Source organism: Leopardus geoffroyi, chromosome E1 (assembly GCF_018350155.1).
Source record: "Leopardus geoffroyi isolate Oge1 chromosome E1, O.geoffroyi_Oge1_pat1.0, whole genome shotgun sequence".
Classification (NCBI taxonomy): domain Eukaryota; kingdom Metazoa; phylum Chordata; class Mammalia; order Carnivora; family Felidae; genus Leopardus; species Leopardus geoffroyi.
The window spans coordinates 33,535,215-34,562,870 of NC_059330.1; the positions used below are offsets into that span (position 1 = coordinate 33,535,215).

At 42.6% G+C, this 1,027,656-nt stretch overlaps 5 protein-coding genes, 1 long non-coding RNA gene and 1 pseudogene across 25 annotated transcripts; 3 read left to right on the forward strand and 4 right to left on the reverse strand.

Annotated features, from left to right (window-relative positions):
• Nucleotides 1-110,279: 110,279 nt before the first annotated feature.
• On the forward strand, nt 110,280-597,775 carry CA10 (carbonic anhydrase 10). The gene is made up of 9 exons (XM_045488338.1): nt 110,280-110,387; nt 190,252-190,326; nt 313,510-313,652; nt 493,482-493,667; nt 572,742-572,837; nt 577,623-577,695; nt 591,710-591,864; nt 593,781-593,955; nt 596,482-597,775. The coding sequence occupies exons 1-9, from the start codon at nt 110,327-110,329 to the stop codon at nt 596,502-596,504; spliced, it is 987 nt and encodes a 328-aa protein (XP_045344294.1). The 5' UTR covers nt 110,280-110,326; the 3' UTR covers nt 596,505-597,775.
• A 96,085-nt stretch (nt 597,776-693,860) lies between these two features.
• On the reverse strand, nt 693,861-693,958 carry LOC123604724 (annotated as a pseudogene).
• Nucleotides 693,959-865,923: 171,965 nt separating this feature from the next.
• UTP18 (UTP18 small subunit processome component) lies at nt 865,924-907,625 on the reverse strand. Of its 2 annotated transcripts, XM_045488359.1 has the most exons (14): nt 907,287-907,625; nt 905,467-905,579; nt 904,046-904,144; nt 900,372-900,439; nt 896,157-896,245; nt 894,201-894,326; nt 893,927-894,101; nt 888,608-888,708; nt 888,284-888,374; nt 883,773-883,896; nt 873,766-873,940; nt 868,475-868,617; nt 866,846-866,884; nt 865,924-866,073 (listed from the first exon to the last, which is right to left on the reverse strand). In XM_045488359.1, the coding sequence occupies exons 1-13, from the start codon at nt 907,623-907,625 to the stop codon at nt 866,860-866,862; spliced, it is 1,668 nt and encodes a 555-aa protein (XP_045344315.1). In that variant the 3' UTR covers nt 865,924-866,073; nt 866,846-866,859. The 2 variants fall into 2 exon arrangements, with proteins under 2 accessions (XP_045344315.1, XP_045344316.1); XM_045488360.1 differs by lacking the exon at nt 866,846-866,884.
• A 357-nt stretch (nt 907,626-907,982) lies between these two features.
• Nucleotides 907,983-979,629, forward strand: MBTD1 (mbt domain containing 1). Of its 18 annotated transcripts, none has more exons than XM_045488344.1 (19): nt 907,983-908,096; nt 909,018-909,081; nt 913,082-913,180; nt 936,297-936,498; nt 943,630-943,769; nt 945,078-945,192; nt 947,649-947,734; nt 956,778-956,895; nt 959,237-959,371; nt 959,646-959,734; nt 959,947-960,181; nt 960,800-960,855; nt 961,195-961,299; nt 964,755-964,902; nt 965,772-965,854; nt 966,242-966,476; nt 966,999-967,076; nt 971,173-971,349; nt 976,401-979,629. In XM_045488344.1, exons 4-19 carry the CDS (start codon nt 936,345-936,347, stop codon nt 976,517-976,519), a joined length of 2,073 nt encoding a protein of 690 aa, XP_045344300.1. In that variant the 5' UTR covers nt 907,983-908,096; nt 909,018-909,081; nt 913,082-913,180; nt 936,297-936,344; the 3' UTR covers nt 976,520-979,629. The 18 variants fall into 18 exon arrangements, with proteins under 18 accessions (XP_045344300.1, XP_045344301.1, XP_045344312.1 ...); XM_045488347.1 differs by lacking the exon at nt 907,983-908,096 and adding an exon at nt 908,129-908,381; XM_045488348.1 differs by lacking the exon at nt 907,983-908,096 and adding an exon at nt 908,399-908,417.
• A 6,745-nt stretch (nt 979,630-986,374) lies between these two features.
• On the reverse strand, nt 986,375-989,909 carry LOC123603447 (nucleoside diphosphate kinase B). Its single transcript, XM_045488361.1, has 5 exons — nt 989,799-989,909; nt 989,416-989,544; nt 988,232-988,333; nt 987,383-987,495; nt 986,375-986,626 (listed from the first exon to the last, which is right to left on the reverse strand). The coding sequence occupies exons 2-5, from the start codon at nt 989,539-989,541 to the stop codon at nt 986,509-986,511; spliced, it is 459 nt and encodes a 152-aa protein (XP_045344317.1). The 5' UTR covers nt 989,542-989,544; nt 989,799-989,909; the 3' UTR covers nt 986,375-986,508.
• Nucleotides 989,910-990,049: 140 nt separating this feature from the next.
• On the forward strand, nt 990,050-991,182 carry LOC123603450. The gene is made up of 2 exons (XR_006714890.1): nt 990,050-990,675; nt 990,908-991,182. It is a non-coding gene; the product is annotated as an uncharacterized LOC123603450 (long non-coding RNA).
• Nucleotides 991,183-993,889: 2,707 nt separating this feature from the next.
• Nucleotides 993,890-1,000,957, reverse strand: LOC123603448 (nucleoside diphosphate kinase A). 2 transcript variants are annotated; one of them, XM_045488362.1, is made up of 5 exons: nt 1,000,833-1,000,957; nt 998,694-998,837; nt 996,139-996,240; nt 994,951-995,063; nt 993,890-994,200 (listed from the first exon to the last, which is right to left on the reverse strand). In XM_045488362.1, the coding sequence occupies exons 2-5, from the start codon at nt 998,817-998,819 to the stop codon at nt 994,083-994,085; spliced, it is 459 nt and encodes a 152-aa protein (XP_045344318.1). In that variant the 5' UTR covers nt 998,820-998,837; nt 1,000,833-1,000,957; the 3' UTR covers nt 993,890-994,082. The 2 variants fall into 2 exon arrangements, with proteins under 2 accessions (XP_045344318.1, XP_045344319.1); XM_045488363.1 differs by having other exon boundaries at nt 1,000,546-1,000,851.
• Nucleotides 1,000,958-1,027,656: the final 26,699 nt, after the last annotated feature.

Genomic DNA, 1,027,656 nt, shown 5'->3' on the forward strand with positions numbered 1-1,027,656 from the left:
TTGTGTAGACCTTTGGCTGTGCTAAACTATTGGGTGAAGTTGCTGGCTGGGCTCTCTGGTTGGGCAGGGTTCTCTAGATGGACTCCCTGCCTAGGGGAAAGCCACAGGCTGTGTTCAGCAATCAGACAAGGTTGTATGCTGGACTCCACTGCTTGGTAGGGTTGTAGGCCTGACTCCATGGCTGGGTGGTACCATAGGCTGTGCTCCATGGCTACTTAGGGTCACTGTTCAGTCTCCCTGGTTATGAGGACCAGAGGTTATGCTCAACAGCTGGACCAGGCTGCTGGCTTGACTGCCCACCTGAGTGGGCACCTGATGTGCTCTACAGCTGCTGGATGTCTGTGGCCATGTTTCCTGGAGGGGTAACAGCAGAAATTATGCTCAGTAGTTGGACAAGGTACATATTTGCTCCCCTGCCCAGTCACGACGTTAGGATAGGCTCTACAGCTGGTATTTCCCACTGGCTGGGTATCCAAATCAGGGAAATCCACCAACTGAGGTCCCTGGCCATATGGGGCACTGGTCCTGCTCAGCAGATGGGCAATGCTGCTGGCTGGGGATCTGGGCTGTAAGCCCCACCCCCATTCCAGTCTCTATCTGATCCCCAGGGTCATGGATCTTTTTGAGGTGAAGTGTCCCTCAAGGCTTGGGTTCTCATTTTCCCACTGGAGAAACTGTAGGCCCATGGGAGCTATGTGGTGCTGCATTGGTCCAGCCTGGGGGAGGGGCAACCTGGTCAAAGTGTAGCTGCTCCTCAGTCTGTGCTATCCACAGAGGTGCTTCAGCCTTACATCCAAGGGTTCTGGGATTTTCATAATGGTGTTCTGCCTCTGGATAGTTACTATGTGTCTGTTTGTATGCCAACACCATGCTATTTTGATCGCTACTATAGATTTATAATATAGTTTGAAATCAGGAAGAGTGATGCCTCCAACTTTACTCTTATGAAGGGGACTGAAGTCAGTGAGCGTCCTATGTTGCCGTCATGATGATGTCACTCCCTTACCTTAATTAAAACTGAATTCAGAACATCTTTGAAAAAGAAGAATAAAGTTAGAGAACACAACTATCTGATTTCAAGGGCTTTTTTATAAAGTTACAATAATCAAAACAGTGTAATATTGGTAAAATTATAGATATAGCAATTGAATACAGAGTTGAGACAAAGATCCATACAGATATGGTCAACTGATTTTTGACCAAGGTTCAATTTAATGGACAAAAGATAGTCTTTTCAACAAATAGTGTTGGGCCAATTGGACATCCATATGCAAACAAAATTTAACCTCAACCCATATCTCGCACTTTATGTGTAAAAATTAACTCAAAATGGGCCATACACCTAAATGTAAAATCTAATACCTATACCACTTTTAGAAGAGATAGGAGAAAATTTTTATGACCTTGAGGTAGACAAGTAATTTTTAGATTTGAAACCAAAAGCATGATCCAAAAAGAAAAACATGAAGGTAAATTGGAGCTTTTCAAAATTGGCAATTTTGCTATGCAAAAGACACCATTCAATGACACTGTGCATAGGAAACCCTAAAGACTCCCCCCAAAAGCTGCTAGGATAGTAGTACAGGGATAGTAACTACCAGGATACAGAATTGTACCTTTATACACTAATAATGAAATAGCAAAAAGAGAAATTAAGAAAACAATTCTGTTTAAAATTGAACCCAAAAGAATAAAATACCTGGGAATAAACTTAACCAAGGAGGTGTGAAAGACTTGTACCACAAGAACTATAAAACACTGATAAAAAATATTTAAGGTGACCCAAAAAAATGCAAAGATATTCCATGCTCATGGATTGGAAGAATTAATATTGTTAAAATGTCTGTACTACTGAAAACAATTTACAGATTCAATGCAATTCCTATCAAAATATCAATAGCATTTTTCACAGAATTAGAATAATACTAATATTTGTATGGAATCACAAAAGACCCCAAAGAGCCAAAGCAATCTTGAAAAAGAACAAAGCTGGAGGTATCAGAATCCCAGATTTTAAGATATACTACGAATCAAAACACTATGGTACTGACACCAACAGACACATAGATCAAAGGAGCAGAATAGAGAGCAGAGAAATAAACTCACACTTATATAGTCAATTAATCTATGACAAAGGAGGCAAGAACATACAATGAGGAAAAAACAGTCCCTTCAACAAATAGTGTTGGGAAAACTGGACAGCTACATGCAAAAGAATGAAATTGGACCACTTTCTTACACTATAAATCAGAGATAATCTCAAAATGGATTAAATACCTAAATGTGAGACCTGAAACCATAAAACTCTTAGAAGAAAATATAGGCGGTAATTTCTTTCACATCGCTGTCACCACATTTTTCTAATCTATCTTCTAAGGCAAGGGAAATCAGAGCAAAAATAAACTATTGGGACTCCATCAAAATAAAAATCTCTTGTATCATAAGGGAAACCATCAATAAAATGAAAAGACAACCTACTGAGTGGGAGAAGATATTTACAAATGATAGATATTTATAAATAATATCTGATAGAAGGTTGTGTATCTAAAATATACAAAGAACTGATAAAACTCAACACCAAAAAGACAAATAATCCAATTAAGAAATGGGCTGAGAACTTGAATAGACATTTTTCCAAAGAAGACACACAGATGGCCAACAGACACATGAAAAGAGAGTCAACATAACTAGTCATCAGGGAAATGCAAATCAAAACCACAATGAGGATATCACCTTATACATGCTAGAATGGTTAACATCAAAAATAAAAAAAAAAAAGACAAGAAATAACAAGTGCTGGTGAGGAGGTAGAGAAAAAGGAACCCTCGTGACCTTTGGTGGGAATGCAAACTGTTGCAGCCGCTGTGGAAAACAGCATGGAATTTCCTCAAAAAACTATAAATAGAAATACCACATGATCCAGTAATTCATCTACTGAGTGTTCATCCATAGAAAAGAAAACACTAATTCAAAAAGATGTATGCACCCTTATGTTTATTGCAGCATTATTTACCATAGCCAAGATCTGGGAACAACCTTAGTGTCCATCAACAGATAAATAGATAAGGAAGGTGGATACACACACACACACACACACACACACACACACACACAGTGGAATATTACTCAGCTCTAATAAATGATGAGATCCTGCCATTTTCAATAACATGGATGGACCTAGAGGGTATTATGCTAAATGAAATAAGTCAGAGAAAGACAAATGCCCTATGATTTAACTTCTATGTGGATTCTAAAAAATAAAATGAACAAAAAGCAGAAATAGACTCACAAATACAGAGAATGAACTGATCGTAGCCAAAGGAGAGGAGATGGGGGGATGGACAGAAAGAGTGAAGAGGAGTGAGAGATACAGGCTTCTGGTTATGAAATGAATTAGGCATGGGAATAAAAGGCACAGCACAGGGAATATAGTCAATAGCACTGCGGTAGCATTGTATGGTGACAGATGGTAGCTACACTTGTCATGAGCATAGCATAATGTAGAGACTTGTGCAATCACTATGTTGTACACCTGAACGTTGTGCGCATTGCATGTCAGCTACACTTCAAGTTTTTTAAAAGACACCAGTCAGAGAATGAGAAAACAAACAACAGACTGAAAGAAAACATTTGCAGATCATATTTCTAACAAAAGACTTGTCTTGAAAATATATAAACAACCCTTAAAACTCAAAAAAATAAGAAAACAACCCAATTAAAGAAAACAGACAAAAGATTTAAGTAGAAACCCTGCCAAAATAGATACACGGATGGCAAGAAAGTATATGAAAAGATGTTCCACATTATTACTCATTAGGGAAATTTAAATTAAACCCACAATGAGATACCACTAACACCCATTATAGTAACTAAAAAATAATAATAATAATGTTTTTAGTTACTATACCAAAGCAAGGATGAGGCACAAGGAACTCTCAGATGCTGCTGGTAGAAGTGTAAAATTATATAGCCATTCAAAAACCTCTCTGGCAGCTTCTTATAAAGTTAGATACATTTATGATATGATCCAGAAAAAACTCTCCTAGGTATTTCCCCCAAATAAATAAAAACTTATATTCACACACAAAAAATTTACACAGAGGTTTGCAGCACCTTTATCTGTACAGCCAAAAGTTGGGAACACCCCCAGGTCCTTCCACTGATAAATGTATGACCCAATTTTAATATAGCCATACAAAGAGTACTATTTATCAAAAACAAAAACAAGAAACGATTGATTTACATACAACGGGGTGAACCTCAAATGCATTTTCCTAAGTGAAAGAAGTCCAACCAAAAACTTGGACATATTGTACGATTCCATTTATATGATGACAAGTCAGTGACAGAAAGATAGAGCCCAATTAAAAGAGGAAAACCAGGTGAAGAATGCAAATTCACGAAAGAATGTCAGTGCCAATAAATATATGTCAGTCAAATATATTTAGAAAGTACACATAAAAACGCAAAATGTTACCATTTGTATTTATGAGTTTGGAAAAGTAAATTATTTAAAATGACTAATGTTGATTTTTTTTTTGAAGTGTAGAGAAACAGTCTGCACTTTTAGTGGGAGTATATAAGGCTTTTGGAGTGATTATTTACATCAATATTTTATATTGTCAATCACTAGACCCACACATACCACTGCTCACGCATACACAAAATGTATATTGCAAAATCATTACACATGTTCGCAAAAATATAAACACAAATATAATCAGTATGGTATTATCTGTAAGAGTAAGAAAATGAACAAAACATAAATATGCCTCAGTAGGAAACTGGTTATATATCATTATACATAACAACAACGGACCCTCAGTCATGTCCAGCGCTAACACTCCATGGCTCTGAATTCCAGCAACCTGATTCACACTAACATTCAATTTCCAAGATGTTTCAGGATCTAGAGGGTACAATATCACTGCACTAAGCACTCAGGTTACAAAGATGAATAAGGCACAGACCTGAGTCTCAGGGATCTTACGGTTTAAAAGAAGACCTAGTCTTGGAAATTAACAACTTCAATAAACCATAAGTGCATGTGATAAAGGTATTTATAAGTTCCTAATGGAGTACAGAGGACGGTCATTTAATTCAGACTCTAATGAAGACCTACTTGCCAAACAGTTAATACTTCCTGCATTTTCCACTAATAATTTACCCGATGCCACAGAGCAGTAAGTTTTTTTGTCAGTACTGGCGCATGTGTCTGCCTGGGGTTATAGATCCTTTAGACCTCCGTCGCACCACTTATGGTTGGCATTAAGGGATACCCATAGGGAAGAGATCACTCTTGGGGCTAAAATAGAAGGAGTTATGTGTCAAGTATAGTGGACCGGCTCATTTCCTTCGCAGAGCACAGGGAATATAGTGGATCCTTAGTAAAAGCTTGTTGTTTCAGTGATTTTCCAAAATTCTCCAAGAGAGGATTGTCATGAGGTATGTTAAGATGAAGTGCTAAGACTGCAACCAAGATTAGCAAGAATAAACTGTACTTGTTGGATATACTTGATAGAGTCATACGCTGGTGAGTACATTTGATGATGAAAACTCTTAAACCCAATTCTTTGTTATTCCAAACACTGGGTCATGCAGATGCTAATGTGTTCTCTTAAAAATCTGAACTCTAACAGACTGTCCAGAGGAAGTTTTGGTATGAATCATACTAATATTCCAGCAGCCACCATGCCCAGAGAGAATTTTGAAAACCAACAACTTCTTTGTTAATTTTTTATCACCTTCCCTAAAGAAAACAACCAAAAATTTAAAAATGATAATGAAACCATTCATTGCACTAAGTTTAAAGACAAATCACTTGATCAGGCTTTTAGGAAGGAGGGAAGGGAAGAAGCAATTAATTTATTTTTTTTTCTTCCTTTGAACAATGCATAGATAATAGCCCATTGTGTGTGCAAATTACAGTCAGGCTGCAAAAATGCTGTATAATTTTAACATTCTACTAGCCTTTCCCAATCAATCTCATTGATGTTCTTTCCAAGTATAAAAAATGGAAGTTTGGCTTCTCCAACTTAAAGAAAATATAAGATCTCATTCTGTGCTTCTTAGTTTCTTTGTTATGATTCTTTAATGCCACTGGTATAATTGATTTCTTTCTTTCTCCTGGAGTTGAATGCTCATTTTTGATTCTAGAATGACAGAATCTGCTTCTCTGAAGCTGTGATGAATGAGGTATATGTACTTTTCTAACTCTTCTGTTTACGTCCAAAAGATGCACTTGAAGAAGGGAATTGCTGCTTGTCAGAACTGGATGCTCATTTTTCCACACTGGTGAAATATTTCCTGACTGCCTTTGTCTCAACTAGAGAACAAGCAAGCAAGACAGTCATCATAAAATCCTAAGGAAGCAGGCAAAAATCCCTTGCAGGCTTGCATAGAAAAATCCAGACCAAAACTGGAGAAATGCATCAATTGTAATGATACATGGATAAACATTTTTAAACAATTTCTCTTCAAATACCTGTTAGCCACCCAAACTCCCAAAGAATATAGGAAGCCCAAAATTCTCACTAAAGCCAAGTAATATTGGGAATGTTAGGAAGATTATACAAATTTCACTAACTCCTACAATACCTTAGGAAATTACCATCATTGATGATCTTCCCAGATGAAAGCAATATGACTTCATAGTTTCACAGTCAGTCTCAAGGTTACTGAGCTAGTAAGTGCAGGAGTTGAGATTCAAACCCAAACACATGTGTCTTCAAAGCCCAGGCTCAACCAAACCATCTCACTGACAAGGATGTGGGACGACTGCAAGATACAGTCTTTAACACTTGGCTGGGCTCAAAACCATAACCAACATTTTATCTCTCCGTCCCACTGCCCCTTGAACCAATCAAAAGACACACCGAATTCTCTATTCCCATTTAAACAAATCAAGAACCGTAAATAATTATCTTTAATATTTTTTTGAACTCCGGCGAGATATAATTTGAGTAAACACCATGACAGGCAATGAAGCCTACTTTAAAAGGATTTTGTTTTATAGACTTGGCTCTTTGTGAAGTTGATTTTTACCTATTAGCTGCTGATATAATTTAAGTGCACCGCCAGCAGACAAATGGCAGAGTGTTGAGAACAGGATAGCACAGCAGCGAAAATGCATGCTTCCTTTTTAGCTCCCAAGAGAGTGACTTTTATATTACCTCTCCCCTGAAATAATATGTTTTATTCCCAATACTTTGCGTTGATACCGCACCCCATCAAAAGAGTTTTCTTTCTTTGTCTCTCTGTCTCCTTGAATCTGTTGCTTTTTTCTCTGTCATGGGCCTATTCAGTACCAAGAAATGTTCATGTTATCTCATTTCATCCACTAGGGAAGAACTGTCCTATTTTCTACTGCATGATTACATAGCCAATAAGATGTGAACTTAAAATTTAAGTCCAAATAGTTCTGACTTAATTTCTACAATATCATGGCACATTTCTATTATTCTTTTTTGGTCTCTTTGCCTTTATTTCTCTATATAGCCCAGCTTAACTGAATTTCCTTTCTTTGGCCCTCTGCCCAGTGATATATCTTCATTCCTATTCCTTTCATCTCTTTCTTTTTACCTCCCTCTTCCACCTGTGCTAGACCACCATCTGACTAGCTCTGCATTTCTAGGACTATATTATACATTTATTCATTCAACCAATCATTCATACATTAATCCCTTCATTTAATAATTCAACAAATACCTATAAAACATATATTATGTGTCAGGCCCCCTGATGAGAATTACATACCCTCCCGTCTATGAAAGAGTTCATCGTCAATGAAGACAAACACAGGAGAAGTGTAAACAGGCCTAGGAAGCAAAAACATTGGGCATTCCATTTCATGGAAACAGAGACATCTCACTACATACATGTTTTTTCCAAAAGTGAAAACCTTGTTTACTTAATTTGGATCCTAAGTAACTCTTTAAAATCTAATTTATCATGCATATTTTCTAATGAGATGAAATATTCTTTGAAATATTCTTTTAATGACTATTTATGATAATAGTCAGTGCATGCATTTATTATAGTTTATTTTTAAATTCTACCCCTGTTGGTGACAGAGGTTGTTTCCATTTTTTCCTCTATTAGACTAGTAATGTTGCAATGATTTATCCACATTTTAAAAAAAATTTTGTTGGGGCGCCTGGGTGGCGCAGTCGGTTAAGCGTCCGACTTCAGCCAGGTCACGATCTCGCGGTCCGTGAGTTCGAGCCCCGCGTCAGGCTCTGGGCTGATGGCTCAGAGCCTGGAGCCTGCTTCCGATTCTGTGTCTCCCTCTCTCTCTGCCCCTCCCCCGTTCATGCTCTGTCTCTCTCTGTCCCAAAAATAAATAAATGTTGAAAAAAAAAATTAAAAAAAAAAAAAATTTTTGTTAATGTTCATTTTTGAGAGGCAGACCGCAAGCAGGGGAGAGGCAGAGAGAGAGGGAGACACAGAATTCGAACTAGGCTCCAGGCTCTGAGCTGTTAGCACAGAGCCCAACGCAGGGCTTGAACCCACAAACCATGAGATCATGACCTGAGCTGAAGTCAGATGCTCAACTGACTGAGCCACCCAGGTGCCCCTATCCACGTTTCTTATTGTACTTATAAGGTAGATGCCTAGAAGTTGATCTTCTGATTCAAAAAAAGAAACATAGGAAAGTGTCCGTAACACATCTTGCTAAAGTGCTTTCAACAAGTTTCAAATGTGCATGCTCACTGGCAGTCTATAAAGAGGCTACCTCCCAGCACTCAGTATTAAGTAACATAAAATTTTTAAAGATTCAATTTAACACATGGAAAAGAATACTTTGTTACATAAACTTCCCTTCATTTGATTATTAACAAGGTTTAAAATATTCCCAAAGACTTATTGGTTATTTGAATTTCTTTAGTTTATTTCTTTGCCCTTGTAGCCCACTGAGTCATTACTATTTTTTATAACTATTTATAAAAGCATCTCTATGAAATGCTAATTTTGATAGGAAACATTTCATTATTTGGCATTTTATTTAAAATTGTAAAGTATGCTTCCATTTCCATTAAATCAAATATTCCTACAACATTTATTGAAAGACTACTAGTTCCAGATGATTGACTGAGCCAACAGTGTTTTTCTCCGTCTCTCTTGTGTTTCCACTAAAATTATGATACAGTAGGAAAAAACGGAAATAAAATCAGAGGGACAAAAAGAACACAAGGGGAGCATCAGCAGAGGAGAAATTGCAACAGATTTTTTTTTTTCTATCAAAAATACATGGAAGCATATCACGGGTATTTGTATACGCCCAAACTCATCAAAACGCATCCTTTAGATAGGTGCTATTTAAAAAAAAAATTTTTTAACGTTTATTTTTTTTTCAACTTTTTTTTTTTTTTTTTTTTTTGGGGGGACAGAGAGAGAGACAGAGCATGAACGGGGGAGGGGCAGAGAGAGAGGGAGACACAGAATCGGAAACAGGCTCCAGGCTCTGAGCCATCAGCCCAGAGCCTGACGCGGGGCTCGAACTCACAGACGGCGAGATCGTGACCTGGCTGAAGTCGGACGCTTAACCGACTGCGCCACCCAGGCGCCCCATAACGTTTATTTATTTTTGAGACAGAGAGAGACAGAGCATGAACAGGGGAGGGGCAGAGAGAGAGGGAGACACAGAATCTGAAATGGACTCCAGGCTCTGAGCTGTCAGCACAGAGCCTGACGCGGGGCTCGAACTCACGGACCATGAGATCATGACCTGAGCCGAAGTCGGACGCTTAACCGACTGAGCCACCCAGGCGCCCCAATAGATGCCATTTTTTACCTATCAATTATATTTCAATAAGGCTTTAAAGAATTAATTAAAAAAATTAAAAGGAGATGGAAGCATGATGATAATGGAAACAGTCTGGAGGACCCACAGCCCCAAAAATCAAGAAGGGAATAAGCAGAAGAGGAACCCCATCTGCCCAGGAGACCTCCAGAGAGGGTCAGGCTGATGAGAGGAAGGGTAAATGTGAAGAGGAAGACTACTTCTGTTGCCAGAAAAACTCCGATGGTCATCCGCACCCCCTTCCCCATGCCTGTCTACAGTAAGAGATAGCTGAGTGTTTATGCCCAATCAAACAAACAGAATCTGGAGAACACTATGCTAAGCGAAACAAGCCAGATGCAGAAAGAAAAAAAAATCTGCACGATCTCACTTATATGTGGAATATAAAAATTTGGATACACAGAAGCAGAAAGTACCACAGTGGTTATGAGGGATGATGAGGTAGGGAAAATGGTAGATGTTGATTAAAATGTACAAAGGTGCAGTTATGTAGAAGAAATCTAGAATGAATCTAGAAATCTAATGCACAGCACCATGACCATAGTTCACAAGAGAGTAGTGAATACTGGAAATTTGTTGAAAGATTAGGTTTCAGGGGCTGTGACTACACACACACACACACACACACACACACACACACACACACGGTAACTATGTGAGGAGATGATCTGTTAATTAGCTTGACTGTAGTAATCATGTCACTATGTGTATGCATATCAAATCATCATGTTGCATACCTCAAATATATATAATTTTTAGTTAAAAATTCAATTATTTGAAAATTTTAAAATAAAGAAATTAAGTGGGTAACCTGGGAAAGCTAAGGCTGCTGGGGGGCGGAGAAGTAGGGACTGGGAGGGGGCAGTACAAACCCTAGTAAAACGCATGTCACTGATGGGGGTAGGGTCACCAGCAAAATAGTCAGTCCCTGGCTCCTCACCCTAAAGACATGCCTGATAGACTCAGCAAGCATAGGGCATTCTGTTTTAACACTCAAAACCTCATTTTTATATAGTACAAACTCTTTATCCTTATAAGGGGATTCCTGCCATTGGTTTTAACGCTTAGAAAAATCACCTAAACTCATGGTCAATTTAATTATTGCTTATCTTTTCTCCAATATTTTCTAATATTTAAACATTTCTAAATATTCTCTAATACTGAAACATTTCAGGGGTGCCTGGGTGGCTCAGTCGGTTGAGTGTCCGACTTCGGCTCAGGTCACGATCTTGCAGTCAGTGAGTTCGAGGCCCGCGTCGGGCTCTGGGCTGATGGCTCAGAGCCTGGAGCCTGCTTCCGATTCTGTGTCTCCATCTCTCTCTGCCCCTCCCCCGTTCATGCTCTGTCTCTCTCTGTCTCAAAAATAAATAAAATGTTAAAAAAAAAAAATTAAAAAAAAAAAAAAGAAACATTTCATGCTTTAATCCCTCAAAAATGTATTTTCTGGGGCGCCTGGGTGGCGCAGTCGGTTAAGCGTCCGACTTCAGCCAGGTCACGATCTCACGGTCCGGGAGTTCGAGCCCCGCGTCAGGCTCTGGGCTGATGGCTCAGAGCCTGGAGCCTGTTTCCGATTCTGTGTCTCCCTCTCTCTCTGCCCCTCCCCCGTTCATGCTCTGTCTCTCTCTGTCCCAAAAATAAATAAAAACGTTGGAAAAAAAAAATTAAAAAAAAAAATGTATTTTCTAATATATCATAAGAACTAACCTAATATTTGAATATCAAATTTTAAAACATCATTTTTGATGTTTTAAATTATTATTATTATTATTAATTTGAGACAGATTGAGAGAGGAAGGGAGATAGGGACAGAGGGAGAGAGAGAGAGGCAGACACAGAATCTGAAGCAGGCTCCAGGCTCTGAGCTGTCAGCAGAGCCCAACGCGGGGCTTGAACTCACCAACGGCAAGATCATGACCTGAGCTGAAGTTGGACGCTTAACAGATGGAGCCACCCAGGCACCCCATATGTTTTTATGTAAACTATGGAGTTTTTCAAAAGCTATTTACTCTTTTCCATTTTACTATAATGTGTGAATTCCACTCTGCTTTAATTTTAACCTCAAAATACCTTTTAACATTTGAAAAGAGTTATTATTTTATTGTTTTTCAAACTTATTATTGTATTATCATTACTTTATTGTTTTTCAGAATTATCCTATTTATTTCCCAGATTAAATTTAATGACATTTCACCAAAGCCTCTAAAACCTCTCATAATATTTCAATTGATATTTTCTTAAAACTATAAATAAAGAATAGACAATATTAAAATATTTAGTCTTCCTACTCAGAAACACACTATGTCTCTTTATTAATTTATATACATTTTTCCTTCTGGTAAAATTTTGCCGTTTTCTTCACATAACAGCAAAACATTTTTCTTCATGGTTATCGTCAGGTATTTTTGGTTCTCTTACTACTGTGAAATGATATTTCTCTCTAGTAATTCTTTTTTAGCTGTTGTCATTAAATTTGTATTGTTATCACAACATATACACATACAGAGGGTAAAGGGGTCAAATACATCTACAAATCCTGTTACACCTAAAAACACTCTCATGCCACCCACCTGCACATTTCCTCATTCCTAGCAGCAACCTTCAAATGTTTGAGCTGGTTCTTTCGGTAGTTAACTCCACATTTCTAGATAACCTGCTTATATTACTATTTACTGAGCATTTTAGTTTTAAGGACTATCTACTGATTTTTCTCCCATAAAAAGTCTAATTAAGCTTTCTTTTACAATCCCTTCGTTCCATCCTTCAAAATGTTTTGAGATATAATTGACATTTAACATTCTATTTCTTTCGAGTGTACAACACAATGATATATACAAATATTTGTATATTGCAAAATAGTTACCACAATAAGTGTAGTTAACATCTGTCACCACAAATAGTTACAAAAAATCTTTTTTCTTGTGCTGGGCACTTTTAAGATCCTCTGTCAGTGACTTTCAAATACACAATACGGTATTGTTAAATACAGTCACCATGCTGTATATTACAGCCCCATGACTTATTTTATAACTTTTGACTCCCTTCACCCATTTTGCTCAGTCTCTTAATTTTTATTTGAGCAATGTTTACATTGTTATTTGTATGTAAATGCTACTGAGAGCTAAACAGTAGTTTAACTTCCCTGGTCAGCTTTTTATTCTGACATTATCATTGTTTTGTTTCTATTTATTTATTTGTTTGCGTAGGGCTTTTTTTTTTAAATTTTTAAAAAATTTTAATGTTTATTTTTGAGAGAGAGGGAGAGAGAGCGTGAGCACAAGTGGGGGAGGGGCAGAGAGAGGGAGACGCAGAATCTGAAGCAGGCTCCAGGCTCTGAGCTGTCAGCACAGAGCCCCACACAGGGCTCAAACTCGGAACCGTGAGATCTTGCATGACCCAAGCAGAAGTCGGAAGCCTAACCGACTGAGCCACCTAGGCGTCCCAGGGTGGGGTTTTTTAGAGGGGGTGAGGCAGGCATAGTTTCCCATGTGCTACTCGTTGTCATCATTTTCTTTCCTGGTGGAGTGAAATCCTCTCGAGATATCCCAAAACATAAAGTGTTCTTTCATGTTCGTTTTTTTCGAGAAGTTTTTACTAGAGATGTCTGCTCTTTAGGTCTACTTCAGGTGTGATCTCTCTACCTATAGTGTTTGTTTTGTTTTGTTTTGTCTTTCTCTTCCATTGACAATCTCTCTGGTATGTTGGATCCATTGTCTCTTGGATTCCATCTCTTCCTCCTTTTGCTTTATTACTGTATTTTGGCAGAGCATATCCGCCAGTAGCTTCCTGAAGCAAAGGAAATAATTCTTGCCTGTCTATAAATGCCTTTATTCTACCCTCACACTTCATTGATAAAGACATTGGGTATAGAATTCTAAATTAGAAATTATTTTCATTCAGAAATTTCGAAGGCATTTCTACGCAGGTCTCCCAGTTTCTAGTCTCCGTGGAAACGGACTTTGCCAGGCAGACTCTTGGTCCTTTGCGTAAACCTCTTTTATTTCCTGGGAAAGCTTGTAAGACTTCCTCTTTTTCCCTTGTGTTATGAAATTTTACAATAAGATGAGGGTTTTTTTTTTCATCCATTTTGCAGGGTACTCAGTGGGCCTTTCAACTCTGGCATCATGAGTCGCTCATGAGCACTTCCATTCTAGATCTTCTTTCATTTTCTTGAATTATTTCACGTGTCATCTCCTTGTCCATTTTTTCTGTTTTTCTGAAACTCTCATCCACTGTTGTCCTTATTAGTCTTTTCCTCGAATTCTTTTCCTCTCTCCTCATCTGAGATTTGACTCTACTTTCTGAGATAGAGCCTCAATTCTATTGTCCAATTCTTCTTTTAAATTTTGCCTTTCTGCAATTATAGTTTTAATTTCCTACAGCTCTGTTTTGCTCGCAAAATGTTATTTGATTTTACTCCCATTCTTTAGGGTTGGGTGGGTTTTTAAATTTTTTATTTATTTTTAAGTTTATTTATTTTGAGAGAGAGAGAGCAGGGGAGGGGCAGAGAGAGAGGGAGAGGGAGAATCCCAAGCACGTTCCATGCTATCAGTGTGGAGCCCAATGCAGGTCTTGAACTCACAGATTCTGAGATCATGACCCGAGCCAAAATCAAGATTGAGACACTTAATCAACTATTTATAGTTGGCTATTTATAATAGCCAAGATATGGAAGCAACCCAAGTGTCCACTGATAGATGAATGGATAAAGAAGATGTGGCATATATATACAATAGAATATTACTCAGCCACACACACACACACACACACACACACACACACACACACACAAAATGAAAGCTTGCCATTTGCAACAACATGGATGGATCTAGAAAGTGTTATGCTAAGTGAAATAAGTCAGTCAGAGAAAGACAAATACCATATGACTTAACTCATACATGGAATTTAAGAAACAAAGCAAATGAACAAAGAAAAAACCAGACTCTTAAATAGAACAAACTAGTGGCTGCCAGAGGGAAGGGGGGTAGGGGGATGGGTGAAATAGATAAAGGGGATTAGAGTACATTTATCATCATGATGAGCACTGAGAAATGTATACAATTATTGAATCATCATATTGACACCTAAAACAAATTTAACACTGCATGTTAATTATATGTGAAGAAAAAAGTAAATTAAAAAAATTTTAAATTAAAAATAAATAAAAATATCTCTTGAAACAATTTGTTTCTTTCAAGTTCCTTTAACGTTTGCAGTAGATGTGATCTTTGTGTTCCCTCATATTTTAGAAACAAAAACTAAAAAATTGATTGGAAACACTGTGGACACCAGTAGATGTCTTCACAGTGGGATGATCTGATTGAACCAGTTCTTTTGGAACTCCTCAGTGTTATACGTTTTAGTCTTTCCTCTTGAACTGGTCAAATTCACTACAAAAGCCTCTTATGGTCTCCTGACTGGAGGATGTAAACTAACTGGTCCTCTGTCTTCAAGGGCCACCAAAAGAGAGGAAAGGTAAAGATCTCCGTAGTTGGTGAATGAATGTATACCTATGTCCTTCTTCTTGTACTAACCCTCTCCACCGAGGCTGTGAGCTTCCACAGATATCCTCTGCAGAGAAAACATTCAGTCTTCTGCTACCACAGTAGTCAAGGGCAATCATGTATGTGGGCGAGGATGGGGAGAGCCTGGGCAGTTTACACAGCCTTTTAATCCCTCTTCCTGTTTTAAGGTCCATATCACCCATACCTACTGCCTCCCATTTCTGAGCCTTTTGATGGATCCACAGTAAAAATTAGTTTGCTTCACTATTTTTCCTTCTGGAAGCCTAGAGTTCACATTTCTTGGGTCTATAAGTGAATTTTGCATGAGAGATGATCAACCTTAACCTTTTGTGCTTCCAAAAGATCGTCCATGTTCTTTATTCTTGTGAGTGAATGTCTTTAGCTGGTAGTCTCATTACTTTTTTTAGTCTGATATAGATATATAGATATAGATAGATATAATAATGATATCTATAATAATATATATAATAATGACATATATATTTATAAATATAAAGAAAATATTATATATCTTATATAAATATATAATATGAATATATACATATATATGTGAAATATATAAATATTTATATATATTAATATATAAATATAAATATAGAATTATATGTGTATGTGTGTATATATGTATATATGTACATATATATATGTATATATATATGCACACACACATTTGTTGTTCTTGTTTTCCTCATGTATTATCGCATTTGCTAGAACTTCCTGGAAAATGCTATATAACAATAGTTTTAGTGGCTATTTTTTTTTATTGCTAAGTTTCTCATGTTTTATCATTGAGGCTTTCTTTCACCATTAGTTGTTGGTAGTATACATTTTTTATTGTCCTAGAAGAATATCATTCATAGTATCTTAAGAAAGTATCAAAGCTATATGCTTTACAAAGCTTTACAGAAGAGTAAAAGCAAATTTCTTTGCATTAACTGTATATGCATTTTTACATTATTTACAACTAACATACATTGGCTTTGGAAACTGCCTTCGGAACAGATTACCCAAATTTTTAAAAACCCTCTAAGAGTTACTAGAAATATTTATTGAATTTTATTTTGTCCAGTGCATGTTCCTTCATCAACCATTCACTTACAAACAATATGGGGGTGATGCTATATGGCAGGCAGTCTGGCAGGCACTGGGCAAAATAAACAGGGTCCTTACAGCTATGGAGCTGACACCTTGTTCATGTTGCAATAAAAGGATCCAGATATCCAGATCGAGTAGTCAGGAAAGACTTCTCAGAATACGTGGACATTGAAGCAGAGGTTTGGGGCCTCAGTAATATGGTAAATGATGGTGTTATTTAATGAAATGAGAAATATGGTGAAGGTTTGGTTGAAGGGGTCACAGGTCATATTTGGGCATATTAAATACATGATATATCTGTTAGGCAACAGTGGTGGAAAAGTCCAGTAAGGAGGCTGATATAGAAATCTGGAGCTCAGGGGAGATGCCAGAATGGTAGATATAAATTCAAGGATAAATGATGTTTAAAAGAGCCTGCATGGGGCGCCTGGGTGGCGCAGTCGGTTAAGCGTCCGACTTCAGCCAGGTCACGATCTCGCGGTCCGTGAGTTCGAGCCCCGCGTCGGGCTCTGGGCTGATGGCTCAGAGCCTGGAGCCTGTTTCCGATTCTGTGTCTCCCTCTCTCTCTGCCCCTCCCCTGTTCATGCTCTGTCTCTCTCTGTCCCAAAAATAAAAATAAACGTTGAAAAAAAAAAAAAATTAAAAAAAAAAAAAATAAAAGAGCCTGCATGATATCATCAAGGGAATGAAGTCACTAGAGGAGGAGAGGAATGAGCATGAAGCCCCGAGGAGGACCAAGAAGTTACAGGATTGGAAAGGAACCAGCAAGAGAGTCTGAGAGGAGCGTCCACAGAGACAGGGGGAAAACAGGAGAGTGGAAAATAATCAGCACAGTAAAGCAGCCTCTCCAGAGGAAGGAGAGCTCATCAGTCATAAAGAGTTGTACCTGTGGTTGTAAGATGCAAACATTCAAGGTGTCTGGGTGAGGAGTACAAGGGAATTCCCTGCACTATTTTTGTGACTTTTTTTGGAAATTGAAATTGTTTTGCAATGAAAAGTTAACATTTGAAAAGTAAATTTAAAACTCAAGTGTTTAAAAACCTTAAAAACTGCGAACAGGTAAAATTAAATTTAAGAATATCATAACATTCAGAAAAGGCTTTCAAATCGGTAGTGTTTTCTCTCTAGGCTCCTACTAAAAGGCAATGTGTAAAATTTTAGCAAGCCTCAAGTTAAATAATTAAATGGCTAGAAAATAAGCAGTCCAGGGCTTTCCAAATCAAATGAAGTAATATTTAATGAGGATTTCCTGCATGCAAATAATAGGACTACGTGGTAGATGTAATACGTAAATGAAAAAGATGCCATTTCTTTCCTCAGTGAGCATCCAGGCCAATAAAGAGCCAAGATCTAAAATAATGCGATAAACTCGACAACTATCAAGTAGTGATCAAACACAATTAAAGAAGAATTAAGAGATGACCTTATTTGGTGACATTGCCAAATGCATCTTTCTGATCTGCGGGACAGGCTCACAGATAGCCTGCGGGACAGGCTATTCCTGGGGCAGTGCTGTTTATGCCCATCTCAGTAGAGTATAGCTCCATCTAATGGCTCAATGCACATCCTTAGGTCACAGGAATGTCATAAGGACAGCACATGTAGCACAAAAAACAGAACAGCATAAGAAGGGCAAGCATGGATTCTGCAGCCAGACAGATGTCCAAGTTCAGATCATGGCTCTGCCATTTACCAGCTGTGTGTCTTTGGACAGGTAGCTTGACCACTCTGTGCCTCCATTCTTTACTTTAAAAAAATGAGAATAATAAAGTACAGAGTTGTTAAAAAGAGCCAAGTGATTTAATATGTGCAAACACCTGGCAGGAAATAAATGTTATACAAATATAATTACTCTCTTCCTCATACCTGCCCCACCCACAACAGTCCCCACAGGCACATATACATGATCTTTCAGTGAATCCTTCTCACGTTCCTCAAAACAGATTTCCTAAACCAACCCACTTTTCTGTCTTCACTGCTAACTTGATCATCATGATCATCTCTAATTGTGTCCCAACCAGTCCCTTTGTTCCCACGTTGGCCACCTACCATCCGTTCTGCACACAGCGAGAGCATCTTCCTAATGTGAAGGAGATGCCACACTTCTAAACCAACCAGCAGCTTCCGACTGCACTTAGAATAACTGCTAACTTTCTTACCATGGTCCGAATGCCCCCTGTGGTCTGAATAGCTGCTCCTCTTTGAACACATCTGAACTCCCTCCTGGTGGTCACCACCCTCCGGTGGATGGCCTGTCCCTGTCTCTGTCACCCTGTCGGCTCATCACTTCCTTTGGATTTGCTCTTTCCTCACCTGTGTTTTTCCCTCACCTCTTGCATGACCCGTCTCCTGCCTCTCACCTGTTGCACACACTGTTGGCCACTTCAGCGGCAAGGCCCCACTTCTGTCAGGATCCAGTGTTGTTCAGGTATTCATCCTTCCTTCACGTGACCCACAGGATGACTTTAGAATAGTCCCAGTTTATGTCTATTGTTTAAGTTTAAAAAGTCATGGCATCCCCCTTCAATGTCAAAGTACCCTGGTTTGGACTAAAAATCGTATAGTCACCCTATCCATGGGCAAATCCCAGGTGGAAGCCAGCTGTCAGCAAACTGTGGCCTGATGGTCAAACCCAATGCCTGCTTTTGTAAATAAAATGTTATTGGACACAGCCACACTCATCTCAGCGCATACTGTCTATGGCTACTTTTGTGCTACAACAACAGAGATAAGTGGTTACAACAGAGATCTCATGGTCCACAATGCTGAAAACATTTACAGAACCCCCCCCCCCATCCATAGGGATACGTTCCAAGACCCTCAGGGAATGCCTGAAACCACATAGTACCAAATGCTATGTTTTTCCTATACAAACATACTTATAATAAAGCTTAATTTAATTTTTTTAATGTTCACTTTTTTTTTTTTTTGAGAGAGAGAGAGAGAGAGAGAGAGACAGTGCACAAGTGCAGGAGGGGCAGAGAGAGAGGGAGACAGAATCTGAAGCAGACTCCAGGCTATGAGCTGTCAGCACAGAGCCCGACACGGAGCTCGAACTCCTGAACCCCGAGATCATGACCTGAGCTAAAGTCAGATGCTTAACCAACTGAGTCACCCAGGGTGCTCCCGATAAAGCTTAATTTGTAAAGTAGGCACAGTAAGAGACTAACAACAACTAATAATAAAACAGAATAAGTATACAATATACTATAATAAAAGTTATGCGAGTGTGGTCTCTTTCAAAATATCTTATTATACTATACTCACCCTTCCTGTGATGATGTGAGATGATAAGATGCTTAGTGATGAGATAAGGTGAGGTGAATGACGTTGGTGTTGTGTCCAAGGGTTAGTTAGGCTCTACTGACCTTCTGAACATATATCAGATGAGTCATTACCCACGGTTGACGGTGGGTAACAACGGTGGAAAGCAAACCCGCGGATGGGGAGAGGACTTACTGTATTAGTTTGCCCTTTACAGAAGATGCTTGCTGACCCCTGATCTAAGCCAATCAAGTTGCCCTATTCCCCCTGCCAGTGATGGATTTAGGAAGGTGTATAAAACCCAATCCTGGCCAACGAAATGTGAGGGGACATCTCTCTTAAGAACCTAAGAATTCTTAGCTGGTGAAAGAGACACACAGGGAGAGCTGCTACTTTTCTTTGTCTTCCAGATTGTTATGCCCAGAATTTGTGATCCCCAAAGACCACCAGGAAGCCGAGTCTGATGAAAAAGCAAAAGAGCCTTTATTCGAGCTAGCTCGAGCTCAGTCCCCTACCTGCATGGATGCAGTGGTGAGATACCAGGGAGAGAGAGCTAGTTTCAAAAGCACAAAGGTTTTATACGGGTCTAGGGGCAGCCGATTGGCTGGGGAAGGGGCGTGGCCTCGGCCGATTGGCTGGGGAAGGGTCAGAGTCCTCTTACGCAGGTCGCTGGGCGTGTTTTGATCAGGAAGTTTGAACGGGTTCCCGGGAGGTTACTCAAGGGGAGGAGGCGAGATCTGAGGTTTCTGCGATTTTCCCAGAAAAGGAGTCATGTCGGGGACATAGTCACTCAAGGTCGAGAACACAACAAGATGGAGTCGGCCGGCGTAGGCCCACCCTTTCACAGATGACCTAGGTATGGGGATAGGATAGCCTGAACACTGACTGCAGCCATCTTTCAACCAGCCTGAGGCTGAACCCAAGAGGCTGAAGTCAGAGCTGGGAGATTTTCAGGGAAGTGGAGCTAAATCCCCAAAGTGCCACGTCTGGAGGCTGCCATACCTATGTATATCCCCTTAACCTTAAAAATACAATTGCCAGGGGAGCCTGGGTGGCTCAGTCTGTTGAGCGTTGACTTCTGCTCAGGGCCTGATCTCCTGATTCATGAGTTCCAGCCCCGCGGCAGGCTCTGTGCTGACAGCTCGGAGCCCGGAACCTGCTTCGGATTCTGTGTCTCCCTCTCTCTCTGCCCCTCCCCTGCTTGCATTCTGTCTCAAAAATAAATAACTGTCTCTTCTCTCAAAAATAAATAAACATTAAAAAAATTTGTTTAATTAAAAAAATACTGTTGCCAGTTAGTTTACCAGCAAAAATGGGTTTATTCGGGAATAGCAGAGAATTGCAACCTCAGACAAGCGAGCTACAGGGAAACCATAGGCAAGTCTTGAAAACAAAGGAGAGAAAAGCGCTTTTACATTGAAAAGGGGGGAAGTTGGGAAGCTGTTAAAAACAAAAAGTCCACTGGAGTAAATTGGGAGTTGGAAGCGTAGCGGCTTTTCATTGGCTGAGTTGTGTCGGTCTCTCATTGGCTGGGCTGTTGCCGGGGCAGCCGGGGAGGGGGCTGAAGAAAGCCTTTCTTGCTCCTGCTGGGATTCTAGCATAGGAGCTAAAATAGTAGGGACTTGGAAGGTCTTCCTCTTCGGTCTGCAGTTGACCATGAGTGGTAGTGTCCGAGAGCTCCCCCTTCTGGCCTCCTGACCCCATTTTAAATGAGGTTTCCTTTTATTAATTTCCACAATCTTCTCATGTGAGAAGAAAATCCGATTATTTAAGCTGATTGAATGCTTGCTGTTATAACCGAAATCACATTAACTGATATAAGGTCACACCATCCAAATGTCACTGCTACACAGAGTCACTAAATTTTCTGTTGTTTCTGTCTAACCCCATTGGCCACCATATTGCCCTGTTTATTTTATTAGCAGCACTTTTTAAAGTCTCTGAAATCATTATTTTTTATTTATGTGCTTTGTTGCTCATTAGCTGATTCCTCCACTAGAGTGACGTTCCCATTAAAGTAGAGATTTCACCTGTATTGTTCTACCCTAAACCTCTGTCACCTCTGTTTACTCCATCACATAGAAGCCCTCAAAAAATACTTGCTAACTGAATAAATAAAAACTAAAACTCTACAAGGGAGCTAGGATTTAAGTTAGGAAGGATGCCAGGACCTGGGGTAGCCTGGAAACAGTGGGAGTTGGTGTGTTTTCTAGGGAGGCATAACAGGATAAAAACACTGGTCACATCTCTGTGTTGTGACTGGGTCCCACTCCCTGAGCTTTGTTACAAGGCTTGCTGAGATTTCAGTAGTGGCCTGAGCAGCAAGGGAAGGGATCTGGGCATGGGCTTAACTGGACTTAGGGAATTGACCAGCCTGTAGGATACACTCTTGAAGGCATTGTCCAAAAATCTAATGAGAGTGTACAGGCTTTGTGTATGCATACAATATCAGTACCCAAGAAGGTCTCACAAAGGGAGTGGAGGGAGAGAGAAAAAGGCTTAGATAGCTGTCTGCCAACTGAAGAGATTACAGTCTGTCTCATTTCAATGCAATGTATCTTTCCTGAGCAGGACAGAAAGATCACAGTTGTGCTGACCCTGGAAGAGAGAGTCAGCAAGAGCTCAGCAAGTGGCCAGTGTTCCAGCCAAGCAGGCTGAGTTTCTGAACAAGGCTCCAGAAGTAACATGTGAACCATGTCAATGCAATAGGTTTCTATGTATGGTCCAAAATATATGGAATCTTATGAACCAGATCAGAGGTGGTGAACTCACCCATCTACAGCACCAGGCTAAATGTGTGTAGAGTGGATCAATGAGCATGTACCCCCTCTAAACGAGAGGGTGGCTCCCAGATCCATCTGCTTAATGCCATTTGCAACAATGAAAGCAAGAGTATTGCTAGATCTGATCTAGAAATCGGAATATTTTTTGTCTCAGAACCCCACATTGTGAATGTCGACAACTCACTTAAATGTTCAGACAATACCAGGCTACCCAACCAGGGAAGGGCCAAGGACATTTTTTCTATGTCTGAATGAAACAGACATGGCAGTGGTTAGGTTGCAGCTTAGTGAAATGGGGAGGTCCAAAAGAACTCTGCAGGTAGCTAGAGAAACCTAGAACAGCAAGATGGCTCCTTGATGCCACCTATAGGTAGAGGTGGAGCTAACAACATACTTCTTCACCCAGGCAGGACCAATTCAGTAATGGGTCAGCCCTGAACCTGTGGTTCAAATCTCAGTGACTCCACCTGCTGCCAGCAAAGAAAGCTAAGTCTGGTTCAAGTAGAAGGTTTGTGTATTGGGGAATGAGAGATAAGGCTAAGGACATAGATGACGTAAATCCAATTTGTTGTAAAGGAATATTATCAGGGTATGAGGCTAATCAAAAGACAGAGACCCTTTTGCCATAAGTAGAAGTATAATGAATATGCCAGAACTTGGTTTACCTAATAGAAGTGTTTGCACACCACTGAGTAGATACACCTGTCTTATTAGCAGGCAGCCTGAGATCAAATGAACCAGAAAAAAAAATAACATCACAAATGTTACAATTAAAATTCATTTTTTTTTAAATGTCACTATGCTGATCTGGCCCTAAAGCTATGGCAGTGAACATCAGGAAGGTTTGCAAATAACATCTGCAAAAATTGAGAGTTGTGAGCTCATACCTTTCTCCCTCAGTTCTAAATTTATTCTCAAAGCTATAAAGGAATTATTCAGGAAAAAGTGCCTCTTCCCCCTTGCCCTCAATCTGCCTGACATCAGCTTATATCTCTGTGGAGAAAGGGTGACAGTTTTTGAACAGAAAACAGTCTTGGGAACTTGGTCATTTACCTGTTAAGGTGAAATAAGAGAAAATCTGTGTCCACACTGCTGTATGTGCATCCCGATGGGTATCTGAGAGCACACAGCATGGACACACAATCACTGGCAGAAGCAGCCTTCATCCTGCCTCAGCAGGTAACACACCCTGATAATAAGGGGCCAGGGAAAGCACTGTCTACAACTTAGGTCTTTGCTGATCAATTTCAAACCCACAGAAGAAGACCCAGAGCAGTGACTCATGCGTAAAAATAATTACGTCGTGAGATCTGAATCTGCAGTAAAAGAAACTGAAAGTCTTTCACCAGGTAAATTCACAGCTCAGGAACTTCACACTGCCTAGCTGGATGCTTTAAGTGTACAAATTCTTTTGGTGTAATTTGTGTCCATAAATACTCATTTTTCTTTCTCAACACCATCATCATCACCCTCATCACTGTCACCATTAACAAGCTAAGCAGCATTTACGTTATGCCACACACTTTAGCAGACATTTTATATGACTTATCTCAGTGAACACATTGCTATGGGATAGGTACTATTTTTATTCCCCATTTAATAGATGGGTGGAAATAAGACTGAATAAGAACTTCATCAAGGTTCCAAGCTAATCCATGGCAACATTAAGATTTGAACTTCAGTCTCTCTGAGGTTCATCTCTGGCTCTCCACCTTGATTTCTGATTGCTTCTTTAACACTATTTGCCTCTGACACTCTGTTTTGGACTTTCCTTTCCAACTCAGCTCTTAAGTTTATCTTTGAACATCCCTTTTCCCCCCCAACCCCAATTCTAGTCCCCAAAAGATTCAGACCACCTGAATCTACCCTACCTCAGCCTTTCCCTTAAGAAAGAGAAAACTGACAGAGCACCTGTGTGGCTCAGTCAGTTACGCGTCTGACTCTTGGTTTCTGATCAGGTCATGATCTCACAGTTTGTGAGATCGAGCCCTGGATCAAGCTCCGTGCTGACAGTGTGGAGCCTACTTGGGATTCTCTTTCTCTCCTTCTCTCTCTGCCCCTCCACCACTCATTTTCTCTCCTGTGTACATGTGCTCTCTCTCTCTCTCTCAAAATAAATAAACTTAAAAAAAGGAAATAAAGAGAAAACTGACAATGAATAACCAGTATGGAATTCCAGCTAATTTTACTTGAAATTTCTGTACCTTCTCCTCCTGCTTCAGTAACTGGCAGTAACATACGGAGATCCCACGCAGCAAATGTCAAAATCCAGGAGACCCTGCCAGCATTTCAGGTCATTACTCCGTCTACACCTGGGGCAGGCGTTCCAGGCAGCCAATTACAATAAGCCAATTATAGGGCCCTGACCAAGGGCTGAGTCTGACCCATGTTTACGACAGCATGAGGTAAGAGATTTAATGAGAAGTAAGAAAAACAGTTTGCTTTCTATTTCCTGCCTTTCCTTGACTCAAAACCCACTGTCTACCTCCATGTGTTCAAGGACTGTAAGGCAGGGCTTTTAATGGGCTGGTTGCCATTCCCGAGGGAAGTACAACTGAGCTGGATCTGGAGTCCGCTTGCAGCTAATAAGGTCAGAGTGTGCATGCCCAGCCCCAAATGGAATAATAATATACGGTCACTCACAGTGAGAGGATTAAGTTCCCATAATTCACATCATTAGACAATAACAATAAAGCACCAGCAGGCTCTGGTCTAATAATGTGTCTGGTTCCTCAAAGAGAGTGAAAAGAAATCCCTGGCAATGAGTCCTTTGGTTCACACTACTATTTACTGTACCTGGTTTTATTGGAGGCTTTGTCCAAAGCCCTACATGGGAGCTGGGGCCCTGACAAAGTTAATGTTCCTCTTTGCTTCATTCAGTTAACCTAATTTTTCCTAAAAAATGCTGGTTGATGACGTTGCTAACTGATCTTCCCCACTGTTAATCCCCATGCATATTTTTTTCTTTCTATAAATACACACTTGTACACGGGCATGCACATACACACACACACACATACACACACACACGGTAGTTTGTGTTCATGATACTGTTGTTCTTGGTGCAATTAAGCATTCTCTTGCATGTTTCTATCCTTGACATGTACTGATACCTCTTCCTGGAGACTCTTTCCTCTTTTCTGGACCTCAAAGACTCTTGCCCGTGCTTCTATAACCCATATGAATGTCACCCCCTGGAAATTTTTCCCTAGCTCCTGATAGAACTCATTGTTTCTTGCTGTTAATATTTTAGGTATAACTACAGTCATACTGCAAAGCACTACTCTCTTTTTTTGCTTTATGGACAAATCTGTTCAAAGCCACATAAGAATATAGTTTCCTTTGACTTTCATCAGTCTTTGATTCTGTACATGGGAACCAAAGAACTTAATATGTGCTAAGGTTATTACTAAATGGTCATGTTTATTACCATTTCTTCAAAATCTGTACTCTAAACACTGCCAAGACTAATGGAAGATGACATTTTTTCATAATCTATAAAAATGTAGTTCGATACCTCTCTATTTTAAAATTTATATTTATGTTGAAGTGAATTGGGTTCTTCTCACCATACTGAAACAGAAGGCTAAACATTCTTCTATATTCCAAGCCAATATCTGTAGGACAGATCACCCTTGCTTAAGTGTCCATTGCTACCGATATATGGGCATGTCATTACTCTAAAAATAAAGCATGGCCTTTGCATAATATCTCTAACACGTAAAGAGTCTGTATTGATCAGTGGAACTCTGTGCTTGGGGGTTCCCAATAAGGGTGTTGGTGCTAGTCAGGGAATCAGAGGCAAGTTTCCATGTGAAGGAAAACTTCACATTCACACTACAGCCCATTCAAGATCATCAGCCAAACTCAAGTTAGACTGAAAGGTAGGAACGCAAAATCCAAGTGTATGTCAACAACATAGCTATAACATCTCCATACCTGAACTGCTCACATTATTTTTCGTTAATGATGACCTCTGCATCAGCCATCTGTTGTTGCAAAACTAGGCTAAGACTCTAGTGGACTAAAACAATAGCCATATCTTTATTCCAAAAAAAAGTGTATTTAGTTTATTTTGAGAGAAAGAGAGTGCATGTGCAAGCAGGGGAAGAGCAGAGAAAAAGAGAGAGAGAATTCCAAGCAGGCTTCTGCTGTCAGCGTGGAGAGCAATGCAGGGCTTTGTCTCATGAACCTCAAAAATCATAATCCGAGCCGAAATCAAGAGTCAGACACTCAACCAACAGAGCCACCCAGGTACCCCAACAGCCATTTCTTAATGCTTACAAGTTTACAGGTCAGCTGGGTGGTTCTGCTGATCTAGGGAAGTCTCAGCTGATCTTGGCTGGGCTTGATTTTAAGTCTGTGTCAATGGGCAGGGTGGCTGGAGCTTGGCATCCCTGTGATGATCTTACTCACGTGCCTGGAAGGTGGCCAGCTGAAATTTGGTGTGATGCATGGAACCAAGCCACATGCTTCTCTTTCTCCAGCAAGCCTGGGCTTGCTCACATGGCAGGGTTCCAAGAGAGCCAGTGGAGGTGCTGGCACTTAGCCTTGGAAGTGACACACTATGACTTCTATTGTATTCTATTGGCTACAGAAAATCACAAGTTTAAAATCATGCTTGCAGCTTGACAATTGTACTTATCAAGGCTCATCCCCAATGTTGTTTCCATAAGCAATTGGGAGTCAACACGTAGAGGCAAAAAAAAATCTTTAGTTCCAACAGATCAAGGTTAAGGCTGTTCTTGTTGGGAGGATTATAAGAATAATGCTCGAGTGGGAGAAAGAGCCTCGTCAAACGTTTCATCTATAGCTGGTTCTAATAATAGTGCAACCAAAAGCAACTGGTTGGAGGGGGTGAGAGGAGGGAATCTGAAGGCATCTCCTTTGAAAAACACCATTCTTCTTTGGGGAAAAGAGCACTGTATATGCTATCCCCTGGTGAATCTGCTCTATCCTGGATATTTTGATGCAGAAGATATTTCAGACAGTGAGCACCAGGCTCTAGTTTCAAAAGAGCTGCTTATGAATTTACTCCAGAAGCATTAAGCTAAAAAGGATTCCATGCTGGCTGCAGTGACACTGGGGGATCTCAAAGACCCCAGTCATGGATAGGCCACAGGGTCAAAGAAGGATGGAGTACAGGCAGTCAGAGGATTTGGCTGGAAATGATTCAACCCATAAGAAATGAAGGCAGTATCCTGCATCCATAATCGCACACCATATTTGCATAGCACTTTAAAATGAAAGACATTTGCTGCAGAATTTTCACAACTTTCAGTTTATTTTATCCACACACCTTCCCTTGAGGACTGTGTGGAGCAAGATCCATGAAATTTGCTGCATTTCGCAAGGGAGGAAATGAAGGCAAAAAGAGATAAAGTGATTTGTCCAATGTCAATCAAATAATCAAGAACAAATTCAGAATTAGGACTTCTCCAGAACTCTGATTTTGAAAGTCACCCTTCTTCCAGAAGCTTAGTGAATTTCTCAGACACGTCTAGTAACAACCCCTCAGGGAGAATGCCTAAATGCGACTAATTAAATTCTTACTGTTCATCCCTTCCTTCTTCCCATTCAATCTCTGGTCACTTCCTTCCCACCATCCCTTCCTGAGGCCTGTTAACTGACTCTGGGCAGAGGGGACATGCCTTTAGCAGCTGCTTACTCTGTTTTATTAACTCAATCCAATTCTAAAACTAGACTAAAGTGATATTGAAAAGCAAAGAGGACCAATCAATATTAGATGTAGTCATTTGGTACAATCCCTATGGCATGATAAGCCTGCTGTTGGTCAGTGGACAATGGCCATAGGTAAACGTGGTCCAGCCTTGGAATCAGCCAGACCCCATTTGCTTATTCTGTGACCTTGGGCAGGTTATTTAATCTCTCCGAGCCTCAGTTTATTCAACTACAAAAATGGGTATAATAACCCCTGTCTCACAGGATTCTTGGGAATACTGAATGATGATAAATGTAAAAACCCCCAAACAGTCCAATAATTATTGTTTCCTTTACACAAAGTCAGTTGCAAAGCAATCTACGGATAACCCACTTAGGTAATTCAAATAAAATAGGGGGGAAAATTTGTCCGAAATATCTAACATAGTTATATATTTTTTTATTATTTCAATATATTCAGAAACATAATGGCCAAATATTTCCAAACTAGAAGTAATACTCTCTGTTTAGTTAAACAAAATACTATGTCATTTGAACATTGCATGTAAATATTAATAAAGTTATGAAAGAATTGAATGAGGTAGACATTTCTTCTTCACTGCGCTTTATTGACCTAATTTATTAACTAAATTTCTGTGATGGTCTTTTTGATGTGTCAGTTTGCCTGAACTATACTCCCCAGTGTAAAAATAAAGGAAACCTCATTTGTTTTTTAAATTCTTAATGTTTATTTGTTTATTTTGAGAGAGAGAGAGAGAGAGTGCACAAGTGGGGTTGTGGCAGAAAGAGAGAGAGAGAGGGAGACACAGAATCTGAAGCAGGCTCCAGGCTCTGAGCCATCATCACAGAGCCTGTCACGGGCTCTGAGCCCGTCAAACTCACAAACAGTGAGATCATGACCTGAGCTGAAGTCAGCCCACTTAATCGACTGAGCCACCCAAGGTGTCCCAAAGGAAACTTCATTTAAATTGGAGCCGACGTGGCACCTAGCAGGCTCAGTCTGTAAAGCATGAGGCTCTTGATCTCTGGGCTGTGAGTTAGAGGCCCATGTTGGGTGTAGAGATTACTTGAAATAAAATAAAATAAAATCTGGAAAAACAAATTGTGCTGGGAAGCCCTGAAAGGGGGAGCTCTCACACACATTTCACTCATGGCAGCCTGTGTGACCAGCAGAAAGAAGGAAGAGAAGAATTACTTTGACAAGAGAGGACATTTTTCACGTAGGAATTTCATCCCCTGCTTTTAAGAAAAAGAAGGGGTATCTCTCTCTGCCCCAGCAATAACCAATGAGAAGCCGGCAGCCAATGAGAAGTTGCCACAACTTTAAACTCTTGGTCTTCTCCGATAAATTTTGTTCAGAACAAAATCCACCCCCCCTCAATTTCCTCCCAAAACCTAATAAAAGCCGACCTTCCCTTTGTCTTTTCAGATTCGCCTATGGTTCTCTATAGCTTGAACATTCCTAAATGTAATTTCTCCACTATTCCCGAATAAACCCATTTTGCTAGTAAAATAAATGACAATTTTGTTTTTAAGGATGACACCAGCTACACAACCAAACACGAATCTCAGCAGTTGCTGTGAAGGTACAAAAGTAGATGAAGGAAGTCCATAATCAGTTTGCTGAAATTTAAGGAGATAATCCTAATAACCTGGATTGCTTGATTCAATCATTGGAAAGACCTTAAAAGCAGAGCTGCGGTTTCCCTAAGGAAAAAGAAATTTTGCCTGTGGATTGCAGCTTTCATTCATGCCTAAGAGTTCCAGCCTGCTTTTCTTGCTGATCTGTCCTCCAGATAGCAATTCCTTGTGTGTGTGTGTGTGTATATATATATGTATATATACACACACACATATATATATACACATATATATATCTCTGTAATGCGTGTACATACATATATTATATAAACAATATTGTATATATTTTGTGTAAAAATATTGCACATATATGCATACATGTATATGTCTGCACATAAATGTATGTGTGATTGAACTTTATGACTTTTCTTTTGCAGATCAAAAGAGATCCACGTGGAAAATAGATTTGACTGTACTTCTGTGTTCTAGAGGTCTTGGCCTGCTTTATCCGGCAAGTACTTGTGAAATGTGGGCTCTTAACGAGCCCACGTGATTAACTCTGGCCCCTGGTCCTCAATGCCCTCACAGTCAGCAAACAGACTGGGAGCCTATAAGAATTCTATGAACACAAATGGGCAGTCCTTCTGTCTCGCTGTTCCCAAGAGTGGTGGAAACTCCTGTCGGCTTTATGGAATACACTTTGTGCATTACCAAACCTCAGTGTCACCTTGACTCATCCAAAACCTTAGTAGGATTTCGGAGCAGAGCTTAGGAGAAGTCAAACATTGAAAGTGTACAAATAAAACATCCATTTGTGAACCCAAAGCCTCAGAAAAACAAACTCCCAAGTAATAGGTCCGTGTTCTTTTGATTCTCAGACAAATATAATCAATACCTTCAGGTCTGAGGATATAATCTTTCTTGCATTCCCCCACCCAGTCTTCCAGACACCCCTATTGTTCACAGAATTATATCTAGCACAACATGCAAAGAGGCCACGGGCCTGATTTGAATTGAACCAAAACATTTCTCCTGCCCAGACAAAGCCGAGAAACTTTTCTTTGTGCACTTTTCAGCTGATGTGCAGCTTCCTATTATGTGAGCAAGCAGGCCACCATCCATCTTCCTTTGGAAGGTTGTGACATCGTTCTGCAATTCCTAATGAACTGGCAAGGCCAATTAAGCACTGCATAGAATATCCATAGCCAATTCACCCGATGAAGACAGTTACACGCATTAATACTCTGTCTTTTGTAGGTGAGAATTATTTGGAAAGAGGACTTTTGTGTTATGTGCCAGCCCTGAGGATAGCAATTGCCCAAATTTACTGGACCAGCATCCTTTTCTCCCCTTCGGGACCTCTTGGCCAACTAGATTCAACTAACATTTATTAGGTATCTAATATGTGCTGGGTACTCAACTAGTCAGTTTTGTGTCTATAACGTCATTCACTTATCACAGGAAATACAGGATGTAAGGATCTCCATGTGATGGAAATATTGGCACTCATAAACTTGCCAAATCATGCAGCTAAAATAATGGCAAGCTAAAAAAAAAATGCAGATTTCTTAACACCGAGTCTGAGAACACCATGTTCTTTCCACTCTGGTATAGCTCTGATGCGTGTTAGTGCCTGCATTTAAGAGACAACTGACTTCACTGGGTATAGTTTAGAGTGGGTTCCCCAAAATGTCTTCCTCTCTGGATACCATGCCTCTGCTTTCTTCTGAGTACTTCCATTCTCCCATCTCCACTGGAATTCTTTCCATGGATTTTGGAAAAAGAGACAGAGGGGAGAACAGTCAGTTTCACCCTGGATAATGGAAATTGAGAATCAAGAACCTTGGGAGCTGTTATTGGCTATATCCTACCTGGACCTCTTCAGTCTCCGAGGAGAAGGAGGCCATGACAGGGATGAGCATACAGAGCAACAGCAAGAGGAAAGATAGCTCTGTCCCCTCTTTCCAGTCTGTTACTGGCGTCAGCCCATCTTTGGGTGTCCCCAGAATAGTTCTCTGAATCCTTTTCTTTTGTTCAGGCAGTTTTTGTTCCTTGGGATCCAAAGAGCTCTGATACGCCAGAGAAGTCACAGAGTACACTGGGTCACTGGAAACTAATCGGGGCTGTGCTTGGATGTGTATCAGGATCATTTTGTAAGCATGACCATGGGAAATGCAAATTGTAATAAGACAAAGGGAGTATGGGCATGGAATTTAGGTCAGCCTAGAAGTTAGCCAAAGCCACCGGGGAAACCACTGAAGGGTAGGTAAAGAAGAATTCTGGAATTGGTACCCACAGGCAATGTCACATTTATAAAGTGAGAGGAATAAGATGGTCAAAGGGAAAGGCAGAGGAGTCACGGTCAAAAGAGTAGAAGAATCAGACAAGCACGGAGTCATAGGAATTAATGAATGTGTTTCCAAAGGGGAAAAAAATCTTCCACAGCAGCCAATGCGGGTGACAAAGTGAAGGGAACTGGAGGCCATTTCCGACCCATAAGAAAGCTTTTTCAGGGGCGCCTGGATGGCTCAGTCGGTTAAGCCTCCAACTTCGGTTCAGGTCAGGATCTCACAGCCCGTGGGTTCGAGTCCTGCATTGGGCTCTGTGCTATGGCTCAGAGCCTGGAGCCTGTTTCGGATTCTGTGTCTCCCTCTCTCTCTGCCCTTCTCCCTCTCATACTCTCTCTCTCTCAAAAATAAATAAACATTAAAGATTTTTTTTAAAAAGAAAGATTTTTCATAAAAGACGTAGGCACAGAATTGCCATGGGTTACAGAGAAAGCAGGTGGTAGGAAAGTCAGTGCACTGAGTATAAGTGATTATTTTATAGAATTCTGGTGTTCAATAAAATGAAAAGAGGGCAGTAGCCTGAGGGGATAGCAAACTGCGATTCATGTGTTTTTAGCACATGGGAAATTCTAGTTAGTGATCTATTAGCTAAGGAGAAAGCACATTCACTTCCCTATAGTGATACCCTAGCACCACATGTCAGAGACTGGTAATTTTCCCACAGTGCACATTCTCCCCTCTTCATTTTACTTTTTTAATGTTTATTTATTTATTTATTTTGAGAGAGAAAGAGAGAGAGAGAGAGAGAGAGAAAGCAGGGGAGGGGCACAGAGGGAGGGGGGTAGAGAGAGAATCCCAAGCAGGCCTCACACTCAGTGTTGAGCCCAATGCAGGGCTCAATCTCATGACCTTGAGATCATGACCTGAGTTGAAATCAAGAGTTGGACACTTAACTCATTGAGCCACCCGGGGGCCCCTCCCCTTCTTCCTCTTAGTAATAAACTCCTAGCATCCTGTGTGTCAGCAAGGCCCATGGCTGCCCAGCTAGAAACTGCACATCCCAGCCTTCCTGGCTGCAGCCTCCCATATGCCAATTCTCATTAATGGTCTAAAAATAATATGTGCAACTTTCACATCCCTTCCATAAGTAAGACGTTCTTGTCCTCTGTGTGAGCTCTTTCCCTTTTCCCATAAGCTAGAAAGTGTACTTCCTGATGGGCCAGCTCAACAAGCATACTAAAGAATGGTGGAATAATCAGAAAGAAGGAACACGAGCCCCTGATGGAGTAAAGCTGCCCATCGGTTGCTCGTTTGATGATGCATAGACCTTCTGGACTGCTATGAAAGAGAGAGAGGAGGAAAAAAGGAAAGGGGAGAGAGACTATCATTCTTGAGTATTTATTTTGTCTTGGGCGTCTACATTTCAGAAGGCCTTGCCCCAACATATACCCCTATCAAACACGAAAGCTGTAAGTATCCTCTGTGGTTTTTACAGGTCTGCCTTAGCGACCACTGAATGAGATCACCTACGTGGAAAAAGTTGGGAAGAGTAAAATATGGCTATTTCTTAGCTACAGAATAAGCCTAATTTGGGACATTGTCCTTCTGAGAAAGTCGACTATTGACTTCGGAGAAAAAGAAGTCAGAATTTTTTTTTTTAATCCACTAAGTTGATTTATAAATGCCCAGGGCAATTGGAAGAGGGTTTGCTAAGAGGGGCAGAAGATTTCATTTTGATGTTGGTCGTGGAAGTTGGTTCTTATAAGTGACAAAATCAGATCTCAGTGAGCTTAGGAAATAACAGGGATGTGTTGGTTCACACAACCAAAGAAAGATCAGGGATAAAACTAACCTCTATGAAAAAAGAAACTAAGGTGTCCTCTTCTCCTCCACCACCTCCCCTCCTCCTTTTATCCTTCCTCTTCCTCTTCTTCTCCTCCTTCTTCTCTCTCTCTCTCTCTTTCTCTCTCTCTCCTGCCCCCTGGCATTTATTGCAGGCCAGCTTCCATCTTTTACAGAAGCTTTCTCCACAAGATAGAGAACCCAGACACAACAGCTTTGGCACGTCTCATCACTCAACTTCACCTCCTGAGAGGACCTGGGATTTCCTCTCCCAAATTCAACAGACCTGGAAAAATGCTCAGACTGGCCTAGCTCAGCTCAGGTCTCCATGCTGGGGTCAACGAATTCTTGGCAGAGAAAAGGATATCTAAGAAGATAGTAACTCCCATTTCATTATTTATTCAGTGATTTACATTTTAAATCAAGCACCTCACTTGCCCCAGAAAGCAGATGAGAGCATTTGGGAAGAAAGTTTGATACTGTTTATTCTGCTTCTCAGAACTCACATCTTACAATAAATAAAGTGTAGGCTTCTGAAAAAGAGCGTGCTTGTCTGCAGATAAGCTATAGGACAAATCAATGCCCTTCTCACCTCGTCTGCTATTTTCTGGAACAAGGACATTAAATGAGTTTGTAGAAATCAGGCCTTCATCCACTTATTTTTTTTTTATTTTTTTTTAACGTTTATTTATTTTTGAGACAGAAAGAGACAGAGCATGAACAGGGGAGGGGCAGAGAGAGAGGGAGACACAGAATCTGAAACAGGCTCCAGGCTCCGAGCCGTCAGCACAGAGCCCGACGCGGGGCTCGAACTCACGGACCGTGAGATCATGACCTGAGCCGAAGTCGGACACTTAACCGACCAAGCCACCCAGGCGCCCCGACTTATTTAACCATAATTTATGAACGTGGACCTTCTGATAGGAAATAGCCAAATCACAGCCTGATAAATATAGGAAACAACTGAGTTGAAATATCTGGAAACAATGGTCAAAACAAATACATGTGGCATTAAGCAGGGCAACAGCTGCTGGGGCGCCTGGGTAGCTCAGTCAGTTAAGCGTTTGACTCTTGATCTCCACTCAGGTCATGATCTCTTGGTTTGTGGGATGGAGCCCACGTCCAGCTCTCGGCTGACGGCACGGAGCCTGCTTGGGGTTCTCTCTCTCTCTGCCCTTCCCCTGATCACACTATCTCTCTCAAAATAAATAAATAAACATTTTTAAAAAAATAAAAGAAGGACAACTGCTGAAAGTTTTGTGTGATAGAGGTCTCACCCAATACCAGCCTCTTTGGGGCCCTAAAAACAGAATATGATTGACCGCAAAGCTCGCCTCCAACTTGAGTCAGGCTTTCATGATGCAGAAAGGACCCCCTTGGTTGCACCATGACCAGATCTGCTTAGCACCTCCACGGTCAGACCAGGATCTGCACCATCTTTTTCTTTCTTATTTGGTACAGTGGAAGAATTCAAAGGGAGTTCCTCATCCCATAAAACGACCTCAGGCTGAAGCTGAATTATGACTTTCAGATCCTAACTTCCCCATCTCCTCTACCTCAGGGGAGTGTGTGTCCTGCTGAATGCTCACCTGCAGAGTTAAATAAAATAAGAGGCTGGAATCTTTGAGACTAGACCATAAAACATAATTGGACGAATCTCCGTAGACAGCATAAAATATCGTATCCTGTCTCACACAGATGGGATTATTTAGCCTTCACACAACCTTCAAATAACACGTTGTGCTCCTTTTAATCAATCCATAATTCAAAGAGGACATGCCTTAGCCCCCAGAGGCTTTCACTATGACAATAGTGTGGGCAGGCTAAGGCGAGCTATGTTTTATTAGGAAAGTCAAAGTCAGCTTAGGTTGAATTTCATAAATCTCATTAGTGATTATAGTTTCTGATTTCCAGGTTCGATAAAATACCGTTTTTACTTTGTAAACATACCTCCGCCAGGAGGAGGAGTCCCAGGGCCCTCCCACCAGGCACAGTAACAGAGGGATCCCTGGTGTGGGGAGGATGCCAGGGCCAATAGGAGCTCTGCTGAGCACCAGTGTCCTTTGCTTACAAGCCTTAATGAAAGGTCCCAGGGCAGAGCGGCCTCCGTCTGTGTGTCCCAAGGAGAGAGAGGCGAGGAGTTTTATGACTGTCCCAACAAATAGCTCCCCGCTGCCTCTCATGCTCTCATCCCTCTGTATGGCCCGCTGTCATATAATCTGGGAATAAGAATTCCCTACAATCACCAACTGCACATGCACTTGCAGAAGCAGAGATGTGGACTCTCAGAGAGGTTAAGTTGCAGCTGGAGAAATCCCTAATGGGAGATGGTGGCATCCCCATCAATCTGCCCACAAAGCAGACCTCTGCAGCTGTGGCTCTTAGCTGGGATGAGAGGGAAGAGCCAATTAATATTGGAAACACTTTTCAAATGCCAAATCCAGGCAAGGCCATGGGCTGGGTGCTGGGGAGACAACAAGAAAAAGACCCGTCTCACGTGCTCAAGAAATAGACAAACAGTGGAGGGAGGGGGAAGAGGCCCTAATAATATAGGAGAGAGGGCGGGATAGGGCAGTGTGCCCGGAAATCACTCCAGCGGAGTGCCCAATGGGTGGTGGTCTTGGGGAACCATTAAAGAAATGCATACAATGAAATCTGAGAAATGATTGGAAGGGAGCCCTGACAGGAAAGAGAAGGAAGAGTATTTTAGGTAGAAGGAACAAAAGCAAATGCACCTGACTCGTGGCTCAGCAAAGCTAGCCTACAAAAGGGGCTTTCTTGGGCCAATCCCAGTTTATGCCAACAATGTTATCCCAATATTGTCACTGACAGTGCCCTCTTCCCATCGGGAAAGTGTCCCACATTGTTTGAACAAAAAATTAGATGTCACCTTCATTATCAGGCACACATACAGAGGGGTAAGAGTGGCTTACCTTCCTAAGGTGGCAAAGTTGAGGACTGAAGCACGGAAAGCCAGGGTGAGCTTTGTAGCGGTATTGGGAGGGCTGGATTTTATTCATCAGGCATTGAGAAACCAACAAAAGGAGTTTCAGCAGAAGAGTGGACAAAACTAACTTTGTGTTTAAGGAAGTAAACTCTGGCAGGAAAGGGAAGGATGGATTATAGGAAGGGAAAAACTGGACTCAAGGAGACCAATTCATTCAGTGAAACTCAGGGTTCAGGCCCCACAGAAATGCATTATGTATATCAGTGCTTTCCAATTGAAATAGAAAGCAGGGCAACATATGTAATTTATTTTTTTTTTTAATTTTTTTTTTCAACGTTTATTTATTTTTGGGACAGAGAGAGACAGAGCATGAACGGGGGAGGGGCAGAGAGAGAGAGGGAGACACAGAATCGGAAACAGGCTCCAGGCTCTGAGCCATCAGCCCAGAGCCCGACGCGGGGCTCGAACTCCCGGACCGCGAGATCGTGACCTGGCTGAAGTCGGACGCTTAACCGACTGCGCCACCCAGGCGCCCCAAACATATGTAATTTAAAATAGTCTTGTGGAGCACCTGGATGGCTCAGTCAGTTCATGAGTTCGAGCTCCGTGTCGGGCTCTGTGCAGACAGCTCTGTGCTGACAGATCCTGGAGCCTGCTTTGGATTCTGTGTCTCCCTCTCTCTCTCTGTTCCTCCCCTGCTCGCACTCTGTCTCTCTCTTTGTCTCTCTCTCTCACAAATAAATAAAGATTAAAAATTTTTTTAAATACATAGAAAAAATTCTCGTAGCCACATAAACAAAAGTAAAAAGAAGCAGATTAAATTAACTTTAGTATGTTGCATATAATCCAATATATCGATAATATTATCATCAATAAATACTAAAAAATTAGTAAGTTTATTTATGTTCTCTTTTGTACTAAGTCGTCAAAATCTGGTAGGCACCTCAAACTTACAACAGATCACTGGCCACGTTTCAATAGCTCAGTAGCCTCATTTGCTAGAGTCCACTGTGTTGGCCAGCACGGGTGTAGACAGACAGAAAAGACACACGCCTAAAAAGGGTTGAATGCTCAATTTAAAAATTTTACCACTTAAAAAATATTTTTCAGGTGCCTTATATTTCATTAAAATTATCAAGTGAGTTATAAAACACCTGTACACATTAAGAGTGACTTTTTACTTTGTAGATTTACAAATATATAGAATAGAGCATTCACCTTCACTGGCCTCACGGAGCTCATATGTGGTGGAGGTGGCTCTTGACCCTGGATTCTCACGCTCCCTGGATGTTTGCCGTGTTAACTTCATGTGCCCCCTTCCTTTGCCCAGCGTGGGGTCTTACTGACTCCCACATCTGACCACTGAATCTCTAATCCTTCTGTTTCTGTATCAGCCCCCAGGAAGAAAGAATTACAACCCAATACAATTTGGGGAGCAAAAGCATAGAGACAGGAACGGCGTGGTATATGGTGGACAGAAAGAGAAAGGCAAGGATGTTTACCTGAGTTGAACAGTGGTTAAGAGGCAGGGTGGTTTGCTTTTTGGAGTCAGACAGACCTGAACACAAGATCTGGCTTCACTGTTCATTTCATTCTGTATGCCAGGCCCGGGCTTCAATCGTGAATTTCAATCTCTGCATTTGGAAAATGGGCAATCTGATATTACCATCTCATTTGAATTAGTATTTCCTCAATCACTCTTGGGATAAGTAGAGCATCCTTTCATATGGCCAGGAGCCAATCATATTTCTTTGATTCATCTGCCTATATTTTTTTCCTATATTTGTACTTAAATGTATCAACCACCATTCAGGCTTGCTAAGAAGATTATACATTATTTTCATAAAGGTCCTAGAACATAATATGCATTCAATAAATGGGAGCTGTGTTTACTATAGTAGAAAATTATAATAATTAAGTCAATCATTGTGTCCCTCCCCTGGCTGGAAATCCTCAACAGTTCCCCATTAATACCTTGAAAATACTGCCAGGATTCAATGACCATATTGGAGATACACAGCATAATACAAGTGACAAGTGATAGATACCATTAAGAGCTCTGTGTTCAGAGAAAGAAAAAAAGCCAAAAATAAAACCCAGTGAAAAAAATAGATAAAAGAAATAAAGATTTAAATAAGAAAAGCCAAACTTCAACCACTTAGAAATGAATACAGGAAAACATTTTATGACTTTGAAGTAATTAAGAATTTTAAATACAAAACATAAAAGCACTAAACATAAAGGAAAATATGTACAATGTATCAACAGACAAAGGATTAATGTTCCAACTGTCCAACAGGAAAAAAAATGCTAAGAATACAATTGGCAATTCATAGAAGAGAACATACAAATGACTAATAATAAACATTTGAAAAGATGTTCAATCTCATAGATACCAACAGAAATGAAAATCAAACCAAATTTTATATATATATATATATATATATATATATTTTTTTTTTTTTTTTTTTTTTTAATGTTTATTTTTGAGAGAGAGAGACAGAGCATGAGCAAGGGAGGGGCAGAGAGAGAGGGAGACACAGAATCTGAAGCAGATTCCAGGCTCTGAGCTGTCAGCACAAAAAGCCTGACGCAGGGCTCGAACTCACAGAGATCATGACCGGAGCCGAAGTCGGATGCTCAACTGACTAAGCCACCCAGGCACCCCTCAAAACAAATATTTAATGGGAATTGTTTGCTTATCAGATTGGCAAAAATGAAAGGAGATTGTAAATATCAAGGGCTGGTCAGGATGTTGGGAAATGGGCACTTTGATACATTTTGGGTGAGAAAGTAAATATCCAGACACTTACGGAAAGTAATCTGATAATTTTTATGAAAATGAAGAAGTACAGTCATGGGGGCAAAGGCATAGCAGAGGGGAATACAGGCAATTAAGATTGTGATAACACTGTGTGCTGAACATAGCATGACATATGGAGCAGTTGTACACTTGACACAATGTAGTGTAACATTGTGTCAGCCACACTCAGAAAAATAAAACAATGAAATTAAAAGTGCGTACATATTTTGGTTCAACAATACAACTTTTGATAATAATAAAATACAATATTAGTGAGCCAATACAGAAAGACAAGGACAAATTGCTGAATTGCGTGTACAAGCAAAACACTGGTACCAATCTGAGTCACGTGGGGCATATTTTCATAATAATACATCATGCTAGAAAATACTAAGATCTATGAAAGCAGACATAGCTTTAATTGTATTGACTTGGAAGCGTGTTCACGGTTTGCTTTAGCATAAAGAAAAAAAACTACGAAGTAATATTATCTGAACCGTTTTCATAAACGAAAAGGAATCAAATCAAAATGCTTTTAATGTGGGACATATATAACTATATAAACAAAGTTAGCAGGTTAGGGGAAAAAAAAGAGAGAGGGAGGCTATTTGTTTTACTTTGGACACTCGTGGTTCTTGAGTGATTCAATTTGATTTTTTAATTTAATTCAAATTGGTGAAAAACAGATAATCAATTAAACACCTTTTTAAAAAATAATAAGACAGAAAAAGAGAGAAAATATATCCAGGCTACATCTGGGGCCATAACACTCAGAAAATAAATCGGCATGATGAAGACAAACATGGAAATCAAAATCTGCTTATTTAATTTAATTCAAATTGCTGAAAAACAGATAATCAATTAAACACCTTTTTAAAAAATAATAAGACAGAAAAAGAGAGAAAATGTATCCAGGCCCCTACATCTGGGGCCATAACACTCAGAAAATAAACTGGCATGATGAAGACAAGCATGGACATCAAAATAAGAATCAAGTAGAAGAAAGCATTGTGTGAACCTGGAAAAGAAACCCAGTCCTTAAGTGAGGTTGGGTGGTGATTAGAAAACAATGCAATCTGATGTTATCATCTCATTGTAATTAGTATTTCCTTGATCACTCTTGGGGTAGGTACAGCATCCTTTCATATGGCCATGAGCCAATCATATTTCTTCAATTCATCAGCCTGCATTTTTGTTTCCTATTTGTACGTAAATGTGCCAGTTTGTAAGAGCTCCAGGTATCTTAGGGATATAAACACTTGAAAAAAAATTCTTACCTCCTCAAAGTTCCAGTCTGTCACACACCAAATGAGCATAATAGAACCTACCTCACAGGACAAATACTTTGTTTTTCCACAGAGAAAATATCAAAACTTAATAGGAAAGGCAAGGGTTGATGTCTGGCCATTTGCATAAGGTGTTGAGTTTGAAAACATATCCTGTTTTTCTACAATATGTCAGTTACTCTGCTAGTCGCTGGTAACAGAAAGATGAATAAGATGGGTCCTTAACCCCCAGGAATTCATGTGTGTAAGTAAGTGATAAAGTAAAATAAGTCGACAGTTGTACCAGTTTAATAGCTGTAATATTAGTTTAATAGCTGTAATAATAGAAGCCTTCACCAGCACCCTAATAACGCGCCTCCTCCTTGCCTTATGTTCTTAAAGAATCCTGCACGTCTCCTTGGTGGCATTTACCATAATTGCAATTAATCAGTTATGGTTTGTCTCCTGGATGACTCTGCCTGCAAACACTGTTCACCGCACCTAGAGTGTAGTTAGCATGGGGTTAGCTTCCAGTAAGTACTTATTGGCTGAATGACAGAATGCAAAAGTGGTATAGTGACAGGACAAGAAGAAAAGACAGCTTGGATGGGGTGGTGAAGGAAAATCTGAGACATTTGATTTTCCCCCCACACGTGGGGTGAGATTCCCCAGATGGATGAGAGCAGAAATACTGGCATGGCCAGTGAGAATACCCAATGTGATGGTAGAACAAAAGCACAGAAAATGTGAAACAGAATTGGTAGGAGGTGAAATTGAAGACTTAAATAGGGATCAAACCCCAGAAAGTTATGCTAAAGACTTTAGAGTTTTTCCTGTAGGCAATGAAAAACCGTTGGGGAGTTTTTAACAGAGTGAAAAATCACATTTGGGCTTTCAGAAAATCATACTGTGGCAGCATGGGGGAAGAAACTAAGGCTGAGCACATGTTAAGGAGAGTAAGTATGGCACACAGTAGGCTCAGTAAATATGTCTTAAGTAAGTGAATGGGATGGGCAAGTCACAGTTAACCTTTACATAAGAAAAAAAAAGGTGCCTCTCTTTTATGTTGCCTTATCCATGTAGAGTCAACAGATTATTAACATCAGACACTGCATTAAATGACCCAAGGTTCCCAGATTTTCATCAAAGAACCAAATTCTTCATGGCAAGCAAGAAAGCAATGTTGAGGGGAGGAAGTGAAGCAGCCAGTCAGGGTGGGAATGGGTTTCATCAATGACTGGAGGCAGCATTTCATTAAGTTGCATGTCAATGGCAGGAACAATTTAACTTAGAATGTCAATGGTTTGACCATTTTTTTAATCTTGTGCTGAGATAATCTGGGTAAATTTCAGCAGTAAACACTACAAGTCAAAGGGGAGATAAGAAAGCAAAAAGTAATGCATAATTTATCCTCGTCCATATTTTATTATAAAAAGTAAAACACAAGAGAAGATCTTGAGAGGAGAACTCATTTTCTTCCCTTGGCTTTCAATTTCTTGTTTGGAAGTTTGGTCGCAATGCTTCATCTCTATAACCTTAAGGGACAGACTCTTAATGCCCTAGGCACCATTTTTGGCCTCTTTGCATGCCAAAGTTGTTAGCTGCCTATATATTTTTCATGGATGCCAGCAAGAGAGCAAGATTACATTCTCTTTAAACTTGGAAAACAACTGTCTCAGGGTTTCAAACAAGCAGATTGACCTACACCTGTTGCCATCTCTTATTCTGATAATCAGGGAAACATATAAAACCCAGCATTTTCTTTTAACCTGCTGCTTGAGAGGGCCACTTAAGCTATCAATGAACTGAATTAGGAAGAGGCACAAGAAAATAAAATATATCCGCACCTCACCTGCAAATTCCCAGCTCTGAGATTAATTCTGAGTCTAGATTCAGTAAATATTCTCTTACCAGGACAATCATTAAACTCTGAAATTTAGCCATTTCTCTCTGGGCCTCTGTTTTCTCATTTATAGAGACTTCCCAGAGACCTCGAAGGGCCTTTCCAGTCTTACATTCCAGGATTTACAAGAGAAGATAAAACTAGCCGTGCACGGGAGATAATTAAGGAACAAAATCTCTAATGATTAGGAGAATAAGGAAGAATCAAAACCCAGTGCTGTTGGCTTTTAAATACCAAGTACTTCCTCCTTCTCTTCCTCCCCTTCATGGGTAAGGTAGAAAACTTTGACATAGATCTCTTTAAAATGTCCTAAACCATTGCTTATTCCACTGTTGCTACTTGAAATACACTGCCTTTTAAAGGGTGAATGAGTTGTTAAATTCACTTCTGCATTTTGGCTTATTTTTAGTACAGTTAATTGAACGTGGCTGCATTTTATCTACAAGATCTGCTGGGGATTTCTGCTCTCCAATGCTTCGTACGGTATATATTTTGCTGTAGATACTACCCAGTGTGCATGTCTTCATACCTTTTCAATAAAATACGTGAACTTCTGCAGGAGCGGAGCAAGAAATTGGAAACCCAAGTTACGTACCGTGCGAGCCACAGGGCAATCCAGCGTTCTGTGTTTTAAACGAAATCTTTTCATCTTTGCGGATGCCTCTCTGGCTCTCTACTTAATGCAGGTCTGTTTCCAGGACAGTTGACTCATCAGCAGCCCTCCTCATGCCCCTGCAGGGTGACAAAGGCCATTAAGCACAACTCCAGAGACTTCTCATTGTTTCAAATATAGTTGCTTTCTCTCATTTCCTTGTTCTTTTTTTTTTTTTTCTTTCCTTAATTTCACAGACACCCAGCAGAATCACTTGCAAATGCCCTCTCTGCAATCTTTTCCAAAGAAAGAAAGAACTGGGGTGGGGGGAGGGGGGCACGGGGTGACTTTGTTCTACTTGAGTGTTCCTGTTTTTCTCAGGGGAACAATTGGACTTTTTTTTTTTTTTTTTCTGGTGTCTCTCGCCGGACCATTTTAGATTTCTTAAAATAAAAGTGAGGATTCCAAACCCCACTTCTCTCCTGTCTGGCTCTCACTCATATGCAAAGGTCTGTAAGGGTCATGTGTCTGGATTCCTCAGCATTTGCTTGCATTTCTTTCTTCTCTCCTTCTCCTCTCTGGTTGTTGTTGGCCTCACCAACAGAACATTTCCTCTAGCCTCAGCTGTTTCTTGTCCATCCCACTAATGAAAAACCTAATTGCAATGTCTTTCTTCTCTCAGTACTTTCTCAGATCCCTGGCTCTGAGAGCTGGAGAGCTGCAAGTGGGTCTCTGTGTACCTTGTTCTGTTCTGGTGACTTGGTCAAAACTTATCGCCTGTTTTTTACCCGCCTGCCAGGGCAGTTCGGTCAGGACAAACGAGAGACAGGCAGAAAGTGGGGACCATCCCATGGAATACCCCCAAAAGGAGAGAAACCTGGGAGAATTTTTAGGAACAATTAACAAATGGCAGTTTTTAGTATAGACCCTCAATATCTTTAACCCAGATTCTTCTAAAAATGTCCTATAAGGTTCCCCTTCACTAAGCTTACACCTTTCAGAACTTCATAGCATTCCTCTGGGACTCATCTCTCTAAATGTCAAATCTGATTGGCATGTCTAATGTAGATCTCTGCATGGCCCCCGGAACCTTCAGGATAATGTCTTGGTCTTTAGGCAGGGCATGCGAAGCCCTCTATGACCTGGCCCTTCTTACCCCTCCAGTCCTGTGTCTTACCTCCGCGACCCGCGACCTCCTACTTGAATTCTATACTGCAGGCACACCGGTAACCGGGTAACATGCAGATCACTGGATGCATCCTGTTCAAATGTCTCCCTCTCAGAATCCCCTCCATGATTTCATTCACTCAGAGTGCCTCTTTACTTTTTAAAAACTCAGCTCATGCTACCAAGCCTGTTCCTGAACAACTCTTCAGGGAAAACTGAAAACTCTCTTCAGAGTCACAAACGTATCTTATATCGACATCTATCAGTATATGAGCAACACTTCTTGGATTTACAACACAGAGTCTGTTATTCTCTTCCCCAGGAAGCCTTTAAGTTCCTCAAGGATAAAGTCATGCCTGCTCTATTTATTTCTGACGCACCAAGGTCTAGTGCAGTGCCTGCCACATAATGTCTACACCATAATAGGTGCTCAGTAAATGTGAAATGAATGAGCAACTTACCCCATTATTTTCCTTCCTAAAAATCTATCTATGAGCACCTTAAGGTGCTTCATTTAAATGAAGCCTAAACTGGAATCAGTTTATTTTCATTTTCTCCACTGATTCTGTCGTGAACTTAGCACCCTAATCAGGAAAAGGACCTGTCGGGCATTTTGATAATTTCATCCAAAGGACTACTGGACCCCAAGTGAAGCATTAGGTCAACTGTGACATGTACCATGGAATTTTTTTTAATTATGCAAATGACCATCTGTTCAGATACCATTCTGGACTTCTTTAATGTGTATAGTTTAGGATAAAGGGGAAACTAGAAAAGGCACATCTCACTTTGGACCCATAAAAATCTGAGTGGTACCTGATTCATTTCAAGTTATGAAGGGTCTCAACTTTAATGGTTGCATCTTTTCTCTTTGGTCAGAATTCTAAATCTTTTTAATTGCAGTTTAAACACCTGTGGTCAAACCTTAAATGTCTTTCTCATTTAAATTCCAAACATTAAAATTCCAAGCACCTCAATGATGTAAATAGTAAAAGTAAGGGACAGTTCTTCTTTAAGTTTCTTTGGTTCTGGTTTTGTTTTTTTGGTTTTTTTTTGTGTCCACCACTACCTCCCACTGCTCCCAATTATGATTGTTCTTTATGTCCCTAGCATGGTGGCTAAGTTTCCTGAATACTTTTGGAATTGAACAGGAAGGTCAAATCCTGGTGATACGTTTTCAAGAGAGCAAAAATAGCAAAAAATAACTACCATTTGTTTAGCACCTGTTATGTGCTGGTCACAATACTGTGCCCTTGAATATCTGATATGTGTTCACTCTTCACAACTGTACAGTTTTATATGATTAAGCCCATTTATCAGTTCAGGAAACTGAGGCTACCATACATAAGCAACTTTTCCTGGGTCGTACAGCTAGCAACTGGTGAGGCTAGAATTCAGAATAGACGGGTCTGAGTCTGCATGATCTCTTTACCACATTACTGCCCCCCAGACACCTGGCTCATTGTTTTCTGCCAGGAGATATTGTTGGAAATTTTCTGAAGAATGGATATAGCAAGGAAGATTGTGATTCAGTGGACAGACAGAGACCTGGAGAAGTATGCTTTAATCCAAAGGGAAGATAATATACAGAATTAATAATGTTTGTGGTTAAAATTTATTTTTTTTAAGAATGGTCTAGCATGCACACCAGGCTGAGGTGTGAAGAAGACACCATCAAGGAGCTCCGTCTATTAAAGACCTATGTAGCTTACCTTTCAGTTTGAGACCAACTTCAGTGTTTTCATTCTGCTCTGGCTTCCTGTGAGACCTACCTCCAACCTTGTTCCATCTGATTCCTACATGGAATGATCCTTATCATGGTTTAATGGCACAGCTCTGCTCTGGATGTTTCTGGTCCTTTATGTATTACCCAATTGTTTCCCCTAGACTCAAATATTGAAGCGTACTCCTCCACCCTCTGCTAACTAGCCATGCCTGTACCTGAGCATTCTTCACCCTGAGCTGCCTACTCCTTTTACCCAGACATAGCAGTTATGCACCAACCGTCTAAATCTTTCTCCTTGCCAGATTGAGGCAGCATGGTGTACTGGAAGGAATATGTAGCAGACCAGTTGTACGAACTTAGTCAGGATATTGAAGCTCTCTGGCTCTCAGTTTCCATATCCGTGACATGAGGAGAGTAAAAGCTACAGTCCAGAAGTGTGTAAGATTATGACAATAATATATACAAGAGGGCTTGTGACACAAAGCCAAGTGCTGTATGAATCGTATTTACTCGACAAATACTGGGAGTGCTAGATGCTCTCCCTTCTAGATGCTTTGGGATACATTGGTAAACATAAAGTCTTGGAACTTTATTCTAGAATGTGGAGTCAGATAATAAACACCAGACAAATTAGGAAAGTCTACACTACGTTATAGAGGAACTTGTGCTATGGATAAAAATAAAGGGAAGGTAGAGAATAAATACGAAGATCAGGAGAGCAGGGAAGGGTGAGGGAGGAGATATAGTTGGAATATTAAAGAAGATAATGGTTGAGAGAGTTAAGAAAGTTAGCCAAGCAGATATATGGAAGAAGAGGTCTGTGGCCAGAAGAAACAGTCACTGCTAATGGTTCATTCAGGGAACAATGAACAGAACTGGGATGTTGGAGCTGAGTCATGGGAGGGGAGAGTGGGTGAGATGAGGTCAGAGAGATGAGAAGAATAAGATATGCAGACCAGGGGGCTATTGCAAGGATTTTTAACTTTACTCGAGTGAGATGCTGACTTAACCTTCCTTTGGTATGACAGGGGATCCTTAAGAACTTTTCCCTATTCTCATGTGTCCTCTGTGCAATGAGTTCAGAGCTAGATGCTCATGGGTAGGATCATGTCCTACTCATCTTTACAATGCCAAAGCCTAACAGAGTGCCTGGGATATAGACCATACTCAAGAAACATCTCTTGAATCGGTGCCATTGTTTTAGCTTCTTATCCTGGAACATTTTTAGGTATCATAAGGCTTTCACATGGTTAAACTGTATATGTCTCCCGAAGGCCACTAGGAAAGATGGCTTATTATAGGCATTCTTCAATTTCTCTCAAGTCAGAGCCATAAGTGGATGTGTGCTCCTGCTGTGTAATTATGAACCGTATCTCACACGATTTAATAAAAAAAGTATGGACTTGGAATTTAGACCTAAGTGTGACTGCCAGAAATACTACTTAGTAGTTATGTGGTCTTAAATTACATAATCTCTCAAAACCTTTTATATCACTCTAAATTATATCCAAATCATGGGGTCAATGAGAATCTAAAAATATAATGTGTAGGAAAACATTTCAGTAAATTACACTGTAATATACAAATGCTAAATGTTGTTATAATAATTCAGGCACTAGCTGACTAATATTTGGCATAGAAGTTTGAAATTTTGTCTAAAAATGATTTACATGCTCCTGGGCAGAAGAACCAGAGATTGCATTGTATTTGTTGCTCTGGATCCACAGTGAAAAGAAGACCCATTTCACCAAAGAAATAAACACTTCTGTTGCTCTAATAGCTTACCATACTGTTGAATTTTTCCCACTTTTGTATAACAACTGTACTTGCATTAGAATGTTCTTAAAATAGCATTTTGCCCAATTAAGAGGCCATTAAAGATGCAGAAGAGTTTGTGCCAGATCAATAACACCAGTTCAAACCATGTGATCTATAGGAAAACTCAGTTACAAGGTGATGGATGCACTCAGCTCTCCATTTACATTCTCTCAATTGATTAGACACTTCTCTGGGCAACTACAGCAGACCCAGGGGCAGAGGCTCTGCTATCCTTCAGGGTTTGCTGAACTCATTCCCAACTGGCATGTTGAGAGGAATCTAGAAACATCTCAGTAACATTAGTAAGGCAGCTGCCCAACAGATCCACAGGAGTCCCCACTCTCAATTTTGACCAAATTCTTTCCAAAACCGAGTGTATTTGTAGATAGACAGCATGAGCATTTCCCCACAGAAGATTATATAAACCTACAAAGAAAATAGAGAGATGCATCCATTTCCCATGACTGGGTGGGATAACATATTCAGCTTTAATTGACTCTAGAGAATCCAAGTCAATTAGACTGGGGGTATAATAAGAATGAGAAGCTGTATTATTTTACTACCTTGATCATTTTGTAAAAATAGAAAGAAAGAAATGTAAAATTTGAATAGTCCCACAGCATTGAGATGTGTCATCTATGCTAAGCTGTTTTAAACAATTAAGGGTAGGTTTCTTTAAGTTATTTTTAAATGAGTTGAAAAGAAGATCTACTTGTCCAATAGTCTGAGTCTTAAATTGTCCTATAAAATGTTAAGTCACCTCTGGTCAAGTGACCAAAGCACTTCTGTGTGGGTTAAATATATTTATGGAAGTAGAACCAAATGTCAACATAATTTTTTGGAAGAATGAACCAAAAGTAAGAAATCTGAGAAAAACAAGAAAGGATCAATTTGACAATCATTAGGCACCTACTATGTTCCACACACTGAGCTAGGTTCAGAGGATTGAGGAATAAATAAATTCCTTAAAGCGTTTCTCAAAAGCACTACAACTATACAGACAGTCAAGGAAAAGTAATTCATTGGCTACAAAAAGATTATTTGGGGGAGAGCACTAATGAGAAAGTGGTTAATTTTATTAAAAGAAATGAGTTTATGGAAGTTTCTATGGAAGCAGAGAGATGAGTCCCGCAAGATTCATAGAATTTCAGCAGATAGAGGTGAAGGAGACACACATTCTAGGCAAGAACACCATCATATAGCTTGGAAAGTACAAGAACATATGGGGTTGAAAATAGCCCTGTCTAGCTAGCCCAGAAGGAGTGTAGTGAGGGAAAAAGCTAAGACAAAGCCTTGAGGCATGTGAAGAGGGGAGGCTAGATGTGCTGATCCAAATGGATTGTAAAGAGAATTGTTCTCTGTAGACTGAACTTCGTGCTATAAGAAATGAAGAACTGTTAAAGATGATAAAGACAAGATAGGGCATAGCCAAGCTGAGAATTTTTTTTTAATTAGTAGGTTAAATATCAGTAAAGGTGAGGTACAAACCCATCTCCTGAAGTACAAACTTATCTATCATCTGTTTCATACTAGTAATATTTTGCCTGGACCCTGCAATAATCACTGATTTTTCATACTTAATCATCCTTTTATCCAATCAATATGTATTAAATTCCCTGGATTGGTGGAATGCAATGGGGACCAAGACAAATATATTCCTGGTCCTTATGGGGTTTATAACATGGGGGCAATAAACATTGAACATATAAAAGAGATAATTACAGATTGTGATAAGTACCACTACAACAACATGCTAAATAGCCCCAGCACTCACTTGTACCGAGTTACAGAATTTCATATTGAGCTCATCACCAAAAGTCTGAGTATAGTTACCTTTTTTTTTCTGAATAGCAGAACAACATTCTCCTTTTAAGCCATGCCACTTGCCAGTGAATTGGGGGTTGGGTAACCTCAACACAAACCATTGTAATATCTACAAGACTTTTTTCTATTCCAAACATTTATAAATTACTGGAAATCATTATATTTTGCTGGAGAAGAGAGATAGTCAAGCTTTTCTCAGCTGGAGTTTTTGAAATGTATGGGTTCACTGGTAGAAAGGACAGATGGCTGAGCTAATGTTAGTAATTACAGAGAGGAAAAAGTCCACTGTTGACCTAAAAATGCAACAAAATCTATTTCTTTATAACTTCCCAGCGACTGTTTAGTTCAAGTCCTAATTATTACACTGAGAAAAGAATAACTTAACATTAGAAAATTTCCCTAAGAACATAAGAATACTAGGCCATATCTCTATATGTGACTATAAGCCCATTTACTTAACGGCTTACTTACTCAATCTTATCTTGTCTGTGACACATTTGAGAATTTAATTAAATGCTCACATCTTGTCCTATGGGAATGAAGGTGAAGGCTAGCCTCAACAGAAAAGCAATTCAACAATCTAATATAAAGAGATTCTTATGAGATAATTTTTCTCTTTGAAAATTCAAAGTTCATTTTTCAGGGTATAATCATCACCCTTTCCCATTCTGATAACACTGTATTTGTTGGGTGGGGTTTTGTAAAAAGTACCACAAACTGGGTGGCTCAAAAAACAAAAATGTGTGCTCTCACGTATCTGGAGGCTAGAAGTCCAAGTTTCAAGAGGTCGGCAGGGCTTCTTTCTTCTGAGGGCAGTGAAGGAGCTGTTTGTGCCCGTTGCCTATCTTCTGGTAAGTTGCTGGCAATCTTTGGTGTCTCTTGGCTTGTAGGTGCATCACCCACCCGGATCCCTGCCTTCATCTACACATGGCGTTCTTCCTGTGTGTTGTGTCTCTCACCTGTTTTTAAATTGCCTAGTTTTTATAAGAATATCAGTCATATTGCATTAGATCCCACCCTAATAACCTCATTTGAAATTGATTACCTCTGTAAAGTCCTTATCTCCAAATAAAGTCATATTCTGAGGTATTGGGGGATAGGACTTCAACATACAAATTTGGGATACACACAATCCAGCCCATAACCAACATTCTATGAGCTAACGAGCAAATTTTCTCTTCAGCAACAAAGCTTCAGCATCTTTGATATATATATAAGCATAAAATCGCTGTAATACAATTTTTTTTCTTCTTCAGATTGTGTATGTGTATGTGTGTGTGTGTGTGTGTGTGTGCACATGTGTGTAGTTCATTTTCATTTTTCATGTGATCTATAGTTGAGCTTCGGGAATAATTGCGAGAGTTAAGGTTGGGATATAAGGTGTGTGGCAAACAGTATGGGGCATGGGGTGGGTGGCTATTCAACTCAAAACAAATACTCTTGTCTAAGACTGACCCAGGCCGCATGGATGTGTCCCAGAAGCTTTGTCCATCCTGTGTGACTCTACCCCCTGACCTAACAGTTTAATTCAGAGGAGCCTAGGTGGCTCAGTCAGCTATGCGTCCAACTGGCTCAGGTCATGATCTCGTGGTTTGAGAGTTCAAACCCCACATCGGGATCTGTGCTGACAGCTCAGAACCTGGAGCCTGATTTGGATTCTGGGTCTCCCTCTCAATCTGCCCCTCCTCCACTCACTTTCTCTCTCTCTCTCTCTCTCTCTCAAAAATAAAAATAAACATTAAAAACCACTAAAAATAAAACAGTTTAATTCAAAGATAGTCACCTAACCCAGAATGATCTGCTGGGGTTTTGACATTTGGAATGGCAATATTTGGAAACAGAACAATTGAAACTGATCAGTTGTTACCTCAAGAAAAAGACCCTAAATTTCTACTGATAAAGCATCCATACTGCCTTCATTCCCTCCCCTTATGAGCCTCAGTTATTCATCTCTTCTTTCAATTCTGTAAGAACCACGCTATGATTATGACAAAATGTTTTTTAATGTGCCTGAGCTTCCCTGGGTTATTTTACAGTGCATGTGACCAAAACAACCTTAACAACTACAGGTGGCTCTGCAGTGATCTATGTCCCAATTGTGCACTTCTGGTTCTTTATCTCATCCCATCTCTTCTGGCTCATGATTGCAGATGATACTCCTGGCACCTGTCGATCCATGTCGTTGGTCGTAATAGGAACTCGGGGAAAGAGTAAGAGTTTGGGGCAGAAAAACAGCCCTCCTTCTGGAATAACAATAAAAAGCATGCATTTTATCTATGCTGGGTCTATCCTGTGATCTTTGTACATCTAATTTTTTTAATGATATGATGGACTGCCAGATTGATTCTCTAATTTAAAAACAACTCAAAGTAGTAGCAAATACCCTGGAACAAGTCTGAGGGTCAAAGTAGTCAGCCTATATTGAGAAAAAATTGCAAATATAGATCCCTGGAAGTTAATATTTGCAGTCCATGATTGCCATTCAGGGTGTCCTTCAGAGTTTCTGCTTCTACCATTCATAGAAGCAAAAACAATTTCTGTTGCCTGTGAGAAAGGACATATTAAATGTGGGCAGTAGTGCACAACAACTTAATCCCCTGTGTTCCACTCATTCTCGGTCAAGTGCCCATCAGTGCCCAAACATTGCACCCAAGACCTCTTTGGTTCTGTTATCATTTATGTAAATAAAGGTCAAAATTAGAACTGGCTTTATTTTGTGGTGTTATATCAAGTGTCTCTGAAGGAGTTCCTCATCGATTTATCTAGTGGTATTTCAGACATTTGCAAGTATATATGCAAGGCTCTTTGGATGATGAAATAAATAACAAAAGGAAAAGTTTGAGGTGCCTAAAGCTTGTCCAAGAAACATGGCTCACCATCAGAAGGAAGAGCTGACCCCGAGCCATGAATCCCTGCTCTGCCAAACCTCATGAAGGGAAAGAGTTGCATCACTGAAACCCCACAATGAGTATCTGAGAACTTGTTCACAGCTTTACATCAGAGAGTAACAGAGAGTTATAGCTCAAGGAAAAGGTAGATGATATGAGAATATTAATGTCCTTCACAGATCAGTTTCCTTGTGATATCTACATCAACCTTTTCTTTTACCTGCAGATCTTCTAAAGACTGGTTAGATCAAGACAGCTTGGTGCAAGAAACTATTGAAACTTATCAGCAGGAGAAAACAAAGGAGCTGGGTTGGTATAGAATCTAGGTGGATGTGTTAACTGAAGTAGAGAATTGGCACTTGATGGCGTTGACTCAGGGTCCAACCACAACATTCAGAAATATGAGGTGAGCTTGGGCTTATTCTGATTCTGTTCTCCATCCACATGGAGCAGGACCCAGTCAGTATCAAGGGCTCCAAATGACAGCACCCATCTCTGAAAGGGGTGAGTGTTAAGGACTAGGCAGGTTGTCACGGTCTCAGCAAAGTGTCCTGAACTCGACTAGAGGAACCAGCATGCAGATCAGGACACCAAGGCAGATGTTGAGGACCAAAGCTGTACAAACTAATGAAAAGAAAGAAAGTAGAAAACCATGCTCCCAAGCATATTGGCTAATATGCTTCAGGACTCAAAGAATATTTCCAGGTCCCAGCAGCTAGACCAGTTGATTTTGCTATTCTGACCCCTATCTTACTCACATTTGGCTGAGGACCTCGACGAGATAGTTGAAATAGTCTTCAGTCTCTGAACTGACTCATGTCAAGAGAGACAGGAACTAATTTATGAGCACACTGGATTTGCCTAGACTCATTTTATCAGTCTATTCACTTCACACAGACACCTGCATAGTGCCCATTTTTCTCTTTATTCCTAAGATTATGTAACCCTTACCATCACTTCTGTAAAAGTTAGGTTTGATGTTGCCTGATAAATGCTGCTATTTTTTGAGTACCTATTATATCTCAGGTACTGTGCTCTGTATTTCACATGCAGTGCTGCTAATTTTCACAACATTGCAAATCAGTATCCTTATCGTCGGAAGAGGTAAGTTACTGACTCAAGGTCAGAGCACAGGGCTGAGATGTAAACCCAGATCCGTCTGGCTCCGAAGTATGTGTATCTTACACTATATTCGTCTGAGAAATCTTTGAAAAGGATGATTCATTTTGATGTAATTTTGCTTTGTGAAGTTCTTAATACAACCAATTAAACATTAGCTCTTTCCTTCAACTTGAGTTGAATGTGAATATTGCACATTCAACATTTTTTAAAAAATACTTTTCATAGTGAAAAACAATTTTAGCAGAATGAGCACTGATCAGAAATAAGATTTGAGAATGCATGCCGATGAGTCATGTGACCTTGGGAAGACCTTCCCTTCTCTGGGAAATTTTCCTTATTTGTAGAAAGGGAGTCGAGACTGAGGGGTGGTGGGGAAGGTTGAAGCTCAAAAATTAAACTCTACCAGTATCTTCTAACTCTCCCAGATCTAAAGGTCTTTCCAATTCTTCAGAGCACACCCTCTTTATATATTTCAATGCTACCTTTTGCAAAGGAGCCATAAGAATTTGAGTTCTATTTTTCAAATTTATTTTTTAAGGAAAAATTTCCCAGCTGTATGCATATCCCAAGTTCATCAATGTCTTTCATGTGTATGCAACTTAAGAAAAAAGCAGTTTGGGGCGCCTGGGTGGCGCAGTCGGTTAAGCGTCCGACTTCAGCCAGGTCACGATCTCGCGGTCTGTGAGTTCGAGCCCCGCGTCAGGCTCTGGGCTGATGGCTCAGAGCCTGGAGCCTGTTTCCGATTCTGTGTCTCCCTCTCTCTCTGCCCCTCCCCCGTTCATGCTCTGTCTCTCTCTGTCCCAAAAATAAATAAAAACGTTGAAAAAAAAATTAAAAAAAAAAAAAAGCAGTTACAGTACTTGAAGTTGACAACTGAGATCTAGTTGAAGCCTTGTTGACCAATGAAAATAAATAAATGTACCTGACAAATAAGTCCCATTCTTGTCCTCAACTAGAGATGGATTTTCCAGATAATTCAAGTTAAGGGACTGGTGTCTCCATTTTAGCCATGAAAATGTCTTTAGATGATTTGGATGAGAAGAATGGAGACTGGACTTAGTCATGTTCTTCACAAAAGCCATGGCAGCTGCAACACTAGAGAAGGTACTGCAGATAAAACCATCCACAGACCTTAAAATGAGGAGGCCACAGAATGTTTCCAGCAGAGAGCTGTTACAAAATCACCTATCTCATTGCCTTTGTGGCCTAAGTTAAGAACTACATAGAAGATGGAGAGGAAATAAAGAAAGGGAAGGAGGGTATGGGAAGACTGGACAGAAATACATAATGAACTGCTTCCATGGGGTAATTTTTCACACGATGGTGGGTGCAGACAGTTAGAATAGTTCACCATGATTTTGCAGTCTAGTCTCAGATTTATTGCTGGAATTAATTCCTACATTTCTGTGAAGGGCATTATACATTCCATTCCTACCATTTTAAATAATAAATTAATTTTAATGCATTTTTGCTCTAGCTTGAATGGGAAAGATGAAGAGCAATTGATAGGCTCTGAGTTTTTAGAGCGCCTTTCAACAAGATTAAATGCATAAGGCAGCCCAAGTCGCCTCTTCTAGAAACAGAAAGTAGCCAACTTCTGGGGCTGCAGAGTTACTCTACTCTAAAGTGCTGTGTGGTCCAGTACCGTAGACGCTGCCCAAAGTACACCCTTTGACCAAACTGATCCTTGGACAGAGTTGCAACCCTGTGGGCTTTAAGCAACTTACTTAAGATGCTTCTTTACGATGCCTTCAATCTATATTTGACAGAACTAATAAAAAGTAAGAGGCTGCTTATAATTATCTTAGACCTAGAAGATGTAAGTACCTCTAGTGAACTCACTAGTATTCTTAAAGACTACCCAGGTCTCCCACAGTTATCCAGCGAGGAGGTGGCACCAGGAAGAGAGATTGCCTTGCTCTTCATAAAGTAAATGCTAGGCTAGGACTTAAGCAGAGAGAGAAATGACACTATTTTAATTTTGTTTGTTCATTTGTTTCGTTTTGTCTTCTTGGGTGTTTTGCTTTCTTCTGGCACCTCTTTCCTGTTTCTAAATCTTCTCTCAACTATAGTGTTTTTGTGTTTAACTGTCTACACTGGACTGGATTGGAAACTGCAGTGGAATGTTACTTTTCAGGGGCCCCTTCTTCTCTTAACATCCCTGATCAGCTTCTAATGGGTGCATTTCCTTCTCTTACACCCCAGGGAAAACTCTATGATCTTTATTTAAAGTTTATGGATATCTTCTGAGGGTTGATGGGGGGGGGGGTGGGAGGGAGGGGAGTGTGGGTGATGGGTATTGAGGAGGGCACCTGTGGGGATGAGCACTGGGTGTTGTATGGAAGCCAATTTGACAATAAATTCCATATTAAAAAAATAATAAAATAAAATAAAATAAAATAGTTTATGGATATCTGAAGGAAAGACCAGACAACCAAAAACACATGCTGACTCTTAATCACCCTTAGTGGTGACTTCCTCCCCCACTGGAAGCTGCTTTGAGAACTCAGTGCTATGCTTGATCATTCAACAACTGATTAAAAACTGAGATGTTCAAGAAAATATCTGTGGCAAACGCTGTTGGCTGGCAAGCCCAGCATCCACTCTCAACCTCCTTCTTCCTTGCTCACCTGAAGTCTCTAGTCTTCTGTGGCACGTGAAGTGGCCATGGGAATTCCAGGCATTGAGATGGGAGAAGTCTGATGAAGGCTCCTAGAAAAGCTTGTGCTTCTTAACAAAGAGAACAAGTGGATCTTGTGCTTCCTCCTTAATCTCCCTTTGTCCTGCCATGAATGAAGATGTCAAGTCTGTAACTACTGCGGCCATCTTTGAGGAAACAAGCATGAAGACAAAGACCAATGTGCTAAAGATGATGGAGTAAAACTAGAGAACGGACCCTGAGTCCCTGATGCATTACTGAATCAGCTGAACCAACTATTTACTCCCATATTTCTTGTTGATGAGAAAAATAGACTTCTGTTTCTTAAACCACCATTTTTCCGGTTTTGTTTCTTGCAGTTGAAATCATTCCCAATGACTGAAAAATTGTGCTTTCGGTATCAATAAACCATTTAGGTGTGGTGATCATACTATCTTGTATTTTTAAAGCATTCTTCAGTTCACAAGGTTGATTTGCTACATACGATCTCATTTAATCTGCACGATAGGATAGTAAGGCAGGAACTGTTAGCCTAACTTTAAAGCTGAGCCAATTTAAGCTCAGAGGGCTTTTAAAAATAACTTGTCTAAACTCACAATAAGAGAATCGGGTGGAATTCAGGACTTGAACCCTTAGCCTCTGACCCCAACTCCCAGTTGAGCCCAGTCTGCTCGTATTGGAGATCAAACTCTTGTCCTCACATATTTATTATGTTCTTAAGAATTCCTGAAAGACTTCTGTGAATAAGTCTTTAGACAGATAACAGGAATTGGATAAAAATGACTGAATACATAGTCTGGGGTGAACTGAGGCACTGTGATAAACCCTGTGGTTTTAATGGTGAATAGTATAAAATATCCTATTCTAAGGATTTCACAGGCCACTAGGAAAGACAAACATTTAAATAAGTTATTTTAAATATGCCATATAGTGGGCCATAAGGAATATATTTACATTGTAGTATGGGAATACTGATTTCTTATTTTGGGGGGGTGGGGACGAGGGGTAAGTGGAGGAGAGTGACAAGGACACAAATGCAAGGCATGTTATTAAGCAGTTCTGTACAGTCACGTACATTTTGGGGAAGTGGCAATTTATGAGGCTCCAAACCTGACCACATCTAGGTCGTAAAAGTTCTTGGAGGGCCTACGGTGTTGTATTCATGTGTGTGGTTACAATCAATAGATTCCACATTATAGACATCATATTATATAAAGAATTATATTTTTGAATACTCCTCTGGCATCAGGCGGTAAAGTATTGCCTGGACACAAGGTTGAGAAGGTTTCTAGGGCAAATCTTAACAGCAAGATATAAGGAGACTTAAAACTCAGGCAATGTCTCTGAACTGGATAGAAGGAAGCAGTTTGGGGAGATATTCAGATATTATTATCTATGGGCGATTGTAGGCAACTAGACATGGTGGGAAGGTGTTGTGTGAGACAGAAGAAAACAGGAATTCATGAAGGTTTCTGACCTGGGATTTTATGGTGGTGGTAGCACCATTCGTGATAGGCAGTGCTAAAGGAATCACAGAAAGGAGTAGAGAAGCATCACAGAAGAAATAAATTCCACATTGCATATGTTAAAACATCCAGCTAGCGATATTCATAAAAGAATCAGAAGAATCCACAATATAATAAAAAATTTGCAACTAGAGAAATGACTTTCTGAAGTTATAGAAGTAAATGGAACCTCACTGGGACATGTGTAGGGAGAGAAAAGCAGAGGATGGAACTCTGGAGAATACAAACATTAAAAAAAGGTAAGCAAAGGCATAGGACCCAGTAAAGGAAATGAACCGAGAAAGATCAGATGGGTAGGAGAAAAGCAAGCAAACAAACCAAAGTTGCTTCCAGAAAGTCTTAGGATAGTCTCAAAAAGTTAAGGAGTGAGCAATAATATAGTAATAACAGATTATATTAATAAGCACTTACTATACATGCAATATTACTTTTCATCTCTGCACTGTCAGCTACTCTGAAGGGGGTAAGTGTTATAAGGGCTGGACATTTACAGTTGGGTTTCACCATGGCCAATCATTAGTGACCTATGACCTCAAAAAGGGAGTTTCAGTCAAGAAGTAAGAGTAGAAGCCAGACTGCAGTGGGGTGAGAGACGAGTGGGAGGTAAGGAAACAGAAGACAGGGAGGGGTGTCTATTCTTTTTAAGGACCTTGACTGGAAGAGAAAGAAAACACCCCAAGGTCCCAGGATCATTTTTGTAACACAGTAAAGACTCTCCCTAGGAGGAAAGAGTGGAAAGAGAGAAGCAGAAGAACAAAAGAGATATTACAGTAATGCAGAAGGATCCCTGAGGAAAGCAAACTGAGATCACCACACTGGTGGAGGAAGAATTAGCCCTGAATAGGAAGAAAGATGCATGTTCACCTCAGAACAGCGGGAGGCAGTGTGTGCAACTGCAGAATTTGATGACAAACATAAACATATAAATCAAACCTGGAATTAGTACACATCCAGCTAGGGAGTTACAGAGCTTCTCCAATAGCCGATGACCATCAGTCATTGGCCATTGGTCTCCATTGACGCTAGTCTCCTTGTGTGCTCAGTCTGAGGGAAGTTAGTTTGTAATTGCTGATTTCAAGATGCTCTCTGATTTCAAGCTGATTTATTAACTAAGGAAAACCCCAACATTCTCTTTCCGCACATGCTCAAAGTTCAAGTTTTAAAGAGGAATGTCTTAAATTGGGTTCCTCTGGAAGCAGACCTTGAAATTTGAGTTTTAGTGTGAGTAGTTTGTTTAGGAGGTGATACCAGGAAGCACCAAGAGGGAGATGAGGAAGTAAAATGCAGAAGACAAGGGAGCCATTGCAGGCTCCCCCGGTGGGGAGCTGAGGTTCAGTGTCCTTGGGGAACTCCACGAGATGGAGCCTAAGAGGCCTTAGAGTTGACTCCCCCTCTATGAGGAGAGGAGGAAACAATATATTTATCTACCATTAGTCATTGATGAGAGCTACCCCCAAGGGGGTTGACTCTGCTCCCAGGGGTGTTAACTCCCTGGCACTTCTGGGCTCCTTGGGGGCTAAAGCATGCCTGTATCGATAAGAAAGCTCCAGGCAGAAAGTCATGGATGGCAGCAGTGAGGAAGCTTAGGTAATAGAGGCCAGACACAAATAGTATCTACTATAAGCTCCTGCTCATGAACTGAATCTCTCAATTGCTATCAGTGTTTATATTTTATAGTGCACATGTCTGGAACAGGCGGGAAGTGAGTCTCTCTTAAGTCCATGTGCCCGGCAAGATCTGTCTGAGACTCCTTCCTGCACTGTGGACAGTAGACTCTTAGGATGGGGGTGGGGTTGTGGGGAAAGGACAGCTACAGCTCCCTCTAGTCTTCAGTTATAACGGAACAAATTCTCAGCAGAACACTACCAGAAAGAGTCTCTATTCTTTAGTCACTGAATTTCATCGCAAATTAAACATACACAGCTATGAAATCACAATAGAGACATCAAAAATGTAGCCGACTTATAGATAGAACATTATAGATTCAAATTTGCTGCTGCTACTTTCTGGATAAACTTGGGCCAACCGAGGCTTCAGCTTCCGTGTCTGTAAACAAGGATTCTATGGCCTGTCCCATCTACTGCATCAGGTTGTGAAAATCCAACGAGATCATGCACATGAAAATAATTTAAAACCACATCACATCCCGAGTATTACTCATCACCATTACTGCAAGAGGTGGCCTTCTCTTTCTTCCTTTCTTCACCAAACAATGCTAACCACGTCCTGTTTGCTTCCCCTGCTCCCCTCCATCTGCCCCTGCTCTCTCCATCCCTATTTGTATGTGTGTGTGTGTTTGCAAACGTCCACACATTTTCTTTGTCCAAATCCTAAACCTTGAGAAGGCAGGCGTCCATTTTTCATGATGAGACTCGCACGCACAACAGGTGTAAACTGAGCCTTTCATGCATTAACCTGAAGTCATGCTCTCAGGAGGAAGAGACCAGCAAGGGAAATGGAGAGTGAGGAAGGAAGGCACTCCGAGCAGTGCCCTCTAGTTCTAAGAAAGAGAGAGAAAAAAACTGAGAGAAAAAGAGAAAAGAAGGAATTCCAAAAGAGGAACGTGATCATTTTCACCAAGTTCAAAAGTAAGAGGTCCCCTCCTCCAGCTTATCTGAATAGAAGACACCGTGGTGTCAATCTGGTGTGACCTGTTTGATTTATGATTCCACCCCTTCAAGCCTTATTTCCTCTCTCATGTTTGTATGTGGTCTTATTTGCCAGCAAACATCCACTAGTTATGTGAATAAGCATAAATCAATCCAAGCGGTAGCTGTGGGAAGCTTACTGTGTGGCAGGTGCTATGCTAAATGCTGGAGACACAGAAATGAGTAAGATATAGTCTGTGCCTGCAAGAAGTTATAATTAAGTAAGAGAGAGATATAAACAAATTATAATATACAGTAAGTGCACCAATACAGGCATGTACAAGAGACAGAAATAATTGCAAGGAGGAAATGATTAAATACACAGACAATAAGTCAGAAAAGATATTCTAAAAGAGGTGCTGGCATGTGTTTGAAGGATGACTAGAACATCCCCAGCCCTGAGATTAAAAAGTTGTAGCATTCCAATCAGAGGCATGGAAGGCAAAGGAACTATGAAAAGCACAGCTGTGGGTAGAGATAGAGAACAACCATGAATTCCATTATAAGTAGTTTGGACTTGATTCTATAGGCAATAGGGAGCCATAGACGTTTTAAGCAGGAGAGCAATGCAATAGATATATATTTTTGGAATATCACTTTCACAACTATGTGGAGAATAGTTTGTATTTCTTTTTGGCAAGAGAGGTGGAAACTGGAGACAAGAAGGCGAGTTAAGATGTTATATTAAAAATCCCATCTCTGAGGTGTATCTAGCAGCCTCCTTTTGAGTGACGTGGTAAGGGCTGAGAAAGGGGTAGGAAAATGGAGATAGGAAGTGATATTTGGGAAATGGCCCTAAGGTGGGTTGAGCACACAGGCACTCCAGACTAGTGAGAATTCAGAATCCAGCTTACAGCTCGAGAAGACATTTTTGCAGAGGGGACAGGATTACAAGCAGCCTTTGGGGTAACATGAAGCCTGCACATAATGCTTACAAATACATAAGACATCCAAACAGTCTTCCTGATTCAGCTCAAATTAAATACACTTACTTTCGAAAGGTTAGCGAGCTTGGCTTTTGCTGAAGTGTTTCTTCTTCACACTTCGTTTTAATATTGCACTGACAAATTGCCTTCGCTTTGAGGATTTATCTCCCTTCAGATGTAGCTCACCAAACAGTGGTTGTAAAGTCATAAAACTTCAAGGTGGTGATTAGCGGTAATGGGGAGAGGGCGGAGGGCGGGGTGCGGTGTGCAGGGAGAGGAGCGTGTGCCGTGCCATTTCTGGAATGGGAGGCATCCCCAGAGCCAGCTGAAAACATCTGCAACCCAGGCTTTCAAGGTGTCATCAGCACCCCCTCTAATCGGCCTTCTGGTTATGCCACCAAGCGAAATTCCGCACTTGTGACAAGTGTGAGTAATCACACGGCCCGGCGGTCCCCTCTCAGAGCTTGTTCAAGGGTGATCCTCAGAGAACAACGATTCCGTTAGAGCCTGGAAGGGGAAAGCTGCCTTCTAATTCAGCTCTGGGCTTCCAAGGATCTTGTCCTGGCAGCCACCAGGCTCTTGTCACTGAGAAATTAACAAAGCAGCGTCAGCTCGGAGCAGGCAGCCCCTTGGTAGGCAAGACTCCTAGGAAAAAATAGTCTGCCTTATTTTGGTTCTTGCTTATGAACTCCCCTAGCAGCAGCGTCTCCAAGGTATTTCTGTACACGCAGCTGGCACTGGCTTTTCCAATTTATCGAGACGAAAGCCTGCGCAAAATACCAGGTATTGTGAGGGCATAGGGGCTTTGCATAAGCCTTCGGTTAATGTTAGTTGTTCTTATGGGAGTAGTGGTTCCTTCTTAGCTAGTGGGAGGGAGGGTAATTTCCGTCTGTTACCAGCAGAAGAAATCTCTGTTAGGCAATCTTGAACTCACAGAGACCAGAGGTGGAGCAAAATGGTCCTTTATTTTAGTCATGCAATCACCTGTTAGTTCATACAACTGGTGCCCTGAAGTCTGCTTCATTACTGGTGGCCCTCACCCTTCTTCCTTAGCATGGCTTCTGTCTACCAGGGTCAGAGCCCCATCCTGGAGAGAGGGAAAGAGAGTGTCTTTCAGACTTAATGCTCTGGATGGTGGCCCATGTCCTTCTTCTGCTGAAGAGGCAATCCTATTCAAGACAGACAATCTCTTCCTTATACCGTATTGCCTTCCTCTCACAGCAATACTCCAGTGTATTATTATTATACGGACATTGTCTCTGTTTTATCATCTTTCTTGCCGGACACCTCCAATCCTATAAGGAATAAAAAAGAGCAAAGAAGGATGAGTGGAAAATAAAAATATGCCCTGCCATATCACTGTTGCTGTCATGCTTGCTATCATTACTATTATCTCTGTGTTTATTATTGGAGCTGGAGATAACAGCTCCCCCACTCAGATCTAAACTCCAAAGATTCGAAAAAGCCTGTGTCTTTCCACAATAAATGTTCGTCTCCATTTTTTTCCCCCTAGTGAATAACTCAAAAACCTTTATGGTTGCAAAAGTTCAGTTATTATAGAAAATGCCTTCATTTTCTAAATGAAAAGGAAAAAAAAAAAACTATAAAAAGTGTACTGTAATCCAGTAGCTGGTATCAGAAAAACAGTGGCAGGGATTTCAACAAGGTGAGGAGAATTGGTTTATAACACATTAAATCCAAGCATTAGGAGAGATTAGAAAAAAATTAGAAACCAGAGCGTTGGAAAGCTGATTCCAAAGCTGGCTTACAACTGAAAGCAATACCTACGCAGAACTGAGCCAAGAAGCAAATGGCATGGAGGTCCTTCTGGCTGTTCTGCTCAGAGCCAGGACTGGTTTTGGGGTCCAGGGCATCCTTCGTTGCAGGGTAGGATCAAAGAGAAATAGGTCCCCCCGTCAGAGGCTATAGGAAAGGAGAGCTGATATTACCATCATTTGTTATGAAGAATTCCTTGTTCACATTTGATTGCAGGAAGAAATCTCTTTTTTTTTAAGTTTTATTTATTTATGTTGAGAGAGAGAGAGACAGAGAGACAGAAAGAGAGTACAAGCAGGGGAGGGGCAGAGAGAGAGAGAGAGGGAGAGAGAGAATCCCAAGCAGGCTCCTCCCTGTTAGTGCACGACCAGAGCCTGGGCTCCACCTCATGAACCTTGAGACTGTTACCTGAGCCGAGATCAAGAGTCCTACGGTTAACTGGCTGAGCCACCCTGACGCCCCAGGAAAAAAACTCTCAAAAACAATCAAGAATACAACCTTTTAGGGGCATGTGGATGTCTCAGTCGGTTAAGTGGCCAACTCGTGATCTCGAGTCAGGTCATGATCTCAAGGTGGTAAGATTGAGTATGGAGCCTGCTCGGGACTCTCTCTCTCTCTCTCTCTCTCTGCCCCTCCCCTCTGTGTGCATGCTCTCTCTCTCTCAAAATAAATAAGTAGGGGCGCCTGGGTGGCGCAGTCGGTTAAGCGTCCGACTTCAGCCAGGTCACGATCTCGTGGTCCGTGAGTTCGAGCCCCGTGTCGGGCTCTGGGCTGATGGCTCAGAGTCTGGAGCCTGTTTCCGATTCTGTGTCTCCCTCTCTCTCTGCCCCTCCCCCGTTCATGCTCTGTCTCTCTCTGTCCCAAAAATAAATAAACGTTGAAAAAAAAAAAATTAAAAAAAAAATAAAAAATAAATAAATAAATAAGTAAACTTTAAATAAATAAATAAGTAAATAAATATTAATAAATATTATATTTATTATAAATATATAGATAATAATAATAAATAAATAAATTCTGAAGATTTCAATGGTGGTGGTACTTTTTTAACGTTTTTTGGATGTAAGTTATTATTTCAGTCTCCAATTCAACTTTGAAAACTGCTTCCCAAGTCCCAGCCTGCCCCCAGAGAGGGACAAAGGTGAGCTTTCAAGCCGGAAAATAAACCCTTGTAAAAATATATTTTTTCTGTGTTCAGATTATAGCACAATATGTGTACATGGGTAGCTTTCACGAATAGCACAAACTTCCTAATTGTACTGTCTGGGCCTGCTATATTTTCTTCCTTACCTTTCAGGGGAGAGTTAGGTATTGATACATTATTCATGTCTGCTCAGATCACAGTAAAGCTAATGGACATCTTGCCTGCCTCACATCCAAGGTGAGAGGAAAGGGGGGGCGCGTGTACCTTACAGTTAGGACTCTTCCCGGTTCCCTTCTCCACAGAGCAGCCTGCGGGATTCTTTAAGACAATGGTTCTCAGCAGGGTACCTTCCACAAGACAACTGGCATTGTCTGAAGACATTTTGGCTTGGGGGATGGGCGTTCTACTGGCATCAGGCGGGTAGAAGCCTCAGGTGCTGCTAAACAGCCCAGGGGAACACTCCCCACAACTAAGAATTATCTGACCCCAAATGTCAATAATGCTGCAGTTTGGGAAACTACTTCGAAACCTGAGTTAGATCATGTTGCTTTTTGTGCCTAAGTCACTCCAACAGCTTGCCCCCACACTGAGAATGAAATTCACCTCTTTTGAAATTGCTTGTTTATAAATAAATAAGCAAAACACAAACAAACAAGCAGCGGGATTCGTTTGCCATCCTCTGCGATCTTGTTGAAAATAAATCTTAAGTTGAACCAAAAGGGACTATGGGATAAACGTCATATGATTGAGGACAGAACATTCACATCTAAAGGTTGCTGGACTTCATAGCTGGGTAAGGTGTGGAAGAAGTCCATTTTAGGTAGTGACTAATGTTATGCCCAGAATTCGTGATCCCCAAAGACCACTAGGGAGCCGAGTCTGATGCAAAAGCAAAAGAGCCTTTATTCGAGCTAGCTCCAGCTCAATCCCCTACCTGCACCGACGCAGCAGTGAGATACCAGGGAGAGAGAGCAAGTTTCAAAAGCACAAAGGTTTTATAGGGGTCTAGGGGCAGTTGGTGAGGTAATGGCTATGGCCTCAGCCGATTGGCTGGAGAAGGGTCCTGGGGAAGGGTCGGAGTCCTGTTAGGCAGGTGGGGGGGGGGGGTTACTCAAGGGGGGGAGGTGTGGTCAAGGTGAAGGACACAGAACAAGATGGAGTCGGCCGGCGTAGGCCCGCCCTTTCATTCCCCCCTTGACATGTAGCTTACGGACCCAATCATGGGACCGGCTGCATTTATGGTGACAAGGGGAACAGAGTTTGGAGGTTTACGCAAAGTTCTGGGAACCAAGTGTCCCTGGGGTGGCTCTGGGACGTCTGATTAAGTATTGTCCCCGAGCTGGTGTCTATGATCTGCCAGGTGATGTTTTGGGGGGCGTGGGGACTCCCGGCAGCATGAGCAATGACAAGCAGAGTTAACAGAGTTACCAATATTAGGTGGGTCGAATGCGCTGTAGCTTGAGCTTGAGCGGGTTGTGTTGGTCCCGACTGATGGCCCATCGCGTGATGAAGTCCTTCCGGATCGAGGAGGGGTCCACTGGCCAAACGTGGGTGTGATGGACCCAGGTCGCGATGCCGTCTACTTTGAGAGCGGTGGGGGTTGTCAGCACCACGATGTAGGGTCCCTTCCAGCGCGGCTCGAGGGTCTCTCGGTGGTGCCTCTTGACATAGACCCAGTCTCCCGGCCTGTACTGATGAGGTGTCGGGGTCGGGCCAGCCTCGTAGATGGCACGGAGGTGCGGCCAAATGTCCTCGTGCGCCCTCTGGAGCCCTCTCAAGGAAAGAAAAAGTTCTTGATCTTTAAACTCAGCAATAAGTTCAGCTCGAAGGCTGGGAATAACAGGGGGTGGCCTGCCAAACATGATCTCATAGGGAGTAAAACCCAGAGTGTAAGGAGTGTTTCTAACCCGGTAAAGGGCGTACGGTAGGAGAGTCACCCAGTCCCCGCCAGTCTCCATGGTTAATTTGGTAAGGGTCTCTTTTAGGGTTCTATTCATTCTTTCTACCTGTCCTGAGCTCTGGGGCCTATAAGCACAATGTAATTTCCAGTTTGCCCCCACCGCCTTGGCTACTGCCTGTGTTACCTGCGAGATAAAAGCTGGTCCATTGTCTGATCCTACCATGGCAGGAAAACCATACCTGGGTAAGGTGTCTTCTAGTAGCTTCTTAGCCACCGTCTGAGCCGTTTCATGCTTGGTTGGGTATGCCTCCACCCAGCCAGAGAAAGTGTCTGTAAATACTAAAAGATATTTAAAACCATACTTTCCTGGTTTGACTTCAGTGAAGTCGACTTCCCATTGGGCTCCCGGTCTGGTGCCTCTGAGCCTGGTTCCTTTTTCATTTGATGTGGCTCTCGCATTGGTGAGTTGGCAGGTCTTGCAGGCAGATACAACTTGCTCTATTTTGGTGTCCTGTTGGTGAATCTTGATTCCGGCATGTCGGATTAAGTCTTTTAATTTTCGGGCCCCCATGTGAGTAGAGCTATGCATGTGCTCTAATATTGAGACTCTGAGCCGGTCTGGCAGCACGAGCTCCTTGTTAGGTGTATACCACCATCCCTTTATCTCCTGGGCCATGGGGAGTTTCTTGATCCACTGTAACTCCTCCTGGGAGTATTTGGGCTGGTCTGGTAAAACTGGGTCTCCGGGTCTGGTAGTTGTTAAGCCATTTTCTAGCTCCCAACGTTAGCGCCTTGGTAAGGGTGATGAGCTCTGCTTGCTGGGCTGATGTTCCAGAGGGTAGAGCCTCCGCCCATACAGTGTCCGTATGCACCCGCTGCACCCACATACCTGTGTCCGGCTCGCACAAAGCTGCTGCCATCAGTGAACCAAGTAGCCTCGGCATCGGGGAGGGGCCGGTCGGTCAGGTCCGTCCGGAATCCATGTACTTGTTCCAGGATTCCCGCACAGTCATGTAGTGGAGCACCTAGGTCAGGGTCAGGCAGCAGGGTTGCAGGATTGAGGGCTGCACTGGGGTGGAACCCCACTCGTGGAGGGTTGAGTAGGAGGCTCTGGTAATGAGTCAAACGTGTATTGCTCATCCATCTATCCGGAGGCTGTTTCAGGACCCCTTCAATGGTGTGTGGGGTCATGATCCAGATCTCCTGTCCTAGCGTCAGTTTGTCTGCATCCTTGACTAGGAGTGCTATCGCCGCAATAATTCTTAGGCATGGTGGCCAGCCCGCAGCCACTGGGTCTAGTTTCTTAGACAGGTAAGCCACTGGGCGGTTCCAGGGGCCTAAGGCTTGAGTTAGAACCCCTTTTGTTATTCCTTTATGTTCGTCTACAAAGAGGTGGAAGGGCTTCGTAATGTCTGGTAGGCCCAGGGCTGGGGCACTTAGGAGGGCCTTTTTTAACTGATTAAAGGCAGTTTCTTCTTTTTCAGCCCATTTAAATGTTTTCCCCTCTTTGGTAGCTTCATATAGGGGCCTGGCGATCTCAGCAAAACCTGGAACCCAGAGGCGGCAGTAGCCGGCTGATCCTAGGAATTCCCTCACTTCTCTTCGGGAGGTGGGAGTAGGGATCTTTAGGACAGTTTCTTTTCTGGCATCTGATAACCACCGCTGTCCTCCCTCCAGGATATATCCCAGGTAACTTACCGTCTCCCTGCATATCTAAGCCTTCTTCGCGGATGCCCAGTACCCTAAGGCCCCCAGGATAGCCAGCAGGTCCTGGGTCCCTCTCTCACAGTCTTTGGCCCTGTCAGCAGCAATCAGGATGTCATCTACGTACTGTAGAAGGGTGAGGCCAGGGTGCTCCCTTCTGTACTCACCCAGGTCCTCGTGTAGTGCCTCGTCGAAGATGGTGGGTGAATTTTTGAATCCCTGAGGTAGCCGTGTCCAGGTGAGTTGCCCACTGTAGCCCTCCTCCGGATCATGCCACTCAAAGGCGAACAAGGGTTGGCTCTGGGGTGCCAGCGGCAGACTGAATAAGGCATCCTTTAAATCTAGTACAGTATACCAGACCCTGGAGGGCGCCAAGGAGCTCAAGAGAGTATATGGGTTGGGAACAGTTGGGTGTATGTCCGCGACCCTCTTATTTACTTCCCGGAGGTCTTGTACTGGTCGGTAGTCATTTGTGTGAGGCTTTTTGACCGGCAGTAGGGGGGTGTTCCAGGCAGACTGGCAAGGAACTAGTACCCCTAGGCTTCATAGTCTCCGGATGTGTGGCTGGATCCCCTTCCGGGCCTCCTGAAACATGGGGTATTGTTTGATCCTTACCAGACTCTCTCCTGGCTTGAGCTCTACCAGGACTGGGGTCCTGTGAGCGGCTAGTCCCATCCCCCCCACCCCGTCTCTGCCCAAACCGAGGGGAATTCTTGTAGCCATCTGTCTATATTATCCTCTCTCGGGAGCGCTTCCTGGTGGAGGAGATATTCATCCTCCAGTTTCATGGTCAGTACCTGGATGGGGTGGCCCTTGCCATTGGTGACCTGAGGCCCCCCTTGTCTGAAAGTTATCTGAGCTCCAATCTTGGTTAGTAAGTCCCGTCCTAACAGCGGGTAGGGGCATTCTGGTATTACCATAAAGGAGTGGGATATCCGGCCCATTCCCAAATCTACTATTCTTCGGGTAGTCCATGAATACTGGCTCATACCAGTTGCCCCTTGTACCCAGGACTTCTTGCTAGCTAGTTTTCCTTGTGGGGTGTGGAGGACTGAATGTTGTGCTCCGGTGTCGACAAGGAAGTCAACAGGGGTCCCCTCCACTTTAAGAGTTACCCTGGGTTCGGGGAGAGGGTCCGAACCCCGACTCCCCTAATCACTTAGTTCATCTAGCTCTAGGACTTTTACTCGATCAGTCTTGCTTCCCTTCCCGCCAGCCCTTTTTGGACAATCTCGGGCCCAATGCCCTATCTCCTTGCAGTATGTGCATTGATCCTTCTGCAGCCTCTGTTTCCCCCCCTTGGTGGTTCCTTTACCTTTTCTTGCATCGTCTGCCAGCTGCTGGAGACGGCGGTCTCATTCCTCGGGGAAGTCAGCAGTGGTAGCTAGTAGTATTCTGGCCAGGTCTCGAGTCTGCTTACTGCTGGCAGCCGCCATGACGCGAGCCTGCTTGTCCTCAGGAGGCTCCCGGTTATTATATACCTTTTCGGCTACCACCAGTAAGTCCTGCAGACTGTTTTCTCCTAGTCTATCTATTTTCTGTAATTTTCTCCTAATGTCTATGGCCGATTGGTTTACAAAGGCCATGATAACAGCTGCCTTGCTTTCCGGAGCCTCTGGATCCATGGGGGTATAGGTACAGAATGCCTCCATGATCCGTTCTAAAAAGGCAGCCGGAGATTCATCTTTTCCCTGTTGTACATTTCCTATCTTGGCCAAATTGTTTGGCTTTCTAGCAGCCATTCGGAGACCCCCCATTAGAGTCTGGCGGTAGACCCGGAGCCTCTCCTTACCTTCTGCTGTGTTGAAATCCCACTGGGGCTGAGTTAAGGGGAAGGAGGCATTTATCTGAGCCTGGTTGGTGGTGGGATTCCCGTCTGCGCCTGGAACTAGTTTTCGGGCCCCACTGAGGATTCTTTCTCTTTCTTCAGTCGTGAACAGGACCTGCAAAAGCTGCTGGCAATCATCCCACGTGGGCTGTTGGGTAAAAAGAACAGAGTCTAATAAATCAATAAGCCCTGCCGGTTTCTTGGAAAACTTAGGATTCTGAGCTTTCCAATTGTAGAGGTCACTAGTGGCCAAAGGCCAATAGTGATGGGGTTGATTCCCCTCCGCGTCTGGGGGTCCGGTGGCTTGCAGAAGCAGAATAGTGGAGTCGGCGGCGGAGGCGGATTACTCCTTCTGAGCCCTTTGTCTGGTAAAGGGCGGGCTTCCCACTGGAGCATTTCCACCTCCTGCTCTCGGAACAGCATCTGCCTCCCCCGGAGGGGGAGGATGGTGTTCTTCCAGCATCCTAGAGGGGTATACGGGGGAGGAAAAATTAATTCTTCAGTACCCCCCTGTAGGACAGGGTAGAGGGGTGCTGAAGGCTGGGTAAGACTTTTCTTGTTCTTTGTCCCCTGCAAAGCAAGAATGGGTTTGGCTCCAGAGGGAGCGGGGCTAGGAAGGGCTTAAGCCAAGAGGGTGGGTAGAGGGGTAGTCTGAGTCTGTCCCATAACGTCCATCCAGTAAGTCCACAGAACAAAACAGAGAAACACAAAAACAGACAAACAGAGGGCCCTAGAAAGTCTTCCAACCAAAACAGATGAGGGGATTCCACGGCCCTCCAGAAGGGAGAATCAGAACGTCTTCCGAAACTCCCGGCCCGTGGTCCTCCTGTGTGTCCACTTAGACCGTGTTGGGCACTACCAGAATTCCAGAAATGAGCTCACACAGAAAAGACAGAACAAACAGGCAGACACTAACCGTGGCCAGTTGGGCTCTCTGGGTCGGGGGTCCCTCGGGGGTCTTGGGGATCCCGGATGAGCCCCCAAATGTTATGCCCAGAATTCGTGATCCCCAAAGACCACTAGGGAGCCGAGTCCGATGCAAAAGCAAAAGAGCCTTTATTCGAGCTAGCTCCAGCTCAATCCCCTACCTGCACCGACGCAGCAGTGAGATACCAGGGAGAGAGAGCAAGTTTCAAAAGCACAAAGGTTTTATTGGGGCCTAGGGGCAGTTGGTGAGGTAATGGCTATGGCCTCAGCCGATTGGCTGGGGAAGGGTCCGAGTCCTGTTAGGCAGGTGAGGGGGGCGGTTACTCAAGGGGAGGAGGTGTGGTCAAGGTGAAGGACACAGAACAAGATGGAGTCGGCCGGCGTAGGCCCGCCCTTTCAACTAATATGATCAAAGAAGCAACAGTGGGGAAACGAAAGACACGTAAGGAGTGACTAAGCCAGCTGGAATTGGGGGTTCAGATAAGGGAGGCAGTAGTAGGGAAGGGAATGAAAAGTCAGATGGATTTACTTTGGAGGGTTCTGAATGTCGGAATGATATTTTTAATGACGTGAAGCCGTGGAAGATTCTCAGACCAAGCCACAAGTAGATTGTTCTGGCAGCATAGGGCACTACGGATTAGAGAAGAATGAGCGGAGACAGGAAACAGGAAATTTACAAAAATCATCTGAGTGTGACATCACTTGCACCTGAACAAGAGTGAAGGCAGTGAGAATGGACAGGAAGGTGGCAAAACATTCACAGTTCGCGAGGGTTTTAAAAATCCATCCAGGAACAATTGGTAAGTGCAAGTGGGCCAGAAAAAAGAACTCGGTGCTAAAAATATAAGAAAGAAATTCCCACTCTAGAAACTCCTAGTTCCGTGAACATGATTCATTCATTCGTTCATTCATGGCTAAATATTTAATGACTGTCCATGTGTGCCAACCAATGTTTTAGGGTGTTTGCAATTCAGCAAAGAACAAAACAAGTAGATGTCTCCCTCGTGAAGTTGATATTCCGGTGGGGAAGATAGATAGTCAACAAGTATGAGAACACAAATGTTCAGTTCTATGATTTTAGTAAGTAAATATTGAGAGCCCAGCCTCTAGTCCAGATTCTTGGAGGAGAAACAAAAGTACATTTGAAGCATAAGCTCAGAGTCTTACAGCCTTGCTGGCAAGGCAAAACTGATGCACAGGACACAGACAATGACATGAGACAACATAAGATAGCACCATATGGTTTACAAAGCTTATACCACCTCACTTATTTGACCCTCACAAGTACTCTTTGAAGTAAAAGTGTTGATGGCTCTATTACAGAAGAGGAAACAGAACCTCAGTGATTTATCAATCGAAGCCCCTAGAGCTAAAAAGCAGCAGAGCTTGTACCCTCTCTAGCCATGGAGGCATCGCCCTGCTCATCCCCCAGGAGTAGAGGGGCACCTGTTGCCAGCTATGACCTCCTGAGGCCACATGCGTCCACCGACGAGTGTTTCTTTGCTAATGCTGCTTTTAATCTCAACCAGTAATTCAGGTGTGATCCAAGGACACGGGTCATCCTTAAGACAATATGTAGATTCAGATTCCGGTCCCCACAGTGCCAGATTACAAGGAGACATCACTTCTAGGGGCTCTGTGGGTAACTGGAGCCAGAGTGAGAGGCACTTAAGTAAAGGCACATGGAGGCATCCGATTTACTCCCCGCCTTCTTTATCATTTCACCATCATCAGGGGCCATTTGGGGAGCTGCCACTTAGGACATGGCTTCCAGAAATTCGTTTTAAAATCTCAACTTTTCTGCGGCACCTGGGTGGCTCTGTCGATTACCTGCCCGACTCCTGATCTCAGCTCAGGTCACGATCTCATGGTTCGAGCCGCGCTCTGGTTCCTCGATGACAGCACGAAGCCTGGGATTCTGTTTCTCCCTCTGTCTCTCTCTCTCTCTCTGTCTCTCTCTCTCTCTGCCCCTCCCCTGCTCTCTCTCTCTCTCTCTCAAAATAAAGAAATAAACTTAAACAAATCTGAACTTTTCTTTCAGAAGCAGCATGACTCAGTAGCAAGGCTGGAGTAAAGTAGCATGCCGGAGTGGTTACAACGTCGTGTATATAAACAACCTACAGTTTGGACACTGAGGATCTTGATTCAAGTCAGATTAGATGCTTCATAGAATGTGACTTTGGGAACCAAAGAACCGTTATCAGACTCAGCATCTTCCTGTGTAAAATGAGGAGTAGGACCATAAAGTACCATGAACCATGTAAAGAGCATTAACTGAAGGTGTAAAAATGTATTGTTAACTTTGGTTACTTGTGAGGTATTTTTCTCTCACGTATTTCCGTATGACGTGAGAAAAATAAAGACATAGTTGCGAAGAGCAAATGAGGCAAATATTGTAAATTATAATGATGGGTATGAGTGTAAGTTGTCATCACTGACAGCTATCACCCAAAAATCCTGCCTCACCAGGCAAAGACAACTCCTCTGGGTTTGTCTCTACAAATCCATGTGCCTGCCCAGGACCCAAGAGAAGGTATCCCACGGGACTCAAGAGTGTAGGCTTTAAAGAACGCCTGGGTGGCTCCGTCGGTTAAGCGTCCGACTTTGGCCCACGTCATGATCTCACGGTTCATGAGTTCGAACCCCGCGTAGGGCTCTATGCTGACAGCTCAGAGCCTGAAGCCTGTTTCCGATTCTGTGTCTCCCTCTCTCATTCTGTTCCTCCCCCACTCATGCTATGTCTGTCTGTCTCTCTCTTAAGAATAAACATCTTTAAAAAAGAGTATAAGCTGTACAGTCTAGAAAACTGAGATTTGAATGCTAGCTCTACCCCTTCGCAAGTATTTAAACTAAAGTCCAGGGGCGCCTGGGTGGTGCAGTCGGTTAAGCGTCCGACTTCAGCCAGGTCACGATCTCGCGGTCCGTGAGTTCGAGCCCCGCGTCGGGCTCTGGGCTGATGGCTCGGAGCCTGGAGCCTGTTTCCGATTCTGTGTCTCCCTCTCTCTGACCCTCCCCCGTTCATGCTCTGTCTCTCTCTGTCCCAAAAATAAATAAACGTTGAAAAAAAAAATTAAAAATAAATAAATAAATAAATAAACTAAAGTCCATTTCCTAAAACCCTATTAGAATCATGTTGTGGTGGGGCACCTGGGTGGTTCAGTCGGTTGAGTGTCCGGCTTCTGCTTAGATCATGATCTCACGATTTATGGGTTCGGGCCCCACATCGGGGCTGACAGCTCAGAGCCTGGAGCCTGCTTCGGATTCTTTGTCTCCCTCCCTCCGCCCCTCGCCCTGCTCGTGCTCTGCCTCTGTATCTTCCTCAAAAATAAATAAACATTAAAAAAAAAAAAAAGATCATGTTGTGGTGTTTTACTTCTTCCACTTTATCTGTCAAATGATCTTACATTTTTTATCCTCTCATACCTTTGTTCCAGTATGGAATATTTACTTACCAATCTTTGTGTTCCATTCCATGAATTCTCTCTTTTTTAAATGTTTACCTATTTTTGAGAGAGAGAGGAGAGAGAGAGAAAGAGAGAGAGAGAGAGAGAGTGGGGGAGGGGCACACAAGATGCCAAGTGGGCTCCACACTGACAGCAGAGAGCCCGATGTGGGCCCCAAACTCATGAACCACAAGACCATGACCTGATCTGAAGTTCAGTGCTCAACCAACTGAGCCACCCAGGTGCCCCAGTGAATTCTCTCTTAAGCTATGCTTAAGCTACTCTTTGGTCTGTCTTTTGAGGGGTTTTTTTGTTTGTTTGTTTCCTCATTCTATCTTTTGTAAATGTGTATTTAGCTCCTTGCCAAATATATCTTTGTTCATAAGTGCCACTTTCTCACCATTGTCTCTGTAACTTATTTTATCTCTTTACACATTTACCCATAGTTAACACCTGTATTGGAGTTCCATTTCCCAAAATTCATTGCCCATGATTTCTCTAATTAGCCCCATTAGTTGACTATTTTTCTAGCATTGTTTAAAAATGTGTGTGCTTTACAGCAAAGGAAACAACCAACAAAACTAAAAAGCAACCAACAGAATGGGAAAAGATATTTGCAAATGACATATCGGACAAAGGGCTAGTATCCAAAATCTATAAAGAGCTCACCAAACTCCACACCTGAAAAACAAATAACCCAGTGAAGAAATGGGCAGAAAACATGAATAGACACTTCTCTAAAGAAGACATCCGGATAGCCAACAGGCACATGAAAGATGCTCAACGTCGCTCCTCATCAGGGAAATACAAATCAAAACCACACTCAGATATCACCTCATGCCAGTCAGAGTGGCCAAAATGAACAAATCAGGAGACCATAGATGCTGGAGAGGATGGGGAGAAACGGGAACCCTCTTGCACTGTTAGTAGGAATGCAAATCGGTGCAGCCACTGGAAAACAGTGTGGAGGTTCCTCAGAAAATTAAAAATAGACCTACCCTATGACCCAGTAATAGCACTGCTAGGAATTTACCCAAGGGATACAGGAGTGCTGATGCATAGGGGCACTTGTACCCCAATGTTTATAGCAGCACTCTCAAGAATAGCCAAATTATGGAAAGAGCCTAAATGTCCATCAACTGATGAATGGATAAAGAAATTGTGGTTTATATACACAATGGAGTACTACGTGGCAATGAGAAAGAATGAAATACGGCCTTTTGTAGCAACGTGGATGGAACTGGAGAGTGTTATGCTAAGTGAAATAAGCCATGCAGAGAAAGACAGATACCATATGTTTTCACTCTTATGTGGATCCTGAGAAACTTAACAGAAACCCATGGGGGAGGGGAAGGAAAAAAGAAAGAGGTTAGAGTGGGAGAGAGCCAAAGCATAAGAGACTCTTAAAAACTGAGAACAAACTGAGGGTTGATGGGGGGGTGGGAGGGAGGGAGGGTGGGTGATGGGTATTGAGGAGGGCACCTTTTGGGATGAGCACTGGGTGTTGTATGGAAACCAATTTGACAATAAATTTCATATATTGGAAAAAAAATGTGTGTGCTTTAGAAGTTTTGTCTGTGGTCTGATCCTCAGTGGTCCCTCAGAATTGTTTTCTAAGGGTTTTGCAGATGTTCCTGTGTTTGGAGAAGCCCTTAAGGGACTATTTTGTGAACATCCATGCTTGGGCCTAATAGAGCCCAGGCCAATGTTTACATTAGTTTTCATCTATGGACTTTTACACAAAAGGATGGCATACACAGTCATATGTGGTTCAGCATTTTTTATTCAATTTCCCACAATTAACTCTGCTTATAGCCATGACTTGGGGGAGTTGACTTACTTTCTGGAAGCATCCTTGAGGTGACAGGTTAAAGTTTTCCAAAAGGGAGTCCTTTCTTGTCTTCCAGATTTTAAAGGGAACCATAGTTCCTATTCCAGTTACATAAGGAGTCTGAGACTTTGATACCAATTTCTATGAATGTGTTTAGACATCAGCCGTTAAGGCACATATCTTGTGCAATTGCCCTATGAGCCATGCAATTTCATGCACCTCTGGGACTACACTTCCATTGTGGTGGAATAGTTCATAAGTGTTTTTAAAAAGTCTTAGCTTGGCTTGGTTCTATATTTAAACGACGGTGATAATTATAATAATCTCATCATTTTCATCAAGCATTTCCATCTGTTTAAAATTGAGGGAAGAGACTCATGTAACTCATTTGTCCATCTCTACTGGAAGATCCTCCTTGACTTACTTTGGAGATGGTACTTTGTTCATTATAATCCTAGATTCAGTATAATTCTCTCCCATTCTTTTTTTATTTTTTTCAACGTTTATTCATTTTTGGGACAGAGAGAGACAGAGCATGAACGGGGAAGGGGCAGAGAGAGAGGGAGACACAGAATCGGAAACAGGCTCCAGGCTCTGAGCCATCAGCCCAGAGCCTGACGCGGGGCTCGAACTCACGGACCGCGAGATCGTGACCTGGCTGAAGTCGGACGCTTAACCGACTGCGCCACCCAGGCGCCCCTCTCTCCCATTCTTAAGACATCATAAAAATGAACAAACACAACATTATCTAAAATACCAAAATCTAAACTAGTAAGTTCTAATATTGTAGTTTAAAAAAAAATCAAACAGATGAAGCCATCAGGGGAAACCATCTCAGTGGACCTCTCCTTTTGATGCTAAAACAGGAATTACTGCCAGCTCACTAATTTGTGAGAGAGAAAGAGAGACAGAGAGATAGAATAACAAGAGACACTCCCCTAGGAACCACATGATTTCTGATACTGATAGTGATCACAGAGAACAGGAACTCCAGATCTGATCCTAACAGGAGACACACCGAGTTAATTTTCATCCGCTTTCCTTAAAAACAAAACAAAACAAAACAAAACAAAACAAAACAAAACAAAAAACAGGGGCACCTGGGTGGCTCAGTTGGTTAAGCATCTGACTTTAGCTCAGGTCACATCACCATCTCACACCTTGTGAGTTCGAGCCCCGCGTTGGGCTCTGTGCTGACAGCTGGGAGCCTGAAGCCTGTTTTGGATTCTGTGTCTCCCTCTCTCTCTCTGTTCCTACCTCGCTCACACTGTTTCCCTCTAGCTCTCAAAAATAAATAGACATTTAATGGGGCGCCTGGGTGGCGCAGTCGGTTGAGCGTCCGACTTCAGCCAGGTCACGATCTCACGGTCCGTGAGTTCGAGCCCCGCGTCAGGCTCTGGGCTGATGGCTCAGAGCCTGGAGCCTGTTTCCGATTCTGTGTCTCCCTCTCTCTCTGCCCCTCTCCCGTTCATGCTCTGTCTCTCTCTGTCCCAAAAATAAATAAACGTTGAAAAAAAAATTAAAAAAAAAAATAAATAGACATTAAAAAACAAACAAACAAACAAATCAGTGCAATTGTTTGCAAGTAGTTTATCATGTAGTTTTAAGATACATATTAAGAAAAGAACCTGGGGCACCTGGGTGGCTCAGTCAAGCATCAGACTCTTGATTTCCAATCAGGTCATGGGATCAAGCCCCAAGTTGGGCTTCTTGCTGATAGCAAAGGAGTCTGCTTGGGATTCCTTCTCTTCCTCTCTATCTGCCTCTCCCCCACGTGCTCTCTCTCTCTCTCTCTCAAATAAATAAACTTAAAAAAAATGAATGTCATTAAAAAAAAAACACACAAAATTGGTGTTTGGGTAAGACACTTCACCCTGTAGCCTACATCCTATAATAGGCTTTTCAGCTTGAGTGATTTCCCTTTAAGGATTGGAAACCTATGAACTTCCTTTTCATAGGAGAACAGCTAGTATACATTTGTAGACAGCTAGCCTAATCCTGAAATATTCCTGCAGCCAAAATTCAGGCTGCAGCTCATTTCTCAGGCTTCCAGTTTTGCCAAAACAATAGGCTAGATAACCAGAAAATGTCCTCACTTAGAACACTTAGGAGGTCTAAACAAATATATTGAACATCCTTTAAACTCATAGCTAAACTTGTGATTAAGTAAGAGAGATTCTCAGGGATCAGATATGAAGAGAATATTGAAAAGTACAAATGTCAGCAGGTGAGAGGAGGTTGCAATGGCCCTAGGAGGTGCCGTCAGCTTCAATGATGTGTTTTATATTCTTATATTTTATTACTTACCGTGGTAGATGAAATCTTGGGCCAATGGGAAACAGGGAAAGGAAACGAACTCCTACATAAAGCTGAGACCCTTGACAGCTGGATTAGTAAAATATATCAAAAAGACTTTGTCTGAGTCTCCTTGGTATTTGAATGAGAAAACAGAATTCCCTTAAAAATTCATAACGATGCAACTGTACCACATAGATTTGGGGTCAAATGTAGAGCATCTGCATGGTGTGTGCACTTTTGAACAAAGAAAAGGATATTAAATTGATCCCAATTTGTAATATTTCAAAGCTCTTGCCAAAGAAAATTCGAAACCACCTTAGAAAAGCATGCCCTTTAGCCAAGTCATACAGGATTTCCACAGGGAAGGCCAGTGTAAGGAAGCTTCACATTAAAAAATGTAAAGGTCATGAGGAAACAACAAACCATGAGCAAGAGTCAGTATACACACACACACACACATACATGCACACACACACATACACATGCGTACATCTACACACATACACACATACACACACATACACACACACGCACAGAATTAGGCTACCAAGAACATCAGATTGTAGATAATCTGAAATTATAAATAATTCTATTGAAAATTATTAATCATATAATATAAGGAATTAAGACATATAAGTAGTTTATGAAAAAAAAGAACAGAGATATTTGAGAAATAAACACCTAACACTTGCAGAGGTAGAAAACCTTATCATTTAAATTAAAACAGAGCAAATGGGTTAAAGAACAAACTGGAAACAATTTCAGAGAGCTGGAAAATACAGGAAAGAAAATTACTCCTCATGAATTACTGATGGGGCACCTGGATGTCTTAGCCAGGAGAGCATGAATCTCTTGGTCTCAGGGTTGCGAGTTCAAGCCCCATGTTGGACATGGAACCTACTGAAAAATGAAGAGAAACACTGAAAAATTAAAAGATAAAAAAATATAAAAGGAAAGTTAAAAAACATGGGGTTAGAGAGAAGATTTTCCATATATCTTGTAGGATTTCCAGACAAATAGGTCTTTGTGACCTTGGATTTAAGCAATTATTTCTTAGATATGATATCAAAAGTACAGTGAGCAAAAAAAATCAGACACACTGGATTTCATGAAAATTAAAACTTTTGTATTTTAAAAGACACAAGAAAATGGAAAGAAGTCACAAAATGGGAGAAAATATTTGCAAATCATGTGTCTGATAAGGATCTAAGCCATAATCTGTAACTAATTCTCAAAACTCAACAATAAAAAGATAACCCAATGTTAAAATGGTGCAAAGGATGTAAGCTGATATTTCTCCAAAGATGATACACGAATGGCCAATAAGCACATGAAAAATGCTCAACATCATTTTTCACTGGGAAAATGGAAACCAAACCATGAGATACTACTTGATGCTTTCTAAAATATGTATAATAAAAAAAATGGCAATTACAAGTATAGATGAGGATATGCAGAAATTGTAACCCTCACACACTACTGGTGGGAATTTAAAATAGTGTCGCCATTTTGGACAATAGTGTGGAAGTTCCTCAAAAAGTGAAACATCGAGTTATGTTGTTATGTAGCAATTTCCCAGTCTAGTAGACAAAATAGTTGAAAGCATGTCTACATGAAAGCTTATGCATAAATGCCTGTAGCAGCATTATTTATGTTAGTCAAAAAGTGGAAACAATTCGGGGCGCCTGGGTGGCGCAGTCGGTTAAGCGTCCGACTTCAGCCAGGTCACGATCTCGCGGTCCGTGAGTTCGAGCCCCGCGTCAGGCTCTGGGCTGATGGCTCAGAGCCTGGAGCCTGTTTCCGATTCTGTGTCTCCCTCTCTCTCTGCCCCTCCCCCGTTCGTGCTCTGTCTCTCTCTGTCCCAAAAATAAATAAACGTTGAAAAAAAAATTAAAAAAAAAAAAAAGTGGAAACAATTCAAATGCCCATCGACTGTTGAATGGATAAGCAAATGTGGCATGTTCATATGATGAAATATCATTCAGCCATAGAAAAGGAAGTGCTGTCTCATGCCGCAGTGTGGATGACCCTTGAAAACATTGTGCTGGGTAAAAGAAGCCAGAAAAAAAAAAAAATAGTCACATATGGTGTGATACCATTTTTATATGTGATGACCGCAATCAGCAAATCCATACAGACCTAGAAAGGATTAGTGTTCACCAAGAGCTGGTGGAAGAGGGTACGGAGGACCGCTAACGGACATGGCATTACTTTTGGGGTGATGAAAATGTTCTCAAATTAGATAGCAGCGGTGGTTGCAGTACTTTGTGAATGTCCTAAAAACCATTCAACGCACACTTTAAAAGGGTGAATTTAAGGTAAGTGAATTAGATCTCAAAAAAAAAAAAAAAAAAAAGAGAAAGGAAATAAATAACGGAGCCCACTGTACAAACTTGTCAAACTCTACTCACATCACGTCTATGAATATCTCATGAGCCAAAGCATGCCACATGATGTATGGGGGACAGGGAATCATACTTTGTCCATGGAGGTAGTGGGGAAACACAGGATATTTCCTGAGCAATAATCTAATGGACCACAGACCATAATAAATCATAACTTTGGGTATACGAAATCATGGAGGAATAAAAATACTGGGCAAACTCAATATGTAAGGTCAGTGACTTAAAGCATTTTAAGGTTACTGTATTGATTAAGTGGAGGGTGAAATATTCATTAACTTTAGACTTAGTCAAGAAGCACATTACACCTCCAAGAATATATACATACATATATACCTATATGTATATACATATACACCTACATAAAACATGCACATACATGTATGCATATGAGTATGTGTGTGTATGCACATGTAAATTCTAAAACAATAGGAAAGAAAAAGGGAACAAAGATGACTTAATTCATTTAAAAAGGTGAAAAAGAAGGGGGAAAAGAGGTAAAGAGAAAGACTAGGGCATAGAAAACACAAAGTGTCATAGTAGAAATAATCCCAAATATATGAATAGTCACAATAAATGCCCCAAAGTCATCAGGGAAAACAAATTCTCCGCCGCAGTTTTTAAAATAACAACACCTTTATGTGTTACACACAAATGAGAGCAAAGGAGGCTTTTCACCTTATTGCTAACCAAATACAAATATCCACTCTCCCCCCACCTTCAAGTTTGACTCTAATGATAACACTTTATTCATGTTTGAAAGCACTTTGCTTCAAATCTTGATTTGAAGGGCCTTTAAGCTCGCTGTAGAATTTTCCCACGCTCATCCTCATATCCACCCCACACTGTGGGTGGCAAATAGGAAAAGCCAACTTTTTCAAGTGGAAAAAATGAGCAGGCCCAGAGAAATTTGCAAGTGATTTTCCAAGTGTATGTTGCGGAACGCTGGAACATAAAACACGTTATCTCCACGTGAAGATACAGCTGGGGTGAGTCTGTGACACGGAGCAGATCTGTGGTCTCTCCTTCCCTAACCTATTGCTTTCAATTGTCCAAAAGCACAGCCCAATTTGGAAGCCAGCGAAGCGAGGTTCGGAAAAGTAGGCAGGACACTGTCTGAGGTCAGTTGCTACAAACCACAATTCCCCTCTCAGGTTCTGGGCTTGGAGAGTATGGCTCACCATGCTCTCTGGTTTGAATGAAGTAAATAGACAAAAATATCCCAAGCATTTCATGGAATTGTGCTGGGAAAAAAATAAAACAAAACAAAACAAACAAGCAAAGCAAAACAAAACAAAAAAACAAAAAAACCCAAGCTTATCTGTTGTCATTTAACCCCTAAAAAAAAATCCCCTTGTCCCTGAACTCGCACTGTGCCGTATAGGCTGCAAACCGCATATAAAAATGGAATTCTAGACAATGACCATATTAAAATATAACCACAGAGTGAAATGAAAAGGAAGAATCTAGAATCTACCAAACAACAGAACTTGGGGCTACCAGAGTGACCAAGAAATTCCCTAGCCTATCAGGGATCAACATTCCCATCTTTGGACCTACAGTATGTGATGATCATCATGGATATATGACGACCACTGTATATTATTTACCAGTATTTTCTTTTCCAAAGAGAAGGTTTATACCATCTATACCTCCACAGTGTGCTGGATGAGTCAGGTGTGGATAAATTTATAATCTAGACATATATTAAAAGACAAGGAGATGTTACATCCCCACAGGGCCAAGAGAGTTACATATCAGCTAAGGAGGAATATTGAACTTGAACTTTCTCCCTTTGAGTGAGTTTTATGTATGGAAAAGTAGATGTATGATTTATTTTGAACAGCAGAGATATAGACTTTCCAGGATGCCTGTGATTATCATCCCTGCATTCATTTCTCCTCCTTTTGGAAAAAAGACCCTGAATTTCCTTTGGAAACTATCCCACCTCTTTTCTCAGTCCTACAGATTGGGTTGGATTGACCACACACCTACTCAATGGACCCTGAGTAGCTTAAGCCAATAGGAGAGATTCCATTTCCCTATTCATTCAAATCATTGGCAGAATTCAATTCCCTATGTTTATAGGACTGTGGCCCCTGTTTCTTGGCTGAATGTCAGCTGAGGGCCATTCCCAGCTACTAGAGATTGCCTGCATTCCTTAATTCGGGGCCCCCTTCCTCCATCATTAAAGCCAGCAACATAGGGTTGAGTCCTTTTCAAGCTTGCAGTGTCCTTTTTTCTTCCATCAAATCTGTCTGACTTTTGTCTTCCTCTTCTACATTTAAGTATGCTTGTGCTTAGATTGGGCCCACCTCGATAATCCAGGGTAATCTCAGAGTTCATACCCTTAATCAGATCTGCAAAGTCCCTTTCACCATTGAAGTAACATAGTCATACGCTCCAGATAATCTAGTCTAGACATTTGGGAAAAGGGAGACATTACTCTGCCTGCCGTAGCATTGTTACTATAGTTTTTAACAGGATTTCAACAGAATTTGTTTTGGATACAGAAATCACAGTCTGAATGTTTATAAGAAGCGACTCCGTCTACTCTTCAAATTAACTAAGCATGTTGTTTGTAACATTTGCACAAAGTGAAAACAGTACTCATTACCCAAGTCTACTGATGTGTGACATGTACTTTACACCTGAGTGATGTCTCCAAGTACATAGTGTTACTAGTATGGGAATAGTTTACCAATAACAGAAATATTCCACTTTGGGTCACTAAAGTGAATAATCATGGATTATTCCTCTCTGCCTAATGGATCGTCATATCCACATCTCCAAATTCTATTTAGCTGGATATGGCCAGGCCAGTAGGACTTCCTAAAAAATATGGAAACCATCATCTTCATATTAAGGTTTGTCCTAATTGTTTTTATCTGGTCTATATCAGAGCCAAATGCATTGTGTTTAATTTACTAAATGCAAACCTATCTTTCTGGGTGGCTCAGCCGGTTGAGCATCATCTCTCTGCTGTCAGCTCAGAGCCCACTCCGGATCCTCTGTCCCTGCTCCCCACCCCCCTGCCCCTCCTCCACTCATGCTCTCTTTCTCCCAGAAATAAATATTTGAAAGAAAGAAAGAAAGAAAGAAAGAAAGAAAGAAAGAAAGAAAGAAAGAAAGGAAGGGTAATAAATAACACTGGGGATAAGAGGCTCAAAGTTCCGGTCTCTACTTTTCCTGTGCCCTTGGGCATGTCACTTCATTCCAGAGGATTTTCTCATTTACTAAAGGAAAGAGGGAAGAGAAAATAATTTCTTAGGTAACTTCTAGTTCTGGAAGTCTATGTATTACTAACTATATCAGATATAGAATCCAAAGAGTATTTTGAAATCCCTCACTCTTATTGAATTTGCCAGTTAAATCAGGACCCAATAGAATAACTATCTGTTAATACTTAAAAACACACAAAAATAAAAAAAATTTTTAAATCCTAAAAATACAAAAAAAAAAAAAACCCACAAATAATGGGTGTTAACTAGACCTATTGTAAAGATTATTTCACAACATATATAAATATCAAATCATTATGTTGCACACCCGCAACTATATGTCAATTATATCTTAATTTTAAAAGGAAGGGGAAACAGAGAATCCCAAGCAGGCTCCATACTGTCAGCACAGGGACTGAAACCCACGGACCATGAGATCGTGAACCTCAGCCGAAATCAAGAATCAGACTTAACCGATTGAGCCACCCAGGCATCCAGTCAATTGTAAAAGGTTAAATAAATAAATAACATAGTAATATTCACTATTAGCTATCGAAAATTGCATTTTGCTTTTTACAACCTATCTTCTGAAAAATCACTTCTCTGAGCTCTTAAAGAGAGTACATTTCCTTTCACAGAAGAGGCTGTATGTTGTCAGGTAAGCAGGCGCTATCTGCACTAGACCACCTGCATTCAAAGTCCAGGCTCTTACTTAGTAGCTGTATAATTGTGGAAAGGTCACTTAGCCTCCTTCTGCTTCAGTTCCCTCAGCTACAAAATAAAGACAATAATTTATTTTGATTGTATCCATATGAGACGATGGATGTTAAGTCACTATGGATACCATGTGGCAATGTATGTGAGTCCAACCCTCATGCCGTATACTTGAAACACATATGGGGACATACGTCAATTATATCTCAATAAAACCTGGATGAGGTAAAATAATAAAAACACTCTCACAAGTAACAGAGTCCAGTCGGTGAGTTAATACAATGCACTCTCACTACAGAGTGAGACATGTAACAAATCCCGAATAAATGAGAGTTACTATTATTGCAAGACTTACAGATTCAGTTTTCATAAATGAAAAGTCTACCATCGTGAGATGATCATAGGGCCCATTCTTGAATTTACATGTCCTATGTCCAAATGCCTGGGTTTCTCAAATAAATTTTCAGCAGAAATAACAGCAGGGAAGACAAGGAAAACACATACGAAGGGGCACTCCTTGTAACAGTGGGGGTAAAGCTTAATTGAGCTAAAATTGTTTTTTTTTTTTTTTTTTTCTGTTTGCATTTTAAGCATTTGAGAGTTTTTAAGCAAGTCTTGGAGCTGCTAGAACAAATTATGAGGCTTCTGATTCTACACTGAAAAATGGAAGGGTAGGGGTGAGGTCATTGTTAAGCAGGCTTTAAAATTCCTGTGAGGTCCTAGACATTAGCTGTTAGTGATATTCAGGCCAGGACTTGAGGCAGGCTCTGGGGGTTGAACTGCATCTTCTGAGAAGACACCATTGTGCCTCCCTGCAAACTTTAGACCTTCACCCGATTTGTACGTTGGTGGCACTAACAAGCTCAGTGTGCATTTCCTGAGGCCCCTGGGTGGCTCTGTCTGTTGAGCTACCAACTCTTGGTTTCTGCTCAGGTCTTGATCTCACAGTTGGTGAGATCGAGCCCCCCATGGGCTCTGCTCTGACAGCACAGAGCCTGCTTGGGATTCTCTCTCTCTCTCTGTCCCAACCCTGCACTCTCTCTCTCTCTCTCTCAAAATAAGTAAATACACTTAAAAAAGAAAAAAGAAGACAGGAAAGTGTGTCTTCGGTCATTCCTTCCTTCAAGGGTGATTCGTGCAGCCCAGGCCTTCTCTGCAGAGACAGTACAGGAGCGTACGTGGTGACCAGCATGAATCATGGTTTCTTCTGGAACTCCCCCAAAATAAAAAGAGTTCCATAGTAAGGAAAGCTTGGTAGTCCTAGAATAAGTGATGATGTTGATAAGAAGAAACATTCGTGTGTTTATTAAGTATCAGCACTTTATTTTTTAATGTTTATTTATTTATTTTGAGAGAGAGCGAGCGAGTAGGGGAGAGGCAGAGAGAGAGGATGACAGAGGATCCCAAGCAGGCTCCACACTGTCAGCCCAGAGCCTAACATGGGGCTCGAACCCGTGAACCATGAGATCATGACCTGAGCCCAAATCAGGAATCTGATGCTTAACTGACTGAGCCACCCAGGGGCGCCTGAATGCCAGTGCTTTAAATACACTGTGTAACTCGATCCCTGTCACTAATCAGTAAGGCGGAAATATCACGCCCATTTTCTGTGGAAGAAAACCGACGCACGCCAAGCTCAAGCAACTGGCACGCGATCACAACATTATTTAAGCCTGTGTCTCTCTGCGTTGGGAGACCCTGATATTGACTGCCGTACTTTATTGCCTCCATAAAGACTGCAGGGAGGGCCCCTGCTACCCCTCCTAACCTCATCCCCAGAGGTGGTCTCTCACTTGGCTTGTCTCACTTTTCATCGGCATCCAGCTTCACATTCCCTATTTGTGTTTACTTAGGAAGGTCTTTGCTCCGGTGATTAAGGACCTAAGGCGGATAATTACCCTGTGATTTGCAAGCAGTGCAGTGGCTGGTATTTCTCGAGGTAGCATCGCCATATAAATATTACCTGTGTGCTGTGTCAGCTTATTGCCCACCTTGAGAGCAATCTCCCTGTTAGTTTTATGGCACATTAAGTCTCCTTTTGGAATGAATTGAGTTTGCACGAGTGGGATTGGTTACATCAGAATAAGAGAGTAAACAGCGGAGATGACTGGAAAAGCTATAAAACAGAAGCATTAGGCAAAGGAAAGGGAGGGGGGAGGAAGGAAGGGGAGACACTGAAAGGAGAGGTTCAAAATGATAAAATGGGGTGACTGAGCAGATCATACCCAAGGCAGAGAGTATGACCGTTACCAAGAACAGTGAGTCAGAGGATGGGATGACACTTAGCTCTACAGGAAGGAAATTACTTGGAGAAGAGAGCGGGGAGAAGAGAATCATTACTATTTATTAAATGTCTACGATGTGTTTCTCCCTGTACCTTCAAGCCAGCATGAGGGCCCAAACAGGCACCCCTGAAGTCTCTCGACTTGCCCCCTACGGACTGCACCATCACCGAAACCATCAAGGGAAATTAAACACCATGAGCCAAGCACTTATCACACAGTATGGTCACTACTAGTCTCTGCTCACACTTCAACTATATGAAGCCAGAAAGCATCTCCTGGATCTTGGTATACCTAGTAACTAACACCAAGTTCTCCATAAGCATCTGTTTATTCAAAAGAAAATAAAGCGAATGTGCTGAGCAAGAAAGCCTCTCTATGAAAGAGCAGAGAGAATTGGAGTTCTTGGTGTGAATTTCAGGACAAGAATCATAGCCATTCATACGCAGTTCAGTTTACTAATTTTAGGATACTGGGGGCACCGAGTTTGATCAGAGTCCCTAACTTAAATCATCTATTAACTTTGAGATTGGTTTGTGTTACAGGTGTGAAATTACGATAGCACAAGAAATACAATATTTCTTCTATTCACCACTACAGAGGTGTCTCTATGATGTACCATTAAGGGAAAAAAATGCACGTTGGGGTGAAGTGTTTTTTTTTCAATATATGAAATTTATTGTCAAATTGGTTTCCATACAACACCCAGTGCTCATCCCAAAAGGTGCCCTCCTCAATACCCATCACCCACCCTCCCCTCCCTCCCACCCCCCATCAACCCTCAGTTTGTTCTCAGTTTTTAAGGGTCTCTTATGCTTTGGCTCGGGGAGAAGTGTTTTAAAAGAGAGCACACAAACATGTGTGCTGTTTGCTCATTTTAAAAAATAATTGAGGGCGCATGGTTGGCTCAGTTGGTTAAGTGTCTGACTCTTGATTTCAGCTCAGGTCATGATTTCATGGTCGTGAGATTGAGCCCTGAGTCAGGCTCTGCACTGGGCCTGGAGCCTGCTTAGGATTCTCTCTGTCTCCCTCGGCCCCTCCCCTGCTTTCTCTCTGTCTCAAAACATAATACTTAACATAAAAATAAAAATAAAAATTGTTTTAAATTGATAAATTGAAAAATAAAATGGTAACCTATGGGAGGGAGGAAGAAGGTTTAAGGGACAGAGATTGAAGCTAGAAATATCTAAATATATCTTGTTTTATATGTTTTATTTCAGGATCAGATATTTAATGTAAATAGAAAATAAAAATAAAATTTAAAAAGCAGTTCCTAAAAATCAAAAGCATAGTAAAACAAAGGAACCGAGCTGTGTATTGAGTTAGTAGCATAGCCATACATAGAAGAATTATTTCAAGCAATGTAAAACATTTATTATAATGAATATCTCTAGTGGCATATATCCTAAACAGTAAGATTACTTTTAAAGTTTTTTAATGTTTATTTATTTTTGAGAGAGAGAGAGAGAGGGAGAGAGAGAGAGTGAGAGAGCATGAGCAGGAAAGGAGTAGAGAAAGAAGGAGACACCGAATCTGAAGCAGGCTCCAGGCTCCGAGCTGTCAGCACAGAGCCCGATGTGGGGCTCAAACCCATGAGCTGTGAGATCATGACCTGAGCCAAAGTCGGACACTCAAGCTACTAAGCCACCCAGGCACCCCAACAGTAAGATTATTTTTAGAAAGTCTTAGTGACCATGCTTTCGAGGTGGCACTGACATGGTTATTCTGAGACTGTCATGAATTTTGGAATTTCACACATTAACCATTAAGCTGGTGACACTGCAAACCGAGCTTTTTGACATAACAGGATGTTATATAGATGTAAGATTGAAGAAATTAAGGTTAAAACTTGGTAACCCTAAATTTTGATTGGAAGCATACATTCTATCTTTATAAATACATGTAAATAAATATGCATGTATCTGACACACATTTTCATATTTATATACACATACGCCAATACATGACAACATGGATGTACATAAACACACATATTTCCTCCCCCTATTATGCTGTCCACCTAAAAGACCCAGAAACAAAGTAGCAACCAGTGCCCCTACCACACAGATTCTGGTCTTAAATACCTGGGGTCTTTGAAAAAAAACTTAAAAAAAAACTTTTTTTAATGTTTATTTATTTTTGAGAGAGAGAGTACGCGCAAGTTGGAGAAGAGCAGAGAGAGAGGGAGACACAGGATCTGAAGCAGGCTCCAGGCTCTGAGCTGTCAGCACAGAGCCCGACCTGGGGCTTGAACTCATGAACGGTGAGATCATGACCTGAGATGAAGTCGGATGCTTAACCAACTGAGCCACCCAAGCACCCTGAGAAATTTTTAATTTTAGATCTTGAACAAGAATTGTACAAGATTAGCTTATAATATTTCATTATACCATAAAACAAAGAAGTATTCAAGTACTATGTTGCAAAAAATAAAAACCGAAACCAAAACAAAACAAAACAAAAAACCCACAAACGACTGTGTTGCTGTTTTACGTACTAACACATTTTGGAAACAAACAGAAAAGTGTTTTTGTTAATCACTATTTTTGTGTTTCTACTATTTTCTCCCGCCTTAGTGTAACACACACACACGCATACACACATACCATAAATTTATGGTGGATAACATAGCATGGTTACATTTGGAGGGAGGAAAAGAGTAAACCCACTAAAAGTCCATTTAGATAAATAAAAAGTACCCTCTATGTCTGGCATAGGGTCTCCTAAATCTATTCTCATTTAAAATTGCTGTTACATGTTACTGATTAACTTAAAGACGTGGCCATTCATTGGCTTTTTATTTTATCTTTTGTTTCAAATAAATAGTATTTTCAGTTGTTTTGTTTTGCTCACATTCTGTGCTCTACTTTTCACTACCAAATTAAGCATGGAGTAATTTTTATGCTTTTACCAAAATCAATAAAAGGTTTATGTTGCCTTTAATACAAATTAAATACAGAGGAAACTGGGTAGAATCAGCTGCAAGGCCGTTTCAATTACACAATTTATATTAAAACCTCTCATAATTTTTAAAAATTTGCCCTATTTTGAAAAGTTACATTTTATATAGTTGATGTTTTATTAGTGCATAAATGCTCACAATTGTTATCTCTTTATTGGAGACTGTGCTTCAGCAGTATAAAATAACCAGCCTTTTCCCATTGAATGTTTCTTACCTTGAGTTCTACTGAGCTGGAATAAAAATCTTCTCCCATGCGCCCGTTTTCCTGGTGCATTTCTCTTAAGCAGCACAGGCTTGAACTTTGCATTTTATCCAGTCAGCAAATTTTATGATAGTTCCCCTCTACCTGTAGAATTTCACCAAAGATAAATGCCCCTAAACCAGAAAAATTACCCTTTTCAGCTCAACTTTGATACAACAAAGGGAAAGAGCCTGACTACATACTCTGTGGCCTCTTAAAAGATGGCTATTCAGGGGCGCCTGGGTGGCTCAGTCGGTTGAGCCAATTTGGCCCAGGTCATGATCTCACAGTTCCTGAGTTGGAGCCCTGCATCAGATTCTGCTTCGGATTCTGTGTCTCTGACTCTCTCTCTCTGCCCCTCCCCTGCTCTCTTTCTCTCAAAAATCAATAAACATTAAAAAACAAAAAAGATGGATATTCAAATGTGGTCTGTGGACCTACCTGCATCAGAATCAGCTGAGATGTTTGGATAAAGGTAGGCTGGGGGCTCCACCTCAGAGGTGAAGTCTGCATCTTTGGGGGTGGAGCCCTGGCATGTGCATTTTCAGCAAGCTCCCTGGGTGATTCCTACAGTCATTAGAGCTTGAGAACCACTGACCAAAAGGCTAGTGAAAAGGTACACTAAGTTTGCTTCTTATTTATTTGGATGCTTTTAAAAAGAAGGGTTTCAAATGAACTTTTTCTCTGGACAGGAACAGTTAAAGAGTTAATAAGAAGAATTTGGCAAGATTCATGGAGAAATTTGTTATCCTATTTCCCCTCCCTCACCAACTCAGGGTAACTGAAGATAAGAGAGGTATAGTGTTTGAATTTGCCCTCTGTTTGGCTTTCCCCTACATTTTTCTCCCACTTTGCCCAAATGTTTCCCATTTCTACCTTTCTTCCATTGTTAGTTCTGGCTGCTTGCCTATTTATATTTTACGATCCTGGCCTATAGGATCTTTTGTGTAAACAAACCAAGGCTCTTTCTCAGATTTTTTTTTTTCTTGCAAAAGGGAGAAAACACATATTTGAAATAATAACAGTGTGTTAACATGCTCTGATTACACAATCAAGGTTTCTTCCTTTTTTTTTACTTCCTATGCAAGAGTTTCAATTTGCCAGGCCAAATATCTCAGTACTTTTGCTGTCAATCAATGAAGCTATAATATGTAATTCAATCATCATGCATTTCTTTCCCCACTGAACAAACATTTACTGACTTTTTAGATTAATCTTTTGGCTGAAGAACTCACAACATTGTCAAACACATAGTAGAGTATAATAACTAGATGGAGCCTCTTCCCTCTCTCTGCCCAAGGCATTAGTGAGGCAAATTTCTGTTTATTCAGTCTGTTTTATTAGGTCAGGTCATCAGAATGGGATTCTGCGTAAGCTTTAAATGACATCTCAATTCATTGGGTACACTCCTAATGGAATTCTATACACTTTTCCCTTGGGAAATACTTCTCTTGCAGGCCCCTAGGAAGTAAAGTCACCAGCAAAGTCACTAATGGGTTCAGAATATCTATTAGCAAATAAAGGTTGCGTTTAATCCTTGGAGACATTGCACAAATGAACTAAATGGACTTGTAGAGAGTATATATTTTACCCTTTAATTTCTACATATAAAAAAACCTGAGGTGCCCAGTGATGGGAAATTTTTTTTTGCTCAAGGCCAAATCATGAGTAACAAGGCTCAAAAAAAAAAAAAAAAAATGAGTTAGTCCAGTGTTATATTATTGGTTGTGCCATGCTGTGAATGGGCTGTGTCAGAATATAATTTTTCACATATCAGTAAAACTTTTCTTTGGACCCACTGATTCTTTACCTGTTTGTAAAAACCGTCATGCACGTGTTATACAATGAATTCCTTAACCCTATGTTTTTCCATCCCTATGACTATCAACAAGTCCTGTGAACACTACTCTTCAAGTAGTTCAACCACTTGCCCTAGTTTAAGTCCCCAACATCTTTGGCTGTGATATTGTGATTTATCCTAAGAAATATGTAGTTGGTCTTCATCCTGTCATTGGCAGGGAGCTCCAAAAGCTCTTGGAATCATCCTACCTGATACAAGCAATGAAGGTGTCTTTTGTTATGTTAATGAGGTGGCTTGAAGGGCTGGTTGGAAGCCACTGGGGAGTTGGAAATTAAGGTCCCTCCTCTCTCCTTCCTAACACACACACTTCCTGGGCTGGAGGTTGAATCCGTCCTTTCCTGTGTACTGAAGTCCCCATAAAACCCCAAAAGGGCAGAATTCCGAGAGATTCTGGGTTGGTGAGCTCACACACGAAGCTGCTGGGAAAGCCCAGCCTGGAGAAGGCAAGGAAGCATGGAGCCCTTTCGCCCTGTCTTGCCCTCTACATCCCTTTCATCTGCTTGTTCCTGAGTTATATCTTTTCATAATAAATCAGTGATCCAGAGAGTAAAAGGATGTCCTGAGTTCTGTGAGCCACTCTAGCAAATTAATTGCACCCACCCAGGGGCTTGTGGGAACCTCTGATCTATAGCCAGCGAATCAGAAGTACAGGTCACAACTTGAGCTTGGGACTGGACTGGAGTCTGAAGTGTTAGGGTCGGGGGCAGACTTGCGGGACTCAGCCCTCAACCTGTGGAATCTGATACTGTCTCCGATACTCGCACGGATAGCGTCAGAACTGGGTTGAATTGTGGGACACCCAGTTGGTGTCTTGAGCATTGCTTATTGGTGTGGTGACCTCCACCACTCTCACACACATAGATACACACTGGAATTGGTCATGAGAACACCATTTTACCTGCCTAGTTTTCAGCTATCACTCATCCCAGGTGATCTCCCCACTTCTCTCCATGGCTTCCCTACCACTGTCACCCAGATCAATTCCCTACCCTGGAGCCAAAGTCAGTGATCTCAAAATGACAGTCTTTGATGAAAACACCCAATGGATTCCCTATTCCTCTTGGCATAGAATCAATTTATTATCAAATCCTACAAGGTGTGATAGCATATGATTTGTGCCTAACTCCCTGACCTCACCTCTTACCACCCTCCCTCTTGCACATTTAACCAGAGGCACCCAGGTCTCTTATGGTTTCTCAGACATGCCAAGCTCACTTGCTTCTGAGCCTTTGTACTTGCTCTGCCAGAAATGCTCTTCCTTCAGATTCCACTGGTTCATTCCTTTGCTTTTTTTCTGCCTCCTATTTAAATGTTACATCATTGGGGCACCTGGGTGGCTCAGTCAGTTAAGTGTCTGACTTTGGCTCAGGTCATGATCTCATGGTTCATGAGTTTAAGCCCTGCATTGGGCTCTGTGCTGACAGCTCAGAGCTTGGAGCCTGCTTCAGATTCTGTGTCTCCCTCTCTCTCTGCCCCTTCCCTGCTCATGCTCTGTCTCTCTCTCTCAAAAATAAATAAACATTAAAAAAAATGGTTAAATATTACATCATTACAGAGAACAGAATGTGGTTGCCAGAGGGGAGGGCGTTAGGAAACATGGGTGAAATACATCAAGGGGATTAAGAGGTACAAATTTCCGGTTATAAAATAAACAAGTCGTGTGATGTATAGACTTATCGAATCCCTATGTTGTGCACCTGAAGCTAATGTAACATTGTGTGTCAACTGTACTTCAATTAAAAAAAATAAGTCACAGGGATTAAAATTATAGAATAAGGAATATAGTCAATAATATTGTAATAACTCTGTAAGGTGGCTACACTCATCATGGTGAGCACTGAGTAAGTATAGGGTTGTCAAATCAATACGTTGCATACCTGGGACCTAATATAACATTGTATATCAATTGTACTTCCATAATAAATTTTTTAAAAAAGACATGCTGATTAAAATAAAAAGCTACATGATGAGCAAGGCCTATCCCGATCACCTGATCTCAAAGAGCTACGCTTTCTTCATCAGCCATTCCCTGTTACCTTACTCTACTTTCGTTTTCTCAATATTTACCTAGATAATTATACATTGATATATTTGTCTTTCTCCAACTAGCCTCCCGAGAGCAGGAAATATATCTATCGTGCATGTCTTTGATGTCTGACTAGCAGCATCAGCACCCTGCATGTCAAGACCTTAATTAATATTCATTGAGTAAATAAATAAACACCATCATTTCCTACACAGTCTGTTAAAAGCAAGAGGACATACAGTCATATGCATACGTACACAGTACAGACACACACACACGTGCCAACACACAAATGCACGACCTACCCTGGTCAGAACACACTTGAAGAGATACGTTTAATTCTGGGTACACTTTCATAGGCTGAAGAAGCCAGGCTATTAAAAAATGATTGAGTATAATGAAAACACCATTGAAAACCTGAAAATTTGCTTAAAGAAGAGTAAACAGAGCATGGATAGAGCCAGGATAGATGGCAATTTTGGAAGAAAAATGTTGCAGGAAAACAGATTCCAACTCCATTATTAGAAGGATTTTCAAAAGGCATAAATAACCAAAGATAGTATGGACTACAATGTGGAATGGTGAGTCCTGTGTCACTTAGGGTATGCAACCATAGCCTGGACCACCAGTGATGAGCACGATGATGGAAGGAGTTTTAGCATTACACGGAGAGCTGCGGGCGGTGGTCTGAGTGGTCCTTTCCAGCCCCAGGATGCTCTAATCCAGGGAGTCTACCATAATATCACTATTCGGAACACTGCTGAGAGGCTTCCTTAGAGACTGCTTTCAAAATCTATGACTTATTCCTTAGAATATCTTCATGAAGAATGAACTCTAGTTTTCTGAAGAAAGTGAGTGATAAAACTTGTTTATACATTTTCTAGTTTCAAAAAAAACAATTGGTTGTGACTGTAAATTAGCCATTTTATTTTGGCATGACTTTTAAAATCCATTTTTTAATGTTTATTTATTTTGGAGAGAGAGAGAGCAGGAGAGGAGCAGAAAGAGAGGGAGACACAGAATCTGAAGCAGGCTCCAGGCTCTGAGCTGTCAGCCCAGAGCCCAACGCAGGGCTTGAACCCACAAACCCGCGAGATTGTGACCTGAGCCGAAAGTGGACGCTCAACTGAGTGAGCCACCCAGGTGCCCCTTAAATTCCATTTTCAAATAAGAATTGCCATACTCTTTGGAGAAACGATGGAACTGCTGGAAAAATTCTTTTTAGAGGCTCTTCCTTGGAAGAACAAAATTTTCTGAACATGAAAATTCTGTAGGAATAAAAAAACACACAACGAAAGATACTAACTTCCTCAAATTGCATGATAACGTCGCTGTTTGTGTAACCTTCATTAACCTCCATGATATATGTAAAGTGCTTTAATTAATATCTCATTTTATTCTCTCATAACATGTTTAGTAATAATATTATCTGTGATTTTATGTTTCTGATGTGTAAACTGAGGATCATATAGGTGAAGTGGCCTCGTCCTTAGTTACAGAGCAAATTAAGTACGGAGCCCAGGTCCTGAACCCTCTGATGCCATGTTGGTGCTCATATTTTCCACCCAGGCTTTCTGAAGGGAAGACCCTCACCAACACTTCCGGATCCCAGGCCCCAGCAAAGGTGCATGGAAGAAATAATTCTGGGAGATTTACTTTTTATTTCCCCTCAAGCTATGCTGTATAAGAAACCTCCTATTCAGCTTCCTTGTTGGACTGTTCCAGCTATAAAGCACAATAAAAATGTCAAAAATTATTCTCCTCTCCCATAATGTGGGCCTTTTCTTGCCAGTGTGTAGAAGGCAATGATGGATTTTCCATACACTTTATAAATTGTCACACCCTTGTTATTTTGTTTTCCAAAATCTATTTACGTTCCGTGGCTTTATGTTAAGCTTGGGTTACTAACTCGCACATTTATTCTAAACTTAATTGAATTTTTATTACTCATGATAAAATTGGTGTTTTGCATTTTGCACAATATTTCTCTGCTGTGGGCTTTCATAAGGTACAATTATACTTGAATCAGAGCCTGGGGCAATTAATTATTAATAAATAGAATAAAGATATTAATGTTTATCTGTAACAAATGAGAGGCTACATTTGCTCTCCTCAAGTGTCACAGCACAGCCTGGATTTTGATGCCCTTCTCTTGTGTTATTTAGTAAATTCCAATCCCAGGGCTACCATAGATAAATTATGTAATATTCAGACATTTGCAAGTCAAAGTCCAAATTAAGGCTTACACATTTGTACGTGTGTGTGTATACAAGCATATGCATATATACATACATATGTAATACACATACACACAGGTATACATATAGATATATGTATATATACACATATATAAGATGTCTTGCACTGAGTTTTTCATCAGACCCACTACCCATTTACCCAGGGAAGTTGGGACACTCAGTATTTGTCTCTTAGTTTTAAAGATGAATAAGAAACTAAGTCAATTACTCAGATCACATAACTAGTTAAGTGGCAAAGCCTTGAGACTCAAATTCCACATCGCACCGATCTGTCCACAAAAACTGAAGAGCTTAGGAGCTGAAAGTAATGCCCCCCAGGAATATAGGGCTGACTGTGCACCAGGCACTTTGTATGTCTTACCTCACACTCACACATTTCTCAAAGTACCCCAGTAGGGTAGATACTAATCCACCCATTACAGAATCAAACGAAACAAAACAAAACAAAATAAAAACAACAAGTAAAACACAAACCTATCTGGGGAAATGTCAAGTAACCTGCCCACATCACTTCTAAATGGCACAGTGGTGACTTCAACCCACACCTTCTCATTCCTATCTCAGTTCTCCTTCAAGTATCTTCCTGGCGTCCCCCCCCCCAACCCCATAAGAATAAGAAAAGTTTAGTTAGTGAACATCAAACGAATATTTGCTTAACATGTAAATATCTGTTTGTATAAGTATCCACTCCACTTTATGTCACTTTCCTAACCCAGAACCCCACCAGCTAATCAGACACACCATAGTAGCTAGGGTGGAAAGGGATACAGAACAGGGTGCATGAGAGCCATACCTTGGTATATGCTGAGTGTCTGCTGCCTGATGTTTTAAAATTCCCGGTTGGCATGTTTTTTTAAAACCACAGGTTACATTTTCCAATTACAGGTCCTTATAGATTTAGGTTAATAATTATTAAGTATCTATAATGCATTAAATGCTTTTATGTATACTATTCATGCAATTATCTCAACAATTCTATACGAGAGATGTTTTTATTCTGCTTTTGTAAAGGAAACTGTGGCTTAAAGCACTCAAGTGCCTTTTGAAATCTCATAGATGGTGAATGGTAGACCTCAGATTCAAACACCAGCCTTCCGATTTGAGGTCCAGTCCTTTTTCATCCATTGTGCTCTCTGCAGGGCTAAGGTTAGCTACTTTTGAATTTAGAGTGACTCACCTCTGCCGTCAAGCTTTGCTTGGTTCATATTGGACATTTCTTTCCTGAGTTCCTATAATGGTTTCTAAGTCTGTAGGTCAGATGTATTGCCTATCCAATTCAGACAACCGTAGGGTCGAGTCTCCAGACTAGAAGACCTCTTTTCTGTTTGCCTCTATACTGTTATCTGGCAGGTTCTAGGAACGTGGAAGCGAAGCGTGATCTTTGGCACCACTGGCTATTTGGAAGCTGGTCCCAAACATTCTTAGGAGGAGGGCTTAGCCTTTGATTATGGTGGAAAAGCCAAAGTTATGATATTAGAAGGCAGGGGAAGAGACTTTGGGATAGGCTGCTTCGTCTCATAAGGCAATGGGAAATTAACACAGAAACAGGTTCTGGGAAATCGCATACAGCATATACGAAGTTATGTGTAACATATCAGAACTGCTGGTGAATCAGGGAGTAAAGTACTGGTTAGGTCTCATCAAGCCCTGTGAAAAGCAGCCAAGAAGCAGCACTTCATTTTCAAAATCCCGGACGACAGCAACCTATGTAACTCTATAGCATGAGAGGATAATTTTCCTCCATCAAAGTCCTGTCGTTGTCATTAGAGGGTGCCAGTTATTAACCTATCATCCCTCCTTTTCAATTCCTTCCATCCTCTGCGATGCTGTGGCTGAGTCTTCAGCAAACACCATTCTCTTTTGTCAGGCTCTTCTCTGCTAGGTTTTTGCCAACAGGGGGTGGTAGAGGGAGATTAGAAGGCGGGAAGCAGAGAAAGGACTTGATCCGTTCGGTTTTGCATCCAGTTTTTGCTTCAGCAAGGGGCAGTTGTTCCAATTTCCAGTCTTTTCCAGGGGTGTCAAAAGCTGCCCCCTTGGCGCCGCATCAGAGATAAAAGATATTGGTCTCAGCGGAGCAATACCCTCCTTAGGGGTCGAGTGACAACCCCTCCTCAGAGTTTCTCAGGTACCAGCACCAATGGGAGAGCGCCTTCTCTTGAGGGGTACGGGTGCTAGACCATCAGGGACCCCTCCCCCAAGACTTCTGATAACCCTGACATCTTTGCTTTGTCTCCCCTGTCATAACGGTGGTGGCTGTTCCCTACACTTACTCTGTGCCTGTTAATTTAGTGTTTCCTGTTGGCTATTCGGTCATCCCATGCCTGTTCAACCAATTCTCTACATTAAGTTCTCTCAGAAAAATAACGAGTGGTTTTTGTGTTCCGACAGGACCCTGCTTCGTTCACTGGGTCTGCGTTATCTAATTTGGGTTTCCTCTAGAGTAGCTAGGAGTGTCTTCCCCTCAGTGGGGAATGGTGTAGGGGGACGCTCTTAGGTCCCCTTACCTCTAGTTACCTCCAAGTCTGGCCATTGCTTTTCCACAGTGATGAGGCATATCCAGGCTGACTCAAGGTTGCACCCTGCTGGTGTAAAGTGGTTAGCTGGGAGCAGGTGGCCAGAAGAGGCTCTCTTGACAGTGTTCCGTGGCTGGTTTGGAACAAAATCAGTGTCTGCACCATGATCGACCCGACTTCCCTTTACCAATGGGCCTTATCCAAGCTCTCCATCATTTGATTTTATGACACAATCACCCCGCACCTCCTTAAAAGTCATTGCAATTCAAGTATATTAAAATCAATTTTCTTTGAGAATTTTATGAAATTCCTGCATGTAAATGAGAAATCTTTGAGAGTGGCACTCATATTCTGCTTTATTAGGGGCCCAGTTCTCTTTCTTTGGTTAGTGAGGACTATTGAACAAGCTAATTCAATTAGTTATTGATGAGCGGAATGCAAGAATCCAAAAATTATTATGGCAACACCTCCAAACGTTACCACTGCCGCCTTCTGAAATTCACTTACAGGAGAGGAGAAAATAGGACTCATTCCACTCATTTTCTCTCTAATGAAAAACCGGAAGTGAAGAGGGTACGATGAAAATCTGTGTCCCGTTTTGTAGGTAGGAGAGTGAGAAACAGCCACCAGGAACTCCTATTTTCTTACGAGAGAAATTAGTGACATGAAGTGAATGCTCTCTTTTTTAATAGTTGATCATTTAAAGCACACTGAAGATCTCATTCGCATCCATTTAAAATCCATTTTCCTAAAAATAACTTAAGGGAGATAAAAAGGAAATATGTTTGCACATGTGATATTTTTATGTTCTTTCCCCTCCCAAGAGGAATTTCAACGTAAGGTAACATCAGCTCATAAGGGTCTTAAAAGATTCATTAAGAGACAGTATTCAAGTCGATGAGATGAAAACCATCGCTGGGTTGTAAGTTTATGTGACATTTGCTACAATCTTGATATGTTACAGTCCCTGACAAAGGCATGTTTACATCTTTGTAACAAAAGCTCTAGTCTTACAACCCTCTTTGGTCTCAAGTGTTGTTAACTCTGTGGTAGGGTTATGGCTACTCATATCTCTCCTGTTCTGCTTGGCAGGAAGTTCTTTTTGTTTTAATGAGTCTTCTCCTCTGTCCAGCAGCAGAGAACAGACACAGAGCTTGGTGGGTTCCCTACCATGGCAATCCAGCTCCTGCTTTATTAAATCCACGCAGTCGTATCAGGAAGAAAAAAAATATATCTGTTGCTGAAGTTGGCTGAAAATCGAGAAATTCCATGAGCAGGAGAAGGAAACAAGGGAGATGTGGAGACCCCTTACAGCAAGGTCTCCTCTGTGTTGATTTAAAAATGGGATTCTTTTGGGCCGCCTGGGCGGTGCAGTCAGTTGAGCATCTGACTTTGGCTCAGGTCATGACCTCACGGTCATGTGACATGTGGCCTGTGTCAGGCTCTGTGCTGACAGCTCAGAGCCTAGAGTCTCCTTCAGATTCTGTGTCTCTTCCTCTCTCTGCCCCTCCCGTGCTCAGGCTCTGTCTCTCTCTGTCTCTCAATAATAAATAAACTTTAAAAAATTAAAAAAAAAAACAGAAATGGAATTCTTTTCAGAATCTTCCAGTTGCAATATTCCTCAATATCAAACATTTTCACTGCTTTGAAGAAAAGGGCACAAGCATTTGATGTCTAATACTGTTGAGGGGGGCAGGTCTGTTTTCCCAAGAGTGACTGCAGTGCTGGTGAGTGCCTACCCAGGACTGAGGGCGTGGCCAAGACATGGCTCTTTAAAGAAGTGTGTGTGGAAGAAACACAGGCTTGAAGCACTTAACCTTGAGGCGTCTCACTTAAGCACGAAAGAGTCCACATGAGGCCCCTGACAATGGGAGACGGTGTCTGGCTGCTGAAGAGACAGAGCAAGGGCTACAGCTTGGGGAGGGAAGACTCCCTCAGATTTACTCTTGACCTGAGCCTCCAAATATTTGGGGCGGGTCTATCTGCCACCCTCATTATTCGTAGCTTTTTCTAACAAATAAATGGGACATAAGACTCTCTAATTCAGCCTGTAGAAAATGCTGAGTAGTGAACCAGAACGTGTTTTTCAAGGGCAAACTAAAAAGCGAAACTTAATACTTATAATTTTAATGCTAATCATTGGGGAGGCGATGGGGAAAAAAAATCTTGGCAAATAATTTGAAAACCTAATGCATTAGTTGCTAACTCCAAAATTATACAAGCTGAGATAGGAGCATACTGTTGTTCTAATTGAAGCCTTTCTTTAAACCTTAGAACCATTATGAAGCTAAAATCCTCTATATTGATCTATAACTGCTACCTGAAGTTACTGCAGCTGGCTTAAGAAGACGAAAGAAGTCGTATTGGTATGACACTTCACCAGAAAGCATTTAATGTAAAAAAATACACGTGTACACACACACACGTACACACACAGACACACATACACACAAATGACAGAGTGGAGTGGAAAGTCCATTGGACAGAAAGCAGCAGAAAATCCAGGAAAAGCATCTTCCACGGAGTTGTATGGATTTGGATAATCTATTTATCTTCTGTGTTTCAGCTGCTGCAGTGCGTTACTTAGTAACAACAGAAAGAAGGATGGGCATGGTAGGTTGTTGGAGAAGGTCATCGAGAGGACATGGCTTCTAGCTGACCTTCAAAGCGGGACCAGGCAATCAGAGACTCCTTATCCCGTCCCCTGTCCTTGGCTCATGTGCTCTGTCTACAGATCCTATCATAGGAGCTGTTTCAAGGAGAGAGTAAGATGCTGTTGAGACCTTCTGTACTGAACACGTGACTGAATCTGGTTAAGGCCTCTCTATAAACTTTTAGGATTCTGGATGGGTGCAGAGATCTATTCAGCTTGCTGCCACAAGATGAGCCTCATGTGTAAGTTCCCTTACTCATCAAACCTGCCACCTACTGGTCCAGAGTGCTCTGCCCCTTTAGTTTCCCCTTGCCCTCTGTGTACGGGACCAGTTTGCAAACCAATGAAGGTTTAAAAATAAATAATTAGGAAGGCTGGCGTCAAGTTCTAACTCTGCCTCTGCTTCTGCTTATATTTGAACTTGGACACCTTAACCCCTTCATCTTCTCACCCGGGAATTAAGGGGTTAGATCATGTCTAGAATTTTATTAGTGTGCACTCGAAATGGACTGTAAAACATCTACCATCAAATCCGTGACAAAAATGCAAGAAAGTATGGAGCTATTTAAATCAACAAATAAACCTATTCAATTCTCCAGCAATCATTGACAAAGTTCCTGCTGTTTCTTCATTGCAAACAAGTCTTCCGTGTGTAAGAGCCTGAGTTCAGGAGATTGGATATATAAGAGAAATTCACATTGATGAAAAGAGAAAAGGTATAGAATGGGTTTCACTGACTTCCAAAATGATGCCCAAATCATTGGCCAAAATGCCATCCAGTTAGGGTGTATCATCCCTAGTTACTGTTCATCTGCCTAAAGTTAAGTGCCAAATAAGGCATAATGTTTGATAGGAATAAAATGTCTGCTATCTCCTTTGAAAAAATAAAATTCCTTTATGTTGGTCACAAATTACAAAAAGGAATGAGAAGAAATCCTAGTTACAAAATATCCTGCACACTGGTGGTAACAAACCTGTTATCCAGCCTGATGTCAAAGAGAGGAAGATGTTGACCTGTTTTCCTGTGGTATATGCCATCTTAACATCTTCACATTCTGTGTCCAGAGAGGTGAACTGCATCCACTCAAACACATCAACACCTCCTCCCGATTGACTCATTTATAGAGAACAAGGTCTCATACCAACGCCTTGGTCTCATACCAACCCACATGAACTCGCTGTTGAAAAATATAAGGTAGGGGCGCCTGGGTGGCGCAGTCGGTTAAGCGTCCGACTTCAGCCAGGTCACGATCTCGCGGTCCGTGAGTTCGAGCCCCGTGTCGGGCTCTGGGCTGATGGCTCAGAGCCTGGAGCCTGTTTCCGATTCTGTGTCTCCCTCTCTCTCTGCCCCTCCCCCGTTCATGCTCTGTCTCTCTCTGTCCCAAAAACAAATAAACGTTGAAAAAAAAATTAAAAAAAAAAAAAAGAAAAATATAAGGTATATTACTGAATGGTATTGAAAAGTGTCAAGCTTTTCTTTTATTTCAATTACTTCCTGAGAGGCTCCATTGATCTACATTTGGCACTTTTCATGTGACCCAAATATCTACCTGTTTGTGGTATGCAGACTAATGCACCCCCACCCCCACCCCCACCCTAATCCCTAGAATCCACAAATATGTTACCTTATATGGCAGAAGAGATTCTCTAGATGCCCTTCAGTGAAGGGTTTTGAGATGGAGAGACAACCCTGCGTTATTTAAGTGGGCCCACCCAGTGTAACCACAAGAGTCCTTAGAAGGAAAACAGGGAATAAAGATGAAAGCCGAGATTGGAGTAAAGCCATTGCTGAAAAGAAACCACGAGCCAAGGAATGCACATGACCTCTTGAACCTGGAAAAGGCAAGGAATGGGGTCCTCTTCTTGAGCCTCCAGAAAGAATATAGTCCTGCAGACACCTTGATTATAGCCCCAGAAGACTCATTTCAGACTTCTGACCTTCAGAACCACAGGATAAAAAGTGTGTGTTTTAAGCCACTAAATTTATCCTAATTTATCACAACAGCAATAGGACACTAACATACTGCTTCATGGCCTCAACCTGCCCACTGGAGAGCAGAGTCCTGCCCCCCACCCTTTTTCAGGTCTCCACCTAACTCTTAAAGAGTCCCTGAGGGGATAAGGCATCTCTGCTCACAATCCATTTTATCACCAGGGTCTTTGCCACCACCCACATAGCTCTCTGGTCTGCCAATGGGCTGCTCTTTGTGTCACTGTCCATCACACTCTGCAGATTGGGGTACCACCAAGAGTTTGCTTCTGCTTCTGATACCATCTACACATTGGTTTTGGAAGGGCTGCATTGGGTGTTGGCACAGAGATTTTCCCACACAACGTTATCATGTTCATCAATAGTCATCTGAAGGGATAGCAGAAAGGAAAAACATTCAGAGACTAACTTTTACCTGGTTACTAGATATGACTGCTCTCAGATAACAGAAGTACATGCCAATCTTACTAGTTTTGCTCCTGGTATGTTCATGCCTTACCAAAAGGCTTCCTCCCCAGCTAGCTCGTAGCCTGTGTCTCAGTGGCAGAATGCAATTTCCCATCACCATTAAACATGCTCCTGAATGTACAGACTCCTTTGCCTCTCATCCTAACTCTGAAGAAAAGGATTCCTTGGTCAACTCACTCTAAGACGCATCTCCTAAGTTTTCATTTCTGCTCCAAGATCTGCCTTTCTCCAGGAATGACTGAATGAATGATTTCTATTGCCTTTAAGGGAATATTCCCCACTTAATACAAGGAGAGTTTATCCTATGTTCCCAAGAGGATGATTTCATGACATCATATTCCAATACCTGTATTTTGTTTTTTGTTTTTTGTTTTTTTTCAACGTTTATTTATTTTTGGGACAGAGAGAGACAGAGCATGAACGGGGGAGGGGCAGAGAGAGAGTGGGAGACACAGAATCGGAAACAGGCTCCAGGCTCTGAGCCATCAGCCCAGAGCCCGACGCGGGGCTCGAACTCACGGACCGCGAGATTGTGACCTGGCTGAAGTCGGACGCTTAACCGACTGCGCCACCCAGGCGCCCCATTCCAATACCTGTAAAACAAAGATACAGATACAGTGTCAGAACCACCACTTTACATAATAGCTTCCAAACTAAAGAAAGAAAAACTCCTTTAATTTTTAACATTTCACAAAGTCTAAGCAATTTGGTAGTAAGTAACAATTCACATAGAACAATAACAGTACACTAAGGATGAGTTCCAAGCCTAGCCCAGCCATGGTTTATTAAATGTATCTATTTATGATTATTTATGATTACAGTCTCTGACTTATGTTTGCAAAAATGAATCATCCATCTGGATGGATAATCTTGAGATTTAATTGACATACAATTAACTGCACATGTTTAAAGTGCACAATTTGGTAACTTTTGACATATCTATACACCCATAAACCACCAACACAGTTAAGATACTGATCATATCCATTACTCTAAAAAGTTTCCTTTTTATCCTTTGTAACCCCACCCTACTGACCCTCTCCATTCCTCCACCCCTCTTAGGCAACCACTATTCTTTCCAAGTTAGATGTGGGATGGAGACCAGTGAAATAGTGAGCCCATTGTGCCCGAACGCAGGTTCACTGAGACAGATGGACCTGCTTTGGCTTCTAATACAGATGTCCAGACTCTGGGGAATGTGTCTTAATGGATATCAAGCTCCTCAAAATTTTACCAATCAGGTAAGTCACTCTTCTTTCTATGGGGCTGACAAAAAGAGAGCATGGGCAAAGAATCCAAAGGATTTCAATATTGTCTTTTCCTGGGGAGAATTGTAATCCACTGCTTTCCATGGGACACTGGAACTGGCCCCCACACCTGGGCTTAGCGAAGACTTTCTGTTATATGTGTAACATATTGGCACTGAATTCATAGGGAAGAAATGTAGAGCAGGACAGAGACAAAAGATGAAGGCAGACATACAGGAGAGAGATTCTTTGTCCTTATCAAGATATGGGCACAAGCTCATTAAAATATGAAAAAAACTTGTGAATTAATATTCCTAGCTACATAGACTTATTTTTTCATTTCTTTTGTTTTATAGACTAAAAAAAATAAACAGTTCAGTAAAGAGTGAAGACAGAAGGTTCCTACTTAGTAGTGCATGCTTTTTCTGAGTTATCTTCTGGATTAACATGGAGATTTTCTTAAAAAGACATACAGGTTAAGCCTAGAAATGACTAAAAAAAGTTTTTTTTTTCTTCTAGAAAATGAGAATATTGAAACTAAATGTTGAGAAACCGTTGTGTTCAGAGCTATCTTCCAAGTGTGGAGAACAGAATTGGCAGTTAGCAGGCTCTTGGATTCTTTCATTGGGCGCCTGGGTGGCGCAGTCGGTTAAGCGTCCGACTTCAGCCAGGTCACGATCTCGCGGTCCGTGAGTTCGAGCCCCGCGTCGGGCTCTGGGCTGATGGCTCAGAGCCTGGAGCCTGTTTCCGATTCTGTGTCTCCCTCTCTCTCTGCCCCTCCCCTGTTCATGCTCTGTCTCTCTCTGTCCCAAAAATAAATAAACGTTGAGGAAAAAAAAAAAAAAGAAAGAAATGCCTTTGATTACCTCTAAATCCCAGTGATCTGGTCTTTCTCTCAATTCTACAGTAGTGAAGTTCTCAACTGCATAAGATGCCATTACATTTCACCCCACCTTTGTTTAATTTCTAGCTGTGTCTAGTGAGGGCTCCTGCTTTACCTAAATACAAAATAAGCTCCCCAGGATGATACTTTTCATTTTGCAGAGCATGAAGGGAGTTGGTGGGGCATGTCCTCTGAGTTTGAAATGCCTGTAGAAATGCCTCTACACTACCAATTAATAACTGTGACACCTTGGGCAAATAACTACTCTGGGGCTCTCTTTCATCATCTGTAAAATGGAAGTAATAATGATATTTCTCTCATATAGATGTAATGACAAAAGGATTTGGCAATACATGACACATAGCAAAAAAAAAAAAATTGATGCGTGCCACCATTGTTATTTAAATACTATCAAATGAGGGGCGCCTGGGTGGCGCAGTCGGTTAAGCGTCCGACTTCAGCCAGGTCACGATCTCGCGGTCCGGGAGTTCGAGCCCCGCGTCAGGCTCTGGGCTGATGGCTCAGAGCCTGGAGCCTGTTTCCGATTCTGTGTCTCCCTCTCTCTCTGCCCCTACCCCGTTCATGCTCTGTCTCTCTCTGTCCCAAAAATAAATAAACATTGAAAAAAAAATTAAAAAAAAATACTATCAAATGAATTGATTTTTTTTTTTTTTTTTTAATCTAAAGGACTTGGTGGCAGAGCATAGATTAACTATTCCTTGAGAGTACAGAAGGTCGGTGCACAAGTTGAAAATGGGGGGGGATTCAGTATTTTTTTTACCGGCATTGGCTCTTAAGGCAAAATGTAGACTATGGCCTGTAAGCATTCTGAAAGAAAGGTTTATGGATTTTTCAATTAGGAAACTCCAGCATCTCGCCACAGTGCTTGCCACGTATAAGGCGCTCGCTTAATATATGCACAATTCATTAATAAATAAATGGGTCGTGGTATAAAAATCCAGGCGCCCCGCTTCTGCTTCCAGAGAGAGGTCTCCTGCTGGCAGCCAATTCCACTCCCAAGTGCAGAAGGTCAGTCACTGCCCATGTTTCCAAACCCTGCTAGGGTGGGATTTCTTCATCTTTGGCAAACTGCTTTCCTTTCTTTCCCTTCAAATATCTCTTTTCGCGCGGTCGACTTTCAAGGCACGGAGACAAACATCCCCCACATATTTCCCAAATGTGCTAATTCCCACTATCTCAGGTTCTTTAAATGTGACTTCCCCGCCGAGCCTCGAAGCCCCCCCCCCCCCCCCCCCCCCCGTAAGAATCTTGGACTTTCTTCATCTGGGCCGGGATTTTTCATGTGCTGACCACCTCAAGTCCTTGGCCGTCACCGGAGAACAGATCCCTCGGCCACACCTCCTTGTTCAAGTCAGCCGGCGGTTCCTTTTGCCAATCCCCAGAGGTAGCAGGGCTACGCAACCCCCCAAGTCTGTCCAACCCAGGCAGCCCAGGCTGTTCGGCTCCGCTCCCTCCCACCCCTACCCCTACCCCCACCACCACGCCTACCACTCCGCAAAAAGACCCGCCAGACTCCAGGGCAGTTGAAGTCGGTTCAAGAAGCCTGGAGCGCCGCAGTGTTACTCCTTTGGCTCCAACCCTGCCCGCCCTCCCATGCCACACAGCCTGCAAGCCTCCCTAAATTGTCTCTGTGCGGAGGCACAGTACCCTCTTTCCCTCTCCTGCTCCCTCTCCACTCCTCCGCCCTTTCTGCGGTGATTAGACCGAGACTCACACGGAAATGGCTTCTAAACACGAAAAAGTAAAAAGTGCAAAAAATACCCTGCGGGTTACGTGTGTGTTTGTGTTTGTTGTGTGTGTCCATCCGCGCTTGTGCAAAATCTCCAAACGTCACAGTTTGCAATCCGGACAAGTGCGCCGAGAAATCCGAGATCTTTCCAGGGATTCCCCTCCCCTGCCCTCCTCTTCTCCAGCTCTCCCAAAGAGGTAGGTCTGGGGCTTTCTCTGCCCGCTGCTGCGGCGAGAGAGGCGATGCAAATGTGCTACAATTTTTCTTTTCTTCTCTCGCTCCCAGCCCTCTTCTCGGGCGAACAGTCCCGAGCGCAGGGTTTCCTCCCAATTCCCCCGCATCTGCATTCCAAGCGGCCGCCCGGACGCACGTCCTTCCCCGGGTCGCGGCGAGTCGTTCTGCGCACCCGCGGCCTCGGGCCTGGGCCTCGGCCTCGGCCGCGGCGGTGGGTGGTGCTCACGCCGCCCCCACCTTCCCCCCGGGACTCGGAAAGCCGCGCGCTGGGCGTGTGTGCGCGCGCGCGCGCGCGGATTTGGTGGGGAAATCTCCTTCGGTGGAAGCAGCTGAGTATCGCTGGCAGAGAGTATTCTGGAGCCCAGCAAAAGCCTCCAAAGCACTTGAGCTTCCCGAAAGAAAAGCAGACTAAAAAAAACCGAAAAGAAGGGAAGCCGGCTCCCCTCAAGCCCGGGTTTCCAATAGTCTCGGATCCGCCCGGAGCTGAGCGGAGGCGCAGTTTGGCGGCGGCCACTGTTCGCACCCGGACTTGGAAAGACGGGTTTTCCCCCTTCGGGGAGGAGGGAGGTGAGGGACTCGCGGGCGAGAGTTGCACCTGGTCTAGGAACGTACAGAGAGGAGAACTCTGGGGTAAGTAGTGTTCTGGCACTGGAGCGGAAAGGGGGAAGGAGGAGGGGGGGCAGGAGAGGGACGAGCGGGAGAGGGCAGGGAATGAATTATGCAAAAAAAAAAAAAAAAAAAAAAAAATCCCCACTATTCCGCAGCAGGGGGAGAGCGCATCACCGCGCCCCGGCTGAGTCCCGCCCGGGTCTCCCGCGCCCCAGGGGCGGGCGCGAAGTTCTTTCCAAGGAGATGAGAAACTCCCCAGTCCTGGTGGGCGACCGAGCGGCCGGGGCCCAGGCGCCTCCGCGCTGGCCCGCGGCTCCGACGCCCAGCCCTCGCCTCCTCCTTATGGCCGCGCTAAGCTTGGGCTCCCCAGCCCGGCCTCCTGCCTCCGCCCCCGGGCGCCGGGCGGCGGGGCTGCGGCGGGGGCTGGCGGCGGCGGCGGCGGGGACGCTCACCTGGCCGGGCCGCCCCCTCCTCCCCCTCCTCCCGCCCCACCTGCCCTCCTCCTCCCCTCCGAATCGGGCAGCGTCGGGCTCCGTAGGCGAGGAAATAACGACCCCTGCAGTTGCATTGCGGAAAATCGCGGCGGCGGCGGCGGCGGCGGCGCTAGTTGCGGGCGATGGAAGCGAGGCAACGGGGGTTCCGGGGAGCCTAGGAAAATAGCAGAGGGACCGAAAGCGCGCGCGACGTGGGGAGCCCGCGGGCCCCCGACGCGCCCGGGTCCCCGGTTCCCCGCCTTCGGCGCTTGGCGCCCTGGATGCGCCGCCCGAGCCGGACTCGGAGGCGGCGGGCTGCGCGCGACTTGGGGAGCCGGGAGGGTCGGCGGAGCCTGCCGGCGGTTTCGGGCAATAATTCCTGCCTCTCTTTCTCTGTCTCCCTGTCTGCGGTGGCGTCTCCTCCCCCCGCCCCCCGGAAGCAGGAGGAGAGCGGCCCCGGAGCGCGGCAGCCGGCCTCTGACCATGCCCCGGTGAGGGGGGCGGACTTCGAGGGCAACTTGTCGCGGACTGCCTGGGCTTAGCCAGCGAGCTGCGAGCGCCGGGGGCCCGGAACTGTGCAGCGCGGCCCGGCGGGGGGCTATCGTCTATGTCTTCTTGGGGCGCCAGGCGGATCGGGGTCTCGTTTTTGCAGGAAGAGCCCGGCGCTGGTGGCTTCAGGTGGCTGCCGCCGCCGCTGCTAGTGCTGTTTCCGCCTCTCGTGCGAGGAGGAGCGGAGACCGGCGATCGGGGAGACCTCCGGGGCAGCGAGGCATCGGACATGTGTCAGCACATCTGGGGCGCACATCCGTCGAGCCCGAGGGGAGATTTGCCGGAACAATTCAAACTGCGATATTGATCTTGGGGGTGACTGTCCCTGGCCGGCTGTCGGGTGGGAGTGCGAGTGTGCGCTCGCTCGCAAGTGTGTGCGTGTTTGTATGTGTGTGTGCCGTGTCGGGCTCTCCCCTTCCCCCCCTGTTTTCCCGTCGAGTGATGCACTTGGAATGAGAATCAGAGGATGGAAATAGTCTGGGAGGTGATTTTTCTTCTTCAAGCCAATTTCATCGTCTGCATATCAGGTATGGGACGCGCTGAAACCCCTGGCGGGTTGGGGTTCTGTTGTGCTGTTGGGAATGTGTGGGATTTTATTGTGTGTAGGCGCTCAAGTAGCCTTGCGGGGTGGGAGGGGAAGGGGGGGGGTGGCAGAGATCCTTTCAGTTCTGAGGGTTTGCTGCCTTGAGAATGAAAAACCTTCTAAGCCCAAGGGTGTGTGTGTGTGTGTGTGTGTGTGTGTGTGTGTGTGTGAGAGAGAGAGAGAGAGAGAGATGGTTATTATCTGTTAGGAGTCCTGGAACATAGAAGGGGTGGGGGATGAGAAACAAGAGGCAGATGGGTGTTGATTTTCAACGGCTTTCCTGCTGAGAACTCTGGCCCCCAAATCTGAGCCTTGGCAACCCCCACCCCCATCCCCTGGTTTTCAAAGTTCCCAAACTCGGAGGTTCCCGGCAGGCAAAATGGACGCAGAGCCCTGCCCTGGTATCTAGGCACTTTCAAGAGACTGCGGGAGGTTGCGGGACTGGAGAGTGCCACCAGCAGGGACGAGAGGGATGTGGAGGTCCTCCGTGCCTTCCCCAAGCACATCAGAACTGGTGGTCTAAAACATGCTAGCATGCCATGCTCCACATCAAGTAAAAGCCAAGCCTGCCTGAAACAACACTCTGTGGGAAATACCACTCTAGACGGTAGCCTTTCCTAATTCCCGGTGGAATGGTAGCTCAGCCTCACTGACCTGAGGCCACTTATGTCAGTCTGTGGTTTCAGGAGTTGATGAGGTGAATCGGGTAGGGTTTGTGCCTGCCTGCCTGTGTGTCTGCGTGTTGGAGGGGATTCTGATTTCCAAGCAGTGTCTTTGTTGGTGCAGGGAGTTGGCTGTGTGGAGGGGAGCCATGAGAAAAAGCCCCAGGATCAGCAGTATTTCCCAGTTCGGTTCAGTGTCTCCTCCCACTGAGAGTGTCTACCCCATTTCCCCTCACACCTGTCATTAAAGTGCCTAGGGTAGGACCCATTCCCAGCGCTCCCCTCAGCCTGCATTCCCTCTGCAGAATTGGGGACTCAGCCAACTTCCCGCTCAAGCCACCAAAAGAGGAGAACAGGAACCTTGCCCCTGTGAGCAGACACGTTTGAGCAGCACTGAGGTGGAGGGACCTGTTTCCTGCATCTTCCCTGGCCCAGCCAATCCCCACCCTCTAAGCTAGTTCTGGTTCTGGATCTTCAAAATCCTTGTCTGTGCACACCCTGAACCTCGTTCCAAATACCACTGCTCGGTGTCAACTTTCTCTTCCTAGGGCAGGAATGGGGAATCTTGAATTCAAAATCATTCTGTTCGGGGCTTTGCCATCAAACTAAGGATTTTGCCTCTGTAATACTTTAGAGACAAGAAAAAGTACCCTGGGACCACCCCAAATCCTCTAGTGGGACCTGTTTTACCCCATTCTGCATCTGAAAGGAAACATTCCCTGGTGACTTGTAAGGGCTGATATCAGTCATATGTCCAGGAATGGACTGGATAGCACCTTAGAAGACCACAGTTTACGTCTTTCTCTTCTACATGTCTATTCCAAACTCTCTCGTTCCTTAATATTTCACTAGTTAGAAAATAGCCTTTCCTTACCTTTCTTCACCATCATAAATAATTTGCAAAGCAGACAAGCCAACTGAGTCCCTTTAAGGTTTACAAAGGGTTAACATGCATTGAGGCTCTGGACCCCCCACAGTCCTTTGTCTCCCACCCCTACCCTGCATTTATTTGGTCAGGCCATTACAAAGGAACCATTTGAGAATGGGTCTGTTCTTAGCTTCCAAAAGAGGCACTAGTGGGCTCCTTATCACAGCTGTACTTGACTTGGTGTATCAGTAACTAAATTGTATAAATACAAGTATTAGGAAGGGGTTATTTCCAACCCAGAAGAGGTGCTATGGAGTATGTGGCCTTTCACATGTATTTGCTAAATGATCATCATTGCTACGTAATGAGAGGATAAAAGTGTAAGCAAAATTGCTAGCTATGAGCCTAAACACAGAAAACTAGGTTAGCGTTCCAAACGCCTAGTTAGGCTCTGCATTAATTTGCGCTGTATGAAGACATTTCGGCAGAGTTGCAACATTATGTACTCTACATTTACACATCCATCAACTTAATTTTCAAAGACTGTACTTTCTCCAGGGCCAAGGTGGCCTCCCTCCTAAAACAACGACACGTTCAGTGGTATCCATGTACGTCCTAATTCTGATTAATAATATAATTATGACTCCCAGTTGCCACCGTTTGGGGGACATCCCCCCCCCCCCCATCGAGCAGCCTTAAGAGGTATAGGTACACCGTGCACTAAGGTTCAATAATTGCGGCTCAGGGAGAGTTTAGTGGGTCTTTCATTTCTGTTTCCATGATTTGCAGTTTTAATTTACTCATGACTGAGCTTTTACCAAAAGGAACATAACCCTCTGATCATAGAACCCACTACATCTTAAATTTAAAAAAATTTAAAAAACAAGGCACCTCTCTTCTATCTTGGGATGAATTACCCTACCCAGTAAACGGGTACTAATTCTTCCTGAGTCACCAGGCATCCGTGATGGATGCATTGGTGGGGTGGACTTCATGACTAGAAAAGGTCAGCAAAAATCTGCAGTGTAAACACTTTACAGAAGGAAAATTTTGGTGGTAGATCTGGCCTATAGTGACTGCATTTCACTTGGTAGCCTTGGCTTTCAGGAACACTCTGGTGCTTAGTGCTTTGTTAACCAAAGATTCCTACCCTCCCCCCTCCCCATTCCCCAAATTAAGCATACCCAAGGCATTTTTTTGCCTGGGCCTGAGTGGCTATATTTGTTAAAATACAGAGCCCTGGTTTTCGTGTATTTGATGGCTCTGCACTCATCACTTGGTTGTGATGAAGCTGTCAACAGAGGGGACTGGGGGTCCCCTTGACCAGGCTTAACTAACTGCTGGGGCTGTAGCATGTGTACCTTCCATTTGAGAGAGCATTTCAATTTTGGCTACTAAAAGGACAGCACAGCTAGGTTTAAGAGGGAATGCCACGATCTGGGAGTTCTGTTCCACATCAGACTCAGATGTCATTTTCCCAAAAGTGTAAGGCAGCGAAAATCTGTGAAGAGGAATGAAGGGGGGGGGGAGAGAGAGAGAGAGGGGGGGGGGGGGGGGAGAGAGAGAGAGGGAGAGGGAGGGAGGGGGGAAGAGAGAGGGAGAGAGAGGAGAACCAGGATGTTTTTTTTCTATGTTAGCAAGAGCACCATTCCAATCTTACAAAAGCAGCTCAGATCAGCGAGAATGAATGCTTAGCAGCACCAGGAGAGAATTTCCAGGTCCAAAGACAGCTGTCGGATTTAATTTCCACAACACATCCTACGTGCCTCTATGTAACTTTACTTTTTTGTCAGTTTATTCATAATAATAGCAATAGCAATTAAAATTATGTGGTGCTTTCACAGGTATTATATAATATTGCACATATTTTAATTCATCTAAGAATTTGTAGGGTAGTTTTATAGATGAGGCAGCCAAAGCCCACAGCAGTTCAGCGTGGAGGGGTCACACCCAGGTCTAACTGAGTCAGAATTCAGTATTTCATTTCTTTTGGGATCAAGAGTTCTTGTAAATGTTTTTTTGTAAGTATTTTTTATTGCGAGGTCTCCAGACTGAAAGAATGAATTATGTGAAATGGATGTGAGTTAGAGAGTTTGGAAGTGAAGGTTTAGGGTGATTGCGGTTCAGGACTAGAAATCAGGTAGCATTCGAGTTGTATATGACTGTCAGTCAAACAGTGGATACTACTACCTGGGTTTGCCACCCGCACCTGATGGTCAGCAATCCCTATAAGCAAGGAATATTTCATACGTTCTTTTCCTAATTGGAAAATTAAAATGGTTCAACTTCTGTGTCTTTATGTGTGGAAAGGGGATCATAGTACCTACCCCACCCCTTCGTGACATGGATTATAACGTATTCAGTGATTTTCACTTAGCACGGTATCTGAGGCACAGGAAGCTTTCAGTAATAGAATTATTTTTTTTCTCCCTCCAAATCAGGCATTGCACAGGTTTGTGAGGCCAGGAAAGAACAGAGCCTTTACCTTCCTTCCTTCAACTTGTTTAAAAGCAAAAGAACATCATGAGCAAGCGAATTTTTTAACACTGAGTATGAATCCTACTTTCAAGGAGGCCTTGGCTTCACAACTTTGAAATGTCTCTTCACTTTCTCATATAAACGAGGTTGGTAGTATTGGGCTTTGGTGCATATTATGAGTAAAACCCACTTTATCTCTTTGAGCCCAGTACTCAGGTGAGGCTTGGAAAGTTTAATAAGTCACCTGGGAACAACGGAGTACTTATTACCCAGGGGGCCATAAGCCTCTTTCTGCTTGTAAATTATAACTCTGTATAAACCCAGCTTTAAAGTGCTTCCAAAATGGCAAACTACGTATGCCGTCAATAGGACTTGAAAGAGAACATTCCGTTACACACAAAAAGAGCCCCACCCCAACAAAGACTACTTATCTGATGATGTTATTGGCAATATGGTTCCTGTAAATGCAGTTTGCCATTTTGATGTCCTATAGCCCAGTCCCTGACAGATACCATCATCACAGATGGGACTTTCTTGTCCGTGAGATGAGAGTCTTTCTGAGTAATATAAAACCCCTGGGGGAGAGAGAAGTGTCAGTGTGGACAGTCATTTTCTTGGGTGGGGAGGAGAGGGGGTTTGATTTGCCATCTTTGGCCATCAGCACCTAACACCTCAACTTTTCACCTTGATTAAGCATTGCATATGTAGCTCTGGGGTTTAGGTCAGGAAGAGATAGATCTAGGTTCCATAAATGTGTATGGTGGCAAGCCTTCATACAAAGAGCATAGAAATTAGAAGACCCACTCTGCAGTCAGACTCTTCCTTAATTACTTCTTTGGGTGAGTCTCTTAGCCTCTTAGAGTCTCAGTTTCCCCTTCTGTAACACGGAAACAATATCCTCTTTGCCCGTTTCAAGGAATTGTTGAGGGAAACATCAGAGGGTGATCCTGAATGTTCTTTGTGTTATGTAAATGTAAAGTACCTGTATCGTTACTGTATTATGGAATGATCCATGCTTAAGGTATAGTTAGAAAGTCAAAGTTGAGGTACATATGCATAATGTAGAGTGGTGTAAAATGATAAGAATAATGCTTGACTGCTAAGATAGAAGAACAAAGTTGTAATGCACAAAGTGTATAGTGATACAAAAACATTAAGAACAATGCCTTGTTGTTTGCTAACGGACATACATGCTGCAGAAGAGAGAAGTCCGGATGCAAAGGAAAAGGAGGATATTAGATAAATGTTGGAGGTTGGGGAGAAGGGATGGAGGGGACCACATCATCCAAAGGAGAGGAGAAGGAATGAGTGATGTAGAGTGAAGACAGTCCCAGTTGGAATAAAAGGTTCACTTTTATGGCAAGTTGGGATGAGCTCACATTGGGAGCTATTGAATTGAGAGAATGTAGAGTGCCTTCAGATATTTAATTACTTCATGATTTTTATTTTTTTTTTATTATGGATCTTGGCATGCCTTCAATGGACTGAACTTGGTTAAAATTTGTGTGAAATCCTAACATTTCTTTGGGTTGTAAGTCTGTGTTGCAAGTCTCCAGCCACTGCTGCACTTTGCATGGTTTGTAGCCTATTTGGGATTGTAGATGGTTGAGTTTGGGGAGACTGCAGCTTTCTCGTCTGTAAAATGGTTGATTCCCCAAGGTTGTTGATCCTACAGTGTAATTGTCACTTACTATTTGTAAAATGCCAACATGGTGTCCGGAATACATTTACCGTGGGCCAAGTGACACCTGTCAAAGGGGAGTAAGTATAGGCCTTGGAACAAAGAGAGGCCTGTACATAATAATCCTCCCTTTGGCCTTTCTCCCTGTGTGTGGTCTTAGAGAACATCTTTAAGCTCTCGGAGCCTCTGTAAAATCTATAAAATGAGGATTGGAAAAAATATGCTTAAGATCCTGCCCTGGTGCCTAACATGTAGTGGTCACTCAGTGAACTAGAGCTACTCCTGTAAAATCACCATTGGCATCAATAACTTGTCACTTGTTATTGACACCTTGCACCTGTGCATGTGAATTCCAGTGAACAACTCAGTCATTTCTTTAGTGTTCAGCAAAACAGGATTGCCAGCTAGCTTTGTGTCAGGCATAGGAATCACAAAAATGAACAACACCTGGTCCTTAGTACTTACAAGATGGTACCTGCCAGGGGATAGAGTTGGGCACAAAGTGCTGTGGGAGGGTAAAGAAGGAGCAGTTAACTCTTGTTGGTGGATACCAGTGGGGGAGGGAAGGATTCATAGAGGAGAAGACATTTGAATAAGGCTGGAAGAATACATGAGATTTCAAAAGAATAGAAAGGAAAAGGCACGCAAGGAGGCAAGGATAGTCTGCCAAAAAAACCCAAGAAAGTATCAGAAGGGCTTCAAACTGGGCATGGGGAGTGGCTGGGCCGGAGTAAGTGACTAGAGACAGGGCTGGAAGAATAACCTGGGGCCAGTGTGAAGGGGGCTTGAAAGCCAAGATAAGAAGTTTAGACTTTATCTTTTGTTATGAGGAGCTAAAGTGGAGGTAAGGAAAAGGACATAAAAAAGGTTTATGTGCAATTCTTTTTAAACTTTGATCGCAATAAGCAATAACTTAGAAACCCCATTCCTTGTCTTCTTGTCAGCCTTTATTCTTGCTCACAAAACCCATTTAAGAAATACTGGTCTAATAGATCAATTAGGCCATTAATGGAACATTCTGAGTGACAGACCTTAAAAAAGAAAAAAAAGTCAGTTGTCCTATCTGTTATGGACCTGATTTACCCTAATCTTTGAGATTTGGTATTTTCATGTGGAGGAAATGCAAATGTCTCCAATTTTGTACTTGAATAACAATGATAACATTAACAGTGATGGCTTTAACATTAGAGGCAGGCTAAGAGAAGTGAATCATCCGTGCACGCTTTTGTGCTGTTGAAGATCATGCACCAAGCAATAGATTCTCTAGTTGACATGAAACGGATGCTTGACGCACTGCAAAGCATTTTCTAGCCGTTTTCCCTTATTCCACTCTGCACTCCTACTTCCAATAGACTCTGTTCACTTGGGAGGGTATCCTCATGGCCCACTAAATTATATACCCATTTTACCCTCTCAAAGGTCCAGTTACCGTAGAGCAACTATAGAGACCTAAAACGAAATGGCTTCCTTTGTCCACTTAATCACTCGGCATTTATGGAGGGTGCACTATGCGTGAGGTCCTGGGGATCCTACAGGAATGAGTCAGACATGGACCTTTCCCTCCAGCAATTCACAATCCAGTAAGAGACCAATTTAAAGAATATTAGTAGTTACAGCAGAATCTGATAAGTATTGAGAAGGGACATCTGACTCATTCTGGGGGTGGGAGGGAGGGAGGAAAGGAGTGTGAAACGATTCTTGGGCCGAGTCTCGAGAATGGAAGATTTTTGCCGACTGACCAGGAGGAGTGTAACGGGGGGAAGGGTGATCACGGGAAAGAGCATTTGCAAAGGCAGGAGTATTAGATAAGACGCGATGAATGCAGGGGCTGTCAAGAGGTCAATACGGCAACCACTAGAGAGTGGGGTGTGATGGATGAGGTTGAGATAGAGGAGGTTGGGGAGATAGGATTCCAATAACAGTAACACCTTGCAAGCAAAAATTGTCAGTGAAAACCACCCTTGCGCCTCTCAGTGGAGGGGAGGCGTCCTTTAAAGGCCCAAGAAGTAGCTCTAGCTTACATCTTTCTTTTCATTAGGAACAGATGAGTCAGGGTTAAAGCTTTGAACCCGCTCTGCTTCATTTGGCCCAGATCACTGGTTATTTTCCAGTGTCACCTGTAGTTCCAGGTGGCTTCCCAGAAGCTTTTGAAATAAGCCAGATATACATTGCAGAATTTATCTCCTGACTTAGTTTGCCCCATGTGTTTCTACCCTAGGAAAAAGCCAGAACCCACTGGCTGACTCTGGAGTGGGCAGTATGCTAATTGTCATCTTATCGTCTTTGATAATCGAGTCTTCCCTCTACCTTTTTGCAGTTTTCTGTCTCATAAAACCCTACACAAAGCTTTGGAGGATTTCCATCGTGCAGGGGTTGGGGTGGGGAGCTGTAAGTGGTAAGAGATGGTCCACGATTGCCTTTTTAAGAGAGCCATAATTGCTTTTTATTAGCAGGATTGGTCTGGTAATGGGGTAGCCAGTGTTTGGGCTTGATTACATTTGCATTAAGGTACCATCAGGATGGCAGTGGAGAGATTATCCGTGGCTGTGAAGGAGACAGCCTGCAAGTGCCTTTTCCTCCTCATGTGGGAGAGGTGTGACCTTTGTCACAGTAAATGCAGAATTAATCTTTAACTTTGTCCAATGCTTCATGCCCCGTGGCTGAAGGGGCTGGCGGTAGGAAATGAAGCCTGTGACTTTCAGGTGAAGTTTTCCAGAGCCAAGTCCTGCTGGTTTCACAACACATTTGGCAGCAGTGCTAGAATTGGAATAAACACACTTACTGAAGGATATGAGTCAACATATTCCCCTTCCGCTGCCCCCTCTTCCTACCACACACAGCTACCTTTCACCCTCAAGGAAAACAGTTTTGATGGCAGCGTGTATTGAGTCAGCATAGGCCATTCTTCCTCTGTGAGGTTGGGATAATAATGAATGCTTCATGGGATTCTTGAAATGAACAAAAAAGGGACATATCTGGGGGAGGGCTCTGCCCCCCACCCCTAGCGTTTAACATGTCAGTTCATTCATTAACAAAATGTTAGTGAATGCCTCCTTTGAGGGAGGCACTCGGCCAGGCAATGTAGTGAACAAATCAGCCGTGATCTTTGCCCTTATAGAATGTATGGTAGTTGATACATAAATATCGTGGGGTTTCCCCCCATTGTTCAACCCAGTGCCTTGCATTTAGTAGATGATCAATAATGAATGATTGGATTATTACATAAATGAGTAACAAGGAGTAGGGTTAGAATGGTTTTCTTGCTTTTGTGGGAGAGTGGGAGATAAGATGTGAGGCCAGGAGGGAGGAGAGATGAAGAAGATCTCTGTTGGCTGCCCTTTGGCTTCTACCTCATGGGGGTCTTTGAGCGTGCGGAGCCGACTGGAACCTTCCCAGGGAGCCATATATTTGATAGCTTCCTATTTTCTTCTCAGACTGAACTCATCTCTGCATTTGACAAACCCACTGTTGGCTGTTTACAATGTATTTTGGCTCCTTTGTGTTGATTCCACACTGTAACACCTGCACCAGGAAGACTGAGGATCAGCGGATGTGTTGTTGTTCCTTTCTCCGTGTCGTCTCTGTTCCCGTTAAAGGAGTTTGCTTAGGATATGGCATGTGCTTGTTGGATTCCAGTTTGCGAGAAGCCAGCACTTGAGAAAGCTCACTGCCCTATAGCATTGCACTAGAGTGCTTTGGGGGAAAAAGCCCACCCAGTCTTTATTCTGGGTGCAGACTAATACAGAAAATGACTCTGGTTCCTAAGGTGTTTCCAGTCTTGTATCAGAGACCTTGACTTCTCCCTCTGGCCTTCTGTAACCGAACCACTAGTTCTTACCAGCGGGGAGACTCTGGGGCCCAGAAATGGAAAGAACTGGCTGCACGTTCTGCTTAGAATCTTCTAGGTGATCTCCAGAGCTGCGGGGAAATGCTCAGTTAGATGGTTTGTTGTGGTCAGTTTGCTTGTTAATTTAATTTCGAAAAAAAAAAAAAAAATTAGGGCCCCTAATTTTAAAAAGGCCACTCCTATTAACTTCTCCGTAGATATATGGAGATTATACTAGTAGTTAGAAAGCGAGGCATCTATGAGTAATCAGTCGGCTTCTGCTGTATGGCTCGGGTGTGAATAAGAATGTCAGTGGATGGCTGACTCTTATAATCACTGTGATGAGAGCAGCTCTAAGTCCCAGAGGCTCAAATCCCGGTAGAATGACATATAAAGTAGTGAAGTCATTATTTTTTGTGTCTGTAATAGACTCCATCCCTGTTTTTCCACTGTGTTGAAGACGTTCTGTGCGGTCTTTGAAGGGCTGTGCTGTGGCTAAGTGAGAGTCGTATGCATTTTAATTGCATGGGTTGGTGCACCCCCCTCCCTTTTCTTTCCTCCTGCTCTTAGAACTGCTGAAATTACGGCTTGACTGAGCCAGGTAAAGTCTTGTAATGTGCCCCATCTGAAGGTAAGACGTGCTGAACAAATTAATGAATGAGAGTTGTGTTTGTGCATTTGCTGTTTGGGCTGAAGGCGTGTTCAACTGAAACGCTCCTCCTTGATCAGGGTTCCTTGCAAGTTGGGGACTGTGTGTGCAGGTTTTCAGCGTCACAGATGTGAGTGATGGTGGAAGTCATTGAGTTCCTTTTAATGCAAAATCACAGCATCAAAGGAAATTGCGAAAAACGAATGGATTCCTTATAGACTAGGTTTTTATTTACCAAAGTTTGCAATTACAACATTTTCAACCTTAAATCTTTATAGTTTTTTTAACTCTACATTGTATCTGAAGTATTTCCCTGTTTGCTTCCTCACTATGTTAGTTCAAGAAATCCTAGACTTTGTGACAGATAAACACCAAAATCTTGGTGACCTAACACAATAGAAGCTTACTTCCTGCTCACATTAATTGGCCGTTGGTGTCAATGCGTGTGTGTGCACGTGCATGTATAAGGTGCATATGGCCATGGTGAGGGGGGAGGGATGGAAGGGAAGGAATCTTGTCTTTGTGGTGACTTGGAAGTCTCCAGGCTGACAGAGGCTCTGCTCTCTCTAGGGTAGGGTTTCCAATGCTGTCCTAGGTCAGTATCAGCAAATGGAGCAGAAGGAGAAGGATCGTGGGAGAGGTTTTATGGGCTTAGCAGGAAAGCTGTGTGCATCACTTATGGTCAGACACATGGCCCCATCTTATTGCCAAAGAGCTTGGGAATTGCACCCTAGTCTTGTGTCCAGGAGCAGAGGGACAGCGGTTTGGCGAACCATTAGTTGGTGTCTGTCGCTTTAATGTTCATGACTTTCTTTATAATATTTCCATGTAACTTATTCATCTAAAATAGCATCATTTATATTTATCTTTTTCCCTGTTTTTGAGATCTAGGTTTCTACGTTTGGCCATTTTGGGGGGGCGTATGTTTTGTTTTGTTTTGTTTTTTGTCTATAGAGATATGTTTTTAAGTTCTTATTTAAATTCTAGTTAGTTAGCATTTAAATTCTAGTTAGTTAGTAATATTAGCTTCAGGTATACAGTATAGTGATTCAATGCTTCCGTACAATACCCAGTGCTCATCATAACACCTGTTTCTTACCCCCCATCACCTGTTTCTCCCACCTCCCCCTCCCACCTCTCATTGGTTTGTTTTGTATGATTAAGACTCTGTTTCTTAGTTTGCCTCTCTCTCTCTTTTTTTTCCCTTTTGCTCATTTGTTTTGTTTCTGAAATTCTATTTATGAGTGAAATCATATGGTGTTTGTCTTTCTCTGACTGACTTATTTTGCCTAGCATAATACTCTCTAGTCCCATCCACATCATTGCAAATAGGAAGGTTTCATTCTTTTTGATGGCTGAGTAATATTCTGTTATATATATATATTCTGTTATATATATATACTGAGTATATATTCTGTAATATTCTGTTATATATATATGTTATATATGTATGTATATGTATATATGTATATACATATATATAAAAACAAAACAAAACATATATATAAACAAAACATATATATATAAACAAAACATATATATATAAACAAAACAAAACAAAAAATATATATATATAAACAAAAACAAAACATATATATAAAACAATATATATACATGTATATATGTATATATATACATATATATAAACAAAATACATATATATATAAACAAAATATATGTATATACATATATATATAAACAAAACCCATATATATATATATAAATATATATATATATTTATATATATATAACCTATATATCACATCTTCTTTATCCATTCATCTATCAGTGGACACTTGGGCTGTTTCTGTAATTTGGCTATTGTTGATAATGCTGCTATAAACATCAGGGTGCATGTATCCCTTTGAATTAATGTCTCTGTATTCTTTGGGTAAACACCTACTCGTTCAGTTGCTGAATCATAGGATAGTTCTACTTTTAACTTTTTGAGGAACCTCCATACTGTTTTCCAGAGTGGCTGCACCAGTTTGCATTCCCACCAACAGGGCAAGACGGTTCCTTTTTCTCCACATGCTCATCAGCACTTGTTTCTTGTGCTTATTTTAGCCACTCGGACAGGTATGAAGTGACATCTCACTGTGGTTTTGGTTTGTATTTCCCTGATCATGAGTAATGTGGAACATCTTTTCATGTGTCTGTTAGCCATCCGTATATCTTCTTTGGAAAATGTCTATTTGTGTCTTCTGCATACTTTTCAATTGTTCTTTCGGTGTTGAGTTTTGTAAGTTCTTTATATATTTTGGATACTAACCCTTTATCAGATATGTCATTTGCCAATATCTTCTCCCATTGCTTAGGTTACCTTTTAGTTTTATTAATTATTTCTGTCTCTTTGTAGAAGCTTTTTATTTTGATGAAGTTCCAGTAGTTTATTTTGGCTTTTATGTCCCTTGCCTCAAGAGACATATCTAGAAGGCGGTTGCTATAACTGATGTCAAAGAGGCATATATATTTATTTATATTGAATTATTTCTTTAAAATCATCCCTGTATTGTGATAAATGGATAAAACAGTATGAAGTTCTTTGTGGTTTGACCATATTACATCTTTAAGTAATGCACAACCTTTTTATAAGTCTCCAGAAGTACACCTAAATTCCTTGAGAAAGTCAACAAGTATGTAGAACAGTGATTAAACTTTCAAAAATCCTTTCACCAGTGGCCCACCCCGGAAACTATTAGACAAAACCCAAATAGCTTTGGTATTCAAAATGTTGTTCTGCTCAATAAGTCAGATCAGACACAGGAAACCATGGTTAAGAACAAGCAAATCACTATCCTAAATCCAGAATTTTGAGACTTTTTAAAAACAATGTTTATTTATTTATTTTGAGAGAGAGCGCGCGCGTGAGAGAGCGCGTGTGTGCATGTGTGTGTGAACAGAAAAGGGGCAGAAAGAGAGAGGGACAGAGAGAGAATCCCAAGCAGGCTGTGCACTGTCAGTGTGGGCTCGATTCCATGAACGGCAAGACCTTAACCGAGCTGAAATCAAGAGTTGGACACTTAATGGACTGAGCAACCCAGGCGCCTCCAGAATTTTGAGACTTCTGGAATATTTTTCTAATAACATATTTCTATAAATTGTACAGAAGAACATATCAGGTGGATGGCAGCAAAGATTAATGGGATGGAAGTTAGAAAATGTTGATGTGAGTGCTGCTACCAGCACTGTGGTCTGGAGGAAGTCGTTTTACTGGCCTGGGCCCCAGTTTTTTCCATTTAAACAGGGACACTGGACAGGTAATTTCTAGGTCCCTTTCCAACTCGGAATTTTATAATGTTAAGAGGCTTTTACCGAGAGTTATCCAAGTTTACTGTCCAGTTGTCCAGTGATGCTAAACTTTCCCAGTTTGGGAAACGTTAAGGCAGAAAAATTGCAGGAAGAACTTTCATGACAGTGAGTAGGCGGGAAAGTGGCAAATGATTTCAAAGATGGACAAGTATAAGACAAGGGGTGATAAGAGAATAGCCTGAACTATGCTTGTAGAAAGATGACCTTATAGCCCTCTAGTGAGACCCTTGGAAAGACTCAAGTGGGCATCATTGCTTCATAAAAGCATATACTGAAAACCATGTGGTCCATATATTGGAGTCTTAGAATTTCACCTCTTGTTTTGTGACCTTGGGAAGTCACTTAAAATCTCTAAGTAATCCTCAGTATCCTCTTTCATAGACTGGAAGCAATAACATCTATAACATCAGTTAAGAGAGACTGAAATTTTAAAACGCAGCCTAGTGCTTAGCACATAGGATATACTTGATAAATGGTTTCGTATTGTTATGGCTGAAGCTAGAAGAACAAAAGATGTTGGGCAAAATTAGGAAGGAATTTGGCAATATCATGTAAAACATGGGGATTAAATGAGCCAATTCATGTGAGTGTTTAGCACAATGCCTGCACATAACATATAATCAGTTGAGGTTGGTTGAATCTGATTCACCAGGGGAAAGCTAGGATATTTGGGGAATATTTTAAAGGTAATAAGAAAGAAGACAATCATGTCTTTTTCATAAAATGATCTTCAGAGGCAATCTACTGAGTCTGGCTCACATTTTTTTTAATAATTAAAAAAAAATGTGTATTTAATGCCACGTCCTTTTCATTCTACAACTAGGGTTTAGACTTATCAAGGCCTGTATATAGGTATATGATCTCATGGAATCCAGTAAATATTTGGCCTTGAGATTGGTGGCATAAACAAATCCCTGTGTCAGGAATTTGCTCATAGATTTTCTTGCTTGATGTAAATGTTGGCTTATTGGCCAGAGCAATAAAGAAATGAGGTATTAGGATCTAATCCATTTATGATAAAAGGTACAATATTTACATCTTCTAAAACTATCCCTTGCTCGTTTTTTACTGGAATTTGGTTATTCTGTTTTCTTTTCATTACTCAGTCTTGCCAGGTTCCCCAACCACTAATTTATGCAGATGGTAACCTTGACTATGTTTTTTCAACAAATTTGCAACATGAAATGATAGTTCTGATTTATGCTTCATAGCCACTCGAGAGAATGATTTTTAAAATGATAATTAAATGCTGAGCTATTCCTGGGATTGCGACATGGTTCCCTTTCAAATATATCTGATCTGAGAATTTCAACAAAAGGCATAAAAGAAAAACTAACAAGAAATTTGACAGATGACAAAGGCTGTCTTGATGTTAAGTAAAGAGAAGCAAACTGTGACCTAAGCATGTGTGTCTCTAGGGAGCCAGCTTGGGAGCTTTTCTGAGTGGGTGTTTTTGTGGGATTCTCCCCACCACCCCCCTCCCCCAGTCACGTTGGTAGGGGCTGGATTACAATGGAGAATGTGCAGATTAATGGCCTGTTGGGGCTAATCCACTAAACCCCTACTCCTGTTTCTCTTAAATTGATTGAGTTTCGAGGAGCTGATGATACACCCACACCTGATACTAGAGCCCCATGAATTAATGAGACCTGCTAGCTTAATGTGCACATAAGCAAGAATCGCTGACTTCATGGGACATACCTCCTTTTTGCACTAGGAAATTCTTTTATTAATTGCATTTAGTTCCCAATGTGTTGTTTCATAACCTTTTTTTCTGAGAATATTTTTACATGATTACATTTTAAAATTATAACCCTAATATAACCCAATTTTTAAGAGAAGACTAGAAGAGGAAACAGATTACCTATAATCCCATAACCTGAAAGTAACTATTATGAATAGTTTGTTCTCCTGTAAAATTTTATTTATAAGCGGTTTTAGTTACTTGAAATTTTATTCCACTATTCTGTTTGAGCAAGAGGCACATGAGATAAATGCATGGTTTGTGTGCATTAAAGCAGGTCCTGCCTAACATGTAGACCAAACCAATATGAAAATAATTATGTACGTGGATGGATAGATGTGGGATTGATGAAAATCACAATTTCATGCTAAATTAGTGAACTCACATCAGATGAACTTTGAACAGAATTTAAATTTCTAAATCTTCAATTATGAATCTGTTGCTCTTGAAAAAAATAATTAGGAAGATAAAAAGATGAGACATGCAATCATAGTATTGGGGATTTTTTGAGTAGGAAACATTTGGAAGAGACAATTTAGAAATGAGGTTTTAAAAAATACATCATTTAACTATTAAAACACAGAAATATGTTTGAATGCACCGGGAAACTATTTGAGAGAGTGATTTTAAAGCTTACAGACAGACAGACAGACCTAGGTTTAAACCCACACACTGCCTCTTCCAACCTGGAAGGCTTTGGGGATGTTGACTTTTCCTGCATCTGTTTTCTAATCTGTAATATGGGGATAAAAAGAACCACCTCAGTGATTTTTTTATGTGTGTTAAATGGCATTATGAAAGTAAAGCATTTAGTATGTCGTTATTGGCCATATAATAATGGCTTAATAAAGGTGGCTCATTAGTAACATCATGTTCATAACATGGGAGATGAGGCCAGTCACATGGTCTTTGAAAAGGAGGAGGATTCTTTGAGTTACCTCCTTTGTAAGGAACATTGCAGTAGAAGTTCAGAAACTTCATACCCCCCGCTGACTCCACAAGAGTTCACACTGTTAAAAACCGATGTTTAAAAGTCGTCTGTAATACTCCGTAAACACCTTTCCAGCTTTGCTCCAACTTGGCTGCTCTCTATTCCTCGAATGCATTTTGCCCATCCTTACCTGTGCTGTTGTTCGTGTTGTGTTTCCCCACCTGGTTTTCAACCACCTGAATCTTGCCCATGTCACACGTTCAGCCGGAGGGCTCCTTCTCTGTGAAGGCTGTTGTGATCCCGCAAGTTGGAAGTCCTCTCTTGGTTCTTTACACCCCATTGACTCTTCCAGTCTTCAGTGCTACTCATCACTGACCTGACTTGCTTCCTCTGTCAGATGGAAAACTCACCGTGGTCAAGAATTGTCTAGTCTGCTTGTGTGTTCTGTTCTCACTCCTAGCACAGCATGCTGGTTGGGTGGGTTTTACTCCCCAGTCTGTAGTGATAATTGCAAGATTATTTGCAGATATGCTGTGTAGTGTTTGTTGACTTAAGTTGTATTACCTCTTTCTGCCTAGTCCCTCTTAGAGATACTACCACTTAGGACAGGGCTCAGCACACAACGGCCTCTGGGCCAAATCTGGCTTGCCGCCTTGCATTGTAAAGGAAGTTTTCTTGGAACACAGCCATGCTTGTTCATTCATTTGTCTCTGGCTGTTTTTATACAGCAACGGACTTGAGTAGCTGCAACAGAGACTCTGTTCCCTGAAATGCCTGAAATATTTAGTGTTTGGCCCTTTACAGGAAAAGTTTGCAACCCCTTAATGCAAACAATTAATTTGAATACTTCCTAACAGGTAGAATAAGAAACCAGGTGCCCGGGCAATCTGTTTTTTTCAATGAAAGATTAAATTATATACAAAATGTTAAAAAAAAAAAAAAGTTTTTAAAGCCTTGAGGTTTTTGAGCGACAGGATTATCTTGACTTTCGTAGGTATCTTAGCAGTCTCTACCCCCCCCAGGGGGTTCCTTAAGCACCTACCACTGTCAGAAACCAAAAAGTAACTCTTATTTTGTGATGAGTTGGATTTGTAAAGCCTTCTTTACTGTCAGAGGAGCTTGGAGTAGCTGTGGCCCTGCCCAGACAAACATTCTGAGGGGAAGCCACTGTCCCCTAAGGGATGGTTCCTGCCGGGGATGGCAGCTTGGCAGGGAAGGAGCAAGCTTTCTGTGAGCACCTTCTGCCACCAGTCCTTTGAAAAAATAACCCTCCTCTTTAGGGAATGTGAAGGTCAGACCACATTCAGAAATAAGAACATCACCTGGAAAGGCAAGCAATTTTAGGAATGACAACCTGAAAAATCAAACCTTTCCCCATGACGATTAAGACAGGCCAGACACATAACCTGAGCCATGATCAGTTTCTGCACTTGGACGGGAGCATTTTCTCCCAAATAACAAGCCGAATGAGTTCTGCTGGGCTCTGGGAGATGGTTGCCGTCCTCCCTGGACAGATGGGGAAATTGAAGTCAAGATGCAGAGGCTTAGCCTGGCCACAGAGGGAGTGGGTTCTGGCATTCCCAGCTCTTAGACCTGACATTTGCACTGAGAAGCCACTAAAGCAGATTTCAGAATGTTGCTTGACACGGGCTCTTTGGGACTCTAGAGCAGGGCTTGGCAAACAGTGGCCCACAGACCAAAGCCAGCCTGCTGGCTGTTTTTATAAAGCCGGGAGCTAAAAATGATTTTTACATTTTTAAATGAATTCGATAAAAACAAAAGAAGGAGAAGATTTCATGAAACGTGAAAAATATACAAAACCACATTCTGATCCATAAATAAAATTGTATCAAAATCTGGCTACACCCATTCATTTATATATTAGCTACCTATCCTCTGTGGTGGCTGCCTCTGCATTACAATAGCAGACCTGAGCCTATAGTATTAGAGCCTGTATGTAGCCTTCAAAGACTAAAATACTCTCTGGCCCTTCACAGAAAAAAATCTTGCCAACCCCTGCTCTAGTGTGCCTATAATGTAATAATTAAAACCAGCTTTACCAAAGTGTACTGTATATAAAATGTACTCATTTGTTTTATTTTATTTAAAAAATTTTTAATGTGTATTTATTTTTGAGAGAGAGAGAGAGAGAGACAGAATCTGAAGCAGGCTTCAGGCTCTGAGCTGTCAGCAGAGAGCCCGACGTGGGGCTCGGACTCATGAACCGCGAGATCATGACACGAGCTGAAGTGGGATGCTTAACTGCTGAGCCTCCCAGGCGCCTGTAAAATGCATTCATTTTAACTCTGCTGTTTGGTGCGTTTAGGGAAGGAATATAGTTACGTAACCACCATAACCATCAAGCTACAGAACATTTCAATCATCCCCCTAATTTCCTTGTGCCCCTTTCGAGTCAGTCCTCTCTGAGTTCATCCTTGAACTCAAGCAACTGCAGATCTGATCTCTGCCAATAGCATCAGCTTTTAAATGTCTGTTTCCTGAGCATTTGAGAACACTAGAGACCACAAGAAGGTGGTGGTTGGGGATGTGTGAAAACAAGTTGATTTTATTCTTCCATGTGAAAATGCCTTAACTCTCTACAAAGACTCACTCCAGACAACTCCTTCACTGTTTGTAGCTAACAGGCATGGTGCGAAGAGCTCTCCGCCTATCATCTCATTTATTGGTTTTACCTTTATAAGGGAGTGCTTGCCCATCTCCCATTTTATTGATCAGGGCAACCAGGCTAACTTGCTGAAGGACATACAGCTGATAGGATGTAGCTTAAGATTTGAACTCTGATATGTCTGGATCCAGAGCTTGAGCTCAGTGGCATCCCATACACTTACTCAGTATTGTCTGCAAACCTGCTTGGAGGTGTCAGCACTTGATAGAGAAAGCTCAGAGAGTTAAGTGACCATTCCCAAGTCACCCAGCTACTCACTGCCAGAGTCAGGATTTGAACTGCTAACGGCAAGCAAAAGGCAGAGAGCAGAGAGCAATTGAAAAAAATGTTATTTTGAAAGATCAAAATCCCCCGTCCTACAAAGGGGTGAACTAAGAGCCCCGGGTGGGCGTGCTGTAGATAATGCAGGGGTGAGGGTGGCGGTGGGTGAGAGGAAGTCTTAAGCCAGATGTACTTTTGTTTTCTAAACTAATGGATATCCCAAGACCATGTAATTTAATATAAATAAGTAATGGTGGTAAAGCATTTTGAAAAACACTGAAGGGTACTTCCGTGCTGACCAACATTAATAATCAAAATCTCTTCCTGTTCCCTTACAAACAGCATTATATCTACCTTGGAGGAGGTGAAAAGAGCATAGTCTCCGAGTCCAGCTACGTAGAGTATTCCCTTTCGGTCCTCCTCCTCACCCCTTCTATGATAAAGAATGGTGCCGTTTACCAACCCCTAGTTAGAATGATGTCACAGCATTTCTTCAAGAGCCCTTTTACTAAGTACTCAGCCCTTAAAAGGCACCCCAAACAATTCTTTGTTGTCCCCATTTTCTAGGAACACTCCCAGCCTCTCTTCAGGCTCTCCTTATAACCTAAGACCGGAGGCTGTGTCCACTTGAGGTTCTTAGTTTGAAATAACAGAACCCTTTTCAGACTCAGGCAAGCAGACAAGATGTTCATTAAAGCATTTGAGGTGCTCAGAATCTATGAGTGAGCCAAAGAATTGGACTTGGAGGGTAGACTTACAAGAATGTACTATAGGATTGTTCTAGAAAGCACTCCTCCTCTTGCCACTACTGGGCAGAGATAGTCAGATCCCTTCACTGATGTGGAGGAGTCACTAGGCACCACTGGTGGCCATAGAGCTGGACACTTTTGCCATCAGCATCACCAGAAAATGGATGCTCCTTCCTCATACTGCTAACTTCAGAACTGAAGAGTCTGGCATCCCAGATTGGACAGCTTCAGTCACATGCCTATGCTTTATTAAAAGCAAAGTTCAGGATTCTGCCTGGGCAGGATTGAACACTAAAGGCAGGAAGTACTCCAAACACAGTGGATTGGTTGGGTAGGTTGAATAATGACCCCCACCAAAGTTGTCCACATCCTAATCTTGGGAGCCTGTGTATGTGTTACCATATACAGTAGAAGGGACTTTGCATATATGACCAAGTTAAGGATCTTGAGATAGGGAGATTCTCCTGGATTATCCAGGAAGGCTCAGTGTAATCACAAGAGTCCCTATAAGAGAGAGGCAGGAAGATCAGAGTCAGAAAAAGGAGATGTGATAATAGAAGCAGAGGTTGAAGTGATCTACTTTGAAGAAGGAGTAAGGGGGCTGTAGGCTATACAATGCAGAAGGTCTCCAGTGGTTGGAAAGGCCCTGGAAAGGCTCCCCTGGGAGTCTCGACAACTAACACAGGCCTGTTGACACCTTGATCTTGACCCCATAACACTCATTTCGGACTTCTGAGCTCCAGAAATATTAAGATAATAAATTTGCATTCCTTAAAGCCAGTAAGTAGTAATTTGTTACAGCAGCAATAGGAAACTAATACACATCAAAAAAGCATTCAAAAGGTGGTAGGAGATTAGAAAGCATGACAGATGTCCAGCACAGCACCACAGAAGGAAGGCTAGAAAGATAGTTTCCCTACATCCTATTCATAGGTCACATCTCTCCATTTTTTTGAGAGTGTTTCACCAGAATCCTGAAGCTAGGTTGGGTGAACAAGTTGAGTAATTGCTTGTGATTATTCATCTTGTTCCCCTACTTTATTCATTCCGTGATTTACTCAGCAAATGTCCCGTTATTAAATTAACATTTACTGGAGCTAAGTGCCAAGAACTGTGAAAGATATTATGGTCATAAAAGCAAATACAAGAATAAGACTTTGAGCTAACATTTGAGATGCTCATGGACACTGGATTAAGTTTAACCAATTTTCAGTCGTCTCTACATATCAAATCCCACTAAAAACTTACATTAAGGTGATTTTGAAGAATGGGAATTAGGATGTCCTAGTGACTTCAGAAGAGGAGCCCCAACAATTTATGGATAAGACATCATAATTGGAATAACTAATTAAAAAAAAAAAAAAACAGTAATCCCTAGGGGCGCCTGGGTGATTCAGTGGGTTAAGCATTTGACTTCGGCTTAGGTTGTGATTTCGTGGTCCATGGGTTTGAGCCCTGCGTCGGGCTCTGTGCTGACAGCTCAGAGCCTGGAGTCTGCTTTGGATTCTGTGTCTCCCTCTCTCTCTGCCCCTTCCCCTGCTTGTGCTCTGTTTCTCTCTCTCAAAAATAAATAAATATTAAAAAAAATGCCTATTTATAACAGTAGTCAACTCCGAGTGCTGTCTCTGTGTTAAAGGTAATACTAAGTATTTTATATGCGTTATTTTCATATAATTATAGAAACTCCAGGAGTTGTGGACAATTACCATCCCCATTTTACAGATGAGGAAACTGAGGCTCAGGGCATAGGACCAAATTCACATTGCTAGCTTAACAGAGCTGGGATTTGAACCTTGGGTCTTCTGACTCCTGGGCGCATGTATCTGGCTGTTCTGCCTGCTTTTGTGCCAAGCACTAGGTTAAGGGCTAGAGAGTCACATGTGTAAGAGAAAAAAATGCCCAGAGAAGTGAACCTCGAAATTTAGTAAGTAAAATGAGCTACGGAAATGCAGACAAAGAATTATTTAGCATTCTAAGGTGACTGCTTTTAAAGGAGAAAACCCTCATTTGGATACATAATTTCTGGTCCGTTTGGTTAAAGATCATATTATTTTCCTATTGAGATAGGAGCCACTCCTATATTGCTTTCACTGATTAAGATACAAAATGCACTCTCCTGGATTATTTCAATTTTAAAATCATACTCCATAAGGAATATACATGAATCATACTCTTTCTGTTTTCCTCTCCCCCCACCCCCATAGTTGTATGCTAAGGTAAATGGTTTGGCTGGTGTTATTGTCTGCATTAATACCCTGGGAGCTTCTTGCTGGAAAGTGTAATGGTCAAGGATGTGACCCTCTTAACACCTTGTTCTATGCTGGATGTCTCCTTCTGCAATGGCTTATCAAGCACCCACGCATAAAATGTTAAGGCTGGGTTAGACTGTGAACAAGAACACAGGTTTCACTTATCATTCCCAGGTTGAGTAGATAAGGTACGTAAGGTCTCTTGACTACAGAGCCAAGGGCTACGTCTTACCCAAATGGCGCCCAAGTGTTCTCCTCCTTGAGGTCTGAGAGCTGCTGTTAGCTGAGTTACTGCTCAGCAGTCCTGTTGACAGATGGTGTGCCTTGCTCATTAAATCAGAATCCTCCCCACTCCAAGGGCCCCAGGCATGTTGGGAGACAGACTGGATGGTGTTTTCTAATGCTGAATGGTCTACAGCTCAAGAGCGTGAAGATAAATATTCTACTTCATTGTGCATCCACTAACTTAAGCCTTACTGGGTCTATTCCCTTCACTTTGACAGGGCACATTTAGAAAAGTGAAATGAAGTGCTTTTAGGCACCCAGCTCCTCCATCCATCACTTTGTCTTGTACTTTACAAGCTTGGCCCTTTTCTCTGAGACTTGTCTTTGCCCAGTGCTTTGTATCAGTTACATACAATATCCTGAACCAAAAAGAGACCTTCCTAGTCCAGAGTTCAGGGCTTACCTTTGTCTTTGAGCCCGTGTTGCGCAAGGCTTGTTTCTTTGGAGAGCTTGTTGGAGGAAAAGAGAACAACCCATGTGAAGAGGAGCCCTGATATAAACCAGCGTGATTCCAACACAGGTAATAAGTCTGATTCTAGAACAACCAAGTTAGCAAGTTGTGTGTTTACCCTAAGAGCAATGGGAGGCTGTGAGGGGGTCACATGATCGCATTTGAGTTTTAAGAAGACCTCTCTGGCTGTAGGATAGAGAATTGACTGTCAGCAAAGATGGGTGAGGGAGACAGGTAATCTTGAGAGGGGCAGCCAGGAGACCCTGGTGGCAGTCTGAGAGATGGAGGTCAGCAGATCAAGGTGGTGGTGGATATGGAGAGCAGTGTAGAGAATCAGGAGCTGTTTAGGACATGGGCCAACAGAGCATAGTGAATTGCATATGGTGGGCATGAGGGAGAATGGCGGGTCAGAACAAGACCCAGGTTTCTGGCTTGGGAACTGGGTGGATGACAGTGTCATTCATGAAGCTAGGGCACAGTGGCAAAGGGGAACCATGATGCATAGCAGACACTCTGCATTGAGTTACAGAGAATAGCAAGACACCTTGAAGGGGAGAAGGTGATGTAGAGTTGGGGGAGGGGGAGAAAAGGAAATAACAACATGAGAAAGAGAAGACAGTGTCCCCTCTCAGAGAGTAGAGCAGGGCATAAGAACAAACAGATCTACTGTGACTACAATTTTAAACTAATATTGGCGACTCCACTGTTGCTAGCTGCTATTGATTGCTTAGGATATATCTAAACCTTAAATAGCCTTCACTTCTTACAGAAACCATGTTGATAGGCGTCATTCATCACCCCAATATAGCTGAACAGACTGAGGCGCAGAGATATTAGGTAATTTAGTTGGAGTGAGAAAGCTAGCAAATAGCCAAGCCATGATTTGAACCTAAGTTTGTTTGGCTCTAAAGAAGAAACTCATAACTTCTAGGGGAACACTGTTACCCCGAGGGACAAATAAACAGGTGCGGAGTTGGAATGATGTAAGTTAAGAAAAAAAGTACTGAGATAATGAAGAGTCGGATAGGAGGTCATTTTAAGAATATTTCTTGGAGGAGTTGGGGTCTGCTGGTTTTGAATGAGGCCATAGATGCCAAATCTCTGGGCGCAAGAACATTAATTTGAAGTAGGGAGCAAATAAATGAGATTAATAACATGTAGGGTGAAGAGGGCATTGGAGACAGCTTTTTCAAATATCATTCTGCTTTATAACTTTTGATTATGCTACTTTGCCCATGAGGTAAATACTCAGCTTGGTACACATGACTCTTAGGACGTGCTGAGATACGTTTATGGACTCACTTCCTGCCACCCCTCCATGCGCCCTGTACTTAACAGCCATAAAAGGTCTTTCTTCACTCCCTTCCTCCTTCCTTCTGTGGTTCCTTCCTTCCTGTTTTTCCTTTATTCATTCTTTTTCACGCATTTCCTCGGGTATCATAAATGGACTACCCACTGTGTGCCAGGAACTATACTAAGTCTTGGGGGGGGGGTTCTTGGGGGTAGACACATGGACATCCTCCAGGAGATCGTGCGTGGCCGCAGTGCACAGACTTCATAACCCATTATTTTAGACTTTGAAATATGCTATTAACAAATGGTGAAAACAGAGACCGAAAGAGAGTGTGGCTTTGCCTGAAGGAGGCCCTCTCTGAACCAGGGTCTGTCAGATGCATAGAGGAGGGGGCTTTTCAGGCAGAGGAAATAACGTGCCTGAAAAAGCAGCAGGTATTTGGAGAATGGAAAACAGCGTTCCCAGTTGTCGACTTGAGCCCTTTCTGAGATGTGGCCATTATGTTTTCCCCCTTGTTCCCAACCTTTGTATTTCTCTCCCCAAATCCTGGGGCCTCTTCTTCCACTGTCTTCTGTTTCTGCTTCCTTTCACCTCTTTGCTGACTCGGAATTAAACTCTTCATTTCAGATCTCTGACAGCTTCTCCCCTGCTTTGCTAACCACTTTAAAAAATAGACATTTAAAAGCCTTCTGTGGGTCTCCCGCTATGTTATGGCTCTCGTGCTGTGTGAATCGACGCTCCCTGCCCGGAGGACGTGGGCCCCACCGCTGGGGCCCCGGAGGCTCTGAGGCTTGCAGTCAAGTCTCGCACCATGGGCTGTGCCCACTGACAGCTTGGTTTCCGCTTCCCAGGGTCAGTCACCTGCTGTGCACCTGCCTTCAGCAAAGGGCACGGCACCAGACTGCTGGCTCACCAACGGGGTGAGGCCCAGATAGGGCCGTGAGGCAGCCCCGTGCAGCATGGAACAGGTCCAGACCCACTCCCAGCTTTTCCTTACCTGCATTGTCATGTGATCCTCAGTGCAAGCTCATTCTGCCGTGGTTCTCTATTCCTGAGCAGAGGTAGGGCTGATTTAGGCTGTTCCACCCCATCTTGATTGGGCTCTGCCCCAAGATACCCTTGCTGCTGTCTTGCTCCAGTCCTATGCCTCCGGTGATCCATGAGATTTCACCTATGCCTGGCACCAAATCCCGTATGTGGCCTGGTCCTGACTCGGGGACCTTTTCAATTCCCAGGGCTTGAATTTCTATAGGCATTACACAGGGACCTTGGAATCCCTAGGCTTAGGGTCCAGTGCCCTCCTGAAATTTGGCTCTACTACCTGTGGCTAGGCTCTCTAGAGCCCCAAGGACTCAGGTTGCCAGAGCCCCAGAAAAAGATGCTGAATTCTGAATATCCACTGTGCCTCATTCCCTTGCTGTGTCCCATACAGAAGTCAGGAACCCAGATACCAGATCTTGTTCTCCCTTCTAATTATTATGAATAATACAGCAGTTAATGCACGTGGAGCATCTACTCTGCCCATTACTGTGCTGAGCACTTGAGAAGAATTAGCTCCAGGAGAAAAGTGTTCCATGGTGCTGGGATTCCAGCTCAGCAGCCTTGCCCTAAACCTTCTTAAGCAGGATGCATTTCACCGTCTGCCTCAACTGGACCCTGACCTCTCGTTGTCATGCTTCGTGCCTCTCTAGCCAAACCAGCTTTCAATAGCAGCTTCCTCTGGGTCAGCTTTCTCCAAGGCTTTCGTAGCTCTGTGGGCAAATCTTGCTCCAGTGTGAGCCCTTCCTCCGCAATTAGACAACGACCAATTAAGTAAGGCGCAAGGGAGTCCTGAAATGATTGTAAAGTGGACTTAGGGACACTGAAAGGGCAACTAATATCAACTTGTATACCAAGTAGCCAATGAGTATTTATTGTGCAATATCTCTGCTTTTGGTACTATCGTGGGATTGCATGGAAGAGGGGTCTCAGTTGTTAAGCCCATAGACTCCAGGACCAGACTGCTCAGACTTGAAAACTTACTTTACCACATTGATATCCATGTGACCTTGAGCAAGTTATTTATTCTTTCCATGCCTCAGTATTGTCATCTGCAAAATGGGGATAATCATAGTACCTCTCTCTTAGGGTTCTTATAAAGATTAAATGAGTTAATTCATGTAGTGTTAAATAAATATTTGCTATATTGATGATGGTGATTACAGAGAATATGGCAATATGGTACCTGTTTAAATAAACATTTGCTATATTGATGATAATGATTATGGAGAAAATGGCAATATGGTACCTGTTTCAAGAAGCTTTTTGGTCTGTTAGGGCAGACTTCAAATCACATGAAACAAAATGAGGCAATGTATAATTAAATATTAGTTTGGAAAATGGATATGAGATGTCTAATGAGGTTCTCAATAATTATTGGGGAAAATTGGGAAAGGCATTATGGAGGAGGAACTTGACTGTGGCTTTCAGCCTGAGTAGGCTGAAGAGAGGCCAAGGGGAAAGTGATGGTCTAGTCTTACTGACATGAGGGCTGCTTCCTTGCATAGAGCACTGATGGTCCGATGGGGGAATCAGCCCTAGGACAGATCCAGGGTACGATACCCATGAAGGCCATGGTCAGATTCAGCATGGAGGGCATTCAGTCATGTGGGAATGTACAGGAAGAAATGTTATGAGATTGAATAGTATGTCTTTCATTTAAAATATTAAGTTTCTACTGTGTTCGAGGTACTGTGTTTTTGAAACATTGGTGAAGACAGAGGTGACTCAGCCATGCATCTTTCGTTCCAGAAGCTAATAGTCGAAAAGATAAGATAAATACTATTGACAAATAACTAACACGAGGCAGAAAGCAGCGCCTGACATAAGGGAGGTGGAGATAGAGAGCCTTAGCGGGGAGTGATTGTTTGCTGTGGAGCCTGGTGGCTCACAGTCTCAGAACCCACATTGGAACTACCTAGCCCAGGTCCAGGTTTCTACACTATGGGATGTAGTGTGACCCTGAGTGGTAGGTACATTTGACTGTGTCCTCATCTGTGAACTGTGGATCAGAAGGCACCTACATAGCGGAACTATCTCACGGACCGACTGACATAGTGCGTGCAAACTGTGTGCCAATAAATGATAGTTGCCACTAATTCCAGTGGACTGTGTCATTAGGGTCACATCCCAGGGGAATATAAAGCCATAGGATGTCTGATACCAGAGACATCTTCAGCGGAAGATGGAATAAAAGAGCAAAGTAACATAACGGAGGAATTCACGCTAGTGTAATAGAAGAGAAAGAATTGTTGCTGGGCTCAACCCCTTCCACTGCTTCAGGATTTACCCGTTGAATGTTTGTATGTAACTCCCAGAGGGCTAGAGAGCCCTCTTCTCCTTCCCCACCTGCTTCCTCCCTGAACAGCATAGTGATGCCCCCTAATGGGAATGGAGCTAGTTGGTGAGGGTGTAAATGGAGATTCCATTATTGGAGAGCAAGTCTGCAGTGTCCGTTAAAATTTAAATGAAGAAAAAAAGGTGAATATCCCCGAAGCCACGGGTCCACCTCTCCGCGAACACCCTGGAGCAGAATGCACACACAGACAGTGGGAGCCATATACCAGGTATTCAGTGTTGAACAGTTTGAACATAAAGACCTTGCTGTGTGGCGGGATCCCCGGACACAGGTGAAGAAACAAAGTTGCTGGACAGTAGGTACAGTGCACTATTCATATAAAAACCAGTGTGTATGTCTGTAAACACATATTAACAGGTCTACAAAGGCTACACGGTGAAATTATGATGGCAGAGGGGAGGAGAGAAGAGAAACCTGAGCCTTATAAGTGCTCTCAGAATTACTGGGAGATGTAGTCCCATTTTATTGTATAATTACAAACAGACAGCACGTAAGTAATATAAGGAAGCTTCAGTTGTCTACCCACATTTGCCACATCTTCACCTCACTCCTGTGTCCCTTTCAAAATGGTGGATGTCAGGTTCTTTGGCAAATGCAATATAAAAAAAAAGCGTGGTTTCGTTTATTCTCATGCACTATCCCCTTTAAAGCTAGTAAAAAAAAAAAAGTGTGTTGCCATTTTTTAAAAATTTTGCAAACAGTTGCAAAATTAAATTTGGCTCCTAAGTTTCATGGGGAATGATTTAATGTTCTCCCACACGTCGTTGGCATGCACATATGTCCTAAATAAAAATGAGCTACACAGAAGTATAAATAACGTTTATGTGAGATGGACAGTCCCGCTTAGCTTGTTTTCCCAGATGAGCATGAAAATGCCCATTTAAAATTTACATTTAGACAGGAAAATTACCATTATCTCAATAGTATGAGGAAAAATAATAATTCTAGAGGTTGATGCCTTCAAATGCACAGCAGCCAACACATGACTTTTGCAACCATGCAGGTACGTTAACTAAACGTTCAGATGCAGCACTGAGCCGTCAGACATTTGTTCATTTTCAAATATCTAGATGACTGATGCGTTTCTTTTTTGTTCATGTATTGGCTGCTAGAGAGAGTAAATAGAGACTACGTTACTTCAAAATTAATAATTATAATAGCATATACTTGGTGTGTTTTCAAAACTGCATTCCTGTTTCTACCGACCAGAACCTCACAGAAACCCTGCTCGTTTATTTAGAGCAGATATTATTGACACCATTATATAAACTGACACTGAGTTTCAGAGAGATTTAATAGGTTTGTCCAGGTTAGCACAGGCAGTATCGTAGCCACGCTTTTGCTCACAGCACTTATCCCTAACACGTGTAACATTGTGTGTTTGTCTTTTTTGTTTTGATCTGACGCCCCCACTAGAATGAAGATTCTATGAGGGCAGGGGCTTTGCCTGTTCTCTTCATTGCCTGGAATAGTGCTGGGCACAAAGATAGAAGGTACTCTATAAATACCTATTGAGTGAACGGATGAATGAATGAATGGGACCTGAGACTGAGCCAGCACCGAGTTCAGCATTCGTTACACCACGCCATTTACCCCCAAACCTTTTAGTGATGATTATAAAGATGGGGAGGCATCTCCAATAAGGAACATCAAGGAGGATCTGGTTATAGACTCTCTTCTGGGGCAGACATGGTATATATCAAAGAAGAAAAAAATCAGGGGTCACGTTGGGGGAGTTGGTCAAAGAATACTTATCATGGTGAGGAGGTAGCAAGGTGCAAGGAAGAGGGCCACCAATTCTGACTCTGGGCACCTTCCTGGAGGAAGTGACAACTCAGCTGAAAGACTGAGTTGGAATTCTCCCAGCAAAGGGGAAGAGAGAGCAGGGAGCCTGCATGTGCAGGGGCTTACGGGAGAGACAGCCAGTGATGTGTATGTGCAAACTGAAGGTTGTTCAGTGTAGAAAGGGAATAGTGTGAGAGAGCGTGTGAAGTGCAGGAAGATATAAGGCTGAAGATGTAAGTAAGAGCCAGATCACAGAGGACCTTAGCAGGCCATGTGGAATGAAAGCTCAGACTTTATCCCGAGAGCTGCGGAGAGCTACTTGAATGATACGGTGTTGTAGGTACAGAGCAGAGCAGGCCTCACCCGGAAAGTTTCTTAAGTCTTGCTTATTCAGGCTCTAGAAGGATGAATAGGAGTTTGCCAGGTGAACAGGATAGGATAGATGTGCGGGATCCTGCAAGGTCGGCATGATTGGGGCACTGTGTGAGTCATGGGGAGTGATGGAAAAGGAGCTGGGAAGTCAGTCCAAATTATGAGAATCTTGTGAATCATGCTAAAGAATTACTATTTGATTCCATAGGCAGAGAAAGATACAGTGTTCTCCAGTATCTTCTGGACCTTTCTGTATGACTTGTTATGCCACTTCTTACATTAGGCTCTAATTGACTGCATGCTATATATAAGCCTGAAGTTCTTGGTGACATAGGAGAATCCTGTACTCATTTGAAAGTAGTGGTAAAAGGCTTGCCTTGGGGAAAGAAAGCCTTGTTCTGAATCCTGGATATGTCACTTACTGAGATCCGTTCTGAATCCTGGATATATCACTTACTGAGATCTGGGGCCAATGCACTTAACTTCTGTGACTCTCAGTTTTGCCAATGGGAAAATGGGACCAATTTCCAATTGCTCTGCCAGCTTCGTGGGATTGTTGTGAGGGCCAGCAAAAAAAAAAAAAAAAAAAAAAGCGTGTAAAAAACTGTCTAAAGCTGGACTGAACTGTGTGTGTGGTAGGGGGTGGAGTGAAATAGAGGAGGATAAGTACAGATTAGAGGAGGCAAGCTCAGCTGTTGGAGAGCCAGGAAGTACAGGAAGGAGCCACACAGTTAAAAGGAAGAAATTAAGAGGGTGTGACAGGGTGGGATAATAGCCCAAACAGGAGGCTGGAGAGTCCATGGGAAACAAATGAAAGGGGAAGAGTCTATGGGATAGGTCATTGGTTTGTTAGTCATTAGGTGTGAATAAATACATATGTTCCATACTGTCTTTTGATGATTGTTCTTGATAAGATGCCTTTTTTAAATGTTTATTTTATTTTTGAGAGAGAGTGCAAGTGAGCAGGGGAGGGGAGGGGCAGAGAGAGGGGGAGAGAGAGAATCCCAAGCAGGCTCCACTCTGGCAGCACAGAGCTCCACGCAGGGATTGAACTCAAGCACTGTGAGATCATGACCTGACTGGAAATGAGGAGTCTGCTGCTTAACCGACTGAGCCACCCAGGTGCCCCTCCTTAAAAAAGAAGCCTTTTTTAAAAAAGGGGCCCAAGGCTATGCTTCCATGGAAGGCCTGTGAAGGCAGACTTCTCCAATCCTGATGCCTCTTGAAGTGCATTCATATGTTAAAACAATGGCAGTGAAATAAAAACTCAACTCATTCATTCATTTATTCAGTAAATACTTACTGACTGTGCCCTGGGAGAGAGCCTCTGCCAGATACTGGGACACAGGGATGGACTCAGGGAGCTTACAGTCTAGCAGGTAATCTTGAAAAGTATCTGGAAATGTCATATTCTTAAGGAAAGATATCAAGCTTCAGTCAATGGCCTTTAGCCCCTCGCCCTGCTTACCATATATTCACGAGCCTTCTGTTCATGAATTCTTGCTCAGAAGTTTCTTATTCTAGTAGTAATCTTCCCCCACCACTGATTTGTTTTCAGTACAACAGTGGTTCTTCCTTGGGAGCCCTCAGGCCTCAAGAAGACCAGGAATTTGGTAATGAGATCTGGATCCTTTTTCAACTTTTAAATGGAAACACCACATGAGTTGTAAACAAATGGTCTGTAATCCTATTACTAGAACACCAAACTGTTTTCCTTTGCACATGTTTGTTATCTTTTTATAAACCTAAGGGAAAATGTAGCATACATACTAGTTTTTATGTCACTCCTTTTAATTAATCGTTCATCGTAACCGTTTTTGAGACTTCCCCAAATTTTGAAATATCTGAGAAAAAGCTTGACATCCTTGATGAAGCCACACAGGCTAACCTGAAGGTCAGGTATTTCTGTCTTTGGTCAGCCTGGCAGTCACAGACTGTCTCTCACCTGTCAGAAGATAAGGCTGGCAGCTGTAGATGTGTTGGACTATTAAAATGGTGGACAGAGGTATTGATAATGTATTAATAAATATCCAGGAAAATAAACCATTTTTTAAAACTCCAGACTTGGCTGGGGAGGGGGAGGGGAAGAAATAATGTCTTTAGTGGTGCAAAGACCAAATTACTGATGAAAAAGGACTTTGCAAGGGCGCCTGGGTGGCTCAGTCTGTTAAGCATCCGACTCTTGGTTTCGGCTCAGGTCATGATCTCATAGTTCTTGCATTTGAGCCCCAAGTCAGGCTCTGCGCTGACAGTGCTGGGCTTGCCTAGAATTCTCGCTGTCTTTCTTTGTCTGTCCCTCCCCCACCTGTGTTGTCTCTGTCTGTCTCAAAACAAATAAACTTTTTTAAAAAATTCAAAAAATAAAAAGGGCTTTGCAAAACAAGACCCATCATGTAACAGAAATGGGTAGATTAATGTTAAATTGGGGGGCTTTCCAATAATAATTTCTCTTGAATCTAATCCATGGCATTTGAACCCAAGGGGAGTGGTTAACCTGTTTAATAATGCTTAAGTAGGAACTGGCCTCTGTGCTACTGTACTAATTCTGGGTAGCTGTGTTCCAGAAGGCTGTATCAGAAGTCAGTACCCTTGCTTTTCCTAGTGATATGAGGATTCTCAGTCATTTGGAGAAGGACAGAGATGAGGGTAAGCTAAGTGAGGCACTTGCCTGGGGTGCAAATCGAAGGGAGGGGGTACCAAAACCACAGAAATCAAGACAAGTTCTACCTTAATCAAGTATTTTTAAGAAATCAAAATTGGCACAGGAAGGAAAAAAAAAACCCACTATGGATGAAATAATCCAAATTTTTAATAAAGATAGGATCAGCATTACTGATTTTTCCTTTTGTCTTAGGCTGTGAAAATGGTTCATCATGGCACTATTGAATTTTCTTCTTATTTAAAATTTGGATATTATGTTCCCAATGGAGTTTTTGCATTAACTTTGATTTTTAAAAATATTGCATTGAAATATTATTCAGCTCAGTGGCTGAGTTCTACCTCACCTGCCTCACTCCATCACCATAGTTAGTCCCCAGCATCTGTGAAGTTCTTCATACAGAGAGAGAAAGTGCGTTGTCTGGTGTTTTAACTTTTTCTTACTCTTCTCCCTGTCCAAGCCATCTTAACACCTACTTGGGTAGTTCCGATTGAAGTTGCAAAAGGTGCTATTTGCTATGGAATAAAAGGCGGTAGGAAGCATATTTGTGGAAGAGATTTCGGCCTGCAGATCCCAGTGCTGGCATAGTAATTGTTACATCCTCAGACATGCACTAGAGGTCAGGGAGGAGTGAGAAGGTCAAGGCTCTCAGAGACCAGCTTTTTGCCTACAGGCTCCTGGAGGCCTTTGGATGAGAGGGCAGCACAGGTGTGTAGTAGGGGCAAGAGTGTTGCCAGGGAAACGCAACTTGGACTCTGAGTTCTGAGCTGCCAGTTGTGGTAGACCTGGTGCCATAACAGTGGCTAGAAATTAATACCCAACATTTTATTTTGCCTGTACATACAGTGTGCGTGTGTGTGTGTGTGTGTGTGTGTGTGTGTAACATAGCCAAGAATGCCCTCAATTTTTTCCCTTGATGTGATTGCTGGAGGATGCCACAAAGAAGCTACAATTGTTCCTTCTCCACGAAGGTCTCTTTCTAAAGAGAATTGTGCAATGGGTTCATAGCTTCGCATACCTAAGCTCTGCAGAGTGATTTAGATAAGAGTTACTCAGCATTTTTGTTGTGTACACACGCTGTGGGTCGGGCTTTAGTTTATGTTCCAATCAGCAGTATATTCTAGAGGCAGTGTCCCCTGTCACTTGTGTCTTCTCCCCATGTTAATGCCGGTGAGTAGATTTGCCGATTATAGCAGAATTGAGAGGAGCTCTGAATGTCTACCTTGTCTGCTCATGTTGTCAAACCAGCTGAACAAGAGGTAATGTGGAGAAGGTGAATCCTTTGAGAGTGCCTGGAAGAAACTCATTATGGCCTTTGCCGTAATGTCTGAAGAACAGTTGATGACCCAGCCTTTTGAGGATACTTGCCATAAGGAAACGCTAACAGTACTTGAGTGGATTAGATGCCGAACCACAAATGCAAAATGTTGAAACCAGTCAGACTCTTGGAGCCATAGCTGGTGATGGGGGAAGGTCTCAATAGGACAGTGGAAGATATCCAGGTAGACATGCAGTCATCACCCGAGTGGTCCTGCCATAGAAAAGATCCTGAGAGCGAGAAGAACATAGCATTGGAGGGACCCAGCAGCAGGAGGGGGCCTGGATGTAAGACTGCATCCAGCTCTAAGAATGACTGCCACGGGTCAACACAAAAGGCACCCAACAGAGAAAATGGGGTACGTTGAACTCAGGATAGGTGGAATAAGAAAGTTAGAATCAAGTTACTAAAATTAAGTCCTCTGGGTGGAACCAGGGTTGGAGAAAGATACACACAGGGCCAGAAAGAGGGCTACCAAATCAACTCTGACTTGATTGTCCCCCTTTGTAGGGCCCGTGTTCATTCCAGAGAAGGAGGGAGGACTGCCCCTCTGGCTGGAAGGTTAAGTAACAAAGACAATGACAAGGGTATGGCAGCTTATACTTATTAGGCTGTCTGTACCAGGGATGGTTTTAAAAGGCCCACATGTACAAATTCACTTGACCCTACTGACACACTGTGAATTCAGTAGTATCATCCTCCCCATTGGGGTAAGCACCTTGCTCAAGATTAAAGTGGCAGACCTGGAGATTGAACTGAGACACTTTGCTTTTGTAGCCACATTCTTCACCACTGTGCTATAGAGTTTATGTAAGCATGTCATCGAAACACTCAAATTACAACTTCAGTGGTTCAAAAGAAATAGAGATCTGAGTTTGTGGTTAAACTGGAATTTGGTGACAGGTCTGGGAATAAACACCTTTCCCAAACTGGGAAATAAGGATGCCTACAGTGAATTGGTAAATGCAATAGAGAAGCTTCATCCATGAGCCTTGCTCACAGGTTTCAGCTTGGTCTTTCTAGAACATTCTAGAATTCAGCCACCCATGCTCATTCATGCTGACTCTGGGGAGGTGCTCCCCTGAGTTCTGCTACATTCCTTCAGCTTTTGGGTCTTTTGACACCGTTCAGGGCTTGGTCTTTCTAGAACATTCTAGAATTCAGCCACACATGCTCATTCATGCTGACTCTGGGGAGGCGCTCCCCTGAGTTCTGCTGTGTTCCTTCAGCATTTGGGTCTTCTAACACTGTTCGGGACCCCATCGCATCTTCCCTCACCTAAAGCCCCTCTGTATAATGCATCTTGATTTCTGTCTACACCACTTGGTGCAATCTATGCCAAAAACATTCCAATGGAAGTTAGAAAACAGTGTTCAGTGGCTCCTTCACACACGTTGTTAGCTGGGGAAGCTAGTTAATTAATGTTCATTTTAAACTAAAACACCTTAAATTACTCACTTGAAATGTAAATACGTATTTAACTTTGGCATTTCATCTTCTTTGAGTAGGAGGAAGTAGGAGGGCCATTCTCTCCTGTTTTGGATTTCAAATTCACATGTCATGTGGATCTTATTCTCTTCTAAAGTTTCTATAATGTTCACTATCTAAAGAAAGCATTTAGCAACTAATTCCTTATTACGTGGCAATATATTTTCTGTTGTTGTTTTGTACCGTCATTGAACTCATTAATTGCTATTTAGCTTTTCATGGGCTTGTCTTGTCTTCCCAAAGGAAGTACTAACTCCCTAGGACAGGAGTTAAAACTCATGGGTTTTTCCTGTGGTCCCCAGGGCAGTACCTTGCGCATCTGGGTATCAGTGTAATTTTTTTACTTCCCAACACTGATCTTTTTATTATTGAAAACTTCCAGAAGGAGAGGTAGAAAGAAAATGAGAGAAAGAGAGAGAGAGAGAAAGGTGTCACAGAAGAGCAGGAGAGAAAAAGAGAGGAAGGAGTCATCTACTCGTCCATCTGTGTTTTTCAAGGCGATGGGTTATTCACAACTGGTACTAAGTTTACCTCCTCCTTTGCATTCCTGCTTTACAGAGGCGGGGCCCTCTGTGCATTTTGAGCAGCTAATCTGTACATGCTAATAAACTTTCTTAGGAATTGGGGGTTGGTGTTTTAAGCCATAGTCCCTTGATTATACAATATCTTTAGAGCCCCTGACTGATTTTAAAGGTGAGAAGAGAGGCTATTAGTTGGGAAAGCAAACTGTTATTTTATCAGTTGTCAGACTGGTGATTGAATATTTTAGTAGCAGACAGAGGAAGGAGGTTTCAAATCTCTGCATGAGCTTTGGACTGGATGCCTCTTATGGAAATAAACTGAAGAAAGGGAAAAAAATTATTTCCTCTCTGAATGGCTGTTATGGAATACCTAGAGGGTGATCCATTTTCATTCAGAGTAAGTTGTGTCTGAAAGAAATTCCAAATTTCTGCATGAGAAAAGGAAGCAAGGTGTCTAGGTGGTCTTTTGGGCAGAAGAGCCAATGACATATCTGGGGAGAAGGAGGAGGTTTGATCTTGCTGTTTATAATAACAGTGGCCACCAGTTATTGATTCTCATTAATATATGCTAGACACTGTTCTAGGTGTCTTGAAAGTTTTAATTCATTCTTTATATCAACCCTATGTGGTAGGTAGTGTTCGTTTCCTCATGATGAGACTGAGGAACTTGCTTAAGGTAACACAATGAATAAGTAAGTGATAGAGTTTAATCCCAAGAAGTCTGACGGTAGAGCAAGGATTCAGCAAACATTTTCTGGAAAGGGCCAAATAGTGAATATATTTTTGGCATTGTGGGCCAAGATGGCCTCACCTCCTTAGCTCTTCTGTTGTAGAGTAAAAACAGTCTAGAGAATATGTAAATGAATGGGCATCACTGTGTTCCAATAAAACTTAATTTACAAAAACAGACAAAGGGCCAGATTTGGCCAATACTTTGCCAGCCCCTACTCTAGAGCTCAACTGTTTGCCCTTCCAGAGTCTGCCTACCCCCTGCCCCCACCAGACCATTTTTTCCATTACTGTGAATTCACATGTATATGTAATTGAGGGATTGATTATTTTGTGGATTATCTGTGCCAAAAAGTGGGTATTGTTTTTTTTCCTTTTTCTTCCTTTCTCAAATACCCTGTGGTCCTGAAAGAACTACAATGAAGTCTGGTGAATCAGAGCAGTAGGTCTAGTTGTTTCCCAAACTCAACACCTGGTTGTTGGGCATTCATTTCCTTGAGGTCATGATGGTGATGATTGTCTCTAGAATCCCCATTCCCTTTCCATATGATACCCAGAGGCTACTCAGCATTAAGGCTTGTCTAGCACGTACTGAGACTTATTTTCTGAATTCAATTTGATCCCTACCAATAGAGAGAGTATCAGATGAAAGTGTACGAAAAGAGCTGGTCACTCAACCTGGATGGGCTCCTTTTAATTTGTCCCTAGTCACTGGAACAGAAGCAAAATCTCTGCCAGGGACTGATTGATTCAGTAGGAAATGTGGGGTTAGAGGATTTGCTGAGTACCGAACATAAGGTTGATGGTAAAAGAATTAATATAATACTAATAACTGACCTTTATAAAGCACTTCATGATTTACAAAATGCTTCCCCCCCCCCTCCTCTAACGACCAGCTCATCTCTGCCCTCCTCTCCCCTCTGCTCCCTGGGTGTTTGGGGATTTGTTTTAATGGTGTTTTAGAGTGTAAGGCTGCTGATACAATCTAATCTGAGCAGGTACTGGGACCTGAGCACATTACTTATTCATGCATTTGCTGATGGGGATGGAAATCCAGGCATGACATCAGTAGATCCAGAAGGCAGTGCCTTTACATCTTCTATCTCTTTAAATCTGGGTCCTTGCATGTCAAGGAGACGAGAAAGTGCATCATTTAAAAACGCATCTGTCACTTACGTGCTTGGAAACATGTCACAGTGAGTGGTGAAACATTATTAATTCCTTTTGCCTTCGAAGAATAATTCATGCACTTACAAGTATAATCTGCATCACAATGAAATATTTGGATGTAAGCATAGGTGTAATTAACGCCAGAAAAAAAATCTCTGAAACAAGTAAAGCAAGGAAATTCACAGTCAAGTTAGCTTTAGCCGTAATCAGTGTGCCAAGGAACTTAGGGACCTGCTACAATCTTGCGTAGTCTTGGTAATTATGAGGGCCAGCGAGGGGGAAGATGCGTGAGCTGTCTCCAAAGCTCTTGGACCCATGGATGAGGCTTGAGCAACTCGTGCTGGTTTGGCATGCTCTCCATAGTTTGGAGCCTTTCATTTAATTCATTGCAATAACCATTTATTGAGTCCCTGTCATATCAAAAGCACAGATCTAGACATGGGATGATATAAATTGATAATAATAGTGTAGTGGGTGCTGTTGATGCCCTGCCCAGATTTCTCTTACACAGTTGCTGTGAATATTGGCTGCTGTCAGCCCACAGGTGCCCTCTTCTCCAGAGAATTATCCTCAGCCAAAGGGGAACTGCCTGGCCCTGGAGAAGAGGATCTGACTTCCTCTGCCCTCAAGGGGACAGCCCATAGCCGATGACTGATGGATGTGGATGGGGGGAGGGTACAAAGCACTGGATCCAAGTTGATTTGGATTGGATCCGTGTTGGATCCAAGACTTTGGTGCAATTTATCCTCCAGAGCTCCCCCTGAGATCAGGCTGGAGCTAGATTTCGGCAAAGCTTCTCTTCCTGCTCTATCTTGCTTTCCCTTCTTCCTGAGATCTCTCCTTCAATGAAGCCATATCCTTAAGCCATATCCTCATCTCAGATTTTTCCTCCAGGGAGCCTAACTCAAGGCACAGATCATTGCCTCAGTTACTAGGGACAAGGCATTGCCTAGGCAATTCACAAGTATTAGCTCATTTGATCTTTAAAACTACCATTTTGCTGTTGGAATTGAGGCTCAAAGAGGTTAATTAAGGGCTCCAGGTTCCACAGGTAGGAGAAGCAGCTTCCTGGGACAGGTCTTTCAGACTCTATAGACCTCGCTGAATCTGACTGCCTGAGTAGGGTAAGAGACGTGGTCATGCATGTTTTGTACCCACAGGAGCCTGAGTTCAATAGACAGAGAAAGAAAATGCAAAAATATTATCAGAGAGATGCAAGAAAGGTTAGGGGGAGAGGAAAGCTCATATCCAGATGAAAAGCGTGACTGTTTGTGGAGATTTTGTCACATGCTTGCACAGAGATCATGCTGATGTCTGAATTTTTCCAACTGGACTCACACTGGTGTCTAGTCTGGTATATTTTAAGCTTGTACTTTCAGAATAGTCATGGGGCGCCTGGGTGGCGCAGTCGGTTAAGCGTCCGACTTCAGCCAGGTCACGATCTCGCGGTCCGTGAGTTCGAGCCCCGCGTCGGGCTCTGGGCTGATGGCTCGGAGCCTGGAGCCTGTTTCCGATTCTGTGTCTCCCTCTCTCTCTGCCCCTCCCCCGTTCATGCTCTGTCTCTCTCTGTCCCAAAAATAAATAAACGTTGAAAAAAAAATTAAAAAAAAAAAAAAAAAGAATAGTCATGCGGGTGAGATTGAGAAGGTATGAACACCCATAGTTATGTTGTATGAACTCCCGCATCAGCCTGTTGCAGATAAAACTTTGTGAGCATGACATCAAAGGAGACATGGGGCATGTTATCTCCTGATTCCAGAGATGACAGGAAGAGGGTGTCAGGTTTTTTAAATACATCAGCAGAGGACCCCTCTTTGATGCTCCTGTCTCTGACATTGGCCACCTGAAAGTCATGAAACATACCTTCCGTGGTCCTATTCCCACGTTTTAGACCGCTAGCCTGGTATGGTGATAGTAGAGATGCAGAGAATGAGGAGATTTGGGACGTATTTTGAGCTAGAGCTGATAGATTTTTTTAAAGACTTGCTTGTGGGATTGGACGTGACCTGCACGAAGCTTCCTCTCCATTGTTTTCCAACCCCTGGGAACTAATAGCTGCCATTTTGTCCACAGGCCGCATGGGAAACAGACTTTAATCTGCATTCGTCTGCATAGCTTGTTCCCCAACCAGGCAGTGAACTTGGAAGGGAAGCCATGTTTCCCACTCAGTCCCTTTTAGGTGCTCAGGCAACGTTCAGGGTGATCTTCACAGTGAAGAGAACTCTTGATTTGGAGACATCAGTGCACAGTCAAACTCAAAGACTTCCTGTCCCAGCTCTGTGACTCTGGTTTTCCCCTGGGAATCAATGGTTTACTTCTCCTTTGCTCTCCTTGGAAGAGGAGATGCATACATGCATACATACATGCATATAATCCTAACATCTTTGGAATGACTTGTGTATTTTCCTAAACAAATCTATTAGAGCATGATTTTGAATATCTAAAGATTGTGCTTATCGTTTGTGCGATTTGGCTTTATAGGCAAGGTGCATATGCTCTCCAGTTTCATCTACGAAATGGGCGTAATAATGCTCCTGCCTGCCCCTTCCAGGGTTGTTTTAAGAAGCAAGTGAAAGTATGCATTTGAAAGTGCCCAGTCAGATAAATGGCTAATTAGATGCAACGGAGTTATGATTTTTGTTTTTAGTTCTTGAAGCTTGGTGCATTTTATCTAGGCCAGATCACTGCTAGGTCGATCGATTTCATGCTGATTTAGGTGGCATTTTCTGTTTTGCCCATGATAGAAAAAGACCTTCTTCCAGCATTGCTTCACTCTGACTTTCTTAAATGCTCTCAGTGTTTGTTTCAAGGATGGAGAATCACATCATGCTCACTTTGCCTGAGCAGCTGTCTCCTCTGAACGGTGACCAGGGGCTGAGGAGTCCAGCACAAAGCGAGGGAAGCAAAAGCTTGCCTGCCGACCACATTACAGGTCTGCTTGGTAGAGGGAGGTAGTCCAATTTGTTTTTTCCCAAGTGTCTCCAAATACTCAGAGGTGACTCTTCTTCCTTGGACTTGAAAGGGCCTCTTCATGTCATATTTTCAATTTATGAAAACCTGTGCCTAGAATCTAGTGTCTGAATTTTTTCCCTCCCCTATCTTCTATACAATAAAAATGTTAGGGTTTATTCAGACTGTTCATGAGATACAGTCATTTCAGTGACAGGTGTAAGTGTTTCTGTAAGGGATAAACCCTGTATTTTCCGGGGAATATTCATAGGAAAAAAACCCCCACAAATACAAAAACACAAAGGGATTTAACTGGAATTATCCTCTGGGAATTTCTCCCAGTCATTTATATGTGCTTAAGCTTAGTATGACTTGTTAATAACATGGCAGAATTCAAAGGAACCCTAGAGATTTAATCCCCTCTTTTTTTTTTTTTTTTTTTTTTTTTTTTACTTTACACCAAGAGTAAACATTAGAATAAGGACTAGACCTCAGGGTACATGTGTGCCATCTATACCACAGCAGTTGGAGAGACTCAAAAGGAACCTTGGGCTTGTCTTACCTCAACCTGCTCCTTTCACAGATGAGAAGACTGATTTCTATGAACTCAGGTCTCCTGGCTCCTGGTCATGTTTCTTCATTAATCACCAAACATATGATACCAGATCATCTCCTTTCAGGAAGCAGAATATTCAAAAATAAGGCAGACAGTTTGGGGTTTAGTGTAGCTGGGTCTCTCGACTATACTCATAACTGACCCACAGAAAGTATTTTGGAGTTTAAAAGCCCATTGCTTTCTAAAAATAGCTGTCGCTTTTGTAGGACCTGGTCAAAACCAGGTGTGTGCTCCATCTTATGGCCAGTAGAGGGCGATCAAGTTAATACAATCTGTCTGAGCTGTTGAGCTTTCAATTAATGTACAGATATGAATAAATAAAACAACCAAGTTAGCCTAAATGTTTTAAAACAAACCCTTCAATCAATATCCACTAAATGGGGGAAATGCATTCTGCTTTATACACTGTAGTCATTCACCGAGGAGTATTACAGAGTTACAGCATAGACCGTAACAGTTCATTAATCGAGCCCCTGAAATCCAGGTGGCTTGTCCTCCATCACTGTCAGGGCCGTGGTGGCCGTCAGGTGAAAGACACAGGCATGGAACTTGCCATGTGTTTTGTAACAGCTGTAGAGTTTTCATATGAACAACAACACAAAGCTATACTCCGCCACAGTGAAGGGACCTCTTATCAAATGTGATGGGGAGTAGCTCTTAATTCATTCTTCATCCCTCCCTCTCCCTCCCTATTCAATTTTCAAGGACTCAGCGATAAACAAATCAGCGGTGGAGGATTCCACCTCCCTGGCTCACTCCACAGGCAGCATAAATCAGGTCTGCTCTTGATTAGAACTGTGGGCAGGTCGGCAGCATTTGGAAACAAAATGAATGGCCCATGGTCAGTGAGGTTTTCACAGTCCTGGGACACGGGCAAGATCAGTGTGAGAGTGAAGACACATGCACATTCTCTGGTCATTCATTCATTCATTCATTCATATGTTTGGGAAACATGCGTTGAACTCCTGACGAGGACCAGCCACTGGGCTAAAATCTGGAGAAATAAATATGAGTAAGACATTTGGCTTTGTTTAAGGAGCCAAGTTGGACCGTCTTCTTGAATAATAATTGTATTGAAAATGCTAAAGGAATGAGGCGCCTGGGTGGTTCAGTCAGTTGAGCGTCCAACTTCAGCTCAGCTCACGATCTCACGGTTTGTGAGTTGGAGGCCTGCATCAAGCTCTGTGCTGACAGCTCAGAGCCTGGAGCCTGCTTCGGATTCTGTGTCTCCCTCTCTCTCTCTCTCTCTGCACCTTTCCCGCTCATGTGCTTTCTCTCTCTATCTCAAAAATAAATACTTAAAAATTAAAAAAAAATTAAAAAGTGGTGAAAGAATATTATCTTTTATTGATGTTCTATTTGTAGTTATAACATCTGAAATTTATTGATCGTTTACTGTGTGCCAGGCCTCTGCATGAACACTTTACATCCACTTTTCATTGGATCCTCATGATATACTTAGTCTATAGATGCTGTTTATGATTTCTAGAGGCACAGGGGGATTAGGTAGCTGGCTCATGTAATTTATTTATTTTATTTATTTTTGAGAGAGTATAAGCAGGGGAGGGGCACAGAGCGGGGGACAGAGGATCCGAAGCAGGCTTTGTGCAGACAAGCTCTCAGCACTGAGCCCAATATGGGCCTCGAACTCCTGAACTGTGAGATCATGACCTGAGCTGAAGTCGGACACTCAACCAGCTGAGCCACCCAGGTACCCCCATTTATATATATTTTATATATATGTACACACACATACATACATTGCTTGCCCACAGTAAGAGCCAAATAAATGCTTCAAATGCTAATAACATGCTAATAATAATAATAGCCCCTACTTAGTGATATTTTCTATGTGCCTTAAGTTATGCTAAGTGATTTAAATCTTGTTTAATTCCACAAACACTTTTGGGGCAGGTACTGTTGCTACTGTCATTTTATAGGTGGGTAAAGTAAGGTACCCACCCATTTAGGACGTGGGTAAGTACCTTACTCAAGATACTATGGTAGCAAGTGCAAGGGTAAGGATTTGAACCTGAGTTTGGCTCCAGAGCTGGTGTGAGTGCCCAACAGGACACCAGTGGATTTTTAAGTTGTAGTGAGTGTAAGAATTTCTTGGGAGCATATTCTTTGATCCCATTCTGGTGACTTCACCCTAATCACCAATAAAAATCACCTGAAAAGCTTTTTTAAATTACCCACTTGGCCCCACTCCAGATCATTTGAACCAGAATCCCTGGAGGTGGGTCTGATGTGAAGCCGGAGGTCAGGTGGGGTGGGGTGGGGTGGGGGGCACTGAATTGCTTTCAAATGTCTGACATGAGGCTTGGAAACCTGTATTTTTTTTACCTTCACCCCAGTGAGAAAAGTTGCCTAAGCTTTATTGTTAACTAACCTGAACTATATCTAAACTACCAGGAGAAAGGAAATGATTGTCCTCAGTGTGGCACATGATAGTTGAGGCAATGAAATCCCCAGCGGGTCAGGACTAGAGTGAGGTACCCAGCGTGCCGGGTGTAAGCAAGCACATGCTGTTGGCGTTGTGCAAGAGTGGGGGCCTCCTTAAACTGTGCACCCCAGACACCACACTTGCCTCACGTGAGTCTGTCACCTTAGAGCGATTTGAAGTCACTGAGAGAGTGGAAGTCAGGAAAGATAAGGTTGAGAGTTTGGATAAGGTTGGATCCAGAGTTGGAGGAATGGATGCTTGACAGAGCTCTCCCAATAATTATTATCTGTGCCCTTGTTGGAAGAAGGAGGATAAAAAGAAGGCAGGGGTGTGGTGTGGTGTGGACTCTGCCCTCCTCTGTGAGGGGAGCCAAGGGAAGAAGGAGCACGTGCTACGTGCCTGATGTATGGACCCCAGGTCATCTTATTTCATTCCATTCGACTCCTGAGGCAGTTATTATGTCACTACCTCCATTTTATAGGTAGCAAATGGACTCTCAGTCAGGTGTGGTTGTTGGCCCAAGGCCACAATGCTTGATGTGACAGAGCTGGGATTTGAACCCAGATCAGTCTGGCTCCAGGGCCTGAGCTTGTGTCACTCCTTCGGGCTGGCTCCCAGCCCACGTGGACACATTTCACGTCTGATGTGGCACCCATGCCGGTGTGCTGGTATGTTGTCAGCCTGACCACCCCCAGGGCCTCGGGGGCGGGCCTCCAGGTGGGGGCAAGGAGAAACCCTGATGGTGGATGGTAGAACCAAAACCAGTGGAAGAAGGAACAAGCTAGCCTTCGTTCTTCATCTTGTCTATGCGAGGAGCTCACCAAGGGGTAGTCCCCAGGTCTGTGGCTGAAGGAAAACTTCCGGGCTGAAATCCCCACAGTCCATACAGGCAGCACCTAGCTGCTCACATGGTCACACTACAACACTCCAGTTATACATCCAAAGGGGGAACCAGCGAAGGTCAAGTTTAAGGGTCGGAGTCTCAGGCACAGACAGGTTTATGAGTCCCTCTCAGTAGGAAGGGGCTGACCAACTCCCCCTGATGGGGCGCAAGAGTGAAATCAGAGTGACCCCCAGTGATATGACTACTGAACATGCAGATGAGCACAAACATGGCTGTCACTGTGGGTTGTGCTGCGGACACCGGGGCAAGTGATGAGGAAGAAGTTACTACAGGAGCAAGTGACAGAGTTGTGTGTAAGGTCACCGGAAGCCTCAGCCTCCACCTCGCCACAGGAAGCAGTATTCTGGCGCCCCCCACAAAGACATTTGTAAAGCTCCTCCGTGGGGGTGAAGAGCTTAATCAGGGCTGGACACCAAAATTCCTTTTGAAGATGGTTTTATAAAACAGATTCTTGGTGTCGCCCCACTGATACTGATTTAGAAGATCTAAGATGTTCTTGAGCAGTTTCAAAATCTCTCCAAGGTCTTCTGATCCCTGTAGGCTGAGCGCTACAATTCTAACTACTTAAAGTCGGGGACAACAAAAGGAAATGAGGAGGATGGTCCCACAATCTGCTTTGGGGCATGTGTCCAAAGGAAATGAAACAGATATGGAGGCTGTATCTGCACTCCTAGGTTCATTACAGCATTATTCACAATAACGGAGACATGGAAACACACTGTGTCCATCCACAGATGAATGGAAAAAGACATGTGAGATACAGATGTGTGTGTGTATAAAGAAATATCATTCAGCCATGACAAAGAAATCCTGCCATTTGTCACCACATGGATGCGTTATGGTAAAAGAAATCAGCTAGATAGGGAAAGACAAATACTGCATGGTATCGCTTATATGTGGAATCTAAAAACAAAAACAAAAACAAAAGCCAAACTCAGAAACAGAGTAGAAAAGTGGTTGCCAGGAGCTGGGAGGGGGGGATGGGGAAATAAGGAAAGGTTGGTAAAAAGGTACAAACTTCCAGCTGTAAGATGAATAAGGTCTGAGAATCAAATGTAATAAAACATGGTGACTATAGTTGATAACACTAGTGTATAATTGAAATTTGCTAAGAGAATAGAACTTAAATGTTCTCACTGAAAAAAGAGATAAATATGTGACGTGATGTCTGTGTTAATTAAGTAGATGGGGGGGATCCTTTCACAATGTATGTGTATATATCACATCACAACATATACTTTAGATATTTGTCAGTTATATCTCAGTAAAGCTGAGATTTTAAAAAAATGAAGAAGGCATGTAGACAACAACAACAACAAAAAAATCTAATGCAGGAGAGCCCTGGAATATTTATATTATATTTGCATCAAGGGTAAGTGCCTTCCATAAAGATGGAGGGTAGGTGAGTACATATCTGGAATAAAATGCATTTTGGATTTTGCCTGAGACTTTAATAATTAAGAATGATTTCTCATTCTGAAAATCTGTAATGCAGTGATGAAAATTTTATTTACCAACATTCTTCCTGAGGAAAACACTGTATTTATTTTGGAGAAATGCTCAGAAATACGGCATAGGAACAGGGTGGGGGGAGGTGGAGGCCACAAGGACACATTTAAGGCATTAAAGATGTTCCACAAATAGCCTTTGAATGAGGCCAGGCTCTGTGCCCTGCAAGAGCCTCTGTTTTTCCTAAGAATCTTGGTGTTTGGGTTTGCAAGTGAAGGACTAAATGAGTGCTGTGTTAGGAGGCAGAATTCTATAGGAAAGTAATTTGAAATTTCCTAAGGGAGGGAACAGGATGCAGGAAAAGAGAGCCACGAGTGGCAGTGTGGCTAAGAGGGATTTTGGAGAACAGAGTTGTCTGTGGATTTTAATTTTTAGTGAAATGCTCCACACTCCAAAATATGATCCTTTCTTATGATGCCATCACCCTTCAGTATGGACTACCAAGAAAAAAAAAAAAGAGCAGGAAGGAGGGAGAGAGGAAGGGGGGACAGAGGAGGAGGGGGAGAGGGAAGAAGAAGAGAGGGAAGGGAGGAAATGGAGTGGGGAGGAAGAATTTATTAACTTCTGTGTAAGTTACTTTAGAGCATTCCTATTTAAACCCTGTGCTATGTGTGTGTAAGTTGATTTTACCCATATCCTGGAAGCAGCTAACATTTGAAGTGTCCTGGAAAAGGATACATACTGCAGAGGGTAGCATTTGAGAGATACTGATGGGGAGTTAACAGTTCAAAGGCAAAGACATGACAGTCAACTCTCCATATCTAAATCTATGCCTAGAAGTTATGTTGATTAGCACAAGAGATATTAGCAATAAATTTTTATTGGTAAAATGAAAGGCATTCAAAACCTGTGGATTAGGCTAGAGGTATCATCGGGGCACCCCCGCCCTAGGATGAATGAGGTCTGAGTTCTAGCAAGCCCCAGAGCCTTCACTGCTTTCTAGTGGTGCCTTCAGCTGACGTAGGGCTTCAGTGAAGTCCAGATTATCTGAGGATTTGGTTGCCTGGCTCTAAGAGAAGATTGGCTGGATTCTGCTGTTGATACAGTGTCACATTGGGCTCAAATAACCCTTTCATAACAAGGATCCTTTTGAGAGAGCCTCAGAGAACAGAGAGATGGTGCTTTCCCAGCTCACGAAGCACGAACTTTTGTATACGTACTCATGTCTGTGTGTGTGTGTTGCAAAAATCAGGGTCTGTGTGTGTTGCAAAAATCAGGGACGTGTTTACATTGCAGCACCCACCAGGGTTGGGGAGGGGACCTAGCTCCAGCCTGTATCTTGTTACAGGACGACATCGGTATGCATCCCAGAGGTCCTGCTAACTGTGAATGCCAACACTGGCTTAGACCATTCTTAGGCTTGTTGAGACCAGACTTCTTGGGGGACTCTGTTAGGTCTGAGTTTTGCAGAGAACCAAAAGAGAGTGAGGCTGTCTAGACAAGGGAGCAGTTGATACTGGGATCATGAGTTAGAGTAGCAAAATAATATTTGGAAGGCATAGCAGGCAATCGACACATCATTATTTCCTTCCAGGAGTACAAAACTATAATACAGGAAGGACTTTGCTGAGTGACGTAGTAAGACTGAGAAATCCAAAGAGGTCAAGACAGGTACCAATGTTGGGGGCATTGGGTGGGTATCAGGAAAGGCTTGATGAGGTGAGCTTTTAAAGATGAAGGAAATTCTCAACATACCAAGAGGAGAAGCAGAATATGGGGAGAAGTCTGTCAGGAAGGGGACATTAAAGTGTTAGGAATGGGGGTGCCTGGGTGGCTTAGTCGGTTAAGCGTCCGACTTCAGCTCAGGTCATGATCTCATGGTTTGTGAGTTTGGGCCCTGTTTCAGGCTCTGTGGTGACAGCTCAGAGCCTGGAGCCTGCTTCAGATTCTGTGTCTCCCTCTCTCTCTGCCCCTCCCCTGCTCACACTCTGTTTCTCTCTCAAAAATAAATAAACATTTAAAAAATATTAAAAAACAATAAAGTGTCAGGAGTGGTCATGGGGAAGTAGGACATGATGGAACATGTTTTGAGAATTTTGAGAGGTTTAAATCCTCTAAAGGAGATCACATTTCCTCTCCCAGACTTCTCGGGGTACAAGGTACCTACCTCTCCCTTGCTCACTTTCACAGAGTTGTTTGTTTGTTTGTTTGTTTGTTTGGAGCCATGGTGGGTCATGCCAAATGTTGGCTTGTCTGTTTTTCTTGCATGTGAGAATAGGTTATGCCTTTCTGACCTCCAACGTAGAGGAAATGGAGGGCGACGGACCCCTCCATTGTCAGTACCAAAATCACCTCTCTGACTCTGTACACCCTTCTTTCCCTCCTGTTTCTATGGAGACAGTGTCTCCACATCCCATCCTACTGCTTTTCGTTTGGATCCCAGTCTCTTTCACCTTAAAGTCTTTCCTGCTGTAGTTGTATCTTCCTGCACTCCTGACTCTTCCTCATTATTCCTTCCCTACTAGTTCATTCCTGTCATCATTCATATATGCTCTGGGCTCTCCTGCAGGAAAAAAAAAATCTTTTGTTTCCCTCCGTCTTCTACTCTCTCTGCTCCCTTACATGAAGTCTTGAGCTGTTTGTCAACCATCACTATTTCCATTTCCTCACTAGCATTTTCTTTTCAACTCACCGTATAGGCTTATCTCCCCTCACTCCACTGGGGACACGGCTGCCAAGGTCACTGGTGATCTCTGTATTGCCAAATTTGGCAGGCGATGAACTATTCTTATCTACTGTGACCTTAACGTAGCATCAGATACAGTGGCCCACTGCCTCCTTGAATGATTTCTTAGAGCTCACAGGTCTCCCAAGTCCTTACTTTACTCTTCCTCCTTTTTAATTGGCCTTTCTACCTCTAATCCGTCTGTAAGTGTGGTATCTCTTACAGGTCTGCCAGGGAACCACCGGCTGTATATGCCGGGCCTTTCTCTCCAGCCTAATCGCTCACTAGCTCTCTAGTAGATGCCCCACAGCTGACTTGGCATCTACAGTATCTTGGATATTTAGCATGCATCTCAAGCTTACCATGTTTAAATGAAACTCTTGCATTTCCCCCATAAATACCCTCCATATTACAATTCCCCTCAGCCAAGTGAATGATCTGAACACCCAACGGATTGCTAAAGCTCAAAAATCAAAACAACAAATTCTATAGATGAAAGAAAGCCTTACAGACTCTACTTCTAAAACAAATCCAAAGATTTCAAGGATCTCTTATGGCTGCCCATCACACTTCAAATAAAATCTAAACTCCTACTCTGACTTTTGTAGCGCAGCAGGCTCTGGCCCCTTCCCCCCCTCCCTTCAGTGTCGGTGAGTACTACCCCCTACCCCACTTATTATGCCTCAGGCAGCTTACTGGCCTTCTTGATCTGTGAACATGTTTCTTTCTTGCATCCAGGTCTGGTACTGTTTATTTTCTCTACCTGAATTTTCCCCCCTATAATCTCTGTATGGTTTCTTCCTTATAGTCTAGATCCAGAAGATCTCGGCCTAAATGAGATCATTTCTGAGAGACTTTTTTTTCTTTTATTTACCGCCCAATCCATGGTAGCAACCCTATCACTTACTTCATTCTCAGCATATGAAATTCTTCTTGTTTCTTAATTCAGATTGGTTTTGTTTATTTAGTATATCTGGCCTCAAAAGAATGTCAGTTCCATGAGAGAAGGGACTTTGTCTCAGTCCCTAAAACAGGGACAGCCAGATGTGAGTGCTCAAAAACTCCTTGTTAATGTAATGAATGAAACATTATAATGATATGCCTTTGAACCTTAGGTCCCTAGAAGGCTACTTTCATTTAGCAGTGGACCTTTCGACAGGCTAGCAGACACCGAGGTGCATTGTCAGACACAACATGGGATGTAGCTTCTCTATAAACTGACCTGTTTGAGTAACAGCCAGGATGCAGTTTCACTAGCCTCCAAATCAGTATGGATTCTTATTATTATGTATGCACAAAAATGCATGTTTGCACAAAGGAGAGATGAGAAAGAGTAGACTTTAACCTCCACCCTTCTTAAAAAGACTTGGGTGATGTAGGCCAATACGTGTGATTAGTGTCTTTGCCAAAAAGCTGATGTGACGCTGGGCTGGGTTGTTAACAGTGTTGTGTGAAAATTAGGGTGGTGTTTAGTTGCACCGTATTCCAAGTTGATGAGGCCCTTGCTACTCAAAATGTGGTTTCCAGACCAGCAGCACTGGCCTCAGTTGGCAAGTGGTCAGAAATATGGTCTCAGGCCCCACTCCCAAACCTTCCGAATCAGTGCATTTTAACAAGATCCTTAGATGTTTCAGATACACATTGAAGTTTGACAAAAATGGTGCTTAGACCATTTCCTCCTAGACAGAAATATTGTTTGGGATGTTATAATTTGTGAAGGATAAAGACAAGCCTAAAAGAGGATGGTGAGAATACCTGAAACCAGTTCCCACGAGAAGGTAGCCCCCTCCCAGGGGAGACAGTCAGAATATATAACAACAGGGCTAAGCACCAACCAGTGGGAACTGGGGCCCATTGTAGCGGTGGAGTGGGGTCCTAGAGCCCCCGACCCATGCCACCCCTTTAATGTCGAGATGTTGGGGTGGGGGGGGTTGTGCCTGTAAGATGCCAGGGTGGCCAGGTGATTGAAGGAGGAGATACACAGGGCTTAAGACAATAGATATTTATAATAGATAATTTTTATGCAAATATCTTAATGTTTCAATAAATCGTGTGTTGAAATGGTATCTTCTGAAATCATCCTTGTTCTGCCCTCTCTTTGTTTCTTATATATGCCACTATTCTTAGACTTAACCATGTTATTGTTATTAATTGGTGAAGTGTCTTTCTCTTCCTCTAAGCTGTATCTCCTGATGTCATGACCCATGTCTTCTTCCTGACCTTGGTGACCACTTAATTAGCGTTTGCCAAAATGAATGAATGAGTGAGTGTGTGAACAAATGAATGTGTAAGGCAGCCTTGTGAAAGAAAGGTCAGACTTACTGTGTGTCATCCCAGAATGCAAACCCAGTGTACTGGGGGCGGGTGTGTGGGGGGAAATATCAATGCAGGTTTGGGTTTGACCTTAAAGAAGAAACTTCTGAAAATTGGAGCTGTGAGAAAATGGGTTGAGCTTCCCTGGGAGGAGTCCAATTCCCTGGCACCAGATATATTCAAATATTCTGATAAACCATTGCATGTACAAACTGTATAAACAAGCCTGTTTATAGACGAAGAAACTCAAACAGCCATAAATATATCGAAAATGTGCTCAGTCTCGCTGGGATTCGGGGGAAATTAAAATTGCAGTAGATTACCATTTCAAACCCATCATACTGGCACACATTTTAAAATCTGATTACACCAACTGTGGGCAAACGATATGGTGGTTTAAATTGTTGTAACCACTTTAGAAAGCTCTAATTTATTTCAAGATAAGCTTGCTCTACAACTCAGCCATTCTACTTTTCAGCATCCATTCTAGATTTTTTTTAAATGGGATATCCTAGAGTAGAAACGAGATCTACCCAAGGGTATTCATTGTAGCGCAATTTGAAATGGCTAAAAAAGAAGGGTGGTGGAATCCAATTGTTTATTGGTAGGGGAAGGAACAAAGCAATGAGAATGTATACAGTGTTGTACCGCACGGCAGTTGAAATGAATGAATGGAGCCTCCAATATGACAAATTGGAAAAAGCAAGTTTGAAGGGATGGCTATGGGCTGAATTCATTTTATTTGACTTCATTGACACCCCCAAGCGGTAGTAGAGGGGGATTATGGGTCGAAAACCAAAAGGATGGTTGCAAATGATGCACACCAGCTTCAGACGAGAGGTACCTCAAGGGAGGGGACAGATAAGAAGGAGGGATGGCAGTCGAACTTGAGCTCTACCTGTAATATTTAATTTTTTTTTTAAAGAAAGAGATCCTAGCACATTGAACATACTGTCAACTTCTCTTCCAAAAGGATAGTGGAGACATTGGTGTCTATCATACCATTGCCTGAGCTTTTTGATATCCCACGATGCATAATGAATTTTAAAAACTAAAAGGAGCCATTGTCTTGGAAGTAAGGGGGTGGAGGACATAAGGCATCAGTTAAATTCTGTTGGAAGCTTGTTCACTTTGTCCTCTGTCTCCCATCTCTTTCTTCTGTGAGCAGACATGCAGGGGTGGCCTGGGATTGTCTCTCTAAGGGGAGACAAAAGAAGGTAGACCTGAGCTTCTGAGTTCCATGGTCATTATCCAGCCAAGCCTTTCGAGACACTTTCATAGGCTTCTTATGGAGACTCTCCTTCCTGACAGCAGGAGGTGTGTTTCATTAGGGGGGACACCCACCAAGTTCCAGAAAGGAAATGTAGGTCAGAGGAAATGTGGCAGATGGAGAGCGATGAGGTCCTAAGTCTGTGGCAGGGACACTCAGACTTCACTGACCTCAGCTCATGCACCCCTGTATTGATAGCCAGGTGAACGCTACTACCTTGCTTTCCGGAACTTTTGCAGGCACTATCCTGGGAGATATTCACAACACCTGTGGGATGGGTCCTGGCATCCTGGTTTGAGAGGCAAGGCTGCAGAGGTTTAAAAAATTCAATGGTTTGCTCTATAGCCTGCAGGCAACAAAGGAAGTGGCCAAACCAAAAGTTTTCTGAGTGAATATTATCCTCTTTCTACCACCTTTCAACTGTCCTCAGCACCTTATTCATTTGGTACATTATTTGTGTTATGCATCCTGTGTAGTTTTGAAGTGGCAAAAGGCATATGTGAAAGGTATTTATCAAATGGAAATGGGGTTGGAATTTGGGGAGTAGGCAGAAGAAAGAGGGAATAGAAGTAAATATACCAAAACCCAGGCCAGGAAAGTGATCAATTTAGTACTGAGTTCGTGTGTGCTTATTGGCACAAGTAAGACACGGCAGGATATATGGTTTTATTGCCTGGTAAAGGGAAGATTGACAGTGTGATAGGAGAGTCTGCTGTTTTCCCCTGGACCTTGATTATACAAGGGAAAGATCATATAAATCCTTATAAAGGAAATTTGTAGTTACAAATATATTTTCATTTACCATACTATCCTCACTGGGAGACAGTGTTTTTTATTGATTTTTATTGAGATATATATGAAATGTGCAAATATTAATTGTATGGGTTAATATATATTAATTTTTTTAATATGGCTATGTTACATTACATTATATGGTTACATGGGTGTATATATACTTATATGTTATGTAAGTATATATGTTATATATAAATACACACCCATTTATATGTTGTATATTATATATGTTATATACAAATATATCTCCCATGTAACCACCATCCATATAAAAATAGAGAATATTTCCAGTCCTTGCCTTGTTTGTTTCTTAAATTCCACATATAACTGAAATCATATGGTATTTGTCTTTCTCTGACTGACTTATTTTGCTTAGAATTATACTGTCTAGCTCCATCCATGTTGTTGAAAATAGCAAGATTTCATTCCTTTTTATGGCTGAAGAAAATTCTACTGGTGTGTGTGTGTGTGTGTGTGTGTGTGTATACACACACCACATCTTTATAATCCCCCAGTAGAGTCCCTCTTACTCCTACTCCTTCCCAATTAGCAGCCTCTCCACTCCTACCCCATAGTGGTAAAAACTGTGATGACTATTATAAACATTGACTTGTTTTGCCTGCCCTTAAACTGGATATAAATAACTGCTTTGTTTCTTGCGTCTTTCATTTAACAATTTGTGAGATTCAGCCACGTTTTTGCAGACACCAACTGTTCATTTTCTTTAATCGATGTGTGGTATGCCATTGTATGAACATACAAATATATATATTTATTTCATTCTACTGTCAACGGCCATGTTGGCATGTTGGTTGTTTATAGTCTTTGGCTATGTGTGAGTGAAGCTGCCGTAAACATTTTTGTGCATTTCTTTTGGTAGACATGCACACTAATTTCTTTTGTGTGTATGCCTACAGGTGAAATTGCTGTGTTGTAGAGTAGGTGGAGTCTGTAGTTTTAACTTTTAGGAGATACTGCCAGACATTTTTCCAAAGTACTTGCGCCAGTTTATACTCCCACCAGCAGCATATGAGAATTCCAGTTGCTCCATATCTTTGCCAATACTTGGTATTGTCAGTTGTTTCAATATTAGCCATTCTGATGGGTGTTATTGGCGTTTCATTGTGGTTTTAATTTGCTTGATGAGTAATGACCTTGAGCAAGTTTTCGTATGGTTACTGTTCATTTCGATGTTCTCTTTTGTGAAGGTCCTGTTCAAGTCTTTTGCTCATTTCTATTTTTTAAAGTAATCTCTACACCCAACCTGGGACTTGAACCCACAACTCTGAGATCAAGAGTTGCACACTCCACCTACTGAGGCAACCAGGGGCCCAAATCTTTTGCCCATTTTAAAAAATCAGGTTGCTTATCCTCTTCCTATTAGTTTGTGGAAGTATTTCATACTTTCTGGATACAAATCTTTTGCCTGGAAGTATTTTCTACCAACCCATGACTTCCCTTTATGCCCTTTTAATGGTATCTTAAGATGAATAGAAGTTCTTGATTTTAATGAAGTCCAATATATCCACCTTTTTTCCTCAGTGGTTAGGGCTATTTGCATCCTGTTAAAGAAACCTTGGCCTGTTCCACAGTCCTGAAGATACTTTTGTATGTATTCTTCTGGAGTTTTCTTGTTCACTGTGACATAATTTTGAACACATGATTCTAGTTGGATCTTGGTTTCAAATCTCAGCTTCCCTACTTAACAGATGCATAACCCTGACCAGGTAATTCAGTTTCCTCAAGTGTAGATGAGATAAAACCCACTTAATAAATCGAGGGTGAGGGGTGCCTAGGTGGCTCAGTCGGTTTAGTGGCCCAACTCTTGATTCTAGCTTAGGTCATGATTCCAGGGTCACGGAATTGAGCCTCATGTCAGACTCTGTGCTGAATGTGGAGCCTGATTAGGATTCTCTCTCCCTCTGCGCCTCCCCCACTTACGCTCATTCTCTCTCTCTCTTTCTCGTGGTCTAAAATAAAAATATAAATAAATAAATAAATAAATAAATAAATAAATAAATAAATGTCAAGAATAGAACTGGATATGCATGTAAAGCATCTAGCGTACAGGAGAATCTCAGCCAATTTCATTACCCCTTTCCCCCATTCTGTCACATAAATGGTAGACATTTGTCTCCTGATTTCAACGTATTAATCAAACGTGTGTTGAGTATGTACTTACTTATTGAGGATGTTAGAAGAACACAGTAAAGACACAAAAACTAAGTTTCACTCAGTGGCAGGGAGAATAACAAGGGAAATGTGAAATCACAATACAGGAGGTAGGTCATCACTGAAAGCACTAAAGACTATTCACAGAAGAATACTGGATAAATTGCCAACAGGAAAAAAGTGCCAGAACTGTTCTGAGAGGAGTAGTTTTTCAATCTAAAGTAGCAAAGAAGACTTTCAGTGGGTGCAGTGATTTGAGCCAGGATGTGAACAGCACTTGTAATGGACAGGGCATTCTCTCAAGGGGGTGTGCTGCAGCAAGCAAGACAGTAAATGGCATGTGTAGCCAGCACTTTTCTAGTTGGCTGGAGCGGAAGATTTGTCGAGGCAAGGATTATAATACTGCCAATTGGTTCATTCATTAATTCAACAAATATTTTTTGAGCACCTACTATGTGCCCAGCTCTATGACACTTGATTTTCCCAACTACATGCTCTCATTCATTCCCTAATATGTTTCTGTGTGTGTATCTATATCACACATACATATATAAGTATATGAATAATATGGATATATACACGTATGTCTTTAAATTTTTTTTTCAACGTTTATTTATTTTTGGGACAGAGAGAGACAGAGCATGAACGGGGGAGGGGCAGAGAGAGAGGGAGACACAGAATCGGAAACAGGCTTCAGGCTCTGAGCCATCAGCCCAGAGCCTGACGTGGGGCTCGAACTCACGGACCGCGAGATCGTGACCTGGCTGAAGTCGGACGCTCAACCGACTGCGCCACCCAGGCGCCCCTATACACGTATGTCTTTAAAAAGGAAGAGACAAAATAATATATACATATAATATATAGACATATGTATCTGTCTATGTATATTAGTTATATATATGTGTATAGGTCTATATATATTATTTTACCTTTAAAAGAGAATAAATAGAAAATGGTTGAATATAATACCATTTTACAGCGGCTAAGGACAAAGTAAGTTAAGAAAATGAGTTTCATGGTGCTCAGTCTTTAGAGAGAGCCAAGTACAGTAAAGACTCGGTTGTGGCCATTGGGTCTTGGACATTAGAAGACCCTTGGAAAAAGGTAAGGTTATATTGCCTTAGGAACAAAAATCAGGTTGGAGGATGTTTAAAAACAGCAGGTTGGAAGGCAGTGGAGCTGAGAGGGATGGGAAGCTGGTTGCTCTGCTCTCTAAACCCTTGGCTAGGTCGGCTAACGTCTTGGCCGTGGATTCCCCAGTTTGTAGATTATGAAGACTAAGCCCTTCTATCATAGAAAACGTGCCTGCTCCAAGTGTATCCACAGACCAAGAGAGGTATTATTCCAAGAGGATGACCACAGCAGCTCACTGCCAGATAGCTTACTCTGCCTTCTTTGAGCAGAGAGGACAGACAGACCAGTGTCCAAAACCCCATCTCTACCACTAACCTGCGACATTGGACACAATCCTTCTCTGAGCCTCCATTTCTTCCTCTTAGTGTTCCTGAGTGACTTCAATGAAATAATAAAGTAACAAACAGAGTTCCGGGCAAAATAAGTATATTAGCCACCCCCAACTTTTTTGTTGAGATTCCATGAACAAGGAGAAGGGATGTTGTACAGAGAAAGAGACTGAGATGCAGAGAGACAGACTCCCAGAAAAGCACAGTGATGCAAAGAGACGTGAGAGAGACACAACGAATCAAAGACACAGAGTCAGGAGGAAACAGAGCTGATAGACACAGAGGAGGTTTTTTTTAACTCCTCCCTCTCTTAGAGATCTATGTCTGGGTTTGTGCAGTGCTTTAGAAGCACCAGAGTGTGTGAAGAGCATAGACAGCAGTCACCTTTTACAGGCATTCCCTGCGCACCTCTCATTTGCACCTCTTATTCACAAGGGCCTCACGAAACATCATTAGCTGTGCAGAGAATGGTTCCTTCCAGAGCAGATATCATCGTGCAGCTGATATCCTAGTAGGGAGACCTCACGTCATGGAAGTGAGCTTTGGGTTTGCTAACAGTATTTAGGATTTCCTGATAAATTGAATGCTGGAATACACAACAAAGCTCCCCAGAGTGAGGTCTGCTGTCATTTTATAGGAGCAAAGTAAAACGGAGTCCAAAATGTTGTCACGTTTCCTGAGCTTAGGGCTGGAAGCAACACTCCAGGCTCCCTTCCTTAATAATTGCCCTTAAGGAGGTTTCTCTGATTTAACATGTATCTTTTATGCATGAGTTAAAATGAGTAACCAAGAACGGGGGAAATAGTTTAGCCAGCAGCATAGTGGGCAGTGTGTAAGAGTGAGAAATGATGTTCAAGAATGATTGTCTTTTGGGTTTTCTTGCTCCTATCTATAGGTCTAAAAATTAAATATTAATGTTGGAAAACTCATTATTTTTATGACTAAGAAGAGAAGTTGTTAGGGTCCTCTCTGAAATCTGGGTCACTAGTTCTGGGAAGCTCAGCACACAGTGGGAGGTTTTACCTTTTAAATTTTTAATCACTTTTTATATCCTAATCACACAAAATAAACAGGTTACAGGAAAATGTTGGAAAATACAGAAAAATGAAAGTTAAAGAATTCATTTCACTTCATAATCTTACCTCCTGGAAATAACCTTGCTCAACATTTTTTCTTTCAGGTTTTATTGTCCCTTCTCAAAACCAGGATCATATTTTATGTACTTCTTTTTTTGTATTCTGCTTTTTTCACATAGTGTTATTTGGTGAGGATTTTTCTGTCTTTAAATAATCTTCAAAAAACATGGTTTAGTCCTCCACTGTATGGATGATCCATAGTATATTTGTTAATGCTCTTTTGTTCAAGATTTAGTTATTTTCAAGTTTGTTAATAATGAATGTGTAGATAGCACTCATTTATATAAGTCTTTGTTTTCCCTGGTTCATGGTAATCTCCTGGAAGGGGGGCCTTTATTTTTCCTTCAGGGGGCATCTCGGTCCATCAGATAATCGACACAAGCCTGCATCCCAGTTTTAGACCAGGTTCCAGTTCATTTCCCATAATGGCATGGACAATATTTGTTTCCATTTCCCTGAATGTTTTATGAGGGTTAGGCTGATGGTCTACCTAGAATTCATAAGCAAGCTAGGTTTAGCAGAAGAGGGTGACCTACATTAACTTAAAATTGCTTTACTTGTTTATTTTTTATTGGCGTATAGTTGTCATACAATATTCTATTAGTTTCGGGTTTACAACATTGTTATTTGGCAATTATCTACCTTACAAAATGCTCACCATAAGTGTAGTTAGTGTTTGTCACCATACAAAGTTATTACAGTATTATTGATGCTATTCACAATACTGTATGTTTCATCCCCGTGACTTGTTTGTTTTACACCTGGAAGTTTGTACCTCTTAATCCCTTTCACGTATTTCATCCACCAACCCGCACCCCCCCCCGCCCCCCAGCAGCCACCACCTTGTTCTCTGTATTTAACAAGTCTGTTTCCAATTTGTTTTTTTCATTTGTTTTGTTTTGTTTTGTTTTAGATTCTACATATAAGTGAAATCATACAGTATTTGGCTTTTTCTCTGACCTGTTTCACTTAGCATTATACCCTTAGTCCCATCCATGTTCTCACAAATGGCAAGATTTCACTCCTTTTTGTGACTAATATTCCATTGTAAATATGTGCCACATCTTTATCCGTTCATCAGTCAACTGATACTTGAGTTGCTTCAATATCTTGACTATTGTAAATCATTGTCAGGAACCATTGGAATACATATAGCTTTTTGAGTTAGTGTTTTTGTTTTTAAGGAATGTTTCTGCACCAGTAGAATCAGTGCTGTTTCATTGATCTGTCTGCCAATTGCTTATCAATAATTCATATTAGTTATCGTAACTTTAAAATTTTGATATCTAAACACATAAGTCCCTAACAGTATTCTTTTTCTAAAGTCTTATTTATTTTTTCCATATAAACTTTGGGAATAATTTGGGCTACTAAAAAGAATCTCTGATATTGAAGTAGATTATCATTAAAAGTACACATCCATTTGGGAAGAATTGACATCTGTTCATTCTACTGCTTCTGAAACACGAAAGGCTCTTACTGATCTCTGTCTTACTGACTATTATTACTTATCTATTCTAAGGTTGTTTTTTCCCAGCTGATTTAAAAAAAGAAATAGGTATTTAAGGTTATATAATAACATGTTTATTTGCCACCCTACCTATTTCTTTTCACCTATTCTAAAATTAGGAATTCTTTTGGGGCACCTGGGTGACCCAACTGGTTGAGCGTCCAACTCCAGCTCAGGTCGTGATCTCACGGTTTGTGAGTTCAGCCCCGTGTCCGGCTCTGTGTTGACAGCTCAGAGTCTGGAGCCTGCTTCGGATTCTGTGTGTGTCTCTCTCTCTGCCCCTCCCCCACTCATATTCTGTCTCTCTCTCTCTCTCAAAAATAAACATTAAAAATTTTTTTTTTAATAAATGAAATAAAATAACATTAGTAATTCTTTTAAACGTACTGCAAAACTACTAAGACTATGTCAAACCGTAATGTACCCACCACTCTGAAATAGCAAATATTAACATTTTGCCATATTTCTTCAAATCCTTTTAAATAAGTAAAATTTATAGTAATCTGGATACCCCTTCCCAACTCCATTCCCCATTCTCTGTCTTCCTCTTGAGATAATCACTTCCTTGAAGTTAGTGTGGATCTGTGTTTTTGTAATTTTATTATATATGCATGCGTGCATAAAATTTATAGTTTTATTTTGTGAGTTTTAGGGTAGGCATATATGTTATATTTTATATATCTTTAAATGATCACTATCAGTTACAATTGCTTTTTCATTTAATATAGTTTTAGATCTATCCTGATACTTAAAGACCTAATTCAATTGTTTGAACTACTGTATGGCATTCTGGAATATAAATATGACAGTTGATTCACCTATTGCTATATTGATGAGTATTTAAGTTCTTTTCATTGTTCACTTCCAGTCTTTTTTTTTTTTTAATATTTATTTACTTTTGAGACAGAGAGAGAGAGAGAGAGCACAAATTGGGAAGGGGCAGAGAGAGAGAGGGAGACACAGAATCCAGAGCCAGCTCCAGGCTCTGAACTGTCTGCACAGAGCCCAACACGGGGCTTGAACTCACAAAGAGTGAGATCATGCATGACCTGAACCAAAGTCAGAAGTTTAACTAACTGAGCCACCCAGGCGCCCCTTTAACTTCCAGTCTTTTTGTGTCATTTTATTTCAGGCATATTGTTAGAATATAGAATGTCTCATTTTTAAACCAGTGCGAGAGTCTGTATCTTATAATAGTTAAGTGTAATCCATTTACATTTATAGTGATGACTAATATAAATTTAAATTTATTTTCCCATTTTGTTTTTTTTCCTATCTGTATGATTTTCTTTGGTCCTCCCCTGACCCCCGCTCTGGGTGTGTCTCTCTCTGTCTGCCTCTCTCCCTCTGTTCTTCTATCTCCGTTCTTGACTCTACTAGATTATTTTCTTCATGGCTTTTTTTGGGTGGTTTTTTGGAAGTAATACATTTCTTTTGACAAGATATGGTGTACAAATAATGATTTTTTCCCCACTTCTTTTCCATAGATATGGTTATGGCTCCCAGTCCTCCTCTACTGATTGTTCAGAGCTTCCAGACAATATAGCTAGTAAAACCCGTGAGCTTTATTTAAATCCTGCATCTGCCATTGAGTAGCTTATGACTTTGGATAAGTTATATAACGTATTTGAATTTTAATCTCCAGAATGTTTTCTGTGTTGTAGATTTGACTTGATTGAGTGAAGTGCTATATATGAAGTACCCGGGAGAGTGTCTGGCATGCTACAGTCACCAAGTAAATGGTAGATTTTACTTTCTCATCATTATTTTAATCGTCCTTGTTTTATTTCTGATTAGATTTGGAATGTCCATTGACTTAAGTTATTTCTCCCCTTTGACCCAAGTAACTGTTCTTCTCAAATGTTTTTGAAGGAATTAAGCACAGATGCAGTAAAGGTTTATTCACAAGAATGACTAGTTTTCTGAATAGTTGTGAGCGAATAGTCTGACAAGGAGAGGACAGCTTTGGTGAAGGGGCAATAGGAATTTTCTTGAGTGCCCGTCTGAACCTGTGCCTTTACACCTGTGCCTTTTTAAAAAAATGTTTATTTATGTATTTTGAGAGAGAGAAAGGGTGTGAGTCAGGGAGGGTCAGAGGGAAAGGGAAAGAATCCCAGGCAGGCTCCACGATCAGTACAGAGCCCCACATGGGGCTCGATCCCTTGACTGCAAGGTCATGACCTGAGCTGAAATCAAGTCAGATGCTTAACCAACTGAGCCACCCAGGCGCCCTTACGTGAGGCCTTTTTAAACATGAGCCAGCTATTTGCTAGAGGCCTCTTGCCTCCCCCCTGCCCTTTTTCTAACTGTTTCTTCTGTCTTGGTGACCTCTTATCTCTACTGTCATCTCAAGTCCTGTTTCACCTCTTGGCATTTGGTGAGCTTTTCTCTGTCTCTCTCTCAAGCTCTCAATCTCTCTTTTTATTACAGTTCTCTAAAGATAAATGTGATATTTTTCCTGTGACTCTTGAAAAGCAATGGGCATAGTGGTTAAGAGCCCAATCATTGGAGCCAGACTGCTCGAGTGTGTTAAGTCTCAGCTCTACCATTTATTATTAGAGAGACCCTGGGCAAATTACTTGACGTCTTTAATTTTGGTTTCCTCACCTGTAAAATGGGAAAGATGAAAGTTAACAGTAAAGAGGATCTATGTGAGTTTAATGAGTCAATATACATGAAGTGCTTAAATAGTGCCTCGTTTTAAAAGCTATTTAAATGTTAGCTATTATTATGACCTTTTCTTCTCTTGGCTGACTCTTGACTGCTAAGTCACCTTCCAGTACAACTCAAGCCCACAACCTAATGCCAGCCAGCCCTGACCCCTCAATGGCACTTTCGTGCACCTTCCACTGCCCCAAGCCAGCATCTGTCTGTTTAGCAGCCATACATGCACAAGGTAGTGACACAGAAACTCAGCTAAGGTCAACATTGGTGTATTTCATGTGAATGTCTTCACTCTTCCAATCCAATCTTTTCGACCTTGAAAATTAGAGCACAGCATTTGCTTCTGCAGCACACAGACTGTCTGTTTTTGCCCACCTTTTGAAATTTATGGCTGCATGCCCCTGGATGTTCCAAAGGAAGCGGATTTGTAGAATTGCAGAGCATTAACTAATGATGAAAGGGCATTTGCTTCCTTTCTAAACAAAATATGGTCCGAGGAAATCTGGCCAGGATGATGGGGGAATTTTATTGACTGAGCTCTTTATAATCCTTAGTGTAGTTTTCCATGTTTGTGCTCAGTGACTTTCTTTCTGAAAGCCAAGTGTGCTCCCGGCTCTAAGGAATGGCATCTGCCTCGCTTGTGTGATAAAGCCGTATTTGTTTGTAAGGGTTTTCCTTTCTTGCTTTTGTTACTAAATGACTGCACATAACATCCGTAGTAGAGATAGGATGTTCTCCGCATTCCTGGAAGTCTGAGAAAACCTATCGTCTGAGGGGGGAAGAAGTCATTTTAAAGGACATTTGCCTTTGTTCCTTTAAAGATGAACTTTTGGAAAGCATCTCAGAGAAAGCACAGTTGTCTCTTTTCATTCATCATAATCTGTGATTTAGAAGTGAGTAGACCTTGAGCGTGTTGCACGGAGTTCTGAAGGCGGATGATCACAGAACCAAGGAAGCTGTCTCGTCAAACTCTGTCCCCACACTCGGCTTTCCTAGGCACGGAGTGCATGTTCTGCTTTAGGACCCCGTTGCACCGGTTAACAAGACCAAAATCTCACTGCTGCAAATTTCTTGGGTGAAACCTTGGATTTGCTAACTGCCAAACTAATAATCCGGAATAACTGAGGCTGGATGTTCTGCTGGACTGACAAACGAATCTTTCCTTTTACAAATCACAGAAAATCCTTCTATATGAAGTTTGGAAGAGCCACAGGCAGGTCACCAGAGGTCTTAAGTCACAGTACTGGCTCCCTGCCATTCACTCTTTTGAAGGCTTTAACTCCTCTGGGCCTCAGTTTCTCCATCTGATAAACAAGGGAAGCAGAAAAACAAGATTTCCAAGCTCTCTTCCACATCCGTTATTCTATGTCATATCTTCATTCTTCTGAACAGGTTAGCCTGTATAATTAGAAGAAAATTAAGTTATAAGTAGGGAGTTTGTTTATAAAATAATTATAATTTATCACGTCCACTCTCTTACACTACAATTCATTCCAGTAGGAACTGGGGTTCATGTTGAATATTTGCCGATGGAGAAAGGCTACTCAGAAAAAGGAGAACCCTCCCCCTACTCAGCCCCGTCACAACCCAGCCTTTAATACCTTCAGTAAGCTTATTTCTTTAAAATATGCTTCTTTCATCTAACATTTAAATAAAAGGAAAAAGGTCTGGGTCATCAGGTTGCCAGTAATTGGGGCTTTTCTGTGGTCAGATAAACTGGTTTTATTGATTTGTCAGGTAGCAAATAGTGATGAGGAAAGGAGGAGAAAGAGGGTATAGGAGGGGAGGGAGAAGGTACACATTCTTGCTTTAGGGTGGACAGCATACACGAGACAAAATATTGGCCAATATGTGGACGATCTCACACGAGTCTAGATGCTCTGTAGGCAGATTCCTCACAATGGCCATTGCTACATATGGCAGATGCTATTATCTGGAGGGACAACCGTATAACTTACCATCTAAACTGGAACATCTTTAGGACCTTAAAAAAGAAGATCTTATTTATAATTATTTTGAGACAACAAGGGTAAATTGGGAATCTCCTAAGCAAATTAAAAGTTATAGCCATCCTGGCTATATATTCCCCCAAATGTATTTCCGTCCCTTCTTAGTTCATCTCAGGGAATGCAGAAGCTTTCAAATTCTCTTTAGTATGCCTGAGGGATATGGAGGGTTCCACAAGACTTACCTGAATTCTATCCAGTCAAACACCATGATTTAGTCCACAACTAGACAACATTGCCCTGGCCCCCTTTACGTTTAGGTATGTTCAGAAGATGAAGTTCTAGCCAATGAAATGTGCGCAGAAGGAACAGGCCTCATGTCCAGGCTTCTGCCACAAGAACAGCTTATGAGAGCTATCCTACCGTCTTCTCCCTTCTGGCCTGATGGGCACAGCATGGTGGATAGTGCAGATAGCAGAGCTACAAGGAAGAAGGAGCCTGGGCCCTGCACCCAGCTTAGGATTTCGCACGTGGGAAAAATGAATTTGTACTACGCCACTGAGGTTTAAGAGATTACCTGTTACATGGGCGCCTGGGTGGCTCAGTCGGTTAAGCACCCAACTTTGGGTCAGGTCATGATCTCGCAGTTTGTGAGTTCAAGCCCCTTGTAGGGCTCTGTGCTGACAGCTCAGAGCCTGGGGCCTGCTTCAGATTCTCTGTCTCCCTTCTCTGCCCCTCCCCCACTCATGCTGGCTCTCTCTCTTAAAAATAAATAAACATTAAAAAAAATTTAGAGATTACCTGTTATAGTAGGTAAACTAACATTATCATCAGTAGCATTATCTTAACGAATGCACTGCATAAATGTTAGCCTCAGATATGTTAAAAACGTCTCTTTCTTGTTGAACTGTGAGCTCTCCAAAATAAAACCAAGAATAGGTAGTCAAATACAGATTACATTCTAACCATTTTTTGGACTGGATTGAATTGAATCATGTTGAACTGGATAGAAATGAAATAAATTGTACATATACCGGTAGTAAACTTCACAGATGATAAAACCTCCCTGCAGCGGGATGGAACATGGAAGTTTTCAAGGAGAAAGTGGTCTTTGAGCTGATATTTGAAGAATTGATTTACTTTGGATATGTCATGGAGAAAATGATGTTACAGGGAAAATAAAGAGCATGAGCATTTGACACACATAAACAAGAGCAGATAGTTCAGTCTAAGACACAGAGGCAGTAGGTGAAAAACAAATGTCTAAACTTACTTCAGCTCAGAAATATTTATTGGGAACTGGAAGACAAACCCATGAAGAGATACGTTAAGCAAATAGTATATATGATGAAGCAGAAGTATGTAATAAATGCTCTGAGAGCACAGAGGAAAGATCCCCAAAGGAGATTAGAGTTGTTTTTTTTTTTTTTTTTAAGTTTATTTATTTTTGAGAGAGAAACAGAGTATGAGCAGGGTTGGGGTAGAGAGAGAGGGAGACACAGAATCCAAAGCAGGCTCCAGGCTCTGAGCTGTCCGCATAGAGCCCAATGTGGGGCTTGAACCCACAAACCGTGAGATCATGACCCAAGCCGAAGTCGCACACTTAACCGACTGAGCCACCCAGGCTCCCCGGATTAGAGGGAGTGTTAAAAGAACAGATAAATTAACCACACCACACAGGGCATTGAAAGTTTCACTAGGACACCTCCCCACTACTGTGTAACCAGTGAGAGCCATTGAAGGGGTGTGGTGGTGATCTAGTTTGGACATTGTTTTGTAAATAGTTGGAGTTGTTGAAGATTTTTGAAGGGTCAATAAAAGACAGGAGCAAAACATTGCTCTAGGGGGAGAGATCTTAATAGTGGGGTAGGTAGAGATGGGGAAAGTCATGTGATGAGGCAGGTGTAATTGCCCATGTAAGTAATTATTGAGGTCCTGTTTCTAATACTTGTGTCAGGGCACCATAAATGTATAGGAAAGGATGAATTAGAGCTATAGTGGGAGTAGAATCAATGTCTTAATTCCTTCTTATTGGAGGTGGGTACGTATAGGTTGGGATTCGTTTCGGCTGTGAGTGACAGAAAATACCAAATAAGATGGAAACTTCCTTCCTCGTGAATGTAGTCAGTATAGGGATTCCAGCTCCTTCTATCTTGTTACTGGAAGCGAGGCTTTTGTTTCATGGTTCAGAGGGCAGCTTGAGGTCTTGACATCCAATGCACACTCCAGCCTGCCAGAAGGGGTGAGAAGAGGCATAGCATTTCTCTTTAACATTTCCTGGATGTCTTACACACTAAGATCTCATTGGCCAGAACTTAGTCACGTGTCCATAGCTACAGGGAGGAAGGGGAATGAATGTCTTTATTCTGAGAAGTCATGTGCCTTTCTAAAAACCAGGGCTTCTCTTGTAAAGGGAGAAAAGGAAAATGGATATTGGGACAGTATTTATACTGTGTTTGCCATAGCTGCAAAACACAACTGTTGTGGTCATGAGGTTCTGGAAGAAAGCAGTACACTATTGAGTGAGCCGCTGAAGAGGTTGAGTGAAAGCGGGATGAAACATGCAGCAGAGGAATAGAAGTTTTTGAGTTTCACTGAAATTGTAGCTGCAGTGGGTAGAATGATCAAGTCTTTCCAGTTACAACTCTCTAGGCAATTGGAATTTCACACTTAACTTTCATCTTTGTTATTTCAATAACGAAACTCAAACAAATGAAGGGTGCCTGGGTGGCTCAATCCCCTAAATGTCTGACTCTTGGTTTCAGCTCAGGTCATGATCTCAAGGTTCATGAGTTCAAGCCCCGCGTCTGGATTCTGCTTGGGATTCTCTCTGTCTCCGCCTCTCTCTGCCCCACCGTTTCTCACGCTCGCTTGCTCGCTCTCTCTCTCAAAATAAATAAATAAACTTAAACAATGAAACTCTAGTTTGGCCCATCTACACAGCCCAGATCTGCTCCTAACTCACTGGCCCCACCACTTAAAGTATGTGACCGTCCCTGTTACGTAGTGCACGATCAGCATACAGGCAGTGGATCAGAACCTGAAAAGAAGGAAAAGAAGCACAAAAAGATAATGAGCTGCTTCTACATGAGAAAAATAAATTAATAAAACCATTCTGGCCTTTTCCTAAGGTTTGGACCTGACCTTCTGTCTCACCCTGGCTAATTGATCGCGGAGGGTCATTTTGTCTGCTTTCCATACAGCCCATTGGGCCTCGGGCTTGGCTAGGCTTTGTCCCAGTGAATAGCATAGGCTCCCCACATGAGTTCCCAGAATCTGTGTTTTCCTGCTTCAGGTCTCCTGCCCTGTTTCCACAGACTGCTAGCTCGCTGCGCTTTGACTTGCAAATGCTCTAAGTGTCTTCAGGTGCTCCCGAGCTCTTCCTCAGTCTAGCAGGGCCAGCTTTTACCTTCCAGGAGTTGGCTCAGAATTTAGAGAATGGAGAATGCAGATCAATGCTTCTTTTTTTTTTTTTTTCAAGGTTTATTTTTTATTTTTGGGACAGAGAGAGACAGAGCATGAATGGGGGAGGGTCAGAGAGAGAGAGAGGGAGACACAGAATTGGAAACAGGCTCCAGGCTCTGAGCCATCAGCCCAGAGCCTGACGCGGGGCTCGAACTCACGGACCGTGAGATCGTGACCTGGCTGAAGTCGGACGCTTAACCGACTGCGCCACCCAGGCGCCCCAGATCAATGCTTCTTTAGGCTGTGATTTTTTTTTTTAATTTCAACCAGATTCAAGTGAAATTATGCCATAGCCTCTGATTCCTTTTCCCAAGCATTTTCTGCCTTTTTCCTTTTGCTAGATTCCCATGCTGTCCCTGGTTGCACTCCCCTCCCCCACCAATACCACTGCCACTGCCATCAAATAATACAAGTATTGATTGGGTGCTAAGTATTGAGCATAAAGTATTGTCTTATATACATGAGTATATTTAGTATTTCTGACAGTCCTTCAAGATATTTATTCCCAATGTTCAGATAAGGACACTGAGGTATGTAGTGTGTGAGTGTGTGTGTGTGTGTGTGTGTTTTAGCTGCACATTTAAAAGTGAAATAATTTGCCCAGAGTGACACAAAATTTAGTAGTAAATTTGGGATTCAACTCCAGGATGCTGCACATTTTCCATGATTTCACACTATTTCTCAAAAGACAACCAACAACTCTGCTTCTTTGTTTTCATTTGACTTAGCCCTGCTGAATTCAAGTTAAAGAGAGAGAGGAGGAAGTTTTAGTCTCAATCAAAGCTACTCGTTTTGATTGAAAGTTTTGTACGAAATGAGATTAATCCCAAAATTGACTAACTCATTGATTTTAGGAATTACCAGTCGTTTATCAACTGCAGTTTAAAAATTGTTTCATTGCATGGGGTGCCTGGGTGGCTCAGTTGATTAAGCGTCCAACATCAGCTCAGGTCGTGATCTCATGGTTTGTGGGTTAAGAGCCCTGCGTCGGGCTTTGTGCTGACAGCTCAGAGCCTGGAGCCTGCTTCGGATTCTGTGTCTTCCTTTCTCTCTGCCCTTATCCTGCTTACACTCTGTTTCTCTCTCTCTCTTTCAAAGATAAGTAAACATTAAACAATTTTAGAAAAATAGAATAAAATAAAAATTGTTTCATTGTATCAATACCCTTTTAGTATTCTGAATACAACACACACACATTTACCTTCTTCTTTTTTTTTTTTTTTTTAATTTTTTTTTTCAACGTTTATTTATTTTTTTTGGGACAGAGAGAGACAAAGCATGAACGGGGGAGGGGCAGAGAGAGAGGGAGACACAGAATCGGAAACAGGCTCCAGGCTCTGAGCCATCAGCCCAGAGCCCGACGCGGGGCTCGAACTCACGGACCGCGAGATCGTGACCTGGCTGAAGTCGGACGCTTAACCGACTGCGCCACCCAGGCGCCCCACATTTACCTTCTTCTGAGGGGGGGCAGAGGATGCAGGGTGAACCTGGGGGTGGACTTGAACGTTTGAGGTCTGAAGTTTCCTCCAGCTGTTTTAAAACATGGACAGGAACTTACTACCAAATTGATCTATAATATTTATGGAAACTACATCTATACCTGATTCCAAGATGGTAAATAATAGTAAAAAAATGGAATACAAAATGTGTCCTGACTTCAATGAAATGTTCATAACATGAATTTGTGATGGAAAACAATCCTTTTTTAGACAGAGTTACAGTGCTTCTTGATAGTTGCCTATTTGTCAGAGGTCAAATTTGCTTTTCAGTTAGATTAGCATTATTCTATCATTATTTATTTGTCTTGAAGTTACCCCAGAATTTCCCCTTAATCACTTACATTACTATGGTAATGCAAATCGCTATACATTTTTTTTACCAGGTAAGTTAACAGATACACGTATGCTTTGTCCTTTGACCTTGATTTTGGTATGCTGCACTTGAAGATTAAGATTCTAAAAGGGGAGCAGGGGAAACTCTGGACTTAAAGAACTGCAGTATTCAAATAACCAAATAGCCAACTGGAAGGGCATAATGGAGGAATTATGGCATATCCACTACAAGGACTATCAAAAAAGACATTAACAACAAGAAGAAAACAACTCAGGAAGTGATGTTTGGTGAGAGAAGCAGAAAACGAAATTATAGCTACAGTCTCACATAGATGAGAGATTTTTTTCATCCCTTTTCTTTTGTGTTCTACTGTTGTTATTATTTGAGTGACATGGTTCTTAAGTTCTCATGACTCTTTGCCATTAAACGTACCTTAGGGAAAATGGCAAGGATTCTGAAGGGTGGGTATTCCTAGAAAACTTGTGAATGGCATTTCTAAATGGAGCTTCACCTGTCTCTCTCGCCCCTTCCTAGGTTTGTTAAACAGATATTTATTAAACAGCATGCCCAGGGCACCTATTACATGTGTTATGTTAGAGTAGACGAGGCACAAGAGTTACCCTTGAGATGGTTTTAATTTAGTTAGGGAGACAGGGCTGTCGGAAGTCACAAATTAAAAGTATATGAGGAAATTGCTGCAGCCATGAGAAGCCTAAGGAGACATGACAGCTAAGTGGAATGTGGGATCCTGATGGGATCCCGGAACAGGGAAAGGACTTCAGGTTAGACAATACAGGACATCTGAATAGAGTGTGGACATTAGTTACTACTAACGTATCGATACTGTTTCACTAATTGTGACAAAGATACTGATGAAAGATAGAGATAATAACAGATTGAGTGTGAGCTTATGTGGGAAGCGTCTATCTTTGTAATTTTTCTATGAAATTAAAAATATTCTAAAATGTATCTATCTATATCTACATCTGTCTATCTATCTATCTATCTATCTATCTATCTAACAAGAGAAAGTAAATAAAGATAACAAGGAATAGCACCAGACTACTATTTTTCTCTCGTTTCTTTTTTGTTTCTACCCTTAACGGCCTGTCCCTCTCAATCTTTTCTCAGATTTTCCTCTTCAGTTCAACCTCTAAATATTGAACATCCCAGAGCTCTATTCTCTGTCCCTTTTGGTCTCTCTCTTTACATTTTCACATTCTTCTTGGTGACCTCTTCTAAACTCAGTGTTTTAAATATCATTTATATGTCAAAGAGTCATAAATGCATATCCCACTTTGACTCTTCAGAATTCATTTTCTATCCAGCCAACTACCTGACACCTCTGTGTAAATGCTCATTCACCATCTCAAGTGGAACACCTTTTTTTTTTTTTAAGTTTATTTATTTTGAGAGAGAAAGAAAGGAAGAAAGAACGAGTGAGGGAGGGGCAGAGAGAGAGGGAGAGAGAGGATCCAGGCAGGTTCTGCACTGTTAATGCAGAGCCCCACGTGGGTCCTGAACTCCCGAACCATGAGATGGTGAACTGAGCTGAAACCAAGAGTCAGACACTTAACCCACTGAGCCACCCAGGTGCCACTCAAATGGAACTTTTGACTTTCCTTCGTGCTGCAAAGATACTCCTCCCCCATCTCTTTTGTTATCTCAATAACTTTCAACATTGAATCACTCAGGTCAAAAAAGGTAGGAGCTCTCTGGGAGCCTGGGTGGCTTAGTCAGTTAAGTGTCCGACTTCAGCTCAAGTCATGATCTCATGGTTCATGGGTGTGAGCCCTGCATTGGTCTCTATGCTGACAGCTGGGAGCCTGGAGCCTGCTTTGGATTCTGTGTCTCCCTCTCTCTCTACTCCTCCCCTGCTCATGAAGTCTCTCTCTTTCAAAAATAAACATTAAAAAAAAAACTTTTTTAGAAAGGTAGGAGCTCTCTTTGATCTGTGGTCTTTAACTTCCCTCATTCTTTCCATCAGGCTGTTCTCTTCAGTCTTCCTTTAAATCATATGGTGTCCATCCACTTCTGTTTTCACCAACGTGATCCTAGTTGAAGCCACCGCCATCTTTCTTCTGGACCGCAACCTAAATCATCAGCTTCATCTTAAACCTCTCTTTCCATGCATCTACTGTCGTTCACCCCTAATGGCTACTTTTCTGTTTCTTGAAAAGTTCCTTCTGCCTTCTTAGGGCCTTTGAATCCACTTGAAATACTAGTGCTATTCATCTTCAGGAGGCCATATCTTTTTTGTCATTTAAATCTCAGATTAAGTATCATAATCTCAAAGGCCATCAACTGTCACACAATCTAAAGTCTGTCTTGTCCTAATCTTTGATTATACTGCAGAATACTTTCTGTACATAATGTTCTCCTTATAGTTTAGTTACTTGTGTTTTTTTTTTCTATCCCCTCCAATAGAATACAAGTCCTTGGGAAACAGGAACTTTGTATGTTCGATGCTTAGAACACTGCCTCACAAACACAGGTGCTCAGTGACGTTTGTTGAAATAATGAAAGTGACAAATGAGACACTAACATGCTGAAATTCAGGGAAGTGAGGGATCACAGTGGAACTAAAATGATCAGGAATAATTTCTTGAAAAGAGGGCAAATTGGTGAGGCTTTGAGAATCAAGTAAGGCTAGTCAAGAAGAAGTAGATAAAGAGAGAATTCCAGGCAGTAAAACAAAAAGGCAAAAGCAAAGGTGTGAGAAGAGTAGTAAACAGGAATACTTGGGGACAGTAGGTAGAGCAGAAATTTTGTAAAGATTATGTGAAATGAGCTCAGACTGGTAAATCCAAATGGCAAGGATTCTAGAATACCAGTTAGAGGGGCTAAAAATCATCCAGGTTAGGGACTTTTCCTCATGTTGATTTTTTAAAAATGTTTATTTATTTTGAGAGAGAGAGAGAGAGAGAGAGAGAGAGAGAGAGAGAGAGACTGCACATGCAAGCAAGGGAAGGACAGAGAGAGAGAGAGAGGGAGAGAGAGAATCCCAAGCAAGCTCTGTGCTGTCAGCACAGAGCCAGATGTGGGTCTTGATCTCATGATTATGACCTGAGCTGAAATCAAGAGTCAGATGCTTAACCGACTGAGCCACCCAGGCACCCTCCTTTCATTGATTTTTGACTACAGCTACATTTGAACCTCTTGATTGCCATTTCATTCTGAGTCTTTTAGGTGAAAGTAATACAGTCCATTCTACCAAGTTTTTTCTTTTTTCTTACTCTCCCAATGCACATACAATGTTAATGCCAGCTTGCTTGAGTCTGACCGAATGTGCAAGGTGATTCTGGCTTATGTGTGATTTCTGTGCTTTGAACAGTCATTTTGTGGCTCAGTTAGCCAGTGCAATCCTTGGTCTGAGTGTTCTGTCTAGTTTTAATGGTAAATGGGGGTCACGTCGGATAGGGGGATAGAGAGGAGTCTCACCCTTTTCTCACAACTTAAAAAAAATGTAAAGAATGGCACAGATGTAAGTACCCTCAGGTAGAGTATCACCCCCACCCCCCACCATACTTTTCAATGAAACACATTGAGCCAGATAACGGTTTGCTGTGGCTTTGATTTCTCTAGGCAGAGTGTCAGCTCCTGGTGCCCTTCCATCTGTCAAGTGAGTGTGGGCCTGTCAGCCAACTTCAACACGCTTCTGTGGATGTTCCCATTGCCACAGATACAGGCATCACACCAACAAGTCTTTGGATATAAACTACAACCTCCCAAGGACTGTTTGAGCTGCACCGCAATTTTGTATATCATGCTCCGCTTGACACAGCATTTTTCACGCACTCCTCCAGCTTTGTTGGGCACCTCTTGTGGACCGAGCTTTGCGTAAATCATGGGATTTCAAGAGAAGACATGTTTTCTGGCCTCAAGAAAGTTACAGTTGACTGTGAAAGAATGACATGGAACCAGATAAGTGTGGAGCACGATCTCAGTGCCCACATGGAGGATAACATAATATGACAGGTGCATGGAGGAGGGAGAGACCTACGCCACGTATAAAAGTCAAGCACTTGGCAAGAGCATTATCCCTGGCAGGTCCGGGGGGCCGTGCAGTGTACCAGGATGGCCATTTCCATTTCCTCTGGTGATCCATGCTCTTCTCTGTTCCTGCTTCCCGTGTAGGGCACAGGCTTGACCCTTTAAGTGAAAACAGTGATTGTTGTGGGGATAGGGAGTGTGATATTTTGCATCCTGCATCCAGTGATAGCACGGCTTTTTTTTTTCACCTTCTAACATCTGGTGTTCTGATCCAACAGGCTCAGTGTGTCCTTCCATATGTTACCTCCTAGGCAGAGAAAAGGAGTTTCCTAAGGAAGCTACTCTTCAGGACTCCTCACATCCCATTAAAACTAAGTAACACAGTAGTCCCTAGACTCTAACTGCCTCTCCCCTATATTTGGTTCCATCTCCCTTTGTCCTAGACCACCTGTCACAGATAACATTGTACTGACCAAGGGCTTGGAAGTGCACTTTTTGCAATGTGCATGCTCACAGTTCGGTGCCTGTTGACTGGAGTTTTATCAAGCCATTGCCCTTCTTCTGCAGATCCCTTGGTGAGGGCTCTTCTGTTCCATCTTGTGCCATTTCCTCCCCCACCACACCAGGGTACTCTCAATTGTTGCTCTTGAGTTTTCTTTTCCATTAGGTCAAGAAGCCACTGTAATTTCCACATGGAGATGGTCCACGATTGTGTTTTCTCTGAACACAAGATGTTAGGTGTTAGGTGTGAGGTGGTGATAGGGTTGAAAATATAGAGAGAGGGGAGAGTTGCAAAAGTTCATCTCAAAATGATGTGAGGGAATTAGCATGTGAAAACATAATTACTCTATCTATGGAAACAGTTGAAAATCCCACGAGTCATCCAGAAACATGCTTTATAGATGTATGGGAAGGGTAAGAAGGGTTTTAGGAATCAGTCTGTCCCTTAATGACTGTTTGAAAAGCCCAGCATGAGGGTGTGGACTGGCATGTTTAGATGAGGTCCCTACAAGTTTGATGGTTTAGCCCAGAGGAAATGGACTTGGATGGGGCATGGTGGTATTTTGTGTAGACTCTGGTGATCAATTTCAGGGAGTTTGGAAAAGATTTGGGATTATACATGCGTTCTACAGTGCTTATTGATCAGATGCCATTTACGTGTAATTAGAAACTCATTTCCTTCCAAATTCTTTCTAACTTTCCTTTTAAAGTAGCTCACCTATGAATGTTTGAGCAGGGAAGCAGAACTAGATGACAGAAATGGTTCCTAGCTCTAAGACAGGAATCAGCACAGGGCTGCCCACCGCAGACCAAATCCAGCCCTCTGTCTGTGTTTGTAAATGCATTTTACTGGCACATAGCTACAGCCATTCATTTATATATAGTCCCTGGCTGCTTTTGGACTACAGTGGCACAGAGGAGTAGTGGGGACAGGGACTGAATGGCCTTCAAAGCCTCCAATATTTATTATGTGGCCATTTACAGAAGTTTGCTGACTCTTGTTCTAAGACACCATATACATTTTTTTTTTTCTTTTTAGTGGCGTCCCTCCTCTGTTCGTCAATTTCCTCAAATGCCCAGAAGGAGATTGGAGCAATGAATTCTGTGTCTCTTTCCAAATGCGGAGATTCTGAGTTTTCTTTTGAAACTCACAAGTTCTCAAACTGCCACAATGACAAAAAGGAGAATAACATTGAAATATGTTTTCCTTACTATCAAGAGAGGGGCCCTTGCTATGTATATCTCTCCTCATCTGGCAGGGATGACAGCTTTTACTGTCAACACAATTTTTTTTTGATTAGACACCTGGATCTTTCCCAAGGGCTGGCTGCACGTTAAGTAAAGAAATCCTATCCACCGGCAGAGTGCTGCAGCAGCTAAGGCTGCTTTCTGTTCACCTGTTTGCTGTGAGGAATTCTCAACCGGCTCTCCACTCACTGGGTATCAGATGTAAACAACAGGTGATAATGGAGGATCTGGCTAGGAAGATTTAAAATGGAAAGCCAGTATTTCTCCCTGAGCTCTGTTGCAACACTCATGGTTACTGTAGCAGGGCTTTCAATGAGGTGCGTTTACAATGTGCTGTCCTGTCTTTCCACATTGCCCAACAGTATGAGGCCAGACAGGGCATACAAGGGCCTTTGAAAACACATTATATAAAGCACCTTGCTTTTCTTCAAATCTAGCCTGCAGGCATCGTATTTTGTAATTGATGGACAGCAAGTGGGCTCAGCTCAGGCTGATGGATTTTTGCAGGGCGAGTTTGGATCCTTCACAAGGCATGTCAGAGAAAGCAAACAGAGACTATGCAGTTCTATCATTATAACAGACTTCATTCAGATGATCTGATTGTCTTCCCGCCTATTAAAGTCTTACATAATTTCACTTCTGAATGGATGGGCTGGCCGAGGAGGAATGAAGGGAGAGCAAGGCTTTTTGCAGCCTTCTGAATGGGACAGAAGCTTTCAGTGATACTTTTGTCAGTTGCAATACCCTTAATTATCCAAAGACTTTATTTTCTTCTACCTTTTAAGTCACATCTCTTAAATCAGTGCTTCAGTCAGACTGATAGGTCTTCCTTAAATGGCCTCTGTGTGTGGCGTGGGGGATGGGGGGGTGTGCACGGAGAGAAAAGAGAGAGAGAGATTATGAATGTATCTACAAATCTGAAAACTTAATCGACTAGTCTACTCAGGACTGTGTTGGAATTAGCTTTCCTTTGTGGTCGTCTTAAGAGCAAACATCTTTGCTTTCTCTTTCTTCCTCACTGGAAATGATAGTTTCTTGAGGATATGGTCAAATGGCAGGAAAAAGCAGAAAAAATACTTGAATATACAACACGGTGATGACATGTGGACTTGACACTACAATTCAGATAGACCTTTAGGGAAAACAGTCTCCTCTGATCAGTATTCAACATGATGTTTTATCCTCACTCATTTAGCATATGTAAATAGTGCTATAAATAATCCCATTAGGTCAATGACTGTCAAGAAGGGCATGGTGAGATTGTTTTAATGAAAGATACTGCATTTGACACCAACTGGGTCAGGGTGGGCAGAGAATATGCTCTGTAACGTATTTGACGGTTTCAGACAGTGATTCGTTGTCCCATGTCCCAGCAGACATTCAAGTGAGTGACAAATTTTTATTTATCTGAACTTACAAACTCCATGTTGCCTATGAACAGAATATCTCTCACATAGTTTTAGTATGCCCTGTTCTTCGGCAGTGCAAATACCGTGTATATCAAGGGAAGATGGTACTTTACTTTGTTCTGAACTTGACCAAGAGTTGTTGAGTATTTTGGAAAATCAGACCACCAAGAGCAATGCCACCTGTGGATCGTGGCCTCCCAGATACAGTACCACCGTATTATTTGTTCCTGTTTCAATCAAGCATCCAACTTCTTCATTCTTCTGGTGCATAACAACCAAGTGTTTATAAACTGAAATGTATATTTTTTATTACAGATTATGCATTAATCCTTTGTGTTACAGGTAAAGCATTACACTGTGTTGTTTTTTGAAATTATGTGTGTAAGTTAACAATCAGCAAACTTTCTGTGAAGAGCCATATAGGAGATATTTTAAGTTTTGCGGGCCATTTGGTTTCTGTCACAATTATTCAACTCTGCCATTCTAGTGAGAAAGCAGCCATAGGCAATATGTAAATAGGTGTGTTTCAATAAAACTTTATTTATAGACATTGAAATTTCCATTTAATATAATTTTCACATGCCACAAGACATCCTTTTTTATTTTCTTAACTACTTAAAAATGCAAAACCATTCTGAGCTCTTGACTGGTACCAAAACAGTCAGTGGGCCACCTTTGTTTAGTAGATGATCATTTACCAGTGTCCGTTCTAATGCGTCAGGCTCAAGCATACACAAATATATATTATTTCGAATTACATTTATCTATCCTTTACATTATAGCTGAAGCACTACGTTAGTTTTTGAAATGGATGTGTGTGAGTACTAGCAACAAAGGTTTTTGTAAAACAGCTTGGTAAAAATATTTAATATAAAACAGTTTTTTTTTTTTTTAAATTTTTTTTTTCAACGTTTATTTATTTTTGGGACAGAGAGAGACAGAGCATGAACGGGGGAGGGGCAGAGAGAGAGGGAGACACAGAATCAGAAACAGGCTCCAGGCTCTGAGCCATCAGCCCAGAGCCTGACGCAGGGCTCGAACTCACGGACCGCGAGATCGTGACCTGGCTGAAGTCGGACGCTTAACCGACTGCGCCACCCAGGCGCCCCTATAAAACAGTTTTTAGTGCTGTGCAGATCTTTACTTGTAATGATAAATATATACAAGAGACTATGGTCTTCCCAACAACTACCTCTGAGAATAAAGAAAGAAGGCCATATTAAAAAGCAAGCAAGCAAAAGAAAGAGCAAGTAAGCTGTATTTATGGTTAAAATTGTCCAATCCTGATTGGATAAAATTTGGTGCCTTTTTATGAAACTCAGAAATTCTTGTCTTTTTTTGGTAGGGAAAATCAATCCTGGCTTATCCGTAATGCAAAGCTGTTAGGTGATGTTTGCCATTCAATACTTTTGGGCTTTCAGATGTGTGTTATTTCTTCCAGGCTTGGGACATGCTTCATGTGCAGCAGAGTTGAGCTGACGTTTAGTGAAATATCAGAGTTGTTTTTCTTTCTTTCTTTCTTTCTTTCTTTCTTTCTTTCTTTCTTTCTTTCTTTCTTTCTTTCTCTCTTTGTAGAATGTACTGCCTGTAAGTTTTATTTACTTATCATCAAGGCGAGCATTACAAAATGTTTCAAAAAATGAGCCCCTGGGTCTGAGTACAGTAGGTGAATCTGATCTCATAGATTTCTGAGCCTTTGGCATTCCCTTCTTTCCCTCCCGTGAGCTGGGAAGGAGGGTAAGAGTGGATCTGGCAATGTCAGGTCTCAGAGGAGGCATCAGAATTGTGCTGAACCTGAGAAGTGTCCTTTGTCCACCTACTTGGTAAACTTTCCAATCATGTAAGTCTTGATCTGGTTTCTCAACTTGATCAGATGTAAAGATTTCCTGGCTGACTTCAAATCTCCTCGTCTTTCCCTAGTGACACAAATACGTGGAGTCTCTGTTAACTCTGTTGTCCTTGGCTGGACAAAGCCATTGCAACCTCTGCTTTGAGGCCACTTCCTGCCTGCGGCCCCAGGACAGATGCACTGGCTTCCAACTCCCCTGCCTTTAGGGCTTCCTCCAGGGCGGTGGGAACATCTGAGTTCTCTCTCCACTCCACCTGGAAGTGGGGTACTGGGTAACCCAGGGTACTTTGATGCATCCCAAAGCCCTAGATTTGTACTGGGTGACTTCCAAGGTGATACATTTCCAGAGCCTTCAATAGGTTCTTTGTTCCTGTTCTGGTCGTGTCTGAAGACACCCGACCTCATTGTCAACTCCAGAAGGAGTTGGCTTCTCTTTCACTCATCCTGTGTTACAAACCCTTCGTCATCACAGAGCTGCAAGCCTCAGGGGCCTTAAGGTCATAGGCAGAAAAAGTATCTTCACTCTGGGAAGACACTTGGATCTAAGCAATTGGAGCTCATATGGAAGATGAAGCTTAATTTGGCAAATCCTTTCCCTACACAAAACTGTGCTTTCAGACACATTGTCTTGTGTCATTATCTCTAACTCAGAATGATGAGTCTGAAGGAGCCTGAAAAAAAGAGTAAGATTTAAAGAAAGGAAATAGAAGTCAAGGTTTAACATTTCTATTTACTTGCCAGATTACAAATATGGTTGAAATGACCTTATTTTCTTCCAGTGTGAAGGGAAGCTGAAATATGAATACTGTTCAGTAGTAAAGGGATCCACACAAGTCTGTATTATCTGCACTTTGGGGTGTATACCCACATGTAATAGAATCGCCCCAATTCACCCACCATCTGTCATAAGGTCAGAGATTATCCTGAGATCACGTCAGCATGAGCTCACAGATCCCTATGCTCTGTCCCAGTTACTTGGGCTTTCCATTTTTTCTCTTCGTGGTGTCAAAACCTCTCACCATGATTGTTTATATTCTTGTTTTCATTTTCCTGGAACCTGAGGAAAGCTGGCCAATTGCACCCTTCCCTCTTTTAGCCTAGCCCTTTTAGCAAATGCCTTATGCCCTCTCTGTTCCTAAGGGGTTTGTGCACATGGAGAGTTCTTGCCTGGCTTGTGCATGGGATCAGCCTCAATCTGAGTGGTGTGTGTGTGTGTGTGTGTGTGTGTGTGTGTGCGCGCGTGTGTGTCTGTGTACGTGCATGTGTGTGTACATGAGTGTAGGGGCAGGTGTGGAAAAGAGGTGATTCAGAGGTAGAGACAAGTGATGGGGGAATTCAGATAGGCTTAAATACATAATTACTGTCTACTTCTCTTCAATAGACCTCTCCTGAGTGCTTTGTATAAAAACACAATGACAGTATATTTACAGGTTAATAATCTGTTTTAAACAAAAGAAGAGGGAGGGATGCTGGATGGCTTGTGGGTAGAAAAGGAGTACTGTATGTCTATTCACCCTTCTTACGTGGCCAGGACCAAAGGATTGTCTGCTATTCTCTTAATCTCTCTTCCTCTCTTCCCCCTTTTAGCTCAACAGAATTCACCAAAAATCCATGAAGGCTGGTGGGCGTACAAGGAGGTGGTCCAGGGAAGCTTTGTTCCAGGTAAAGACACATTTATTCTTGTCATTTTATTTTTAAGAAAAGAATTTGAATGAAATAGAATATTATTTCCAGAATTTTGCATTTGCTACATGGCAGGAAAAGTATCGCCAGAAGCAGCAGGGTTCCTCTGCCACTTCAGGTGAATGCTCCATCCGGGGAAGGTTTGTTCTGGAGTGGCGGTTTAGGCAAGACCACCTTTTTCCATCTGAGCCTACCTGCCAAGGCCTTTCCCTCTGCAGGTGGCTCTTCCAGGGAGAGGCCAGGGGAGGACAGAGTGTTGAAACTCTGTCTGCTGGAGTTCGGTGAAGCGAGAAAGAGCCATCTTTGAACATTGATGAAACAGGAAGGCTGGAAAGGCTGACCATGACAGTGAGGCTTGCTGGGATGCATGCTGTCACTGATGTCACTTCAGTAGCATCTGTGGTCAGGACTTAGCACATTGAGCCAAGCACAGGCTAAAAATAACAGGCGGAGTGGATGCCATCAGCATTGGGGGAAGAGAACTGAAGACAAGGCAGAGCCAGAAATTAAAGCCATGACTCTAGTTTCGAAGGAAGGTGGAGAGTTCTCCTGTCTTCCCCACCACTCTCACCTCATCCTTCTGCTGTGTCAGACTTCCGTGGGGAGAGAGGCGAGAGAAAGAGCAAGAATGGTAAGGAGAAGGATGGAGGGGAAGGCAGGTGAGATATGTCAAAATATTTTAAACTGCTGAGATGTGGGAAAGTAAGAAAGAAAGCTCTTGAGAGAAGCGAGTATGGAGCCCCCACTTAGGCCCTAAGAACAGAAAGCTCCAGTGTCAGTGGAGATCTTTGTAGTTGGTGGCAGGTGGGAAGAACAGTGCCCCTGGTTCATTCTTGGCTGCTATATGGTCTGTGCCTGTTCTTCTGTAGAGTTCATTACATCACCTGTGCAGAGCTCAGCAAGTTGTTAAAGCCCTTGGAGCATCACTTTCTCGGTTGTGCCGTGGGACAGTAATACACACTGTTGGGGCTTTCCAAGAAGAGGAAACAGCTTGGTGGGGGAGAGTGGGTGCCATCTGGCTGCCAAATAGCCTCATAAATTGATATTATTAACTGCACAAATTTACTCTGGTACATTTATCCCGTGGCCCAGTGGGCATAGAAACCGGTCTTGATTAATTCACCCAGAAACGATCAGGTTTCTGATAATAATCTTGGAACAACTTAATTGACACGTGCTATATTCATATGGTGTGATATAGATGCATGGCATTTTATCCATAACAACTGGAGACATCCCTTTCCAATGGAGTGCTTATTGTGTTTCTAAGGAATCTGCTTCCCATATTCGAGACATCCCAGAAGTTGTGTTTATAATGACACTCGTGTGCTTTGTGATTATGGGAGTAGAGCCACAAAGGGCATTCCCTTCAGGTTATAATGAGTCCTGCTAAACTAATAATATCCTCTGTAGTGACTGAAGTGTTGATGGATAATATGGAAGAGGCGGTGCAAAGTTTTGCTCTTCTGCCCCACATTTTATTTTTGATGTTTTCCGCTCTGTTGACACATTCCTTCTCTACACGCTTGCAAGGTCCTCTTTTGATTTGGCAGTTGCTTCTCAGACAGCCACAGGAAAGAAGTTTTATCTTTCCTTTTACGTGTTGATTTAAAAAAGTCAAACTTCCCCTCATTTCCAGCTTTATATGCGATACTATGAATAAAACCTGCTATATGGTAAGCAGTAAGGTGCAGAGGTCTGAGAGTGGAATCTGGAGCCAGGCAGACCTGGCATTGAGTCTGGGTTCTATGGCTTCCTATTGGTAGTTCTGTCAGCAAGTTGCCTGCCTACTCTCAGATCCTTGGGTTATCCATCTGTTAAAATGGAGATAAGGACTCAGTCAGCCTCATGAGGTTTTGTGAGGATTAAATTAGATAATGCAGATAAGGTGCTTATGGTAATGTGTGGTGCATGGTGTGAGGCAGGACATATCAGTTGTTCTTGATATAACTATTACTATTTTATCGGTAGCAATGTAGTTGGATATCTGATACTTCTCTGCTTCAGAAAAGGCAGAGAGCCATAAACTGGAAATATAATAATGCAAGTGAAGGTCTCTCATGATGCGTAGAACATGGGGGATGCTTAGTAATTGTTCCCGGGATGGGTGAATGCAACTGGTTTGGACGCAGTGGCCAACTGAGAAGTGACTTGATCATCCTTTGCATTGAATGGTCTCAAAGCCCTTTGGCTTCCTGGTACAGAAGACTGGTAGCTGATGATTTTACTTCCTAAACTTTGGGGCACTCCACTCTGTTAAAAAAAAGATAAGAGTCATGAGAATTTTTGAATTAAGTAATTGGACCTGAGGCCCTAACATCTGACAGACTCCAAATGACCTACTTTATCTAAATTGGTGCTTAGGGCAATAAAGAGACCCTTTATCTCTTATTATCATTGCTGAATATAAGGTTGACAGTGTTCCTTGATTTGCCACTGGGATTTTTTTTCATGGTATGGTTGTGTGAAAGAAAAGAGAACTCTGTATGACGAGACGATTTGGACAAGTTTTATTGCCCTGTAAGTTCTTTACAAGAGTATCTAGAAATAATTGTCAGTTGGCATAACAGTTGTGAATCTGTGATTTCAACAGCTTGTGGTGCGTAGAAATATAGGACTTCTCTAAGAGTGGCAAGCCTGGGGTTGATTTAGCACAAGAATAACCCACTTCGGTCAGTTCAAAGCACCTATGGGGTAGGCTCCTAGTGAGAACCATGTATGGGGCTGTTGATAAAGAGGTAATGGGTACACAGTTATTATTCAAGGGTGAACCTACTATCTCAAGAGGAAGATAAGCCACAAACCCATGACTCAGTGTAACAAGGCCTCTAATAGGGTCTAGAGAACATGTAAAGGAGCCTATAAAGTGTTGTGATTCTGCCTGCCTGTTGACTAGTAGACTTCGTTTACCTGCTCAAATCCACACCTTCATCTAGCCTCACCCCTAACTACAGCCTACTTTGCAGGCAGAGCCCCGATTTGATTTGTGTTCACCCCCCCGCCCCAGACAGTCATGGGTTCAGAAGGAGTCCTTCCCCAGCCCCAGAAAGTTACTCGATTAATATCTACCCCAAACATGGTGATTTCATATTATTCTTGAGACTGATGGATTTAGACATCATGATGGCTAATTTCCTGCATCAGATTGGATGGTCTGCAGTACCAAGATACTTTGTCAAACACTATCCTTGATGTCTCCATGAAGATTTTTTTTAGATGAGATTACCATTTACAACAGTGGAGCTTAACTGAAGCAGACTTCTCTCCCTAATGGCAGTGGGCCTCATCAAATCAGTTGAAGGCCTTGAGAGAAAAAGACTGAGGTTCCCCCAAGAAAGAGGGAATTATGCTTCTAGAACCTTTTGGCCTCAAACTACACCATCTCCTCTCTGGATGTCCAACCTGCCAGCCTGCCCTGCAAGTTACAGATCTGTCAGTGTCCACAATCAAATGAGCCAATTCCTTAGAATAAATCTCTCTTTACATATAGACACATACAGATGGGGTGCACGTACACACACACACACACACACACACACACACACACACACTATTGGTTCTGTTTCTCTGGAAAACCCTGACTGATTCACTAATATAAACATAAGCCTGTGGTAAACAATTCTACCCATGGTGGGGACAAAAGCTATACCAAAGATGGTAAAACAGAAACTTGGAATGAACCCAGATCTTGTATGGCTTACTTAGCATTAAATTAACCGTGGAATTGCCTCAACATTGATTTTCTTAAGTGAGATAACAGACTCCTTACTGTTGGAGCTGTTTTGAGTCAGGCTTTCTGTCACTTGCAGCCCAAAGCATTCTTCCAGATTCTGGATTCTCAGTGGAAAAGGAGGAGAAGGGGGAGGGGGACATCAGAGCAAATAGCACTGGCAGAGAGGGGTGGAAATGCACCATGCATACGGGCACTGTCTATAGGACAGAGCACACCATGGAGCTTGATATGTGAGGAGGCCAGAAGGGGGCCTGGCTATGGGACTCTGTGTTTCATGTTCAAGAGCTTAGACACAGTCCCTTTAAAAGTAGAGGAATTATAAGACACCCCTAAGCTCTAGAGAGACATAGTGATGTGTATTTTAAAAAGCCAGCTATCAACAGGCACATGAAAAGATGCTCAACGTCGCTCCTCATCAGGGAAGTACAAATCAAAACCACACTCACGCCAGTCAGAGTGGCCAAAATGAACAAATCAGGAGACTATAGATGCTGGAGAGGATGCGGAGAAATGGGAACCCTCTTGCACTGTTGGTGGGAATGCAAACTGGTGCAGCCACTCTGGAAAACAGTGTGGAGGTTCCTCAAAAAATTAAAAATAGACCCACCCTATGATCCAGCAGTAGCACTGCTAGGAATTTACCCAAGGGATACAGGAGTACTGATGCATAGGGGCACTTGTACCCCAATGTTTATAGCAGCACTCTCAACAATAGCCAAATTATGGAAAGAGCCTAAATGTCCATCAACGGATGAGTGGATAAAGAAATTGTGGTTTATATACACAATGGAGTACTATGTGGCAATGAGAAAGAATGAAATATGGCCCTTTGTAGCAACGTGGATGGAACTGGAGAGTGTTATGCTAAGTGAAATAAGCCATGCAGAGAAAGACAGATACCATATGGTTTCACTCTTATGTGGATCCTGAGAAACTTAACAGAGACCCATGGGGGAGGGGAAGGAAAAAAAAAAAGAGGTTAGAGTGGGAGAGAGCCAAAGCATAAGAGACTGTTAAAAACTGAGAACAAACTGAGGGTTGATGGGGGGTGGGAGGGAGGGGAGGGTGGGTGATGGGTATTGAGGAGGGCACCTTTTGGGATGAGCACTGGGTGCTGTATGGAAACCAATCTGACAATAAATTTCATATATTGAAAAAAAAAGTCAAGGAGAGGTAAAAAAAAATAAAAAAATTAAAAAAAATTAAAAGCCAGCTATTGGGGCACACAGGTAGTTCAGTTGGTTAAGCACCTGATTCGTGGTTTTGGCTCAGATCATCATCTCAGGGTTATGGGATTGAGCCCTGTGTTAGGCTCCACACTGAGCATGGAGCCTACTTAACATCCTTTCTCAGGGTGCCTGGGAAGCTCAGTCAGTTGAGCATCTGGCTTAGGCTCACTCAGGTCATGAACTTGTGGATCATGAGTTCGAGCCCCATGACAGGCTCTGTGCTGACAGCTCAGAGCCTGGAGCCTGCTTTGGATTCTGTGTCTCCCTCTCTCTGTGTTGGTCTCACGCTTGCTCTCTCTCTCTCTCTCTCTCTCTCTCTCAAAAATAAAGATTAAAAAAAAAAAAAAAAGATCCTGTCTTTCCCTCTCTCTCTGCCCTCCCCCTCCTCTAAAAAAAAAACAAACCAGCTATGACTATAGTAATGGAGATGTATACTGTATTTTGAAAAGAATAGCAGAGGCAAAAGGATTCATGAGGTGATTTTGTTTTGTTTTTAATGTTTATTTTTGAGAGAGAGAGAGAGACAGTGTGTGAGCGGGGGGGTGGGGGGGGGTGCAGAGAGAGAGGGAGACACAGTATCCAAAGCAGGCTCCAGGCTCTGAGCTGTCAGCACAGAGCCCATCACGGGGCTCGAACTCAAGAACTGTGAGATCATGACCTGAGCTGAAGTCAGACGCTCAACTGACTGAGCCACTCCAGCGCCTCAAGGTGGTTTCTTTCTTTCTTTCTTTCTTCTTTAATCATCCAGGCAAGAGATGGCAAGCACCTGTACTAATACTGTGAAATAAAAAAAAAATCCTAAAAACAAAACCCCAAAACTGGGTTAATCATGTTATGGAAGGATTCAGCATAGGGTTTGTTTAGTGACATTTAAAGTATATCTCTCTTTCACACATGTAGATAACACATTTATCATTTAGCATAAATATACACATTTAACACATTTCAGAAAAATTTGTGCCAAATACTGTCTTTTCACATTGCATTTATCCAAAACAGTGGGGGAATCAGGCATTCTCTATGGAGGAGGCACTATGCTGGGACCTGGGGTTTTAAAAAAGAGATGCCCTCTGGGGCACCTGAGTGGCTCAGTCAGTTAGGCGTCTGACTCTTGATCATGGGTCAGGGCTTGATTTCATGGTTCTGGTCATTAGATTGAGCCTCGAGTTGGGCTCCTTGCTGAGTATGGAGCCTGCCTGGGATTTTCTCTCTCTCTCTCTCTCTCTCTCTGCCTCTTCCCTATTCATGCTCTCTCTCTCTCTCTCAATAAATAAATAAACATTTAAAAAAATAAAAAGGAGTTGGCCTCTAACTTCTTTCCATCTAGTGGGAGAGACAGTCACTAAAAGTACTAAGTAGCTTCTCACTCCCAACACCTGCTTCACATGGCAATGTTTGGATGGGCAGTTTCTTTTTCTCTGTTCAGACTAGGACATCAGAATCAAGGGGTTGCTTCCATTTTAAAGCTTTAAATCATGACACTGGGGATATATATTTTTAGAACTTTATGAAACCCTGGAGCAGGTGAAGAACCTCTTTTCCGTTTCACCACCTCCTAAGGGTCGCTCTCAGGTTGCTGAATGTGAGCTCTTGAACTCACTCATTCTGCAGTCTGTCTCTGGACGCCTGCTTTCAGCATGGCCATACTTGATTCTTGGTGGATAAAGACACAAAGAACATTCCACTGTGGCTTAAAGGAGCCGAGGATAGTGACAGAGAGAGAGAGAGAGAGAGTGAAATCTCCATCATGCTATAGCACTTCCAGGATTGCCATGGAGGGTGTCTGGGGCTACCCAGTTCGAGAAAGCACAGAGGGGACTTCCCAGCAGATGAAATGCCTGGACTGAGTTCCCAAGGGTAACATGTATGAATGATTCTGCTAGGGGAATAAGGGAAGAAATGGTGTTTCAGAAAGGGGAGGAATCTGGGAAGAGAGGGGCTCACTGTGCAGATAGCTCAGGGGGAGTTAGGGCTGAGGAGGGCAGCAGGGGTCCAGTCATGGAAGGCCATACCAGCTGTCAGTGTAGATGTCACCCTAAAGGTTTTGGGGGGGGCCAAGGGAGGGATGAAAACTAGTGCAAGCTTCAGAATGAGGGAGATGGGAGCTAAGATAGGAGCTAAGATGGGAGCTAAGATGGGAGCTAAGATAGGAGCCCTAAGATAGGGCTCTGAGGAGGGTCTAGCCTCCAGGGACAGGAGCCTCATGTCCTTTTACCCCTACCCCTCCAGGACATAGCACAGACCTTGCATACAGCTGGGAGGGTGGGGCTCCGTGTTTGCTAAATCAACTTGGATCAGAACAGAGGAGTTACTGCTCCTTGAAGCCAGGTGGACAGCACCAGCAGCAGCATCAAAATAAACACAGCACGACAAACTATATGGGCTATAAAGGTGCATTGGGAAAACCTCCAGTTTCCCACGTGTGTCCCCTCCTCACATTTTACTGCTGACACTTCTGGTCACCAAATGTGTGGTTTTTTTCGCACAGCAAGTAATTCTCCCAGACGCAACTGATTGTCTTTTACTCAATTGTAACACTTTCTACCTGGAGTTAGTGTCGGATCCCACAGCTTAAGGGCTCAGTCCCATGAGACTGCCACCACCCCACTGCAGATGCCAGTTACACATTGTATAGGTCCCCAGGTTACTCATAACTTCTGCCTGACTGGGCTACAAATCAGAAGTCCCCACCATCTCTTCTTCCAGTTCAATTAATTTGCTAGAGTGGCTCACAGAACTCAGGGAAACACTCACTTATATTTAGCGCTTTATTAAAGGATGTTATAAAGGATACAGATGAACAGCCAGTTGAAGAAATACACAGGGAGAGGAGCTTCTGTCCCTGTGGAGTTGGGGTGTGCACCCTCCTAGTACGTGAACGTGTTCACCAGCCTCGAAGCTCTCCAAACACCCCGCCATGGGGATTTTTATGGAGGCTTCATCAGGTGAGCACGATCGATTGCTAACTCTATTTCTAGTTGCCCCCCACATTATGGAGGAATTGGTGGGGTGGAGAAGCTGAAAATTCTAAGCTTCTAATCACGGCTTGGTCTTTCTGCTGACCAGCCCTCATCCAGAGGCCATCCAGGAACCCACCTTAAGTTGCCTCATTAGAACTGGAGATGCTCCTAGTGCTGGTATCTCTTGGGAATATGGAAGGGTTTCAGGAGCCCTAGATGTGACAAATAGGCTTAGAGGTGTGTCCCAGGCAGAAGAGTGCACCTGCATAAAGTCTCAGAGGCATGCATGCGTGAGCATGGTGTGCATTAGAAACCGAGCAAACTTCACTGTGGCCTGAGTGTAGAGTGTCAGAGGCAAAGTGGTTTGAGACTGGAGGTGGTCAGGAGCCAGATCACACTTGGTTGGGCCACACTTCAAGTTTCTACATGAGGATCCCGGAACAATGGAAGGAGAGTAAGCAGTTGTAAGCAATTCACTCTTCCTCGGAGATCCGGGAAGCACCAAGGGATCATGAAAGTGAGTTTCTAACTGTCTGAATGATGAATAGAGAAACTCAAAGCTTCATTTCTGATCATGGGTGGGATTAGGAGGCTGCTTTGGCTCACTGGTAGAGCCAGATGGCTCACCATGTTCTGGTATATTCTTCAAAATCAAGTAGAGATGGTTCGCGCAGGACAGTAAAGTCTCCCAGCCTGCACAGCTTCCCACCTCTTCCTTGTTGGGGCGTTTTAAAACCTCAAGATTGTTAGAAGATGACAGTAATAATATCTGTTGCTGGCGTTACCTGTAGTTTAGCACTGATACCTAATTACCTGTGTTGTTCCAAATGGCCAGGTTTCTTGGCTTGGGAAAGGCTCCCATAGACATGGGTAAGGAACGTGAGCTCTCTTTTCTCCCTGCAGCCCTCCTAGGGAGGGAAGCTGGGTGGTGGGTGCTTGGTGACGTGGGGTGACCTGCCAGGGGTCACACCTGCCTCTTATTCCTCCATAGAGCAGATGGTGTCTATATTTGTTTTCTATTGCTGCATAGCCAATCACCATTCATCTAGGAGTTTAAATGTGTGTGAACAGACACGTATTTTATTGTCTTGCAGCTTCCATGAGAGTTCAGGCATGGCTCAGCTAGGTCCTCTGCTCAGGGTCTTATAAGGCTGTGAAAGGTGTCAGTCCCGTTGCTTCTCATTTGGGACCAAGCTCACACAGGTTCTGGGCAGAATTCAGTTGTTTGCAGTTGTAGGACTGATGCCCTCAGCTCCTGTAGGCTGGCCCGTCTCCACGGTTCACAGCATGACCGACTGTTTGAAGGCCAAGAAGAAACTGTCTTGCTTTGAATCTCTCCTTTCTCCTCCGGGAAGGTTTGGACTCTCTTTTAAAAGTTAGACCTACCCAGGATACTCTCCTTATGCTGATGGAGGGCCTCATTCACATCTGCAAAGTCCCTTCATCTCTGACATAACACGTAATGTAGTCACAGGAGTGAAATTATTCACACAATTATTCACACAAATCCGATTCATGCTCAGGTGGTGTGTGCACCAGCAGGTGAGAATCTTGGGGGCCATCATGGAATTTGGCCCTACCACCTTGACCTTCACTCCTCTACATGGTAACCAGTGCCGGGCTGTGCCCCTCATTCCTTCATATGTACGAGGCTGCTAAGATGCTCATTCTAAATCGATCACAGTTGAAGATGAAATAGACATTGTTCTAGGCTAACATCTCCAAAAGGAGAGGTGAGAAATAATATTTTTTGGATCAGATATTGTTTCTGTTGCCTTTCCATGAAGAGTATCCTCAGAAGAAAACCAAAGCTAGCTTCCCCCACCCCGCCTCTGATTTCTCAGCCAGTGCTCCTAGATTTATAATCAACGTAAAGTGTGAGGGAGACAGACGGAAGGATTTTATACAAGACTCCCAGGTTTCTGGTTTGGGCAACTTGCTGGAGGGTGGAATTGTTCCCCATTGCGGACACAGGAAAGAAGCAGTGAGGTGGGCAGGACAAGGCTCGCAGAGGCTCCCAGTGGACAACACCCCTCAGGGGCTCATCCAGGCGCCACCCCGAATTGCTCTCCAGCCATTCTCCCCCTGCTTTTATCTCCCCTGCCCTTCTATCCTCCAGCCGCAGACTCTGGCTTCTGATACTTCTCCCTACTCAGACCTCTGTCCTTGTGTTTGGCGAGCTTGCCTTTTGGCGGCTGGCTCAGACTCAGCATTTGCTTGCCACCATCTTCCCAAGCTCCCACTCCACTTCCAACTGACAGGCTCTGTTGACACCGGGGTCAGGTATTGCTCAGGCTTTCTCCCCTCAGGAATTCACTGCATGACCACGCCTGCCCCACTCAGTCTCCTGCGGAAGGGAAGAGGATGCCACAGCCCCTAAACGTTACCTGCCCTCCAGCATCCTTTAACACACCCCAGTTGAGTATTGGATAAAGTCATTGCATTGGTTTCACGTGACTGCCTTAACAAATTACACAAGCAGTGGCTCAAAATGACGCAGTAATTATATAATTATTAGCATTCTGGAGGTAGATATTCTAAAATCAAGCCCCTCTTGATATGTCACTTTGACATGAGTTTCTTTGCTACAAAAGTATGTGCACACCTTTTTGTTTGAGTGTAAAATTTCATTTTAATTTCTCTGAGGTAAAACTCGCATTTTACAGAGTCCTGGTTCCATATTGTTTGGTCAAGGGAAATAACCCTCTGCTGTTGGAGGTGGTCACTCCTTACTGCATATGTTCGTGTTTTATCTGTTTCATTTACTAGCGCGGGGAGTGGGTGAGTCCACACAGCAGTGCTCTCCCCTTGGACTTTGCTTTGGTCATTACCAATCTTCTTTCTTCTCTGGGTCCCGGAAGCAGCAGGAAGACTATGGGAAAGTGCTTACTGGCTTGGCTCGTCCAGTAACCAAACGTGTAATTTTAGGCAAGTCATTTAGTATCTCAGGCTCTTGATTTCCTCACGTATAAAATCACTGTGTTGGGCTGCATTAATTTCAGAGACCCATTCTGGCTCCAATATTCTCTGAGAGTTTGCTAATGTGATAGAAGATTGGTTTGGGAGATACATTTAGCAGCATTAAGAAATAGAATATTGATTTCATTCACAGGATAATTTTATTATGTTCTCGGTATCAGTATTTGGAAATGGAGTCAGTGATGTAAGCGTGTCTGTCTAGATTTCTGATCTCTTGTCTCTACGAGAAAGCAAATAGAACTTAATGGATGAATTCTTCTCAGTATAGGAGGGTGATGTTATGCTGACTCACCCTCAATTATAAATACCTTCATTTATGTTTTTTTCTCAGAAATTGGGATGTGTAGAGATTAAAATGTGCTCTGAGCTTGAAAGATGCCAGACATCCTGCTAGACACTGGGGCTACAAATAAGAATAATGCTCTTGAACTTAAGGAGTTCACAGATACGTTTAGAGGCAGGTGGCAAATCACAGGTTCCAGTTCAGCCTGGTAGGCGATGTGAGACTGGAGTGGAGAGACAAAGGAGAAAGTTTCCCCTAACTGTGCCTTCAGGTCAGAGAAGGCTTCGCAGGTGAAGACGTCTCTTGAGATAGGTCTTAAAAGATGTGGAAGAGTCTGCCAGGTGGACGCCATGGAAAAGGTCACTGCCGGTGGATTAAGCGTAATGGAATCTGACCTGCCACTAAATAACAGATTGTAAACTTCTTGCGAGCAGTAAGCGTTTCTCTTTCTAGTCCTCTGTATGACAGCCCCTATTATTACCATACTTCAAAGCTGTGTGGTGGAAAGTGCATTGGACTCAGAAGATCACTCTTTGTGTTCCACTCCATTGTGAACCAGCTGTGTGATGTTTAGAAATCACCTAACTTCTCAGAGCCTCAGTTTACTCACTTGTAAAATAAGGACAATGAAACTTACGTCTCAAATATTTTTGTAACAATAAAGTTACAGTAATTGGCCCCTTATCTGTAGAGAATGCAAGGTACTAGACCCCCAGTGGATGCCTGAAATGCAGGTTGTACCAAACCCTATATATACTGTGGTTTTTCTTATACATACATACGTACAATAAAATAAAAAAAAATTTTTTTTAATGTTCATTTATTTTTGAGAGAGAGAGAGTGAGACAGAGCGTGAGCAGGGGAGGGCCAGAGAGAGAGGGAGACACAGAATCTGAAGAAGGCTCCAGGCTCTGAGCCGTCAGCACAGAGCCCGACATGGGGCTTAAACCACAAACCGTGAGATCATGACCTGAGCTGAAGTCAGACGCTCAACCGACTGAGCCACTCAGGCGTCCCGTACAATAAAATTTAATTTAGAGGCACCTGGGTGGCTCAGTCGGTTGAGCGTCAGACTTCGGCTCAGGACATGATCTCGTGGTTCATGAATTCAAGCCCCGCGTCGAGCTCTGTGCTGACAGCTGGGAGCTTGGAGCCTGCTTCCGATTCTGTGTCCCCCTCTCTCTCTGCCCCTCCCCTGCTCATGCTCTGTCAATCCCTCTCTCGAAAATAAATAAACGTCAAAACAGTTTTTTGTTTAATTTACTTTATAAGTTAGGCACAGTAAGAGGTCAACAACAAACAATAGTGAGTAACAAAATAGAATAATTATAGTCATACATTATAATAAAAGTTATGTGCATGTGGTTTCTCTCCAAATATACTACTGTACTGAACTCATCCTTGTTCTTGTGATGAGGTGAAACGATAAAATGCCTACATGATGCGATGAAGCGAAGTAAATGTAGGCATGTGGTGTCACATTATGCTATTGTGGATCTTTTGATGATAATTCAGAAAGCAGATCATTTGCTGTCGGACTGTGGTTGACCGCCAGTGGGTGAAACTGCAGAAAGCGAAACCGCGGGTAAGGAGGGAGCCCTGCGTATATTAGACCTAGAGGTGCCTTATAGACTCAGAAAGACTATAAAGGTATTGCTCTTGGTGTTACCGTAATTTTGCATTGGGCTTTTTACCTTTGCAAGGAAGGGCCCTGCTTCTGCTGTTCTGCGTTCCTGTTCCTAACACATTGTTCTAATCCAGAAAGGCACGGTAAGCCTTTTGAAGACATGTTAGCACATTGTGCAAACAGATACAACTTGAGCACAAGTATACATAAAGCTTGTATATATGCTTCACCACGGAAGCCTGTTCGGTTGTAGCCATCATAGAAAGTGCTGCTGCCAGATGGGCTGTTGCACCAAGCCTTCTCAGAGGCACATGTCTTTCCTGGTGCCATGACACTGCTTCCTAGTCCAGTCAGCACAGATGGCTCTAGCCAGTCACCCACTTTGGAAATACTTCTGGAGCTTCAGGACCTACCCAGTTGGGAGTGGACCCAGGCAGGCTCTGTGGCAGTGGGCCACACTGGGTTCAGGCAGGAAGGGGTACCCTGTCTGTAGAGAATTTCAAACAAATGATGAAACCCGCTGAAAGTTCGATCTGCTTTTCATTATCTTCGTATGCTGAAAATTCTGGAGATGCCAGTGAGAAAATACTCCTCCTGAAAAAGTCGTTTGTTGGCCTAAGCTCTAAACAATTCCTGTGGTTGCTGTTGTGTTTTAATAATATATGTGTGGTCTTCAGGTTAGCACGTCTTTGTTACTTACCCTTGAATGAGCACTGTATCCTACACGGAAGTTACTGGAGGAACCCTCAGTTACTCAATTAGCTTCTAACACACGGGGACGCACTGACATATGTTTGTTCCTAGACAACCGTCCCAAGGGTTCAGAATTGGTGGAGTTCACTGTTGGTAAGAAAGTCCCTGCCTCCGATCCCTGTCGTACTACATATTCCTGAATTTAAACAGTTGAACAGCAATAGCACTGTGCTTGTAAACACAAAGAAGCAGAACTTGAATTCCTTCAATTACGTCATTCTCTATGACTCTATGGAGTTTTTATCTGTACTTTTGAAACATGGAACCAGAATGAACTGCAAAGGTAAAAAATTTTTTTCTTTGGGAGGTGCAGTTTTAATTTCGTACGCAAACTATTTTATTGAATCTGAACAATGCCTTTACCACCTGTTTTGTGTGTTTTAAAGCCAAAGAAAAAAAAACATGATTAATTATTGTGATTGCTAGTGGAAATAATTGTGTTGTTCAGAGCAGGGAGTGCTAAAAATGAGAAGCTCTTAAGTCACATACTTTAGGTTTGCCCCTGTATTCAGCCCTAGGTTCGGTAACTGTACCCGCATTGAGTAAACAGCACAAAAGCTGAGCTCATGGCTGCTCACTGGCCATGAAACACATGGTTTCTTTGAGTGAAGCTAACTGGGTTAACATCCATGGTGTTGGCCATCCCAGCTAGCTGAAAATCCACTCCTTCCTCCTCCTGGCTAGGCCTCCCATTTGAAAGATGTGTCTGGGTTACCTTCACAAGCCACAGGTAATAGCTTTATTGAAAAGCAGCTTGGTGAGTTGTTGAGAGGTACCTTGTAAGGGTAAATACTGCTCATTGAGTTGTTGTGTGATAATGGGATTGTTTACAGAAAACGCAGCAGGCTGCTGCCTCTTCACCCTCAGGTTATACCTCTTTGTCAGGTAGAAGATAATCAAAGGCAGCAAGACTATAATCCCAACCAGGAATCCTTCTTCTCCCTGCCAGTGGATGACAGGGAGGTGCCTGTGGACTTTGTTATAGACTGTAACATTTGACAACATTCTCAAAAAGACAAACTATGCAGCAAAGGCTTTTATGCCTCAAGTGTGCACAGAATGCTCTTTGAAGATTTGGCAATAGGAGGGCGTCAACTCCCTAGGTTGCAGTGTCCCCATGTGATGATAAGGGCTGGAAGGGTGGGGGTGGGGGCATCCTTTCTCTCCTTACACACTCCATGCCTCCGTATGACTGGACCCCATGGCAGCTGTGCTGTTTTTGCATTCCATCTCCAGTTTACCCTGCAAGCTGTCTTTTCCCCCCTTACTGACCAGAATTGGGTCACCAGTTCCTGCCAGGTGCCATACCATTGGCTCCTTTTCAGCCTGGACTCGGATCCCTGATGATGCTTCTTTCTGGAAGAGTGCACATTTCTATATCGACAGCTTAGATATGAGGGCCCCTTTGCAACCTTCTGTGCCTACCCATGGTCCGTGATTGGGTGTTCCAGAGCCTCTTTCTTTGCCCGCTAAACTCTTCTCACAGCCTCGCAGCACCCCCCCCCCCCCCCCCCCCCGCTTGGTGCAAACAATTCCCAACATCTCCAGCCCTGGTTCTAGCCTCTTCCCAGTTTTGTCCTCATTGTCTGAGCTTTTGAACAGCTCTACTTTCCCATCTTTTGAGCACCACAGTTTCACAAGGTATAGCTAATATCAGTTATACACTCTATTTTATTTCAGACAATCTGCCTTACTCCTAGAAAGTTGATTTTTTTTTTCCCCAAAGTGATCTCTCTAACACCGCGGCAGTTGTCCAGAATCCTGTCTCCTTTTAAAGTGTTTATTTAGATCACACCCTTCTTGCATTTGTTTCCCTGGGAAAAATATCGCCCAGGCTAATCGGAAGAAATTCTTCCCTCATCTCAGCAGGGTGGAAATATATAAATAATGTATCATATTATCATAATACCTTATACAACATGTCATAGCATAGTGTACCAGTATAACAACATATTATGTACTTACTGACTTTCAATTATGCATTTTGTTATTGCAGCTGCTTTTTTTCTTGAGGACATCCTCCTTGGTGCCTTTTAATATTCTTTCTTTTCTAATTCAGACTGATCGCATTCTAAGTTGCTCAGCTGTCACACTGACTTTTGTTTTAGTTTGAGTTTTACTTCATAGGTTATTTGTATTCTTTCTCAGATGTTGTGGTATACTTTTGAATTCACTTTATAATTTTCTGAACTCCATATTTAAGTTTTTCTCTCTTTTTTTTTTTTTTTGGCAGTAAAGGTACAGGGGTGATCATTATTCTGGGTCTCCATATATCCAATAAGAGGCCTTTCTCTTGCCCTTACACTTGAGTGATAGTTTCTTTGGTAATCAAATTTTATTTACAAAACTACCTTCCTTCAGATTTTTCTTGGTACCACTCCACTGTCAACTTGTAAATGGTGTCCAAGATGAGAAGTCTGATGCTATTATAGATAACTGTCTCCCACCAACCCAGGCTCCTACTGGCTTTTAGGACATTATCTTTATCCTTGAAGTTCAGAAATGTCATGGGACGTATCCAAATGTGTGTCTTTTTTCATTAATTGCACTCAGCAAGCTGCAATCTAGGGTCTAACAGAGCAGAGGGTTTTTTGGATTTTTTTTCCTGTTTTGTTCGCTGTTCTATGAATGCTAAGAAGAGTACCTGACAAACAGTAAGAGCTCCTTAAATCTTATTGGCTAAGTGAACTAGTATTCAAGTCTCTGCTTATTTTAGGGAAATTTTCTTCTTTTATGTCTTTGATTATTTCTTCTATTATTTCCCCCATCTGTTCCTTCTGCTCTCACATTCTGGACAGGTTTGGGAACGTATGGATCTATTTTCTAAGCCTTTCTTTTCTTTCCATGTACAACTTCTATGTCCTTTGCTTTCTCTCATCAATTTATTCTCTTTCTATTTTAAGTTCTAGAATGTTTCATTTACTTACCTTTTCATTGCTCGACTTTGGCCTTTGGCAGTATCTGTTCTTTTAGACAGGATCTTTTATTAACTTTTTAAGTTTGGCAATCATATATTTTTTAACATTTATTTATTTTTGAGAGACAGAGAGAAAGCATGAGTGGGGAGGTGCAGGGAGAGTGAGGGAGACACAATTTGAAGCAGGTTCCAGGCTCTGAGCTGTCAGCACAGAGCCCCACACAGGGCTCAAACCCAGGGACCGTGAGATCATAACCTGAGCCGAAGTCCCATGCTTAACTGACTGAGCCACCCAGGCGCCCCGGCAATCATATTTTAATTTCTAAAAAATTATTTTTGTTTTCTAATTTATCTTTTTAATGTTTATCTTGTTTATCTGGTTTATCTTGTTTTATGTACTCGTTATCTTCCTGACTTTGTTCAAGTTTTCTTTTCTCTTCAATGTTGTCCCTCTTTGTTAATCACGGTTCTTCTCTGTTCTGTTGTTGACTTCCCTCAAGTGTCTGGTTATCATTGGCTGTCCATGTTTTAAACAAAGGATTCAGTAGTTTAGTATTAGAAACTGGTATGGTTTTCTCTGCTGTTAATGCCCATCGGTGTCTATGATAAATCTCTAACCTTGAAGGAGGGGGTCAAAATGGAAAATGCCGATGGGCCATCTTTTCCAGGTATAGGAGGAGTAGATAAAAAAAGAGAAGCTGATGAATCTTGGCCTCCAAAATCAGGACGTCTTTATTGAGGGGATGGTGTGTGTCGTAGCTGATGCTGTTACAGAATTGCCCTTATTATTATTCATCTCAGAGATGAACACACATCACTTGTGTGGTTCTGAAGTTACCTTAGGTTTGGTCAGCTTCTCTTTCTGGCCTCAGGCAGAGAACCCCCAGTGCCACCACTACCTCACACGTGCGCACACATGCACACTTGCGCACACATACACACAGACACAGTTGATGTCTGCTCCCTTGGAAGGGCCTTCTCGTGGCTTTAACACAGGAGCAAATGCCATTTCCAGCCTTAGCACACATATGAAAAGGAGGAGCAGCTAAGGCAGCCGAACCTTTCCATAGGCTGCACTCTAATCATTGCCCTGTGTTTGGCCGGTGCCCGTTTCCTATTCTTCTGTCTGCAGGTTTGACCTTTCTCTAGGAAGCCAGTGAGAAATTAGGAAGAAAGACTGTCACCACTGCAAGGAGTTTATTCTCCCTCCTAGTTATTTATTTATCCTGCTACGAAATCCAATTTTATCTGCTTGATATCTTCTGAAAACTCCTCCAAATTCCTGGCCCTGCAAATGGTACTTGTTCATATTTATCAGAGTTGTTATATATTTATTCCTTTTGTAGTATCTTTTCTTTAATTATATCTGGGAAGTAATAGTGGAAGAGAATAAATATGTGTGTCCTGAATGATAATGAACCACAACTTGAATAAGTCACCTTTTCTCACCAAACTAGTTCTTTTCTACTCCCATTTCTTTCTACTTTCTACTACTTCTACTACTTTCTATTTTCCACTTCTTTCCACTCCCATTTCTACTCCAACTCTCCCATTATTTTAATGGCTCCCTAGTTCAGAGAAGCAAAGGTTAATGGCTGTTGATCAGTGTTGCTGATTGCCTTTCTTTTCCTTCATTCCTTTCTTCCTTCCTTCCATCCTTCATGCCTGTTAAAAACTGTATTTCTATCCAGGCACTGATAGGGGTAAACAAACAAATATGGCCTTGTGCTTTTAGAGCTTATAATAGTGGGGGAGGAAAATATCAACCAAACAAGCACACAGTTGAAATACATATTTACAAAGTATGGTAGAGTCCTTGAAGGAAATAAGGGTGAGAAGGCCTTACTGGTCAAATGCCATTTTAGGTGAGCTCTGAAGGGTAAGTAGAATTTGGCCAGCAGAAGGGCAAAGGCGGTTTCAATAAGATGGAGCATGAACATTGGAAGTCCTTGAGTTGGGAAAGAGTTTGGCATGTTGGAGGCCAGTAGAGAAAACCAGGGATGGGATTGAAGTGCAGAGCAACATGAAAAAAGAATGAAACCTGAGAGTAAGGGGCCTCTAGGCCATGTAAGGAATTGAGATTTAAATCTTTATTCAGTAGTAAGCAATGGCAGTATTAAACAGAGGAGCTACATGCATGATACACATTTTTTTAAATGATCTTTTTAGCTACTGTGGAGAGAGTGAGTAGACTGTAAGAGGGAAAGAGTGGACTCAGGGAAAGTCTTACAGGAGGGCAGGTGCAGAGTGCTGCAGAGGCTAGAGTGAAGGTGGAGGTGAATGTGCTCATGCTGGGGAGGTGGTGGGGATTGGACATTGATATATTGGATGGGAAGAGAGTCATGGAGGATGAATCTTAAATTTGGAGTAAATGACGGTGCCATCATCTGAGTTGGTGAACCATGGGAGAGGCAGGTCTGGAGTACAGAGTCCAGTGTTCTGTTTCAACCATGCTAATTTTTACACGCTCGCGAAACACTCAAGAGGAGGCAACATGTTGGCGAGAGATGTCTGAGGGGAAATATGCATTTACCTCCTGCCAACGTACAAATGGTTTTTAAAAGCCACTGAGTGAATGAGATTGCCTAAAGAGAAAATATAGCTCACAGACAGAAGATTAGACATGGAGAAGAGCCAACATTTCAGGACATGGGCAGACATGGAAGCAGTTTCACCTCCTATGACAACTCACATTAGTGTAGGACTACATGAGCATTTGTATTTTTTAACAAACATTTATGCCACACTTACTTTGTGCCAGGCATGATTTCAAATGTTCATTTGGAAACAAACTTTGTGAATGTTAACTGAGTTATTCCTTGCAACCATCCCGTGAAGTAGTTATGGTTATTAGCTCCATTTTTACAAATAAAGAAATGGAGGCATGTGGATGCATCTTACCCAAGGTCACATAGCTATTAGATGACAGGGCCAAGTCTCAAACCCAGGCAGACTGCCTCTAGAATTCATACTCTTGAGCACTGTGCCATGGTACCTCTCAGCATCCTGCTGTCTCACCTGGATTCAGTGAGACTGGGTCATCAGTGAATATGGCAGGTGCGAATGGAAGTATATTTGCTCTTGTTGGCCTTGTAGACTTAGATTCTAACTCGTGCCACTATAAACCAATCTGTTGCCCAAACTCATATCTTTTAACTCCAAAAATAACTCTTGCATCTGTCATTTCGTTACATTTTTTGTATCATTTGAATTTCAGACTTTCAGAATATTGTGATAGGGTGCCTGAGTGGCTCAGTGGGTTGAGAGTCTGACTCTTGATTTTGGCTCAGGTCACGATCTCACAGTTTGTGGGATTGAGTCTGGTGTTAGGGTCTGTGCTGTCAGTGGGGAACCCACTTGGGATTCTCTCTCTCCCTCTCTCTTCCCCTCCCCCACCCCTATGTACATTCTTTCTCTTTTTTCAAAATAAATAAACTTTTAAAAAAGAATATTATGATAAACTCCTGAGTGCTTTCGGTTTTTTCCAGCTCCTATCACGTTTTCCCATTACAACCAGATTAACCAAAGCACGACCACATACTATTATTTCCTAGATCAAAAACCTTCCATGACCTCACATTTCTTACAGAATGTTCACAAGCCTCTCCTGATATCCAAAGTCACCTGTAAATTGTCTCAACTTCTAAGCTCATCAGTTACAATTCCCCAGCATGTGGTCGTGGCTTTCAACCAGGACTAATTCATTATTCCGAGTATGTCCTGGGCATTCTCAGCTTAGCAACTTTGTCATGCTTCCCAGCATACATAGAACCTCTCTTCCTACTCCGCCACGCCCCAGAGGTTCCTGCTGCTGCCAGTTAGAATCTGACTCATCCCACACAACCCAGTATCAGGGTCCTCCCTTTTGCCATTGCATCATTTTCAGCTGGAACTGATCAGATTCTCTTCTGAAAGAAACCCTGTTCCTTTTATACTAGTTATTGGATTCTAAATATTATGGGAATTTGCGCGTACAGATTGTCCAGTCTTAGAGAGCAAGTTGTCTGTAGCTTTCCACCACCATCTAGAATGCCTGCACCGTGCCTAGCCAACAGTTGGTGCTTTAGGGGTTTAAGTACTCCATAAACAGATGCAGTCTCTCCTACTCAGCTGCTTTTTCCTGTCTGATTAGTACCTGAAGAGCGCTCCCTCTTTGTCTTGCTTTTCATTGGACTGATTCTGCTTCCCAAATGCATTCGCATGCAGTGATTTTTATTACACGTGTTTCCCAAACACATGTTAAAACCAAGAATGCTAAGTGGCTGACTCCCCAGTTAAGCCACTTGCAGGTTAGGATGAACTCTGTACATGACATTTTCCCCCCTAGTTTGCCTCTCGGCAAATTGCCTCTCAGATACTTCAGGAAAAGAAACAAAAGTTTTAAAAAAGGATTTTTTTGAGGAGAGTGGAGATACCAGTTTATAGATGGGAACCAAGTACTGAAAAGTCATGTGTTTTAATCTAAATAGAACAAATGGAACTTCTTCAGTTTCTCGTTTCACTAACACATTTCTTTTTTTACCATAAGACACATTTTCTTTTAATTTTTTGAATTTTTCAAATGCTTATTTATTTTGAAAGAGAGAGAGGAAGGGGCAGAGAGAGGGAGACAGAGGACCTGAAGTGGGATCCACACTGACAGGAGAGAGCCCGATGTGGGGCTCAAACTCATCAACTGTGAGATCATGACCTGAGCTGAAGTTGGACACTGAACTGACTGAGCCACCCAGGTGCCCCACTATAGACACATTTTCTAACTGGCATTTATTTTTATTTTTATTTATTTGTTTTTTAATATTTATTTATTTTTGAGAGAGAGAGAGAGACAGAGCATGAGTGGGGAGGGGCAGACAGAGAGGGAGACACAGAATCTGAAGCAGGCTCCAGGCTCTGAGCTGTCAGCACAGCCCAGCACGAGGCTCGAACTCATGGACTGCGAGATCATGACCTGAGCCGAAGTCGGACACTTAACCAACTGAGCCACCCAAGACACCCCTGGAATTTATTTTTAATAATAAATATTTATCCCTCTCTCTCTGCCCCTCACCCGTTCATGCTCTGTCTCTCTCTGTCCCAAAAATAAATAAACGTTGAAAAAAAAAATTTAAAAAAAAAAAAAAAAAAGGGGCGCCTGGGTGGCGCAGTCTGTTAAGCGTCCGACTTCAGCCAGGTCACGATCTCGCGGTCCGTGAGTTCGAGCCCCGCGTCAGGCTCTGGGCTGATGGCTCAGGGCCTGGAGCCTGTTTCCGATTCTGTGTCTCCCTCTCTCTCTGCCCCTCACCCGTTCATGCTCTGTCTCTCTCTGTCCCAAAAATAAATAAACGTTGAAAAAAAAAATTTAAAAAAAAAAAAAAATAAATAAATAAATATTTATAAACTAGATATTTTGACCAGGAAAATAAACACCGTATATTAAGTTTTAACATTATAGTTTTCGTGATAAAAACAAGGTATTAAATCAAATATACAGTATGATTCAATTTTTTTCATATTCTATCATAACTATATAACAAAGCCCTGGAAGGAAAAACAGCAGAATAAAAAAAAGTATATCTTTGGGTGATGGGTTATTTCTTTTCTCTACATTTCTGTATTTTCTAATTGCTTAATAATTAGCAGATATTACCAGTATGTTAAAAATTTATTTTAAATATAGCTTTTTTTCTAATAGGGGGGTTGTGGAAAAGGGAGGTGGTGGTGAGGGTTTATTTAGAAACCCTATATGAAATTTAGGACTTTTGAAAATCTCATAGTCTTTTTAAAATCTCTTTTATTGAGATATAATTTATAGTAAAATTGTCTAATTTTAAATGTATAAGTCCATGATTTTTGACAAATGTATACAGTACTGTGACTAATACCACAATCATGATATATAACATTTTTATCATCCCCAAAAGTTTCTTTGTACCCCTGTATAATTTGTTGACTCACTCCTCCTAACTCTTGTTCCCTCACAACCACTGGTGAACTTTCTATCAGTAACATTTTACATTTTCTAGAGGTCCATATTGATGGAACTATAGGTATATATAGACTCTTTAGTGCACAGTTTCTTTCCTTTAGAATAATGTAAATTGCATCCATGTTGTTGAGTCTATCAGTAGTTCACCTCTTTATTTTGCTGAATAGTAGTTTATTGTATACATATATGACATGTACTTACTGATGGACATTTGAATTGTTGCCAGATTTAGGCTATTTGGAATAAAGCTGCTGTGAACATTCAGTATAAGTCCCTATCTGATATATATATATATATATATATATATATATATATATATATATATATATATATATATATATATTTACCTTGATTAAATACCTAGGAGAGGGATTACGGAGTCATTTGGTAAGTGCATTTTATTTTACAAGAAACTACCAAACTGTTTTCTAAAATGACTTACCATTTTACATTCCCACAAGCAATGTGTGAGAGTTCCAGTATCTCTACATCCTCATCAACACTTGGTATTATCAGTCTTTTTATTTTTAGCTATTCTAGTGAGTGTGTAGTAATACAGCTTCTTATATTTATAATTTTGCATTTTCCTTATGATTAATTTTCATGTGCTTATTTACTATTCATATATCTTCTTTAGTGAAGTATCTGTTCAAGTATTTTGCTCATTTTAGAAACTGGTGGCTCAGTTGGTTAAGCATCCAACTCTTGATTTCAGCTCAGTTCATGATCTCAAGGTTCTTGAGTTCAAGCCCCACATCAGACTCTGCAGTGGCAGAGTAGAACCTGCTTGGGATTCCGTCTCCCTCTCTCTCTGCTCCTCCCCTGCTTGTGCACATGCATGCTCTCTCTCTAAAAAGTAAATAAACATTTTTTTAAATTGGGTTGTTTTCCTTATTTTTATTGATTTATGGGGGACCTTTATGTCTTCTGGTCACAGGTCATCTATTGGATACATTTTAAAACATATTTCTTTTGGTCTGTGGCTTGTATTTTCATTTTCTTAGTTTTGAAGGGCAGATTTTTTAATCTTGAGGATATCAATTTATCTTGCTAATTGTGAGCTAAAGAATCCTTTATTTTATGGTTCATGCTTTTTATGAGCTAAGACATTTTTATTTAATCCAAGATAACAAAGATTTGTTTCAAATGCTTATTTCTGTAAGTTTTATTATTGTCTTATTATCATGCTTTTATGACTATGCTATATTTTGAGATAATTTTTACAAATCATTCAAGGTAAGGTTGCATATGAATTTCAAGTTGTTCCAGTTCATATATTAAAAACCTAATCCTTTCTCACTGAAACAGCTTGAGACTTTTGTTATGCAGATCTACTTCTGGACTCTATTCTGGTCAACTGATGTCTATCACCGAATAAATATTATCTTAATGACTGTAGCTTTATAAGAAGTCTTAAACTCAAGTGATATAAATCCTGTAATTTGTTTATCTTCTTCAAAATTATTTTGGCTTTTCTAACATCTTTGCATTTCCATAAAATTATGTAAATAACATCAAGCTCTACAAAAAAGAAAAAGTCCTTTGGGACTTTGACATTGACCGAATTGAATCTCTACATCAGTTTGGAAATTCAGATTTAATACTATTGAACCTTCTGATCCATGAACATAATATATGCCTTTACATTTATTTAGGGCTTTTTAATTTTTTTAGAAATATTAAAAAACATATTTCTTAGAAATATGCTATTCTTTATAGTATAGGTCTTTCTCATATGTTAAAATTTATACCTAAATTTTTTTTGATATCAAAAATTATACTCATTTCCTATGTTTAATTTTTGTTTTTTTTTTACTATATAGAAATATAATTTTTATGTGTGGACTTCCTGCCCTGTGGCTTTGCTAAACTCACTTATTCTAAATATTTTGCTTTACATTAGATGATCATGTTTTCGTAACATAAATAAAGTTTTACATTTTCCTTTTGATTGTTATGACTTTGATTTATTTTTTCTTGCCTTATTGCATAGCCACTATTTCCAGGTCAATGTATAATACAAGATGTGGGAGCAAATATTACCCTCATGTTTCTCATATTAGGGAGAATACAATCAGTGTTTTCTAATCAATTATGACTGATTATGGTTAAAGGCTTTTAATAAATGTCCTTTATCAAGTTGAAGGAGTTTCCTTCTATTTTGAGTATACTAAGAATTTTGGCTTGAACAGTTATTGAATTTTATCAAAAGTTTTTTTCTGCATCTATTGATATAATCATGTGGCCCTTTGTTTTTCACAGTTAATAAGGTTCATTACTGATTGATTCTGGAATGTGGAACCAACCTTGTATTTATGGGATAAACCATACTTGGTGATAGCCTGCTATCATTTAATATATTGTTAGATTCTATTTGTTAATATTTTCTTAAGGATCTTTGTATTTATCTTCAAGAGTTATATTGGTCTAAAATTTTCTTTTAGTATAATATGTTTCCCTAGTTTGGGGGCCAGGGTAATTTTGATTCTGATTTCATGGAATGGGTTAGAATTGTGTCATAACTTCTATTTTCTGAAAGTCTGAATATTTGGTAGAAGTAATCAGTGAGGCCATCCAGGCCTAGAGAGTTTCGATAGGAAGATTTTTTAACTACTAATTCAATTTCTTGAATAATTATAGAGCTATTCGGATTACCTGTTTCTTCTTGAGCAAACTTTCATAGAATGTGTTTTTAGGGAATTCATCCTTTTCATCTTTGTTGTCAGATTTAGTGGCATAAAGTTGCTTACTATACTTTTCAGTGTCTGTAGGATCTTAATGATGACCTCCTTCCCTTTGTGCTATTAATGATTTGAGCCTTTTCTTCCTTTTTCTTTTCCAGAACAGTTTGACTAGAGGCTTATCAATTTTGTTCATTTCTCAGAGCCAGTTTTGGTATCGCTGATTTTCTTTTTTTTTCTCCCTATATTCTATATCACTGATTTCTCTCCAATATTTATTACTTTATTCCTTTTCTTTATTTTCAGTTCAATTTTCTTTCCTCTTTTTAGGGTTTTGTTTCAGTTTTTGTTTTTGCTTTTGCTTTTTGGTAGAAGCTAAAGATCTTGCTTGTATTCTTTTTTAATATAAGCATTTAATAGTTCAAATTTCCTACCTTAGTGGCATCCCACAGATTTTAATATAAAAATAATATGATTCCATTTTCATTCCAATCAAACCATTTCCTGCTTTCTCTGTGATTTTTTTTATTTAATCCATCAATTGTTTAGAAGTATGCTGTTTAATTTCCAGATATTTTAGAATTTTCCCAGGTATCATTCCATTATTTATTTCTGGTTCATTTCTGTTGTGATCAGAAATACTACTTCGTATATTTTCAAACTTCTTAAATTTATTAAGATTTGTTTATGTCTCAGAATAGGTCTGCTTGGAAAATGTTTAATGTGCACTTGAAAAGAATATGTATTCTGATACTATTTTCGTGGAGTGTTTTATAAATGTGATTTAGCTTCCATTTGTTGAGTGTCATTCTACATTTTCCATGTATTCATTGATTTTATTATTGTTATATCAATTATTAAAAGAAGAGTGTGGAAATCTCCAATTGTAATTGTGGATTTTTAGCTATTTTCTTTCAGTTCCATGAATTTTTGTTCTGTGCATTTTAAAGCTATCTTATTATGATGAAAACCTAACAAGAGTACACATCATTTCTGTCTTCCTGGCTTTGTATTATCAATGTCATACATGTTACTCCTATATGTGTTAGAGACCCTATTTATTATATGTCATATTTTTGCTTTAAACAGTTTTCTTTTAAAGAGATTAAAAATGGGGGGGGGAAGTCTTTCATAGTTATCCACCTATTTACCATTTCCGATATTCTGTATTTCTTTGCGTAAATCCAAATTTTCATCACTTTCCCTCTGATGGAAGAGCCTCCTTTAGAGCAGATCTCCTAGCAATGGATATTCTCATATTTTATTTTTCTAAAAAATACTTTATTTAGCAATTGTTTCTAGAATATATTTCCACTGGATAACAAATTCTGAGTTTTGTGTTTTTTAATATTTTTTCTTTTAATGTTTGATATCACTCCACTGACTTTTGGCTTGCATGGTTTTAAACAAGTTCACTGTAATTCTTTTATTTTTTTATTTTTTTATTTTTGTAAGTTTATTTATTTAGAGAGAGAGAGCAAGAGCAAGTGAGCGGGAGAGAGACAGAGAAAGAGAGGGAGGGAGAAAATCCCAAGCAGGTTCCGCACCCCTAGCACAGAGACTGATGCAGTGCTGGAACTCACAAACCATGAGATCATAGCCTGAGCCAAAGCCGAGAGTCTGACGCCCAACCACCCGAGCCACCCAGGTACCCCAAGTTCACTATAATTCTTATCTTTACTTTTTGTATATAATAGCATTTTTTTCTCCGGCCACTAAGATTTTTCTGTTTATTGCTGGGTGTCGTCACTTAAGTTATGATGCTTTTTTTTTAATGTTTATTTATTTATTTTTGAGAGAGAGAGCATGTGTGTGTTTGTGTGTGGGCAGGAGAAAGGGCAGAAAGAGAGGGGGAGAGAGAATACCAATAAGCCTTTGTGCTGAAATCATGACCTGAGCCGAAATCAAGTTGGACACTTAATTGACTGAGCCACCCAGGTGCCCCTAGTTATGATGCTTCCTATCATGGTTTTCTTTAGGTTCAATTGCTCATAGCTCAATGAGCTTCTTGGATTGTATTTCTTTGTAACATCTGACATTTTTTATCATTATTTCACCACACTTCATTCCACCATGCCCTCATCCACCTCAACCCTCTGGGATTCCAGTTATATGTTTCTTAGACTGCTTGCTATTATTTCACAAGTCTTTAAGGTTCTCTGTTCAATTTTTAAATTCCTTTTTTTCCCTCTGTGTGCTCAATGTTTGAAATTTCTACTGCTATTTCTTCAAGTTCATGGATCTTTTCTTCTGTAGTGTCTAATCTGTTACTAATTTCAGAAAGTGTGTTTTTCTTTTCAGATATTTTGTTTCTCATCTCTGGAGGACCCTTTGTGTATTTTTTAAAGCTTCCATTTCTCATCATGCTCATGTTTTCCTCTACTCTCTTGAACATATAGAAAATAATTATAATAGTTATTTTTGTGTTTTTGTCTAAAAATTCTACCATTTGTGTTTCTTTGCATTTGTTTCCATTGATTAATTTTTCACCAGGGGATGAGTTGTCTTTTTATGTTTCTTTGAATGACTTGCCATGCTGAGTTGATGGCAGGTAACTGCAAATTGTATATTTTTGATTGCTGGATTTTGTTATATTCGCTTTCTGATGCTACATTTTGCTCCAGTATGCAGTTAAGTTACTTGGAATCTTTTCATTTTTGAAGCCTTGCCAGAGGAGCCTTTATTTGGGGGTTAATTTATTAGCTCCACTACCAAGACTAAACTCTTCTATGGCTTCTACATAATGCCCTCTGAATTCTACACCTGTGTATTTCCTCTTTGGATATTGGGAATACAAACTACTCCCAGCCCTGTATGAACTTCAGAAATTGTTGTGACTATTTCTTTCCAGTGTTTTCTCCCTGACTCTGGGTAGTTTCCTGTTATGCATGCTAAGATTAGTAAAGCCAAGGACTCAGGGGTCCCTTCTGCTTATCTCTAATATAGTTTCCTCCTCTCAATAAACAGCTCACAAATCCTAACCATCCTAGCCTCTCCAAACACTGAATTCTGTCTCTTCAACTCAGAAAGACCACCTGGTTCTGTTTGGGCAACCCCCTCTAGAGCTTTGACCTGGAAACATTTTTCAGGTAGTGATCTGGGAATTCACATGCCTCATCTTGTTTGTTTTCCTTCTTTCAGGAATTATTGTCCTACACAGCTTGTTGCCCAGTGTCTGAAACCCATTTTTTAAATAGATCTATTCCAGTTTTCTTCTTGTTTAAGGCAGGTGGGTAATCTGATCCCTGCCATTCCATCAGGCCTGAAATAAAAGTTTCTTTATCCATTTCCTATTTTGATCCCTACCTTTGACATCTGTAGAATTCAGAAAAGACTTTAAAGGAAAAACAAGAAGCAAATTACTATGATGGAAGAGGATCTGAGGGCCCAAGTATCTGTACTATAAAAGACATGATTAGTTGCAGAAGAGTGAACACTCGTAAATTGACCAGGTACCTGACATTGATTTGGAATTAGAATCCCATGATTCTAAATGAGCCTCAAAAGCCACACTTTCTCTTCAGTGGAAGTGGTGGTTTTTCTAAGGAATTGATTTTGAAAGTCACTTGAGAATAACTCAAAAACAGGAAGAAAAAAAAAAAAAGGAAAGAAAAAGAAATCTTAATGATCTAAGGAACCTTTACTATTTCCCACCCATATCATCTCTGGTACATGGCCACCCACCCTCTGTTTACACATGTTCTGTGTCCAGGCAGTGCCCTTCTGGAAGGACCTGTTCTAATACAGAAGTGCTTGGTCATTTGCAACCTTCTCTGTATCAATAAGCCAAATATCTCTTCCTTTATGTTCCTCCTATTTATCTGCTCTGTCCTCCTGGATAACTAGAATATATTGTGTTAAATTACTGACAACCATTTTGAAATCTCGTTCAAGTCTTTTTTATCTGGATTAAAATCCTCTGCTGTTCTTACAGACAGCATGGCTTTCAGACCCTCTCCCCATATTAGTCATTTATCCTCTGGACAAATGCTAATGTGTTACTTTTATGCTTAACATCTGATAGCCAGAAGTAAGTACTCTACTTTAAATATAGAGTGAATGGGTCAATTCTTTCCTGTGGCAAGGAAACCAGACTTCTATTAATGCAGATTAAGGTGTATTAACTTTTGTCAAATGTGGATAGACTTAATTTCTTAGGTATATCTGAAACCATAAGTAATTTAAAACACATTTATTTCCTTACCCCAATGATATATGGGAAGCAGAGGTGATCACAGGAAGCCCATTGGTTCATCCATCTGTCTGGGCTTTAGGTAGAGAAATGTGCTGGTTTTAGATCACTTCAAAAAAATCAGTGTAACCTTTTATTCTCTGAACTAAAGCAGGTGTCTGCTGCTTGAGGTGATCACTTTCCCCTGGAAATTTCCTATCAGCTGCTAGCTGACAAAAGGTGCTATGAACAATGGAAGTATTTTTTAAAATACCTGTCAACAGTAAGAATGTGGAGTCGATCTAATATTTAGACAGAAGCTTACTCATCAGTATTGTAATCAGGATATTCATAGTCAGAGAAAGTGGCCTAATAGGTATATCCTTTCCTAGAACCATTGCAGGTCAAGAAAATAAAGATGACTCCAGATTCTTAAGAACCAGGTTGGAAAGATTAAACCATGTTTCACACATCAGTTGATTTCAGAGGAGTAAATAGTCATTAAATTGGAGAGTTGGAAAATATTTTAGAAATCATTGAATTCCACTCACTTGATAAGTACGGGAAATGAGACCAAGAGAAGAAAAATTGTTTCCACATGGTCACATAGTTGGTTTGTGGCAGAACAGGCTTTCTGGTATCATAGTCAAACTTCTATCCTATTTGGAATGTTTCTTAAAACTACTTCTCGGGGCCCCGGCGTAGTAGTTCAGTTGGTTAAGTGTCCAACTCTTGATTTGGGCTCAGGTCATGATCTTGTGGTTGTGATATCATCTGTGCTGTGAGTGGAACCTGCTTAACATTCTCTGTCTCTCCTTTTGCCCTTCCCCTGCTCACATGCATGTGCTGTCTCTCAAATAAACAAACAAAATTACTTCTAAAAAGGGCTCAGAAAACCAGTATGTATATACATAATTGTATTCACGTTAATATAATTAAGACACGAAAGAACAAGCAAAAATTCTACGAGAGAAATGTCTCAAAGAGTATAGGGTGGAGAAGATGACAGGGGGCCTAGAATTAATTATCTCTTAGGTACCTATCGCTTGTTTCAGTTTTCAAAATGCTTGCAAAGTGTGTTATCTTATTTGCTCCTCATTACAACTGTGGGAGCCAAGTACGCAGGTGGCACCTAAAGGCACGATGTGGGTGATGTGGCTTAAACAAGGCAACCCAAGTCTAAGTGGCAGAGTCAGGAGCAAAGTCTAGGTTATTAAACCTTGTTCAGGACTGTTTTCACTGTACAATTCTCTGCACACAGTGATTAATTATGATCCATCCCTAAATTATAAGTCTATCTGCTCCTATGTGGGCAGTTCTGTGACCCTCTGCTAGATCAATTAATGGCCGCCAAGTCTCTATTCATATCATGTTTAATTTTTAATTTAGTCTGCTCTTACACATTTTAATTCATGAGAGCAACATACTGTCGTACAATACCATGGTGTTGTAGAATCAGGCTCATTTCCGTGCTGCCACTTATTAGCTGTGTGAGTTGGGCAACACATTAGTAGCCTCTTTAAGCTCCTGTGCCCTCATTCATGAAATGAGAAAAATACCACTTACATGGTGGTGTTCATGGGAGGATAAAATTACTAATGAGGGATGTTTCTAATAGGTACCTGGTGACTTCTCTCCCCTTGATAAGCCTTCTCTACTCCCACTTGCTCTTCCCAAACTTCAGCTCTGTGACCCCATTCAGCTCTCCAGTAGACATGCATTCCTTCGTTATGAGCTTTCTTACACTTGTCCTAAATTAGTTTAAAATGCTTTTTTAAGCATGACATGTTGTTCCCTACGTTCATTCCATAACTATTCATTGAGTTCCTTCCATATACCAGGCACCTGAATATAATAGGTCCAACTGGACAGAACGTAGACCTAGACAGGTGTGTGACCCTTCACCTGTGATGCTTGCATTCCAGAGAAAAGACAGGGACTAAAGAGATAAGTGAATATATGAAATGTAGCTTGTGAAAACGTGCTGTGAAGGAAGTAAAGAGTGTTGGGGCAGAGGATCATGGTCGGTGGGCAAGGTGAGAGTCTGGCATGGCGCAGAAATTAAGCTTAAAGTGTAAGTAGGGTGTTTTTTTACTCATAATTTTTCATCATTTTAGGGGAGGATAAGGAACAGAATGGCCACAGGCCTGGAGGCTCATAAAGTCATGGCGTGTATGAGGAAGATACTCTCACCATGGCTGGGACAATCTTCATGGACGAATGTAGGGGTATAGGGGTGGGATGAGGCTGGCATCATCGGTGGCCAGATCACAGAGGGCCTGGAATGGCCATGCACGACCTTGAGTGGACAATGAGAGTAAAATATTCAAATCATTTTTCTTCAGGTTTTTAGCAGATGTTTTTATCTGCTTGTTTTTGAAGAAAAATATCATATTAGCTGTTTGACTAATCACTACCCATCCCCTTTATCCTCTTATATGTCAGATTATAGTTCTTTGTAAAATGTAGGTGATATAATCCATCTGGCATAAAGCAGATTTTAAAGCTCTGTCTCCTGGTTCTGAATCCAGGAGTCACTCTGTGATCCTTCTATTGCTTGATCTCTGAAGTCTCTGTATTGTTGACTGGGTCTTCTTGAAGCTGTTATCCCTGAACCACTGGGGTAATATCTCATGAGTCTTCCCTTCCACTTCTCAATGCTGACTGTATAAGCACCTTGTGGACCCTCTTCTCTCTACATAGTATCACTGGGTCATTTCATCCACTTCCGTGGATTCAGCTGCCAACTGACAGATCCCAGATTTGCATAGCTGAGATGTTTCATTTGAGCTCTAGAGAGTTCCATTTAAATACCCCACTTGGTTCGAAAATTGACCTCCTTGTCTTTTCTTCTAAATCTGCCCCTACCTCTTAATGGGGCACCTGGGTGGCTCAGTCGGTTGAGCGTCTGACTTCGGCTCAGGTCATGATCTCACGGTTTGTGAGTTCGAGCCCCATGTCAGGCCCTGTGCTGACAGCTCACAGCCTGGAGCGTGTTTCAGATTCTGTGTCTCCCTCTCTCTCTGCTCCTTCCCTTCTCATGCCCTGTCTCTCTCTCTGTCGAAAATAAATAAACATTAAATCTGCCACTACCTCTTGGATCACTACATCACCCATCAGTGTCATCCTCCTTTCCTCCGGTTATAGTGCAGACCTTGGCACATCACTCTTCTGCCTGAATTCTTCACTGGCTGTTCATTGCCTTCACGTTGAAAGACACGGTTGCGGACAGTCCTTTACTGTCTAACCTAGCCTGCCTCCATACCTTCACCTACGCTTCATACTCCAGGTCTGTTCGTGCTTGTGAACGTGGGGGTGTTCTGACATACTGCTGTGCTGTGATAACAATGCCCACAACAGTTGTTCCTGTTTATACAGGGACAGGTGCGTTTAAGACACTATGCCAAAGCATCTTACCTTCATTATCTTATATGGTCTAGGCATCAGCCCTATGAGGTAGGTATGTGTCATGTCCCTGTTTTCGGAAGAGGACACAGAGGTGTGGAGATCAAAGAATTCACCTAGGCTGGCAGTTAATAAGAACCAAAGGTAGAACTCCTACTGCGAAGCATGATGCTGTGTTGCTTCTCAAATATCTCACAAAGCTGTTCCTTCTGCCTGGAATTTCCTCCTTCTACCCGTTTATTTTATTTATTTTTTTAAAATTAATTTATTTTTGAGAGACAGAGACACAGAGTGCAAGTGGGGGGAGGGGCAGAGAGAATCTGAAGCAGGCTCCAGGCTCTGAGCTGTCAGCACAGAGCCCGATGCGGGGCTTGAACCCAAGAACCGCGAGATCATGACCTGAGCCGAAATCGGACGCTCAACTGACTGAGCCACCAGGCACCACCCCCCCCCCAACCTGTTTATTTTGACAAGATGCCTCCAGTGTCACCTCCTTCAATAAGCCAGGCCCTTCTTTACTGTGGTCCCACTGCTTCCCGTACTCTCAGGAGTCATACACGCTCTCATCTCTCATTTCATTTTCTTCCACTAGACTGCTAGCCCACATCACATTCATCCTTTCATACCCGGGACCTAGCCCAGTGCCCAGAATATGGTTGGCGCTTCATACATACTTTCAGACTAAATAAGATTTTAATCGAAGCCCCAATTCCCTCACTTACTGGCTGTGAGACCTCTGGTAAGAAATTCAGTCGGTATCTCTGGTATTAGTCTCCTCATGTATAAAGTAAAGAAGTTGGATCATAGCAGTGGTTCCCCAAGTATGTAGTATCAGCATCAGGCTCTCCTGGGAACTTGGTGGAAATAAAAATTCTAGGGCTCTTCCCCCAGACCTGCTGAATTAGAATCTCTGGGTGGGGGGAGTGGGGGTGGGGGGGGGGTGGCAGAAACTTGTTCAGCAAGCCCTCCGGGTGATGCTAATGCATGGCAGTATTTAAAAACCACCATACTAGGGGCTAGAAAACTAGGGCCCGGGGGCCCATGAGCCAAATCCCACCCAAGGCCCATCTCTTTAAGAAAAGCCCTGCAGTAAATGATAGGATCACTGATGGACCTTCTAGTTCTCATTCCTTGGTGATAAGTCCAGTGTGTTTTCTCTGATTGATGTGGACTGCCAGACAGGAAGACTTGGGTTCTAGACTGTCTGTTTTACCTCATTGTAATATAAGTTATTTCTTTTCTCCAAAGCTTAGTCTTCTCAGCCTGAAAAATGACATGAGGGTAAGCATGCTGAATCAGTCAGAGTCCGGTTAGGAAAAAGAAAAACCATGCCAGCTAATTCAAACAAAGGGGATTTAATACAGGAAGCTGTGCAGATGTTTGGAAGCAAAGGTGCAAAAAGAGGGAGCCAAGGAAACTCGGCATGAGTAAAAACAGAAAGCAGTGCCCCCTCTTAGAACTCAAGGATCTGAAAGGAAGAGGCCGCAAGGAAGAATTTGGGACCCAGGAGGTGGGCCTTGAGGGACTGTGACTTACATGTCTACGGAGGCAGGTGACACACTGCTTATACTGCTGAGAAAGCAGTGCCCTGTGGCTGGTACTTGGATGACCAGGGAGGCAGAGCTTTATGGTTTGAGGAACGAGTAAAACAGTGTCGCCCAGTGAGTGCTTGGACTGTCAGGCAGCCATGGTCCAGCAGATGCCAGGAGGACAGTCTGGTGGATACAGCTCTGTAGCTGGAGACTGTGGCAAGGGGGTTCAACCCCAGAGGCGCTGGGGGAAGCTGAAGAGCAGACTCCTAACTGCTCCTTGCTAATACTGCTACAGTAACATTGACTGATGCTGAAGGTGGAAGGAGCCCATACTCTCCCTCTCCCAGCCTCCTAACAGGAAGCCAGCTAAAAGGGAGAGAAATGCAGCATATAGAGTCCCAGCATCACAGAACAGAGAGTGGAAAGGGGGACAGAGAGTCTTGGAAGGGGGGATGGAGAGAGACAGGCAAATAAGCAGCACAGTCAGTCTGATGATATTCCAGGTCCTTCGCTCCATGAAGAAATGCATTACGTAAATATGTGGTTATATAGATAATACCATGAGTCTGCTCAGGCCTCCGATAGCCACTCCAGATACTACAGAACATAACCATCCTCTAAGCATGGTCTTAGTCATGACCCCAAATACCAGGGAAGTGGTGGAACCTGTGTTTTAGGTTGAGAGAAGAATAAAGGAAAGAAACATACTTGCTTTTTGGACACTACTTACTTCCCAGGCGTTGTTTTCAAATACAATAATAGATTGAATTTCAGTCCTTCCAGGAATGTTCCAAGTGCAGACTCTTCTTTTGTCATCTATGGTCACTCAAACTCAGGGACTTCCCAGGAGGACTACTGGCTTCCAAGGCCCTGTGCTTCAGCCTGTCATTCATCGTGACCCAGCCCAGCTATCCTGTTCTCTATCCAGCTGAGCTGTGCGCCACACGAATTGTTTTTTATTTAACAAATGCAATCCTTACTTTGTGTTCTAAGGGCTTTTCAAACACGGATTCATTCAATCCTCATAGCCACCCCATGATGTGGGCGCTGTTGTTGGCCATAGTTTACAGGTGAGGAGTTGAGACGTGAAGAAAAATCATACTCTCAAGGTCACACACTGGTGAAATGGTAGAGCCAGGGGATTAGATTGGACTCAGGCTTGACTGCACTGATTGCCACACAAATATACGTTGGCCCCCCTGTACCTGTCACCCAGTGTAGTCACATCTAAAATTCCTGCCACATTTGTTTCATCTCTCTCTCTTCTAAGAATAAAGCTGGATTACACTCAAAGGCACCTGTGCATCTCTTGTTCTCTCCCTTTTCTTTCCCACCTCAAGTAAAACCACTATCCAATATTTTGTATTTCTCACTCCCATGCAAGCTTTTTATCATATATTTTTACTGTATTTGTATATGTGTATCCATGAAACAATGTATAGTAGGATTTCCATACTGTTAATCTTTAAGGGTATGGTATCCTATAATACATAGTCTTTCTGTAGGTTTTTCCCCCCTTTTTTCACCAAACATGTTTGTGTGATTTATTTATATTGACAGATGCTTTGGGTTTTAGTTCATTTAACTGCTGAATAGCAGTCCATTTTATGGATTTACTACAATATTTTTTTCATTCTGCAGTTGAGCAACTAAGGTATTTCTTTTTATTATTATTATTTTTTTTAATGTTTGCTTATTTTTGACAGGGAGAGAGAAACAGAGTGCAAGTGGGAGAGGGACAGAGAGAGAGGGAGACACAGAATCTGAAACAGGCTCCAGGCTCTGAGCTGTCAGCACAGAGCCTGATGCGGGGCTCGAACCATGAATTGTGAGATCATGACCTGAGCTGAAGTCTGACGCTCAACCGACTGAGCCACCCAGGTGCCCCAGGGTATTTCTAGTTTTTCACTATTACAGACAATGTACAGTAAATATTCATCTATGTTTCTTCTTGGGCACACCGGTAGGTTTATGCCAGGAATTTTATTTTTAGATAGTAGGTTACACATAGCTTCAATTTTAGTAGATACTTCCAAGGCAGTCACCAAATTGATTGTGCTCAAATATAGGATATTAATCAATGTGGTTATACAATGCTGGGTATTATTGGTATTATCAGGCTTTTGCATTTTCTCAGTATGATGAGACCAAAATGGCCTCTTGTGGTTGTTTTCTTTGGGTTCATCTGGATGGGTAGAGCCACACGATACAATTTTACTGCTTCACACCTTTGTGCTTGCTCTTTCATTATGCCTGGAATATTCTCCTATTTCTTCACTTCACAACATGTATTTTTCTTTGATGACCCAAAATCAAAAATTCCTCTGAAATTCCTGGTGGCCTTCCTTCCTAGCTAGGGTAATGTTTATGTCAGTTGTCCTTGCATAATTATTAACAGTGCCCCTTTCACTCTCAAAAGTGACCCAGTTTGGACAACAAATCATTAGTGACCTTGATGTTAACTCCATCATGGCCTGAACTGCAGTTTATAGACAGTCCATGTTTGCCTATTTTTCCCCCTTGCAAATCAGAGTTCTCCTAGACTACTGATAGCTTCATCCAAAGGGCCTGACTTCTGGTTGTTGCCAATAAACATTTGTTTCAGCCAGCCACTCCTTTGTCATCCAGAAGGAAGGTTTTGGTCACTCATGTCTTACTCTTTTTTAATGGGGCCTGACTTGGCTCAAATCCTCCTTCTTGCAAGGGGCAAGTGTGAAGAACCCTTTGTCTGCAACAGGCATATCCCATTTCTTATTTGCACTTTGCCAAGAAGAAGGCACCATGAAACGAATAGCTTTATGTTTTTACTTCAAGTTTTATTTAAGAGTTCAGTTTCATGAGATAATTAGAATAAGCCATTGTATTTCCAGCATGCAAAAAGAGATACAAAGCCTATGGACTAGAATTATTCAGGGAGCTATCAAGTAGACCCAGGCAGAAAGGGAATTGCTCTTCAAAGAAGGTGACTTGCAAAGTGAAAATAATAATAATAAAGTGATATTGATAGTCTTTCGTTGCCATGGAAATACTAGTTCATCTGCTCTTGTTAGTATGTGGTTCATTTCACTATATTAGGTTTCAAAGAAAATCACATACCCAGATATATTTTTAACCGTATCTGGGATTTAAAACATTCACTGGGCTGTACTGCTAGTGGGTAAGCACAGAATTATGCATTTCAGCTTGTGCATTGATATGACCTCCCTGTTGGGTTTAGAAGGCAGAACAGTCAGTGCTTTTAACTTAATCCATTTTTATTTGTGTGTATGAGATTAGAGATGTTTGCTGTGCCCATGGCAGCTCCTGTATTTTTCAGAGTGCTTCCAATTCTAAATTCCTGTACCTCTGTTAAAACTCTATATTGCACCAAAAATGTGTTCACCGTAATTATATCTCAAAGATGCCAAGGGAGTCAGATAATCTCAATTTCTAATTTTTAACTTTATCAGTTTGTTCCACCCTATGATTTGTGGATTGAACAACTTAGTACAAAGAGGGGAGTCTGGGGGTAGAGGGAGAGACCCTGGCATTTATTGAACCCTTGGTAGGACCAAGGCACTGTATGAAGAATTTGTCAATTACTATTTTCTTCAAACTTTAAGATGTTAGAAACCTTTGATTTATTTTAAGTTTATTTATTTTGAGAGAGAGAAAGAGAGCACATACAAGCAGGGGAGAGGCAGAGAGAGAGGGAGAAAGAGAATTCCAAGCATGCTCTGCTCTGCTCTGTCAATGCAGAGGCCGACACAGGACTGGATCTCACAAACTGTGAGATCGTGACCTGAGCCCAAATCAACAGCCAGATGTTTAACCAACAGAGCCACCCAGGTGCCCCAAGATGTTAGAAACCCTTGATTTAAAAAAAAAAAAAATGGGGGGAGGGATTCAGTACTAGAGAAGGGAGGCACTTTGCATACAATCTTTTGTATGATTAGTGATTGAATCCAGTGCTGTTCCCAGTATATAGTGGTGAATCGATGAACATCACCTATTTTTTAATAGACATTCACATTATTGGGTATAAAGAAAGCATGTTGGAGTCATTGTCAACCACCTCATTATAAGTCAGATATTTTAGTCTTGGCTCATGCCTTGATGCATGCCCAAGGATTTCGTATTTGAAGTAGAAACAGAAATGGAGTTCAGTTTGCTTCCATTTACATGTGACTCCTCAGTCCCCCCACAAGACCAAAGCTAGTTCCTATTATTATCCTGAACATCTCTTTCTCACCTCTTGCACTCCACAGGGACAGCTCCTGAGTACACACTCTTTCTCACTTCATTCCATTAATGTTATCCAACGGTTTTGCAACTCATCATTAAGACAGAAAGGTCAACAGGCCCTACTGCATGATCTTTAAAAGGCTGATAATGTCAAGATAAATGCATTATCCTAAATCTGTTTTTAAAGGCCAGAATCATTCATGCATTTCTGGGAGAGGATAACGACATCAGAATTATTACCGGGAGCCAGTCCCTACAATCGTTAGGACCAGCTAAGATTTACTGCTTAGCTGGACAGAAGCCTCTGCCACCAAAAGCCTGTTTTCCATCATTGGTGAACTCAATTTGAGGGTGTAAGAGCAAGTCATTACTCTGTACTATGCAACAAAGCAATGCACACTCTATGCAAATGAGCAGCTGCCCTTACTTGACATAAAAATTCTCAACTTTAAAAAAAAAAAGTCTTTCTCTCTGAGAGTATACCTATAAACTGTGTGGGAAAAATACACATGTAATACTGTGATACAATAAACTATTGAATAAATTTACTTTTTAGTTCAGCCACATGGCTTTTTTATACTTGGATTTGAAAGTATATGGCTTTCTGGCACCTGGGTGGCGCAGTCAGTTGCTCGTCTGACTTTGGCTCAGGTCATGATCTTGCAGTTCATGGGTTCAATCCCACATCAGGCTCACGGCTGTCAGTGCAGAGCCCACTTCGGATCCTCTGTATGCCTCTCTGTGCCCCTCACCCGCTTGAGCTCTCTCAAAAATAAATAAATATTAAAAAAAATATATATATATATATGGCTTTCAAGTGGCTAAGGAGTTATGAGTTTCTTGGAAGTATTTGGGAACAGGATTTAATGGCTCATACTTCTTGATTTCTTGACTCCCCTCCTGAGATTCAGATTCAAGCTGACTGTGAGGTGCCCACTGAAGGCCAGACACCATGCCAAATACTTTGCACCTTACTAGCCTCCCACGACAATGAGGGGAATATCATTTGTGTGATAGGATAAGAATCTTTGGTATTTTACAGTTGAGAAACAGACGGGGCCTTGAGGGGGTAAGCAGCCTGCCCAAGGATGTGTGATTTAGGCCTTTTAACTTCCACGTCCTGTGCTCTATTACTACACTACAGCTTTCGTCTCCATAGGACAAGGTGAGGCCACGTGATGCTCTATATCAGTGTTGTTCATTCTAGAATCAGAAAAAGTACTCAAGTGTTGCTGAAATATGGATTTGTCAACCAAAGGATGTTTTGAGATAATCTTGAGATGCTAATTGTCCATCTCCTGTGATGGTCATCCCTAAATTAGGCAAGGCAGGGATCCAGGAAGCCTAACTGGGCCCCTTTTGTTTCTTGGGATGTTGTAGAGGAGACGTGAGACAGAAAGATTTGAGGTGACCCTCAACAACAAATAAACATAAAAGGGCTCAATTAAGTTATTTGAGGAACTTACAATGTAAAACTGAAGATGTTCAGTGTTTGCCAGTGGAAAACTGTAAATGCTGACATGTTTGGGCCATTGTAGCACCCTCAAAAGGAATTATCCAGTAATTCTAAAGGAATATAATTGAACAGGTTTTGGCGGGGGGGGGGGGGGGGGCGGGGGATGATGTAAAACCAGAAAAATATGTTCTCTAGGCTACCATCTGGGAAGAGAGTTTTAGTGACAAGCTATGTGGGGGAAAAGGTAAAATTTGAAATGTAAAAGTTAGCCTTCAGCTCTTCATGACCCTAAAAGGCATGCCATCAAAGCAGAAGTTTCCTGGGCACCCAAAATGCCAACATTTTGTGGATGCACGTTAGAGAAGGGGACAATCTACTTAATTCAAGATTATATCCACAATCCTATCTTGACTAGCACAGCCCCTTTGCAGTGCAGTGACCCACAGCACAAGTGTGCCTCCATTCTCATGCCCAGATATTCATTCTAGATGCTTTTATGGGTTCCAAAGGCAGCCCAAGGCAGCAGCTGCCAGTATTTTCAAGTAATGCAATCGGCTGGTAGAATCTTATCCCAGGAGAGACCCGTTGCTGAATTTCAAGTGGTAACTTCAGTTGTACCTCAGTTAATACCAAAGATGTGCCCTTGAAAGACTTTGTTTCAATCATAATTTTACAACTCCAGCCATCACTGAAATGCCACAAAGCATGAAACATATCAAAGAAGTCTCTTCTTTTTTTTAAATGTTTGTTTATTTTTGAGAGAGAGAAAGAGAGAAAGAGAGACAGAGCATGAATGGGGGAGGGGCAGATAGAGAGGGAGACACAGAATCTGGAGCAGGGTCCAGGCTCTGAGCCATCAGCACAGGGCCCGATGCAGGGCTTGAACTCAAAAATCGTGAGCTCGTGACCTGAGCCGAAGTTGGACATTTAACTGACTAAGCCACCCAGGCCCCTCACAGAAGTCTCTTTTTAATTAAATCCAGAATAGTTCCATTAAAGGTATGTATAGATTGATAAAGTCACCTTCTGATGTACTTTTGCTGTTAATTGGGTTTACATATAATGGGTTTGTTCGGAAGTGAAAGCATACTGGCTGTCAGTTTCATTATTAGTAAACATGGATTCCACATCTATGTTTCCTCACTAAAAAACTGGAGGTACAAGATTTTGGCCATATGTAACTCTGCAGCCCCTGCATTTTGTTAATAACACCATAATACTCCATGGGGTTTTTAGCACCGACATTAAAAGGAGGTCATCTGGTTCTCACCTTTATTACCTCATTTATCTTCCCATCCCTGGGAGGCACGAAGTCAGATATTGTAACCTGCATTTACAGGGGGAAGTTCTGAAAGGTCAGCCAACATAAAGCAATGGTCAGCAAGAGGGCTCCAGAGAGAACGCAGGTGGGCACAAATTAGTCCAGCCCACCAGTGTTTGTTGGAAGTCTGATCCCGGAGGCCCTTGGTACAGAAGCCCAAGAAAAGCAAGGTTCTATCAAGTGATTTCCCTTGTCTCCTACTTGTCCTGCTCTGCCACTTAGTAGAGACACTGTGTGACTGTGGACAAATCACTCAACGCCTCTGACTCACAACTATGCCGTTGGAAGAGTGCAGAGAATAACATCTGCCTCAATTCCAGGAGGAGAACATTCCTCCCCAAGAGAGATGGGCACGGGGTTGGATTAGGAGTGAGGGAAAGAACTGCCCTTTCTGCAGAATGTGGCAAAGTCAGTCCATCCTGACCTTAGGGGTTCTTTCCTGCCTAGATAGACTTTTCAAAGTTAACTTCTAAGGGGGAGTGTCTTCTCTCCCCAGTTTTATTGTGGGATATCAATTATTTGTGGGATATATTTATTTTTTATAAATATATAAATATATATTTATATTTTTATATAATATATATTTGTATATAAATATATATATTTATATATAAATTTATATATAAATTATTTATATATAAATTAATATATATTTATATAAATTTATATATAAATTTATATATAAATATAAAAATATTTATATTTTATTTATTTATTTAAAAAAATAAAATATTTATTTTATATCAATTACTTGTGGGATAATTTATTGTGGGATATATCAATTTTCTCATGATCCCATCCTAGAACCTAGAGCAGCAGGACTTTGAAAATGTGTCCTGTTCCTGGAAGGTTGGAATTATTTTTAGTCTTTGTACTTAATGGGAAGAACCAGACAAAGAGTGGGATTTGGGCTCCCAGAGCTCCCAGCTGGGATAGGCTTCAGAGAATTATAGTTCAGACTCCTCCTTTTACAGAAAAAAAAATAAACAAAACAGAGATCCAGGGGTGAAGTTCCAAGCAGGAAGGCAGCTAGTTGCATTTCCTTTCCTTGAGGAGGTTTCTTTCCTTCTGGCACCTGCCTTTGTGTATGAAAACCTGAGGTCATTGGGATGATTAAAGTAGAAAAGAAGGGACAGTGGTAGGTGCCATTGAGCAGAGGAGTGTGAAGTTCTGTTGTCGGGGAAGGGAAGACTCTCCACGTCTGAGGGGACAGAGCCTCAGAATGATTGGATTTTGCCTAAGTGCACACCCCACTTTGTGAAGCAGGATATGCACCTACATGTGGCCCCCAAACCCACATCACTGAGACAAATCCACTCAGACTGGGGGCCCATATCTTCCAGAATCTTAACCTCAGACAACCCGGAGAAAGACTGCTGTGTTCCCCTTAGTTTAAAAGATATTTTTCCCAGGGCCCTTGGGTGGCTCAGTGATTAAACATCTGGCTTTTGATTTCGGCTCAGGTCATGATCTTGTGATTCATGAGTTCGAGCCCTGCATTGGGCTCCTCCCTGGTGGTGTGGAGTCTGCTTGGGATTCTGTCTCTCTCCCTCTCTCTGTCTACCTCTCTCTCTCTCAAAAATAAATAAATAAAGTTAAAAAAAAAGATATTTTCCCTTTATACATATATATATACATGTATATATATACACGTACACACACACTATATAATTATATTACATTAAAACATATACACAAATGTATACTATATATATTATATAATATTTTAAATATTTTTATTTTATCATATTTATGTATATACGTATATATGTATATACATATACTGTGTGAAATTTTTTATTTTTATTATTTTTTTAGCCTATCTGGCCATCAAAAGAAAGTGTAAACGTACACTTCTCGTTTTGGTACCTGTTTCCTCAACTACCCTGTGCCTGTGTCTCATCCCTTCCCTGCTATCACCATCCCCCTCTTTACCCACAGCTTGAAAAGCAATCATCGAATACATTTGTCTCAACAAAGCTGCCTATCACATTCTGAAAAGGCTTGTATTTTATGCATGTTTCACTTCTCTACAATCAAAAAATATTTTAAGATAAATGAGGACAGGAAAGGTGTTCACGAATAGAAATGGCAGTGCCCTGATTTTGTCTCTTCCCATCTAGGTGCCTTAGCCATTTGGTTCAAGTGACAGATTTTTTTTTCAAATTATCCCCTTTTAAAAATGCAGTGTATTCGAAGCAGAAAACCATCTAGTCCTATGTGAATGAGCCTTAAGGAAATTGCTTCCTATTATCAATATTTTTCAGCAAGAACCACAATGAGGAATGTATCCATACTGAGGTGTTTTCTGTTTCTCCTTTGAGATCTCGTGTATTAATCATTGTGAAATTCCAAGCCATATAAACCAGCATTGAGTCCTTTTGCCAGATCTATGCCAGTAAGTGAATTAGCTTTTTCCCCTCCTGTTACTATGAGTTTTGGGGGACAATAGGGCAGGACCATTGTTGTGACATGTCATGTGTCCCATGAGATCTGTTTGGGGTACTGGTCCCCCAAACAGAACTTGACCCTTTCAATCAGATGCACCCTCCGGGGCGTCACCACTTTCAGTTAAAACAAATATTTTAAATCAATAAACACTAGACTTCCCATTTATCTTAAAAAAAGGAAAAAAAACATGCCATGGAAAGTCAGCTGTAACATGTTAGGACTGTGCACTCTGATATCCTCTGACTTCCTGCTGATAATAATGATGATCATTCTCATTTCATGCTCATCATCACATCGTCATTACCACCATCACCTATCGTGGCTCTGACTTATTAAGCAGATACTATGAATGAGACACTATTCTAACCACCATACATATTTATTATTTCCAATCACTACAAGCCTATAGGATAATTATTCGTGATTATCATCATTTTAAGAAAACTGAACCTTAGAGACAGGAAGTTGTCTGCTGTTTGAGGGAGGCCTGAGCCTTAGCTATAGTTGAGGAGGTAGCTTGTCAAGGATCCCAGAGTGCATTTGGATATCTTCTGATACATCACTCTGCTTCTCCTTTGACTTGGTTTACTTCCTCTGCTTCTCTGACCCCAGCTTGTGATTTGGCAGCCCCTCTGGTCGCTGTGGGCTTATAGTGGGGGTCACAGTGCCCTAGTCCTACGTGAATGAGCCTTAGAGCAACTGACGGCTGGGACAGCAGAAGAACTAAATTGTATTTAATAGGCTTGCCATTATTACTTACTTAATACCTTCAACTTGGTTCCCATTTCATGTATGTGACTATGTCTAAGTAAGAATAAGAAGACTGTGTGTTCAGTTTATGACTGGGATTAGTACAGTAGAAGAAATATCTCCTCAAAAGAGGTTGTTCTCCTTCTGGCTATTAGAGGATTAGCTCCTACCGATCTGTCCTTTTGCTGAGAGCTAGATAACATGCATAAAGTATTTTTTTAAATATCTCAGAAGGAATCATAGAGCCAAGGCTGCCAATGCCTAAAAGGCCAAGAGCCCAGACAGAAGCTTAGTGCAGAATGCAGTAGAAGTAGAAGTTTGATGAGATCATGGCTGAGACTTTTCTAAACCTGATAATGCACTAGCCCACAGATCAAAGACACTTGACACATGGCACGCAGAATAAAAGAAAAGAAAAACACATCTAGGGAGAGCATAGCAAAATTGTTAATAAAGACAAAGTGAAAGTCTTAAATACAGAGGGAAAACCTATATTACTTTCGAAGAAGGAGCAGTAAAACAGACTTCCCCCTCTCACCAGATGCTATGGAAGGCAGAGCAAATGGAATGACATTTTTAAAGAATTAAAGAAAATTATAGAAATCCTGATATTGTCTCCTAAGTGACAATATCCTTTCAACATGAAGGCAAATAAACACATCTTTAGAAGCCAAATTGCAATACAAAAAATACAAGGAAATGCTTTAGGCAAAAGAAAAATGGTCCTGTATGCAAGCAAGAAAATTCAGTAAGGTGTGAAGAAAAATAAAGGTACATCTAAGTTAATATTGACTCTCCAGGGATGCCTGGATGGCTCAGTCACTTAAGTGTACAACTTTGGCCCACGTCATGATCTCGAGGTTTGTGAGTTCAAGCTCCAGGTTGGGCTCTGTGCAGACAGCTCAGATCCTAGAGCCTGCTTCAGATTATGTGTCTCCCTCTCTCTCTGCCCCTCGTCAAGTCACGTCTCTCTCTCTCTCAAAAATGAATAAACATTAAAAAGTTTTAAAAAACATTGACTCTCCAAGGCAATAATGAAAATAAAATACTAACAGTATTGTTTTGGATTTAAGATGTATGCAGAGTTACAATACCCAAAAATAATAACATAAAGTGTAGGAAGGACATCATTGGAATTGTAATATTCTAAGAACCTTGCATTGCTTAAGAGGTGGCAGAAACACTAATTTATATTAGCCTTCAGTAAGTCAAGTATTGAGGTGATAATCTCAACAACTATAAGAGCAGGAAGATCATATAACCAACAAGTGAAATTCCTTAAAAATAAGGAAAGATAAGACTGAACATAGAAAACTAGAAAAAAAAAAAACCTCCCCAGTTTAATATCAGACAATGTAGAATTTAAGGCAAGAAGCATTACTAGAGAGAAAGAGGACATTTCATAATGATAAAAGGGTCAGTCCACCAAGAAGATATAACAGTTCTAAATTCGTGCTCACCTAAAACTATAGCTTCAAGCTTAATAAAGCAAAAATCGACAAAACTACAAGAAAAATGGAGGCATCTACAATCATAGTAAGAGACTTTATCAACACTCTCCCAACAACTGATATGACAAACATAACAAAACAAACAGAAGACCTACAGATAGCCAACGGACACATGAAAAGATGCTCAACATCACTCATCATTAGGGAAATGCAAATCAAAACTGCAATGAAATACCACTCACACCTGTCAGAATGGCTAAATTCCAAACACAAGAACAACAGGTATTGGCAAGGATGTGGAGAAAGGGGAACCTTCGTGCACTGTCGGTGGGAATGCAAACTGGTGCAGCCACTGTGGAAAACAATATGGAGGTTCCTCAAAAAGCTAAAAGTGTAACTGTACTGTGATCCAGCAATTGAACTACTAGGTATTTACCCAAAGAATACAAAAACATTAATTCAAAGGGATACGTGAACCTGATGTTTATAGCAGCATTATCAACAATAGCCAAATTATGGAAACAGCCCAAGTGTCCATCAACTGAGGAACAGATAAAAGAAGATACGGCATACACACACACACACACACACACACACACACACACACACACACACACCATATCTATATATGTAGTGGAATATTACTCAGACATCAAAAAGAGTGAAAACTTACTATTTGCAACAATGTGGATGGAGCTAGAGAGTATAATGCTAAGTGAAATAAGTCAGTGAGAGAATGAGAAATACCATATGATTTCACTCATGTATGAAATTTAAGAAACAAACAAAAAAAATGAGCAAAGGGGGAAAAAGAGAGAGAGGCAAACCAAGAAACAGACTTTTAACTATAGAGAACAAAGTGATGGTTACCAGAGGGGAGGGGGGCGTGGGGAAGGGTGAACAGGTGATGGGAATTAAGTAGTGCACTTTTTGTGATGAGCACCTGGTGTTGTGTCAAAGCGTTGAATTACTGTATTGTACACCTGAGACTAATATCACACTGTATGTTAACTAATTGTAATTTAAATAGAAACTTTTTTAAAAAGCAAGCAAACAGATAAAAACAGGTAAGATATAAAAGATAGAATATTCTATTCATAGATTAAACTGTAATATAAATCAATGGTAGAAATGTAAGTAGAAAATACCCAAATGTTAGAAAACTAAGCAACACATTTCTGACTAGCCCAAGGATCAAAAGATAAATTACAGAGACAATTTGAAACTATTTCTTGCTTCTCCTTGCTTCCATCTGGGGCTTCTGGGATGTTGGTGTTCTTCCATTTCTTGGCTAAAGACCTAGATTTTAGATCCTAAATACAAAAGTTATTTATTATATAAAAATTCATCAGTCTTTGTACACCTGTAGTTTGTGCACTGTTTTGCATGTATAGTCTATATCGATTCCTTTAAGTTAAAAATATAATATTTTTATATTTTAGATTGCTCCTTGTAAAAACAAAATCCCCAAATTGCTTTCAGCTGCCGAAAGCTGTTTGTGGGGATTTGCATAAATTAAACAAACAAAAAAAACTAACTTTTCTCTCCCAGTATTCAGAATGGCTGAAGTGGTGACACATAATCTTTTTGGCATCAGAGTCAGTGCAGAACAAAATAAAAATATTTATAATCTACAAAATTAAGACAAATGGCTATATTGAGTTCTGTGAAAAAATATATATAAATTTACCACTAAGATTGTCTTTTTTGTTAAAGAGAATAAAGGCAATGAGAAAACTGACCCTCTCTTTAAACTGCCAAAATGTCCAAGTATCTGTAAAAAAAAAAAAAAAAAAAAGTGGAATTAGCTCTTTTCAATCAATACCACATTTACTAAGTGGCATTTTCTCTTTGGGGTCACTGATCTTTGTTCGGATTTTGGGTCTTTTATCTGCTGTTAAGTTACTCAGTGTCTCCAGTCTTACATTCTCTAATCTGTCAATAAGATTAATAGTGCTGATTTTGTAGGGTCGTTACGAGGATTCAGGGTTTTGAAAGAATTTGGGGACAAGTTACTTAACCTCTCTGTTCCTAAATTTTTTCATCTATAAAATTGAGATAATGATCATCACTGAACTGTAAGAATTATACAAGAAATTGTAATAAATTGCTTAGTATCGTGTGTAACAAATGAGAAGCTACCGGCACTAGCTCAGTTCATGACGTATCGGGGTGGAAAGGTGGAAGGTCTTCTATCTTCCTCAGCCCAGGTCCATGCTCCCTGAGGCAGCCTCCAGCTCACCCTGGATGTGGGCTCACCTTCTGTCCTGTCTGCCTCCTTGACCATGGATGACGTGAAAACACAGCTGTGTGTACTGCCATGTCCCTGAGGCTAGTTACCTAGGGAACAATGATCGTTTCTTCTTGAGTTTTCACTTTGCTCTTACATGATGCTGAAGTCAGTTCTCTATCCACGTGTACTTCTTGATTCTGTTCCCTCGAAGACTCTCTCTTCCCCACAAATCCATAAGCCCTTCTCTCTTTCCCCTATAGCTTTTCCTGCGTCATGTCCCTTACAATGTATGTTGTCCTTACAGAGTTCCATGTGTATTTCACATACATTTCCATGATAAAATGTGAAACCAGCTAGCCCATGTTACAGATCATTGATATGTTGTAAAGAAAAAGAGGAAGAAGAAGAGAAGGAAAAGAAAGAAAAGGAGGAAGGGGAGAGATTGAGGGGAAGGGGAGGGGAAAAGAGGAGGAGGAAATCTAAATGTACTTTTGCAAAGTGGACTTTTTTCTCCTTTGTTTTAATAAAGCATCTCATGTTTTATATATTGGTTAATATACTGAATAAAATTATTTAGTATCATCTTCCTGTTGTGATGAACTATTCCACTTTATCATGATCAGCTAATAAAAAATTAATGCCCAAGCCATTTAGAATGTAATTTTTTAAGTTGCCCAAAGTATTTGCACCAGAACATATTGTCATGTTGATGACCCTAAGAACAAACTACTTATTTCCACTTGATCAAAGCAGAAACTCAATTCTAAGTTTACAAGGCTGATCCTATGGCCCACAAGCTCAGGAGACACTGCTGACCTTGTGAACATTTATCAGCATCATCACCACCATCATCATCATCATGATAAATACCATGATAAATGGTCATGATTATAAATTATACAATGAATGATCGGTGCATACTACACAGGACGCATGCAGACTTTTCTGTAACCATCACAAATATTCTGCAAGGTCAGAATTACAATTCCCAATCTTCTGGCACAGAAAGCAAGGCTCAGAAAGGCTTAAATGACCTTCCCAGCTTGGGAGTTGACCTGCCCAAAACATTGGTCTTCTTGGCCCCACTGTGTGTGCATTGGTCTTCTTGGCCCCACTCTGCATGTAATTTCTCATTCTCTACAGAAAGTTTACTGAAACTTGACTTCATTCTCTGATCAGAGGACTTAAACATTAGTTATATATCTAATGGAGTAATGAATGTAGGACATTGATTTGATGACATCAGCCTTGCTAAATCTAATTGAAATAGGACAGTGTGCATTTTTCTGAAATAAAAATACTCATAAATACACCTTGAACAGAATGTGAAAATAATATAGGTGTTTTTTAATGTTTGGGGTTTAAAAATGTGAGTTTTGAATCATAAACTTTTCTTAATCTTATAAAATTAAACATCTCCAAATAAGTTCAGAAGAGAAATAAATGCTCTTGCAGATTACAATTGACTGTTGCTTTAGATATTGTCTAAAAGCTGGGGCATTGTGTATAGCCCTGCTATGAAGCCACTGCTGAGGAGTATATTCTGCTCTGAAAGGAAGGAAAACAATATTTAACGCCTAGAGGATGTCTTCTCTCCAAACGCCATGTCAAAACCATAGTTCAGGAACCTTCATGAAGGCCTGATAAAATAGTGATTGATTAAGTAGTGAACAAATGGAAATTTCATTTTTTTACAATTTATCTTTATATTTTAAACTTTTTATTCAGCAAATATTTGTAATTTGCTTTACTATGTGTAAAACACAAATCAGATCCTGGTCTAGAGAGTTTTGGTGTCCTATAAAAAAGAGTCTGTTCATAAATCACTGTCCTTTAACATAGAAAATAAAGTGTCATAAAAAGTTATATTAAAATACTTTACAGATTAAAAGAGAAATGAAATGATTTCCAGTTGGGAGTATAAAGGAAAGCTTTATTATAGAGGACAGCTGATTCTTGTAGGAGTGAGATTTAGACTTGTAGTGTCTTTATGGTCTGGTATTCATAGTTTTAGAGATGAGACAGACTAATATTAGTGGCTGAAAGCAGCATTTTTATATATCCAAGAAACATTGGTTAAGTGCTCTGTGCCAGGCAGATAGATGCACTTTCTATCCCAGGAGCCTCCAGTCCAGTGTACAGGTGTGGGACTGGGGAGAAGGTGGAAGGTGTGGACAAAGGCAGAAAGGGACATCAAGTACAGTTGACTCTTGAACAACACGGGTTTGAACTGTGCGGGTCTACATATATGCAGATTTTTTTAGATACATACAAAACAATATTGTAAATGTATTTTCTGTTATGATTTTTCTTAACATTTTCTTTAGTTTACTTTATTGTAAAATACAGTATATAATGCATATGACAAACGAAATATATGTTAATCCACAGTTTGTGTTATAAGTAAGGCTTCCAGTGAACCTTAGACTATTAGTAGTTGGGGGAGTCAAAAGTTGTATGCAGGTTTTCCATTGTAGATTTTTCGAATGGCCAAGGAGTTGGCACTCCTAATCCCCCTCATGGTTGAAGGGTCAGCTAACTGTGTTCTGTTTAGGAAAAGGGGATGCTGTGCCCAAGCAGGAAAAGGAGAAAACTCAGATAGGAAGGCCACTACACTCATGTTTAAATTCAGTGTTTTAATTTAGTTAAGTTCAAAGAGCTTTGTGTATATCAAGTCTGCATGACACTTGAGACTGAGAGAGTCTTTCAAAATTTCTTTAAGTAAAAGTGGGTACTGAGAGATCTGAAACTTCTGATAATGTCTGCTACTGATATCAAGTCAAAATGACATTGTAAGTTCATATTTTGAGCCCCACTCTGCTTCAAACACATGGCAGTAACAATACACACACACACACACACACACACACACACACACACACACGTTTTATAAAAAGAAATTAGAACAGCTTAGGCAGCCTATTCCCTTAAATTTTTAACATACTTAACCAAAGTATAAATTATTTATTTTCTCTACCATGTTCCCACCAAAAAACAATTATGCATCAGGTATTTTTTGCACTCCCACCTTCCTAGTAATTTTTGTCTAAAGCCTTATCTTTTCAATAAAAGAAGACACAGTTCTTACGATATTTTTATCAAGTCAAGGATCCTGAACTTTCTCATCTTAAATCTGTTTTTAGTTTCCTCTATTATTTTCATTCCATCTGGAGTATATTCACATCCTAATTGCTGATTTTATTGAATTCCTTTGTAAAAGCTCTCCTTGAGGGCTTTACACCTTTGCTTGCAAGGGAATCCTCTGGAAAGAAGCAGTAATAAAATGGGAAACAAACAAGAGATCATCAACAGAACCAAAGCTTGCCCTCTGAAAAATAAACAAACTAGATTGTATTACAAAATAAATAAGCAAGATTGATTAAGAAATAAGACAAGCTGCATGAATAAATAATATGAGTAGCAAAAAAAAAAAAAAAAAAAACAAACAAGTAGTGTAACCATAGATACAGTGGAGACATAAAAGAAAATTGGATACTGTTCGGATCACATTTAAAATTTTACGAGATGGATAATTTTCTAGAAAAATATAAGTAATTAAGCATGCTTGAAAAAATGAACCAGTAAGCATTGTAGAAATTTTTTAATAGAAAACCATAGATATAAATGGATTTATGAGCAATAGATAGTTCACATATAATACAAACTGTATCAGACAATAGGAAAATAAGAAAAGCTGCCCAACTCACAGAGACTAATACAATATTAACACCAAAATCAGATAAAAAAAAGAAAAGAAAATATAAATTTAATTCAACAGAATGTTAAAAATACACTGTAGTATTTTTTTAAAAATCCTTTTTTTCCGGGAAAGTGACAGTTGGCCAACATCCTAAAAATATCTCAGTGTAATTCACTACACTGATTAACAACAAAAAAATCACATGGTCATCTCAAGAGAAACAGAAAAAAAAATCCAAAATTTAGCATTATTTGTAATAAAATTCTTTTTGAACTAAGGATCAAATAAAACCCCCTTAATCTATTGAACATATCCACCAAAACCATATTTCAAACACCTTACTTATGGATGAAATGTTAAAAAGTATTTCCGTTAAAGACAGGTATCTGTTAAGATATTCAGTGCCACAGCTAGCATTTAAATTTGTTACTGGAGGTCCCACCCATAAAAATATAAGAAAAATAAACTGTAGAAGGATTGGAAAAGAAGAAAAAAATAATTGTTAATATTTGAATATCATATGATTATATAAAAACTTGAAAGAGAATTTACAGCTAAGTTTTTAAACAAAGAGCATTTAATAGGTTTTTTGTATATAACATCAATAGGCAAAAATTGAAAGTATTTATATAATAGCAGTCATAACAAAACAGAATGTAATAGGAGGAAAAAAGGTACCATTCACCACAGTGACTACAAGGAATCTACATTGTACAAGTATGTGTCAAAGGCCTATAACAACAGCCACAAAATTTATCATATATGAAGGAAAGATCTAGAAGATTGGATGAAAGGGAAAGAATCATAATGTATGTGAATGGCAAAAGTTAAAATAATAAAGAAGCTCATTCTCCCCAGATTAATCAATTCAGTAACATTTTAATCAAAACCGTAAGAGTGTGCAAGAATTGCCATGACATTTTTAGAAAAGACATTTATGCAGGAGTATTTTACTACACTTAAAATAAATGAACTAGTATGCCCATATCAACATTGATATATCTCAACCAATCTCGTATGAAAAAGCAAGTTGCAGAATAAATTACTATATGACTGCGTTCATGTAAAATTTTAATATGTATATACATTAAAAACATGAAAACAAAGATCTTAAAGCAGCTGTGGGACATTGATTACCTCCAGTGAGAGAGGGAAAAAATGGGCTTAAAAATGACAAAAATGAATCTTCCACTGCATTTGCATTTTTTCACAAAGAGAGATCTGTTGAAAGAATGGCAAATGTTAACAATGGTTAATCTGGGTGTGTGGCTGATGGTACATGGCACTTTTATTTTTTGTATATTCTGTAATTTTTAACTGAGGTATAGTTGACATACAGTGTTATATTAGTTTCAGGTGCGCAAAATAGTGATTTGACAATTTCTATACATTACATGGTTCTCACCATGGTAAGTGTGGTCACCATCTGTCATCATACAAAGTTATTACGATATTATTGACTATATTTCCTATGCTGTACTTTTCATCCTTGTTACTTACTTATTTTATGACTGGAAGTTTGTACCTCTTAATCCTCTTCACCTGTAATTATTTTCTGTAATAATTATTGCAGTAGTTAGGAATTTTAGACTCAAGTGTGCCCCATTTTCTTTTTGAGTTTAAGTGGTTGGGATGAAGGGGCAGTGAATAGAGTGGGTTGTATGTCATAACTTCATCCTTTCTCCTATGGTGGCTGCTGGTTTCATCCTGTAACATTCAAGCACAGTCAATATGGAAGTTCAAATTTAGGTGAAAGCAGAAATGCTGTCAGGGGCTACTTCCTTCTATAGAGGCAAAGCCTGATCATTTCACTATTCATCAGAGATTTTGGAGTATGTGCCTTATGTGTCTTTTTCTGTATGGAACTCATTACCTTGCTGTCTATATCACATGATGAAAGTTGCAAGCTGGCATTATCACTAAGACCCATGGAAGCTCTATGTATGATGATTTTTTTTTTTTTTTTTTTACTTTAGGGCATTTTTTTCATCCTCTTTTCTCCTTGAACCTTAATCTCAGTTTCCCCTCATTTTCCCTATTGCTTCATTTGTCACTTTTCTCCTTCTTTGTCTAAGTATGAAAAGTAAATCTGGCTTATGGCACAAACTTCCAAGCCCCTGGTTAATTCTCATGTGACTACTTAGTACAGACCAATGGAGTCAAGAGCTCCATATATTTCAGAGAAAGTTCCCTGAAACCAAGAATTGAGGATATAAGAGGCTCTCTTTGGAAAGCTTCTTATTACATCAACATTGTAGATCAAATCTTCATCAATCATCCATTATATCTACTCTATACCATGAAAGTCTGGTAAGGAATTGGTCACCCATGAAATCGCTTTAACAACTGCTCTCCAAACCAGTGAAATAGATTTCTTTTTAGGGCTAGATGGAACACTCATTATGTTTTTTTTATTGTAAAGTGCCTTAAAGAGCCATATGTTTGATAAGTATAATGCCAAATAGGATGGGCTAGACATCTGGTAATGGAACCAATCACTTGGGTAAGGAATGGCCCCAGTGGATGGCACACCCTTTTGATTTCAATGAACCTTGAAGTTATCTATTACTGCTTAGAGAATAACTCCAAAAGGTAGATATCCAATGGAGACAGAAAGGTTCTTTAAAGACTCCATAAGTTTAGGGTGCTTAGGTGGCTCAGTCAGTTGAGTGTCTGACTCTTGATTTTGGCTCAGGTCATTGGAGGTTTGAGCCCCGTGTCAGGTTCCACACTGGCAGTGTGGAGCATGCCTGGGATTCTCTCTCTCTCTCCGTCTCTTTCTCAAAAAATAAATAGAGATGTCTGGGTGACTCCGTTGGTTAAGCATCTGACTTCAGCTCAGGTCATGATCTCACAGTCTGTGAGTTTGAGCCCTGCGTCAGGCTCTGTGCTGACAGCTCAGAGCCTAGAGCCTGCTTTGGATTCTGTGTCTCCCTCTCTCTGATCCTCCCCTATTCATGCTCTGTCTCTCTCTGTCTCAAAAATAAATATTTAAAAAACATAAAAATAAATAAATAAACTTAAAACAAAAGAATATTTTAAAATTCCATAAGTTTATAATTAATGTTATAGAGTAGCATGGAAGCATAATGAAGTGTAGAGTTTATTTTAAAAGCACAAATTATTTTTATGGCTTTAGAAATGATTTTATATATATATATATAAATTTTATATATATATATTATATATATATAAATATATATAATATATATATATAAATATATATAATATATATATATATACTAATAAAATCATTAAGGTTCTCAAGGGTCGACTAAATTATTATGTTATACTTTACTACATTTTGTGGGGGAAAAGATGTGCTATAGAGATATTCACAACTTTGGGGATTTATGAAGGTCCAGGTTCTGATGTTTCATTGTTATGTACTTCAGAATAAATTGCTAATACACCAGTGAAGTTGAAAAAAACATTTAAGTAGTCAAGAGTCTTAAGGCTTTGTTTTGTGTTTTGTGCAAGTTTAAGATTTGAGTAAGAAAAATAAGAGCCTTGTTCTTGACCTGGCTTTGAGATGTCTTGGAACAATTAGCAAATTTCTTTAGAGACTAAAAATAAGTTGGTATTTGCATAATTTTATATTAAAAATAGAAATTTTTTCATTATTGAGGAATACCATTTATCTGTTATCTTGTAAAACAAGAACTAGACTGGTTGACAACAAACGCTGTTTATCACTATCTCATTCTAGATTTTGAGGTATTCTTAGAACCTCACCATGCCTCAGCTTCTCTAAAAAATTGGGAAAAACTTATTAATTACTGAAACACATCTCTTTGCAGAAATGGTGTGAAAACAATGTAGAGTGGTGGCATGTCAATTAATGCAAAATTCATAACTCTACTCCAGATGTTGGATGTCATTTATTTCAGTAGCTGTAACTCTTTTTAATGTCAAAGGCACAGAATGGCGGTCCTTAAAATCTCCACTGTCACCCTTCTGAGAAAGTCATCCTTCTAAGAAAGCACATACAGGTGTCTTTTCCACAGGATTGGTTATGAATCACAGTTTTGGTAGAATCAGCAAGATATTGCACTTATTCCAGAAATCTACAGCTGGCTTTGTTGTTAACTGGGCATTTCTGTTGTTGTGATTCCTAATTAGGTTAGATACTTCTCTTTGTTCCTTTTGATTTAAGAAATTACAAGGTGAGACATGTCTTCCATTAACTCCTGAAATGCATGTGTGAATATCAAATGCATTTTTTGTGATGGGCTCCTAAAGGATCACATAGGGAAACTGTATACTTATCATGGGGATTTATTCTGGTGCTGAAAAACAAGATAGAAAATTATACCATAAAAAGAAGCATAATTCAATGAATTTTTATGATCTGCAGAGATGGGCAAATTGCATTGCAAATGATAAATGAGTTTTCAGCATCAAGATCTACAAATAAATCATCATAAGTAGATATTTTGATGTATTAATATAAGTAGGAAGCAGCCCCATGGGATGTGGGTGTTATTTTCAGTGGTTGTCCTGGTAAGAGACAGATAACTTATTTATGTGTTGTGTTATTTTGTTCCCTAGAAGTGACTACTCTAGATTTTTTAGGGAAGAGTTTACTCCCTCAGAAAGAAGTTTCCTTGCCCGTGGAAGTAGGATGGGATACTAATGGATTAGCCCAATACCAACACATAGTTCAAAGCTGATACAATTCAACAGAGCATTTGGGAGGACTCTTTTCTCTGACTTTTCCTTTAAAGAAAGTTCTTGCATCCAAATGTTCCCACTTCCCCTATGAGTAAACTCTGGGTGTCTTATTTTCTACTGAGTTGCAGACTTCCACGTCAAATCCCTCTGTCTTCAGCTTTTCCTACTCAAATATCATGGAAAGAGTAATGAGCATTCATGTGTATTTCCTTTATCAAATCCTATCCAAAACTGTGGCCTAGAAAGTATTAAACAGGAGGGGCTCCTGGTTGGCTCAGTTGGTTAAATGTCCAACTCTTGATTTTGGCTCAGGTCGTGATTCTGAGATCAAGCCCTGCTTCAGGCTCGGCACCGGGCATGGAGCCCGCTTGGGATTCTGTCTCTTTCTCATTCTGCCTCTCTCTCTCTCTCTCTCAAGTAAATAAGTAAGTAAGTAAATAAATAAATAAATAAACAAACAAACAAATAAATAAATAAATATTAAACAGGAAAAAAAATAAATTTCATCCCCTCATTAACAGATACTGACTGCTTATAGGTCAAGAACCATGCAAGGAGCCTGGGAAGCTCCTGCCTTCAAGGAGCGTTCCATGAAGTGAGAGAAAAAAAAATATCTAAACTGGCTATTATTAATAGTAATAGTATTAAAGTATTACTCATATTAATAGTACTACTCTTAGTAATAGTACTATTAGTAATAGTATTAACCGGATATTATTGTTAGTGTAGTGTGGTGTGTGCTTTATAGGGAGAGGATGAGGCATGTAAACTGGAGGGCATCCTGGGGGCCAAGGATAGGGGGGCATGAGGAGATGATGCCCCAGCTGAATCTTTAAAGATATAAAGAAAAAAAAAGACATAAAGAGCAGGGAAGGATATCCCTTCAAGGGGAATGGCACATGTTATGGCCCACTGGTTAAAGGGAGCACATGCAGGGATCTAAAAAGAGATAAGTCTGTCGAATGGTCCAAAATGCAACTTCCGGAGCAAAGTGGAAGTAGCTTGGCATCTAGAAAGAGCAAAAGACTTGGGAGACAGAAAACCTCATTCTTTCCCCAAACTCCTTTTCCTTAGTTTTGAAAGTAGGATAGTCCTACATCTTCTAGCTGTTCTGACATGGGGAAGGCAGGTAGCAAGAGGTCAGGGTTGTAGCCAGACATGGAGTTCCCATTCCACCTTCAGAACCCAACATTTGTGAGCCTTTCCTACACATCTCAATCTCAGTGTTCTCATATGTTAAGCATGATAATACGGTGATGATGTCCACATGAGAGAATGTGGGCGTGTCTGGAGAGTGCAGGATACAGCAAAGGTTCTTAATGCATATTCGTTGCCTTTCCTTTTCTTTCCTTAATTTCTAAGATGGGGGACTTGATTCCTGCCCCCCCTCCATAATTGCATCTTAAGGATCAAATAAAATAATCATGCCTGGAAAATAAACAATAAATGAACTTAGATATATTGTATGTTCATTATCTATGTGTAGGAATAAATGTAGAGCACCCCTGAAGTCTCACCATTTGTGTAGATATCGGGCCTTTGCTACTTTTCTGCTCCGTGACCCCAAATGGGTCACTCCCCTGCAGTTGCACCTCCTGTATGTGGTCTCAAAAGTGCTGGTCTTTTTTATGGCCCCAAGTGAATCCTTGGGCCTGTTTTACCTGCCCACTGGCCCCTCCTCTCTCCCTAATATCATTGCTTCTTTTTGCTCTCACATACCTTACCTCTGCAATAGGTCAACCTCTATGGTAAATATGTCTCCAGAAGCTTCATATTTTTAATTCAAATGTCATGACAGCCTCAGAAGCACATGCTTGCTTTAATACATAGGCTCTTGCCCACATATTCAGCTCTGAGCTTCCACAGCCCCTGTGACTTGTCACACCGTATGGAGAGACCATCTCCCCAGCCTCTCTTTACCCCCTTGATCAGGTCTCAGGTAAAACCAGAATCACTCCTACAGTGGCTATCAGGTTATATGTCTTGAGCTCTTCTTGACCCTTCTGTTTTTCTTTGATCTGGAAACCAAGCCAGTAGCCTGGGACTTCCAGGTACCTCTTATCCCCAGGAAAACCCAACTAACCCCACTGATTGAAGCCCAGGGTCTTCCAGTAAATGACTTGGCTTCTCTTTTTTTGTGTCTTGCATGAGGATACATGCCATCTCCCAAACGCTTTTCTCATAGAAAGATGTCAGGAACGGAAGCTGAAAATCTGTTGCTGGATAGTTTGGGGAGGATATATATGCAACCCTAATATAGCTGGGCTGCCTCATGGCCTATTTCCATACAGCATAATAGCCTAAAATAACCTACAACTCCGCCTTCAAAAAGTAATATAAATCTTTCTTAGTCTCTTTAAAAAAATGGCAGGAGATCACATGTCATGACAGATAGCAAGATCCTCCAGAAAACCCCTCTCCCCTGCCGTCACTGTGCTGTACTTGCCTATGGGGGAGGGGCAGTGGAGCTGCTATGGCAGAGAGGACATCTGGCCTCTCATTATTTTTATTCGCTGCACTGGAAAACACAAAACATGGCTGTCTTCTGCCCCTTTCACCTCCTCCTTCTGTCTTCTAGGATCTGCTCATTCTCTAGGCAAAGTCTTCCTTTTTTTTTTTTTTTTTTTTTTTTTTTTAGAGTGAATCAGTGTAGCCTTTTGGGTTCTTTCACTTCCGTGTCTCAAGGCCAAATAAGCAACATGAGAAAGACCATGGGTTGGCAAACTTTCTGTGTAAAAAGCTGGATAGTAAATGTTTCAGGGCTTGTGAACTACATAGGTCTTTGTTGTTTGTACTTCTTTGTTTGTTTGTTGCAACCCATGAAACTCTAAAAATCATTCTTATGGGCCATATGGAAACAGCCCTCACGCTGCATTTGGGCCAGAAGATACAGTTTTGTAATCCTTGGTATCAGCAATAAAAGCACCAGTTCTGCTTAGACTGAGTAAGAAGGTCTTAGAACATGTCAGGTATAATACAAGAAGCTTTCTTATATTCCCTTGTCCAGTCCTCGGGGCAACGTTATGAGATGTACTGTACAGATCCACTGTTAAGAAGCTGGTGATGGGGGCGCCTGGGTGGCTCAGTCGGTTAAGCGTCCGACTTCAGCTCAGGTCACGATCTCATGGTCCGTGAGTTCGAGCCCCGCGTCGGGCTCTGGGCTGATGGCTCAGAGCCTGGAGCCTGCTTCCGATTCTGTGTCTCCCTCTCTCTCTGCCCCTCCCCCGTTCATGCTCTGTCTCTCTCTGTCCCAAAAATAAATAAACGTTAAAAAAAAAAAAAAGAAGCTGGTGATGGGGGTGCCCTCCCCAGCCCCTCTCAGGCCCTGGCTCATCAACCATCCAGCTTTTGGTCCCCACTCACCATTTACCTCTGTATGATGTAAAGCAGATAACTTAACCCCTTAATCTTTAAACTGCATTTTCATAATCTGTAAAAAAGATAGTATTATTGCTTATTACAGAGTTTAGGGTTTTTTTTTCTTAGTAAGGATGAAGTAAGCTAATATGTAGCCATTGTCTGATGTGCCATAGAATCACATATGTTCCATATTCATCAGCTTTATCACCATTGTTTCAGTGGATCGAGTTATTGGCCCCTGTTCTATCACTTGCTGTTGGTCCTTGTAAGCCCTTGCTAGCCATGTGACCTTGATCAAGGCATTTATATACTTTGCTTATATACTCTTTTTTCTTACTAAGTAAAGTGGGTGATAATAGCATTCCAAGATTACCCTGAGGGTTCAACGAGGAGAGCCAGTAAAAATCAAATAAACCTACAAACTTAAGAAATAATAACCACTTATTCACTGCTTTGTGCCTCGCTGCATCCTGAGGTCTCCACTTCTGTTATCAGTGTTTCCCACAGCATCTCCGTAAGTCAGGCATTTTGACAAGTGGGCAGTAGTGTGAAAGCACTTGAAAGAAGCGAGGTGCTACCCAAGTGTGAATTTATTGCCTTCACTGAACCTACATGAAAGGAGGCTCAACAACCTCAGATCTTGCTCTCGACCTTCATCGTCTCACGCACTTCTTCATGCAGGTGGCTCCAGGCTTGAGTGCTCCCTTGAAACATTGTTCCCATCATGAAGTCCAAGACCCCGGGCCTAGTGGTGACTCTTACCTTCACAAGAACATCTTTTCATTTACTTTGTGATTGTCCATATGCAAATTCCCTATTTTGTGATTTGTCTGTCAACAAAAAGAAAATCCCCTGCATATTTTTGGTCAACCTTTACTTTCAGGATAGAGCCACCAGGGACTAATGCACTGATACAAAAGAGGAAGTGATTTCCTAGGATTGCATGGGTTAGAGTTTGATAAGAAAAGCAGATCTAACTGACACTCTGGAGAGTAAGAGATTCTTACAGGGATTGGACCTTGCACACTCGTGGGGCTAGGTCAGCAGACCACGTGAGGCTGCTGCTTCTCTGGAGCCTGAAGTCCGCATGGAAAGCCATGAGGAAGGAAAGATGGATGTGAAGAGAGGGAAGCAAGGACAAAATGGACAGGCTGGAACTCATTAGGACAGCCTGAACACACACTGCTCTCTCACATCCCCCAAACCTTCAACTTTGGTGATGGACTCATCTGTCTGCAGGAAAAGCCGGCATCCTTTCTTCACAGTGCCAACCACACACACAGTGTCCAGGAGAAACAGAGTTTGCTGAATACTGACCAGCTACATGGGCAAGAAGCTTTTCCAACATTTTCAGGAAGTGTAGGGTGATCCATAACTTGAACTCTGTTTTCCCTAATTCTTTGCCCAGAGAGTTTCACACAATGCTCTTCTGCCCCTGAATTTTCTCCTCTACAAACTGGAAATAGTAATGCCTTCCTCATAAAGTGACTGCCCGAGATAGTGTTTATAAAGCACCCCCCAAAATGCTTGACCTTCTAAAAAGTACTAGCTTCTTTTCCTTGATATCTCCTTAGGGACCAAGAAAATATAGTTAATAAGAAAGGTAAATCTTTTGAGAGGGAGAAAAATATATATATTGTATTCCTCAAGACAACTATGATTGATTTAGAACCAACCATTATTTTGGATTATCCACCCCACCGATTCCCATTACTAGTAGGGGTAATGGACAGTCAGTGACAATTTCACCAGACCAATTTAGAATCTGGCTTTAGCTCCAGTTTATGTGGAGTGGAAGAAATGTGCTGTTCCATTTGGAAGAGAGAAGAATGGGGAGGAGGGACTCATTTGATTAGTCTCAGCTCATGGCCTACCTGACACCACTGGGTGATTACCAAGAATTATTCTGTGACCAAAATAAGTTGATTAAAACCAGAGTCCTGCCGATGAAGTGAAATTAAACCACACAGTGTGATCTTAATACTAGGCTCTTTCCCTGTGGTGTGTTGCATAATAGAAACCAATTGAAAAAATATATATCAGCACAAATAAATATAAATAAATTGATGCACTGTGCAAAAAGTTGGCCCAGGGGAGCCCAGAATGAAAGGAGACACTGTCAAAGTTGTGAGTGGTACATTTTAATTGATAAAAAGAAAATGGGAAGGAAGAGAAATACATCAAAGGAAGATGAGATGGTGCTGTAATTTTATGTTGGTATTTTATGGGATAAGGAATTCCCAGGGACAGGTACTTAAAATAAAGTAAAGCGAAATCTATCCTTGGCTGACTCACTACATGAAGGATTGCAGGCGAGCAAATATTTGTATCCCGTCCTTTTCTAGATGCTCCTTCTCCCGTCTCTAAAATATCTGTAGCACCTGCAGTCTGTACATGCAATTGGAGTACAAAATTATTTCACTGCTTTTATTGTTCCTTCATTCTCTCACCTGGTATGTCTTTATAGTTCTTGTTCCCCAGGATGTACCAGTCTAGAATGGGTGAACAAAACACATGACCAGCCATGGCTTCTGTAAAGAATGTATGCTTTCACTTGGGTCCTGACCCAAAGAAACAGCTGAGTCTCCCAATGCCTTCTTTGTCTTTCTTCACCAGTCTAGGTGACCAGGGTGATTGACCCATCTTTTACCTTGGCAGACATTACCGTTAACATGCCGCTCTTCAGTTTGCCATTTGGTGGTCATAATGCCCAGATTCTTCTGTCCCTGTGGTTCTCAATGGGAAGGTGACCTTGGGGTTGCCATTGGAGGCTGACATTGTTACCATAGCTTATATTGATTCCTTTCTGTTACCCCAAGTGCTTCCCTCACAGGGAATGAGGTGAGGTATTTCTTCAGTGGTGTCAATTTTGTTTGGGGATCCCTAAAATATTGCCCTATTCTTTTAGTTTCTTGGAGCATGCTATTTTAAATATGACAGAGTTTCTCCCAGGTTGATTCAGATAATACTTAATTGCTCCCACATTATGTTTCATCTCACAAGATTTCTTCCTTGCCAAAAATCAACCTGTTTCACGGAAGAAGCCTGGGCAACTTGACTTTTTTCTACATCAGGATGTATTTTCTGTCCTGAGAGAATTTGACTGCAAATTTCAAAGTTCTTCTTTTGCCCTTCTTCCTCTCAGCACCTCCTTGGGGTCTTCATGTACACAAAACTATTGGAAATCACTTAGCTACCCTGATATGTATAGATCTTCATCAATAATTGATTTCTCCAGCAATTAGACTATAACTCTGTCATCTACTTTTTTTTTCTGCTTTCATGCCATCTGGCATAATACAATGTGGAAGAATTGTCATTCAACACATATTTGTTGAGGCTCACTTTGTGCCTAGTAGGCTAGTGCTGGGTAGATATGGATGAATAAAACAAAAGTGTTCCCTATCATTATAGACTTTACAAATTTGTGCAGGAAAAGAGAAAATCAAACAATAAAATATAACAATAAATTGGGGTAAGTGATGTAAATGAAAAGAATCTTTGTCATGATTCTGTAAGAGAGATGATAGCAGGGACTAACCTGGGAAGAATATCTAGAAATGTTTCTTAAAGAGCCTGAATATGAGCCAAAATTTGAAGGATAAGCCAAAATACAGAGTGGTTGGAAGTTAGGAAGGTTAGAGTATAATTCAGTCTCTGTCACCTTGATGCTCTGAAACCCCAGGATGGCTATGAGGAAGGTAGATAATTTGAGAGTTATAATAACATCTTTTAATCCGTAGAAAATAGTTAAGCACATTATAGCAGCTCTCTTGGTGACATTTTTACCACATGTGAATGTTGTGTGCTTGGCTGAAATGTGGTCCTCAGCTGTTATTTAAAAGTCAAGTTTTTGCCTTTATATGGAGTGGCCTGAGGTTGTTGGGTGAGTGGCCATCTGGTAGCCTTCGCAAGCTGGGTACTGAAAAGGCCAAGTGGGAATGGATCTGCTAGATAAGAATTTTCCCACGAAGATGGGCTCAGAAAGAAAGGTATGCCAAGCAGAGAAAAGGGCATGCTCAAAGCCATAGATAGTGGAAAGAACATGGCATGTGGAGAGAATTAGGAAAATTTTGGTGTCACCTGGAGAACGACGTGGGCTCTGAGGCTGAAGAAGTATGTGAGGACCGGATTGTGAAAAGTTACATGGGCTGTGTGGAAGAAATTGAACTTCTTAATCTTATGAACAAGTCAGAGCCCATGGCAATTTTTTTTTAATTTCTTGAAGTTTCATTTTAACTCCACAAAATAGTGAGTCTGAAAAGGAAGAAAATGAAACATAAAAGAACGGAAAATGGATTGTTCACATTTTTATTCAATTATTTAGCTAGCTCCTTGAGTTAAGCAATGATTCCATAAAAATGGCGAACTCTTTGTTAATTTCCACAAGGCATTAAAAAGTTCCTGTGACTCTTGCCTGAGCAAAAATTCTAGCCTCTTGGGAAGAGCTCCTAATGTATAGCTGTTTAGCATCATGTTATAATGGCTTCACATTAGCCACAATGGTCTTTCTAGTTTCTATTAGTAGTATTATGACTGCTCCTACTACTATTACTGAGGTGTAGCTGACACACAATGTTACCTTAGTTTTAGACGTACAGCATAGTGATTCCACAGCTCTGTGCTCACAAGTGCAGCTACCATCTGTCACCATGCAATGCTATTACAACGCCGTTGGCTGTATTCCCTATGCGGTGCCTTTTATTCCCATGATTTCTTCGTTCCATAACTAGAAGCCTGTCCCTCCTCTTCATCTGTTTTGCCCACCCTCCACCCACCTCCCCCAGTGGCAATTTTTGAATCCGTGCTGCTTAACATTAAATAATACACAAGTTTTGGAGGAAAGACCGGAGTGGCAAAGAGGTTATTGTAGAGTCACTCAGGCAAGAGATGTGGGGGGCCCAGTTCACTGGCAGTGAGAAGAGATGTCAGGGATACTTCTGAAGTAGAAATCCCCATTTGATGAGAAGAGAGAAGAGAGGAGATGGGTGTGACATTGAAGCATCGGGGAAAGGGTGGATGATGATACCATGAAAAGGAGATGTGGGAGAGTCACCTTTCTCCCGTTGGACTGATCCTCCCTCTTCTGTACTTTTCTAGCACAGACCTTCTCTGCAGTGAACATCTGCTTACCTGTTTGCCTCTCTTGGTGGACTGGGAGCTCCTCAAGGGCAAAAATGCTTTATTTATCACTGAATCCCCAGCACAGCTGGCAAAGGCATATTTGAGCAGTTCAGTAAATAGTAACTATGATTATTATTTGGCTTTCAATGGTTGTGTTTTTGACATGCTTTTGACAGTGTAATGGTGAGTTCTGAAGGCTCCAGAGAGAAGGATGGGCAGTTGATTGAGAGAAATGGCTTTGACTCTTTAGGTGAATTTCTTTCAAGGAGAAGAAAAGTGACAGCTCCTAAGGGAAGGAGAAACGTAATATGTGAGGGGATACAATGGCTGACCTAGTTTGGCTCGACTGCTGAAAGGCAGCCATGGGAAAGGTTTGAAAGCAAGAATAACACAGGAAATGAGTTCTGAAGATCCAGCCATCTCAGTTGGGTCATCCTTAGCCTTGGATAGACAGAGAACCTTTGCATAAAGAACACATAACTTTCTTAGGTATTACAGAAACTTTGGAATTAACCTCAGCTATACTTTTCTCCATTTACATCCTTTTTTTGTTAGACCCATTTCCCTTAGTTAGGGAAAGCCACTGAATGTAAGGCTTGGATATAACTTTAATGAAAATGTTAATTTGTCCTGCTGAGGGTTTTTACATTTTTTTAATGGCTGAACAATGTCTTCTAATGATCAGACTTCAATTATTTGGTTAAACAATTATTTGCATAAGTTTTTTTTTTTTTGGAAGCAATGCTGAGACACATAAACAGAATTCTCAGTTGAAAATTCAGCATTTGTGTTTCAGGCATTTTATTTCCTGAATATTTTTACTTATTTGCAATAAGTGAAGCACAGCATAAAAGCAATTAACAATTTTAATTAAGGAATGATGTTTTTCTAATAATCCAAATGCTGAGTGTTGAGCTTTATTTTCTTCTCTTGGTTGCTTTGTTTATATTAAGTATTTTATGAACTTGAGATTTGAGAGGTAAAATGCATTACATGTTTTTACTCTTGTAAGTTAGCTTTGTGTATCAGCCATGATCTTGACATATTATCAGCTTTATTCCTTTTTTTAAAAAAATGTGACTGTGCCTATTTGTTTATTTCTGGGTCGCCATTCAATTCCATTTAAGCATCTTCTGTTAGGTCTAATATTGTACACACCATGAAAAGATAAGTTATTCTATGTCTTAGAATTTTAGAGTTGGAGGATGTAGGTGGGTAAGGAATAACAAGGGACCTCTAAGAACTGAGCTATGTGAGAGATAAGATTGTGCTCTCCAACTTGAACTATCAAATCAACTCTTGGAACAGTAGAAATAGGCAATCATCTTAAGGAGAATGAATGCCCCATAAAGTAGTGGAGACTTTATTGAGGCATCAGTAGTTGTAGATAATACATATTTACTGAGTCTTATAGGAAAGGCAAAGAATGGTAAGTAATGAAAGTTTAGATGAAAAGAAAGGCCAGGAGCTGAAAATTGGCACTGACTCTTTAACAGGAGTTCCTGTCCCAGCCTCTATGAAAAGAGTTCCCCTTGACAGACAGACCCTCCCATGGAGATGGATGCATTCAGAGAGGTGCTTTCAGCATCTGATGTCATGAAAGATTAAAATCATTCAATTCCCTTTGCTTTGAGTTTATGCTTAAGTAAGCTTTGATTAAAATATAGCTTTCCCTATAGTTTTTCCTGTAAGAAGAAAATTTCAAGGTAGGCTGACAAGAACATTCATTATAGATTAAGAACTTTATATATATACCTCAGTCTCTTATAAATCTAGTCTGCATAAATCAGGTACTCAAGCCCAGCACTGATAAGAGGGTTTCCGGACTTGCAGAATGAGAAGCCAGACCCTGATTTATAGTGAATTCTCCAAGGTAGTCTACGAGCCACCTCTTAGGGAGATAGACCAACCTCATTCTCCACTATTGGGCAAATTTTTGCAGACTTTTAGTAGGATGTGTCCTTGCCAAACTCTGCATATTACAGTGGAAGAAATGAAAGCCCAGACAATGCAAGTGACTTGACAAAAGCCACATGCAAATTTGGCTTCTTGCAAGGTATCTGTTCCTTCCACTACATAATATGGCCTCATAATACGCCATAATCTTTGGAGAACTGAGGAAATAATTCAACACATTTTATCTAACTCTTAGGGGGTGAACAAAACCTTATTTGTTAGTCTAATCCCTACTCTGGTACCTCAGTGAATGATGCATCTAATGCCACTTAGTTCACCCTGTATTCTTTCTCTTCTTTCTGGTGGAGTCAGGATCTGGAAAATTCTACTCCATCTTTGGAGACTCACCCTGTTTCTTACTTCCAGTTTCAAAAACCTTCCAATACCTAGTAGGATTAGTTATCCTTCTTCTGCCCCAATTCATATCTCTAGTGTGTACTTCTCACATGCTGTTCAATTGCTACATACCTATATTATTGCCTGATAAGATGCCAACTTGTCTACGAGAGTAACCACAGTTTGTTCATCTCTGCATACTCGCGCCCATCACAGCATCTGTCACTTGGTAATATCATAGTAAAGGAAGAGATGGATCAGAAGAAAGAGGGAAAGGAGGGAGGGCAGGAGAAAGGGAAGACACTCAAGTGCATCTTTCACCGGGAGAGGCTTCCGTTTTCTCAACAGCAGCTATTGAGATCACACGAGAAAGGGAAGGTGCAGAAAATGTAGGCAGAACTGCGTCTCAAAAGGACTTTAATTTTCAAGGCTGATTTGAAAGACCCTAAGTTATTTTCTCTTCCAGTTACCTTATGCAATATGAATACAATTATAAATTATTAGAATTTTCCTTCACATTCCACAGTGGATTTAAATAATAATATCCTTTGAATACTGGAGGCACGGGGGAGGATTTTTGCTCATGGTTACACAGAGGCTAATAAATAACTCTCTTTTTGCCAAAGTGACCTCATGTCAAAGCTGAAGGGTAGTCGGTTCCAGTGGTAACTGAGATGCTGCATCAGTTGAACAGATGGAAAAGAATCAAAGTGTATGCTTGAGAAGAGGTCCTTATGACATTCAGTGTCAGAGACAACAGTGGATGTTAATCCAGCAGACCTAATTCTATAGTGGGGAGTGAAATATTATTTAATCAGCAGTGCTTCATACATAATTCAATTAACTGCCTTCACTCATCAGTATTAACGAGAACAGGAGCCTGGATTAATGTGCAAGAGCCTCATGAAGGAGCTCCCAGCCTACCTAAACGCTGCCAAAACTTAATAAAGTCCTGCCAATCAAATTCTGGTATCTGGACCCAGTGCATCAGTGCACTGATATTACAAATTATCCCAAGCACTTCTCATTGTTTCCTAATTCTTTAATTATGCTGATCCCTGCACTAAAATGTTTAATTAGTGTATGGGGGAAAACGAGTAAGATTGCCTGCCGCTTCCTTGACTATTGGTGTTTAATGTGGAGTAAACAAAATTGAATTTTATTGCAAATAATTTAAAATGGCAAGTTCTGCTTTTTTTTTTTCTGTCTGTAAATCTCAGTAATTGAATAGGAGACAGCAAGTGGGGTTTTAACAAACTAAAAGGCTGCTTTTATCTTGAGAGGATATTGAGGATGCCAGGATACTGGGTGCACATCTGTCCATTACCTGGCCATCTTTTAGTTCAGCTTCTGAACTTTAGAAACCTTAATTTTGTCCCATTCTCCTCTGAGTCAGGGACTCGAGAAGAATAAGGGATACAAACAAATGAGTAACCAGGGCCATTTGAAAGAACTAAGAGATTATTGTTACTCTGGATGTTTTCAAGATGAGTGAATGAATTCCGGTCTGCATATAATGGTCAATTTTCTGATTTAGACACTTGGTAAAGGACCGTGCCTAAAGTGTTTTAAGATAGTGCCTAAAATTAGAGAATGAACGGCAGTCAGTCCAGCCTTTATAACACTTGTTTAATTTATAAATTTTGTGTGTTGGCTATGTATTGGGAACTGGGCTACGTTGTAGGTATATAGAGGGGAAAGACAGTTCCAAATCTAAAAAAAAAAAAAAAAAAAGCATAACTTTACTGGAAGAGACAGATAAACATGCAGAGAAAAGTAATGGTGACAATAATGATGGGGAGGGCAATGATGGTGATGGTGCTGATAGATCCAACTATTGAGCAGTTAGCTCATTATCGGCCACATTAGATGTTTTATTTTACTTAATCCTCATAAGCCTGTAAGACAGATATTGTAACTCCATTTTTACAGGAAGTAAAAACGAAACTTACAGACATAACAAGACAGCAGTTGCCTCAGAGGGAGGAGGAAGAGAACAGGGTTGAAAAGTTTATGACTGTATCTGAAGCATTTACAGATCTCTACAAACCAGAACTTGAATAATATGACAAAAGGTCAACATTAATGAAATCTGAGTGGTAGAGACATGGAGGTTTTCCTTCCCTGTGTGTTTGAAATGTTTTGTAATAATAACACCCGCTTCGCAAAGAAGTGAGGGAAGGTCTGTGATGGAGGATCCCGGGGTAGGACCAGAGGGTAGAGCTGAAGTAGTGACCAAACTGTGGGGTTCATGGATAGTTTTCCAAAGATATTGGGGGGTGCCTGTTATCAATAAAAAAAGCCTTTGTCAAGCACCTGTTTGTTCCTGGCATTGTATTAGATACCCGAGAAGGAAAGTGATATGACCCAGACCCTATCTGTTCACAATATAGTGCTGATGAGTAAGTAAGTAGAGTGTTTGCATACGAATACTGTTTAGCACAGAATGCATCTGAAGGGTAAATGCATCTTGGATGGGGGTGGCATGGAAGTGTGTGGTTGGCCATTGAGAGGTCTAAAATACTGACACTACCAAAGCCTCAAAACTCCATAGTTAAGTAAGAAAGGATCACAGCAGAATGATAATGTGATCTTGTTCACCGGATGCCAGGCTCTGGCTTGTATGTTTTTGTATCTTTTATTTTCAGCTATTGTATTAGAAACTCTAGGCAGTTAATGCCACATTATAATAAGTGAAACATGAGGTTCATAGTAAACTTGTCATCCAAGTTTGCACATTTAAGAAAAGTAAGGTGCAAAGAGTCTGGGTAACGTGCCCAAGAGCACACAGCTTTTGAGTGGTAGAAGGTATATCACACGATAGCCGTCTCTACACCTGCTCAGAAAGGAACAGACTCCTCTCTCCCTTTCTGGGGTCTGCCATTGTTGGAGCAGATACCGGGACCATCTGTGAGGCAGGTGGTTCTCCTGACTTGGCAGCATCTTCTTGGAAAAGCAGCTGGATGTTGGCAGCCAGCGTGAGCTTCTAGCAAAAGGGCACAAGGTGCTTCCCCACCCACAACTCCATGTCCTGGAGAGCATTTCAGCCACTTCAGTGTGGTAAGATGAGAAACAGGGAGTTAAAAGTGCAAAAGGAAGAAGAACTGGTCCCTTTCCAAAGGGCAGGATGGTAACTGAGAAAATATAAATGGAACTGGACTGATTCAGTTAGAACAAAAAGCAAGAGAATCTGAAAAGGTCAGTACTGGATGTGTAATGAAACTTAGCAACTGGAGGGTCGCCTGGGTGGCTCAGTCAGTTAAGCGTCCGACTTCGGTTCAGGTCATGATCTCATGGTTCGTGGGTTCGACTCCCACGTCAGGCTCTGTTCTGACAGCTCAGACCCTGGACCCTGCTTCAGATTTTGTGTCTCCCTCTCTCTCTCTCTCTCTCTCAAAAAAAAAAAAACAAAAAAAAACACGTTAAAAAAAAAGTCATCACCTGGATATCAAGAAGATACTGTTTGGATTTAGAATCATTCAACTTACTTTCTCCCTTAAATCTCTTACTTACTTTATGGTCATTTCATTAGTTTTCACAACTTCCACTCATAGAACTCAGACCAGTTAGATTACCAGTGAGACAAAATGTATCTTCTAAATATTTAGGAAGAAACAATTTCGTAAGCAAAAATTGTGTTTGGATATTATCCATAACTTTCAAATACAAAACCCCATTTGTTACTTCCAATTTCAGAGCCTTCTCAACTTCCCCAAGTGGCATTAGTCACTTTGCTTAATATTAATGGGAAATAATAGAGAGAAAACTGGTGCTTGGACAATAGCCTACCACAGTTATACTGTATCCACTAGCTTCCATAAGATAGGGATCATCAGTAATGGAAGCATGCATGGCAGACACTACAGGGCATTTGGTCCTGGAAGGACAGTCCTAGTGGGAGAACATACAGGAGTCCTCCTTCCCTTCCTTCCAAAAACATTTAGTGTATTATACAGGTGTTATGAAGCAAAGATGTGTAAGATATGGTATACGTCCTTGAAGAGCTGGATGTATCTCAGGTAGAAGAGACAGATATGTGAACATATAATTGCTGATTAAGACATAGGACTTTGGAGCAGACTGGTTTCAAATCCCAGCCCTACCAATTACTAGGTGGCCTTGGGCACTTAGCCAAGGTAAGTCCTGGGTTGGGTGATCTTGGGCACATTACATAATGTAATGTGTACATACATTACATAGACAATACATAATTTTCAGTGCCTCTGTTTTCTCCTCTGTAAAATGAGCATGATAGGACTTCTAAAGTATTAGCACAAGGTAACCAACACATAATAAATGCTGTTTGGAGAAATGATGGAGATGAAGAGAGAAAGAATAGTGACAGGATAGGGAACCACTGCAGATATTCTAGAGGAAGATTGAGTTGGAAATATACAGTCTTGCTACTCAGCATGTGGTCTGTAGGTCAACATCATGTGACAATTTGTTAGAAACAGATAGGTGCAGGGTGGGGACTGAGGGGCATTTCTTACAAGTTCCTCAGTGATGCCAATGCTGCTGGCCTCTAGACCATACTTTGAATAGCAAGGATCTAGAATTTCACTAACCATTATGGTAGTAACTAGCTACATGTGGCCACTGAGCCCTTGAAATGAGTGTGAGTTGAGATGTGGTACAATTGTGAAAGACACCAGACTTCAGAGACTTCAGAGAAAAAGATGAGATAGCTCATTTATATTTTTATTGATTAGGTGTTGGAATGGTAATACTTTGGACATCCTGGGTTAAATAAAAATGTTATTAAAACTAATTTCATCTGCCCCTTTTAATGCTTTGCAGTATGCCCACTAAGAAGTTTTAAATGATATATGCAGCCCCCATTGTATTTCCATTGGATGATGCTCCCCCAGAACATGTTATCAACAGGGTTCCCTATAACATATGCATCACTGTAAGTATTTTACCTAGGAACTGACTTTCCTGGAAAGGTAGACGTAAAGAATGTATACTCTTGAGTAAGAGTAAGGGGCCTGATATTTTTTAACATGACTTTCATGGTCTCATTTCTTATTACTATGGTGTTGCTATCCTATTGCAGAACAGTTGTTGAAGATAGAAACAGAAAAACCAAAATAAAATCGCCCACAAACCCACTGCATCAAAGCAACCACTGCTAACATTCTGTTTTATATTTGCTCAACATTTTTATGCATCTTAAACACACTTTTATCTTCTTTTATGAGACTCTTTCTTCACTGGTCCTCTGGAAACCATCCTATCTTGGATTTTTCCTAGCTCACCAGTTGCTACTTTTCATTTGCTCCCCGCCTGTGTCTTCATCTTCCCACACCCCCGCAATGGACTTGACTGTTTAAAATGTTTCTCAGAGTTAATGTGTCTAAGACCCAACTCCTGATTCTTGATTTCTGTCTCTTACCTAGACTTTCTTGTGAGTGTGTGTGTGTGTGTGTTAGCCCTAAAGTTCACCAATTATGTTTCTAATTAGTCCAAGTCTACTTTCAAGTAATATACACATTATTTTGAACAATGTTATTTGGTAACATGATTAAGAATAAGAAAAATGAAAGATTTTGTTTTACCTTCATCTATTCCTTTCTGATGCTCTTCCTTTCTTTATGTAGTTCTGAGTTTCTGACCTATATCGTTTCCTTTTTCTAAGGAACTTCTTCTAATATTGCTTGCAAGGCAGATCTGCTGGCAACAAATTCCCTCCAGTTTTGTTTTCCTTTCTAATTTACATTTTTTTATTTGTGCTTTACTCTTTCCCTTTCTTAATTAGCTTGGTGAATAATCTATTTTTGTATTTTTATTGTTGCTATTTCTTTGTTCCCATAGAACAAATTCTCAGATTTAGTCCTCAAATCTGTAGTTTCTCTGTCTTCTATTTTCTCATTTTATGCCTTTATCTGGCACACAGTAGATTCTCAATAAACGTTTGTTGAATAGATTTTTCAATAAATCTTTTCATGTCTATTTTTTGCTCTTTTTGTATCTTCTTAGATTATGATTTATTCATTGGATTTTCTAGACTTTCTCTAAGTGAACCTTAAAATATACTTCATAGGTCAAATACATAGTATTTCAGTCATTTTACAGATAATCTTCAATGAGTTTAATTTCCTTTTTGACATAAGAACTGGTAGAGAGATTTAATTCTGAACAGCTTGTTGTCATTTCTGTTTTAACCAGTTCTACATTTAAAAATCTATTTGGGGTTCTGGGTAGCTCAGTTAAGTGTCTGACTCTTGATTTTGACTCAGGTCATGATCTCATGGTCATGGGATTGAGCCCTACATCAGGCTCCTTGCTGAGCATGGAGCCTGGTTAAGGCTCTCTCCCTCCCTTTCCTTCTGCCCCTTCCACACACACCCCCAAAAAAGAAAAAAAAAATATATATATATAAGGTATTTGTGGTCTAAAACCTATGATAAATTTCTGCAAATCTTCCATGGCTACTAAAATAGAAGGTACTTGCCGAGTGTAGAATTATACATACACAACCACATACACATATTAGATAATTTTTTAAAATTGTTATTTGCATGCTTCATTTTCTCCCTTTGTTTTGTTTTCTTATCAAAAACTGAGAAAGAAATATGAAATTCTTCTTTATTACATTGTTTCCCTAACTTTTGCCCTAAAACTTCCTTGTATTCTCTGTCATTTTACTTTAGGTATTTCAGTGCATTGTTATTGAGTACGTAAAAGTTCAAAACAGCCATGGTTCCAATTCTGACTTTACCTACAAAATTATCTCCTCTTTCAGCACAATACTTTTTTCCTTAAATCCAACCTGGTTTGCTTTTTGTATTGTGACATTGACTTTCTTTTTGTTTGCATTTTGCTTTGTGTATTTTTGTCCATTCTGTCAGTCCCTGAAATTGTATACACTATCATAGGTGGGTGGATGTATGTTTTTTGGTGAAAGCATGCAGTGCTTCCATTAAGTTAGTCATTGAAAGGATCCAGAAGCCATTGAAGGTTGAGAAGTACTAGAATAGAATAATTTGGGGAAAGCTAATTGAAAGGAGATAGCTATGATTGTCATACTAATCATAGTCCACGCTCTTGTAGAGACTTTAGGTTAGGAATGTTTGCTAAGAATAAAAGTCACGGCTCTCCTGCCAAAGCACCCTGTTATGTGGCAAACTTATCCTCCCTCTCTGAGCTCTAGGCTCTATATGCACAACGGGCTGTTTCTGCATGTGATGTAATTGATTTTGTCTTCACCCTCACCCATCAGTCCAATTTCTTTCTTCTGTGGGTGATATTTTGCTTTACCTACACATAATCCTCCTTTTCTTAATTTGTTGTTCACCATATTCCAGCCACAAAGCTCCTAAAATAATGACAGTGCCCAGTAATCCAGGAGGACATGGCAGCACATGTGCCCCTGAAAATTGTCCTACAAAACATTCTTTTGACCTTATAGAAAAATGAGCCACCCAGACAGTGAATGTACTGCTAAATGTTCTTGATTTGTGGCATAGCTTAAAATATATGTGTATAAATATATAATAAAATATATAAAAATTTAAAATATATATACTATATATATATATGTACATAGCATATATATATATACACCCATATTTATGTATATATGTGTGTGTATATGTTTATATAGTAGACCCTTGAACAACATGGAGGTTGGGTTAGGAATGCAAATCCTCCCCAGATCTGTGCATAAGTTTTAACTCTCCCCAAACTTAACTACTAATAGCCTACTGCTGACCAGAGCTTTACCAATAAAAGAAATAGCCAATTAATTCATATTTTGTGTGTGATATTTAATATATACTGAATTCTTACAATAAAGTAAGCTAGAGAAAAGGAAATGTTCTTAAGAAAATCATAAGGAAGAGCAAATACAGCACTGTAGTGTATTTATCTAAACAGAAAGTCCATGTGTAAGTGGAACAATGCAGTTCAAACCGGTGTTCAAGTATCAACTGTGTATGTGTATGTGTGCATGTGTGTATATCTATCTATCTATCTATCTATATATATATATATATATATATATATATATATCTTCAGTTATAAAGGTGTGAATGAATAACCAATAGTCATTGACTTCTGGTTCCATTTTTGAGTAACTAGACCTTGTTGCTGTGGCTTTGGTGAAATTCTATCTAATTACAGTGTTCTTTTCATGCCTGATGTATAGCCATAGGCAGCCTCTTATTTTGTCTTTGCATAATGTTTTAAATCAATAAAATAAACAAATAAGAGGCGAAATACATATGCAGTCATCTGGCAAAAAATGAGGAGCTAGGACCCATGAAAATAAATAAGGCCTGCCATCCATTTTCAGAGTTATTTAAGAAGAGTGTATTATTGTAGATTCAAGGGACAGAGAAGAGGCATTCTAGGTGCAGATAATTTATTGAGATTTCTATGGTACTTTTGATATTGCACAGTATAGTGGAAGGAATCAGTCTAACAAATCAGAAAGCCTGATGTGAGAGAGATTGTGTACATTATCCCCAATTTGTTTCTAGGAGAGAAAGAGAAGTTATTCATGATGGCAGAAAGCACTCTATGTTATGAATGTCTTAGATAGGAATATAGCTTGAAAAGTGTTCAGATTTCCTGACACCCAGAAAGCTGGCAGGGAACATTAGACGATGAGTAATCTGGACAGAGTTAGTTTCATGCTGGATAAATGACAGACTCTATTAAGGGTGACCAGATATAAAACACGAAAGAGTTTGGAATCAAGAAAATAGAAAAAATATATCATTTCCTATAGCAAAATTGAAAGCCGACTCAAAGATGTGAAACCAGATTAGGCTGGAGATAAAAAGCAATATTACTGGAATAAAAAAAAAGTAAAAAAAAAAATCCAAAACAACTGAATATTTTGAGCTAAAATACCTTCATGAAGTTGACACCTAAATGAGATGATATGGGCGGCAGTGTTCCAAAATCTCTGCTTCATGTAGTTGATTTGGTCCTTATCAAAGTTATTTAGCACCTATTGTGAGCCAGACAACAAGGACACAAAGATTAATGTTACAAAGTGCTTCCCTCAATGAGTTCCCTATCTTCTAGAAAAGACAGAGATGTGAGCAAATATATTTAAAACACCTAAAGTTGGTGAGGTAATATATTGGGGAGATGTTGTGGTATTTTCACAGCCCTGAGTGGAGACTAGGACTTTAACCAGTAGAGAAAAGGGGAAAGAACAGTTCAGAGCAAAAGAGATAAAAGACCCTGGAGAGTGTTTAGTACCATGCATGGCTTGGAACAGCCCTTACAGTTCTAAATCAGTCCAAGCAAAGGTTGAATATGGACCTGGAATCTCTTGTAAGTATTTCCTCTTCTTAATGCTTTATCTTTGAAAGTTGGAATGAATCGGGCATTACATTTCTTTCCCTGGATACCTTTAACTTACAGATGCAAAATGCACTATAACATTTGACAAAATATAGCTGAATACATGCATAGACCCTGATAGCACAATTTCAATCAATCAAGACACTGAGCACATTGTTGTTGGTGATAGTGATTAGAATCTTTCCTACTTACCTACCTCCAAGACCACCTCAGTTAGATCCTCAGGGGAGGTCTGTGCACAAGGGATGTGCTGGCAGATGTTCAATACCAGGATAAACAATCATGGAAAGACACAATGCCTGTATTATTTCTGCATCATTTTTTCCTTGATGTATACCTAGCCACCGTAGTTCTAGTGTTGGAAGTAAGAGAGAGAAAATGTTCAAAGGAATTTTTTGTGGCCTGACAGTGAATTATAAATTAAAATTAATGATTGAGAATCCAGCTTTACCTCTGATACTTGTTTAGTGGCTTGTAAGGTTGAATGGCAATTTTCCAAGCATGCTTAAATTTTTAATACCTTTACATATTATGTCCTGCTTACCTGTAGAATGTGTAGGGAAAAGAGACAATACATAAATTCAGTTCATTTTTCTGAATCCAGCCCATTTCTTCTTATGTTTAAATGAATTCTTTCATCTTAATAGATATATCCCCAGCGGTCAGACCAATTTCAGTATTGACAAAATCTGCTACTTTCATTATCATTTATACATCTCAGCAACAGAAAGAAAAGAAAAAAGAAAAAGGAAGTAAATGCTGTCCCGGGCAGGCAGAAGTAAATATCAGCTTGCATTACTAATCCCATGTGTAGCCTTTTAAAATCTTGAGATATAATCTATGTACAGTAAAATGTATATACCTTAACTCTAAATAAAGTTCAGTGAGTTTTGACAAGTGTGAACACATATATAACCCACCCCCATCATAAACCATTTTTGTCACTCTGAAGTTTCTTTGCGTACCTTCCCCATCAATCATATTCCACCCCCACCAAAAAAAACTAGTGTTCTCATTTCTTTCATCGTAGTTTAATTTTGCCTCTTCTAGAATTTCATACAGTAGACTCATTTAGTAATGTACTCTTTTCTGTTTGACTTTTTTCTCAACGTCATATTTTTGAGATTCCTTCATATTGTAGCATGTTACAAATAGCTCTTTGCCTTTTATACTTGGACAATATTTCCTTGTATAACTGGGTCACAGTTTATCGTTTCTCCTGTTGATGGTCATTTGGGGTATTTCCAATTTGGAGCTAGGATGAATAAGATTGCTGTGAACATTTATGTACCAGTCTTTCTGTGAACATGTGTTTCTATTCTTCTTGGATACATACCTAAGAATGAAAAGGCTAAGTCATATGATGGGTATGCAATTAACCTTTTAAGAAGCTATCAGAACTTCTTACAAAGCGGTTGTACCATTTTATACTTACACCAACAGGGTGTGGGTATTAGAGTTGCTCCACCTTCTCACCAGCATTTGGTGTTGCCAAGGTTTTTAATTGTATTGATTCTATTGGGTGGGTAGTGGTAAACCACTCTTTTAATTGTATTTCCTTGATTACAATTGATGTTGAACACTTTCACGTGTGTATTGTCCATTTGTACATAGCCCTTGTGAAGGGATTGTTCAAGCCTTTCCCTTATGTTTTTAAGTTGGGTTGTTTGTACTATTGGGTTATTTACCTACTCTAGAGAGATTAATGGAGCTACATTAGTGGAATTTTGTGTATTTAACCAATCTTGAATTCCTGATTGAATTCCTAAACATTACATTGAATTCAACTCTAAATAGTTTATACTTGGGACGATATTGTCAATGGTATTTTTTATTTTTACTTTTTCAAAAATTTATTGCCATTATATGGAACCCAGTTGCTCTTTTTATATTGGTTTTATCCATGATATTGATAAATTCACTTTTTAATTTGTCGATAAAAAGTCCTTCGGTCGAGATATATATTTTGCAAATATTTTCCCAATCTATTACTTGCCTATTCATTTTCTCAACAAGATCTTTAAAAAAAATTTTTTTAATGTTTATTTATTTCTGAGAGAGAGAGAGAGAGAGAGAGCGAGCGCATTAGTGGGGGAAGGGCAGAGTGAGAGGAGGACAGAGGATCCAAAGCGGGCTCCACACTGACAGCAAAGAGCCCAATGCAGGGCTCGAACTCATAAACCATGAGATCATGACTTGAGCTGAAGTCAGACACTTAACCTACTGAGCCACCCAGGCACCCCTCAACAAGGTCTTTTTATGAGCAGAAGACTTTTTATTTTGATGAAATTTTTTTCCCTAAAGATTAGTCCTTTATTGTATACTATTTAAGAAATCTTTGCTTACTGTATGTTCAAAAAGAAATTTTGCTACATTTTATACTCTGATTTTTATCATTTTAGCTAGTCTATGATTACCTAAAATCAATTTTTATTTATGATATGAGATAGAAGTTGAGATATTCCCCCCTGTATGAATACCTAGTTATAGCAGGACCATTTGTTGAAAATAGGTTTTTTGTTTGTTTGTTTCCTTTCCTTTTTTTTTTCTTTCTGCATTGCTTTGGTGACTTTGACAAGAAAGAAAGAAAGAAAGAAAGAAAGAAAGAAAGAAAGAAAGAAAGAAAGAAAGAAAGAAAGAAAGAAAGAAAGAAAGAAAGAAAGAAAGAAAGAAAGAAGGAAGGAAGGAAGGAAGGAAGGAAGGAAGGAAGGAAGGAAGGAAGGAAGGAAGGAAGGAAAGAGAAGAAAAAAAAGAAAAAGCAAGTCTACATATAAGTGCGGTTCTGTTTCTGGAATCTCAATTCTGTTCCATTGATCTATTTGTTTATATTTATTTCAGTACCTCATGATTTTGATTATTGTAGCTTTATGCTAAGTTTTGAAATTCTCCAACTTTGTTCTTTCTCAGGATTGTTCTGGTTATTCTAGATTCGTTGCTTTTCTGTATAAATTTGAGAATCAACTTGTTTCTATTAATAATACAAGCTCACTGGACTTTAAGTAGAAATACATTGAATCTTCAGACCTATTTGGAAAGAAAAGACTTTTTTCATAACATTGAGCCTTCTAATCCCAGAGCGTGATACATCTTGCCATTTACTAAGGTCTTCTGTTTATTAGAGTAATGTTTTAAGTGTCAGCATAGAGCTGTTGCACAGCTTTCCTTAAATTTTCCCGTAAATATTTTATGCTTTGTATGATTATTGTAAGTGCTACTTTTGTATTTTCAGTAAAATATTTATAAAGTTTTTTTCTTTTAATTTTATTTATTTTGAGAGAGACAGAGACAGTGTGAGCAGGAGAGGGGCAGAGAGAGGGAGACAGAGAGAATCCCAAGCAGGCTCTGTGCTGCCAGTGTGGAGCCCGACATGGGGCTCAAACCCTCAAACCATGAGATCATGACTTGAGCTGAAACCAAGAGTCCTATGCTTAAAAATGAGCCACCAAGGTGCCCCTCTTCGGTAAAATATTTAAATAAAAGTGCTGCAAATGGACTTCCTTTTCAAATCTTAAGGGAGGGTTTCATATTTTATAATTAGATGTGATATTAGCTATAGGTGTTCTAGCAGATGTATTTTATTAAGTTGAAGACATATCCTTCTGGTCATTGTTTGCTGAGAATTTTTCAATGATAGGGTGTTGAATTTTATCTAAAAATGTTTTTTTGTGTGTGGTAATTGAAATGATCATATGCAATTTCTATCATAATCTTTTAATGTGGTAATTATATTCATTGCCTTTTGTGTATTTAACCAACCTTGAATTCCTAGAGTAAGCATCACTTAGTCATTATGTACAATCTTTTAAAAAATTATTACTGGGTTTTGTTTACTAATACTTTGGTAAGGCTTTTTGTATCTACGTTCATGAGAGGTGTAAGTCTGCATTTTTTTTCTTATAATGCCCTTGTATAGATTTGTTATCAACCATATGCTAGCCTCATAAACTTAACTGGAAAGCCATTCCATCTCGGCTGTTTTTTGAAAAGTACATATAAAATTGATATCAAATATTTCTTTTTTAAAAATTTTTTTAACATTTATTCATTTTTGAAAGGCAGCAAGAGACAGAGTGTGAATGGGGGAGGGGCAGAGAGAGAGGGAGACACAGAAACAGAAGCAGGCTTCGGGCTCCGAGCTGTCAGCACAGAGCCCGATGCGGGGCTCGAACTCATGAACCACGAGATCATGACCTGAGCTGAAGTCGGTCGCTTAACCAACTGAGCTACCCAGGCACCCCACAAATATTTCTTAAAGACTTTATGTATTCATCAGTGAAGATTTTAATGCCTGAGTGGAAAAATTTTAATTAAAATTAAATTTTGTTAATGGCCACAGGGTTGATCACACTTTCTGCACTGTCAGTGTGGAGCCTGACGTGGGGCTTGAAATCACAAACTGTGAGACTGTGACTTGAGCTGAATTCAAGAGTAAGATGCTTAGTCAAGTAAGCCACCCAGGTGCCCCATATTTTCTTTTTTTTTTTAATGTTTATTTGTTCATTTTTGAGATACAGAGAGAACACAAGTGGGGCAGCAGCAGAGAGAGAGGGAGACCTAGAATCTGAAGCAGGCTCCAGAGCCCAACCTGGGGCTCAAACCCATGAACTGTGAGATCATGACCTGAGCTGTAGTTGGACTCTTAACCAACTGAGCCACCCAAGCACCCCATATATTTTCTATTTGTTATTTCATGTTTGTTTTCTACATTTGTTGTTTGCTCTTTTACTTCATTTCTACCTTTCCTACCTTCTTTATGATTAAATGAGTAATCTTCAGTATTGTATTTCATTTCCTCTTTTCCTTTCTTTTTTTTTTTTTAGAGAGAGAGTAAGAGCATGAGTGGGGAGGGACCAAGGAAGAGGGAGAGAGAAGGAGAATCTCAAGCAGGCTCCATACCCAGCTTGGAGCCCTATGTGGGGCTCGATCTCACAATCCTGAGATCATGACCTGAGCTGAAATCAAAAGATGGACGCTCAACGAACTGAGCCACCCAGGCACCTCTATTTCATCTCCTATGTTGACATTTCTGTCATGTCTCTTTGTATTATGTAGTTGTTGAGCTGGGCATCATAATATGTGTGTTTAACTTATTGTAACTTACCTTCAAAACCATAAATTCTCCAAGAAACAAGAAAGATGTTCTGTTTGCTGACATATTTTACCGTTTCTTGTGCTCTTTATTCTTTCAACTAGATCTGTGTTCCAAGTTTTTAAACAAAAATCTTAACAGTTCTTTTCACTTTAGTTTTTATGGAAATGTGTTTATTTTCCCCTCATATCTGAAAGACATTTTTTTGAATATAGAAATTAATATTGACAGCTTTTTCAGTTTTTTATGTCTTTTTGCTTGCATTGTTTCTGGCAAGAAGTCAGTGATAATTCCTATCATTTTTTCCTCGTATGTAATGTGCCTTTTATTACTGCTTTTACTATTTTCTTTTTATTTCAGTAAGATAGTAAAATTGGTTTTCAATAGTTTGACTATGATGTATGTGTCTATGGCTGATTTTCTTTGTGTTTATGTAACTTGGGGTTTGTTCTCATTGCATTTGTGATTTGAAATTTTTCATCAAATTTGGAAATGTTTAATCATTAATTCTTCAAATATGTTTGCCTGATTCTCTCTTCTTCTGGTACTTCAACTACACATTAGACTGCTTGATGTTGTCCCACAATTCACTAAGGCTCTGTTCCTTTTTTCAAGCTTATTTTCTTTTCGAGCTTTAATTAATATAGATTCTTTCATTCTGTCTTCAAGTTCACTAATATTTTCTTTTGCATTGTCCATCTACTGTTAGGTCATCTAATTTTTTTTTTCATTTTAGCTATTGTAATTTTCTGTTGTAGAATTTCTGGTCTTTTTTTAGTTTCTCTTTGCTGAGATTCTCAGTTTTTTCAAAAAGGTTGAATCTATTTGTAATAGCTAGTTTTAAAATCTTTACCTGCTAATTACAACATCATTGTCATATCTGAGTCTGTTCATATTGATGTTCCTTCCTAGTTATGTGTTATATTTCCCTGCTTTGTCTTCTAGTAAATTTTTTATTATATGCTGTATGGTATGTTTGACTCATGTTTAGAGTTTAAATATTATTGTCTTTAAATAAAACTGACTTTTTTTTTTTGCTAGAAAATAGTTAAATTAGTGGAGAATCAGCTTTATGCTCTGAAGGCTATTTGGGGCTTCATTAGGATGAATCTAAGGATACTTTAAGGCTAATGTATCCATACTCTTTATTTTTTTAGGTTTATTAATTTATTTTGAGAGAGAGAGAGACCACAAGTGGAAGAGGAACAGAGAAAAGGGAGGAGATTCTGACAGTGCAGAGCCAGATGCAGGGCTCGAACTCATAAACCATGAGATCATGACCTGAGCTGAAATCAAGAGTCAGACACTTAACCGACTGACAAGAGTCAGACACTTAACCGACTCTTTATTTGCAAATTTTATAAAATTTTAACTGAATGCTTGGGACATTTAGGGAAGTCTTCCTACTCTGAATGACAGAATTCCAATGTTTCCCCACGTTAAGCAACCTTCAGAAACTCCATTAAGCTCAACATTCCCCAAAAGCTATTCTCTGGTAAACCTTATAAAGTCTAGCCCTGCACATGTGTAGGAGACACCAAAGCAGATTCTGGGGCTCCTTATGTTCAAAGCTTGCTCTTCATCTGCACCCTTCCCTGAAGATTCCACCCGTCTCAACTTCCCTATTAGCATAATCTCTGTTCCCTTCACCCAGTTGAGAATGTCATTCTCTGCTTGGGCTCCACTTCCATATGTCAGGGCTTGGAATGTGCCCTCTGGCAGAAATTCGGGGTAAATATGGAGCTCATTTTGTGAGTATGTTTTCTCTCAAAGATCACAACGTTATGCTATCTAGCCGGTGCCAGAAAATAGTTGTGTTCCGTTATATAGTTGTTTATGGAAGGAAAGTTTGTCCAGTATTCATTACTTGGTTATGTCAGGACCTGAAAATCCTGATGCTTTATTAGATTTAGATCCTGTAGAATGCCGCCTCATCATTTGGCCCATTCTCCCTGCACCCAATTTTGCAGCATTTTGTAACCTATTTGACCAGGCAACGGGGAGCCACATCAGCCTGAAGTGCAGTGACTGAAAGTCCCTCCCTGTGTTTTTTTTACAGCTGTGCTTGCACTTTGTTTTTGTTTTTGTTTTGGAGGCATTTGGATGGTGTTTTCATTTAAACAGTCATATACCATAGATGATACCACACAAAATTGATTAAGCTGGCCATCATGGTCAAATTCCTTCAGTACCGCTTAATATTTCGTTTTTGTTGTTGTTGTTGTTGCTTTCTTCATCACTTCTTGCCTTTATTTACTCATTTCGTTTTTCTTCATTGTCTTCAGAGATGAAAACACTTCACGCGTATTTCACTTTGGGCCCGTCTGTTACGAGATACAGTTTTCAGCAATGCGTGACATTTTCAAACAATATCCTCCTTTTGCTCCCCTAGTATCTTGTTGTTGTTTTTTTTTTATCACAGCATGTTAAATTGATATCTGTTCTTGAATCTGTTTCCCACAAAGGATGGTCGCTCCCTTTAGACAGGAGTCTTGTCTTATTAATCTCTTTGTGGGCACTACTGTTGTTCTTCAGATTTTTAGATGTTAGGCAATGTTTATATACAAACTTTATTCCGAATGTCACTTAGGGGCGCCTGAGTGGCTCAGTTGGTTAGCGTCTGACTTTGGCTCAAGTCATGATCTCACGGTTTGTGAGTTCGAGCCCCACGTCAGGCTCTGTGCTAACAGCTCAGAGCCTGGAGCCTGCTTCAGATTTTGTCTCCCTCTGTCTCTGCTCCTCCCCTGTTCATGCTCTGTCTCTCTCAAAAATAAATAAATGTCAAAAAAAATTAAATATCTGGAAAAGTCTATATACAAACTTGATTCAGAATATCACTTAGGGGTACCTGGGTGGCTCAGTTGGTTAAGTACCTGACTTCAGTTCAGGTCATGATCTCATGGTTCATGAGTTTGAGCCCTGCATTGGGCTTTTTGCTATTTGCTGTCGGTATGGAGCCTGCTTCGGATCCTCTGTCCCCCACTCTCTGTCTGCCCCTCCTTCACTCATTCTCTCCTTCCTCTCTCTCTCTCAAAATAAATAAATAAACTTAAAAATATGTATCACTTATAATCTTTGGCATTCAGGGTATAGATCTAGAATCTAAGAATAAAGATTGGAGATTCATGAATATCAGTGAACATAAAGACAGAAGGCAAATTATATTCACACTGTTCTTTTTCAGAGTTAGCCTCCATAAAGCATTATAGTCTACAGTATGAACGAACTTTTCTAGGACCAACCAGGAAAAAAGGGAGGGGACCCAGAGTAAATTTCACATCTTTTTTGAAACCTTGCTCTTTTTCTCATTCCTCAAATAGCATCCTTCCCTTATGTAATTCTCATATCACATTTTGTATAATTTCTGATTCTGTTTGGTTCTATAATTGCATATGCCCATATATTTTTCTTCCTCCAAGATTATAAGGTATTTAGATAAATAACTATGCTTAGATTTTTTTTCAACGTTTATTTATTTATTTATTTTTTTGGGGGGGGGACAGAGAGAGACAGAGCATGAACGGGGGAGGGGCAGAGAGAGAGGGAGACACAGAATCGGAAACAGGCTCCAGGCTCTGAGCCATCAGCCCAGAGCCTGACGCGGGGCTCGAACTCACGGACCGCGAGATCGTGACCTGGCTGAAGTCGGACGCTTAACCGACTGCGCCACCCAGGCGCCCCAGCAGTAAATATTTTTAAACAGTTCCACTGTCTTGTTAAAATTCCCTATTTTTTAACTATGACTGAAAGTGAGCTAGGTAAGGGTAACTTTCACTCCCACATCAATGTTAATCTGAAACATTACAAGTTCTGATAAGCAGATGTTACTTTTCTGTTGTGGTTTCTATCCAGATTGATCATTCCCAAATAAGGCTGAGGAAGCTTTCTCCTGCAAAGAAAAGGCTAGACTTTCTAAAGAGTCCTTCTGTAATAAGGGATCCATAGCTCACACACAGATACATTTTTATTCCTCATGCCCAAGGACAAATTTAAACGCAGTCTCAATAAGTATTTGTTCTTCTTAGGGGAGAAATTGTTTTCTAACAGTGTGTAAGAAATTTTAGAAGTAGAATATGTTTTTCCTGCTTCTAGGCACATGCAGGCAATAAGCATAATGTTGCCATTTCTGGAAACCAAAACTGTAAGCCCACCATTGCATGCAAATATCATGTTGTGTTCCAGATTCATTTTTAGATTCTCTTCATCATTGATCTGAGACAAATGAACAGCTCTAGGTCCTTAGCTACTAAATCATTTGTGACAGTTTTCCAGACAAGTGAAAAATCTTATCTAGAACTAATTTATAGTGTATTTTTAAATCCTTGTTTAGATCACACCCCTTCATAAATTGACTCCAATTACCACGTAATACTTGTTCTGATATGGAATTTTTAGAGCAGTATTTCCTGTGCAGGTCCGTGATGTAGTCAAGTGCATTTTCATCACTTCCTGTCCATTTTCTCCATGCCTCTTGGCCCACCCTCACATCCGCCTCTTATTGCTGGTTGCTTCTTCACTCTTTTCTGTTTCTGTTTCATTCCTGGAATGTGGATGTTTTACCTACATTACTTTTAAAAAGACCCAGTCATAGAGCGAACAAAACTTATCTGTGATTTTGGATAAGCAGAATAAAAACAGTGAATGCTTTCAGAATAAAGGGATTTTTGGAGAATTTGTCTTAGTAACTTTAGAAAGGCTGATTAATTAGATCACGGAAGGATTAATGCTTATCATGCTTATCCTACACATGCTAATAGTTCAAATAATTTTGAATAGGCCAAATAGTCATTTCAGCACTTAAGCAGTGATGCATGTGTGCTTCCTCAACAAACATTGTGCAGAGTGGTACTAGAATCACTTTTCGTCTGTTTAAGCCATCTAGCATGAAATAAAAAAATATATATATATACTTCAGCGATAGCTTTAAATTCAGATTTCAGACTCCTCGTCTCTATCCCTCATACATAAGAGAAAGAAAAAAAACCATAAAAATAATAAAACTAAAAGATTCCTTTTGCTTTGCGGAGGCCTTTTTTTTTCCTTCCTCCAGGAAATGCCTTTCTTTGGGTAATTCCCTTTGTTCTCTATAAGCATTTTTAATCCATACTCCATAAAATTAAATTGAAGAATTAGACTTTCTAGACATCATAAAAGGATATTTGAGAAGATTGTGCTTTAATAGGATTTAAATGAAGTCGAGACTTAGCCTGCGTAGCTTGGAATTGGACAAGTTTTCACCCAGGCTTGCATTGTATTTTTTTAAATTAAAGATGCTGTGAACATTCCACTGGGGAGTATGAAATCTGCATTGGCCTGAGATGTGTGTTCCATCGCTCCTGTTTTCATTCCTCCGGCTAGGTAGCTATTGTGTGATCTGTTACTCTACAAACAGCCCTCTCAGTAACTCTGTATGCTTTGGCTGCCTCATTAGAGTCATGAATCCAGTCCCCACTGTCAGAGGCCCATTAAAGGAAGCAAAGGGCATTTGAGGGGCAGAAAAGGTAATTAATATCTCAAAGCATAATTTTTCTGATTCTATTTCTGTTTCTTTGTTTACATTATTTCCCTCTGCCTGGAATGGGGATTTTTCTGCTTATTCCCCACTCCTTCTTTAAATTGCACACAAAAGTTTCTTAAAGATTCATTCATTCATTTATGTTAATTTTAGGTCTAATCTTCATTACTTATCACAGGACTTGGCACACAGAGGGTATCAGTAAATATCCATCTGGGTGGAAGGGTGAATATATAGTTGAGTTCCAATAAGAACTGGCCTGTTTCTTATGGTTCAAATCTGTTGTTTCATGCAGAATGCTCACAGCAGATCAGGGAAGGTATTTTAGAGGGACACCTTTTTTTTTTTTAATTTTTTTTAATGTTTATTTTTGAGAGAGAGAGAGACAGAGCATGAGTGAGTGAGGGGCAAAGAGAGAGGGAGAAACAGAACTGGAAGCAGGCTTCAGGCTCTGAACTGTCAGCACAGAGCCCAATGCGGGGCTTGAACTCACCAACCATGAGATCATGACCTGAGCTGAAGTTGGATGCTTACCCGACTGAGCCACCCAGTTGCCCCTAGAGGGACACCTTTATAAAATATCTTTATTTTACCTTTTCAACTAATTATCTGCCTTATTTACAGTAAAATGACTGTAGACTTTAACCATATCTACGTCACAGCAGCACCTAGGTTCCTGCTTGATTCAGTAATAAGGACAATAGCCTAGCTAAGTTGGTCACATGAAACTGATCACCTCCTGTAATATTTTCATTTTCACTTAGTTCAAAATATTTTCTAATGTTCCTTGACACTTTCTTTCTCACAGAGGTACTATTTATAAGTGTGTTATTTAATTTTCAAATATTTGTGAGTTTTTTTCCCTGAACATCTTTCTGTTACTGATTTCTCATTTAATTCCATTATGGTTAGAGAACACACGTGGTATTAATTGAGTCACTTCACATTTGTTAAGGTTCATTTTATGACCCAAGATATTGTCTATAGACACTTCAAAAGAATGTGTATTCTGCACTTGTGTTGAATGTTCAATATACATCAAGTTGGTTAAGTCTCGTTCAAAACTTCTATGTCCCTGCTGATAGTTTACTTGTTCTATTAATTACAATGAGGAGTGTTTTTAATCTAACTGTAATTTTTTATTTTTCTATTTTTTCCAGCTTCATCCGCTTTTTTTTTTTAATGTTTATTTTTGAGAGAGAGAGAGTGTGTGAGCAGGGGAGGGGCAGAGAAAGATAAGGACAGAGGATCTGAAGTGGCCTCTGCTCTCACAGCAGTGATCCTGATACGGGTCTCAACCTCACAAACCTTGACATCATGACCTGAGCCAAAGTCGGACACTCAACTGACTGAGCCAGCCAGGAGCCCCTACCTCCATCCACTTTTACTTTGTGCATTTTAATGCTCTGTTATTTGGTATATACACATATAGAATTATTATGTCTTCTTGGTGAATTAATCTTTTCATCGTTATGATAAATCCTTTCATCATTTATTCCTGGTAGTTTTCCTTGTTCTGAAGTATACTTTATCTGATATTAATACAGCCATCCCGGTTCTTTTTTTTTAATTTTTAATGTTTATTTATTTTTGAGAGAGAGAGAGAGAATGGGGGAGAGGCAGAGAGAGAGGGAGACACAGATTCTGAAGCAGGCTCCAGGCTCTGAGCTGCCAGCACAGAGTCCGACATGGGGCTCGAACCCACGAACTGTGAGACCATGCCATGAGCCGAAGTCAAACCCTTAGCCAACTGAGCCACTCAGGCACCCCATCCAGTTCTCTTTTGAATACTGTTTGTGTGGTTTGTTTTTCCTTCTTTTTACTTTTAACCTATCTATATCACTATATTAAAATGTTTTTCTTGCTGACAGCATATAGTTGATCCTTTTTTTTTCAAATCTCATAATGCCTTTTAATTTACCTACTACATTTACATTTAATGTAATTATTGATATGGATAGATTTAGATCTATCATCTTTTTCTGTTTGCTCTGTTTTTCATTCTTCCATTTTTTTCTGCTTTCTTTTGATTATTGTTTTTAGTATTCGATTTTAATGTGTCTACTTACTTTTTGACTGTCTATAGTTTTTAGTGGTTAATCAAATGATTAAAATGTGCATACCTATCTTTTCATACTCTACATAGAGTTCATATTTTACCACTTAAAGAAGAGTGTAGAAACACTGCAAACTTATAGGATTTTTATGCTCTCTCCTCTATGCTGTAGTTAACAAGCGCAGTGCATCTGTTAAAAAAAAATTGAAAACCCCATCACACAGAGTTGTAATTTTTACCTTCAACAGTCATACATATTTTAAAGAACTTAAATATAACCAGGCTGTTTACCCAGGGCATTGCCATTTCTTTTGCTCTTCTTTTGTTCCTGGTGGTGCCAAGTTTCTCTTTGGTATCTTTTCTCCTCCTCCTCCTGAAGAGCTTCCATCATTTCTCTTAAAGATCAGCCGCTATGAATTCTGTTAGCTTTTTCTGTCACCCAAGATTGTCTTTATTTCACCTTTCTTTCCTGAAGGGTATTTGTGGTGGATATAGAATTCCAAATTAATGGTTCTTTGCTTTTCATCACTTTTAACTAGGTTATTATACTGTCTTTTGGCTTCCATGATTTCTGTTGAAATGTGCTTTCATTGAATTATTCTCTTATATGTAAAGCGTTGGAGTCTTTACTTGCTGCTTTTAAGACTTTATATTTCAGCAGTTTGATTACGTTATCTCTGCATGTGAGTTTTTCCCTTTTACAGGTACTTCCAGACTCTTTAATCTGTACATTGATGGCTTTCAACCAAATTTGAGAAATTTTCAGGTTTATTTTTTCTGCACCATTCTTTCTCTTTTTTTGGGATTCTAGTAACTCAAATGCAAGACCTCTCCTATAGGTCCCTGAGGTTCTGGTCAATCATTTTTTTTGTCTGCCTTTTCAGAAAGGATCATTTCTACTATTTTTTTTTTCAAGTTCAGTGACTCTTTTTTGTTGACATTTCCACTGTACTGTTAAGTTTATCTGGTAAAAATTTTAGTTATCATATTTTTTATTTCAAAAATTTTCATTTGGTTCTCCTTTATATTTTCTTTTCTTTTTTTTCTCCTTTATATTTTCTATTTCTTGCCTCAGAACTTCTATTTTTCCACTCATTTCAAAAGATTTTTTTTTCTCTTACTTTATGGAGTATAGTTATAACTACTTTGAAAGCTTTGCCCAGTAATTTCAACATATGAGTCATCTCAGGGATTGGTAGTTACATCTCAGGCATTGTTTTTTCTTAGAAGAGTTGATGAGATTTTTCTGGTTCTTTTTATGTCTAGTAATTTTAGGTTGTATCATGGACATTTTGAGAATTACGTTTGTGATTCATCCTGTCAAATGCTTTATGTAACGTTTTCCTTTGTTTGTTTGTTTGTATTCTCAGGTAATCAATATAGGGTGGTTCTTGCCACACCTGCATTAGGCTGTGATTACTATGTCAGTTTAGTTTTCAAAACATCTGTAGCTCTATTCTGTTGGCTCCATATGTACACATCCCAGGGGTCAACCCTTTGTTTTACCATAGTCCAATTCTGGAAGCATTGAGTATGTTCAGTCACATAATTTCAATGCATGTGCAACTCAGTGGTGAGCCTGTGAATTTATACACAGATTTAGGAACTCTTTTCCTCTACCACATTCCTCTGCAGTCACCAGGGTTCCTGTCTAGTCTCCAGGGTTCCTTAAAAGTCAGGGTTTTAGATTCCTATGCTATTTCATACTTTTCATGACTTGGTTCACCTTGAGAGCAAAGCAGTGAGAAGGAAAAAAGGAAGAAAATTACTGATGACAATTTCTCACAAACATACTTTCTCTTTAGAACTTGGACCATAGGGACCAATTTTCCAATTCTTCTTCTGCAAGAGAAATAATTTCTCTCAGAATTTTAGGTATATGCATAGCATCCACTAGTATACAACTTTGTGACTATGACTTGTCTGGGACTAAGCCAGGTGAACAAAACAACACATGAAGGAGGGGATCTCCTTCCACAGTCTCCATCCCATATATTTTTCCTTCCCAGTCCTCTGGAAAGAAAGTGGGGAGTCAATTTCTCTTGGAGATTTTCCTCTTTGTGCCTGATACATAGTTCTGGAATTTTGGCTCTCCTGGAATCCAAACTGGGAGATTAGGAAGAAAAAGAAAATACTCATAAACTCCCTGCCATATTGGCAACATTTTCAGATTTGGTTTCTTGCCCCAGTTCACCTGCTATCATTTACTTTTCTGAGTCCTCGGATAGATGCCTTTTTGTGTTTAGTAGTAATCAGTGGGAGATGTAGAGTGATATGTACTTCATCATAGCCAGAACTGGAACCAAACAAAATTATATTACTTTTTAAAAAAATTTTTACTGGTACTCTCATTTTATTTTTGTTCATCTGTTTGTTTGCCTTACTTTGTTTTTATATTATGAATATATTGGCCTGAGATGTTTCAGTTTTAAAATAATTCTCATCCTTCCTTGCTAAGGTATGTTTCTCTTTTCCTATACATTTTCTAGAGAAAATGGAAAAAAAAAACCCAAATACCTAACATTACCTAAGAAAAACCCATTCACAATTGCTTCAATATAATAAATATATTTATATAAATACAAATAACATAATATAATAACTACATACCAAACCGTAAAGTTGAAGGAAAAATAATACCCTTTTAAATGCGATGTCTAGTGTTTTTCTTCTTGCCTTTTCAATTTTCTTCCTTGGACATACTTTTGAAGTAGTTGTTTACTTTAATTAAAATAAGCATTTCACTGTATGCTATCTAGGAAAGGTGAGGAATCTAGTAGGAAATGACTTACTTTGAACACAATTTGTAGGAAAGGTCATGAGGACTACCCTCATATACCCACTCAAACATACACAACTTGCTTTCTTGCTCAGGGAATTGAACCCTGGACTTCCACGTGGAGCCAAGGGAATCAATGCCAATTATCAAAAACGAAAAATGAAAAACACAGTTATTTTCAAAGGAATCATATCCACGTGAAGTTTAAGGCAAAGTACACCCCTGGGATGCGCTGCTTACTCTCGTTCCCAGTGCTGTTTTCTTCTCCGCTATGCAAGTCATTGAATGAACTTCGTGTTGAACATTTACTATGATGGGCACTGTGCCAGGTACTGAGGGGACCACAAAGATGAATGAGATGAATCCCTGTCTTCTAAGAGGGGAGGACACAGAGGCATGCACAATTAAGAGACTATTTGTCAGACTGTGCCGAGTGCTTTCTTTACAGGGACAGACGCTGCCTTCTCGGGGAGCACACATAGGGATGATTCACCCCTCCCGAGGGATGTGAGGAAGGTTTCCTAGGGAGGTGAGGTTTCAAATGAGTTCTGAGGATGCATTAGTCCACAAGGAAGTGGAGCACGCAGAGAATGTCATCAAAGTAGGGGTGTAGGTAAGGCTGGGTGGCTTGCAAATTCACAGCACTCTTCGGGGGTAGAAAATAGTTCAGTGTAGCTGGTGTGTGGTGTACTGTATTTTGTTTTTATACTTTTGAGTCAGGTTGTATTATTTCTTCCACATCATGGTTTGGGTAGTGGTGTAATTGACAAAACTATGGAAACCAGGATTTAGGTTCCAAGAACATGTACTGTCACAGGTGTTCCTTGGGGGCAGTGATAGTTTGTTACTGCTCCGTGCCTTTGCTCCAGCTCCCTCTGTGTGGCATTCCCACTCAATCTCCTGCTTCCCTCCAAAGGACCATGCCATCTTGCACTCTCTCTCTCTCTCTCAATTATGTTTTCACCTATTTGCAGGGTGGCTAATAGCTTCTTTTTAAAAATTTTTTAAAAATTTTTATTTACTCTTTGAGAGAGAGAGAGACAGAGCATGAGCAGGGGAGGGGCAGGGAGAGAGGGAAACACAGAATCTGAAGCAGGCTCCAGGCTCTGAGCTGTCAGCACAGAGCCTGACGCAGGGCTCGAACTCACGGACTGCGAGATCATGACCTGAGCTGAAGTCAGTCACTCAACCAACTGAGTCACTCAGGTGCCCCTGTGGCTAATAGCTTCTTAAAAGCAGACTTAATCGTATTCACCCCAATGTCCCCATTCCTACCACCATGCCTATGAGATTATATACTATCACAGTAAACAGAAAGGGAAAGGTAATAAACATAAATATCCCAGTGGAGCCCCGGGGCATCTCTGAGTTCAGATAAGGCATCTATTTTCCTGCCTGACCACCTTGTAATAACATGTCTCACCTTCCTGCCAATTTGTGTAAAATCATTAAGAAATAAAACCCAAGTTCTGCTTTAATTAGCCCACAAAATAGTTGAGCTTGTCTACTCCCCTCTTTTCTATAGACTTATTTATAGGCGTATTTTAAAATTGTTTGGGGAAAAACAATGACATCACCTATATCCTGGGTTGTTTGTTTGGATTTTTTAAAGAGTTTATTATTTCAAGGGAATATTAAAGCAATCTGGGCCAATGCTAGGTACAGGAAATTAGAATTTAGAGAGATAACACTCCAGGTACCCTTTGGACTTAATTCAGTGATTTTTGTGTAATAGTATGAACCACACCTTTTACCTCTATTTTTGAGATTTGGAAGAGTTTGGCAGAGGAAGAGGTGCCTCTGTGCCTCTGTTATATGTGTATTTTCCTTAAAAAATGCTGGTGGGTGCCCCTCCTGCTTTTTTTTTTTATAGCTCTAAAGAAGGAAAAGATTTCTACTGAACAAAAATGAATGAAACACTTCTCACCACTGTCAAAATATTATTTTGATATCTCTAATTTTTTTTCTTTTGTAAGAGCTTGAATAGTGCTCTAGGGTGGGAAAGTTTATGAGTTAATGGCTTAATCCATCCAGATCCACGTCCTGGTTTTGCTAATAAAACCAGTGCTGCAGTGTGCATTGTTGTATGTTTCTCCTTGTTCACACACACACACACACACACACACACACGATAAATAAATGAGAAACTGAAATGCTGAGCAATTGAATAGAATACATGGTTGTGTATTCCTATTAAAATAATGAACTAGTGGGGCGCCTGGGTGGCTCAGTCGGTTAAGCGGCCGACTTCGGCTCAGGTCATGATCTCGCGGTCCGTGAGTTCGAGCCCCGTGTCGGGCTCTGTGCTGACAGCTCAGAGCCTGGAGCCTGTTTCCGATTCTGTGTTGCCCTCTCTCTGACCCTCCCCTGTTCATGCTCTGTCTCTCCCTGTCTCAAAAATAAATAAAACGTTAAAAAAAATTAGAAAAAAAAATAATGAACTAGATCTAGAAAATCACCAACACATGTTACATGAAAAAACAAAATATATAAAAACCGACTGATGTACACAGAACAATGACGTGTATATCAATCTGAAGCAAATGACATAATGTTAAGATTTGATAAAGATGGAGGTAAGGATATGTTTGTAATACTATTTTTTATATGTTTCTATAAAATACTTTTTATTCTAAAAAGTTATTAGATGGGAATTGTCTGTATTATCTCTGCAACCTTTCTGTAAATCTAAAATTAGTCCAAAACTGGGGCATTTGGGTGGCTCAGTTGGTTGAGCATCCCACTCTTTTTTTTCTATGTTTTATTTATTTTAGAGAGAGAGAGACAGAGTATGAGTGGGGGAGGGGCAGAGAGAGAGGGAGACACAGAACCCAAAGCAGGATCCAGGCTCTGAGCTGTCAGCACAGAGCCCGACGTGAGGCTTGAACTCACGGACCGTGAGACGATGACCTAAGCCAAAGTCAGACACTTAACTGACTGAGCCACTCAGGCACCCCAAGCATCCCACTCTTGATTTCGGCTCAGGTAATGATCTCATGGTCATGAAACCAAGCCCCACGTTGGGCTCCATGCGGGATGTGGAGCCTGCTTGAGACTTGTCTCTCTCCCTCTCTCCCTCTGCCCCTTCCCCTGCTCACACGCTCTGTCTCTCTGTCCTCTCTCTCAAAACAAAACGAAAAAGATAAAATTAATCCGAAATAAAAAGGATTTTTTTTTAAGTTTCTACATTTGGCATTGATTTACAAATGCCTTTGTGTTTAGGTTTAATCAAAAGAACCAAAGCTTAAAAGTAGGAGGCTTTGAGCTGAGGCCCGAAGAAAGAGCTCAGGCTGGGGAGCGATTTGTTCTGACTAGAAGATTTCCTACAGAACAGAGCTTCTGAGCTGAGCCTTGTTCTTGGGGAGAATCTTGATTGACAAGAGAACAGCAAGGTCATGCCCAAGGCAGAGGCAACAGGTGACCTGTCAGAGGAGCGGCAGGTGCCCCAGTGTGGCAGAGATGTGAGTACGTAGAACAGAGAAGCAGGAAATGAGGCGGAGCGGGTGCTGGGTTTCCAAGCACCTGCCATCTCATGCTGGGAAATGTAGGCTTTGCAGTGTGGAGAAAATAGAGGTTTCTGAGGGTAATGGCAAAATGCAACCTGGTTAGCAGTGGGGAGAATGGCCAAGACGAGTTGAGGCCGTGGAGAACACCACTCAGAGGCAGTGAGGCCCTGAGGTCAAAGACAGGACCCCGTTGAGGTCCAGAAAGATTCAGGAGCAGGGAGACCAGCTTCTTGGCTTCTCCCTTCCCTCTCTCTGCTCTGCTCTTTATTCCTTTCAAGACTTCTGGCAAAGCTTTCAGTTTCTTTATGAAGGCCATCAAATACTCCACCCAACAGGAGCGAGGCTATTTTTAAAAACGAGATGCAGCATATTCTGTGGGAAGGTCATCGGTAATAGAGCCTCAAACTTCCCATCTCTTTTGTGAATCTTGACGCCAGGAGAGAAGCATACACTACCTTTACACAGACCCCCTGGAAGGAACTGATGTCTTGTCCTCTGGAGCTGTAATGGGGTCTCTGTCGAAAGAAGCCTCGTGCCTCAACATGCAACCTCTTTTTATAACCTTACAGACGAGCTGCTTTGTGCCTGCGAAGGGCACTGCGGCCACCAATTTAATAATTTTGAATATCACTCTTGCACAGTATTGTATTCTTTTACGGTCTCACCCGTGCATCTTTAATGACCTTTCTTGCCTTCAGAGAGAGTGGGATAAAAGCAGTCTGATCGGGACTTTCTTCCAGCCTGTCTTTCTCTTTTTGAAATGGCTATAGATCCTACAGTCCTCAGAACACTGGGCTGAGAGTCATCAGAACCCAGGATCCTGGGTTTTTAACTCACTGCAGGACGTAGAGACACAGGTTCCTTGTCTGGAAAAAAAAAAAAGTGTTATTTAGAAATCTTCTAAGCTTGTTCAAATCCTAAGCTTATGTGACTCTGTGACTCTCTAAGGTCTGAAGACGGACTGTCATCATTTGCTCATATTTTATGACCTTCTGCTGAGTGGAAAGCAGTGGACACCGAAATCACTTGGTTGGCCTGTGAAGCGTTGTCTTAAATTTATATTTCAAGAGAAAAGTAGGAAAAAAACCTCAAATGTAAATACTAAGAAGTTTATGAACCTTAAACATTTTTAGCTTAGTTTTGCTCAGAATAATAAGAATTTGGGAGAGAGCACGGTGGAAGTTGAATCCAAACTTGAGATAAAATACAAGCTTTATCAAGTCAGGCTGTAACACTTTTGCTTAAAAAAATTGCTTGTCTTTGAACCTCAGTTTCTCTTTCTGTCAAACAGAAACAATGCATATCTCAGAGTTGGCAGGGAACAAATAGATAATGGATTTGAAAACACTTTATACAACTGAAGCTCTAAGTGCTGTGAGTAATTCTTTGTACTACTAAAAGTAGTTTAACGTATTAATTCAGAATGGCTCAGAATGCAGTGCAAGTTGTCAGGTGAGTGTCCGCCCCTCAGTTAAGTTTATTTTTCAGTACTCACACCTGGCTTTCCCTTTTTTAATTGCCTGTTGGGGGTCACCCTCCTAAAGCAAGCTGGTGTAGATGTGCTCCATCAGCCTTTGGGCAGCTTTTTCCAAATAGGATGGTCAAGGCTGCAACGTCCCCTCTGCAAATGCAAATGAGTCTCAGCTTCAGGAAGAAGAAAATTAAAGGCAGTGTCATGTGCTTAGGAAAACACCAGAAGCAGAGCCGGAGGCCCTGTGTTCTGGGTCTGTCTACGCTACTAACTGTCAGGAAGCCCTGGACAAGTCACTTTATCTTTCTGTTCCCTACTAAAATAATGGGGTTTGATACAGTGATCTCTTAGCATCTTCTTGACACATAATTTAATATTACCATTGTTATGGGTTGAATTGTGGCTCCTCTCCCCACCCCCAAATAGCTCATGTGGAAATCCTAATCCCCAGTACCTCAGAATGTGACCTTATTTGGAATAGAGTTGTTGCAGATGTATTGACTTAAATTAGAATGAATTCGTACCAGAATTGGGGGGGGGTGTCTAATCTAATATGATAGGTGTCCTTATAAAAAGGGGAGTTTGGACACAGACATGCACACCAAGAAAATGCCAAGTGGAGGTGAAGGCAGAGATAGGGGTGATGCAGAGAAGCAAAGAAACACAAAAGATTGCTAGCAAAGCACCAGAAGCTAAGGCAGAGGCATGGAAAACCTAGAAAGCGAATACAACACTGGAGAGTCAGACCACTGCTAACAGTGGGAAACTATAAATGGTGTTCATGTTGCAGTGAAAGAAGGCTGTTATCTTACTCTGTGCCTGTTTGTGCAAGCTCATCCACTTCGGTTGTAATAGAAAGCAGAGTTCCATTTTATTTTTTTAAGTTTAGTCATTTATTTTGAAAGAGAAAGAGTGAGCATGAGAAGAGGAGGGGCAGAGAGAGGGAGAGAGAGAATCCCAAGCAGGCTCCACGCTGTCAGCCCAGAGCCCCACGTGGGGCTTGAACTCAAGAACCGTGAGATCATGACCTGAGCCGAAATCAAGAGTCGGACGCTCAGCTGTCTGAGCCACCCAGGTGCCTCTGGAGTTCCGTTTTAATAATATTGGCAGTTAATCTTCTTCCCAAAGACTGAACATCACAACGTTTTGACTCTCAGCTTGAACAACTTAAAACCACATAAGAAAACACTTACTCATGCCACTATATATAGCCAGAGATGAGCACAGCATTTAAAAATGGAGCCACACGCACGTGGCAGTCATTGTGTTTACAAAATGTTTCTTCCTGGATGCAGGATTCAGCAGTTTCTTGTTACTTCTGTCCTCCCTCCCAAAGCAACCTCAGCAGCTTCCATGAGGTTGTCTTGAAGATCAGGTTCTTTTCAGCACAGTAGCAACTCTTAGAACCCAGCTGCATTTATCGATTAACACAGAGAAAGAAACTCAGGCATGTGAAAAATGATCTGGTTTATCCAAAAGTAAAGTACCTGGCATGTTTAATAGGCATAAGGTAATTCAGTCAGAGGCAATTACCCAAATGTTCACATTGAAGGACAAAAAAGGAAATGTATGTGCCTCTGATTTAAAAAAAAGAAATCATTCCTGTTTAATTAGCTATTCTGCTCTAAGGGATGTGTTACTAAAGACAATTGTTAAGTCTGATCTGGGCAACTAAGCCCTAGAAGTTATAAGTTAATTAAATAATGGGGCATTGTATGCAAATTAAGTAACTGAGCTGGGGAACAAGATATTGAGTGATTTTTCTCCTGTTGTGAATAGGGACAAAATGAGCGAGCCATGTCTGTACTTCCTTGGGCAGTTTTTATCTTCCTGTTTGGAAAAAGGAAGACAGGATCTTAAAGCAGAAATCAGGAGGGAGAAGGACAAATCTGTTAACTCAAAGACAGCATAGAAAGGTGAACTAATAAAGACTTTCCCGTGATTGGCTCCATATCTGTTGGGGCCATGATTATAGGGATCTTGTGGGAGGCAAGTTTGAGCCTCCAGGAGGATTTGATACTAAATTACATTTCTTACCATTTAAAAATAATTAGAGCTCTGTATTAAGTGGGAAGGAGGCTAAATTAGTCCAAGAGTTAGTAAAATCAGGCAAAGAACAATATATTTGCACCTTCAGCTAGTGATTGTCAAAATAGGATGTGTAAGACAATCCACAGAGATCCAAGAGAAAAATATTATTCATCTATTTACCTGAGTGCCTGCTGTGAGATGGGAGCTGCACAGATAGCAGTGAACAACAGCAAAAAAAAAAAAAAAAAAAGCAAGATGAAAAATGTCTGTCCTCAGGAACTTTACATTTTAATGAGAGGAAACAGATTATCAATAGAAATAACTGATAATGTCCTGGGAAGCAACATTTGCCACACTCAAGGTAAGTAATTGAGGAGAGATTAATGAAGAGCTTTTATGGAGGGCAAGTCAGGGTTTAAGAGAAACCAGGAGGGAATGATGGAACACCTCAGGGGCTACGGTAGTGTGGAGTTGTCTCTCCCAGAGGAGGGATCCGTGTCCCGGTGCTCAGAGGGCAGAGCAGCAGCTGTGGATGGAAGAGAAGGGTACCCAACAGGAGGTGTGGCCTCGGGAGGGGAAGCAGCCCTTTCCAGTCCTCAGCCCTGTAGGATAGTTGCTGAGGGAATAAGCCTCAGGCTTCTCCCTCCTGTCTCTCTCTCTCTCCTCTCTCTCTCTCTCTCTCTCTCTCTCTAGTACCCTGCTGTGCCCCCTATGGCCAAACTCAACTGAAGGCCAGAGTACAGAAGAGCCCAGTTGGTGTAATCCTTGCAGGACAGGCTCTTAGGGCATAGAGAAGGGTGGAGAAGGAGGAAGAGGTATCTCCAGGGTCAGTGGGGAACACCCAGCGCAAGAGATCTGGAGAGAAATAAAGCAAGAGTGGGGAGAAGGAGGGCAAGGGCAGAACTGGAGAGGATTTTCAATTTAAATGAGGCAGTCAGGGAAGGCCTGCTGAGAAAGTGACCCTTGAGCAAAGACTTGAAGTAACTGAGGGTATGAACCAAGGGGCTAGCTGAAGAAGGGGCATCCAGGGCAGAGATGGTGAGGTCAGGACATGCTTGGCAAGGTCAGGGGTCAGATAGGAGGCCCATGTGGCTGCACCTGAATCAGAGGATGCTGGCTATTCATTGTTTTGTAAGAGACCAAGTGCTAAGAATAATTAGTACAATGGTGTACGTGTCTAACTTATGAATAAATGTTTCTATATGGAGGTTGCATTCTGAACTTTTTTTTTTCACCGATAGGGAGGGCTATGGCTATCCAAAGGTTTGGCAACCATTGCCTTAGACTAATGGCTTTAAGACATTGAAGGTAAATGATCTTATTACTATAATGGCAGGCTGCATAGTTGCCAACAAAGCTCTCCTAGTTCAATGCCCATACTCACAGATTGGGATTAGCCTAATGTCACAGTATGGAACGTGGCCTTGAACTCAGGTCCCCTGAAGTTTCTATTCATTGCTTGCTTCCTTACCTGATGCTCCCCTCCTTTATCATGTGTTGAAGGTCAATTCTCTTAAGAAGGAGCTCTATTTTGGCTTACATATCAAACGAACACTCTCTGGATGTGGTATCTCGGTCACATTCAGAGACCAGACTTGTTGCCTCTGCCTTAGAGCCTCCCCCACATGGCACAAAGTTGAAATGTTGACAAAGGAATCAAGATGTAGAAATTTCGAACATATGTGCAGATATTCAAACGGTGTCATTTTCTGACAGGTACTTACAGTTTGATTGAAGGCAGAGGCACAGAGTTAAAATTAATTCATGAATGGGCTTGAAAATAGAAGTGTCAATGAGACCATAATGAAAGTTTTTGCTAATTCTTCTTCCCAGCTGTGGACTTGAATGTGAGTTGGTGTTCACTATATTTAGCTAAAAAGTTAAATTTTAGATACAGTAGCCTGTATGCCTTTGAATTAAGCATATTATGTAAATGTTTGGGGTTTCATATTATGGCAGACGCATCAAAAAAATTGCATCTTAATTGTTTTATGGTTACTGCAATCCCAGCTAAATATGGGCAAAAAAAATCATGTCCTGATTACATATGTTAAAGATATTTTAAGAGTTATTTTAACAGGGTTAATAAAGTACTCTCTTAGAGATTACAGTACCCTGTTATTTTATCCTTCTTAAACATTTCCTTTATCTCCGATTACAAGACAAATGCTTGCCACTTATAAAAGCATTTGCTTTTATCAATCTATCATGGGCATCTTTCAGGGTTGTAATATTGATCCTTCATGTGCTTTTTAACAAATGCAATTTTAGCACATGGATGCCCCTTCCAGAATATAAACATATTAACTATATAGTAAAAGTCTGTGTCACTCCATGATGAGCAATAAATTATATCAATTAGGGCCCAGTCAAGAAAACAGAAACCACATAATTATTTCAATAGAGATAATTTAATAGAAAATAATTGTTTAATTAGAGGATTGGAAAGGGGACAAAAGGGACCCTAGTGTATGACAGGAGTCATGATAAAAGTAATCAGCGTCCACTCCAGGGCTAGGAGAAGAGATTGGGGGAGAATTTATAAGTTTAGTGGAGGAGACACCAGAAGTGGGGATTTGGAGTGGGGCTGGCTGCTGAGGGGTCAGGAGCTCAGGGGAGACTCACACCTCTGGGGGGCACAGTCAGCTGGTTGGTGCTGATATCTCAAAGAGGGTGTGATGAAGCTGGTTCTGGGAGCAGGGGATGGAAAACCTGCAAAGTAGAACCAGATGGTGCTGCCTGGGCGAATGAAGCCCCATGCCTGGGGTAATACCGGCAGGAGGGAGAAGGGAAGCAAACAGGAAGGAGCGGGTCCTTCACGCCAGCCTTCCAGTGTCCCTCTAGATCTCCCTCTGGCGCAGTCTGCAGAAGCCAGCTGGTAAAGCACAAATGTGGCTGTTGAGCCCCGCGGCAGCCTCACACAGTGTAGAAGGGCACAGTGGAAGCTGCGAGAACCTCGTGTAGGTGGCCGTGCCCTCCTAAGTCCCAGCATTAAAGGAAATTCCACTGTGTCAAACTCAGGTCTAGCTCAGTTTCCCAGGCCCCTTTCTGCTCAAGTTCCAAAGGACAATTATCCTTGATAACCACCAGCAGACAGGTGGATCTGTTCGTGATAGGCCAAAGCCACCAAGAATAAATCTAGATGTGTGTGATCTAAACCCACACACCCCTGTGTCCCCTCTTGAGTTCCGTAAGCTTTCCTCGAATCTTTGGAAAAGACCTGTTTCATATTCTTCTGGGTCTGACTTCTGCAATTGGAAGTAAGTCACCATTATGTTAGCCCGTAGGGGTTTGCAAGCAGAAGTGCTTAAAAGTTCTCAGAGAGGCTGAAAAAGTCCATCACAGACACCTCCTGCATCATCTTGTAATTCCCAAGGTCTGCTAGGTACACGGTGGCCTCTGCAAGCGACATTGCTGAGAGGAGCTTCAGAGAAGCAGAGTTTTTAGTGAGAAAGAGGTAATGACCTAATCTATGCTACATAGAGCCGTGGTGTTAAAATATGGCATTCGCAATTTTACTCGAGCTTGAAAAAGGACCCCTGTCTCACATTAAGAATTCAGACTATAGTGTCATATTAAGTGAAGTTAAACATCTGTCTGTTTGCTGGGAGAATAATTTCCCTGAGTATAATGTGCCTTCACAACTGAGTAGGAATATTTGCACAGCACTAATATAGTCGGCAAAGAGACCCACAAGGTCATGTCTATACCAATAAGAACATATGCTCTGTTTACAAACCTCAGGTAGGTGAACCACCGTCAGATTTAATGAGGCTTTCCCATGTACCACTCTACCATTTACCAGTTTCTACAGAAATCTGGGCTATTTGTTTCTGTCTTTCACCACCACACTGATAAGGGTAGCTCAGAAGATCTAGACAAAGTGTTTTCTGCCATGCAAAGATGCATCCTAAAATCAAGACTTCGGTGTAAAACACACCCAAAGGCCTCTGTGGACCAAAGTGGATTTCACGTACAGAAATTCATAAATAATTATGTTCTAAAAGACAAGTAGAAAAAGATCTGTCTTATTGAGACAATGGAAGTATTAATCACTCTCTTTCTTTCTTTCTTTTTTTTTTTTACTATTTTTCCCTCTGCTTATCAATCTTTTATATTTCAATTAAGATATCTGAATTGTTCTCATGGACAGAAATGTATGAGTATATATGTGTGTGCATGTGAGAACAAGAGAGAGTAAGCAAGAATAAGAGAAAACACCATCATATGGTGTGGTGGCATTAACTCAGAATTTACAGTCAGGATTCTTCATTCATTGATCAAACCATTGATACCCCATTATCACACCATAAGCTACAAGGAATGTTAGGACATAAAAACATGGTTTCTGCCACTATTTTCGAGACATTATAAGACGTGGCATAAGAGAGATCGAGGATACAACAGAATTTTAGAGGAAAAAGGGAGTACCACTTCATGAGGCAGAAAGGGGCATCAAAGGAGATTCCCAAAGGAAGAGATACTTGAAGAATGAGTGGGGTTTGAATGAGTAGGCACATCAGGCAAAGAGCATAGTTCTGCTGAAGAGGAGAAAGCCCCAGGACACATGGGGGATGACAGTTCTTGTTCAGCTGTTCAGGGGCAGCGGGAAGACCAGTGGGAGGTAAGCCCCAAAGACAGGTTCCTTCCAGACCATGGAGGGTCTTGAAAGCCACGCTGAAGGAGGCCCCAGCATACCAGGAAGCAGTTATATTCCATGCCTGGGAAAAGAAAGCAAGGAGAAACTGAATGTTCTAAGATCTCCCAGTAGGTGATTATCCTAGACAAGACAGGAGGTTCAAAAGATATACAGGAGGAATGGAAAGGGACAAACATGGAAGAGACTTCATTCTGCATGTTTTGTGAATCCTGGGTTTCTTTCCTTTGGAATCCTTTCCTTTGCTGTGGTGGCTGATGGCCTGAGCCTTGTGGCCTTTATCAGTTGGTCTTGAGGTCAGCATTGGTGGTATGTTAGCTCTTCCCGCCATATGCTTTTTTCCATATTCCCTTCCACTGTGTGTGTGTGTGTGTGTGTGTGTGTGTGTGTGTGTGTGTGTGTGTTTAATACTTTTCCTTCCATCAGCTCTCATCTGTTCTCTCTGATCCAGCACATTCTGTCTCAGACATTCTGTCATCCATCCTGCGAGTGTGTTCGTGAGTATGTGATCATCAGGGCTGAGTTATGGCTCAGACTGTATGATTATGATACATGCAGTACCTGTTATCAGGAGCGGCAGAGGTAGAAAGGGGACGAGAAAAGGAAACACAGATGACCTGGGGAAAGAATGGGGAGGGAAGGAGGGTAAAAGGCCAGTGAAAAGATAGGGAAAACCAATTTCACCTACCTTGAAATTTTGCAGAACGCTAGTTCCGCTAAGTAGTTTGATCCTGATCCTTTGACGAATCAGCCCCAGGAAATGAGATTGTTAATCCCTGTGTTAAATGGCAGAACTAATTGGTGTGAGGAAAGAAAGAGCAAACTCAGCTCAGATGGATTTAACTCATACCTTCCATAAGATGCTAGTACCCACGTGGTATAAGAGATTCAGCTCTCTCAGAGCTTCTATTCCCAGCTCAGAGTGAGTCTGCCTTTGCTTTAAGCTAAGTTCAGTGTGAGATGACAAAATCAAATGGGTGCCATCAGTTTCATTTTGTCTTTAAAGAGACAGGAAGGCCGGAGGTGTCCCAGTAGGGACACTCACCCCTTCCTTGATGGAGCCCTCCCCCCTCCAGGGAGCTAATGCTCTGAGCCCAGGACCTCAGACCTCCCGACACATAAAATGCTATCTCTTTTGAACATCAATCGGCAGCTGAACCCCTCCTGTTATTTGTTTCCTCTTCTTTGGTTTTTCTCGAGATTGGAATAGATTCGTTAGCCAATTAGAATGAAAACCAGCCAATTAACTAAATCCCCATTAACGTCTCTTGTCCAAGGGCAGAGATGAAAAGGAAGAATTCTTGCTCAATATATTGAGGTTTCTTGCATCTCCTGTTTGGTGGTTGCTAAGTATGATCACCATTTCTCTCTTTACTTATGAGGGGAAGTATCCCCTGCATTTTATTCCTCGGTGTGACCAGATCATCCCAGTTGGCCCAGAAATTTGGAAAGTGGGGGCAGGGAGGCAGTTTTTCTTTATTATTCCTGCTCTCAAAACAGAGGTGATGAGAAAATTAATCTCAGTTTAACAGAATAGAATTCTTTGGAAGGTTAAACTTTGGCCCAGATAAACAGTCTTTGTTCTGTAATTGTTATTGTTGTTTTTAATTGTGAAAGTATTATGCCTTCATATAGAAAGCTTGGCACATATGAACACACCTATGTATACATTAGTATCACACCTATGTATACATTAGTATTAGCCCATAATTTCACTATCCAGAGATAACTTCTAGCCATGTTTCTGTTATTTTTCCCCTCCAGTGCCCATCGTTGTATATATTCGAAACAATAATCTATATAAAAATTTGTGGTGTAGTTAAAATTTATGTTAATAACTGCACAAGTATTCTTTATGTGAATGTACCTAATTTACTAAACCATTCCCCTATTATTGTTGCACATTTTTTTTATTTTTTACTTAAATTTTTTTTAATGTTTATTTCTTTTTGAGAGAGAGAGAGACAGAGCATGAGCAGGGGAGGGGCAGAGAGAAAGAGGGAGACACATATCTGAAGCAGACTCCAGGCTCCGAGCTGTCAGCATGGAGCCTGACGCGGGGCTTGAACTCATGAACTGTGAGATCATGACCTGGGCTGAAATCAGACGCTTAACCGACTGAACCACCCAGGTGCCCCTGTTGTTGTACATTGAGTTTGTTTTCAGTGTTTCATTATTATAAACTATGCTCGGGTGAACATCTCTGTGTGCAAATCATTTTTGGTTTTTAAATGCAGTTTAGGTTTCTGAAGTAGAGAAGAGTGTAGATTGTTCTGGGGAGGTTAGGGGGAGCTGCTACAGAGGCAGGCCATGAAGAAGTATGGTCTGGTTGCTGGCAGTGCCTATGTCAGAAGCCATGTGCTGGTCAAAACCTCATGCCTGGTGTCTTGTCTGGTGCAGAGATTCACAAATGCAGAAACAGGATAGTCCCAGTATATCCACAGGTGATCAGGCCGTTGGAACTGACTGGTACTTTTAAAAATAGCACAGGATGATAAATAAGCCATCGTGTCAATTTAAAATGAGAAAATTAGCACCCTCTTTTCAGTAATAGAACTATTTCTGTCTACCAGCTAAAACAACTTCTTTTTTTGTTTGTTTCTTGAGATTAGAACTTGGGAAAGTTTCTCCAAGGGTTGCTTGGAGGACAAAGAATTAGAACAAAAGAAGGTGAGTGTTGGTGAAATATTACTACCTACCCCCCCTCCCCCGCCCACTAAGATACAACTTTTTGTGCCATTCTCTCATGGCAGGACGGGAAGCAAAATGCGGGTGTTTCTCTGTTTTATTCTCTCTTATTGACTCTTCAGTTGACAGGTTTTTCCCCTTAGATCTGTCACTGTTTGGGTCACATGGCTGACCTTGTGAATCTGGTAGGTAGACCTACTTTCTCCCAATATATGTTAATTTTATCAGCTGATTTTTCCCATTATTATGGTCTATGAGCAACCAGCATAGGAAGAACCTTGGATGCTTGTTAATAACACAAATCTCTGGACTCCACAGTACATTTATTTAATCAGAATCTCTGGTATTAGGGCTTCCTAATCAGCTCTTTTGACAAGCTCCCCACTTGATTGTTTTGTATCCTTAAAGATCAAAACTCAAAGTGAGTAAGTGGCCATGGTTTTTAAGGGGTGCAGGTTCCGGAGCCAGACGTCTTGGCTTTGAATCCCAGGTTGACTACCTACTATCCGTGAGACATAAGCTTCCTCTCCTTCACTGTCTTCACCCGTTTAATGGGGATAATGGTTATATTCACGTGATATGGCTGTTGTGAGGATTAAGTGAGTTAATACATATATAAACACTTAGAGTAGGGCCTAAAGTGGAGTTAGCACCGAATAAAGGTTAATTATTCAACCATGGTATTAGTCGATTCTCTGCATAGCATCCTGTAAAGACCATTGACCCTTTAGCCAGCTTCCCCTTTCTGTCTCCCTTTCTTTTTGAACATTTTCTACCCCCCATTTCCTCACTGAACCAGTATTAACTCAGTGCCTCCTGTGTTCATGGCTTCTTGCTATGCCCTGACATTAATGCTTCATCAGTACTCTAAGACTTCATTGGTGTACATTTATAATGACCAGTAATCCATCACCTCTGATTGCTTCTGGATTTGGGTGTAGCATCCTGTTTCTTAGAAGATCACAGACAATTTTATTTTTATTTTTATTTTTATTTTTATTTTTATTTTTACTTTTACTTTTACTTTTACTTTTATTTTTATTTTTATTTTTATTTTTATTTTTATTTTACCAAGAGAACACATGTGCAAGAGAGAGAGAGAGAGAGAGCGGGGGTGGGGCAGAGGGAGAGAGAGACAATATTAAGCAGGCTCCACACTCAGCACAGAGCCCATCATGGGGCTTGATCCCCAAACCCTAGGACCATGACCTGAGCTGAAATCAAGAGTAGGATGCTCAACCAACTGAGCCACCCAGGCGCCCCATGATCACAGAAAATTTTAAAAGGGTGCCTCCTGCTGAGAGAAGAGGGTATGCATTCTTATATTTGGTGACCCAGACTTTTGCACAGTGGTTTTTGTTGAACTGCTAACTCGCTGATGAAGTTGTGCACTGCTCCCCAGGAAGTAGTAGAATTGCATGTTTTGAGAACATGCTTTATAAAGTGTTGCAAAAGTGAGAACTCTGCTGATTTTTCTGATTTCCCCATGCATAGGCAGAGACAGGAAAGGCAGGAGAGGGCAGCCTTATGATGAACCCAGAGCTGGGGTTCAGGTCACTCACAGAGGAAACTTTTAAGGATGTGTTCACTGCTGATTAAATTTCTGAGCAGTCCTTGCTGACTCTCTTGGGCATTGGGGACTTTGAAACTCAAATGATCTTCTAATGTCTTGTCACCATGAACTGGTGTTTCCTTGGGGCAATTCACATTCTTAGTAAAGCCCAGGGAGCCACCAACTATAATGAGGAAACTTCAGATTTTTTTGCTGTTTCAAAAAGAAGATGTCGGACTTTAATGTCCCAAGCCATCGATTTGAGAGACTCTTCTAAACTGGATCAGTCTCTAAAAGAAAGCTTTACTTAGATCAGCATGGATTTCTTTTTGTGCACTGTCACGGATCTCCTGAGGAGGCTGAAAGTTGGAGTATAGTTTGTTAAGCACCTCACTTTTGTCCTTAGGAAACAATAATAAAGCAAAAGGCGAACATCCATGCTGTCTGTTTGAGCAAGCATTACAACAAAGATCTAGATCTTGTGTTTAGTACATGAACCTGAGTAATCCTGCCAGAAGAGCCAGAATGTACTGAAATTCAGAGAGCCAGCTGACCAAGAGAGTGCTGGTCATTTGTAGGCATACTGAAATGCAAACATGAATGATTAAGAAATGAAGAATGTGTAACAGTTTCCAAGGCACTCCTGCATTCGTTTATTATTGAATCTTTATACAATACCCTGTGGAGATGAGAAATGCCTTCAAAATGGAAACATAAGTACCAGCAGAGTTAGGCATTCTTTAATGTTCTAAAGCCATGTTGACCAATGTCAGAATCTCCGATGGTGGTAACATTCTAGTTCTTTTTGCAATCTGATCATTTGATGTAGCCTTCAATCCACCTTTTATGATTGTTACAAGGATGGATCAAATATCGGTCCCAGGGCTACACTTTTGAAAGCTCAGAACATACCATGCTCATGGACATACAAATGAATAAAATGTATCTCTGTCTCCTCATTGGCTGACTCATGAAATCCTTTATTCTCCTTCCTACTGCCCACTGCAAATCTTGCCACTCATCCACTTTCTTCCTTTGATTTCACATCTTGAATCATTCTTTTTTTCTTTATTCCGTGTGGTAAGCCAACTTTGGATGTTTGCCTTGATCACAATACCATCAAATCCCCACCATGTCTGGTATTCATACTTCACAACCTGGATAAATAAGACCGTGTTGCTGGCATCAGGCCTTATCTCCCACTTCATCTGGGGAAAGTGATCAGACGTGAAATAGACATCCTGAGTAAGTGCCTAATACCAAGGCTATCACGCAGTGAATGCTCAGTAAAATGACAGATCACCCCACTCCTCACCCTTTGCCTTCTCTTTCACTTGTATATATCAGGTCTTGACTGCTTTTTATTCCTTTTTAAAAATTTTAAAAATTCAAACAGCATTGCCTATGAATTTACTATATCCCAGGCATTGTGCTTAGTGATGGTGATTTAGAGACAAAGGTTTTCTAATCATGTCCATCGTAACTGGGAAGACAGGCATGTACAAAATTGCAAGATTGGAACAGAGGAGTGCCCAAGCTGCACAGGGGTAGGGCATGTGACTCCAGCAGGAAGAGTAGAGAGTAGAGGGAGGAGTGGATGAAGAGGCAGCCTGCGTCTTGAAAGATAAGAATGTGCTCTCTGCATGGGCGATTGGAAAGGGTATTCTAGGCATGAAGCCATTGCAGGCAGGGTGTGTTAGTTGGAACTGCAAGGAGCTTCCTACGGCTGGGCATATGTTTGGGCACTGGGTGGCGAGGAGTGTCAAAATATCACTAAATCTATTTCCCTGCTGGTGTCTTTTCAAATACAAATCCTCTCCATTAAAAGCCCCTTAGAGAGATTTAATTTTGGTCAGTCACTTCATGAATCATCTTTTATGGGTTTGGACCCTATAATCAGGTGCTGTGCTCTGTTTGAGTACCTGATCTTAAAGCGCTTGCTTTGACTTAGGAGATGACATTAATGCATTTGTAAAACTGTGAACAGTATAGCCATGCGTAGTTAAGTACGAAATGGTCTGGCATCTGACTGGCTTCGCCAGAAATCCAGAATGATGGCCTTGAATAGTAGAGAATGACTTAATGGAGGGATTGGGATTTACGTTAGGAATTAGAGAATGTGTAGGATTTGATTATGAGAAGGTCAAGAGAGAAAAGAAGAACTAAAATGTGGAATCTAAAAATTCTAACTCTTAGAACTAGAGAGTAGACAGGTGGTTGCTAGGGACTGGAGAGGGGGGGGAATGGGAATAAATAAGTCACACGACACATAATTTCAGTTATGAGATGAACAACTAATTTACAGCATGGTGGTTATTAATAAACTATATTATGTACTTGAGATTTACTAAGAAAGTAATTTTTTTAAGTTTATTTATTTTTGAGAGAAAGAGAGAGAAAGAGGGAGAGAGAGAGTAAGCAGAGGAGGGGCAGAGAGAAAGGGAGAGAGAGTATCCCAAGCAGGCGCCATACTGTCAGCACAGAGCCCAGTGCAGGGCTTGAACTCACAAACTGCAAGATCATGACCTGAGCCAAAATCAAGAGTTGGATGCTTAGCTGACTGAGTCATCCAGTTGCCCTCTAGGAAAGTAAATCTTAATTGTTTTCACCTCACACCCAAAAGATAACTGTGGATGTGTTAATTAACTTGGTTGTAATCATTTTACAACACACACACACACACACACACACACACATATAAAATCATCACATTGTACACCTTAAAAAATCACATCATAAACCTAAATATATGTGATTTTTATTTGTCAGCCGTATCTCAGTGAAGGTGGAGGGAAAGGAGGACTGAAGTAGGAATGAGCACACTCTGTTGTTGGGAGTATAGAAATGAAACAGAATGATGAGTGTCCATTCATTCCACAACTTGTATTAAAAGACTAATACAACAAGCAAAAGGGAGAAATGGTATGCAAGGCAGACAGCATGGTCCTGTGCTCTCTCTTCCATCCATACATTTATGTATCTACCCATTTCATAAGTAGTTATTGAGTGACTACTCTGTGCCAAGCATTGGGGACATAATGGTGGCATCAAACGAGAGCCCTAGGGTCACAAGGAAACACAAATCTAAAGAAACCTAATCCTGACCCTTGCTGCGTACTAAATTCTGTTGTGGACCTCAGATCTGGCACAGTTTCCAGTCCTGGTTTTTCCCTGTGTGCTCAGCTGTCATGCCATTTGTGATGTGGAACTGACCCCGGCTCTGGGGAATTTATTTAAGGAATTATTATAGAGACTAAGGTAGGTGGCAGTGGGAACCTGGATTAGGCTAGAAGTACCAAGGTTGGATAAGGGGCATTTCAAAGCAAAGAACTCACCTAGATTTGACTGTTGATAAGATTTTGACAGAGATCTACAATCCGTGAGATGCCTGCATGGTTTTTGCCTGCTAAGAGGAAGCATGTTAATGCACAAGTCAAATAGAAAAGTTATGAGGAGAAATTCAATGTGTCCGTCCTGTAACTATATCGGTGAAGCTAAATCTAGCGTCTCGATAGAAAATATGTTGCAGACATATTGGACAGTCCACCCTAGCACAAAATCAGAAGACCAGCAGACCGTTTGTGTGTCTTTGTTCCCTGTTTAGTGACTGATTCTTTTGTGTTTGGGACCCAAGATTCAGTGCTGGCATGAAGATTATGTCTCCTGATGTATCATGAAGATAACAAAGACCTGTTATTTGTGCAAGTGATAAATGCCCTAAATACATGCCAAACTCCAGGCAGATTGGAACAGCTGGATGTTTCTGTGGGATTACACAAATGTGAACCCAGTGAAATGTTGTAAAAGGCTGCCCATCAGTGGGAGGGCTATAAGGCTAGGCTCAGCTGATCTCCACACATCTGGGTCACAGGGCTTTCGTTGTTTGCTTACTTTTGACATTTGTATAAGGGGATGGATTTGTGCGCACATACAGAGGGAGTGAGAGGGAAAAGGAGGTGTTTACACATTCAAATAGGTAAAGGATGGTATATTCCAAGATATCCAGATGTTTTGCAGGATTTTAACAGTGTTTCACCAGATGTTTGAATTTGTAGGAAATTGTTGCCTGTATCAGTGACATTTTCAGAATTTCCAAAGGCTGAAGAAGATCGCCTACTTTCACTAGCTAAATGTTTTTTACCTGGTGTTCAATCCTCATGCTCCAGCAGGTTCCAGCATTACAGATCTGTACTTCTTGGAGCCAAGAGGATGCAGCTCTTATATAAATTTCAAGTAGGTCATGTGGTTTTTCAGAGGCATCAGGTTGGTCATTTTCTTCCAAGTTGAATAGGTGGAAATAATTAATGGGCTGGATTATTGACATGCATTGAGACATTCTTCTCCTTGTGGTTTCAATTACCAGCTTCAGTAGACTAATTTCAGATTTTATCTGAAGCAACAGTAATTATACAGGGCAAGAAAAATGTCCACCGAAATACGATCGGATAATGCTTAACACCATTGTTAGGCTTAAATCTTAACCCTAAGACAGACACCCAGGGCTTAATGCCTACATAAACCAGACTGTGTTTTATGCCTTCCTGTGGGCTCTCAAGAATGAGTCATCTAGAGAAAGCAATGAATTCTGAGAAAGCAAAATATTGAGGGGAAAATAATGGTGTCAGTTGAGTTCCACTGAGCTCGGTGCTGGATGTGGGATGTGGGAGTCAGACCTGGATTCGAGTCACCACCAGCTCTGCTGCGTATTAGCTAAATGTCCTCATTGAATGACTCAGTTCTGTGAGCTTCAGTTCCTCATTTATAACATGGGATAAATAATACCTAGCCCTGAGGATGACAGTTATGAATGATTTGATGTAAAGCTAGCCTCTTTCCAGTCTACCACCAGTAGCATAATCCATGACTCAGTGCATAAATGGACTGGCTGTGATGGACTTTGCTCTGTGTGTGTGTGTGTGTGTGTGTGTGTGTGTGTGATTTTAATTTTAATTTTAATTTTTACTTAGATGGGCACACGTATCTAGTGAAGTGTATATTTTTTATGATCTTGATTTTACAAATGAGAGGCCTGAAGCTCAAGAGAAAATGTGTTTGGCTCAAGCCAGTGCACCAGCATTAGAAGAAAGTGTAACACAGGGAGGAAAGTCAAGGTTGCAGGCCAGACAACCTGAGTCTGGAATCCTCACTTCTCCACTGTCAAGTTGGGCTGTTTGTTTATATCTTGGGCAATTTAATTAATGTCTTTGTGCCTCAGATACCTATAAGACCTGGTAAGAAAGAGGATAATAACAAGATCTACCTCCTAGAATATTAAGTGAGCTGATGAATAGAAAATGTCTAGTGTGGTATTCAACACATGGTAAGCACTCAGTAGATGTGACTGTTATTAGTAGAACCAGGACCTGGTTCTACTGGACCTAAATGCTATGCTATTTCCATCTCAATGCCCTGTCTTCCAAGGAGTCAATTCTGGAGTTTGAGTATGCTTTTTGCACTTCTAGGGCTTTTTGAGGAAAGGGACAAGCACTGTCCTGTCTATCAGGTATGATTCAAATACATAACTACCTGAAGATAAGAAGATGGGTCAGATAACCTCTAATGACCTGGTGTTTCCAAGAATACTAGATCTGTGTTCCATATCTAAAGTCAGTAATCCTTGCTGGTTTCCCTGGAGCTCAGGCATTTTTTGTTCTCATAGAGGTAGCAGGGAACAAGAGTAGGCTTTTGGATCAGAAAGTCTGATCTTATAAATTACCATAAATGTTACTATACTCAAGACAATATGGCAGTGATACAGAAATAGACAAATATGTGGAACGGTCTCAAAAGTCAAGAGGCAAATGTGATCTATACCAAAACCTAATATGTAATCAAAGTAACATTCATTTTGGTGGAGAAAGAGGACTTATTTAATGAATAATGCTGGCATTATTTACTTTCTACCTGGGAAAAATCTTAGACTACTGTCATAGCATATGCAGATTCATTTCTGATAGATTTTAAAAGTCAAAAATTGTAACGATAAAATTTTTGTTTGTTTTTCAACGTTTATTTATTTTTGGGAGAGAGAGAGTGAGTGTGAATGGGGGAGTGGCAGAAAGAGAGGGAGACACAGAATCTGAAGCAGGCTTCAGGATCTGAGCTGTCAGCACAGAGCCTGATGTGGAACTTTAACTCACAAGCCATGAGATCATGACCTGAGCCGAAGTCAGACGCTTAACCGACTGAGCCACCCAGATGCCATGATAAAAATTGTTCTTAATCATATAGAAAATATTTATATGATCTGCATTTGGAAATACAACCTTAAGTAACAGAGGAAGCTCAGAAACCTTGTAAAGAAATAGATCAATATAACCAACCATATAAAATTTAAAAATCCCTAAATAGCCCAACACTCGAAGTGAGGTTAAAAGCTAGGTAATAAGCTTGGAGAAAACATTTACTGCACATGACAAAGAGTAAGTGTTTCTACAGTTCAAATTACAACAAAAATTTACATGAAAAATGTAAATAACCCAGAGGAAAATGCCTGGAGAATGTGATCAGAAGAGAAATGCACATAGCTAATGAGCATAACATGCTCAACATCAGCAATGGTTAGGAAATGCAAATTAAATCAATGAGATTTCATTTTTCCTGTTAGATGGCCATAAATAAATAAATAAATAAATAAATAAATAAATAAATAACATCCCATGCTATGGAGATTATGGGGAAGTGGACATACTCATGGCTGATAGCATAAATATTTACAGACACAGCCGGTATCCTTTAAAGGAACCTGGCAGCATCTGTTAAAGCAGGTGCCTACCATGACTGGACAATACTACCGTTAGGGATCTTTCCTGCTGAAATGAAAGTGTTAGTGCGAAAAGTATACAAAAGCATAGTAAAATAAGATGTAAATAACCTCAATGTTTTATGTTCAGGAAAGCCTGAGAAAAGGGAGGTGCGTCCAAACTATGAGAGTTCTGTTGCCTTACATGTGAACAAGAAGCTCTAGGAAAGACTGACATGGAAGACATTCATGGCATATTGTTACCCTAAACAAAAAGTACTTTTACAAAGAGAACCTCTCTGAATACAGGGATATGTATTTGGGTGTGTTTATGTGAGCATAGATGCCTGACCAGGAGTTCACACCGATTACCTCAAGGGTGTCACCGGAAGGAAGGAGAGGGAGAAGATTCCCCCCTCACTTTACACACTTGTGTATCACTTCACATGCTATCACACATGCATGCTTTTGTCTGGTTGTTTGTCTGCTTTAAAGAAAGGAACTGATCTCAAATTGTAGGCACTTTACTTACTAGCCAAGTGACCTTGGAAAGTCACATAACCTCTTGAAGTCTTAACTTTTCACATCTATAAAATAATGATAAAAGTATCTCACAGAGTTGTGGGGAGGATTAGCAAGATAAGATACATCAGGCTTACTGCACAGAGATTATGGTGCATGATCAGCAGACGCGGACTCCCTCTTCCTTCCTTTCTCCTCACCCTCAAGGGATATGTTTTCAGAAGTGCAAGCCAGTCCTCACGCCGGAACCAAGTGCAAATGGGCAAATGCAGATGCAATGCACACAATTAATCCAGCAACTTCCAAAAGCCAAATAAAAATGGTTTTCTTTGGAGTTAAAGCCACTGTGGATGATTCATATCACTTGTCGGTCCCCCCATTCATCCAGACATGGAGAGTTCTGGATTCGGGGAATAATTGCACATGGCGCATTCCGGGTGTGACAGGAAGGGGCCAATCCTATGATCTAGACGGCTCCCTGTTCTGAATCCAGGGTGGGTTGTGTGGACATCTGAAAGCTGCCTCTCCCCTGCCCCCCATTCTGCCTTTTCCATCTCCAGAATGCTGCAGTGGTGCGTCTAGTATCGGTAGCCACACACCATCCTCCCCCATCCCCTCACCCAGCTCTTTCTCCAATACTCTTTGAATACTTATAAAAAACACATGATGCTAGACCTTTGATAAACATGTCCTCACTTAATCTTCCCAGCACCTCTGTGAAGTAACTATCACCCCCATTTTACAAATGGAGAAACTAAGACTACAGAAATTTAGCCACAGACTCAAGGTTCCATGGTGAGGATATGGCAGCTCGTGATCTTTCTCCTCTGCAATACTAACCACCCCCCAAGTTGGACAAGTTAGATGACCCAGTGGCTTAACTCTCCTTGCATAATAGTTATTTAGATTCCAGTGATAGTCTGTCTTGATTGCTAGGAATGTTAAGTTTCTCTGTTTGAGGAAAAACTTTAGACTTTTAACTAGTTATAAGATTTCTGTGGCTTGTAGCCTCTATTCGTACTTGCCGGTGAGCTCAAATATCCCCTCTATTAGGAAGGCTTATCTGAACACTTGAGAAAAGGGTCAAGGTCAGGGTCACTTAAGCCTTAATATGGACACACCTTAATTACAACACTTACCATGTTTTATTATAATTATTTCTTAGTTTGCCTATCTTCCCACCATATGGGATATACTTAGGAGTGGCGCATTTTTAAAAAATCTGACTCATTGGGGATATTTCATTAATTTGAAAATGAATGCACAACCTAATGATTATGTGTTAAGTATATGTGTTACTCACAACCCCTGAAAGGTCCCCAAGTGAGAAAATAGGAAGCCCTAGTTAGCTGCTCTTTATGTAGTATGAATCAGAGTCCCAGCAAAGGAAGAAGAATCCAGAAGCAAAAGAGTTATTCAAATGCTATTCCTCCTATGAAATAAATCTGAAATCAGAAAGGGGCCAAAAGCCTGCAGCAGTGGGTATTTTAAACATGCTTATTAATAATGGCTCAAAGTGGAGATTTATTACAGTTGAGAATAGGAAAAGGGACAGTAAATCAGCATTGGTGAGGAAAAGAGCAAGGGAAAGATAGGAGTTCTTATTTAAAATGTATTCATATGCTTTATAACACTGAAATAGAGACAGCTATATTGAAGTAGAAGGCTTTATTTGTAGGATTGAATTCGCCAAAGATACGTTTTATGCCAGTATTCATTTTCCTAGCTTTCATTTGCTTTCTTTTGGCCGAAAAGTTGGGGGCCTTAGTTTATTGCTTGAAAGCAAGAAAAGATTGCCTTAGCCAAGTCTTTTCATGAAAATATTCCTTGCTTCGAGTGGTGACTTCTAAAGTGCTAGTTGGATCCCAGGAAAATGTTATTTTATTGGCACATATGTTGAAGAGAATAGTTTTTAAAACATTCAATTAGTTCTGCCTTTGAGACAGAATTTAAACCTATCTAAAGCAGTAGGATTAAATTCACGTAAAAACCCAACTGTTGCTTGGGAACCAATCCTTTCCCCACTCAAACTACCCTAAGGATAATCAAGCTCACACGTGGCTGTATTCCAGCCAAGGCAGCAGATACATGCTTTTAATTCATCAATCAGACCTCGGTACTCCCTGGCCTAAAAACTCTCAGTGGCTTTCTAATACATTAGAGTAAAATACAAACTCCTCACTGTGGTCAGCAGAGCTCTGGAACGTCTGTGCCTTGTCTCGACAGCCAGCCTCCTCTCCTCCAGCTTTTTTTTTTTTTCTTTTTCTCATCTGGTTCATCAGGTTTGTTAACTGGCTTCCTCTGGGTGCCTTGAACACATCAGGCTCTTCTCTGTCAACACCAGTGCCGCTTCTCTGCCTAAGACCCACTTTTCTCTGCCAGTCTTCAGGAACAACTCTTCTCAGTCCTTCCAGAGAAATTATCCCTGGCCATTCTAGGTTATCTCCCTATCCATGCTTTATTCTGTAATCCATTACCATCTTAATTGTCTCTACAGCGAGGTCATCAGAAGTGCTAATGACACAGATAAACAAGATCTCCCATATTCCCCACTAGACTGGAAGAGCCCTAAGAGCCTGAGCTGTTTGAGCTGTTTCCGTTAGTTGCTAACTACCCACAACTGCTAACAGTGCCTGGCCTGTAATAGGTCCCCAGCAAATATTTGCTGCACGAATTCTCACTGTCAAGCCTGAAGCCTGACATGTTATAGGCTGTCAGTAAACACTTTTTTAGTGAGTTTGTCTTGTTCCCATAGGATTTAGCAAATTCACATAAGCCACATAAGTTAATTCCAAGTGCCCAACTCCCTGCCCGAGACAGCATGGTCTCTGCAAATTCTGCTAAGATGAAAAATAAAAAGAGGACAGATGAATGAAGGAGATGCCTAAGACTAACTTTCTAGGATTAAAAAAAAAAAAGTCCCAGGACAAATTTTAACTCTCAATATCAGACTTGATTCCTCTGGTTCCTTGCTCTCCTGATCTATTTCTTGTTTTGGTGAGAACTTTTTCGTTATTGTATGGGAGTTACCATGATGTGTTAATAAACTAAACTGGGGCTGTTTTGGTTCACTGGTTTTGAACGAGCAGCTGATAGGTTTTGCTTTGGGTTTTCCAAGGCTCATGTTTTAAGCAGCTGAAATCCCAGTCTTTCATAGCTCGCTGGACCCTGAGCCAAGAGACTGCTTGGGATTTGTGGTTTATGGTAACAATACAGCATTGCCATGGGGAGATGTTTTGGCAAAATAACACATGGTCATGATGCAGCAGTTAAGTGCCATCGTTTGGGCTCTGCAGAAATTAATTTGCAAAAACATCCCGGTCTGTTGTGTGTTCTAGTTTATATGTAAATTAGAAGATTGTGTGAAAAGGATGGCCCGGATAATGCCATTCAATTTCAGACCACTTGTCCATTAATTGGTTAGAGTGATTCTCACTCAGTTTTCTTTTATGTACATTTACATTATTTTCTTAATAAGGTGTATGGTCAAGCTAGAAAAAGACACAGCATTAGCCAATAAGTCATAATAACTGATGCTTTTAAAATGTGACGGAAAGTCTGCAAATTTGATTCACGGGGACAGTCATGGAAACTAAGAGAAAAAGAATTCTGTAGCGGTTCTCTAAATTTGGAAGAAAAGCAGTGCGATAGTATCCTGCGATGCAATTCTGCTCCCAGGGGTGACATGGGGTGTTTATTAACCTGAAAGATCAATAACATGCAGGATGGTTAAGTGTCAGAATGCTGGGGATAATGGTCTGCACAAATCCAGAGGGAGAGTTTCTGACTCTAACTCTTGAAGCCTTAGTTCACATGTCCAGCCTTGTTCTTCAGGTAAAGTGTGCAGGCTTACTCCCATGCCCCAATAAGCATGGGATCTCCATGCCCTCCTGTCTCCAGAGCCTTCCTCCTAATGCATTTCCCTAGAACCTAGATTACACCACATTTGCAGACATTTGAGTTGATCCTTTTGGTACCTGAGTTCCCTGGACTGGTTTTGACACCTTCATTATTGTCCCAACACCAAACACTGATTCTAAGAGCATTGGCTTCTTTCATTGGACCGTAGAACCTGGCCCAGTCCAGCTGGGCCCAGGACACAACCCCTGGAGCCTCTCTTCATGAGTGGTCATCCCCATTAGATTTCCTTGGGGCCCTGCAGATGAGACCCAAGCTCATCTGCTCTTTCCCGGATTGAAGCCTTTTTGTTTTTCCTAACACAGTCATAGATATATGGCTTTTTTGTTTTGTTTTGTTTTTAACATTTATTTATTTTTGAGAGGAAGAGCAGCAGAGAGAGAGGGGGGGGGGACAGAGGATTTGAAGCAGGCTCTGTGCTGATAGCACAGAGCCCAATGCAGGGCTCGAACTCATGAACCATGAGATCATAACCGGAGCTGAAGTTGGATGCTTAACAGACTTCTGAGCCACCCAAGTGCTCCCCTGTATGGCTTTTTAAAAATCCTAATTTTATTTGGTATGGTTGACATTCAAAGCAGTTTGATTTGAACCTTGGCACTTGAAATGTATTTTAACTAGCAAATGGGCACTGATGTTACTTTTGATTTACCAAAAAAGAAAGGGTAGCAAAGTCTACAGTTGGCCATGGCAACAATTAACTCTGGAACTCCCTGGCTACAGTAATATGCCCTCCTATGGAGCCTGCTGGGAAGGAAGGGAGGTGGAGAAGCACCAGGAATCTTGAGACCCAGACATTGGTCCTTATTCTGTTCCCCCCTGCCTCTCCCTTGGCTGCGTGGCCTCGGGTTGAGGACGTCACCCTCTGCTGTTTAGTCCTTGATTTCATGAATGTGTTTAGGCCAGATGATCTCTAAGGTGGCTTCTGTTTCTGAAAGACAATGAATCCATGGCTGATTTCAAGTGAGCAGTCCAGTGGGGAGCAAAAGCAGGTACCCCTTCAGGAGTGGAGCAGGGGCGAGTGCCTCCCAGCCTCCCAGCCTCCCAGCCTCCAAGCCATTCCTCAATTGTCTGAGCAGGTGGTTAGAGCCAGACACTTAGGCCTTGATGGTGAAGTGGGAATATAAAACCCTGAAACTGTTTGTCATAAAGAATGCCATGCCCAATAAAAGCAAAGGCAGATGTTCGCATAAAGTTTTTGTTGTTTGTGTTTTTGTGGGGGTGCTTTTGGGGTGGGAGGTTTGTTAGGAAGGCACAGCAGCACCTGCCCACACGTGCTGCCATCTATTAGCAGTCTCGCAGTCCATTTATAGGGTTGGAATTATTTTTGTTAATGATTTTCATGGGAATAGATGAAATGCACTGTGTGCTATAACTGTAACTACATTTATTGTGCAGCTGCCTTCCAGGGGAAGCCCCCCACACATCATAGGTGGCCCGACTGTCCAAGAGGCTCTGGTCTCACAGAGTGTTAAAAATAGAAGGGGGCTGTATTCATTTCCTACTGTGGCTGTAATAAGTAATCACAACTTAGGGACTTAACACAACATAAATTTATCATCTTACAGTTCAGGGGATGAGGAAGCCCCAAATGAGTCTTATGGGGTTAAAACCAGGGTCAGCATGCCGGTGGTTCCTTCTGGAGGCTCTAGGGGAAGAATCTGTTGCTTCATCAGTTCCAGCTTTTGGAAGTCACCTTAGCTCCTGTCCTCTTCTTCCATCTTCCATGCCAGTATCTTCTTTCCTCTCTCTCTTTCCATCCCTAGAGCTTTTCTCTAAATCTTTGACCCTCCTGCCCCTCTCTCTTAAAAAAGATCCTTTTGATTACATTGGGCCCACCTAGACAATCAAGGATAATCATCTCAGTACCCTTAACTTAATCATTTCTGCACAGCACCATTGCCTATGGAAGGTAACATATTAGGATGTGGACATCTTTGAAGGAGGGCCATTATTCAGCCTACCACACAGACTGTAGAGACCAACCAAAGCCCAAGAGATAAGTGCCTTATCCAAAGTCACACAACTGATCTGTGGCAGTGCCATGGCTATATCCCTGGAATCCCCACAGCTTCCACATTGATGTGCATCGCTGACAAAGATAGGTGGGAGCAGGCACTGGGGGAAGCTTTATTTTCATAATAAACTGGAAATGATTGAGGAATAAATATAGGATTTTTGGTGATTTAAAAATAGTTTAGAGAAGACTTCTGTTTATATATTTTTTAAATACATGTTTAATTCAAGAGCTTCCTTAAATATTATAATTTGGCTAGGGCATGGTACTTTCTAAAGATGTTAAGTGACTTGCAGCGATAATAGAACTTAAATAATAAGGGGAAATGAAAGTGCCAAGGAACACACATACAGGTTCTTCTTTCTACTCCCCCTTCTTCTCTTTTACCCCTCTTACTCTGGCCATGGCTGCCATTTTGAAAATCAGTTACAGCTGGAAAACCAGTTCAAGCTCTTTAAACTAAAAGGAATGGAACCAGCAGATATGCTCATTGAATGGGTTAAGCCAAATTAGATATTTTCCTTATTTCACAAGGAACCTCACCTTATTTTGGTGTTGAAACAGGCTTCTAAGAATCTGAGGAACTTGTTTTTGGCTTTCCTCCCACTTCTGCCCAATAATGGCCTGTAACAAATAAAAGGTTCGTAGAGTTTTGGATTTCGGTGGTACGAGACGTGCCAACCAGCCCAATTCTTCTCCTGAATTATGGGTCTCTTATAGGCTATCTTTGGCAAGTATTTACCATACTCCTCTCTTGCCTCAATTTTCTCCATCTGTGACATGAGAAGGAATGATGGCTACCGTAAATTAAAGGCTGAATTAAACTTGAGCTCTTGAGAGGACAGGTGCATCTGGGAGGGTCGTGACTTGGTTGTTAGGTTCATCTTCTCTAGGAATCACCCCCGAACTCCATTTGCGCTGCTTCAGGGTTCAGTGCCCTCACCTAGAGATTTATAACCCACTTGCCTCATCCTGCAGCCACCCACCACCACAGTGTGATAATTGATAATTGTTCTTGTACGTAACTCCCTTCTTCTAAATTCAGCCTAACCCAGGGCTGAACATGCACCGGGAGCTTACAGTAGTGTTGATGGACGCTGCGGGTGGATGAGTGAATGATGACCATATAATCTCAAGGCCACGTAGAGATGGATCCAGAGCCTCAGTGGAAATACTGAGCTGGGGGTGGGGGGTTGGGCAGGAAAAGGCTGAAGATATAGTCTGTGATCTTCCATGACATGAAATTAGTAACTGGCTCCCCACTGCTCTGCTGACTTTCTTAAACAGAAGAAAATAACTGGAAATTGCCATAGAAATTTATTTCTGTCAATTTTTAATGTGATACTGAAGAGGAGTAGACATTTCCACTTTGGATATTTGGACTCAGTACTCCCAAGTCATTTTTCTCTTCCTATCAAGTGAATGCATTCTTGAGCTGCTGGTACATTAGGTTAGTGACACAGTGCTGGACTAAACAAAGACAGAGTCATGTTGCTGAGCTCCTGTCTGGCATTGATTGGGGTCATAAAAGTAATTCACTCCCTCAGTTTGGTTTCGACAACCCACAGAATACATAATACCTTGCATATGTCGAATGCTACTTTCTTTGAAAAGCTTTCAATACCTACTGTATAGGACAAGGTTGATTCCCACATCATTCCTGCCACACAGAAAAGTGGAGCATCAGCTCAGGAATTACTAAAACTCTGGTGTGCCTTCACATGAAAAAATGATGCAGGTGGACTATGCTGTCTTCCCATTAAGGTGTTAATGCCAACTGTACTCATCCAAGAGGCCACAAGGTGAATGGATCTGACACAAAAAAAATCTGAAGGTGGACCTTAGAGAAATTGACCAAGATCCAAGGCAGGAAAATACCATAGCAACACCCAGGGGTCTTTATGGGTGGGAAACATTAGGTGTCTGTCTCTGATGTCACCCTTTTTGTGCCATGGCCCTTTTGCATTGTTTCTCAAACCTTCCACCTGGACTAATCCTACAATTGTTTGTTTGTTTGTTTCTAGTTCCTTCTTTCTGGGGATTGGTGAACTCAGCTTGGAACCTTTGCTCTGTGGGTAAACGGCAGTCGCCAGTCAACATAGAGACCAGTCACATGATCTTCGACCCCTTTCTGACGCCCCTTCGCATCAATACTGGGGGCAGGAAGGTAAGCAGCCATGTTGCTTCCATTGTGAAGTTGAGGACGCCGAGAGATGCCGATTCTGAAAGCTAGTCTTACAGGTCTCCTTCTCTGTGATGAGTTTGTCTTTCCACCTAGGAGTGAAATCAAAGACCTCAGGCTTACTGCCAACAAATATAATTATGTCTAAATTGTACTTTCTCTCTCTAGCTGGTCAAACCCTCATGCTTCTCTAATTACTTTGTACCCCCTGGAGGTTGCCGGAGGCCCTATCCCTCAGTACCCCATGAAGGTCAGAAAGCAGTGTTGCTTCCCAAGCATATCACACTGGGAAAATGTCTCCTCTCAGAAACCTCTTTACTGGGGCTTCTTTTAACTTCAACAAAGTGAAAGACTAATTTGTTTAACAAAAGTAAAATCAGATATTTATCATTTTGGAAAGAAAAACAAACAAAAATCACCTTAGATGATTTATAAGAAAATCAATAATTAATCTTCCTAGGGGCATCTTGCTGGCTAAGAATCCTAACTTCTGCACAGAAATGCTGAGTTGTGCCTTGTCATTCTCATACCAGTGTCCCTTCCCCCCACCAACCTCCCTCGATGCACTCTGCCTTCATGTGTGGAAGGGCATGATGCCCATGGGGATCTTCTTGTTGCTGGTTCTAGCGTTTCTCTTGTGGGCTAATTTCTTTTTGCTACCTTTTACTGTTGAGTAGATCATTGAAAGTGGAAAACACACACACACAGAAGATTGTGTTTGAAGGTGATTTAGTTATTGCGAACTCAAGAGGAATGGAAAATCGTTTGTGTCCAAGAAATTGGGATTAAAATTATGGACAACTTTGTTACTGCCGGCAGCTGATTCTCCAGGGTTTGCATTTCTTGGGTTCTGCTCTCTACATCTGCAGCCTGTTTACCTCACTTATCATGGAATCTATAAGAATTTTTGCCCCCTTCTGATGTATTGGAATATGCTTTTTCCTATCACCTGTCACCAAAACACCAACCAACCAACCAAACAAACCCAAAGTCAAATGACTTATTTAAGAGTTGTTAGTGGCTTTGACTCCAGTCATAAAGTGAGTTCTAAAGACATTGCACATGATTGTAACTATTTCTCTATGTAGTATCTGTGTGTTATTTTAAATAGGACTTGAGAAACATTTGTGTAGAAAAGTCCTATGTAGGTCATGTAGTTTATTGCTCTGATTCCACAAAAATTAACCTATCCAAATTATTGGTCCATTTGAAGTTTTATTTTTACAAACTCTAAAGGGAACTTAACCTGGGTTCTACACACACCTCTCTTATTCAAGTCACGAACATGGGTAGGTCCACTGACCAGTAAAGGGCAAGTTGAACTTTTGAGTACTCAGTCTTTCTTTCCTTCTTGGGGAGGATGAGGGAGGGAATAATTTGTGTCCTACACAGAGGGAGAAGCAGTAAAAATTCAGAATGAGGGGTGGGACCTGAGTTCCAGAAATTAGCTGAAAGGTAACCAGCAAGACTGAAGCCCAGAGACCATAGAGGTACAGGCCGGAGGAACAGATGGAAAAGGAAGATGGAGGCCAGATCTAGAGGCTGTGTTAAGGAGCTGGATCTTTTTCCTGAGTTATGGCAAGCGAATGAAGCATTGTTCAGTCAAGAGCACACTGGGCACGGGATGGGAAAGGTGGCGATCTAACACAGGAATGGATACATAATTCTCACTTTCTATCAGCCCATCTTAGAGGAAAATATTGATGTGAAAGAAAAAAAAACTAATTCAAGCCTGCTTCTCCCTTAAATTTATTGGGAAAGAAGAGATGGGGGAGACAGCCTAGGGTTAAAAAGAACTCATATGTTTTGGTTTGATATTTTTGTTGTTGTTGAAAGTGATATATATATATTTTTTGTTTCCAATTCAGTAAAGTGTACCTGATCCAAATCAATTTTCAAAAGCACTGGAGTTTGGAATTTTGGAAACATTTACTTTTGACGATGTAAATATTTATATCTGGCACGATTTGTGTTGTCAGCTGTTTGAAAAGCTGAGAACTGTCTGATGGTTTCCTTTGCATTAGCAAAAGGTGGAAAATAGAATAGAGATAGTAGTAGGACCAACTGGTAATGAAATGTCTAAACTTGATAGACAATAGCTAAATCACGTTTGCAAGCTTTTTAAAGGTGGTGTTTAATGAGTTGGAGACTTATTTTGGAATGAGTATTCAAATGACTGCTGTGAATTTAGTTTTGCCTTGAAGAAATATGTATCCAATTCAAAAGGTTTAAAAGACTGGGAGGTTTTGGGCAAGGTACCACATTTTGAAGTCTGAGATCAGCTGGATATCAGCATGTTAAGTGTATCCCAGTCATTATGTGTTTTATGTCACATTTTTATCCATGAGCATTATTCTTGCTCCTGTTTAAGTGTACCTTATACATAATAAGCCCATGAAGTACCCTTGCTGCGATCTCTGACTTGTGTTACTGTGTTTGTTTTTTTCATGTATTTGGCCTGACATAGGGCTCAGATGATGAATTATGGCTTATTTTAGCGTGAGCAAGGGCTGAAATTTACCCCGAATGCAAGAATACAAAGAATGATAATAGTTACATGACAATCGAAACATATGATGTCTTGGATACAACAGAGTATATTCATTATACTTGAACAGTGATAGTTCTACTTTTTAGGTTGCTTATTTTCAATGGTAATTCTTAAGCAATGTTTGGTGGTTTTTTTTTTTTTTTTTTCTTGAAAGAGAGTATTTGTTACCCAGTTGTTTGTATCTGACACATAGGATTCTTATGGGCAAAATTTAAAATGACTGTGCTTTTCAAACAATACTCACTTGGGTCGCCTGGGTGGCTCAGTCAGTTAAGTGTCTGGCGTCAGCTCAGGTCATGATCTCACAGTCTGTGAGTTTGAGCCCCGCATCGGGCTCTGTGCTGACAGCTGAGAGCCTGGAGCCTGCTTCAGATTATGTGTCTCCCTCTCTCTCTGCCCTCCACTGCTCATGCTCTGTCTCTCTCTGTCTCAAAAATAAATAATAACATTAAAAAAGTATTTAAAAAAAACAATATTCACTTTAGTTTAGGTTGCATATGGACCTAACAATTTTACCTTGGAATCCATCTCCCACCCTTGACCCCCATTCAACTTAATTCCCAACAGTCTAAACAGTTTTTTTAAAATCTTGGAGATAATTAATCTATTCTAGATAAAGCTCCTGAGTCAACTCAGGAATCAGAGTGGGCGGGTGGAGATAATTCTTCCCTCACGATCTCAGATCATTTAACACCTTATATGTAGGAAATTGGATTATGATGTGTTTTAAGCTCAGTTCAAGCCTGATTGACTGTTTTAAAGATGGACACCCTTGGTAGTCAACGGGCATGTACAGATTCACGTGTGGTCTTTTTCCCCACACCAAAGTGAGTGTACAATGTGTGTTTGTGTATTAATTTTCACGTGCTATTCACGTAAGTCAGCTTCTTGGTAATTTGCATACAACAGTGTAAAGCGTGAATGTTATTCACAGCAAAATCTGAGTGGTTGGCTTGATCATTTTGGGGGTACAGAAATTCCTCTAGATATGTGCCTGGAGTATTCTCTGACACAGATGAGTGCTGGAGGGTTTCTGGATTAAGAGGTGGGGTTAGCCTTCATGGAAGACGTGGTTTGTAGTAAAAGAAGAAAACGCGTATTAAAACTGAGTCAAAAAACACTTGCTGATCCTGCCATTTTAACCAAAAATTAGTTTTGGCATTTTTCCTCACCTTTTAGCTCTTTTGATAAAATGGACATCTCAGTAGTTAGTGACATGGGAATTGCTCATGATATGTTAAATGTAAAAGGTAGCATCTAAAGTCATTCACTTCATGATCCCAATTTCATTTAAAAAGTACCCATGCTATGGGGCACCTGGATGACTCAGTCATTTAAGCGTCTGACTTCGGCTCAGGTCATGATCTCAGTTTGTGAGTTCAAGCCCCGTGTCAGGCTCTGTGCTGACAGCTCAGAGCCTGGAGCCTGTTTCAGACTCTGTGTCTCCCTCTCTCTCTGCCCCTCTCCTGCTTGTGCTCTGTCTCTCAAAAATAAACAAACAAACAAACAAATAAATAAATAAACCCATGCTATGCATAGAAAAGAGACCAGGATTAAATGTGATGTTGTTTTCTTTCTACTTTCCTGAAGCTTTTAGATTTTCTATGACAAGCTTGCATTAATTTAATAATCTGAAAAACACCTGTTTTTTTTTTACTTATCCTTTCAGTTTAGGCAAAGATATACTTACAGTTGGCAAATATGGTAGTTGTAATAATGCCCTCTCCTAAAGATATGCATCTCCTAATCCCCAGAACTTGTACATATGTTATCTTACATGACACAAGGTATCTTGAAGGTGTGATTAAATTAAGCATCTTAAAATGGGAAGTTCATCTGATATCATCCAGATAGACCCATTGGAATCACAGGGTTCTTATAAGGAAAAGACAGAGAGGCAGGAGAATCCAAGGCACAGAAGGGGATGTGACAAAGGAAGCAGAGGTCAGAGTGATGTGTTGCCATGAGCCAAAGAATCTGGGCAGCCTCTAGAAGCTTGAAAAGGGCAAAGAAACAGATTCTTCCCTATAGTCTCCAGAAGGAACACAGCCCTGCTAAAACCTGGATTTTAGCCCAGCAAAACTGATTTTTTACCTCTGACTTCCAGAATGTAAGATGACCCAGAATATAAGGCAGGATTAATTGCTAGCCCATGCCACCCACTGGGATGGATCTGAGGACTAAAGACCTCAGCGGCACTTCTCCCCACCCCGACTTATGCCAGGCTCCCTCTAGGGAGAAGTCAGAGACCAAGACAAGACTGTTGACTCAGTCTGCATAAGCCAGCCTCCAGGCCACAGAGCAAGGTGAAGGCAGATTGGAAGGGGCAAACAGATAACATCCAACACAAGGCTATACATTTTATCTATGTGACCATTTCCAAATTTCCCATCAAGTGAATATGAGGTAATAAAACTCATCATTACCTATCAAATTAGGTATAAATGTCTCAGCCTGGCATTCACAGTCCTTGTAAGATGGCCCCAGATCTCCCCTCCAGAGCCTTATTCCTCTTGCATGTTATGTCTATGTTTTGTTCTCAGTGAGATTGTAATACTTTTTTTTTTTTTAATTGACTGTATCTCACCTTCTCCTGTGCTTTGGACACAACATAACCCTTCACCTGATGTACCTCTGTACCTTAGCAATCCCCATCCCTACGTTTTTATTATTCAACCTCTCTGGTACCAGTGTGACCTCCTCCATGATACTCCTCTTGATCTCTTTAGTGGATGGTGAAATCTCTCATCATTTGACTTCTTAAGTAACTTGCTTGTATTTCTTTTAGGACCTAACCTTGGCCTATAGTATATTAGTTTTACTTGCCTTGTCTCCCTGTCTTCAATTAAGGGCTCCTCATGATAAATGTGCTTTCATATTTTCATTTTATATCTGTGGGGTTATCTGTGACAGTGCTGGTTGATTTGAACTGAACCGAGATTATCTTCGATTACCAAACAAATGGTTTATGTGGACTTAGTTAAAAGTTGCCTTGACTCAAGGCAGGAAAAATATGAGCAAGTCCCATGATGAAGAGTAACCTTGCTATCAACAGAATCTGTCATTAGAAACTAATTTTCAGTTATAGTACTTTTCCTGAAATATGTTGAGAAAAATAATGACTGTGGATTGGTTTGGTGCCTAAAATCTTATCACTTCTCTATTTTTAAATTTCTCCATGAACCTGATAGGAAAATATAGTTGACCACAATTAATCATTGCAGTTCACGGCATGTCTACATTTGCTACGCTAAGAAACCTTTTATGAGTGAGGCATTTATGTTCCTTCAAGGACTTTGAGATATATTAGGGGAGAAAATACAGATATACAGAAGTTAAATCATAGTAACTGATTTAAATAACTATTTGAGATAATAGTGGAAGAGATACTAAGGCAGCAGTGAAATGATTAATTAGCAAATCAATCATTTTGACGTTAATATTTAACGGTGGTAAGAAGTTGGGTTGGCCAAACCAGACTTTATGGAGGTGCTAGAATGTGAGCTAGCATGGAAAGATAGGTAGAATGAAATACTGTTTGCAGAAGGGTCTTTAAATGTTAAATGTTCTGGCTCCACGTGTGAAAGATTACAGAAATATAAGGATAGATCCATTTTGCCATCTAAATGTGTTACAGTGGTGCTGGTTTTTATTGGATAACTGATATTAAACTTTCATAGGTAAGTATTCCTTCCCATTTGGAACTCATTAGCTATCTTTAAGTACCATGGGTCTTTTTATACTGAAGCTCTGGTGTGAAAATGATACACATAATTTCACATAGGCTTGTGGGATAGAGCAGATCTGTAAGAGCTGATGAAGAAGTGAATGTAATTCTTACTCATTTGTATTTTGTGGTTCGATAAATTTCGTGACTTGCCACATTGATAATATCCTTTCTCAGAAGGAGGCAATAAAGGGTCTCTTTATTTGGATCTAAAGCAGCTTGGTGGTATGGAATGGACAATAAAATTCTAGAAGAAAGTGGGTGTATTATCTTAGAAAATACGGTAGCTAATATAAGAAAAAAAAAAAAAAAGCTAATACCTGTTGTCAGACATAGATCCTAAACCTTCAAAAGGTGAATTTTTGTGGGGCGCCTGGGTGGCGCAGTCGGTTAAGCGTCCGACTTCAGCCAGGTCACGATCTCACGGTCCGGGAGTTCGAGCCCCAGGTCGGGCTCTGGGCTGATGGCTCGGAGCCTGGAGCCTGTTTCCGATTCTGTGTCTCCCTCTCTCTCTGCCCCTCCCCTGTTCATGCTCTGTCTCTCTCTGTCCCAAAAATAAATAAACGTTGAAAAAAAAATTAAAAAAAAAAAAAGAAAAGAAAAAAAGGTGAATTTTTGTAATATAGTTAGAATAGATGGGATCTCTTTGCCTCACGGAAGGTAACTCTAGAGGATTGAGAAGCTCTTAACAATGAAATTATGGTAATAAAATTACAAATGATGATACCAAATAAAGGAAGTGGTAGTAACTAAAGATACTGGTGTGGTGGCTCAGGGAGTTTTGCCAAAAATATGTGTTAAATGGCATGTAAAAGATGTAAGAGAAAGGGCTTATAGTCACAGAGGGGGACAAAAGTGGAAGGAATCTTTGAAAATGGTTTAAGGGAGAATAAGGCCCAGAATGAGTGTACGATTGCAGAGCAGGAAGGTTTTTTAAAGTTACAGTTAGAGGAAGCAAGGACATTAAGACAATGTTGACCTTGGGGCACCTGGGTGACTTGGTTAGGCGTCCGAACTCTTGATTTTGGCTCGGGTCATGATTTCACGGTTCATGAGTTCCAGTCCTGAGACAGGCTCCATGCTGACAGAACAGAACCTGCTTGGGATTCTCTCCGCCCCCCTCCCCTGAACTCACTCTCTCTCTCTCAAAAATAAATAAACTTAAAAAAAAAAAAATAAGACAACGTAGACCTTCGTTTGGGGGAGGATAGATGTCCACAGATGTTCTGCTTTGGGTTTGGATTTTAGGTTTATCACCAACCACCTAGATGGGAGAAACCTAACTCTCGGAGCTTTAGTTCCCTCTCCTGTAAAAGAGAGGTTGTAACAGTCCCCCTCTTGCAGGGCTGGGATGAAGGGAAGTACATGGAATAGCGTCCCTATTAGGCGGGTTATAACCAAGTTATCGGGCCAGTGGCTGGCAGAGGAGATACACCACAATTGTTAACTACTGTCTTTGTCCATTCAGGCTGCTGTAACAAACTGTCAGTGAGTGGATGGCTTCTAAAGAATGGAAATTTATCTCTCACAGTGTTGGCGGCTGGGGGGGATGTCCAAGATCAAGGCACTGGCATGGTTGCATGCTGGCATCTTCCTTCTTGCTGAGTCCTCACATGCTGAAGGGACCGGGAAGCTCTGTGGGGCCTCTTTTATAGTGGCTCCAATCCTGATCACGAGGGCTCTGCCCTTATAACCTAATCACCTCCCAAAGACCCCTCCTCTTGTTACCACCACCTTAGGGATTAAGATTCGAACATATGAACTTTGGGGGGACACCAACATTCAAACCATGGCAGCGACCATCAGAGATGTTGTGGCTGTTAGCGAGAAAACACAACTTAACTCCCACTTGGGTTTCTCTGTCAAAGAAACTCATACTCACTTTAAAATCTGTAGCATATATGCCAAGAGGTAAAGTGGGTGGCAAACTAAAAATCCCAAACCACCTCGCCAGTGCCCCCTGTCCAAAAGTTTGAAATTCGGGAGGCATAAAGGTAAAGCTTTCCTCTCAGGTGTATGTTTATAAATAGCTGCACAGATTCAGGCTGGGCTGCATTTGTTGTAAAATCGCTACATGCGAAATGGTAGAGGAAGTTACTGGATAATGTGTGCAGCATGCGTAAATAGCACGGGGAAGATACCAGGAGACAAATTCAACCTAATTACATAGTACATAAGGTACTGCTCCACGATAAGTGAGGTCACTGTCCTGTAATCACCTTCAGCGAGAAGAGACTATCTGGGATATTACGGTCAGATCCCTCCGTGCTGATGGCTAGAATAACTAATGGAAAAATGTTGACAAAGTGCAGAAGGAGACACAGGAAAGAGTGATGAGAAGAAGCAGACATTCGGTATATTCTCTGTTCAATTCTCTTTCTGTTTCTTTCTCTGTTTCTCTCTCTCTCTCTCTCTCTCTCTGAAAGGACGGTATTTTAAGGTAAATTACAGGTGGCTTCTAACAGTACCTGTCCCGTGCAGCCTCAGACACAGAGAACCAGTGCTGGTGTCTGGAAATGGCTTGGACCAGACTTTATTTCAAAGTGTGGAGGGTGAATGACCTCCCTGTGTTTCGCTGAGAACCCCCAGCACAGAAAGAGTTGCGGCAGGCTCCCAGGTCCACTGGCTGTGGTGGAAAAGCTCCAGCATCAGAGGGGAGCCTCGACCTGGCCCGGAATCCTCTTCCCATCTGGCAACTATGAATAATGGTTAGCCGGGCACGTGGAGTATGTTTCTTTGAGGCTGACCCCTGAAATGCGGATTTAGCTAGGATGTACACCCTCTCAAAGGAAAGCTCCCTTTAAAGCCCTAGCGTAGGTTTGGAACTAACCTGCCTTCTCGTCTTTCTCATCCACTATCAAAATTACTCCTCAGAGTTTTGAATAGAGGACTCTTTCTCCTTTGGGATATTTTGCTCTGAATAGCTAGGATGGGGGAATGTTCCAAGAAAGGACTCTGATTAAAGATAAAGAAAATGAGGCCAAGGTAATTGTGTTTATGCTCAGAGCAGAGCGTTTCGCAGGCAGTGGCAGGTTCAGTGTGCAGTGCTGAAGAGTGATGAGAGATAAGCAAAATGCAAGAGACTGACGCTGTCTTGAAAGTTGGAAACGGGCTCGGGGCTAAGGTGCTCTGTGGTTGGTTTCTGGCTCTCCTGCACTGTCGCCCAGCTTAGAGCGAGACTCAGGACTGCTGCTCACTCTCTTGGCCGCTGCTTGTAACGTGTCCCTCTTGACATCACACAGAAAATCAATGCAGTCATTAGGCAAGCCTTTGAAGGAAACACCTGGATGCTGGCTTTAGTGGTTTATAAATATATCTGGTTCTGTCTCATTCTTTATTTCTCTGGTGAATATTAGAAAAGTCTTTGCTTTCCTTTCCTGATTCTTGGTCTTCCCTGACCACCCCCTCTCTCCTCATTTACATTTCTCTTCTCTGTCACTCTGACTTGCTCTCCTACCCTTTGCTCCCCTCCCCAGTCTCCTTTCTCCAGTTCACCTTGCCCCATTTCTCTGTCCCCCTTTCCTTTCCTCCCTCCTTCCTCCTGGTTGGGTACAGGTGACTGAGGGACCTGTGTGCCTTCTCTCCTCTGCATCAGAGTGGAATAGGGACTCCCCTTTCACACATTTTAGAAGGACTGACAGTTCTCTGATCTGGGCAGCAACACTTAAATAAGAGAAAATTCAAGTTATCTGGGGACTGAGTCCAATTTTTTATGAGAATATGAAGGGAATTAAGTCAAGATGCCTAATGAATTTACAGGCAAATGAATTTCTAGAAGGAATCATTTCTTCCAGGAATTTCATGGGTGTTAACCACATGGTAGTTTAGTTTTCTGGTTAATTGATTCCACAGATGAAAGCAACAGGCATTTTACAAATTAACTGTCCTTCCAAAAATAGATGACAAAGTGTCTTATTTGCATATGCTGCTTGGAACTCAGCTCTCTTGCCATTCACCTAAAAATGGGGGAGAAGAGCAGGAGAAAAGGGAAAGACATGACCTAATTTTTACAGACCTCTCCCAGCTTGCCCCATCTTTCAAGTATTCCAGAAGAAGTGTCTCCATCACAGTCAGAGATAAAACTGATAGAACACCTGGGCGATACAGAAACAGTTGTATACCCAAGAGAAGTTCTGGATTTTGATATTAAAATATCTGATATCAGTTGTGTATTCTATCCAAGAAGGCTCTGTCTACTCCAGGTAAGCCTTTTCATTTGACTGCATAAACTGGCCAGGCTCCCCCTACCTGAACTTCCGAGACCTTGAGTCCTGTTAAAGGGCTCTATCGTTGCCTAGAAACCAGGTACCTTTGGTCTGAAAATAAAAACAAATAATAATTTCCCCATCACTTCAGGGAAAACGAAGCATATTCTGTTTGAAGGACTTAAGAAAATACAAATTTTCTTCTAAGTTCTGCTTTTCTGAAGCAAAAGAACTACATTAAAACCGGAAAACTAGAATAAAAGGTCTGAACTGGGGAATGTAAGCATCAGAAGCCATTGAACATATAAGCAACTACAGACTTCTAATTTTTCTTATGAAAATTTAATGTCCTATAGAAACAACTTTATTAATATTGCATGAAGGATTAAGAATAATTAATCAATCCATTTCTTTCCAATATCTCATATTTTTGTCACTTTAGAATGTTGGCATTCTAATCCCTTGTTCTGTTAGGGCCAAGATCCAAATTGTACAAAATGTTAAGAGTAGCCATTTCATTCTTCCATTTCCCCACCTCCCCACCCCAATGTTGTAGTTTGTTTGTTTGTTTGTTTGTTTGTTTTTATTTTGTATTTATTTTGATTTTTTTAATGTTTATTTATGAGAGAGAGAGAGAGCGTGCACATGCGAGCATGAGTGGGGGAAGGTCAGAGAGAGAGGGAGACACAGAATCCCAAGCAGGCTCCAGGCTCTGAGCTGTCAGCACAGAGCCTGACGCGGGGCTCAAACTCATGGACTACGAGATCATGGCCTGAGCCGAAGTTGGATGCTCCACCGACTGAGCCACCCAGGCACCCCTGTTTGTCTATTTTTAAATGTTTATTTATTTTGAGAGAGAGAGAGAAAGAGTGCCAGTGCTCACACAAGTGGGGAAAGAGCAGAGAGAAGGAGAGAGAATTCCAAGCCTGCTTAGCGTGGAGCCTGACGCAGGGCTCAATCTCATGAACCGTGAGATCATGACCTGAGCCAAAATCAAGAATTGGACGCTCAACCAACTGAGCCACCACCCAGGCACCCCCACCCGCCACCACCACAGTGTGTAGTTACGTAAGATGAGTAAGCACAGAGATCTAATAAGGAGCATGATGCCATATTGAATGCTGGAAATTTGCAAAGATGGTGGATTTCAGGTGTTCTCACCAACAATGAGAAAATGCTAACTCTGAGTAGATAGATATGTTAGTTTGACTGTGGTAATCATTTCACTCTCTATCTATCTGTCTATCTATATCAAATCATCATGTTGCACACCTTAACTATATACAATTTTTATTAAAAAGATAAATAGGGGCGCCTGGGTGGCGCAGTTGGTTAAGCGTCCGACTTCAGCCAGGTCACGATCTCGCGGTCTGTGAGTTCGAGCCCTGCGTCAGGCTCTGGGCTGATGGCTCGGAGCCTGGAGCCTGTTTCCGATTCTGTGTCTCCCTCTCTCTCTGCCCCTCCCCTGTTCATGCTCTGTCTCTCTCTGTCCCAAAAATAAATAAATGTTGAAAAAGATAAATAAAAAATTTTAAGAGATTAGCTGGCTCAGCCTGGCATCTGTTTTTCTTTTTCTTTTTTTTTCATACAATAAACCCAGTGTCTATTCAGTAAGGTATTTCATTTTGTTCATGTGAGCCTTACCTACTTCAGGTTCTGAACAGATCCTTTTCCTGTGTTTACTAAGCTCTTCATCTGACGTGACACTTAATATAACATTAGTCATTGGCCGTTAGCCCTGAAACCCACATGCTCTAACCATGTACAAAACATATTTACCTATGATATCATATGATGTCATGATATCATATGATATCATATGATGAAGGTGCATGATTTCCAAGGAGTGAAAACATACACACCCACACAGTTTGGTGTGTCAGAGTCAATAGAAACCTGTCAACGTGGCAGCATCTCACCTGCCTGAAAATATCTCCTCCTACCTTCGTATCTCAGAGAGGCCTCACATCACATTCTAGGGAGCAGAGATATTTCTTAATTTGCATTTTCCTCTGAAATATTCAGAAAACATATTTTTTTAGTTGAGAGAAAGCAAGTCTTTTTTTTTTTTTTTTTTTTTTTTTTTTTTTTTTTTTTTTTTTTAGCCAAGTAGCTATTTTCACTGATTTCTCAACAGGAGCAGTATGCATGACTCGTGCTGGGATAGAAAGGGATTATGCAGTATGTATAGCTTGCTACTATTTATTGCTGGTGTGCTAGGTAGGCTTGAATATAGAAATCAGCTCAGTGCTTGATGACTCCCAAATTGTTTATTTTGAGCTTGAGTGACTCTGGTAGAATAAGATTTGGGCAAAATGATCTGTTCAAATTAAGTGCTGTGTCACCCCTTCAGAGTCTGATGCTCCCCCAAGCCCAAGTTTAGAGCCCGACCTGCAGCTTCTTATACCAATGAATTGCAGAGGAAGTGTTCTTCAGTGTGAGCTGCAAATGTGTGGGGGGAGCACAGCGGGGGAGATCAGCAAATGTATGGGTCCACCTGGAGCCCAACTACAGCCTGATCGCCCAGGAAGCTCTTGAGCATGAATGAGTGTCACTATTCCAGAAGTCTTCCACTCCCCCCCAGGGGCCGAGGAGGGGCGTAGCCTCCCTGAGGTTCCTGGGCAAGGTGGCTCTCATGCACTGGCACACTGGAGAAGGGCTGGCTTTCCAAAGCCCATCCTGAACATCTCTTCCCACCTCTGCACTCGCTAACATCAAGCTGGTATCTTGGAATCCCCCATGGTAGGTGTGTTTACACCACAGAAATCTGCAGGCACGACACAACAGGGCCTTTTTTTCCTGGAGAGCTGGTTGATAAACATTTACCAGCACACCGCAGTTCTTATAGGCTAAGGGCACTTCCCAAGAGGAAGGTGAGTTGATTGCAGCCAACACTCGTAGAAGCTGGGAGACCTGCCCCCTAGCCCAGACCGGGGGATCTGAGCGGATCGCCAGCAGCATCTATTACAGCTCGTGTTGCAAAGAAAATTTTAGATTTGTTACAAATATCCCTTATTGAAAATGACTCCAATGACTGTGCTTTGGCCTCCTTAAATATCACTCACATCCGGCTCCTGTCTTCTACCCTCCCCAAGCCCCGTTGCCACTACCTGGGGAGGAGGTGGGAAGCATAGAAATAATTCTATGAAATTCTGACTCTCCTTACCTTCATCCTTTTAATACATCTTCTTTACTTGGTTGCCTCCTACAAGCCTACATCCCTCCTGATCATGTCGTTGTACAGGTAAGGCTAGCATGTGGGGACAGCTTTTTCCCAATGCCTTGGCGGTCACAAAGCAGTGTCACCAACAACTTTTCCATGTTAAGCTCCAGAATCAGGGATGCCCTGGGCTATTTCACAACCACACTTCCCCAACCCCATCCCCCAGCTTCCTGTCAGTGATAGTACACTTCCAGCAGAACAGCAGGCCACACTCTAAACACATGCTATAAACATATTTGCAGGTCTGAAGGGAAGAAATGGGGAGGCGCTTCTGGGCTTTTCCAAGTAAGTGATCCTTATTTAACACGTTGCTTTGTGATGATGAGTTCACAGTTTCTGAACCTAAGGGGTATGATTTAAAAAAAAAAAAAAAAAATCTGAATAAGAGTAAGGAAACAGCCCTGTGCCAGGCAGTTTTAAGTCCACACTGTTCAATCAATTCGAAGTATTACTAGCATTTTTCTCAAGAGTGTAATATACAACAACTGCCAAGCTTTCCTTTTGCGATTACGAAAAGGACAGATACTGGAGTGAGCCATATTTCAGCACTGCAGGGATATAAAAAATGAACTGCTAAAAACGGCCCAGGAGGAATGAATAGCAATAAGACATCAATGTCATCCGGATACTGATTTGTGATGAATTTCCAAAAGGCTTAATGGTATGATGCTATGATATATAGGGGCTTCCTGAAAGTTAATAACTGTAAGGTACCCACTTGGAAGAACGTAATGGAGGAAAGCGAGTGATCACAGATAATCTATAAATAAGTAACATCACTAATACAGTCAAACTGTTCTGTGTCTTCTGGATTGCTACGCTCGGTGATTAGAAATACAAAATTAAAAGGATTGTGAAGAGAGAAGAAGGTCAAATGTTACACAAACATCCATAATCACACATCTGGTGAAACTTGAATTTGCCTTTCACAGATTGGCACCCGCGTAGTGAAGGGAAAAGTGGATGCCTTGATCACCTTTCAGAGGTGAATTAACCACCGCCAGAGTCCTTTGATGCAGATTCAGTTGGGAGCAACAAAATCTGTTGGGATGAACACATTGTTCTTGCTAATTACCACGTGGTCTGGCATTTCCCCCATGGGTTGTGTGCTTAACGCGCCAACAGCTATGAGGCATAGGGTCTTGAATGAAGGTAGCCCCTTTCAATCTGCAGTCTGGGCTCATCTGGCCCACTTAACTGTCATGGCTGTGGCTGACAAATTCTGGTTAGCAGGAAAGTATGTGGCACAAAGACAGCACTCAATAAATGTTCATTGAATGAAATGATAAACAGATAAGTGAAAAAAAATGCCCCAGATCCTGGAATTACAAATGGATGGGAAGAGGGAAAGCAACTAAATTTATTGGCTACCTACCACACATCCATTTATATATACATATTTTATTTCACTTAATTCCCCAAACAACCTGAGATGGTCAGTCGTGCAGACCAGGAAGCCAAAATGTACAGTTGTTAAATAATTCACCTAGAGTTACAGGGATGACAAGAAAAAGAGCTGAGTTTCAGCCTCAGCTTGTCTGCCCAAAACACTGTGTTCCTTTCCAGAATGCTGCACGAATGCTGAAGACGGGGGAAAATATTTGCCATGATAGCACGGATTCAGGAAGAAGAGGGCAGGGGATCAGAAGAGCCCTGACCTTCAGCCAATTTCCATCTCTTTGCCGGCATTTGAGAGAATGAGGGGAGGTGGTGCCCCGTGCTGGGTTCCTGCCACATTCTGCCTGTTAATTGCATCTCTGCAGCCTGTTTATTTTGGCCATAGCATCATACATATTTTATCCTTCGAGGTGATGCTGTAAGTCTGCTTTGTTATCTGGCTGCCACTTTCTCCTCCCTGGCACGGTGGCAGAGCACGTACTGAATGTCATTTCTAAATGGGTAGTTAATTCTTCTGCATCCTTCATCAAAAAAGTGCCACATAAAATGCCCCCCCGATAGTTATTGTCGTCACTGCACCAGATCTGGCAGCTGTAGAGTCAGGGGAAAGACATATAGTTTTAATTTCTGGGACACAGACATGGGTGTTTTCTCTCCGTGTAGAAGGTGGCTGGGCTTCCTCCGTTTCCTCTCTTTGCTCTGTCTCTTTCACTTCGTGCCGAGTACACACCGTGGTGTTTCTGCGTGTACGGGTACTCCCCCGTAGACATGAATTGCACTGTGGAAATCCCGATAGATGCATTTCCATGTACCACAGGGCTCACGGCAGATCACGAGAAAAACTTCTAAAGTCATGAGCCTCAGAGGACCGGCCAGTGTAAATGGCCTGTCCCTGTGTCTCCTGTGGGCCGTCATCCTGTAAGTCACCCCATGTGATGTACATAATTTAACAGGGGCGAAGCTGGCACACCCCTGCCATTCATTTCTCGGTCTGCCCTTAGTTCTCTGTGGATAATAATGACGGTAATGGATGGAGATTTTAGGTTTGCTCTTCTCCACATCCAGTGTTAAGACTGAAAGGTCTTCAGAGGTGACCCTCGGTTCTCAAATCATGTCGGGAATGGGGCAAAGCAAAGACTTAAAATTGCGGTGGTAGTTAGTTCATGTCCCCACTCAAGACCATTGCTCTCTCCCTTTGCGTGGTTCAGGGTGACTTGGGCTGTCTGGGAGGCTGATGCACACCTGTGCAGGCGGGGTCGTTCCTGCCCCTTCCACCCACCCACCGTTACTCTGCCTGGCTCTTGTAGGCACTGAACATGGTCTTTCTCTCCCATCCTGGCAGTGGTATTTCTCCAAAGCTTCTGAAGGCCTTTATTCCCAAGCCCAGATGGTCTGACCTTGAAGGGACTTCAACTTTCTTTTTAGTACCTAGAAGATGGCATGGCTTTTCTAATTTCATAGGAGCCTCTGACAAAAAGTTTAAACCAGGATCCTAGGGACTTGCCTGGAAGCCATTTGAGTGACCGTGCCTGGTGGAAATCATAAGTGAAGCTCTCAGCCACCAACAGAAGGATGCCTTACCCAAGACATGTGTCTTTATACTCTCTTCTACCTCTAAGTAATTCACCCAGCTTCCAATCCTCCAACTATCCTTGCCTTTTTGTTTTAATGTTTACTTATTTATTTTTGAGAGAGACAGAGAGAGAGAGAGAGAGAGAGAGAGAGAGAGAGAGAGAGAAGGTGAGGGACAGAGAGAGAGGGAGAGAGAATCCCAAGCAGGCTTTGCTCTGTCAGCACAGAGCCCAACATAGGGCTCAAACTCATGAACCCGTAACATCATGGCCTGAGCCGAAATCAAGAGTCAGACACTTAACCTTGAGCCACCCAGGTGCCCCCTTTCTCCTTGCTTTTCTTGAGACTGTCTTTGTCAGTTCCAAAATCCTCTTTGTTGTTTCCTAAAAATGCCCTGAAACCTTTATGTAAATTATTTCTCAGAGGCTAGACTCAACGCCCTTGTGATTCTAGAAGAATATGCAAATTAAGCTAAGCTAGTCCTTAACTCCCAGGGCACAGGACATTCCTCCCCGATCTTGCCAATTGGGAGAAAGCCTTTATGAATGGATGCCCTCCAGTCTGCCCCTTAGCTTCCACCTAGCCTCTGCTATAAGGAGTGAGCAAAGCCACAGGCTTGAGCCCTTCTTCCAGTAATGGAGGGATATTCATTCCTGGCTCAGACTGGTGAGCTACCAGAGCCCCGTGAATTGTTTTTAATGATATTAGTGTGCATGCAGCATTATTAGAAAGTACTTTGAGTTTTAGACAGATATTTTATTCTTTTGTTACCAAGGCTTCTCAAAAGATAAAATATACATTATACTGCATGGAGTATATGAAAGTTCAATAAAATATGATAATGTTCCTCCACACGCTGTTCTCTTGGGTATGATATCAGGAAAATATTTTCCCCTGACAAGCCTCTTATAATGGATGAAAATATTCCCTCTCATTGCACATACAGTGCAAGGTTTGAGCCATATTATTGGAGTCAGGTAATCTGCCTCTGAAATACTGGTATTTGAAAAGCAAATTTAAGACTTAGGACGTTTCGTTTTATGATCATTGACACTGATGTTAGTAAACTCTTTCTCTAGCTATGAGGAAGAGAAATGGCAGGCAAGTTGTTGTTGTGTGTGTGTGTGTATGTGTTTTTTCCAGTTGCCATTTGCTTTTTACTGACTGCACCATATGGAGCACAGTAAATAAACTATGAGGGTAGCAAGGATGCAGAGAAAAAAAAGGAATGCATTTGGATTCTGACAGCCCTTAAGCAAGTTACTTTATCCCCTGTTTCCTGATCTATAAACTGGAGTTAATATTAAGCATTTTATGGTGAGGATCCCGGTTTATTGGAATGCTCCCATTATTGTGCACGGCACAAATAGTGTTTCCACAATTTAATTTGAATTTAACAGAGAAGTAGCTGACCCTGCAACTTATGTCAACATAGTAACGATACCCATGTAATAGTACTACCCATGTAATAATATGCTCATGATTTGAAGTCAGTTTTATTTATACCATCAGCATTACTATATTTTTTAGTCCATAAAAAGAGGTAAAAGGCACTACATATATTATGCTAAAATATGTAGTAGATGATAAGCTTTGAAAAAAATATCGTTCTCCTCCTGTCCTAGATTCTTCAGCTGGGGCCCTGTACATTAGGCTGACAAAAGACAGATTAACAAGAGAAAAACAAGTTAATTAGCAGGTGCATGGTGCCTAGTAATACATGGGAGTAATACACGGATAGAAATGAGTAACTGAGGGGCACCTGGGTGGCTCAGTCGGTTGAGCATCCAACTTCGGCTCAGGTCATGATCTCACGGTTCATGAGTTCGAGCCCTGCGTCGGGCTCTGTGCTGACAGCTCAGAGCCTGGGGGCTGCTTCAGATTCTGTGTCCCCTCTCTCTCTGTCCCACCCTGCTTGTGCTCTGTCTCTCTCTGTCTTTCAAAAATGAATAAACATTTAAAAAAATTTAAAAAAAAGAAATGGGTAACTCAAAGGGGTAGTTCAAATTTGGGATGTTAGTAGGGGAAAGAGGGAGAAGGGTACTTATGGAAGAGCAAATGACTTTTGGAAAGATAAATGGGCTCTTAGGAGACTGGATGGGAGATATGATAATTTGTGACAATGGCTGTGGGAGTGTGGTGCTGTCCCAGAAGAGAAATTAGAGTTGCTTCAGGACAGGGACTTTATGACAGTTGAGTTCTTTGGGGAGGCCCTGCTTTTAGGAGGACAAGGGATTTCAGGAACTCAGATGCTTCAGCTCAAAATAATTCTTATGCCAACATGGTATATTTGAGGGTGGCATGTCCTGGTCCCAATCAGTGATAGCTGTGCTTCTTAGTCTTTGTGACATACAGTCCTCATGTATTTTATAATCTGGTATATATTTAACTCTGTCCAGTGGTCTGTCTTGCTTCTTCCTGAAGTTACATATAATTTGGCTCATTGTAGGTGCCCCAAAAATACACACTAAAATGTGTTGGTAGCCACTCGAGAAGTGTTTATTGTATTTAATCCGTGCTCAGATGGCCAAAGTAGGTTAAATAAGATATACGGAAATGTGGATATTGTCATTATAATTCCTATGGTTACCCTCAGGAAAGGACAAATAGAGAATTCAAATTTTTACCGACTGAACAAAGTCATCTCCATCACATCAAATGTTTAGTGTTTAACAGTACATCAGCCAGACTTGCACTTGGGTTTCCAAACTCTAGTTGGTAGCTCTTTACTATTTTATCCCAGTCTTATGAGCTTCTCCTGGATTGTCCTTTGGCATCACTGCAGCCAAGTCTCAACTCCCTCTCCTGTCCATGCGTGATGCACCGAATAAACACAGTATGTGTTGCAATATACAAGGGTCCATATAACATGTCGATCAATGGGCCTTGTGATGCCAGGCAGAATGAACCACCTCCTCCACTATTCACTTGCTGGGTATGTGACTGTCCCAGAATCATCAGTTCATTTGCCAGCAAGCAAAAGGCAGGTCTACTGTAAACTCTATAAGCCATATATTGGAGTAGACATCAGAGACGTAAACGATCATAATACACCCAGTAAGTTTGGTTATGCAAATAATATCCTTGATCATCCTCTCACTTAACCTTCGCAATGCCTTTGTGGCATAGTCAAGGCAGGATATTAGCAAGCTATTGCCGCAGCAATGGTATTTAACAAAATCACTACAGGATCTCGGTGGTATAAAACATAAGCATTAATTGCTTACCCATGGGTCTTCAGGTCTGCAGGAGCTGGTCTCATTCAAGTCAAGGTCAGGTATGCTTTGTGGCCCAGACTGAAGGTCATAGAGCATGACCTTTTAGATGAGATCAGAAGTTCTTAGAGGGGTGAGTGGAAGCACACAATGCCACATAAGCCTTAGGTGCAAAATTGGGCCATTGTCACTTCTACACACATTCCACTGGCCAAGTTGCGTAGCCGTCTGTAGTTTCTCCTACATTCACACCACTACCCAGATTGGCCTTTAATTGAGAAAATTTCACGTAAAACAATGCAGTTAACAAAAGTGACAAATTAAAAGGTGGTAACTTACAGACCAAAATGTGTCCCCTCTCCCCAGTGACAAACACCTGTAAGATTCATTTTGCCTTACAAAACTCAAATTTATGAACAATCTGTGGCAAGTGTCTACCCTTTAAATTGCTGCTGGCATTTTGTAAAGGACACCGTGTCATTGTGTCTTCCTGAACGAAGCCCTCGGTAAGAAATTTCTTTAACGCTAAGTGTTAGGAAAAGCCTTGCTCCCTCTGCACAATTGATGTGCCTTTTCCCTCCATGAGAACTGTGTTGTTCATTTCCTTTTAAGTATAAAGAACTTCAGAGCCAAATTTTCACCCGTAATAAAATTAGTGGGCCTTTATAACCTGCTGAATTACTCTCTGGGTCCTGCCATTCTATTCTGTCTTTAACCTGCTTTGATATTTTTGTTATATATAATTTTTTTTTTCTGTAAGGCGTATGAATTCTAGAAGACTTTCATCTAGAAGATAGAAAGAAGAACAAAACAAATAGTTAAATAAATCAGAGGTACCTAATTAAGAAGAGGGAAGCCAGCTGGTCTGTTTCTCTGCTTTCTAGCTTTATTCATTACCACTGGTAGAAAGATATTTTGTTTATAATCAACATTAAACTAAATCTTTGGAGATTAGGTTTTTCTAAAAGAGCTTAAGGGTAGGATCAAAGGGGATTCTGTGCATTGTCTGTAAGTCTCCCCTCTGACACCATCCCCCTCGCAAAGCCTCTCTTCTTCCCACCCTCCAGCCTGACCCCACAAGAGGACATGTGCTTCCCTCCCCTTCTGCTGTTAGTTACTGTCACCCTGCTTCTGACTGGTAGGTCTGGTTCAAATAGTTCAGTCACCAGGATTTGAAAAGAAAGGACAACAGACAGAAGCAGGAGCTTAACCCATCTGAGTTAAGCAAAACAGCACAGGGCCCCCTTTTATAACATATCTACAATTTTAAACGCTGAGGCGGAAAATATTCCCAGTTGTGTACAAAGTAGAAGAAGTTGCAATCATTTAAAAACACCCAGTGCATTGAAAATAGAGGAGGGTGCGCTGAGGTAGCCTGCTGGCTGTTGAAGGAGAGGGTTCTTAGCTCTCTTGTTACCTTCTGAGGTGAACATCCATGAGGTGAGCACATTGCGCAAGAGTGAATTCTACAACTCTCAGAGGCACTGAATAGACTCCTAAGAGAAGATGATGCTTTTCCTAGGAAACCGAATTATAAAAAGCTGAGCCTCCAGTTGCCTATTAAAGAAAAAGCTATCAAAAGAACATCTGTAGAAGATTCCCTAAAATTGGCTCTTTGTCCTTTAAATGATGATTGGAAATTGACAGGTTTGGTCTCTGACACTATAATTTTGCTCTTCTAAAGGGTGTTGCTTCTCGTTTCTGATACTTTCCATGTTTCTCCACTGTCTTCCTATGTCTCAAAATAACCCACTAGAAAGAACAGAGAACCCCATGTGTCCCTCTTTCAAACTGGTAGTGTTTACCTCTGAATTCCACTTGATTTGTGTGGCTTTCATTTCCTGAAATCATGATAGGAAGTTCTATGCTTAGTCTATAGATAAACAGTGACTAATTCCACAGGCCCGACCCCCAGTTTCAGAGAAACCTGAGCATCCCTTCACTGGAATTTTGCAGGAGCAGAGATGGCATCCAGTGTTAGTATTGCTTGAACTGGGGAAATGATTTTTTTTTATCTTCACCAAAGGCCAGGAAAGAGCTACCTCAGTGCACCTTCTACTTTCTGTCTCCCCCAGGAAATGGCTGCACATTTATTCCGGCTGTGGAAAAGACAGCACGGCTGCTCTGAAACATTGTGTGTGCTTGTGCATGCGTTCTCTTCTTGAGTTACGGTCTTCCCGGAAATACAAGGGCAGCTGAAGCTCTGGCTTCTGCAGAGAACCAGGTGAAGTCAAGTCAAGAAATTGCTTAGGAAAGCCAAGGACATTTTATTCAGTGCGAGTAGCCTGTTTCACTAACGTCCTTGCATTGGTATCAGATTTACATAATCAGAGTGTGATTCTCTCTGCATTTGGACAAATGTCACAGCACATAGCTTTCCTAGTGATTTGGTAAAGTAAGTACCAAACACATCACTGGAAAATGAGCTGCAGTGCTGTGAATTTTAATCCAGTGGTTGTGACAGGAGTCATTGGGAAGATACAGCATCATTCCTTAACTGAATTGGCTTTTTATTTAGTAACTGAATTTGTATTTCCCCAGTAGTCTGGAATGAAGGTGGCCAATATACTCAGCTATTTCTATTGGCTGCCTCCCATTTTATTCTGGTGTAGAGCTTAGCTAATACCAAAAGCGTCTATAGTGGAAATCCACAGTAGGAAGATAACGGAGTTGAATGCTCTCCGAGGAAAACTCAGCTCCTTAACAAAATCTAATCTAGCAGGCGGGAGCTGTCAACATGATAAATATTCTAGTCTTTAATATCAGTTTACATACCAGGGCATAAGAAAAGGAGAAATTATTCACACACTCAAAATTTGTTAAAATGATGTTGTTTGACTTCAAGAGACAGAGGCCCAAGGAAATTCAAAGTTAAGATGGAAACCTCTCGGGCTGAGCCTGTTTCTGGACCCTCCAGGGCCTTCTGATGTGTTGATGCCACCAGAGTAATTACACTGCCACGCATGAGCTCTCCCAGGTTTACCATTTGTGAGAGCGAGTTCTTCCAATTAATCTCTGTGCGTTAGCTAACTGCAGGTTTCATCTGGTACCAGTTGCATGCAGACGCAAGGGCAGAGTTTCAAATTGAACTGGATCTCAAAGTTAGACGTTGGAAGTTTCTTCGTGGTAGTATTTGCGGAGCAGAGAGCGCTGGCTTTGAATCTTGCAGAACTGGGTCTGATACTAGCTCTGCCACTTTTCCTATTCATTTCCCAGCTATCTATTGAACATCTGCTGTATACCGGGCACTGTTCTAGACTGCAGCCTCCAGCTGAAAAACAGCCAGATAAGGTCCCAGCACTGGTGGAACTTAACATTTTAGTGAAGGTATTACAGGCCACTTTTCCCAGGAAAAGACTCAGAGATGAGCATTTGTGTGCAGGAAATTGACTGGGGATGGCTCCCAAGCTTAACTCCTGTGGGGAAAAGCAAGGCTGGAAGACTGAGCAGAAGTTGGGTTGCAATGTAGGCGACCCTGTGGTGAGCTCTGAAGCGAGAATGGCCCTTCAGAATGATTCCCCATTGGAACGTGGGGGACCTGAGTGAGGGCTATCTGGGAAGGGGGCATGACCTTGGGCAGGAGGTTCTTAGCAGCTAAAAGCAATTCTGGGAGAGAGCTGGCAACTGAGGACTCCCAGCTGTAGCACTCAGAACAGTTGGGGTGATAAGTCCTGCAGCCTTGATTCGGGATCTGGTCAGCAACAGACATGAAACAGACATTTGTGTATATATATATATATATATATATATATATATATATATATACACACACACACACACACACACACGCACACACACACACACACACACATACACACACACACATACACACACACACACACTACATAGAGTATATACATAATATACATACTAGAGACAGAAAGACAAGTTAAAGAAGAATAAGGATCAAAATAAGGTGTTGTTTTCTATTTCAGACAGGAAGTATTATGAAGTATTCATAGGCTAATAGGAATAATCCAATTCACTTGGTGAGGCTAAGGGAAGACAAGTTCCCTGCAGACATCAAGTCTTCCTTTAGGCAAGAGAAGGTGGCATCCAATGCAAAAGAGGAGGTGTTGGTCATAGGTGGGTGAGAGGACATCTCACCCCCATAACTGAAGAGATGAGGAGAGCCTAGGTGCAGATGGGGCTGGGGAAGTGGGTTTGGTTATGGAAAGGTGAAGTAGCTCTGTGTCTGGCTGTTTTTTGTTATCAGTAAAATAATCAATGTCATCAACTAAGAGTGAAAAATGGGAAAAATGGGAATTGAGGAGGATGGGGTGGAGGTATAAAATAGATATCCCTGAATGTGGATCATGAATTGACCAAAGCATTGCTAGGGAGTACTGAGGGCATACTTGAGGGTTATGGTTACAAATGAAAATATAGTGGTATGTTTTTTGTTTTTCCAAACTTACTCTATAGTTGGGGGCAGGAACAAGGTAGGCAGAGAGATAGTTCCAGCCAGCTATATAGCCTGTGGCAGGTGACTGTGATAAAGGAGTTGAATTGTAGGGAAGGGGCTGATTATGGTGATGGGCTGTGGTTTCTAAGTGAGGAAGAAGGGAAGCAAGAGAGTGATAGAAACACTACGTACTAGCCATATGACCCTTTGATTCCCCTTACCAGAAGGGAAAAAGAGGTCTACCCAACTTAGCCAATGGACATTCCTGGTCTGTGCCCCATGGTCTGTGCCCCATGGTCTGTGCCCCATGGTCTCATGTTTTTTAGATCTATTCTCAGTTAATTCTCACAAGTCAGTGAGGCCAGGAGGAATTATCCCCACCTAAGATGCAATGTGAACTGTTTGCCCAGCCCCTTCTAACTCCATGCCTAAGTCTCATATCCCAATTGTACAGCTCTCTCTGTGCCATAGGGGAGAGCCATCTGCAATTTCTGGGTCACTGATGAACAACCCTTCGGATTTCCAATCTTGGAGCAAATCATCAGCCACTTCCTTGCCTTAATGAAGAAAACATAGAAACCTTACTTGTATCTTTCTCTGATTGTTGAGATTCCTTTGTGTCTCATAACTATCTATCATGCTGAACATTAGAGCAAACAAAGCAGCCTCCTTAGAAGGCTGGAAACATGTAAATATTAACTTTTTGATGCTTTTTACATCTTTATGACAATATAATGAGTAAACTGAGGTTCAGAGGGATACAATAATTCATTCGAGCATATTCAACTAAAGAGTGGCAGAGCCAGAATCTGAAACCAGCTCTGAACAGGCAGAGAACCCTAAAATCCACATGGTTTATAGTACATCCACTGCCCCCTATGGCCATGGGAAGTGGGAGGAGCCTAGGATAGAGACCTCTTTGCCAAGCCTGCAAATAGTAGAGGCCAAGAGAGAGGTTGGGGATGGAATAGAGGTGGGAATGACTCTCTCAGGCACACAATTAGTAACTAAGGACGCTAGGGTAGAAGTTGCTCCATGTATGTGTTAGAGAATTCCAAAAGTTATTTTTATTATAACGTTTTTGAGGCTCTTTATCACTTGAATGTTGATCTCATGTTTTTTTTTTTTTTTCTGTCCCCTGGTTAAAAGTCTCTAGAAAATGTGAACGAAGCTCTGGGCTTGCTTTGTGAACAGGGGATAGATGAGTCTGAGAATCTTCTCATGCTGCTGTCAGCGATTGACTGTATTTAGCCCGGAAGCTGTGAGGGTGGGAGCTAGACCACAGGGAACAGGGCCAGAAGAGAAGCAAGATGGTAGAGAATAGTATGGGATTTGGACAGAGGAGCCTGGTTAGGAACCAAAAACATCTTTTCTGATGTTCCTATGAACAGTCTGCCTCGTTCCTCCAAATGGTCAAAGGAGAGCAACAGAAACCACTGACTTGGTCAATATGACCTTCTAAGTTTGCAATAAAATTTTTTTATGACCATTGTTTACATGCATCAAAGGTGATAGACACATCTCCATTTGTCTGGGACTTCCCTCGTTTTAGCACTGAAAGTTTGCGTCTCAAAAGACCCCTCCATTCTAGGCAAAGCAGGATGGTTGAGCACCTTATGATGCATGCCCGATACACAGGAACTGTACTTTATTCAAATGTGCCAGCCCCTGATCCCCTAAAATTACACACATACATGCCAGAATTTCCCATTTTTGTGTAGACAGTATGCCAACCCTACTGCAGGAACCAAGAAACTTTCTACTGCTTTGCTTGTCTGAGAAAGGATTAAGGCCTTGGTAACATAAGATAGCTTATCGCATTAATCTTTCTCCTTTGTGTCCTAAGAATTCCCTTCCTGCCAGAATATTTTAAGCTCTTTTCTCTTGCTTTTGAAAACATAGTTTCCAGCATAATGTAGATGGGGTACAAGTGTTGGCTAATTAAGTTTTGACACATCACCATATTCGATGAGGTGGCTATAGCGTGCTTCATGTAGGAGGGGAAAAAAAAATTAGGAGTATAATCAGGTTTCCATTCCTTCTAGCATAGGCGTCCCGATGCCATCTGTTACCCTCAGCAGAGGACGCTTCAGGTTAGGAGCTAATGCTTTACTATGAATAATGTGATAAGATTGCAGGGTTGGTTTTTTTTTTCCCCCTCCTGGGGGGTTGGGCGGGCGGGAACAAACCCTGTGGGGGTTGGCTTATTTGGAAAGAGAGGAACATTCCAACTTTACATTCCTTCCATAAACTGAGGGCAAGAGAACAAGCATTTACTCTGGGCAGTGGTGGGGAGGGGAAAACAGAGCAGCAGTGTGTTAAGAAATAGAATCTATCAAATTATTATCATAAAGAGATAAGCATTATCAAGTAGGTTACTTCCAATCAGCACCTGAAAGTCATCCTGTGAATTCCCAAGCCTTCAAGGAAGTACAAAATTTCTGTTCCTAGTAGAGGGTTGCAAAGAAACTTTCTCTTGAATCAAAAGTATGTGTTGTATGTAGATCGTATGCTTTTGACAGCACTGATTATCCTTTGCCATATTGATCATATTTCCATTTAATTTAGGTCTGTATAATCAATATAATTCTGTCTTCCCCATTAGATAATCCTCACGGGTAAAGATCATGTATTCTTTACTATGGGTCCCCAGAACCCAACACAAAGCATGGCAGCAAGAAGGCACTCCATGGTTATTTCTAGAATGAATGAGTGAATGAATGAGGAGCAGTGTGCCCCTCTTTTGAGAGCTTGTGACATCTTGCTATGTCTCTTTCACATTACTCATTCCATTGTATTATATTACTAGATTTAATTCCCCATGATAGGCTACCTGAAGACAGACATCACTGAATCCCCAGGACTTCCGTAATGCTTGGCATGCAAAAACTGAATATTGCATGAATGGCTGAATCATTGTGAAACAACTGGTATTCCTTTTATTTTGCTGAGGTTGTACCAAATCGAATTTATAGCAGACATGACACAAAACCTTCAACCATGAATGTTTTAGATAGCTGATAGCCTGGTAAGCTTGTCTTTCCTGCCAAGGGTAATCAGGACTCCATGTAGGTAGCCATTATCCGTAAAGAGAGCACTGAATTGAGAGCCAAGATTGGGTTCCAGTCTCAGATGTTTACTTTCTCATTGTGTGGCCTTGGTGGGTAGCTGTTCTCATTGCCCCTCATTTTCTGGAACGTGGACATTAATGGTGCCTGTTTTTCCCATCTCTAGGGGGTCTTGTGAGGGGCAAGTGAAAAGAGATGAAAGTAAAGTTACTGAGAAGAGTATAAATCACCATACACATCCAAGGTGCCTGCGTTCCTTCCTTTTTGGTTCACCAGGAGCATTTTTCCATCTCTGAGACGTCTCTAACTATGTTCCTCTTTGGGTGAACTTTGAAGTAGTGCCTCCAAGAAAAAAATGGTAGGAAATGGCTTTTCAACCTTATGAAGGACCAGATCTAACCTAGGTTCCGTGGAGCCCCTCAAAGACCATTTGAGAACCAATATTTTCGAGTTAGTCATCTTCAGAAGAGAAATTACACAGCGCTTGTTTATTTTAAATAAAGTTGCATGTGTTTTCCCAGTGGAGAAGTAACAAGGGCTTATGAGAGACAAGAAATGAAGGAAAAGAAGGAAGAAAAGATGCATATAGTCCCACCTTCAAGAATCAATCACCAGTAATGGACTGTATTTATTTCCAGGTTTTTTTTCATTAAGTAGTTTTTCTCCTGCAGAAGAAAGAATTTTTATCTTACTTTTTTTCCTCCACTGTATCATAAACTGTTGCCAACGGTGTCTTATACTGAGCTTCATAAGATTGCTGTGAAAATGAATGGAGGAGGGGGTGGATCTATTCCTAATATTCCTAATGAGGACTTGAGAAATGTGTGCTGTTGCTTACCATCAACAATGACATCATCGTCAGCATTATTAATATTGCCATAGTTTATTCAGTGTTCTCTTATGTTGGCCATGTAGAGTGTTTCTGAACTTGGATATTAAGAGTAAGTTCTAGGCTCCTAACTCCTTTTTTAATAAATTTCTCTCAAATGCTGAGGAGTTGTCATGATTGTTTAAAAGCTACCCAAAAGCAAGAAACATAAAATTAAAAAAAAATAATGATACTGATAATTCTTTTTCCTTTTAGCCTTGCTGCACTAGATTCACAAGAGTACACAGGTATTACAGCTGGGGTATCAGAAAGCCGGGGAGAACGTATCATGTTCTTGGTGCTCATATTCACAAGGGTGTCTGCCAGCCTTGTAGCTTGGAGCATTTACTCTTTCAGTGGACCTTAGTCTTCATGTCATCATTATTTGTAAGCAACACTAACTTGAAGTTCACTCTGGGCCGGGCGCTCATTGTACATACAGAACTATATGTAGACAGTTCCTCCTTACCTGGGGCCTGTGGGACTAGTGGGCCCTCAAGAGCAGGTTGTAGGGGCCAGGCTAAAGCACAAGGGATATTCATTGAAGTAGTTCACCAGTGGTTAAGCACACGGTCTCTGGGTGCACATGGGATCCCAAATCTGCTTCCCCTTACACCTCCTTCTCTAAGTGACCTGAGGTAGCATTTATAAGACAGAACATCAGGGAATATCAACAAAAGGAGCTGAGATGGTAGCCAGAAAGTGGTTCCAAGTATGAAATCTTTTTAAAAAAATTTTTAATGTTTATTTATTTTATATATAGAGAGAGACAGAGTGCAGAGTGTGAGCAGGGGAGGGGCAGAGAGAGAGGGAGACACAGAATCTGAAGCGGGCTCCAGGATCCAAGATGTCAGCACAGAGCTCAACACGGAGCTCAAACTCATGAACCACGAGATCATGACCTGAGCCAAAGTAGGACTCTTAACCAACTGAGCTACCCAGGCACCTCTCAAGCATGAAATCTTAAGGGTGGGGTAAGACTAATAGTAAGAACATGAGGAAAGGCATCTGTTATAAGAATGACAGTTAAAGAGTAGCTCAGTTTGTGAAAAAGAATTTGAGACCAAATTTATGAAAAAAATGTGAGAACTTTATGTCACAGGTTTGTTTTCATCTGGCTTTTATTTGGACCGTGACAAAAGGTGGATCTATTGGCTAACTGATCCAATCTTCACTGGTATGGTCCATTTGTGACTTAAAGAAGTAGAGAAAGTTTGTGGGGGGAGATATAGGGACAGAGATAGATAGATAGATAGATAGATAGATAGATAGATAGATAGAAGATATTGCTAAGACTCAATTGACAAAACACAAACTATTTAACCTAAACATAACTTAAAGGCAGTGATACATATAGGTTAGAGCTAATTTTGTTTTAAATTTAGTAGTATGGTATACAAAATAGTTCTATTGTTCTTTAATGCATGATCCATCCTGGTGTAGCATATAGAGCCTATACATGGTATGGTATAGGATATAAGTGAGCCATCTAGGGGAGACATCTGGTATGAAGAGCTTTGTTCTAGATTGGCTGAAAAAGAGAAGAGTACATATACCACCCCATAGCCAGAAACACTGAGGAAAAACCATCAGTAGTGTGTCATTTTATTTCCTGTTGAGGAGCAGAAACTATGGGTTGAGTTTCTGTCTCTACATCTGAGAGACCCACAGAGCCCATACCTCTCTAAACCATGAAGTAAGCCAATTTGAAAAGAGTAGTTTTTGCCTCTTGATTTTAATTACAATTACTCAGGGAAGAAAATACATTAAAAAATCACTTGGCATTCCATTAAACACAGACTTTTTTAATGCATATTAAGTGGGTTTAAAATCAATTAAGATTCAAATAAATGGGTCAAGTCCCCATTACAAGTCAGAAGAAAGAAAATCAGTCTTTGGTAAGAGCCCAGTCTAGGCTTGATTTCAGAAGAATGATTTACCTACATGAATGTCAGTGTCACCTCTTGTGTATTTCTCAAATCTATTCACTTCTCTGTATACTCCCATCTTTATCCTAATCCAGACCATTGTCCCTTTTGAAGACAATTTAATAATCTTCTAATTGTTATTCCCACCACCCCACACACACACTTACTTTCTACTTCATCAGCTGTTCACTCTATCCAGAGATTTTTGAATTATAATTTCCCTAGCACTAGCACTGTTTCACACTTTTCAAAAATTTCCCATAGTGTTTAGAATGAAAACAAAATTCCTTACCACAGGCCATATTATAATCTCTCATTGAACCTTTTACCATTCTTTTGAAGCAATTATGACAGTTATAATTTTACCTTCATTGATGTGATTATTTAAATAACACCTGCCTTCCCCAACTATACTACAACCTCCAGTGGGTCAGGGACCACATAATTTTACCCAACACATGACTTAGCAAATAGCAGCTGACCCAAAGAAAATGTATTGAATAAGTGGGTGTGACCTAAATCCTCATGTTGAATCTTTAGGAGTACTTTCCACCCTCACTGCCATTAGTTCTAGGCAAGGCTGCCAGAGTAAACATTTAGAATCAGAGACCTGAGTACTTTTGGCTCTTGATATTTCTACCATTCCAGAAATGCATGGTCATGAATTTGGTATTTTCTTAGACTTTTTCAGCTAGTATAAAAGAGTGGAAACAGAATGAACTGTATGCTCAGACAGACCTTGGTGTTAGTCTCAGCTATGCCACTGAATAATTCTACAGTCTTGGGGAAACTTCTGAATTCTGTGACCCTCAGTTTTGTTATCTGTACCTCCTAGAATGGCCATGAGGATTAAATAAAATAACACTAATGAAGCACTTAGCAAAATGCCTGGAAAATATTGAGCATTCGTGGAAGGTAGCTATGACTTTTGCTATTAGGATTGCCATAGTTACCATCAAATTACTATCACTACTACCTATGATTATTATTATTATTATTATTATTATTATCATCATATTTTCTATCAAAAATTCTGTGATCTGATTCCCTGATCTCTCCAAAAGATATACTCAAAGTATATGGTTTTACTAAAAGGCAGCCAGGAATCTCATTTACATTCCTTTACAATGTCTGCTACTGCTGGGGATAACTTAGTGATTTTTATGTTTTTTACTTAATAAAGATAACAATGCCATAACCATCCTGATTGATCCAAGGATGCAGGAAATGTCTAGGCAAGGGGGGTTTGGGATTCTAACCAATAGCCCTTGGAATGTTCTTACTTACCTAGATTTGGAAATACTCGTCACATCAATGTGGTGTGAGCAAACAGAGCTATATTCTTAGTGAGTGGAAAGTGACAGAGGTGAGAAGACAGTATTTCCTGACTCAAGTGATAATTGCTCACGGTTTACTCAACATTATTATTGAATTAGTATTGAAAAGGTAATTTCATGCTTCATGAAGTGGCAAATTTGATTCATATGCTAGGCAGGCAAAGGAACGAATGTGACATTGATGGTAGTAATTATATCCCACCCTAAAACAAGGCAAGGTAAACATTTCACATCACTTTGGCATGAAGCATGTTTTCCCTTACCACCTCCTTAATAGACTAAGGATAGAACATCCTAAGATAACAGAAGTCCCTTTGTTGGAGTTTATTGGCCTGATTTTTTTTTCTAAGTAATAAATTACTGCATTTTGTTTGTTCTGCCCAGGAACAAATTTGTCACTTGCTGACATAAATTAATGAATTACTCATATTTACCTTATATGTAGGTGTGAATAAGCTGTTCATCCCCAAATCATCATCATATTATTTATCCAGCTTCGTAATGGCTTTGATTTAAAAAGAGCTCTAATTCTTGAGGGGGGAGTTTGTGGGATCACAGGCTTGCTTCGTCTCAAATATCCCACTGGCCATTAATTCTTTTATTCTTCATTTTGTACAAGTGAGTAGTGATTTTTTTTCAATGATTTTGCTGCTATGGATGTTTCTGTCTGAAGAACTTAACTGAGATTCACTAATATTTTCTCAAAGAAGAAGGACTTTGCTCCTCATTGGGACTAATCCTATGAATGTCTATGAGGTCAGTCTAAGAAATCATGGTATTTCTTGTGGGTAGGGTTTTTCATTTCATGTGCATCCATGCTTTATATGAAGCCCCAAGAGAATCTCTTTTAGTACCTGAGAAAATGGTACCTCTCAAGAATATGGCAACTGTTTTTGCATAATTACTATGGTTTCTGTAGCCATATACTGGTTATGTTTTTCTTCTTGCTTTGGCTTCTGAGAATCTCAGTGCTGGATTTATGGCCCACCTAGCCTTGAATACCCTGAATTTATGTAAACTCACCTACCCTCAGTGTCCTCTTACTACTATAATCTTATCTTACTTCCACCTTGGTTAATTTATCTATTGTTAGTTTTGGATTCTAAAGTAATGTTACATGTTTAAATAAAAAAATATATATACAATTGTATAAAATTAAGTCCCACATGTCATGCCATAGGGAAAGTCATTGTTGAAAATTCAGCAGCATGTATTCTTTTAGACTTTTCTGTAAACATAGTCACATATAAGCAACATGTGTACATATATATGTTTATACATACATGTATGCATGGGGGGCACACATGTATACACACACAGCCTTTTCTTAACTCAGCAATATATGGACATTCTTCCATGGCAGTTCGTAAAGACCTATTGCATTATATTGGAGAGTTGTTTGGTATTGTATGGAATAGCTGGGATGTACTCGATCTAGCCATTCTGTTGTCAGTTGGAGTTGTCTTCAGGTTTTTCTTTCTTCAAAAAAAATCATACATTGAGTATCCTTGCAGGATAGATTCCTAGAGGTTAATCTTACTGTTTCAAAGGACCTCTGTTTTAAAATGTTTGATAAGTACTGCTAAATTGCCCTCCAAAAATCTGAACCTATTTAAAAACCAGCCAAAAAGTGTAAGAATGTTTATTTCCCTGCCTCCTAACCAAACTGGTTATTAGCAGACTTAAATTATTTTTCCAAACCAGTGGACAAAAACAGTATCTTATTTCGACATGCATTTTCCCCATCACCAGTGTGGACATATGTTGTTATATTTACTGGCCATTTCTGTTTCTTCCTGGGTGAGTTGCCATTTCTCAATTTTTTTTCCCTCCAGAATTTATACATTCTTTTTGTATGTTACATGTGCTAACCCTTTATTATATAGAATGCAAGTGTGTTTCTCCTCCATTTTCAACCAATCAGTGGGTTTTTCATATAAAGTTTAATTTTCTGTTACCAAACCCAAGGTTCTTCATGACTTTTATGTCTCATGTTTCTTATAGTGTTCTCATTTTCCCTCATGCCCAAGGAGGCTGCAAGGTCAGTGCTGACTTTTACTTTACACAAAATGTTACGTAGATGAGTCTTTAAAAAATGTCCAAGGATTTTGATTTTCTTTTACTTTTCTTTGTTCTTGTTGTTATGCCTTTGGTTTTAATACCCAGCTTTATCATACAATGGTCAGAGAATGTAACTTGTAGGACTTGATCTTTTGCATATTTGTCCAGAGTTTCTTTATGGCCAAGTACATGATCAATTTTTGTAAAGACTTCATAGTCTAATAAAAAGAATGCATTGTCGGGGCGCCTGGGTGGCGCAGTCGGTTAAGCGTCCGACTTCAGCCAGGTCACGATCTCGCGGTCCGTGAGTTCGAGCCCCGCGTCGGGCTCTGGGCTGATGGCTCAGAGCCTGGAGCCTGTTTCCGATTCTGTGTCTCCCTCTCTCTGCCCCTCCCCCGTTCATGCTCTGTCTCTCTCTGTCCCAAAAATAAATAAACGTTGAAAAAAAAAAATTAAAAAAAAAAAAAAAAAAAAAAAAAAAGAATGCATTGTCTCAGTATGTCTGGAAGAAAATCTGATTTTTCCCCTTCCTGTCTTTCTTCATTCTTTCTTATCTCCTGCCTCCATCCCTTCTTTCTGTCAACTCCTTCCTTTCTTCCTTCTCCCCTCTGTTTCTCTCATTCTTTACAGATTGTTAACTATGTTATTCAAACCTTCTAAATCCTTACTTTTGGGTCTACATTCAATTAAAAAATATCTCGGTGTGTTTCATTAAATAAAACTCTCCTTTTGTTATCTTTTTTTTCCCCTTGATGTGCAGTTAACCCTTGAACAACACAGGTTGGAACTGCATGAGTCCACTTATGTGTGGATTTTTCACAGTGTAGTCGTGTAAATGTGTTTTCTCTTCCTTATGATTTTCTTTATAACATTTTCTTTTCTCTGGCTTACTTTATGGTAAGAATATGGTATATAATGCATATAACATACAAAATGTGTTCATGGAGTGTTACGTTCTCAGTAAGGCTTCTGGTCAACAGTAGGCTTTTAGTAGTTAAGTTTTTGAGGAGTCAGAAGTTATACATGGGGGTTTTCAACTGCATGGGGCATCAGTGCTCCTAATCCATGCACTGTTCAAGGGTCAATTGTATTGTCCTGGTTATTAATGCTCATAGCTATGGTAATATATTATTAGAACATGTATTTTTATCAATATAAATTTACTCTCTTCTGTGTGTATGTGTGTGTATAATGCTTTTTGTCTTGAATGCTACTTTGTCTATAACTCTCAAGTTGTTTTGTACTGACATTGGCCTGATAAATCTTTGTTTTTTTTTTTATTATTTTCAACTTCTTTATATGATTTTAAGTATTTCTCCTTAAATGTAGTGGGATACTTTTGTTTCCCCCACTCCAACCTGAGAGTCCTTTCAGTGAAAAAATTCAGCTGATGGTCATTCTTTATAATGTCTGCCATGTTTGTTATTTCCTGTTTTCCATACTTTATCATATTTTCTTCATTATTTCATATTTTACCTTTTGGTACTTATAAAAAATTTTTTTAGTGTTCATTTATTTTTGAGAGAGAGAGAGAAAGAGAGAGAGAGAGAGAGAGAGACCAAGTGTGAGTGGGGGAGGGGCAGAGAGAGAGGGAGACACAGAATCCAAAGCAGGCTCCAGGCTCCAAGCTGTCAGCACAGAGCCCGACGCGGGGCTTAAACTCATGAACCTTGAGATCATGACTTGAGCCTAAGTCAGATGCTTAACCAACTGAGCCACCCAGGTGCCCATTACCTTTTGGTACTTTTCAAGTTTTACCTTATATTTTTTTTCTGCTAGTGGTCATCCTGAAATGCTTCACTACCAGAAATTATTTTCCTTTCTCCCTAAAAATGAAGCTGTATGTATAGCCACGTCACTGAAACAAAATAAGAGAGTTGTATCGCTGGTTATTTTATATCTTCCCTTTATTTCTTCCTTACTGCCTCCTCTGTACTATTAAAATTATCTTCAATTTTGGTTCCAGATTGTTAATTTTTTACTTTGTGCCTCTTCTGTTTTATGAAGACCTACTTAACAATTCCATTAAATTTCACTGCCATATTTTCAACAATTACTTGGTATTAACTATAAGTTTTACTGATATCATGGCTCATTTTATTGGTATCTTATGTTATATTTCTGTTCTCAGCTTTACTTTGCCAAAGTACAACCAGAAATTTTGTCTTTTTGTTTGTTTTGTTTTCAGAAAAGGTTACATGGATGGTAAACTTGCCAAATTCTTGCATGTCAAAAAATGCCATTTTCCCTCTGCCCCATACTCTTAATGATAGGACTCCAGCTTCAGAACGTATTATTTCCTTAGCTCCTTATATTTGTACTTATATTTTTATATATACCTCTTATATTAATATAAATATATTTGTATTATATATTTAGCATTGGCCTGTTGTTTTTCTGCTTTCTTTATTATAGATGAGATGCTTGATTCAGTGAGCAACTAAGGTCAGAAGAATCAGAAATAGGCAACCTGAGTTGTAATTCCATTTCTACCACTAACTGTATAAGCCCTACTGTCAATGAGGCTCTTCTTTCTGATGCATATGTATGAGATAAGCATGTGGTATAGGGTCCTCGTGCAGCAAAGATTAAAGCAAAATCCTGAGTACCATTGAATCAATGGATTGACTAATGAGAATGATCACAGTTTCTTTCTACCAGCCTTAATTTTTCTTTCCTCTCTGGAAGCTTGTTAGGATTTTTCTTTCTCCTCAAGGATCCCAATTTTCTACGATTTTGCCATCAAGGACTCCATTGGCCTTTTTCTCTCTGAAAACTCAAGTCCCTTTCAGCTCAGAGATATTCCTTCAGTTATTTATTTGGTTGCATACTTCCCTCCATCCACGTATCTTTCTTTACGCCTGAACTCTCCCTACACAGCTATCAGGTCGGCTGCCTGTTCTCCACGTATATTCGTTCCTTTGGCCTCTGTAACACATGACCACACACTTCGTGGCTTAAAACAAAACAAATCTATTATATTATACCTCTGGAGCTGCAAAGTTGGAAATGTTTCACTAGGCTAAAATCAAGGTGCCCGCAGTACAGCATTCCTTCAGAAGGCTCTGGGGAGAAGCCACTTGGTGACTTTCTCCAGCTTCCAGAAGCTACTCCATTCCTTGGCTTGTGCCCCCTTCCTTTATCTTCAAAGCTAGCTGCACATCATCTTTAAGTTTCTCTCTGACTGGTACTCCTGCCTCCCTCTTTCACTTGCAAGGGCCCTTGTGACTACAGATAGTCTCTAATTTATAATGGCTTGACTTAGAATTTTTCAACTTTACGATGGTGTAAAAGCGACACCCATTCTGTAGAAACTTCACTTCAGGTTGTGAATTTGGATCTTCTCCTGGGCTGGTGACAGGTGGTATGGTGCTCTCTCAAGATGCTGGGAAGTGGCAGTGAGCTGCAGCATCCAGTCAGCCACGCGACCGTGAGAGCAAACAAACAACATACTTAACAACCATCCTGGACCCACACACCATTCTGTTTTTTGCTTTCAGTGCAGTGTTCAATAAATTACATGAGATAGTCAATACTTCAGCATCAAATAGGCTTCGTGTTATGTGATTTTGCCCAAATGTAGGCTACTGTAAGTGTTGAGCGTGGTTCAAGTAGGCGAGGCTGAGTTGTGGTGTTCCATAGGTTAAGAGTATCACATGCATTTTCAACTGACAGTACTTTCAACGCGTGATGGGTTTATTGGGACGTTATGGTTATGCCCATTGTAAGTTAAGGAAGATATCTTGAGCCCACCTGAATAATCCAGAGACCGTCCCCATCTCAAGATCCTTAACTTAATCACATCGGTGAAATCCCTTTTGCCACGTAAGAGAATGTATTTATAGTTTTTAGAGATTAGATATGGGCATTTTTGGAAGGGCTGGTACCCTGCCTACCATATCAGTCTCATTACTTTCTACACAAAGTTCATTTCTTTGACTTTTTACGTTGTTTTCTGTGAGAGTTCTTTGTCTTGTTTTTTCAGGTCTCACACATTTTATTTGCACAATGATAGTTTCAATTTTCAAGAATTCTGATGCATCTTTAAAAACAAAACCCGAGAGGAAACTCACAATTATTTCTGAAGATCCTAATTTTACTTGCTTTAATTTTTTTCTATTTTATGCATTAACTCCTCCTCCTAGGGGATTTTTCTATTTATTCCTCCTATGAATCACTTCAGACTATTATATTTCATTCAGTATTAATGATGAGGTCATATGTTCACATTTACAAATCAGGATCTAGATGAACAGAATGGGTATCTTGAGTTTGGCATTCTCATCATGTGCAAAACTCATTGTTTTGCCAGCAATGGGTACAGACTCTGATGCGAAAAGCCCTGATTCCTTACAGGAGGTGGGGACTAACTGGGAAGCCCTTTTCTTAGCAGGTGTGGGGATTTATCTGTTGTTAGTGGTAACAAAAGTTACTTGGAAGCATAATGCTGCATTTTTTTGGACCCTATTGCCCACTTTGGGGGCCCCCTATAGGTCATTTCACCCTAATCAGCAAGCCAATTCCTTCAGCTTTACTCAGTGCGGGCAAGGGGAGTGGGCATATGATGCATCAGCTTTCCGGACAGTACAGCTCCTTCATTCAGTTACCCCTCGCTCTTTTCCTGCCCCTGATCTTGGGGCCCTTCCAGAATTTAGCTGGGAAGTCTCCTGTTTTCTTGGTCTTATCCTTTCTCCAGTTTGTTTTGTGAGTCATTTAGTCTGTTCCCCGTTAGATATGTTGCCATCTGCCCTACACCTTTCAGAAATTCCTGAATATTCTGATCTGTCTATGGCAAGTTCCTGTGTTTTTCCAGTGATAATTTTGTTCTCATTTGCATGTACCTCGTGTCGTTTAATGAGATGCAAGGCAGGACATACATGGTCTGCTATCTTGAACTGCAAAATTCTTCTATCAATTGTTTATTCTATTGCTGTGTATGTGTTTCTGTAAATTGTAGCAAATATTTTTGAAACTGTATAAATAAATAAAAGTGATATAGAGAGGTGGCAGATAGACTGGCAGAAATTTTGATCTATTGATCTCATGAATATAGAATCTCTGATTTTGTCGGAACAACTGTATATTATTTATTTGATCATTCACTTACTTAGCAGACATATATATGCCCAGGGCTATGCTCTGCACTGGAGTTGTTTGTTTTTTAATAACCTTTCTGGTTTTGGTGCTTATTGTTCATAGCATTTAATTTTGCACTTTAGTTTCATGAAAATCTGCCCATTTAACATACATTATAGATTAAGTTTATCTCACTCAATACCTGCTTGGAGAATTCTATAGGTCAGAAAATGCATTTCCATGGACCTTGGCTTCCCTGATTCCTAAATTCTTTACCAGAAACCAGTCTCTCTCTTTGCCAGTCTGATTCTCTCCATCCCCATGAGCACTCAGTTTAAGTTAGAGCCATGGAAAGAATTTTTCTTCCAGAGTCAGAGCACGGATTTTGTCACCATCACTCAGAATTCTCCAGAAAAGAATTCTTCCAGGAGAGAATTCTTCCCTCCCCCCAGTCCCCTGCCGTGTGCACTCTCTTCCCACATCTGGATAGAGAGTCCTTCACTTTAATCCTGGATTTGGGCTTGTAGCCTGGATTTTCCCAACATATGTACAGACAGTTTCCACCCCTGCAGGATCAACTTGGTTTTAGGTTATACTCAATCCTTGGTGGTGACTTTGTTTTCATCTTTTCATGGGGATATCACATATCCATTTTTGTATTTTGATTAGTCTTCTCATCTGTAAGTTAACATTAGCTTGATGTTTTCCAATGCTTACCATAACAATAACAATAATATCGATGATGATAATAACAAGCATCACTTATTGTCAACTAGGCACCAAGAGCTTTTGTACACTATATCAATTTTAAGGGCTTTTAACTGAAAGTAATAGAATAGTTTCTTCAACAAGTACTCTATTTTTGTCACATAATGAGAGGTCTGGGGGTTGACAGCTTTTAGAGCCGATCCAATTGTTCATTTTTATCCATGGTGAAATCACTAGAATTCTCATGGCCTTTTCCTTATTGTGGTAGGATGTCTATATCAGCTCCAGCTATCATCGGGAAGAAAGGATAAAAGGAAAGAATCTCCATCAGAAAAATAAATGCATTACTAAAAATACAGCCAACCTGACTTGTGAGTAATTGGTGACACACAACTAATCCTGGCTGCCATTGTCTAGGAGAAGAAATTTAAGAATGCAGGTAGGGCCAACTAACCCATGCTGGCCATATGTTTGGCAGACTCGCATTTTCTTATTTTGCACATCTCTTTCATTGTGATTCTCTTTCCCACTGTATACATGAAGATACTAGAAATCAAAGAATTTATGTGACTAACCCCAAATCCTACCATTGGGAAGAGGAATAAGAGCTGGGATTTAACCTTCTCCGTCTTTCTTTGAACTCCATTCTTTCCACTTTATTACACTCTCTCTCTGGACTGTTCCTAACACACCTGCAGCACTGAAGAGGGGTGCCTGGGTGGCTCACTCGGTTGTGTCTGACTTCAGCTCAGGTCATGATCTTGTGGTCCCTGAGTTCGAGCCCCACATCAGGCTCTGTGCTGACAGCTCAGAGCCCAGAGCCTGCTTCAGATTCTGTGTCTTCCTCTCTCTCTTTGGCCCTCCACAACCTGCGCTCTGTCTCTCAAAATAAATAAACATAAAAAAATAAAATAATAAAAATAAAGCAGGACTGAAGGAATGGATGAATGGCTTTTTAGTTTTGGTGCTGATGCCTATGACTCTATGTATGAAAAAGTTCTATTAAGGGCTCTATAGGCTCTCAATCATAAGGCTCCAATCCTTGGAGTCCTTAGAAAGGTGGGTGAAAAGAGCTTTGGGAGCCACCAGCCTGGATTCAGATCCCAGTTTCATGATTTACTAATATACAAACACTTATGAATCCATCACTTAATCTCTGTGCCTTAGAGTTCTTTCTCTCTTCCACCATTTTCTCGAAGTGTGGTTATATATTACAGCCAAATTTGTTATCAAGAAGCACAGTCTTAATTCTATCATTCCCCTGTTCAAAACCATCAGTCATTCTATGGCAGACACTGTGAAATAAGTCTTTTTTCCCTTAGCTTTCTTTGCCTCAGAGGCAGGAAATGTAAACTACTCAAAACTTCTCAGCCTCCCCTGCAGTGAGGGATGGTACCACAAATTTCTAGTGAGACGTATGTGAAAATCTTAGGAGGGGCTTGACCAGCATGTCACTTTACCCTGAACCCTTCTTCCTGCCTGTAGCACACACCTGAGGCCCGAGGTGGAACAGCCATATTACCACTATGGCGTGACAAACAGGAGGACAAAAACTACCTGTGAGACCCATTGTTGAGCCAGCATACTGACTCTGGACTACCTGCCTGCCCTCTGACTTTTTCTGCATGGAATAAACAAACTTTCTTCTCATTTGCATCACTATCTGTTATGGGGTTATCTGTCACTTGACCCATTCGGTCAGTATTGAAAATGCTCTAGAGTCTGGCATCAACCTTCTTTACAGACTTTCCTTCCTCCTCTTTCATTCCTAAACTGTGATTCCTCTAAACCAACCCATTTACTGCTTCTGCCTCTACTTCACGGCCAGGCTGAAGTGGGACCTCCGTTCCCAACAAGTCTTCCTCCTGTTTATCTGACTGCTGACATTTCTCAGTCCTCAGAACCCTGAGCTTTTATAACTCTTAGCACTTTCTTGAATTATGGCTACTTAGATATGTGTCTAACCCCCTTTTGTGAGCTCCTAAAAGCCTTGTTATTCATCCAAGTGCCTGCACGTGCACACACACACACACACACACACACACACACACACCTCAATCCCCCCATGGCATCTTGCTCAGGTGGGTCCTCAGTACCTCTTTGGTGATGGGTGGGTGGTAGTTTTGAGTTCTTACCATTCGTTTTAACTACCAAAGACAATCATTGGTATCCTTCATTTATCCCTACTGCCAGGGACAAATTTGAATCTTGGTCAGTTGAAACAGTTTTCTGATTCAAAAGTAAATCTTTCTTGAACTGCTCTTGACCTACTTGTGAAAACCTGGAAAGGAGGAGACATGGCCTCGTGTTCAGTGCTTGGTTTGCAGGAGTCTTTCTGAGCCAGCTACTATGCACTAAGCAGAAGGAAGCTTTCACTTCTCTGCTTGGCAGGCAGAGTGATCTGTGCTGGTGGCCTAACCATCGAACAGCTCCCAATTCAACAATTGGGAGTAAGCAGACTTACTAATTCTGGGTATGTAGACTGGAAGAAGCTGTGAATGCAGGGACGTAAAGTGAACCTTGTCTTCTATGGAGACTCGCACAGTGCCTTACAAATGCTTGTGACCCAGTAGATAGATTTGGTTGGTTTGAAACTGTGATTTGAGCCCAAATGGTCAAATATGCTTGCTTTGCTTTGAAATATGGTTCATTCATTTATTATTTATGTGTATTATTCATACCTGGGATACTTTGCAAACAGATTTGTGGTAACTAAAAGCTACAGGTACACCATAACCATTAAGCCATTCAAGTGAAGTTAAAAGACAAAACCAGACAACAAAAATGGCCCAGTATTAAAAATACCTGGGGTAGGATCTTAAAGTGCATCTCATTTATTCCTGCCAACAAAACTGTGGACTCAATATTTTTTACAAATGAGAAAGCCTAGGATCGGAGAGGTTATGCACATGGGAACAGGTCTCACCCTTGTGAATATCAGAACCGATGACTCAAACCCAGTACCTGCTGCTTCCATGTCTGGACTCTGATCTCCACCACACTGTGATGGAACCACGGTTCTATGCACCCTGCCTGCTCCACTCTCATGAATGAACCAAAAGATAAAAAGGAGGTGATTTAGGAAAATGCATTACAACAACTGTAAGTTAACTAAAATGTTCTATTCTGTGAAGTTCCCTGAGCCACTGGCACATTAATGGAATGTCAGGAGGGAGGAGACCATAAAAATCATCTAGTATTGCTCTAGTCATCTAGTATTTTTTTCCAGATGAAGGAACTAGGGGAAGTGAGTTGCCCAAAATATTCAACATAAATGGTTCATCTGTGCCAGCTTACTCCCTCAGGACTCCTTAGCATCTGGGAGACTCCAACTCCCTTTCTGTCTAGGGATTGGGGCCAAAAACTCTCAAAGGATGGATATCTCTAGTGGACCCCTATTTAGTAAAAACTCTTTCACAGATGCTTTAGCAGGCTATGTTTGGTCATGTGTTTTGTTACCTTTGATAGTAACCTTCTTTTCAGGTGAAACTTCCATTTGGAATTTGTATTAAAATTGTTTTGTAAAGGTAGAAATGCCTCTATGAGCAGAAAAGTTAATTACAAGATAATGGATGTGACAGCTAGTCTGCCAGGTGGCCCCCACAAACTCTGCTTCCTAGGAGTCATTCTCTTGCAGAATCAGGTGCTGGTACACTTTGATTCTTGACTGGCTCTGTGTAACCAATAGAATACAGTAGAAGTGGCATTGGGTGACTTGAAGACTAGATCATAAGAAGCCTTGCAGCTTCCTCCTGGTTCTTTTGAAGTGCTCACTCTTGGGGCTTTCCCTCTCAAGTTAGTTCCCTCCTAGCCACTATGCCCAAGAAGCTGGAGCCACCTGGAGAGGCCATGTGTAGGTTTTCTGGTTGACAGCCCCAGCTGAGCTCCAGCCAACTTCTTAAATCAACTGCTGGTTTTGAGAATGATCCAGCTTCACATCCAGCCCAGAGAGCCTTCATAGTCTATAGTCCCAGACTGCAACCACATGAAAGACCCAAGGGAAAGTCACCCAGCTGAGCCCAGTCAATTTAAAGAACCATGAGTGACAATAACAAATTGTTACTTTAAATCACTGAGTTTTGAGATGATTTGTTATGTAGCCGTAGATAATGGGAGCAGTAGAAAATATCAAAAGATTATTTTTTTCTCTCCAGTTTCCACAAAACTCAGTGGTAAAACAATCAATATATACCAAGATCTAGGAGATGGTCAAATTGAAATTTATTTAAACTCCCTTCCTATCCCACCCCAGATGGAGCTGTTTCCAGCTAGGTTATTTCTTTCATTCCTAAGCGAGACACTAGGGATAGAAAGATCTTGAAAAAGGAATGCAATTTAAAAATATCTATCGAGACACGTATTTTGACATTTGAGGGAAGAAAAAACAATTTGGGATGCTTTAAAAGCTTTCCAATGTTTACTTCCCTATTATTTCACTCCGAGCTACAGAAAACAGTCTTATTCTACTATCTAGTTATTTGGAGCAATCTACAGTGACATGATGGATCCTTTAAAGTTATTAATTGAAATATTCAGTAGAACATTTTATATACAGGTAACTTACTTTATATCTGCAAAACTGGACCAAGCTAATTTTCTTTTCTTTTAATATTTTTTCTTTTTTCTTTTACTTTTCTTTCTCATTCTCTCTTTCCCTTTGATTCCTTCCTCCCTTCTTCCCTCCTTTCCTTTCCTCCTCCTGATCCACCTTTTTTCTCCCTCCTTCCCCTTCCCCCACTCCTCCCCTCCTCCTCCCCCTCTCCCTCCCTCCCTCCCTCCTTCTCCTCCTCCTCTTCTTCTTCTTCCTCTTCCTCTTCCTCTTCCTCTTCCTCTAATACCAACCTCTGATTATCTCTTCCTGGGACAAGGGAAACAAATCTAGAAGAAGATTCTAGGCCTCACAAGTATCAAGTGTCATGGTAGGTGATATTTTATTTCATTTAATCTTTACCACAGACCACCCAAGTGGTAATGTTCCTATTGTGCAGTTGAGGAAACTGAGACTGAGATAAATTAAATAACTTGCCCAAATTCAGCCAGAAATAACTGATGGAACAGGAATTAAAGCCTTGTTCTTTCTTATTCCGAAGACCTTGTTGTTTCCACTAGACCACCTGCATCTGGAATCAATATTTAGTTCCATGGGCTGTGAAAAAGTATACAGAATAACTATCCAGAGTACCTCTTCATCCCAGAATCCCTGCCTGTCTTTGAGTATGATTGATAATAAGCTGTCAAGAATTGCTCTTTTGTTCTGTATCCCAGCCCTGTGGGACTACTTGCTTCTGCCCACAGGCTCCTTTCTGGGGACCTACTCTCTAAGAATAGTTCTATTTGGAGATGGTAGAGTATTTAGAGAAACCCCAGCTTGATCCAAAGACTTCCTATTTATTTCCCTCTTTTCTCTCTCCAGCTTTGTCTAAAATACAGTTAATCATGATAGCTCCTATAGATGGATTTAGCAGTGGGTTCCTTTTAGACAGGAATCTTAAAACTCCTTATGTGTTGTATTTTCCGGGGGTAGGGGGATGTTCATTGACAATGAAGATTTTAGGGGTCCACCCAAAAATCTGATTCAGGGGAAATTTAGATGGGCCCTAGGAATTAGAGTTTCAAAAAGCACTCACATGATTCTAATTTAGTAGTTCTAAGGCTTTGTGGAACGCTGCCTAAAGATGAAACAGATCAATTGTACCTTTCGGTTACTTTGGGGGAAGGATTGTTCCTCTAGGAAATTTGTGTAGTTGGCAGCTGCGATTTTATAGCCACTCTGGCTCATCTACATCTAAGACCACACTACTAAATTCACCCGCAATGCTGAAAATACCTCTGGAAATGGCTCTAAGGAAATGGACTTTGGAGACAGTGCAGATGACTGGAGGAAGATCTACCCTGCCTCCACTTACTGGATTGGCCATCACTGGTAGACAGTTTGGAGAGACAAAGCCCCTCTTTTGGCCTCCTGCACCATCTATTTTGAGTGTTTGAGTGCTAAGCTCTGCACTCTCTGCCCATAACTGAGGACTTTACTGGAAGGCATGTGGTGACTGTTTTAAAAAGCCTTAGAAGCCTCATCTTTCCTACTTTACTCATTGTCCGACTCTCTAGGACAGATGTTCTGGGGCCCATGGCCAACACTATATCTGCTGTCACTTCAAATCCCAGGATTTGAATCTGGTTTGCCTCTTTCATTCCATCTATAGGTTTTTACCTCTCAGCTATTATAGTCCAAGTGCTGGATGGATTTTGGAGGTTGAAGCAAAGGGAAGATAGAAAGATAAGGAAGGCATCGGCCACTTCCAGAAGGGTCTCTCAGTTTAATGGAATGGTCAGATGGTCATGACAACAAGCCAATAGATTCATGTTATAAAAAGAAAATCCTACTAAGTTACCAATGGAAAAGCTAGCACAATAGGAGGGACCAGGGGAGGAGGCTGTCACCTGCATATGGAGAACTGAGCTGATCTTAGGAGGATGTTTGAGATTTGAACAGAGTAATGAATGTTGTGAGGAAGAGAAGGAGCATATTTTAGGGTATGGGGAAAGAAAGAACAAATATGGGGAGTTGCAGAAGGACTTGTTTGAAGAAGAGCCAGGACTTCACTTCAGTAGAAATTCGGTAGAAATTTAGGACCCTGAGAAACAAGAGCTGTAAGACAAGAGCTACACATGAAAAGTTAACTGAAGGGCGGATTGTCGAGACATGTCAATGCCATGTTAATGGCGGGGCCCTTATCCTCTTCATCATGGCAAGCTAGCAGGAAGACTCCAGTCATTCAACAAGTCTTTATGGGACACATCCCACTGTGTTAGTCCCTGAGAGGATAACAGCAAGAAAAAAAAAAAGATCAGACAAAAAGCTCAGCCCTCTGAGAGCTTGCATCTTGTATGAATTGAAAAACAAACAAAATAAGTGAAATAAGTTGTATGTCAGATGGTACTGTGGGCTGACTGTGTCCTCCAAAGATGTGAAGTCTAACCCCTGGTACCTCGGCAGGTGAATGTATTTGGAAATAGTCTTTGCAGATGCAATCAAGTTAAGATGGGGTCATACTGGATTAAGGTGATCCCGAAATCCAACGGCTGATGTCCTAATAAGAAAATCATGTGAAGACACAGGGACACAGACACACAAGGAAGAAGGGATGATAGAGAAAGGGATAAAAGTGATATATTTACAAGTCAAAGAACACCAAGTTTTGCCAGCAGCCACCACAGTTATGAGAGCCTAGAACAGATTCTCCCTCAGAGCCACCAGGAGGAACCAAGCCTGCCAGCACCTTGATTTTAGACTTCTAGCCTCCAGAACTATGAGACAATAAGTTTCTGTTGTTTTAAGCACCCCCCCCCCACCGCACTCTATAATTATTTGTTATGGGAACCTTAGGAAACAAATACAGATGGTAATAATAGCCATGAAGAAGAAAAGACTGGAAAGGGAAATAAGAAATGCCAAGAGGTTGGGAGGAATGCTGTTCTAAGCAGTGTAGTAATGGAAAGCCTCACTAAGAATAGGGAATAAAGTCAAACACCTACATGGATTAAATTTGCAAGCCATTAGATATTTGGGAAAGAGTGTTCCAAGTAAGGGAAAGGGAACCGCAAATGCAAAGGTCCAGAGGCAAAGCCTTGCCTGGCCTGCCCTAGGGAAAACTGGGAGGCTGAAGTGAGGGACAGAGGAAGGAAAGAGCAGTGAGGTCAGAGGCATCCCTCATGCTATGTGAGGTCTAGTTGGTCATTATAAGGACTTTGCTTTACTCTGAGAAAGATGAGGGGCTTTTGTAGGGTTGTGAGTAAAGTGACAATCTGCTTATGATTTAACAGAATCACCCTATGTTGAATCATGGAAGGGACTCAAAACTGAGTCAGGGCAGCCAGTGAAAAGGCTGTTACAACAATCCAGGGCGAAGGTGATTGTGTCTTGAGCCAAAGAGGTGGCACAAGAGTTGGTGAGAAGTGTTCAGATTCTGGATATAAGTTGAAGGTAGAGTCAACAAGATTTTCTGGTGGTTACATACAGAATGTGAGAAAAGGAGAGGGATCAAGGATGACTCTGAGATTTTTGCTTGGGCCATTCAAAGGATGGAGTTATCATTTATCATCTTGAGGAGAAGGTGATAAGATCAGGTTTGAGAGGGAACATCATGAGTTCAGTTTTGGGTATGCTGAATTTGACATAGTTACCACACTTCTAAGTGGAGATATTGAATGGGCAGCAGGATATATGACTCTAGAATTCAGGAATGTCAGGCTAGGCTAACGGTAAAATATTGGGGTATGGTTCACATACCTGGCATTGAAAGTCATGCCTGATGAAATCACACTAGAGAAGAAGCTCAAGGACTGAGTCCTGAAGCACCCAACATCAAGATGGGAAGGAGTTGAGGCAAAATCAGTAAAGGAGACTAAGATGGCTCTGCCAGCAAAGGAGCAGGAAAACTCAAAGTACTGCTATTCTGGAAGCCAGGAGAGCATACTCTAAAATGGAAGGAGTTGCTCATGGGTCAGGTGTGATGAATACTGAAATCGACCACTGAATCAACACTATGGAGCCCATTAGTGACCTTGATGAGAGTAGTAGCAATGAGTGAAGGGAGAAAACATCATCAGCGTGATTTATAAAGACAATTTGAAGACTTTTGCTGTAAAGGGCAGCAGAGAAATACGGTTATAGCTCAAGAGGAAAGGGTGATCATGAGGGGATTTGTTTTAAGTCAAAAGGAATAATGGCATCGGTGTAGGATGATGGAAGTAGTCCAGGTGAGAGAAAGAAACGTTTTGGTTATTTTTAAGTTAGTTTGCATATATGTAATATGTATGTGTATGTGTGTGTACACACAACTTCCCTGATCCTCCCAAAATACAGTCAACCCCAAATTTAGTCCATTCAAATTCCTGTGGAGTAAATAGAACCATACTTCATATGATTCCCACCTTCCTACAAGGCGATGACCAACCATAATAGTTTGATGTGCCTCCCTCCAGACCTGTGCAGTGCACGTCACATCTATCCTATCAGTGAACTGTTCCATCAGGACTTTAAGGTAGACCCCACAAGAATTATATTTGTTGGAAGCACAGGCTCTCCTTTCTGGGAGAAGTGCTAACCTATTGCTCTGTTCTGGGAAAGGTGAATGAGTAATGACTTCTGAGGTTTAAAAAAGGAAAACTTGCCTGAACCCCTTGGTGGATTTCTTAGAGAGCGAAGGAGGGTGGCAGTGTTGTGATTCTGAGCAGGAAGATTCCAGTCTTGACTTGATGCTCTCTGGCTGACAGGGACCCTGGAAGTTGGTTGCATGGGAACTAAGAAAGCTGAGCATGGAGAGCCTCACTCTCAGCTGGCCTTAGGTCAAAAGGCATGGAGAGCATGTCCTTCAAGGACCAAGTACAGATAGATGCCTAGATCAGGGAGCATGATTACAGCCAAGCATCAGCATCACAGACCACACTGGAGGAGGCCTGTCTTCACAGTGGCATCTTCTGAAAGCCAGCCCCATTCTACTGCATATTTTGGGTCTGGAAGCTGGATTGACATCCTTCCCCAGAACAGAGACACACACAGGATTCACAGTTGGCATTCATGAGACTCTAAGGGTTTTTGGACAGTTTGGGGGATGGGCAACCACAAACGAGATCCTGGATTTCTTCGTACTAAGACATATGGGGGCTCAAATGATCATCTGGGGAAAATGAGAAAGGATATGATGATGTAATACTATGATGTTATGAAGATTTTTATCAGTTACTTTATTTATATGTATATACATGTATAAATACACACCTTTAGGGGTGCCTGGGTGGCTCAGTCGATTAAGCATCTGACTTCAGCTCAGGTCATGATCTCACAGTTCGAGTTTAAGCCCTGCGTCAGTCTCTGTGCTGACAGCTGAGAGCCTGGAGGCTGTGTCTCCCTCTCTCTCTGCACCTTCCCCACGCATGTTCTGTCTCTCTCTCTCAAAAATAAATAAACATTCAAAAACAATTTAAATACACACCTTTAAAGATATGAACATATCTTTTATATATGAAAACATGCACATATCAATAGATAATACTGTACATGTTACATCATTTTGCAACTTTCATTCTGTTTTTTTTCTTTCTAACCAACACTCTAAGATAGGTGTCTATTTTAAAGTCAGGCCGTAACTCTACTTTTTTCTTTTTAGCCACTGTGAAAGCTTTCTAAGGTATTTGACCATGCCCCTAATTAATGAGCCTCTACAATGCTTCCACTTTTTTACTATTACCAACACTATTGCATCTAACATGTTACACCCATGCCTTTCTGCGTTTGAGCAAGATTACAATAGGATATGTTATTAGGAGTGGAATTGCTGAGCCCCAAAGTCACAAACTTGTAATTTTAAAGGATTTTGCCAAATTGTCCTCCCCAGAGCTGTCTCCCTCCCACACCAGTATAAAATGTTCCTTTTCCCCCTTAGCTTTGCCATCTTTAGGTATTCTGTCTTTAAAATTTCTGCCAATCTGATATGTGAAAAAGGCTGTCTTATTGTTGACTGAATTTGCATTTCCCTGATTGCTAGTGAGGTTCATCACCTTTTCATATGTTTATTTGCCTTTTGTGTTTTTATGTGAATTGCCTATTCATAGCCCTCACTCTTTTTTTTCTATTAGATACGCTGCCTACTTCATATTGATTTTTATGAATTTGTTATACATATCATGAATATTAACCAGTTTCTGTTTTAGATGTTGAAAATATTTTTTTCCATTTTATCATTTTTCTTTTATGTGTGTTTATAGTGACTTTTGCTGTTATGCAGAAACTTCCATTTTTAAGATACAAAATCTGTAAATCTTTTCCTTTGTGATTTCTGGGTTTTGTTCTTGCCTGGGAAAGCATCAGATTATGAAAACATTATCCTATTAATTTAATTATGGTGGGATTTTTTTTTTTGGCATTTATGTCTGTAATCCACCTCAAGATTATTTTTAGTCTATCTTTGCAAAAGACATATATCTAACATTTTTCCAGTTACTCAATTCCTTCAATAAATCATCTATCCCCACTAATCTCAAATGCGGCTAAGTTCCTGCATGTGGATAGACCTGTACTATGATTTCTCTTTTAATTTCTCTGATTTCTTCAGGCACCAGGACCATCCTATTATTCTATATGTTAGATTGAGCAGGGAGTTGGGAACACCAAGAGTACCACAGTAAGGAAGCCTTTGTCCTAAATATAGTGCAATAATAGAAAGGTAGAGTGAGGTCAACCAATCAGAAGATGATTACCATTGAAAAGAGTTTGTGATAGTTGCCAAGAAGAGGTGGCATGCCACACCAAGGGAGACCACCCCAGGAAGCAGGAGGGCCTATCATGGGCAGAGGGGGGAGAGGGGAACTTAAGGCAAAAGGCTTTATTATGGTTTCTTTGGGAAGGAACCAGGGAGTCAGGGTAACCAGGTTTAGGATTGAGTCCTTTGAACAATTTCACTGGGCTCTGGGGCATAGGGGCAGTCCCTAGTTTTCTGGTACCTGGCCGTGGGGTAATTTGGGCCAATGAATAGTGGCCCAGAGTAGGAAAGCCCAATAAAGGAGGTGGTAGAGTGTGGACTCTGGATTGGTTGGTTTGAATATGAAAAGCACACTCTCAGGCAAGTTGTTTGTGTCTAGAAATTGGCTAACTTTGGCAGTGGTAGTCCCTCCAAGATCAGCCCAGCCTCACATGTTTAGGCATCAGAATACAGATTATAAAAGACATAATTAATACACCTTCACTCAAAGAGCCCTACCCATCAGTGAATTTCACTCCTGGACATGTTTCACTGCCTTTCCTTTTTCAAAGAATTCCCCTCTCTAATATGACTTTGAAGGACATCTTTATATTCCATTCCTGCTCCTCAGACTTGTAGATATCCCCATGGAATTTCTTCAGGATTCTTTTGGGAACAATTGGCTCTCCCCTCTGCAGGGAGTCTTTTTTTTGATAGGTTTAGGATCACTCTGCTCTATAGTCTTCACTTTCTGCCAAATCTATCACATTTGTTCTTTATATTCAGAAATTCTTCAACATTTCTGCTCATTCCTATTTTCATGAGCTTGAATTGATTTAATTCTTTACTTTGTATCTTTTTGTTCATTGGAATATTAGGAGGCTGAGGGGAGGTAACCACCATCTTGGACAGGGATCCTGTCACAGATCTAGTCTAATGGGAGAGAAAGGGGACAAAAACCATATGTTGGAAAAGAGAGTCTTGGCAGTAGCAAAGATAAGTAGAGAAAGGAAAGAATAGAGAGAGGAAGACCATTTAGAAGGCTTGTGCAACTGTTTGCAGCATTTGACTCCCCAATAATTCCAATTCTATTGGCTTATTCTAAAGAAATAAGCGGAGCTACACATGAAAATACATGTACAAAGAGTAGTCATCATTGTATGATGTTCAATGGAAAATAATTGGAAACTACCTAAGACGTCTGAGGGGTGGTTACCTAAGACTGATAACTATCTAATAAAATACTACGCCAGATACTTAAAGTTCTGTGTTGAATAGTGTTGAATCATGAGAAAATTCTCAAGTTACAATGGAGAGAAATTTTTTAAAGGTTACAGAGCTATATATATGGCATATTTTATTTTAATATATGAAGGAAATAATCGAAGCTGTTAACAGTGGGTATTTCTGCATGTTGGAATTATGAAATGTTACTGTTCTTTATATTTGTTTTTCAGATCTTGTATAATGAGCCCACGTTGTATTTGGAATGATAAAAAATATTATTTTAAAAATAAAACCTGGAGCTTCCAGGTTGGTGAACACGTGGAGGTATTGGGAGCATGGGGCACCCAGAGGGAGCATGGGAGCTCTGTGCTTCTTCCCCACACTTCACCCTGTGCTTCTCTTCCATTTGGCTGAACCCAAGTTATATCACTTTATAATAACCTGGAGATCTAGTAAATGAGAAGTACATACAGACAGATATACAAATAAAACCTGAACTGATGAGAACTTCACTTAGGCAGATACCCCATTTGTTAGTGAATGAATAGTTACAAATTTGAAAAACATTTACTGGGACCGTATCACGCATTAAAATCCAGAGTAAAGGAGAAGGTCCTCGACTCATACAACAATCTCATGGTGTAATCAAAATAAATGTTTGGATTACAGAAGATAATAGATCAAGGGCTTTTGTAGGTCTCACCCATTTTGCAAATGTGGATCCTGGTGCCCAAAGAGCTGTTTTCTGCCTAAGGTCTCTCTGCCAAGTTAAAGTAGAGCCAAAGATAAATATTGGGAAAGAACATGAAAAAATTGCTATGACAATTTATAATTCTTCTAAATGAGTAGTATGGACTGTTGTCATTCCTGAATGGCTAGGATGATTTCAGCAGTTTTTCTGAGCCCTGCCAGGATTCTTGGGGTCACATCTACTGCCCTTCTGTAACTAATGAAGTGGTCCCCAAACTTGTCTATTCACCAAAATTAATAATAGGGAACTCTTTAAAAATATTTTTAAATATTAATATTAAAAATTAGGTCCCAGACCTTACCTTGGATCTGTTGCTTTAGAATCTCAGTGGGGTTAGGTCTCGGAATCAGATTTTTCAGATTCCTACAGGTAATTCTGATGCACCATCAACTTTGGGAACCATTGTGTTTTTATACTTCTTTACATTCTTGGAAAATGGGTAAGTGGACAGAAAATGTGAAAAGGTTAGCTGACCAATGAAAGACCTTCAAAACATGCAGTGACTTGTAGGAGACAGGCTTTAACATGACTTGTTAGTTGTCATTCAGAAGAATATGTTTGCAGCATCACAATGATGCTGTGCCCTTGAACCCTGGATGGTGTACTTGATGGGCAGGTGGCCAATGAAATGTGTGCTTGCTCCAGTCTGTCTCTTTGAGACCAATCTGTTCACAGAGTACCTTGAAGGAGTTGAAGTAATTCTGTTAATGCATTTTAGAGAATAAATGCTGTATTTATAAATGGAAGAATCACCCTGGGGTAGGATGGTCAGGGAAGAATAAATAGTTATGATAATAGCAACCATTTACTGAGCACTTATTTTGAGCCAAGAACTGTGCTGAATGCATTAACCACATTTATCTTGTAAATGCTTACAGTGTGTCTATCGCATAAGAATTTGTTTTAGTCAAGATAGACTAAATATGATGAGGTAGCAAATGATCTCAAAATATCAGTGGCTTAAAACAACAAAGGTTTAGTTCCTGCTCATACGTTATGTCCATTTGAGGTTTGGCAGGAGCTCTATTCCATGTCATTTTCACTCAAGGACATTGGCCGATGAAGTCCTCACCATCTGGAGCGTAACTGGTTGCCAAAGCTGGGAGAAGGGAAGACAGAGAGAGGTGCACCAGCTCTTATATGTGGCCATCCTGAAGTGACCAAGCTCGCTTCCACTCTTTGGTCAAGGTAATTCACAAAGTGAAATGAACTTAATGGGATCTGGAAATGAAATCTGCTTAAGTGACAGGCATCACAGAACTGAAAATATTGGTGAGCTGCACTAATATCTGACACAGTATTGTATTTTTATCCCTTACTTTAAAATGAAGGAACTGCCTGTTCGAATGGCTAAAATTTAAAAAACCTGCTAACACCAAGTGCTGACAAAGACAGGGAGCAATGTGACATCTCATGCATTGCTGGTAGGGATGTCAAATGGTACAGATGACCTTGAAAAATAGCCCAGCAGTGTCTTTTAAAGGTAAACACATACTTACCATATGGACCAGCGATCTCGTCTTGGTTTTTACCCTAGAGCATTGATTCTCTACTGAGAGCATTTTTGCCCTGACCTCCCTGGAACATTCAGCAACGTGAGGAGACATTTTTGGTGATCACATGGGGTCAAAGGATGCCACTGGTATCTAATGGGTAGACCCAGTGCTGCTGCCACACATCTTACAAAGCACAAGTAGCCTCCTACATCAAAAAATTATCCCACTTAAAATTCTGCCTAACACCCAATATGCAGTCATTGAAAACTTCTGTACTCGAGAAATGAAAACTTACATTCACATGAAAACTTTCCCATAAAAGTTTATGAGAGCATTATTTATAATAACTAGAAACAACTTAATGTCCTTCATTGGATGAATGGATATACCTATTCAGTGGAATACTACTCAGCAATAAAAAATAAAGAGCTGCTGGTGGATCCAATGACATAGATGAACCTGAAATGCACTATACTAAGCAAAGGAAACCAGTCTCAGAAAGTTATTTACTGTATGATTTCATCTATACGATGTTTCAGAGAGGACACGACTACAGGGATGGAGAATATGAAGAACAGATCAATGGTTTCTAGGGGTAAAATGTGGCAGAGATGATGGAATTGTCCTGTGTCCTGATTTTTGGCAGTGTTCACATGAATCCACACATTGAACTAAACTCTCCCCCCAAAAGTGAATTTTATTATATGTAAATAAAGTTGAAAAACAAAGTAAAAAACATGAAGGAATGTGGTCTGAGAGACTTGTCTGTGACACAGAACTTGAAGTCATAGAGCAGGGAATAGAACCCAGATCTGTTATGACTGCTTCCCTTTACATAAAGCCGTCTGCACAGGGAAGGGCAATGAGCTATGAGCAGAGCTTAAAGGACGTTCAAGGTGAAGGTATTTGTTGTTCAGTCATATTGACTGCCGAGAGTGTTAAGTTTACTAATGGTGGCTTGCGTACCCTTGTAATAATACGGTGGCTCTCTGTCTCCCTGTGAATGCAAATCCAGACACGGGTTAAAACCAGGCTCCCCACCCTGACTAGCCTTCTTTGTACCCCACACAGGATGCCCAAGTGTTGTAAGTATGGAGACATGCCACCACGGGGAGAGACCCAGTTCAAGATGCAGTACCCTTAGGTAAAGCAGGCATTCTATAGGAGTGATCGAGCAGCCACTGAGTTACGTGTCGCAGTGTTATTCCAACTCACATCTCCATTTCATTTTCTAGGCCTTCATTTTGCAATACTCTTGCAATTTTTAGCTGTGATAGTGAGCGGTTGCCTGAGGTGTCAGAAACAAAACCAGGAAGAGCTGAGCAGCAGTGTTTGCAGCACGTTTTACATTGAGGTTAATATAATACACCACGTTAATAATGAGGTCATCCTCACAAATGTAGCTCTCTCACACACGGCTTTCTTGGTACATGTGGTCAGAGGCTATTCTAATCTTTATTTATTTTTGAGAGAGACAGAGACAGAGTGTGAGCAGGGGAGGAACAGAGAGAGGGAGACACAGAATCTGAAGCGGGCTTCAGGCTCCAAGCTGACAGCACAGAGCCCAATGTGGGGCTCGAACCCACGAACCGTGAGATCATGGCCTGAGCCAAAGTCAGATGCTTAACTGCCTGAGCCACCCAAGCGCCCCCATCAGAGGCTATTCTAATCAGCTGTGCCCACCTCCTGAAATTTCAATCACTGAAACAATTACTAATTCTTAGAAAACAACTTGAAAAGGACTTGAATAAAAGAGTAGAGGAAAGAGAACTGAGTTTTGTTTTGTTTTTTAATAATTACTCCCAGAGTAGATGCTCACAGAGCAATGTTTTAAAATGGAGTTAATAAGATAATGTTGGGGTTGGATACCACCTCCACTAGGAATAGTCATATATTAATGCAAAACTGATTTTTGGATCCCATGGAAAACTTTCCCAAGCCATGCCATCTTCTATCAGTTTCCAGAAGGGATGGTCTTACCTCCTAAGTTCAGCAACTACTCTATAGTTCTGTGCATGAAGGCCACAGTCTTATAACATTGTTTAGCATCCTTTGAGGATTTGCATATATAAAAATGGACTTAGATCAGTGTTCTAGCTTCCCAGAGAGTGAATACACTCCCACATTTCCCCCACACGCTGGACAGAAAGGTCATAAAACAGATTATGCTGATTACAAGCCATGATGAGCTGGGTCTTTTCCTTACATAGTGGTAGGAGGGTTGGAGTGTGGAAAGAATTGCTTAATGTTCCAAGTCACCCTGTGGAATAGCCCCTACCTTCTTTGCTGAAAGGAGTAGAAGGTATTTCCATTCCAGAGGCTTATGTGAGCACAGCATTGTAGTGGTGCTCTGTAGAGAAAAATCACCCCTGCCTTTCTCTTCCTTAGGTCTTTAACATGCTATTCCCTAGCTGAAGATGCTTGTCCTTTTCTTCTCCTGATGAAAATCCTATTCCATCTTATATGAGATACTTTCTCCAAATATCTACGGTTGGAATTAGTTTTTCTTTCCTTTGCTTATATTCTCCTTTAAATTATACACTTCTTCTTTTTTGACATTATCATCAATAGTGTACCCATGTTTTTCTGACAGGAGATGATGAACTCTTTGAGGGCAGGGTGGTAACTCTACTTGCATAACAAAGAGCCTGTCACCTACAGATGCTCACTAAGTAATACTGGTGTTGGCAATACGCACCTGGTCTTAGAATGTGCTTTTCCCCCAAAACTCCAGGGAGGGAGTTAGGGGGGATAAGGGAAAGAGAGAGGTGAGAAAAGAAGGAAGGAAGGAAGGAAGGAAGGAAGGGAGGAAGGAAGGAACGAAGGAACGAAGGAAGGAACGAAGGAACGAAGGATATAAGGAAGGAAGGATATAAGGAGGGTAGGGGAGGACCTCTACTTCTTTTTTTTTAATGTTTATTTATTTTTGAGATAGAGAAAGAGAGAGAGAGAGAGGGCGAGCACAAGCAGGGGAGGGGCAGAGAATCCAAAGCAGGCTCCAGGCTCCAAGCTATCAGCACAGAGCCCAACGCTAACTGCGAGATCATGACCCGAGCCAAAGTTGGACTCTCAACCAACCTAGCCATGCAGATGCCCCAGGGACCTCTACTTCTTAACTTATTCATTGTCTGCCCTGAAGGTTGGGGGTACATTTTGCCACCATGATCTGAGATTAAAAACATGGCTTTGGAGGAAGGCAAACAAGAGAATCACTTTAAAACCTCTTAGAGCTACCTACCTGAGAATCTTCTTTTATGACGTAAATGTAATCTTTCTATATTTCCTATTTATGAGTCATTCTTTTTAGGGATACACATTTTTCCCCATGAGAGGTATTCACCAAAGAGATTGTCCTTGGCAGAGCCATTGATCAGAAGTTAAAGCATTGTTTCATTCGATGTGCCTGTGCCTTCTTGAGAGTAAATGCTTCCATGATGCAAACACCTTAATCACTTTGTGTTTCTCCAAGTGTGTCAATAAGTGCTCATATATAATATATGTGTGCTTACAGCATATATAATATATATGGCTGTATGTGGTGTTTGGTATTCCATGCCTGAAAGAACAGCTGATTTATTTCATAGCTTTTATGGACTGTTTTATTATTCTCAACAACATCACATCCATTCTCTTTGCATGCATATTTTATAGCACCTTGATGGACTTATTTGATTTGACCCAGTGTTTTGATGACAGCACGGCTATAGGAGGTGCACATTAACTTACACAAATCATTTGCTCAAGTCACTTCAGAGTGTGATCCTGCCCTCAGGTGATTTGTGGACCGCCAGCCCTTTCATGATGGGCAAAATAGCACAGCATGTCCTATAAAGCCATGGCCCAAGAAAAGCTATTGGTGATTCCTGGACCAGCAGGGCAATCTCCTAGGAGGGGCTCCTAACTGTGTAAGTATAGTCAGTCTTGCCAGAATTCTATCATTGGCTTCAGTTCCCTGTGATTCTTTTCTTCTGGCTTTCAGCTTTCTTATAGAGAAAGTGTAAGACAGAGCATAGTGGCTGTAGTTCAGATTCTTGAATCCTAAATGATTGTGCAGCAGTGGAACAGTCGTAATAAATGCTAATTTAAAAAAAAATGATTAGGGAAGGAAGGTCTGAGACTTGATTTTGGATACTTCCTGACCTCTGCTTTTATCTCCATCTGAGAAACCAGACCTAAATGCCAAGGTTTGCATCCTTCTCTTTTTGGTGCCCTAGTTTTTACCTGGCTAGTTTTATTCCTTGTACTCTAGGAAACGAAAGTTTCTTTGTAGTGGTGTAACCTTCCATCCTTATCACCATAGGGTAACCTCGGATGATGTCACCTGGCTTTATTTAAAAACATCTTTGGTGTAGTGACAGTGGATGGAAGTTTGCCTGATGCCCAGAGTAATTTGTTCTATAAAGGTCAGTGTTTATGCTGGATTGCAGAATCTGAAACACATTAATTCATTCAGCACGTGCCTTCTTTTAGCATACTTTTTTGGCAGTCTAGTAAGGTCTGTGAAAAATGCACATTTCTGCATGTGGGAATCTCTAGATAGAAGGCTCAAGTGCGCCCTAAACATCAAGGAGCCCTGCTTTAAGAAGCTTATGATCTTGCCATGGATGTTAACATGGATGTAAACATCTCCGTCACATGCTATGGGAAGCCCAGAGAGTCCATGACAAACTCCATCTGGGGTATTTAAGGCCAGTCTTTCCAAAGATTTGATATCCAGCCTTTCTCATCCCCCCACTTTTTCTGCCCTTTCAGATAAGCTAATTTTCCTGCTTTCCCTCTTCCTGAGTCCAAGTGGCTCTGTCCAGGGTTCTGAAACCTGCCTTTTCTGTGACCGTCGTATGAAATAGTATCAAGGATCTGGAAGAGTCTCTGTTACAGTTCCAGGTGAGTTTTGCATTCTTTCCTGATGAGCTCTTATATTGATCAGATGTGAGGGCCACACCAGTAAATTTACATATCAGGAAACTGAGGCTTTAAGAGGTCTGGTAACTCAGCCTGGATCACAAAGTAGTTCATGGCCAGGGAGACCAGATCCCAGGCTTCCTGATCCTGATGCAGCTAGTCTTTCCAGGGCAGGGAGTTTCCTCTGATCTCCTCCCTTTGTCTTCAAAGATTCTCCCTGTGCATTTGAAATGGTCTGTGATTGGGTTTGTGGTCATCAAAGGAGTACACAAGAGAATTCAGTGTTCAAGACTGAAGTTTTCACTACTTAACTTCAATAGACATGAACTTCTTAACCTTGAGATTGTGGTATTCTTTTGTTTCTATCCTTAATTAGCAGATAATAATTCCCCCTGTTTTTTTTTTTTTTTTAGAGTTTCTCTCTGATGTTTTTCTTTTTGTGGTTTTTTTTGTTTGTTTGTTTGTTTTTGTTTTAAAACTATTCTAAACATTAACATCATCCTGTGTCACCATATTTGGAATGTTTTTAGAGGTGCATAATTCTTTTTAAAAGTACTATGTTCCTATTAAAAGTAGTAAACATAACTTAGATGAGATATTATTTTGACTTTGTATGTTTTATACATGCAATGCTTGTGTATGTGTGTGTATGTGACTTTTTATAAAAAGACTTAGGCTTCATAGCTAACTTGGAATTCCTTCTGATAACATTTCTCTGAGAATGACCATAAGTGTCTAGCATCGACCCTCTTGGGCAAGCACTGAGAAAGTCAAGTGACTGTAAGCCACTTGGACTGAGCCATGTCCCAACAAAGTTGCTCACAGGTGTTGTATGTAAAGGAGAATCTTGACATCAAGCAGGACATGTCAAAGTACGAGGTGGTCAGTCTGAGCAGTGCTGGGCCAGGATAAAAAAAAATGTGGGTGAGGCACTAAATCTTTCAGTTGGAGATTAGAGAAGCCGCTAAATCAAGGGCACAACTCTGTAGAGTTTATTAAAAGGGAGGCCATCAGATTGGGGGGCGTGTACACAAAAGCCAGACAAAGATTGTACAGTGCAGGGCTAGGTCTTGTCATCTTAACCATGGAGTGCCTCTTATGGGGGACTTGTTACGCTCATCCTGAGTGGGGCAAGAGATAGCACACTTGAAGCATCAGCACATTCTGCACGGAGGGTCAGTTTGTTCCAGAAGCAGTGTCACAATCATACATTTATAACCCATGGCAGTAAAAATAATTTGAGCATTATGAGAAAAAGTAGAAGAGATTCTAGTGCTTTGTGTAAAAACCTTCAAATTCCCATTTCATTAAAAATTCCTCTCTGCAGCTGGTAGCAGAGATTACCATGGTTCACCATCTGTGCGGATTAATGTTTACTAAAAACGAGAGAGGGAGAAGGAGAGAGCGGCACGTAAGATGAATGGTTTCCCAGATAGAAAGCCAAAGTAGAATACCTTTCCCTGAATTTTCTCTTTTCTCTTTTTTCTTCTTTCCTTTCCTTTTTTTTTTTTTTTTTTTTTTTTTTTTTTTTGCATCTTATACCTGTTTTATTTGAATCTTTATAGAATTGTTTAAGGAAAACCCAGAGTTATTTATTTTTAAAGGACTGAATAATGTAAAAACTATAAACCATCAAACTGTTTAGATTTACATTTATGCAAAATGCATGTTGAGAGGCTTTTAAAATTTGTTGGAAATAATTAGGCACCTTTGGCACTTCCCTTTTAAATTTCCTGTTCTGTGAAGATTTTTTCCTGTTCCTTGCAGCCTGGGTTCACAAGGCAGAATCTCAGATCCTGTCCTGAGGGACCACAGATTGTCAGTTGCCTCCAGGTCTGAAGTTAATCAGTTACAAAAGTGCATCTCGTCCGTAGGCCGACTTAGTTTCAATAGATCACTGGGTGGTTGCTTCCTAGGATCAGGAGTTTCTAGTGAACTAATACAACATTGTAGATAGCTTTTTTTTTTTCTTACTTTCTCTTTTCCTTGTTGAGCACTTGCTGTGTGAGAGACACAGACTTTGCTCTACTTGCATTTTCTTTTAATCCTTACAGTCACCTAGAGGAGTAAACATTATTAGCATTCCCATTTCGTTGTAGGGAGGACAGAGACCTGGAGAGTTTAAAGAACTTGCTGCCTGTCAAAAAAACGAACACATGTTGAAATTGATCTCTGAAGTCAGAACTGTCTCCTTGTAAAGCCCATGTGCTTAACCATGACACCCTACAGTCTCATTCAATAGTTAGGTTATTTCCAATTCTCTCTGGGCACTTTTAGACCCAGTCTTAATATTGGGAATCTCATTTCCTTGCAAATCATGCTTTTTCCTCTCAATATGCCATGAGTCATCATTACCAGGAGCAGAGAGCATCTTACTTACTGCAATTACACTTGCTAATCAATTCTGCATCACTGCCCAGTGCTATAAACGTCTAGTTACCTATATTCTATTGACATGTGGCCTCATTTCTTACTGAAATGGGCAGTAGTCTCAATTTTAGAGGCCCTCTTTCTAATAGCACAGGGGAGCCAAGGAAATATGTCAATCTTATTGCCAGCCAAACAGAAATAAACCACTGTAGTCATTTCTCATAGTGGAGATTCATCAGCCAAGTGCAACCCAGGTATTTCTGAGTTTTAACCTGTCAGTCAAGGGGACTGTTTCTGAGGAGTTCTGCTTCCTACCATTATTTTCAGTTTTTCCCTTCAATTTTTTATTAATACTTGTCTAATTTGCATTAAAAATATTTTCACAGGGGTGCCTGGGTGGCTCAGTTGGTTAAGCGTCCAACTTTGGCTCAGGTCATGATCTCACGGTTCGTGAGTTCGAGCCCCACATCGGGCTCTGTGCTGACAGCTCAGAGCCTGAAGCCTGCTTTGGATTCTGTGTCTCCCTCTCTCTCTCTGCCCCTCCCCTGCTCATGCACATGCACATGCTCTCTGTCTCTTAAAAATAAATAAACATTAAAAAAATATATGTATTTTTTCATTATTTCTTCACCGGGTCTAAAACCATTAAATGGGGCAACATTTCTACCCAGTTTTTAAAAGTAAACATCATAAGCCATGAAACTGTGTTAGAAGACATCTGACATTGGTTTCCCTGCTGTCTGGCTAGCCACTGGGGAGGTGGTATGATAGGACCTGAAAATTAAATAAGCCAAAAACGGTGCCCTCCTGTTCTCTCCAGAGGAGTCGGAAAATCCAGGGGGTATCCTAGTGTCAGTCCAGTCCAGGTGGGCAATGCTTTTCAGGGTGCAGAGGGAGCAAGGATTTTAGGAAGGAGAGGTCTTAGCATCTCTTAGTTGCTCTTTGCAGAAAAACCTGGTGGCTGGGGATAGGCTGGAAGGATGGTCCAGTCTTAAAGAGAGACTGACAAGAGCCAAATGAGGAGGACACTGGAAAGAACTGGAATAAAACCAGCTGCCAGGCTGAATATCTGCAAGGAGGGAAGATAGTTACGTGGAGAGGCTGTTCTGTGAGATCTGATCCATCTTGAAGCAAGGCATGGCGACAGCATTCAAATTTCAGAGCTTTCTTTCTGCTACAGGGATGGTTCTTAACCTAATGCCTCACTGGGGCTTTACTGGCTCAGATCTGGAGACAGTGTAGGGGGGGAAAAGGGGTGTTTAATCAGGAGGAGTCAGATTAGGATTAAGAAGTGTTGCAGTGGGTTTACTGGAGCAGTCATGAGCTAGCAGGACATGACAGATTTTTTAAACATTGCCTTTTTTTTTTTTTTATTTGGTAATAGCCTATTTTTTTTCCTCTCTAGTTTTGCTCCTTTGATCTCTCTTGACAGTGAGTCTCCAGGGGCACAGTCAACATGGAGACAAGGGAAGCCAACAGCTCATTCATTGCAGCATTTTTCTGTCTACCCCATCCAGCCTTCTATGAATGTTGTAAAGGGGTGCACAGTCTCAACCTTACAGACCAGTGTGGTTTCTTAGGTGAGGGTTTGTCCAGTTTATTCTGTCAGTGCCTGTGGTCTTGCCCATTTTTGGCAATCAGTAGGACTTGGTATAGAGACAGCCTAACGACATTGTACATGGGAAGAACATGGGCCAGGGAGTTCCAAAGTATTAGTCTTAAAGTTCATCTCTAGCATTAGGGCTCCTGGATGGCTTAGTTGATTAAGCATCCGACTCTTGATTTTGCCTCAGGTTGTGATCTTATGGTTCGTGAGATTGATCCCTGCATCAGGCTCTGTGCGGACAGTGCGGAGCCTGCTTGGGATTCTCTCTCTCCCCCTGCCTCCTGTTCCTCCCCCACTCATGTTTGTGCCTTCTCTCTCTCTTTCTCTCTGAAAATGAATAAATAAACTTCAAAAAAAGCTCACCTTCTAGCACTGATGAGATGTGGGACCATACGCAAGCTATTTGACTACCCCTCTCCTCATTAAGGATTAAAATGAGACAACACACACAAAGTACACACTTCAGGGTCTGGCTTTGAGTGCATATAGGTTCCCTTTCCCTCCTTTCTGTGGCCACAGACACTTCCCCATGGCCTGGCACCCTGAGGAACATCTCTAGCCCACTCTGGAGGGATGATCTTATCATAAACACATCTTTTAAATTTTTTCATTAGCAAAGAAGAGTCTTATTTGAAACAAAGAAAATAAAATTCCCTGTAGATTCATCCTATAGATTGGTAGTAAACACAGATTGATATTGGTATTGATACATTCCAAGCACAGATTTAGGAATTAGAGATAGAGCCATGAGTAAAAGTAGATGAAAACCCTTATCCTCATGGGGCTTACATTCTAGTGGGAGGGGGCAAGCCAACAAATAGGCAAATTAGATAGTATGCTGGATGGTGATAAATAAATACCATGGGGAAAAGTAAAACAGAGAGGAAAGATGAGGAGTGCCAGAGTGCAATGGAAGAATTCGGATCTTGAATACACCAGTCACACCTCAGAAGGTGACTTAGGGCCCCTGAGGAGTTTCTACTGGGTGGAAAGAACCTAGGAGGGAGAATCCATTCTGCCTGTACCCCATCTAGGGTACAGGTTAGGTTAGGTATTAGGTTCCTTGAGGCAAGAAACTATGCCTTCTAGGGACTCCCGGGTGGCTCAGTCAGTTAAGCATCCTACTTTGGCTTGGGTCATGATCTCACAGTTTGTGAGTTCGAGCACCACATCAGGCCACCAACACAGAACCGGCTTCGGATCCTCTGTCCCCTTCTCTCTCTGCCCCTCCCCCACTTGTGCTCTGTCTGTCTCTCTCAAAAATAAACATTAAAAAACTTTTTTCTAAATAAATAAATAAGGAACTGTGCCTTCTTAGTACTCGCCTCCCCAGCACAACATCTGACCCAAGAGTAGGCACTCAGTAACTGCTTGTTGAACCAAACTACAAACCTCAGACCTCTGTCTGTCTGTCTGTCTGTCTGTCTGTCTGTCTCTCTCTCTCTCTCTGAAACCAGTGGGCCTGTTTGACACCTGAAATACCGGTTTGCGTTAACAGCTCCACTGGCATGCCTCAGTTTGACAGGCAGTAAGTGCCAGACCTGCAGGTTGCTTATTGATTTAACTAATAATAAGTAATGGAGTGGCAACTGGAGTGACATTAATATAATGCGGAGAGGAGTGAGCGCCAGGATTGAAACGCTGTCATGCATCAAGACACCTCTGCCGCTGGGGGAGGAACCTCATTTTCTTGCGTGGTGTTTTCTGTCTCACTTCCTCAGCTCTGAGCCTGTAGAATCCCATTGAAAAGGTGTGAAAGGCAAAGCCAGAGTTTTAAGGAGGAACCCAAAGTCAGTTTCATGGTAGTAAAGAATGGTGATAGTGGGAAGAACTCAGTGAAAATAGGAGAAAGTGGAAGAGGAATGGAATAAGGGATGTAAGGGCTTCAAATGCCAGAAATAAATCTACCCCCCCCCAAAATAAAGATAATTGCCCAACTCTTTTTTTTTTCCTGTGGGGCTAAAACAGTAGTCTTGTTTTGACTTTTATTCCTTATTCTGTTATTTATTAAGCAAATATTTACTGACCACCTACCATGTGCTCTGCTGAGCACTCGGGATCCGTAATCTCTATCCCTGTGTAATAAAGAATTTGGCTGACCTTTGCCCCACATTCCAGGGAGGTAACCACTAATCCTTGGAAGTCCCTGAGTGATAGGAGTGCCTTTGTTATTCATAGTGGACCCCTTGGACCACACACCTGCGCCTGATAGCTTATGCTGACATGGAGACCCAGGATGGGAGCTGGCTACACCAGAAAAACCCACCACGTGACTGGCTTTGATCCACTTGATATCAGCCCGACGCTGGGAAGGGAAGAAGGGCTAGAGATTGAGTACAGCCACGTAGCCAATGATTCAGTCAATCGTGCAGGTATAACGAAACCTCAGTAAAAACCCTGGGCACCAAAGTTCGGGTAAGCATTCGTGTTTGGATGCATTCTGTATGTTATCTCACACTGACATGCCATGAGGGTAATGCATCCCAAAGATGATGGGAGCTTCTCATCTGAAACCCTCCCAGACTTCATTCTTTGTGTCTCTTCTTTGGGTGGTTCCTGATTCATATTCTAATCATAAGTACAGTGCTTTCCTGAGTTCTGTGAATTGTTCTAGTGAATTATCAAGCCTGAGGGAGTCTGTGGGGACACCCTGAATGTGTGGCCAGCTAATCAGAAGTGAGGGTGGCTCAGGGGACCCTGAACTTGTGGCTGGTATCAGAAGTGACAGCAGTCTTGTGAAACACTGTGCCCTTGACCTTAGCGCTGAAGTTTGGCTACCTCTGGGTAGTCCCTCAAGTAGCTCATAGTCTAGCTAGTGTCATGAAGATCAAAACTGCTTTCATAATGCAGTGAGAAAACTGTCTGCTCACAAGTGTAGGCTTAGTCGTGGGAGAGCAGAGTAGGTGCCATCTAACTCATTGAGGATAATCCGAGGTAGCCTTCTGCACAGAGTGAGCTGAATTCAAGTCTATATTATAATTAACAAAGTAAGGCAAGGACAGAGAACATACATGGATCAACTTTCAGAATCGACTTTGTGCCATCTGAATTAATGATAATAATGCTAATAATAAGAAAAGGAATAGCAACTAAAATCTCTTGCACTATTTGTATGAGAAATGTGCTTTGTGTGTATTGACTCAATCTCCACAACACCTTTGTCAGGAAGGAGTTGTTGGGGTTTCTGTTTTCCAAAATCATCTGATATTTATTTATTTATTTATTTATTTATTTATTTATTTATAATTTTTAAATTTTTTTTAACATTTATTTATTTTTGAGACAGAGAGAGAGCGTGAACAGGGGAGGGTCAGAGAAAGAGGGAGACACAGAATCTGAAACAGGCTCCAGGCTCTGAGCTGTCAACACAGAGCCCGACGCGGGGCTCGAACCCACAGACCACGAGATCATGACCTGAGCTGAAGTCGGACGCTTAACCGACTGAGCCACCCAGGCACCCCAAAATCATCTGATATTTAAATATACAATGTGGCGGGGTGCCTGGGTGGCACAGTTGGTTGGGCATCCAACTTCAGCTGAAGTCATGATCTCATGGTTTGTGAGTTCAAGCCCACATCGGGCTCTGTGCTGTAAGCTCAGAGCCTGGAACCTGCTTCAGATTATGTGTCTCCCTCTCTCTGTGCCCCTCACACTGTCTCTCTCTCTCTCAAAAATAAAGATTAAATAAAAATTTTTAAATATACAATGTGGCTAAAGTCACATAGCTACTAAGTTGGCATACCTTTGCTTCATACTTAGGTTTCTATTGTGGAATGAGTGTTTGTGTTCCCCCTCAAAATTCATATGTTGACGCTCTAACTCCCAGTGAGGTGGTATTTGCAGATGGGGCATTTGCATGGTAATTAGGGTTAGATGAAGATATGGGGGTGGAGCCCTCATGGCCTTAGAAGAAGAGACACCAGAGAGCTCGCACTCTCTCCACACACATGAGCTGAGGAAAGGACACGTGAGCACAGGGAGAGAGCCCTCCTCAGAACCTGACCAGGCTGGCACCCTGATCTCAGACTTCCAGCCTCTAGTACTGTGAGAAAAGAAATTTATGTTGTTTTAAGCCACCTAGTCTATGGTATTTTGTTTCATGATATTTCAGTAGAAGACATCCTGTGTCTTTTGGAGCCCAGTGGGGATGGTGTTAGGGTTGAGGCCAAAGAACAATAGAGTCCTGTTAAGTGCTGGTTTTATCTAAAAAATCTCTCTAATCTGAATGAATTGAAGCTCTAAATGTCTGTTGCAACATGTTCTTGCTCGCTGCACTACTTACTGAACAACCTAAGAATCTCAATGCGAGTATCCCCGTCTGATTCTAGATTCTGGTAGTCTTCCAACTTCAGCTTGACTACGTTTCCTGGCACGTGATACCTCCTTCATGCAGATCAGATCCCATGAAAATTTCTTCAAGGAGTTGAAATTACTTCAGGGTTGCTGTCCACTCATTGATCCTGGCTCTGTCTGTGAGAGAATTAAGGAAGAAATAGTACCAGTAGCAAGAAGGTAGCTGATGTATATGGCGGACCATACATGAAGTCTTGCAGCTCTATTTTGGACCCTTTCTAGCCTTGTGGAATCCATTCTCGTTTGTTTGAAGAAAGCCATGGTTCTGGAGTTCTTTTTTAGATGTAGCCTTTAGTGATTCATCATTCACCATGAGTGTTTGAAGTGTCTAGTCATATACATAAGTAATCTTTTATTCAGCTCTTATTTTCTGTGTGTCCGTTCATTGTTCACATTAGACTTCTTTTATGTAAATCAAGTCCCCGGATATGAGGAAACAAAGCAAAGCCAGATTAATTAGCTAATTTTCAAAGGCTTATTCTACATTGATTGCAACTTTTTTTTTCCATGAATTTTTTATTATGTTCTCTCTTTGCTATGCCGAGTCGCCTTTGAAACAATAGCATGTAAAGTTAGTATATAGAAAATTGACCCAAATCATCTCATTTAAAAAAAAAAGACACACATATCATGACCTATTTCTCATTTTTCCAACTCACTGGGTTTAAAATATAATAGGAGAAAAGAGGGAGTTTTTTCATAGGTGTGGGCTTTCCTGATGCCTTTCTAACCTTATACTTCGCATCTGTTCAAATTCTTTTCTTTTTCTCTCTCACATCCTCATTATTTTTCCACCTTTGCAATTTTAACCTGTGAATCTAGGAAACTTAGACTAAAACCAGAGGATTAAATAGCATTGGGTTTGAAAAGAACTTTCACAAGTATCTCCACTGCTGCTCAAAGCCCCTCTTTCTCAGCCTAGCAGAAACCACCTTTGATTAGTCTCCTTATCTGATGGAGATCTCACTGCTTCCCCCGGCAGTGGGCCTCTGGATATTTCTCACTTTTATCAAGTTTCTGTTTATCTTAAGCAAAAATTATTCTTTTTCTCCTACCATCCTTTGTCTGACCTCTTGGGCTGTGGAAAACATGCCATATTTCCCACCTACTTCAGATCTCTGACGATAATTAAAGAGACTTAAGTCTCTTTAAGCCCTCTCTCTTCTTTGGGCTAAAAGGAATATGAGCCATCTCCTTTTATCCCTGCTAATTTTGTACAGCAAAAACAGGCAAAGGGATACAGCTTCCAATTTTATTTTCCTAAATCCCCACATACAACGGTGTCCCTTCCTATAACAACTTTTCGGGAAACAGCATAATCACTTGTCCTGCTTAAAAAAGTATTTGCACGCACACACAATTGTCTAGTATTTTTGGAGACTTATAATCTGCTGAGTGCTTTATATGGCTGTCTCAGTTACTATCCCCAGTAGCTCAGGGAGATAAGTATGTACCTCCATGATCCCAGCATGTGGCTTTAGGTGCTCCGGCTTAATGAAAAATGGAGACTTTTCCAGTATGAATAGTTACTATGGTCCCTAGATTATCCCTCTCAAATATCAGCTGTCTCTCACGGGCTTTCAACAGACAACCCATAGAGCATGCATTGGGTCTTTGATTAAAAAGAAATGCTGTGAGCTCTCAATGCCAGGCATGCCAGACAGCAAAAGTGATGCATCTGTCAGAGTCCAATCCGGAGACAGAAACCACACCAAGTATTTTAACAGAGAGAGCTTAGTAGAAAAGAGGGTTAACTAGGTCTTGCATATCTGAAAAGGCAAAGAGATAGCACGAAGGTATCGTAGAGCCAACAGTTTTATGGAGCGCATGACAGTTCTAAGGCAGGGAAAGTAAGAGTGAAGCCTAGAAGCTTGGCTAATGTGGCTGAAACTTAGAGCTCTGAGAAGTGGGAGTTGTTTGGCCAATGTTCACATCTCTGCGCTGAGAGGACCCAACCCCCTGAGGAGCCTGGATGGTGCTGATGTCTCTGAAGGGTCGCCATGAGGCTGGCTCCGTGACGTTGCGAAAACTGCAAACTGGATTAAATTGCTGTTACCAGACGGAACTGCTGCTGCTGGAGCAGAGAAAGCAGAGGCCAGCAGCATGTTGCCAGGAGCTCACAGCGGACCGGGAACCGCGCTGTCCTTGGCCTCCCAGGCTCCGACAGCGCCCCCTCCTGGCAGAACCTGGCATGGCTGCAGCCAGCAAAGGCGGAATGTGGTTTGCAGGGTCCTGGCCCCAGCCTCACAAAACAAAGTGTGGAAAGCTGGATTTGAAGCGGAGTGGCAGTAGCTTCACAGGGGGCATGCAACGTGTTTTATGTTAAAATTTCAAAAAGTTCAGTGTCTGTGCTCGGCTTTAATGGATCAGCACAACACAGCTCACAAGTAGTGGGGAGTAGGGAGGGCGAGTAAATCAAGAAGCTAGTGCAATGTCTCTTGATCCCATTCTCAGTCTTTATTTCCTTTTTTCCGTACCTCAGCCCATCAGGATGGCTGTTGCTGGGACTTACATTCTGAATACCGCCACCCCCCCTAATATTTTAATGGGGTAGAGCAGTCAATGCTGTTATTGGCATATATATCAGTACAAGTCTTTAGCATGTTTCTGATGCATGGATAAAAGTCGAGGAGGCAGAGGAAACCTACTTGCGGCTGGTTCTCCAAAGTCAGGGTCATGAGGAACTGTTTGGGACAGCTAACATTGGGGAGCACGTCCATCCTCCAGACCATCTCTCAGAACGATAACTGTGGAGCATGGACAGTGGCGGACAACCCCTACCAGCCAGCTCTTCCCCTCAGACAGTTCCCCTTGCAGATCTGCAGCAGGAAATAGCAGGTCTGCCTCCCCCATGCCCTCAAAATATATACCGAAGGGGTACCTGGGTGGCTCAGTCAGTTAAGGTCCAGCTCTTAATCTCAGCTCAGATCTTGATCTCAGGGTTGTGGATACACACACACACACACATACACACACGCGCGCGCACGCACGTATGCGCACACACACTGCATATTTGGCCCACTCCCCTAACTAGTGCTTGCAGCCAGACTTCCAGCCACTCAATTTGCTGGGTGTTTCAGAGAGGAAAACAAGAAAAGGCTACAAATGAGGCCTCTAGACCGGTGAGGCCATGAGCATTGGAATGTGGACTGGGGTAGAGCCTCTCCCTAATGGGATGGCTCCAAATAGTTAGGACTAATTTCATGGGGTCAGTACTAGGTCTCCTAAAAGCCTCTACCATTTAAAAATTAATACTTGATGAGTGCTAATTCCAAAGGGTCTCAAGAGACTGGAGGAGAAAGGGTTTCCAGGAATGGGATTTGAAAAGAACCTAAGGATGAAATGGGATATGTCTGTAAGGAAGGAAGAAAAATGTAAAGAAATTCACTTCCAATAAATCAGAAGTAAAGCAAACTTACTGTCTCCCTGGCTCACTTGCCTTTCCATAGCCACGTAGTCTGGCATGGCCCTGTGCAAGGAGGCCCTGTCTCTCCCCAACGTACCCTATCTTCAGCCACTCCCACTGCTCTGACATTTGACTAAGAAACACAACAAATAGGGGCACCTCGGTAGCTCAGTCAGTTGGGCCTCCAACTCTTGGTCATGATCTTGTGGTTTGTGGGTTGGAGCACTGCTTTGGGCTCTGTGCTGACAATCCCTGCTTGGGATTCTCTCTTTCTGTCTCTCTCTCTCTCTCTCTCTCTCTCTCTCAAAATAAATAAACTTAAAGAGATACAACAAGTATTTTTAGGTGTATCCTGGCCATCTTCAGCCACAGAAACCCTCAGACTTCTTATGATATAATGGACTGATCAGACGGTCATGACCCTGCTTACCAAAAATAATAACAAGTAACCTTTATGTAATCCTCGTCTTTGTTTATCAACACACAATGTTCTTTTTTTGTTACATCTTTTAGTCTTCATGAAAACTCTTTGAAATAAATAATAATGTAATTTCCATTTTTTAGATGAGAAAACTGAGGCCCAGAGAGTTTAGGTAATTTCTTCCAGATTACATCATCAATACTTGGGACTTAAAATCCAGCTCTCCAGACTCCAATATTTGCAGCCTTGCAGTGGTCTGTGTGAAATGTGGCACAAGGAATTGTGTGGCTCACTGGGTCGGTGGGTCCCTCAAGGTTATTTCCAAATCCAGCCCAAGAGTATAATTTTGGGTAGCCCTGTGGGCCAAATAATTTCCAGTCTGAAGTAAACGTCTGTTAACAAACATGGCATCTGGAAGGTACTCTCATACGAATGCAGGATGCTGACAGTTCTATGCCAAATCCTGCCTTTACTTGTTCACAGACAAGGTCAAATGGGAGTATTAATCTTGCTGGACCCCTTTGGTAAAGGCAGAAAAATGTAGAGTTCACCATTGTTCACTTTCAGTTCCCTTAAGAAAACGCTTACAGGTATCATAGAGGTTCCTCAAAATGTTAAAAATAGAACTACCATATGATCCAGCAATCCCACTCCTGGGAGTAGATTCATAGGAAATGAAATCTGGATCTCAGAGAGACATCTGCAGCCCCGTGTTTATTGCAGCACTATTCACGATAATCAAGATATGGAAACAGCCTATATGTCAGTGGGCAAATGGATAAAGAAATGTGATGCACACACATGTGCACACACATACGTGCACACACATACGTGCGCACACACACGTGCACACACACACGATAGAATATTATCGAGGAAACCCTCACATCTGTGACAACGAGGACAAAGAACAAAGAGGACATTATGCTGAGTGAAATAAGCCAGACACAGAAAGACAAATACTGTATGATCCCACATGTGGAACCTTACATAGTCACACTGACTACTTTACAGCAGAGAGTAGGATGGTGGTTGCCAGGGCTCAGGGAAGAAAGAGGGGAGGAGAGGTTAATGAGGAGGTGTTGGTCAAATGGTAAAAGGTTTAGGGGCACCTGGGTGGCTCAGTCTGTTAAGCGGCAGACTTTTGATCTCGGCTCAGGTCACTATGTCACAGTTCATGAGTTCGAGCCTCACGTGGGGCTCTGTGCTGACCTCATGGAGCCTGCTTGGAATTCTCTCTTCCCCTCTCTCTGCCCCTACCCCACTTGTGCTCTCTCTCTTGAAATAAATAAACTTAAAAAAAATTTTTTTTAATTAAAAAAATGGCAAAAGGTTCAGTTATGCAGTTCTGGACGAGGACTGAATGAGTCCTGGACATCTAATATACAGCATGGTGACAATAGTTAAGAATACTGCATTGTGTGCTTGAAGTTTGCTAAGAGGAGAAGTCTTAATCTCAACATGCAGACACATACACACTCCAAAAAAAAAAAATGATAACTATGTAGAGATGATGGATAAATTATTTAGCTTATGGTGATCATTTCATAACATATAGATATATCAAAACATCCAGTTGTACACCTTAAATATACACAATTTTTATGTATCAAAGATCTCTCACTAAAGTTTTTTCAAAGAGTAAGTGATTACAACAGAAGGACATGGTTGGAAAATCTCACTTTGTCACAGATTCTAGAACCCTGCTCTGATGCAAAAAAAGATAATGATATTAATTCAACAACAATAATACCTAATTTTTTTTTTAAGTTTATTTATTTTTGAGACAGAGAGACAGAGCTTGAACGGGGGAGGGTCAGAGAGAGAGGGAGACACAGAATCTGAAACAGGCTCCAGGCTCCGAGCCATCAGCCTAGAGCCCGACGCGGGGCTTGAACTCACGGACCGCGAGATCGTGACCTGGGCTGAAGTCGGACGTCTAACCAACTGAGCCACCCAGGCGCCCCAATAATACCTAATTTTTATTGGGCACTTACATGTCTCATTTAATTCCCACAAGATCCTATGTGGTGGGAATTGTTATTGTCCCCACGTGCAGGTGGGCACCCATTGACTTTGAGAAGCTAAGGGACTTGTTCACGCCGGGATTCAGAGACAACACTAGGATTCCAACACCCATCCTCCCCATCACTGCCTCACATAGCCTAGATTCAATGTCTGTCCTTAACTTCCCCTCCCTAGCCACAGAAAGTATTTCCACATGATGTTTCTCTCGGTGGGCTTGCACAAATTGCTAGCTGGAACCACTCCCTGCATTCCAGAGACAGGGACCAAGACTCATCAGAGCCAAGTGTTTTAATAATAAGTTCCTGTGCTAGCAGTTACAAAAAAGTGACCGTAGCTGCAGGTTTCAAGAATTAAAATATGGCAAGGTAGAAGAACCTCGTAAAGCCAGTTTTCAGAACGACGACTCTGCCCTTGTAAACAAGTTTTATATACCCTTTTTGGAGTGTGTATAATGAAATGACTAACATTTTCAGCTGTAACCGAAGCTATTACACAACAGCTGAGTGTTTTGTAGCTGGAAATCTGTTCAGGAAAACACTGAAAATTGGTGGAAAGAGTGGGCTGTGGGGACTCCACGTCTCTGCAGGGCACATTGTCCCCATCCTGCCAGCAGGAGTGGCCTGCACAGAGCACAGCCACGTAAGAGCACCACGGAAATCACACCCTGCTTTCTCAGAGTAAAATGGAGCTCTTAGCTGCTCTTAATGCCTGCGTCTCTTTACTCTTGCTCACTAAAGTGGAACGTATGGTTCATCTTTTTTTTAATCTTCCCCCCAAAGAAAACTACAAGCTGAGATTCCAGGTGCCCACCTAGAATCCAGAAACTTCTATGATCTGCGTTTCTGATGAAGGTCCTCAGAGAGATTTTTGATGAGTCATTTCTTTCTTCCTCTGCTTCACAATTTACATAATAATATAGTTGCAGGTCACAGTTATGAATATTCAGGAGAAGGACAAGGTGAGGTTACTGAGCTCTTTTCCCCCTGAATTCCAGAAGATGGGACTCAGCAGATTGAGCCATGGGAGCTAGAGAGAAAGTCTTGAATTTCTCATCCAATCTCCATGCTAACTGTGCCAGAAATGAGTATTTTCTGAGGGGAGACACTATCACAGAATCCGAAGGATTCTCCTGCTTCCTCCTGCAGACTAGACCAGAAATCAGAACATTATGGGAACAGAACATGGTGCCTGTGTCATCCACTGCCTCTTACATCATTCGCATCAGAAAGACAGATTCTATTCTCTTTTTAGCCTTTTCATATGGGAATGGCACCAGGGACAGAATGTGGGAATGTCGCTCTACCCACTCAAACCCAACAGCAGTTTGTTGCTAGAATAGGAGAAAAATGAAAGTCATGTGTGACCCAGCCATATCATGGTAGGTGGTCAGGCGAGTGTTGTTACCTGGACCAATTTTTTGTATAGTGTCTTATGGTGTGGCACTTGGCATTCCTAAGAGTGAACCTTGACGAGCTAGACTGATAATGGTGTTTCTTGTCCAAGGCTCTTTCTATTAAAATCCAGGGCCATTGTTTTGTTTGATAAAATCAGTAGCATATGGTGAAAGGTATCTACTGCAGGTAGGGACCAGCAGCCTTTAGAATGTGAGAGCCTTAGGGCGCCTCTGTGGCTCAGTCAGTTGGGCGTCTGACTTCGGCTCAGGTCATGATCTCACAGTTGGTGGGTTGGAGCCCACATCGGGCTCTGTGCTGACAGCTCAGAGCCTGGAGCCTGCTTCAGATTCTTTGTGTCTCCTCCTCTCTCTGCCCCTCCCATGCTCATGCTCTGTCTCACTCTGTCTCTCAATAATAAATAAACATTAAAAATTTTTTTTTAAAAAAGAATGTGAGAGACTTTTCTGTGGCCCTTGCTCCACCATTGATATGCAGATTAAGTTCTTTCTTAGAACTTCGGGTCCTCACCTGTGAAATGGGAACCATAATACATATTTAAGGTTACAGCAAAGAATAAACGAGATCACAAGTATGGAATGCCTGGCAATGGCAAATGTTCAGTATATGGTGCTTATTAGTGTTATCCCGGAGTGTATGGTTTTGTGGGGAAAAGCAGTGGTTTTGATTCCCTTGGAAGATATTTAAAAAAAATTCTTTTTAATGTGTATTTATTTTGGAGACGGAGAGAGAGCATGAGCGGGGGAGGGGCAGAGAGAGAGGGAGACACAGAATCCGAAGCGGCTCCAGGCTCTGAGCTGTCAGCACAGAGCCCGATGCGGGGCTCAAACTCACAGACTGCGAGATCATGACCTGAGCCGAAGTCAGACGCTCAACGGGCTGAGCCACCCAGGCACCCCTGGAAGGTAATTTTTTTACATCCCTGATCTAACTAATTATCATGTCACTTCCCTCTTTAAAACAAATGGATTACTTTGCACAGCATATGGGTTAAAGCCAATCTCTTCCTCTATCTCTGTTTTTGTCCCTCCATGTCTCTTACCGCACACACATACCTGCGTGAAATCCAGGATAGTCACCATATCCTGGATTATTGCCCGGAAGCCTGGATTTTGTTCCTGCCACCCCAGTCACCTGGAATGTGGATTCCTCCTTTCTCCACCTGCTGAACCGTGTTATCAGACTCTTCCACTCCAGCCCCCCTCCTCCACAGATCTTTTTACAAACCCTCTGGTTCAAGTCAGGGTCCCCGTTTCTCCAAGGAACCTCCTGTGCCCCGGCACAGACAGCTCTGTAGAAAAGAGGTCTTGACCCTTTCTCTCAGCCCCATGGGAATGGGAGAACCCAGTGGGTGCAGGAATTGTGGTATAATTACCTCCCAACTGTGGACCAAGTAGGTGGATGTTGATTTGAGCTGAAGGTTAGCATTTATGCCGTTCCTATGGCTTTTCGGAATCTTCTAGTTGGTGATTTGTGATTTGTGTGTCTTGTCATTATTTTCATGCTCCTTGGTGGCCACTTACTTTACAGCGATCTCTCCTTTCATAGTAAGAGTTTCTGGACACTCATGGTGATTTGGGGGGAGTTGCCGTTGCTGCTTTGCTGAAATGTCCCCGGCATCTGTTTTCCCATGGGCGACCCCTTAAGTAACCAGAATGGACACTGGGAAAGAAACGGAAACAAGAGTTTGGAGCGCAGCGTCTTTCCCATTGCTGCTTGGTGGTGTGAAAGAAAAATCTCGAGTACGTTAGGACTGGATCTGCTTTCGGAGGGCATTGACCCCAGCGTGCTAGTCCTCTTTTCAGGCAGGAAGCTCAGGCAGCACAGGGCCGGGATTGTCCCGGTGACAGATCAGAAACACACAAGGTGCTGCAGAGTCCAGATTCCTGGTATCGTCTTCAACTTAACCTTGGCACATTTGCCTTCAGCAAAGACACATACTGGTTCTGAGCAAGAGAAACCTCATTATCTTCTCCGTCGGGCCCTCACTGGTAGCCAGGGTAATTGAGGTCCAAAGGTGACCTGACCAGCCCAAGTCCCATAGATAATTAGGGAGGAAAGTAGGGGCCAGACAAGTCTTCAGGCTCTGTGTCCCCTCTGCTTTCCTCTCCTGCACCCTGTGGCCTCTTCCTGTGCCTGGATTATTCACACAGACCACATGTTGACATTTTAAGGATTCACTTGAGGAATTAATCACGCCTCTTTGTTTTACCTCTTTTTACTTCGAGGTAGAGCCAGAGTTCACCATTACTAAACTCTGCAACTCCACAAGTGATGAAGAGGCTAGCCAGGCCTAACTGCCCTCATGCGTCACCGGCCAGCCCTGTGAACACCTGTTGTGTGGCCCTTCAGTGCCCTTGAGGTCTGGGTCCCGAGCTCCTCCTAAAACTGGCACTCTGTCTTTGTTTCTTTTCATTGCTTCCCTTCCTTGCGGGAGGGCGGGGGTGGCAGGGAGGCCTCCATTCTTTTTAGGTTGTCTGTACATAGATATAGCATTTTAGCATCCCTGGAATTGAGGTGTATCTTACAGTCAGTGGCGTGTGATAGTTTAATTGTCAATATTGTGTCCTCGCTTAAATAACGGTGCATGTTACAACATTGCCATTAGGGAGTCAAAAAGTGTAGGATAGTTTCAATTTTGCAAAGTGCTTTCCCACATAATAAGAGCTAACATATATAGATGCCCACCGTGTGTCAGGCACTGTGGGCTCGGTGTTTACACCCATTATTTTATTCCCGTCTCAAACTCACTCTTCAAGCTGGCATGTCCCCCGTTTCATAGAAGATGAAACTGAGGTAAAGTACTTTTTGCAGAGTCACAAAGCAATAGGATGAGGGCCATAGCCACATCCAGGGCGGTTTTAATCTAGAGCCAATGTTTCTTCTGCCTCCTTTCCTGTCGGATTGTGCTCTCGGTCTCCCCCAGAGCTGAATGGAGGGCTAGGTGGGCAGCATAAGAAAACAGACTCACCATTGACCTTGGGCAAGTCGCTTGACCTTTCTGTGCCTCAGTTTTCTCATCTGTAATGTAGGGATGAAAATAACACCTTGCCATAAGTAGTTGGGAGGGTGAAGTGGACCCAGCACATACCAAGAGTTCAGTAAATGTAAGTGATCACATCATTCTCTGTTTTTGCTGAATCCTCTGTGGGTATCATCTTAAGCTTAGAAATGGCCTTCAGCTCCTTTTCCCAGGTCATAAGCCGTGTGCCCAGAAGCTTCTTGGATGCCCTGTGCCATATCCCCTCTTCCAAGAGAGCAGAAGCAGACTGCAGACTCTGCCTGCCAGGACCCCCGTCTGTAGCCCTGGGAAGGTGCCCTGAGCAGACCTTGCCTTTCTCAGATGCTACTGTCACCACAAAGTGACTTCTCCGCCAGCCCCTCCATTCATCCATATTCCCAGCAAAAAGGAGTTCCCCGCCGGATTAGCCTCTAGAATCTGCACATGCTAGTGCTAGTGAACCCAAGAGGTTCATTGCCTGTTGCCCATTTAAAAACTGCACGGAAAGGTATCTCACTCTCCCCCCTCGAGGAATGTTTTCCAGCCATGAGTCATAATGCTGCCCACTTCCTGGTCTGAATCCTGTATCCCCGGATGGCCAGAAACAGTCTGACCTCACTGAAAATTAACAGTGTGCCTAGCAGGGGTGAAGCCGCTGCCTCACTGTTACCACGTGCTCGTTCTCCTGGCCTCAGTTCCTCATTCTGGACGGTAGGTTGGCCAGGGTACCAGGAATGAAGATGCCAAGTGAGCAGGTTGACTGGCCAAGCGTTCCCTTGGAATCTTGGAGGAGAGAGGGTGTCTGTCACCTATGGAGAAGTGTGCCAGAGGGCAGATGCAGAGATGGAGTCAGAAAACACACCTGTGTAACATGTCACCAAAGCCAGGGAGCCGGAAGTGAAACAAAGAACTGACCAGAATGAAGAGCCTGGGGACAGAGTGTGGAGCCCAGGGCAGGCTGAGGTACACCCACCAGGAGGTGGTGACCTGGGCTAAGCAGGGTCATGGCCAAGGACTTCTGTTGGGGCTTGGGGGTGGTCCAGTGTGGGCAGACCCCAGCTGCTGACAGGGCTCGCTGGGAGAGCATTCAAGTAGCAGCTCTCTGGCTCTTGGCGTGGGGCCACCAACAGGAGCGGGGACAACAGTGGGCTCCTGGCCACGCCCCAGCTGACCGGTCTCCAGCCCCTTGCCAAGCAGCCTGAGCAGCCTTGGTCTGAGTGGCAACACAGTACATTCCAGAATTATTAGCTTATGACAGTATTTCATCACCCACTTTCTATCTGGCAGTTTCTGTGGGTTTTATTACAGTTAAATATCATCAGGACCTTTTTAATATTCTCTTTTTTATGAAACAACTGATATATCAGTATTCAAGCTAATGTCTTGTGTTAAAGTAGACTCAAGCTTATTAAGCTGTCCACTTACGCCTTTCAATTTTTCCAAGGACGTATGATAAAGTTCCCTCATAGCTAAATAGGATACTTTCTCACTTACATAAAACAGGTGAGGAAGATTAGGATTTCTAAATGAAAAATCCGTAAAGCCATTGTTCTCTTAAGAATTGGGGGAATGGGGAACATCATGGGTAAATAGCATGCTGTAGGAAGAGTACATTTATTTTTTTTTAATTTTTTTTTTCAACTTTTTTTTATTTATTTTTGGGACAGAGAGAGACAGAGCATGAACGGGGGGAGGGGCAGAGAGAGAGGGAGACACAGAATCGGAAACAGGCTCCAGGCTCTGAGCCATCAGCCCAGAGCCTGACGCGGGGCTCGAACTCACGGACCGCGAGATCGTGACCTGGCTGAAGTCGGACGCTTAACCGACTGCGCCACCCAGGCGCCCCGGAAGAGTACATTTAAAATGTAGTAATAAGTAACCAAACTTGATGGAACACCTACTTTGTGGTAGACATTTCGTGAAGTGAATCAGATGCCTTATTTCATTTAACCTTGACAACACCTCTGTAAGATGAATACAGCTGCTGTTCTCGTTTTACATGGGATAGAGCGGAGACTCAGAAAGTTTCCATAGGGTCCCTAATACAGCACTGCTTTTGAGAAACAGACCTAGAAGTTAAACCTAGATTTATCTGATTTCAGAACCCAAGCAATGAACCCTGCACACCATATTTAAATTTGACCTAGACTGGAATTTCAGCTGTGTGACTTTGGGCAATTTACTTAACCCCTCTGAGTCTGTGATCTGGAGGCTCATTGTCCTTGTCTTAATTTCCATGGTGACTAAATTAAATAATATAGAAGCAAGTGCTCAGTACTGTAAAAGTACGATAACTGGCACGTATTCACTGCTTAAAAATTGTCATCCAGAGGCACCTGGGTGGCTCAGTTGGTTAAGCGTCTGACTCTTGGTTTCAGTTCAAGTCATGATCTCTCAGCTTGTGAATTCAAGCCCCACGTTGGGCTCTGTGTGGGCAGTGTGGAGCCTGCTTGGGATTCTCTCTCTCCCTCTGTCTCTGCCCCTCCCTCGTTTGCACTATCTCTGTCTCTCTCAAAATAAATAAATAAACTTTTTTTTAAAAAAATTGCCTGAATTCCTAAATCATTCAGAAAAGTAATGGAGGCTTTTTCTCTTCATCTGAAATTTCTCTGGCAGTCACCTCCACTCACCACTATAGTGAGTGAGAAGTCTTCCCTTTTAATTCAGTGAAGCTGAAATCCGCTTGAATGGAGCTGGACTGTGGTTATCAGTGAGGGCCCGCTTATCCCCATACTGTCCTACAAACGTGGACAAGCCCAGTGCTGCGTGACCCTGATTTTCACTCTGGCCCTGAAAAGTATAATGTCTGCATTATGCTGGGTCCTGGGTAGACGGGGTGGCCTATATATTTCATCTACTTAATTGTATGACCCCAAAAAGTACAGCAGAGAAAAAATTCCTATAAAATAGCCCTTCTTATGTGTGGATTTCTGGCTGACAGCCAGATAGAAAGCTCTCTATTAATGTCTCTCTAAGTAAAAGGATTTGAGTTGGGTCTGAGGGTGAGAAAGGAAGATTTAGTTGAAATCTGAAGTTTAGTCCAATCGAAACCTTTAAGATAATTTAAGAGGTACTTGGCTCAGGTTTCAAGTCCAAAACAGAAGAAGACAATCCTTGATGGGACGTGGTCAAAGAACTGAGACTTTGCCAATGGCTGGTTCAGTGGGGCTCAACAAATATTGATCAAGGGTCCAGTGTATGCACAGCACCAGGAGAATGGTGGTAGATGGATGAGTGGCCATAATCCTTGCCTTCTAGAAGCTTCCCGTCTAGTCAGGCAACTTGACCTAAAATAGGTTGCTTTAATACAGCATTTAAAAATGGTAAAATGGCATAATAAAGTAATGGCAACAAAATGTTAAATGCTTTGCATACAGGTAAGTGCTTTACGTGTATTCATCCATTTTGTTCTCAAAACAAGCCTATGAGGCACAAACTCCTCTTATTCCCATTTACAGGTGAGGAAACTGAGGCAAGGCTGTACACCTGAGAGTGGCAGAGCTGATTTGTGCTTAGGTTTGTCTGGCTCCATTCGTGGCTTCTTTGTCCTGTGTTCCTGCCGGGAGCAGAACTGCTGTGTTGCACAAGCCCAGGGGCCGCCATTCCCACCACAGGCTCTGGGATGTGCAGTTGTGCGGCATATGACCTCCAAGGCTTCATCCAGCCCAGAAGATCATAAGAGAGGGTGAATACAGCCCTTGCAGAGACAAGGAGCTTGAGGCTTAGAAGGCTCGGGTGACATCTCCAAGGTCGTATCTCTAATAAGTGGCAGGGCTAAGGCTTGGAACTGAGTCTGCTGCCCCTAAGCATCGTGCTGTTTCTAGATTCCACACTGCCTCCACTTGGCTCCTTGTGGGTACTATAAGAACATCAGGACAGGGCATGTAGTTCAGCCAGGTCTAGAGATGTGGCAGGGGCAGACACTGGGGAAAAGTGGCAGCTTGCTTCTTAAACTGTGGGATTTTCCTAGATCTCCATAACCTGCCTCTTGGAAGTTCCAGCTCTCATCCAGCCCCCAAGAACCTTCTCTGTTCTGTGCAGATGAGCTGTTTTATTCCCCTCACCACTGCACAGAGCCCAGGAGAAGCACACCAGGCATAGAGTTAACTGGACCTGCATTTGCCATCTCCCCTCACTTGTTCTCAACAAATAATTTATTTTGTTGTCAGGCATTGTTCTAAGAGCTGAGAGAACAAGACCCTTGTGATTCAGCCTCTCTGGGTCTCGGTTCTTCCATCTGTGAAATGGGAACAGTAGTACCTGCCTCATAGGATTTTGTGGAGAAGCTGAGTGGGATAATAGAGGTGAGGTGCTTCGCAGAGACCTGGCCCATCGCAGGAGGTCAAGAAATGCCAGTCTGTTCCCCACCCACCTGCCCCTCTATAACATGAATATGATCAGGGCTGCCTTTGCCGCTTGGATCCTTCTGAGATGGTGGTTGTACTTGTTTGATGCTATATGAATTTAACAGATTGTTCCAAGTCCATTTGGCCAGCATGGGTTAAAGCAATGAACCAGTTCTCTGTGTTCCTCTACTTTATATACATTATGACTCTGTATATGGAACCATAAAACTCAGGACAGATTTATACATACGCCATACTACATATTTTCATGGAAATGTTTTGCCAGGCACCTGTAATGCATTGATATATGCGAGCACTTTTCTAAAGTTTATTTCTCATAGATCTCTCTTAAATTGTATGCGAAGTGACATTTTATGGTTTAAGTTGTGTTTTCCTGACACAGCCCCAATTTGCGTCTCTGCAGCGGCACTCAGGACATTCCTGCTCACGGCACGTAGGTCTCTTCAGTCCTAAGAAGCATTTCTTTGGGTCCACATCTCTTCAGATCCCGGTTTGGCATCTTTCCTGGAGAAGCCAATCCATTTGTGACTGTCTCGTGGAAATGGGCTTGAATTATTCAAACCCCTCATGTAGCTTGCTTATGGGGTATTGATGCGAAGAAACAGACCGTTCCCATTCTTTGTGTGGTCAGAGCCCTTGGCATGACAGCCGCGATGAGATCTCCTTGCCCCTTTCCCAAATGGTTTTCTTTGCCCGGGGTTGTCTGGGACTTTCTGACCCACACTTCCATCAATTTCTGGAGCAAAGTGGAAAGGGAAAAAAAAAAGTGCACAATATCTCCAACGAGCCAGACTTTACGAAACACTGTACAGGCCCAGAGTCTCATTAAAGACCTGCAAGTTTGGTAGAATTAACCTTCTTGGAGGAGATAGTTTCAGAAGGATTAAGTATATTGACCAAGGTCACGAGCTAACCAGTGGTGGAGCCAAGTTCAAGTTCAGATCCATCGACTGCAAAGTCTGATTGTTCCCTCCGTGCTAAGCCCTCCGGCATCCAAAGCAAACAAAGGGATTCCAAGGAAGGAGACTGTAACTTATCATCTCCGTCTTACTTACAGGAATCCATTAGTTTGAACAGACATTTCACAAACATTTACTTATTGAGTGCGTCTTACGTGGTAGGCACTGTGGGAGGTGGTGCATCCATCCGAAGTAGCCATGACGATTTTTGAATTCCAAAAAGATTTCTCACTGCCTCCTGGTAGGCCACGGTAAATGTGTGTTTTACAAGGAAATATTGACCCACATAGAGGTGACCATTCTCTTCCTGAGTCCCCTGTTGTACCTGGTACATACTGAGTGCCTGGCACATACAGAGGAAGCATTCCCTGAACAATGTGGCCTGAATCAATGGACGGATGCATCTCTAGCGCCCCTAAAGGATATATGACACATAGTATTTGCATTTCAGTGTTTCCCACAAGCCAGTGCTTTGTCTCGTCACTGTGTATCCCCAGTGACGAGACACAGCACTTGGCATAGATCAGAGGCTTGCTGAATGAGTGCCTGAGTGACAAGAACATTAATGATTAGAAACAGTCCAGGGGCGCCTGGGTGGCTCAGTCGGTTAAGCGTCTGACATCAGCTTAGGTCACTATCTCGCGGTTCGCCAGTTCAAGCCCCGCATCGGGCTCTTCTCTCTCTAAAATAAATAGAACATTAGAAAAAAAAAAATTTTTTTTAACTGCATTTAGAAACAGTCCAGCATCAGAGATGTAACCAGAACAGGGACTGGGGTTAAGGAAATGAGGCACTAGCCTCACCAAAAAACTTCACAGTTGAGATATATAATATTTTAATGCAATATGTAAAAAAAAAGTAAAAATGGGATCCTACAGGGCAGAGATTAGGGTAAAGCAATGAGGGGTGTCATCCAGGAAAGATCCAGACCCTGTCTTTGTTAAAAAGTTTGATCTGTTTTCTTTCATTTTATTTTTTAATTTTGCATGAAAATATTATTTATCCTTATCATTTATACTGAGATTCTGAAACCCCTTAAGTTTTTCAGCAAAGGTGAATGCCCCCACTCACCTCTGACCCTGAACCTGGCCCTGTAAAACTGAACAGCAGTGACTAAGTTTCTTGGATGTCATAGTATAGGAATGTGCTCTATGTATGTAAACTCACAGAAGGCCTGCTCAAGCTTCTTATCAGAAAAGTGTTGTTATGATTTCTGTGTTATAGACAGAGTGTCTGAGACTTGAGGAGGCAGTGCCCTCTTGGAATGTCACAGAGGGGTCACAGGTGTACCTGAGATACTGAGTCTATAAGCCCCCGAGGGGTGCTGACCAGAACCTGGGGCTGCAGGAGCCCCCACACTGGCTGCCTCCAATCCAGAAGCAGCCTCATGAGCTTACCCCAGCGTGCTTCACAAATACCACAGTCCATGGCATCTGAAGACTGCAGCCAGAAAGAAGCAGCATGATGGTCACTGCTGCTACCAAAGTGACAGCTATTGGAAGGCACAAATGATCGGATGTTTGGTGTGTGTCTCAGGATGGGATAAACAGGGATAAAAATACATTACTCCATCATGATCATATCCCACATGGCCATGACATTGAAAAAAGGTTGGGGAGACTCTGTGTAAGGGTGCATTGCAATGACAGGCATGGAAAGATTAGGGCGTTCTGTATATCTCCAAATATCTGGAAGTCCACTCACCACCCTCAGCTCAGCAAAAGCTGACGTGATTCCTGCAGTGAGATAAACTTTGAACCAACAGAAAGGCAGGGGATTCTTAGGAAGAGTCTGCTTCATTTGCGCTCTGGAGAGACTTCCCCGAGAGAGAAAGATTGCATTTTTAGTTGTCTGATTATTTTATTCTTGGACGGGTTAAGGATTTTATCTACTTACAGAATTATCTGGAGCCTCAGATTAGGGAGCGAAGGGCTGGCACAGGAGAGCTGACTCAAGACTCAGAATCTGGTTTCTTTCACAACTTCCGTTTAAAGTAAATCTGTGATGAGCTGCCAAGATTCCCTAGCTGGCATGCAGAGCCTCGTAGAATGGCCCCGGGTTTATTACATAACACCGAATTGTCCATACTGTTCCACCATCATCTGATCTGTGTACCCCACCAGGCAGACTCAGCTGCTTTGTGTTTTGTGACCCTTCCCTGCAGTGGTTGAGATGCCAATGGCTGGCTTGGATCAATGTATCACTAAGATTACTTTAAATTTTAATGTGATTATTTTGGAATGCAATTGATTAGATGTGCTCATAATGCCTTGGGGGGAGTGAGATAGGCATATCAGATGGTCCCACAGCTGTAGAACCGTATCCTATTCTCCCTTGGCTGCCAACAGTCTAACATTCTGTGCCTGGTGCTTAGTAGGTATTAGATAAATCTGTTAAATCAGGCAGTGACCAATGCCCAACTCTGTGGACCTGTGTTGCATGTTTGTGGGAGTTGTTCTGTTGGGGACCCCCTCCCTGCTTTGTATACATACTGGTAAAGCTGTTGGAGCAGGTGAACCACCTTAAGTGTGCTTTCTGGGGAATGGGGGAGCCCAGAGACCAGCTGTTTCCCACATGAATGCACCCCTTGGACATTCTCTGAAGCTTACTGAGTAGAATGCATCCAAGGGAATATGAGAAGCTTTAGATTATTTTTAAATATCTGAGTTAATAAAACTAATAACTCACTTATAAAAGTGGCAGCCACCCTTTATTTTCAATATTTACATCTCAGAGATGATAGAGCTCTGTGGGGGGGGGGGCGGGGAGAGAGAGCTCTATGTAAGAGGAAGCCTATTTTTTTTAATCTATCAGAAATAGGAGGGGGATAAGCAGTGGAAATAAAGTTATGGAAAATTATAATAGCCTTGGGAGAAGAAATCTCTGTTGAATTCTAAATGTGTTTTATTTGTAGCTGGATCTTTGGGAACTTTGAAGGTAGGGAAATTAGATCTGAGGGAACAAAAGTATTAGGTGTTTGTTGCTGCATAAAAAACTATGCCAAGGCTCAGTGGCTTCAAACAATGAATATTTATTATCATATGGTTTCTGTGGGTCAGAAATTTGGAAGCAATGTAATTGGGGTTCAGGCTCTAGGGTTTCTCGGGTGCTGTCACCATGTTGGCAGAGGCTGGAGTCTGACAGACAGAGGCTTGACTAGGACTGGAAGGTCCACTTTCAAGATGACCCGCTCATGTGACCATTGGCAGGAGGCCTCAGTTCCTCACCTCAGGGGCCTCTCTAGAGGCTGCTTGAGTGTCTTCATGATATGGCATCTAACTTCCCCTAGAGTGAGAGACCCAAGAGGGAATGAGCAAAGAGGAAGCTGCAGTGTTGTAACAGAATCTCTGAAGTTATCTCTTTATTAGTCTCCTAAGGCCGCCATAATGAGGTACCACAAATCAAGTGGCTTAAAAACTATAGGAATGTATTCTTTGATGCTTCTGGAGGTGAAAAGTCCAGAATGAAGGTGCCGGCAGGGCCACACTGTCTCTGAAGACCCTAGGGGAGGAATCTTTTCTTGCATCTTCCTGGCTTCCGGTAATTGCCAACAATCCTTGGCATTCCTAAATTAAGGAATTAGGAATAAGGAATTAGTTTCCACCTCCCTCTTCACATGACTCTCTTTCCCCTGTGTGTCTGCTTTCTCATAAGAGCACCAGTCATTGGATTTAGGACCCACCCTAATCCTCTAGGACCACATTTTAACTAATTACATCTTGCAAAGACCCTATTTCCAAGTAGGGATTCCATGTGGACATGAATTTTCTTTATTTTTGAGGAAGTAAAGGGACACATTCAACCCAGTTCCCCTGCCATCACTTCTATTGTCTTTTCATCAGAAGGACATTACTAGATCCAGCCCACACTCAAGAAGAGTCCAGCCTTTTAAAGAGTCCAGAAATGTGTGGACAAAGCTACCACACCAGATATCCTTAATGCTAGACTTTTCTAGTCCCGTGTGAGGTAATGTAGCCCAGTGACAAGAGAACATTTACAGAAGTTCCATCTTATTTAACAGTAAGGAACACCTGGAAACAGCCATTTAAAGTGAATTCTCAGGGAACCTGGGTGGCTCAGTTGATTAAGCAACTGACTCTTGATCTCAGCCCAGGTCATGATCTCTTGGTTCATGGGATTGAGCCCCGAGTCTGGCTTTGCACTGAGCGCAGCGTCTGCCTGGGATATTCTCTATCTCTCTATCTCTCTCTGTCTGTCTCTCTCTGCCCCTCCCCTGATCACGTGCATGTTCTCTTTCTCTCTCTCTCTCTCTCTGCCCCTCCCCTGTTCACCTGCATGTTCTCTTTCTCTCTCTCTCTCTCTCTCTCTCTGCCCCTCCCCTGCTCACGTGCATGTTCTCTTTCTCTCTCTCTCTCTCTTTCCCAAAATAAATAAAATAAAAATAAATAAATAAAGTGAATTCTCTTAAAATGAAGGCCAGAATTTCTAAAACTTGAATGAAAAATGTTTTATCATGAAACATTATGAAAATAAGTGTGCTTAAATTTGGGGGGAAATCAGGCTGTAAATAGAACCACTAATTCTTAAAACAAAGAATGAATTGTCTTGTTTTACTTCCCCCTTTGGATTAATTTTTCCAACAAAAATCACATGATTTTACAACAGATCCTTCCTTTCACTTTCTCAGCATAATCATAAAGGAGGTTGTTTTTGCACAATTCAAGGATTTTATCAGTACTGTCTAATCTCTTTGGTATTTGTGGCATTCTCTCCATAATGCCTAAGCTGTCATTATCCTTGAGAATCTTTTTTTTTCTTCTTTAAATGCCTAGTTGTGTTTCTGGCACATCATCATCAGTAATTCTGCATGTGATTCCAGCCATTCTTCGACAGCACCTATTTTAACTTCAGGAAATTTTCCGTTTCTTGGAAAATTTTAAAATGTATAAGCCATTTACAAAGTATATTTATAAGCCTGTGTTTTACAAGAGTCAATGAGAGATTTGTAATGACATTGGCTAAGGCTCCAGTGTTAAGTGGGGACTGATTTTGAATGGAGGCTGATTTTATAAGTGGTCAATTCAGTAAAGAATACGTTCATGCTATTGTGAATTTACTTCCCTCTGAAACCTTGCAACTGTAGAGACTCCAGCCATGCAAACCAAGATTAGTAAGGACTCCCTGACTTTTTTTTCTTCTTTCTGCAACTCTGCCTCCATCCCACTAAAGATATCATTAAGATCTTTCCATCTTCTTTAAAGCAATAAAGTAAAAAATAAAAATAATAACATTAGATAGAGTTACTTTGGTATATTTGTGTAGGAAAAGGATGTTGTGTAGACTTTTACTAGGACTGCATTGTATCAGGATCTTCTCTACCTAAGATGGGTCTACATCATTTCAGATAACCAGGAGAAGGTATGATGCCTTGGTTCCAAGAGAGCCCTCATGTGGGAGAAAAGTCAAGTAGCATTGGATGATTCCAGTTTAACCTTCCCTGTAGCAGAGATCTGGAACTTGTTCTTTAAAAGTCTTTTCCAGATGAAGTCTTGAACCAATGTTCAAGGCAATTAGAGTGACAAAATAAACGAGTCTGTCTTATCTTACAAATGTAGTGGTTTATTCAGAGGCTGCATGATTGGAGAGATGTCAATTAGAGAACTTTTCTGAACCAGATATTAGGAGCTCAGCCAACATAAGCTGCGCCCCTCTCCTTAACAGAATGGCTCTTTGCCACGACAACCGTCTCCACACCCCATCTACCCGCTTGGAATGTGCTAGATGCTTGGAATTTCCTTCCTAGCTTCAAGGAACAGACTTCCCCAGCTGCAGATGTCTCTGTGGTTCATTTTTTCTGCAGCTATTTTTCTGCCATCACTTTTAGCTTGTCTGTAGGTGCATTTGGCTGGCCACTTCGGTATCTCCATCAAACCCAACTTCAGCGTGTTAACGGTGGTTTTCCAGCAATGGATATAGCCACAGTACTTAACCATTCGCAGGTTACTTAACAAAGCTCTGTGTAAGCCTTCCTCTTGCTCAGCCTGTGGAAATACCCATTTGCAGCCCCCACGCTGCTCATTTTTCTGCAACAGAAATGAATTTTTTCTCATCTCTCATAGGTTTGTTGGTAAAGTCTGAAAGCCAGCTGAGGATAGAGAGTTGGCTTATATGGTTCCATATACTCTTTGTCTTCCCAGACTGAATGCTTAAATTTTAATTACTTATTGATTTATTGATGTGACTTTTACTAAAACAAAAATGGTTTAATATGCATGAAAAATAAGTGATTTGTTACATTTTTTGTAAGTGCATATGTGAGCGAGAGTTTCATGCCAGTGATGCCTTATCTTTTATAGGGTTATGTTTCCAACGGGTAAGCTTAGTAGCTGCCAACCCTTTGAAGCTACACAAAATGTAGCACAATGACTTTCAACCCTAACACTGCACACAATTGCAAGCCAGCACAGAGTTACCTGACATGGTGGTGCTCAATCACAGTCATGTCTAATGGATACACAGGAGATATTTTGATACCCTTGCAGCTGCCGCACACAGGCAGCTGGCTCTTTAAATTTCCAGATTTTCTCTAAAAGAGTATCACGCCATCCGGAACCGGAGTCCCTTTTTCTGAATCAACCTACCTCCCTGAGCCTGGCCATATTCTAGTAGCATTCTTCATTTTTAGTTTTGTTCTTTTTCTTGTAACATAGAAAGTGTTACATGCAGAGAGTGACTGCGGAGTGGACCCCATTGGCTGCCCACTTTGAATCTGTTCTTTTTCTCTTCATGCATGGAGTACTAAGCCTCTCTATAAAAACATGACTGCTCAGGGGACAAATCCCAGATGGCCTAACACGGTCATGAAGAAGTTTCAGACCCCTTCAAAGTGACTGGCTTAGAGGCAGGCACATGATTCTGTCCAGGCCAGTGAGAAACTGTTAGGGCACGAATGGGAACTATCCCCTTGCTGCTAAAAAGAAGCACTAGGAGGAGACAGTCCCTAATCAGTGAGATGCCTGGAACTGCTGACAAAGCAAAACCCACAAAGGAAGTCAGGGCCACAGCGAAGTGGGGTCAGAGCCCTGATGTACCTTGCCTGGAGCCTTCCCGACCTGTGGACAGCTTACTCTGTGAGATCATAAATCTCCTTAAATTGAAGCTGACCAAGTCCAGGTTTTCAGGTCCTTACTGCCAGTGTGGTTAGACATAGGAGCCAAATAATAAATCAACCCATGCTGTGGCTTCTGCTTGGAGGGGGCTTCTGCCTGAGCTTACCTGGTGATTTTGAAGACTAGCCAAGGATGCCCACTCTTCAGAGGGGAATGAACCGGTCCCTCATCCAGTCTCCCAGGAATCCCTGTGCCTACTTCCTGTTACGTATCCTATTTTTTAGGATCCTGGAGCTTCTTTGTAGGTTTGTAGGCTTCTCTTCTCACATTCACGTTGAGAGTTGTCTTGCAGAAGGGTCAGATCTGCACCAGAAAGAGTAGCAAGGTGCTATAGAAATAGTACCACCCTTAAACAAAATGTTTACCAGCAAAGATGATGCACTGTTGTGCACACCAGTTTATTGGAGAATATGCTGCCAGAGTTAGAGATAACAGTGGCAATGATGTGTATGGAGGCCATGAAACCAGAAAGGGGACCATAAAACCCAGTTCTCAGTATATATACACATAAAGTCACCTAGGGTGGCAAATATGAATTACATGTGGACTAAAGACCTAATGTGGGAGTGAGATGGTGAAGTCCTGATTTTGGCTGCTGTGGGTGAAGTGTGGGGGGCAGTGAGGGAGCAGACACCCAAAGGGCACGTCCGTCCTAACATTACGCAAAGGGACCCTATGTCACGTAAGAGTCTGGTCCTCTCCAGGAAATCAGGATCCTGACTGCCTGGCTGATGGGATTGAAGGCCATCACCATCAATCTCTACTGATGTCACTTAACACTTCAGGATGTTAATATAACTCTCCTTCCAAACAATCACATGGGTCCCTTGAAGTGGACTCAACTTTGTTTTGCTTTCTGTTTCTTGACTGATAAACTATGAGTTTATTCTCCCCAAGGTCTGCCTCTACTGCTGTTTTGGTTTCATTGTTGATCTGTTTTGTTCAAGACATCTTGAGTAACACCCACACATTTTTTATTGTGGTTCTGATGTTTTGCCTCCTTGCTCAAAACCTCCTGGCTATCTCCCTCATGTGGTTGCCTCCTGCTGGTGATGCCTTCATGATGTCTTTTCCATTTGTACCTTCCTGTGCTTGGCTCATATGATATCCACAGAAAACTCAGACCCAAAATATTCGAAATTAAAATCGCCCTTCCCATCCTCAGGCTTAGACTTACTCTCCAAAGTCAAAAACATAGGAAAGACTTGTAATTTCTTCCTTCCTTTATCTATGATATACCAGCTCTGTATTATTGTATCCACAAGGAACTGTCCCAACCTGAACTCAACCCAATTAGATATTGGGATTGGGTTGACAGTTCAAGTTAGGTCAGAAATAATGTGATCAGAAGAGCTGCATCCTCCCTTTTGGTCCATATCGGACATCTAATGAATGTATGTCAAATCATGCAGTCTTCCCAGAAAGGGAACGAGCATGAAAGAACATAAATTTTGGAATTAAGAGGGCCTGGTTATAAAGCCCTGCCTTGACTCTTGCTAGCTGTGTGGTCTTTTTTTTTTTTTTTTTTTCTAATCCCAGAAACTTTTTTTTTTTTGTTAAATATAATTTATTGTCAAATTGGTTTCCATACCAACACTCACACTGAGATACCATCTCACACCAGTCAGAGTGGCTAAAATGAACAAATCAGGAAACTATAGATGCTGGCGAGGATGTGGAGAAATGGGAACCTTCTTGCACTGTTGGTGGGAATGCAAACTGGTGCAGCCGCTCTGGAAAACAGTGTGAAGGTTCCTCAAAAAATTAAAAATAGATCTACCCTATGACCCAGCAATAGCACTGCTAGGTATTTACCCAAGGGATATAGGAGTGCTGATGCATAGGGGCACTTGTACCTCAATGTTTATAGCAGCACTTTCAACAATAGCTAGCTATGTGGTCTTGAACTAAAGAAGTAGTCAACACTTAGTGGGTTCTATAATAGGCAGTGGGCTAATAAGTACCTTACCTGCCTCACCAGTGAGGTGGGTGCTATCATTTGCCCCTATTCCAGGTAAAAACCTGAAGCTTGACATGATTTGTCCAAGGTCACAGAGGTAAGTGATGGACCCATAAGTCAAACCCAGCTCTGCAAATGCCAAAGCTGATATTCTTAGCCCATACACTCTATTTGCTTTTTCTCCTCGATCCCAAGTTTCTCTCTTTAGACCAGTGCTTACTTGTTAGGGCTAGTGAAAGGAATAAGTTGAATAGTCTTTCAGTAGAGATGACATGCCCACCATATTCTCTGACATTCAATAACACTTCATCTCAGTGCTAGGGACTCCACTGATCATAGATCACGATGCTAACTCCTAGAATTGATCTTCATGTTAATTCCTGTACCAGAGCTATATTGGTATCTTTTTTTAAATTTTCTAGCTTCCTGTTTCAGTCTTCCTTTTCATTTAGGCTATTGATTTACTTTCTTTTTGCTACTTGGTTAGAGCCCAGCCTCTTCCTTCCAAGCTGTAAGCCCCTCAAGGGTCCCTGTCATTCCTTTGTATACCTAGTCAGCAGCTGGTGCCTATGCCAAAGTATGGGTTTACCTTATATCTGATGAACAAATCAATGATATTTTTATATCACTTACATATTAATTTATAATTTCTATAATGTAGAGTCTTTTAGCTGTAGTGTTCTGTGAATGGTAAAAAGCACCAGATATATTCAAAGCTTGTTACCTGTTGTTTCTTTACTCAACATTGAACATATAGTTAATCAGTTTTCCTGATTTCATGCATTTGTGTTTTCCTCCAACAAGCATTTTCCAGTGCCTGCTTTGTGTCAGGCACTGGGTTAGGCATCAAGGCTACAATTGTCAATAAAACAATATCTCTGCCTTTTGGAAGCCTATGATTTAGCGGGGGGGGGGGGGGGAGCAAGAGATATAAACAAAATAGCTGTTAATCATAGAGGTCTGTAAAGGGCCCATTGGTGGTAGATGGTGTCAGAGAGCTAATCCATAGACTCCCTTGAGCAGAATTGTGTAATTTCTAACCATCCACTCTCTAAGAAGTATAGAATATGTATGCAGAGATATTTGCTATTAAACTTGTGGAATGTCTTACTGAATTTCTATGGAAGTTTTGATAATGCATCAAGTCATGCCAGAAGATAATTGTCAGTTTTCAAAGAAAATAAGAAATTGGGCTCTTTCACTTTGAGTGGCAATTAAACAGGCCCATCCCCTATAGTTGAGTCAGAGCACAGGCCACCTCAGACATTTCTCAGGATTCCTGAAGCTACAGTTCTAAGAGCCATACTTCCGTAGGGGGTTGGGGGCAAATTGGAGTTAATTTGGAAAGTACTGGTTCCATTAGGATCTTTCCTACAATAAAATAAATCAGCTAGAACATCAAGAGTACATGTCCAAAAGACCTAGATAAGAAGGAAGACTCAGGCAAGACAGGTTAGTGAGAAATGCCCCAAATTCAAAACGGAGAGCCCTGATTCCAGCCTGCCATTAGCTTCCTCTGTTGACCCAGAAGCATATCAACTCTCTCTCTCTGGGACTTAGATGTTTTTAATCTGTTCATAAATATTTGTAAAGTGAATGAATTAATGGATGCATGTAAGGTGAAAATTATAATACCTATACCACCTACTTCATAAGAGCTTTACACAAGGTAATTAATTATACATTGAAAAGATAAAATGCTTCAAGACACTTCCACTCCAATTTTTAAATCAGTGGTGATAAATATTACTTTAAGGACTTCAGAGTCGCAGAATATATGGATTCTTTCATCATCCCAATTCGTCCTTGGCCGGGAGACAAAACAGCATTAACTTGAAGAGCAGGTGTTCTCTTGTACTTCTATCAGACAATTAGCTGGTTAGGAGCTCTAAGCATCAAGGCTCCTATGGACTCAAAAATAAAATTCAGAAGTTGTAAATAGTGCAAGAATAACATAAAAATAATGACAAATAATCATGATAATCCTTCACATGGATATACTTGACATATATAAATCATCTTGCATATTTTTCACATTTGATCATATATGTGTACAAGACACTATTTATTAAAGTATACTGTTATTATTAAAGTAATACTGTTGGCTGATGTTTTCAGGGCAGCGTTACAGAGTGGACAGAATATATGCTTTGGAATAAAAGAGGCCTGACCTGTGTAAGCCGTATGACCTTAGACAAAGTGTTTCAGAACTCCAAGCCACAATTGGGTAGAAGAGGGTCCAACTTTTATATCCGGTGCCGTGATAATGCTACATGAGGAGACATATTTTCTAGAAAGTCATCTTGCCAAGGAAAGCTGTACAAAGTCCTGCTAACCTTAAGCTTCTGATGCTTCTTCCTTGAAGAATTGCCCTGAAGGCTTACACCTTACACAGCACCAACCCGGATCCTTTCATTGACTCTCTCCCCAAGTTGTGTGTGTGTGTGTGTGTGTGTGTGTCTGTGATCTGAAAACCAGTATATAGGTACCATTTCTTATGACATTATAAATATTCACACAGTATTTCACTTTTCAGTGTTCCTGCCCAGCCTCACATTACCCTCCTTCATTACCTCTTTACTGTCTCTTGAGTGTTTTACCTCCTGGGTAAAATGGAAGGAACTAAATATATTCAATAAGAATGAAAACATAAGACAAGCTCCCCTTCCTCTTTTCTTTCATACTCGATCGAGTATGTTCACCTTTTGAGAGGATTCCCTATGCCCACAGCCCTCCTTGGCAAACCTCACCCCACCAACAGTTTCATAACTTTTGGCACATGTAATATATGATTATTTTTTACAGGTCTGTTTCCCTCATTCACCAGGAGATCCTTGACCATGGTGTCCACAGCACCTGGCACAGGCTCTCCGTTTATGTTATTACCCTGCAAGTGAATGATTGAAGTGAGCCTATGTATTTTTCTCCACCCTGAGTGTTTTACTTCCTGCTGGAGATGAGTGTGGACAGGATACTAAGGGGGCACCCTGCAGGCTGGTGTGAAGAGCTGGGTTACCCATGTGAAATGTCCTCTGTCCTTAGACTGCTTGGCCATGGTGGTCTCCATCCTGTGAGCTCTGACTGTAAAGGAGGAACCTGACTTCTTTACACAACCAACTTTACCTGTGTGCTGGGTCTTGATACATTTCTCAAAGTCCTTTTATATAGAGAATCTTACTGGATTTACAAAGAGATTATAGGATCTTGGGAAGAAAGACCCCAGGAGAAGCTATGACATTCTTCCTTTGCAGCGTGTTTGCCTTGGCCAGCAAGAATGGTATGTGAGGGGCACCCGGGTGGCTCAGAGGATTGAGTGTCTGACTCTTGATTTCGGCTCAGGTCATCATCTCACAGTTTGTGGGATGGAGGCCCTCATTGGGCTCTGCACTGATAGCATGGAGACTGCTTAGGATTCTTTCTCTGTCTCTCTCTGCCCCTCCCCCCTCAAAAATAAATAAATAAAAGCTTAAAAAAAGAATGACAGGTGAGAGATGCAGAGCCAACCTGAAGCCTGCAGAGAGGATGACTCACTTTTTGGCAAATCCAGCAAAAGGCATAGTCATCCTGTTCGGGTTTGCTTCTCCTGGTCCCTTCCAAGTCAATGAATGAAAAATGTGTGTTGAAAACCTGTCCTGAGAGGTGTGCTGATGGTGGCTGGGAGTCTCTTGTCTCTTAAATCTTATTTAATTTTTTCCCTTTCTACTCCTCCTTCTCTTTTTCCCTCCTTCTCCTTGGATTTTGTTCACCATCATCATCACCACCACCATCATGCCTTTCTCCGCACCCTCCTTCCATCCCTCTTCTACCTGGCTCGTTTTTACTCACCCTTCTAGCTCTAATGTCACTTGCACTTAACCTTTCCTCACAGTCCTTCTCTGGACTCCCATGGCACTCTCTTACCCTCTTATAGCACTTAGCACTAGCATTGGCCATTCGGTTGGTTAAGTGGCTGACTCCCCAGCTAACTCAAAGGCAGGTGTAATATATTAGTGTTTTTTTTTTTAAATATAAAGCACGTAAAGTACTTAGAGTACTGACTGCAGGCAGGATAACTTAACTGTTAGGAGTTACTGTTGTTGGTATAACACCATCCCCACTACTACATTCCCTGGTGCCTAGAAGGTACAATGTGAATGTTTATTTTATTGAAATGAAAGACAAACAAAACAACAAAAACACCTTTCTTGTAAACCTAATTACATCTTGCCTTATGCTGATTTGTTTTCAGTGCCTGTGCTGGACTCGTGTTGTAGCAGAGGGAGAAAGCCAGTACTGATTGAGAGTAGCAAGCTGTAGATCTCTAGGATATTTAAGTAGTACAGCTGTATTGTCCGCAGACCACAGTGACACTTCTGAGGGGCCCCAAAGTAAATCTTGACTTACAAAGCCGAGGGGTCAAGAGAAAGTGGTCTCTCTTCTCAACTATATTATATAATCCAAGGCATAGCCTCAACTCAGATTCAAACCTGGCCGCTGTCTCCTCAGAGATTCCCCTGGGACTCCAACACATGTCACTCTTGGTGGCTGACTGTTACCTCTTCCAGTGGGAGGGAATTGGACTTCCCACAAGGTGAGGCTGATATTATCCTGGGAATGAACAGCCCCCTGAGGAGCTAGTGTCCAGCTGCAAGATACTTATCTACAGCTCTCTTGAGCAAGTGGGGTACAATGCCTGATTGGTTTTGCCACTCTTTCGAGAACCCTCTCACACTCTGCCTATAAAAGGATAGGAGAGTAGCGGCGGGGGGGGGGGCGGTGAAGTAAGAGCAGAGCCTTACACTATGCCCTGCCAGCTTGGCCCCTACACACCTCTCTATGGCAGAGGGGAGAATGGGTGACCAGTCTTGCAGACCCTCTGCTTATAAATTTCCCCAATAAAGCCTACTCTTGCATGACACGGGATAGTTGCCATTACCTCCAGTTCCCATCCATGACTATCTTTGGTTCTGTCCATAGCCATGTGAGAGATGTTTCATCAGCCCTTTTAGCAGGTGAGGAATCTGGAGCCCATTTAATTTAAGGAATTGACGCAAGGACTCACAGCAAATGGAGAAGCAAGGAGTCAAGGTCAAGCTTGTCTGACACCAAAGCCTTAGTGCCTTTGCTACCTGCCTCACGTGGCAGCTACCCATTCAGATTGGGAGATGATGTACTACTGCTGGAAAAAAGGATCCTTCTCACAGCTCTTGCCAGCCCAGATGTGCAGATTGTGCTGGTCTCTCTGAACCTCCATTAAAAAAGAAGTAAGAGACTGGTGGCCCAATGTTATTATGATCATTTGGACAACGAGCAATCTCCCTCTCTTCTGAGCAATTGCCATTGTATGGACAATCCGTTTGCAGGAGTATGGACAGAGAATCCAAGGAAGGAGCCAGCTCCATGAAGAGTATCCATTCTCTTCCTGTTTCTCCATGAAAACCTGGAAAGTTGCTATGTGCAATTTCGCTTCATGAAATTCAAGTCTGGGATAATCTCTAAATCATTCTCATGCATCATACGCTGCTTTTCAAAGGGAGAGAATATGCATTAAAGAGATTTGTTCAGTCTCAAACCTGCCTCTGAGCATCTAGGATCAATGTAGAGGCTGATTAAGTTGTGCTCTATAGATTTCTGCAGTCAAGTTCATCAGGTGCCCATTTCTCTTCTTTTAATGATGTTGAACCCCAAGCTCTTCTCTGAAGTGCTTTAATTTTCACTTGGTCACTGTGAGAAGACAGTGACTTAATGAACTGCAAATGGGAAAAGAAAGTTACATAAATCATCTTTGTATCTTTTTCCATGTTCTTACCATGGCTATTTTTTCATCATTATGGTGCCTCCAGTGGCTTCTCTGGACTCGGCAGTGGAAATTAAATTATAAGCCACACTTTTGGCAATGTAGCATACCAATAAAATCATTAGGGTAAATAACAAAGATAAATTAATGTCAACATAGTACAATATTATTTTACCCTGTGTTACAGTAACTTTCTCCCAGCGGATTCTTGTCAGATCTTTCAGAAAACAGTTGTCTCCTAAAAGATATCTCTTTCAGGGCTACTGTCTATCGATACAGATTTTACAAAGCCTACTTTCAGGAGGAGAATACTACACAGCACTTTTTTTTTTTTTTTTTCCGCTGGCAAACATTCCTGCCTTTTTCTAAATGATGGGATAATGAGTTTGAGGTTTGAACACAGCTCTGTGTTTTAAAGGTAGCATTGAAAATTAAAGTGAAGTATTAAAGATTAATCAAAAGTACTAGACCTCTAGTAAATTCAGTGCTTTTTGCTTAATTCTGAATGGCCCAATTTGAAAGAGTATTTCAGTTTAACTAGAATTTTAATCAGCTGCCTAGAAGTTGGGAGAACAAAAGAGAGAGAGAAAGAGAAATAATCCTGAGGGCAAATGCTTATAATGCATAAATGGCTGTTGAAAAACAAACTCTTAATCTGCAAGGAAGGAAAGAAGGCTGATAGGAAGACAGGATGCATTGGTTTCTCTTGGCCTCTAGGGTGGTAACATTACTGAGATCCACCAGTGAGAATGGTTAGCTACCTTTCTTTCAGAACAAACCACTCCTGTTAATGCCCAAGGGAGAAACCTGAATACCCAAAGGACCTTACAGGCATCTCTCAGCAGAGGTACTAAGGAGAGGGCAAGCTGTGTTTGACTCCAGATGGCCTAAGATCAGCAACTCTTCCTGCCAGACAGGTAGATTCCACTCACCCCAGAACCTCTCATGAGGCTAATGTTCGCTTTGCCCCCATCTCTCCCAAAATCTTGATCTCAGAACTGAAAAGGTCCTCATGATCATCTAGCCTTACTTCCCTGCCTCAATCCAATGCAAGAGTTATCTCTACAAGAGACCAGGGCTATTTGATTACCTCTAGTGACAGGAAACTCACTTTACACCAAAGTCACTCATTCCTCTGTTGCTTAGCTCATATTTCATATTTTTCCTCCTATTGGTCAGAACTTCTGCCCTGTCTTTAATCTCTGGAGCCGAAAAATATCAATGAAATCACTGTTCCACAAGCCAGTGCTGCTGGTATTTAACGACAACCAGCATCATGCTCCTGAGCTTTCTCCAGATTAATCCTCAGTGGTTTTCAAGAGATCTGCTACTGGTCTTCCTGGCCGGTTTCCAGGTTCCAGGGTAGAATGCAAAAAGCACAGGCAGACCTGGATGAGTAATTCTGGCCCTGCCCCTTCCAGATGTACTGTCAGGTCCACCGTGAACATCCTCTGATTCTTCAATGGCAAAAAGGGGTTGTATGACAATTAAGTGAGATGATGTGTGTAATATTTCCATACAACACACTCATAAACATATTTGGTGAGCACCTAACCTTGTAACTGGTATCAAACCAACTCTATTCTTTTTCTAAATTTATTTATTTATTTTAAAGAGAGAGCGTAAAGGATGCTTGTGCATGTACATGAGCGGGGGAGAGGCAGAGAGAAGGGGAGACAGAGAATCCCAAGCAGGCTCCGTGCTGTCAGCGCAGAGCCCAGCATGGGGCTGGATCCCACAAACCGTGAGATCACGACTGAGCCAAAATCAAGAATTGGATGCTTGACCTATGGAGCCACCCAGTAGGCCACAACTCTATTCTGAAATCTCCAGGTTATGTGCATGTATTGTCAGGCCACCCTCCCTCGAAGGATTATGTGTCAGAACATTCGACATTAGTACTCCTCCTCCTTTCTGAAATAGTTATCGCTAGCCACATGCCAGGAATCATGCACCACTGTAGCTTCAGTCTTCACAGCAGTGCACAAGGCAGCCCTACTGTTATCCCCATTTTGCACGTGAAGAAAGAGTGACGAGGAAGTCCCTGCCCATGCCCCACTGGGGCATATGACAGAGCCAGGATTCAAACCCAGATCTCTCTGACAGTGGGTCCATTGGGAGGTTCTGAAGCACCTGGACATTGGCCTGGGGGAAATGGAAACCAGAATCCATTAGGAAATCTTCCTATTGTAAGAGCAGGTTCCCACTGCCAGGCTGGTGAAGAGGAGAAGCTTGGAATGTAATGGTGCTAGACATGAGTTGCCAATCCAGCAGCCACCACCCTGCTTCTTTCCAGCTCCTGGCAATACATCATTGTTGGTCTGAGCTTACAGTGGCTACCACATTCCTCTTTGTCAGCTGCTCCCTTTGCAACTAGTGGTGGCCTCGTGACCCACCTGTGACCAGTGAAAAATAAGGGATGGCCTGGAGGAACTTCTAGAAAATATTTCATCTTTATTTCTTTTTAATGTTTATTTATTTTTGAGAGTGGGAGGCAGAGAGAGAGGGAGACAGAGGATCAGAAGCGGGCTCTACGCTGACAGCAAAGAGCCCGATGCGAGGCTCAGACTCACCAACTTGAGCTGAAGTCAGACATTTAACCTACTGAGCCACCCAGGCACCCCAAGATATCTCATCTTTAATTTAAAAAACATTAAAGAAAGAAAGAAATCTCCTTTTCTGCCTTTTCATTTCTTTTCTACTTGGAACAATAAAATGTGAAGATGTGATATTGGGAGCCATTGATAGTCAACTTGGTCATTGAGAATGACCATAAGGCAACCAATGTTAAGATAAAAAGTGAACACACAAAACTTGAAAGGATAGAGGCTGAATCCTTAAAGATACTTTGAGCCACTGAACTGACCAGGACCCACCTGCCCACTGTCACTTGACAGCACTGGTCAGGGGTTTGACTTGCAAATAACAGCATTCACTGTGGCTGGTTTAAGTTTAAAAAAAAATAGTTTTATAAGAATATTAGGTGACTTGTAGACTCTGAAGGAGGACCAAGGAGCCAGGCATTAGAACTACAGAGATAATGACAATGTCCAACCACGCCATGGAACTGCTTTAGTGAAAACATCCACTGTCACAGCCATTGCCCCTCAGCCCCAATTCTGATCATTCCTGGATGCTAAAATCTCTGAAGAAATAGAAGCCATAGTCACAGCAATCACTGGCATATTTAAGTGCCCCACACTTGACTGCCTCTTCAGTTGTCCACTTTGGAAACCAAGTCTTACGTGAGTGCGGCCAACTGGTAGAAACCAAGTCTCAGATCTGTACTCTAGCTACAAGGGAGTTTGGAGATATGAGTTTTCTGGTCTCTATCCTTGAGAAAGAAGGACGTGTAATATGAGAGACAACCAAAATATAGGGAGGCTATGGGGCAGCCACAAGTGACAAGTATCCACCAGAGAGATATGGGCACATGCCATCATCTCTTAAGCCAATGTCAGTCAAACATTCTCCTCGCTACTGATGCGGAGTAGGCAGCAAGGTTGCATGCTGGCCCCCCTCACTGAAGCAGTGTCCACTTTCTATGCCTGAAATGCCTGGACCCAATGAGGTGAATTCCTGAAGTTTCCAAGAATTGCAGCTTATTGGCACCAGCTGGTCATAAACCTTTCACGAATAAGGATAACAGGAGCTACAAAGCATAGAAGCATAGAATTATAAAGCTGGAATAGATCTCAGAAATGGATTCTTAAAAAGCATATTACTCTTTCTAAATCAGGTGCATTTTAGAGAGAGAAGGAAGACAGAGGCATCCCTATTCTACTGTGCATGAATCTAATACATTCTGAAGTTAAGGCACTGCTCTGAGACCCCAGACCACACTCACCCTCAGCCCCTAGTGTGTGCTCTCTAGACTTCTTTATGTCTACGTTGACCTTTTGGGTCAGGATCATTCCTGAGCCTCATAACAGAGTTTCAATCACCTTCTGTACCAGGAACAAACAATGGCTTGGAAATCAATATAGCCTGGGCTCTGGTTCTATCTGAGTGAGGCCTTAAATAGGCATTTGTCTCTCTAAACCAGAGCTTCCAGTTTTGTCCAGTGGGAGCCATGACTGCAACCGTCTCACCGGGCCACTATGGGAACTGAATTGCCAACCTACTAATGAAGGTATTTAGCACAATGCCTGGCACCTAATGGATGTTAGTAGGCGCCTAATGGATGCTAGTTCTCCTTCTTCTCCCCTTTCCTGTTGTGGTTCCTCTGGGATTGCAGTGGCTTCCAATCACATGTATCTCCCATGTGACCCCGTATTTGCATGGAGCTGTCTTTGCAAGATGTCAGAGGAGCAGTCCTCCCAACCCCCACTGAACACGGCCTCAGCACCTCCCTGCTGCCCACCATGCAGCCCCTGACACTCAGCTCCACGCACACAGCTCTTGAGTTTCTTGGGAGCAGGAATTGAGGCTCTGGCAGTCCCTGTATATTACAAATGTTTACAAGTCACTGAACTTTGGTAAAGATTTCAAATGCTTTAAAAATTAAAGGGAGGCTGCAATGTGCTGTTCAGAGGATGCGGAACACATCTGTGGGGGGCAGTCCTTGAATAACATGAATTTCTCCTGCCTGCAGCCTTCATTCCTGTAAAATCACTTAGACCCTCCGGCAGGACTCCATGTGCCAGGAGAATCAGGAAGAACCAAGAAAAGCTGGAGCACAGTTTTTCAAAGGGGGCTCCTTCTGTGTGATCAGGACTCCATTGCCCTCCTGGGTCCTATAACATCAGGACGCTAACACGGGGCTTCCCCAGTCCTCCGTGGGCCTCCTGATGGCTGTGCGCACAGGGCTCATACTGTGCTCTGAAGCCACAATTTTGCCTATTAAAAAGAATCTTGGAATTCCTGGTCCAGTAGAATAGTACTGATGTGAAGAGGAAAAGACACAGTAGCCACTGAACCCCTAGTTGGAGGCACTGGGCTGGGTATCTGGACATCCATGTCCGTGTGAAATTCTTCAAACATCCCTTGAAGTGGGCATGACCACCCACCCACCCTGGTGTACAGGGACAAAATTAAATTTTGCATGTTACAGGAAACCATGGCTAAGAAAAGTGACATAATTTGTCCAAACAAATATATCTAGAAAGGGCCAAGGGTCTGAGTCCACTCTTCAGGCCCCTCTCCACTCTATCATACTAGCTGTCAAGAAGAAGAGAGAGCCCTGTTGCGCTCACTAGTAAATCACAGTTACTCTAAAGCAGAGATTGGCAAAGGGCTGGAAAATAAATATTTTAGGCTTTGCCAGACACATATGGCCCATCCCATGTTCCGTTTTGTTTTTCTTTGTTTTTGTTTTACACCTTAAAAATATAAGAGTCATTCGGGGCGCCTGGGTGGCTCAGTTGGTTAAGTGTCCAACTTCGGCCCAGGTCATGATCTCAAGGCTCATGAGTTCAGGCCCCACGTTGGTCTGTGCTGACGTCTCAGAGCCTGGAGCTGCTTCTGGATCTGTGTCTCCCTCTCTCTGCCCTTCCCCTGCTCATGCTCTGTCTCTGCCTCTCTCTCAAAAATAAATAAACATTAAAAATATGTGTGTGTGGGTGCACGTACACATACATATCAGCCATTCTTAGCTTACAAGGCCATACAGACACAGGCTGTGGGCTGGACCTGACTTACAGGCCATAGTTTCCTAGCCCAGGTGAGAACCAGACACATTAACAAAATCAGAAAATAAAACTGCTCGCCTATGAAATAATAAAAATAGCTAACATTTAGAGAGTATTTACTATGTGCTATGTACTTTTTGACACACTTTATATACATTCACTCTTCATAATAACTGTGTATTATTTATTATTATACCCATACTACAAGTGAAAAAAAGGAGGCAAAAAGGATCAAGCCACTTAGTGTCATGCAGCTGAATGGTTTCCAGACCTCCAGTTTTAAATCACGACTGACAATATATCTTTGGAAGATTCATTTCATTTTGTGAACAAAATGTATTTAACAATAGAAGAGCCCTTTTGAGAAGTTTGTGGGTGAAAGAGACTTTTAATGTCTCCTTTTCTCAAAACTCTTGATTCCTCTGGGGGAATCTTGCACTAGTTTTATTACTTATTTGGTTGAATGCTGGGAGTTATTTGGAGGTGCTCTAAATATATGGGGAAGATGCCTTATTGAACCATCCAAAGTCCTAGTAACTCATTCGTTCAATAAGATATTTTTTAACTATGCACCCAATGCCATCCCTATGTAGGGCATTTAGAATAGGGATGTTGATTCATCAAGGTCCTGACTTCATGGAACTTGTAATGAAATAAGGGAGATAAACATCTACACAGAGGCATGAAATGCAACTTAATAAGCACTTTAGTAAAGTTCTGCCCAAAGAAGCAGGAAAAATGCAGGGGAGCCTGGGTGGTTTAGTCGTGGTTAGGCGTCTGACTTGGGCTCAGTTCGTGATCTGACGGGTTCGAGCCCCGTGTCAGGCTCTGCACTGACCACTCAGAGCCTGGAACCTGGTAGATTCTGTGTCTCCTTCTCTCTCTGCCTCTCCCCTCCTCTCACTCTGTCTCTCAAAAATGAATAAACATTAAAAAAGAAAAAATAAATAAAGAAGCAGGAAGAATGGGAAGGGAGCAGCCAGCAGGTGGGACACAGGGAAGACTTCCAAGAGGAGAAGGCTGGAGGAAGAGGGATGTTCTGACTTTAGAGGCCAAGGCTATGTGCAGTCTGCAGCCACAGGCCACATTCCTAACCCCAGACACTCTTTGGTCACAAAGAGGCTGTGTTAGCTTGTGCAGTACCAGCCACAGCAACAGATGAAGTCCATGGGTGAAGTGTACGATAGAAATGTATTTCTTGCTCACTCATAGCCCCACAGCAATGATGTGAGAATGGATGTAGAGGGAGCTCATGTGTTCAGAGATCAAACCTTATGATGTCTGCCATCCTCGGTTCATGGCTCCAGCTTTGCCAGGGGGTGATCCAGGGGGTGATATCCCGCCAGCCGATGGGAGGAGAGAGCATGATGGGGAGAGTTTCATGAGCCAAGCCTGAACATGGCACCCATTATTCCGACTGCTGTCTGTTAGCCAGAACTCACATGGCCACACCTAACTGTGAGGAAGGCTGAGAAGTGTGTGAGCCCTGTGCCTAGGGGGAAACTGAACTCAGCCTCTGCACAGAACCCTGTAACCACTGAGTATCTGTGAAGCCGATGGGATGTTATCTCTGTCTAGAGATGGAATTAATAGTGATTAATTCCAGCAGGAGATTAGTAAATTTATAGCTAAACAACAATGTAATAATAAATAAATGCAATAATGCAATAATAAAAGAAATGCACAGGTGCTATGTTTGTTGTTGGCTGGTAAAAGGCATGGGCTAGGGTTTGCCAAAATATATCCCTTAGAGCTCTATTCTGGTGAGATTTTCTACCAAAATTGGTTCCTCAAACAAGAAAATTTGGAACGTTTGCATACTATTGTATCCCATCAATTCTAAGATCAGCATATTTTTCTTTTTCACATTATAATATCTCTGAAATAGTAAAACATTTTATCGTCGATGGCTTCTCACAATTACATTGTGTGTGTGTGTGTGTGTGTGTGTGTGTGTGTGTGTGTGTGTCTTCTCTCCTACTGGTATATAATATGCATAATAGCAAATGCTCTAAAAAGTCTTGCAGATAAAAAAGGGGGGCGATGGTTGTGTGGTCTGTTCAACCTGTGCCTCCCAATGAAATTTTTTTTAATGTTGCTTACTGATATCCATTAGACTGACTATTCCATGCTACACTCTCTGGCAAAAATTGGTTTAAACCACAAATGAGATCTTTGACTTCAGAGCTAGGTGGCTTAGCTCTCAGCTGGATTGGAGAGCCTCATGAAGAAAGTGTAAGACCTTGAGCACTGGAATCAATCAGAGTCTCAGTAGGAAATGATAGCACAAGTCAGGATAAGAGGAGGAGGGTTGGTAGAGGGGCTGTGTATGTAGGTTTGGGGGGAGGGTAGGAAAACCACAGGGGGACTACAGTGCCCAGCACTGGCTGTCACTGCCCTAAGACCTAAACAGACAAATTAAGAAGATGTCCAGGTATAGAGAGCTGCCTTAAAAAAAAATATCCAGGTGAAAAGAATAAATATTCTGGCCTTTTCCTCCTTCCTTGCTCCAGTCTCCTGCCAGGGTCCCTCATTGGCCAAACCCAAATGGAAGCCAGAGAGCAAGGGAGCCAGTGATGACCATAAGAACCATCCTTCTAGAGCAGAGACAAGTAGAAATGGCAGATGGAGGCAGGACTTAGCAATAAAGCAGTTTCCAACACATGCATGGCTTTGAAAGATGTGTGGAACATGGATTGAGAATGATTAAATTCACCCAGGGAAAATATGATCGCCGCCTAGACTCCTCATTCCTTTAGAGCTTATCTTCGTTCATTTGCTATCACAACAACCCCATAAGGAGCACAGAGCAGGAGGGATTATCTATATTTTATGCATGATTAAGCTGCCTTCCCCACATCCGAGCTTCAGAAGCCTGACTGGGACTTGAAGGTGGAATTTCCTGGAACCAACCTACTGCTAATTCCATGTCAGTGATCTACTTTGCTGACGATGTCCCCGAAGAGTCATCTCCATGAAAAGATATTATGAGTCACTGACTCCTATACTTTTCAGTAGTTTGTACCCTTTGCTTCTTCCATAATTGTATAGCTCTTCATGGTTTCCATCCACTACGTAGAGAGGTCATGGAAAATCCATGGGAATCTCTGGATTTCAGGAGCTGAGGCCATTTCTACTGCATAAAGCCCATTCTTCTGTTCCTTGTTCAGCAAGTACTTTTACTTGCTGTTTTGCACAATGCAAATATGAAATCCACACAGTCCATGAAGAGAGAGGACACATTGTGTTGAGTAAAAGAATAATAAAGAACTTTGAGAGATGAAGAAACTAAAGTGCTGTGGGGCACTCTGGAAGGATAGACTCTAGCATGTCAAGGAAAGCAATATGAAGAGGTAGCTTTTCACCAATACCCTGGAAAAGGCAACGATTAGGGCCAGGAGAAATGGGAGAGAGCCTTGGGCAGGGCACTCCTTCTATATGTAATGCTTATGGATTTAAAAACAAAAATATATGTGCAAAAGTAAAATACATAAAGTCCAATACATCTACATGTTATGTAAGAGGTTTGGTGTCCTAAAAGTTAGGATTCTGGGGGCACCTGGGTGGCTCAGTCGGTTAAGCATCCGACTTCAGCTCAGGTCATGATCTCGCGGTCCGTGAGTTCAAGCCCCGCATCAGGCTCTGTGCTGACAGCTCAGAGCCTGGAGCCTGTTTCCGATTCTGTGTCTCCCTCTCTCTCTGACCCTCCCCCATTCATGCTGTCTCTCCCTGTCTCAAAAATAAATAAACGTTAAAAAAAAATTAAAAAAAAAAAAAAAAGGATTCTGGAACCAGACTACTTGGGTTCGTCTTCTGGCTCTGACAATTACTGGCTGTGTGGCCTTGGGCAAATCACTTAGTCTCTTTGTGCCTCAGTTTCCTTACCTGTACTAGATAAACAGATGAAATAGATAATCTTAACACTTACCTCCTAGGGTTGCTATGTGGATTACATGAATTAACATAATGTAAAGTGCCTGACACAGAGTACATTCTAGATTAACAATTACAGCTGACCCTTGAACAACACAGGTTTGAACTGCACAGGTCCACTTATATGGATTTTTTTTTTCAATGAATACAGTAATACTGTACATGTTTTTCTTTTCCTTATGGTTTTCTTGATAGCATTTTCTTTTCTCTAGCTTAACTTATTGTAAGAACATGATATAGAATACATGCAACATACAAAGTACGTGTTGACTGTTTATGCTATCGGTAATGCTTCCAGTCAGCGGTAGGCTATAGGAGTTAGGTTGGGGGTGGGGGGAGTCAGAAGTTATATGTGGATGTTTAGCTGTGCTCCAAACCCCTGAATTGTTCAGGGGGTCAACTGTATAATGATATTGGAGAGAAAGCATCACAACCTGACTAAACCTCACCTTTTGACTCCATCTTTGATCATGTATCTGTAGCATTTCTTTACATACTCTCTAATCCTGTTCTTTTCTTCCCCACGTGGATACACAATCAACAGGCAATTGCAGCAAACCTTTGATTGAAGCTCAGAAAGCATTGCTGTTGGCATGCCTAATTGTTTCCATTTTTATTTCAGTTAGATGAGATTATAAGATTTATGCTTCCTCTCGCCGGGTTCAGCCTTTTGTTTGTCCGTTTTCCATGCTTTCACAAAACAACGAGGAAAATGCAACAAAACAGCCCATGAGCAACATGACAGAACAGACAGTGGCTCCGACAAACTGAGCTAGTAGTTGGTGACCAATGCCAATACCATCCTTTGAGATGGTCACTAGTTAGCCAAGTGAGGAAGTCAGAATAAGTGGGGCCCAAGCCGCTGAGCCCCAGTGCATAAGAGACATCACCCATGGTGTGTGCCAGTCCTCTGTGGCTGAGAGAGATCTGTAAAACACACAAAGTGCACATGGTGCAGGAGGCAATGATCCGAAAGCCCAGCAACATGTGAGCAGAGGCCTGGAAGTTCAACACATAACTGGCCTGAGCCCAGGGCAGGGGTCAGGGTAATATCAGCATTTTAAATAAGGACACATCAGTGCCGGCTGAACCACAATGGAGCCCGAGGCAAAAGAAAGAATCAGGAATACAGATCCTTTCTTTACTTATAATTTTGAAATTTCGTTCATCATGGTTTTAGGGCATTAAAACTTGTGATTCTTTAAAAAAAAAAAAAAGCAGTGCATTATGGGGCACGTGGGTGGCTCATTCGGTTAAGCGCCAGACTTCAGCTCAGGTCATGATCTAATGGTTTGTGGGTCCAAGCAGCCCCGCATCAGGCTCTGTGCTGACCACCTGCTCAGAGCCTGGAGCCTGCTTCGGATTCTGTGTCTCCTTCTCTCTCTGCCCCTCATCTGCTTGCGTGCTGTCTCTCTCTCTCAAAAATAAACATTTAAAAAAATTTTTTTAAACAGTGCATTAAAACATTATCTATTCTAATTACTAAATTTTTTAGTAGCACCTTAAATTTTGCACGAAGATGAGTGCCTCCCGTGCCTCACCCTAATCCTGGCCCCTGTAGAGTGTAGGGGGCATGAAGGAATATAGTAAGAGATGTCTTTGAAGATCCCTGGCCTGGGATCAAATGGTGCCCAGCTTCACTGTCAACTTCATTCTGAGTGTGTTATCTTGGGCCATTTATTTCCCTTCTATTTTTTTTTAAGTTTTAAGTTAAGTTTTTTATTTATTTTCAGAGAGAGAGTGCATGTGTGAGCAGAGGAAGGCAGAGAGAGAGAGGGAGGGAGACAGAAAGTACCCAGAGCAGGCTCCGCGCTGTCAGTGTGGAGCCTGATGCAGGGTTTGAACTCACAAACCACGAGACCATGACCTGAGCTGAAATCAAGAGTTGGATGCTCAACCAGCTGAGCCACTCAGGCACCCCCATTTATCTCCCTTTTAAATGTTTGTTTCTTCCTCAGTAAAAAGGGTAATAAAACCTAACTTATGTGTTTATTCATTCACCCACCAACAAATATTTGTTGAGCACCTATTACATGCTTGAGGCAGAGGGGATATAGCAGTTATCAAAACAAAACTAAAAGTCTCTGTTCTTTTTTTTAATTTTTTAAAAATTTATTTATTTTTGAGAGAGAGAGAGAGACAGAGAGAGAGAGACAGAGTGCAAGCAGGGGAGGGGCAGAGAGAGGGAGCCACAGAATCCAAAGCAGGCTCCAGACTCTGAGCTGTCAGCACAGATCCCAAGGCAGGGCTCGAACCCATGAACCATGAGCTCATGACCTGAGCCGAAGTTGGATGCTTAACCAACTGAGCCACTCAGGCATCCCCTAAAAGTCTCTGTTCTTATGACAGTTTTTATTTTCATTTGGGAGAGTGATGCATAGTAAGAGTAAGTACATTACATCATGTAGGATAGTTATGGAAAGTGCTTAGAAGGACAGTCAAGCAAGGCAGGCTGACTGAGTGTGATAGCAGCAGAGGGTGGGGAGGAAGAGGTGATACTAGCTTGGAAAAGGGTTACAGGGAAGAATAAAGGAAGTCATGGCCTCCAGTGTGCAGGACATTGCTGGACACTTCTTAATGCCTTAATAAATGGTTGTTTATCTTGGGTGCATAGAGAGAGATAAGTTTGGAAAGGCAGGTTGGATCAATGGACATGGCTATGCTGCCATTTCTGAAGCAGAAACTCCAGGATTCTGGATAATTCTACCACTAGGAGCGCAGATAGAGCAGTTTTGCCATGTTAACAGCTGTCTTCATCCCTCGGTTCAACTCCAGGAACATGGCATCCTCTGGCCCTGAGGCCCGGAAAATGCAATTATCTGAAGAAAGTTTTACCCTTTTCTCCCTCCATTGGGAGCACACTTGGGCTTCATCCTGTTCTTTACAGAGAGAACAGAGGAGAAAGACCATATGTGCTGAGGAAGTAAAAAGAATGAGGGGAACTGGAAAACAGCCCCACGGTAATTGGTATTCCAAAATGAACGTGGTTCACTTCCCGAGCAGCACCCAGCCGTGGGCAGAAAACATCAGGGGAAGCCATTGCCCTTGGCTGGAGCTGGAGGGGCCGCCCTGTGCTCTGGACTGCATCCTTCCTCGGCTTCCTGCGGGTCGGCTGATCCAGCCTGGCCTGGCCCACATGGCCCTCCGCCAGTGCTCTGGATGGGACTATCCTGGCATTCCACCAACTCATTTCATGGTGTTTGGGTTCCAGCAAAGCAGCATGAAAGAAAGCAGCAGTAAAGAAAGAAGTGAAAGTTTCCTTTTCTTCATCTGGATGTTTTATGCCTGTTAAAAACTAAGTAAAAACAAAACCAAAAAAAAGGAAAACAAAAGTAAAGAAAATAAGGTATTGCCCAGGTTGGAAAGAGCAGAGCTTGGGAAAAGGCTTTAAAAATATCTCAGTTCATAACACCTGCAGTGAGTTATTAGGGAGGAAAGAAGATTATGGCAATCTCCTCCTGAGATCATTGTAGAAGGATTCTGGACTTCATCCCATCTAGAACTACTTAAAGTTCCCCAAATTCATCATAGTCTCTCACTCTTTGAATAAAGACCCTCCATAGTATTTGGACCCTCCATCAAATACACGTTTCCCATTGCTGCTCAGCCTTTTGGCTAAGGTCAAGTAAAAATTCACTTTCCCCCCATTTCTGTGTAGCTAATACCCTTCAGTTCTTCAGATCTCAAAGCAAGTAGCACTTTCTTCTAAAGGGACTCACGCACCCTTCCTTTGCCCCACCAAGTCCATTGACATGCCCTTCCTCTGTGTTTTTCACGTACCACCTTTTTACATTCTATTTCATATTTATTGAATACCTATCATGTGCCAGGTATAGTTCTGTATACTAGGAAGACATCAGTAAACCAGACAAACCATCATGGAACTTCCATTCTATGGGATAAAGGACAGTGAACACCTCAACAATTAAATATATGTACAGCAGCATGAAGTCCTTTGAAGACAAATTAAGCAAGAGGTAGTGATAACAGGAGAATGTAGATGCTATTGTAGATAGAATGGTCAAGAATGGAAATTTAGGATGAGAAATGGTCATATTCGTGATGTATTTTGAGGGTAGAGCTGACATGATTTGCTGGGAGATGGGCCATGGGATGTAAGAGAAATGGAAAAGGCAAGGATGATTCCAAGGCTTAGTAGATATTCATGAGACACTGACTCTCCTTCCTTCCACCTGTTTCATCGAACTTGACCAACTGTAGTGGTCAGACTACAGGCAGCATGAGGGGCAGGTGTTCTGTATCACAGGTCTTTGCATATCTGGCATCCAGCATTTAGCACTGAATGCTTGCCATGCAGTAAGTGCATAATAAATACTTGAAGGAAGAATTTTAGATGGAATTAAGCATATTCATAGCCCCTTGTCCTTAGTAATTTGCTCTGGGAAAGGCATCCTCAAGATTTCTGCTGACTGCTCTCCAGAAGGAACCACAACTCAATTACTCCACCACCAGCTTGTGGTCAGAAGAACAACCGATCTACAGATTGATGCAATGTATGTTCTCTAATTTAATCCCCACACCAGCTCTGTGAGGTGGTCTGGGTGATCAGGAAAAATCGAGACTAAAGAATCTGGAGCCAGTTGCCAAAGGTCACAGCTAATAGATGACAGATGGGATTCAAACTTAGGTCTTCTGACTCTAAACTCCATGCTCTTCTCTCCTATTCAGATGGCTCGGTATTCAGTAGTCTTCGGGTTCAGGTGAACATTTTCAAACACGTCTCAGCCTAAAGGAAATGAGTTTAAATTGCTGTGTCAGAGATTTCATCTAGATAGGAGAAAGAACTTGCCCAAATAAATAGGACTATCTGATATTCAGTGAAAATGTAATAGCTTCAAACTATGAGCTCAACATGGTGCAAGGAACTTGCGGGGGAGGGTCCCCAGATATATAAAACAAAATCATTACTTTCAAGAAGTTGATAACCCGTGGAGTCATGCAACAAATATTGACTGAACGCCTACCGCGTGCCGGTCAGGGAGGCGTGCCGTGCACGTGTACAAGACAAGAATACATTGAAGTGGGAAATGGTGTGGGTGCAGACTGAGAACATTCTAAGTGCTCACAGTTGAAGGCAGTCTTACATGGGGGAATTCAGGTTCTGGAGTCAGACTTTGGGGTTCAAATTCTGGCTCTGCCCCTTACTAGCTGTGGGACTTGGGAAAAGTCACTTAACCTCACTGAGTCTCATTTATAAAACAGGAATGGTGGTAGTGACCGTGTCATACGGTAGGTCCTTTTAATGATTAAATGAGACAGCACATGTGGTAACCCAGCATAGAATAAATCATCAAACAAAGACAGAGAGAGAGAGAGAGAGAGAGAGAGAGAGAGAGAGAGAGAGAACACACTTCAGGTGGAGAGTCAGATTTGAGCAGAGCTCTGGGGGTGAGATCCAGATGCAAAGAGAAGAGTGGGGAGGGAACTCTGCTGGACAGACCCCTCAATCCAAGAAAAGAAGTACAAAAATGCACCCAGAGCCCCTGCAATTTCTCCCAGAGGAAATACAAACATGGTACTTTGAGGCCTTGGGAAAGTGCCAGGAAGTTACTTTATTTTTAGGTTGCAAAATCTGCTAAGTGACTTCAGATTGTGACTACATTTCGATTCCATTAGCTCATCCACAGTTTCTTAATGAGGCTAATTAGCCCCAAACAGATCCCACCCCTGCAGGCTTCCGCTGAGAGCCTGGCTGTGTGTAAACCAGCAAGCCTGTGACCTCCTCAGGCAGTGGCTGAAAGGCCTAGTTCCTGGGCATCGACCATCAAAGCCTGATGCTTACAAACTTCTCACAGCTAGTGCCCGTTTGCGGTGCCCTGGATCCCTGAGCCACTAAGCGCTGAACCCCGGCTCTGTGGCCAGGAAGGAGGCTGCCACCATGGTGACCCCAGGTACAGATTCAATCAAATGCTGAGGGCCAGCTGTTTGCTGCCACAAAAACCTCCCCACAGGAGATGTACCTGAGAAACTTTGAGTTGTTTATGGGTGAGTTCCTCGGTATTCTGACTACTTGCTAATATCAGAACGTGAACTCACATCTTGTGAGTTTCGAGTAAGGGACCCTAACTCCCAGTGACTGTCTAGCATGCAGTTGTTCTCAATCATAAAACCAGGCAAGTAGCCATGGCTACTGATGCCTTGTTTCTAAACATCTTTTTTCAGGACCTCGGGGTGATACATCACAGCCTCTTTCCTGCCCCATGAGTGGATTAGGCCAGTTAGTACTTGATGTAGGATTCGTAGCTTAGCTGCTAGAACAATGTAGCACTATTGTAGCATTTATTACATCTTACTGTATGCTGGGGACTTTATTATACGTGCTTTCTCTACATCATCCTGTCCAGCCTCTTAGCATCTAGGAGGTAGGTACTATGGCTATTCTGATTTGACAGGCAGGGAGACAGGGGCTCTGCAGGAAGGGTAAGAAATGAGCTCGCAGTCCAATCATCTGTCAGTGGCAAAGGCAACATTCACACCCAGATCTTTAAGCCACAGCTGGCAGATGTAACAGCTCACACCTACCTGCAAAGGAAAGGGACGTGTCAGTGGTGACTTCTGTGCTTGAAGAACCATCATCACGAAATCGGCACCTGGAAGGGGCCCCACCTCCGAGATGCAATAAAGTCACGGGGAGAACACAGCCCATGGAAGTCAAGGACCAGAGTCCCAGCCTCAGCTCACACTTGCTGGGTGGCCCAAAGCAAATTGCTGATCCCTCAACTGCGGAACTAAAGGTTGGCTTCGAAAAAATCTCTTAAACTCCCTTCTAGCTCTGGCATCATATCATTCTATGATGTGCCAAAATAATGGAATCAAGTAAGATGTATTTAAATAAAAGGAAAAGAGCCAGATGCTAATCTTGGCAGCTGTCAGTTTTAGGAGTCTTTCAAAGAAAAAATACTTTTGTTGTTGTTTTTTTTAGTGATGAGACTATAAAAAGAAAAATCTACCCAACTAATTGCTTTCCTTTTTTCTTTGAGTGAGTGCTAAATTACCCAGTGAAGTAGGATAAAGATGATAATTCTGTTTTGACAGTTGAATGAACTGAGGCTCAGAGAGGTTAAATGACTTACTTAGGAGCGCACAGCAGTTCAGCAGCAGAGGACAGACAAGTCTTGACTTGGTATCGCTTGGAAGACCATTCCAGACGGGATTATGGCAGAGGTCTGGCCACAGCTTCACTCAGTAACCACATGCGCTGCACAGAGGTGGTTTAATACTGATGCTGGTGGCAGCAAAAGTGATGGCAGGAAGCGGTGTGGAGCAGCGTATACTGTGGTGGCCATGAAACCAAGCTGAGCCAAAAGCCCAGCTTTGCCGCCTACTGATTACGTCATCTTGGGCAAATCCTGTGACTACCCCTCCCCTCAAAACCTGCTTCCTCATGGTGGGGTTTTAAGGAAAGTGCATGATAATTGAAGGCACTTGTCCATTATGTGGTAGCTTCCTTTGCACACGCCCTTAGCCCGCCATGACTCAGTTTCCTCATCTGTAAACTGGGTGTGATGGTTTCTTCACAGTTTAGGTAGAAAGAGTAATACTGCTGGAAGGATATGGAACAAACTGCCCTTGGTACTCTGCCTCATGCACGTCCTCCAGATATGAGGCTGTCTGTCCACCTGATCAAAGGAATCAACCCCATGGAAGCCTCAATATATTGAACCGGTTCAAGCAAATGCCAAAGAGGCTGCCAGTTGGGGCTTGTAATCCTGTCGGTGCCCTTAGGTGGCAGGACATGCTCTGTGTCCCCACGTCCCCCAACCCCAACCTCACAACTGGGTCTGAAGAGGGTAGCATTTCCCCAGGGTTTTTATTCACACGAAGGGGCTATAACTTTCCCTCCCCCCCCCCCCACCAACATGAGAAAAGCAGGGCTTAGGGGTAGGGCAGAGGTGGGCAGACTTTTTCTTAAAGAGCTGAATGGCAAATGTTTTAGGCTTACAGGCCATACATACAGCCTCTGCCCCAAGTACCCCACTCTTCCATGAAAGCAGCCACAGACGGTCCAGAAATGAATGGGTGGGACTGTGTTCTAATAAAACATTGTTTACAAACAGGGGGGTCATAGTTTGCTGACTCCTGGCTCAGGGAAAAGCAGCCCCACTTAGCGATTCATAATAACCCCTTCATCGGTGCCATACACCACAGACATTTTCCTCTTTACTCTTCTGAGCCACCGTGTGGATAGATAGGATTCTTCCCAAGAAGTTTGGGAGCTAGGTTTAGAGCAGTGGAAACGCTCAGCAGGGTTAATCCGTGAGGGTCAGGATAGGCTGAGGGCTATGCCAGATATCCTCCAAATCTCAGTGGCTCATGCTATGGCCCAGTGTGGGTTGGTAGGGCCTCCCAGGGAGGGGGTGGGGCTGTCGTGGGAGGGAGGATTGTGATTCACACTGCCATTCAGAGAGCAGTGGCTCTGAACCTTCTTGTGCCAGGAATCCCTCTGGGAGTCTGGTGCAGCCTGGAAACCCTTCTCTGCATAATGCTTGCCAGTGAATAGAACAAAATGCATAGGATTACAAAGGAAACCAAATTTAGAAAGATTATCAAAATAGTAAAATAAAGAGAATTATAATAGAATAATATGTGTGCTTCTTTATTAGTGCCTTATTAAAGATCTAGCAGCCACTCTGATAACTACTGTAATTATAAAGTAGCAATGAGCAAACATGACATTTTGAGACATTGATTTAACAGCTGCAACGTGATGTGAAAATCTCTCTGATTCCTAATGGAAAAGAAGTCACAGGTACTGTTAACACTGCAATTGAAAAAAAAAATGAGAGATTCAAAGATTCAGTCCTTCGATGAGAGATTCGTGAAAGTAAAGAGATAATGGCTCCCCTCCCGAGTTCCAGCATCCGTGAACTTCTTGGGGATTCAAGGGCCTAAGATTCAGAACTCTTGATCTGGTATCTAGGTGGGACCCCAGCATCCTCCAGTGGGCTCTCAGCTGGCAGGTGATGGAAGAGAGTGCAAATGGAATGTGTCATGGATGGATGGCTTAGGGGCCAGGCCCAGAAGGGGGTCACACTGCTTCACCTGTGCTCCATCACCAGGCGCTAAATCACAGGGCTTACCAACCTGCGGTACACAGAGCAGGGAGGGACTCGCAGTGTGAACTTTGTGTACCTGGAAGGAGCCGAGAACTGCATAGCAGTGAGCCCTAGAAGTCTCCTTCACACTGGGGGAGCCGGGACTTGAGCCCTGGCTTTCGGCAAGCAGTCTGTGCTCTTTTCACAATTCTTCACTGCCTCAGTAATTTGGGGTACATCTGTAGGCCAGCATTTCTGTTACCTCAGCACTGTTGACATTTGGAGCAGGATGCTTCCTTGTGGGGGGCTGTCTTGTGTATTGGATATTTAGCAGAATCCTTGACCTCTATCCACTAACGCACCTCCTAGAGGTGACAGCCAGGAATGTCTCCAGACACTTCCAAATGTCCCCTGGCAGAAGGAACCCCGGTGGTTGTTCCTGGTTGTGAACAACTGTTTTAATCCCCCTACCTAATCTTTGGTGTTGGATATCTGGACTAGTATCTCAGATGTTCAGAACAACTGAGAAAGACCCCAAAGGTTATGTCTACAAGATATACAAGACCCCGGAAGTTATATCTACACTACACAATCTTAGACTTGAAAGACTCGAACACAGAAACCTCAATACACCTTTTCCCAGTCTCCCACCCCTGTACCCCTGTGTCTGGAAGTTTAAGGAGGAGTGCAGCCCCAGACATGGGAGAAATCTGGGCCAGCTTCACAGTGATGTAAAGTTAGCTTGGTACCCAGCCTCAGCATTTCATTGGCAACAATGACTTTCACTTGCCAAAGCAGACAGGAAACTGAGCCATAAAGGTACTTAAATTTATTATGAAGAGAGGGCTTCAATTTGTTTCTGCTAATGACCACATCAACTGCATATTGACTCAGAGACAGAAGATCAGTTCTCACGGCCACACAGTGTTGATTAAATTGCTTAGTCGAGGGGCGCCTGGGTGGCGCAGTCGGTTAAGCGTCCGACTTCAGCCAGGTCACGATCTCGCGGTCCGGGAGTTCGAGCCCCGCGTCAGGCTCTGGGCTGATGGCTCAGAGCCTGGAGCCTGTTTCCGATTCTGTGTCTCCCTCTCTCTCTGCCCCTCCCCCGTTCATGCTCTGTCTCTCTCTGTCCCAAAAATAAATAAACGTTGAAAAAAAAATTAAAAAAATAAATAAATAAATAAATTGCTTAGTCAAGACCATGCTAAAGGTCAATTCTACAGAACAGGAGCTCCACAGGAACCCAGTTTCACAAAATACTAACAACTGTTCAGAGACCGGGGTATCTTTTGTGGTTATGTAAGTTTACGCAACGGTAGTTTAAACAAGATTCAGCAGGTTTCCTTACTGTGGGACTTATCAAGGCCTTTCATGTACTGGGCACTTTTAATTTTCTAAGCAGGGGACATAGCATACAGCTATTTCCCACTAGGCCCTCTTTCCTTGAGTATTTCCAGGGATTAATATGCTTCCAAAACACACTTTGTAAAATGCTGCTCTACACCTCAGTTTCTTCACCCTCACATTGGGACAGTACCGTCTGCCTTTTTGACCTTACAGAGCAATTGGGAGAAGGAAGGAGAAAATGCTTGAGAAAGTGCTTTGTAAACTCTGAACAGTTATAAAAGTTTAAGAGGTCATTATTAATGCATACTTATTAATAATTTACTACTAATAAAATCTTCCCTGCCTCACTTGGATGTTGCATTGATGAATGTGATAATTGAAGTAACAGAGGCCATGAGAGGTGAAGGTCCTGCCCAAGGTCACGAGGCTAGGAATGGAGTCATGGTGCAGATTAATTAAGATGACAAGCACAGAAGCACTCTGAGCTCAGGAAGGAGCTCTCTGTGATGGCAGCTGGGTTTGTAGTTGAGATGGTTATGGTTTTGAATGCAGTGAGGAAGCCAGACAGTGGGAAATCAAACAGAGGTTTGGAAACAATGAGGAAAGCGTGCTAGAATGAGTGGGAGCTAGGCTTGAGGTCTTCTGCAAGCTGCTTGACCTTCTTGAGCCTTTGAGCCTTTGTTCTCCAGCCTACAGGTTTTATAAAACACCTGACGTCCAGAGTGGGTAGAAGAATTAGAATATTCCATGAGCTACCAGGGTTGGTGTAGCAGTGGAGACCGTTTGGAGGAGAAAGCTTTCACGCTCACTGTGCAATTGCACACAGCTTTATGGAGAGTCCCCTAAGGTAGGCCCTATACAGAGGGCAGGAGAAGCAGGGAGAACAATGCCAGGCCTCCAAGCAAAGCATGCAAATGGCCATGCAAAGCAGCATTGACCCTACAGGTGGAGAGCTGCTGGGGTTCTGACAAAAAGCCTGGTGATCCAGAAGGGCCCCATGCAGGCACTGGAACTTGTGAAGACTCGCTCTCGCTTCACATATAAGAGTGGGCCTAACCTCTCATACACCTCTGCGTGTGGAAGCCAATGGGCTCTGGTAGTGACTGGCATCTCCCATTTAAGAACCCCCACTGTGAGCATGTGCACTGAAGCTGATATAGTGGCACAGTTAGATCTCAGCACTGACGCAGTGCTTTTTGCTGTTGAAGTATTTCACAACTATTGATTGCCTGGGCTAGTAAGGTGCCAGATACCATCATTGGAGGAAGCCCCTTCCTTCACAGATTCCTCTCCAGTGCCGTGATTGTTAGTGGTATGTATGACTCTCTTTTTAATCGTTTTCTATCCACCCTGTGTTTTTCTATTAGCTGCTTTGGTCTCAGTGAAATTTTCATGCTGATTGAAAAAATTTTCAAAGTAAATAAATTTTATGCATCTTCACTTCCAAACCATCCCTTGAAGCAAATTTAACACACAGGTTGTCTTATTCTCTTAGTTGATAATGGTGAGCCACTTGGGAGATGGCTAAGCAGGGTTCCCTCATCCCGATGGCTCTAAAGCCAAGGGCCAGAAATCAGCCAGGAGCAGGCAGGACCCAGGTCAGGTTAGAGGGAATTGGGAAAGGATATTCCAGTACTAAAGACAGGCCTCCTTAGGCAAAAGAAACCCAAGGCTTTGTACTCTTCACACAGGAGGACAGAGGGAAAACTCAGATAATTAATTGCCTTCCCTGTCAACTCTCTTACCACGGAAGTAGTTCTTGAATCCACCCACTGGTCTGCCCTGTTCTTGGATGTCTCTGTGCGAGGTCTCGACACTTATGGATTAGTAGGAGGAAGGGATGCTGGCTTATCAACCAGCTGGAGGGAGGAGAGCAGGAGAAGCTGTGATTTGTACTGTTTGCCAATTTCCCTGGTGTAAATACTCACAACGTGACATCATTAAACATGGCACAGTAGCACATGATTTTATACTGTTTCCACCCTGCAGATAAAACAGATATGCATAGTCTCCAGAGAAGAGAGGAGAGTGAAGCATGATGAAACAATAAAGAAGGAATGAGTGTTTAGGATGCCTCGCTATTGTCTCAATGTAATTAAACTGATTGAATTGAAAGTTTATATCACTGAATTATTAATAATGATGTGTTTAACCACTGGCTTGTTTGCAGAAGTCCTAGAAATGTAACAGAGCACTGTTGATTGTTACGACTTTTGGGCAGTATCCTTGCCTTCCAGCCAAGACCACCAGGAACACCTGCCATTGAGCAAATCTGTTGGTCCTTCCGGGGAGGGAGAATGCGTGGGGGCGGGGGGGTGTCATGAGGCATCTCAGTAAGAGGCACCAGGAGGGACTTGCAGGAGCAAGATTTGTGTTCCGTGCTTTGGAGGAGGGTTCGAGGAAGCAGCGCTCGGCTCTGGCCTGTTGTCTGGGAGACAGGGGTAATTCTAAGATGAGATATTTCGGTAAATCTTACCAATAGAGCTGGAGGAAGGAGGGATCATTAGAAATGTAATGGGTACCAAAGTCATGGCCACTCATACCAGCCACGAAAGGGAGGTGTCTGGTCATTTTTGTAGTTTGGAGGGTGTGCCTTTTGTTTGTGTTCAGACACCATTGTGGAGTGGGCTTGCTTTTGAATGGACCCATCACAGTCATAGAGAGGCCTTATCTGCTGTGAGCTGTGAAAGGGTTTATGTTCATCAGGAGAACACCAAGGCCTGGCTGGTAGTTCCAGGCCAGCCTCTGGGGGCCAGGCATCCTCATCCCAAGGCTTGTGACATCCAAATGTGTCTTTCTGTACAGCCAGACTTCCTAAAACATAGATCTGATCTTGTCACATCCCACTTACAACCCTCCAATTGAACTCCCTTGTCCTCCAAATAAATGGAAGCTTCCAGGTCAGGTCATGCTGGAGCCTGGTCCCTGCCTCATTTTGAGCCTCACCTTTAGGTATGCCCTGCTTTACACTTTCCACCTTCTCCCATGCCATTCTTCTCCACTGAGTCTTGCCTGTGCTCTGCAGTGTCTTTACTCCCTTCCCTCAGCCCTCCCACTCCTACGCTGAGTCTGGAAAGAACCTACTCACATCCTTCAAGGCCCATCTCACTGCCACCACCTTCAGGAAGCTTTCCCTGACATCTGCCACCCTACTTCCATCCAGGCTAGGAACCCATTTTGATGCTTCTATAAAGCCAGTTAATGCATTCAGCAAATATTTAGTGAATGTTTTCTTTTCCAGGCTCTGCTTCAGGCTCTAAGAATTAAGCTAGGAATGAGACACCACGGTCCCCATTCTCTTGGATTTTACATTCTATGGAAAGAAATAAGCGGTGATTTTGTTAAAGTCTACAAAACAAGAAACATAACCAATACTGATAAATGTTCTGTATAGATTTTTGATTGGATTTTATGGAAAATGAGTGGATGGCTATTTCAGATTCAGCCTTTCTGCAGAGGTGATAAACTGAGACTGGAATCTGAATTGACAAGATAGCCTGTCCTGTGGTCTAGCCTCATTATCTGATTATGGGCCCACTTTCCTTACGAGACTATCAGATCATGGGATCCTTCTCACCTCCCTGATTTTCTGAGCTGCTGGAATATATTCCCTGTCATCTCCATGTATCCGAATCCTACCCACTGAGGCCCAGTGAGGTCATCCCTGGTCCCTGAAGCCTTTACCAGCTACTCAGTGTCCGTCCTGCAGCATCCATACCTACATCACTCAATGGTCTGCAGGACCAGGATGTCACAGAGGAGCAACCAAAATCTTGGCTCTAGCACTGGCTTTCTGTGGGACATTGGACAAGTCACTTAAGTTGTCTGAATGTTTTTCACATCTGTCCAGTGGTGAGCTCTCTTGAGATAAAGGGCTGTACTCTTTTCTTTAGGTAGAATTTGCATACAACTGTATGCAACCATAAGGACTGTATCTTAGGACTGTAACCCCACTGTGGAACACAGATCTGGCTAACAGTAAGTGGATTAAACGAATAGCCATGGTCATATCCACCTTCATCAAGGAATATTTTCAAAATAACTGATTTTAAGTATCTAATAGGAAATAGGTCAAAATAAACTTAGTTTTCATTATTCCATTAGCCTCTGTTTGTCCCTTGTTGCTTTTGTTGCTTTTATTTGCACTGTTGCACTTTTATTTTATTTTATCCCACATAGTGTTGTGAGGAGCCTCAAACACAAAGTTAGGGCTTAATAAGCCTCAAATTACTGGTTTAAAAGTATAGTGTTATTACTACGAACTTGCCTCTTAGAACTGCTTTTGCTGCATACCAAAGATTTTAGACTGTTGTGTTTTCGTTTTCATTAGTCTCTATGTATTCTTTCATTTCCTCTTTGATTTCTTCATTGACTTGTTGCTTGCAATTGATTTCTAGTTTCATACTGTTGTGGTACAAAAAGATGTTTGATATGATTTCAGTCTTCTTAAATGTACTAAGACTTATTTTGTGTCCAGAGCGCCTGGGTGGCTGAGTCAGTTAAACGGCTGACTTAGGCTCAGGTCATGATCTCGCGGTTCATGGGTTCAAGCCCTGCATCAGGCTCTGTGCTCAGAGCCTGGAGCCTGCTTTGGATTCTATATGTCTCTCTCTCTCCGCCTGTCTCACCCACTTGTGCTCTATCTGTCTCTCAAAAAATAAATGTTTTTTTTTTAAAGACATTTTGTGGCCTACCATGTGATCTGTCTTGAAGAATGTAAATTGGTACAATCACTGTGGGAAACAGTTCGGAGATTCCTCAAAAAATTAAAATAGAAATACCATATGATTGAGGTATTCCACTGCTTGGTATTTCCCCAAAGAAAATGAAAACACTAATTTGAAAAAAATGTATACACTGCTATGTTCACTGCAGCATTATTTATGATAGCTAAGATATAGAAGCAGGTTAAGTATCCCATCAGTAGATAAATGGCTAAAGAAGATGATATATAGATAACAGATACACATGCACGTGTGTGTGTGTGTGTATATGTATATATATAATCAAGGAAATATCACACAGCTATGAAAAAGAATGAGACCTTGCCATTTACAACCTAACCTACAGGGTATTATGCTAAGTGAAATAAGTCAGACAAAGGAAGATAAATACCATGTTATTTCACTCATATATATTAATCTAAAAAACAAAATAACAGAATCAGAATCATAAATACAGAAAACAAACTGGTGTTTGCCAGAGGGGCTGGGGTTGGAGCAGGGGACAAAGGGCTACAGACTTCCAGTTGTAAAATAAATAAGTCATGGGATGAAAAGTACTGCAAGGGTAATCGAGTCAATAATATAGTAATGTCATATGGTGACAGGTGCTAACTTTACTTATGGTGAGCATAGCTTCATGTGTAGAAAAGTCAAATGTTGTACCCCTGAAACTAACATAACATTGTATGTTAACCCAAAACATAAAAAAATACAATGTTATTAGTAGCATGAGGCACTGAAAAGCTCTGAAAAACAGAAGACAATAGGAAGTACACCTCAAAGACATTGAAAATTAGCTTTGCCCTCAAAGGTACCATTTTTAAATTATAAATGGAGTGCACACTCATTAAAGAAAATTTGAAAAATATAGGAGAAAGAAGATCAAAATGGCCTAGTTCTCTTATCTAAATATAATCACTGTTGACATTTCAGTATGTGTATATATTTTTAAACATGTGTAACTTTGTTTAGTTGAGACCCACTGCATGCACAGTTTAATTTGCTTTTTTCCCCCTTAACCTACCATAAGCACTTTCCAAGCTACTGTCTAATTTCAGTGCCCATGTTGTATTCCATCTAGCAGATGGACCATAGTACACATAGGCATTCCTCATCAGTAGACATTTATTTGCTTCCTGCTAGTTTCTGTTGTAAATAAAGCTGCATTAGTGTTCATGTGGATAAAGATTCTTCCCTAAAAGTCAAACAAAACCAAAAATTCAAGAAACAGATATGTAGGTATAAATATGAAATTGCCTCCAGAACTTTTTGCTGGTAAATCAAACTATACATAGTACTTAAAAGTAATCCCTTCAATTCAAACTCCAGTGGCTCCATTGGTATAGGTTGAGAAGTCAGAAAAAGATTTCAGAAGTTAATTGAGAAATAACAAGCAAGTTGAGTAAATTGCCTAATCTAAGCCCATTAGATAAGCATTTACTGCAATACAAAATCTTGATGACTGTAATTAACACATTTATAAACTCTCTCGGAAACTTAAAACGTTCTCTCTGTTGGCTGAAGGCTTCAAACGCTCTGCATTTTCAAGTGGAGCTGTGGCTGGGCAGGCACATTCCCTGGGCTGTGGGGTTGGCCAGCAAATTCCCTTAGCAAATCCTCTAATACTCCTAGGCTGGCCTTACCTCTCAGAGTTGTTGTAAGGAGCAGAAGGTGACAATTAGAAACTTTTTTTTGTCATTCATCAAATCTGTTGAGCTATAACTTACATTCAGAAACATGCACAGATCTTAGGAGGACAACTTGAGGAATTATGCATGTTTACACCTGTGTTGTCTCCAATCAGATCAAGACCCAGAACATTTCCAGCACCCTGGACATCTCCCCCATGACCTCCTCCCAGCCAGCAGCCTACCCAGTGTAACTCCTGTCAGGACCTCTGTCACTAGTTGGCATATTCTTGAACTTCATATAAGTGAAAGTGTATGGTACAACTTCTTTTGCACATCAATATATCTGTTAATATTTTCCCACCTTGTTTTGTGACACAGTAGCTCATTCTTTCTCGTTGATGTATAGTATTCCATTGTGTGTCCATGCGTATTCTACCATTAATGGACATTTTTGTTATTTGTACTTCTTGGCTATTATGATTAAGGGCCGTATGGACATTTTTTGTATGTTTTCTGGTGGAAAACAGATATAAGCCTTTAGGTTTCTTTGCAAATAGTAGTGAGAGCAGTGAACCAAGAGCTGGGTTCTTTTTGCAGCACTGCCATTCGTAGTTGTGTGATTTTATGCAAATCATTTTACATCTCTGCCTCTGAATTCCCTCAATATAAAATGTCTGAGGACTTTTTGCTCTGAGAGCTTATGGCTTTCTGACTAAATACCTGTGTAATGTGAAGGAAAGTCATTTCATTTCTCGGAGCCTCAATTTCCTTATCTGTGAAATAAAGTGGTAGAACCAAATGCTCCCCAAGGTCCCTTCCAGCGGCAAATGCCATGTTTCAAAAGCATCCAACATGGTCTGCATCCCAGGGACAATTGTTATTTTCCTTAGGGAAATGCTGAATGTCCCAGATGTGGCAGTTCTTTCCGCTGTCCAGCAAAGGGACTTACAGGCAGAAGACATGGGTTCGAGTCTCAGCTGATAGTTCAATCTGCCTTGGTTTCCTTACGTGTAAAATGGGGTAATGATGTTTGATTCACCCACTTCAAGCCTGCTGTATGATACCCTGACCCTCTGCTTTCTCCAGCAAGACCATAGCCCCATGCAAGGAAACTCTTCCTGTCTTGTTGAAACAGGTACCACCCACCAACACCCAGCACAGCATCTGCTTAGCAGTAGGTGCTCAGCAACTATTTCCTGGATGAATGGAAGTGCTTTGGGAACTCTACATTGTTGCAAGAATGTTAGTTTTCATTATCATTGCACATTATATATTCCATGTGCTGATAGAATCAAATCTCAAGGGAGATTCATTTACGCAACATGAAATTATACATCGCCTGTCTTGTGCACTAAATCATGCTACTTGCTGAGGGGATTCAAAACATGAGGCATGGTCACAGCCTTTAAAGAGATGCATCATTCAATTCAACAAACATTTATTTCCTGAGCACCTGTTACTGCACCAGGCACGTTGCCAAGTGCAAGGGATAGAAGGATAAATAACACATAATTCTTTTCTCTTACTCATTTTTGTTTGTTGTGTTTTCCATTAATTTATTGATTGGGCGAGATTTTTCCCCCCATGAGATCCACTAAAGACATTCATACCCTATCAGGAAGACAGACAAGTAAACAGATTATTAACATTCCCTTGTAATTGGTTTTTAATGGAAGTGTGACTGGGGCTCTGTGGGCGAAAAGCAGGGACACCGAGAAAGCCTCCTAAGGTGGGTCACATTTATCCAAGCCCTTCAGGAGGAGCAGAAGCTGGTCATATGGGGGTAGCTCCCTGACTCTCCCTGCTTCTCTCTTTGCCTCTCTCTCATCTAGTCTCTACAAAGCTGTCTATACGAAGAAACCTGGTTTAAAGGAAAATCACAGGGTGCCTGGGTGGCTCAGTCAGTTAAGTGTCTGACTCTCGATTTCAGCTCAGGTCATGATCTCTTAGTTTGTGAGTTCGAGCCCCACATTGGGCTCTGCGCTGACAGCGTGAAACCTGCTTGGGATTCTGTCTCTCTCTCTCTCTGTCTCTCTCTACACCTCCCCCACTCATCTCATTCTCTCTCTCTCTCTCTCTCTCTCTCTCTCTCTCTCTCTCAAAAATAAATAAATAAAAGTTAAAACAAATAAAGGAAAATCACAGCATGTCCCACTCCTACATAAGTGATCTCCCATTGCTCTCAAAGGAAACCCCAGCTCCTTGCCATGCCTCAGAGCCCTGTGTGTTCTGTATCCTGCCTCCTGCTCTGCTCTCAGCCTGCTCACTGTGTGCAGTGGCCTCTGTTCTGCTCCTGGGCCACACCAAGTTCTTTCTGTCCTCTGAGCCTTTGCCCTCGCTGTTCCCTCTGCCAGGAGTGCCCTTCTCCATGTGCCCTGTATGGCCGGTTTATTCTCATCCTGCAGACCTAGCTTGGCCACTCCCTCCCTCTCCTCATCACTCGGTGTTGGCCTTCCTCAATCCAGGCTGCACATCAAAAGTACCTGGCAAATGAAACATGTGGAAGAAGAAAGTCTGCAGAAAGATCAGGGGCTGCCTGGGGCTGGGGACAGGAGTATACAGTTACTACAAATGGGCAGGAAGGATCTTTTGGAGTGATGGAAACATTTCAAAACCAATCTGTGGGGATGATTGCACAGCTACAGTTCACCAAAAAGCATCGAACTGTGCACTTACGGTGGGTGAACTTATAGTATGTAAATTATACTTCAATAAAGCTTTTTATAATAAAGGGTTTTTTTTTTTTATTTGACTACAGTTGATATACAATGTTACATTAGTTTCAGGTGTACAACATAGTGATTAGACAAGTGTATACATTCTGATAGAGTTTTCAATAAAGGTTTTAAAAAATTACTTGAGTTTGTAAATACTAGTCCTGGGGGCGCTTGGGTGGCTCAGTCAGTTAAGCATCCGACTTTGGTTCAGGCCATGATCTCACAGTTCGTGAGTTTGAGCCCCATGTCAGGCTCCATGCAGACACTTGGGAGCCTGGAGCCTGCTTTGGATTCTGTGTCTCCCTCTCCCTCTGCCCCTTCCTCACTCATGCTGCATCCATCTCTCTCTCTCTCTGTCTCTCTCCCTCTCTCTCTCTCTCTCTCAAAAATAAACATTTAAAAAAAATTTTTAAATAATCCTGATACTTGGACCCCACTCCCAGAAATTCTCACTTAATTGATCTGGGGACGGGCCAAAGCACCCATAAATATTTAAAGTTCAGGTATAATTTGGATGTATAGCCATGACTGGGAACCACTGCTCCGTCTTGTCATCCTGTTTATTGCCTCCCTAGCATGGTAATTATCTTATTTACTCAATCGTTTACTTGGTTATGTCCTGATCACACATAATAAAAGCTCCCTACGGGAGGCACATTTACTGGATCACCTGTGAATGTCCAGCAAGTAGCACACGGTAACTATGTAATATATGTTTATTAAGTGAATGGCTAAGAAAGTAGACGATAGAGGGAAAGCCCTTACTAAGGCACAGAAACATGAAAGAACACGGTGTGTTAACACAGCGTGTTTGCTGGAGAGTTGCCCAGAATGGCGACCGTGTGGCTGGAACCACGCATCTGTGAAAATCATTCATCAGGGCTGAAAGGGATAGTCAGGTAACCATGCAAAGCAAGGGATAAAGACCCCAAACACAGGAATTAGAGGTATGCAGCACAGGAACCCAGAACTATGGAATGGAGAATTCAGGGAAAGTATTGTCCCTCCCCTTCCTAATTGTGCACCCTCAGCGTGGAAAAGTTTGCCACTAAAGAATTCAAGACCTTGTGTCACAGCCTCAAAGAGACATCTGCACTGCCATGTTCAGATTGCAGCGTTACCCACAATAGCCAAGATGTGGAAACGAGCTGAGCATCACTGACAGATGAGTGGATAAAGAAAATGTAGAATATATGTACAGATACATAAACATACATACAATCAAATATTATTCAGCCATAAGAAAGAAGGAGTTCCTGCCATTTGCAGCAACATGGATGAGCCCTGAGGGCATTAGCTAAGTGAAATAAGTCAGGGAAAGACAAATACTGTATGATCTCACTTGATATGTGGAATCTAAAAACAAATTTAAAAAAACAATGAAAAATAAAATCATAGAAACAGAGAACAGGTTGGTAATTGTGAGGACCAGAGGCAAGGGGTAGGGGAACAGTGGAGCTGCTCAAAGGGCACAAACTTCCAGTTATATGATGAAAAACTTCCGGGAACATAATGTACAGCCCAGTGACTGTAGTTCACAATATTGTGCTGTATATTTGAAAGTAGTGAAGAGAGAAGAACTTAAGAGTTTGCAGCACAAACATAATTTGTTACTAGGAGAGGTGTTGGATATGTTAACCAACCGGACGATGGTGATCATTTTGCAATATTTACATATATGAAAGCACTATGTTTTACACCTGCAACTTATACAACATTATAGGCCAATTCTATCTCCAAGCTAGGGGGGAAGAAAGACCTTATAATGGCAAAAAGTTTAAAGTGCTCCCACCCACAAACCTATGCAGGCCTTATCGATGCTTTTGCATTCACTAAGATAGAACAACAGACAGATTGCTAAATAATAAAATATAAAATATAAATGATGCTGCATACATATTTAATTAGTAAAAATGGGCTAGGAAGTTTTCAGGCTCTCCCTCCTCCATTTTCAATTAGATGTGTGTAACTTCATTTTGTATTGTTGCAGATCATTTTCTCCTGGGAAAGCAAAAAAAAAAATTTTTTCCTTTGGAGCTCTATCCAAGTTGGAAGAATGAAAATGGCAACTAGGGCCACGTCTGGGTGAAGACTGGAGGTGAGGGTAGAAACAGAGGCTTATTTCAATAAGGAGAATCCAAATGTCCAACCTGAGGTCGAAAGTTGACCGTGAATGGGCTGTGGGGGACAGGTTTCAAAGGAGAGGACCCAGTGGACAGAAATGAGAGTCTGGGGCTGGGGAGAACATGGGGGTATGCAGGATGGGGGGTAGAGCTTGCCCAGGGCTCAGCAAGACAGCAGATGCCTTACTTTCTTGCAAATATGATTCCCATGGGACACTCTGCATCCCAATGCTTTCAATGGTTCCTTGCCGGAAGTCATGTTACTATAGGCCACTTGGGCTGAAAATTCAGAAGCAGGAGTGCAAGAAGGATGCTAACAAATTGATCTATTGAACGGAATTCATGAATACAGTTTTGGAGGATGTCTGTGACCAATAGTGATTTTAACTTTTGGTATAGTTGATAGTCAAGAAGTCATGTGTGTGAAGAGCTATATGGGGCAACCATCAGCCAGTTTCAGCATCTCCTAGTTTGTGACATCATAGAAGACAGTCTTTTGATTTTCTATGCCTGGAAAGTTTGCATGAAGATGATCGCAAGGTTATTTAAGATCGTAAATAGGTAAGCCAAGAAGAGGTTTCCCAGTATAACCCTCTGTTGCTAACATAGTTATCTGATTTCTCAGAAGGGGACACACACTTATCCTAGGTTTCTTAATGGAATTGCAATGCAGATTTTGACTGTGTCATGAACTAAGAATCTGCAACTTAAACCCACACGAGGCCAAATAAAACACCAAGAAAAAGTCATTGAAAGCTGCAAAGATTTTGATTATTCCCAAAAAGTTTTTCACAAACAATAACAAATGTAACAGCCATCAGTAGAAGACTAACTTTGCCTAAATAAAGCCCATTTGCTCCTCAAGAAAAATATTAGCATGAGTCTGTATGTAGTGGGTTAAGAAAAAAAAAAATAACTGACCAAGGTTTTGTGTTTTATATATCCAAGTTTTATGGATATGTGATACCGCACCAATTTTTCGAAGGGAGTAAAAACATACTCTTTCTGAAGATGGGTAAATTATATGCCAAATCTATTCAGGTGTGATCATGCCATGGTCTTTACGAGGGTAAACAGGTTGGCAAGGGTCAAGTCTGCTAGTCAGAAAGGGCTTGAACTCTTCTGGGGCCAGAGAGTCTTTACCTGTTAATTGGATTGTGCAAACACTGTCTATTAATTAGATTGTGAATTACCAAGCAAGCCACATACTCACACGTAATGCTGGAAGGCTACCTCCCAGAGCCAAGACTAAGAATGCAACTAGGAATGCAGTCTGTGACTCTGCCCAAGGCACCTCCCAGAGCAAGGTAGCCCATGTCTTTGACCAACTTCATTTTCCCCACCTCCTGCCAACTTCACATCCCTCCGTATTTTGAAACATGTGAAAGAAACTGGTCTATTATCCAAGTACCTCAAGCATTTTTTATTTTAATGCTTCTCTCTTCTCATGACCTCTATTACTGTTCCCAGAAAGGTCCTCACATGACCCAAATCAAGAAAGGAACTAGCCGTTCTGGTCATTTCCAAAACTTCAGTTCAGAATTTATGAAGGGGATGAGAGAGAAACATTGGGCGCAGAAATGTGGGCACTGATAGGTCACAAATTAAGAATGATTGGCAGATGCTATCATCAGTGAGTCTAGGCTCTTGTCCCCTTTTTTCCTCCAGATCCTCCAGATCTAGAAATTTATATTTTCGAATGGGCTTGGCATTAGGGGAGATAAGTTCAGAAAACATAAGGATTGTTAAAAAAAAAATCATCACAAATAACACTAATTTAGCATGTGCCAGGCAACATTCTAAAATTTTTATAAGAGCCAACTCATTTATTCCTCATGAAAACTCTATGAGATAGGTACTAATATAAAGAAACTGGGGCACAGAGAGGTTTAGTAACTTGGTTAAGATTACAGAGCCCAACCATATGATTCATATACATACAACGTAGAAAGAAAGTCTTTTTTATTATCACTGTTTCTCCTGCTTTTTATTCACTGACAAAAGAAAAGATGCTAAATTCCTTACAGTTCAGTAACTTATAGATCCATTTGTGGCAAGAGTTGAAACCATGGAAAAGCCAATTTAATTAGTTCACTGATAATTATTGCCTGGCTAAATTATACTTTAAAATTTAATATACCAATCCCCCACTTAATTAGCAAACCGCATTGTAGAGAGTAGCCTTATGCTCCTAAGTTGACTAAAACTTGCACTTAAAAATAGGCGTTGTGTAGATTTCTACTTTTCCTAAAATGTGGTGTTTTTTTGCTTATTCCTCCACACTATTCTTTTGCCCAAACACAACATACATAGGAAAAAGGTAGAAATAAACCAAAACTTTTTCATGATTTTAAATTTCCCAGACATTTTTCATTGTTAGATTAGATCCTTAAAGCTAGGAGAGAGGTACAGAAATCAGGATTTGAGAAGAGGCAGTAAAGAGGAAATGAGGTCTCTGGCTGAGGTCTGGAATGCAGGAATGCTGTGGGGGAGGGGGGGACAGAAGCAGCAGAGAAAGTTGCCTGCTTCCAGCTGCCATTTTGAAACAGCAAAGGCTCAGGAAGGGGAGACTAAATCCTAGGAGGATGGAGGGCAGGGCTGCTGCTTCAGGAAACCTGAGGCAGAGTTCCTTATCTTCATCAGCCTCTCTGAACCCAACTCTCAAACCCACCCCATCCTGTACAGCCTTCTAGCTAGACTTTCTCAGTTGCCTACCAGTTGGAGAATTGGGGACTGTCCATTTTCTGGTACGGTTTCAAGTGATGTCAGGGACAGTAAAGGAAAAACTGGCTTGTATTGCAATGGGCTGATTCCCCATGTAAACCACAAGTAGTGTGTTAATTGTTTAGCCAGAAGGGTATCTGAGCATCACTGGCAGGGTCCTGAGACGTTAGGATATGAGTCTTGCTGTCTGCTACTCTGCATTTAATGCCCATGAGATAGCTGTTTTGTTGTTACTGGTGAAGGGGTAGGTACTGAAATAAGGGCAGAATCTGGAAGCCGTTACAACTCGGTGACTTAAAGGCAGACACAGGTTACAGAGCTGTGTGTTAGCTATTAGGCATCATGTCCTAAAAGGCATGGAACGGAAGTGGCCAGGTCCTTCCTCACCACACCCCTCAATGCCATCTGCACGTAAACCAGAGGTGACTCTATGGGTGCCCCTAGCCATTGCACTCCCTCTCACTTTAGACTTAATCTTCAGATGACCTTTGGCTCAAAGGCAAGAAGCACTCCTGGTTTTTCAGATTTCATGCACACGTTCTCTCACTATGGCAATGGACTGAGAAGGAAGAATTTTCCCTCGTGGAAGACATCTTCCTTCTACAATGTCAGGGATCTGACTGCACTGGGCACTTACAAGGACCACATGAGTTAAAAAATGTAAAGCCCTTTTAGCACCTGGGTGGCTCAGTTGGTTAAGTGTCCGACTTCAGCTCAGGTCATGATCTCACAGTCCATGAGTTCGAGCCCCGCTCGGGCTCTGTGCTGACAGCTCAGAGCCTGGAGCCTGCTTCGGATTCTGTGTCTTCCTCTCTCTCTGCCCCTCCCCTGCCCATGCTCTGTCTCTCTCTGTCTCAAAAATAAAAACATTAAAAAATTTTTTTAATAAAAAAATCCAAAGCCCTTTTAAACAATGCCTGGCACCAAGTGTGCAAGGCACACGAGGTCACAATTGTTTTGTTACTGTTATTTGCAGATGAGAACCCGAACCACTGTCATGTGGCAAAAAGCAGAACCAGGATGGTAACCTGGTGTGCCTGGCTCCACATCGTTCCCTCCTAGGATACTGCCTCCCTGAAGGAAACTAAAAAGAAGCATCATAACAGACTGACCCCGCCATATCCCCAATCCCTGCTAAAAGAACAGACAGCGCACATCCAGGATGATAGTGCACTTTTCCCAGTTGATGTTCTGAAGCAGCCTCTGAATCCCCCTCAACATGGTATGCTAAGCAGCCACTTGCCATCATTTGGAATCCAGAGGGAAAACGAAGCTATTTGCCTTCTCTGAGTTGTGCTAACCCACTTTCAGGCATCCAGAGCCTGTGACCCACACCCCTGCAATCCTTCCCCTCTTGAAGCTTCAACTATGATCTATTTGCAATCGTTCTCTGATCGGTATCTCTGTTGGGGCTGAAATTAAGACTTCAGGACAACAGCCCCCCATGCTTTTAGTACACACACCGCTCTGAGGGTCACACACCTCAGACACCGTGATCAAAGACACTGTGGTGTCACCAGGCCAGATACTTTCCATAAAACGCTGCTAGAATGCCTTCTTTTGTCACTGGAATTTTCATGGTGTTATACTGTGAACCTGGAATCATTCAGAACAAAAGACCAGCCCAGAAGTATCGTCATGTAGCCATGGTGTATCCATGCTGCTTCTTACTGTTCTCCTTCTAGGTTTTGTTTCTGAGAGAGATTGCTTCTAAGCACTACTTTTTCTGAATTGCCTTTCCCCACAAGAACATTCCATAGCTCAGATAAGTTTCGTATATATGGAAGAGAGGGCTGAAAAGGGTTGGGTTTTTTTTTTTTCCTCTAGCTTGAAAATTAGAAAGCTAATAAAGTGCATGAGAGCCTGTCTACAGTGAAGCTATTCTGCTATCTTCCTAAATGAGACTGGTCAATTGCAAGAGGGAGAAAAGACTTCTCCCCAGTTCCCAAGGGGAACAGATATACTGACAACCAAAAGATGGATGGTCAGTGTTTTTATTCATCCCATTGTCCGTCAGTCAACAGCTCTGACTGCTCATCACCCAAACAAAAGCGTACATGTGTGGTTTTTCACTCCCTTCTCAGTGGAAGCTGCCACTGGGGGCCAGACATCTCTCACCACAACAAAGCACTCTCCTTGTTTATCCCAGTCACATCCCATCATGGGGGAGAGAAAAGATGCCTGAAGGGCTTCAAGAGTAGAAATGACCTCCAGTCCCAGAGGGAAGGAGAGGCTCATTCCAGGGCCAGGCCTCCCTCCCTACAAAGAGATACTCAAGCAGACCAGGGACTCCTAGACAGGGCTGAGTGCGGATGGCAAGGCAGGTTGGCCCCAGGAGGGTACACATTCACCTGGACACACCTGCTGAATTTGATGGAGAGTGGGAGTCAAGAATGGATACCCAGAAAACCATTAATCCAGGAAAGGTGCGTGAGCCTCCAATTTGAATCTGAAGACAGAAACATCTGTCTTTCTGTTGAATAGATTTAATTTCAGATGCTACTAACTTCTTCAATGTGTACCATATTTCACTGGTTCTAAGACACGCATTTTTCCACATTTTAACATCTCTAAAATTAGAATATGTCTTATAATTGATGATCTGTCACAGTTTATTTGGCAGTGTTGTTTTCTCTCTTGGTGGTACATAAAATAATGGCGCATCTTACAATCTACAGCATCACTGATTTCATAAAGTACAGTTAACACGGCCAAGCACTGGGCCGAGTACCTTTATAGGTATTCTTTTTTTTTTTTTTTTTTGATAAAAGCTTTATTAAGATGCCATCTAATTTGTCCACATAAAGCGTACAGTTCACTGTTTTTTATACGTCGACAGAGCTGTGCAGCTATCACACATTTGTAGAACACTTTTGTCACCATATAAGAAACCCTATACCTGGGGCGCCTGGGTGGCGCAGTCGGTTAAGCGTCCGACTTCAGCCAGGTCACGATCTCGCGGTCCGTGAGTTCGAGCCCCGCGTCAGGCTCTGGGCTGATGGCTCAGAGCCTGGAGCCTGTTTCTGATTCTGTGTCTCCCTCTCTCTCTGCCCCTCCCCCGTTCATGCTCCGTGTCTCTCTCTGTCCCAAAAATAAATAAACGTTGAAAAAAAAAATTAAAAAAAAAAAAAAAAAAAAAGAAACCCTATACCTGTAGAAACTAGCTCCAGTTCACCCAGCCCATCGGCCCTAGGCAACCAACCACCAGTCTACTCTCTAGCCCTGTAGGTTTGCCTATTCTGGACATTTCATATGAATAGAATCAGAGCATACGTGGCCTTTTGTGTCTGGCTTCTTTTGTTTAGCAGAACATTTTCAAGATTCATCCCTGTTTGTAGTATGTGTCAATTCTTTGTTCCCTTTTATGGATGTTATTCCACTGTACAGGTACACTACATTTTACATATCCATTCATCAATTGGCAGGTATTTGGATGGTTTCCACCCTTTGGCTCTTATGAATAATGATGCTGCAAACATTGGTGTACAAGTTTTTATTTCTCTTGGGTGTATCCCTAGAGTGGAATTTCTATGTGAAGTGCTAACACTATGTTTAACTTTTTGAGGAATGGCCAGACCGTTTCCCGAAATGTCTACACCAACCTGCATTCCTGCAAGCAGTGTATGAGTTCCAATTTCTGCACCTCCTTACAAACACTTATCCTAGTAGGTGTGAGTGACATCGCATTGTGGTTTTGGTTTGCATTTCTCTGATGACTAATGATATTAAACATCTCTTCATTGTGCTTATTGGCCATTTGTATATCTTCTTAGGAGAACGTTCATTTTTTGCAACAAACTTTTATTGAACTTTGAACAGATTTGAGGCATGTGAGAGGCCCCCATTCTTTCGTGCTGTCTGTATCCATACCTTTTGCCAACTAATTTGATAGTACCCCCCTCATTCATACTCAGAACTTAGCCATATGTCTTGCTTTGTCCGGTGAGATGTTAGGAGATTGTGCAAAGCTAGTCTCCTGGAAGATGAGATAGATACATGGTGCGGGGCTGATGTACCCCATCATCCAAGACTTACCCAGATTGGCCAATAGCCAGGCAGCCCCCAGACATGAGAGTGAGCCCAGCAAGCTTGACACAGCTGTCTAGATATCTTGTAGCTTATCACAGATACACAAGCAAGTCCAGTCCAGATCACCTGAACCCCAAAGACTCATAAACTAAATAAATATTTATTGTCATCTGCCACTGATGGTTTGTGATTGTTTTTCAGTATTATTGTGGGGCCAGATAACTAATACAAGGTGTATCTTCAGTACTGAGGATAGAAAAATGAAAGACACAGTCCCTACCCTCAGGAAACCATATTGAATGAACTAGGGAAGGCAGGAAAGTACCAAGGAGTGATAATGCACTTCTGTCTGTTCTGTGAAAGACATTTGGACACTCCTTGGACAAGGGAGAAATCCCTGCTCATTTTGCAGAAGAAGGAGGGTTTGAGAGCATCAGTGACAAAGCTTCCTAGCTTTTCCCACCAATATCTCCACCTTGTGCATTTGACCGGCTCCCTCGACATTCACTGCAGTGTATCCTGTACCCACATCATGTTCTTCCTGGAGCCATTAAAAATGTTTGGCGATGCGCAGAGTTGGCATAAAATTTTAATTATGGATCTTGGTTGCCCAAATTAGTCTACTAGCATAACTTTAATTAAAAGTCACTGCTTCATATTCCTCCCAAGTCCTGCCCTGATAAAATGGTTTCTTATCCTTTCACGTCTTAAGCCGCTCTCACTTCTCTTGCCTTTCCTTGAGGCATTTTGGTTTGGCCATACTTTTGCTTCACATTAGTGACAATGCAGCTTTAAGCCAACTTCAAATTTTTTTTCTCAAGCTGCATTAGCTTTTATGATCATGTCTTCTACGTTGACACTTTATCAAACACTTTCACTATGCTCAGTACAGCTAGATGTGCCAAAAACCAGTATGTCAAGCTGGATCTCTAAAGTGAACTTTTTTTTCTCTTTTCTTTCTTTTTTTTTAAGTTCTGAGCCTTCTCCTTCAAAATGGCAGGTGAACTACCTCTTATCAGGGATATTATAAACCAGAGAATTCAGCCATTTTAGAGATATAGATAGATGCCTTTGACGATCTGATGGGAGCTATGAATCCTCTAAAAAAAAAAAACAAACAAACACAGATGTGTGTATACAACAGTTGACATGCATTTTCAGACACTGTTCTGTGAAGCCCCAGGGTCTCTCTAAAGCCTTGAGGACTCTTTAAAGGATTCATGTGTAGAGAGAATTTGAGCTTCCTAAGGGAAGCAGGGTTAGATTAAATATTTTTTATCAGTAAATGTGGTTGCCTATTCCAGTGTACATATGTCTTGTTGTGAACATAAAAAAAACAAGAAGGAAGGTTTGGCCATTCATAAGGACAGGGGAGTATAGCTGCAGGAAGGAGGAAACAGAAGAAATCAAGCAATTTGCTTTTATACCTGCTTCTATCAGGGTTTTACCATGGGTTCAAGGCAAATCACTTTCTCTCCTAGGGCCATCATGTCCTTTATAACATTATAGCAGCAAAGGGAGGGTATCTGAACTACAGTCCCTAGACCCTAAATGCTAATCTATAGATGCAGGCTAGGCCAGTTACATTCAAATTATTTGGAAAGTTTGTTCAAATATATATGTGTGTATGTATGTATGTATATTTTGCTTTACCTCTGGGGATTCTTTATTCTTATTTACTAGGTCAGAGGGTGGAGCCTAAGAATCTGTGATTTCTAAAAGTTCCCCAGGTTGTTAGTATAGTCAATAGGCATGGTCAAATGTAGGACCACTGGATTAAATGATCCTCAGATCACTTCCAGAACGACCATTCCAGGAGTCAGTGATCGTGTGTGTGTGTGTGTGTGTGTGTGTGTGTGTGTGTGTTATGAATTAGGATAGGTGGAGTTTGCAGCTTAAGCCTGGGAAGTCCACAGAAACATCATCCCTTTGCACAGTGTGGACAAGTGTGTGTTTATTTTCATACTGCCTGAATGCCCTCAGTACCTATGCCATGCCCAAATTGGCTGTGTCAGCCACTAACAGCTGGGGCTTTCCGTGACAAGCCTGCCTACCTCCCTGATGCTGGAGATGCGCTGTGGAACCATGCAGAGGCTCTCTGGGTCCCTCCTCCACCTGATGGGCAGCTGTTCTGGCAGACACATCTGGCAGATGGCCTGTGGATAGGAGCCTTAGTGTACCTGGGATGCTTCTGGGGAAAGGGGGGGGGGATATGTCTTTAAAGATGCAGCTAATGACTGGATAATTGTTAATGAGGCCACCATCCTCTTCTTTAAAGACCTTCATCCTATGGATCATAGAAAAAAAGTGCCAGCGTCCCTGACAGTTGTGAGAACTGGCTTTGCAGTGACCTTCCCAGGCTTTGGTGGCTTTAGGGAAAGCACCAGTGTTCTTGGCACAGATGCTGGAGGCCTTGGCAATGGACAGAACTTTGGGGAGTTGGAGAGGAAGGGGATGGAATGACAGATGCTACACTGTAAGTAGGAGATGGCTTTCCTGATTTGAAATGCTCCAGGCAGCCTGACTGCAGGTAGAGAAAAAGCTCAGAGCAGAAAAATTCTATGACTCTTGTGAGTTTAGCTTTAATCCCAGGCTAAGGTGGTCCGGGATTCATGAATATTACTTGAATTATCTAAACAGATTTAAACCAGGGGATAGGAGGTCTTCTTATCTGTTCTGTTGACTTAATCCCCTTCCTATCTCTTCACCCCAAAGGATATAGGTTTCTCTGCAGGGTGCTCTAGAATGTCCTCACTGTTCCATCTTACAAGGAAGATGACGCCGGAGACAAGGCACTTGAACTCACAGTTCCTTCCGTCCGTAACATCCAACTCCATGTTAGCCGTCCAGAAATGCCCTAGGAAAGTCCGTCAAGACCCAGGCTGTCAGAGGGATGGCAGAATGATCCGGAATGAAAAATTAGCACCCCTGGACTCCAGTCCCACTGCTGCCATTTACTGGAAACCTCTGTCCCTTTCTAGACTGTAGTTTCTCATTCTATAAAATAAAGCATCCAGGAAAATCACTCTCTGACTCCTAGGCCTTTAAAAAAAACAAAGACTTTATTTTTTAAAGCAGTTTTAGGTCCACAGCAAAATTGAGAGGAAGATACAGAATTTCCCATATGCCCATCCCCTGTCCCCCCACATACATAGCTTACCAATTATCAATGTCCCCCACCAGAGTGGTCCATTTGTTACAATTAATGAATCTATATTGACACATCATATAGTGTACCTTAGAGTCCCCTCTTGATGTTGTACATTCTGTGGGTTTGGACAGATGTATAATGACATTTATCTACCACTGTAATGTCATAGAGTATTTTCACTGCCCTAAAAACCCTCTGTGCTCTGCCTGTTTATCTCTCCCACCCTCCCCACCCCACTGCTGGCAACCACTGATCTTTTTACTGTCTCCATAATTTTGCCTTTTCCAGAATGTCATACAGTTGGAATCATACAGTCTGTAGCCTTTTCAGATAGCTTTCTTTCTAAGACTTTTTTAGGCCATGATTTCCCTGTGCTTTGGATTCTCCCCCACTCCCACCTACCCTCCAAATCCGTTTTTGGAAAGCAGGGGGATTTGACACATCCAGAAGCATTAGCATATGCCCAGCACAGCACTGCCCTGTCACCACCACGAGTGTGGGCAGTGCCTTTCAGAGGACACTGTGTGCCTCCCTGGGGTCAGCCCTGAGCTCCGTCAGCACTGGTCCCATCCAGGGGAGGCTATTTTTAGTAAGGGCACTCAGGTCTTTTACCTCCTGGAGGAAGCTGATACCAAGAAACACAGACCTGCATCTAAAGGCGCCTTTGTTAGGTTAATATAAAACAAACCTTAATCTTACCCATTTCTTACACCAGCCATGCTCTGATTAATTGACTCTCCCCATTGACTTTTCAATGCCTAAGTCTTTCCAAACTGTGTAATTCCATTTTTCTCCTTTGGTAAGTGGAACACATTGTTAGCAATGGAATCATCATGGATGGCTGTGGCTCCCTAGAACCTCATCACGTCATCTCGAATATTGGTCCTTACTGTTCCATCTTACAAGGAAGACGATGCCAGAGACAGCTCTGAATATGGACCAAATCCAGAAATGTCCTCTGGAAGTGCATTTTTAAGAAATAAGGAAGGGGCGCCTGGGTGGCTCAGTCAGTTGAGTGTCTGACTCTTGATTTCGGCTCAGGTCATGATCTCATGGCTCGTGGGTTCAAGCCCCGAGACAGGCTCAGCACTGACAGTGTGGGCCCTGCTTGGAGTTCTCTCTCCCTCTCTTTTGGCCCCTCCCCCACTTTTGCTCTCTTTCTCTCTCTCTCTCAAAATAAATAAATAAACTTAAAAATTATTGAAAATAAAAATAGAAAAGCTTAGGAGTACCTGGGTGGATCAATTGGCTGAGCATCCAACTCTGGGTTTGGGCTCTAGTCATGATCTCATGGTTCGTGGGATAGAGCCCCGCATCGGGCTCCATGGCCGACAGTGCGGAGCCTGCTTGGGATTCTCTCTCTCTCCCTCTCTCTGCCCCTCCCCGCTTGTGTTCTTTCTCTCTCGCTCTCTCTCTCAAAATAAATAACTTTAAAGGAAGTAAAGAAGGAAGAAAGGAGGGAAGGAGGGAAGGAAGGAAGGAAGGAAGGAAGGAAGGAAGGAAGGAAGGAAAGAGGGAAGGAGGGAAGGAAGGAAGGAAGGAAGGAAGGAAGGAAGGAAGGAAGGGAACAATGAACACTTACTGAGCGGATGTAATGTGCCAGCCTCTGGGCCAGATGTTCCACTTATGCTATATCTTCCCACCCAGTCAGTGACACTTCACACTGGCCATTTGCAGGAGGCAAAACTGAGTGATAGAAAAGTTCAGTCTTCTGGAAAACCTACAGTTAGGACCCAGGCTCTTTCTAGATGCCACCCTGCCCGCTATACCTTATGTGCTTTGTGGTTTGTCTTTTTCTCCCAAAGCTGGGAGAAACTGGCAAGCCAGTTCTGATTAACTGAGAGTCTCAGACAATTAATTATCTTCTAGTTAACTGAGTTTTTACTATAAGCACTGTTTAAAGTGAGAACTTTTAGATTTTTTTAATGTAAATTTTTTAACATTTATTTATTTATTGAGAGACAGAGCATGAGTGAGAGGGGCAGAGAGAGAGGGAGACACAGAATCCAAAGCAGGCTCCTTGCTCTGAGCTTTTAGCACAGAGCCCGACGTGGGGCTCAAACTCACAAACTGCCAGATCATGACCTGAGCCAAAGTTGGATGCTTAACCTACTGAGCCACCCACTGAGCCGCCCCTGGATATTTTTTTAAAAAGTCTCAAATGTCTTGCCTTGTATATGTGGAAATATCCTTGATTTTGCTGTAATGAATACATTTCCTGAGTTGCACTCTCTACTTCTTCCTTTCCCTACTTTTTCCCCGCTGTGATAAATTTCCTTTATTGAAACTCCGTCTCTATTCCAGTGCTGTACAAAGGTCTTAAATAAATATTTGTTGAAAGAAAGAGGAAATTTATAACATTGCATATTATATTTAGTGTATATATTATACATGATACTTATTTCGTTTTATTTGTTTGGTATAAATTTTTAAATATCATACAATTGAATTTATGATATAAAAAAGATCCCTGCCTGAGTAGGAGAAGGTCTCGGAGCCCAATACACAGAAATTAAAGTTAATACAATATAGTAGGATGACACCTGCTGACCAGGGGTAAAATGACCTCATCTCCACTTCACCTCAGTTACCAATTAGCTGTATGACTTTGAGCCAAGCATGTAACCTCTCTGCCCTCAATTTTCTACTGGTTACATGGAGAAGGGGCACCTCCAGCAGCTTTCCTTCCAGCTCTCAGGTGGTGTCTATACATGCAGGTGCCCAGGAAGCATCATGTCCTATTTACACACTCATTTTTGTTAACAATGGAGCCAGAAACAAACTAAAATTACACCTTTCCCTCTTGTGATACTCAGGAAATTCAAGGTGACTGGTGTAATTAACTTCTCTTCTTGTGCCTTGTGAGACTCCACAAAAACCCTGGCAGAAAAGGCAGTTGTTGTAATTTGCAAATATCTGTACTGCCTAGTTCAATTCCGCCTTTTTCCAAACAACTACCGGGCATCTGTTGACTTTGCAGAGGTGGGTCCCACGGTCACAGTTTGCTGTTTGATGTATTGTGTACAAAGAGAAAAGGACTCTGAAAGGCAAATCCCCATCAGATGGTACCGGATGTCCAGAATCTGAGCATGCGCAGGCATTTAAAGGCAGATGGAAGCACAGCAGGTGGATAGATGATAACCCTACACTGAATGAACAGTTGACAAGGAAAGGTCAGAAATGAGATGGTAAGGAAAGAAAGCACAAGGAACACCAAACATCTGTCTAAAACACGCAAGGGGAAAAGAAATTGTCTTTCCTCCACGGATACCATGTGGGTCGTGTACTAATTTACCAATCAGCAGCTGTTCAGTGTTTCCACTGTCCACCACACGAGAGATAAGTGTATAAGCAAGCTACAGCAAATTTCGCTAAGCCCAATCTCTAGTCAAAAACTGTTTTATCCTTCGTCTTAGCCAATAGCTTCAGTACAGGGCAAAATCTAACTTTCTGAGGGGTACTGAGCCTCCCGGGGAATATTGTAATAATTTGCACCAAATTAAATATCATCAAGAATTATCGTTCCAACTGTGGCCCATTATTCAGTGTTGTTGCAATCTGTAGTCTTTTTTTTTTAAGTTTATTTCTTTATTTTGAGAGAGTGTGTGTGTATATGCACAAGTGGGGAAGGGGCAAAGAGAGAGGGAGAGAGAGAGAATCCTAAGCAGGCTCTGTGAGCCCAACGCAGGGATTGATCTCACAAACCATGAGATCGTGACCTGAGCCAAAATCAAGAGTCAGATGTTTAACCAACTGAGCCACCCAGGGCCCCCCTTTCCTTTGTTTTTAACCAGCAGTGACTTCTAGACTTTAATAGGTATGTGTCATGTGGTAAAACAACAGGGTCGGGCAAATAATCTTAGACCTGGGCTCATCATATGGAACCACACCCATATGGTTTCCATTAGGTTTCCCTAATAGGATTCTTGGCTTTTGTGTCTTTGAATTTTTCCCCCAATGGCCACTGATCCCAAGAAAGTTGTCAGGAATTCCAGACTCGATAGGAAGTTCTGGTCTCAAATGCTCTCCACCCTCCCCTCCACCCAAGTTTATTTTAAACCATGAATTATTGGGGTGCCTGAGTGGCTCAGTCGGGTAAGTGTCTGACAGCTCAAGTCATGATCTCACGGTTCATGGGTTTGAGCCCTGCATCAGACTCTGTGCTGACAGCTCAGAGCCTGGAGCCTGCTTCAGATTCTGTGTCTCCCTCTCTCTCTGCCCCTCCCCTGCTCTTTCTCTTTCTCTCTCTCTCTCTCTCTCTCTCTCTCTCTCTCTCTCTCTCTCTCTCCCTCTCTCCCTCTCTCTCTCTCTTTCTCAAAAATAAATAAACATTAAAGAAAATTAAACCATGAAGTATCATTTCTGTCTTCGACTCAGATGGGCTCAGATGTAAGGCATGCTAGGTCCTCAGCAGTATGGGCCGCAGAGAGAAGGAAGAAAAGCATAAGTTAAGAATAAAGTGATTGGACTAATCAGTTTCTCTCTGTGGACCTTACTGGGAACTGTAACACCATTAAAAAAAAAAAGTAGTTCCTTAGAGATTTTCATTGTCTTCTAGCTTTTCCCATTAACTGTGGGCAACCTTAGGTAAGGAGCTTGAACCTCTGAACTTCTGTTTCTTCACCTGTGAAATAGAGATAGTACATTCCATGTAGTGTTCGTTTAAGACTTAACATTGATGAGGGGGTTGAGATTATGTTTAAACTGCAAAGAGCTGCATAAGCATAAGATATTGTTATAATTGTAATAGTTGTGGTTGGGTGAAACATCATTCCTAAAATTCACTCCCACCTGATTTGTGGCCCCTATCTGCATAACATACGCCAGCCTCTCCAATGGATCTGTTGATCCCAGTGCTTATTTTCCTATTTTTTTTCATTTCCAGATGTATGAAAACATAATTAATAGCTACCAGTCAATTTACTTTTGATTTGAACATAATGAACAGCATGCTATGATGATGGCTTTCCACATATCCAACAACTGAGGCTGAGCTCCTACACTAATCATCATTCATTAATTCAATCTTGGCTTCTTACTTAAATGAATTGGCTCCTTGTAATGTAGTTATTCTGACAAACATATGCTGGCACCCATCTTCTACTGCTCAAGTACTTTGAAGCTGTTAAATGAAATGGGATTTGATTATGGTTAGCCATGATCACATACACTCTGTCCGTTATTGGGTTTATCAGGTCACGGTTTGACAATTACTGATGCTCTGTTACATGCAAAGCACTAGGATAGAGCTGGAAGAACAGACTTTGAAGCAAAACAGAATTGGGCTCTATCTCTAGCTCCCCTGTCTGCTGTCTTTATCATTGTGTAACCTCTCTGTGCCTGTCTTCTCTTTGGTAAAATTAAGGAAGTAATACCTGTCGCTCAGGTGAGAATTACCCATGATATCCATAAAGCACTTGGCATAATAACGGGCAGTAGGAGTAGGTACGATGTAGCGCTTTTCCATTTATTTATCTTTCAGTGTTTCTCTCCTACACATCATGCATGATGTTCCCCTGTGTAGAGGTGAATATGTGATTATTTTCAAGAACTTACCATCTAGTAGGAAAAAAGAACAATAAACACAAGTAATTTTGATACAAGATAGAATTAAATAGACTCTAAAATACAGGTTCAAAGTTCTACAGCATCACATGGAAAGGGAATTAATCCCAAGGATGGAAAGGCTTTAAATTGGCTTCAAAGGCTAGCAGCATCCTAATATGTGGGAAGGAGGATATTCACTTAGGTGGTTGATCCAGAAGAGCTGAGTCCACCATGAAGAATTCATTTGTGTCTGGTCATCTGAGTTGGTGGCACTAAGTGCTGATGATTCCCATATAAGGAATAAGTCTTTATCTCTTTATGGGGCATGGATGAATTTCTCTGGATTCTTGATCATAGACAGTCTTCCTCATGTGAGCCAGAGAGAATGGGATGACTTTTGACTTTTGACTTTTGACTCAAACCCTTCTGAGCAGATGTCCCTAATTTCTCAAGGAGCTAGTTGTCTCCTCTCTGGAGTCACCACTGTACTATGTATACCTACTACTTTGTATTTGTCACATTATATCTCAGTTGTTCATTTACAGGTCTGTATGACCTAAATGATGGGGTTCTTGGGGCTCTTATTTTCTACATCTTTTCATGCCACCCAATTCCTTGAACACATGGGGTTCTTCTCACTTAACATTTATGAAACAAACTGGAGTTCTTCCTGCCTTCCTCCTCCCTGGCTTATTGTAGCTATATAATGAGAGAGTCTCAGAAGCAGTGAGATGTAGCACAAGAGGGCGCTGGCAGCCAGAATCCAGTGTTTAGGAAAGGAAAAATGGCAGCTCTCTCCCATCTTTGGGTATCTCATATGTCATCACCTGAGTGGCATGTCCCCCCACCTCTCTGAGACAGCATGCCCTCATCTGCGCTTTAAAGGGGTTGGATTTATTATCTTGAAGATCCTTCCTGCCCTAAAAAATACCATGAGACTCTGATGTCTGTGTCTGAGGGTCAGCAGTGAGAAATACAGTTAGCCGACATTTAAAAAAAAAAAGTTGGGGGGAGGGCCGCCTGGGTGGCTCCCTCAGTTAAGCATCCAGCTTCGGCTCAGGTCATGATCTCAGGTGAGTTCAAGCCCCACATCAGGCTCTGCACTAACAGCTCAGAGCCTGGAGCCTGCTTTGGATTCTGTGTCTCCCTCTCTCTCTGTTCCTCCCCTGCTTGTATGCGTGTTTTCTTTCTCTCTCTCAAAAATAAATAAACACTAAAAAAAAAAAAAAAGAAAGAAAGAAATACAGTTAGCCAGGAAGGCATCTAAGACACAAACTCTCCTGTCTTGTTGTCAAGGGAGGTTTTGTTTGCAAGAATATCCAAAATATTCCAGAATTCCAGGCTGGGTATCCATCATCACACTCCCAAAGCTATTTATTTTCTCTGTCTTATTTATAAAAGAATAGTATTAATTGGCAAATTGTGATGCCCTCTTCTTGTTTTCATGCCTATTGGATTAAACCACTACTCACTCAGCATCCATGGAGAGATACAGCCCTTGGGATACAACATATGATGAGGCCAAACCAAAAGGGACAGTGAATGTCACTCCCATGTCCCACCATCATCCAGCCCCAAAGAGAACATTTCACAGTCCCGGTTCAGCCTTAGCCTTCACTGAAGCACATTCCCTAAACATGTCTCATAACAAGAGTCCCATGAGTCTTTTTTTAAGTTACAAATTTGGAGCCCCTCTCCCGACTCCTTGAACTTGAATCACCTGCCATGGGGCTGAGGGATCTATGTATTCACAAGCAGTGATTTGATGAGCTAGTTCGGGAATCCTGACTTGGGACTCTGATTCCAAGTGTGAAGTTCTGCTGGCTCCTGAGCCACAGAGGTTCATCATCACTGTTCAGTGGAAATGGCAACTCCATTTGTCACCCAAACAAAAGGAAATGCAAAGCGTTTGCTGGAGGGGAGGCATTTTTCAAGCCCTGCCGCAGTGCCTCCAGGTAGAGCTCATTTGCACACCTGCATATTTTGCCCAAATTTTCAGCATAACCCTCTGTGAATAATTGCAGTTTTGCTAATTGAATCTGAGAGCACCTGTTTCTTAATCAATATTAATGCATCTCATGGACACAGAATTGTAATGAATCCTTCTAGGGGGGGAAATATTAAATTTTTAAAAAAGCATCCAGTGTTCATCTGCGAGCCAGAATCCTGTCTGGGGATTGGGGTCAGAGTGGGACTGCTAGATAGGCAGGGATCCCTGAGATGCCAAGCCCCTTGGCAAGGGTCTCACTCCAGCTACTACTGTCCACTTATCTTTCCCCCAGTTTTTGGGAAAAAGAAAACAGAGCTCATTTCCTCCCAGTCCCCAAATGCCTATGCCACGATTACTCCTGTGAAAGCCCCTCACAGCACTAACCACTTATTGGTTTTCGGTTTTACTGAACTCCAGGCCCTGTACTTCCCACTACAGACTCTCTCTTGATCTTGCAGTGCATCAAAAGGTTCTTAGTTCAGCCAACTAGGGCAGAGTGCTTCAGGATCAGGGGGCAGGAAACTGAGTTCGTGACTCCCAGGGACCCCTCTCAACTCTTTGACCCAGGAGCAGGAGCTTGGGTTTCCGTGCCCCTGATCCCTCAGCAGGCCCAGTACAGAGGTTGCTTTCTGCAGGGAAACATCCCCATCTCCTCCTCCCTGCATAGACTGAGCTAGATGCCTCATTTCTGTGACCCCTCCATCATACCTTCTAGCACATTCTACCCTGATTGTTTACTGATCCTCCCTCCTAAGTGGGAGCAGAAACAGTGCCCTGCTCACTTCTGACTCCTCTCCTAGCACAAGGCCTGGGAAAATGTCAGCACTTTTACAACTTCAAGTTGAACAAATGATTGATCACTGCATTATTTCCTCTGTAGTAAAGGTCTTAGGTGTGATTTTACAGTTATCAGAGTTATTAGCGTGTGGTCAAGGTGTGTTTTCTGCAATCTGACCTAAACTAATGGAACAAAACCCCTTGACAAAGTGTGAAACCCTGTAGAACCTCATCATCTGGATCACCTGGAGTGGCCCTGTCCTTAGGAACCTGTCTGCAGAGTAGACATGCACCAGTTCATGCCCCCAAACCAGCCTGCAAGCCAGACACCCAAGCTTGACTTCCAAACAATACTGGATCTGAAGGACCAGTGAGCTGAGCCACTGGTCCTCTGATCCATCAGTTGTCTTGGGTGAGAGCCATCTGTGTGCCTAGCACTGGGCTTGTCCCATGGGCCAGGACTCTCAGAGTTGATGAGTCCCAGGGAGATTGATCAGCCCAAGGTGGACAAACACCTAGAATGTGATATAACCCGAAAACTGCTGTTATTTACAGTCAGAACACCCTTTCAAACAACTATTTCCTTTCTCTAAAACAGCCTCTCTCCACTATTACTTGCCAAGGAAAGACACCTGAGGAGTCTGGACTCAGGGCAAAAAGGAATATACATTCCTGATGGCTTTTTTTTCTGCCCAAGCTAAGAGGAGCCCCATGAACCAATCCTGCACCACAAAAGATGAGACCCCACCAAGAGCCACATACTAAAAATGTTGATATCTGCATTTTGGCTATTGTTGCATCATACTCTCAGTCCAGGAGCTATACTGTAATATTTCAGGTTTACTATTCTGACATATTTTTTTTATCTCTCAGCCAATTTATCCCAAAACCAACTCAACATCTCTACTTAGATATTTCATAGGAACTTCAAACTCAAATATTTGAAACTAAATTGATGGTCTTATTCTCAAACCAAGGCCTCCTTCCAACTTCCCTATCTCAATAAATGTTCCTACTATCCACACAACTGTAAACCATGAACTACAGATCATATTTGATTTCTCTCTCCCTCTCTGCACCCCCCATCTCTCTCTCCCTCTTTATCTCTCCTTATTTTGCACAGCCTGTAAACTCTATGTCCAACACCAGTCCTTCTGTAGAAGATTTAATCCTTGTTGGGCTTTACTTCAAAGTGCATGACCACCCAACTACCAACTGCCCGGGACTTCCTCTGATTACTAGAATCCACTCTGGTGACCAAGCAGAGGCAGGCCTGGGGTGACAGGAGAAATCCTCATCCAATGACTGACTGCAGTTGGTGCATAAATATCCCAGCTCCCATGCCTCACGCCTTGATAGGATAGTCTCTGGTCAAGCTATCCAGTAATAGTAGCCACTAGCCACGTGTGACCACTGAGCCCATGTAAGGTGGCTGGTGCAATTGAGAAACTGAAGTTTTGATTTTATTTCATTTTAATTAACTTAAGTTCAAGTGCTGACACTCAGTTCAGTTACTGGGAAACTTTTACATAAGTGTCGCACAGCATAGATATAGGAATCTACTTTTTCAACCAGAAGCTCTATGAACCCTAAACACAGATCAAGTATGTACAAAGATAATTCAGTGTTCACACTGTGCAGTCAGTATAGAATACACACTGGATTTTGAAGACTTACTATAAGAAAATGTATGTAAAATATCTCATTCATAATTTTTATTTTGACCGACTACATGTTGAAATGATAATCTTTGGGATACATTAGACTAAACAATATATATTCTTAAAACTAATTTTACCTGTTTTCTTTTGCTTTTTTTAATGTGCTTTTTTAATTTTTTTTTAATTTAGTTTTTAATTAAATTTTAAGTTATGTATGTGGCTCGTGCTCTATTTTGTAGGAGAGTGCTGCTCTCAGGCATGTGTGCGGGCAAGAACAAGCATGAGTTACCAAAGAAGCTTGATTACTCACTTTCATTGACCTCCTTCCCTTTTCTGTCCCCTAGCCCCTCTCCATCCTGCTGTTTCCTGAAATCACCTCCCTAACAAGTCACTGTACTATAATATCTGTGGCAACCTGAACTAAGACAACTAAACTACCCTCAATGCAACAAGATGAATCCCTGTCTCTAGTATCATGTTTGGACTATAACGGGCTCCTAACTGGGTTCCCAGCTTTCATTCTTACTCTGCTTTACTCCATTTGTTACACAGCAGCTACAGTGATCTTTGTGAAACACAAGTCTTAACAAATCCCACTCTTGCTTGAAGACCTTTCAATGCCTTCTTGTTGATCTTAGCAAAAAACTAGGATATCCCCAACCTGACCCACAAGATCCTGCACCATTGGGCTATCTTCCCAGCCCGATCTTGCTGTGTACCCCAATTCCTTTCCATTTTTCTGTTTCATCCACACCTGCTGCCTTCCAGAGTCCCAGGGACCATGCGCTAAGGTTATTATTGACCCTTCTCCGCATAAATACTTTGGCCAGCCTCCTCCTGCCCATTCTTTAGAGCCCAGTTTAAATGTTATTTGCTCAAAGAAGACAACCTTCCATTTCCAGACAAAACTATGTCGGAGCCCCCATTTTACATTCTCTTAGCATCCTGTCCTTCTTTGCTTAGTCCTCATTACCATGTAATTGTGTATTTAATTATCGACTGCCTTTCTCTACCATTAAAATATACACTTGATGAGGATTCTTTGATTTAAAACCTATGCCCTGACATAGAACAGACACCCTATGAATATGTGTGAAATAACTAAAAGAACAAACTCACCATTTACTATTTAATCATGGATTTGATTCTTTTTTTAATATTCATTTATTTTGGGGAGAGCTCAAGCAGGGAAGGGGTGGAGAGAGGGGAACAGAGGATCCAAAGCAGGCTCTGCACTGACAGGCTGACAGCAGAGAGCCCGATGGGGGGGCTTGACCTCACGAACCGAGCCACAAGGTCATGACCTGAGCTGAAGTTGGATGCTGAACAGACTGAGCCATCCAGGTGCCCCTGAATTTGATTCTTCTTATTTGTGTTTGAGAAGGCTAATAAATAATATTCCTCACTCACCCCCGTCACCACTACCCACACACCTTGCATCTTTACATGGTTCATATTAAGTAAGAGATGAACCCAGGAGTTGGATAGTTGGAGACTTAAAATGTCAGCTTTCTTCATGATGAAAACTGTGTTGGAGGATGTGGCTATTGTGTGCTACAAAGTGAATTTGAGAACTTCACCCCTTTCATCACCTCAAATTGGGCTTACCCTCCCAAACACAGTCCTGACCTCAGAGGGGACAGGTCTTTACCATGGAGGCCCCAACATGACCAAGAGAGCCACGTCCCTCTTTAGGCAGGTCATTCTGAGTAAGGCACTGAGCTTCCCAGACTCACTTCTCCCTCTCAAAGCAGAGAGGTTGGCCTCCTCTTCCTTGGGAAGGAGTGAGAAGGGGACAGACAGACCAGAAATATTTGTCTGGAAAGAGTCCCTCCTCACGAGTCAGGAGGCATGGGGAAGCAAGGTCTCCCCAAGATCCGGAAAAATGTTTATGCCTCTGTAAAAGGATGAGAATAGACACCACTGGTGGGAGGCTCAAGGGCACTGGGGTATGTGCAAGTGATCTGAGAAGTACTGTGAAAATAGAAACTCTTATTAAGAAACTTGAGGCGTGCCCGAGTGGCTCAGTCGGTTAAGCATCTGACCCTTGATCTTGGCTCAGGTCATGATCTCATGGTTCATGTGGAGCTTCGTATTGACAGTGCAGAGCCTACTTGGGATTCTTTCCCTCTCTGTCTGCCCCTCGTCTCTCTCTCTCTCTCTCTCTCTCTCTCTCTCTCAAAATAAACATTTTTTTAAAATTTTTTTTAATGTTTATTTATTTTTGAGACACAGAGAGACAGAGCATGAACGGGGGAGGGTCAGAGAGAGGGAGACACAGAATCTGAAACAGGCTCCAGGCTCTGAGCTGTCAGCACAGAGCCCGATGCGAGGCTCGAACTCACGGACCCTGAGATCATGACCTGAGCCGAAGTCGGCTGCTCAACCAACTGAGCCACCCAGGCGCCCCTCAAAATAAACATTTTTAAAAAAAGGAAAGGAAAGAAACTTCACACACGCCACACATACCTAACTGGCTGGCATCCTGCTTCCCTTGTTCACCTTTCTTTAAAAAAAATAAATAAAAATCATTCATTGTCTGACAAAGCTAGTCTCGGGCCTGTGGCCTTGGGCCTAGAAGGTAGCCTTGAAATGAAGCAAGCTTCCCACCCAACCGTCCCAGCAACCCAGCATTATATTGCCACCCCACTCAATGGAATGTAATAGCCAAACAGATTGGTTTGCAGGCTGAGGGGGAAAAACAACTCCAATTAAAAATGTGCTAAAGCCCTTTGAAAATTCATAAGTAACAGCTAAGGATCTAGCCTGGTGCCCATATTCCAATAGTCTGACAGCAACACTGGTTGAACCCTTTTGAAAAAGTAACTTTAAAACTTGCATCAGTGGCACCTTTTGCATTTTAAGTCACACAGGCATGACAACATGATTATTCATGACTTTGGGGAATGTTCCTGACAAAGGGAGGACATTCATATCCCCAGCCCTGTACCCCATTAATAAGAAGCCCCAAGAATCAAAGAGAACAAATAAGCAGAGCCCCTTCTGCATAGGAGGAGATAAAGGTCTGTGCTTTGAAAGGTGCTGGAGCCTGGGATGTCACTGTTGAGAAGACAGGTGTGTGTTTCTGGCTAGTGGGTAATAAACATGCCCAGGATGTAGCTGTTGAAGAGGCAGGTCTCTCTACTGGCGACGGAGAGGGCTTTGATTTGCTTTGTGTTGCAAGTTTCAATTGAGCCTCCGAGAGTTCTGAAATGAGGAAGGAAAAGTATTCAAGATGCCCGAAACATACAGATGGGAAGCGTGGCAGAATCAAATGCAGATACAATCTTAAATGGTAGCTGCTCTTCACTGAGGGTGGATGATGCGTCCAACTCTGTGCTGAAGCAGGTGACATGGGATCCCGAAGAAGGCACGACCCCCCTCATTTTACAGAGGGGGAAACTGAGGCCCGGGGAAGTTAAACAGTGTTCTTCCGGTCACGCTGATTGTAAAGGGGCAGAACTAGGATTTGGACCCAAGCAATCTGGCTCCAGAAACCCTTCTGGTTTCCTTCCGTGGTCTCCTTCCATGATGCACACCCCTGCCGAAATCTAGCAGATTCTCCCTTAGGGTGTGAGGACATCTTGTCTCTGAATGTGTGCTTCATCTTTCTGTCTGCTTCTCAGGCAGGAGATGACCAGCCCATGGTTCCTGAGTTTACATCCCCATGGTCCAAGAGACCAGCCCAGAATGAATGTCCTTGTCGTAGTCACAAATCAGGAAGAAGAGAACCTGAACAGCCCAGCTTCAGGAAGGGATCCAGCCTTGATCAAATCACTTATGCCCTGGGGAGGAACTTGTTGCTCAAACCTGGCTTCCAGAGGGCTCTGTACACCGAGGTCATTGCCAGGGGCTCTGGCTCTGCCTTGGCAAAAAAGTTTCCATTGCTTATGAAAGTCCTCGCCTCCTCCCCAGTCTTGCACATCATAGAATTTGTCCTTTCCACCAGGCCATCCAACAGACACTTACCATGTCCAAGACCACATGTTGGTGGGAAATACAAAAGCAACTAGGCACTGAACTGCCTTCAAGAGACTTCTATAAAGCCGATCGTAGAGATCCCTCAGGTGTGCAAATAACTCCATGCAAGCTGTAAGTGTTGCATGTGCAAGTGAGTGTGTAAATTCCAGACACCAAGTGCTGTACAAGTTCAGAGATGGGAGAAACCACAATCAGATTATGGTGGTGTTTGCTGGTGAGATAGAAGTATGGGCTTTGGAGTCCAGTGTCCATTCTGTGACCTTGACAAGTTGCCCAACTCTCTGAGTCTCAGTGTCTTCATGTGTAAAATGGGCACAGCGCCACGTGTCTTTAACACGACAGTTATTGGGATTGAATTGCATGAGTATTTTCTCTGGTCCAGTAAAAAGAAATTACTTCTCTTCTTTCCCCTCTCCTCCTCCTCCCTGCTCCCGTGACAACCGTAGCCCTTACCTCATGTGAACCTGTTCACCATGTGTGTGTGTCTGCCTCTATGTCTTTCCCATTTGTGTATGGCCTGAGGATTTAGTCCGGATTTTAGTCCCCCTGTGGCCTTAGTTACTGAAGCATACACTGTCTGAGCCGTGTATCAAAACAAGTTTGGAAAACCGTATTTTATATCACTTTTTTACCCCGTATCACGCAGCAATTACTACATTTTATGAGCAAGTGCTCATTGGCTTGGATTTACATATTCTTTATAAGCGTTATGTAGTTGTGTGGACATCATCATAGTAGTGGTAATAGTGATTCCAATAACTGTAAGTAGTAACTAACTGCTGGTACCTAGTGTTTGATAAGTAATTACTGTGTGTATTACCTTACTTATCATCACAGCAGACCAGTATTACTGCTGTTCTCCCCATTTCACGGAGGAGGAAAGGGAGGCACCAGGAGGGTAAGGAGTGTGTGAGAATGAAAAAGAGAAGTGGGAGGAGGAGTAGGACTGAGCAGCAGTGCAGAGCCCACCGCATGGCATCACGTGCATGGTGTCCCACCCTGACTCTGCAGGCGGTGTGACCATAGACAAGTGGCTTCAACTCAGTGAGATGGGCTGCATGCTCCCACTGCAGAGTATTCTCTGTGGGAGCCAGAGGAGAACAGGCCTGTGAACAAGCTCTGTGAAAGGGAAGGGGCCCTGGTGATGCTGCTGGCTCATGGTCAAGTCCGGTCTCACTGGTCCCCCCTACCCCATACTGGTCCCATTCCACCACCCCAGGCCTCGGAGAACATTGGCACAGGGTGCATGCACTGTCATTGCTTTGCCAGCTGAGCCAGGAAAGAGCCAGGCTGGCTGATGTTCACTTTCTTGAATATAGGAAGCATAGTGACAAGGCTGGGAGGTGGCGGGAAAGCCACCTGTGATAAGAGCAGAAAAGATGGACTTCAAAGAGTTCCAAAAAGATGACTTCTGAGTTTATAGCAAGTCAAAGGGTCCCCAGATCTACCACAGCCAGTACGGAGAATCAGCATGGTGGAGTATAGCAGAGGGAAGCTCCCTTGATTGACTTTGGGGAGGTGGTATAATAGAAGGCTTTGCAAGTGGACGAGCCTGGATTGGTAGCCCAGTTTCATTACCATCTAGCTGTGTGATCTCATGTCAGCTATCTTCTCTGAGCCTCTGTTTCATATCCAGAAAGTCAATGTAATATTAATACCAGCTCATAGGATTACTCTTATGATTCAATGAGATATTACGCTCAATGCACAGTCTGGCACAGAGGAAGCATTGAATACAGTTTAGCAAATAATAGGAGTAATGTTTGTGTGATTTTGTGACCCTTCAAGCTCTTGGGGGCTTTGTGTCTTATTTGCTTTGTTGTTTTAGGATTCTTTGTTCCTCTGTAGTATGTGGAGAGAACTCAGGGTGTTATAGCCACACATGATAATTTGCTGCCAGCCACAGATAACTATAATTTAGAGAACATGTAAGTCTTGCCTGGAAAGCTTTTTATTTCGGTGGGGGACGGGGGAGGGGGTGCAGTTTTACAATGTGCGGTTACTGTGCATTCCTATGCATTAAAAAAAAAAAAAAGACAGGCACTCTCAAATAGTGCTACAAAACAAAACAAAACTACAAGGGTTATTTTAAAAGGGTTTAACCTTGATCCTCTAAGAGAATAATGGAGCTATAACCTTAAAATTTGAGAGGAAGCCTGTCTTGCTCTCTTGCACCAGATCCGTCAGTAACTGGACTAAAAACAAAAACAAAAAACAAAAAAACCAAAAAGCAAATAAACACACACACACACACACACACACACACACACACACACAAAACCCAAGCAGCAACTTCATGGCCTCAGGCTAACATAGGATATATCTATCTGCCTCTTAAGCGCAAATGAATCCCCATATGTTATGCACTGCCTCACATTGCTGTTTGATAGTTGCCCGAAGGGAAATTGTGGCTACCCTCCCATCATTGACCACATTGTCTTCTCTTGCACCTCTGTTTCAACTGCTCTGGGACTGAGCAATCAATTCTTGTTGATCAGCTTTTTAGGAGGTACTAGCGAATGCCCAGGAAACAGTGTTTAACCTATTAGCTATATTGGATGTTCTTGGTCTCTGGTCCAGTTAAAATAGATGGAAGACCATATGTGTGTCCTTGATGGTGCCATGTTGACTCCATAGGGTTCATTTGAGGTTGCGCCCCCCCCCCCCACTTTTACAGGTAGCTGATGCCTGCCAGTTCTGCTAGACTCAGATCAGGTTTTATCTTCTCCAGGGAAACTTTCCTGAACACCTCTTTCTCCCCCTACACTGCCTCCCAAACACACACACACACACACACACACACACACACACGCACGCGCTCACACGCACAGACTGGCTTATGGGCCTCTTTATATATTCCAATGGCATTCTTTGCAAACCTTTTCCATGGCACTTAACATTTCATATATAATTATGGTTTTGCAGCTCAGTCCCCACCAGCCTAAGGAGACTCTCTCTCTTTGACCCTTTTTTCTAGTCCTAGCACACTATCTCACACATTGTAGTTGCTTAAGGAATGTTGGATGAACCACCCAATTGGCCTCGTGGTGGCAAAGCCCTGCCTTCAGCTCTCCCATTCCACAAACTTTGCCATGGATCCTGGGATATTATCTCAAGCGAAGAGGTCCACCCATTTGAAAAGACTATGAACAGGCTAAATATTAGTCATCCAAATACTCTTTTCTCATTGAGTTGCCTTAACAAATGGCAGGAACAGATGGCATTCAAGACATGTTGTCATTATAAAAGCATGAAAATGTTATTTGTGTTTTTTTTTTTTAATTTCTAAAAGAACCCCGCACATAACTGCAAACTGTTTCAAGAGTGGCCCTGGGAAAGCTGGCATGGGGGCAACACTGCGCTTTGACTTTTTTCCTTTTTGGTCTTGTGTGTCGTCTGTCTTCATCTTTGTCCCTTTCCTTTCTTTAATCGTGATCACCCTCAAAATTGAGTTCTGAGACTGGTTCGGTTTCCTTTTGTTCTAGAAGGAAAGGGAGCATGAACACGGATGGGCACACTCACCGTGTAGCACGTATTAGCTCCAGTGCAGATTCACAGAGCTACTCTGCACAGTAAGCATCAGTGGAATTTTACTATAAAACTTCAGGTGGCAGCAGTGGAGAGAAGGTCACTGTGGATCAGTTCAGGTTTGACGTAGGGCCAGAAACTAAAATTTAGAGTCAGAGACCCTGACCTCACAAATGTCCCTGCCCATGTAAGTACACAACACACCCTCCTTGCAGAAAGTTCCAGCTAGCAGTTCTGGCTGGCTTGCCTTGTTGTAAGCTGAGCATTAAGATCAATAGAGCAATATTTTATGAAATTCAATTTATCAGAAAATTTGACGCCTTAAAGATGATGGACTGTCTTATTTATTGGCAATCGTTGAAACTTCAGGAATGTTTGGCACAGCGAATGCAGAAACCTAAAGCTGATTCAAAATTTCCTGTCCTTGAGAGAAGACAATGATGGAGAGTTGCTTTTGAAAGCTGAATCTCAATCCCGAACCTTCGTAGCCATGCACAAGCAAGCCAAAATCCTGCGCCAGAATGAAAGTGTCATTTGTGAGGAGTTTTGAGAACTGCTTCTACCAAAGACGGAATCAAAACCAAACAACAACAACAAAATGAGCATATCCTTACAAGTGGGTACAGCCTACAAAAACGCTAGCCTTTAAACTTTATCCCTTTGCCAAGCTCCTCCCAAATGAAGTTGCAACAAATACCAAGTTATAACTGAGAATCCCTAAATGTTGTATGGTATCCTGGATTGCATACTGGAACAGAAAAAGGAGACAAATGGAAAAGCTGATGAAATCCAAATAAAACCTGTAGTTGAGTTGATAGTAATGTACTAATGTTCATTTCTTCGTTGTGACCAGTGTGCAATGGTGATATAAGATGTCAACATTAGGGAAAGCTGGGTGAGGGGTTTCTGTACTATCCTTGCAACTTTTCTCTAAATCTAAAATTATTCCAAAATATAAAGGTTAATTTAAAAATTGAAAAGAATCAAGTCCAGAAGTCACTGAGAATAAGACGTGAAATACAAAAAAAGGATGTGAGACCTGTCTGTCCTCTGTCCTCTGTCCTCAAACTAGCTATCCCTGTAATTAAGTTCTTAACCTTCCTGAACCTCAGTTTCTTTGTCTCTAAAAATTGGGCACAATTAAACCCTCTTTATGTAATTATTATGATTAAAAGACAGAGCATAGAAAACAAACTTACAGTCAGTAAATATTCAGTCCCCATTAATTGAATTTAATTAAAGGCCAAGACAAGTGTCAAAAGCCAAAAAAAGAAAGTTATTTTTTTAATAGAAAATCCTTGCCAAGTCACCTCTCACAACTTCTGAACAACCAGGAGTCTCGTTTCAAGGACAGGGCAAGAGGATGAGCACTGCCAGTCATTGCCCATCAGGGACCTCTGGCAAGACTCTGCAGAAGGTTGAACTTGGCACAATCCATTTCTCACCTTAAGCAAACACCTCTAATTAATGCATAATCATTTCAGCCCTCTGACTCATGGAAAAATCCTTTTTTTACGAATGTTTTCCCAAGTTACATGAATTAACAGCAACCTTACTTCCCTAGGTAAGTCCCATTATAGATAAGAATTGCTTCAAGGGAAAAAAAAATCCTGATTCTGTCTGTAACATATTTTTTCTTATCTCTGGTGTTGGAGAAATACATAAAAAATAAACAAAAGGAAGCAAACTGACACATTCATTTATCTTCCCATCTCCCCTGAATAGATAGATTGCTGAGCAAATTAAATGTCAGTTAAGGAAACTACAGCTCAGAGACATTGAGCCACCTGCCCACTACCACCCAGCTGAGAGCAGAAGAGTCAGAACTTGAGCCTGATTCCAGGAACTGTCCTGTCTCCTGCTACGTCGCCTGTCCACTCCACTGGAATCAAGTTGAAGAATGCTAGTGGGACTCCTCTTTCCCAACTGGTTTTTCCCTCCAAAGCAAAGCTTCCCAACTTGTTTGGGTAGCAAGTGAGGCAATCATCTGTTCTTGCATGGAGATGTGAAATTCATTCTGTCTACTTCTGTCTTCAGAACCAAATTGGTGCCTTTCTGCTGTTGGGTACAGACTGCAGAATCAAGCATTTCCAACATGCCTGACTATGGGATCCTTGCTCTTATAGGAGCTTTCTCTATCCAGGTGGAGCCTCTTAGAGACATCCGTTGTGCTGGGCTGCCCTTGGCCCCATCACCATGAAGCACCCAATTCTTCCTACACTGCATGGACAACTCTGGATTGGCATGAATTCCTAGCAGCCTTTCTTGCCTCTGAGCCTGGGTCCTACACTGTTTTGCCGCCCAGCACTCCTGTTTTTCAAGGGAGTCCTGTTTGCCTTACCTAAAGGTCTGGATCTCACACTTAGTACTGCTTGCCTCGTGGTGACCTCATCTCCACTTCTCGGGTGTGATTTCAACCATCCACTTCTAACTTTTCCAGGTGCCCATCTGTCTGTCTGGCCTGAGTCATGTCAGCTCTCTGAACCCTAACTTAGTCCCCTCCCAGGTTCCTGACTCTCTTGCTGGATTGCCTGAGCCCAACACATCCACGTGCGCGGGCACGCGCGCGCGCACACACACACACACACACACACAGCTGCCTGACTTGCAAGTGCTCATTAGCATTAAATGCCAAGTTCCGGGAATAACCAGCCTTCTTGGTTACAAGTAAATCGGAGATTGCTGCATTAATGCAGTAATGGAAATATAATGAAGGAGTTTATTGTCCCTGAAAGACACTATCTGCCACACAAACCCCATGGGGTATCTCCAGACGGTAAGTACAGCTCCATGCCTCTAATTCCTCTGGCCCATAATTATCTCGGGAGGACCATGACCCTACAGTTCTTCCTATTAAAAGTATATTTCCTTACAAAATGAACTGCGCTTTATTGAATCGCATCATTTTGATCACTGGAAATTGACATATTGGGCTCATTAGCCAGGAAGTTGGATAGTTAATTTATGAGGTTTCCTCAGAGTCTGTCCCAGACCACTCATTGAGGGACCTAAACAGCCCACAATGAGATGGAAGAAAGTTACTCTGGCAGAGTTGCATTATTTTGCTCTCATTACGGAGATAATGAACAGCAAACTTCCCTGGCATAGATACCGCTTCACCCCCCTTGCCTCCTCCCCCCCACCTCAAAATGATTTTGCTTTATTGCAACCCGATACCGTTTGATGGGCCAACAGTCTTATTCTGCTCATTAGCACCGTTTTTCGTTTAAAATGCTCCAACTGCTAAGATGAAAAGGCAATCTGAGGCTTTGCCTCTATCTTTAATATTTAAAACTGTTCACACAACCTTTTAAAAATCAAATATTGATGCTGCTACCTGTTGTTCTTCAGAGTACAGCAATTATCCTGCAGGCCCTTCTCGGCAAGCCTGTCTTTATTAGAAAGGAGGATGGGGATGCTAAGAAGGCATTTCTTTCCCTCTCGGTGGCCTCCCCCTTCCACCCAGGATGGAAAGCTGGGAAGAGCACTTGGCTCTTGTTAAAGGAATGTGCTGAGGCAGCCACGCGAAAGCTCCTAGTGGGCGGGCCGGCAGGGGATCTGGAGACGCAGGGAGCATCCTCAGAGTAGACTCTGCAGAGCGGTACGGCGCCCTTGGAGCTATAGAGCCTCCTAGGCTCTCAGCCAGCTTGCCCACAGGAGGCCGGCTCCTTCAGCCTTTACTACCTAGATTTCTGGGGAACTGCAGTTCTGGGGGATGGAGTGGTTCCACACTGCCCTCTAGTGGCTGTGCCCAGAAGCAAGCAGCAGCGCGCAGCCCCCACCGGCTTTTCAGCAGTCTCAGGGAGGATCCGCCCTGTGCCGGGTACTGGGGATATTTGGGAATATTGGGGTGGACAAGACACACAGCCTGTCCTCAAATTCTTCATAGTCTTTGAAGGGGAAAACACATAAGCGGATAATTAAAAGCAATGTGTCTGTGTTATTACACATGAGCATGTTCAGAATGCCAGGGGAGTACATTACACCAGGCATGTGAAGTCTCAGGGGACCCTGAGAAGGTGCCCTGCAAGGAGGAGAGGGGGTTGCCAGGCAGAGGAAAAAGAGAGGTAGCTCAGGGCCTGCGCCAGGACTAGAGTGAAGGGGTGAGCAGTTAGGAGACAGTAAGAGTCTCATTGAGATAGTCTGGACTGTCAGTTTTCAAGATGTGCATTTTCTCTTCATGTTTTTCAACATCTCTTTGGGATGCTTTCTACAAACGGTGGATTGTCACTTGTAGTATTTTCTCTGCTCAGGGTGGGACGTAAAATCTCGGTGCATTTTACAGTCTGTAGCATCTGAGATTTGAAGAAATACAGTAAAATAAGGGCTTAAATTAGGCAGAATGTTTGGGGAGGATGGAGAGGACAGGACAGGACAGCGTAAAATAAAGGGACGGAACAAGATGAGGTAGTAGCTTTATAAAGACAGAGAGAAAGAGACAGATTATGGAGGTGAAGTTTTTTATAATTTTTTAGTGATTGCATGTCAGGGATGAAGAAGAGAATTCCTCTGAGGGGTGTGTGTGTGTGTGTGTGTGTGTAAACACCTGGAAGAAATGAATAAAAATGGGTTTGCTGTGAATATTTTAAGTTCTTTGACCATGAAAGAGGTATGGAGCATTGCATACCAAAAACATCACCATGAAGTCACCTCATTGAATAAAATTCTGTGCATGTTTTCAATGGACCACAAGGATGGAAGCAGGACAGGGAGGGGGTCTGGAAAGGGACGACATGATTTCTTTGGGCCCCTTTGGGGTTTACGATTGCCTTCTGCATGTAGAAAACAGGAGCACAGCACTGCATTTAATTTCCTCTAACTTCTCTGGCAAATACACTTTCCTAATATCAGCCGGATCAATTGTACAGATAACTTCAGAGCCACACAGTACGTTTGTCACGGATGAGATGGAAGGGGACCATTTGCTTGCCCATGCTGGATCCCCAGCAAGCCAATTCTAGGATCCTCAATCACGAACCCCCACCCCGTGCTGCAGGCACGCTCCACAGCCCTCCCTTCATAGGCATTTTACCATATTAAGGATGCAGACTGGCTGATGTAACTGTTGCTTTGGAGCCATGAAATGGAATATCAGTTGCATAAAACGGAGCCACACATTTCCGAGGTTTTGGTTATTGCGGTATTTATTTTCTCATCCCTAAGGTGAGATTCTAGTTGGTGGTGACAGCTACTTAATCATTTGGTTGGGCTTTTCGTGGTTGCTGATCTTTAGATCTTATTCCTACAGACAAGGACTGGAAAGAGGGAGAAGAGGGATGGTGGGGTGGCAAAGGCAGTGATGGTGGACAGTCTGGAGGGGTGGGGGGAGGGCAGGGTTCTCTCTGATAAAGAAATGTGGCAAATCTGGAGAATCAGTGTGGTAGGACAGAGTGTCGGCAGGAAATTAATTCTTGGGAAAAGTGTCCTTTCCTAGCATGATTTTGCGTTGTCTCAGAAAGACTAGGACAGCCGTGCACTCAAATCCTCCCTCCTTTGCTCGCTGGCTGGGGACCTCGGCAAGTCATTTAACCTCTCAGAGCCCGGTTCTCCTCATTTGTGAGTCAGAGATGGTCGTGCGCCATACTGCACAGGTTTTGCTGAAAGGTAAATGCAATGACCTTTGTAAAGCACCAGCAAGGAGCGCGTCCCACAGCCGTGTCTGGTACCTCCTGTCACAGACGCCCTGTGCGACCCCCACGCTGGGTCCCTCAAGTCTCCATCACTCCGAGAACACAGAACAGTCTCTCTGCCACATCCTTTGCACCACCTGTATTTCCCATCCCCAGTCCCTGCTGATGCTGGCCTCTATCCTGGGTATCTCTGGACATCCACATCCTCCCACCTCCAAGGTCCACTTCCAATGCCAGCTCCTGAGGGAAACATCCCTGGCATTCCTGAATGGAAGTCATTTCTCTCTCCTCAGAGCCAAAATAACAGCTCGGTGTGCAGTCCGCATGGGCTCTTCCACATACATTATCTCTGACACGTATAGCTCTGTGACCTATTTACCCTCGCTGAGCCTCAGTTTCTTCATAAAAATAGTGATCGTAAAAATAGCTGCTTCCTGGGGCAGTGGCAAGGATCAAGTTCCTAATGCATGCCCAGTGGCAGACACATAGAGCTCAATAGATGGTAGTGATGTCGACGTAGTAGTATATCTAGATGTGATCTCTAGTCAGAAAATGTCATTTCCTTGGATGCTTGCTTCTGGAAAGGATGCATGCTGTTTCTAGAAATCGGTCTCTTTTTTCATGGTCACCCCGCACTGGTTAGGCGCTGCACTTATAAACGGCAGCAGTGATGAATCCAGTAAAATAAATGCATCAGAGTCCAATTCTGATTCTGATTAGGGACAATGTTTATTTATCAGCTTATGGCCTTAAGCCTGCCTTCCTGGGCAGGAAACATTCCTGACACTTGCAGAGCCACTGAGAAATGCAAAACATGTGAAGACTGGACAATAATGTAAAATCTCAAATGCACTGCATTTAATATGACAAGATGAAATGCTTTGGTGAATATAGAATAAGGAGCCTTCCAGATGGGAACAGGGGCTCTCTCATCTTGGGAGAAAGAGGAAACCGTGGGACGGAAGCACTTGGGAATCCTTCTGTGATCCCCCAACAAATACACCTGTGAGCAAAAGGTTGCCTGCTTTTATGTCATGTATCTTCTCTGTTTATGTCATGATTTTCAGATTCATCCAACATCTGAGGAGGAATATTAAGAGGTTCGTCATTTAGATAATGGGGCATGTTATACATTCCTAGTAAATAGGACTAGCCCATGCCTTACTGGGTTTCAAGGTCAGTAGATTCTAACTACCCAGGCGACTGTCATTTGTCTGCTCCCATGCATGGTTGCCCCACAAAATTTGTGATATGAATCACAAAGAAAGAAGGGAAGGAAAAGGAGAAGAGAAAGGAAGGGAAGAGAAGAAAAAGGAAACGAAACGAAACGAAATGAAACAAAACCTCAGTAAATAAGGCACTGTGTTCTTGAATGAGTAACAGATATAAATTACTGGCACTATATTCCTAATTTATTCCTGGGGTGTCCAGTGCCCCTCAGAGTCCGGTACCCTCAGCAGCTACCCAGATGGCACACTCCTTCATGTAGGGAAGGAGTTTGCATGAGGGAAAACAGATTAGAAAGGAAGACGGAGTAGGCTATATTGTCCAATATTGTAGCCACTAACTGCATGTGGCTCTTGAGTACTTGAAATGCCTCAAGATCAAATTGGCCTGTGTTTTGAGTACAAAATATATTCTGAGTTTCAAAAATTTACTATGAAAAAAGAACATAAATGATCTCATTAATAATTATCTGTATAGATTACCTGTTGAAATAATATTTGGGATATTTGGGTCAAATGAAGTATATTCTTGGGGTGCCTGGGTGGCTCGGTCAGTTGAGCGTCCGACTTTGGTGCAAGTCATGATCTTGCTGTTTGTGGGTTCGAGCCCTGCATTGGGCTCTGCGCTGACAGCTCAGAGCCTGGAGCCTGCTTCAGATTCTGTCTCCCTCTCTCCCTGTCCCTCCCCCACTCATACTGTGTGTGTGTCTCTCTTTCTCTCTGTCTCTCAAAAATAAATAAAAACATTTAAAAATATTTTAATGAAATATATTCTTAATGTTAATTTCATTTTTTTTTTAATGTAACTATTAGAAAATTTCAAATTGCAGATGTAAACTTGCTTTCTTTCTCTATGGACAGCTGCTCTAGACTGACTCCTGGGTCCAACATCATACCCACCGTACCATAGCCCAGATTTAAGCATGAGATGTGATTGTCTGTAGAGCATCTTATTTCAAAATTTTAAATTTGTCTTCTTTAAAAATTATTTTGTTTACTTTTAAAATTCAAACAATGCAAAGGGCACAAGATGAAAAGTTAGTCTTATACCCCTGGCCCTCCTTTTTTTGATTCCTCTTGGTTTCTTCCCCAGAGGCAACCACCACCCCCCCTCAGTGTCCTGTACAGCCTCCCAGAGATATCCAAGAAATGGTGCCCCCTAGTGTTTCCCCAGTCTCCGCCACTCCCTGTTGTCTCCCACTTGGCCCGTCTCACTTATTTACATTACTGCTGACCCTTGTGGGCATTTGAGTGCGCCCTAGAGCGTGGCACAGCTCACGGTGGACAAGAGTCCCTAAGAGCAAAGACACTGAGGGAGATAAACGTTGAATAATTAACTTGCGCATGAGGATGTGAGGAATGAGCAAGGGGCTTATTATCTGATTGTCTCCCAAACATTTGCTATTTCTAATGTCTTTGAAAAATGGGCATCAGTGATTCTAGTATGACCGGTGGGACCAGCGACACCCACAGTGGGGAATGCTAAGAAGGTGATCTTTGTGCTCTGCTTGCTAGCACCCATGTGCCATTGTGCCCCCACCCAGATTCCCCTCAAAAGGCATTTTCCTCTTTGGAGATGAAATGACTGGAGATGGGGAGTTATTTGCCTAAAGCCTTGTGTGTCAGGGATTGAATTAAACGACATTAAGCTAGAAATAACTTTCCTAAGGCAAGTTTTAGTGTGTTAATTAAGGTGGCCTAACCTTGAATTTTCACGGTTTAGGGAAAAACAGGGGCCTGAAGACGAGTCCATTCATAGCTCACTACATGTTTAGGGAGAGCGTTAATGCTATCGTCTTTATAATTATCAAAGCAACCCTTAAAGCTTGGAGGATAGGGAAATGATAAAGAAAATTACCCTGTTCTCCCTCTCTCTCTGCCCCTCCCCCGTTCATGCTCTGTCTCTCTCTGTCCCAAAAATAAATAAAACGTTGAAAAAAAAAAAAAAAGAAAAAAAAGGGGCGCCTGGGTGGCGCAGTCGGTTAAGCGTCCAACTTCAGCCAGGTCACGATCTCGCGGTTCGTGAGTTCGAGCCCCGCGTCGGGCTCTGGGCTGATGGCTCAGAGCCTGGAGCCTGTTTCCGATTCTGTGTCTCCCTCTCTCTCTGCCCCTCCCCCGTTCATGCTCTGTCTCTCTCTGTCCCAAAAATAAATAAAACATTGAAAAAAAAAAAAAAAAGAAAATTACCCTGTATTACTGTGCCCCTCCCCAGCATTGAATATCTGACAGCCTAGGTTAAAAAGAACATCAGGAGAAACTGGAAGAGGAGTCCCACCTCAGACCCACCAAGTCAGACTGGGGGACGGAGCTGGGGACAGGCACCTGGGGCACCTCGATGATGCTGGGCATCATCCTGTCCATTTTTTTTTTTTTTTTTTTTGCAACAAATAGAAATCAAGCATCATTCAGGTGCTGAGGATACAGCAGGAAATGGGAAAGGTAAATGCAAACTTGCCTAAGCTATCTTTTCCCAAAATGTATAAATATATTTAAATAAATAAGAGGGAGCTCAACCCAGCTTGACTTGAACCAGTGCAGATTACTAAGGTGGGCCCCCGGAGCACAGAAGGAACAGAGGCCTCCATGGAGGCAGTACTGCTAGAAATCAGCGGATACTATCTGGATTCTGGTTCTTTCCAATTGGCCTCTCCTTAGAGAGTCATAAAAATTGGATCCAGGGGCGCCTAGGTGGCTCAGTCAGTTAAGTGTCCAACTTCAGCTCAGGCCATGATATCAGGGTGCATGAGTTTGAGCCCCACATTGGGCTCTACACTGACAGTGCAGAGCCTGCTTGGGATTCTCTCTCTCTCTCTCTGCCCCTCCCGCACTTGCTTGCTCTCTCTCTCTCCCTCTCCCTCAAAATAAATAAAATGTTAAAATTTTTTTAAAAATAAATAAAATTAGGGGCGCCTGGGTGGCGCAGTCGGTTAAGCGTCCGACTTCAGCCAGGTCACGATCTCGCCGTCCGTGAGTTCGAGCCCCGCGTCGGGCTCTGGGCGGATGGCTCGGAGCCTGGAGCCTGTTTCCGATTCTGTGTCTCCCTCTCTCTCTGCCCCTCCCCCGTTCATGCTCTGTCTCTCTCTGTCCCAAAATAAATAAACGTTGAAAAAAAAAAAGTTTAAAAAAATAAATAAATAAAATTAGGGACGCCTGGGTGGCTCAGTCGGTCGAGAGTCTGACTTCGGCTCAGGTCATGATCTCACAGTTTGTGAGTTCGAGCCCCACGTCAGGCTCTGTGCTGTCAGCTAGGAGCCTGGAGCCTGCTTCGGATTCTGTGTCTCCTTCTCTCTCTGCTCCTCCCCCACTTGTGCTCTGTCTCTCTCTGTCTCTCAAAAATAAATAAATGCAACAAAAAAATTTTTAAAAATAAATAAATAATTAATTAATTAATTAAATTAAAATTAAAAAAAAAATTGGATCGAGATAACCAACCATGAGAGGCTTGGCAGGAACTCTGCAGGCTCTCAAAGTCCTGGCAGCCTAAGATTTAAAGCAGAGTGCTGGTCCAACTAGGGGGATTGGGAAACTATTCATGAAACCAAAATTGAGCCAGGGTCACACAGACAAGGCCTGCTTGTGGAGGATTAGGAGAAAGACAGTGAAGCAGGAGACTGTCTTTGAAATCAGTCTTTGTCCAAACTCTGACTCTTTAACCCACTAGCTGTGAGATGCTGGATGGGTCACATAAGCCCTCTCAGTGACCGTTTTCTCATCCAGAAAATGGGAAGATCACACCTATCTTGCTGATTTCATGTAGGGACTTAAAATGTTCATAAAGCATAGAAAGACACGTGTAAGGCAGATTATTAAATTTAAACTTTTCTCATAATGTTAAATTAGTAAGATAATTTTTTATTGCTTATTTATTTTTGAGAGACAGAGAGAGAATGCAAGCTGGGGAGCAGGGGGAAGAGTGAGAGAGGGAGACGCAGAATCTGAAACAGACTCCAGGCTCTGAGCTGTCAGCACAGAGCCTGACGTGGGGCTCGAAATCAGGAATGGTGAAATCATGACCTGAGCCAAAGCCAGATACCCCACCGACTGAGCCACCCAGGTGCCCCCAAATTAGTAAAATAATATTAAATTAATGAAATCATTAGTTGGCAACCCTGACTCAGACAAGTAGTACATGGGACTCACATCTAAAAACCCATATACCAAGACTATCCAGGACTATAATGGAAAAACTCACCCCAGACACCATTCTCTGGGGTCCCCCTCCCTGGGTAGAAACTGGACAGGGCTGAGGTATAAGTGAAGGGTTTCATTGCCAAAAACTATGAGTGACAGAACATACCTAGCCTAATGTTGGCCCCTGCCATACATTCCCTTGAGGAAAACGGAGGATAAAGGGCATTATCCTTTAAAGGATAAAGGGCATAGCCCACACGACCAGACAACATTGTTCACACCTGCTCTCTGTTCCTCTCTCCATTACTACCAGTGCCTGTCACGTTCCAGAGATGCTTTACTGCAGTGATGCTGCCTAGCATCTCTATAGAATTTGCATACCTGTTATTTGAAGAGTCACTATTGCCATGGTACATAGTTTTAATTTTTTCTTAATAATAATAATAATAGGATTCATATAATAACAAGTAGAACATGTGATCATTTCGTGTGGTTTTTCAACATTGACTCCAAGAGCCTGGTCTCTTCATATAGGAAAAGCAGACTGAATCAGATGGACAGGATAGAGAAAGATTGGAGGAAACTTAGCCTTGCTAAGGAAGAAACTTCTATCTGCCCTGCAGGGTTAAGAGTGGTGGGTGAGATCTTGGAAGTACTCCTTCAGCCTTCCTCCACAACTCCATGTATGGTAACTCAAAGCAGAACTCTCCAGTCGGGTTCCATTTTCTTCCTTACCCACATCTCAGCCACTTCCTTCCTAACAGCCCCAACCCACGAGCTCCAAATCCAAATACTTTTCCTCTGCTTTCTTTCAAAGCTGCGTTAAAAAATAAACGAATAAATAAAAGCCTTTTCCTAATGTTCCATATCCTTTACTTTCATCTCTCAACAATTAATCCCTCCAATGTCTAATTATTACTCTGAAGTCTACACAGCATACAATGTCTGGGAAAGCACTGAGAAGAGCTCTGAATCCAGATGAATAACATCATGTAAATGGGATGTCCAGATGTCGGGCTGAATCTTCTCTAATTTTCTATGGGTTATGGTGTTCGCATATACACACCCAGCATTTCCAGCCCTGAATCTCTGAGTCCATATGCTTGGGTACACTCAACATAAAATAATTTAAAATAAAAACAAAAGAATAAGAGGGAAAGGAGATGTGCTTCCCAGAGCAAAGAACATTGTCAGTTGGTTGATTTCTAGTCTTGAATCTGCCAGTTTCTTGCTGTGCAGTCCTGGATAAGCTTCTCAACTTCTCTGTGTCCGAGTTTTATGGTTTTTTGAGGAAGAGGTTAGGCTTGTCTCTGAAGTCCTTTTAGCTTTGGAATCCACAGTACCCAGATTTTGCAAATCCATGTATGTGCTACGGCTGCAGTGAAGCCGTGATTTGACTCCAGTTTTTTTCTGCCGTGTTGCGTTTTCTTGAAGTGAGTGATGCCTCCGGAGTGCCCGTGGGAGAGAGCAGCCCACTGGCTTCTTGAATCCTGCCTTTACAAATAAGCCCTTTGGCATCTCGAGCTACTCTACAGGAAATCAGACTAAGTGGTGTTCTTAAATCTCTTAGGCTCACTAATTACATTCAAAGAAGACCTATTACACACCTTAGCAGAGTGGTCAGAGACATAAAATAGAAAACCTCAGTTGCAATGAAAGGACACCTAATTTATACAGCATGCCATCAGACCTTCTTCACTAACATTTCTAGGCACTGAGCCAACATTATGGGCTTGGCCACCCACTTGCTAAGCCAACAATAAGTTAGGTAGGTGTAACCCATCTCTCAACCCCTGGCAAATAGGGGCTGGGATTTGCCCTGCTGTTCTGGGTCTAGAAACAACCAAGGGTAGGGGTGCTTTGGTATCTCCATAGGTTAAGCGTCCCACACTTGGTTTCAGCTCAGGTCATGATCTCATGGTTTGTGGGTTCAAGCCCCACATCAAGCTCTGTGCTGATGGTGCAAAGCCTTCTTGGATTCTTTCTCTCCCTCTGTCTCTGCCCTCTCTCTCTCTCTCTTTCTCTCAAAATAAATAAATAAACTTAAAAAAAGGAAAGAAGAAGAAGAAATCACCAAGGGTATTCAGACTAGGACTAGCCAAATTGAACCCATTCTGGCATATCCATGGGGATACCATATTTGGGCTTTAACAGTTTATCCTTGATCCCAGAAGCTACTTATAAGCTTTGTGATTTCCCCAAAGCTCTTTCTTATCAACTTCCGGATTTCTCTCTCAAGAGCTGTAGAACTTGGAACCAAACAGGCCTGGGCTGGTGGCCCCTGAGTGGCTCAGTCGATGGAGCACCCAACTTCAGCTCAGGTCATGATCTCACAGTTCCTGGGTTCGAGCCCCATGTCGGTCTCTGTGCTGACAGCTTAGAGCCTGGAGCCTGCTTCAGATTCTCTCTCTCTCTCTCTCTCTCTCTCTCTCTCTCTCTCCCTCTCTCCCTCCCTCCCCTTCCCCCCACTCCTGCTCTGTCTCTCTCTGTCTCTCAAAAATAAATAAACGTTTAAAAAAATAAAAAAAAAACAGGCGTGGGCTGGAATTCTGTCTCTGCCAATTTCTAACTCTGGAGCTATAGTTAGGAGTCACTGAACCCCTTTGAACCTCTTTGAACCTCCATCTCCTTCTCTGTAGAATATGGATAATAATACCTTCCTCACATGGGCAGCATAAGAATTAAACAAGATAATGTATGTGAAGGAATAAGTATAAGGCCTAAAATATATATAGTCACAGCTTTTATCGTGGATATTATGGCAATATCCATTAGCCTATTGTGTTCACTCATATTATAGTAGACAATCTGCTGAGTAAGACTGTATTTTAAAGGCAAGAATGCCAACACTCCTACATTATGAATGAAGAGAGCTCATACGCCAACTCTAAAATAAATAAATAAAATTGCCATTATGAAATTTCTGAAATTTACAGGGTCACAAGAAACGGACCGCAGCCTCTCATTGGTGGTTTTGAAGTTGCTCTCTGAGACAGTTGGACGACCATGAACTTTGGATCATCAAGGCTTCCTTTGAGCTGTAGTTCCCTTACTTGCTTCCCCTGGGTGGAGTTCTTAGCCTATCTGTACCGAGTTTCCTGATCTAAAAAGTGGCACAGCTGTGTTGGTGGGAATGTAAACCAGTGTAGCCACTGTGGAAGACAGTATGGAGGTTCCTCAAAAAATAAAAAATGGAATTACCCTATGATCCAGCAATCTTACTGCTGGCTATTTACCCAAAGAATATGAAAACACTTATTAGATATATGCACCCCTATGTTTATAGCAGCATTATTCACGACAGCCAAACTATGGAAGCAGTAAAGTGTCCATCGATAGATGAATGGATAAAGAAGGGGTGTGTGTGTGTGTGTGTGTGTGTGTGTGTGTGTGATGGAATATCATTCAGCCACATAAAATAGTGAAATCTTGCCATTTGCAACACCAGGGACAGAGCTAGAAAGGATAATGCTAAGCGAAATAAGCTAGTCAGAGAAAAACAGATACCATAGAATCTCACTCATACGTGGAATTTAAGAAACAAAACAAATCAGCAAAGAAGAAAAGAGAGAGAGAGAGAGAGAGAGAGAGAGAGAGAGAGAGAGAGAGAAACCAAAAAGCAGACTCTTCACTATAGAGAACAAACTGATGGTTACCAGAGGGGAGGTGGGTGAGGGGATGGGTGAAACAGATGAAGCGGGTTACGGAGTGTGCTTGTGGTGATGAGCACCGGGTGTTGTATGGAATTGGTGAATCACTATACTGTGCACCTGAAACTGAGATAACACTGTATGTTAACTACACTGGAATTAAAACTTTTTTTTCAACGTTTATTTATTTTTGGGACAGAGAGAGACAGAGCATGAACGGGGGAGGGGCAGAGAGAGAGGGAGACACAGAATCAGAAGCAGGAAGCAGGCTCCAGGCTCCGAGCCATCAGCCCAGAGCCTGACGCGGGGCTCGAACTCACGGACCCCGAGATCGTGACCTGGCTGAAGTCGGACGCTTAACTGACTGCGCCACCCAGGCGCCCCTGGAATTAAAACTTTTTAAAACATTGGCACAGCATCCGACCCAGTCCTCAGAATTCGCGGGGCATTCCTCCTGCCTTTCTTAATGAACTGCGTTGAGAATGCTGTAGCTTTTATGTAAGTAACATGGTCATCTCTTCCTTTTACACAATTGGGATTCTGTTTCCTCTCAGCGACACCATTTGTAGTGTTAACATTTCCATTTAAGCTGTAGGGAATTATTTTTGAGTATATTAGAGGAGATTCGGGTCAGGTCGCCTCGAGAGAGCATATAAAGGAAATCTCACACGAGCTTTGTATCACACCAAGCAAGTAACTGCTTCTTGAACCTTTTGGAATTTCTGAAGGTAAGGTTTACTTATGCTTAGCTGTCCTCAGCTAACATCAACCCTATAGGTGTCATCTCCATTAAACCAAAAAATCTTCTATATGTTTATTTTGTGAATTGGGTCTTTAAAAATATATATACTTCCTCTCTTTTTTTTCCAATCTGGAAATAGGAATTTAAACAAGAGGGACTTACACCAGAATTGTCTCTGAATTCCCTTCCAGACTTAAGGATAAATTTACCTTGTTGTGCACATAACTTTTGACAAAGCTTTCCTTTACAATTCTTCTGTAATTCAGACATACATTATTTCAAAGTGGCTCTCCTTCCATGTGATTGAGGTTTGTTGAACAGTTTAGGACAGCTGAATTTTTAAATTATGTGATGTAAAAGATATATTTATTCCATATACCAATGTGTTGGTATAGTATCAGCATGACTGTTTGGTTAAGATAAATGTGATGGTTAATTTTACATGTTAATTTGGCTGGGCCACAGTGTCCAGATATTTGGTCAAACATTATTCTGGATGTTTCTGTGAGGGTGTTTTTGGATGAGACAAACTTTTAAATCAGTGGGCTTGGAATATATCAGATTGCACTCCATAATGTGGGTGGGTACACCCAATCAGATGAACACCAGATTAGAACAAAAACACTGGGCATCCCGGAGCCAGAAGGAATTCTGTGGCAGACGGCCTCTGGACTTAAGCTACAGCAGTGGCTCTCCTCTGGTTCTCCAGCCTGAAGCCCACCCTACAGAATTTGGACTTCCTATTTACATCTTACTGATTCCTTTTCTCTGGAGAACTCTAACTAATACAATAAACAATCCCAAACACCCTCAGCTCTCAATCCCTGTGGGGTTCCTACACTACCAACTCATATTTAAAGACCTGTCATATTGCTAAGGTAGTCAGCTGTGCAATTTAATAATCTCCAGCAGCTAAAAGCACAGGCTTTAGAGCCAGAGGTATGTGGGGCCAAGCCCCAGCTCCCCAACCGATGGGCTGTTTGCCTTTTGGTGGAAAATCACCATAGGGGCCTGGAAGGAGTGGGAGGCCTCCACTCCACAGGTGGGGTGAGCCCAATATCTTCTCATCTAAGGGGAGGCAAATGGCATGGGTCTAAGTACCATACTTGTTTGCTGCTGGGTTTGGTGAGGGATACACCGTGATAATTAATTAAGTTCAGGTTCAGAACTTAGCATGGTATCTGACACCAAATAGGGGTTCAAACCAAGATGGCGGCTATTGTGAATAAGATCATCACTGACTGTCAAAGAATCAAACTTCTCCTTACCCCCAAAACACACTGACTGAATTTATTTCCCTCTAATGCAGCAGTGCCATCAAAATAAAAGAGATGAGCCCATTAATAACAGGACCTGGCCAATCATGAGCTGCTACAAATCTCTGCATTTGCTATGTGAAGACATCCAATTTTACAAAATGAATAACCTGAGGGTTTTTTTTTTGTTTTGTTTTTTTGTTTTGTTTTGTTTTGTTGTTTTGTTGTTTTTTGTTTTTGTTTTTGGTTTGCAAAAGAACACATGGCTTTTAGAGGTTTTCAAGTTATCAAGATAATACTGAGTGACATACACTCTTGACAGGCCTCTCTGTGGAACACCTGTCACCTGCTTCGTTCAACACATGTAGCTCCACCCTGTCTCAAACTAGTGTAAATGCCTGCAGAGGAGGAAATCAAGGGACTTCCCTGACCTTCAGATTTCTCCAGGTCTCCTCCCAGGAAGAACTTCAGCAGCAAAGTGTTCACTCCAGGCCCCTATTTTCCTGAAAAAAAGAATCTCGCTGTCTCTGCACCTGCCTAAGCCCTGCATTTACAGACTGGAGGAGAAATCAAAATCCCAGCATAGCTAGCTTCCCTCTGAAAAGGGCTGAGATGCTCGCATTTGCTCACATCAAGACTATTAGACTTGGAATCCGGAAGACCTAGCTTTGCCACCACCGCCAGTTGTGTGACCCCAGATAAGTCACCGAGCCTTCAGCAACCGCACTCACTTCCCTCACTTGCAAAATGATTATCGCTTCCACCTCTCGCCTCATTTTGCAGTGGATTAAAATAAAACATACAGGAGAACCAGGAGGCAGCCAGAGGCAACCGGGATCTCCCCTGCTGCTTCAACTTTTCTATGCAGCTCTGCTCTGCTTCCTGGTCTGCGTGAGACAACTTTTTCTAACATGCCCTGCACCAAAGTAGTTCATTGGAAACACTGTAATTAGCATTCCAGTTAAAATAGCACCATTGCAATGTTAATTACTACAGTGCAGATGTACCATTAGATATCATACATAATGTTGTCAAGCCTTTATTTTTAAATTAAAGTGCAACAAACCATACCCTGGTTACACAGCTTTTTTTGATTAATACAAATTAATGTTATTTCAGTGTCTAGGGAAAAGGGTGGGGACGAGGGAGTGTTGCATCTATCTGGAACAACGCATAGGCAAATGGGAGAGTTTCCTATGGATTCCCCATGACTTCCCTCCTCCACTCTGGTCTCTACATGGTGGAGAGTGTGAGCTCTATGAGGGCAGGAACTGTACCTGGTTTCGCTCCCCATGCCAGCCTCAGCTTCTAGCACACAGTTAGAGGCGTTGATTATTTTCTGAATAGCTGACAAGAGGAATGAGTGAATGAATGAAGATAAAGCAGCGTAAGCAGAAGTAGTAGGGGAGAAGAGTGGAGGAACTGGAAGGTACCGTGGCTTATTTACTCCTGATTACCCCCGTTTTGTGTTTGCTTTGTGGCCTTTAAAATGATCCTGGGGGCACCTGGGTGGCTCAGTCGGTTGAGTGTCCGACTTCAGCTCAGGTCATGATCTCACAGCTCATGAGTTCAAGCCCCGTGTCGGGCTCTGTGCTGACAGCTCAGAGCCTGGAGCCTGCTTCCGATTCTGTGTCTCCCTCTCTCTCTGCCCCTAACCCACTCGCATTCTGTCTCTGTCTCTCTCAAAAATAAATAAACATTAAAAAACAATTTCTTTAATGATCCTGGATGCTTCCTCGCCCCCTGGAGCGTTAAAATCCAAAATGAGGGGCAAGTGAAGCATCACAGAGCAGAAGTCAGTGGAAGTCCTTCAATGTGATGTTTTGCAAGCAAAGCTGTATTCCACCAGGCCCTGGGAAGTGGGGAAGATCAGCAGGGGTCCCTCCACATCCGAGAGGTGCCCATGCATCAGCCAAAAGGGAGGGAAGGAAGAGAATGAAAATGTTGGGCTGTTACAGGTATTATTTATTTCATTCTCAGAGCTCAGGAGGGAATTCTTCCCCAATTACTTTTTACTGTGGTCAAATACACGTATAAAATTACCATAGTAACCATTCTTCTGTATACATTTCAGCGGCATTCAGTACATTCACTTTGTCATGCAACCATGACCACCACCCAATCTCCAGAACTCTTTGCATCTTGCAAAACTGACTCTGCCCATGAAGCACTAACTCCCTGTTCCTCTCCCCCCAGCCCCTGGCAGCCACCATTCTCCTTTCTGTCTCTATGATTCTGACTACTCTAGATTCCTCATAGAAGTGGAATCGATTTACATTTGAAGTAATTACTGATAAGGAAGGATTTACTTCTGTCGTTTTGATGTTTGTTTTCTGTATGCATTATAGTTTTCTATCTCCCGTTTTTATAGGGGAGATTTTCTTATCTCTACATTACATTTCGGGAAACTGAGGCTTCAGGAAATTAACTGAGCCTCCCAAGGTCACCAAGAGGCAGTCTGGGAATCTTTTGACTTGATTCTTGAATCAAGAGTCCTTGATTCTTCCACCTGCTATGTGCCAATATGTTTTCTAAGTCCTGGGAAAATGCACACAGGCATGCAGCATGGTCCCTGCCTTATTTCAGTGTGCAACAGTTTACTTAGGAACATGAGACAGACACAGATGGAAAGATTTCTACAAGTGCAGGAAGGCCCTAGATACTTGCCTGCTAGGGCAGAGCATATAGCCTCTAAGAATTCAGAGCAGTTCCTCTTACTCTGCTTCACATACGTAGGTGCCCAGGGGTGTTACTGGTTGAATCTCATGGTTCTGTTCTCCGTATCATTTGAAGAGAATTCCGGGGATCCAGCTCTGCTCTGTGGGATCTACTCTCCATAGTAGATGGATTTGGCAATGGATAGTAAGCACTGTAATCGTGTGTACACCATTTGACCCAGAATTTGCCAAGTGAAATATCCCTAGATTAGTAAAAATATTTATCCATAAGGAGGTTCATTGCAAATCTATTTTTGCAATAGTGAAAAAGTGAAAAGGCTATAAGATTCAACAATAAGTTATGTATTTTTTGCAGTGGAGTATTATGCAACCAATTTAAAGTGATAATACAGAACAACAGGTTCATAACCTGGAAATACTCATGTTTGTGAAAATTATATATACTTATATAATATATAATAACATGTGATATGTATATATTAAGTAATAAATAATATGCTTGTATATATAATATGTATATAATTATTTGTGTATATAAAATATATGCAATAATTATATATAATATTTATTTACATATTAAATATGACATTTGCCTATTATGGTATAGCATATCATATATTAATATGCAATTACTATAATTAATATAATATATTATAGTAATATCAATACTGTAATCAATATAATTAATATAATATACACTAAATATTATAGCATATTATTTATATTATTAATACAATTATAATTGATATATGAATGTAATAAATATATATTAAATATATATTATACTATAGTGTTAATATATTGATGTTATACTTACATATTATAATAATAATATGTATTTATCTACACAAACTCATATATACATGTGTATGAAAAATCACTTATCTGAATATACAGACACAGCCATAAACTGATCCTGTTAAAATATGGGTATATATAGTTATAAATATGAAGGATATATATACCAAAATATGAGTGGAAATATATAAGTATGAAGAATATAATACCAAAATATGAGGTAATTGTGGAATTGTAGCTGAATTTATTTCCTTGAGCCATTCTATATCTTTCTAACTATACATAATATCTGTATATTATCTTAATTTTAGAAAAAGTAAATTTTACTTAACGATGAATGCAGAGTCAAACACAAACCTATCTAACCATTTTACTGCAAAAAAAATCATGAACTGGGACTTGAAAAAAAGACAAGTTCTTATGATCTCATATCGACTACATATACATTTATTTTTGACAGGGGTTATTTGGTTCCAAAGAATGGAGAACTTGAGAAAAAATAAATTTATTGGTGAGATGTAAAATATCTGAGAAAATGCAGCTCAGGCCTCATGAAGGAACCACAAACAAGGAGGGGAAAGGGTTTCTGAAGGTCAAGTAGTTGTTCTGTCTCGGTGCATGGTTTTCTCTGTCGCTGTTGGTACATCTGCTTCTCTCTCTTTTCTCCCTGTCTGACCTTCAGCTACCTAGCAGGTTGAGTCTCTGGCCCCCATGTGACTTTGCAGTTCAGGTACTCAATACTGCCAGGCACTCAACAGAGTTTCTGTTGATAGTTCCAGATTCAGGACAGGGAAGATCATTGCTTTAGTGTGTATTAGTTAGCTTTTGATACATAACAAACTACCTCCAAAACTTAGGCACTTAGAAAACACCTGTTATTTAGTTTCCAAGTCTGTGGGTCTGTGGGAGGTTCTTCTGGTCTGGGCCAGGCTAAGCTGACCTTGGCTGGAGCAGTCAGCTGACAGGTCAGCCATGGAATGGCCAGTCTAAGATGGCTTCTCCTGGGATGACTCTCTTCAGTGTTATGTCACCCTCCAGCAGGCTAGCCCAGGCTTGTTTATGTGGTGGTCTCAACGTTCCAAGAAGGAGTGAGAAAATATGCAAGAACCCCAAAGACCTCTTCTTGGAGCACACATTATATCCACTGTTGGCCAAGGCAGGCGACAAGGCCAGCCCAGAGTTAAGAGGTGGAGAAGTAGACCCCTATCTCGATGGGAGCAGCTACAGAGTCATACTGTAAAGAGTGCAGTTACAGGGAGGGGAAAATTCTGCTCATTTTTGCAATCTGCCTTTTCATCTTCCAGCTTCCAATGCTGACATGAGCTCCATCTTGTACCTGCAGCCTATTTACATCTTTCCACATAGCCCCAGGGGTTGGTGTAGCAGGGAGAGAGAGAGACTGGAGACATGTGCATATATTTTTCACTGTTTCACCCTGGAAGTGATGTTCGTCATGTCTCCTCACATCCCATGGCCAACACCAGTCACATGAGCTCCACCATACAGCAAAATAGCAGAATAATGAGTCAATGGAGTATTTAGTTGACAATACTGCACCGTGAGCAATCTACAAACCCATCTGATTATTCACAAGGCTAATGTCAGAAAGGTTGAGGGGCAGGTAAGGATGGTTCTGTAGAGAAAATATATGAAAATTGTGACTAGTGAAGGTATCAGACATTACATGAAGCCCTTAAGGAATCCCTAGGGCAGAAAGCTAGGCCCAAAGGAGTCAGAGTAAGCAGGAAGAAAATCCAATTATCTCAGCCTCTGAGGGCCCAGAAGCGCTCCATTCAGACCCATTCAAAGTCTCCTTTAAGCTTCATTCTGCTCCAAGAGCTATGTCGACGCAGGGCACTAAGGCAGTAGAGTCACAGGTGGGAATCAAGGTTATCGGATCAAGTATTGAGAGGTGCTAAGTTAAGAACATGAAGCTGAATATCAAATTCAAAGAGGGAAAAGGGAAAAAGAACACAAAGCAGTAAGGTGAGCAGCTGGAGAGGCTGAAGCAAGACAGAATCAGAAGTGAAGAAGGGAAATAGGGAGCTTATATTAACTTCTTTAGCTTAGCACTGGATTCCCAAGCTCTGAGAAGGCATCAGCACTCACATTCTGTGCAGCGTCTGGTGGCAGGGGCAGGAGAGGGACCTAACAGACACACTGGGCAGCACACTTGAGACTTGAGACCATAGCCTTCAGCCTCCCACTAGGGTTGCTCCTTTTTACCCATTTTGATATCCTTGTCTCTCATTTGGCCTTTGTGGCATCTCTAGCTTTCTCCAGTGTCTCACACCTGAGATCTTAACTTTCACAGTATCTCTACATTCCAAATATTTATGGTAAGAGTGGCAAGTTATTTTTTGAAGTTTTAATTTTAATTCCAGCATAGTGAACATACAGCGTAATACTAGTTTCAGGTGTACAATATAGTGATTCAACAATTCCATATATCACTTGGTGCTCATCATGACAAACACACTCCTTAATCCCCATCACCCATTTCACCCATCCCCCACCCCCTCTCGTAATCATGTTTGTTCTCTATAGTTAAGAGTCTGTTTCTCGGTTTCTCTCTCTCTCTCTCTCTCTCTCTCTCTCTCTCTCTCTCTCCCTCCTTCCTTTACTCGTTTGTTTTGTTTCTTAAATTCCACATTTGAGTGAAGTCATACGGTATTTGTCTTTCTCTGACTTATATTGCTTTGCATCATAGTCTCTGGCTCCATCCACGTTGTTGCAGATGGCAAGATTTCTTTTTTTTTTTATGGCTGAGTTATATTCTGTTGTCCATTTGTGCCACATCTTCTTTGGTACATTCATCTATCAATGGATACTTGGGCTGCTTCCATAGTTTGACTATTGTAAATAATGCTGCTGTAAACATAGGGGTGCATGTATCCCTTTGAATTAGTGTTTTGGTATTCTTTGGGTAAATACCCAGTAGTGTGATTGCTGGATCGTAGGGTAGCTGTATTTTTAACTTTTTGAGGAACTTCCAAACTGTTTTTCATAATGGCTGCACCAGTGTGCATTCCCTCCAGCAGTGCAAGAGGGTTCCTTTTTCTCCACATCCTCGCCAACCCCTGTCGTTAAGAGCAACAAGTTATATTTTTTATGAGGTTCAGTGTCCTAAATATTAGTCACAGTTGCTGAGGTCTCCATTGAGTTCCTACCTCAAATTATAAATTATCATGTGATCATAGATGTGGTTTATACCTCACGGTAAGTAACATGTAAGGTAGGTAGGGCAGGAATGCTCCCCAGGAGACTGATGCTCCATTCTCCACATGTGGACTTAACCTAATGTGTTCCCATCCAGGGGAGGCAGAAGGCATGGTCTAAGGACCATGCTGGGTTTGGTGAGAAATGGGAACAGAGCCTTGCTTGACCTGTTGCACGTTGCCTTGCAGGTGAGCGGGACCATGTACAACACTGGAAGACACGTGTCCCTGCGCCTGGACAAGGAGCACTTGGTTAACATATCAGGAGGGCCCATGACATACAGCCACCGGCTGGAGGAGATCCGACTACACTTTGGGAGTGAGGACAGCCAAGGGTCGGAGCACCTCCTCAACGGACAAGCCTTCTCTGGGGAGGTATGTGGGGCTGTTGAAGTACTATAGCTCAGTGCCAATTAATAAGGTTTGGTGCCTATTTATATCCAAGGTGGGATAACAGATGGAAAGCTTTCATTTAAATCTGTGAAATGAGAAGGTCAGTGCCTCCTTTCTCCATCTGTCTTTTGCGAAGCCTATAAACGTGCTTCCAGTGTTTTCCAGGAAAGTCCACAATGAAACTGGGCATTTCATTCTGAGACATTGGTGCCCCTCTCATGCCTCATGCCCTACAGTATATCTGGAGCATCATTTTAACCCCAGACCCTCATCTTTCATGCACACCTTCCCTCACACCTATCTGGACCATCAGCTATGCTCCCATATGAGAGCATGGCTTCCATAATTCTCCCTTCTGGCAGACTGGGTCTTATTTGCACAAAACTATAATGTACCGTGAAACAAATGTCAGACAACTAAATAGTCTGCCTGACTTTCTACAGATTGGAAATGTCATTGTATGCCACCATTAATGGTGAGTATCACTGTGTTCTGCCATCAACCCAGAGAGAGTTCAGGCCACAGCAGTGAGCCAAACCAGGTTCAATTATAGGATGAAAGTTATACTTCAAACAGATGTCATCTGACATCTTGACAAGTGGGGTGTAGTTAATTTGTCCCATTTAATTTCTCTTACGCTTGAGGGTGGTTATCAGCTAGGGGTCAGGGGTGCTTATATGCTAAATATCCTGTAACTATGTTCTGTTTCAAAGTCCTCAGTAACCGATGTCAAGAAATCTTTGAAATAGCAGAAGTAGGTATCTCATTATCGACTTGGTCTTTTTAATTTTTTTTCAGTCAACATCATTTCTAGAACTCTCTTTGTTTTTAATATAGCAAGACCATACACTGAGAAAGGGAACCCAACTTTAATGAGTCCACTGGCCATATTTTAATGACTGTTCAAAGTGGGTCAACTGAGAATCTGCCTAGGCACTCTGCTAGATATCAGGGATACAAAGATTTAAAAATTAAAGAAAAAAAAAAAAGACAAAGCTCCTACCACAGAGGAGCTCAAAGGTTTGATTCATTCATGCAAATCATTATTCAAATCATTGAAACTATTAAAGTATAGTGCCCTTCTGTTCTGGAGGTGTACAGGGACCCTGGCCAACTCACAACTCACCTGAAGGGGTCAGGAGAAGTCCCAGAGGAGGTTCCCTCTGAACTGGACTGAGAAGAGAGGCAGTGTAGGATCATTTATAAGAACATCAGCTTTGGAGTCAAAGAACCTGGGTTTGTACCTCCTGCTTTGATGCACACTTACTGGGTGATCTTGAGATGGTTTCTTGATCCGTCTGAGGCCGAGTTTAGATACCTCTCAAGGTTATTTTGGAAAATTGAGTAGGATTCCAGATGTAAGGAACACTTGGAGCACTCAAGAGTGGATAACAACAAAGATAAAGCGGGAAATGCGGGATTACTAAGGGCACCAGGTGTGTCAGGGCCTTGCTTATTGGGGAGGCGGCTGGTAGAGATCACTTGTGATCGATTAGTAATGGCTGCAGGAGGACAGGGTTGAGCAGGCATGAGCCTCCTTCCTGGATCTGTAGGGAAAACATGCTAGGATTGATTAGGGATGTCTGCCAAAGGCACCGTAATGGAAAAACTCCCTGGAGTTTTAGATTCTGAGCTAGAGTTTAGCAGGGAATGTGATGAAAGCAGGGTGAAAATCCACAAATTGAGAGTGACTAGAGACTGCCAGTCCGAATTACAGACTATTCTAAATTAGATAAATCCTTCCTTTTTAAATACATATTATTTTAATATTTATAACTATTTTATTGTTGGCTTCCTTGCTCATTTATTTGCTTTTATTTCTTTGCCTTTCTCCCTCACTGAACTGTTCTATTCTGATCCTTATCTAAAAATTAATGTATTAATGAATTTATGAAATGAATGAGTGAAAGTCTGTAGGTGGTTACTTGGCCGAAATCTATACGTTTTAGCATTCCTTAGAATTGCTCTTTTTCTTCAATGTGTAATAAGGGTGCTTTATAATTTGTATGGACACTACAATTTTGGAATAAATGAGTGTTTCCAGAATCCTTAAGGGAAATATATCACAATTTGATCTCTCAGAGTATTCGTTTTCCTAGAAATCCCAGACCACAGGTATCAGACACTCCAAGGAATCTGCATTTTTAATGCCCCAGGAGAGTCTGATTATTAGGTTTGTGAAGCACTCTGTCAGTAGTACACTCAGTGAATAAAGCATCTAAACACAGTTGCAAATCAGAATTAACTGGGCAACACTGTCAAAATATTTACATTCGAACCCTTCCCTAAGGCAATTGAATCAGAGTCTCTGGGAGTGGGGTCCAGGTATGCACATTTGTAAAAAATTCCCCCAAGAGATTTTGGTTAGTGACCACTGTGCCAATTTTAGCTCAGGCTCTGCCTGAATTACCCCAGTTTTCTAAACAATGAGGACTTAATCAATAAAACCATACTGCACAAAAATTAAAAAGGGCACCCAGGTGTCATTGCAAATGGCAGAGCTGGGGTGCTTTCTAGGCTGGTGGGATTTGGGGGAACAGCTTCCCAAGCAGGACAGCATACACAGCCATTACCCCAAGGCAAGCCAGAGTATTGGCCTCAGCATAAGTACTGTTACACCTTGTCCTAGGCAGACCACATCATCTGTGTTACAATTCATTCCAAGCCCCTCAGTGTGAGTGGTCTCTAAACCGGTGTGGATTTAGGTGCAAGAAATCAGAACATTGGAAGCATCAAAATGATGTCATGTGGCTATGTATTGGCTTTCGAGATATTTAAAACAGTTTAGTGAGCAAGAAAAGTCTGGCATCTTCTCTGTGATGTAAAGGAAAAAACTTAGAATCCATGGATGAAAGTCCTGGAAAGATGGAGTTCAGCTAAATAAATATGTGTTCTAACAATGAGAGCTATCCATCGATGGAATGAGTTTGCCTCTGAAAATAGTGAATTCCCATCACTGGAATTATTAAGCATGGAGTGGAATTTGAGGACTTCATTAAAGTGACTCATATCCCAATGAACAAGTAGACTACTAGCTGTCATGCATCGTCCAGTGCTGAAATTCCACACAATCTATGATTTCCTTATAGAAAAGGTCCTCCAGTCGGATTCCACTGAGTGTTAGCCCCAGTTAAAGTAATTATGTCCCATCCTGTAGGTTCATGTCTTAATTTTATTTTGTGCTATGTTCAAAGCTACCTTTGGTCTCTGTTTCTGGCTATCCTCTGAGAGGACCCAAGTAGACACTTCTCGCAACAGAGCATGTGTTTATTTTGTTGACAATGAATAATCACATTGCCATCTGTCCCATCTATCATTGCTGATCGTGATAAGTCAATTAATGCCAGGCATTTTCCTTGGCACAGCACAACAGTCGTTATCTGAAGAGCTGTAGATTAATTGCAGTCTTGTCTAGTGAGGTTATTGTAATTGATGGTAATCATTTGCTTTGTTTTATAAAGCTGCGTGGATGTACGACACAGTCAGCAACTGCATTTTTATAAAAATTATTCATGTCCTACATGGAGAACTCCTGGATGCCTTGTTGGGGGTTGGTGATAAATGAGCATATTCAGGGATTCAAATGTCTCAATTTTTTTAAGAAGGAAAATTAACCGTTTTTAATAAGTAAGACCCTTAGCTTGCTAATCATGTCTAAGTGGTTAGATTAATGTCCACTATAAAGTAGGGTATTTATGAAAAGAAACAAATACATTAACCAAGCAAAAGATAATATTTGAAAAGAACCCTGTCTATGGATCAAGTTCTAGTAGTGAGGCTAGACAAAAAGAATCTTTCTTATCGAGTGCAGATTGGAAATATTCATTTTAAAAATCTTCCTTAAGCTCTTCTTTCCAGAGAAGTAAGGGAGCATAGGGAGATTCCTACCAGCCACTTTACAGGATACCTGTACCAGATCCTCCCATTTATTTCATCTACTCTTCACCTGCCTCTACTGCCTCTGCTGTGTGCTGAGCTCCACAGCCCAGCTCCTGCCCAGAGAAGCAGACAGTCTATTGAGGGATACATATAGTTAAAATACAGGGTAACATGGGTTATATTTGAGGATTGTCCTGGCAGGGGATTATGAAATAGCCCTCTCAGGATTGTGTTAAGGAGAGGATGGATGGACACCTGTGTGGCCTGACATAGTTGCTGCTCCCGTGAAGGTGAGGCAGAAAAACATGGCAGCCGTTCCAGGCTCAGCCTCTTGAGTCACTGATTCGGCCCAAACACATCTGAGCAAGGGAAGCAGTCCACAGCTATTGCTATGGTAATGTATATAAGATTGTTTAATTAAAAGGGGGAATAAAAGTCATATGTTTGTTTGTTTGTTTGTTTGTTTCCCTACTCTGAACCAGAGTAGGGAAAGCAGTTATCTCCGTGCAAACAACTGAGAAATGCAGGCCCTGTCCCCTTAAAGGAATGGATTATTTACCTTCTTTAGAGACTGGCTTCACTAAAGACATACAAATTTGTAGTAATAAGCAACACCAAATTGTCCTGAAGCGTGCTAGAGTATGAAAAGTGCTGAGGAGCACATAACTGAGAACCAGGGCCCCGTTAGGTATTGAACATGGCTCTGGGGGGAAGTACTCAGGCAATCTAATTAGCACTTTGCTGGGAGGCTGGGACATCCTAGTAGAGATGTTCATTGGTACAAGTGGAGTTTTGAAGGGGAATGAGAACTAGGATGTTTAAGAATAACAGGTACATGGTAATGCGTATGGAAGAGCTACTTGAGTGCCATGGTAAAGGTGTTTCCTCTGTCCTGAAGGCCAGCTTTATCTCACTCTGCCTCATTCCAGCACAGCCCTACCCCCCGCCAACCCCCATAGCATTCCAAGCCTCCTTCCCTCGACTGAGCCAGGAACGTGTTATTTCCTTTCTTGACTTCCAGAGAATCCTCTATATTTATTTACTTCAACAGTCCATAAACTGTAGCCCATGAACCAAATTCAGTGGTATAGCTAAGAATGGTTTACATTTTTAAAGGATTGTTTTGTTTGTTTGTATGTTTGTTTGTTTATTTATTTTGAGAGGGAGGGAGGGAGGGAAGAGAAGCAGAGAGAGAGAGAGAGAGAGAGAGAGAGAGAGAGAGAATCCCAAGCAGGCTCAGTGCTATCAGCACACAGCCCAACGCAGGGGTTGAACTCATGAACCATGAGATCATGACCTGAGCCGAAGTTGAACACTTAACCAACTGAGCCACCCAGGTGCCCCTGGACTGTTTTTTTGAAACAGAAGAAGAATATGCAACAGAGATCATGTGTGGCCTGCAAAAGCCAAAATATTTACAAAATATCTGGTCTTTTACAGAAAAATGTTGCTGACCCCAATCTATTAAGTTGCCCATCACTGTAGATTTTATAACTGTTCACTCTCACTTGTCTTGGAACTGTAGTTCTTTGTTGATAGAGATTGTGCCTGATCATCACTGTATTCCTAGCACCTTGGACATTGTCTAACACATGAGGGCAGATTCAGTAAGTGTTTACTGAATGAAAGATAAATGATCTTGGTAAACTCCTTAAGGGCAGGGACTTTTTTTGCTATTCATCTTGTATACCATACACCTAGCACAGTACCCAACATACAGTGGGTGCTTAATTGATGTTTGTGGAATGAGTCATTCAATCATTGAATCCATAACTTAGTCGACTATTGGCTCCTAGGAATTCAAAACTCATAGGCTTTTCCCCTGGAATTTTGGATGTGTTGTCTTGTTGACTATACCACAAATATAAAGCCTCATTTAAATTGAAGATGGAGTGTTTCAATAAAGGTTGTCCAAAACATCAAATTCTATTAGAAACTGGAAAAGAGGAAGAGTATTTTAGTTCACAGTAGCCACTAAGGTGTATTCTGGGCTTTCTTTGAGAAAGGATTATGCTTTGAGAAATTCAAAATGTAGTAACAAGGTACTAACCTAACCCTATCCTCAATGTGGCAAAGAACACAAAAGGATTGAACTATTGTTACCCTGGAGGAACAAGGCACAGACTTGAATCAATTACTATGCAACATAGGGGCACCTAAGTGACTCAGTTGGTTGAGCATCCTACTCTTGATCTCAGCTCAGGTCTTGATCTCAAGGTCTTGAGTTCAAACATGCTTTGGCCCCCATGCTGGGTGTGAAGCCTACTTAAGAAAGAGAGAGAGGGGGGCGCCTGGGTGGCGCAGTCGGTTAAGCGTCTGACTTCAGCCAGGTCACGATCTCGCGGTCCGTGAGTTCGAGCCCCGTGTCAGGCTCTGGGCTGATGGCTTGGAGCCTGGAGCCTGTTTCCGAATCTGTGTCTCCCTCTCTCTCTGCCCCTCCCCCGTTCATGCTCTGTCTCTCTCTGTCCCAAAAATAAATAAACGTTGAAAAAAAAATTAAAAAAAAAAAAAGAAAAAAGAAAGAGAGAGAGGGAGAAAGAGGGAGGGAGGAAGGGAGGAAGGAAGGAAGGAAAGAAGGAAGGAAGGAAGGAAGGAAGGAAAAGGAAAGAAAGAAAGAAAGAAAGAAAGAAAGAAAGAAAGAAAGAAAAGGAAGGAAGGAAAAGAAAAAAAAAGCAAGCAAGCAAGAAAGAAAGATAAGGAAAGGAAGGAAGGAAGGAAGGAAGGAAGGAAGGAAGGAAGAAGGAAGAAAGGACAAAAGGAAGGAGGGAGGGAGTGAAGAAAGAGGGAGGGAGGGAGGAAGGTAAGGAGTGAGGGAAGAAAAGAAAGAGAGAGAGAGAGAGAGAGAGAAGAAAGAAAAGAAAGAGAAAACATTAGTATGCAACACAATCCAGAACTTGCTCAGTCACATCCACAGGTGCCTATGGAATCTCATTGCTAATATCCGGCCATTGTTTTCTACATGCTTTGTGATTTGCTTTCATTCATTCATTCATTCAGTTAACAAATATTGATTGAATGCCTACCATGTGCTACAGTGAAGAAAACAGATAAAAATCCTTCCTGTATGGTGCTTCCAGTCTAGTGAGAATGGACAAATAATAAATAATAAACATAATAAATGAGTAAATGTGTATGGTAAGTTAGAATATGATAAATGCTATGGGAAAAGAAATAGGGTGGGAAGGTATGAGAGCACGAGGAGTGGAGGTAGCGAATTACAAGGGTAAAAAGGGTGGTCAGTGTAAGCTGTATGGAGAGGATGACATTTATGAGGTTGCCATAGAGATGTTTAGGGGAAGGATGTTGCAGGAAGAGGTAACAGCCAGAACCATGGCTTTGAAGTGGGAGAGGGGTGTCAATGTTCTGGGAAAAGGGGGAGCAGCATGAGCACAGGGTAAGTGATAGGGCATGAGAAGTCAGAGAGGCAAGAGTGGAACGAGGCTGCTGCATAGCATGTCCTCTTTGCCTGGACTTTGTATGGACTTTGGCTTTTACTCTGAGAATTTATGGCACAACATAAATTCTCCCATTTAATCACCAAACACTAGCTCAGTGAAGTTGCCCTTAGTATTATCTTCTTCTTACCTGGAGAAACTAAGGTCCAAGACCATCCAGACAATAAATGATTGAGGTTCAGCTTAGCTCAGGTCTTCTGATTCATAACATTGCTTAACATAAGCCAGGGTTTACCCATAAACCCCATAATGATGACTGCTCACCTACTCTGGGCCTTAGCCCATTGGGGGAATTCAAAGACCTATATATATGCCATGCAGAAGACCCTAACTTCCCAGACCGTTAGCTCCCTGCAGGCACAAAGTAAGTTCTACTTGTTACTGTCTCCACATACATGTTACAGGCACTTGATAGATACTATTGAACAAAAAAACTGAATGAGTATATTGAAAATAATTTAAAATATTGCAACTTTCAGAGTGCCTAAATTATGCCCAGTATATAGTGAATTAAATTCTGTTGTCATAATGGCCTTATAAAGTTAATGTCAATATCAACAGAAGTTCTAGACATTTTATGTTAAATTATCCACAAATATGGAGTAAGTGAATTCTTCGGGGTACCTGGGAGGAGGAATGGGACAATTGATAGTCAGTGTGCTAGAATAATTCATTTAGATTGCTCATTTCACACTGTAATTACTCCCAGGATCAGACCAGGGAACATGTCTTTGCCAATGCTAGCAGCCAAAGTTCTGGATCCCAGGAGCCAGTCCCATTCAGAGTGAGCAAACTGGCCTTTGAGAGGCACAACAAATAGAAGGCAGAAGCCCAGATGGTGGTAGGGCATATTATGATGATACCAGCAAGCAGATGAGGACTGTGATCCAGGATAAGGAGTCTTCCCTTTGGACGTTCTTCTAATTACTTCTGGGAAGGGACAACCCAATAAAGTCAGCAGCTCTCTGGATTGCAATTTTAGATGGACATCATGGGGCAGCCAAAGAGAGAAGACATTGCATTTAAAGACAGCTTGCTGAAGTCAACTCATTATCTCATCAACTCCCATCCTAACCTGCATCATAACCCTGACCTGGTCCTGCCAGGATGGCATTGTGACAGCCACCATCCTCCTCCTCTGTTTGACTTTAATCTCCCCACCCCTGGTGTCCTGTCTAAAGCAAGGAAGGAGGTATTATATTACAAAGACATTGTTAGAGACAGGCATTAACTGGGACTCGATCAAGTTTCAGCATGGAACCTGTCACCATGGACACCATCACTGCTACAGCTTTACAAGTGTTGAATGTGGCCTTCCATTATGTAGTAACTAACGACATTGTAGTTGGGGATGAGTACTGGGTCCAGCACTTCTGTGAACTAGCTGTACTTTTTCCATCCATTTCCAAAGCCACAGGAATAAATTCAGTTGGAAAAAGAAATGTGTGAAGTAAGAATGACCCATTCACGACCATTCCAACCACTGTCAACAGTTCATTAAAATGTGTAGATGTTCCACCAAAGATCACATCTCCCACCTCCAAATATACAACTGCTATTGGAAATAACAAGTCTGCTCAAAGCCTCCATCTGAAGTGTTAAAATTGAGGCCCCAAGGAGGTCATCTCCTCCAACCTACTTCCTGTACAAAAGAAAAATCAGATACCAGAGAAGACAAGAGACCTGGCCAAAGTCACTGGCAAATTAGTCAGTGTCAGAATTAGGACCAGAACCCAAGTTTTTAGACCCCTAGTTTGTGCTTTAAATTTTTCAAATAAAAGTTTAAATTTTATTGAATCCCAAGATTCAACAGACCCTTTTCTAGACCATCTGGTTTAGTTGCCCCATAGAAGAGGTGTAGCTTGGTAATCAGACTTTCTGCCTTAGTGAGCAGAACCCATCACAAAGATGTTTTTACAGCCAACCTCCAAAAGGTAAAGACATTGGCAAATTATTTTACAAACATGAGCACTCATAAGCATCCATGAGGAAATGGATCTAGAAGTCCCTGCATCGCGGCGCCTGGGTGGCGCAGTCGGTTAAGCATCCGACTTCAGCCAGGTCACGATCTCGCGGTCCGTGAGTTCGAGCCCCGCATCACGCTCTGGGCTGATGGCTCAGAGCCTGGAGCCTGTTTCCGATTCTGTGTCTCCCTCTCTCTCTGCCCCTCCCCCATTCATGCTCTGTCTCTCTGTCCCAAAAAATAAATAAACGTAGAAGTCCCTGCATCGCTCCCAACAAAAATACCACTGATGTGAGAACCATAATAGTGCCCAATTGCAAGAAATGTGGAAACAAAAGACTGGAAGACTAAAATAGAAAGTAAAATTCCTTTAAAGATCCTTTTTTTTTTTTTTTGGTTTTAATAGGAAAAGGCATTCATGAGAACCTAAGATTAAGCCATGCTTTTCTACAGTTTGAATCCCCCATTCCATCCGCTCTCCCTAATAACCATCTAGAACAGCTCAGTAATATTAAATATAAGTGATCTAGATAATAATATTGCAAAATTAAATCATTAGATGTCTAGCCGCTCCGGATGTGCTCCTATACAATTCAAAATAAAACCGTTTAAAACCCCCAGATTCATTTGCTCTGACATATCGATAAACTTTTGCTAAAACAAAGCTAATCATCTCAATGGTGCCAACTTAATTGCTCACCAGTTGACGGATAATAAACAGACCTGAGGATTAAAATATGAACTAATTACTGTACTCAATTCCATTTACTTGATTTCATGTTCCATTAATTTTTTGCATCATTTCTGGTGGAAGCCTTAGATTTATGATCGCCCCAAATGAATTATGCCACTTAGTTGCCTGTGGCAAGCTCGTGTTCAGAATTGGTTGGAAAGGGCAGAATTCTGGGCAGTAAATATTTAGCCGAAGCAACTTAGGATATAGTAAGTGAAGGTAATTATCCATTCCCAAATACCAGCCAGAGTCAGCCTCTATAAATCTGTCCCCATCTCAGCAGTAAAAGGGCAACAGTAGGATTGCTCTCATGATTATTCATTGGATCAGCTTGTTAGAGGCAGTTTCCAAGAGCAGTGGTTGCTTGGCCCAGAAGAGGGCTGCTGGGAAGCAAAGACCAGCACACCATGGGGAAGGGGTGTTGGCCTGGGAGTCAGACTCTTGTGCCACCGGATAGAGGGCAACATTTTGGCTTAAAAGATCTGCCTTCAAGACCCCATTCTGTCACTCACTAGCTGTGTGATCTCAGTAAGGGCAGAACTGGGCAAATCGCTTAGCCTTCCTTCACCTTTTTAAACTCTCGATATGGGTTTAATAATGCCAGGCCTACATACATGATAAGGTGATTGTGCAGTGTAAAAAAGCACTCCTATGATAGGGCCTTTGAAGCTGTAAAGTGCTGTGCCAGTCATCTGTTCCAGAATCTTTGCAGATAAGACACATAAAGATAATCACAATGTACCCATATGATTACTACCACCGGCTTTCATTTACTGAACACATAAATGACCCAGGCATTGTGCTCAGTGCCTTATCACACCCAATGCTCACAACAAGCCTGTGAGCTAGCATTCATAAGCACCACTTCACAAAAAGGAAAAGAAAGAGACATTAAAGAACCTGCCTTCAATCACATGGTCCATACAGGGAAGAGCTAGGATTTGAACCCAGGTCTCTGACTTTATGCAGTGAGTGAACTCAGACAAGACATAGCAGCTAGCTGATTCTGCTTCCAAGTAGCTGCTTGATCATAGGCAAGTTCATTCTCTGTAATCACAAGTGCCCTGTTTGTTGCCCGAAATGATATTTCAGCTCCTCCCAGTTTTGCATCAGCCTTAGGAATAACCTGCACTTTGGCTGTAAAGGGAGACAGGAACCTATTTCTCCAAGTGGCACAAATTGCAATGGGAAATATAACACAGCATCATTTTGTGCACCCGCTGAGGACTGTAGATTCATCCACCTTCCCCTCTCAGATGGACAGCAACGGGGACATCGCATACAGATGGACAGTGATGTTTTTGTCTCTCGCTTCTTTGAAATACAATAAGCAAGGTATTGTATACCCATAAATTTGTTTGTGTATAAATATATCTGTTTCCTTCTGCAAAGCATGAGAAACCATATTCCTTGGTCTCAGAGGTAGCTTGGGGGAAATACATTTTCTTGCAGTGGGTCTGTTTGCTGAGCTAGAAATTTCTGGATTGAGCCTTAAAAATGGATTCTGCAAGAGCTGTTTGGCAAAATGAGCTTAGCCAGGAGGTTTTAAATCACCCTCCCAGCCAGGAAAAGGGGGGAGGCTCAGGGATCACCAGATACCTGCATCAGGACTTGTGCCCTGCTCCAGTTTTTTCCAAGCAAATAACTGTGTCTGCTTCAGGAAGGATCGTTGTGGTGGACCCAAATGGCCAGCCAGAGCAACTACTGTTTCTGTAAGGTCCTCGGTGAGGACCACACACATCTGCCTATTGCACCTTTCTGTCTAGGGCTGACGTGTTCCCCTACCCCAGCTGAGGAGCTGGGACCGACTGCAGGAGCAGCGATTAGTTGCAGAGGTTAAAATCGACAGAGTTATTCATTCCTGTGTTTGAATCTGGCTTTGTCATTTATCACCTGTGACCTTGGGCAAGGTACTCAACCTACTTGTGTCTCAGTTTCCTCTGATGAGACTAACAGCGATGCCCATGCCGTAGGGTTCCCCTCCCCAGCTTTATTGAGGCATAGTTTATATACGATAAAAGTCAGCAATTTTAACTGTACAGTTTGATGTGTTTTCATAAACATATAGTCATGTAACCATCACTACCACCATGATCTAGAACTTTCATCACCACGAAAAGTGGCTTCATGTCTCTCAGCAATCACCTCCCCCACCCAACCCTGACCCTTGGCAACCACTGGTCTGCTATCACTCTGGTTTTGCTTTTTTCAAATTTCAATCAATGGACTCCTACAGTATGTAGACTTTTCTTTTTTACTTTATTTTTTAAATGATCTCACAGTGAGATTAACTGCTTCTCTATAATGGCATACAGTTCTCTGAACTTCAGCACATACAGATTTTCATAACCATTATCATGATCAGGATACAGAACAGGTCCACCCAATAAGGTAGTTTGTAGGATTAGGAAGGTCGATGTATGTCAAGTGCTCGGAACAGTGCCTGGCACACAGTGAGTGTTCCAAAATGGTAGCTTTTTTTTTTTTTTTTTGGCCACAGTATGCTTCTTCAAGCTCTGTCTTTCAGAGTCAGCATTTCTATCATCTCTCCATCTAAGAATCCAGAGTGACATCATGCAGGGGGTGAAATTCCTACATTTCACCTTTTTTGCTTGCTGACTTCTTATCGATATCGATATCCCCTAAAGTAGGGCTGCAGATGAGCCACCCACTTGGCCAAGGTGTTTGTCCTTAGCATTACATCTCTTGTAATACACAGGTGCTTCTAGGCCAGTCAGGCCCCTGCTAACACCAGCTTGGAAGTGTGGGGGAAAGTATCAGCTAGAGCGTGTGCAAGGAAGTGTAATTCCCATCCTGGCCCCTGGGAGCGCCCTTCCCCATCCCCAAAGGTCACCAGCAAGTACAGCATTTTCTCATACTCTGTGGGTCTGAGGCCAAACCTTGAGCTCTCTACACAGGATGATCTCATGCACCTAGGGCAGTCTGGATTGAGACCAGTTGGTCCTGGTATCATTGAAATGGCACCTCCATTTCTCTCAAAAGAGCCTCACTCTGTACAATGAATCATATGGTCACCTTGCACCAAGGTGCAAGACCTTGGGCAAGCTGGTTAACCTCTCTGGATCTCCTGCCCCTCAATCCAGAAAATTAAAGGATTGGAGTAGCTCTGTCAAGGCCCTTCAAGAACTAAGGGGCTCATGGAAGTAAAATCTTCCTGCATAATTTTATCATTGCATATAAACATTGACAGAGAGAGGGGTCACTGTGCCATGTAGAGAGTCTGAAAGATAGATCTGCAATAACGTATGTTTCATTGGACAGGTTCCACTAGAGGTTAAGTATACACTATGTAAGTGACCACCATCATATTCTCCTTCAAGGCAAAAGCTTAGGAAATTAAAACATTTGATGTGACACCAAAAATTGAGGCTGAAATTGTTCTCTTGACTTGGGTATGTCACCTTTACTTGTTATAATGCCTGAAATGTTGAACCTCCTACTTGTATCCCTGTTACCACAATCACAGTACTAGAGCGTGCATGAGTGCACGCACACACACACACACACAGACACACACACATACACGCACATTCTATAAGGCTTTGGTCATCCAGCTACATCCCAGGTGAAATGCTCCTGTGGTTAGTAGAGTATTTTACTAGAAACTAGAGGTTCCCTTTGAACCATTTTGCTTTGTATATTTTAATTACAATTTAAGTGATTTCTCTACACTGAACACCCCTAGGAAGAAACCCCAGGAATTATCATCATCATCCACTTAGGCTTTGTTTCAATTCTGGTCTTTAGAGAGCCAGAACAGCCAGAAGATTCTGTCACCTTAAATTCCTCTGTAAATCCCTGTTGGCATCAGCATTTAGTCCTCTTTGCCTTCAAACAAAAGGGAGAATGTTCCTGCTCCAAAGCACAGTTGCAGGCTTTGCTTTTAAAACCTCGGGGGCATCCAAACGCTCAGTCCCACCAAGCTCTAATGTTGCTCCTAGAGTTTTCATTTAGCTTGATTTACATTATTTTAATTTTCTTAGGGGTGTCTTTACTAGCTGGAGGTGATTTTTCCCCCCTTAATTAAAGAACAAGTTGATTCCAAAGCACACAGAACAAAACAAACCCCTTCGTAGCTTGTCTCGCTTGTCACTTTTCTCCTGCTGTTCTCTTTTTTGGGTGCTTTTCAGCTTTCACTGCACCTGCCTTCTCAAACTGAAAACGAGATGGAACAGTGAGACGAAGTCCTGTCTTTCAGTGAAATCAACCAACCCTGGGTTTCAATTCTTTTAATTTCCTGGAGCATATGACAGTTTGGAGGAGGGCCAGGTAGTATTAGCTCTATCTCTTAGATACAAAAGCTGTATTATCAGTTAGTGCAGTTCAACAGAGACACATGGAGTTGAGCAGAGAAGTTTTCCAGCCTAGGGCTGCACGGGTGAAGAAACCCAGCCACTGTCCTCATTGGAGTTCAGCTTCCCGAGGGCATCTTAGGTGTGGTGCTTGGGATACATGTAACAGGAACTCACTCAAGCTAAGTTAAGCTACAAGGGCAATCTATGGAAGGCCTCTAGGATATGTCATACGACTCAAGGTCACCTGAGCCAGCGAAGAGACTGGAATCCAGAACTGAAACAAGATCATGACCCCAGGAACTACTCCAACCCTACTTCTTATCTCCGTATGGTCGCTTTATTCTCATTCCCTCCAGAAGCTGGCCTTTTTTTCTGATTTTCTGTGCATGTGAAGCACATACATGACCCCCCTTAAGCCCCCAAGTTTACACCCCCTGGGATCAAGACCATCCTGGACTCACTGGCTCTTCATCCCAATTCCATATTCTCCAAAGAAGAGGTTTGATTTGTTCAACCTACATCTGATGTCCTCTCTGACCCAACCAGCTATGCATGTGGGGTGGGGTCATGTAGACAAACAGGTCTTGGGGGACCTGCCCCTATGGGAGGGAAAGCAATTACATGGAGAAGGTGGTCACTGTAAGCCACGTAGACACCCGCAAAAATGTCAACTGTGATGGGGAACATCATTTTTTTTCTGCTCAGCCCACTGAAATCCACGTGATACATTGGATGCAAATCTAGGGGTTAGAGAAGGCTTTCAGACATGAGCAAGATCTTGAAAGAGAAGTATGAATGTGTCTCACATAGGCTGAGAGCATCCCAGACAAATAGGAATATCACCTGTTAATAGAAAGAATAACTGTAATCAGCCCATAATGTGTTCTCAAAGAATTTAGCATCTCGTGATTGTCAACAACAATCTGACTGAGCACAGAGACGTCAGTGGCACATCACAACCATGTCACTCACCTTCCTGGCTGCTGGCATTGCTCTCCCTCTCCTCCCTTTCTGCCAATACATAAATCACAGGGTGGGCTCAAATAAGTTTCCCAGGGATTGACATCAAGCAAACACATTTACATGTCAGCTCTGCCACTTACTGTGTGCCCTTCAAAAATATTTTGGCTCCTCCAAGATGAGAAAAGTGGTGACAACAATATCAACCTCAGAGGGTTGTGGTTCGGGTAAAACAAGGCAATGTGCATCAAGAATGTTTGTTCCCAGCCCCTTCCCTCTCTATCTGTTGTCTTCTCCAGTAGTGGGCTGATGAGATGTCTTGGGTAAAATATGCAGGCTTGGGAGGGATGTGGTCTAACAATGGAACAGAATAGTTAAAATAAGGACTCTCCCCCACCTGCCCAAAATGGGAACATTTCTAACATAATCAGTGGACCTTTACAGTGTCCTCACCTCTTGCCTGTCAGTTTTCAGAACTCAGAGCAAGAAAAGAAAGAATTGTTTACATTGTTCACAATTACTCACTGACTTGGAACCACTTTCACTTTCTTGGTATTAAGCCTGTCGAGTGAGGCATCCAGTGGGACCAATCATCCTAGCTCACTGTTGCCCAACCTCGGTCAGGGACCATCTTATCTGGGCACAGGTGATTAGCTTACGACAAGTGTCTCTAATCTCTGTCCCTTCCAAGGCACTGCAACAACCCAAAGAATTATTCTGTCTCTTGTGTTGACTTAACTTTTTAAAGAGTCCTGGATACAGGACACTCTCCAAAAGCCTTTTGAATTTCAAAGTCCAGAATATCCCCATTGGGATAGGTTTCTCATTATTAGTGTTCTGGAAATGCCAACAGGTGAGAAATGCATGGCTTTCTTAGGCAGAAGCATAGCTTGTTCAGCATTGTAGGTTATATTATTTAATTTTGGTGCTCATTTTAATTAAAAGAAAAGTTCATTTACAGTGGACCTTTAATATCGAAGATGCATTTTTTTTTTCATACTGGCATATTTGCAATTTCTTTTTCAACAGAAAAAAATAAAAGAATGTTTGCTTGAGTTAAGAGCTGGGGATCAGGGTTAAATTTGCAAAACCAGCTACTTCCCTAGCTGTAGTATGATTTGCTTCCGTGCAAATACATGTTAATCCCTTAACCTTGCTCAAATCCCTGTTGGTTTTCTGGCCAGATTTACAAAACATTTCTACCAGGAAATAATAGCCAATGACTTCAGAAAGGGAACCCAACAAGGAAGAAAAAATTCTTGCATCACAGGGTCTGACAAAGTCTGATTGGTGTGTTTAATAACTTCCTCATCAAGGAAACACAAGAATGACTAATTCAAAATAATGAAAAATCCAAAAACTCTGTATAATGAGTTGCATTTATTCCTCGTAGACACATATTTGAGTTTTCAGTGTGTGAAAAATTTTGCCAGCCGTTGAGTTCAAATGTGAATAACGAACAGTCCATATCCTCGGGGAGTTTCTGTTCTAGTAAGGCGACATTGACAGTCTTTCTTACCGAGTTCTGTGCTAAGAGACAGCACTCCTTGCGGTGGGAAGAGAGAGGAAAGCTGTGGGCCTAGGGTCATGAGTGCATGTAGATTGCTTGGACTCGACTCTTGGATCTACTGCTGGTGCTAGGCCTTGGCAAGTTATTTACCAGTCTCTGCCTCAGTTTCCTCATCTGTAAAATGGGAATAATAATGGCACCAACTTGCACCTCACTGATCCATCTTCTGTCCTGATTTGTTGGCCCTTTGAGAGAGATGTCTATTCAAGACTTATTTCTGTGGCATCTGGGTGGCTCAGTCGGTTAAGCGTCCAACTTAGGCTCAGGTCATGATCTCGCAGTTGGTGAGTTTGAGTCCTGCATCGGGCTCTGTGCTGACAGCTCAGAGCCTGGAGCCTGCTTTGGATTCTGTGTCTCCCTTTCTCTCTGCCCCTTCCCCACTTGTGCGTTCTCTGTCTCTCTCTCTCAAAAATATCTCTCCCTCTCTCTCTCTCTCTCTCTGTCTCTCAAAACTATATAAACTTTAAAAAAATTTAAAAAGGAAGACTTACTTCCTCTTATCTGACCACATGGGTTGGCTTACCCTTCATGTTTTCTGAAAATTAATGTCACCTCAGTATCCCCATCATTAGAGAAAATGAGGATTTATGAGATTTAGCAGAAATGGTATGATACAGAACAACACAGGCCAGCTGTAGTTCTTAGTCTGCTTTCCTGGTCTTTCTGGGCACCCCTTCTCTGCCATCACTGCATGGCTTCTAACAGGGGTAGACAGCTTGTCTACCCCACTGGAATGCCTCCAAAGAGGGCTTCAGGAGTTGAATATTTGCTGAGTGGGCAAGAGATGGACTGAAGAGATGACCATTAAAGGAAGTTTAAGAAATCCTGGATTTTACTTCTTTCAGAAATACTGGAAACTTCCACTCAAAATGTCAGTTTCTCCTCAAAATAGCTTTATTCACGCATAGGCTGGTGGAGAACATGAAGCAGATGCCTCTTCAGTCACCAGCAAATGAAGAGGGAGTTACAGGATTCACTATTGCCTGAACCATAGGCAGTGACTAAAGCAAAGAGAGAGGGGGTTCATTGCTGGTAAACTTGGCAGTGGTAACTGTCAGGGAAAAGTGTATTAAGGGGGTGGAAATTACAGAGTCATGCAGGCCTATTGGCTTGTCACACGGGCCTCTTTAGCTAAAGAAAGTGACCATGACATGATTCTATACAAGGGCCTTCCTTCTAACCCGGTGCTGGTGTTCCTGGTGACGGGGTTACCTGCTCACTCCCTGGGTCTGGGGTGCGTGTGGTTGTATGTGTTGCAAGGTAAAGGGGAAGCACAAAAAGAGAACAGGTTCAGCAGCTCGAAGGTACCAGCAGTGGGTAGATGCTGCTCTTTTAATAAGAAGGTCGAGGTGGGTATCACTGTGAAAAGATGACATTTGAGCACAACCTTAAAGGCGAGGGGGCTGACCGTGAGCACAGGTGGCAGGAGAGAATTTCCCCAGAGGGAGCAGCCAGCACCAAGGCCTGAGTGTGGTTTGTGGCCTGGTGCATTCAGGGAACAGGGAGGCAGCCAGTGAGGTGGAGCTGAAGGGGTGCGAGGTCAGAGAGGTGGGGCGGGGAATGCGGATGGTGCAGGTTTTGTGGGCCAAGGTGAGGACTTGGGCTTTCTTCTGGGTGAGGAGGGAGTCACTGCAGCAGAGTGACATGGGCTGATGACACCAAGCTTGTTCCTGCATCAGAAACCGTTCCCTTTCCTGAGAACGTTCTTCCCCCTGGCCTTTTCATGCCTGACTCCTTGTTACCCAGATCTCAGCTGCTGTTGTCCCTAACTACGCGGTCACTCACAGTCACATCACCCTGTTTTGGTTCCCGGTGCAGAATTTATCACTTGCTGACCATTTCCCTCACGTATAGATTTACTTGTATATCTTCTGTGTCCCTTCCTTAAAAGGCAAGCTCCATTAATTCCTCCCCTGTTGAGTGTGGGCAGGACTTACTGACTTCCTTTCCAAAGAAAGAGAATGGAAAGGGGGAAATAGCGTTACGGAGGAGAAACCCGAACCAAGTGGTGAAGGCTCACATCACCAGGGATGCCACAGGACGTTAGGTGCTCCTGGATTGTGATGTGAAGGACACTTTACCTTTTGAAATGCATTCAAAACCCCCATAATCATGGTATACTCACGAGAGAACATCAGACAAACCCAAATGGAGGGATTTTCTACGAAATATCTGATAAGCATCCTTCAGAAATATTTAGATCATGAAAAACAAGGAAGGACTGAATAACTATCAGAGATCAGAGGGGAGCAGGATCCGAGGTTGGTCCGGGGACAGAAAAAACAGTCAGTGGTGGAAAAACTGGGGGAATCTGAATACAGTCCCCAACTACTTAAGAATGTTGTGCCAATGTTTACGTCTTCGTTTTGATCAAAGTCCTGTGGTTATGGAACACTAAGGGAAGGTAGATGAAAGGTATACGTGAACTCCCTGTACTATTTTTACAGCTCTTACGTGAATACAAAATAATTTCAAAATAAAAAGTTTGGAGCTGGGAAAAGCAAGCACTACAATGTCAGACGTTGTCAGGGACATTGTTCATCTTCTTTTTCAATGCTGTGCCCCTGGTGGTTAGAATAATAATAGGAGGGACGCCTGGGTGGCTCAGTCAGTTGAGCATCCAACTCTTAATTTCAGCTCAGGTCATGATCCCAGGGTTGTGGGATCGAACACTATATCAGGCTCCACGCTAAGCATGGAGCTTGCTTGAGATTCTCTCTCCCTCTGCCCCTCTCCCCCATTCGCATGCATTCTCTCTCTCTCTCTCTCTCTCTCTCAAATAAAAAAAATTTTTTTAAATAATAGTAATAGGAGCTCAAGAAATATCTGGTAAATCAATAAGATGGATACTCAGCTCAGTAATGATAGCCTAAAAAATATATGGAGCAACTAAAGTGCTTTGCAAGTAGCTCTTTAGAAATATAAGACAATATTGTTATTATCCCATTTTGGTTTTTTAGTGGGGGGAAAAGACTGCCCCCATTTAAAGACTAACTCCCTGGGGCATAGCTGCAGAAAGGAACAGCTTGGCTCAGTACCACTAGGAGCCACTGTTTGTGATCAAGCCACTACTGGGCATCACTGACATGCAGCCAACTCTGTTCATAAAGATTTTCCACCTCAAAGGCTCTGAGACAAGAGAAACTTCTTTAAAATTTTTTTTAAAAGAAAAGAAAAATCATCATCTTGGTGACAACTTGTTAATCTGGGTTGATTAAGAATGTGTGGGACACCCCTCTTACTCCATAGCTGATTATTATTCTGAAAACACTTACCAAAGACAGGGGGAAGACCTATCTTTCTGAAGAATTGAAAATAAAAGCAGATGAGGGGCGCCTGGGTGGCGCAGTCGGTTGAGCGTCCGACTTCAGCCAGGTCACGATCTCGCGGTCCGTGAGTTCGAGCCCCGCGTCAGGCTCTGGGCTGATGGCTCAGAGCCTGGAGCCTGTTTCCGATTCTGTGTCTCCCTCTCTCTCTGCCCCTCCCCCGTTCATGCTCTGTCTCTCTCTGTCCCAAAAATAAATAAACGTTGAAAAAAAAAATTTAAAAAAAAAAAAAAAGAAAATAAAAGCACATGATTGTGTCCTCTTCCCTCCGCCCTCCACCCCCTAAATGCCCCTAATGAAAGGGGTCATTAGAAGTCTCTGGTGGAAGGTAGTCTATGGATGAAGAGTCTCAGCTTTTAGAGATGCTCCTCCCCAAAGGTAGTGTGGGGGCATCAGGGAGAAGGGTGAAGGGCTTAGAAAATGGCTAGAGCGTGGGTAGCACTGAGGCAAGGCTGCAGCTAATGCTCATCACGCACCATTGTGTCCATCCATCCGCCCACACACACCCCCATCTACTCAACAAATAGGGAAGCAGCTGATGCATGAGAAGCAGAAGCCCTGGGTTCTGATCCCACCAAATGGTTTCATAAATGTAAGAAATTCACTTTATCTTTCTGGGCCTCTCCTCCATCCAGCGAGGGCAGATCTCTGGAAAATCTCTGTCTTTTTCTGGGTCATTCAAGGTGCATATTAAATATTTCTGGGTGCTCTGTGCCATGCTTGTCCTAGAAGGGGAACAGAACAGATACAGGATATGCTCCATGCTTTGTAAGAGCTACCAGTATAGTCAGAAAAAAAAAAAAAAAAAACAGACACGCATTGAGAGCTACGTAACAACATAAGACACTTGACAGGTATAGACAAATAATTTCATAAAATTATTTTAAAAGAAAGCTGGGGTATCTCTTGGGGCAGTCAAGCTCAGCCTCTTACATAAATGAGACTGAGACGGACCTTAAGGATGCATCATATTCACATAAACAGAAAACAGAAGAGTAGATTTCCAGTCACTCCTCCCAAAACAACATGTTTGTTTACATCTCCAGGCCTTCACATAAACCGTTTCTCTGGCCAGGAGATTTGGCCCTCCTGCCCCACTTGTCTGCCTACCACATCCCACTTCTCCTTCAAGATCCTGTTTGGATGTGCACCTCATTTCTGAAGACTTCTCTGTGCCCCCAGCCACACCAGCATCACTAATTTCACTCCTTGGGGCTCCCACAGAATGTGGAAATGTGTCCCTACAGCATATCACATTCTTTTACAGCTAGAGAGTCTCTCTGTCCCCAAGATTGTTCAAGGTCCCTGTCTTTATCATATCTCTATCTCCAGCAAATCAGAGGCATTCTAGAATGAATGAATAAATGAATGAATGAATGAATATATGGGCAAAGACCAGCTGCCAGCATCTGCCTTCTACTCAAACCCTAGGGACAGATATGCAGGATGAATAAAGAGAAAAATAATCCTATTAATGAGCAAACATACCCTCTTTGATGCTGGGGAAGCAGAGGAAAAACAAAAATCATCCTTCACCTATCAGCCAGCAAGTGGTGGTGGGGTACCTCCATGGACCTGCTCCCACTTGCCAGGATGTGTGCAGACCCCCAGGAGGGCCGCACTCCTGACCTGGACATGGCGGTTACCAGGGAAGCACTCCTCACTCTTGTTGGTATGCTGGTGCACACTCCCTCCCTGAAAAGCATGGCTCGCGCTAATGAAACTTTGACATTTCGTGAAACTGAAAGGGGAGAAGATGTGCATTCTATTAAAGTTCAAGCTAGAGCAATGGGAAGCCCAAGAAACCAGGCTGATTTACTGGGCGTTTCTCATGTGGGTTATTTGGAAGCTGTTTTCAAAGGGGTTCTGGCATGCTCATGAATCCAAGTGGGAACAGAGAGGGGCACACTGGCCAACCACATTAATACGTGTTTGGTCCCCACACAGATGCCACCAAGATCTCCTCCCGGGGCAGGGCCTTTGGAGTCCAGCAAAGCTGGAATCAAGTGCCAGTCCTGCCACTTATGAACTGTGTGGCCTTCATGAGGCCACATGAGGCTGACTCTCTTGGAGTCTCAGCCTGACCATTTGTAAAATGGGATGTCACTCCTTCCTTGCTGGCGTGTCACCAGGACCAGAGATGACAACTACAAAGCTGCCCCCACCAGTGCTGGCTCCTGGTAGACATTCAATAGTGGAAAGGGTCATCATTATTATTATTACTCCCTATTACTATGCCCTTCATCTTCAGCAAGTATTCACTGAATGACCACAGGGCTCCCACCAATGTGCTGGGCCCTGGGGAGACACAGAGATATTTAAGAGAGGACTTCCATGGAGGAGATGGAATTTGCCCCACATCATCAGGGATAGGCACAGTTTACTTTCATTCTCAAATCAGGAAGGGAAATATTCTCTCTTATGTCGTGTTTTCAGTTGCAAACTCATTCCTTGAGAGAGCAGGTGATTGTTTTTCTGCGTTACACAGCCATCATAACAGTGTTCTGAGAAAACAAAATAAATAAAAAGAAGGAAAAATTTGCCCACAATTCTCCATCCCCCAAATCAAGCCATGTTTGATTGCCCAAGTTCAGGGTGAGTGAAATTTCGTTAGGCAAAGACAGAGACAGTGTTTTCTTCAGAAGCAGTGGGGCCTCTTTTTCTTCATCCAAAAGATGAAGATCTTGGCTCATCCTACACTTTTGTTGCAAATGGCCAGTGTTTACTGAAACAAAACAAAACAAAACAAAAACCAAAACCAAAACAAAAAACACATTCCCAATGTTTGTGCATGTGAATGGAAAACAGTTTTCTTAAGTAGAAAATAAGCAGGCAGGCCCAGATCATCTCAACACATCTCTCAACCTAGGGATGTCCTTTCTTGTGACCATACTCTTTCCTATTGTATCAATTATAGCATGCGTGGGAGGGGATGTCCTTGCTGCTTTGTGAGGACAGCCATGTAAACTGCACTTCCTTCATTTAGAATGGCTGTTTACAAAATCACTCACACTTTCGAACTCTAACCACCGAGACCTTGTTCCTCACTAGCCCCCTCAGAAGTCCAAACTCCCAGGCCACCTCGTACCCTGATTACTATTCTCCAGGCCTGTCTGTCTGCTTCTGTTGTGTACCAGGCCCACGCAGCCCTGCAGCACCATTGGGAGCCGGGATTCAGGGCAGAGGATGTCGGGGCCATCGGCTGCTCATGCAGGTGCCCAGGGCAAGGCCGTGCACCCCATGGGCACCCGGTAAACATGGCTGGCTTGCTACAGCGGTACCCAGCTAATGAGTGCCAGACTTTTATCTGTACTCAGAACTGTGAGTGGGGGAAGGGGACAGAGGGGGAACACAGCCTCACACTGAAGCCCAAATAGCATTGCACTGGCACACTCATCAGACATAAAAGATTCTGATTTCAGTAAAGATAAAAGGGTCAGCAAGCACCCCATATGAATGGCAAGGAGGTGAAAAAAAGATTTCAGTCTGAATCTGCTTTTCTCACATCAAAGGGAAGATGAACTGAGTTTCAAAAAACTTTCTCAGACACCTGAAAAATATATATGTTTATATATAAAATTTTATATATATGTAATTCTTTAACATTATGACTAGTTAATTCTCTAAAAGATATGTCTTTCCCATAAATGACATGCACAGAATTGCTCATTGGACATGTTCAGTCCTTCATGGTACCTCCAGGCAGCATGCTTGTCCCCACACCGCATCCCAGGCACTGATAGCTTGTGGTGGCCATTCACATCCTTGGCTTTGAACCACTGTTCTTCGTACTGAATCCATCCTGTTGTTGTACCTCTCAGCATCAACCTCGTGGCCTGCCCTCCAATTTTATCCCCAGCCTCATGCTTTGGACTTGACATTCGGCACTAATTTTTCAGCTACAGTAACCCCGGTTTCCCTGTAACAGTTCACATTCTGCCACCCATGACATGCTCTAGGATAGCTTGAATAAATATATGCCCAGATATGAGGCATCCCCATTTGACCCAGTCCTAAAAGTTAGAACGAGGGCAGCATCTTGAAAGGTTCGTTGATAAAGCTGAGTTAGTATTGTCAGTTGAATTACATTTTTTTTTTCAATCAACTAGCCACTCTTTGTCTCAAAAGGAGGGGGACTAACTTCAGGAAGAGCCTGTATTTCATAGATGGTGGTATTAAGGGGTTGGGGTGAGGTTAAGCACTAAATTTGTTATAAAAAAAGAAAAAAAGTCTGCATTTGAGACCTAAGAGTTGTAACCAAAAGGCAAGCACCAAACTAAGAATCAAGACAAATAGGTTTCAATCCCAGCTCTACCAATGACAGTGTGGCCTCAGGCATGTCACTTTCTGATCCAAGCTTCCTTTTCCAATTGGAAAATAACGGGACTGTGCCACGTGATCTCCAGGACACCCTCCAGCTTTAATATGCTTTGATTCTTTTATTACAAGTCTTTCTGGGATCCCATTTTCTCATTTGGAAAATAGTGGCAATTTGTCTAGTCCAAACTTCCTCCCAGGGCTATTATGAATGTCACATAAGAGAATGTATGAAGGTCCGTGGCATACTGTTAATTTTGGTAAGGGAGCCAGGGGATGGGAAGCCCTGAAGCCATCCCAGAGCCTAAAGGTTAGTGGAGTCACTTACATGAACGGGGACTGTAAAGTACGTCCCTCTTCCTCATTTCTTCAATTTAATTTTCAAACCATACACAATAGACCTGGATTAAAGGGACACCCACATCTGTCCTTTAAAAAGATGCTTGTTAGGAGTAAAATGTCATACATCCACATGGTTGGAATAGACCTTGATATTGGAGCAAAAAGTGGGACTAGTGGAATCAGGCCAAATCAGTGAAGAGGCTGGAGAAGTCAAGAACAAGCATGCATATGGTGTCTCATGTGCTCGTCCCTTGGGGTGCATTATTAGCTCAGTCTTTGAAATAATGCTTTGAAGGTGTAATTGGTTATAATGGTGATTATTATTAATATGAGAGCTATTGCTGTTATCATCATCATCATCATCATCATCATCATCATCTCAGTGGTGGAAAACCAGGGCTCAGAGTTTATTTACATGCCTATTATATTTCAGACATGAGACCCAAACTCCAACCTATCTGGGCTCAAACCCCACCTCATTGCCTCCTTAAAAGGCTAAAAAACCCAGGTTTATCCCCATCTGTGCATACTTAACCCCTTAAATCATGAATGAAACACATCTGCTGATGAGGTCTTAACCCCTCTTAGAGCCAGCTCTCCTTCCCTTTTAGATATATGCAGGAAACACTTACTGAGATCTACTGTGTCCCAATCCTGTATGAGGTGCTGGGACTACAGGGGCACATACAATGAGGACCTTGCCTTCAAACCCCCAATGACTCAACTTTCCAGTCCACTTTTCAGCAACAGGCTGAGTTCAAGTGTCATCTAAGTTCAATGGTGAGTGATATAGCCCTTGCATAAGTTTTGTGAAGACAGCTGAAAAGAAACAGAGGGGGAGCCATATGGGACTTTAAACTTTCATGACCTCATGCCTCAGTTTACAGGCAATGTCATGCATCATTTATGTGAAGGGTTTGGTGGCATTATTTTATTCAAAGCTCATTTATCCTGGACTTTCTCCAGTACTGTATGAGATTTTATAAGTCATCAAATCCCTCTTTATAATGTAGTTTTGCGCACATGCTAATGTGTAGTATGCTCGAATGAGCCCTCAGTGGAGAATGAGGGATAGGAGTTGAGGTCAAAGGAAGAAGTGTGACCATTTTGGGAAGTGCCCACCACTTACAGTTTACAATGTTGTGGTGTAAAAGGAGATACAGAAGACTACCTCAAAGAGGTGGGTTTCCAAAGACAGCAGCAACCCATTTCACAGATTACTCAGATAATACTATAAATTATTTCTCTATGTCCACCTCCTACTTGAGATCCCCTTGCCTGCAGAGTTAAAGCCCCAAAGACCATAAGCTTGATGAACAGATGCTGGTCCTACCACGAACCTGGTGAACTTCGGGCTCTCCGTTGAGTGCAAAACCCATTTTTCAGCAGCAGGCCCTCAAGTTGAAGAGTCTATAAGGGAAAGAATTCAATTCAGCATTTACTGAAGCCTACAATTCCATGGGGGAGACCAGCATATGCTTGAGTAATGCCCCTACCAGATATGGAGAGTGGCAAAATGAGGTCCCCAAGTTTATCCATTTAGTTAAGTGTTGAGGTAGTACTTAACCCACAGTACTGACATCACCTGAGGGGGTGGCTCTGCTCCTTACTCCAGTAAGGAGGGACAGGAGGGAAAGGAGCCAAGGGATGGACAGCCTGGCTTTTTTTTTCCTTCTTTCTTTTTTTTTTTAATCTCAGAATAAGTATCACTTTTTGAGGCAAAAAAGGGAACTGTGAACAGTTTAGACATTCTTTTAGTCCTTCTCCCCAAAATATACTAATCCATTTCCCTAACTGGTCACTTCCACACCCAGAACTTTCCCCCAACCCAGCCAGATTCCTCTGAAAATGATTTAAGGGGCTGTGATGGGTCACTCAACCGCATTTGCTGGATCACACCTGGAGGAAGAACCCCCGAGTGAGGTGGCTCTGGGGACTGTCCTCGGGAGGAGAGCAGGAGAAGAAATTAGTAGCCTTTTTACGTTATTGTGGGTAATATTTATTGATTCAGGACAACAAACACAAAATCCTCAATACAATTACTTGGAAACTGTCCCCCTCAAAAAAAAAATTGTTTTATACTCCCTGCCATCACTTCATTCTTTTTGCTATAATTCACTTATAATGTAAGAGTGGGAACTAAAAGAAGTATGATTATTGAGAAGTCAGAAGTCGTAAAATAGAATTTGAGGAAAGGGTGCTGTGTTGATCGGCTAGGCTGTTTTTCATTCTCTGAATATTAAGCACCTTATGTCGCCAGGATCACAAGTGTGGAAAGGGACCCATGAGTCCTCATTCCACCCTGCCCCCTCTCAAACCGCTAACTGAAACTGTCCCTCCCAGATATAGGTGGAAATGTGCTGTCTGCAGATTCCTTCAACCTGTAGACTTCTCTATACTGAGCTTCTCCCATCATCATTTAACAAGGGCACATATCACCTTTTCAATTCTATCTCCCATGTTTGAAACCAGACTCTCTCACTCCCACCAATGAGGGTGTCCCTCATCAAGTAGCCTAAGAAGGCCCAGCATTGGAAAATAACCATAGTGATTAAGATCCCAACCCACCTCCCAATAGAGCTGCAAGGGTGGGAGGGAATTACTTGTTCTAGGGAAAATCACAATACTTGATCATTTACATACATTAACTTATTTAATTCTCACACCACCCTGTGAGAAGATAGCATTGTTGTCCCCATTTTGCAGGTGCTGGAAGTAAAAGGGTATATAACCCAGGGTTGCCCAGGGCTACATGAATTGCAAATGGTAGAATTGGCAGTCAAAGCCAGTTTTCTTTGATTGCAAAACTGTACTCATTCCATCATGAGACTTTGCCTCTTTAAGACTGAGATGGATGTAACACATAGTATCACACCTCTCCTCTCAAAATGACACCATCACGTGTACACACATATGCAGAGAGAGCAAGAGAGATGGAGAAAAAGAGACTGACATTTCTCTCCTTAAGAACACCATGGCCCTCTATACTGGAGCACTTGATTTTCCTTGGTTATAAGTAGCAGAAAACCACTGAAACTAATTAAAGGATTAAATTTATTTTTTAAATGATACCGGGTATCTTATAGACTCAAGGGCCACAAGACGGTCAGGAACATCAGATCAACACCAAGGATCGCAGACTGACTCTGAGTACTGCCATCAAATAGTGAGTCATCTTCCATCCATGTTTCACACCACTTATAATTCAAATGCCCAGGGGATTGAATCTGGCTTAAATTGTGAGGATATGGATGCCAGGGTACCAGGGATTGGCATTTCCCCAGTGGCCATTTGGAATAAGATAGGGGCCTTCTTCAAAAGGAAGGGAAGGATGGTGTCATCAAGAGAATGGGGAATAGATAGATGCTGGGCAGGAAAACAGTGAACCCTCATTACCCACGCTCCATCTTTTGCTGTAGTCTAAGTAAGTCTAGTGGTCATAGAATCTTGCCTTTGGTTCTTGGCTTACATGATAGCTAGGGAGCCACATTCAGAAAAAGATACAGAACTGAAATTTATATTCTTTCACACCATACTCTTCTCGTATGACTTACCATCACCAATGTCTTCAGGTGCCCCACATTGTCCCCATCGTTGATGGATTCATTTTTGATGGACATCTTTGATAGGTTCAGTCAATGCAGTATTCTAATTGTCCTCTTACACCTGCTTGTTAGACAGCTATTCCCTTACTATGGTCATGATCAAGTCAAGAAATGTCCAGTCATTCCTTCTTCTGACCATGCATGAAGTTCAGCCATTAGTCTAGTCCCTTAGTCAACGAGGAGAACATTCTTCAGAACATTCAACGAGTATGAGAAAAGGTCATGTTGAGTAGCAGCTCTCAATTCACCAGGAACTCTAATGTAGGCAGGAAAAAACTCCCTTGAGAAGTCCTTCAGTTGGACAACTGAAGTCTTCATGTTCCCAAATAATTAAAATATGATCTCTGATTTATTGTTTGGGTGAGTCTCTAAATGACTTCTACTCTGGACTTATGAACAGTTGCCCAGCAGGGGCAGGAAAGGAGAGTCTATGGAGGCCAAGATAGGCCACCAGACAGCTGCAACACCATGGCATGGGGTGCCTGCATTACCATGGTCTATCTCGAAAAGCCCACTCACTTTCCCTTTGCTTTCTTTACTGTTGGTAGGAAGTGTTTGTTTTGACAACCCACAAAAGTAAATAACACCACATAGTCTGAGAAGGAGTAGTAAGTGTTGTGCATTTGCAAATGGCCAACACATGGGAAACTCTTTTACTTACAACTCACAATCTAGTTAAGAAGAGTTCAGAGCCTAAGCTGCAAACTAGATTGGGAAATAAAACAAGGAGACTCTTGCTCTAGGTCTACCTCACTCTATGTAGTAGCTTCGTTCCTGAAAGTGTGTTCTGTGGATCAATATCAATTCATGCCGCCTATTGACTTACAGCATGGTTCCAGTGTTGCTTTATCTATACACAGTAGATTTTTATTATTAAAGTCTTCCACTACTTTGGCTTTAAGTGTCTCTATTCCTTCACTTCAGCCTCTCTGTCAAAGGACAGCGTTTTGTGACAAAAAGCAAATTACTAAACATTTCCCTGTGCCATTTCTCTTGATCCCCATGAGAGCCTGTGACATTGTATTGTCCCTGTTTTAAAGATTTGACAACTGCAGTCCAAAGCCATATACCTAATGACAAGCTACACTGGGGCTCCAACCTATGTATCTTCATAAGACTGACCCTTAAGTAGCATATTATTGTTTTATCTCCAATGGGTGTTTGTGAAATGTCTGGAAAGGGCATGAAGACAGCTCCATCTCAAGTTGATACTCTAAGTGATTGATTCATTATTCATTTAATGTGTTGGCTCAATATGCTTGGAGGTGAACAAGACAGTATCTGGAGCTGGTATAGCTCACACTCTAGAATGGTCTTGTGCATCAAAGGTAACTTTCAGCCCTGCCCTTACCTAAGATCACCCAATGATTTCTATGAGGTAGAAGTTCCTGGGTCCAGTAGAGTAGACCCTCTACCCAGATCCCATTTGGTAGCCACTGTGTCTGTCCCCCAGAGGCTGTGACTTTGTCATATCAACCTGACAGCTGCCCCTCTTCCTGGGAAATTGCCTTCTGTTATTTCCCATGAGACCACACCCCAATAATCCCACCCATCCCCAGCAGAAGCCCATAGTCAGTGACTGATGTATACAGGGCAAGGGCATAATGAGCTGACCTTGCCTTAGGTGGTACTGATCTTGTTGCATAATCCACACTCCAATGCTTCCGTAAGGGCTCAGACTGAAACAGTCTCCATCTGAGTCAACATCCTTTCTTAGATATTTGTTCCTGCTCTGTCCTGCTCCTCCAGCCCACCTTGTCTAGGGAAGACATCCTCAATAAGTCACTTGAACTAGACTTCCTATCTCAGACTTCATCTAAGGGCACCAACCAAAGACATCTAGTTTGACTTCATTTTGTAGCAGAAGAGTTTACAAAATACAGGTCTTTGAAAAGAATATGCATGCCACATTCACACATTGAGATTGGGCCTTCTTCTAAATTTGAACAAAATCAGCAAGATCTAGTTGCGTTTGTATAGTTTTATTTATATTGAAGGTGAGGGAAAGTGGTCTCTTATACTATTCAGGACCATTTAAAAGCCACATGGTCATTACCAATTTCCCAATAGTCTATGTCTAAACCAGTTCCTTTGGGGAACATCACACCCATTGGTAGGAATGGTGGGTTTTTGCTTTTGAGTACTGGAGTTAGCATAAGCATGAGCTGCAATGGAAATTAATGCACTGTCTGATCATTTCCACAGAGCCTTTGGTGAGGTTGATGTTGAGCTTGTCGGGCAATTATCTGTTTTTTTTTTTTAATCTAAGCATCCTTTTTATACATTGCGATTTCTGTTTGCAAGTTTAGCTTCAAGTTTACTGAACCATTTAATTAACTTAAGTGTTTAAACTTCTAGAGGTGTTGATTGATTCTAATCAGTATTTTCTGCTACTCTAATTGAAGACTTCCTCTCTTGGACTATTGTCAGTGAAGCAAAAAATAAAAAATAAAGCAAAATGTTGTTTAGTCTTTGACATAATCTAACACAAATTTAGTTGGGCCCATAATTGCACGAACTTCAGGAGGACAGAATGGAGCCAATTTCTGTTTCCTTTGAAGCTGGAGAGCCAGCCCCAGGAAGAGAGACTGTGCAGCAGGCACAGGGAAGAGACTCTTGCAACCTCTCACCAGGACTTAGACTTCAAGCCAAGCCACTTTCAGGTTTGGCAGATTTCACTCTTCATGGAAGCTCAGTGGGGGGATGTTTGCAGGGACACATGCCATCCAGAGAAAGCGCTTTTCTCTTTTAACAGCTCTTCTTGTTTCAGAAAAACAAAAAATCACCCCGCCTTCCACCTCCTGCAATAACACCCCAAGCAAACACAAACCTGACCCCTAGGGTAAGAGCTGCCCCACATTGAGGACACCTTTCTGCTGGTTGTGAGGATGGACGCCAGGCTTTTGAACTCCAGGTGTTCAGACAGCCTGGGGATGGTATTTCTGTGCCCGTTGGAGTCCCACCAGAGGGAGCAAGAGGGGAGAAAGAGGCAACTCAGGACAGCTCTGGGGAGCACCTCTGACCTGCAAGCACCTGAGACAGTGGCCCCCAAGACCACGCCCCAGCTTCAGCTTTTGAAGACTCGGTTTCCTGTTGCTGATTTCAAAATGATTTTCTGGCAAGCTGCCGTTGGCCTCTCCTGAGACAATTCTGTTCTAGTTGACTTCTGTTCGGCGCAAAATAATGTATTATGGATACCGCATTTTTCTGCTAAGAAAATGTCGGCTGCTGAACTAGATCAAACCGCCCTCCAGTCCTTCAGTGCTGACTCATTTTAATTATTGAACTTCTCTCCCTGGAAAGTATGCTCTGTGCTGTTTGCCGAAAAACTGGCAGTTTTAACACAATTTGGAAACTTTTCATAGATTGATCACCCCAGGAAAACAGGCAACTGATCACCAGAGAAATTCTGCAGTTAAGATTAGTTTGCTATTTGATGACACTGAAGAAGTGAAATGTGTCCCTGGGACACATTTCACTCCCTAGCATCCATCCTGCCTCCCTGGCTGCCTTCAGAACAATACCCTCCTCTGCATGTAGCCAGGAATCTTTTTTCCCTCTGTACTTCAGGGGTCCAGCTCCAAAGCCAAGCTTGCCAGCTCACCCTGGCCAATATAATCCCTGCCTCCTCCAATCCTCTCTGTTAACTTCTGTCTGCTTCAGTCATTCCCTTCCAGCCACACTCATCTTTCTGCTTTGAGAACACGCCAAGCTTTACCCTACCTCAGGGCATTTGCATATGCTATTCTATCTAGTAAGTTTTTCTTATAGTCTACATACATGGTTTGCAATCCTGGGTACATATTAGAATAATCTTGGGTTTAATGTCCACGTCGATTACACTGTAGAGATAGAGTCCACCATCAGTATTTTTTTAAAAGCTCCGTGTGAACCATCACCTTAGATCTTCATGGGACTGGGGCCTCCTCATTGTTCAGGTCTCAGCTCCAACATCCCTTCCCAAAGGAGGATTCCTTGCCTATCCCTTCTAAAGTAGCCTAAACACTAACCAACAGAATTCTTCACCATGCATTGATTTTATCATCTTTACAATATTCATCACTATCAAAAGTTATCTTTTCTGGAGTTGTTTGTTTGTTTATTAGTTTATTGTCTTCCCATGCCATAATTCAAGCTCTAAGATAGCAGGAATCGTGTTCATCTTGTTGACTTCTGTATCATCAGGACATATATTGATACATAGTAGGTACTCAAAACATATTTGCTGGGGGGCGAGTAAATGAATGAACAGATATATAAATGAGTGAGTGAGTGAGCTTCTGTCCTTAGAGTCCAAGTGACTATTTTTTGATGCATACTTTCCTTGATAATAGTCTGATTCAGTACACCTGGGGAGAATATGTTTACAGACAACCATCATCAAATTCTGATCAACAACAACAACAAATTTATATAACCACAACATCGTGAGTAATTTATCAATATTAAAAATTCTATTAGGGGCACCTGGGTGGCGCAGTCGGTTAAGCGTCCGACTTCAGCCAGGTCACGATCTCGCGGTCCGTGAGTTCGAGCCCCGCGTCGGGCTCTGGGCTGATGGCTCAGAGCTTGGAGCCTGTTTCCGATTCTGTGTCTCCCTCTCTCTCTGCCCCTCCCCCGTTCATGCTCTGTCTCTCTCTGTCCCAAAAATAAATAAACGTTGAAAAAAAAAATTAAAAAAAAAATAATAATAAAAATAAAAATAAAAATTCTATTAAACTGTAGAATTTTAATGTCCTCTCCTACATGTCCTATACATGGCCATCGCCAGCAAGTCAAGTTTTACTGTCCTGCATCTGCACTCACCCCTTCCCACTATCAAGCCTAAATGGAGGCATTTCCCCCTCCCTGTTTTCTTGCCTTCCCGTCTAAGCTTCCAAGAGGAGCATTTAGATAATATACTGGTCATCAGTAGAATCAGATTAGAATAACTACTGAAGACCACTTATGATCACCAAAGCAGCAAGGAATGATTATGTCTTGGGATTCTCCATTAATTTTAGTGCCATCTTCTGCTCATCTCCACTCCCAGGTCCTTCCTGGGGTGATGTCCTCCTTTAAACATTTGCCTAGGTGCTTACCCCAGCAAAGTACCATTATCATGAATCTCCCAAGGCTCACCCTTTGACCACCACATGTCCCAACATGAACAAACCTGATGAGTAGTGCTGGGTGCCACCAACAACACCATTTACCCCTTCCCCAGAGTTGCCTCCAATTTTCTTATACAAGCTAAGCCACTATTCTCTAAAACAGGAAGTACAGCCCCACATTAAGCCAGCCAGTCTCCCAGGAGGGATTCCATTGTTCTGCTTAAGGATAGGAGTACAAGAAACAAATGTATGTATACTTATCCAATTTTCTTCCCTGCCCACTTATCATAATGCTTGGTGGCCAGGATGGTAAGCATCAGACAGCTTCTTCTTACTTGTCTTGGCTATTTATGCACACCAGAAAGTGTGTTTCTGCGTCAGAGAACCAAGAGCTCCTTCTGAGACAACTAATTCACCTTCAGAAGGCAAGTGGCTAAATATTTATACTGTATCAGAGTCTGACTCATTCTTTGCTGTTGTGAAAATGTGTCATGATGCGTGAAGCTTGAGCTGGTATGAGGGACATCTGAGGTCCAGGATTGACTCTGCAGCCCAGAAAATTCAGGAAGTTGACAATATCAGAGCCCTCCTGTAAAGAAGAAGCTTAGGGATCCTGACACAGCCACTATATAATCCAAGGCAATTTCTGAGTATACACAGAAGGCATCCACACCTCAAGAACTGGGGCTGACCACTCATTCATTCATATATTCATACAATACATATTTATTAAGCACCCAGCATGTTGCCTCTGTCAGGATCTAGACACTGAGGCTACCACAGGGAACAAAAAAAGAACAAAAGTTCCTTCATATTGGAACTTAGTGGAAAAGACAGACAACCGGCAAATGTGCAAAATGTATAATACATCAAATGGTGACAAGTGTGATGGAGAAAGTGAAGTAGGAGATAGTTGATAAGAAAAAGGGTCCTGTGTGGGGATGGTGGTGTTAAATAAGGTGGTCAGAGAAGGCCTGGCCAAGAATGTTAACATGTGAAGAAAGACCTCCCCTCCATGGGGAGGCTGGCATGAAGGTTGGCAGGTGGAGAGGTTTCTGACCCTCAGGCAGGAGTGTGCACACTGTGTGGCAAGGAGGCCACTGTCATTGGGACCTGTGTTCCAGGAGAGTGAGTAGGGTTGGGAAGGTCAGGAGGCTTTGGGAGGGCAGGGTCTGGATTTGGATTTCATTCTAAATGTGACGGCCATGAAAGGTTCTCAGAGGAGTTGCAGGATCCAGTTGAGGTATTAACAGGCTTGTTCTGGCTGTTGCACCAAGAAACGATGGTCGGGGTTAAAGGCAGAGGCAGGGAGACCCATTAGGAGGCCACCGTAATCATCGGGGCGAGAGTTGCTGGCAGCTTAGACCAGAAGGTAGCAGTGGATTCTGGATACAGTTTGAAAAGAGGGCCATCTCTGGTAGGTGACGGACTTGGCATGTTGTGAGGAGAAGGAGAGGCATCAAGGTTTGGGGCCGTGAAGGCCAACAGTTCCCATGGGAGCCCACTCCTGGCACAGGGGTGCACTCAAGAATCAGGAACACCAGATGGACTTGTAGGTGAGCACAGAATCATGACAAAGGAACTAACTGATCTCGTTGGTAACAGTTTCCATTTACAGAGCACCAAATACATGCCAGGTGCAGTGTGAACCACTGAGCCTACGTAACTCCACTCCCGTTTCCAACAACCCAGTAATAAATATACCATTGTGTTCATGTGAGGAAATAGGGGCTTTGAGCAAAGTGACTTGCCCAGTGCTAGAACCATGACTCCAAAGCTAGACTTCCAGACTCGTGGTCTCAACCACTGTGCTACTCAGAATCATGTTCACAATATTTTGTAACCAAGTTCAAGAAAAATTATCAATTGCCATTCTTCCTCTAAGGTTTTTTAAGCTACGGAACCAGTTTCCTAGACTGAAAACAGCCCCGACCTTTGCCAGTGGCAGAGACCCCTCGTCAAATTCTGACTCTGTTCTTCTATTTACATCCTTTCCTACTTGTTGCCCAAATCCTCTGCCTGCCATTCTGCAGTGGCTTCATGGCTGGCGATGGGCCCCAGGCTTCCCCACCCATCTGGTGTGACATCCATTGTGGTTCAGAGTTCTCCTCTCCCTTAAGATTTGAAAGACACCCTTGGGGTGCCTGGGTGGCTCAACAGGTTAAGTGTCTGACTCTTGGTTTCAGCTTCAGGTCATGATCTCGCAGTTTCGTGGGTTCAAGCCCTACATCATGGTCTGTGCTGGCAGTGCGGAGCCTGCTTGGGGTTCTCTCTCTCCCACTGTATGCCCGTCCCCCACTCATGCTGTCCCTCTCTCTCTCTCTCTCTCTGTCTCTCTCTCTCAAAATAAATAAACCTTAAAAAAAAAAGATTTCAGAGACACCCTTAATCATTTGATGGGATTTAGTGATCACCTTACTCTTATATGCAGCAAATGTAAAACATGAGTGGCTTTTTTTCTGAGGCATTTTTGCCCAGGTGAACTACCCCAATGAGGATACCATTTCCCGGTCTCATTTCCAAGTGTGGTGGACCTCATATTTATCAGCCTATGGCACTAACCATAGTCTCTTTATTGTTCAGAAAACTGGGTATTGAGCGCCCCCTATGTGCCAGGCACTGTATTAGGGAATGCCAGGCGAGCAAACTAGACTCAGTTCCTGCTCTCTTGAGGCTATAGGCTGATGGGGGAGCCAAACATTAAACCAAGAGACCCCATTATTAAGGTTTATAACAGGCATGGGGTTTGTGCTCTAAAGGAAAGATACATGGTTTTATGTGTATATATGACAAAGGAGCCAGACCTTGCCTGAGAGGTAAGAGAAAGTGTCCCTGAAGAAATGTGAGCAGGCTACTATCTGAAGGACGGGTAAATCTCCCTGGGTGGAGGATGGGGAAAAAATAAGTGGTCCAGATGGAGGCAAGGGGAGCTATAATGAGCTTAAGGGGCAAAGAAAGCAAGTCAAGGCTTGATACAAAATGAGGTGAAGAGCTGGGCAAGATTACAAAATGAAGAATGTTGATCTTTAGCCTGAGGGATAGCAATCCACCCTGCAGGAGACAAATGAAAAGAGAGAAACATGATACATTTTCCTTAACAAGAAGACACATTGGAGGGGTGAGGTGAAGAGAGGAGACCCCTTACTAGGTGCCATGTACACTCACGAGATGAACTGCTTTACACTGAATTTCCCTGGACATAGAATCTTAGCATGTCTGGACTGGAAGAGGTCTTTGAGTGCATTCCTGTAGTCCAGCTGCATTATTTTACGTAGGAGGAATTTGGTAGAGAGAGAAGCAACTTGACCAAGAGCACGTGGCCATTTGAATCACTCAAACCCAGGTCTTGTGACTTCAGAGTCTTATGCTTGCAAACACTGTTTTAGTTAACTGTTTGCATAAAGACTGAGCTTTTTCAAATATAACACATATAAATTGTGTTATATTTAGTATTGTATCTCCAGTATTTGATGGGAGTAAGTAGTCAGTATGTGTTAGATGAATGAACAGAGAGGTAAGTGGATGGATGGATGGATGGATGGATGGATAAATGGATGGATGGATGGATGGATGGATGAATGGACGGACGCGCAGACAGACGGATGGTCAGAAATATGGAAGGATAGATGGATGGGTGATTTGGAAGGATGCTGTTTCTTTTGGACTCCATAAATTTACATAGCAACAGTTGAAAGAAATTTTTTATCATTCTCAGCCTATCAATAACCAATGTTGTGGCTGGGTCAGCCCTTATGGTTTAGCAATAACCATTAGGAAACTTTGAAAAACTATAGGCTTATTACTTATAGGCTCTGGAAATTACACAATACACCTGGGGCCACACAGCCAGGTTGCAGGTAGAGGGAGAGCACACACAGGCCTGGAGTTCTGCTTTTATTGGGGTTAAAGGTGAGGGCTGGGGTTTCACAGTCTCAGTCTTTCTTGGTGAATTTAAATCTTAAGAATGGAAATTTAACACACAGGAAGAGAAATGACAAGGGGCCCAAATAGTCAGTTATTGAAATCAACCAAGATCTCTAAAACAAAGGAGCTTCAGTGGAGACAGGTGGCCTGGCTTTTTGTCTCGTCGTGTGTTTATTTGATTGCCTCAGCAATCAAAGCTTTAGTGAGGCACTTGCATTACACAAAAGGAAAAAAAAATAACTGTCAGGGCTTATGCTACAAAAGAGAAATCACTTTTCCCTTGGTGAGAACCGTACTTTATGACTTTCCTCCCCCATAAAGCACCTCCTCAAAGTCATGGCAGCCACTCTTGGACCATGACATCAGTGTGATCCCACAGAACACCTTCCTTACCAAAGACTGGGGAGACTGTCTCTCATAGAGTTTGGCCAGTGGCAGCCACAGGGAGGATATAAGAGGGAGGAGGCCAGGGAGATCAGGGTTCTTCTGCCCTGTGAGGTTGGCTGTGTCCTACAAATCACTGACCCTCTCCAGGCTGCCAAAGCCTACAAGAATCTCTCCTTCTAGCTTCTGGTCACTTCTCCTGCCCTTTGTCCCTCTGGACCTCAGGGTAGTAACAAACATGCTGTTTGTCTTATCCCTGGTGTCTTATCCCAGGCAGCCTGGGTCCCTGAAAGAAGCAGATACACCCACTCTGCTGTTTGAGATGGCAGGCAGCCTGGGATCACTTAGGTCATTGCACCGACTCCTTATTCCTCCTGGAAAGGAGCCTAGCTTGCTAACTGTCCAAATTGAATTTTAAAAAACTTTAATTAGGTCACCATAAAGATCTATCTCTTTTAATGGCAGAAAGCCCAGTTTCCTAAGTGTTTCCCCAGGAGCTCATTCTTTGCCACCCCACTACTCCCGTTCATCATGCACCCCCATTAAGGACGCGGAGTGAAATGCTGAAGAAATATTGTCACAAGTGACGATAAGCACAGGGCTGCTTGGAGGGACATGGGGGCTGTTGCCAAAACACAGCCCTGACAGGTATCTTCTCTATTAATTCTCACAGAAATGCTGGAGAATGAGGCCTGGGCTCAGTGTTAACAGACAAGGACCGTGAGAGCACAGGGCCTCAGGGCCTTGCCTACCACAGGCCAATATTCAGACTCACACCTACTAGGGACTTTTCCAGTCTTCCTTCCATGAGAATGATCTTCCAAATGGGCTGATTTCCTACTTGTGGTTATTCAGAACGTAATCATCGTAACTAATGAGCGCAAAAAACTTGGTCATCAGCCAACATTTACTGATCACCTACTGTATACAGGGTTGTAACAAGAACCACCTGTCAGCAGCCCTCTGTGGGCTTCGTGTGCCACCAAGAGGCTTATCTCAGGCCAACTGGACATTCCTCTTGGCCCTCAGAGTACTAAACCAGGGACTTCATTCCATCCCCCAGTCATGTGCTTTCTCCACATCTGACCTGGGGGAAGACGTTTGGTCTTCCTGATCCTTGGGGTCCTCCTCTACCATATGGGCACAGTTATTTGTATACAACAGATTCCCAACAGGATGAACATGGTGCCCTCACAGCTGGATAATTTGAGGGAAGCGAATTATAACAGTGTGAGTATGAGAGAACCACCAGGGATAAGACAAACAGCATGTTTGTTACTACCCTGAGGTCCAGAGGGACAAAGGGCAGGAGAAGTGACCAGAAGCTAGAAGGAGAGATTCTTGTAGGCTTTGGCAGCCTGGAGAGGGTCAGTGATTTGTAGGACACAGCCAACCTCACAGGGCAGAAGAACCCTGATCTCCCTGGCCTCCTCCCTCTTATATCCTCCCTGTGGCTGCCACTGGCCAAACTCTATGAGAGACAGTCTCCCCAGGCAGAGAGGAGAAGGGTGGGGAGGGAGTCTGGAGGCAGATATGTCTGCTGTCACACAGTGCCTGTTTTACCTGCAGCAAAGTGACCTTAGGAAAATGAGATAAAAAAAAAAAAAAAGAGTTGTTTACTAACCCGGGAATAAGAACTACCTGTCGTAGCCCTCTATAGGCTATTTAGTGTGTCACCAGGACAGGGATGAGAGTGATCTACAATCTAAAAGACGAGCAGAATAGAATCTGTGTCTCTCCTCTTTGAACTGAATGGTGAAGAGCTGGGTTACAAGACAGTGTCATTCAAGGAGCTTCAAACATAAGCATCCTGGATTTGGGTCTGAATCTGCCACCTACCAGTGAGAAATCCCAGTGAGTCCTCACCCTCTCTCTGCCTCCGTGCCCTCACCTGCAGGGCAGGGACCCTACTGCCCACCTCACAGGGTGCTGTGAGGCTTAAAGGGGACAGAAAGGGAAACTCATAATGCCTGACACTTGGTAGGTACTCAAGAAATATATTATGGAGTGAGTGAATGAACGAATGATTCCTAGGATACCTTCTGGCTCTCAGATGACAGGGATCTGATTCTCTGGATTGGTTGTCAGGTTCTATAAGGAACAGCTTGTGACATCTGGGCAAGGTACTAAACTTGGAAGAAGACCTAGGGCAGGACAGGTGGTTGGAAGGCAGGTGACTGTAAGGTCTGCAGAAGGAAGGGGTCGCAGTAGAAACAATACACCTAAGACTCTATCCTAAGTCATGGCCTTCTGTGGTAGCCTCTGTGTGTGTGGAACTTGAATATAAGCCAGTCATTTTGATAGAATATCCAATTTGTCAGAGTAGGGTTCTTCTGGCAATACATTAGAAACAACTGTGAAATTACCTTTCTTGGCCAATTCCCAAGTATGGGTGGATAATTGAGAATTAACTATTATGAGACTTTCATTTGGGGATATAAATAATACTTAAAGGATGAAGATCTTGAGGGAAGGAAGCCAGTTGAGTATCTTAGGATCTAACCAGTCCATGTAACAAAGGCACCTGTCTTCACAGAGCTTACCTAGCAGAGGGAAACAGACCATAACCAAGAACCATAATATGATATTTAAATTTATCCTGTTGGGGATTGAGTTACATCCCCCCAAAAGATATGTTCACATCTGAACCCCAGGTGCCTGTGGATGTGACCTTATTTGGAAATAGTCTTTGCAGATATCATCAAAGCGAATTAAGATGAGATTATTAAGGTGGGCTCTGATCCAATGCCTGGTGTCCTTGTGACAAGAGGAAAATGTGGACACGCACACACACAGAAGACGGCCACATGAGCACAGAGGCAAAGACTAGAGTCATGCTGCTACAAGCCAAAGGCTGATGGCAGCCTGCAGGAGCTAAGGAGAGAGGCATGGGACAGATTGTCCCTCGGAGACACCAGAAGGAGCTAACCCTCCCCACACCTTGATTTTGGACTCTAGCCTCCAGAACTGTGAGGGAATACGTTTCTGTGTTTTGTTGTAATTCGCTATAGCCACGTGGGGAAGTTAACACATATATTATGTTAAAAGAAGCTAAGCGTCACAGAGAAAAAGCAATACGCGGAGCAGAGCGAGAGGGATAAGGAAGGAAGAAGAAGGGTGGGGGCAGATGAGCGGGGTTCTGGAGAAGCCGGGACAGGACCTATTGAGAAGGAGAGGGGGGAGCCATGCAGAGATGGGGCGGAATGTGGCAGGCAGAGAGAGCAGATGCCATGGAGGCCCTGAGGTGACATGAGCTGTGTTCGAGAAGTACCAAGGAGGCCAGCGTGGCAGAAGTGTGAACAAACAGAGGTGGGGGCAGGGGCATGAGGGTTGCAGGGTCAGACCGTGAGTGGGAGGCCCTTGTCAGGTGTTCCACCTTCACTGGAAGTGGGGTGGGGGCTGGAGGAGGGGGACACTGCAGTACACAGTCTGAAATAGGATTTGAAATGCTCCCTTTGGCTGCTGCGTTGAGAACAGATGGAAGCAGGGCAAGGACGGAGGTGGTGGGGGGACCTGTTCAGGGAGCCCTGCCACAACCCGGTGAAGGGTACCACCACCTTCATGGACACCTTCACCAGGTTCCCGAGGACACCCTGCGGGGGAGGAGGCAGGGCTGGGATTCCCGCTCTGCTTCTCTCTATAGCATCTCACGGCCTGCAGGTGCACCACCCAAAGACCAGGCTTCCAGCCACAGAGGGCTTGATGCAAACTTACTCTGAGACAGAGAAGGAAGGAAACTTGCCTGCCTTCCTGGGTTCACCGCCCTCGATCTTATGTCCACCTCACAGAGATATCACAAGAATCGAATGAGGGAACAGCTGTGGAAGCATTTTTGAAAAAGCATAAAGCACTAGATAAATGCCAATGATTGCAATTAATACTAATATCAGTCACCCCTCTCTTCACCCTACAACCATCAGCCTATAAATACCAACAAAGCAATGTCTTCATGAAGAGACGCATCCCCACGTGGGTACGAAGCTGATGTGCACACCTGCTGGGGAGGGTTTTGCATTTAATGGATTTCACTGTAACAAGATCAGCGCTGCTCCGGTACCATGGGCCATCTGTTGGGCTGTGACAGTAGCCTTGTCATGCACAACTGGACCTTTGGAGGGAACGGCAGTCTACCAACACGCAGTAATTGAAAGCATTCTGTTCTGCGATGCTGCTTTTTTTTCCTTCATAATTTCATTTTAACGATGACTGGTTTTGTTTCTGATGCTCTGGAGGGATGTGTTGGCTGAAGCGAAGCAAAGATTGGGTGGATGAGGGGTGGGGGTCAGAGGACACGTGCTGGCAGTCAGGCATCTGCCTGAATCAGGGGCCTGGGGGCCATGCATGCCTCTGGGTGAAGGAAGAAGAAGGAGATTGGTTCAAAGGAAGCTTGGAGCAAAGACAAGAGGGAAGGCAAGATAATGGAGAGCAGGTTGGTGTCTCTTTGCCAGCTGCTGGTCCTCTGTGAAAACTGAAGGGGAGTTGTTTTGTCCAGCATCAACCTTCAGTGGCTGGGACTGCAAGCTGTTTTGCTTCAGGTCTGGGTGAGTCATCGCAGCAGAGAGTAGAGGAGGGAACATTTTGTCCAATTCCAGGGAGCACGTGGGGATGGTGGTCAGAGCCAATGGTAGGGCAGCAGTAGTGGCATCTGCTGTGCTGGGGAGTCGGGGGTGGAGGGGAGGGCAATGCATAAGCAGTGCCAGAGCTCACTGGGCCTGGAGGGAGGCAATGAAGCAGCATCCTACAGAGGGTTACGACCCAGGAGGGGGCTACCTCCACATGACCAAGTATCTCATCCCACTGCAAGTGTGGAGCTGGAAAACCAAAGCAGATGGGTTACCTGGGCCCCTGAAGGGTCTTAGAAATGACTGGAAGGCACAGGAGTGTCAGGGGAGAGGGATGAGGTTGTGCAGTTGTGCAGGGCTGGTAGGTAGTAAAATCAAAGCATATAAAACCATTCGTTACTCTGCAGTGAAGAATACTAGGGTTATCCAGTTTGCAACAGTAAGACCTAACTCTCCTGGATGTCTACAATATGGCAGGCATGGCACTGAGTGATTTCACTCACGTATTTATTCATATACTTTTTTGTTTGTTCATTCATGCAGTAGATATTTATGGCATGTCTACTACATGCCAGGCTCTGTTCTGGTTGCTGGGGATACATCAGTGTGTAAAGCACAAAGATTGTGGCCCTTGTGTGGCTTATATTCTAGCAATAGAAGATGGATCATAAATAATAGATAAATAAATATATTGCTTTGCATATAAGGAGATGCCGAATGCTATGGCAAAAAGAAACAGCAGACCAAGGGGTCTCAGGAGTGGTTGGAGGAGAGTGCAAAACTAATTAGTCAGAACAGACCTCATGGAAAAGGGGACATGGTAGCCATGACTCGCAGGAGTGAGCCATTGGGTATCTGAAGGGGAAATATTTGAAGCAAAGAGAAGAGCTGGTGCAAAGGCCCTGTTGTAGGCGCATGCCTGATGATTTTAAGGAATGGTTAGGAGGTTGATGCAGCTGAAAAGGAGTGTACAGTGGGATAGTATCATAGGATATTAGCTCAGAGAAGAATCGGAGGCCCAGATCAGGTAGGACTTCATATATGCTTAATCCTCACAGTGAAACTGAAATAGATGTTACCATCCCCATTTTACAGATGAGAAGATGGAGGTTCAGAGAGTTTAAGTAATTTGCCCACATGTATACAACACATAGGTGATGGGATAGTCCAGGTCTAGCATGATGCATTTTCCAATACGTTGCATTATTACCTCTTAGAGGCCCCTGTTGGAAACCTACCCGTGTACGTATGCTAAAATCAATATCACATGCTTTACTAAACTATTCTCCATAGCCAAAACACATAGACATATACACATACACATACACTTTTACATCAAGTTTCCAGAGCTACATTTCATTTATAAGCACCCCTACTACTTGGGATTTTTTTTTCTCAGCAAACTCTGAAAATGACTCAGGCCGATATGAAAGGAAGGGCATACTCTCTGCACCATGGGGCATCTGGAGAGTGGGGACAGTTTAGAATGTACAGGACGTCAGCCTGTATACTAGAAATTGTCATTGGCAATCACCAGGTCACACAAAACAAAAAGCTGTCCGCTACAAAGCCAAAATTCCACTTCCTGTGACACCATTTCCTCATGTAATTGTATTTATCTCAAAGTGGAAGTGAGTGCACACAGATCATCTACCTTTTCCCTTTGCTGTTTGTGTAACAAATGATGTTCCCTCACATATTCACTCATTCATTCAGAAATTACTGAGCGTACTCTGATGTCAAGAAAAGAGAATGGCCTTTGGGATTGAATAGCCCTGGGCTGCGATCCTGGCTGCTCATGTTAGCACTGGGGACCTCACATGAGGTTATTCAGCCTCCCCAAGCCCTGGGTTTCTCATTTGTAGATGGAGACTTAAAAAATCCCTGCTCTGTAAAGCCCCAGCATAGCATGTGATGTTGCAGATGATAAACAGCTGCTGTTATTTTGATTACATGCTTCTGGAAGAAGACAGGTAGATGGGGGGAAAGATGCAGATCACACAAAGAAAACAGTACTACAAACTGATGAAGGCGTGAAACAGCCCATAACAATAATAAAATACAAGAATAATGATAAAAAAATATTATTACCAATTATGGTTCCAAACACAGGCATCATGTCATTTAATCTTTCACAGCAATGTAAGAGATAGGCATGAATATTATACCCGGTTTACAGACAAGAAAACTGAAGCTTAAAATGCTCAGTGATAAAACTGGTCAGCAGTACAAACCATGGTTCAGAATAGTTTAGAGCAATGCAGAGGTCTCCAGATTCTTGGATTTTTTATGAATCAACGTATCAGTTATCCATTGCTCCATAACAAATTATCCCAAAACTTAGTGGCTTTGAAACAGTAAACATTTATTATATAGCCCAGTTTCCATGGGTCAGGGTTCTGGGTGGTTCTGCTAGAAATCTCACAAGAAGTTGCAGACAGATGTCAGCTGGGATTTCAGTCATCTGAGGGCTTGACTGGGGTGGGGGATCCATTTCCAGGATGGCGCACTCATGTGGCTTGGGAGTCAGCACTAGCTGGTGGCTGGAGGCCTCAGGTCCTCACCACACATTCTTCTCCATGGGGCTGCTTGTGTATCTTCGTGACATTGTAGCCACCTTTTCCGAGAGCAAGTGATCCAAGAGAACATAGGAGGAGGTTGTGATGTTTTATTATGTAGCCTGGGAAGTCACACACTGTCATTTACTCAGTACCCCATTGGTTTCACAGAATAGGGCTTCAGAAGTCCGAATAATTAGCTTGGATTTTATTCTACACAGGATGGAAGCCATCAGAGTCGTTTAAGCAAGGTATGACATGGTCTGTTTTTAGTTTTAAGATCGCCTTGGGTACCAGAGGGAGAATGGATTGGAGAGAAGTCAAATGTAAGCAAAGGGTCGCAATGTTGCAGTTTAGACGATGACAGGATGACACTGGATGTTTTCACATTAGTGCTGAAGAATTTGCTGGTGGATTAGGTATAGGTACTGAAAGAAAGAGAGGAAAATAGAATAAAGCTTAGATTTGGGACTTGAGCAATCAGTGGATGATGAGGACTAGGCGTGACGTGGGGGTAAGAATCAAGTTTGTTGTCCATGTTAACTTTTATACATCCAGTCAGAGAAATCGGTAGGCAATTGGGTACAGAAGCCTAGAGTGGTGGTTCTCAAACTTGGCTACATGTGGGAATCACTTGTAGAGTTCAGATTCTGACTACTTGGTCTAGGGTGTGGTCTGGATATTGGGATTTTTTACAACAATTCTTCAGATGATTCTAATATGTAGGAACCTTTGAGATCCGCTGAGCTGGGGTTCTGGGGAGGGGTCAATTGAAGATTTAAATTTTGGGTGTCTTCAGGGTGTAGATGATACTTAAGTCAAGGGACTGATTGAGATTCTCTGGAGAGACAGTGGACTGGAGAAGAGAAGGCCAAGGTCCAAGCCTGGGGGCACCCCCAAACCCCAACATTGGGAGGGTGAGTAGAAGCCCAAGAGGCAGCTGCCAACGCTTAACTCAGGCATCAGTACCTGAAAGGCAGGTGTTAAGCTGGCCATTCTCCTCCCTCTGACTTTTCTGGGCTTCTTGTACATTCTCTCCAGCCTATTCCTCTGTCAACTTTGGCTGCTGCTGAGGACCATTTCTATTCCCTGGTCAGTGTAATACAAAGCAATTCATTTACCAGCTGTTCCCCCTTCTGATTGTTTGTTCCAAGACATATTATTCCACATTTGTCCACATTAAACTGCATTTTATCACCCATTATCCCAAGTCCTTCAGTGATCCGGGCCCCTTTGCGTTTGATTGCAAGGCCCCATGATTTGTGGTGCCTGCAAAAGCTGTCATTTGCAAATTTGAAATCCTTCTTGCAGGACCATTAGGTGGGTCATTAGCATCAATAACACGGAGGAGCTGTACCTGGTGGCTTCGCAGAGGCAGGAAGAGACACAAGGGACCGCTCCTGGGTTTGTTTGTTTTCTGCGCCTGAAAGACACAGTGACACCCTAGTGCCCCCTCCGCTCCTCCCCCATCCACAGCTTCCCCTCCTGTCCTGTCTCCAGTGATTTGCAGACTCTGACTCTTCACGTCATCCTCTCCGGCATCCTTAGCCTCCAGACATCTCAATAATTTAATAAACCGCTCACACCAGCACACCTCTGGCTGTCTCTAATCAAGCCGGGTGTGTTTTCCAACCATCTCTTGCCTAATGGTAAGGGACGTTTGTGAAGATCAAACATACATTTGCATTTCCAGTGTGCGAGTCTCCACAGGGCCATGTCTGGTAAACATGTCTTTCCTGACACCCTCCTAAGGATTCGCCTTTGACCTCCGCCTGGGACCCAAAGGGATGTGTGAGTGAGTGGTGCCCATCTAACTTTTGCAGTCAGAAATTCAAGGCCAAAGGTGGCATTCAGACACAGGACCCCAATCCCCCTACATCCCTCTACCTCCCACCCCAGGTGCCCAGGCATCTCTTTCTATGCTCCTTTTAATGAGATTTTAGTTCATTATTTTCAGCTTACACATGTTAATATTTTAAGGCATCATAAATCCTTCTTGAAGGCCTGAGAAATAATTAATCACAGAACCCATTTATTTTCCTCACAAACACTTAGAGCGCACCTACCCTGGGCCCTGATGTGTAGGGGACACGCAGGTGTGGATAAGAGCTTGCAGTCCGGTGGTGAGCTGATAATGCTAATGAGGACCATTGAGCTTTAAATGTGTTTCCTAAATTCTGCATTTTGGAAGCCTGCTCTCACATATTCCTTCCCCCCCCCCCAGATGTCCCATCCCACATATTCTTTTCCCCGCCAGATGTCCCATCCATATAAGCTGTTCTTTTCAACCTGGGCAATGCCAGCTCCCACCATGGGGCCTTTGGGGACACAATGACATGTACTCAGTGCCCCACGGTGCTTGGGACCAGGCTTCACTGGCATGCTTTCAAGCACCCCTCTGCTCAACACTGAGAGAGGAGGTACATTCGTTTCCTGGGGCTGCTCTAACACATTCCCACAAACGTCGTGGCTCAAAACAACAGTAATTTCTTGTCTCACAGTTCTGGAGGTCAGAAGTCCAAATTGGTTCCACTGGGTAAAATTAAGGTGCTGGTCAGGCTGCATTCCCTCTGGAGGCGCTGGGGAAGAGTCTGTCTTCAAAGCCAGCAATGGCCGGCTGAGTCTTTTCTCACACTGGATGGCTCCAGTCCCTGCCTCCCACGTCCCATTGCCTCTGTTCTCCCCCTTTCCTCTTTCACTTACAAGACCCCGTGTGGTTAAATTGAGCTCACCCGGATAATCCAGGATAATGTGCTCATCTCAAGATCCTTCACTTAATCACATCTGCAAAGTCTCTTTTTCTATGTAAGGTAACCTAGCCACGGGTTCCGGGGATCTGAACATGAACATCTTAAGGGGCATGTCTTCTCCCTGCAAAGGGCTGGGTAGGGGGGGTGGGAGTGGAGCCATGTTTAGGTCTCTCTAGGTGCACTGACAGCCTCAGCCACTAGAGGGTGACCTCACATGACGCAGGCAACACTCCGCTATCCCGGCTAAAACGGTGGTGGCCTGGTTAATATTCCGTTATCTAAGTGAACCCAGTGGCGCGTTTGCTGTGGCATATCAGTTCACAACATATGTACACATGCCCTTGGAGGGTGGCCTACACTGAGTAGCCGCCTTTGACGTGGAGTGCTATTCATGCATAATTTAATCTGTCACTGTAAGTGTGAATTCCTTGTCCTCACATTGACCACACAATGGGGAGTGATCCAGAGATGAGAAGGAAAGGTCAGACCTTTGCAAAGGCTTTGCACAAAATAGGAACCGGTTATGCGGATAATTGGGCATCGACTCCATCATAGTAAGACCTCACAGACGGCTTTACCATTTGCAAAACTCTTTCACATCTATTATCTCATTCGATCCGTACAGTGATTCTGGAAGTAGTCAGAGCAAGTATTATTTTTTATCACCATTTTACAGATGAAAAAACTGACCAGGAGAGCTTTAGTAACTCGTCCAAGGTCACAGAGCTAATAAACTCCAGAGCTGTAACTCAGGTCCTCAAATTCCTGTCACAGGCTTTGTCCTCTTCACTACACTGGCTCTCAAAGCTCGAAGGAGCTAATATGCAAAGCAGAGACAAATTTTAAGCCCGTCTTGTCTGAGTCTTAATTGGACCTGTCATTTCCAAGGAGGCAGCACGGAGTCACAAAAAGTCTTTAGAATTAGGGGTCAGGCAAAGCCCAGTTTCCATGTCGATAACTTTGGGATGATAAATTACAGTTTACCGCAGTATTTCCCAAACTAGCCTGATCATTGGAGACCCTGATCATTAGAAGGTGCTGTCTAAAAATACAGATTTCCCTGTTTCCCCAGAGAGTCAGATTCAGAAAGTTTAAGGGTGGGATACACATCTCTAGATTTGTAGTAAGGATGCCTGGTGGTTCTTATAAGCAAACAGGATAGGAAATTATCGTTCCACAGGATTTTTATTTGAATTAACTGAGATGGTGTATGTGTAAATATCAAGTATCTGGCACAGAGTAGCTCTTCATAAACAATGGGTTTCCTCTCTTCTCCCCACCCTCATCAGGGAGTGTCCTGGCTGTCTATTTCTTTACTTTTCAATCATTGATGTCAAGAAAACAAGATCTTATATCCAATGCCAACATTCTAGAACTTTCTCATAGAGAATATGACCTTGGGGTGCAGGGGAACCTTTGGGTAGTGGTGGTAACTGATCATTTAAGGGAGAATCCAGTAAGTTTATTGAATTCCTGTGAATAAGTGTATTTCACCATCTCCTTTCACCTTTATCCAAAGAGCAGGAGTATCTAGCCCAATGCATTTATTTTACTTATCTGCTGATTTATAAAACCCACCTTCTGCCTTGAGCCCTGAGTACATTACACTCATATAAACAATACACCCCATATAATCAGTCTTGTCACCAAACCATATCCCCTGAGATAAATCCGGCCTCCCTCTGGTGGCAAGGGAATTTTCCTTTTGCCAGGAGGTTCAACCTGTGCCTTGCTTGGTTCAGCTTTCAAAATAAACACTAGCATAAATCCACCCAGCCTCCCATCTTATCAGTTCACTTGTTTTCCAGAGACCCAATGGCAGGCTCTGCCTAGAAAATGAATGGCTACTTGGTGGCCAGAGTTTCAAGAACCTTCTTCCTCAGATGGGACTCTGCAGAACAGGTTTTTCATGCCTGGAAAGCAGGGACCATGCCTTGTTTCTGTCTGTCCCCAGGACCTAGTGCATTCCCTGGCATTGAGTGGAAATGTGCTATGTTGTAGTGTTTATAGACTATAGAGTCTGGAGGTTTATGGTCAGAATTTTTGCTTGGACAACAAAACAAAGCAATCCCACATTTCTCCCTTCATCCAAAACAGCCATTACTTATTTTTCTCCCATCTTAAACCAGTGGTTCTTAAACCAAGGGCAATTTTGCCTCCCTGAGAACATTTTGCAATGTCTGGAGACAGTTTGTGTTGTCATGACTGGGGGGTGCTATTGGACAGCCCCTACAACAAAGAATTATCCAGCCCAAAATGTCTGTAGTGCCAAGGGTGAGAAATTGGCTTTGTATTTATCAATGCCATGCTTGGCTAAAACTGGTTCCCCAACAGGCCAATGGTAGCACCGTTAGCAGCAGAAATTAGTGTACGCTCATTGAAGCAAAGAGAGAAGGAAACATATTTACTGGGCATCACTATGGGCCCCCAGTATTGTGCAAAGCCTGCCCCAAAGAGTATGTTAATCAACTTTTACAAAAATCCTTCACCATACACATTTTACAGGTCAAGAAAGTAAGGTTGAGTGGAAATAACTTGCCTAGGATCAATGTCTAGGAAGAGACAAAGCATAAATCATACCCAGATCCTCCTGATTCCAAAACCAGCAATCTCGCCACCATGCAGATTAAGGCCGAAAGAGTAGGGTGGGTAAATGATCATGAAAAGAAGCATCCTAAGTATCCCCAAAACATAGATTTTCTTGGAATTTTTACATTAGCCTGGCATTCTGGCTGTTCTGGAATCTGGTGGAGAAATGGAAGATTTCCAGTCTAATGGCCAAGCATATCAGTTCACATCGATACACCCTCCTGCCTGCTTTCTGTCCGTCAGTGTCCAAACAGGGCTGGACCTTTATTCCTTTTATTCCGTCTTTTCATTCCTCAGCCCATGGCCATTATGCACCACAGAAGAGTCCCCAGCCTGACTTTGTTTAATGGGGGTGCTTTCAGCATTTAGGAGAAACCAGTTCGATGTTGCCAAGAACTACTGTCCTCTGCATCTCGTTAAAAATCTGTTTAGCTTCCCTGGACGATAGATGTCAGTAGATGTTCCCCCAGCTATTGTGATAACCCAAAACACTTTGACACATTTCCAAACACTCCCTGGGGGACAGTGTCATTCTCCAACTTTGAGAACCACTGGGTCCCAAATCCTCACTCATACTTAATTAACGTTCTGCCTAGGCTTCATTGTTACTCACGCACACACACACACACACACACACACACGTAGTTCACCAGACACTTGCCCAGCTGGTTCCATCTTCCCGGAGCTGGAAACAGGTTTCTTTGTATCAGGCCATTTTTCTTTGACATTCAGGGGGAAGCTTTCAGGATGAGTCCACATTGACAACCCTGACAGTGGCCTGATTTGTACAGGGCCTTGTTCATGGTTTTAACACTGAGATCTGCTGTCACATCTCCTACGTTTCCCATGTCCACGACTTTGTACCTAGTGGATTTCTTTCTTCCCAAAAGGCTGCCATTCAGATTCCACCCACAGTCAAGGCACTCAGATGCCCCTCCTCCTTGAAGTCTACCCATGATTAATCCAGCAGGAATTAGTCTCTTCCTCTGACATGAAACCCCTTCTTATTTTATGCCAGGGGTAGACAGACTTCCCATGAAAGGCCAGAGAGTGAATATTTTAGGTTTTGTGGGCCATATGGTTTCAGCTGCAATTACTCAATTCTGTCTTTGTAGTGAGAAAGCAGTCAGTCATAGATAATGTGTAGAGAAATGGGTGCATCTGCATTCCAACAAAACATTATTTGTGGATGCTAAATTTGAATTGTATACAATTTTCAGATGTCATGAAATAGCATTCTTCTTTTATTTTCCATTTAAACATGTCTAACCTTCCTTAGTTCATGGGCCAGTAAGCCACATGTAGCCCACAGGCCATAGTTTACCAAACCCCTCTTTATATCATCACCCTGTTATCACATATGGGTTCCTTGCTGTGCCAGATGGGGCCCTCAGACCAGAATCTCAGGCCCTGCTCCAGACATAATAAATCAAACCTGCATTTTAACAAGATCCCCCAAGTGATTCGTGTGTGCAGTACAGTGTGACAGGTGCTACCCTGGCTTGTGTAATAATTGCTGGTGCTCTTATCTCCCCCTCAACCCTCAATAGATAGATAGGAAACTCCTTGAGGGGGGAGACTATGTCACGTATATCTTTGCTTCCTTTGAGTACACAAAAAACAAATGCAATTGTTTTTGAGAGTGAAGGAATTAATATGGGAATTAATGTTGGGAAAGTGTTGTTCACCAACCAGTACATAGCTCTTAGTCTGTAAGCTGCCCTTCCCTCTTTCCCTCACTCCCTGGTTATTAGACTCTCCCAAAATCTTAGTTTCCTATTTTCCGGCTAATCCGTTAGGGAAGGAGAGAGCTTACTGTACCTAAGACTTTGCTTTGCTAATTAAGATAAAGAGAGAGACAGGAACTTGGAGAAGGCTTCAGATCATCCTAAATTGCTTAATGGAGAAGAAGTGCCAATTTTATGCCCCTGAATCTGTCTCTCAGGAGGGCTTGCCTACATCCATTTCTTTCACATGTTTCTCCTGACTGCACTCAAACCTTGCCCAGGGCCCTGTCTTAGATGCTCACCTGTCTTGGAAACAGCTGAGTTGTTAACAACTTTCGCAGTTCCTGATTCTTACCTGAAATCCCCGACACCAGCAAAGCCAAATTTATGACCATGTACACTTGCCAGAGAGCCATACATCCCTCACCAGAGTTCCCCACGTGGACAGATGGATTTTTAGTCCTAGCAAGAAGCAACAGAAACAGAAGATCTTTTTCAATGGCTGTGCTTTTAAGAATACCTAAATCAATCATTCAGGCTCAACCTTTCATTTTTTTATTGCTCTTTAAACATCTAGACATATATGTTTATTTATTTATTTTTTAATTTCAGTAACATGACATTAACTATTTTAAGGTGGACAATTCTATGGCTTTTAGTACATTAACAAAGTCATGCAACCACCACCTTTATCTAATTCCAAAACACTTTCTTCACCCCCCCCCAAAAAAAAAAACCCATACCTGTTAAATAGTCATGCCCCAGGCTTTCCCCCACCCCCAGCCCCTGGCTACTACCAACCTGCTTTCTGTCTATAGGTTTCCCTTTTCTGGATATTGCACATAAATGGAATTGTACCATGTATACTCCTTGGTGTCTGGCTTCTTTCACTCAGAATGATGTTTTTGAGGTTCACCTCTGTTGTAGCATGTGTGGGGGTTTTATTCCTTTTCATGACTGACCAATACTCCATGGTATGGGTTGACCATAATTTGTTTATTCATTTATCCATCGATGGACATTTGGATTGTTTCCACCTCTGGTCTGTTGTGAGTAGTGTGGCTATAAGTATACAGGCAGAAGCTTTTGTGTGGATGCCTGCTTTCTGTTCTTTCGGATGTATACCTGGGAGTGGAATTGCTGAGCTATATGGTATTGTATGTTTAACGTTTTGAGGAACGGCCAAACTGTTTTTCTGTATGTTTACATTGAGCACTTAACCCTGTGCCAGGCACTGAGTTTAAGAGCGCACAGGAGAGTGCACTTGAATGAAAAAACATCCAGAGATAGAAGGAGGCCAGAGGGTTGCAGTACTTTAAGAAGCTTTTAGTGTTCTATGATGGTTGCGTCTCTCTTGCTCTACTTTACCTTAACCGTCTGCCTTTTTCCATGTACTTCTCTTTTTATTATTAAAAGGAGAGAAGGAGGGAGGACAGAAGCACCATGGAGAGCTCCCACACGTATCATCAGCAAGAATCAATAACAATAATAACCACCATTTACTGGACACCTAGTCCATGCAATAGATATTATGAACCCATTTTGCAGGCAGGGTATTGACTACCTGAAGAATTAAGAAACATGTTCAAGTTCAAGTGGCAGGTTGGAATCCTGGTCTGTCCGACAACAAAATAGATGGTCTCAACAGTCTACTAACATAACCATTTCTTGACCAGCAGAGATGGGAAAGGCCTAATACAAGCACCAGATACCACACATCAACACTGCCATTGGCTGTCAGGAAGCCACAGAGGGCTAACCCTCTGTGGGGCATTTGACTCCACTGCAGACCAGTCATCACACTCACAGGTTGGCCTGGTGCTGAGGAAGGGCACAGCCTCTGGGATTACTAAGAAGATCCAGGATTATTTCTGCAGGGACCAATTGACAGACACTCGTATACTGTCAGTGGCTTTCCATGCAGGACTGCCCAGAATGGTCTGGTATTATTATTATAAATGAAGTGGGGTACACCCCACTCAAAGTCTACTCAAAGTGGAGAGTGTTGCAAATGATTGGTTTTATATCAATTAGAGCAGACTCAGTGCTGTCCCTAATGTGGCATCTCCCTCACTCACTTTGCTGCTGGGAGGGTGGCCGGAAGTCTGTGCCCAGGTCTGTCTCAGAGCATCTCACACCTGAGAAATCATCACAATCACCTGGACGGCTTCTTAAATACAGATTCCTGGTCCTCGCCCCCAGGGATGCTGACGCAGTAGGTCTGGATGGGGCCCCAGGTTCTGCGTTTCCAACAAGCTCCTAGGTGATATTGATGCTGGATGCAGCCACTCATGGCAGATGGTTAAGGTGGGAGAGAGAGAGAGAGCAAGAGCTAACAAGAGAGCGAGAAGGACAAGGCGACAGATACATAAAGACTGCTTGGAATCCACCAGCCCCTCTGGAGGAGGGTCTCCTGTTGTGCAAGTGTGCTGTCTTATGAATTCTTAATCAATGCCTGGACGGGCATGTGCTATTTAAAAATGTAGGAAAACAGGGGCACCTGGGTGGCTCAGTCGGTTGGGCGTCTGACGTCAGCTCAGGTCATGATCTCACAGTTTGTGAGTTTGAGCCCCACATCAGGCTCTGTGCTGACAGCTCAGAGCCTGGAGCCTGCTTCGGGTTCTGTGTCTCCCTCTCTCTCTGCCCCTCCCCTGCTTGTGCTCTCCCTCTCTCTCTCTCTCAAAAATAAACATTAAAAAATGTTTTAAATAAAAATAAAAATGTAGGAAAACAGTTTGGCAAGTCCTTAAAAGGTTAAACATACAATTGCCGTATGACCTTGCAATTCCACTCAAAGGTATACATCCAGAACTGAAAATGAGTCCTCAAACAAACACGTAGAATGTAGGCTTGTAGATTCCACCTTAAGTAGCACTGGTCAAACTTATTTGTGCCAAAACCCCCAATAACCAACCATTACTCACTTACCATTACTTCTTAAGGCAGCTGCAAATGACCATGGTGCTTTCTGTCCTGACAAGATCTCTGTGGGTCTTTCTCCAAAGGCAGAGGATTCCCAGGGGAGTGTGTATCACAGGTGAATGTCCACAGGTGACCAAGAGAGAGAAAACTTTAGAACCACTGGACCAGAGAACTGGGAGGTTTTAGAGTCCCGGATCCCATTCACATTGCTCAGGCCACACAGGAATAATGGCAGTTTTGCCAGTTATATGAATCATACTCCCGAAAACCCCGTGGCAGGTCAGGGGGGATGTGTTTACAACATGGGTGTCAGCCAGTAGTCCTTCCCAGCGGCCACCTCCATAGCCGTGTCCTCTGCGAAGCTACACTTCCTCTCCACCTTGCCTAGTCAGAGCTCATCTCTTACAAAGGAGCACACAGTCTCCTTGAGATGGTTCTCTGTTTATTTAAGGCAACTGGGGGGCAAAAGACTGTGTGCTGAAGATGAAAATGGGAGCCGTTCTAATTCCGTGTTAATGACAGCAGAGCAATTTTCTTACAGGAAATAACTAGTTACCTTAATCATTTTAAGTAGTTATTAGCAGCAGCCTAAAAAGGATGGCTATGCTTATCACAATATACACACAAAGGGAATGAAGACATGAATAACGAGACTTTAAACAGATTTCTGGCGTCTTCCTTCTGGGTGGTATTAAATGGTATTAATCTTTTTAACTGACTTCAATCCTGAGACCACAGCCGCGTGATAAAACGTTAAGTGAACGGCTGGAAATGGAGGTGGTCCCACCAGATTTATCGTGCCAATTTACCAACGGCAGAAGTGTGCACCACTGCTGTGAGGAAGGCCATAGAAAAGAAAGAATGACAGGTAGATGTATGGATTAATTAATAAAATGCAGATAATAACATCTTCCTCAATATTAATACTTCTTCAGAGGCTGCTCTATATATGTCTCTGGGAAAGAAAAAAAGCTACAATATATTGTTTGTTGTTTCACCCCCCCCCCCCGAAGATAACGATCAGAGTTTGGAGAATGAATAAAACTCGGGCAACTTATCCAGGCTGCAGCCACACAGTAACAAAGAAAAAGTAACTGCAAAAAGAAGGATAAAGTGCTTGTTCAAGGGTTTTACAGTTTTAAGACATGTCAAGTAATTCTTTTTCCTAAGTAAGAGGACGGTTTTTCTTCCCAATGGTGGCTGTGTTTGGTGAGAGGAATCAGCTTGATCAATTTGGGGAAAATCACCCATATCAACAAAGTGTATGTATTTAGGGCCTATGATGTGACAGGGATTGTGCTAGATCCTGGGCAGTCGCCTTCTAGAAAATCTGGGGGATGTTCTTATGAACAACCACTGTAACGCAGAGTAGTAAAGGCCTTACTAGAGGTACGTTGTAGGTACGAAGGTGGCGCAGAGGCATATGAGAGCCTTTGTACCTGGAAGGTGAAGCCTGAGCAGAGTTTTGAAGGCTGAGTAAGAGTCTGCCAGATGAACACAGGGGTGAAGGGCACATTGGGTGGAGGGAAAGGCATTAGTCAGAGATACAGATGTGCAAGCAGTCGGGTCTGTCCAGGAAGCTGCGGTGACTTGGGGTGACTGGCGTGTGTGGTTGGACAGGAAAGTGAAATCTGGAGGTCATGAAGTGCCTCTCAGCCCATGCAAAAGGGCTTGGACGTTTCCCTAAGGAGAGTGAGGTGCCACAGAAGGGTTCCCTAAGCAGGGGAGTGAAGTGTCTGCCCTTAGAGCCATCACAATGGCCATTGTGCAGAGACTAGATTGGAAGCAGCAAGGCCACTTAGGAGGTTGTGAAACATTCCAGGTAAGATTAGGCGAGGCCCTAAACTGTAGCAGCGGCACTGGAAATAGGGATGAGGACAGTTGCAAGAACTATTAGAAAGATCACGGAAATCCATGGGACGCAGTGACTAATTGGCTCCCTGGAGTAAGGAAGACAGCAGAGTCTTCCTAGGTGCCCAAGTTCATAAGCACGGTGCTGGGTAGATGGCGGCGTTGTTAGAGCAGGTGCAGGAGGGGGCAGATCCAGAAGGAGGTTCTGTGGCAGGACCTCGAGTGTGGCTTGAGACAGCTTGAGATTTGGAGTATAAAATTCCTTGCAAGTGCTTGTTGTCTCCCTTACTGATACGCCGTGATTCGCCACAACCAGTTGCGGCAGCTGTGTGGGATTGCCTTGACTTAGCTTTGGATCTCAGCCATCCAGTCTTCAGGGGTCCTGCTTGCCAAATGCCAAAGAAAGAAAACGAACACGAGAGCTTCCAGAGCAGGGACTGGGAAGCCGTGTTTGCTTATCCCTGCTCTACCCAGCTCTGTATGCAAGGTCCCAGAAAGCAAAGAATGGCCCTTTCTGGCACCCACGCAATTCAACAGGTCTTAAGGCCACAACCCTGCTCAGCTCAGAATGACCAGCAAGAGAGGTGTGTGTTCTGTGTCAGCCCAAGACAGAGTTAAGAGTCTCCGACTCTGGCAGGCCTAAGGGCAGTCCTCCTCCTCTGCAAAGCTCTCAGGAATCCCCCCACCAGAAAGCAGCCGGCCCTTGGGCAGCTCATTCTAGCTATTGAGGGAGGAGACTGGGAGGGCAAGGGGTCTGGCTGGTGGAACTCATTTCTGTCCAATGCAGCTCCACTGGGCAGAGCTGGGGAAATAGCCTTGGCAGAAGAATTGGGAAATGAGCTTTTTCTGAATCCTCTCCTGATGCACTGGAGAGGATTCTGGGAAGAATGCAGGGTATCCAGGGTCCACTTTTGTTTTAAGCTTCTGGTTAAGAGCCAGCCTCTAGAATTGGGCTCTGGGGTTCAGATTCTAACTCTTCAATTTATTAGCAAAATGAGATATTGACCTAGCAACTTGACTTCTTTAGGCTTGGGTTTCCCCCCTTGTATAAAATAGGGATGATGAAAATGTTATTACCTGAACTCCTAGGGGATTTATCAGGAGGATCGAATAAGATAAGGCTTGTAAAACACCAAGCACATGCCTGGCATATTGTAGGATACCAATAAATGTTAGCTGTATAGCCATACTACCTAAGGGCAACTGAGAGCAAGGACCCCCAGCTCAGATGTTCCTTACTCATATGCAAAACAATGACCCAAACAATGGACCGCTAATGAGTCTAACAGCTCTTACATGCGGTGATCCCATGTTCGCTGGCAGTGAGCCATCTTCCTGGCGTGGTAGTGGTGGGGGTGGGGTGTGTGTATGTGTGTGTGTGTGAGAGTATATGTATATTTGGAGGAGGAGGCAATAAGGAAAGTGAGATAGAAGGTAAATTAGAATCCGTGAGTGCCTATTGCCAGTCTGGCATGTGCTAAGTGTTTTACATGCATTCACTTATATAATGATTGGAAAATAAGTAGTATTATCCCCATCTAAAAGATGAAGAAACTCAAGTTCAGAGAGGTTACAGTCCCTGGCCTTAAGTCACAGACTTAGTGCCAGGACTTGGGTCAGATTTCCAACTCTTTCTACTACTCAGAGGCTAAGGGGGAATTCCTACAAGGACACAAAAAGTTATTATTTAAAGCAGAGGAAAATACACATTTTAGTACTATGAGAATTCAAAAGAATGAATACAGCAAATCCAGAGGAAAAATCCAGAAAGCCAGCATGGAGGAGATGGCTTTCCATTGGCATTAGGAGGGGCTTTCAATTGGCAGAAATGGCAGCTTTAAAAAGAGTGGCCATTCCAGATGGAGACAAACAGCTTGAGCAAAGGCCGGACATTATGAAATTATGAGGCATGTGCACAGAGAGAAAGGAAACCCTTTAACGATAAGTTGTATGTTGTAGAGAAGTAGGCAAGAGAAGGACAGAAACATGGGGATTTGGCAGTAGAGGGCAGGGAGGTCAGAGCGGGGAAGGACAAGACAGCTGTAACAATTGGGAAAAGCCAAGAGGCTGGCCCCTGCCTGGAACTCACAGGGGAAGGGTTAGCGGTATATCTGGGGTGGCTCCTACCTGGAGAGACAACCTGAGACTCACAGGTGACCAACACACTGGGCCAGCTCCCTCCAACCTTAGAGGACAGGATGCCGGGCAGCTGGAGCTGAGAAGGAGAGGGAGAGAGAGAGAGAGAGAGAGAGAGAGAGAGAGAACGAGGCTCTATGCCTTTTTCTCTGCAGCTGACACTAGACAAAACCCTCCAGTGCATGAGGCCTCCATTCCACAGGGATTCATTTCTTGAGACTGTTCCTCAGGTCTGCTTAACCATCTGAGTCCCAAAGCATTTCCATGCATTTGGAGGCTATAGAGCTCAGGAGTCCACATGTTGGCTTTGCCATCGGGCACCAGTCCTTGTTCCATCCATTAATGTGACCCATCCACGTTACTTAACATCTCTACACCGTATCTGTAAACTGGAGGTAATGGTGAGGTCCTCGTGCAGAAGGGTTTTGTGAGGATTAAAAGAGATAATGCACATGACTGGCTAGCACAGTTCTGGTTCACACTAAGGGCTCAATAATGGTCACTAATGTTATAGTTGTTGCAGCTACTCATTGTGGATGTGAAACATAGAAATCTGGGGGTGGTGTAGACACTACAGAGAGAACTGGAGAAAGGCAGAGCTGGAATGGAGCTCAGAAGTCATCCAACCCCTCACCAGGGCCCAATGACAGGAGGTGACTCCCCCAGGTACACCCATGAGTTGGTGTCCCAGAGGCCCTAAGCAGGCAGAGGAGCCGTGCTAATCCCAGGGAAGCAGAAGCTGTTCCTGTGGCGCCCAGACGAGGAACAGCTTGATCTATAACTCCACCTTTTACCATCTGGGAGATCTCAAGGAAGTCATCCCGCCTCTCTGACCTCAGTTTCCACATCTGTTAAGTGGGAACAACAGTTCCTGCCACTATATCTGTTACAGGATTTGAATGAAATGATGTCTATGGGGCATTCTAGACCCTGTTGGCCTGTAGAAAACTCTCTGTGTATGGTAGCTCCTTTAATTCTTTTCTAAATTGATAATCATCCCAGACAGGGATAGGTGGAGAGAATTAGAGACTCTACACAAGATGAAAGAAGCAGCTTGAACAAATTCTAGGGATGGGAAATAGGCTGTGTTTGGAAAGTAAGAGACCTGGATTCAAGTCTAAGATCTACCACTTTCCAGTTGAGTGTCTTTGAGTCCTCAGTCTCTCTTGTTTGAAAGTAGTTTCAAGGCTTCTTGGTCTAATTCCAGCAGGGCTATTATGTGAGTCCAGTAAGGAAATGGATATGAAGATCCATGATAAATTACAAAGCTCTCCAGGTATGAGCTGGTTTTCTCTCTCTGTGGACTGGGAACTGCTTGAGACCAAGACTCAGTTTCCATCTTGGAATCTCCACCCTGACACCATTCCTGGTACAGAGTGGGTGCTACCTCTCTGGGGATGTGAACTGCACTGTCTCCACTCCCCCTTGGAAATGTCCCAGACACCAACTGTGCAAGAGAATCAAACCTTCCCCTCCCACTGACCTGGTTCTGCTGGGAACTACTTTTTCCCATCCAGGATGGAGCCATGATTTGAGGCCAAACCCTTCACTGAATGGTTGGGCCTGGCTTACAGGATAGTAGGGAAAGAATGAAATGTGGTCTGTCCCTGGGATGTTAGGCCGAGTAGTTTGCAAGTAAAGCCAAGGTGCTCTCACATGCACACAGAAGCCCTTAGAATGGATGTTGAAGCCTTAATATAAACTGCCCACATCCCTCTTCCCAAATGCTGTCAGCAAAATGCTGTCTCTGCTCCCCTCCAAGAGTGTATTTTGGGAGACTAGGACAAGAGCACCATCTGGGCTCCCCTGTCGTACAGCGAGGGTTAATTCAGCTTCCCTTCTTCTGCCACCTTTTCTCCACTGTCAGCACCAACCCACCTCTCCGCAACAGAACCCTTCTATAAAACAACATCCAAGGGGAGAGGAAGGAACTAGGTGCATCCTGCAAAGCATTGGCACTGAGTGAGAGTCAGACCACACAGGGCTGTAGAAGGGTATTGCAACCCAAGCTCATTTTTGCTTCACCCCTGAGACACTGCACATACATGTAGCATGAGAACCCCATCATAAGCTCCACTTGACAGATAAGGAAACTGACTTTCCCAGCCGTGATCCTCAGTCAGAGCAGTACCACCAATCCACACCCACCACCACACTCCAGTTGTTTGCACCAGAGGGGTTGTTCAGAAAAGTGCAGGAGGCATTTGGGATTGTCACCACGATTGGGAGGTACTACAAGCAATTAGTGGGAGGGGCCCTAGGGTTGTAAAGGCCTTGTAATGCATGGGATAGTCACTCACATTGAAGACTTGACCAGAGCCAACCGTGCACAGCTCCCTGCCTATAGAACACCGCCTGGGTAGCAGAGAGAGGGCTGGATTCTAAGACTGTATCAACCTAGCCAGTAAACCCCTCTGCACCCGTAATTTCTTCCTTCTTCTTCAACATGCCATATCTCTGTGGCTTCCTCCCTCCTGTGTGGTGTGTGAGAACCCCCAGAGCAGATCCCATTATCCTCTGGCATTTGGTTTCATTGTGAGTTGCAGCAAGAGTCTGGAACCAACATGGCCATCCTTGCATCATTCAAATTAGTTCCTGAATTATTGTTTTTGTTACTTTTTCATTTAAGTGTTAGCTCTTTCTTGGTGGTTTTTTTTTTTTTTTTTGGTGTTTTTTTTTCTATTTGTTTTTCAGTGATTGGCTAACCTTCTCTTTTTTCTTGGAACAAGCTAATACTTTTCTGTGTTTGCCAAAAGTTGTTTTGTAGTCATTACTCATCTTTTATAATCTTCCTGAATACTTTTCCTGATGTTTCAGAAGCTTGTCTGAGGGTGTCCTGTGCCCTGTAATCTGGGTTGATATGTTATTCTTTTAATTCTATATGTTTAAAGGGAAAAAAATCACTAAATAATTTTCAGTGCCATTTATGAGTAAAAAAGGTAAGCACATATTCAAATGACTTTTAACTTCTCTGGCACCATGACGTGAGCTATGCTGTTGAGTTGCGGTGATCAGATTCCAGGATCTGGAAAGCCTGGCTTACAGAGAACCTGGAAGAGTCTGACATGATAGTGAGGAAATGCACCCTGGTGAAGAGTCCCCTGTGCATACAGACTTCTCTCTGTAGTTTTTGGTCGAGTGATCTGTGCAAAACGCAAATCTGATGTTATCACCATTCCCCATCCCTTCACACATACCCCTTCTGTTGTCTTAAAACTTCTGGTGACTTTCCATTTTTCTTGGAATAAAGGCAAAATTCTTAACAGGATCTCCAAGACTGGGCATGGGTGTGGTCCCTATATTTTTCCCCTGGCTCATTTTACCTTCATCCCCCTAACCTGGGCTCCAGCTGTTTCTTCTTATACATGGCTTCCCTGGTGCCACGGGGCATTTGTACATGTGCTTCCTTCTGCTTCTGACGGCTTCCTTCTTTTTATCACCTCATGCCCAGTACAGTGCCTGGTGCACAGGGGGCACAAATAAATGGTAATTGAAAGAATAAATGAGAGAAGACATGGAATTCAGTTGTCAGGTTTGGGATATTTTGTTTTGCTTGGGTTTGATTTCGTTTGGCCTAAACACTATCAAACCAGAGGTCACAGACTGGCAGCCAGGAGGCCCAGAAACTGTTCCTGACTTGCACACAGGTGTTCTTTGATCTTGGTCCCTATCACCCCCCTGGTCTTGTCAACGTTCTTGGCCCCCTATCATCATTCCATTTGCAACTGCAGGCCTAAACATGCTGTCTACTGCAAATTTCATTTAAATATTCCATATAGCCTTTCATTTAAGTATTTCAAATAAATATTTGGTTTCAATTTTATGGGACTTAATTGACTTTGACAAAAACTCAGGAGGCAACAGCCCACACCTCCCACCAATGTGCTTTTTTTTTTTTTTTTTTTTTTTAGAAAGCACAAAACCCTGTCCTTGAAATCTTTGTGTTTCCAGATAAAGACCCTGAGGTCTAAACGGGAGCAAGGACCCACCCAACTACTGAGTGGCAGAACTGTCCTTTGAAACCCAGTCCCCTTGACTGCCAGCTTGGGGCTGTTTCTACTCCTCGTCCCTAGAGCCAATCCACTGTGGATGGTGTTTATGTCTATTTAATGGCTTTGAAAATGTGCATTTCTAGTGAAGTATTACACTTTACACAATTAACGTGTACAAAATAAAGCCTAGTTTTATGAACGTCGTTTCCAAACTGCTTCACAGATTGATTTACAAGAGGAAAGAAAACTTTCCTCTCTTATCTAAGAGATGTCGTGTTTCGATTTCCCTTAATACGACAGGCAGGAAAGCACTCATCGAAAGTGACTCTTCTGAATTAACACTGACTAAACATGGGGGGTTAGCAAGAGGTCTGTGAGGATTTCATCTTCCTTCCTCCATGATGGCTTGTTTACAGCCTCTGCAGAAAGCAGATGTGACTGAATAATGTGTCATCAAAGTCTTGGTAGAGTTACTTGCTTATAGAGTTGGAGTCTGGCCCAGTGGTTCCTTTGCTCTGGTCTGAGAATCTGGAGCAATAGGGCTCTGTGCCTCTATAATTCACCTAACTTAACCTTTGTTATCTCACTATTCTTCAGAGGACTTCTTTTTCTTCTAAAGACATCATCCAGGTAGCCCCAACCTGCCCACCCCAGCTATTCCCACTAGGATACCTGTAGGAATCATTTGTTAGACTTCTGAAAAGATTGAGTCCTCCAGTGTTCAGAATAAAAAGGAAATGTGTATATGTTTCATTATGCATATATTGCATTACCATATATAAAGGATTTTCCAAACATGCATTTCTTCGTTCAAGTACCTAAGCACATAGAATACGCCAGGCATTGTGCCACTCGCTGAAAATACAGCCAGATGTATAATTCGTTAACTTCTCAAATCCTTCCCCCAAAAGCCTAGAAGGCACAAGTGGTTGGCCTCACATCACAGATCAGGAAACGGAGACAGAAAAACATTAGGTGATTACCTGAGGTCACACAGCAGTAAGACACAGAACTTGGATCTTGAGCACCAGAATTTGAGATTCCGAGGCCCTCACGCAATCCAGCACCACACAGCTGCCTCTAATTAACAGGAAGAGTCTGATTGCTCCTCTTTTTCTCACTGATCTGAGGTTGGCTCATCCCAGGACCGACTGCAAAGTGGGGCTCAGAAGTCTTTTCGGTTAAGGCCTTGGCACGCACCTGCTGCAGGGCACCTAATAATGGTCATTGCCTGTGGATATTTGACAGATCATGTGTCTCTACTGTTTAATTATATCTAAACTAGTGAGTGCATAAACACTTACAAACAGCTACAATAGGACAGAAACCTTACAGCATGGTCCCCTGGAACATCATTCACGTTGCACTGTGGGTAGTGGCCCCAAAGCAATGGAGAAGGAAGCTTTCAGAGCCTGACTCAGCCTCCCATGGACATGCTCAAGTCATCACATGATCATTGGGAGGCTGTTCCTTCTTCAAGCCCAGAGATCAGACCTCAGACAGACACAATCATTTGGAGGCTGTTCCTTCTTCAAGCCCACAGATCAGACCTCAGACAGACACGATCATTTGGAGGCTGTTCCTTCTTCAAGCCCAGAGATCAGACCTCAGACAGACACAATCATTTGGAGGCTGTTCCTTCTTCAAGCCCACAGATCAGACCTCAGACAGACATGATCATTTGGAGGCTGTTCCTTCTTCAAGCCCAGAGGTCAGACCCCAGACAGAGATAATGCTGGCCATCAGGTTGAAGCACTGGGCTCTTCTTTTTTAAGTTCAAAACTGAAGTCATTTTAAGCATAACAATAAAACAGGAGTAACTTACCAGTTTCTACGGGGTCTAAGAGATGGAAGAACCAGCGTCACATTGGTTAAGTCAGAAGAGTCAACTGTTAAAGCCATGTTCTTGGGCCAAGATGAAAAATGATTCCACTAAGATAGGTATTAAGTTGGTATAGATGTGACTTAAATGTAGGTAAATCCTTCCTGAAATGTTCATGGTTCTTTTTTTCCCCCACTTCATTCGACCAAATTACATCAGAAGGTTTCTTTTCCAATATTGACCTACTCTTGATTCCTGATACAAAACCTACTTGATCATAATAAAATAATAAAACAAAATACATAAAATAAAAATGTAAAGTAAAATAATAATAAAAATAATTTTAACATAATATTGTTTTTCACTAGCTAATATTCGTTTAGTCTTCTTGAAAATATGATTATAAGAGACACTGGCCTATTGCCCTTTAAGTTTCTCATGGAACATGCTTATAAACCCATTTGACCAAGGCTATTCTCTGGGTAATAGTAGAAAAATGATTCTTGTCTTAATCAAAGGAACTATATAACATGATATCCCTGCAATAATTAGAACAAAATGAGCCCCTTCATTAATACTATTTATGTGGGCTCTGAGTTCCTTATTCAATAAACATTGAACAAAAATGACCTGAAGATACTGGAACATGGGTTTTCACCCAGGGGACAAGCTCTTCCACAGTATGACATTGAGGCTAAGAGAGTCAATGCATAGATAGTTTGAGACAACATGGCAAGTACATCTACCATTTTCATCATACAAACTACAGAAAGAAAAGACTGTCAGAAGGTTCTTGGCATCAGATGACAATAAGATAAAGTAAGGTGCAAAAATGAGTAATAGACCAACCTCGACCTCAAGAAATATAGTCTCCAAGTGTTCACGACCTGGCACCACTTTTATCTATGGAATATAACAGGTCACTTCATCCTTCTGGGCCTCTTTTCCCTTTATCTGAGCCCCAGCAGCCAGACATGTCTAATAGTAATAACCAAAACTCCCATTTAATGAGTACTTGCTTTGTGCCAGGCACAGTATCTAAACCCTGCTCTAGCTCATTTACATGCTTTAGCTCATTTAATCATCCTGACTCTTTGCGAGGTTATGTTGGAATCACATTTTCTCACATGAAGAAATCGAGGCTCAAAGAGACTAAATAACCCGGAACTTGAGCCCAAGACATTTAACTCCAGAACCAGTGGATGATCCTCATCCATGTCCTTCTCTGGGATGCATTGGAGGTCATGGGAGCACAGGCAGGAAGTAGTAGGGTGCCAGTGGTGAGAGCATTAATTAAAATCAGCCAAGCTTCAGAACACACCTGCAAGTGTCACTTTCCATCCTGGCAGGTAGCAACCACTGGCTAATAGTTCCAGGAGGATCCAGACCTCATTCCCGGAGAGCATCCTGCTCTGACTTTCTGCAGCTTCTTTTCATGAGCATTGGAAGGGATACAGATGCTTTGAAAAAAAGGATCATGGGAAGAAGGTTTGGCTTCTAGAAACGGCTATTTCAGAATGCTTCATGGTGGGAGGGAGTGGAGAAAAGCATCAGAGAATAGCCTCACTTACTGGTTCTTGGTAAAGGTGCGGGAAATATGTCTCTTCAGAAGAAAGAACTCTCTAGAAGACTGTTGGCATGCCATTTGTTTTGTGACAACAGATTTCAAGTCCAGAAACCAGTAAGAAGGAAAGTATGTCCAGTCTTTGCATCACAGAAGGAAAAACGAGGGGCATTGAATAACTGCCTTTCATATGTGTGATACTTCGTATGTGTCACCTTGTTTATTTTGCATGTTTGACTATGCCCTGCCTAGTTCCTGAAAGACAGTGAAGTGCATTTTGTATTTTATTCTCATGACGATCCTTAGGTGCATTCCCATATTACACATGAAGAAACTACGGCACAAAGGGAATAGACAACTAGCCCGAGGTTATTTGGACAGAGGAGGCATTTGGCTGGATTCAAAGGGATGCCTTTCCAGCACCCTCCTGCACCCAAACATAGCACTCAACACTTGTGTCAACCATCATTCATCTCAGTGAAAAACACCAAATAATCCAAGTTGTGTAGAGGCACCTGGGTGGCTCAGTCAGTTGAGCGTCCAACTTTGGCTCAGGTCATGATCTCATGGTTTGTGGGTTCGAGCCCCACATTGGGGCTCAGAGCCTGGAGCCTGCTCCGGATTCTGTGTGTGTGTGTGTGTGTGTGTGTGTGTGTGTCTCTACCCCTTCCCCACTCACACTCTGTCTCTCTCAGAAATAAATAAACATTAAAAAAATTTTTTTAATCCAAGTTGTGTTATCTTTTGGGAGAAAATACCATAGTTCACTCACGTTTTATAGGTTGTTGTGATCGCTGGACCATATTTGGGGGTCTTTAGTCAATGAAATTACAGGCACTTCTTTTTATTTTTAGCCATAATTGCATTCTGTGTCTTAAAATGGAGGAAATGATCAGTCACCAGGCAGACAGTGATAATTGCCAAACCTTAGGGTGAGAATGTGGCAGTTGGTAAATATCAAACTGCCTTCTCCACCGCAGACCGTGTGCTCTTCCACATAAAGACAAACTTGTTAATGACTCTCTATAAATAAGTTCTAGCTTATAATTGTTGTTCCAAGCAACCAATGTTGAAATGTGATCTGCTCTCAAATACAAAACACCTTTCCTTTCCTCTTTCCTTTCTTGTGGAAAGAAAATGTTTGTACACTCAAAAGCAAAGTGGACCAGAGTCGCTTGGCTGTGTGACCTTGGAAGAGTTGTCTAACCTCTCTGTGCCTTTGTTTCATCTTTTGCCTATTTCGGGAACAAATGGGGTACAATGGGTGAGCTCCTTGAGGGAATCGAATATTCGCCATTCATCTCTGGATTCCTGGGGTCTGGTATAGGCTGGGTGGAATTTGTGTCTTGACTGGAAGGAATCAGACTCTCCTGAATTGAATCTGTCCTTGAAATGTTTAAAGGGCTATAGAAATGTGACAGTGGTAATCAATATCATCTATAAAGAAGGGAGAGGTTAATATTGATATTCCTTCAGCATGTATTTTCTTCCTATCTTTATAGAACACTTACCAGGTAACGTATGCCCATGAAGTTTTGTATTCATCTCTCAAATTTAAGCTAGCAGGATTGGCAGACTATGACCTGCCACCCATTTTTATAAAAATAGAGTTTTGCTGGAACCCAGAGAGTTTTGCTGGAACCCATTCTTTTATATTTTGTCCGTGGCTGCTTTCATACAAAAGCAGGCTTGAGGAGTTGTGTCAGAGACCATATAACCCATGTAGCTGGATATATTTACTATCTCACTCTACAGAAAGCCTGCCAACCTCTCAATTATAGTATGAGCTACTGGGAATATGTTTCTCTTTAAAAGCCCTCATCTCATATCCAGTGCCCGGAACACAGGGTGCTCTGGAACACGGGGTGTCTGAACGGAACAAGATAAATCGGAAAATGATCCAGGTTCTGAACAGGCAACATCTTGCTCAAGCCTCCTGAGTGAACAGACTCAAAGTCAGGACCCAGAAGAGGCGGCTGCACACACCTCACCCCTGTTTCTGCAGGAGCTGAGGGCTCTATTATCAATTGCTTGTTTAGTAATTCTGAAGAGCTAATTACTGAGCGCTTACTAGATGCCAGGCCTTGGGCTAAATGTTTTCTGTATTTCGTCTTATAAAATCCTCAGCACGGTTCTGTGAAGTAGTTAATATTATTATCCCTGTTCATAATGAGAGCCTGCCTTGCCCAGGGGTACCCAGTAGCGAGTTCCCATTAGAGATACCCTTTAGGATTCCAAGCTGTCCCTTTACCGGCTCAGCCAGGTGCCTTGCTCTCCCTGTCCCTCGGACATCCTGTTTTATTGTATTACCTCCAGCCTGCATGGCTTCATTCACTCATTTTACAATTGTTTCTACCTTGCTACAGCTAATATGTGCCAGGTACTGTGCTGGACACAAGGGACATCACAGGACCCATTAGATACCATCCTTGCCTGAATGAAGCTTAAAGACTAGTGAAAGTGATGAGCATTAATCAGTCACACCATATATTGAAATAAAACGGTGATATGTTTCAAAGAGGAAAGGCACAGGATGCCATGAGGGCAGGTTATGGGGATCTCTCTCAAGAGGTGGCCCTTGAGCTCAGATCTAAAGGAGTTTGTAAATAAAAGGCAGGCACAGAGGTGAGGGAATGGTGTCCTAGAAGGAAGCATGGTGTGTAAGGGAGACTAAAAGATCACTCTGGCCAGAGCACATAGAACAAGGAGACGTGATTGCACAAGCCAGGGACCACACAAGGCTTGTGCTCAGATTTGGGTCTTTGTCTCGGAAGCACTGGGAAACCACTGAGGTATTTAAGCAGGGGAAATTAGAGTGGTGGTGTTATCACTCCAAATGCTGTGTGTGTCGTCTTCTGCTACAAGGCTGCTCTTTCCTAGGTTCACTGAGGGGCTCCTGATAATGGAGCACCACACTGAGAAAGATGAACTAAGGTGTCTACGTCAGAGTCTGAGAACACAGCTGGCCAGCCATGCCGAGGCATGAAGGGTGAACAAGCAGCAGCCTGGCATGCACCTGCAGGTCACCTCGTTGCTGCAAAGTGTGAGCTCGGTTTGAGACCTTTACACCACAGGCTGTTCTCAGCCTAACCAGTGACAAGGACAACTTGCTGTCGACTTGGAAGTTTGCTTGCAGCAGTTCTGCTCATTTAGTAAAGATGACCTACCAGCTTGGAAGCTGAGATACTTGTCACCAGAGACAAGTCAGCCTCCTCACTTCCATTATGAGGCACAGAAGCTTTGCCTGTGGTCTTAAGAGTATAGTCATAAACACAATTCTCCACCACCCTTAGAGTGGAGTCCAGACCCTTAAGCATGGCCTGCCAGGCTCTCCATAGTCTGGTCTGCCTCCCTGTTCAACTCCAACTCGTACTCTTCTCCCTCACTTAGTAGCTGCTCACTGAATGCTTTTGAATGAATCAATGTATAATTGACCATATGATCTTGGGCAGGCACCTCTCTGGTTTCAGTTTCTTCATTTTTATATTTTTTTAATTTTTTAAAATATTTATTCATTTTTGAGAGTGAGAAAGAGACAGAGCATGAGTGGGGGAGGGGCAGAGAGAGTGGGAGACACAGAATCCGAAGCAGGCTCCAGACTCTCAGCTGCCAGCACAGAGCCTGATGCGGGGCTTGAACTCATGGACCAAGAGATCATGACCTGAGCTGAAGTCAGATGCCCAACCGACTGAGCCACCCAGGAGCCCCTCAGTTTCTTCATTTTTAAAAGAAGTGGCTGGCCTGGGTTTTCTCTGAGGCCCCTTCCAGGATGAAGAATCTGTAGTATGCAAATTGGGATTCATTCAGCAAACACCTGCCAACATCTCCTCCAAGCAAGTCCCATGGCAGGCACAGAGGATATGATGAAAGACATTCCTGCCCATGAGATGTTTACTCAAAGGTAGAGAAAAGAAGAGCTTCAAAATAACATGGTGCATGAGTGTGAGTAGAGCGTGAATTCTACAGGCATAGGAACTACGTGCAATCCCAACTCTTACCACTCCTTTGAGCAAAGCATCTCATGGAGGCCCGGTGTCCCCATGACTCAAATGGACCTAACGGCACAACTCATGGAATTTTGCGAGGGTTAAATGAGGTGATGTTACGGCTGGTGTTATCTCTCTCATAAATAAGTGTTCAGCAAGTGTTGGTGATGATTATCAAGAAATGACGATGGTGACTAACGTCAACAATAACATCCAGAGCCCATGCGATTGTGCCAGCTGTCTATGGCTTACATCTGTTCTGATCACACAGTACTTAGGCCATCCCAGCTGTAAAATATTTTGAACCTGACCCTGGATGAGAGCGCCATGGAGCAGAGAGGAGCTGCACTTGATGCTCAAGGTCAGTGATTCATGGAGGATGTCCTCCTGGAGAAGCTGAGGCTAGAACTGAGCTGTAAGGTAAAGAAGGGTAGGCAAGATCTCCTCTGTCTCCACTCTGCCCTGGGAAATCTTTCAAAAACGCACTTTGGGTCAAGTGATTTCTTCCTTAAAACCAGTGACTTCCAGTTGCACTTGGAATAAAATCAAAGCTCTTTACCATTATCGGCAAAGCCCTCCATGAGCTGGTCCTTCACCCTTTCCCAGCCATACTCAGCCATTTGTCCCTACCCCTTTGCATAGGCTGTTCTCTCTGCCAGCTTGGAGCCTCCCTCTAGTCTTGTATGCCCAGCTCCTTTTCGTCATCAGAACGCAGCTTGGATGTCGCCTCTGCAGACAAGCCTTCACCAACAATACACTTCCTGACCTTTTTCCCCGCTCCCACATGCCCTCCACTACTGCCGTCCACTTTACAAGCCAAAGTCTTGTTTGTTTCCTTCAAAGCTCTTGATACTATCTGAAATCATCTCCAGGAGGTCAAGGACTTCATCTGTCTTACCCAGCTGGCCTCGGCATGCAGTTGGCTTTCCAAGATTTTTTGAACAAGTGAATTCCAGGTCCCTGTAAAGGTCTGAGTGAAGCAGCTTGTTCTGGGATGAGAACACAAGGTTCAAGCTAGTGCCACAAGGAAGAGTCCCATGAGTTCACGAAGGACTTAAGTACAGAGAATGTGCTGGACCCTGGTGTCAGGCTCTGAGCCGCATCTGAGCGTCATGAAAAAAACCAACAATACCTTATTTCATCCTCTAAGATAGCTATTTCTCAGCTTTACATTTCCCTCTACGAGGGCACCCATCTAAATTAATAAGAAGTCAAGATCATAAAATAATTTCCTGTAATCCAGGGTTAACACTTCACATGGTAATTCCAATGAGTCTGGCAAAAGCCCTTGGGGCATCTCTTTAATGAATAACTAAACTTGGTGCTTAATTAGCATGTCACTAATAGCCCCCAAAGAGTTTGCTTTTGTGAGCAGTTTCCACATTGTCCCCTCTTGTCTTCGTTTCCTTGCACTTGCTAAGAGGTCAAACATCCACTTGTTATCCCTTATTTCATGTCAGACACTGATTACCTTGAGTAAACCCCAAAGTTGAGTCTCAGGCCATACCTGAGTGCTCATGCAAATTATTAAAAATTCTAAATTTGTAGGCATTGGGTTTTAAGATATTACCTGTAACTGGCAAGAAGTAATCCATAGACATGCCTTTCAGAATCCACCTGCCAATCTAACTAGCAAGCTACACCCTGTACGTGGCTGCTCCCCCCACCAGCCCAAATCAACAGCAGGACCAACAGTAGACCCTCTTCCCCCCACCCACACCACGCACATTGTGAGTGGTTAGTGGGTGCTTGATTGGCATCCCGGTGCCTGGCTGCAGACGAACAAAGCAACAGCTGCAGGAACTATAATTGCCACTGAAGGGACCTGGAAGGTAGCTCTTTTTCACAGGGAAGCCCTACTCGTGGTACGTGAGCTGGTGCAGGCCCCATGCATCTTCTGCTTTTTGCTTTAATGCCAGAATTGTGTCCTGACAAGTGGAAACAGGAAGCCTGGCCACTGCCAAGCTGCCTCGTAGGGTCTTCTGGGGCTCCTGACAGTTCTGAGGCTTGGGAGTTCCCACTCATCCCAAACACATACACATTCTGAGGCTCCTACGGAACACTGTCTGCCTGAAATAGCTGCCTCCTGAAAGTATGCCCTCCCTCCCTCCAGGCTCTCCCTGCTTTAATCTGCCTTCTTACAGCCCATGCTGTAAGAAGCCATGCCTTCTTACAGCCACGCTTACCCTCTGCTCAGAACCCTTCCATAGGTCATCTTCTGGGCCTTCTATGATCTGGACTCAGCCCATCTCCTCACATACATAATTCACATACCCCTCAGCCCAGTCTAAATGAACCAGAAGAGCAGGGAACAGCCAGACACGACAGGGCTCTGCCAGCCAACAAACAGTGTCTGCTAAACCAGTGTTTCTCCAAGTTTCATGTGCATTCAAATCACTGGGGGTTTGCTAAAATGCAGATTTTCATGCAGGAGATCTAGAGTAGGGCTCAAGACTCTACATTTCTAACAAGTTCCTTTCTGGAGGCCATGGAGCTGCTGGTCCCTGCAGTACACACTGAGTAGGAAAGCACTATGGATCTTTTTAACATCTGATTTGTATGCCTTGGGAGGGGGAATATGCTGTATTCAAAATAGCTTTATTTTAAGATTATATTAATTCTGTAAAATCACCATTTTGGTAGATCAAAAAGTCAATTTCATATGGTTCAACCTAACATAAGAAGCAGGCCATCAATGACTCCTAATAGGAACCAGAGCTCATGATCTCAGAATCCTAGCCAAGTTACCTTGGAACAAAGAGGAGGCAAGACATCAGATCAAGATGCCAGATGTGTCGACTTAAGCTTAGAGCAGAGCACAGCCTCACCCCTATATTTACCATCCCCTTTCTCACAGTCCCTGGCCCCTACAGAATGCCACCCTGTGGGCCTCCTCGTGGCTCAAGAGACTTCTTCCTGCATTTTTCAGTCTTGTAATTTGGAGAGAAGAACCACTCCACTGGACTGCCTTCCACTTCCCATCTCTCCAATGCCAGGTTCTCAGAACACGCTGAAATTTCAAGGCATACCCTGTAGCACTGGCACTTCCCCAGGTGGCTTTGTAGGTCACCTGGTGGGACGATCTTAGCAGATGGCAGGATGTGTTTTGATTCTCATTAAGAACCTTACTCAACACTGAAGGGGGGTGTGGCAGGTCCCCCACAGCTCCTGGTTCTTCCACATGGCAACACTTCTCCACCTGCAGAAAGTCCTGGCTGTGTGTGTGGGTGAGTGGGAGGGAGGAAGGCAAATGATAAGCATAGGCCTGAACAACCTGCCTGATAAACTGGCAGACCACACTTGCCAGCCCCTGCCTATGGTTGACTTTCTGATTGCAGAAGAGCTACTGTATGACCATCTGCCACCATTGGCAAAACGCACAAGAAGTGAAAAAGCAATATGCACGTAGGATATTTCAAAAGCAGCAATACCGTGCTCCCTCCATGAAAAGCTCTACTGACTCAAGATGTTCAGGGTTTTCTCAGATCCAAGGTTCTATCCACGCGATTGGGCATTGATGGGATGTGGATGCTCATTGCTTATGTTGCACTGGTTCTCCACTTCAGCTGCCCACTAGCTGGAGAGCATTTAACAAATCCCGGAGCTCTGTCCCCACCCCAAATCAATTAAATCAGAATTGGGGGAGCAAGCACAGGTGGGTATTAAAAGCACCCAGGTGATTTGAATGCACCCTGAAGGTTGCAAACCACTGTGTTAGAGGTGGTTTATCTTTTTAAGTTTATTTATTTATTTATTTATTTTGAGAGAGAGGGAGAGCATGAACCAGGGAGGGACAGAGAGAGAGGAAGAGAGAATTCCAAGCCAGCTCCACACTGCCAATGCAGAGCCCAATGCGGGATTCAAACTCACAAACCAGACACTTAACCAACTGAACCACCCAGGCACTCTGGTTTTTTCAAAAATCAAAGAAAAGCACCTTTTTCCTTTTTTTTGTTTTTTTTTTTTTTTTTTATCATTGACTTCCTTAGCTTCTGAAACTTCACTTCCTTTTTTTTAATGTGTTACAGGATATTGGTAATAATGAATACACTTAAACTTTTCAGAGGCACAAAACCATTTTACATACACTATCTTACTAGATTCTCAAATCAGCCTGTGGAAAATGTTAACACCACTACAGAGAGATATATGCTGAGCTTGCTGTGACATTGTTTATCAGAGAGAAGAAAAAATTGAAACAACCAGAAAGCTAGTAAAAGGCTAGTTAAATGTGTTGTGGGGCATTCGTGCAACAGAAAATTGTACAGCTATTGTAAAGACTTAGGTAGCTCTGTACACACTGACTTATAAAGACAGCCACAAACTATTTTTAAATTTAACAAATCAAGTCCACAATCATACTTAGAAATGATTCCATTGTTACTGGGTTTATTCATTTTTTAACTTTTTGAGTTTTCTTTGAAATGTAAAAATTGTATATGTTTAAGGTGTGTAGCTTGATGTTTTGATATATGAATATATTTTGGAAAGATCACCACAGACAAACTAAATAACATATCCATCACCTCTACATAGTTACTATTGTGCGTGCGTGTATAAAGATTTAAGAACTGTACTCTTAGCAAATTTCAAGTATACAGTGCACTATTGTTAACTATCATCACCAGGCTGTACTCAGAGCTCCTGAACTCATTTATTTTGCATAACTGAAACTTTGAACCCTTTGACCAACCTCTCATTTCCCCTCCCTCCCCCATCCCTTGACAACCACCAAGCTATTCTTTGTTTCTATGAGTTTGACTATTTTAGATGCTTTACATAAGTGAGATCAGACAGTATTTGTCTTTCTGGGTCTGCCTTATTTCATTTAGCATGATGTCCTTCTGGTTCATCCGTGTTGTCACAAATGGCAGGATTTCCTTCATTTTTATGGATAAATAATATTCCATCTTATTTTCCTTTATACAGTTACTTTATCCATTCATTCATCAATAGAAACTTAGGTTATCTCCATATCTTGGATATTGTGAATAATGCTGCAATGAACATAGGACTGAAGATGTCTGTTTGAGATCCAGATTTGCTTTGGATCTATACCCAGAATGGTATTGCTGAATCAAATGGTAGTTCTATTTTTAACTTTTTGAAGAACCTCCATAGTGTTTTCCATGATGGTGATATACCAGTTTACATTCCTATCAACGGACTACAAGGGTTCCCTTTTCTCTGTATCCTCACCAACACTTGTGATCTCTTGTCTTTTGGACCATAGCTATTCTAACAAGTGTGTAGTGATATTTCATTGTGGTTTTGATTGGCATTTTCCTGATGACTGTTGCTGTTGAGCACCTTTCCAGGTACCTATTGGCCATTTGTGTGTCTTATTTTGAGAAATGTCAATTCAAGTCCTTTGCCTATTTTTAAGCAGGCTATTTGGTTTTTTGCTAATGAGTCGTATGAGTTCCCTATATAGTTTGGATATTGACCCCTCATTAGATATATGGTTTGAGAATATTTTCTCCATCCTATTGGTTGCCTTTTCACTGTTTGATTGTTTCCTTTGCTGTGCAGAAGCTTTTTAGTTGGAGACAATCCTGCTTATCTGCTTTTGCTTTTATTGCCTGTACTTTTTGGTGTCATGACCAAAAACTCATTGCCAAGAAGCTTCTTCTTCTACTATATTACCATTTCAGGTCTTATCTATGTCTTTAAGTTAACTTTGATATATGATGTAAGATAGGGTCCAATTTCATTCTTCTTCATGGGATATCCAATTTTCCCAACATCTTTTACTGAAGAGACTATCCTTTGCCCATTGTGCATTCTTAGCATACTCGTTGAAGATCTGTTAACCATAAGTGTATGGATTTATTTCTGGGCCCTTCATTCTGTTCCACCAGTCCATACATGTTTTTATGTCAGTACTATACTGACATAAAATTATTATAGCTTTGAAGTATATTGTGGAATCAGGAAGCTTTGTTCTTCTTATTCAAGATTGCTTTGACTATTTCAGAGTCTTATGTGGTTCCATATTAATTTTAGGAAGGTTTGTTCTATTTCTGTAAAGAATGCCATTGGAATTTTGATAGGGACTTAATTGAATAGTAGTATGAACATTAACAATATTAATATTAATTTTTCCAGCCCATGAGCACAGGATAACTTTTCATTTATCTGTGTCTTCTTTAATTTTCTTTCATCACTGCTTTATAGTTTTTGGTGTACAACCCTTTCACTTCTTTGGTTAAGCTTATTCTTAAGTACAGTTGAGCCTTGAACAACGTGAGGGTTAAGGGTACCAACCCCATGAAGTCAAAAATCCCTGTGAACGTTTGACTTCACACAAACTTAATTGCTAATAGCCTACTATTGACCAAAAGCCTTATAGATAACATAAAGTCAGGTAACACATATTTTGTACATACCTGTGTTAAGGTAACAGGTAAGCTTACCTGTGTAAGCTAGAGAAAATAAAATGTTATTAAGAAAATCATAAGGAAGAGAAAAAATATTTACAATATTGTACTGTATTTATAAAAAACAAACAAACAAACAAATCTGCATGTAAGTGGACCAGCTCAGTTCAAACCTGTGTTGTTCAAGGTCAACTGTATTTTATTCTTTTTGTTGCTATTGTAAATGAGATTGACTTTATTAATTCCCTTTTCAGATACTTCATTGTTAGTGTATAGAAATGCCACCAATTTTTGTGTACTGAATGTGTATCCTGCAACTTTACTGAATTCGTTTATTAGTGCTAACAGTTTTTTGTTGTGGGTGAATCTTCAGTGTGTTCTACATATATGATTATTTCATCTGGAGAGATAATTTTCCTCCTTTCTTTCTGATTTGGATGCCTTTTATTTCTTTTTCTTAACTAATTGCTCTGCCTAGGACATTCAGCACTATGTTGACTAGAAGTGGAAAGATTGGGTATCATTGCCTTGTAATGGATCTTAAAGAAAAAGTTTTCAGTTTTTCCCTATTGATTATGATGCTAGCTATGGGCTTTTCATATATGGCCTTTATTGTGTGGAGGTAAGTTCCTTCTATACCTGCTTTTGTTGAGAGTTTTTGTCGTGAACGGATGGCGAATTTTGTCAGATGCTTTTTCTAAATCTATTGAGATGGTCATGTGGTTTTTATCTTTCATTCTGTTAATGTGGTAGGTCACATCGATTGATTTACATATGTTAAACTATCCTTGCATCCCAGGAATAAATCCTACTTGGTCCTGATGTATAATGCTTTCAATGTGTTATTGAATTCAGTTTGCTAGAATTCTACTGAGGTTTTTTGCCTCTGTGTTCATTAGGGATATTGGCCTATAATTCTCTTAAAGTTTTTGGCTTGGTTTGGTATCAGGATGATGCTGGCCTCACAGATTTGCAAGTATTCTCTCTTCAATTTTTTGGAAGAGTTTAAAAAGGATCAGTATGAGTTCTTCTTTGAATGACTGGTGGAATTCACCCACAAAGCCATCTGGTCCAGGGCTTTTCTTTGTTGGGGGGTGGAAGATTGATTACTACTTCAGTTCTCTTTATTTGTATTAATCTGATCAGGTTTTTATTTCTTCTTGATTCAGTGTTGGTAGGTTGTGTGTTTCTAGGAATTTATCAATCCTAGAAAATTTCTAGGATCCTAGATGATCCTAGGAATTTATAGATCTTAGACCTATATGATTTCTTAAACCCTACATGTGTATCTGTGTGTGATCTCTAAGCATAAAAAATATATATCTGGAAGGATAGATGCTAAGCTGTTAATAGTCATATTGCTTGGGCTAGGATTACACAAAGGTGGAGGGAAACTTTTTTTAGTTTGTTACAAATATTATACCTCCATGATTTTTTAAAAAATCTATTTTAAAACCACAGCCTGAGATTAATTCTAAGGAGAAAATCACACCTGTTTTTCAGAGGAAGCAATCAAGTCTCAGTGAGGTAGAGTAAATTCTTCATATGGCTAAAAATTGGTGGGGCATTAGTTGAACATGTATATGTGCTATGTTTCAAAATTTCTTAGAAAATAATTTTCAAAAAATTAAGTAAAAGAGGGAAACCCTAGTTTCCTGGAGCCAAGATCCAAGACTCCATGTGCTACCCACACTAACTATGGCACAAAGGCTCAACAAGCAGAGTGCTGACTTTCACTGAGCAAGGAGGGAATTGAGTCCCGCACGGTCAGATGACCTTGGCAGACTGGTGCATCAGGAGCTTCAGCCATCACTCTCTCTCTGTCAGGAGTGCGGCATTTCATAGGCTGGCCACTGTCCTCTCAGAGTCACTGGGCTAACTCAGAACCTAACCATTCCCTGCTTGCCTAAGGCCATGAGGAAGATTCACTCAGTGCCAGTGACAGCTGTGGTTGCAGCCGGGAGAGCGCGTCCACCCCTACAGGGCAGTTCTACTCCTAATAAGGGAAACTCACTTTACACACACTTTAGGGGGAATGTCCTGGGTTGGAGCCAGAGCCAGATGGGCACTGAGCTTATTAAAGGCATGATTATTACCAGAAAACATTTGCAAATATGTATGGGTTCTTTTCTGTGTGTGTGTGTGTGTGTGTGTGTGTGTGCATGCATTATACACACACACACACACACACACACACACACCTCCCTGAATTGCTTTCAATTACAAGATTGCCTTTACAATTGTTCTACAATACACCTTATGGTGAACCCTTCTGTAGGGTGGCTATGCTGTGCCTTACACCTTTTCATGTGAGACTGTTGTTCTTACTGCTGTTTTTCCCTCCTGCCAGGTGCAGCTCATCCACTATAACCATGAGTTATACACAAATGTCACAGAAGCCGCAAAGAGCCCTAATGGATTGGTGGTAGTTTCTATATTTATAAAAGTAAGTGTCTTTCATTCTTTCGTTCTTTTCTTGCCATTCCCACCCCAGGTCAGAATACCACCTTAGTCTCTGTTGGATCTTAGAAATAACAAAAGGGGTGATGTCCATGCCCAGGAAAAGCTGCAGGGTGGTGACTTTTATATCCTTGAGATCTATGAAAAAAGAGGTCTCTTTCATGAAGACGCAACAAAATGATGGTTCTTCCATTTCATAGCATCAGGGGCCTGAGGATTTAGGCAGCCTTTGTCTCAGAAAGAAAAAGGATGCTAGATCCAGGGACAGGCTTCAGGTCCCACATCATGCAAAAGATTCAAAAGGATGCAACAGAAAGGGAGGGGTGGCTCCCTGACAGCCCACAGGATCACACTCCCGTCCACCAGTTGCCCCTTGGAAACAGAGAGGCAAGGGCAATGGGGATGTCCCTTCCCTCCCGCACTGCCCTGAACAGCTCCCTCCAGCTTCCCTGAAGGTGCTCTGAACATCACCTCCCATCCTCCCCTTTCCCTCATAAGTATCCCCAGGAGAAATTAAGCAAAGATCACCATGGCTGACTTTATGACATTCTTAGGAGACTCTACACCTCCCTAACAGTCAACGACAACGACAGATCTCCAGCCGTGAAAATTCTAAGTTGTTAAAACAAAAATACTCCCCTTGAGCATTTTGACAGATATGGAGTGAAACAGGTATGCACATTTAAAAGAAAATGGACAAAGAAGAAATGTCTTTCCAATTGGAAAAAGAAAGAGAGAGAGAGAAAAAAAAAAAAAAAAGGCATGTGTGACAGTTCCAAAAGTTGGAAGTTGCCGTGTCAGCCCCTTGGGAAGTTTTGGCCAGATCGTGAGAGGAGGTGCCCCAGTTGGAACTTGGAATCTGGTGGATATGATCAATAGAAATCCAGCATTTGCTGCTTGGAGGTTTTTAACAGAGTTCTCGTGGTGACATCATCACTGCTTAGGACAATAGGCATGGGGGTACCCCAGGCACTATACCCACTATTCCCTCCCCAAAAGCATCACCCTTTGCAATAGGCACTTTGTGCCATCTTGTCATCCTTCTCCAGAGCCCATGCCACCTCCTGAGTTCTTCTCCCTCACCTGGTTCCCGTCAGGCCTTTTTTGTGGCCTGGGCAGAACTGTACATTGGGCAGAGGCATTTGTGACATGTTGGCCACCAAACTCCTAGCTTGTCATTGGCAAATATAGGAAGGGGCTGTTGGCCAAGGAAGCATATTTTTAGGCTGCCATGCCTTCTGAGTACCTGATGTGATGCCCGAAAGAAAATTGATCCTAGCACGGGTCCTGCCAGTCCCTGCCCTACACCTCTTGGTGCTGTCACAGACCCTGTTATAATGAACACAGATTCCTGAATTCCAGGCAATGGAGATGTGTATTTTACAGAGATTTTATTACTTAACCCAAATAATGAGTCTGTGGGGTAGGCATTAGTGTCCTTATCTTGCAGATGAGGAAAATGGCTCAGAGAATCTTGGCTTTCCACCCAAGTGTATGTAGCTCTTAACAGCCCATCCAGGAATGGAGCCCAGGTCTTCCTTGATTTTAATACTATGACCTTATTCACACTATATGCCTCCGCAACAGAGCATGGAGAAAGCAACTGAGATGAAGAAGACAGAACATGATATTCATAAACATCTCCCCCACATCCCTATGCTACCCACAAGCACAAGGCCAATTCCCATATCCCTCAACCAGCCTCAGTCATGATATTGGTAACAGCTAGTGTGTACATCCTGGGCCATGCTCATTGCTGTGTCACAATATTGCATCATGCATGCCTGGGAGCTCACCTCCTTCATTGGCTTTCCCAATGCCAGGGTTCCATGTCAGCCAACCTGGGCTGCCCAACAATGCCCGTCCTTTGGTGGGTGCTTCAGCCTTGGCCCTTGACTGCCTCACTTTGCTCAAAGCACCTGAGTCAGCAGATGTTATCCTGGAAGCTCAGGCACATTACAGCTGACAGGGTGATTGATACTCCAGGAAGTCAGCCTCCTCAACAGCAAACTATGGGCGTGTTTCACCAGCTCTGGCAGGAGCACGCTGTGCACCAAGAATACTGACACAGGTCTTGGCTGCGTCCCTGCGGGTTGCTGGAGGAACTTCCGCCTCTGCCCCTGCAGTCAGTGAAAAGGTGAGGACTAGCCCCTGCACCTTCTCAGGCCAGTTTGGCCCCTAGGGATGCTTCCAGTCTTTTCCTGAGCAAAGCTGACACTTTCTGGCCAGACCTCAAACAAAATAAGCCACAGCATTTCTATCTTTGTCCAACATAATCAACTCCCAGATGCTTCACAGTGAGTTATCCAAGCTGAGACTTGTCATTTACTCATCCCGAAACACTGATTGAGTGTGGGACACAGGTGGGTCCTGTACTCAGCACGGGCCTAGAAATGAGATGAACCTAAGCCCTTAGCACTAAGGGCACACTGGTGGTCCTTCCCTCCTTCTGATTTTTCTGCCTCTTCTTCCCAGCTCCCTGCCTGGTAGGCAGGCATAGAAAATGAGAGGCCCCCACCTCTAGGTAAGCAGATCCCTAGAGATGGCACCCTGCTTCAGCTTTCAAGCTGAGTCGTTAAAAGGTTGGAGTTGTTGGCTAAAATAAGGGAATTGTTTATCTGGGGGTTTTATTTATCTCTGTCCCCTTCTAATCCCCCATCCTTCCCATGACCACAGGGAGCTGAGGTTTGGCTGTAATTACTGCTCAATCACACACCATTAACTTCCCACTTAAGCTCACTTATACCCAGTACATACTTTATCCTCCCTCCCACACCGCAAACACACTAGAGCCCACAAATCATCTGTGTGCACTTTGGAAATTTTTCAGTTATTTTTAATCAGCTTTCAAAAGGGTCCAGTCCCAACGTTAGCGCTGTCCAGACTCACCGGGTACCAGGAGCCCAAGGCACCCACTTAAGGGGGACAGCAGATTCCTTACCTGCCATGGCAGTATCTTTTTGTCTGTCTTTTCATGTGAATTGGCACAAACAGGTGGCTTCAAGCTATGTTTTAAATGGCCAAACAGAAATATTAAAAACAAACAAAAAAAAAATTTAAAAAGGGGCGCCTGGGTGGCGCAGTCGGTTAGGCGTCCGACTTCAGCCAGGTCACGATCTCGCGGTCCGTGAGTTCGAGCCCCGCGTCAGGCTCTGGGCTGATGGCTCAGAGCCTGGAGCCTGCTTCCGATTCTGTGTCTCCCTCTCTCTCTGCCCCTCCCCCATTCATGCTCTGTCTCTCTCTGTCCCAAAAATAAATAAATATTTAAAAAAAAAATAATAAATGGCCAAACAGGATGTCAAAGGAGAAGCTAAATTTGCCACAAAAGCTTCTGAGGAGCAGCAGTGTTTGCTTTGGGACTTCTCTCCATTTGGGGGTGGCTTTGAAGAACTCCACTGAGCATTGTCACTCACCAAGCCCCCCGCCGGTGTGCGTTTGTCTCACCACAACACACCCAGGAAACTGTGTGGGAAAGGAGAGACAGATGGAGGGAAAATAAACAGTCTGTGCTTTCTCCAAACTAAAAATTACCTGTTGCTTATCTAATAATAATAATCATCATCTGCTACAATTTTTCCCGCCCTCAGAATAAATCAAATCTAAAATGCTGATGTGTCACAGCATCCAATTAGCAGCTGAGGCATAAATTGCAGAACTGAGAGAAGTAGGAGAGAAATGACTAGATGGATCCTCATACTTTGGAAAAGACTGAGTAGAAGGGAGGTGGTAAATAGAACAGTGTGCACAGCTATTTGAGGGCACATCACAGTCTCCAAATGGTGGTCCTCTGGCTTAAGACCCTCGAAGCTTGCCTTGTTCTCCCAAAGAAGGAATTTGGAGACCTGAGGGCATGGGTACAAAATGAGAACTGATCCCTGAACATCTAGTACAATGTTTGGCTTGTAATAAGCACTTGGTAAATATCGATTGGGTGTATGGGCGCATGGATAGATGCATGGATGGATGGATGGGTGGGTGGATGGATGGACGCATGGATGGATGATTGATTGACTGAATGGCATGGCTTATGGTATATTTTATTCTTGTGATAATAAGCAGTGATATAAGGTTCTATAGTCTTAGAGAGTTTTTTTTCATCTCCTAATACCTCTCTTCTGGGTACTCTTTCTCTCTGTCTACTTAGATTAACTGTCCCTTTCCTGAAATGTCATTCCCTACCCTCTACTTAAAACTCTTTGATGGTTCCTCATCCCTACAGAATAAAGCTTAAAATGTCCTCACATGACATTCAAAGCCTGATATGAGCTAACCCCTGCCTACCTACCTCTCTAGCCTCACCTTTCATCTTTCCCCCGGAAGTACTTGCATAAGTATAACTAGTTCTCACTCCCTCATGTCCGTATGCACATATTCTCTGTATGTAATTTTTTTCCTTACCCTTCCCTCCTTTTGCACACTCTGCCAGCAAAGCACCTTGTAACTTCCACCCATCCTTCAAGACTCATCTCATTCCTTAGCTCCCCAGATGCCCCAGGTAAGTGAACTTCCTCTAATATCATCACACCTGTGATTCTATCATAGCACTCTTTACATTCTATTATAACCATTCATTTACTCACCTGTTTTCTTTCTCTAGACTGGGATTTCTTGAAAGCATAGTCTGTGTATTTAATGTCTGAATTTCCAGCCACCACGGTGTTTGGCACATGGTAGGCACTCAGTAAATGTGAATGAATAAGTGAATGCATGGAGGCAGTGTTCATCCTGGGATAGTACTGCCCAGTCATTAATATTTTCTTTTCTCTCCTAGGTTTCGGATTCATCAAACCCATTTCTTAATCGAATGCTCAACAGAGATACTATCACAAGAATAACATATAAAAGTAAGTTTGGTTCAATTTCCTATACAGCAACTATTCTATAAAGGTTAGTCCTGTCTGAAGGCAGAAAGCCAGAACTGATGATCTCAGAGGGCCTCTTTCAGCTTCATGATCCTTTAATTCTCTAGAAAGTCACTCTGGAGAGTCAGGGTTGGCTAAGAAGCAGCTCATTTCAAAAGGACGTCCCCGGGGTGTCTTTGTCATCCACGCCTGTCTAAGGCGATAATGATTATTATGATGATGGTCATCGTTATCCCATGGATTGGTAATGAGCTGGGGGACTCCACTAGCTCACAAACTCCACCATGTCAGCTGGCCACATTTGGGGCTCTGCCAGTTATGTGATTGAAAAAGCATTCACCAGGTAGTTTGGATCCAACCTCAACATTTCCAGAGCTGTACCACATCTCCCTCTCTCTGTCACTGAGTCCCTTTTCAGGCCAAGGCAGGGTGGCATCTTTCTTCATTGCTATGTGTGATCTCCTGCTCTAGAGGACTCTGTCCATTTCCATGCCTTCAGGTTTCTAGAATGTTTTCTCCCCAGGATCCTTAAGCAGAAAAGAAAGAACATTGCAAAGTTGAAAGGGGAAGAAGGAAAAGGGAACTATTGTGTCTCCCAGAGCAATCCCAGAAGTTGCAGGGTCTAGGAAAAGTTATACCTCATGCGGCGAGATGAAAGAAGTAGGACAGGAAAAACTATTTTTTAAATTAATTAGGAAGGAGCAGAAAAGTGGGATTCAGGTCCTGACTTTGTCCTTAAGCAAGGAGCCTCTTCATGTTAACTCTGTTTCTTCATCTATAAAGTGAAGAATTTCAACTTCAGGTTTCTAGGGTCCTTCTGGGTCTGGGATTTTGAATTAAGCAATAGGTAGATCATGACTTCACCGAAGTAAAAAGCAAAATGCAAACATTCTTATACCCACATCCTTGCGGAGCACCCTTTGGCCAAGCCAGGAGCTCAGCTCTGTCTGCTGTTTCTGCTTCCAGTGGTGATGGGGGAAAGACAGAGTGAATGCTTTCGGGTCTCCGTGGACTGCTGGAAGGAGAGAGTGGAGAACCCTTCCCTCATTCATTTATTCACGCATTCAGAAAACATTTTCCACATACCTGCCCATGACAGACACCAGGCAAGTCTCCCGAAGTATAAAAATGGCCAGACACCAGCCCTCCCCACAAGTGCTCACTGCCAAGTCACTTCCATATGAAAAGGTTGGGGTGTGGGGCAGTGGGGATGACGAATGAACTTGGAGAATCACAGTCCCCCTAGATGGACATCACCTGGAAGAATGAGTTGTCTCCAAAACCTACCCGCCCTTCCTCACCAGAGCCCCTATGGAGTCCTCTCTCAGTATACACTCAAGTTACTCATCTAAGGAAGGCGTTTCTATTTTGTGTGCAAAGAGCACACTTTATAACTGCCCATAAAATATTATTAGTCTTTTAACTTTTTTTGATTAAAAAAGCATGAAAATTAAATAAAATGTTTTCAAATAATCTTGAATTTGCAGTTTAGAGACCGTGAAAAGCCATGAAATCACACATTAAGCCCCAACACACAATCTAACAGATTGCCAGCTGCAGAGTCACTCATTAGTGGGACTTTCCTCCCCCAACCCACCCCCAGCACAGGTCTGATTAATATTAAGTGATGTGGCTGCTGTCGAAAATGAAACCCTCCACGGGGGTCTGAGCTACAGAAAGGTGGCCTTCCTCAGGAACTGGTACCAATCCTTGTGCAAACAAGGGGCTGGAGAGCCAGGGGGACAGATCTTGTCGGGACCAATGACAGATGGCCCTTTTGTGGGTAAGGGAAACTTCAGCTTCATCTGTTTTGAATGAGGCATCCCTGCTGACTGCCGCCCCATCAGCTCTGTGGGGATTGAGAAGGACGACTTTGACAATAGCTGAAGTGGATCACAATGTGAAAACCCAAGACCTTCATTCAGTTGTTCACTCACTCCACAAATATTTACTGAGTGGATCCTAGATGCCACAAGATAGATCAACAGGACGTGTTTTCTGTCCACAGGATCCTCACTCTAGGTCAGGAGACAGACATACGGTAGTGCATTATAGAGATTTACGTAACAAACATAATGCAAAAAAAAAAAAAAAACTGGAGAGAACTCTTTGGGATCATGGAAAAACTGCCTAGAATACGTGGCAAGTGTGCACAAAGCAGGTGCCTTTAAAATAAGGACTGAATCAATGAATAACTTTGCTGGAGAAAGAGAGGTGTGGGAAAGGGGGGGAGGGGAGAGAAGAAAAGAGGGAGGAAGGAAGGAAGCAAGGGAGGAAAAAGACAAAGAGGGAGGGAAGGAAGGAAGGAGGGGGGGGGATGGCAGAAAGGAAAAAGAGGGAAGGAGGGAGGACATTCCAAGCACAGAGGGCCACATCCAAAGCAAGAAGAGCATTACAAGGACTGTGAAGGGTTCAGAGGAAGGAACTCTGCCTTCATCAGCTGTCCATTGCAGCGCCCACAATAAACATGGGTTAGGCTTGAATTAATAGAGGAATGAGTGGCCCCTGCAGTGTTAGTGACAGGGGCAGAGAGAGTGACAGGAGAGGTCATTTGGGTCCAGATATCAAAGGGTCTTGATGCCAGGCTGAGGAGTTTCTGCAGAAGACTGATTTGCATAAACGCCCTCACCCCTAGAAATGCAAATGGAAGAGAGTGGGAGCATCCCCTTCTCCTTCTGTCCCTCGTAATCTATCTGTCACGGGGAAGGGAAGAGAAAGAGAATGAAAGCAAGATAAAGAGACCCCACATGGGGAGAGGTAACTGCTTTTGGCCCCATAATCACAGGTATTTGTGCTCTTACACTCTGGGCAATAATGGAGGCATTCCCAGTAGCACCTTTATCAGGCGCCACAGGGATAATGATGGCCCTACCAGTGGGAATGACCTCAACGCCGCTATGTGCAGGACACTGTGGCCAAAAGGGATTGATTTGCTCAGCAGGAGAGCGCCAGCACACTTCCATCCGCTAAACTCTCTGACGCAGCCAGCCTGTGGAAAGTTGGCCTGGTAGCAAGTGGGGGATGTTCTGAAGCAGGAATCATTTACTAGGAAGCAGGCAGTGGGTGGGAAACACAAGCCTGGAAGCCTCCCCAGAGGCTCTGGAGACGTGCTAGCATCAGCCGCTGAGTTCCAGTGGAGACACCACCACCTGATCAGGGACATCTATCAGGCTACCCTGCTTCTGTACTTCTAAGTAAGATTGAAAGAAATCAACCCCTTCCCCCACTGCCACCCAACCACACTCCCCAGGGACACATGACCCCGACCCACACCCACTCTCCCAACCAGCCCATTCTTCTGCTGCTACTCAAAATGACACCCCAGCATAACTTCAACTTGCCCCACTCACTTAGACATGGTACCCACTCCACAATGTGCTGAGTATCAGGAGTAAGGAAGCGACACTGAGTACCTTCAACATTTCAGGCTCTGTGCTAATAGCTTTCATGCAACACCTTACCTAGTGTTCCGAAAGTACCCACCTTCAAAGTGGGTATGATTTGCTATCCCAGTGTACATATGAGGAAACCAAGGCCCAGGAAGTGAAACGATTTGACAAGGACATACATCTAGTAAGTGATTGTGTATGTCAGCAACTTCTGCATAACAAACAAACATTCAACAAGCAGCATTGATATTTCCTGCTGCAGCTTGGGTGGCTTGGCTGTCACTTCTCTGGGATCAGGAAGATACCCATGGCAAGTACTTCTGATGGTGGAGGTCAGAAATGTGTGATGTTACTTATGGTGTAGGCTTGAAACTCACACACTGTCACTTCTATCCAGTTTTAACTGGCCAAAGAAAGAGACATGGCCAAGCCCAACCTCAGAATCCTCCCATGGAGGTGGGGATGGGAAGGGAGTGAACATTCCCTGAACAGTAATCTGGTCCTCCATAGTGAAGGAGCAAGGATTCAAACATAGGTCCTCCTAAGAACTTTTCTATGCCCTCATCTTCCCATCATGCTTCCTCTCTAGGAATAGAGAAAAACTTTACCTCTGAGGTCTTAGAACTAGTTGTAAGGCTGATCCTTTCACATTGCATGAAACTCATCAGCATGTTTTTTTTCTTAATTCTAACTTTGGTTCAATTTCAAGAGTCATCTCCTCGCATTTTGCATTTGTTTCTACTTGGAAGGGACATAAACTAGCCACAGAACTTGTGGGCACATTGAAAGTTCAGGTGATGGGCATTGAGGAGGGCACCTATTGGGATGAGCACTGGGTGTTGTATGGAAACCAATCCGACAATGAATTTCATATTAAAAAAAAGAAAGAAAGTTCAGGTTCATTCCATCCTAAGCTCTCTGCAACTCTTGCCTATGCCTTGGCATGGGACCACCAATGGAAATCAGCGTCATCCAGAAGGACACAGCAGCACTGCCATCATTGGCAAACAGAGTAACCAGAGAAGGCATAGACATTTGTTCCAGATGGGGGTCAATCTTCCCCATCATTCTTTCTCTTGGAGGCCATTGTTAGGAGAAATCAGTCTAAGACTTGGAGCAGTGACACTATCTGCTGATAAGGATCACACTGGTCGCTTCATTGGAAGGAGACAGTAGAGGAGCAAAGGTCAACATTGGGAGATAATTTGCAACAATCCAAGTGACTTGACAATGTCAATAGTAATCCCAGGCCAATGTGGATGGGGTGGTGAGAAATGCTTGGGTATATTTTGAAGGAAGAACCACAAGATTTCTTGATAGATCAGATTTGTGATATGAGGGAAAGTGAGGAATCAAAGATGACTGTAAGGCTTTTAGCCTGAGCAACTGAAGGGAGGACACTCTCATCAGTGGAGATGGGGAAGACTGAGATGAAGCATATTCGTGGGTGGGGAAAGGAATCAGAATTTTCTAATGTGTTAGGCTTGAGATGTCTATTGGGCATCCAAGAAGAGGTGTGGAGTGGGCAGTTAGATATGAGTCTGGATTTCAGGAGAGAGAACTGAAGATATAAATGTGGAAGTCATTGGGATCCAGATGGCATTTAAACCTGGGTGAAATCATGAGTGAGAATAAATAGAGAAGAGAGGCGGGACATGTCCTCATTTTTGAAAGAACAGCTCAAATCCCCATGACTTAGGATTGCAAATCATTTCTAAAGATATCTTTTAAATCCCACCCTGGAAGAGGCTCTTGTGTGTCTGTCTCATCAACTAGCTAAAGAGGTGCAGGTGAGTGGGAGCAAGCATGGAAGCACAGGGTGCAATGACCACAAAATGGCAACTATTTGCTTGAGTTGGTCACAGATTAGAGGACTCAGAAAAAAGGAATTGTGCAAAGTCATTCTATTGAGCCAGTTAAGAAAATCAATCCCAGGGAATAGGTAAAAGACAACCAGAAGGAGAATCTTACCAAAAGGACTAGAAATTTTGGAAGCCAGATACCATGGTGGTGAAACCACCATACTTAGAGAAAGGAACATGCTCTCATGAAGAGAGAGAGAACTGAGCAGACCTGGGCTCCTGTCTCTACCACTTCCTTGGCTGTGCGACTTCAGGCAGTTTTCGTAACATCTCCGAAATTACGATTTCCTCGTCAGTAAAAGGAGGATAGTCTGACTGATATTGAGAGGGTTGGGTGAGGATTAAGCAAGGTAGTCTGTTGCCTAGACAATGACTGGTGTAAACTAGCTATATTATTTTGTGTGTTCCTAAATTGTCCAAAGGACGGGTGGGAGAAAGATCACTATGAAGCCAAATAAAAACTATATTCACAGTGAATACAGTGCTGGGCACACAATACGGCTTACTTTAAGCGAAGGACATCTCCTGTATATGAAGCCATGCAGTGGGTAGTAATGGCCTAGTGACGTTCTACTTTCCTTGGAAGCTTAGATTTCATATGTCTGAGCAAATCTTAGAAAACACTCTCACGAACCCAGGCCAACAATGGAAAAGACCAGCCTGAATTAATTTCAGGCTGAATTTAGAAGGTCTTCTAAAGAAAATCCATTTTATTAAAGTGAAATTCCCCTTCAATAGATTGAGGGTCAAGACCAAAATCATGACATTGAAAAATGGATTTTCTGAATGGATTTTCTGGAGGAGATATCAGTAATTTACGCGAAGTATTTTAATTTTTTAATGTAGTATCATGTAAGAATGCCAATATCCCTCCATTTTTCTTGTGTTAATTAATTAGCAGCCCCAATTACATAAAAGGTAACATTCTTATCATTTTAGTATCCACCTGACTTCATCAAGCTGGCGTTATTTTTTTAAAAGCGATTTTATGATATTTTCAAGGGTGAAACCAGTAAACTAATGGAGTGCAAAGAGCCTTCTTAAATTGAGAACAGGGAGTAGTTATTAGAACATTACGTATAAATGAAGGCTTTCTTCTGATGTCCTAGGACAGAGTATCATTTGGATAGCTTCATTCTCTCTCACATAGTGCATTCATTTCATAGATTGTAAATACAGTACTGAACTTCAGCCCATTATGAATCCAAAAGATCACAGATTCCAAACTTTAACAGTTCTGGCTGTTGTCCTAATATATTTCCTCCAAGGAAATAAAGACACAGAACCAAAGGCATTTAGAGGAGAGATTTTAAACATGGTGATTTGACGCACAGTACGAGCCCCTTAAAACACTGTTTTCAGTCTTTCCTGCTTACAACTTTGCTTTGGTCCCCTACCCTGACCCTGGCTAAAAGATGAATGCATAGGAAAGGAGAGACCAACTTGTGGCTGCCTTATACCTCTCAGCTCCTTGGGAAGTGTTCCAGGCACCCGCTCCTCAGAGGGATGCAGTGGTAAATGTGATGAAATATCACCAGGGAGTTTAAGCATATTGCTCCTGGTGCCTCTCTCTATGCTTAATTGAACTTGTACTTTCATTTCAAAAGAATGGCTTTGGAGATGTTGTCACAGAATGAGAAATGCGGCACACTGCTTGCCATGTTGCAATCTAAGCAGTAACTCAGGGAAGCGAGGCACAGAAAAGGAGGGGCTTACCTCCATGAATCCAATTCTTAGAGGCCCTGTTTTTCACTGATTGTTTGTATAAAACAAAAAATCGTATGACTTTATTCTTTAGTAATTGCCTTTTTTCATTTCACTTGGATCTGCCACAGATTATGAGAGGAAATGTCATTCCATGTGAGAAAATTGCCAAATAGTTCCTTATTGATCAGAAGCAAGCCCAGGATCGATCTCTGGAACCACCATGCCTTTTTCTCATTGGCATCATTCTCTTTGAATGGGAACTTCATAAGCAGGGACTGGGTGATGTTAAATCTCTCAGTGATCCACATAAGTAAACACGACACATTTAATAGAGGCTGCTGTTGGAGCTCAGATGAAGGGAACGATTCCCCCACTATGCAGTCCTGGGTGTGTCATCATCGTACATTTTACTTATAAAAATAAGTAAGAAAAAGTCAGCTTGAGAATTGTATCCATGACCAAGAACTCAGCAGAAGATGAATCACAGATTCAGCAAGGGCATGTCATAAAATTAAAAAGCACAGCTGTTGACTTCTCCAGTCATTTGAAAGAATAAAATCGGGCTATGAACCGCATGTAACTATTCTATACCTATTGAGTATCCAAGGGGTCTTACGGTACTATAAAGATATAGCTGACACATTAAACATTACAAAAGTTTGAGCTACTGAGGGTAAATTTGTTTGAGTAAACTTGTTTATGTTTATCCCACCAAATACACCAAGCAAGTCTCCTTGGGGAAAAAAGAAGCTGTAAAAATGTGGCCTGGGGTTCTCAAACTCTATTCCCTGAAAGATGGAACCCTGACTTAAAGGCAGCCTGAGGCAGAGTGAGAATTCATGAGGACAAACATTACATGTTAAATGCATGCCAATTTCAGCAGTGTAAATACAGGGTATAGACGTGTTTGGTGTAGAAACACGGTAATGCCAGCTGAAGACTGGCACCGGTCTCTCAACCTGATATCTTGGGGTGTGATATATATGGGAGTAATAGTGAGCAGTATGTATTTAAGCTAATGGTACGAACTGGAGCCTCAGAGATTTTTCTCCATCATCTGACAAATGATATTTCCTCTTCTTCCTTTAGTTTCTGCCCAGCACCATTACCAGGTGAAGCTGCTGGGCAGAAACCGTTTTTGCTGATTCATCCCATCAGTGTTTGTTGAGCACCCACTATGTGGTGGACCTCATGCTGAGGCCTGGGGATTCAGAGGTAAAAGACAGAAGCCCTTCTCCAAAGGCTCACAGGGTAGTGGGGACGTTTAAATAGTAAGTTATTCTTGGCAAGCAGAGTCAGCAAATATGGTGGAAAATGAACCACTAACCCAGCTGGGGAGAGTCAGGAGACCTCAGGGAGGTCAAGCACGGTTATCCCAGGGAAGTAGTCATCCTGGGTGAGGAAGCGGGAGTGCCATCAATGCTACCCAGTACAGCATGTGCCAAGTACAAATCTTCCTCAACTTACCGTGGGACTGTGTTCAGTAAACCCATCATAAGTTGAAAATATCCCAAGTCAAAAATGCCGCTAGGGGCACCTGGGTGTCTCAGTCGGTTGAGTGTCCAACTTCAACTCAGATCATGATCACTCAGTCCATGAGTTCAAGCCCTGCATCAGGCTCTGTGCTGACAGCTCGCAGCCTGGAGTCTGCTTCAGATTCTGTGTCTCCCTCTCTCTCTCTCTCTGCCCCTCCCCCGCTCATTCTCTCTCCCTCTCTCTCTCTCTCTCTCAAAAATAAATAAACATTGGGGCGCCTGGGTGGCTCAGTCAGTTAAGTGGCTGACTTCAGCTCAGGTCATGATCTCACAGTTTGTGAGCTCCAGCCCTGAATCGCGCTCTGTGCCGATGGCTCAGAGCCTGGAGCCTGCTTCAGATTCTGTGTCTCCCTCTCTCTCTCTGCCCCTCCCCCATTCATGCTCTGTCTCTCTGTCTCTCTCTGTCAAAAATAAACGTTAAAAAAAATATTTTAAATGCCACTAATACACCCCACCTACCCACCATCATCACTTAGCCTCGCTGACCTTAAACATGTCCAGAATACTCACATTAGCCCACAGTTGGGCAAAATCATCTGACACAAAGCCTATTTTATAATGAAGTGTTGATTACCCCATGTAATTTATTGAATACTGCACTGAAAGTGGAGAACGGAATATAAACAGTTGTATCTGGGTACAGAATGGTTGGCGGTTACCATTCTGGGTACAGAATGGTTGTTTACATAACCTCGTGATCAAGAGGCTGACTGGGAGCTTCAGCTCGCTGCCCAGCATCATGGGAGAGGATCATACTGTATATCGCTGGCCGGGAAAAGATCCAAATGGACAATTCGAAGTATGGTTTCTACTGGATGAGTATTACTTTCACACTATTATAAAGCTGAAGAATCGTAAATTGACCCATCCAAAGTTAGAGACCACCTGTACTCAAAAAGCGTGATCTTATTCTTCAAACAACTCTGAGGCAAGTACTCGGTCTCAGTTAGTCTGGGCTGCTATCATAAACTACCACAGACAGGTGGCTTACAAACAGATTTACTTCTGACAGCTCCAGAGGCTGGAATTCCAAGATCAAGATGCCAGCCAGCATGGTTGGATTCTGGCGAGGACCTTGTCTTGGGTTGCAGAAATTTTGTTGCGTCTTCACATGGACGAAGGGGTGAGATCGTTCCCTGGAGTCCCTTTAATAAGGGCGCTAATCCCATTCGTGAGGGCCCCATCCTCATGATCTAATTATCTCCCCAAAGCCCTGCCTCCTAATACTGTCACATTAGAGGCTAGGACTTCAAGATACGAATTTGAGGGGGGACACACACATTCAGTCCATTGGTTACCCCAACCATCTGCATACTACAGATATGAAAACTGAGGCTGGAGTGGTTACCTGCACATCCAAGGCCACACAGAAGGTGAGCGGTGATGTCAGCACTCCCCAAGACAGGTCTGAGTCCAGTCCTCACACTCTTCACACTCAGTCTTCCCAACTTCTGTGGTGTGAGGAAATAAAAAGGGCAAAATGTGGAGCACCTGGAGGGCTCAGACAGTAGAGCGTGTGACTCTGATCTCAGGGTTTTGAGTTCAAGCCCCACGTTGGGTTTGGGCTTACTTGAAAATAAAATCTTAATTTCAAAAAGGTCAAAAGATGAAGGATGAATATTAGCAAGATTCGTGGAAAGAAGCAGCAAAGGGGGAGCAGGGGAGAGTGGAAGCACCCACAAGCTGACTGAGTTCTCTCACAGAGTGTTGCATCTCTCAGGGATGTGGGCGAAGAGGAACCTCCTGGGAGGACCCCAGCATGTGGAGTTGGGATACGGGCATGCCAGTGTTTTGGAAGCACACCGTTACCCTACTGTGTGGGTTAAATTCACTAACAGGGAGTCTTGCTCCTAGCCTGCCCCCCCACCACCACCCACACACACCGACACTTTCCTCCAACATGGATGCAACACAGAGGCTGGTGACAGTTTCAGAGAAACATAAATGTTCTTTTTCTTATTTCCAGCCATGCCTGCAATGCTACTCATTCTGCTGCCTCCTTCCTTCCCTCCTCTCCACCGCCCCAAATAAAATAAAATACAATAATAGCAGCATGCTAGAGTACCCAATATGCTCTGCATGCAAGCTTGGTTAAACAAATCGCATTGACCTTTAATAAAGATGTGCCGAATGCTTCCTTCGCTCATTCAGTATGTTAATCTTCAGGCCAAACTGCCATCAGAGCAAGCATCATTAAGTGCAGATCTAATCTTGCCACTCCCCTGCTGTAAACCCTTCAGTGCCTCCACATTGCCTACAGGATGAAGCCCAAACTCCCAATAGTGCAGAGAAGGACCTCCCGGGTGTGGCCTGTGCCAGCGGCCAACTTCATCTTGCACAACACCCCTCCCTCCCTCTGCACCTGACCAGCACTCCAGCCCTCTTCCAAGGGGAGTCTCTCTCTCTCCATCCTCAGTTCTTTCCCTACAGTACCATTGACACTCACCCCACTGGCAGTTACACTGATTACCTCCTATCATTCAAAATGCAGTTCGGGTCAGCTCCTCCATTAATACTCTCCTGAGTCCCACCCCTAGGCAGAACTGACAACCTCTCAGTGGACACAGTACAGATATATGTCACTGTCTCTGTGGCTCCTTGCTACATTCACTTAATTACATCCTGCTCACCTACACTTAGCTTAGTGTTTGACATACATTAGGGGCTTAAGAAACAGTGAGAGCCAAATAATGGATATTCAACAGAAGCTTACTGTGTTGATGCCTGATCTGACTCTCAAGGACCATCACATTGACATGTGCTCTGATCACTATGGCTTTATTAGAGAAGCATCTGACCATACAGGGCAGGGTACAGACCCAGTCCGGCCATACTCCAATCATTGCACCTCTCCGGGCTTGTCCTGATTCCTTCATGTTTGGATATGAAGGTAGATACATTTAAATGGAAATTGAAAGAAAGTCCTTTCTCCTAGGGTCGGTCTCCAAATCCAGTTTGACCTCTCTGTCTGTCTTATGGTCATTTTGTGGACAAAGCTCTAGAGATGTTCAATTCCCCCCATCAGGGTAGTCAGAGCAGTTGGGGAAGGAGGGGGGAAATGGTGGTTTTATTTACATCATTCCAAACCACTGAATCAGTTGATTTGTTCTTAATTCAGTTGACAAGGGAAGGAGCACTGAAGTTCAAGTTCCCTTGACAGAGATGACTCTTTCTTATCAGAGAAACTTGAGTGAGAAATTTCTGGAGATGCAGAAGGTAGGGGGCCTCTGCCCAGGAAAATGGATTAGCATCCTTGATGCTCTCAGGATCAGAAGGTAGGAACAGGCCTGACCAAGGTGCGCTCACCACCACCTGATAGAAGAGCCCACATGTGTTTATTTTGCCATTTGTTGTCCGTCTCCTCAATAAAATGAGGGTGGGCACTGTCTCCTCAATAAAATGAGGGTGGACACTGCATCTATCTTGTTGACTGCTCTATCCCCAGACCCTAACCCTATGCCTGGCACAAAGAGGTGCTTAGTGAACATTTGTTGAGTGAATGAATGACTTTGGTCTGGAAGTCAGGAGAGCTGGCTTCCAGTTCCCACTCTGAAGTCACCAGCAAGCTCTGTGACCTTAGGCATGTTACTGTGCCTCTCTGATCTTAAGCTTCTTGTCAATGAGGAGTTATTATCCGCCTGACCAGTTTTACAGGTCACTGTGAGTTTCCAGCTGAATATGAAAGTCCTTTTTTTAGCATTATATGTGCACAGTACTAAACCTGAGAGATGATGTCGACTATTGAAGAGTTAGTCCTTTTCCACTGGGCATTAGAAACGTGGATGAGAGGATGTAGGAGGACTGGAGGAACCAGGCTCATCCCTCCACCTGCCAGGCACTGGGTTCCTGTCGTGCATTCTCTGGGCCTCCTGGACTGGCCACAGTGGTGGACACTTATGATAAACTGGGAATGCAAGACCCCTGGACACTTAGATCTGGAATCACCAGGATAGAGAGGGCAGTGGAAGCCATGAATGTAAATGGTCTTCTCACTGTAGAGTGAGGGGGGAAAAAGCCTTGGACATGTCCCCCAATAAATGTCAACACAGAGAGAAGCAGGTGGAAAATCAGGAGCCAGCAACAGAACCTGAGAAGGATGACCAAAAAAAAAAAAAAAATAGGAATACCAAGCATGGCATTTTGGAAGCCAGGAGAAGAGAGTAAGAGTGCACGGAAAGAAGGGGAGGGATCATAGAGGATAGGAGTGAGATAGGCTCATTGGAATTTGTGGATATTTGAAAACTTCAGTACATTCAGTGTTTACGAAGTACAACCAGTGTGTTGAATTTAAAAATCAGAATGAAACAAACCAAAACGGCAATTGTTTTTAGTTGATCGAGGTGCTTATTATCCTCTTGTTTTCTCTCTTTTTTCCATATAGTCTGATATATACTTATGTCACTTTTATAATTGAAAAAGCGTATTTAATACTAAAACACATATGAGTGTGACTACCTCAAATACATGTAAAAAGAGAAAAGGCTATGTACATGGGCCCGATAGAGAGGAGATCCACAAAAATGAAATCCATTGTTGAATTTAACTGTTGAATCTCATGGTAGGATCTGGCCTGATTTGCTTTTCTTTCTAAAAGTGTTTTCTTAACATCCTTTTAATTGAGAAATGTAAACAAATAAGAATGGTGACCAGGCAATGTTTCAATAGGTCCTGAAGCCTTTAATTGTATATTTCATTATGACTATAATGCTATGGGTCTAGGTCTCAGGGGCCATCACCACGGACTTGGTTCTTTCCTGTGTCCTTGTAGTGACCACATTTCTGTTCGCCAGTATTCATTGCCCCCATCCTGCTGGAGAAATGTGCTTCTTTGAATCCCCGATGTCAACCTTGACCATGTTACTTCTTGGGCTGCCAAAGTGTGAGCAGAAGTGACATGTGTCCCTTCTAGGATGGAAGTTTTAAGAGACAACATATGCTTCATCATGCTTCCTTTCTATCATTGCTACTCACAAGGGTCTTAAATGGCAGCTGCTCTACGGGCCCGAGTCCCTGAGTGTGAGCAGCAGTGACATGGAGGCAGCTCCCTGCCAACCTAGGGTGAACATGTACACAAGCAAGAAATAAACCTTTGTTGTTTAAAATAACTGAGATTCATGGGGCGCCTGGGTGGCTCAGTCAGCTGAGTGTCCAACTTTGGCTCGGGTCATGATCTCACCATTCGTAGGTTTGAGCCCTGCGTCAGGCTCTGTGCTGACAGCTCAGAGCCTGGAGCCTGCTTCAGATTCTGTGTCTCCCTCTCTCTCTGCCCCTCCCCTGCTCATGCTCTGTCTCTCTCTGTCTTGAAAATAAATAAAACATAAAAAATTTAAAAATAACTGAGATTGGGGGGGTGGGGGCAAGAGGCTGTTCATTACTATAGCCTGTCCTAGCAGATACGGTCTTCTGGAATCTGAAAAGAAAAAGAAAAAAAAAACCAATTATCAGCAATATCACACTTTCTCAAGAAACCTAACTCTTAAATCTTTCTTATTTTCTTCTCTAGATGATGCATATTTACTACAGGGACTTAATATAGAGGAACTATATCCAGAGACCTCTAGTTTCATTACTTATGATGGGTCAATGACTATCCCACCCTGCTATGAGACAGCAAGTTGGATAATAATGAACAAACCTGTGTACATAACCAGGATGCAGGTGAGCTTTTCCGGGGTCTTTTAGCTCATGGGGAAGACGGTATAAAGACCGACTGGGTTTGTGGAGCACCTGTTCTATCAGTTTGCTAGGACTGCTTCAATGAAGCATCATAGACTTGGTGGCTTACACAACAGAAATGTACTGCCTCACAGCTCTGGAAGCTGTAAATCCAAGATCAAGGTGTCAGCAGGGTTGATCCATTCCAAGGGATGTAAGGAAGAAACTGTTCCGCACCTGTCCTTCAGGTGGGTTGCTGGCAATCTCTGGTGCTCCTTAGCTTGTAGAAGCATTGCCCGCTCTGCCTTCATCTTTACATGGCGTTCTTCCTCTGTGTCTCTGTCCAAATCCCCTTTTCTATAAGGCCACCAGTCATAATGAATCAGGGCCCACGTTATGACCTTAGCTAATTACATCTGTAATGAGCCCATTTCCAAATAAAGTCACATTCTGAGGTGCTGGGGTTAGGACTTCAATTTATGAATTCTGGGGGTACACAATTGAAATCACCACACCTGTGTTTGAAGAACCAGCCTCTGAAAAAGCTTAGCGTGAACTAATTATAGATAGAACCGTCCCACCTGTCTGAATGAGAAAAGAGAGCAGGGTTCCCAAAGTGTGACAGCTGTGATGTTCAGACAGCAAGTGAGCAAAATGGATATGTCGAAATATGTTTGAAAAAGCTGGATTTTAAAAAAAAAAGTTAAATAGATTTTCTTATTGAGAAACTTCTCAGGGCCTTTAAATTGATAATACATGTGTCCGTCTCCAAGGGAAGGCACGGGATGTTTAGCATTTCACGAACCTATTTGAATGTGGGATTTTTTTTTTTTTTTTTTTTTTTTTGAATGTGGGATTTTTTAGAGCACCTCACCGGACTAGCATTCCTCTGAACTGCATGAGAACCAGTGGCCACGTGGTGCCAGCTTTGCTAATGGCTCAACTGTGTGCTCCTAAAGCTGTCACCCCCCCCACTTATGTGAAGGGAATACTCCTCTTCTTTATAACGAGGGGGGGTAAATTACATCTGTTCGAGTTTGGACTTCTCTGATGGTGAGCGTCTATAAAAACTCAAAAGGAAGATAGATGAGCAAAGGAAGTGGAATCCAATCTCCTTATCCAGTCTCCTTGACAGAATATGTTCTCACAAGCCAACAGTCTGAACCATTTGAAGGCTCTGATCCTATCTGTAGTGATTGGGATTCTTTGGGTGACAAGGCACCCCCTCCAGATGACTTAAACTTAGGGGAAAGGATGTATTCAAGAGATATGGGGGCATCTCATGGAAGCTGAGATCAGAAATTGATGTCAGGAATTCACAAGAAGTCCATCCTCCCTGTTCTTCTCTGCTCCTTGTTGCACATATGCTTTGCTCTTCTTTTCTGTTGGAGACTCTTCCTTTGCTTCACAGTCCTGGGGTGGAACATGGTGGAAAATGCTTTAGTCCAGCCACCTGGTCCTGATAGTCACAGAAAATGAACCAGATTGATCCAGCGTAATGTAGCTCCGACCCTGGGACCAATCACTACCGTTTGGCTAATACCCATGTGGGGGAATGATTCCCTGAATTAGTGAAAGTTATCAAACCATGAGGTGTCAGAGAAAAAAAAGGACACTGGAGAACAACTAGATAGACTTCCTCCTTTGACAGAGAGTGTATTTGAGGATAAGAGAGAGCAAAAGGACTTGTTCAGAGCCATGTATGACCTAGTCAGATAGAAGCAAGGCTCACTCCATGCATGGAGGCATCAGTGGGCCTGCAGCACAACTGAATCCATGAAACAAGGGTCTCTGCAGGGCTCACACGCCCTCTCCCAGGCAGCCAGTACCACCAGGCGTGGCCACAGTCTACGCGGTCCTCCTTTTTCCCTAGTGCATTTAGGAGAATGGGTCGGAATCAGCTGTATCTCTCTCCACAGATGCATTCCTTACGCCTGCTCAGCCAGAATCAGCCATCTCAGATCTTTCTGAGCATGAGTGACAACTTCAGGCCTGTGCAGCCGCTCAATAACCGCTGCATCCGCACCAACATCAACTTCAGTTTACAGGGGAAGGACTGTCCAAACAACCGAGCCCAGAAGCTTCAGTATAGAGGTGAGTGCAGTGGCTCCGAGGGCAGTCGACCCCAGCCAGAGCTCAGCCATCTTGTTTAGGCTGGCTCTTAAAGGCCTGGTGTTAGCTCCCAATATAAGAACCATGATTACAAATGACGATGAGACCACCACCTTCCATTTTTATCGTGTTTTCCTGTTGGTAAAACCTATATATCATTAGAGATAGAGATTAGAGAGAGAAAGAGGTAGAGATAGAGAGAGATATTAGAGATAGCAATAGAGTTAGGGATAGAGATAGAGATAGATAGGGAAAGAAAAAGAAAGAAAGAGAAAGGAAAGATAGAGATAGAGAGGTGAGGCAGGGGTGCCGGGGGTGGGGGGAATGCTCAAACCTTCAAATCCCTTCTGGTTCAAGCAAGACAGCATTAAAAAAAAAAAAAAGGAAAGAAGGAAGGAAGGAAGAAAGTTTTATCGGATCCCAAGTTAGGACAGCTGCCAGGTATATACAATCTTTACAAAGAAGAGAGTGCTCCCATGAAGGAACATTTGGTGTAGGGTTATATACATTTTTTATATGAATAGTTACAAGTCATTACACTAAGGACATTTCCCAAAATTGCAGACCTTATCTCAAGCTTCTAGAATCTACAGCGCCATATCACTTTAAACTTATGGGAACCAGGGAGGTTTTTCTCCTTTTTCTATTTCTTTCAGTTTTTACTTAAATTCCAGTTAGTTAACCTATAGTGTAATATTAGTTTCTGGTATATGGTATAGTGATTCAACACTTCCATACGTCACCCTGTGCTCATCACAACAAGTGCACTCCTTAATCCCCATCACCTATTTCACCCATCCCCCCACTTACCCCTCACTTACCCCTCCCCCCCCCCTCTGGTAACCATCAGTTTGCTCTCTGTAGTTAAGAGTCTGTTTCCTGGTTTGCGCCCCCCTCTGTTTTTCCCTTTGCTTGTTTGTTTTGTTTTTTAAATTCCACATATGAGTGACATCATACGGTGTTTGTCTTTCTCTGACTGATTTAGCTTAGCCATAAGACAACATTTTTATTGCCATTTTACCAAGGGCCCGGCGAGGCTGATTTTCCAGTGTTATTTGTTAGAACAGGACAGCTAGAAGCCTTCAAGTTTTTAGCTATGTGCACAGTGGTCTCCACCCACCTTTCTCCCAAAAGGCAAGCAAATGTTCTGGATGCCAGGCCAATGGGATCCAATGAGGAACTATATGTGAGCACATCGTTTTCCAGTGCTGTGTTTCTAGAAGTGACTATTATCCCAACTAAAGAGAACATTTAAGATGACTCCTGCCTCCTATAACCCTGTTGTCCATATCCAGCTCCCCCTCTTCCCTTATGCATGCTCAGTAACTGCCAGCCATTGTGGTAAACCCTCAACATGGAAAGGAAGATGGAGACAGAAGAAAGTCATGCAGATGCCTTCAGCAGGGAATCCACACACCTGAGCTCCAGGCCTGGTTCTGTCACTACCAAGCCATGTAAACCCAACAGTCATTTCCCCCAGGGCCTGGCTTTTTTCATGACAGTCCCTATACCATCTACTTCATGACTTGTGAGGAGCAAATGAGAGCCTGGGTGGGGAAGCCCTTTGTAGCAATAACGTGCTACCCAAATATGGGAGCTACGGATGTTATCAGGCAGCTTTTAGAAGCAGCTACCACTGCTGCCCCGAGGTCCCCACTTGAGCTTTCCTGCTTCCCCCACATTTCCCTCTTTTTCTCTGTCAGATATATGCAGAGTGTCCAAACTACAATTTTCTGTTCCCTTCTAGCCAGAACTACCAGAAAAATACTCAACTCATTCATTGAACCTTCCCTTTATTCAACACCTAGTTGTTGTGCACCTACTAGGTGCCAGGCACATACTTAGCTAGGTGATGGGAATACAGTGGTGAGGAAGACAGATATGACCCATGCAGAGCTTACAGTCTGGAGCAGGGATCACAAACTTTTTCTGTAAAGGGCCAGCTGTTAAATACTTTGGGCTTTTGAGTCATATGGTCTCTGCTACACTCTTATGTTGTAGTGTGAAAGCAGCCATACACATTATGTAAATTAATGGGTGTGGCCATGTTCCAATAAAACTTTATTTACAAAAACAGATCACAGGCTGTATTTGGCCCATGGGCTGTCATTTGCCCACCCCTGGTCTAGAGAACTGCCATCCACCAGAGCTTTCTGTGACTATGGAAATGTTCTATATCTACATTGTTCAGTATGGTCGCGACTAGCCACACGTGGCTGTCAAACATTTGAAGCATGGCTAGTACGATGATGCACACTAAATTTTTAGTTTTATTTCATTTTAATTAATTTTAATTAATGTTAGCCACGTGTGAGTGGTAACAAACATATTGGACAGCTCAGGCCTAGAGGTTTATGAGGAAGTGGATGAGGTAGTTGGGATACATACATGCAATTCCCAGAACTGTCCCTTCCCCTTTGGAGTACCCCCCCCCCAACTTCATTCACATGAATTCAACTATGCCTTGTTTTGTACTGTGTGTGTCTGTGTTTTTTTCTTCCTTTCCAGTAAATGAATGGCTCCTCAAGTAAGGAACGAGGCCAAGAAGAATCTCAAGAAGAAATGCTACAACTGTGAATTGATGTAACCTAGATACCCCTTCTTTCTTCTCTCTCCTTCCCTCCCTCAAGCGTCATCCACTCTTTGGATTGGCCCTTTCTTCATGAAAAGTGTCTGCAACACCATGCCAGAGGAACACATCTCTTATACACACCCACCAACACACACACACAAGCACTCACACACACACATGGACACACGCAAACGTATCCACACACAGACACACTTACATGGCCTCCAAGATGGGAAGTCAAGTTTCAGAAAAAAAAAAACAGGCTCATTCATAAGAGGTCTTAGAAGAAAATAACCAGTTAACCTGATTACAATTTTGATACTGTTTTCCTGAACTAATAAATCTACCCAATGAGACTTTTCAGCCTTTGTACATACAAAATTCTTCCAAAAGAGAGAGAGGAGGAAACACAGCTCCGACAGCATCAAGTGGACTTTGTTCTTGGCATCAAGTGATCTCGGGTGGTGTCCTAGGATCCTCTGAGGGTGCTGGTGACAGGTGAACCAGGACAAAGGTGGCCAAGGACACTTATTTCTAGATTATGATTCTTCTGTTTACTCAAAAATTTAAAAAGAAAAGGACAGACATTGAAGAGATACACATTGTATATATATCACTGCAGACTATAAAGAAATGGAATTATTTCCCCTCTTTGTCACATATCTGTAGTAGGATTTGCCAAGATCAGAATCGATCCATTCACTGTTTCTTGTTTTCCAAAGGTCATACATTGTGTTTGGTTATTGTTAACAGCTCAATAAATGTGTTTAACGAGTTCATTTCATTTTTCTGGCTTTAGTCTGTTCTCCTTCCTTACAGGCGAAGCCTCGCCTCCATGCAACTGCATTCTTTGATTTCAATTATTCCTTCATCTACCTGTTCCGTTCGTTTGCAGCCAGTTTTTACTGAGTTTGTGGCAATCAGGAATGCATTTGCTAAGCAAGTATAACTTTAATTCCACTCCATGGCTCGATCATTCATACAAGGTGAGCTTCAGCCTGAGATAGCAGGCGACAGATTTCTTGCGTTTCAAAACTGCCATCCCCCCTGTGATGTTCCCTTGAAGGAATGCACTTTGCCTTGTAAATTCCTGGGAAGGGGGTGTCTTTTCTCTCCAGGTGCAGCCGGATCTCACAAAATACAAACGAATGCCTTTCTTTCCTTGTTTATAATGGTCACTCACTGTGTTTGGTTACTGTCAAGAAATCAATAAATGTGTTTAACAAGTTACCCGGTACCCATGTTTGCCTTTATTGAGCAGGAGGATGCTCCCTGCTGAAGCCTCTGCATCCTGCTGTGTCCGTGAGCAATTGCGCTGTGGCTGGCAGGGCAGCAGAGCCTCAGAGCAGCCTGGCTGGCCATTCCCAGAGCCGGGTAATTAATACCCTGTTGAGAAAACATATAAGCTTAGCTGCTGGAAGGGAAGATCTGGATGTTCGTTCAGTGGCGAAATTAAAAATAACTCGCGTCTCTCCTTTCTGTCACGGTCTCCTGAAGGAGGGAAGGCACAGGCATGAAGGGGCTGTGTGAATGGGAAACTTCACAAGCACATGGGAAGCTTCAGCCAAGTGACGCATTAGCCATATTAACGACAAAAATAAACAAACAAATAAAAATAAGAACAGCCAGATGGTTCACACTTGAAATAATACGCTTAATTGAATTTTTTTCACTTTTTACACCAATGTTAGTTAGATGGTGGCCTTAGGCGTGATGACATGTGAGCCTGTTTCCAAGCAATTGTATTTTTCCAGAACACCAAATCTGCAAAGGTTTAGGGTAGGCAGGTGGCAGCTTGCTGCTTTCTCTCCGAGTCGGAACCTTCCCTAGCCAGCAAGGGCAGGCAACGTTCATATAGTGGTTGGGGAATATTGGTAAATCAACCAAACTTGGCTTCAGACCTTCACTCTGTCACTTGCCTGCTTGCTGTGTGATCCTAGGCAAGTTGCTTTACTTCTCTGATCTGTATGTTGGGGATGCTAGTAACCGCCTCTGTGAGGTGGGAGGCTTAAATGCAACACAGCTCCTTTAAACAGCTAGCCCAATACCAGTGATGGTTCTATACATGGTGCCTAGAGGCCGTGTGTGTGGCTCCCCTGTCAGGGTTTCTCTGGACCATACCATACCTCCCTCTACAACGAGGGGTCAGCACCAGTCACAAAAAAGCCATCAATTAATATCAAACGGGAGTAACAGGTACCCAGCAGACCACATATAGGTAAATGCCTGACGTGTGTCAGGGCACAGAAGGAGCATCAGTGAGGAAGAAGATGGGCCAGGGCTTCTAGACTCTGTTCCATTACTAGTATCCTCTGTGATACAAATCAACTCCCCTTCCTGGGACACTGTCCTTATCTAGAAAGAACGTGGGCGTGGCAATCTCCCATGGCCTCTCCACTGTCATTCCCTAACTCTGCTCTCATTCAGCTCTCAGTCCAGGGAGAGCAGAAGAAAACCCAGGCTTGACACCCTGGGGTCCCTGGGCACAGGCAGAATTTCACTCTGGCCACACAGAACCGGAAATGGAGTGAACTCACCGGTCTCCCAGCTCCTGGGCCCCGTCCCAAATGTGCCTTTTCCCCACTCACCCAGTCGCCCAAACTACAAAATGGAAATAGAGGCACTTTGCCCTCAAACCATGTGGAAACAATAAAGATTAGCTCGATTTGTGCCACTCTAAGGGAAAAAAAACAGAAAAATTTTAAAAATATCAAAAAGCCCGTGAGAGTTGACCTGTAAAGCCATGAAGAAACAAAAAAAGATTTATCCACGTGAAGTGCGTGGGTGCTCAGAAAGGAGGTGGCCAGCAGTGCTGGGTTGTGGGCAGAGCTGCAGGCTTACATGCAGGGATATGCATGCCATGCCCGAGTTCCCTCCTTGGCAAAATGGGGAGGGGAGGTAAACATATGGAGAAGAGAATGCTGGGCAGATTGCATGAGAAAAAGAGAAGACCTGGTGTGGAGATCCCCAGTGCCCCTCTCAAGGACACCTTTTGTGGTGTCCAACAGGATTTAGAGCCTGGTGCCCACCTCCCTCGGTACCAGTTTGGTTTCCATGGTGACGCCGGGACAGCCGCAACTCGCTGCACTAAATGTGTCTGGAACGTAACATGGAGTTTGGTCAGGAGAGCAGTCCTCCATCGCAGCCCATAGGCACCCAGCTTAGGCCGAAAGGTTTGACTGAGAATCCTCAATTAACATATGCCAGTGCCCCCAGGGTGGGTCCTTACCCTGCTGGACCCCAGAGCACTCATAGCTCAGGAGAATGACTGTTTTCCTCTTCCAGAAAGCCTGAAAGTAGGACCCGCAGGAGCAGAAACTCACTTGGACATCATCCACCGGCTGGCACGGTTGAACATAAGAAAACACCCCAATAAAGTCTACCGTGGGCTGCACGTGTCCTGTGGGCCAAGCCCTGTGCTAAACAACTTACAAATGTCATTTCGCTTCACCTACACAGAGACCCGCCAGATAATCACCATTGCTGCTGTGTGTTATAAAAGCAGAAACTGCACTTCTTAAGATTGGGTGACACAGGGTCACACAGCTCATAAACAGCAAAGCCGGACCCTGCTCTTTTAAGCCAGTGGTTCTCCAAGTGTGGCCCTTTCAGCATCACAGGGAAACCGGGTGGAAATGCAAATTCTTAGACTGCACTCTAGGGGTAGGAGCCCAACTGCGTGTGTTTACACAAGTCCTCCAGGTGATTCTGGGGCTCACTCAAGTGAGGAGCTACTGGAAATTGCTCACTTCCACTCCCTCCTACTCTGGAGCCTCCAATCTTTGTTACACACTAGACTCTCCTGGGATGTTTTAAAAACCCGTTTGCCCAGGCTGCACTGGGTACGACTGAAGTCAGAATGTCAGAGTGGAAGCCAACTGTCAGTGTTTGTAAAAATCCCCAGATGATGCCAACGTGCAGCAAAGTTGGGAACCACGTGCCTGTCTGAAGGACCTGCTCAGAGAAAGGCTTGCCTGTAAGGTGCATCCGTGGGACCTCAGAGACCAGTATTATCAGTCTTCTCTTTTCAGAATCACATCCCAATCTTTGTGCACAGTAACTTTTTTGGATGGTCTCAGAATGTCTCCGGGCCGTTTTCCTTCCCCAAATTTTCAGTTAACCAGGTCTAGCATTTGAATAACAAATATCCCTGTTTTAAATAAGAGAAGCATCAGTATTGAAATACTGGCTTGACACCAGCCTTCCAAAACCCACTCTAGGTGATCACTCCTGATGACTCAGATCATAGGTAATGTTTCCAAGACTTCAGACCATCATGAATGAATGAAAACAGGCGGTGAGTCAGGAGACCAGATGTTCAGAAAGATAAGCTGGGTGCATAATTAAGGCACAGGCAAATTATAGCCTTGTCAGTTCCAACGTCTTGGTGTCTCTTCCATGCAGTGCTCTCTCCCCACAGCCCTGCAGCCCTGTGACAAGCCCCAGTCCCTGCCCTCACCTTCTCAGCCCAGACCATAGTAACATCCACTCAGCAGATCCTTCAGTCTCCAATCTCCCAATTGTGAAAGACCCTAGGCCAAGATACACCCCCAAAAATATCCACACTCTGCTCTCAGATCAGGGGAATTTGAGTCCACACTGCGGGGGGAGGGAGGGAGGGAGGATAATCTAAGACACTTTCCAGGGGAGAGACCAAAACACAAAGCTAAGCAGATAATCCGATGGGGCAGCACTCCAAACTAATTTAATAAACAGATTCCGGGAGCAATGCGAGAGGACACGTCCTGTTTGTCATACCTGGAATACAGATTAGAAAGCAGAACCCAGGAAATTGGCTCAGCTGCTCTTCATAGGGTGTCTGCCATGGACAGGGTGGGGAGGAAGAGATTGAGAGTCATAGCCTGAGACATTTCCAACACATTCCCAACTCATCTTAGGATCAGTGAACCAAAACGAAATCTCCAACTGGAGCACATCTCCAAGATGCCCACTTTCAATATTCCCCACTTGTTTTCAGGTTAAACATTCAACTTCTGGAGCAAAGCAGGCAAACCCTTCCCTTGATGGATTCTCAGCAGATGCCTGCAAATTCGTAGCTCAGCCTCCCAACCTCTGTCCGGGTTATCCCTCAGCTTAGAATGCTTTCTGGTCCTTCCTCACCTGTGTAAATGCACACCTTTCAAGAAACCCAGCTCAAATGCTATCCCGGGCATCCCTGATCTCCCCAGGGAAAACTCCCTGCGCTCACACAGCCTGATTTTATCTGATTCACATGTACTTCATTCAGGTCTGTATTAGAAAATACAGATACAGAAATAGATGTGTGTTGTGTATAGAGAACTTCATGTGGTTCTGTATTTTCCTATCTGCCCATGCCACTCCAAAGTTCTCCAACATTATCCCTTCATTAATCTTTGTATCCCTCCCTCCTATGCACAGAGAGAAAAAGGTAAAGAAATCATATCATTATTCTTTGTAAATAGGAGGTACTCAAGAAACGTGGTTGATATGTAGAATTTTCCTATGAGAAGCAGGATAATGATTTGATCCTTTCCTTCGGGGCTGCTTGGCTCCTTCTCTGCCAGGTATACACCAGGCATGGTGCTGGGTTCTTTAAATATATTTTACATGTATTTTTTTATTCTATTGGGTGCTCATCGAGGTTCTTCCAAGTAGTTCTTGGCTTTGTTTTATACATAAAGAAGTTAGGGAAAGTTACCTTAGATGATACAGTTGTTGAGCATCAGAGCCAGCAAAGGCTGATTCTAGAGAAGCGTCAGGTGAATGTGCTGTCAGCTGGGGCTAGAATGGAAAGGTTCTTCCCACTAAGACCATGGTCATTTAGTCTTATTCTTAATGTTTATTTTTGAGAGAGAGAGAGAGATAGCATGAGCAGGGGAGGGGCAGAGAGAGAAGGAGGCACAGAATCGAAAGCAGGATCCAGGCTCTGAGTGGTCAGCACAGAGCCTGATATGGGGCTCGAACCCGTGAACTGTGGGGCTTGAACCCGTGAACTGCGAGATCATGACCTGAGCCGAAGTCGGACGCTTAACCTACTGAGCCACCCAGGCGCCCCTAGCCTTATTCTTCACAGTGGACCCAAGGCACAGAGTTCTGCCAATGGTTCCCATCCCCAGACCAATTAAACCAGAGTCTCTATGAGCGCAGGCCATCAGTAGCATTGAGAACCATTCTCAACATTGACCTTAAGAGTCACCTGGAGGGAGCTTAGAAAGACGTCAAGCGTTGGTGGTTCTAAAAGTGCCCCAGGTGACTCTACCATCAGCCAAGACAGAACCACCACTCTATAACAAGGTATTTGCCAAACAGTTCCAAATACATATAGGCTGCCTGCCCCTGGTAGAGATGCTCAAAAAGAATGAATAAATGGAGAGTAGATGTGAGAAAAGCATGATCCCTTTGGGTGCCTAGGATGCAGGGTTCTGACACATCATTCCAATGAGTTGTGCTCATAGGATTTTGGAGTTGACAAGGCTACTCAGTCCTCCCGCCTAGTAAGCCCCCTGACCTCAAGGCTCACACTCAGTGGGAATTCGAAGGATAATGCATGGTTAACTTCAGGCAAGAGTTAGGATGAAACTAGACCCAAACTGTCACCATTCCCCAGTGGTCCATTGGGCTCGCGACACCCAAGCGAGTGGCAGTGTGCCCCTGTCACCAGATAGTGAGACAATGAGTCTGCCTCCTGGACTTAAGGTGCCTCACGAGTGAAATGGATATAATCATTTTTCTCGTAGTATACAAGTTGTGAAAACAAAACCAGAGAAGAGGTGAAAAAAACTTGGGAAATGTGTCAACCATGTGTCAGGCAATGCTAATAGAAAGGATGCAAATGTTTCTGTTCTGTGAATAAAGATGCACTGCTGGCAAATGTGTGCAGCCAGGGCACCCTGCTGGAAATGAATTCAACAGCCATTGAGCGAGGGCCTACTATGTGCCCAGCACAAGTCCGGTCCTCAAAAAAACCTAGTATACAAGGGGAGATGAGGCTCCTGTGTATTTTGGGATACACCGTCCTGATGCAAACAGATTTCAGAAATGAAAACTTTATTATTTATTTATTTAAATTCAAGTTAGATAACATATAGTATAGCATTGGTTTCAGGAGTAGAGCCCAGTTATTCATCACTTACATACAACACCCAGTGCTCATCCTAACAGGTGTCCTCTTTAATGCCCATCACCCATATAGCCCATCCCCCACCCACCTTGTCTCCAGCAACCTTCAGGTTTTTTTCTCTGTATTTAATAGTCTCTTATGATTGGGGTGCCTGGATGGTTCAGTCGGTTAAGTGTCTGGCTCTTGACTTCGGCTCAGATCATGACCTCACAGTTCATGGCTTCAAGCCCCACACCAGGCTCTGCCCTTACAGTTGGAGCCTGCTTAGGATGCTCTCTTTCTCCCTCTCTCTCTGCCCCTCCCCTATTCATGTTCTCTCTCTCTCTCTCTCTCTCTCTCTCTCTCTCTCTCTGAAAATAAAGAAATAAATCTCAAAAGAAAAGTCTTAAAAAGTCTTTTTTAAGGTTTATTTATTTATTTTGAGAGAGAGAGAGCCAGGAAGGGGCAGAGAGAGAGGGAGAGAGAGAACCACAAGCAGGCTCTGCACCATCAGCATGGAGCCTAATGCAGGGCTCAAACCCACAAACCATGAGATGAGGACCTGAGCAGAAACCGAGAGTCAGAAGCCTAGCCAAATGAGCCACCCAGGCACCCCTAAAAAAAGAGTATCTTATGGTTTGCCTCTTTCTCTGTTTTTATCTTATTTTTTCTTCCCTTCCTCTATGTTCATCTGTTTTGTTTCTTAAATTCCACATATAAGTGAATTCATATGATATTTGTCTTTCTTCGACTGACTTGAAAAATGAAAACTTGAGCTACATCTGAAGAAACACTTCTGAGAGTCAGGAGTGGTGGGTTAGAAGGGAAAACACTGAGGGAATTGGTGGAGGGAGAAATTGATTTCAACAGAGGCTTCTGAAAGAGAAGGCTCCCAGAGGAAGTGACATCTGGGCTGACAAAGCTCCAAGTCTGTCTGGCCAAATAGAGAAGGAGCCGGCATTCCAGAAAGGAAGGAACTTGAAGGAATAGGCTAGGTGTGTTCCAAACCTATGCAATGACCCATGTGGCTGGAGTGGGACAGAGTCCCTGAGCTCACCTGTGGGTGTCAGTCAAATCTAACCTGCAAGGGTTTTGCTGGGTCCTTTCAGAGCCAAGGGTTAACACAGCACTTGCTCTGAGTCCCTGCATCAGCTGGACACTGAGGTCTTAAATGGGGAGGCAGTGGGACACAGAAGGATAAATTATGGTTCCCGCCCTCAAGAAGTTTAAAAACTAGTTGTCAGAGACAATGAATGAATGTGGAACTCTTATAATCTATGTGACTTAGGAATGTGTTACACTCAGAAGACAATCATTTTTGAAACTGTCCGGTAGGCAAGTTGGCCAAGTGTGGTTGTACAGTCTGTACACTGCACAAAAGTGAACACCTGGGAAGGTGATTGGGGACATCTTCTTTGCAATTCAGTAGCTTAGAAAGAATGCTTTCTTGTAACTCACACAAAGGCAATGTTTGTGAGAGCTGAAGCCCCGAAAGGCAACAACTTTAAGAGGGATGGGAGATTCCAAAATGAAGAACATCTTGATTGAAAAGCTCAGTGGGCAACTTCAGTGAAGGAAGAGAGGTTTGAATTAGGCCTGCCAGGTGGCAGGATTGGCATAGGTGGGAGGTATGGTGTTCCAGATAAGCAAAACAGCTGGCACTGAGATCTGAGGCTAGAACAAGCCTGGCAGGTGCTCTCTGCAAGATGAGACTTCACTGGCTTAGTACAGATTGGATGAAAATGGACCAAGGAAAATTCAGCTGGGTTTGATATCAGAAGGCCAGTGTGGGTGGCTGTGTACAAACCAGGTGGGCCTGGCTAGCATGCTCAAATCTGAGCTCTTCAATTTACTTGCTGGTGACCCTGACAATTATGCCTCCGAGTCGAAGATTTCTCATCCAAAAAAAAAGGGGGGGGGTCGACACTTGTTTTGCAAGCAAATACGCAGAAATAAAATGGGGACAGAGCTACCTACTTCATCAGGTTGTAGAGAAATAGTCTTAGTATAATGAGCAATAGGGAGCCATTATAAGTCTTGAGCAGGGATATGACAAGAAGATGAAAAAGTTATGAGTCAACTGGCAACTCTGAGTAAGGACACCTCCCCTAGAGAGAAGACAGTCATATGGAATCTAAGAATATACTGGAGCCATAGGACCTGGGGGTTTGGGGGGAGAGAGGAAGAAAGCAGCTTCAGACTCCTATTGGTCTAGCAGGAATACACTGAAAGGCCACCTCTTCTAAAGCTTCTTCCTCTTTCAGAGACCCTGGTCCTCCAGCGTCCCAAGACCCCCAGTGTTAAGGGAGAGCCTAGTAGCTCAGCCACCTTGTCCAAGAAGAAACGTCAGCCATTGGTACTCCAGGAAATATACGAGAGCCCCTAAAAAACTAGGGGTTTAAGGGGGAGACACCAGGAAGGAAGTAGTAGAAGGAGAGGTTGGCAGTGATGACTAATGTTCACTAAGCACAGACTATGGGCTCCACAGTATCAGTCCATTTCATCATCACAATCCTCCTGTAAGGGAAGAAATGTTTATGACTCTATTTTACAGAAGGGAACCAGAGGTGCAGAGAAGTCAAGCCCCTCACTCAACTAGTAAGTAGCCGAGGAGAGAGCCTGGCACCAGAGCCTTCATACCTCACCTCTCTGTCATGGCTCCTTGAAGAAAACGTGCTGGTAAGAAATGCGTGGCAGGGGCACCTGGGTGGCTCAGTCGGTTAAGCGTCCAGCTTCGGCTCAGGTCATGATCTCATGGTTTGTGAGTTCAAGCCCCTCATCGGGCTCTGTGCTGACAGCTCAGAGCCTGGAGCCTGCTTCGGATTCTGTGTCTCCCTTTCGCTCTGCCCCTCCCCTGCTCGTGCTCTGTCTCTCTCTGTCTCTCCAAGATAAATAAACATTTAAAAAATAATTAAAAACAAAAAAGAAATGCGTGGCAGAGCTGAATTAAAATAGGTAATCAGCATATACCCAAAAGAACTGAAAACAGAGACTCAAACAAGTACATGTACACGCATGTTCCTAGCAGTGCTATTCACAATCCCCAGAAGGTGTATGCAGCCCAAATGTCCAGCAATGGATGAGTGAATAAACAAAATGTGGTATATCCATGCAATGGAATAATGGAACAGTACTCATTCTTAAAAAGAAATGAGGTAATGACATATTCTACAACGTGGATGAAACTTGAAAACATTATGCTGAGTGAAAGAAGCCAGACACTAGTCTACATATTTTATTTATATGAAATATTCTGATTAAGGAAATCCATGTAGACAAAACACAGATTGGTGGTTACCAGGGGCTTGGGGAAGGAGGCAGAGGAAATAGGGAGCAACTGCTTAACAGGTACAGGGTTTTCTTTTGGGGTGATCAAAAGGTTTTGGAATTACATAGAGGTGTGGTTGTACAACATTGTGAATGTACTCAATGCCACTGAATGATTCACTTTCAAATGGTTCACTTTATGTTACATCAATTTCACTTCAAAGTGAAAAGAAGGAGGGGGAGGAGAAAGAGGAGGAAAAGAAGAACAAGAACAAGAACAAGAAGGAGGTGGGGAGGAGAAGGGCAAAGAGGAGGAGGAAAGGAAGAGGGGAAGAAGGATAAGGAAGAGGAGGAGGGGGAGGAAACCAAAGCTCAGGATGAACAAGGCTAGGGATGGAGGCACCTGCTTGAGTGGGAAGAGAATTACAGAGAGGTGTAGAATTTAAATTGTTTAACATTTATTTGTTTTTGAGAGACAGAGAGAGACAGAGAACAAGCAGGGGAGGGGCAGAGGGAGAGGGAGACGCAGAATCTGAAGCAGGCTCCAGGCTCTGAGCTGTCAGCACAGAGCTCGATGTGGGGCTCGAACTCATGAGCTGCGAGATGATGACCTGAGCCAAAGTCATACACTCTACCAACTGAGCCACCCAGGTGCCCCGAGAGGTGTAGAAATTCTAATCAGTGTCTAACTTGTGCACCACAGGCCTTATTTAGGCCCAACTTTGTGGCATCACTTGGTTGGTGAGAAAATATGGTGGATAACAACGTCTGACAGTCACTGAATACCTCCTCTACGTGAGGGATTGTGCTAAGCACTTTGCAGACATTATTTTAGCCAATCCTCCAACAGTCTTCTGTAATATACACACATGATGGCCCCAAGCACAGTGAGCCAAGTGAGGGCTCAGAATGTGTGAGTAACTTGCTCAATAGCCTACTTTTAGTAAGTGGCAGAGCCAAGATTCAAACCCAGGTCTGTCAGACTGCCACAGCCCACCCTCGTATACTCACTCCTCCGTCTGTCCCTGGAGCTTCAGAATCCCTGCCCACCAGGGATACTCTGGGACTGGGGAGATCTGCAGACCACCAGCAATACTTCCCCTCAGTGTGTTACCATCCTTCGGGCAAAGAGAAGTGAGCTCATTTTCCCTACAGCAGTGTGTCCCAGAGCCCCCAGCCTGAGTTTGAACTAGCAGTGGGCAGCTCAGCCATGCCATTTCCAATTTTCTTTCCCAACCAGAGATGGACAGGAGAAATCATTGGCGCTCAGGGCAATTGTTTTGTTTCTAGTGAATTAAAACAACTGTCAAACCATTGCGGCCATCTTCCACACTCTTGCCATGGAATTATTCAGAAGAAAAGTTTGCGTGATTAAAGACCTAAACCAATTACAGTGAGAATCCCAGCAACAGAGAGAACCCAGACTCCTTCCTGCAGTGTACCAAAGCGTGGAAATAACTAAGGATCTGTCAAATGCCCAAGCTGACGCAGAGGATGAAGAATTGATAACAAATTTTTTCAAAGGAAACTGGTCACTGACAAGGAGAAAACACTGGAAACAGCCCCATTCCAGGAACTCAGACAGCTCAACCCTCACCGGAGTGGCAAACAACCCTGGCTTCCCAGAAAAGAATTGGTGACAAAAAGGGAAGTAGTAGGATAGTAGAATTTGATGAAAATGAGGAGAAGTCTGGTGACCCTGAGCACCAGAAATCTCCAACCCCCCCACCCACAAATACGCCACACATCAGCCCATGTTGATACCAAAGAAAGACATGTAGCTAGTTGGACTTTCCTTGGGCACATGCTATAAAATTAATAATTCTGGGGGAAAAAAATAATTAAGGTCAATGGTTGATATTGATAGTTCTTAAATCGGTGATGAAAAATATTAGAAGCAAAGTGAAGGTATGACTTCATTTGAGTGGAGAAATTTGTCAGAATTGGGAACTTTTTATGTGTCAGCCCCCTCCACCTATCACAGATGCAGACACCCCTCCCCACCACCACTAAGCTTGGTTCCCCTAATGTTGAAATGTGGCCATGCGGTGGGTTATTTATAAAATTAATCTGCAACGATTCTAGAAGTTCTGATTAAGGGCTGACCACTTTCTAAGGGAACTTACACTTCCCATAGAAGACAAAGGACGTGGGCACGGTTCCCATCCCAGTGCCCCATCTTCCCAGCCAGATGTCCTCGATGTGGCATTTCCTCTCTGTGAACTTCCGGTGTCTCATCCACAGCAGCAGGCTATCACCTTCTCTTCTCTTAAATTGTTTTCACTGAGAACACGCGTGTTCTACTGATGCCTGACAAAGCTCTCTGGGAATTCAGAGCTCTTTTGCTCTGGGTCCCCTCTGCATTAACAGATAATGCCTTTCCTCACATTGCCTTGGTCTTCTTCATACGCCGTTTTGAAAGTCTTCTGTTTTTCACCCGAGGGTCACCTCTCTCCCTCCAGATTATTAGTAACTTGATGGCTTCCCAGCTGTGCGATGATAGGAGTTATTTAATTTCTTTGAGCCACAGTGTCTTCTCATGCAAAACAGGAATAATGAATACTAAATAATATCTAACGCTCATGATTTTGAAAGGATTAAGTGAACTAACATGTGTGAAAATGCCTAGCATATGAAAAAAAACGGCTATAAAAATGTCACTTTCATCTTTTCCTATAACTGGAACCCCCAAATAGAGGTGATATCTCTCCACACACATAGTAGATATTTCTCCCCTGAATATCTCCATTTCAGGGCACATTAATGAAACTGCTTAAAAGCATAAGGTTGAACAAAAATCAAAATGGCTGCACTAATGCTTCCTTGAGGCTGGATTTTAAATGAAGTAACCTTTTTCCTCTCTTCTGCAAACCTCCCCTCCTCCCTTCTTGGCCTTTAATTTCAGGAACGTGATACCACCCTAAAGACATGAGGCACGAGGCTGGCAGCCTATATACAATTTCTGTCAAAACCAGCTAGATCCTGAATTTCCCTATAAGTCCCCCCCCCAAGCCCCTTCTTCCAGGGGGATTACGGTGTTTCTGAAGGCCTTAGCCTGCTGCAGTCTCCTTTTCCTGGCAATGTAATAAACTATCTTTCTTCTTTATACCAAACTCTATCTTTGAGTTACATATTTCTGCACCAGAGCACAGAGGTCGGTCTTGGACAACATTAACACACATTTGGGACATCATCAATAGGGATATAGATGAGAGGGAGTCTAGCCAGTGAGTAGGAGGAGGGTACATTGGTGAGGTTAATTAAAGCTAATCACTGCAACAATCAACCCCCAAAATCTCAGGGGCTCCACATAATAAAGATTTATGTCTCTCATGCATCATAGTTCAATGCCAACATTAGGTCTTCTTGGTAGCTCTCCTCCAAGCAGTGAGTGACTCAGGGATCCAGTTTCCTTCCATTGAGGCTAGTCCTGCAAGGATCATAGATCATTTCTCCCCACATCCTATTGGCCACAACCTAGCCACATGGCCCCACCCTAGCTGCAAGGGAAACTGGGAAATGTAGTATCCTTGTGCGACCAGAGGAACATGGAAATGGTTTGATAAGCATGTGGCATTCCCCCTGACACAGTCAATGCAGGGTTGCAGGGAGGAGGGCTAGCCCACTCTACCTACTGCCTTGAGAAATACAGCAGCTGTGGGGCACCTGGGTAGCTCAGTCAGTTAAGCATCCAACTCTCCATTTTGGCCCAAGTCATGATCTCACAGTGTGTGAGTTCGAGCCCTCGCCTCGGTGTAGAGCCTTCTTGTCATTCTCTCTCTCTCTCTCTCTCTCTCTCTCTCTCTCTCTCTCTCAATAAATAAATAAATTTTTAAAAAATTGAAAACAAAAAACACAAAATAAAACAAGAAACACAGCAGCTGTGCCAAGAGCCCAGCTAGGGCCCACCCTGCTCTTGAGAAGCTCTGCCTACTCTTGGTCCAACAGGGAGAAGGCTGAGCCTCCCAGGCAGGAGGAGAGAATTTCACTCAGTACCAACTTGCCTAGCCCTCTGCTTGTGTAGGCCCTCAGAGAGGGAGAGTTGACTCACCTTACGGGGGGGACACCAGTGAAAGCAGTTGTCTCTGCAGGGACATGTACACTTACCATGGACACCCTACACAGAAAGCATTTATTTAAAACTACTCCAACTCTGTTTCCTATCTCAGCAACCCACTTCTTTCTATCTTTATACCCTTGGGAGAAAGAATGGCAAAACAAATTCAGGAATGTGAAAGATAGTGTGTAAAGAAAGATACTGTCCAATAACAACAAAGGTTTCCCTCCTAATGGGAACCCAGGAGTGGAAGTGGAAGGACGGGACTTCAGACACTGGGTCCCACACCCTCTCTAGACAAGTCCCACGACAGAAGTCTCTCACCTCCCCAGGTGCCACAGAGTCTCTTTTTCAGATCCGTTCTCTACGCGTCTTCACCCTGCTCTGTGCTGCAGGAGGCTGACCATGGGGACCCATTAGCAGGCTCCCTGACCCTCTCACTTCCATTTGGGTCCTGCAGTAGGTCCTGTCACAAACAGGAGACTGGAGGTAGGGAGGAAGTGGTGTGGAAAGATGTATTCCCACAGCTCTCTCCTGGGTGGGAGGCGGACAGGGTCTGCACTTTTGGTTGAAGGCCACAGCTCCAGTGACCAGCGCCCTCCTGGAGTTACTGGTCTCAGAGGGCAACTCCTCCATCCCCAGCCCCATGTTCCACTTGCCCATGACAAGTGTGTCCACCATGCTCCCTTGACTAAGGCACTGACATTGTACGTGAAGGTTCTATCTTGCCCAGGTATCCGGTGACCTACCCAAGGAGAGGAGCTATGTTCCCGTCAAAGCCCCAGATGCTGAAGGAATTGGCTGTGGACTCCAAGGCTGAAAGACCCAATGCCACGTGGACCCCTCACTGCAGCCTCAGGCCCAGGAAGCAATGACATGATCTAGAAAGAACCCTGAGTTCTAGACCCCATTTGGGCCACTACTCTGTGTCACAAACAGGGGCAGATTCATTGGCCTCTCTGAGCCTCATTTTCCTTACCTGTAAAAACAGAGGGATCCTAGTCCCATCATGAGGACTCAGTGAACAATGTAGATGGAGTGCAATGCCAGCCACAGAGGAGCCTTTGATCACTGTCAGCTTCCTCCCTCCCTCCCTCTTCAATTCCTCACCTGTTAAAAGAAAGAGGAATGGTTTTCATCAGATTTGGAACAACCACCTTAATCAAGCAGCTACCACGTGTAAGCGGACTCTGCAGCATGTTGTGGGGGACAGACTGGTGCTTGCTTCCGGACAGGTGAGGACACGTAGGTTCCCACAACCTGCTGCTCACACAGGTGGGAGAGCGCAGAGGACGGAACCCCACACCAAGGGAGCACAGTGCAATTGAGCACAGAGCAAGGGGGCAATTATGAACCTGGGAAATGGAAAAGCGCGTCCTGAAGGAGCACAGTTCTGAAGTGCTGGGTTTCCCATCAAACAGTTGGGACCGCTAATTGCCTATTCACACCAAGTACCTCATTTCATACAGCAACCTGTCACCATACGGCAGCTGGGGCCCGACGTCCAATTTTGCCCTGGGCCAAACACTCTTCAGAGTGTAAATGACATTTTCTTATGGTGTGTCCAAAAAATAAAAAAGAATGTGAAAAGAAAGGAAAACAACAATGCTCTACACTCTGGGCTTCCGATGGCCCTGGTAACAGTAGGTTTATTGAGGAATCCTCCAGAAGGTTTCCCTGGAGTCCCAGGGCAGTAGTACCCCCTTATCTGACACGTGTGACTCACCACTCCTCGCTTGGACCGTTCGAGGTCCCCAATTGCCCTCAGAATAAAGAGGAAATTCAAGCCACTTAGTCTGGTGCATGAGGCCCTTCATTATCCTACCCCACCTTCCTCCCCATCCCAGGACGCCAGACTCTCCCCTCCACCTATGCTCCCGTCACACAAATTGCCTAGAAACCCTTAAGCAAATAACAGTATTTCAAGCCATGGTATATGCTTTCCCCTCTGCTTGGAACATCCTTCCCCAACTTATCCACCGCTCACCTACTTACTGAAAACTAACTCTAAGTACCACTTCCTCCCAGAAGCCCCCCTGACTTTACCAGCTGAGCCACCTGCCCTTCTCTATGTGTATCTATATCACAAACACATTTGTACTGTCCAGGAATTGCCTGCTTGTCTAGATAAACAACTAGATTAGCAACGCCTTTGAGACAAGCCCCGTGTCTTATTTGTCATCCGAGCACCAGGCATAATGCCTGGTACACAGCAGATGTCCAGTTGGTGCAGAATGAATGAATGAATGAATGAATGAGTGAATGAATGAAATGATAACTCAGTGACTGCTAAGAGAATCAATTCAGAAATCAAGCCACATACATTCACTCATTCGACAGAATGGTCACCTAAAGTCTGGGGCTGGTGTGAGCATTTGGGGTCATGTGCAAGCTGGAACAAGAGGGAAGCAGCCACTTGGCACTCTCGGGTAATCAAGCAGTTCCTCAGATGTAGAAGATAGCCATAGTTAGCCCTCACCGCAGTCTCGTGCCCTGGGTACAATTACAGCCTCCATTTTACATGTTGGGCAACCAACATGCACTGTTGCCCAGCGACAGGTATGCTGCTGTCCACGGATGACGCTTTGAGCTCCTACTTGTTACGTAGGGTACTCTTTCAGTAACGCAGACAGGATTCACATCCAGGCAACTCGACTTCACAGTGATACACCCAATCCTGACATAGCAGGCCTCCCAACTCAGTGATACCACCATCAGCTGGTTCCTCACTGCTCCCCAGGTCCTGAAAGACTTGCCATCCTTGCCTTAAAATACGTGAGGCTCCCTGAACTCCTGATCCATGCAAGGTCTGTGCATCCCATCACCCAAAAGGCCAGACCGAGGTCCTCTGATGGAGGCCTTGAGAATGAACACCTGAGACAGGAGAACGGGCCAGGGTAACGCAACAAAGGGCAAGTGACATGCTGAGGGCAGGCAAGGGCCCCGGGAGGGAAGAGACGCATAGGCCGCCTGGCGTGCAGACTGCCTGGAACAGCGTGGCAGAGGCTGGCCCGGCTGGGCATTTTAGAAAGTGAAGCTCCCAAAACACTTGGAACACTGTCCCCAAAGCTTCTCTTTATCGATCCTCATGGCATCCGTTTGGATAAGGAATCCACTCAAATTGTTTATTGTTTCTCAGAGGAAATGTCACCTACGAGCTGTCAGCGTATGCCTCAGAAAAGCCTGAACTAAAAATAGCAGCAGAATCCAGAAACTCCTAGATGCCTTGAATATCAGAGCTGGAAGAGTAAAAGTGATGATAGAAGCTGCAATCCCACCTCCACCAGACCCCAGATGAATACTTGATGCACGGTCACCTCATTCCCACAGCAACCAGCCCTCAAGGAACACCATCCTGATTTCTACCGCAGAACAACCTCAGGAGACGAAAAATTCATTAACTTGCCCAAGGCTGCACAGCTGGGGTCCAAGCTGGGGTCAAACTCATGTGGGTCTAAGCCTACTACTCAAGCCCTTCCACCAACAGGGTCAGCCTGTCGCCTATTTTTGTAAATAAAGTTTTATTGGGACACAGCCATGTTCACTCATCCTGTGCCTGCTACTGGATGATGGCTGAAAGGCCAAGTTGAGCAGTTGCCACAGAGACCATATGGCCTGCAAAGCCTAAAACATTTATATTCTCTGGACGTTCCCAGGAAAATTTTCCTGACCCCTGCCTTAGACTCTGCTGCTCTGGAGAGTTTTTAGTTCAACCTTTGTTTTTTAAGATTATCAGAGTGATGGCCAAGATAGGTGAAGTGATTTGGCTGGGGCCATGCTAGCTCTCACCTGTTATCTCACTGTTTTCACTCAATAAATATTTACTTTCTTCACTGTGCTGTTCACTCTGAGGAAAAGAAATTGGTTCCATCCCCCAAGGACCTGAAAATAGAGTTACAAAAACAGATGTACATACTAGAAAAAATTTTTTAATGCAAGTCCATACATACCACACACTGTCCCCATGAATCTCTCCAGGCTCACCTCCTGCCACCCTCCCCGTCTCTTGCTACACTCTGGCCTGCCTTCTGTTTTCTAGCGGGGTTGTTAAAGACTGACCCTGAGCCAGAAAAGGAGCCCCACGTTTAGAAGCTGCAGAATCAACTGGATGTAGGTAGGAAAGTAAAGTGTGAGCAGGTCAGATAGGTGACTCAGGATGGGGCCCGTAAACAGTGTCAGGGTGGACAGGTGACTCAGAAGCACAGGACCAGACATCCCAAGTCAGGGATGCGACAGGTACACCGCTATCCATAGAAAAGATGATGCTTTGAGCTCCACTTGTTACAAGAAACGTAGGGTGCTCTTTCAGTAATGCAGACAGGGAGAACTCAGTAAACAACATTCTCTTACTTGCTTGCAATTTCCAAGTGTCTTATCTGATATAAAAGGTTTGTCTGGGTTTCTCCCTGTAGAGAGCTTGAACATTTGTATGAGAATCAGTTGGTTGACTGCATTAGCTAAGCCTGTTACCTAGGCCAGGACAAAAACAACCTCCTGGAAATCAAAACTCATTTTGACAGTGTGAAATACAAAGCAAAGAAGAATCTTCCCCTCAGAGGGGCTGTGATACGGGAGGGGAGAAAGGACACACACAAAGAAGCAATGTGAGAGAACGTGCTGGATTTAGAAGTCACAGCTGGCAGACCAGCCCCTCCCAAGCTACGAGGCCCCAGGTCAGCCTCGTTTCCAACCTGGGGATGATCTTATCTGTGACATAGGCCTGAGGATTATGAGATTATTTGTGATTGTTAACAGTTACTAACTAGCATTTGTTCAACACTTTGCACTTAACAAATCACCTGCACCTAGTGTTTTAATAAACAGCGAACGTGTTGCTCTGAGAATTAAATCTTTGCGGCAACACCTACCGCTATTGTAACTATGGAGAACCATACAAACTGACCTCCCACGAGTTTTCCCGTTTGATCTCAAGGGTCTGTCCAGGTGTTGATGCACTTGCACCTTGGAGGAGGCTCATTCTTCTAGACAGAAGAGGCACACGCACTACCTTACATAGAATCTTGGTGGGATGCCTGCCTGGCTCAGTCCGAGGAGCATGTGAGTCTTGATCTTGAAGTCATGAGTTTGAGCCCCACATTGGGTGTAGAGATGACCTAAATAAACAAAACGTATATATACAAAAAAAAAAAAAAAAAAAGAATCTTGAGCAGGTTACTTCTTCTTGAATTTGAGTTTTCTCGTTCGTAAAATGGGATTATTTCCACATCGGTTATTGTGCCATTGGGAAAGAGTTCCCGAATCCAAGCAGAGGAGAGATACAGGAGAGAAGTAGCTTAGTAATACCTCTTAACCAGAGGCCAGCCATTTCCTAAGTCAGACCAGAAACCAGGATGTTCATTTGCACCTGTATGAAGTTCCAGGTCGAACAGAAGCCCTACCAGCTCACAGAGAACTATTTTTAAATGTTCAGGAATTCTAGGGGTTCCCAGAGGGCTCAGTCAGTTAAACGTCCGACTTCAGCTCAGGTCATGATCTCGTGGTTCATGAGTTTGAGCCCTCGGTGGGGGACGGCTCAGAGCCTGGAGCCTGCTTCTGATTCTGTGTCTCCCTCTCTTTGCTTCTCCCTTGCTCATACTCTTTCTCTCTCTCAAAAATAAACAAACATTTTTTTAAAAAAATAAATAAATAAATGTTCGGGAATTCTGTAAGCCAGTTGCTCAAACTGATGATGATTTGAAACCTGACCCTGGTGAAAGCGTTGATACCATATAAAGGGGCAAATCCTGTAAGTCAGGGTTTGTTTGTGAAACTCAGTTTTTCCTCCCGGCACTTTGTTTCCCTGCACTCCACGACAACACTCTACTCACAGAATACTTCACTGCTGGTCCCTGAATGTCTGGGGCTTTTCCATCAAGCAATTCTCAGCCGCCGGGTGTCCTCCAGTTAACTCCATTCTGACACTATCTACCTGGAGTTAACATCAAATCCCACAGGTTGAGGGCTCAGTCCCTCACTTCGCTGCCCCCACTTCAGACTCTAATGGCAAGCCCAGGTTGTTTTCTGTGCGTCTGGCCACTGGTTATAAATCAGAGGCTCCCCTACCCCTCCTGAGGTTCGATAATTTGCTAGGGCAGCTCACAGAACTCAAGATAACATCTTAGTTACTAAATTACCCATTTATTACAAAAGGGTGTGACACAGGAACAGCCAGATGGAAGAGATACATGGCGCAAAGCGTGTGGGAAGGGGCACGGAGCTCCTCTGCCCTCTCAGGACACACCACACTCCCAGCACCCCACAGAGGAGCTCTTGGAACCCCCTTCAGCTAGGGTCTTTCTAGAAGCATCATTTCACAAGCATCATCGATTGACGCATTGCCCACTGGTGACTGACTCAACCTTTGACCCCTCTCCTCTCCTGAGAGGTTTGGGGGTGGGGGGCAAGGTCTGAAAGTTCTGACCCTCTAATTGCCCATCGGTGGCCCTGGCAACCAGCAGGCCATCCTAAAGTGCTTTCCAAAAGTCACCTTATTAACGTAAACTGAGGTGTGGTTGAAAGGGGCTTGTTATGAATAACAAAAGATGCTCGTTTTACATTTATCACTCTATCACTTAGGAAAGTCCAAAGTTTTTAGGAGCTCTGTTCCAGGACAGGACAAAGACCAAATACGCATTTGTCATAAATCACAATATCACAGCTTATTTTGTGCTGTTGTTCCCAGAGTTCTAGTTTACCAGCACACCCCTGGCAAGGTGAACAGCTTGGTACTAACCCCAGCATCAGGGTCATGTTTAGTTCCAAGAATTCCATCCCCTGGGAATAGCATGAATGGAAGGGAAGCTGTCAAAACAACTCAATTCTGTGGTACTTTAAGTTTCAGGGGGGGGGGGCATTTTCCTTTCCTTAAGACAGAGGTTCCTTGGGGGCACCTGAGTGGCTCAGTCATCTCATGATCCCAGGGTCTTGAGATGGAACCCCAAGTTGGGCTCTGTGCTGACAGCACGGAGCCTGCTTGGGACTCTCTCTCCCTCTCTCTCTACCCTTCACCCCCTCTCTCTTTCTCAAAAAAGAAAACAAATGACAGGGGTTCTTTAAATTTTTTCCTATTCCAACACACATACCACAGGTAAGACACATTCCTCTGGGTGTTCTGGCCTCAGCCAGATTTCTAATCACCCTGCCTTTACCCATCTCTTTGCCTCCACTGAAGACAGCACATCAATGCCATGAGTGGGTTGGCACTTTTATAGGCATAGTCTTGAGGCTACTCTTTATTTACTAAGTAAAGAATTTGCAAGCATTACTGCTTTGTTACTACCAAAATATTGGCTGTGATAAACCTCACCAAGAAACCAAGAGCTGGCTGTTGCAAATCACCGTGTGGAGCATATATAACATTTGCCTCCTGAATGGTATTCAATCCAGTTTCCTCATTTTTCAAGCTACCTAAAAGCCACTCACAACATTCTCTGAATTGACTTGGAAAAAGAGAAAAAAGTCATAGATTTGGCACTTCTGATTTCACACTCAGGCTTTTCCATAAGAAGTCAGTCATTCACTCAGCTGTCCATCCAAGAAACACATACTGAGCACCAGTCCTGTCCCCATTCCCCAACTGCTGCCAGGGACAGCCATCAGAAATACTCATCTGATCCCCTTTCTTCTCTTCTTAAACCCTTCAATAACTCTCCATAGCCTACAGAATTAATTTAAACTGGAGCCTGACATACAGGGCTCTCACAGTCTGGTGCCAGCCTATTGCTTCAACAACCCCTTTGTAGTTTCTGGAATGAAGCATGTGCTCTCAAAACTCTGGCTTCCTTAAAAAAAAAAAAAAAAGAAAAGAAAGAAAAGAAAAGAAAAAAAAGAAACTCTGGCTTCTGAGAAAATAATTAAGGAATACACTCTCATGATTAAAATCTTAATAAAAAACATATGGAATTAAATAAAGTTCGTTTTCACCCTCCATCTCTGATCCCCAATTTCCGACCTCTTCCCAAAGGTAACTACATAACAATTTAGGTTCTATCTTTAGAAATTAAAAAAAAAAAAAAAAAAAACACTCATGGGGCGGCTGGGTGGCTCAGTTGAGCAGGTGGCTCTTGATTTCACCCAGGTCATGATCTCACGGGTTCCTGGGATCCAGTCCCATGTGGGGCTATATACTGACAGCACAGAGCCTGCTTGGGATTCTCTCTCCTCTTTCTCTGCCTCTCCCCCATACACGTGAACATGCTCTCTCGCTCTCTCTCAAAATAAATAAATAAACATTTTAAAAAATACACTTATGGTGCGCCTGGGTGGCTCAGTTGGTTAAGCGTACAAATTCGGCTCAGGTCATGATCTCATGGTTCGTGGGTTTGAGCCCTGCATCAGGCTCTGTGCTGACAGCTCGGAGCCTGGAGCCCTGCTTCAGATTCTGTGTCTCCTTGTCTCTGCCCCTCCCCCACTTACGTTTTCTCTCTCTCTCTCTCTCTCTCTCTCTCTCTCCCTGTGTGTCTCTCTCTCAAAAACAAATATTTAAACATTAAAATATATATATACTTACATATTACATATATGAATATATTTTTTGATGTCAAAAAATAATTAATGAGATGATACTACATGTATTACATGAAAAATAATTTTTTCACTTTATATCTTAGAGATCTTCCCCAGCCTGTACGTTACTCTAGAGAATTACATTGGGGGGCGCCTGGGTGTCTCAGTCGGTTGAGCGTCAGACTTCAGCTCAGGTCAGTGATCTCATAGCTCATGAGTTCGAGCCTCGTGATGGGCTCTGTGCTGATGGCTCGGAGCCTGGAGCCTGCTTCTGATTCTGTGTCTCCCTCTCTCTCTGCCCCTCCCCTGCTCACGCTCTATTTCTTTCTGTCTCTGAAAAATAAATAAATGTAAAAAAAATTAAAATAAAAGAATTACATGATTTTCATATTATGAATATATTAAATTATTTAATCAATTTCCATGTGATGGACGTTGGGGTTGTTAATTGCTTTTCACAATTGCCAACAATTCTGCAAGGAGTATCCTCATACATATTTGTGCACATGTAGAGATATATCTCAAGAACAAAAATTTTGAATTGGCATTTCTGGGGTAAAGGGTATGTTCATTAAAATTCTATAGGTAACAGGGCGCCTGGGTGGCTCAATCAGTTAAGCAGCCGACTTCACCTCAGGTCATGATCTCATGGGTTCATGAGTTTGAGCCCAGCATTGGCCTCTGTGCTGACAGCTCAGAGCCTGGAGCCTGCTTCCAATTCTGTGTCTCCCTCTCTCTGCCCCTCCCCTGCTCCCACTCTGTGTCTCTTTCTCTCTCTCAAAAATAAACAAACATTAAAAAAATTTATTTTTCTAATTCTAATAGGTACTACCAAAATGCCTCCCATTAAGACAGACAATTTGTACTTCCAACTATACTATATGACTGTCCTATGTCCTCACAATCCATCCAATCTTAGACTTGATCACCTTCTAATGTTCGCTGATCTGAGAGGTTTTCAAAAAGATATCACTTGACTTTGTATTTCCCTGGTTAATTAGGAGAGGGTATGCAATTTTTCAAATATGTTTTGGCAGTCTTTATTTTGTTTTTTGCAGGTTCTGTTTGTGCACTTTGTCTGTTTTTCTATTGGTTTGTCTTTCTTACTGATTTGTAAGAGTTTGTTATATGTTAGAAAGAATAATCCTGTGTCTATTAGATATGTTTATTCATCACCCCTTTTACTTCCTAAGCAGAAAGCTTGACTGTACAAAGCATCTCTAATGGATACAGAATTATTTCTTGTAATACATAAAGAATCTCAGGGCACCTGGGTGGCTCTGTCAGTAAACCGACACTTGGTTTCGGCTCAGGTCAGCATCTCACTGTGAGTTCTCATGAGTTCGAGCCCCACACTAGGCTCCCTGCTGACAGCACAGAACCTACTTGGGATTCTCTCTCTCTTCCCCTCTCTCTGCCCCTCCCCTGCTCTCTCTCTCTCTCAAAATAAATTATTTAAAAAATGTAAAGAATCTCTACAAATATGTCTATACCCATGTTACTTACCCCTCAATAGGTACCACTATTGCCACTTTCTGTATCTGTGATAGACTCACCAAATAAGCATGACCTTCCTTAACCCACTGAGCCTGAACATGGCCCTTGAATCTGTGTCAATGCAATGATCCAGGTGGCTAATCTGAATACACCCAAACCGGCCCAAGAGCATAAACCTATTTGCCACATCAGCTGTGAAACACACATGGTATATGGTGAACATGGCCCTGTCCAAAGAAACATCATCCCTCAGGCCGTGATCTCTGGGTGAATATTCCAGAGCTCCTCCTAGTGCAAGGGAACAATCCCAGTCCTGCCGTCTGATAGGTGTGAAATAAAGCAAAGTACAAGACTCCTTGCTCAATCCTCACTCTTGAGATGAGGGCCAGGAGGTCCTTCTTTAGATGTGGCTACACCAGTATTGTGTTCCAGCTCTAATGTTTATCTTATCCCCAACATCCCTCCTCCACCAGGTGGATCAATTCATCTTTAGTTGTCAAAGAAAAACAATAGCCGCTCTCTCCTTTCAAATAGAAATGGGATCTATCGAATGGAGTCTTCTTGATACAAATAATAATGCTCTGTGCATGTAACTGATTGTTCTAATTCTCCTCCAAATGTCCTACAGGCTATCTCCCTGTGTGCCAGAAATCATCTGCCTCAAGAAAAACAAGAATTCTCTATGGGGCCTCCATTTCTCAGTTGAGTTACAGACCTCTTCCCTGGCTTAAGAACTCCAAGAGGCCCTTTGTGGGGTCCTGTTCTAGTAATTTCCATCCTATGAGAACTGTCTATCAGGTCTGTTCATAACCCTTTGGCTAGCATGGTTGACCCAGGCATCAGAACATTGAGTCTCTTTTTGGCCTTGAACAATGTCTCCAGCAGTTAAGGAACTAGGGGATGAAGGAGGGGTGGTCCTTCACAGAGCAAGCGAACAACGGACACACTTGTGAGGCCGACACTGATTTCTTCTGTTTCCTGGGGAAAGCAGGAAGTAACAACATGCCTCAGAGTACATGACAACTGTGGCCTTTATGTGACACAGCCATTCAGAAAACCTAAGCACCCCCTGGTCCAGTGAGCATTAGTCAATACCACAGCTCTTATCTCCTTGTTCTATAACTATATTCTTATTTATTGGTGAGCTTCCTGAGGGTAAGGATGGGTCCATATTCTAATTTCTTAGCCTGAGCATTTGTCATTGTGGCTGAAACTCTATAGCTATTCAGCAAATGCACTCATGCATGAATGAATTACACCTGCTCATGGCTATATAACTATTCTGTGTCAGGCCGTGTGCTTAGAAGTTTACATGGCTGCTATAATCAAATCTTCAAAACAACCCTGTGAAGTTGAGGCTATTATAAATATTTTACTGCTGGTGAACTCAAGGTAAGAGAAGTTAAGTGAATTCTCTAACCATCATATAGCACGTAAGTGGCAGATCCAGAAATAATGCAAAGGTCATCCTGAATCCAAAGCCACTACTCTGACCCATTGCCCTGTACTTCTTCCTGAACTCAGGTCCACAGTTAAGCAGGGTAACATAATGTAATGCAATATAATGTAATGTAATGTAATGTAATGTAATGTAATGTAATGTAATTATCTTTATAGAGAAAAAAAGCATGAGTACACCTTCAGTATATAAAATGTACCTTACCTAAAAGAAGGATGGTTGCAGCTTTTACAACTGATGCTAGGATATTCATTGATAAGAGAATTATTTATAAAATATCATTAAGTGAAAACCAGGTATTTAAAAAACAATAGGCCCCATCATATGTGTATAATTATGACAGAAAAATCTAGAAGATGATATATGCTGAGGTATTATAATAATTATCATAGGTCTTGTGAATTTTCTTCTCAAATTTATTTTCTGATGTAGCTGGGTATGAACCACCCTGCCAGGTTAGGGTACACATAAGTTCTATTTGAGCTTTTTTAGAAGTCAGTTAATCACTCACACATTCCCACATTAGCAGAATGCCCATTTTCTCAATCCTGGGCTTGACCCTCTTCCTGAATGGTCCAGGAATTGTCAGACTTACATAGTTCTGTTCCCTGCCACTACGTGAGGAGAGAGAGAAATCTCTGACAAGCACTGGTCTTCTGTTGCTGCTAAAACTGGGGCTTGCTCATCTTGATGCTTCCCCATTGAACTTCTCCCTGACTCACACCTTTGCTCAAGCCAAGGGTATCATTTGAGGAAGGACCATTCCCTCCCTCCATAGTATCTCAGCTAAGGTACTCACATGTGAGTGCCCAGGGATCCAGGTCTGTGGTTCACATTCACAAGCAGATTCTTTGTTCTGGTCTCCATCACTATCCAGACTCCCATCTCTCTTGAGCGCCTCTTGGAAACCTGGCTCTTCTTTCCAATCACTGCATCTCCCTGGGGACCACTGCAACACATCTGGAAGCGTCCACTAACTTTGAACCTCAAAAGGAAGCATCTAGTTGCACATCTCACCTGTTAGAATGGCTATTGTTACCTTCTAATAAGTGCTGGTGAGGATGTGGAGAAAAGGGAACCCTTATGCACTGTTGGTGGGAATTCAAATTGGTGCAGCCTCTATGGAAAACAATATGGAGGCACCTCAAAAAATTAAAAATCTGTCTACCATGTGATCCAGCAATCCCACTTCTGGGCATTTATCCAAAGGAATTGAAAGCAGGATCTCAAAGAGATAATCTGCATTCCCACGTTCACTGCAGCATTGACCACAATAACCAAGATACAGAAACAACCCAAGTGTCTGTCAACAGATGACTGGATAAAGAAAATGTGGGATGGAATATTAGCCATGAGAAAAAATGTCTCCTACCATTTGAGAGAATATGGATGGGCCTTAAGGAGATTATGCTAAGTGAGGCAATTTAGGGAAACACAAATCCTGTATGATATCACTAAGAAAAAACTGAATTCATAAAAACAGAGAGTAGAATGGTGCTTGCCAGGGACTTGGGGGTGGGTAAATAGGAGAGATATTGTTTAAAGATACAAACTTGCAACTAGTAGATAAATAAATCCTGTAAATTAAATGTAAAATATTATCTATAATGATTATAGACAATAATACTGTATTACAAACATCAAACATGCTAAGATTCTAGATTTTAATTATTCCTACAACAAAAAAGGAAATGATAGTTATGTGACATGAGAGGGGCGTTACCTAAGCCCATAATGGCAATCACACTGCAGTATATAAATGTGTCAAATCAGCAGGGCTCAGTGACTCAGTCCGTTAAGTGCTCTCATTTTGGGCTCAGGTCATGATCTATGGGTGCTGAGTTCAATCCCTGCATCAGGCTCTGCACTGAGTGTGCAGAGCCTGCTTGAGATTCTCTCTCTCTCTCTCTCTCTCTCTCTCTCTCTCAAAAATAAACATTTAAAAAAAATAATAAATGTATCAAATCAACATGTTGTACACCTTAAACTTACACATGGCTATATGTCAAATATATTTCAATTTTTTTAAAAAGGAAATCTCTAGGGCTTTGACCCCTTTCTTCCCAAAGGCTCCTTCGCCCCTTTGCAAATGGATCCACCTTTTCTAAAGCACCAACCAAGCATATCTCAGAGTACCTGCAGGAAGCTGCCCCTTAGGTGACAAAAGGTCAGTAGTCTCATACCCTTTCCCAAGGATGAAAAGTAGCCACGAAGACTTCCATTTGTATACTCTTCAAAGCCACCTGAGTAACTCTTCCTTGAAAAAAGATCTGCTTCAAATCCACTTGCTTGTCTACCAAAACAAGGAAACTACAATTGCAAATAGCAGCTTCTTAAAGATCTGGCAGTCACCCCGCCCCCCAATTCCATCAATTTCTATAAAAGATACGTATTGCTTTTTTAATAAGAAATAGGTTTTCTTTTTTATTAAGATGTAACCTTTATTGTATGGGTTCTTCATAGTTTATGTGTGGAGAGTATCATGACCCAAAAGGACAATCCAACAACTAAATGTAATAAAAAAAAAAAAGCCCCAAAACCTGCATTTCTCAAAAAGCATGAATGGAATCCAAATGTAGCCCCGGTTGACTTTAAAAAACAAAAACAAAAACAAAAACTCTTTCTTTCCCCTCTTAGCCATGCTTGGCCCAGCACTGATTTTCTCTCTCTCTCTCTCTCTCTCTCTCTCTCCCTTCTTCCCCAGCCCCAAACTCTGCTTTCCTGACTCTCCAATCAGGAAAAATAAATAAATAAATCGAGAATTGAGCAGGAAAGTACAGGATTTACTTTGGTGGTCTGCTACTGTAGATACATTATTGGGGGGCTGTCCTGTCCAACTCAGGGAAGCCCCCCCACCCAATTCTGTGTGCACTTAGACAGCTGTTCCACAGCCGCCCCTGCTGGGAGCAGGTGGAGAGTGGGACTGTCTAGTGGAGGTGCACAGGAAGTGCCGCACTCGATTTATTTTATGTGTTGATTTATTCTCATCATATGCGTGTGCAGCACAATGGGGGAGTCTACTTTTAGTTCAGAACTCCATCAGCACGTGTCCCCTCCCATTCCAGGCAATGAAGACCCTCTTCCTTTGGCACAGTTTAGGGACCATTGTCACCGACCTGAGCACTCTGGAGAAAAAGAGTCAGTTAGAAAAATATGAAGATTTCCCATTGATAGGGACACAGACAGTCCACATTTTGCACTTGCTGCATTATATTAGAGACAAGCGTTGCTTTCCTTGAAAGTCAGTGAAAAATGACCAACTCCTTAAAGATTTCTCTGAGCAGGTGGGATTAATTATTAGAGCCTCTTGCAAGAAGTCAGTTTGGGAAACACGGATGATCCCTAAAGCCTAAGGGAAGAAGAACCATCCTAGGCCAGCACTGAGAGTTACTACTAACCCTCTCCTAAGGAGGGGCTCTAGACTGGTAGCATCATTTATGTATCTTTCGGGTTCATTTCTATCAAGTGTCCATGGTAAATAATTTTTATTCCAGAATGAGGTTTCAATCATCTTTCACAAATCTTTCCCATGTGTTACTTTAGAGCAACGGGTATAGACCTACGTGTCTTGCTGGCTGGCATCTGTTTTAAATGGTCAGGGCTACGACAGACCCATTGTTAGTTTTTCAATAGCAGGCCTGATATGCATACCAGGATCAGTTAAGATTCTGGTGTCTATAATAAGAAACACTAAGGGGAACATGTTGACTTATAAAATTCCTCCCTAATGAAATGTATCATAATATGATTGCACTGCCCATTATATAAACTCACCTATTTTCTTGTTGGGAAAAATGTCAAAGATGAGATAGAAATGCTGTGTCACAGATGTGGTTTGGGGCATCTATCTACTCACCGTGGGCCATTATCTAAATCTACATGTGGCAGAAACTGCCTTCCTAATATCCATTCTTCCCTTTTGTCCTACATATTACAGAGAAGCAATGTGCCAAGCTAAAACACTGCATTTCCTGGAGGATGAGAGTGGCTGGTGGCACACAAACAGAATTAATTTTATGGAGTTTCCAGGGAAGTTACCTAAAAGACTTCCTTTTTGCTTTTGCCCCTTCCTCTGATCTGATGCTTGGGATGTGAGTGTGATGGCTGGAACTACAGTGGCCTTAATGACACCATGAAGCAAACTTGAGGATGAAATCCATATAGTGAGAGTAGTGGGACAGAAAGATAGCAGGATCCAAGTCCCACTTCACATCCTGAAGCTACCATATTAGCCCTAGACAACTGGTTGAGAGAAAAATAAACACCTATATCATAATCCCTACTTTTGGATTTTCTTTTACATGAAGACTTCATTATAATTTATATACTACATTATCCTCAAGATATGAGAAGACAAAAACTCCCTTAAGTAAAAATTCTTGTGCCAGTCAGCAACTGATTATCAGAGATATAAAATAAAATCTTAATAAATTTAATAACAATAAGGATCATGGTAATAATAATAATCCCATTTTGCAGATAAGAACATTGAAATCCAAAGACATGAAGTGACTTATCTAAAATATCCAGCTCCTGAGGAAAATATCCTGAGTCAAAACTAAATTTTCCATCTCCCAACTCAGGCTACCTCCAATACAAAAAGGAGGCCAGCTTCCTCCAGCATGGATGAGGGTCCCTCTCTGTCAGTGCCCAAACACAGCACATGATAGCTCCTTGCACCAGACTCCCTCTCCCCCTGCCTCTCTCCCTCACAAGGTGACCTCTGAGAGTATCCCAGGATAGACTGCTAACCTATGTCTGAAAAGACATAGTCCAGCAAACAAATGCACAAATATACAAGGAAAGGTAAGAAGCTAGAAGGTAAAATTCCTCTAAAAGAAACGTCAACAAACTAAGGTTCCTGAGCCAAACCTGGCCCACTGCCTGTTTCTGTTAATAACTGGAACACAGCCCTGCCTATTCCTTTAGGTGTCATCTTTGGTCACTTTTGCACAACAGCAGAGTTGGGTAGTTGCCACAAAAACCAAATGACTTGAGAAGCGGAACATTTTACTACCCAGTTCTTTACAGAAAAAAGTTTGCTGACCCCTGGTATACAAGAATAAGCATACTTCCCCCCCTTGGTGACACTCATCAACAATGACCATCTGCCCATCTAAAAACCCCCACGAGCTTCAGAGGTGGTTTCTGGAGGTCACAGGTCCACGTGGCGGCTCCCTCCAGCTCCAGCAGATGCAAGAAGGGAGATACACACACAGCCAGATCCCTTCTCAAATGCCAACACGCAGACAATGACTGTGCATTTAATGTCTGTAGTTTTCTTTCTTTTTTTTTAATAAGAGAAAAACACAAACCACTAAAATACAACTAAAGGTCACTGAGACAGTTAAGAGAGAGTGAGAGGGCAAGTTATGAGAGAAATACCGTCAGGGCATCTGTGGGATTCCAACCAATCACACCACGTGCGGAAGGAACAACTGCACATCGGGAGAGTCAGAAAAGGTCAGGGCATGCTACGTGGGTGACACTGAAAGGAAATAAGGAAAACTGGAAAAGGCAAAGTATTCGTAAGTGGGGGCAGGGGAAACGGATGGACTGTCACGGAGGGTAAATTGCTCTGAGAGAGGATGAGAAATGTGACAAAAGCCGAGAGAAAATCAAATCCTCGGCCCACCACGTGAGGCGGGGAGAGGAATAATAAAGACAAGTCTGCAAGCAAAATGATGTACAAATGGTATTTTTTCCAGAAATAGACTAATAAAATGCAGATGAAACCCATCAAATTGAAAAATGCTTTTCATCACTTGAAACACGGCACACTGTGCTGAAGAGCGTGGGGCCGCAGGAGCCACACAAGGAAGGGTTTTGCATTCTGGCTTCAAGGCTTGCTACAGCACCCGGTTCCCAATTACTTAGTGAAAGATTCTACAAGTGATCTTGCTTACCTCGCTTGGCTCGCCGTAGGGACCAGAATCCTGAGTGATCCTGGTATTTCTATCAGGGTGACTATTCAAAATAGCCAATGACAGGTATGCCAATCGCAACAGGGGTGTACCAGATAAGTACTGACACACAGCAGCAGCCGGGGTGGATTTGTGAAGAATGACCGGAGCATCCCTCTGAAGGGAGAACTACTTCCTCAGTAGGTGTGTAGTGAGTGAACAGGAAGAAGCTGTGAACTTGTTACCAGCTCGTGCATCCTTCTCAGGAAGGGCTGGTGATAACTCTCAGTGCTGCCCTGGGGTAGATCCTCCTTCCTTCGGGTTTTGGAGATCTTCCCCATCTTTTCCAAGTTGGCTTCTTACTGTACGCCCTAACCCCACTTGATCCAAGAGAAGTCTTGAAGGATTTAGTCATTTTTAATCGATTTCTAGGAAAGGCATGCCTTTCTTCTGACGTAAGCCAACAAGCACAAAATGTGGTTGGCCACGTTTCTATCCGTGAGAAATCTCCATATTTTCTCTGACTCTCAGGTGTCCCCACACTGAGACAATAAAAGGGCTTTCATGTCTTCGAATACGAAGAGACATTTGCTGATTGAAAGCTGACCTGAAAATGGAGAGAAGGTGTATCACTTAATCCTTCTGAGTCCCAGTATCCTTACCTGAGAATGGAGCCGAATGAAGGAATTATTTTAGCAGCTGGCACATGTTTGAGACAGGATGACAACATGAGATACACATTTGAACCTGAACTTTCTGGTTGAAAACATTCTTCCACCCACCCAGCAGAGAACACCTGTATCTCTCACCTTATCAGTGGGGGGGGGGGGGGGGGGGGGGGGGCAGGGGGAATCAAACAAAACAAAAATTTGGATTTAGGCTAATGTAGCAAAGCGAAAAAAAACTCCATCTGAAAGCCAAGTCCAGAAGCCCAGGTGTGAGTGTCTTTCTGGTGGTAACTGGCCATGTATGTGTCCTTGAGCTGACTATGCTCCCCTTCTGGGCCGTAGTTTTCCCATCTGTCAAACGGAAAGCTCAAATCTAGAACCGTGTTTTCTCTGAGGCTCCAGTGAGAAGCTTCAGGAGCCACAGAGGATGAGGCTGGATATCAGGGATGCCATCGTCTCCCCATTGGGCATCCATCTCTGCTTGAACAATTTGCCATAATCTGTTTTATAATTATCCGGTCACCTAACATTTCATCTGACAAAAGACACCCATTCTTTAAAGAGATAAAAAGTTGTAAAACCCCTATTAATATTCTGTGTTTCCAGAGTGCCCGGCTGGCTCAGTTGGAAGGGCATGTGACTCTTGATCATAAGTTTGAGCCCCACATTGGGTGTAGAGATTACTTAAATAAATAACACTTTTAAAATATATTGTATGCTTCTATACCATGAGAATTTTTTCAATCATTTGAAAAAAATTGTCACACAAAAATGTAATATTTGACGTTAAAATTGAAAGGCAGAAGAGAATATATGGAAGATTATGGTATGGTACTTAATACTAAATACTGAAATGTGGTATTTAGTGACAAATCATAAGAATAAAAGGTTTTTTTCTCTCCACATCAAAATGGTGGTGGATAACTGGGGTGATCATTGCACTGATATTATTTGCAATAAATTGCCTGTGTACCATGTCTTCTTGGAAATCCATATTACCTCATCTTCCTGTCTTTAAGATTGGACCGATCCATGGAAGAACAAATATTGTTAAAATGTCAATACTACCCAAAGCAATCTACATATTCAATGCAATACCTATAAAAATAACACCACCATTCTTCACAGAGCTAGAACAAACAATCCTAAAATTTGTATGGAACCAGAATAGACCCTGAAAGAGCCAAAGCAATCCTGAAGAAGAAAACCAAAGTTGGAGGCATCATAATTCCAGACTTCAAGATGTACTACAAAGTTGTAATCTATAGTACTGGCACAAAAATAGACACTTAGATCAAAGGAACAGAATAGAGAACCCAGAAATGGACCCACAAATGTATGACCAACTAATCTTTGACAAAGCAGGAAAGAATACCCAATGTAATAAAGACAGTCCCTTCAGCAAATGATGTTGGGAAAACTGGACAGCAACATGCATAAGAATGAACCTGAACCACTTTCTTAGACCATACATAAAAATAAACTCAAATGGATGAAAGACCTGAATGTAAGACAAAAAACAATCAAAATCCTCGAGGAGAAAGCAGGCAAAAACCTCTTTGACCTCGGCTGCAGCAACTTCTTACTCAACACATCTCCAGAGGCAAGGGAAACAAAAACAAAAATGAACTATTGAGACCTTATCAAGATAAAAAAGCTTCTGCACAGCAAAGGAAACAATCAACAAAACTAAAAGGCAACCAATGAAATGGAAGAAGATACTTGCAAATGACATATCAGATAATGACAGATCAGATTTTGGCTAGTATCCAAAATCTATAAAGAACTTATCAAACTCAACACCCAAAAAACAAATAATTCAGTGAAGAAATGGGCAAAAGACATGAATAGACACTTCTCCAAAGAAGACATCCAGATGGCAAACAGACACATGAAAAAATGCTCAACATCACTCATCATCAGGGAAATACAAATCAAAACCACAATGAGATACCATTCCACACTAGTCAGAATGGCTAAAATTAACATCTCAGGCAATGACAGATGCTGGCAAGGATGTGGAGGAAGAAGAACCCTTTTGCATTGTTGGTAAGAATGCAAACTGGTGCAACCACTCTGGAAAACAGTATGAAGGTTCCTCAAAAAGTCAAAAATAGAACTACCTTACAACCCCACAATTGCACTACTAGGTATTTATCCCAAGGATACAGGTGTGCTGTTTCAAAGGGGCACATGCACCCCAATGTTTATAGCAGCACTATCAACAATAGCCAAATGTCCATGAATGGACAAAGAATGATATGGATTCAAAGATGAATGGATAAAGAATATGTGGTACACACACACACACAATGGAGTATTACTCAGCAATCAAAAAGAATGAAATCTCGCCATTTGCAACAACATGGATGGAACTAGAATGTATTATGTTGAGTGAAATTAGTCAGAGAAAGACAAATATCATATGACTTCATTCATATGTCAAATTTAAGATACAAAACAGATGAGCATAAGGGAAGGGAAGCAAAAATAATATAAAAACAGAGAGGGGGACAAAACATAAGAGACTCTTAAATACAGAGAACAAAATGAGGGTTTCTAGAGGGGTTGTCAGTGGAGGGGATGGGCTAAATGGGCAAGGGGCATTAAGGAAGACACTTGTTGGGATGAGTACTGGGTATAATATGTAGGGGGTGAATCACTGGATTCTACTCCTGAAATCATTGCTAACTAACTAATATATGCTAACTAACTTGAATGTATATTAAAAAATAAATACATACATACATACATAAATATATTACATATAAAAAATAATAAAGCATGCATCCTGTAGAAAAAGAGAGAGAAAAAAAAATGACTGGACCAATCCACCGGAAAGCACACAGCTCACCTGAAAAGACAGAGCATTCATTTCCTATTGCTTCTGTGAAAAACTACCACCAGATTAGTGGCTTGACACAATGCAGATTTATTAACCTCACAGTTCTAGAGGTCAGAAGTCTGAAGATGGTCTTGTTCTGCTAAAATCGAGACAGTGCTGTGTTTTCTTCTGGAGGCTCTAGGGGAAGATCTGTTCTTTTGTCTTTCTGGCTTCTAGAGACTGCCCGTATTCCTTGGATCACAGTCCCTTCCACCTTCATCACCAACAATGGCCATTTGAATCTCTCTCACACACCTCCCTCTGATCTGACTCTCCTGCCTGCCTCTTTCCCATATATGGACACTTGTGATTACATTGGCTCACCCAGAGAAGCCAGGATCATCTCCCCATCCAGGAGCAGCTGATTGGCATCCCTAATTCCATCTGCAAATGTAACTCCCCCTCACCGTACACCATAACATATTCACAGGTTGTGGAAATCAGAACAGAACAGGAGGACATTATTCTGCCCACCACAGGCACTCTACATGGAAGGAGGTCTCAGGACCTGCCAGAGCAGGAGGTAGGTGGGAAATAATGGAGGCAGGGAGGGTCATTACCAGGACATCTGCAAGTGCTAATATCAGAGTAGAAGGCTGAACTAAAATTAAAGTATCAGACACCAAGGCTCAAGAGTTGAGCACTCTGCTCGAGCAAGTTGGCTACAGGGCTGGAAGTATTTATTAGAGGTGAGGATGGAGAGAAGAACTAGGGTCAGCAGTAAGGAGATGGCCAGAGTCAGGAGAGGTGTGGATAGCAGATCAGGATGAAGCAGGACTGGGGCTGGGAAACCTGTCTCAAGAACCCCAACAATGATCACAACTGCCTTTTATTGGGTGCTTATTACACGCCAAATATAATATTGAGCACTTCACAATCACTCTGATTCTATCCTTAGAACAACCCTATGAGATAAGTAGTGTTGACCCCATTTCAAAGATGAGAAACTAAAGCTTAGAGAAAGGATGTGACTTGGCTAAGAACACACAAGTTTTCGAGCTAGGATTCTTTTTTTTTTTAAGGTTTATGTATTTTTGAGAGAGAGCACATGAGAGAGCAGGAGGGGCAGAGAGGGAGAGAGAAAATTCGGAGCCTTCTCTGTACTGACAGCGGAGAGCCCAACATGGGGTTCAAACCCACGAACCATGAGATCATGACCTGAGCCAAAATCAAGAGTCTGACGCTTAACCAGCCGAGTCACCCTCTTGATTTCACCTCCCCACATAGGGCTCCATACTGACCACACGAAGCCTGTTTGGGATTCTCTCTTCCTGCCCCTCCCCTGATCATGTGTGCGCACATGCTTTCTCTCTCTCCCCCCTCTCTGCATCTCCCCTGTTTGCGTGCGTGCTCTCTCTCTCTCAAAATGAATAAACTTAAAAAAATAAATCTAAAATAATTTTTTTAATGTTCTATTTATTTTTGGGAAAGTGAGAGAGAGCATGAGCAGGGGAGGGGCAGAGAGAGAGGGAGACACAGAATCCAAAGCAGGCTCCAGGCTCTGAGCTGTCAGCACAGAGCCTGACGTGGGGGTCAAACTCACAAACCGTGAGATCATGACCTGAGCCAAAGTCAGACACTTAACCAACTGAGCCACCCAGGCACCCCTAAAATAATTTTTAAACATTCCCAACTTGAAAGGTTTCATTTGAAGCATTTTTGACTATATTCCTTCTAGCATCTAATCACCGAAGACCACCATACAAAGTACCTTAGGCCACGTGTTTGTATAACATTGTCCCAACGACAGGCAGTTTGCAAGAGTGAGTTACACTCGCATTGGAAAAACACTACCCCAAAGTGTTTGGTGTTAGAATCCTCTCCAGCATGGAGCTACAGACAAAGCCTTCACCTCCAGGTCTTCTCCCCATCCCTCCACTCACCTCTCTTTCACCCCTAAAGCTGTTGGTCCTCCCCTCCAGGTTTCTGAACACGAGGCAAAGTATTCAGTTCACTTCAGCTTCAAGGGGAAAGAGAGCCAATAATTTAATTTTGTTTTCCAGAGTTTATTGCATGAATCAAAATTGGCATCGATTTACCTCCAGCAGAAAATTCACCCACAGAATGCCTTGACATTTGAGGCAAAGGCAGCTTTCCCTCTAATCTCAAGTGCAGTAGAAAAGTACCTTTCAAGACTGAGTGGTGGGGCCCTCCACCCACAGAACCCCATTCAGGCTCTGACATTATCTGTCCTTGATGTATCACCTTTCATACACAGGCTCTGGCTAAGCACAGTGAGAATCCTGGCCCGCCAAAGAGACAAGGTGTTCTCCCAAAGGGCACTCCCCGCATATCTGGCCAGTGATACTAGTCATGTCAGAAGAGTTAGAGACGATATGCAGGGAGAGAAAGCTTTCTGAAATAAAGCCAGATCATGTCACTCCCCTTTAATTCTTCAGTGATCCTTCATCACCTACAGGACCCATTCCAAACTACTTAGCAAAACACAAAGGCTCTTCATACTCTGGCCTCTCTTGACCTTCCCGGCCTCATTTCCAGGCCTTTCTCCAACCTGCAGACAGATCCTATGCTCTGGTCTCACCCAACTACACAGTTTTCAAGTGCATCATGTCTTCAGGCATTCATCCATGCTGTTTCTTCTGCCTGGAAAGCCAATTCTTCACCTCAGCTTCCACCTGTTGACTGAGCTAAGTCTTATGAAGCCTTTCAGACCCTGGTCAGATGTGACCTCCTCCAACTGTCCATTTGGTTGCCTACTGTTGCCATGATGGTTGTGTCCAATATACATCTTCACCCAAATAGGTGTGACTCGGGGCAGAGAAGGCAGTTTTTCTCTCCACAGCTGTTTCAGTTTCCTATAGTCATCCCTAACCCATATCTGGGTTGAATTTCTCTCCCTTTATGATTCCTCACAGGAATATATACTTCTAGAGAGGCCAGCCTCAGAGTATCTATCTGATTGAGGGACCAGAGAGACCAGAGTTCCAATCCAGTACTGCCCCTTATTAGTTATTTCATCTTGTGTAAGTTATTATGCTGATCCTCAGTTTTTCTCTTCTGGAAAATAGGGGTATTAATATCTACCATATAGAAATTTTATAGACATTAATTGAAGTAGCTTATATAAAGTAACTAACAGTGCCTGGTACATAGTAGGTTCTCAGCAAGTGGTATTAGATGTTTTATATGTAACAACTTAAAAGCTCACATTTTAATGAAAAAAAAGGAAATCTACACATAGCATGTTTTAAACTTAGTCTTCTTCAGAAGTGCAGCTAAAAGTGTTGAAGACATTTACCCAGGAAGAAGTGGGTGTGTGTGTATGGAGTGGTCCCCAGATGAGTGGTCATTAACTGCCTCTACTTTGTGAAGAGTTGTTCAAACTGTCACAACTATAAAAGAGCCTAGAGATCATCCAATCCAACCACCCAACGTCGTATTCTTCAAAAAGGAATCAAAGACCCAGTGGCACCACTGGGAAACCTCACCAGGTCTGAAAGCTTCAAAGGGCAGGGTAGAAAGTAATTAAGAGAAGTTAGCTGCCTCAAATTGGCTTGAGAGCAGGTGGGGTGTAAATAATACATAAAATAAATAAAGAAGATTAATATTTTTCTTCTTAAACAGCAACAAACACTGCCTGAAGCTGATAAACCAGAAGCCAAGTAAAAAGACCTGGGAGATGAGGGGCAGATATCAACCTACCTTCAATCATAAAAGAGAGGCAATGTTTTAATAAGGACAGATCATAGTAAAACAGCCTTCAAAGAAAGAGTATGTGCCTTACTTATAAGCAAAACTAGAAATTAAAGTGTCCTCTTTCTTAATAAGGAAAGGCTTTTGTAGAAAAGCATGGGTGAATGTGAAAGTCCATTTACTATAAGTTAGTACAAACAGAAAGTTCCCCAAAGTGCTCACATTATTTCTAAGAGGATCAATGTCCCTGCCTCAGGCTAGCATTTCACCCATTAGATGACATTACTGATGAAACATTCATTTATTTGGCAAATATTTATTGAGCACCTATTAAGTATCAGTCCTGTTTGTCTAGACACCAGGAATATATTAGTAAATAAACTAAAGCAAGATTCTGATGAAGAAGGGAGATAGAGTAAACAATTAAACACACAAATGGCAATTTTTATGATGTGACAAGTGCTGCATGGAAAATAAAACAGGCTGGTGAGGAGAAGATAAAGAAAGACCTTTCTGAGAGGGAAACAAACCATAAGAGACTCTCAAAGACAGAAAACAAATTGATGAAGAGAGGTGGGCAGGGGATGGGCTAGATGAGTGTTGGGTACTAAGAAGGGCACTTGTTAGGATGAGCACTGGGTGTTGTATATAAGTGATGAACCACTGAATTCAACCCCTGAAACCAATATACTGTAATGTTGATTAGAATTTAAATAAAAATTTGGGAAAAAAGAAAAGAAAAAAAAAGACCTCTCTGGCAAGGCAAAATCTGCACTGAACAACAATAGATTCCCAAATGAAAATCTGAAGACAGTGTTCTAAACAGAGGGAAATCCAAGTTTAAAAGTCCTAAGGAATGGGCCAGGATGTTGTTCAAAGAACGGAAGGAAACCAAGTATGGCTGTAGGAGAAAGAGCTGAAACAAATGTAAAAGAGGAGGCCAGAAAAGTACAAAGAGAACAGATAGTGTCCGGACCAGTAGGCCAGGAAAGGGAGTTTGAATTTTACTCCACATGCGAGAGGAAGTCATTTGAGGGTTTAAGCATGGAAGTGAAATGATCTGATTTGCATTCTCAACATCAGTTTTAAAATCTTCAGTAGAATGGCAGTCAATCTTTAAGACAGGTAGTCTTAGAGAAGGAGCCTGATGCCAGGAAGCAGCAGAGTTTTCCCAAGTGAGGCTAAAACATCAGTTTAGAGAATATGTGCATGTAACTCAAATAAACCCCAGGGCCCACATGGCCCAGTGTCAGTATGATTCATTCATTCATTTGTTTGTTCATTCGACAAATATTTATTGCAAACTCTGTTCAAAATTCTAGGCATACAGCAGTAAAAAAACAAAGAGGAAGGAAAGAAAAAACTGTTATTTCCTGATGGATCTTACCTTTTAAGAGCAAGACCACCAATAAACAAACAAATATTTAAAGTTAGCCAAGAACTGTTAAGAAATATAGAATGAAGTGAGGAACTAAAGAGTAGCTAGAAATGATATTTTGGATTTCCCAATTTTCAGAGGAAAAGTCCTTCCGAGGGACTGAGATTTGAGCCTAGGGTGAAGCATGCAGATATCCGGGGAAGAACATTCTAAGGAAAGGGATAGCAACACAGAAGCTCTGTGTCCAACAAGCAACAAAGAGGCCAGATGCGTAGTAGGAGGTGTGGTCAGAGAGCAGCTCCATTTATAGAAAAGACCATTTTCTCACCACTGCTCTGCAGGGTCAAATTTCTCATAAACTAAGTGTCCACAAATGTCCTGGGTCCACATGGGCACCCTCTATTCTCTTCTATTGGTCTATTGACATTACCTGGTGTCAACACCACTGTATCGGTCAAGATACAGTCAGGAGACAGAAATAATACCATAATTAGGATCGAGAAAAATTAATATTAATCATTATTAACTAGTAAAAAGTGGTTAATTGCTAGAAGAGTTCAAAGAGAACTCTAAAGAAGATAGAAATATAAAATGTAAAGAGTAACTACTGCCCCTAGTGCTAAGAAAATGGGCCCTCCCACCAAGGCTGAGATTCAGACCTCTAATTACCCTAAAATTTGTGAATTGACTTGTGACATATAGTAGGGATCACTGAGAGCCCATGTGAGACTCATGGCCCCAAAATTTAAGTAAGAATCGGTACAGTTCCAATGTCTGTTAGGCTGCATTCCACTCCTTGGGTGTAGATATGGTGTTTGAAGAGAGATTTCACTTGGGGTGGTATTTTTCTGGTTGAGTAGGACAGAGGGAAATGGGAGCAAGAAAGTTGAGGATTTATCCCAGGGGTTGAAATGATGGACCATGAAACTTAAGTTGGGTAAGGTAGAAACTGAGGATATCATGGAAATTAATGGACAGTGAAAAGTGCTGAGGTCAGTGGATTGAAGGTCCTGGCAGAGCCAAAGAATTAACAGAGTCGGGTACTTGAGGGAGTGAGCTACATAAGATGGTAGTCTGGAAGCATAATTCTTGAAACTGGTTATTATCATGCCAAGTTTTTAGTGTAGTGCTATTCCATAGACTTTTTGCAATGATGGAAATGTTCTGTATCTGCATAGTCCAATATGGTAGCCACTTGCCACAAATGGCGATTGAACACTTGAAATGTGGCTAGCTCTACTGAGGGGCTAATTTTTAAATGTTATTTCATTGAATTCAAATTAAATAATAGCCTGTGGCTAGCAGCTACAGTGTTGAACAATGCGGGTCTAACATATGACCATGGGGATTGTGGCTGAGTGTGGTGAAGAAAAAAATCAATAGAGGTGAGAAGGTCAAGGAACAGGGGGACCAGGAAGATGGATGAATCATCCATGTGGAGTTTGAAAATACCAAGAATGATGGCAGGACAAGCAATGGAAAAAAAAAGTCACAAAACCAGGTTCTTTGATTTTCAGTGAATGAGTTTAACCATAAGAACTGAAGATGACTGCAACAAAAAAGGGTACTGGGTAGTACAGTCTGAAGGGCTGGCTTATTTAGGAATGAGGAAGGAAGAGTGATCTGGAAGTGGTGAAAAAGAACAGAAAGGACACCTAGGCTCACCTCCAATGGGGGGTGGGAAGTGAAGGGAAAAAACAACCACCACATGAGAAGCTATAGGGGAATCAGTAGCCTCAGGGAAGTGTCAGTTTTCAGATACAGCAAGAAGAAGAAGGACATGTCCCAAGAAGGTTAGAGAATACTGGAAATTTTGCTAATGACCAAACCATGAGTTCCCAAGGGCAGAGTGGAAAGGTCTGAGAAGTCAGGATGGGTGATGTATTGGGTCAGATTGGGAGATGTACAGATCCACATGGGTATGAGAGTCCAGATGACAAAGGGTCAGCTGAGAAGCTTGAAAGTCTTACCAATTATGGAGAGTAAACACAGGTAAAGGTAGGGTACGATTGGCTTTGTGGTCACTTAGAGCAGTGACTTTCAATTGTTTCTTACTGAAACTCACAATAAGAAACATCTCATATAAGAAACACTAATATAAGAAATACAATAATATAATATCAATAGCACTACACTCATATACACATAGTGAGACAAAGGCTGTAACAAATGTCTGCCCTCACTGTCTGCCACATACTCTGTTTATTTTCTGGTCTATTCTTTTGCATTAAAAACACAATATGCGATCACAAGCCATTAAATTGATTTCATGACCCTATAATATGCAAAACACTGGCTTACAGGGAGATGGCTAATCGGGTCTTCTTATATCCTTCTTCTTGTAAATCGTGTCGTTTGAAGGGATCATGCAAGGAGCTCATATATGGGGGGTATTAGAGGGTGAGAGAGGGTGTGATACATAGAGAGCTCTGTGGTTCCCCAACACCAACTTAAATTCTGTAAAAAGGACTGTTAAAGCCAAAAGAAGGAAATTCTCACCATGGTATGATGTTGTCTTAGACAAAACATGGATCATCAACCAAAAACAATTTTAATCCCTACATACATCTCTTGGGGGAAAAAAATTAAAGACCTTGGACCTAACACACATCTACAGAACATTCTATATGATAACTGTAAATCAACAATAGGAGTAAAACTAGAAAATGCACAAGGGCTCCTGGGTGGCTCAGTCAGTTAAGCGTCCTACTCCTGATTTCAGCTCAGATCATGATCTCATGGTTTATGACTTTGAGCTCCATGTTGGACTCTTCCCTGACAGCACAGAGCCTGATTGGGGTCCCCTCTTTCTCTCCCTCTCTCTCTCTCTGCCCCTCTCCTGCTTTCTGTCTCTCTCTCTCTCTCTCTCTCTCAGACTTAAAAAGAACTAGAAAATGCATAAATACATGGAAATTGAACAACACTCACCTTAACAACGAATAGATCAAAGGAAACAAATAAAGACAAAAATATGAAAGTATCTTGAGACAAATGAAAATGGGAACATGACATACCAAAATTATGGGATGCAGCAAAAGCAGTTATAAGGGGTAAATTCATAGCGAGAATCATCTGCATTAACAAAACAAGAAAAATCTCAAAGAACCTAACTCTATGTCACAGGGACTAAAAAAAGAATATACTGACCTAAAATTTAGCATAAGAAAGGAAATAATAAAGATTAGCAGTAATAAATGAAATAGAGAATAGGAAACAATAGAAAATATCGATAAAAGTGAGAGTTAATTCTTAGAAAAGATAAGCAAAAGGGACACATATTTAACTATAGTAACCAAGAAAAAAAGAGGACCCAAATCAAAAAATTTTAAATGAAAGAGGTGACATTTCAAGTGATACTACAAAAATACAAAGGATTATAAGAAGCTACTATAAACAACTATACACCAACAAACTGCACAACTTAGAGAAAATGGGATAAGTCTTAGAAACATAGTATCTACAAAGACTGAGTCAAGAAGAAATAGCAAATCTGCATAAATCATTTACTACTAAGAAGATTGAAATCAGGGGTCCCTGGGTGGCTCAGTCGGTTGAACATCTGACTTTGGCTCAGGTCATGATCTCATGGTTCGTGATTTCAAGCCCTGCATCGGGCTCACTGCTGTCAATGCAGAGCCCACTTCATATCCTCTGTCCCCCTTTCTCTCTGCTTCTCCCCGACTCGTGCACTCTTTCTCTCAAAACTAAATAAACAGAAGAAGAAGAAGAAGAAGAAGAAGAAGAAGAAGAAGAAGATTGAAATCAGTAACCAAAAAATCTCTAAACACAGAAAATCCCAGGGCCAGATGGTTTCACTGGTGAGTTTTACCAAACACTTAAAGAATTAATAAAAAATAGAAATAAATAAAGATCCAATGTATAATTCAGAGAAGTACTTCTTAACACCTCTTAAAATCCTCTTTCTCCTGGTCATCCTTCACGTTGACCCTGTCTTTGTTTCCATGGCTTGGCATCAAGGGGCCATGAAGAAAGAAACTCCGCAAGACTAAGATTCCCCACTCCAGAATTAGTCCAAGCAGCACCTTGCTCACTAATTCCAACCTATTCCTCCACATTTTCATCTCCTGTCATTTTCTGACCTCCCATCTGATTCTAAATCTTGGGCCCACATTTGGTGACCTTTCATTAACTACCCACCTAAGGTCTTGCTGGATCTCTGCACTGTTTGGGGGCACAAAGTTGTTTCCTTGTTATGTAATTCCATTCAGGAGCCAAGTAGTATGCCTACTTCCTGTCCATCTTCACCTTGGGAGAGAAAAATTATACATGGTCCACTGCTCAGGGGTTAAAATCTAATGCACTTCTTGCCTCTCCCCATCTGGTGTCCATCCATGGGGTTGGGCTGTGCTGTCTACAAGGGGCAATACACAAGTATCAAATGAGCTCGATGTATGCCAAACAGGGGGCTTACTCCTAGAGATAATTCCCATGAAACCTGCACAGAAAGGGGAAGAAATCTTAAAAAGACACCAGGGAACAAAGCCAGGGTAGACACAGGACACTACAAGGTGAAGATTTTAAATAAAAGAAAAGCCTGACAATAGAAAAGGTAGATACCATGAAGGGCACAAACTAAAGAAAGGTGCACCTGTAGCAGTTTTATGTCTTACTCTATGATATTGAACATCTATAAGCATTTTCTAGGTCCAAATTAACCCTTGGAAGAATATTGGATCAATACTATCCTTGCTTGGATTCAAACATTTCCACTAAAAGACTGGCCCTCTGCATTCACCTTTTCTAAAGCTGTTCTGCCTATCACATGTCAGCATGCTACAAGTGGTGTCAGCTTATAACGAGGAGAAACGTAATATTTTCTCTGTTGTTCAGCCACTGGGATGTTACCCCAGTTCTCTCTCATTCTTCCAAGGATCTTTGGTCAAATTCTCTTCAAGAGGCAGTAAACAAAATTCTGTTTTCAGGATAGTTGGCTCTGTGAAATTCAGTCACCTCCTGTGGTGGAAAGAACAGAGCAACTAAGATGGAATTGCTTTATGGGCTTTTGGGTTTGCTTCGGTTTTATTTCTCACCTCTTTGCTCAAGTAAGAAGCAATCTTCAGAAATTAAATGTAACATGAAAATAAAAATATAAAAACCTCCTCCTTTGGTGCAAATAGAAACCAAAGCATGGCACAACACCTTCTACCTGCCCATGGCCGCTAAGGAATTGCAGGTGTGAAAATCATGCGAGATGCTAACATCTCTGTGTAGGATGGATGAAGCATATATGCGGGAAATAATAGAACACTACGGCATAGAGATCAGACAACCTCTTGACTGGGTAGCCAAAATTAACGTCATCAATGAGGGACAGATGGACACTGGGTGCCTCCAGATGTGATACCTTGAGAGAGACACAGCGTCCATCCAGGATGCACAATTCTAGCCATGAAGAAACATCAGATGGACCCTCAAATGAGAAACTCTCTATTAGCCACAGAAACAGGAGTATACCTTCAAAAATGCCACAAGTGACAAAAAAAAAAAAAAAAAACGCTGCAAACTCTTCCAGATTCAAGGAGACAGATATGACAAATAAATGAAATACTTGATCCTACGTTTGTTCCTGTGCTGGAGGAAAAAAAGCGATGCTCTACAGGACATTACTGAGGGAATTGACAAAAATGGAATATTGGAGGAAAGGCTTGTACTGATGTTAAATTACTAAAGGTGACATATAAGAGACTATTTCTATTCTAAGGAGATAAGGCATTTAAGGGTAAAAAGGCATGATGTACGCAACCTAGTATCAAATGACTCAGAAAAAATTATGCGTGTGCATGCTTGCGTGTGTGTGAGAAATAGAGAGAGAGAGAGAAAAAATGAGAATGCCCAGGTTATAAAACAAATGAGGTAAGATGTTAACAATTGGCAATCCAGATAAAAGGATATATTGGTGGTCTTTGTATGAGTCTATTTTCTTGCAGCTTTTCTGTAAGTCTACTTCCAAATAAAATGAAGGGTATATTTTGGTTTGGGGCTTGTTTTCCTGAGTTCCTATGGAGTCTTGTTACTTGATTTACCCTGAATTTCACAAGCAAGAGCCTTGGAGATGTTCTTCTTTTAAGATGAACCAAGGCAACAACAGCCCAGCAAATTCAGGCATTAGTGGAATTTAATAAACATTAGAGAAAACAGCAAGCACCATGCTCTCTTCTGCCTCCATTGTCAACCAAATGTCTTTATTAACCCAACCATTCAGGCACACGTATAAAACAGGATGTCACCCTGTCCTTGGAGACTTTTTTAATCGGCTCATTCCTCTATCCTTGCCTGGCAAAAGAGTCCAATGGCTGTCCCCCAAGTAACCTGAATATCCTGAATTTCCTCATTCCAGTATCACTTACAACATGCCCAGAGGCACCTGGGTGGCTCAGTCAGTTAAGAGTCCAACTCTTGATTTCAGCTCAGGTCATGATCTCACGGTTCATGAGTTCAACCCTGTGTCGTGCTCTGTGTCGTGCTCTGTGTCGTGCTCTGTGCTGTCACAGTGGAGCCTGCTCGGATTCTCTCTCTCTCCCTCTTTCTCTGCCCCGCCCCCGCTCAAGATAGATAGATAGATAGATACATAGATTTAAAAAAAAAGGGTGCCCGATCATCCTGATCTGTCTGGAATTGAGGGATTTTCTGGAATGTGGACCAAGACAGTCCCCAGCAGTCACTCTCCATCATGATACAGCGTTCTGGCTCCAGATGAAAATCTAGTTTCATTCCCATTATCTACAGCAGCTCTTTTTCTTCTGCCCCTCACTGATGCAGATCTGGAACTCGGCCCCTTTTCTGTGGTGACACCTGCCATCTACCCCAACGTTACAACAAGCTTCTAAAGTCATTTGAGGAAGTAATAAACATGTTTGAGGACCTGACACAGTGAGGAGCTTCTTATCACCAGGTTGTTCAGTTCCTTCTTGTCCCCAAAGATTCCCTGCATCTTAGTGTCTGCACCCCCTTCCCTCTTGGGGTCCTTCTGACACACAAACCCTCTCATTTTATTAGGCAAAGAGCTTACCTCTGTGACCTGTACTTCTGCATGATCTAAAACATCTTCAGTGTCTCACTAAATAGGAGATCAACTCCTGATTTTTCACTTTAGAGCCCAAACCCTGCACAGTGGCTTTGAATTCCCACGTTTACTTTCTCTCCACCGTTGCCTTCTCTCCATGATACCAAAAAATGTTCTGTATCATGAGGAAATAAAATCTCTTCTGCATAGTTTGAACTTTATGTGTACTTCATCCTATTCTAACGCTTTCGAACTGGCAGTTCACGGCTGGTGTATGTGGTAAGACTACAAACAGCATCTTACATATACATGTGCCTACATTTACAAAGCTCTCTTCCACATGTCACCTCACTTGATCACTGAATCATCACCGACAAGACAGGACGGGTGTATGACACCCATTTAGCAAATTCAAAACGTGAAGCTTGGCAAATCGATGTGACTCACTAGAAACAATAGAACTATGATTTTGGACTCTAAGTCCAGGACTTCTGTCACCATTCTGCAGCCTCATGTTAATTCTTTATAAACAAAAATGTCCAATTAATAACAAAAAAAATATGATTGTTCAGCCTGCTTTACTTGAGAAGGTGATAGAGCAGATCCGAGTAGATGAGAGGAGATTCCTTTTGACCTTGTTGAGAACTGCTGGTCTTGGCAGGTGTAGACAGGTGCTACCCTACAGGGGCCTTTGCCTCCAGACCATGGGCAAATAAGGCCCTGGACAGCCACTGATTATTCTCTGCTACCCTAGAAGAGTGCTAGAGGCTTTGCAGGACAAGTTTTGTCTCCATTTCCAAGCGCTCTGACCACCGGCCCATGTCCACCTCTGTCTCTAGATCTCCCGGGCTCTCCTCCCTGCATCGTCTTCCACTTTCTGTGCAACGTGATAGCTTGAGCAATGTTGCCCTTCCATTTATCTCCTATCAAGCCACCCTAACTGATTCCTTTGCATGCTACTGTGTATCAATTACCCTTTATGGTTTGGTTTTTACAGCCATTTACCCACTTCCAATCCTTTCCTGTAACTGAGCCTCCTAGTTCCTTCCACCTGACACAGTCAAGATCCTATTTCACCTCTACTACTTAAACAGGGCTCCCTTACACTTCACCCTAATGATTTCTGTCTCAGCTTCTTTCTCCCTGGGCTTGCCTGGAAAACAAGATAAATCACTCTGGCATACCTCATCCCTATCTGAATCCCTTTTTCGAGGATCAAGTTAGTGGGAACAATGACCCAATAGTGTAGCATTCTCAGGTCTGGGCTATATTGAGTAGAATCCCTCAGAGCCAGGAGTTACTGGGGACAGAGTTGAGTGTAAACTAAGAGACAGATTTGGCTTAAGGATTTAAGCCAAAATGATGCAGTTGCTAGGTCTAAGGCAGGGCTTCTTAAGCCAACGCTGGTGACATATTGGGTTGGATAATTACCATTGTGGGGAATGTTCTGTGCCCTGCAGGGTGTTTATCAGCAACTCTGTGCTCTGCCCATTAGATGCCAGTAGCACTTCCCTCCAAGTTGCAACAACCAAAAATATCTCCAGGCATTGCCAGATGTCCCTGCGGGTGGAAGGGGAAAACAAAATCATCCCCCATTGAGAAGCCCTGGCCCAAGCTGTGAGCACAGGGTGGAAAAAGAGAGACAAAGCCATAAGGTTAGGGTCAGGTAGATAAGGAACAGAGAAGAAAGCAAGTGACAATGCTGGGTCAAGTAAGAATTTTTATTGTCTTTAGGAGAGGGATGTCACACATTCACATGGCCCAAGAGCTCAGTATGAATTAATATGGTTTAAGGGAACTGAATGTAAGTGACCTCCTATTTGTCTGAGCTGGTTCTCACCACTAGCCTAGGGTACCCTGTGATCAATCTGTAGTGCATTAGCCATGCTGCTCAGGATGTGGGCTGCAGGGTGGGACAATGCTTAACGTGCTGCATTTCAGAGAAACCTGGTGTTCGTGGTTTAACTTAAGAGAGCTGATTGTTTTGACATAACAGGAAGTCCAGAAGAGGATGGTCCAGGGCTGGTGCAGCTAAGTGAAAGAAATCAACAAGGTCCTAGATCCTTCTAGCTTCTAGTTCCACTGCGTTTGATATGTAGCGCCCTTGTGGTTATAACCTACTGAGCTCATCCCAATTTTACATTACTTTTCTTTCATAAAAATAAACAAGCAATTTAGTTGCTTTTTTTTAATTTTTTTAACGTTTTTTCATTTTTTGAGAGACAGAGAGAGACAGAGCATGAGCAGGGGAGGTGTAGAGAGAGAGGAATACACAGAATCAGAAGCAGGTTTCGGGCTCTGAGCTGTCAGCACAGAGCCTGACATGGGGCTCGAAATCACGAACTGTGAGACCACGACCCGAGCCTAAGTAGGCCGCTTAACCAACTAAGCCACCCAGGTGCCCCGAGTTGTTTTTTTAAATTAAGAGTACAGAGAATCATAAACTAGGAAGCTTAAAAATGATGCCACATCTCATCACTGTGGCTATTTGGTGACTATCATTTCTAGTAATGACCATGCATATATATGGATGAAAGGATAGATGGACAGGCAGACAGAATAGATAAATAGGCACATAGATAAACAAGATGAAGCTGTGTTATGCATGTTATTTTTAGTTAAAACAAACTTTTTTTAAAAAAAGAATAAAGAGAGATTATACAAACTGAGCTCATGCAGGCTTAAAATGTTTGTATGCTGCCTTCCCTCTATGGCCTTTATATGTGAAAGAAATCTTGGCTGAGTATGAAATTTGAGGGTCCCTATGCTTTCCTTGTAGATCTCAGTAGACACTTCCCTGGCATTGGTGTAGCTGTGGAGAATTCTAAACCTCAGGGCTCCAGTCAGATGATTAGAGAAGAGTCTGTCGGGATGCCTGTTGTTGAGCTCCCGGCTCTTGATTTCAGCTCAGGTCGTGATCCCAGGGTCGTGCAATCGAGCCCTGCATCAAGGTCTTGTGGTGAGTGTGGAGCCTGCTTAAGATTCTCTCTCTCTCTCTCTCTCTCTCTCTCTGCGCCCCTCTTCCCCCACTTCCCTTTCTCAAAATAAATGTTAAAAAAGCGTCCGTCAATTTGTTTCCTACTTGAGCTCTGAGGGAAAGCGTTAGATTGTAGCATCTCCTCTCATTTTGGTCCAGATTGCTCCGTTTAAGGCATGCGTGCTTGATATTCATAATTCGGGGCTGCAGCCATGGCTCCATTTCACCAAAGGTGGAAATTTACAATTTTTGTTTAATTTTTGTTGTTTTTCCAGACCTGGGGGGGAAAGGAACTGGGATAAAAAATGACTTTACGTCATCAACTTAATCACAAATTTCCCTTGTTTTTTAATTTTGGTAACTTAAGAAACAATGAGTAGGAAAAAGAACGCACTGAAACGAAATCGCTATTCTTCGTGTACCACAAGTCCATACACTTTTCTCTGCATCTACGACATTATCCCTCTGTGACAAATCTATCATGCTTGCCTGTCCAGGCCACTGTAATCATTTCTCTCTCTCTCTCTTTTTTTTTAATGTTTTATTTATTTATTTTTGAGAGAAATAGTAGGGGAGGAGGGGCAGAGAGAGAAGAAGACAGAGGACCTGAAGTGGGCTCTGTGGGGCTCAAACTCACAAAGCATGAGATCACGACCTGAGCGAAAGTCAGATGCTTAACTGACTGAACCACCCAGGTGTCCCATCAACTGCAATAGTTTCTTAACTGCCCTACCTCTTTCCATTGCTGCCTCTCTTTGCTCTGTCCTCAACACAATAGCCATGCTGATCTTCCCACATGTAAATCACATCACATTATTCAGTCCCTAATACAACCTTGGTTCATTGGTTCAAGCCCACCTTTGGGCTCTGGACTGACAGCTCAGAGCCTGGAACCTGCTTGGGGTTCATGTCTCCCTTTCTCTCTGCCTCTCCTTTGCTTGTGCTCTCTCTCTCTCAAAAATAAATAAATAGAGGTGCCTGGGTAGCTCAGTTGGTTAAGCGCCGGACTTTGGCTCAGGTCATGATCTCATGGTCGGTAGGTTCAAGCCCTGCATCTGGCTCTGTAAAAAATAAGTAAATAAATAAACAAATAAACTTAAAAAAAATAAAAAGACAGGGTGCCTGGGTGGCTCGGTCGATTAAGCGTCTGACTTTGGCTCAGGTCATGATCTTGTGGTTAGTAAGTTCGAGCCCCACATCAGGCTCTGTGCTGTAAGCTCAGAGCCTGGAGCCTGCTTCAGATTCTGTGTCTCCCTCTCTCTCTGCCCCTCCCCTGCCTCTCTCTCTCTCTCTCAAAAATAAACATATATATATATATATATATATATATATATATATATATATATACATATAAAATCTTCTAAGGTTTTTTTTTTACTTGTTATTATTTATAATACCCAAAAACTAGAAACAGGCCTAATATCCTTCAACTGGTGGATGTATTTTAAAAAAAAACAAAACTTGGGCTATTCATAAAATGAGCTACTCGGTCAAAAAAAAGGTGGAAGGGTAAGTAATGACGTACTGATACAGGTTACAGCATGGATGAATCTCAAAAGCTCATGAAAGGAAACCAAACACAAACACTACATATTATATGATTCCCTTTACATGAAAGATCCGGTAAAAGCAAATCTATAGAGACAGAAAGTAGATGAGTAGTTGCCAAGTGCTGGGGACAGGAAGCTGCAAAGGAGCAGGAGGGATCTCTTTGGGATAATGAAAACCTTCTAAAATGGAATAGTGCTGATGGCCGCATACCTCTGCAAATTTACTACAAAGCATTTAATTATACACTGAAGGTGAATTTTATAGTATGTAAATTATACCTGAGTAAAACTGTTTTTTACAAAGAAGGGGCCTTCAAGGGTATCCATAGTACTTAGAATAATCGTCCCCTGACTTACAAAACCCTACATGATGTGACCCTACCCACATTTCTGTTCTCACTTTCCACTCTTCCCCTATTCACCACACCCCAAGCACCAGTGCCCTGCTTTCTGTCCTTTGAACATACCATTGTTGATCTCATCTTAAGGTTTGAACTCCCCTGCCCTCCACATAGCTGAACCCTCCTTGACCTTCAGACACTGGCTTCTTAGAAGGGCCTTCCCTGGCTACCCAATTAAAAACAGCCACCTACTAACATCACCACCCTGTTTTCATTCTCTGCATTGCCTCATTTCTACCTGATATTTTTCTTGTGGTTTAATATTTGTCATCATCCACCAGAATGCCCACGTGAACTGGAAACTTTTCAACAGGGTATCCTTCATCCCAGCATATTCTTTGACTCATAGACAGTATCAATAGATATTCATTGAATGAATAAAGGATTGAATGAATGAATAATTGAGATGGTCAGAAAGCCATGCAGATAAAAATGCTGAGATAATCCCATTCTCTCCAAGGAAGAAAACAGAAGCTTCATGCTTGCCTTGAGCTATAGAGAGGATGCATCAAAAAACACAAGATGACTTCCCTTTGACCTGGATAATACTACTAAACAAGACCATCAGCTCTCACTACCAAAGAAAATGGACTCCAGTCAAACCTAAAAGCACAGAAGAGCCTCCGAAATTATTGTTCTTTGGGAGAATTTGTGCTTTGCTAAAGGCACATTGAGTGTCAAGGAACAAACCCATTTCAAGTGGCCCCAGCAAAGAGGAGTTTATTCAAAATGTACAAACAACAGGCAACTAGAAACGTAAGGCTTCAAGGAGGCAGGAACCACAGCCATTCTCTCCACGTCTCAGGAGCTCTGTGGTTGCATCTTCATTTATTTGGCTTACTAGCAATTTAGCTCCTGGTCATTTTTCCAACTCCTTCATCAAGACCTTGGCCCTGAGCAAGTGTGACAAAGGGGAGGTAAGAGTTAAAAAGACAGGTCCTGAGGACCAGAGGAGCACTTGATTGGGGTGCCCTGAAAGAATGAGTAGGGTGATGGAGGCTATGGACAGATTAGAGTGGAAAGAATGGATAAAGTGAGAGAGAATGTTTAGTTGGAAGATACAACGAAGCTGGATGTGGACAATTGCAGGTTACTGGTTGGGTCACCAGATCTAGAGGGGGAGAGTCCCATATACATATGAGTGCTTCTATTTGGACCGGCACTCTGTTTGGCACAGCATCACTGTACCAAGTTAGAACAGTGAAATTCCTGACCTCAATGGCCTCACAGCCAAGCTTGTCAGAATCTTGAGCCTAATTTGTGCCTATCCCTGGGATTTGGAGGAACCCAGAGAAGTTAAGTGAACTGGATCTGTAAAAATTTCCTGAGAAAGAATTCATCCTACAGAAATAGAGCCAGGGAAAAAAGCTAGTAAGGGATCTAGGACTGGTAAGGGATCTTTGGATTATTGAAAAAGGGTGATAATTTAAAAGTCAGCATAATCTATTTGAAAATACAACTCAGGTCCTCACACGCTCCCTGCTCAAATGACATCCAAGTCTTATAGGGTGTTTGTTTCTTTTTATTTTTCTCAAAAGTTTATTGATTTATTTTAAGAAAGATAAAGAGAGTGAGAGAGACAGCACAAGCTGAGAAAAGGCAGAGAGAGAGGCAGAGAGAAAATCCCAAGCTGATTCTGTGCCATCAGTGCAGAGCCTGATGCAGGGCTTGAACTCATGAGCCTTGAGATTGTGACCTAAGCCAAAAACAAGAGTCAGATGCTTAACTGACTGAGCCACCCGGGCACCCCACTTTTTTTTTAAAACAATGACCATGTATTCCTATTATAGTAATAGTAATAATAATAACAACAACAATAATAATAAAGTTCTCTTAAAGAAAGAGAGTTTATGCATATGTGGAATTTAAGAAACAAAACAGATGAACATATGGAAAATGGAAAGCCAGGGGTGAGCGGGGTGAGAAGAGGAGAGAGGGAAACAAACCACAGAGACTCTTAAGGATAGAGAACAAACTGAGGGTTGACAGAGGGAGGTGGGTGGGGGGTGGGCTAGATGGGGGATGGGCATTAAGGAGGACACTTGTTGTGATGAGCACTGGGTGTTGTATGTAAGTGATGAATCACTGAATTCTACTCCTGAAACTAATATTGCACTGTTTGTTAACTAACTGAAATTTACATAAGGAAGGGAGGAAGGGAGAGAGGGAGGAAGGGAGGAAGAAAAGGAGGGAAGGAGGAAGAGAGGGAGGGAGGGAAGAAGGGAGGAAGAGAGGGAGGGAGGGAGGAAGAGAAGGAGGGAGGGAGGAAGGAAGGAAGGAAAGAAGGAAGGAAAAAAGGAAGGAAAGAAGGGAGGAAGGGAGAGGGAGGGAGGGAGGGAGGGAGAGAGGGAGGGAGGGAGTTTATGTTGTTAGTAATCTACAAAGGTTGAAGGAGGTATCCTTTGTGAAGTTTTCCTGGGACCCAGAACCTCTCCTCTTGTCCACTGTTACTGTCTTGTGCTCTCTTCAGAGGCACCACATTCAAGCCTGGAAACAGATGTTTTCATTCCACTCTCCACATTCTGCTTCCTGAGCAACATCCTCCACACTGGTGACAGCAGATGGCTGCTCCCATCACGATGGCAGCATTGCCGTCTGTCTGTCTTCTGCAGCGATTTGTGAGCCTTGGAAGCTGGTGTTTTCAGTGCATGTGCTTGTTTTATGGCAAATCACCACCCACACGAGGCAAAACACCAAGATGGCACCATTAAGGACACAAGCCCAAAGCAGAACGGCTCACTTAATAATCACATACAAGTCACCTTAGTGTGAGCCTCATGTGGCAGCTACAAGTGACTGAGAGGGAGTGACATTTGGTCCAGGCTGGGATTACCTCTAGAAAGAGATTGGGGTTCAGAGCCAAAAAGCAATGTGGCAGGCACTTGGGGAAGTCTAGAATCCAGGATAAGGTATAGAGTAGTGATACTAATTCAGGACAGGATCCAGGGGCCAGTGGTCAGGACAGAGGAAGGTCCCAAAATTGGAAGAATGATCTAGAGCAGGGATTGGCAAACTTTTTCTGTAAAGGGCCAGATGGTATATACTTGTGGGCTTTGCGGGCTGTATGGTCATTATAGCCACCATCGAAATCTGTGGTTGTAAAACAAAAGCATCCATACACAGTATAAATGAATATGTGTGTCTGTGTCCCAATAAAACTTTATTTAGGAACACTGAAACTTGAATATTAGTCTTCTTTTCATTTTTTTTTCAGCCACTTAAAAATGTAAAACCTGGGGCACCTGAGTGGCTCAGTGAGTTGAATATCTGACTCTTGATTTCACCTCAGGTCATGATCTCATGGTTTATGGGATTCTCACTCTCCTCTCTCTCTGCCCCTTCCCCCACTTACACACTCTCTCTCAAAATAAGTAAATAAACATTAAATAAATAAATAAATAAATAAATAAATAAATAAAATGTAAAACCCACTGTTGTCTTATGGACCACATCAAAGCAGGCAGAGAACCAGATTTGACCCACGAGCAGTTTAGCACCCTCCAATAGAAATATAATTTAAATATAAATATAATCCACAAGCAGGAGACAAACACATAATTTAAAATTTTCTAGCAGCCAGGGGTGCCTGCGTGGCTCAATCGGTTGAGTATCCGACTTCAGCTCAGGTCATGATCTCACAGTTCATGAGTTCGAGCCCCGCATCAGGCTCTGTGCTGACAGCTCAGAACCTGGAACCTGCTTCAGATTCTGTGTCTCCCTCTCTCTGACCCTCCCCTGTTCATGCTCTGTCTCTCTCTCAAAAAATAAATAAACATTTAAAAAAAATTTTTTTCTAGCAGCCAGATTTTAAAACATAAAATAAATAAATAAAACAGGTGTTTAAGGATTTATCTTAAACTCTTTAAACCCCAGTTTTCTTAACTGTAAAATCAGGCTAATAACAGTAACTTATGGGACTTGGGGGAAGATTTAATCACTCAAGCCATGTGATGTGCTTGGAACAGCACCTAGCACATCTTGAGGCCCCAGTAAACTTAGCTTTATTGGCACCATTTCAAAAAAAGGAAACAGGTAAAGTTAATTTTATATATTTCATTTAATTCAGTACATTCAAAGTATCATTTCTTTTTTTTTTTTTTTTTTTTAAGTTTATTTATTTTTGGGACAGAGAGAGACAGAGCATGAACGGGGGAGGGGCAGAGAGAGAGGGAGACACAGAATCGGAAACAGGCCCCAGGCTCTGAGCCATCAGCCCAGAGCCCGACGCGGGGCTCGAACTCACGGACCGCGAGATCGTGACCTGGCTGAAGTCGGACGCTTAACCGACTGCGCCACCCAGGCGCCCCTCAAAGTATCATTTCAATAGGTAATCAATATCAGAACATAATTTATCAGATATTTCACATCTGGGGAAAAAAAGGATCTTTTACATTTGGTTTTTCAAACTAAATTTTTGGGATTCAGTGTGTGTCTTATGCTTATGTCACATTTCCAGTGCTCAAGAGCCACGTGCAGCTAGTGGCTATTATAAGACAGCACAGATCTCGAGCAAAGATGAGTCCAGGTGGTAAAGATCAGAGTCAGGCTTCAGAGCGGATCCAGGGAGACCAGGAAGAGGCAGGCTGCATCACACAGAAAGGCCAGGTCCAAGGTGAGGGATGCAGGCAAGTTACAGGCATCTGGGAAAGTGCCAAAGCAGACCACAATCCAGGAGAACATCTGGGTGGCAGAGAGAAATTTCGGGACAACCCCTTATTTAGGACCTTCTGGGCCAGGCATCATAGGAAAAAGTGCTTCACGCTCACTCTCTCATTTAATCATGAAGACAGCCCTGTGAGGCCAGTGCTCTCACCCTCACGTTGGAAATGAGACTCAGGGGGAAAAAATGAGCTGTTTTGCTCAAAATCATACCACTGGTGAGTGGTAGAGGTGGGATTTGAACCTCTGACTGTCACACCTCCTCAGCCTCTTCATTACACTATGTCCTGCACAGTGAAGGCAGGGACGGTGCATAAATACATGATCAGGATTCAGGGAAAGATGCTGAGCCGTGATGTCTCTTGAATCCGCTTACTCCCCTCGGTCCTCACTGCTTGGCTCCAGCTCATTCTCTCTTCACCTCCCACCTGAACTAGAGCAGCAGCCTCAATCCTGCTCTCCCTGCCCACCCCCCACCCCACCCCTGTCTCCTTGGCTTCAGTTTGTCCAGTGTTCAACTGACAAAATAATTTGCTTAAAGCCCAACTCTGGATGCATTCCTTTCTGGCTTAAAACCCTCCGCTGGCTCCTCTTGCCTGCAGAATAAAACCCCAAGTTCAGGAAACGTGGGTCCTAGACTACCTATCTTACCCAACCAGCTCACTGACTTCCAAGCATGGCATTGCAGACCCTCCACATTCCATCCTATCAAGCTGCCTTCGTGGTCCTTGATCTCCCTTTACAGATTTCAAGCAGATGTTCTAGCATCCAGTCAACCACCCATGCATTCCTGACACTGACTTTTCTCTGAACACGATGTCTGATTTTCTTTTTCAATGTTTAGTCATTTTTGAGAGACAGTGTGAGCAGGGGAAGGGCAGAGAGAGGAGGACAGAGGATCTGAAGCAGGCTTTGCACTGACAGCAGCAAGCCCAATGCAGGGCTCAAAACCACAAACCAGGAGACCATGACCTGAGCCAAAGTCGGACGCCCAACCAGCTGAGCCACCCAGGTGCCCCACAACCTATGATTTTTATAGCAGTGTCCCACATCACACTATTCCTTCAACTTGAAATGCCCTTTCCTTTTACTTGTCCCTCTCACCACTGCACGGACCCTAATGACCTCAAGCACATTTCTCCATGAAACTTGGGGCCCCTTGTCCCCTTTCTGGACTTTTCCAGTATCACGTTCCTGTCACTCTTAGAATTCTTATCACTTCCTACCTTGTTTTGTGACATATAGATGTGTCTATCATCTCCCTTTCTACACTGTGAGCCTCTCAAGGAAAGGTTCTGTATCCTCTTTCCCAGAGCATATGCCATAATGTTTCATGCTGACAGATGAGGCACTCCGGAAGCTTGTTTAATTAAAAGAATAAATCAATGTTGGTTGAATTAAATTGATCTATCATGATGCTTAAGACTTTGCCATTCGAATAGTTCCTTAAGAATGTCCAGGAAATTCTAACTGAAACAGTGCACTGTATTAAACCTTAAAGATATAAAATTAAGTGATATTCAGCAAGATCTTAGAGAACCACCATTAACCAGAAGAGGGAACCATACAACTCATTGTATTTTCTTTTTGGCTTTGGCTGCTAGAAAATTCAATTGAAAATGTTGTTCTCAAAGATAAAAATATCCTTAATCTAGGCTTCTAGCACTGCTCCAACCCCGTCTTCCACTTTGTGGTTCAGTCTTGTATAGACCAATTTTAACTACTGTTTACTGAAAGCTGCCTGAAGTGCTTTTGTAAGTGTATGCAGAAGAGAGTGGCTATAAATCACAAATCAATGCTATTGGTAGGAATTGTTTATGAGCTTAGCCATGAGGCACAAGCATGAGGCGTTCTGGGCACTTGGCCCTATGGATGTATGAGCAAAGGGAGGGGCCAAGATGAAAAGGGTCTTGAACTGAAAGTGGCTCAGCAGTAGGGCTGGCTGCTGAAGGGGAAGCCATCAGTCCAAAGCCATGATCCAGCAGAACCCTGTGGCCTCAGGCTTGGCTGGGTTGTAGCTGCAATGCAAGGGAGCCAAACCCAGAGTGTGGATGAAGCAGCAGGAGGAACGAGACAACAGCAATACGCAGAGCCCAGCAATGGGCCTCGTAGGAACAGAACCCATCTAATGGTGAGAAATTACTGGGATGAGGACCCGACTTCCAGGGGAAGGGTTGGCAAGACCTGGAAGGGGATCAAAGCCCCTGTTTCAAAACTGGAATTCAGAACCAGACTCCAGCCCCAGGGTATAACAATAGACCTGATCAGGAAACCAATGCAGAAACAGCTAAGAAGAATGAGCAATGATGCTAAGCTTAGGGGAAGGCCATGCCTCTGAATGCCACAGGCTCCAGCTCCTCGGCATATCCTGCCTGATTGTCAGTGGGCTCAGAGCCGCCCACCTGCCAACAAAGTCTTAAATGGATGGCTCTTACCTATTAGCCTAAAGATTGAAGCTTTCACTCCCTTACAGGAAATGTAATAAGATGCATAATTTCCATTCTTGGCCAAGGATCTGAGACAACGCAAGATAGAATGGGTCAGCTTTGATGAGGGGCAGTGGGCAGGAAAGCTCCACAGAAGAAGCCAAGAGCCAGAGAAGGTGCCTGAATAGGCAGAAAACAACATGGAGTATAGGACCTGTTAGCAAGAAGGCAGAGGCCTGCCAAGCTGGTGACTTCACCATTTATTGGATCAAGAGCCAGCTCTGATAACAGTAAGGAAAACACATAAGAGGGGAAAGGGAGCAGCACTTCCTCCCCACAGCACCCCCCCCCCACTATGACCAATGCACTTTCCCTTCTCTACTTTTCTCCCCATTCTACAGATGGGAAAATGGAAGCTGAGAGTGCTATGTGCCCAAGTCATCCCGCTATTATACGGCAGGGTTAGGATTCAAATCCAAGTCCCTCTGATCTCGGGCTGGTTCTCCTCACGCACACAGGACTTTTATCCAATGAGAGGTGAAGAAAAATAAATGAAACTATTGGTGCTCACTAAAGACCACCCTGGGCCCTGGGCTGGGGTAAGGTCAACCCTTTTCCACTCTGGGACTGGAGGTCTGATGGCTTCTGAGAGAAAACACATGTCCCTGAGGAAGCCAGAGAGAAATTCCAGTCCCCACAGGCGCCCTCCGCGGCTTCAGCTCATGGAGCACATTAGGTTTGCCAGTTCTTCAGGCAGAGGGCTCTGCCGCAGGACTGAAAGGTCAAGAGTGCTGCTCCTCGTCACCTGATGGCAGGGCCAGGCTGGCAGCCAAGGGCTTCAATCTGGACAGTTACACCACTGAGAACACAGATCCTTCGGGCCCGCCCTGCCTGGCTTGACATTTCCTCTTCAATTGCTAACCCTTGCTTTCTACCTCTCTTTCAGGAGCTGACTCATCATTTCAAGCTATGTAGCTGGCATTTTCACACATGCTGAGAGCATTGGGAAAAGCTTGGGCATAAAGCCTTTAACATGCATTTAACATACATTTATTGCTTGATGTCTTTCTGTTCACAAGCAACTGTGCAGGCATGATAGTGGACCCAGAGTCCTCCAACCACAGCAAAGGCAGATATGTATATCATTATGATGCCAAACGTGCTTAAGAAATCTCCAAAAGCTATAGCGAAGGTGAGGGGGAGACCAATCCAGTAGAGCCTTAAACCCTCACCTTGTACAACCTATGGGATCCTTTCATCCAGCAGGTTCTAGGAAGATAGCATCCCCTCCTGGCCACTAAAATCTTCCGCCTTGTGCTAAAGGTGCCCCTCTCTGTTGTGCTGAAAGGTATTATAATCAACTGCTGCTAATACTTCAGGAAATCCTTTGAATGCCTCATTTGTTGACCCATCACTTCTGTATTACCATGGAGATGGGGGAGGGAAAGCCCTCTCTCTGCCAACATTAAGACAATTTCACTCTATTTCCAAGAAACGGGCCTCATTTGTCTCTTCTTCACTAAGAAACCCAAGACAAGTTTCCATCTGAAGCTGGGTTGCAAGATAGTTGAGTATCACTGTCTGCTGTGCCCAAAGCCTCTCTCCTTGTTAGTCATCTGTGTCTCAGGACAAGACGAGACTCACCTTCAAGGGGAACTTCTAACCTATGCCAGAAACTTCCCGCAGTGATGGGTACCATGGGTTGACCCCCTCTCTTTGTTGGTGAGACTTGGTTTTCGCTTCCCAAGATTCAACCATCGGTTTCGAAGTGCCCTTCTCTAATATCCCTGAGGTCTCTAAGGTCCCCAGATAGGATGCCTGGCAACATGCTCCATGGAGCCAAAGTCCCCACAGGAGCAGATGGATTAGGCTTCTCTCTCAAAATCACACGGCACCAGTAGAGTTAGACACACACACATACATATAGTTATTTATTAAGGATGACATAAAGTCCAGGAACACTGGACCCCAAAAGCTGTGAGAGGCGATTTCTGAGTCAAATCTAGGAATGAGGCAATATTCAAGTCAGAAGCCAGGGAGACCGGCAGCAAGTTGTTATGGGATGCCTTCCATAAATGGTTCACAAGTCTGGCTGTGAATGGGGAGAAGGTGCAGGGAGCACAGCTTTACATGCTACAGACTGTGTAACCCGAGCAGGCCCAACCAAGCAAAGGGCTAGAAGAGAGTTAGTGTGGTCAGAGAGGGACAGGCCCGCGGGTCCCCCAAGGGCAATGAATTATGATGGTCAAGGTCTCATAGCTTCACACTGATCTGAACTGAGAGACACTTCCTCTTCTCGCCCATGCTTACACTGGGCCTTCTTTCAAAGCTGCCCTGAGGGAAAAAAAAAAAAAAAAAAAAAAAAAAGCTGCCCTGAGAGAGGGGAGGGAGTGGGGCTGGGGCACTTGCAATGAATTGGCTGCCCCTGGAGTTCACCTTGATTGATGCTAATTGAATTCTAATTGAAACCATCCAGCCAGGCCCCAAGTGCACCTGAAAGAAACTTCAATATCCGGAAGCCACGCCCCAGAGGCTTTGCAAGCGTCTCTCTCACGGCACAATTCTACCAAGTACATTATTTGCCTATTAAACCTTGATACATCTTTAAAGACTCCATGGACTGCCCTGCTACAGACAAAAGGATCACAGCCTCTATTTTGGGCTGCCCTACAAAGCTGGGTTTTGACCTGATAAGACTATTACAGTTCATTTAGCATCACTGCCATGCACCATGCTAATTAGAACTTAGGGACTCTTAAAATCACTGGATTATGGAGTGTTTCCTCCCAAGCCTTTCTGTGTTGTGGTCCAAATCCTTATGAAATTTGTATTCAGTGAATACAGAGGGGGCAGGAAAAACATGGAGAGTCAAGGGGAATAGTTAGAGGTGAATAGGAATCTTATATTGCATCACAGGGTCAATAGGTTCTTCCAAGAGCCTTTGTGCAGTCATTCTACATTTACTGAGCTCCTACTACATGCAGGGTGTTAATTATTTCAAAACTTGGGGATACAGCCTCCCCAAAAGGCATATTTTAACAGAAGGAAGCAAACATCAAACAAGTGAAAATGAGTAAATGAAATGCTTTCAGGTGCTAAGTGCAATCAAGAAAACAAAATGGAGTAATAAGGTAAAAAGCAAATTGGGAGAACAAAGGGTCAATTAGGGTTGATGGAACATTTGGGTTAAAAGCTGAAGGATGGGAAAGGGATCTGTGAAAAGGTCCAAGGGAAGGGTATTCTAGATGAGGCACAGCAGGTATGTATAGACAAAGGCAGGAAAGAACTCGGCATGTTCAAGGGCCAGAAAGAAAGTCACTGTGGATGAATAAGGACAAAAGACAGATAAGACTAGAGTAGTAGGCAGGAGCCAGATCCTACAGGGCCTTGAAGGTCATAGAACAGAATGTGTGTGTGTGTGTGTGTGTGTGTGTGTGTGTGTGTGTGTGTGTGCATGTGTGTGTGTGTGTGTGTGTGTGTGTGTGTGTGAGAGAGGGGGGGGGGGGGGGGAGAGAGATTCCCAAATGGACACCATTCAAGGGTTTTAAGCAGGAAAGTTCATGGCCAATGCCCACCTTGGGAAGATTATTCTGGCTGTTATATGGAAGGTGGTTTGAGGTGTAGAGGGGATAGAGGCAAAAACAGCCAAAGAGACCCGTTAAGAAGTTGCTGCAAGAGTCCAGAAAGAAATAATAATGACTTCTACCGCATAAGACCAGTGGAGATGGAAAACCATGGGCACAGAGTCCATGGAATGTATTAATGGATTTCATGTGAGTGCATGAAAAGAGAAGGAATAGAAAAGCTCAGGTTTGGGACCTAAGCAATGAAATGGATGCAGAACTCTTTCTGGAGGTGGAGAGACCTGGGTGGGGGTGGAGTTGGAGGAAAGTCCAAGAGCTGCATTTGGCCACATTTCCTCTGACATGACAATTGGCTATCCAAGAGGAGATGTCAAGGAGGAGGCACTTAGACAAGACTGTGCTCATGGGAGAGCCCTGCAATAATGCCTCAGCACGTGGAGCATGGACGGAAGGAATCACAAGAAAGAGGGTGGAAGCCCACTGAGGTCAGAACCCAGGGGACTGAGAGTGAAGTGGGGAAAGGGGTCCCATAGAGGCCTGGAGAGAGTGGTTAGCCCCGTCAGATGCTGCTGAGAGGCCCAATAAAGTTGTCTCTAAGAAGCAACCACTAGTTTTCCCCGGATGTGGTTGCTAATGACCTTGTTAAAGGGAGAGTCCATGGAAAGGAGGTGGGGGTGACCACCCAACCAAGGGGAAATGAGAAGAAAGCAGGCAGTGACAAACTGGAGACAGTGAAGAAAGACAGCACTGCTTACTTACAAATAGAAGCAGAGAAATGGGATGATAGCTGGAGGGAGATGTGGGGTCAATGGAGGGTACGGACTTTTGTTTTAAAGATGAGTGACATTATGGTATGTTTATGTACTGGTGGATATAACCCCACAGTGAGGGAGAAATCGATTACCTAGAGAAAAAAAGAGATCATCCCGGAACAGAGTCCCTGAGGAGGCAAGAGAGGACAGGATCCAGGGTTCAGGTAGATGTATTAGCCTTGAACAAGGTCAAGGACACTTCCCTGGCAAAACTGACAAGGCTGTTCTGAAAGCTTATTTGAAAATGCGAGGATAGGGGCACCTGGGTGGCACAGTCGGTTAAGCATCCGACTTCAGCTCAGGTCACAATCTCGCGGTCCATGAGTTCGAGCCCCGCGTCCCGCTCTGGGCTGATGGCTCAGAGCCTGGAGCCTGTTTCCGATTCTGTGTCTCCCTCTCTCTCTGACCCTCCCCCGTTCATGCTCTGTCTCTCTCTGTCTCAAAAATAAATAAACGTTAAAAAAAAAAAGAAAAAAAAGAAAATGCGAGGTACAGACAATAAAGACACAGGTATGTAAAACAGGAAAATCTCTAAGAATAGTGAGTTTTAATGAGAAATAAAACAATGACAAAGTGACAAAGGGCAGCGAGACAGTAAAGCATGGCTACCTCAAGCCATAAAGACCTCAGTCACCATACCACAGTGGCCCCTGATGCATTCATGGTACTCTGTGACATAGGCCCTCTGCTCCATCTGAAGTGAAAACTAGTTTGGGAAACCAATAACCCTCAAGCACCTTTTATCTGCTAAATGCCTTATCAGTATCTCTTATGAAGTTCTACTTTGATCCTTACAAGAACCCCATGGGACAAATATTTGCCCCATTTTATAGATGGCAATACAGAGGCTTAAAGAGTCTATTGCCTTTCCCAGGGTCTAGCAGCCAGGGAGCGTCAGAGCTGGTATCTGACCTCAGATCTGCCTGATTTCAGATATCAGACACTCCAATGTCCCACATTGCATTTATAGTAAGAGGAATTAGGTGGGGAGGCACAGGAGATGGTAAGCGGGCACTTCCTGAAATTCTTCCTAGCATAGAATGCCCTCCCCATGTTCCCACTCCTGACTTTCAGATCCTAAATTAGAATTTCACCCTCCTGGGGCACCTGGGTGGCTCAATCAGTTAAGTATCTGACTCGGGCTCATGTCACGATCTCACGGTTTGTGAGTTTGAGCCCTGACAGTGCAGAGCCTGCCTGGGACTCTCTCTCTCTCTCTACCCCTCCTCCCACCCCTCTCTCTCTTTAAATAAATAAATAAACTTAAAAAAAATTCACCCTCCAGAAAATCTTCCCTGGATTCCCTTTCCAACCCAGTTTCTCAACATATGACTTCTGCATCATTTGGTAAAGGGAGGATGATATTCCTTACTTGGCAGAAGAGACACCGGAATTAAGAATGAAATATGAAAGTGCTTGGCACTGAGATGCTCATTACCACTGTATTGTTATTATTATTGTTATTGTTATTATTATTACTCTGGCCTTTATTACTGTTAGCGTTATTAGCACGGCATTGATTGCTAAAGGCTTTCTCAGACATGGTTTTCTGCCTCCCTTCACTCTAAGATACGTGGACCACAACAAAACAGAAAAACAATGCAGATAACGCTCATTTGTACACAAGTAACCAAATCCTTGCTATAGCCTGCTATCTTGTAAAGCTCATTCATAATGCAAAGGTACAACGAATTCCATCCACATCACAGCTTTCCATTTTCCCTAGCTCATTGCTTGGAGTCACACATTATAAATTGCCTTTTATGTTATCTCTCTATTCCAGTAAACCCTTCCCCTAATCCTTTTACCCTGCCCAGAGCTCATGCTCTGGGGCGTCCAGCAGCCGCCCACTAGCACCCGGGTGGACTGCTCTTTGTAAAGCTATCGATCCCTATAAACTACTTTATTAGTGGTCATTATTACTCTGTTTCTAATCACCACTTTAATTAAAGTTTTATCATCCACATTAAAGAGGGTATATGACTTTTAATAGGCTGGATGGTTTTCCCTCAGCCATGAAGCATTCCCGTGAAATCAGCCAACAGACTCCTGGTTTCAAGGACTTTCTGAAGCTCGTCTCCCTTCAGGGTACAGGTGTGTGTGTTTACGAGCGAGAACGGGGGCATGGTGCATGGGCCAAGTTCCATCCTAGGCAGTCCCCCTCGTCTCCCCAACTTGTGAACCACCCCCCCGCCCCCCGCCCCGGGCAGGGAGAGCCAAAAGTGGCTCATTAGAACATTCTATCCACAGTAGTAGAGGCACCAGTTCTGTATCTCAGAAGTCAAAAGAGGATATTGATCAGGACTCCACACTTCTTATAATACATACTTTAGCTAAACCTTCTCTTACGGGAGTTACCTGCTCATTCAAGAACCAAAAGAATAAACGGAAGCAATTGCTTCTCTTAGCAAAACAACATCCAAGCAGAGTCATTTGTTGATGAATTGAACCTGCATTAAACCAAGTTCTTGGAGAGGAGCGGCATGTCTTGGTCGATTTTGTATCTGCAGCAACAAATGAAATACCCACGACACAGTGGGTCCTCAAAGGGTCTAAAGCCAGCCGACACCCAGGCCGGGGTGCCTGGGTGGCTCATATCAGGTTCTGCCTGTGCTGACAGCTCAGAGCCTGGATCCTGCTTCGGATCCTGTGTCTCCCTCTCTCTCTGCCCCTCCTCGGCTCGTGCTCTCTCTCTCTCTCTCTCTCAAAAATAAATAAAAACATTTCAAAAATTACAATAAAAATGGTAATGGTGAATTTTGTAGTATAGATCTAAAATTTGAAAGGTGGAAGAGTATTCCTTATAGTTCGGGGACTGGGAGAGATAACATTTTTTGCAGATAGCCAGATCTTTTGAAAATCTCCTCTTGGGGACCCAGGAAGTCTAATCGTACCATGGTACGTGTTGTGAATTACGTTCATACTTTTACTGCATGGACACGGAGTGGCAACCACATGTTAAGAACTTCAACAGCAAAGATTAACCACACATCGTGGGTTCACTCCAGGGAGGCCAGGCTCCCAATACTGCCAACCCCTCCAGGGGCCACATGTTGTGTATCCCTCAGTTCCTAGCAGGCCGAGTCCCCCTGGCTCCTACAAAAGAGGGGGGAATGCCCCTGGCCAAAATCTCTGTCACACTTTGTCACTGGGCCTAAAGCCTCTCTGTTTTCCAAATCCCATGACATCTAAGTAAAAACAGTCCTTTCACCTGAAACTGATACTTCTTCTTACTCCAGAAGGCTCAGAATGGAGCTGTCTTGGGGTCAAACACCATCTATCTACCACAAGGGGCTGGGACTGGCCTTGGGCACAAATTTTAAGGGGGTGCCAAAAACCTCAGGACTCAAGACAAATAATATTTTGATGCTGTATTTTTTTAAAAAATCAAATTTGATGCAAAAAATGGCAAGAGGTACAAAACACCAAAATTTTAAACAAAGACAAAGTCAATAACTGCCTTGCCAAGGCCACCTTAAAGCCTGAGGCAAAACACAGATCAGGAATGCTGATCCTATCTTCATTTAAAATGCTGATATTTTGTTCATCGTGACTTTTTGGCATTGATTTTTATGTTTTAAAATGTTGCATCAGATTCTTACTTATCTCAATCCCTGAGTTTTTGCCACCTGAGCTCCTTCACGTCACCTTTATCAAATCCTGCTTCTCTGTGTCATTGTGTCTTCCCCAGCAGCCTGCACACAAAGCCTCCTCCTCTCAGACCTGCATCATCTCCTGCCAACAGATACTCAGGGGTCCATCTGCTCGGCAGAGAGAGTGTGGCCTGAGCCAGTCCAGACTCACCCCTCACCCCTCTGAGAACAGAGAGTGAGGGCATCTCTCCCATCAGCCTGCAAGCTCTTGAGGACGGGATCTGTGTTTCTTTGTTAGCATCTATATCCCTAGCACCTAGCACAGCACCTAGAACAGGGCAGGATCTCAAGCAGTGTGGTCAAACCCAATTCCATGCCTCTGAGAGCTCCTGGGGAAACATACAACCAAGTACATTTGCTTTCACGGTTCCTCTCTCATTCCCCTCTCCCCAAACTCATGGTGAGTTTCATGGCAGCTTTATAGTTTCCTTCCTTCCTTCCTTCCTTCCTTCCTTCCTTCCTCCCTCCCTCCCTCTCTCTCTCTTTCTCCCTTTCTCTTTCTCTCTCTTTTCTTTTTCCCTTCCTTCCTTCCTTCCTCCCTCCCTCTCTCTCTCTTTCTTTCTTCCTTTCTCTTTCTCTCTCTTTTCTTTTTCCCTTCCTTCCTTCCTTCCTCCCTCTTTCTTTCTTTCTTTCTTCCCCAAATCAGCATTCTTGGAGAGGCTAAGTTGCTTTTTAATCAAATGAATTTCCCTCACTGCCTGTTCCTCTTGTCTTCTCCACAGCATGGGTCACCAACTCTTGCCTTCAATCACCCCATCCCCAGCTTTGCCTTCAAAAGCCTGCAATGTGGAGTCCAGCCACTGCGGGTAATTTTCAGCTCTTCTGTGAACTCCAACAAACTCCCACCCCTACCCCCAACAACCTCTCATGGGTACTTCACCGTTCTCTATTTTATTTCTTTAATTGGATTTTAATTTGTCTCACTAAGCCCAGATTTACTTGAAAAGTCCTTATCCCATGTTGAAATTGCAAATGGAAACGATACACACACCTCACAGAAGGAAGAAGAAACAGGATAGAGGCCAGGATACAGGCCAGGAAAATTACAAAGGGCAGAAAAAAAGATGGATGAAGAAAAAGAGAAAGAAAGAAAGAAGAAAAAGAAGGGTCAGGGATGACCCCTAGCTCAATTCTGGAACATTTTTACACTAGGAAAATGTTTCAGAAAGCCCTCCTCACCTGCTAATAGCAAAGAGGGTCTCTGGGTTTGCCTTGGCTGGCCCAGCTGCAAGAATCAGACAACATTCCCATTGAACATCATCATGATAAAAAAAAATGCCTTCCCTTACAAAACAGCCTTGATGGGCAGGACTACCACCTCTGTGCTTGGAAATGGGCATCAGCTAAGATCAGCTTTCTCAAAAAGTAAGCACAGGGGCACACACTCTCTTACACCAATACAGTCCACACTGTGTGTCCCAGGCTGGCTTCTCCAGAAGCAGATGCTGAGATGCAATTTGAGGTGAAAGTGGTTTATTATGGATCAGCACCGGCAAAAGAGGGGAGGTGTGCAGGATCAGACAGAGAAAACAGTCAAACCACAATGCAGGTGCAAATCCAGTACTTCCTGTTGGCATGTCCACATCAGGACAACATGTCCAGGCCTTGATATCCCCTTATATTCCAACCTCTCTCAGTCACCAGATGTATCAGGTACGGTGGCTTTTCGGCAATGACAGATCCTGAAGTTGCTGATGGTTAGAAGGAAATCCTTGAGGGGGGACCTGGGTGGTGAATCTCTGTGTCTACCACACCATGGAATGAGACGTCAGTCTTAGCAGTCAGTGGGTTATTTGGTAAGATTCAGTGTCAAATGGAAGTAAATAGGGCTTTAAACTCCTGCAATATCCCTTCCTTTTTAAAAAAATTTTTTTAATGTTTATTTATTTCTGAGACAGAGACAGAGCATGAGTAGGGGAGGGGCAGAAAGAGAGGGAGACACAGAATCAGAAGCAGGCTCCAGGCTCTGAGCTGTCAGCACAGAGCCCGACGCGGGGCTCGAACTCACAGACTGCGAGATCATGACCTGGGCTGAAGTCGGACGCTTAACCGACTGAGCCACCCAGGCGCCCCTCCTTCCTTTTATAGAGTCCATTATAGGGTCAGAGACTATGGAAAATTGGGAGATGAACTTCAGAGAGTACAAGTGAGCAGAAGGAGGGATTGAGGACTTCCCGTTCGAGAAAACTGACTCCTTGAGGAGTGCCAAACGGACGTCCTGCCTCGACAGATCTGTCAGGAACGCATCATCGACACCTCAGAAAATTAGGTTCTCAGGATTTCTGTTGTCATGATCCGTTCATGATTTCCCTGACCAGTGGTTCAGTCAAGTCCAGGTCCAAAACATGTTTGAGGATGTCCTCAAGATCAGCAGTAGGATCCCAGTGCCCAGAGGTCACAATGCTTCCTGTTGATCACCTTTTGAAAGGCCATGGACATGTTCCAGATGGCATCCCTGGGTATTAGAAGGTCACATCATCTTCAAAGCCATCTTTGATTAATCTCCCTCTCTGATCCAGAATAATTAAGGGCTTATAGAAGCCCTAGAGGTTCTACTTCACCCTAAACACCAGGGAATCACCCTAAACACCAGTGAAAACTCCCTAGGATGGCAACAACATCAAGGTATCAGGATCCTAGCATGGACAGTTACCTCTGTCTGTATGAAACCTCACTGGCAGCCTTAACCTTCAAATGTATAAAGGGTTCTCAGAAATGGAAAAGTCATGGGTATCAAAGTAGGAACTGCTCAAGTCCAAGGGAAGTAAGTATATATAGTTCATATGGGTGTCTCAGCCATTCACTGTGATACCCCTCCCCTGCATAAGGCCCCCATCCCCAACCAGCCCAACCACTATCCCTCAAACAGGGCCATGTTGTGAGTGACTGGGCCCTCCTGGATCTGTAGGTGCAGTCCATCATCCACCTGCATGGGAGGGGGTTTGAGTATAAGAGGGCCACCTTGTGGCCATTTTCAACTTTACATTCAGAAAAACTTCCAATCTGCAACCCAAAAAATATACACGCTGAAAAGTAATGTTAAGTCTTTACTTTGTTTATCACTCCTGTCTCTCACTACCACCCTCTCTTTGTAAATCAATATAACAGCTCTTCGGCCTCCTGCTGAGCCTCCCCATCCTTTACCCTAACCAGCTCAAGGAGGCCAGGAGCCAGGTGGATGAGTACAGGGTCCTCCCAGAAAGCCTTGGGGAGGTCAAGGCTATGAATACTTAGACACCGAACTATTTTTGTCTCGGTCATGTCTTCCATGCCTCTGAATCCATTTCTAGGTGAATCTCTCTCTCTCTCTCTCTCTCTCTCTCTCTCACACACACACACACCTCAGATGGAGCTGGAATACAGGATGCAGTCCAACTGCTCGACAAGAAGCAGTGTGGTTTTCCCTTACACCCCAGTTCCTGAGAATGTATGACTGGGTTCCAAGTTGTATCTCCATCCCACATTCAATTTTAGTACGTATCTAGGGATGTGTTTTCTAAATTAATTGTAACTTGGCATCTGTGCCCTCTCTGGCCCTGGACTAATGTTTCCAAACTTCCGTGCTGATAAGCATCCCCTGGGAAACTTGTTAAAACTGTGAATCCCCACCCCATCCCAGACCCAATGGCTGAGAATCATTCATGGAAGGGCCTGAGGAGCTATATAATTAACAAGTATCCCAGGGGGGTTCTTAACATCAGGAAAATTGAAAAACACTTGTGGTCCCTATTCCCTACCCTCAGAAATCCCAGGGCAGAGTTTCTCAACTTTGGTATTATTGTCATTTTAGACTAGATAATATTTTGTTTTGAGGGACTGTCCTGTGGACAGGAAGAAGTTTATCAGCATGCCTAGCCTCTACCCACTGGATACCAATAGCACCTGCAACCAGTTATAACAACCAAACTGTCCCCAGACTTTGGCAAGTGTGGGAGCTGGGACAGGTAAAATCAACATGGTTGAAATCCACTGGTCTGGGGTATGACGTGAACACTGTCGTTTTTTTTAAAAGCTTTCTAGATGTACAGCCAAGGTGCTTTAGGCTAGAGCGTCTCAAACCTTCTTGTGCCTCAGAATCTCGTGAAAATGTAGATTCTTATTTCTGTGGGTCTGGGTGGCTCCTGAAAGTCTGTATTCCCAACAAGACCCCGGAGGATGCTGATGCTGCTGGCCAGCACTTTGAGCAGAAAGGCTGAAGATCAGCTTTGAATTGGGCCAGTCATGAGGGTCATTTTATCCAACTGTTATAGCAAATGTTTCCCCCCCTGAGTCAGCAAAGAGGGGATCACCATATAGCAACGGTTAAACTTGCTAACATGGTTCATGTAGCTAGGATACAGAAAGTTTCTACCATGGAGGCTTCAAATTGTAGAAGCCAGGATTCCCACCATTCAGTCTCCTGGAAAATGATTTGTAGGAAAAGCCACCTGCATGGCTCCCCTGAATACCATGCTGCTAGCCATGGGATCCATAAATTACCCAATGATATGAGGGGATCTCCAGCATTAGCTAGAATCACCCAACTCCTTCCAGGGGACAGACAGAGGGGGTGAGCACCGCCATAGGTGACTCTGATCTTAACTGTGTCAACTAAGATAGGATCAGTCTTCTGTCCATAGAGTTCTTCACTTTTCTTCCTCAGTACCAAGCAGAGAGAGGGAGAGAGAGGATCCCAAGCAGAATCTCCACCCTGACAGCGAGGAGCCCGACGCAGGGCTTGAACACGCAAACCATGAGATCATGACTTGAGCAGACATCAAGAGTCGGGCGCTTAACCGACTGAAGCCACCCAGGTGCCCAGACGAAGAGTTCTTTTAAAGAGAGTGGCAGAACAGAGGAAGAAAGGAACCTGGGAGCACTAAGTTTGAAGCAAAATGTCTGAATCTCCCTGCCTTACCCTGTGGAAATGGGCCCTGGCCTAGCCCGGTGCCAGGACTCTGGGAGCCGGGAACTCTTCACTTGAAGCTTTAGGAAATCCAAGTGTGTTCAATGCCTGAAGCCTTGCGGTAAAGCCAAGCTCTGAAAACCAGGAAGAGTTAAAAATTCTTCTTAAACTAGCACAAGAAAGGTGCTTCCTTAACATAATAAACCAAGAGCAGCCTACATTGTTCTTATCACTGAAACATTAAAGACATTCCCATTATAGTGAGGAATGAAACTAGGATGCCCACTACCACCACCATTATTTATCTTTATTATTTATGGTTATTATTCAGATAATTCTAGTCAGTGGTAGGGAAAACGAGAAGAAAAAAACCCATATAAATAGTAAAGGAAAAGAAAAACATGATTATCTACCTGGGAACCCCAAAAGAATTAACTAAAAGCTTTTTGACTTAATAAGAGTTTAGCAAGTGGGCTAATTAAAAATGCAAACAGCAGGGGCGCCTGGGTGGCGCAGTCGGTTAAGCGTCCGACTTCAGCCAGGTCACGATCTCGCGGTCCGTGAGTTTGAGCCCCGCGTCAGGTTCTGGGCTGATGGCTCAGAGCCTGGAGCCTGTTTCCAATTCTGTGTCTCCCTCTCTCTCTGCCCCTCCCCCGTTCATGCTCTGTCTCTCTCTGTCCCAAAAATAAATAAACGTTGAAAAAAAAATTTAAAAAAAAATGCAAACAGCAAAATCAATAGCTTTCCTAGGCATGAGAAGTATGGAAAGATAGCCTATAATAGTTTTCATTCTTTCCCAACCCATTATAAGAAAAGATTCATGATAGTTTTCAAGATATTCCACAATGCTTTGATACCTCTTCTCTCAAGAGGTGGGGCTTAAGGGGTGTCTGGGTGGCACAGCTGGTTAAATGTTCAACTCCTGATTTCAGCTCAGGTCATGATCCCAGGGTCATGAGATGGAGACCCGCGTCTGGCTCCATGCTGAGTGTGGGGCCTGCATGGGAGTCTCTCTCCCTCTCTCTGCCCATCCCCCCTCTCATGCTTGCACTCTCTCTCTCTCAAAATAAATAAACTTAAAAAATAAAATAAAATGGTGGAGCTTAATTCCACTTTCTTTGTCTTCTTACTTGGGATCGATCTCTCTCTCTCTCTCTTTCCCTCCCTACCTCTCTCTCTACTCTCTCTCTCTCTCTGACTGTGGAGATGCCCACATGGCAAAGAAATATGGCCCACCAGCAGCCACACCAGAAAGCTTGGATCCAGCTCCTCCCCCTAGTTGAGTCTTGAGATGACCATGACCGTAGTCCCAGTCAACGAGACTACAACCTCATGAGACAGCTTGGACCACATTCACTGAGCTAAGCTGCTCCCAGATTCCTGACCCACAGACACTGTGAGATAATAAATGTTTTAAGGCATACGTTTGGAGTAATTTGTCACACAACAATAGATAACTAATACAGGCTTCTTTGTCACTCCAGCCACCAAGGATCTTGGCTTGGGTGGTGCTGATCAGAATAATAGAGTTGGAATAAACCTAGAAATAACTAGTTTGGGTGACATAAAAAGGGCCTGGAGCTACCCAAGAAAGAACAGAATAGATCTGGAAGAAGAAAATGGAGAAAGAGAGAGGGGTACAGCTGACATGATGGGAGATAGATGAAGAGGAATTTAGCATGTGTTTCTGTGCGCCATGCGATGTAATGCTCCCCTTGCACCATTCTGTGAGCCTTCAGGGAAGATTTTAATTGTTTTTCAGTGTTTTTGAATATCACCCTTGTGTTCTGTTCAATGTGGCACTGCTAAAACCTGCCCCGAGGCAGTTCAGCTGAATACAGTTCAGCTGTATTTGCATATCAACAAAAGCAACAGCAACCAGTTGGAAATGTAATGGAATATGGGGGAAATATTCCATTTATAATATCAGCCAAAAACTGCAAAATATCCGGGAATCCAGTGAACATACAGGATTCATATGACATAAGTGATAAATGGTTACTATGGGACCTACAAGCAGATATGAATAAAGGATAACATTATTTATTCATTTCATCAACAGACCCTTGGTTGAAAAGTCAAGGTCTCACAGAAAATAAAGGGAAAGCAATTTAAAGGATATATACGGTTTAAATATTAATATGTATAGTAAAACACAATGAGTAAAAAATGTAAACTATATTTCCTTCCGAAACAAACCATACATGTTGGCATTAGAACTCTTCTTTAATAGGAAACCCTTCTCTTGAAAAGAAAATTTTGAATAATCACTGCTGTGGGGCATCATAGTGTTCCAGGCACATTATCCTCAAAATATCATATTATGTACACAGTTACATTTTGAATGCCATTCCTGAATTTAAATATCATGCCTTCTCACTTGTAGTCCCTCTTCTTTGACAAGTCACCAAAAAAAAAAAAAAAAAAATGCCTTTGCAGAAATTATGATGGTTTAAAGATAAATTATCCAAGACCTCCTATCCTATCTGTGTACAGAAAATTCAAATTAGAGTATACACTGATTTTTTGTCTGCACTACCCCATTGACCAATTCGTGTGGCCTACAAAAGAAGCAATGATTGTTAGAATGTTCACTTAATGACAGGTTTTTAAGTCATCATTCTTAAATTTTGTTATGCAAATATATGAAATTAAGTAATTCAAAACTGAGATAGGCAAAATCATTGTAACCTATGCATATGTGTCCCTAGAGCTCTCCTATGGCAGTGAATACTATTATTATTCCCATTTTACAAAAAAGGAAACTGAGGCCGGGGGCACAGTTGAATACATAGCTAATAAGTGGCAGAGCTGAGATTCAAACCCCAGCAGGCTGGCTCCCACCTTGTTAACCACTTCGTAATCTCGAGGTTCAACAGTAGAGAACTCGTTGCAGCCATTAAAAATAACCTCTAACAGGGGTGCCAGGGGTGGCTCAGTCGATTAAGTGTCCGACTCCGGCTCAGGTCATGATCTCATGGTTTGTGAGTTCGAGCCCTACGTCGGGCTCTGCACTGATGGCTCAGAGCCTGGAGCCTGCTTTGGATTCTGTGTCTCCCTGTCTCTCTCTGCCCCTCCTCTCCTCACACTCTGTCTTTCTCCCTCAAAAATAAATAAATGTTGAAAAAAAAATTTTTTTTAATAATGTCTAAGAGCCCTTTGAAAACGTGGCCTTCAAAAGCACACAAGGGGGCCAAGTGATCTGGCAGGAGCCACTGCACCCAACTTCTACCCAGAGAAGCTCTGCTTCCCATCCTGTAGATTGAGATTCCACAAAAGATTTCATTTGTAAGAATGATTATATTGAGGAGGGAGAGGTTGTAGAGGAATACCTAACGATGTGAAGAGATGTGGAGAGAAAAAGTAATTTTCAAAACTGAATATACAGGGGCGCCTGGGTGGCGCAGTCGGTTAAGCGTCCGACTTCAGCCAGGTCACGATCTCGCGGTCAGTGAGTTCGAGCCCCGCGTCGGGCTCTGGGCTGATGGCTCAGAGCCTGGAGCCTGTTTCCGATTCTGTGTCTCCCTCTCTCTCTGCCCCTCCCCCGTTCATGCTCTGTCTCTCTCTGTCCCAAAAATAAATAAACGTTGAAAAAAAAAAATTAAAAAAAAAAAAAAAACTGAATATACAGTAAGACACCAACTTATGAAAAAGATGCACAGCAGGTACTTGGACCGAAGAAACATCAAATGGTTAATGGTTCTATCTAGATTGTGGAAATACAAAGGGGTATTTTTTCTTTGATTTTTCTGTATTTTTTTAAAATTTTCTGCGATGGGGGCGCCTGGGTGGCACAGTCGGTTGAGCGTCCGACTTCAGCCAGGTCACGATCTCGCGGTCCGTGAGTTCGAGCCCCGCGTCAGGCTCTGGGCTGATGGCTCAGAGCCTGGAGCCTGTTTCCGATTCTGTGTCTCCCTCTCTCTCTGCCCCTCCCCCATTCATGCTCTGTCTCTCTCTGTCCCAAAAATAAATAAACATTGAAAAAAAAAATTAAAAAAAAAATTTTTCTGCGATAGGTATCTTTCATTTTAAATGATTTAAAGGGCGTAAAAATGCTCAACATCATTAGTCATTAAGGAAGCACAAATTAAAGGCACAGCAAGATACCCCTTCATACTTCCTGATGGCTATCATGGAAAAGACAGGCAATAACAAACGTTGGTAAGGATGTGGGAAACAGGAAACCCCTAATTCATTGCTGGTGGGAATATAAAATGGCTCAACCACTTTGGAAAATAGTTTGTAATTTCTTAAAAAGTTGAACACAAATTTGCCATACGATCTAGCAATTCCCCTCTTAAGTATCTACCCGAGAGAAATGAAAACATATGTGCGCACAGATCTGCACATGAATGTTCTTTGCTGCACTATTCATAACAATAAAAAATTGGAAACAACTCAAATGTCCAGCAACTGGTAAATGGATATACAAAATGCGGTGTAAACGTACAATGACAAACTATCCAGTGATAAAAACAAATGGGCCGCTGATATATGCTACAGCATGGATGGACCTTTAAAACATTATGCTCAATAAAAAAAGCCAGAGACAAGAGACTACATATTGTATGATTCCATTTATATGAAATGTCCAGAAAAGGCAACACTATAAAGACAGAAAGTAGATTAGTGGTTGCCTGGGGGCAGGGACGGAGAAGGAGGGGAAAGGAGAATTAACAGTAAAAATGCATAAGGGATCCTATTGAAGTGATGAGAATATTCTAAAGCTGATTTATGGTGATGGCGGCACAACTTAGTAAATTTAACAAAAAAATGATGGAATTGTGTACTTTAAAAGAATGAATTATGGGGGCGCCTGGGTGGCGCAGTCGGTTAAGCATCCGACTTCAGCTCAGGTCACGATCTCGCGGTCCGTGAGTTCGAGCCCCGCGTCAGGCTCTGGGCTGATGGCTCAGAGCCTGGAGCCTGTTTCCGATTCTGTGTCTCCCCCTCTCTCTGCCCCTCCCCCGTTCATGCTCTGTCTCTCTCTGTCCCAAAAATAAATAAACGTTAAAAAAAAATAAAAAATAAAAAATAAAATAAAAAAAAAGAATGAATTATGTGATAAGTAAAACATGCGTCAATGAAGTCAGTTTTAAATATTTTTTAATGTTTATTTTTGAGAGAGAGAGAGAGAGAGACAGAGCACGATCAGGGGAGGGGCAGAGATAGAGGGAGACAAAGAATTTGAGGCAGGCTCCAGGCTCTGAGCTGTCAGCACAGAACCCCATACAGGGCTTGAACCCACAAGCCAAGAGATCATGACCTGAGCTGAAGTGGGACACTCAACCGACTGAGCCACCCAGGCGCCCCAATGAAGTCATTTTTAAACAAAAACAGCATTAGGAAAACATTCAGGTGGACTCAAAACCAGAAGGGGCAAAGATAAAATTGCAAAGTTGAAAAGTAAAATACCAAAGTGAGGACAAGTGAGTTCAACCAAAGTGGAAGAGAAGAGAGATCATTCTAAAAGGTGTTCCTCAAACTTTTCTCAGAAAGAATCCCTCTGCTGGTGGGAATGTGACCCACAAGTCCCCTCCAGAAGGTCATCTGTCCACAGGTCCATCTGTCCATGCTATGGGTGCCTGGGTGGCTCAGTCGGCTGAGCGTCCGACTCTTGATTTCAGCTCAGGTCATGACCTCACAGTTGGTGATTCCCAGCCCCGCATCAAGCTCCAAGCTGATAGTGCAGAGTCCAATTGGGATTCTCACTCTCTGCCCCTCCCCCCACCCACCACGTGCTCACAGCAGGTTCTCTCTCTCTCAAAATAAATAAATAAACTTAAAAAAAAAGAAGTGCACTGCTACTTTGCTCCCAATTCCACTTCTAGCAAAATATGCTCTGGGAAAATGCTGCCCAGATGTTCAAAGATACATGAACAAGAATGTACATCACAGCATTGTTGTTTTTTTTTTTTTTTTAACATTTATTTACTTTTGAGACAGAGACAGAGCATGAACGGGGGAGGGTCAGAGAGAGGGAGACACAGAATCTGAAACAGGCTCCAGGCTCCGAGCTGTCAGCACGGAGCCCGACGCGGGGCTCGAACTCACAGACAAGTCGGCCGCTTAACCCACTGAGCCACCCAGGCACCCCACAGCATTGTTAATAAGAGCAAAATATTGGCAGCACCCAGGAAGTGAGGATTGGCTAAAAAATAAAAAATAAAAAAAATAGGGTGCACTCATATCGTGGAACACTATGCAGTTATTTTTTTTTTAAATTCCTCATTTGAGATGACATATATTGATATGAAAACATGTCCATAAAGTATTATGAAAGAAAACTTCAAAAACTGTAAAACAGCATAGAAAATGTCTGGAAGGCGATGTGCCAAAATGGTAACAGTTTCCTTTGATGGATGGAATTGTGAATGCTTTTCTTTCTCTTTTTTTTTTTTTCATTAAAAAAATTTTTAACGTTTTTTTTTATTTTTGAGAGAGAGAGAGAGCACGGGCAGGGTGGGGAGAGAGAGGGATACACAGAATCCAAAGCAGGCTCCAGGCTCCGAGCCGTCAGCACAGAGCCTGACGTGGAGCTCGAACTCACAAACCATGAGATCATGACCCGAGCTGAAGTTGGGACGCCTAACCAACTGAGCCACCTGGGCGCCCCTCTTTCTCTCTTTATAACAGCCTAGGTTTCTATCCATGGAAAAGGTTTCTATCCATGGAAATCAATAAAAGCATTTGATTCCTGCTCATGGGTTCCTGTGAGTTGGAAAAAATGCCTCCCACAAATAAGACGCCAAAGTAGGAGGACTTTTCCATAGCCAGGTCGCACAAGGAAAGGCTGCCCAGGGCAAATTTGACAAAAGAAGGGCCTTTGAAGCAAAGTGTCATTTCCGTCCTCTACAATGCTAGCTTATGTCATCAGCAAATTATCTGGGTTTTCTAAGTTACACTTTTCCCATCTGTAAAATGGGCATAATAATAATTTTCCCTTCCAATGTTCCTTATACATGTAAAGTGCTTAGCCCAGTTCTGGCACAGAGTAAGCACTGAGTAAATATCAACTATGATTATTTCTCAATAACAACTCTTAGAATACATAATTTGGGGGGAAAGAAAAGTAACTTGGCAGAGAGGAATGAAGGGGCAGAAAGGGGTAGAAAGGAACAAACACCAGATATGAGCATCTTTTCCTTCACTCTTCCCCAAAGTCCGGTGTGGCCTCATCTGCTCACACTGCCCTGGCCTCTCTGCAGACCCTGGGATTCCCTCTGGGAGACCACAGAGGCCAGACGTGGCCAACACCGCACCTGCGCACTTGGCAGGAAGAGAGGCCCCACACTGTGGAGTCTAATTTGTTTCAAGAGCCTTTAACCGTTTCTGTAACGGATGCCTGGTCTGCACAGAGCTTCTGTTTGTGGAAAAGAGCAGGGGAAAAACCATGTTCTGTTCTGCCTGCTACCTCACTGACTCCTCTCAACCTCGCTCCAAGGAAGGAAGGGGTCGCAGCTAGAATTTCAGACTGGGGAACAAAGCAGAGAGGTGCCATGGCTCATGAGAGGTGCCCCCCCCCCCACCGGTGACTGCCTGGCCCAGGACTTTTGATGCTAACTCTGTACGGCCCTTCCAGTTTACAGGCTGCCTTAGCATACGTTGTCTCCTCTGCCCCTCCCCAAGTCCTCCAGCCCACAAGCCCATCCTCACAGCTTGCAGCCAGCCGCCAGTACACCAGAACTTGGTGCTTTCATGAGGGTCCCAACTGGTGAAACTGCTCCTGAACCAGCCCATTTGCCCCTGTCCCTAATAACCCTGGTTTCTGAATTAGTGGCCCATTTCCCATCAGTGGCCCTATTCTTCCTCAGATGTCACCCCGGCGATTGCTTTTGCTGGGAGGCTGTCGGACCACAGGCCCTGGGTGGAGGGGATGAGAACAGAGGGATAACCATCCCATGCGGTCCTTTGAGAAGCTGTCTCTGCCCCTATCGTAGGGTTTTGTCTCTCCTGGACCCCCTGAGCATTCTGGGGACCTACTTGTGTGCCAATATGATGACTGGGTTTGAGAACCACAACATGTCCCAGCATCCCCCTGAGAGTTTCCCATCACCTTCCAAGGTGTGCCACCTCCTAAGGCCTAGGCAGTAGGACTGCTGGAGGTCTGTGGTAGGACCAGCTTGCCTTCTAGCTGATATGGTGTGAATGCTTTAATCCTTGATCTGCAAGACTTACACACATTCAATAAAAGCATTTGATTCCTGCTCATGGGTTCCTGTGAGTTGGAAAGAATGCCTCCCACAAATAAGATGCCAAAGTAGGAGGACTTTTCCACAGCCAGGTCGCACAAGGAAAGGCTGCCCAGGGCAAATTATGCAGGGCACAGAAGTCATGGTCGTTGCTGTAGGAACAATGCCAAGTGTCAAATGTGAAGGGTTAGGGGATGACAAAGTCAAATGGATGAACAGAAATAAGCCCCTCTGAACCCTCTGAGGCAGGCTCTGCCTAGAACAAAGTCTTCCTGGCCCTCCCCTACCTTGCCTGTTCAGGTCCCCTAGAAAGCAGCCACTGACCCAGGAGTAAATGTGCAAGGTGAATGGCTGTGCAGGATGAAGGGCAATGCAGCCATAAACAAAGCAGTGCACGCAAGTCCACCATGCAAAGCCAACATCTGTGAAAGGAAAGAGAGAATGAAGAATTGCATAGGAAGAGCCACAGCTTGCAGTGCATTTCTGGGACAATCTTGACCATCCCAACGGCGCATCCTCAAGCAAAAGCCGTCCATTAGAGGAATCCGGCACTGGGCTGAAATAGTAAGCCTGCTGTGCTCATCATTGGTTGGAAGCAGCCTGGGGGACGGGCAGCCTCCACATTCACAGACTTATAGCTGGAAGCTGTCAGTTAACACTTCTCCCTGTAGTTTACCCTCTTGAGGTACATCCTCTACCACAGCCACAGCTGCCCGCGAGCTTTCTGGAGACATGCAGCTCCATCCTGTGGGAGCCTTTCCCCAGCCTGGGCCTTTGCTATCACATCTCGAACTATGAGACAACGTTGGCCCAGAACTAGGCTCTTTCTGTCTCTCTCCACAAGCCCTGCGGCAGCCTTCACTACTTTCCCAAGACCAGGCTAGATACTCTGTGGGATCCTCAGACCTTCCTGGGACCAAATCTCCTGGTGAGATGTTTTGGCTTTTGCCAAAATTAGGTAGTTGGAGGCAAGTCACTGCCACTAGACATCTCATCCTCCATCACCCAAAGAAAAGGAAAGCCAGAGCCTGCTTACTAAAAATGAAATACAAACAAACAAATCTCATAACTATGCCCCCTGCAAAGCTCACTCCATCATGAATGTTAACAAACACACCCGTATCCTCAGCCTCTTTGCAGAACCTTCTCGATTGCACCTTCATGAGAATCTGACCCTCACCTAAGAATCCCAGATAGCCCACTTCACATCAAATTGAAGTCGGACTTTCACTGGATCCCCTGCCACTTTCTAGACTTTATCCTCCTCATTTTGCCCCAAAGCTCATGCCATTTGGCTCAGCCATCCTTAACCTCACTCATCTGACCATTCAGAAACCTCTTAGTCACGTCCCCTCATTCCATGAAGACAGAGGCACCAGCTCACGGTCTTTTGCTTCACTTCAGCAGGAGGTGTGCATTGGCCTGCATGTAAATGATACATTCAGAAATCTAGCCTTAGGCTTGGAGTAGGTAGGGATGCGTCTGGGGGCTCAATGTTAAGAGCAGCCGAGTGTTGGAGAAGCAGTTCACGAAGTGAGCCTGGGAAGACCAGACACCTGGAAGAAAGGAGGCTGTGTGGAGAGGGGAGGCTCGTAGAGGGTAATCCACAAGGCATTGGAGGCTGGTGTCCTGTTTAAAAGAATATCTATCTCACACCTATTTAAATGGCTAAAATCCAAAAAACTGGCAATGCCAATGGCTGGATGTAAAGCCATGGGAACTCTTAATCATTGCTAGTGAGAATGCAAAATGTCACAGCTGCTGTGGAAGGTATTTTGGCAGTTTCTTACAAAGCTAGACAGAGCCTTATACAATCCAGAGCCTTATCACACAACCCAACAATTGCACTCATAGGTATCCACTCAAATAACTTGAAAACTTAAGTCCATACAAACACTGACCAAGAATAGTTTGGTATTCCCCTCAGCTCGACTAGGCTTTAGACAGATTTCTTCCTGATCCCAAGCACCTGACCCCACTTTTCTTAGAGCATTTACTTTAGAAAACTTGCAATTATAAATTCTTTCTCTGCTCCTTTGAGATGTAAATCTTCTCTCAGCCTTTTGCCAGTTTTACAACCCAGGAATGTCTTTCTCAAGGATGTGGGAGCCATGCCATTGAGATGTAATCATCAAGACAGATAGGCCCCCTATCTCCCAGTCTCTGTGGGAGGGTAGGTCTAACATCAATAAACCAGCAAATTCGAAAGTCTTAGTCACACTGAGCAGCCTCCCTCCAAAAATCTCCCCCAACAAACCCCTCCTTTTCCACTAATGAACCCCAGCATGTAAAAATTCTCCCTCCTTGTGTTTCATTGGAATTGAGGTCGACCTCTCTCCCCAGTTGCAATAGTCCTTTTTTTTATTTTTTATTTTTTTTTATAACAATTCTCCTTACTTTTACTTTTATTTATTTTTTTAATCTTTATTTATTTTTGAGAGAGAGAGAGAGAGAGAGAGACAGAGCGTGAGCAGGGGAGGAACAGAGAGAGAAGGAGACACAGAATCTGAAGCAGGCTCCAGGCTCTGAGCTGTCAGCACAGAGACCGACGTGGGGCTCGAACCCAGAAACCGTGAGATCATGACCTGAGCCGAAGTCGGACACTTAACAGACTGAGCCGCCCAAACTGTGATACATCTATCCATTGGAGTACCATTCAGTGATAAAAAAAATAATAATAATGAGCTATCAAGCCATCCAAAGTTATGAATGAATCTTTATGCACATGGTCAAGTGAAAGAAGCCAGTCTAAAAATACTACATACTATGCAATTCCATTAATATGACATTCTAGAACGTCATATAAGCAAGTTGGTAAACAGATCACAGGTTCAGGAAGAGGAAGGGATTTTTTTTAGGGCAATGAAACTATTTCATGGTATTCTAATGGTGGATACATGACACTATACATTTGTCAAAACCCACAGAGCTTTACAACAGAGAATAAATCTTAATATATCAAATTTCTAAAAATTCATTTTGGAGGTTGGGAGATCCCAGAATGGATCTGTTGTATTGTTGTACAAACGTATGAATTAATCTCACTGAAAGCGATGGGAGAACAGGATGTTGAACTAAATCACTTTGGAAATGAATACTGTCTGCAGAACTAAAGACCAAAGGAATTGTACATTAGCACTATACGACAGCTAATAAAGTTGTTTCCCATGTAACTATGAGCTAACTTGAAGCCATTATACATGAATACTGGAACTGAACAATTAAGAGAACAGATAGCAGATGGTGGGGGCTGGGTTTCTCACTGTTGGAGTGAGTGGTTACAGATAAGCAAGGAAGTGGCTAGAATGATCCATGTAATTCTACTTCAAAGAGAAATCAGTATGAACTCAGTTAATTTAATTTACATACAGGTGGATGCATACAAAAAGAAGGTGCTGATAGAGAGTGATAGTACATTGTCCATCTGAAGAGGGAGAAGGAGCCCACCAGGTGTGAAAAGCCTGGAGGAGCCTGAAGGTGCCACCAGAATGACCCACTTGAAAGATTTGCCTGGAGTCAGGCTTGCAAGGCACCCTGCTTGTGATGGCTCATCTACTTCTCAAACTTCTGCAGAAAGAACAGGAAGACGGAGGGTGAGAGATGAAAGTGAATTTTCAGGTAGGCAAAAGTGAGACACTATACATGAAAAATACCAACCCCAGGACTGCCTGGCAACACACAGCAACCCGGTTTTAAACCCACATAAAACCCAGGCATCCATGTCCCCCTTGGCCACTGCCTGTGACTTTGTGAATACAGACGTGACTCTTGCATAAGATTTTCTAATGGCTATAAAGTTTCTTCTTGACAGAATTTAGATTCATTAGCGTGGCACTCAGGACTCCAAAAATATATTTCTATTCTTGTGTGACATTCCCCAAATGTTTACTCTGTGCTCCAATCACAAGACTCACTGCTGATCCAGGACCCTGAAAGGATTTTCACATCTCCCTCATGCTTTCTCTCTGAAATATCCTTCCTCTTTTACCTCCTTGGCCTAGCAGGTTTGTATGCTCCAGCCTGGTGAATGCTTCTCTTGTTTCCCTTGCAAAGTTTGTCATTAATTTCCCTGTTTTCTCGGTGATACAGTAGTCAGACTTTATTACGGTGTTGGAGATATAAACTGTCAAGTACCTCCCTTTCCTCCCCTCTTGGCTCTAACTGATTGAGAACAGATACCAGGAGTCAAATGCGGTTCACAGTCAAATAAACCTCATTAATGCTAAAACTAGGCTGGAGAACATAGCTTGAATGGAGCCCTACAGGAAGCCTTCTTCTCCCTGCCTCACAAATGGAAAACAATCGGTCTCTGGTAAAGACCTGACATGATCTTCTTCCACCATTCACAGGCTGAGAAGCTGGAACCGAAAGAGCCAAGACCTGCAGGCTGAGCAAGAGGCAGGTCCTACCTGGTCTGTGTACCCTCTAGAGGCTGGACTGTCAAAGAGCCTGATTCCATCAATCCAGTGGTTCTTGGCCACGACTGCGTGTCAGAATCACCTAGGAGCTTTGGAAACATTGCTACCCAAACCTCACCCAAGACCAGTGGAGTTTGAATCGCTGGAGGTGGGGCCCAGTGTCAATAGTTTTTAAAAGCTCCTGCATGTGATTTTAATGTGCCACCAGGGCTGAGAATCTCCCAATTAGTCCAAGATGGCAGAAGGAAATGTGAACTTGACCCAATTGATAAACTAGGCTAACGAATGTCAGTGGCTTCACCTGCTTCATTAGTCAGGTTAACACTGCTCACCCCTTGGAAAGAGGTGAATAATGAATGAGTAGAGGATTTCTTTTCAGCTCTTCCCTGCTAGCTAGGCAACAGTGTTCTGTTTATCCTCTTATGGGCTGAGGAAGATATGTGGGAAGAGAATAAATGTTGCTGCCCATTATTTCATTTGAATTTCACAATACTTCCTGTGAGGTATACAGGTAGGCAGAATGGTCTCCGTGTCACAGGAAAGGGAAATTATTTATACATTATCATTCTTATCTTCCTCTTTGATCTTTGCTTCTTTTTATCTGATTATAAAAGATATACATGGTCATTCTGGGTAATTTAACAAAAACAAAGCAGAAAGCAGAACATAAAAATACATAATTCTAGCACCAGCCACTGCTATTATTTTGTTGTATTTCCTTCCAATTTCATTTATATTCTGCCTCTTTCCTTTCACTATATATATTTTTGTATACATACTTTTAATGACAACATAATCTTCTACCATATGAATATACCACAACTTCTGAGCCATTCACCCAATGTTACGTATCTAAAATATTTCCTAATTTACACCAGAGTAAATAAAGTTGCAAGTAACATCTCATCTTAAGTATACAGCTTTCTGCATTTCACATTTTTTTCCATAGAATAAGTTATTAGAGGTGCGCCTGAGTGGTTCAGTCGGTTAAGTGTCAGCTTCAGCTCAGGTCATGATCTCACGTTCGTGGGTTTGAGCCCCGTGTTGGGCTCTGTGCTGACAGCTCAGAGCCTGGAGCCTGCTTCTGATTCTGTATCTCCCTCTCTCTCTCCCCTCCTCCACTCACAGTCTGTCTCTCTCCCTCTCCCAAGAATAAATAAAACATTAAAAAAATGTTTTTAATAAAATATAAAATAAACTAAAAAATGTTTTAAACAAGATATAAAATTAAATTAAATTAAATTAAAATTAAAATGGGGCACCTGACTGACTCAGTAAAGCATGCAACTCTTAATCTTGGGGTTGTGAGTTCAAGCCCCATGTTGGGTTCTGTGCTGACAGCTCAGAGCCTGCTTGGGATTCTGTGTCTCCTTCTCTCTCTCTCTGCCCCTTCCCTGCTCATTTTCTCTCTTTCTCACTCTCTCTGTTAAAAATAAATTTAAAAAAAAGCATTAAGGGGCGCCTGGGTGGCACAGTCGGTTAAGCGTCCGACTTCAGCCAGGTCACGATCTCGCGGTCCATGAGTTCGAGCCCCGCGTCAGGCTCTGGGCTGCTGGCTCAGAGCCTGGAGCCTGTTTCCGATTCTGTGTCTCCCTCTCTCTCTGCCCCTCCCCCTCTGTCTCTGTCTCTCTCTGTCCCTAAATAAATAAATAAATAAATAAACGTTGAAAAAAAAAACATTAAAAACTTTTTTAAAAAGAATAAGTTATTAGAAATGGAATTCCTTTGTCAAGGAATACAAAGATTTTTAAGGGTCTTGATATGTTTTTCCATATTGCTGTTTGAAAAAGGTTTTACCAACAGAAGCCATAATAATTTATGAAAACAGCCAAAACACGGGAGTCTTCTTTACTAGTGACAACTCAGAGGGTTGTCCTCACATACTTTAGCAGCAAAAAGGATTCTGCTTTTATCCTTCATTCAGGGGATGTCTTCATTCCATAAGAAATAACAGAGGTACTTCTCAAGTTGGTTATCCTTACAGTGACAGTCATTTGCTTCTCACTACTCCTGGTCGAACCTCCAAGTGATTCCACTAGAGCCTGGGTAAAAGTTGTCACTCTTCCCAAGGAATAACAAGCTTTCGTGTACTCTCCCTGAAGCCACAAAGCTCCATAAAGCAGTCATGGCAAGGTTTACTAGCCTCATGCCACTGCTGGAGGGAAATGGGGCTCAGAGTAATTGCTATCCGAGGTCAAACACTGGTGAGTGCCCAAGCCTAGAGAGTAGCCGGGCCGCCTGGTTCTGTATCTTGGTGCCTCGCCCCCTTCACCTCTGCTGCCTCTCCTTTGTCATGCACTATATAAATGGGATGGATACATCATTGCTTGCCAAAATTATTTCAGGTGTCAGCTGAGAGCTCCCTGCCTCTTGAGATCTAGGCAAGATGGTCTAATTCCTTGTATTAGTTTGCTAGGGCTGCCATTAAAAAAATTCCACAGACTGAGTGGCTTAAACAGTAGAAATTGATTCCTTACAGTTCTGGAGCCTGGAAGTCCAAGATCAAGGTGTCAGCAGGTTGTTTTCTCCAGAGGCCTCTCTTGTTGACTTGTGGATGGTCACCTTCTTGCACATGGCCTTTTCTCTGTGTACATCGTCCCTAGTATTTCTTCCTCTTCTTATAAGGACATCAGTCCTGTTGGATTAGGGTACCACTCTTATGGGTTTATCTAACCTAATTACTGTGTCTCCAAATATACTTTCTAAAGGACTGGGGGTTAGGACCTCAACATAAGAATTCGGGGGGAAGGTACAATTCAGTCCATAATATCCCTCATTCCACATCCTACGGGAATGTAAAGCACTCCTCAACATGACATCAGTTCTTGGTGGTGGAAAATAAGTGGGGAGCAAGGAGGGGAACTGCACCTCTCTGGTTCCAAACTCCTGCTTTTACCAGATTAAACCAGCGTATTAATCTTGTGTCCGTCCAAAGTCTACTCTTTCCGCCCTACTTCCTGTTGACATAGAAATGAAAGCCAGCTCTTCTATTTTCCAGGGTAAGATTATTCTCAGAAGCCATGTGGGTGTGTGTTAGATGTTACTAAGAAGTCCAAGAAGTGGGGCGCCTGGGTGGCGCAGTCGGTTAAGCGTCCGACTTCAGCCAGGTCACGATCTCGCGGTCCGTGAGTTCGAGCCCCGCGTCGGGCTCTGGGCTGATGGCTCAGAGCCTGGAGCCTGTTTCCGATTCTGTGTCTCCCTCTCTCTCTGCCCCTCCCCCGTTCATGCTCTGTGTCTCTCTGTCCCAAAAATAAATAAACGTTGAAAAAAAATTAAAAAAAAAAAAAAAAAAAAAAAAAAAAAGAAGTCCAAGAAGAGAAGGGGGAGCAACGGAGTCTATATGAACAATTTCAAATAGGACTCCAGACAGCCTTGTCCTTAGGAGAGCATGCTTACTACATCTGACTCCTGATATCTGTTCTCAACCAGTTAGAGCCCAGAGGGCAGGAGGGGTGGTTAATTGATTGTTTATATCTCCAACACTGTAGTAAAGTGTGTTCTGTATCACAGAGTAAACAGGAGAAGTAGTGAAATTTCACCTCTGGGAATTTTTCACTGGCTACTTCATCCTATGTGGTCCCAAGCCTAGTGCATAGCATGGGTTCTTCTCTCTTGCTCAGCCTTCCTTTATTCCTTCTGGTCCTCAACCTGTAGAATTGCCACTGGAACACCCAAATTCTTCTCATCCCATTAGGTAGAGTCTTTGACTCTCCATAGCTCCTAACAACAACCTCTGCTCCAGACTGACTTTGAATAGCCAGACCAAACCCCTTGGGAGTTCAGTAACAGGGAAGACCATCTCAGGCTCCTGGGCAGCTCAGTCAGTTAAGTGTCTTGCTTCAGCTCAGGTCATGATCTCACAGTTCATGGGTTCAAACCCCATGTCGGGCTCTGTGCTGACAGCTTGAAGCCTGGAGCCTGCTTCAGATTCTGTGTCTCCCTCTCTCTCTGTCCCTCCTTGCTTGCACTCTCTCTCTCTCTCTCTCTCTCTCTCTGTCTCTGTCTCTTCCTCAAAAATAAACGTTTTTTTAAAAATATGGAAGGCCTTCAATTTAAACAGCTCCACTTTCCTTAGATGCCAGTCGCAATTTTAAATAGTATTTGTGTCTTCATTACTCAAATAAACCTAATGATTGTTGATATTAGTGAGGGTACATTTTTAACAGCATGGGACTGAAGTGATGAAGTTGCTAAATAAAGAATGAGGTCAGAGTCAGTAAAATGCTTGAAAAAAATGTCAGCTGGGATGGATAAAAGTGCACACTGTTGATGAGTGGCTTAAGAATATAAACTAGAAGCATCTGAGAGAGAAAGTTAAGTGCTACACGCTACAGCCCTACAGTCCTCGGTATGCATTCAGCTACAGCCAGAGTTACGGTTTAGCCCTGCTTGTGACCCCCAACCACATGCCAGGCATTGTTCTAACTGGAAACAACCACATACAATGAATAAACAGACTATGGTGCACCCACACATCAAAATATTACTCAGCAAAAAAAGAAAAAAGAAGAAGAAGAAGCAACCCTTGATAGACACAATGACTTGGATGAAGTGCAAAGGCATTATTGTTGAATGAAACAAGCCAGTCCCAAAAGATCAAATGCTACTTGATTCTATTTATTTGACATTCTCAGAAAGACAAAAGCATAGTGATGGACAACAAATCAGTGGTTGCCAGGGATTCAGAGTGGGGGAGGTTGTGATGATACTGATAAATATAAAACTGATCTATATATTACTATCATAGTAGTGGTCCTACAAATCTGTACCCATATTAAAACTCACAGGACTGGGGCACCTGGGTGGTTCAGTTGGTTGAGCATCTAACTCTTGATCAGGTTCAGGTCATGATCCCAGGGTCATGGGATCAAGCCCTGCATCAGGCTCAGTGCTGAGTGTGGAGCCTCCTTCTCTCTCTCTCCCCCTGCTCCCTCCCCCACTCTCTCTCTCTCTCACTCACTTGCTCTCTCTCTCTTCCCCCTCCCAATAAAACCTCATTGGACTGTACACCCTTAAAAGGTCAATATTAACTGCATATTAATCATAAAAACACTTTTTAATTCCTCAACATAAAAAATAAAAAATGCATTGACACACACAAAATATCTATATGATATGATTCTACCTGATGTTTCTTCAATCCCAAGGCTCCTCACAGATGCCCCAAAGACTACAGTACAAATATGGGAGGAGGCCCAGCAGACTGGCTTCCCATCCCCTTTCAAGTAGAATCTTTCACTCTGACTTTTTTTCTGTGTGTTTATTTTTAAAGAACACTTATTTGGAGAAGAAAAAAAAAGCTTACTATAATAAAACCTAATGATTATTTAACATTCAAGAGTATACTCTGTGCCCAGCACTATGCAAAATGCTTTTTTATATGCATCATCTCATTTAGTCCTCCATACATATAATCCCATGAGATGTGAATTCATGGGATTCTCTTATTTTAGAGAAGAGGAAAGATGAGGCTTAGAGAGATTACTTAACTTGGCCACAGTCACCCAGATAGTGAGTTCCAAAGCAGGGGGTTGGACTCTGGCAGTACCTCTTAGATCCCCTGTTGCTGGGAGTGAGGTTGGCCAGCAACCCCAGTGCTGTACTCTAGAATTTATCAGTGTTTTCATACAAGGCGACGCATGTCATGGGCTGCTCTTTGTCAATGACTGAGTGTGGCAGGGGTACTAAAGACAGGCTTATTCCTGGGAGATGGGCATTCCTCTCATGAGTGACTCTCAAGATTCCCCATCAACCTGGCTTTGAGAACTGTTACAGTCTTCCTCCTCCCCTCCCTCCCTCCCATCCTTCCCTCTCTCCTTCATAGAGGCCAGACGGGCAGCAGTCAGATGGCTCTCCCAGCCTTCTCTGGCTCCCTTCTCATTTCCCCCAATGAACCTCTTACTCGGCATCTGCTTCTTGAAGGACCCAAACTAACACATCTTACTCTGGAAGCAAAGTTCTTACAAGCTTTGCAACAAGAGAGCAGTCTGAGTCTTTGAGATAATACCTAAGGTATAGGGTTGTCCTTAGGATTAAGCTCCCTGTCACAGATGAAACACCACCAGATATCCCTCACCTGACTTATAGTGGATACTCAATAGTTACTGGATGAATGAAATGAAATGGAGCCTGTATGACCATTAAGTTAGGAGATACTTAGTAAAGGCTTATTTCCTTCTGGTTGTTAAAGAAAACAGAGGAGGGAACAAAAAGCAGATTTCCTCCAGGCATCTGGCAGTTCCCATCTAAGTGTCCATGGGACCACACAGCTATCAGCTTCTTCCTCTCTCCAAACCCAGCCAGACACAGACAGGCCTGGCTGATTCTTCCCACTTCCATCAGCTTTTTATACAAAGAAGAGTTTTATGCTGACATCCCAGCTGGCCCCCATATCTCATGAGAGTCACTTCCATGGGCTGAAAAATCTCTCTCCGAAAGAATTACTCTCATAAAGTGCTGTGAATTGGATGCTGACCTGGAGCCAACCAAAGGAATTTTTCAATACCCACTTTTATATATAAAATTTGTAACCTTTCTCTTCTCATTGAAACTAGGTGGTATTGATTGAGCAGAAATTTCAAGAGAGTGTGTTTGGGGGCTTAACAGGGGTGAGCCTGTGGTAATCGTGGCTACCCACAGTTCATTTAAGATTCCTCATCAAAAGGAGAAAATAAAATCAGAATCAATACTGCCACAGGCACACAGTTTAAAATTTTTTGCGGTGATTTGAGCAGAGCCCCCTTCAGCCACAGGCTGCTCCAATTCCCACCATGGGCCTGTTTCTCCATCATTTGTCAATCAGAGGACAAAGAAGGAAGAACCAAAGGGGGGAATAGATGGAAAGCAATTCCAGCAGAGAGATAAGACATCCAACCCAGTGACAGCAAGGAAAAGAGAGCATAAGTAAGAGCCAACCAGAGAGCAAGACAAATGTGTCCAGAGAACAATAGAGTGCCAAGTGCTCCCAGGCAATGGTGAGCAAGGAACCCTGTCTCCAAAGCTTGTGGGAAAATTAGAAAATGTCAGATCTGGAAGGGTTCAAGAGACTCTTGGTTTGAAAATAAAACTGAAGCTTAGAGGGACAAAGCAGCTGACCCAAGATCTTGAAGAAATGGATGAAGAAGGGACTAGAATCCAGTCAATCATGTTACACCACTACTTTTCTCGGGCAAAACAATCTCACTTCTTATCAGCCTCCCTCTTTCCTACCCTATAGTTGTCTGGAGGACTCTACTTTCAACTTTCTTTAAGCCTTCCAAGGCCCAGGTATCCAACAGTTTATCCAGCTTTTACTTCCACTGTGCTATAGGGCTTATGGACTGGTGCATAAAGCATCACATTACTCAGAGAACCCTGTTGGCAGTGTCCGACAGGTAGAGTCATGGTGCACAGTGAGAGGATGGGGATGGGACTTAGTGTTAAGGGTTCCTCTTTCTTAGGTTGGCCAAAAAAGGTGGGTCCCCTTCCAACCATAGCTTTCATATTATACCCTGAATTATCCTCTCCACTGGCCCACTATACCCTCTTCTGATAATGCATGACTAAAAATCCTAAAGAACTGAGATCCTCTCCCATTGGTCTTGTTCTGATTATGCACTGTCTTGTGTAGAGGCAGGGTGCAGGATGAGTTGATCTTTTGCTGACCAAAAGAAGCCAACTTTACATTATCTTCTCCAACTCATGAGCCCTTTCTCCACAGTCCCATTTCTGGACTGTTTGGTCCATCTAACATCCAACACAAAACTTATCACTCGGTAGAGGCACTCAGGAACTGTGTTGAATGAGTGCATGAAAGGGTAAATGAGCTCACACACACACAAAAAAGTAGTATTGCTCAAACAGTGACTTTAAAGATAGGGGTTCCTTATGATAAAATGCTGTAGGGTCTTAGAATTCTTGTGGTTGCTTTTAAAAGCAATCACATTTATAAATACAGAGAGAAAAACAGAAAAGCATGGACTCTGGAGTGAGATAAACCTCACTCTGAAATCCAATTTCTCAACAATGAGCCATGTGACCTCAGTTAAATTATTTACCTGAGTTCCAAGCTATCATCTACAAGAATAGACTAATGGTACATATTTCATGCAGTTGTCATGTGCTAAATGAGATAACATGTGTGTAATTAAATGGGGGAGAACAGCAAGTTTAAAACCATTTAAATAAATGGAGTCTTACCTGGAGATAAGAATCTTGAGCTGGCAGGAATCTAAGTGCAGAGTGGCCTGGCTTAGCCAGCAACCTCATAGTGGTGGCCAACAGAGATATAAAAATAGGGGATTTTAATAGTAAATTTGAAATGACTGACATTGATGTGATATAACTCCTTCTCTCCTCAACCTTCAGTAAAGTCTTCTGCCTTTCTTGCCCCCAAAAAGGCCCTTTGTAACTGGAGGGTGGGGAGGAGTCTGTGGAGGGAACTGTCCCACATCCAGGTTGGTATGGTGCTTAACAGTCAACAAGAATGATCCAACCAACACTTACTTTCAGCAGAAAAATGAGCCCAGAGCCAGAGCAGACTATGAGAACTTAAGCCTTCAGGAAATTTTCATAAGTTTGGGGGAGGGCTTTGGATGTTCCATACTTTATGGAATAGCATTTTGAATCAATTGTATCTAGATCTTAAAAGATCTGGAAGAGTCAGCTGACTGCGTTACATGTAAAATGCCTTGACATTATAAACCCATGATAAAATATTGTTTTCTTTCCCTTCAAAGACACTATTGACAGATTATGTCTCTTGAAAAGCTTGTTCCACTCTAACCGCTGGCAACTTAGAATAAATGGAAAACAAAGGAAAAGGTGGACAATTATCTCAAAGAAAAGCACTGTCTGTTCCACCTGGGTGCACATGTCCAGCAAATGAAAGAACACAATAGTTGGTCCATCAATTTCCAGTAACACAACATTTTTTTTAAAGGCACTTGGAAACCCAGATGGCTCTCAAATAGCTGAGCTGCAGCCTTATATGAGTCCTTTTGCCATAACTGCTTGGAAACAAGTAAAGTGCTTAGTTAACTAAGGGCAGAAAAGGAAAGACAAAAAATAAAAATACTCATTTCTTTGAGAAATAGTTCACGCAATCCTCTGGAAATCCTAAAGCTGCTCTACTGGAACTGAAATTACTCAAATCATGTGATGACCTGAAACCTGCTGGTGCACTGCTTGGGGACCTGTGGATTGCGAGGGCCTCTTGCAACCATGTCTAGAGTGAGAAGGTCCCTACACAACCTTCTGTGCCCTTAGATGTCACCAGTGACATCTGGCTCCACTCTGGAGATGAAAGTGAGAAAACACTTCTCAGCAGTCCACTTCCTCCTCTGACCACCACCAATGACACCAACAACAACAATCCTGAGTTTCCAAATGATGGGAGAAAGGTCAAGAAAAGAGAGATTTTCCTTCCCTATCCATATGAGCTGGACAGTATAGTCTTGCTCCTAAGAAGGTCTCCAAGTCAACTTCTCCCTTCTCACAGCCCCATCCTCTTCATTCCATTATGCAACTCTACAAATTTTATTGGTTGAGCACTTTCTATGTTCCAGGAACTGTGCTAGAATAATAGGGATCAATGGCAATCAAAAAATAAGACACATGGGGCGCCTGGGTGGCTCAGTCGGTTAAGCATCTGACTTTGGCTCAGATCATGATCTCCAAATTTGTGAGTTCAAGCCCCACATCAGGCTCTGTGCTGACAGCTCGGAGCCTGGAGCCTGCTTCGGATTCTGTGACTCCCTCTCTCTCTTCCCCTCTCCTACTCATGCTCTGTCTCTCTCAAAAATAAACATGAAAAAAAAAAAAAGACACTCTCCCTAATGTCGTGGAATTTAACTAAGAGAAAAATGAAAAACATCTTGATGTGGGAGGTCTCACCGTGCTGTGAATTGGGATTCATTTTATTAGCTATATCATGCCGGTAAAACATGTCAACCTTAAATTAGCCAGTTCTTTTACTAGCAAAATGAGTTTATTCAGGAATAACACAGGAATTGCAATTTGGGACAAGCAAACTATGGAGAACCCCCAGGCAAGTATGAAGAGACCAATGGAAGGCCAGCTTTTATTAGGTTTTAGGAGGAAATTGATTGTTCTGAATAAAAGTTCATTGGAGAAGGACAAACGTTTGAGGTAGAGGAGGTTTTCTGATTGGCTGCCAGTGGTGGTCAGTGCATTGTTGCTGGGGCAGGAAGGGTCTTCCTTCTTTTTCTAAAAGCAGGATTTGAAATTCCTATGTGAAAAATGTCCTGTCTTGTCAAAATAATCTTATCTTCCTTCTGCTGCTCACACAGGCTGCCATGAGTGGGATGTGCATGAGAGCTCCCCCTTCAGGACTTCTCGATTCTGATTTTGTTTGTTTGTTTGGGAGGGTTTTGTTTTTGGTTTTTTTGTTCTTTGTGGGGTTTTTTGTTTTTTGTTTTTTTGACAGGAACCAGGATTTCTTGGTGGGCATGAATAGGGAGAGGCAGTGACGAGGTTCTCATGAATGCAGAGTCCGCCATTTGTCCAAGGGGCCATGATTAGGGATGTATTTGACCCCACAGTCATCTGGGATGAGTCGCTTTTCAGCCACCGTATCTTCAAATTCGTCCACATTACACTTAGTAAAGCCCCTGGCACAAGAACAGACACTCAGATCAATGGAACAGAATAGAGAACCCAGAAATGGACCCACAAACGTATGGCCAACTAATCTTTGACAAAGCAAGAAAGAATATCCAATGGAATAAAGACAGTCTCTTCAGCAGGTGGTGCTGGGAAAAGTGGACAGCAACATGCAGAAGAATGAAACTGGACCACTTTCTTACACCATACACAAAAATAAACTCAAAATGGATAAAAGACCTAAATGTAAGACAGGAAAACATCAAAATCCTCAAGGAGAAAGCAGGCAGAAACCTCTTTGACCTTGGCAACAGCAACTTCTTACTCAACACATCTCCAGAGGCAAGGGAAACAAAAGCAAAAATGAACTACTGGGACCTCATCAGGACAAAAAACTTCTGCACAGCAAAGGAAACAATCAGCAAAACTAAAAGGCAACCAACAGAATGGGAGAAGATATTTGCAAATGACATATCAGATAAAGGGTTAGTATCCAAAATCAAGAAAGAACTTATCAAACCCAACACCCAAAAAACAAATAATGCAGTAAAGAAATGGGCAGAAGACATGAATAGACACTTCTCCAAAGAAGACATCCAGATGGTCAACCGACACATGAAAAAATGTTCAACATCACTCATGATCAGGGAAATACAAATCAAAACCACAATGAGATACCCCCTCACACCTGTCAGAATGGCTAATATTAACAACTCAGGCAACAACAGACGTTGGCGAGGATGCGGAGAAAGAGGATCTCTTTTGCACTGCTGGTGGGAATGCAGGCTGATGCAGCCACTCTGGAAAACAGTATGGAGGCTACTCAAAAAATTAAAAATAGAACTACCTACGACCCAGCAACTGCATTACTAGGTATTTATCCAAGGGATACAGGTATGCTGTTTCTAAGGGGCACATGCACCCCCATGTTTATAGCGGCACTATCAACAATAGCCAAAATATGGAAAGAGCCCAAATGTCCATCGATGGATTAATGGATAAAGAAGATGTGTTATATATATATATATATCCATCCGATGGAGAATTACTCGGCAATCAAAAAGAATGAAATCTTGCCATTTGCAACTATGTGGATGGAACTAGAAGGTATTATGCTAAGCAAAATTAGTCAGTCAGAAAAAGACAAATATCATATGACCTCACTCATATGAGTGAACATAAGGGAAGGGAAGAAAAATAATATAAAAACAGGGAGGGGGACAAAACAGAAGAGACTCATAAATATGGAGAACAAACAGAAGGTTACTGGAGGGGTTGGGGGAGGGGGGATGGGCTAAATGGGTAGGAGACATTAAGGAATCTACTCCTGAAATCATTGTTGCACTATATGCTAACTAACTTGGATGTAAATTTAAAAAATTAAATTAAATTTAAAAAAAGTAAAGTTGGAACAGCACGTGACTCTTGATCTTGGGGTCACAGAGTCGTGAGTTTGAGCCCCACGTTGGGTGTAGAGATTACTTATAAATAAGTAAATAACATTTAAAAAATCAAAAAAAAACAAGCAAACAAAAACTTATTAAAGCCCCCCTTCTTGGAAATTTGGATCTTCTGGCAGCCAGGAAACTTGAACTTGGCCTTATGTAGGACCTCAATCACATGCTCCTTGTTCTGCAACTTGGTTCAGATGGACATGATGACTTGGTCAATGTGGACCCTGGCCACTATGCCCCAGGTCTTTCCAAAGGCACCACACACACCTGTCTGGAGCCTAGATTGGAGAAGGCATGAGGCCAAACTTCAATGTTCACCAGAAAAAGCTGTCTCCAAGGTCCCTGAGGGCAGCCCGTACAATCAACAGGCACATACACTACCAAGGAGGCTGCTGTTTGCAGCCATTTTACTCTCTTTTAAACAAGGTTTCCTTTATTCATTTTCACAAACACATCCACTACTTTGCACACGAGACTCTTCCCATAGAACAACCACTGTACAGAACCATTTGTGGAAATGTTTTATTCCCACTCCCCTGGAAGGCAGCACAGACTTAAGCCTCCCCCTTTGGGGATGTCATACTCTCACATGCAAACAATACCAATATTTTGTGGATCTGACTAGGTGCGTCTATGAGGCATGATTGTCCCTGCTCAATGACTACTATGTAGCAGGCACAGAAGTTGTTGCATGCACATATATCGTTAATGAGTTCTCACAATAGCACTGTAAGGTGGGTACTATTATCACATTTTTAAAAATGAAATTCAGGTTCTGAACGTATGAGCAAATTTGCTAAAGATCACACAGAAAACAATTAGTGAAGGGGACTCAAAGAGAAATTAAAAAACAATCCCACTTACAATTGCATCAAAAAGAATAAAATACACAAGAGTAAATTTAACCAAGGAGGTGAAAGACCTGTGTGCTGAAAACTATAAGGCAATGTGGAGAAGACACAAATAAAAAGAAATATATTCTGTTTTCTGGAATAGAAGAATTGATATTGTTCAGATGTCCATACTACCTAAAGCAATCTATGGATTCAAGGCAGTCTCTATCAAAATTCCAACGACATTTTTCCTAGAAATAGTACAAATAATCTTAAAATGTGTATGGAACCATGGGGCGCCTGGGTGGCTCAGTCGGTTGGGCATCCGACTTCAGCTCAGGTCATGATCTCGCAGTCCATGGGTTCGAGCCCCGCGTCAGGCTCTGTGCTGACAGCACAGAGCCTGGAGCCTGTTTCGGATTCTGTGTCTCCCTGTCTCTGACCATCCCCTGTTCATACTCTGTCTCTCTCTCTCAAAAATACATAAACATTAAAAAAACTTAAATACAGGGGCGCCTGGGTGGCTCAGTCGGTTAAGCATCCGACTTCAGCTCAGGTCACAATCTCGCGGTCCGTGAGTTTGAGCCCCGCATCAGGCTCTGGGCTGATGGCTCAGAGCCTGGAGCCTGCTTCCGATTCTGCGTCTCCCTCTCTCTCTGCCCCTCCCCCATTCATACTCTGTCTCTCCCTGTCTCAAAAATAAGTAAAACGTTAAAAAAAATTTAAAAAAAAAATGTGTATGGAACCATAGAATATCCCAAATAGTCAACGTAACCTTGAGAAAGAACAAAACTGGAGGCATCACGTTTCCTGAGTTCAAGCTACACTGCAGAGCTGCAGTAATCGAAACAGTATGGTATTGGCATAAAATTAGACACACAGATCAATAGAACAGGATTGAGAGCCCAGAAATAAACCCACGCAAATATGGTCAATTAATCTATAACAAAGAATCCAAGAATAAACAATGGAGAATAAATAGTCCCTTCAATAAATGATACTAGGAAAACTGGACAGCCACATGCAAAACAATGAAACTGGACCACCGTCTCCTACCACATACAAAATTAATTCTAAAAGGGTTAAAGATTTGAATGTAAGACCTGAAACCATAACATTCCTAGAAGAAAACATAGGTGATAAGCTTCTTGACATTGGTCTTGGCAATGATTTTCTGGACTTCACAAAAGCAAAGTCAACAAAAGGAAAATCAAAAAGTGGGACTACATCAAACTGCAAAGCTTCTGCATAGCAAAGGAAATTATCAACAAAACGAAAAAGCAACGTATCAAATGGGAGGAAATATTTGCAAATCATATATCAGATAAGAGCTTAACATCCAAAATGTATAAAGAACTCTTACAGGGGTGCGTGGGTGGCTCAGCCGGTAAGCGTCCGACTTCAGCTCAGATCATGATCTCATGGTTTGTGAGTTCAAGACCCTCCTCGGGCTCTGTGCTGACCGCTCAGAACCTGGAGCCTGCTTCGGATTCTGTGTCTCCCTCTCTCTCTGCTCCTCCCCCACTCACTCTTTGTCTCTCTCTCTCAAAAATAAGTAAACATTAAAAAAAATTAAAAAAAGAACTCTTACAACGAGAGCAAAAAAAATTTTTTTATTAAAAAATAAGCAGAGAATCTGAATAGAGAGTTTTCCAAACAAGACATACAGATGGCCAACAGGTACATTAAAAGGTGCTCAACACTACTAATAATCAGGGGAATGCAAATCAAAACCACAATGAACTATCACCTTTACACCTGTCAAAATGGCTATTACCAAAAAGACAAGAAACAGCAAATGTTAGCAAGGATGCAAAGAAAAGGGAACCCTTTTGCACTATTGCTGGGAATGTAAATTGGTGCAGCCACTGTCGAAAACAATACAGAGGTTCCTCAAAAAATTAAAAACAAAACTGCCACATGATCCAGAAATTCCACTTGTGGGTATTTATCCAAAGGAAATTAAAACTCCCAACTCAAAAAGATATACACACTCCTGTGTTCACTGCCGCATTATTTAGAATAGCTAAGACATGGAAGCAACCTGAGTGTCCACTGATGGACAAATGGGAAAATAAATGTGGTCTATATACAACAGGATATTATTCAGCCATCAAAACAAAAGAAGAAGAAGAAGAAGAAGAAGAAGAAGAAGAAGAAGAAGAAGAAGGAAATCCTTCCACCTGCAACAACATGGATGGGCCTTGAGGGCATTATGCTAAGTGAATAAGTCAGACCGACAAAGACAAATACTCTATGATCTCACTTAGATATGGGATCTAAAAAAAAAAGAAAAGAAAGAATAAAAGAGGCAGTGGCAGGATAAGGAATGCAAAGAGCTGTTAGTAAGCTGGTGGTTGTTGTCAATAAATCTTGGTCCCAAACTACTAAAAAGTTGCCAGAACTGTGTGAGAAGTTTTCTACTGCTCTCCTCTTGGGAAGGGGCTTGGCAGGAGAGGGAGTAGGGAGAAAGGAACTCAAGGTGAGCTGAAAAGCTATTGCAATTATTCCCTACACTGATGTTTACTGAGAGGCACCAAAGGGGAGAAAAAAATCTCTCTCCAGCCCAAGGCGAAGCTATCTCAACACAGCTATTCCTTATTGAGCATCTGCTATGTGCTTACTTATGGTATTACCTTTAATGGTCACAGTATCTGTGAAATTAAGGTGACATCTCTATTTTTAAATAAACTTTTAATTTTATAGTTGTTTTAGATATCTAGAAAAGTTGCAGAGATAGTGCAGAGATTTCCAGTGTATTCCTCCCACAGTTTTCCCCATTGTCAATCTCTTAACATCACCAGGGTACATTTGTCAAAACTAAGCAACTGACATTGTTAGGTTACTATTAACCAAATTCCAGACCGTATTTGGATTTCACCAATTTCCCCATTAATGTCCATGTCTGAGTCCATTCGGGCTGCTGCTATAATAAAAATACCATAGGGGTGCCCGCGTGGCTCAGTCAGTTGAGCATGCGACTCTTCTTTTTGACTCAGGTCATGGGATCAAGCCCTGTATCAGGCTCTGCACTGAACATGAAGCCTGCTTGGCATTCTCTCTCTCTCTCCCCCTCTTCCTTCTCTCTCACTCATGCTCTTTCTCTCTCTAAAAAAAGAAATAAATAAAAATAAAAATGCCATAGACGAGGGGGCTTAAACAGTAGAAACTTACTTCTCACAGTTCTGGAAGTTGGAAAGTCCCAGATCAAAGTGTAGGTAGATCCAGTGTCTGGTGAGAATCCACTCTGGTTCACAGACAGTTGTCTTCTCACTATGTCCTCAACATGTCAGAAAGGGCCAGGTTGCTCCCTGGAGTCTCTTTTATACAGGTAAAAAAAAAAAATTGTAAATATGTGAGAAGCTGGAGCTGTTAACTAACCTTATTTTTATCATATAATTTTGATATATATCATCATATTGTGTCCCTTAAACATATATGCTGTGTGTCAATAATATCTCGATAAATCTGTAAAAAAAATCAATAAAACTTCTTCCTGATTACTGGGCTATTCAGAGTCCCTACTTCTTCTTGAGTCGATTATTGTAAATAATATTGTCTCAGAAAATCGTGCATTCCTTAGAATCTCAAATTTGTCTCTGTGTAATGGAATTGAATATCCCACTTTAATATCAGTTACTAAATCCTCTTTCTAATTCTTCATTTTCTGTGATTATGTTTTCTCCTAATTCTTGATTTGAGTTGCTAGCAACTTGTCTAATATCTTACCAATTTTTTTAAGTCTGCCATAATTTTGGTTTGCTTTACATAAGTCTATTTTGTTTTTGCCAATTATTGCATTAAATCCTGCATACAGTCATTCCTTATTGAAAAGCAAAGTATTTCAGGCTATGCATTTTCTCTGAGTACAATGCTAGTCATTCTGTAAGTTCTAATATCTAGTGCCCTCAATGTCGTTATTGTCTAATTATACTCTAATTGTACCTCTTATATTCCCCCTGACCTAAGCATTATTTAAGTGAATGCTTTGCATTTGTTATGTTTTTTTTTTTTAATTTTTGAGTGGTTGAGTTTTTAGTTCAACTCTTTTTTTATCAATAATGTTGTCCTTAGAAAATATGACCTGTATGATTTCCCTATTTTAGAACATGAGACAGTTTTATGGCCCAGTTTTTAAACAGTCTTTTAACCCTGATGAAGGGGAGAAAGAACAATTTCGATTTACTGCAGAATTCCAGAGATCCAGCAGACTGAGGGAAGAAGCTGAAGCTGTAAAATACCACAGCGGAAGTTTTATCTCTGTGTTCATAATCTTCTGCGCCATGCTGGAGTGGCCGCCCCGAGTTGCTGGGGAGTGTCCGGTGTTTTGCCTCGTGGGGACATCTGGGCCAAGTGCCGTCTGTAAGTAGGTACCACGTGGGCACAAGGCACTTAATGAGTTCTTGCAGGATTCAGATAGGACTCGAACTGCCTGCAGCCCACCCTTGCGTCTAGTTGGCGTCTCTCGGAGTGAAACAGCGTTGCTGAATTCTGAAGAAGTCTCCCCTACTCACCTTCCAGGCAAGCTTTTCTCTCTCTCTCTTACTTTTCTTTTCTTTCCTTTCTTTCTTTCTTTCTTTCTTTTTTTCTTTCTTTTTCTGAAGCTCAAAACAAATAGCCTATTGGCAAGGTACTCGTAGAGGTATAGGTTAATATTTCCCCTTCGGACATATACTTACCATTCAAGGATACGAAATCAAAGTCATTGAAAGGTGCGACCGTTACAGAATATGTTCTACCTGAGAGTTTGGTTTTAGCTGAGCCTCAAGATCACATCCCACCCCTACCAGAATAGCAGATGTCCCTTAGTCACCAGAACTCACTGTCAGTAATATCTTACATCTGAAAATAAATCCAGCTTTAGGCAGCTTGACCACATATGCGCCTCTGAAACTATGGCAACAGAAAGTCCTTTTACCTCTGAGTCCCAATTAAAAGTGTTCTGTTGGCTATAATTGGAATGTTTGGTCTCCAAAACTAGTATATCAAAGCAATCATGTAAGCCGCAAATGTCACCATCACACAAATTGATATTTCCCATGCAAGCGGCTAATGAGTGGTCAGACCAAAGAGCATGTGTGATTGAGGTTACAGAGAACAACTGGATAAATTCATTTGGGGATCTTTTTCTCTAGGCCCCATCTGACCCACCAAAGGGTGGGGAGAGAAAAGGTGGAGATTTTCAAGTCTGGGTATCCAGGAGGGTAGAGGGGCTTTTAATAGAAACTATTAAATACTTGAAGAGTAGGTTTCATGTAAAGAATGACACTTGGTGAGAAATGTATTTGATTTTACTCTACTAGAAAGCCAGGCGTCTGGCACTGAACCAGGACGCATCATGTTTGAGTTTCCTGCCTGGTTAAAAAAAAGAGAAAAAGAATGTGGGGTGGGGGAAGGAGGAAGGAGGAAGGAAGAAGGAGGAGGAGAAAGGAGGAAGGAGAAAGGAGGAAGGAGGAAGGAGAAAGGAGGAAGGAGGAAGGAGGAGGAGAAAGGAGAAAGGAGGAAGGAGGAAGGAGGAGGAGGAAGAGGAGGAAGAGTGTTGATTAATAATAAGAATGTCTTTTTTTGAACATTATACTTTCAGATTGGTTTTATCTTTGTTTCTGATTGATTCTTAGCAGTAGCATGAAACAACTCAGCTTTTAGTCTCTCCTCTGTTAAGTATAACACTTAAACATGCAGTTGAAACACTATAAACAAACACTTAAAAACATGCAATTGAAATGGATCTTGTGATCCTTTTGTAATGTGAAAATCTCCTGGTAATGTAAATAATTTCACCTTCTAAAAATCTGTTCGCTAACATATTCAGTGCTGTTTAATAATGTTAAAAGACTATTTTCTGGGCCTTTATTTTCTGGGAATTAGGAGATAGATAGATAGATAGATAGATAGATAGATAGATAAGATAGAGGGAGGGAGGGAGAAATTTCTTTCTTCTTGGATGATATCATAGGAATATGCAAATAACAGAAAGATCAACCGACAGTGGTTTCATCAACTCAGAAGGTAGACATTACATATCTACAACTCACATGCTCATCCCCGGGAAATGTGCTCTTTTAGTGGACATGCCACTACCTTTCAGCTGGGGTTAGGTTAATGAAGAAGGGAGAAGAGTTATTGGGTAAGCAACTACCATATTCCCTCCCCATCTAACACATCTAGAAGGCGTGGTGCTTTTTAGAGCAATGATCATTCAGCTTTCCATTGAGGATTTCAAGTCATACACCATCTGTCACTATTTTAAATGAATTCAAGTCAAAAAACTTGGGATCACATGCTGGCCTGGCCACTAACTCTGTGACCTTGGACAACAAAGTGATTTACTTTTATTTCTTAGTAAAATGAGATAACTTAAAGCAATCATTGGAAAGACCCTGAAATTCTATGCTTCCATGCTACATCCTTAGCTGGTATATACCCAGGTTCTCTGGTATTGGTCTCCTGAACCCCGATCCCCACCCTTTATTCCTGGGAGATAGTCTTCCAAAGACCTAGGAGCATCGCTGTAGGAATCATAGTGCTTTGGAGAAATGAAAATATCTCCTTGTATCCCTTATACAGAGAAGATTGGAAAGCAGTGTTGTTTCTAAGGTGACATACCTGATCCATTTCAGCAAGGCCCCCGGGCTCTGTGTGACCAGCACACCTGTGCCAGAGGTAAAATGATCTCCACTGGAAGTGAGGAAGACAGAACCAACCTCTGCCACCACCACTGCACACGGACTGCTGGGGAAGCTCCTAGAAAAGAAGTAGCAAACAGGAAGGAAATGAGAAGAGAGGATTGAGAAAAGTTTAGGGTGACATGTGAAGTCTTGCTCAGATACAAACCCTACGGCATCCACGGTGCTTTCTGTCCTCCCACTGTCTCCATTCAGGAACCTCATCCTCACATAGCTAAACCCCCTTTCCAGTGAGCTGGAGAAAAGGTGAGAGTTCTATTTGTTACATGCAAGAGGGGCCTATTACATTCTGCATCAGGAACCTATTTTACTACTTACACCGTTGTGGGTGAACTCTGTTCAATCCAGAGAAGTTTCACCCTCCACCTCTTTCAGCTCTGCCTACCCACCCTCTCACTGCATCAGATTTATCGGTGAACAGAGACTTTCCATAGCTGCCTCTGGTTAGCTGATAAATTGGGCTTTGCAATGCATCTGTGGCTTTATATCACCCACTAAATTTTTTTAGATATTTAATAAGAGAGAAAGCTGGTCTCTGCTGGAAATAATCCTCAAAGGAGTACAGCAAATAGAAGAATAAAAAAGTGCCCTTTTCCCATGCAAACTGCACACGTTAGAACCAGATCTACCAAAGTATCTGAGAGATCTCTGAAGTTTCTGGAAGGAAAGAGATTGCTCAGACCTCTAAGGACTCATTAGAGAAAGAGAAATAACAGAAACTTCATCTAGATACAAAGAATTTCTTCACTCTTTTTTGGACTACTATTTCACATCTCACACCAAAGTGAAACCACAAAAGTTTCATGAGAATCCATGTGAGAAAATATAAATGGCACAAAGCCTGGAAGTCATAACTTCCAGTTGTAACTCAGTAAAAATGTTTCTAAATCTTTGAAACATTAGCCAAGTCAAAAGATAAATGAAAACTGGAGAGAAATGTGTAAACTGTATTACAAATAAAGACATAATTCCCTTCATATATAAAAAGCACCTGCAAAACCAATAAGAAAAAGACCAACAATCCAGCAGAAAAAAAGAAAACTGGCAAAGAATAAGAACATGACTGTTCACTGAGTAGGTAATACAAACAGAAAGCAAACATTAAAATGCTCAACTATGAGAGCTCAGTTATGCTAGGGAGGAACAGACACACTTTTCCTCCCTAAGCCCAACTCTGTCTTTCAGAAATAAATTTTGGTATTCAGAGTCATTTTGCCAAAACTTATCACCCCACACAAGCCTACCTCCAAATCACATGTGAAATAGATGAGCTACGGATTGAACAAGGCAGATAATTGTCTATTTGGTGGGATTTCAGGATTGTTAATAAGGCTCCCCAAAATGATTCCCATGTTGCCCACCAATGTCTGAACTCCCACCATAGGAGACCTATTCATTTAGTTTACAGACTTCCCTGTTGAAAGCAAATAGTCATGAGAGTAACAGGCCCTGAGACTTCTAATTATTTCTTGGCGTGAGCAGCACAATAGCAACTTCATAACTTTGTGTTATGTTTTGCCATTTACAATATACTGTCACAACAGGATCTATCTTGTCTTGTCAATCACTCTGTAGAATAAGAAAAGGGAATATGATTCCAATTTCATGGATACCTCTTCATTGATGGAGGCACACCTCAAGTGCAAGCTTTCTGATTCCTAATCCTAAACACTTTTCAGCACCCTATGCTCTATGTAGATCTGTAACGCCTTTCCTGGGATGGCATTGTGGCGGGGAGGGGGGTGGGTGGAGTGAAAGTGTAATACCATGACGTGCTGTTGTTGCTAAGAGTAAAGGGAAATGAAAGAGAACGAGCCACCAGAGAGCAAAGGGCACCACAGTCGTGGTCAACCACACTAAAGACACATTCAACTCACAATTTCATTGGCCGATCTGAAAATAGACCTGGTCATTTGTAACCCCTTCTCACCTCCCAAGTATGCCATGAAAAGAAAGTAAACACCTCAATGTTTCCCAAAAAGGGATTGCTGGAAATTTCTGAGCACCTGCTGATTGGAAGCATTTGAGTTTACTCACATTCTTGCCACTGTGGCCAGCCCACTCTTCATCCTGCCCACCGTTTTCAACTCAATGACCACATTTTTTCATTTCTACAAGTTCTGCTTTATTCTTTTACACATTCTCACTTCTTTCTGTTATAACTTTGATGATTTTTTAGTACACTCATTTCATGGTCTCCATCAAATAGCTCTGTGATTGGATGTTACTGGGCTCTATCCCTACTATATGCTTTGCCTGATGACCCTTAGATATGGCACTTGGCTTCCTTGTGCATTTTGTAATTTGGCTTTTGAGATTATTCTAGTGGAGCTTCATCTATGGAAGCACCAAGTGGGCAGAATTAAAAATCTGCCCAGCTTCCTAAGGTAGTTTTATATTTGCAACTATAGTCATTCTGAGGGTATCACCTGCACGGAACAAGTGGTATGTTCATTTTTCGGTTTGGGGGTTTCCAAGACCTTGCATGCAGTATACATTAGAACCCCAAAGTTGTGCAAGGAGTCTGTTATAAATGTATACTGTTATGAATTCTCAAGGGGAAATTAACCCCCACTCAGAACCCGGGAGACAGATAAATTCCATTGCAGTATCTCTGCCATGGAATATAATATCTAATCATTTCTCCAAGTACATAGCCGTTCAAGTACCCCAGATGTTTTCAGAGGTCTCAGTTCCAATTCCCTGCCACACAAGAGCCCAAGATCTCATCTCCCATCTCTATGTGAGCTTCGGAATCTAAAACCCTTGTTTACTTGTTTACCAGAAACAGTAAACTCTTGCCTCTCAACATTGCTGGACCATCATCAGTCCTTGTCATTATCCCCTCTGTTTTCAGCTCCTGGGAATTTCCTCTTACTTTTTAGGCATTTGAAAGGATGTTTGTTATAGTCTACTCAGCATTTCTAGGCATTTTCTAGTAGGTAGCTTTTCAGACTACTCAGTTTATTATATTATTGAAAATGGAACCACAAGTCTCTTTATATACATTATTCAATTTAATCCTCATCCTATTCCTGCAAGATAGATAATCATAGTCCCATTTCACAAGTGAGGAAATTGAGACTCACAGAAGTTAAATAATTTTCTCAAGGTCACACAACTAATCCTGACCTTGAAGATCATGTTCTTTCCCCTATTATGTCTGAAGAGCTAGCCTGTTTCCTCTACTGTGTCTGAAAGGAGCCCAGAGCTTTTGAAGAGTTTAAACTGAAGAGTCCTTTGAAAATTCTCCTTGAAGAACATTATTTTTTTTTAAGTTTTGGCAGGGTTCCATTATTAATTATAAGGGTGAATGGTAAGCCAAAGAATTACGAAGCCTAAATGTGGCTTGATGTCACCTTTGGGGAAAACATCAAGAATCACTGACTAGGCTTGTGTTTGAACATACTGAGAATGTGAGAGAGGCAGACCTTCCCTCCCCAAGCAGTCAACCTCATTATATCCAAGGGTGGGTCAGCAGAAGGTCTGGAGGACTGGCTCTGCCTGAAATATGTAGGAGAAAGTGGATCAGGAGAGGTTAATGTCCATGCTGTGGAATCATGAAACCAATGAAAACCTAGATCATTGGGTTAGAAACTGGCCCAAGGCCAAACACAAATATAGTCATAATTGGAGCCTTCCCAAGTAGAAAAAGGTTATTAGTGGAATCACATTAATCACAATGATTAATGCTGAAACCCGAGCTTTTTATTATGGAAAAGCCTAGGAAGAGTCTATTGACAGAGAGAAATAAAAAGGTTCCAGTTTTGCAGAAAATAGTGAACACAAGAAGGACAGTAAATATTCAGGATGCGATTTGAAATCAGAAACCTGGATGAGTCACACAAATCATGCTTAAAAGCCGCTTATGCAAAGAAGTTTGCCAGAAAGCAAATGTGCCTACAGATGGCCCATCAGGAGGCAGTTGGGTAGTCCCTGAGTGCTGCAAGGGCAGCCAGACTAAAGGACAGGGCGGAGGGGAGGAGGGGAGGAGGGGAGGAGGGGAGGAGGGGAGGAGGGGAGGATGAGCCCAGAACAGGGATCAGGGAACAGGTATCTTGCCATCCACCAGACTTCCTTAGTTCACAGCCTGCCAAAGGTTGTGCCCAGGATAGGTCATCTTGGAACCCCAGAGCCTTCACACGCTTTTACTCCAGATAAGCAGGACCAAAGACACAGGGCTAACTGGGTGCAAGCTGTGAGTTTAAGAAGAAATTACAAGGAAGAGTGATTAATCAAAATGAAAGTACATAGATCGAAGCCTCACCCTTGAATCCAAACCAAGCTAGAAGAGAGGTTGGTCGGTGACTAAGAGGATGCAGAAAAATGAGGCCACTTAAAAAGGAAGGAGAAATGTGACCCTGGAAAAACCTCTAAACTGGAATTAGGTGCTCAGAAGGCTTTTGATGGTCTGACCATCACCACTGACGTGGGCCCAAACTGATAGGCTTCCCAAACTGAGAACAAACCATTAAATAATTTTTCCCTGACTTATATTTTATAGGAAAAAAAAATTCTGGAAGAAGAGAGGCAGATTGTGTGTCTTTTAAAATTAATTTATAACATGCCTGTTTCCAAAACGATCCAAAGTAAGTCATAATATTAAAGTATATGCACAAGGTAGTTACATAAAGATTCTTGGCAAAGTCTGGCTCACTCTTCATCAAACTCATTTCCTCTTCTTACTAGATATAAACTAGACCACATTTCCTCCTGTGCAAGTAGGAATGACAGTTCTAGCCAATAAAACATGAGCAGAAGTATGTGCACCAGTTCCAAGACTGGCCCATAAATTCCTCCCTAGCCTGACCATCCAAACCCTTTCTCCATCTTCCATCTACATACGGAGGACTCTGAAGCCCCAAAGTGGAATGAGCCTAAGTCCCTGATCTTTGCTTATGAAAGAACCACCTGATGATTGGGAATACCCATTTGAACTTTACATGAGGAAGAAATTCCTAATGTGATGAGCCACTGGAACTTGGAAGATTATTTGTTACAGCACCTAGCATTACTCAACACAGAACTTGGTAACTTGGAGAGGAATATTGGCATAACAAAAATCTAAAATACACCGCATTGGCTTAGCAATCCGGTGGCAGGCAGAGAGGAATCTGTGAGGCCCATAATACTCTATGGCAAAACATTAAAACGGTTACATGCCATAACCTGGATGGCAGATCAGGTACAATGGATCATGAGCCTGTAGCTCTACATAAGTAGTTGAGAAAAGACCCAGATATCTTTCGGTTTTTAATAAGGAGAGAGGGAGGGGGTAGACAGAGAGATTGTACTTGGAACCTCTAAAGACTGAAAAAGCTTACCATTTCAAGGCCCCAGATAGTCATAGTTTAGAACAAAAAAAAATTTAAATATGCCCCAGCAAGACCCTGCCCTAGGATAAAGCTCAGATTCAGGAGAGGCACCTTCCCACCAAAGCATATTTTTGCAGATGGCGTCCAATTATGACAAGTATGCAAAGAAATAAGCCAGATCAGGGAATTTTGGCTGGAAAGGATTTGGAACACGGCTCCTGGTAATTGGAACTGCCTGGGAGGAAAGAAACAAGACGAGAATTGATTGAGTTTTGGGGATTTTTTTCCCCCAAAGAAGTGTGACTGGCCAGATTTGTGTGATCGGGTACCAGGCCAGAAAAGCTCTACAATCCCCAAGAGGGGGCATCCTCCCAAAGCCTACTTTACTTTTTTTAATATGAAATTTATTGTCAAATTCGTTTCCATACAACACCCAGTGCTCATCCCAACAGGTGCCCTCCTCAATACCCATGACCCACTTTCCCCTCCCTCCCACCCCCATCAACCCTCAGTTTGTTCTCAGTTTTTAAGAGTCTCTTATGGTTTGGCTCCCTCCCTAACTTTTTTTTTCCCTTCCCCTCCCCCATGGTCTTCTGTTAACTTTCTCAGGATCCACATAGGAGTGAAAACATGCGGTATCCGTCTTTCTCTGTGTGACTTATTTCACTTAGCATCACACTCTCCAGTTCCATCCACATTGCCACAAAAGGCCATATTTCATTCTTTCTCATTGCCAAGTAGTATTCCATTGTGTGTATAAACCACAAGTTCTTTATCCATTCATCAGTTGATGGACATTTAGGCTCTTTCCATAATTTCCAAAGCCTACTTTAGAAGGCTGTGGAGGAAAAGGACTTGGTAGACTCTTACAGAGGGTGCAGTAGGAGTTATACAGGACAATGAACAAGGAAATAAGGAAATTCTTCAACCAAATCCGAGTCAGGTCAATTCAAGAAACTTCCCCACTAATAGGCAGTGACAGGCCTCACCGCACGTCTCTGACAAAACCCCCTTCTTGCTTTGAACCAGCCACATGTGGTTCCCACCTTGCCCTTTTTTGAATGAGAGTTTTTTGTGAGGTATCCAGTCCCTGCTGTACACGGCATGTTGGAAGTTGGGATGGGACATGACAATCATCTTTTCAGATCCATAGGAGTCACCTGCAGACATAAGAGAGAGAAATGCATATCATCAGCCAGAGATCCTGCACTCGGAGTTTGAGGGAATGACTGGGTGAGACTTTGGATGGTCTTTCTTGGGGAGAGTGTTTTCCGTGTGTGGGAAGAACAAAATGGGTACCTGGTAACCAGAGGAGAGATAGGCAAATGCCTTAGTTGGCTCAGGATGTTATAACAAAATACCATTAACTGGGTGGCTTAAACAACAGAAAATTAAATTTATTTCTCACAGCTCTGGACCAGCTAGGAAGTCTAAGATCAAGGTGCTGGCTGATTTGGCTCCAGTTCCTGGTGAAAGCTCTGTCCCTGGTGTGGGACAGAGCTTTTTTTTTTTTTTTTTTTTTCTGAATCCTCACACAGTGAGGGGAGAGAGAGGATGCTTTGGTCTCTTCATATAAGAACACTAATACCATCATAAGGAACCAACCCTCATGATTTCATCTAAACCTAATTAACTCCCAAAGGCCGCATGCCTAGTACCTTCACATTGGTAGTTAAGGCTTCAACACATGAATTTCATGTGAACACAGACATTCAGTCCATAATAACAGAGGTTGACTATTCATCAAATAAGTTTCCTTTTCTTCCAGCACACAATGTGTCAACGGTTCTCAGCTTCCCTTATTAGGTGGAGGCGTTGTGTGTGATTAAATTCTAGTCAGTGGAACATGAGCAGAAGTTCTGTGTGCCATTTCCTGATCTAGCCGCCATTTCCTGATCTAGCCCATACACAATCCTGCATTTCTTTCCTCACCTGCCACTGGAATTCAGAGCATTACCCCTAACAGAGACACAAAAGGAAAACTGGAGACCACTTGGAATTAGAAAACATATAAATGTACAAGACAGGGAATTAAGGCACTTACTAACTTAGTATTTGGCTCTGAGCTTCATGGAACCCAAACAAACAAACAAGCAACAACCTATCAAATCAATAGGTATCGTTCACAATATCTAAGTTAGAAAGTACATAAATGTCAAGAGACAAACTTTGGCACTCATTGCAGGGAAAGTTCATCACATGGATCCACATCTTCGGGAAACTACAAAATGGGCTTCTTCAACTACATTTTGGTAAATCATGGAAAGTGAGTCTTATTGGACAATTTCAATAAAAGTCACAAGCATAAAATCAAAGATTGCCTGAGTGAGGGGAACCAAATGATTTAATGACTGACCACATATCTTTACATATTTATTTTGTGGTCTTTCCTTACCTGATCCTATGCAAGATTTCAATGGCTCTCCAGTGCCTTCCATATTAACTTCAAGGCACTAACCTGCTGTCCTTTACCATTCTTTCCAATCTCATCTCTCTCTCTTCCCCCACAGGTACCTACTGCTGTCATCAAACTGTCCTGCATTCTGTTCTTCACATTCCCAACTCTGATACTTTCCTCACATTTCTCCCTTACCTGGGACTCTATCTCTTCATCTCCAAACTTCACTAACCTCTACCTTTCCTTCAAAACACAGCTAAGTTGCCACCTCTTTCCTAAAGCCATCAGCCAGGCACCAGTCATGTGTGTGGCCTTGTGGGAGAATATATGTGGTAATTAGAACAATGCCTTCCCCTGAAAATACTCACGTTCAAGTCCCAAAACTTTTCGCTATGTTAGGTTCCATGGCAAAGAAAGTAAAAGTTGCAGACAGAATTAAGGTTGCTTATCAGCTGACATTGAAATGGGGATATTAACCTAGATTATCCAGTGGGCCCAATGTAATCATGGAGATAAATACAAGAGGGAGGCAGAAGAAAGATCAGAGATATGGCATCATGAGAAATTTTTGGCCCTATGTTCCTGGCTTTAAAGATGGAGGAAAGGGCCACAAGCTAAAAATGTATGGTCACTAGAAGCTGGAAAAGAAAGAAATGGGATTCTCCCCTAAAGACTCCAGAAAGAATGCACTTCTGTGAACATATTGATTTTAGCCCAGTGAGATCATTTTGGACATCTCACCTCCAGACATGTAAGACAATATACTAAGTGTGTGGTAGTTTGGTACAGCAGTAATAGGAAACTAAAACAATATCCAACATGGGATCCAAGGGGGTACTTCTGATCACAGTCCCACAGACCCACATTCATGCCCAAACCAGCTCTTTTTTGAGACCATATACTTCTGCTATCCAATGCCTCACTTCATATGACTTCTGTGTTCTCCAAACCATTCCTCTGTACTCTTGCTCTAGACCACTGTCTAATGAGAACTTACCACACCCATCTACCAGCTCATGGCTTGTCTCCTGTCTCAAACTTGAGCATGGATCCAATCATTAATGTGATGAATGAGATACTCTTAGGAATGGTTGACCTGGTCTGGCCACTGAGTACTATACTGGCATTTACTACCACGTGATTCATTCTGCCCAGTTCATTTGGGGCATGCCAATGGCATTCACAGCTGAGGTATGGCCTTCTTGACCCAGAATCAGGCCTTCTAAGCCCATCACTTCTGTAGCATTTGCATACCCCACCCCACCCCCCACTGAGATACTCAGGAACCTCTGATTCCCTGGGTGTTATGCATGGACGCTGGAGTACTGGAAAGTGTCTCAGGTCCAGATATATGGACACTTCCCTAGCCACTTCTAATATACATTCCTCCCTCAACCAGCACCATGTTATTAGGCACAGCAGTGAAACTGGAACATCTCTAAGGGTCCCACAATTTTCTCGGGCTATGACTTGGAAAATGTAGAGTAAAGAAGATGTTTCCTGCACTAGGTTTTTCCCAAACCCCTCTGGGAGCTTCTTCTCTCTACCCCCAAATTCTTTCCTCCCACACCAGAAGGGAGTCTTTCTTCTTCCTCTGTCGATATGAAAGGAACTACCTCTAAGGAAGGTCTCTTAAAAAATATTGACCCTCTTACATCTACACTCAGCTAGACTATAACATCCCTGATAGCAAGAATTCACCTTCATGTATTTATTCCCCACCTAGTGTCTGACATTCAGTAGGCACTGATGTGTGTTGAAATACATCTGAATTAAATAAACTGATTTATATTGAATTGAGGAACGGTGATATGGGTTTGGGAGCTAGATGTGAAAGAGGAGCCTCAATGCTGTGTGTGTGTGTGTGTGTGTGTGTGTGTGTGACAGAGAGAGAGAGAGAGAGAGAGCGCGCGCCAGGGTAACAAGGTGTGGCTGGCTCTGGTATAAACTTCCCAAGAGGAACTGTGAATTCAACTTGTTGCCATCCCTTTTTTCCCACAGATCCCAAGGCAAGGTACAAGCATGACACTCACAGAGGTCCAGGCTTAAAACCCTAAGCTGAATTCATTGTGATTCAAACACCTCCAGGTATGAGAGGAAGGTTGGTGGGGCAAACCTTCCAAGGGTCAGTCTGCAAGAAGCACTAAGGAGTCTCCTGAGACATAATTCATCCGAAGGGAAGGAGTTGAAGTGAACAAGCCTGGACTAAAGAGGATAATGAGTCAGGAAGGGAGGGGCAATTTTGAGCACAGCATAATGGCTGTCTTTCAGCTCATTATCTAGTCCAGTCCTTATGGATGCATGCCAGAAACCAAGATGAAGGACACTGCACACGACATTAAAGAATAATTTTTAAAGGGATATGTTTTTCTTTTTAAAAATTATATATATACACATTTGTGTGTATTTGTTTATATAAACATATATATGATAAAGTTCGTACTCTAGAGATTACAGGAAAGTTTGAGTTCTCTATAGGGTGACCATATACCCCAGTTTTTTCTGAACAGTCCAAGTGTACACCTGTTGTTTCAACATGGACACTTATTCCCTCTTCCGGATCCATTGTAAAGTGCCCCAGTTCAGATAACAAATTACATGGTCACCTAGTCCTAAGGACTCTGTTGGGATAAATTTAGGTAACTCATACACTCGTTCTCTGACACATAAGGTCCTTGTGTTCATAAAGGGAGCCTCTTATTGGAAAATATTGTAGAACAAAGAGAACAAGACAAAGGAACAAAAACAAGCCCCATTTTTATGAGACTAGAAGACATCTGTAGAGCAGAACCACAACATATGAATCCAGAAAGCAGAGAGAGGAGTGCACTTAGGAGAGCAGTCAAGTAAAACCCAAACGTCTTCAAAGGGAGAAACCAGTGAAGAAAGAACTAATTGACCTGAAGAGCCTACAAAAGATTAAGAAACTGAAGTCATCAAGTACCAACATGGCAAGAGTAAAACCATCACCATGTGCTACAAAGCAGTTACCCTCCTCCATCTTGTTGGGAGATAGATGTAGAGAAGGATGTGCATGAGATGCCAGACTCACATCAAGAAGGATTAACTGGACACTATATTTTGAAGGTAAGACCTGCAGCCTTCTTCCTTATTCCAGCTTTAGAACACTGTTATCTAACGTGAGTCCTCAAAAAGATGTAAAAAAATAAACACCCTCATGGGAGAAAGAAGACCTATAAATAATGACATTTGAAGGAAGTCTGGTTGGCCAACAAATTTCCCTACATGAAATCCAGAGAAGTCAACAAGGCCAAACCAAGCCTAATTACCTTTTTAGTGCCTCATTATTAAAAATGAATGGACACCAGGCATTTGGGGAAAGCTGAAGACTTGAAAGACAAAGACAAAAGCAAACAGAAAAAAAGACATTAGAAAAAGAAAAACAAAACAAAAAGAAATGAAGCAAGAGAAAAAATTTCAAGAAAGTTATAATTAATGACTTCAGAGAATGCAGAAAGATAGCCTGCTATCTTCTTAAATAATCAGATTCCAGTAATAAGACCTTAAAATTTTAAATATTATGTCTGGCTTCCTTAAACTATTCAACAAAAAGATGAAGAAATGGACACTAGGAAAGGAAAGATAATAAAAATAAAGGATCAGTCCAAGAGGCCTAATATCTGCCTAATAGGAATTGCAAAAAGAATGAACAACAACAACAAAAATGGTAGGGAAAATTGCTTCAGAGAAATACTGCCAGCAAATACCCAGAACTGAAGGACACAACTGTTCCAATTAAAAGAGCTCACCAAGTATACAATACTTAATGAATAAAAGCACATCATTTGTGAAATTTCAGAACACAGTGCATAAAGGGAAGATCTCAAAAGATCTTAAGAGATTCCAGAGAGGAAAAGAACAAGTAACATACAAAAAACTGGAAATGAAAATGGCATCAGATTTTTGTTGTTGTTTAATTTATTTTTGAGAGATAGCACAAGATAGGGATGGGCAGAGAGAAAGAGGCAGACATAGAATCCATAGCAGGATCCAGGCTCTGAGCTGTCAGTGCAGAGCCTGATGTGGGGCTGGAACCCACAAACCGTGAGATCATGTCCTGAACTGAAATCGAATGCCTAACCAAGCTACCCAGGTGCTCCAAATGGCATCAGATTTCTTGTAATGTTTATTTATCTTTGAGAGACAGAAAGAGACAAAGCATGAGTGGGGGAGGGGCAGAGAGAAAGCAAGACACAGAGTCTGAAGCAGGCTCCAGGCTCTAAGCTGTCAGCACAGAGCCTGATGCAGGGCTTGAACTCATGAACCACAACTTCATGACCTGAGCCAAAGTCAGACGCTTAACTGACTGAGCCATGCAGGCGTCCCCCAAATGGCATCAGATTTTTAAACAGCAATACTATAAGCTGGAAGAAATTAGAATACCTTATAAATGAGTAAAATGATCTCCAACAGGAAATTCTATACCCATTTAAACTATCAATCCATTTTGAAAGTAGAGTAAGATAAACAAAGCCTCATACAAGTTATCTCTCATATTTTTTTTTCAGAATACTGCAGAAAAATGTACTTCACCAAAATAATGGAGTTAACCAAAAAAACAGAGCACATGGGATCCAGGAAATAGGAGATTCAACAGAGAAGAAAGTCGAAAAGAATGTCCAGGGTGGGAAACCATCCAGGGAACAAATAGCTATGATTAAAACAAGGGAAGAAGGCCCCAGGAGAGTGGACTCCAAGGAAGGTTAAATTGTTGACCAATAGATTATCTGACAGATGTGTGCATAGAAAACTGAATTGACTTGAATTTCATGGAACTATGGGAAAATGTAATAAGATTTAGCCAGAAATCCCACAAAGTCAAAGAAGTAAAAAATCAATGAGATCACTATTAATTCTAAGAAAAACAACTTTCCCAAGTAGGAATTAGAAAATATACTCTTAATCCAGAAGTGGACAACATTAAACAGTTATACAAAAAGTGGAAAATATGGACTTCATTATAGTTACAGTGTATAGTGCTCTCATTATATTTGAAGTGTGAAAAGAGAAAAAGGAGTAGCAGAGATTTAAAGTTCTCATTTCCCCATAATGGGAAGCCAATAAATAATGTCTAAAGGTGATTAATCAAGAGAGAGTAGTGTATCCATATTTAGAAATATAGAGGCATTTAGGAGAAGAAAAGTTTAAAAGTTCAAAGGCATTGCTTCTGGAAAGGTGGAGTAGGGCTGTTCAGCAAGGGAGAGCCAAGTATTTTTCAAATAAGTCTTTTAGCACTGCTTGACTTTTTAAAATTATGGGCATGTAGTTTTTAAACAAAAAATAACAATACTCTCTTTAAAAAGTAAGACTTCTTTGTAGGCTCTTTTTCTTCTATCTAGTAATTTTTTAAATTATAATAATAAATCTATGTAAGATGATAGGAGCCTAAGGCACTAATGAGGGGTGAAAGGCATTATCTCCATTTCAAAGTCATTGTTGAAATGCAGAATAGACCTGACAGCCTGAACGGTGAGTACCAAGGATATTTTTCATAGTTTCTGGCACCCAGTACTGTTTGAATAGCCTTCCTGAGTTTAGAAAAGTTTCCACCTTAGGACTACTGCCTCCTCAGGGGAGAAGTCAGAACCTTGCTTTCCCAGCTTCTTTGCAGCCAGGGCACAGGCATGACAATTCAGTAGGAAAGGAAATGATATGAAATCTCGGATATAGGAAAGAACACTCCCACACACACACACACACACACACACACACACACACACACCAAACCATAGGTAGTAATTCTCCCAAGATTTGAGGAGTTGACTTCATACCAAGCCTTAAATACAACTAGATATCCAAACACTGTGAATGAACTGAGAATGGACATCCTCCCTGGCACAGAATTCCATTCACTTTAACATTTCCAGCAGAGTTCAGATTTGAAATGAGCATGAATTAAGTGCTGCCAGCGGCCTGGTCAATGCCCCTGAGGGGAATTCAGATGAGCAGCTGCTCTATCACCTCCCTCAACTGCATGCTCATGAGTGGTCTTGTGCCCACCTGGGAAAGCGCCAATGTAACTGGAACCCACGAGCATCTGGAGGGTCACGTAGGGTGTCTAAGCTCCCTCCCAGACAAGTGAGGCCCCCACTCAGCCTGGGGTTGCTGGAGCATGCTGATGGGCGAGAGGCCAAGGCTGGTGCATGTGGTGAAAAGCAGGACAGAACGTGCCAAGGACAAAGAGCTCTCAGAAGCAGGGAGCCTTCTAGATCATTGGTTTTAAGGAATCAGGCAGAGAGACCACAACAGAATCAAGGTGAGAGGTCTCCACCCAAATGCAGGTCAGACGCAGCAGGAAGGTTCAGAAGTCAGTGCCAAGAGCAGTTCCCTGGACACACAGGAGGAAAACCTTTCCAGAGCCCCGAGGCCTCACTCTTGAACAGGAAGAGAATCATTGAGGGCACTGAATCACACTGAACTTGGGGGAGGGGAGGGAGAGAACAGAGTGGCTGAAAAGGCAGCGGACATCATTGTCATCAAGAGTTGAAGCCCATATGGGCCAAAATGAAGTAGATGGAGAGCACTGAATAAACATGTCCTGGACCCAACATGCAAGGTTAACCACTCAAAAGGTGTTTCAAAAATCGATTTTTGGTAAGCCAAGGTTTTTAAAAAGTATATTAAGCAGTGATTTTTTTAACGGAGCAATGATTTTTTAAAGGAAACTCTTGTAATATAAATAATCTTTGAACTGTGTGTAACTTGAAACCTCTGGATATTTGAATTTCTGGAAGCAAGTCAAACAAGTACGCAAATAGAAATGACTGCTTCTAGTTTGCTCCCTGCCTGCTGTTGGGAGGGTATATGTAAGAGCTACGTCTCCCAGACAAGCAAGAAAAAAACCTCATGGAAGCAGAATTCTGCAGGGCGGGAGGAAGGGAGGGGTCCTTTTATTTGATCGTTATGAGGATCAGAACTTTGACTATAATGATCATTTCAGACTCACCCAGCTTGGTTATCTGCATAGGATACCTGAAAACATTCTTTAACTTGAAATTTTGTGAGGGGGACAAAATCATTTTTTGAGAATGCCTAAGTTCCTTGTCTGTAGTGAGGACACCATGCAGATTATTCTGCTTGTTGGTACACAACAAACGACAGGATATGCAGGAGGTTCTCTTCCTGAATTCCCATTTCCTCCGCATTGCAAAGCTGGTAAGTGACTATCAATCAGCAGGCTCAAGGGCAAGCATATTTGCCCCGAATCTCTTTGTTTATATTTCAGATTGCTCTTGGCAAATGATGCTTGTTACTTATCCTCTACCTTTACAGCCACTCAATATATAATTTCTAAGCACAGAAGACTTCTGTCATCTACAAGCCTTTTGGGTTTAGCATTCTCCAGTCTTCTTATTTTATTTTATTTTATTTTATTTTATTTTATTTTATTTTACTTTATTTTATCTTATTTATTTAATTTACATCCAAGTTAGTTAGCATATAGTGCAATAATGATTTCAGGAGTAGATTCCAGTGTTTCATCCCCTATGTATAACACCCAGTGCTCATCCTAACAAGTGTCTTCCTTAATGCCCCTTACCCATTTAGCCCTTTCCCCCACCCACAACCCCTCCATCAACCTTCAGTGTGTTCTCTGTATTTAAGAGTCTCTTATGTTTTGTCCCATTCCTTGTTTTTATATTATTTTTGCTTCCCTTCCCTTATGTTCACCTGTTTTGTATCTTAAATTCCACATATGAGTGAAGTCATATGATATTTGTCTTTCTCTGACTCACTAATTTTGCTTAGCATAATACCCTCCAGTTCCATCCATGTTGTTGCAAATGGCAAGATTTCATTCTTTTTGATTGCCGAGTGATATTCCATTGTATATACAAACCATATCTTCTTTATCCATTCATCCATCGATGGACATTTGGGCTCTTTCCATACTTTGGCTATTGTTGATAGTGCTGCTATAAACATGGGGGTGCATGTGCCCCTTCAAAACAGCATATCCGTATCCCTTGGATAAATACCTAGTAATGCAATTGCTGGGTCGTAGGTAGTTCTATTTTTAATTTTTTGAGGAACCTCCATACTGTTTTCCAGAGTGGCCACACCAGTTTGCATTCCCACCAGCAGTGCAAAAGAGATCCTCTTTCTCCGCATCCCCGCCAACATCTGTTGTTGCCTACGTTGTTAATATTAGCCATTCTGACAGGTGTGAGGGGGTATCTCATTGTGGTTTTGATTTGTATTTCCCTGATCATGAGTGATGTTGAACATTTTTTCATGTGTCAAAATGTGTTGAACACATTTTTCATGTGTCATGCTTTCATGACATCTGGATGTCTTCTTTGGAGAAGAGTCTATTCATGTCTTTTTCCCATTTCTTTACTGGATTACTTATTTTTTGGGTGTTGAGTTTGATAAGTTCTTTATAGATTTTGGATACTAACCCTTTATTTTATATGTCGTTTGCAAATATCTTCTCCCATTCTGTCGGTTTCCTTTTAGTTTTGTTGCTTGTTTCCTTCGCTGTGCAGAAGTTTTTTATCCTGATGAGGTCCCAATAGTTCATTTTTGCTTTGGTTTCCCTTGCCTCTGGAGATGTGTTGAGTAAGAAGTTGCTGTTGCCAAGGTCAAAGAGGTTTCTGCCTGCTTTCTCCTCAAGGACTTTGATGGTTTCTTGTCTTACATTTAGGTCTTTTATCCATTTAGAGTTTATTTTTGTGTATGGTGTAAGAAAGTGGTCCAGTTTCATTCTTCTGCGTGTCGCTGTCCAGTTTTCCCAGCACCATTTGCTGAAGAGACTGTCTTTATTCCATTGGATATTCTTTCTTGCTTTGTCAAAGATTAGTTGGCCATATGTTTGTGGGTCCATTTCTGGGTTCTCTCTTCTGTTCCAAAGATTGGAGTGTCAGTTTTTGTGCCAGTACCATACTGTCTTGATGATTGCAGCTTTGTAATACAACTTGAAGTCCATGATTGTGATGCCTCCAACTTTGATTTTCTTCTTCAGGATTGCTTTGGCCATTCGGGGTCTTTTCTGGTTCCATACAAATTTTACGACTGTTTGTTCTAGCTCTGTGAAGAATGCTGGTGTTATTTTGATAAGGATTGCATTGAATATGTAAATTGCTTTGGGTAGTATCGACATTTTAACAATATTTGCCCTTCTAGTCCATAGCATGGAATATTTTTCCATTTTTGTGTCTTCTTCAATTTCTTTCATAAGCTTTCTATAGTTTTCGGTTTGACCATTCTTGAATAGCACTGAAGGCCCACAACACGTATTATTTTGTAGTGTCTTTAAGACACAAATTTGCAGTCTTATATTCTGTAAGATAAGTAGTCTGAACCAAGTCATCAACCTAGCTAGTGAATAACCCTAACCAAATCCCCGATTATCAACACAATTCACTCATTCTCTCTTTTGTTGTCTTATATGTCATAACCTTTATGAACTGACTTAAGTTTTGTTTCTGTGTGAAAAGTAGCTCCCAGAAGTCAGCTGCTGGTGCTAATGATAAAAATGAAGAAAAGGTGAAGATACCTGAGAAAGCACTGGTTCTTATCAGAGATCAAAACGTTGGATATGTGTACGATAGAATGTCAAATTTGGCCACACCCACACCCTGAAGGACTCTACTATGCCTTCTATATAAAAACAACAAAAAGCAATTTGTAAAACTGCTTCAGGACCTATTACATCCAGTGTGAAAATTGCTCAATGAGTGAGCAATAAATCATTTTTGTAAGAGTCACTGAAATTTTTCCATTATAACGGAGAAAAGTAGACATTATAACGTTGGAGATTCTTGTTGCGCTTGAGACATACCTTAAAGAGCAAAAACATATCTCAAACATCTGTTCTATAAGTCTTTATTAGCTGGCAGCTGGAAAGGGTTTTTCTTTCCCCCAGCTCACACTACCATGTGATAGCCATGTCTGTGATGTCGCAGCTCTTGGCCATTGCTCCCACCCAAGGACTCTGTGCTGATGTAGGCATTGCCTTGTATCACCCTCATTTACTCAGGAGATCGGTAGTGTCACAGTCACCTCAAGCTGCTCTAACAAACAGAATAGAGTGGGTGAGCTTAAACAACAGAAATTTCTTTCTCATAGTTCTAGGGGCTGGAAATCCAAGATAGAGTGGCAGAATGATCAGGTTTGGGAATGAGCCTCTCCCTGGGGTTGTAGGCAGCTGCCTTCTTGATGTGTCCTCACATATAGGAGAGAAAGACCATCTCTCTCATGCCTCTTTTATAAGGACACCAATTCTCATGATCTAATTAGCTCTCTAAGAACCTACCTCCCAATAGCATCACATTAGGGATTAAGGATTCAACATATGAATGCTGGGACAACGTAAGCATTCAGTCCATAACAAGGAGGATGTTCCCTAGGTGGGGGCTCTTCTTGCCTGGAGTTCATACTGAAAATAGTTCCCTCTTGAGGCAGAAAATCCATGTCCTGACACCCCCCCTGGGTAACAACACTGAAGAATTAACCATGATTATTCCATCACTTCGTTCATTCACTGACAAATTTTTCCTTTTTGTATTAGGCCCTTAAAAAATAAACAGCATAGGTCTTCATCATCTTGAAAAACAAATTGCTTTATAAGTTATCCCTAGACCCTTTGTGTACACATACATGCATTATTGCCTGGAAATGGTAAAGTCTACAGTCTTGATGGGCTTAACCTTAACCCCCTGAGACCCACCAAATCCTGTAAGTTTTCGTCTCTCTTCAGAAGAAACTTCTGGGGTACCTGGCTGGCTCAGTCAGTAAAGCGTCTGACTTTGGCTCAGGTCATGATCTCATGGTTCATGGGTTTAAGCCCCTCATTGGGCTCACTGCTGTCAGTACAGAACCTGCTTCAGACCCTCTGTCCCCCTCCCTGCCTTCCACAGCGCTCTCTCTCTCTCTGTCTCTAAATAAATAAATAAATAAATAAATAAATAAATAAATTTAAAGAAGAAGAAAAACTTCTTCCTCCTTTTTACCATTTTCACACATGCCAGGCCAAGGTTCCCTAGTTCCATCTCCTATGCAGGGCATGCTTAGCATATTTGACACCTGGGACAGATTATTTTATAATACCACCCTCCTCTACAAAAAGAAAATTATTTTCGGTAATAATCATAAATAAAACAAGTGACAATAATAGCCAAATGCAGACAATAATAAATTTCTTCTATTGAGTTTTGTATGCATAAAATCATGTCAGTAGGGCACCTGGGTGGCTCAGTCAGTTGAGTGTCTGACTTCCGCTCAGGTCATGATCTCGCCATTCATGAGTTCGAGCCTTGTGTCAGGCTCTGTGCTAACAGCTCAGAGCCTGGAGCCTGCTTCAGACTCTATATCTCCCTCTCTTTCTGCCCCTCCCCTGCTCACACTCTCTCTCCCTCTCTGTCTCTCTGTCTCTCTCTCTCTCTCAAGATAAATAAGCGTTAAAAATTTTTTTCAAATCATGTCAGTAAAATTAACAATGATAAATAAAATATTACACTATAAAAAAGGAAAAAAGTAATAGATGAACGCTTTTTAATTACTTGTACTCACCTCCCCAATCTATGTGCCCCCCAAGGCTGAGAAAAGGGGTAAAGGGACCACAAAGAAATGCCACAAAGGGACAGTGAGGCAAGTAACTGTCTTGTTAAGATGGTAACATGACTCCCTCTGGCCATATCATTCTTGTTTCAGTTATAGGAAGGAATTTAGACCTTCACGTATTTATCCTACATAAGCTTTTTGGTCTTATCCAGAGCATCTAATATATTCAAAACTCTTTTGGCAAACATGTGTCCAAGACTTCTCCTGGGACAACACAGTGTCCTTCTGGATCTTGCCTGCTTTGGGGCCAGATTAGTTCAGATTCATGTTTGGTTCTCTAGTTACTGTGGATAGAAATATATAGTGGCCTATAACACATTCCTGTTATGTGCTAGTTATTATCTTGGCTGTTTCATCTTTTCTGAAAATATGCCTGTGCATAGGATTTGGTCCTCAAGTCAGAAAGTTCATGCACAATAGTGCTTCCAGGGTACAGAGCTGCTTGGTCCACTTCTGCAGCTGCCCTCTCAGTCTGAGCTTTAATTTTGCATGTATTACATAACTGTTGATACCTCGATGTCATATCCATCACTATTCCTAGACAGTAAAATTAGTCTCTTGCCAATTCACTTGCTCAGTAGGTATGTACCAAGTCCCTACTTAAGCACAGGGAATGTAAGAGCAAACCAAATCCAGTGCTTGACATCAAGGAACTTCAAGTCTACTAAGGATCCAGAAAGTAGTAAATGACAATATAGGGGGCTTTTGTGAAGCCTTGGCTCCTTGCCACAAGACAGTATTTCTTCCCTCGGTGAACCTGGTAAAATATTCACTAGATCAAAAGACTAATTCATGTAAGTTACAGCAGGGAATTGAACGGATGCCTGTGAGTTCAATAGTTTTTCTTTTGTGACCTTGTTAATTTGTAAAATCTCTAATAGAGAATTCAGAAATATCAACTCTCAGTACCCAAAGAGAAAGAAAAACCTATAATGGGATGACATCACTCGGGATAAAACAGGCAGGTTACATCAAGAGGCAGCAATGATTTGGTTGTGTCCGCAGAACCTGATGGTGGGCTGTCCTTCTATGTTACCTTCATAAAATGGACCTAGGGTAAGGTGCTCTCCAACTCTGTGCAGATACTGCAAACAGTTCAAGGAGAGAGATCACACCCACAAAGAGCTGAGAATGCACTGTTGCCAAGTCCTGATTATTTAACGTTATCTTAAGCAGAAAATGAAGAAAGTATTTCAAAACACTTATGTAGCTGTATCTTAGAATTCTGAACCATTCACTCAGTGCTTTATTTCAAGAATCTATTAACTTAATTTGAGGACTATAAAGAAAAAGAGAATGTCCACTGATCTTTGGCTAAAATTGTTCCCAACACAGATGGGTAGGATGTAGAAACCATTGTTTTTGCCACAATAATCAGAAAATACTCTTTAAAACCATCAAAAAGCTATGAATGCAAAAAGTCTGAATGAATTAAATTCCAGAGAAGGACAAGCCCTTACTAGAGGAGTAAAAACTGGTGATCGCTTTTGTTTCCAGAAGCATCAACCAAGTCAAGGCAGGGCAGGAGAGGATCAGATTTGCCAGAGATTGAGGGACTTTTCTGGGGTAAAGAAACTAATAATAATAAGCAGCCAAATGCCACATGTGAGCTGATAGAGCACATAGGAATATGGGGAAATTCCAAATGCTAAGCTAGTTCTTTAAGCCAGCCAATTTTTTCCATGGGAATTTTGCTTAGGAAGTGTTGATGCAGCAGCAAGAGCTAGACTGGAAAGCAGGGAAAGATCTTTCATGAACTTATAGTATTTATATTCCAAAACTTTGCTGAAGGGAGGGACTTGATCCCACTGTGAAGACCCTTGAAACCAGAGGAGACCTGAAGCTAATTAAGCAACAAATGAGCCCCAACCCCACTCATCTCCTGAGTTGATAAAAGAGATCAGTCTTCTACCTAGCTGCCTGATGCAGAAAAAATTTCCCCCCTTCTGTGGGAAAATATTATCATACTCCACCATTTTCTTTTATATAATGTGTCCCATCATCAGGAGAAAAAGCGATCAATGCAAGCAAACCCACAGATCACTGAGATATTAGAATAAGCAGGAAATATCTTTAAAATAACTATTACACAGGGGTGTCTGGGTGGCTCGGTCAGTTAAGTGTCTGACTCTTGGTTTTGGCTCAGGTCATGATCTCGCAGTTTCGTGAGTTCAAACCCTGCATCAGGCTCTGAGCCTGCTTGGGATTCTCTCTCCCTCTCTGTCCCTTCCACACTAGTGCTGTCAAAATAAATAAATAAACTTTAAAAATTAAAATACATAAAATAAAATGAAATAAAATAAAATAACTATTATACATACGGTAAATAAATTAAAATAAAAACCAAAAAATAACCCAACTGAAAAATAAAATATATGAACTAAAGAACTTATCAGATGGGCTTCATAGCAGATTGTACACAGCAGAAGACAGGACAGGATTAATGAGCTTAAAGACAGGTCAGTAGACATCATCCAAGCTGAAGCATAAAGAGAAAAAAATAATAGGGGGGTGAAGGGGAGAAAAAGCATCAGAGACCTCTAGAACAATGTCACATGTAATTGGAGCCTCAGAAAGAGAGCAGAGAGAACATTTGAATGTTCAAAATGTTTGAAGAGACAATAGTCAAGGATTTTCCAAAATTGATTAAAGTTATCAACCTGCATATTCAAGAGGCTAAGTGAAACCCAAATAAAATAAACCCCAAGAAATCCAGTCTAAGAAGTATGATTAAATTTCTGAAAACTGAAGACAAAGAAAAAATCTGGAAGCAGCCAGAGAAAAAAAACACTTTGCCTATAGGGGAAAACCAATTCAAACAAACAGGTTTTTCATTAGGAAAGTGGTTACTTCTGGATGTATTACCAACTGGAAAGGGACACAAGGGAAATTTCTGGGGTGATGAAAATATTCCATATCTTTTTTAAAAAATTTTTTTTTCCAACGTTTATTTATTTTTGGGACAGAGAGAGACAGAGCATGAATGGGGGAGGGGCAGAGAGAGAGGGAGACACAGAATCGGAAACAGGCTCCAGGCTCTGAGCCATCAGCCCAGAGCCTGACGCGGGGCTGGAACTCACGGACCGCGAGATCGTGACCTGGCTGAAGTCGGACGCTTAACCGACTGCGCCACCCAGGCACCCCGAAAATATTCCATATCTTGATCTGAGTGGGGGTCACGTTGTAGAAATTCATCTAGTTGTACAATTAGAATGTGTGCAGCAGTCTCTCCTTTGCTGTCCTGCCTGCATCTTCCTTGCAGTGTATTCAATAAACTTTTATTTCTTTAAAAAAATAAAATAAAATGTGTGCATTTTTGGTATGTGAATTTTTCCTCAATGAAGTACCATAAGAAAAGGGGGGAGGTTTAAGTGTATTTGGAACAAGAAGGAGAAACACGAGAATAAGTTAGTTATGATATAGCCTAGTACAATTTTTCCACAATGTCTTCTCCACCACTCAGCCACTGTGGGAGACTGTGGGAAAATAAGATAAAGCTGTCTATTCTAATAAGTTTGACTGTGTTTCAGATGAGTCCCTCATCATATTAGGGTGGTCAGACTATAGGGGACAATGCCTCCTTTAACATCTTTTTGTCATATAATTAACTCCATCCCTTGTCAAAACTAACCACTGTTTTCAAGGGTGTCTGGGTAGCTCAGTTGGCTGAGTGGCCACGTCTTGATTTGGGCTCAGATCAGGATCACAGGGTCATGGGATTAAGCCCAGCATGGGGTTCTGTGCTGAGCATAGAACCTGCTTAAGATTCTCTCTCTCTCCCTCTCTCTGTCTTTCTCTCTCTCTCTCTCTCTCTCTCTCTCTCTCTCCCTCTGCCTCTCTCCCCAGCTTGAGCACGCTCTCTCTCTCTAAACTAATTTTTTAATTTAAAAATAAATAAATACGTTTTTAAGATAAACCATTTCATACAAAGCTTATAAAAATGAATATTAATTAATGCAAATGTGCAGGCATCCATTTTAATGTTTTTATTTTCAATTTACTTAACAAATGTTGGTCTTCTTACTTTCTTTTCAGAAAAGTTTTTTTTTCAATGCCTGTACTAATTTGATTATACATTTTTTAAGATTTTATTTTTAAGTAGTCTCTACACCCAACGTGGGGCTCAAACTTACAACCCTGAGATCAAGAGTCGCACACTCTACTACCTGAGCCAACCAGCTGCCCCTAATTTGCTTATTATATTAATTATATTAATATTTATATTCACTGGATACTTTCCTGTTAAGGACTTTCTGGACTTTATACCCAGTAAACATCTGAAAGGGAAATCCTGTTAGAAGGGAGGGGATGTTAAAATACAGCAGTGGGAAGGGAAGAAACGTTCACTGCCAATACTTAGGAAATATAATGTTTTATATTATTACTCTTTAAAAATTAATTCCCTGGGGCTCTCATTAATCAAATTATAGAAGTTGAAGGGATGATAACAAGAAATTACTTCAGTCATAAAATTGTTTTTAAAGCTCTTCCTGTAATGGTAATATGCAGCCAGGATTGAGATTCACTGCACCAAGTACATGTGGTACTGACCACTGATCCCCAAGTGCAAACGGACCCCAAACGGGCAGCACCAAATTGGGTCCAAAAAAGGAGGAGTCCTTTCCCAGACTAGCCATAGTGGGGGAAGCAACAATGATTACAAAAGAGCATGTCAAGGTGTGTAAGTGTTCCAGGCAGACCCATATCCTCCGTTGAGCTGGGTCCCCAGAGCACAAGAGACAGCTCGGGAAAGAAAACCATGATCCACACTTCCTATTGGACTCAATCTCCTACCCAAATCAATCAAAGAATTTTTCCCACAAGATGTATAAGACTTCATGTCCTCAGACTTCAGCATCTCTGAAATAGCTTGGAGAAGACACCCATACCCCCAACACTGAATGTTGTTGTTTTTTTTTTTAAGTTTGCCCTGAGACAGCTGGATGACACTGCGGGAGATGTTTGCAACTCAGGAAGATCCTTGGTTTTAAGTGTACACACCCCAGGACATGAGTGTTATGAAACCCTTGCCCTGGGTGATAGCCCCAGCTTTCTCAGATTCTCCCTGTAAAGTCTAACATCAAGTTTAGTGTCTCTGCCCTGGCCCCGGGGTTGAGTGTCCTGGGGCTATGCCCTGAGTTCCTGCATTCCCTGGAGATTGCAGTTTTTCCTTTCTAGCTCCCCATCTGAACTCTAACCCTCACTCAAGCCCATCCTCTTTGCTGGGGCTCTGACATCAGTCTCATATTTGCAAACTCCTTTCCTCTGGAAGCTAAATCCTATGTCCTGTGTCCCTGTTCACTGACCGAATACTTGCTCTGGAGGAATATGAAAATGGGCACCTTACCCTCTTGAATATCCTTGGCTGCCTTCTGCTCACAGGTCCACAAGGCTGAGTTCCAACATCAAGCTCAAGTGTTTCATGGCCATTTTAACATAGATGTTGGATCTCTAAGCCACCCTTATTGAATCTATTCACTATGGTTTTGGCAGTGTCCTTGACCTGTGTCTTCTGTCTTCATTTTCTTGCTTTATTGACACATAACATTATGTAAGTTTAAGGTATACAACATGATGGGGCGCCTGGGTGGCTCAGTCGGTCAAGTGTCCAACTTTGGGTCAAGTCATGATCTCACAGCTGAGTTCAAGCTCTGTGTGGGGCTCTGTGCTGACAGCTCAGACCCTGTTTGGGATTCTCTCTCTCTCTCCCTCTCTCTCTCTCTCTCTCTGTCCTTCCCCCACCTTCTCTCTCTCCCTCTCTCAAAATAATAAAAAAAAAAAAAAACTTTTTTTAAAAAGGTGTACAACATGATGATTTGATGTCTGTATATATTTCAAAATTATTACAATAAGGTTAGTTAATACATTCATCACTTCACATAGTTTCTTTGTGTGTGTGTGTGGTAAGAACATTTAGATCTAATCTCTTAGCTACTTTCAGATATACAATATAGTATTGTTAACTATAGTCACAATGCTGTACATTATATCTCCAGAGCTTAGTTATCTTATAACTGGAAGTTTGTATCCTTTGACCACCAGAACCCTTTTCCTCCACACTTCCCCCAACCCCCGGAAACCAACCATCAACTCTCAGTTCCTCTGAATTGGGTTTTTTTAGATTCTACATATAATTGAAATCATACAGTATTTGTCTTTCTCTGTCCTACTTACTTTATTTATCATTAATGCCCTCAAGAAGTATTTCCTTCTTTTTTATGGCTGAGTAACACCCCACTGTGTGTATGTCTGGGCGTGTCTGTGTGTGTGTGTCTGTCTGTGTGTGTGTTTGTGTGTTACATTTTCTTTTTCCACATATTCATCACAGACACTTAGGTTGTATTTCTATACCTTGGCCATTGTAAATAATACGTCAATGAACATGGAAGTGTAGCTATCTCTTCAAGATAGAAATTACATTTCCTTTGGATATGTATCCAGATATGGGATTGCTGGATCACATGGTAGTTCCCATTTCAATTTTTTGAAGAAACACATACTGATTGCCATAGTAGCTACACCAATTCACATTCCCAGCAGTACAGAAGGGTTCCCTTTTCTGTACATCCTCACCAATGCTTGTTATCTTTTGTCTTTTTGATAACAGATATCCTAACAAGTGTGACTTGATAGCTCACTGTGGTTTTGATTTGCAATTCTCTGATTAACTAGTGATGTTGAATACCTTTTCATGTACCTATTGGCCATTTGTAGGTCTATTTTGGAAAAATATCTGTTAGGTCCTGTGCCCATTTTTTCATTGGATTACCTGTTGTTGTTGTTTTTTTATATTGAGTTGTATGAGTTTCAAATATATTTTGGATATTAACCCCTTATCAATAGGTAGTTTGCAAATATTTCCTTTCATTCCATAGGTTGCCATCTCATCTTGTTGATTGTTTCTTTTGCTGTGCAGAATATATATATATATAGATATAGATATATGTATTGTGCCTCACACCTTCGGTGTCATAGGCCAAAATTACCAAGACCAATGTCCAGGAGTTCTTTTCCCTGTGTTTTTTTAAAGGAGTTTTACAGTTTCAGTTCTTATGTTTAAGTCTTTAATCCATTCTCGGTTAATTTTTGTTAATTTTGGGTCCAATATAAGTCTTTTGCATGCCAATATCCAGTTTTCCCACAACCATTTACAGAAAATACTATAGCTTCGCATTGGCTATTCCTGGCTCCTTGGTCAAATATTAGTCATATATGCATGGGTTAATTTCTGGATCCCCAATTCTGGAGTTTCATTAGTTTCTTTTGATGGTGTTATATTTGCCTGACTCTTCATGATCCTTGTAGTCTTGCATTGGTGTCCGTGCATTTGAAAGAGCACACACCTCTTCCAGTGTTTACAGATTAGTTTTGGCAGGTAAAGACCCTCTCCTGTCAGTTCCCCAGGCTGATGAGATTACCTCTGGGATCACAGTCATACTGGGCTGGGGCTGACTTACAAGGCTGTTGCTGCATTCACAGTCATATCACTAGAGGCTCAAGCAGGCATGAATCCCATTCAGTCCCTGGACGGGTGGCACTACCTCCAGGGTCTTGTTCAGTAAGATGGCCCTAGGACAAGGGTCTGCTTCAGAGTCCACAGCTGGGTCCTTAAACAGCTCACCTATTACCAGCTGCATGGACAGGTATGGTTCCTACCACATCTCTGGGAAGGCTCCTGCCAAGTCACTGGGTAGGTCCCTGGGTGGACAAAACTAGCCCTGAACCATGGTTGAGAGGGGCTAGACCCAAGTCCCAAGGCTGTTTTAGGATCGGTAGCCATGACTGAGGTCTACAGACCTGGCTTTGGGAGACAGATGGGTGTGTCTCCCACCACATTCCTGGACAGCCTGGATGGCTCCCTGACAGTGACTGGCGCTGGAACTGATTACAGGGCAATTTCAGAATTTCTGGAGGCTCAGACAGGAGTGTGTCCCACAGGGTGCCCACACCAGCTGGACTGCTTACAGACTGTGGCTGGAAAGCTTGGAACCTAGTCTAGGGCCTTTTCAGAATGTCCAAGACTGCAGAAGGGAGTGTCTCCCACTGGATCCCTGGGCCAGCAGGATTGCTTATTCAGCCCTGATTTCCTGCACCTCCCCAGGATCCAAGTTCCTGAGATTCCAGTATATCCCATGAAGATCCTATCAGAACTGTAACTCCTGGAAATTGAGAGTTCTTCAGATGGGAGGAAATTGCATTTTTCTGTTACTCTGTCTTTTTTAAAAGGATAAACAGTGGACATTGATATACCTCATGCACAATAACAGAATTTTGGATAGGAAACAATTGCTCTGTGCTAGAGTGGCAAATAGTTTTCATCTCTAGTAACCCCAATCAATTAGCCAATCATTTTGTCTGCCATGGACAAGAAGAGGGAGGAGAAGGAGGTATGTCAAATATGTGCAGATACGGATTTTATTCCAAATTAGCCACAAAGTCAGGCCAAAAACCCAGGTCTTGTGACACCCAGTTGCTCACACATTCCATTACATCCAACCAACATGCCTCTGAGTTTATCAGACAGAAATTGGGCATGATCTGTTGCGTTACAGAACACTTCTTTGCCTGAAAATGTTTTTACGTGGAAAATACAAGTGTTTGGTAAATTAAAGGGCTGCTTGGCAGATCATTAACTACTTGACAGTGAGACCTGGGAGCAGAATATTAGGGGCACGCACTGAATGACCATTAGAGAGAAATTAAGATAAAATGTAAGGTCAGATATGATAGTGTAAACTCCTGGTGAAATAGCACATAGTTTGTAAGAATTCCATTTACTCAGAGCTTTTTCAGAATCATGGCCGCTGAGGGGATAACTATATAGTCCAATTGCAAAGACAAAAATGTGTAATATCTTATTTTTAGGTCTTCATAAAATATGAAAATGATTCTTTCTGATATAATGATTTAAGTTAAACATTCATTTAAAAAGTGAAAGAAAGAGAAGAGTTTTAAAGTGTGAATATGCTTTGAGCCAGCAATTTTGCTTGAGTTGATGGAATAGCCAGAAGTCACAGGAAAAGATTTAATACCCATCTCCTGGGAGAATAAACCTCCAAGTGACTTTTCTGATTGTAGCTGAGGTGTAATGAGACATGATGAAATAAACAGTAAATTAAGGGAAAGTACCCAGGGACCGAGACTTGATAGACAGGCGTTTCTGGGAAAGAGTAGGAGGAAAGAAGGGAGGGGGGAACTCTGGTCATGAAGACTCTGTAAAGCAGACTCCCCACTGGCCACTGAGCCCTGATGGGCTAGCACTGACTATGGACCCCTGGCTGGTGACACAAGAGGTTCTCAGAGGGGACAAAGAGATGAGAGAAGGCAGTCAGCTGCCTATGGAATTGCTGAGTAAGTGTCTTCTGGCTGATTCAATGGCCTGCTGGTGATCTGGGGGTCTGCAGCACTGTACTATGGGACTCCAGCTCACAGGCTGGGATTTAGGTACAGAGTCCCACACTTGCCCCCAGAGAGGAATCAGAACCAGCTGCCCACCCCTGGTCAAGGGCATAGCTCAACCATCACCTTTTTGAATCTGCAATACAATCTACATCCACAGCATCTTGAAAGAATTAAGATCCCCAACAAATGAAGAGGGTGTTCAACTTCCATTGAAGCAAGAGAAGCAAATTCACACTTTTTAAGACCCAAGATACAATCTATGTTATACCTACAAAGTTCAGGCATTGAAACTGCATTGGGATATCCATGGACAGTGGTGCTTCCCTTATCCATGGTTTCAGTTACCCGTGGTCAACTGTGATCCAAAAGTAGATCCTCCTTACTGTCAGGTCAACAGGAGTCTGAAGCCATATCACATGCCTACATAATTCACCTCATTCGGTCTCATCGCATGAGCATTTTATCATCTTACATCATCACAAGCGGAAGGGTGAGTGCAGTACAGGAAGATATTTAGAGAGAGAGACCACATTCATGGAACTGTTATTACATACATGGTTACAATTGTTCTATTTTATTATTACTGCTGTTAATCTCTTATTGTGCCTAATTCATTATAAATTAAACTTTATCATAGGTATGTATGCTTAGGAAAAAGCATAGTATATATCCCTGGTTTCAGGCATCCACAAAGGGTCTTGGAACATATTCTAGAGGATAAGAGATAAGGGGGGGGGGGGCTACTGAACATCGAGCTCACTGATTTTTTAATCTTCTCTTTTTAAATAAAAGAAGGCAAAACAAAATTATATCAATGATTCTTGTGGACTAGAACCATATATCTATGTCAAGTGACTGCCTTTGGCAATTTTTTTTTCATTTTTTAACTGCATAATTACAAACCTGCAAGGTGTATGGTGTATAATGAAGTCGCCGGTGCAACCTTAACTGACTCCGTGCTAATAGGTGTCTCTCTCATTTTGCAAATTACAACCTGCAAAATGATGACATGCCTGGAAAGTAGTGATTGGGACTCATGAAGCTTGGCACCGAGAGTCAGAAAACGCCCATGAGAAGCCATCACAGGCAGATTGATGATGACATTAGACAATATGCGTATGGCATTAATTATACCCTCCGAGTTTTGCTAGATTGCAGCCCCAGACAGTGTGTCAGGCAGTAACACCCCATCCACGGTGTCTCTCAGCCACTTACTGGTGACATCTTGACATCTTTGTCAAACACAACATGAGCACTAGAAGGCCCCAGACCCAGGTCCAGAGGACGAAGACTCTAAATGTTCCATCCTTCCTCTGTCTGGTGAGCCACCAGGGGAAGCTAAGTGAATGAAAAGAAAGCAGGGCCTCTCCCCCAAAAGAGACATCTCAAGACTGAAGGGGGGAAGGATGGAATAACCGAGAAGCTGGAAACAGGACTAGAGGAGACGGAAGAAGGAATTTGGAATTTTGTAGGTCAGGCCAGAGAGGGCTAGAAATGGCAGAAGGAAAAGAGGTATCTTTATATCCTTAAATCTTTGAACTCTTAGTCCTCATGACTAGAAGGGACCTAAAACTGCAAGCCAATCCATTGTCCTTCAATCCTGGTATAACATCCCACCAAAAGCCCCCCGAACCTGCCTGTACAACCCCAACCACAAAAACCCACTACTCGGAAGGCAGCCATTTTTGTTTTTGGGCAATTGTGATGACGAGCTCATTTAGGAGTTCATCTCCCTGTGGAGCCCAAACCTGCCTCCCTGACAGTAACTGACAGCTGCTGATGGAGCCATGGGATGAATGGCTCTGCCCCTCCTGCACATGGCACCCCACAAGTATTTTATAAAAACTGTTGTGTTCCACAGACTGCCCTTCCTCGATCTGGCATAGATCTGTCTCTGACCCCATTGGGACATGAGCATCAAAAGCAGAAAAGAGAAAAATGCTAAATAAAGCAGTGTATAGAACACGTGGAAGAACTCACTGATAATGAGGAATTGGTCAAGGATAATCCACCCCCTCTGCCCCAAAAGTAAAGTCATGACTCTCCTACAGATATGAAATAAACACGCGTTAATGATTTTAACTCATTATCAAATGAGGAACCCAGTAAGATGTTACATCCAGTTCAAAGAATAAACCAAAGAACAGACACACTTCAAGATGAAGAACATTGACATCAGTGTGCAAATAGGAACAAAACTGGTTTCTCTTGCAGTAGGGGAAGGAAGCCAATTAAACCTCTGTGTGGACAGGACAAAATTTGCATATCTATGGACAAGAATTATTTTGCATTCCATTATCAGCTGTTGACCATTCACAGACCTTAAAATAGCTCAAAGGCAATGAAATATGTTACTCGTTTTCCAGGCTGCCTTAACAAAGTGCCACAAACTGGGTGGCTTAAAAAATAGAAACATATCGTGTCACAGTTTTGGAGGCTGAAAGGCCAAGATCAAGATGTCAGCAGGGCTGGTTCCTTCTAGGGATGGTAAGGGAGGATCTGTTCCGTGCCTCTCACCTGGCTTCTGGAGGTTTGCTGGCAATCTTTAGCATTCCTCAGCTTGTAGATTCATCCTCCCAGTCTCTGCCTTCTTGTGTCCCATGGTGCTCTACCCATGCATGGCTATGTCTACATTTCCCCTTTCTTCAAAGACACCTGTCCTCTTTGGATCAGGGGCCCACCCTACTCCAGTATGACCTCATCTTCAGTTTAATTACATCAACAATGACCCTATTTCCAAACAAGGTCACATTCTTAGGTCCTGGGTGTTAGGACTCCAACAGATGAATTGGGTAGGAACTGGGGGACAAAAGTTGACCCATAATGGGCTCAAAGCCCCCACAGAATCAGAATAAAATAATCTGAAAGGGTATGCTCCAAACAATACACATTTTTCCACTGAAACATAAATCTCTTCCTCACAGAGCTGTGTAGACAGCGTCCATAAAACAATTTCAGGAAATATTGGAAAAGTGGAGGCTTGGATATTCAGAACTTGCTCCCAGTTTCTTTGTATAATTTGTCAAAAGAATGTAAATTCTGTTCTGCTGATCATTCTCTAAATAGCCTAAAATGAGGAGAAACAGTCATAACTCAAAAAAGCTCAGGAAGTTGCCCACTACTCCAAATTTACCCTAAAAATCTTGTCTAACTCATTTGTAGTGGAAGCTGATTAGGCTGGTTTGGGGGAGCAGGGAAGAATCTCAGCTTTGGTAACCATAATTCATTCATAGAGTGATTTCTAGTGTAATTCTCGTGACCTTTTGAGGTAAGCTTTGGTTCCCATTTTTTAAACGAGAGAGTTGAAGGATTTAAATGAACTCCCTAGAGCCAGAAAGCTGTCCACAGGATGTATGGCAAGCACCCTTACTCTGCTTTATCTTTTCCCCTTTGTCCAAATGTCCTGATCAGTTATTTAAACTGTTGATCAGGGCACCTGAGTGGCTCAGTCGGTTGAGCGTCTGACTTTGTCTCAGGCCATAATCTCGCAGTTCGTGGGTTGGAGCCCCACAAGGGGCTCTGTGCTGACAGCTCAGAGCCTGGAGCCTGCTTCTGATTCTGTGTCCCCCTCTCTCTCCGCCCCACCCCTGCTTGTGCTCTGTCTCTCTCCCCGTCTCTCAAAAATAAATAAACGTTAAAAAAAAATTAAAACTGTTGACGAGTATTTGTTTCTCATGCCATATCCAAATGCTTTCTGGAAATGGAGCAAGGAGTAAATTAGTTAAAAGCCATACAACCAGGACTTGAACGTAGGACTACTGCCTATGTCAGCACAGATACTAAGACAAGGAGCCCTGCCTCCCCAACCACTGCCATCCCACCCCAGGCTCCTTTCTCAGTGGGTCTGGTGAACAGGGGCAGTGGACAAAACTTGTGGTCAGAGCCCTGAAAAAAAAAAAAAGAATAAAAAAACTGACAAGTGTCCCCGATTCTACATATCACACAAGTAGTCAGGCATTAGCCAAAAACATGAAAAAAAATTATAGCCCCTTGTAGCCTCCTCATATCAGCAAGATCAACAAAAATGAGAAGTGTGGGATCTCAGTACCTGGATACGCTGTGTGGCGGGGACTCGAAAAATATTAGCAGGTGTTCAATAAATAATAATTTGGTTAATTTCCTCCTTTCTGCTTTTTGAGTAAAACCAGACCCACAAAGTTTGTATACTTAACTCATCCCCTTCAGAATATATTTTTCATGCATTTTCCAGTGTTCAAAGTAGAAGGGATATTGGGGCACCTAGATGGCCATTCCAGTTGGCCATCCAACTCTTGATTTCGGCTCAGGTCATTATCTGGCAGTTTGTGAATTTGAGCCCCACGTTGGGCTCTACACTGACAGTGCAGAACCCGCTGGGGATTTTCTCTCTCCCTCTCTCTCCCTGCCTCAATCTCTCTCTCTAAATAAATAAATACATATAAATAAACACTTTTTTTAAAAAGTATGAAGGATATATAGAGTATCCTTTTTACAAGGTGAAAAAGTTCTAGAGCTCTGTTACTAATAATGTAAATATACTTAACTGTACACTTAAAAATGGTTAAGATGGTAAAGTTTATAGTACATGTTTTTTATCAGAACTTTTAAAAAATAAAGCTGGAGGGAGATCTGGAAGCTTCCTAATCAGTTATGGTTATTCCTCAGGTGTTAGTGTTTCAAGTAATTCTTTTTTCCAATGGGAGATTGGTTGTCCCACATGCACAATCATAATTGACACACAGTGAAGAAAGGGGCACTGCTGAACTTTGTTTTAATAGAATAACCTAGGGGCGCCTGGGTGGCGCAGTCGGTTAAGCGTCCGACTTCAGCCAGGTCACGATCTCATGGTCCGTGAGTTCGAGCCCCGCGTCAGGCTCTGGGCTGATGGCTCGGAGCCTGGAGCCTGTTTCCGATTCTGTGTCTCCCTCTCTCTCTGCCCCTCCCCCATTCATGCTCTGTCTCTCTCTGTCCCAAAAATAAATAAACTTTGAAGAAAAAAAAAAAAATCTGCAAGACTGTTTAAAAAAAAAAAAATAGAATAACCTAGCGCTGGTGATGCCTATATTATGCCACACTTTATTAGTATGTGCACATACTAATTAGTACTAATTAGTACTAATTAGTATGTGCACATACTACAAAGAAAGGGGGAGAAAAAGTGAGAAAGTCATTTGAAGGGGGACTGCTTGATCTAGGTATTTTGGGGGGAAGAGGCTGCTTTTCAAGAGATTCTCATGATAGCCACTTCCTTTCTCAGACTGATGGTAGTTGGGACTTTCCAAGGAAACCCGTGTATGAACCCTGGCCCCTCCAAGCCCCTGCACCCACCCTGACCCCACCCCCAAACATACCTACTTCTTCAAACCCTCCCTCTGTGAGTGAAAAGCAGCAGCGGGGCGTGAGGCCAATCACTCAGACACAAATTGCGTAGTGACAGCAGAGGAAACAGCTATTTGTCTCCCCAGGCGGAGTGAGGAGAATCGTCAAAGAAACCCCAAAGGGATCTTTTATTCATCAAATATTTTGAGTACCCACTACATGCCAGACACTGCGACCGTTTCTGCAGACCATCATTCTAGGAGTTGGCACACGTTTCTCTACAAAAGTACCATGACTGCCTATGGGATGGGCAAATTCGGACTCCTGGGAGCGAATCATTAGCTGACCCCTTTGCACGGACAGAGAGACGTGAACCAACGTTGCAGTACGATGCACATCCCTCTCTGCCGGGCTAAGCAGTGTCTTTCTACTTCCTACAGCTGCAGGCTACATACTTTTTCTTGCAGCGAATTCATGTGAGTCTAAGGCTTTACCATGCTTCGGAGACCTTTCACAAATAGAATTAATCCAGCAGGAAGGAGGCATGCCCACCTGGGCGACACCCACAGTGAGAGAAGAGTGGAGGACCAAACCCTCTGCTGTTTTGTTGTGTGTGTTTGTTTGTTTGTTTGTTAAGAAAAAATAGAGATAAAGGTGAAAGAGAGCCCAAGGTCACAGGTCAACAAGCAGAAGCCACATCTTCTGCCACCAAGTTCAGCCATCTTTCCACTCTCCAAAGCTGGGCTGCTAGAGGCATTCTTGCTCAAACGCGTGCATTCATGAAGCTTTCCAGAGAAAGGGCCTTGTGTGTTAATAGATGTTGGGCCTTGCAGTATTTGCATTTTATATTCAATTTGGGTGTTAATGGCCTCCCTTTACTCACTTAGATGGAAAGATGAGCCACAGCTACTCCTCTGAAGAATGTGATCTATCTTAGTTTCCTCATCTATGAAATGAATTGATTGAACCAATTGATCTGTAAGCTTCCTTCATTTATTCAGGCAGTTGGTCAGCTATGTGTTTGGAGTTTTCACTGTTGGCCAATCTCTGACCCTCTATCCCTTTCAGGTCTCATGGTCCGTGGACAAATCGACCCAATCATTTATTCTATTTTGAGGGGATACAATTCAACCCATAATATGGAGCTTTGAAAAATAGCAATACCGGGGCCCCGACAAAACCTGATTTAGTGGGACACTGGCACTTTTTTTTAATACTCCCAGGGGACTCTACTATGTGTCCAACATCAAGAGCCACCAGGGAGAACCCTCAATGGAAATTCTAGTCCCAGTTCAAGCTAAAAGAATGTGGACCATAGTTTTGCCAACTCTAAAATGAACAAAAGAATTTTAAAGCCTCTTTTCAGCATTGGAATTTCATGGCCCAGAGGAAAGAAAATAGTCCATAGCCTGATTCTTCTTTTCATCCTGGATCCTACTACCTTTCAGGGCATCCTCATGAGAAGTGGCACATCTGGGGTTCAAGAGTAAGTGTGAAGAAAGCCGGAAAGTTGCAGCAGGACCAACTTGTAGCCAATGAGGTAGTCCCCAGTAATACAGTGAGACAGGATACTCATGGCATGGTGCCCAAACGCTTTTGCAGATAAAAGCTATCGGGAAAACATCACGGGGCCCTGTCATTACTGTCTCCACGCGGTTGCGATGGGACTCCTCTGAGAGCAAATTTGCACAAAGAGTGTGGTATGCTAATTAAAATGGAATTCTGTGTGGACGTTTCATTTGTGGATTAGTTAAAAGCAATTAGCATTTGGGGCAGAAGTGCTGTGGAAAAGAGGCTGAGCTGGGGACTTTGTCTGATGGAATGGAGGGCTGAGCTTTGGCTAGGGTGCTTCAGGGAGCTGAGTCTGCAATCTCGTTGGGGGCTCTGCCACAGTGAGGAGAAATCCACAAAAGCAGGCTGGCAGAACCCAAAGGTCAGGCCCCATGTGACAGATTTGCTACATTCTTAGGCTTACGCTGGCCTTCTTTCTACTTCTTGTCTTGCTCACCACCATTGAAAGCATAATATAATAAAAGCAGAGTGCTACCTGGCATATTCATTTGTGGCCAACTGGTAAACTAAGACATCAAATATCATGTTTCTAGAAAACCCCTACAAAGAATCTTTTTTAAAAAGTGGGTGGGGTATGCCCCCAGGTGCTAGATACAGTGGACAGGGAGCCACCGAGACAAATTTGTGGAGAGCATTGGGAGAATTGATTTTTCAATTCAATTCAATTCAATTCAATTCAATTCAATTCAATTCCAATAAATTCTGGGAGAATTGATTTTTTTTCCTCCCTCTGCCCAAAGGCAAGATAGAAAGGGCTAGAAATGAAAGACAAGGGTTGACAAAAGATGAAGCAAGTTAGAGTTTAGTGGATGAGATTTTCAGTTAATGAGAAGAAATCAGGGGAAAGGGAAGAAAACTATGAGAGAATCCCCAGGAGTTTGAGTCTATCTTTAAATGGGTGAACCAAGGTGCTCTTTCTTGACTGACATTAGAAACCAAGAGTCCCACTAATGCCACACGGAGCACAAGACATGGACATAACAATGAAGAGATGGCAGCAGGTGTTCCAGACAGGAAATGGCAAAGAATGTCCCCTGGTTCCTTGCCAAGTGCACCTCAGTTGGAGAATACCCAGAAAATCCCTTGTGCCCAGTGGAGGGGAAGCTAGAGGGCCACAGAAGCTGAGTCTTGGTTGGCACCCTTGACCAGGGATTTCCATGGCAAGTGGCAAGATGGCTCTGGAGTGGAAGGTTTGAAAGGCAGTCTGCCCCAGCCCCAGAATCCCCAGTTCCAACCAGAACCAACCCTGAAGCTCTCCTGAAAGAGTCTGCTAATGTATCAGGAGAAGACACAAACCACATCAGTTGTTTGTACAAAAGAGAATTTACCATAAAGAACTGTTAACTAAGTAACTGGAAATGACAAAAGGGAATTCTAAGATGTCTTAGAAGCAGCAATGGCAGGAAGAGCCCCAAACCCTTACAGCTGATGGAGCAGGAAAGAGAGTAAGGCAACATGGGGGCATTACAACCACAGCATCCTAACAAATGTCTCCACCTATGCACTAGATCCCATCCTCTTGGACCTATCCACTATTTTCACCAACTTGGGACCTACAATTAATCTCTCATGCTGACTGGTGCTCTCTTTCTCTCTCAACCTCTCTCCTATCGCCTTCACATCTACACTTAAATGCACTCAAGCCTATAGAATCTTCAAAAAACCCTCCTCCCATGGTTTGCCTCCCTCCCTCGCTGTTTGTAACTATTTTTTCCCCTTCCCTTCCCCCATGGTCTTCTGTTAAGTTTCTCAACTTCCACATATGAGTGAAAACATTTGATATCTGTCTTTCTCTGGCCAACTTATTTCACTTAGCATAATACTTAAATACAGAGAACATCCTGAGGGTTGATGGGGAGGCAGGGGAGAGGGGAAAATGGATGATGGGCATTGAGGAGGGCACTTGTTGGGATGAGCACTTGGTGTTGTATGTAAGTGATAAATAATAGGAATCTATTCCCCAAACCAAGAGCACACGGTACACACTGTATATTAGCTAACTTGGCAATAAATTATATTAAAAATAATAAATAAATAAATGTCAGTTTCATAACATAAATAAATATATAAATAAACAAACCATCTTCCCTCCTCCTAATATGCCCCTCCAAAGACCCCCTTATCTTTCTCCTCTGATCCTCTCCCTCAAACCTCTTAAAAGGGTTGTCCACTGGCTCTTATCCCCTGTAAATCCTCAATACCCTCCACATTCCCACCATTCATCTAACGTGGTTCTTGCAAAGTCTCTTCTCAGAGAAGACGCCCCTCCTCTCGACAATCATAGCATTTTGTACCCCTCACAAGCCTCCATTCTTCCTGCTCTCCCACAGTGGACCATAAGCCTCCTGAAGGCAGGGCCTTTCTATCTTGTTCACGCCAGGATCTCCAGCACTTAGCACAGTGTGTGACCCATAGTGGACACCCAGTGATTGACTGTTAAGAAAAATGTTTAGGGAGATTTTTCAAATCATGAATCACTTGATGAAAAATCATCAGAATTTGCATTAATCCCTTGAAGTTTTATCCTCATTTATATTTTTGTCACTGTGTATATCTGATTAATTTTAATATAATGATGTTTTTACCATCTTCAATCATCCCTAGTGTTGAACGTCTTCTCTCTTAGCCTCGAATGATTCCACTAAGTTAAATAAAAACATTTCTGCAAATTGAGAAGGGCCACTTGTATCAGATTGTATGTTTAGTCACTAATTGTGTCTTAAATTGATATAGTTATTGCATTCAGGTAAAGAGTTCTCCACTCCCTGACTTTTCAGGAACTTCAATTAAACCTGTTTACCAGCTGATTCCCTTGAGAAGCTTCAGGGACAGAGCAGAGAGAGGGGTCAGTGTAATTAACCCGGAGGTGTCACTGTCAGTCAAGACCAGATGCCCAGGACCAGATCTTAAAACATAGAGAGTGAACCTGGTTCCCACTGAAACCACAGTCTTGTTGACCATGTCTAACAAAGAGTTTGGCTTCTCTTCCCACACCACCCCCCCCCTTGAGTTTCATGCAGATGCAAATGGGCAGTGGAGGGATTAATGAAGCACCTTGTTATTTTTGTTATAAATCCTAGGCTTAAGCATCTGCCTTTGGTCTGGTAATTTTAAAGTTTATCGTGTTCTGATTCATGTAGTCAAGAATGACATCAGCACAACCTCCATGTTGATATATAAGAGGATGACAACTATTACCTTACCATTGCCAAAAGCCTACATGTGCCCTTTCTCCTTCCAGAGACAGTAAATTCACATTGGCTTAGAAGACATCTTCCCGGGGCGCCTGGGTGGCGCAGTCGGTTAAGCGTCCGACTTCAGCCAGGTCACGATCTCGCGGTCCGTGAGTTCGAGCCCCGCGTCGGGATCTGGGCTGATGGCTCAGAGCCTGGAGCCTGTTTCTGATTCTGTGTCTCCCTCTCTCTCTGCCCCTCCCCCGTTCATGGTATGTCTCTCTCTGTCCCAAAAATAAATAAACGTTGAAAAAAAAAAATTTATAAAAAAAAAAAAAAAAAAAAGACATCTTCCCAAGACAAATGTCAAACTTTATCAAGGAGGTTCTCTCCTTAGGTCAGGTGACTCAGCTGGCTGCTCTGCCCATGTGGAATTTTTCAGTGTTACTGAGGTTAGAATCCCCTTCTTAGTGGTTGTGGCTCTTGTTCCAAGGCTACTTAAAAACAGACAGAAAGCAATTGGGCTGCCATCCACCAGAGAGGCTTTGTCACCTTCATGAAGCCAAAGGGTCTGAAAGGAAAGTTAGCCCTGTCCCCAAGCCTCTCTCAAAAGTGCCCATGTGTTGATCAAGACTATAGTTGTGTAACTCCAGCATGGCCACTATCAATTCTTTCCTCCCTGCACACACAAGCCACCCTCCCATCAAGTTGTGGAGCCTATTCGTAGGTGCAGGAATAAATAGAAAATGTTGTCCTGGGCGTTACCTCATAGGCAAAGCTTCCCTTGAGCCTCCAGACTGACCTGAGCTTACTCCCCACCCCCCCCCCCGCTTACCCATGACACTTTGCACATTCTTCCGTGACAGCACTTACCTTATCATGAGTGACCGTTCCAATACCCATCAGATTACAAGGCCCTGAAGAGTTCCGAGCACAAGGCCCAGCAGGTGGTGGGCAGTGTGGCACAGTGATTAACTCCAAGGCTTTTGACGATATACAATATCAATATACAAGATTTAATTCCTGCTTCCTCCACTTACATTGTGTGACCTTCCGCAGTTCCTGAATTTCTCTGATTCTTACTTTCCTGACCTGCGAAAGTGGGTAAAGATATCGATCTCATAGTATTGTGCAAGCATTCCAATGAGATAATGTGTGTAAAGCACTCAGCACAGGACCTGACAGAGCAAAGCCTCCGATACATGGTAGTTATTATTATTATTAGGTACTCAGCAAGTGTTATTGAACAAATGAAAACACTTCTAAACTTTCACCTGCTCTGCTGAGATGGCTCTCCATCTTATTCCCCCTCCTGTCATCTCCTTCGATCAATAGCTCTCCTTCTATCAATAGCTGCACAGTACAATTACCTGGGGAGCTTTACAGTGTTTGATGCCCTGACTGCCTCCCAAGTCAACGAAATCAGAATATCTGGCATTGGACCCAGGCATCAGGAGATTTTATAGTCTCTAGTGATTCCAACGTAGGGCCAAGGTTGAGAACCACTCCCCTAAACAGAAGTACTTCTCAAAGACCAACCCTCTGTCCCCTGCTCCTCCTGCTCTGCATGTTGTCCCTGTGGGACCTCATCCCTACTCATTGCTTCACAGCCATCCCCTGGGCTGGTGACTCCAGGACTCTCCTTTAGGATGAACTTCCATCCCTAGCTCCAAACATGCACATCCTTCTACTGCTTGGCACTCTCATTGGGATAGCTCACAAAGCTTTGAACCAACAAAGCCAAAACAGGAGTCTCTTTTCTCTCCTCCACACCCTCAATCTACCCTCGTCCTGGGTCTCGCATCCCAGATAAGGGCAGAAGCAGCCTCCCACATGCTCACGCTGAAAATCACAAGATCGTGTTTTCTCCTTACTCACTCACCCGCCAGCTTCACAAAAGTCAGTCATGCAAACCTCTCAGTCTCAGCTTCATGTGGCCTTTGCATCATCCCCATCTTTCTGCTCAAGTTGCCTCTTCCCTAAATGGAACCCCAAATGCCTCTAGCGTGGACTGCTGCAGTGATCTCTCATCCCGGTCTGTCCATCCTTTCATAAATCTTTCCATATTTTCTGCAAGATGTTCCTAAACAGCTCTGGTCACATCATATCTCTGCTCTAAAATGTAATGGCTTTCTATTGTCCTCAGTCCAACCTCTTGCCTGGGCTCAGAGTTTTCCAAGATTTGAAACCAACTACCCTTCCTTATGTCCCACCTAACCCATCTGCGGCTTGCTTCCAGCCATTGGTTTATCATCCCTTCCCAGGACAACTCGCCCTCATACCCTGCCCTTTGGCCTTCCAGCTTCCATCCAAGCTGGAGTTCCCACCTGATCCTGTCTATCTCTCTGCCTCTTCTTCTCTCTCTCTCCTCATCATACTCTAGCTCTCTTCCCTCTTCACAACCAATGCACCATTCAGACCTCCAAAAAGAGTTCATTTTCCTGTGTCTGGTCCTAGGTCATTTACCCATCCTTGGGTCTCCTCCAATGCTACCCTTGTAATGGAAAATTCCAGGGAAAACTCCATGATCCTCATTCCTCTGTTCCATCCTGAACTGCCCAGATGTGGGGCAATTGAGCTCCTAGAGGCTCCTTTCAGCTCTGTCCCTAAAGGGATGGTCTTGGCAAGTTGGAAGCCCATCTCCATGTTAGCCTCCATGATTGAATGTAGGGTTTCCAAGCTGCTGGTTTAACATCTCAATGCTGAGAAGTTTATTATCTGTTGCGCACAGGATTAACAACACAGATTCTATAGCCAGGATGATTCATAGGTTCGACTCCTGGGTCTGGCAGTCATCACCAGTGAGACCTTAAGCAAGCTACTTAACTTCTCTGCTTCAGCTTTTTCATTTGTAAAATGGAAATAATGATACTACTGATTTACAGGGTTGTCATTAGGATTAAATGACTTAATATGTTAAGGTCCTCAGAAAACTCTCCGACACATTGTAAGGATTGTATAAGTGCTTGTCAAATACAGAGGGAACCTTAGCACATGCTAACAAGCCACCTAATAGAATGTAAACCCCCTCAGGGCAAAAATAATGTCTATTTGTCTGGAACAGATTTCGAGCTCAAAAAATATGTGAGAGCTGATAGCTGGTAGAGGTGGAAATTGGGACATTTCTGGGCGATTATTGGATGATATGTATCAAAATGTTTAACATTTCTGCTCTTTGATCCAGTAAGTCTACCTCTCAGGATGTTTTCTATGACAGAACTAAAAATGTGAAAAGAGGCATCCTTGATGATATTCCCCATGTATAGTAGGGGAAAATGGAAACAACCTTAATGCCCTAATGTCGGTTCCATCAGGCATGAGACACACATATGATGGAATATCATGCATCTATTAAAGGATGATGGTATGTAACTATATTCCAAGGGCATGAAAAGATGTCTAAGGCCTATTATTAGGTTTCAAAAGGCTGGTATGATCTCATTTTTTAAACAAAAATGTACACGTGTTTACATATGGATAGAAACACATTAGGAAGAATCCACATCAAATGTTGAAAGTTATCACATCTGGGGGTCACCTGGATGGCTCGGTCAGTTAAGCATCTGTCTCTCAGCTCAGGTCATGATCTTGCCATTTGTGACACTGAGCCCCACATCGGGCTCTACACTGTCAGCATGGAGCCTGCTTGGGATTCTCTCTTTCTCTCTCTCTCTCTCTGCCTCTCCCTCTCTCTCTCTCTCTCTCTCTCTCTCTCTCCAAATAAATAAATAAATAAGCTTACCAAAAAAAAAAAAGTTATCACATCTGGGCAGTAAGATCATGGGCAATTTGCACCTTTTTTTTTCATTTTAAATTATAACATGGTCCATTTTTAAAATTCATATGTCTTTAAATGAAATAATACTAAAGTATATGTGGTGGGAATAGTGAAGGTTCCTCACCTTCCCAGTCACTCACATAAAGCCACACTCCCCAAATGCAACTGAGCAGTGGTCTTCCTGAACATTTTCTTCTCGCCCTTTGTCTATGTGCAACCCTACACACTCAAGTATTATATATGGTTTTTCTCAGCTTTAGGATTTAAGTAAAATTGTCACCAGCACCTGCCCTTACATCCTGCAGGAGATCCAATGCCTTCCCCAAGATTTCCATGAATCCCCCAAAACACATCGTCATGACCTCTGCTGGCTCTCCATCCCTGCTCTGACCACATTCTCCGTCCTGTTTATGAATCCCCTCCCCCACGTCCTCTTTCCTCTACTCGCACAAATCCTAACATGCAGCAGGGTTCCTTTTTCCTGACTTAGCCCCAAACCCCACCCCAATCCACATGTCAAGAAGAATTTGCTGAGGGTTCAGTTGCAAAGGGTAAGAATTTCTTTCACAGAAAGACGATTTGCAATTTCATATCAAAAATCCCCATTCTTGAAAATCCTCTGGTCTCTCCTTGCCACTCCCCCTCGAGCGGTGGGGGTTTTTCCTCATTCCTTTCTCAGCAGATTCAAGGTTCCAGCCAGGTCTCTGGAACTTTCCGTATCTCCCAAGACCCTCCTCATATTTACTTTGTATATGTGAGAACTTACAGACTCTGCCCGACAAAATATCATGTTCTTTGGATCTCATCTTTATGGTGACATATTGGGGGGCCCCAAAACACACCGTACAGCTGAAGCATCCAGATACTTCCCAGGTGGTGCCTCAAGGTGGAAGTGGAGGGTGACCACAGGGCACAGAACACTGGTCTGTGTGGATGATGTCTTCATCTCACCCTTCATGGGATCTAAAACTGATTGAAGATAAAAGATGAATTTCTAACTCTCCCTATAGAGACATCTCTCCTGCTTCATTGCCCTCTGGAGGGATTTTTTCCAGCCACTGACATTAACGTTACTTCATCTGCATAGAAGCCTTGGTTCAATTGACTCATCCAAGGGGCCCCACACTTAGCTTCAGATCATTGGGTGCCCAGGAAGTATGGTTCCACGTTCAAGAGTATCATTGGTCCCTCTTTCATTTTCATCTTCACTGTCCACACCCCACCTCCCTTCCCTTTTTTCCTACCATTTTGGAAACTCCCCATAGGAATATCTCCCAAAAGTCAGAAGGAAGTTGTGAAACTCCTTGGAGATCAACCATACAACAGGAGGGCGGGGGGGAGGGGGGCAGGGAGCATGAGGTGGGAGGTGGGTATGGGTAACCTGTCCAAGGGCCAAGCATGAATAGTATGAGGTCCAGAAAATTCCCTCTGGTAAAGGCAGGCAAGGAAGCCCCTGGAAGTTGGCCATAAAAATCAGCATCTATCAGACACAGGATTTCTTGAAGAGTTGAAGTCTGTTTGGGACTGATCAAAAATCCCTACCCAGCTCTACCTGCCAAGGCACACGTCTGAGGAGACTGGCTGATGAGGTGCAGAAAGAAATCAGGGGCTCGATGGACTCATCAGTAGAAGACACGTGCTACGGACACAGGGGAAATCCTAACTAAAGGCAGCACAGGGTCTAGAGAGGATCATTGTAACGTGTGGTTAGACACGCTCTGCGGATGTTGTTACAACACTGGCGGGGCCCCCAGGCAGAGGCGTGGAGCTGACAGCCAGTCTCCAAGTCCCTGGCTTCAAAGCCGATGGCTGCCTTAGAGCTTCAATGCCTCAGTCCCCATGGCGGACTGCCTAACAACACTCAAACAGGTGGTTGGAAATGCAGAGGGAAGCAGGCACCCAGATGCTAACATTTTGACTGTGTACCAACAGAGAGGAGAAAATAATCTCTTTGTACGTGTGTGCAGAAAACAGTTGGTGGGGACCGCGTGGGAATTCTGAGCTGGCTCCAGATGGCCGTCCATCCCCGGGTGCATCAAGGTGGTGTGACCAGGCCTCTAGGGTTCTGCCTTGGACATTCAAGATTCAGGGGAGTGGGAGAGGTCAGCGCCTCTGTCAGAAGGCTCCCAGCACAGACTTAGCCAGGATCAGCAATCCTGTTCATATTTGGCTACCCGCGGAGATGGTTACAGACCAACAGGCAAACTGTCTTCTGGTGCTTAGCAAAGGGACTGTGGCAGATCCAGAAATGGGCAGAGAATGTTAGCAGCCCAGGCCTCGAGGACACAGGGTGTCTGAACTACCCCTGAGCTGGCTATCGGCACCCACGGGGGCCGGGCACTCCGGAACTCAGCACTTTGAATATCTTACTTGATGAGAGATGAACTTCAAAGGTTCAGGCAGCAGGGACAGGCAAGTCAGTAAGCAGCAAACCCCAGACGTGGATCTAAGACTTTCTGGCCCCGGGTTCTTTCAGCTGCAGCAGACCCATCTCCATGGCGCTTCAGCAACAATTTTTAGGGTTCTGGGGGGGCATTAAAGGCACTTCTTAGCATATCAATGACTCATCTCACTTCCAACTGTAAAGCACTGTCAGTGGGTTAAGCAGGGAAATCCACACGCTTACAACCATTCCAATCAACCAACAGTTATCAGGATCTAGGCAGCGCTGGTGCATGTGCTGAGCAGGCATAGACGTCACCACACCAATTATGTCATCGCTAATATAGTAGCTGCACTTGTGGACATCTTCCCATGTGTCACATCGGCGACAGTGCTGAATGCTTTGCGCAGATCATCTCCACAGGAAGCCTATGAGGTAGCTATTGTTCCTATCCCCGTTTGCCAAGTGAGGAACCTGGAGCTCAGAGAGATTAATTTATTTTCCCAAAGTCACACAGCAAATACATTATGGAACCGAGACTCCAAAAGCTCTGCTCTGCATTGCCCCTGGGAGGGAACAGGAAGGAACAAGCATTTATTAGGCTACGACAGTATGCCAAGCACTCTCCTACGGGCTGGAGAGGCTGAAGTGGGTAGAAATGCTCTCTGCCCTGAGGAAGCGTAAGGTCTCCTGAGGAAGGGTTTGTACAAGGCAAATTATAAAGCAATAACATGAGGTCAGTGGTTTTCCGCCACGGAAAGGAGGTGAGCTGGGTGCTCACCTCCATTCCGTGGCCCCCTCTGCTTACTGTCCAACCGCTGCCTATTTCCGTCTCTGTCTCTGTCTTCCCCGAGCTCTGAGCGTGTAGGGGACAGAACTATCACTCGGTCAGCCCAGTGTCCCTGCTGTGCCGCATCAGGCCTCACAAACCCCAATGTCTCAACTGCACGATTCCTTTATTAAAAAGAAAATTAAATACTGAATGTATTCATTAATTAGAGTGTGAAGGCTGAGCTATTCACACCCTCAAGAAACAGAGGACATACAGGGACATAGAGAAGCAGGACAGAAAGCCAGGCAAGGCCTAGCAGGGGGCTCACCCGAAATCTCCCCCCTCGGACAGAAGCAGTTAAATAGTCGAAAGAGCACCAGGCATGAGTCAGAAGGCGGGGGTTCTGGTTCAGCAGGGCCTCTAGAGAGATGCGGTCAGCGGGTTAACTCCCAACCCCTACTTCCATCATCTCTGAAATGGGAATAATCATGCGGGTTCTGCCTTCCCGCACACAGTTGTGGCAAGGCACACTCAGTCTAGGAGGAGACCCAATGTTAAAAAGTGCTTTGGGGGCGCCTGGGTGACTCAGTCGGCTGAGCATCTGACTTCGGCTCAGGTCATGATCTCGTGTTCGTGGGTTCAAGCCCCACGTCGGGCTCTGTGCTGACAGCTCAGAGCCTGGAGCCTGCTTCGGATTCTGTGTGTGTGTCTCTCTCTCTGCCCCTCCCATGCTCATACTCTGTCTCTCTCTGTCTCTCAAAAAATAAAATAAAATGTTAAAAAAAAAAAAAAAGAACAGTGCTTTCTAGCTATCAAGAGCTATTCAGGAGTCGAAGGCTACAGTGGCTCCTGTTTTCCCACCAGATGGACACAAAGGTCACCGCAGGCCAGCAGGGGAAGTGGCATCTCAGGGCCAGGTGAGAAAGATCTGACTGGAACCTCATACCAGCCTCTCTCAGTAGCATCAAGCTCACACTGGTTCCCAGGACTCCCCACAGCACCCTTGCCTCCCATGGCCCTTTGGCCCAGTGGACAAATCAGCAGACTGGAAGCATCTCTTCCCCAAGAGACCTATACAGGCCCTACCCAGCCTGGCAATCTGAAAGGAGCCACAAGGGACCCCCTCGTTCCCATCAAAAGCCCCTTCCTATATTCCTTGACTGAAACCACTCAGCTCAGTGTGAACATCACTCACTGGGGTGCAGTAAGCCAGTCTTTGGCCTCATCTCTACCTCCCATGAGCTGTGTTACCTGGCAGGGGGGCTGGGGGTGGGGGATACCTCACCTCTTGGAAGCTGTTTACACACCTGTAAATAGCAAGACCAGGCTTTCTCAGTCTCAGCACCATTGACCTTCTAGGTCAGATGATTCTGTGATGTGGAAGGCTATCCTGTAACATGTTCAGCAGCATCTGTGGCCCCTGCCCATGGAAGGCTAGCACACCTCCACCCCCATCGCAAGCAAAAACATTTCTAGACATTACCAAAATCACCACCATTTGAGAACGACTGCCCCAAACGATTTCTAAGGACCCCCAACCTATCTCAGCATCTCCAACCCAGGCACCAAGCTTTTGGTCCAGGCTTCTCATGCTTGAGACAGACACCCCCTCACATCAGCTGTCATGTCCTCTCCAACAACCACATCCAACACAAGGACCCCTCTATCTGTGGGTCTTGCCAATTATCTGCATTCTTGTATTTCATTTAAGGGATGGTCAGAGATAGAAATCGTAGCAGAAAGGACCCAGCCATCCTATCAAGGATCCAAAGGAAAGGTACATTTCTGGAGTCAAGCTGATCTGCACTAGAATCCTGACTCTGCCAGATGTCCTTCCCAAATTCACATAATCTCCCCAAACTTTGGTTTCCTGTCTATAGAGTAAGACAATAAGGTAAGTTTGCGGGGGCGGGGGGGGGGGGGGTGACATGCAGATTAATTGAAGTAAGTATTGAACGGGACTGTCGCTGTGTCTCCCTCTCCCAGCAGGCTGTGGATGTTGGGTTGCCACTCCCCACTCTCTAAGTACGCCGCCCCTTCTGGCTGCTTGACTAGACAACTTGTTCAAGCCCATGTTCCCACCCCACGGCTCTGCTCCAGCTCCCTTGGCTGTGCCAGTCTGCGGCCAGAGCCCTGGCCAGTCCTCCCTCTGGCCTTGGCAGTGGATGTTTAGTCCCTGGGCCAGCTCCCCAAGAGGAGAGCTGATCTTTATCTTCAGAGTTGCAACCAGGGCAGAGCAATGAAGCCCATCTTCACATCCTGTCAATACATCCGGACTAAGTGTGAACAGCTGCTGGGAAATTCATTACTTGCTGAAAACAGAGTCCTCTTTTAACCCTGTCTCCCCTCCTTTCCTGTTCACCCTCCCCAGTCCTTGAAGTTTGGTAACTTAATGAGAAGGAAGTTGAGCCAACGGGAAACAGGAGCTGCCTGACTGTTTGCAATAAACACAATGAAAATTCACTTCAAGAACAAATCCAGGAGCACAGGCTATGAGTCATGCCTACTGATGAGGCTGCCTCCCTCCCTGACTCCAGCTGCAATGCCTTCCCCGAGACCTGGAGAAGGATGCAGAGAAAGAACACAGATCCCACAGTGTGCGTGTGATGTTGGCCTGCCTGCCCAGCCTTCTCTCTGTCAGAAAACATCAGAGCACATCAAGTACTCCAGGAGGCCTTGAGCAAGTTATATAACTGTTCTACGCCTCAGTTCCTCATGTGTAAAGTCGAGGGGATGAGATCCAACACAGCACCATAATCCACCCACGTTTTCAGGATTGCAGTCAAAAACAGATTCAATGTTTATTGAGAACTTACTACAAACATCTTTTTTTAATCTTTACAACCATTCTATGTGACTGATATTATTATTACACCCATTTAATAGACAAGTAAACCAAGGCTTAGGGTGTTCCAGAGAATGTATCCAAGGATACCAGTAGGCGAAGGAGTCACTAGATGTTACATCCAATTTGGCTTAGGTCTGGTTAATTCCAGAGCCTGAATATCACTGGGTGGCATTCCCAGTACTTCCCTGAATTTTGGAAATATCTGAAATGCAAAGCAAAGATTCTTGCTATCAGTACACATTTAAGAAGTCAAGCAGAAAGTCCTTTACTATTTACAGGTCTATGGTTGCAAACAACAGAAACTAATTTTGCCTAGCTTAAGCAAAAGGGAGTAACACCAAAGGAGATCAGGGCCTCTCAGAGTCAACTGGAGAGCTGGGACCCAGGCCTGGACACCACTAGGGCATAGACAGCTCCTGGAAGCAGGAAGTAGAGGAATGGCCAGACCAAGATGCCACCAGGGGAGGGGGCAACACCAGGCATTTGCAGCATTTTCCTATTTGGTCAAGATTCAAATTCCTAAAAAGGATCATCTGATTGACCTGGTTTGGGCCACATGTCCCTATGTTTAGAGAAGGACAGGATGCCACTAGACTAAAGTCGCTGGAGAAGGGTAATTGTCCAAAAAGATTTTGGGGTGCTGTTAGGAATGGAAAGTGGATGTTGGGTGGCCAAAAGCAACCCCTCCACTACCATGATGCTTCCCAAAGTCCTCACTTCATGGCACGTAGAGAAAAGGAGTCCTTTAGTGAGAGGTAAGCCAAGCTGTTTTGGGTGTGACCGAGCTAAATAAAAGGCACAGCTTGTGGAGCGCGCCTGGGTGGCTCAATCGGTTGAGCATCCAACTCTTGATTTCGGCTCAGGTCATGATCAGGCTCTAAGCCGACAGTGTGGAGCCTGCTTGGGATTCTCTCTCTACCTCTCTCTCTGCTCCTCCCCCACTCTCTAAATAAATAAATAAATAAACATTAAAAAAAGAATCACAGTTTGCTAGATTTTTAAGGAAACTGAGAATTATCTATCCACTCCCCCTTTTTTTTTTTTTTTACAAACAAGGAAACTAAGGATAGTGAGTGGCCTCAAATGTCACCACCAGTTAGCAGCACAGCCAGCACCACCCAGTGCTTCTTGCACAGTATGAAACCTCGCTCACCGTCCAGAAGCACTGCCACCCATTCCAAACCCCAAGTCAGGGCTCCATGCAGGTCCAGAGATCTTTCTAGAAAATCGGGTCAATCATCCTACTTTGGACTTTGTAGGGCCTCCTTCTCCTGAAGAGCCAGCCATGCACATGTGGAGGGGAGGCAGAGAGTGGGAAACCTTGGCCAGCTGCAGGATAGCCATGTGCACACATTGGACCTGAAAGCCGAGAGGGATTGCTCTCCACTCATTTCTCCTTCTCCATATTCCTCCCAAGCTCATGAGGTGCTTCCTTGTTGTACATTTCCATCCTTTCCTCTTCAGGGGCCTTGATGTTCACCATAACCACATTTTCCTGTGGTTCCTGATGTGGGGAAGTCTGGGGTGCCCTCCATGAGACATCCCCAGGTGCCACACTCAGATAAAGCTAGCCTTATGAGTCTTGGTCTTCTAGTTTGTGAACTTTGGGCTGCCATGGCTTGTTGTCTTAATTTAGACTCTCCATCCCCACAGAGGCAAAGACAGAGGAAAATATGTGTCCCCACCTGCCAGGGTGAGGACAGAGGGAAATATGGATCCCCAGATGCCAGGGAGGTGGTCCCTGCAAAGATGCTGGTCTTTGCAAATCCTAGCCCAGATATGCAGCCTATGGGGAGAGTGGGCAAAACCATACATAACATCACACAGGGGCATCGTTAACCCGTTCACGCTGCACACTCTCTGTTCACACACTAAGTCAGGGTCATGGAGGTAAAGAATTAAATACCGCCCAAATTTCTGGATAGGGAAGAAACTTACGGCCCCAAATGCTTTGCAAGTAATCCTCTTAGAATGTTGATGCCACTACAAGGAAAATGGCTTAAGAGAGGAGATTTCTCATCTGAGAACGTGGAAAAGAATGAATTAATTGTTCTTCCTCCTTTCTAAATGCAAGAGAATTTGAGTTCCCCTAAATTACAATGAGGTACTCTTCAAAACCTTCAAAATCGTGAAAAGGAATAAAAGACTGAGAAACTATCACAGATGGGAGGAGGCTCAGGGCCTATGATAACTGCATGCAACGTGGGATCGTGGACTGGATCTTGAAACACAAAAGGGGCGTTAGCGGAAAACCCAATGAATTCTGAAATATGTAGCTTGGCCAATAATATTGGGCCAAAAATTGCTAATATTAATGGGATCTGCGTGAAGGGTATTAAAGAAGTCTCTATATCAGCCCTGCAACTTTTCTGGTGATCCAACGTTAGAAGTTCATTGGGGGGTAGGGGGGTCTCAAGTAGAGCAAAGGATGTACCACCTACTGATACCAAGAGCACAATGGGTAAATGGGAGGCTCACGTGAGGCACAGTGGATAGCAAATCTAGCTCAAGGTCGCTCAGCCCCTGAGTGTTTAGAAGCACTCCGGCAGAAATGCCAGAGAGAAGGAAAAGGAGGGGCACAGACAGACTGGGGTGAGCAAGCAACACCAGCAGTAAAGCCAAGGGAGGTCAACTGGCGGTGTCTTCCCTGCCGTGGGGATTTCACTCTTCCTGGTGAGAAACAGAAAGCAAATAAACATCAAGCTGGACCAGTTTGGGTGCTAAGTTCCCAGATTAAAATATATATACAGTATTGGGGCTCCTGGGTGGCTCAGTCGGTTGAGCGCCTGACTTCGGCTCAGGTCAGGATCTCGCGGTTTGTGGGTTCGAGCCCCGCGTCGGGCTCTGTGCTGATGGCTCAGAGCCTGGAGCCTGTTTCAGATTCTGTGTCTCCCTCTCTCTGTCCCTTCCCCACTCATGCTCTGTCTCTGTCTCCCAAAAATGAATAAATGTTAAAAAAAATTAAAAAATATATATACACAGTATATACATAATATATATATCTTATATATAAATACATAATATATATTATATCCTATATATAAATATATAATATATCTTATATATAAACATATAATATATATTATATTGTGTATATAAATATATTTTAGATATTTATATATTAATATATATATTTTGTATATACATATATATACACATATATAGATGGAAAGAAAGAGGGAGCTTTTTTATATATATAATTTATCATCAGGTTACCTAACATACAGTGTGCACAGTTGTCAGGAGCACAGTGTTGGTTTCAGGAGCAGCTTCCCATGATTCATCACTTCCATACAACACCCAGTGCTCATCCCAACAAGTGCCCTCCTCAGTGGCCATCACCCATTTTCCCCTCACCCCACCCCTCCATCAACCCTCAGTGTGCTCTCTGTATTTAAGAGTCTCTTGGTGGGGGGGCGGGGGGGCGCCTGGGTGGCTCAGTCAGTTGAGTGTCTGACTTCAGATCGAGTCATGATCTCGTGTTCATGAGTTCAAGCTCCACACCAAGCTCTGTGCTGACAGTTCAGAACCTGGAGCCTTCTTCAGATTCTCTCTCTCTCTCTCTCTCTCTGTCTGCCCCTTCCCACCCCCGTGCTCTGACTCTCTCTCTCTCAAAAATAAATAAACATTAAAAAAAATCTTTGAAAAAGAGTCTCTTATGGTTTGCCTTCCTCTCTGTTTGAAACAAGAGGGAGTTTTTTAATAAAGGAAAACCTTAATATTTTAAAGTAGCATTAAAAATAGAGTCAAGGGGTCAGGCAAACGAACGGTGGGGAGGGGAGAAAGACAAACATGGAATCTCCTCAGGTCAGGGAGAAGCAGAAATCAGTCTGAGCGCACAAACCCACTGGAAGCCAAGTACGCCCTTGCTAAGCCCCCAAGTCACCCTTCTCAAGTCACAGCTCTCTGCCAGCCTGACCCCCAGTAAACAGCAGGACAGCACAGGCTGGCATCCCACATGGTAAGCAGGCTATCTATAAATGGAGTTGGAAGGTGGGCTCACAAAGCCCCACACTCTTGCCAACGCCTCCACCTACATTATGCAGCCACTTCTTGGCCAAGCTCACCCAAAACACTTTCACCTGAAAAGCAGAGGCTTCAGAGAAGGGCTCAAGGGAGAGGTCTTCCCATTCAGGATACATCTGAGTCTCTAGGCTTTGACTGTTTTTCTTCATTTCCCATACATCCATTGGTTTATCCAGCAACTGTACACAATGGATCTCAAAACCATTGCAGATTTGACCTTCTCATCCTTGTTAACTAGCCTGCCAAGTTATTACCATTTTAGAGCTGGGGAAGCTGAGGGCATAGTTTACATAAGCTCGTGACACTGACAAGTGGTAGAGTTGAAACAAACACGGGTCAAGCTTCAGGGCCAATCCTTGGTCTCCAATATCACACTACGTCACACTTACTGTGTGTAAGGCTCTGGGGGAATATAAGAAACTATTTTTTAAGTTGATTTATTTTGAGACAGAGAGAGCACATGAGCAGGGGAGAGGCAGAGAGAGAGAGAGAGAGAGAGAGAGAGAGAGAATCCCAAGCAGGCTCCACGCTGCAAGCATAGAGCCCAATATGGGGCTCGAACTCATGAACCATGAGATCATGACCTGAGTCAAAACCAAGAGTCAGTTGCTTAACCAACTGAGCCACCCAGGCACCCCAAGAAACTATTTTTTAATGGTCCCTACTCTCAAGCAGATGAACAAAGAGGCCAAAATGCCCCCTACAATCAATTGAATAAACATTTCTTAATAATTAATTAATTATTAAGTTAAATTTAATAATTAATCTCAGTAAACAATAAAAATGTGACTTAAAACTGCAATGCAACTGTTAATGGATTCCTGAAATATAAAAGACATATTCTAAGAAAAAGAGTTAACAGGGGTGCCTGGGTGACTTAGTCAGTTAAGCATCCAACTTCAGCTCAGATCATGATCTCATGGTTCATGAGATTGAGCCCCGCAACAGGCTCTGTACTGACAGTTCAGAGCCTGGAGCCTGTTTCGGATTCTGTGTCTCAGTCTCTCTGCCCCTACCCCTCTTGCATTCATACTTGCATTCATATTCTTTCTCTCTCTCTCTCTCTCTCTCTCTTTCTCTCTCTCTCTCAAAAATAAATAAACATTTTTAAAAATATATGTATATTAAATATTTAAATATAAACACTAGTAGAATATGAATGCATATTAGAACTTCCAATTTCCAACTGGAAAGAAAAAGAAAAGAAATAAAGAATATTTAATCAATTTAATAAAAATAAATAATGGGGAAATAAGAAAACAAATAGAAAGTATAATAAATAGAGAACATAAAGAGCAAGAATAAGACCAAGCATCCTGGATGCCAAATAAATGTTAAGAGAGTTGAATTCTACTATAAAAAACTCAAGATCCTTAGAACAGGTTTGAAAAACAAAAATGGAATTATGCTTTGTTTAAAAAAGATGAACCTAAAACAAAATGACACAGCGGAGTTGTAAAACATTAAATGAGCAAACAGATATCAGATAAAAGCAAACAAAAAGAAGCAGGGGTATAAATATTAAGAGCTACAAAGAAAGTGTTAGGCCAAAAATTTAGACAGTTTAAAGAAGGATATTATAAATGATGAAAGGTCACTCCATGAAGAAGCTACAATGATAAATACATGAAAATGTATACAGCAAACAATATTCAAGGCAATGGCTCTTAGAAATGCAAAGAGAATTCAGAAAGAAAGAAAGAAAGAAAGAAAGAAAGAAAGAAAGAAAGGGAAAAAAGAAAAGACAAGAAGAAAAGAAAAGAAAAGAAAGAAAGAAAAGAAAGGAAAGGAAAGGAAAGGAAAGAAAAGAAAAGAAAAGAAAAGAAAAGAAAAGAAAAGAAAAGAAAAGAGGTGCCTGGGTGGCTCAGTCAGTTAAGCATCTGACTTCAACTCAGGTCAGGATCTCACGGTTCCTGGGTTCAAACCCCATGTCGGGCTCTGTGCTGACAACTCAGAGCCTGGAGCCTGCTTCAGATTCTGTGTCTCCCTCTGTCTCTGACCCTCCTCTGCTGGTGCTCTCTCTCTCTCTCTCTCTTAAAAATAAATAAACATTAGAAAGAAAAAGAGAGAGAAAGGAAGGAAAGAAGGAAGTGGGAGGGAGGGAGGATGGAAGGAAGGAAGAAAAGCACAGCAAGACACTCTAAAATGCCTCTGTTTAAATTTTTTAATCAGACAGACAAAAAAAAGGAACAAGTATGTAAATTATTTTGACAACATAATTATCAATCTTGATTTATAGAGATGTAGAAAGAGAATCATATACACTGAAAAAAAAAAGAATATATTCTTCATGCGTATAGAAGATTGAAAAGTAGTGACCATGTACTTGGCCACAACTGTATGTTTTTTCTCAGAAGTTAATAGTTTACAGGTCATGTCACTGACAACAATGTCATAAATTCAGAAGCAAATACTAAAGAGAAGCAAGCAAAACATTTTAACCACTGAGTAAATCTGGAAAATATCCTTTAAATAACTTAGCAAATGAAACAATTACTAGAAATAAAATGACAAAATTATTTAGGACTAAAAACATTTAGAGCCCTTCTTTTCAATCCCTTTGGGATATGGCTAAACCTATACTCAAAGGAAAATTCATAGTCTTAAATTATTTTTTAATTATAAGAAAGATTTAAAAATGAATTTTGCACAAATAATAAGCACATGTAAAAATAATCAATATCATTAGTCCCCAGGGAAACTAAAACCATGATGAAATACCATTATATACCTGCTAAAATTGATAAAATGAAAACGATTGATAACACCTAAAGTTAGAGAAGATGTGAAGTAACCAGGACTCTCATATGTTGCTGGTGAGATGTAAAATGGCATAACCAGTTTAGAAAAATGGTTGCCAGTTTCTTAAAAAGTTAAACATATATCTATCCTCTAATCCAGGCTTTCCATCTGTAGGCATTTATCTAAGACTTAATAAGTTAATTCCTAACAAGGGTTTAGAACAGTGCCTGGCACACACAGTGTGTGCTCAATAAATGTTGACAATTATTATTTCAAAAGAAAGGAGCTGATGGCAGAGAGGCCAGATGATTTGGTGAAGTCAAGCCCTCCCACTCTATTGTCCGGTCTCGTATTTTATTTTATTTTTTTTTCAACGTTTATTTATTTTTGGGACAGAGAGAGAGACAGAGCATGAACGGGGGAGGGGCAGAGAGAGAGGGAGACACAGAATCAGAAACAGGCTCCAGGCTCTGAGCCATCAGCCCAGAGCCTGACGCGGGGCTCGAACTCACGGACCGCGAGATCGTGACCTGGCTGAAGTCGGACGCTTAACCGACTGCGCCACCCAGGCGCCCCCGGTCTCGTATTTTAATGATGTACCTTGTACAGCAGATCAAGTAGTGTGATCACCCCCCCCCCCCCATTAAGGATTTCTGTCTTTTTCTATGAACAATAACAGAAAACATCTTAATGGGGATAACCCACTAGGCCTTCTGAGTCAGAAAACAGGGTGCGAACTGTAAAACCTTGCTGCCATTTCCTCCCGTCTCCCTTTCAGGAGAAGCAGAGACCAGCTGAAGGCAGATCAATGCTAAGGGGAACTGACAAGTCCCCTGCCCAGCTCTGTTCAAATTAACCTCTTGCCCATGTCCCTGTCTGCAGACATCTACTCACTGAGAGCAGCACCATTTGGAGGAAGCAACATGGATGGAGACCACCGTGGTCTGCATCCCAACACTGTGGACGTGGAGTGCAAGAGCCCCCCTGGCCCCATCTGTAAAGCCGGGGTGACCGCACGCAGCTCTCAGAGCATGGGGAAGCTCACCTGTGATGTTCTACCTAAGCAGTGCCCAGAATCGGCAGCATCCAGTACGTTTCATTTCTCTTCTAAATTTAGCCAAGGCCTTTGTCGGTCACAAAATCCTTCTGACAGTTGAACTGCCTATATTGTTTGAATTTGGTTTACAATGTATACAGAGTATGCATCACTATGTAATCAGAAGAAACAACAAAGATGTTCTCTCTACAGGGAGAAAGAAATCAATAACTCTGGACAAATAACCATCTAAGCATTTATTAGCTAATCTCTTAGCAAGGCAGTCTGGATGAAGTGGGGAGTGAGCGGGCAGGCAGCAACTGCTAACAATAATAATACCGCCACATTACATTTGGGGGACCCTTCTCCACTGATGATCTCAGACGCGATTTTGCTTCAGCTGCACAGCATAACAGCACAGGCTCCTCCTCCCAGATACCCGTTTTCCCTTAGTGCAGGCCTCTGTCATCCCAACAAGAGACTGTCCATTACACCATCCCCTATCCTGCTCTCTATGTCGGTAAAGCACTGATCGCTACCTGACCCTAAATACAGATAGATCCCTATCTATACCTACCTCTCTAGGTAGATAGACCTAGATCTATCTAGAGATCTGTATCTAGAGAAGTAGATATAGATCTAGATATTTCTCTAGACATAGCTATAGACACACAGCCTATCTCTCCTACCAGAATGCTTGTGTGTCTTATGTGCTATTGCAGCACCGAGGGACATAGTAGACACTCAGTAAATTTCTGTTGTATGAATGAATGACTGTGATCGGCAATATATCCCTGTGTATCCCTCCTCCTGGTCTGCACGTCTCATGTAATCTCTCCTCCTTGAGCGTGGGCTGCACTGAGTGCCTCAGTTTTAACAAATAGGATAGAGCTGAAGTGACAAGAGGTCACCTCCAAGATTAGGTCACAGAAAGACTGTGTTCGGGGCGTACTTTCTGACCCTCGAGGATCCCCCACTGCCATGTAGTGAGAACACTGAGGCAGCTTATGGAAAGGCCCATGTTGTGAGGAGCTGCTATGGACTGAATTGTGTTCCCCCAAAATTCAAGGTTTGAGTTATTATAGCCTAATATATGGCTATATGTGGAGATAGGGTCTTTAAAGAGGTCATTAAAGTGAAAAAATAATAAGGGTTATTAAGGTTAAATTGTAATAATAAGAGGGGCGCCTGGGTGGCTCAGTCGGTTAAGCGTCGGACTTCAGTTCAGGTCATGATCTCGCAGTTTGTGAGTTTGAGTCCTTCACCGGGCCCTGTGCTGACAGCTCAGAGCCTGAAGCCTACTTTGGATTCTGTGTGTGTGTGTGTGTGTGTGTGTGTGTGTGTCTGCCCCTCCCCTGCTCACACTCTGTCTCTGTCTCCCTCAAAAATAAATAAACATTAAAAAAAATAGTAATAATAGGGCAGAACCCTAGCCCAATATGACTGCTGTCCTTATAAGAAAGAGGGACACCAAGGACGCACATGCACCCAGAGAAAAGGCCATGTAAGGACACAGCAAGAAAGCAGCTATCTGCAAGCCATGGAGAGAGGCCTCAGAACACAGCAGACCTGTGGGCACCTTGATCTTAGACTTCTAGCCCTCATAATTGTGAGAAAATGAATTTCTGCTGTTGACGTCACCCATTTTGTTACGGCACCCCTAGCAGATTAAGACAGGAACCAAGGACATGGGAGCAATCTTGGAAGCAGATTCTCCAGCCCCAGTTGAACCTTGAGATGACTGTAGCCTTGGTCCCCAGCTTGATGACAACCTCATGATAGACCAGAAGCCGGAGTCATCCAATTAGCTGGGTCCAGATTTCTGACCAGTAGAAACCTAGAGAGAATAAATGTTTGTTGTTTTAGGCCGCTACATTTTGGTATAACTTGGCATGCAGCAGTAGGAACTAATACAATGAAGGACGGGTTCTTTGAGTTAGGTAAAGTCATATTATCATTATCCCCTGTTTGTGGGAGAGGAAGCTAGGCGTCAAAGAGGTGGAGTGCCTTGCCTGAGGTCAAACAGCCTGGCAGACCCTCTCAAGGGAGAGGAGAGGAGGCCAGAGGTAAGCTTGGCCTCCAAACAGCTTTTGCCTTGGGCTACCCTGGCAGGCCGGTCCAGCTGGGGGCACCAGGATACAGACAACATTCCTGAAATATCCCAGAGTGTCACTTTAATGGTCTCCTTGGTGTCTTTGCTGCCAAACAGAATTAAAAGAGAATTGGTATTTTAACAAGGACCTTCCTGGTAACCTTACCATATGCAGTAACGAGGCCCCTTGGATGTGGCCTCAGAGAACCACCTCCCTTACTACCAAACAGCATGCTTTTGAGGGTCATGTTCAAAAGGACTCTAATGTGTAGGATCCTATCAGAAATTATAACAGCAAAGACTTACAGAACATTAGCTACATTCTAGGCGGTGTCCTAAGCATTTTATTATACTCATGTAATCATCTGAAGCATTCTGCTATTATCCCATTTTATAAACAAGGAAACTGAGGCACCAAAGAGCTTAGCAATTTGCCCAAGGTCACACAGCTAGCAAGCAACAGAACCTAGATCTAAACTCAGGCATGTTAGCCCCAGAGTTAATGCTTTGAAGATTTTTCTCCAGGTCTTCCCTTTTTTTAATATCTGCAATGGAATAGCCATTCGTTGGCAAGTCTCTTTATCCCATACTCTCTCTAGTTTTAAAATATCGAAGTGAAAAATAACCACAGCGCATGAAAGATACCTTGCCACTCCCCATGGAAAGCTTTTCCTGGCTCCCTGGTGCCCTTGGTGTGACTTGTGAGGCCCTCCAGGCCTCCGACCCCAGCCTGAACCCACCACCCTCCTCCACTCATCTGGCCGCATTTCCTCTGCGGAAACCCAGCAGCCAGCGCCCCGCCTCCCTGCCTTTGCACTGGCTCTACGGGACACACCCTCCCTCCTCCCCCCACCCCTGCTAAACAGGCCCCATCCTTCACCACTTCTGGGCAGTCTTGCTGCCACCCTCACACCAGTCAGGTGCCTTAGCCCAGCCCCCAGCCCCCAGCCCCCCACCCATGAATCCCCCTGCCCCAGCACCTGTGTCCTACCTCGTCTCCCTCTCCCACTGGACAATGATTTCCGCAAGAGCAGAAACAGGCTATTTGTCTTTATATTCCCGGCAATTAGCACAGCACCTGGCACCTATTAAGAACCAGTTTGTTGAATGAACACAAGCCCTCCAAAGAACCTAGCAACACTTTTAGTTATGCACCGCAACTGTCTCCACTAGACAGTCCCAGAGCACAGAGCCATACAAAAGTCACACTGGAAGGGGCCCAGGAGAGATGCTGGCTTAGTCCAATACCTTCAGTAAACAGCTTTAAAAAACAACTTCAGAGAAAACAATCAACTTGTCTCAAGTAGTCAAGGGCAGATGTGGGAGCCCAGCGGGGTCATGCTTCCAGGTGTCTGAGCCCCTCAAATTCTCAAATGCCTCTCAAAGGCATCTTATTAGTTTCCTCTTGCTGCTGTGACAAATTGTCGTAAACTTAGCTTAAAAGCAACATGAATTTATTATCTTACTGCTCCAGAGATGGAAAGTCCAAAAGGACTCTCGCTGAGCTAGTCATTAATGGAGCTGGATTCCTTTTGGAGGCTGTAGGGGAGAATTGGTTCCCTTTTCCAGCTTCTAGACGCCACGGCGTTCCTTGACTTGTGACCCCTTCCTTCTTCAGAACGAGCACAGTAGCAGCTTCTGTCCTCTCCTCTCCTGCCTCCCTCTTTCCCTTGTAAGGACCCTGATGACAATCCAAGATAATTTCCTCAATTTCCTTAACTCAACACACCTGCAAAATTCCTTTCGCCATGGAAAGAAACCTACGCACAGCTTGTGGGGGCTAGATGTGGGCATCTTTGAGGACCACTCTGCCGTCTACCACAGCATCCTACTGTTTCTGACATGAGCAGATCCATGATCTGATAGCATCTTCTGTGGACACGATGGCAAAACCAAAACAAAAGCAAACAAGAAAAACCTTCACCAGTGTTGGAACATACATTGTTCTCTCTTTCCACTTCTGAAGGTCCAGTTTTGATCAGGTGGGAGAAGTCGTTCCCAATATATTTATATATAGTATTGTGTGTGAACAACTATCGTATCTCCTCTGTAATGTTTATGCCTTAGGCATGTATTTCTAATATTTTAATCCTTCTGATTGATCCCCTACAGAGTCGGGAATATCTAATTTGCAAAGAGAGGGCACAGCAGAAATGTTTAGTGAGAAATGTTTTGTGAGTATCACCACGTGCCAGGCAGTCTGGGTCTTATTTAATTTAAACCCCAACATAGCCTTCTGAGCCTGGCTCTATTATGTCCTGTTTCATAGATGAAGAAACTCACACAGAGAGATGAGGCAGCTTATCTAACCCACAGAACGAGTTAAGTGGCACAGTGGGTTTGGAATCCGTATTTATTTGGCTCCAGAACTTACGCTCTTCCCACTAGACCTTGTTGGTTCCCCCCACAAAATTCAACTTTCTTTTAGCTGCCAGGTTGATTGACTGATGAAGAGAAACAGAGAAAGGGGGATGGGGTAGGAGAGAGAAAGAGATGAAGAGAACCAGAGAAAGACTGTCAGGGTGGATGAATTTGGTTGAAATCTTCCATGAGCAGGCAACTTGGGGGGAACCCTTCTGGAAGTTATGGCTGTCCCTCCACCAAAATCTGCAGTGAGGTCCAGGAAGCTGCTGGTTGCTAGCCAATCCCTCACCAACCACACGTCATACCAATCTAATTAGCAGATTTCACCTGAACTTCAACTGTTGCTAGGTAACTTTCTGGGGGTGTTTTCCCCTCCCCTCCAGGCCAATAATGGATCGCAAAGGAAGAGGACGAGGTGGCTGTGCAAAATCCACTGAAGATATAGCTACATGTAAAACTCCCCTTGTGGCCTCACTATATCCACCAAGAGTACACAAATCCAGGAAATACAATGCAGTGGCACTGGCCTTGTTTAAAAAAAAAAAAAAAAAAAAGAGGTCCCACAAGCCAGTGAATTGATTCTTCAGAGGCAAGAGACTTATGGGAACAGATAAGGCCAGACACCAGGCAGAACTATCTTTGGGAACCACTTAGACCAAGAATTCTTTTTGGAGACTCTGAACTGACTGATCCTTTGAGTCACCTGAGAGGGAGGAAAGGGGGCTAATATTTATGGAACACCTGTTATTCCTGGCAACAGGTTAGATGCTTCCACAAACACCTCCTTTCATCTTTGTGAGATTCCAGTGAGATGAGCAGCTGTTACCATCCACATTTTAGCCATGAGAAACTGCAGTTCAGAAACAGTAAGTAATTTGATCGTGATCCTTCCGCCAAAGGAACGGGAAGCTAAAGACAAAATAGGCTGACTAAATTCCATATGTGATCCTTCCACTCCTCCCTGCATGGGACTATCTCCACAGGATGACAGGTATTCATCATTCGTTCAGGGTAACCTCAGTATCACAACAAACCAGCAACAAAAATGCGAGCTGGAAAAGCATGTGTTCCCCTCCCCTGTTCATTACCAGGGATTTAATGCCAACTTAAGCGAATGACTCTTAAACTTTTTGGTCCCAGAACGCCTTTACACTGTTAAAAATTGACGAGGACTCCAAAGAGCTTTTGTTTCCGTGGGTTATATCTATTAACACTTACCATATGAGAAATTAAAACCAAGAATTTAAATATATATATATATATTTATAGATCAACTAATCTCAACAATAACAACAAGGAACCCACTGCATGGTTAACATAAATAATTCATTAAAAAAAATTTTTTTTTTACATTTATTTATTTTTGAGAGACAGAGCACAAGTGGGTTGGGGCAGAGAGAGAAGGAGACACAGAATCCGAAGCAGGCTCCAGGCTCTGAGCTGTCAGCACAGAGCCGGACGCGGGGCTGGAACCCACAAACCGCGAGATCATGACCTGAGCTGGAGTCCAACGCTCAACCGACTGAGCCACCCAGGCGCCCCTAAATAATTCATTTGTATGTAAAGTAACCACTTTCAGCAAGGAAACAAAAAAGAACAGGGAAGAGGGGCCCTGTTTTACATTCCTGCAGATTTCTTTGATGTGTGTCTTCATAGAAGAAGAGGATTCTCATCCCTGCTTTGCATTCAATGGGTAGCATTATCACAAGCCACGCAGTCCCAGGAACATCTCGCTCTCCTTCTCCACTGTACATTCGTGACAGCACGGGAGCGAAAGAAGCAAATAACATCCTATATTATTATAAAACGATTTTGACCATGAGGACGCACGGAAATGGTCTGAGAGTCCCCCGGGGGATCCCCCGACCACACTTGGCGAAACATTGCCTTAAGCATACTTATTTGAATGCCCAAAACGCATTCAGGGTTTGACTGTGTTCTTTCTTGTTTCCAACGAACTGTCTTAGAATACCCCACATCTTTCTTGCCTGTAGCATTTCACGGTCCCTTAAAACCCCAGACTACCCCCTCTGGTATGCAATCTCAGCAATGCTATCTGCAAAAAAACAAGATACACATACTGGCTCCCGACTGACTGAAATGGTTCAAAATATCAGAACACGTATAGTTTGTGTCTTCCCAGCTCCCTTTCCCCCACCTGTTCCGGTAACTGGCGCAGAAAGAAACTTGCAATCTCCTGGCCTCTGTGATTGGTAGAACGGACAGATATCAGAGCCAGCTAGGCCAATCAGAACCCTCCCTTCACTTTTTTTCACCGTGGCTTGCAATTTCTTTTGCTCCTGAGGTATTAGCATCATCAACTTTATGCGGGCACTTTGGAGTCATTCCTCCTGCCCACCCACCCCAATCCCACCCTTACAGTTCACATGTTGGGGATTCTATCAGATGATTTCTGTAGCCTCTTTTAACATGGAAGCGCTGCTCCGATTCTCCTTACTGAACACTTCACTGTCCCGGTGAAATTCCCTCTCGGCTGTACTGCCCATCAGAGTCCATGCGGCTGATTTACAATCCCCCCACCCACCCCGCCAAAGCCTGGAACACAGATGCTCTTCTCTTTGCCCCCTCCCACCCTCCTACCCTCTTGCCCAAACTCTTCTTCAAGGAGCTGAAGTCTTCTCTGCTTTCACAGCAGGGGTGAAGCAGCCCAGGATGTCTTCCTACCTTGCAACTAAGTGCCACCCACTCTAACACCCACATTTACTGACATGGAGGTGTGCCACGGCGGGGGTGCCTTGTGACTTTGCATAAACTCATCCCTCTGTCCTAGGATTCCGTTTGATTTGCTTCAGCAGGCATTCACGGAGCATCTACTTTGGGCCAGACATGTCACTGAGAATACAGTAGGGAAGACAAAACATCCAGTAGCCCCCTTCATCCAGGAGGGATATGTTCCAAGACCCCCAGTAGATTCCTGAAACCATGGAGAGTACCAAACCCTATCAATACTAAGTGTTTTCCTATGCATGCATACCTATGATGAAGTTTAATTTCTAAATTAGGCACAATAAGAGAGTAACAATGAGTAATAATCAAATAGAATTATTATAACAATATACTGTAAGAAAAATTATGGGTATGTGGTCTCCCTCACTCTCAAAAGATCTTATTATACTGTACTCACCCTTTTTCCTGTGATGGTGTCAGAAGATAAAATGCTGCCTGAGGAGAAAAAGTGAGCTGGATGACGAGGCTTTGTGATGTAGCATTAGGCTATTTCTGCTCTTCTGACAATACGTCAGAAGGAGGTTCATCTGCTTCTGGACCACAGCTGACCACAGGTAACTGAAACCATGCAAAGCAAAACCATGGATGGGGGGGGAGGAGGGGGGAGGTGCAGGGAGAGGGGAGGACTATGTAACCACTAACTACAATAGTTAACTAGTAAGCTTCATGCTACACATGGGACTGTCCAGTACAAATGAGAGATCAGCCACCCAACCCCAGCTAAAGCAAAAGGGTTTATCCTAACTAATAAACCATCAAGAACATCTTTGGGTGGGTTTTCTCCATTTACCGCCCCCACCCCAGATCTGTTCTCTGCCCTTGTCTCCCCTGCTCTGCATCCAGGAGGCTGGCCTGGGCTCGATCTCGTTCTTTGATTGTGCCCAGCCAATGCAAGTACCAGCAGAAGAGACTGGAGGGCTTGAGGGGGGTGAGGTCAGAGTATTTACTTCCGCCCAGCCCATCCCCACTTCCTCTCTGCCTTGTCAGTCTGGCAGCGACTGATACCCTGTTCCCTGGCTCCAGCTCTGGTCAGGTTCTGATAACACTGCTCCCTTGTGTCACCCCTTCAGTACTAAGGCTACCAATAGCTCCCCACTGTTGCTGGTCCCTGGGTAAATCACTGTGCTTTCTTAGTTTCCTTAATCCTCCACCCCCACACCTCGCCAACGCTTCTGTAAATAGTCCTGACTTTAGCCTCTTTTCATCTAAGCCCTTCTGAATATTCCACCTCTCCTCACAGGGCAAGGTGGCTACTGGCCTCTAGAGTCTCCCACCCTCGCACCATCACGGCGCAAGGCAACGGAGAGTACCTCTTGCCTGTGAGGTACCCGCTACATTCTGGTCACAAGCCCATCCCCGAACCAATCACTGGAGCTAGAAGAATTCAGTAGTCTGATTGTCCAGGTGTGGTTGCGTGACCCACTTCCAAAGCCACAATGGAGCTATCATCATCCAAAGCCATGGCTTGAGTGCTTGAAAGTGGGAGAGAAGGATTGCCCAAAGGAAATTCTGGGTCCTGTTACCAAAAGAAGGAAAGGGCGGCCTGTGTGGGCCCAAAACAAGGAATTTCTACTTCGACATAGAGAGAGAGAGAGTACCAGAGGAAATGCTGGTGGAGTTAGACACAAAAGAGGTCACCAGTGACAGGGATTGTCCCTCCGTTGACTACCTGTGCCAGGAAGTTCTTATCTCCCTTTTACATCAAAGGTAGTTCTGAACTCTAGCCTGCTCACTATCTCTCACCAAGAAGAAGACAGCCTTAGTGTGTTCCTCTGTGGTTCTCTGGACTGTAGGCTTTCTCCAGTGCAGTTACAGGAACACGCCTGCTGCCATTTTGTTTCACGATAATAAGCTACTGCAAAAGTTGAAGTTGAGGTGTGTGACAAACCTCATCAGAGTCAGTGACTTCTTCCAAAATTATCATAATGGGCATGGACACGTGAGAACTTTCGAGTAATAACTTAAAACAAAGATCTCCCTTCATTCAGTTTAATGCAGCAAATATACTGCATGGAATTATTTTGGAAATTTTAAAACACCGTACAGTTAGCAGGCATAATTAATGTTGTGTTTAAGGCACTGTCCTGGACCCTGTCCACCCACTCAGCCCTTTAAGGGAGCAATCCCATCTCCCATGACATGCAGCCAATACCCTCAAAGGCACATCCTTCACATCCACTGCCCATTCATACCTCAGAACTCCCTATTCCACCCACACCCCATCCCAACCTCCTCCAAATCCCAAGTCCTCCTGACCTCATTGTTCTTTCTCTCCTCCCTCTTCAGACTCAAAACCTTCCTGGATATGATGCTGCTTCTGTGATGTTGCCAGGCTACCTCTGGCTACCCTGTCTGAGTCCACATGATACAGGGCCTCCCTCTGACCCAGAATGGTCAAACACTCCTTTCAAGATGCTTTAGTTCTCATGTCTTCCTGGTTCAGAAGAAAAAAAAAAAGTGGACAACTCAGGAATCCTGAGCCACGACCTCTAAAGAAAATACATTTTCCAGGCTGCTCATGAGGTCAAGTGGTGGGAGAGGGTAGTGAAATACTGCAAGCCCCTAGAAGAAGCTCCTTGACTGTGAGACTTGCACACCTGTCCACCAGTGTATTCAGAGAGTCCAAAATGATGACCGACAACCTTGTAGTTGATTAAATCTGATCCCCTACGGTCAATTTGTTGTCCTTCTGTGCTTTCTCCTCCCTTAATTTGGATTCCTACATCTATGGCTATATAACATAGACATTAAAAGCAAAAGTTATAGAATCACATGACCTATTTTCAAATTTGGGCACTGTCTCTTGCCAGCTGTGTGACCTCAAACAACTCACTTAATTTTTCTAAGCTGCAGTTAGTAACATGGGAAAAACACTTCTAGATTATCTGAGAATTAAGCAAGACAGTGAGAGAACCCAGTAGGTACTTTTTAAAAAGTATGAGCGAGGGGCGCCTGGGTGGCGCAGTCGATTAAGCGTCCAACTTCAGCCAGGTCACGATCTCGCGGTCCGTGAGTTCGAGCCCCGCGTCGGGCTCTGGGCTGATGGCTCAGAGCCTGGAGCCTGTTTCCGATTCTGTGTCTCCCTCTCTCTCTGCCCCTCCCCCGTTCATGCTCTGTCTCTCTCTGTCCCAAAAATAAATAAACGTTGAAAAAATAAAATAAAATAAAATAAAATAAAATAAAAAGTATGAGCGATTATTATTTTGTTATTCTCATTATTATTAACACAACTCAAGGGGACATAAATTGTTTTCCTCCCCTTCCCATCACCATACAGCACCCCTCAAATCACCCTTTGAATGCAGCTGCCTACTCCACCCAAGTCCAAGTCCTCCCAGACCACCAGGGAACTATTTTCCTCATATGGCCCTCTTGAGAAGAGTCACCACTCAGAGCTCATCTCTCCATAGAAACCCAGAGAATAAATAGAAGCAGCAGGTTTTCAGCAGTTTCAATTCTGACTGGTTCAATTAAATTAAATCCCACAAAACTCTTCCATTAGCATGTGGGTGGAGAAGCCAGAGATGTCTCAGTGACCTTTGTTCCATGGTTCGCTTAGACCTTCCAATTATTTTCAGTTAATATCTCATCTCCTTGCCTGGTATTATTACAAGTAACCTGCACCAGTCTCTGTGTGAGGAGATGTGGTTAGGACAAATCTGCTGTAACATCTCTTTCAAGGGTGGAAGTTATAAATATGTTCTTCTAAATCATGAAATACTTTATCAAGTACCTTTCATTTTTCTCCTAGTGGGCTCTCTCTCCAATAAATAGCTTTTCTCTGTTAGCAGATTCTTGGACTTACAGAAAAGTAAGTGGCAAAATAATAGAAATGGGATTTCTCAGTTCAGATGAGAATGTGCCGGATATACTGTGTATATTCAAAACCCCATGGCTGTGAAGGCACATCACAAGTCAACATGCCATGGATACGATCGCCAAATCTCTCCCCATGAGGGCTTTCTTCAAGAACAGGAATGCAGACATCAAGCCCTCTTGTTCCCATTCAGATATACCCAGGTGGCATCTCAAAGATATGGTTTGGCTGGCTGCCAGGGGAAGAGGTATAACTGCAGTGAAGGTGAAGATCTCAGGGAATAAGAAGGGAAACCGTAGCTTTGGTGTCAGGGGAGATATGGGGAGGAAAGGACAAGGATGTTCCTGGTCCCAGCTGGTGCAAGGGAAGGTGCTCTGCATTTGGATCAGCCTTGAGTATGGAATAGAAAAGTGGTAGCTCCTGAGGTGCGTGGGTGGCTCAGTTGGTTAAGCGTCCAACTTCAGCTCAGGTCATGATCTCACGGTTCATGAGTTCGAGCCCTGCATCAGGTTCTGTGCTGATGGCTCAGAGTCTGGAACCTGCTTTGGATTCTGTCTCCCTGTCTCTCTGTCCCTACCCTGCTCATGTTCTGTCTCTCAAAAATAAATAAACATTAAAATTAAAAGAAGGAAGGAAGGAAGGAAGGAAGGAAGGAAGGAAGGGAAAAGTGGTAGCTCCGTACTGAGGAAAATGCAGCATTTTTAAAACAATGAATCAGAGCTGCATAAACTAACATGGAAACATCTCCAAAACACACTGTTAAAAGAAAAAGCCAGTTGCAGTTTATCTACTTATCTACACTATTCCATGCATGCAAAAGACACACATTAATTTGGCCCCAAAAGCAAAGGCAACAAAAGCAAAAATAAACAAGTGGGATTACATCAAGCTAAAAAGCTTCTACACATCAGAGGAAACTATCAACAAAATGAGAAGGCAGCCTATGGAATGGAAGCAAATATTTGCAAATCATATATCCGATAAGGGGTTATTATCCAACATATATAAAGAACCCATACAACCCAATAGCAAATAATAATAATAATAATAATAATCCAATTTAAAAATAGGCAGAGGAACAGAGTAGACATTTTTCCACAGAAAACATACAAATGGCCAACAGGTACATGAAAATGTGCCTAACATCATCATCATCATCAGGGAAACACAAATCAAAACCACGATGAGGTATCACCTCACACCTGTTAAAATGGCTATCCATGTTGGCGAGGATGTGGAGAAAAGGGGACTGTTGTGCATTATTAGTAAGAATGTAAACTGGCACAGCCACTATGGAAAACAGTATGGAGGTTCCTCAAAAAATTAAAAATAGAACTACTGTATGTTCCAGCAGCTCCAACTGTGAGTGCATGTCCAAAGGAAGCAAAACCACTGTCTCAGGGAGATATCTGTACCTCCACATTCATTGCAGCATTATTTACAATAGCCAAGACATAGAAATAATCTAAGTGTCCATCAACAGATGAGTGGATAAAGAAGTTACGATATACCTATATGGATATATAGAGATATAATAGAATATTATTCAGCAATGAAGGAAATCCTGCCATTTGTGACAACATGAACAGACCTTGAAGGCATTATGCTAAGTGGAATAAATCAGACAAAGAAACACAAATACTATTATGATCTCACTTATATGAAGCATCTAAAAAAACCAAGCTTATAGAAACAAAGAACAGATTGGTTGTTGCCAGAGATGGGGAGGAGAATAGGGGAACTGGGTGAAGTTGAACAAAAGATACAAATTTCCAGATAAATAAGTCCTAGAGATGTAATGTGTCTCATGCTGACTGTAGTTAACAGTGCTGTGAGACATATTTGAAAGTTGCTAAGAAAGTAGATGTTAAAAGTTCTTACAACAACAACAACAAAAAACATTATACTTATGAGATGATAAGTGTTAACTAAACTTATTGTAGTGATCATTTTACAATATATCCATATACCAAATCCTTATACACCTTGTATACCTTCTGCTAATACACTGTCATATGTCAATTATATCTCAATAAAACTGGGGGAATTGTTTAATAAGGAAAGAAAATCTCTTGCATTGACCATAAAGAATATTTTGCAAATGAAAAATAAAACTATATATTTGCATAGAAGTATATATACATACATGCATAGAAGAAGGTCTGAAAGGTTAGACACCAAACTGTTCACAATAGATACATCCTGAGAGGAGACTGGGCTTGACAGGGGAGGAAGAGAACTTGGATCCCACCACTTGGGAACTTCTGCATTAGGCTCATTCTGATTTGCCCCATTCTCCCCATGGGAAGTCTCTAACCTTTTCCATAAACATTGAGCCTCTTCCCTTTTATAAGTGAGGATGGCGCCCTCTGCTCCTTCATGCACATGTGTGTCCACAGGCATCCTGCTAGTTGGTGATTCTCACCATCTACATGCATCCTTCTAACGTATTTTATTTAACTTGGACAAGTCTCAAGAGACTCCTAACCAGTCTCCTTGCTTTTATCTAATCCACCCTACACTCCCCTCTAAAACAAGTGATCTAAACCACAGGAACAACAACATCACCACTTGAAACTCTTCAATGACTCTTATCTCCTGAAGTGGCAGTTCTCAATGTCTCAGTGTACACCAGAATCATCTGGGAGCTTCTCTAAAATACAGACTTCTTGATGCCTCCTCCAAAGGCTCTAAGCCAGTGGATCCTGAATTTTTAACAAGCACCTAAGACATGATTCTGATGCAAAGGGTATGGGGATCAAACTTTGAAAAACACTAACCACAGGCTAAGGGCAGCCCCAGTTCCTTAGAACAGTAATCAGACCCCTCATAAGCTGATTCTTACCTCTCCAGCTTCACTTTGCACCTCTCCCACATCACACTTCCTGCCACCAACGTAGACAAGCCTCTGGTCTCCCACTCACTGTCTTGCCTCTCAACGTTGTTGTTCTCAACTGTGCTCATAGTGCCCTTTATGCTAAGGGCTAGTATCCAAAATCTATAAAGAATAAAGAACTCACCAAACTCCACACCTGAAAAACAAATAATCCAGTGAAGAAATGGGCAGAAGACATGAACAGACACTTTTCTAAAGAAGACACCTAGATGGCCAACAGACACATGAAAAGACGTTCAGTGTCACTCCTCATCAGGGAAATACAAATCAAAACCACCCTGAGATATCACCTCACATGGTCAGAGTGGCTAAAATGAACAAATCAGGAGACTATAGATGCTGGAGAGGATGTGGAGAAACAGGAACCCTCTTGCACTGTTGGTGGAAATGCAAACTGGCGCAGACACTCTGGAAAACAGTGTGGAGGTTCCTCAAAAAATTAAAAATAGATCTACCCTGTGACCCAGCAATAGCATTGCTAGGAATTTATCCAAGGGATATAGGAGTGCTGATGCATAGGGGCACTTATACCCCAATGTTTATAGTAGCACTTTCAACAATAGCCACATTATGGAAAGAGCCTAAATGTCCATCAACTGACAAATTGATAAAGAAGATGTGGTGTATATATACAATGGAATACAACTTGGTAATGAGAAAGAATGAAATCTGGCCATTTGTAGAAACGTGGATGGAACTGGAGAGTATTATGCTAAATGAAATAAGTCAGGCAGAGAAAGACAGATAACATATGTTTTCACTCATATGTGGATCCTGAGAAACTTAACAGAGAGCCATGGGGGAGGGAAAGGGTGAAAAAGTTACAGAGAGGGAGGGAGGCAAACTATAAGAGACTTAAATATTGAGAACAAACTGAGGGTTGATGGGGGGGTGGGAGGGAGGGGAAAGTGGGTGATGGGCATTGAGGAGGGCGCCTGTTGGGATGTGCACTGGGTGTTGTATGGAAACCAATCTGACAGTAAATTATATTTAATATAAAAAATAATAATAATGCCCTTTATGCTCATCTGCCAATACGCTTCTGGCTACTGCTTGCACATCCTTCAAAACCTAGTTCAGGCATCATCTCTCCCAGGAAACCTTCCCCAACACTCCCACATTATGTTACATGCCCCCATCTTGTCCTCCAAATACCAGAGCTTTGTCAGCCAAGTTGTTACCCCATTTCCTAGATTTTCTAGGTATCCTGGATTCTGAGGTCTTTGCAGGATGCCTATGCCTTATTCATCCTCTAAAATCCCCAGAAGCAAACACAAAATCTGGCACACTGTAGGCACACATATGTACAATGTAGGTAGTTACACTGGTACATTCTAGCTGGTTCCACTGGCGCACTGTAGATAGTTACGATGGTGCATTCGAGGTAGTTACACCGGGACGCTGTAGACGGTTACACTACCTACAATGGTAGGCAGTTGCACTGGTACAATATAGGTAGTTACACAGATACACTGAAGGTATTTTCATTGGTGCACTGTAAATTGTTTGCTGATGGTTAGATAAGCCACAACAAGGTGAAGGAGAGAGAGAGAGAGAGAGAGAGAGAGAGTCTTAAGTAAGCTCTGCACTCAGCGTGAGGCCCAACATGGGGCTTGATCTCACCACCTTGAGATCATGACCTGAGCAGAAACCAAGAGTCAGAAGCTCAACCGACTGAGCCACGCAGGCGCCTCAAGGCAAGACCTTTTAGTTGACACCTCTCTGAATCCACAAGAGCAAGTTGGTCAAGCACTAATACACAAGCCCCCACTCCTACTTCAACCACAGGATGGTGCTGCTCAACCTCAGGTTTGATCTTTTTGCCAACCCCATGGAAACAAACAAAGGCTGTGACTCAATACTTTTAGCAGCAGCTTGGCTCCAAAATTTCAATATCCAAGATGCCATCCACCAAGCTCATGCCACCCACACTACAATTGAGAAAGAGGATTTTGTCTGGTCCCCTCAGCAGAGCAGACAGATGCATACTGGGCGCAGTCCTTAATCATCCCACACCCTCTCTGGGCTGCCATGCCATCCGCTGACCGTACCCTCATCACCAAATGATTTTTAAATTCTGTTAAGTTCTCTCATAAAGACCTTACTCCCTAGAGAGCAACGCCTACTCCCAGGGGAAAAAGTGAAGAACAAACCCTTCCCTCCCTCCTTGCTTACCTGCAACATGGGTCTTGACATCCTCAGTAAGTGACTCTGTGATGTTCATCTCATTCCTGGAGGATCTGTGCTAACCAGCCATAACCCTGGTCAGTTCCAGGTCATGATTCTTTAACTTGCTGCTATACAATAGGCATCTCTATTTTTCTTTCTTTCTTTCTTTCTTTCTTTCTTTCTTTCTTTCTTTCTTTCTTTCTTTTGAGAGAGAGTGGCGGGGAGGTGGGGTGGAGAGGGTTGCGGCAAAGAAAGAAGGAGACACAGAATCTGAAGCAGGATCCACGCTTTCAGCTGTCAGCACAGAGCCCAGTGCGGGGCTTGAACTCATGAACCAGAGATCATGACCTGAGCTGAACTCGGTGCTTAACCAGCTGAGCCACCCAGGCGCCCCTCTATTTTTCATAATGAGGTTACACTACTTTTCAACTAAAACAAACAAACAAATTAACTTATTAAAATTAAAATTCTGACAGGTTCTCATCATCTATAGCTGGATTTTCCAAAGTAGCAGATCCTATGTGAAAAAACAGGGATGGTAACAGATCTTAAGGTAAAAAAAAAAAAAAGAGAGAGAGAGGGAAGTTGATGATCAAGTAAATTTGGGAAATATTTGATTAAACAAAGTTAAACATATCTCTTTGCTGAAGAACTTCTTGGGTACTTTAAATTATGAATGTTCATGATGAATTTTCAGATGAGGGCTAGAGTATGTGATGACACCCAAAGTTATTTGATCTTTGGACCTCAGAGCATGTCAAGGGACAAAACACTTGTTTGGAATCTCTGTCCTACAGGGAAAGATAATGAGACCTAGGAAGCCTTTCATAACCTGGCCCGGCCCACCTCTCAGACTCCTCTCGTTCATTCTGTCTTCCTGATCTGTATTAATGTCCTACTGTGACAGTAACAGATTACCACAACCTTGGTGTCTTAAACACTTCAAATTTATTGTCTTGTTTTGTTTTGTTTTAATTGTATTTAATCCAAGTTGGTTAACATATAGTGTAATAATGGTTTCAGGAGTAGAATTTAGTGATTCATCACTGATGTACAACACCAGTGTTCATTCCAACAAGTGCCCTCCTTAGTACCCATTACCCATTTAGCTCATCCCCTGCCACCCTCCCCCAGCAACCCTCAGTTTGTTCTGTATTTAAGAGTCTCTTATGGTTTGTCTCCCTCTCTGTTTTTATCTTATTTTTCCTTCCCTTCCCCTGTGGCCATCTGTTTTGTTTCTTAAATTCCACATATTAGTGAAATCATATGGTATTTGTCTTTTTCTGACTTCTATCACTTAGCATAATACACTCTCGTTCCACCCACGTTGTCGCCAATGGTAAGATTTCATTCTTTTTTGGTTGCTGAGGAATATTGCATTGTATACATGTACAACATCTTCTTTATCCAGTCATCCATCGATGGACATTTGGGCCCTTTCCATAACTTGGCTATTGTTGGTAGTGCTGCTATAAACATGGGGTGCATGTACTCCTTTGAATCAGCATTTTTGTATCCTTTGGATAAATACCTAATAGTGCAGTTCCTGGGTCATAAGGTAGTTCTATTTTCAATTTTTTGAGGAACCTCCATACTGTTTTCCAGAGAGGCTACACCAGTTTGCATTCCCACCAGCAGTGCAAAAGTGCTCCCCTTTCTTCTCATCCTTGCCAACATGTGTTGTTGCCTGAGTTGTTAATTTTAGCAATTCTGATGGGTGTGAAGTGATATCTCATTGGGGTTTTGATTTGTATATCCCTGATGATGAGTGATGTTGAGCATGTTTTCATGTGACCATTAGCCATCTGGATGTCTTCTTTGGAAAAGTGTCTGTTCATGTCTTTTGCCCATTTCTTCACTGGATTATTCGTTTTTGGGGTGTTGAGTTTGATAAGTTCTTTATAGATTTTGGATACTAACCCTTTATTTGATATGTCATTTGCAAATCTCTTCTCCCATTCTGTAAGCTGCCTTTTAGTTTTGTTGACTGTTTCTTTCACTGTGCTTTTTATCTTGATGAGATCCAAATACACTGCAATTTATTATTTTTCAATTCTGAAGGTTAAAAGTCTGACACAGGTGTCATGGAAGGAAAAGCAAGATGTGAGCAGGGCTGTGGTTCATTTCTGGAGACTATAGAGGAATATCCATTTCCTTTCCTTTTACAGCTTCCAGAGGCCACCACATTCTTTGGCTCATGACTCTTTTGTTTCCCCTTCTCACACTGCATCACTTTAACTCCTTCTTCTGCCTCCACTTTTAAGGACACTTGTGATTACACAAAGGCCACCCAGGGAATACAGGATAATCTCCCATTTTAAGACCAGCTGATTAGCCACCTTCATTCCATTGACAATTTTAATTCCCCATCGCCATGTGAGGTGACATAATCAAAGTACCAAAGATTAGGATGCAGGCATTTGACAGCAGGGGAGCCATGTTCTGCTTGCCACACCATACTTCTCATTTCCCCTCCTTTTCTCCCATAGTACCCACTACACTTTTTGCCAAAGCCTACCTGCTGTCCTCAGAGAAAAAGAAAATATGTTTTATACCCCTAGTTTCCTCAGCCTCCAATGCCCTTCCCCACCCTTACCATTGTCTTCTCCTAAAAGCATTCCTACTCACCCATTGGAGCCATATTCCAATCTTACTCCCTCTGTGAATGCCTCCCAGAACTCCCCAGGCACAACTGGATATTTGGCTCCAAAAGTGTTTCATACATGTCACCAAGATAACATTCATCACCTATTCATAATAATATAACAGTTAATACTCATTGAGCACTTACTAATGTGTCCAGTACTGTGCAAAGGCTCCACCTGCGGCCGCACAACAACCCTCTCAGACAGGCATTATTGCTCATCTATCTCCTCCTTCGGCCCCAGGCTGTGAGCACTTACAATTCATGAACCATACACACCTTATTCATCTTCATATCACCAACACCTCACTCAAGGGTTAGCACATAATTCAGGCTCGGCTCATTTGGATCCATTTAACTGCACTGCTAGTTCTTTGAGCCAAAAAGTGCTGCTGGCTACCTTATAAAATGATGGAACAAGGCTTTTCCAAAGGTCAAATTAAAGGCATGTGACTGACACCTGATTTGTCTCAAGTTTTGGGGTCAGGAGCAAATGCGAGTGAGCCTGGCACATGATGGATCACAATGGAGCCCAGCTGTTTGAAGATCACCATGCAAAGCCCCCAACAACCAGGAGAGAACAGCTTGCAAAGCAAGTGCTGTGTCAGCAGCCAATTTCTGCTGCAGCATCTGCAAACACCACTGGAGTGTCCAGCTGGTCATATGCTCCTTCTAAAGGAATGAGCTATCCATCACTGACTGATGACTCAGTTCTTGAGCCAACCGGGAATGATCGTTTGTTGAGCATACCCCATTATGGGTCCATATGAAATAAATTCACCAATATATATTAATGTATTGAGTGGTAATGTTTCTTCGTACAATAAATAGCTGCTGAGGACATAACATTTTCAGGCAAGAAGATGAATAAAACCAGGCTCCTGCCTCTTCATGGTCCCACTGGAGTGACAAACAGGAAAATGAATCAGTACCATGAACTGTGATATCCCCTAAGCCTCAGTTTCCTCATCTTTGAGTTGGGGAGAATAATAGAACCTACTTCACAGAGTTTGTGTGAGGGGGTCATAAGGGTTAATGTATGTAAAGAGCTCAGAACAGGGTCTGGCACATAGAAAAATCTGATCAGTGTTAACATTAGACAAAGCACTGGGGAAGCAAAGAAATGGACCAGGGCCCATGTGGGGCCAGGAACGTCTTCCCAGGAGTGTTGATGTGAGGCAAAGCCTGGAAGGATAAGGAGATGTCCACATGCCAAGAACAGCAGGGGAAGGAGAGTCTGGGCAGAAGAAACACCAGGGACAAAGACACAAAGATTTAAATGATAGAGACAATGCTATTCAGTCATCAAATCCATTTCTTCATCCTCTTGGGCACACAGCTAAACTACATTGCCCAGGATCCCCTGCAGTTAACTGGGGTCACGTGATTGAGCTCTAGCCTATGAAAGTGGTATAAGATCTGGCTCCTAACACTTCTTGAGTACCCCTCCAGGCACTTTCATCCTCTCCTCTGCTATTGGTTGGATGACTCTGGGCTGAGCTTGCAGACACTTTTAGAGATAGAGGAAACCCTGATCCCCAAGTCATCGCTTGGAGGAGAGCTGCCCAGGAAAGCCACCCAACCAGGAACAGCACATTGGGCTGTATATAAGTGGTATATAAAGTTTTACTGCATTAAGGCACTGACATTTCAGCATTTATTTGTTACCTCTGCAGAGCCCAGCATTACTTACCCTGATTAACACAGTATTAAACATCATTGTTGGGCTTGAACTATAATTGGAAATCATTCACTAAAGTTTAGATTTATGGGAGAAAAGCCTGAAAAGATAAATAGGGATCAATTTGCAAAGGGGCCTCACTAAGGACTGGGGAGTTTGTCCTACAGGCAAATTACTGGGAAATTATGAAGATGTTTTAACTAGAATAGCAGAATCAAATGTGTGCTTTCAAAAGAGCACCCTGAAAACAGGGAAGAAGAAAAACCTGGGTGGAGGTGAGTCTGGAAGTAGAAAATCAGTTATTAAAGACCATTAGCTATGAGGCCTTGAAGACAAGGACTGTATCGTTCTCAGCATTCTATCCCAGGGCTTAGCTCAGTACATGGCACACAGCAGGCACTCAGTACAACTGGAGGGATGGATGGATGGATGGATAAATAGGCAGGCAGATGTAATTATAGTAATCCTAGTGAGAGATGATGAGGCCTTAGGATTATGGCAGTGGAGATGGAAAGGAAGGGACAGACTGAAGATATATTTAAGGAGTCAGAGTAGACAGGGTTTGGGGACCAGTTGGCTATAGAGGATGATGGATTTCCAAGAAACATCAAGTTCAGGGTCCTAAAGTCAGAGCCCAGAGGCAGAGAAGACAAATAGTAGATGAGAGCCCTGTCGCCAGCCAGGCTTTCAGAAGGACCATCTCGAGACTTGGCCTTTTGCCAGACATTCAACACATATTTTCTCATAATCTCTGCAAACAGCTTTGCATCCCCCGCAGAGACAAAGGAATTAAAGGGAGCAGATTTATCGATTTCCTAATATTTCCTGGCTCGTCTTTTGGGGCTATTGCCAGGTCTGCTGAAGGTCTATATTCTCCTTTGACTCCCCTCCCTCTTTTCTCTGGAAGCCAGTGTTTTCTCCCAAACCCTCTTCAACCTTTTGGGATTTCCTCACTTTCCTGACTCTGTGATTCCCCACTCTGAAATTCCTCCCACCCAAGCAGGCAATGACATTCTATACCCCAAATTGGTGAACTTCTCTACAGAGGACCAAATAATAGAAATTGTAAGTTTTGTGGGCCATTCAAGCTCAACTCTGCTATTGAGTCATAGACAATAGGAAAATGAATGAACATAGCTGTTTGCCAATAAATTTTACTTACAAAACCAAGCAAAGGGCCTGACTTGGCCCCAGGACCATAGTTTGCCAACCTCTTCTCTAGACTGATCCAAGGCCATATTGGAGTGGAAACCACAGCAGGCAAGCAGCTGATTGGTCCTGATCTGGCCAGATTGGTCCTCAACCTCACCACCACATCCCTGGGTCTGGCCCTCAGCTTGCAGGGCCAAGAGCTGATGAACTCATCACTCTGGACAGACTCCCAGTAACCAAACTCACAACGAACTAGTTATAAATCAGAATGCCAGAATGCCTATTTTTCATGGGGGTGGGGGGTGGGGGGGAGGGGTGGGACGTGAGAATTCCTCTTTTTGTAATCACAAGGTTCTGGTCCCTTAACCAGCACACAACTCTCCTTGCTATCAGAGCACACAAAGTTCAGATTAGGAACCCTTGTGGCTTCCAAGGGAGCAGTGCCAAATGCAAGTGGTTGTGGGGGCAGACTCTGCTGCTGTCCAGAAGTAGCATTTGTTCTCTCTTCAGGAATCTTCGTTTATCTCCACAGAGGCTATCGGTCTGGGGAACAAATAAAGCACTCCGAATAATACCCATAACAAGTTTTAAAAACAATAATAAATAACAAAATAAAAACCACTGGATTCAAATTCCCAGCTCAAATCCTACCAACTCCGTGGCCTTGGGGACACTGCTTAACCTCAACATGCATCAGTTTCCTCACCTGTAAGTTAGTGATCGAATAATGTCTACTTTAAGGACGGTCTGAGGAGCATAAAATAATGTATAAGTGTTAATGTATGTGCCAGGCATACATCGGTAAGCTTGAGATATTTTATTATTATAATTATAATCATCATCATGATGATTACTTCTACATTATTGTTATTTATTATGATTACCATTATTGTTGTTAAAGGAGGTTAAGGGACATCTCAGAGCCAGCCACACAGGGAAGAACCTGGGCCTTGATAAATTTCAGCTCACTGGGGCCCGTAACAACTCCATTATCACAGCCATAAACCACTGGGGGCACCTTCAGCACGCTGGCTGATATAATGCTGTACTCTGGGTGACAGAGGCCAGCCCATAAATAAATCAGACCAAGCTTCAAAGCCAAGATATTCAGACTCCTAAAATTTAGTGGCTTGCTTCTCCTCACAGCTAACACCATGCTCCCATCCACAGGACCCAACTATTCTGTCGCCGCTCGCCGGTCTAATGAAGATGGGGGGGTGAGAAGGATCACGGCAGAAGTAAGGGAGGCCGTGAGCAGAAGGGAGGGGCACGATGGTGGTAGTGGTGGTGGATGTGTCTAGGGATGGACAGACCACAAGACAACCACCGCTACAGCCTTTCAAGGACTCAGACCTACCGCCATTCATCCCCTCAGCCATTTGAAACTAATAGAAACTGACCCAGGACACAGCATGCAGGATGCCAACCTAGAGCATAAGTTGGTGGCCAGAACAATGGTTCAAACAGGAGACTAAGGAGTCAAAGTTATTTTGGCATACCTTTCCCCAGGATATCTTTAAAAAGAAAAATAGGGACACCTGGGTGGCTCAGTCGGTTAACCATCTGACTTTGGCTCAGGGCATGATCTCATGGTTTGTGAGTTCGAGCCCCATATTGGACTCTGCACTGACAGTGTGGAGGCTACCTGGGATTCTCTCTCTCCCTCTCTCTCTCTGCCCCTCCCCCACTTGCGTGCATGTGCTCTCTCTCCCTCTCTCTTTCTCTCAAAACAAATAAATAAACTGAAAAGAAAAGAAAAGAAAAGAAAAGAAAAGAAAAAAGAAAAACCGATCCGTTCTCATTAGTCCAGGCCAGCTTCCCCGGGAGAGAGGAAAAGAGGCCAAAATGGGGAAGAGAGGCCGCGAACAAAATGTCAGACGAGCAACCCGTACCTGCTCGCCACATTCTCACTTTGCTCAGAGATCAATTACATAACAAGTTTATATGCTCTAAAGTCAATCATGACATCAATTCCAAAATGAGATTTATTTCCTCTCCTGAGTCGAAAGTCGCATATTGACACACGTCTGCTACTTCGTGCCCTTCTTGTAAATTAATGCCTCTTTTCATCAAGGTCTGCATGGTGATGAGAGCAGGTGGTTTTTAGTAGCAGAGTCAGGCTCCAGCTGCATGGCTTGAAATTAAACTCCAGGATGCAGCTTGATCCCACGCAATTCACCCCCTCCAGGCTGAAGACCGCACCCCCACAATCACCCCCAGGAAAGGCTCTCTTCCTGTGCTCTGTTAGATGGGAAGGGACTGCCTTACCTGTGCCCTCATTCTCTTCTGCCCACTCTAACCCCTTCCTGAGTGCGGGTCCTTGGGAAGGCAGAAAAAGAGGCACTTTGCTTGAACAAATGACCCCCCCCCCACCCACCGCCGGCTGTCCTGTAAGAGGCCATCTATAATGCAAAGCACAAGTTTTTGGTCTTAGGGAGGCTTCACTCTGATGACTTAGCAGAACCTGGAGGACCAAGGTTGGGACCGTGATGAGGCCCTTCAGGATGGAGTCGGGACTCTGTGGGGAGAAGCAAGAACCTGAAGAGACCAGGAGGATCCCAGAGTGGAAGCAGAGAAGAAGGGGGACAGTCAGAGACAGAAGAGCCTTCCAGGCAACAAAGAGTTCAGCGTGGACTGAGAAATGATCCAATAAAGCAGCAAAGGAAACAGCTTTTACCCTCGGTGTGTTCTTCTTGGTTGGCTGTGGGGAAGAATTTCCTTCTGGCAATAGTCCGCATCACCACACCCCTGCAGATGTCATGGATATTACCAAGGGTTCCCTCCTGCGCTGACACTCTGTCTGCCTTTCTGTGACAGCCTATTGAGAGCTCAAGAAGGACATTATTATAATAATATCAATAGGGATTATAATAACAGCAAACAGAGATTTGATGCATACCGTGTGCTGGGTGCTGGTCTAAGCACTTTACAAACATGAACTCATCTCATCCTCTCAACAGCCCTTTGAGGGGGCACACCTATTATCTTCATTTTACTAACGAGGAAAGTGAGGAGCAGAGAGGTGAAGGAATTTACCCAAAGCCACACAGCTGGACAGAAGGCCAAGCTTAAATTCAAACTCAGGCACTCCGACTCCAATGAAAGACCATGGGCCAGGATAAAGCTGAGGACCAGAGCTTACGGCCATGTCCAGAAGTTTGGCACCAAGAGACAAAATGAAAGGGAGAGGTCCATGGCAAAAGTGAGCGATGAGAGAGGATTTGAGTAATTCCCTAGAACATGCTGGCGTTCAGGACTTGTTTGGTATAAAGGAGTATGGGGCATGGCAGGTGGATGATTCCACCTGGCTGGGTGGGCTGTGATAGTAGACAAACCAGGTAAGCAGCATCCATTACATTAGGGAATGAGATCCTGACAAGTTCCCACCTCCTGCAGGCGACCTTTTTCCCTTCTCTGACCTCTTCACTATATTAAATAGGAAAAGCCCATCAGTTAGGCAATAAATATTAATTGAGAGACTCCTATGAGCTAGGCACATCCTAGGTGCCGGGGGCATATGGCAGGGAATAAGACAGAGCCCTGCCTTTAATGCACTTGCTTTCACATGGGCCCAGAGGAATGCCTTTGGAGCCAGAAATGGAGTGCGCGACTGGGATGAACACATCCAAAAGGTGGCCTTGAAAACAAATGTCCAAATATACTCTGGGAACAAGGTAATGTTTTTTTATAGCCTTTTTACACCAGTCTGTAGGGAATCTTGGTGCTAAGGAAACCAATTCGATAAACTGTCATCAAAAAGCAGGCAATTGTCTTGCATGTGGTAATTACCCTAAGTCTTTTAAGGTTTAGCTGAACGCCAAAAAGTGGTTCCAATAAACTCATCATAATGAGTCATTTCTATCACCTTTTATGAGTTCCATACATTTTTAAAGTGATAATATTTGAATGCACTTTGCAAATTATGGTGCCTTCCCCAAATAATATCTAAAGTTCACGTGACAGCATTTGGGTAAGTGAGTGCGGCATATATTCCTTTATACAGTCAACAAGCAATTATTGAGTGCAGGCTCTGTGCTGGGCACATGGCAGGCAATGGTGAAAAAGACAAAGGCTTTGCCCTCAAGGGTCTATGGGAGAGTGAGGACACAGATAATGAGCAGACAATCACAATACAGCATGAAACATAGCACTGAGTAGACAAGCACCCAGTACCAAGGAGGACCTAGCCTTGAGGGGTCAGACTACATGAAGGAAGGGACATCTGAGACCCGCAGGATGCAAAGCAGCGAGCATTAAAATACCCAGGTAAAAAAAACATGCCATCACTTCTGTAAAGAACATTCCAGTCTTGGAAAAAAGTAGGTTTGAATCGTAGCTGACCTGTTGGGTGTTTGGGGCAGATTCCTTCATTTATCTGAGCCTTGGCTTCCCAATTTATGAGATGAGCATAGTAACACTTACTTCGCAGACTTAGGTTAAGGTACTTGTAAATTGCCCAGCACTGTGCCTGGCACATAGTAAGTGCTTAATAAATGGAAAGCATTGTTTTTATGTTAGTGAGAAGCCAATAAACATTCACCCCTTTCAGCAGAGCAGAAGTAACTCTGAGCTGAGAAGCATGGGGTGGCCAGGGAAAATAAAGTAAAAACACTGCCATATTTCCTCATTAAAACCTGGCTTCGCTTTAGAAACGGAGATTTTTTTCCTTCCTCTTCTCCCATACGTGGTGATTAACTAACCTACTCTAAAGTGGGAGAAATGCCACCTTCCCCTCCAATAAATAATAAGGTGAAATTTTCCAACATGCTCCAGGCCACCCAGGTCTCATCTTTGTAAGCCAGCAGGAAACCTCTCCTGAGTGCTGAGGGTGACCGTAATTGAATCATTTGGCATGAAATTGGGGAAGGCACCATAATAAATCAGACCTTCTCCTGCATCCTCAAAGAAGCAGGCACCTATGAGACCCTGATGCCAGATCTAGCCGAGAGGGCCCAGCCGTGGGGCCACAGGGGATCACATGCACTTCTGCACAGTTGGCAAATATACACTTCCTGGAAATGTTGAAAGGAAGGATATGGAGAGGTCATCGCACCTATTTTCTGTCTCCAGGTAGCCCTGCGTTAACCTGCTGCACACAGATTGAGTTTTTGATGTGTTCGAAGGTGTACTTCGGAAAGATGACTCCTCAGGCAGCAAAATCAGAGGGTAGGAAACACAGGTTCTGAGTCTGACGGCGTTGGAACCAAAGCTTGGTTCCATCTCTCACTAGCTGTGAGTCCTTGGGAAAGTTATTCAAGCACACTGAGCTTCCTTGTTTGTAGAAATGGGGAATGTAAGAATATGATCGTGTTAGTGTCCAATTGCTTCTATAACAAACTGACACAAATTTAGTGGCCTAAAACAACACAGATTTACTCTCTCAAAGTTCTGGAGGTCAGAAGTCTGAACTCTGATTCACTAGGCTAAAGTCAAGGTGGTCTAGGTGGATTAAATCCAAGGTGGATTAAACACTGAAATGTGAGACCTGGAAGCATAAAAATCCTACAAGAGAGCACAAGCAGTAACTTCTCTGACATCGGCTGTAGCAACATTTTTCTAGAGGTATCTTCTGAGGCAAGGAAAATAAAAGGAAAAATAAACTATTGGGACTACATCAAAATAAAAAGCTTCTGCACAATGAAGGAAACAATCAATAAAACTAAAAGGCAACCTACTAAACGGGAGACGACATTTGCAAATGACCTATCCAAAAAAGGGTTAGTATCCAAAATATATAAAGAACTGATACAACTTAACACCCAAAAAGCAAATAATCCAATTAAAAAAATGGCAGAAGACGTGAACAGACATTTCTCCAAAGAAGACATCTACATGGCCAACAAACACATGAAAAGATGCCCAGCATCATGCATCATCAGGGAGCTGCAAATCAAATGAGATATCACCTCATACCTGTCAGAATGGGTAATATCTAAAACACAAGAAACAACAGGGGTTGGCGAGGATGTGGAGAGAAAGGAATCCTCCTGCACTGCTGGTGGGAATGCAAACTGGTGCAGCCACTATGGAAAATAGTATAGAGGTTCGTCAAAAAGTTAAAAATAGAACTACCTGTGATCTAGCAATCACAGTACTGGGTATTTACCCAAAGAATACAAAAATATTAGTTCAATGTGATGTATGCACCCCAATATTTGTTGCAGTATTATTTGCAATAGCTAAATTATGGAAGCAGCCCAAGTATCCATCAATAGCTGAATGGGTAAAGAAGATGTGGTATATATACACAATGGAATATTATTCAGCCACCAAAAAGAATTAAATCTTGCCATTTGCAACAACACGGATGGAGCTAGAGAATATTATGTTAAGTGAAATAAGTCACTCAGAGAAAGACAAATACCATATGATTTCACTCATATGTGGACTTTAAGAAACAAAACAAGTGAGCAAAGGAAAAAAAAAGAGAGAGAGAGAGACGAGCCAAGAAACAGACTCTTAACTACAGAGAACAAACTGATGGTTACCAGAGGGGAGGTGAATGAAGGGATGGGTGAACTAGGTGATGGGGTGGTGGGGATTAAAGACGACACTTACCGTGATAAGCACTGAGTAATGTATACATTTGCTGAGTCACTGTATTGGGCACCTGAAACTGATATAACGCCGCATGTTAACTATACTAGAATTAAAATTTAAAACTTGATAAAAAAAAAAAATCAAAGTCAAGGTGGTCAGCAGGACTGGTTCCTTCTGGAGGTTCTGAGGGGAGGACCCAGTTCCTTGCTTTTTTCAGCTTTTAGTGGCTGCTTATATTTCTTGGCTTGTGGCCCCTGCCTCAATCTTGAAAGCACATCACTCCAACCTCTGATTCCTCACATTGCCTTTTCTGCCTCTGACTTGACTGTCTCCCTCTTATAAAAACCCTGATGGTGGGGCACCTGGGCGGCTCAGACGGTTAAGCATCCGACTTCAGTTCAGGTCGTGATCTCCTGGTTTGTGAGTTGGAGCCCCGTCTTGGGCTCTGTGCTGACAGCTCAGAGCCTGGAGACTGCTTCAGATTCTGTGTCTCCCTCTGTCTCTGCCCCTCCCCTGCTCATGCTGTGTCTCTCTCACACGCGCAAAAATAAATAAATATTTTTAAAAATTAAAAAAATAAAAACCCTTGTGGTTACATTGGGCCCACCTGGACAGTGTGGTTAAGAATCTCACGATTCTTGGGGCGCCTGGGTGGCTCAGTCGGTTAAGTGTGCGACCTCAGCTCAGGTCATGATCTTGCGGTTTGTGAGCTCGAGCCCCTTGGCGGGCTCTGTGCTGACGGCTCAGAGCCTAGAGACTCTTCCGATTCTGTGTCTCCCTCTCTCTCCGCCCATCCCCTGTTCATGCTCTGTCTCTTAATAAGAAATAAACATTAAAGAAAAAGAAAAAAGAATCTCACGATTCTTAATCACATCTGCAAGGTCCCTTTTACCATATAAAATTGTATAGACTCTGATGATTAGGATGTACACACAGAGTGGCGGGGGGGGGGGGGGCGTCCATTATTCAACCTACCATAACCATAAAAGGACAAAAGAAGACATGTGCAAAGCACCTAACACAGTTTCTGGTATCTGAAAAGCCCATGGTAACTTTCCATCTCTTCCCCACTCCTCACATATGACACCTGTGCCCAGAGGGATGGTCGCCTGGCATCCCCTACCCTGACTGCATGGGGTAAATGGTGCACTTCAGCACCAATGCAGACTATTATGGCCCATCTGGAAGCTGCATATCCTCTTACTGAGACTGACTATTCCTAGCCCTGTGATGAGTCACCTCTGGCCATCAGAAACCATTCTTCTGGTCAGGAGCTATTTGCTTGCAAGGAAGAGAAACACTCAAACTAGATGGGGTCACTGCAGGACAACAATAAGCAGGGAGCATCCAGGGACAGGAAACTGGGCCACGGGAAACGGAGGGCACTCCCCACAACCCTCCCTCTGGGCCACGTGCTCTTGAAGCTCTACTTCCCTCTGTTCATGCTCCCCAAAGACCAGCTCTAGAGTCTCTCTAGCTTGCCCATGGGTCTGGCTGGCCTTGGCACCGACTCTGGCCCCAACACCGTGTGGTTTTCCTTTGCCTAGTGTCTCATCCAGCCAGTCTCTACAGCCCTTTGTTCAACTTACCAATAGAAATAATGGACTGGCCCAATGCATCATAGATCCCTGTCTTAGTTCAGGCTGCAGTAGCAAAGTACCATAGCCTGGGTGGCTTATCACAACAGAAATTTCTTTCTTACGGCTCTGGAGGCTGGAAGTCCATGATGGGTGCCAGCCTGGTTGGACTGTGGTGAGAACACTTTTCTGGGTTGCAGAGGGCCAACTACTTATTGTATCCTCACATGGCAGGGAGGAAGGAAGCAAGCTCTCTTGTAACCCTTATATGGGCATGAATCCCATTCATGAAGCCTTCACCTCAGGACCTCATCTAACTCCAATTACCTCCCAAAGGATCTACCTCCTGGTACCTGGGAGGTAGACAGCCAACATACAAATTTTGGTAGGGACACACTCAGTCCCTAATAATCTCCATAAGTTAGGAGTACACCAGAGATTCAATCAGCTGTGTGGTTAAGGGGCCAAGATCACAGGCTCTTAGAAGGGGAGAGAGCAGTTTCCAAAAAGGCGGTCTGGGCTGGACACTCACTGTAAAGCATATGTACCTGACAACCACCCATCTCTGAAAGGGACACACAATTCTGCTAATATTCAAACGTAATCATTAGTTTCATTAGTGCTTGGAACACCTGAGAATCATTAATAATGAACTGCCTTCTCATTAAGAATGAGAACTCCATGAATTGTTCATCACAATCTCCACTTCCTTGCCCTTACCTGGTATAGGGAAAGACACCAACAGGGCCCAGAATCTAAAGCTGCTGGCTGCTCTGTCCCTAAAAGCAAAGTCGTCCATTTCCTCCAAGGGTCCATTAAGCTCAAAACATGGATGAGAGTGCCTGATCGCAGAACTTTAGGAACATCTTTCTATACTCTTAGACCTGAGGTGCCTGGGTGGCTCAGTCAGTTGAGCGTCTGACTTCCGCTCAGGTCATGATCTCACAGCTCATGAGTTCGAGCCCCTCGTCGGGCTCTGTGTTGACAGCTCAGAGCCTGGAACCTGCTTCGGATTCTGTGTCTCCCTCTCTCTCTGCCCCTCCCCTGCTCACATTCTGCCTCTCTCTCTCTCTCTCTCTCTCTTTCTCTCTCTCAAAAATAAATAAACGTTACAAAAAATTATACTCTTAGACCTAAGACAGTCATTGTCCAGCAAAACAAGTAACATAAGCCTTGATGTCTGAGCTTTCAATGATTAATGCAAAATTTGCCCATTTAAGGAAATATGGAGGTAAGTCTTGAACTCAGGAAGCCAAAAACTAAAAGGCAGGCAGAGAAAAAGAAAGAATCTGATCAATGAAAGACCTTAGCCACACCCTTGAATCATGGGGGAAGGAGTCAGTGTGTCGTAAGAGTACCAATGGTGTCACTTATCACTAAGGTCTTGTGAGTCTCATGACCACATGACTATTCTCCCAAAAGGGAGGCGGGATATCCCTGTGTGAATAAGCCTTCCCTGCTTTACCCAGCCCATGGAAAGGTAGTGAAATAAATGTGAGCTTGCTTCCATCCAGACCTCACCTGTTTCAAACACACTGGAGAAATGGAGATAGTTTAGGAGACTCTATTGGAACAGCCGGACTCCTGCCATCAGGGAGGAAAGAGGGGGACCCTCTGGGCCAGAGCTGACAGGGCCCTGCCTCTGCTGAGCACAGTGTAATGGAACACAGAGGGAATGAGGGATGCGTGCTGTGTATGTTTATCAGGCCGTTTCCAATTTTGTGTCTGAAATCAAACAGCCAAGGATCTGTATGCTTTGAATTTCAATCTGTCCCTTTAGGGCAGTCACAGGTTATGAATACAGAGAACAAGTTCTGGGTACAGTGAACCAGCTATGTATGTACATTTATCCCTGTGTTTCCTTTACCACGTCCTCAGCATAGAGGTCCTCCTGGTCTTATTTTAGCCAAAATTCTCATGCCAAAAAAAAAAAAAAAAAGATAGAGCCATTTTTATTTCCATCCAATAAAGACCATCTGACCATGCTCTGGAGGCGCAGAGTGGCTGATGAAATTTCATTTCCTCTCAAACAGCTTATCTACTGTGACATCTCAGTCCGCAGGTAACCAAGTTAGGAAAGGACTTTACTTATCACTGGAGTTTGGCCACCACAAAAGCAGACGCTTCGTTTTCAAGACATTCTTCTCCATTTAGAAAAAAAAATGAAATGCTCATTCTATGGGGTCTCAAAATTGTAATAGTAGTTAAAATGATTATCAAAATACAGACCATTAGAACGTGGTGAGTAGCCATTGATTTTAGATACTTTGAATTTATGTATTCCTTTTACGGTGCCTCACATTATGCATTCTAATGTCTTTGGTCATGTTCTGCATTCTCAAAAGTGATATGCTGTCTACAGATGTGAGAGACGGAGTTCTAAATTATGAGGGGTGGAAAAAAGACACATTTTCTGAGTAGGAAAAGATGATGCCACAAGCAGCTCCTAAAGTTCCCTGTAAATCAAAGCACCTGACACTCAACTTGGCCATGAGGAGATCTGACGCTCCGCCAGGTCTAAGTCTACATATTTGGCAAGTGTATAATGAATGGCTGATTGGGATTTAATCCTATTTAACTTGCGAACATAAAAAGAGAAAGAAAATGAGATAAGTTTTTTCAAGGCAAATTGGTTTTATTTTTGTAGAATCAAAGGGCAGTTCTGCTTTCTTTTCCCATTTTAGACTCTATTCAAGATGTCCGTTTAAATCTAATCAAAGGCTTCTTCTCTTGCATACTGCATCAGTGTTCCTGAAATTATGGGTGATCAACCACCATACAAGTCAGAAAATATCAAACCGTGTTTTTTTTTTTTTAATTTACGATCTGCTTTGATAAATGGGTTAGACTACTGAGTGAACCTACAAACTTCATGTCAATTACACTTCCTCTGGGATTGATCAATCAAAAAATATTTTTAAAAAGACTCGATCTTTTCTGGAGGGAAATCTTTGGCCACAAGCCATCTACGCAAACATAACTGTGAAAAAGAACCCCAAATTGCACAAAGACAATTATCCTTGTACTTTTCCCACTTTAAATCGGTCTCAATGCTAAATGGACCCCTGCAGTTCATTGATTTCTTTCTCTGCTGCCTTGAAGGACAAAATTTCCTAGAAAAGGGTTACTAGGAGACTCAACTCTGCAAAGTAGATTGAGAAAAGCTGCAACTCAAAGATAGTCTCCCAGGAGATGGGCAACAGGGCATTTTTCTGGCATCAGGAGAGTAATCTCACTAGAAACCAAGGGAAATAGGGCTGTGCCCAGCAGCCTAAAATTCTAATGATATACTTCACCTACTTTTTGTTCTGTTTCAATGGCCCCTCTTTAGCCACCCCCCAATCTTTGTCAGCTGGAAGAACCACCCATCCTTCCAGGCCTGGCCACACTGATACTTCCTCTCTAAAGTTTCATTAGTGTTTTGGCCAGATGAAGATAACCCTGAAGGAGAAAGGGTTTTTCAATGAGGATGAATGAGAAATGGTCTGAAAATGGCAATGGAGACTAAGAGAAAGTCTAAAATCACACCCCACTGAACAGGACCACTAGACTTCATCTGCCCTCTGATTCGATCACATGTTCCCAAGGGTCAGAACTGTATTCCCAAAACCTCCTACAGAGCCAAAGATATAATCAGCTCTCAGAAAACTGTTGAATGGATGAATGATGGAGGCCATCTACCCTTGGATACAAAGAAAGATGGAAAGTGGTATTGTCTAATTTAGAAGCTATTGAGCATGATGAGGATTTGGAAGGCAAGAACAGAGAAAATGGAAGGAAGGAAGGAAGGAAGGAAGGAAGGAAGGAAGGAAGGAAGAAGGGAAGGAGGGATGGAGGGAAGGAGGGAGGAAGGAAGGAAGGAGGGAGGGAGGGAGGGAGGGAGGGAGGAAGGGAAGGGAGGGAGGAACTGTTGACCCTCCACAGCTTAGCCACAAATCCTTTGTCTAGAGCCACTCTTTGGCACCTAAAGTGTTTTTGACCTGCTACCCAGAAATTCATTGCCTTTATTTTCTCTCTTATCAGGGCCCACCCTCATGCCTAAACTAGCCAAATCTTAGAGATAGCAAAGGACCAGCCAGGAACATACCTTTGATATGCAAACTAACCCGTCCAAAGCCATCCCCCCTCTTATCTGACCCATACACCCCAGGAGGCAATGTTCTATTGTAATCATCCCAGTACCGGGCAACTAAGGACTACCTCTATAGCCTGGAGCCCACCGACATTTTTAAACTAGCCAATCCTCAACTGCTTATCCTGTCCTGCCTTGCCTTTCCCATGGAAACTCCAATAAAGGCCATGGCCTTGGCTTTCTGCTCGCTTCTGCCCTTCTACCTCCTGACTACGACTAGTGCCTTCTCATTTGGCCTTGCATGACATGCCTCCTATTTCTGTGACCTATGAGCATAATATACTGTTTTCCTGAGCCTCTCTCTCCTGTATCTCCTCTCATGGTTATTCCTGATTGACCGTCACCTAAAGAAGACACACAAAAAGCTCTGACTCACACAACATACACGCCGAAAGAGACTTCTCTTCCCCCACAGCTCTGCACACTCCAGGAGTGGATCACTGTGCCCTTCCTCTAGTGTCATTGCAACATGATAAGGTGCTTTCTACCTTCTCTGCACTGGGTGTTTCCTTTATTTGCCCCATACTCTTTCATTCCCTGCTTCTGGATTCTATCCAGCCTGCAGCCAATAAAAGAACAAAATATCCTTCCATGATGAGACCCAAGCTGGGGCCATGAGAATCTTTTTATGTTGGATCTGACAAGAAATACTCTCTTGTTTGGGGGGTCATGGAGAGAAAGTCACCTGCACAAAAAGAGAATGAAACCAAATAAGCCAAGCAGACAGAGGTAGAGATCAGAGAGATACCAAGAGGCCTAGAGAGACAGAGAAATGGGGCCTCAGTTCCTGGTGTCCAGCTTTCTCTTTTTTTTTTTTTTTTTTTTTTTTTTTTATTTTATGCTTTGTACATTTTACCGTGATTTAATTTTAATTTTAATTTTTTAATATTTTTTAATGTTTATTTTTGAGAGAGACAGACAGAGCACAAGCCGGGGAGGGGCAGAGAGAAGGGGAGACACAGAATCAAAGCAGGGTCCAGGCTCTGAGCTGTCAGCACAGAGCCTGACGTGGGACTCGAACCCACGAACTGGGAGATCATGACCTTAGCAAGAGTCAGAGCCTTAACTGACTAAGCCATTCAGGCGCCCCTCTTTTTTTTTTTTCTTTTTAAGTTTTGTTTAATGTTTATTTTATTTTTATGTTTATTTATTTTATTTATTATTTATTTTTGAAAGGGAGAGAGAAAGAGCACAAGCAGGGGAGGGGCAAAAAGAGAGGGAGATACAGAATCCAGAGCAGGCTCCAGGCTCTGAGCCATCAGCACAGATCCCGATGCGGGGCTCAAACTCATGAACTGTGAGATCATGACCTGAGCCAAAGCTGGAAACTTAACTGACTGAACCACCCAGGCACTCCTCCAGCCTTCCCTTCTATGTACTACTCCATATTCTTACTAAATAAGTAAATAAAATGTTTAAAAAGCTGTTGTTTCTAGCCAGCTCTATTCCTTCCCCTAGACACCCACCATCATATGCTTCTGACTTTCATCATGAGACCAGTCATAGCAAATTTTGGACATTGGTGCAGGTCATGCATCTTCTCAGCTGTGGCCTGTTTGTTTCCCAAGAGCACCATTTCCTGAAGAATGTTCCTTCACCACAAATTCCTCAACACCACAAAGGATTCTGCCACCCACTATGATGGGGAAACACTGACGGTGAGGGGCTGAATTCCGTCTCCTCCAAAATGCTTATTTTGAGGCCCTAACCTCCAGTACCTCAGGATGTGACTGCATTTAGAGACCGGGGCTCTTAAGAGGTGATTCAGTTAAAATGAAGCCTTTACAATGGGCCCTAATCCAATCTGACTGGTGTCCTTATAAGAAGTCATTTGGATATGCAGAGAGACACCACCGAGCTACTCACACAGAGGAAAGACCATGTGAAGACAGACACAGCAAGAAGGTCACCATCTGAAAGCCAAGGAGAAAGGCCTTGAAAGAAACCAACCCTGATAACAACTTGATCTTGGACTTCCAGCCTACATACTGTGAGAACATAAATCTCTGTTGGTGTAGCCACCTGGTATGTGGTATTTGGTTATGGCAGCCAAAGCAGACTAAGATACTGGCCATTCATCCCTTAAAGAGTTACCACATACACTGACGAGGTAAAGGCTCTGAGAGGTCCTGCCATAAGGATGACTGTTTACCTTTAAACCGCATTTCCCAAACTTCTGTATTTATTCCCTCCACACAACTGCCATTATCAAGACTGATGGCAGAGAAAAGGCCATCTGGATATCAGTAAAAATTATGTTCTTGCTCTTCAGAAATAAAGAGGTAGATAGATAATTGTCAAAAGCATTCCCAAATTATAAAGAAAGGAGAGATGTCACAAAAATGTCAAAGTCTTAATGGTACAATAATAAAGAGCGCCAAAGTTAAAACCAAAGTTCAGATTCCATCTCTGCTTTTAAGTGACTCAGCGACCTTGGTCAAGTCCCTTCCCTTCCCTGACCTCAGTTTTCCCCATTTGTAAAGTGAGTGGAATACCTAGCCTTTGCTAGATTTTGCCTGAGTCGTCAAACGCTGGCGTGTCAAAGTTTCTTAGAGTTCCATAATTAACTTGCCAGGTTCTCCTTCTCATAGTTTCTGACATTCAAGTTGGAGTTTTCTTGTGGTGTCCATTTTAAATTTGAAAGCCTATCTCATGACTAAGTGCCCAGCTTCTCTCTGAAGCTTTCAGTGTTCCTGATCTTTAATTTTTCTAATCTTTAACTGTTATAACAGAATAACACATTTTGACAAGTGACCAGGATGCCCCAACTCTGTACATTTCTTTTACCCTTTGTCCTCTTCTCTTCACAAATCTGAGCATTCATTTTATGCTAACCATCTCCAGGAAAGGATCATATAGCAAAATACAGAGAGCAAGGAAGTCAATTCTTGGCTTTTGAAGTGAAAATTCATAAATCCTGAGTGGATCTGGGGCACAGAAGACACATGAAGAAGAACCATGCTGCACTGACTCGCTGGGGATTTCCCGGAAAGCCTTCAGACTTTAAAACGGTAGAGCAAAACTCTTTCTATCCCCCGCCTTCCCTTCTCAAAAATCATCCCAAGATAATAAGGAAAGCAAGATATAGAAACAGAAACTCCATGTTAATGAGGCTACAAGTTATCTGTAAAATCAAACCATGACATATAGAAATAGAGAAGAATAAAGGAGTGAAAAATGGCATGACAGAGAAAGGTCAAAGCTGAGTGCCAGAGCAAGAGATCATGAGAAGCACACCAGGTCATCACCTCGGACCCAAAGCAAAGGCAAAAGATAGCCTGGAACATGGGGTACCAAAAATGGCACACTTCTTGAAAATCTGTATAAAGAACATAGACCTTATAATAGCCACGATCTAAGATGGCCCCCAATGATCCCCATCCACTGCTCCCCACACATTTGCACTATGTCCTCCCACGCTGGACCGGGCTCAGCTGTGTGGTCAGTAGAACACAGCAGAAGCAAGGGTAAGTCACTTCCAAGATTAGGTTATAAAAGACCACTACCCCCATGCGCTAGTCTGGGGCTTCTCACAGCAATGCTGGAAGCTAGAAAATAATGAAGCAACACCTTAACATTCTGACTTAAAGTTATTTTCAGCCTAAAATTCTTGCCCCAGCAAAACCATCAATCAAGTGTGAGCCTAGGACAAAGATACTTTTCGACCTTCATAGACTCCAAAAGTTTACCTCCGTGTACCCCTGTCTCAACAACTACCGGAAGCTGTACTTGGCCAAGGTGAAGGACTAAATCATGACAAACAGAGCCGTGGGGTTGAGGAAACAGAGTTCCCAGCACAGGTGAGAAGTAAAGGGAACCCCAGGAGGATGGCCATCCAGTGGGCCAGGACAGGGTGGAACAGCAGCACAGAGGACTCTTAAGAGTCTCTTTTCGGGGCGCCTGGGTGGCTCAGTCGGTTAAGCGTCCGACTTCGGCTCAGGTCATGATCTCACGGTCCGTGAGTTCGAGCCCTGCGTCGGGCTCTGTGCTGCCAGCTCAGAGCCTGGAGCCTGTTTCAGATTCTGTGTTTCCCTCTCTCTGACCCTCCCCCATTCATGCTCTGTCTCTCTCTGTCTCAAAAATAAATAAACATTAAAAAAAATTAAAGAAAAAAAGAGTCTCTTTTCTTCTGGGGGGGCGGGGGGGACGGGGGGGAGGATAAAGGTTTATATGCAAATTCGTACTAAAAAACTAGTACGAATTATTAGAGGCTGTGAATTATTAGAGACTGTGAGTAGGTTTTGCCAGGAATGGGAAAAAAACAAGAAAACAAATAAAATGCCACAATTATTAACTTTTCAAAAGAGCTGTTCAAAAAAGGACATAGGTTCATAGTGCATTCAATAGTGAACAATAACAGTGTAAGAACACCTTGGACTGTCAAAACACAAAAAACAAAAAAATCTCTAACACAAGAAAATTGAAAGAATGGGAGAGTTGAAGGAGACAAACAAAAGCAAAAGAAAAACAAAAACAAAACAAAAAACAAAAAACAAACAAAAAACCTCTCAACTACCATAATAGGAATTAAGCAGAAAATATCTAAAGTGCACAAATCAAGAGAGAGCCATGAACACATATTATTTATGATCCTGGAAAAAGAGCTTTTTACAAATGGAAAAGGATGCCTCTGGGGGAGGAGAAGAAGTCAAGGAGTGGGAGATGGAGGCTGGTGTTTTTCTTTTCATTGCAAGACTTTCAGCACTATTTGTTCTCATGGGGAGGGGACCCAGATGAGAGGAGGACTCCCCGAGAATGACAGCGTGGACAGCACCGAGTCCCCACCTGAAACTCTGACATTACATGAGACGCCTAGCATCAGGAGAAAAGGGAGAGGAACCCCAAACAGAACCTAAGGTGTCCTTTACCCAGCAGAAGAGGGGCTTGAGCTAAAAATTAACTTCGGCCACACAAATGTGAAACTACATTTCTTTTTTTTTTTTTATTGTTTTCAATGTTTATTTTTGAGAGAGAGCGCGCGAATGGGAGAGGGGCAGAGAGAGAGGGAGACGCAGAATCCGAAGCAGGTTCCAGGCTCTGAGCTGTCAGCACAGAGCCCGACACGGGGCTCGAACCCACAAACTGTGAGATCATGACCTGAGCCAAAGTCAGACGCTTAACCGACTAAGCCACTCAGGCACCCCCTGAAAGTACATTTCTTAGCCACCGTGTGAATGGACCGAGGATCCTACCGGCTCTCGGCATGGCCCGAAGAACCTTCTGCAGGTGGAAAGATTCTGCACCTGCCCAAGGCAGTAGCCATTAGTCACAAGTGTCTGGAGAGCACTTGAAATGTGGTCGATGGGTGTGAGGAACTCCATCTTTTTATCTTATTTAACTTTAATCATTTAAATGTAAATAACCAGGGCACCTGGGTGGCTCAGTCGGTTAGGCGTCCGGCTTCGGCTCAGGTCATGATCTCACAGTTCGTGAGTTCAAGCCCTGTGTCGGGCTCTGCGCTGACAGCTCAGAGCCTGGAGCCCGCTTTGGATTCTGTGTCTCCCTCTCTCTCTACCCCTCCCCTGCTCATGCTCTGTCTCTCTCTGTCTCAAAAATAAATAAGACATTAAAAAAAAATTCGATGTAAATAACCACGTGTGGCTAGTGCCTACTGTAGGGAATGGTGAAGCCGAGTGGCATTCCTTAAGTCAGTCTGTCGTTCTATAAACATCGAGGTCTACTGTGCGCCAGGTTCTGTTCAGGGCTATTGAATAAAACATCCCTGGTCTTTTTAGTCCCAAGTGTAGAGAGGTAGGTGAGACAAGACAATCATCACTCCAATGAGAATATTATTGTGAATTATGGTAAATGCAACGGAGGAAAAGGATGGGCTGGCACAAGACAGCAGAACCAAGACTTCTCCTTTAGACTGAGGAGGCCTCTTGGGATAGAAAAACGAAAACGAGGAATGAAAAATGTGGCTGGAGAGGCCCCGGGAGGTGAGACTGGACAGGTGAGCAAGAACCAGACCCTAAGGGCCTCCTAGGCCAAGCGGGGGATCTCCTATTTTATTCTCAGTGACAGGAGCAGAAAAGCTTCCAAAGCAATCGGCATGGGCACGTTTGCACCTGGCGAAGACCACTCCGGGAGCAGAGTGGAGAATGCAGCAGAGAGGCAGAGGCTTGTAGGAGGCTGCCACAGGCAGGTGGCTGGGGAGAGGTGACGGTGACAGAGATGCGGGCCAAGCCAGAGGCAGCTGGGCAAAGAGATGTGGCCAGGTTCCAGAAGCTTCTGGGGAAGAGTCCAGGGATGGACTGGATGTGGGAGGGGCCAGGAAGGGCGCAGCAAGGAGGCCCCCTGCTTCAGGAGTAAGCGAATGAGGGTGTGCTGGAGCTGAGAGGGAGAGCAGGTGAGGAAGAAGGAGCCCCATCTTGGAGGGTCAGAAGTTGTTCCCTTGGCTCCCCGCTGGCTCCTCCCTCCCCGGGCCTGAGCCTCGGCTCGCAGCGCCCTCTGGTGGCCAAGCTCCTGCTCCCACTCCCCACGTCCCCATCTCCCCGCCATCTGGGTCTCCAGGGCAGGTGCTCACTTTCACCCGGAGTTCTTCCGCCACTTGGTGTCTCTCAGCACCCCGTGCCTGAGACCGGTCCCCAAGAGCTTGTCGCAGGCTTCCCAGAGCAAAGACCCCATGCTCAGGACAGGGTTGGGGGCTCAGCATGAAGGGCTGGCCATGGGAAGGGCCCGGTGTCAGATTCCAGGACTTGAGCGTGACTGGAAATCCAGGGAAAAGCCAGACCAATAGAAGGAAGGAGCAGGGACAGAGCCCAAGCAGGATGGAAGGCAAGGGTAGGCAATAAGCCCCTTGGGGAAAGGTCGTGGAGAAGACTGCCCCGATCCCTCCACCCCCACCCCCCCACCGACCCGGGGCAGTGAGGGTTTTCTATGGCCTGCCTGCAAAGGAGGTCCTCGGCTGACTCAGGATAAACATCAGTTCTGAAAGGCTGGGCCCATTTGTTCTTCCTCTTGTGCTAACTCAATACTGCAATTTCACGGCCCCTCTGTCTTCCTCTCCCTTTTGTGTCTGCACAGAAAGTGTCCCCTCCCCTCTGTGCCTGTGCCATCTTATCTCCCTCAATTCACACACACGCATCTCGATCCCGCCGAGCTGTCTCCCTCCACCTGTGGAGATCCTTCTGCCACTCCGCAGATTGATTTCCCGGGTGTCCCAAGTGATCTGACCTCAATACAGCTGTGTTTGAGTGGCGAGAGAAATCCCGGTCGCCCTACTTCTCCGCCATCTTAACTCCCCCTCCCCATTTGTTCTCCCCCACACAGAAGAAACGCTGCACCCCAAACTCAGCAAAACCTCACAACCAAGGACCATCTGGCCCAAGCATATGTGCCCTGAAGAAGCATATGTGCCCTGCATATGGCCCAAGCATATGTGCCCTGCTGGCTGTTGTGGGGCCATGCAACCCTGGCCACATCTCTTAGGCCCAGCCAGTCCCAAAGCCTCCCCGGTGAGGCCCCTGATGACCTCGTGTTAGTCTTCTTGTCCCATAACCTGACGGTTAAGTCTGAGCTCTCAGGGATGTATGCTTTCTTCATCTGGGACAGAGGTCCTAGTCAGAATGGCTCAGCAGAGAGGATTCAGGTCCATCTGGAAAATCTGAAGAGTCAGGGACACTACCCCACCAGCAATCCATGTGCAAAGAAAAATGGGGGCCTCCTATGGTGGGGGGATAGGGATCTCCACCTAAGAAAAGAGGAAGTGAGGTCTATAAACTTCTTTGAAAGGTTGGGGGTGGGGGGCATTTCTGGCCACAGCCCTGGGAAAAGCAGTTGGCTGAAATAAGAGCCGTGAGGCAGTTTCTGCAAGGTGATATGATGTGAGCAGAAGCCAGCTCTGCCTCTTAGCCTACATTCCATGCATCCAGACTACAGGCCTCAGCATAAATGTCACCTCTTCCAGGAGGGCCTCCAGGCACCCCAGACTAGCTAAGTTCCCCCAGCCATATATTCCCACAGGGCCCTATGCTTCCTACTCTGAGTTCATCAACTTTCCAGCAACTGCCCGTTGACTCATCTGTCCTCCCCCGCTGGACGTCACCACCATGAGCTCGGGGACCACGTCAGCCTTGTCCACTGGTATAGGCGTAGCGCCCGCAGCAGTGCCTGGCACAGAACCAGAGCGTCTTGGTACAAGTGCAGGCACTCTCCCCATTTCGATCCCATGTCAACAAGGGACCTTCCACAGGGAAGGTACCTTACCATCACTGCCCTCCAGGGCCAGAGACCTCCCCAGGGAGCTGGCAGGAAGCCAGAAGAGGCCCTACTTTCACAAAAGCAGACAAACACCACACTAGTATACCCGTCACCCCTACACAGGCCTAGCTGGGAAACAACAAATGCACACACTTGCACGTCCTCAGCAAAGAATACCAAGGTCAGGGCCACGTCTCTCCCATCGGAGATTTAAAACATTTGCACGAAGGTGTTGCAAACGGATGTATATTAAAGCAAAAGTTCTGTCAGAAGCAGCAGCATCTCCTCAGCTTAACAGAAGCTATCAGATGCCACTACGATATTCAGTGTCTTTTCCCCAGACTTAAATCGTGTCCTCAGCCACAGAGACCATCAGTTTAGAGTCTGATGTACAGCTATCCGAGAGAATAACAGGCACTAGCTGCTCCAACCTTGACTCCTAAAATAAGATAATAATTCTTTTGACACCTCAGAGAATATACCATCAGTTGGTCAAAAATGGATGAAGTCATCTAACCATTTCCAGGACCCAGGGGGTGGGGGGTGATTTAAGCCCATTTGTTTTAAGGAATCGAAGGTGGGGAGAGGAGATTGCTGATTCTTTTCTGGAAAAGTCACGGATTTACTACTTGACCGCAGGCTAAAACCACATTAATTTTATTTCCAATGTATGTATCCAAGCTAAGAGAGGTTGTCGCAAAAGGTTTAAATCTTAAATCAAATGTTCTTTCCAATAAGGTCATTAGTGACAGGCTGAAATGTTGCAAGGGATGTATTACATGATGGATGTTTGTCATTTATTCAAAGAAAAATGCTACAGTGAGCCTAAAGGGTCATTTCCCAAAGCACAAGGTATTCTCAGGAGGCAAAGCTGCCACGTGATGAGGTCCAAATTACCCCACTCCCTCCTCCGGCCACGTTCATTACCCCTGCACTTTGCAAGGACAAGCTTCCAGCTAGTGCTCTGCTGTCTCCCGACGTTGCCTGCCTGAAGAACTCAGAGCAGCATCGTTTGAGCCTGTGATCGCCAAACCCCATGAAGGGGAGAAGGAGAGGAATCCTATGCATTCAGAGATGTCTGGAGGCTTTTTCCTGAGCATGATGTCTCTGGACATTCCAGGACATTCATATTTGGGGGTAACCAAGGACACAGAGGTGCCTGTGGATTGAAATTCCGCCAGCTGGTATAAGAACCATCACTGGGGCATTAAGTAACAATACCAGATATATCCCCAGCTTCTACAGCAGTGATGATCGGATATTCGCGAAATCCCTGAAGTCTCTACAGCAATCCAAGGTTCCACAGAGCATAGTTCAAAAACCACTGGGGAATTTGAGTTTGCATGGGTGTAGGCAAGGTCAAAGGCTGACCCCACCACTTCCTCGTTGGGTGACCATATATAAGTGATGTAATAAAGTGGGGCGCCTGGGTGGCTCAGTCGGTTGGGCGTCTGACTTCGGCTCAGGTCACGATCTCACACTCCGTGAGTTCGAGCCCCACGTCAGGCTGTGTGCTGACAGCTCGGAGCCTGGAGCCTGCTTGGGATTCTGTGTCTCCCTCTCTCTCTACCCCTCCTCCACTCATGCTCTGTCTCTCTCTGTGTCAAAAATAAATAAACATTAAAAAAAAATTAAATGATGTAACAGAGTAACAACCTTCCCCGAGTGCCCCTCCCAAATCCTCCCAGAACCCTTGCTTTCATTCCAAAGACTGGCGGTATATCCTCACTGACAAGTAACTACAATAGTCAACTAGCAACAGTGATTGCAGTAAACAGAACACCTCATAGAATAGGTATAAGTATAGAGCTTTACACTTTGGAGAGCATTTTCATGCCCAGAGTTACCTCACGCCCTGCTCCTGACCACCTTCCACGGGAGGGAAGGGGTAACAAGGCTCTCTCTCTGTGTTACAGACTGAGAAGCTGGAGCTCAGAGAGACAAAGCCACTAGCCCAAAATCACACAGCAAAAGGAGATGTGCAGGAACTAAAACAAAGTTTCTGTCTCCAGCTCTGGTGTGCTCTCCCCTACGTGGGGTGGCCTCCTCATTCAGTGCCTAGAAGTTCCAGTCAGACACCACACACATGGCTACATCACCACACACAGTCTACGCCAAGAGGCTTGATGTCAGCCTAGGGTCCCAGGAAAAATGACTGACCACATCACAAGACTACCATGGATTGAGCTTTATGAGGCATGGAGTAAATGAATTGGCTCTTGCATAACACCCAAACCCATCTCCCGCGTATTGCAAACAAAGGTTCATAGATGTCCAAAGAAAAGACGATGCTAAGGCGACACTGCTACTCTAGGCTCTCTGGTCAACACTCTTCCGCAATATTGGATTTTCCACTCTGAAATTGCATGAAAAGTCATTATAAAAGGACAATTTCCTATACTCATAGTAACTGCCAGGATGAACAAGCCGTCTTTGATATCAGATTCAAGTGGCATTTGATATTGGAAAACACTTTATAATCCACAAGTCTTCCTGGACCAGCAACTTCACGCTATATAAAGCAGAGCACGAAATCTGGAAAATCAAACGGCAAGGCAGCCTCTTTCCTTCACACACACTGACAAAACACTTCCGTCCTGCTTGGGTCTTTCCAGGCTGCTGGATTCAGAGGGAGGTACCCTTGGCTTCTAGCCGTCTTGTGACTGGTCCATCTTGGAGGCTTAGGCTCTGGGGAGCCCATGCTCTCTCCCAGAGGACCCCCTGCACCTGGGCTTTCATGCCAGGAGGGACCTAGGAAATGGTCTTATCTCACAACCTCATTTTACAGATGGGAAAACTGAGGCCAAAAGAGTTGAAGCTCCTTGCCCAAAGACAACCAGCAATTCAAGGTATGAGCTAGGACACAGAGAGACACAGGATAAGCCAAAGCAGCGGGTGTGGTTCCTAACGGACTACAATAATATAGTAACACTTTTTGTTTCTTTGGGATAAACACAATTCCATTCCCTTGTATCCCCAAGCTAAGCCCTGGGCCTTATACGATCCTATGTCGATAGAACAAAAGACATACATTCATTCATAGCCCCATTTTATAGATGAGGAAGCTGAGACTGAGTTGTCCAAGTTACACGACCAGTGAGAAGCAGAACCAGAGTCCATAGTTTCGCCTGGCTCCAAAGCTCATGCTCATTCTCCTTCTTTGACGTGCAGAGTCCCTAGAGGCACGCAGTTGGCCCGGCCTGGAGGCTGAAGGTCATCTGGATTTTGGAAGTACGGTTCCAGGTAGGCTGCCGGGCATCGGGTCCTTGCTCTCGGAGCAGAGAACTCTTGCTGCTGAGCTGCGTGGACGCTTGCTGCCCACCCGAAGATGCTGAGGCTATCCTCCTGACCGCTGCCCACAAGGTGCCTTTGATGAACGGAGTAGCTGGAGTCCCCACCACGCCCGGGCCTCCGATGCACACCCCTTCCTCCTCTGGCACTGAGAAGCCAGCCAGCTTCAGAGACTTCCGCCAGAGCGTGCAGAAAACCAAACCCAAGCAGAAATGGGGCAAAGGTCGAGGAGGGGCACGCAGCTCAGACCCACGTGACTCCGACCACCACCTGAAACCTGTCTCGCCCGGCACAAACCCCTCCCAGACCAGGCAGCCTGCCTCCCCTGGGCCCCGGGGCTCCACGCTTCAGGAGCCGGCTCACTCGGACGAACCAAGAGACGGCCTCTGAATGCTGGTGGGAAAAGGAAAGCAATTGATTTTGTTTGGGAGAATTTCGTGTGCGTCCTTTTTATTATCTCAAGAAGGGTCAGGAAATCCTCTGAAGCAAAATCAATTACAGCCAGGCTCTGGGAGGCCAGGGCAGCCCTTTGGCTTCAGAGCAACAGGCGGGTCTCCAGACGAGGAGCCCTGGCCTTTGAGTGGTTGCTGGTCAGCTCCCTGCTGACTGGGATCCATGCCACCCTCTGCCCTCCACAGAGCACTTACGTCAGCTCGTAGGATGGCCCTGCCTTCGAGACCCTCATCAGGTGATAGGGCTGGGAGCAGGATGGGGTGAGCCCCCGGTCCACGGTGCACCCCGATTCCCTCTCCCAGAAATTAGAAAGTAGACACAAAGCCTCTGAATGGTGAGAACAGAAGGGATATTAACCTGGCATTTGGGGAGAGGGTATCTCCTGCCACATGCTCTAAAAAAGCAGAGGAAACCCATCTGAGCAGAGAGAGAGCAGCTGGTGGGTGGAAAGAAGCAGAAACAAAAGAGGGAGTTCTGGCAAGTCTTTACACCCTGGCAACCAGACCCTCTGACTGGGCTTGACTTCGGGTGGGTTGGGAATCCGCCCCCCTTTCTCAGTTAAGCTGGCTCAAGCTGATCTATCTGTGTTGTTGGCAGCCAAATATTAGAAATAATGTCTTTTCAGGGCACCTGGGAGGCTCAGTCGGTTAAGCGTCCAACTTCAGCTCTGGTCATGGTCTCACCGTTCCTGAGTTTGAGCCCCGCATCGGGCTCTGTGCTGACAGCTCAGAGCCTGGAGCCTGCTTCAGATTCTGTCTCCTTCTCTCTCTGCCCCTCCCCCCCACTCTCTCTCTCTCTCTCTCTTTCTCTCTCTCTCAAAAAACGAATAAACATTTTTTTTTAATTTCTAAAAAAAGAATGTCTTTTCTTCCATTAGTTTGGTAACTATAAGAAAAATACCCCATAAATATGCTTAAGAAACAGTATGTCTTTATGAAACATCCAGAGCAGGTAAATCCATAGAGACAGAAAGCAGATTGGTGGTTGCCAGGGGCTGGAGGGGAGGGGTTAATGGGAGTGACTGCTTTCATAGGTAGGGGGTTTTCTTTGGGGTGATGAAAATGTTTCAGAACTTCATATAGGTGCTGGTTGTACAACACTGTTATTAATGTACTAAATACCACTCAATACCACTGAATTCTACATCTTTATAGAGGGTTAATTGTTTATGTTATGTAAATTTCCCCTCAAAAAACAAAACAAAACAAAACGAAAGGAAACAGTATGTTATACCTACGGATAACTGGAAGTCCCGTTAGAGATGCAGAATTTACCACCTAAGTGGCTGAAGTATCTCATTCATTTGTTCATTTATTCGTTAATTCAACAAATACATATTAAGTGTTGACTGCATGCCACTGGGCAGAGGGTGCTGTGGTGAGGGATTGCAGTGGATGGGTAACAAGCTGTAACATTAGAGTATAGCAGGGGGGCCGGTGCTTTGTCCTCTGGCACGCGCTCCTCCTTTTCTTCCAGCAGGAGAACCCCCCTTCCCAGCAGGAAATGCATTCCCTTGTGGTACAGAAAGGAGGCTGATTCTGCCCACCCACTCCTTCAAGAGGTCAACCAGGGTAACCCCGTGCTCCTGACCACCAGGATCATTGGTTCAGGAATGGACACATGGCAGAACATGAGCCAATCAGACCTCCCTGGAACTCTTCTGCCATTGCCCTCCTGAAAGACCCTGTCTTTGCCCTGACGTTGCTAAGCAGAAGGATGCAAGCATTGGATGTTGGCCATCTTGCCCATCAGTGGAGATGACTGGTCCAAGAAAGTGAGAGAGAGAGAGACCTGGAGCCCTGAAATGAGCTACCCCACTGATGTTTCCAGTGATCGAGCCAAGAAAGTCTCTTCTTTTTGGATTGCTAGTTTGAGTTGTGTCCATCACTTAAAAATTTTTTTTTAATGTTTATTTATTCATTTTGAGAGAGAGAGAGAGAGCGAGAGTGCATGTATGAGTTGGGGAGAAGCAGAGAGACAGGGAGAGGGAGCATCCCAGGCAGGCCCCATGCTGTCAGTACAGAACCTGACGCAGGGCTCCAATTCATGAACCTCGAGATCGTGACCCAAGGAGGAATCAAGAGTCGGACGCTCAAGCGACTGAGCCACCCGGGCACCCCGTGTTGCGTCACTCTTATTGAAGATTCTTTCCTTGGAAGGAGGACAAGTGTTACAGCAAGTAAAGTAGGGAGTGCCAGAGAAGCTCACAGCAGGCGCATCCAGTGAAGATCACAGGTTGTATGAGGTACTTTGTCCTGTAATTTACATGCATATTCGAGATTTCAGTATTGACTACTGAACACTTATGCTCACACTCCTGTTGCAGTAAATCACTACATTATGATTTCTAAAATGTTTAGGGTCAATGATGCTTGAGAAACACTACACCACAGCCTACCGTAAGCCATCAGAGAACAGTCCGTAAGGCGGATACTTCCAGGGCCTCGGTGTCTCCAGAAATCTGAGAGAACAGCAGGCTGGAGCCACATCACAGTCTTGGGAGGGCAGGGAGAGCCCTCAGTCAACGCTGGCAGCTCAGAACAGACTGAACTGATCATGAACATTTGGTGCCCTGTATCACATCCTTCATCCCAGCAGGGCTGAGCCTCGTTCCCTAGCAACTCTGCTCCCTCCCTGCCCACCCACCAGAACTGCAGTCCATTCTTCCTCCTTAGGCTACTGGGATGGCTCCCTGACAGTCTGATTCTCAAAGCCTCAGAGAAACTACCTCTTCCTGCCCTTATCTACCCTCCACGGATGGAATTCTCACTGTTCGTGGCACATGACATTTACACACAGCTTTCAGAGCTTATAACATGCTTCCATTTACCTTTCTTCATCAGATGTTCCCTGCCACTCTGTGAAGTAAGAATTACTCTGGGTCCATTTTACAGATGAGAAAGCTGAGGCTCAGAGGGGCTGAGGAACTTACCTCAGGTCACACAGCTTGCAAATGAAGGAGCTAGGGTAGGACAGTTAAAGAAGAAATCACCCCATCCCAACAGACTGCTTTCCACATGAATGCACATAGACCACACACCCTCCTGCCCAGGTTTCTGGAATTTCCAGATCATTCTACTCTCAGTCTCATTGAAACTTTGTGCCTCCTGCTGTTTTAACTGGCATGGGTCCTGACCCTGCCTTACCAGCCTGGATGGGGCTGCTACATCTTGCCCACATTCTCAGAGATGCCTTGTCTCTGTTTTCCTTCTCCCTCATGGCCACCCCCAGGGGTCAGAGGCTTTGTAGCAAAGAGAACTTGACCCCAGAAGTTTCTCCAGAAGAAGGCACTGAGTGAGCAGAGGAGACTGTGCAAACTTGTTCAATTCAATTTGCAATTCTGAGAAAAATGCCAGGAGATACTCTGTCACAATGTCAGCTACGACACTTGTCTGTGGCCAGGCTGGTTGTTCTGAGCCCATTTGCCATCCCCCGGGATCGTAAGTCTCCCTGTACATGACAGTACATGTTGATGTGCATGTGTGTATCTGTGTACGTGTATCGTTTTATCATTATGGCATTTAAGTGGCTGTTTCTGTAAGTCCAGAGCTACTGGCAATTTCACGTGGTTTGACCTGATGTTTTTGAAAAATGGAAAACTCCATACTTGTAGATGATTTATTCACAACCCTCCTCTGAAGATCTGCTTTTCAAAACCAACAAGCAACACAAAAGAATTGTTTGGGGTTTTTTTGACAAGTGTTCGAGACGGGGGGCCTGGGAGAAGCAGGCCTTGCTCCCAATTACACCCAGGACCTGGCGGCTCCTGCAGTGGGGTGGGGGGGCGGGGGAGGGAGGGGGGCGGGGGCTGCGCTTACAGCTGGCCTTTTAGACGTTGTACCTGCTGGAGTCAAGTCAGACCCTCCCTTCCAGGTTCTGCTCGGCCCCTCTGTTTGCTCCGTTTGCTGGCAAGATTATCACATCTCCCCGCCATAGCCACGGATCCAAGCGCAAGTCTCTCACCCAGCCTGCGACCCCCTCCCACTCCCGGCTTCTCAGCCTGGGGGTGTCTCCCTTGCCTCCATCCGCCCCCTCCACTTCCCTCACTCCCTGGCTATGCCCCAGTGAGTACCAACACACCACAGGACGGCTTTTGCAACTGCTTTTAAATGCCTCAGAAATGGGGGCGCCTGGGTGGCGCAGTCGGTTAAGCGTCCGACTTCAGCCAGGTCACGATCTCGCGGTCCGTGAGTTCGAGCCCCGCGTCGGGCTCTGGGCTGATGGCTCAGAGCCTGGAGCCTGTTTCCGATTCTGTGTCTCCCTCTCTCTCTGCCCCTCCCCCGTTCATGCTCTGTCTCTCTCTGTCCCAAAAAAACAAATAAATGTTGAAAAAAAAATTAAAAAAAAAAAAATGCCTCAGAAATGTATCACAGTGAAAATGCTTGTCATTTTTCTCCAGGTCTCTTCTCCTAAAAATGTGGGCAGTCTTGAGAACACCTCAGATAAATAGGCAGCATGCTGCTTTCAGGAAAAGGAGGTTCAGGGGGAAGCTGGGAGCCTCGCAACCTCGTCGAGGACCCAGGGAAGAGAGACCTGGTAGATGGCAACCCAGAAAGGAGCCGAGTCCACCAGAAGAAGGGTGGTAAAGGGGTCGAGCCCTGAAAAGACTCCCAGAAGAGTCTGCAAGGTCTGATTCGCCTCTGGAAGGCTTTTCCAGGGAAAACACTCTGAATTAACACCCTGGGTTTACTTTTTTTTTTTTTTTTTTTAATGTTTATTTATTTTTGACAGAGAGAAACAGAGCATGAACAGGGGAGAAGCAGAGAGATAGGGAGACACAGAACCCGAAGCAGGCTCCAGGCTCCAAACTGTCAGCACAGAGCCCGACGCAGGGCTCGAACTCACAAACTATGAGATCATGACCTGAGCCAAAGTCGGACACTTAACCGACTGAACCACCCAGGCGCCCCAACACCCTGGGTTTAGACATCCCTGCTGGCAGTCCTGTAGGAAGAAGGCAGAGGTTGGGAAGAGAGAAAAGAAGTGCATAAGGAGAGGGAGGAAGTTAATTTTACTGGGCTTCAGGTCCCCACAATGACAGGAGCCCCTCCAACTCCCTTGCTTCCTATAAAACAGGCCACATCACCAAAACAAGGCTCTTGAGCTCGGTAGGGTTATGTGAAGGGTGCAGTATTTGGGCCAGGTCTATACTAAAATATGGTTCATTGTTTATTCGAAATTGAAGTGTAGCTGGGCCTCCTGCATTTTATCTAGCAACCCTAAGAGTGTGGGGAAGCTCCCAGAAGAGATACAGAACCAACTACCCAGACTGGGGTGACATCTCCCCTACCCCACGTCTCTCTTCAGACACTAAATCCGCACAACTCTTAGCCCAGATGAGGGACACGCTCACACTTCAGAGAGAACGTCAAGAAGGTCTCAGGATGGATATCCGAGAGACAAAAGTGTCAGCTCCGCACAGCATCCCCTACCTCTGTGTCGCTCAGCTCCTCACACCCAGGCTGGGCTCTGCCCCAGCACCCGGACCAAGGGTCTAAGTGTAAATGACTTAAATAGCTGCCCACACCTCACCCGTCACTGCCAGGAGGTACTGGGTCCCTCGCCCTATGCCATCTTCTCCAAGGCACAGTCTTGGAGTTGCATTTCTGGTCCCTACAGCAGTCTTGGCTAAGAATAACTGTTTCTTTTAATCTTGACTATGCAAAGGATAGATGTGAATGATGATGCAAATGATTCACTGTAAAAAAAAAAAAATAGGAAATGGAGAAAACTCTAAATAAGAGAACAGGACACAATCACAATGTGCGTATACAGATAGACTCTTGCCATCTTTTTCTACGCATCTATGAACTTCTTTTCACATAGCTGGCATCAGGCTGAATGTTTGGGGGATTTTTTTTCCGGCTTTTTTCGCGCAAATTGTTTTTCATTTGACGTCATCCCACTCAGTTCAAGCTTAGTCAATAAATATTTGCCACGTGCCTACTATCGGCCCTGCACTGTGTGCAGAGCAGTAAACAAGCCTGACACAGTCCCTGCCCTGTGAGGCTTACGGTTCAGGGTGGGGGGCAGACATTGAACCAGGGAGATAAGAAGAGAAATAGTCTCTGACAAAGTCTGCAGCATAATTCAATGGTACACGTTGCTTTTGAGGAACCGTGTTCCTAAAAATGCAGAGAGACTCTCTTAAAGAGTTACATTTAAAGTAAATATTTTGTATGTGACGCTGAGTGGTAGAACGTTTAACAGATAATGCCTGACCGTATTTTATCCTTGATTCCCGTGAGCCTTGGGCATCCTGAAATTACTACTGAAGAAAGCGCTTGATGACCATGGGCCCAAAACACATCCTTCCACAGCACAATTTCTAGTGGCGGCATAGAATTCCATTGCGTGAACAGACTGTAAGGTCTTTGATCCCTCATTGTTAAATATTGAAGTCGATTCTGAATGTTCACTTTTATAATAACAGAGCAATGAACATTTTCATGCGTGAATATCTGGGTGTGCAAACCTGATGATTTCTTTGGGATAGACTCTATGGTCTGACTGTTTCAACAATGAGTCTCGGGGCAGAGACCGGCTAGTCATACACAAAACCCACTTCGTCCTCCTGGGCGCACACTAGGCTACATTTCCCAGGCTCTTAGTAGTTAGGTGTGGGCAAAGACGCATTTCTGGCCACTGGAATAGAGGTGGGAAAAATGTGTCAGGCTGGGCCTGGCCCGTGAACCCTCCCATCCATGCTGTTTCATGCTCCTTCCCCTTCTTCTAAGAGTCCTTGGAAGGCACGTGTTGAAAATGGCAGGGCCACAAGTTAGAAGGAGGCCGGGTCCCTGAATTACCACTTGGAGAAGAGCTATCTCCTGGCCGGTCAGGATCCCCCATTTTGAACATTTCACAAAGAGGAAATGAACCCCTTTTGTGGTAAGCCGCTGAGATTTGAAGTGACATCTGTTACAGCAGCTAGTGTGGACTGATCCAGGGATCCTGACCCCACTTCCCACCCTGAATCCAGTCCCTCCTGGGCATCTCAGACGGTAGAAATGCAGTGGCCCCTCCATCCCAGGCTTCCATCCCTGGTCACCTGCGCATGTCCACCGGTTTCACCACAGAGCCCGGGGCCCCGTCTTGTTCTTGGCAGTCTTCCTCCCTGGGGACTGGCCCCCAAGCTGAGGCTCAACTGAAGCTGCTTCACCCAGCCTCTCACCTGGGAAGACTCAGGTGAAGGCTACCAGCTTCCTGTCCTGGGACTCGCCCAATAGCCACTGCACCTGGAGGGCCGGCACCAGTTTCTTTCCATGGAGCAAAAAAGAATCTACAGAAGTCGCAAGATAAATAGCCCCACAGACTACAAATAACCCATTCTCCAAGCTCGCCAGCACTCATTCCGTGCCCAGAAACCTCTATGTTGTTTTGTCTCTATGTCTCTTTCATCAGAAAGCAAAATGGATAATGCAGCCTTGTTCAGGGGAAGTCACGGCTGCTGCGTCTGGACACATCTGCCTGGCTGCCCAGGGTTTGGGTCGGCAGGGCATGTCGGCTTCCTGGTCCCTATCTAAAAGCCCCTTCCTCCCACTGTGCGCAGGGGAGGCTCCAGTGTCCCTCAAAGAGCCTGCAGGCTGGTCCATTCATTGTGCTGTGATTGCCATCTTGTGGCAGAAAGGGCTCAAGGCAGTGGAGCGTCCCTGGTAGGCTTCGGGAGGACCCAACAGATAATCAGCCTCCAAAGAGCACCAGAACACAACGGCCAAGATCAGTGTTGCTTCTTCTCACTGGCTCCCAAAGCCCTTTCCTTTGCCTGGCAAAAAAAAAAAAAAAAAAAAAAGCCTGCTTCCTGTTTAGCCTCCTGCAAATCATATGCTTTGCAGATTATCTGCAACTAGCTCTTTTAGCTTATTTCATTGTTATAAAAATGATACATGCACTTTATTCAAAAGTTAAAACACGACTGAGGATTTTAAAGAAGACAGTCACAAATCACCCCAAATCCACCGCTCAGAAATCACCAGCATTAGTACCTGGGAGAAGTCGCCGTAGGTGTCTCTCCATGCTACCCACAAAGAGAGAAACAACGTGGCTTCTAGCAGGGCTTGGGCCGTGGCTCCAGGCTGCAGGGGTCCCTGGTTGGCTGTGCCACTTCCTTGGGCAAGCCACTTACCGTCTGTATATCTCGTTTTCTCATCTTAAAAACAGAGGTGATAGTCACATCTCCCGCTCAGCATTACTGTGAGGGATCAACCCTGAAATATTCAGCACAGTTCCCAGTCCGTGGGAAACCTTCAAATGTCAGCCATCATTATGGTGGATGGGTGAATAGGCAGATAGCAAGGTAGACTGTTAGGAGAAGGAGACTTAACTACGTACATTACTTTTTGCATTAAAAAGATAGAACTACCAGGGCACCTGGGTGGCTCAGTCAGTTAAGCGTCTCTTGATTTCATGACTCTTGATTTCGGCTCAGGTCATGATCTCTCAGTTCGTGAGTTTGAGCCCCACATAAGGCTCTGCCCTGATGGTGGGGATCTTGCTTGGGATTCTCTCTCTCTCCCTCTCTCTCTGCCCCTTCAGCTCTCTCTCTCTCTTTCTCTTTCAAATTAAATAAATACACTTTAAAAAAATAAAATAAAATAATTTAAAAATAGAACTACCATTTGATTCATCAATTCCACTTATGGGCATTAATCTGAAGAAAATGAAAAGACATACACACTCCCATGTTCGTTGCAGCATTATTCACAATAGCTAAGATATGGAAACAGCCGAAGTGTCCATCAAGAGATAAATGGATAAAGAAAATGTGATGTATATGTATGTGTATATATATATATATATATATATATATATATATATATATATACATACACACACACACACACACACACACACACACATACACACACACAATTTAATATTATTCAACCACTAAAAAACGAAGGAAATCTCCATTTGCAACAACATACATGAGTCTTGAGGGCATTATGCTAAGTGAAATAAGCCAGACAGAGAAAGACAAATACTGTATGATCTCTCTTCTACGTGTAATGTAAAACCACAAACAAACAACAAAAATGAGCTCGTAGATACAGAGAACAGATGGGTGGCTGCCAAAGGCAGGGAGTCGGGGATGCATAAAATGGGTGAAGGGGTAAAAATAAAGTTATAACATAAGTTAAAAGTTATAAAATAAGTAAGTCATGGAGATGTGACGTGCATGGAGATGTGATGTGCAGTGTGGCATCTCTACCTAATAATACTGTATTGCATATTTGAAAGTTGCTTGGAGTAGATCTTAAAAGTTCTCATCACACACACAAAAATTTGGATGAGTGGGGATGGACAGCAACCAGACCTACTATGGGGATCGTTTCACAATATATACAAATATCAAACCATTATATTGTGCCTCTGAAACTAACAGAATGTTATCTGCAATAAAAACAAAAGGACGGGGGTGCCTGGGTGGCTCAGTCCGTTGAGCATCCAACTTCAGCTCAGGTCATGATCTCGTGGTTCGTGGGTTCGAGCCCTGCGTTGGGCTCTGTGCTGCCAACTCAGAGCGTGGAGCCTGCTTCAGATTCTGTGTCTCCCTCTCTCTGTCCCTCCCCAACTCATACTGTCTCCCTCTCTCAAAAATAAATAAGTATTAAAAAAAATTTTTTTAAGGATAAACCATGGAAAGGGCGGGGATAGGGACTCCATAATTGGAGAGGCTAAGAACTGAGTACCTGAATCCCCCTGGGTCCACAGGTGACCAACCATGTGTCTCCTGGCTGGTTCTCTGTCCCCAGCCACCAGCAAGCCCCAAGGGATGCTGCCTCCAGCAAGAGCAGTACCCACTTAAGCAATTCCCACTCGGGAGGAACAAGGAGTGCTAAAAACCAACCAGGGAGAAACAGAACTGGGAGAGAAAACCCATCATGCTGCCGGCACAAATCTGTGAGTTCCCTGCGGGCGGACGCTGGCTCTCACGCACCGTGTTGCCCCCGCTCCTCTCTCTTCACCTGGCTTATCGTGGATGCTCAGCCACATGCATGTACTGAAGGAACAAGTGACTGGCGGGTGGACCTGAAAGGACAGACCTAAAGAGTCACTCGAGGGGATGCTCCCCTCTAAGAAGTCACTCCGCCAGAACTCCTGCTTTCTATTAACACACGTCGGCCGTAATAGAGCTCCCGACCAATGCTGGCAGGAAGTACCTGAGATACACCTGTCACCTTAACCTCTGAGTTAGATGTTATTGTCTCCATTTGGCAGTTGGGCACACTGAGGGTCAAAGAGACAGAACCTTACTTAGGGGCACATAGCTAGTAAGTAGCAGAGCTGGGGTTTAAATTCAGGATCCGTGCTGTCTGCCTCCCAAGTTCTTCCAACTGATCCTGTTCTTACAGCAAAGGGAAAGTGATAATCAACCCACTTGCTTTTGAAGTTTCCACATCTGGCCACAACCCACAATCAGTCTAGCCAAGGAATCCCAGGGCGATTAGGAGCTGGCTTTTTGACCCTTACATCTTTTGACAAGCACCTTGCAGAGTAAAACCTTGGCCATCTAGAGTCCTTATGAAATTGGGGTGGGTTGGTTAGTTGGGTCATACCAAAGAGGTAGCCCTAAATTTTTCAAACAGTGGTATTAAAAATAGTCACTACAGATCATCTAAGCAACTATGATGGATACAGGAGTGACCCTCTCCCTCTGTTCTCTTCTCTACAATCTATTGCTAACACAGCCACTGCCTTAGTTTGGGCGGCTATAACAAAGCACCATAGATGGGGTGGCTTACATAGTTCATGGCTCTGGAGGCTGGAAGTCCAAGATCAGCGCATCACCATGGTCAAGTTCTGGTGAGAACTAGTTCCTGGTTCACAGATGATGGCTGTTTTCTCACTATGTCTTCACAAGGCTGAAGGCATAAAGGAACTTTCTGGGGTTCCTTTTATGGACACTAACTTTTAATTTTTTTTTTTTAAGTAGGCTTCATGCCCAGTGTGGAGCCCAACATGGGACTTGAATTCATGACCCTGAGATCAAGACCTGAGCTGAGATCAAGGGTTGGACACTTAACTAAGTCACCCAGGAGTCCCTAATTTTTAATTTTTAAGGACATTAATCCCATTCATGAGATTATCTAATTATCTCCCAAAGCCCCCACCTCCAAATATCATTACATTGGGAATTAGGTTTCAACATCAGAACTGGGGACGCAAACATTCAGTGTCTAACAGCTACCAAAATAACTTAACCTTCTCTAACATAGAGCCTGCCTTGCTTACTGTCTCACTTAAAATTTGTCCTTGACTCCCTATCACTAAAGAACAAGGCCTAAGACCCCTTGCATGACACACAGGAGCCTGCACTATTTACCTTACCCACCGCATCCGCACACCCTCCTCAGGATAAGCCCATGCCTTTAGCCAAGCTGTTCCCTTCCTGGAAGTCTTTTTCCATTTTCTACACCAGGAATTCCTTGAGAAACACCAAAGCCCAGCAAAAAAGAAAACAACACGATTACCCCTGGAAAGCTCTCTCTGATACCACTTGGACAAAATTAATCATGCCCTCCTTCATGTTCAGCTAAAACAACGGGCGCTGCCTAGATCACCTTCACAGGTGTCCGATAGGTGATCAAGAAATGTCTGGTAATTGTTTAGAACAGATGGAGAATAACCAAACCTTCACAGGTGTTAGATAGGTGATCAAGAAATGTCTGGTAATTATTTAGAACAGATGGAGAATAACCAAACCTTCAGGGAATAATGTCTAGAAGAAAGTCTATCCATGAAGAAAGTCTACCCAGACCCACATGTTGCTCTGTCCAATGGCTTCAAAGTCGCCAAGGAGGGTGAAAGAAATCACAGGTCATTCCTGTCTCTGTGAAAGGCATCTTGTATGTGGTACCTCATCAGGGCCCTCATCCACTGCCCAGGGCCTGGTTCAATGCAGGTGTCCTCCCAGCCCCAAGTGGAACATGGGTCTGCCCTGGCTCTGTCCACCCTAGAATCCAGAGGCAGGTGATTGGACCCATTCCCACTCTGAACAATGGGCAAGATGGCCAATTGATGCAGAGCTGACCAATGGGGCCAGTGTGCTTCCCAGCTCCCCAGCTTCCAAACCAGAACGTGGAGAATGGACCCAGAGTTTCCAAAGCAGGAAAAAGAGGCCCTCAGAACAGTCACAGAGCTGGAAGGAAAGCTCCTGGGGTGAGGTGGGCAGGCGGCCGGGGGGGGGGGGTCTTTTTTCTCCCTGATCTCTGAGATCTAACAGCTAGGAATGGGGTATGAAAGATTATATCCAGTTCCCCTTATGGTTCCCCTAGCCCTATGAAAAAGGGAGACTGGCACACAAATGTGCTCTCAACAATGGCCAGCCATTGTTCACAGCCCCAGGGGCTGAGGGTGTGGGCACTCCCTCTTGCCCAGGACAGGAGCACACACCCTGGGGCCAATATTGCCCCTTCATCCTTGCCCCCCTCCCTCCATTGAGTCGAAGACTACATCCATATGATGAGGCACCAGGAAGGGAAGAACAACATCCCTAGAAATCCCACTGGCCCACAGATTTGTCACATTTATAGCCCTGAGAAGGCCTCTAGATCTCTTTGCCTATTAACTTGGCTTTGTAAACAGACATTGGATCTGGAGTCTGAAAACTTGGGTTCAAGTCTCAATCCAGCCACTTACTAACCATGTGACCTTATGCAAGGCACTCCCCATCTCTGGGTCTCAGCTTGCTCAGGAGCACGAGAGGATAAACAAAGACCTACCTCCAGGCCTCTTCCAAATCTAACTCCACAGTCCTCAGTGGTGACCATAGTGGGGAAAAGGAGAGGAGGAGTTATATGTGAGTCTCCTGCTCACCTGAGCTGGTCCCCAGATGTGGCAAATGAATGACTGACTGGCTGTGTTTGCACTCACCCTGTCTACCAAAATGTGCCTCCACTTGGATTGAGGAAGAGACTCCTGATCTTTGTCTTGACTTCATATAAGGGAGACATAAACAAGGGCACTTGAGTGGCTCAGTCAGTTAAGTGTCCAACTCTCAATTTCAGCTCAGGTCATGATCTCACACTTCGTGGGATTGCGCCCCACATTGGGCTCTGCACTGACAATGTGGAGCCTGCTTGGGATTCTCTCTCTCCCTCTCTCTCTCCCCCTCCCCTGCTTGTACTCTCTCTCTCTCAGGATAAATAAATTTTCTGAAAGAAAGAAAGAAGAAAGAAAGAAAGAAAGAAAGAGTGAAAGGGAGAAAGAAAGAAAGAAAGAAAGAAAGAAAGAAAGAAAGAAAGAGTGAAAGGGAGAAAGAAAGAAAGAAAGAAAGAAAGAAAGAAAGAAAGAAAAAGGAAGAAAGACATAAGCAAAATGGACCACAGAAGGTCAGGGGAGATTTGGTAGCCATCTGACCATTCCCCACATTTTACAGACAAGGGAGATAAAGCCCTGGAAGATAAAGGCAAGTCTGTGAGTGCAGTCCAGGACTCTGGGTCTACCTCCAGGAGTGACTTCAGGCTTTCCAGGCCACCCTATCTTCTGAATCAGACTTCCCAGAACCACTGGGGTCAAAATGGCGCTAGAGGCACTAGGGTAGTATGCACAGAGTATGAATGCGGAAATTATTAATTCTAGGGACCCAGATGCATTAGAGCCCAATTATTTGCATGATCTCAGCAATGGCAATTTCGTATATTTAGAGTTAATTAAGTAACTTTTCTATCTTATAAGAAAGTCAGCATAATGCAATGGTTTGCTCTGTGGAGTTAAAGAAAGCAATGGACCCTGTCCCCCCAAAACACAAACACCCGATTTTGAAACTATTTCAAAGAATCCCCAAGCCCAAAGAAACCTACAAATAATCTACTAGGTGTTCTTGGACCCCAGATTAAGAACACCTAAGAAGAAAGACCTTGGGCTTTTTAGTTACGAGTCCAAGGCTCAAGTCTTTTCACTACCACTTACTAGTTATATGACCTTGGGTCATTTCCCAAATCCCTAATCTTCTGTTTCCTCATCTACGAAATGAGATGATACTTCCTACCTCATAGGCAGGGATTTGAAGGAAGTGTGAAGCCACGTATTATAGGCCTGCCAGAGGGTGTGCAGAGGTTAATAAAAGCTCTTGGAGACCATGTTCTCTGAGAGCCAGGCTCTGCCCCATGCACTTCACCTGTACTTTCTCAACAACCCTAGGAGACAGGTATTAACTATCATAATCTTTGTTTGCATAGATGAGGAGTATGAGACACAGAGGAGCTAGGAATTTGCCCGTCATGACACAGTTTCTAAATGACAGGGCCATATGGTGGGCTCCAGAGAAAATGTTCTTAACCGCTATACCATATTGTCTCACCGAGTGACAATTTCATTTATTCCAGAAGTGTGGTTTACAAAATAAATAAATAAATAAAAATAAAAGCAGAGGAGAGGAAAGCAGAAAGAAACCGATGGATCTTATGAGAAAGGAGTTGACCCAAAGACCCCTCCACAAACGTGCCCGTTCTGCCATTTTCCTGGGACAGGAGCAGAGAAGCAGTGTCCTGAGCCTGGGGCAGCAGGTTCTTAAGATCAGCCTCACCCAGGCTCTGGCAGAGGGTGCTCTGAGGACAATCGCATATTTACACGCACGGGCACCGTTCTAAGGATGCTTTCCATAAATCATCCGACTCGATTCTCATTAGCCCTATGAGAGAGGGATACCACTACCTCATTTTACAGACGAGGAAGCTGAAACCCAGGTTGAAAATGTCCCCCCGAGACCACAAGCTAGAGAGAGGCAGAGCCGGGCTGAAAACCGAGACTGGCCTGAGGCCAAAGCTCTCAAATGCCGCTCTAAGCCACTTCCCACTACGGTATCCCACAATTTTAGTATAACACGATGGTTAACACCAGAGGCTTTGGGGTGAAATCCAGGTAAATTGGGGCTGGGGGTGTTAGGGAGAGGTGTTAAAGCATCACAATCCGTATATTGCACACTGGCAGGGACTCCACCCAGTGTGAACCACTTGGGTGTGGTGGGGCTCATCTGAGAAGCTGCCCAAGGACAAGAGTGGGGGGAGTGAGTTGGTGGATGTGAGAGGGGAGGGTTGGTGGACAAGGCAGGTGATACCTCAAAGTGATAATCAGACACCTGGACTCCAACCAGGAAGTAACAATATTCTGAGTTCCGGGACCCCCTGAGGAAACTCACATGCCCACCAGCCTGCAAGTTGGCCCCACCTGTCTGGCGTAAACACCAGTAGGGTACAGGGATAGCCCCTCGCCCCATCACCTCCAGCCAGGTGAACCAGACCTTGTTCCTTGGCTCCCAATTCAACCTCGAGACAGCAGCAGGAGTCGGTGGGGTCAGACCAGGACCCTCCAAAGGAAGAAGTACAGTGCAACGAAAACGCTGGCATCCCCTTCTGCATGTGACTTCTCATGCACTTAACCTGGGTTTTGCTTGTTTGTTAGTTTTAAGTCTTTTCATTCTTTTTGAGAGAGAGAGAGAGAGCTCTCGAGTGAGCAGGGAAGGGGCAGAGAGGAAGAGAAAGAGAATCCCAAGCAGGCTCTGCACTCTCAGCACAGAGTCGGATGCAGGACTTGATCCCACCACCAACCATGAGGTCATGGCCTGAGCCGAAACCAAGAGAGTCGGACGCTTAACTGACCGAGCCACCCAGGCGTCCCGCACCTCACCTTGTTTTAAAATAGTGGTCCCTACACCTGTTGGAATGAGCACTGGGTGTTGTATGGAAACCAATTTGACAATAAATTTCATATAATAAATAAATAAATAAATAAATAAATAAATAAATAAAGTAAAATAAAATAAAATAGTGGTCACTACACCTGTTGGCATGAGCACTGCCAACCAATTGGAAAACCAATTTGACAATAAATCTCATATAAAAATAAATAAATAAATAAATAAATAAATAAATAAAGTAAACAAATTGGAAACCAATTTGACAATAAGTCTCATATATAAATAAATAAATAAATAAATAAATAAATAAAGTAAACAATAAAATAAAATAAAATAAAATAGTGCTCCCTAATCTTGGCCACACAATGGAATTACCTAAGGGGCTTTTACAAAATACCAATTCTCTCTAGGGACGAGGCCTTGAGATTGGTATGTCAAAAATTCACTAGGGGTCCAAATGTACAGCCCGAACTGAGACTCCATTCTTCATTCATCTAGGATGGCCCCTATGACCCCTGCGACTGAAAGTGTGCTCCATGGAAATTTGGCATCAGTGTCACCTGGGATCTTGCTAGAAATGCAGAAACACAGCTCCCACCCTGGACCTCTTGAATCTGAATCTGTGTTGTCACAAGATCGCTAGATGATATATATGCACAGTATAGTTTGAGAACCACCAGTTTAGACTTTGGCCATTACTACCCACTGGGACAGCCAGCAGCTGTACAGCTCACTACTCAGCCCAAGACGGACAACAAGACGTTACGCAGGAATTGCCAAGTTAAAGCATGCCTCAGAAGCAACTAGGCAGCTTGTCAAAAATACAAATTCTCAAAAAAAAAAAAAACAAAAAACAAATTCTCATGGGAATGCAAGCTGGTGCAGCCACTCTGGAAAACAGTATGGAGGTGCCTCAAAGAACTAAAAATAGAACTACCCTATGACCCAGCAATTGCACTACTAGGCATTTATCCAAGGGATATAGGTGTGCTGTTTCGAAGAGACACATGCACCCCCATGTTTATAGCAGCACTATCAACAATAGCCAAAGTATGGAAAGAGCCCAAATGTCCATCGATGGATGAATGGATAAAGAAGATGAGGTATAAATATATACAATGGAGTATTACTCGGCAATTGAAAAGAATAAAATCTTGCCATTTGCAACTACGTGGATGGAACTGGAGGGTATTATGCTAAGTGAAATTAGTCAGAGAAAGACAAACATCCTATGACTTCACTCACATGAGGACTTTAAGAGACAAAACAGATGAACATAAGGGAAGGGGAACAAAAATAATACGAAAACAGGGAGGGGGACAAAACAGAAGAGACTCTTCAATATGGAGAACAAACTGAAGGTTGCTGGAGGGGTTGTGGGAGGGGGAATGGGCTAAGTGGGTAAGGGGCACTAAGGAATCTACTCCTGAAATCATTGTTGTACTATATGCTGACTAATTTGGATGTAAATTAAAAAAAAAAAAAAAAACAATAAAAAAAATACAAATTCCCAGGGCACAGATGTGTTTCACAAGCACTCCCTGCCTCAGGTGCTTCTAATCCAGGTGATCCAGAGGCTGTGAGTAGAAATGCTCTGTTAGGGGCGCCTGGGTGGATCAGTCGGTTAAGCAGCTGACTTTTGATTTCACCTCAGGTCATGATCTCACAGTTTCATGAGTTCAAGCCCCATGCTGGGCTCTGTGCTGATAGCACAGAGTCTGCATGGGATTCTCTCTCTCCCTCTCTCGGCCCCTCCCTCGCACATGCACATGCTAACGCTCTCTCAAAATAAATAAATAAAAATTAAAAAGAAAAGGAAACGTTCTGTTAGAGTGGAGGGGAAAGGGGCATTGGGATCAGTTGAATTACACCCCAAATTCTGACTCTGCCACTTGTCACACATATGAATTTATAGGAGTCATAAACTTCTCTGAGTCTATTTTCTTAACTAGAAAAATCAGACCCTTGCTTATAGTGATGTCATGCATTCAGTTGTGACACACACCCCCAACATATACTCACGTCCTAAACCCCAGTACCAGAAAATGTGAACTTATTTGATATTAGGGTCATTGCAGATGTAAATACTTAAAAGGAGGTCATACTGGAGTAGGATGGGCCCTTAATCCAATGTGACTGGTGTCTATAAGAAAACACCACAGTTGCATGAGGGGAGAATGACATGTGGCAAAGGAGGCAGGGATTGGAGTGATGTGGCTGTCAGCCAAGGGACGCCACGGACCGCCACAGACCTCTAGAAAGTAGAGGCAAGGAAGGGTTCTCTCCTCCCGGTTTCAGAGAATGTGGCGCTGTGACACCTTGATTTCTGTTGTTCCAAACTACCTGCTTTGTGGCGCTTTGTTATAGCAGTTCTGAGAAGCCAATATAAGTAGGGTTCAAGAATTAGGGCGCTAACATGAGAGTTGCACAAATAGGAAGTATCAATAAAACAGGCCTATCATGTCCTATATCCCAATTTTTGACCTTCTAGTCCTTTGTCATTACATAGACATGACGGCAGTGTGGGTGCCCATTCCTTCAGAGCAGAGGGTCCAGTGCGAAGTGACAGGGGAAATTCTTTGCAGGGAAATACATGAAGAAACTCAAAGTCCTTGTCCGATGAGCAGCCAGACAACAGCTCTCCAACCAGGGCAATGTGATCAAAACCTAACTCTGCCTGTGCAGAGACAGGGGCGGCAAGGAGACCCCTGCGTGGCCACAGCAACTGTCAGCAACCCTGAAGGAAGCCTTCACCCTGAACAGCCCACTCCCCCTCCTGCCCACACCGCCAAAGGAGAACACAAAGGCTGGATCAAAGAGCTAGTCAGAGTTGGAAAATAATTTCTGAAAAGCCATAAAATCTTAAAAGGAATTTTGAGTGATGCCAACTGGATGGGGTAAAAGAGAAAAAAGATGCAAGGGATATTTGAATCGGAAAAGCAAAGAAGTGCTCTTAGAGTGAGTGAAGAATCTTAACACATTCACAGTGAAAGAGGGCTCCCTGTCCACACCATCATGTTTGCTGCAGCATCATTCACAATAGCCAAGACATGGAAACAATCTCAGTGTCCGTCCACGGATGAATGGATAAAGGAGACGCGGTATATACACAGTGGGCTATAATTCAGCCACGAGCAAGGGTTATCTTGCCATCTTCAGCAACAGGGATTGACCTTGAGGGTGTTATGCTAAGTGAAATAAACCAGAGAAAGACAAATACTGTATGGACTCACTCACATGGAATCCAAACTCAGGGTGCCTGGATGGCTCAGTTGGTTGAATGTCCAACTCTTGATTTCAGCTCAGGTCATGATCCCAAGATCCTAGTAGTGAGCCCTGCATCAGGCTCTGCACTGAGCGTGGAGTCTGCTCAGGATTCTCTCTCTCTCTCTCTTTCTCTCTCTCTCTCTCTCACACTCTCTCTCTCTCTCTCTTTGTCTGCTTCTGCCCCTCCCCTGCAGCTCTCTGTCTCTCTGTCTCTCTCTCTTTCTCAAATAAAAAAATTTAAAATAAAAAGCCAAATTCATAGAAACAGAGAGCAGAATGGTGGTTATGCAAGGTTAGGGGGGAAATGGGGAGATGTTGGTCAAAGGGTATAAATTTCCAGTTACAAGATGAATAAGTTTTGGAGATCTAATAATCCTGTGTTATGTACTTGAAAGTTATCAAGAGAGTAGATCATAAATGTTCTCCCCATAAAAAAGAAATTGTAGTTATGTGATGTGATGTGATGAAGGTGTTAATGCTACAGTGGTAACCATATCACAGTATGTAAGTGTCACCTTAAACTTGCACAATGTCATGTGTCGATTACAGTAGCCTTCCCCCTTATCTGTGGGGGACCTATTCCAAGATCCCCCAGCAGATGCCTGAAACCACAGGGGGTACCAAACCTCATATGTATTATGTTTTTTCCTATGCATAAAGTTTACGGTGAGGTTTAATTTCTAAATTAGACACAATAAGGGATTAACACCAACTAATAATAAAATAGAACAGCTATAACAATATACTACAGTAAAAGCCATGTGAATGTGCTGTCTTTCTCTCTCTCAAAATATCTTCCTGTACCATATTCACCCTTCTTCTTGTGTGGATGTGAGATGATAAGATGCTACGTGATGAGATGAAGTGAGGTCAGTGTCATAGGCATTGTGACATAGCGTTAGGTTACTACTGACCTTCATACCATACGTCAGAAGGATCCTCTGCTGCCAGACCATGGTTGACCACAGGTGACAAGCTGCAGATAAAGGGAGATGACTGTGTATCTCAATAAACCATAGCCCATCTAACCGTCTCCCATTCCCACTGTTGAGAGGCCAGTGAGCTCACTTAAATCATTTTACAGATGGGGACACTGAGGCCCAAAGCCAGGAAGACTTCCCAAGGCTGTATAAGTAAAGATGCAACAGAGCTAAGCCCTAAGACTTCCAAGCCCCAGACTGCTGCAGGATTCCTGGAAGAACCCTTCCTTCCCTTGCCTTTATAAGATGGTCGCGTCCAAGTTGGGTTGACTGGGAGTGACTCTCTCAAACCATCAAGCTATGGGCATGTGAAAGAAACCCCACCCTAGATTGTGTACTCACCCTTAGGATGTTGGGATGGCTGGGCCAGTCCCTTGGGGGACTTCTGCTCAAACCCCCTCATTTTGCCCTGAACGCTAAGCCCAGAAAGGGAAGGAGCTCTCCCAAGAGCAGGGCTGAGTCAGGGACGGAATCAACTGGAACTCGGGTCTTCTGGCTTTAATTCTACTTCCACACAAAGCTCTATTTTTTTGGCTGCAGGTGTTATGAACTAAATGTGTCCTCCCAAAATTCACAGGTTGAAGCCCTAACCCCTCAGTGTGACTATGCCTGGAGTAAGGCCTTTATGGAGGTAATGAATGGTTAAATGAGACCATTAGGGTGGGGTCCTAATAGACCTTATAAGGCCCATGATAGGAAGAGGGAGAGATAGCAGGAGAGGGCATGTACAGAGGAAAAGCCTTGGGAAAATACAGCAAGAAAGTGGAGGCAAGCCCAGGGAAGAAGCTCAGGAGAAACCAACCATCCCAGCCCTTGATGTGGACCTCCAGCCTCCAGAACTATGATAAGATAAATGTCTGTGTCGTAGCCACCCTGTCTGTAGCATTTTGTTACCGCAGCCCTGGCAGGTCAATATGGTAAGCTTTCCCTCAGGCCCCCTCAAGTACTGGGTATTTATTGCTCTGATGCTTGCTACCACCTGAGAACCACCGGGCCCCCTCCTCTGTGGGCCTAAATGCCTCTCACACAAGTTGGGTTCAATCACGGATCATACCAAAGGCCTATGAGCTAATTAGAGACCTTTCAGAGGACTAGGGGAGATGAATTGAAAATAGTGAAGAATCAGGACCCTAGAACGTATTAAAAGAAATGGTGTCATTATTTCCAGGGTCTTCATTTGTGTATCATTTCTTATTCCTGAAGTTTGGTTGTTATTTCCAACTACTAGGGGAAGTTATTCTTATCAAAGATCATTAGAACAGCAAAGAATCTCAAAACCCCCATTTGCAAATGGAGAAACAAAAGCCCAGAAAGGCTGTGGGACCTTCCTAAGGTCACACGGAAAATAGGTGGCAGGACAGGAGCTTGAGATGATGCCTCACATGGGGATGTGTGACTAAATGGGAGCAGTCCCACCTGCCCACGAGGCCTCCCCATGCCACCCTGGCTCATGCGTGACAATACAAACCACTGGCCTCATCCAGAAGCTCAAGGGTTTCCTTTAACATTGATGAAAGCATCCTTGGAATGATAAAGTTCTTCTGGGCACATGCACATCCCTTTTACACCTTCGTCACACCGGGCTAGACAATCATGTCATGGAAAGCTCCAAAGGGGAGACTGCCCACACACTACCCCTCTCGGGGAAGGAAAAATGTGCCACCTGGAAGTTAACTCTGCCTAGAAGTTCCAGACAAGCCACCTTGTGGGACAGAAGCCTTGCAAAGGCAAACGGGTGGGGAGGATTTTACAGGAATTTAGACAGCCTCACACCTTCTCCTGTACCAAGCAGAGCTGGCTCACTTCACATTTTGCCTCTTCCTTTCTGGCAATGCGAAGGATTCTAAACCCTGGATCTCAGCTCCAAGAATAGCCCTGATTGCTCAAGCACAATATCTCACATTCCCTTTACATGTCCTGCTGGGACCTCTGGAAGCCTTGGGAGGATATTATAATTTATTGTCATGCCCATTTTATAGGACACCGTGGTTAAGACAACTAATCTGAGAACAGTTAGTTACACGGCAGAACCAGGATAAGAACCTGGGGGATCTAAATCCAAACCTGTGCCTCTCTGCCACACCAGTTCTGCCTGGAACCTCTCCATTAGGCAAATCCTATTATGCCACTGCCTTGCTTAAAACACCTTCTGTGGCTCCCCATTCCCCCAGGACTGAATCCCAGTTCCTGAGCCTGACTGGAAAGATCCTCATAACCTGGCTCCTTCCCACTTCTGCTACTATGCCTCCCACTTTGTGCCCTACACCTTGCCTCTGTGACTTTGTCAATGCTGTTCCCTCTGCTGGACATGCCGTTCCCCTCCTTCTGCACTTGGCAAATGTCCATTCTCCCTTTAAGGCTCTTGCTTTATTCAACCTGGAAAGAGTGAGTCAATTCTCCCTACCCCTGCCTTTCCCTATAAATGTGTCTAGGGTGGCAGTTGCCATAGCTGCCCTGTAATTGTTGCCCTTTTGGACCAGGCTCCTGAATGCCTAGGAGGCAGAAACTGGCTCTTATCCACCTTTGACTCCCCAGTCCCCCACCAAAGCGGGTGCAAAAGGTTAGCTCCAGCGACTGGAGTAGACTCCAGCTGCTGCCCACCAAGCTTCACAGATGAAGGGAGCCACCTCCCAGAACCAGAGATTCCTGCCGAAGCACGATGCAAATATTCAGACTCTTGGCAAAGCTACTCCTCGCCCTGCATTAGGAACACATGAAAGGCTCCAGTGATAATCATGCCTAAACAGTAATAGCAGGATGTCTACATGTTCCCAAGGGGCAGGGGGTCATCTTTCCCAAGGATTTCCCTCCTGCCAGTCCCAACAAGTCAGAATGAGCCAAGTTCTTTGGCAGATGCCAGAAGGACTATCTCAGTGAAGGCCCAGAGCGGACTCAAAGTGGAGTGGAGGGGAACCTCCATAAGCTCACTGGGTCGTTGGATCTTCACCCCACACCTTGTGATGCCTGCCCCTCCAAGGGTGGAAAAGGCAATGAAAGACGAGCAAAATCAAACTGGTTAATGTTGCTGCTTCTCAGCAGATGACTCTGGGACCACAGCAATGGATTCTAACAGGATTAACATACCTACAGCTAATCACGTTATTGTGGGGTCCTGCAGGAAGTGATTAGTAAGGCTGGTGGTGGGAGGCAGGGAATCAAAAGGCCTTTAAAAAATACAGAGCTCAGGAGGGGCCAAGATGGCGGAAGAGCATGGAAGGTTTTTTTGCAGCTCTCATCCCTGAAATACAGCCAGATCAACACTAAACCATCCTGCACACTTAAAAAACTGATTTGAGGATTAACACAACAATCTTCACAACCTCAACCAGAGAACTCAGCAGGTATGTGGCACACGGAGAGGTGAACTTGGGGAGAGAGAAGCCATGGAAGGCAGGGAACTGTTTTTGCTTGCAGAGAGAGGATGGAGATGAGGGGAGAGTACAGAATGCATCCCACCTGCCTCAAAGCAGCTGGAAGGAAAAGAAAGAGCATGCAAGGGACTGAACAAAAAAGGGAGAAAGGAGAGGGTTTAAATTCCATTAAGACTCTATAAACAGGGGGAGCACAGAATCTGAAACTCTGCAGCTCGATACCTGGCGGTGCTCTGGTGGGAAGGGCGAATTCCCAAGAGCAGAGTGAAGTCCGGGGGTCCTTGGGTCACACTGGGAGAGGTGGTTCCCCTGCTGGGAGGACATTTGGTAGAGGCTGTGCAGACTCCCCACAGGCAAAGGTCCCGTTGGATCCTGGAGAACAACCACATTCACTGGTGCTGGAACAAGGACATTAAGGGAAGCCCTGCGCCAGATGTGTGTTGTGATTTTCTATAATCCATGAAACACTGCTGCTACACAATCACGTGAAATTTTCTGGGGCGGGCCGGCGGCTTGGCCGAAGTATCTGGGCGTCGGCAGCAGCACAGTCCTGTGAACATTCCTGGGTGTGGCCGGCACCTATCCATTGCTTGGTGAGACTGCCTCCAGAAGGTCTGGGCGGGTCATACCCACAGTCCCTCAGAAGTGAGGGATCCGGAAACACATCCACATCTGAGATAAAACACAGAATGGAGGTGCTGCCTGGCAACCTGACTGCTTAGTCACAGTGTAAAAGCGGGGAGTGGACAGAAGCCAGAGACAAAGGATGGATGTACAGTTGCTGATTTGGGAGAACAGAGTTCCGATATTAGAGCCTGGGTAGCTGGGTGGCGCCATTTTCACCCCTCCCATGCATGCACATACACACCTACGAGCAGGACAATCCACCCCCATAAGCTAAGCAGCACCATCCAGTGGAAAGCAGAGCTGTTACACTAAGCCCCGACCAACTGAGCCAACCTCGCTTTTCAGGAACACCACAAGTCTCTCTGCCTGCTTAGTTTACAGACTATAAAGTGCTTCATAGTTCAACTTCTAAGCGAACCCAATGTTATTTCGATCGTACTTCAGTCTGTTTACTGGTCCATCTATTCAATTTTTTTCTTTTCTTTTCTTGAATACAGAAAGAGAAAAAATTTATTTTTATTTTCCATTTCTATTAAAAATATTTTTTTAATTTTTTTCTACTAAATTTGTTACTTTTATGTAAATTTTTCAAATTCTATTATTTTACTTCCATCATTTCATTTGATTCTATTTTGTTGTTTTCATTTTTTCAAATTTTTAAACATTTTCCTTTTTTTTTCTTTTCTAATCTTTCCCTTTTTTCTCTAATCTATCAAGCTCCTTTCAACAACCAGACTAGAACACACCTAGGATCTAGCACCCTTTATTTGATTTTTTGTGTTGTTTTTAATTTTTTAATTTTAATTTTTTCTTTACCTTATTAATTCCTTTTCTTCCTTCAAAATGATGAAATGAAGGAATTCACCCCAAAATAAAGAACAGGAAGAAATGACAGTCAGGGACTTAATCAACACAGATACAAACAAGATGTCTGAACCAGAATTTATAATCACAATAATAAGATTACTAGCTGGGGTTGAAAACAGATTAGAATCCCTTTCTGCAGAGATAAAAGCTAGTCAGGTTAAAATAAAAAATGCTTTAACTGAGCTGCAATCTCGAATGGATGCCACAGCGGCAAGGATGGATGAAACACAGCAGCAAATCAGCGATATAGAGGACAAACTTATGAAAAACAATGAAGCAGAAAAAAAGAGGGAGAGTAAGGCAAAAGAGCACTATTTAAGAATTAGAGAAATCAGTGACCCATTAAAAAGGAACAACATCAGAATCATAGGGGTCCCAGAAGATGAAGAGAGAGAAAAAGGGGTAGAAGGGTTAGGTGAGCAAATCATAGAGGAAAACTTTCCTAACCTGGGGAAAGACACAGACATCAAACTCCAGGAAGCACAGAGGACTCCCATTAGATTCAACAAAAACCGACCATCAGCAAGGCATATCATAGTCAAATTCACAAAATACTCAGGCAAGAAAAGAATCATTAAAGTGGCAAGGGAAAAAAGGTCCTTAACCTACAAGGGAAGACAGATCAGGTTTGCCGCAGACCTATCCACAGAAATTTAGTAGGCCAGAAAGGAGTGGTAGGATATATTCAATGTTCAGAATCAGAAAAATATGCAGCCAAGAATCCTTTATCCAGCAAGGCTGTCATTCAAAATAGAAGGAGAGTAAAATTTTCCCAAACAAAAATTAAAGGAGTTTGTGACCAGTAAACCAGCCCTGCAAGAAATTTTAAGGAGGACTCTCTGAGGGGAGAAAAGATGGGGAGAAAAAAAAAGACCAAAAGCAACAAAGACTATAAAGGACCAGAGAACACCACCAGAAACTCCAACTCTACAGGCAACTTAATGGCAATAAATTCATATCTTTCAGTACTAACTATAAACGTCAATGGACTAAATGCTCCAATCAAAAGACATAGGGTAACAGAATGGATAAGAAAATAAGATCCATCTATATGCTGTTTACAAGAGACCCACTGTAGACCTAAAGACACCTTCAGATTGAAAGTAAGGGGATGGAGAACCATCTATCATGCTAATGGTCAACAAAAGAAAGCTGGAGTAGCCATACTTTTATTAGATGATCTAGATTTTAAAATAAAGACTGCATGGGGCGCCTGGGTGGCTCAGTTGGTTAAGCGTCTGACTTCGGCTCAGGTCATGATCTCATGGTCCGTGGGTTCGAGCCCCGTGCTGGGTTCTGTGCTGACAGCTCAGAGCCTGGAGCCTGCTTCAGATTCTGTGTCTCCCTCTCTCTCTGCCCCTTCCCCGCTCATGCTCTGTCTCTCTCTGTCTCTCAAAAATGAATAAACATTAAAAAAAATTTTTTTTAAATATAAAAAGTATGGGAACTGATCATATTGGTTGGCCAGCTTTTTTTAAATGAAGAAATAAATAAAAGTAATATGGTTAACTTTTTTTAAGAACCACTATGAATCATTAAAATCAATTCATAAAAGTGAATCTCAAGTTTTAAGTCCTCTGGACTGTAAGATGTTTCAGGGGATGAAGCCTGTTTTCAGCTTCACCCCCAGGGCCGGGTAGGACAGGCACTTGGGATGGAATGATAATGATTGCGATAGTGATCTAACTGATGATTCTTAAACCTGGCTCTGTTCGCCATGTGCCGAGCTGGCCACTTGGTTCTTTCGTGACCTCCCCGAATCGTCACACCAACTGGGGGAGGTGGTTGGATCAGTCAGGGTTCGGTACAAGAAACTGGAACAACTCTGGATCTTTTAAGGAGGGAGGGATCTCGCAAAGGAAATCCGATGCTGCAAAGTCATTGGAAGGTCGAGATGAGTAGGCTCTCCTTTAGGTGCCCAAAACTGATTTCTAGAACAGTAAGCACTGGTCAACGTCAGGAGAGGCTTCCCTGAGGCTGACACTAGAAACGCTGAGTCCACAGCACAGCCCCGTCACTATGAGCCAGAATCCAGGACCCTCTGCCCCCACTGCTGCCTCCACAACTACCACTCGGCCCAAGAGGCTAGTAACAGGACCCTAGGATGTTGCCCCAAAACCTTGCATTCTCATGTCCTCGCTTTGCCAGCAGAAGAGTCAGGAAGAAATTCTGCACGTCCTCCTCACTTAGCCATCCATATCTTGGGCAAGGGTCTCTAATTAGCAGACACTACATTGCAACGTGAACCCTCACTGCAGAGGCATCTGGAAAATGTAGACTTGAGCTCTCCAAGCTCTGTAGTACAGGAAGGCAGCCTGGAAGGAGGGTGGAATAGAGATTGAGCAAGCTAAACCACAGTATCACCGGCCAATCCATGGCAGTTATTGGAACTATTTCTATATGTTGCAGACAAGGACCCTGGGGCATGGAGATGGTTAAGTAATTTTCCCATGATAACACAGCAAATTAAAAGTGGAGTCAGGGTTTGAAACCGAAGGATCTGACTTCAAAGCCTCACTCTTAAAATGATCCCTTTCAAGAAACAACTGTTTGCAACTTTAAACAACATATTTATAAAAGAGATACACTTTTTTCAACTGCAGAAAATTACACCATAAAGCTTTATTTTTTGATATTATACTATCAAAAAAAAACAACAATATGGGGCTTTAAATTTGGCAAAACTGCCTGAAGTAGAGTTCACATATTTAAGATTTTTTTTTAATAGCCATTGTATAAAATCCAGTTTCACTTGTTGATAGAAATAGAAAGATAAAGTAACTCTATTTCATTCAACTCAGCATGTTCTGGGAGAACAGACAGAAGCCAAGAAACCACAACCCCTAGGATTGTCCTGCCTTCTTGCTGGGCCATGAGGAGAGGCAGATCCACGCCTGGAGAGGGTTCCATGAGTTTCCCAGTCCAAGACTACTTATCACAGAGTCAGAAATATATATCAAGGAGCTATACTAAAAACCAGGGACAAGCTGGTCAAGTTTGACCAATGGTTTCCAAACCCTCACGTAGGGCACAAGACCCAGAGGCCTGGCATGCAGGCAGGCAGGAGGAATCAACAAGCCTCGTTCATCACAGTGACTCTGGCCTCTGATTATCTTACCTCAGGATCTTTGGATGACTCCCCTCCTTTCTTCAGTTTTATAAATCTGACCTTCACACATGGGGTCTAAAACCCCAGTCCACAAAGGAGGCTGGGAATATGGCGGAATAGGGGGACCTAAGCTTACCTCCTCCCACGGATACAACTAAAACCCCAGGCAGCATAAATCTGACTTCCTTCCTCCCCATCTTCAACAGACAAGAAGAGAACATTTTAGGGGAAGCAAGAGAGTCTATAAATTCAAATAAAGTTTAAGATTAACTGAATTTTTCTTTCTTTTTTTTTCTTAATTCTCTGTGCTTTCTACGACCACGGGAAAGCATGAGTGATTTGCAAGGGTTGTCCCTTAACTAAGTATCTTAACCTTTGCAAATTCAGAGCAATAGCAGGCATAGAGGAATGATTAGATAGATGAATGATGGAATCTGTGGATGGATAAATTGGTAGATAGATAATACCAGGAGGGAAGGAGGCACAGAAACAGGGAGAGGAAACTTGCAAGGCCAGGGCTGGAACAAACACTGTCTCTCCAGAAATGTCAGGAAGAACAGTGTGGCTGCAAGGAACCTCCTGGGGTGTCCAGCAAAAAATATGCGAATTGCCAAAAGAAATAATAACAGCAAAAAATAACAGTCACCAAACTACAAAATGGCAAAGAGGATGATTATAGGGGCACCTGGGTGGCTCAGTTGGTTGAGCGTCTGACTTTGGCTCGGGTCATGATCTCACGGCTTGTGAGTTCAAGCCCTGCGTCGGTCTCTGTGCTGATGGTTCAGAGCCTGGAGCCTGCTTCAGATTCTGTGTCTCCCTCTCTCTCTGCCCCTCCCCTGCTCATGTTCTGTCTCTTTCTCTCTCTTACAAACAAATAAACATTTTTTAAAAATGTTAGAAGAGGAAGCCAAATGGAAAGAGAGACCTATGAAAAACCCTAACACCTCTATCTACCACCAGGTTCAAAGTCAAGTTGAAACCCATCATGGAAACTCCTGAGAGGAGCCTGCAGCTGCAAGAAATCCTACCAAGGTCACTAGTCAAGCCCTGCTTCATGGCAGAGCTGTTCCTAACCACCCTCCCCCAAGGCAGACGCTCACTACTGCTCAGGTCCCACAGGCTCACCCCTGAGCCTTGCAGAAACACTCCAAAATTAAAGGATCCCTTTGGCAGATCCCCGCTCTTACCCAGTGGTGCATTACCAAAAGGAAGAATGAGCTGCCACGGTCAGGTCCAGCAGCCCCGCACAAGTTGAGGAAGTCTACATGTGCACCATAGGTAGGCTCCATGCCTCCCTCACACCCCAGAGTGAAGGCAGCTCCAGATTGAAATTGCAGGCTCACCACCAAGCCTTCCTTGCTGCCATCCCCCCATCGCGGGGTCGTCCCAGCACTGGGGGTGGGCCTTGACCCCCGTGTGTGCCTGCAAAACCTTGTTCTCATAAATAGCCTCATAGTTTTACTGGATGTTTTCTGAACACTTGCTGAAGCAGGACCCTCTTCCAACAGACACCCTATCCTGCCTGGCTCCTGCCTTTCTCTTGCCGTCCTTCTCCCGGAGATGGGAGCCCCCGTTGGCTGGAAGATGCTCTGTTATTCAGCGGGAGGCCACCATGCCAGCAGAATACTAAGGATCTCCTACATCAGGGTTCCTGCAGCGGGATTCTGCCCACTTCACCCCTCTTCCCTTCATTCCAGCCCCACCCCTGCTTCAGGCTGCCTGCCAGAGCTCACTCAACACCTCCTGCCTTCCCGCCAAATCTCTCTCCTTCTGCAGCATGTTAACTTAGTGATAGAACCAGACTACTCTGTCCATCTACTATGTGACCTTGGGTGAGTTCCTTCACCTCTCTGAACCTCATCTATAAAACGAGGATAACAGGGGGTCTGGGTGGCTCGGTCAGTTAAGCGTCTGACTCTTGGTTGCAGCTCAGATAATGATCTCATAGTTTGTGAGATAGAGCCCCATGTGGGGCTCTGAGCTGACAGCATGAAGATTCTGCTTTTGGGATTGTCTCTCTACACCTACCTGCTTGCTCTTTCTCTCTTTATGTCTCTCTCTCTCTCTCAAAATAAATAAACTTTGGAGCACCTGGGTGGTTCAGTCGGTTGGGCATCCAACTTCTGCTCAGGTCATGATCTCGTCATTCCCGAGTTCAAGCCCTGGGTCGGGCTCTGTGCTGACCGCTCGGAGACTGGAGCCTGCTTCGGATTGTGTGTCTCCCTCTCTCTCTGCCCCTTCCCTGCTCATGCTCTATCTCTCTCTCAAAAACAAATAAACATCAAAACAAATAAACTTTAAAAAAAATAAAATAAAATATAAAATAAATTAAAATAAAATAAAATAAATAAAATAAAATAAAATAAAGGATAACAGCTTCACTGGGCCATGGAGAAAATTCAAGGCATGGTGTGCATCCTAGCCTGGTGCAGTGTCTGACACATAGGGAGTGCTCCCTAAAGGCAAACTCCCTCCCTTCTGCCTCCTCCCACCCCAGATGGCCTGTAACTAGTCCTACCTCTCTAAATCCAGAGATATGACAGTGGTCATTAAAATAAATTTGTCACTTGATTCTATAGCCAGGTGGCACATGACAGCCATTAATTTTTCACATGAAAAATGGCTCTGCTAATTGAAAAACATCAAAAAGATTGAGGTTTACACAAATGTTCAGCTCCGTTTATTTTTTCTAATTTACTTTTCAGCAGTCAGTAAGAACTTAATGAGCTCTCATTTATGGCTTCCTCCCTATTTATAGATATTAGCGCCTGTGGTGTTCTAGATGTATATACTGAGAGCATTCGGCCTGCACTACACAGCCAGCAGGGAACAGTTACAATACCCAGGCGAATTCCAGATGGGAATTACGGCTCCTCACACACCTAGCTGATACACTTACTGTTCATCAGTTAAACACGTCAGCTAGTACCTTACATCAGCTGGATTCTCTTTTCCTTTCTTGGCATAGATTTGTCTACCTTGAAAGTTTTTTTATTGTTTTATTTGGTAGGAAATGAAAGTCGGTAACATTTATTGGGCAATTACTCTGTGCCAGGCCCTGTGCTGTGCCCTTGACGTGGATTGTCTAATTTTATCATGACACCACGCGGAAGGCGCCATTACTACCCCTGTTTCCAGAGGAGAGAACTGAGCTGAAGGGGGAGATTGGAAATTCAGACAGCCAGGTCTCCCCAGGTCCAGAGCCCATTTTGTATTATTATATCTAGACAGCTGCGTTCTCTTTTCAGCAAGCAGAGCATCACTGATGAACTCTGCTCATTGGAGGAGGGAGATGTCGAGGAAAGAGGACCAGCCAAGAGTCAGAAGACCACAGTTCAAGTCCCACATCTGCCAAGAGTCCCCATGACCTTGAGCGAGCCCCTCACTCTCTCTGCCTCTGAGTTTAGAGATCTGGCGTAGGGGTGGAGCTGGAACACTGACACCCACCCTTCTTCCTCTCTACCTGGCCAGCCACCAAAGACACATGAAAAACTAGGGTATGGATTTTTTCTTTTTTTATAATTTTTTAATGTTTATTTATTTTTGAGAGAGAGAGCGAGGAGGGGAGGGGCAGAGAGAGAGGTAAACACAGAATCGGAAGCAGGCTCCAGGCTCTGAGCTGTCAGCACAGAGCCCGACGAGGGGCTCGAACTCACTCGACCGTGAGATCATAACCTGAGCCGAAGTCAGACGCTCAACCGACTGAGCCACCCAGGTATCCCAGGGTACGGATTTCTTAATGGCCATCTTTGTACCCAATAACTCCCAAAAGAAAGAGCCCTCCGTCAAAGCTGGAAGGGCAAATACAATTGGACAGAGGCCAAAGTGGAAGCCTCCCACCTCCTCCCAAATTTAGAGCTTAGAACCCACAGGACAGGAAGACGTCTCTCCGGCCAGGCATGGGTTGAGAAGAGAGCTCTTTGGTTCCTGGGGTGGACAGGTTAAAAAGACAGAGTGGAGACACCAGGAACCCTGCCCACTAGTATAACATGACAAAACCAATCTTTGGTGAAGAAAAACAAGTAAGAGGGCAGAGAAAGGTGCTCCCACAGCCTCACTCTCCTGAGCGGAGAGCCCTGATGGGGAAGTTCCCTCCACTACTGGCCAAGGTGGGCACTTGGGGAGAGAAAGAGAAAGAGCCCCTTAATTTCTTCACCTGTAAAAGAACAGGCAGGACCACTGAGGCAAGAAGCCTGGGGGGATGGACTAGAGTAACAAGGAGCAGAGATGGAAAGTGAATGAATTCCAGAGGTTTGCTGGTATCTGGCTGCAGATCAGAGCTGCAGTTGGGGAGAGAGTAGAGTTTCTGGTTTCAAGAAATGGAGGATGATGCCCCTGGAGGATGAGTAGGAAGGGGTCTTATTCATTTCTGAGTCCTCTGCCCCCAGCATGGAAAGAGCCTGGCTCAGGGTCAAGGCAGTATCTGCTGAACGAACAAGAGAAGGAAGAGAACAGCTGTGGTTTCAGCAGCGTCCGGAGATAATAGGCTCACAGGGCTGCTGAGATTTGATTCATAATCCTTATGCAGGGAGGTTAGTTCGTGCTATACCTGTTCGTTCTGACCCCCAGTCACATAATTAACAGCCAAGGCGACAGCAGGCTCTATAATAGTGTTTGTGGGGAGATCATAGAAATTGAAATAATTCACTCAGGAGATCAAGGTGTTACAGCTCTTGCATAATCACAGACCTCAGGCCTTGAGAAGGTATTCAAAACTTAGCCTGGAGCCCTGGGCCTCTGACTCCCCTTCCAGTGCTCTTTCCCTGCACCCTCGGGCAGGGGCAGAGGCTGCTGTGGAGGCAGAGAGCTACACACAGCACAGGACTCTGTGATGAATGGGGTTTGTCACCTACTCCCAGCTTTGCCATCATCCTACAACCTCCGAATAATCACCATCCTCTTCTTAGGCTCCAAATAAATGCCAGGGATGGGCAGAAAAAAAGAGGAGAGGAGATCTAATCCCTCCCCTTTCCAATATTCCAAAATTCTGTTCTGCAGATCACTAATCATGGAAAACACTCCATAATGATAAGAGCTCTGAACTCAAATAAAATGGGAAACACCACATGTTATATCCTCTTGTTGACAATTCACAACTTGTTAACAATTTAAACACCCTGATAAGTCCTGCAGTAAAGAACAGGGGCTCTCCAAAATCATTCGACTATTTTTCTCATGCCATACCTATTTAATATTCCACAGAACCATGTCAGGGAAAGACTGCCATAAATTAATTTCAACAGCCACGTGGAGAGTGCCCACTCTGACATCAGCCCCAAGGACCAAAAGCTCTTTAATAGAACAGTCTATTGCTACAAGTTTCCTATGCGGCCCCATGAGCATCACAAATGCCCCGGTCAAGCCCCAGGCTTAAGGCGCCCATCCCCAAGACTACAGGCATGTGGAATGAAACTCACACTCACCATTTGATCTCTGGGCAGAAGGAGGAGGAGGCATGACTCGGGCTGGCTTAACAGAGATTTACTTCCCCGGCATCCTTTGGAATGGATATCCTGCATGATTGAGCCGGGCTTTGTTCAATTCTCAAAGCAATTTGCCAGGAGTGAGAAAGGAACGCTTAGTAAAGCAAGTTGGTCAGTCCTGGATGATTACTTCTTATTCCAAAACAATTACTATAAAGGTAAAATGGGTTATGTTGCTGTAAAAAATATGACTCTCTCCAAACAGTAACACATGAATTCCCAACCAGAGCCTCAAGGCCACGGCCAAAAGCAGGCCAGGCATAGGAAGTACGGGGAAGGCATTTTTGCCCTGTCAAACAGCGCTGGTTTCAAACAGAATTAGAACAAACTAGGGAAGGCTAGATAAGTGGAGGGGGCGGGGAGTGATGGGGTGCCCCGGAGACAAGTACCTACTTGGCAGCCGGAGCCCATCCCTACAGGGTATCCTGTTTCCTTCTACCCAAACCCCTAGTCTCATTGAACCTCCTAAGAGAATAGGGCTAAGCAGGGTTTCTCAACCTGGGCACTACAGACATTGGGGTTGGGTAATCCCTTGTTGGGGCGTGTACACTGTAGTCCCTGACCTCTATCCACTAGATGCCAGTCACACCCCCCACTGCCCCACAAGTCGTCTCCAGACATTGCCAAGTGTCCCCAGGGTAGGAAGTGAGGCAAAATCACTCCCGGTTGAGAACCACTGGACTAAAGCAATATGGGCCAGGTCCCTGGATCTAGCACATCTCCAAGAGAACACTGTGCTCAGGACTGGCCTCTCCCAGACAGCAAAGGGGAAGGTACTCAGAGGCTGTCACTTGTCCGGGCACTGAGGAGAACAGGAGTAGCCTGAGTCCCTGGACACGCTGCCCAGTGGCTGGCATCCTAACAGTGCACCTGCTCTTAGTGGGCAGCCATCATGGGGAATGGAAGCCGACAGATGTCAGGGAGCCCTCCTGACAAGCCCAGGAAACCATCCCAGGGAGCCTCTCCCATTTCCCTACCAACCGTTCCTGTGCTATTGAAGAAAGGCAGCTTAAACTAAAAAGGTATCAAGGGGTATCTGTCTGGTTCAGTCGGTGAAGCACGTGACTCTTGATCTTGAGGTCATGAGTTCGAGCCCCATGTTGGGTACAGTTTACTTTATTTATTTTTTTTTTAATGTTTATTTTTGAGAAAGAGAGAGAGAGAGAGAGAAGGGAAGGGGCAGAGATGAGGGAGACACAGAATCCAAAGCAGGCTCCAGACTCTGAGCTGTCAACACTGAGCCCGACTGGGGGACTTGAATCCACAAACCACAAGATCATGACCTGAACCAAAGTTGGAGGCTTAACTGACTGAGCCACCCAGGTGCCCCGAGTTTACTTTTAAAAAGCAAGAAAAAAAAGTATGAGGCATCTGGGTGGCTCAGTCGGTTGAGCAGCCGACTTTGGCTCAGGTCATGACCTCGTGGTTCGTGGGTTCGAGCCCTGTGTAGGCTCTGCACTGACAGGGTAGAGCCTGCTTTGGATTCTCTTTCTTCCTCTCTCTCTGCCCCTCCCCCCTCCTCTTTCTCAAAAATAAACATTAAAAAAAGAAAAAAGTAGGGACACCTGGGTGGCTCGGTTGGTTAAGCATCTGACTTCAGCTCAGATCATGATCCCGAGGTTCGTGGGTTCGAGCCCCACATCGGGCTCTGTGCTGACAGCTCGGAGCCTGGAGCCTGCTTCGGATTCTGTGTTTCCTTCTTTCTCTGCCCCTCCCCCGCTCATGCCCTGTCTCTGTCTCTCTGTCTCAAAAATAAATAAAACATTAAGAAAAGAAAAGAAAGGGGCGCCTGGGTGGCGCAGTCGGTTGAGCATCCGACTTCAGCCAGGTCACGATCTCGCGGTCCGTGAGTTCGAGCCCCGCGTCGGGCTCTGGGCTGATGGCTCGGAGCCTGGAGCCTGTTTCCGATTCTGTGTCTCCCTCTCTCTCTGCCCCTCCCCCGCTCATGCTCTGTCTCTCTCTGTCCCAAAAATAAATAAACGTTGAAAAAAAAAATTTAAAAAAAAAAAAAAAAAGAAAAGAAAAGAGAAAAGTAGCAACGTGTCTTGGAAGAACCAGAGAGGCCCAGCGAAAAGAGCTTCAGGGCTCTTCCTCAAAAGGGATTGTTCCTCTAATGGCCACAAGTGATTTTGCTGTACGATGACCTCCATCCATTTCCCACCATTTACGACTAACCTCCCATCAGCATCAACTGCCTGTGGACAAAAAAATGAGAGGACTGTCTTGGCTGGAAGTGGAAGCTGTGGTATGGGTTGTGGTGCTGACATCTACTCAAGGTCGTTCATTTCAGCGGCCCTCGTTTTCTCCCCACCCTCAACTGAAAACGGTAGCAATCCCCAACCTCACGCGGTCATTTCAAAGTTCAGCTGGGACAAGTGCATCCACGCACTTTGTAAATGTAGAGCACCGGGCAGATGCTAGTTGTTTCTATGAACTCAGGAGGTGTCATGAAAGTTGCAAAGCAAATCAATTTTAATTCACTTAAAAGTAGATGCTGTGCAGACATTTGCGGAGGAGAAGCCTGGGAAGGAATACCTGCTTTGAATACAGTGATTAAGAGCAGCTAGGAGGGAAGAAAAGAACGTAGGAGAGTGTTTTTAAGATTTTAAGTGTGAATATTAAAACACCTAAACTCCTAGGTACACTGAGAATAAAATAGCACTGCTCTTCAAAGTGGTCCTTTCTGGCTCTTTTTTTTCCACTTCTTTAGACCTTTATTCTCTTTTTCCCCATTCACCTCATTTCCATTGCTGCTCAGGCACCTCAAATGCACTTAATTGTCATTGCCAGCCTCATCCAGAGCTCCTAAGAAGCATTTAACTGCTCATGGCACCATACCAGCCACTGTACCGAGAAAATTACTACTGGTGTGGGAGAAAGGGGGTCGGGGGGGGGGGGAGGTACAGGGAGTGGAACGTAGGGGAAAACTGGACCGGACCGCTCTGAGGCTGTAAGTCCCAGACTGGATGTCCGAATCGGGAAGTGGGAAGAGAAACTACCATCGACGGGGCTCCCAGTGCCAGGCTCTCTGCCTCCAATCTTTACAGCACCCCGAGGAGGCCAGCAGTCCCCGAAGCACATTCCATGTAGTGCAGGCCCAGTCCTTGATTCATTCATTCAACCTGTGTGTTTACTGTGTATTCTCTGCGCCAGGCACTGGTCTTGTTAACCGTAAAAGCAAATAGAGAAAGTCCCTGCTGTTTGCCACACACTTTCTCTACATGTTAACTCATTTAATACAACTTTATGAAGAAGATATTAGCATCGCCATCCCAATTTGACAGGTGAGAAGATGAAGGCACAGAGTTAAGTTATTGTCCAAAGTGACACAACTAGGGTGACAGGCAGGCAGACCTCCCGAAGGCCCCTGATGGTCCCTGCCTCCTGGTCTTTACATAGCCTCTCCCCTTGAGTGTGGGCTGGTCAAATAACTACTTGTAACCAAGGGAATTTGGCAAATGCACACTTCCACGATTAGGCTATGTAAGATTGTGACTTCCGTCTCACTAGCCGACTGGATTTTTTTTTTTTTTTTTTTTTTTGGACGCCTGAGTGGCTCAGTCAGTTAGGCGTCCAACTTCGGTTCAGGTCATGATCTTGCGCTTCATGAGTTCAAGTCCCATGTCGGGCTCTGTGCTGACAGCTCAGAGCCTGGAGCCTGCTTCTGATTCTGTGTCTCCCTCTCTCTGCCCCTCCCCCGCTTGTGCTCTGTCTCTCCTCTCTCTCTCAAAAATAAATAAACATTAAAAAATTATTTTAAGTTTATTTATTTATTTTGATAGAGAGAGAGAGTGAGCACAAATGGAAGAGGGGCAGAGAGAGAGGAGAGAGAGAGAATCCCAAGCAGGCTCCTCGTTGCCAGCCTAGAGCCTGAGGTGGGGTTCGAACTCACAAATGGTGAGGTCATGACTTAAGCTGAAACCATGAGCCAGACGCTGACTCAACCGAGCCACCCAGGCACCCCTCCCCTGCTGGATTTGACGAAGCAGACTGCCATGCTGGCGAGGCAGGCATAGTAAGAAACTGAGGGCATCCTCCCGCCAATAGCCCCCAGGGAACTCAATCCTGCCAACAACCACACAGGCTTGGAATCACATCCTTCCCCAGCAAAGCCTTCAGCTGACACCCCAACCCTGGCCAAAACCTTGATTGCAGCCTTGTGGAAGACAAGCAAAGACCCAGCTGTGCTTTCCCAGATTCCTGACCCACAGAAACTGGGAGATGATAAATCTGTGTTATGTTCAACCCCTAGGTTTGTGGTAATATGTCACACAGCAGCAAATAACGAATACAACTAGTAAGTAGCAAAGGTGGGGCTTAGGCTCAGGGAATCTGGCTCCCAAGTCCATATCCTTCCCCCACTACACTACACTGCATCACCTATCGAGTCTAGGGGGATATTCGAGGGCTAAGAACAATTTAAGATGTTGAATATTACAGGCCCCTCTTGAAGATTCAAATTGCATGAAGAGAAGTCTTACAGCAAAGAGGAGTCTTTTTACCTTGCCCACATTTACCTGATCACATAACTCTGTTCAGAGGACACCTGTAGCCTTTTCCCAAACCAGGATCCCACAGAAGACATTTTGGGAAAATCCTGAGACAGGTATACTCCCTTGATTTTGCAGACGAGGAAACGGAGGCTCAGAAAGGCTAAATAATTGTCAGAAGTCACACATAAAGGTGCTGAGCCCGGGCAGTGGAGAAGAAATAGCCTGAAGGAAGCATCAGCTGGCGGGTCCTTGTGCACGACTTTAACCTCAACCCATCAGAATGCAGCCAGCCCCCACGGCTCAGAAGCCCTCGGGGCCCAGATGATGTCACCTGAGCAGTGGAAAAGAAGGAAGTCTCAACCCCAGTGGCCACTGCTGCAAAGTGAGCGTGGTGAGAAAGGCTGGGTGGGGAGGTGTGGCCTGGTGAGCAGGGGAGAAGGCGTCCTGGCAGCTGTGTCTGGGCATACGCAATCACAACTTTCCTACCTCTTCTCTTTGCTTGGCCAAACGGGCCCTGAGTCCCTGCAGGTGCTGCCCAGAAATGAACTGGAGAGCCGCTGTCCTCTTAAGCTAAGGGGCCATCCAGAATCATTCCCCGTTTGAGGCAACTTAGCATCATCACACCTAATTAGTTCACCTTTTCAACAGACCCTAAAGAAACGAGGGGAAGGACAGAGGAACATTACCAAGTGGCTACACAGTTCCATGCTCTCTTCCCTCCCCCCATTTTACAGATGAGGAAACGGAGGCTCACAAAGATTAAGGCATCTTCTCAAGGTAAGGAAATGGTACAGCGAGGCTCTAAATGCAGGTGGGTCCGAGGCCAAAGCCCAGGATTCATCTACATGCAGTTTGGGGCAGGCAGAAGTTTAATAGAAACCCTCTCCCCTCTCTCTGCCTTCACATACAGGTGATGAAAAATGGATGCTTTGGGAGCTTCTGGAGAACTAGCATTGCGAGAGGAAGGCACCTGCCTCTTCAGCACGTGGGACACTCCATCCTTCCCACGTTTCAGAAAAAACCATGACACTAAGAACACCTCTAGAAAGGGAACGTTTTTATCCCATTGGTGGACGAATGTAGAAAAATGCCCTCAGGGTTAACTTAGGGTGGGAGGTTTGGTTTCCTTTTAATAGCCATTTTTATAAATGAAATGAAAGGAGCTACACTTTCTGAAATAACAGAGAGGGAGCTTTGTCATCAGGACGTCTCGGAAGCTGCATGGCTCTGACAGAGCCGAGTTCGTCCACAGCAGAAGTTCCGCCTCGTACAGAGGCGTCATTTTGGTACACGGTTGGCATACCAACGCGAGCGGACTCCACAAACAGCACTCTGTGCAGACAGGCTGTGAAAGCAGACATCTCAGTATTCTGCGGAGCTACCCCTGGGCTCACATTTCCTTCTGCAAATGTGTGTGTGTTGTAAGGATAGCCACGATTCACTCCATCAGTCCACAAAGAAATGTGGACGAGGAAATTTGCATGTAATCAATTCACCCCCAACTCTGCACCGGGCACTGCACGTGCATTATTTTTCATAAGGCTCAACATGCGACATGGGACCTTCCCTCACCTGCTATCCCCGCGTCACAAATGAGAAAAGGGAGGTCTGAGAGGTTAAGCCACGGGCGCAGGACCACGCAGCTAGTCCATGGCCAAGCCAGGATCTCAGCTAAGTCCCTCTGGCTGCAAAACTCACACCCATCCTCTGCACCACGCCACTTTCTAAAGGAGAGATGACAGAAACAGGAGGGAGCAAACACGAAGGAGTCCCAACTCTACGCGCAGTGTCTGTGCTGGCCACTTTGCACGCTCAGTGCTTACAGGGATCCTGTAGGGCATTTCTCATTATACTCATTTCACAGATGAGAAGGCAAAAGCTTTCAGAAAGGGTCAGTAAATCGCCACAAGATAAGCCGTGGTCTGGACCTGTTTCTGACTCCAAAGCCTTTGGATTTTTTTTTCCTACCACCTCAATACTCATTGACACATCTGTGCCCCTCTTCCCCACCCCTCCACCTCCCTACCCATCCCCTTCCCATGCTGCTGCTGAAGCACCGACTCAAGGGAGATGAGAAACAGGGCTAGGAACTAGACCGGTCCTTTGGGCACCAACACTTAGAAGGGGCTTGGGGGATGAGTGCTTCTTCTCCCCACCAGCTATGGTGAGAAGTGATGGATTCCAGGGTACAGCTAAGAATGGTCATTTATGGAGTGGCACGTATGCCCTGAGGAGGCTTTGGACTAGGGAGAAAACATGTATTTGTTGCCTCTGACCCAGTTTCTGTGCTGGCTCAGCTTCAGTGGTCCCATCCGTAAAGCGTGGCCAGCTCAACCATCCCTGCAGGCAATTAACCCTAGAGACGCACAGGCAGAGGGCGGAGGTGGTTTCTGGAGAGGTGCAGCCCACGAGGCAAGTGCATTTGGTCCGAAGCCAAAATCATTCAAGCGCCAAGTGGCGAAAGAAAGTTCATATGAGACGGCACAAGCTCATCTTACACGCCTGCCTTCCTCTCCCACTCTCCCCACCTCTCCGTTCTAGAAGATCCATGAATGTTACATTTCAGTTTCCAGTCTGTTTATTTTTGCCTAGGTAGGAACCACTTTGCTTCATTTTTTTTTTTTTTTTTTTTTGTCGGATTACGTTATGTGATTCCTGGTTTTAGTTCAATGCATCCATTCAGGAAAGCATCTTAAAATAATGAAACATGTTTTTAAGTAAGTACTTCAAAAATCAGTCTCCATCTTCTTGCAGGAGGCAAGAGGTCTCAACCGGGTGTTCTGCCTTGTTCAGTTTTGCCCTTGATCCCCACACAGCACGCTGCCTTGAGTCAAGCAAGGCTCCCTGTTGCATCATCCACTCATTTATTGGTTAATTCCCTCATTCACTAAAATGTATTTATCTATTTATTTAACAATTACCAAGTCATAGTCTGTGTTGGTTGCTTGGGAAACATGGTCATAGATGAGCAAAAAATAAACAATATCCTTCTCCTTGTGGAATTTAAAGTCTAGAGGAGGAGAAAGAAATTAATCACATATTATTCACATATTAATCACATATTATATATATATGTATATAAATATATACATATATACATGTATATAAATATATATAAATATATAAAGTATACTTATATATAAATATATAAGTAAATGCATAAATATATACATGTATATATAAATATAAATATATACATGTATATAAATATATACATTTTTTGTATATTATGTAATAGATATATAAATATATTATATATATAAAATGAGGAAGTCATGCTAGGGCCTTGGAAGGAACAATCCATGGTGCTCTAAAAGCAGATAACAGAAGGACCTGACCCAGCTGGTGAAAGTGAAGTCAGAGATGAGATCTAAAGAATGGGGCTGGAACAAAGGCTCTGGGACAAAGGTCGGGAGTGGTGCAGCCAGAGAGGGTGTGTGCTCCAGGAAATAAGAGGAGAGCAGACAGGAGGCTATCACAGAACTCCAGGAGGAAGGTGACATTCCTCTGGACAAGGGTGATGGCTACAGGGGGGAGAACAATGGACACAGTTACGTCATTGACCAGAGGGTGACAGGAGGTGCCATGATAGACGGTTGGCTTTGGATCTGGGGAACTGGATGCTATCACTGCTCCCTGGACTGTGCTTGGAACCCAAGCCAGAGGGAATCTCACATTCTTTCTGTCCCAGAAAATGCCAGGCCCCATTCTGGATTCAGAGTAGACAGAACAGAAAAGGACTTTCCTTCCCATGCTGACCCACAACCCCATTTGCAGCCACTGTCTCAGCCCCTTTGACTGTTGTGACCTTGCTGTCAGCGTCCATCCTGTCCCAATTTCCGTGAGCTTCTCATGCGTTGCCCACCCCTCCCCCTATATCATCCATTCGTCTAGGGCCTGCATCATTGATGACTATATTTGGCCCCTCTGGTGTCAGTTCTTGCACACCATGAGGTCAGACTCTGTTCTTGCTCTGGCTCTTTCCACTATCCTTACAGGGCAGGCTTCTATAATTAAGACAATCATAAGAGAGCGATTAAAATCCCTGTGACAAAGAACATGAGTGTATCCATTTTTAGTTTTGTTTTGGGGGAAGAACAGTAAATGTGTGAGAATGTGACAACTATCTACATCATTCAAGATTACCAGAAAGCAAGAATGAAAAGTGCTTATTTACTTTTTTATATTTTTTTATGTTTATTTTTGAGAGAGACAGAGAGACAGAGTGTGAGCGGAGAAGGGGCAGAGAGAGAGAGACACAGAATCCAAAGCAGGCTCTGGGCTCTGAACTGTCAGCACAGAGCCCAACGCGGAGCTCGAACTCATGAACCGTGAGATCATGACCTGAGCCAAAGTCAGACGTTTAACCAACTGAGCCACCCAGGAGCCCCAAGAACGAAAAGTGTTTACATTCTTCTGTGAAATCACCACTGTGAAGACAGGTAGATGTTCTCATGAAGGAATATTTACGAGGTTCTAGAAGAAGACCAAGCTTGAGTCCCCACTCAGCTGTTTGTTTCAGTAAACAGTATCAGGGAATTTAGATAGTCTTTCTGAATTTGGTTTCTTTCCTCCGTAAAACAGAAAAAACATCCGCCCAACAAAGTCATTATGAGGTCCACATAGGGTTGTGGCAACCACAAGCCACTGCACACAAGCAGGTCTCGTTACTGCCAGCAGGGCTATGGGTTCATTTTAAAGCCTCTGTCCTCGTGTCCACCTTCTTCAGACATATTTCCTCTGCCCTCTGTTCAACAGGGCACTGTGGTCTGCAGAAGACTTTTCCAGAGGCCTGACAGATATTGTTTCTTCTCTCTCATCCAGAGGAGAAGGGAGTGATGCATTCCAGTCCCAGAATTTCAGCCCAGTAGGGTCACTCCCTGGCAAGGCACCCTGACCCATTCATTCAGTCAGTGAATATTTAGTGTGGATCAGTTTTGTGATGGCCATGATTTGGGTGCTAGGGGTGCAGATATTTTTTAAAGACAGCATGCTTTAAGAAACCCATGGTCAGGGGGCACCTAAGTGGTTCAGTTGGTTGAGGCTCTGACTCTTAATTTTGGCCCAGGTCATGATCACAGGGTCATGGGATCAAGCCCTGCCTGGGACTCCACACTGAGCATGGAGTCTGCTTAAGACTCTCTCTCTCTCTCTCTCTAATTAAAAATAAATAAATAAAAAGAAGCAGCCCATGGTGGGGTGGGGGTGGGAACAGCTAGGTCAACAGACAAGTATCATGATAAGACATGTACCTTAAGGCAGTTGGGCTTTTAAGATAGAATGGCAACCATGAAGAAGAAGACTTATCCAGAATCCAACAGAGTCACAGAAGAAGTAAAACTTGAAGAAGGCATGGGACAAATACAGTCAACCTGTGATCTTCACAGGGATCAGGAGCAGGAAAGAGATGTCGACAAAAGACAGGCTTTCTTGAAATCAAAGGAAACCATATTGGAAAATAGAGAGACATGAAGAATTTTCTCCTTATGTTCCTCTCTGGGTGGTTTCCTGTCAAGTAGAGTATTTTTCATCACAGAGGAATCAAACATTCCTGGATTGGAAAGTGAGACAATTCACGCATGCATGTTCTTTTCAAAGTGTGTTGCGACCAAACCTAAGACCCGGTAGGAGCCTATGATGAGTTGTCTTCGTTTCTTAATTCCTTTGCTCCCCCTTTTACCTGCAATGGATAAACATGATATATACCACCCACACTGACAAATTAGACGGCCACAAACCATAAGCTGAGCAACATTTGGGGAAAGCAAATATTTTTTGCAGCAATCACACACAAGCGTAATCAAGAGACAAAGAAATTAACAAACTCTTCAAGTTACATGCAACACCCCATCCCTGTCATTTACTTGAAAATATTAAGTACCTTCAAGGCAAATCACTGAAGTGGCTGAACAATCTCTACTGCAATATTTAATGATGCTTATAAATCCTAAAATCCTTACGGGGCCATTCCTGGCTGGCAATGAACAGCGTTTGGTGTTCTGAAATTGCAAGTGCTTAATTATGTCTAACAAAGTCGGTTATCAATAAAGTGTGCATCCATGTCTGAACTCAATTTGTCTCTGCCTCTGTCACTCAGGGTGTCCGGGAATCTATCTGAACAGGGTTGGCAAAGTTTTTCTATCAAAGTCCAGATTTTTATGTTTTTTCATAGTTTATGTTTTGCTAGCCATGGTGTCTTTGCCACAACTACTCAACTCTGTCACGGTAGGGCAAAAGCAGCCATAGATAACCTATTAACAAATGACTAGGTCCCCGTTCCAACAACACTTTGTTTATGGACACCAGAATGTGAATTTCATGTGATTTTCATGTGTCCTGAAATATTCTTCTTTTGATGCTCTTTACGCCATTAAAAAATGTAACAACTATTCTTAGATCATAGCGGCCCAGAAACAGGCAGCTGGGTGGATTTAGCCTGCCAGCTGTGGTTTGCCCACCTCTGAGTTTGAGCGATGGGATGGGGTATGTTGAAATAGTTCAAAGAACATAAACTCTGCCTTTCCATAGTCCTTACACCTGGGAAGCCAGGCAAAATCTTTAACCTCACTGGGTCTCCATTTCTTCTCCCTGAAATGAAGATAATCAGAGAAAGTTGGTGCAAATTAAGTGAGGCGATGTTTGTAACACAAGTTCCAGAAGAGTCCGGATAGGTGGGCTTGGGAGAAAACGGAGTGCTTCATGTGCCAGTTGTTCTTGCTTTTACAGTCTATCTTTCTACCTTTTTTTTTATTTCTTTCTCTTACTTTGTATTTAATGTTCCCTTGTAGCAATGGATTCAATGATGATGCACGAAAATGGGTTTGTTCCCAACAGGAGGAAAACCAGCCCCCTCCCTTGTTGACTTGAACGCTCCCAGCCTGACGTTTTCCCCTTGGTGTCAGTGCCAGAACTGGCCCCTGGAGGGCTGGGTATCAGCTACTATTACATATCAGGGAGAGACTAATGAAGCCACAATTGATTCATCAAGCTGGGTGCCATTTCCCTGTGAAGGCATCCCATTAGGGATGCAGTATCTCTCTGAGAGGATTTACGGTAGCAGCAAATGTCAGTGGCAATTATATATGTTTCATCTTTCTTAACAGAGCTGCCACCCACTCCCCCCACCTTCCTCCAGCTCCCCAGGGTTTGCAGTGATCACAGCTTCCAATCACAAAACTACGGGTCAGAGCTTCCTCCCCCAAGCTCAGTGTGTCCCACAGGCTAGATGGAGGTGGGGAGACATCTCTCCCCATCATGGAAGGAAAAAGTGAACAATGAGACCCAGGAAGAAAGGGGGTGGGGGGTGGCCTGAGATTCCTGAGAGCTGGAGAATAGAATCCAAGTGGAGTCTTCAGAACCACCAAAACTTGATCCTTTCCAATTGTGAAAATATCCAGAAGCTATTTTACAAAGGCATGTTCTGACCTACTTCTTCTTGAGGAATGGGAGCAGATAAATCCCCTTTTCAAGTGATTTCCATTAGACCATGAGAACACCCAGGAAGTCTATTCCCGCTGGCCAAGGCTCCACAGTTGAACAGGTGTCCTCAGGAAGAGTAGATGAATTATATTAGGAATAGTGATGCTTTGGAATTAGGAGTCAATGCCCAAATGCCACTTACTGGCTCGTGACCCTGAACATACCCAAACGAGATACCTGGTGAGACAGTACCTGTTGAGCTGCTGGGTTTCCCTATTAGTATTTCTTCCAAGAAGTTCTATATGATCATAAATTCCTCTCCAAAGGTTTTTGCCTTCAATGAGATCTTTTTCAAGTTTATTTATTTACTTTGAGAGAGATCGCAAGCAAGGAAGGGGCAGAGAGAGAGGGAGAGAGAGAATCCCAAGAAGCCTCCACACTGTCAAAGGAGCTCAATGTGGGGGGCTCAAACCCACAAACCGTGAGACCATGATCTAAGCCAAAACCAAGAGTCAGATGCTTAACTAAGCCACCCAGGCACCCAGCCTTCAATGAGATTCTTAATGGCAGGGGGGGTACCTCATATCCCTCACTATCTCCAGTAACTAGCAGAGTACCTGGACCCAACAAGTGCTTAAAAGGTCCAAAGTCTACCTATTGACTTAGGACTTTTGGAAAAGGGGAACAGAGAAACTAGAGGGAGTGAAATCATTAATGGACTAGTTCAAGATAATTCCCAGATTTAATGTTTCTACACAGAAAGTTCCACTGAGTACCCAGAACAGAGATGCAAAAAGCCACATACCAAGGCATGTCATTATAAAGCCCTGTTTTGCCAAAAATAATGTACTCCAAAAGTTTCCACAGGAAAATATTTTTTAAGTTAACTTGAAAGTAAATAGAATTTTAATATTATCCTATTTCTCAGTAATAACACTGTATGTCAGAAGAACAATGCCCCAAAATACTAAAGGAGTTAATTTTCAGACTTAGGTAGATATTTTCATACACACACATTCTTAAAAAAAAAAATTATCTTGGGGCACCTGGGTGGCTCAGTTGGTTAAGCATCCAACTTTTAGTTTCAGCTCAGGTCATGATCTCATGATTTGTGAGTTCCAGCTCTGCATCGGGCTCTGCACTTATGGTGCAGAGACTTCCTGAATTCTCTCTTTCTCTTCCTCTCTCTCTGCCCTTCCCATGCATGCACTCTCTCTCTCAAAAGAAATACACCCCAAAAACAAATAATCCAGTGAAGAAATCGGCAAAAGTCATGAATAGACACTTCTCCAAAGAAGACATCCAGATGGCCAACCAACACATGAAAAAATGCTCAACTTCACTCATCATCAAGGAAATATAAACCAAAACCACAATGAGATACCACCTTATACCTGTCAGAATGGCTAACATGAACAACTCAGGCAACAACAGATGTTGGCGAGCATGCGAAGAAAGAGGATTTCTTTTGCATTGTTGGTGGGAATGCAAGCTGGTGCAGCCACTCTGGAAAACAGTATGGAAGTTCCTCAAAAAATTAAAAATAGAACTACCCTACAACCCAGCAATTGCACTACTAGGTATTTATCCAAGGGATACAGGTGTGCTGTTTCGAAGGGACACTTGCACCCCCATGTTCATAGCAGCACTATCAACAATAGCCAAAGTATGGAAAGAGCCCAAACGTCCATCGATGGATGAATGGATAAAGAAGATGTGGTATATATATATATATATATATATATATATATATATATACACACAGACACACACACAATGGAGTATTAATCAGCAATCAAAAAGAATGAAATCTTGCCATTTGCAACTAAGTGGATGGAACTGGAGGGTGTTATGCTAAGTGAAGTTAGAGAAAGACAAAAATCATGACTTCACTCATATGAGGACTTTAAGAGACAAAACAGATGAACATAAGGGAAGGGAAACAAAAATAATATAAAAACAGAGAGGGACAAAACAGAAGAGACTCATAAATATGGAGAACAAACTGAGGGTTACAGGAGGGGTTATGGGAGGGGGGATGGGCTAAATGGATAAGGGGCACTAAGGAATCTACTCCTGGAATCATTGTTGCACTATATGCTAACTAATTTGGATGTAAATTTTTAAATAAATAAATAAATAAATAAATGTAGTAAAAAAAATAAAAAGAAATAAAGAAATAAACTTAAAACAATTATATCTAATACACCTTATTTTAGGAAGTTATTTGAGAATGTGCTAGAGCAAAACAAGGAACCAAACCAAGAAAATGGAAGATGTGGGACCAGGAAACAGAGGATAACAACCAAGAAAGGAAATGGAGAATCCCAGATTCCAGATGAGGGCAGAAGGAAAGGTCCCAGGAAGCAGATACTTGATCTAATGGCACAGCATGGGATGGGGGTGGGGGTGGGGTGAATATAAAGGAACGCAATGCAAGAAATTAAATGTAATCAAAATACACCACTTCCTTTTGTAGTAAATAATATTTACTTAGTCATAATAATGGAAATACCCTTTAACTGAAAAAAACAAAACTGCCATATTGGAAGAATTGTACAGGGGAGGGGAGACTAGTGCAATAGATACTAATCCTCATTTGTTATAGCAGGAAGAAAACAGAAAATGTCAAAGGATGATAGATCACGAAATAATAGCATGAGCGTATTACTTATAGAAGTAACTACCAGAGGGAAGGACTAAACGGACTCCAAAAGGCAGCCTCCAAGAGATGCCTGGGTGGCTCAGTCAGTAGAGTGCCTGACTTCTGCACAGAGCCTGCCTGCTTCAGATCCTCTGTCTCCCTCTCTCTGCCCCTCCCCCGTTTGCACACAACTCACTCTCTCTCAAAAATAAACAAACCTTAAAAAAAAAAAAAAAGAATGGCAGCCTCCAAGAAGTAGGACTGAGGGTTAGGAGGGGTGAGGCAGGGGACGTTTTTTCACTGTAAACTTTTGGTATCGCTTGATTTCTAAACCATGCACATCACTGCTTTCACAAAAATTTTTAAATCTAAGTGAAGTATGACATGAAACACTAAATCTGATGGACAAAGACTTGAGGAAGAACACAAATCAACTCAGGGACTGGGGGCTTTGGGTGTTTGTTTTCTTTCCCTTTGTCACATTTTGTTGTAGTGTGAAATTGTATATATGTCTACAAATATACATACATTATATGATTATATATTATATAATTATTGTTACATATGATACCTTTTTATATCTATTTTATACATGTTTCTTTTTACATCAGGCCTAATTTCCGGACCTGATATAACATGAAAATGTTTAAATTGTTACAAAGAGGATTCTAGGACGATGGCAGCCACGAGATCATAATTTCTCAATTATCTCCATATCAAAAGCAAACAAATAAACAAAAAGCAACCAAATAACAAAATCAAACACAGACAACATTTACATCAAAGTGTGACCAGGTGTACTTATGAACCCCAAAATACAAATGAGTGGGGATAAACCACAAAGGCCACAAGACCTGAGCACTATCAGTATCTGTGCAGGAGGCAGTACAGAGAAGTCACCGGGGAGCACCCAAGAACAGGAGCGCCTTGATAGAGGCCGCAGATCCTCTCTAGGAAACATGGAGGGCCATTCTCAAAACAGCAGCTGAAATGGGGAAGAGTCTAGCCCTCTCCCACCCTGGGTGAGCAGAAGGGGTCTGCGGTAAAGACCGAGGGCTCGCTTCCTTCTAGCATGGGGCTCCATACCCGGGAAACACTGCACACAGAAAGACAGGTCCTTAAAACAAAATAAAACTATGACTGTTTCCAATCAAGCTCAAACACATTTTTCAAACAACAAGACATAAAAGAACACTATAGATCAGAATTGGAAAAACTCAGAAGTGAGGTGACAGATACCCAGGAAAGAACAGAAAACGAAAGAAACACTCCGTTTCAGAAATGAAGACTAGACCAGAGGGAACACAAGATCAGACAGACTCAACGTGTTTCTTAAGAGAAATAGGTGAAAATGGGGAGGGGGGATGATTCAAATTAAAAGATATAAAGAATAAATACAAAAACAAGACTGATAAATATTAAAGACAGGCAAAGAATATCAGACAGACAGTAGAGCTCCTGAAGAAGAAAACCCACACAAGGGAACAAAACATACTGAAAAGCATAATTCAAGAAAACTTTCCTGAGTCACTATATTGTACACCTGAAACTTACAAAAGACTGTATGTTAACTACACTGGAATTAAAATACAATTCATGGGGCGCCTGGGTGGCGCAGTCGGTTAAGTGTCCGGCTTCAGCCAGGTCACGATCTCGCGGTCCGTGAGTTTGAGCCCCGCGTCCGGCTCTGGGCTGATGGTTCAGAGCCTGGAGCCTGTTTCCGATTCTGTGTCTCCCTCTCTCTGTCTGCCCCTCCCCCGTTCATGCTCTGTCTCTCTCTGTCCCAAAAATAAATAAACGTTGAAAAAAAAAATTTTTTTTAATAAAAAAAAAAATAAAATAAAATAAAATTCATTAATTAATTAACTAATTAATAACAATAACACTTAATAAAAAAAGAAAGAAAGGGGCACCTGGGTGGCTCAGTTGGTTAAGCAACTGACTCTTGATGTCGGCTCAGGTCATGATCTCACTGTTCGTGAGTTCAAACCCCACGTCGGGCTCTATGCTGACAGTATGGAGCCTGCTTGGGATTCGCTCTCTCTCCCTCTCTCTCTCTGCCCCTCTTCCCCACTCACTTGCGTGCTAGAAAGAAAGAAAGAAAGACTTTCCTGAAATTAAAAAAAAAATTCAAAACCTCACATTGGAAGAGCAGACCTCGTACCTGAAAATGCGGACCCAGAATGACTAGCACCAAGACAGTCCAGTACAATTACCCAGGACTTTTAAAGAAAAAAAAGGAAAAAAAAAAAAAAAAAAACAACAACTCCTTTAACCATCTAGAAAATAAGAACATGTGACTTGCTAACCACACTTTATGCCGAAAGGAAAAGGAGAAACATATTTAAGATACTCAGAAGGGAAGTATGAGGCCAAAATTTTGTATCTAGTAAAACTGACCTTCAAGTGGAAAAGGCTGTTGGTGGTCGAACCCAGGAGCTTCCAAGTGGGAGTTGAACCAGCCCCCAGACGGGTTGGGCGAGGAGAGACGGCAGAAAGAGGCAGGCAGCTCCAGTTGGGCAGGTGCGGGGTGAACAAGCAAGAGAACTTACTTCCCAGGCTGGTCTAGGGTGGCTTCAAGAAGAGTCCATCTCAACCTACACCCACCAGAATCTGTAAACCTTCTGTGGAGGCCTTAATGGGGTTCAACCACATGGATCGTCCAGATTCCAACAGATGCTGAGTCAGGGCTGCATCCTGCAGACAGCTTCTAGCGTGGGGAACGCAAGCAGGAAGCACACTCCAAGGACAGCAGAGGGGGTGACGAGCCTCCGGTTACCAGAGTTCAGTTCCTGGGTCAACCGGTGGTCATGTCCTCTCCATGACCTCTTCCAACAAAGGCACAGACAAAGCTTATCAACATGGAATAGATTCGCCACCCCCCCCACCCAGTTCTAGCCACTGAAAATGTTTAGACACAGTAACCAACCTCAGTAGCAGTGATCATCACTGGCAAGACTGTGTGGTTCTGAAATACAATGTCTCACTCAAAGAAATCAGTGATCCTCAGAGAAACAGCTCCTTCCAGGTCTGGAGCAGCAAATACGCAAGGTGAACCTGGAACATCCTGTCATACCAAATAGCGAGGAAACAATTAAAAAACCACTAGAGCATGTCTCTAGGGCTCAGAGCAAACTTGAAGAAGCTTCCACTGCTCCAAGACAATAAATGCAATAGATTAAAACCCATCAGATACCTAAGTCCATAGGTTTGTAATAATATGTACATATTTTTTTTAAACTACGAGTCACCATCAGAGCATGATAGGAAACTAACTGGTCTTGAAAACTGGTCAGTAAACGGAAATAATCCAGCATTTATCCTGCCATTCCTAAATGACTGGTTACCAACACTTGGTAACCAAATAGTAAATGAGGGTATCTCTTTATAAAGGTATTCCAACTAATAAATGAAAAAGGGGCACTGGGTGGCTCAGTCGGTTAAGCGTCCGACTTTGGCTCAGGTCATGATCTCACAGTTTGTGGGTTCGAGCCCCGCTGACAGCTCAGAGCCTGGAGCCTGCTTCAGATTCTGTGTCTCCCTCTCTCTCTGCCCCCCTCCTGTTCACACTCTGTCTCTCTCTCAAAAATAAACATTAATAAATGAAAAAGAAATGACAGAATTAGAATGTCACCATTTTGCAACTTTTCATGAACATAAGCATAAAAAGAAAGACTATCAGACATTACCCACCTCCCATAGTCATGTCTAAGACCACCTACAGTTTTGCTAAAGAAACTGACCCTGAGTTCTGAGCCAGTCTCTGATCTATCTGCCAGTTTGTAAGAAATATAGAAGACCAAAAAAAAAAAAAACAAAAACAAAAACAAAAAAAAAAGAAAAAGAAAAAGAAAAAAGAAATATAGAAGACCAAGAAATATGCTTAACTGTACCATGAGCACACCATCAGCAAAACCCAGACTGTGCAAAACTCTGCAAGTCACATGGCTTGAATTCTCTACAATCCTTGTAAAGAAAAAAAAAAAAAAAAAAAAAAAGAGGAGGAACTTACAGATTGAAAGAGACTTACAAGAAATATGACATTTTTTTCATTTTTAAAAAAATCTATTTATTTATTTTTGAGAGAGAGAGACACAGCAGGAGCTGGGAAGGGGCAGAGAGAGGGAGAGAAATAATCCCAAGCAGGGTCTGTGCTGTGAGCACAGAGCCTGGCGTGGGGCTCGAACTCACAAACCGGAAATATCACATTTTTTAAATGGGCTAGACTAACCGATATTGTCTCAGAGCGTGCATTTGTATAATAAAACTTTAAAAAAGCAAAAAAGTGGTTGGGGCGCCTGGGTGGCTCAGTTGGTTAGGCGTCTGACTTCGGCTCAGCTCATGATATCATGGTCTGTGAGTCTGAGCCCCGCATTGGGCTCTGTACTGACAGCTCAGAGCCTGGAGCCTGCTTCGGATTCTGTGTCTCCCTCTCTCTCTGCCCCTCCCCTGCTCATGCTCTGTCTCTCTCTGTCTCAAAAATAAATAAAACATTAAAAAAAATTTTTTAATAAAAAAAAAAAAAAGCAAAAAAGTGGCAACTATGCAAATTGAGAGAGAGATTATTTATAGGAAGAGAGGATGTTGGGGTTGGGACAGTGAACGTGGACGGGTCCCTGGAGTGGGGGCAAAATTCTGTTTCTTAACCTGGGCGGTGTTGACCTTATAATAATTCATGAAGCCATACATTTGTTGTGTGTGGCTTTTCCTTTCTGTGCTCTGTTTTTCAATACCTTATAATTCATGAAGCCATACATTTGTTGTGTGTGGCTTTTCCTTTCTGTGCTCTGTTTTTCAATAAAAAATTACGATATGCTTAAGATAGTAAATTGGGGATTTTCACGCAGGATCGATGACGGTGTTAACCGATAAAGGTTTTTGTAAGGCCGTTTACCATATCTATCAATATTTCAAACTAACACTGGTCCCCTGTGCTTCACAGGGTCAGAAGCAAATACAACCATGAATGTGGCTATGGATGAATAAATGTGAAAGTCTACAGAAATACAAGATAAAGATGAACTCAGGCTAAGTGAGTACTCACTACATGTCAGGGACAGTGCTATGGGAGGCACTTTAGACACATCCTCTCACTGAACCCTTTACATGATCTCTGCGAGATAATTATCATCACTTCCAGTGTGGCAACAAAGGCTCAGAGGGGTTCCGTGACTTACCCGAAGTCACCTACCCAACAGGTGAAAGAACTTTTCACTTTAGAAATTAATACTCCAGAGGTAAGAGAATAAGGAAACACTAGCATCTGCCCGTCAATGCAGCAAGCAACGAGGAAGGATGAAACCCAAGGCTTTTATTAAACAAAATGGCATGTTCTTGGTGACATACAAAAGCAAGAAGCCAGAGGTCTTATGTGAGGAATGATCCTTTGTAGAAAGAGCAACGGTGTAAAATTCATTTGTATCTTTTCAGCAATTTCGTATATGTATTTTACAATACCTGTTACAAGGAATTAAACAATTCTGCAAACTTCAAATGCATGAACATATAGATAGGTGTTTGGAGGGACTAGAAGTAATTCCATTTAACAGACAGCTAAGTGAACGCCCAGCTGAGGACTCCGTGCCCCTTCTGTCTGGGGGAACCTACCTGCCCCGTGGCCACTGAGTACTCTTCCTGATCTGTCCTAAGAGAGACCTGCATCCCATCCTGGCGACCTCTGAGCGACAGGCCTAAGTTTGTCCCTTGGGTTTCTGCAGACAAGCAGCAGACAGAATTCTGGCGGTCAGAGGAGAAGCAGAAAAGAGAGAATTCGCAGACATGAAAGTGGGTCAGGCAGGTCCCCAAGGGAAATACCATTCATTCCAGAGGCCATTCTGAGAGCAGAAAGAACACTGAACTCAGAGTCAGGACACCTGGGGTCCTGACTGCCATTTACTGCATTTGTGACCTCAGATCAAGTCATTTAACATTTCTGAAACGGAGCCTTCCCAGGGTATAAAAGGGTTAATAACACCTGCCCTGCCTACCTCCCCAAGCTGCTGTGGAACCAGATGAGAAAATAATAACAGCTTGCGTTTACGTGCCAGACAACAGGGCCCGCGCTTTATATGCTGTAGTTCCTCTTAATTCTCCACCAACCCTCTGAAGGGGCTCTGTTGTTGTCCCTCTTTTACAGGTGAAGAACTTGAGGCTTGGAGAGTGTCCCTGATCTGGGCTATTTAAATACAAGCTGATTGGGGCGCCTGGGTGGCTCAGTTAGTTGAGCACCCAATTCTTGATTTCGGCTGAGGTCACGAGCTCACAGTTTGTGAGCTCAGAGCCCCTCATTGGGCTCCATATTGGCAGCACGGAGCCTGCTTAGGATTCCCTCTTTCCCCCTCTCTGCCCCTCCCCCCCCCTTAAAATAAAGTTTTAAAATTAAAAATAAATAATAAAAAAATAAAATAAAAGCAACTTGATTGACTCTGGGCTCTGGGCTTTTTACTATGATGCCATACTGCCTCCCAGAGCACATCTCTAAGAAGGCCCTGTATCTCTCTTTTTTTTTTTTAATGTTCATTTATTTTTGAGAGAGAGAGACAGAGACAGAGATAGAGGGAGACACAGAATCCAAAGCAGGCTCCAGACTCTGAGCTGTCAGCACAGAGCTCGACGCAGGGCTCGAACTCATGAACCACAAGATCATGATCTGAGCTGAAGTCGGATGCTTAACCAACTGAGCCATCCAGGTGCCCTAAAAGGCCCTGTGTCTTTAAAACTGTACAACAGTGGGGGCACCTGGGTGGCTCAGTCAGTTAAGCGTCTGACTTCAGCTCAGGTCATGATCTCACTGTTTTGGGTTCAAGCCCCGTGTCGGGCTCTGTGCTGACAGCTCAGAGCCTGGAGCCTGCTTCAGATTCTGTGTCCCCCTCTCTCTCTGCCCCTCCCCTGCTCATGCTCTGTCTCTCTCTCTCAAAAAGTAAATAAACATTAAAAAAATATATTTTTTTAGAATAAAAAAATAAATAAATAAAACTGTGCGACAAAAGACACAAGTGTTCTCCACAAGCAAAACGGAAGAGAGGCTTCAAGAACACCTCCAAGCCAACACTAAGGGATGTAGTGAGCTCCAAGAACACAGGTCCTCCAGACCCTCACGACCGTACAGACTTGCAAATAGTCCGGAGTAGCCACTGTATGTTCTCCCCATCCCACGCCCTCCCCAAGAGACAGCCAGCAATGCTCTCCCAAGAAGAGAGAATTTCCGGAGGCTGCACTAGAGAGCCAACTTTTTGCAAAGGAGACAAGAGGAGCCTTCTCAGAGCTCAGACCCAAGGCCTTTGTTACTCTTCCGGTGATAAGAGACAGTGAGCCCCACCAACAATCCCCACAGAGACTGCAAAGCATGGGATACTGCAGTAGAAAGTGAATTATATGCAAGCTGAGAACTGGTCCCAAGTCTCATGTGACATTAACAAGTTAGGTGACTTTAAACATCCACTGTTGGAACCCAACGAGCTCCAGGGTCCCTACTGAACATATGACTTCTATGGCCCCATCTTCCCTACCCTGATTGGGCCATGGGGCCCTGGGACAGATGAAGGGACCCAGCTCTTATGATGTGCCTATAATGTGTGATGTACCATCTGAGTCTTTAAAAAAAAAAATAATAGCAGTAATAAAACTTTTCAAGAGCTTACTCTGTGTCAGACCCAGTGCTAAAGTGCCTTATGAATGTCTTAAGGCAAGTTATCCGAAACTTGGAAATAAAACAAAATGATTACTCCATGCCCTTTCAAAGTCATGTTAAGGCCTCGTCTAAGAAGAGTTTCTGCAGCAAGAGTCCTTCCTCAGCAAACTGAGGGGGGCAAGGTGGGGCAGAGCGAACAAAGAGGAGGCAGAGGTCGGGGCACCTGGGTGGCTCAGTCAGTTAAGCTTCCAACTCTTGGTTTAGGCTCAGGTCATGATCTCACAGTTTGTGATTTCGAGCCCTGCATCGGGCTCTGCACTGACAGTGTGGAGCCTGCTTGGGATTCTGTGTCTCCCTCTCTCTCTGCCACTCCCCACCTCTTCGTGCACACTCTCTCTCTCTCTCTCTCTCTCTCTCTCTCTCTCTCAGATCCAAGGGAGATTCAGGAGTTTCAGGGAGGACCAGGGTTCCACATAAGGAGAAGCAGTCAGGGAATGAACAGGGAGTCGTCACAAGAGGTTGGGGAATTTCATAGAACATGATGGAAGGCAGGCCCTGGGGAGAAGGGGAGTGAGGTGGCTGGAAGAGGAGTGAGGCTGGAAGGGCGGGGGTGAAATAATCCCCCTGCCCTGGCCAACTCCTACTCACTCTTCCAAACTCAACTTCGACATGGCCTCCTCAGGAACCCAACAAGCCAGGTCAAGTTTCCCTGCTCCATGTTCCCAAAGTATTCGGCCCTTCCCCTTTGGTCACACTGGTCGAACTCGTCTAATGTGTGAGTCTCCCTCCGTGAGGGCGTGGACTGTGTCCGCCCATGACTGCTGGGAATCCGGCATGAACAACATAGTGCCTGACATACACAGGCACTCAACTGAGGTTCCTTGGGGGTTAGGATGGGTAGGGAGGTAAGGAGTTGGATGGACGATCTGAAAATCCAGGTGAAGGCAACAGGAGGAAGAAATTACATTTGAAGAAGCAAGGGCTTGAGGGAGAACGGCGGCATAGAAAATAACAGTAGTCCATCTTATTGGAACTTCTGGAAATTTTATTTCATTTTACTATGCCAAGCCCACGTGTGCTTTCTGATGGAGAGGCAGGACCTACAATGAGGGAATTTTATCACTGCTTAGCTGTCAATGTGAAAATGCATTTGCCGGCGGCTGGCCGATTCAAAGTTTCACGGTTTATTCTCAACTCATCATCTATTTTAAAAACTACTGATTTGAGCTTCGCCTCTGGCTACCTATAGTTCATCTCTCCTTATGCCTCAGGATTCTCTCTTAAGCTCTACTTTACAATTTAACCTATAAAATAGTCCCGGTTCCAAAAATTCCGACCTGCTGTCTGTACAAACCATCAAAATACCTTAGAAGTTTCATCATTCCCGATTTCACATTGTACCTCCAGGATGGCTTCTCACATCTGAAAGTGGCACAGAAATCCTTAGCCAATCCATATATCTTCATTTGGATTTCAGGAAATGCGCTCTTGGTCATTACTGCCCCATATTTACCCTTTGTTCTCTCCATAATCAAGTCAGATTTTTTTCAAGCTCATAGAATTATATATCTAATATATGCAGCAAGCATTGAAGCAGATGTTGGAGATACGAAGACGGATAAAGTGCTAACGGGAGAGAAATAGATTAACAAATACAGTCAAGAAAGATGGAAGTATTAACTTCTTTTAGAGACTGTGAATTATATAACTTGTCCCTTTTCCAATGGAAGAAATCAAAATTACAGCACAGGCAAACTAAAACTATAGCTATCATTTTTCACTCATTAGGTTATAATATCTAGTGGTAAAATTTCATCACTGCTTGGATGTCAAAGAGAAAGAGGGGAGGGGATTCTCTCATCTACTGTTGGTGGGAATGTCATTGTCGTAGCCATTTTAGAAAAGAATTTTATTTAAAAAAATTTAATGTTTATTTATTTTTGAGAGAGGCCAAGTGGGGGAGGGGGAGAGAGAGAGAAAGGGGGGCAGAAGATCCAAAGCGGGCTCTGTGCTGCCAGCAGCAAGCCTGATGCGGGGCTGGAACTCACTAACCGCGAGATCATGACCTGAACTGAAGTTGGACACTCAACCGAGTCACTCAGGTGCCCCTATCAAAATTGTGAATCAAAATTTTAAATGGCCATTCTACTTGAGGTATCTCTTGTGGAGAAATACACACGTACAAAGAGACCTGTATAAGAAGGTAACTCCAGGGGCACCTGAGTGGCTCAGTTGGTTAAGCATCTGACTTCGGCTCAGGTCACGATCTAGCGGTCCATTGGTTCGAGCCCTGCATCGGGCTCTGTGCTGACAGCTCAGAGCCTGGCACCTGCTTGGGATTCTGTGTCTCCCTCTCTCTCTCTGACCCTTGCTCAGTCACACTCCGTCTGTCTGTCTCTCTCTAACATAAATAAGCATTAAAAAAAATTTTTTTTAGAGAAAGTAACTCCAGTATTATTTGCACTACTGTGCAAAAGTTACGTCTAAGAATGAGGTAAATCCATTGTCTACCCCATCTACTGCATAAGCGAAATTAAATGAAAATAACTGTTGGAGAATATTAAAATCTGGGATCAATAATGTTAAAAAATTAAAAAGCAGGCACGCATGTACCTGTGGCAAGCGCTGCTGTTTTTCTCCCAAAAGTCATTCCCTACTTCTGCTTCCTCTTGCAAACAGAATGCCTAGAGTTTTGTTTTGTTTTGTTTTGTTTTGTTTTGTTTTGTTTTGTTTTGTTTTCAAGCAACAGGCAGATAGCTATGTGCTCAGAGACAGCAGGCCCCACTGCCAGCCCCTGGGATGAAGCATGAACAGTTTTATGGAAAATTCCTCCTTTTTGACAGTGGTCTGGAGGCCTGTGACCCAGTTCTGCCAAGGAAACATTAGGGAAAGTCTGCAGGGAGACTTCTAGGAGAAACTTTCTCCTTTGATCAAAAGGAAGAATCCTGCCAGGAATGAGACTGTTTTTCCTCCATCCCCTTCACTCTGGCTTAGGGTGCTCTCATGTTGTGTGAGGATGTGGGACTTGAGGTATACAGCAGCCATTCTGGAACCATGAGAAACAGGCAAAGAGAACCAAAACCACACTGACCGAAGATGGGACATCGGTGAGGCACCAAATGGATTCCGAAGCCAGTCAGCCACCTCTAGACATCTTAAATACGTTAAATACCCTTACGATTCAAGCCACTGTTTTTCAGGATTGGTGTCTCGCATGTAAACACATAATTGATTCAACGACAAAGACAGAAACAAAACCTACTAGGAAGATATACATCAAACTATTAATAGAGGCTCCCTTGGATTGGGAGGAAAAAGACAACTTTCGCTTCTTCTTGAAATACATTATTTTCCAAAAAATATATTTGAGCATTGTTTAGGCTAAAAATTAAAAAAAAAAAAAAATTACAGTTCAACTTTACTAACCACATATGGCCTACATATTTGGGTTCTAATTTCTCCGGTCTTATCTTCATTTTCCCAGAACCTGATTCGTTTCTTTTTTCTCTTTACTGTGTTTGGGAAAGCCACTTCAAATCTTCCATGAAAAGACCATATAAACAAAGAAACAAATGCAACAAAGGGTGTAGGTACTATGATAGAAGTTCATCTCTGTCGTGCTAGATGCACAGTATTTGAAAGGCAGAAAATGAAAAGGCAAGGAGGAAGCATCAGCAAGAACAAAGGAAGGGGGAAGAAAAATAGCTTGGCTCCTTCAGGGAAATTTCAAGTAGCTCAAGATTTCTGGAGCACAAAGTAAGTGAGAAAGCTGGAGAGAAGGGAAGAGGCTGAGATAATGGGCCTCTCTACCAAGGGAAGGAGCTTGAGTATCATCTTGTACAGGACTGTGGTCACAATGATTATAATGGCAGCAGCTAACACTCACTGAGAGCTAGCTTGCTCTGGGCCAGGTACTGTTCTGAGCCTGATAACGAGCCCTGCGAGGCAGGTCTATTATTACGCCTATTCCATAGATGGGGAAACGAAAGGGTTTGGGAGAGGAGCCGTTGAAGGATTTCAAGCAAGAGTAGCATGTTGAGATTTGTAATTTTAAAACACATCTCTATATATACTCAAATATTTACAAATGAAGTGATACATTTTGGCTTGGCTTCCAAATAACCAGAGAGTGTGTGGGTGGGGACATAAAAATCTCCAGGAGCTGATTATTGCCAAAGCTGGGTGATCCCTCCAAAGAAGTTTATTATATTAGCATCTCTCTTTCTGTATATGTTTGAAGTTTTCCATAATAAATGTTTAAAAAATTCCTGGCTGCAGTGTGGACATCCAACTGAAAAGCGGGAAGCAAGTCAGGGGATTAATAGGGGAGAGCAGATTAGAGCCAGAGAAGCCACAGGATAGGAGAAAAAAAAAAAAAAAAAAAGGAGGACTTTTTGAGAGCAAAATAAAAGCACTCGGCAACTTCTCTTTGTGGTGGGAAGCAGAGGTAGAGAAAAACCTCAGGCTTAAAGTCAGTCCCAGGTACCTAGCTTAAGTAACTAGGTTAATGGTGGAGGAACTATTAACATTGTAAAGAATACAAAGCCAAGTTTGGGAAGAATGGAGGGGAGGGTGTGGCAACCTGTGCAGTTTGGGATGTGTCAAGTTTGGTGTGGCAGGAGGCCGGGTCTTCAAACCAGTGGCCCTTTCGTAGAAAATCTTTGAGCACATACCCCCACGTAAGCCTATTTGTTTATAAATCATCTACATGATATGTAGCACAAATACTTTATGCACGGCACAGGAGTTCTATTCCTTCCTTCTAATGAGCTGTCTACTGTTAAAGAGTGTGCACACCCAGCCTTGAGGATCAGTGGTCACTGTGAGGATGACAGCTTTAGGGACTGGCATGTTCAACCTCTCTGACCCTCGATTTATTTTCCTATAAAAAGAAAGTATTACTTTCCTCACAAAGGAACCAGGAGAGTTTTGTGAGATTACATGTACATACAGACGTCAGCGAAAGTACAGGGCCAGGGGCTCAGAAATGCTGTTCCCACCCCACATTCTACCTTTCCCCCACACCTCTTGCCCCAGTCCCCATTTCCTCCTTAGAGTAACAGAACAGACCATGCTCGTGTCTCACGCGACTTTTCTTTGAGATGAGTTTGGAGATGCATGTCAACGGGATGGCAAGAAGGCCTAAGAGCTAGCTGACTGCAAGTGTGGGCAAGCACTTCCTTCCGTGGGCATTTGCTTGCTTTCATCCTGCCCCCCCACCCCACCCCTTAGCTAAAGTCCAGAAGTGCTGGTCACAAGCCCTGTAGCAGGTCACTTCATTCTGTGCAGACTTATGAAGGTCTCCAAGTCCTCACCGGAGACACACACATGCCGGTAAGACTGCTCACCTGTATTTGGTTCAAACAACAGGAAGAATTTCGATAGGCTACTAATTCTTTACTTCCCTATTAGTGGGGATAGGGGAGAAATGAGCAGGCGCACCAGATTTCAACAAGTCGTTACTGTGGGTAAACCTATGTCCCATGAGGCTCTGGATGGCAAACTATCACCTCACAGCCCACGACATCCCCCGCCCGGAACAGAGATAAGCCACATTCACACTATCACAGCAAGTGCCAATAAAGAACTGTGTAAGTGAGATCATGGCTGTGGCTCTCACCTCCTCGAGGAGTTCGCTTGGCACTTGCTATGAGAAGCAATGAGAGCCTGACTCAAATCCCCAACTCCCATCGAGGGGAAATAAACATTAAAAGACAAGACACAGGTTTAGTAGCATTTCTGTCTGTAGAACAAATGCACATTTGTCTATCTTGGAGATTAGAACAGAGAGTTCTTTCCTCTGTCTCTAGCAGAGTATAAAAATGATCTAGAGGTGTTAAGAAGTAGTTAAAATTTCAACTCCTACTTCCATCATTTTCTCTAGAATGGTAAATTCCTGAAAATCTTTACACTCTTAGGAACTGAAAATCGTATCCAAAATAAGCACATATAAGGCTCGGTATCCGTATCGGAGCTAAACAATGAGGTAGCTAAGAGAGATGGTAAACGGCTGTCAAGAGCCTTGCCTTTGATTACTCACGGCCCAATGCTGCCCTCTAGCACTTCAGGAGAGAATCAACCCTGACAAGCCAACCGGTTTCAGGACTGGACTCCAGCATTTTTACTATGGAAGCAGTTGCGGTGGGGGGGGGCGGGCAGTGCAGGGCCTCTACAATTACACAGCAACAGCCCATCTTAATAAAAGGCGTTTTCAGAAAGACGCCGGCATACGTGAACACAGTTATCTATCGAGCTGCTCTAGGTCATCGTCAGCAGACCTGGCGGGACCTTGAAGACACTGAAGATGCCCTTCACTGAGCTGTTGGCTGGACTAGAGTTAAGTGGGATCTATTAATTCTTTGGGCAGAGTCAGAGCCATTTTTCGTCACTGGGAGAACTTCCTCCTCTAACCTGACTTTCCCAGGTGTCTGCAAGGAGGTGGGGTGAGGGCTCTCAGACTTACTTGATACTTCTCATAACGAATCCTCCTTAGATACATGGTCTAGTGTCTGCTTTCCCTAAGAAATGTAGGGACTGGTTTAAAGCAAGGTTATGCCACAACTGAATTATGCAACCAACTGTCGACCCTGGAACCTAAATTAAATGAAACATTTAAATTGACATGAGAGGGGGTGCCTGGGTGGTTCAGTTGGTTAAGGGTCCAACTCTTGATTTCGGCTCAGGTCACGATATTGCAGTTTGTGGGATCAAGCCCCACATCGGGCTCTGTGCTGACAGTGCAGAGCCTGCTTGAGATTCTCTCTCTCCCTCTCTCTGCCTCTCCCCCTAAACACTCTCTTTCAAAATAAATAAACCAAAAAATGTTTTTGAACAGACAAAAAATACTTCCAGGGAATGGAGTGGCTAATTAGTAGGACACAAGTACCAGGCTCTTATGTGACCCTCTCCCGCAAATAACAATGAAAACCACTTGAAGTACCAAGCCCAGGAAAATCTCATTTCCATTATCACCTTTCCAAGAAAACTTGCAAGTTCAAAATTAATCCCATGAGCCCTCACTCCTCTCATCTCAAGCCAACTGACCTCCATCACTCATCAGAACCTCACTTAGCATGGAGAGCTCTATGCTGGGAAAGGGGGAAATCTTAAGTACGGTAAACTGTGAAATAGAGTATCTGTCTGTGTTATTTCTGGCTGCAGACAGGTGTTTCCAATCTCTGCGTGGTCTAAAAAGAAATGCATCCAAGTCAGTGTGCTTGTGTGTAGGTAGGAAGGGAAGAACAACTTACACTTGTTTTCAAACAAAAGTTGCTATGTGTTTATTAAGACGTTTCTGTTAACTTAAATAATACAGCTGGCTCAGTAAATCATTAGCCATATATTATCACACATTCAGAAAGTTTCTGGAAAGATCAAGACGGCTTCTCTTCCGGCTCAACTGGATCTGAGAAAACAGAAGAAATTATACATTTGATTTATAGCTGCTGGTCATCAACAAACGTGCTGGCTATACAGTTTGGGCAGGCAGGAAACCTAGACTGCTTTCCCCTCTTGGCTGATGTTTTGCTCAACATTAAAGCGATATGCACTACCACAGTCTCCTCAACATGGAAGAATCTCAGAGAAGACCAACTTAGTCCATTGTGAGGAACAGGCCAACTGCAAAGCTCAACCTCAGAACTACTATATTTCCACATCAAAGATCAAGCCATGGAAAGGGAAGCACGTCTTACTGTTTTAAATACCAGGCAGCAAAACTAATGACCAGCCACTAACTAGCTCTGTGACAAGCTTCCACCAACTAGCCACAGGGCACGCCCCTTTTAATTTCTCAAGAAACACATACAAAATAAGAGGGTGTGAGCTCATGGAAGCTAGAATTATATGTGAAGATCGTCATCTCTCACTATTACGTCTAGCCTTTGTGGATTAAATGTTCAGTAATAACAATTTTGATGACCACTACTGAACAGTATATTAGAGATCTGACCCCAGAAAGAGAGAACCAGACTGTTGTGATTTGGGATAAAAATTCCCAGGGAAGATTCAGGTCCAACTGCGCTGCTCCTGATCTACTTCTATCCCACTCCCCTACCTAAAGATACAGCAACCCTGGGGCAAGGAAACAAAGGTCAGCTCATGTGGTCCCTCTGCCAACTGACAGCAACGGGTGTAACCTTAAAACCTGAAGAATCAATAAAAAAGGATTTTCTTACTTCATATAATCTCTTTAGAAGTCTGAGTAATGGTGCAACCTGAAAAAGTAAAAGACAAATCATCTAAACAAACAACTTTGTGATTACCCACAGTATGGTCAATCAGATCACAGAATGGCACTGAAGAAGCATTTTTGGGGGGTAAAAAATGTATTCATAATCATTCTCAACAGGCAGCTAGGTTAAGACTCCTCAATGTGACATTCTGAAGGATCCTAAGGCTACTACCTCAGGTTTTACTAAAAGCATCAAGCTTGCTCCAAAGCATCGAATTGGAGTCTTTGAAATACCTGACCAGCCACACCCAACACAAAGGTTGTCAGTCCCACACACTTGCTAGAAACAGTCTCCCCACTCAGCAATGCTCTGGATAAAATGTGAATGGCCTCCGGTGCTTAAACTTCAGAAAAGAAAATTCAATTAGATAAACCACAGTTTTGGGAGAGAATTTGTAAATGCAGTAGGAATCTGCATTCTTGAAAACCCAAACTGAAACAATCACCCCAAAAACGACTGCAAGCAAGTGAGAATGATGGAATGTACCAACCATTCCAATGGTGGAATGATGGAATGTGTAACCATCTTCCTTTCTGAACAGAACTTGAGACCCCATTACTCTTTGCCATAACCTCTCTTCACAACTATCTCCTTAAAACTGATTTACATTTCTCTTCTTCTTCAAACCAGATTCCAGGTCTGTGAAAGCAGGCCTTCCCTAAAGCATACAAACATAAACACAGGGTCCTATACACACATTCGCCACCAACACAAGGGAGAAGGGACAGGGGGCTGTGACGGAAGGCACTAGCTTCCAGCTTGTCAGCAACCCCAGAAGAGCCACCTTGTCACCTGCATCTCTAGCAACTGTGCAGTTAGATTTTATTTGTTCCCACCTTATAACCAAGTGTGTTGAGTGCAGAAAAGAACCTGGACAGAATGTAACTTTTAGCCATCTCTGTGGCTGACATTCTTATTTACAGCTCACAGCTACAGAGAAAGCAGCACCTTTTCCAAAAAAAAAAAAAAAAAAAAAAATCACTTGTATCAAGTGAAGTAGGTAGTGACTTAGCAAATCAACAAAGGTCCATCTAGACATAAGGCACCAAGAAAGCCGCAATATTATTAAAGTGGCTATGCTGGGGGTGCCTGGGTGGCTCAATCGGTTAAGCAACTAACTTTTGATTTTGGCTCAGGCCGTAATCTCACGGCTGGGGAGTTTGAGTCTCATCAGGCTCTGTGCTGACAGTGTGGAGTCTGCTTGGGATCCTCTGTGCCCATCCCCTGCTTGTGCTCTCTCTCAAAATAAATACGCTTAAAAAAAAAATTAAAAACTAAAGTGGCTACTCTTCCTTGACTACTCCCAAATAAATAAATAAAGTTATTTTTAATTAATAAATAAATCCTCAGGTGAACTTTTCTTCTAGTCACATTTTATGGTAGAGAAATGCATTTTGTTAGATAATGAAGAGGACAGTCAGGCTAAACACTCTACAATTAATAATTTATCATTGAAGTTGATTAAGACACTGCATGTTAAGTGTAGAACTGGGAATGTAACAAGAGCATCTCTTCATACTTTCAAAAGAACATTATGGGTATTTCTGACGTTTAAACATAAATAACACCCACCTATATATCAGGGCTTTGCCTTTTTCGTTCCCCAAGGCAAAGTACCCACTTCTGGGAGAAAAATCCATGGTATGAACAAGAGAGACTGTCTTCTTTTTAATGACTGGGAAGTTTGAAAATACCGTACAGGAAGGAAGGTGCACCTGTAGGAAATAATATGAAGCTTTAAATCACAACAACTACAAACTCTTCTTTCTTAAATTTTAGTCTTCATTCTACCTGTTTGCTGGAACAAAAAGTTCATTTTGATTGTAATACACATGATGTACAACTCTCGTAATGGAGCAGAGTGTCCTGAAATTAAAATTTGGTTTTCAATGTGCTATTAACCTAGAGGGAAGGGAGGGAAGAGAAGAAAGCATTTCTTTGATGCTTCTAATGCACCATCTAGCATGGCGCCTGCCAGATTCCAATGTTTGCTGACTAAATAAATGAATACACTAAAGTAAAAAGTCAATAGCAGTACTCAATAATGTTCTAACTTAATGACCACAGTAAACAATACTCAAATTTGGTCACAGGGAACAGATAACTTAAAATGTTACAGAGAGTCTGATTTTATATAACTGAAGCCCAGCAAAGTCATACGAACTCTTCCAGTATCATATAATCTCCTTTCCATACTTTACTTTTCTGCTTTATGATATATTCTCTGTCTTTTCCAATCTCCTCTCAAGGAAGACAAAATCATGGAAACCTGGTTTGTCAAGTGAAACTGTGTTCTGATTTAAAGAGAGATGAAACGCTCACCACCAGGCCTAAACATGAGGAGGGGCACTGTCTCTTTCTCCAAGAGACTCCACTGTTGGGGAAAATGAGCCAAGTCCAAGATCGATGCAACCAGTCCTCACTCGATTTGTGGGTGAATAAAACCCCAGCATGGAAGCAGTTACCCGAAGTACACTAGGATTTTAACAACTCTCACTTTCAAAGCTTCTCCAGCTCTTCCAACAAATAGAGGACCTTAGTGTCCCAGTATGTGTGGAGAGCCCTCACTCAGCTATTTCCCTTTGGCAGTCTGTCATCCTCCACACTTTTAAATGAGGCTTTAAACCGTCCAAACAAGGTGATTTTGTAGACAAGCCCCAGGTAAAACCCAGTGATATACACATCTGTCTGTGGAACAGGTTTCAGGGAGTCACTTATTAGGCCCTATTCCTTCTGGTATATACCTATTGACCATTTTGTCAAGAAAGTAAAGCTTACTGCAGATCTCCAAGCAATTTCAATTATTCTCAACTTTCCCAGGAACCAGGTTCTGCCTGCACAGCACAGCATCAATGCACAGGCATTAGTGCTAATGAGAAGTGGTCTTGACCCATTAAAGCTAAGAAGCTGGCAGACTTGATCCGAACTTGTAAACTTCTTAAACACCACTCTTTATATAGGTTCCTTGAAAAATATATTTAACAAGAACAACAACAACTTAAAGCAGACTAGTTATTTTAGGAGAGGAGCTACAATATGAACATTGCAAAATCTTTTCACTCTTAGTTTGGAAATGTGGAAATTACATGCATTTTTGATAAGTGGTCTGGCTTCTCAACTGCATTTTGCTTAGGCCACTGTAAGTTTGCATCCTCTAGGCACGCACCAACTTTGATCAGGTGATCCAAGGCATCACAGGAGCAAATCAGGAAGTAACTACTTCCTACGAGCGCCAAGAACAGAACTGTCCTATACCTAACTTTGGTCTCCATCCTATGTGTCACCTGGTACTTTTATTTTTTTTCTTTTTCAACGTTTTATTTATTTTTGGGACAGAGAGAAACAGAGCATGAACGGGGGAGGGGCAGAGAGAGAGGGAGACACAGAATCGGAAACAGGCTCCAGGCTCTGAGCCATCAGCCCAGAGCCCGACGCGGGGCTCGAACTCACGGACCGCAAGATCGTGACCTGGCTGAAGTCGGACGCTTAACCGACTGCGCCACCCAGGCGCCCCATCACCTGGTACTTTTAAACCGTGCTCCAGACACTTGCTCATTAACTTTGCTGGCAGGACTTTGAAGTCTTTTGTGACTCTTCCAAAATAAAATACACCAGAACCAACCTTTCTACTTCAATGAGTTTTTTTTAAATATAATTCATTGTCAAATTGGCTTACATACAACAGCCAGCACTCATCCCAACAAGTGCCCTCCTCAGTGCCCACCACCCGCTTTCTGCTCTCCCCCCATCCCCATCAACCCTCAGTTTGTTCTCTGTATTTAAGAGTCTCTTATGGTTTGCCTCCCTCCCTCTCTGTTTGTAACTATTTTTTCCCCTTCCCTTCCCCCATGATCTTCCGTTAAGTTTCTCAAGATCCACATATGAGTGAAAACACAGGATATCTGTTTTTCTCTGACTGACTTATTTCACTCAGCAGAATACCCTCCACTTCCAACCACGTTGCTGCAAATGGCATGATTTCATTCCTTCTCATTGCCAGGTAGTATTCCATTGTATTTGAATGACTTCTTAAAGATAATTATATTAAATCATGCTTTTTATTTTCTAACCTAAATTGGAAAAAACAGTCTCCTAATTTGGATTCAATGTAACTTCATACTTAAGTCAACTGGTTATTACAAATAGGGAGCTCAATGTGGGTCAAAAATTGGGGCACAAGACACATATCAATTTTTTAAAGCTCATTTCCACCAGACGGGAGCTGTTTATTTTTGTAGCTAAATAAAGAGAAGAGAGTGCCAGAAATACTATGGTAAACACACACTCTTAATAAAGTTTAAGATGTAAACGGTGTCGCCTTAGATGCGGTGCCCTCAGGCAACAAAAAGCCTACACAACCTTATACAGTGGCCATGACTTCACACAAGAGGACCGTGTGTTTTTCCAATGGAGAACAAACACCAACCTATCAACAATGTATTTTTATATTTCATCTCCTGTATTGACTTGATTCTCAGGAGCAAAACCACGTTTACAACAGTCTCCTAAGAGACTCACATGTATGTATCTGTGAGGTCCCCCAGTGGACTCTCTCACTGCATTAGCACTTTCTTCTCAGACCAATGGCTCCCACCCACATGCTTAGATGTCAGCTATGTTCTAACCTCTCTTTACGGCCCTTGTATCCAAAACTATAGGTGAACGGTTAATGAAGAAAAAGCCCATAAAAACCCAACCTCTTTACCTCAGAAAGTTCCCTTTATCTCCAACACCATTTCTGTCATCACATTTAAGGGCCAAAATTCAACAAGTGAAGAGCTCACTCATCCTTAATTTAATGGATAACCAGTTCCACAACTTTCTACTACATCAAAGATTGTAGATGCAATAACAATTTAACTTCTGTGTCTCTTACTGGTGCAATGGCTTAGATTTATATTCACTGCTTTGTGCTGGGATAACAGAACTGTTTGGAACATTATAAGAGACTGCATTTAATGATACTAACGCTGTTTCACCGAGGCATTCTGAAGCTGCTATGCCTGGCTACTTTCCATTAGATATTATGGTTCACTACCATTTAAAAAATGGGATTTGGCTGTTACTAATGAATTCCTTGTGTGATTTTGCCACAGTAAAGAACCATAAATGTTGCCATGATCACTAAAGCAAACTAGGCAGAACTAACTACTAAGCGTCTTGCAGAATATATTATGTCAACAGGAGATAGATCCCGTGGTTTTCTAAAAACAATTTACTACCATTAAAATGATAAAAGGTTAATGTGTGCTAGTCCACCACTCCCATTAGAGGAGTGGGGATTTTAAAGCTGACTTGAATTAGAACCTTCTCATTTATCAAACAATTCATTCGACACAGAGGCAATAAAACACGGTGCTGTATTTTTTCACTCTTTTCCAACAGAATTCTTTCTTCCTTCCAAGAAAATCTTATGCAGAATGCCAATATATAGCACAGATCAGAGCAGAGCTGCTCTATGTGATACAGGCAGAGCTTGGCCTCCTCCTTGCCCCACTTGCCATCTCAAGTTCTGCACACATTCTAGGGGTCAGAGGATTTCAGATGGAAAACCATGAAAGTTCTACGAAGAACGGAGAATCCAGAAGCACAGTTCTGCCCTTTACTAGCTGCTGACTTTGGGGGAGTTAATCCTCTGAGGACTGTTATTTGGCTCAACATTTTTTTGAGAAGTCTTTATAAATCTTTGGAAACTATACGCTATTACACTTGGTCGAAGCTTTGCTAAGTCAACAAGGTAAAAATAATAGTTTCTGTAAAGTGCTTATAATGCGATAGCATACACGTAACAACACAAGCCAGTGCTGCCATTCAAAGCTCTGTGCCATCTGTCTACCTGGGACCTAGAGCAAATAACTGTGAAATGAATAAAGAAACTGGTTCTGCCTGAAGAGTAGGAAACTTCACAGAGACTTGATGACATTTAAAATGGGCTGTGAGGTGGGGCAGAAAAGAGTTAACACAGACCCGAGGCTGCTATCCTCAGGAAGGCATGCTCACACGGACGGCTCTTAGATCATGTCTGGGAACTTGAATGGTAAACAGTTTCCCTACACTGATGCGACATTTTCCCTAAATGATAAGGATGGCTCACCAAGCCTCAAGCATTTGTATAATGCGGTTTCTGCTCAACACCTGTCTTTCCTTCTGGGAGCCTAGAATCTGGGTACATGCTAGGCAGAGTGTAGCTACGTGATCAACCAGCAATAAAAACCTTGGGCACGAAGTCCCTAATGAGGGACTTCCTGGAAGAAAACACCAAACACATGTGGTCACAACTTGTCAGAGGAATTAAACATGTCATGTGTGACTCCACTAAGAGAGGACTCTTGGAAGTCTGTGCCTGGCTTCCTCCAGACTGCCCCACGCACCCTTCCCTTGGCTGGTTTCGCTGTGTATCCTTTCCCCGTAATAACTCTTCACTGTGAATAAGACCATATACGGAGTTCTGGGAGTCCTAGTAAATCACCAAACCTGGAGAAGGTCCTGGGGACTCCTGGCACAGAGGCATATTCACAAGTAGTACTGAGCCCTTTAAATTGCAATCTTTTTATATAATTTATTTTCAAGCTCAGTTTATTTCCAAAATCTAAGAAAATCACGCTTTAAAAAGCAGAGATAAGGAAAGAAAACTGTAGAAACATGAAGAATTTGCCTTAAATACGTTCCTTAGTACAAATTTGGTGGCTACTGTGCATCATTTCTACAACCACACCCAAAAGCCACAATACTAGTAATGTCTACATCAAAAGAAGCTACTCTTTTTAAAATAACCCAACACTCCCCTTTCCTCCCATCCTTCCATTCCTTCAACTTACATTTTAAGATTATCAATAATGTTTTTAAAGGTAAAGACATATTACCAATCTGACTGCTTCTTTCATTTCTTCTGAAGCAACTGCCAAGATTTCTGTAGTAGGATTGAAGGTCAGAGAAGTAACGCCTGTAACCAAGTTCATTATAGCTTTTATCGGCTTTGGGTTTGTTTCTTGGAGACAAGAATCTTGATTGTATATGTTTACCACTCCACAATTAGAACTGCAAAGAGAAAAGGGAATACGACAGATTAAAAAAACAAGCAGAAGGACTTTCACAACCTAAATCAATACAGATTGAACCGCACAAACTGGTTTTTGCAGGAATCGTATGATCTTGTGTTACAAAGGGACCAGGGCTGAAGAGTACATCCCAGGCAAAAACTAGACACATTCTACCGGTTCTACTGCAGTCTTCCTAAACTCTTGTTAAGTCTGACAGCTTTTCAACTACGAGCTAGAAAACCCAAGAAAGCACAGACTCTCCATTATTCATTCCTTCAATAAACACTCACTGAATGTCACCTTTAGGCCAGGCACCAGACTTAAGTGCAGAGGTGAACAAGAGAGACCAAGCCTGCCACTCCCACAGTGTGTATGGCCAACCTAACATGCGAAAGTGTGCCTGAGAGCTGTCCTTCCCTATTTAGAGGACCTCTTCTTTTTCTTTCTATCATATTTGTGGGAACCGTCAAACGGCCTAGTAGCAGCTGTAACAGCAGGTCTCTTCGTTCTACTCTCCCGGGAATATGTGCACTCTGAGTTTACAGAAATATTTACCAGCAACAAATTACACCCAATACTCATAAAAAGTAAATCCTGACGGGGTGCCTGGGTGGCTCAGTCGGTTGAGTGTCCGACTTCGGCTCAGGTCATGGTCTTGCAGTTTGTGAATTTGAGCCTCGTGTCGGGCTCTGTGCTAACAAACAGCTCAGAGCCTGGAGCCTGCTTCAGAATCTGTATCTCTCTCTCTCTCTCTCCCTCCCCTGCTCATGCTCTGCCTCTGTCTCTCAAAAATAAATGTTAAAAAAAAATTTATAAAAAAAGTAAATCCTGACAACCTAACCATTAACAGAATCATTTCACAGACAAGAACTTTTTTTTTTAACATTTTTTTTAAAAAGTTTATTTATTTGCTTTGAGAGAGCAAGTGTGAGAGAGAAAAAGAGCCGGGCAGGGGCAGAGAGAGGGGGAGAGAGAATCCCAAGCATGCTCCGTACTGTCAGCGCAGAGCCTGACTCAGGGCTCAAACTCACGAACTTAACATCATGACCTGAGCCGAAATCAAGAGCTGGACACTTGACCAACTGAGCCACCGAGGCACTCCGAGACAAGAACTTTCAGGAAAAGTTTTGACCTCAGTGTTCAGACTACCTCCTGCTATGGGCACCACTTATAAGGAACAAGGATAAAGGACTTGCAATACGTAGATACTTAATTCAAACTTTATCAGCAAATGCAACACAAACTCGAAAGATGCATTAAGTCACAAGAGTGACACATTAAGTCACAAGAGTGACACACACGCATTCCACGAAGTGTGTTCTCATTCCTACCAGACGTGCACCGACTGCCTACACTGAACCAGATACGATGCATGAACAAGACCAATTCAGTTCACACACGTTCTGTAGCCTGAAACGACAGCCAACCACACAAACAGTATGGTAGTGCTTTCGAGTCTTCAAATTCCTTACATACACATTTTCTCACTCGATCCTAAGAACGCTTTCGGTAGAGCTAACCACGTGTAGTCCATACTAACCACTCAAGAGACACCACGTACATCCTTGATTTAATTTTGTTATGGACTGAATATTTGTGCCCCACCAAAATTCCTATGATGAAACCTTATTTTATTAGGAGGTGGGGCCTGAGGGAGGCAATTAGGGCATGTCGGTGAAGCCCTCATGAATGGGATCAGGGCCCTCCTAAAAGAGACCCCAGAGGCTCTCTCCCTCTTTCCATGCGAGGACACAAGAAGTCAACAATCTGCAAACTGGGACAGGGTCTTCACCAGAACCCAGTGACAGTGGTACCCTGACCTTAGACTCCCCGTCCCCAGGAATAGAAGAAATAAATTTCTGCTACCTAGTCTATGGGGGTCTTTACAATGGCAACCCAAACTAAGACAAATTTCCTCTTCTCCTTATTTGTATTTCTGACTGGGATCAAAATGTCTACACTGTACTTATTTTACACCAAATCTCTTATCTTGCTGAAAACTAATTTACAGCTAAATCCACCTTAATTAAGGACAAAAAGTTATAATCTATACGGCTCTCTTCTAAATATCAACTTTAGATCAAATCTTACCATCATGAACATCAGAGGCTCCTTATACAATGCCTATTCATTCTTATTTGACTACTGCTTAAATTGATGGAACAAAACTGGCACACGTTAACCATTTTGATGTATGGAAACTTACTTATAGTGGTATTTCTGCTCAAAGACCATAACTATTTCTAATATGCCACTGAGAGTGGGTGGTATTTACTGAATGAGAACTGTGTGTCCAACAGTATGCAATACAGGAATACAGAATATCAAAAGGAATTTATCCCAGAAAAAAATATATGTGCATAAAATAGCCAGAAATACAAGAGGATATAACACGGCACACTAAGCTCTACATGCAACCCAGAACCTCGAAGAAAGGAAAAATCAGCATGAGGTGAAGCTGCAGCCAAATGAAGTTTTGTGGAAGACAAAAGACTTAGGCTGGGGAAGGCAGACATGAAGTGAAAAAACAAAACAGAACAGAACAGAACAAGGTATCACAGATAAGGAGGAGAACAGGAACAAACAGAGAAATAAGCATGCTTACTAGCTTACCCCCGAACTCATAACTAAAGAAACAGACCTGATAATTATCCTTCCACCCACAACCACAGCTGACTGGCAAGTCACACACAACCATGGCAAAAGCAAGTTCCTGAATCAGGGACAGTAAACCCATTAGCAGATCAGCAACCACAGAGTCCTGGCCCACAAAAATCTCCACAAACAGGAATGGTGGCAATTAGCCAAATCAATGTTTGTCTTATGAATTAGGACTGGGATGGTGGTGGTGGTAGTGGTAGTTGGTGTCAAAGCTAAAAGACACAGAGAGGCGCCTGGGTGGCTCAGTCGGTTAAGCGTCTGACTTCGGCTCAGGTCATGGTCTCAAGGTTCATGAGTTCGAGCCCCACGTCAGGTTCTCTGCCGTCAGCACAGAGCCCACTTCGGATCCTCTGTCCCCCCCCCCACCCCTCTCTCTCTGCTTCTCCCCTGCTCTCTCTCTCTCTCTTAAAACTAAATAAACATTAAAGAAAAAAAAGACATATAGAAAGGGCACACAGGGGCCACAAATAAATTAATATTATGAGCAAGAGGATATCGTAAGGTAGAACAGTAGTTATCAACCAGGAACAGTTCTGCCCCTGGGGGGACATCTGGCAATGTCTGGAGACAGTTTAATGGTCACAACTAGGGGGACACCTTAGCCAAGGATGTCCTACAGAACTTAAAGCAAACAGGTTGAACACAGAACTCAAATGCTTTCCTCTGTTGAATTCTCTAAGACTGAACTCTACCGATTTTAGTCTCATTCTCAGTTACCCTTTCTCCATGGACTCTTACCCCAAAGTTCTCTTTGCCACCTGCCTCTAATGTCTCACTCACCTTATTTATGGCCACGGGCCACCCATCTCCTATCACGTCCAAATCAGCATCTTTATGCCACACCACACTTCTACCTGCCTGTAGACATGAATGCACCTCTCCCAACACCACTCCTCCTTCTCCTCATACAATGACAAGTACACTCTTCTGGCCACTCAGGCCTGCAGCCTGAGAGTGTCACTGCTTCTCTCCCACCCCAATTTTCTAAGCAGCTATGACATACATCACAAACATCACTTCCTGTCTCTCCCATATTCCCGCTCCCACTCTCCCCAGTGATGGCCCCACCCAGGTTATGTCAATGACTTCAAGGCTCCCTGTACCTCTGCTGCCCCCCTAAAGGCTGTCATGGGAATTATCTACTTCAAACCCTAAAATTCAGATGTGACCACAATTCTCCTCTATGGAAAAACCCTTGGTGGTTGCTCTTTCCACTCAATATAATGTCCACACTCTTCGACACAGGGTAAAAGTTGTCCCCTTCCTGCTTTCCTTTGTGGCCTAAGCCCTCAGGAGTCATCCATCTGCACTCCACTCAGAAGCCACACCAAACTTTCTCACCTCCACACCCTTCCTTTCTACTTCCTGCCGTGCCTTTCTCTGAACCCTACCTGGCCCTCAAGTGCTTAGCTGGAGTGCCAATACCTACAATGACACCTCTCCTGATGGCCCTTACAACAGCCCTCACCATTCCTTACAGTCTTTTATTTTTTGAGAAACAGAGAGAGAGAGAGAGAAAGCACAAGTGAATAAGGGGCAGAGAGAGAGAGAGAGAGAGAGAGAGAGAGAGAGAGAAGCAGGGCTTGAGCTCACCCAATGTGGGATCGAACTCATGAACCATGAGATCATGACCTGAGCCAAAGTCAGATGCTTAACAACTAAGCCTACCAAGCACCCGTATTCCTTACACTCTTAAGAAATACCATCTCAACTGCAGACCTCATGATGACTCATCATGTACATGGATACATGTGTCCCCACCATGGGACCACTAACTACCTCACAATCCCTAGCTAAATGGTAAATGTTTTTATAAATGAGAAAACCAAGGCAGAAACACATCATTGAATAAAACAGGTTTTCCTCACATTGTAAAACATCTATGGCTTGAAGATTCTCTAGATGAAGTAAAATGAAACCCACTTCATATGTTCAATGGGAATGTTAAAATAAAAGAACTATTAACTCCAGGCCCTAAAACCTAATGAATTTCATATTTTTCTGGAGTCCTGAATTATCCAGTATTTTTTAAATATAAAATCCAAATATCTGGGGAGTGGCAGTGTGGAAAGAACACTGAACTGGGAACCAGACGAGCTGCGTTCCAGATCCAACTCTGCCAATAATCAGTTTAATGAGTAACAACCAATAAACAAAACTAAAATTACCCAACTCTTAGGCCTCAGTTTCCTTACCGATCAAATGACTAGATTGGACTCGCACTGTCTACACCTTTCTGTGATGGTGGGAATGCTCCGTATCTGCACTGTCCTAGATGGAAGCCACTAGACGCACACAGCTCCGGAACACTTAAAATGTGGCTAGCGTCACAAAGGAACAAACTTTCATTTTAATTAATTTAAATTGAACTAGCCACATGTGGCTAGTGGCTACCATGATGGACATGCAGGATCAGACTACCATACAAAGATGAAAGAAAAACTTTTGTTTATTTAGCTTTAAGTTACAGAAGACTAGCTCCCACATTCTTCAAACCCAGAGAGGTTACTGAAATCACAAAAATCCTGAAGCAAGTCTTAAGCTAAGGGTTTAAAATCCAGATTTAAGTAGGAGAAATAGCAAGCCAAGGTACATTTAGAGACTTAAAGAGATAAAAGATAAAGCTATGTAAAAGCTGAAGCACCGAATGGTTGAAGCCGACTTTCCAAAGGGATTATATATTGGCACAAAAGGATTCATACACAAGACAAACTGGACTATAAATGTTCTTCTTGTGAGATTTCTTAATTAGCAGAACTCCTAGTAACTGTACCTTCATATATTTAAAAACATGAACACAGAGAGGTACACCTTTAAAAAAAGGCAGCAGCAAGGTTAAGAGCTCAGGCTTTGTAGCCAGATGTGGGTTGTAATGTTGACTCTACCACTTACTATTTGTGTGACCTTAACCAAGTAATTTAACTCACAGTACCTCGCCCTTCTCCACCTGTAAAGTGGCGACAGCAGGACCTATACTGTGAAGTAGAAAATGAGAAATAGTTTACGTATGAAAAATATATGTACACACACAGAATATGTGTATAGTTAACACACACACACATACATACGTGTATAATTACATATGGAAAACAACAATTCTTGGCACATGGTAAATGCTGGGAAAACATTTGCAAGTAAGGGGCCCCTGGGGGGCTCAGTTGGTTAAGCATCTGACTCTTGATTTCATGAGGTCATGACCTCATGGTCTATGAGTTCGAGCCCCATGTTGGGCTGTGTGCTGATAGCACGGAGCCTGCTGGGTTCTCTCTCTCTCCTTCTCCTGCTCGTGCTTGATCTTTTTATTCTAATTATTATTCAAAGTTTGAAATTACTTAAATGGGAACCATAATAAAAAGACAATTTTGTATATTTATAAGAAGTTGATGAAGAGTAGAATCAACAAATCTCTAATCACCTGATAGGACTTTGATCTGAAAATACAAAAGTACATATTTCTATAGCGTTCGCCTAAAACTCTCAAAATGCAAAGACCCCAAAGTGGTTTGTAGCTTGCACCCCAAGTAAAGGCAGGAGCCTAAGCTAGCGATCTGTGCCACAGCTGCAACAGGAGACATTGTCAATTTCCTCATGGTAAGCACAGAAAATAAAATACAACAAAGGAGATTCTCCAAGTCACATTATGAGGTCATTTGAATTTGGTGAGGTCATAAGGGCCTCTGCACACAAAGGGCTATCACACCTCTTTCCCATTCTTCAATATACAGTGCTTTGTACATAGTGGACGTTCATATGTCTATTTCTTTTTTTTACTGATGGACTTCCAGACCAGCTAGGAAGTCACAGAACACTACTGCATTTACAGAAGATGCAGCAAAGGTACGATTTAACCACAGATTCCACCCAGTGGAGTGAGAGAGGCACTGCACCTGAAAAAGTAAGACCACAGGCCTCCAGACCCCACTCTGTCCATGTTTTCAGTGGTCTCTGACAGAACGCTTCAGAGCATCAGTCCCTGTCTATAGAATGAAGGACAGTCCAGAGATCGCCCAAGTACATTCTAACAATGATGTTGTGTGAATTAACATCAAATTTTCTAAAAGTACATAGCATTCCTTACAGGAACAGATGCCATAAAAAACAGTAATATAAGTGAAAAGAGATCTCTATTTACAGCATACTCAGCTTTCCTACTGCTCTGTCAGAGCAAAACTGCAAAGCAAAGAAAGCTCTACTTTCTGTCAGGACACTGAATGAGAAGAATTAACAGATACAAACAGATGAGTTTTTAGATCAAAGGAGTTAATTCCTAACAGCAGGAGCCAAGACAGAGGAGTTTCACACCAGCACCAGCAGGAGGAGGGAGAGGGCGGGAGAGGGTGGGAGAGGGCAGAGAGAGAAGAGAGGCAGAGAGAGGGGAAGAAAGGGGAGGAGAAAAGGAGAGAAAGGGAGCCAACACCTCACCAGTGGGGCTCTGCCTCTCCTGCCTCTGGCTTCTCCACCACCAGTAACTCTTCCCCAACCTCCCTAATAACTCCAGAAACTCCTCTAAGATTAAGGCCCTGCTTTACAAGTATAACAATAACAACCTAATTATGTTCTTGGACCAAGCACATCAGAGTTCCATTACACTGAGGGCAACTCAAATCAGTTTAAACTAGTATTAGATTTTTCCTATTTGGGTCCTTCAAAGGGCCCAATGAATAAAATAATAAAAGTGGTTCAAAAAAGAGAGGCAAACTCTGGAGAACAGTATGGAGGTTCTTCAGAAAGTTAAAAAACAGAACTACCCTACGACCCAGCAATTGCACTACTAGGCATTTATCCACGGGATACAGGTGTGCTTTTCCGAAGGGGCACACGCACCACAATGTTTACAGCAACATCATCAACAGTAGCCAAACTATGGACACAGCCCAAATGTCCATCAACTGATAAATGGATTAACAAGATGTGGTGTGGGGCACCTGGGTGGCTCAGCTGGCTAAGCATCCGACTTCGGCTTAAGGTCACAGGTCAGGTCATGATCTCACAGTTTGCAAGTTCAAGCCCTGCATCGGGCTCTCTGCTGTCAGTGCAGAGCCAGAGAGCCTGCTTCGGATCCTCTGTCCCTGTCTCTCTGCCCCTCCCCTGCGTGTTCACTCTCTCACTTGCTCTCTATATATAAAATAAAACATTAAAAAAAAAATAGGTGTAGTGTATATACATGTATGTGTGTATATTCACATATATAATCAAGTATTACTCAGCCATTAAAAGGAATGAAATGTTGCCATTTGCAATGACGTGAATGGAGCTAGAATGTATAACGCTAAGTGAAATAAGTCAATCAGGGAAAGACAAATACCGTATGATTTCACTCACGTGGAATTTAAGAAACAAAATAGATATGGGAGGGGGGGAAAAGAGAGAGGGAAACAAACCATGAAGGAACTTTTTTTTTTTTTGGAGAGAGAGACAGCAAATGGTGGGGGGGGGGGGGGGGGGGGAGAGGGGGGAGAGAGAGGATTCCAAGCAGGCTCCATACTGCCAGCACAGAACCCGACACAGGCTCAAAATCATGAACTGTGAGATCATGACTTGAAACGAAATAGAGTCAGACGCTTAACTAAGCCACCCAGGTGCCCTAAACCACCAGACTCTTAAAGACACAGAACAAACTGAGGGCTGATGGAGGGAGGTGGGTGGGGGATGGGCTAGACAGGTGATTGGCACTGAGGAGGGCACTTGTGATGAGCACTGGGCACTGTATGTAAGTGATCAATCACTGAATTCTACTCCTGAAACCAATGTTACACTGTACACTAACTGCCTAGAATTTAAATAAAAATTTGAAAAGAAAAAAAAAAGGCAAGGATCAGAAAAACACTAACTTCACAAATTTAAGTGAAGATCATTTCTGGGCAGTTCTGCTTAAAATTACTCAAAATTAGTATTTTGACAATGCTAGTCTTCGCTTTAAAGGAATTTCATTCCCAGAAGTTGTGCTTGCCATGACTGCTGCCACAGTGCACACACTGCACAAATGCTGGGCTCACACCGAGACAGCCCTTCCTACAGGAGTCACAGGGGTGGTGACTAGGGAGAACACAGAACAGGGAGGGGCCTTCGTCTAGGCCTTTATTTCGGCTGGGTCTCCAAGCTCCACAGCCTGGTCCCACTTTCCCTTCCTCCAGGCCCCAAAGGTGACCAATTTTCAAATGGTGGTGGGCATGTTCCCCAATCTTAACCCTGAAGGGAATGAAGTGAAAAAAAGAATGGGGAATATGCTGTGCTTCCAGATGGTAAGACCCGCTTCATCTCTCACTCAGGGAGGATTTGACTGAAGTGGTGTCCAGTCTAAGAAAGTCATAAAAATCTACTGTTGGAAGCTTTAAAGTTACAGGTGCTAATGAGTGGTTTGGTAGGTAAGATGATTTAGAAACACAGGTAAGATGTATCCAATGCCTCCTCCCACCACGCAGCTTTAGAATCAAGTAGGAGAATAGTGTCATCTTTTCCCGAGTGTAATAACCATTTTTTTCCCAATGATAATACAATAGCATGCTCTAGGTAGTATTTTCGAGGTGTCTACGATATTAACAAACAGTATTTCTAAGGAACATATATTTGCTTTATACCACTAGCCAGACAAAGAAAACTATGCCTTAAGGGGCACCTGGGTGGCTCAGTAGCTTGAGCGTCTGACTTCAGCTCAGATCATGTTCTCAGTTTATGAGTTCAAGCCCCGCGTCAGGCTCTGTGCTGACAGCTCGGAGCCTGGAGCCTGCTTCACATTCTTGTCTCCCTCTCTCTCTGGCCCTCCCCTGCTCACACGCTGTCTCTCTCTCAAAAATAAATAAAGATTAAACAAAAAATTAAAAAAAAAAAAACTATGCCTTAAGTATCTTCAAATTTAACTTGTCCTGTATCCTTGTCAATGGCAAGAAAACTAAAACAGCAAGAAAACTTGATGTGATCAAATGAATATTTCAAATATAAGAAAAACTACAATGATATAAAGTAGTGCCATATTTCTTTGATAAAGAGCCGGTAAACCATCATTACTAAACACTGCATTAAGAATGCAAAAAAAAACTGGGTCTACTGATTTTCTATTACTGAACAGTTTATAAACAAAACCACTTAAGCATCATGCAGTATATTCAATTCTTTAATATTTTCTCATTAGTACAATGGGATTAAGGTTATAAGAACCTCTCTTTACCTACCCACAAGCCACATACTGTCCATTCCTAGATGTGGCAATGCTTAATCCATATAAACTGCCTTCATCAACGAATCTGTTAAGGCACTTTCTAGAGTTCACATCCCAAACATAAACTTCCCCATCGCCTGAAAGAAAGAGCCAAAAGGGTTTGGTTAACGTTGCTTTAAACTTGAAAGTCAAGTGAACTGACCATTCATTCTTAGCCACGCTTTATTTTATTTTTTTTTAATGTTTTTATTTATTTTTGAAGGAGAGACAGACAGAGCATGAGCAGGGGAGGAGCAGAGAGAGAGGGAGACGTAGAATTTGAAGCAGGCTCCAGGCTCTAAGCTGTCAGCACAGAGCCCAATGCGGGGCTCGAACTCATGAACTGTGAGATCATGACCTGAGCTGAAGTCAGACGCTTAACTGACTGAGCCACCCAGGCGCGCCCCCTCTTAGCCCCACTTTAACAGTACAGGGGACTACAAACAAAAACTCCCTATAAATGTCCTAGGTCTACAAAGCTGGCCTAAAAGGATTCCTTGTATACATTTCTACATGTAGAAAATGCACCCTCAAATAGCCATTAATAAACAGTATCTTTAAGTTTAGAGTGAAAACCACAAACTCTTGGCTTGAGTTGAGCTTTCAGACAGAACTTCTACATTTCACTCAGATGAATTATTAGAGCAAAAAACTTAAAATAACAAAAAACAAAATACTTATCATCGTAAGTTCCAATATCCATCAATAGGCAGAGCACCTATTTGTAGGGTAAGTTGATTAATATATCAAACTGATGATGATGGCAATGACAGAGAAGGCGGAAAATAAACTGATCCAGACCACAAGAAATTTATAATTTATGATACATACAGCGTATCTATTACCAAGTCACTTAAATGATAAGAAACGTTAACTGTGAGCAATAAGCACAAATAGTTTAGAGAAAGAAGAACGTGGGTAAGATCAAGGAGGATGTTAAACCTGAAAAGAACACAAATATTTTCATGATAGAAATGACCATCGGGGCACCTGGCTGGCTGTCAGAAGATCATGCAACTCTTCATCTCAGGGATCATGGTTCTGAGCCCCACACTGGGTAAAGGAATTACTAAAAAAAACTTCAAAAAATAAAAAGAAAGGACTATTGCCAAAATCAGTCCTTATTCTTTTTTCTCTCTCCTATAAGCACGATACTGATGATCACTGTCTTCTTCATACCCATTTACAGATTTCTTTTTTTTTTAATCTTTATTTATTTTTGAGACGGAGGGGGAGGAGCATGGGGAGAGGGGGACAGAGGATCCAAAGCGGACTCCGCACTGACAGCAGAGAGCCCAATGTGGGGCTTGAACCCACAAACCGCAAGATCATGACCCAAGTCGGAAGTCAGATGCTCAACTGACTAAGCCACCCAGGCTCCCCATTTACAGATTTGTATAATGATCCTACACTCATCTCAAAAGTGTCTCCTCACTCACCCATTTCATCTTTGTCTTTCCTGCGGATATTGTGCTAAAGTTCACTTTTCTATACTCTTCTCCTCCCAATGAGAATTCAATTAATCTCACTGTTCCAAATATTTCCTTGACAAAGATTTTCCAGGCTGGCATAAAGGTTTAGATTAAGCAGTAATAAAATATATTTGGAAAAATTGAACGAGGTCAAACATGAAATTCTTTGTGTTTGCCTGTACAGTAATGTTACGATAAAGGAAAGCATTTACAGATTAGCCCCGCTAGCAACACACTAAAATGGGAAGAGAAGGGATTGATGGCAGGAAGGTCATCTAGATGTTACCAAAGCTGGACTTTTGATTACTCGTCCCCCTGCTTTTACAGGACCTTTGTTATAGAAAATAAGACCTCCACAATCATGACCAATTTTGTAAATACTTCACATCTGCACCTAATTCACACACCAAATTTCAGTATCTCTGACCCTCCACCTCTTCTCCCCGACTCTGGCCCCCAGGATCCAAGGGCCATTACATTAGGAACATCACTCTGAACCAGTATTTATTCCTTACCTCTCATGAAATCTATTACGACAATAGTTGATTAAAAAAATACAAATGTGAGTAACTCAACTTTGTGAAAGTTTGATTCTAGGACAAAAACAGAACATGGCAGAAAACATGAATATACACCTTGCCAAAGAAGACATCCAGATAGCTAACAGACACATGAAAACATGCTCAACATCACTCATCATGATGGAAATACAAATGAAAACCACAAAATATCACCTCATGCCTGTCAGAATGGCTAAAATTAACAATGCAGGAAACAGATGTTGGCAAGGATGCAGAGAAAGGAGAACTCTCTTACACTGTTGGTGGAATGCAAACTGCTGTGGCCACTCTGGAAAACAGTATGGACGTTCCTCAAGAAACTAAATATAGAATTACCCTACAATTCAGCAATTGTACTATTAGGTATTTACCCAAAGGATACAAAAATACAGATTCGAAGGGGTGCATGCACCCCCTAATGTTTATAGGAGCATTATCAATAGCCAAACTATGGAGAGAGCCCAAATGTCCACTGACTGATGAATAAACATATGGGACACGTGTGTGTGTGTGCGCATATACATACATACACATACACACACATACTAGACTATCGCTCAGCCATCCCAAAGAATGAACTCTTGCCATTTACAATGACATGAATGGAGTTAGGGTATTATGCTAAGTGAAATAAGTCAATAGGAGAAAAACAAATAGCATCTGATTTCACTCATGTGGAATTTAAGAAACAAAACAGATAAACATATGGGAAGGGGGAGGAAGAAGAGAGGGAAACAAACCACAAGAGACTCTTAATGACAGAGAACTATGGGTTGATAGAGGGAGGTGGCTGGGGGATGGGCTAGATGGGTGCTGGGTACTAAGGAGAGCACTTGTTGTGATGAGCAGCAGGTGTTGTATGTAGGTGATGAATCACTGAATTCTATTCCTGAAACTAATACTGCACTGCATGTTATCAGACAATAAATTAAAAAAAAAAAAAAAAAAAAAGGAAAAAAGAAACACAACAAAAATTAAACAAAAGTTAATGCCAATGTTAATCCTTTTTTTAAAAAAAGCTTTTAAAACTTTTTACAATCCAGTTGTAAGTCAAGTAGATGTACTTTACAGCATGGTGACTATAGTTAATAACACAGAACTACCTATTTGAAAGCTGCTGAGAATAGATCTTAAAAGTTCTCATCACAAGAAAAAAATTAACTATGTGTGGTGACAGATAACCAGACAATGTGGTAATCATTTTGAAACATATACAAGTATCAAATCATTATGCTGCACACCTGACTAATTTAATGTTATATGTCACATTACACCTCAAAAAAACAACAACAAAAAAACTAATGCTATATTATCAAGTGCTCTTAGCTGAGGTGTAGCAAAAATTCTGCAAAAAGGCCCCACAGAGATTGCAGAGTAAGTACTGACACAACCACCCTGATGCCTCCCCCTACCCAGCAGCACGAGCTACACTGAGATTAGGATGGCCCCAAGATCCTGTGGGAAAGGGAGCAAGAGTCCAAAAAGGCACAGGATGATCAGAAAGGCAGAAGAGCAGGAAAGTGCAAGGTTAGAGTCTGTCAAGGATGACTGACAGCTGGCCAACTGCACCATAGAAATGTCAGAGGGTGAGCTCTGAATTGTTTTCAATCAATTATGAAGAACATTCAAGACATTATCCAAGTGAAAAGGTACTGTTAAAAGAAAAAGGGTAATGATTGTAAGTAACTTTCAAAAAGAAAGGAAGTCTGAGAATGAATCATTTTTTAATAAGCGTTTTCTTCCCATCTTCTCCCCTAACATGTTAACATGGTTAAATATGGTTAGCCCCTCACTATTTTAAGTTTGTTTATTTATTTTGAGAGAGAGAGAGAGAGAGAGAGAGCGCAAGCGTGTGAGTGCAAGTGGGGAACAAGCAAAGAGGGGGAGAGACAGAACCCCAAGCAGGCTCTGCAGTGTCAGCATGACCCGTGAAATCGTGACCTGAGCCGAAATCAAGAGTCGGATGCTTAACCTACTGAGCCACCCAGGAGTCCCGGCCCCTCACCGTTAACATGCTAGCATGTTAAATGTGTAGCCCTTCACTATCACTAGTCAGTAAATAAGAAGGCAAATGGGGGGCGCCTGGGTGGTTCAGTCATTTAAGCAGCCAACTTCAGCTCAGGTCATGATTTGTGAGTTGGAGCCCTGCATCAGGCTCTGTGCTGTGCTGACCACTCAGAGCCTGGAGCCTGCTTCAGATTCTGTGTCTCCCTCTCTCTCTGCTTCTCCCCTGTTCACACGCTGTCTCTCTCACTCTCAAAAATAAAAATAAACGTTAAAAAAAAAAATTTTTTTTTTAAAAAGGCAAATGGTAATGACAATCCTAAAAATAAAAAATTACTTTCTTACTAACAAAAAAATGTCTAAAATCAAGCACTGTTTTTGGTTAAATCTGAAATGAAACATATCCAAAGCTTCAAAAAAGCTTTAGATGATCATGTCAATTAACCCACCTGAAGAGGCATACATTCTCTTACTATCTGAAGAGAACGTGGATGCTGCAACCCTTCCATTAATTTTCATGCTGCCAATCAATTCTTTAGTCTGAAAAAAACAACAAACATTACTTATCAAATTGTTAGGAGGTACACAGAAGAATCACACTGGGACTAAAAACAATGTAGGTCTGTTTTGTTATACCTATTTGACTTTGTTTTTCCCTATAGTCAAAAGTTCTCCCCAAGTCCTACTGTTGCCCTCTGTTTGAGATGATTCAAGACCATCCCTCCACTAATGTCTTATCCTAAAAGAACAAGCAACCACCAATAAGCATTCACCTTCATTGACAGCAAATGAAGATATCCAGCAACACCATTTATCAGCAAGAAGGACCCATCTGGAGAGACTTCAAAGCTCCTCACTATCTTCTCTTTCAAGCCTAAGAGAGGAGATGAATCAATAAGGATTAATATGATTTTCAGTAACATTATCTTTCACAAGCAACTGAGAGTTCCTTACCTTCTAAAACAAAAAGTGCCTCAAACTAAAAAAAAAAAAAAAGCTAGGCTCAGACTCTGAAGAAGTCTGACCCCATGCATCACTGAGTATGACCCAAGTATAAGGTCATCACAAAATGCTCACTTTTCTTCTCTGTCTTGGTTAACATTCACCATTTGAATGACAGGCTAGAGATTTAGCTCTCCAAACAGTAAACATAACAACTAATTTTCCAAATGTACACGGTGACATCTGTAATTAACTAAAAGGATAAATTACACTTCTTTCTCACAAAGTTCATTAACAGAAGAGAAATACACAGACATCAGAGACTGCTAAAACATAGTAACTTATAGAAACTAGTTGTTGGCCACCTACTAAACATCCCATGATGAATGAGTCCAGTCCTTAACGTTGTGATTCCAAATAGGAAAAAAAGGAAAAGAGAAAACCACGAAGTGTCGTTGTATTCAAGGGTCGATCAGCTTCTCAAAATGTGACTCATGTAACCAAACCACATGAGCTAAGTATATAAACCAGAAAGTCAATTTACTTATTTACAAAGGGACATGTTCCTTTTCCATGCCTAAAAGATTCAGATTACCCATTCAAGAGACTCTTTCCGACAAGACTGCTTAGTGAACAAACTTAATAAAAAAGTGCCTAATAGAAAGGATACCTAAAGAATAGGTACAACTGGGGGAAGGGAAGCAAGTGGCCAGGGGGATAGAGCAGAGTACACTTTTCACGTCTGCTCTTTCCTATGTATTGGATTTTTGTACATTTGAATGTATCATTTAGTCAAAAAAATATTATTTTTTAATCGTTTTAATATTTATTTATTTTTGAGAGAGAAAGAGAGGAGACACAGAATTGGAAGAAGGCTCCAGGCTCCGAGCTATCAGCACAGAGCCTGATGTGGGGCTTGAACTCACGAACTGTGAGATTATGACCTGAGCCACAGTCGGGTGCTTAACCAACTGAGCCACCCAAGCACCACCCCCCGCAAAAAAAAATTATTTAAAAAAATGTTTGGGGCACCTAGGTGGCTCAGTCAGTTACACATCCAACTCGATTTAGGCTCAGGTCATGACCCCATGGTTGTGGGATTGACCCTCACATCAGGCTCTACACTGAGCATGGAGCCTGCTTGAGATTCTCTCTCCTTCTCCCTCTGTCCCTCTCCCCGGCTCACGCTTTTTCTCTCTCTCTCTAAAATAAACAAAATGAGGGGCACCTGGGTGGCTCTGTTGGTTGAGCGTCCGACTTCAGCTCAGGTCATGATCTCACGGTCCGTGAGTTCGAGCCCGGCGTCAGGCTGCTGGCAGCTCAGAGCCTGGAGCCTGCTTCGGATTCTGTGTCTCCCTCTCTCTCTGCACCTCCCCAGCTCATACTGTGTCTCTCTCAAAAATAAACAAAATAAAATGAAAAACATGTTTTAAAGTTGCTAAATTAAAACATTAATCAAAATAAATAAATTTAGAAAAACCTAGTGAAGACCCTTGTTCCCCTACCAGAAAATGCTGGTTTAAGCAAGCTCCCACAGACCACTTCTACCCTTTTAACAGTCTTTATCCAGATGGTTTACAATCCTACAAACTGGGCCTCCTACTCTAATCCTGCCTCCACAGACTATACCCTATATTCCTTGATGGAAATCAATCCAGACACATATTTCCAATTACTGGAGTTACGCCTGCTAGGGATGACCAGTCTTCTTAACTATGAACCTATTCCTACCTAGGGTCATTTCATCCCCAAATCTGGGCAAACTTTAGGTTCTGACTACCATAGACAGAAACAGCTCTAAACAGAAGGGAAATACCATTACATGATGAAACAGGGAGGGAGGCTGATTCTAGCACAGGGTGAGGCTGCAGGTGGAACCCTTTCCCCCCAGACCCAATCCTACTGACACAAAACTGGGAGGAAGAAATGCAAGAGAAAACTAAAAAGCCTACAGCTGAGGGCCACCAGACCATGGAAGGATATGGACTGCACATGTATCATCAGAGCAACAGGGAACAAAGTTCCCTCATACTGTGCAGAGAAACCCAGTGTGGCAAAGTGCCAGCGGGCTCATTACATAGGTGGCTAGAAGACCTTATGCATTTAGCCTGAGTAAGCTTGCTGTTTTGAGGGAATTCAGGAGAGGGGAGTGTCTTCCAGAAGGAAATACTGGACTTAGAACAAATAAGGATAGGTAGCTGCTTTAGCAATTAATTGGAAAAATAAGAGACACAACTATATCTACATCCAAAACTTGCAGTATACTAGCTATATGTATACAGTACTTTAATTTTAACCTCAAAAAAAGTGATAATAAATGCTAACATCAATACTGCAATTGCTTCTTACAAATGGTGAACCTTCCAAAATAGAAACCAGATAAAATTTATAACATGGCCTTGAGAAAGAAGATACAATGCTTTAAAGGTGTCAGATATAAATCTTTTTATAGATCTGTGAATGAGATTTTTAGGTCAACTAATAAGCAACTGAGAAGAAAAGGAAAGGCCAATTTAATTATAATAGTGCCAAATTCCATAGGATGGAAAGTGGACTTCGCTGTGATCTGTCATCAGATAAGTGATATGCTGCTCCAAACAATGGCGGCAGTTACCACTGAGCATTTAACATGTGGCAGGTGCTAATTTAGGAGCTTATAAAAAATTATGTCTTTTGAACAAACTGAAGGCTACCAGAGGGGAGGGGAGGGAGTGATATAGGTGATGGGGATTAAGACGTGCACCTGTGATGAGCACAGGGTGATGTATCAAACTGCTGAATCACTGTATTGTACACCTGAAACTAATATAACACAGTATGTTAACTGGAATTAAAATAAGAACAAAACAAAAAACAAAATAAAATAAAAATTTTTCTAAAAAGTATCTTTCAATATTTAGGACCCTCTATTTCAAAGAAAGAAAAAACTGAAGCTCAGGTATCACCACACCATAGTGCGTATAATCAAAATGGCTGCCTGACCAACTAATTTAATTCCCAAATCATCAAATTCCTTATGCGTTTACCTGGAACAAGATATCTCTCGTAAGAATTACCCTTATAAATGACTCAACAGAAACTGTTTCTGGAATCTGAACTAGTAATCTGGGGTTCTCAAAATTTTTGTGTGTCAGTCTCGTGAAGTGTATGATCCCCCTCTCAAAATAACAGTTGTTCAAAACTCTCATAACTGAAGGAAATGCTAAACTTCAGTTATAGGTTAGTGAAAATAAAGACGTAATGTTTTTCCCATCTGATTTTACACACCCCTGAATTCTATCAGAATTTTGAGAGTCCGTGGACCCAACATTATGAACCCCATCGGTTAATGGAACTATCAATTCAAAATTCTTCAGAATGCACCAATTCTGCATTCTTCATTTTTCAAGCTTGCATTTAAGACAGTGAATGAGTCTGGTGTGCCTGGGTGGCTCAGTCGGTTAAGCGTCCAACTTTGGCTCAGGGCATGATTCACAGCTTGTGAGTCTAAGCCCCACGTTGGGCTCTGTGCTGATGGCTCGGAACCTGGAGCCTGCTTCGGATTCTTTGTGTCCCTCCCTCTCTGCCCCTCCCCTGCTCACGCTCTGTCTCTCTCTCTCAAAAATAAACATTAAAAAGATAATAAAAAAAAAAAAAAGACAATGAAAGAGTTCTGAGGTGTATTAGTTTGCACATTCTAACCAATCAGCGATTTTTCTCTCTAATTCTAGTGTCCTTAGTTTCTTGAGTTATTTACAGTTTTATAGTAATAGACTGAAAACAGTGTTCAACAACCAACCCCACCAAAAAAAAAAAAAAAAAAAAGTTTAATTTATCATTATCACCATTAATGCGCCAAGTTATGCTTACTGAGGAAAGAGGAGGAGGGGAAATATTGAGAGCAAAAGATAAATGCCACGTCTTAGAAGAAAGTTAGTGGTCAGATCCACACTCCTGTGCACCAGCAGATCCACGGTAACCATCACTAACTGTATGTGGGCCAACCCTGGGCTTGCTTTTCCCAAGAGGATGCAAGGCAAGGATGGACAAAAGCCCACTCCTTTTCATAAGTGGAATAATAAGTAAAAACACTAACACTACGTGTTGTTTTCTGCTACAACATGAGGGGACTATTTAAGGCTTTTCAACTCAAAGTGAGGTCCATGGACCAGCACCAGCACCATCAACTAAGAGCTTGTGAGTGATGCAGAATCAGGCCCACCTCAGACCCACGGAACCACAATCTGCACTTTAACCAGATCCCCAGGTAATTCATATGCACATTAATGTCTGAGAACCACTGGCTTAAAGCATTCTTAAACTAAGAATCCACTGAAGGTGTCTGGAAACTTAGGAAACAGAAGATTGGGAACACTGAACACAAACACCATAAATGTTACTAAAGCTGGCCTTGTTCACTTGGAACCATTCGTAGAAAAAAGACTACACAGAGCCACCCCGGTCCTTTACAGCCCCAAACATACACGCAGTCTAACAAGGAGATGGTCATGGAGCCACAGTGCTGTTTGCACCACCTCTCAAGACTTAAAATGCTAACCCAGCCAACCTCACTACGAGGGAAACCAAAGTTCACAGAGGGTTCATGACTGCATCACTGCATTTTGTGGTGATGTGGGTCGGGGCATGCAGGGGAAGAATGGGTAAGGCAGAGGAAGATAAATTTTCACCTAGAAGATTTTTTAAATAGTCTTTAAAATATATCACAACCTCCAAAAATAGCGCTTTATTTCTTTTAAACGTAAACCAAAAATCTATTACAGACACTGGAAGAACAGGAAGAGTATCCAAATTTCCTGACTACCAGAGAGGAGAAAGTTTATCCGAGGACGTGGAACTCAGGTTTTCTAGCTCCCAGGCTCTTTCAGCTGCATAAATTGCTAATTTTATAGCCAAGTATTTGCAACTGCTTTTCTGGTCTGGGGGACATATGTTTCCAAATTATGATTTTCCTGTAAGTGCTCAATAAAAAGTTCCCTATTTTCATTCAAACATATCATCTCAACACAATAACATTTCCCAAATACCAAACTAATGGCACTCTTTTTAAGAATCCTATGAGAAAGAAGTGGTTGTAAATTCTGTTACGTGAACTCAGTCGTGGGCTGGCAGGGAAGGTGTGTGACCAGCTGCCTGTTCAATAGAAACCTTACCTCTTACTTGATGCACAGGAATTAACTTTCCAGCCAGCATATCATAAACATAAAGAACCTTGCTGTGGATACTCGTGGCTAAAACCTCTTCTCCATTAGCACTAAAACAAGCCTTATAGATTGGAAACTTTTCCAAATAGATGCTCTGGATTTTAGGATTTGTTTTTCCATCAACCTATAAGGAAATGCAAAACATTCCTTTTGGTTATTTCCACAGACTGTATCCTGGGAGTCAATACTTCTCACTACAAGTTTTTCACGTAAAAATGCATACCTGAAACAGCGATACGGCATTATCTAGAGCAGCAACCATCACAACCTGCGCACGAGGATGGAATTGCACAGACGAAATCCTGGCTGTAGTAGGACGTTCTGCGTTAGCATGTTGACAATTCTTTATCTGGGGAAAAATAAAGCTGGAATTTTATCAATTCAAATGGGTTGACATTACCTTCTTCAAAGCATGGAGGAAAAACACAGTAACACAGCTTATAACATAGAACAAAGTGCACTGGAACGGTAACCAGAAGACCCCAGCTCTACCAACCAGCAAGTCATTCTACTATGCAATGATCCATTTTTACCATCTTTCAAGTGAGGGATAAAATCGTTACGGTCTTAGAGCACCAGGATACAGTCATTTCCTCATGATATACCCATAAAGGTTAGGAAACTTTGACTTCCAGGGATATTTTACTTAAAACTCTAGCGTCTTTGCAATCATGGCACAAAATAAGAGGCACTATGTAATCATCCCCATGGTTCTATGGTTGGAATGGACAGCTTATGTTCTCCTCTCAGCATACATGGTTGCTAGTTTAAACTATTTTTTTTTTTTTTTTTTTTAACATTTATCCACTTTTTGAGAGACACAGCGTGAGCAGGACAGGAGCAGAGAGGGAGACACAGAATCCGAAGCAGGCTCCAGGCTCTGAGCTGTCAGCACAGAGCCCGATGCGGGGCTTGAACTCATGAACTGTGAGATCATGACCTGAGCTGAAGTCGGACACTTAACCAACTGAGCCACCCAAACACCCCAACAGGGTTACTAGTTTAAAGCAGCGATGATCCTGGGGCACCTGAGTGACTCAGTCGGTTAAGCGTCTGACTCTTGAATTCATCTCAGGTCATGATCTCATGATTCCTAAGTTCAAGCCCCACATCAAGCTCTGTGCTGTCAGCTTGGGATTCTCTCCCTCCCTCTCTCTGCCCCTCCCCTGCTCGCTCGCTCTCAAAATAATTAAACATTTTTTTAAAAACTCAATTATACACAAAAATAAAGCGATTACTATACGGATGTTTTGTTTGTAACAAATGATGTTAGATTTTTATGTAACTGCATTTTCAGTGGAGGTAAATTTACCATATGAAGAGCTGAATGAATTGTCTTCACAAGGTGGGGGGAAACACAATCTCTGTCTCCTAGTGATTTGCCATAATAGGGTTCCCTCCCCCAACTAAAGCATGCCACCATTTTATAATGGGGAAAAATACCTATGGCAGAGACGGATCTGGTCATTTAACAGACACTTAACTTAAGCACTGTGTTGGGTAGGCACGTCGTTACTGCAACGAACAAGTTAGATACAGTGATGAGTTGGAAAGTAATTAACATAGACCACTTTAGACAAGCTAGCCAGGAAGGATGTAAGTGTCATCTAACAAGGAAGGTAAAAATCGATTGGCCACCAGCAGTATTTAAAGAACAGACACTCAGGAGGAAGAGTGAAGGTGTGGGGCAAGAAAGCATTTGGCATGTTCAAGAAACAGAAAGAAGGCCTAGGGAACTTGGGTAGGAAATAAGGGGAAAACTTCTAACATGAAGTTTCAGAGGTAGGCAGATGCGAGATTATGAAGGGCAGTGTAGACTGTGATAAAGAACTCAGAAGTTTTCAAAAAGCAAGGAAAAGTGACAAGACTGAGGTTTCATTTTTTGAAGACCCCCCTGGCTCCTACTAAAGGGAGAATAAAGTGAAGTGGGAAACCACTCACGAAGCAAGAGAGGACAGGGCAGGAACCAAGCTAGTGCCCGTGGAAATGAAGAGAAACCCAAAAGGAGAAATCAAATACAACTTTCAAAAGACCCCTGGGGATATAATTTGATCTTCTTGACCATTTCTGCAAAATAAATAACAGCAACACGTTTAATCCCACAGATAACACAAATCCATTGTTCCTTTGTAACAGGAAGCACACTGGGCGGGAGAGACCCAACTTCACCAACTCTCACCTTTAAGATTCCTTTAGGAAGAGAGGTTGATGTGGATATGAAATTCCCAGTCCTTTGCAACAAATCATCTTCATCCTCTTCACTTTCATCTAAGTCAAACAAACCCACAAGGCTGATCTTTAAAATCAATGAGATGGCCAGTACCTTCCGCAAACATCTGCATTCCAAACTTCAATTCCCCCCCACTCCAGCCTCCAATCTCAATCCCTTTATTTAAGCTGCAATTAGTAAAAGTAAAACAGCAAAATAAATTTGAGGGTGGGGGGATGACAGAGAATTCAATTATATGGTTAAAATAAAAGCCTGACTCTGGAATGAAAGGTACACATTCACAGACAGTGACTAAAACAGGATGGAAAAAAGTAAAAGTCAGTATTCAATTTAAAAAGGACAATTCACAATTACAGCCAAATTGGCAATAAGGTAGACAGCAGATCTAGCTTAATTCACATGAAAAAAGATTAACACTTTTAGTTGTAGGAGAGATCAAGGTCAGCAAATTGTGTATCAGAACTTCAAAGAGACCTAACAGGGCTGATTTTTTCCTGATGATTCTAGCAAAGAGAGCCAAGAAGCTGGGCAATAGTTCCAAAACACTCATGGGGATGAGGGCAAAAACCAGCACTAAAAGCCCTCTGAGGTTCTGAAGGGAGTCTAATAAACCACCAGGCTTCAGCATGGGGCCATAAAAGGCTACATACACCAAGGATCAAGGGTGAAATTAAAGAATCATAATAAAATCCTCCATAAACTGAAACCCAGCTTTGAATCCTTACAATCTCTCACTGGAGATGCTTGGGACTGCTAGTGCCCGTTACCCAGCCTCTACCCAGAAACAAACATACGAATTCTCTGGAGAAAGATATCTTCGTCCTTTTATTAAACAATAGTATTCTTTCACACACAGTGTCAACACTCAGTGAGATACAACTAGGTCAATAATGACAACATAAAGTGACTTGAATGAAAACCTAAGGAATAACAGACAATCTCCATAGGAGATCTAGATAACAGATTTTCAGACACAAACTTCTAAAGGAATATGTTTAGTATGGTCAAAAACAATGAAAGACAATATTCAGACTTGAACCAGAGAAATGGACTATTAAAAAAAGAACCAAATGCAAACTCTAGAACTAAAATATACGGTAGTTAAAATTAAGATCCCAGTGGTCGTTTTTAACAATATATAAAAATTAGATGGAGGGACAATCAGTGGTCTGGAAAATGGATCAGAAAAAAATATCCAGACTAAGGTACAGAAAGCAAAAAGGACAGAAAATGCAGGGGGAAAAAATGACACAACATGTTTAAAAAAATAAAAACATTTAATATACATGTAATGGGTATCCCAGAAGAAAAGGAAGACTGGAACAGAAACAATGTTTGAAAAGGCAGTCGAGAAGAATTTCCAAAACTTAACAAAAAACGACAACAGGCCAGATTCAAAAGCATGGTGAAGACCAAGCAGGATACAAAGCAAGCTACAATGATCTGGGGGGTGGGGGGAGGAAATAAACAAACAAAACAGCAACAATAAAACAATCCATAGTATCAAGGAATTACTGTTGCTATATTTTGAAAGTCTATGACAATAATATCGTAATTATGTTTAAAGAGAAGGGTACTACTCTTTTAAAGGTAGCCAATGTAGTATTTAGCAATAAAAATAACGTGTTGGGACAACCATGATGATGGGGTCTAGTCATCACTGTGCCAGTAAGAAGTATACCTTGGACAAGTCACTGTTACCTCTTTGAACCTCACTCCCCTCATCTATAAAGGAAAGGTATAAGGCTGGGATATCCCAGATGGTAGCAGACTGGCTAATTGCTGATCTAACCCATTTCTTTTTTTTTTTTTTTTTTTTTTTTTTTTTATGGGCACAAAGACAAATTACATTTCCACTTAGTATGGCAATGTGACTGAGCTCTGGTCAATTAAATCTAAGTCAAGGTATCATGTACCTCTTCCAAGACAGGCCAATAAAAATCTCTTTGGGATGAGCTGCTCACTCTTCCCCTGTAAGATGCCTGGATGTCAACCTCTTGGGCAACTTTGAAAAACCCAGCGTGTAGTTGACAGAACCTCTTGGGTCCCTAAAGGACACTATCCCCTTCTCACCTCTGCAATTTTACATGCATGAGAAAAAAACTTCCAGTGGATTAATCTCCTGAGATCTGGGAGGTTTTCTGTTTCAACAGCTAGCATAACCTTATCTAAAATATTCTATGAATGCAGCATTCTAAAATGGATAATAAAATTACATTTCATCTAGAAGGGCAAACTGGTGACCAAGGGTGTAGAAATCATTCAACGCAAAAAAAGGTTAAAAGATAAGAGATGTGAAACTTGTTAAAAAACAAACTTGAAAATACATTTCTCCAATAACAACAGTTTTACGTTAAGTAGAGGTAAGAAACACTGCATACTTTTATTTCTAAGTTTTTTAAACTGTACACTTTTAATTTTTTTTTTTTCAACGTTTATTTATTTTTGGGACAGAGAGAGACAGAGCATGAACGGGGGAGGGGCAGAGAGAGAGGGAGACACAGAATCAGAAACAGGCTCCAGGCTCTGAGCCATCAGCCCAGAGCCTGACGCGGGGCTCGAACTCACGGACCGTGAGATCGTGACCTGGCTGAAGTCGGACGCTTAACCGACTGCGCCACTCAGGCACCCCTAAACTGTACACTTTTAAAGAGTAGAACTACAGAGTATAAGGAGGTAAATTTCAAAATTGGGGCAAAAATTTTATTATTTAAAAAAAATTTTTTTTACTGTTCTAGTTTTGAGAGAAAGAGAGAGAGGGAGAGCGAGAGCGAGCATGAATGGGGGAGGGGCAGACAGAGAGGGAGCACAGAATCTGAAGCAGGCTCCATGCTCTGAGCTGTTCACAAAGAGCCCAATGGGGGGCTCGAACCTATGAACTGTGAGATCATGACCTGAGCCAAAGTTGGATGCTTAACTGACTGAGCAACCCAGGCACCAAGGAAAAAAAAATTTAAGTATTTATCTTGAGAGAGAGCATGTTCCCAGGGCGGGGGGGGGGGGGGGGGGGGGGGGGGGATGCAGAGAGAGGAAGAGAGAGAATCTCATGCAGGCTCTTGTGGTGTCAGCACAGAGCCCAACTCAGGGCTTGAAATGACAAACCATGAGATCATGACCTGATCTGAAATCAGGAGTCGGACACTCAACCAAATGAGCCACCCAGGTGCCCCAAAACTGGAAAAAATTCTAACAGTTAGTTCTTAAAGAGGAAAAAACAGTCCAGTAAAGAGTACATTATCTGACATGTTTAGGCAGAGACTAAATTACCATCTAACAGATGCTGTAGAGAAGATTCTCATTGTGGATAAAGTCAGGCTGTATCACTAAGATTCCTTCAACCTCTAAAAGTATCTGGCTGGAAATCAGAAGGTAAATTCTGACTTAATAACAGATTGAGTTTTCCAACAGAATTACAGAAAGCTGGATCTTTATATGGGCTCCCTGTACTGGAGTATCATTAGGACTGGACGTGGGGGGTGGGGAGGAGGTGGGGGGGGGGTGATGGCAATCGAACAAAAGCTCATCAGAAATCAAGGACGCTAAGGAAAAAGCTCCTACGTTATGAGGGAGAATATACTCTGGACTCCCTAAAGGATTTCCAAAGTCAATTCCAAGTCTAAAATGTGTAACTCCAAGCACACAAATCAAATCTTGGTAAGCCATCCATATTTATAATCTCTAAACTCAAGGATCTAAAAAGGAGAGAGCAATTATGGTTCAAACCAAACTTAAAACCTGCAGTTGAAAAATAGGTTTTTACAAAGTGACTAGTCATCTGGGCCTGACCTGACATGTGCTCCCTAGATATCCCATTTCCTAGTAGAAAGCTAGATTAGCTGCCAATGTCTTCAGAAGGGGCTCTGAATGAAGAATAACAGTCATCTTTCCTTAATCCCATAATGCAATACAGTTCCGTTGAAAATGAAATATCATAAAATTCATCAGTTACTGTCCGTACTATAGAGAACACGTGATAAAATGAGTCTTACACTATTGTGAAAAGGCTTCCCTCAGAGAAATGGCAGACTTCGAAACCAAACATTTCAGGGAAAAATATATATATATCTGAAACACCAGGTTTTAACGAGCCTCATGAGAAAACTCAAATAACAAAACAGGAACAGAGACTTATTTACTAACTTAAACAGAAATATCAATACTCACCATCTGAAGATGTTTTCCGCTTCTTAGTCTCTGCCCAGGCAGGTACTCCTCCCATGGCATGCTGGAATCTAAGCAAAAACACAAAAATGAAATTCTGTGGCAACTAATGAATGTTCACAGAGCTTGAGACATTTAAATGGTATACATTAGCTCACCCGTTAGAGCATGTATAGAATCTCTGCCAAGGAAATTATCTTTAAGAACAAGAGGGCAACTCACACAGAGTAGTCCCAACTTACTTATTCAGGAAACTTTCATAAACCTCTCTAACCATATAAACTACTCTCAGATACAGGACACCTGGATACATATTTGTGAGTTACTTTCATCTAGTTACATGGTTGCTCACTTGCTCATATCAATGCATCTCAGATCTTGGGACAAAGTAAAAGCTCTTTGTGATTACAAACCAATGCTACAGTAATAGAGTACTTGATAAAACACATCTGAAAGAAAATGACCAGGTTGGTAAGAACATACAAAACACAATCGACATATCCTTTGAATAAAACTGGAGCATTTCAGTCTGGAAAAAGTAAGTTTAAAGAGAAGCATGAGAAGCATGTTCTAAAGGGCTGGTTTTGGGAAGAGTACAGAGAATCATTCTAATTGTTTAATGCAGAAATATAGACAAGGCCACCAAACTCAGCCTACTGGCCATAAACTAAAAAACTAGACAAAATATATGAAACTGTTTTCCGATTGGACAACAGGCAACAAAGGATTGTGATCCCTGGGAGGAAGGAAATAACAAGGTGAGCCCTTCTATACCAGGAATTTTACCCTGAAGACAATTTTGTGAGACCCTGGCACAGAACCAATGAGAAAAGGTCAGACTTAAGACGAGCTAAGAAAATTGGAATTTGAGGGGCAGTGGACAGAAGAAAAAAAAGAGCTCCAAAAATCTGCACAGGGGTCCACAGATATTTTTGCTGAATAATAAGCTGCACATTCACAGGATGAAACTCCATGAGGTCAGGCAAAGAACTACAACGGAGCTATAAGTTGCACAACACCAGAGATGAGACACTTGAGTTCCAACCCATCAAGGGAAGGTCCTTATTGAAAACTCAGGGCATTCAGTAGAGATGGCAGAGAGGTCATACCTTAAAAATGGAGCTAAACCAGCCTAGAATAAATGCTACTCTACAAGCAAGCTAAAAAAAAACCTTGAAAGGATCAAACTGATCTCCAAGCCAATTAATTGTCCACCAAGACAAACCCATTAAAAGCACTCACTCAGGGCGCCTGGCTCACTAAGTCAGTAGAGCATGCAACTGTGAACGTGGGGTGGTGAGTTTGAGTCCCCCATTAGGTGTAGAGATTACTTAAATGAATACTTTAAAAACATAAAAAAATATGGGGGTGCCTGGGTGGCTCAGTTGGTTAAGTGACCAACTTCGGCTCAGGTCAGGATCTTGCAGTTTGTGACTTCGAGCCCTGCGTCAGGCTCTGTGCTGACAGCTCAGAGCCTGGAGTCTACCTCATGTTCTATGTCTCCCCCTCTCTCTACCCCTCCCCTGCTCACACTCTGCGTCTCTCTGTCTCTCAATAATAAATACACATTAAAAAAAATTTTAAGTAAAAATAAAAAAAATGAAAATAAAAACATAAAAAAATATGGGGCGCTGGGTGGCTTAGTTGGTTAAGCATCTGACTCTTGATTTCAGCTCAGCTCATTTTCTTAACAGTTCATCGGGTTCTGTGCTGATTGCACGGAGCCTATTTAGGATTCTCTCTCTCCCTCTCTCTCTGCCCCTCTCCTGCTCACTCACTCTCTTTCTCTCCCTCTCTCTCCTCAAAATAAATACTCATTCAATAATCATTAAAAGCAAAATCCAAAACCCAGACACTGACCAACATTCACACTGCCAAAAATCCAATCAAAATTTCTAAACACGCAGAGAAGCAGAAAAGCATGAACCATGACCAGAAAAAAAATCAGTCAATAGGAAGACACAGAAATGACAGCGGTGACAGAATTAGCACACAAGGACTTTGAAATAGCCAATACAAATATATTTAAGTATTTAAAGGAATTATAAACATAACAAAACGGAAAGTAGGAACAAACCAGAACAAAAGGTCTCAAGCTGAAAAGACCTTCTCCAAAGCTGAAAAATGTAATATTTAAAACAGAGTTACTAAATGAATTTAACAGACTCAAAAGACGATATACTGTATGATTTCACTTATGTGGCATTTTGGAAAAGGCAAATCTATAAGAACAGAAAACAGATCAGTGGTTGTCAGGGGTTAGAGAATTAAAAGTTGAGGAGAGGGGTGTCTGGGTGGCTCAGTCAGATGAGCAACTGACTCAATTTCAGCGCAGGTCATGATACCAGGATCATGGGATCTAGCTCTCCTTCGGGCTCCACCCTCAGTGTGGAGCATTCCTACGATGCTCTCTTTCCGTCCTCCTTAAGGTTCTCTCTCTCTCTCTCTCTCTGTCCCTCTCCCTTGTTCACTCTCTCCCTCTAAAAAAAAAAAAAAAAAGTTGAGAAAGGGTTGACTACAAAGAGATATAAGATAACTTTCTGGGGTGATGGCCATATTCTGTATCTTGATTCCCGATCTTAGTTGTTGTGGTATTTACATTACCATATGTGTTTAACAAAATTCATAAAAAGATACTTTAAAACAATGAATTTCGCTTTATGTAAATTATACAATAAACCTACTTTAAAAAAACGAGTAATACAATGAACCTATATGAATATATAAAAAAAAGTTGTCAATACAAATAAAAATTTTCATTTTCATTTATTTATTTGTTTAAAAGTAGGCTCTACACCCAAAGTGGGGCTTGAAGTCATGACCCTGAGATCAAAAGTCACGTGCTCTACCAACTGACCCAGCCAGGTGCCCCTAAAAATTTTTCATTTTTCAAATATTTTTGAAGATCTGTAAGTTGGAATTGGAAGAATCAAGATGAAATCATTATTTTAAAATATATGTATATTTGGGGCAGCTGGGTGGGTGGCTCAGTCAGTTAAGCGTCCAACTTCAGCTCAGGTTATGATCTCAGTTTGTGAGTTTGAGCCCCCATCAGGCTCTGCGCTGACAGCTCAGAGCCTGGAGCCTGCTTCGGCTTCTGTGTCTCCCTCTCTCTGCCCCTCCCCCACTGTGCTCTGTCTCTCTCTCTCTCAAAAATAAATAAAATGTAAAATATATGTATATTTCCCAGCTGTGATCAACTAAAAGCTTTAGTTTAGTTTAGTTTAGTTTACCATATAGAAATGAACAAGCAAGTAAGCAATATTATCACTGCTTATAAGTGGGTAGTGGGATTACAAAATTTTTCCAAAATTTTTTTGTACTTGTAATCTCTCTCCCTCCAAAAAACTAACACTTGGGGCACCTGGGTGGCTTAGTCGGTTAAGTGTCCGACTCCTGATCTTAGCTCAGGTCTTGATCTAAGGGTCATTAGTTCAAGCCCTGTGTTGGGTTCCACGCTGGGTGGAGCCTACTTAAAAAAATAAAAATACTAAAACTTAATCATTTCTTCCAACAGCAGTGCTCTTACTATCTTCAAAATGGAAATCTAACCAAAAAAAAAAAAAAAAAGGAAATCTCACTACCCAAGAAGCTGTGAGAGCCAAAGACTCCGGGAATCCAAATAAACCACTGATTATAAACACAGCTTGGTAAATCACATGGAAAAGGACACTTACTCTTCCTTAAGTCTCTTTTGAAGTTTGTCTTTTGAAAGTTTACTTTCACTGGCATTTTTCATCATATCTTTCCGAAACCGATTGTTCTTCATGTCAACCCTGTAAAAAACAAAATAGTATACTTTAAACGATGTTTAAGGATTTGTCCTAACTAGTTGTTGCTTTTAATAATTTGAAAACACATTTAACCAAATACAAACATTTGTAAGGTGTGGAACATCACATACACGTTTATTTTTTAAAAAAATAAATACACGTAATAGAAAACACTCTGAAAAAATACCAATGATCAATGACAAAAATGTTTTCTCCACACAGATTAAGTAGATATTTCCCACCCAATTAAACTGACAAAGTCTGAAAAAAAGATAAGCATTGGTTCAAGAATGGAGCGCAATGGACACCTTTCAATGGGAAGGTATGTTGGTAGAACCTCACAGTCAATCTGGCAGTATTTATCAAGAACCATACTCGTGCCTATGCTCTTTAAGTAATCCTACCTCAAAAAAATCTTTCTTCAATAATTAGAAACTGGAAAAAGATTTATACAGAAAAATATCTGTCTCACTATGAATTTAAGGAAAAAATAAGAAAACCCATCTGTCCAACAATACTTTGACAAATTACAATTAGTTCACAAAATGGACTGTATTTTATCCATTTTAAAATGTTTACAAAGTTTTTACTCCTAAGTGGGGAGAAATGCTCGCAAGACAAGACATTCTCACTTATTAAAGTGGATATTTTGTGTGCTTTGTCCCTAGCCTTTCATTTCAGGCATTGCGCTAAGAGCTTCACATATACCGTTTCATTTATTCTCAAAAGCCTTCTGATATTGTTACTATTGTTACCTCCATTCAAAAGAGAAAAGGCAGTTCCAAACTTGCCCTTGGTCAGTTAGGAAGTGGCCAAATAAAAAGGCAAACTCAAACAGGACACCAAACACCGTGCTTTCTTTGCTATTCCATACGGCACACAGGACAAGAGAGCCGGAAAGAATGCCAGCGTGTTAACTGGTTCTCCCTTGCTTGTGGGATCATGAATGACCTTTTTCTTTTCTCTGCTTTACAGTATTTTTCAAATCTTCACATAATCACCAACTTGTAAAGAAAACTTTAAGGGGTGCCTGGGTGGCTCAGTCAGTTAAGCATCCTCCTTCGGCTCAGGCCATGATCTCACGGTTTGTGGGTTCGAGCCCCGCGTCGGGCTCTGTGCTGACAGCTTGGAGCCTGGAGCCTGCTTCAGATTCTGTGTCTCCCTCTCTCTCTGACCCCCCCCCCCATTCATGCTCTGTCTCTCTCTGTCTCAAAAATAAATAAATGGTAAAAAAAAAAAAAAAATTAAAAAAGAAAACTTTAAAACTTGCAAAATAATTTTTAAAGTACACAGAGGAATTCTGGAAGAAAAACTCAGCAACCTACATTTCATCATCTTCATCCTCTTCATCCACCCAAACTGGCTTCTTTTGAAATAGAAAATTATCTTTTGCTTCATTCTCCACTTCCGAGCCACCGGAGTCTTCCTGTACTTGAACCTAGAGATGACAAAATTGCCTTCAAACACAAGTTTTTCAGCAGACTAGTTAGATGTCTTGTAAGAATGCTTTGTAGGCCCTCTGATGAAATAATGGGACAATGCTACCAAAGCAAATGCTAGAGACAGAACATAAAGCAGAGATTAGAGAACAGCACCCTAAGATGGACAGGCAGGTAGGATGAGAGCACGCGGACATGCTGAAAGGAAAAGATCAAGTAAGACAAGAACAAAAGGTAAGTTGACAGGTGAGGAAAGGAGCAGGAAAAAATCCGGGAACTACAGAAATCACGGGATGAGAGACAGACTAGCATCAAAAACAACGTGATTGAGGGGTGCCTGGGTGGCTCCGTTGGGTAAGTGTCCAACTCTTGGTATCAGTTCAGGTCATGAGCTCAGCGTTTGTGGGATGGAGCCCAATGTCCGGCTCCATGCTGACCGCACTGAGCCTGTTTGGGATTCTCTCCCTCTCTGCCTCTCCCCTGCTCATGCTAGCTTATTTTAAAAAAAGAAAACTTACACTCAACTATCAAATCTAAATCTAGACCATAGAACGCTCCCAGAAATGAGCTTGAGCTTTTCCAAAGACCATATTAGACACGTCCACTTGATTTCTCCCTGGTCTATTACCAGCCTATGATCCTTCAAAGCTCAACAAATCCCACCTCGCACATAATGTCCCTTTTCTGGACTATAAAACTGTCCCACCCGCCAGCATTTGTCCAGTAACAGTTCTCTACTTCCCAACTAGTTTTCTGCAGCTCCTCTCATAAGCACCCAAAGGAGATTCTAGCAATCAATTGACACTGGCCACTTAGTAGGTCTGCATTCATTTCCCAAACTGAGTATTCTGTGAGGCTTTGCTGGGCCATCCTACGTAAAATTTCACAGCTCTCCACACACACTCATCTTCCTTTCCCTAATACTTTCATTTTTTTTCTTCAACACATGTCCCTGACATGTTTGCATCTTATCTTCTTCTAGTACACATGCTCCAAGACAGCAGGAATTTTTGTCAGGTTTTGTCCGTTGCTCTGTCTCCTCCACTGACTAGAACAATTTCTGGAACTCTCCTTGTCTCGAAAAAAAAAAAAAAGTTATAGCATAAAAGGGATGATTACAAGTGTGCAAAAAAAAAAAAACTGATAAAAAAGTGTGCAAAAGGAAAAGGGATGATGAAAAGAATGCAAGATTTTCACTGCCAGGAAAAGTACGTGGTCCCCAACAGGCTAACAACGACCTAACAGGCAAATACACCATCATTCTCAAAACTTGGCTAGTCAATCACTTGGGAAGCTGTTAAAACGCACATTCCCAGGCCCGGGCCCACGAATTTTTATTCCACAACTCCCAAATCACGGCAAGGTACTGAGGCTGGGGATCGAACGACGAGGAAAGAAACAATGATTTGGAGGAGAGGAGGTGGGGCTGAGCCGCGAAAAAAGCTCGCGCCAGCAGTTCGCTCAACGTACGTGTAGAGCGCCTGCTGGATACTAGGCGCAGGGGCTGCCCCGGGGGCGGAGAAAGGCGATGTCCCCGCCCAGCTGAGACTTCCAGTCGGGCACCCGTCGGCGCCCGCCTTCTCGGGCGCCCGCCGACCTGAGCGCTCCCGGCGCCGCAGGTCGCCCAGGCTCCGCCCCCGGAGGCTCACCGCCCACCGCGCGCCCCGCCCGAGCGCGCCCAGGCCGCGCGCCGCGGCCTCCCTCACCCGCGGGCCCTGCAGACGCCGTAGCAGCGCGTCCTCGTCGTCCTCGACGTCGCCGAACACCAGCTCCTCCAGGCACCGCTCCACGGCCGGCTTGTCCTCCTCTAGCGTCAGGCGGTTCTGCTGCCGGAGCCGTCTCTCTTCCTCCGCCGCGACTGCGATCGCAGCGGCCGCTGTGCTCGGCCGGGCCGGCGGTTTCCGCTGGGATGAAGGAGCAGCCTTTCGGGGCGGCCCGCCCGGCCCTGCTCCGGCTCTCCGGTCCGGCTTCATTCGGCTCTTCCGGCCCAGCCTCACTCCGGCTCTCCGGTCCGGTCTCGTTCGGCTTCTACGTTCCGGCGGCATCGTTGGGTTTGAGAAGAAACGCAGGCGCTCACGTGGAACCTCGCTGCGCGTGCGCCGAGACGGTTCGGTTTCCGCGGCCGCTGAGGCCCCGCGGGGTCGGAAGGAGCCTGCGCGGCCTGTTAGCACGTGACCGACACTCTCTCCCTACGTAACGCCCACTCCCCTCACCAACCCCTCCCCGTAGGGGAGTTCCTCCGGGAGGACCAATCTTCCGGGTGGAGGGGGAAGCGGCGTGACTGGAGTGGAAAATTTTTTCCAACACAACTTCGCGGCTGCAACTGATTGAAAGGAGCACAAGAAAGCCAGAGTATAGAGTGGGATGACTGAATCAAACTTCTACTTTTCTTCCTGACTCTTTAACCACTCGACTTCACACGAGCCGCGGTTGCCTTTCCCACCCCTTCGTCTTGGTACAGCCCTTGGAGTACGGAGCCTGCAGAGGGTCCCACGCTGGAGGAGAGAGAGAGGAGGGTATGTAGGGAAGTGGGCCAATCGGGGCGCGGGTCACGGCGCAGGCGCGCTGGGGAGGGAGGGCTATGCTAATGTTGTTGATATCCTGGGGCCACCCGAGTTAAAGGGGGGAAATCCGGGGGCTGCCGCAGCCGCCACCGGTCTGGGCCCAGCGGGGGCTCCCCTGTAGTCGCCGTAGTCCTGGGGAGAGGCGCCTGCCCCCAGCTCGGGGAGGGGGCGCCGCGGGCCCGGGGAGCACGGACAACCCCTACCCATGAGGCCCTGATGGAAAACACAAAGGATCTGGTGAGAGCCGAGCGCGGCAGCCGCTTTGTGTGCCAGGTGGGGGGGACGCCTGCAGCTCCCCGACCCCAGGAACCCCTGCAGCTCCCTGACCCCGCTCCCAGGCCTGCTTCTCCATCCCACGCCCCCTCAACCTCCAGAGTTCCCCTCCCCCTACCGGCCGTTAAACGATTCGGGGGGTTCCCCTCCCCCCACCTCTCAGCCCCGGACTCGGCGGGGTTCTCTCTGCTCCCTTCGCTCTTTGGAGGAAAAATTTTAGAAGAAAGTTTTTCTCTGCGTCCCGCCCCCCTCCCCCTTCAGCCCTGGCTGGTGGGGGGAGGGAGACTGGGTTTGAGACTTTTCCTTTTTTAGCCGTCCAGGGTGGGAGAGTGGAGTCCTCACTTGCCCGGGGGCGGGGGCTAGATTCGGGTGCTTTGCGGGGGAAGGTGCCTGTCCCCTCCGGGGCGAGTGCCGCGAGGCATTTCGCACGTGGAGGTGAAAATAGCGAAAGGGGGCGGGGTGGGCACGTGTGGGAGGGAGAGGTGGGAGTGGTGTTTTGGGCAGCAGCCGCCTGGGCCGCTTGTTTAAAAGGGTTCTAGGTCGATGGGCTTCTGGGACCGTTGCGTTCTCTTTTGTGAAATAAGAATCCTAACATTTCAGAGTCGGAAGAGACATTAGAGGTCACCCAAAGCAGCCGTCCCCTCTGCAGCCTCTCTGACAAGTGGTAGGTAGTCTGGCCTGTGCCTAAACCCTTCCCAAACCTGACCGCTCTCTGCCGCCCGGGAAAGCCCTTCCGCTTTTCCAGCCGTTCGTATCGTTGTTCGCCTGCCCCTGTTAGACCTTCCAGTCTCATTCATGCCCTTGTTCAGATGCTCCCTTTTTTACTTCTCAAATTTTCTCTCACATCCTCCTCACCCACCCACCGCTCATTGGCCTATATTTTGTGTGCCAGGAAAGAACAGCAGGGAAGTGGAGGAAGGAGGGTTTGGGAGATAGTGAGGGCCAGCTGAAAACTTTGCTGGGTCATTTTTCAGATGCACTGGCTTGCATGTCTGAAGACGGTTGATATTTTTCTACAGGAAGCTTGGGAATTACAGTCTGGGATTTCATGGCTGTTCTCTGTCACTAGAGTGCATCTTTTTTGTACTTGGAAAACTCAGCTTCATTCTCTATGTCTCCTCTCTCAAAGCACATTAGCTTGTTGCCTAAATCACTCTCCCTAAGGATTCCTCAGATTGCCTTTGGGGATAGTACTGAAGCTGTTAGAAGCATCTCCTGGTGCAGACGTGGTCAGAGCCGCTCCCCCCCTCCCCCCAACTTTGACCTGTGTCTTCCTTTCCAACCGGGCTTCCTTTCAAGGGCCCTCCCTCGCAATGCTCTCGTTTCTTTCTTTGTTATTTTCTTGTGCAGTTCTTATAGGAGATTTGAAGTTTTTGGAGCACTTTCGTATTTGTTTACAGTTTGCATTAGTTTTTATGTTCTTCATTTTCGTGTATGCTGTTTATCACTCAGGAGCTGAGATAGTTCAGTTTCTGCTGTTGTCAGTTAACGTTTTCCTAATGTTGTCCTTCAATTGGTGAGCTGTGCTGCCCCCGAAAGTAGTTTTGTTGGCATTAGAATCTGCAGGGCGCTTGTCATTCCTCTTCCTTGAAATGGAGTCAAGACTATATAAGATGTAGGAGTAATGAGTCTGGTGTAAAAACCAAAGAATAAATTTCCTTTTAAACTCCCAGTGCCCTGTTTAAAATATTGAAACAAGATTTTTCTCTCTCCCCCTCTTCTGACTTAGAGACTCTTGCTGTGCTCTGCCATGCTTACTTAGACTGTTTGTTGTTTTTTTTTTTTTTTTCATTTGTTTACCTCAACACCAATGAGTGTTTAGAAAGAAAATAGCTGTCTTTTTTTGCACTCTTTCTCTGAATAACAAGTAGCTTCTATTTATATAGAACCCATCTCAGGGCTTCTGGGTGCCTTGTAAATTACGTAAAACTGTCTTGAATAAGTATTTGTTCATAAGTATTTTCTATTGGGCCATGTTTTTTAGCTTTCAAATTTTTAATTTCAATTTTTAGTTTAATCCAAATAGAGTTTGACATCTATTTCATCCAAATGTAGTCACTAGAATTTAACATGGAAATGAATACTAGGTGCTGAAAAAAGCTGACAGAGCTGTGTAATTCTGTCTTTAAAGTTTTAATTACTGTGGAGTCCCAAGTTATTTTCCTGCTTGCTTTAAACATGAACTGTCATGACTTAAATTGACTTAGGAGACATTTGCGTTCTGAACATACTAGACAGGAACAACTGGTTTTATTTTTAAAGAAGACACTGTTGTATTTTTTTTTTTTTTTTTTTTTAATGGGTGGTTACATGTTGGTGTCTAAACCTTCCTGCAGTTCAGTTGCTTCTAGTCCCTGGAGTTGTTTGAAAATATAACATAGTAGTCAAAAGAAGGTAGAGCTGTAAGTTGCAAGTGAAAACAACATATTAATGTCATAAATACGAAACCACTAGATTACTGAAAGCCAAGAGTGCTCAGTGGTTTGAGTGACCACATTCTAAAATTAGACAAGTACTATTTTTTGGTTGCTCCTTATTTCTCAGTTTTCATCTTTAAAACATTTGCTGAATAAGATGTAACCTATTCACGTTTATAATTTTAAGGTAAGCCAGTTAAAATGTAACATTAGTTTCAGGATTTCAAGTCCAAGAGAAAGATAAAAACAACGGGTCAGTAGACGAGGAAGGAGTTAAAATGGTTAAAGCAAGCTAAGAAATGCCTCCGAACACCAGAGTATTCTTAACTGTCAGACACTACTCTTAGTTTTATACAAATTTGCAGATTGGCTTAGATTTAATCATGGTTTTTTCATGACCTTCCCCCTGACATGCACACACACAAATGTAGACTTTTTTTCTTTCTTTGCTGGAACCGAGAAAAAGGGTGGAAAGAAAGTAATTCCCATTTGAATAAAGCATGGTTTGAGGTGGGATGAAGTGACACAGTAAGAGAGGCACCAGCAGACTAAGTTAGCATTTCAGTTCTGCCACTGACTAGCTTCACAGCACTTGTCAGACGAGATCCTGTGCTCTGTTTGCTCATCCTCCTGTTGAAGGGCTGGTCTAGAATCAGCACTGTCCTACAGAACTTTGTGCAGTGATTGGAATGTTTTATACATGTGCTGTGCAGTATGGCAGCCGCTAGCCACATGTGGCTATTGAGCACCTAAATGGTAGCTAGTACAACAGAAGGACCGGGTTTTTTATTTTGATTTAAGTAGTGTAAATTTAAATAGCCACAAGTCTGCCATGTTGGACACGCATATATAAAAGAGTGTTTTCCAGGCTTAACTAATCATTAAAACCACGTCTTGTGGCCCTTGCAGCAATACAGAACCTCTCTCCTGATGGTTAGCATTCAGTAGGTGTGCAGCGGGGCCTCTGTTTTTAACGCATGCCCCAGAAACTTTTTCAGATTGATTAGGGAAACACTGCATTTGAATATTTCTGAGCTCCCTCCTAGTTCTCACTTCAGTGTTGGTAACTTAGAGTGTAGTTAGAAATGAGCTTCTGGGAAAAGTTGGCAAACTGGCCACGCTCTCACTCTGCTGCTTCTGACCTGTGATCTTAAGTTGCTTAACCGCTTCAGTCTTCATCTTTCTCACCTGAATGTGGGCCGAGCTTCAGCGCTGCCTCAATCCCAAGATTTCTGTAAATCAGCCAGTGTGTAAGAAACTGTAAGGTGCTATGAATGATAAAGTATTAAGTATCCTCCCCAAATCCCTTTTTCTTTTTTTTTTTTTTTTTTTCACTGTTACCTATTACTACTCTTATTCTCATGGAACAGATTGTATGCAGTACTCATTACTTCAGTAATTTCTTGTTCTCCCAACTATTTCTTGTTCTCCGTAGTTGGCAGTCTGTGTGTAGGACATGCATAGTAAATCTAAAACATTTTTGTATTTCTGTTGATTAGCATAATGATTTGTCTATATTGCTCAATAAATATTGGCTGATATGTCATCTATTGCTTTACTTTTAGACCTCAAAACTTTAGTTAGCTGGTTGCAAATTATTTTATACACCAAAGAAATAATCCCCTTATGTACACATACGTGTTTATCCATATTTTAACTGTATCGTTATTAATACCCAACGGTTATTAGTGTTCAGTGATAATATATCTTTTGTACAACCTGCTCCAGATATATTTTCAAAAGATAAACACCAAGAGAATATCTTCTTACATCAGTGTTTTTATTAAGTTTTTTTTTTTTTAATGTTTATTTTTGAAAGAAAGAGAGCATGAATGGGGGAGGGGCAGAGAGAGAGTGAGGAAGACACAGAATCTGAAGCAGGCTCCAGGCCCCAAGCTGTCAGCACAGAGACCAATGCAGGGCTCAAACCCACAAAACGTGAGGTCGTGACCTGAGCCAAAGTCGGACGTTTAACTGACTGAGCCACCCAGGCGCCCCTACATCAGTGTTTTGGGTTGTATCAAATCAACATCATGCTGAATAGTCTGTTTAACTTGTTTTTTGCCATATTTACATATTAATAAATGATCTCATTTGATTGCTCAAACTGCATTTGTACTATAGTCCCAGCCTTAGTATGAATTCTGTTATTTGTGATAGAATAGATAGCTGGTAATGATATTAAAGACCGTCTTGGCTACTGCATTTCATATTTAATTTTGACATGGTCATCTTATTTTTAATTAGCTTTTCAGGTTCATACTTAAGGATTCATAGCTTTCTTCTGAAGAACTGAAAGCCCATTCATGTGAATTATTTTATTTAATCATACATCCTTCCTGTGTGGTAAGTGATGTTTTCCTTATTTAGAAGAGAGGGAAACTGAGACCAAAGTAATTGTTAACATCCAAAGTCTTAAGTGGTAGAACCAGAACTTGAACCCCAAAAGATAGAAATTTGTATTTCTTACATATCCAAGAACAGCTTTCTTTTGTTCACTGTTGGATGTAGAGTATTGTCCTCTCCTATTATTCCCAGGGTACTTTTCAGTCTAAAAAGGTGATTCAGTATATTATTGCTTTCAGTATCCTCTTGATTGTATCATTGACATGAATTTATTCTTTCTCATTGAACTTGTGGAAAACAGAAGCCCAGTAATCCCAAGTCCTCACCATTTATCTTCCTCCTAATAGTAAGCTGAGCAAGAATAAATGCATTTCGGTTTAGGCCAGTGAATTGTACCCCTATGCCAGACAGCTTTTCACCTGATGGCAGAATGAGAAAAACCAGCAAGGGCTAGAGAGCTCTCTAGCTCCTACTGAGTCTAGTTATCATAGATCTCTTAACTCCTTTAGTTTTCACTTTGTGAGTTTACACATACAACTTTCAAACGCAAGGTTTTAGGAAACTTACACTTCATGACTATAAAACCTAGAAAATTAGGTGGGCTGCTGTACCCTATTGGTTTGGATAATGGAGAGTTGATTAACTTATGATGAGTTTAATCATATTGAAATTAGACTATTACCTGGTTGTATATTTATCTGTGCTTGCATTTAGAATCTCAAATATTTTCTGTAAAATTTCTCCTAGAAAAGTTTTATAATTCCTTTGTAGACTTTATAGGGAGAGAGGTTCATCAGGTGACAGTTACAGTAGGGAAATGAAATTCTGCTGTGATTTGTCACTCCTGCTTATGTTTTGCCACTACAAAAACCTTGTTTTATTTTTTTCACTACAGAAGTATTACACATTTTTTGTTTAAACAAGGAAAATGGGGGCACCTGGGTGGCTCAGTTGGTTGTACATCCGATTCTTGATTTCAGTTCAGGCCATGATCTCATGGTTGTGGGATCAAGCCCCACGTTGGACTCCATGCTGAACGTGGAGCCTGCTTAAGATTCTTTCCGCCCCCTCCCCCCCTTAAAAAAAAAAAAAAAAAGGAAAAGGAAAACCATAGAAAAGTTAATAATCCTTCCATCCCATTCTCACCCTGTTAATAGTTTAGCTGCTCCTTCTAGGATCTTCCTGAATGCATATACAAACAAACATAGATCTATCAATCTGTGCACATACCAGCATATATTGTTTCTTTTAATAAAAAGTGAGTCATGCCATTCCTACGTGCAATTTGCTTTTTTCCTCAGTACGTTACCTATTAGTATTTATTTCCCTACTGGTGGTTAGATTGCCTCCAGTTTCTCACTGCTACATTATTGCTGCAAGAAACCTTTTTCCACACAGATTCTTGTGTCCTTTGAGTATTTCTGAAGGACAGATTCCAAAAAGCAGAATTACATGGTCAAAAGGCATACTCCTGTTTTTGTAAGATTTCAGAAATAATGTCAAATTGTCCTCCAAAAAGGTGGCATAAATTTTCCCTCCTATGAAAGGTGTGTCAGGGCTGTTTCACACATACATTTGCCAATGCCAAATATCATCAACCTCTCCATTTTTACCAGCTTAATGAATTTTAAGAAGGTGATTTACACTTCATAGAAATTGAATTTTATTTTTATAAGAATAATACATGTGCCTAATGTGAAACCATGGTAAAAGTGCCCCCAAAACAGGGTCCTTTATAACAATCTCTTTCTCTTCCCAATATAGCTCTCATGAAACAAGTCCTTTTAATTCTTTAGCTTTTTCACCTAGAATGTATCTCCATGATTCTGATTAAGCTTATATCACCCAGTGTATGAATCCTAGATATTTTGACTTTCTCTGTGGTGAGTGAGGAGTTTTCACATTTGCCCGAATACCAAGTAACATATTCTCCCACCTGCAGTTTCCCATCACCTTACACTCAAGGTCTCAAATAGATAGTAAACAAGTGAACATGATTTTTCAGTTTCATTTTGAAGAGCAAAGTGCTAAAAAAAAAAAAAAAAAAAAAAAAAAAAAAATGGCACACTACTAGAAATAGTTTTATTTGATCCTTGTTATCTGTGCTTACAGAAGTTAGCTGACAACAATAATTAAAGGGAAGAAAGAGAGAAAGCAGGTTAAAATTTAACATAGGTTTAAGATTATTTTCTTGATTCATGTGGCTAGTGTTCATTTTAGCAGTATGACCTTGGGCAAGTTGCTTAGCCTGTTAGAGCCTCTGCTTCCTCATCTGTAAAATGGGAGTAATAACATTTATGAGGATTAAATGCATTACTACACATCAAGTGCTTAGAATGTGCCTGCCACATACGAAGCATCTTGTATATATTGTATTAATCATAATAGACCTTTACAAATCACTAGTAAAAACAGTCCAGTGAGGGATTTCTATGGAATTTAAAATAAACTCCCATACAGCAAAATGTGCTTCTGAATCAGATTTGATAAATATGGAGAAGACTTACTCTGTAAAACTGTTAGGTGATACAAAAAGTGAATCTGATGAGGACAACGTGTTTCAAAAAATGGCAAAACCAGTATTTCTAAAAAGGAGTAAACATGTATGTGTAAACTTCAGTTTTGGAGAACAGTGGCAGCAGCCTGATCCAATTTCCCCACCCACCTTTCCATAAATCTATATAAAGCCAACAAAGAGTACATGTCAATCAGACACCACCCATGCCTTTAGCATTATTAATAAGCAGGTTATCAGGGGCGCCTGGGTGGCTCAGTCGGTTAAGCGGCCGACTTCGGCTCAGGTCATGATCTCGCGGTCCGTGAGTTCGAGCCCCGCGTCGGGCTCTGTGCTGACAGCTCAGAGCCTGGAGCCTGTTTCAGATTCTGTGTCTCCCTCTCTCTGACCCTCCCCCGTTCATGCTCTGTCTCTCTCTGTCTCAAAAATAAATAAACGTTAAAAAAAAAAAAATAATCAGATTATCACAACTTTCAGATTACCTCTAAGGGAAATAATCAGATTCCAGGAGCTCCTTCTAACAAGTCATGCGGGATGTGAAGAATGAGAGAGAGAAGGCTTAATGGTTTTAATGGGTTCAGTGATGGGGTTTTAGGCCATGGAACACTTAGATGAAGCACAGAGTATCGCTTCCAAAAGAGAAGACTCCAACACTAAGTTCCAAAATACTGAACACAGGTTTGAAATTTGGTAGTTTGCAGCTTCAGCCATGGAGAAGAGCTTGAAAGTAACCAGTGCCTCGTAGGGAAGAGGTGGAGACATGGCAGTGAAGAGAAAGAAGGAAAAGGAGAAACTAACAACTCTTACAGAAAAAGAAAGAGAAAGTAAACATAGGAGTGTTCTGGAACCAGGAACCCTTGACCATGAAATAAATAGAAATAGGAAAGAGTGGAATACATGCAGACAGAACTATTGGAAAAAATAATGTGAATCAGAACATCTCAACTAATGAAAATCTTCCTCTCCCCCACCCAGAAAAACGCAGAAAAAAATTGACACAACACTCAAAGTGAAATAAAACGCCGTCAAACCATTGGTTAGAGATACAAGGAAAAGAAAACCATGATTCAGAAATCTAAAACTAAGAAAGGAAAATTAAAAAAAAAAAAAAGGAAGAAATAAAATCAGAGTAGGTTACACTTAGAGAAAAGAAGAAGAAATCCTATCAGATGAAGACTGAATTATAAAGTTTTCCCCAAACAGTAGATTCAAAGGCAAACATAATAAAAGAGATTGAAGCAAAGCAGGAAAATGGTCAAGAGAATGAAAATGAAATTCTTCAACGTTTATTTATTTTTGGGACAGAGAGAGACAGAGCATGAACGGGGGAGGGGCAGAGAGAGAGGGAGACACAGAATTGGAAACAGGCTCCAGGCTCTGAGCCATCAGCCCAGAGCCCGACGCGGGGCTCGAACTCACGGACACGGACTGCGAGATCGTGACCTGGCTGAAGTCGGACGCTCAACCGACTACGCCACCCAGGCGCCCTGAAAATGAAATTCTTTTGATACTTTAAATGGAAGAGGGGTCCAAAAAGTAACATGTATTTAGTGTCCCTCAATAAGGAAAAAGAACAGGGGCACCTGGACTGGCTCAGTTGGTAGAACATGTGACTCTTGATTTCGGAGTTGTGAGTTCAAGCCCCATGTTGGGTGTAAAGATTACTTTAAAAAATAAAAATTTGGGGGAGCACCTGGGTGGCTCAGTCGGTGAAGCGCCCAACTTCAGCTCAGGTCATGATCTCATTACCGTTGATGAGTTTGAACCTCATATCAGCCTCTCTGCTCTCATCACAGAGCCTGCTTCAGATCCTTGATCTCCCGCTGTCTCTCTCTGCTCCTCCCTGCCTGAGCTCTCTCTCCCTCAAAAATAAATATTTTTTTAGAAAAAGAAAAATCTTTTAGAGGCGCCTGGGTGGCTCCATTGGTTAAGCATCTGACTTTGGCTCAGGTTGTGATCTCACAGTTCATGGGTTCGAGCCCTGCATCGGGCTCTGTACTGACAGCTCAGAGCCTGGAGCCTGCTTCAGATTCTGTGACTCCCTCTCTTCTCCTCCTCCACTTGCACGTGTGTGTGTGTGCAAGTGCGCTCTCAAAAATAAACATTAGGGGGAGAATTTTTTTAATAAAATCTTTTAATAAAACCATAATCAAGAAAACTTTCTGGCTATAGAGATCTAGATCTATACATCAGAAGTTCATACCAGAAGATGAACTGCAGGCTATGTTTTAGTAAAGCTGTATGACTTTAAAGAAACAGAAAAATTCTCCAAGCTTACAGGTAAAAGGTGAAGTGCCTTACAAGGTCTAGAGAATTCGACTGGTATCACCTACAAAGCAAGACAATAATGTGGTAGCATAAGGAAAGAAAATTCTAACCAAAGATTTTATATCCAGTCAACTGTCTTTTGAATGTCAAGACTGTAGAAAACGTTTTAAACACGGACAAGAATTTAGAGAATACTGTTCTCAGGAGCCCTTCCCAAGGAAACTTAAAGGATGAGCTGCATCTAAGAGATATTTGGGAAATTTTCTGCAAAAAGTTTGACAGTATTTTACATGTCTTTTTGAACTAAGGTTAAAATCAGGAGTAGGGGTGTAGGTAGCAGAATGGTGTACATAAATGTTAACAGGATCTGACAGTGGAAAGAAGGGAGCTAAAAAAACTAGGAGGGAAAAACTAGAGTAACACTATTGACTGTAGGTTATCTATTCCAAGGGATTAAAATGATACCATTTGAAGCTGAAAAAAAAGGTTAGGTAAGGAAAAAGATACATGGAAATATAAAAGAGGGAGGGGCGCCTGGGTGGCTCAGTTGGTTAAGCATCCAACTTCAGCTCAAGTCATGATCTCCTTCCTGGTTTGTGAGTTTGAGCCCCGCATCAGGCTCTGTGCTGACAGTTTAGAGCCTGGAACCTGCTTCAGATTCTGTCTCCCTCTCTTTCCCACTCAGACTCTGTCTCTGTCTCTCTCTCTCTCAAAAATAAACATACATTTAAAAAAGTTTTTAAAGAAATACAAAATATTCAAAGGTAAGCATTAGAAAAAAAATATATAAACCTTTCAAAACACTGCAAATTTAATTTAAAAGGCCAAAGAAAACCATCATGAAAAATCATGTGATGAATGTTCCATAATGCACATAGTAATTATAACAAAATAATATGACAGAATTGAAATCAAACATACCAGTCATATCAGTAAGGATTCCCTCACCAATAAAAAGATTTTCAGATTAGCTCAAAAATCAAACTCCAACAAACTAATCTATGTCAGTTATATAAGAATAAAATCAAAATCTAACTTTATAACATGAGATCTTTAAAACAGCGAAAAATAAAAAGATGGGCAAAGATAAACCAAGCAAATAGAAGTAATATGAAAGCAGGATCGGCAGTGCTGATACCACACTAGAAGTCAAACCAAAAAGCATTAAATGACAAAGGAGGATAGCTTGTAATGCTAAAACCCATAATTCATAACAAAGATATAATAGTTCTATACCAAATACAGCAACAATCTTTATAAAGCAAAAATTATGAGAAATGCAAATCATAAAAAGCACTTGAAGTTGGAGATTGACGCTGAACACAGGATAGGTACAGTAGACAGAAAGTAGGACTATAAAAGATCAAAACTTAATGAGGCAGATTCTCCGGTATATCTGCATCCTAAAACCAGAATACTGTACATTCTCTCAACCACAAAATATTCACAAAAATAGTTTATACGTTAGGAAAACATTAGTAGGTCCCATATAAGAAAACAAAAAGCAAAAGGACATTTCCACTTCGAAATTTAGAAGCCTTCTGTTGTATGTTACAAAGCCTCGTACGAGAATATTCATAGCGACTTTATTCAAAGTAGTCAAATCTAGATGGAGAATGGATAAACAAATATTGTTAAAGTGCAGTATTAGTAAAAAGCAATGAACCAATCATATGTGTAATAATATGCATAAATCTCAAATATGCTGAAAAAAATACTATGTTGAGTGAGCTAAATTAGTTATAAAAATGTCCGTGGTGTTATATTCTATTTAAATAAATATATGCAGGGACACCTGGGCAGCTCAGTCGGTTAAGTGTCCCAACTTCAGCCCAGGTCATGATCTTAGAGTTCGTGAGTTTGAGCCCCGTGTCCGGCTCTGTGCTAACGGCTCAGAGCCTGGAGCCTGCTTCAGATTCTGTGTCTCCCTCGCTCTTTGCCCCTCCCCCATTCGCACTGTCTGTCTCCCAAAATAAATAAACATTAAAAAAAATTTTTTTTTAAATGAGCATATGCAAAATTAACCAGTAGTAATAGAACTTTAATGGGGGAGGAGAAGGATTGACTGGGAAAGGACATGAGGGTGCTTTCTAGAGTGACAGAAAAATTCTGCACCTTGATACACGTTCAAAATTATTCCTCAGTCAAGGAAAAAACCTCTTGGGTACAAGGAGTATTGTAAACAAGTTACAGAGTTTCTAAAAAATTATGATAATGAAAATCTTGCATATACAAATCTATGAAATACATGTAAGGCAGTGAGCAGAGGAAAATTCATAGTCCTAATTCTATCGTATTAAAGAACAAAATTCGACTGAGTAATTTTTTAAAAATCTTACAGACTTTATTTAGCAGTTGATAAATTGGCCAGCATCCAATCTAGCAGATAGAAAGGAGCTCCAAATTGCTTTACAAAGCAAGAGATTTTTATAGACCAAAGTGGAAGCAGGAACAAGGAAGTTACACTGGGCATTTTGCTGGTTGGTTTTCTTACTGGAGCAAAGGGAAGTTTTAGAGCTGGGTCAGGCAATGTGTGCTGAGTGGGTGAGCACTGATAGTTTACATAAGCCTGCCTTTTTACACAGAGGTGAGCATAGAAACTTGGTTACTAAATCTTGATTTACTGAGATGGCTTAGCCAGAGCAAATCTTAGGCCTTATTGGGTTACTTTATTTGTTTTTATTATTATTATTGTTTTTGGTTTTGTTTTTGTTTTTTGAGAGAGAGGGAGAGTGCACATGTGTGTACATGCAGGGGAAGGACAAAGAGAGAGAATTCCATGCAGGCTCTGCGCTATCAGCACAGAGCCTGACTTGGGGCTCAAACTCCAGAACCATGAGATCATCACCTGAGCCAAAATGAAGAATTGGACACCTAATCGACTAAGCTCCCCCCAGGTACCCGTAATCTGGTTACTTTGTCACAGTAAAAACGAAAGAGTGAAAATAAATAATTCCCAGCTCAGAAAGGAAAAAGAACAAAAAAAGTAAGCCAGAAAAAAAGTGGGGTGGGTCAACTGGTGTCTCAGTCAGTTAAGCATCTGACTCTTGATTTTGGCTCAGGTCGTGATCCCACAGTTGTGGGATCAAGCCCCATGTCAGGTTCTGGTCTGCCTGCGTGGAGGCTGCTTTAGATTCTCTCTCTCATCCTCTCTCTCTCTCTCTCTGCCTTTCCCCCACTTGCACACATGCACGCTCTCAGAAATAAGTACTAAAAAATATGTTAAGATATGGGTAAATTTTTCTATACACTGGTTCTAAGAAAAAATTTTCTAAGAGTTAAAATCAAGTTGCAATAAAAGTAGTGATAAATATTACTGTGTTTACAAAATTAATTTCATGACCACTTTATAAGCAAAATAAAATTTTGCCATATGTTACAAAGGGTCACTTCCTAAATACAAAGAACTTTGAAAAAAATATTTAAAAGACGAAAAACCCTAAAGATAAAAGGACAAAAGAACACACATCATACAGATGCAGAAAAGAAGATACAGAAATGGCTCTGTGTAAAACAGCTGAGCACATCTTGGTGGTTAATACCATTCCCCACTGAAAAGAATGAGAGCTCCTTGGAGAAATGGTTGATTTCAGGGCTGGAATAATGTAGGTACAAAATGATCCTGGAATATCTTGATATGCCAGAAAGTCAATACTCAAAAATTGATTGTATCGTGTGAAAATGATGCAGGAGCAAGTTCAAAAGAATGCATGTAGTTTGATGGGCACCTGGGTGGCTCAGTCAGTTGGGTGTCCAACTCTTGATTTTTGCTCAGGTCATGTTCTCACAGTTGATGGGATTGAGCCCCAATATCAGGCTCCGCAATAACAGCACGGAGCCTGTTTGGGATTCTCTCTCTGCCCCTACCCACCCCCCCCACCCCACCCCCCCCCCCCCCCGCAAAATAAATAAAAGAAAAAAAAATTTTTTTTTTTAATTTTTTTTTTCAATGTTTATTTTTTTGGGGGGACAGAGAGAGACAGAGCATGAACGGGGGAGGGGCAGAGAGAGAGGGAGACACAGGATCGGAAACAGGCTCCAGGCTCTGAGCCATCAGCCCAGAGCCCGACGCGGGGCTCGAACTCACGGACCGCGAGATCGTGACCTGGCTGAAGTCGGACTCTTAACCGACTGCGCCACCCAGGCGCCCCAAAAGAAAAATTTTTTAAAAAGAATCCATGTAGCTGAGTATGGGATAATTTGAGCTCCAAAATAAAATAGGACAGTAGTGAATTATAAACCATTGGAAAAGAAAAGAAATATGAGTTGATACTGATAATAAAAGTAGTTAGGGAGTTAGGTAAACCTAAGGAGAAGATGGGAGAATTTTATGCTGACTGGTAAAAGAGTACTAGAATTACAAAATCATTTTTCAGCCATCACAGTAATGTTTGGTTTGGCAAGAGCTATTGGACGTTAAATTTAGGGATGGGATTGGGTGGGGTGAGATTTCAATGAGAAACAATATTCACATACTTTAAAATACGTCTACAAGATTGCTTGCTAGTTGCAAGGAGAAATATGATAAGTACTGTGTAAAATTTCAACACCTTGAAGAATGATTAAAATTAGCATCAGCGATGAGGAACAGATAGGCATCTTTTGCCTCTAGATGTAATATTCTGAGAAGGTTATATCACTTATGTAGTATTACGGGGATACATAACCTGATCTAATGAGGAAACATGAGCCTCAAATGAGAAACAGTCTATTAAAAAGGTGGGGAGGCAGGACGCCTGGGTGGCTCAGTCAGTTAAGCAAGCATCTGACTTCAGCACAGGTCATGATCTCACAGCTTGTGAGTTCGAGCCCTGAATTGGGCTCTGTGCTCCCGGATCCTGCTTCGGATTCTGTCTCCCTCTCTCTGCCCCTCCCCTGCTCACACTCTGTCTGTCTCTCTCAAAAAGTAAATAAACATTAAAAAAAAATTTTAAAGGTGGGGAGGGAGCCTGCATTATTCAAAAGTAATCTTCCAGATTGAAGAAACTAAGCAAACAAATACGATATGTGATCTTGGAGACTGAAAGGAAGAAATGCTATATAAAGGACATTATTGGGTTCACTGGACTGTGGATGGTAAATTGGGGGAGAATAACACATTAATGTTAAATTTCCTGAAGCTGATAACTATGCTGTAGTTACGAGAGAACAATTTTATTCTTAGGAAATGCATACTGAATTTGGGGAGGACAAAAAGATGTGATCTATGCAACTTACTCTTAAATGTTTTAGTAAAAGTCAGTATATCTAGAGAGAAGAATGAAACCAACGAGGCAAAATGTTAGTCGTTGGCAAATCTGAATAGAGCACACAGGATTTCACTGTACGATATTTCCAACTTTCCTAGAAGTTTGAAGTTCTTTCCAAGTAGAAAGTTTAAAAAAAAGAAAGACTACACAGACATACCATTTTCATCTGTTATATTGGCAAAAAGAAATCACATGCTGAGACTGTAGGGAAACACACACTCTCACTGTTGCTGATGCAAATGCAAAATGGTAAAATTTCTGTGGGAAGAAATTGGGTAATACCTAACTAAATTACATATACATTCACTCCTCTACCCAAAGAATATATTCTGAAGGTGATCCTCAGTTTTAAATATATACATAGGTTCACACATGCATAAGTTCATTCATTGCAGCAGTATTTGTAATTATAAAGCATTGAAAACTGTCCAAAGAAGATTGAATAAACATGCACACAGTGGAGTACTGTGCAGTTGAAAAAAGAATGAAGATGTCTGTGCACTGTGAAATGGAATGATTTCCAGGATATATTTCTAAGTTAATAAAAGCAAAGGACAGAGAAATTTAGCATGTGGCCTTTTCTATAAGAAAGAAGGAATAAGAAAATATACCTATTTACCTTTTCAAAACACACAAGAAGGATGAACCAGAAAGCAATAAAGTTGGTTACCTGCCTACAAAGGTGGATGGTGAAGCAGGGAAGGAGCAACATGTTTCCAAGTTACAACTTTTTATATAGTTCTTTATCTTTGGAAGCAAAGCCATTTTTTTAGATAGTCTCCAGAAATGAAATTAATTCAATAAGGATGGCAGGGAAGACTAAAAACCAAAGTCAACTTACTTCAAATCATTAACAGTCACATTGAAGGAAGGAGAAAATAATCCAAGTAACTTTTTTTTTTTAATGTTTATCTTTGAGAGAGACAGAGTGTTGGCAGGGGGGCAGGGGGTCGCGGGGAGGCAGAACGAGAGGGAGACACAGAATCTGAAACAGACTCCAGGCTCTGAGCTGTCAGCACAGAGCCCAACACGGGGCTCAAACTCAGAGATCATGAGATCACGACCTGAGCTGAAGTCGGACGCCCAACCAACCAAGCCACCCAAGTGCCCCCCAAGTAACTCTTAATACTCTGTCCTTCAGTTGAGGGAGATAGAACTACAAAGAAATTCTGGACTTATAAGTTTGTTTGTTTGTTTGTTTTAGCAGTAGTGCTCCCGAAACTATTTAAATGTATGAAAGAATTGAGCAAATAGGTGCATGTAATTTGGGCGGGAGCCAAGGTTTTTACTGTGGCAGAAGAGAGATACAAATACAGATACGGGAAAATAAAAAGTCCTGTGGGATGGGTTGGAATTGGAGTTATAAATATGAATTCATGATATTCTAAGGTACATGTGTGTATTCATGCGACATGTCACATGCATATATATACGTATATATACACGTATATATTCCATTTCTGCCTACCGAAGGGCCCAGAGACAGAGGTCTCAATAGCAATGACCATGTGGAGTACGTACATCTTTATTTCTAATACTCTCCACTAAAAGAAACCAAGGCTCTTTGGAGAAATGGTTGATTCTAGGCTTGGGACAGGAAAATTAGTATATGCTTGAATATCTTGCTATTCCAGAAAGGAATTGCTGAAACAACGATTGGGGCTTGTCAGAATGACACAGGAGTCGGCTTGATGGGGCTCCCATCGGCTAAATCTGGGACAGTTTGAGCTTGTAGATAATTAAGGACTATCATGAATTATAAATTATAAAAGTAGTAATCCATGAGTTGATGCCCTTAATAAGAAAAAAGAGGGGCTCCTGGGTGGCTCTGTCGGTTGAGCGTCCAACTTCAGCTCAGGTCATGATCTCACAGTCCGTGAGTTCGAGCCCCGCGTCGGGCCCTGTGCTGACAGCTCAGAGCCTGGAGCCTGCTTCAGATTCTGTGTCTCCCTCTCTCTCTCTGCCCCTCCCCTGCTCATGCTCTGTCTCTCTCTGAATCAAAAATAAATAAACATTAAAAAAAATTTAAAAAAAGAAAAAAGAGAGGGGTCTTCCCTATAGAAGAATGCCAGCTGAAACTATGAAGAAATTCTGAGCCTGGAAAGTCGTAGGATTGGGCAAAAATCCTCACTGAGTATTCAATCTATAGTGAAATTTTGCTGAACAGAATATTTGCATGGTCTTTAAGTATCTCCTTGCAGATTGCTTACTAAAAGGGAAAATAGTAAGACAACAATGGAGAACCAGACCACACCTATACCAGGACTTCAAACGTATCATCACCGGTAAGAGGCAGGTGGAAATCACGTAATCTGGATTTGCTACCCTGAGAGCATCAGTTAGATGGTATTTCAACTGGAGATAAACAACCTGAGAGAAAAACCTCCAACCCTGAAAGAGGAAATACTTATTTTAGAAAAAGAGAGGGAATCTATGTGGAAGAATTCCAAATTATTTTTGTGGATGTGCCACTGTCAAGAGGGAGCGTAACTCCCTACTTCGGAAGTGTGGGCTTCACAAAGCCACTGTATTTCTGAAAAGTACAGTATGGAAAGGGGTTAGGAGTAGTTTTGTAACCTGGGAAACCTGAAAAGATACTGCTTCAGGTAGAGGTGGTCAAGGTCAATACCAAGAGTTATGACTCAGGTTAATAACATGTTTCTTTGTATAATTGGATACAAAGGTTACTGCACAGTACCTCTGATCTTTTTTCAAAAAACAACCCCAGTCTGGTCATTAGAAAATTAGGAGACAAATCCCAGTGGAGGGTCATTAAACAAAATACCTACCAGTACTCCTCAAAACTGTCAAGGTCATGAAAAACCTGAGAAATTGTCACAGCCGAAAGGAGCTTAAGGGGACATGAAAACTAAATGTAATGTGGGATCTTGGAATAGAAATAGAACATTAAGTAAAAATGAAGGAAATGCAAAAATAGTATGCATTTTCTAAAATTTTATATAAATGGGAGTCATACAGCATGTGCTCTTGTCTGGATTTTCATGCAGTGTAATTATTTTGAGACTTACTGCTGTTGTATATATCAATTCATTACTTTTTATTAAGCTGAGCAGCAAGATGGAATCACTATATGGATATGCCATAATTTGTTTATTCATTCACCTGTTGATATTTGGGTTGTTTCCAATTTTGAGCTGTTTTGACCATTCCTGTGTGTATGTGTGTGTGTGTGTACATGTGATATATGTGTTTTTATGTGGATGTATCTTTTCATTTATCTTAGGCAAATAGAAATGCTGTGGGTAGTTGGTGTATATTTAACATTTTAGCAAACTGCTTTTCTGAAATGCTTTTATAGTATTTTACCTTCCCATCTGCAGTGTTTGAGAGTTCCATTTGCTACCTAGACCATAGAGGGTTTTTTATTTTTCTATTTTAGGCATTCTGATAGATGTATAAGAGTGTCTCGTGGTTTTAATTTGCATTTTCCTAATGACCAGTGATGTTGAGCATCTTTTCATGTCCTTATTTGCCATCCATATATAAATGAATTGTCTGTTTAGATGTTGTGCTTTTTTATTTTTTAATTGGATTGTTTCAGTTACTGAGTTTTGTTAGTTCTTTATATTTTTTTATTTTATTTTCAAGTTTATTTATTTTGAGAGAGAGAGAGAGAGAATGCGTGTGCATGTGCAATAGGGAGAGGAGCATAGAGGGAGAGAGAGAATCCCAAGCAAGCTTGGATTGCAGTCAGACCTGGGCCTCAGTCTTATGAACCGTGAGATCATGACCTGAGCCAAGACCAAGAGTCTGGCCACATAACTGACTGAGCCACCCAAACACCCCTTGATAGTTCTTTATGTATCCTAGATACCAGTCCTTTGTCAGACACACGTGATTTGCAAATATTGTTGTCCAGTCTGTGGCTTGTCTTATTCTCTTAATAGTAGCTCCCTAGGACCAGTTTTTAATTTTAATAAAGTCCAGTTTGTCAATATTTTTCATTTATGGATCTTATGTTTTGATGTTATACCTAAAAATTTTGTGCCCACCCAAGGTCATGAAGATTTTGTCCTACTTTTTTTCCTAGAGGTTTTATAGTTTTAGTTCTTACATTTAGGTCTGTGTCCCATTTTGAGTTAATTTTTGTACATGTGAGGTATGGATCAGAGTTTGGTTTTTGTTTTGTTTTGTTTTTTTAATTTAGTAATGTATTTGATCCAACACCTTTTGTTGAAAAGACTTTTTTCCACTGAATTGCCTTGTTTTTTTTTTCTTCTTTTTATGTTTTTTTTTTTGGTTTTTGTTTTTTGGTTTTTTTTTTTTTGTTTTTGTTTTTTTTTTGAGACAGAGACAGAGCATGAACGGGGGAGGGTCAGAGAGAGAGGGAGACACAGAATCTGAAACAGGCTCCAGGCTCTGAGCCGTCAGCACAGAGCCTGATGCGGGGCTCGAACTCACGGACTGTGAGATCATGACCTGAGCTGAAGTCGGACGCCCAACCGACTGAGCCACCCAGGCGCCCCTCTTTCTTCTTTTTAATTGTTTTTTTTTTAATATAGTTGACAGTGTTACCTTGGTTTCAGGTATACAGCATTCAGCTTCTCTATACATTGTGCTGTGCTCGCCATAAGTGTAGCTACCATCTGTCACCATACCATGCTGTTAATTGATTTTTCACCGTTGTCAAATATTAGTTGACCATACATGTATGGCTCTATTTCTGGGCTCTGTTCCCTTCTGTTGATCTGTTTATCTATATTTTATGTCAAAGTAGTGCAGCTTTATGATGCACCTTGGAGAAGAAGTATTAAGTGTTTCAACTTTGTTCTTTCCAAATTTGTTTTGGCTCTTCTAGGTCCTTTGCAGTTCCATATGAATTTTAGAATCTGCTTGTTGATTTCCACAAAAAAAAATCGGCTGTGATTTGATTGGGTCGCGTTGAATCTGTAAATCAAGTTGGGGAGAATTTTTTTTTTTTAAGTTTATTTGTTTATTTTGAGAGAGAGAGAAAAAGCATGAGTGGGGGAGGGGCAAAGAGAGAGGGAGACAGAGAATCCCAAGCAGGCTCCATGCTGTCAGCACAGAGCCCGACACGGGGCTCAAACCCACGAAACCACAAGATCATGAACTGAGCCAAGATCCAAGAGTTGGACGCTTAACCAACTGAGCCACCCAGGCACGCCAAAAAATCACTTAACGTTATGGGTTCTTCTGATCCATGAACACTATGCATCTTCCCATTTATTTAGATCTTTCTTTATTTAAGCAACGTTTAGTAGTTTTCAAGGTATCAGCCTTGCACATCTGTTGCCAGATTTATCTCAAATTATTTCTTTTTCTTTTTTTAAGTAGGCTTCACGCCCAGCGTGGAGCCCAATGTGGGGCTTGAAGTCACGACCCTGAGATCAAGACCTGAGCTGAGATCAAGAGTCGGATGCTTAACCGACTGAGTCACCCAAGCACCCCTTATTCCATATTTTTTTGATGCTTTGTAAATGGTATTTTCTAATCAATCTCTGGTTGCTTGTTGCTAATATATGGAAATATGGTTGATTTTTGTATATTGACATTCTATCCTGTATCCTTGCTAAGCTCACTTAATATAGCCAAGCAGCTCTTTGTATATTTTATCAGATTTTCTGCAGTGTTGTCTGGGAATAAAGATTTATTTATTACTTTTTTCCCCAATCTGAATTCCTTTATTTCTTTTTTGCCTACTACATGGTCTCAGAATCTCTAGTACACTATTAAATAAAAGTAGCAAAGGCAGATACACTTATCTTGTTCCTGGTCTTAGAAAACATCCATATTGTCACCATTAAATATGATGCTAGCTTTAGGACTTTCCTAATGCTCTTTATCAGGTGAGGAAGTTCTTTCCTATTCCTCTTCTGCTGAAGTTTTTTTTTTTTTCAATCAGGAATAGATGTTGGATTTTGTCAAATGCTTTTTCTGCATCTCTTGAGATAATCCTATGGCTTTTATTTATTTATTTTTTAGGCTTAATATAATGAATGTATTGATTTTCTTTCTTTCTTTCCTTTTTTTTAAGTAATCCCTATGCCCATCTTGGGGCTCAAACTCAGGACCCCAAGATCAAGAGTTGCATGCTCTACCTACTGAGCCAGCCAGGTACCCCATGAATGTATTGATTTTCAAATGTTGAATTAGCTTTGCATTCCTGGAATAAACCCACTTGGTCACTTTTATTATTATTATTATATATTGTTTGATTTAGATACTAAAATTTTGTTAAGAATATTTGCATACATGAGGGATATTGTTCTGTAGTTTTCTTTTTTTTTTTTTTTTATTAATTTTTTTTTTTTTCAACGTTTATTTATTTTTGGGACAGAGAGAGACAAAGCATGAACGGGGGAGGGGCAGAGAGAGAGGGAGACACAGAATCGGAAACAGGCTCCAGACTCTGAGCCATCAGCCCAGAGCCCGACGCGGGGCTCGAACTCACGGACCGCGAGATCGTGACCTGGCTGAAGTCGGACGCTTAACCGACTGCGCCACCCAGGCGCCCCTTGTTCTGTAGTTTTCTTGTAAGGGCTTTGTCTAGTTTGGGATCAGTAATGTTAGCCTCACAGAATGAGTTGAAAATTAGCCTATATTCCAGTTTTCTGAACAAGTTGGTATAGGGGTTTTTTAATGTTTATTTTGAGAGAAAGAGTGCACCTGGGTTTGGAGCAGAGAGAAAGAGAGAAAAAGAGAATCCCAAGCAGGCTCCATGGTGTCAGTATAAACCCCAAGGTGCGGCTCCATCCCACGAACTGTGATATCACGACCAGAGTAGAAGTCGAGAGTCAGACGCTTAACTGACTGAGCCAACCCTGGTGCGCCAGTAGTATTTTTTTTAATTTATTTTTAAATTTTTTTAATTTACATCCAAGTCAGTTAGCATATAGTGCAACAATGGTTTCAGGAGTAGATTCCTTAATGCCTCTTACCCATTTAGCCCATCCCCCCCCACACAACCCCTCCAGTAACCCTCTGTTTGTTCTCCATATTTAAGAGTCTCTTCTGTTTTGTCCGCCTCCCTGTTTTTATATTCTTTTTGCTTCCCTTCCCTTATGTTCATCTGTTCTGTGTTTTAAAGTCTTCATATGAGTGAAGTCATATGATTTTTGTCTTTCTCTGACTAATTTCACTTAGCATAATACCCCTCTAGTTCCATCCATGTAGTTGCAAATGGCATGATGTCATTCTTTTTGACCCCAGTAGTATTTTTTAAGTAGACTTCCCCGGTGAAGCCATTTGGGCCTGGGGTTTTCTTTGCGTGAAGGTTTTAGTTTCTTTATTCAAATTATTATAGTTACTTACCTATTCAAAGAACCAACCTTTGCTTTTATCTTTTTTTGTTCTTATTTCATTGATTTTTTCACTTGAAACATTAAGTATAGATTTTCCAATTATATATTTTTTCCCTTGAGAAGTTTGAAGGCCTTGCTTTCAATCCTGTTGTTGAAAAGCCCACTGATATTCCAGTCCCCCACCCTTTTTTTTTTTACATGGCATAGTGTTTTTCTTGAAGCTTTTAGTATCTTCATTGGCAGAGTTCTATAATTTTTATAATGATGCACCTTGGTGTAGTTTTGGTGTTTGGGCGGGGCTTATAAGTCATTAAGCTGGGCTTCCTTGGTCTAAGTATAGAAACTCTGTTTTTTGATCCTGGAAGTGTGTGTGTGTGTGTGTGTGTGTGTGTGTGTGTGTTTTCTTTATATAAATTGTTTCTCATTCTCATGTATATCTCTATGCTTTGGGTTTTGGTTCTTCTGGATTTAACCCTTATTTTTTCTCTTATTTTCTAGCTTTTTTGTCACATGTACACACTCCACACACATGCACTCGTGGTTTTTGAAAGATTTCCTTGGTTTTACTGTCCATTTATTGAAGTTATTGTTTTGCCTTTTCTGTTTTTAAATTCCAAGATCTTGTTCACCAGTAGTATCCTACCCTTATGTCCCTGGAGAATTAATTTCATTTTTTGAAGTTTTCTTTTGGTCCCTGCCTTACTTCTGTTTCCTTATAGATTATTTTTTCCTGAGGGTTTGTTTTGGCCTTTCACATTTTTAGAGGTCTTTCTCAAATGGTAGGTGATCCTCACTTGTCTATTCATATCTAAGGATTAGTTACTAAGCAGCTGATTGGACTGAATGAGCTGGAGGTTAAGCTTTTTGACTAGTGAGATTCACAGTGGCAATTAATCCCTTTTTAAAAAAAATTTTTAATGTTTATTTTTGAGAGAGAGAGAGACAGTGTGAGTGGGGAAGGTGCAGAGAGACAGGGAGACACAGAATCCAAAACAGGCTCCAGGCTCTGAGCTGTCAGTACAGAGCCTGACGCAGGGTTCGAACTCACAAACTATGAGATCATGACCTGAGCCGAAGTCGGACACTGAGCCGACTGAGCCACCGAGGCGCCCCTCTCCACTTTTTTTTTTTTTTTTATTGTTCCCTTTATAAATCTTCTCCCTAGTGTTTTACACTGGTACTGTGATCTATTTAAATGTGGTTTTTTTCGGGGCGCCTGGGTGGCGCAGTCGGTTAAGCGTCCGACTTCAGCCAGGTCACGATCTCGTGGTCCGTGAGTTCGAGCCCCGCGTTGGGCTCTGGGCTGATGGCTCAGAGCCTGGAGCCTGTTTCCGATTCTGTGTCTCCCTCTCTCTCTGCCCCTCCCCCGTTCATGCTCTGTCTCTCTCTGTCCCAAAAATAAATAAACGTTAAAAAAAAAAATTTTTTTTTTAAAATAAATAAAAATAAAATAAATGTGGTTTTTTTCTTGTGTTTAATATATGTGGTAGTTCTGTCTGAATTTGTGTTTTCAGTGTTTCTGCAGAATTCTCAGCCAGTCTTTCATTCAGCATCTCTGTATCCTCTCCTTTGAGAATTCCTATTAGACATTTTATTAGATCTTTATGTTTTATGCCATTTGAACCTCTTATTTTCTATGTTTCTGTTTTTCTTTGCAGTGTTCTGGGTATTTTCTTAATGTTTATCATCTCCCCAGTTCTTTTTTAGCCATGGCTGATCTGCTATTCATCCCATCCATTGAGGTGTTTTAGTGGTGGTGTCTTTTTTTTTTTTTTTAATTATAGCACTTATATTTTTTATTTACAGAAGTTACATTTGGGTCTTTTCAGATCTGCCTGGTTGCTTTTTATTCCTTTATTCCATTTTTCAATAATATTTTTGTTTCTTCTTAAACATTTCTTGAATGGTTCTTTTGTACTCTGTGCCTGGCAATTTCAGTACCTAACAATTTGGGATTCCTAATCTGTTTCTACTGACACTTGTGACGGATTGCTTATTGTATGTTTGTTATTGTGTGCTCGTACTTGATCAAATCTGTAGGAATGCTGAAAGGCCTGAAGTGTAGGTGATTATTTCCTGAAGTGATCCAGTATGCTTCTGCTGAGTGTCAAGGGGCACTGGTGGCCCTTTAATGTCTTGATCTGGGTATTTTCTGACCATTTAGGGCAAGTTAAGGTATATCCTCAGAGTCACTCAGAAGGGCAGGCCCATGATTATACAGTCTCAGAGTAGCCTCTCCACCCAGAGCATGGGCAGAAAAGACCCACATGTAGGTCTTATTTTGCCTGCATGTAGTCAGATTTTTGATTCCTACCTGCCCTTTGACTGAAGTTGTAGCCCTCTTAGGGGTTTCGGTCTGATGCAGGCATTTCCATTCCCTGCAGTAAATGGTAAGTTTTACATGGAATAAATGGATTACAATTCATACATTGAATTAGTTCATTAGTATTCTGTCCTAATCTAAGAAAAAAATGCTGAGGGAACATTTTCTCCTGAGTAGAATATAGCTTTCCAACTAGTATGTTCTAGATTTGTCAAGATAATTCATCCCTGCAATATTTGGGACCGTCTGAGGCCTCAGGCTGGGTGCATTCAGGGGCCAATTTCTCTTGCATTGTATAGATGGTCATTTTCTGTGCGTGCTGAAAATATGCAAAAGGTTAGCATTTTTCTAGATCATTAGTTCTTGGAGTTGCTTTGGAGAAGACTGAATACTATATGTCTCTCTTAAGTTGTCATAATGTTCACAAGCATATTAAAAGCTTAAAGAGGCCTTGAAATAAGGAAAATTTTATTTGACCATAATACTTCTGTTTTTTAATGTTAACAGTCTATAATATTGAAACCAAGATGTTCGTAATTATTGACCCCCTGAAATTTCAGGGTTATATTTGCTGACAAGTAGAGTCACAGTAAGATATTCTGTGTTGATATTTGAGGGTCAATAAATATGTATTAGCTGCTAAACCAAGGTGGCTGTAAAGTGGACGAGCTTATACGAAAACTGCAAGAGATCTTCTTCGCATGGAAGTAGGCTATATGAGTCTACTAGAACTAGAATTCTAGCCAGTGTTTGTAAGTGTGTATTCCAGGCACTGTGATAAATATTTCACAATGTCTTTTCATTGCCCTCGGGGGAAAAAAAAAATCAATTCTTTACCCTGGCCTTCAAGGACCCTCATGTCTACTAGCTCTGTGCTAACAACGCAGAGCCTGCTTGGGGTTCTCTCACTGTGTCCTCCTCCAACCTCATCTTTTACACCTGTCACTCTGGGCACCAGCCACACTGGCCTTTCAATGGGCTAGGGATATTCCTACTGGAAAGCCTTTGTCTTGTTCTTTGCTTTGCCTAGAACATTCCAGCTGCCCTTTTTGGCCTCAAGGTCTTAACTCACCAATGCCTTTCCTCACCACTGAACGTGAGTCGACGACTCCTGTCTCAGTTTGACTCTGCCTTCACATGGTCTAACTTGGGTTCCTCCTGCCAGTAAACTGTCACCTTGGTGAAAAGCATGCATCTTGTCTGCTCTGTACACCACTCGATCTGTAGCCTCTGCTACTGTGAGACACACAGATGCTTGATAGTTGTTGAATGTTGAATGAGTAAGAGAAGAAACTCATAATTTGCCCAGTGTTGACAGCTAATAAATGGCAAAACCAGGACTCAGACTTAGGGCTATCAGAATTCCGAGCTCTTGGCACCACACTTCATTCAAACAAGGACTCTCCCATTCCTTATCACCTTATCAGTTCAGAATGTTGCTAGACTTGACTTTTGGCATCACCTTCAAAATTTTATTCTTTTGAAATCCAGTGGTAGCCGATTTTGATTCTTTGAAAATACATTTGATTTTTTTTATATAAGTTTATTTATTTTGAGAAAGAGAGCACACACAATTGGGAGAAGGGCAGAGAAAGGGAGAGAGAGAATCCCAAGCAGGCTCTGTGCTGTCATCAGTTTGCAGCTCGAATTCACAAACCATGAGATCTTGACCTGAGCTGAAATCAAGAGTCGAATGCTTAACCAAGTGAGCTACTCAGGCACCCTGAAAACACATTTGATTTTTTTTTTTTTTTAAATACCTGCAAGTTATTCAGAACCAAATTTGTTAAATAAGATGGGTAGTCAAGCTAGGGAAAACTGTTGAGGGAAACGGATTAATTACAAAGTAGCCAGAAACAGTAGGGTTTTCTTTTTAAAATTGGGTCTAAAGGAAAAATAATGTAAGAAGTTGGAGGTTGTGGCAACAGCATTAGAACACGCATAGAGCCTCATGAGGGGACTTCTTAAAAGATAGTATTCATCTGGGCGTAAAATATTTCCATTGTGTGGATTAAGGAACTACTTTTGTTGCTCTCATAGTTATACTTGATTCAAGTGAAAAATCAGTTGTCCACTTTAGTGCAAATGTTTCATAACTGCACTTCTGAAAAAGACAGCTTACTCTTCTCAAACTAAGAGATGCATTTGGATGGTTTTATTTTGTCAAACTTTACACAACAGATTTCGGCTTTGTATTGGTCATGGGAGGAAGTTACCCTAGCCAGAAGAGACATTGTGCATAAAGTGTAAAATGATACAAAAAATACTAACTGAAGCAAAACATTGAAAGGTGCCAGCTGATAATTTTTACTCTAGTTGCCCCATCGCATTTTTTTTTTTTTTTTTGAAGTTTTCTTTTGCTCCCTGCATTGGTCCTGTTTCCTTATAGATTCTTTTTTCTGGAGATTTTTTTTCCTCTTTATTATTTCCTATTTTCTTTTTACTTTCTTCTCCCTAAACTTGAAGTTTTGCAATTTATTTCAGGACAGGTTGAGTTGACAGTGTTACTTTTTGGGGATCTAGGCAGCTTGAGAGAGAGCATATCTTTTGGAAGAGCAAACATGTATCATTCACTGAAGATGATGTAGTGTCTTTGCAGCTTTTCTTTTGAAAAGGAAATAATGTTTAGCTTGAGATACTTGGAGTTTTTTTAACCATTGTTTATGCTAAAGAAAAAAATGAGATAAGACTGCAAATGTACAAATGTTATCTTCTCTAATATTTGAAATAGTTAATATCTAAAAATTCTCTAAAATTAAAACTTCCCAATTAATCACTCCAGAACTCTTCACAGCGATTTTTAAAAGCATCTATATATTTCCTGGATGCTCTAAATTGTAATAAAAATCTACACTTTTAGAGATGAAAGGTAAATTAAGAAACCATCTGTTTGTTATGTGTATTTCACAACAACTTAAAAAAATCATCTAATTTTTTAAAAATTTTTTTGATGTTTATTCATTTTTTTGAGAGAGAGAGCATGAGAACGTGCACGAGCAAGCGGGGGAGGAGCAGAGAGAGAGGGAGACCTAGAGGGTGAAGCAAGCTCCAGGCTCTGAGCTGTCAGCACAGAGCCTCATGTAGGGCTCGATCCCACGAACTGTGAGATCATGACCCAAGACACTTAACCAACTGAGCCACCCAGGCACCCCTCTGATTCTTTCTATAGAGAAGTGACCTACCTAGTTTATAGCAATTACTATTTGGATTTGAATTACATGGTGATCCTCTGATTGTGTTCCGTGTTTATTGTCGTCATTGGTATTCTTATTAGCTAACATGGTGGCTGATAAATTTGCACCCTGTAGAAAGGAAAGGCTCCATTTTGAAACAAACATTTTGTTACAAAATAAAATTATCATTTGTCAGGGCTAGATCTTCGTTTTCCAAATATCATCACAATTTGAACTAAATTCTTTGGGGTGGTGGTTGTGTATCTGTGCTGTGTCATGTATTATTGATTTTTTCTACTTTTAAGACTGAACATTCTTCACGCCCTGAAAGGAAAAGAAGAGACTCTTTCGGGATGTTTGACGGTTATGATAGCTGCAGTGAGGACACAAGTAGCAGCTCCAGCTCCGAGGAGAGTGAAGAGGAAGTTGCTCCTTTACCTTCTAACCTCCCAATTATCAAAAACAATGGACAAGTCTACACATACCCGGATGGCAAATCTGGCATGGGTGAGTATACCTAGCCTTTCACTGTTATGCAGCTTCATATTGGAGGATATGTTCTGATTTCATTTCTTCTTTCATTTCCCTCCTTGGAATTTTTCAAGGGAAAAAGAAACGCAGTCTGAAACTTACAGTTGTAGATGAGATCACTAGATTTCCATTTGATCTATCTTGCCTACCTGCCGTGTTCTGGCAGAAAGCAAGTAGAGCAAAATAAAAACAAAAGGCTGTTGAGAGACACAATGTGGACATAAATTCAGTAATTAGGTAATAAATCCCAATGTAACTGAAAGTGTGTAGGATCACAGGCTTATAGAGCTGATACACTTGCAGAATGAGTTTCTCTCTACAAAAATTCCTTATAAGAAGTTTTCTATTTTAACACTTCCAATGATAGGGTATCTCTAATTACCAGATTATTCTTCGTATTGAACCAAAATTATCCTTGTTCTCAATTTTGTCTTTGGGTCTTAATTTTGCCTCTTAAAGGTACAGAGAAGAATTCTAATCCTTGTTATGATGATAACTGTTCACAGTAGAACAGTCCCAAGTGACCCTAATTGCTTCAGCGATCTGTCATAGTGTCACAATGATTTTAATTCATCAATAGCCTGCTCACTTTCCTCTGGGCATGCTTCAGATTTCATGGTGCTGGAGTGACAGCTTACATGACTTGCCCAAGACTGTCCTGTTTTTAGGATTGAAAATCCCATATCCTGGGAAGCACCTCAGGCAAATGGCTAGTCACCTGTGTAATAAGGGCAGCTGGTCACCTGTGTAATTAGGGCAGCAGGTAGGCCACAGAATTGCTTTAACTTCTTTGAAAGTAATACTGATTTCATGTATAACTGAAACCCTTTAGTCTTTACTACAGATTCACCACTAAACCAATTAAACCAGTCTTGTCTGTTAGCAGTTGACTTTTTAAAAGATATTTTATTTGTGAGTAATTTCTACACCCAACATGGGACTCAGACTCACAACCCCAAGATCAAGAGTCACGTGCTGCACCGACTGAGCCAGCCAGATGCTCCCGACTTTTTATTTTTTAATAAACGATATGAGGTTGATTTGAATAATACCTTAGGAGAGGCACGAGCAAGGGCTATGGGAACATGAAGGGCAGGCGATGAATTCTAATCTGGGAGGGCTTCACAGGGCAGGCAGATTTGAGCTGGCTTTGAAGGACAAAGGTGGAAGCTGTGGAAGAAGGGAACTATACTAGCAAAGATTGGGAAGTAGGACTTTGAAGGAATCATGCTGAGCCATTCAGATGTGGCAGGCACGTAAGTGATTGTCCAAACGAAACATTGCAGAGAGATGAAAGATCTGGTGGTACAACCATCTTTGGGCATGCAGTGTCTGAAAGCTTATTTTTAAATCAGTCAGTGCTCACCGAGGGCCTCTTTCAGGGTCCAGGCATCTGGGACTTGCTGTCAGCAGAGAGGCTTCCTATTGGCAAAAGTGGAAGGACATGCTCCCACTTCACTTGGGAGCCGGACAAGGTCATTTCCAAGGACATCGCAGAGACTAGGGAAGAGGGGAAAGAAGGTGGATCAGGAAGATTTGGAGTTAAGTTTTTGGCTTTGGGCAGGCCTCTAACTCACCCAGCCTGTTTTTCCATCTGTACAGTTGGGATGTGGGTACCTGCTAGGCAGGGTGGCCGGAGGACAAGGATAAGAGAAAGTATCCCCCAAAAACTCCAGCTGGGCTGCAGTTACACCATGGATGCCTGGGAATACTGAATGAGAACAGGAGCCAGCCTTGTTTGATACCACTTAGATTCAGGAGTGAGTCTGCCATGATAACAATTGTAAAAATTGTAACATGATAACAATTACAATTGTTACATGATAACAGTTGTAAAAATTGAAAAATGATTTGGGCCCTGAAGAGGGCCCAGGAGTGATTTCAAGCTTACTCCCAAGTTGGGTCTATAGGTGGACCTGATAGATGAAATCAGCTGTACGTTTCTCTTAATGGCTCTCTTGATGAAAGGAAGTGGAGTGGAGGTGATCCGTGCTGGAGTAACTGTCCTAGAACCTCAGCAGCCCAAAGCCAGGTTAAGAGGCCTGGCTGATGCAGTCTGAGGGCTGATGCAGTCTGATGGACAGCAGGTGTGGCTGCAGAGGTTTCCCCTGTGGACACTGGTTGAACTACACACTGTACTGTTTTGGGAGCCTGTCCCTGAGTGTGGCAGGTATCTGGTGAGAATTAGGCACCTCCTCAGTCCACAACAGGACAGGCTCTGGATTTGGAGACAAGAATCTTCTGGGGGCTTTCCTTTTGAGACCTGCTAAGTTCCAGCCCCTTTCCAGCTGCAGTGGATTTTTTAAAACTTTAAATTATCCCATGTAACCTTTTTCTTACTGAATTTTGATCTTCTTAGAAATTGTTTACTTCTAATTCTATCATTTAACATTGAAGGTTGTGTTATATAATCTTCTAGTTTTATGTCATTTGCAGATTTGATAATAATGCCCTGGAGGTATTCTAGTCTTAAAAAGTTGAACAGCACAGGGCCTGGTACAGAATCTTGTAGGCTGTGTCAAAATACTTCCCATTATTGGGGCACCTGGCTGACTCACTTGGAAGAGCGTGTACCTCTTGATCTCAGGGTCATGAGTTCAAGCCCCAAGTTGCATGTAGAGATTACTGAAAAGTAAATAAATAAACTTTAAAAGAAAAAAAATTCCTTGGGACACCAGGGTGGCTCAGCTGATTAAGAGTCCGACTCTTAGGGGCGCCTGGGTGGCGCAGTCGGTTAAGCGTCCGACTTCAGCCAGGTCACGATCTCGCGGTTCTTGAGTTCGAGCCCCGCGTCAGGCTCTGGGCTGATGGCTCAGAGCCTGGAGCCTGTTTCCGATTCTGTGTGTCTCCCTCTCTCTCTGCCCCTCCCCCGGTCATGCTCTGTCTCTCTCTGTCCCAAAAATAAATAAACGTTGAAAAAAAAAAAAAAGAGTCCGATTCTTGGTTTCAGCACAGGTGATGATCTCACGGTTCATGGGTTTGAGCCCCACGTTGGGCTCTGTGCTGACACTGCTGGGCCTGCTTGGGATTCTCTGTCTCCCTCTGTCTCTGCCCCTCCCCTGCTCTCTAAATAAATAAATAAATAAATAAATAAATAAACATAAAAAAAAAAAACAAAAAAAAGTTTCTACTCACTTATCAGGACCTTAAATTTCTCAATCTTTATTGACAAAGCTGCATGAGAGATTTTATCAAATGTTTTAACTCCTAAAAAAAATAAATAAATGAAAAACCCATATTAACTCCTATTAATATATGGTTGACCCTCAAACAACATAGGTTAGGAATGCCAATCTCCCATGCAGTTGAAAATCTATGTGTAACTTCTGACTCCCCAAAAAGTTAATTACTAGGGGCACCTGGGTGGCTCAGCCCTTTAAGCATCCAACTCTTGATTTCAGCTCAAGTTATGGTCTGATGGTTTGTAAGTTCATGCCCTGCATCAGGCTCTGTGCTGATTCTCTCTCTCCCTCTCTCTCTGCCCCTCCCTTGCTTGTGCTCTCTATCTCAAAATAAATAAATAAAAAATATTTTTTAGAAAGGTGTCTGACCCTTGATTTCTGCTCAGGTCATGATCTCACAGTCATGAGATCTAGCATGGCATTTGAGTTAGCGCAGAGCATGGAACCTCCTTGGGGTTCTCTCTCCCTCTCCCTCTCTCTCTCTCTCAAAATAAACAAAAACTTAATTACTAATAGCCCACTGTTAGTAACACTAATAGTCGATTAACACATGATATTTTGTTTGTTTTTTGTATTATTTAATCTATTCTTACAATAGAGTAAGGTAAAGAAAAAATATTTTTAGGAAAATCTTAAGAGGGAAAACACATTTACAACACTATCTTATTTATTGGAAAAAACCCACATATAGATGGACCCATGCAGTTTAAAACCCTTGTTGTTCAAGGGTTGATTGTATACTCTTGCCATGGTTTAATTATACCAGTCCAGTAATATTATAACAAAAGGAAATAAGGTTTATTGAAGCTTTATATGTGCCAGGCTCTGTTTTAAATACTAGAGATACAGAGATAAAACAATATAGAATAGTCCCTGCCCTGGTGGAGCTTACATCCTACTCACAGGAAGTATAATTTGATATGTATAATTCTTGCCAAAGATTCACTATCCCCTTTGGGTCACAGCTTCTTTAGCTAGATGGTCACAGACCTTTTTAATCTGTTCTATAACTCTTTCTCCTTTTTTTTAAACTTTTTTTTTAATGCTTACTTATTTTTGACAGAGAGAGACAGAGCAATAGCGAGGGAGGGGCAGAGAGAGAGAGGGAGACACAGAATCTGAAACAGGCTCCAGGCTCTGAGCTGTCAGCACAGAGCCCGACGCGGGGCTCAGACTCACAGACCGCGAGATCTTGACCTGAGCCGAAGTCGGACGCTCAACAGACTGAGCCACCCAGGAGCCCCTCCTTTTTTTAAAATGCTTATTTATTTTGAGAGAGAGAGGATGTGTGTGCCAGCAGAGTTGGGGCAGAGAGAGAGAGAGAGAGAGAGAGAGAAACCCAAGTAGCCTCCGTGCTATCCACACAGAACTCAACGCAGGGGCTCCATCTCATGAACCCTGAAGTCATGACCTGAGCCGAAATCAAGAATTGGATGCTCAACCGACTGAGCCACCCAGGCACCCCTGGAACTTTTTCGACAGAAAACCATTCAGTTTTTTTCTCTCCTTAAACACCCTTTCTTCATCTCTAATCCTGTGGTACCTTTCTTTCATGATTTCTGAATAGATTTATAAGTACTGGTTAAAACTATAAGCCCTTCTAAGTTTAACTGTTTGGGTGGAGATTTGAGCCCACTCCGGCAGTTTTTCGCTCTGTTACTTTCTGGTGTTTTATTTTTTGTTTTTTGTTTTTTCCTAACTCTTCTCAGGAATAATTGACAAAGATAGTTGCATATGTTTAACATGTACAGTGTGGTGATTTGATATACATTGTGGGATGATTACCAAGATTGAGATAAATAAGACCCATGGTTTCACATAGTTGACTCTTTGTGTTGGGGTGGTGGGGAAGAACACAGTATCTACTCTCAGCAACTTCCCAGTATGCAGTACAGTATTATTAACTATAGTTACCATGCTGTATGTTAGAGTCTCATAATTTACTCTTCTTTTAACTAAAATGTCGTACCCTTTGACCTACCTGTCCCCTTCCCCCCAATCCCTGGTAATCACCATTCTATTTTCTGTTTCTATGAAATCGGTTTTTTTCTTTTTTTTTTTTTTTTAGGATTCCACATGAAAATGATCCCATACAGTATTTCACTTAGCATATGCCCTACCCTCCAGGTTCAACCGTGTTGTCACAGTGCCAGGATTTCCTTCTTTTTTGTGGATGCATAATATTCCACTACAATGAATAATACTTCATATATGTATATATATACCACACTTTATGCATCCATTCAGCTATCAAAGGACATTTAAGTGTTTGCATTTTCTTGGCTCTTGTGACTAATGCTGCAGTGAACATGGGAATTCAGATATCTGTTCAAGATACTGACTTACAGTCAACTAATTTTTGACAAGGGCACCAAGAATGCAGAATAGGGCAAGGACAGTCTCTTTAATAAAGGGTGTTGGCAAAACTGGATATGCATATGCAAAAGAATGAAAATGGATCCTTGTCTTACACCACTCAACAAAAATTAACTTAAAATGGATTAGACTTAGGGGCACCTGGGTGGCTCAGTTGGTTAAGGGCCAACTCTTGGTTTCAGCTCAGGTCATGATCTCCTGGTTTGTGGGTTTGAGCCCCACATTGGGCTCTGCGCTGACAGTGCAGAGCCTGCTTGGGATTCTCTCTCCCCTCTCTCTCAAAGTAAATAAACTTTAAAAAGAACAAAAAGAATTTAAAAAATGGATTAGACTTCAGTGTAAAACCTAGAAATATAAAACTAGAAGAAAACATAGGAGAAAGCTTTTTGACACTGGTCTTGTAGTGATTCCTTGGATAAGAGAACAAAAACAAATGGGCCTACGTCAAACTAAAGAGGTCTGTGCGACAATGGAAACAATAAATTGAAAAGCCAACCTACAGAATGGGAAAAAGTATTTGCAAACCATATCTGATAAAGACCTCCTACAACTCAGTAGCAAAAAAACAAATAATCTAAGTGAAAAATGGACAAAGGACCTGAATAGACATTTTTCCTAAGAAGACATACAGTTGGCCTACAGGTACACGAAAAGGTGTTCCACAACACTGATCATCAGGGAAATACCCATCAAAACCACAATGAGATACCACCTTACACCTATTATGATTGCTATTATCAAAAAGATAAGAGATAATGTTGGTAAGGATGTGGAAAAAAGGGAACTCTTATATACTGCTGGTGGGAATGTAAATTGGTATATCCGTTATGGAACACCATATGGCAGTTCCCCAGAAAATTAAAAATAGAACTGTCATGACCTAGCAGTCCCAGTCCCACGTATATATCTGTTTACCTATTCTGAACTTCAGTTCTTGTGACCCTTCTTCTAATTCTGCCTTTCAGATCATTGTCTATTATGCTAATTTACAAAAGAGGCACATTAATAGGGTTTTGTTTTCCTCTGTTATCAGTGAGTAATCAAGCACCTACCTCAGGCTTTGACCCTCTCCTTTCCTCCTTGTCCTCTGAACATAACTTGAAAGAATCTTTGTATGACCCTTAACATTTTTCCAAGACTTGGCTCTTTTTAGCTTGCCCTTTGTGTTACTCCTTAGCTGCATTGCACTTCTTTTCCTCTTTTGTTTATAATCCTTTCAAAGGCTGGAGCTCTTAATGTATAGGAAAATGCCTGGCACACAGTGAGCACTAAGGAAATGTAAGTTGAATCTGATTTATTTTGTTTGTGGGCTTAGACCCTCTGTTAAACCTTGAGCTGCGGTCAGACCCTCTGGAGCCGTGGCCATGGAATCATACCAGTATTTTCTCTAACTTCTGTGTGGGCTTTTCTGTCGTTTGTATAACAGAAGAAATTTTCTGTTAGAAGGCAAATATTTAAATTAACACTTAAGTAATTATTAAACTGTTAGATAAAAATTGGTTTTATTACATGGTCATAATAACACCATTGTTTTTGTTCTCTTAATTAGCTACCTGTGAAATGTGTGGGATGGTTGGTGTGCGAGATGCTTTTTACTCCAAAACAAAGCGTTTCTGTAGTGTTTCATGTTCAAGAAGCTATTCGTCAAACTCCAAGAAGGCAAGCATTTTGGCCAGACTTCAGGTAACGGTACAGAAACCTTCTTATTCTTTATATCTGTTATTTCTATGGCTTTCACTGTTTATCTGTCATTGGATTGTGATTCACTGCACTCCACTTCTACCCAGTTGGCCAGTTACCATTTTATACCCCGCATTTTTTCAGAAATATGTGATCCCCAAAGTTTGGTCAGCCTGTAAAATTGAACAGCTATTATAATAGACAAGGCATACTATCCAAAGTAAACGATGAAACTGTTTAAGTGAATTAAAAACACCCTTTTTCTAAATAAGTATAAATATAATAAACGCCTTGTTATACACAGAAATTGAAGCCATTTTTTCCCCCTGGTTTCCTTTTGAGTTAACATCAAGGTAGAATCAATGCAGCATTTGGGGGGAAATGATATACCCTGTGGTTCTACTTCTCCATCATATCTGCTTTGTACTTTTGATTGCAGCCTGTTTGATACCTTGAACGATTATGTTTGGTTAATCCAACTAACCTTTTTGAAAACGTTCATGGTATAAAAAGAAAATCATCTTTCTTTAAATGTACATCAATGCCTCCAATACAAAATGGAGATTCGACCATTTGACAAAGTTGTTAACTCTTGTAGCATATAAACAGTGTTTTTAAGGCATTTAACTGATTTTTGTAATACATTTTATTTGAGTGATCACATTTTTCTTATTCTCCTGTAATTGATAGTGATCCTTACATAGCACTGAAAGGATTTATAAAAATTCCCCAAATTAAGGAAATACATCACTTAGATGTATTTCTATATTTCAGATAGACAGTACCTAAGATCCTGAGCAGTGGTCTGTACCCAAATGGATGGCAGTTTGTCACACTGTGAATTTGGCCCATGATCATTTTGTCATTGATCTTTTGCGTTAGCACTAAAGGTATAAACCTCAGTCACTTGCTCTTTAAACATTAAATTATCTTCTCTTACCGTATAAATAGCAATGCTTGGCAACCTGCATGAGTGAATAACCACTGGTTTTATCTAGTATAAGAAGGAATCAAGTATCCACCACAGCCTATATTTTAACATCTTATGGGATATAATTTTTTATTAACATATTAATTTGCATATTGCTGTTTTAGTCTGTGCCAGCTCTGCTACCCATAATAGATGTCTACATTGTAGCAGAACTCCAAAAAACAATTCTCATGTTAAAATTCCTTGTATGTTTCCTCTGCTTTAATAATTTTCTAAACCCTTGATGTTTACTTAAGCAGAATGAGTAGTATGCGATCAAGTTAATTTTTTCGGTGGAGGGGGATGAATGAAAAAGAATCCTATTTACTTAACTCTTCTTGTTTTAGGGTAAGCCTCCAACAAAGAAAGCAAAAGTTCTTCAGAAACAACCTTTAGTTGCTAAACTAGCTGCATATGCTCAGTATCAAGCTACCTTGCAAAATCAAGCAAAGACTAAAGCAGGTAATATTGGTGAATATAGTAGAAGTGAAATGTTTGATAATGATTCGCCTAGTTTTAGTCAACATTTAAATTTTGGATTTTGTTAACTAAGCTATTTCTCTGTCCTACTAGTACATTATGACATTAGGCTTCCTGATGATGGTTTTGGTTTCAGTAATTTATTCTAGGGGTACCTGGGTGGCTTAGTTGGTTAAGCATCCAACTCTTGATTTCGGCTCAGGTCATGACCTCACGGTTTCAGAGTTCAAGCCCCACAGTGGGCTCTGCGCTGGCAGCTCAGAGCCTACTTGGGATTCTCTCTCTCTCTCTCTCTCTCTCTCTCTCTCTCTCTCTCTCTGCCTTACCCTGCTCGCCTTGTCTCTGTCTCTTTCAAATAAACTTCATAAAAATAAATAAATACACAAATAATTCTAGAAGAGAGTAATTGTGTTGACAGTTTCACAGTGCTTGTGGCAATATCCTTAACGTATTTTATTGGGGGGGCGCCTAGGTGGCTCAGTTGGTTACGCATCCAGCTTTGGTTCAGGTCATGATCTCATGGTTAGTGAGTTCGAGCCCTGCGTCAGGCTCTGTGCCAGCAGCTCGGAGCCTGGAGCCTGTTTCAGATCCTGTGTCTCCCTCTCTCGCTGCCCCTCCCCTGCTCACACCCTCTCTCAAAAATAAATAAAAAAATAATTCTGGGGTGCCTGAGTGGCACAGTCAGTTGAGCGTCTGGCTCTTGCTTTCAGCCTAGGTCACAATGTCACAGTTTGTGAGATCGATCCCCACATCAGACTCCATGCTGACAACACAGAGCCTGCTTGGGATTCTCTCTCTCCTCTCTCTCTGCCCTTCCCCTGCTCGCTAGCCCTCTCTCTCAAAAATAAATAAACATCAAAAAAAAATTTTTTTTTAAATAATAATTTCAAAAACATTTTTTATTTGGTTATTTTCTGTGTTCCACTTCTACGCTGTGGCTGGTGGGGAGCATTATGGAGATAATAAGCAAAATGATAGGATGTTTAGCGGGCTTCAAAGGTAGTGGGGAGATGAGAGTCATAAAAGGAAGAGATTGAGAAAGGATCATTTCTAATAGATTTTTTTAAGTTTATTTTGAGAGAGAGAGAGAGAGCGCACGCACACAAGTGGGGGAGGGGCAGAGAGCGAGAATCCCAAGCAGGCTTTGTGCTATCAGTGCGGCACCTGCCAGGGGCCTCAAATTCACAAACCACGAGATATGATCTGAGCCAAAGCCAAGAGCCGGACACTTAACTGACTAATCCATCTAGGGCCCCTGATAGAAGATTCTTAACAGGAAGGCAGAAGCAAGGAAGTATAGTAGGGACTGAAGCAATGAAAAACCCTAGTGAAGGTAAGGTATTAGTGGCAGATACTGGAGAGAAATCTCGCTGAAAGGGGCACCTGGCTGCCTTAGTCAGAAGAGTGGCAACTATTCGTCTCAGGATCATGAGTTCGACCCCCACATTGGGTGTAGAGATTACTTAAAATTTTGGAGAAGCCTGGGTGGCTCGGTCAGTTAAGTGTCTGACTCTTGATTTCAGCTCAGGTTGTGATCTCATGGTTCGTGGGCTCAAGCCCTATGTTGTGCTCTCCGCTGACAGTGCAGAGCCTGCTTGGGATTCTCTCTCTCTCTCTCTCTCTCTCTCTCTCTCTCTCTTTCTCTTTCTGCTGCTCCCTCACTCATGCTCGCTCTCAAAAATAAATAAATAAACTTTTATAAAACTTTATAAAAAAAGACATGGAGAAAGGGAGAGAAAGAATCTTAAGAATCTTAGGTAAGCTCCATGCCCAGCACAGAGCCCTTTGCAGGACTCCCATCTCATGACCCTGAGATCATCACCTGAGCCAAAACCAAGAGTCAAATGGTTAACCAACTGAGCCACCCAGGTGCCCCCCAAAAAAACACTTCAAAAAAAAAAAAAAAAAAAAAGAAAGAAATCTCATTGAGATGCACAGTAAAAGCTACATGGGAATAAAAACCCAAAAGCAGCCATGGTAGTGTTTCTTATTCTGAACAGTTCTGCGCTCAGCTGTTCTTTGCTGCTTAGAACATGGAAGACTTAAGCTAATATTAGTTTTCAAGTATGATCTATGTGAAAGTTCATGTTTATTTAGAAAAGTTCTTAAAATTTTGTAGGAGAAAAGAAAACTTTCAAGATGATGTTATTTTTTCTCTAAGTTTACTTATTTATTTTGAGAGAGAGAGAGAGAGAACAGGGGAGGGGCAGACAGAAAGGGAGAAAGAACAATCCCAGGAAGGCTCTGTGCTGCACACAGAACCCAACATGGGGCTCAATCTCTCCGTGAGACTGTGACCTGAGCCAAAACCAAGAGACCGTTAACTCACTTGAACCACCCAGGTGCTCCAGATGATACGTTAGTTTTATGTCATTTCACATTTTCTCATAAATAAAAGATTTGAGCATTGTAATATATCTAAATTTATTTTTTTTCAGCAGCAGTCTCCATGGAAGGCTTCAGCTGGGGTAACTACATCAACAGCAATAGCTTTATAGCAGCTCCAGTTACCTGCTTTAAACATGTGAGTATGGAATTTCTCACCTTGTACTGAAATGCATTGTCATTGTTTAAATCTGAAGGTACAGTAACACCTAAGCATCTTACCTTTAGAAGATCTTTTTTTTATACATTGTCATAAAAGTGCTAATTTTTAAATGATACTTATTAGTACCTAGAAATAACTTGTAGAAATTGTACAAGTAAACGCGTCCTATAAAGAAATTACAATTTGAAATTATTTGAATAGGGAAAAGTACTAGTCTCCTCCAATTTTCATATTAAGTTGAACCATATCCAGTGCTGGTTTTGTATATCATGTGTATTGGCAATGTCACGTGGTTCAGTGTAACACAAAGCATCCATCGTGCATGTGACCTAAATCTTTGTGGTCTGACCTGATAATTCAGAAAGGGAGGGATCTTTCTTCCAGTTATGTTTTGTCCTCAAGGGTAAAATCAGAAAAACAAAAAAAGAACTATTAGAAACATAGTATTGTGGGCTGGAATACATGATATATCGTGGAAACCCCTTTGCAGGATATTCTTTTTAGCAAGTAGATTCTTAGAGAGTATATGTTGTAATTCAGAATTATGTTAAAAATTTTATCTGACAGTAGGTTCGTTCCTTTTGGTCCTCTTCCTTTTTATTCAATTATTTGTGATTCTCTCCCGTACGTTTTTGTACCTTTCTACTAGTTTAATTTATATTTAAAGGTTCTATCTGCTACTGACTATGTACAAAAAGAAAAGAGAATTTGGAAAATGAATGAATGAAATTTTGTTTATACTAAACATTTTGTTAAGTTAGCACTTTGCTTTTAAATAACAGCATGTGGACAAGTGACCTGGAGTTCTTGCTGTGGAAACCCAAGTGAATTTTCATATGTTCACGGCCAATAAAGGATCTTGATCAAGCCTGAGCTAATGAAATCAGTGGTAGAAATATAAAATAAAGCTTGAGTTCATTAATTTGCTAGTTTTCTTTCCTGAAAGCATAAGTGTTCAGCCCTTATGTGGTGGCATGCTGACCCTCTGAACCAAGCTAAGTAGAATCTTAGATACTTTATCGTGGTGTAAAGTAGATAATTTGCTTTACATAATGTGGATAGTAGTGTCACTTTGTGAAATACATTACATACGTGGCAACAGCAACATTAAAGAGAACAGCAAAACAAATGTTTAACTCTTCTCTCTGTATTTCTTTCTGCTTTTCAGAAGCTCAAAATCAGATTAAGTTCTGTTATAATAACTCTTTTATCCCAAATACCTGGAACCTTTGCTGTCTCTTTCTGAATAGTCTTTATCTCTTTTCCTATCTTTAATATTTCGGTTTTTTCCTGTTTTGCTGTCATAAACCATGTAAAGCTGTGTTCTGTAAGTAGTCAAGGTATTTTTTTAAAAGAATATTTTATTTCATGCCCATGTCTTTGAATAATACTATATTAAAGTTCCTTGTAAGAAAATCTTCTTGATTTGTTGATTTTGTTTTCAACTTTGCTGTTAAGATTAAAATGTTCCATCATATAGGTTAGAGCAGCTAGCCTTCACTGTATTATTAATGATACCATGCAGGCTCCTGTCTCTAGCTCAGAAGTAAAGCATCTGTCCCCCATTGTCTTCTTATTCCACTTGTCTTTCTTTACTGCCTTTTTCTCACCAAGTAGAAAAGCAACTAATACTGGTAATTTATGAGTGTATTTTAGTACAAATGACTTTGCTTTATTGCCTTAACCAGCATCTTCACTTGAAGCCATTTGGTTTATGTCAGACCTCATGCTACAGTAGATTTTATCCTTTAGAGCTGACACTTCCTGGTTCTTCCCCAGAATAGTTTTCTAGGGGCGCCTGGGTGGCTCAGTCGGTTAAACATCCTGCTTCGGCTCAGATCATGATCTCATGGTTCTTGAGTTCAAGCCCCGCGTCAGGCTCTGTGCTGACAGCTGGGAGCCTGGAGCCTGCTTCTGAATCTGTGACTCCCTCTCTCTCTCTGCCCTTCCCCCTGCTCACATTCTGTCTCTGTCTCTCAAAAAATAAATAAATATTAGGAAAAAAAAAAAAGTTTTCTAGATCTCCAAGGAGAGTCACTGGCTTTGGCTTTAGAAAGTCTGTTGCCAGGAGCTGCTGGGAACACAAAGCCCTGCCTTTTTTCTTCCACCCTCTAATCTGCTAAGAGTCAAACCGCCCACCCTAACACTGGTTCATCAGTAGGGCCCACTTCCACCAGACTCTGCATCTGCCTTATCCCCAACTGAAGCACAGGTTGGGGGCCTTTTCCTGCTCCTAGAAGATTCTTTTTCAAACATAATTTTACTTGGCACCTGGGTGGCTCAGTCGGTAAAGAATCTGACTTCTTGATTTCGGCACAGGTCATGACCTCAAAGTTGTTGAGATTGAGCCCCAAGCTGATCTCAGCATGGAGCCTGCTTAGGATTCTCTCTCTCTTCCCCCCTTTCTCTGCCCCTCCCCGACGTGCACTCACATGCACTCTCTCTCTCTCTCTCTCAAAAATAAATAAATCGACTTAAAAAAAAATAATTTTAAGAAACCTCCAGTGTGTAACATGGAAGCAGAGCTGTTCTGAATGAACCAAGAATTGGGGGTGGGAGCAGTGTCAGGGCCCTGACTACCTTGCTTCGCTAACACAACCCACCCTCATCTGGAGTAAGGATCACAGGTAAACAAACACTTTATATTTTCTGGCACTTAAGTATGATTGTGATTTGTTCTAAAATCACAGGATTTCAAGAGAGGAATTCTCTTTTCCACTGTCTTTCAGCTTCTGAGAACGAAGTTTCTGCAAAGTATAGCATAGGACTGGGTCCTCTTTGGTAATTGCTGTAATTATGCAGTGGTTTATATTCAGTCCCTCAGTTACAGCGATGTTTGGCATTTTTTATAATTAGCAATGGAAGTTGAGTCTCAACTGTTATAAATATGTCTACTAATAATATCTTTCATTTTGTCTAGGTGAAAGTTTGGTAGTTGTGAGACTTTTTCTTTTTTTTTAAGCTTCAGAATTACTGCTCTTTTCCCTTAGTCTAGGTAGGATAAGAGGAAGCTGCACCACTCGGTCTAGCAAGAGTGGGATGGGGTGGCCAGAGCCTTGGCCCCTGAATCTGGGCTCTCCCCTTCCGTGGCAGTCTCTGAGGTTGGAAACCACTGAATTATGTAATAACGCTTTTAATTAATCATAAATCATGTCGCAACACTAAAATGTCTTAAAAATCATCTAGCTCATCTGATTCATCTCTTGTTGTAAATGAAACTCTTGCTACTTTTTTCAGTAGCTGGATTATAATTTCAGTGTGGGGGTTTAACCTGCTTTTCCTAATGCGAAGTATTTTGTTTTTTTAATGTGGTTTTGAATTAAGCCCTTATAGGAAAACCACTTTTCTTATAGTTTGTCTTTTACTCACACACTACTGCCACATAATATTTGTGACCCCAGATATGCAGGTTTTCCACACATCAAGCAGTTCTCTTACACCAGCTGGGTATCTGAAATTCAGCTCACTTCTGATGTGGTCTACCTGGAGTTCATCACACCCTCAAGTTAAGGGCTCAGTCCCACGAGATTACCCCCACTTCAGATACCAGTCAAAAGTTTTAGGTTGTTACCTGTGCTTCTGACCAACTAGCTCTAAATCAGCGTTCCCATGACCTGCTCCTTGGGTTCAGTAATTTCAGCCATTCAGTAGAATGGCTCACAGCACCCAGGAAAACAAATACTTAATATTTGCCCATTTATTACACAGGTTATAATAAAGGATACAGGTGAACAGCCAGATGAGAAGATACGGAAGTCGAGGTTGTGAGAAGGGACCTAGAGCCTCCATACCCTCTCTGGGCGTATCTGTCTCCCAGCACTGCCAGGGGCTCACCAACTTGGAAGCTCCCTGAATCCCATATACAGATTTCTCTTGCCATCTAAAAGTCGACTTGATGCCGCTTTACTTTTACGAAAGGCCTGCGTTAGTACGTTTTCTCACTAAGAACGAAATCAGAAAAGGATTTTTGCTTTTAGGGAATGTTACTGCTTCCTCACATTATGCCTCTTCAGCTTTTTTAAGGTTATAGTTATGGTTTTATCTACTTTTAGATGGCAGGGGAAGCCTGTATTTTGAGATTCTGATGAACGCTTCATCGTACAGGCATGATCAATCATGAAGTCAGTCTCCAGACCCTCTCCTGGAGGATGGGGACTGGGGCTGAAAGTTGTAAGCTTCTACTCCTAGCCCGGTCTTTCTAGTGACCGGCCCACATCCTGAGGCCATCTAGGAGCCTACCCAGAGTCTCCTCATTAGAACAAAAGATGCTTCTATCACTCAGGAGATTCCAGAGGATTTAGGAGCTCTTTGTCGGGATCCAGGGTCAGACACCAAACGTGAGAACATAAGGTGCTCGTGGTGTTCTTACCACTTAGGAAGTTACAAAGGTTTTAAGAGCTCTGTGCCAGAAACCAGGAGCAGAGACTGATATACAGATACGTATTTCCTACCTTTGTTTCCTACCGGTTCACAGCTCCTAAAAGCAGTATCTGTATCTATCCTAACTGTGGAAAAACCCAAAACGGTACTGCAGCACCACATGCCAGTTAGGTACATGGCATTCATGAAATTCAAGGTGATTTTCTTCTAGTAATTTGTGTTTGAAACCAAGAGAGCCTCCGGTTGGTCTCTGTGTATGTACAACATTGAGCTTTAAAGCATTCTTAATTTTTTAAAGACTGTAGTCTAAGATTGAAGCAGTGCTGTTTCCCATTATCTGCCTTATAAAATCAAGTAACACATTCCTTTCCTAGACACCACAGCACAAGCCAAAATGCACTAATCCCAAGTGGTCGTGAAACATATACATCACAGTCCTTCAGACACATATTCACAGACTTAAGATTTCTTTCGTTTGATACCCGGACTGTGTACTCTGGTGTCTTGTTGACTCCTTACTAAGACCAAAAATCATCCTACATTTTTCTCCCTTGAAAATAGTTGCAGTTTTGATTTTTTTAATAAAAGGTCCTTTGTACACATACATGGAATCACTTTAAACCTGAGCTTACTATGCTTTTTCATCCTGCCTCCACAGATATTCCTGCTATTACTTACGTGTTCTATTCTGATCCTCTGGCGCCTGACCTGTGTGCCAGGTGTTTTGAGAAGACAAGTTTGTTTCTTCACACTTCTTTGCAATATATATCACAAGCATATTTTTGTATTTTAAGGTCAAAAACGAAAGTCCTTCGTTTGTGTATGAACAGCAGCGGTAGTTTTTCTTTACTGTAAAACTCATAATCCACTTCTCAACTTCTCAAGTATGTGTTTATTAGTTAAAATAATCCATTTCAAGTAAAATTATTTTTGACTTTTTTCCCTGGCCTTGACTACGCATACCCAGGACTTCCCCGAAAGTTGGAGACCAGTATTCGTGTCCGTTTTAACTGAAGTTAGAGTCTTCAGTATGTCACCCGGGATCGCAGCATTTCTTCCTACTGGAAATCAAACTTCAGTGTGTTCCCAGTACTTGTTAGCGCTCCATCTGATTTAGCTGTCGTGGGTGTTGCCATGAAGTAGAGTTTCTGCAGGAAAGCAGGGGGCTCTAGTATTATAAGATTCACCTGTTTTTTATGTTTTAAAGAAAGCCTAAAGAATCTAGATTATTTTAATTTTGCTCTGTTTTCTAAAGTGGCTCTTGTTTTTCTGTTGGGATCTCCTGATTCTTAAACAGTATTGGTTTAATAATTTTTTTTTAAGTTGTGGACTGTTTTATGCCTTTCAGATTAGTAGTCACTGCTTTCTACCCCTTTTTACACACTCATAGCATTCTCCCATTCTTAACCTTCTACCCCACGCATCCCATTTTCCTTTTATACTCTTGGCACCCTTCCCTCAGCTGCTGCCACCGCCTCATAGAGTAGATTCTGGTCTCAAAGCAAAAGGTGAGTGGGCTTTCTGGAGAAAGAGGGAACAATTTTTTTCCTGTTTCGACCTCCTACCAGTTCCAGCCAAGTAGCATTTAGGAGTTCTAATTTCCTTCCAGTTAATTTCCAGTAATGTTTTCTCCCCTTTTTGGCCAAACAGTATTTCATCTTTCTGTACTAGATGAACTTCAATAATCACATGCCTGTTAGTCTTAAGATGTTTCAGTGGTGGCTTTTTGTACATTTGCCATATCATCCATCAGTGGGATAGATTCTTTCTTGGTTACTTATGTGCAATTTCAGGGCTAACGTCTGCCCACTTGTTGAAGTGTGTGGGCGGTTATCAAAGTAGGTTGGCAGTTCTGTGGAGGGAAATTGTATTTCTGCCATAAAACATCATATATGGGCAGTGTATCAGCCCTCTGAGAGTCTAAATACTAGCCATCTGGGCTGTTGGCCTATCTGGGAATGTTCTTGAAGTGCAGAAAATAAAACTTCCCGCTCCGTTGTTTTTTGATAGACAACAGTCAGGTGTAGGTTATCATTCATTTGTGCTGGGGAGCCCTCAGCATGTGGATTTGGCCATGTCCTGCAGGACCTGATGACAGCTTACCTTGCAGGGAAGGAGAGTCGCTCCCAGATAGCCCTCACGAGTGGCCCTGGAGCAGGAAGTGGTGAAGCAGATCTTCCTGATTTGGGAGGAGCCTGAGGTGGACCTCTCGTCCTGAGTCTGGAAGGTAAATTTGTTGTTACCTGTAAATTATGGTTCTGCTAGTTCATGCTATGCCAATCCAGACTTTCAGAGGTATCCCTCCTGCCAGCAAGAGAAGACAGATGACTTGGATGAAGATGGCTGTCAAGCCCTGGGTCATTTAGTCTTCCACACTTAAGAATATTCATTTTAAACAAAAGGGCAGATATATCTATGAAATTACCTTATCATATCAACACATTGAGCACACACTATGTAGTAGTAACTATGGTGCTCTTTTTTGTTGTTCTTGTTTCTTCGTTTTTTGTTTCTCAGAGTGAACCATATGGATTGGTTTAAGAGGGCCTAGCAGAACCACAACCTTACAGGCAAGAACAAATGTCACTTTCTGCTACTTTCTCCTATACCAATCCAGACTGTAGGGACAAAAACATAATATCCCCCAATAAAGTGAATATGAACCTATTTTTTAAGTGAGCAATATATTGACACTTCATCTTCTTTAATAAAATGTAACTAAAAGTTATTTTCTCCAAACAATTGTTAAGGCTGAGAAAAAAAAAAAAAAAGTTGGTATGACATTGTCATATCTAGCTCAAAGAGGAGTGCTGTATGCCAAATTCACTTAACAGTGTGCCAACCTCACCCCCAGCTTATCGGCATAACCATGCTTCTTTCTTCTCAACAAAAACTAAACCCATTCCACAAGATTTGGCAGCCAAACAAAGAGGGATTGAAACCCTACCTTAATTTAGTGCATACATTTAGCTGCATCTATCTGCTCTAATTGGTTCTTCCTCACAGAAATGAATACATGGTCTTGGTGTTACTATATCTTAGCTTAATCCACATTACCTATCATCCTTCCAGCCTCTCCTTTTCTGATCGTATCTGCTGGCAATAGGGATGGCCCTACAGTCTAGAATGATATAGGGGGAGATAGCAGAACCTGAAGAGTCCAGTCTTTCAGTTGAAAAACAGCAGCAAGAGGAAGTCGTATTGGATGTATTGTTTTATTTTTGCACGGCTCAGGGAGATAGTTTACATGTACTCTTCCAGAATCACAAATATTTGAGGTAGGCCACTGTCTCCAAGTTACTAAGGTATATTCATTGCTTGCTACTTAAAGTAATCACCATAATTTGATTCTGTCTTTGGTTTCCAGACTTACTCTAGTTCAGTATTAATTTGGCCTTTTCTTCCTCTCCTTCAGAAACGTCAGAACTATTGAGAGGATAGGGGTTGAGTACTGTTTTAGGCTAATCCTCCTATTGGGTTGGCATCTACCAAAGTATAAGAAGCCTTGCATGGAAGACATTTGCCCACTGTTCAAATTGGCTAGATCGTGTAACTCGTAGATGTCTTTGTTTAGTCATCTTTGAGCTCTGAAGCTGTTTTGTCTTTTCCTGATTTGTTCATACTATCAGGTCTTTTATAACCTCACCCAGTCCTTTTCTCTGTGTTCAGGGTTCTAAGTTATATTTAATGAGGAGCCAATTACCAAGGCCACAGAGACTATTTAATATTATCAGCATTTATATTCCTAAATTCACTTATTTGACTTAATTAGCTATTGCATAAACTTCAAATAATTGTAAATGGCCTCAAGTTGTAAGGATTAAAATGTAATGGAAATTATAATTTGGGAACATGATAGATTTGGGAAAGTCTCTTCATGATGCTCTTTTAATCAGTTTCCTGAGTCCCCATCATAACCATGTAGTGTGGAGGCTAATGATTACCAGTTCTAACACTGAAAGTTTTCTCTTGTTTGTAGTAATTCCTGCATGAGATATTTAGAAATAATAAGTTACTTGACAATTTACCACGGTATGCAGCTCCAAAAACTCTTCAACTCCACCTTTTTTAATAACTTTAGCCAATGTTTTTGCCATATCTGTTTTAACAGACTCTATTTCTATTTTATGAATTTAACTTAAGTTGAAAATATAGATAAGTTTTGTTTCTCCTGTTAATAGAAACCACATGCTGATTGGAATTATTTTTCTTTCTGCTCGTTAGCCAGATCCTTTAAAATTAGAGGTTGAGGTAAAGTTGCATTCATTGAGTGTATATTAAAAATAACAAAGTTTCTTAAATCGGCTTTATCCTGTGAAATCTGTTGAGTTTGTGATTCAGCTTTTATAAAAATTGCTGTTCAAGTCTTATATTAGAACAGTATTGGATTTTGAAGTTAATGTGGATCTATTTTAATATATGTGAATTCTCTTCATCTTGAGCTTGCCCCTGACACTGGCTTTTTCCCAATAGAATTCTGTGAAAAGGGAAATAACAATTATATTTTTAGAGAAAAATGAATGAATTAAATGGCATTTTTAATTTAATATTTCCGTTATTGATGGTAATGCTTATTTTAAATAACGTGTTTTAGGCTTTATGTTAATAAGATGATAATTGAATAATTTTTATATGACAGGCACCTATGGGGACCTGCTGGGGTGATATCTCAGAAAATGTGAGAGTAGAAGTTCCCAATACAGACTGCAGCCTACCTACCAAAGTCTTCTGGATTGCTGGAATTGTAAAATTAGCAGGTGAAAGCACATGTAATAATTTACCCGAAAATGCCAATTATATCTGTAACTTTTAAGAAAGCGTATTTGTAAATTTTGCAATTGTTGCCACATAAATAATAAATATGATAACAGGGCAGAGGTTAGCAAAAAAAATTTTTTTTTTCTATAAAAGCCAGGTGGTAAATATTTTTAGCTTTGTGGGCAGTACAATCTCTGTCACAGTTACTCCGCCGTGCAGTTGTAGCATGAAAGCAGCCATAGCGATACATAAATGAATAGGCGTGGCTGTGAGCTGGTGACACTTTATTTATGAGCACTGAAATTTGAATTTTATAGGACTGTCATGTATCAAGACATGCAACCATTTAAAAACGTAAAACCAATAAAAGTAAAAATGTAAAACCATTCTTAGGTGGCAGAGTGTAAAACACATCAGAGACAGTACACCAGATCTGTGGGCCAACCTCTGGTATAGGGAAATACTTTGAAAGGTAACAACCTGAAGTGCTAAGAAAAGTGGTAATGTCCATAACCCAAAAGTAACCTAGTGTTGATAATTTCATACATCTTAGGTTCTTTTTCTTCACCCCCACTGCTTTCCATGTACCCTAGTCCTTGTTACCCTCTGGCTCATCACATAATGCATTAGGTATCTACTGTGTTAGACATGATGCACAGTGATGTGCAGAAGTGTAAAAGCTAGTTTATTCCATGACCTGATATCTGCCAAACGCGGACTACCTTTATGATGAGGTGCTCAGTGAGTGGTGCGGTGGGGCACTGTAGCACTTTATGGCAGGCAGGGGTGTGGGGGTGCACAGCCATTCAGAAGATAAGAAGTTGTCCTTAAATTAGTGAGCGATATCTCATGCATCCTACTTTTCCTATTTCTCTCCAGCCATTCTCCCCCAAACACCCTGCCCACTGCTCACTATGTACTGCTGACAGCCTTGATCTACTAAACATGATCTTCTGTTTTTCTGCTCAAGCACTTCTGATGGCTTCTTTGTCCTTAAAGGATCCAGATGGTTGGCATTTACAGTTATTGATGAGTTGCACCACAGACCACTAGCCAGATTTTTGGTTGCTCCCCACCATAAATGCTGTCTATGTCCCGATGAGGCTAGTTCTCTCCCTCCTCCCTCATAGAACACATTGTCACCTCTGTGCCTTTGCACATAACATATTACCCAGTTCAATTCCCACCTTTCCCTTGAAACATTCCCCCGGCTGTTTAAGCCTTCTCTAAATCTTGCATTATTCTCTATACTATAATTTAAAACAACATAATCTTTCTGTTCTAGATGTTTAAGCTAGTTGCATTTAAATAGCTCTAAAGATCAATGCGTTTAATATCCAAGAATTATTTCTACCTTCCATCTCCAATTTTACATTTCTGTTTTATCTCATTGCACCATGTATCTTATTTTAAGCCACTTTAATGACGTTTTAGAATCAAGCCTCATGTTAATCATGAACTAGAGCTCGGCAACAGTTGGCAAACTCATGAATTATGTTGTAAATTGTTGAATTTTGAAACTAAAGGTTTAATGCTATGAATTTTCTCCATGGATCTTAACACGTGAAAATGCTGCTGAACTGAGCTCCCTGCCTGGAATATAAGTTTGTTGGGCCTTTTTTATTCCCCTGAAGGCCTTAAATTAAACTGTAATGTTGCCAACAGAAGGTTTATTAAATTATAAATAGGATATATCATACACTTTTTGTTCTTCCTAAGAAATAAGTCATTTCACATACTTTCTTTGGTGTTTATTGAACTTTTTTACTTAGTATTTTCACATTTTGTTTCCAGATAAATAGGACAGAAAAATTTGGGCTCTTGAGGCAGCCACATCCAAATCATCCCAAAATAATTGGTCATCTAATCAGCTGGACAAAGCAGTTTCTTTGAAATGACTTCAACTGGATTTCTATGATGTCTTGACAAGATTTTCCTAACTTAACCATAACCTTTTTTCGTTTATTTTCAAAACTTCACATTCTAGTAGGACTTTCCCACCCTTGTTTTCACTAAGAATTTATTTTCTAGAAAATTTAAGAAACTATGGATAAAATTGAACTCAATATTTAAGGGGGGAAGCCATGTCTGAAAACAGTTAAACTACTGGCATTGTACCTCACCTGGGGACTTGTTAGAAATGCGTGTTCTCAGACTTACCCAAGATCGACTCACTCAGAATCTCTGGGGGTAGGGCCCAGCCCTCCGTGTGTTAACGCGCCCTGCACGTGATTCTGTTGCAGGTGCACCCTGACATTTGACACCCACTACCAGCAGCTGTGTCCTGTTTGATCCCATTCCATTTTTCTTACTGTGTGGCGATTGATTTGTTGGTTTCAGGTTACAATGCCCTTTTAAGATATGAAGGATTTGAAAATGACTCTGGGCTGGACTTCTGGTGCAATATCTGTGGTTCTGACATCCATCCCGTTGGTTGGTGTGCAGCCAGTGGCAAACCTCTCGTCCCTCCCAGAAGTAGGTGGCCTATTTACCCTCACTGTCATTGAAATATATGTACTTTATTTCAGTGTCACACGTAGTAACATTCAAGTGATACAGAAATTAAAGTAATCATTTTTGGTTTTAAGTAACTTCTCTGATGGCAAAACATGCTCGTTTTATTTTTGTGACTTTTCTTCATAACCTTAATGCTCTGAATTGCAGGGGAAAATTGTTATTTTTTTAAAAATAGTTTATGAAGCAATTCTGCTCTTTGCTAAAGTGTAACTGGTTATTTCTTTTGTTTTAGCTATTCAGCATAAGTATACAAACTGGAAAGCTTTTCTAGTGAAACGACTTACCGGTGCCAAAACACTTCCTCCCGATTTCTCACAGAAGGTAAAGACAGGATCTTAGAAAGGATTGAAGTGTCAATTGAGAGCTCTGAAAAGGAATAGCCTGGAAGTTTTTAAAGGAATTGTTTTCATTTAGTGAGCCAGATGATCTAGTTAAATATCGAGTGCACTCAGTATTTTTAATGGTACAAAATTGAAATCAGTTGTAGAGTTCTGTCATGAATTCCGAACAGTTTTTGTCTGCTTTTGTTTAAGGTTTCAGAGAGTATGCAGTATCCTTTCAAACCTTGCATGAGAGTAGAAGTGGTTGACAAGAGGCATTTGTGTCGCACACGAGTGGCAGTGGTGGAAAGTGTCATCGGAGGAAGATTAAGACTAGTGTACGAAGAAAGTGAAGACAGAACAGATGACTTCTGGTGCCATATGCACAGCCCGTTAATCCATCATATTGGTTGGTCTCGAAGCATAGGCCATCGATTCAAAAGATCTGGTAAGCACCTGTCACAAGCCCGCCTATTGAAAACATCATTGAGGCTGAATTGTACTACCGTGGTTATCTTTCTTTACAGAATAGCAAAGATCCGAAATAGCATTCTAGTTGTCTGGGCTGCTTATTCTACCTTAATTAGGGGATGTTCACACCAGAATATGAGTGTCCCGGCTAACTCCTTTATATTCCTTCCATTTGTTCTCAATTAAAATATAATGCACTTTTGGTCACAACTACATTTTGTTCTCTTCTACTTTTCTTATCCAGCCCATTTGGAAGATCCAAAGGTAGCCTTTCCATTTGCATTCAGTTTTAATCAAAATAGCAAAATTATATGTGGTTAGACCTAATACTGAACACATTAAAACATACTTCTGAAGCTGTGATTCCCTCACTAGGGAATTGCAAGCATTCTAATTGGCTGAGCGTATTTCATAGCACATGTACTCTGAAGAGAGCATTCTATTAAAGAATTATTTTTCACCATAAATGTAGAAGGCATGTATTTCTGCCATGTTTTAGAATATACATACCTTGTGAGTTTGAAACCTTCAAAAAAACGTGGTTTTTGGTCTTCTCACAAATGCTGACAGATTAGTATGTAACTTTTCCTTGTAGATATTACAAAGAAACAGGATGGACATTTTGATACACCACCACATTTATTTGCTAAGGTAAGAAGTTTTTATAAGAACCCTCATTTGTAAATTAGGTTTGAAAGAGGGTTGTGGGTTTTTTCCTAACATTATGGAAATCACAATTACATTTGTTCACTTAAAAGGATTAAGACCTTGTGATCCATAGGTGTCACAACTATTGATTATAATTATTCTTAAATTCTGTCCATTTGCCTGAACTCTCTCTATCCTCCGACGGAGGTTTGAGTTACAATACTAGGTAGGTAGGAGAAGGCATTTGGTTTTTTCATCTGGTAAACATTTTCAAAGTGGTAATATTTATTGTTAAAATGATAACATTTGTAACACCCGATGTGCTTTCATGTAATTCTTTAGGTAAAAGAAGTAGACCAGAGTGGGGAATGGTTCAAGGAAGGAATGAAATTGGAAGCTATAGACCCATTAAATCTTTCCACAATATGTGTCGCGACTATTAGAAAGGTAAGACAATAGGTTTTAAAGTATAGAAATGCAATTGTAAGAACTGGGTTTAAGGTAATAGGAGAAGGAGGCCCTTAACATACTCATTTTGACATAAAATGTATGTATCTGGATCTTCACTGGGGAGAGGGTTGGTAGTAGTTTTGAAATAAATTTCAGTTCTCTTATCAGTGGTTCTCTTTCTACGTAGCTTGTTGTCAAGATTGTCATCTTGAGTCTGCTGCCTCTAGTTATGGAAATATGTATCCTGAGTTAGAGGAAGAATATTTATTTAAATTACTTCTGGTCAAAGCTAGTCCAACACAGAATTGCAACAAGGCCAAATTTATCTTCACTTTACTGTTTTTCCCTTTGTGCCTTTTTTCTTCTTTTGGTAGTACTTTATTTCTTCTTTTTTTCTGTCTTCTGAAGCTGCGTTTATGAAAAGGTCTAGAGGAGTGGTTCTCAGTTCTCAGTAGGCATCAGAACACCCTGGGGAACTTAAAAAAATACAGGTGACCAGACTTCTTAAATGCCTACCCCACCCTGTTCCGATTTCATCAGTCTGGTGGGGGGCCCTTGCATTGGCATTTTTTAAAAGTCCCCGGGTAATTCTCCAGTTCCGCCATGGTTAAGAACCACTGATCCAGAGTCTACCTATATAAGGGTGGAGCTTAAATTGTGATTTGCATTTCAGCACAGTTTAAAGCCTTGAGCCAAAAGAATTAAAAACAGTTATGGTTGCTGCCATGTCCCAGGCACTTGAGCTCAAGGTCACACAGCTAGACAAAACCGGCTCCAAGTTTTTGTTCTTCCTCTTTACCTGACCCAGTGATCAGAGTCACCTGGTATGATTTCAAACATAGATTTCCAAGACCTACTCCAGAGCTACTCGATCGGAATCACAAGAAGTATTACACAGGATAATGTATTTGTTTTAAAAATGATAAAGTTGTCTAAGTGATTCTGACAGTCAGGTTTGGGAACCAGTCCATTATGCCATGCTCTGTTCCATGAAATGAGAATGAAGCGTCCAGTGAGTAGAGCGTCATACTTCGTTCAGGAATTACTTAGTTCATGCTTGCCACACTAGGTTTGGTTTGGACTCTAAATAAAAAGCTTACAGTCTTGTAGAACAAGGTAAGATACATAAAAATAAGTTTGATACAGGATTGACTATGACTTAAGTGTACACAGTACTGTTGGGATTCACATAAAAGGGCACATTGTCTCAGAGGAATCAGGGAAAGCTCTATAGAAGGGAGGCTATTTGAAAACTTCACCTTGTAGGTTGGGAAAAACAGCCCAGCAGAGATGCAGGGAGGAAACTGTTGTGGAAAGAGAATGTGCACAAAAGCATCGAGATAGGAAAGCACAGGCCAGGTTTAGGAAGAGACTGAGTCGTTCGTACAGTACACATCAAACAAGTCATACTGAGTATGGTGGTCAAGGCTTTTCTTTCATCAGGAACAGAGACCCATGCAAGTTAGCTCTAAGAAAGTTACCCTAAGAACATGGCAGTCTCACAGACAGACATGCAAGGACACAGGGACAAGAACTGGAAAGCTGTAAACCTAGTGTTATTCTCCCCAACTCTCGGGGCCTCTTTGTCCCATCTCTTCCCTGCTCTGAGTCTCTGCCATTTTCCTTCACTCTTGTGACTGGTGTTCCTCTCACTCCGTCTCCCTGTGTGGCTGCTAGCTCCATCCTGTATCACAGCCTTTCAGGTCCAGTTCTGACCCATGACTTGACAATAGCCTCTGTGTCTGTTAATGGTAATTAGTGAGAGAGATTCTAGCTGAGCCCAGCCTTTGGCTTCGTCCCCTAAAGGTTAGATACTAGCCCCCAGCCCAGTCAGCTGTATATGGAAAAAGAATCCGTGCTGAATGGAGGTAGCTCTTGCCAAAGGTATAGGCAAAGCTGTTAAGCTGGAAGAGGAAGTTATTATACACATCCACTATAGTAGAAACCACTAGAAAAAAGGCACTTGGGGGCAGAGACTAAAAGATGATTTAGAACCAGGCATGCAGGCTTTGAATACTCGGTCGGGCCATCTGAGCTTTCTCTGGTGAGCAGGTGAGTTGGAGAAGCTTTCTGGCCTGAATAGAGGTCATAACACAGGAAAGTTAAACTGTGTAAGAGGAGAAATGTCCGAAAAGGAAGCCTGAAAGCAGTGATCTCAAACAGTGCAGTGGAGACAGAATTCATGGCACAGAGAGAGGAACTAACATTAAGGGGAGTTGTGGGGTCTGGTGCTTGCTTACCTCTGAAGGTGACTTTGACAGCCTGCATGGACTCTGAGAGGGCGTGTGCAGCACTCAGGAAAAAGGCAGGACTGAGACCCTGCGAGGGAGACAAACTCCTGACTTCAATGGAGGAATTGTGGGTGTAGAGGTCAGTTATTGAAGCACTGGGTGTGGGTGATACCAGCAAAACAGAGAGAAAAGGGCTAATATCACAAATGTAAGGATTGGATGTGAAAGGACACTACCAAAAGAAGCATCACCAATCAGAAGAGGTGAGAAGGTCGGGCAGTAGAGTGTAATGTAATGAGAGTCTGGGAAAAAAAACGTCGCAGAAAGTTGAGAGTAGTCCGTGGATGTCAGATAACTTCAGGGAGGCTGAGGTTTGAGGAGGATAAGTGTTGGGAGAAAGGCTCTGGATTTGACAAACTAGGTCACTAGTGAAATTTGGCATTTTAGCAGGATCAGGACAGAAATCAGACTGCAAAGAGTTACATAGTATAAACCTTGAAGTGGGTCTCTGGGTGAAGTATATAGGAGTTCACTGTGCTATTTTTGTACCTTTTCTATAAGTGTGAACGGTTTCAAAATTAAATATTTTTCAATATTTTTAATGTAATGAAAATTGGGAGATGTTAGATTATACAAGATAGTGTTTTTGGAGCCAGGTACCAGTGGTAATAGTACAAGATGGAAAAGTTATTTTGTGGGGTGGGGTACTATCTCTTAAAATAGGGGTGCCAAAGAAGGAATATGGGGACCCTTGCACGGGGTGGCCTTCGTTTCTGTCATACGGGAGCGTGGGTATCTGTAGCATAGGAGAGGGAAAGTGAAAGCTTTGACGAAGGTAGAAAAGGTTTGGAAAAACTCCTCTGCGAAATCAGAAGGAAAGGAGTAGAGTTACCGAGTAGGACGCAGAGCCGCGCTGAGACTAGACGGTTAAATCGGAGAGGAGCACTCAGCCCTGTTTCATGGGCCACAGCAGCCAGCACCTCAGCCATCCGCAAAGGCACTGCTTTTCCTACACCTCTGAGGTCACTCTGTGTAACCCTGCTTTTGTTGCTGGTGCACACTGCAGTCCGCATAGGTTCTTACCGTTCGAGTTGCTAGCGTAATTCAGTGAGGAGACCGTTATGTGGTAGATTTTCATTTCTTGTAGAATGTCACTTAAAGGATCACTTTTACAATAGTGGTGTCTAATTTCAAATACTTGAAATTCTCTTAATTTGAAAGGTGCTGGCTGACGGATTCCTGATGATTGGGATCGATGGCTCAGAAGCAGCAGATGGATCTGACTGGTTCTGTTATCACGCAACCTCCCCTTCTATTTTCCCTGTTGGTTTCTGTGAAATTAACATGATTGAACTTACTCCACCTAGAGGTATTTCATCCTAATGTGAACGCTGGGTCTTTATCCTTGCCTTCTTTTTACGTGGTATCTATTTACATCATTTAACACAGCCCTGGGTTTTTTTTTTTTGCTGTGTGGACATATTACATGTGTTCCTATATGCAAACATACATACACATAACAAGAGCTGTGGGGTGCTTTACACACATATAAAGCACTATATTCTAGCTACCTTTGATAAATTATATTAGTATAGAATTTTTCCTGCGTATCTGTACATTTTGTAATATGAATTGGTATTCTCGAGCCCTGTGGAGATGGTGATGTAGGTTATGGCATACATAAACGTTTTTTAAAAATAGATACAGGCTAAAGCCTTTGAGGGAAAGCAAGTTTCCATCTTTAGAATACCATGTGGCTTTTTTTTTTTTTTTAAAGGCATACCCTTAAATAGCTCTCAAGTCTTAACTAGTGACTTTCCTAATTTCAGTATCTGAGCGTTGGGTTTTTCTCTTCAGAAAAGAAGGGGGGGAAACTAAAAACAGAGGCCTATAAAATAGCGTTTGCCCAGCAGAAAAATATCACTGTGACGTATGAAATGCTAGACTATCCTAAGCGTAGGATTACAAAAGCAAAAGTTTATAATTCTTCTGGTAGACAGGAGAGAGACACTCTTGCATTGGGTAAGTAGGTGCACCTGTGTCTGTCTAGAAAAAGAAGAAATCCTTATAACATGGAGGAATTATTGCATTAAATAATGTGAGTGCAAGAGTTAAAGTTTATTATATAATCTAAAATCCCAAGATTTTAGTGTGTACTGAGTTAACCTTTTATATCTACGTTTTAATATGATGGTAATTTTAAATGAACTGCCAGTTAAATCAGGTGTGTTTTTTCAGGTTACACAAAACTTCCTTTTAAATGGTTTGACTACCTCAGGGAAACTGGCTCCATTGCAGCACCAGTAAAACTATTTAATAAGGTAAATTTAAATAATGGCATAATTATGTGGAATTTTTTTGATGCCTCACGAATGCAGATCATTGTTGGTCAAAATGTGTTTGCTTTATATTACAACTTCTTAATGGAGAGTAGTATAAACAGAACAATATATTTTCTTTACCTAGGAAATGAAGCTTGTTTTCAAACTTTGCTTCATTTTTAATCTGAGTAAAACAGAAATTAACACATTTCCTGACTAGTTCTGAAATGCTTCACTTTCACATGCTTTAATAATTAGAGAAGAATTTGTGATTTTTTTTGGTTTAAATTAGGTTATTTGGATCCGTCGCTGCTTTTGTTTCTTAGTGATGGTGGACTCGGGCATACTTCTTCTCACCAGTGTTCCTGTTGTGCTTCTCCATGTCAGGATGTTCCAAATCACGGATTTCGTGTAGGAATGAAATTAGAAGCAGTAGATCTCATGGAGCCACGGTTAATATGTGTAGCCACAGTCACTCGAATTATTCATCGTCTCTTGAGGATACATTTTGATGGATGGGAAGAAGAGTATGATCAGTGGGTAGACTGTGAGTCCCCTGACCTCTATCCTGTAGGGTGGTGTCAATTAACTGGATATCAGCTACAGCCTCCAGCATCACAGTGTAAGTTGGTATACAGAAAAGGTGTCCTTTTGTAAAAATCAGCAATTCTCCAGAGGACTATTTCACATAAATCATCTTGTGAGCTCACAGGACAAGAATATTCCTTTATCTGATTGGTTGCCAGGTAAGATCTTAAGATTCACCAACAATATCCCAGAATCAGACCATGAGTACCATGGCAGTGTGAACTCAGTAGTCGGTTACATGATGACTATAGAGACACGACAGTAAGAGCACCCACCAAATTAGACTTGTCTTAACGAGTTTGAAAGTATAAGCTAAAATTTATTGGTATACATATATGTGTGTGTGTATATATATATATATAAAATAAGTGCTTATTGATTAAGTAGTGACATCTGTGGTATCATGGGTTTTACAGGAACAAGCACCCTTATTTTCAAAGCATCATGTACTTTTATAAGTATAATGGCCTTGGTAAAGATAATCTATCTTAAGTTGTATCTAGAGTTGTATGCTTGCAGTGCTTATCTGGTACCAATTTTCCCTTTTATTTTTCAGCATCAAGAGAAAGCCAATCAGGTTCATCAAAACAGAAGAAAAAGGCTAAGTCCCAGCAATACAAAGGACATAAGAAAAGTGGGTCACCACATGGTGTTTATATACATTTTCTAAGTTATTAACCAGTTGGGGTCATGGTTTTCTTGCACAGAAACGAATATACCATACGAGAGCCGATGACTGTGCATTATGTAAATTATGCTTAAAGGTGCAGTATGCCATAAAAGGCAAACCTTTTCAGTAATGAGAAACACTTATGTTTTAGTTGACAGGAAACATGATTACCATCATATTTTAAAACCTATATGGTAAAGAAGAGAATGCAAGTAGTTCTTGAAATAATAGCAAACCTACTGAAAATTAATTCTTTTTTTTAAACTTTAAAAAAATAAATGCTTGATACTTACAAGAGACTTGGAGCCTAGGAAACCCATCCTTCATAAACGAAAACAATCTTTCTAGAATGAGACTTACACAAAACTCAAGTTGATGGCTAACAAAGTCAGGCTTAAGAATATTTTTTTAAAGTGTGTTTTCTATATTATGTTTTACCTTACAGTGAATGATTATGGCCATTAATAGCCAAAATAACATAATAAAATATATTGATAACTCTGTTCCTATGAGTTGATAACTCTATTGATAACTCTGATACTGATATTGATAACTCTATTGATAACATTGATAACTCTAATCATATCTAAAGATATGATTCTTTTCAAAGTCCCCCCACCATAGGAAACCACAAGTTTTTCTCTTCACGAAACTTGTCATGGAATATTTCGTTCTGAGATCAGATTATTTTTATGTAAGGATATTTTTAAAAGTAAAAAGTGTGTTTGAGGATTAAAGCTAAAACAGATTTTTCAAGCTGACTTGCCATATGTTCAAATAAGTGTTAATCTGTCTCATTAACAACCAAGAGACTGAAGCAGCATGAAGAACCAAATATACCCTTACTTTCTGATTATCATCATTTATGTATAATTTCTTTCTCACTGGGGACTACAAACTTTCCCCACCCACTGCCATGGCGCTCTCATGTCCTCCCGGCATGGAACCCAAGTCAGATTCAACAGGGATAACCTCCAGGCCTTTCTCTCGCGCTCTCTTTTATATTAGAGGTATAGGTTTCCCATTTGCCCAGAGTTATTTTGCCCACTAGCTGCTTGCCATGTTTGATATTCACCTAAAAGAACTTTAGAGAGCATTGCCAGACAGGCAGATGGAAGCGATCCCCAACATATCTGGAAATGATGAGGAAGAATTCACAAGGCAACTTTGTCAGTGGACTAACCATAGCACATGTGATCCCTAAGCTTTCTGTGAGATTGGATAGCACAGCCTGCTTTGGCCTGTCTTCTCACTTTCTATTGGACAAGACTGAGAGAGATTTCAGAAATTTTTTCCCAAGGTGTTACAAACATTTATTACTCCGTGGCTTTGTGACATACAATTTTTAGGACTAATTTCTGAGCACTGGGTACACAATTCACACACCTCCCTCACTGTGACTCTTGCGGGTTTGTTTCCAGCTTACGGGGTTTAATTATTTTGGATTAATGGGCCATGGGAAGAAGTAAGAAACTAATGAAGTGATATCAGTATGCCAGTTTATAGTGACATTTAATAGTACCGCATTTCTGGGTTAGCTGGAAAAAGGAATTCAGCTTTAAATGTATAACATGTTCTTTAACTGTAACATTGCAAGAGCTCTCGATATTGAGAGCAATATTGAATGCAAAGGCATCATCTTTGATGCCTTTAACTTGTCCTTTGGACATATGAAGGAAAAGGACTATAAAGCCACAGTCCCTTATTAGAAACCTTTGGGACCAGATGTGTTTTGGAATTCAGAATTTTTCAGATTTTAGAAAAGAAGTGTAGTACGTAGCATATATTATGTAACACTGCTTACAGACTCTGGCACATTTTCTGAGACAAAATATATGTAAATGTTTACATTAAGTGGGCCAAATAAAGATTATAAATAGTATCACCAAGTGAGATCTGGTTTTGTTGCCAAAGCTTTACAGAAAAACTGTGGATTTTGGAATTGAGGATAAGGAATATAGTGCCATGTGAATGAAGAAGAAGCAGGCTTCATTGTGAGGGTACTCTCTGTTCCTTTTATTTTTTTATGATGCTCACCAGATAGTTGATTAGAAATTTTTCCCACAAAACTTTACTTGCCCCAATAAGAAAGATTTTGGGGTCCATGAACCTAATTTGTCCATTGCATATGCAATGTCAACAGCAGATTGGCCACAAACCCTATTGTTTTTAAATTTGCCTACAGATTCTTTATGGCTCTGTGGTTTCATCTTCTAGCTCTTTGGTCTTTTTGTCCTGAAAATCCTCCATCAGTGTGTTCTTTGGTAGTGTTGTGTTTTTGTTTGGTTGGTCTTTTTTTTTTTTTAAACAGAAATAGATGGTTGGCTTCATTGTTCTAGCTTGTTTTGTAATGATCTGTGTTCATTCTATAGAGGGACAACTTCTAGTGCTTTTAGGAAATAGGGTCACGTTCTGCCAAGAGGATCATATAGACCGTTGTATGCAGGTGATCTGTCCAATCTGAAAAGCCTTAATTTTTTCAAGGTTTAGTAATTCTAGAGCAGGAAACCCAGCACTAATTTCTGAACCATCTTCAGGGGCTGTTATAGGTAGGAGAGAGTTGGAGAACCTCCTTGCGTTTTAACTTGCGAGTGTGTGGGACATGAGGAAAAGTCTAAACGATTGCTGCACATGATTTTGGTTTGGCAGCTGCAAGTTGAATGTGTACTTGCGATTACTTCTAGCTTAGTTATCAGACCATTTTACATAGGAGGTACGGTGTAACTTAGATTTATCTTGTAGCCCTGATTTCATGAAGCCTAAGTTCTGATTGCTCTTGCCGGAGTCATTTGTATACTCTGGAAGAAAACAGGTATAATTTCTAGTCCCAGAGATATGTAAGTATCCTTTAGCTTTCAACCTGACTAATGAAATATGTTGGTGGTTCACTATTTGCAAAGTTTAGTGTACTTTTTTTGCTGGTGAAAACATTGTATAAGTCTTCGAAGGCTTATGTTTGCTTAGGAAACTATAATCAAATGGGCGTTTCAGAAGATATTTGATTGCTTAAGTACTTGCGGGCAACAAGCTTTATATTTTAGAAATGGTTTTCAGTGTAACAATTACAAGTGTTATCTAAGAGACTAGACTATAAACCAGAAGGTAGGGGAGCACATTTCATATCAGTACAATCCTGCCACCTGGATACTACATTTATTCAACTGATTCTCCCTGAAAGCCAGTGTTTGGCCTTGTCTGGGCAGCGGAATGCTACCCTGCAGTCGGGTTTTAAAACCTTCTTTCTCTCCTGTTGGATTGTCAACCCCCTCAAGCTAAAATTTTCTTGAAGGAAGTTAGCCAGCTATTCTCCACACAAAATGCTCTCTGTAGTTCATTTTGTTTTATTTTATATTTTTTTAAGTATTTTATTTTTAAGTAATCTCTACACCCAACATGGGGCTCACACTCATGACTCTGAGATCAAGAGTCAGCATGCTTCATTGACAGCCAGCCAGGCACCGTGCTTTGTTTTTTTTTAAATTGATTTAAGAATCAGGAACCAGAGGAGCACCTGGGTGTGTAAGTGGGTGAAGCGTCTGACTTTGGCTCGGGTCATGATCTCATGGTTCATGGGTTTGATCCCTGCCTCAGGCTCTACACTGATAGCTCTGAGCCTGCTTTGGATTCTCTGTCTCCTTCTCTCTCCACCCGCCCCCCCCCCCCCCGTCTCTCTCTCTCTGCCCCTCTCCTGCTTGCACTTATGTTCTCTCTCAAAAATAAATAAACATTTAAAAAATATATATATATATATATATATATATATATAATTTATTTATGTATTAGCGTGTGTATATCCTTTTTTTGTTTTGTTTTGTTTAAGAGAGTCAGGAACCAGGATTACCAGGCTCTCAGAGACCAGAAATAATCTCCCCCCCATTCACCCCCAACATACACACCCACGTGTACACACACTCACACTACTTGTTTTCAGAAACACAGACCTTGCATAGTTGGTTCTCTTTTCAGAGTATCCTATGCAACATAATCTTTCCTAGTTATATTGCACTTTTCTTACCACGCATGTAAGTAAAAGCTTACTTTAGTCTGACTTGATATTTAGAGAGGAAGATGCCAGTTGGGAAGAAGCCTGTCAGTTTGTCGAGCCTGCCCATGACAGGTGGGGTGCGGAGGAGCTTCTCTGGTGACGAAGAGTTGACTCCTCCTCCAGCACAGACAGCCCCGGAGGCCTTCCCACCTCCCAGCACTAGCCGAGAGTTCATTCCCAGCCTCAAAACAGGTAATAGTCCCGTCAGCACCTCAGGTACTACAGGGGGTGAAAGTCTGGGCAGGGCGGTGGGAGACAAAGCATGGTCTGGCGTGACAGATGCTGACTCATTAAATTTTTATTTTTCTTTCAACTAAAAACTTCATCTTCACTAGTCCTTGGTAGTCACTTCACTAAGTTAAGTCATCAGGGAGGGGTTTTTATTTTATTATAAACCACTTCTGAGCTTCAGATTAGGAGAAAGCTCATCATTTCAGTTGGTGGAATTGAGAGGCAGCATGTCCTGGTTCGTGTTTTCATTAAAATGGCTGAACATTTTCCATTGCAGAATTCCATGTAGCTTGACCAGGGGAGAAACACACCGTTAAGGATCAGTCTGATTAATCAGAGCCAAATATGAGGCTTTGCATTCCCATGGAATTTTGGTTCTGGTGGTAACATTTACCACAATCTTAGTTGAATAACATGGACTTGGAAATACAGTCTTGTGTAATTTCGGTGTTGAATTTGAGTAAAATTTAATTCCCATTATTTCACGCTTATGTACTTACAGTGATTAAGTAAGTGACATTTAATTTGAATTTAATTGGTTTGGCGAAGCTACTAGCTTGTAAGGAATGCAAAATATTTTGCCCTTTGTAATTGCTAAGAACAAACATAGCACCATAAAATACTAGAAAGGTTTCACTTGCATGTGATGAACCTCAGACAGGAGTGCGGAGGAGAGCACTTAGAAGCCAGAGTTGTCTTAGCCTTGGCATATGTTCTGCCATGTCCTAATTACTGCTTTTAAACTCCCTTGTTTTATTTAATCCGTATTCTTTAAAATGCCTTTTGTATGTTGAAAACCCTGATGGGTGTTAATACCTAGCTGTGTTTTCTACTTCTTCCTCCTCTGTTCGTAATATCTTTATACCTGAAGTTTTGGGGGACTTGGGGGTTTTGGGGGGTGGGGGACAGGAGTGCCATTTTTAAGATACGTTCTTTAGCTTTAGTCTCCTTACCAGGGTATTAGGTCATCTTCATTCTTCCTACTCTGTCTTCCTGAAGATCACTCTAATAATATCCTTATTTCTAGAAGAAATTACTCTGTTTTGTATAAAAAGTAGATGAGGACTGCAAATATGAGTTTATCTGCTCTTTAATGGAAAAACATTTAAAGTCTATATAAAGAGCATTTCAGTTTCTTTTCTTGTTTGTCTCTTTTGTTTTGACCTTGTTATTTATGAAGTAGTCTTTAAGCAATTAACTATAGATATTGTGAGCTCTGAATACGTTTGAATTTTTATTGGGTTTTGTTGGATTTATTGGCATTTTTATTGGGTTTTAAGAATTAACTAATTTAGAAGGTGCGTGTCACATTTTGTAAGATGTTACTAACTTATGTATGATAGAACCTAAGTTCTAGGATTGGCAGAACCCAAGAACTTAGAGTATATGCATGGGATGGAAACCACAGGGTCTCCTAAGTGACTTCCTTCTTCCACCGGTGTCTGTAGTGTCTTCTGAGCTGGGGGTACATCGTGTGGGACTTGGTGTGATTTTACTCTGGTGAAACTGTGTGGTACTACATTGCTATCTGACCTACCTGGAAGCTACAGTTTGATTAGCTACTCAGAGTTTATTACTTCTGGACTTCCAGCTAGGAAAATATGATTTCCATTAGTTCATCTCCTGAAATACTAGTGATGAGAGTCAGCAAAGTGACTTCCTTTTAAAAACGGAGCTAGAAAAATGCACTTGCACCGCATTCAGCAAAAGGATCTATTTTATTTCATCCATCATTCATTGAGTATAAGGCCTAGAAAGGAGAAATGATTCGTGTGAAGATACCAGACCGGCATTGTTTTAGGTTCCATGAAAACCGTCAGACTGTGCATCAAAGCATTCCACATCTGAGTGAGCCTTTCACCTTTCTCTTGAGTTACTTTTTTTTAAGCACATTATTTCCATATTTTAACATGAGTGGAAGCATACTCCAGAAATTTGTTGTTTATAGTAAATGCAGATAGTTTCAGGATGTGCTTTAGAATCTCGACTTACCTTTGTCCCATTTCAAAAAAACAAACATCCATTTGAATGGAACGTTTGGTCTGAAGCACAGGAACTCTTTTCTCATTCATTTAGCCATCTGATCATCCTAGAACAAGATACTGTTTTAACCAACCTTTTATTGTGGGTACTGCACCTTTAATGAAACATGGTTTGTTGTTTTTTTTTTTTTTCTTTTCCATGTATTTATTTTCATGGTATTGTTCAAATGTCCTTAACAATTAATATGTGTTGGTTAGATTTAAAGGTTAACTATTATATTCTTGATAGTCTCCATAAAAGTATCGTTAATTATATTACGCAAAAGAAGAACTGCACAGTCGTGTTTACTTTGAGTTTCCCAACAGTCTGATTGGTGTTTGTTTTGCTGTTATTATAGGCTTAGTGTATTCGCTTTTCTGTCTTTGGACTATTAAATTTTTTAACACCATTACCAAAACAAATACCAAAGTAAAATGAAGTGAATTGACCTCTCTCAAAAGATTATTCTTTAAATTATTAAGATATCAAATACCACTATTCTTTTAAAGATTTTATTTGTAAGTAATCTCTACACCCAGTGTGGGGCTCAAACTCACCACCCTGAGATCAAGAGTCCATTGTCTTACCAACTGAGCCAGCCAGGCACACCCGAAAGACCACTATTTTTTAAACTAATCTTTGTAACTGTGATCAGGAAGAAAGTATTTTTCTGCGACTGCACTACTTGACTTTAAAAATATAACCATTTTAGGGGCGCCTGGGTGGCGCAGTCGGTTAAGCGTCCGACTTCAGCCAGGTCACGATCTCGCGGTCCGTGAGTTCGAGCCCCGCGTCAGGCTCTGGGCTGATGGCTCGGAGCCTGGAGCCTGTTTCCGATTCTGTGTCTCCCTCTCTCTGCCCCTCCCCCGTTCATGCTCTGTCTCTCTCTGTCCCAAAAATAAATAAACGTTGAAAAAAAAAATTTTTTTTTTTTAAAATAAAAATATAACCATTTTAATATTGTTCCACATGGTGGTACTATCTAGTTAGTGATTCAGGTAAACTTAATTGGCTTACCGTTCATCTAAATACTCTCTGAGCCCTAGTTCTTCTCATAAATTGACTTTTTCCTTTCTGTATAAGCAGTTCCCAGTTTACATTCCATATATGTGCACATCGTCTTGTTCCAATTGTAATGAAAAGATCCGTAATGGAAAAAACAAAACTTGCACCTTTGATTTGAAGACGAGTTATCTCAGAGAGTAACACAGCCAGCATGAGTGGGAGTCACATGTTGCTCAGACGCGATTGTGGCAGGCACCGCGGCCCAGGGAGGCTTGCGCTGGCAGTCAGTTCCCCCAGCCACAGCCCCTGGAAAAGCTGGCTGTCTGTGGCCAAGTGTCCCTACTTTCCAGGGTCTTAAGGGGAGATCTCGTTTCCAAATATTCAGTCAAATTTAAAAGAACCATGGGAGGAGGGAGTGGGAAGGACACAGTTTGTGACCTCTGATTTAACACATCCTTGTGCTGAAGAAATTGGAGAAAGAAGTGAGCACCGCTCACCATCAGATTGGATCCCAGTCAGTGTGTTAGCATACAGGACCACCCATTTCCAGTATTTGGAGCTTGACCAGCCCAATTTTGGTTAAACGGTAACTTCTTTAAGAAACCTGAATACCTTTCTGAGAAGTTGGTGGTTACTAAGACTAGTTTTTAGCACCTAGCTGAGACCATTTTTATTTAAAAAGTAGGGAAGTAATTTTTTGAAGGAGAGTTCTGTAGGAAGTAACGGTAGACCATGAACCTCCAGGAAAGGATTCAGAGGAATCTGAAGTTACTGGATAATTGTGTTGAAGGACAGTAACTTAAGAGGGATTTATTTTTTAAAAAAAGGAAAATTTTGGTATTAAATAGCCTAAAGTTTTTGCCCAAGGCCACTGCTGGGCCCAGCAAAGAAAAAAATTTTTTTCTTCGTCTTTGCCCATGCATTAGAAAGAAGCCTTCCTGTCCCTAACGATTCTGACTAGCATGACTTCAGTGGCTATCAAGAAATCTAAACCCCACTGAAAATACTAGAAACTTAAAAACAGTTGTCCACAGAAATAAAGACTTACTGGAACATGGCCTGTTTATGAATCGAGGACCGCCTAGACTGTTGGGTTTGTCTTCATTAAAAAGGAAGTCATCAGGGGCACCTGCCTGGCCCAGTCGGTAGAACATGCAACTCAGTCTCAGGGTCATGTGTTCAAGTTCCATGTTAGGCCTGGAGCCTACTTAAAATTTTAAAAAAGGAAGTCCTCAGATCCTCCGATAAGGACTCAGGCAGTACTGCTGTTAGGTGATGCCGTTGCCATCATTAGCCATTTTGCACCAATGATTTTCACATTGCTGATGTCAGTAAAGTTTTATTTTACCTAAAATGATTGTTCAAGTTTTCCATGATTTTAGTTTTAATATAGGTGTTTATCCAATATCAGATTTATGACTTATTTTTATGAATATGAAAATTATGTATAAACATAACATGTCTATCATAGATGATATCATACTTTATTTATAATACTATTTTACTATTATTATCAAATTTATATCTTTTTTCTACAGGGAGTCTTTTTAATGAAGGTACTCCTTGGAGATGATAAGATTATATTGAAGTCATTTATTAACGTCACTTATTTTACATATTAGAGTTCAGAATCATGCAAGAAATGCGTCACTGTTGTATAGACATTGACATAAAAGTGAATACTTAGTTATAAGAAAAATTCAAATTATTCTCATCAAATCAGCGATCACTATTAACTTGACCACTTCATTGAAGAGGTTCATTGTGCAGTGTCTAGATTACGGCATTGCTTACTTAACTGCCAATATATTTTAAGAATTAAAGTGAATTAAAGGTTCATACTTCTGGGGGTTAATTTTAAGAGTTATGGAAGACATGAAGAAGTCTTATTAACTGTATAAAGCTGGTGGAACCTGAAGACTGAAAGTAATCTGATTTTCCAGAAAGGCTTAATCACATCCCCCGCATTTATCTCTCTCATGCAGTGACTACATTGCAGCTGAAGGAGGAGTTGATAGATGGAGAGGATTATAATTTCCTCCAAGGAGCGTCCGATCAGGAGAGCAATGGCTCTGCCAGCTTCTACATCAAACAGGAGCCCTGAGGCGGGCTCCGGACCCAGGGGCGGGAGGGGAGGGGTTTTACACAGGACTGATTTATAACCAACCGAGCTGTACAGCGGGGCTATTCCACTGGGACATTTTGCTAAACATAGAAAATTTCAGTTCCAGATTTTTCAGGTGGGTGGGGAAACTATTTTAGTCGTGGGGGGAAATTTTTCAATTTATAAAGATGGACAATTTTTGTGTTGTATTTGAAGCTTTTGGAAGAATTTTGTAATATTTTCCAAGTTTGGATTTATGTGCATTGTTAACAACTGAAATTCTAACTTTTTGGTAAGATTAAAGTTTAGGTAGCAGGATTGAAGGAAATGATTTAAAAGAAGGATATAGTTGTAAATGCAAATGAACTGTCATTACAAATGAACCTTTTTGGTACCTGTTGGGAGATTTTGGGATTTTAGAAGTTAGGCCAGTCACATCTCCAGCTTCCTTTGCTGCAGAAATATGCAACTGAACCCCCCTCCCAGGGAGGGTTCATCACCACATAGGATCATGGAAGGGGTAATTAATTCTGCTTGTTGGCATTTTATTGCAGCCCATTTTAAATGTTTGTACAGAAATGTTTTTCATTCTGTGAAAATTTATTTGGAGTTCTATATGAAACTGGAAGAACTCTGGATACTTTTATATGTTCTCTTTTAATTAAAAAAAAAAAAAAGATTAAAATTATCCTAACACTAAAGTGTTAAACTGGAATGGTTGACAAGATATACAGGATCTCAGTCTACATGTCGAGGGGTTGGGGAAAATGCAATATTGTCCGTAGTTCATTTTATTTTCCTTACTAAAGATACCCCACATGAGGGATTCTGGTCAGGCCTCTACCATTTCCCTCCATCAGTTAGATGATACTTGGTATAACCACACCCCAAAACAGATGTTCTACTGTATTACCAGTGGAATCAAATTCAGAGTTGTTTAAAGCCAAAAATCCGTTTAGATTTCAAAATCATTCCAGCTCTGCTTTTAACTATCCTGGATTTGTTAGAAAACTAATTTGAAAGAGAATTTAATTTTCTTAAAATTCCATATATATAAATATAAATATATATATATATAGTATGAATTGTCTTTTAATTGTATTCAAAATTAATTTTAATGATAATAACTGATTTGGACCATTTCAGACATTCCCTATTTTAAAATTCACATGGCTTCCTTTAAAAAAAGGATACAAGGGTAAATTGGTGAAAGGTTTGCTCTCTGCATTTTTCAGACCTTCTGAGTTGTGACTGAATGAGAGAGCTCTAGCGTTTACCAGTGAGGTTCATAAACTAAACTCTCAGGAATTAATTGCATCTGTTCTAGAAGTGCTTCTGGGTCTTAGCCTGGCCTCTTCAGAGTGGTAACATTGGCCATCTCCTCTGGAATATAGGTAGGGCTAATTAGAAATTAATCAAAATGATTAACCTCTAAAGTCCTTCAGCCTATGGAATGCTTTAAAAAAATGGTAATGGAAAGCCCCAGGAGACCATTTTAGGTAAGATTTTTGTTTGAATTTTAAAATGCATAGAACATTAAAAACCAGCAATTTATTTTCTAAAATACTGCTCTACTTTTGGGAATAAATAGCATTGGTAATACGCACAGGTTTACCTCATTCTATGCAAGAGGGGTTAATAACATAAGGTTTTGTAGTTGCTACTGGAAGTAAAATTTGTTACTTTATAGTGTAAGAATGTATGGAATCGCATGTCAACATTTCTTAATACTGACTCTTTAGGGGCATAAATGCAGATCATATCAACGCCAGGTTGATTCTCACGTGTCAAATATATGTGAATTCAGCTGTTAAATTACTGGATATTTATCTTAAACAACCTTACTGAGAGGGACCTACTGTAAATGTGACATCCTCACACTTCCCAAATCTTTAACTTAAAGAATCTTCCCATAAACTTAAAGCCTGGAAGACTTCCAAAGCAGGGCTTACCACGATCTTCGTTCTCAGGCTCTGGTTCCATGACACGTGACAGGGGCACAGGAAGCAGCTGCATGGTGCGCTTTGCCAGTACCTTGGGCTCTGGGGCTCTGCAGGGACCTGAGAAACCCAGGAGGGATTTGACTTGGAGCCTGGTAATGAGTTGTGTACAATGCTCATTTGTAGCCAGGTCCTGTAAGCTTCCAATTATATAGCAAAACCAGGCTCTGAGTGTTTTCGAATTTCCCACCTGTTCGCCAAGTGTTTCCTGTCTTGACCCCGTGACCAACAGCTAAAGGTTGGCAAGGACTTCCTAGCAGCCTAAACACAATCTGAAGCCCTCCTCATCATTCAGGCTCTAACTCCTGCCGCTGATAAACAGGAAATAAGTCAGTGCAGAGGAGATTGGTGTCTTAGCCATAACTCCAGTCGTACAACCCAATAGCCCCATTCTCTTTTACGGTTCAAAATGTACTGCTGACCTTGGGTTTGCTTTCATTTTTTTCCTGTTAGGATTATTTGGGGATTTTTGGTAGTTTAAACTCTTTTAACCTTTTCCTTGCTGTGTATGAGGAAAGCTAAAGCTGTTATCAACAACTTCTACGGATACTAACACGGGTTTTCAGTGTTTGTTTGTTTTTATTATATTAATTTTGCGTGATGTGAATACCCTCTCCCGTCAATATTTGTATTATGGTGCTATATATTTGGTAATGATCCTTTACTATTGGGAAGGGATTTTAAAAATACTGTGATTAAACTGGGTTGCTTCCTTTGATTTTCATATTTTAAATAAAGCCACAGTCATTTATACAAAAGAAAAGCATCTGTCCCTGGGCAAATCTTTTGAGGACAGAGGTCAAAGTAAACTGCATAAGGTTTTTACATCATTTCTGTATGTATTTGATATATAGATCAATATCTGTACAAATTTAATCTTTTATTTTCTTGGTAACTTGTGATCATTGAGAAAGTGTTTGAGACTTTCTCAGGAAGTGTATATAATGGCGTGAAAAATTCCTTCAGAGAAACTTATGTTCCTTTCATTTTTACCAAACTGCAAATTTTCAGCATGGATGTGAAAAGCATTAAAATTATAACTTTGTGTACAAGATGAAAATAATTCACTAAATTTGCCCTTTTTTACACAAAATAAAATGTTAAAGTTGAGTTGTATCGGAGCGGTTCTTTAATACGCTTTAGTCTTTGAAGGGTGTCATTTTTTATTCAAAGTACTGAGTGCCTTCTGTAAGCAATCACAGGTCTCTGAGAGAGTCAGGTCAGTTCCTTCCTCCCAGAACCTGTGCCCCTATGTGGGAAAGCAAGCACATGAGTGAGGAAGAATCTGCTGGTAGCTGACAAGGGAGGAACAGAATATGGATGGATATGTGGATGTGGCTGCATTTGAGCCAGGATTTCATAGAAAGGTAAATGGCAGAAGCACAGCATGGGCAGAGGGGAGTGCGACCGCCGGCAGGGAGGTTTCGTCACTTTAGAACATGCTGTTTCAGCCTTGGCATGCTTGCTAGAGGACTTTTTTTTTTTTTTTTTTCATTTTTTATTATTTTTTAGTCTTACATTTATTTATTTTTGAGAGACAGAATGAGACAGAGTGTGAGTGGGGGAGGGGCAGAGAGAGAGAGGGAGACACAGAATCTGAACCAGGTTCCAGGCTCTGAGCTGTCAGCACAGAGCCCGACACAGGGCCCAAACCCATGAACGGTGAGATCATGACGTGAGCCAAAGTCAGACACTTAACTGACTGAGCCACCCAGGTGCCCCATGGGGGACTTTTTTTTAAGCTCCCTTAACCTCAACAGCAGATAGAATTCATAGGCTGTATATAAATTATCCCAGCTAGAGCACTATCAGCAATAACCAAAGTATAGAAAGAGCCCAAATGTCCCATCGATGGATGAATGGGTAAAGATGTGGTATATATACAATGTAATATTACTCGGCATTCAAAAAGAATGAAATCTTGCCATTTGCAACTAAGTGGATGGAACTAGAGAGTATTATGCTAGGCGAAATTAGGGAAAGACAAATAATCATATGACTTCACTCCTCATAGACTTCAAGATACAAAACATGAACATAAGGAAAGCAAAAATATAAAAACGGAGGGGGACAAAAAAAGAGATACAAATATGGAGAACAAACGGTTACTGGAGGGGTTGTGGGAGGGGGGGATGGGCTAAATGGGCAAGGGGCATTAAGGAATCTACTGAATCATTGTTGCACTATATGCTAACTAGCTTGGATATAAATTTTTAAAAAAAAATCAATTAAAAAAATTAAAAATTATCCCGGCTAGCTCTTGTTGTTTGCATGAAGAGGAAGTGCAAGACACCCTCCCTTACCAACAGTCTCTTCAGTAAGTTACTCAACATTTACTAAAAAAGCTGCAGAGAGGGGCGCCTGGGTGGCGCAGTCGGTTAAGCGTCCGACTTCAGCCAGGTCACGATCTCACGGTCCGCGAGTTCGAGCCCCGCGTCAGGCTCTGGGCTGACGGCTCAGAGCCTGGAGCCTGTTTCCGATTCTGTGTCTCCCTCTCTCTCTGCCCCTCCCCCGTTCATGCTCTGTCTCTCTCTGTCCCAAAAATAAATAAACGTTGAAAAAAATATATTAAAAAAAAAAAAAAAGCTGCAGAGAATTTTATGGATGTAAGATAATGGATTGAGGGGCGCCTGGGTGGCGCAGTCGGTTAAGCGTCCGACTTTAGCCAGGTCACGATCTCGCGGTCCGCGAGTTCGAGCCCCGTGTCAGGCTCTGGGCTGATGGCTCGGAGCCTGGAGCCTGTTTCCGATTCTGTGTCTCCCTCTCTCTCTGCCCCTCCCCCGTTCATGCTCTGTCTCTCTCTGTCCCAAAAATAAAAACGTTGAAAAAAAAAAAAAAAGATAATGGATTGAGTCTCTTCCGGGGTTAATTTCATCATCACACTTTAGAAATATAGAACACATTCCAAGAAAAACAGTATCTGCCTTGCTTTCTACCTTAAATGGCTTGAATAGTTGCCTAGTACATGGGAATTCCCAGCTTGGCTCTCATTTACAGTCCCATGAGCTTTAACATATATATATTATTCTTTAAGCCTCTTAGGAAGCTAGTTTTCTGGTGTGCTTTATGCCCAGCATATGCATTAAGAGTGATAAGTGTTTCCCAGAAGTAAGTAACTTGTCAGCCCTGTGTTGTTTATCCAGCCTTGTGAGATCAGGGAGGAGAGTAAAGGATTTCCTCTCACAGACTTGCTGAGGCTGGCGTAACCCTCTTTGGCCAGTCTCACAAGCAGGCCACATAGGGTTTGCCCATTGACAAAAAAGCAAATAACCCTGTAAGAAAGTAATGCATTTTAAAGAAGAAACACAGATGGCTAACAGACACATGAAAAGATGCTCATCATCCCGTACCATCAGGGAAATACAAATCAAAACCACGATGAGATATCACCTTACACCTGTCAGAATGGCCAAAATCAAAAACATAAGAAACAAGTGTTGGCGAAGATGCAGAGAAAAAGGAACCCTCATGCACTGCTGGGAATGCAAACTGGTGCAGCCACTGAACACAGTATGGAGGCTCCTCAAGGTCAAAACCAGAACCACCGCTCCCTCTCTCTGTCTCTCAAATAAACTTAAAAAACAAACAAAAAACTACCCTACCATCCAGCAATCACACTACTGGGTATTTACCCGAAGAATACAAAGACACTAATTCAAAGGGATACACGCACCATTATTCATTGCGGCATTATTTAGAATTGCCAAACTATGGAAGCAGCCCAAGTGTCCATCCATAGATAAATGGGTAAAGAAAATACAGCGTATATATAAACACAATGGAGTATTATTCAGCCATAAAAATAAAAAAGGGCCGCCTGGGTGGCTGAGTCAGTTAAGCATCTCTGGATTTCGGCTCAGGTCATGATGTCACGGTTTGTGGGATTGAGCCCCGCTTCGGACTCTGTGCTGACGGTGTGGAGCCTGCTTGGGATTCCCTCTGTTCCTCTTCTGCTTGTGTGTGCTCTCTCTCAAAATAAATAAACTTTAAGAATAAATTAATAGGGGTGCTAGGCGGCTCAGTTAAATGTCTGACTTCAGCTCAGGTCATAATCTCACAGTTTATGGGTTTGAGCCCCATGTCGGGCTCTGTACTGACAGCTCAGAGCCCGAAGCCTGCTTGGGATTCTGTCTCCCTCTCTCTCTGCCCCTCCTCTGCTCACACACACTCTCTCTCTCTCTAAAATGAACATTTAAGGGGCGCCTGGGTGGCTCAGTCGGTTGGGTGGCCGACTTCGGCTCAGGTCATGATCTTGCGGTCGGTGAGTTCGAGCCCCGCGTCGGGCTCTGCGCTGATAGCTCGGAGCCTGGAGCCTGTTTCAGATTCTGTGTCTCCCTCTCTCTGACCCTCCCCCGTTCATGCTCTGTCTCTCTCTGTCTCAAAAATAAATGTTAAAAAAAAAAATTTTTTTTAATGAACATTTAAAAAAATGTTTTTTAATTTAAAAATAAATAAAAATAATAAAATACTATAAAAAAGAATGGGAGGTGCCTGGGTGGCCTAGTTGGTTAAGTATCTGACTCTTGATTTTGGCTCAAGTCATGATCTCATGGTTTGTGGGATCAAGCCCTGCATCAGGCTCGGTGCTGACAGCTCAGATTCTCACTCCCACTCTCTCTCTCTCTCTAACTTTAAAAATAAATAAAAAGCATGAAATCTTGCCATTTGCAACAACATGGATAGAGCAGAGTATAATGCTAAGTGAAATAAATCTGAGAAAGATAAATACCACATGATTTCACTCAATGTGGAATTTAAAAAAAAAGCAAAGGAGGGAAAATAGAGACAAACCAAGAAGCAGACTCATAACTCTGGGCAACAACTGACCATTACCAGAGGGGAGGTGGGTGGGGTCACGAGGGGACCAGGGGGTGGGGATTAAAGAACATACTATGATGAAAAAAATAAAGCATTTTGGTTTTTTAAAGGTTTTATATACGTATATATGTATATGTATATATATATATATATATATATATTTTTTTTTTTTAGAGAGAGAGCAAGCAAGTAGGGGAGAAGGAGAGAAGGAGAGAATCTTAAGCAGGCTCCACACTCACAGAGCCCGATGTGGGGCTTGAATCCCATGACCCTGGCATCGTGACCTAAGCCAAAAACAAGAGTCGGACATTCAACCGAGCCACCCAGTGCCCCTAAAGTAACGCATTTTAAACAATGCGTGTAATGCACGTTCAAATAAAAGTTGTACTGAGGGGCGCCTGGGTGGCGCAGTCGGTTAAGCGTCCGACTTCAGCCAGGTCACGATCTCGCGGTCTGTGAGTTCGAGCCCCGCGTCGGGCTCTGGGCTGATGGCTCAGAGCCTGGAGCCTGTTTCCGATTCTGTGTCTCCCTCTCTCTCTGCCCCTCCCCCGTTCATGCTCTGTCTCTCTCTGTCCCAAAAATAAATAATAACGTTGAAAAAAAAAAAATTAAAAAAAAAAAAAAAAGTTGTACTGAAATCATAAAAGGTTCCGAAGGAGTTAACTGCTTTCACACACCTAGCTGGTATATAGGATTTACCCTCACCACAGTCCACCCTTTCTCATTCACTACCAAAGTAAGTCCTTAAGTCCACACCGTAAAGTCCACAGCTTTCCCCACTCCAAATTTGACTCCAGTTACCTCCAACCTTATAATTTTCTGGAGTCACTTGGAAGGAAAACTAGGTAAAGCAGAGTGGCCAAGAGCGTGGGGTCCGAATCCAGCTGCCGGCACTGAAACCTTACTCCCTTTACTGGTTAAGTCTGTAATCTGGCTCCGTTTCCTCAGTCGTAAAGTGAGGATACCAACCTCCTAAGAGTTGTGAAGACTGTAAATAAACTGATGTATGTAAAGTTGTTAGAACAGCCTTGACACAAAATAAGCCCATAATTAACTGCTGCTGCTAATCCAAGTACCTCAGCCCGTGTGCAGAGGGATCACCGGGGGACACATTAAAATGCTGAACCTCGGGACTGTCCCATCTGTAACTTTAATAATCAAACTTCTACTTAATGTAGTGAGAGCACGTAGCGTATACAAACATTAAGTGTGACATTGAAAAATAATTTAGGGGCGCCTGGGTGGCGCAGTCGGTTAAGCGTCCGACTTCAGCCAGGTCACGATCTCGCGGTCCGTGAGTTCGAGCCCCGCGTCAGGCTCTGGGCTGATGGCTCAGAGCCTAGAGCCTGTTTCCGATTCTGTGTCTCCCTCTCTCTCTGACCCTCCCCCGTTCATGCTCTGTCTCTCTCTGTCCCAAAAATAAATAAACGTTGAAAAAAAAAAAATTAAAAAAAAAAAAGAAAAATAATTTAGAAAATGTTAAACTCGTTGACTTGTAACATTTTTTGCACCAAACTGTCAATGTATATTTGTCATTGTTTCGTAATCTAGCAATATGCATTAAAAAAAGTAACAATGGGGCACCTGGGTGGCCCAGTCTGTCAGGCATCCAACTCTGGCTCAGGTCATGACCTCACGGTTCGCACGTTCAAACCCCACGTCGGGCTCTGTGCTGACAGCTCAGAGCCTGGAGCCTGCTTTAGATTCTGTGTCTCCCTCTCTCTCTGACCCTCCCCTGCTCATGCTCTCTCTCTCAAAAATAATACAGAAAAATATTTTTTTTTAATTTTTTTTTAATCTTTATTTTTGAGAGAGAGAGAAACAGAGTGCGAGCAGGGGAGGGGCAGAGAGAGAGGGGACACAGAATCCGAAGCAGGCTCCAGGCTCTGAGCTGTCAGCACAGAACCTGACGCGGGGCTCAAATTCACGAAAGCGAGCTCATGACCTGAGCCGAAGTCAGAAAGAAGCTTAACCGACTGAGCCACCCTGGCGCCCCGAGGGAAAAAAAATTTTTTTTAAATAATACGGAGTCTTTCATATGCAAGTCGCGTATCAACTTTCACCAGTTGCCTCACAGAACATAGCTATTCATAAACCCACATCTTCCCGTAACCTCCAATTTTTAAGCCAGACTCCACGTGACAGCGATCACTTATACTGATGGGTGCTATTAGGCATTGTCTTTCAACTGTGCCGTGCCAGCGAAATGAACCTAAAAAGCAGGCAGTAAGAATTTCCCAACCAGTCGCTGCTTAGAGCCCTGTAAACAGGCACGTCACCTCAGCGGAGAGAACGAAGTAGGGCAGGGTTGCAGGAAACCTGTGTACCCGCTAGGGGCCAGGCGTAACTACTTTATATACATTGTTTCTTTTAATTTTTTTTTTTTTAAGTTTATTTATTTTTGAGACAGAGAGAGACAGAGCGTGAACGGGGGAGGGTCAGAGAGAGAGGGAGACACAGAATCGGAAGCAGGCTCCGGGCTCTGAGCCATCAGCCCAGAGCCCGACGCGGGGCTCGAACTCACGGACCGCGAGATCGTGACCTGAGCCGAAGTTGGACGCTCAACCGACTGAGCCACCCAGGCGCCCCACATTGTTTCTTTTACACCTGCACTGCAGGGGCATCCTCCTCCTCTTACAGATGTCCTTAGACTTCCATTTCTTCAGACATAACTCGCCCAGTTTCCAGTCAACAAAGATGTAACTCTGGACTGGACGGGTCCGCGTTTCACCCTTGGCGAGTTTCAACAAAGTCTGTGTACGGAAACCCACCTTTTTCTACATCCTCTAAGGCAGCTGCGATACTTATTTTCATTATTTCCTTTTCAGTTTCCGTCCTCACCCAACCAGTGCCACACTCGTCCTCGTCCGCCTCACTACTTTCCCTCCTAGAGTCTACAAGTGCACCCAGATGCTGACAAGGGGCAGAAGGTTCTTCCACCGCAAGTAGGATCATTTGCTTCTGGATAATGCTATGAAAGCCAAGGGACCGAGTCACTTCTTCCAGTTTGGCATCAAGTAAGCACAGGAGGCTGCAACAGTTTCCAAGGGCTTTATTAGTAAGTTTTAGAAAAGAAAGATTGATTCTCTGGCTTCCAAGTCAGTGGAATGCAGAGCAGTGTCCGGGGACGCATCAGGGGGTGCCGAAGGGGACTGACGCTCCGTCCACCTTTTATTCGTAGATCCAGTCAAAAGCACAAGGCTTGTAGTCAACCAATTCTTCAGGCTTAAACCACAGGCTGATTTCTTTCTCTGCACTTTTTACTGAATCACTGCCATGAATGATGTTCCTGAGAGAGACAACAATTACTGGCTACCACATTTTAGAGTGCAAAAGTCTGTTCGTGGCTGAAGCAAAGGATGGTCGCTGCAGACCTTTCCAGCCAAACTGCCACCTGAAGCAGGAGACCCAAGGCATTTCCTCTTAAAAGCAACTATAAAATTCTAAGAGTATTGGATCAAAAGCATCCCGTGGCTCAGCTCTGTTATGCTCCCGCTTCCAAAACGAGTGTTTGTACCCCAAGACCGCTGTGCCATAAAACATTACTTCTCTCATTTTGAAAAACAGGGAGAACCAGACCGAGAGCCAGACGAGATGCGATACATTCACTATCGGGAGCCATTTCTGTTGCATTTTCTTACAACCCTAATTTGCAAACCTCAGCCAAGACATTCACACGCCCAACCCCTCTATTCCATTTGGATCTTAAACTCTGTAAGGTTTTTGCCCAGATTTTATACAGCAAGGGAACCAAAGGGTTAAATGACACGCCTACAGACACAGCACCGCACAGAGCAGAGGCTCTTTGGCTGTGTCCCCTGAGACCTACCACACGCAGCTCCCTTCTGTGAGGTTTTGGTTAAAATTTTAAGTAGCCCAGGGGGAAGTAACTTTTTAAGGGAGCTTTCATCCAGTGATCATCACCACCTAATTTTAAAAGTTCAAACCTTCCTAAAATTGGGATATGCCCCAAATGGTTTGTACCCATCCCCCACCCTTTTTAAATGGCTTTGAGGAAACATCATTGGCGCCCCTCGGGACTCACCTGCCAACTTGAATGCAGAAGTCCCCACGGATGGTGCCTGGCTTAGAATCTGCTGGGTTGGTCTCCCCAAGCATCACTCGCCCCGTCTTTACCACGTTCAGTCCCTCCCAGACCTGGACAGGAGGGAAAAGGAACTGCATCAGATCTGTCCTTTGGGGCCACCAGGAACAAACACTCAGCCCTGCCTGACGGCACACTTCAATCAGACCAGTCAGTGACGTGGCCAACCAGCCGGCCCCAGCAGACAGCAGGGGCCGGTGTAAGGTGCTCCATCCCGGGCATGCTGCGAGGAGACAGAGAAACCACCTACCCAACCCAAGGACTTCCCAGCCGTGAGAGGAAGGCTAACAGGACTGAAGACCCTTCTGCAGCCACAAACACGGACAAGAAACAGTGATGGAAGGGTGGAGAAAAGTGATCAGACTGGAACAGGGGCAGTGGGATGGGCATCTGACTGTTAGCACGGGACACTAGGTTTGCATGAAAACAAAAAGTGCATTGCAGGGAAGAGCAGAAACAAAGCCATCCTCAGAGAACAGGAAGGAGGTCTATTTTCTCCACGACTCTGCGCCTCCTTATTGTACCCTCTGTTCTCTTCCTTCCCAACTGGACACAAATGCCACAGGAGGAAATCGACTGCTGTATTTCTAGCACTGGATTAGACAACTTTTTCCCCTTGCTTTTGCCTCCCTAGCAGCTCTGTCGACTGAGTAACTCCAGCAGGCTCCGTTTGTAAAACAAGGCATTTGGAGCAGCTGGGGCCGATGTCTAAAAAGACACACGGGCACTGTGCAAGCCCAGTCCTGTATCAGCCCTTATTTTCCTCCATACCCCCCCAAAAGCACTTGCCATGGCCACGACCGGCCCGGAATTCATGTACTTCACCAGCCCCGGGAAGAACGGGCGGTCCTTCAGGTCAATGTAGTGCTGCTTCAGGAGTTCCTCCGAGGCCTGGCATTGAACAGGAGGTTGCAGTTAGGAAGTAAACTGGAAAGGCTCAAATATGGATCCATCCCATCCCCAGAACCCCCCATTCAAAGGACGGCTTTTCTTTTTTTTTTTTTTTTTTTTTTAAACGTTTATTTATTTTTGGGACAGAGAGAGAGGGAGACACAGAATCGGAAACAGGCTCCAGGCTCTGAGCCATCAGCCAAGAGCCCGACGCGGGGCTCGAACTCACGGACCGCGAGATCGTGACCTGGCTGAAGTCGGACGCTCAACCGACTGCGCCACCCAGGCGCCCCAAAGGATGGCTTTTCTAAAAGTCCAGTTATATGTTAACCCGCATTCGTATGTAAGTGTGTATATATGTATGTAATATGTGTGCATATATATATACACATACATATACGCATATACATACATGTGTATACATATATACACATATATCTATAAAATAATTATCCTCTCCAAACCCTGACACTCTTTTAGTAGAAAGACTGTCCAGATCATGAAGACACCCTCATAATGTCCCTGACGTTAGGGCTGGTACAACCCTAAAGAGTAGGTGATTTGAAAATCTAGATATGGAGGGTCTGCCGTTGAAGGAAATACGCCAGAGAGAGGTCCGTTCCCAGTGTCCCTGTAAACATTTCAGATGTTAACCGAGAACGTTCTCTTCTTCCCAGATGGGCCTGGTTGAGATTTCAATACTTATCCCTTAAGGTCCAGATCTGTGCCCCTACCTGTGGCGTGGAAGTGACAGGCACTGCCCTAAGCTGGAGGAAGCCGGCTGCGGGAGGGCTCCCCCCGCCCCCCCCCCGCCACCGCCCAGGGCACTTGCAGCCTTCCCCCCCCCCCCCACACACACACACACTTGCAGCCCGCGGGGGCCGGGGCATAGGCCTGGGCGCGGGCGGGCTTCCCCCGCAGGCAGCGAGCCCGGGCAGGCGACACGTCACCTCCGCTTAACCTTGCGGAGGGCGCCGGGGCTCGCGGGCCTCGGGGCTGGGCTCGGGCGACTGTGTCGCCGAGGAGGCGAGGGCCACGGCTGGGAGCGGAAGCAGGAGCACCCCGGCGGCGCGCCGCGTTACCTGCAGGAACTTCATGGCCACGAGGCGGAAGCCCTTCTGCTCGAAGCGCTTGATGATCTCGCCCACCAGGCCGCGCTGCACGCCGTCCGGCTTGACGGCGATGAACGTGCGCTCCTGGTGGGCCATGGCCTGCGGGCGACAAGGGCGGCTCAGGGCCCGGCGGCCGCGCGGACAAGGGAGGCGGCCCGCGCCTCCCCCCACCCCGCGGGCGCCCCGGCCCCTCCGCCCGCTCCGCGGGGACACGCGCCTCCCGGCCGCCGCCGCCCCGCCGTAGGGGACCCGGCACCGGGCCTGGGAGGAGGCGGGAAAGGAGCGGGGGGGGCGAGCACGCCTGCGGGGAGGGACCGGGGGGGCGACAGGGGAGCGCGCCCGCGGCGTCTTACCGGGAAGCTGGCTGCGCTGCGGGGCGGGAGGCGCGACGTGGAGGGGGCGGCGGGGCCGGGAGCCGCTCGGGGGGAGGGCCCTGCGACGGCCACACCCCGGACGCCCCGCCGCCCAACCCGCGAGGCCGCCGGGGCCCGTGGCCCCTGTCCACGCTCCGGGCTCGCCCGCAGTGGGTGGGGGCTCCGGAGCGGGAAGTGGCTTCTCCACCCGGGTGTCCCGCGGCCGGGGCGCAGCTACACACGTCCAGTCCGCACCCTCCGTTCGGTACCTGTTGCCGCCACACATGCGGGCACGTGCGCGCGCACACGCACACACACTGTGTACCTTCTGCCGACACACACACACACACACACACTCTGGTCAGGTTCTCCAGTTCAGCCTGAGACCTACCCCTGACAAGATTCTCGAGTGTCTTACAGCAGACCTGTCATGTTTGCGGAGGGCTCTCCACCCTTGGGGGGCTCCCAGGTCCCTGGGGAGGCGGCGGGCCCCTCCTCTCGGCCCTTCCAGACCCCCATCCAGCAGCGCTTGTACCCCGAGATGGTGAGAGCCCTGTGTCTGTCTCCCTTCAGGACAGTGAGCTGATCAAGGGGAGCCCTGTGTCCTCACCCTAGTGCTCCCGGCACTGCACTGACAAGCTGTACCTGCTAGATTGAAACTGGGCTTCAACTACCTCCATTTTGACCTCAAACTCGCTAATTGAGTAAATTCTTCCTTCTAGTTTCCCTGTTAACTCAGGCAGAAAACGCTGCAGGCCAGCATCCCGTGATGGAAACAAATCACCCCCTCAAGCAACAAGAACTGCCCTGAGCCAGCAAGACCAGGGTGACTGACTGCAAGGCAGTGAGCGATTTGACCTTCGCTGCTCACTTGTGGGTACGCACCGACCTTTGTCCCACCTAAGCTTTATGTGAACCTAGAAGCAGGGCACCTGGGTGGCTGAATCGGTTAAGTGTCCAACTCTTGGTCTCTGCTCAGATCTTGATCTCAGGGCCGCGAGTTTGAGCCCCACACTGGGCTCCACGCTGCGTGTGGATGCTTTAAAAACAAAAAAGCAATGGGGTGCCCGGGTGGCTCAGTCAGTTAAGCCTCCGCTTCTTGATTTCAGCCCAAGTCGTGATCTCCTGTTCATCAGATCGAGCCCCACTGCCAGCTCTGTGCTAACAGCGTGGAGGCCGCTTGGGATTCTCTCTCTGCCCCTCCCGCACTCCCTCTCTCTCAAAACAAATAAACTTTTAAAAAATGTTTAAAAGAACAAAACAAACAAAAAGCAAAACAACAAAAGACCTGGAAGGTATTTTCAGCCCTTTGGAGACAGTCTTTGAGAGGGTCCACTGTCTTCCGGGGGGTGGCCTCCCTGGAATAAATCCCATTCTTGTTTCACCATGACTCCTCTCTGCCTTTGGGTTGTGTGGAACCTGGTCTGAATGGGCCCCTCCGAGCTGGGTGCCTTTGCACCCGTGAGTCCTGGCTGCAAGGCGACAGACAGTCCAGCCCTGTTACACCTTGCTGGCTTCCCAAACTTCTGCTCGCAGAGCATGAACACACAGCCCTCATTCTGGAGAAGAGACGACTAGTGTTCCCTGTGGCTTCGAGGCCAAGCCCTAATTTGGACTTCTTTTTCGGAGTTATCCAATGCCAACTGTGGGAAGGAGGCTGGGAATCTCACCGGACAATTCTCTGGAGAGCTGTTTGCCCCTTTGGCCCCGTCACTGATACCTCCCTGCAGGGGCAGCCTTCTGCTCACTTTTCTGTCCTTCCTGGAAAGACTGCCCTTAACTGGGCGAGGTGTGACCCTGCCTCATGACACACAAACTCATTCCCCAAAGGGCTGGCACTTCATCTCACTCCCCCCAAAACAAACAGGCCAGGCTTTGCGTGCAACAGAAATGCCTCTAGTCCTCAGCTGGACGAGAAAACAGTAGCCCCTCGTGGAGGAAATCCTCCCACGAAGTATGCAAAGGTCAACTCTCATTGCGCACTTTAAATACTCTTAGTTTTGTCAGGGATGCCCCAGGGAAACTGGGAGGACACGGAAGCCCCCATCCCAACTCCCCTCCTCTCTACTTTCTACCAAAGCCAGGGCACAGGCAAAATACCAAGAAAGAAAAGCCGCTCAAGTTTGTGGCAAAAGTCATAGTCCCCAACATCTGTTCTCACTTTCCTCCTTCTCAGAGAATTTCTGAGTATTCTCCAAGCACAAGGTCGCCCAAATAAAAACCAAATAAAAAAGGTTCCACTTTCCCTTGCAGCGAGACACTTGCCCGTGACTAAGTTCTGGCCAATGAGATGGGACGGGGAGCAAAGGGGGTAAATCCAGGATTACCCCCTTGAAAGAACGCTCCACTCCCTTTCCCAACTTGCTGTTAGGCATGGGTGGTAACCCATGTTACGTTGGTTAGAAGGAAAGGAGTCACCGGACCACCTCAAGGCTCACAACCTCACCATCACTGCCTCCACTTAGCTATGTGGACTTTCTGGGCTTTTTACAGCTTTACTGAGGTATAACTGACAAATAAAACTTGTATGTAGTTAAGGTATACAATTTGATGTTTCAATTTACATCTAGCGTGACGTGATCACCACAATGAAGCTAATGAACGTTATCGATCACTTCACATAGTTACCATTTTTCTTTATTTTTGTGTGGTGAGCACACTTAAGATCTACCCTCCTTGCAAATTTCAAGTATACATACAGTATTGTGAACTATAGTCACAGTGCTGTCCATTTTTATTTTATTTTATTTTATTTTTTTAATTTTTTTTTCAACGTTTATTTATTTTTGGGACAGAGAGAGACAGAGCATGAACGGGGGAGGGGCAGAGAGAGAGAGGGAGGCACAGAATCGGAAACAGGCTCCAGGCTCTGAGCCATCAGCCCAGAGCCCGACGCGGGGCTCGAACTCAGGGACCGCGAGATCGTGACCTGGCTGAAGTCGGACGCTTAACCGACTGCGCCACCCAGGCGCCCCTGTCCATTTTTAAATAAAGGGTAAGTAAGTCCCAGGGCGCCTAGGTGGCTCAGTGGGTTAAGCGTTGACTTTTGGTCCCAGCTCTGGTCATAATCTCATGGTTTCTGAGTTCAAGCCCTGCACTGGGCTCTGTGCTGACAGTGCAGAGCCTGCTTGGGATCCTGTCTCCTCCCCTCTTTCTCTAAAAAATAAAAAATAAACTTTAAATAAACATTAAAAAAAAAAAAGATAAGTAAATTTCCAGCTTGCCCATTAAAGCAACCAAATCAGTGCCCTAACAAATCAAAGCTACTTACAAGATTTTACCTTTTTAAAAAATTTTTTTTTTTAAGTTTCAGGGTGCCTGGGTGGCTCAGCCAGTTGGGCGTCCCTTCAGCTCAGGGCATGATCTTGCAGTCTGTGAGTTCAAGCCCCATGTCAGGCTCTGCATTGACAGCTCAGAGCCTGGAGCCTACTTCAGATTCTGTCTTCCCTCCCCCACTCACACTCTGTCTCTCTCTCTCAAAAATAAAATAAAAACATAAAAAGTTAAAAAAAATTTTTTTAAGTTTTATTTGAGGGAGCATACACACGAGTGGGGGAGGGGCAGGGAGGAGAGACAGAATCCCAAGCAGGCTCCACACCATCAGCACAGAGCCCCATGCAGGGCTTGAACTCACAAACTGTGAGATCAGGACCTGAGCCGAGACCAACAGTCAGACGCTTAACTGACTGTGCCACCCAGGCGCCCCTCGCCTGCTTCTTTTAAGGTCATCCCAGGGACCCAGGCCCACTGTCCACACAGCCTTTCTGTTTTGGAGTAGTTACAGCTTCTCACACTCCCCCATCCATTGAGTCCCTGAGAGCTTCTCAAGAGCAGAAAGGCTTTTATCTCCAATGAATCCTCTGCAGATCCTAGCAGATCCTTCCTGGAGGGCTGCTGACTGGCTCAGTGTCAAAACTGGACGGGATACAGGGTGAAGAGAGGGACAGGGAAAGAGAGAGAGAGAGAGATCTCTCAGGCCAATAAAAATATTTTATATAGTATTTACACTATTAGCTCAGTTATCCAGAGTACATGAAAAGGAAAAAAGAATCCAAAGCAGTAAGGCGATACAAAGTAACCAACTCCATGGATCCTATACTGGGATGAGATATTTTAATCTGATGGTGGTACATAATACTGTTCAGGGAGCACTCCCAGCTCCAGGAGTTCCCCTCCGCATTACAAGGAAGTTCTCAAAAATAACCGGATTTGCTAGAGGCCGGCCCCCTGCTCACGGGAGGGAGAGGGGCTGGAACGGGCAAAGCATTGAGGTCTGCTCTCTCGTCACTCGTAGATCCAGTTCTGAGCACAGCTCTTGTAATCCACCAGCTCTTCAGGCTGAAACCACAAGCCAATCTCCTTCTCCGCACTTTCCACGGAATCACTGCCATGGATGATGTTCCTGGAAGGGGGAAGAGATGGCCACGTTACCGAGACCCAAAGGATTAAACTGCCCAGGAGCTCCGCCTGATACCCACTGCCAGACAGCTCGCAGCCACTGCAGCAGAAAGAGCCAAAGCTCCGTGTACATTAGTTCGTGTTAAAAGAAAAAGCCCACAGCTGCAGTTAAGGTCAGGATGAAGGATGCCCTCCCCATATCCGGCCCTCCTAGCAACACTGATGCCAGCAGTGAACGGGCTCCAGCCAACAAGGTATGCTGTCCCAGGCCCTACCCTCTCGAGAGAGGCACAACCACAGTGATGTCGATGGCCGGTGGCAGGGAGCTCGCCAGGCCAGACACCAAATTCAGAGGGAGAAACACAATGAACTTATTTTAAATTCATCTGCATATGGCATCATGTCCATCCCAGACTCAGGAACCCAAAATTTTTTTTATTATTATTATTTTAAAGTAGGCGTCACACCCAGTGCAAAACCCAACATGGGGCTTGAACTCACGGCTATGAGATCAAGACCTGAGCTGAGATCAAGAGTCGGACACTTAACCGACTGAGCCACCCAGGTGCCCACCCCCGCCTTTTTAAAAGATTTTTTTAAAGTAATCTCTGCACCCAACATGGGGCTCCAACTTACAACCCCAAGATCAAGAGTCACATGTTCTACCAACTGAGCCAGCCGGGTACACGAGGAACCCAAATTCTTGTGTCACCTTACTCAGATTTTGGAAGAAGGCAAAAGCACCAACTCTCACCTGCCAACTTGGATGCAAAAGTCTCCACGGATGGTCCCGGGCTTGGAGTCCGCAGGGTTGGTCTCTCCCAGCATCACCCGGCCTGTCTTCACCACATTCAGCCCCTCCCAGACCTCCAAGGATAAAAGAACATATGGTCAAGGAAGAAAACCAATCTCAGCAGAAAATCTGTTAATTCAAAACAAGAAAACAAAAAAGCCCCCTTAACATTGAAGAAATGTTTATGGAGCATCTGCTTATTCCAACAACGGGAATACCAGTCTCCCTGCCTCCACTCCTGCCTTTCTACAATCCCTTCTGAACAGAGCAGTCTCTAAAAATGCCCAGTGTAAAACCTCCCAGGCATTCGTCCCAGAGCCCATGAAGTACATGGCCGACACAGCCCTACCTGATCTGGCCCCTGCCCGTATCTTTGAACTCATGTCATCTGACCTTCTCTTCTACCCACCAGGCTTCAGCCACTCCAACCTTCCTTCTGTCCTTTAAGAGCCCAGGCCCTCTGCACATGCTGTTTTCCTGCTGAGAATGCTCTTCAGTGTGATTTTGTGTACGTCTGGCTCCTTCTCACTCAGATCTCAGCTTGAAAAGCATGTTCCTTGACCACCCAATCTAAAGCGGTCACTTGTCACATCATCCTATTTCATTCTGTGCAAATCACTGATCACTAGCTAATAGATATACATATATATATAAATATAAATAAATATACATACATATGTATATGTGTGTGTATATATATATATATATACATATATATATGTTTCTTCATTATGTGCCCGTCTTCCCCTTCAAGATGTATAGGCAAGGAAAGCTATGAAAATAAGTTCCTGTGTTGTCTCATTCATGACTATATCCCCAGCGTCTGGAAGAGAGTGTGGCACAATGAGGACCACCCATATATACTGCAATAAACAAGAGACAATCTGCCTCCCTCCAGAAGTGCAGAATCAGGCAGACTCTCCCGATCGCTCCCAGCTTTGAGTCGCGATGAGTCTTCAGTTCAGCAAACAAATGTATTTTGTGTTTGGTGGGTCAGAGAGCCAACTCACATCCTAACTGTCCAATCCTCCCAGCCCCCACTCCCTCTGTATTAAGTGAGGACTTGGTGTCAGAGGCGAGAATCACAGCACACACTCTTGGCTCCCAACTGAGTCATTCGCATCAATACCCCCACACATACACACTCACCATGGCAACCACAGGCCCTGACTGCATGTACTTCACCAAGCCGGCAAAGAATGGACGGTCCTTCAGGTCAATGTAGTGTTCCTTGAGAAGGTCTTCGGAAGCCTATTTCACAGAACAGAGGATGAGAACTGACCCTCAAACTATCTAAGGATCAGCCATCTAGTTATTTCCCACTCACTGCTGTTTGAAATGTGAGCTCGTAGCACACTGATTTTGTTACAAACCAATCCATTCCCAACACGACCAGAGGGGAGCTGTGCCAGAGACTAAAAGTGCGTCAGCTTTGTACCAATGTCCCCCCTACTGGCCTTGGCTGATCAGAACAGAACCACAGAACATTAGAATTGAATCCAGCCATCCCAACTCAGACAGGAAAACTAACAATACAATGAATTTCCATTCATTGAGAGCAAGCCTCAACTAAAACGTGAAAAGGAAGTCAGGGTTGGGGGGGTCTTGGCAATGGATGAGAAGCAAATTGAACCCGGCCACTTCTCAGGGATACTTCAGATTTATTCAGAAGATGAAGGCCGGGTATGGCAACTATGCGATTTCCACACAAACCACTCAAAAGAGCGTGACATCTGGGGCCCCTGGGTGGCTCAGATGGTTAAGCGTCTGACTGTCGGTATCAGCTCAGGTCATGATCTTGCAGTTTCATGGGTTGGAGCCCCACGTCTGGCTCTGCGTTGGCAGCATGGAGCCTGCTTGGGATTCTCTCTCTCCCTCTCTCTCTCTCTCTCTCTCTCTCTGCCCCTCCCCTGCTAGCGCTGTCTCTCTCTCAAAATAAATAAACTTTAAAAAAGGGGGGGAAAAGATGACATCTAGCAATAAATAATTTTGATGAAGAGGGAACTAGAAACTGTCACACTGCCAAGGCCGGTATGTGGGACCAAATCAAATTAGCTGGAGAGGAAACCACCTGCCTAGCAATCCCAACTCACCCAGCTGTGTTCTCTCTTTGCCACTGCACACACACTTGTTCAGGGTCTAACAAGGACCCTTAGTTTTCTGAGTTCTGTAGGACTGCATTGTGGAGGGCACACTGCAGGGATACCCACAAGCGTGGACATCTGCTGCCAAAAAGCACATTCAGAACATCCTGCCGCTCAGCCTCTGGTTGATACTTACTTGCCAAAGTAAAATCGCACAGCCGCGTGATCACGCCATGTTAGCAATTCACCCTCTCCCACCAACCCCCAATCCAAATGGAAGACTGGTAGGGGTAGCCTCCGGACACACTGACTTGACCTTCCCTTACCAGAACACTCTTTTAATTCTAGTCATTGCTTCTGATTATCTTTAATCTGCAGAACAGATTACAGAGTGGTTTTTTTTTTTTCTGGAGGAGGGGACATCAGGTCTTTCCTCCTCCAAGTCACCTATAAACAACCCTAGACCAAGGCAGTCATCCCTCGCCTCATTCTTCACCAAGCCCACACCCTGGATGGGAACTTGGTATAATAGAAAAATGCACGGACTTAAGAGTCAAAGAGACCCGGGTTAAAATCTTCCCTGCATCACTGACTGCATGCCTTCAGATTCATTACCTAACCTCTCCAAGCCCCAGGTTCCAACGACCACAGGCATAGAGATAAGTACACCTCTGGGTCATCGTGAGGGCTACAGAAAACACATGCGTCCAGCACATGTGATCAACAATACTGTTCATTTCGCTTTGCCTTCAAAACCTAATTTAATATGCAAACTATCTGGAAAGCAGTACTGACCCGATACCCGGCACTAACGATTCCATCACGTACCCCCCTCTGCATTAACACCCATCTACCCCCCCCCACCCCGCACCTTACACTAAAGCGGTTTTCCCAAAACACCACGCGGGAACTAAATTGCAAACCAAATTCCATTTAAAATGCACCAGCAGAATCCAAAGATGACTCTAGTGCTGGGAAAAAAGACTGTCCCCTAATTTATCTGCTCTGAGAATTTGAATTCTCACTTCCCAGGTCTGTCTGAAAAAGGGTTCTTGGCCAATTAATTCTTTTCATTTTTCCGGAATACTGCTTGGCAGGTGTGTTGAAAATGTGTCTGTTCTCTACTGTTTTCGGGGGGGGCTTCCCCAAGACCAAAACCACAGCTTTCCCCCCAACATCCCCTGATGGCGCCTAATATATGCCACACACTAAGTGGGCGGTAAGTAAGGACAGAAAGATTTCCTTGCTGACAAACAACCTGCCTCAGAGAGGGAGGTGGGGGAGGGGAGAAGCTCTCTGAAATAATCTGCTCAAGAAGTTCAAGACCAGGAGCTCAAACATGCCCAGGGCTTTGAGTCAGAAATCACAGTGCTGCGGTAACATATGGAACTCTGCATTGCTAAAGGGAAAGGGAGGCTATTTCCAAAGTCCCAGTAATTGGTTTGTTGCAGGACTCAGCCACAACGCCAGCCACCGAGTTGTTTCCAGGTCTCAGGACATCTGTGTTCACCCTTTGTGGGGAAGACTACAAAGGAGGGGAAGGGAGAAACCGAGAGGCTAACGTACAACGTTCCCCTGTACTCCGAGAGAACACAAATATGAAGAATGAAGTCCACTTACCTGAATTAATTTCATAGCAACGAGACGGAATCCCTTTTGCTCAAAACGCTTGATGATCTCTCCCACGAGGCCGCGCTGGACCCCATCAGGCTTGATGGCAATGAAGGTGCGTTCGCTGTTGGCCATGGTCCTGAGGATAGACAGCTGCAGGGATGAAACAGCACTGAATATCCTGCCTACATCATTATCCTTCTCAAGCGGATTACCCCATAAAGCTGGTTTATATCTGTCAAGCCAACTCCAAAAGTCTCTTTGGTAAAAAAAGTGCGTTCACCACAAGTGCCGCACTGAAAATACTCTAGAAGAGCACACGTATAAAAAATGTTCCTAAAGGGGGCACCTGAGTCAGTCAGGTTCAGGTCATGATCTCAGTTTCATAAGTTCGAGTCCCACATCAGGTTGTCTGCTCACCGCGCGGAGCCTGCTTGGGATTCTCCCTCTCTCTCTGCTCCTCGTCCCATCGTTTGCACTCTGTCTCTCTCAAAATAAATAAATTAAAAAGAAAAGAGGGGGGCCTGGGTCGTTCAGTCAGTTGAGCGCCAACTTTGGTGCAGCTCACGATCTCACAGTTCATAAGTTCAAGCCCCTTGTCTGGCTCTGTGCTGACTGCTCAGAGACTGGGGCCTCCTTCAGATTCTGTGTCCCTCTCTCTCTGCCCCTCCCCACTCATTCTCTCTCTCTCTCTCTCTCTCTCTCTCTCTCAAGAATAAAATAAACGTAAAAAAAAGGACATTTTGTTAAAAAAAAAAAAAAAGTACCTAAAGGAAAAAAGAACTTTCCCTAAAAGAAAAAACAAAGAAACCCAAAAACCCAATTCCTCCTCAGTGCCCTTACTTCTGAATTAATATCCCAGGATGGGGGAGCGTGCAAAAGCAGGGACCATAATTTCTATGGCATTTGACTTAATAAGCTTCTATTAAGCATCTATTTTGTATCCAACACTGTGGCAGAACTAAGGTAGGGGATGTTAAAAAAAAAAAAAAAGAAGACATTTTGTGAATAATCCAGAGAAGGGAAACTAGAGGGATAAAGTGGTGTCAGGCAAAAAGCAGAATGAAACGGTCTGACCTACTAGCACAGTCATGGTATTAGAACTGAAAGGGGTTTTAGAGATTATTTCATTGGAATCCCCTTCATTTTACGAACGAGAAAACAAATCTAGGGCACCAGAATGAAGGCCAAATTCCCAATTTCCCGATGCAATTTATGCTCCATCATAAGACATCATGAAGATTCTGACAAACCAATAAAAGGTGGATCCTGAGAGAACTAGGGCCATGTGAGATGGGACATCGTGCAGGAAAGAGGCCTAGAGAATGTCTATCCCAGACCTCGCCTTTTACAGAGAAGACTGGGCTCATGACCTGCTCTGTCTACACAAGATGAGAATGGAGGAGGCCCCTGACCTTGAAAGACAATCCCTAATGTGGATCGCCACACCACCTCCTGGCTCTCTCTTCCTGTACTTTAACCTCTTATTACAGCACCTTAACATATTTGAATTTTCTGTCTCCCCACTGGTCTGCGGCCTGTATACACGTATGGTTTACTGCTGTGTCTGTCCCTGGCACCTAGCCTCCTGGCCCAGCACTCAATAAGAGCAAAGAAAATATCTTAAATGGTAATCACCCTGCACCTCCGAGAAAAAGAGACAAAGCCCAAGGGCTGGCGGCGAACTCCCAACGGAAGCTCGAGACAGGCAGAGATTCCACAGGAGAAAATGGGGGTAAGGAGCCAAAATACTCCTTATACCCACCCATACGGTGAATTCCTATAAATGTCCACCATACCAACCCAGACACACACCCGTCATTCATTCATTCATTCATTCATTCATTCAGCAAGAACTTACTGAGCCCCAACTCCGTGCCCAGCACTGCACGCGACACAGACAAATAAGGCACAATCCCAGTGGTCGCGGCCCGATGTTCGGAAAGGTAGCCTCGGACAAAGGCGAGTCCACGTGGCGTGGAACCTGCGCTGACAGGTCCGCACCTGTCCACCGGCGCTGCCCCGCCCTTCCCTCCCAACCGATCCCTCTGGCCACCTCTCAGAGCCGGACTCATCCGACCCCTTGGCCTCCCCCGACCCCGACCCCACTGCTCTCCCCCTCCTCTCAGGACCCCGAACCCATCTCACCCCTCCAGATGCTCGAGCTGCAACTTCGGCTGGGGAAGCCGGCACCGGAAACACGCCCCGGCCCCACGTGGTTCCTGGCGCCGGCAGGCGCGGAACGCTTCTTTCCGGCTCGGCTGCCGGGGAGTCCGTTTTGGCAGAACACCACTCGCCCACGCTTCCTCTGGAGGGTCGGGTGTCATTCTAAGGAGCAACGTTCCGACGTTTAACTTCCGGCACTGCTTTTTCTTGCTTTTCCGGCATGCTGCCTTTTTTTTTTTTTTTTTTTTTTTTTTTTTTTTAAGATTCTGTGACTCACTTCCTTCGTTCTGGAGTCACTTGGCTTCCCGAGAGGTGGCGCTCCCACTTTGCATGAAGTCTGAACGGGCACCTGACCTAGAAGTAGACATGTCTTTCTCACTTTACATTTACTCACTTTTTCCAGCCTATCAAGCACTGCATTATTAATTGAGTACCTACTATGTGCCAGGCACTACTCCACGGCCTGGGGGCATGGCAGTAAACTCTCTAAGGAGCTTCTGGCGGGGTAGGGAGTGGGGGACCAAGAATAAACAAATAAGCAAATTGATGTGTAATACTTTGCATTATGTTAGCGCTGTTAAGAAAAAGTAGGGCAAGGGAGAAAGATGGAAGGAGTGGACTATCTTAAAAGGTTGGTTGGGGGAAATGTCTCCGAGAAAGTGACAATGAAATAGAGCTGCATGAAGTGAGGGAACAAGCCTAGTGATGATCTGACAGCAGATTATGTATGGCAGTGCGCATCCAGTAATAGAAAATGCCATCGGAGGGGCGACTGGGTGACTCAGTCCCTTGAGCCTCCAGCTCTTGATTTAGACTCAGACTCTGGTTTTGATCTTAGGTTAGTGAGTTCCAGCTCCAAGTCTGGCTCTGTGCTGACAGTGCAAAGCCTGCTTGGGATTCTCTCTCTCTCAGAGAATGAATACATAAACTTTAAATTAAAACCACAATGAAATATCACTACACACCTATTCTAATGGCTAAAAAATAAAAATATAGTAAGAGTGCCCCACTGGCCTAGTGGGTAGAGCATGACATTCTTGATAATCGCTGTGGTGAGACTGTGAGTTTGAGACCCACATTGGGTATAGCGTTTACTTTAAAAAAGGAAAAGAAATAGTGAAAATGCTGTCCGGGAGGTGGAGAAACTGGACCTACTCATATATTGCTGGTGGGAATGTAAGATGAATGGTATGGCCATTCTAGAAAAGTTTGGCAGTTTCTTATAAAACTAGGCACTTACCGCATGATCTAATAATTGCACTCTTGGGTGTTCATCCCTGAGAAATTAAAGATTTTTGTTCTGTTTACACAGAAACCTGTATTTAAATGTTCCTAGCAGCTTTATTTGTAATAGCCAAGGACTAGACACAACCCAAATGTCCATCAAGTGAAAGCTTAAACAAACTACAGTCCATCCAGACCATGGAACACTACTCAATAATAAAAAAAGGAAAAAAGAAGAAGAAACAACTATTGACACACAGCAATTTGGCTAGATCTCAAGAGACATTATGCTAAGTGAAAAAAAAAAAGCCAATCACAAAAGGTCATATACTATATTATTGCATTTATATAAGGTTCCTGAATTCTCAAAATTCTAAATATAGAGAATTCATGAGGGGTGTCTAGGAGTTCAGGATGGGAGAGAAGGCATGAGTATATTCCTACCAGGGTAGTACAAGGGAGGCTTGGAGTGATGGACTAGTTCTGTATCTTGATGCTTGATTGTGGTGACAGTTACATGAATCTACACATGTGATAAAGTTGCATAGAACTGCACACACACTCAAGTGAATGCATGTGAAACTGATGAGATCCAAATAAACTCTGTGGATTATACCAATGTCAATTTCCTGGTTTTGATATCGTTCTATAGTTATGTGAGATGTTAGCATTAGAAGACACTGGGTGAAAGATACATAGGACTTCTGGGGCGCCTGGGTGGCTCAGTCGGTTGGGTGTCCGACTTCGGCTCAGGTCGTGATCTCGCAGTCTGTGAGTTCGAGCCCCACGTCGGGCTCTGTGCTGACAGCTTGGAGCCTGGAGCCTGTTTCGGATTCTGTGTCTCCCTCTCTCTCTCTGACCTTCCCCCATTCATGCTCTCTCTGTCTCAAAAGTGAATAAATGTTAAAAAAAAAAAAAAAGATACATAGGACTTCCTTCTACATGTTTTGTTTTGTTTGCAGCTTCCCATAAATCTTTTCTTTTTTTTCTTTTTCTTTTCTTTCTTTTTTTTTTAAGTGAGCCCTACACCCAATATGGGGCTTGAACTCACAACCTTGAGGTCAACAGTCCCATACTCCACTGACTGAGCCAGCCAGGCACCCTACAATTTCCCATAAATCTATAATTATTTCAAAAAAAATTTAAAGTTTACAGGGGCACCTGGCTGACTTAGTTAGAAGAGTGTGCAACTCTTGATCTCAGGGTGGTGAGATCAAGCCACACCGTTGGGTGTAGAGATTACTAAGAAATACATAAACTAAAAAAAGGGGGTGCCTGGATGGCTCAGTTGGAAGAGCATGTGACTCTTGATCTTGGGATTGTGAGTTTGAGCCGCCTCAGTTTGAATGTAGAGATTGCTTAAGAATAAAAGCTTAGAGGGGTGCCTGGGTGGCTTAGTCCATTAAGTGTCTGACTCTGGATCTCACCTCAGGTCATGATCTCACAGTTCATAAGTTCGAGCCCTGAGCCTGGCTCTGCACTGACAGTGCAGAGTCTGCTTGGAGTTCTGTTTCCCTCTCTCTGTCTCTACCCCACTTGTGTCCTCTCTCTCTCTCTCTCTCTCAAAATAAATAAATAAATAAATAAATAAATGTTAAAAATTTTTTTAATAAAAATAAAAGCTTAGGGGTGCCTGGGTGGCTCAGTTGGTTGAGTATCTGATTCTTGGTTTCTGCTCAGGTCATGATCTCATGGGTTGGTGAGTTTGAGCCCTCTCTCTCTCTCTCTCTCTCTCCCTCTGCCCCCAAAATAAATAAACTTAAATAAATAAATAATAAATAAATAAATAAACTTAATAAAATAAAATTAAATTAAATTAAATAATAAAAGCTTAGGGTTACCTGACTGGCTCAGTGAGTAGAAGATGTGACTCTTGAGCTTGGGGTCATGGGTTTGAGCCCCATGTTGGGCATAGAACTCACTTAATTGAAAGGAAAGAAAGAAAGAAAGAAAGAAAGAAAGAAAGAAAGAAAGAGAGGGAGGGAAGGAAGGAAGAAAAGAGGGAGGGAGGGTGGGTGGAAGGAAAGGAAAAGTGCTTGGGGCTCAGTTGGTTAAAGCATCTGACTACAGCCTGGGTCATGATCTTGAAGCTCATGAGTTTGAGCCCCATATCAGGCTCTCTGCTGTCAGCACAGAGCCCACTTCAGATCCTCTGTCCCCCCCTCTCTGCCCCTCCACTGCTCAGAAATAAACATTTTTTTAAAAAAGAAGGGAACTTAAAAAGTTATTTGTAATATTTTGATTTTTTTTTAAGAGAAAGAGAGAGAGTTTGAGCTGGGAGAGGGGCAGAAGGAGAGAGAGAGAGAGAGAGAGAGAGAGAGAGAGAGAGAGAGAGAGAGAATCTTAAGCAGGCTCCATGCTCAGCTCAGAGCCTGAAGTGGGGCTCGGTCCCATGACTTGTGAGATCATGACCTGAGCCTGAATCAAGAGTGTTCAACGAAGTGAAACACCCAGGTGTCCCCCCCACCACCAAAAATCTTTAAATGGAATGAGAAAAGCTGATTGAGACTACACTGTTAATCCAAGTGGGAGATGATGGTTATGACAAAGGAGAGAGAGAGACAAATGGTTGGTACAGGATATATATTCAAGGTTAAGCCCATAGGTCTTACTGATGGATAGGATATGGGATATGAGGGGGGAAAAATGGATGTTGGCTCCTAGTTTTCTTTCCTTTTTTTTTTTTTTAAGCTTTTTAAAAAATTTTAAAAATTTTATTTTACAGAGAATGAGAGTGTGTGAGCTGGGGAAAGGGGCAGAGGGGGGGAGAGAGAGAGAATCTTAAGTAGGCTCCACCCTCAGTGCAGAGCCTGATGTGGGGCTCGATCCCATGACCCTGAGATCATGACCTGAGCCAAAATCAAGAGTAGGACACTCAACCAGCTGAGCCACTCAGGCATCCCAGTTTTATTTTAGTGTTTTTTATACTTTTTTTTTTTTTAAGTTTATTTACTTTGGAGGGGGAGTGGGCAGAGATAGAAATAGAGAGAGAATTCCAAGCAGGCTCTGCATTGTCAGCTTGGAGCCCATTGTGGGACTCAAACTCACAAACCGTGAGACCATGACCTGAGCCAAAAGCAAGAATTGAACTCCTAGCCAAATGAACCACCCAGGTACCCTTACTTTAGTTTTTTTAAAGGGTTGTTTTGTTTTGTTTTTGCCTTTAAACTTTTTATCTTTAAGCAATCTCTACGTCCAACATGGGGCTCAAACCCACAACCCTGAGATCAAGAGTCACACCACTGACTAAGCCAGCCAGGCACCCCTAAGATTTTATTTTTAAGTAATCTCTATACCCAATGTGGGACTGGAATGTGTAACCCCAAGATCAAGAGTCACAAGCTCTACTGGCTGAGCCAGCCGGGTGTCCCCTAGGTTTCTTCTTTTTCTTTTATTTGGAGGGATGCATTAAATATGAGTTCAATAGAGTTATCTACAAAGGTCCTTCTTAAGTGGCTGGGGTCCAGTGCAGTAATGCTTCTAAAACCTCTATGTACAAACAAGTCATTTGTGGAATTGTTAAAATGCAAACTCTTGATTCAGTAGATCCAGAGTGAAGCCTGAGAGTTTGATGATTCAAATGTTGTTGACTGATAAACTCTACAAGACCGTGTCCTAGAGCCAGGTTCTTTTAAAGACGTTTAAGCTTTATTAGGTGGGGAGGATCTTGCCCAGGCAGATGCTGGGGAAGACGAATGGGCAGTAAAAAAATGTGAAGATCTCATCTCTTCCTGGAAGCCATCCTAATTACATGACTCAGCCTCACCTTCCTTTCCCAACCCAACCCTTCAGGCTTCCATAGGTAAATGCTTCAGCAAACCAAATCAGAAAACAGCAAGGTTTAAAGCTAACAGTAACCTTTTTTTTTTTTTTAAGTTTTATTTATTCATTTAAGAATTTCTACACCCAGCATGGACTCAAACTCATGACCCAGAGATCAAGAATCCCATGCTTTTCTGCTGAGCCAGCCAGGTGCCCCTAAACTAACAGTAATCTGAATGGGCATATGGATCGATCTCTCCAGAAACCTTGGCAAAGGGTTCGTTCCAGTTTCTGCTTGAAACCTCCAAGAATAGGAATTCACTACCTCAGACATCTGATCCCCGGCCTTTCACCCTCCCCTTGCTTAAACAGCAACAAAAAACTTGCAAATTGAATATATCCACCCACCCCCCAAATTAATAACAGGAGTAATGTTTAGTGAACTGCACTAATGATATCAACTATTGTGGAGAAAGGAAAGAGTGGTCACTGGGCTCCCTTGATAGAGAAGGGGGAGTGGGGCACCTGGGTGGCTCAGTCGGTTAAGCATGTGACTTTTTGGCTCAGGTCGTGATCTCACATTTTGTGGGTTTGAGCCCCACATCAGGCTCTGTGCTGACAGCTCAGAGCTGAAATCTGCTTCAGATTCTGTGTCTCCCTCTCTCTCTGCCTTCCTCTGCTCACGCTGTCTCTCTCTCTCTCTCAAAAATAAATAATAAACATTTTTAAAAATTGTAATACATAAATAAACGTTAAAAATTAAAAAAAAAAAAAAATCAGGGGTGCCTGGGTGGCTCAGTCGGTTGAGTGACTGACTTCGGTTCAGGTCATGATCTCACAGGTCATGAGTTCGAGCCCCATGTCAGGCTCTGTGCTGACAGCTCAGAGCCTGGAGCCTGTTTCGGATTCTGTGTCTCCCTCTCTCTCTGCTCCTCCCCCGCTCACACACTGTCTCTCTCTCTCTCAAAGATAAATAAACATTAAGAAAAAAAGTTGGGACTGTAGTTAATGGAAATTCACAGAATCTTTGAGGGTAAAACAGTGACGCGAGAAACATCTTAAAATTCTAGAACTCAGGGGTTCCTGGGTGGTTCAGTTACTTGAGCATCAGACTCTTGGTTTCAGCTCAGGTCATGATCCACAATTCATGGGTTCAAGCCCTGCATTGGGCTCTGCACTGAAATGCAGAGCGTGCTTGGGATTCTCTCTCTCTCTCTCTCTCTACTCCCTCCACTTGCATGCATTCTCTATCTGTCTCTCTCTCACTCTCTCTCAAAAAAAAAAAAAAAAAAAAGGAAGAAAGAAAGAAAGAAAGAAAGAAAGAAAGAAAGAAAGAAAGAGAAAAACCGTCATAGCTACCTAATTCACTCCCTTTACAGAGATACACACAGACCAAAAGAGATGACTCAATTTATTCTAGATTACAGGTGTTTATGGGGAAAGTTCTGCTTTAGAACGGCGAAGAATCTAGCTATAGTTTGGAGGGTAGATTGGACGGGGAGAGGCTGGAAGCAAAGACTCCCATAAGGAAGATACTGGCATCACCAATAATCAAGATATGAGGACTGAAGTGGTCAAAGGAATGTGTGTGCTAAAATTCATAGGATAAACCCACAAGATTTGGGAATTGATTAAGTACAATTAACAAAGGATGGAGAGGAACTCTATCCCAGCAATGATAGTGCTGAAGGTCATGAATCTGTTCTCAAAAGATGTAGGGGCACTTCTTAGCTCAACCACATGTTAGTTATGTGACCTTGGACAAGATATTCAACATCACCAAGCAAATCTCAGTTTCTGTTTGTTAAATGGGAGTAAGAATAGTCACAACATCTTACGAGTATTGTGAGGATTACATAAAGTAATGCAATGAAAATTTTAGCAGTGTCTGGCACATAGTATATGATAAATGTCAGCTGTTTGGGCTTTTTTTTTTTTTTTTTTTTTTTTTTTTTTTTTATAGCTCAGGGTGACAGAATCTTACACCTAAGAACTGTGACAATTATGATATTAACAGAAATAGGGAAGACTAGAAAAAGCCAGCTAGAGGAAAATGAGTTTGGTGTAATGCAGTTGATGCAGGGAGATACAAGAGAGAAAATATACAGTAATCAATTGGAGACATTTATCTGGGGGTCAGAAGCGATGCTAAGGCTTAGGAGAGACATGAGGGGATTATTTGCATAAAAGTGATCTGTAAATGCCTTGAAGCTAAACACAAAGCATTGGCAAGATTCTTTTTTTTTTTTTTGAAGGCAGACTTTTTTGTGGTTGTACAGGTATGAATTCCAATGATATTTTATAACTAACATGCATACTAACAAGATGTCACATGTATACAATTATACATTATGTGCTATAATTTGCTGAGCCTAGAGTCTTTTAGAAGTGAAATTATTAAAAAAAAATTATTTTAGGGGCACCTGGGTGGCTCAGTCGGTTAAGCATCTGACCTCGGCTCAGGTCATGATCTCACGTTTCGTGAGTTCGAGTCCTGCATCAGGCTCTGTGCTGACAGCTCAGAGCCTGGAGCCTGCTTTGGATTCTGTCTCCCTCTCTCTCTGCCCCTCCCCCACTCACGCTCTATCTTTCTCTGTCTCTCAAAAATAAATAAATGTTAAAAATAATTTTGGGGGGCGCTTGGGTGGCTCAGTCGGTTAAGCGTCCGACTTCAACTCAGGTCATGATCTCGCGGTCCATGGGTTTAAGCCCCACAATGGGCTCTGTGCTGACAGCTCAGAGCCTGGAGCCTGTTTCAGATTCTGTGTCTCCCTCTCTCGCTGACCCTCCCCCATTCATGCTCTGTCTCTCTCTGTCTCAAAAATAAATTAACTTAAATTTTTTAACTTAATTTTTAACTTAAAAAAATAACTTAATTTTTAACTTAAAAAACTAAAAATTTTTAAATTATTTTACTATTCTAATGTACATTATCTAAAACTGACAGGGGTGTCTGGGTGGCTCAGTTGGTTAAGCATCTGACTTTGGCTCCGGTCCTGACCTCGCAGTTTGTGAGTTCGAGCCCCACATTGGGCTCTGTGTTGACAGCTCGGAGCCTGGAACCTGCTTTGGATTCTGGGTCTCTCTCTCTCTCTCTCTCTGCCCCTCCCCCACTCATGCTCGCTCTCTCTCTCTCTCTCAAAATAAATAAATAAACATTTTTAAATTTAATTAAAAAATAAATAAAACTGACATTAATTATACTGCTATTAAAATAGTCTTAGAAGAAAAGGTGATCTGTGATATTAAAAATTATCTTTTAGTTTTAGTAGGCTCCACACTCAAGGTGGGGCTTGAATTCATGAACCTGAGATCAAGAGTTGGATGCTTTACCGACTGAGCCAGCCAGGTGCCCCTATTACAAAGTATCTTAGGGGGCACCTGGGTGACTCAGTTCATTAAGCCTCAGACTGCTGGTCTCAGCCCAAGTCATGATGTCACCGTTCATGAGATCCAGCCCCAGAGAACCTGCTTGGGATTCTCTCTCTGCCCCTCCCCCTTTCTTTCTCTCTCTCAAAATAAATACATAAACTTTAAAAAAAAAGTATCTTGGGGCGCCTGGGTGGCTCAGTCGGTTAAGCGGCCGACTTCAGCTCAGGTCATGATCTCGCGGTCCGTGAGTTCAAGCCCCGCGTCCGGCTCTGTGCTGACGGCTCAGAGCCTGGAGCCTGTTTCAGATTCTGTGTCTCCCTCTCTCTGACCCTCCCCCGTTCATGCTCTGTCTCTCCCTGTCTCAAAAATAAATAAACGTTAAAAAAATTAAAAATAAATAAATAAATAAATAAATAAATAAAATAAAATAAAAGTATCTTAAAAGAAGTAATAATTACCATTCGTTACACAAACATGAGTAATAATGGCCAACCTTTACTGGAAGAAGATTGCTCTGTGCCAGGCGCAAAGTGCTTTGTGTATTGTAATGTGTACAACTGCATAATGAGGTTAATACTATTTTTTTTAGGTGGGGAAACTGAAGCTCGTGGCGGGTAGGTGATTTGCCCGAGTTCAGACAGCTAGGAGGAATGGAACTAGGATTTAAAGCCAGTCACTGTGAGGTGCAAAGAAATCATAATTTGAAACCAGTGAGATAGCTAGTTCTAACACGGGGCAAAGAATAGGACTGATTCAGATCATGACTGTCCTGCTATAAATGATTTATGGAATCAGAGCAACTAATGCATTATGCCCACGTGTGAGAAACAGAAAGGCATCTTGGGATGCAAGGCAAAGAGAGGCCATTCATAATACTAATTAGGAATGAGTCCCGAGGGAATCTTCACTGCCCATAATCAAGAATGAAGAATGAAGCCTTCCACTTTTGACTCCAGAGTCAAACTACAAATCAAGCAGCAGGATCATTCAGTGAAGGTAATTGCCTCTGCTTCACAAAAACTATACACAGGTCATCTGTCTGTCTCTGGCTCTACAATATGCATAAGAAAACTGCCTCCTCAATCTTCTGAGCGACGTGCTGATCCTTGAGGGAGGGAAGGGAGGCGATTTGGGGGAAACCTGCAAAATTTGCTGATTGGGACAGGAAGTCGTGAGAGACTTCTCGCGCAGTCTGGTGCAACAGCCGTATGAGGTGGGTCTGATTCTAATTCCAATTTTACAAATGGAGAAAATGAGGCACAGGAAGGTTAAATAACTTGCCAGAGGCCACAAAACCCCTAAGTGGCAGAGACTGGCTGTGACTCTATCTCACTCTTGCTCCAGCTCACATGCTTAACTACCACGCTGTGCCATGGGACATCATGTCCTCAGAAATTATACACTTCCCTGGCCCAGTGAGACCACAAGGATTACAATGCAACCCAAATTATATCAGTCATCTCTTTTCTTTCTATTCAACTGTACCGCCTTCCTCTGAGTTTCTGCTCTTGACTACGAGCAATGACTCTAATACCATTAATTTCTTTCTCTGTAAGCTCCTCAATCCCATTTATTTTTACATTCTCTTACAACCCTCCTCTTGTTTCCACTTTCTAAACTTAGATATAATAAAGCCTTTAGCAAAGACATGGGCTCTTTGCCTGTAACAGTCTTTCCACTTGCCTTGACCCAGGTCTAGTCTTTCCGACTAAAACTCTCTGGGGGGAGGATTACATGGCTGAAGAGGCTCCACATTCCGAGCAGCGGTTTCACATTAGTCTCCCTCTTGCTTTCTTGTAGTTTGATTCCCCAGGGCCCCTAGTGGGAGTCTTTGACGTGGGCCTGGTGTCTTTTGTCACCACTGATAATGACCATGACACTGGGACTGGTTCGATTTGTCTCCCCAGTCTCTCCAGATTGCAGCTGGATGTCACATAATCTGTAATTCCTCTAATACTATGATTGGAGTGCCTTTTGTATTTGTCGGGATAGGCTACCGTGTGCTACAGCCGAAAATCAATCACAAGGCTCAGTGGTTTAATGCCTTGGTCCATCAGACTTGTATTAAAAACCACAATGGACTAGGTGACCGCTAAACAACAAACAACTTCATTTCTCACAGTTTTGGAGACCGGGAAGTCCAAGATCATGATGCTGACAGATTCAGCATCAGCAGATTTCCGGTAAGTTTGGTTTAGTTCAGTGCAGTGGACTGAATGTTTACATGTGGTCTGGTGAGAGGCCCCTTCTTCCCTTCCCACTGCAACCTCACGTGGTAGGAGGGGTGAGGGCTCTCTCCGAGGAGGTTTTTTTTACACTGGCACTGCTGGGGAGCAAGAATTTCCTGTCCCTTTCAAAAGTCCTTTGAAGGCTGGACAAAGAACGAAATTGACACGAGACGGATTAAGAGGAGAAAATCAAATTTCATTTCATGCCTACGGGGAATCCACACAGACATGGAAATTCCAAAGACAGTCAGGCAAAATGAGGTATATATGTCAGCCCGAACTCAGGAGAAAGGGGGAGGGGGTCTGGGACTTTGAAGAGTAGGAATGCAATTTATAGGGCTGTAAGAAAAAGAGATGTTTGGTAATTAGATGTTTGCCCTACAGATGAGTCACTCAGATAAAATTTATCTCTGCTTCTAATCATTATTCTGGGAAAGACCCCCAATTTTAGAATTTTTTTTTTCTTTTAGATTCTTCCATGTAGTTAAGGGAAGGGCAAAAAGTTTCTCTTGAGCCTGCAGGCTCTCAATATTGCCTTCAGCTCAGAAAAAGATTCATGCTAAAATGGTCCACCTTGGGGTGGCCCCTGTACCACTAATCCCATTCACGAGGGGCCCACCCTCATGCCTGATCACCTCCCAAAGGGTCTACCTCCTATTTTTTTTTAATGTTTATTTATTCTTGACAGAGTCAGAAACAGCAGGAGTGGGGAAGGGGCAAGGGAAAGAGGGAGAGAGAAAATCCCAATCAGGCTCAGCACTGCCAGCACAGAGCCCGACACCGGGCTCGAACCCAAGAAACAGTGAGATCATGACCTGAGCCAAAACCAAGAGTCGGATGCTTAACCAACTGAGCCACCGAGGAACACCCCCCAACATTTCTTTAATGTTTATTTTTGAGAGCGACAGAGACCGGGCACAAGTGGGGGAGGGGCAGAAAGAGAGGGAGACACAGAATCGGAAGCAGGCTCCAGGCTCTGAGCTGTCAGCACAGAGTCCGATGCGGGGCTCGAACTCATGGACCGCGAGATCATGACCTGAGCCGAAGTCGGCCGCGTAACCGACTGAGCCACCCAGGTGTCCCTAGGCTCCACCTCCTAATCCCATCAGCTGGGGGGTTAAGATTTCACTATATGAATTTTGGAGGAAATATGGATTCCATTGCCCTGAACAAAACCAAACTTACCCAAAATCTGCAGGGCTAGCACCTCTGCAGTTAGATGCCCCTCTTCTAGGGATTCTGAGAACCTGTTTTTTTCCCAATCTGTCATCTCAGTACAAAGCCTATACGCAGCACAAGAAGGTAGAGATAGCTAGGTGGGGGGTGTCTTACAGTAGCTCTTAAACGGTTGGCTTAGGAGTCGAGCACCTGACTTTGGCTCAAGTCACGATCTCGCCGTTCATGAGTTCTGCTGTCAGTGCAGAGCCCGCTTCTCTCTCCCTCTCTCTCCGCCCCTCCTCTGGCCTGTGTTCTCTCTCTCTCAATCTCTCTGTCTCTCTCAAACATAAATAAACACTAAAGAAAAAAAAAGAACAAGAAGAAAGTGGTTGGCTTGGCCTGGAGGTCACTGCTCCTTCCGACCCATTCACCAGAACTAGTCGATCGGCCCTATAACTCTAAGGCCCCTAGAAAATACCGAGGGCCACACAGCATTCTGTGGGCAGGAAATGTCTCTGCCTTCTCATTCCTGTATCCTACACTGTAATCCTGTCTCTTCTTTTCCCAGTCTGGTCCCAGCCATCAGCCTGTACCTTGAACTTTAACCTTCGACCTCTAAATCCACAAATCATAGTTTACTCCAGTTCTTGTTCTTTGGAGTATTTTAACTCCTGCCAAATGACCCTGCTTCTGCCCTTTCCCTGGCATATGCCTCGTGATCAGAATGTTTTCTCCTTCATCCCCATGTCTCATTTTGCATCTAGTCATTTTCCAGGAGCCACACCTCCGAGAGTGGTCTGGAAAGACCCCCCCCAAACTTTCTAAAATCAAAACTGAAGTTATTGGGGTTCCTGGCTGACTCAGTCGGTTGAGCATTGGACTTTGGCTCAGGTCATGATCTCACGGTTCATGGGTTCAAGCCCCACAGCAGGATTTATGCTGACAGTGCAGAGCCTGTTTTGGATTCTCTGTCTCCCTCTCTCTGCCCCTCCCCTGCTCTTTTCTTTTTCTCACTGTGTCTCTCAAAAATAAATAAACACTAAAAAAAAAAAAAAAAAACAAACCAAAAAAACACACCTGAAGTTATTAAGCCTAAGAAACATTCTTTCTCAGTAGAGTAAAGAAAGGGAGATAGGGGTGACACTGAAAAGATAAAAACAGGTGGAAAGCCCAGAGCCCGGAGCCTGGAAGCCAGAGCCAGGAGTCACCCCTGGTCTCCAACTATCTCCCTAGTACAGCTTTTTTTTTTTTTTTTTTTTTTTTAATTTTTTTAACGTTTTATTCATTTTTGAGACAGAGAGACAGAGCACGAATGGGGGAGGGTCAGAGAGAGAGGGAGACACAGAATCTGAAACAGGCTCCAGCCTCGGAGCTGTCAGCACAGAGCCCGACGCGGGGCTCAAACTCACGAACGGTGAGATCACGACCTGAGCCGAAGTCGGACGCTCAACCGACAAAGCCACCCAGGCGCCCCTCCCTAGGACAGTTTAATACAGATCAGAGGCGCGTGGGTGGCTCAGTCAGTTGGGCGTCCGACTTTGGCTCAGGTCATGATCTCATGTTTCATGGGTTCCAGCCCTGCTTCAGGCTCTGTGCTGACAGCGCAGAGCCTGGAGCCTGCTTTGGATTCTGTGTCTCCCTCTCTCTCTGCTCCTCCCCCACTTGCACGTACACTCTCTCTCTCCGTCTCAAAAATAAGTAAATAAACATTTAAGAAATCTCTACACCCAACATGGGGCTCAAACTTACAACCCTGAGATGGAGACCCTGGGATCAAGAGTCACATGCTCTTTCGAATGAGTCAGCCAGGCATCCCAACATGTTTGTGATTATACCAAACATATCTTAGCAAACAAACAAACAAACAAACAAACAACCGTAGTGACCATAACCTTGCAAACAAATTCTTTTAAAATTTTTTTTTTCAACGTTTATTTATTTTTGGGACAGAGAGAGACAGAGCATGAACGGGGGAGGGTCAGAGAGAGAGGGAGACACAGAATCGGAAACAGGCTCCAGGCTCTGAGCCATCAGCCCAGAGCCTGATGCGGGGCTCGAACTCACGGATCGCGAGATCGTGACCTGGCTGAAGTTGGACGGTTAACCGACCGCACCACCCAGGCGCCCCGCAAACAAATTCTTTTAAACGGATGTATCACTGAGAAAAAAAACACATAAAGAGAATGACTTAGTCATTTATATTTTAGTAAGAATTAGCTTGGGGAGCCTTTTTTTTTTTTTTTTTAACAGCTGCTTCGGATCACTGAAGGTTGGATACAGAAGGTGTAGGCAGCTGGTGGGTCTCTGTGAAGTACTGTGGTGTATGACTTTGGGTAGCCCATGGCAGCATGCAGTCACTGGGCCTTGGGGAATGGTGGGCCAATGAGAGTAGAATATTCGAATTTCAAAAGTAGTGGAAAAAGGGAAATGGTGGACTCCAAAAGCAAATTTTGCCAGCCTAATAATTTTTTTAAGTTTATCTATTTCGGGGTGCCTGGGTGGCTCAGTTGGTTGAGCATACGATTTCAGCTCAGGTCACGATCTCTGGGTTCGTGAGTTCAAGCCCCATGATAGGCTATGGGCTGACCACTCGGAGCCTGGAGTCTACTTCAGATTCTGTGTCTTCCTCTCTCTCTGCCCCTCCCCTGCTAGTGCTCTGTCTGTCTCTCTCTCTCTTTGTCTCGCTCTCTCAAAAATAAATAAACATTAACAAAAAATTATTTATTTAGAGAAAGAGAGAAGAGTGAGCAAGGGAGGGGCAGAGGGAGACAAAGGCTCCCAAGCAGGCTCTGTGCTGTCAGCACAGAGCCCAACGCAGGGCTCGAATTGGTAAACTGTGAGATCATGACCTGCGCTGAGGTTGGAAGCTTAACCAACTGAGCCACCCAGATGCCCCGTGCCAGCCTAATTATTTTATTTTTTTAAATTTTATTTATTTTATTTTATTGTTTAAAATAACAGACTCTTAAAAAAATTTTTTTTTGATGTTTATTTACTTTTGAGAGAGACAGAGCAACAGAGTGCGAGAGGGGGAGGGGCAGAGAAAGAGGGAGACGCAGAATCCGAAACAGGCTCCAGGCTCCGAGCTGTCAGCACAGAGCCTGACTCGGGGCTTGAACTCACGAAACACGAGATCATGACCTGAGCCAAAGTTGGATGTTTAACCGACTGAGCCATCCAGGTGCCCTGTGCCAGACTAATAATTTTAACGTCACACATATAGTGAACAGGATCTTGAAACTCACCCATTCCAGCTCCCATCTTGTTTCCCTTGACCATATTGAAGGAGGACCCTGGCTGCCTCCATTTTGACTTCAAACTTTCTTGGATTCTTCTTTCCAGCTTGTCTCTTGGCTCAGGCAGAAGACCCTGAGAGCAAAGCATCCCCTGATGGGAACCAAAACTCCCCCCTCGAACAAGGAAGACTGCCCCAATCAGCAAGACCCAACTTGTGAATGACTCCAAGATCCATTTGACATTCACTTATAGTCCTGAGCATCAGCTACAGCATCCCTGATACGTGCTGCCCACACTAGGCTTGAAGAGCCCCAGTGCTGGCGACTCGGCTATTTCTCAAGATTCCCCCTAACCATTGTTTTAAAGATTTATTTATTTATTTATTTGTTTGTTTATTTATTTATTCAATCTCTACACCCAATGTGGGGCTTGAACTCACAACCCTGAGATCAAGATTCACGTGCTAGGGGCACCTGGGTGGCTCAGCAGTGTAAGCATCCGACTTCGGCTCACGTCATGATCTCACCATTCCTGAATTCTAGCCCCTCGTCGGGTTCTGTGCTGACAGCTCAGAGCCTGGAGCCTGCTTCAGAGTCTGTATCTCTCTTTCTCTGACCCTCCCCTGCTCACGTTCCGTCTCTCTCACTCTCTCAAAAATGAATACACTTTAAACAAAGTAAAAATAAAAAAAAATTCGAAAAGTCACATGCTCTACTGACTGAGCCAAGCCAGGGACCCCCGCTCCCAAGCCATTTTTGGACAACCTCTATTGACTTAAAAAAATTTTCTTTTTTGTTTTAAATTCCAACTTTAAAAAAAAGTAAAAAAATAAATTTCAGCTTTATTGAGATTTAAAAAAAAGGTGTTTTGTTTTTTTTTTAATTAAAGGTTTTTTCTTAGAAAAAAATGCACTTCCTCACAGGTTTGTTTATAATCCTACCTCTAGTCCTCCTGTAGAGGACATGCCATTTGAAGGAATCTCCTCGAAAGCTGTCTTCAGTAGGGTAATCAGGTTTAGTTACTTCGAGCATCCTTCTAGTGGTCAGTTTGTTTTTTCTTTAATGCTTATTTTTGAGAGAGAGAGAGACAGAGAGAGAGAGACAGAGAGAGAGAGAGAGCAGGGGAGGGGCAGAGAGAGGGAGAGAAAGAATCCCAAGCAGGATTTGAGCTGGCAGCCTGAAGTGGGGCTCGAACCCACAAACCACGTGATCACGACCTCAGCTCGCAGTCAAGAGTCGGAGGCTTACCCCACTGAGCCCCCCAGGCGCCCCTTGTGTCCAGGTTTTAAGTTCCATTTCCAACTGTGCCACTTGTCCCCTGGACATACGTGGCCTCTGTAGTTTTCAAGGGCTATAATCCCATAGAAATCCTTCCAAGAGAATGGAGACACTGCTATAGACATACAGGGTGTGATTTTTGACACAGGACTTGTCGCAAGAAGAGATGCCCATAGGAGATGGAACTGAACTTGGCTCCTTGCTAATAATTCAACAGGAATTAAAAAAAAATAATAACTCAACAGGAATTAATAATGTAGCTCACGTTTACCGAGTACTTCTGGGCCAGCCACCATTCAAAAACGCTTTGTGTGCATTATCTCAGTGAGCCTTCACTGCAACCCTGTGGGATGGGGGCTCTTATTCTCAACCTCATTTTACAGAAGAGGAAACTGAGGTGCAGAGAGTAACTTGTCTAAGACAGCCACAGCTGGTGTGTAGCACATTTCAGACCCCAGCAACAAATTCCAGACCGCTCGGACTCTCTCAGTCACTGGTGTTTGTGGCTTTGTGCGTGGCCAAGATTTTGAATTTTAGCATTGTTACAAAGCAGCAAAGAGTATCTTCCTCTCAGTCTTGATTTCTGCTAATCTGATAGTAAATAATATTATTCCCTTATAGCAACATTTACACAGCAGTAGAATGGGACATAGGTCTTCTTCTTCCAGACTTATGAGCTTGTATCCAATGTACCATATCATTTGGCTTCTGACTTCAGAATTTGAAAAAAACAGAGGTCGAACGTGACATTGAACTGGGTCCAGAGTTCCGGATACGAAGTCCAATGCAGTCAGAAGCTGACACATGACCATGGGTGATTCCCTCAGTTGTAAAAGGAGGGCATTGGATTCCACCCCGTGCTAGCTAAGGGATCTCCTAATGCTCAGATCTCACATCCAAAAGAGTAACTCTCTGCGGGGGGGTTTCCCGGGAACTGCGGCAGAAGGAAAGAGCAAACATATCTTGAAAAAGGCGACTCTCCGGTGCCCCTTGAGTCACACACAACAAATTGAAATGAACAAATGAGTATCTGTTCCCTGCTTCTGATGTGTGAGACTGTCAGTTGGCAATGGTTACTATGCTTAGGTTTTTCACTGGCTCTGTTGCCCCTACTAAAAATAAGCTGCCAGTGTTGGGGTTGAGTCATTTTCATACATGAAGATGTGGAGGAAAAAAGTGACAAAGGTCATAGAGGCTCTGTGTACGATGATTTCCCTTCTGACCAGATACCACACCTTGTTCCCAACACCCAGCCCCTCTTTTTTGTTTTACTTCAGATAAGCCATATGCCTCAAATAGAAAAAATATTTGACCATATGTTATTATGTTTTAGATTGTGCATATCCTGTTCTCTGCTTGTGGATTGGCCTTGTCCTTATTTTTTAACTTTTCTGAGGAATAGAGGTTGATATTAACAACATTTGTAACAGTACTTTATAGTTTGCATAGTGATTGCATATGCATACGTACATATGCATAGTTTCTTTGGAATAGTTTCTTTGGAATAGTCAGCCATGCCTCTGGTGATGTGGCAATCTGACGATGGGTTCCCAACATTCTTTAGAGGTGGTAAAGTCTTATCAAGACAGGATCCATCCCAGGCAATTTGTAAAGTAATGTTGTCTTGTTTTAAGGGAATCTTTCTATTTTATTATTTTTTAGAATATATATGTATATATATATATATATATGTTTTAAGTTTTGTTTTTTGCTTTTGTTTTTGTTTTTGTTTTTTTTTTTTTTTGAAGTAGAGAGAGTGATTTGGGAGGGACAGAGAGAGGGGGAGAGAGAAAGAATCCCAAGCAGGCTCCACATTGTCAGCATGGAGCCAGATGCAGGGCTCAAACTCACGAACCCCAAGATCATGACCTGAGCTGAAATCAGGAGTCAGATGCTCAACCAACTGAGCCACCCACATGCCCATTTAATATATTTTGTAATGTTATTTATTTACTTTGGAGGGGGGAGGGGCAAAGAGAGAGGAAGAAAGAGAATCCCAGGCAGGGTGCACTAATGTCTCAGAGCCCAATGCAGGGCTCAACCTCATGAACTGCAAGATCATGACTCAAGTGGAAACCAAGAGTCACTCAACTACTGAGCCACCCAGGTGCCTCCCCTTATCATCTTTCTTTGTGATCCAGTACAGAAGGTCCTCAAACAAAAGTGTCCAAAGCAAACATTTTATTTTAAAAAGCAAACTTCCTCCCTGAATTAGCTCTCTTGATTGGGGGTATCACCATCTACTCATTTGCCCAAGCCAGAAACCCGTGAGTCCCTTTCTGTCACCTTCTAAATCCAGCGGGTTCTGTCCATTGGTTCTCTCACGTATTTTGCACACCCATAACCACTGCTATCACCTTAACATGGGGATGGGGAGGCAGGGAGGGAGATTAGATAGATACTGATGGAATGCTAAGAGAAATATCTGAGATCAGTTGAAGCATATACACCAAGACGTTAAGCTGGTAAACCAGACAACATTTTTGTCCCCTACCCACGGTATTCTGCTTCCCCCTCAACATATCAGTAGCTTCACCTGCAGAGCTCCCAAGATGGAGAAAAAATACTTTTATTTATTTATTTTAATTTTTTTTTACACTTATTGATTTTTGAGAGAGAGACAGAGTGTGAGCAGGGGACAGGCAGAGAGAGAGGGAGACACAGAATGTGAAGCACGCTCCAGGCTCTGAGCTGTCAGCACAGAGCCCTATCCATGTGGGGCTCGAACTCACAAACAGTGAGATCATGACCTAAGCCAAAGTCGGACGCTTAACGGCTGAGCCACCCAGGCACCCCGAGAAAAAATACTTTTAATCACTGCTAAGACTTAACCAGGAGTTGAGATAGAAAAAGAACATAGGGGAAAAGTCCTCACTATTCGGACTAGAAGATTGGTAGGACGGAGGGAAGGAAAACAGGTGTGAAGAAAATAAAACTATCAGATGTAGAATCCACATTTTTCGAAGTCCACGTTTTGTCCCAGGGAGTAAGAGGTGTGTCGAATAAACGAACGTACCACTGACGACTCCACCCTCCTCTCCTCTGGGGCTCAGGAAGATGCTACCCTGAGGACCACCCATAGCAACCTGGGGAACAAGGGCATCAAGTTGCCTGTGCTGCGTGGTTAGGTCCTGGGAGGCCTCGAGGCTTAGCTTTGCAAGCCTAGCCTGGGAACTTGGTGGTGGGAGTGGATGGTAGGCAGCAGGTGGCTCTGAGGTGAGGGCTGCAGGGAAGGCTGCCGTCACAGCCGGACTTCAGAGACATCTCACATAACATCAGAGTCAAAAGAGGCCAGATGAGACCGGGAGTATCCATGGGGGGTGGGGAGGGAGGCCTGAGTTGCAGTAGTTCAAAACTTCAACTTTAAAGGCCAGCTGAGTATCTAGAGACCAGGAAAGCAAGGAATATCACTTGCTTGAGACCAGCAAGAGACCAGAAGACTGAGAGCAAAGGTCCCTGTGTAGATTCCGAATCCCTGAGAACTTCCTCCAAATAATATACACAAATGAATTGGCATCTAGAAATTGGCCCATCAAGTGGGCCAAAGACACGCTTCTCCCTCGTACTCTAAGGACTCCTAAGGGGATGACCAGGCAGGGGAGGAGTTAGCTAAAAGTCTCCATATTCTTGTGCAAGGGAGACCACACACGCTTAGGTCCTAAAGGGACTGTTTCAATAATCCCTTTAGACCAAGTTTTCATTTGACCTAGGTCTGTTCTGTGAGTGAGGTCTCAGGAAGTAGGTCAGCTTAGGTTCAGACAAGACAAATCATTTTTTCTCTGCTTATCTGAATCTGTGAGTTAACCTCCTAGTCAAATTTCTGTCAGATTACTTTCCCCTTGGTAAAATCGTCCAGGATACCTTCACCTAAATAACCTCCAGAGAGACCTTTCTTCCCTCTTTACCATCACCATACCTTGTACATATTTAGATTGCACTAAGCACGTGGTTTATGCTTCCCAGGCCTGCCTCCCTCACTAGACTGCTCATCTTTTTTTTTTTTTTTAATTTTTTTAATGTTATTTATTTTTGAGAGACAGAGTGTGAGTGGGGGAGGGGCAGAGAGAGAGAGAGAAGGACATAGAATCTGAAGAGGCTCCAGGCTCTGAGCTGTCAGCACAGAGCCCGACGAGGGGCTCGAACTCACAAGCCGTGAGATCATGACCTGAGCCAAAGTCAGACACTTAACCGACTGAGCCACCCAGGCGCCCCTAGGCTGCTCATCTTAAGGGAAAGTACCGTGCCTGATTTATCTTTTTTAAAAAAAATATTTTTATTTTATTTTATTATTATTTTTTTAATGTTTATTTACTTTTGAGAGAGACAGAGACAGAATGCAAGTGGGTTTAGGGGCAGAGAGAGAGGGAGACACAGATCTGAAGCAGGATCCAGGCTCTGAGCTGTCAGCACAGAGCCGGATGCCAGGCTCGAACTCACAAGCCATGAGATCATTACCCGAGCCAAAGTCGGCCACCCAACCAACTGAGCCACCCATGTGCCCCCCCCAAATTTTTATTTTAAAGAGAGAGAGTGCAAGTTGGGGAGAGGGGCAGAGGGAGAGAGAGAATCTCAGGCAGACTCCATGCTGAGCACAGAGCCTGATGCAGGGCTTAATCCCACGACCCTGAGATCATGACCTGAGCCAAAATCAAGAGTTGGACTGAGCCACCCAAACAACTGAGCCACCCAGGCACTCCTGGGTGTAGGTATTTATCTTAATCTTGGCCTAGAACCTTCACCCTGGGTCTAGCACAGGACCCAGCATTTACTAACAAATGTTGGCTGAATTGCACTGAGTTCTCAAAGATGGTGAATTTCAACAGTGTTGTTTGGGATCACTGAGAACTTCCTCCAAATAATATACACAAACATAATTTACATAATATACATAAACATAATTTCTTCTCATCTCCATTCCTTTCCTTAGCATGCCTGTTAATAAGTGTGTCAAAATTAATTTCTCAACCAAAATGAATTTGCAGTGTAATCCCCAATGAAATCTTTTCAACACTTTTGGAAATGGGCTTTGGGTTTGTCTGATGTTTCCTAAAATTCTAATCTATTTCTTTCTCATCTATTTACTTAGGAGACTCAAGTGAGGGAGCGGGGGTAGAGTGGGGACCAAAATTCAGGTTTCTTGCCGCAAGTCTCACTGGATGCTTACTTACTCCAGAGAAAACAAGTCCCCTTGTACATACTGGACTCCTCTCCCCAAGGACAATGAAGATTTCCTGGATCGCCCTATAGATTGCCAAATGTTAACCATGTGATGTCTGGAAGATGGGATTGTATGGGTGATTTTAATTTTCTTCTCTGTGCTTTTTTGCACTTAGCACATTTTCTATAGTGAGTATGCATCTGTCTGTGATTGGGGGGAAATCCAACCCACTATTTAAAAAATTTATCTTTTAGGGGCATCTGGGTGGCTCAATTTGTTAAGCATCTAACTCCTGATTTTGGCTCAGGTTATGATCTCACGGTTCATGAGTCTGAGCAGTGCGTCAGGCTCCACACATAGAGTGCAAAGCCTGCTTAGAATTCTCTCTCTCCCTGTCCCTCCTCCCTAGCTCACTTTCACTTTCAAAATAAATAAATGAACTTTAAAAAAAGTATATATATATATCTTTTATTCCCAGAATGAACTTCAGTTCTATGTGTAAAAAACATACAGAGGTAGGTGATGGGCCTTTTCTTTCATTTAACCCAAGTCAGAAGGAAGTGGAGAAGAAAATTGACCTGAACACAAATATGACCAATACACCTTGGACCCATTAAAAAGAGCCTTAGATACTGGGATTCTTGCTTCAACCATATGTTCACCCTCTTCATTTTATTTTTATTTTGTTAAAGTAAGCTCTAGGCCCACTGTGGGGCTTGAACTCAGGACCTCAAGATCAAGAATCAAACGCTCCACCACCTGAACCAGACAGGTGCCCCACAGTCTGCTCATTTTAGCAGCAGTTTCTGCTAGTCTAAAGTTCCAAGTGTGTGTGTGTGTGTGTGTGCGCGCGCGTGCACGCGGGGTGTGGGGGAAGTGTTAGGGGGAATAGCTCTTGCCTAGAGGCCTTCTTGCAACTAGAAGCTGGACAGATTTACACGTTTTCTTTTAATGTTTATTTATTTTTGAAGGAGAGAGAGACAGAGTGTGAGTGGGGGAGGGGCAGAGAGAGAGACACACACACATACACAGAATCCGAAGCAGGCTCCAGGCTCTAAGCTGTCAGCACAGAGCCCGACGCGGGGCTCCAACTCACAAACCACGAGATCGTGACCTGAGCCGAAGCTGGAGGCTCAACCGACTGAGCCACCCAGGCACCCCCAGATTTATGCATCTTATTCGGACACAAAGACTTTTGAACGCCTCTGAAACTTTTTAAGAGAATTCCACAGCTAGACTGTCTCACCAAGAATATTCAGGTTTGTGCTCTAGTTTGTGATCACTCGTCATTTCACACAGCCATAGGTGGAGGGCCTTGGGCACTGGGAGTCCTCTTTTCTCTTCTTCTTTCAGTGACCCTCTCTCCACCTGTGAGCAAATGTAGTTTGTGAAACCGGAGAACTTGATTCACACAGAAATAACTGTAAAATTTCCAGAAGGCTAGACAAACAACAGGACTAGTGATTTCAGTCTCCCAGTGATTATAGTTATTGTGCTTAGGAAGAAACACCTCCCTTCCTGCCCCCATCAACTCCTCCCCTCTGCTTGCCCACACTAGTGTCCTCACTATTTTTGTAAGGCCAAAGAATCTCTTAAAATGGGATTTCCTTCCTTTTAGGAATCAAGAGTAAACATTGGCTCTAAAGTTCACAACATGACCTGTTTTCCTGAATGACTCTTAGTCTTAAACAATAATCTCAGCCCTAGTGGGTGCTGGAAATTTATCCAGGTGGTTTACGAAAGGAGGTAGGATTACTGTCTACGCAATTAGGTGTTGACTAATGGGACCAAATCTCAAGGCCCTTGCTCCTGTCTTTTACTCCCACCTACAAATGAGAATAGGATTGTAGAATTGCAAGAAATCTTTACAGATTCTGTAACACACCTCGTCATTATGCAGATGAAGCCGAGGCTGGTCGTCCTTACTGCAGCAAATGGCACCCAGTAGGTACTCAGTAACTACAGGCTTTTTTTGTTTTTGGCTTCAGTTGTTCAAGTCCATACCAGTCCATACTAGAAGTTTCTCAATGTAAAAGCCATTTTTTTTCTGCTCTATCATATTGTTATGTGCTTCTATTGAGTTTACTATAAAGCCATTATCTTCATACATTTTATTTAACAGCTTTACTGAGATATAACTCATATACCCCACAATTCACCTCTTTATTTGTTTTTATTATTTTTTTAATGTTTATATATTTTTGAGAGAGGGAGCACAAGCAGGGGAGGGGCAGAGAGGGGGACAGAGGATCCCCTCTGTCAGGGGCTTGAACTCATGAACCATGAGATCATAACCTAAGCCACAGTTGGATGCCTTACTGACTGAGCTACCCAAGCACCTCACAATTCGCTTAAAAAAAATTGTATGTTTATTTATTTTTGAGAGAGAGAGAGAGGGAGAGAGAGACAGTGCATAAGCGGGGGAAGGGGACGGGGGAAGCAGAGAGAGACAGAAACACAGAATCCCAAGCAGGCTCCAGTCTCTGTCAGCACAGAGCCTGATGCAGGGCTCGAACTCGTGAACCATGAGATCATGACCTGAGCCGAAGTCGGACACTCAACCGACTGAGCCACCCAGGTGCCCCCCACAATTCACCTTTTACAATTCAGGGGTATCTGGGTGACTCAGTCGGTTGAGTGTCCGACTTCGGCTCAGGTCATGATCTCATGGTTCATGAGTTTGACCCCCTCATGGGGCTCGCTGCTGTTAGCATGGAGCCTGCTTCAGATCCTCTGCCCTCTCTCTCTAGGCCCTTCCCTTGCTTGTGCTATCTCAAAAATAAATAAACATTAAAAATAATAATAATAAAGTGTACAATTCAATGGCTTTTAGTATACTCAGAGTCATGTACAATCAATTTTAAAGCATTTTCATTACCCTCAAAAGAAACCCCATACTCATTAGCATCACTCATTTTCCCTCATTCCCCCACCCAGCCCAAAGCAACCACTGATCTTTCATATGTGGTCCTTTGTAACTGGTTTCTTCTACTTAGAAAAATATTTTCAAGGTCCATCTCTGTGTAACGTGTACTTTATTTCTTTTTATTGACGAATGATAAATATTCCTAGACATAGACCATTTATATCTATTCAACATTTGATGTATATTTGGCTGGATTTTATTTTAAACAAATATGGCCTTTGAGAGCTAGCAGAAGCTTAAAATCAATATATAAACATATGTCATATCTTCCTTTTTAAAGTTTATTTATTTATTTTAAGAGAGAGAAAGCGTGTGCATTGCATACATGCAAGCGGCTGGGAGGGGTGCAAGGAAAAGGAGAGAGAGAATCCAAGTAGGCTCCTCTGTGCTGTCTGCGAGAGCCTGCCACAAGGCTCCACCCCATGGACTGTGAGATCATGACTTGAGCTGAAATCAAGAGTTGAATCAAGAGTTGGACACTTAATCCACTGAGCCACCTAGGCGCCCCTCTCATATCTTTCTTCTTTGAATTCTTTTTTTTTTCAACGTTTATTTATTTTTGGGACAGAGAGAGATAGAGCATGAACGGGGGAGGGGCAGAGAGAGGGAGACACAGAATCGGAAGCAGGCTCCAGGCTCCGAGCTGCCAGCACAGAGCCTGACGTGGGGCTCGAACTCACGGACCGCGAGATCGTGACCCGGCTGAAGTCGGACGCCTAACCGACTGCGCCACCCAGGCGCCCCTCTTCTTTGAATTCTTTATATCTATCTATCTATCTATCTATCTATCTATCTATCTATCTAGAGATATATAGAGAGAATGTTAGCAGGGGAGGGGCAGAGAGGGGAGAGACAGAATCCCAAGCAGACTCTGCTGATAGCCAATTTCGGTTCCTACTCAGGAACCGTGAGATCATGACCCGAGTCAAAATCAAGAGTCGGTGGCTTTACTGTCAGAGCCACCCCGGTGTCCCCTTTTTAAAATTCTTATTTTAGAGAGATTGTGGGCACGCGAGTGGGGGAGAGGGGCAGAGGGAGAGAATCTTGAGCAAAGAGCCCAACAGGGGCTCAATCCCCAGACCCTGGGATCATGACCTGAGCCGAAATCAAGAGCCTGATGCTCAACTGACTGAGCCACCGACGCCTTTATAACTCCTATCTTTCTTCTTTCAACGTTCTATCTTTCAACATTCTTTCTATGTTGAATTTATGCCTAAAGGAGCATACTTATGAAAACTTTATTATAAACTCATATCTAAAAACCAACACTTCCCCCCTAAATTTTTTTTTTCCTTGTCTTTCTTTAGTAATCTCCATGCCCAAGGTGGGGCTGGAACTCATGAGCCACTGGGAGATCAAGAGTAGCACGCTCTAACAACTAAGCTAGCCAGGCACGCCTCCACTAAATTTTTTGATGTGTATGATAATATTGTGGAAAGACAAAGTACAGCTTTGCCCTAGCTCTTCCTGCTCCTCTGACTCCCAGGAAAATAAGGATATGTATATTTATATGTATGTATATAAATACCTAGCTGACAGCCCCCAGGAGGGGAAAAAAGAAAAGAAATATGGGGAGCAAGACTCTTGACACAGTCATATACACTAACAATATAAGGGTGGATGTGGGGTGAGGTGAGAAAGGGGGGCAGTATAGACTGCTATAAGGCTTAGTATTTTCTTTTTCGTCCTTCTGAGTTTACAGGTTGGCCTTCGTCCAACTTCCATATCGTTTTTGTGGGTCTCCAGGTGGGTCCAGGTTGGAAGACGTTGGGGGACTAGTTCAAACTTGGTAGGAAGAACTTGAAGTTGTAAACAAGTCAAGGGTATTTATGATCACGGGAGTGGCCTATTCCTCCCCCCTAAACCTTCGTTTATCCAAGTCCTGCCTTTTCTTCCCTATTCTTAGAAGAGACCGGACGCAATACGCCTTGAGTCACCTGCCGCGGAGGAAAGGAATTTTTGGGAGTGTCTCCCGCCTCCTCTAGGGAGGGCAAAGAAGACCGGAAGGCGATCTTTGACTCAGCCCGCCGGAGGCTTGGGTGTTGTGTCATTCCCCACACGTGACGCTCTCCCAGGCGGCGGAGATCTCCCGTATCATGGGACTTATTCACCCCAGTCTCCACCCCTTTCCTCCTGGACTCCCTAACCCTCCCTTCCCCGCTTTGCTCCTCTTCAAGACTGGAAGAAAGTAGGCTGGCTGGAGCCAGGAAATGCCACTCTCCCAAGTTGGACGGGAGAAGCCCCGAAACTCAGTGTTTGGGAAAGTGCGAGATGTGGCGTTGCAGTTTTATCCTTCTCCAGAATGCTTTGCACTTCCTCTGTTTCAGGCTATCCTTACTCTCGTTATCCCCAAATAGTTGTATCGAGACCACCTTACCACTCAGGGAGACCTCGCCTTAGTAAGGTTGCTGTTCCTCTCCCTCAGTTTCCCACTCTTCTCTGAGCCTGAGATTCTTAACCTGAA

Excerpts from the sequence above, each read along its gene's own strand:
- CA10 (XM_045488338.1), top strand. The coding sequence starts at position 110,327 with ATGGAAATAGTCTGGGAGGTGATTTTTCTTCTTCAAGCCAATTTCATC. Across the intron at positions 493,668-572,741 it reads GACAAGCCTTCTCTGGGGAG|GTGCAGCTCATCCACTATAA; the intron begins GTATGTGGGGCT and ends CCCTCCTGCCAG. Across the intron at positions 577,696-591,709 it reads CACAAGAATAACATATAAAA|ATGATGCATATTTACTACAG; the intron begins GTAAGTTTGGTT and ends TTTCTTCTCTAG.
- UTP18 (XM_045488359.1), bottom strand. The coding sequence starts at position 907,625 with ATGCCGCCGGAACGTAGAAGCCGAACGAGACCGGACCGGAGAGCCGGA. Across the intron at positions 894,327-896,156 it reads TTCCTAAAGGAATCTTAAAG|ATAAAGAATTGTCAACATGC; the intron begins GTGAGAGTTGGT and ends ATTTTTCCCCAG. Across the intron at positions 868,618-873,765 it reads TGAAAGAAGCAGTCAGATTG|GTGCACCTTCCTTCCTGTAC; the intron begins GTAATATGTCTT and ends TATTTCCTACAG.
- MBTD1 (XM_045488339.1), top strand. The coding sequence starts at position 908,361 with ATGGAAAACACAAAGGATCTG. Across the intron at positions 959,372-959,645 it reads ACCTCTCGTCCCTCCCAGAA|CTATTCAGCATAAGTATACA; the intron begins GTAGGTGGCCTA and ends CTTTTGTTTTAG. Across the intron at positions 971,350-976,400 it reads CATTCCCAGCCTCAAAACAG|TGACTACATTGCAGCTGAAG; the intron begins GTAATAGTCCCG and ends TCTCTCATGCAG.
- LOC123603447 (XM_045488361.1), bottom strand. The coding sequence starts at position 989,541 with ATGGCCCACCAGGAGCGCACGTTCATCGCCGTCAAGCCGGACGGCGTG. Across the intron at positions 988,334-989,415 it reads TGGCCATGAAGTTCCTGCAG|GCCTCGGAGGAACTCCTGAA; the intron begins GTAACGCGGCGC and ends GTTCAATGCCAG. Across the intron at positions 986,627-987,382 it reads TTCTGCATTCAAGTTGGCAG|GAACATCATTCATGGCAGTG; the intron begins GTGAGTCCCGAG and ends TGTCTCTCTCAG.
- LOC123603448 (XM_045488362.1), bottom strand. The coding sequence starts at position 998,819 with ATGGCCAACAGCGAACGCACCTTCATTGCCATCAAGCCTGATGGGGTC. Across the intron at positions 996,241-998,693 it reads TTGCTATGAAATTAATTCAG|GCTTCCGAAGACCTTCTCAA; the intron begins GTAAGTGGACTT and ends TCTGTGAAATAG. Across the intron at positions 995,064-996,138 it reads CAGGGCCTGTGGTTGCCATG|GTCTGGGAGGGGCTGAATGT; the intron begins GTGAGTGTGTAT and ends TTATCCTTGGAG.